The 1153433-nt window shown below is 44.0% G+C and overlaps 3 long non-coding RNA genes and 2 other non-coding genes across 6 annotated transcripts; 1 reads left to right on the top strand and 4 right to left on the bottom strand.

Moving 5' to 3' along the window:
• Positions 1 to 335082: 335082 nt before the first annotated feature.
• LOC128104462 (uncharacterized) lies at positions 335083 to 1067196 on the top strand. 2 transcript variants are annotated; one of them, XR_008216011.1, is made up of 5 exons: positions 335083 to 335223; positions 521441 to 521508; positions 715149 to 715413; positions 898316 to 898400; positions 1066843 to 1067196. It is a non-coding gene; the product is annotated as an uncharacterized LOC128104462 (long non-coding RNA). The 2 variants fall into 2 exon arrangements; XR_008216010.1 differs by lacking the exon at positions 335083 to 335223 and adding an exon at positions 337178 to 337476.
• Positions 907063 to 907127, bottom strand: LOC128104862 (small nucleolar RNA U54). Its single transcript, XR_008216156.1, has one exon. It is a non-coding gene; the product is annotated as a small nucleolar RNA U54 (small nucleolar RNA).
• LOC128104461 (uncharacterized) lies at positions 907194 to 918928 on the bottom strand. The gene is made up of 3 exons (XR_008216009.1): positions 918815 to 918928; positions 910100 to 910252; positions 907194 to 908141 (listed from the first exon to the last, which is right to left on the bottom strand). It is a non-coding gene; the product is annotated as an uncharacterized LOC128104461 (long non-coding RNA).
• Trnar-ccu (transfer RNA arginine (anticodon CCU)) lies at positions 1031488 to 1031564 on the bottom strand. Its single transcript has one exon. It is a non-coding gene; the product is annotated as a tRNA-Arg (tRNA).
• A 36046-nt stretch (positions 1067197 to 1103242) lies between the features above and the next one.
• LOC128104463 (uncharacterized) lies at positions 1103243 to 1108227 on the bottom strand. The gene is made up of 3 exons (XR_008216012.1): positions 1108070 to 1108227; positions 1105267 to 1105324; positions 1103243 to 1105078 (listed from the first exon to the last, which is right to left on the bottom strand). It is a non-coding gene; the product is annotated as an uncharacterized LOC128104463 (long non-coding RNA).
• Between the last annotated feature and the right edge of the window lie 45206 nt (positions 1108228 to 1153433).

Below are 1153433 nucleotides of genomic sequence, written 5' to 3'. Positions count from 1 at the left end.
GGTGCCTGAGCTGGCCTACTCTGGTGGTCAGATGGCTGAATACCCTGACTGTCATTATGGAGCCCTCATCCAGTGACTGATGGAAGCAGATGCAGAGATCCACAGCTGGGTCACAGGTAGAGCTCCAGGAGTCCAATCGATGAGAGAGAGGAGGGATTCTATGAGCAAGGGATATCAAGACCATGACTGGAAAATGTACAGAGACAACTAGCCAAACTAGTGAAAATGCATGAACTGTGGCCCAATAGCTGAGGGGCCCCCATGGTATTGGACTGGACCCTCTGGATAGGCGAGACAGTTGTTTGGCTTGAACTGTATAGGGGGCCCCAAGACAGTGGGATCAGGACCTGTTCCTAGTGCATGAGCCGGCTTTTTGGAACCTAGTGCCTATGGTAGGACACTTTGCATAGCCTTGGTGCAGGAAGGAGGGGTTTGGACCTGCCTCAACTGAATGTACCGGGCTCTGTTGACTCCCCATGGGAGACCTTGCCTTGGAGGAAGTGGGAATTGGGGGTGGGTTGGGTGGGAAGGCTGGGGGGTGGGAGGAGAGAGGACAGGGGAATCTATGGTTGGTATGTAAAATGAATAGAAAATCTCTTAATAAAAAAATTATTAAAAAAAAAGAAACAAAGCTATGTATCTATAGTCCACTTGTCTCCTCGGCACTGTGGGGGTGTTACCTAGTGGATCAGCAGGAGGTCTGAGAAGGCTATGCTTATTTCTATGGCCTAGTAATATATGCGTGCACAAGAATTTCATAGCAAGAAACAGTTGAATGTTAAAAGTTGAACGGCACCAAATATTCCTTGATAAATGGCTTCCCTCTAGAAAAATTCCTTAATCTTTCTAGGTATAGTTTTAATATATGCAGCTGAATCTCTATAATATATTCTTGTGGCTTACAGCAGCTCCCCCTTTCTCTGTTACTAAAGCTATGTGCCCTGTCTGTAGCAGGGATTGAGTCTCTGTTAGTCTCGATTAGCTGGGGAAAGAGTGGATGCCCTGACCTCCTCTGCTCTTCGTGGTGTAACAGTATAGAGACAGGTCCCACATGAGCGGGGACAGCCTGTGTTTCAGAGAAATGGAAATTTACAGCTGGAGACAGGAAGCCATGAAGAGATGGAAACTAACTCCCCATCACTAGGGGTAAAAACCATACAAAATTCTAACGAGTTATTACATTTCACGGTCTCCCAGCCTAGTGGCCCACAGCCTCACCATCATGCCTGGATTTGTATGTGGGTTCTGGGATTTCAACTCTGGTCCTCATGATTGTGCACCAAACTTCCTGAAACTACTCAACCATCTCTTTGGCTTGCATTTATTATTTATTTATTATTAATAATATTATTATTTTTTTCCAAGACAGGGTTTCTCTGTGTAGCCATGGGTGTCCTGGAACTAGCTCTGTAGACCAGGTTGGCCTCAAACAAACAAAGATCTGCCTGCCTCTGCCTCTAGAGTGCTGGGATTAAAAGTGTGTGCCACCAAGCCGGGCGGTGGTGGCGCACGCCTTTAATCCCAGCACTCAGGAGGCAGAGCCAGGCGGATCTCTGTGAGTTCGAGGCCAGCCTGGACTACCAAGTGAGTCCCAGGAAAGGCGCAAAGCTACACAGAGAAACCCTGTCTCGAAAAACCAAAAAAAAAAAAAAAAAAAAAAAGTGTGTGCCACCACTGCCCGGCTGTTTGTTTATTTTTGAGAGAGGGTTTTGTGTAGGTGTCAAACTCACTGTGTAGCCAAGAATGACCTTGAACTCCCACTACTCCTGCCTCTACTTCCCAAGCACTGAGACTGCAGGCGTGCACGACCATCCCTGGTTTATGTGGTGCTGGGGCATTGAACCTACGGCCTTGATCACGCTGGGTGAGCACTCTAACAACTGTGCTACAGGGTACAGTTTTCAGAAGGGGGAATGAGTGAAGGTAGAAGGAGCAGGTCTCTGGTGTGAGAGTGTAGTGAATTAACACTGTTTTAGGAGCATGCCAAGAGCTCGGCAGATGTGGGTAGACATAACTGCTGTTAGAACAGAGATGTGTCATCAGCCTTCTATCTTATGACAGGGAACAGACATTTTGTGTTTTTATTACCTGGTGTTTATTTTTTAGGCGACCCAGAAGAATAAGAGGTGACACTTTCTTTTGCCTTTACCGAATATTTCTTTATCTTTTGCCTGATGTATTTTTATTATGAAAATAGTATTTTTTTTTTTTTTTTAGAATTCTTTTCACTAAAATTGCACCTGTGACCATTTTGATCTTTCCAGTGGCTGTTGTTACAGGGAAAATTCAATTTGTTTAAAGAGGTCTCCTGCTTTTTTGCTTTGTACAGGTGATGGCCCTGTGTGCTGGCCTTGGATCCTATGTGGCTGTTATTCATCTTGTTGTTGTCATATTTCATTTAACTGCAAATTAAAAAAGAACTGAACAAAATTACAGCAATTTCTGTTCATATCCAGGAAATAGAACTCTCCACAGGAACCCTTGCATGAGTTAGAAAATCATTTTGCATTGTGCTGCTAGGCCCGCAAGGTGCCCACCACGGAGCACGGCTCGCCTCTCTTGGATGAAGCCCAGAGAACCCTCAGTGCAAAGACCGTAGGAAATCAGCCAGCTGAAGAGCTCATTTTCTTTCAGGATCAGTGTTGGAAGCCGCTGCGATTAAAACGAGGTCCCGAGATTGGGAGTGGAGCACCCACAGCAGAGATTATGAAAAGAAAACCCGGGAGGTCACGCACAGCCTTGGGAGCCGCTTCAGCGGGGGCCTCACTAGACCTTTATTTTGAATTTATCTCTTCCTTCTATTAAATATGGTGCCAATTTTAATAAAAACAACTCATTAAATTAACATGAAATAAGCCAGAGAACGTTTTTTTTTGGGGGGTGGGGGTGGGGGCCTTCGTCCATGGCAGGCAAGCGCTCTGCCACTGAGTCCCCTCCTGGCTCCACGAGTTAATCTCATCTTTGTTTTAAAGTGCCTTGATCCCACTTTCATTTTTTTTTTTTTTTTGTCATTCTGATACTGGTTTTGTTTAAATTTTTTGTATTGCATTTTTATTTATTTTGCATGCATGCATGCATATGTGTCAGCACAAATGCCACAGCACATGTGTAGAGCTCAAAACACAACTTTTGGGAGTTGGTTCTCACCTCCACCGTGTGAGTTCCAGGGAGAGAACTCAGATCCTAGGTTTGGTGGTAGGTGCCTTTACCTGCTGAGTTCTGTCACTCGCCTATTTTGTTTAGTTGCAGGATTTCACACTGTAGTCCAGGCTGGCCTTGAACTTGCTATCATTGTGTTAGCCTTTTCATTTCCAGAAGACAATGTTTCATAAGACTCTTCTCCATTCTCCAGCCCTTACGATCCTCCTCTGTGATGTTCCCTAGGCCTTGGAGGAAGTCATATAAATGCTCTGGTCAGGGCTAAGTTCTCACTTATTCTCAGTAGTTTGACCAGTCTCGACCCTTGCCATTGACCATCACCCTTTGCAAAAAGAAGCTTCTCCGACTGAGGCTAAGAACAGCACTAGTGCTGGGTATGGTGGCGCACATCTTTAATCCCAGCACTCGGGGAGGCAGAGGCAGGCAGATCTCTGAGTTCAAGACCAGCCTGGTCTACTGTTGCAGGATGCACTGGGCTGCACAGAGAAACCTTGTCTCCAAACAAACAAAACCAAACCAAATAAACAAACAATAAAAAGAAAAGAAAAAAGATCCACACTACCCTTGTCTCCAAGCCCTGTCTGTCCTGCTCTTCACACCATGTATTCAATTGTAGGACTTTCTGTTGAGTTTTTCATTTTTAGCTGAAGACCCCATTTCACAGGGGTAGGGAGTTGGATCTGGAATGCTCTCATCAGTCACAATGAGTAACAGATTCATGAATTAATTGGTGGTGGTCCATTTTTACAATGTGTGTATGTACCCAAACACACAACAAGTACCACAAGTCTATATAATTTTATTTGCCAATTATACAGTAGGGCAGCAAAACAAAACAATTCATACATTGTCCACCAACCTTTAGCAATTTCTTCTTTTTGACGTGGCCATTAGAAGACAAGCAGACATTGATAGACTTCATGGTGATGATTGGTCACCCCCGTGTCCCCTCCATCCCTGTTCCCTCAGTTTGTGCCTCATTTTCTGGGCTATGCACAGCTTTCATCAAGGCCATCCAGAGCACTGTCAGCTTGTTGTGAGGTAAGCCCACAGATGCCACACATGGACGCTCTCCAAGCCCAAAAGAAAGTTGACTAGCCAGCAGCTGCAGGGGAACTGCCCAAATCATGCAGCCCAGAGCCTCATATAGCCTTTTGTCTTTTGTGCTCAAAAACCATGTCCTGGTTGTCACACTTCAGTTAGCAAAAAGCAGAACCTCAGAAGCCGAATAGCAAGGTTAGTACATTTAGGGATGTTTCTGGAACTATGGACTAGGTCTTCGTTTCAGTTTTGACAGGTGTTGAGGCCTGTGTGCTGAGCTTTAAGGTCAGATTGGTGCTAAGGTCTGGAGTCCTGGTACAAGCTGATCACCAGTATCAGGTCCGGAGGCCTGGTACAAGCTGATCACCAGTGTCTGTCAGGTCTGGAGGCCTGGTACAAGCTGATCACCAGGGCCAGGGTTGTTAAGTAGAAACAGCTTTGTTTGGGGTTTGGGGAATTGTAGTTTAGGAGATATTAATTTGTAGAACACCAAGAGTGGATCCCAAGGAGGGAGCACACAGCTTGGGTTTAAGAGGGAAAAGAGGGCTGGAGAGATGGCTCAGAGGTTAAGAACACTGGCTGTTCTTTCAGAGGTCCCGAGTTCAATTCCCAGCACCCATATGGTGGCTCACAACCATCTGTAATGAGATCTGGCTCCCTCTTCTGGCCTGCAGGGATACATGCAAACAGAACACTGTATACATAATAAATAAATAAATCTTAAAAAAAAAAAAAAAGAGGGAAAAGAAATGAAATGACTGGTGTGAGTAAAGAGGTAAGCCTTTGAGTCCCAGGCAAGCTGCGTGTGGCCTTTGTGTTTAAGCTGAGGGCCACTCCAGGGCATTGGCCAAAGGGCAGCGTGTAGGATGTCTGTAGGCTCAACTAGCAATGTGGCTGTGATGTAAGTGATGCCATGCCATCCTCCTCCTCCTTCCTTCTCCTCCCCCCCTCCCTCTGTCTCTCTCTGCTTGAGACAAAGTTTCATGTAGCCCAGGTTGGCCTCAGATTCATTCTATAGCTTGATAACCTTGAAATCCTGATCCTCTTACCTCACTTTCCAGAAGTCGGGGTTAAAGATATGCACCACTAAGCCCAGCCCTATGCATTCCCTCCCTTCCTCCTTCCTCTCTGTCTTCTCTTTCACCAAGTCTTCTTCTATACCCAGGCTGGCCTAGAACCCCCTATTCTTCTGCTTCAGCCTCCTGACTGCTGGTATTACCTGTGTGTGCTACTATCCGATTCAGTTAAGGTGTGTTTGCCCCTCAAAGTGAAATATCTATCAAACAGGGCTGGTGAGACGGTTCATCAGGGAAAGACACTTGCCACAAAACCCAATGACCTGATTCAATTCTTGAAACCCAAGCAAAGGCAGACGGAGAGAATCAGCTCTACAGAGTGGTCCTCTGACCTCCACATGTGTGCACATACATCATACACAGACAGACAGACAGACAGACAGACAGACAGACACACACACACACACACACAGATCAAAAAACAAACTTACCAAAGCCTTTCCAATGTTTACAGGGTAGAATTTGAACATACACCAAGTTCTTTGATTACGTTTTCTCCCAGCCTGGGCACAGTGGTGTAATCTGTTAACCCAGCTGTTGGATAGTGAGTTCGAGCACAAATGACAGATAGAGGGTCTGTTCCCTAAAACTAAACAAAGCTCAAAACCCAAACTCAAACTTTCTCTCTTAGTACATACACTTTTTTTTTTTTTTTTTATAAATTCATTGTTTTGAATCCAAATGACCTACTCAAACATGTGACTGAAAGACTAGATGGACTAATGAAATCTTTTGAAATCAAAATGGTCATTTTCTCAAAGGTGCTATGCACCATTTTTGGTTATTGTCAACTAGCCCCTTCGTTTTTCTGCCCCTTTTTATCATAATTTCCGAAGCTCCCCTTTGTAGCTAGAGCTCAAGGAGGTGAGCTCTTGGGAACGCCACACCAGCATAAGGCTAAGCAGGGAATCGCAAAACGGTTGTCTTTTTCGAGCAGTACTTAGTTAGCATTTGAAATAGAAGATGTTTGAGCGGGAAGCAATAATAGCATTGGGGATCTTCTGCTAACTCCAGGCCCAGGAATGAGACGCTCTTCAGTGGACTGATACCTTAGCTGCTCAAATAACCCTCTTTCAAAGATAGTTCAAGCTTGATTTTGATCAAATTCAAGTAAGGAGAATAGACTTTTCCTTGAGCATAGATTTATGCTTTCACCTTTAAAATTTAAACTCCTTCCCTCTGACATCAAAGAGGGGGGAATGCAGGCTTTTAGAATCTCATTTTTAATATACTAAAGCCTTAGGATAGTGTTTAGGAAATTAGGAAGAAAAATGTGAAGTAATTAAAATTTGGTTTTTATCTGCTATTTGATATTCAATATACCATATTATATTCAGCAAGAATAATTCCCCACTTTCATTTTTTTTTTTTTTGAGCCAGGGTCTCACTATGCATATCGCTCAGGCTGACTTTGAACTCTTCTTCACTATCTAGACTGCTGGGATTACAGGTGTGTGTCACCATGCCTGGCTTAGGAACCGTTTAGAAGAGTGTATGGACCAATGGTTTTGTACTGTTCTGATGAATTTTAGTAGGCTTTGTTGGCAATGTTTTGAAGTTGTGTATTTAAGTTAAAATTAAAAAAAAAAAAAAAAAAAAAAGAAGCAGCTTTGTTTTGCAACTGGAAAACTATCGTCTAACACGTGTCTCCAGCAGAGGGAGCCATCTGACCATGGACGTGGTGTCGCTACTTGCCGGTATCCTGTAGCCCATTTTATCAATATACATAAAAAACTCAATGTTCAAATTAACTAGTTCAATAAGTAATTTAGCTCATTGATTTTTGGGCATATCCTAAGTGCCATTACAAGCTACGGATATTTTAAATGCCATTACCTAATAGAAGGAATGTTTTAAGCACCTTTTATTGATTTTATTACTGCTTTATTTTGCTGTCTTGGTTTAAAATCATTTTAACCACTCCGTAATCAAGAAGAAATATATCGTTGGTGAAATACGGTCAATTTCCTAAAAACCTTTGACATCATTAAATAAGGAATTACAGTTGTTAAATCATGTCAGGCAATAACGGAGGGACAGAGAGATATAAAATTTGGAGCAGCGGGCCAGCATACCGTAAGGCCCGCTGACCTCGTGCCCACAGATCCCACGTGTACCAGTCACACTCCAGGATTGCTTATGGTTTTCACAGCCATCGAGAAAGATTTAAGATCCCAGGTAGCCAGGAAGTTGGAAGGATGATAGCCGAATGGGATCATTCTGGACAATCATAGACGTTCTTAACGACTTCTTGGGATCTTTAGTTAAAACGATTCTCTATTTGCTAGTCTCATTTGCTTTTCTTGCTCAGTTCTAGCATGTTAATATTCTGTATAAGATGGAAGCGAGGTAATCTCCAATTTTTCTTTTTTTCTTCTCCTCTAACTGCTCCCTTCTTATGCTCATTTGGTTTTATATTAGTGGTATTACGGAGCTGATCAGCTGGGAGACAGGCAAGGAATATGGCCCATAGGCTGCTTAATCAAAGAGGGGCAGACACAGGTAGTGAGCATGGGGCCTTGCTACAAGGCTGCTAATGAGTTGATTGCATTGACATTTGATATAATTTAACTGCAAATATCAATACTTGTATATGATTTGGTGCACGGTTGTTGAACTGTGATTAGAAGTTGAAATGATTCCTGGTAAGAGACCACCTGGCTGTAGCCCAAGACTGGAGAATGGAATTCTCCTCGTTAGGTGGAATGGGTCCAGAAAGTCAAGTGTTTTGATTATTAATAGACTCTCCCCTTTTCTTTCAGCAAATGTTAGCTTCGAGAGGAAATTGATAATTATGCCAGGTCTGTTAAATGATCGTTGGGCGAGCTCATTTCATTCCTTCAAATGAGCTCGCGTCTACGATTGTGGCAATCATTCACGGGCCAGGACAGAAAACTAGGCCAAATAACGGCGGGCGTCACTTCCAACATGTCAGTGAGGTTCAGAGCACCTGGACAGAAGTCTTCCGTTGGAGGCTGCAAACCAGATTTGGCTGTAATGTGAATGGTTAGTCTATATTAGCTCATAAATGAGACAACTACGTTATCCTTAAACTGCACTGAGTAAATACTGAGTATGCAAGATGACATTGTTGTAGGTGTCTCAAATACAGAGAATATCAAGTCTTGTTTCTCCTCTGTAGAGGTGACATGTACAACTCCTTCCCCATGGGAGGACTGGAGTGGAGATGGGAGCCATGGGACAGGGAAATGCCAGGGAAGGCTGGGGAGAGATGGCTCCTAAAAAGGACTTTGAAAATGGGGCGATGACATTCAGTAAACTAGCAATACAAACAGCACTCTGTGCTCAAGGGGAAATCAGAGGGAGTGTCTCAAAAGTACTCTGTGCGCGCAGTGCTCTTGGAGGCCAGAAGCAGGCATTAGGTTCCCTGAGGCTGGAGTTACAGGCACGTGAGAGCCGCTTTATGCGGATGCTGAGAACTGAAGCTGGTCCTCCACAAGAGCAGTGCCTGATCTGAATTGCCGAGGCAGTCTTCCAGGCCACTCTGGTCCTTTTTGGATATGGGTTTTATTGTTCTAAATATCGTGCATACCCATGGATCCCAGTGCTTATTCTGTCTTATCATGGTTTGTTTTTGCTATCATTTTTTTAATAATTTAATTTTTTTCTGAGACAGGTTCTCACTATGTAGCTCAGGATAGCCTGGTGTTCATTCACTATGTAGCTCAGGCTGGCCTGTGAACTTTTGATTCTCCTGCCTCTAGGCCTTTAAAATTCTGGTATTACAGTTGGGCATCACTCTACATGCCCTTCTCAGGTTTTTGAATGTCAGGTGTGCTATCTGTCCACGGTGCGTTATCTTGGACATTTCACCTGCCTGCGCCTGTATGACACTTAGGTAGATCTGACTCCCTCCTTACATGACCTTTACTATCTGAGACCCTGGCACATTTTCATTAATGGACTCCACCAGAGAGTCAAGGACATTCTTGGTGATAATCCAGCTAGAGAGGGGATCTTCCTTTTAAATGAATGCCTCGAGTTACATGGGATGCCTGGCACACGTGCAGGTCTGGGCCTCAGGGAGTCAGTCACTTCTGGAGTGAGGGAGAAGACGTTGAATGACGAGAACTGTCTCTGGTTTGAGTTACTGGAGCTCTTGTCCTGTCAAGAGCCTCGGGTGACTCCAGACATAATCTTCTGCGGTCAGAAATCTCCATAGAGAGGTTCGCATTAGATGGTGGGTTGAGGAAGAAGGATTCGGAAAGCCTTGCTCCGAGTTAGACTAAGATAAGGCAAACCGCAGAAAGGGAACAGAACCAAACAGGAATGTTAGGTATAATTTGTTCCATTAGAATGTCATTTAATGAAATCCCAATGTCAAAGTGGGGTTCTGAAGGTGTGCTGCTCTGAAATGTGGCTTCTACATGCCCACGTGCACACTATGCGTGCATGCACCTACATACATGTGTACATACATACAAACCTGCCCCACGCCAGCCCTTGGTAAAGCTAGCAAGTGTCTTGCCCCTGTAACTTCATGCTTGCCAAGAAGCCAACTTGGCCCCGGCAGATAATGTGAAAATCTGATTTTTATTTGTTCCTGTTGCTTGGGCCAAAGCAACACAGAGCCCAGATTGTAAACTGGCCAGTTTCTCCTGTCCAGACAGCTACTCAGCCGTGCAGATGGATTCCAAGTGCTTCAATCCTCTGCTGTGGAAAATGCATTCAAAAATTGTATGTTTTTGCACTTTAAAGTAAGTGCGATCTGGCGAGAAGAATGAGTCCGGTCCTGTTTGGGGCTTCACGGAAGATTTGGTGATAATCAGGGAAAGACATGGCTGCCTTTTGTGTCTCAGCTTTGTCCCTAGGCACTCACAAATAACAGAATCTGCCCTTTAGGAGTTCATACGGCTATTGGGGGAAGGCGTCCAGAGCTCCGTGGAGAATAGGGCTACTCAGCGAGGCAGTACTCTTCCTAGTCCTTTAGCATCAATTATGCTCTGAAATACGTTTTCAGAATTCCAGGACCTGGGGCCCGAGACTGAACTGGCAGCTGATCAGTTCAGCAGGATTTAGAGTTGTCCATCTAGACACCAAACCAAAGTTTGTTTTGGCTAAATGAGGTAAAATGTACAGCTATGTCTAGAAACGTACTAATAAATCTGTTGTAACGACCTCCTTACCATGCATCTTTTCTGGTTTTTAGCTGGAGATCCAGGTCACACAATCTACAAGCTTGTCATTTCAGTTGCTCCAGCAACACCCTGAGCATAGGAAGCTGTTTAAACTGGGATTTGTTTGTACTTTTCTAATGTGTGCGTCTGGAAGGGTCTCTTCCCCCCTCCCCACATACGAAAATCTGACAAAAAGGAGACCTGCGGTTAAAAGCTTGGAAAGGCTACGCATGCTGCTTTTTGTACACCTTGAAGACTAGCAAAATCTTTAATATGAGACTTTATTTGTACAAAGCCAAACTTCAAAACCACTCAAAAGCTTTTCTTATTAACTGCTGTCAGTCCTGTGATTTACAGAGGCAATAAAGAACTGGAGGGGGCACATTTATCACACACTTGCACACCAGAAGCCATTTTGTCCGGCCGTTAAAGGCAAGTGACGAAATGAATTCTTTTGTTCTAAAGCAACACACATATCCTCTGCTCTCCATTCTCCCAGTTGAGCACACCAGGCGACACTGGTGGCAGGTTGCCACCCCATCCCTGCTTCACGATAAACTGCGGCCATGGAAGCCTTGAGGGTACACTTAGAATAGTTAGCCGGGAATAGCAATTATGATCTTAACCTGGCAACATATTTATAACATTAATTCTTTGTTTGCTTTGAATAATGTGTGCCCGTGTTTATGTGTGCTGTCTTCCATCTTGGAAGAGCTGGATGATCTCCTTAAATAACGTGGCTTCTTTTCTTTTGCTCGGTAGAGCTCTTAGGATTTGGATTTTGAAGCTTGCCTGAATTTTGATGCTGGAAAGAGCCCCGAGTCTCAGAACACTGTCTTTTAATTCACTTCCTATTATTTGATGTTGACTTGCTTTGTGTTCTGAGGAGACAGGTATGATGCACGAGATGGGAGATGCTTTTCAGCCGCCTTCTGAGTTTTGATTACACAGTTGTGCGTTTCTCAAATGAACCGGTCAGGCATTGAGCTAAGGTGGACATAAAGGCTACAATAATTTTACTGTTTGAGAGACTTAAAAACAGGGCAGTTCTGAATATTCTATAATTGTGTACATCCATCACCCAATAGTATTTGTTAAGCATCCACTGGCTTGTGACCATGAGCCAGGCACAAAGATTGCTGGGGGAAAACGGGAACAATTTGGAGCCAGACATGGTGGTAACCGGTTTATACTTGTGGGAGATTGTACACCAGTGTTAAATTGGGAATGTTTTCCCTAACTGAGCCAAGTATGTGGTTAATTCATTCTCAGAAAAAAACCAAGAGGGCCAATAAGAGATCTTTCAATATTTTCTAATTCCACAACAATCCGTGATGCTTCTTAATTGCAATGTTAATGAAAAAATAATATGGGGGTGGGGAGGGATCGCTCGGCAGTTAGAAGCACTTCCTGCTCTTTCAAGAGGACCTGGGTTCAATTCCCAGCACCCACAGAGGTGACTCACAATCAGCTCCTGGATATTTGGTGCCCTCTCTGGCCTCCATGGCTACTTGCACTCACATGGGCATGCCCACACACAGAAAAAAAAAAAAACCCTCAGATATACATGAATAAAAAGTAAAATTATTATTATTTTTTTTATCTATTTAAACTTTTTTTTTTTTTTTTTGAGAAGAGGTCTCTCTACATAGGGCTGGCGGTTCTAGAGTTCACTATGTAGATTAGGCTGGCCTTAAACTCACAGAGATCCACCTGCCCCTGTGCTGGGATCAAAGGCATGAGTCACTACACCTGTCTTATTTAAGATTTTTTTTTTCAGACAATATATTTTGATCATATTATTTTTCCTCCCCTAATCCCTCCCAGGTCCTCCCCGCCCCCTGCCCCCTTCCAGCTTCATGTTCTCAGACAAAAACACACAGGTATACATAACAAAAATAAAATGATCTTTTTAAACATGAAAAATAATGTGCCCATAAGGTAGTAGTAAGGCGGAAGCCACGAAAGATCCAGGAAGGAAAATTTCAGGTCGAGGACTTTCGTCAGCCATTCTTACCAAGTTTGAGCGGGAAGGACTTGGGAATGGAATTCCGTGGGGGTTCCGTGGAACCCTTCGTCCTTTTGCGATGTATAATTTAGTGGTTAAAGTGATTCTCTTGCTTCTGTTGCCATCAGTTGCTTTCACAGGAAGGGGAAATAGGTCCTTCTGTCAGTAATTTGGCAGAAGTGCTGAAAAGCCCATTATCCCAGTTGGAGAGAAAGCAAGCCACCCCGGTGTGAGGATGCAGCAGGCTTTGCTGTGTTGAATCTGAGCAGCCGGCTGGGACTCTGGTCCTGACCACCAGATGTTCTTGTCGAACCCACCTCACATTTTTTTCAGATCAGAGGCCTCTTCCGTTCCCACTCTTGACTGATTTCCCAGTGTTTGTTTGTTTGTTTATGTGCACGGAGGTTAGAGGACCACCTTGGGGGGGGGGGTTCCTTAGGAGCTGGCCACTTTTTTCTTTTTCTTTTTTTTTTTTTTGGCTTTTCGAGACAGGGTTTCTCTGTGTAGCTTTGCGCCTTTTCCTGGAACTCACTTGGTAGCCCAGGCTGGCCTCGAACTCACAGAGATCCGCCTGGCTCTGCCTCCCGAGTGCTGGGATTAAAGGTGTGCGCCACCACCGCCCGGCCTTTTTTTTTTTTTTTCTTTTTGAAATGTAATTAAAGAGTTTGTTTGGACAGACAGGGATCCAGGACTATGGTAACACCAGACAAGCCAGCATACCCGAGGGCGGTTAGTCCAGGCTCCAGGGATCTGCCCATTTTTGCTTCCTTAGTGCTACACTTTCAAAATGTGCCACCGTACCCTGTGCCTGATTTTAAAAGAAATTTGTTGCTACCGAATATATAGGATAGGCCTTTAATCCCAGCACTCAGGAGGCAGTGGCAGGTGGATCTCTGTGAGTTCGAGGACAGCCTGGTCTACAGAGTGAGTTCCAGGGCAGCCAGGGCTGTTATACAGAGAAACCTTGTCTCAGAAAATAAAAAAAAAAAAAAAGGAAAAGGAAAAGAAAAGAAACAAAAGAAAACACAGGATGGAGGGCTGGTGAGGGTCAGTGTGTATGGCACTCGCAGCCACATTAGCAACCTGAGTGCAATCCTTGGGCTCTAAAAGGTGGAAGGAGAAACAGACTTCAGAAAGTTGTCCCCTGACCTCCACGTTTGCTCTGTGGTGTTCATGTGTGTGCACACATGAACACACACACACACACACACACACACACACACACACACACACACACCCCTACCTCACACTGATTAATAAAATAACACACACACACACACACACACACACACACACACACACACACACACACACACAAAGAAGAAAATAGAGTATGGAGAAGGAAACAAACCAACCATTGTATAGAGAAATCACACCTTCCTTTCTACGGATTTTAGAGAAGCACTGCATTTGTTTGTTGGAAAATTGTGTGTGTGTTTGTCATGTGAGTGTGTGTGTGGAGTGTGCATGAGTGTGTGTGAGAGCATGTGTCATGTGAATGTGTGTGTGGTGTGTATGAGTGTGTGTGTATATGAGTGTGTGTGAGTGTGTGTGTATATGAATGTGTGTGTGTGTGTGTGTGTGTGTGTGTGTGAGTGTGTGTGTATGAGCGTGTGTGGTTCCCTTTGGAAATAGGGTCTCACTTTGCTCCTAGGCTCAAGGGATCTCCTATCTCAGCCTCCCCAACCCCAGGAACTTCAAGCTCACACCGTAGTGCTCAGCACTAATGGTGAAAGGCTGAACTCTATTTCCCATGACAGGTTTCGATAAGGAATAGGTTATTCCAGCCTATTTTCGGTATGAGGTATGCAGGAGGTGCTACACTCCTCTTCCCTGTGGCTGGTGGCTGGCGTTTGTCTTAAAACTCTGAGAATTGGAAAGATCCAGAAAATCTGCTATAGATGGAGGCCAAGCCCTGAATTATTTATTATATAAAGCTTTAGGTCCTCAACCAAGGAGATGGGAAACTGGGAACTATGGGAGAAGGGGACAGCAATGTCTTGTGATGGGGGACTTTAAAAACAGCTCCCTTGTGCCAAATCAGCACGCTGGCCATTTTTGCTTTTTCTCTGTATTGTCCTTTTCTGCAGAACAGTATATGAAAAAGCACTTTGTTTTCACTGGTCTCTTGAGTTTGTTATCTTATTTCAAACCTTATAAGATTTCCTTAGCCAAAAGGAGGGAGTAGCTGCTGGTAGTTGAGGAATTGTCATTACCAGCCAGGGCACCCAGAAGTCTGAAGTTTGGGCCGATGTGGCTGTCTGGCCACCTTTAGAGAGGAATCCCATCGTAACCGTTTGCTATGATTTGAGCTCCATGCTTCGCTGTTGGAAAGAAAACCCTTTTACAGAGATTTGCTTTTTATATGACTTTGAAAGGAGTTACATTTTATTTCTGACACTTACTGTACTCCAAAGTCTCTAGTCTCTGATATTTAAGGTGGAAACTTTTAACTTTCTCTCTCTCTTTAAAAACACACACATACGCACACACAACAGAACTCATGGGGCTTTTTAGTACAAGGGCCTCTCAAATAATCCCAACGCTTTGAAAAATGAAATGCTTTATTTTATGAAGCAGTTTCGGGGTCAACTTTTTCCCCCCTAAAATGTATGCTTTCATGTCGGGCAGTTTAAAGAGCGGCTGCTAACTGGAACCAACCGTCAATGAAGCTGTGTCAAGTTGTGTTTTTTATTAGTCTTGTATCTTTCCTATTACTCACTTCTGAGAGGGCAGGGGGACATCTAACAGCACTGCAAACAAGAACGGAAAAAACAGATGTGGAAACCCTCCTGCCTCAATCGTTATTTTTTTGTTAAAAGTCTCAGTGATTACTCGTGGATTATGGAATAAAGTTTGTTTGCCCGGCTTATGGCAACACGGTCAGCAGCAGCTTCTGGTAGGAAATGGGTGTTTGACGAGAACTCCAGAGAATACAGAAAAGGAGCTGATGTCTATGCCTGGGAGCGCCTCGAAGGAGGAACTGTGGCATTCGCCATAGTTAGGTGAGCAGGAGCCTCTGAGGGTGTGTTTATTATGTTGTCATGGTGAGCAGTGAATTGAAAAAACAAGACTGGTCCTTGGGTAGCTGTGGCTTATGGGTAGTTATCTTTACAACAGTTCCATGCTGGCTTAAGTAAAGATCTTCAGGGGGAAAAACCCTACCATCTTTATTTTTCAAATAAATTCAGCTAAGAGCCCGTGGGCTTCCATGACACCACATAGAATTATTATTAATGTGTGCTGCTGTGAGGGTGGCACTTGCTGTGTGGAACAATCACCCTGGCCTCTGGAATTTCAGGAAAGTGGTAGGAGAATGAGAGGCAGATTAAATGGGCTGCAGCCAAATACAATGTGCCAGGTGATGGGCACAGTGGTCTTTTTTTTTTTTTTTTTTTTTTTTTTTATCATGACTAGGGCAGGGGAATGGAGACAGACTGCTATTTAGGGTCAGGTCACACATGGGGTTGGTGAAATTGTTCAAGAACTTTCTTGTTTGTTTGTTTATTTATTTATTTTGTTGCAAATGATGGCCTTGGTTATGGCCAGAAAAAGTATGCTTAAGATTTTGCCTTTGTCTGGGATGCTCCATTTTCCATCAGGTCTCCCAAGGGTGCTGTGTGGTGGATTTGAAGGCAGGGATGTGATCCTTCAAGGGTCATGCCTGTCGCCACCGAGTCTATCATTGAAACCAAATATTGGGCACAGCATCGCTCATTAGTACTTATAAACTCTCACAGTTAGTAGTTCTGCTTTGAAGACCACTGTTAGGAATAGAGAGGCTCTTCACATTTACTTATGTGGTTTTTGGTGTGTGTGCACACATATTCATATGTGTGTGGTGCATGTGTGCTTGTGTGGAGGCCAGCATTTGACCTTGGGTGTTTTCCTTGATTACTTACCACCATATACATTGGGACAGGGTCTCCCAGTAGAACCCAGAGCTCCCTGATTCCACTGACAGGCCGGCCACATTGCTCTGGGGATCAGCAGGCTTTCTTCGGGTTCTAGGAAGCTGAACTCTGGTCCTCACCCAGCAAGTGTTTTACCTGCTGGGCCTTATTTTAAATTATTTTGAAGTCAATATTCCTCAGCCTTCACCACCACGTTCATATCCAGCAATCTTTCCACCCTGTTCCTCTTTCCTTCATGCCTCATCTTCTAGATTTGCGACACTGCTGTTCTCCATCGGCGTCCTCTCACAGCTTGCCTTGGCTCACGCCGTCTGTGTGAAATGCCCAGCGTTCACCATCTCTAAAGTCCAGAGAACAGGTCCCAAGGACCTGTGTCTCACTTCATAGAGTAGGCCGCTTTCTTTCCTCCTCACCCGTTGACGTGATTATTTGTGAATGAATTGTCTCTCCTTCCAGAGATGGTGAATCCTGGGACTTGGAACTTGGAGTCCTGTCTTTTCACCTCAGACAGGCTCTGATATAGTCCCTAATGTGGTTAAAAGCTGTGCATTAATTTTCAGTGACCAGAGTTCAATTGCTGGTGATTGCTGATGATCCTTCAGAAAAAAGGATCTATGACAATCCCACATGGTGTCACATAACTGAGTGTGGGGTTCATGGAAAATTTGACAGTGACAAAAGATTTCTGAACATGAGAACAATAACTAAAAATGAAACCTAAGACCATGTGCTGCTCTCATGGAGGACTGGAGTTCTGTTCCCTGTACCCATGCCATGCAGCCCACCGTCACCTGTAACTCCAGCTTCAAGAGGTCTGGTGCCCTCTTCTGGCTTCCATGGGTTCCTGCATGCACACACGTATATTTGCACACAGATACACACACCATACATATACTTAAATATAAGATCAAGCTTTAAAAATGAAATGCATAATGAAGCTGAGGTGTTTCTGGAATGCCTACCATGTTGCGCCGCACACCTTTGCCGTAGCCTTGTTTCTAAACACGTAACTTGAGCACTTCGTACCACACAAGCCATCCAGACACCCTGTGCCACCAAGCATGGCCTGCAACCCCTTGGCTCAGATTCCAGATCTTGTATGTTGCAAACTGCAGTGTTTTCACAGCGCGCACACAGTCTCCTGCTCTTACAGAAACATAATGGCTTCATTACAGAGATTAGTATTTTATTATTTTCCCACCACCATTTCTCAGCACGTATCAAACTTGCATGCCTTTGAATCGCATTGTGGGGGACAAAAGCAAACAGGTCCCATCTCAGTGTCTTTCATAAATGGTAAAATCACATGTAAACCAAAGAAGAATTGTTTTGAAACAAATTCATGATTTATTATCAGTAAATGTTCAACTTGCATACTTACATTACACACCTCTATATTGGGGTCATATGAACCTTTTCCAGCAAATAGAAGTCGTAAACAGAAAAAGCTTAAGATGCCCTGCCTTAGAATATTAGAGTCAAGGAGCCCACACACTATTTATGAGTAACTTAAATTTTGTTTTATTTTTTCTTGGTTGATTTCCCCCCCTAACTCACCTCTTCCTCTCCTCCATCTCCCTGTTCCCATCCCTCCTTATACTCCCACCCCAGTATTCTCCAGTTTACTTTTCTATCACATCTGTTCCGTTACTCTGCCCATCCCTGCGTCCAAGCCTCTGTTGCCCCCCTCCTGTGCCTTTTCCTGGTTTTCTGTCCTTTCCACACTTATTCACACACAAATAAAATATTTTATACAAATACATAGAAATTAGAAGCTAGGATTTGTATGTGAGAGATCTTGCAGAATTTGTCTTTCTGAACCTGAGCTATCTAACTTAATAGAATACTTTCCAGGTCCATTCATTTCCCTGAAAATTTCATTATTTCTTTAAAAACTTATTCTTGAGAATTTTATACATACACGTGACAAAATATAATCACGGCAAATATCGTGATTTAATTTTTCTGTATGGCTGAATAAAATCCCATTGTGTATATACACCACACTCCTCTGTTGATGGACACCTTGGCTGGGTCCATTTCCTTACTGCTGTGAATAGAGCAGCAATGAGCATGGGCGTGCAAGCGCCTCTGTGGCAGGAGTCCTTTGGGCGATGCTCAGGAGTGGGAGAGTGGATTGTATGGTGGTTTCTCCCATGAGGATTAGGCACAGTCCTAAAACCTGCATCCTAAGGTCATTAAGGGATCTGCCGTATTAATGTACTCATAGAATTTCTCTTGAAAGACTGGTCCCCAAAATGTTAGCTAATACTGCCATTTGAAAAACGGCAGCAGAGATGGCTCAGTTGGTAAAGGGCTTGCAGTACAAGCGTGAGGACCTGTCTGTGGATCCCCAGCACCTGTGTTAAAAACTCTCTTGGCAGCATTTGCCTGTACCCCCACCTCTGAGGAGCTAGAGATAGGAGGACCCCTGAGATTGGCTGGCCAGTCAGTCTATCAATCAGCGAACTCCAAGTTCAGTGAGAATGCCTAAGGAAAATATGGTGGAGGGCAGTTGAAGCAGACACCCAGGGCCAACCTCTGGCTTCCACATGCTTGTGCACATACACAAACATATGTGGACACACACACACACACACACACACACACACACACACACACACACACACTAAGAAAAATGGCTGTGCTTTGTTTGAGTTCTGGGAAAATGTTGCAAATTTATAAAGTGAAATATAGTAGTTAGAATTCTGAGCTTCCTTATTTCTGTACTCTTGCTACTGTTATGAATTGTAATGTAAGTATCTGTGTTTCCAAATGGTCTTAGGCAACCCTTGTGAAAGGGTCATTTGACCCTCAAAGATTGAAAGCCTTGGGTGGATGTTCAAGATGGAAAGCCCTCCACATAGGTGGTTTTGCTTTATTTTAGAATTTGATACATGAGTAGTGCATTTACATATTCTTATTTTCCCCTCTTCCCCTTCTAACTCTTTTTGTGTCCCCCCACCTCCTCTGAAATTATCGACCTCATTTCTTTAATTATTATCGTTACATATACATACATATGTATACACACACACACACACACACACACACACACACACACACACACACACACACTCCAAACCTACTGAGTGCATTTATGATTGCTTGTATGTATATGTGTTTAGGGCTGACCACTTGGGATTGAGTGCTGGTTCCTGGAGAAGAGCAGTTTTCCCTCAGCAGCCATATAAAGCCTGTAGCTCTTCCTCTAGGGTGGAGCCTTGCGAGAATTCCCCTCTCCAATTGGCATGCCAGCTTTGAAGGTGACTGGGATTTTAGAATGGGTTAGAAACAGCAGAGGGGAATGAGTCAGTGGATGGCAGTACTGTAAGACTTAACAAGCCTACTGTGGGGCCAGGGAGGTGACAAGGTACCTGAAGACCTGAGTTAGATACCTGGGTCCCACAGGGCAGAAGATGAGAACTGACTCCCAAAGGCTGCCCTCTCTCCTCCACATGCATGCGGTAGTGTATGTGTGACTTCCCCCCCGCCCCCCCAAACTAAATAAAAAAGTAAAAAAGAAACCTACTATGCTCCAGTGTTCCTTTGGTTTCTCAGCAGCACTTACATAGACTGTATAGTGTGCCCATCTTTCAGATGTGAACACTAGTTACCAGAGAAGAAGGTTACAAAGCCAGTGAATGATAAAGCCAGAGTCTGAACCAAGCTAGGAATTCATGAGCAAGCAGTTGTCTTCGTTGGTATTTAGACTGCTGATGGTCTCTGTTTTTATTTATTTATTTGTTATTTCTTTTAAGTGTTTTAGCCAACAGCACTGATGGATGTTAGTAATAACAATTCTATGATACCTGCAAAAACCAATGTTTGTGAAATAACAAATGAAAGTATATTAGTCAGGTTTTGCTGCAATGCTGAGTAACAAGCATCTCTGAAATGTCAGTGCTTTACAACGGCCAACACTTGGTTTTGGCTGAGGACACTCTGCTTAGGACCTAAGTGGAGTTTAGGTATCTCCCATATGTATATGAGTCAGCTGGGCTACTGTAACAAAATACCAAACACCTGGATACATAAACAGCAGAAAAATTTCCCCCAGAACATCAAGGTGTTACTTTTTTGTTATTGTTGAAACAGAGTCTCATGTAGCTCAGGCTGGACTGAAATTCTGTGTAGCTGAGGATGACTTTAAACCTCTGCCTCTCCTGCCTTCACCTCCTGAGTGCTGGGGTCATGTCTGTGTACCACCACGCCTGGTTTCTCTGCAGGGCTGACTCACATCCCGGGGGGACCACGGCATCCTAGGCGAGCACTGGACCAGCTGAGCTACATCCCCAGCCTCACTTGTTATTCCTTGGGTTGTTTGCTATTCATCTAGTCTCTTTCCTCAGCATGTAAATGGCCACCTTCTTGCTGTGTCCTCTCTTGGTTCTTGGTGTTTTTTCTATGCCCGAATGCCCCTGAAGTCTCACTGTTTAAATCTTCTCTTCCAAGGACATCAGCCTGTTTGATATAGAGCCTAATCTATCAGTCTCACTTTTACTTAATCGGCTCTTTAAAGGCGCTATCTCTAAATATAGTTCTCTCTCAGTCTTCCTCTTAATGACTACTTTCTCATTGGCAAAGAGCTTTCCCTAGAATCTCATTTCTTCTTTTGCCTTTTTTCTTTTCTTTTCTCTCTCTCTCTCTTTTTTTTTTCTTTTTGAGACAGAGTCTTACTGTGTAGCCTTTGCTGGTCCAAACTCACACATATCCACCTGCCTCTGCCTCCTGAGTGCTGGAATTAAAGGTGTGTGCCACCATAGCTGGTCAGTACACATAATTAAAAAAAAATTAAAATAAATGTTTAAATTTTACTGGCTTTCTTTTTCCTTCTTGATTTGAGAAGAGTTCACAGTGGCTTACTGCTCAGGAACTAACAGATTCCTCCTCCTCAGTTATTTGAATTTTCTGGCAAAACAAGTGAAAACCCCATGAGTAATTTTAGAGTTGTGTACTGTAATTTTCTCTGTAGATCAGTCTCCAGGACACACTGTTTTCTCTCTGTTCAAAATAATGTATAAGGACTTCCAATGTTTGACCTTCTGGTCCAATGACATATTGCCTCATAGCTTCTCAAAATCTAGCGATAGTCCTTTTAATTTTCCTTACAATTTTTATTAGAGTTTAGAAAAGGTTAATTAGGCAACCGCTCATCTCAGGGGAAGAAGATTTTTAAAAAATATATAATATTACAAAATGTCCTTATTGGGTATGAAGGTAACACCACAAGGGGGAACTATAATTTTATCAAATTTGTCCTGGCAAGTTGGCTCCGAAGGTAAAGCGATTAGAGCCTGCAGAGTTAATTTTAATATGCTAATACATCACAGCAAGTTGGGGACTTAAATAAAATGATACAATTAATATACTTTTATGAGATGTAGAAAGACTTAGTAAGGTCATTTGCAGATTACATTAGAGCTACATTTGGACTTATTGGGTTTAAAATTCAACATTCTTTAAAGGAAGCTGTGGATGTCTCAGCCAACATCCCAGCCACCTTTGACTGAAAGAGTGAACGTCTGATTGGGTGGATCTTGAGCTGGGCTCATAAAATAAGTGAACGTCCAGGCTTCCTCTCTAAATACAGCCAGGATCAAGCTTTTAGATCTTAATTTCTTTAATGTTGCAACCCAGAAAACGGCATGTTAATTCTGGAAGGGATTTTTTTGAAAGGCTATTTAATTAATTGTAGTAGATTTTCCCTTTTTACCCTGCCTTTGGAATTCTACAGTTTTGCTTGGCAGTATGTCTGAGTTTCTTGGTCCTTCTGGATGGACAGTTTTGTTATTTTATCTGAAACATTGAAAGTGATTATATTGCTTGCTGAAGAAACTGTAGGTGTGTGTGTGTGTCTGTGTCTGTGTGTTTGTGTGTCTCTCTGTGTGTGCACATGATATACATATGCAGACAAGAGGAGAACTTGCAGAAGTCCATTCTCTTCCTCTACCCTGTGGGTCCTCCGGATTGAACTCAGGTCATCACAATTGGCGGCAAGCGCCTTTACTCACTGAGCCATCTCGCCAGCCCTCTACTTTAGTTTTAGAACGAGATTCCTCCACTCTGCCTCCCCAGTGCTGAGATCACAGATATCCACTGCGGTTCCAAGCTCTTATGAGAGTGATGGGGAATCTACCTCATGGTTGAGAGGCAAGTACTCTACCAAGAGAGCCACACCCCCAGCCTCCTCATCGGCTAATTTTTATGCTAACGTTAAAACTGGTTCTCTTGAACCTCTTTCTAGGACCTAGTATACACATAAAAAATCACCCTTTGCATTTCCACGGAGTCCTGATTACCACGGGTTATTCCTGAGTGTCCCTGTGAAGCCTTAATTAGAGGAAAGAGTAATATATATCTGAAGCAGAGAAGTCACAGGAATAAGAAATACTTCAAATAATTCTCAATTTCTCATTAGCAGGCCCTGATAGAGAGCAGACGTAATTAGAGCGATAGCATCTAACGGGCACGCGTACATTTGACTAAAAGCCAAGAACAACAGAGTCACGATATTTATGTTCATGTTTAAATTACTCAAGTGCTTAATTGTATAATTTCAGTTTCAATTACCAAACGCCCTCACTTTTAAAATTAGTCCTTCGAGTATTAGCTGCATGATGTTGTTATTAAAGTTGGAAATCTGCTATTAGGGTTTAGAGGATTATTGAAAGTTGTTGGCATATGTCTTGTTTAATAAATAAGTTTAATTGTGCATGTAATCTGGTAATTGAGTAATGATGAATTATACTTTTTACAGAAATGTAGAATGACTCCCCCCCGCCCCTTAGGGTGAAATAAAGCCACTTTTTAGGGATTTATTTCTCAGAGAGAATATTATTAATCATCTAAGATATCACTTTTATACTGTAGGAACCCCTGTAAATAGTGTGACTTTTAGGTAAGATTTGCTTCTGTTTATATGTGTGCACATGTGTGTGCAGGTGTCCACAGGGTCCAGAAGAGGGCATTGGGTTCCCTGGGGTTGGAGATGTAGGTCATTGTTAGCTGCCTGATGTGGGTGCTGGGAACTGAACTCAGGTCCTCTTCGAGAATATCAAGTGCTCTTCACCACTAAGCCATCTCTCCTGCCCCAATGTAAGATTTTTAATGGAAAATTTACATGAAACATTTCCCTGTGCCTCCCACCCTCATATAAGAAAGGCTGGAGGCAGGGGGGTAAAGTTCAGTTACCAAGGCAGCAGAGTTTAAGTATTTAACCTGTTCACTGCCTTTCCCTGGAACGGAGAAAGTGCAGCGGGTGAGCAGTATTCTCACTCCATGTGGTGCTTTCCCACTTGGTCGGCAGCTCAACATCTGCTGTTGATGGGAGTGAACTTCAGGACTCTTGACCAGTCCTGGTGTTCATCCCGCTCCCTCTGGGCCAGAGCCTTTCCAACCACTTGGTCGCTGCTCATTCTTCCGTGAGCTTGGCTGGTCTCTGAAGGGAGGAGCAATGGTTTCAGACCTATGTCTCAGAAAAAGTAATCGGGAATTGAAAATTCAAATATATTTTTATTTCTAAATGACATTGATTCTGAGGTGAAACCTTTGCATCTGGAAGGGTTACAGTCTTGCCTGTGACTTTGTTTGGTGGATAAACAAGTCAAGGGACACATAGTTTGGACTTGCTTGAGATCACATAGTGACTGGCAAAGGACCCAAATCCAAGACTTGTGCCTCCGTTTCCTAACGTGCACATACATAGTCGTGGGAGCGTTGGAAGGAAGGGTCTTGTTTCAAGTTGCATGCTACAATGTCTTTCTGATCTTTGGGTCTGAGTGAGTTTTGGAATTCAGATTTTCTAGGTTGGTTGTTTGGTTCCTCTCCAGCTCCGTTCAGGTGACAGAGCTGGGGAGACAGTTCAGGGGGTAGAGGTGCTTGCCGCCAAGCCTGATGACCTGACTCTGATATCTGGAACCCACATAATGGAAGGAGAGAACTGACTCCTGTAAGTTGTTCTCTGATCTCAACACGCGTGCTGTAGGACATGTTGTCTGCCCTCCTTAAGTAAAGAAATGTAAAGACGACAGACAGTTAGTGGATACATGGGGACAATGAGAACAGACAGACTGGAGTTTCCATTCCTACCTCGAGACTAAAGCACAGACAGAAAGGTGGTGATTAATTTGGCAAACCAGAGATGGAAGAAGATGAGCATCGGAGGAGAGCAACAGGGCTCAGTGTCAGTCAAGACCCCCGAGTGTGAGAGCGGAATGAAGGCTGAGGATTGGCTGAAAGCCCTGAAAGGAAACAGTAAGATTCTCTCTCCCCGAGGTGTCCCTGGGATAACCTCTTCTCCACCTAGTCAAAGAGGGGAGTCTCTGGAGAGTGAACAGCAATCCTAGGCACAGCTGGAGCAGGGCAGTGATGCATGGCTGAAGTGGAGATAAGATGAATCCTGAATGCTGAATGAGTGGAGTACCCTGTTTCCTGTTGCAGCCTCCAGACACCCCGGGGCAGGGTTCTGTGCTCCTACTCAGAACACAGAGGAGTCTTCTCTGGGGAGATGGCCTCAAGGAAAAGCCCTGGAAATAATGATATTTAAGTCAATGAAAGGGTGAGGGCTCCATTTGACTCCCCATTGAGGTCAGCAAGGCTTTCCCACAGGCTCATCCATCAGCTGATCTTTTCCTGCCTCACTCTGTCACGTGACTAGATGGACGACAATCTTCAGATGTTTAAGGATATGCAAATGAAAGAGAATAGAACTGTTGTAAAAGGACTTAACGGATATAGAACACACACACACACACACACACACACACACACACACACACACACACTAAATGTAACTTTAAAAAATCAGAGAACATAGGTAAATAGAGACTCAGAAGGGCTTTTGAACAGCAGTTTTGGAAGCTGGGAAAGGGAAAAACATCTTCTAAAGACTTAGAGAAACTGACTTAGAAGCTAGAATTCTGTATCTAGTAAGCTGTGAGATGACTGACATAAATCATTAAATACAGCATTTTTATTTGCCTGCAGAGGGAGAGTTCCTCAGGGTCTCTGGTTTTTCTTCCTATTTTGAGACAGATGTCATGTAGTCCAGGCTGGCCTCTAACGTTTCACATATTCGAGGATGACCTTGAATTTCTGATCCTCCTGCCTCCATTTTCTGAGCGTTGGGATGACAGATGTGTGCTTCCATGTCTGGCTTATTTGGTGCCGTGGATCAAACTCAGGACTTTGTGAACACTTGGTAAACACTCTACCAACTGAACTAGATTCCAGCCCATCTGTGCTGGCTAGTTTTTATGTTACCTTGACACAAGTTAGAGTCTGGAACCTCAATTGAGAATATGCATCCATGTGATTAGGCTGTAGGCAAGCCTGAGGGGCACTTTCTTAATTAGTGATTGATGGGGGAGGGCACAGCCCATGATGGGTGGTGCCATCCCTGGGCTGGTGGTCCTGGGTTCTCTAAGAAAGCAGGCTAAGCAAGCCATGGGGAGCAAACCAGTAAGCAGCTCCCCTCCATGGCCTCTGCATCAGCTCCTGCCTCCAGGGTTCTGCCCTGTGTGAGTTCCTGTCCTGACTTCCTTCAATGATGATGATGAGCAGTGATAGGCCAATAAACCCTTTCCTCCCCAAGTTGCTTTTGGTCATGGTGTTTTATCACAGCGATAGAAACCCTAACTAAGACACTGTATCTAGTGTTTTCAATGGCAAAGAGTCTGATTTATTTTAATATTTCAGTTAATTGATGAATTATTATTGTATGTGGTACATGGGCACATAGTTCATGGTGGTCAGGGGATAACTGAGGAGTGAGCTCTCTCCACTTTTATGTGGTTCCTAGGGATCAGACTCAGTTTGCTAGGCTCATGCAGCAAGAGCCTTTATGCACTGCGTCACCTTGCTGGTCCCGGAGGCTGATTTCTTACTTGTTCATAAGTGGTTTGGGCTGTGATGTGCAGTAGAAAAACACATTCCATACAAGGGATGAGGAAATTCAAGAAAAACCCTTAGAGTTACGGCAGGCAGTTTCCATCCCTTCCGCATCGCGTTCCCCCAGTCTCCCAGTATTTCCCTCAGCTGAGGCAAGTGTCAGATACTCTCAGTCTTCTCCTTAGTCCCCTAGAACAGCAGTTCTCAGCCTGTGGGTCTCGACCCCCTTGGGGTTGCATATCAGATAGCGTGCATATCAGATATTTACATTATGATTCATAACAGTAGCAAACCTACAGTTATAAAGTAGCAATGAAATAATTTTATGGTTGGGGGTCACCACAACATGAGGAACTGCATTTAAGGGTCTCAGCAGAGGAGCTGAGGAAGGAGACACAGGTGCAGCCTATGAAGAGCTGGGTGGAGTGGAGTCTGTCGGACTCAAGTCTCAGCCAATGGGATTTAGGAGACTGATGGATAACTGCTTCATCTCTCTGGCCTCAGCTGTCTGTGCCAGTTCCAATCTACGCACTGGGTATGTCCCTGAGGATCCCAGCAGGCCATGCTCTTCATGTCTGAGAGGTGACTTGCTCATGGGTGCCCCTCAGTAGGCCTGGGGCTGTCTCTCAGCCAAATCACTGGCAGCCCTTCCTGAGAATTATCTTTTGCGGAGAAACAGGGATATTGTATCTGAGTTTTCTGTGCTAAAATACAGAAACATCTTCCCTTTGAATTCTTTGCAAACAAGAAAAATGAGATGAGCTGGATAATTCTGTATTGATTTGTAAAGTGTGGGGTTTTCTTGCTCTGTTTTATTTGGGGAAAAATGGCAAGAGGAGGGAGGTGCCAGGAGGGTTACCCTTCCCTTTGTCAGCTTGCTGGGTGTTTCAGAGTACTTTTCCCCCTTTAAAATGTTTTAGAACTATTCCAAATTATTCTGGTAATTGACCATGAAAGTAAACCGATAAGTCTTTCTAGAAATTTCCACAGGTGCTGTAGCATTAGCACATGGTGATAACACCTTCTTCTGCTTAGAAAGGTGAGAAAATGAGCAGGAATGAGAATCAGCACATGCCTGTGCCATAAAAGAGAACCTGTATTATGCCTGCCCTATGGTTTTCTGTTGGTTTGACTTCTTGTATGTTTTTGTTTTTGGAAAACAGCTTTTTTGTTTGTTTGCTTTGTTTTTGTTGAGACAGGGTCTAATGTGTAGTCCAGGCTATCCACAAACTGAAGATCCCCCTGCTTCTAGCTCTCAAGAGTGCTGGTATTGCAGGCTTGTGCCCCCACCCCATTCCACCCCATACACATACAAGTGGCCTGGGACTCACTGTCTTCTTGTCTCAGTGTCCTACAGGCTAGGATTACATGCACATGCCACCAGCTCTAGCCAGAGATAGCTCATTTGCATGCTAATTTTATTATCCTTGCTCATCACTTTGAAGCCAAATTTGTCTTCCAGGAGTTTCCAGTTGAGGAATAGTGAAAATGGGTCACGCACATGAGTAGCTCTGACTTTTGTGAGAGGTTGGCGGGTGGTTTGTGATTCCCTCACTGGTGGTGACGAAAGGGAGCTTTGAGTGAGAGGGAAAGATGTTTTGTAAGCAGTCATGGGTTTGGACTGGGTGGCTGCCCTGGACTCAGCAGACCAAACCCATGTGGAGTGTGATGGCAACTATGGGCATTGGTTGGCTGCAGGATGCCCGATCCGATCCCAACGGCCTAAGCTGTTGACCGGCTGGTGAGTGAAGCAAGCTATAGTCAGCTAAATTGTTTTCTTGGTTTCCCCTGTTCCTTTTGAGAAAGGCATTTCGGACTGTAGCCCAGGCAGGCCTTGCATATGCACTTCCTGTTTCAGCCTCTTGAATGCTGGGATGACAGCTCTGAGCCACCATGCCGTGTAAGTTTTTCTACTAATGGTATTTGAGGGTCACTGGCTGGAGTTTTCAGAATATTATTGTTCTAGTCATGAGAGTTGCCAGGTGTGAGAAGGATTTTCTTTTGACTTGTTTTGAATTTCTGCACTCATATAAACTCTAATAAACTTAGCTGGTGTAAGGAATTTTCTCCTCAGCGGACTACTGTGAAGGGGAGGGTTATGAAAGATCATGCGTGTGCATGTGGAGGCTGCAGGTCAACCTCAGGGGTCTTGGGAGCTGGCCACCTGGCCTTTTGAGACGGGGTCTTTCACTAGGACCCAGGGCTCACTGATTAGGCCAAGTCTGCTGGCCAGGGAGGGAGGCTCAGCAGCCCCAGACATCCTCCGATTTCTGCCTTCCCAGTTCTGGGATTACAAGTGCGAGCTACCGTGCTGAGCTTTTACAAGGGTTTGGGGCATTGAACTTGAGTCCTCCCACTTGCACAAGCGTGGCAAAGCTCACTTTACCAACTGAGCTCTCTCTGCTTCCGTGGTTTTTAAATTCAGGTATGTTGGGTTAGCCTGTTCCAACTGGGCACACTGAAAAAAAGCGTGTTTCTCATCTAGGAAACCCATTTTGCAGAGTCAGGGGTATTGATTGGACTAACGCCTGCGAAATACCGAGTGGAGTGCCTGGGATATAATGGTGCTCTGAACATTCAAACCCGAAAGTTGGCTAAGCAGCAGGGGCCTCTCCTCCTCTGCTCATGGGAGATCCAATCTCATTTCTGGGGCATCGTGGCCTTGAGATCTTGGCTTGAATTTAGTTCCTTCTTGAATTTAGTGCACTGGCCTACGGTTGCTAGTGCATTTCGGCTCCTCAAGCAGCTAGTCCCAAAGCAGGCGTGCTCCTCAAATTGTCATTTTAGCACCGACATACATTCCTTCCGAAACTGCTTTGACACTGGGGCTTGTGGTCCAAGTACTATTTCTGTACACACTTGATCTTGCCCATTCCAGCTTTTTCCTCTTGATTTCTTTTATCCTCCTTTTTCTCTTCTTTCATCCTTCCTTCTTTCTATATTTTTGCATATGTATGTGTGCAAGAAGTGTGTGTACAAGGTGTGTGTGTAAGATGTGTGTGTGTGTGTGTGTGTGTGTGTGTGTGTGTGTGTGTGTGTGTGTAACATGTAAGTATAGATGGCTTGAGTGGTGGTAAAACAATCAAGCTGTCTACACAGGGCAGCAGTGGAGAGGAGCTCACCAGTGACTCACTTGTCACAGTGCACAGGTGATCAGTCATTGGCTAGAGTAGCTTATTGGTGACTATTTACAGTATTGACCAACAGGCAGGAGGGACGGGGTGTGAAGCATGAACAGCCACATAGAAAGCAGAGCATCAATCAGGATCCAGAGCCATCACAGCAGTGGCCAACAGCCTTGCTGCAGGAGCTTAAAAGAGACCACTGGAGGTTATTGACCACGGAACAAACCCATAACACTTAGACGTGGGAATTGTTTGCCTTTCCTGGTTTATCCTAGCTCACACAGTAAGACGGGTGGATTCTGGGCAAAGAATTTGTTTTTTAGGAAGTTAGATTTTCTTTTTTTCCCCCAGTCTCCCTTTCTTCCTCCTTCCTTCTCTCCCTTGGTCTCAGTAGCCCAAACTATCTAATTGCTGAATAGTGGAGGATGGCCTTAATTTTGAGCCTCCCTGGAGGATCCTGAAGGGGGAAAATTTGGATTCTATATCTCCAGAAAATGTAATTTTTTTTTGTATTTAGACAGTGGGTTGAGGAACCCTGAAACTTTTGTAGAATAATCAAGTGAAAAATCTTACATTATTTCTGTGCTAGATAGGTAGCTGAGGCTTCCAGGAGCTGGCCCCCGAAGTCGGCACTATTTACATGGCGGAGCTGGGATAGGAGTGTTTTGAGTTTTGTCCACATCGACTCTGGAAGCTGGGTCCCAAATTGACCTCTGCAGAAAGTACAGAAGAAAGGAATAGAGGACACCGTTTATTCGCTGACTGTTTGCAAATAAATCAAGAGTTCCAGTGATTTGATTTCTTCCTTTTCTTAGGATGATTGTCTGTAACAAAGGTTGGGGAATGATAAACTATTGGAAAACGAGATTGAGAATAACTCAGAAATCAAATATGCCACAGTAAGAAAAGACAGAGATGATTATGAAGGCAAAGTAGCCTATAATGGACGTGGTGGCAAGATGGTTTTGGAACAATGGAAAAAAATGCTTGTGAATGACAGTGTTCTATTCTTTAACGGGACAGCAGACCATATTAAATGAATGGCTATTTATATTCTAGGATAAATGAAATGTTCATAAGATATGCTTATTTAAAAATTTCCTTCATTTGATCATTAAGATATCTGTCTCTATATCTATATAAGATATCTGTATCTAGATCTCTATATTTAAAGACAGGGTTCTTTTTTTTTTTTTTTTTTTTTTTTTTTTTTTTTTTTTGGTTTTTCGAGACAGGGTTTCTCTGTGTAGCTTTGCGCCTCTCCTGGAACTCACTTGGTAGCCCAGGCTGGCCTCGAACTCACAGAGATCCGCCTGGCTCTGCCTCCCGAGTGCTGGGATTAAAGGCGTGCGCCACCACCGCCTTGCTGGGCAGTTAGTGCACAACTTTAATCCCTGCACTCTGGAGGCAGAGACAGGCGGATATCTGAGTTCGAGGCCAGTCTGGTTTACAAAGTGAGTTCCAGGGCAGCCAGAGCTACACAGAGAAACCCTGTGTTGGAAAACAAAAACAAAAACAGCAAAAAAGTGTGACTGGCTAGGTGAGCAGGGGACTCGGGTGAGCAAGGGTTATTCTTTTCTACTACTCCTCTCCTTCCTCCCTCCCTCTCTTCCATCTTCCCTCCCTAACCCTCCCTCCTGTCTTTCCTCCCTCCTGTCTTTCCTCCCTCCTGTCTTTCCTCCCTTCTTTCCTTCTTTCCTTCCTTCCTTCCTTCCTTCCTTCCTTCCTTCCTTCCTTCCTTCCTTCCTTCCTTCCTTCCTTCCTTCTTATCTGTCTGCCTGTCTGCCTGCCTCTCAACAAGGCTGGCTAAGAACTTGCTATATAGTTCAAGATAATCTTGAATTTATAATCCTCCTGTCTCCACTTCCTGAGTGTTGGGATTATAGAAGTACGGTACCACACTCGTTTGTTGGGGTGCTGACCATCAAACTCAGGGTTTCATGCATAGTAAGGAAGCACTCTACTAGCTGAGCTGCAAGCCCGGCCCACGTCAGTGGCCCTGATCTGTTTCTCAGATTGCACTGGGACACCTCTCACACCGGCCAGTCAAATCAGTACATGTTCACAGATTCAAGACCCAAAAGTTTTTAGAGTCGCCTCAAAGTTAGCCACATTTGCAAATCTGACTAAGTATAGGTAGGCACCATGCACCCTAAAGCCACACTGTATATTCCCCAGGCTTCAGCTCTGGTGGTATTAACAGGTAAGGTCAGGGGTCACAGCAATCTTGTGAATAAATGCTGTATAACTCAGTTTGGACTGTGACTATACCTCGGTGATTACTGGGCAGGCATGTCGACCTGGGTTCAGATCCCCAGCATCCAGTAAAATGGAACAATTTAGATATTTACGACACCTCGGCAATCTCAGTATAATCATAATCGTGTCTTAGGTCATTTGGTCACTAAAACAAAATCCCATTGGGATTCTGATTGATTCTTCACACTCAGAATCCATGGTCCAGGGGATGATAGATTCAGGGTCTGCTGAGGGCCTGCTCTTGGCTTAGACTGCATCTTCTAATCCTGTCTGCGTGTCTCATTTGGTGAAAAGGATGAACCGGGTCCCTGGCCTGTTGATACAGACACAAATGCCATTGGCTAGCGCCCGTTCTTACGACTCAACCGCTTCTCAAAGGCCCCTCCTTCTAACACCATCATCTTTAGATTCAGTTTCAGCATAGGATTTTGAGGGACCCTAGACGTCCAGACCATAGCACCCCACCCCCCAGCCCTTTTAAGGTATGAATTACACCAGGGGCCAGGATAGGAATCGTTACAGGGAGGATATTCGTTGGGAGCTGCATGAGAAACACCTGCAGGGATCGTGTTGCGGTGGGAGCCCCACAGTAGAGTGAGTTTAATTAGCTCAAGTAGTTCCATCTGTTTCCCTTTCTGCCTTTCCCCTTGACTTGGTTCCTCCTGTGCCTTTACAATGGAGCACCTGAGGCAGGGTCATTTACAAAGAACAGAACTTCCTCTCACAGCTACAGAGGCCGGCTCGTTCAAGATCAGGATGCTGGCATGTGCTCAGGGCTACTCTCTGCTCCCAAGATGGCACCTAGAATGCTGTGCCCCTGGAATGGAGGAAAGTTACAGTTTCCCGTGGAAGATGACAAAGACAAAAGGGGACAAGCCACCCACAAACTCTTTCAGAAGGCCGTCTAATGCCATTTGTAACGGGAGCGCCTGGAAGGCCCAACCACTCTTTACAAGCGCTCCGCCCACAAGGGCTGCGCCTCCAAGTTAAAGCTGTTAAGTTGCTAACACTGGACTTCCACAAGGGACATGTTCAGACCATAGCGCTCCCTACCCACATCCTCTTGGAACTTGGGAGCAGACACTTGCATGGGTCTGGTAAAGCCTCAGAGTGCCAGGCTATTTTTCTGTTACCTTCCTCACCAGCAGAAGCAAAGAAAAAGGAAGTCAAGTTTTCCCTTCCAGGAGAAGGTTGTGAGAGCATGGATGTGCCTGCAAAATGTTCTTTTCCCCACTTCCTTAAAAAAAAAAAAAATTAACTTACTCTCTGAGCTGCACTCAAAGTCATTTGGTAGCCAGGAATGACCTTGAACTCCTGGTTATCACGCCTCTGATTCCTCGGTTCTGGGATTGCTGGCGTGTACCACGGCTGTCGGCTTTCTTCCCATACCCACATGTTGAGACCTTCAGTGAACAGACTGCCAGTTGACCAAATGTCTTCCTCTCAGGAATGCCCAGGCTCTGAACGATGTAAAAGATTGAAGTGGGTTTAAATCTATGCTCACAGGAGATTTCACTCAGAATAGGCCTTTATGAATATTCATGTTGAAGTACTTAGCCTCGGGGTGTGAAATATTAATCTCTTACCTGAGTTTTACATCTAATTCTCTTTCAATGACACAGAAAAATTAAATGTTACCTGCCACCAGGGGCATCATTAGGATGGGCTCTGTGGATTAAAAGTCTGAGAGAAGAAACTCATGATCTCAAAAATAATTTTTTTTTGTTGTTGTTGCTATTTCCAATTATGTGCCAGGCAAAATTTACCAAGTTATCACCATTGTTTTTGTTCCCGTCTGTCCATATTGGAGAAGCAAATAACAGTAGAGGGCAGTTTCTGTAAGTATTCAGTTTTAACGATATTTGTTAAGGATGAGATCGAGGGCTGGGGATGTGGCTCGGTTTATGGTAGAAAGCTTGCCCAGCATTCGTGAATCCCCAAGGCCAATTCTCAGAACTGCATAGACCAGGTGTGATAGTGCACAGCTGTGTCCCAAGCTCTTGGAAGGTGGAGGCAACAGGAGTTGAAGGTCGTTCTCAACTGCATAGTGAGGCCAGCCTTGGATACATGAAACACACACACACACACACACACACACACACACACACACACACACACACACACACAAAATCAAGAAACAAAGCAACATGATACAGGTCCAGAGAATCCAGTCTTAGCCATGGAGAACGAAGATTCTCAGAATCAGGTGTGGTGCCACATGAGTTAGACCACAGCACTTAGGAGACCGAGGAAAGCATGTCATGAGTTCAAAATCACCTGTGCTGCATAGACTGCTTCAAAACCAATAAAACACAAAACTTCAGTGACAACTAAGTATTGAAAGCAACTGCCCTTCATTGAATGGAAGAGCTGAAGAATAACACAGAAAGGTATGTCTGTTGTGGGACATGTTTGTCTTTGTCTTGTTTTTTTTTTTTTTTTGGTTTTTCAAGACAGGCTTTCTCGGTGTAGTCCTGGCTGTCCTGCAACTAGCTCTGTAGCCCAGGCTGGCCTCAAACTCAGAGATCCACCTGCCTCTGCCTCCCAAGTGCTGAGATTAAAGGCATGCACCATCACTGCCTGGCTTGTCTTGACTTTTTTAAGGATGTATTTTATATATGTGGGTGTTTTGCCTGCGCATGTCTGTGTACCACATGTGTGCCAGGTGCCCTCAGAGGCCATAAGAGGGTTCCAGATGCCCTGGAACTGGAGTCACAGATGGCTGTGAGATGCCAGGGTGCTGGGCCAACTGCTGGGCCATCTCTCCAGCCCCCTTTTTTTTTTTTTTTTTTTTAGTTTGATTGTGTTTGTTTGAAAAGTTGAAGGGAAAAAGGTAGCTAAAAGGTAGTTTAAAATGTTTTGTATCCATATTATAAAAAGATTTATGGAAAAAAAACATTTGTAGAAGAAATTTAGGAATAAGGGACAAATGAAAAGATGTTTCTGACCATCCCAGCAAAACCTACTATTTTATCAGTTTCTTTTACTCAGTCTTTTATTACCCACTAAAAAATTCAAAAATAGACTCACACTACTGTTTTGGATATTGTTTAAAAATAGCTGTCTATTGTATGGATGTCTTATAACTCATTTTTTTTTTTTTTTTGGTTTTTTCAAGACAGGGTTTCTCTGTGTAGCTTTGCACCTGTCCTGGAACTCACTTGGTAGCCCAGGCTGGCCTTGAACTTACAGAGATCCGCCTGGCTCTGCCTCCCGAGTGCTGGGATTAAAGGTGTGGGCCACCACTGCTGGGCTTATAACTCATTTAAACAATGAGACATTTTGATACTTAGTTGCAATTTTATGTTTACATTTTAAAATTTATTTTATGTGTGTGTGTGTGTGCACATGTGTAGAGGCCAGGTGTTAACCTAAGTATCCTTTCTTAGGAGCTGTCCACTTTGTGGGTTTTTTTTATTTATTTATTTTTTTTTAGACAAGGTCTGACTATGTAGCCCTGGTTGGCCTGGAACATAGAGGATTCGTCTGCCACTATGCCTGGGAAATAGAACATGTTGTGTATGCCCATTTCTTTTTACTGTGAACACACACAAACAGCTAAATCAGACTGGGCTAGTGCCTCACACTTTTATTCCGAGCAGAGGGAGGTAGAGGAGGCAGAGGTAGATAGATTCTGGGGTTTCAGGTCTGCCTGGGTTATACAGTGGGAGCCTGTCACAAAGCCAAACCAAACCAAAAACAAACAAAAGAACCCAACAATAAATACATCCATCCCCCCAAATCCCTCAAGAGTATGTATGTATTATATATTAACCCTTAATTAAAAATATCAATGATTTGTGTGTATGCATAGGTGTGTGTGCCATGGCACTCCTATGGAGGTCAGAGGACAATTTTGTGGGGTCACTTCTCTCCTTGCACCTTTATGTGGGGTCTAGGGGTAAAACCTGGGTCACTAGGCTTGCATGGCAAAGTGATTCATCTGCTGAGCATGTCACCAGCCCCACATTAACACTTTGGACATAAATTGTCAAACTGCTCTTCCAGAAACAGTGTTCCATCCCTTGGTCCCATGCCTTTCCTCATGTTATTCCACATCTTCCCATCCATCCATCCATTCATCCACCCATCCATTCATCCTTCCTTCTGTTTACCCATCCATTCATCCTTCCATCCACCCACCCACCCATCCATTCATCCTTCCATCCACCCACCCACCCATCCATTCATCCTTCCATCCATCCACTGATCTTTGCAAATATTTTAGGAAAAGCCAGTCATTTGTTCCTCTTTCAACTTTTAGTGGATTGAGAAATTTATCTTCATTTCAAATGAAATGTCTTTTCTTTTTCTTAAAAATACTTATTTCTTGATGAAGAATAAAAGAATAAACAAAAATCTTTTTTCTTCCAGGAGAGCCAGAATCCTCTTCAAAAGATGTGATCAGTTCACATTAAGGCTGTGTGATGGTTGCCCAGCTGTACCAGTCATGGGCCTGGCAGGGCAGTCCTCTCCCAAGACTTGGCTCTGTCCCCACATCTCATCACAAGACTCTTTGCAGTGGAATTTCACCTGTACATAATTCAGCACATTTACATTTTAAAACTTAATTTTGAATGTGAGGAATGAACCGTTCTCATGACTTTGATTCTGTGGGTAGCCTTGGACGTGGGCTAGCCAAGAACAAGTGATGACTTTCACCTCCTGGGTTCAGTCCTAGGTGTGGGAGTCAACAAGTTGGCCTGGGAGGGAGGGTGGCATTCCTGCCATGAACAGTGTTTGTATCTGCGCAGATCGCTGTCACAGCGATGAGAGGGAGGCTGCATCGTTCACTAATCAAAGTTCACATGAACACGAATTGACCTCCCAGGCTCCATTTTGAGCTCTGCTAAAAGTCTATTTCCATTTATTTTGGCAGCTTAAGTTGGAAGAGCAACCCGGGTATTAGGAATTGTAAGGAAAACGGTAGCCTGGGGGCATCTTGCTTGTGTCTTCTTATTTAAATGCTCCGGGAGGTTGGCCTGTCCTCACTCTTACTTACTGCTGAGAGTGGAAAAATGGATTTCTCCTTTTCAGCTCTCCCCCTCCACAGAGTTTCCTAACATAGCCCAGGCTGGTTTCAAACTGGCAGGCAACCTGTTTGATCTCCCAAGTGCTGGGATTACTGTCGAACTCTATCACACCTGACTGCTGCCGTTAGGGTTACTGTTGCTGTGAAGAATCACCATGACCAAAAGAAACTTGGGGAAGAGAGGGTTTATTTAGCTTACATATCCTGAATCACAGTCATTGAGGTAATCCAAGACAGGAATTCAAACCAGGCAGGGACCTGGAGGCAGGAGCTGATGCAGAGGCCGTGGAGGGGTGCTGCTTACTGACTTGCTCCTCATGGCTTACTCAGTCTGCTTTCTTAGAGAACACAGGACCACCAGGCCAGGGATGGCACTATCCACAATGGTGCCCATCATCATTAAGAAAATGCCTTATGGCCGGGCAGCGGTGGCGCACGCCTTTAATCCCAGCACTCAAGAGGCAGAGCCAGGTGGATCTCTGTGAGTTCGAGGCCAGTCTGGTCTATAGAGCAAGATCCAGGACAGGTACCAAAACTACACAGAGACACCCTGTCTCGAAAAACCAAAAAAAAAAAAAAAGAAAAAAAGAAAGCCTTGTAGGCTTTCCTACAGCCCGATCTTATGGAGGCATTTTCTCAGTTGAGGTTCCCTCCTCTTAGATGACTCTAGTTTGTGTCAAGTTGACATAAAACTAGCCAGCACAGATAGCCTGTTGATCCCATCTGATCTAAGCTACTGTGATGGCAATTACTGAAGATGCTTCTATTTATTGATGGTCCCTGAGCCTCCATCTAGGAATGTTATAGCTAGGTTAGATGTAATGAATAAGTGTTTTTTTTGTTGTTGTTTTTTTTTTTTTTTTTTTTTTGAGACAGGGTTTCTCTGTGTAGCTTTGCGCCTTTCCTGGAACTTACTCTGTAGACCAGGCTGGCCTCGAACTCACAGAGATCCACCTGCCTCTGCCTCCTAGTGCTGAGATTAAAGGTGTGTACCACCACCACCCGGCTAGGTTAGATGTAATGATGAATATCAAATTTGCTATATTGTAGACAGGTTGTATGCCAATACTCCAAACCCTGCTGGAAATCTCAGTGGCCACCTTGCCTGTGGGATTACGTAGTGACCGTTTATCTGTCAGTTAAACCCCACTGCTTGATAGCCATGCAACATATTCCTATTTTGTTTCTGTTTTAAATTTTTTTAAAATTAAAACCCTTTATTTTTATTTTTTTTGCGTATGTATGTGTGTATGCCCATGTGCAAGTGTGTGTGTGTGCACGTGTGTGGATAGAGGACAACCTCAGGTGTCATCTTCAAGAGTACCATGCACCTCCAAGCAGACAGGGTGACTCATTGGCCTGGAGCTTATTAATCGGTTGGGGCTCCTGAGCCCCATCAGCCTGTCTGTACTACTCCAGCACCCCCCCCCCCCCCCCCCCCCCCCCCCCCCCCCCCCCCCCGTGCTGGGATTACAGGTGCACACCACCATTTCTGGTTTTTAAAGTGGGTTCTGGGAATCAAACTCAGCATTATACTGGCTGCACTATCCCCCAGACGGGGTTTATCTTGCTTTGCATCCTGTGTCTGTGCCCTGAGGAGAAGCTTTCTTCCCTGTCTCTTTGTCTTGGGAAATAAGGCGAAAGGAAACAAAACAAAACTCCTCTCTCAGCTTTGCTGTGCTTTTCCTTTGAGTGTGCAGAGAATCTTGGGACGGGAGTCCTCTTGAGTTTCTGTGCACTCACAATGTCCTTAAGATATCCTTAACCGACAGGTGGTGGTGGCGGCGGCGGCGCATGCCTTTAATCCCAGCACTTGGGAGGCAGAGGCAGGCTAGATCTCTGTGAGTTCAAGGCTAGCCTGGTCTACAGAGTGAGATCCAGGACAGGCACCAAAACTACACAGAGAAACCCTGTCTCGAAAAACAACAACAAAAAGAAAGATATCCTTGACCATGTTCTGCCTTATTCCTAGTCTAACAGTTCAGAAATTGAGGGTCTAGATGGTTCAGCAGGTAAAGGGACCTGCTGCCAAGCCTGATGGCCTGAGTTTGGCCCCTGGGTCCCACATCATGGAAGGAGAGAACTGACCCCTCCCACCAGCTGCCTTCTGACCTCCACATGTGTACTATAGCACCTGTGTGCCCTCCCCGCCTAGACAAAAACACATGACACATACATGTAATGCATTTAAAAATTGGGATCAGGGACTTGATTTTACTTTTAGTCTCCAGTACAGTACCAGGCATATTAGGTGATCAATAAACGCGATGATGTAGTGGAGAAATTATTTTTTTTCTTTTTTAAGCTGGAATTTGAGATGGGGTCTTGCTATGTAGCCCTGGCTGGCCTGGATCTGTAGACCAGGCTAGTCTTAAACTTGCAGCAATCCTCCTGCTTCTGTCTCCCAAGTGCTGGGATTACAGGTTCATACCACCGAACCTGGCCACTGTGTCGTTTGTTTGTTGGGTGTTTAAGCCTGCCAAGGTGGTAGGATTACAGTGTGTACCACCACACTGGGTGGCTGAGGCTTTTTCTTGCTTTTTTTTAAAATGACAGTTTAAGAACTTTTCTTTTTGAATCTGTGGCATAAACTTAAGTTTACTTAAAAAAATAGAGAAAAATGAGTGCCCTTTTACAGTAGCCTGTAAGGCTGACTTGAGAATATAAACCCCTGAGCTCTCTCTTCGTCCAGCTTCCTGGTTCTGGCAATGTCAGGCCTTGCCATCCCCACAGGACTGTCACTCTACTGGTCACTCTACTTAATTAGTCTTTGCACACCACGTGTGGACTCCTTCCCTGTCCTCTAGTGCCCTTGGACACCCTTAATGTCACCTCAAAAGCTTGTTTCTCATTCACCCCCCCCCCATTTCCAAGGCATTGGAAACCTCTTCATATTCACCGGTGGAAATGACACCAACAAGCCCCAGCCCAGACACCAGTCAGGGCCTCCTCTGTCCTTGAAAACACAGTGCCATTCTTCCAGGGCAGCCTTCTTTGTCAAAGTCACACTTTTAAACACATGCTTAAAGTATTATTCGTATGCATATGGTTTTTTTTTTCTGCATATATGTCTGTATTCCATGTGTCTGTGACGTCCCTAGAGGCCAGAAACAGGAGTTGGATCCCCTGGGACTAGAGTGACTGTTGCTTGTGAGCTGCTATGTCGGTGCTGGGAATGGAACCCGGGTCCTCTGGAAGAGCAGCCAGTGCTCTTAACCACTGAGCCGTCTCTCCAGCCCCACAGTCACTTAGAGTACCTTGTCTACAGGGCCCTTGAAATGCAGCATGCTAACTTTTGACAAGCCTCTCTTCTTTCCGCTTTCTACCTGGTTGTACTTCCTCCCCAGAAATCTCTGACATCCAGGACTTTCTTTCCTAGCCTGTTAATGAGCGGGTCTGTTTTGCCCATAAGGCCTTGCTGGCCAGCTCTCGCCTGTCTATGATCTTCTGCAACGAGAGCTTACCCGTGACTGGTAGCTGGAGAGAAGACTCATGATGTCAGGTAGGAATTATTTGTCTTTCTTGTGAGTGGTCCTGGGGGGCTAAGCAGCGTGCTTGGGATATGCTAGGAGCAGCTGCTGAGAGGCTGCAGCTCTGAGAGGGTCTTATTGTCACCAGATCAACCTGCCTTTTGAAAGTGTCACACATTTTCATGATTCTTTTTTTATGATGGTGAATATTTCTCCTCTTTTTTTTTTTTGACATCTTAAACATGAAAAAGGACCATTGGATTGTACTGTGGTACCCTTTGTATGATAATTTCAGAACATGTACTAAATAAAAACATCAGCGTGTTCTCAGACCGGGCTCAATTCCACCCCTCAGGAGGCTGAGGCAAATGGCCCTCTGTGACCTCCATACCAGTGTGGTCTACATCGAAAGTTCCATGCTAGCCAGAGCTATACCTAGTGAGATTTTTGTCTCAAAGACAGACAGTGAAAAATTCGAATGTTCTCTAGGATGGCCAGGGCAGGTTTGAGCTTTAAGCCATGGCACTAGTTGGCTGTTGGTTAGCTGGGCATTGTATTCACGACTCAGGGCTTACCTTCGTCTCTCTCTGTGTCAATTTAAAACAGCTTCCACACATTTTCCATAAATAAATAACCAATAACCCAGAGCAGCTTGGGAACCCTCCGAGTTTACAGGAGTTGCTAATGGGATTTTCCTGTCCTTTGCCCAGGCTGGCTTGGTGACAATGTGCAGTGGACCCCCCCACCAGCCGCTCCCCCCCTACAGTGTTCCCCATTCTCTAGGTGGGAAATAGAAATAGAACTGCAGCTGTCCCAGGGTTGGCTCACAGATTCCACTTTCTCTTGTTTTCTTTTCTGAGTTATTTAAAATACATTTATGTGTCTATTACGAAAACTCTCTGCGATTTCCCATTTTCCTCATAGTAAACGGTTTCCACCAGTTTAAGCCCCGTCTTGGCTTTACTTGATTATTTGAATTCTCCTTTTCATTTACTTTTAAATGTTACAGTGTACGATATTTTACTTTATTTTGCAATGTACAACACACTCCAGAGCAGCGGGACTGGAAGTACAGGAGTAAGATCAGCACAACTAACGTCACTTACAACACTGATTTGAACAGACGAAACTAATCAAGTTGCCCCTGATGAAAGTATTCCTTCTGCATGAAGTAAGCTGATGGATGGTGAGGAGTGTTTACTCTGCAAAAAAATTCCCTTTCCCAAAATTGTCCACACCCTATTTCCTTACAATAGTGAGTTCTAAATGACAATTAGGATCATGAAAGTCTGATTCTTTTTGCTGTTTGTGTGTCCCCAGCAGAGAAATCCACAACATTTCACAGCTAGTAAAGTTCCGTGAACACCCCCAAACCCACCTATGATAGCAAATCACACAAAGAAGCCACTTAAAAAGCCGTCATCAGGACTGGGGAGATGGCTCAGTGAGTAAAGAGCTTGCTGTGCAAGTTCAAAGACCAGAGTTTAAATCCTCAGTACCTGTCTAAATGGCTGGGTGTGTGTGGCAGCCTGTTCACCATCCCAGGGCTTGAGAGGCAGAGGCAGGGGATCCCTGGGGTAAGATGGCCAGTTGGCCTGGCTGTATTGGTGAGCTCTGGGTTCAAGTGAGAGACCGTGCTTCTACATATAAAGGGGAGATCCATCAAGGAAGACATCCGGCTTCCAAATGCACCCCAATATATGTACCCACACACATGTGAACATGCATACATGCACAAACACGTGCAATTAAAAAAAAAGAATGCCATCATATTGCTGTGGCTCCGGAGCTCTGTATTTTCTCCACAAGAGGGCAGGAAAGTCTGGGCTGTAAATGAAATTCTTCACGTCTTTCTCAGAAACCCCACTTTACTTTTCTGGTGTGCTTTTTAAAACGTGGGGTTTTCCCTCTGTGTAGTTTCCATGAGGAAATGATTCTGGAAGCGGCTCTGATTTTCTTGGGCTATGGTTCTGCTTCCCGGCCCATCACTTATTGCTTCTTCAGACCCTAATCAAGTTCTAATTGCTGGACTTAACACACCATCAGTGACTGAGGCAAGCCTTTCCTCACTGACTTGTGAGATATATATATATAAAATTTAAAGGGATTTTATTTTAAATGTATATTATATATATGTACATTTATATAGTCCCTTAAAATATGCACGGAGAGGAAAACACCAGAATTTCACTGGACTGTTATTGCCAGTGTGAGGATGACAGCCGCGTCAAGGGAAGAGGGACATCACATGACAGGCTTGGGACCAGTCCTGATTGTGTGTGCTCATTTGTCTCCAGCTCCAGATAATTCAGTTTTTCCCCACCGGCTTCCACCGCACAGTTATTTTGCCCCCACTTCCACCCCACTTCTTTCTTGTTCTTTGAGACTTAAATTATAGGCCACACTGCAGAACCATTCTGAATCTGTGATAGTCAAAACTGAATGCTTCTCTCTCCTGGTGATCAGCCTGGGACTCAGCTTAAAGCGTGAAGCCATACTGTGCTGGCATAACAATGGGACATGTGAGCGAAGGAGGCGGTCGGTGTCTGGCAAACTCAGTCTATTTTGACAGAAATACAGTTGGTGAAATATTGGTAGGATTTTGATTTGGAAGTTGAGAGTTTCTGAATGCCTGGTATCAACAGGACCTCTTTCCCATTCTGTTTGATATTTTATATTTTTATAAAGAGCTAATAGGCTATGTGAAGGATAAATGGTGCAGCACAATAAAGCATTAAAGACTCAATTTTTGTTTAAGGCCGATTGCGATTCCCCCCTGTAGTGCATGAAATTAAAATGCACACACAGAACCAAATGATTGCCGGAGAGCCGTGTTTTCAGAGGCGCCTCGTCCCTGCAAGTGGCGGTGCTGCTGACAGGAAGCGAGGTGGGACAATTGAGGTGGCCAAGAGCAGACTCAAAGAGGATGTTTATACAGAAGAATTATTGACAGCTACAGACATAATCGGTTGGCATAGCATAATCGGTTAGTGACGGGCACGGCCGAGGCACATGAGAAAGATATCATAGAAGTAACACAGGGACTCTGAGCTGCTGAAATGCAAGGATGACAGAACTCACTACTTCCATAGCACACTCCCAGCCTCCCTGTTGGATGCAGGCAACATGGGTGCCCCCAAAACCTACTAATTATTTGGCTCCTGTTCCTTTAAGTATTGGAAGAGTTCATAGCAGTGGAGAATTTGCAAGACACATTATTGCCATACTCCAGACGGCTGTGTGAGTGTCTTGTAGACCAGTCAGCAGTCCTAAAAATTCTTTTCAATTCTGTGAATGCCTTGTGACTTTTTATATTTTTTGAGACAGGGTCTCATGTAGCCCAGGCTGGCCTCGAACTCGTTATGTAGCAGGAGATGAACCTGAACTTCCAACCTTTTTGCTTCTGTAATCTTTTGCCTGCATGTAAGGGGGAGGGTAACAGGCACAGGCCACTACGCCCAATTTATGAAACTTTGTCTTGCTCAGCAAGCTCGCTGCTAACTGAACTGCATCCCAGGCTCGCCTTACGGTTTTTTTTTTTTTTTCAGACTGTCTTCAAAACACAGACGGTGGGAATGACTTATAAAGCAGTATAGTGGGTTGTGTGTATGTCTATGTGTATAATATTTATGTTTTCATTTTTATTTTACATTATGATTCATCGTGCTTCAGCTTGACACAGTGCGTCTTGGTCAGGGGACATCACAGTCATTTCTCCCTTCCCTCACGGGGAAGAAACGGCAAAGTTGAGAATTCCAAAGCTTAATGTGGGGAGGAATGCACTCAGGGACTCGGCCTGCAGGAAACATGAGGAAAACATCTTATGTTAAGATATGCATCTAATATGTTTCTCAGATTTGGAAAGAAAAGCTAATGTCTGGGAATGTCTTTTGATTCACTAGCCAGAAGGACCGGCATTCAGTCTTTCCTTCTCCCCAAGTACCCCTCACCCCCATCTTTAGATTAGAAATGATTTATTTACAGGGAAAGCAGGGCACTTTGATCTACAATACAAATGTTAAACATTTATGAGGTTTAAGAATATTTATGAATGTGTAAAAGTTATTAAAGTCAATGTGTTTTGGGTTACCTTGCGATCAGGTAGAGTCTAAATACAAACCCAGCAAGATTTAAACAGAGAAGAAAGGGCAAAGAGACTCTAGGTTATGAGTAGATTTGTGAAGTTTAATAATCGCAGGGCATGTGCATGTGTCTATTTTGTGGATAATTTAGAATGCATAGTCTTATAAAATATTGACCTAATATACATAGGTACATTTTTAGAATCATGAATTGTAATGTTAAAGCTACAAGAAAATTTCATTATAACTCTTTACTTCTAGATACTCAAAGATATTATAAAAGTTATTCCTTTTCAATTAAAAAACATGTCTACAATTAGTTAAAATAATATCATTTGGAGAATACTGGCTGCTGGGGGTGGGCATTAGTTTTAAAGTTAAAGAATTTTTATTTGTTGTTGAAGGTTGTTTTAAGGCTTTATACTGGTTCACAAGAAAAATATTCATTATAGTTGCAGAAACTTCTACACATAAGAAGGAAGCCAAAAGAAGTCACAGAATGCTTAAAGTTTCTTCTATGCCTTTATTAAGTCCATCTTTTTTCTTGAAGCATCTACAGGGCTTAAAAGGATAAAAGCCTCTCTAGCAACTTAAAACAAATCAAACATGGTTGTCTATTTAAAAAATATTTTTCAGGGGGTTAGAGAGATGGCTCAGTGGTTAAGAATACTTGCTGCTCTGACACAGGGCCAGAGTTCAGTTTCCAGCACCCACATCAGGAGGCCACAACTGCCCATAACCCCTGTTCCATGGGATCTGCTGCCCCTTCCAGTCTCCATAGTATCTGCATGCATGTGGTGCACATAAACACATGCAGACACACACATGCACACCTGAAATAATAAATATCAAGTTTTAAAGATTTATTTTCTACATATGAGTGTTTTGCCTGCAAAACCTGGAGCCAGATATTAGGGTGAACTGGAAGATCAGAGTGACAGAACAAGCCACAGCTACCTCACCTCACCAGTTCCTCAGCTGATCCTGTTTCCTCAGACTGGAAACCTCTGTGTCCTCATTTGAATGGCTCTCAGCTGAACTGTGCTGTTCAAAGCCTAAAAGCTTAACCAGCCAAAAGCTTCTAGTTTTTGGTCCTCACGCGCCTTATATACCCTTCTGCTTTCTACCATCACTCCCTGGGATCAAAGGCTCACTTTCTGGGATTAAAGGCGTGAGTCACCATGCTTGGCTATATCCTTGAACACATGGATTTCTGCCTCTGGAATGCTAGGATTAAAGGCGTGTGCTACCACTGCCTATCCTCTATGTTTAATATTGTGGTTGTTCTGTCTCTGACTCCAGATAAGTTTATTAGGGTGCACAATGTTTTGGGGAACACAATACCACCACATGTACGCTTGGTGCTTACAGAAGTCAGGAGAGGGTATTGGATCTCCTGGAACTGGAGTTACAGATGATTGTGAACTGCCATGTAGGGGCTGGGAACTGAACCTGGGTCCTCTGCAAGAGCAGATGGCTCTCTTAACCACTCAGTTATCTTTCCAGCCACTAAATAAGTATTTAAAGTTTCCCGGAGTCTGAAGAGATGGCTCAGAAGTTAAGAACGCTTGCTGTTTTTGCAGAAGACAGGAATTCTTAGGACCTTCATTGGGTGGCCCACCACCGTCTGTAACTCTGGTTCCAGGGGATCTAACACCCTTTTCTGGTCTTAGGGGACACAAGCATAAACATGAGCATGGTTGTGCATGTGCTCAAATATGCACACACACACACACACACACACACACACGTACAATACAGATGCAAAGATAAAACAATTTACTACTGTAAGGTTATTTATTTTATTCTCTCTCTCTCTCTCTCTCTCTCTCTCTCTCTCTCTCTCTCTCTCTCTCTCTCTGTACTTGTGTTTGAGTGCAGGTGTGTGTGTCTCATGGCACATACATGTGGTGGTCAAAGGACAACCTTGGGTGTTGGTCCATCCTCCCACCTCCCCCGGGACAGTCTTTTTGTATTTGTCTGTGCACACATCAGGCTGGTTGGCCAACGAGCTTCTGAGGTTCTCCTGTCTCTTTAGTCTCACCACAGGAGTGTTGGGATTGTAGCTTTGTGTGGGTTCAGGGGATCCAATCTTAGGTCCTTATGCCTGTGCAACAAGCTCTTCCCTGCCCATCTGTCTCCCAGCCCCACAGTAAGACTTGGAGGCTTTTTAGTTTTCTTTTGCAGCACAGATTTAGAAGCATAAAATGACACTTAGAAATCCTAGGTGGGCACGATGTTGCACATCTCTAACTTCAGCACTTGGGGGGTCAAGGCAGGAGGATCCTGAGCTTGAGGCCAGCCTGGGCTACCCAACAAACTCCTGTTTCAAACAATAAAAACGGACAAACAGTTCTGGTTGTTTTCTTTAATGGTCATCAGAACAGGGCAAACAAGGGGAAGAGGCCAACTTCAGCGCATGGGAGAGCATTCGTTCTCTTTCTTTCCTATCCTCCCAGTCCAGAACCAATCTGTGACTATAGCTAGCCAAGGCCGAGCAAATAGGGGCCTCCCAGACCTACTCTCACTGAGAGATAGGTGTTTCCTGAGGCAATGGGGCTTCACTCTCTGAATTTTTACCAGCTAGGCTATTTCTATACCACGGACAACTTTGGTGTGTGTCCAGGTCTGCAGGAAGTGTAGACTTTATCCTTGAGGTCAGCAAGGGTCTGTAGACCGACTCCTCAGCTTCAGGCTTTGCTGCGATAACTCTGTCTCCTGACTTGAATGACTGTGAGTAGGATATGCAAGACACATTACTTTTCTTTTTGAGATGGGGTATTGAGAGTCCTAGTCTGTCTCAACTTAGTATGTAGTTGAGGAGACCTTGAACTCCTGATCACCCTGTCTTCACTTCCCAAGTGACAGGATTTCAGGTGTGTGCCACCACACTCAGTCAGATTTTTGTTGTTTGATTTGAGACAGGGTCTTACCATGTTGCCTTGGCTGGCCTGGGACTTGCTATGTAGTCCAGGCTGACCTCAAATTCACAGAGATCGGCTGTGCATCACCACACTCAGAAGATTTTTTTTTAAAATAGAAAATATAGCTACATAGAGAACTACTATATTATTTTATTTATCAGGGAGAGCTGTAAAACATTCACTCACATCTTCTGAACTTTATATTTTCCATTAATATAACTATTGAACATTTTAAAAATGGGGCTAGAGAGATGGCTCAATGATTAAGATCACTAGCTGCTTTTCTAAGGGTCCAGCTCGATTCCCAGCACCCGCATGGTAGTTCACAACCATCTGTAATGCCATTCCCAGGAGATCTGACTCCTTTTTGTGGCCTCCTTGGATACTGCACACATGTGGTACACGGACAAACATTCAGGCAAATATTCCTACACATAAAACAATAAATAAAATCTCAAACAATGTAATTGGGTTGTAAATAGCAGAAAATATCTTACAAGGCCAATTCTGCTCCGCTGGCTCTTAAATGGGAAACATCTAGACGTTAGTGTTACGCGGAGTGAATTCATTGAGGGTTTTCCACTGAGAATTGGAACTGAGAGAGATGTGTGCAGTGTTAGAAGTGGAAATGTCTCTCTTATGAGCCTTTGGAATACAGATCTTTCGCCTTTCCAATCATTTCCAGCCTGAAGCACTGACATGTCTAATTAATAATAATATTCTATTAAACAGTGTGATTAATCTGAGAGATCATTATGCACAAGTAGATTAAAAAAGCACCCTAAATCCCTTTGGTCCGATTCAAGATAAGATAAACCTGAACTTCTTACCCAGAGCAGCTTTCCCCCACCTCCTGTGTGATGTAACTTGAGGGTACGTTCTATTTCTGTGACTAGTTTGTGCGTGTTCTTTATTGTCCCATACTCTTAAAGGAGACTCGTGGATAAATAACACCTATCTACTTACCCCCAATTTAAATTTGATTTTGTAACTTGGTGTATATCCCTTACACCATTCCTGTGGTTAGCATACTATGGGGCAGAGCTGTTAATTGTGGTATTCGACTAATAAGGAAAAAGAAATACTTTTGGGGGAAATTAGGCAGAGAAGGACCCCACGGGATATATCTCAGTGGGTCCCGAGGCTTGAGCCAGCCTGACTCCTGAGTGGGAGAAAGAGCTTCGATGGGGCTTCACAAGTTCAGCAATGAAAAACAACACAAGACCTCTGGCTTGGCCGAAGAGCCTCATTTCTAAGCCTGTGGGTATTTAAGAGTTGCTGTTCCTTGGATTTTTTCATTTACAGGTAGCACTATTTTTGGTAAGCTTTTCCACTGCTAGGTGCTGGAGGAAAAAATCTAGGTTGGGGTTGGGGAGTTGGCTCCATGGGCAAAGTGCTTGCCATTCAAGGGTGAAGACATGTTTGAACCTTCAGAAGCCACGGGGAGCCAGATTCTCTGACACATACCTGCAATTCCAGCACGTCTGCAGTGAGATGGGTGGAGACGGAGAATGCCCGGAGCTCATGGGCCAGACAGCTTGGTAGACATGGTGGAATGAAAGCAGGGGACCCTTCCTTACGGTGGAAGGTTAAGGCTGACACTAGAAGTTTCCCCTGTCCTCCGTGTGTACTCTGTTGGACACACGCTTGCACACATATGGACATGCACATACATACAATATATCACACACACAGATATTAAAAAAAATTCTAGATTGGGCATCTTCTTGGCTTCAGTTACCAGCATTGCCACCCACGTGAGGCTTTAAACAGAGAAGTCAATGCCTAGAGGTACAGAGTCATCTCTAAAGTGAGTTCACTGAGTTCCTAGCAGAGGTGCCCCTGGGAGAGAGAAGTCAGATGTGCTGATTGATCCCAGTGGGGCCCTGTGTCTTTGAGTCTCCAACAATGGGAAAAATCTCATTTCCAATTTGACAAACAGTGGGAAAGTTGAGGCTGTAAACCTGGTTCCAATAACTAAAAGTAAACGATGAGCTGGGTGTTGGGGACCATGCCCAAAGTCCCAGTACTTGGGAGACTGAGGCAGGAGGATGGAAGGTTTAAGGTTAGCCTGTGCTGCATAGCAAGATCTTGTCTCAAAACCAAAAAAGAACCAACAGAAAATCCATGATAAATGTAAAGCCTTTCACTCTGTGCCTGGACCTCGGGTTGTTAAAAGTCAGCAGTTACCACTGTGATTGAAAACCGATCAGCTTCCAGGCAATGTCTGAGTTGTTTTTAGGGATTATTTTGTCTTTTATTGAATTGTACAAATGGTACAAGGACTTATCCATGAGCCAAACATCAGAGCCAGATGATACTTACCTAAGTCATAACACTAGAACATATATAATAGTTAAGGTTCACATATCATGCTAAAAATTTAGTTTATGGCCAGGCTGTGGTGGCACACGCTTTTAATCCCAGCACTCAGGAGGCAGAGCCAGGCAGATCTCTGTGAGTTCGAGGCCAGCTTGGTCTACAGAGGGAGTTCCAGGACAACCAGGTTTCTACACAGAGAAACCCTGTCTTGAAACATGCCCCCCCCAATTATGGTTAGTATTGATTATAAGAATTTAAAAATGTATTTTATGTCAAATAAATTTATTGTGAGGTAGCATCTCTGGATGACTTGCTCAAACTGACCTCCTGCCTCAGTTCCTCAGAGCTGGGGTTACAGGTGTGTGCCACCGTGCCTGCCTACATTAGTGGTTCTTCTGTGTCTTCAGCTGCACTGTGAATTGAAATCACTCACTTGGCCAGTGTCTTCAGTGGGCAGGAAGCTGACTTCCTCTTTCCTGCTGAATCAGGCCACCTTTCTTTCTAAAGGTCCTCAGTGGTTCCTAATCTGTAATTTTTTTTAACCTCTTTATCTGTAAGTGTAGACAGAGAATCTCATGTTTATCTGTCACTAAAGTGTGTAAGCCTTTGATGAAAATGCTTATTTATATGTTTACTCTTTGGGTAAACTCCAGCGGTAAACAAGCTGTCTACCAATGATCTACACTCCTGGACTGAAGTGGTTTTCATACAAATGTACATGGCCGGGCTCACTCTTGGTTTAAAGAGTCCTAGGCTATGACACGAACACTTCCTGTGGTCTTATACCTGGGCAATCCCTCCATTGAGACTCTTTTCTCAGGTGACTCTAGGCTGGGACAAGTTGACTATTAAAGCTAACTAGGACACTGGTGCTGACTCTTTCCTTCTTACTCAGTCTGGGACCCCAGCCCATGTGGTAGTACCTGTCACATTCAGTGTGGCTCTCTGCTAACTAGTCTAGAACCTCCCTTATAGACATATGCAGAGGTTGTCCTCTACCGCGGCTCTGTATCCTTAGGTGACGATCAAGATCGACTGCTATGGGGAGGTTGGCAGGAACTTTCCAAGACTCTTTCATTTGGAAACCTCTTCTGTTGCTCCTGAGGGGCACTGAGATCATCTGTATCTGGTCTCAGAGTCTGGGAATTTGTATGAGAGACTGAATTTTACTTCTGGGATGTTTTCTGCGAGTCTGAGAAATTAAGATAAATGAATTGTTTTCAAAGAGTTGAGAAGCATCTCCGGACGGACAAGATAATTATGGCGTAACCAAAGCTTGTATTATTGAAGTTGGGGTTTTGCTACTACAATTTATACTGTGTCTGCAGTAAGTAATTACAATAACAGTCCCCAGCGAATCTTGCCTTTCCTTGCCCACACCCCTTAATGTGTGACTTATTTGTTCTCATAAGATACAGGAAGAACTCTTGACTTTGGGCTGGCTCTGAGACTTGGTTTGCCTAGCAGCTAAGGAAGATACCTGCTGTTGTTCTCTGGTCTCTGTACCCATGTGTGTATACCCAGAAGAACATGTGCCCCCAGCGGACCCTGCAACTATTTCCTGTTATATTTAAAACAAGATCTGAACTTCTTACCTGGTTTGTAAGTAAACCCTGTAATATATTTTTAATAACTTATTTATTTTTATTTTATGTGCATTGGTGTCTTGCCTGCATGTATGTCTCTGTGAGGGTGTTGGGTTGCCTGGAACTGGGGTTACAGATGCTTGTGAGCTGCCATGTGGGTGCTGGGAATTGAACTGGGGTCCTCTGGAAGATCAATCAATGCTCTTAGATGTTGAACCATCTCTCCAGCACCTAAACCCTGTAATATTAACAACCAAATTTTGTCGGGTGGTGGTGGCACACGCCTTTAATCCCAGCACTCGGGAGGCAGAGCCAGGAGGATCTCTGTGAGTTCGAGGCCAGCCTGGTCTACAGAGTGAGATCCAGGACAGGCACCAAAACTACACAGAGAAACCCTGTCTCAACCCCGCCCCCCCCAAAAAAAAACAAAAACAAAAACAAAAAACAACTAGATTTCAGTATGAGTTTTGGAAAGGGGACAAGCCTGGCTCACTTGCCTTTCCTGGCTCACCTTGATCACCATCCACAGCCACCTTGGTCTTCTTGGTGTCCCGCACACCAGTCTTGCTCTGTCCTCCAAGGTTTTGCACTTGCTCTTCCTTGTGGAACACACTTTCCTCAGATCTTTGAGCAGGGTGTTTCCTCTTTGCGTTCAGAGACTCTAGAAGCATCTTTCATGGCTCTCCCACAGACAGTGGGCTGCCCACTGTCAGTTATTTCTTAGCACATCTGTTTTATGAACTTCTCCTCCTCCTCCTCTTCTTCTCCCCACCCCCACTACTGTTCTAGGTGGCTACCACAGAATACTGGAGACGGGGTCGTTTGTGAAGAAAAGGTTTATTTAGCTCTTGGTTCTGAGGAGGGGTTCAGGCCTGGGAAGCTGGGTCTGGCAAGGTCCTCATGCTGTTATAAAATGGCAGATGACACATGGTGTGTGAGAGTGGCCAGTGAGCATGTGCAGAAGAGGGACAGAGACGGAGGCAATGATTCACTTCATCACAGCCAATCCAGAACGATAAGGACTAATCCAGTCTCAAGAGAAGAACATTAACCTCTCTTAATGGTCCTGCTCCCCGACCCTGCTCCGTGGCAACAGAATCTCAAAGAGTCTTGATGGAGATGAACCACATCCGGGCAGTAACTCTGGTTTCCGGTTTCCTTTTGTGTTCAGTGACTTGGCTGCCCGGTTCATTCCCTGCAATGCCTTCAGCAGGTACGAAGGGGTAAAGAGCAAGGAATGGGGTAGTTGTTGGGAATCTCCAGCTCGGGCCCCGTTCCAAACCCCGCCCAGATGTTCAGCTGGAAACTCTCACCCCTCCCAATCCAAAGCCCTCCCTCAGAAATCACGCCAAGCGGTGACCCCTCCTCCGGAGCTCCTCAAGACCATCGGACAGGGTATTTAAGGTCTGGTCCATAGGTCTTCCACGCGGTTTCTCCTCTTCCCCTGAGATCACCTGGGGATGCTTGGCTCATTAAATCTGGACTTTTAATTCGGTCTGACTTGGCTTGTTGCATCGGTGGAGTTACCCGCTACTGGGGGATTTAAAAAATACTCATCAGTAACAACGCCAATTAGAAGCAGGTGTTCGTCCACCGCCCTCTCATGCTTCCTTCCTATAACCACTGACCAAATCCTATAGATTCTATACGTCGGTCTTTCAAAGGTGGCCCTTCCTTTGGCATCTGCTAACACTGGGTTGGTTTCACCAGCTCTTAGCCAAGAACCAGCCTGTGGTTAGAGGCTTGGAAACCAGCTAGGTTGCCCTTTTCTTGTAGAAGAACCAAGTCATTCTTCATGGCACTGTGATCCTCCAAACCTGCTTTTGCTAAAGGGCCTCCAGGCTCATCCCACACCCTGTGTTTAATTAAATCTTTCTCCCCTATCATAACCCTGGGGGCAGGGGCTACCCATTCATCTTTGATATTTAGCATGTGCCTGGCATGGAGTAAATATCCAGTGAATGCTTAAAAGAAGAGACTGAGCTGGGCAGTGGTGGCGCACGCCTTTAATCTCAGCACTCAGGAAGCAGAGGCAGAGGCAGAGGCGGGCAGGTCTCTGAGTTTGAGGCCAGCCTGGTCTACAGAGCGACAGACAGTCAAGCAAGCCTACATAGAGAAAGAAACCCTGTCTCAAACAAACAAACAAACAAACAAACAAACAAACAACCCAAAGAAGAAGAGAATGAATGGATTCAAATGACACATGTCAGGCCAAATAGTGCCGTATAAACATAGCTACCAAGCCAAGCCTAAACAGATGATCTCTGTCAAGGCTCAGGGACCATGGAGGAAGAGGGGACAGAAAGAATGTAAGAGTAAGGGAACGGGGAGGAGAGCTGTGAAATGCTGTCTGGACCCGACCTGGCTGTTGCCCAGCCGCTGTGGCTAACCGCAGAAGGTCAGGCCAGCCCGTGTTCCAGCATGGATGGGGAGGCCTTTAAAAGGCCCTAGTGGAGGAGCTGTTGGCAGTTGGTGGCCGCTCGGGGCGGGAGAGTCAGTTTCCTTTGGGTATGTGGCCATTTATAGATTGCCCATACCTCAGTGGACGGCCCCACAGCCCTGTACCATTTGGGCAGCACTAATTAGACCCAGTGGGTTATAAAGAAGAAAGAAGTTGGCATAAAGTTGAGAGTGAAGATGTATTGGAGGACTGTGGGAGTGGAGATTACAAAATACATCACATCTGTGTACAAAATTCTCCAAGAATGAATAAAAATGGAAGAAAAATAGCGACCAAACCCACAACTTCAAATTTGGTAGGCTAAGCCACTGCTCCTGCTAAAGTCTAGACATAGTTTGTGATCTCTAAATTGTGGATTTCAAGGCAGCTCGTTACAGGCAAACTTCAAAGAACAGTGATGGAGGAAATTGTTTTGAGGCAACCATGGTTTTTATTTCAACGTCTTTAGCTTTGGCATTTATTTATTTATTTATTTATTATTTTTTTTTTTCAAGACAGGGTTTCTCTGTGTAGCTTTGTGCCTTTCCTGGTACTCGCTTTGGAGACCAGGCTGGCCTCGAACTCACAGAGATCCGCCTGGCTCTGCCTCCCGAGTGCTGGGATTAAAGGCGTGCGCCACCACCACCTGGCCAGCTTTGGCATTTAATTTTTTGAGTAATTACCTAAAAAAAAAAAAAATTTACAATCCTAAATTTCAAAAAAATCTCTTCAGGCAGTATTTTACACACTGTAGTTCAAGTCTATAGTTCTGATTGTTTTTGAACTCACAGCAATCCTCCTGCCTCAGTCTCGAGAGTGTGGAGATTATAGGAGTAAATCACCACACCTGACCACACCCTTCTTGCAAAGCAAATGGCTTAGGGCAATGAGCTCCGGAGGCCAGAGTATTAAAACATCTATCTTTTGTTGTGTCTTTTCCTGTCTATAAAATATATCACTATGTCTTAAGCAATTTCAGAAGACTATTATTAATAAAGCTATTCACATACGGTAATGCTCTGGTCTAACGCTGCAAGATTTGAGTTTTGTTCTTATTTTTGTTCCATTACTCCATAGGCAGCCTTTGTGTCTCTAAATATTGGAATCAGAATGTCTGTGTCCACGTTAGTTAGTGAAAGAGAGGAAGCCTTAACTTTTTAGAGTCTTTCCAGACAGTGACTATATGATACATTTTTGCATGTAATTTTTTATCTGCTTCCATCAAGTGTAACAATATGTTGAATTTGCCAGGGGCCTTTAAAGCTTGGATGCTGAGAAGGACTCAGCATGAAATTTTAAAGAGACTGGACCTTTCATCTGTTTCAGCAGCAGGGTACCTCACTATGGGGACAAGGAAGGAGGAGAGAGCGCCAGAGAGCATATTTCTAAAGCAACAGCAAAAAATAACAGCTGAGGCAGTTATTTCATCAAAGGTAGATTTCTCTCTCTCTCTCTCTCTCTCTCTCTCTCTCTCTCTCTCTCTCTCTCTCTCACACACACACACACACACACACACACACATACACACTCACACACACATCTATGAAATTTTTCACATGCTTTAGCTGGAGATTATTTACCCCATTGCCTGCATCTCCTGGCATATGTTAAGTTTTCAGGTTTCATGTGGTCAAAGTGAGGGAAAATTCATAAATGAAAGTATTCATTTTAGAAGGTACTGTTATTGGTAATCACATTTAAATGTGCTGGCAAAGGAATGCTGCAAATAACTAAATCTGTTTATCTGCTTGAGGATGTGCCTGATGCAGATGTTTTCTTCCTGGTTTTGTGCCCTCTTTTCTCTCATGGATGTTGGTATAAATTTTGACTGGTGAGATGGGGCAGTGCAAGAAGATACACCTTCATGTCTGGGGTTAATTCTGATACCCTATCTCTTTATCTGAATCCTCTTTGGCATGGAGTCCCTTTGTATCGCTGTGTGTGGTGTGGACATGACTCTCCTGGAAGCAGCAAGGAAACCACAGATGGGAGGCCATCTTCTTTTTCTCTGATCCTGAGCTGACATCAGTATGAAATGCTCAGAGTTCTCTGTGGCTGGTACAGAAATCTGTCACTCACTGGGCAGCAGTGGCGCACACCACCCCAGCACTCGGGAGGCAGAAGCAGGTGCATCTCTGTGAGTTCAAGGCCAGCCTGGTCTATAGATCAAGTTCCAGGACAGCCAGAGCTGTTACACAGGGTTTCTGTCTCAAAAAACAAAACAAAACAAAAACAAAAACAAAAAACAAAACAAAAAAGAAATCTGTCACTCAAGCGAAACTCCAGAGACCTGTGTCTTTGGAGTTGGGAGATCCATGTCCACGGTTTGTTAGCCTTGGTATTTTCTTCCTTGATCTTTTTTGACTTTATTGTCTTGAATCATTCACTCTAAACTCTTTGTTTTCCATTTTTTATTCTCTAGGGTGTTGAGGAGAATACAGCATTTGCTTTGATATTGAGGACTGGCTTCAGATTAAACCCTTTTCTCTCATAGTTTCTGGCTCTGTAACAAATGACTACACATTTGATAGCTTCGATGAACACAAATTTATTATCTCAAGGTCTGGAGGCAAGCATGCAAAAGAAGCCCTTGGGGTTAAAGGAGTGTGTTCCTTCTGGGGCTCAGGGGTGGGGTGGATCTCTTCCTCATCTTGACCAGTTGATAGTAGCGGCCTGCATTCTTTTCTCACTCTCCATCTTACACGTGTGTCGCTCTATGTCTTTTTTGACCTCTGTCATCTTTCCAGAGATCTTTAGTCACTAATGCCAAGTCCCTATTACCATATAAAGTAATGTACCCAGAAGTTCTGGGAATTAGGGTATGGCCATCTTTGGGGCATGCTCTTCACCCTAGCACCCCCTTCAATTTTCTGTTAGACAACAAGCTCTGTACCTCTCATGTGCTTTTGCTGTGTTTGTAGATGTGTAGATCATTCTAGGCCTGAATGGCAAGAACAATGGGCTTCTTAGATGTGCAGCAGATAGAAGCTGACGCCTGAGCCAAAGGATCTCATCAGAGTTCAAACGACGGTCAACTTCAGGAGAGAAAACTTCTTATACAGTGGCTTCCTGAGTATTTGGGACCATTTTGTTCTCTCTCTCTCTCTCTCTCTCTCTCTCTCTCTCTCTCTCTCTCTCTCTCTCTCTCTCTCTCTCCATGTGTGGAGATCAGAGGACAACCTCAGGTACTGGTTCTTCTCTTCCACCTTGTTTTGAGTTTGATTCCAGTCCTCTGGAAGAATAGGAAGTGCTCTTAGCTGCTGAGCATCTTTCCAGCCTCAGTAGCTTCTAATCTAAAGAGATGTTTTAGCATTTCCAGAAATCTTATATCCCCTTTGTATTCATAGTAATGCTTACAAGACTTCCTTCTATTTAAGGTTATAGTTAGGGGTGAAGATTTTAATTATGAGACCTCTTTATGGCTATAAACTAGACCCTTAATGAAGAGGCTAAAGCTACACCAGAGAAAATAACTGAACACTCATTCCAGTTGTCTCAGTCAGCTGTAACCACAAGTATCTGTAGTTACTTTCCAAAGAAAAGATTCATTTTCATGCGTGTGTGTGTGTGTGTGTGTGTGTGTGTGTGTGTGTGTGTGTGTGTGTGTGCCATGTGTACACGTACCCACCAAGTCAGAAGAGGGTATCAGATCTCCTGGAGCAGGAATTCCAGGCAGCGTTGAGCTGCCTGACACAGGTGTTGGGGACTGGGCTCTGGAAGAGCAGCAAGTGCTCTTAACCACTGAGTATCTATCTCTTCAGTCTCAATCCAGAGGAGTTTAAGGCTCTTGAAATAGTCCTTACGCAGATGAACAGAGCACTGGGCAGTTCTTCCGTCTGCCTCACTGGTGTCCGAAGGCATTCTTGTGTAAAGCAACATGGAGGTAGCGTTACAACAGGTAACTGCTGACTTGGTTATCCTGGGCAGCCTCTCCACTCTCCTCTCACCCACTTCATGGGGATTTTCAAGTTTAACCTCTGTGTTGACCTTCTTGATCCAGATTCCAGGAGAATGCTTCTCTGTGGTCCTGAGAAGCCGAACCCAAGGCCACCAGTACAGCTCACGGCTCCAAATTGCCTTTTTTTTTTTTTTTTTGGGCTGGAGGGGAAGTCATGCTTCCAGGGTTCCCCACTCAAGTACAAGTTCACACCTGTGTGTAGCACCTGTGTGAGCCACTCTGCTCATTCCAGCTGGGATACGCTGAAGACTTCCTCTGAGAACTTCCAGTTCCTTCTTTGGCTCTGTGTGGCTGAAGTCATCTTTGCTGCCTGCTCCTGTTACCCAGGTCTGTGCAAAGGAAACAAATAACAACATAGATGCATCCTTGGAGAACACAGACGTGCACATGCACACAGTCATCTCCACTCTCCGGGGGACACTGTACCATCTTTCTGTGCTGTCGTAATAACCAGCTGCTATTGTATTTCATATCAGGCTTGGCTGTTTTCTCTGCATTTATATGTTTGACTCTTTAGAAATAACACCACTTTCTCTCATTCTTTTGGCAAACTGTCATTTTTGACTGAGGTTATTATTTTTTTTTGATGTCTCATGGCAGTACATACATATTTGTCACATTCTTTAAAATTTTTTGTGTGGTTTTCCATATATGAGTGAATCAGTATTTGGCATGAGAGCAGTGATGGAGTTCAACATTGAAAGTAAGGTTCCAATAAATATTTTCAGCTAAAAGGCATGTGCCTAATATTTTAGTAGATATTGCCCCTCCCCGAAAGCTATGTTTTTTTTTTTTCTAAAAGCTGTGCTGGTTTGTGCTATTATCATCGGTGTGCAGGTAACCTAATTTCACATATTCTTACCAGTAATCTTAGATCTTTAAACGATATGATGGTTGAAACATTTCTTTGTTTTAATTTGTGTTCTGATTTTTTTGTAAATGAAGTAGCTTTTCCTTTTCGTTTATACCCCCAAATACCCCATTTTCTTTCTTTCTTTCTTCCTTTCTTTCTTCCTTCCTTCCTTCCTTCCTTTCTTTCTTTCTTTCTTTCTCTCTCTTTCTTTCTTTTTTTTTTCAAGACAGGGTTTCTCTGTGTAGCTTTGGAGCCTGTCCTGGAATTCACTCTGTAGCCCAGGCTGGCCTCACACTCACAGAGATCTGCCTGCCTCTGTCTCCCAAGTGCTGGAATTAAAGGCGTGCGCCATGACCGCCTGGCCCAAATATCCCATTTTCTTTGGAATTGTCTTTCTCTCTCATGTTGCAGGAATCCCTGTGTATTATGGATTGTAGACCTTTACAAGTTAAATCTACTCCCTCCAGCTTTTAAATTGTGCTTTTTTGTGATTTATGTAATTATATATGTTAAGTTGACTTTTTGCTTTCTTATAAAATGTATGATATCTTATAATATGGAAAGTGATCATTCATTTAGAAAATTACTGACTCTCCTCTGTCCTGGAGTGGGCTAAATTGATCTACACGTTCCAAATGAGAAAAGGTTAGCTCGTGACACCGTTGCAAACCGAAGCCACTTCTAAATCAGGCGAAGTATCTACTGACTAAGAGTGCCGAGTGCTGGCTACTGAAAAATAAATAAAATTTGTATGTGAATCACAAATCGTACTTAGATACCCCTTAGAAGATTGTATGGGACATGAGTTAGCCAAGCCCTAAATTTTGCTTCAGTAAAAAAAATGTCATCAAAATTGAAACGGAGCGAGGTCAGCAGGTACATGCCCCAGGGCACGATGAGGCTGTGACATAGTGGGAACCTTGACCTAGAGCCCAAAGCCTGGGAAGAGTTTCTTTTGAGATTTTGGAAGCTGTCTCGGGTTTCTGTTTCTGTACACCAAACTACCCCTGAACTTAGTCATTAAAAATGTAGCCAGTTAATTTAGCTTTCGATAACGCGGACTAAGTCAATTCTGTCGCGGCTCTGCGGGCTGGCTCTTCCGGTTTGAGCTAAGCATGGCTAATCTTGTCTAGGGTTGCTTGTGGCCTGTAGTCAGCTGGTAGGTTGTAGGAGCTGAGTGGTTTATGATGGCCACGGTGATGGTGGACTCTCTCCACAGGGCCTCTCACCCTCTCACAGGCTCGTCAGGGCCCGTTGCCATGGTGGGCTCAGAGGTGTAAAAACTTGACGGAAGTTGTAAAGTCTCCAGAGCAGTGGTTCTCAATCTATGGGTTGCGACCCCTTTGCAGGTCTAACAACCCTTTCACGGGGGTCACCTAAGACCATTCTGGTATCAGATAGTTACATTATGACTCAGCAGTAGCAAAATGACAGTTATGAAGTAGCAATGAAATAATTTTGTGGTTGGGGGTCAGCACAGCATGAGGAACTGTATTTAAGAGTTGCATCATTAGGAAGGTTGAGAACCACTGCTTTAGAGACTTGGGCCAGGGACTGCTACACTGCCTCTTTGGGGGAGAAGTTGAAAGGTGATGGCCGTCATTGTGGGTTATCACAGAACTCTAGTTCAGATTTACACTTGCTGAGTGATTTAATCTTTACCTTTATATTTGATCATGCTCAAAAATATCTCTTTCACAATGCCAGGTAAAATCAAACAGGACAGTAAGCCTGGAAACATGACATTGTTTTGTCATAGTATTGGCCTTTTAGGGAATGTTTTCTCATCCTGTTTCAAACAGGATGGTTAGGAATGTGACGTTTGTGTTTCTGGACTGGCCAGAATGGCATATAATCTTACCATCTTCTGCTACCGTTATTTACTTCAGCATTGTTAGAGGAGACGGGGCTTTAGATACTGGGTTCTGTCTGTGCATGTCGTGATCATTTACATAAAGTGTTAAACCAAAGAGTCTCACATGAGACTCTTGGGTACTAGCTGGCTCCTAGTCCTGAGTTCTTGGATTAAATTCCCTTTCAATGCCGGGCGGTGGTGGCGCACGCCTTTAATCCCAGCACTCGGGAGGCAGAGCCAGGCGGATCTCTGTGAGTTCGAGGCCAGCCTGGGCTACCAAGCGAGTCCCAGGAAAGGCGCAAAGCTACAAGAGAAACCCTGTCTCGAAAAACAAAAAAAACAAAACAAAACAAAAAAAAAATTCCCTTTCAAGTCACTTGACTGCTTGCTCTTTTTGTGCCTTGTGACTGATCTTGGTTCTATAGAAGTGCTTGAGATTCCATCAGGCTTTGGTTGAGGCCTTGGTTGTGCTGTCTGGAGTTCTGGGGAAGCTCCATCAAGTCCTTTCTCTAGCCTCTAGAGATAACGAGGGCTGCCCAGTTTACACAGATGTGACCCCAAGGCTCAGCCGACAGACCTGCTGGTTTATAACTTCACTTACAAAGTTATGATTTCTTGGCCAAACTTTTCCCTTAGAAGGACCTGTGATTAATGTCAGGGTGTAACCAAAATACTTTTATATAAAGATGGTGCTTTTAAAAGACTCAAGGTCATTTTCTACTATTTAAGAACCAGAGACACCTGGAGAAATCTATGCATTTACGTCTCAAAAGCCTGATCCCCTCTGGTTCTTGGATACATCCCAAATGATGTTAATTAAAACAAATGCACTGCTCCACAGAGGGGCCGTGTGTCATGGTGGAGCTGTCCCTGAGCTCTGGAGCCAGAGTCTTGTTTGAATTAGGAGGATGTCTGTATGCTAAGGCACCCCATGGAGACGTCTAAGGCTAGGGCTTTCAGCTGTCCATACTGTCTCTATTGAGAGACATATTTATATCTTCCAGACTAGCAATTAATCACTCAGTGGGGTTTTATTCGGGGGAGGGATTCCTGAGCTCACAAGAGAATCTTTTTGTGCTGCCAGGAACCACAAAACATGGGCACAATTAAAATGCTGATTTAATTTATTAGATAGAGGCATAGAACAGGAATGTTTAAATGATGTTGACAGGCCAGAATCTTAGCACCACCTAGTCTTAAAAATAGAAAACAAATGCCTGCCCCTTAAATGAAATTATATTAATAACATGTTTCTGTAAGCTGCTTGGAAGAGAAATAAAGCTATTGACATTAATTAAAATTTGAAGACGTATCATTTGTTGTTACCATGCGGCTTTTGTTAGGGGAAATAGCTTTCAAAGTGATCTATTTATGAAAATTAAATGGGAAAATTGCCTATTGAGCAAATGTTGGTTAATAAGGCTGCCTTTCTTAGAAACATGGGTTTTTAAGTAACAAAAATGTTTTTATATCCTAACTAATAATGGTTTCTATTTTTTGATCATTGCAAAACTTGCCTTTGTTACTTGAATTTTGATATTTCTACACAGAATTCTATTGTTAGGGAGATTATAAATTTTAAAATCTAGGAAGGTGTTCATCATTTTCAGGGTGTTGGGTAACATACTTGCAAAGAGAATTTCACCTGAAAACAATGTGGTTAGGTGTGTGGTCCTTCTCCAAACACAGCGGCAGAGGTAGGAACCAGCAGGCCCCATTAGCAGCCTTTAACTAAAGGAATGCCATGTGCCACAAAACAACACTTCCCTGGTTTCACACGAGCTAGAAAGTGCCACGCGTTAGTGGGATAGTGGCTCACTCTCCTGTAGTATAGAAAGGATGGCCAGTGCAGTAGTCTGGAGCCTCACAAGTGGATAATGTTCTGAAAAGGGGGAAAGGGTCTTCTCCTTTTGCCATGGCAATGGAGACACTGCAGCTTGAGTTTCCAAAGTTGACATCTAGCAAACCTCTTAGATCATACCCTGCTCTTCAGTGAATGAGTGCAGGAAGCACGGACAGTGTGTGCTGCTCCTTCTTACACCACTGCCATTTTTGTAAGATTTATTTTTATTTTTGAATGATATGTCTCTCCGTGTGTATATGCTAAGTGTATGTGGGGTGCCTGGGGAGGCCAGAAGAGGGCTTTAATCTCCTGGATCTGGAGTTACAGACCATTGTGAGCCACCTGATGTTGGTGCTGGGAACTGAACTCAGGTCCTCTAAAAGGTCAGGAAGGGTTCTTAACTGCTGAACCATTTCTCCAGCAGCCGCCCTATTGTGGGACATTTGTACACTGTGTGAATGTCTTCTGTGTGGATTGCTGTGATTGGTTTAATACAGAGCTGAATGACTAATAGCTGGACAGAGAGAGAGAGAGAGAGAGAGAGAGAGAGAGAGAGAGAGAGAGAGAGAGAGAGAGAGAGAAGGAATCTAGGTGCCTGAGAGACACAAGGAGCCATGGAAGAAGCAGGATGGGTGGTATGTGACAGAACGTAGACTAATAGAAATGGGTTAATTTAAGTTATAAGAGCTAGTTAGTAACAAGCCTAAGTTGTAGGCTGAGCTTTCATTATTAATAAGAGGTCTCTGTGTCATTACTTGGAAGCTGGCAGTAGGGACAGAAATAGACTTGGTATTGCCCTCCCCCATTCTTGAGTCTTCTGTAGTCTAGTAATGGTGTGAAAGGTCATTGATCTCCATTGGTCTTGATGACTCTGGGATAGGTGTGCAAATGGAATGGAAGCGTTGGAATGTCCCCACACTATTTAAAAGTCAAGCAGTCCCTGGGAAGGCAATTCTATGAACATTTATATGGTCTGAATTTGCTTTTGGTAAATGGCACTATTTTGTAGAAAAATCCTGTTGACATAGGTAATAAATACTAGTTAACCACAGCTGACATTGTAAGAGCTGTTTTTCTCTTCAACTTTTACTCATTCCCTCATTGAGTTCAACTCCTGTGGCTTCTGCTCTGAAATATCCAATGTTCTGCCCCCGCCCTTCCCTGCACCCGTGGGCTCCTCATCTGCTGTTTCCTTACATACTGAGTCGCTTTGCCTGCTCTGTTGGGTGCCTCAAATCACATCCTGCTCAACTTGGCTTCTGTGCCAGGCATATAGCAAGTGATTATTATATTTCTGAAGTATTAATGAGGACTTTCGTATCAACCATTTAATTCAGCCATCTTCAACAGGGCAAGGGTGTGAGTGTGAACGTAATCTTTTCCTCCTCACCTTGAGATTTGGCAGTGTTTAGAGGGACTCTTGGCTGTTAAACATGAACTGAGGTGTGTGTGTGTGTGTATGTGTGTGTGTACATGTGCGCACATGTGCCTATGTGCATGTGTCCACACGTTACTGGCATCTGGTGGACTGAGTCTAAGCCTGATGCTAAATATCCTTCAATGTACAAAACTGCAGCAGATAACTATCTGGCCCCAAATGTCAGTAGGGTCAAGCTTAAGAAAAACCTTTGCGTTTTGATTTTCATTATTTCTTTCCCTTTTGTATTCGAATAGATGGATTGCAGTAGATGTTTCTTCAGCCATGACACTGCATTTGTGGAGAGATTAAATGACGGACCCAACTCTACTGCTTAAGGGAGTCACAGGACCAGAAATTGAATCCCAGCTCGTGGTTCTAAATCTAGATAATTGCCAGACTATTCCAGGGACACAGCGAGGGCTGTGATTCTTGAATTTATCTGCACAGTGGCCTTAGAAACCTATACACATGTTACTCAAAGGCAATAAGCAGAAGAGAGGGCAGAGAATATTTTTTTGTGTGCTCATTTGAAAGATAACTTGCAGTGGATTTAAAAATCTTGTGTAAGAATTTCAGTTAGCTAGGCTTGTGTCTTCCCTTAGAGAACAAAATTCTTTAGCACAGCAAGTCAATCCATTTATGCATCCCGTTGATGTTGTTCTGAAAGATTGACATTAATTACATATTTTTGGATTACTAACACACGAGTCTGAAACATCTAAATTGACCATTATTTTGTACTAATAGCCTAGTTAATTTTAACATACCTACTTATTATGTCCACAGAACATGGCTGCCTCAGATGTGTGGGTCTGTTTACTAGCCAGTTAAAGATCTGAAATAAGACTATGAGGTATCTGCATCTAGATTGGATGGGTGGCCATCAGAGAACAGGTAAGTCAAGGTAGGATGAAGATAGTGTGAGATGTAGAACCAGGTATAAACTTACAGAACTATAAGACAGTAGGAAATTATGTTTATAAGAGAGGAAATCATTCCAGTGAAATCCAGGCAGAAGTGAGATTGCTAATCACAATTGTGCATCCACATGAAGTGACTAACTCATTCTGACCAACTGAATGGCAGTTTCAAGGACCCCCTTGACAGTGGCTATAAATAAGCTGGAAACTGAGCTATTTCCAATTCTGAAATTAGTAGCTGAAGAAACACCATGGACACATTACTAGAACACATTTTGAACACATTAACAAGACATCCCATTCATGAGAAAATGTGTCCCAGCCAAGAATACCAACATTGGTGAAACGTAGACTGATGGCAGCCAAGCAGTTAAATTGTCTATTGGTTTATGGAATTTCACTTAAAATTATGAAATTGAGGGAATATCAATGACCTATGAAATAAAATTGGACGACTTGGTGATTTCAGCCTCCAAAATCTTATTTTAAAAACTCCTCAGTGTGACTTGTTTAAAGTTCTGCAGTTAGCAGGAATCTTTGAACATATTATTTAAAAAGGCAAAATTAAACAGACCTCCAAGAGACATTATTTTATATTGAGATATTATACAAAGATCTCTCTTAGCTCATGGGATATGGCAGCTGAAAGGATTCATTTTAAGTTTCTGACAAACCTGTCTAAATTGTAAACAGTAGAAAAACTACGGTTTCCAGATTCTGTGGAGTTCCGCACTCAGTGAGACAGAGGGACTCAGGGCCCTCTGAGTAGGGCGGGGACCAAACAGAATGGAGGAACAAAATGGGAGAGAGCTTCCTGTTAGATTCTGGACTCTCCTGCTCAGGTTCTTGAGTGTCTATTCCTGTCAAAGTCTATTTTGAGAAAAGGACAAGATAATCTCATGCCCAGGAAAGAAACATGTCTGAGATTTTGAGGCTTATTTGTAACCACTTCTGCTAGAATGAATAAGAAGGCTTCAATGGGAGGCCCCTCTAGGCCCCAATTGTGTCTTTTGCCCAGAAGCAGAGATCTATGCTGGCTCCTTCTGAACCACCATAATGTCTTACCGAACATAACTACCATGAACAATGAGAGTGGACCACGGGGCCTCAGGTGGGTCAAAGAAACTGACTGGCTGCCTCAGTGTTTCTCATTGCTCAAATCCTGGGGATTTTCTTAGGGGCAACCTATTTTCAAGAGCACACCTTTCTATGACAGGGTCTCGTGTAGCCCAGGCTGACCTCAAGCCTGCTACGTAGCTGAGGCTGGATATGGACTGCTGCTGCTTTTACCACCTCTGAGGTGATGGGATGAGAGGCATGCGTGACCATGCAGGCCTAGAGCGACATCACTCTGTGAAAGAATCGGTCTGCTTGTATGGGAAGCTGGCAAACAGAACATTCCATTTTTTTAAACATTCAACTAAAGCAGTAATTTTGGAATTATGTTTTTTGATAATAGTTCATAGATAATCTGTTGTGTTAAAAATCTGTTCCATTTCCCTTAAATATAATCCTAGCAAGAGAATTGTTTGCTTAAAGTCACATTTTCACTTTGCCTTTAAATAGGGCTATTTGTTTTCATACATTTTAAGATTACGTTTTGCTAAATGTGATGGCACACACCTGTAATCCCAGCATGGAGATGATATAGGCAAGAGGACTGCCGCAAGTTCGAGGCCAGCTGGTGCTACATAGTGAGACCCTGTCTCAAAGTAACACTGAAGTTGGAGAGCTGGTTTAGCAATGAAGAGCATCACAGTACTGCTCCTGTAGAACGCTCAAGCTCGGCCCCTAGAAGCCATGGTGGCTCAAAACTCTAACTCCAGCTTCAGGTGATTCACACCTTCTTCTAGCCTTCATAGGCATCTGCATGCACATGTAGACACTCACACACAGACATACACACATACACACACACACACACACACACAGAGAGAGAGAGAGAGAGAGAGAGAGAGAGAGAGAGAGAGAGAGAGAGAGAGAGAGAGAGAGAGAGAGAGAGAAACTGAGCCTTGGGGCTTGAATTAGAACTGGGTGTGCAGTTTATGAAATGGTGTCTTGAAGCACCTAAAGAATGTTCCAGAGCATCATAGTGTTTAGTTGGAAACAGGGCATCAAGTTTTTTGACAGGGAGAATAAAGTAGTAGCTGAGGAACCAGAAAGACAAGTACATGGAGGACTCCAGAGCTGGTCATGGATTGAGAATAGGAAGAGCACAGAAAAGTGAAGTCGAGGTAGGGAAGGGGTGAATGGGTGGGTGGGGGCTGGGTAAGGCCCAATGGTGGGTTCTGTGTTTTAGTCATAGGCTCCCTCTTCTTGAACCTGCAACCTAAAAGTATCAGAACAAAGCCTGACACAGATAGCGTGTTGGAAATCAGAAAATCTAAAACCCAGCACGTAAGGGTCAGGGAAGGGACTGTCCAGGTGGGCAGGACCTGTGGTGGCATTTTGCTAAGGGTGGAGTTGGCCCCACAAATGCTCATCTTATATTTGTTTCCACAAAACAAAAGGTAGGGAATGTAAGATTAAAATGTCTCGTGAAATTCATCTAAAAATATGTTTAGAATTTAAGACCAGCTCTTAAAAGAAGTCATCCATTCTGTTAAGAGTTATGTACAAAGGAAGTCTCCCTGGTGAGGAGTGCTTAATGGATACTTGTGTTTCCTTCTGTACTGTGAGACGGTGATGTTAGCAGACACCCAGGCATGGTGCTACATGCCTGTAATCCCAGTGCCTGTGAGACGAAGGCAGGGGGAATCACGAGTTCAGGGCCAGTCTGGGCTGCATAGTAACATGAGAGCCAGAAAAAAAAATCAGGAAATTAAACAACAAACAAAAACCCACAAAAGGACAACAATAGGTCTCTTAATATTTGTCCTTCAACCAGAAAAATGTCCCCAGGAAATATCAGACAACGACATGGTGTGATGATGGTTACAATTAATTCATTTCTTTTTTGAAACAGGGTCTCCCTCTGGAGCCCATACTTGCTCTGAACTCATGGTGAGTCTCCTGTCTCAGCTTGCTGAGATGATTGGTGAATGCTACCATACCTGGTGAAGATTACAGTTTTTTTTTTTTTATGGCTTTCAATTAAGTTTGTGATAATCTCTCTTTTAAGACATATTATCATTCTTTTCTTTTCTTCAGTTGGACAATAACACATGTTTCTGTTCATTGTTTTTTGAGGAGGTTTCTGCTTGTTATCCTCAAGGGCTCTTGGGTTTATGGTTTGGGTTTTCTAATTTTGCAAAGTTCGACTAGTATCTCTGTGGTCATTCCTAGTTTTCTTTCTTGAACTTCAGTCGCATGTCAGACACTTGGTATTATTCTACAGATGGTTCCAGCTCTTTTTAAAATTCTTGTTTTCCTTTGTGATTGAGTTTGGAATTCTCTGTTGATCTGGTACTAGACTCCGTGGGACGGTCTTAGTCTCTGATACTGTCTTTTAGGAAATTCTAGTGTTTCTATGTGATGGTCCACGTGTGTGCACGTGAGCATATGCATCACATGGTATGTGGTGGGCAGAGGACAACTTTGGGGAATCTGTTCTTAGGTTACAGGCTTGGTGGCAGACACCTTTATATGTTGACCTATCTATTCAGCCCTGTGGTGTTCCATTTTAATAGTTCCCACCTCTCGGCTTATATTTCTTCTCTGTTTGTTCATGCTGTTCATTTTTTCCCCTAGATGTTTGGCCATACTGATCATGGTTAGTGACTCTGATCGTCCCAATATTTATATCATCTCTCTGTGCCTGTATCATTTGGCAATGGAAGTCTCTTCTTGCATTTGTATTAAATGGTGGGCATCTAAACGGAGACACCGAAGTCAGCAACGCTTTTGCCTGTTCACGGCCATATTGGTTTTTCTTTCATGCCATTGGTGTGAAGGCTGAATGAGGTAATCACGTGTGGAGCTGGTAGACTTTGTATGTCCCCAGCTCTCTTGGGAAATGTTGCCTCTCTTTGGACATTTAGTTTCATTACTAGTGGCTGATATTCACTTGTACTTGGAAGCCTAGGTGCTGTGCTCCAGTGTGTCTGTCCTGCCTGCTCCCACCACAGAAATGTTTGTTTATCTTCATGTTCTTTCTGATGGCAACATCGCTGCTCGTCCATTGGTGTTGGGCTTGTGGTAGGGGTAGAAGGCTTTCCACTCTGGCAGCTGAGCCTCAGACTCAAGCAGTCCTTGGAAGTAGGTCTTCTCAGCATGCCTCCCTCTTCTCCCATGACAGCCAGACTCTTAACTTGTGTCTGTCTGCTTTTAGGTGAGAGAACATTTTTTTGTCACTCCTGGTATGACTGGGTATCTTGCAAGTGTTCTGGGCTCTTGGGACTGGAGAGATGGCTCAGCGGTTAAGAGCACTGGTTGCTCTCCCAGAGGACCTGGGTTCAATTCCCAGCACCCACATGACAGCTCATAACTGCTTGTAACTCCAGTTTTAGGGGATCTGATGCCTTCACACAGACATACATTCAGGTAAAACACAAATGCATGTGAAATAAAAGAAATAATTTAAAAAGAAAAGAGTTCTGGGCCCTGAGAGGTACCACTCTGTCTCTTCCTTAGAAGCAGTAGGTCTTTTTGCCTGGGCTTGAGGGACAGAGTTTGTTGTCTCTTCTTTACTAGTCTAAGTCTGCTACTTCCTGCATGGAAGGTCTCTTCCCACCACAGCAGATGGGTCACTGAAGAAGGCTCTGTGACATTCTATCCTGTCCCCATCTTTCTCCCAAGAACGAGCTCCCAGTGCAGGTTCATGACCATTAGATGGTCAGTAGTAACGTTGTTTCTGGGGCTCCAGTTCTTCCAAATGGACACATCAGCCCAGTTTATCTTCTAAAAAAGTCATTTCAGTGCCACCCAGCACCGGGAAGGCTGAGGCAGAAGGATCATGAATCTGAGGACAGTCTTGATTCCATAGTGGAAACTCTGTGACATGTTGGCTGTGACCAGCTCTTTGTCCTTGCTCTGGCAGAAGGTAGACTGTGGATGTCCCCAGCTCTCTTATCAAATGTTGCCTCTCCTTGGACATCAGTTTTCTTGGGTACAGTATGACCTCAGCTCTTTGGAAGCTTCAGGACTACTTAGGATTTTGTAGATAGCTGACTTTTCTCTTGGTGACATTCAACGTCAGAGGTGAACTGGAATTCGGAGCTTTTCATTAACGTGTGTCCATATATATGAGCATGAAACTAAACTGAGATCTCAAGAACAGATAGAGACCTGAGTGGAGAGACACAAGCACCTCTTTCTGTTGGTCTTAGTAAGGAAATGGAAATAGTTAGATTCCTAGTGTTGGCCTTAAACTTGCCTGAAACCGCATCTACAGCCCGTGTCCCGATGTCTGTGAACTCCACGCCTTTCCTTTCCTCTCTTCTCTAGATCATCAGATGGGAGGTGTGAGGTCAGGGTCTCTCACTGCAGACTGGGCAAAGGCTTTGGTAGCTGCATGAACACTAGCTGCACAGCCATTCTGTAGGGAGGGAGATGCCTGAGCTTAAGGAGTGAGCAAGAGAAGAGAATTTTGTATTTCTTTTAAAATAGAGCCATTCCAAACCAGGTCACCACTTTATACAGGTTCTGTTTTGTGTATTTTTTAAAAAGCCCCCTCCAACCCCTCATAATTCTAAGCACTTTAAAAATAGTATAAACCCTAAAAAAACCCAACACATTAAAATACATTATTATGTAAAACTATAAAGGAAAAAATATATTGGAAGACGGAAACATTTCTGAAGCTGTAGAGATAAGTTGATTTCCCACATTGCTTGAGGGTTAACTCTGTTTGAAGGCATTTAGTATGCTTTTAATGTTCTTAGGCAGGTGTCCTATTGTGTTGCTGAGCAGGATTCTTATTGCAAGTGAGTGTGTATGTGTGTGTGTGTGTGTGTCTGTGTGCATGTGTTTATATAAGGAATTTCTTAAAGTCTAAAATGCGTGCTTTCCCCCACATTTTAATTTCTGAAATTAGAATTTGTTTTACATTTGATCATATCTTTTGGCTTCATTTTCACTGTTCAAGATTTATTTTTCATTTTTTGGTGTGTGTGTACTTGTGAGTGTATGCCACATGTGAATGCAGCGCATGAGGAGTCCAGAAGAGGGAGTCAGAGCCCCTGGGGCTGGAGTTACAGGTGGTTGTGAGCTGCCATGTGTGTGTTGGGCACAGAATTCAGGTCCCTTGGAAGAGCAGCAAGCACTCTTAACTACTGAGCCATTGCTCCAGCCTCATTTGTCATCCCCCCCCGAAAAAAAATGATAGTATATATTAACATTGATGTTATTTTAGATATGACGAAATACAGTATCGCCTAGATGATTTTTGTAGATTAAGAGCCCGATAACATATATATTTATATATAATTAGATTTGTTGTTATTTATTGATTTATTCTGGAGGTGGAACTTTCTTGACCATGAATGACATGTTTGTACTGGAGATGTTTGGAAATCTTATGTTTGTAGTTTAAAAATGAAGTAAGTTATCTGAGTGTCAACTGTGATAGAAGATGTGGTCTGTTCCGCGTGTGCATTGCATCTTAATGTTCCTCCCAGCTTTTTGCTTTAATTACACGTGTCACAGAGCATCAGCCACTCTGTATTCATTCTCCCCGCTGTTGTCACAGCAACTGGCTGCCTATACGTGATAGTCTTTTTTTTGTTGTTGTTGTTTGTTTTTGTTTTTCAAGACAGGGTTTCTCTGTGTAGTTTTGGAGCCTGTCCTGGAACTCACTCTGTAGACCAGGCTGGCCTCAAACTCACAGAGATCCGCCTGGCTCTGCCTCCTGAGTGCTGGGATTAAAGGTGTGCGTCATCACCACCCGATACCTGATAGTCTTAAAGGGATCATCCAGCGTTGCATGGGCATGGAGAAACTGTGTTTAAGTGAGCATTTGGTGCTGTGGCTCATACCATACTAACAAGTGTGTTTATGCTAGAGTAGTATTTTAGGAGTATCACTCTTATAGTAGAGAAAATCCTTCAGCCATTTAAGACAAAATTTTGTTAATTCTTTGTGTGTATGGTATAGGTATGCATGTGTGTGTTTGCATGTGCATGTATGTATGTGTGTGTGTACATGTATGCATGCATGTGTGTTTGTGTGTGCACACACATGTGTATGTGGTAGCCATAGGTGGACACTGGGTATCGTCTATCATTTGTCACCTTATTTTTTGAGACAGGGTCTCTCCATGAGCCTGATGCTTTCACATCTGGCATTTGATTAGACTGGTTGGCTAGTGCACCCCATGGATCCTCCTGTGTCTGCCCTCCGGTGCTGGCATTATGGAGTCACATCACCATACCTGGCTTTATGAACGCACATCACCGTGCCTGGCTTTCACGTGGTGCTGGGGGTCTGAACGCAGCTCCTCATGTTTGCCCAGCAATTGCCTTATCCACTGAGCCGTCTCCCCAGCCCAGCTTTCATTATTGTTAGGGTGGGGTAAATTAGAGGTTGTCTTTATCTCACAGGAATTTTGGTTGCTATATCTGTCTAGCAAAAGATGAGCAAATCTTACTTCCTTTTTCGAAATGAAAGACTGATAAAAATAATTTTTAAAACCTTTTAATAGCCCCTAATAACTTCTTTTAATTAAAGGCATAGACTCTTAGTTATATAAAATATCTCTGTGACCTTGACACAAACAGCACACTTGGGTCATTAGTGGGTTTGTTAATTGTCTTTGATGTTGGATTATAAATGTATACAGGAAGTGGGTCAGATCAATGTCAACACAGAACTCAGCTGTTCTCTGAAGAGCTCTCACTTCCATGCAAAGACAGGGCTCTGTAGGGACAGCTGCTCTCTTCCCTACCTTGACTTAGGGCACTCCACTTGATTTGGTAAGATTTCTTTTAAAAAGTATTTATCTTTAAACTTTTATGTGCATTGAAGTATGTGTACCATGTGTGCACCATGTGTGTGCCATGCCTGTGGAAGCCAGAAGAGGACTTCAGATTTCCTGAAACTGGAGTTATAAATGGTTGTGAGCTGCCACCCGAGTGCTGGGAACTGAACCCAGGTCCTCTGGAAGAGCAGCAAGTGCTCTCAACTGCTGGGCCATCCCTCCAGCCCTGGTAACTTTTCCTAAATGGAGTAGAAACCAACCTTCCATCTCACATCTACACATCTCTCTGGTAACACAAGTTCTTTAACCCAGGGGTTCTGTGTAGACACATGAAGAGCAACGAAAACAGCATGAGAGTGAGTACACACACTGAAACAGTGTGAGAGTGAGCACACACACTGAAAACAGCGTGAGAGTGAGCACACACACTGAAAACAGTGAGAGTGAGTACACACACTGAAAACAGTGTAAGAGTGAGCATACACACTTAAAACGGTGAGAGTGAGCACACACACTGAAAACAGTGTAAGAGTGAGCACACACACTGAAAACATCATGAGAGTGAGCACACACACTGAAAACAGTGTGAGAGTGAGCACACACACTGAAAACAGTGTGAGAGTGAGCACACACACTGAAAACAGTGTGAGAGTGAGCACACACACTGAAAACAGTGAGAGTGAGTACACACACTGAAAACAGTGTAAGAGTGAGCACACACACTGAAAACAGTGAGAGTGAGCACACACACTGAAAACAGTTAAGAGTGAGCACACACACTGAAAACAGAGTGAGCACACACACTGAAAACATCATGAGAGTGAGCACACACACTGAAAACAGAGTAAGCACACACACCAAAAACAGCATGGGAGTGAGCACACACACCGAAAACAGTGTGAGAGTGATCACACACACTGAAAACAGTGTAAGAGTGAGCACACACACTGAAAATAGTGTAAGAGTGAGCACACACACTGAAAATAGTGTAAGAGTGAGCACACACACCAAAAACAGTGTGAGCACACACACTGAAAACAGTGTGAGAGTGAGCACACACACTGAAAACAGTGTAAGCACACACACTGAAAACAGTGTAAGCACACACACTGAAAACAGTGTAAGAGTGAGTACACACACTGAAAACAGCGTGAGAGTGAGCACACACTGAAAACAGTGTAAGCACACACACTGAAAACAGAGTGAGCACACACACAGTTTTGACATGTGCCATGAAACAGTTCTGTAGAGCCCCAATCGGTCCTCTCTTAGCTAGCTGGGCTCATTCTAGGGTCACTTAAAAATTTTTTGATTCCTTTTTATTTTTTTATGTTCATTAATTGGTATTTTGCTTGCATGTGTGAGGGAATCAGATCCCCTGGAACTGGAGTCACAGACAGTTGTGAGCTGCCAGTGGGTGCTGGGAACTGACCCTGGGTCCTCTGGAAGAGCAGCCAGTGCTCTTGTCTGCTGAGCCATCTCTCCAGTCCCAATTCTAGGGTCACTTTTGAGAAGAATGTTTTTCTTCTTCACTATGAACCACATGTCCTGAGTCAAACTTTATAGCCACAGTTAATAAAATATCAGTGATATTTAACACCCTGGACCGAGAGCTTCATTAGCTCTGCCATGCAGATACAAATGCTCCTGAAGAAGTGATGCCACTCACAGTTTGCCAGAGGGGTAAACTTGGTAATTTTTGGACTCTGGTCTTGTGGAGCTCAGTCTGACTTGTTTTTTTTTTTTTTTTTTTTTTTTTTTTGCATTAGTAGGAACGAGAAGGGGGAAAAAAATCAAACCAAACTAAACCAACAGCAACAAAACACAAAAAAAACCCCTCACTAGACAGTCTCTGATTGTGGGACACAGGTAAGCTTGGGCTTGGTAGGAAAGCATGGACTATTAAGACATGGGATGTTAAGCAATCATGAAAGTTTGGAGAGGTTAAGTGGATAGTCTGCTAGAAACTCCTAGAAATAGTTTGCCAGAAAATCCAACTGTCTCCTTGCATTTAATAATTGGGAAGTGCTCTATCACAACAGTTAGGGCGTTCGGCCATCCGATCACCAGAGCAGGTCAGCTCAGGCACTCTCGACCATTGCCAGTAGTCTACAGTGGAGGTATCTTTGTGGATTTCTGGGGACTTCTCTAGCACTCTGCTTCCTATTCCCCTGGGGTCTTCATTCATCGTGGTATCTCCCTCCCCATTCTCCCACTCTGCTCCTGATCCAGCTGGTACCTCCCACTCCCCTAAGCTCTCTTTCCCCTGACCCTTGCCCTCCATTAATCCCCCCCACCCCCAGTTTGCTCATGTAGATCTCATCCATTTCTCTGTCGTTGGATGATCCCTGTGTCTTTCTCAGGGTCCTCTTTGTTAGGTAGCCTCCCTGGAGTTGTGAGTTGCAGTCTGGCTATCCTTTGCTTTACATCTAGTATCCACTTATGAGTGAGTACATACCATGTTTGTCTTTCTGAGTCTGGGTCTCATCCAGTGTCTGATGGAAGTGGATGCAGAGATCCACAGCCGAGCCCAGGTGGAGCTCCGGGAGCCCAATTGGAGAGAGAGAGAGAGAAGATTGGAAAAAGCACAGGGACACATAGCCAAACTAGTGGAAACACATGACTGTGAACCAATGGCAGAAGAACCCCCATGGAATTGGACCGGGCCCTCTGGATAAGTCGGACAGTTGATTAGCTTGAACTGTTTGGGAGGCCCCCAGGCAGTGGAGCTGGGACCTGTCCTTGGTGCATGGGCTGGCTTTTTGGAGCCTGGGGCCTATGCTGGAACACTTTGCTCAGCCTTGGTGTAGGGAGGAGGGGACTGGACCTGCCTGGACTGAGTCTACCAGGCTGGGCTAACTCCCCAGGGGAGACCTTGTGTTGGAGGAGGTGGGAATGGGGGGTGGGTTGAGGGGGAAGGGCTGGGGATGGGAGGAGGGAGGATGGGGGAATCCGTGGTTGATATGTGAAATCAAGTTAATTATAAAATAAAAAAATATATAAAAAATAATTGGGAAGTGTAAATCTAATTCATAATAAGTATTTATGTGTCTTTTCACACATGTGTATGGAGGCCAGTGGTCAACCCTGGGTGTGTTCCTCCATTGTTCTCTTTGTTATTTTATTTATTTATTTATATGGTTTTCTTCAAGACAGGGTTTCTCTGTGTAGTTTTGGTGCCTGTCCTGTCCTTGCTCTGTAGACCAGGCTGGCCTCGAACTCACAGAGATCTGCCTGGCTCTGCCTCCCGAGTGCTGGCATTAAAGGTGTGTGCCACCACCGCCCAGCACCTCTTTGTTATTTTTTGAGACAGCTCACAGATCTAACTCTAAACCATCTGGCCAGTAATGTCCAGAGAGCCTCCTGTCTCCATCTCTCTCCCCTGCATTGGGATTACCAGTGCACGCCACCATGCCTGGCTTCTTACATGGCTTCTGGGGATCTGAACTTAGGTCTTCACGCTTGTGTGACAAGCTCATTACTGAACCACCTCCCAATCTCCCTATGTATCAATGTATTCAAGAGATAAAGGTAATATAAGGGCGGTCAGGAAAAACTGACCCATTGAGGTATTCAAGACTTACAAAATGGATGGTGTGGCTGGTTAATGAGTGTTTTTGAAGGCATTCAAAGGGGTAACATCAAAGCCTAATGACTACATATTGTGGCATAGTTTCATTTTTTTTTCCAAATGTACAAGAATGTATTAAAAATAAATTACAAACTTCTACAGCTTCCGTGAAGGTTCATTCATAGTAGTAGGAGATGTATAAAAAAAGGCCTTTTATAAAATACAGAAACCATCTTGAGTTAAACAAATGCCAGAAAAAATTATAATTGTAAAAATGCGATGTCGGCTATCATTATTCTAGTGGCTGTGTTGTTTCCAATAACAGTTTGGCGCTGTATTTAGTCTGTAGCAATCTACAATTGAAATATAAAATAAAGATTTTCCTTTTATTTCCCTCTGAAGTTCTGGGCCAAGCTAAGCAGAGCTGAATGAGGCATCTGTGGGTGATTAAGACAAGCTTTCCTAGGGGGTTTCGAGTAGAAAGTAAACATGGATTCTATCCATAGTCAACAGCATTTACAAATGTAAAGAGAGGAAGCTACTGAGTGTTTGGAGAACGAACTGCTAGAAAGGAGGCAGAAACAGAGAACGGCAGATGGTGATGAGTTCCATATGGTCAAAGGCTGTATTCAAAGGAAAACAGGCAGCGAGCGGTTCTGGCTGATGATATTTTATTGAAGCAATTTTTGTGTCTTGCTTTCTATCTTTGACTCCTGAGAAGGGTTCCATCTTATGACGCCAGAAAAAGGTGATTTACACGCAAGAGAAGAGGGATTTTGTTTGGGAGGCTTGTTAGGGAGCCACGCAGCCAATGGCGCGCCCCCTGGAGGTTCTACCTGGAAGTTGGTTGTAATTCTGGCTGGGGAGGGGGCTCAACTGGCAAAGAGCTTGCAGCTCGGAAGAGGACCTGAGTTTGATGCTCAGCTCCTATGTAAGAGTTTGGAACCTCAGCGCTGGTAAGGCGGAGACAGGAGGATCCCTGGAGCTTGCTGGCCAACCATGTTAGCCGCATCAGCTCATACTTGAGAGAGATGATGTCTCAAAGACAAACCAACAAAAAACAAGGAGGGTGGTTCTTGGGGAGTAACACCTTGGGGTTCATCTCTGGCCTTCATGTGTGCACACACACGCGCACACACACACACACACACACACACACACACACACACACACACACACACACGTTCTCTTATTCTCTTTGCTTATTTTGTTTTTTTGGGTCAACTGCACTTTTCTAATTTTGTGAGATTGTCACTGATTTGGTGCCAGATGGGATTCCAGTTCTGCCCCTTTAACTCACTAGCCCTGTGAGCCTGGGCAATGACCAAGTACCCCATGCTTCAGTGATCTTTGTCTTCGGAGTGGGAAGCTGTAAGAGTCATCTCTCATTTGTGTCCCCGACTCTCTCCAGTGGTTGCCTACAACTGTAGAGTACCCAGCCCTACACATGTTTCCGTCCTGTACATACATGCCTATAAGAAAGCTGTATTTAGAAATTAAGCCCAATAAGAGATTAGTAACAATTTATAATATAATGAAATTATTGGAATAATGTGCTACAGCAAATTATGTGGATGTGCTCTCTGTCTCTAAACTGCCGAGGAGTGGCTGGTGCTCACAGTGTGAGTACCATGAACAAATGGATAATTAGTGTCTTGGATGGGACAGGATGGGCTGGTAGCAGAGTTCATCACTCAGCATGACAATTTAAAATTATGCACTAATTATGTAATTTCCATGACTATTTCAGGAAAGTGGTTACCTGTGAAGTATTGAAACTGTAGATGAGGGGGCTGGTGGAGACTTGAGTACTAGCCTTTGTGTTTTCTACGTGTGTGTGTGTGTGTGTGTGTGTGTGTGTGTGTGTAGGGCAGAGGACAACTTGTAGGCTCTCTCCTTCCATTGTGGGTTCTTGGAATCAACCTCGGGTCATCAGGTTGGCTCAGTGAGGACTTTTACCACGGAGTCATCTCTCTGACCTGGCCTTTGTGTTTTCTGCAGCCCAAATGTAGAAGAGTTACAAAGAGTGAAATGAATTTGTCTGGGTAAAATGTCTACGAGAGCCATTTGGAAGTCTAAAGATGCACACTCCAGGGCCCCACACTGGTACTTCTGAGTCAACGTCTCTGCGCTTCGTTGACCACAGGCCGGTCATCAAACCTGCTTTTTTTGCTGCTTTTCTTGAGGCAATGTCTCACCATGTAGACCAGGCTGGCCTTTCGTGACCTTGTGATCCTCCTGCCCCAGCTCCTGACCACTGGGATTATAGGCATACACCACCATACCTGCCCAGCAGAATAAAAAAAATTCACTTTATGGTTGTGTTCATGAGTTTGGTAACCTACATGTGTTACTGTGATGTTACATGTATATTTTATAACATATACAAGCTAGACATTTTGAAAGAGATTTTAAAAATACATTAAAATTCGGGGCATCGGCTGGGTGATGGTGGCACATGCCTTTAATTCTAGTACTCAGGAGGCAAGAGGCAGGTGGATCTCTGAGTTGGAGGTCAGCCTGGCCTACAGAGTGAGTTCCAGGATAGCCATGATGGTTGCACAAAGAAACCCTGTCTCAAAAAACAAAAAACAAAACAAAACAAAACAAAACAAAAAAAACCCAAAAGACAAATTGAGGCATCACTGATTAAAAAATACATGGTAAAAGTTGGGACATCATTTCTTCATATCTCATTGGGCCAAGGTTTAAAGGTCATTGCTGTAGAACATGTTTGCTGAGTTGAACTAAGCAGAAATGAGTAGTTCTGAATTCAGCTTGCCACAATCTCTAGTAAAGGACCACATGAGCCACAGCATTGGTAATGGGTTTCATCCTTCCTCCATGCCTGCGTGCCCATTCCCAGTTCCCTGCAGTGTGCAATGCAATGATATTTTTGTTCTCTTTTCTCCTTTGGTTCTTTGTCCCTTTTAATATGGTTGAACGACTCACTCATTTGCTGCTGTGACCTTGATGGTATTTAGAACTCTCTGTTCTTAGCCACAACTATCTGTAGCTTTCAAAAAAAGATACAGCCATCTTCTTTGTACTGAACTGTTGTGAAAGGTCTGATCCCTGGATCCTTATTTCAATTTTCTTCCCATTTGGGGGTGATGGAGCAGCTCTCTTAGTTCTGGGTCCCCAGCACCTGCCTCAGTTCTGTGGTGTCACCTGATGTGCAGAAGTGTTAATCTTCTTTGTTTCCTCTTGAAGCCTTTCTCTAGCATTATAATTATCCAAGGTGGTAACAGTTCTTAAGAACAGTCTGTCACCTTGACATCAGCTGAAAATTCAGGCAGGGTCTCAAAGATGTGCTGCTCTGAATAGTGAGGGAGAATCGGAGCATGACATCCTTGGGTGGTGATGATTTTTAAATGATGGAGTCCCATTACCCTGCATAATGTAGGATGTTGACATTTTATTCAAACATGTAATCCTTGTCATTGAGTGTGGGCAGGAGAACGACTGCCATCCGGAGTAGGAGCAATACAGGGTGACACTATAGAGAAATGACATGAAGCCTTAATAATGTCAATAATTACCTTCCATTTGTCACGTCATTTTTGGATTCACATGATGGCGTGTGGTGCCGGCTTCATGGCAGAAGAGGTTTCTGTGGCTCTGAGTGATGTTTGGGACACACCTCTTTATGCAGAGGCAGTAAGCATATGCTAGGGCTGGGGAGATGGCCCAGTGCTTAAGAGCACTTGCTAGTCTATCATGAGGACCAGAGTTCAAATCTCAGTGTCAACGTCAGGCAGCCACCTGTGACTACAGTGAAATCTGATGTCCTCTTCTTGCCTCTTGTCAGGCACCTGTACATACATGTGAACATAAACCCACACAGACAAATGTACACATGCACATAAATAAAAATAAAATATCTTGACACATGTACATGCTAACACTGATTATATATGTTTGGTTTTTCTTTTCTGAGATAGGATCTTGCTATGCAGACTTGACTGACCTGGCTACTTAGAGCATGCTGGCCTCAAAGCCGAGGCTATCAGTCCCCTGCCTCCCTTCCTAATGCTGAGATCACAGGTGCATGATACCACACTTGGCTCATGTGTGGTATCATTAAAGCCCCTGAGCTTCCTAGAAGCACATCTTGTACTCCGAAGGGCCTCACTGTTGAGTGATTGTAGGTATCTTTGCACTTGTGTATAATGGGTGTTAGTTTTGGACACTGTCAGCACACTGAAGATAGAAAAAATATACCTTACTCGCTGATAGGAACTTGGGGGTGTTGAAGGGCAGCAGTAGGGTGGCATATGTTGCCACTGACACAGACAGACTGAGGAAGACCTGGAATTTGCTATGTAACCATGCTGGCCTTGAACTCAGAGAGCCTCTACCTCCTGAGTACTGGGATTAAAGGCATGCACCACCTCATCTGTCTAGGAAGAAGAGTGTTTTTATTGAAGTTGGATGTTCATGTGGGCCATCTACTCACAATTTATAAATTACTTGAAAAGCTGGGTGTTGGTGGCGCACGCCTTTAATCCCAGCACTTGGGAGGCAGAGGCAGGCGGATCTCTGTGAGTTCGAGGCCAGCCTGGGCTACCAAGTGAGTTCCAGGAAAGGTGCAAAGCTACACGAGAAACCCTGTCTCAAAAAACCAAAAAAAAAATTACTTGAATAAAGTAAAATACACGTAAAAGAGAATTCAGTCCTTCAGGGATCTTGATACCAACTGGAATGAAATCTTCTTGCCTGCTAAACACTGTACGAGGGAAGGAAACCACACAAAGCTGGAGACCCGGGGGCCTCGTGTGATGAAAAGGCCCCAAGCACTGTGGATCTGTGGGGCAGACACAGCAGCAGAGGCAGCAGCGTGGCTGCCAGGCCCTGATGGAAATGGAGATAGGCACCTGGGGAAGAGAATGACCTGTGAGATCTGATTAGACGCGAGGCTCGGAGAACGTTAGATGAAGGAGGAGAAGCAGGCAGGATCCTGAATGAACCTTTAGACTAAAGTGAGCAGTTTGTGTATGAATGTGTGGCCACGGTTTGATTGATGCTACAAAAAGTAGTTTCGTTGTTGGGGCAGCTGAACAAAGGCTGTAGGTGAGGAGATAAAGTTGTAGCACTGTTTTAATAACTGCTAACACAGGAGAAAGTTTCTCCTTTTTAGGAGATGCATCTGGAAGTATTTGGAGGGGGAGAAGACTGAATGAGATGCTTCAGAAAGTATGTGTGCATATGTGGCGGGAGGGTGGGGGGTGGATGTGGGTAGGGGTGGGGTAGGAGGGAGGCGGTGGCAGGTAATGATAAGCAAATGCAGGGTTACTCTTTCTGGAGTGAACTTATAGGGGATTTTCATAGGGATCCTTTTAAATTTTTTGTTGCATTTTATTTACTTAGTTTGTGTGCACATGTGTCTAGGTGTGTGTGTGTGTGTGTGTGTGTGTGTGTGTGTGTGTGTGTATGTGTGTGTGTGTGTGTAATCAGAGGACAACTTGTGGGAATTGCTTCTCTCCTTCCATCCTTTGGGTCTTGGGGATTGAACTCAGGTGGTCAGGCTTGGTGGCAAGTACCTTTACCTGCTGAGCCATTTTGTCAGCCTAGATAAGTTTGCGTGTGCGTGTGTATTATTGCTGTCCCTTACCCCCTGCAAATCTGAAGCCATTATAAAATACAGAATTTTAAAAAAAGAGAGTAAGAAAAGCGATCATGTTGGTTCCTATGTAGGGTAGTTTGTCGGCCCCAGTGTAGACGTTGGGAGACAGTGAACAACTTTATGGTCCAGGAGAGAGGCAGCAAGCGAGGAGAGCAAGGTGATGCCCATAAAAGATGAGAGAAGTGGCCACACTCAAGTGTGTACGGTTTCTTGAACTTGCTCACGCATGTGTGTGGTTGGCAAAGGAAAGAAGTGACATGTGACCATAGGGCTCCAGAACAGGAGACCTGCAGTTGTTCAGAACATGGAAGAAGGCATTTGGATTCCTTGAGGATCTGGTGGTAATGGGGCAGCATGCTTATATAACTTTTATTTAAGTATATGTATGTGTATGTCTAGTTGAGTAGAGGCCATGTGTGTGCAAGTGCCTGTCGGGGTCACAGAGGGCGTCAGATTTCCTGGAGCAGGAGTTACAGGTGGTTGTGAGCCATCCAAAGGGTCTGGGAACCTACTCTTCTGGAAGAGTAGGAAGTACACTTAACCACTGAGCATCTCTCCAGCCCTTGCAATATGCTTTGGACAGGACTTTATCCCTTAACCTAACAAGAGAAGGGTTCACTCCCTATAAAGGTCAATCAGTTTTGCTGTTTGATTGGATATGGGCTCTGCATCTTTGAAAGCGTACTATTTACTGTAACAGACGATAAGCATGTAGATGAGTTGGTGGGAATCCAACTCTATGCTTATCCAAACAGCTCAGAGCAGTAGCTCAACACTGTGAATGAGTCAAGAACATGCAGAGTAATTATCCAGGCACCTTTCCAGAAAATAGGTATTTAGACCTGGGAGGTAATTAGGGCTTGCTGTAATCAATTCAAGTGATATGCAAATAGAAAGTGAAACTTCCCCTCTAATTTCACACCCCTAGAAAAAGCTTCCATTAGCAGAAGTGTGCCTTCCTCCAGGCGTCTGTCCCCCATCCCCCTTCCTAATTCTACAAAGACATGTATACACTCATGCATGTGCGTGTACTCCCCAACCCAGCTCCTTAGCTTAGATTGTTCATTGTTTTGAATAAAAGTAACTGTCTTGGTCATACATTGTACATCATTTTTTTTCCAAAATATATCGAGCTTAAAGCAGTATTTATTGTCTTGAAAGTTCTTTGGCAGGGGTGGTTGTGGTGGAGAGATGACTCAGCGGTTAAGAGCACTGGCTGTTCTTCCCAAGGATCTGGTTCAATTCGCAGCACCCACATGGCAGCTCACAACTGTCTGTAACTCTAGATGCAGGGGATCTGACACCTTCACACAGACATATATGCAGGTGAAACACCAATGCATATAAAATAAAAATAAATAAATTATTTAAAAAAGTTCTTTGGGTCAGGAATGAGGTTGTGGTTTAGTTGGGTATTGAGCCTCATTGCAAGTAAGATGTTGGTAGGGTCTGAAGTCTCACTTGAAGGTGTCACTGAGGAAGGATCTACTTCCAAGGTCAGTGTGGCAGCATCAGTTCTTTGTGAGGCTATTCAGATTTAAAGAACATGGCACTGGGGGCAGCAGAGATGGCTGAGTGGGTAAGAATGCTTGCTGCATGAGTTTGAGGGCCTGAGTTCAGATCCCAGCACCCATGTAAAAAGTGTGGTGTGGCTCTGTCCCAACCTGTAACGCCAGCATCATATGGGGCAGAGAAAGAATGGTTTCTAGGGCTTCCTGCATTCCAGCCTAGCTCCAGGTTCATTGAGAGATCCTATTTTAAGAGAATAAGGTAGAGAGATATACAAAGAGTCATCGTCTGGCCTCTACAGGTACCTGCGCTCATGCATATGTGGGCATAAAACACACACACACACACACACACACACACACACACACACACACACAATGTACACACAATAAATGAATAAATAGATAAATGTAAAATAAACACTAACCTTAATCAATTTCTGTCAATTGTGCCTTCAGCTTTATTTTTCTCATCTGTATTACTTTCCTATTGTGACAAGTTAGCCCAGATTTAGTGGTTTAAGCAACACAAATGTATTCTTTTACACACTGGAGATCAGAACTTTTAAAATGAAGCTGGCCTAGCACTGGTCTCTGAAAGATCTTGGTAGAATTTGTTGGAGAGGCTGCCTGTGTTCTGTGGCTCATGACCCTGTTCTACACTTAGAATATAGCATCATCAGTTTTCTGAGCCCTGTCTCTGCCACTCCCCCCAGCCCCATCCAAGAAACTCTGTTGTGTTTACACCCAAGTCCTCCCAGCCAATCCAGGAGTCCCTTCCAGTTCCTGGTCCCAGAAAATCTTCTTTTGTGCAGTCATGTGATTTTCGTGTCTTGACACATATTCAGTGATGAGGACGGGAACTTAGGCACCGTCTGAGTGTGTGGAATGAGGAGCTCTTCAGTCTATACTAACATATCATGCATATGACAAACTGTTGTCTGCGCGCCCCTCTTCTTGTGAATTACTGATAGGACGTCAATTCTAAGAAAGCCCAATTTTTTGCTGTTCTTTTTGTCTTACTACTGAATCCTCATCTACAGAATAATGGCAGGTGTAACAACCTGAGCAGGATTCCCAAGACTCAACTGATGGAAGGAGATAGCCAACTCCTTCAAGTTGTCCTCTGATCTCCACACATGTTCTGTGGTATGCATGCATGCACACACACATGTACCCATACACCTCCCCTCTACATGTGAGTTTTGGCATGATTCTCTCGTGGGAGGAGCAGTATACTTCTTGTTACATAATATAGCAAGAGACCCACAATGGCTACTGTGAGTTTTTGGGTGGTCACTCGACTAATCACGTTTCTAGCCTGATCCGTCATTCTGAGGCTCCCCAACAGTCTTACCTAATGGTTCCAGCAGATTTTACAGATACTTTATTTCATCATGGACTGAAGAAGGATGAATTTCAATTACATCATTCTATTGTGTCAACTGTAACATATGTTTATCCTGAAATGGATTTTATAGAGCAGGGGAAAGTCTTGAATATATATTTCAGAATAAAGAGTGGGTGCTCTGGAAACATTCAGAATGACCACCTTAAAGTATTGTTGCCAAAGCATACATTTTAATATGCTTATGTGTTTCAAGCACTGTGGCCATTGGTTGTTATGCATTCATAGTCCATCTTTGATCAGTGGGAGGACCTTTGTCTTGATTTTTCAAATCTTTCCATGTGGTTCTTGTAGTCTTTGCTAGATATTCCAGATTGACCTTGGACAATTTCTGCCCCATATCTAGAACCTGTTAATGTCCTAGTAAGTCCTTATTCTTATTAATGACAAATACCATTTTCCCCTTAAATAGTGTATAATTTCATTCATGGATGTTGAATTACTCTGAAGAATGTTTTTAGTTTTCTAAGTGTTTGGTTTTTGGCTTTGCATTCAATGCCAACTTCCTTATTTTGCTGCCTCGTGGTCAGAGAGCGTTGTTGTATGATTTTCTTAATAGCCTATTACATTAGTTGAAACTTGTTTTGTGGGTGCTTGAAAAGAATTCTATAGAGTCATTAAATTAATTCTTAAAATTGCTGTTTGTAAATATTAGTAGGTTTATATTCTCTCTAGGTTTTAAAAGTGCTACAGTAGAGGCAACCGCTACTGGGGTGCTTTGCCAATTATCTTATTTAATTAATGTATTTCAAGACAGAACCTTGCTACATACCTTAGATTGACCTTGAACTTTCTCTTCTCCTGTCTCAGCCTCTTCATACTGAGATAACAGCTATGTGCTACTATGCCTGGCTAGCCAATTCTTTTACTTTTAAAAACATATTTTAGTTACTTCACTATAACATTAGTGACTAGATATAAAATCTAACCATTTTCATCTATAAGATGGCTAATTAGAAACAACCCAAGATTCAACTTTATTCTTTTTGTTAAGGGTTACACTCTGCAGAGGAAAAAACAGAGATTTTCGCTTTTATTGAAAGTGTTCTAGAGTTTGTTGAGTGATTGAAGAAGTCAGAATTTAGGAGTTTGCTTCCTAGTTAGTGTGCCTAATGACTTAATAGGATAGTGAAATGCCAATAGTTGAGTGAATAAATGAGAAACTATTGGACAGTGGTCAATAGAATTATTATCAGTTTTACACATTTCCTTTTAATGCTGTGCCTGTGTTAGCCTGTCGTAGTCTTAAGAAAACAAAGACTTTGTCAGGATGAGAACACAACACAAATGCCTACAGATGATGCCTTTTCCTTCCCTGGGTGCTGTGGAATTACAATGTGCCTACCTCAAGAGGGCCCAGTGTCATACCTGAACACCTCGAGGTTAGGCCAGCCTTGTCCATTCAGAGAAGGGACAAGTGATGCTCCTGTTTCATTATGATATACTAGGTTGTGCCCCAGTGAAGGTAGCCTGCCGCCTACAAGCTTTCTATCATTTGATCTGTTTAAAAATACAATTTTACACATCCTTTCATTTTGCTAATGAAATGCTGTGCTTTCAACCCAGGGGCCTGCCTGCCAGGTGGAGTTCTAATTACGCTTGGGCAGTGAGCAGCTGTGGTCACTTAGAAAGCTTTGACGAAAGAAAAGAGCCCAAGTTGCTTTTATGCATCTTGTAATATTGCCTGAAGTCAGTATGTTTATATAACAATATAATTATTTCTAAAAAAGAGAACTGGTGCTCGCCAAGAAAATAACTCCCTGTGACACCAGTAAAAACTGGAGTCATAAGCCCACCCTGCACTGATTGGGAACAGGTAAGGTCCCATCTCCAGACTGGGCAGACCAGGTCCTTAGCCTCTAGGCCCTGGGGGGCACATTCTGTGCCCCTCCCCCAAGCCATTGGAGTCCCAGCGACTGGACAGCTGCCTCTCCCCACCCCACCTCCTGGTCCCCTTGCCAAGAAAACCATCACCTGTCATACCAGCGATCACTGGAGTCATAAGCCCACCCTGCACCAATTGGGAATAGCTGCTCCCTGAAACAGGGCCCACTAGTGCCCATTGGACTAAGAGCTGCTCCCTGAGACACAGAATTCATCAGCATTGATTGGACCAAGAGCCCAGAATAGACCAAGAGCTCCCATTAGACCAAGAGTATCAATTGGACCAAGAGAGGCTCCCTCAGACACAGACACCACTTGCACAGAGTGAAGGAAGAGATGGGTAGATGCCAGTGCAAAAATACAGTCAACAACATAAAGACCAATATGGCACCATCAGAACCTAGTGGTTCTACATCAGCAAGACCTGAACACCCCAATGCAGAAGAAGCAAAAGAAATTGACCTTAAAAATGACTTTAAGAAGATAGTAGAGGTTCTTTTAAAGATTTAAAAGATTAAAAAAGATTTCCTTTAAAGAGGAAATGAAAAATTCCCTTAGAGAAATCGAAGAAAAGACAAACAAAAAATTGGAAGAACTCAATAAAGAAATTGAGGAAAAGACAAACAAAAAATTGGAAGAAGTCAATAAATCCCTTAAAGAAAGCCAAGAAAAAGCAATTAAACGGGTGAAGGAAACAGTCCTAGATTTGAAAACTGAAATAGAGGCAGTAAAGAAGACACAAACTGAGGGAATGCTGGAAATGGAAAATCTGAGTAAATGAACAGGAACTACAAGATGCAAGCATAACCAACAGAATGCAAGAGATGGAAGAGAGAATCTTTGGCATTAAAGATACAATAGAGGGAATAGATTTGTCAATCAAAGAAAACACTAAAACCAAAAAAGTCATAACACAAAACATCCAGGAAATTTGGGACACCATGAAAAGACCAAACCTAAGAATAATAGGGATAGAAGAAGAAGAATACCAACTCAAAGGAACAGAAAATATATTCAGCAAAATCATAGAAGAAAACTTTCCCAACCTAAAGAAGGAAATGCCTATGAAGATACAAGAACTTTACAGAACATCAAATAGACTGGATCCAAACAAAACAAAACAAAAAACAACCCCTTGTCACATAATAATCAAACCACTAAACATATAGAATAAAGAAAAAAATAAGAGCTGCAAAGGAAAAAGGCCAAGTAGCATATAAAGGCAGACCCATCAGAATAACACCTGACTTCTCAATGGAAACTCTGAAAGCCAGAAGGTCCTGGACAGATGTTACACAGACACTAAGAGACCATGGATGCCAACCCTGACTATTATATCCAGCAAAACTCTCAATCACCATAGACAGAGTAAACAAAATATTCCATGATAAAAACAGATTTAAACAATACCTATCCACAAATCCATCCCTATAGAAAGCACTAGAAGGAAAACTCCAACCTAAGGAAGTTAGATACATCCATGAAAACACAGGCCAACAAATACCAAAGAAGAGAAACACACAACACTACCGCCAAAAAGTAACAGGAATTAACGATCACTGGTCATTAATACCCATTAATATCAATGGTCTCAATTCGCCTATAAAAAGACACAGGCTGACAGAATGAACACAAAAACAAGGACCATCCTTCTGCTGCATACAAGAAACATACCTCAACTTTAAAGACAAACACTACCTCAGAATAAAAGGCTGAGAAAAGACTTTCCAATCAAATGGACTTAAAAAGCAAGCTGGTGTAGCTATCCTAATATCTAATAAAATAGACTTCAAACTAAAATCAATCAAAAGAGATTGGAAAGGATATTACATATTTACCACAGGGAAAATCCACCAAGATGAAGTCTCAATTCTGAACATTTATGCTCCAAATACAAGGGCACTCACATTTGTAAAAGAAACATTACTAAAGCTTAAATTGCACATCAAATCCCATACACTAGTAGTGGGAGATTTTAACAATCCACTCTCACCACTGGATAGATCTGCCAGACTGAAACTTAACAGAGAAATAAGGGACCTAACAGAAGTTATGACTCAAATGGACTTAATAGATATCTACACAACATTCCACTCTAGCACAAAAGAAAATACCTTCTTCTCAGCACCCCATGGAACCTTCTCTAAAATTGACCACATGCTCGGTCACAAAGCAAATCTCAACAGATTAAAAAATGGAATAACCTCCTGTATTTTATTGGACCACCATGGCTTAAAGTTAGATTTCAACAACAACAAAAATTACAGAGAGCCTACAATCTCATGGAAACTGAATAATGCCCAAATGAATCACCAATGGGTCAAGAAAGAAATAAAGAAATTAAAGATTTCCTAGAATCCAATGAAAATGAAAGTACAACATACCCAAACTTATGGGACACTATGAAAGCAGTGCTAATAGGAAAATTCACAGCACTAATTGTTCACATAAAGAAGATGGAGAAATTTCACACGAGTGACTTAACAGCACACCTGAAAGCTGTAGAACAAAAAGAAGCAAACTTGCCCAGGAGGAATAGACGCCAAAAAAAAAAAAAAATCAGATTGAGGGCAGAAATCAATGAAATAGAAATAAAGAGAACAATACAAAGTGTCAGTGAAACAAAGAGTTGGTTCTTAGAAAAAAAATCAACAAGATAGACAAGCCCTTATCCAAATTAACCAAAAGGCAGAGAGAGAGAGAGAGAGAGAGAGAGAGAGAGAGAGAGAGAGAGAATTCAAATTAACAAAATCAGAAATGAAAAGGGAGACATAACAACAGACAATGAGGAAATCCAGAGAATCATCAGGTCATACTTCAAAAACCTGTACTCCACAAAATTGGAAAATCTGAAAGAAATGGACAATTTTGTGCATAGGTACCACATACCAAAGTTAAATCAAGACCAGATAAACTATTTAAGTAGACCAATAACTCCTAAGGAAATACAAGCAGTCATTAAAAGTCCCCCCCCCGCAAAAGTCCAGGACCATATGGTTTCAGTGCAGAATTCTACCAGATTTTCAAAGAAGAGCTAATTCCAATACTCTTCAAATTATTCCACACAATAGAAACGGAAAGAACATTGCCAAACTCTTTTTATGGGGCTATAGTTACCCTGATACCCAAACCACACAAAAATGCAACAAAGAAAGAGAACTGCAGACCAATCTCCCTCATGAACATTGATGCAAAAATACTCAATAAAATATTAGCAAACTGAATCCAAGAACACATCAAAAAAATTGTGCACCATGACCAAGTAGGCTTCATCCCAGGAATGCAAGGATGGTTCAACATATGAAAATCTGTCAATATAATACACCATATAAACAAACTGAAAGAAAAAAAAAACTACATGATCATTTCATTAGATGCTGAAAAAGTCTTTGACAAAATCCAACACCCCTTCATGATAAAGGTCCTAGAGAGATCAGGAATACAGGGAACATTCCTAAACATAATAAAGGCAATTTACAGCAAGCCAACAGCCACCATCAAATTAAATGGAGAGAAACTCAAAGTGATTCCACTAAAATCAGGAGCAAAACAAGACTATCCACTCTCCCTGTATTTATTCAATATAGTACTTGAAGTTCTAGCTAGAGCAATAAGACAACAAAAAGAGATCAAAGGGGTAGAAATTGGTAAGGAAGAAGACAAACTTTCACTATTTGCAGACGATATGATAGTGGACATAAGTGACCCCAAAAATTCTACCAGGGAACTCCTACAACTGATAAATTCCTTCAGTAATGTGGCAGGATACAAGATCAACTCAAAAAAATCAGTAGCTCTCCTATATACAAATGATAAAGGACTGAGAAAGAAATCAGAGAAACATCACCCTTTACAATAGTCAAAAATAATGTAAAATACCGTGGGGTAACTCTAACTAAGCAAGTGAAGGACCTGTATGATAAGAACTTTAAGTCTTTGAAGAAAGAAATTGAAAAAGATATCAGAAAATAGATCTCCCATGCTCATGGATAGGTAGGATTAACATAGTGAAAATGGCAATCTTACCAAAAGCAATCTACAGATTCAATGTAATCCCCATGAAAATCCCAACACAACTCTTCACAGATTTAGAAAGAACAATACTCAACTTCATATGGAAAAACAAAAAACCCAGGATAGCTAAAAGAATCCTGTACAATAAAGCAACCTCTGGGGGCATCACCATCCCTGACCTCAAGCTCTGTTATAGAGCCATAGTAATAAAAACAGCTTGGTATTGACATGAAAACCAACATATAGACCAATGGAATCGAATTGAAGACCCTAACATTAACCAGCACACATATGAACACCTGATTTTTGACTAAGAAGCCAAAACTATACAATGGAAAAAAGAAAATCTTCAACAAATGGTGCTGGCATAATTGGATGTCAACATGTAGAAGACTGCAAATATCTGTCACTGTGCACAAAACTCAAGTCCAAGTGGATCAAAGACTTCAACATAAATCCAGTTACACTGAACTTGATAGAAGAGAAAGTAGGAAGTACTCTTGAACGCATTGGCACAAGAGACCACTTCCTAAATATAACACCAACAGCACAGACACTGTGAGCAACAATTAATAAATGAGACCTCTTAAAACAGAAGATTTTGTAGGGCAAAGGACATGGTCAATAAGACAAAACTACAGCCTACAGAATGGGAAAAGATCTTCAACCACACATCTGACAGAGGGCTGATCTCCAAAATATATAAAGAACTCAAGAAACTAGACATCAAAATACCTAACAATCCAATATAAAAAATGGGCTACAGAGTAAACAGAGAATTTTCAACAGAAGAATCTCAAATGGCTCAACATCCTTAGTCATCAGGGAAATGCAAATCAAAATGACTCTGAGATACCATCTTATACCTGTCAGAATGACTAAGATAAAAAACACTGAAGACAGCTTATTCTGGAGATGATACAGAGCAAGGGGAACACCTCTCCACTGTAGGTGGGAGTGCAAACTTGTACAGCCACTTTGGAAATCAGTACGGTGGTTTCTCAGAAAATTGGGAATCAATCTTCCTCAAGACCCAGATATACCACTCTTGGGCATATACCCAAGGAATGCTCAATCATACCACAAGGACACATGCTCAATTATGTTCATAGCAGCATTATTAGTAATAGCCAGAACCTGAAAACAACCTAGATGCCCCTCAACTGAAGAATGGATTAAGAAAATGTGGTACATATACACAGTGGAGTACTACACAGCAGATTAAAAACAATGACATCATGACATTTGCAGGCAAATGGATGGAATTAGAAAATATCCTGAGTGAGATAACCCAGACTCAGAAGGACAAACATGGTATGCACTCACTCATAAGTGGATACTAGATGTAAAGCAAAGGATTACCAGACTGAAACCCACAGCTCCAGGTAGGCTAGCTAGCAGGGAGGACCCTAGGAAGGACCCATGCCACCTCACAGATGCCCAGTCAATATTGGTGACAACATGAGCTACTTTTCTCCTGATTGTGCCCACAGACCTGACTGATGCAACTACAAGGAGGAGGCATTTACTTTGGCTCAGGTTTTCAGAAAGTCTAGTCTGTCACAGCAGTGGTGGCATGGCATTGCAGGGATCGCATAGTGTTTCAGCTTGGTCTGTGGTGGTGGTGACTTGCAGCTACTTGTTCACATTTCAGTGGATAGGCATAGAGATTGGAACTGAAAGTGGTATACCCTCAAAAACCTACCCCATGGGGCCTGTGTCTACCAGTTGGGTATCATGTCCCAGAGGGTCCACAACTTCCCCAAACAGTTTCGTCAGCTATAGACCAAAGACTCACAACATGATTATCTTAGGGTTTTTATTGCTGTGAAGAGACACCATGACCATGGCAACTCTTACAAAGAAAACATTTAATTGAGGTGACTCGCTTACAGTTTCAGAAGTTCAGTCCATTATCATCATGGCAGGGAGCATGGTGACATGCAGGCAGATGTGGTACTGGAGTCGTAGCTGAGAGTCCTACATCTTGCAGGCAACAGGAAGTCAACTGACAGTCACACCGAGGGAAGCTTGAGCCAAAGAGACCTCAAAGCCCACCCCCACAATGACACACTTCCTCCAACAAGGCCATACCCACTCCAACACCTCTTAAGAGTGCCACTCCCTGTGAGATTATGGGGACCAATTACATTCAAATTACCACAATGAGCCTGTGTGAGACATTTCACATTCAAACCTCTAACATGGAGCAAGCAAAAAAGTGCTCATGGAGTCCTCTTTGTTTGTAATTGGTGCCCTAGTTCTAGGAAGTCACAACCCAAGTTCATGCTTCTGGAAGCTGTGAATATGGAGTCACTTCCATATGGGATTCTAATTTAGTCTTTGGTCTACTGCAGTACTTGGCTCACATCTGGTCATTGTCCAACCATTTATAAGCCTTTGCCTACATGTTATGGACTGAATATGCCCCTCCCCCCCCTGTATGTTGGGAATGGAACTTGGGTCCTTTGGGAGAATAATAAGTGCTCTTAACCAGTGAGCCATCTCTCCAGTCCTTCTCCTTATTTTTTAAGGCTAGTATTTGTACATTGTAGTAGAACTTGACTAGACTAGGGGCTAGAGAAATGCCTCAGTGGTTAAGAGCACTGGCTGCTTTTCTAGAGGACCTAGGTCAGTTCCCAGCACCCACATGGCAGCTCATAACCATCAGTAATTCCAGTTCTAGGGATCTGACACCTTCTTCTGGCCCCTGAAGGCACCAGGCCTGAACATGGTACAAAGACATATATGCAGGAAAATATCCAAATGCATAAAATAAAACAATCATTACTCATTTAGAATAGAATTCAAGGTAATATCACCTGCATTATTAATACATTGTAGCTAGAGAGTTTTCTCTCCAGGTTCCGCCAAGCCCCGGCAGTCCGACAGCCCACTTATAAAATAAACACACAGATGCTTATATTATTTAAACTGTTTGGCCTAATGGCTCAGGCCTCTTGTTAACTGTTCTTATATCTTAAATTAATCCATTTCTATAAATCTATACCTTGCCACGTGGCTCATGGCTTACTGGCATCTTCACATGCTGCTTGTCATGGCGGTAGCTGGCAGTGTCTCTCTGACTCAGCCTTCCACTTCCCAGAATTCTTCTCCTCCTTGTCCCGCCTATACTTCCTCCTGCCTGGCTACTGGCCAATCAGCGTTTTATTTATTAACCAATCAGAGCAACACATTTGACATACAGAACATCCCACAGCAATACATATCTTGTTGTGTTCACTAAGTGTAGAAATGAGTTATATCTACCTTTCAGACTGAAGAGGCAATAACAGCATGGGTGCTTTGAATCTGTTATTATTCATTAACCTTTGGAAATATTTCTAGCACAGTACTCGACCCATGGGGATCTCTGGTTACCTTTCTGCAACAGGTGGGTGGTGTGCTTGGTTCTAGACATTGTGTTTAATTTTTTTAAAAAAATTATACTTATTTATTTGTTGGTATGCATGCATATGCATGTGGATATGTGAACACATGTGGAGGTCAGAGGACAATCTGTAAGAGTCGATTCTCTTCTTCCACCACGTGGGTCCTATAGATTGAACTCAAATTGTCAGGCTTGGAGGCAGACTCTTTTACCCATCTTGACAATCCAAGGCATTTCTTTCATGAGGATGTTAACACTAACTAGAATTCTTCTAGTACTCTTTTGGGGGGCGGGGCACATGCAAATAATGTGAATGCAGGTGGTTGGTCATTTTTTAACTTTGCCACTGTTCCTGTTTTTTTACTTCCTGGTCTCCTCTCTTGCCTCCCTCCATCTGCCCTCCACATCCTGAACTTGGCAGGACGTTCAGTCTGGAATTGCTGAGTTAACAACTTCCTTTGTTGTGGTCCTAACATTCACGTCTTTCCTCTCACGGAGAACGTTCTGGAATTTGCAGCCCATCTGCTGCATATCCATGGTCTGCTTCAGAAGTTAGTTGCAGACATCTGACAGTTGTGGTCAAACTATTTTCAGCAGATATCCACGGGAGCGTTCTGACTAAGAGACTGGGAAACTGGGCTTGATTCACAAGGAAGTTTCTGTTTGACTTGACTGTTGTAATCAATGAGCTCACAAGAGCAAATCCTCCACATCTGGTTGTCTGGATTCTTACTTGCACGGGATATTTCTGGAAGGAAGGAAAGAAAGAGGGAAAAAAGAAAAAGGCCGTGTGGACCATTTGACAACTTGTCCACACAATGGCGGCGTTTTCTGAGTTCAAATAGAAAGTTGGCAGGAGTAGGTTCTTTTGAATGGCTTTAACTCTCAGGTCACTGAACAGTCGCTGAGTTTGAATGAGCTCAGGGTAGGCAAGTGAAAGGGCTTGTGTGTTTTCTCTGATGCAGGGATCCTTGTAGTAGAAGCCAACACAGTTACAGTAGATTATAATCTTGTTTCAAGAAAATAGTTGCAGGTGGCTGGAGAGGTGGGGCAGTGGTTAAGAGTGCTTAGTGGCTCCCCAGAGGCCCCGGTTCAGGTCCCAGCACCCACATTGTGGCTCACAATTGCCCATAACTCCAGGTCCAGGGAATCTGATACCCTCCTCTGGCTTCTGAAGGCTCCTGCATGGGTGTGACATGTATAAACTCATGCAGGCACACACATAGACACATAAAAATAGTAAACCTTAGAAAAAAGAAAATAGTTGGTAAGCTGGACATGCTGGAGGCAGGGGGTCAGGAGTTCAAGGTCTCCTCAGTCAAATAGAGAATTCCAGGTTAGCCTGGGCTGTATGAGACCCTGTCACAACACATGGACACACACACACACACACACACACACACACACACACACACACACACACACACACACATACCCCAAAGCAGCTGTTAATTTTTCTTAAAACATAGTTATCTTGTATTTCTTTACATAGGATTTTATTAAAATGATATTTATTTATTTAAAATTATGTTAAAATTAATAAACATACAGTATTAGAGTTCATTCTGGCATTTTCAGACAGAATTTGTTGATTCTGCTCCTCTCCTCTTCTCCCCCTTCCCTGTGACACTCCTTTTGGACCGGACCCTTCCAGGGTCTCCTTTTTAGTTTCTCATGATACTGCCCTCCCCTATCCCTTACCTTATGTCTTTAGGATGCCATTTAATTAAAAGAGACAAGAGCTCACCCATCTCTGGAAATATTTATTGCTATTCAATTACATAATAAATCTAGGTTTAAAAAATGCCAATTTGCTTATCTCTTTATGCTTTAGCCAAACGTCTAAGTAGCACAAACTTCCTGGGTAACCATTAGCCATGGGAATGTAATTCAGTTAAAGAAGAGAAAAAAAAATCAAGAATTCTCCTAAAAATGGCCTGAATATGTGTTAAAACACATACATTTTTCTCGAAATGTGTTTGCCTTAGGGATAATCTGTATTTGTTGATTCTTTAGCCTACTATTTGTGCTTCAAATGCTTTTCTTCTCCTTATAATGCACAGTAATAAAAGGTAATATTATATTTGGAAGTATGTTGGCAAAGGAAACTAGTGGAGTTAATCCAATAACATGGAGCGCCTTGGAGAAAGGGCGCTATGGAAACAGAAGCTTATTATCACCATTGTCCCTGTGTGGAGCTGGGACCCCGCCCACCCTTCATAAAAGCTGGCCATTTAAGAAGGATTCTGAATTGTCATAGCGGGAGTTGAAAGAGATTCATACTTTGAAAACTGCATACCAGTAGGTAATAGGGAAATTTTTTTTTCCTTAAAGAAGCTTGCTCACTTCCATTTCTTGCTCTTGAAGAGGATGTGCTGGGTGAATGTTTTCAGCTATAATCTGCAAGTTAGAGTCTTGATGTGAGGGTGAGGATGGTTAAGGTGGTGTAGCTGGACAGACAGCTCTTTCCCCTGGGATCAGTAATGAACTGAGCATTGGGATTTCAATGGACACAGGTCAACAATGCCCGGAAAGGCACACAGTTCCACGTTCATACAAAGCACTTGTGTGACTTGGTTTTGGCTTGGGAAGCGTCTTCATTAGAGGCAGGCGGTGCTGTGCAAGAGGCTTGGCTCTGGAGGTAGAGTACTTTCCATCTAGAACGTGACTACTCTCAGGGCCCAGCATCTGCCAGCTGGAGGTTTTGAATCTGTAAATTGAAACTGCAGATGAGCAAAAAGCACAGCAAAATCAGCACAGCTTCTCACACAGGTGAATTCTCAGCCATAGCAGCCATTGTCCTAATTAAACATCACCATCATCCTGATTAAACTTGACCTAGAGCTGCATTGATCGCTCTTAGCCCACTTGGTGGTGCCAAGCTAATGACACACTTTCTGTGTAATTCTGCACTCTGGCTCCTTTCCGCCATTCTCTTTAGAAAATGAGAGTGGAAAGGACATGAAAACAAGCTCCAGGGGCTGGAGGGATGGCTCAGTGGTTACACCCACTTGCTGCTCTTCCAGGGGGACCAGAGTTTTAGCTCAGTTAGTTCTCAGCACCCATGTCAAGTGGCTCACAATCACCCATAACTTCAGTTCCAGTAGATCCAGTGCCCTTTTATGGCCTCTTCTGGTACCATATCCGTGTGTACACACATGGATACACATTAATAAAAAAAGTAAACCTTTAAAAAAAGTTAAAATTTAGAGGGAAGGAGATTTTTTTATAAGTGTGTTGGTACGATGTAAATTTTTACTACATAAATATGATTTTTCATTATAAACATAATTTTAGGAAACAATGCAAGTTAAAGTCAAGTTGGCTAATTGGTCATATACCCATATCTTTTTGATGACCTCCCTCTGCACGTTATTGTTACCACTTCTTTCTTGGATATCATATTGTGAATGATCGCTTCAGGACTATGGTTTTTAAACTGCTGAAGCAGGTTAGTTAGTTTGTTTTAGAATTTACTTTTCAGGTTTCTCTGCTTATTCTAGTCTTTTCTTTGGGAGTGTGGGGAGGACGTTCAGACAGCATTTCTTTAGGTCTCTGCCCATCATTCTGGCAGTTAGTTCACAAGTCAGAAGAGATGACTTCCGGTGCCTCCGCTGTGTCTTGGGGAGATATTCTAGTGTTCCCAGTTAACTTCAGACAAAAGAGGGGAGGAATTAGCAGGGTTCATTTGTGTATGTGGTCTCAGGGCTAGTAATAATTATGAGGAATGTGTCAAAATAAGAGGGACATTCTCAGGGTGTGAGAACAATGGTTTAACACTCTGTTGCTTCAGCACATGGCTCACTATAGCTTTGGTTATACATGAGGTCTGATGTTGGAAACAACTAAGTGTACTGCGGATCGTTTGACTAGACATATTTGTATTCAGCCCAGAGAAGTGAGGAACTCAGTTCTTTTCACGGTGCTGCCTGAGTTAGATCCAGACTAAAACCCTAAGGTCACTGTAGTTCAACAGCAATCTACAAATTCTCTTTTCTATTCTCTTTTCTAAGCAGAGATGCTTAAAGGAATAGTCCAGGCAACCTCCTTCTCTACAATTTTACTCCGGGGCCTCTATTTACGCCTGCATACACACACACACAGTCTCTTGCTGGTCTCTTTTGTCAAGTTATCTATATATTCATTCTCCCTTAATTTTTTCCTTGTCTTCTCCCTGCTGGTGTCAAACGAATTTGTCTTTCTGCAGAAGCCCAGCAGGGAATGGATTAATGCAGCTGAGGCACTGGGACTGCAGTGACAGGATGCTGGGGTGACCTCTGCATGGGAAAAAGAAAAGAATTGAAAAGTATCCAACAGCTTCAAGTCAGGGGGAAAAATCTCCATGCATCTTGTTCACTTCCTCTGTAGAAATATTTCAATATCTCCAAGATACCTTGCAAAAGAAGAGTCATGAATGTGTGTGTGTGTGTGTGTGTGTGTGTGTGTGTGTGTGTGTGTGCATGCGCACATGCACAAGTGTGCATGGATGTGCATACACACACACACACACACACACACACACACACACACACTCCATCACAAGCAGATGAAACAGGCAGAAATGCTGAATCTGGGGTCTGTTTTAATACATATCAGGTTAATGCCTCACAGGGAGCCTGAATATTGAGGTGCGTACTTGATGCAGCCAGAAATGTGGCTTTGTCCCTCCCCTCCCGACTCAAATCATTTCATTTCCAGCAGTGCATACCACCTCCAGAATAAATCTTCCAGAGATAAAATGGGTTCACATTTCCAGCCACCCTTCATCACTGTCGGACTGAGAGGGTTGGTTACTGCCTGGTTATCCTTGATGCGGAGGCCAACAGCCACTGAGCCAGGACTCAGAGGATGTCCGGATTCTCTCCTGCTGGGCCACTCGCTTGCCAAGAGTTGGGCTTTCTTCCTCCCTTTCCTTTTATGACTAACGTTCAGTGAAATATTTGATGTTTAAAAACAAGATTGCTTAGCCTTGCAATTGTTAATAAATTCTTTCCCTGGTCTAAAGTCCTACCATTGCATGAAAGACTTGGCGTGATTACGATAATGCGCCCTGCTCTTTTTGCTATTCCTATAGGGAAAATAAACCCCACATTAGTTCCATATTAGTACCTGACTCGGGGAAGTTAAAAAGCACCAGAAAAAGGTTAAACAGAGTCAAGTACACATGAGAGAGCTGTGTTATTAGTGCTCAGGGAGCCATTAAGAATTTCTGCTTATACAGAAGAATTTATTGGCGCTCTTGCTCCTGGCTGCTTTATGCATTTTAATAAAGAAGTCGACTGGTGTGTGTGTGTGTGTGTGTGTGTGTGTGTTTGTGTGTGTGTGATGTGTACCTTTTATGGCTGTGATTGAACAAGGACTTTCGTTCCACTAATTTTGTCCATTTTCTCTCTGGTTCCCTGAGCTCTCTCTGACTTTCAGGCTCTCAGACAAAATGATGATTCCAGAAATCTGAGTCCCATTTTTTTATAAGGTAATTCCAGAAAAATGTGCCTGTTAGCTCCATGGCTATGTATTTTTTTCTGGTCTAGATAGACTAGGAAACATGTTTAGTTTAGTGATACATTTGAAGGTGATTATTTAGAGATAAAATTCTAAACATGAAGTTTTATGAAGCAAGAAAAGTTTGTGAAATTGCGTGTTTCTTGGTGCTTTGAAAGAGTTTGGAAGCTATTTGTTAAGGATTTGGTTAGCTTTAATCTAGCACCTTGCCTTTTTTTTAACCTATCTTATTTGTCTTCCCCCGCCCCTGCTCTCCTTATTCTTTTTGTTAATTGGACTGTATTTATGACTTTGTATTGACTCCTTAGCTATCACTTTTCTTCTCAGTAGTTGATTAGGGTAGATGGAATGCACATTTAACTTGTCATAATTCATTTTCATGTACCATTATATGATTTCACATATAATATAAAAACTTTAAAACAGCATGCCTCAGCCAGGCATGGTGGTACATACCTTTGATCCCAGATCTTGGGAGGTAGAGGTCAGCCTGGTCTACATGGGAAGTTCAGGCCAGCTATAACTACATAGAGAGACCCTGTCTCAAAACAAACAACAAACAAAAAGCATATTTATTTTTTCCTTTCTTGGTCTTTGCCCACTATATGCATTTTACCATTGCATTACAAATGCCACATTATGTTATATTTATTTTTGTTTAAACATTCAAGAATCTTTTAAAAAGATGTACAAATGAATATATATATGTATGTATATATATTCTTCCGGTTTCCAAATATAAAAATGCCTTTAATTATTTTTATTTTTCACAATATTGTAACTGGGTAGAATTGTGTGACTACTCCCAGGGAGTTCCCTGGGCCCCGCCCTTGTTTCTGGCCTTGTATCATGACAGTGATGGAGGCACTGGCCTTTTTGGGGGTCACCTCCTGTGCTTTGAATGTCCTAGGGATTAGTGTCCAGTGTTTTCGAAACTGGTTTCCATTGCGATGTAGTCCTTTCTAGAAGAGAGAAAATCTGGATCCTTTTTTTCCATCTTGGTTAGAATGGAAGTCTTAGGTCAGTGAGATGGCTTAGCAGATAAAAGTGTTTGCCACCAAGCCTGGTGATATGAGTTCGAGCTCCAGGCCCACACAATGAAAAGACTGACAACTGATGACTGCAAGTTGTCCTCTGACTTTACTCCCCCACATTAAAATAAAGACAAATTTTTAAAAAATATTTAAAGGGACTTTGTCATGGGTTGACTATGAGGGCCAAGGGAGAGAAAGGTGTTAAAATGGTCCAGGTTTCTAGATTGCCCATCTGGAAAGCCACTTCTGGAGTATTAAGAAAGTTCTTCTCACAAAATGTATTTTGGGAAATGCTACTTTTTTTTTTTTAAATCTAATACTAGGAATTGAACCCATGGCCTTGTGTATGCTAGATAAACAATCTGCTTCTAAGATATCTGCAGCCACCCCCCACCTCTTTCTTAAAAACAAGCCTGATTTTCAGTGTTTGAGACACAGCCTTTCCAAGTTGGTCAGACTGACCATGAACTTGCTCTGTAGCCCAGGCTGACCTTGAATCTGTGATTCTCCTGTCTCCCAAGAAGTTTGGATTACAGGTCTGTGTTGCAAGGCCCAGACTGAAATTGTACTTCTTGATAATTAAGGCTGATTAAGTAAATTTGTTAGTAGTTTGGTAACATTTCAATTCTACATTCTTGATCTCTAGCAATCCCACAGACCATTGCAATTTGAGAATATTTATTAGCAAAGAAATTTTATTGCATGCTTTAGGCTTGTTTAGATAAAGATGTTTTAAGTATGTATATTAGTGGTTTATCTCACAGTACACATCATACTTAATGCAGAAAGAATGACAGCTTACTCTTCTTAGCTCAGGAACAATATAAGAATACTGTTTCTTGTTCTGTTCATTCATCATTGTACTGGCAATTGTAGGCAAGGCAATTAATCAAAGAAAAGAAATAAGCATCCACATTAGAAAGGAAGAATGGAAGCATCAGTATTCATAGATGATGTGATCACATTTATAAAAAATATCTTAGGGAATCCACATGCACAACCCTATTGCAACCATGCAGTAAGATTGTAGAACTAAGCTCTCTAGAACAGAAATCAATTGTATTTCTATACATAGCAATGAAAAATGTGAAAATGAATGTAATTCCATTTGTAGTATCAAAAAGATACTTTAGATTAAGATTAAACTTGAAGGTGCAGGCATAAAATTTCACAGAAGGAAGTTAAAGATAAAGAAACAAGACAGCCCATGTTCATAGATGCTGAACTAACGCGGTGAACAGTCTCTAAATGGACCTAACCGAGCTTTTGTTAAATTCAATACCCATTAAAAATCTTAGTTTTTTTTTTTTTACAGAAATACACAAGCTAGTGCTAAACTTCATGTATAAATGTAAAGGATCATGAGAAAATGCATTTGAAAGGAGTGGAAAAGTAGGAGACTAGGCCCCCAACCTAAGGCTTGTCCCAGAGCTACAACAGGTAAGTCAGACTCTAACAATAAGCATATAGAACCGTAGAATGCGGTTCTCAGTCTTGAAACATATCCTGAACTGTATGATCAGCCGAGTTTTAGGAGAGTTCTGAGGAAATGCAATGGGGGAGGAATGATCTTTCCAGCAACAGTGGTGAGGCAACAGAGTATCCACACATGGAAGAATAACACAAAACTCTGCCTCGTGGCCTAGAAAGTTAGTGTGAATGGATCAAAACATAAAGGCTAAATTGTAAATGTAATGGCTAAAACTGTAAATTTCTGAAAACAGTATAAATATTTTAGATGTGAAATTTAAAGCACAGTGTAGGTGGATTTTTTTTCCTTGGGCTGCCACTTCACCAAAAAATGACAGAGACTTATTATTAATTATGAAAGCTCAGCCTAGAGTTTAGGCCTGTCCCATTAGCTCTTATAACTTAAATGAACCCATTTCTATCTATCTATGTGTTGCCACGTGATTCGTGGCTTTTACTTCTCCCTCTGCATGTCTGTTCCCTTTGCCTCTGCTGGTGACGCCGCCTTTCTTCTTCCCAGAGCTCTCCCTGTCCAGAAGTCCCTGTTATACCTCCTGCCTAGATACTGGCTGTTTAGCTTTCTATTAAACCAATCACTGGGACACATCTTCTCAAAGTGTAAAGGAATATTCTACAACAGCACAGTGAATTAAAGGAAAACAGCTTGAGTTCATAAAAATTAAACAGTTTTGTGCTTCAAAGACACTACTAAGAAAGCAAGAAGACCGCTCACAGAAGATACCAGCAAGTATTATTTGTTAAGGGTCAAGTATCAGATTACATAAAGAACACTCAATACTCAACAAAGAGACAACCTAACTGAAAATGGGCGAAATTTTGAATAGACTTTCCAAAGAAGACATACAAATGGCTGAGGATCACATGAGAAATGTTTGTCACTAGGTGTCTCAGTTTGGGTTTTTATTGCTGTGAAGAGACACCATGACCATGGCAACTCTTATAAAGGAAACATTTAATTGGGGTGGCTCGCTTACAGTTTCAAAGTTTAGTCCATTGTCGTCATGGTGGGGAGCATGGCAGCATGCAGGTAGACATGGTGCTGGCTACATCTTGGCTTGTAGGGAGCAGGAAGTCGACTGACTCACTGGGCGGTATTTTAAGCATAGGAAACTTCAAAGCCCACCCCCACAGTGACACACTTCCTCCTACAAGGCCATACCCATTCCAACAAAGTCACACCTCCTAATAGTGCCACTCCCTATGAGATTGTGGAGGCCAATTACATTCAAACTACCACACTAGGGAAATGCAAATAAAAATCACAGTGAGCTACTGTCTCACAGCCACAAGGGCTGATAAATGGCAGCAAATATTGATTAAGAAATTGAGAAATTGAGTTTCTTGTGCTTTGTCAAAGGGAAGATAAGATGGCCCAATGGTGTGTCAGCTCTCAAAAAAGGTAAACATTGAATTACTGGTGGAGAAAAAAAGCAGATTCTAAAATTTATACAAAGAGTTGGAAACAGCCAAAACTATTTATTTATTTATTTATTGTTTGTTTGTTTGTTTTTGTTTTTTTGAGACAAGGTGTCTCTGTGTAGTTTTGATGCCTGTCCTGGAACTCACTCTGTAGACTTGGCTAGCCTCAAACTCACAGAGATTCGCCTAGCTCTACCTCCCGAGTGCTGGGATTAAAGGCATGCACCACCACCACCCAGTGCCAAAACAATTTTGAAGAAAGATTAAATCTGGGATCTTATTATATATCCCAGTATAAAATATATGTATATATATATATATATATATATATATACTTATATATATTATATCTTAAAATATATATCCCAGATATGTGTTTTATAACTTCACCCTTAATGCATAGAGAACTGTTGTTTGGGAAAAGGAAGAGAAGAGGCTCATGATGGAGTGTGTACCGGGTTTCACTCTAGTAGTTAAACCAGTGTCATGTGCACATGCTCACATCATCCTTTTCTGGAAAATATCCTAGGCTGAGCATGTAGTGTAAGTCTGTAATCCCAGCCCCTAGGAGGCTAAGACAGGACTATGAATTCAATATCAAGCATAGTGAGTTTGAGGCCACTCTGGGCTACACAATGAGACATTGTCTCAAAAACCTAACCAAGCAAACCAACCAGCCAGCCAGTCAGCCTGCTAACCAGCCAACCAACCAATCAGCCAGCCAGGCTGCCAGTCAGTCAGTTAACCAGCCAGTAAGTAACAACCAACCAGCCACCAGTCAACCAGAAACTAACAACCAATAAACCAACCAAACAAGTCAGCCAGCCAGCCAGTCAACCGACAACCAAACAACCAATTAATTAGTAAGTCAACAAGTAATGACCAACCAACCAACTAACTAGTAAGCCAACAAATAATGACCAACCAACTAACCAACCAACCAACAAGTCAGCTAGCCAGTTAGCCAACTAACAACCAATTAGCCAATCAACCAACCAACCAAACAAACAACCAACCAATCAAACAACCAACCAACTTAAACTATTGCAGGTACCAGCCAGCCAAACAGCAAATGAAAAAAACTGACCATGGATAAAGGCTTGTAAAAGTAAAGAAAAGGCTAGCCAATAATACACTTAAAATACTCAGAAGTTCTTAGGCTAGCTCTCATAGAAAGAAAGTCATTTGTGTTCTAACAAGTGGCATACATATCATGTATGGATTATCTACATGGCCAATTTTAAGTAAATGCATTGATAAAACCCAGCCTGTGGATCCCATAAAGGAGCAGGAATCCCTGCTCACCAGGGGTCTCTTTGTGGAGTTCTGGGAGAGTTAGTACTGAACAAGCACCTGAAGCAACATTTGATCCTTATGTAAAATTCAGTCCAAACAAACAAACAAACAAACAGAACCAACCAAACTAAAAACCCTCAGGGTAAAGCTGAGGTGAGGGCTGGCACTGTCTCTGTGTTCAGGTGGGAAGGCCAGTTCTGGGCAATGAAATTTCTCCTAATTAATACTGCTGTATTCCACCTCCCATTTCTGCTTTCTGTGTATCATTTCAAACAAACTTAAACAATATTGGCTCCAAAATGTTTTACTGTCTCAAAGAACAGACAAAAGAAAATATTTGGGAACAGAGATGCCCTGGGTGCCAACTCTCAGTGGAATGGCATCACAACATGGAGAAAAGCATAATGGTATGTGTTTATACATGGAGATTTTCTTGTGGATGGACAACAACCCCACACGACGAGAGTCTTGGACAAGGAATTTACAGTAACTAGAAAGCTCCTGGAGGAATACAAGCACAGGAAACCATTTCTTGAAACAAGACACAGACCATTGTTTTGCATTTGGGAATCCTTGGTAAAAGTCTATTCCCCCCCCCCCCCAAGAATTATTTCCTATTGAGTTTAAGAAATAATTTAAGCTTCTTTGTGGTGTTGTGGCTTTGGTTAATTCCTCTTCCCTTCTAGTTCATTTTATTGTTCAAATTGATGACATTCACTATGCTACAGGTTTTCTTTTCTGACCACTTTTCACTTTTAATGTCCCAGACAGCTTGTGTTTATTGAAATTTGTGATAGTGTTGGTGGAGGAGGTAGACTGAGAACTTTCAGTTCTTGTTCTCTGTGCTGTGCATGTTTTACCTGGGTAATTGAGTGGCCTTTTAGTTTAGTTTGGGATGTGTAGACATATCCTTAGTGGGAAGAAAAGTGATTATCCCTTGTAGCAATAGAAGGATGATAATTGTTTATGTTTTTCTATTAGGTCTTTGAGCTGCTCCTCTGTCATAGTTACTTTTGTATTGCTGTGATAAAACAGTGACCAAGGCAATTTATGAATGAAAGTGTTTAATTTGGGGTTCATGGTTCCAGAGGGCTAGAGTTCATGATTAATCTGTCAGGGAGCATGGTGACTGACAGACATGGCATTCTACAAGCATTAAGCAGAGAACGCTAACTGGGAATGACTTGGGCTTTTGAAATCTCAAAGCCCACCCCCATCAACACACCTCCTCCAACAAGGCCACACCTCCTAATCCTTCCCAAACAGTTCCACTAACTGGGGACCAAGTATTCAAATATATGAGAATGGGGGGCCAGTCTCATTCAGACTACCACACCCTCAAAATGTTGGCAATCAGTTGAGTCAACTTGAATGGGTTCAATCCATGGGAATATAATTAGTGTCAGTGATGTTTCCAACATAGTCTATGTTGCTTTAAGGGGGACATTATTATTGATTTTTAAAAAGTAATATGAGGCCTGGAGATGTAGCTCAGTTGATATAGTGTTGGCCTAGCATTCAAAAGGCCCTGGGTTTTGTCCCAGCAGCACATAAAACTGGGTGTGGTAGTACATACTTATAATCTCATCACTAGGGACATAGAGGAGGAGGATCAGAAGTTTAAGATTGTCCTCAGCTACATGGGAAATTTGAGGCCATCCTGAGGCTACATGAGATTCCATGATGACCCACCCCTATAAAAGAATGGAATAGGATTATATGAAAGACAGTAACTAGATATTCTGCATCCTAATGGAATATCGATTTGAGCATTGTGTAATGCACTCATGTCTTTAGTTGGTGAGGTAAAATAGCTGTGTTCGGTAAATGAACAAGAATAGAATGGTGGATTTTGAGAAAGCTTAAGTGGCTAAGGAGATCTACAGGCAAGACTGGCTGGTGGGTGGTGCTGGGATTATGAGCATGTGCTACCATGTTTGGCTCAATTAAGGATTTCAAGCCAGGGACTCTATTTGTTGTGCAAAGAATTGAAGATTCAAAATCCAAAGCAAGAGGCAGCAGCTCTTACAGTCAATGAACTTACACCTAAGAAATAAAAAGGAAATGCTTTGATAGGTGCTATGAGAGAAAGAATACAAGACAGGAACATTTAATAAATAAAAATAGCCCCAGAACTGGGAGGAGGTAGTCAAAGGTACCTTGGAAGAAGTAATACATAAGAATAAAGAACAGGATGAGAAATAAGTGTGTCTTGAGCAAACAATGAATTATTAATGGTCAGGGGAGAAGGAACATGAGGCGCACCATGAGAAGTGAACACACACACACACACACACACACACACACACACACGTAAATGAAGGATGGCATTTGTTCCAGGAATATAAATTTAGTTCTATTTTAGAAAGTCACCTAGTGCTGTTTGTCACATTAGTAGATCAAAAGAAAAAGACCGAGCTGAGGACAGTGGCACATTTCTGTAATCCTAGTGTTCTGGAGGCTGAGGCAGGAGGATTGCTAAGTTTAAGGCTAACTTGACTACCTTGTGAAGTCTTATCTTAAAAACCCAAACAATAACCCCCCAAACCTCCTCACCAAAAAATCCCCAGACAAAACAAACCACAAAAAATACCCCCCTTACCTGCTCCTCTCCCTCCTTGCTCCAAAGAGAGAATTGTCATATGATCACCATACTGTTAGGAAGAGTGATTAGCAAATAGGCTGGAAAGGACATTTCTTAAATTTCTCAAGGTTTATTTAAAAAAAAATGACCTTTATACCTAATTGTGAAGGTTTTAGACACTTATATTTACAGTTAGCCTCTTGGGAGGAGGGGCCTTGGTGGGGTGGGGTGAGAAAGTGAGAGGATGCTGTGACCGATGCATTAAAGAATAATTAATTAATTAAACACACAAAGAGGTCCCCAGACTATTTTAGTTTTGTTTGTTTTGTTTTGAGACAGGGTCTCTGTAGCTCAGGCTGGCTTCCAACTTGCTATGTAGCTGAAGCCAAGCTTGAACTTCTGATCCTCCTACCTCTAGCTGTCTAGTGATGGGGTTCCAGTCGGGTACCACCATACCCCTGCTTTGATTTAATAGTCTGTTGACCGGCCACAGTAAATAAAAGTGAGGAATCAAAGGTATCATAATTGGGTGGCAGGGAAGAGAACTTGACTGATGATATGATTATGTGGAAAAAGAATGTGCAGGTGTTTTAGTAGAACTGATAACTGAATTTAGGAAGCTGGTTGATTCGAGATCAATATACAAAAATCAATTGTGTTTCTCCATGCCAGCAACAAGCATTTAGAGGATGAGTAAGAAGATGCTTAGAGCAGGGCAAAGATAGGAAGTACAAAGGAAGAAATCCAACCAAGGAGATGGAAGACCTTTGCGGGAAAGGGTGTAAAATTTTGAGAGATATGAGAGGCCTAACTAGATGGATCAGAAGAGTCCATACTGCAAGCAAAGTTGTCCGTCCTCCTGGGATCGACTTAGAATCCAGTGCCATTCTCTTTAAATCCATCCAGGATCTGTTCCTTTTGTGAAGCTTGGTAAGCTGCTTGTCAAGTACACACGACAGTGTAGGGGAGCAAGGGTGGTCCTGGTGTGGGGCTAGATGGCTAGCTGGGTGGTTAAGAGAGTACTTTGCTCTTCCAGAGGACCCTGGTTCAATTGCCAGCACCCACTAGGCACCTCAGAACTGCCTATGACTCCACCTCCCAAGGCATCTGCAACTCACTTGCATATACAGCTCAGACACATATACACACACACAATTAAAAGTCACACAATCCCATCTTTAAAAAGAAAAGTCTTGGTGTACTCAATGAAAAATAAGAAAGGTCAGCAAGTGGTACATGATGGTGAGGTCCTGCAGAGTTGGGGCCTGGGCTGGAGGTCAGTTAGCAGAGTGTCTGGTATTTGTAAATCCCTGGGCTCTGCTGTGGGATGTCTTTCTGTATACCGTGAATATGTGCTGCTCTGATTAGTTGATAAATAAAGCTGCTTGGCCAATGGTGAGACAGAATAAGGTTAGGTGGTGTATTCCAACTGGAGAGAGAGGAGAAGAAAGGAGAGTGGGCTAGACACCAGCCCACCGTCCAAGGAGCAACAAGATGCAGGCAGACTGGTAACACCACAGCCACGTGGCAGCATATAGATTAATAGAAATGTGTTAAGTCGTCAGAGCTAGCTAACAAGAAGCCTGACCCATAGGCCATACAGTTTGTAAGTAATATTAGCCTCTATGTGTTTACTTGGGACCAAGCGGCTGTGGGGCGAGGGTGGGAGAGATTAGTCCCGACCATAGGGCTGGGCAGGACCGGAAAAACTTCCGGCTACAGGGCTCCATCCCTAGTACCACTTAAACCAGAAGGAAGAGGCAGGAGGATTGGGAGTTCAAGGTCATCTCTGATTACATGGTAAATTTCAGGCCATCCTGGAACGATAAGATCCTGTCTGAACAACCAAAAAACAGAGCTTTGTCAATCAAGACCTGCTGGTGGATGGTGCAGGCAGAGGGTCAGCAGAGGCATTAATGGCTCAGGCAGAGCCACAGACACAGGGGGGTTTAGCAGAGGACAGACACATTGGTGCAGGTCAGGTCAGGGGTGGGCAGGACTGTGCCTGGTTCTGGGGTGTGGGAAAAGGCCATGCCCCTATCCTGCATGCTCATGGAAATCAATATCAGGTACATTAGAGACCGTATGAGTCTTTAAGCTGGAGGGTTTAAACTAAAAGCTTTCAGAAAATGCTATAGATTATTTTCATGACCTTGAGGGCAGGGAAGGCATTCTCACACAGAACACACAATCTCTAAACATAAGGCAAAAGGTGGGCAATGTTGTCTGCAGTGAAAATGGAGAATTTGTCAGAAATTGACTGTATCAAATAGAGAGTTCACCAGAAGCTAGCAGCCAGAAAAAGCAGCCGAATTCTCAGAGTTCTGTAAATCGGGGAAGTTACTGGAAATACAGAATCGTCAGGGAGTATGTCCTGGATGCCGGAGCTGAAAATCCACAGTGGCCTTCCCCAGGCTTCCCAACAGTGGGCTTCCGATTAGCAAGTGGACATGAGGCCTGATGGGAACTAGGGAGAGAACCTTCTTTCTTATCATTTCCTGTCACCGCTGATGTCACCACTGATGTCAGCCTCCAGCTTCTTTCAGCCTGTCTGGTTATTACTCCCCCGGGGATGGCTGCTGTCATTTGGATCTGGAACGTCCCTTAAAGTCCCGTGTGTTGAAGGCTTGGCTCTCAGCTCAGTGCTATTGAAAGGAGTTGGCTTTCTCAGGAGTTGGGTCTCACTAGAAAGTTAGGGCTTCATGTGCCCTCGAAAGGGGATTGTGGGATGCCCACTTTTTTTCTTGCCCGTTTGTACATTTTCTGCTCCTGTGTGGTGAGCAATTTGCTCTGACACACACACTCCCAGCTGTGATGTACACTGGCACAGGCCCCCAGATGATGGGACTGTGGAATGCTAGACACGCTTTGAGCCTTAACAAACCTTTTCTCTCTAAAATCTGATAGGCTCAAGCACTTTGTTTTGGTTATGGAAACTGTTGACTGACATACTGTGATGGCCGTGGATGGCCACGGCAGCAGCGGTGGTAGCAGGGGTGGGAAGTGGGGAGTGTGGGGGGGAGAAGGGGCAGTGGAATTGGGGGTCCTTCCTTGATCTTTAAAGCGCTCTCTCTATGCCTGGCATCTTCTGGTTGTATTCTTAACTCTAAGACAAGGAGTCCCCATAAATGAAGAGGTGTGACTACTTGGGGCTGTATGGAGGCCTCCATCTGTTTTCTCAACGCCAGCCCCATAAATGATAGTAAGGAGCCTGCTTTTTTTTTAATTTAGTTTTTTAATTGATTATTTGGGAATCTCACATCATGTACCCCAATCGAACTCACTACCCAGTCCTCCCATGTCTGCCTCCTCCCCCTTACTCCCCTCATCACCCCCCCCCAAAAAAAAGAAAAAGAAAAAGGAAAAAAAAAAGTCCATTTGTGTTGTCTATGTACTCACAGGAACATGGTCAAATCCTAGGGGCCAGCTCCCTCAGGGAGGATGAATCTTTCTCTGCTCCATCCTCACCAGAGGAGAGTCCTATGGTAGCCGACTAGGGACGGGACCAGTTCTCCTGCCCCACTCCACCACTGGGAGCCTGCTTCTAATACCAGCTTTGCTCTGCTCCTATGGAGGGCCAATGGGATGCATGCATCTGTCTCTGTGACAGCTGAGTCCCAGCTATGACCAGTTCCCTTACTCCCTCTGGGTTGTCTGAAAAACCTACTGGGTCCAAATTATGGTCTGAGCCTGCAGCTCCAGGACTAGCCCTCCGAGAATCTTCTCCTTTCTCCCGTTCCCTCAGTGAATGTCAGCCAGGTTATTTGGGGGACAACTAAACATGTGTATCATCAGGAAGTCTTTATTGGAGTACCTGCTACGTGAACAAGGAGATCTGGGAGTCTAAAGGGCTGTTAACTCTTGTTTTCAAGGTGGTATTGGTATACTATTTGATGAGTCATCTAAGACACCACCAAAGTATTAATAGTTAAAGTGTGTGGCGCTGGAATCTTAGATGCCATGCGCCAGAGCAGCCCACGTCTTCAGTTAGACTCAATGGCAAAGAAGTACAGAGTTTTATAGCTGTGTTTATGATCACAACAGCATGTGATCTGCTGTTGTGCGTTTGTGTGAATTCTGGGAATCTTTGATGCTTAGGAACTGATGAACAGTGTAGACAGTGCGCTCTGCGGGGACAGGGGCCACACTCCTGCTGCTGCACCTCCCTCTTCCCTCTCCTCCCACTACTTCCTTCTCCTCTTCCTCCTCAGCTTCCTCTTCCTCTTCTTCTCTGTCACTTCTTCCCCTTTCTCCTCAGTCTTCCTCTTCCTTCTTTTCCCTCTTCCTCCCCTTCTTCCTCCTCCTTCTTAAGCTCTGAAAGAATCTTGCTTAGTTGCCCAGGTTGGCCCAGAATTCATTATGTAGTCCAGGATAACCTTCAAGCTTGAGATTCCCCCTTCATCCTCCTGAGTGCAGGGGTCACAGTGCTGTGCTACCACATTTGGCTCCAATTCACGTTTTTTTACTTCTTTCATCTGTCCAGAATTTCCCCAACACTCTTTTTTATCATATTAGGTCGATAAAAAATACCCTTAGAAAAGTGAACTATTGGTTTTTTTTTTTTTTTTGCTCTATCTTTGGTATGAACGATGTTATTGAATACTTTAGTTTAAGTTGCTCCTGCTGGGCCATGTGAAGTATAAGTAATTAAGAGATAATATTATAACTTTAGGGATTTACTCACTGAGCCAACCCCTCAATGTAAGGAATAAGGAATTTAAATTTTCTTCTGGTGGATTATTTCAGCAAAAATATGAAAGCCAAAAAAAAAAAATCTCAAAATTGGGGGGCTGGAGAGATGGCTCAGTGGTTAAGAGTACTGGCTGCTCTTCCAGAGAACCTGGGTTCAATTCCCAGCATCCACATGGCAACTCATAACTGCCTGTAACTCCAGTTTTGGGGGATCCAACATCTTTACACAGACATACACGCAGGCAAAACATGGATGCATGTGAAATAAAAATAAATAAATTATTTTTAAAAATCTGAAAATTGGAAATTGTCTCCATCAAGCAAATTCAAGAATGTATGCAGTCACTTTTGGGTGGGACCTTGTTGAATACCACTTGATTTTAAGTAGTGGTTTCTTTAAAGATACTAATTAAATATATTACTGTAGTATTCAATATAAGGTTGCGTATTGCTGGTTTCACACAATCATATTAAATCATTAAAATGTCAATAGTTTTCTTTTGAAGTTCTCAAAAGAAGGAAAATAGTTTTGAAAATCTTATAACCAGACACACCTGGACTGTGGGTATGCACAGTTGACAAGAGCCAAGAACAAAATTGGCCTTGTGGATTGCTGGACAGGCCTCTATTGGCTGTGTGGATTGCTGGACAGGCCTCTATTCTATTGGCTGTGTGGATTGCTGGACAGGCCTCTATTCTATTGGCTGTGTGGATTAATGGACATGCCTCTGCTGTTCATGATGCATTTGGGAAGACAAAGTTTGGTCTTGCATTGGCTGTGTAGTGGAACTCAAAATAATTACTCTGCAGTGGAAGAGTCTCTAGTTCTTTGCTGTTTATGGATTGACTTTGAAATATTATCTTTGGGAACATCAGTACATGACTGTCTACAGTTAGACTTCAAGCCCATTGAAGTCTAATTTGCTCCCCCCCCCCCCGCCCCACCCCCAATGTTCTGTCCACTAGCCCTGAATTCTGGTCATGTTAATATTGAGAATAATGCAAGAGGAGCCATGAAAATGGGGAAAGTGTGGCCTCAGAGGAATGTGTTTATCTTTTGATTTCTCTTATTTGACATTGTTTTGGCCTTAAGCAAGAAAAGGGGATTTGCTTTTGCGGTTTGCTTGCTTATATAAAGGGGAAAGGAGCCTCCCGCTTTCTTTTTGTTTTTAAAGAAAGACATCCTTAATAATTCTGTTTTAGGATTTCTTCCTGGTGTGACATACGTTTAGATTAAAGGCCCTGGCACAGGCAGCAGGAATCATGCCTTGGTTCCTGTGGATTCTTTCTCAGCACTGTTCCAGGGATGTCGCAAACAGCCAGGTGTGGAAGTTCAGGGACACCAGAGTGGAAGCTGGCTGCCTGAGTGTCCAGGTTAGCGTCTTACCTGCTTGGGAATTTTAAATGTTCTGAAGGATTTACAGCAACTTGGGACAGTCTAAACTTGACTTTGCTTCCTCCCCAGTTCTCATCGGGAGATTTAAGCTGCATGTTCTCCTCAGGGTCTAAGAGGGCATTCCTTGCAGTCGGCCCAAGTCATAGTGGTGATGCTGGCCAGAGATGGCGGGTGGGAATATGACTCAGGAAAACTGCAGCATGCCTGGAGGTCGGATGCTGAGGCAGGTCAGTGAGTTCAGTGAGCGGGGCTCTTTGGCCCTTTCCAACAGGCACCCTTCCAGTCTATTAGACCCTTAGAGGTCTTTTGTGGGGAGGTTTGATTAATGTTTGCATACAAAGCATTTCCTATTTTGTACTGATTCTTGAGGTTTTGATTTATGTAACCTAGGGTTGAGTAATCTTTCTGCTCCTCTGTTGAGCTCCACAGGGACCTCAAGGGTGAGGACACTTGTCTTTTACTGTGTCCCCTAGGGTGCTTGTCCTGTTTGTAGAACAGAAGTGTGCCTGGTCAGCCCAGTAACCCTTTCCTCCCCAAGGTGCTTTGGGGCTTGGTGTTTATCACAGCGATAGAAAGCAAACCAGGACAGAAGGAACTGGGATGGACAGGGAGACAGCCAGGAAGGACAGAGTGATTACTGAAGGCATCAGGGACACAGTCCTGCTGAAGACCTCAGACAAATATACAGTACTTGTCTCAGGATTGTCCCATCTGAGGACCCAGAAAGAGGGGCTCTACTTTTGCTGTTATTTTTGTGGGGGTATAGATTTCAGGTATGCTCCTGTGGCCATAGACAACTCCCCAGGCAGTCACATAATAAAAGACTATCCGCACGTGCTTACCAAGATGAGGCCTATGAAAGTCTCAAGTGGACACCTTGCATTTGGATGTTTACATTGTCCCATGAGTACTAAAAACTAGTTACTCCTGTGCATCCTGAAGGGAACTGCCCGGGGAAAGAAGCTTCGGAAACTGTTTACAGAAGCTGTCACTTTATATTTGATCTGGACCTCCCCTTTCATGTATTGGTTGATCTCGCCATTATGTGTTTTTTTTTTTTTTTTTTTTTTGACAAAGTACGACAAGTCCTAAATTTTTAGTCAGGCCATCAACTATACTGTCAAACACACATTCAAAACAGCCTCATAAAAATACAGAGTTCAAATCTCCTTGCTGTTTTACTCTGCAGAGGAGAAAGTCAAGAAGGGCAAAAAAAAAAAAAAGATTTCCATTCCCAAGCTTTTCGCAGGTACAAAACAGAATGCTCCCGGAGTCTATGAGAGATGGCAGATGCTTGCGGAGAAAAACTGATTAAAAACGAGGAAGCTGGCAGGGTTCCTTAAGACAGCCGAGCAATAGGCAGAACCAAATTTAAAAAGGCTGTGATAAAAATGGAAATGTATAGCCATTGTCTCTACCAGCAGAATAAATCCAGACGCTGTCAGTGCTTTCCCCTGGAAGCTGTATTTCCATTCGGTTGGAAGGAAGAAAGGGATGGAAAAGTAGAGTTTGAAGAATTTCTGCGAAATTACGGGTATGATGGTTCATGTCCCAAGCATTCAGAGAAGCTTTGCTTTCATCTTCAAATGAAGGGACATCTAAGTCACTTACAGAGCTCTCAGTCCCTCTGGCCATCCATAGATGCCCCACACCACTTGTAATATAAATGAACGAGTTATGTAAACTATCCTTGCCTTGAGCTCTGCTTGGGTGGGAAAGGCTGTCTGACTATTTCTGAAATGACTTGTGTCTTAGACTGTTTTATTTCTTTCTTTTTTTTTTTTTTTGGTTTTTTGAGACAGGTTTTCTCTGTGTAGCTTTGTACCTTTCCTGGAACTCACTCTGTAGCCCAGGCTGGCCTCAAACTCACAGAGCTCCGCCTGCCTCTGCCTCCTGAGTGCTGGGATTAAAGGTGTGCGCCACCATCACTGGCTTAGACTGTTTTCTGTTGCCTTCACAGAATCCCTGAGACTGGCAATTAATGAAGAATCGGAGTTTATTTGGCTCATGGTTCTGGAGGCTGAGCGGTCTAAGAGTTTGGCCAACATCTGTCTGCCATGGGGTGCTGGTCTATCATAGGGTCATGGTAACATGGTGGTGTGTATCACAGGTGAGCCTGTGCTAGCTCAGATGTCTCTTCCTGATCTTACTTATGAAGCCACAAGTGTATTGCTGGGACCACACCTTTAAAGGCACATCTAATTTTAATCCCCTCCCAAGGCCCTAGCCCCAAACACCACTGCCCTTTGAATTTGGACCTGAGGAACTCTGAGAGTTCCTTTCCTGTTGCAGTGATAGAGCACCCTGACCAAAGCACCTTCAGGAAGAAAGGGGTTCTTTGGCCTCACAGTTCTGGAGGGATAGAGGCCATCATGGAGGAGAAGGTGTAGCCGCAGGGGCATGAGGCCAGCATGGCAGTTAGCAAGCAGAGGGATCTCATTTCATCTGGACACAGGAGGCAGAGGAGTGGACAGGGAAGAAAAGAGGAGGGGTGGGGGTGAGGGGAGAGGAGAGGGGGAAAGAGGAAGAGGGGGAGAGGGAGAGAAATGGAAGAAGAGAGAGAGAAGGAAGAAGAGGGGGAAAGGAAAGGTGGAGGGGGAGTAAGAGGGAGGGAGGGGTGGAGGGGGAGTAAGAGGGAGGGAGGGGTGGAGGGGGAAAACTAGCTGGAAGTGGGGGCCAGGTTGTCATGTACTTCCTCCAGCAAGACTGCACCTCCTTAAGTTCCCATAACCTTCCCAAACAGTGCCACCAGCTGGGGACCAAGGGACACTTCATGTTCAACCCACATTTTCAACCCAGCAGTTCGCACCTTTTCCAAAAAGTCATTTACACTAGTGCAGACACTTCCTTCTCTGTCTACTGCAAGCCTCCTCCTCCGGTCTCACTCCCTACTCCTGTTAGTTTTCTTCCTCCTGCTACCCGATGCCTCAGAATGAAGAGACTCACCCTTGCAACGGTCCACTCACTTTTAACGCCTTGGATTTACCCGCGGCACGCTCTTTTTATTTTCATCTGTCTTTACTCTGTGTGCATGGGGGTTTTGCCTGCACGTGTGCCTGGGCACCACTTGCGTGCCTGGGTCCCCTGAACTTGACCTTTCAGACAGTGTGTAGACAGTGGGTCCTGGGAATTGAACTCCGGTCCTCTAGAAGAGCAGCCGGTGCTCTTACCCCTGGAGTCATCTCTCCAGCCTCTTTTTTGTGTTTCCCAGAAACCCACCTAACAAACCGGGCGTGGTGGTATGCAGTGCCAGGGGGACAGAGACAGGAGGGTCTCAATGACTAGCCAGCTCAGCCTGTTTGGTGTGCTCCAGGCTCGGGAGAGAGACTCTGTCTCAAAAGGGTTGACAGGCCTGAGGAATGGCGTCCAAGGTCGCCTCTGCCCTCACATGTGGATATGCACCCATATACACAGGGGAGGCAGAGGAGAGGAGAGGAGAGAGAGAGAGAGAGAGAGAGAGAGAGAGAGAGAGAGAGAGAGAGAGAGAGAGAGAGAGAGGAGAGAAAGAGAGAGACCAAGAATTTCAAGGACTCCTTGTGTTTTTAGAACCATTCCTGGCATTGACCATGAGTAATTGATTTATTATTCACAAAGGGAGTGAAAAAAAACAAAACCGAGTGTAATGTATTCTGAAACCATGAATCAACTCTCAATAAAATTATGAATTTGAACAGGCTGATTATGGCTGTGTCTTAAATATCAATTCTGTGTAGAGACAGAAAAAAAATAATAAAGTGGCTTTTGGTAAAAAATTCAGGCTTCCTGAAAGTGAGACATAAATTGCAAGTTGTTTTTCTATAGGTAACATCAGAGAAAGTTAGAAACAATATTTCCTCTGTGGGCAAGGCAGCGTTAGCTTTCCAATGGACCGGGTATCAAGTGGTTCTCTAAACACTTATCTGCATTCCCATAGCCTAGTGCCCTCTCCAGACCTCAGCAGAGAAGGCTCTTTGTAAGTAGATCACGGCTAATGCAGAAGCCCACAAGTGGCCTCCGAGGGGAGCATGAACGTCGTCGTCCTCCTTGGGTCTACAAATGGGACGTTCTCAGGGACATCCATGGAAGAGCACAGTGGGAGCACTTAAGAGCCAGAGGCAGGGAGGACCTGAGAGAAAGTGTCTTCTCCACATGGCAAGGCCTATACTGCCGTGAACCCATAGCGTCCATAATCAAGCCAGTTAACATTCCAGCTGGAGAGAGAGGGGCTTGTGAGGCCCCCATCCCACTGCCCCCAGCTGAGGTGCTACTGAGAGGTGATGCCTCCTGGAGAGAAAAGAGTTAGCGCTCTCTCTCTCTCTCTCTCTCTCTCTCTCTCTCTCTCTCTCTCTCTCTCTGTAGTTGAAAAATACTTTTTTTTTTCATGCAATCTATTCTGATCATGGTTTCTCCTCCCCATCTCCTTCCAGGTCCTTCCCACTTCCCCACCAAGCCATGTCCATACCTTTCTCTTTTTCTTTAGAAAACAAACAGGGGAAAAAAAGCCTGAATTAAAAAACAAAACAAAACAAAGAAAAAGCGTAAGAAACACACACACACACACACCCATAAAAACACAAAATCAGAAACCATAATACACAAGCAAAAGACTAGTAAAAACAAACAAAACAAAATCCAAACAAGGCAATCTGAAACAAAAATCTACCAAACTCCCATTGTTGGTCTACCGCTGGGCATGGAGCCTGCCCTTGAGCGTGGTTCATACACCCAGCGAGACTCCATTGTCCCAAACTCAGTTTTTCCTTTGCAAGCCGTTGTCACTCTGGGGAGTCGGCTTTCTTTAAGACTTTGTTCTCTCGTGGGTTGACTGTGCTCCAGTGGACAGCTTCACACTGTCCATGCCCATGCCTGTATAGAAGCATAAACTGGGCATGGTGGGTTATGAAAACAGAAAGAAAGAAAAAGAAAAAGGAGGATGTGGTATTGGAAGGGAGTGGGGTAGGGACAGATCTGGGAGGAGTTAGTGAGGAAACTCGGAGGGAAATATGATTAAAATACGTTATATGCTTGTTTGAAATTCTCCAAGAATTAGCTCTTTAGCAGAGCTGTTAGGCCTGGAACTGGATCCCTTTTGCAGCTGTTAACCAGGGAACTGGGGCCATCACAGTACCTAGTATACAAGTACCCAAGATAAGAGATTACAGATAATTTGATTAGCAGCTTCTCACAGTCTTTGGCTCCAGGTAAATATGGTAGTACACTCAGGCATCCCAGGGCATGGGCGGTGGGGGTGGGAGGATCAGAAATTCAAGGCTGTCTTTGGCTACATAGTGAGTATGAGGCCAGCCTGTGCTACATGGGACCCTATCTCAAAAAACCCAAAACCAAAAATCAACCAGCTAACTGACCAACAGATCAAACACACACACACACACACACACACACACACACACACACACACACACACACACACACACTTAGATGAGTTAGAGTTATCAAATACCTAAAACTTTAAAAAGATTATTATTTTTTCTTAGATTCTGGTCCTTGGTGGATGTCAGCTATGTGGCTTTTATGCATCTTGTGATGTCACCTGTGTTTGCTCTGTTGTGTTCAGGTGTCATGTTGGCTGAGCTGGAATTTCTGAGAAGGCTTTACTCCAGCATCTCAAGCTTTGGTGTTTCTCTATCTGCCTTTGGCAAAGTGGTGGCCTGAAGTCAACCAAACCACAGCCGAGATCTGCATGGAAACAGAGGCAGCCAGTGTGTGACAGGTCAGGAGTGGCTCCTTGAGTTTCTGTTCCACCCAAGTTCCAAGGCTAACCCAAGGGAGGGCTGTGACTTGATGGAGAAAGTGACGTGGTCCTACAGAAAGGGGAGGGACAAGGGTGACTGTCTTTGGAGAAGATGCAGCTTACAAATGGGAGAGCCAGCACCAGAAACGAGAGGGGGTTGATTTTCAACTTGACATTTTTGTGTTGAAACACAATCATGACTTTTAGGTCCTCTGTGAGGTTTCTACGTGAAAGTGGCCATCAACACTATCTATACCCGTCAGTTGACTCCCCCAGCTGTGTTTACAGAATTGCCTTGAATAGGAATACCTGTTCATGGCATGGAAACCCTGAGATGGCTCTGCGAATGGGAACCGCCCCTAAATATAAAAATGTTAAAATTTATTTTTATTTTAAAAGTTTATTTACATCTATGAGAGTGTATGCCATGTGCGTATGGGTACCCATAGAGGCCAGAAAAGGGTGTTGGAGCCTCTGGAGCTGGAGTTACGCACACTCATGAGCCACCCAAAGTGAGTCCTGAGATCTGAACTCAGGCCCTCTGGAAGAGCAGCAAGCTCTGGTAACTTGGGAGCCATCTCTCCAGGCTTTCCTTAAACTTTTTGATTTATGACTTCACTGAAAACAGAGATATTTTTTTTCAGGACTTAAACAAGTACCTTGACTGCCTGTCTCCAGAAAAAAAAAATCATCTTTCTGTGTCTACATATCATTACCCATCCCCATGGCACGGCACACGTTTCTCTATCCCAGCTCGTAGCCCTTTCTTGTCCAATATTAGCATATCTTAATTACATTTTCGCTGCTGAAGACTTAGACAGCCACTATCGAGACGAGAGAAATTGTCAGCGGGTTAAACAAATAGAGGACTGCCTTTTGCTGTTGCGAGCTGTGAATTCTTGTCATGCTCTCTGGTGAATGCTTCAGTCTGTTAGACTAGCACGTACCTCTAGGCCATTAGGACTTTCTGAACGTTTCTCTGTTTCGCTTTGATCTTCGTATTTTATATTGCTGGTCAGGTATGTGCGGTTCACTATCATTAAAAAGAGTTAAATTGCTCAGTCCCAGGTTTCGGATTTTTATTATAACTCTTTAATTCTCCAAAACCTGTTTCTGTGATAGAAATGTCAAATTCTCCAGAAGTTGGTCAGCACTGGGTGTTCGTTTAAGTGCTATCATGGCATCATGTCATTAGTTATGAGAGAGGACAAAAACAGGTCCAGCTAGGAAAGCGTGTAAAATGCCGTCACAACAGGGTGACTTCCACCCCTCTCTACCCTGAGTTCAGGAGTCAGGCAGTCACAATGGTATTATCCTCTTGTTTTCGTGGTGGGACGAGAACCTAACTCAAGCTTGAAATTGGTGCCGCTTCTTGGAATCTTAGACCTGAAATACTGGATGATTTTTTTTTAAAAAAGAAAAGCTATTTTCTTTTATGTATGTGGATGTTTTGCTTGTATATATGTCTGTGTACCACATGTATGCCTGATGTCCATAGAAGCCAGAAAAGGGCATCAGATCCCCTAGAACAGGACTTATAGATGGTTGTGAACCACCATGTGGGTGCTGGAAACTGAATTCAGGTCCTCTGGAAGAACAGCCAGCGTTCTTAACCACTGGATCATCTCTCAAGCCCTAGGATGAACTTTAAAAAAGATTTTATTTTGAATTGGGGTGTGTGTGTGTATCTATGTGTGGGTATGCCCACTTAAGAACAAGTACCCACAGATACCAGAAGAGGGCGCCAGACCCCCTGAAGTTGGAATTATAGGCAGTTGTGAGCTGCCAGCTGCACTTTCTAGTGCTAGGAACTGACTCGGGTGGGTGCCCTTCACTTCCAAGCTGTCTCTCCAGCCCCTGTATCCAGGTCTTTAATGAATATGTTTCCTATTTGTCATTTCCTCTGTCATTTTTGCCTTGTCATTTGTTCAGTTTGGGTTGCTGTATTTTGAAGCTCTGCTGTGTTAGGGACACATAAATTCATGCTCTATGTGCATGCATATACACTCATGCGCCACTAGCATGTATATCTGTGCATTCGTGTGTGTGTGTGTGTGTGTGTGTGTGTGTGTGTGTGTGTATATATATATACACATATATATATTCATAAATATTCTTATGGATTTTTACACACACACACACACACACACACACACACATACTGACACAGGTCTCATATATTCCAGGTTGACTTCAAACCGTGCAGCTGGAGAGCTTCAGGTCTTCTTGCTTCTATCTTTATCTAGAATTATAGGCAGCACCACCACACCTCGTTTACACAGTGTTGGGGATCAAAGCCAAGGCTTCACACAACGCTACAACTCTAGTCTGCCTTTATATTCTTTTTAAAGGTTTTTGCTTTGATTTATACTATGATACTAAAACCACCACCACCACCACCACCACCACCACCACCACCCACCCACCCCCCCACAAAAAAAGACTAAAATTGCTCCCTTGCTTACCAGTGTTCTTCCAGTTACACATGCCCGGCCAGTCCTGGCCCTCATGCTTATTTTCAGTTTTTTGTGGTCCATACTTTTAGTATTATTATTTTCTATATTTACTTATTTTGTTGTAAGTGTCTGTTTTATCTGCATGTATGTTTGTGTACCACATATGTGCAGTGTCTATGGAGGTCAGAAGAGAGCATTGAATTCCCTGGAACTGCAATTTCGGGTGGTTGTGAGCTGCCATGTGGGTGTTAGAATCCAGCCTGGGTCCTCTGCAAGAGCAATAGGTACGCTTAACTACCAAGGTAACTCTCCAGCCTCAGGGTTTCTATTTTCAGGCATATCTCTTTTGTATACCACAGGGCTGTATTTTATTTTGCTTGGCCTCCCAACCTGCCTTTGAACTAGAAAGTTTGCTTAATTAATTAATCAGTTAATTAAGTTTTACAAAGTTTTGTTCTTTCTTGTTGTCAGCATTTGGAGAGGGAGTTTAAAAAAATAGCTAAGATGGGGTATATCTTAGTTAGGGTTTCTATTGCTGTGAAGAGACACCATGACCACAGCAAGTCTTACAAAGGAAATCATTTTAATTGAGGCTGGCTTACAGTTCAGAGGTTCAGTCCATTATCATCATGGTGGGCCATAGCAGCATGCAGGCAGATATTGTACTGGAGAAGGAGCTGAGAGTTCTACATTGGATCCTCAGGCAGCAGGAAGGGAGAGAGACACTGGGCCTGGCTTGAGCATCTGAAACCTCAAAGCCCACCCTAGTGACACACTTCTTCCAACAAGGCCACACCTCCTAATAGTGCCACCTCTGTGAGCCTGTGGGGTCATTTTCATTCAAACCACCACGGGGCTTTACAAAGAGGACTGGGGAGATGGGTAGTGGGTAAGTGATTGCCATACAAGTGTGAGGACCTGAGTTCAGATCCTCAGAATCCATGTAGAGCTGGACATGGTAGCATGCGTCTGTAATCACAACACTTCTCTGATGAAGTGGGAGGCAAAGACAGGAGAAACTCTGGGGAGAGAATTGCCAGAGCTCAGGGGCTAGCTAGCCTGGTGTATACAGTGATGAGCTAGCCTGGTGTATACAGTGATGAGCTAGCCTGGTATATGCAGTGATGAGCTAGCCTGGTGTATGCAGTGATGAGCATCAAGAAGTCCTGTCTCAACCAAGATGGAAGGCAGGGACAAACATCTGACCTCTATACATGCACTGTGGTATTTGCACACACACACACACACACACACACACACACACACACACACACACACACACACACACACAGATTAATAAAAAAGATGTAAGAGCCTACAAATGTGTTGGCCACAGATCTCTATTTTAATAGTTTGTGACTTTATTGACCAAAGGAGGAAATGCCAGTGGCTCCCAGCAGGCCAGGTCTCTTTACTGTTCAGGTCTGAAAATACAACCAGATACTGAGCTCGGTGCCTACATGGAAACTATAGTTAAGAAATTCTCCCAGCCTATTGCCCCCTCAGGCATGGATCTTTTCAAGAGTTTATCCATAGGATTTTCTACTTTATTCAATTGCTAATTTTAATATTATTAATATATAATATTATTAAAAATATTTCTAATTATTTTTCAGTTTCTATATTTTCCCAGTGACCTTCCTGTCCTATAGTTCAGTTTTTGGAGGTTCCTTTTGAAGACAGTCATAATCACATTCAATGGATCAGCATCAGGGTGAAATTCTTTCTATTCTAATAGACTGTACACTGCACAAGGTCATTCATAATAAATACAAGGTAACATGCCTATTACATAAAAATAAAATAATTGTTTTTGTGAAATGAATTGGAAGATGTGGTATAATTAGACAGTGGGCATTTGTATTCTCCTATTATCGTTTTAGAGCTGGGAAGAAATGGAAGTAATTTATTTCATCTTGGTTATGGTCCTTCTTTTTGGTCCAACAATTTATCAGAAATGTTAATCCAGCAAGCAGTAAGTGGAGGGGGCAAAAGGAGAAGGGGATTTAAAATTAGCTTGGAAATATTGCATAACTCATTAAAAATGTAATCATGCGTAAAATGAGATCAATGGAAATTTATCTGAAAGTGCAGGGAGAAGGCATTTTCTAGTATGATACTGGATTTAATAGACTGGATTTTAATTTAGTCAGTTTGCTACCAAAAAAAAAAAATCCCTCCAGGCTAAATAAAACCGTTTTCCCTCCCAGTTATTGTATGGACAGCTAATTTTCACACCCCTTCCCTCTGATATTCAATCTTATCTCTCGCTGGATAAGGCTTCAGTATATTGCAGAATTTGTTTTCTTTACATTTTCCATTACTGCTTTCATTTGCATGATAAATGATCAGAAGAAAAAACGTCGGGGGGGAGGGGTGGGATGCACCATGCAGAACATTTCTTTATTAATTTTGTTTAAATTGAAGTAACTTTTTTTATTCACCCCTCTTCCCCATCTTACAGTGGCATATCTGGAAGTTATTTTAAGAAAATTTTGTCATACAGCTGGAGGAAGGGGCCGCACGTGTTCCACCTGGTACCCCCTTCACGTAACGTTTGATTTCTTTGTTATATTGGTATTCTGCACTTTGGTTCCCATCTCAAACCAGTGATACCGATGGGTTCTTCTCTTGAAAGAAACTCTGTTTCAGGAGGACCCCAAGGTACAGAGGATTACAACAACAGATGTATGGAAGGGCTTTGATTTATTTTGTGGGTGATAGAATGTAATTCTGAAACAATAATTGGAGTTTGTAAAATTAGACTCCATTAAAGTCTTCTGCCTCCACTGTTTTTCTGGCCTGATAATTTAGGAATGTGAAATTGTTTAACTAATGGAACACGTTGTAGGGCATTATCTAATGGACTCCTCATCCCCTCCACCCAGGCTCCAAATGAAAAGAAGCGAGCTCCCTCAATAAAAACTTGTCAGGGTAGAAATTATTATACAAACTGCCAGGGTAGTTTCCCCAAAACTCCTGTAAGGACCAAGCACATCTGACCTCCTAATAGTCACCCACCTAAGAACCATTTCGATTTTACAAACACGAAATAGCATCCTGCTGAAAATAGTCCATCTCTAGTCCCTTCTCCTATTCTATTCTTTCCTTAATCTAGTACTCTGAGGCTGGAGCGATGGTTTGGCAGTTAAGACCACTTGCTGCTCTTGTAGAGGGTCTGGGTTTGGTTCCCAGCACCCAATGGCTCACAACCATTCTTAACTCCAGTTTCATAGGATTGGGTGTCATCTTTTGGCCTCTGTATGTACCAGGCACATGCATGTTATACACACACACACACACACACACACACAGAGCATATATATATATATATATATATATATATATATTATAAAAACAAAATAAATCGTAAAAAAACCACATAGTATGTATTCTATATTAGATGTCTGCCCTTCCTGATTTCTTTTCTTCTGAGGAATAGAGATGGACAAGTTAAAAAAAAGTGATTATAATTTCTGTTAAATTATTTTTAAAAGGGATAACATTTTGATTATTTTTCTGCATTTTGGTATTTTTATTCTATTTAACTTCTGCATAGTGTTTTGCAATATGGCATTGGATAAACCTGGAAATATCTAAGTGTCCATCAGGGGAAGCCTGGCCAACCACGGCAGTCATGAGAACTCTTTGTGCATGGTGGGGACATCCCTTTGAAAAAGATATCACAAATGACAAGAGCAGAGTAGGAGGCGTCATGGGACAGTTAAATTTCACTGAAATCCTACAGATTTTACAGGTCTCGCTGCCATTCATTTCTACACAGTGTATTCACTACGTTGCCCTGTGGTGTAGTGGTTGATGGTGGGCACTCTGGACTCCGAATAGTGTTTAAGTTCTATATTGACTTCTCTCCTTCTCTGGCAAGTTAATCTCAGGGTTTTTTGTTTTGTTTTGTTTTTTAAGTTTCTAAGCCTGTGGATTGTTTCTGTCTTTTGTTTTCATGATGAGTCTAATTTTGTTTCATTGTTACTATCAATATGGCATATGTAACTTCTGCCCTATGAGAGTTGGAGGGGTTTTTCTTCCTGATCTAGTATATGATCAATGCTCCCTGTGAGTATTCCTGACTGTTTGAGAAGTTCTTTATTGAGTTTAATGTTCTATTTGATATCTGCTAGAGCAAGCTAGTTAATTAGGCTCCTCAAATATGCTGCACTCTCTGTGTTCTTGTATCTCACCTGTGCATTTTGCACACTGTATTGTTGGACATGACATGTTACATCCTTTGGGCAAACGCTGCCTTTTGTCTTTGTACTACCTTTGGTGACATTCTGTCGTTTCCTCCTATGCTAAGGATGGCTTGGTGTGTCTTTCCTGACATGGGTATCTTCGGTCTTTGTATTGTCTTATTTTAGACATGCCTCCTAAAACTAGCTAGTGGAGTTTTTCTTTTTCCATTACCATATGAAAATTTCTATTTTTTAAAGAGAATCTATTTACTCTTATTTTATTTGTGTGAGTATTTTGCCCGCACACATTCGTGTAAACTTGGTGTGTGCCCCTTGTAGCCGCAGAGGCAAGAGGAAGGCTGGATGCCTTGGAACTGGAATTAGGGCATGGTGAGTCGCCATGGTGATGTTATAGGAATCGAATGCAGGTCCGCTCTGAGAGCAGCCAGTGCTCTGAGCCATCTTGCCAACGCCTGAAAATTTCTATTTTGAATAGAAATAGGTCATTACCAACAACTGTTATTATTACTGTATTTTGAGACAGGGTCTCTCTATGTAGCCCCAACTGTCCTGGAACTTGCTATGTAGACCAGGCTGGCCTCGAACTTATGGAGATAGTCCTACTTCTGCCTCGCGAGTTACTAGGATTGAAGGTGTGCTACCGCCTAGTACCAACAATGTGTCATTAACTTAACTTTATACCATTTTATCTTCTTCCCTTTTATACACTACTAGAGATCAAACCTAGTGCTAGGGGTTGAAGCCAAGGCCTTATTATTAATAATAATTATTATTATTGAAAACAGATTTCAAAGGCATCTTCTATTAGTTAGAAGAATGTAGCCTGTGCAGTTTCTCCTAAAAGTAATTCTTCTTTAAAATTGTGTGTGTGTGTGTGTGTGTGGTGGTGGTGGTGGTGGTGGTGGTGGTGGTGGTGGTGTATGCCATGGCACATGTGTGGAGGTTTTCTTTTTCCACCTTGACGTGGGTTCCAGGGATTGGACTCAAATCATCAGTCTTACATCACTCAGCAGACACCTTTACCTTCATCTTTTGGCCCTAGAAGATATTCTGTGATTCATTTTTTTCTTATTGTTAGGAAAATATTTCTCATTGCCCTTGATAACTCAACTGTATTTCTGATCCATATATATAACTGTATGTATCCGTAGGGCTTCCTGGGGCTTTTGTGATGGAACGATATTGCCATCTTAACATCCTAGTAGGGACCGACAGGACAAGTGCTTGTGGTTGAAAGTGGTGGAAAACACAGTGTAAAGCAGCTTAGGCGAATTAGTGTTGTCTTAGGTAACGCACTTGAAAAGTTCAAGCAGGCTTCAGGCACCATTGGATCCAGGGAGTCAAATGTTGCCATGAAGACTAAGCAGAGTCCCGTGCATATTCACTCTGTTTTCTCTGGGTTAGCTCACTGTAGCTCATTCTCACACATCCATCCACCTCTGTTGACAAGAGGGCTCCAAGAAGCTCCATGTTGACAGGACTTTTCTGGGGGAAAGGAAATTGTTTTTTCCCCCCTTGGATGCTAGCCACAAATGGTATTAATCTGATTAGATTTGAGTTTGTGCTCCTTACTGCTGTTTGGGATGAAATGGTCTGGATAGCAGGACATAGATCACAAATCTGTCCCTGGGGCTGAAGGTGGATCCAGCCACTGTTGGGTCATGGGCATTCTGGATTGGGCTGAGATGATTCCTGAAGGAAAACCTAAGACACAGGATGAGTGTAGCCGGAAGGTTTCTCCAGTCTCCCCCGGCCCCAAGGTCCCACAGCCACTTATAAAATAATCATTCAGAGGCTTAATATTAATTACCAATTGCATGGCCCATGGCAGACTTCTTGCTAGCTAGCTCTTATAACTTGACCCATTTCTGTTAATCTATGCATTGCCACATGGCCGTGGCTTGCCGGTAGTTTCACATCTTGCTTCTCCTGGCTGTGCTGGCATCTCTCTCCCTTCTGCCTTTCTTCTTCCTGTCTGTCTCTTTAATTTCCTGCCTACCTATAACCTGACTTGTCATAGGCCAAACAGCTTTATTTGTCAACCAATCAGAGCAACACATATTCACAGCGTACAGAAAGACATCCCATAGCAGATGAGGAACCAAGAAAAGCAGCAACTGTCCAGTAGAGTGGGGACTCAGAGGGTCAGGTGACTTTCCAGGGCCCTCAAGGACAGCTAGGCCTTAAAGGAAAGGAAGGCAGGCTAGAGATGTTCATTCATGACATTTAATTAGGATGCTTTATTCTTAATAATTGAATATATTAGAAATAACTATTTGATATTCAAATATTTGAATTTTGCTCCAGAGTGTGAAAATAAGACACCTTTTTTTAGTATTCAAGGAGAAATCATATGTGCCAAGTCTTGAAGCTTGACTTTCTGGTTTAATTACCCTAAGTTGGCAAATCTCTGTCTTTGCTCCTATGTAATAGTTAACATTTCTTCTTTTAAAATATCTTGAACCAGGATCTCCTGTAGCCCAGGCTGGCCTTAAACTTGCTGTGTAGCTGAATATGGCCTTAAACTTCGGATCCTCTTGTTCCCACTGTCTTAATGTTAGGGTTACGGGCACGTACTACCATGCCTGGCTTTTGAGGTTGGGAAGCGAAACCCCCAGCTTTGTGTATGTGAGATGAGCACTCTACCAACTCAGTCACAGCCCCTGCCCATACTTTGTGCTTATTGAAAAATAAGCCAATTTTGTGCTGGCTGAAAAAAAGGAAAATCCAACAGGGAGGTGCATCTTCAGAACGAGCTTGCTGGCGATAGACTTCAAGATGATTGGTGAACGCAGGTGCGATAGTCTCAACACAACATGGTTTTGAGGCAGACTCTCACGGATTGGTTGCTTGATTTTCACTTGGTGAGAAGGAAGCAGGAGAGGAAGTGCCATCTTGTACTTCCGCTTATCACCCCCCTTCTCCAGCAGGGGGCAGTGGCTTATACTGCTTATGGTTCAGTGGTGCAGGTGGCTGTGCGGCAGAGAGAAGGAAGCCTTTCTGGTGGCGGGGTAGCAACTTCCTGGAGAAGAGGGCCAAAGGATGTGGGAGAGGAGTCTTGCCAATAAAGTAGAAGTTTGGGCTCATAATATGTTAGGGGGAGGAGGGTATTTGGATAGACTTCATCATATTTGCCCCTTGGTATGAGAAGAAATACAAGAAAAAAATAAGTTGTTTAGAAGCTGTGTGGCTTTCATGGGACAGAAAATATGGAAGGCGGCAAATGGTAAATGCATAGCAGTAGACTGGTTCTTGAATGTTCCTAAACACCCATTTGTGATACTGTGGGAGGTGTTAGGTCACTGGGTGAATGCCCTTGAGAGGGGATATTGAGAACCTGGCCCTTTCCTATGTCTCTTTCTTGCTTTTTGGCTACCACAAGATGAACAAACCACCTCTTCTACGTGTTCACACCACGATGTACAGAGCCACCATAGGCCCCAAACAACAGGGCCAAGTTACCTTGAGTAGGAACCTCTGGAGCTATGAGCCAAAATGTACCTTAAATATGCATTTAAGTTAATAACCTCAGGCGCTTTGTCATAGTACTGGAAAACTGACTAACACACAGCTTTGGAGTGATACAGAAAAGTGTAGTTTCCAGTTCTTTCACAAGCATCCAGGCTGGGGTCCATTATGTGACATCCAGTTACTTCTGTTAAAATGTGTAGGGAGCAGGCATTGATGATGCTGAGGTTGGGGGCAAGTTAGTCTTCACTGTCAACTCGACCAGATTTGGACTCAGCTAGGAGACACACTGCTGGGGTGTGCCTGTGAGGGCGATTACAGACACATTTAACTGAGGTAGGAAGACTTATTCTAAATGTGAGTGGTACCGTCCTATAAGCTGTGTTGAAAAGGTGGGGGTTGGGGGGAGGGTGAGGGGCGTAAAATGAGCTGAAGTGAACACCCGCATTCATCTCTCTGCTTCCTGACCATGTGTGCAGTGTGATCTCACACTTCCTGTGCCCATGCGTTCCTCGCCCCGAGCCCAAACAACTCTTTTCTTTGTTGAGTTACCTTTCCCGATGTTTTGTCACAGCAATGAGAAAAATAACTCACGCAGTGAGCGAAACACCAGCTAGTGTGCCCACCACAGCGTGTGCTTGGGAACCATGACCAGGTTCCTCTGTGTGAGGGAATATCTGCCGCCTCTTTAGTGACGCTTGCTTCATTTCCATCTTGAAATGACTTTGTGGTCCTTCACTTTATAAAACCCAGCACAGTGTCATCAATTAGTGTCAACAGTCCATTTGTATTTCCCTTATTTGATTTTTTGGGGGGCAAAACCAATTATTCTTCCTGAGGACTGGGACAGGTCTGAGTCAATATTTATTCAGCAATATTAGCTGTCGTCTTGTGTATTAAACTTTAGGGGATGAAAAATACTTTCCCCTGTGCTCTTGATAGTCCATAGCTTGGAGTTCATTTGATGACAGGCAGAGTAACCATTGAAACATGTCTAGGAATGTGCAGTTCTGTGCGCAGGAGACTGACCCAGAGAAACCAGCAGACCTCTAGAGAAGATCTCAGGGTCACTTTATCCCGTAGGCTCCATACCACTGTTGCTGAACCCAAATGGAGGGTTGGGGCAAAGACTTGGTTCAGAGAGAGGAGCGGGACAAGCCCTATAAGCAAAGCACAGTTTGGCACATGGATGGAAATGGATCTGAGTTGATGGGGGTCTCTAATGACTGAGTCATTCTTCTTTCCCTAGTACAGAAAGGGAGACAACCTTACGAAGGGGAATTTCTAGCGCGGATATAAATTTTATCAAAGGGCTGAATTTCAGAGTGAATCTGTGTCTGTAGTTTCTCAAAACAAAGAAGTTATAGTTTGAGTGTGTGTGTGTGTGTGTGTGTGTGTGTGTGTGTGTGTGTGTGTGTGTGTTGCTTGGACTCCAACCTGCACCCTTGAGCATGCTAGGTGAGTACCCTGTCTCTGGGTTATGCCCTGAGCCCTTTAGTCTAGACCCTGGATACCTCTCAAAGGCGTCATGTGCTGAAAGCTCTGTCCCAGAGATGATGCTATTGGGAGGTGGGAGAACTTTTAGTAGGTGGGGCCTAGAGAAAGGGCTTTGGGTCATTGGGACCATACCCTTGAACTGGATCATGGGACCTCCTGCCTGCTTCTTGGTGTTTCTTGTTTCCTGGACATATACTGCCTTGTTTCAGGTCCAAAAGCAACTCACTAATTATTCATGGACTAAAACCTTCAAAGCCATGAGCCAAAATAAATCAATAAATCATGTGTGTGTGTGGTGTCTGTGTGTGTGTGTGTGTGTGTGTGTGTGTGGTGTTTGTGTCTGTGTATGTGTGTGTGTGTTGTGTATATGTGTATGTGGTGTCTGTGTAGATGTGTGTGTGTTGTGTATGAGTGTATGTGGTATGTGTATATGTGGTGTGTGTGTGTGGTGTCTGTCTATATATGCGTGTGTGTATGTGTGTATGTGTGTGTGTGTGTGTTGTGTGTGTGTGTATGTGGTGTGTGTGTGGTGTCTGTGTATATGTGTGTGTTGTGTGTGTGGTGTCTGTGTATATGTGTGTATGTGTGTGTGTCTGTGTATGTGTGTGTATGTGGTGTCTGTGTATATGTCTGAGTGTTGTTTGTGTGTGGTATCTGTGGATATGTGTCTGTTGTGTGTATATGTGGTGTATGTGTGTATAGTGTCTGTGTATGTGTGTGTATGTGCACGTTTGTATGTGTGTATGGGGAGGTATGTGCATGCACACGAATAGAAAGACCAGAGATCAAGCATGAGTGCTATTCCTCAGGAGCTATTGGCCGTATTTTCCAAGGCAGGGGCTCTTGGTAGACTGGAGCTCACTGAGTAGCTCCCTGGCTGGCCTGCTCTCCTGTCACAGCACTGGGATTACAGGTGTGCACCACCACAACTGACTTCTCTTGTTTTCCTTAGGGCTGCTAAGCACTGAGCTCAGCTCCTCATGTTTGAGAGCTAGACACTTTGCTGGCAATCTTGGCCTCCCTTTTATCTTTATAACTGGGTTACATCAGGGAAGAGAAGCTGACTAAATAACGTGTTTTAGAATGGTGTGCTCCGAGCCCCGTCAGAAAGAGTCTATTACAAGGCAGATTTCACATTATTAAATGGAGCCAACACAAGGATAAACAGAGGTGTAGATATCCAGGGGAGCACAAAGTGATGGCCCAGCTCCATCTGCCCCTCCTACCTTTCAGCCTCTTCCTTTGCCCCTGTCACCAGGTTCCTGACACACTGCCTTCGTGGCATTTTCTGTGTGGTCAAATTGGTTCCTGATTTTGGCCTTTGTCCCAATTGTCCCAATACTGGGCTCACTCTTTCTTTCCCCATACTGTGGCGGCTCCTCCTGTAACTCTTCTCAGGAAGGGCTTGTCTGCACCGATTGCAGTGAGCGACTTGCTTGCTCCTGTGCTGGCTGCTGTTTCTTCCCAGTGGACTGATTGCAGCACACACTGCATGCTCCACAGCTCTCCTCTTCTAGTTCCTATCTCACAGTCAGCACCTAGGACAGGGCCCCGGTGGGGGCCTGGTAAGAACTTGCAGGCGGACGCAGGAATGAACAGCACAGAGGCTGCTTATTATATACATGGAAAGACACGTGGGCCAGTATTCTCAGCTCTCTCTGGACTGTGTGACCTTGGAGAGAACCTGCCCTTTTGGATCTTTATTGCTTTTCTGACAAAATCAGGTTAAACTAGATCCATGAGATTCCTCACAGAGGCTCATCCTGAGACTGTCCATTCGCTTGGGAGCTGGGCGGTCTGAGAAGAATTGACCCTTATAAGCAAAAGCAATCTTATATAGATGGTACGCGCATCAAAGCCCCAACCATCGCAGGCTGCCGCTGATGGATCGGGACAGTCGGATAATAAATGAGAACAAAGAAAGAAAGAATGACTTAATTTATACAGGGTGAGATGCTCCATTGTTGGTGGAACAGCTGCACACAAACACCACAGAACCTTTCTGATCAGTGGGAAAAGGGTAATAACAATTAAAGCACAATTATGGAAAAATGTCCACATTATTCCTTCCTGCATAATTTCGAAAGATTTCCATAAAATTTTCTTTTAGACCTTCCCTATCCCCTTTTCTGCTTTATATTTTATATTTGTTTTCCTCTCTTTTAAAAGCTTTAGAAGAACCATGGGATGCCTCATGAATTTGCCTTGCCAATCTCCTCCATATGGTTCTGATTAATACATTTGCTGTGGAAGCGAGCACAGGGCCCTTCCTCTTGGGAAGTACTTTGTTAGCAGACACTATTTGCTGAGTTCTTTCTCTCTTTTCCTACCATATACCTTTCAGAATATAGTGTCTCAATGTTCTGCATTGATTCACTGTTGTTGCCTCGATACACTACCTCAGACTGGAGAGCTAAAAACAACCCAAATGGATTCCTTTATTTTTGAGACAGTGTCTTTCTATGTGGTCTAGGTTGTCCAGGCCCAAAACTTGCTACATAGATCAGGCTGGCCTTGAACTCACAAAGATCTACCCACTCTCTGATGCTCCCCTCTGTCACACTGAAGAATGCTTGGGGTTGCAATAAGCCTACCTGGGTAATCTCGATTATTATCCCCGTTTGAAGTCAGGGGATTGGCAGCCTTCATGCCATCTGTTTCCTGGTCTTCCTGTGCCATGTCACATGGCTTAATTGCAGATTTCTGGGCAGTAAGTCATGAACACCTCTGTGTGTGAACGGGCATTAACTTTACACTACATAGAAAACACAGATACTGAGGTATGCGCCAAACAGAGAGGATGGGAGTGAATACACGTTGGGTACACTCTTGTTTTGATCAAGGAAACAGGTGAAGGGAGCTTATTCCTTGGTTTGTCAAAGCAAAAGTTTTATGTAAGGCAACTGTCCCCAGGAGCATGCAACAGTTAGGGAGAGGTGTTTCAGATCACAGGAGAGGTGTTTCAGATCACAGGAGAGGTGTTTCAGATCACAGGAGAGGTGTTTCAGATCCCAGGAAACTGGTTTTGAGCAGGGCTCCTTTTCTTCACCTTTTAGCATCGTCTGGAGTTGATGGGATGTTGGCCTTCCCATTATGTAGTCCCTAGAAAATGTTGACAATGGTGGTTTGGTGTGAGCTCCTTTGCCATGTAATTGGCATTGAACAGTTTATTTGATGTGTATGTGTTTGTTTGTGTGGACACATGTGTGCCCTTGCTCATGGCTCATGTGTGTGTTTATTTGGAGGCTAGAGGTCAACATCAGATGTCTTTCTCTATCTCTCCACTTTCATTTTTTGAGACAGGGTCTCTCTCTGAACCTGGAGCTCATCGACAGTGAGCAGCGGGGATCTACCCATCTGTCTCCTCAGCGCTGGAATTGCAGATGTAGGCTGTCACACCTTGGCTTTCCCATAGTGCTTGCTCATCACATTAGGTTCTCAAGATTGTGTGATTTCAGCGACTGAGCCTTCTCTTCAGCTCTGCTTTAGACTTTTCTGCCGCAGTCTACCAATAGGACCAACCACACCACCCAAGCCTATCACGTCCCTGTAGAACACCAGAGGTAAATTCCGGCCTTACTTACCTGGCAACAGCATTTCCCAAGGGAGGAAAGTTAACTTCTCTTTGTCCTGAATCACCACTTCCAGAGAAGTTACAATTCTTTTGTTTCAGTGCTCACGTGATGGAGCAAGCATTTATGGGTTAGGGTTTGTAGGAGAAAGAGACAGTTGAAGAAAGAACAAAGGAGCGTAATGTAAATGAAATGCTTGCCAGGTCCTAAGTGTGTGTTCTTGATGGTAAGACTTGCACAGCTCCAATAGGAAGCCTTGACAGAGATTGCTTTGGAAGGGAGGTGGCTTTTTCCTTTCACATGCTAATCACTTGCTCCTGGTGACATTTTTCTCCTTGACTGTAGTCAAGGAATTGAATAATTTATGGCATGAATTTTGTTGAGAATTTACTGTGTCACAAGCAGGTTGTAATTTCACTAACAGTTCACTTAAGTTATTAAGTTAAAAAAATACAGTTGGTAGAATGGTGCAGTTGGGGGGTCCCCCACCCCTAGCAAGTTCACATCTTATATATTTTCAAAACAGAGCACTTGCCTGATTTTTATTCGGAATTAGATATGAGAGGGGAAAAAAGCGCACATTAAATAAGTTAACTTATGTGCACATTATTGTTGAATTTTGAGAGGAGTAAACCAATTACTGAAGATTTTGTAGAGACAGGAATAGCATTAAACACACAGTGCCCTGGCGCTGCTGCCACTGTTTTGTGGGTAATTGTCCCCCATTCACCCGTGATGAAACGGTGGTGGTGTTGAAAGGGGCCTGCAAGGTGGCTCAGCTGGTACGGGTGCTTGCTGCCAACCCAGAAGACCTGAGCCTGACCTCGAGATGTCACAGTGCCAGGAGAGAACCTGAAAGCTGTCCTCTGACCTCCACACATGAAGTCTCTCTGTCTCTCTGTCTGTCTGTCAATATATATGTCCAATCAATATGGACCAGGAGAAAAGGAAAAAACCTTTTAAACAGCCTCTCTCTGGGTCACCTGAAGAGTCTCCATCTCCAGCCACTGGCTCTGGGCTCCCTGCCATGGCCTGTCCACTGTGATAAAAGGCAGCCCTGGCCACAGAGGAAAGCTCTACCTAGCTTCTGCCCCCAGTGTCTCCAAAGTCCAGCAAAGACACATTTTAGATTTCTTGTTACTTACATTTCTATGGATCCAGCCAGTAGGAATTTCTTTCTTTCTTTCTTTCTTTCTTTCTTTCTTTCTTTCTTTCTTTCTTTCTTTCTTTCTTTCTTTCTTTCTTTCTTTCTTTCTTTTTTTGGTTTTTCGAGACAGGGTTTCTCTGTGTAGCTTTGCGCCTTTCCTGGATCTCGCTCTGTAGCCCAGGCTGGCCTCAAACTCACAAAGATTCGCCTGCCTCTGCCTCCCGAGTGCTGGCCAGTGGGAATTTCAAACAAGTCATTTCTTTCTTCAGATGGATTATGCCTGGCATCCTGGAGGGGGCTGACTTTTGATTCCTCTAGGAGTTGCCATGTTCTTGTTGGTACCCTGGTGGTCTACTTTCTCATCCTGCCCTACTCCAACCCCAGCCTGGGAGACACTGGATCATAGTTCTTCCTCCTGGATGGGAATACATCTCGGCCTTCAAACTAGACATTTTAACCATCTGTTGCAGAGACTCTAGAAACAGTCATGATGGAGCAAGTTGCAGTTAGCCATAAAAAACAAAACAAAACAAAAACAAAACAAAACAAAATAACAACAACAACAACAAAACAAACCCAGACAAGACTATATCTCAATGCATCCAAAGTTGAGGAAATGGTCTCTTAAATTTCAGTTTTTTTTTTTTTGTTTTTTTTTGGTTTTTTCGAGACAGGGTTTCTCTGTGTAGCTTTGCACCTTTCCTGGGACTCACTTGGTAGCCCAGGCTGGCCTCGAACTCACAGAGATCCGCCTGGCTCTGCCTCCCGAGTGCTGGGACCAAAGGCGTGCGCCACCACCGCCCGGCCAGTTTAAAACAATGCAGCTGTATCCCTGCCTTCTCATAACAGGATTTATTTTTTGGAGCCATTTTAGGAAACTCACAGAGCATCCCCATGTGCTCCTCTCCTGCTTTGCTCAGTTCTTCCCTACTAACATCTTTTAAAAGTTTGTGTGTGTGTGTGTGTGTGTGTGTGTGTGTGTGTGTGTGTGTGTGTGTCTGAAGTGTGGGTGCAGGTGCCTGTGGAGGCCAGAAGGGGGCACCAGATCCCCAGTAGCTGAGTTACAGGTGTTGGGAACCCAGTGTGGGTTCTGGGAACCAAATTCAGGTCCTCTGCAAGAGCAGCAAGGGCTTTTCACTGCTGAGCTATCTCTCTAGTATCTTTCTGATAAGTATCTTGTGTCTGTATATATGGAACATTTATTGCAATAGACGAGGGAATTCTGGTGCACTTATACGTAAGTCCAGAGTTTGTCAACTTTTCATTACTGTGATGAAATATCGGAGGGAGGCTACTTGATAAAGAAAAGAAGTTTATCTGTCCCATAGGTTTGGAGGTAGAAATCCAAACAGCATGGCATAAGGTCTAGTGAAGGGTCTCCAACAGCTGCATCATGTTATGGTGTCATCAGAGACACATCTCTGTTTGTGTGACCCTTCTCTCTACTTATAAAACCACCTAAATTCAACAGTGGGGACTTCACACTGACTTTACTGTTGCCCAATCACCTCTATATACCATGGCTGGATTATTCTTACTTTCTCAATTCCATTTTCATAAGACTTTGGGATTAAATTGTATGAGTTGGGGGGGGGGTGGCTGGGGTTGGACTACTTATATTTAAACCATACTGGTGATGTACATTCTCAGGATTTTTGAATACCATAGAAACTTTCTCAGCTCCTGTGAGCTTAACTTGATATGGAGGTGGGGAGTCCTTGAGAGCCATGGAAGATTTCTCACCTCATCTGTCTGGGTCCTTTATCTTGTGAACTTAAAGAAAGAATTTCATGGAAAACCGGAGGGTGAGCTTAGAAAGGAGTTTATTATAGGAATATATTAAAGAGAAAGGAAGCAGCCAAGAGGTGGCAGAGCACACCTTTAATCCCAGCACCCAGGAGGTAGAGGCAGACGGATCTCTGTGAGTTCAAGACCAGCTTGGGCTACAGAGAGAGTTCCAGGATACCCTGTCTCAAAAAACCAAAACCAAAACAAACAAACAAACAAACAAATAAACAAAACAAAACAAAAAAGAAAGAAAGAAAAAGAAAGGAGGCATGCACGGCTCCAGTATAACAAAATGGCGTCCCAGGAAAAGATGCTCTGAGGGTCATTGTCTAGGGATTAACAAGGCTTTTCTGTGTTGAGGAATGGGGAGGGGGGGTCAGACTAGCTGGCCTGCCCATGAGATGTCTATGTGCCTCTCTCCATCCCAGATGTGTGGGCTGGAGTTTCAGTCATGCCCTCATGAAAGGTAACAAAAACCCAGACCAGGAGCTTCTGGCATGTCTGGCATTTGTGGCCTCTGGCCAGGACAAAGGCATTTCTAGCTTCTGTCCAAGGATGAGAATCGAGATCCCTGTCTTTACACTGAGCAGCTTTCCTCTCCTGTTTTTATTACTGGATGGCACATGGGGGGGGGGGTGTCTATGCTCATTGTCAAGTCTATAGTGCCCTGGTCTTGGACTTTAGAGTTATGAGACCATTGTTTATAAATTACCTAGTCTGTGGATTTGTTGTTATAGTGATTGGAAGAGTCTAAGACAGCCCTGAAAAGTGCTAGGAAGGAAACCATGCAAACCATAACAAAGGTTATGTGTGCATGGCATCTGCTTCTGCTGAGGTGTTAGGGTCGGGCCTGTCTGAAGAGATGGTACGTAACTGGTGGAGCAGTAGGGAGTGGTATGAATGTGTGGGGAAGGGTGTCAAGGCTGAGGGAACGGCAAGAGCAGAGCCTCTGGAGCTGAGAGAGTGATGGGGGGACAGAGGGGGTGGATCAGGGAAGTCTGCAAGCTCTCCCTGGGAGGCTTTGCTCTGCTGTCTTGGGCACATTAATCTTTTTTTTTTTTTTTTTTTTTTTTGGTTTTTTTTTTTTGAGACAGGGTTTCTCTGTGTAGCTTTGCGCCTTTCCTGGAACTCACTTGGTAGCCCAGGCTGGCCTCGAACTCACAGCGATCCGCCTGGCTCTGCCTCCCGAGTGCTGGGACCAAAGGCGTGCGCCACCACCGCCCGGCACATTAATCTTATCTAAAGAGAAGTCTAGTGTGATGGTTTGAATGAAGGAGGTTCTCACAGTCTTGTGTGCTTGGACACTTGGTCCCTGCCGGAGGTGCTGTTCTGAGAGGTGATGGAATTCCTGGGACATGGGATGTGGGTTGTTGTTGGGGGGGGGGGGGTGTTGTTTGGGTGGGAGCTCAACCTCAACCCCTGGCACCGTATACCCAGAGTCTGGAATATTTGGAAGGAGTCTGGTGGAAGATCCACCTAGGCACCCTTCCCCATCTCTTTCCCTAAACCCGCCCCTTCAAAGCCCACCAAACACAGCTCCTCCCCCAGAGAGGCGCAAGACCACTCCCACAGGGGATATATGCTGCATCCCAGAAAACAGACACGTGGTTCCTCCTGTCTCCTCTTGTGTGTGTGTGTGTGGGGGTGGTTGGGGGGCGAGGAATCGCCCTGGAGTGCTTTACCCATTAAACCTGGGCTTTTCCAATTCAGTCTGATTCGGTTTGCTGCGTCGTCATCGGAGACGCCTTCAGGAGGCCTAAAACGTATCAGGTGTCTTTGAAGATTATGTTCTCTTTGGTTCCAACCGGAGCTGCTCTGCTCCCTACTTAGTCCTGACGTGAACTATACCGCAAGCCCGTGTACCATGGACTGAGCCGCTTTGGCCTCACCAGCCACCGTACCTTCCCGTCACGATGGACTGACAGTCCCTACACCACTAGATAAAATAAATCCTTCCTCCCTTATGGTGCCTCTATCCGGGTGTTCTGTCAAGGAAAGGAGCAAAGGAACCAACCCCCTGGCTTTTGCCCTCGGCTCCTGGCAGTGCCTCTAAGCCTTGGACTGTCCTGCTTGATTAGCTGTCTTCGTTTGCCTAGGGACGTTGGGATACCCTAGACCGTCTGTGTGGTGGTCTGAGTGAGAATGGCCCCATAAGCTCAGTTATTGAATAGTTGGTGTACAGGCGGTAGAGGAAGCCCTTTGTTAGAGGAAATACAATTGCTAAGAGAGGACTTTGGGTGTTCGTGTTCTGCCCACTTCCTGTCATGCCTCCTGCTTGCGGCCAAGCTTCTCATGATGACTCTTATCCCTCTGGTACCACAAGCCCCAGTAAACTCTTTCTGCTCTAAGTTGCCTTGTCATGGTGTTTCATCACAGTGACAGAAAAGTAACTGATAGAGTGATGTATGGTGGGGTCTTGGGGACACAGAATATACGATGGATCCGTTGCTGGTTTGGAGGGTAGAGATTAGCCTGCGGGAGAGTCACTTGTGTCTGTGAGACTGAACCCTGTGGGTACCTTGGGCTTGGTGAATTTCCGTGGCTGGTAGTATACTGTGAATATTGTTACACCTCATTGCCAGGGAAAGTTAATGCTGTCTGTCACTCCACTTAGAAGGACACTGGATGCTCCATACTGGGAACTCTCTTGGATGCTGCCCCATGCACCTCTTTACGTGGCTGCTCTCAGTCTATGGCCTTTCACTGTAATGAACCATAACCACTGGGGCTGGATAGAAGGTGTGATAGTTAAGAATGTGCCCTGTTCTTGCAGAGGACCTGAGTTTGGTTCTGGTACCCATGCAATGTTGGGTGGTCGACAACTGCTTTTAACCTCAGCTTCAGGGCATCTGGTGCTCTCTTTTGGTCTTTGAGGGCACCTGTATTCACATGCACATTCTCTCACACACATGTATGTATATGAATAATTAATAAAATAAACCTTTAGAAACCCTGTCACCATGAGTATAACAGTTTGCAGAGACTCATTTTAGCCAATTATTGAACTGAATGGCTCTCTTGGGGAATTCTAAACTTGTATTGGATATCAGAAGAGTGATCTTGAGGGTTCCTTAACTCTACAGAAGCCGTTGATGTTGAAGCAAGGGAGGATTCAGTTTGGGTTCCCACTTCCTTAGGAAGATTACAGTGGCTGTTCAGACATTGTCTGATCTCTGTAAGACGTGGCAGAGGCTTACCGAGGGTGACCACAGTGGAGACAGTGAGAAGACATTAGTAAAGGATCATTCTTTTTTGTTGTTGATAAAGGCAACAGTGGCTGTTGATGACCTGCCTGTTGTATTTGCTGTCAGTGACCAGCATATAAACTCCTCTGTTACTGGTTTTAGATTTTAAAGAAGAAATTATGTCTATGTGTATATGACTGAGTATGAGTACATGCAGGTACCTGTGGAGGCCAGAAGAGGGCTTCGGAGACCCTGGAGCTGGAATGAGCCCTCAGGCCTGGGTGCTGGGAATCAAACTCTGGTCTTCTGCAAGAGCAGTGTACGTTCTTGAGTACCAGCTGATCTCTCCAGCCCCTAAAACCCACTATTAAATACCAATGAGTCTTAGGTTGTCTAATAGGTTGGATTTTCCATCGTCATAGGAACCTGGGGAGCTGTCGAGGGTACAGAAATGAGATTTCTGTCCTAAGAAGACCTTTTCTATATGCAGATTACATTTTTGACATTTTTAGAGGAACAAAAAAGATGAGAGACTTAATTTAATTTCCTCCCCAGATGATTAGCCAGAAGTTCTAGTTCACTGAGTTGTAAAGGTCAGAATCTACCCAAATTATGTTAGCTGAGGTGGTTTTTTTCTTTCTATTTTTTTGTTTTGTTTTGTTTGTAACTGACAATACCTGAAGTAACACTTTCTTTACTTATTTGTTTGGTTTTTCGAGACAGAGCTTCTGTGTGTTGCCCTGGCTGTCCTGGAACTTGCTCTGTAGACCATACTGGCCTCAGATTCACAGAGATCCACCTGCCTCTGCCTCCCGAGTGCTGGGATTAAAGGTGTGTGCCACCACTGTGTGACCTGAAGAAACACTTTAAAAGGAAGAAAGATTTACTTTGGTTTCAGCCCGTGGTTGGCGGTTCCATTGCTTCAAGTCCATGGTAAGGCAGAACATCATGATGTAAGTGTCTGGTGACACAGAGTTGCTTTCCTCTTGCTGGCCAGTGAGCAGACAGAGATGTGAGAAGGTGCTGGGGACATGTTCCCAGCTAACCCATCGCATATACTGAGGGCAGGAATAGCCACATGGCAGTCACTTGCCATCTGGGCTCTTTCGTGTGAGTTCTAAAGACCATATAAATGCCTTTCCTTGACTATGGAGTTTCATAAATTCTTAATTTAGGTTTCCCTAGAATCAGACAGAGGCAGGCAGGATTTTGGAGAAGTGAGCTATGATGCAAGTTACCGTGATGGTACCAAGCTTCAGTCAGTCCTAGTGTGTGTGATGAGAATTGCTGTAGCGCTCACTCACATTGTACTTGCTATGTGAAAGGCAGGGTATAAATCCTGCACGGGCTCAAACTCATTTGTTCTTGTGACAACTGTGTGATTTCCTTATTTTACAGATGAGGATGCTGGGGTGGGGGGAAGGAGAGGGAGACAGGCAGAAAGACTATATCCAAAGGCACATAGGTAGTGAGTGACAGAATTGGGAACTTATAGGACTTTAGTGGACTGCAGGACTGAACTACCTTCGGGAAGGGAGGGGAATGCTCTTCATAGCCAAGTTGATCTGAAGGTGGGAGGGGCTTCTGCAGTCCTACCTGGGTGAGAATGAGCACACAGCACCGTCTCTGTCTGTTAGTAGGTGTTTGTGAACATGGCCTAGGCGTGGTCTGTTGACACATTGCTCTACTTGGAGATAGAGTGTGGCATAATTATAACCCCTTCAAAACAGAAAAACATCTTTTAAAAACAGATGATCAGAGGAAATGATATTACAGTGGGTTTCTTAACATACTGTGTGAGTACGGAATGAAGGACACACACACAGATTTTATTTTTGTTGCATTTGTTTATACGTCCAACTGATTTCTTCCATCACTGCCTATCAGAATTTGCAATGGAGAGAGTCTTTTTTTTAATTAAAATCCTATTAGGACTGTAGTGCTTTCAGACATGTCTAATTTTTAGTCCATGTTTCACCATTCTGTCCCATGAGTATAACTGACGTAGTCACAGCAAGATACAGGGCAGTTGTCTCCATACCTGAGGAAAAAATGATGATAAAGACAGCACTCTGTGGTTTAGCTGAACATCTGAGTTACTGCCTCTCTTTAAAAATAGCCCAACTGGGCAAGATGGTGCTTGCCTTTAATCCCAGCACCCAGGAGGCAGAGGCAGTGACAGGGGCAGGAAGGTCTCTGAGTTAGAGGCCAGTCTGGTTTGTACAGTTCCAGGCCAGCCAGTTCTACTTGTTTTTTAAATTAAATTTAATAAATTTTAATTTTTTTAATTTAATTTTTCTATTCATTTTAAGTACCAACTACAGATCTCCCTTCCCTCCCTCCTCCTGTACCCCCCATTTTCTCCACCCTGAACCCACCCCCCATTCCCACCTCTAAGGTAAGGCCTCCCATGGGGAGTCAGCAGAGCCTGACACACAGTTGAGGCAGATCCAAGCCCCTCCCCCTGCACCAAGGCTGTGGAAGGTGTCCCACCATAGGCACTGGGCTCCAAGAAGCCCGCTTATGTACCAGGAATGAATCCTGATCCCACTGCCAGGGGCCCTTAAGCAAGTCAAGTTACACAACTGTCTTGCTTATGCAGAGGGCCTAGTCCAGTCCCACGGATAGCCAGTCCTACTTAATGACAATCCTACTTCACCAGCACCAGCACCAGCATCAGCATCAGCATCAGTACCAGCATCAGTACCAGCATCAGTACCAGCATAGGCATGGGCACCGGCATCGGCATCAGCATCAGCATTGGTATCAGCATCGGTACCAGCATAGGCATGGGCACCAGCATTGGCACCAGCATCAGCATCAGCATCAGCATCAGCATCAGCATCAGCATCAGCATCAGCATTGGTATCAGCATCGGTACCAGCATAGGCATGGGCACCGGCATCGGCACCAGTAGCAGCACCAGCAGCAGCAGAGCACCACCACTACCAACCAGCACCACCATCTCTTCTATTTCCTGCCCTTTTAATCCATATCGTTTTGTATAAATCCTTGTTGGTCATTAAAATAGTCTAATTGCTCCAAGACATTATTTTTAAAAAGATTACAAATACAAGACCTTAAAAATCAGACCTTGGCTTGCACAATCCTAGCAAGAAGACAATTTATTTCTATAATGAGGACCTATATTCTATCCAGAGCATCATTGTGATTTTAAAATATACACGAAGGTATTTTTCTTGTTCATAACTTTAGAAGAATAGCATAGTTGCTGTGCTCCTTAAGCACATTATCTCATTAGTTTTTTGTGGACAGAACATGATTTTAAGAAATGTACCAAAGTTTCCAGGCACAGTGGGGCATGCCTTTTATCCCAGCACTCAGGAGTTAGAGGAAGGAAGAGCTCTGAGTTTAAGGCCAGCCTGATCTACATATTGAGTTTCAAGCTACCCAGAGCTACACAGCAAGACCCTGTCTTCAAAACACAAATAAAATGTGTAGAAGTTGTTGACTGGAAAAGCAGGCCGAGCCAGTGTGACAGCTATCATTATGTTTATAAGTGAAAGGTCTAACCTTTGACATTTAGTAGAGGACTTTGCACACTGTAGTATCAATAAAAGCCTCATTGAGACTGAGGGCACAGCTCAGGGGCAGAGTGTTGACCTCACAAGGGTGAGAGCCTGGCTTTGATTCACAGCACTGCAAACAAACACCACACCATACCACACCATACCACACCATACCACACCACACCACACTACACCATACCACACCATACCACACCACACTACACCATACCACACCATATTACATCATACCACACCATACTATAGCATACTACACCATACCACACCATACCATACCACACCACACCACACCATACCACACCATACCACACCATACTATATCATACCACACCATACTATGCCACACCACTGGTTGGATGTATGGGTGGATGGATACGCAGTGCTTAGTCTTTCTCAATCTACTCTGTGAAACTGTGGTATTTGGGTACTTAATCAAATGTTATTCTAGATGATTTTGTGTGGACATTTTCCTCATTTTTTTTTAAATTTGAAGGCCTTATTAGAAGAAGGACTGGCTTGAAAAGAGGGCCTTCTGCCTACAGCTTACCTTCTGACTCAAGCTGAAATGTCACTTTCCCATTGGCTAATGCTGTAGATTTTGGTCTTGTTGTCTCCCACAGTCATATGAAGCAATTTCTTAGATAGACTACCTCAGCCTCTGCCTCTTCTCTCTCTCTCTTTCTCTCTCTCTCTCTCTCTCTCTCTCTCTCTCTCTCTCTCTCTCTCTCTCTCTCACACACACACACACACACACACACACACACACACACACACATCCCAACTGCATATATTTCTTTGGAATCTAAAAATGATGGATCTATTATATTAAAGCTCTGGATGCAAAATATACTGTTTTCAAATCCTGTATCAATCAAGCTCAGCATCTACGTGGTCATTACCACGGAAAAGCTTGGAAACCGTTTTGCCTTGTGCCTCGATGTTTTTCCTGTTACCCATTTCTTCATCACACCCTTTCCCTGCTCTCCTTCTTCCCAAAGCTCCTTGGGGTTTACACTAACTCATCTCTTTAAAGATATTGGTGTCCACTCCTCATCAGAGTCTGGTTTGAAGCTGGGCATGATGCTCATACATGTAATCCCAGCACTTGGAAAGCCGAGGCAGGAGGATGGGGAGTTTGAAGACAGCTTGGGCTACAAGCTGGAATTTTATTTAAAAATGGGTGGTGGGGGAGGGGGTTGGGCAGGAAGCTGATTTGCACTTAAGCTCTGGGAATTCCTGCATTGAGTTTGCTGAGGTTTGCCTTGAGAGAGATTAATTAATGACCATCTGCAGTTTGGACAACCCCAGTCTTCCCTGGTAAAGGATATTCTAAGTAAAGTATTCAACTAACTTTAGAGAAGTTTGTGGAATGTAGCCTAATAATTTTATTATGAGTTTATTATAATAAGTTTATTATGAGGAATGCCAGCATGGATTCTCTCGGTGGTTGTTCCCCTGAAGTTCTAGCTATCTAGATGGGATTGTACATAAGAAAATAAGGGAGGGCTGACAAGATGATTTAGTGGGTAAAGGCACTTACTGTCAAGCCTGAGGACCTGAGTTTGAGTCCCAGGACCACACGACAGAAGGAGACTGCTGACTCTGGCAAGACGGCCTCTGACCTCCACACGAGTGTCGTGATAATTGTGTGGACGCGTACACACCCCACATGGATAAAATGTAATACAAACTTTAATAGAAAATAAGAGGAAGGAGATCTTGCGTCCACTTTACAGCCATCTGAGATTACAGAATAGGGGGGTTCAGAATGAGAAAGAGGGCAAGGCACAGAACCCAAGAACCTGAGGACAGACCGCCAAGATTAGCCCTGCGAGAATTCCAGAATCCCGGAGGGAGGTGACTTTACGTCTATTTCTTTATCTCTTCATTGGCCATAGTCCTTGTTAGTCCTTGGCCACCTTTAGGTCTATAGTCTCCACAGTATCTATCATTCTAGACTTTCATAGCAAAATTTAGAAATTAAAAAAATACAAAACTTCACTATGCATCTGACAAATAAAAGATAATTTTGGGGGTCTTTGGTGCTGCCCAGTATCGCTAGATGTGTGGCCCAGTGTTCTATTGGACGCATAATTAATGAAGATATTTATGAAAGGGATTGGACAAAGAATTCCTTTTCTGTTCACACTCATATGATCTCTGACCCTTGGTCAGCTGCCTCATGGGGTGGAGCCTTACTATTGAGAGTTGCATCCATTATTTTAATTCTTGCCTGGGTCCAGACATCGGTCCAGTGTTCTCGAAGTTAAGGGAGTATTGATCAGTTCTCTGGCTTTATAGATCTTCATTCAGCAAAGGTGCTCTTGAAGGCGACATGCAGCTCTCTTGGGGAGAAACATCTGTCCCATAAAAATTTCAAGAGCTGCAGTAATGACCATCTGTTTTCATTATTTGAAGCAGCGCAGCCCTCTCTGGCTGTTGGTCCGGACGACCTCTCCAAGTCCTTTGCGGCAGTACATTTAAAGACTCTTTCTGTGCTGGAGAAATGAAGCAAATCTTCCAGAAGCAAATCAACAGGGGACTCCTAAGTGTTCACTCTTTTTTACCGAGGCTTTTGCTGCTCTGAGGATAAGAATCGGGAGTTAAATGGTTTCTAAGCAGACCAAATGATAACCAGTTGGTGTAGAGGTTGGTTTCTTTCATTGGTGTCCCCCAAAGATGTCAGAGTCATAGACAAATTCAGAACGAGCTTGCCATTCCTACGTTAGTGTCCCAGAGACAAAAAAGCAGGCAGAATAACATAGTCATGTTCAGTTCACAGGCCCCAAAAGAATGGTAGACTTAATAATGCTTTTGGCACTACCAAATACCAGATTGGAAAAACTACATATTTTCACCAACAAAAGGCACTTAGAAAAACAAAGCTTGATGGTTTAACTCCTCTGTGTCTTTTTATTTAGTACTTGTTTAATAAAGAAAAATGATACATTTCAGAGAAGAAGAGATAAACACGATGACTTTTGTGTAGGCTTGCAGATGAGGCATCCTGGGGTACTCAGCCTCCCATTAGCCTGGTTGGGAGGGTGGGGACCACAGACGTTCCATTTCTAGGCAAAGGCAAGAATTGCAGTTGTCTTTCAATTGAGCTTTTTCATATGTGTGTGCCATGGCACACGTGGAAGTCAGAGGGCGGACTTGAGGTGTTTGTCCTGGCCTTCCACATCCTCTGAGACAGGAACTCTTGCTGCCTGCTGCACATGCCAGATCAGCAGGCCCAGAGGCAAGGGCTTCCCTTCTTCGCCTTCCTTCTCTTTGTGGGATGGTGTTACAGACGTGTGCTGGTATTGGAGATGAGTGCTGGCTTTACTTGGGTTTGGGGATCGGAACTCAGTTCCTCACACTTGTGTGTCAAACACTCTATCTGCCCAGTTACCTTTCCTACATGATGTTATCTTTTGTGGAAGGAAGTCTCCACTGAGCTAGAAGGCCATTTTCTTCTTCATGAGGAAATCGCAGTTTGGTTTCCAAGTTTGTTCCATCAGGATTCTGGAAAGATGCACGCAAATCTTGTTTCATCATTGAGGCCTGACAGCAGCCTCCTGACTATCCTGGAAATAGAGAGTGGGGCTCTGAGACAGGAGATGACCTAGCTCAGTGGTTCTCTATCCTCCTAAGGCTGTGAGCCTTTAACAGTTTTTTTCATGTTGGGATGACCCCCTAGCCATACAATAATTTTTGTTGCTTCTTCATAACTATAATTTTGTTATTGTTATGAGTCATAATGTAAATATCTGACACACAGGTATCTGATTTGCAACCCCTGTGAAGAGGTTGTTTGATTCTCCCCAAAGGAGTTTCAACCTGTGGGTTGAGAATCACTAATCTAGAGTTTGTGAGGTTTAAAGATTTTAGAGCTCTTTTGAGAAAACACAGGACTGGAGGGATAGCTCAGTAGTTAAGAGCACTTGCTACTCTTCCAGAGGATCCAAGCTCGGTATCCGTGTTAGATAGCTCAGAATCACCTACTCCAGTTCCAGGGCATCCAACATCCTCTTCTGTCCTCTTAGGGTATACACCCATGTGGCACACACACACACACACACACACACACACACACACACGAAACAAAAATGATGAGTTCAAGATTGAGTAAGGACATAAAGTTTGAGATTGAAAATAGTAAAAGAAAATGCTGTGGAATATTAGTTTAAGATGTCTTACATTCGTTTATGTTGTGAATATTTGTTTAACAATGCAAAGATGTGCTGCATTTTTTTTATGTTGCATTTGTTTAACTCTGTAAAGCTGTGTTACTTTGCTTGCCTAAAACAACTGATTGGAAGCCGGGCGGTGGTGGCGCACGCCTTTAATCCCAGCACTCGGGAGGCAGAGGCAGGAGGATCTCTGTGAGTTCGAGGCCAGCCTGGTCTACAAAGTGAGTTCCAGGAAAGGCGCAAAACTACAGAGAAACCCTGTCTCGAAAAACCAAAAAAAAAAAAAAAAAAAAAAAACAAAAAAAAAAAAAAACAACTGATTGGTCTAATAAAGAGCTGAGTGGCCAACATCTAGGCAGGAGAAGGATAGGTGGGACTGGCCTGCAGAGAGAATAAATAGGAAGGGAAATCTTGACTTGAGAAAAAGGGGAGGAGTGAGAAAAGGAGAAGGAGAGGAGGACACCAGGAGCCAGTCATCCAGCCACAAAGCCAGCCATGGAGTAAGAAGGAAAGAAAGATAGAATAAAAAAAAAAAGGAAAAATGCCCAGAGGCAAAACATAAAGAGAAATGGGATAATTTAAGATAGAAAAGCTGGCTAGAAACAAGCCAAGCTAAGGCCAGACATTCATAAGTAAGAATAAGTCTCTGTGTATTTATTTGGGAGCTGAGTGGTGGGCCCCCAAAGAATAATAAAAAAAAATTATAAGAAAGTTTCAGTTTATAGCAACTCCAGTGGGCAGCCACAAAAGGGTTAAAAATCCTGTCATCTGTAAGGACATGGATGAACTTGGAAGATATTACTATGTCAAGTGAAATAAACCAAGCACAGAAAGAAAAATACCAACCTGACTTCATTCATACAGGAAGTTTAAAAACGATGGATCTCATGAGGACGGAGAGGGTGTGGTGGTTTGCAGAGACAGTGAAGAGGCTGGGGAGAGGAAGGTCAGTGGGTCCCCAGTCCTCCCAGACAGGGTGAGTCCAGCTGTGTTTTCTGGCACACTAGGATGCATTGTACACCCTGAAAGAGCTAGAAGAGCACTTCGTGCTCACCATAAAGAAATGGCGAGGGTGTGAGGTATGTGTGTTCTTTATTCTGACTTGAGGCTCAGAATATTACGTCGTAGCTCATAAATACAATGAATTATCACCTCAAAAAACGTGAGAATTGGCAAATACACACAAAAAAACCTAAGAATAAAAAAAGACATATCATTTTTAGTGATTTAGAAAAAGAGCCATTTGTGTGCATGTGTATGAGTGTGCTTGCTCATGAGTGTGCAGAGCAGAGGTCTACACTGAGTGTTTTCCACTATTGTTCTTTGCCTTTATTCTGTGGGTTCAGCATCTTTCGCTGAAACAGCGAGCTCCTGGGATCTGCCTGGCTCCCTCCCCTCCAGCACTGGGTTACCAGCAGGCACTGCCATGCTTGGCTCTGTGTGGATTCTGGCAGTCGGGTTGTCTTGCTCCTACTTGATCCACTTTTACAGCACTTTCCCATGGAGCCGTCTTCACAGCCCTGGATGCTGTGGGACTTATCTTTTATTGAGAATTTTTCCTTTCCATTTTTAGCTCTGAGGTCTTCAGCTATCTCGGGTGTATGTGGACACATATGTATTTGTTGCAACACACATGCGGCGCTCGGAGGATAGCTTGAGGAAGTTGGTCCTCTCCACCGTATGGGTTCTGACTGAACTCAGGGCGTCAAGCTCGGTGGCAAACGCCCTTGCCCACTGAGCCATCCCGCCAACCTGGTTGTGTAGTCTTGACAATGTTTTATTTTTTATTTTTTATTTTTTTTAGTATTGCTTTCTATTTAGAAGATAGAAAGATAATTCAGAGTTGTTTTTTTCTTCCCTAGCATGGTTGGCATTTTTCATTCTATAGTGACGTTCATTTTATGCATCTCCTCTTTCAGTTTGTTCTGTTTTTGAGCGAGGGCTTCTGGCCTGGGCTGACCTCAAACTCACTGTGTAGCTGAGGATGGCCTTGAACTTCCGTCTCCTTCTGCCTCCACCTCCTAAGTACCTGGAATTGCAGGGCGTGCAGCCCCAGGCTCAGTTTATGTGGTCCTGGGGATGGAACCCAGAGCTGCTTGCATACCGGGCAAGCTCTGGATTGGCTGAGTCACATCCCCAGGCCAAATCAGTCAAGCGCTCAACTGACTAAACCATGCCCCCAGGCCAAGAAAGCTTGTTTTAGTGTCCAAATCCTTTGCTGGGAATTCCATTTACATTTTTAAGATCAGTTAGAGTTCAAATTAGGGAAAGTGAGAGCCGGCTTCCCTCGTGTATAGGCCCTGAGATTGAAAGGTGTTTCAGGTGTCCTCAGACAGTGCAGAGTCTTGGTCTCTGAGTTGACAGCACAAGGCTCTTGGGGTCCTTGTGTGCTGTAAATTTGGTGTTATCTTCATTAGCGTCAGAGCTTCTCACTGTTGAGTCAGGAAGAAGATGAACCCTTCCTCCGTGAATTCAGCTGAGCGCGCTCTTCATCAATTTGATGATCACACAAACCAAGAGTGTGCTCATCATTAGTCAACATTTGTCATTCTTTTAAATGATTATCATTTTGTGTGGGATCTGAAAATTTTTGGTACATTTCTTTTTATGATGCCAGAGCAATTTCTATTTCGGTTATCATGTTTATCTCCTTCGTCACATGTTCCATTATTTTTTGACCTGAGCTTCCCATGACTTGATCAATTTAAGGAGACAAAAAACAAAACGTACTCTTTTTATAATCCAGGTGAGAATTCGAGACTCTTTCACCTTACTTTGTTAAAAGGCATTTTTCTAAATTATAGTTAAAATGGTGTGCTTAAAATTTCCTGTTTTTTTATATATATATATAAATATGTATATTATATATATAAGAAGAAAAGGCACATATAGTGGGTTTCAAATTATGTATGCAGTTCCCTCTCTGACAAGAGAGAGCCCTGTTTTGACTGTGGGCTGACTAGCACTGAATCTTCTTGCAATTTTATGTATCGATGATTGGAAGCTGTTTTCACAGATGAGTGTCAGGCTTGATACCTTTCAAACCTTGTCAGGTCATGACAGGAACCCAGACTCTTGCCCTGACCATCCTGTTGGTGGATGAGTCAGCACAGTGGGAAACAGGGTTGTTCCCACCCACTCCTCCAAGAAGGTGAGCAGCATTGCCCAGTGGGAAGTAGGGCTGCTCCCACCCACTCCTCCAAGAAGGTGAGCAGCATTTTAACTATACATGGAAGGGACTGGAAAACACATCTTTACACCTCACACCCCCAAATCAATGCATCCCCAATTAAGTGTCCCTTTTTATCAAACATTAGAAAAGTCGCCAATCATCCTAATGCCACTTGAAACAATAGAGCAGTCAATGTGGAAAGAAACAGTGTGCTATAATTTGGGGGTGAGATGTCCCATTCAGGCTTGTGTTCCCAGTGCTTGCTACCAGCTGGTGGTACCATTTTGGGAGGTCCTGGGACTATGGCAGGGCCAAACTGGTGGAGGTAGGTCACCAGGTGCAGCTCTGGGAAGGTTGTAGCCTCGCTTTAGGTTCCTGGGCATACTCTGCTTCCTGATCTTCCACCTGCTGCCACCCAGTCCTGCCCCCATGGGCAGAGCTGCCCTGTCATCCCTCCCTGCTAGGTGGGCAGCGACACTTGACGCCACACCCCTTCCTAGGTATTTGGTGAAAGTGATGTTAGTAACTAATACATGTCTAATAGGAACTAATACGATGTCTTAAGAAATTATGCCAGGTGGTGGTGGCACATGCCTTTAATACCACACTCAGGAGGCAGAGGCAGGTGGATTTCTGAGTTTGAGGCCAGCCTGGTCTACAGAGTGAGCTCCAGGACAGCCAGGGCTACACAGAAAAACTTGTCATTTTTTTTTTTTGGTTTTTTTGAGACAGGGCTTCTCCATGTAGTTTTGGTGCCTGTCCTGGATCTCACTCTGTAGACCAGGCTGGCCTCGAACTCACAGAGATCCTCCTGACTCTGCCTCCTGAGTGCTGAGATTAAAAGCGTGCACTACCACCGCCTGGCTGAAAAAACCTGTCTTAAAAAATGAAAATAAAGCTAAAAAAAAAATAAAAAGAAATTGCAGTTGAAAATGCACTGGCTTTGAAAAAATGTATGGAAACTGTACTAGGACACTCAGGTTCCCTACCCCACAGCTCTGCAAAAGGAAAGTGCTAATGAGGGGCCCTAAAGTTTAAACTTCATTGCCTTCACAGTAAATACACCTCAACTGTAAAGATAAACCACAGTCGTGAGCTCTTGTGTATCCATATAGTTTTCTTTCTGGGGTGTGAACTTGGAATTTATTTTCTAAGTGAAAATTTTAATTGGAATATTTTCGTGTGTGTGTGTGTGTGTGTGTGTGTGTGTGTGTGTGTGTGTGTGTATGTCTGTGTGTATGTATGTGTGTCTCTCTCTGTGTCTGTGTTTGTATGTGTCTCTGTGTGTATTTGTGTTAATATGTCTCTGTGTTTCTCTGTGTGTGTGTGTCTCTGTGTATATTTGTATTTATATGTGTGTGTGTGTGTGTGTGTGTGTGTGTGTGTGTGTGTGTGTGTGTGCTAGTGTGTGCAGCTCAGAAGTCAACCTCTGCTGGTGTTTCTCAGGAGCTATCCACCTTGTTTTTGACTGGCGAGACAGCTCCTCTGCTCTACCTGCTCAGCACTAGGGTTACAATTTCGTGCCACCACGGCCCAGCTTTAACTTGAAGGCTGGTGTTTGAACCTGGGTCCTCATGCTTCCAGGTCAATTGCTTCACTCACTGAGCTATCGCACTGTCCCCTGGATCAAATGCTTTCTAGGCTCCTTTGTTCTTTCCTCTTTCTGGTTTTATCTCCCTTTGTGCCTCCTCTCCCCGTGCGTCTCGTGAAGGCTCACCTCTGTATAGTCTCACGGACCTTCGCTTTGGTTATCTATCTGTTACTGTAACCAATGCCTGAAATAAATCAACTTATAAGGGTGAAAAGTTTATCCTGACTTGTGGTTTTGGAGGCTTCTGTTCACCACTGATGGAGCTGATATGGGCGTATAATAGCCCGTTCTGTCATGGCAGGGGTGTGTGGTGCAATGAGCCTGCTCACCTGGGGGAGAGAACAGGGGGTCACAGTCCCAATCATGGACTGTTCTCCAGTGACCTGAAACTCGCTGTTAGCTCCCACTCCACTCCTCGATGAGTCCACCACCTCCCAGTAGTGCCAAGGTGAGCACCAGCCTTTAGCCCAGGGGCTTTGGGGGATGTTTCAGATCCAAACTACACTGTAGCCTCTTAATGCAACGAAAATAACTTTTATATTATATTATATTATGTTATGTTATGTTATGTTATGTTATGTTATATTATATTATATTATATTATATTATATTATGTTATATTATATTATATTATATTATAGTCTGGGTGTTTTGTCTGCATGGATGTCCATGCACCAGTGGGATGCCTGGTGCCCACAGAGGCCAGAAGGGGGTGTCAGAGCTCCCAAAACTGGAGTTACAGATGGTTGTGAGCCACCCATCATGTGGTTGCTGAGAACTGAACTCAGGACCTCTGGAAGAGCAACCAGTGCCCTGAACTGCTGAACCATCTCTCCAGACTCCTCTTAGTTTAATTTTAACTTGAGAGTGAAGCCCAGTAGTTCGTTCCCCTTACCCTTTATTCTTGGACTTGAAAATGGTTGGTTTGTTGGTTCGATTTTTCAGAGCTTTGCTGTAAGAATTTATATCCTTGTATGCCATCATGTGACATCATTTTGGCTGGTTTTCATGCTTGTTATTTTGAACGATTTATATTTTTTATTTTCTATGTATGAGTGTTTGCCTGCCTGTATGTCTCTATGTATGAGTGTTTGCCTGCCTGTATGTCTGTGCACTACATGTGTGTCTGGTACCCCCGGAGGCCAGAGAGGGCATCAGATCCTCTGGAACAGGAGTTGCAGGTAGTTGTAAGCCACCACATGAGTGCTGGGAACTGAGCTCAGGTCCCTGTGGAGGAACAGACAGTGCTCATAACCTCTGAGCCATCTTTCTAGCCCTTCACATTTGGTTTAAAGACACTTCTTTGAGCTTAACGTTGCATCAGAGTTTTGATTTACACAATAACTGTGATGTTACACACACAAATGGCTTTTTCTCCGTGTGTGTGTGTGTGTGTGTGTGTGTGTGTGTGTGTGTGTGTGTGTGTGTGTGTGTGTGGCAATTGGGGCAGTGTTCCTAATCACAGAGTTGCCACAGTCACAAGCAAATGATCTCTTCATGTGCTTGCACAGATGTGTGTAAGGAAACCGGATGAAGAGATGCCTCAGTGCTTAAGAGTGCGTGCTGCTTTTGCAGAGGATCAGGGCTAGGTTCCCAGCACGTACAGAGTGGCTCACAACCACCCATGCATAAACTCCAACTTCAGGGGATCTGAGCCCTCTTTTGGCTCTTGGGGCACCAGGAACACATGTGCTACATAGACAAGCAAGCATGTAAAACATCCATGTGAACAAAATAAAACTAAGGAGCTCTTTGAAACAATCATTTAAAATGAAGAGGAAGAGTGGAGGTGATGAAGAGGTGATCTTCCAGCTAGTGAGAGCCACAGACGCCGCAAAACTCTCTGTTACTGACTCAGCCTTTTGTGCAAGACTGTGTTCCAGGAGTTGGCCAGCTTCGACCTTAAGCTGGGTGGTGGGTGGGTACCCTCCTTCCCAGATGTGGTGAGCGTCCTCTTCACAGAGATAATTTCCTTATGTCTCTTCATCAAAGGAGCTTAATGACCTTCTGACAGGTGATTGTAGCCGTGGAAAGCAGCAACAGCCGGAGGAATGCTGTTTTTCTCCTCAGAGATACCCTGTCAGTTCGAAAATGAGAACTCTCCCTTGTCAAGGAAATTCAACATGGCTCAGACATGAGGAGCCAAGTGAACAGACAGTGTGTATTTTCTCTCCGTATTACTCTAATCTCTTTCTTTAGGTCAGGGTTAAGCGGGTCTAGAATAACAGACATCTGTGTTTGTAATGCAATAAAGTGTAATGAGTGTGGGCCCTTTTTTCTAATTTACCTCAGCTGGATATGCAAATGAAACAATTAAACTTATAACCCATAACTCTATGGGGAACTGATGGGTGACCGGAGTGCAGAGTGTTTACTGTAGCTAATGGGAAAGTTGTTAGACGGCAGGAAATGTAATGTGTGCTATTTGCAGATGCACTAAAGAGCTGGTTAGCAGTGCAAATGAGGACTTGGTTATTTAGGAATAACCTGCAAATTGGCAAAATGAGTCCCAACAGCACGATTTAAATTAAAAAAAAAATCAATCATTTGTTTTACAGTGTTTGAATTTGCTATCTAAGGCTTGTGATGTGTATTTAGAAATCCAGTTCTGTAAGTGGGAAGTTAGTAGTCTCAACATGAGCCAACACATCTATTCAATTCCCTCTCTCCCTCATCCCTCCCTCCCTCCTCCTCTCCTTCCCCCTCCCTCCCTCCTCCTCTCCTTCCCCCTCCCTCCCTCCCTCCCTCCTCTTCTTCCTCCCTCCTCTTTTCCTTCCCCCTCCCTCTCTCTGTCCCTTCCTCCCTTCCTCTTCTCTGCTCTCTCTTCCCTGGGATCAAACTCAGAGCTTGTGCACTCGACCACTAGGCTGCATGCCGAGCTCTTGGTTTTTATTTACTTATTTTTGAGGCAGCGTCTCAATTGGTAGCCCAAGCTGACTTCAAATTATGATCCCCTGGAGCTGGAGAGATGGCTCAGTAATCAAGAGCGCTGGCCGCTCTTGTAAAAGATCCTGGTTCCGTTTCCAGCACCCACATGACAACTTCCAATCAGCTGTAACTCCAAGGCTAGAGCATCAGATGCCCTCTTCTGGCCTGTGCATGTCCCAGGCATGCATGTGGTACACAGAGTCACATGTAGGCAAAACATCCATACACATAAAAAGATGAAAAAAACTCACAAAAGATGATCATCCTCCTGTACCAGTCTCCCAAGTGCTGGGATTATAGGCAAACACTACCTTGCCTAGCTCAGTTTTTTTATTTTCTGTATAGTCTCCTTCTCCTCTTTATCTTCTTCTTCTTGGAACTTAAATATTTTTACACTGATTGTTAGTTAATATGTAAGTCTCTTGTTAGGAACACAAAGGTCAGATATATTTATGGATATAGACACTTGCTCATATCTTACACTGAAGACATTCATAAAAAAATTTAGGCATGTTGACACAAAACAATAGGTTATTTTTCTTGCAGAGAGAGAGAGAGAGAGAGAGAGAGAGAGAGAGAGAGAGAGAGAGAGAGAGAGAGAATGTTAATTAGTTTCTGGTGGTCGACTCTCAGGCTAGGCAGGTGCTTTGCCACTGAGTCATATCTTAGCCCTCCTGTAATCAGTTTTAAATCTTCTTCCTTTAAAATTCTTTTCATGGTACATATTCATTGTGTATGAGCTCTGTTCCATAAGGGTATTTTCATACAAATACATGTTGTATGTCTATTCTATTCCCCTGTCCTCCTCTTCCCCCCTCCCATTAGACTCTTTGTTCCCCGGACACTTTCCCTACTACTTTCATATCATAGATACATACATGATTTTATGTATCTAAGTAAATGCTAGGAGCCACATATGAGAGAAAACATACAATATTTGTCTTTCTGAGATTGACTCAATATGGTTAATATGTCTTAGGTTTCTATTGCAGTAATACAAAAAACAAAACAAAACAAAAAAACAAAAACAAAAACCACCACAACCAAAGGCAAGTTGGGGAGGAAAGGGTTTATTTCAGCTTACAACTCTCAGGTCACACTCCATCACTGAGGGAAGTCAGGGCAGGAACTCAGGGCAGGAACTGATGCAGAGGCCAGGGAGGGACATTGCTTTTGGGCTTACTCAGCCTGCTTTCTTATGGCACCCAGAACCACTTGCCCAGAGTGGCACTGCCCCCAGTTAGCTGGGCCATCCTACATTACATCAATCGAGAAAATGCCCCAGACACTTGCCTATAAGGCCAATCTTATAGAGGTATTTTGTCAATTGAAGTTCCTTGTTCCCAGACGATACTCACTTGTTATATGACTATTCCAGGTCATATCTAGTCTCCTGCAAATGGAATAACGCTTTGAATTTTTTCATTTTGTAACTTATACGTGTCTGCACATCCTCTAGTATTTAAGGGTCAACCTACTGCCTTAGATTCATGTGACACACCATCAAATATTCACAAGTCCCAGGGAAAAATGACCCACCAGTTGCCCAACAGTGTGAAAGAGGCAAATACATCACATTCAGGAAACAGATTGAAGTCCCTCTTCTGGCTCCTTCTAAAAGAGGGAAGTGTGGGAACCACTGTGGCAGTGAGCACACCTGTGATGTCAAGGGATGTAAGTGAGGATTTCATGGTGCTGAGGACATCGCCTTGCTCTGGCAGCGGTTCCTTGTATGCATGTGATTGAGGGAAGCCAGAAGACATATGAATTGTCTGTTCCACAAGCACTTTTGTTCTTATAAAATGATGATTTCATGTGGTTCATTCTGACAAGTTCTTCCTTACCCGAGGCTGAGATTGAATTGTCCCATTGCTACCCAGCAGTTTTCCAACTGCTGTACAAAAGGGATTTCAGTGCCATCTCTAGTGTGTTGTGGCAGCTCACATTCTCTCTGCCCCCTCCTCCCAGAAGCACTGGATATAAGACTAGAAAATTCTATACTTTCCATGTTATTTCAAAATTATGATTTCTAAAAATTATCTGGAGAGCCTGAATTACACTTATATCCTCTCCGTTTACTTATGCTCTGTTCTGCTTCACTGGTTCGTCTGTAGGTGCCATTATACTGTACTTGGAGGAAACATGTTTCCATGATTAAACCCTTACTGGACTTGCCCTAAGTAAGGGTTATATTCCCTCCTTGACCTCTTCCTCATGTCCTCCTCCTCTTTCTCCTCCTTCTTTTGAAAAGATTTACTTACTCTTGTTTTATGTGTGTGAGCATTTTTTCATATATTCACACACACACACACACACACACACACACACACACACACACACACACACCTGCATGCAGTGGCTGCAGAGTTCAGGAGAGAGTGTCTGATCAGAAGAGTGTTTCAGGTTCCCTGGAACTCTAGTTCCAGATGACTGTGAGTCACTGTGTGGGTGCTGGGAACTGAACCTGGGTCCTGTTTAAGAGTAGACAATGGGTTTTGTTTGTTTGTTTGCTTGCTTGCTTGTTTTGGTTTTTCAAGACAGAGTTTCTCTGTGTAGCTTTGGCGCCTTTCCTGGGACTCACTTGGTAGCCCAGGCTAGCCTCGAGCTCACAGAGATCCACCTGCCTCTGCCTCCCGAGTGCTGGGATTAAAGGCGTGTGCTGCCACTGCCCAGCATAGACAATGGTCTTAACACCTGAGCCATCTCTCCAACCCCAAGCTCTGGTTTTCTTAAACAACATCCTCAGATCTAGAAGGATGTACTCTAGAGTGAAGACAGGATACAGTATGGACAACATGTCCAGGCACTAGAATTAGGATCTTTTAGAACTTTATAATATCTGAGTAACTACCAGTCGGTTCAGTATTCCAGAATTGTCAGTGGATGGTACAACTGTTTTTTTTTAAAGAATTTATATTTTATTATTTTTAATTACATATATGTTGTGTGCATGTGTGTATCGCTGCTTATCAGTGTGTACACATTAGAGCAGGTACCTGTATAAGCCAAAAGCATCAGGTCCCCTGGAGCTGAAGTTGCAGGTGGTTGTGAGCTGCCTGATATGGGTATTGGACACTGAACTTAGGTCTTCTGGAAGAACAGTAAGAGCTATTAACCTATTATCTACCTCTCCAGCCCTGGATACAATGTCTATTGGTCAGTGTTCTATTGCTGAGAAGAGATACTGTGACCAAGGCAATTCTTATAATAAAAAACATTTAATTGGGGCTGGCTTACAGTTTCAGAGATTTAGTCCATTATCATCATGGTGGGAAGCATGGTGGCATGCAGGCAGACATGGTGCTGGAGAAGTAGCTGAGAGTTCTACATTGAGATCTACAGGCAGCAGCAAGAGAGAGATACAGGGCCTGGCTTGGGCTTTTGAAATGTCGAAGCCTATCCCCGTGATAGACTTCCTCCAACAATACCACACCTACTCCAACAAGGCCACACCTCCTGATCTTTCTCAAAAAGTGCTACTGGTGACTAAGCATTCAAATATATGAGCCTATGAGGGTCATTTTTATTCAAACTATCATAGTGAGGAATAGGACATTTGTCTAATTTCAAACTGACTTCCAACCAGTTATGAAGGTAGAAATAGTCACTTTATAGTGAGGGGAAAAAAAACTAGCAGAAACCATTTCTGCTAAGTGATCCAAGTAAATATTACTAACAATGGCACAGAATGACAGGCTCTGTCTCCTGAGAGGATGGTAGTTAGGGTCCAGCATCACACCAGCACTGTTCCTGCCTGAAGTAGACAGCCTGAATCTAATCCCCACGAAGTATCAACCCCCAAATGTGAGAAGTTTTGCAAAGTAATTATTCTGTTATCCTCAAGACATCGCATGAGAAACAAAGGCTGAGTCTCAGGTGGAAGGGGCGGTAGGTATAGTGCACAGCTGTGATGTATGAGGTCAGATTACACCCGACACCAAATGCTATGCAGGAAAGGGTGCACACAATTGGAAAAATATGGACTTTGCTTAGTAGACGCCAATACTACACTGGTAATGAACTCCACACTTTACGATGTAGTGTAGTTCTATCAGAGAGCACTGACATTACGAAATATACTCCGAGCCATTAAAGAGGGGAAGGGTCAAGATGTCTGCAATTTACTCTCAAATGGTTCAGAAAGAAATTATAGAGGGTTGGTGAGATGGCTCAGCAGGTAAAGGCATTTGTCTCACATTTCTGATAACTTGCATTGGATCCTGGGCTCCCTGGGTGGAAGCAGAAAACTGCCTTGCAAAAGTTGTCTTCTGACCTCTTCACATGTACCATGGCATGCATGCGTCCACACTCGTGCACCCATATCATACATACATATGCACATAGTAATAAATGAATAAATAAATAATAATGGAATAAGCTACATTGACTTTGCAACCTGAAGTCTGAAATTATTTCAAAACAAAAAGTTCAAAAACATAATGCATAAAAATCTATACGTTTTCTTGGAAATTCTCTTTTTGATTTTATGTTGCCATTCAAATAATTGGTGTGTTAGCTGCTATCGGAAACCATAGTGGTGCATGAAAACGTCATCAAATGTTGCTCAGCCCAGGGCATGTGATTTTATATTGTGCCCCATTGATTCTAAGATCATATTTTATCATCTGGGAAATCAAGATGAATCTTAAAATTGGTGGTATATACCATAGTTTGATTATAGTATTTGTTTTGGGTGCTACATAAACATTTGATGTATCTCAGACTTGATAAAATCTGATACCTGCTGGTCCTGTAGGTTCTGGATCAATTTAAAAGAGGACCATGAGCTGGCAGATTTCATATTGTTCATAACATTTCTTTTCAGGAGTGGTAGGGGTCCTAGCTCCTGTGTGCCATCTCAAGCTTTTCAAATGTAAGCTATATTGTGGACTAATGACTATACATGTAATAGATACACTGCTTATTCACCACCCAGTCTTCTATTAAGTGTAGCCTGCTAATATGGCATACTACTTACCTTCTGAACCATGATGGGAAGAAGGGGTAGGGGCCAAGGAGAGAACGTGATTTAGCTGAACACCCCCTCATACCTCCCATCATGGTGTACTGAAACCTTGGAAACCACCTGCCCAGACAAACCTTTCTCCCTTTGGGCTGTTTCTGTCATGTATTAAGGTCATAGTGATATAAAAATAATCAGCAGAGGAAAGGGTGTGTGTCTTTCCAGGGAACTTCTGGCTTCTCATGACGAACCAAAGAGAATTCTTAGATCTAGCTTTCCTGAACATTTCGGTGCTTGGGTATTTCCAGCAAGTTCAGGTTCAGTAGAGGGGATTCAATATGTTATCTAGGGTTGTCGTTCTCGAAGTGTGGTCCTGAGATGAGCCCCATCAGACCAGCTACACTTGGGAATTTGGGTAAAATCTTGGGCTCCATCACAGACCTCTCTAGACTAGTGCTGGGAACACCATCATGTACATTGGTTGCAGGCTCAAGAACGGTTTGGTCTGAGTCACTGGGTCGTTTCTGTGGCCACACAGTGTTTCTTACTAATTTCAGTCCTGCATTGGTTTCCATAGGTTGGTTCTGTCTTCAGCATGGGTCCTTTTTTCTACTACTTTCCATGCTTGTCAGTTTCTCTGCTTTATACAGACTTCTACCTAGCTGACTGTTGGATATTTTAGTAGTCCTTAAACTATATTTTGATTTATTCTTTGAGAATTTCATATATGTATACCATGTATTTCGATCATGTCCCTTCCCCCTCCTCAATTCCACCTTGAACCCTCTCCTTCCAACTTCATGTCTTCTATTGTTTTTTAAACCCATTTGAATCTAGTGCCAGTATGTGGATGGATGATGTAGGGCCATCCACTGGAACATGGGCAACCTTCCAGGGGTTTCATCCCAGAAGAAAACTGGCTCTCCTTCCCCTAGCAGCCATCAATTGCTAATAGTTTCTCAGATAGAGGTGGGGCTTTGTGAGTCCTTCCCCATCCATGCTGGAATTTTGAGTGAGCTGATCTTTTTTTTTTTTCCCCAAGACAGGGTTTCGCAGTGTTGTTTTGGTGCCTGTCCTGGATCTCACTCTATAGACCAGACTGGCTTCGAACTGACAGAGATCTGCCTGGCTCTGCCTCTGCTGAGATTAAAGGCCTGTGCCACCACTGCCTGGTTGAGTGAGTTGATCTTCTGTAGATCTTCTGTAGGCAGCTGCAGCTGTGTGAGCCCATGAGTGCAACAGCCCTGTGGTGTTTGGAAGACGTTGTTTTGAGCAGTCCCCCACAATCTTTGGCTCCTGCAATCTCCCGCCTCCCTTTCTGTGTTGTTCCTTGGGATATGATATCCGTCCCATTCAGGGCTGAGCACTTACAGTGGCATAATCTCTGATCTTTGACCACTCGGGAGTCTCTGTACCAAGTGCCTCTACTGCAAAAAGAAGCATCTCTGATGAAGGTGGGACTGCACTCCAGGAGAGTATTTAGAGGGCAGTTTGATACTAGTCTATTGAGTGAAATAGTAGAGTTTCTGATCGGGCCTGTGGCTTCTCCTGTCGATGTTACTTGGCCAGGTTTACAGTACCAGGAGGCATGAGTTCTGAAGTGTTCAGAGACCACACCCGACATGTCATGAGATAATGTTCCTATCTGAATAGAGCCCACGGGAAGGGCTGGAAGTGTCAGGTAAGAGTTTTAGATGACACCTGGGACAGGTAGAGAAAAGGAAAGCATACTCATGAGAGCCTTGCATGTGTTTGGATGGACTGAACCCTTAAATAAGAATGTTCAGTGTCTACTTCCAAACAGATTTCAACTCCTCATCATTGTTAACTGGGAACTGTATTACTTATAAGTGAAAATAAACATAAATCTAAATGCATTGTTAAGCTTGTTTTTATTGAAACACACCTGGTGAGTTGATGGGGTGTTTCATATATATCTGCTTTGAGGGGTTTTTTTCATATCTGGATGAAATACAACTAACCACTGAATATATGTAATGATGGAAATTTGTCTGGAGGCAGTTTCTTAAATACAGACAGAGTAGTTGGAGAGAGTTAATTTACGTCTCTAATGTCTTGACTTGAATGCTAATTCAGGATGTAAATGTCACAGTTTGCAAGCTTCAGGAGTCACAGTGATTACTCCACAAGTACAATATTTGAATAATCATAACAGAGTTTTTTTTCATTATGGGAGAGTAGAGATGATCCTTCAGTGAAGCTCTGAGTGCCAACAGCTATACTGGTAGTCTCAGGCATAATCTCAACACATTGTATTCGTTGTTATAATATGCCACTTATAATTAGACATTAGTTATGAAATAACATGGATTTTCCATGAGTCTGTAGAAATATATGTAAATGAAATGATGACTCACTTTTAAAAACATAACCCATGAAATGCAGTGTTTGAGATAAACTGTTTTAAAACTGTATCCAGGTGAAGACAAACACTATTTTATCAGGAATTCTTATGCTAATGAAAGCATGCCTGAATTGCTTTCTGAAAGAAGTGAAATCATAATTATTTTAAAAAGTTCATTAAAATTAGATTTAAATTATTTCCCTAAAATGTAGGGCATTTATGGGGCTAGAGAGCTGGCTCGGTGGGTAAGCATGCTTTCTCTACAAGAATGAGAACAGTTCTAGTCCTCGGCATCTACATAGAAAGCTAGATGTAGTCACATGACTTTGTGTGCTTGTAATCCCAGCATTAGGGAGTGACAGGCAGGTCCTGAGAGCAGACTGGCCAGCCAGCCAAAGTGGTGGTGAGCCTCTGGTTCTGGGAGAGGCCTTGTCTCAAGGCAACAAGGCAGAGAGCTCTGGCCTCTATAGACACCTGCATCAGCATGCCCGTGCAGCGGCATACACATCTGCACAGTCATGTGTATGCACTACACCCACATATGCACTAATTACATACATCCGTACCCCACACCCAATATACACACAGGCATTTATCTAACACGGTGTTTCTCAAAGTCCGTCTATCCCCCAAAATCAACAATACCATTATCACCCAGGAAAAACCTTTTAGTAACACAGACTTAGGTCTGGTTCCTATCTCTACAAGGAAAAAAAAAGAAAGCCCAGCAGGGTCTGGGGATTGAACTCTGATGAGAGATTGCCGAGCATCTGCAAAGTCCTGGGCTTCCTGGGTGCATGGAGTGCATGACAATTCTCTAGTCCTACTTCAGACCTAATCAGAAACTCCGGTGGGATGGGTCACCCTTGCCCTACAATCCTGGTGGTTCTGAAGCGTTGACCCTGGAGCACCACTGGTTTGAAGGAAGGAATCTTCTTGTAAATCGAGGCTGAGAAAGCGGTGCTCATTTGTGTCTTGGTGGATGGTGATGTCATGTGTCTGGGTTTGAACTGCTAGTTGAGGCTAATTAGGATTTGAATCTATTTAGAATGAATAAGGACAGCCTTCCCAGACCCCCCACCCCGCCCCATGATTAACGTCCAAATGAGCATTTCCGTGCTTCAGATGAAAGTAGCAAATTCGTCTTTGACTTTCCTAACTGTAACTAATTCAAGTTAACCAGGAGAGTTTTGCTTAATTGGATCATCAATTTACTCAGTTCTATCAAATGCTGATGGATGAAATGCACCAGAACTAATCTGAGTGCTGACTGACTGTTTCATTTCTTTTTCTCAACCAACAAAGAGGATATGGGGAAAAGACTCAGATGGTTACTGTATTCCTGGATATACCACAGCAAAACTCATGGCTGTCTGCCTCAACCTCTCGTGTGTGTGTGTGTGTGTGTGTGTGTGTGTGTGTGTGTGTGTGTGTGTGTGTGTAAGCCTGGGGTAAATGTTGGGTGTCTTTCTTTCTTTGTTCTCCACTTTTTAAAAATTAGTTATTTTTTATTTATGTGTACACAGCATGTCTCTCTGTGTGTAGATGTACATACGTGTGGGTGCCCACAGAGGCCAGAAGGGAATGTGGAATGCTCTGCAACTGGAGTTAGAGGTGGTTGTGGGCTGCCTAACAGGGGTGCTGGGAATCAGCTTCTAGTCCTCTGGAAAAGCAGCAAGTGCTCTTACCTGCTGAATCACCTCTCCAGGCCTTCTGCCTTCGGTTTTTGAGACTCTCACTGAACCTGATGCTCACTGATTTAGCTAGGTTTGCCGGCCAGTCTTCCAAGATCAACCTAGCTCAGCTCCCCCTCCTCCAACTCACTGACTTTTGACATGGGTTCCTGAGTCTGAACTCCGGTCCTCATGCATGTGAGGGAGGCAGGGACTTTACGGACTGAGACATCTCTCCGTTCTCAACATCTTTTGGTAATCTATTCAAGCTAGGGAAAGCTCTTATGTCTAGGAGTATGTGAAGTGAATGACTCTCAGACTTTTTTCCAGGCCAAGAAACATTCAAAAACAGTGTCACCTTCCTGTCTGCCAAGGGTTGGGGGAGAGCTCTGAAGGGTGAGTCTGAACGTATCTTCCACCTTTGTAGGACGGAAGGTTCTTAATGCTGAACGACGTGGAAGGATGAATATTATGGAAGTTCACAGCTGTGCACCTTGATAGAAAATCATTGCTTGTGCTGAGAAATTTCTCATGTGAGTTATGGTGGAGGGATTTGCTTTCTGTGAACCTTGTGATGAGTATTGAGTATTACTATTAGGAAATTGAATTTGACATTTAGGCCGCTGTCAGGGTATTTAATTTATTCTTAATTGGGTGGCCTCTTGGGGTTCACGCTCTGATCGGTGACTGGATCATGGCACAGCATATCCAAGATTCTTGTTTGTGCTCCGAGGTAGCTGGGTGTATGCTGATAGCTTCTACACAATGGGTAAAATTTGGTCATCCCAAGCTGTGCGCAGCGGACTTTCCTGGGCAGCTGTTACAAACAGTGAGGGCAGAGATGGATATGGGGAAATGTGGGCATAGTTTCTTCTTCCTACTGACCTCATGTGCAAACATAACTGGATGCCGTGACATTGTGTTTAGAATTACATGTTGACAAAGGCCCACACTGAGTTTCCAGGAGGATTCCTAAGGTATCACGGACACAGTTTGCAGCAGAGCTGACAGCTGTCTGGGTTTCAGGTCACAAGTCCTGATGGAAACTTCCTTCCCTACTCTCTCTGCCTCTCCATCTCTTGAGCTGTATAAATGTTTCCTTCCAACTCTTCTCTGTATATTATATGAACTGGCTTCTCCTCCTATAGACAGCATTCCTGACTTCGTAGTGGGAAAGCGAGGTAGTTGGTATTCATGTCCTGTAGATCATAATTTGTTTTGCTTTCTTCTAGAATCTAGATAATAATTACCTTTCTTTGTTGTTGTTTAGTTTTCCGGGAGCATTTGTCACTAAAATCCTGTCCCCAGGTTTCTTTTGGAATTGCTATGGCCAAGCACGTCAGGTAGGTCGGCTGCTCAGTTTGGCCGGGATTTGAGGTCTGGGAAGGAGATACAAGTTCCTGGCTGCAGCCTCTCCCCTGCTCCACCCCCAGTCACTCCAGGCCATCAGCTCAGTCAGTCTGGAAGCTCAGCCTTGAACCACAATTTTAGGGATTTCTCTCATCTTAAGGCCTGGTAGAGAGGAGAGAGTGTGTATCTTGAGGCTGGGGAGATGGTTCAGTGTGTGCCCAGGTTTGATCCCTAGCACACAATTGAAAGTCTAGGAGGTGGAGAGAGAGTAGGATTCAGGGCTCACTGGCCAGCCCGACTAAACAATAGATGAGCTCCAGGTTCAGTGAGAGACCTTGTCTCAAAAAATAAGGTGGAGAGTGATAGAGGAAGACATCCTGTGTCTATCCCTGGCCTCCACATGAGCACACATGGGTGCATGCATACACAACACACACACACACACACACACACAGACACACACACACACAGACACACACACACACACACACACACACACACACACACACACACACACACACACACACACACACACACTGTACATCTCCAGGGGGACAGTCTATGTGGAGAAGCTTTTCCACACATCACTTCAGCATAACAAGGGGTGAGAGGAGAGACAGTGAAGTTTCTCCCCAGCCCTGGTGTTCCTCACTGTGCCTCCCATGCTTCTCCTAGTGTATATGTGGACTATTTCTCCCTCCTAGCCTCCCTTCCCCCTCCTCCTTCCCCTTCCCTTCTCTCCTTAGCCCCATCATCTCCTCCTCTCTCATTTCCTTCCCTTATTTCCTCTCTCATCACTTCCTCTTGCCCCATTCTTCCTCTTCCTTCCTTTTGCTTTATTGAGAAATAGTTTACAAACCATGTTATCCATTCACTTAAATACATTATTGAATGATTTTTCGTTTATTCACAGATACACTCAACATGAAACACTGTCATTAACTCTGAAAGAAATCCTTTAGCCCTCAGCCACTACACTTCTGCCTGACTTGGCTCTTTCCTACCCCTAGCCACAAGAAACCACCGGTCCATTTTCTTTCTCTGTGATTGCTCTGCACATTGACTATAAACTCAGTTATATAATGGGTAGTCTTTTGTGGTTGATTTCTTTCATTTAGTGTAGTTTCAGTGTTCATCCACACTGTAGCATACTTCATCTTGTGATTTCTTTAATGGATAAATACTGTTCCTTTGGACAGACTGCATTCTTTTGCTTATCTGTTCATTCATGATGGGCGTTTGAGTTCTTTCCACACTTTAGCTGTTCGGAGTAATGCCACTGTGAAGGTTTTTGTACAAGTTTTCTGGGCACATATTTTAATTTTTCTTGAGCATATATATAGGTATGGAATTTTGGGGTCATATAGTAATTCTATAATTAAGTTTTTAAAGAAATTGACAGACAGTTATTTATAAACTTTCCACCATTTTGCATCTCCACTAGCAGTATAGTACATTATAGTGCAATATAGAGTAGTATAGTGTAGTACACAGTACAGTATAGTGCAGTATAGTGAGTATGGTGTAGTACAGTACAGTATAGTGTGGTGTGGTGTGGTGTGCTATGGTATAGTATAGTATAGTATAGTGTAGTATAATGTAGTGTGGTATAGTATAGTATAGTATAGTATAGTATAGTATAGTATAGTATAGCATAGTATAGTGTGGTATAGTATAGTATAGTATAGTATAGTATAGTATAGTATAGTATAGTATAGTGTGGTGTGGTGTGGTGTGGTGTGGTGTGTGGTGTGGTGTGGTATGGATGGTATAGTATAGTATAGTATAGTATAGTGTAGTACAGTACAGTATAGTGTGGTATAGTATAGTATAGTGAGGTATAGTATAGTGTGGTATAGTATAGTATAGTATAGTATAGTATAGTATAGTACAGTATAGGGTGGTATAGTATAGTATAGTATAGTATAGTGTGGTATAGTATAGTGCAGTACAGTATAGTGTGGTATAGTATAGTGTAGTATAGTATAGTATAATATGGTATAGTACAATACAGTATAGTGTGGTATAGTGTGGTATAGTATAGTATGGGATAGTACAGTACAGTACAGTATAGTGTGGTATAGTATAGTATAGTATAGTGTAGTGTAGTGTGGTATAGTATAGTATAATATAGTGTGGTATAGTGTGGTGTGGTGTGGTGTCACGGTGTGGTGTAGGGTGGTGTGGTATAGCATAGCATCATTTTGACTTCTCCACATCTCCCCTGACATTTGTTGTTGTTAACTCTCTTATGTCAGCCATCCTGGTAGGCATGATGTGGTACCCCATTGGATCACCTGCTTTCTTACTCCACTGTCTCCTTTCATCTTGGTTTCCATTCTTGTTTTATTGGAGCACATTCTCCAGTAGCTTCTCAGGAAACCGTGCCTAGGAGGCACATTTATTCCTAGTCTTGTATGCCTAAGATACTTATTTAAAATGCTTTTAATTAAATAGCCAGGAACATTTTCCATAATTTGGGTTTTTTTTTCCTTAAAAAGATGCCACAAATTCTGGAAGCTTCACATTCCAAAAAGCTTCAGTCCCCTGTGGGAGACAGACACTCCCAGGTTTTGTAATCACTTACCCAGAATCTGCATTTGGACTACTTTAGCCTAAATTCTGAGCCAACCTTGGGCTTAGTTTATTCATTTATAAATAGGGTGTCAAGGGGGGTGAAACAAGAATTATGACAGGTGTTCACATACTTCTTTACACACAGATGTGTTTGTAACTATGAGCAGTTAGAAGTGCTAGGAAATATTGATGAAGCTCTTCATAGGTCAACAAGGTACTTCTGTTTCTGATCCTATTTTCCCATACATTTTTATAAGATTAAAATAAAAACAATTATCAGTTCTATGAAATGGGCTTTCAGGAATAGATTTCAGGTTTGGCTAAGGAATATATGTACTAGCATTGATCATGTTGTTTTATTTTTCTATCTAACGGTTCTGGCTCTACCAAGGTGGGGACCACACACAGGTTTAGTGCTACTGTCCAGTACAGTTTCTGCTGGCAAGCCAGTGGATAGTATTAGTTGAGTGACTGGAGTTATTAGGAACTACGGGAAGCAGCAGGACTCAGTGTGCTTTTAGTGAGCCTTCCTCTTCCCCCTGGACACTCACCATTTCTCACCTTCTAATGCCATCATGCTGATACAATGGTTTGTGGTGGTTGGAGAAAGACATCATCCCTGTTTATGATGACTGGAAAAAAAAAATCAAGGCCATGGAGGCATTTGGGTTCATGACTCCCTTCCTGAATGCCATCAAACATGAATGCTTAGCCACATCTCCTTGCCTCCTGTGTCCCATGGTGTGAGTCACTGCCATCTTCTTTTTGGATAACAGCAACTGGGATGGAGAGAGTCACACACATCTTGCTGGTGGGACCACGAGTAGAATGTGGGGTTCTGCAGTTCTTCGTCGGGCTGTGGTGGGACGGAAAATGGACTAAGAGGGAACAGGTGCAGATGACGCCCTTCCTGTGTCTCCGTGGCTTGCAGCTGAGGCCGTGATTGTTTGCTGTGGCTGCTCTGCAGAGTGAAAGCTTTTAGTTCTCTGTCTGTTCTTCCACCTGGGCCTTCCTCTGTGTAGGGTCAGTTGAGGACTGAGCTTTCTCAGGAGTGGCTCTCAACTACTGAGAGATGGGTTTAGTGCATGTTTCCTGACTTTCCACTCTTTGAAGAAATGCCTCTGTTGTGTGTGGTGACTCCGGTGGGCCTGAGGCCGCCATCTTTGGCACTAACTCCTTGTCAGCTCGCCTTTCTGAGTCTCTTTTCCCTATCTCCCCCCTCTTGTCAATTGTACTGCTTGCAATCACACCCCAAGTCTTTGGTAGCTCAGGGCTGGCTTTCTGGGGAACCCAAGCTATGGCAATGCCTATCTAACTTCTTTCCAAATGGCATTCATGTCATTATTTCTCCAGAACAGAGCCCAGTCAGGGTCAGTGACACGCATAACTGAAACACAGAGCAGCAGACAGTGTGGTCAGGAAATCCAGAAAAGTCTGGAACAATCCTGGGTGGACAGACATATTCCTTGTTTTTCTAGAATCTTTGAAACCCTGTTTATCTGTTTTGCTGGCCATGTGCCCAAATGAAAAAAAATGCCAAATCCAAACCAAACAGAACCAAAACCCAACCAGAATCCTACCAAAACCTCAAACAAGCAAAAAGCGACAGTGGAGGAGAGAAATTGTTCCACTGGAACCAACTGCTATTAAGCATGGAGCAATACGCCAGCCGCCTGGGGAGACGGCTCTGTCCTTACATTATGTTCAAGCCCAGTAGGTACTTAATTTATTTTGGTTGTATTATGCTAGAGGATCTTACACTCTAATTAAGGAGGCAAGACATATGCTTCTTGGCTAAGTAATTCTTAAAGGTGTTATTTAATTAAGGATAATAATTAACAGAATCAGTAATAAATGCTTGGTGTTACTCCTCTAGGGCCTGGAGCCTGAAGAGAAGAGAGAAACATTACAGGACTGGTTAAAAAGGATTCATTCCTTCCTGATTTTATAGGTGCTCAAGCCCAGAACGTTCGGTATGGAGTGCCCTGCTTAGCTGAGCAGTCTTACATGATTAAGTGTACTTTTTAAACAAAATGATTTTTATTTTATGAGTATGTGAATTTTGCCTGCATAAGTATCCATGTACCATGTGTGTGCCTGGTGTCTGTGAAGGCCAAAAGAGTGTGTCAGATCTCTGAGACTGGAATTTCAGATGCTTGTGAGCTATCATGTAAGGGCAGGGAATTGAACCCAGGTCCTTCTGCAAGAACCACCAGGGTGCTTAATCCACTGAGCCATCTCTCCAGCTCCAATTCAGTATGCTTTTAAAGGCAATATTTCATGCTATTAGAGCAGTAACGTCAGTTAAAGGGTGGGGTTTTCCCCCTCTCCTGGTTACTAGAGCTAGCCCCATCTCCAGGGTGGTTTTTGTTTTATTTTACAAGCTATTTTTCATTCTTGCTCTTGACTTTGGAGTCTTCTGATGAGTCAGAGAATTTATAGTTGAACAGCTGTTGGGGTCTTAATGTTTTGTCATCCAGTTGACTGATTTGTTAACTAGTTTTTTACCATTTCTGTGGCCAAACTTCTACAGAGACAACTTAGTGGGAAGATTAGCCGTGGCTCATAGTTTCAGGGGTTCAGTCCATGGTTACCTAGGTCCATGTACTTTGCAGAGCATCTTGGTGGCAGGAACATGGTGTAGGGGAGTTTCTGTGTACCTAATGGGTAATAGGAGGGAGGGAGAGGGAGAGGAAGAGAGAGGAGAGGTGAGAAGTAGGTGTGTGTGTGTGTGTGTGTGAGAGAGAGAGAGAGAGACAAAGACAGAAACACACACACAGATAGAGAGAGAGAAAGAGAGAGGAGATGAGAAGTAGGTGTGTGTGAGAGAGAGACAGAGACACACAGAGAGAGACAGAGACAGAAACAGAGACACACAGAGGAGACAGACAGGGAGGGAGAGAGAGAGAGAGAGAGAGAGAGAGAGAGAGAGAGAGAGAGAGAGGAGTGGGAAAGGTAGAGAGACAGACAGACAGAGAAGGAATAAGAACAAGCAATCCTCAAGGATGCAATGACCAACATCCCCCAGCTAGGTTCCATCTTCTAAAGTTGCCAAGACCTTCCCCAATAATTCTGCTAGCTGGAGCCTCGGCTTTATGGGGACAGATAATATTCATCTGTAACAGCTCACTGACAGTGATATAGTAAGAGGCCATTCTGCCCTCCCTAAGCCCTCACTCCACTAGTGTGGTGAGTCTGCATATCTTGAAACACTCAGGTTTGTCCAGGGTAAAAAAGCAAAGGAATCCGGGGAGACAGGACCTCTGGACTCTGTGCTGTTGTATTTTGAGGGCAGTTGGAAAGGATGGCTCGTTCCGTGCCTGTATCAGATCTAATACCCTCTCTCTAGCTGCCATTGGTGCGAGGCTCCAGCCCAGTTTCCTGCAGTTTTCCTTGGATTTTGTAGAGGCCAGGGTTTTGCCATTGACATCAGTACAGGAGAGTTCTTGGATCAGCTCAGTGCTAATGGGACCATTAGGGAAGCTTGGCTCTCCTGGTGTCCAAGGCTGCCCAGGGCTTCCAAGACACTGAGTGTGGGTCCTGCATTTTCACACCACCTGAGCTGGCCCTACTGGAGTGTGCTGCCACCCACTTGGAGAAGCTTTTTGGGGGGAATCAGCTCTCACATGGTGTAAAGCTTGGCTGGACGGCAAGAAGGCTGGCTCTCCTAGAATGTGGGCAGAGGTGGGGAAGAATGTTTCCGTTGTGGTTTTTATCGTTTGGAGGAGAAAAGTTAAGACTACAAGACAGTTCCCCACAGCTTTACAGGTGAGGAAAGTTGTGGTGGGCTGAGGGCGGGGGCAGTTAATACCACACATGTGACAGAGAAGTAGAAGGGGGACTATTGGGGAGGGGAGGGGGCCACAGGAGGGTAGCGAGGTAGTGAAAGTAGGCATTAAAATGTTGCCATAAACTCGATACTTTGTAGGCCGACTTTAAAATTGCTTTTAAAAAAACCCCTAATATTGGGACTGGAGAGATAGCTTAGCTGTTAAGAGCGCTTGCTGTTCTTGCAGAGGACCTGGGTTTGATACTCAGCACTCACATGGTGGCATACGACTGTCTTTTAACTCCAGTTCCAGGGGACCCAACTTTTGGACTCTATAGGCACCAGGCATACACGTGACATGTAGACATACATGCAGGCAAAACAACCATAACATAAAAATAAACATTAAAAATTAAAACAAAACCTAACATTTAAGAAATTAACCCTTTGATTATTAGACTTAAGAAAACTTTGTTTGCCTTAATAAGAGATTGGGAAAATTCTCCCTAAAGAGCAGACTACATGTTGATGTAATACATTCAGTGTTTCAGGTAAATTATCCTTGGCATTTTGGAGGCAAATTAGAGGATGAGAGCATGGAAGAATTTGTTGGGTAAGTAGGGTTGAAGCAAGCCTTGCAGATAGGATGATTAGAAAGGAAGGGATGGAGAGATGGATGGCCAGCCGGCCAGAAGGAAGGAAGGAATGAGTGAAGGAAGGAAGGTTGATGTCTTATCGTCTGCTTCATCAGAGACAGAGTGAGTAAATTCTGTCAGGTCTCTCCTGTCATAGGGTTGGAGCTTACCTTCTAGGAAGAAAGACAAGTGACAAAGACAGCAAAAATAATTGAAGAGATTTCAGATAATGTGATAGACATCAGGTGATAATACATAGAGGATGCCTGGGGAGTGAGCCAGGAGTTCTGCTGTGTTTTGAGTGGTCAGGAAGTGTCTTTGTGGGAGGTAACACTCAGGATGTCAGGTGCTTCTTCCCCATCCCATCCCATCATGCATGATCTTCTATGTATGAGTGCATGCCCACGTAGACCAGTGCATACCATGAGAGTGTATTGACTTGGGTACGTCTCATCCATCTTTGTAACTCTAGAATCTAGTGATGTTCTTTCCTCAAGGCAGATGCTCAGTGAAAATGTGTTGTTTTATGTCCTTGTGAATACTAGGTGAGTATTCTACCACTGAGTGCTATTCTTGGGGACTGTATGATCCAGCTTACCAAGAGAGAAGGGCAGTGGGAAAGGATATGGCTTTGGAAACACTGGGAATATTGGCGTCTTTCTCTATTGTTCTCCACCTTACTCTCTGGAGACAGGGTCTCACTGAATCTGGAGCTGGCCATTTTTCAGCCAGGTCTGAGTGACCCTCTTATCTCCAACTGTCCCTAGGCAGGATTTGCAGGTGCTGGTGGACACACTTGACTCATTGACCTGGGTTCGGGAAATTTGGATTCAGATACTCATGCCTGTGCAAGTGTTCATGTCCACTGAGCCATCTCTCCAGCTCTGTTAAGGTCTTTGAATGCTAATTAATGCTAATTAATTAATTGGTTAAAAGGTACTTTAGATATTTTGGATCACATAAACAGAATACTGAAATTGATTTCATACTTTTACATTGAGTTGTGGCTACCAGGGAATTTTAAACAAAACTTGACTCACATTGCCTTCCCATGGCCCGTTATTCGACTCTACCATGATTTCCGTGAATGAACATACTGTCTGTCGCCAATGTTTTCTGAAACAGGTAGCTAATGAAGGAAAAACCTATCATTATATTTCCTTCAGAACATATATGCCAAATGTGGGGAATACACATTTCAGAGTCAGGAGACATGTCCAGTTTAAAACTTCCTTGGGCCGGGCGGTGGTGGCGCAGCCGGGCGATGGTGGCGCACGCCTTTAATCCCAGCACTCGGGAGGCAGAGCCAGGCGGATCTCTGTGAGTTCGAGGCCAGCCTGGGCTACCAAGTGAGTCCCAGGAAAGGCGCAAAGCTACACAGAGAAACCCTGTCTCGAAAAACCAAAAATAAATAAATAAATAAATAAATAAAATAAAACTTCCTTGGACACTATACTGTTTTATGTATTTTAAAAAAAAATTGATTTTTAAATTATTTCTGGTTATATATTGTATTTCATTGTCACTTTTTAAAGTTTTTATTTATTTATTTTAAAGATGACATATTTTTATCATATGGAGATGACTGTTTGGCCTGCAGGTATGCATGTGCACCAAGTATGTACAGTGTCCACAGAGACCAGAAAATAGGTGTCAGATCCTTTGGAACTGCAGTTACATAGTCTTAACCACTGGGCCACCACTTCAGCTTCTATTATTTTTAAATCTTGTGTGTGTATGTGTGTGTATGTCTGCTTGTCTGTACGTGCACAGCATGTGTACAGTGCCCTTGTAGACCGGAAGAGAGCATGGAGTCCTTGGCACTGGAGTTAGAGGCCCTTGTGAGCTGCCCTGTGTGGTTGCTGAGAATCAGACATGGTCCTTTACAATAGCAGCCAGAACATTAACTATTGAGCTATCTCTTCAGGCCCTCACTAGGCATTTGCATGCATACATCATTACACTTTGCTCATATTTGCCCAACTCCCACTACCTTATTTTAACTAACTAATTGATTAATTTTGTTGTTTTTGTGTGTGTGTAGGACTGAGTAGCATTTTTTTCTCCGTCTTATTTTTCAACAATTCTGTGTATGTGTACCGTGTACTAGAATCATACCCACCCCTGGTGCCATCTCTTATCCTCCTTTGCTTCTGATGACTTCCTCATTCCCAGCTTTGGGGTGTGTGTGTGTGTGTGTGTGTGTGTGTGTGTGTGTGTGTGTGTGTGTGCAGGGTGCCTCAGCAGCTGTGTGTTCATGATCACAATGGCCATGTCACACCCGGAAGTCAGCTTTTCATAGCACTCTGCCCCGTCCCTCAGCAATTCCAGTCGTGTCCCCCCCCCCACCCCCCCATCCCCGCCAGGGGCTTTAGCTCAGGTTTAGAGCACCAGTTGCTCCTTCCCCATGGAGTGAGCTTCAGATCCATCCAGGAAGTGGTTGGTTACCTATCCCCCAGCAATCACGCCACCGTTGCACTAACAGCTTGCCTCTCAGGTTGGCGTGATAGCGTGCAAGGTTTACAACCGGGAAAGACCATTGACTTTTCTCCCCACCATAGCCTGCACAGCACCTCCCAGCCCTATGAGCAGCAGCCAGCAGGGTGGAATTTTCCAGCTCACCACCCACCCCACCCCCCCCTTGCCGTGTATGTAAAGTGGGGTGTCTTCAGCAATGAAATTTTACCATGTAGTTCTGGTGGGCAACCAAGAGCATCTGCAATGCCTAGTCTTATATTGGTTTGGAAGCCTCTCTGGCATGGCCAGGGACTCATAGGAAGTTATCCGACATCTAGAATGTTCTGGGAGAAACATCACCCAGTTGTTCAGGATTTCTCTGTTCAAACTCATCTTTAAAGCGTTATATTTTATTCTTAGCTTATTCAGTGGTTAGTTTCTCTGTGGCTTTCTCGTACATCTTAGTCTTGGTTAGCCCTCCCTCCCCCTTCCACCCCATCCCCCACCCTACTCCTGATTTAAACAATATTCCACTGCTCTGCTTTAATATTGATGCTTTCCTGTGCCCTCCTTAAGGCCCCCCTCCTTGCTTCCTGATCTCTACAGACACCCACTCCAACTTAAATAAGACATTTAAAAATTCAGAGCTAGGATCTGTATATGAGAGAGAATACATGATATTTATCTTTCAAAAAAATTTTTTGAGACAGTTAACCCTTGAGCTTCTCTTCATCTTTCCTCCACCCTCTGCATGCTGGTTCTACAGCCTGGGCCACCACACCTGGTCTTTATGTGATGCTGGGAATCAAACCCAGGGTTTTATGCATGCTAGACAAGGCCTCTACCAACTGAGCTATGTCTCCAGCCCAGCTTAAGTTTTAATTTAGGTAAGTCTTATTAATTGGGTGATGACTCAGAGTAGAGAGGAATATATTTGTAATGTTTGCCCCCAACAGTCCCCCTTTCCTTTCCATCTCTCTTTTCTCTCTAGTCGTAGATGTTTCTGCCAAATGATAGCTGAGTGACTAAAGGTTTGTTTTTTCAATTGAGGGCATAAAATCCCTACAGATCCACTGAACGGTGGCTTCCTGTAGGAAGGTGCCTGCCTCACGTGGCAGGAGCAATGTGGGGAGACTCAGAGAGGAAAAGCAGATGTTGCGTAGACGTGCCTACGTTTCTCCTCCATGTAACCTTTTTAAGACCCAGCCTGCTGTGCCTGAATGTTAAAATTCTTTCCCGGATCCCAAATTACGAATGTGCCATGTCGCTTTAATCCATCGCATCAGAGTGGCTTTATTAGATTAAACATCCTGTGCCTGGCTAAAGGCCACTGGGATTATCACATTTCCCTTTGAAAAACCCGGTAAAGACAAAATAAATGGCTAACAAAACACTGCAAATTGGGTTTGCAGATGTTCAGAGGCTGGGCAGTCCCTGATAGAATCTCTGTCTCTTCACCTCTTTGCTTGCAAACTGCCTTTTAAGCAGGCAGACTCTTCGGAAGAAGGAAGCAGGAGGCGAAGGCAAAAGTTGCCTTCCTCTCTTCTTGATAAGTTGTTAATTGTCTCATGTCTGCTGCGGGGGGGTTGGGGGAGTGGGGGAGCATACCACGGAAATCTCAAAATTTTGTTAAGTTTTACTTTTGACTGCACCCTGGCTGTGCCAACAAGAGCTTTTTGTCATCCCCACCTCTCTGAGTGCTGACTCCTAACGATTGATTCCCCTCCCCTTGGTAAATCTAATTAAGTATTTGAAGTATTTCATCAATGGAGGTGGGGGGGGCAGTTACTATGCGTGCTTAGTGGGTGGGCTCTCAGAGATTGTCTTAAAAACTCAGTTACATCCCAGCACTCTGAAAAGTCTTGTCTGCCAGAGCAATTTGAATGTTGTTACCAGTGTCTGCTGGAAATCATAATTCAATAAAGACTAACTCATTTAAAAATGCTTCATACTGGGCATGCATTAGATAGCTTGGGAGACGAGGTCAAACAGGAACGTGCAGGACTAGAGAGGAAATTGGAGTGTGGCTTTTTCAGAGTTTTAAAAGAGGTATAGGTAGATTGGGGGCTGGCGAGCGTTTTCATGTATGTGCGTGTCCATGTGCACGCATATACACATGTTTGCTTTCTATCACCTCCTACATGCAAATTGACAGGCATCAAAAGACCCCCATAGATATTTAACACTAAACAAGAGCCCTCAAATGCGTCTATCTTCCTATAATCTGTTTGCTTTTGAGCCTGTTTTTCTACACTGAATGAGACTGTCCACCTCCTGCCATCTTCTCTGCTCCTGTTCCTGTGATAGATGGGTGGGGATGGCTACAGTAAACACGGCCATGCTGGAAGGGGTAGACTTCCGGCCTAGACTGTGCTTTCTCCACAAAAGTACATCTGGGGACAGCAGCCCCTGAAAAGGCACGCACGCACGCACGCGCGCACGCACGCCGGCGAGTCCTTCAGGAAGGATGAATTCCTTCTTGCAGGACACTGCTTTCACTCTGAAGTTTACCCAGCATACTCTTAGTCTTCTTTGCAGCTCATTTGCTGCCCTGAGAACTCACCATTTGACAGATGTAGGAACATTTAAATCTTTTTCCCCCAGAGAAATTTATTTCATTTTTTTTGCAAGCCTGGGGCTTCCTGAGACCTTTACAGGTGCACTCCACATTTCCCCCTTCTTTCTTCTGCATTCTGCTTCTCTTTGCCCAACCCTGAGTGGGGGGACGTTTTCTTTATGACCCATCTCTCACACCGGTTTCCATTTGCCTTCTCAACTAGGTTCAGAAAGTACCTCCCTTGCTCATCCCCCTCAGGCTTTATTACAAACCCCTCAAATTTTCCAAAATAGCAAGTCAAATCTGCAATTGCTTTTTCCTCTTTTCACTCTTTTGAGCCCCTCCTTCTCTCCTTCCTTCCTTCCTTCCTTCCTTCCTTCCTTCCTTCCTTCCTTCCTTCCTTCCTTCCTTCCTTCCTTCCTTCCTGCCTTCCGTCCTGCCTTCCATCCTGCCTTCCTTCCTGCCTTCCGTCCTTCTGTCCTTCCTTCCTTCACTATTTTATTATGTTTTGTAGTTTTCATGACAGGAATTCCTTCTCTTAAAATTAAACCCAGTGTCTAGAGAGATGATAGTCTTTCCCCTAACTGGAGGGAGTGGGGATTTAAAGACACGTATTTTATTTGGGCTGTGGCCCGTCCTCCACCCTTTACTAGATACTGAACACAAGAAGGATCATTTGGATTTCATAGGTGGAGGGCTGTATCTTGACAAGAAGGAAAAAGACAGCTGGATGATGGGGGATAATTCAACATTTGCAGAAAGATACTCATCTCCTAAACTTCTTTATAAAAAATATCGCAGACTGGAATCAACCTTGATGTGTGATTTTGTAGCTGAACTGAGTAATCAAAGGCTTAAAAAATATGTTTTCGGAGACTGGTTAGTTTTTCATTCTCTTTTAAGCCAAAAAAAAAAAAAAAAAGTCAAGCTATTGATTGCTTTTTAATGATTGTGTGGTAGTTCCTGAAGGCCTTAAAAGGGGAATTTAAACTGAGGAAGGACCCTAAAGTTGGTTCTTTCTGGTCAGTGCAGAGATTCATGCTCGAATGCGTTGTGTTTTGAGGGTGCATTTTGGTCCTTTTGCCTTTTAGGCCAAGGGAAGGAGAACAGTTAGCGTGTTGACATGAAGCTGTGTCAGGGAAAGTGGGTCCCTGCACGCACATCTGTTCCATGCTTCCCTTGCCTTTCATTCTCTAAAGTGTTACATATGGAATACATATGTCTTTCTGTTCCAGTACCAGAGGGGGAAAAAGAAGGAAGAAATAAAAAAGAGAAAAATCACAGAGAAATCAATAAACACCTGTTATTCCCAGATCTGCAGCGATTTGGACTGAGATGTGCCTGCAGGCAAAGTTAAAACAAAACCCAAGTCTGCCTTTCTGCTTTCATAGATTTCCTGTAGCTGGTGTGAGGGTTTCTTAAAAATTATTTTATATTTATTTCATTTCGTTTCATCTCATTTGATCCCAGGGTAAAGCCTGCACCTTCTGATTTTCCCTGTCCCCGATTTGTTCTCTGTGCTGTGTGTTTTCTCCTTTCTCTCTGTGCCATGCTTTGTATTCAGCAGTGGGGATTTCGTTCCTTAACAGCTGTGGGATGCAATCTTGTTTTGCTCCTACCACAGTAGGTTTCCAACGTTAGATTGCCCCCTGCTGCTGCTGTCACATTAAAAATAAAACACAAAACATTTGGGGAACCGTCACTTAAGAGCATATATATCCCATAAAACACATTGGGGTGGAATCACGAGAACAGGCTGAAATCTAGGCGGCGGTCGGTGGATGCTTTGCCAAGCTACACAGGGATTCTAATTTCTAATTTCGGAATATGTGTGTGCGCACATGTGTAGCCTTGCACATCCATCGCCCCTTCCCAATGAGAGTGAGCTATGACTCAGAAGCTATTGTGCCTATGAGTGCATCTGTCATGGACAATGTGGTTTTCCCATAAGTGAGTTCCCACTCAAGTGGCCACCATACTGTTGAAGCTGCAGGGGTGTTGCCATGAATTCACTGAGGATGGTGATCTGATTGTTTCTCTGCTTTTAGCCCAGATCTCACACATATGCGAGGATGTTAGCAGCAGGTCTTGTTAGTTACTCATTCCGCAAATCCGGATTAATCCTGAGTTAATCTGCTGAGTTAGCTTTTTGTTGGCTTTAGGACCCAGAGAAGTAAATCATATAGCTAATATTTTGGCCAGAAGAGGGTCTCTGCAACTGGAGCTATGCATGGTTGCTAATTGCCGTATGGGTGCTAAGACTGAACCTGGGTCCTCTGTAAGAGCAGCAAGTGCTTTTAACCACTGAGCCAGCTCTCCAGCTCCAGAACTTTCTTTTATGGCTTCATACATGGGATCCCAACCATACTTTCTCTTCTGAATACTCCCACCCACATGTATTTCTTGAACACTGCATGGGTTATTGTTGTTATTGGTACTTGTTGGAAATTCTCTATTAAATCTGTAAGTGATTTAGGAACAGGGTCCTTGTCTGATTCATTTCTGTGTCTCTGGGTCATCCATTTTATGTCATTTCTATTAAATATCTAACATTGAAGCATGACTGTAGCACCCTCCAAAGCCAGTAGGCATTTAATGATTGGACAGAAGTAATTGAAGGTACGTTAGAAATAGGGTCTAGTTTTAGGAGTGACTCAGAACACAGAGCAGCAATGAGATATAAAATAATTATGGTGCAAAGTTAGGATTGGATAGTGGTGTGGAAGCGTGAGGTTAATCATAGTGGGTTGCCCTCTTCTCTCTTTCTCCCCACTAAGGCTTCTCTCTATGTGTATTCTAGTATTCCTCCCCCTCCATCCTCCCCAGTGATTTTGAATAATCTCCATTATGACTAAGAGCTTGATTCAGCAGCTACACGATTTTCAAGACTCTGCGGTTGGGTGAGGGGTCATGGCTCCCTACTCCTGCAGACCATTGGCTTTAGTTCAGCTCTGGCTTGCAAATGAATGAGTTCCTGGAGCAAGTGTGCACTGAGTGAGATAGTATGAGGAGAAGTCAGACCTTGGTATGAGTGTCTACTCAGCCAAAAATGGCTCCTTCTTTGTGGTCCCAGGTCTTAGGGTTGGCTCTTCAATTTTGGTTTCACAGTTTTCATATGACATTTGTGGAAAACATGGTGTGTGTGTGTGTGTGTGTGTGTGTGTGTGTGTGTGTGTGTGTGTGTGTACATCTGTATGCATGTACCTTTTTTTTTTATGGTGCTGGAAACCAAATTCAGGGCTCTGTGCATGCTTATGTTAGACAAACAGTTTACCACTGAACTACATCCCTATCCTAATGTGGTTTTTAATCTTTTATTATCTAAACAAAATAGCTGATGACAAATTCTGTGGGGACTCATTCTCCAATTCTAGCTAGAGGTAATTAGCATCCTGACTCTTTTTTCTTGTCCTGACTCTTGAAAAAAAATGACGTTTACTATTATGTAATAGTAAGGTCATGAGTGTGTGTCTCTACCCTTTAACTTGGTTTATCTTGAGCATTCCTCAAATGCCATCCTATTTTAGGTATTATACGCAACTTATTCTTTCCCTATGGTAAATTTGAATTTTTACTTCTATGATTTATCCATAGTGTTGCTTACAGCTGCGCTTCCTTCCTTTTCCTGTCTACACAACATTTTGTTGAAGAATGTGGCCTACTTGGGAACAATCAGGTTGCTTCCACTGTCTGTTCTTCTCCAGATTACACCAAGGAATGTTGTTGAACCTCAATCTTCTCCCTCCCTACCCATCCTTCTCCTCGTCCTTTTTTGCTCTCTCTCTTCCTTCCTCCCTCCCTCCCCCTCTCCTCCCTCTTCCACAGGGTCTGTGTCTCGTCAACATCTATGTGGTTTGTGGACTATACACATTGTCAGCACTGCTTGATGATGTCAAGAGCTTCTAGATCACTGGGTCTCAACCTGTGGGTCATGACCCCTCTGGGGGGGTCACATATCAGATATCATGCATGTTAGACATTTACATTAGGATTCATAACAGTAGCAAAATTACAGTTATGAAGTAGCAATGAAATAATTTTATGGTTGGGGTCACCACAACATGAGGAACTGTATTAAAGGGTCACAGCTTTAGGAAGGTTGAGGACCATTGGTCTAGATGGTGATTTACACCCCCATTGTACTGTAGTTCTCAGTGTTCCTAACCCTTGACAGCTTCTTGACCATTAGCCTTTGCCTGTCTAGTAATCTAAAGTTGTATTTCAATACAGTTTAACTGTATTTCCATGATTACTGTGAGGATGAGAGTCTGATATGAATGTTGACCATTTCTATTTCCTTTTCTGAAAGTGACTGTTTGTGTATTTTGCTCATTTTTCTACAAACCCATCTGTCTTTTTTTTTTTTTTTTTTTTTTTTTTTTTTTTTTTTTTTGGTTTTTCGAGACAGGGTTTCTCTGTGTAGCTTTGCGCCTTTCCTGGAACTCACTTGGTAGTCCAGGCTGGCCTCGAACTCACAGAGATCCGCCTGGCTCTGCCTCCCGAGTGCTGGGATTAAAGGCGTGCGCCACCACCGCCCGGCCCCATCTGTCTTTTTAAAATAATAAAAAATTACTTTAATTGAAGTGCTAGGAATTAAACCCGGGGCCTTGTGCATGGTAGGCAAATGCTCTACCCGACAGCTTCATTTATCTTTGTCTTACGACTGTGTAGGATGCTGAAAGACAGTTCAGATGCTCATGCTTTGTTAGCTATGAGTGTAGAATTGTCTTTCTTCATTTGGGGAACTGCCCTTTTCAGTTCCTTTATGGTCCCATTTGATAATGAAGTGCTTCGTTGCTGTAGAGACGGCTCAGAAACTGTGAACTCTTCCTGTTCTTCCAGAGGACCTGAGTTTGGTTGCCAGAGCCCACAGTGGGCAGCTCACAACTTACCTGTAACTCCATTTCCAGGGGATCCAATATCCTCTTCTGGCCCTTGTGGGCACCCACATGCACGTGCACAGGCATGTGCATGCACACACATGTACGCATACATAAAAAATAAGATAAATCTTTTAAAAAGGGAATAGTTCTTTTAATTCATTCATCGTTTTCAGTCTTCTTTCTGGTTTAGGCTTTTGGCAAACTGTTCTTTTCAAAAATCCTTCTCTACACTGAAGCCATTAAATATTGTTCATATTCTACAATACTGAAACATGAAAGTTGTGCCTTTCACGACAAAGTCCCCAATCTTCCTGGCACTGGTTTGTGTGTGTGTGTGTGTGTGTGGGGGGTGTCAGATAGGGACCAGGATAACTTTGCTTCCCCACACGGGTAGTCAGTCAACCCCAGCACCATCCCCCCTTGCTCTGTTGATCTGCAGAGCCGCTCTGTCAGCCGAGGCACTTTCATACTGAAGACTCCACTGGTCTGTTCCCCCATTCTCTGCCTTTATTAATTCCTTCTCTTGCCTGCTTCCCAAGACTAAACCATAATTGGCCTTGAACAAACACAACCACAGTATGACCTTCTGTAAAAACTGCCTTAATGTATAACATAAAAAGATGTAATTGGAAAAATATTTGTTTGTATTCTTGTGTGCTTGCCACAGCTGTTTTGAGGAACATGCTTGTGTGCTCTGGTGCCAACATGAGTCCTGGTCTTAAAATCAGAATCCCTGCATCAACCATCCAGTATTGTGGGCTCTTGTGTCCCAGGCAGTGGTGGCTTCTTGTCATTATGGTTCAAGCCTCCCATGAAAGATGTTGATATGCTTTTGTTTTCATATCACGATGCAGAAAAATCACATGGAAACAGGAAGTGATATTGCTTTTATTAGTGAGAATTCAGCAGAGTCCCATGACAGAGATGGCCTTGGGAAATGAGTCTAGAAATGCTGGGTTACAGAATGACTGTGTTGTAGAGCCGAGACTGTTGCATGTGTTTGGGATGCTTGGTGCCACATGATGTCACACTCGGTCAGAATCCTCAGTACTGTGACACACATTGTGAATTTTCACTACATATGGGACATTGCAGGGAACAGAATTCAAATTCAGAACTTTTGTGGGGTGGAGTGAGGGGAGTGAACAGGTTTTTTCCAAAGCTAGAATCTTCAAGGACTAACATGGCTTGGTTTCAGGAATGCTTACCTCTTGGATTTTAATAAAAGGCATATATTTTTAATTCAGTTCTGCAGTAACTTGTATGTATGTGCATAGATAACAAGTCACAAGAAGACAGAGACTGAGGCCTCTGCCTACCTCAAGGATCTGATGTAATCAGACTACCCAGTCTTGACTTTCTAGATAAGGTCATACAAACTGGGACTTCATCCCTGTGTGACATACTTGTCCCTGTTTCATATCTGTCCCTGTGACAGATTCCCTGACCCGAAGCAATTTAGGGGAGGAAAGAGTTTATCTCACAACTCCAGGTCATACTCCAGCATTGAGAGATGTTGAGGCAGAAACTCAAGACAGGCTTGCTTCCTGTTCCACATAGCATTGCCTCTGACCAAGGAACTCATTTCACAGTCACATAAAGCAAGATAGGAAATCTGGAGGCTGCTGCTTGCTAGCTGGAAGGCAGTGTGGTTGGTTTGAATGAGAATGACCCCCGGCTCATGTTTGGATGTTTGTTTCCCAGTCGGTGTGTAGCACGAATTTCGACAGTTCCTCAGCTGATCCTAGTTCCTCAGACTGGAAGCCTCTGAGTCTTCATCCAAATGGATCTCAGTTGAACTGCTGCTCAGAAGCCTGAAAGCTTAACCAGCTCTAGTTCCTGGTTTTCATGCCTTATATACCTTTCTGCTTTCTGCCATCACTTCCTGGGATTAAAGGTGTGAGTCACCATGCCTGGCTGTTACCAGTGTGGCTTTGAACTCACAGAGATCCAAATGGATCTCTGCCTCCCAAGTGATAGGATTAAAGGCGTGTGTGCCACCATTTTCTGGCCTCTATGTCTATCTAGTGGCTGTTCTGTCCTCCGACCCCAGATAAGTTTATTAGTATGCACAATATGTTGGGGGACACAATAAATCACCACATTGGTGGAACTGTTTGGGAAAGATTAGGATGCGTGGCCTTGTTGGAGGGGGTGTGTCCACTGGGGTGAGCTTTGAGGTTTCAAAAGACCATGACATTGACCATCAGTGCTTACTTACATGCCTCCCCCACATTGTGGTTGTTTCAATATGTAAGCTCTCAGCTACTACTCCAGAGCCCTGTTGTAATGGTCAGGGACTCACCCTCTATCTAAACTATCGATTCTCAGCCATGAACCCTTTGGAGGTCACATATCAGATATCCTGCATATCAGATATTTACATTATAATTCATAACAGCAAAATTACAGTTATGAAGTAGCAGTGAAATATTTTTATTGTTTGGAGTCACCACAGCATAAGGAACTGTATTAAAGGATCACAGCATTAAAAAGATTGAGAACCACTGCTCTAAACTGTAAGCAAGCCCCAATTAAATGCTTTTCTTTCTTTTCTAAGTTGCCTTGGTCTTGGTGCTTTGAAAAGTAACTAAGACAGGCAGGGTATGTTCAGTTAGCTTTTATCTACAGTTCAGGACCGCCTGCTTAGGGAATGGTGCCACCTACAGTGGCCTGGACTCTCCTATATCAATCCATCAAGACAGTGAGTGCCCATGAATATTAAACTGATCTAGGCAACTTCTCAGTTGAGATTCTCTTCCTGCATAATTTTAGGTTGTGTCAAGTTGATAGTTGAAGCTAACTAGGATGGCATTATTCTCTTAAGTCACACTGTGTGGGCATGGATACACTGATTCATATTTGTGTATAGATGATCTTCTGTGTGTACAAGCCAAACTCTATGAAAACTCACACACTGCTTTTATGACTTCCTGTACTGCTCACTTCTCCTCTCCCTCCTCCCCTCCTTCATCCTCCTCCTTCTTCTCTTTTTCCTGCCTTCCACCATAACTTCCTTCTCCTGCCTTAAATTGTTCTAAAATGTTCCCTATCTCAACATAAGGATTTACAGCTTGGTGTGGCAACAGCCCTTCAATGTTAGGTGAAGATGTCCCTCATTTTGTGGTAGCCCAAAAAGCTAGGTGACTTTTCAGAATGACAAAACTCATCAAGCACCATTGTCCATCTCTCATTAATTTGAGAGTTCAGACCCTTTGTCACTGATCTCTTTCTAAGCCAGCAGGTAGTCAAAGATCAGTTTCTAGCTAGGAGGATCATGACTAAGAGTGGGCAGAACACAGTGAGAACCACAGCTAGAATCCAACCCCTCAAGTGCCTGCCTTAGTGTCTTGCCTATGAAAGAGAAAAGGACCCCAAGATCATGCGGGAACAGCTTCTGTAATTTCCTTAAATCTTACCGTATTTGACTTTCTCCAACACCCTTGTAGCAGTGTCCATTCACAGGCTGTTAGGGCTGAGTGCCTCCTGGATGCTGGCTGCCCATTGTCACCCAGTCTAGTGGAGCACGTAGGTGACTGGGGAGGGGTGCCTTGCTTTGAGAGTCTCTTGGACTACCCTGCCCAACAACTTGAAAGGAGATTTCTTATGCCCAGCCCTGGGGTTTTATTATATAGTCTATGGCTCTTGTGGGGATCATTGTCAGCATCAGTGGCATAACTTCACTTAAGGGGTATGTATGTGTGTGTGTGTCATATAAAATATGACTTAAGGCTTTTTCAAATATCCTTCCTGTAATTTGTCCTTTCTCCCTCTTCTTCTGTATTGACCTCCAAACAGCTGTCTATTCCATGTAGGTTGTTTACACTGTGTCTTTGAAAAGGCCACAATGATACACTTCTCAGTTACACCTCGGATTTCCAAGTATTTATTTGACTAAAGGAGCTCGGGAATCGATTTTTCTCCTGTCACTTTGACACTCTGGTGAGTTCTCAGAAAATCTGCATCTGCCTGGACGTGACAAGTCAGGAGGGTTATTTCAGTGTGGTGGAATTTTTAAAGCATGTCCTCCTTCATTTATTGACAGAACAGGAGTTTGTGCAGACCAGCAAACACTTGCAAGTAGGTCAAAGCTACCTCTGTGAAGCAGAACATTTTTCTAGAAATGTCTTGTGGGAGAGAAGGACAGAGGTTCTGATGATGAGTCATTAGATGGTGGTTGACGCTCAACTTGTCTTTGTCCCTGATGGCTGTGTTGTGGAAATGGAACATTCTGGACCTATTAGGAAGGCTCTTGGTTGGCAAGTTGGCGACAGTCATGGAAATCAAGGGAGGGTGGTTGGGAGTTTTCCTTTCTCTGGTCAGCGCATCTGAAACTTGTCACATTTACTACCCACTCTGAATCTGTGATACCAGATCCGTGGGAGATTGAATAGTGTTGACATCCTGGCAAGCTGTCATAGATTTTCAACAGAAAATAAAGAAAACTTAGAGCTTAGGACATAATTCTCATACGGATTTTAAAATTTTTTTAGGATGAGATGATCCTGATGGGAAGTGCGGTAGACTGATGGGATGTCTGGATCAAAAAAAAAAAAAAATTCACATGAGTGATAATGGTATGTTGAGTTTGTTTTGTGGCCAGTGACTATGGGGTACACTTTCCCAATTTCCTGTCATATTATGTATTAAGTATTTCACTTTATCCTTTGGGCTGTTTGTAGTTCTGAACTTTCTGGGCTGTGGCTTCCTCCTTAAGATCATGCTGTTAAAGTTAACCTGGTACAGCCAGCTTCATTACAACATCCTTACATACATTGTTGCCAGCCCCAGACAAGCCTTGAGACTGAGTAAGGCCATTTCCCCCACAACATCTGCGGCTATTGCCTAAAAAGTCATTCCTTTTAGCAAACACCATCAGAGACAAAAGTAAGCAGCTGTCAGTCACTCATGCTGGTCTCAAACACACTGTATAGCCAGCCCATGCTGGTCTAGAACTCATCACCCTTCTGTCTCAACCTGCTGAGTGCTGGGATTATGGGCATGTGCCACCCTATTTGGCTAATGCTGAGATTCTTGTGTGATGAACTAACTTCCCTCTGGGGCATAAGCTCTGCAGTGAAAAATTATGTTCATGTACCAACTTTTGTTAAGCAACTGATGCCATGCCCGGCTCATAGTGAGTGACCATTAAACATATGAATGAATAAATAACCCCCTACACAAATCCTGCTATAACAAATCTGTAGCTTTGGGGTGGAGAGACGGCTCAGTAGTCAAGAGCCTGTATTGCTGTTACAGAGGACTTGAGTTTGGTTCCAAGTGCCCACACCAGGAACTCCCAACTGCCTATATCTCCAGATCCAGGGATCTGACTTCCTCTTCTGGCCTCTGCGGGCATCATCCGCAGGTGCACACACACATGCACACAGACGTCCACACATACACGTAATTAAAGATAAAAATAAATCTTAAGAAAAATGTGTAGCTGTGCCTACTGTAGCTCTGTTTTCAGTTGACTTCTAAAATGCTTTTAAATATTTAAAAATATTGTTTGCTATTAACAAATAAGAGCATGTCTCCCCTGCTGCCATCTCCCACTGCTTCACGTACTTAGAACAGTGAGTGTCAGTTCTAACAACTAAACAAGCGTATTACAGGAGTCAATCAATGAAAGATTTATTGACCACAAGATCTGTGCCCGGGAATTTTTCTCCTGGAAGACAGAAAGGCCAATCTGTTAATCCATATTTTGCTTTATACTTATAAGAACCCAAGGCAAGCAATTAGGACTTTTACTATTCCAGGATGTAAATGTGCATGATGAATGGTAGCCATTATTTTAATCTTTCCCGTGTCATTTCACGGTTGTGTTATGACCACTTGTCTGATATATTTAATTTCCTAAATTTCTGTTCCATGAAAAATGGAAACTATATTGATTTAACATCAGAAAAATGTACAGCAGTTAATAGAAAAAAAGCTGCATCTAATTTTGTTAATAAACTGTAAATGGCCAAATGGCGTACAGTTTAGATTTCTGAAGCACTTGCAACCCACTCTTTGCTGTAACATTAATTATGTAGTTTTAGTTTTTGGCAAGAGAATAACTCCACATTGTGATATCTCTACTTCATTGTCCCTCAGAGTAGGTCTAAAATGTTAATAGAAATGGAACAGGTTCCCTGGTGAGTTGTGCAGTATGCTGGGAAGGTGTGAAGTTTGATTTAGAGGTAACTCTTGTAGAGATTTGCAGAGCAGACCCCCTGGCCCTTGTGAATACCCTCAATCCTGACACACACAGATTTTGTTTCTGTCAACTGATGCGCATTTGTCTTTCTCTGTCACGAATTCAAACATGGTTTGCTCAGATTATGTCTGGAGCCGCATTGAGGTTTAGCAGTTAGTGCCGGAAGCATGGTTGCAGTCCTGGCTCCTCTGCTTGTGCACTGTGCTGTGTTTACTTAGTTATTTTGTGTCTCAGTTTCTTTATCTGTAAAATGGGTCTATTATAGTCATCGCAACTCATGTGGTTACTCAAGTCAGTTCAAATAAATATTTAGAAAAGTTATAAGAACACAATGGATACTCAACAAATATTAATTAAAACCTTTGTTGACAGGTTATGTATATTCTTAGAAATTGTAGCACAAATTAAATCGCAGTCTCAGAATGCTTGGAATGAGTTTAATGCATGAAAAAGCATGCTGAGCTCTACATTAGTCTTGGCATGCCGAGTGTCATAAGATGAGGTCAGATTAAGACTTCAAATAGAGTAAGAACGAATGCATTAAGGGGGCTAGAGTTTGGTTTTTCTGGATTAATCTAGAATGTATGATGGAGTTCTTGCCTATGGCTCCAGGGCATAGAAAGCTCTGATGGAGCCTAAGTTGGACAGTGCTCCATTGAGAAATGAGCTGAGTAACACTACTGTGACTGAGTTCAGGAAATGCATGGGTGGAGGCTGGGTAAGTAGAGGAAGTGAGTGAAGAGGTAAGGAAGATGGTAGCCAAACTGAATCCAGCTTGCTTGCCAGTGGGGATAGGCAAGTAACGGACTGGACAGTTGTGAAAGACACAGTATCGGTGACAGCTCACGATTGGTTAGATGTGGTGGGCAAGAGAAGGGTAAATGCTGAGTGATGGTCAAGGTACCTGGCAGCAGCCAGTCAGCACACTGGGTCTTTTCCCTCTAGGCACCTGGTACTGGGAAGGAATGTGGTCAGCCAGAGCTGCTGTGGAGTGGAGAGTAGACAGGCCTGAAGGACTCAGCCCTCATTCTGATGACTTCTTCAGCTGGGGATCCAAGTCACCCACATCCTGTTTTGTTCAGTCTGGAGAATGACTTTCCAGGGCTGTATCTTCAGCGTTGAATAGTGACTTTATTGTGCCCCTAACAAGCCAGAGTAAAAGAATAAATAGCAAGGAACAGATAGGTAGAGAGACAGTTACAGAGATAGAAGGACACCGTCCAATCAGTGCTCAAAACACCTAACAGAAACTGACAGCCAGTTAAGCTCCCAATAGGGAGAGTCCCAGGCAGAGCAGAGAGATCCCTTGGATGACATTTGCTTTAATCAGGGTTTCTATTGCTCTGATAAAGCACCTTGACCAAAAGCAACTTGGAGAGGAAAGGGTTTATTTCATCTTACATTTTCACATCACACTCCATCATCAAAGGAAGTCAGGGCAGGAACTCAAGGTAGGAAGCTGGAGTCAGGAAATGAGGTGGAAGTGGAGGAGCACTTTACCTGCTCCTCATGGTGTCATCATCCTGCTTTCTTATATACTCCAGGATCACCTGCCTAAGGGGGTAGCCCCACCCACAATAGGCTGGGCTCTAGACTTCAATCATTAATCAAGAAAATGCTCCACCAGCTTGCCTACAGCCTGATCTTGCAGAGACATTTTCTCAATTGAGGGTTTCTCTTTTCAGATGACTCTAGCTTGGGTCCGTTGACATAAAATCTAGCCAGCACACCACTATAGGTACTTTTACACTATGGAGTAAATAGCAGTAGCCTCTGTTGGAGATGGCTTACCTCTGGCTGTTTCCACGGGCACACTGTTTGCACTCTTGGGTTGTTTTACTGTGTTCTCCTCCCCAATGTAGAGTTGGGGGGGGGGGCGGAAGCTCTTCTCCAGACAAGAGGTCTTGGAGGTCACTTGAGATAGAAATGTGCTTGTGTCTGAAGTAGAGGGTGCAGCAACCCCACTTCCAGAGCCAACTTCTCAGGGAGCTCAAAAGCATATACAATATACCAAGAGAATGTCTGTTACCCAGACAAAAACATTTGGAAAGAAAAATTACATCAGCACTGAACACTTAGGATCTGCTTCCTTGTGGTTATTACTTAAACAACACAGGCTAACTCCTTATTGGGGACTCTTCCCTATGCACAGGAAGGCTTGATAACTTACAAACAAATATTATGCTGTTTGTACAAAATATACATATATATATATCTGTGTATATATCTATATCTATCTATCTCTATCTCTATCTATCTATCTATCTATCTATCTATCTATCTATCTATTTAGATATCTCCTTGTATGTGTGTGTGTGTGTGTGTGTGTGTGTGTGTGTGTGTGTGTGTGTATTTTGGTATCTAGGGGTCCAGGAATAAATCTCCTGAAGATTCCAAGGGGTGACTGAAATTGACCACAGGCTGAAGGGCACAAGATAATTAGAGATAACAGGTATACACTGTTAAAAATACAATGTGAGGGGCTGGAGAGATGGCTCAGTGGTTAAGAGCACTATCTGTTTTTCCAGAGGACCTGGGTTCAATTCCTAGCACCTACATGGCAGCTCACAACTGTCTTTAACTCTTGTTCCAGGGGATCTGATTCCCTCCCACAGACATTATACAGGTAAACTACCAATGCACCTAAAAATTAAAAAATATGATGTGGGGATAAATCTCTGGCTACTGTCTATAGGAGCCCAAGACAGCACCACTCCCCAGTTCTTACATGGTTTGACAAAGCAGCTGATAGTCTTTTTAACTTTTTATAAAATTTATTTTGGCTTTTTAAAACCTTTCGTTCTTTATCTGTGTGTGGGTGTGTATCGGTGCTTTCACATGCAGACAGATGTCAGAGGGGAGCTTGCTGGCAGGGCAGAAGTTGGTTCTCTCCTTCCACCATGTGGGTCCTGGGGATCGAACTCAGGTAGTCAGCTTGGTGGCAAGCACCTTTATCCCCTGGACCATCTCACTGTACCCATCTTTTAATTTCTGAAAAATACTTGAAAGTGACTTTTCCTGTGCCTGTTTATAAAATATAATGTGACCAGGGAATACTTCCCCCAGAACAGCCCTTCTAGGCTTTGAATGCCCTGGGCAATTCCAAACCTCTGTTGTGTTCCCCCTGGTCTGCCCTGGAGCCTTGCTTCCAATCTTAGAGCCCATGACTCTGTCCCTGAGGCCAACTGAAGGTCATCGTGGAGTCTGAGATTTTCTTAGGCTGACATCTCTAGGTTGTTCATCAGCATCTTTTCTGAGCCAGTGGACCATGAAAATCTAAAGTGGAGAGGATTTTTTTTTTTTTTAAATCTGAGACAAGGTGTCAAGTGTCTCAGGTTGGCCTTGAAGTAGCAGCAGATGGCCTTGAACTTCTGATTCTCCTGCCTTCATCTCCTAAGACTCTACCACATCTAGCTTATACAGTGCTGGGTATCAGACTGAAGACTTCATGCATGCTTGGCAAACACTCCCCCACTGCAAGGTGGGATGTCTCCGTGTAGTGCAGCTTGGCCCAGAACTCCCAATTCTCCTGCTACCGTCTCATTTTCTATGTGCCCACACCATTAGTGACTTGTCCTGTCCTTGCTACTTGAAGGAGTCTTCTAAACCATTCAGGAGAAACCTGAAGTGAGATGAGTTTTGTCTGGGTTCTGCTAGAAGCTAGCTCTAGAGATGACTTCAGTTTACTGGGAAGATCACTTTCTACTTCCACAAATTCAAGGTGTACACATAACCCCCCAGACTACTGTAAAAACACATATCTGCACGGATGAAACTGGCAACGTGGGTGGGAATTTAAAAATTAATACCACTCAGGAGTTCATGAGCCTGCAAAAAGAATGGAAAAATCGTTCGTCTGTAGGAATGAGGTATGAACCTCTTTTTTTTTTCCAATTTGTTTAATCTTAGAAATTAAAGAAGAGAATTTCAGAATGTTGGAAAACTTAAGACGATCATTATGGCAAGCTTCACAGAAAGCAAACATCTTCAATGGTTCTGGTGAGAATGAAATTAGCAGGGAAAGTATTAAAATATTGATAGCAATCATTCCATGTCCAGGCTTTACCAATTAATAATTAATTTTACCTTGAAGGTAACTATTGGAGTGAGAGTCACTGCCCTTCAGCGTTTACTAGGTGGGGGTGTTTGCACTTTCCACGGTTACCAAGTCTCTAACAAACAGCCCATGTTCTTCTGTGGTCTGTGTGGCTTCCTAAAATGAAAACTATCACCACCAGCAAACTGACTGGGAATGGTTTCCAGAAGGCCTGAACTGCTCGCCTCTGACTGATGTCTACGTGCCTCAAATGGATTTTTACTGTCCCGATTCTTTTGTGTATGTTGCATGTGTGTATATGTGTTCATGTATACATATGTCTGTGCATGTAGAGGTATACATGCACATGTATATATGTGTGAAGGCCAGAGGCCAACATTAGGTATCTTCTCAAACGCTTTCCACATTATTTTATTTATTTATTTTATTTTTAGTTAAAATATAATTACATCATTTATCCCTAATCTCTTCCCTCCCATCTCTCACATACCTACTCCCTTTTAAATTCATGATCTCTTTTTCTTTATTATTGTTTTATACACACATACAAATATATCACTTTCAGAGTCCATTTAGTGTTGCTAGGATTATGTTTTTAGGACTGACCACTTCGTATTGGGGAACCAGTTAGGGGGCCCATCCCTGAGGAAGACTAATTCTCTCTTTCTCTGCCATTGTTAATTTCCTATAGCTCTTCATCTAGGGATGAGGCCCAGGAGATTTCCTTCATCCATGCTGGCATGTCAACTGGTATTGTTATTGTTTAGAAGCCACAGTTTTACAGCAGACTTCCTGGTTCTCTGGCTCTCCCAATGTAGGAGTATGGTGGTCTCTACTTGTAATCCTGGCCCTTGGGAGGCAGACAGGAGTAACCCTGAGGCCCTGCAGCCAGCCAGCAACTGGTGAGCCTCAGACCAGTGAGAGACCTTGTCTTGGAAAACAAAGTGGAAACCAAAGGTGAGAGCTTCCCGAGGAACGGTAGAAGTTGGCCTCTGTCTTCCTCATACATGTGTATATGCATGCACCTGTATCCTCTCTCCAGTGCACACATATGTAAGCCCCCTTAACAATACATACACATAAACACACACACACACACACACACACACACACACACACACACACACACACACACACACAGAAGGTCAGCCATAATTGTTTTGAATATGACAGAGTCATCCTTGTTTAAGCTAATATACAGTGAGACAACCAGGCTAGTGTTCTTTTTGTTTGTTTGTTTGAGGCAGGGTTTCCCTGCATAGCCCTGGCTGTCCTGGAACTAGCTCTGTAGACCAGGCTGGCTTCGAACTCAGAGATCTGCCTGCCTCTGCCTCCAAAGTGCTGGGATTAAAGGCATGTGCCTCCACTGCCAGGCTTGTCCAGTGTTCTTAAGTGACCCCATTCTAGTGTTTGGGGCCCACAGCTTGGACAGTGCCTGGCATCCATATTTGTGGCATGCGGAGTACGTTCTAATCCTAGGCTCATGAATCTAGTTCCACCCCTGGTGACCACGTCTTCCTGTTTTGTTTCAACATGTTGCTTCAGCTCCAGTCCGACCCAGACCATCCAACCTGCGTGTTACTTCCTAGCGGCTTTCATAGTGTCATTATAACATTAATGTAAGATTTTAAATGATCCACTATTTGGGGCAAGGGAAAGAGTCACAAATGGGAGGCAATACTTAAATTTGGATGGTGACTGTTGTGAACAAATGTGAACCTACTGATGGGGAGTCATAAGTCACCAACTTTATTACTGATAGGATTTGTATGCTTTATAGTGTTTCTGACTTTACTAATCCAAAGTGATCCATGGCAAGAGACCCTCGTGTGAGTTAGACAGTTATGTGATTTCTATGGCTCTGTCCATACTTCACTTTCTTTCATTTAAGGTCTATAGACGCTGATGCTTGTGAAATGTAAGTATGCCAGAGTTTCTAACGGTTTTTAGAAGGCTTCTGTTTTGCATTAAATAGTAACTAGTGGAGGCAGGGTTGGGAGAGAGTGGGAGAATGAGAATGAACAAGAACAAATTTGTGGAAACAAAGCCACTTTGCTGGAGCACAGCATCCATCACTCCTCCAGATTAGGTGGAGAGCGCCCTCATAGGCTATTTGTGTTGATCACTGAAGACTTCTCAATGTAAGCTGACAAGAAACGCTATCGTGTTTTATATCCAACCTTTCAAAACCTTGTTAATTATGCATAGGATAAAACTCTTCAATAACATCAAAAGTAGACAAATGAAATCATTAGTTTAATATTCCAGAGCTCTGTACACATCTATTATGGTGATGTGTGAGAAAGCTCCCACCCCCATTCCTCACAATCAGTTTTTCATATATTATAATGTGATTACATAGATGAATATGAACAGTATCATGGCATGGGTTAAATTAGAGAGAAGGGCCTTCACTTTGGGCAATGATAAACCTAGCTCACAGACATGGAAGGAACGATTTCTCATCTGTGACAGGGCAAGTAAAGCTGTTGCTTGCTGGTCATTGTTTTTATTTTATCACATGAGGCTTGACAAAGTTCCCTCACTCAGGTCTGCTACCATGGCGGTGGAAATGAAGACGTGGGTCTTCCTGGTGGCATCTTCTAGGAAAATGAGATTTAGGTGGAAAAAGGTACGTAACCACCCCACAGAGCAAAGCTGGTTATGATGGGATGGCCAGGGTGTGTCTGCATCTTCCTTTGAATTTGAGGCATTCTAGAGAATTACTTTGAGAGGGAAGAGAAGAAAAGCACCGTGTACGTTTAAAACGACGTAGTCAAATGATATGATTTGCCAAAATGCACATTACCGTAATTTCACCAAGATAGGCAGCCAATTGAATGGTTCTAGAGATGTAATTACCTACATGCTATTTGCAAGGCCCTTTCCCATAGAGCTTGCAAAATGCACTTTTTTTTCTTTCAATATCCATTTGGTTAGAAACACATCCATTACTCATAAATGATGACTTTGGGGGCTACTATAAATACAGGTAAAAGGTAATTTCCCATAATGGGAGGGTTTTTTTCTATTTTTGTGGTTGTGGAAATTGTTTTAAAATATACTATATGTTATCTTAAAACTCATTGGTAGCTAGTATTTACTTAAAAAGAAAGGTATATATAATCTGAGAAAGACAGTTGGGCCCAAATGGAATCTAGATTAGTTGTTGTGTTTAAAAGGCTGAATTCAGAATATGGCATGAACTAGTCTGTACATTTTCTTTATTAAAAACAAACTTCACTTTTCTGATTTTGTCCAGAAATGATTAAAAATTTCAAAATAGGATCACAGAAGCAGATTTTTTTTTAAAAAATTTATCTTTATTTTATGTACATTGGTATTTTACCTGCATGCACGTCTGTGTGAGGGTGTCGGATCCCCTGGAACTGCCATGTGGGTACCGGGAACTTCCTATGGCAGACCAACCAGTGCTCTTAACCACTGAGCCATTTCTCCAGCCCCAGAAGTAGTACTTTTAAAAGGAGAAAGGCGTGATTTTTCACACTGGTAGGAATGGTGGCGCTTTGGTTTTACTGTCCTTGAGTGTGGTCAAAAGCCATATAATGATACCTTGGGCCATGACAATGGTCATGACAGCAATCCCATGAGGTCCTAAAACAGCTGAAACCTTTCCATTGTCTACTGGGTGCGTGTTTCAAGCTCAGTCTATGTACATAAGAATGAGCTGAGAATTGGAAAGTTTATAAAGTAAAGTATCACACTAAGCTAAGATTAATTCATTACCAAAGAAAGAAAAATTGAAAGGTGAATTTAGTACAGTCGAAGTGCACAGCATTCATAAATTCCACAGTGGGGTGAGCTCATGTCCAAGGCCGTCATATCCACGTGTACTTGCCAACTCCATATTGTTCATGGTAAGTGCCCTCAGAGGCGTGCAATTTGTTATTTTTTTACACCACACTTTGAACGTACCTTTTCTGTGTTGAGATTTTCTTCAGATACATGACTGTTGTTGTTGCCTACAATATATAATACAATAGCCTGCTATTCAAGGGTCTGGCCTATAGGCACAACAGGCTGCAGCATCTGGCTTAGGTGTGTAGTGAACTATCATAGGCAGGTGTGGGTCAATTCATCTGCTTGTTTGCTTAATAACAGGATCATCTAATGATGCATTTCTCAGAACTCATTCTGGTTTTAAATGACTATGCATGCATACAAACTTAATTATAGCAATGAATTTTCTTTGTCATCTGTGAATTCTACTATTATGGTAAACATTAAATATAGTTTCTTATTGAAATGTCTTTAAATATTTTTTGAGACAAGGTCTCATGTATCCCAGGTTGTTCTTGAACTTCCGTATAGCAGAGGATGGATGGTCTTGCATTTGGATCCTCCTGCCTCCACCTATAAAATGGTAGAATTAGAGTCATGTACCACCACATCTAGTGTACTGGCTAGTTTTATGTCAACTCGACACAAGCTAGAGTCATCAGAGGAAGGGACCTCAACTAAGAAAAGGTTTCTATAAACTCAGGCTGTAGGCAAGCCTATAGGGCATTTTCTTAATTAGTGAATGATGTGGGAGGGCCCAGCCCATTATGGCTGGGGCCACCCCTTGGCTGGTTGTCCTGGGTTCTATAAGAAAGCAGGCTGAGCAAGCCAGGGGAAACAAGTCAGCAAGCAGCACCCCTCCATGGCCTCTGCATCAGCTTCTGCCTCCAGGTTGCTACCCTGTTTGAATTCTGGTCCTAACATCCTTCAATGTTGGGCTATCATGTGGAAATGTAAGCTGAAGAAACCCTTTCCTCCCTAAGTTTCTTTGGTCATGGTGTCTTACCACAGCAATAGTAACCATAAATAAGACACCCAGCTTTTAAAATATAATATTTTATCAACTCTGAGAATTTCATATATTAATACAATGTTTTATCATATTCACCTCAATTCTCCTCCTAGTCTCCTAATTCCTCTGAGATTGACCACATGCCTCTGAATTTTGTCCTATATGTTTTCTTCTTCTTCTTCTTCTTCTTCTTCTTCTTCTTCTTCTTCTTCTTCTTCTTCTTCTTCTTCTTCTTCTTTCTTCTTCTTCTTCTTCTTCTTCTTCTTCTTCTTCTACTTCTATAACCCACCTAGTCAAACTTGTGCTGATCATAAACTCATGGGTATGGGACCATCCAATGGAACATTGGCTGACCAGAGGCCACAACAACCATAAGAAATACACGTCTCCCTCCCTCCTTCAGAAGCTATCACCTGTCAATAGCTCTTCAGCTAGGGATGAGGGGCCCTTGAGCTCCCCCATGATCCATGCTAGAGTGTTGACTTGTGTTCATTGTTTTTATGTGGTATTGAGGATTGAACCCAGGGCTTCATGTAAGCTGGGAAAGTACTCCACCTTCTGAGATACAGCTCCAAACCTTGAAAAGGTTTTTATTAGAAAATAATTGTATAAATAACAGAGTAATCATCATAAGGAAGATCAGAGATGTGTTTCCCATGTTCCTTCATGTTTTATATCTTCAGGGAATCTGGCTGGTGATGTCCCCAGTCCAGGCCTGTATTCACTGGCTTTTCAATCTCACAGTAGTTAGTTATGCTAGTTTAAGCTCCATACTCCACTCTCCCCAGATATAAACCAATGCAAAAAGCAGTATTTTGTTGTTGTTGTTTAAATGTTACAAGGATTCAGTGTTTTAATATCGCTATTTAGTATAGGAGTTCAAAAGGTATGCACCAAAGATAATTTTTAACCCAGACTATATTAATGCAGTCCTCAGTTATAAAAAAATACATTTTTATTTAAAAATTTGTGAAATCAGGAAGATGTAAAAGAACATATTAAAACTTACTCAGTTGGCTCCCCCGCAGTTACTATTACTTAGCTGTAAGTCATTCACAGTCAGCATCCTGACTTCCTTGTGGTACCTCTGTCTCCTCACTTCATTTTCAAAGGTTCAGTCAACACTGTCTGTCATGTCCATTTCTCTAATGGACAATATAAACCAGTGTTTCAATTTTATTCAGTCCAATGTATGACTTTAAAAAAACATAACTTAAATCATTTGTATTTATTGTGGTAATAGTTAATAAAAATTTTAGCACCTGTATCTTTCTCCTTTTAAGGACATTTTTTTTTGTACTTTCTCACCTTTCCTACCATCAGCTGGATCATTTATTTCTCTTGTACATTTTCTGTCATTCACTGAATTTGAAGTTTGTATTCTGTATCAGTTCTTTCCATATTTACCTTGAAATTTGTACCATGGACACTTAATTTTAGATCTTCCTAATTATCAAATCAATAAAACTTCTGACTAGTTCTTATATAAAAGGAAGAGCCCAAGATCCTAAATACCCACTCTCAGTGTTTAATGGTATTGCAAAGAATTGTATGATAATTTGAAAAGCTCTAATTATTTTTGACTTTGATTTGCCAACATTTTTTCAGGTTATTTTTTTTCTCTGTGTTATTTCTTAAGTCTCATTTCTTCCAATGGGTACATTCGTAGTTCTTTCAAAGTGAATCTGTACTTCATAAATTTTTTTTTTGTCATGAAGTTTGGATAGTCAGTTAGCTCAGTGTGGAATTCTAAGGCATGATGTCTTTCCCTGGTACTTTGAAATTACTGTTGTCTTCCAGGAACTTTGGTTGAGATGACTCCCATTGGTATCACAGTAGTATGTCCTCCATTGTGGCCTTCACAGTTTCCCCCTTCCTTGAGCTTCTGTTATTTCATGGCGGTGTGTTCCTGTGGCTTTATGTTTGCTTCGCGTGGTAAGATGAGCTCTTTTCTCCTGGTGGCTTGTCCTTCAGTTCTGAGAAATTTTTACACGTGGATCTGTTCCTTCTTTCTCTGCCCTCACCTCTCAGAGTGAAGGTTTATCTAAGGTCGGTTCGTTGTCCCGAATGATCTGGTATTGCAGCCCCAGACTCCATGTCTTACGGTATTTTGTGACCACTTTGTTCTTTCTCCTTGAGTTCATCAGTAGTAATGACGTAATTACAGGTTATGAGCTGAGTCGCGAAGTATCTCTACAAGGCGGTTTGTGCTTTTCCCTGGCGCAGATATATCCAAGTTCTTCAGCTTTAGGCCAATTTTGAACAGAACTTTCTAGATTTTGGAACTTATGGGTCAGATAATTTTGCCCTGTGCTTTCATGTCTTACATGGTAAGGGATAAAAATGGGCATGATTGACTCTGTGTCTTGTACCTCAAAACAAGCCCTGTCTTTAATAGAGAGTTATTTAAGTTCTCATTTTTTACCCTGTCTGGCTTAGTGGAGAAACCCCAAGGCTTAAGGAAGCCAGTCCAGGGCCGAGGAGATGACTCCATGATCAAAGGCTTCCTGTGTAAGTGGTAAGTGATAGAGCCCTAGTTCAGATACCCAGAACCCAAGTGAATGCTCATGGGGATCATGAGCCCATACTCACACCCTCAGAAAGTAGAACTGAGTTGTCCAGAACAAGCTGGCTATCTAGACGAGCCATCTTTATAAAATTAAGATTATAACACACACACATATGCTGTATAGCACTTGATGACTTTTTACTCTTCATTATGAAGCTTGTACCACTATTAAATGGCTTTCTAAACCATTCTCTAGAATGGGTCTATCATTTGCTTAGGCATTCTCTATAGTTACATTTTAAGTTATTTGTCTGGTTTATGTTTCTCTTATAAATGATGCTCCTGTGAGCACCTTTCTGTATCTTTATAAACATTTGTGCTAGACTGTCTACTTGTAAGCAGAAGAATTACTATGCACCAGGATAAGATTTTGATAATCTGAAGGACTTAAAATGGATATGTCATGAAAATTCTGAGCACTAGGAAAGGAAGGCCAATGGTGTAGGAGGAGGACAGAGTACAATGGAGTGGAATTCGGACCTATTCATGTTGTCTCTCTAGTTCATTCATTCAGTAGGAAGCCGAATTATGGTACTGTTGTAACTAGTTGTGGGGGGGGGCATAAGAAATGAGAAAAGTTAGATTCTGCTTTTTTTTCTCTCTCTTTTCTTTCTCTCTCCCTCTCCCTCCCTCCCTCTCCCCCTCTCTTTCTGTCTGTCTGTCTGTCAGAAGACTATAGAAAAATTGTCAGTGGAGATGAATAGAACCATAACACATTCTCCCTCTCACAAAATGATAAGCTTCATTACTGAGTTACCACACATGACAGGAAAGTGCTAAGTGATCTCAGACAGAGATTTACTCAGTTCAGTTTCCTCAATGGTTGGTCAAGTCGCCATTTTCACTTAATAATGTATCATCCCAAGGCCTTTAAGCAGCAAATGAACCTGAGGGGCAGGAGTAACAACAATTGCCTCCTTTACTGGTGAAGTGAGAGTGTTATTTCAATGACCATACCTTTACATGAGCGAGTTATCTCTATGTAGAGCTCTCTTCTAGTCTGTACTGGCTAGTTTTATGTCAACTTGACAGGCTGGAGTCATCTGAGAGAAGGAAACTCCAATTGAGAAAATGTCTCCATAAGATCAGGCTGTAGGAAAGCCTGTAGAGTATTTTCTTAATTAGTGACTGATGTGGGAGTGGCCCAGCCCATTGTGGGTGGAGCCATCTCTGAGCAGGTGTTCCTAGGTTCTGTAAGAAAGCAGGCTGAGCAAACCATGGGGAGCTAGCCAGTAAGCAGCATCCACCCCACCATGGCCTCTACATAGTTCCTGCCTCCAGGTTCCTGCCCTGTTTGAGTTACTGTCCTGACTTTCTTCAGTGATGGACTAAGGTATGGAAATGTAAGCTGAAATAAACCTTTTCCTCCCCAAGTTGCTTTGGTCATGGTGTTTCATCACAGTAATAGTAATCCTAACTAGGACATAGTCTAAATGTCTTGTCACCGTGTCAACAGCCAAAATGACACTGTTAAGATTGTGCTCTAGCTTCCTTTCTTCAGCCACACCTTACCAGTCACTGCTAATGGGGAAGTCAGGGGTCTGGAAGCTTGTCCCAACCTTGGCTATGAGGTTCCAGTTAATCCAAGTCATTGGTAGAGCACCCCGATCCTTGTTATTGACTAATTAGACATTGAGGCCAACTTGACAGGAGAAGAGTCTCCCCAGGGGCTTTCTTGAAGAGACTGACACAGTGTTACAGGGAGAAAGATGGAAGGACACCTCACTGGCCATCTTGGGAGCTGAGTGCTGTGTGTGGAACATGTGCCGTCATCCCAGCACCAGCCTCCGTGTGGTGCACCCTGTTGGAGAACGTGAAGTTTCCAAGAAGGCAATGGAGACCCTACCCCATGCCCCGTGGAGAAAGTTGGCGTGGCTTGGCTGTGTTTCCTCTTTCCTAGAGCCCACATCTTCCTAAGGAATGCAGGAAGAGAGGTGGGCAAGTGTCTGCTCACCTGGGCACCTTGGGATTGTCCCTGATGCCTGCAGGCTCAGTTCCAGGTGACTTGGACTTTGGTCCCATCTACTGACTTTGAGAAGTAATTGGAGAAAGTGGTTGTTTGCATTCTCAAATCAGCTTTTCTTTTTACCCTTTCACTTCCAGTCGATATGGAGGATTTTCCAGCTGGTTTTACTTTTTTGAGACAGGATCTTACTGTATTGCCCTGGCTGGCATAGAATTTGCTAGGTAAAAAAAAAAAATGCTGGCCTGGAATTTATGGTAATCCTCCTGCCTTGGCCTCCTAAGTGCTAGAATTAAAAGCATGAAACACCACACTTGGATTACTACTGACTTGAAAAAAAACCATCATTCATATGTTTGTATATATATGTCTGTGTGTGGGTTTGTGCATGAGTACAAGCGTGTGTAGAGGCCAGAGGCATTGGATCCCTTGGAGTTGGAGTTACAAGGCGCTGTGAGCTATCTGATGGGTGCTGGGAACCAAACTCAGGTCCTCTGCCTTAGCAGTGGGTGCTTCTAACTTCTGAATCGTTTCTCCAGAGCCTCAGTCCACTTTTAAATTATTGACAATTTTATGCATGTCTAAAATATGCTGTGGTCATATTCACCCCCTTACCCTCTTTTGTTTCCCTTGCATGCCTGCAGAGGACTCCTTTGTGTGTGTATGTAGGCCTTGGGCAGGTAGCTACAGTCTGTCTTTCCGTTCCCTTTCCAGTGTTCCCTGAGCCTTAGAGGGTGACACTGATGTGCTCTTTAGGACTGAGCACTCAGCAGCCACTTGTTCTCTCAGCACTGTGACCACCCCCTGACTTTTGAAGCCTTAGACCAGGACAGCTACAGACGTCCCCGCAACAGAGATCTGCGCATTTTCTCCTCAGTTCCTTTGGCGTGAAAATTAAGGGTGGGGACACACTGAAACCTTTTTAGGCAAAAGCAATGAAAAGCTAAACCTTACAGCTTGCACAGGTGGTATGCATATCATCTCTCTATCTATCATCTATCTCTCTATCTGTCTATCTCTCTATCTGTCTATCTATCTATCTATCTATCTATCTATCTATCATCTATCTATTATCTATCTATCTATCTATCTATCTATCTATCTATCTATCTACCTATCTATCTAATTTATTTGAGGCAGGGTTTCTCTATGTAGCCCTGGCTGTACTTGAACTTGTTTTGTAGATCAGGCTGGCCTCAAACTCAGAGATCCGCTTGCCTCTGCTTCCTGAATGCTGGAACTAAAGGCATGCACCCCAATGCTCTGCAATGTAGCTAGAGTTTTCCTGCCTGGCCCACAGTCAGGACAAATCTCTGTCACCCGCCAGTCCCACAGATGCTCAGACCCAACCAAGTAAACACAGAGACTCATATTGCTTACAAACTGTATGGCCGTGGCAGGCTTCCTGCTAACTGTTCTTATATCTTAAATTAATCCATTTCTATAAATCTATACCTTGCCACATGGCTCGTGGCTTACCGGCATCTTCACATGCTGCTTGTCATGGCAGCAGCTGGCAGTGTCTCCCTCAGCCTTCCGCTTCCCAGAATTCTCCTCTCTCCTTGTCCCACCTATACTTCCTGCCTGGCCACTGGCCAATCAGTGTTTTATTTATACAGAACGATATCCACAGCACTGCAAGTATGCGTAGTCTTATCTGCTACTTCTCTCCATGATTCACTATGACTTGGCCACACCTTGTCACTCATTCTCAAACTGTGGTTAAGCATGGAGACTACTTTTTCTTATGTCCTTGTGGTGTCCAAATGATCAATACCCACGTCTCCTGCCAAAAAGTCATAATATAGTAGATTACGTCAATTCTGGACTTGCATATGTGTAACAGGAGATTAGGGTGCCAGTGGCAGTTTGAGTAAGCTGCCATGCATGACACATGCCTCTGGTTTGTCATAGATTACCAGGTTGAGAGAACTCTAGTTCATGATAAGGAGTGAAGGAGTTTGCGATCTGTTTAAATAGCTTACTGTGCAGTCTCTAGATTAACTTTAAATAACAAGGACTGCACCAATAGACCTGCCAACACTGGGGGGAAAGCCCAGGAGGCCTCAACCCTAGACAAAGAACTGCAACAACTAAGGAAGCCTGGGGCAGGAGAAACTGTCTTCCCGGGGAGAAGTATGCCAATTGGCTGTCCAATACCAAATGGTCAGCCCTGAAAAATACATACAAGTAACATGATATCGAGCAGCTTGTGTTTATATGTTTAGGAACACACAAACACACACTACAACAATTAAAGAAAAAGAGACCGTTAATTTGAAAGATAGTGGGGATAGGGGTACCTGGGAGCGTTTGGAGGGTGGAGAGAAAAGGGTAAATGCTGTAATATTATAATCTCAAAAACTGTAAAAAAAAAAAAAATTACTAAAAAAATAAGTAAAAGAATGGAAAGCCCAGCATGGTGGTGCAGGCTGTTCAGAGGCAGGAGGATCTCTGTGAGTTCCAGGCCAGGCTGGTCTACAATAGCGAGTTCCAGAACAGCCAGAGCTACATAGAGAGGCTTTGTTTCAAAGCAAACAGATGGACAATTCAGTGATGGGGAAGCGGCCTAGTTGGTAAAGTGCCCACCTTGCACGCAGGAGGAGCTGTCTTAGAGTTTCTGTTGCTGTGATAAAACACTGAGACCAAAATCAACTTGGGGAAGAAAGGGTTTATTTCATCTCACAGCTTGGAGTCCATCAACCAGGGAAGTCAGGGCAGGAACTCAAGACAGGAACCTGGAGGCAGACACTGATACAGAGGTGCCTTAGTTAGGGTTTCTATTGCTATGAAGAGATGCCATGACCACTGCAGCTCTTATAACGGAAAACATTTAACTGAGGTGGCTGCTTACAGTTCAGAGGTTCAGTCCATTGTCATTATGATGGGGAACATGGCTATGTGCAGACAGACATGGTGCTGGCTACATCTTGATCAGAAGGCAACAGGAAGTGGACTGTGTCACTGGGTGGTATCTGGAGCATAGAAAACCTCAAAGCCCGCCCCCACAGTGACACACTTCCTCCAACAAGGCCATACCTACTTCAATAAAGCCACATGCCCTAATAGTGCCACTCCCTATGAGCTTATGGAGGCCAGTTACATTCAAACTACCACAAAGAGGCCATGGAAGAATGCTGCTTCTTGGCTTGCTTCTCATGCCTTACTCACCCTGGCTTCTTATACAACCAGGGACCATCACCCACAGTGAGCTGGATCCCTCACATCAATCATCAGTCAAGAAAGGGTACCTCAGACTTGCCCATAGGGCAATCTGTTGGGATCATTTTTTCAGTTGTGGTTGCTAAGTCCCGAATGACTCTAGCTTCTGTCAAGGTGACATAAAACCAGTCAGCACAGGACCTGAGTTTGGATCCCTAGAACTCCCGTAAAAAGCTGGGCATAGTGGTACAGCCAGTAAATCCAGCTCTTGGGGTATCATCATGGGGATAGGTAGATCCCTGGGGCTCAGTGGCCATCCACCCTCGTCAAATCGAGGAGCTTCGGGTTCTGTGAGAGACACTGTCACAACACAAGCCCTCCAACACCCTCACCCCAAAAAGCAAAACCAAGAGAGGATGAGAAGTCCGCGGGATAAGTCAGCCTGGTCATATACCTTTTATGAGTGTGTGCCTGTGCGTGTTTAAGAGCAGACACTGTAGACACACGCACTATTTAAACGAAGTTAAAAGAATTCAGATTTTACAATCCCTGAAATGACCTCAGCACAATTGTGATGTGAAGACCCCTGATTTTGCAAACATTTTTTTTTTTCAGAACACTTGTCACAGGGCATGACAGTTACTTGATGACAGCTGAGTCTCCCTTAAATGGCAGGGTCTGTGTCTGTGGTCCTCTCAAATTTTATTTTTACATGACCATCCCATTCTTGGAGCAGCTGAGCTTCTCGGGGCTCCTCCCCACCTCTACACTTCATATGGTCCCATGTGCCACTGCATTGGTTTAGATGCTGGGAATTGTTTGTCCTTGCCTGTCCTGGTCATTTCAGTTTACAAAAGGCCAAATTAAAGTTGACCTTGAGATCTTACAGGGTGTGGATGCGTGTCCACATACGGTAACTTCTCTTGGTTCTCAAAATCAAGAGATAAGTCAATGTGGAAAACCAGAAAAGGAATTTTTAAAGAAAATAATCCCCACAGAATGTCTGCATTTCTTTCCAGTCTTTGTCCTGCAGGACTCTAGATACCCAAATCTGGAGGTGTCAGGCCCTTATGTAAAATGGCATAGTGTTTGGGATAACCTATGTCCAGTCTCCTAAAAACGTCATCATCTTTAGATTGCTTAAGATTCCTAACTCAAAATAAATGCTGTATAAGCAATTGTCTAGGAAATAATAACAAGAAAAAAGTGCCATACATTTTTCATTGAATTTTTAAAAAGATTATTTTATTTTATTTGTGTGTGTGTGTGTGTGTGTGTGTGTGTGTGTGTGTGTGTGTGTGTGTGTGTGTGTGTTTGAGTATGTGCATGCGAGTGCAGGTGCTTTCAGAGACCAGAAGAAGGTATCAGATCCCCCAGAGCTAGAGTTACAGGTAATTGAGAACCACCCAATGTGGGACCTGAACTCCAGTCCTCTGCAAGAGCAGTAGCTCTCTTAACTCCTGAGCTATCTGTTCGGTCCCTGAAAATTTTTTCAGTACTGTGGATTAAACCCAGGGCTTTGCACATGCCAGTCAATGACTGTACCATCCAGCTACATCCCTCTCAAGAACAGTACCACCCAGCTACATCCCTATCAGGGACTGTACCACCCAGCTACATCCCTATCAAGGACTGTACCATCCAGCTGCATCCTCATCAGGCACTGTACCACCCAGCTACATCCCTATCAAGGACTGTACCATCCAGCTGCATCCCTATCAAGGACCGTACCACTCAGCTACATCCATGTCAAGGACTGTACTATTCAGCTACATCCTTAACCTTTTTCTGAATAGTTGCAACAGCAGTTAGCTGATTCTGCATATGTAGAGCCATAGCCATGGTGGCTACTTGAATTACTTAAATAAATGACCTCCAAACCTTGCTTTTTGTAACAAATTGTATTTCTCTGTAGCATTAAAAATTTACATGAATTGAATTTTAATTGTTTTTCAACTACTTCATCTTATGAAAATACTGTTCTAAAATTCACCATGTATTGCTCGACATCCAATGTCAAATCTGCTCTTTCGAGCAATGTATTTGCATGCACTGGGACATTTCTGCTTGTGTCAACCCTGCAAAGATTTACCTGTGGAAGATAAATTCTTCAAGCAAACAAAAAAGTACTAGGTCAAAAGTACAATCGTTTTCAAGGCTCCTTTTGCGACTCTCTTTAGTCTAAGCTCCTCCAGGATTCAGCCATCTATCTGGTTCTCACTGGATTTACCTGCTTCATTTGCATCTGGTTAGAGGTACAACCAAGAACCAGCAGCCATGGATGGACCTCTAGCTCAGTGAGCGATTAGTAGCGACTATGCTTAGCATGTGGGAGGCTCTGGGTTGAGTTTTGGACATCCATTGCTTTCTCACTGGCTGATAGGTATACAGTCCCAGTTTCTCCTCTGAAATTTGCATTCACACGGCTTTTTAGAGGTAACATGAGTGGGAAGTCTTGAAGGAACAGGAACATTTTTTCATTTCAGGGAGAGGATAATTTATATAAAAGGAAATGTTAAAACTGAATTTTTATATATTTAAAGAATTTAGGCTATTTACCCAGAGGCAGAAATGATTTGAGGCTTAGGGAAAACCATCATGGATAATTTGAAATTCATGCATTATTATTAGATTTAAAGTCACATCTTTCTTTATTTACATCACATCCATCTACCTTTAAGAGAAGTGTCCAAGGGGTTTGAATGGGTTTTTTAATTTTTAATTTTTTTTATTGTAAGGAGATGGCACCCCTTAAAAAAAAACTAACCAATTTTTCACAGTGGTCAGTTTACAGCAAATAATTAATGCCATAACAAGTGGTATTTACTCACACAATTCCCAAATTAAGTATGGTGTATGCAGGTCTGCCTTAAGATCCTATAATCCTTTCCTGCTAAGGAAAAACCAAACAAAACCCACAAAAAAAAAACCAAAAAAACCCCCACAAAACCAAAATCACCTCAAGGACACCTCAACATCTCCCCAAGGGAGAGGTGAGAATAAAGAAAGCCAGATGCAGGGGATGTGAGTGGCCGCCGAGAATGTCCATCTGGGATGGTGTAGAGCATCAATGTGAGCTTGGTGATTAAAGACTTAATTCAGCACCTGAATATTGCTTTGGAGACCTGGGGTGTTGTCCTGAACTAACCACGCTTATGTTATCAAGGCTTGGCTCTGAAGGATCCTCTGAGTACTAATCCTGACAATCCTTTCTTGGGCAGTGTTTGGAATCTCTTTTTCTTCTGTTCAGGATTGCTGTGTGAGTTCTACCACTCCTCCCTTCATAATTCTTTCTCAAAGGGTAAAAGAAGTTGGTGCCTTTTTTTTTTCTTTCTCTCTTGTTGTTGTTTATTTTATTTTTCTCATTCACTTGAATTTGGATTCAGTTCAAAATAGTTTTTGAAGACAAGAAATGAATCCTGCAGTGGCCTAGGGGACTAGTGTGGCCTGCTGGAACATCTCCCAGCTTGCACATTTCTTTCTTTCTTTCTTTCTTTCTTTCTTTCTTTCTTTCTTTCTTTCTTTCTTTCTTTCTTTCTTTCTTTCTTTCTTTCTTTCTTTCTCTTTTTTTTTTTTTTTTTGAGAATCCCATTAAATTTTATTCAGGAGTCCCTTCCCAGCCAAATGTATTGTTTCCATGGATACAATTAATGGGGAAAGCAATTTATAAGACTGATGTAAAAAATGAGCACTCCATCGGCCCCCCTGCTGGTCGCATTTAGAGACTGGAGGAAGGAAGTCAGCTCTTGTGGGTTTGCCGGAAGCTCCAGCAGAAAGCACAACAATGAAAGCCCAAGTCAGTAGTGTCTGTTGAAGTGCAAGGAATCACCCAGAAAGATGTGAGGAGATGGAAAATGCCACTAAATTGGGGCATCTTTTCAAGCACTTCCTATTTACAGAACCCACTGCATGACAACCTTAAAAAAACATTCCCAAAACAAAAGAAGCCAAGGTATCCCTGCCGTTTTCATGGATGGAAAGGGTATTTGGCACAAGACAGGCATAGCTAAGATAGTGTGGAGAAACAAAGTCACCAGTCCTGTCACTAATTCCCATCCCAGTATATGAAGTTACCAGGACCCAATTGTTAGACTGGCTCAATTTGTATCTTCATTTCTTAAAAAAGAAATACAGTGAGGTGGTCAGTATCGGTTCACCCCACAATCTAAAACCTTGAAGTAATCTGCTTTTCTAGGCATTTAAAGATGCCTTAACTGCTCCTGCAACCCCCAACCTGAACCCCAGCTCAGAACCAGAGAAAATACCTAGAGAGACTGGGTGTAAAATCCCAGCTTTCACTGTACAAAACTCACAAGGTTTTGAACGACTGCCTGGGCTTTGTCATTTGCTTTCTTCTTTGCTTGCTCTGATTTGGGGGGAAGAAATAAGTCCGAACCATTGTGTTCTTTTTAATAGCACCATGCACCTTGCACCAACACCCACTAAGAAGTTTCCTCTGTCTTAGTTTCTTGTGCAACCAGAACTGGTCTGGGATAAGCCAGTATAAAAACAGAGAATGTGGACGTGTCTCTCGGAGGGTGAGTAAGTGCAGTTTAATTGCTTACAAGCAAACATATTTGAGAAACTATTTGTTTATGGTTAGCACCCCAGCTACCTTGTTTTGTTGACTGCCTGAAAGATGCGGTTCAAAACCTCTCTTCCCTGCAGAGGGCAGCCTGCCTCCACAAAACAAACCCTGGTGCCCAGCACAGTGAGTGCAGAGGACAAGCATTATCATTATTTTTTAAGCTGTGAATGTAAATAATTCCTTTTTTTTCCCTTTGGATGAGGCAATAGGAGGAGAAAAAAAAGAAAACATGTCCTACATTGGAAAATTATAGATTGTGCATAGCTCGGGTGTGTGTTTTCCTGTCGTTCTTTTGTGCATTGTCTTGCTGACCAATTTTTAAAAAGAGATTGAATGCATTTTTGAATAAGCATTGAGCGAGAGATAACAAATAAGGTCTCAAATGGAAGGGGCAATGGCAGTTAGGAGAGCAAGAGACCCATCAGGCTGGGCTGTAGATTAAAAATACATTTATAATAAGAACTTGAGAGCCTACAAATTGCCCCACCAGTGCGACTAAAGTAAAACACCATGAGCCGTTATGTTTTTAAATACAGAAATTAATTCCCTTTAAAGAGGTTTCTATCAGAGGCTGCAGATATTCCATCTGGAAAGTGTGAGAAAATAGGTATTTCTTTTGGTCATATTTCTCTCCTGTTTGATGTGTGCCTCTGGCTGAGAGAGGAATGGATTAAAGAGAGGCAGGTAGTCCACAGAAGCACGGGAACCATCCCAGGCAGAGCGCTCAGACACACCTAACTGATGCCAGGATAAATATATTCCAGGAGAATCCTCCAACAGTTCAATCTGCTTCTCCTGCACTCCAAAAGGAGAGGTCTATTGCGCTGACCATGAGAAGTTAGAAACACCAAGGCAAATGCTGGGAGGACTGAAGAATGATGTTACAAATGATCATTTCAGTCCCTCAGCTTCAGTGGGCAGAATCAACCACAATCTGGGTACAGACGTTCATGACGCCCCCTCCAAATTTTTATGGGATTTTTTACAAAAACTGAAAAACATAAAAGAGAAACATGTAAAATGCCCCTTATGCACACAATCACTCATATGAGGAAAAAGAGCAGAAGCTGATGCCCTGGGGACATCACAGGAATCTGCAGCTCGCACTGGTTTTTACGTCTCGAATGCAAGTTTGGAAATGGCTCCAAGAATTTCTCTTCTGCCTGACGATGAACTTGCAAGAGTTTCCCCAGACTCTTTCCTAAAGCAGCTCAAAAACGAGATTTAAAAAATGTCGTGTGTGTGTGTAATATCCGGATGATTTTGCAAAGAGTCATTTATTTATTTACCCCTCACTGCCCGTCTCTGCTCAAATGTTATCACACAGAACGATGAAGTGAGCACAAAGATGTATTGTCTCTCAGTGAAGAGGAAGACCTGGAAGTGATTTAAAATTTTTTTTTTAACTTATATTTTTGGAGCTGACTCTCTTAAATCGTGCAGCTGTGTTACCTGCGATTTATGACAGCTGCACCCGAGCCAGGTGGAGCAGCAGTTGCAAAATGGCAGAAAAATGACTGTGTGAAGGAGGGAGGCTTAGACCAGTCTGGCCTTCCCTATGTGAAGTTTAATCAGGTTACATAGAGTGACGTGATCTGTCTTGTTAGCCGTTGGGAAACTCTTTTGAAAAGATAAATGATCAACCTTTCAAAACTTAAAGCACAGAGAGATTGCGGAAGTGCAGGTGGCCCAGATGCGTATTTGGCTGCTGCACATATTCCTGTTGGTGTGTTCATTTTGACCAAATGATCCATTCTATGCTGTATTGATATTTTCCATGCAATCATGGCTGTTAGGGCCAACTGTTTGGAGGGATGTTCACTGTAGCAAGTAGATTAGGGTCCAATAGCCTGCTCTGTTTTATATTGACATCGTTTGCTCCTTGTTGTCCAGGTCAACATATAATTCTTCCGTTCAAGAAGTATAGGATGAGATGGTCCTATATATCAATGTGACTTATCTTTGAGAGCTGAAGAATTTTGTTTTAGTAAGTTGATAATGAGCAACCCCCCTATTCTGTATTATATTGACACTGTCCTATCATAGTCAATATTGGAAGGCTACATATAATACTTTTCTAGAATTTCAGAATAAACATAAAATATTTGCTTATATTCCTCTTTAGGGGTATTCCCCTATGCTGTCAGTAACAGTGGGTACAGCTTTTGACCCTTCATCTAAACACATCTCAATTGGACTTGTGCCTGTCCTTTTATTTTAAATGGGCACTGATTAAAACTCCTCAAATATTAAACATTAAACATGAGAACAAATGTGCAAAGAGTTTTGAAGGTTTCAGATATCTGAAGAGGTAGAAAATTGGACAGGAAGGTTGTTTTTGCTTCTATTTCTTTAAAGGAAGGTTTTTCAACCTGTAAAATCCATGGGCAGTTGGTGTCATTAATATTGATATAACTGAGGACAACGTGCACTCTCTCTAGATACACGGGGAGACATGTGTTTGTGTATACATATGCATATATAAAACTAGGAGTCTTTTGTACTAAGCAATGTCTAGTTTCTTCCATGGTTAGCGAAGTATACCATGTCAGCTCTTTGTGAGTTAGTACCCTTGCTGAAATATATGAACTTGCAGTGTCTACAGAGCATAAGATGTGTGCTACAAACATTTTGCTTTGTTTTTCCTGATACTTTGGACACAGTAGAGGGATCGGCAACTTTTGTAAGGCTTGAAATTTTAAAAATAACATTTCAGCTCATATGTGTACACACATTCTATAGTGATTTTTAAAGTCTTAACTTTTAAACAGAGTTTTCTTAGAATTTTAAGACTAGGTTAAATTACAAAAAAGAACATTAGAAGATTTTTTTCCATTGCTCCTCTCAAAAAAAAAATGTATGTGCATGAATTTTTCTATTTGATTAGGAAAGCAGAAGTGTCCAGCGCTGCGGTGCCCAGCTCTGTCTCATGGTGGCTTTATGCTGGGTTTTCCTTGCCACCTTCCACAGACCAGTGCAAATCAATCCACAACGGGAACCTGGATTTTCCAGCCACTCTGGATCTTTGTTGTTGACAGACTCACAATTCCTCTTGAGTTTATAATATTGCATTCATTCTTATTATACCAAAGACATTTCTTGGAATACTTTCTCACTTTCTTCCATTCCTTTCATTTGCAGATGAAAGGAAAATGCATATTTAAAAAATATAAATAAATACGAGGTGGTTAGGACCATTCATCACTCTCTGTCTGCTGGGTCTTTGTGTCTGCCCCTGCTGTGTGCATTACATTACATTTCTGAACCTGTTGTGAATGAGTATTTTTGCCTAGCATTTTTTTCCTTTTGTAGGCTATTAAAAATAAAAATATTTTCATCCAGCAGAAACCTCCATTGGTTCTTCTACAGTGTTGCCCCACAGGCCATTACACGACAAGAAAAGGTTATCTGGGGCCTAATTCGGAGCATTGTTTTTTATGAGGAAATCAAAAGTATAATTGTTAAAACCCAGTGTGTCCTTTAATGTCAGAAAAGGAGAATTAAATTGCTGGTGGCAAAGCAACAGGGAACAGAGAGAGAGAGAAGGTGGATGCAAGGCAGGCCCCCTGGAATTGGGGGTTTATGGTTGAGAGTGATGAGAGAGCACACACTTCCAAGTGGGAGGTGAAATGCGGCGTCTGGCTAGTGGATCTAGGGAGCCAGCTCATGCCGTACAAGGGGAGTTGGATGGGGATAAATACAGTGACATGCCCTCTTGGCCATTCACTTTGCTGCTGTTAAATTATTTCTTAGTAGCCCCAATTTGCATATGGTCCCAGCGACACTGATGTAGACTTGGGAGGTGGACTATCACCTAGGGAGCTCCTTGGGCTCATCCTAGGATAAAGATCACTGCATGGGTGGTTTACAGAGGTATCTATCTGCCCTTTGCAACCTTGCTTGTAACAGGAGGACTGGGGCTGTTTGACCTGTGCTTCCTGTGTTTCTGATTCAGAGGGAGAGGCAGCCAGACATTTCCAATTTCACTGATGCTCACCCCACTTTATGGTTTGGATAGCTAAACAGGACATTCTAATTGGGAACCTGAGTCAAGATGGGTCTAAGCTGCTAAAAAGAGAGATGTCCTGAGATTATCCTCAGAGATGCGTCTGCCACCAAACCCTCAGGTTTGAATTTTGTTCCGTGACATTTGGCCTCCCCGTGTATTTCAGGGTATAGATAAGGGACAAAAGGTTACCTGAGCACTTCCTGCTTCAGTTTTAATTGGAATGTAACAGAATAGATTTTTTTTTTTAAAGGAGAGTGCAGTAGTTCTTATCAAAACCGGTAAGGATGTCTCAGCATACAAAGAGTTAAACTATCCACTCATCGGAGTATGAAGGCAGTTGCTCAGGCTGTCAGACAGGTTGACCAGTGTCAGACTACCCTGACAGAGCAGCATACCTTCATTGCATCATAAATAAAACAGACAAATTACTCCTCCTCCCCCCCCCCCCCTTTGGATGGAAAAAAGCTTGGGGAGAGAGGGGAGGGAAAAGGATTAAGTGGGGGAGGGGTGATTTGGAGGGTGTGTGTGGGGAGTGAAGAATTAGAGGGAAAGAAAAAAAAAAGATCCTTTCAGCCCCTCCATGAATCTCAGCATGGCAGCCGAGAACAATGAGAAAACCAGGCAATTACCTAGAATCCCGTTCCCTTATCCAGACATAGAAAATATATTCTTGCTCCATCCAGCCTTCTTCCATCCCCCACCCCAGCCGCCTCCTCCCCTTCCCCCATCCTCTATCTAATTCAGTTCTTTCCAGGAAGGCCCAGCAGATGTAACAAAGGTGGGGGGGGGAGGTTTCTGACGATGGGGCACTCAGGCTGGACGTCAGTGCCAGCCACCTTTGAAGCTGTCACAATGAAAAAACCCAGGCAGAAAGGTAGCTTACAGCCCCAACTCTCTCCCTGAGAGTCAAATGGTAAGGACACTAAAAAATCACCTCACCCCCATGCTAAGAGCCAGCCACATCCCATCAGCCTTGGAGATTCCACCCTGTGGGGTTAGCTGGGCATTCTGGAGAATTCTGGGGTGAGACAGGACTTCTCCCCCAAGAGGCTTCCCAAAGTCCCTGGAGGACTTTGGCTTTGTTTCTTATGCACTTGGTTTGACTGCCAAGACATCACCCTGGTACCCAGCGTTTTCCTCCCAGGATGAAGATGTTGTGGGCTCCAGTGATCTGACAGGTTTTGCACACATTTTGCACATGTGTACATCTGCTCACAGGCCAAGCAGGACCATTTGGTGAACCCATCTGTTGAAAAATAATGTTGGAGCAGCAAGAGAGTGTGTGCATGGATCCCCTGTCACTCAGACACCTTAAAGGCTAGTGTGGACTCCCTCTAGGATCCCCCTTCTATTTCTACCCACTGTCCAAGGCAGGGCTCTCTTTGCTGCAGTGTTAAATGGCGAGGCTTTGTGCTGCATCATCCACACTTCCTGTCCTGACTGGTAGCTCATAAAGGAAGACAGCTGCCTGGAGATAGGGTGTGGCTGGCAGCTGGGGACAAAGACTCCTCCCTGGGCTCTTTCCGGTGGCTGTGCAGCCACTATGAAACGTGGCATACTCGGGCTTTCCCATGGCAACGCTTACTCAAGATAGTGCTTGAAAAGGACTTAAGTTTCTCCTCGGACAAACAATTAACCAACTCTCCCAGGCTAGGAGACTGCCAGACCACCTCCCCGCATCAGCCAAAAACACTTGCTGGCATTCGGGAGCTTATTGAACCTTTTAAGTGAAGCAGACTTACTGGGAGGCCATTGTTTCAGCGGAGTGCTGGTGTTTGGTTTCAAAGTGGACGCAAAATGCTTTGACATCTACGGTACCTTTAAAGTGTGATTTACATGTCAAATTATAGAGTCTTCGCCATATCTGTTTTCACAACTTCGGAGTTGGTTGGCTGAACCTTGGTTTGGACTTCCTTGAATCATCTTGTAAGATTTGGATTCAGAGTCTGGTTCAAATTACAGTCTTGCCTCTTGATTGGTGTGTTAGTTTTCTCACTTCTGCGACCTGCCTGAAGCACCCTAAGGGAGGAAGGGCTTTTGGTTCATGGTTTCAGAAACCGAGGCTGGCGTGGTAGGAAGGCATGGAGGAGGGACTCAGTTTGGCACAGTGGGAGTGGGAGGTCAGAGCCAGGCCTTCAAGGCCGGCTCCCTCTGACTCACATGTGTGTATCCTAGAGATCACAGTCCCACTGGTTCCCGAAACAGGGCCAGCAGCTGGGTAACCAAACGTTTCAACACAGGAGTCTGCTGGGAGCCTTTCACATCCAAACCATCTTACCTGGTTCCATCTCAGGAAATAAATCACTCAAACTGAGCTTTAACCCTCCACAACTCCCGAATCCCTCCCCCACCAGCAAAAAAATCTATGCAACAAAAACTTGTCTGGAGTCTGAAGTTTTCAGAAAATGAAAGCTTGTCCTATCATTTGGTGAACTAAGATGCCTGGCAGAGTTGGTTGTAATTCCTGTAGCACGTGTGCTTGACCGTCCATGGCTATGGATTCTGGATCCATAGACTCAGTCAACCTCAGAACAAAGCTTTTGAAAAGTCGGTATTGAACTTGTGTAGACTTGCCCTGACTCACCACTATTTTCTATACTGTGTGGTAGAACGATGCTTTACTTAACATTTACACTGTGTTAGGACTGATGAGAGTTGATTTAAAGTATCATAAATGAGAGTTGATTTAAAGTATATGGGAGATGGACGCACACTGTGCACACACAGATAATAAATGCACTATTAATATAATGAACTTGAGCCTTCTTGGATTTTGCTATCTTTGAGGAAGAGGGAAGGGACAAATTCATTCCTAAGTATGAATAAAATCAAGACATTCCCCAAGCCAACAGACTGCACCAGGTGGAATGATCTTTGTGGTCAGTGATGGGTCTGAAAGCCCCAAGTTTATCTTGTTGGAGATGCCCTGGAAGACGTTCAGCCCACCAAGACTGCTCAAACTCCTAATTATGTGAACATCAATGACTGGACAGTAATTATCATAACTAATTTTTAAATGATAGAAAGCAACTACCCTGTTTTTACACTAGCATTGTTGGTTTTTAAATACACAGTCCATGAATCAAAAGTGGGCTTTCAGCTTTGAGTTAGGTCCCAAAGAAACCCAGGACAAATGGCTAAGATGCCTATTTAACACATCAGAGCAGACTCTGGCCACCAGTCTCCCTCAGTTCCTACCTGGTACAGGGTCCCCCAGGCTGACATATCCCGCCTTCTACCCTAAAGTCACTGGGCTTTCTGTCCCCCAGCCTTTGATCCCTGTGTAACCTCAGCCATTTTGGCTACCTTTCCTTCTGGGCTCTTGGCCCTTTGGTCTCTCAGTCCATGGCTCCCCACACTTTTCTCTTTCTCTCTTGCTCCCCCCCCCCCATCTGCTCCCATGGCCCAGTTCATTCTAGACCCTTCCAGATGCCTCTGGCTGTATTCTCCCTCATACCTCCTTAACCCATACCTAGTGGGGCAATCATATCCTCTTTTTTTTTTCCTTTTTCTTTTTAATTCACTTTGGAAGAAAAGTGGAGGGACAGGGTCAAAGATCCTATGTTCTTTAAAAATACATTAACTCTTTCTTACTTACTATTCTTGAGTGCTGAGACTTTTTTCCCCCTACATGTAGGGGTTTGATTACAAATCATTCTAGAGGGCCATGGGGTGGGGCAGGGGATGCTGTTGCATATTAAGGCCGCAGTTTTGTGGATCTTTGTAAGGCTTTTCCTTAGTGTGATGTTAAGGTTTGTAACCTGTCATCTCCCTCCTTGTAGGCTGTGTTTTACATAAAACCTTCAGCTTCTTTGACACTAACCTGGATGTCGTTATCATCGCTATTTACAGTCCCGTGTGAGTAGTGTTAAGCCTTGAATGGCATTAATAAAATAATTAACTGATAGAGATTTGGATGCTTGAGACAATTGGTCCATCTTGACAGCACACACACAAATGGCCTGCCATTAGCCAGCCTTTCTGGAGACTGGGTTTGCTGACCCTTTTCTTCAAATGTCTTCTCTTACACTCTGACCTTTACTCCCTCTCCTTTCTCCCAGTTCCCTCTCCTTGCTCCTTATCCCATCTTTTAACCCCCTTCCTCTTTTCTTTGCCTCCTTCCTGTTTTCCATCCTCTCAGCCCCTCTCCTCTTCCTTCGCCATCCCCTTTGCCCTTCCGCTCCCTTCCTCCCGCCTCCTTCACGGCTTCCCCCTCCCTTCTTGCCTCTCCGTTCTCTCCCCACTCTCATCCTTTTTGCCCGCTCTCTCCTTCCCCCCTCTTCTTCCTTTTCTCCCCTCTGTTTGCTTCCTCCTTTCAGTCCCTCCCTGCTTCCTTTTTTTCTTTTTGTCATTTCTCTGTGTGAGACACATTCTTCACTATATTCTATCGTCACCGCTTTGTAGTCAACTCTGGGATGCTTGTGTGGAAACGGACCATTGCCTAGCGATCCTGTCTGCTGCTTCTGCCGGGGAGCCCGCTCGTCCAGGCCTCCTTCCCACACACCGCTCTGCCTTCCTCGGCTAGTGCTTCCTCACTTCCACTGTCTGCCGCCTTCCACCTCAACACTCCGCATCCTCCCGGATGCTTCCTAGGGTTCCTTTTGAAATTGATGCTAGCCTTTTGTTCCAGGCGCGCTCTGAGCTACTGGGTCAGGCAGCTCGCAGCCTCCCTGGGGCAGTGCTATGATGAATTTTGGCATGGCCAGGCTGTTTAACAACTCCATTGCAGAAGTGCCAGCTTCCTCCAAGATTGAAAGGAGCTGTGATGAGCTTTTTCCAAAGGCTCCTCCAGGTTCCCAAATACCAAAGATTCCCGCAGATCTCTAAATTATGTGGCAATTTTTTAGAGCCACACCTACCCAATAAAAGTGAATTTTCTGTTGCAAGAAACATAGCTACTCTGTGATCTTATTAGTCGAGGGCTCAAATTTTCCTGAGACTCACGTTGTTACATTCAATAATTTGTTATTTCAAATTTCAGGTCCTGTCAATCTTTCCACAGGGGTGATTGTCAGCTATTCCTCATCTCTGCCATCAGCCACGTGCTTTTCCCTTTTTACAAGTCATAATTGCTATGAAAGATTGTGCCAATTAGTTCAATGTTTGTCTTTTCAGAAACATTTAGAAAGTTATCTGAACTCAGTACATGTATTCTTTAAAAGAGTTGTTTATTTTTATTTTATTTGCATGGGTGTTTTGCCTGCATATAAGTGCACTACATGCATGCCTAGTTCCCTCATAGGCCCAAGAGGCACCATGTGGGTGCTGGGAACTGAACCCAGATCCTCTGCAGAAGTGCTAAGTGTCCTTAATCATGGAGCCATCTCTCTAGGCCCCAAGACTACATATTTTGGAGAGTTGAACCAAGCTTTAGAACCAAGCTCTGCTTGCCTGCGAAAAATTATTTAAATTAGAGTATGTAGTCAGCCCTTCATATCTGTGGATTCTGCACTCATGGGCTTCAATAGCATACTAAAAATATTTGGGAAAGATTTTTATCGGTTGTAGACGTGGATACCTTGTCATAATTCTTGAAATAGTATACTGCAGGAACTGTTTAGACAGTAATCTACACATGAGTTAGATACACAGGGGAAAGGCTAAGGGGGAGCGTCATTCAATGGTAGAGCATATGTGCATAGGTTGTATGTAAACACATCACCATTTAGCTATTTACTACTTATTTACATTTCTTTTGAGACATGGTTTCTCTACACAGCCCAGGCTAGCCTAGAATTCACTATGTAACCCAGGATGGCTTTGAACTCCCTGTAATCTTCCTGCTTTAGCCTCCCAAGTGCTGGGATTACAGGTGTTTGCTACCATGTCCTGCTTATTCTGCCATTTAAAAATTTATTTTTTACTGGGAGAGTGTGTGTGTGTGTGTGTGTGTGTGTGTGTGTGTGTGTGTGTGTGCGTGTGTGTGGAGGTCAGAGGATAACCTTCTGGAGTTGGTTCTCCCCTTCTGCCATATGGGTTTTTAGAATTGAACTTGGGGTATTACACTTAGTGGCAAGCACCTTTACCCACTGAGTTATCTTGCTGGGCTGGTCATTTTTTTTTTCAACATCGCTCTGCTATTTTATATGATTCCAGCATCTGCAGATTTTGCTGTGGAAGGCATAGTCTGGAGTCATCTGTTGTTGACACCTTTACAGGATGGATGGAGGCATTTCCCATCTCCAGGGAGAGAGCGGATGTGGTGGCTCAGGTACTCCTTGAACACATCATCCCTTGATTTGGCTATTTGGCGTGCCACAGACTATCCAAACGGACAACACCCAGCCTTCACTTCCAGAGTCATCGAGCTCGTGTCTGAAGCCCTCAACATTTCCTGGAAACTCCATATCCCCCCAAGCTGCTAGGACATCAGCGCTGGTACTACCTCTCCAGGCTCCAGTGGGCACCTATCCAAGGTAAATGGTTTGCCCAGCAACTGGGACCCTCCACCCCCCAGTTTTCCAAAACATCCCAATGAAGGGCCTATCTGCTCTTCTGTCCTGCTCATTCGCCTTTGGCATTCACCCTTGCCTCTCCTGAACAGTCAGGGCACCGCTCCATTCCACTCTTTCTGGCAGTCTTCGCTCTTCCCATGACTAGCCCTGTTCGTAGGGCCGGTGTTAATGATCTATTTTTTCTCCTAGCAACTCGCCTTCTCTTCCTCCTCAAGAAACAGATTCCTGAGGTCATGATCGTTAACCAGATACTTCCTCACCCATACCTCCTGCTGAGCGTGAGCCCACTGACTCCCAATTCCCCCTCCCCATGTCATCCTGTGCCAACAGGAGGTAGCCAGACTTGAACCGGTACCCACATATCCAAGACGGTTGGGAATGTTTGGTTGGAAACTCTGCCTCCAGTCCCATTCCTCCTCCTCCAGACCCTGCCCACCTCAGAAAGACCACAAACGTTCAGGCTCCTCCCAAAGCTCAAGACTGTGCCTACAAGGTATTTAAGCACCCCCCTCTATTCCAAGACCTGCCATGTGATTCCCCCACCACCTCTAGGGAGCTAGAAAGGTCACCCAAGAGTGCTTGGCTCATTAAACCTGGTCTTTTTAATTCGACTTAATCTGGCTTACTGAGACGGCGGAGAAACCTAATATAGGGATATTAAAAAATCCTAGCACATACTATTTATTTTTTGTGGTCTTGGAACTTTGTCTTTAATAATTACTTTATCTTTTGTTTTTGTAGTGCCGCGCATTGGACCTAGGACCTCGCACCTGCTAGGATGTGCTCTCCCACCCAGCTACATCTCCAGTCCCCTTTTCAGGATAATTTATATTTGAAATTATCCAAGCTGGTCTTGAGCTTTGGTCTTCTCCTACCTCAGCCTCATGAGAAGCTGAGGTGGCAGGCTTGTAGGACCAGGCCCAGCTTCTGTCTCCTTCCATCTACTTAAAGAACATGCTCACTAAAAAGCAACTGGTGATCTTTACTTAAAGCAACTCTCATGCCGTCTTGCCAGAGAAGGCACCACCGCTGGGGCCCTTTCCATTTTGTTCATGAATGGGGAAGCATTTTAAGTCAGTTTATGTGACCAAAGCGTGTCAGCGTCACAGGGCCTCTTCGTACACTGGGATCTATCTGCCTTTGGACTTGATTTCATCAGAGTCTCCATGCTCTCAGGCCCCACATCAAGCATCTCCACAATAAAGAATGGGAGGAAAGCACATGTCTGTGTTTTCACCACCAGTGATGAGTGGTCTCAGGAAGGGTAACTTGGGCCGAGTTAATGGTACCTTCTTCCCTGTCCTCTCTGGAATTCATTAAGTTAATACACTGTTGCCGGCATGGGGCAGCGTCTTTGATGGTGAGTACAGTTAAATGCCTCTTTAGACATGTCATTGACTAACTGACACAGGGAGGTGTGTGGAGTGTGGTTGGCTGTGGGGGTGGGGGGAGGAAGAAAAGAAGTGTTGCTCTCTATATTTTTTCACTTAAAAATGCTTCTTAACAATCCCTTGCAGCTGGCGGGAGGCTAAGGTTTCTCACACTCTGAAAGGAAGTCAGGCCATAAATAACCCAGGCAGGCACACCTGGAAAGAATAACGCTTTTCTAGGCGCTCCGCTGTGTGGAGGATGGATGCCAGTCTGGTGAGTGAGTGTGCTCACATGGCATGGAAGAGTGTGTAAATGCCACGTTAGGATGAAGCCAGGGAAACATTTCCATTTTTAATCTCCAAGCTTTCAACTCACAGTTTAAGAGGGAAAGTGCAGAAAGACGTCTGTGGAACGTTAACACAGCACCATCTTGTTCAGTGTGACAGGCTCCCCTGTTCCAGCAAGCAATGATAGACTCAGAGAAGGATATTGGTACTCTCAGAACCAGAGACTGTGGAACTTTCCAGAAGTTGTTGTGGTTATTACACTTAGGGATGGGACTCAGATGGCAAAGATAAGCAATGCTTTCTTCATCTGAACACAGAACAACAACTTGTGTTGGGTCAAGAAGTAGCTCAGTAGGTAAGTGCTTAATAGATACCCAGCACCCATGGCTGGGGATGGGGGTGGGGGTGGTGGGGTGGGGGAGGGGAGGGGGGGGAAGCAGAGCCTGGTGACAAAGGCTTGAAATCCTAGCCTTAGGGAGGTGGAGGCAGGATCACCCTTAGGGACTGTAAGATAGCACACTTGGGCTGGAGAGATGGCTCAGAGGATAAGAGCACTGACTGCTCTTCCAGAGGACCCGAGTTCAATTCCCAGCAACCACATGGTGACTCACAACCATCTGTAATGGGATCTGGTGCCCTCTTCTGGCCTGCAGTCATACATGCTGTATACATAATAAATAAATCTTAAAAAAAAAAAAAAAAGACAGCACACATGTGAACTCCAGGCTGAGTGAGAGATCCTGTCTCAAAATACAGGTGGAGTACAGTTGAGGAAGACATTTGACATTTTGTTCTGGCTTCCATGTATACACATGTTTATGTATATCCCACTCCTACACACAAGAACATGTATATGCACAAAACAAAACAATAAAAAAAACCCACCCACTGACTGAGTGGTTATCCATCTTTTTTTTTTTTTTTCATCCACATTTAGAAGGCTACACTGGATGTTTGATCAGACAAGTGCTAAATACAGGTCTGCTGGGAATCATGGATGCTTCTGGGGGGCCACTTGGCTGCTGATACTAGCTGTGATGTTCAGCCCATCTCTGGAAGCCCTTCATAGATTTTAAGCTGGAGTAACCCAGCCTCCCTAGGAGCCAGGCACAGTGCAAAGCAGTTGGCAGCACTAGCCTATATTCTGGAAAGTGTGCATCTGCCTTTCTTCCTTGGATGCTGGGTTCGTGTCTAGGCCACAAGATAGAGTAGAAGAGTGTGACACATCCACTCTGAGTGTGACTGGGGAATACACACTTCTTAGGTGAGAAGAGGAGCTGGTCTCCTACAGCTCATTCCTTATTCTGCTGACTTTGTCTTCACTCTGAAGTCCAGATGGGAAGAAATCTCTTTTATGTTTAGTCTCTCTCGGAGTTTACAGATGCACTCCAACTCGGAGTTGACTGCCAAGTCCATTTTATAGCATTGATGGGTGTAGCAGGGAAGGAGAACAAGTGTCTTTGGGTCTATGGGAACTGGAGTCACAACCTTCTCAAGTTGACACTCCCCGCCCTCCGCCCCCCCCCCCCCCCACTAGTTGTGTCCTTTACACAGTGAATTGGTCTCCAAGACCAAACCACTGCATCAGTGGACCCTAGTACAGAGAGAGCGCCAAGCCTCAAGACCCCAGACAGCCTACCGAGAGAGCCCTTCAGGATCTATGACTCTTTCTTCATGTAGCCTCTTCCCCAAATCCAGGCTGTGCCTCCTGGGGTGAAGCCAGGTGGGGATGGTCCAGAAGGGAGAATTATTAATACTTATAATACTTAACGCTTGTCAGGAGGGCCAGCTGCTGCTGCTGCTTCCTCTCCCTCCTCCCCTCCCCTCTCTTTCCCCTCCCCTCCTCCATCCCCCTCCTCTCCTCCCCCCTCCCCCCTTCCCTCCTTCTCTGTCACTGTGATTTTGTCTTAGAGTCCTTTTTGTTGTTGTTGTTTGTTTGTTTGATGATTGATTGATTGACGGAAGGCTTTTTGAAGGAAGTCACTATCTCCTGAACATCGAGGAACTAATATTTTTCCGTAACTGCCTTGTGCCAGACACATTGTTAAGATCTTGTGTGTCATTATACAATTAAACACCTCCATGGGGAGGATGGTCTAGATAGTTGGCTTTTAAAACATCAACTTATAAGTCCCTTTAAATAAAAGAGCAAAGAGAAAATACGGGGGCGGGGGGGGGGGGAAGCTATTTTCCATGTGCTTACTCCGTAAAAAAGTGAGTTGCCTATTGTTCTTGTTACCTTTCGTGTTGGTGTGAAAATACCCAGCAGAAGCAACTTAGGAGAAGAAAAGGACTTTCAAAGAATATGTATGCTTCCGTCAGTTTATGTGTACCGTGTGTGTGTGTGTGTGTGTGTGTGTGTGTGTGTGTGTGTGTGTGTGTGTGCAGGTACCCCAGGGGGCCAGAGCGCATGCATCCGATCCCCGGAACTGGAGTTACATCTGTGAGCCGCCTTCTGTGGGTGCTAGGAACTGAACCCAGGTCCTATGTGAAAACAGTAAGTCCTCTTAACTGCAGAGCCGTTTCTTTAGACATCCCTGTTAGGCTGCTGCTCTAGGCAGGCTCAGGAAAAGACAAAACATTTTATTTAGTAAAAAATTCTTTTCTCTGTGTGTGTACGAATGTGCGTAAATATGATATATGAGAACGTGTGCTATGTAAATTCTCGGAGTCCAGAAGAGGACCTGGGATGTCCCACTCCATCGTTCTCAGCCTTTTCTCCTTGAGGAAGCATCTCTCACTGACCCTGGAGCTCAGCTGGTGGCCAGCGAGCCCCAGCTATCCTCCGGTCTCGGCCCGCCACAGCACTGGGGTTATGGGTGCCTGGGCAGCCATGCCCAGCTTCTGACACGGGTGCTGGGATCTGAATTCCGATCTCCATGCAGGCACTTTTACCCACGGAGCCAGCTCTCCAGCCTGTGGTTTTGGTCTGTGATTTTAGAAAGCCTTCAGTCCGTCATGACGGGGAAGGCGTGGCAGTGGGAACAAGGACCAGCTGTGTGTTCATACAGTGTTGGCAGGAAGTAAAGAACGCAGGTGGATGGAGCAAGGGGCAGGTAGAACCTTCAAAGGTCCGTCCCCAGGGGCCCACTTCCTCCATCCTGGCCCTGCCTTCTGAAGGCTCCCTAGCCTACTAATAAAGTCCCACAGGTAGGGATGCATGCTGAAAATATGAGCCTTGTGGGGGCCACCCCAGATTCAAACCATGATATATAACTTGATATGCCATTCATTCATTCATTCATTCACTCTTCCCATTCAATAATTAGGTACTGAGCATTTCCTTATGCAAAGTATTCATGGTGCCACGGGGGAATACAAGAATTGCAAGGCCTGGACTTTATCTTCTGCAAAGGTTCACCCTAATATGTATCATGTGTTATAATTTTCATGCATGTCAATCACAGAGGAGTCTAGTTTAAAAAAATTTTTTTTTAAACAGTGAAATAAAGAAACCAATGAACATATTTGCTTCTTTTCTTTTTAGAATGATGGGAGTTGCCACGGATGTTTAAGTCAAAACACATTTGACTTTGAATCTTGAAGAAGACTATTGTTCTATTAATTAAACAAATAAAAACACAGATTGAGCACACATAGGGTAATTCTAAAAAGAATAATTGTCTGAGCAACAGGTTGTGATTTGAAACTTTGCTTCAGGGGCTGGAGAGATGGCTCAGCGGTTAAGAGCACTGGCTGCTCTTCCAGAGGTCCTGAGTTCAATTCCCAGCAACCATATGGCAGCCCACAACTGAAACTCCAGTTCCAGAGGATCCAACACCCTCACACAAACATACACACAGGCAAAACACCAATGCACATAAAATAAATAAATTAATTAAAAAAAAGAAAGAAACTTTGCTTCAATTATAGTTGACGCCCGGAGTCCTTTTGCTGTTTCTTTGCAGACCAAGTGCTGAGATCATGTGACCCTTGGGATGACGATGGGAACTGTAGTGCAGAGAGTTACTATATACCCAGAGGAGAAGAACAACAACCTAACTAAAAAGATTCGACTTTTTTCACCCACATGGGCAAGTGTCCCACATAATTCAAGTATGGTAAATCTTGGCATAGCATTTGTTTATATTACATTTTTTTTTTTTTTTAGCTTCAGTATTAGGGAAGAGGGAAGGGATAACTGAAAAATATTTTCTTGTGCCAACGAGACGGCTCAGTGGATAAAGGTGCTTGTGGCCAAATCAGGTGACCAGGGTCCGTGTGGTGGAAAGAGAGAATTGACTCCTACACGTTGTCCTCTGACTTCCACACTCATATGTATTTGCACATAAAATAAATAAAATATAATGAAACATTTTAAAAGGACATTTTCTTGATTGACCAATAACAGAAGTAATTTAATAAGGAAATCAATGAGACAGTCTGCATTGACAGGTATTTCTTTTTTTTTTTGTTTTGTTTTGTTTTGTTTTTCGAGACAGGGTTTCTCTGTGTAGCTTTGCGCCTTTCCTGGAACTCACTTGGTAGCCCAGGCTGGCCTCGAACTCACAGAGATCCGCCTGTCTCTGCCTCCCGAGTGCTGGGATTAAAGGCGTGCGCCACCACCGCCCGGCCGACAGGTATTTCTTACGTTTGTGTTTCAGTGGAGGATTTTGGAAGCAAATTTATTTTGTGATGTTTTTGAGTCTTCTTTGTTGTTGTTTTAAGTTAGCACAGTTTTAGTTCATCTTTTGTGTATGTGTGTGTATGTGTGTGTGTTTGAGCTCATGCTCATGCTGGTATGCATATGTGTATATGTATGCATGTGGACATAGACATTAGGTGTTGTGCTGGCTAGTGGTTTGCCGATCTGACACAGTTGAAGTCATTTTGGAAGAGAGAAGCTCAATTGAGAAAACGCCCCTACCAAATTAGCCTGTGGCAAGCCTGTGGGCTCGTCCTCTCGGTTGATGTTTGGTGTAGGAGGGCTCAGTCCGTTGTGGACAGTGCTACCCCTGGGCTGGTGGTCCTGGAGTGTATAAGAAAGTAGGCTGAGAAAGCCACGAGGAGCAAGCTAGTGAATGACACTCCTCCATGGCCTCTGCATCAGCTCCTGCCTCCAAGTTCCTGCCCTGACTTGCTTTGATGATGGAATGTGATATGGATGCATAAGACAAAATAAACCTTTTCTTCCCCTAGTTCGTTTTGGTCATGGTGTTTTATCAGAGCAACAGAAACCTGACAAGACAGGTGTCTACCTCAGTCATTCAGTGTTTGAGACAGAGTCTCTTACTGCTCCTGGATCAATTTGGCTAGAACAACTGGCCAGCAAGCTCCAGGGATCCCACCTCTGCCTTCCCACCACCGGGATTGCGGTGCGCACGTCTGCACTTGGCTTTTTCACATGGGAGTGACCTCAGGTCCTCACGCTTGTGTGGTAAGCACTGTACTGACCAACATCTCTCCAGCCCCCAGTTTGTCTTTTAATTCCACTTTGGCTTATAATCAAATGGAGAAACGCAACCCAAGGGTAAAGGGACAATTTCCTCAGCAGTGCCATATAACACAGGTGGGTGTCATATGTTGTGGTGGTATGGTAAATCTCTGTGGGGCTTATAACTTTACTGTCACCTGTGGGTGACACTCTGTATAAGACATCTTAACTAAAGAGAGAGTTACAAAACCAAACCATGAAGAAAAATACCAGTGAGTGCTTTTCATTTTCCCAAGCACAGTTTTTATATTTGTATCTCTTCTAAAATGACACTATGATTTTTTTAGCACTAAATTTGACAAGCAGTAGGTCTAATTACTGCTGAGCTTGTGAAATAAATATATATGTACATAATACGAGAGAGCTGGCATCTAAATATTTAGCTTTCACCTTCATAAGATATTTGTTAATAAAGTTTCATAAGGATTTAAAAATCACTACCTATCACAGTTGTACCTCTAATAAACTAATTACATTTGTTGTTTCTACTCTGTAATTAGGTATAATTACACTAATTGCATAAACAGATGCTAATCAGCCTGAAATTACTTTATAAAATAAGAGCATTTACACAATAATAATGCCATTAAAAAACATAAGCCCCCCAAAAGGAGACAAAGGAAATGCCACCAGGAAGTTCTGTGAGGGATTAAGTGTCTGGGACCTAGGTACAATAAAGACCCTGTCACCGGCCCATTACCCTAATGCACGCCATTCCTCTTAGATATAGTATGTTTAAATCCGGGCTGTGAATTTACAGGCCTTTGTGCCTTTGTCTCCCCCACCTGAACATTTTTAATGTAGTTTTTGTTGTGTAAATCTATATAAGTGCCATCAGCCGTCAGCGGTGACATCCGATGGCATGAGGCCGACCCAGTCTGCATGTATTAGGGCTTTTTTGTGTTTGTGCAGGGGAGACCACTTAAACAAATTCCAGCTGAAGGAATAAACCTGTGAAAAGAATACATTTTCCCCTGGCTTTGAAACAATAGCTCCATGCTGAATCGATGCCCTAAAGAAGAAGAAATGGCGTGGAAGCGTGAAGGTCTTTTTCTCCAGAAGGCAAGGGCAAGGTAATGATGATGATTTTGACTTCTGGACAAAAGAGATCTCTTGATTTATCAGCTTAATGAGAGGACTAATCTAGAACACACCTCGGAAAGCCTTTGTGGAGTGATTGCTAAATTTTGCATTTGCCCCAAAAGAATCTCCAACCACAGCAACAACCACCACCACAACGAATACTGAGAACTCAGCAAGTCCACAAAAGTCCTGAGGCCTGTAAACAGACAGGAGCCCCCTGGACATTCCTCTGCAGCTCTCTGAAGCTCTGTAGGTCTGTCAATGCTAGACACCAGTAACACAAACACCGGAGGGGAGGGCTCCGCTGGGGGAACCCAGCATGTGTTAAAATACAGTATTTGTATGTGGTAGCTGACCTTCTGCAGTGCCTGCGAACAATAGCTTAGGAATTTGAGATTTGTTATTAGATATGCCTTGAATAGGATTTGCCGTTGTTGACGATGAATTTGGAGCCTTAGAAATGAGTAGGTCCTTGGGCCTTCAGTTCCTAATACTCTTGGGAGATGTACACTGGAGATGTCCAGGCCTTTTGTCCCTTGATTGTGTAGCACTTGGAAAGTATTTAAGAGCATTTGGGGCTGGAGAGGCCATCTCAAGGGTAACCTGGCAACTCCAATGCGAATTTAGCATCTTGGATTCTCCAGCAATTAATAGCACAGAGTGGGCAAAAATAAGAGAAACATTCCTTGCAGCACTGGACGATGCTACAGTGATGTGGGCTCAGGGAGTAACTGACCGATGGATATAGGAATCTAGGGGGGAAAGAAAAAAAAGTGGTATTTTTGGTAGAACTAGAAAAAAAATATCTCTAAAGAGAAGGTCGTGTGTAAGCTTTGTTTTACCCAAAGGCTTGGTGATATTATTTGAATTTTGGGACAGTACTTTATTTTCTCTGATTATAAGATACTATTTACCCTAAATTCTAGGAATGATAGATAGGCCCAATAGAAGAGACGGAAGGGCCTTAAACATGTGCTTCTCCGTTACTGTCCGGGATGCCTGCTGCTCTGCGGTGTGTAAGAAGGCCATTTCCCCATTGTTGTGGTTGCAGTGTGAAATGTCCCATCAGGCTCCTGGGGTTGAATACTGTGTCCCCAGATGGTGGGCTTGAAGCTCTCTTGTGCTGTTTCATTTCCTGTTTGCTGAGTTCAGGTGCAATGTGACCTGCCAGCCTCCTGTCCCTGTCACGGTGCCGTCCCTGCTGCTGTCATGTTTTCTGTGCCGTGGGGGACTGTATTCCTCTGGGACTGTAAGCCCACTGGACCCTTTCTCCTTTAGATTACCTTTTCTGGAGTGTTTTAATCTCAGCAACGAGAGTGAGTAATGGCGGCACTCATATCCTACCAGCACAGAATGGTCCGTAAAACCTGCTTTTCCTTTCTATAGTATAAATAAACTTTATGGAGAGAAGTTTCTATAGGTTTGCATGCAAAGAAGTCCTTCCTAAAAGGTCATAGGACGGGAGCTATAGCACCATTCTCAAGGTCCCTATTGAGAAAGAGAGGATAGTAAGAAAGCTCTCCGGGGAGAGAGGACTTATTAGAATAGATAGAGTTTTAATTTTATGTGTGTGAGTGTTTGCCTCCATGTGTACCGCACGTGTGCTTGGTGCCATGGAGGCCAGAAGAGGGCGTTGGAGATCCTGGAACTGCAGTTACAGACGATTATGAGCCACTCCGTGGGTACTGGGAACTGAACACAGGTTCTCTGCAAGAGCAGCAAGTGTTTCTAACTGCTGAGCCATCTCTCCAGGCCATGTTTTAACTTCTTAAAATTATATCTATTTAAGGCATGCAGCATGATGTTGTGTGATCCATATACAGTAAGTGATTAGGGAGACAAATAAACATGTCAGTCAGTCCCCCACCTCCCACAGCAAGACCAGGAGTATCCGTTCATTTGGTAACAATCCTGAGTATGCCACACCATTAACTGTTGTCTTTATTCTTGAACTCTGTTAAATTTCTGGAAAGAGAATTGCTTTTATTCATTGTTTTTTTCAATTCTAGAAGACTACTTTCGGTCTCTGTAGCTATTTTTTTCCTGTGGCTATTGTTGGTGTTAAAGTAAGTTTCTTTCCTGCATTGGGGGACTCTGCTCTGTTTGGACTCAGAAAGGTAGAGACTCTTCCTGCTAGAGAAAGGGCAAGATAGTGAAGTTGCCCCATAGACTACAGAGGTGTTGCCAGGTTCTGCTCCAGGATGGACCAGCTGAGTCCCAGTGACAGCTGCAGGAAGAAGTTCCTGGGGAGCAGGAGCAGCTGTGCCGGCTTGAAAGCCAGTGTCTGGTTTGGAGTCACAGAGCTAAAGAAGTCCAATGTTTACTCTATGATCGGCCTTACGATGACTGAAGTTACAAGTGAGTTGAATGATCTGCCAGCTGTGAAGGAGTGTCCATTGGAAAAGAATTGAGAAGGGTCAGACAGATGGTGCAGAGGACAGTGAGATCCCAAGCCCATGAGTCTGATTTGTTGGAGGAAATAGTCTGCTAAGCTGAAAAACCAGAATGATCTCCTCACTAAGGGAGTTTCATGGTCTGCATGACCCATTGCCAACACCACGTAACATCTTCAGATCTGTATTTATAGACAGAGCATCCCAGCATACCCTGGAATGCCAATCTCAAGTCAAAAGAATAAGATTTTGCTTATTTATAAAATATACAAATATGAATGTAAATGAATTCTAAAGGTAAAATAAAGAAGGAACACTGGGTGGTGGTGGTGCATGCCTTTAATCCCGGTACTCGGTAGGCAGAGGCAGGTGGATCTCTCTGAGTTTGAGCCCAGCCTGGTCTAACAGAGTGAGTTCCGGGACAGCCAGAGCTACATAGAGAAACTCAGTCATGAAACAAACAAACAAACAAACAAACAAACAAACAGACAGACAGACAGACAGACAAATAGGAAGGAGCAGTAGGATTTTCAGTGTGGCTGCATTTATGGACATGCATTCATTTGCCAGAGATTCTAGGTTCAGTGTGGTAACTCCAGCTAGTGTGTTCAGTGTCACACTAGGCATTCAGCTGGCCAGGAAGTTAGAAAGGTTATGAATGGTTTTGCCATGTTTGCCCGACTCAGTCATGTCCTCTAAAAAGATCTAGAAGATAATCTCTAGTAGAGTATTATTTTAAGATGTGTTACTTTTGTTTATGTTGCATTTGTTTAACTCTGTGAAGCTGTGTTACTGTGCCTGTATAAAACACCTGATGGTCTAATAAAGAGCTGAACGGCCAATAGCAAGGCAGGAGAAAGGATGGGCAGGACTGGAAGGCAGAGAATATATAGAAGGAGAAATCTGGGAGGAGGGAGTGAGGAGCCAGAGAAGGAGCAAGACTCCAGGGGCCAGCCATGGAGTAAGAGTAAGATTTACAGAAGTAAGCAAATGGGAAAAGCCCAGAGGCAAAAGGTAGATGGGATAATTTAAGAAAAACTGGTTAGAAACTAAGCCAAGCTAAGGCCGGACATTTATAATTAAGAATAAGCCTCCATGTGTGAATTTATTTGGGAGCTGGGTGGCAGGCCCCCCAAAGAGTAAAACACACAACAACAATAATCTCTTTAGATATTTAAGAATCCATTGATTAGAATGCTCTGGGTCTTTGAAGAGTACTGAGAAGGCCATTCTCTATAAGCCAGGGATGCTGACAGAAGGAAGACACATGGTTCTGTGGCTTCGATGAGGTGACACGGATCCCAGGCTGCTGCAGATCAAGTAGTAGCTCAGAACCACAAGGAGGCAAAGCAGGTGTGTGTATTCATCCGGGTTCTCTAGAGGAACAGAACTCACAGAATGAATATTATAATGATTATTATAATGGTAGGATGGCTTATAGGCTGGGGTCCAGCTAGTCCAACAATGGCTGCCTATGAATGAAAGGTCAATGAATCCAATAGTTGTTCAGTCCATGAGGCTGGATGTCTCAGCTGGTTTTCAGTACACACTAGAATTCTTAAGAAGTAGGCTCTAATGTCAGTGTGGGAATGGACTTGCCAGTGAAAGTGAGAGCAAGCAGGCACCGGGCAAGCTTCCTTCTTCCATGTCCTTTATCTAGGCTGCCAGTGGAAGGTGTGGCTCAGATTAAAGGTGGATCTTCCCACCTCAAAAAGTCTGGATTAAAGGTAGGTCTTGTGGGCTGGAGAGATGGCTCAGTGGTTAAAAGTACTGGCCACTTTGGCAGCTCTTCCAAAGGACCTGGGTTCAATTCCCAGCACCCACATGGCAGTTCACAACTGTCTGTAACTCCAGTTCCAGGGGGTGTGGCATCCTCACACAGACATACATGCAGGTAAAACCCCAGTGTACATTTAAAAAGTGGGTCTTTCTACTTCAAATGATTTAATTAAGAAAAATATTACTCACAGGTGTACCCAGCCACTTGAGTTTTAGTTAATTCTGGATGTAGTCGAGTTGATAGCTATTTTCAGCTTGACACAATCATACCTCTTTATGTCATGCTTAATTTCCAGATGAAAGCAACAACTAGGTCATAATTACACCTAACACGATATAACTATCCCATGGACAATTACAAACACATTATATATTTAACCAGGTCATAATTATGCCTAGCATGCTATAACTATCCCTCATACAATCACAAACACATACTATGTGGCAATGTCCCTTGAGGGACGTTCTTTTAGTATCTCAAACTTAAATTTGATAACTACTGATGTTCTCTTAAGTGATGCTTTGTCACATGATAAAAAAAAAATCAGGGAAAGAAAACACAAATATCTGTACAAATGCATTCTTAAAATATGACAGAAACACTCATGTCAGTTATAATCCTCATTTCTGCAGTGGGTCACATGGCCTTAGCTGGTATTTATAACCACCTTCCTTCACTACCCATTTTGTGTTTCCTTCACCCTCAGCAAGAACCTCAGCAGATCTTGGCTCTTTTCTTGGAGGAGTGACCCATACCTTCATTCTGGAAGGGTCTGTGTCCTTGGTCATCCTGCCTGGATTAGAATAGAGAGGGCTTAGATCACTACTCTTTAAAAAATATTTATTTTTATTTTGTATCTGAATGTTTCACCTGAATATGAGTCCCTTGTACATGTGCTTCTCAGGGAAGCCAGAAGAGGGCACTGGATACCCCAGAACTGGAGTTCGGTGTTTGTGATCTGCCATATGGATGCTGAGAACTGAACACAGGTCCTTTGCATGAGAATCTAGTGCATATAGCCACCAAGCCATGTCTCCATGTCTCCACCTCTTCCCCTCCCCAAGGAATTTCAATTCATCCCTCATTTATAAGGGGAATAAGTGAATGATTAGAATATGTATCATCAATCATGACATAACTTCATAATGGCTCCTGATCTATTAGCAAGGATGGAGTCGAAGCTGCTGTTACTCCTCTCATGCAGAGGGTAGATGAAAACATGATTGCATCCTCTGGGAAACAGCAGGAATGTTGTCCTCTCAATCACTTGAAGAAGGTGGAGATGTTGAGTCCTGTCACGTCCTGATAGAACTCACTATGTTGGTAGGTCTTGGCTGATGTGAGCAGGTCATCCTACATTCAGTAATGGTGATGTCAGTTGAATCAGATGTTCCAGACACAACAGCTTTACTGAAGAAACGGCACAGCCTCAACTGTTGACCTCGTAAATCTGGGTCTCTAGAAACAAAGGGCAGCAGTAGCCCTTTGCTTAGGCTTGCCCTAGGTAGTAGTCGACTTCTGCCACTTCTCTCAGGATGGCATTGACTCAAGTATTAGTGGAAGCATGTTTGTAACAAGTGGTGAACAGTTTTCTGGCTTTATTGCCCTGACATTTGTAGTAGTTAGAAGGGTGGACCATGGAGATGGCTGACAGCCAGTCTGTGACGCTTTCCAGCTATGTGGTCTTGAGCAAATCATATAGATCCTTGGTTGTCTCAATGCCCTTACCTTTGAAATAAGGCAATCTTATAATATGGTGATGAGAATTAGATGGGTAATTATTTAGAATAGGATAGCATAAATATTAGCTATGTACACGCAAAAAAAGTGGAGTTCTGGGGAAATATAATTCAGCTTCATCAAACAGACATATGACAAAGACCAAACTCTCCTATCATATCATTTACAGCATCTTATTACATGGAAAATTCTTCCTGGAATTCTTATTCACTCAGTTTCTAGTCTGTCTGTCCTTCCTTTATCCTCTGTCCCTTGTTTTTCTCTCTTCTTTTCTGTTTCTTCCTTTCCAGTGTCTCTCATATGTCTCAGACTGGCCTCAAATTCACTAGGTAGCTGTAGATGGCCTTGAACTTCTGATCTTCCTACCTCCACACTCCCCCCCAAACTGCTAAGATGACATACAACACTGTACCTGGTTTATATGATGCTGGCAATTGAACTTAAACTTCTCTGTTAACCGAGTCACACCTCCAGCCCCCGTTTGCAGCAAGTTCTATTCCGCTGGTCACTGTCTTTCTTGTTGCCCCCTTTTAATCTCAAAGATTCATGCTTTTTTCTGACAGACTCAAGCCAAGTCTTTCCTGTTGTTTCCTGTATTACCTTTTCAAGACAGGGTTTCTCCATGTAGTTTTGGTGCCTGTCCTGGATCTCGCTCTGTAGACCAGGCTGGCCTCGAACTCACAGAGATCCGCCTGCCTTTGCCTCCTGAGTGCTGGGATTAAAGGCGTGCGCCACCACCGTCTGGTGGTATTTTTTTCTTATTACCTGACAGATTAATATCTTTTAGTGGTTGCCAAAGATGACTCTGTTTTAAAATCATGGTATTAATAATACAGACCTGGGGGCAGGGGAGACGCCAGTCTTTGACGTGGCTGCCACACGAGCCTTCCAACCTGAGTTTGAGTCTCAGAATCCACGTGAAAAACCAGGCATGGTTGTTGTGGTAGCGCCTGCGAGATCACCACCCATTCACCATGTCCGAGCGAGGGGCTGTGGATTAAAAAATAGAGACAAGAGACAGCGGGTCATTCGCCTCAGCAGAGTGCCGAGTGCCGTTTATTGAAAGAGGGAGGAAACCTTAAATACAGGTTTATAGCACAATGGAGGATCCCCGGAGGGCAGAAGTTCGCTGCCACGATGTTCTACGTTCTTGCATCTAAGCTGTCTACACCAAATGCAGGATACACAAAGAACCTCCGGTGAGCGCATTCAGGAAGAAGGAAAGCGACAGGGAATCAGCATAGGGAGGACATCTGGTCAAGGTCTGCAAGCAAGGCGACAGCTACCCAGAATGGGGGGCCAGGGCCCTACACATGGTGACTTGCATTTGTAATCCCAGCTCTCTGAGAAGGCAGATGAGAGGATCCCTGGGGCTTGCTGGCCAGCCAACCTAACCTCAAAACAATGAGTCCTAGGTCCCAGTGAAGGACCTTGTCTCAAAAAATAAGGTAGACAGCTCCCCAGGAATGACACCTGAGGGTGACCTCTGACCTTTGTGTAAACTCCACACACATCCAGACACACATGTTCACTCACACATACATGTTCACACACACATGTGAAAATTACACACACACACACACACACACACACACACACACACACACACACACACACGTTTGCTCTCCCTCTGGACATTCTGGGTAAGACTCAGTTCAGAAGAACTGAGACCACACTGTCTCTGCTCCAAAAGGAGCCAACACATGTTCGTTTTCTTTCTTTCTTCCTTAAAAATTTTTTTTTTTTAAATACATGCATTTTACATGTCTGTGTGTTTTTGCCTGCATGTACCGGTGTCCACCATGTGTCTGCCCTTTCCCCACTTGTCAGCCCAGCAGGTGCTGATAGTTTTCCATTCTTTTCCGTGTATCTCCTACAGTGCAGCTCCCTGTCTCTTGCCTTTCATCAATGCCGTGTTTACCCCGGCCGTCCATGCTTACCCAGACCATCTGATGCTTACCCAGACCGTCCGATGCTTACCCCGGCCATGCATGCTTACCTGGACCATCCATGCTTACCCAGACCGTCCGATGCTCCCTCTTGGTCTTCGTATACTCTGATGCTGAGAGAGGAACAATGGCTTTTTTATTCTTAGTCTGTTACTTAGTTGTCTTATGCCTTTTTGTCTCCTGTACCACTGTTTCTAATCTTTTAAAAAGGAATTCACTGTAACAGTTTTTGTGTTTAGCTGACTATTTTGTGTCACCTTGTACTGCTTGTGTTGGCTTTAGATACTCAGGTAGAAAATGTTGGCTCTTTTCTGTCTGTTGATCCTTTGTGTCTGTATTTCAGGTTTTTGGAATTATTTGCTTCTCTAATGGTAATCAGGCTTTCCTAAAAGTATTTATTACTTGTTTGTTTCTTTCTAATTTTCAAAGATGGTCAATGTCATGGCAGCATTTTGTGAGTCAATGAGTGAGGGGATGTAGTCTTTCGATTGACTCTCACCAGTTTCTATAGGAAGTAGCGTGGGAAGCAACAGCCATTACTGCAGCTGTGAGCAGTGGCAGCAGGTACTGTGGGCTGTTGGACAGATGTGGATTTGATTCGTCTAACGGACAGGAGGACTCCAGTACTTTGAGAGCAGACTGCACCTGCTCCAAGGATTACTACCACATGGCAGTTTTTTCCTCTTCTTTTTAAAGATTTATTTGTTTATTGTGTGTATGGGTATTTTGCCTGCATCGATATCTGTGCACCATATGCATGCCTGTTTCCTATGGACAACAGAAGAGAACATCGGATCTCCTGGAACATGAGTTACAGAAGACCCTGAGCCACCATGTGGGTGCTGGAAACTGAACCTGGGTCTTCTAGAAGGGTAGCCAGTGCTCTTAACTCTTTGGAAGGAATCTGGTGGAAGACCCACCTCAACTCTCCTCCCCATCTCTTTCCCAAAACCCTCCTCTTCAAAGTCCACCATACACAGCTGCTCCCCAAACCCACCCCCTCAAAGCCGGCCAAATGCAGCTGCTCCCCAAGAGAGGCTCAAGACCACTCCACAGGGTATATAAGCTGCATCCCAGAAAACAGACACGTGGTTCTTCTGGTCTCCTCCCTGTCTCCTCTCTGTGGGGCTGGGGAATCGCCAGGAAGTGCTTTACCCATTAAACCTGGGCTTTCCAATTCGATCTGATTTGGTTTGCTGTGTCGGCAGAGAGGCCTTCAGGAGGTCTAAAACTTACCATTAACCACTGAGCCATCTCTTTAGCCTGGCATGTTAGTTTTCTTGTCTTTCTAAAATTGAATAGAAATGTAATAGAAACAGAAAAGATTCAAAGAAATGTATTATTAATGAAAAATAATGCAAATAATTAAAGACAGTTGAGCGCTTATTAGTCCTCTTGTTATTGTTTGTTCTTTGAGACAGGGTCTTACTTTGTAGGCATGCTAATATTGAAATATTTTTTAATTTATTTTTAATTATGTGTATATGTGTGTGAATGTGTGAATGTAGGTGCCTGAACAGTTTGGAAGAGTGTGACACATTCCCTGGAGCTAGAGTTACAGGTGGTTGTGAACTGTCTAATGTGGGTGTTGGGAACTGAACCCAGGTCATCTCTGAGAGTGGGGCATGCTCTTAACTTCTGAGCCTTCTCTCCAGCCTCTAATCTCAAACTCTTAATTTTCCTATATAATGCTCCCAAGACCTGGACATACAGGCATGGACTACAATGCTCAGCATTAAAGATAAATCAATAAATCAATAATCTTATTGCAAGGATAGAATAATGAAGTCAAGGAAACTACCTCCATTTGAGTTGCTTTCAACATAATACATTTTAAACTGCTTATCAAAAACTTCTTTCTCTTTTTTTTTTTTTTTGAGACAGAGTCTCACTGTATAGCTCTAGTTGTCCTGGAACTCACTATGTAGATCAGGCTGGCCTCAAGCTCACAAAGATCCATTTGTCTCTGTTTCCCAAGTGCTGGGATTAACCATACATCTATTTAACCCACATAAAAGTGGGATATGGGGATGATTTCTCCTTTGACCAGATATAGAGAAGTGTGCTAATGTTTTATTGTGTTTTTGTTTTAATGCAGATACCAGCAGAATATTGGGAAGACAGTGCTGTGAGCTGGAAGTGATCAAAAATAATTCATGTCTTTATTAAAACTAGTCTTTGAGTTAAGTTTAGTATACCCAGTGTGGTAGTTTGAAAGAAAATGGCCCCGAAAGGGAGTGGCACTATTGGAGGTATGGCTTTATTGGAATCACTACCACCTCTTCGGGGAGTAACCCAGTGGAGGGAAAGGGGGCGAGTTGCTGGATGTCTGTTCCTCTGCAAAAGCCACACATTTTTCTGAGTTTAAAAAGGTCTGACCATGCCTTTGAGGGGTTTCATTTATTTTGCATACTTCCTGTCTCTCTAGCCATGGACAGGTTACATGATGTTGATGTCCTTCTCCATCTGCGCCCAGAGAACTGAAGATGGCCTGGTGGCTCTTGGGAGCCTCAGCGGTGAAGGTGATCAGCATATGGCAGATGTTTCTGACACCCAGATTCTTTCTCCTTGCCCAATTGTCCCCTGTCGATTAAAGAGCAAGAGTTACGTGGTGGCTTGGACTGGTGTCCTCTAAGATGTACTCCGTGTTTTGTTCTGTCTTGAGTTTATTGAGAAAGACATTTCAACAGAGCTTCACAAAGCAGATAGACTGCTTAGGCACCCCTACACCCATATACCCCCCAAAAGTTAAATTGCAATTTTTTTCTGGGTACCAGAAAAAGATCCTGGCTATTGAGGGCCACCTACATCAGGAAAACATTGGAAAGAAAAAAATGAGGATTTTTTTTCAGAAACACAGTGAACGTTGATTTGAAGTAAATGGTAAGAGGGGAAACTGCAAGCATTTCAGATGTCTTGACGCATGCACACTTATTTCTGTTCCATCATCTGTGACATGGCCGGTGATGTCACCCAGGGCTGGTCCCTGGAGAGGAACCTAAGTGTACCCAGCCTTAACCATCCAGGAGCGGACTTGCCAAAAGTTTAAAGAGAAACACATGACTCCTGGCCTGTTCAGCTTGTTCCGGTATCTAATTAGATACCCAGCAGTGGAAGAATGCTGAATAGTGAGAGCGGGAAGAAAATCTGGCATGTCTTTTGTTGAAATTCAATCTCCTGGCTCCCCCTCCCCCCAGTCTCCACAACAGCCTGCAAACTTTTCAATCACTTTTTAAAGGATACAGTGAATTTTATCACAATTTTGTCAATCAAAACCACATGGGCTTGCTCCATTGATGACAGGGAAAAACAAAATCATATTTGTTAAGACTGAAACTCAGGTAATAAATAACGGGGGTGCCACGTGAGATCTAAGTTTCTTCACAAAGGAACAATGAATCTTGCCTAAACATTTAATTTGGAGAGGAAAATGAACTTTTGAAAGAGAAAACCTTATGAGATTGCCCTTGTGACTTTGCCTCTCTCCCGTTCTATTTTTTCTGTCCTGAGGGCACAGTGTTCACTAAGAATGTCCCACATGCTGCTCCATATATGAGGAATTCGACTACCAACTGTCCTGGCTCAGAGGGGCTCATCCTGTAAAGTGGTGGAGTGTGAGTTCTGGTTATGATGTTTTAGGGCACGGCTAGGAAAAGGACTGGTGTTCAGCCCAATCTGGACTGAAGCCTACTTCTGTAAATAGAGTGTTAATGGACTGTAGCCACGCCTGCTCATTTGCATACCCATCTGTAACTTCTTTCATGGTACTGCTGAAGTGAGCACTTGTAAAAGTCAAAGAGACCGTAATCTGACCTTTTATAGACATTTCCTAAACCCTCTTTATGAGCAAGGAGATTCCGACAGCACACAGCTTGCTGCTTGCGAAGTGAGGATTAAGAATTGTGATAATAAGGGACATTTCCGTCTGATTCTTGGGCACTGACATTGTTTTGCGTCTCGTGGCATGGAGAAAAGGAGTCTTTTTGTACCTAACAGGGGTCACCAGCTGCCACTCAAAGACCTCCATCCTTTGGTACCCAAGTTGTTTGCTTTGGGGTTGGTTTTGGCAAATAGCCAGGGCTTCCCTCTGTCCCTCTTACCCTTCTCCTGGTCTGGAAGGAGTCTGCCTTCGACCCAAATGCCTAGCGGTCCCTTGAGGATACATGGAGGCTTCTGGTTCATCTTTGTTCTAGCGTGTGTAGCGTCGCCTGTGGGAAGTGATGAATGTGAAGGCGTTGTTTTGTCCGTTTTTATCCGTAGCTCTGACTTTCACAGCGCTCTCCATTTTAACACAACAGTGCCAAGAGAACAAAAGGAATGTAATCGTATCTCAAACAAGATCTTTGATCACTTAATTGATGAATTAAAGATGCTCGGAGGCCGTGCACTAGGCGAATGCTTCAGATTTAGCGGTAATTTTAGAAGCGCCTTGTTATTAGATCCTTATTTCCAGCCGTCCTGCACGAAGGTATTTCCAAATGTGTATTAAAGTCAAAGCCAAGTTGCCTCCCTTCCCCAGCGGCTTCAGAGCTCCGGGGAACTTTTTCCTAAGAAGGCGATGTCAGAATACTTGGAAAGGTTAATTCATCTCTAGGTGATAGGAACCAGGTTGGACCCATTTGAATGGAAAGAACCAGAGGAGGGCGGGGGGGATCAAAATGAGACAGTAGGAGAAAAAAGACGTCTGCATAACTAGAGAAAATAACCATGAAATGTGTAAAGCCTGTGCGTCTTGGCTCAGAAGAAACCAGGCTGGGGGCAGTTGCGGATTATAATGGTCATGGAAAGGCTATCTCCTCTGATGAGATAGTCTCAGGTGATGGATGTCCCCTCAGCTACGGCACCCTTGTTGGTCGGGATGGAGATGGTGATTTTGTATTTTGCTCATCTAACAGAGCTGAGACGGCGAGTTGATTCCTCCGCAGCCCCTTGTCTTCCGTATCTGAATCTGCGCTTTAGAACATCTTTTGGGGGCTGGGAAAATGGCCCGGTGGGTAAAGTACTTCTTGTGCAAGCAAGAGGACCTGAGATTGGATTGCTAGCACCCATATAAACATAAGGTGTGGTAGTGGGAGCCTGTAGTCTAACCCATACTGTGAGCTCTAGATTCAGAGACCCTGTCTCAAAAAACCAGATGGAGAATAATAGAGAAAGACATCTAGCCTCTCTCTGTAGAGCCTCACTCATGCATGGGGGAGTGGAAACATACACACATCCATAAAACACACACACACACACACACACACAAGCACACGCACGCACACATACAAACATGCACGTGTGCGGGCTCACATATGGTAGGGGGCATTTTTTGAATTAACACTTGTCATTTAGAAAAATCTACCAGTTCTGATGTGTCACTGAAAATCCCTGGATACCAGAGACTTCCTGGTACCTTTGGGCTCCCAGTAGGGACAGAGAACAGGATGTACCTCATATGTATCTTTGAGTCAGGGTAACAGACCTACTCCTAGCTAAGATGTTGAAATCCTTGTACTTGGGGACCAAGGTTAAATTGGGCTGCTCTGTCTGGTTCAGGCTTGCACTCTGGCACACATGTGTTGGGCATCTGTACTCAGACCCCTCTTTAACCTATGCTGTGTAGGCGCTGTAACAAAATGTTGGAAACTAAGTCGGTTATAAACAACAGAACTGTGTTTCTCACCCACCGTTCTGCAGGCTGGAGAGTCTGAGATGAAGATAGATTCTGTATCTGCTGAGGACTCTTCCTGATGAAGACTTCTTGCTCAGTCTTCACTGCTGGAGCTGGGAAGGGACACCTTGTCTCTCTCCAGCCTTTTAGAAAAGGCTCTGATACAATTGTTACCCACTACCCAAGGGCCCCAGCTTCCTCACATCATCACCTTGAACACATCATCACATCATTACCGTGATCACACCATCACCTTGTACATCAGGATGTCCACCTGAGTGTGTGGAGGAGGCAGAGAAACTCTGAGCTTTTTTGTTGTTGATGTTGTGTGTGGCTGTCTGTACATCAGTATCACAGTGTTTTGATTACTACTGTTTTCTGTATTTATTTGTATTTCTATGTATGTGTGCATGTGTGTGTGCCATGTTGTATACATGGATATCAGAGAATGACTCATGGTAATTGGTTCTCTCCTTTCAGGGATTGAACTCAGGTCATCAGGTTTAAAGGAAAAGAGTTACAAGGTTTTCACTTCTGTTTTTAAGGTCATTTGGCTATTTGGGATGCTTTGCTTTTCTTGTAGGAATTTTAGAGTCAACTTGTCATTTTCTGCAAGTCAGCTGGGATTTCACTACCAATTGTGCTGAATCTACAAATTAATTTGGTAACTAGTCTCTTTGATAGTGTTGCCTCATTCATGAACATGGACTACCTTCCTGTTAGCTGTTTGTTCCTTTCCTTTGGTAACATTGTATACAGTCTTCTGTCTGCAAGGTTTGCACTAAGATCCATTTTCCTTTACTCCCTTGAAAAATCACCACTTTGAGCTGTGCTTCCTCACCATAGGCTGTTTCACTTGGTGTTTGGAGTTTATATTTAAGTCTGTTCTCTTAAGAACAGTGTGTGTGTGTGTGTGTGTGTGTGTGTGTGTGTGTGTGTGTGTGTGTAGTGTGTATGTGTTGTGTGTGTGTGTATGGGTACTATGTATATTGTATGTGTGTGGCATGAATGTGTATGGTGTGTGTGTGTGTGTGTGTGTGTGTGTGTGTGTGTGTGTGTGTGTGAAATGGGGAAGTTCCAGAAGGTTGCCTTTCATTTGGCCTCATGCCTTGTTTTTATATTTTCTGAGTTGGTGGGTCCATGTCACATGGGCAGCCTAGGGCAGGCATGCTGTCCCCTCCATCCTCAGAGCTGATGTGATCCTCCGCATCTCTTTCTGCCTGGTTCTTCTTAGACATTCGGATGCTTGTGTCATGGAGCTGCCAATCTCTTCAGGGTTCCCCACTGTGACCTCCATGATCTGCGCCAAGTCCCTCAGCTGACAGGGCCCTAGTGCCTGTGATCTTAACAAACGGGAAGGTAGAGTAATCTTTCTCCTACCTCAGCATTTCCTATTTGTCTATTTCCTATCTTGGGCATAGTTCTTGCCTTGAGATGAGTTATATATAATTTGTTTGGCTACAGAAGCCAATGAATTCACTCAGTGTGGAGCGCCTCGAACCGCCTAGTCTCTTGGCTTTCTTTTATCCATTCATCTCTTACAGACACTTTGGATTCTTGAGCTCCAGGTACCCACTCTGCTGTCTTTCTGACCTAGAGTCTTCTCAGACCCTGGCGTTGCACTTAGACTCTACAGTCTATTTCAAATCTCACTTAACTTCAAGTTTATGAGGATTTTAGAGATCTTAATTCAGAGAGAAAGTGTTGTTGGTACCTCTGTATTTCCCTTCCTTCCTTCCTTCCTTCCTTCCTTCCTTCCTTCCTTCCTTCCTTCCTTCCTTCTTTCATCTCTCCCTCCCTCTCTCCTTCCCCCTCTCTCTTTCTCTCTTCCATCCCCCTTTGGCTGTTGCTAGACAGTACCCTCTTCCTCATTCCCTATCACCAGAGAAACATGGCTTCCATGTACAACAGACTTTGAGTGGAGGCTTATGGGAGTCAGTGTGGGTGGTTATATTATACAATGGGGATGGTTAGAATTAGATGTCAATGCTCACTTTTTATGTTTGGTCCCTCCCTTTTGAGCTAGGGTCTCACTATCACTGCTGAGAGTGCCAGACTAGCTGGCCAGAGAGCTTCCAGGGTTTTCTTCTCTCTACCCTCCATCTTTTTGTGAGAGTGCTGGGATTCCAGACACAGGCACTACTGCATCAGGTTTCAGAATCTGGGGATTTGAATTTAGGTCCTCGAGAGAGGCAAGTCCTTGACCCATTAAGCTATCTCCCCAACTTCAGCCCGCTTTTAATTACCTCATCCTTTACCTCTGTCGGGCAATAAATAAACTCCCTTTATCATGTACACAAACGGAAAGGAGCTATGTAGGATAAATTCATCTACTTTTAATTGGGATTATCTCTGGCACACAGATTATATGTAAGGGCTCATAAGATCAGATTCATCAGAGCTTATCATTTTTTTCTATTTTCCTCCAAGTTCATCTTTCACAGTTTCCATGGTGGGCTTCCTATTCACCAGTGGTCACCTAACTCTAAGCAATGACGTCACTGGGATATTCACTCCTCTTCAGGTCCAGAGTAAATTTCCAACCATCACAATCTGTTGGCTTGTTTTAAAATCCCTGTTCTATTTTCCTGCTTGTGTGGGAGGGTGGCTCTCCCCATCAGGATATAGGATGAAGCTTTTTTTGATGTGCAGACAGATCCACAGGCAAATCTATCTTTCCATATTTCACATCTTGCTTTAAAAATATTTCACTACCTTCTTCTTCCAGGATCTCACCTCCAGAGATCCTCTGTTCCTACACAGGGAAACCGAGGCTTGCAAAAGGATAGGAGAGTTAAATGAAGGGGTAGAGAAGCCGAGCCTTAGAAGGAATTGTGAGGGCCCGACAGCCATTGCTGAGACAATATGCTCACTTTTCTCAGGCTGACATGGGAATTTCAGGAAATCTTACTACTATCATTATTTTTTTTCATTTCATTTTAAGCATTCATGTAAAGATGGTATCTCTGTATGTGATACAGAAACTCAGATGTTTTATGGATGCTCAAAGCCTCAGAAGCAGACAGAGTTAGTAGTGGCTGAGATTATTCAAAGGCATTCCTGGACAGGGCACACAGGTTCTTCCTCGAAGGTGGCATGCAAGACATTGTTGAGTTGCAACGTGTGAATCTAAAGTTGCCAGGATTCCAGGAAGACTAGAACACTGATGATAAAGGCAAAGAAAGACACACAAATCACCCTTTTCAGCTAATGGAATTATTAATAGTGCATGTTTTTCCAAAGACTGATTTCTTTTGATTCTATATGTGTGAGTGTTTTGCCTGCATGTATGTATGTGCACCACATGTTGGTGTGTGCATGGTACTTGGCACAGCCCAGAAAAGGGTACTAGATCCCCTAGAGCTAAAGTTATAGGCTGTTGTGAGCCACTATGTAGGTGCTAGGAACTGAATCTGGGTCCTCTGCAAGAGCAACAGTGCTCTTAACCACTGAAACGTTTCTCCAGCCCCAACAGTTCGTAGTTTAGTGATTGATGTATCATAAGTATTTTATACTCACTGCCTCATTTTATTGTAACAATTACCCTGAAAAAAATTGAAACTCATTTTGTAAATTGAAAAAAAAAGCAAATGAACAAACAAACCCTAAAAAAACTAAGCAAGGCCTGAGGGAATGTCACAGGAGGTAAAGTCTTGCTGGACAAGTGAGAGGGTCTTAGTTTGGATTGCCAGCATCCGTGTACAAAGCCTGATGTGTGGTCCATGTCTATAACCCCAGTACGGGCCAGTGGAAGCAGGCCAACCCCTAGGCCTTCTCAGCCATCAGACTAAACAGAACAATGTGTTCTAGGGACCCTGTTCACAAACATGAAGTGGAGAGCATCAGGGGAAGATGTCTGACGTCAGCCCCTGGCTTTTACACTTGTATACACACACACACACACACACACACACACACACACACACACACACACACGTGAGTACCCCTCACACGCATATGTGCACTCACACATAGGCACACACGCACCACAAAACACAAACAAAAAGAAGGCCACGACTGGTCATTGGTCAGGTTGCTTTATCAAATTTACCTCATTTAGTCAACGCGACGTGAGAGAAGCACATATTGCCATTTTGCAGCTGAGGAGACTGAGTCACAGGTGCTAAGTGACCTGCGCAGGGTTGTCCGTGATTCCTTTCTCTTCCTGTTGTCAGAGTTCATTTCTAGACACTTTTAACTTAAGAGAATGCCTTATGCTGCTGTTCAAGTTCATTCGTTCATTCATTCACTCATTCATTCATTCGCTATAGTGCTGGACATTGAACCTAGTGCCTTGGATATGCTGGGTCATACACTACCATTCAACTAAACCCCCAGCTCTCCCCTTTGACTTTATATTCAATTTTCAAATTTCTCTCTCTCTCTCTCTCTCTCTCTCTCTCTCTCTCTCTCTGTCTATCTGTATGATGTGTGTTTGCAAGTGGGGGGTATGTGCGTTCTGTGGGGGTCAGAGGACAAACTTTCAGTAATTGCTCCTCTCCTTCCACCTGGAACTGGGGATTGAACATGGATCACCAGGCTCACACAGCAAGTGCTTTCTCCTGCTGGGTTGTCTCTCTGGCGTTTGCATTTTATTTTGAGACAGTGTCGCATCCAGTTGGCTAGACGGGCCTTGAATTCACTCTGTAGCTCAGACTAGCCCTGAACTTTCAATTGTCCTGCATTTGCCTCCTACGTAGCTGGGACTCCAGCCTGTGCCTGGTACAGCACCGGATAGAAATAAACGGAGACAAGACTGAAGAAAATTCAAGAATCCTGCCTCACTAGCCACAGTTCAGGGGCTTGGCTGCCACCTTGGCTATTGTCTGCCACTCCTCACAGCGTAGCTGTGGGAATGCTTGGTTCCATTTTGTGGACGTTCTGTAGAACAGGGCTTCTAGAGAACCTGCTTCAAATGCCTGGGAACTTTGTGTCACACCCGTGTACCTGCTGAAGAATGGAAAAAAGTGTGATTAAGGAAAGAAGGGAATGCTGGGGAGCCGGGGAGCCTGTGAGCCATTCTGTTGATGCGCAGTGTAACATTTGCGGCCTATGTTACACAGTACATACACAACAGGAAAAGAGGAGAACATGGTCCCTTCCTCGGAGCCTGGGCAAAGAAACAGGAGGCTGTGGGGGGCTGTGGGGCGGCTGCATTGGAAACGCGGTAGTTAGTGAGTAAGTGTTCATGGCCGCAGGATGCTGCTCCTGCGCTGGATGCTTGAGGGTCCATATTAAAGACAGACTTGGTCTGTGCACGGTTTGTGGATCCTGTGATTTTTCAGAACTCCCAGAAAAGCTGACAGGAGCCGTGCAGATAGAAACCATTCATTCCGTCAACAGTCAGGAGCGAATATTGGCTATTATTTTCCTCCTCAACAAATGTGGGAGATAGATTGCCTCGGGCAAAACAGTATTTTACACATGGTTTCCCCAAAGCCCTGTGCATATCCAGTGCTCTTCTCAAAATGTTTGCATTTCTCCTTCCAAAAAGGAATTTGCATGACATTTCAGACTCACATTCTGTCTAGAAAGCAAATCCTGGCTTTTCATATTTAAATTCAAAGCTTTCTGATGTAAAATCTGCCAAGGCAATGTATGTTCCAAATTAGGTTCTTAGAGTAACAGGAGGCTTTTTTTTTTTTTTTTTTGACCATTAAAATAATTTTTGGGGAAAAATTTCTAACATGTCATCCTTCTTTTTTGGTTAAGGAAAATCATTGGTGTTGACTGAATGCTCTGTCTGGTCCTCTGCTTAGAGAAAATTGAGCCTGAATTCCATTTTGGTGGCACTGTTTGGAGACACAGGCATGTGTTGTTATTGGCTAGCCACATGATGTCATGGGCATTCTATTTTAAAGACCATTTGTTGCCTGTTTGACAGCAGTTGCAAAAAGGAAAATAAAATACAACAAGCGAACTAGAATACCCTGGAGGGGGTTGACTGAAAGGCAGTGTAGTTAGTTCAGATGGACGAGTTACCATCTGAATGACAGAACTAGAAAATTCATCAAGTGTACCTTCCACATTGACCTCTCAGGACTCCGTCATTGACAAACATGGACAACGCCAAGTATGTTGATTGCTCTTCTCCACCACAGACACTACCTTGAGGCGATTTTAATATTATTTCTATATTTGTGTGTTTTGGGGGTGGGGTGGGAAGGCACATGTCATAGTGTGTGTGTGTGTAGAGATCAGAGGACAGCTTGCAGGAGTTGGCCCTCTCCTTCCACCACATGGGTCCCAGCCTGCCAGCAAGCACCTGTAAGAGCTCAGCCATCTCATAGGCCCAATGGTGGATGGTCCTAAGAGCAAACTGTATACTTAGCAGCTACCACTTGGAGTGGATGCCAATATTTTAATGTTAGCTACACATTGTCCTCAGTAACATGCCGACATCCAGTTGGGGTTGGGGTGGAAAGGTCTAGTTAATGTGCAGGGCAAACCAAAGCAACCTTTGTTAGTGTGCTTGGCATGGCTGACTGGCAGCCAGAACTCAGTTTACTTGAAAAGGCTGGGGTTCATCTTTCTGAGACTGAAGGTCAAGGGGCATGAGCTTTGCTTAGCCTATGGCTCTGAGGCAGACCGATACCTCGGCCACCTGAGACAAATGGTTCTCTGGTCTTTAAAGACATCTAGAGGTGGAGTTTGGCTTAGAAGCAGGTATCAGCGTATGTGTCTTCCCTCCATGATCCTTTGAAGGTATTCTGAGCTCAGTTTTCCTTGTTCACTGATGAAGCTCAGCATCCTTCCTTTTAACAGTCTGCAGCAAGTTAAGCAAATCATATATACATACATATATATATATATATATATATATATATATCACTCTCCATCGTTTATGACTTTAAAATGCCCCTCACACCCCTTTCATGCTTTTTGCAACTTGGGGATGATTATCTGCTTGGGCTGAAGGATGAAAGACCCAGGGGGGAGCAGAGACCAGCAGTCTGCCTGGAGCCCCACCCTGGAAAGCACCAAGCACACAAGTGAGGCCATCTGGCCTCCTCCAATTCACTAGGCGACCTCAAAGGTCAGTAATACTGGCTCCGTGGCTCACCCACAGTACATCCCAAGAGCCAACCTTTGATTTGGCTTATCTCTAGTATTTATTTTGCATTACCTAATCTATGCATTATTTCCCCTCTCACATAACAGCCCTCTCATGGATTGGATGCTCCTCTTCCTCATTTGTAACTCTCTAAGGAGTGTGAGACACCTTCATTTCAGTGAGTGTTGAAAGGGCTTGGTGGAAGATGAGCTATGGGGAAGAAGCAAGTCAGAGGAATTTGAACAAGGTGTGGGGATTAGAATACGTGTAGATTGGCATTTTCTTGGTTCTGGAGATCCAAGATTGGTGGACCCCATTTCTGTCAGTTCAGCTTTAAAGGAGGCCTCTACTGCCAAGTGGAATGTCACATGGTATCTGTGTGTAAGATGAATTCTGGCCAAACAGTATCATTGCAGAATTAAATGAGCTAGTAAAGCAACTAAAATTCAAACTAAGTGTAATTTACTCTTATTATAGTTATTAGGTAGACATGGTGCAGATCTCAGCATTGAAGTTTGCGGTGTATACTGCAATGAACCTGGCAGGGGCTGTCACTGAAGGGAGTCCCTGATCTATCTTGTCAAACTCAAGTGTTCTTAATTCTTCAATTAAAAAAATTGTATGTTGTGGTGATGTAGTGTGGTGTGTGCATACCATGGCGTGCATGTGGAAGTCAGAGGACACCTCTGGGGAGTCAGCCTTTCCTACATTTTGGTAGATTTGGAGAATCAAACTCAAGTGGTGAGGAGTTCAGGCGGGCGCGTCGAATGCCTTTCTGACTTAGCCATTGTACTGGCTCTATTCTTAATTCTGGGCCTTGTTGTATTTTACATGTGAAACACGTCTCCTGCGTTCGTTAGCTCTTGTCCTCTGATATCATGGTTCAGTGGTTCATCACCATCTCTCCGTGTTCTGCATATGAAAGAATGACCATATGGAGTAGGCCATGGAGTTGTGGCATTGAAGCGACACACCTGTATTCCACGATGTTGTTCCGAAAGATTTGATTACTTTTGAAAATTCCCCAAGTCATTAAAGACATGCATGGAATGAATTTTTTTTTTAAATTTCTGTTTGTGGGAGTAGTCTGACCTGCATCCCTCTGGACAGGTATTGGCCATCCTTCTGATTTGGTTCAGTTAGGAACTGGGGGTCTTATGGACCAGGGCAGCTGTTGACTCCATCCCACGCTGTTACCTTCAGCAGTGGACCAGAACAGGTTTCTTAGCTCTTTTGTTCTTGAATTCCATTTCTTCCACAGAAAGTTACTTTCTTTTCTTCTGTTAGAAGCTCTTTCCTCCTTTCCTCTCGGGCTCTCTCGGTAATTACAATTCTTTATGTTTAACCCATGGCCCAAGCATGAGGGCTTGTGTTTGAAGCCTCTTGTGGCACTTTTTATTAGCTCTTACGGGGGTTCCACCAGGAATATCCCTTAATTCTCTTTGAGGTAGATGGAAAGTCTGCCTCATGTCAGGTCCTGTGGCTGCAGAAGTATATTGGATGCCCTGGGTGCTGGGTGCTCTGCTGGTGCCCGACAAATAAATTCTAATACTGCTGAGAATGAGCAGGCCAGGGGAGAGACATCCGTCACCTCCCTCTGTCGCGGCGCAGTATCACAACGGAACGACAGAAGGACAGGGGCCATGGTGGAGTGCGCAGGGTACCAGGTCCAAGCCGCATGGGTTGAATCTTACAGAGAACAAACACAACTCTCCACCCGTACTTGATCGTTGCTTCTGATTACTAGTAGCACAGAGGGAACTGTGGACGGAGTTCGGTCGGCAGCGTGCTTGGCTGGCATGCCGGAAGCTGGAGTTCCACTCTCAGTACTTCAAACCGGGTGTGGTGGTAAGCCTGTAACGTTAGACCTCTGAGAGAAGAGGCAGGAGGATCAGAAGTTTAAGGCCATCTTCAGTTGAAAATGAAAAACAAGAATGCAGTTCACCTACCCCGTCCTGCACACAACTCCCGCTTAGCTTGTGAGTCTCTTATGGGGACGGAAAAGGGTAGCCGGTTAAGATGCTAGCATTGTGGGCCTCTTTTGGTACTGGCATCATGAAGGGTAGAAAAGTCCTTTGGCTTGAGTAAGATTTCTCTCTGGACAGAGCAAGGTGGAAAATGTAGAACTGTCCAGTGATTTCTTCTCTCTCTTGCGTCTGAGAACAGTACACACCCTGCTCCACAGGGGAACCGTATTTCCTGCCGCCATTGCCAGCCCTGACCGGCCACTTGCTGTTTTGAACCCACAGAGCTCAGAACTAAGTTTCTTTTCTTGGGTTTACAAATTTCTTCCCTTTTTGCCTTTCCCTTGATGGAAACTATAAATTGTCTTAATAAGGTGGCTGATTCCATTCCACTTCTAAAAAAAAAAAAGAGAGATTAGGCTGTGCACTTAATCATTTAGAAGTGCCTGCCACTCACACAACATGTGTGGAGCTGAATGGGACTCTCAAAGGACTCTGTTTCCACAGATGACCGTGTTCTGTCATAACAGGAAGTGCTCCCCCCCCACCCCATGCCATGGTCAGCTTTTCGTCTCAGGTGCCACAGAAACAAGAGTCTCATTCTCCAAGTACTTGAAAGAAAACAGCGATTGTGCTTTCTTCCACAGTTGCCTCCATCTGAGAAGCCGTGATCCTTTAAAAAAGGCACCTTCCAGATTGGTGGAGGGACATTCCACAGGGCAGCTCTGGGCAGAATCCAGGAGTGGCACTAATAGGCACGGGGGCTGGGAGCAGAGATTCCTGCCGTTGGAAGAAATAACTACTTAAAGCAAATGCTAATGACTGAAAATGTTATCCCTTCTGTGCTTTTAGAAAAAAAAAAATTAAAGTAATAAAGGCTCACAGCCTGTACCTCATCTCCAGTCACTCCACTGAAATTCCCAGGAGGGGCATGGCTTCCCTCTCCTCCCTTTAAAAATGGTGGACCTGGAACCACTTATAGGAGAGGTTTAATAAGAGGCAAATGTGTTTTATATTTTGTATCTTGTTAAGTGAAAAAAGATGCATTCTCACAAGTAGTCTCCTGGTGCAGATTTGAGTGGTCTGTGCAGGCCAGCATGGGATGCATTGCCAGCTAGCATCTCTGTTCTGATCCCCCATGGCTACTTAAATTCTCCCCTCCCGTGCCACCGTCCACCCTCCCCTGCAACACCCCACACCCCCGAGCCAAGCCAGCAGAGGCAGAATTGCTTTATCTGTAGACTGGAACTGCAGAGCCAGGAAACTTGTTTTCTATCTATTTTACTAATAATTTACTTCTCATTTGATTTAAAGGTGGGGGGGAGGAGAAGAAGAAGAAGAGGAGGAAGAGGAAGAGGAAGAAGACGAAGGCAGCGGCGATGACCTTTCTCAGCTCATGCAGTCTTAAAACACAGGAAAAAAGGGATTGCTGTGCAGGATGGAACAAATCATGATAGCTAGCAACTGAAACAGTTTGCAAAGATTTATGCAGAGGCTGTGCGTTTATTAGAGGCAAAGCTGGGGAAGGTTTGCACCTGTGACAAAATAACGCCCCCCCCCCCAAAAAAAAAGATCTACACTTATAATAGCTCACTGGAAACTGGATGAGGGAGAATGAGTTTTTTAAAAATGTATTTTATCTTAGATATATAATTTTACAATGAGACACATTCCCTTTCTTGTAATTTTTTTTATGACCTTTGGGTGCCAGATAACGCCATTCCTGCTGTCTGCTTTCACTATTCAGCGTTGAGGAAGCCCATTATATCTGTCTTTGATCCGGAGATCGGGACTGCTAAAACTGATGGCCACAATTAAAGACAGTCCTGTTGAAAACCTGACCTCCGTCTGCTCTCAACTGCATGTAAACTTTTCAATATGGATGTAATTTGGTATTAAATTACCCATGCTTTATTGCTTTTTAGTACAGCCCTGTCTGTTGCCTTTTAAAGATAAAGGTAACATAAAAGAAAAATTGTGGTGTGGCTGCATAATTATGTAATTATAAACTTGTTTTCCTACATTCAGAAAACCCTTTGTGTGTGTGTGAGTCTATTGAAAAGTAATAGGCTGGTAGGATCTGAGAAGTAGTCTCTGTGGTGTGTGTGTGTGTGTGTGTGTGTGTGTGTGTGTTTCCCTCTTCTGATCTTTTCAACTTAGATACCCACTGTGCAAGATAGGTCAGTGTATTTAACTATTCCAATCTACATTTTCAGAGAGTAGTCTTCTTTTAGGTGGAAGGGAGGTTTGTAAAAGATATCTTCTGCTGTGTGTTTAGGATTGGCTCCACCAGGATAGAGTTTGCAGCAGGGCTCTAAGGGCAAAGCCTACTTGCTATTATAAAGCTGGGGCCCATCAGAGCCACCTGGGTAGCTCCCAAGTGTCTGGTATGAATTCTTGGGTTATTTCAGCCTCACCGTGCTTGAAATGAAAAGTGATGGCTGTGATTTTTTTTTTTAATGTGCACTGTGTTGCTTTGTGATGAATTGTATGCGTACAATATGTGTTTTGCAGGGAGGGACTGGAGCAGATTCCCTCTAGCTTGACAGGACGGTGTGCAAACAGCTGTCTCACACAGAGATGTACCTCTCAGCTCCAGGGCCATTTTGTTATTTTAGCCATGAGGAGTTATGGAGAGTTTGATGCAGGGTTGGCATTTGATAGAGGATGGCATTTGGAGACTACTGACAGAATGTCCACGTGGAAGGAGAGTTGAGATCTGAGATCACCATCCCATTATAAATGTGCAGGAAGACCAATAGAGGTGGCTGAGTGGCTAAGAGCACTGGCTGCGCTTGCAGAGGACACAGGCTTGATTTCCAGCATCCACAAGGAAGCTCACAACTATCTGGAACTCCAGCTCCAGGGGACTTGATGCTCTCTTCTGGATTCTGTAGGCACCGTACTCATGTGGTGTAAATATATATATATATATATATATATATATATATATATATATATATATATATATATATATACACACACACATATACATGCAGGCAAAATACTCATATGAATAAAATGAAAACAAATAAGTCTTTTAAAAATGGGAAAGAACACTTGGAGAACTATGGGATTGAACATTAGCACTCCTCTGTGTAAATGGAAATGTGTGTGTGTGTGTGTGGGGGGGGGTGGTTCCTCTTCTTGTTAAATGTCCTGTGGCAAGAGTTTTTAATGGGACCACATATAAAACCAACCAAATAAAAAGCTGATGTTAGAACAAGCCATGAGAAGTCCAATGGAGTTTTCTAGAAAGCTGAAGATTTGAAAAAGTAAAAGTTACAACTTGAGGGTCTATGACATGGAAGCCAGCCCATCTTACCTGTTCTCCAGAACTTCTGTCAAGCTGTATGCCTGGTCCGTGGTTCTCCCAACCCCATCCTTACAGAACACCGAGGAACTGAAGCTTGACCCATTCTGTAACTCATCTGGTTGTTCTATAAACGTTGCATGCTGTGGAAAGCATACGCTGGGTCTACTTTTGTTGGCTCTCACGCAAAGAGGCAATTCCAGAATAGCAAGGAAATGTTGAAAATAGATTCTGGTCTAAATTCAAATTTCACCCCCCAGCATCTCTTGTTTTAGGGGCTGAAACCAAACAGAGGCTCCGCTTCTACTGAACTTCTGTGGAGCTACTGTTTGAACAGAACACACGCCTCTCACCTCTGGGTTTGCTCCTAGCACTGGGAAATATGTCTTGGGCGTTAGACACAACAGGGATGGAAGACTGAGTCATGGAACTAGATCTGAGCTTTTCAAGATGGTTGCTGCTTGCCCCAGGTCTGTTGGTGTTTGAGTAAGTAATAGTACATTAGACTTTCAATTCCTCAGTCGCACACTGTTAACCAGTTTTCTGTCTCTGTAATGAGCACCCTAAATAATTCCTTGATGCAGAAGAAAGGTTGGTTTTGGCTCACCGTTTTAGAAGTTTCAGTTCATCGCCTTTGGGCCTTACTTTAGACCCATAATAGCTCAGGACATTGTGTTGCGATCATGTGGTAGAACACGCCTTCTCATGACAGGGGAGGGAAAGAGAGATGAAGTGACCAGAGTGACAGAATCCGCTGTAAGGTCACATCCCAGTGACCTAAGACCTTTACTAGACTCCACCTCTTAAAGATTCTACCATATCCCAGTTAGCACCATAGGCTGGGGACCACGCTTCTAACACAAGGACTTCAGGGGACAGTCCAGGTCCACGGTGTATACCTCCACATTTCAAGACTATAGTCATAGGGAGCTAGTGGCTACTGCCTTAGGTAATGCAGCCATGGAGTCTTTCAATTCTAAGAGATGAATGCGTGGCACTGGGTTCAGCTCCATTCTTGCCTTGACCACGTCATTGCACCTCAATGTAGTCATCTGTACAGTGGAAATGGTAGCAATATCTACGTCTTATGTTTAAATAACTAAACAAGGTGCGTGTCCAGTGCTTTATGGACTTAGAATACTCCTGCCTTTGTAACGTTCTGCAGTGAAAACACTATCTACATTGTTCCCTATGGAAACTACTGGCCAAATGTGGCTGCTGGACACTTAACCATTGGCCTATGGGAGGGAGAAAATAGAAGTTTTAATTTTGCCTACTCTCAATTAAGTATAATAAAGTTTAACTACTCTCATGGACATAGGGCACAGGCTTAGAACAAGGAAACCATTGCTGATAAAACAGCATTTTTCTTTTTTGAGATAGGACCCTATAGCTCAGGAGGTAGGCTGGGACTTGCTTTGGCCCAGGCTGGCATTAAACCGGTGATCCCTCTACTTAGCCTCCCGAGTGATGGGGTTGCATGTTTGGGCATCCCTGTGCTCAGCCATTAGTTTTTCTTTTTATTGGACCTTTCCAGTAACTTGGAAAGGGGGAATAGTGAGGTATCACAAGTTTGTTCTGCAGTTAAATGAGAATGTCCATTAAAGCACTCTTGATCAAATTATTTATCATAGTATTCATTACAAATAAATAATAGTTCCCATTTATTTAATATTTTATCACTGTGAACCAAATTTGTTTACAAAGCTATGGAAACAGAAAAGTTATAAATAGTACTCAGCAGGCATTTTGAAGTGATTAGAGACCACATACTATAGTTGCCTTTTGTTTAACTGTTCCTGTAGATTTGAATTCCGAGAGAGTTAAAAATGCATAAATTACTTCAAAAGACTAGAGAGAACATCATTATTTCCCTTTCCCTATTATGTTACCACTCATATAAAGACCAATTTTGATATTTTAAAAATGGTGGTTAAGTCAGTTGAGTTACTGTGTAGTATTAAATAATTTCATCTGGCAGTATTCTTGCTTATTTTATGTAGAGTGCAGATTTGAGGGAAACAGATTCCTTTGTACTTAAGGAAGGAGAAATTGCCTCTGGTGCCCAAGTGTTAGCTCACTATGCACAGTAGGACAGCCTTTTCTAATTCTCCTTCCTTGCACAATTAGTTTGAGACCGTGTATTAATTCCTCTTCTGTTGCTGTGATAAAACCCTGTGACCAAGAAGCAACTCATGGGAGAAAGAGTTTACTTTGGCTTCGGGTTCCAGAAGGGTAAGAACCCATCACGGAGTGGAGGCGTGGCAGCAGGCATATGGCGGCCGGAGAAGGGAGCTGAGAGGTCACGTCTTCAAATGCAGACATGACACAGAAAGAGGAAACTGGAAGTTGTTTGAGGCTATAAACCCTCCAAGACCCGCCCCAGTGCTGAACTTCGTGCAGCAAGGCTGTGCCTCCACAACGACCCCAAACAGCACTGGAGACTCAAGGGTTCTGATCCGCGAACCCATGGGAGACATGACTCAGTCACATCTCCACAGGCCGGGCCTCCCAAGTTTCACTTAGTGTCCTCTGGAGGTGTAAATGACAAGTATTTAGGAGGGGAGGCGAAGCCCAAGGCATTATGCTCCTCTTGCATCCAACATGAAGCTTTTTGAGGTCAGCATTCTTGACTAGCAGAGGCTGGGGAGCGGCTCAGCCTGGCAAGTCCAGAACTGAGTTCAGCCCTCATCACCCACATTAAGGAAAAGAAAAGGCAAGGGCTCCAGCCTATACCCAGTTATCCCAGCACCAGGGAGGCGGAGAAAGCAGGAGCCTCAGGGCTCTCACTTCCAGCTGGTCTAACTGAGTCCACGATCTCCAGGCTCAGGGAGAGACCTTGTCTCAAAATACAAGGTGGAGACCAGTGAGGAAGAGGAAGAGGAAGAGGGCCACAATGCTGACTTCTGACCTCCACACACTTGCTCACACGTGAACACATTCATGGATTGTTTTGTTTTATAGCTAGACTTTCTTTTCTGCTGGCCCCCGACCCCCGTATTGACAGCACATCTTACTAGGCAGTTGTGACAATGTAAGAATTCCTTCTCCACGTCCACTTCTAGAACCTGACACTGGGCCTCTTACCGCAGCCCAAGAACTTGAACATATCTGAAGCCTCTATTTCAGAGAATTCAGATTGCAAGGGAGGTCAGCCCTGCCCAGAAGCACTCTGCAGAGATCGCCATCACTAGAGTATGTTTCTAATCTTTGATTACAAAAAAACAAACAAAAAACAAACAAACACACAACTCACTTATTCTGAAACATTTGCTAAAAATGACAGTTCCATTTGAAAGAAATCCATATCAATTAAAACTCTGAGTGATGAGAATACAGCTCCATGGTAGGGTGCTTGTCTAGCATGTCGAGGCCCTAAATTCAGAGAGAGAGACAGACAGAGAGAGACAGACAGACAGAGAGAGACAGAGAGAGAGAGAGGGAGAGATTTCATATGGAAGGGTGGCTATCTTTGAGGATAACTTAAAAGCTCAAATTCTGTGCAGGTTTGAGAATGATTTAGCCCCCTTGCTCCAGCATCCCATGAGTTATCTTCATCTAGATGCACTTGAACACTTCTTTCCTCAAAACACTTTAAACCGTCTTTGCAGTTCTCCCAACTCTTAGAGAAGTAACTTAATCATAGACCTGGACTTGGAAGAAGAAGTCTGAGTCCAAAAGAACTTAGCAGTTACAGTGTCCTGGAATTATAAAGCTAATGATCCGAATCGTAGATACAGCCAAGTTCGGATTCAGTTCAACTCTGAATCTGAGCCCACAGCTTGCCTGTGTAGACACGAGACCTAATTCGTTTCCATGAAAATGCGTGAGGAGCTCAATGCCGGGTAAGCCCCGTTTTTTACAATTGTGCTACTGTGTGGGGGCCTTGGCTGTGTTTTTATTAATCCCTAACTCCTCATTGAGATTACTTTATTTAAATGTCATCACCCAGCTCTAAAATACGCTTTCAAAATAACCGTGGTGGCCATGGGATACAAAGTATTGGGAGAAGAAAAGGACTCCGTGAAGCCAACTTCTGTTTGATATGTAGACACTTTTCAGTGCTCTGGGGGCCCTGGTGGTGGGACCGAGTCAGCTTTACAGCTGGGCCTGGCCATCCCAGCTGTGCACGCCATTCAGAGGAGGACTGCCATCACCACTGGCAGGGTTGTGCCTTGGAGGCATTTGGGTCATTGACGGAGTAGGATCAGAGGAAAGGTATAAAAAGTGAGCTGAAGCAAAAGGGGTCTATAAACTAAAGTCTTATGATGCAAGGTGGGGTGGGGGAGGTTCCTGGCATTCGACAGATGGAAGATCAGAGTCGGTTAATAAGTTTGGGGTGCTGGCGACTGAAACCAGATCACTGGTGTCTGCCAGCTGGAGAGAGGCGTCATCCCAGGTGGACGGCGACCTGGTCAGCTCCGCTGCAGCGTGTGCCTGAGCATTCATTTCTCTCCACTCTTGTTCACTCTTTTTTCAGTCCTTTGTCAGGAGACAGCGAAGGGTCGGCCTTTCCTCCCCCATGCTGTTCTGGGTAAAGGCAGAGACTGACGGTGCCAGCCTTAATTCCCCAAAGAAAAGGGCATCCAGATTTATGTGAATTGCTTTAGTTCTGAAACGAGAAAAGATAAAACAGGGTGCATTCACGTATTCATGAAGCAGGCAGTGTGTGCGTCGGCGCATTCCGCACAAATTCATTTATTGTTCCTGCCCTCTTATTTCTGAAGACCCTGTGCTCATTTTCCCTCAATAACATGAAAGCAGCTTCAGCACATGTGCATTTTCCAACTTAAACTAGGTATCCCCACTTCAAACATGCCCCCGGTGTGTGTGTTTGTGTGCCACAAGTTGATTAAAAGATCAGCGTGATTCTAGCAGGAACAAAAGCCCCCACCCCACCCCACCCAACCCCTACCCCACCCCCACCCTGGCTCCTGAGATTTCTCTATCAGTAAAACTAAGCAGCCTCTTCCAGTTAGGAGAACTGTGCCCACCATTTTGACATCTCCAGAAAGACGGTGAATCCTGGGACCAACATCCGATCTTCCCTTTTGGATTTCTGTCACTAAGCCTTGCCTTTCTGTTGGTAGTTGCTCTAGCTTTGATTGCAAGAATGATACCTTGTGGGGGGATTGTAGAGGAAAAAATGGGTCCAATATGGTGGCCTTCAGATGTTTGTTATGTCCAAACACCATCCAGAGTAGCTGCTACTAAAAAGGCAGATGGTGATGTTATAGGTGTGGAACACAGAGAAAACCCAGCAATGAGCCAGGTTTGGGTTTGGTCCACAGACAGTTCACGCACCCTCACCCTAGACCAACAGCCCTCTGAGCATGGCTGCAGGTGAGACTCCTTTGGCTATGTATTTGAAGAGTAGAGTTCTGGGGTGTGTTCCACACTTACATCTCTGTTTACAGTGATCCAAGAGCTAGCTGTGTTACGTACTAGACTTGTGGCATGGCTAAATGACTTAACTCATGGGGCCTCAGTTTCCTAGTCTGTGCAAAGGGGATGGTAACAGAATCTACTCATGAGCCTGCTGTGAACTTGTGAAGTGTTTGGTGTTGTGCCTGGGACACATGAGATGCTTAATGGACACTGGCTTCTAGTGTCATCTCTGTCCTGACAAGTATTTGGGTGGCTACCCATCTGCAGGTCACTGTTGTGCGTATCTAGGTTCCCAGAAATGATGGTGATAGGACTTTGGATGGTTCAGACCTCCTCCATCCTTTCCGAACCAGACATGTTTATAGGCATGGATTTCTCTTAATAAATATCACTTCTAGTTTTCTCCTTGAATATGCAATTTCAAGGAGGTACCTGCACCTTTGGGAGTGGTCATCCCAATCTCTTTGGAGAAATATTACTTATTCGTGGCCATGCAACCCTGATCCTCATCAAAAGTTCCATCCGACAGCAGAGATGATATATGGCAAATTAAGCTAAGGAGGGCAGGGAACCGGCCCCTGTCCTGTACTGCCTTCATCCTCTGTGAACCGCTGATGGTAGAAAAGATCCAAATGTGGATTTCATATAAAGGAAAAAGACCTACCTCTATTGCAGTGGTGATACTCAGCTTATTAAGCATGGGCTGCAAAAAGAAAAGATAAATCTGTAATCACAGATTCAAGTTAAACAGCACCACTGGCCTGTTTAGAAACAGGCTGAATCTGCCCTTGAATAAAGAAGAAAAATGCTTCATCATCATCATCATCATCATCATCATCATCACCACCACCACCACCACCACCATCATCATTATCACCATCACTGATTTTGAAGGATTTTGCCGTTCATACAACTAGGGTGTGGATTAGGGCAACAGGAACATGGTGAGGGTTTACTGGGCAGAGGCCAGGGAGGCCACAAACCATTTGCAGAACAGCGTCTAGCTGGCACTCATTGTCTCCCTGATAAAGAATGGGCTCCTTCTGCAGAGTTAGTCACACCCCTAGCAGAGAACCTGTGCTCCTGGGGAAAGAGATTGAAGTCCTCCCCTTGCAGGACAAGCTTCGCAGTCAGACAGTGACTAAGGATCACCCATTTCTCCTCCCGAGAGCACCAGACACACCAGCTTCCTCCTCCACAGCCTTACACCTGCTGAAGGCTTGCAGGAGGTTGATCAAATTAGGGTGCACTCACCACGCAAGGTTTTTAATTTTTAAGAATTTCATGCAATGTATTTGGTTCATATTCACCCCTCAATTCCCCCCCAGGCACACCCCACTTCTATGTCCCCCAAGTTCATGTCCTTTTGAAAACATATAACCCAATGACTCCACCTCGTGCTGACCATATACTCCTGGGTGGGGGGCCATACACTGGGGTGCAGTTGACCTACCAGGAGGCACAAACTTGATGAAAACTGCTCCCCCTCCCTCCTTCCCTCCCTCAGAAGCCACCAGCTGTCCACCGCTCCTCAGTTAGTGGTGGGGCAGGGAAGGTTTTAACAGTGATGACTGATTCAGGATGTGGGCCACAGATTGTAGAAGTGACCAAGTCCTCACTCTCCTGCTCATCTGTCAATCATACCAAGGTGATTCAACAGGATTTTGCCTTCCTCCCCTTCCTTCTAACTTTTACTGTAATGAGCATCACTGAGCAGACATCCTAATCCCTTGCCCTCCTAAGTAGGAGTGATTATCTTTCTCGGGCTGGACCTCAATGGGGTAAATAAACTTCATCTTTAGGATTTGAGTATCTTTTCATCAATGTACGGCTCACATGGGAAACTTGTTAATTGGCCGTCTGTTTTCTTTGCCCATTTTTTATTATTGTCTTTTCTCCCTCATTAATACATAAGATATCTATAAGATATACATTCAGAGTCACAGAACTAAGTTATGTATGTGGCAGGTATTTTCATCTGGTCTCTAGTTTGTCTCCTTGCCTTGGTTAAGGTGTGTCTTATCAGGCAGAAGTTTAAGTTTTAAATGAGGCCCAAATTATCATCTTTGTTTTAAATTTTTGTTTATGTGTATGAATGTGGGCCTGCTTGTCTGGCCATGCTCCATGTGCATGCAGTGCCCTCTGAGGCCAGAAGAGGGCGTCAGATCCCTTGGATCTAGAGTTACAGATGGTTGTGAGCCTCCTGCTGAGGGTTTGGAACCAAACCTGGATCCTCTGTAAGAGTGGCAAGTGCTCCTAACTGCTGAGCCCTCTCGCTAGCCTCTCAGGGTTTTGTTTTTGTTTTTCTTTTCTTTTTTTAATGGCTTATAGTTCTTGGGTTTTATCTAAGAAACTGTGAACTCTCAAAACAGGCAACTATAGCTCCTGTGGACAAAAGGGGCCACGCAAACAGAAAAGCTGCTGCAGCACAGAGGAGATCAGCAGAGCAAAGGGCAAACCTACCCCAGGGGAGAACGCTGCCTGATTCTACTCCTAGGTGGAATCTGCAAACATTGATTTCATAGATGTCCACAGTGAAATGATGGTCACCAGGGGCTGGGGTGGGTGAGGGGGCATAGGAGAGATGTTGGTCAGAGGATACAGATTTTCAACTAGACCAGAGGGGTAAGTCTAAGGCACTTAGATACACTATGAGGGCTGTAGCTAATGAAAATGTATTTTATTCTTGAAAATGCCAAGAACCCAAGTAAAAATTATCATCAACACACACACACACACACACACACACACACACACACACACACACACACAATGATAGCTGTAAATACATAGGTGATCAATTAGTTATGGCTCATTCTATATGTGTTATGTGCAATAAATATATACAACTTTATGACAATTTACAAAACACAGGGCTAGGAGACGACTCATAGGGTAAGAGTGGGTCCTCAAGCGTGAGTCCCAAGAAACTCTGTCTCAAAAAAAAAAAAAAAACCCAAAACAAAACAAAACAAAAAAAACCATGACTCCCTGAGTTCAAATTCCTCGCATTCATGTAATAAGATGAGCATGGCTACTTGTACCTGAAACCCCAGTGTCGTGGGGTGGAGGCAGGAGGATCCTGAGAGCTCATTGGAAGGCCAGGCCAACAGAACAGCAAGATTCTAGTTCAATGAGTGACCCTGTCTCAAGCCAACAAGGGAGAGAGAAATAGAAGATACCTGATGTCCACCTCTGACCTCTGCATGCACACATGCGGGTGTATGGATTCACACAACATTTCGCACATACAGTATAAATACACACTTGGAAAACATTCTTTCCTGATGGAGTGTCATAAGCATATTTTCTCATGGTATATTCAAGTGGAATGACTTTACTTTTTAAAAAATTAAAATATTTTTTATCTACATGTATCTTTTATTTTCTCCTTTCTTCTCCTTCTTCTCCTCTTTCTCCTCCTTCTCCTTTTTTTGTTCTCCTTCTTCTTCCTCTCCCTCCTCTTCCTTCTTCCTCTTCTTCTTTGCACTTTCAGGGAAAGCTATGAAAAGCAATTCCCTCCCTCGTGGACAGTCCGTCACGGTACTTGCTAGTGGAGTAGTCCCACTCCTCGCTGAACTGCAGAACATCCGGGTCCTGTAGCCAGCTGCCATCTGTCTGTGAGGCTCTGTGAGGCTGTTTCTGTGCTGACATTAGGTAGTCATATTTACTGCTGCTCTTAAGGAGATTCGGTATCTGGGAAGGTTAAGCCCACGCTCCGGTATTTCTTCTAAGCAGGGCTTTGCATGCTTTTTACATTTTGCTTGTGTTTGGATATTAGAAGCAGCTAATCACAAATTACTCATAAGTGCTCCTCCAGGGCCTGGGGTGTGGCTCAGTGGTGCAGGCCTCCCTAGCATGATCAAAGCCCTAGATTCAACACTCTCTGTTGGAAGAAAAATCAGAAAAAGCTCTGTTGAATTTTGGCTGGTTTTACATTTAGTTCACAGATTATTCTGAGGTCAATTTCTATCTTAAAACCAAATCTCGCCACCCTTGAATAGAGGATAGGTCTCTATGCTTTCAAGTTTTTAAATTAATTCTAACATTTAATTTCAAAATTGATCAATTTTTTTTTTTTTTTTGAGTAAGCATCTCATTATGTTGTCCAGGCCGACCTGAAAACCACTCTGTAGTTGAGGCTGACGTGACTTCTCCCTCTTCTAGTCCCCTGGATCTCTGCTGATAGTTCAATAGCACCATGCCCAGGGTTATCAACTAGGTCATCTGTGTCCGGGGCTCGATCTGATGGGCTTCTCTGGAGGTGTCGCCAGCTGTGAACCTGCCACCTGTCTGCTGAGCCTGCAAAACCATTTCCCTTGGGCATGCTCTGTCCTCGTGGTTATGGTCCAGGTATTGGGGATATGGGGTCTTCCTTGGCTTCTGGCCACCTACTGCTGAGGGCCTCAGGGTTAAGTCCAGTGATGGGAGCAGAACAGAGGAGCTGGGGCCTGGCAGCTAGTGTGAGGAAAGTCCCGGGGAGGCAGTCATTGTGAGTAAACAATTCCTTCCCGGGCCAGTTGCTCTCCGCTGTCAGTCCTCTGTGTATCTGCTTTGAATTATTCTCTTGGCCACTCTGCCTGGGTTCAAATCCTGCCTCTACCATTCACTCCTGGGAAAGCCACTAACCCATCCTCACTTTCCTCTTGTGATGAGAACTTCACCGAGGCGGGATGAGCCATGGGTGTCACCAGGAAGTGCCAAGAGTGGTGCTGTGGTCAGGAGGGCTTCCCTGCTCTCTGTCACTGCTGTTGTTACTGTTGCCTTGAGCCACACGGACTCCATGTTTTCCTCTCTGTGCTTTCTCTTGAGGCGAACTTCTGGGACATACTCTGCCTACCCTGCAGGAATTCGACATCACCATCAGCATAGTTCCAGTTCTCCACGGACCATAGTGAAGAAAGCCAATAAGGGCCCAGCCTTTGTTTGCCAGACTCTACCGTCCACCGCAGTCCCTTTTTTGTAAAGAAATCTCACGAATACTAGTGTAACCAGCATTCCATAGGAGATAACTAGAGGAATACTCCTCATATAAAAAATTACTGTTTTTTTATACACAGTATAGGAAAATATCTCAAGAAGTTATTTCCTTTGTATTGTTTTGTTTGTGAGTACATGTGTGTGTACCTGTGTGGGTGCTTGAGGACAGACATGTATAGATACAGGAGATCAACTTAGGTCTTTGCTAACATCCTCCACTTAAAAAAAGTGTGTTTCTTATTGTGAGTGGGTGTGCATGTGCCATGGTGTGCTTGTGGTTTGTTTCTTATTGTGAGTGGGTGTGCATGTGCCATGGTATGCTTGTGGAGGTTGGAGGTCAGATTTTGGGCACCAATTTTCTCCTTCTACCATGGGTACTAGGGATCAAACTCAGGTCACCAGGCTTGTGCACAGATGTCTCTACCTGTTGAACCATCTTGCTGGCCTCACTTTAGCTTTTGAGACAGGTTCTGTCACTGAACAGAGAGCTTACCATTTGGGCTAGCCTGGCTGGTCAGTGAGCTCTGGAGAATGGCCTGCCCCTCACTGTAGTGCCGAGGTTACAGGCATGTGCTGGTATGTCAGGCTTTTAAAGCTTTTATGTGACCACCATGTGGGTCCTGGGGACCAAACTCAGGGCTTCAAGTTTGGTGTCAAGTTCCTTCACCTCCTGAACCATCTTGCCAGCTCTTAAGAAGATATATTCTTGACAGAGGGTCTGAAAAGAAAAGTTGGCTAAACCATGGAGTCAGTCCTCCATGGGTAGAAAAACTTACTGGGAAAAAAAATTATCCTTTTGGTATATCAAAAAAAATCTATATTGTACATGAATGAAACAGAGTCATACTCACATTATGGAGAAAAGGGAGATGTAAGTTTAGTTTTTAAGGTAAAAACATTTTAATTTTAAGTCCTGTTTCATTTTGTGTGTGTGTTATGTGTATGTGCTTGTGTGTGGGGGCCCTGGAAAGGTCTCAAAAGGAAATATTCTCTATCTAATGCTTTGTGTTGTGTGTACATGAGCTGGCTAGTTTTTGTTGATCTGATGACTTGGATGGGCATGTGTAGGGAGGCCTGAAGTTGACACTGGATGTCCCCCTCATTTGCTCTCTACTCTGTCCTGTCGAGGCGGGGTCTCACTTGCCTCCTGAGTCACTGCTGTGCATGTTTACACAGGTTCTGGCCATCTGAATTCTATCTTCTTCATACAAGCACGCTGCTCATTTAACAAGCTCCCCTGCCTCCTCTAGATCCCCCTGCCCCCCATTTGATGGTATTTGCAGCCTGGTGCCAGGGAAATGTTTGATTTTACAACCACATGAGATGCCTTACTTAACAAATGAGGAAGGTCAGGCAGAAACAAGTTAAATGTCCTTCCCAGTTAGCAGTGCAGGTGGGATTTGAACCTAGGTATGTCAGCGTGAGGCTGTGTACCATAAAATCCCAAGCCTTGCTTGGGTTCTTCATGGATCTCTGTAGTTGTTCTCTCTCTCTCTCTTACACACACACACACACACACACACACACACACACACACACACACTCTGTGATACAGAGTCTTAGGTATCCTAGGTAGCCTGGAACTCATTATGTAGCCAGAGTTGACCTTGAACTCCTGGTCCTTCTGCCTCAGTCTCATTAGTGCTGGGATCATAGAGCTGGCTGCCACCCCTAGCTTCTATGTGATGCTGTTAACCCCACCCAGGGCTTCCTGTAGGAAAAGGAGGGACTCTAGCAACTGACCTACAGTTCCAGCCCTAGGTGGTCACTTCTCAGCACAGCTCATTTTACTGCCCGTGTTTGTGTCCTTTGAGGAACTCAAATCAATGTTGGGAATGGCTTTGGGAATGTGGGAAATGCTGTCACAATGGAAACTACCATCCTGTTCCTTTGCCTTCTTCAATTTGTTTTTATTAGCCTTATTTCTTACCAAAACAACCCATGAAAATGTTTGATTGCTCAACTGTGAGTCAAGAAGGATATATCAAGACACAACAAAGAGGCAGAGCCTTGTCCTGGGCTTCTAATGAACTACAGAGTCAGGCTCCCACCAGGCAGGGGAGGTTGGACAAATTCAGGAGGTAGCCTGGGAGCAAGTCTCTTGGCAGGGTCACCAGTCAGCTCACTGGTCTCTTCAGAGTCCTCACTTCCACCTTTTTTTAAAGTCAGAGAAAGCAAACCCTCAGACCTCCATGATTGGCTGACATACTGTGATGCAGCTTGTTCACATGCGTTAAAATACAACTCCTAATTTGCATTGTGCACACACTTTGGATTTTAAAACTGGTTTATAGTCTTTTTTCTTGGCTTGTGTTGTATCCTTTCAACATACTCCTGCTAAATAAGATGTCTTGGGTTAACACGAATTAGAAATGCTTTGTTGTTTTACAGCTTTGTGAATGAACTTTTAAAAAAGTGTTACCATGTATTTTTTCTAAAATTAGCTTCTTAAAAAAATCTACAAATTCTTAGACATGAAGCTAAAGAAATATCTCTGGGCTTACGTGTGAAAAATCCTCCCCCCACCCCTGCCCCGTGTGAGAGAGAGAGAGAGAGTGTGTGTGTGTGTGTGTGTGTGTAAAATGGGACTTGATCTCCATTGTACTTAGAAACATTAAAATACGAAAGGAGGCTTGTTTTCATTATAAAGGAGAGGACCTGGTAACACTAGTAATATATAAATATTGTTTCCTGGTAAATTATAATCACATTACTCTTGGATTACATGTTAGACCATGCTAATGCTGGAAGACCAGTTCCCAGTGATGTTATCGCTCAGGATAGGGATAGGCAAGGTCCAGTCCTTCCCGTGACTGGGGTAGAACTAACTTCCTTTAGAAGCAGGCATTTCTTTTTCCCAAGACACCATTGTTTCTTCTAGTTGAACTCTGAGGTAAGATTCATTAGACACAGCCATTTTATAAATATCAGGAGTGTCCTGGATGTGGCCCGGTATGTTTCTCTGCCTATCTTTAACCTTACAGGAGGAGCCAACGAAGAGTTGAGCTTTCCACTATGAAGCTTTTCCCTTTATACCTACCAGTCTTATCACTGTATGGAAACAATAAGAATCAAGTGGCCACATCAATGCTTTGTAAATCAGATGCATTTTATTTTATGTTCTTTTGTTCGTTTTGGATTTTACACTTCTACGGTGAACACACTTGGTTTGTGCCTTGGAGACAGGATGCGGCTGTGGTTCCAGAGTGTCCACTAGTGGGCACTGCAGTGCTACCAACATTGCGTGCGTGAGTATATATTTTTAATCCAAGCACAGTATTTTAAAAAAAAAAAAAATCACAGAGTAAATGGTGAGTTTTCTTCCCTTCAGAGCGGCTCTCCTGTCAAGAAAGACACCAAAAATATAGCTGGAAGATGCTATCTACTGAAATTATTTACTAAAATTTTAGAGCAGAATGGCAGGGTGGGGATGGGGCCCGTTTCTGCCAACATTCATTTATATTTTCGAATTGTCACATTTATTCTTGTTTGATAGGCATGCACTCTGAAGCCACATTATGCAGAATGGAAAGGTACTTAATGGCCTAGTCCAAAATTAACACTATTTATTAGGCGAACAGCCTGCTTTTCCCTATGAAAGAAAACGCGTTCATGTGTTCGGACTATGTGATTTTGAGTAGGAAGCATGACGGTCGGGACTGAGATGTCTGTGTGATATTTAGAGCCGAATTTGATGCTTTAATAAGGGAATCCTCTGTCTCCCTCATCCATCATCCCGCATCTTCATCCATCCAAACACCGCTGTAAAGTTGTCAGAGCCTTTTCCATATTCAGTACTTGTATAAATAATGGCTGCTGTGATTTGAGGGAAAAAAAAAAGGCGGTGTGCATTTCCTGGTGAGGTTATATATCTGATCACAGCCCTGGCGACACCTCAGAGTTTTTGTTTAAGCACGCCGCAGCCTTGTGCATATCATTTGAGTCCTAGAGTCAAAGGCTGTTTTGTGTACTGACCATTATTGTGGTTAGTGCTTGCCCAAATGAAAATCGGTTTGGTGGCCGTGGCGGTGGTGGTGGTGGTGGTGTGTAGCAACAGAACACAGCCTGTGCTCCATCACTACATTTTTTTTTTTTTTTTAATCATTGCCCATCGCTTTCCCTTCTCTCCTCTCCTTTGCTGTCTTAGGGATTATGCAGGTTCAGTGCAATATTCTGAAATTAATCAAAGCAAGCAAAACCCCATGCCTTATTATCCATGGCGGGGGAGAGAGAGGCTTCCAGGACCCACAGAGCTTTGTGATGCCGTCTGGTTGTATAACTAGAATTTTATACATTATCTTACAAAAAAAGGTTCTGGTTTTCACACAATGAAACCTTTCCATGTTAAAGTTGTCCAGGCAATGGATGGCTCCATGCGTGAGTGACAAAGGCTTGGAATTTAACCAATGCATTGTAGTTTTCCTTATTTAAATGAGAGAATCACCCGGGCTGGGGGGGAGGGGGGTCGACAATATTTTTTTTTAAAGCTTAGTGGACCAGCTCTAAGTCCCTAATGCAGTATGGGTCACAGCAGCTTTGAATAAAATGAGCCAAGAGCAAACTTGCAGTGCGCTTATCCAGTCTGGACCTTGTGTTCTGTCTCATCTTTTGATAATCAGGCTCTCCAAATTATTTGTTTCCACTAAATTAGTGGCCATTGTACCGATTGCAGACACTTAGTCTGATTGAAAGTGATAAAAGGGGATTATCCACTGGGCTAGTTGAGCGAAGGTTCTGATTTGACCCACTGCCTGGAGAGAAGGTATCTAATCTTATAAACCCCCATTCATTTCTGCTGTGCTCTGCGACACCGCCAGGAACACATTAGACCTCTTTGTCTTTAGTTCAGAGGAAGACAATGGTGGGTTGGGTAGAACATGGGACGAACGGATGGAGGCCCAGGCAGTATTCTTTTAGTGGTGTCTTGAATTCTGTGTGTGTCAGGGTAGAGGAGCTTTGTCTTTTTTCCTGATGGTAAATTCCCACCATCTTGGAAGAAGAGGCTGTTTCATTATTTATCAAGTGTATTCTCGGTGTCGGAGGCTGTTACAGATCTTATGTTTCAAATCTAAACATATTTATGTGTGTTTGTGTAGCTTGTCTTCATGAAACAGAAACATAGCCTGCCGTCTTTGTGGGTTTGGAAACAAGGAGCAGGAGATGGGGGTGACAGTTCCCACAGCTGATGGGGGAGATGGCTGGCACTGCCCACTAGAATATCAGCCGTGTGGAGCACATCCTCCTGCCTCATTGGGAACAGGGAATGGAAGACACTGTCTCCAGGAGAGTGGAGTGAGGGAATGAGGTGAGCAGTGGTAGACTGCCTGAGAAAAGAGCAATGAAGGAACTTCAAGCCAGGGACACGTCCCTTGTCCTCTTTAGGAGATGGCACAATAAACCGGAAACAGCACAAGCATTGGGACCAGGCAGACCTAGGTGTGTGCATCCTGCCTTTCCCCTTTAGTGTGTAGTGACCAGCCACCCCCCACCCAAGTCTCTGTGCCTGCCTCTACAATAGGCCTCCAAGTGTCTGGGTGTACATAGGATTGTAGAGTTGACTTCAGAGGGCCACCCAAGGATGTACTGAGCCATCCGAGGGAGGAGGGAGGAAGTGATGCTGAGCCATCCGAGGGAGGAGGGAGGAAGTGGTGAATACTCTTTGGCAGTAAGAAGAAGGCAGGGCAAGCCCCGAGGACCAGCATCCTAGAAGACTCTTCGTGGATCAGGTCTAAATGGCAGCTGGACTGTAGAGAGGCAACAGACTGTAGACATGAGCTCATCTCTCTCACCTTTGAAGCCTCAGTAGAGAACCCTTCCTGTAAAGCCTTTTTCTGGATAAGCTTTAGGTAAAACGGTCCCTCTGTGCTGGTGCACTACCCAGTGAGCCTATGACAAGTCACTGAACATCCAATGCTATTGTTCCTTTTTTTCCTTGATGGGGCAGCTACGGTCTAAGGAAGGAGGCACCACATAAACAACTGGCATTTATGTCTCTCTTGCTTTGAATTTTGACTTCTGTTTTGTTATTGGGGGCGCGGGGGTGTGGGGGGTGGACCTCCAGAGATGGAGAGAAAATAAAGAAATGTTATCTGGGAACTGCTGGTGGAATATGAAGTTCATTCAACCATGGAGGAAGCCAGTGTGGAGGGTCCTGGAAAAATTGAAAATGGAACTGCTGTTTGACCAATGAACACTGGGATTACATTCAGAGGAAATGAAATTGGTTCATCAAAGAGCCATCTGCAGTTCCATGCTCATTCAGTGTCCCGCCCAACAGCTGAGGCCCAGAATTTACCTGCCTGTCTGTCACAGGGTCCTGGGACAATAAATACAGAGTGGAATACTATATACCCTTAAAAAGAAGGAAATCATGTGACCTGGGAAACAACAGTTGAATTTGGAGCATATTTAGTCATAGGAAATCAGCCAGGCACAGAAAACTAAATACCATGAGATTATTGAGAGATATTGATCAACACAAGATTTCAATTAGATAGAAAAATATTAGTTCAGGTCTACTGTTGGAGAAGTTAATCATAGTTAATAATAAAAGTAGTATATTTTGAAACTTGCTAAGAGAGATTTTTAGCGTTTGCACCCTAAAACTAATTGTATGAGGCAGTATGTGTTAATTAGCTCAACTGAGCCATTCTACAATGAATACAAATTTCACAACAACAATCAATAGAGCCAGTTTTTAATTCATTAATTAAATGAATGTTCTGGAAATAGTGCCTTTGCCTTGGGGTTGTGAGGTGATTCCGTGTGAGGACGTTCGGCTTTGCTCTCCCATCGCTGGCGTCTACTCCCTCAAAGTTGTCACCTTTTAAAGTTTGAAATCAGATGGGCTAGGATGAGGTATGAAAGATGATTACATGAAGTGGGGTCAGACTGAGAGAGAACGCTGAGGGCCAGGCTGTATGTGGCAAGGATGCTCGGGAGGGGGGCTTGCCAAGACACTTGGAAGGAGATGGCCATGGGACCAGGGCGCTGTGTGCACATGTGTGTCCACACTGAGAATTCTCTAGTCTTTTCCTGTCTTCCATGATGTTAGAGATGTTTGGCCCTCATCACTCACTCATGAAAGAAAATGACCCACCAATGGTATTCCCTGTACCTGGTGCCCACATCAGTAGGATTAACCTTCCATTTTTAACATTGTCATTGGGATGATTGGCGGAGGACTCAAATGTTCCCCTCTTACCCATAGATTAGATGTAAGAGAACAGCTATTAGGAGATCAAGGACTCAATATGGCTTCATTTCCTTTAATTTCTGACCCTTTTGTCCAGTGTTTGGACAAACCAGGAGGGGCTCAGCACCGTGAGTGAGGGACCCTCTTGTGCCCTTTTGTGGCCCTTCAACACAGCTCTAGGGAGAGGTGCCAAGTGAACGAACGTTCTATCCCGTTCCTCAGTTCTCTGGTGAGGGTCTTGCTTGATGGTCCCCGGAACATTTGGTTGCAGGAGACCCTCATGTTTCTTTCATTCTGGTCCCCTCCGAGGGCAGGAATGTCACAAAGAAGGGAGGAAGGAGAGAGGAAACCCTGGAGTCACATGGTGGCTCTTCTCCGGTCCCCTCTCCTCGTCGCCTTTGTCTTACAGAGGGAGCTACTGGTCTGTGAGTTGCTGTGCAGATGGCTGGGCTGCTGGGCTGGCCCTCCAGCTGGGCTGACTTAACCTCCCAGTGTTTGTGTTTGCTTTTGACAGCCAAGACCAGGAGGAGGAAAGCTGTTTCCAGCGGGATGAGCCTCCCTCCTTTCCTTCAACAGCAGCTGGTGGAACGTCTGGGCCGCCCTCCTGCCATGCACAGAGTGAGGTTTGGATGAGGGACAGATGTAAGGTCTAGGAAGAACTTCTTCCAGAGCATGCTCAGTCACTGCCTACCCCAGCACACAGGACTCCCAGGCATAGTGCTGATGTAGGGCCTCTTTCTGCTGGAGGCAAATATCAATCTCCATGACACCAGGAGTGAGAAAGTAGCATGGGGTAGTTTATACCCATTTTCCAGATGAGGTAATCGAGGCATGGGAAGGCAAGCAGTGTTCCTAGACTTAAGTATATTGTTCAAAAGACACAGGTCGAATCAATTGTCTAAACGGGAATCTAGTAATGTGCGTGTCTTTCGTGAGTGTATATGTGTATTTGTGTTCCTGTGTGTGCTCCAGTGTGTGTGAGTCAGAGGTTGGCATTGGTCCTCAATTTCTTTCCACTATACTTTTTGAGACAGTTTCTTCCTGAGCCTATAGTGTACGCTTTGGCTGAGACCGGCTGACTGACAGCTGTATGCTGTCTCTGCCTCGCTGGCATGAGGATTACAGCACCAGCTTTTCCGTAGATGCTGGGGAATGAACTCAGGTCCTCAGGCATCTATAGCCAGCATGTTACTGACTGAGCCATCTCCCCAGTCCCTGAGAATGCATATTTCTAACATGCTCCATTGTGATATTGTGATTATGTATCTGTGACCCATTCCTTGGAGTTAAGAAAAAAAAAAAAGCAGAACATCTAAGCCCATAGGGAATGGGTGAAACATGTACTAAAACATGGTTTTTGCATACACCCCTAGAACACTAGCCAATTTGGGCATCTTCTCAAAGGACACCTGATGGATGGCAGAATGGTTAATCGAGATATGGATAGGGGACACATATTGGTGGTTTAGATACCAGGACATAAAATAAGTCGGATGGGCAGCTTTGCTGTTCAGCGGAATTAGCTAGGCAGACTGCTTTCTCATAGCCTTGCTTAGCACAAACTAGAGGACTTGTATGGAAGCACAGAAGGGGACTGCGAGCTTATCCATTCTCATTTTATCCACTAAAACCTCCACACACCCGTTGTGTGTGTGTGTGTGTGTGTGTGTGTGTGTGTGTGTGTGCGTGCGCACGTTTGCAGGTCCAGTGTGACTGTTTCTAACTTCTGTTGTCTATTTCCTGTTGTTATCAGAGGGGAGCTGGCCCCAAACAGCCTCTGCCACGTGCTGCTGCTCACAAGCCTCTCACTATCCAACAGCGACTCACACATCTGTGTGGAAAGAGCTGCTGCCCTCAGCTGCAGGAGTTTACGCCTTCCTCGCCTCCAGATGATTACCCTGAAGTATGTAATAGTCATTTAATGGGGAGCAGGTGGAAGAAGAAATGTAGTCATTTTGAACAAAGGGAATGGATGTAAATTGCAGCACGAAGGATTTAGGTTAGACATTCACATACGAGGACAATTCTCTCCTGCCGGTAAGAGCAGTAAAACACTGGGGCATGGGATCAAAGCTGAGTTGTGGCACATTTGGGGGCATTTGAAAGAAAAGGGTAGGTGGGTGGTTTGATTTCATGTCTTCAGTGCAGGCTCCTCTCTGTGGGCAGGAGACTCAGTTCTGAGGGGCTTGTGGTCATTTCCAGTTCTGTGTTACTAAGAATGAATTCTGAGCACCTCTGGTGAAGAACCATGTCAAAGAGACTCATGTTGGAGAGGGAGAGGGAGAGAGAGAGAGAGAGAGAGAGAGAGAGAGAGAGAGAGAGAGAGAGAGAGAGAACATTTCTCACTGCTCTGGGGTTTGCAGCTTAGGCTAGGTTGGCTGACCGGTGAATCCCAGGGATCTGTCTGTCTGTCTGTCTCCCCAGTGCTGGGGTTGCAAGAATGCCACTGTACCTGGCTTCTTTTTGTTAAAACAGGTTCTGAGGATCAAACTCAAGTCCTCATGCTTGCCTGGCAACACGGCCCTGACTGAGCCATCTCCCTAGCTGGTAGAAACAGTCTTTGTCAAAGGTTTCAAACATCTTATGCATCATCAGCAATAATTACGGGGCCAAGAGGCCCATCATATATTCCTCTTTCCTCTAAGTTTTGAGTCTTCCAATCTTTTGGTGTCTGCAATTGGAATTGTGTCTAGAGAGTCGACAGGTACCAACTGTCCTCACCTGGAGTGAATTTGATAATGGATCTTAAACTCCCACACCACTGTCCTTTGGGCCCAATAACTTAGAAACTTCTCTCTCCAGAGAGAAGGGCCATGCCTGAAAATAACGGAGATGAAACTTGGACATCTTTTCAGAGGACCCTGAAAATGAACTATGGTATGTCTTCTAGGTGACTAAAGGTAACTTCTTATACAGCATCATAAGATCACACACACACACATACATACACTCACATGCACACACATACACACATGTACTCACACACATGCACACAAGCAAATACACACTCATGCACTATACACACACGCAAAAAACACACACAAACACACAGGAATACACATCCATATGCACACACATGCACACACATGTGAACACACACATAAGGATGAGAAGCAGGCATTTGAGCTTCTAGTGAATATTTTCTGTGTCTGTGTAGATGGGGTCAGTGACAGTGTGTATACAGGGAAATTCATGGTGGGAAGTAGGAGCTGGAGGCATTCTCCAGCATTAGGGAAGTTGGGGTGCCCTCAAACCCTGTGAGTGAGTGGCCAGCTTTGAAAGCAAGAATGAATGAGGAAAAATATGCAGAACCTGGTAGCTGCCTGTGATGCAGGGGGTGTACTGTACCTGGGCTCCATCTACTTTCTGTTAGCATCTCCACCCCTGTCCCAGAGTCAGCCTCTCCTGGAGCTCTTAGGCAGGCAGGCAGCTTGTGAGAGACTGCACTCTGTGGTGATGGTGCTTTTGAGTTTTAAATCCAAGGTAGTAGAAGTGACAGTTTCTTAGGCCACAAAGTCCCTGGCAGTTTTCATTTCATGGACCATTACATTGAAAATTTTTGCCAATCAAAAATCTTTCAGGGCTGGGGACACATGGTGGAGTACTGGTCTAGTATGCACAAGGCCCTGGGTTTTTTTTTAACTGTATTGGGGTAGGGGTAGGGTGGCCTAGTTGGTAAACTTGCTGCACAAGCATGATAACCTGAGCTTGCTTGCTAAGAACCCACTTTAGAAAAAGCCGGGCACAGTGGAGCGTGCTTGTAGCCCAGCACTGGTGAGATGGAGGTGGATGGAGGCCTGGGGCTCACTGGCTGGCTAGCCTTGCCTAATCAGTGCACTTCAGTTCACAGAGAGACCCTGCCTTGAAAAACAAGGTGGGCAGTACCCGAGGTTGACCTCTGACTTTCACACACATGTACATCTCTCATAAAACTCAACAAACTTAATGTGTTACTATAACAATTTCATAAAAGATATTTGGATACTAAAGGCATATAAAGTTGCCAATCTTAGGACATAAGATTGCTTGCATGCTAAATTTAGCTTTGTGATCCATCGTGTGCCCTGGACAACTGTTTGGGAACTTTTGCAGAAAACCAGCTATTTGCCCCCAAGTCATCTCCTTGTAGATGATATAGAAATGCAGTGGCTTGTGAAGAACTTGAGTCAGGCTATTGGTGACTTACCCTGATGAGAGCAGGATTTTACGGAAAATGAGGAACATTGGAATATATTTACAGACTCGTCCTCATAGGTGAAAGGTCACCTCGTGTTGACTAAGCTATGCTTGGAGAAATTCCTAGTGTCTCCTCAGACCCCAGAATGACCTATTAGTCATCTATGGCTTGTTAAAATACAGAGTGAGGGCCATGTGACAGGTTCTCTAACTTGAGCTCTGTTTCTGTTGTAACAAACTTGAGATTGCTTAGCTGCTTCATTGAAGAAGCTCATGCATGAGGATGCTTGAAGTGAGAGACCTTATTGCTGCCTCATGCTTCTTTGTTATAACTCTTAGCTCTGCAAGCTACTGGCAAATGTGTAAACTTTCTGAACAAACAAACCCTGGCTCAGTGGAAATGAAGTTAGCGGCTGTAGTTGAGGTCTGAAAGCTGGTTGAGAGTACCAAGCCTGGTCCAAGTGTTCCATGTTTGGTACCGTGTTTGGAATAGCACACTGGGAATGAGGTAAGTGTCCCAGGACCATGCTCCATTTTAATATGACAACTATTTGGAACAATTGATATTTGTAAGGAATTGTGGGCAGGACTTGGGAGCCATCGACACGGAATGACACAGGAGGAGGGACTTGGAAGCTGCTCTGTTTTATAGAGGAAAGGGGCAAGGCAGGTTCCAGGGAGGGATTCAAGTTGAAATGCAGCTGTCTAAGAAACAGTAAAACAGGACCCCGAAGTAGAAAATTGAAGAAGATGGCGGAGTTGAAAGATACAACAGTATTTCAGATAAACCTTACGGATTCCTTCCAGTACTGTGTGCACCACAGCAGGGGCCCAGCCACTGGCTTGGCATCAGTGTGTTCCCCACCTGGCAGGAGAAACCAGATGTATAAATGTCTCAGCATCGGCGGTGCTAAGGAGAGCCTGTCCATTCTCACAGTCCTGCAGTGGCCATCAGCTCCATCAGTGAGGGCTTGGGCCTCATGAAAGACATTTTCTGGGTTCATTCCAAGTGGGGTCCTTCTGTTGGGAGCTGTGGTAATTTTGGCCAAACAACACAAAAGCAATAGCAAGGAAAGATGCAGATTTCGTGAGCAGTACCCACAGAGAGTCCACTCCAGTTTAGACTGGACATTCTTTTTTTCTTTCTTTTTTTTTTAATGATAAAATAAAATAAGAAAACAAAAACTAACACATTGGAATTGGACAAAACAAACAAACAAACAAACAGAAGGAAAAGAGCCCAGGAGAAGGCACAAGAAACAGAGACCCACTCATTTGCACACTCAGGAATCCCCATAAGAACATTAAACTGAAAGCCGTAATCTATACAACAGAGGCCCTGGTGCAGACCCGTGCAGGCCCTGTGCGGTGCAAACGCTGGAGATTCTTTTGTCTTGAATGACTCAACCCTTAAAGCGCATACTGCTTGGCTTGAAGGCAAACTAAGAAGGTGATCATCCCTGAGTCGACCCACTAGAGGCAAACATGTCTTTAAGTCCGTTTTTCTTTACCTTTCCTATTATTGTTCTGGGCCGTTATACAAAGGCACCTAAGTACTCGGGTCTTGATCATTCTCTTCCTTTCCTCCACTTGGGTTAATACAGATATGAAGTCTAATAGTGTCTACTTAGCATAAACAAGAAGATAAAAATGATTTCTCTGATTGAAATGTTTGTTATTTAGCATTAGGCATCTTCCGACCCCCTCGCGTTTTCCACTTTAATCCACTCGGCGCTTGGTTTGGGGATGGCTAGATTAGTTTTAATCCCCTGTCTAATAGCAGAGTAGTGGGGAGATTTATTACACAGGCAGGGCCTGGTTCTTGGATTTAAGAGGGCTCATGTGCACTCTTCATGCATATTCAATTTGGGCATCCACTGGTTGTGTAGGGAAGGTTGGGGAGACCCCCTTCTTCTCAGAGTGCCTCTCCTCTGGCACACAGAGTGCAGACCGTGTTTATTGCATTAATCAAAAGAAAATTGATTCCAAGTGTTTCTCTCTTTGGGGGTCAGATTAATGTTCTTAGAATCTGTCCCCCCCATGCTCAGGATGTACTCTGCTATCATCTGTAAGTGTTCTAGATGTTTTCTTTACGTCTTAGGAGGCTAACTCGAAGGCAAAGATAAATACTTTACTATATAATGGGTTTTTTTTCCAGGAAAACTGGAAAAAGTTGAACAGTCCTCACCTAGGGGAATAAGTATTTTCAGATGCCACAGGAAAACAGGGGAGGTCTCTGTTTCTAGGGAACTTAATGGTTGCCATTTTCTCTCCAAAGTGATAAAGAAAAGGTACCTGTTAGGTTGAATACTGTTAGTTGGTTCACTATTATTAGATCAATATTTTCTGTGTGTCATATGATGTGACACGTGATGTGTCATGTTGGACAGACAGGTACAGGCACCTGGGTAGGCCTTTGGGCAGGGATGCCGATGCACATGGTGCTGTGAGGACCTCTACCACAGAGCTTGAATCCACCTGCTGAACATAACTGGGACCCAGGATGCCCTCTCTGTCTTTCCTTCTCTAGACTGGTTTTGGGGGGAGGGTGCTAAATAGTTCAATGGACTTCAGATCAAAATTTAAAATTTGTAATACATTTTTTTTCCATTTTGTGGTGTGAAAGATCCGGAAACAACCCTTTCTCTTTCCTTCCTCTTCCCCCCTCTTCACCTCTCTCTTTCCCTTCCACAATCCTTCTTTCTTCTGGTTTCTATTAGACAGAGTCATACTGTGCAGCCCAGTCTGGCTTGAAGCTCATTGCATAGCCCTGACTAACTTCAAACTTGGAGTGATCCTCCTGCCTCTGTCTCCTAGGTGATAAGATTACAGGCATTTATAACCATACCTGAAAGGGCATTCTTTATTTTTTTGAAGGGCATTTTTTTCTTCAATCTTCAAATTTTGAGATGGCTTCCGAATTTATATTTCATTCATTACATATGGTGCAGGTATGACTATAAGTAACCCACAGTTAATGTAATTGATTTTTTTGAGGGAAAAAATAAGAATAGACATACTCTTAGAACGTTACTTATGCAGTGATTTAAAAAGCCATTCACCACAGCTACTGATATGTACATATGTATTTTTATATGTTACCAATTTCAACAACTGAACTCAGTGATTTTGCCACATTTGGAGCCCTGAGTCAGTTTTTTGACCTCTCTGAGTGACAGATATATGTACACTGTTGGATCTGCTGCTCACTGAGTTCCCAGGATCTCGTAATCATGTAAGATAATGCCGGACACACACTACAAACCTGTGACTCTTCTGCTCCAGCAGCTCCATTCATTTAAATTCGGAAACATTTCCTCATATTCAATAAACCAAGAATGTGATGACAGTCTTTTCATTTGCATTTTGCAACCATTCCTGTTTGAGCCCCATGAAGATGGGGACTCGTCCACAGTCGCTTCCTCAGAGAGTAGGGTCTATCAGTATCATGGTCAACAAGTGAGCTCATGGTTGAATGGGTCCATCTATGGAGATGTCTGTGTTTCTTCGGGGTAAGTTGTCAGACAACAACTTCTTGACTTACAGTTGTCCCCTTTGCCTGGGAACAACTTCTGAGACTGCCAGTGGAGCTTAAAACTGCACATGGTACCAAACCTAGGTAAAGTTCTTTCATATATATATATATGTAATAGCTATATTATTATTATGTTTATATATTATGGTTAATATATTATATATAACAGTCACACGTGTTTATGAAAATGTGATAAAGTTTAATATACACATGTATATTAACATATGTTAATGAGATTTACATTTCTGGAATTTTCCATTTGATAGTCTCTCACTGTAGCTGCCCATGATGATTGCAACTATAGAAAGCCAAACTGTGCCTGAGGGGTTTGGGGTGACTGTGCTGACTAAGACAATGTGGTCTTTTTTTTTTTTTTTTTTTTTTTTTTTTTTTTGATTTTTTGAGACAGGGTTTCTCTGTGTAGCTTTGCGCCTTTCCTGGAACTCGCTTTGGAGACCAGGCTGGCCTCGAACTCACAGAGATCCGCCTGGCTCTGCCTCCCGAGTGCTGGGATTAAAGGCGTGCGCCACCACCGCCCGGCCAATGTGGTCTTTTTACACATTGCAGGTATAATCCACGGTCAGGTGGATTATGTGAGACGGATGGTGGGAGGAGTTTGAATCCAGGGGTCCAAATGTGATAATATATTTTCTTAATATGTATATGTAATAATAAATGAATTATATACCATATGACATATGGCATCTATAAGTAAAAAGATAACCAATCACCAGGGAAAGGGTAGCCAAGTTGGAGATTTCAGGGACTTTTGAGACAGTATTTTTAGATGGCTTTTTCTACTTAAATAAATACAGGATAAATAACCCACACAACGCTTTTCAGAATAAGGTATGCATGGACTGACTATCAAATAAATACAGGATAAATACTCCACACAATGCTTTTCAGAATAAGATATGCATGGAATACCCGGGGATCTTATTATATGAGGAATCTTATCTTAGGAGGGAGCTCAGGATTCTGTTTTCCTAACAGATTCCCAAGTGATGCTGAGGTATTCGGCCCAAGGACCACGTTCTGAATTGCAAGGCTGTAGCCAAACTACCACCCGAAGTTGATGCATTCATTTGATAAAATCAGCAAGTGACTGCCAGCATTTCAAAGCAGCTTGGGGAAGGAAACATTGACTTTGTCTCACTGTTTAAGGGGATACAGTCCACTGTGGTGAGGAAGGAGTGTTGACAGCTGCTGTATGGCGCTGGGAGTGTGAGCAGGGAGACACCCTCCCCATGCTGTCCCCCCCCCCACTTACAGCCAGGAGAACAGGAAGTGAACAGGAAGTGAAGAAGGAAGTAATCTCTCTTTAGTGAGATTCCACTCCTAAAGGTTCTAGAGCCTTTCAAAAATGGCGGCCCCAGCTAGGAACCAAGTGGTCCAACCTGTGGGGGCCATTTCTTATAGAAACAACACAATCATTGTGGAATTGTGCTTGCTCCTTTGTCTGATATGATTGGCAGCTTTACTCGAGTTTGACAGATGTCTGTTACTCACCATGATCTCCTTGAGGGTAGGCTTTATGCCCTAAATTATTATCCATTAAACCTTAGCAAGTCTAAAATCTTGGGGAGACCTCATGAATATGTATTTCTCTACTACCTCATACAGAGGACTATAATATAGTATAAATGACTATGGGTGCAATTAAGTTTTTTGAATCGTGAAATATGTTTTCATGTAAAAGAATGTGAGATAGTGTATATGTACAACCTACATACACATAATATGTTGAACACCCATGCACCTGCTTTATTTATACGTATATGCCTTGCCCAATTCCTTGGGAGTTGCCAGCCAGTATCATCTATTAATTATTCCTTTGATTTTATATGCACATTGACATATAAACTGTGCCCACAAGCAGTGGCTGATTTTCGGTTTGTATTATTTTGGCATTTTATGCAAACAGGCTTACCCAGGACGAATTCTTCTGTGTATTTCTTCACATTTTAGTCTAACAATGTGTTTTTGAGATTTATGGATACCACTACATGCAGGTAATAATTCATTCAACATAACTATGGTGTGGCTGGGCAGTTGGATCAGTGTGTAAAGTGCTTGCTATGCTAGGGTGAGGACATGAGTTCAGATTCCTAGAAGCTATGGAAGGGCTGGCAAGATGGTTCAGTGGTAAGGGTACTTGCTGCGAAGCCTGATGACCTGAGTCATCTCCAGGATTCATATGATGGAAAGAGAGAACCAAGTTCTACAAGTTCTCTGAGCTCAACATGTAACACACACACACACACACACACACACCCCTTGATACTGTGGTGTGTGCTTTTGGTATCACATTCAGTAAGTCCTTGCTAAATGCCGAATCTTGAGACTCTTCTTTTCCATTTTCTTCCAAGGGCTTCACACTCTTAGGCCTTACATTTAGTACTTTGTTCCATTTTGAGTTAATTTCTGCCTATGGAGTCCAGCTGAGTTATTTTGGATGCAGATCCCTAGTTTTCACAGCAGCGTTTGTTGAAGACTGCCCTTGAGTGATCTAAGCACCTTATCAGAAACACCTAACCACATATGTGAGCATCTTTCCGGCCCTTTATTCTATCCCATCTGCTTGGGCTTCTGCCCTAATGCCAGCAGCACAGTGATCCAATTACTGTGGCTCTCTAAACACTTGTCAAATCAGAAAGTCTGAGACCTCAACAGCTCCCATTGGGTTGGCTAACATTTGAATAGGTGAAGTCTTCCACTCCATGAACATGGGATATCTACCCATCGATGTGTACCTCCTTCAGTTCCCTTGGATACCACTGGAAGTGGATTTCTTTTCCAGCTAATGGTGCAGTGGTTCTCAACCTGTAGGTCGCAGTGTTAGGAAGGTTGAGAACCACTGGACTAGTGCATAGCTGCCCCTGTTGTATATTTTAGACACTTTATCCATAGCCGTTCTTCCTTCTGTTATGAAAGTTTCAATGTTTACGCCCCATGTGGTCTCCCACATTTGTGGTTCCTGTGGTTTTCATTTACTGTGTCTTGTCTTCTGTAGTGTTACTCTTCTTGTGAGTTCACATAATCATCTGAAACAGTGGTAGTCCTTTGGATCTTGTCAGTCTACCTCTTCAGTAAAGATTCATTTCAAACAATTACTTATTATCTATTTTTCTCCTTTTTGAATACTTATTATTATATTTTGCATATGTGTGTGTGTGTTGTTTGTGTTTGTGTTCACACACGTAGTTCAAAGGACAGTTTTGGGGAGTCCTGAGATCACCAGGCTGGGTGGAAAGCTTCTTTACCCACCCAGCCATCTCATCAGGCTTTATTTATTTATTTCTGGTTGAGGTATGTGTGTGTGTGTGGTGTCGGGACATGTATGTGTATGATGTGCATGCTGGTGAGGACAGGGCGGGGAGATGAATGTCCCTGTCACTCTCTGCCCTGTTTCCTTGGGGCAGGGTCTCTTGCTGAATTTGGAGCTCATGGTTTTCGGTTGGACCAGCCTTGAGCTCTAGAACTCATGCTGTCTCTGCTCCTCAGCGCTGGGCTTCCAGGCAGACATGGGACTGTGTCCAGCTTTTATGTTGATGCTAACATTGGGATACTGGTTGGTCCTCATGCTTGTACAACAAGTGCTTTCAACTGCTGAGCTGCCTCTCCAGCCCAAGATGCTCTTATTTCTGTAGCCAGGAGGCACTTTCATCCAGGGGCGTGTCATTTGGTGCTGCAGTCTCGGGTTTCAATTCTTCCCTTGCTTGTCCTAATCTCTGAGCACTAATGGGGAGTGCTTCACCTGGGGCTGCATCCAGGGTCACACTGTCCCCCTTTGGTGCCTCTTGCTTTGGACTAAGCTAAAGGCTTTTGGTAGAGTTTGAAGTCCCGAGTCCACAGAGACTCTCCCTACGACTTATGAGATCAATAAGCCTCAGAACATGCCCATTCAGGATATAGTTGTTATGAAATAAGGTTCCCCTCAGGGCTTTTGAATAGCCATAATGCTAAAAGAGCAGTCATGGAGTTTCTTTGAAAGTATTACTTGTAAAAACTAATGGTTACTGCTGTAAAGGAATCTATAAAGTTTATCTTAAAATTTTTTGCATTTTTTTTATTATTTGGGTGGTGGTGATGGTGTTGTTGTTGTTGTTGTTGTTGGTAGTGGTGGTATTGTTGGTAGTGATGGTGGTGGTGGTAGTGGTGGTGGTGGTAGTGGTGGTGGTGGTAGTGATGGTGTTGTTGTTGGTAGTGATGGTGTTGTTGTTGGTAGTGATGGTGTTGTTGTTGTTGGTGGTGTGTGGTGATGGCAGTGGTAGTGTTGTTGTTGTTGTTGGTGGTGGTAGTGATGGTGGTGGTGGTGGTGATGGTGTTGTTGTTGTTGGTAGTGGTGGTATTGTTGGTAGTGATGGTGGTGGTGGTAGTGGTGGTGGTGGTAGTGGTGGTGGTGGTAGTGATGGTGTTGTTGTTGGTAGTGATGGTGTTGTTGTTGGTAGTGATGGTGTTGTTGTTGTTGTTGGTGTGTGGTGATGGCAGTGGTAGTGTTGTTGTTGTTGGTGGTAGTTGTGATGGTAGTGGTGGTAGTGATGGTGTTGTTGTTGTTGTTGGTGGTGGTGTGTGGTAGTGATGGTGGTGTGTGGTGATGGCAGTGGTAGTGTTGTTGTTGGTGGTGGTAGTAGTGATGGTGGTGGTGGTGGTGATGGTGTTGTTGTTGTTGGTGGTGGTAGTGATGGTGGTGGTGGTGTGTGGTAATGGCAATGGTAGTGTTGCTGTTGTTGTTGTTGGTATTGGTGTGTGTGTGTAGGCTGCACCTATGGAGGTCAGAGGACAATCTGTGAGAGTCAGTTCTCTACTTCCACCATGTACCCTCCAGGAAGGGGACTCACAGGTCGTCATGTTTCATGGCAAGCTCTCTTACCTCTTGAGCCATCTTGCCAGTTCAAAGTTCATGCTGACTTTACGTATTTTATCTCTGATTTTGTTTGGAATTTATCTGTACATACTGCTATCTCCTGCTCATAAAGAAAAGATCATGACTGCTTTTCTGGACTATGTTTATAGCTTTTAATTCATTTTATTTTCTCAGTGCATGAACTAGAACTCCCTCTAGTTGAGTGTTGAACAGCAAGGAGACAGTGATGGGCTGGTGGAGGCCAGAAGAGGGCATTGGATCCCCTGGAACTAGAATTACAGGAGGTTTGAAGTTGCCAGGTGGATGCTGGGAACTCATCTGGTCCTCTGTAAGAGCAGCAATGCTCTTGACCTATGTATGAGTCATCTCTTCAGTCCCAAGAGTTGACTCTCAATGGAGAAACTGCTTTTAAGGTTTAAATTTGATCCTAAATTTTATATATCAAATGGCACACACACACACACACACACACACACACACACACACACACACACACCTCCACATGTCACATACTAACCCTATTATACTGGTTAATGAAAGAAAAGATGGGAAGTATCAATATAATTTTTAATTTTTAATCTGTTCACTTATTCTTCATTCATGTCTATGTCCAATCAGAGCACAGCTAAGCTCATAATTCTTGTTTCTAGTTTCCCGTATAATCCATGTAAAGTCTTTCTGTGTATATAACTTTAATTGCAGGAGAAATGAACACTGGTGAGGTTGGGGGCAGAGAACAGTAGTACCGAATATGCTTTTCTTAAATTTTGTTCTCTCCCACCAAGTTCCCTCTGACTCTCACTTACCCTAGCCCAGAGGAGATAAATTCTGGCCATTGGCAATAAGAACTTCATCAGCGGTTGGATGATACAAGGCTGAGGATACTCTCTGGAAGACACACATTCCTTGCTTAGTGTAGAATCCAACCTTGCTGTAGGATATATCTCCCTCTATGAATGACAATATAGTCTTCATTTTACCAGCTGCCTTCTCTCCACAAATTTTTGTTTGCGTGAGGGAACATACATCCTACTGACCTAAAAATACTCTCTTTCCTGGAAATTAGGAGCTAGAACCCAGACAGAACCAGCTGTGTATTCTTTAAGTGGGTCAATGTGGACCATGCAGATTCAGTAGCTGCTACATCCCCATCTCTACCCACTGTGGGAACTGTGGAAAGAGGTATGGTTCCCTAGAGCAAAGAATTCGGTGAGGAGCCGTGGGGAAGGATAAAGAAGGGACCACTAGGGTCTCTGGCAGCATTCCTCTTTCTCATGTTAGTCCCTTTCTGGGCCTAGTGGCCCTTACAAACTTTGGATCTTGTGAGACACCTCCCACCCCCCACAGTCTCCTAATGATTTCTTTTTCTCTTTGCAAAGACCATATGGGACTGCTGGCCTTGGCATGAGGTACACCTGTCTAAATTCTAGTCCACATGTTGGCTACGTGCCTTTGAGAAAATAACTTAGCCCTGCTTGCCTTCAGTTCTGTGTCTGTGAAAGGGGCAGAAGTCACTGGTGTTATGCACAGTTTTTGTGAGAGTTTCTGCTCAGAACAGATTTTCAATAAATATTTTGAGCTCTGAAGTCATCTTCTGGTCAGAAACCATTTCTGACAGCACATTGTCGACATTTCTTGTCACGTGTTCCCTTGTGCTTTGTGTTATTGCTTCTGCAATACTTGGCTGTCTTCTTATTGGATTTCAGACTTCCAAACAGGGTGAGTTAACACGCGTGCGCGCGCGCGCGCACACACACACACACACACACACACACACACACACACACACACACACATCTCGATGATCTATTGTAAAAACCATAGTGTGTGCTCAATACTACTGCTGGGATGGATTATCTATATATTTTTTTGAGTCTCTTGTCTGAGAATACCGGAAGTGTCCAAAGTAGAACATTACTTCTAACATATACTGGCGAAGCATAAACTTGGGGATCCTCCATCACCCTGAGTCTCACCAGGTCTCAACTCTAAGTTGGAAATGACCATTCCTGCCTACCTCATGGTTCTGACCTCCAGTGAGACCAAGAGAGAAATGGCCTAGAAGCCCAACAAGCCGTGTCCTAGAATCTGTGTCATTTTTTATAATAGATAAGTAGAAGAATGCAGTGCAGACAATTAGTGATATTCCCTCAATCTCAGCTCTTTCTTTCTGGTGATGTGGAGCCATCCTGAGATGAGGCATGACAGAGTTCTTCTTTCTCTAAGATAAAAGCTCAAATAGTCCCTTTCCTCAATATCTTTACATTCTTGAATATCTTTATATTAACCAGACATAAAAAAAGGCATGAACTTCCTTTTTTAGTTGTCAGAAAAAAATACTTCTAGAGCTTATTTACATCTCTAAAATGTTATAATTTAGTGTTAAAAAGTGTAATATTACTTAAAAATGAAGAAAAGTATATAATCTATTGTGAGTTTGTTTTCTATGATTAAAATAAAACTCCTACAGTAACACAGTGAAATTTTAGTTTGCTTTCTAGTACATACATATTCTTATACTTTTTTCTTCTGTGTGGTTTACACATTTTTCTTTTATTGAAAATAGATTTTTTCTCTCATAATATATCCTGATTATAGTTTCCCTTCTCTCTACCCCTCCCAGTTTCTCCCCACCTCCCCTCCCATCTGGATCCACTCCCTTTTTGTCTCATATTAGAAAACAAACAGGCTTCTGAGGATAATAATACAGTAAATAATAAAAAGATAAAACTAATGCATCAGAATTGGTAAAAACAAACAAAAGGAAGGAAAAGAGTCCAAGAAAAGGCATGAGAAACAGAGATCTACTTGTTCACACACTCAGGAATCCTATACCAAACACTAAACTGGAAGTCATGATACATACGCAAAGAACCTGTAGGGTAAAAAGAGAGAAGAAATGTTAAATTATAACACTTTAGAAATGTAAATAAAATCTGGAAGTATTTTTTTCTGACAACTGAAAAAAAAAGAAAGTTCATGACATCTTATTATAAATAAATAATAGGATAAAATTTAAAAAAAGAGAAAAGCCTTGACATGACATTCTGAGAGAATGAACCTTCAAAGATGGTGTTGAATTTGTCTTCTCAACAAACTCATCAGCAGATGGTTGGGTTGGTCATCTACTGCTGAGCATGCAGTCTACCCTTAAGAATAGTTTGTTTCCCTGTGAGACTCCCTTGGAGGAATCTAAATTTTCATTTTCAAGTGATTATCAACTGGAGATTGCTTCTGGGTTAGGAATGGGGGCGTGTGTCTACTTCTGTCAGCTCTAGGGCCCATCTGGTGCAGACATGTGCAGGCCCTGTGCATGCTGTCTCAGTCTCTGTGAGCTCATATGTGAGTTGATCCTGTCAATTCAGAGGGCCGTGTTTCCTTGGTGTCCTCCATCCCCTCTGGCTCTTACACTCTTTCTGCATCCTCTTCTGCAGGGTTCCCTGAGCCCTGTGGGGCAGGGTATTTGGTGGAGACATCTTATTTAGGGATGGGTGTTCAAGGTCTTTCACTCTCTACATAATGTCTGCCTGTGTGTCTCTGTATTTGTTCCCATCAGTTGCAGGAGGAAGCTTCTCTGATGATGGCTGAACAAGGCACTGATCAAGTATAGCAGAATGTCATTAGGAATAATTTTATTGCTATTCCCACCCCCACATCCCACCCCTGCCTCCCAGAACAGAAGTATTAGGTTTTACCCTAGGTTCCTGGGCTATCTAGTCTCAGGTTCTTGGTCACACAAGCAGTGTCAAGTATGGGTTCCATCTTGTGGAGAGGGCCTTAAGTCAAGTCAGATATTGGTTGGTTACTCCCATAAGCTTTGTGCCACCATTGCACTAGCATATCTTGTAGGCAGGGCAGATTGTAGATCAAAGGGTTTGTGAATGGCCTGGTGTTTACATTTCTTTTTTGAGAGTATCCAGAGTATCTTCCTGTACCAAAGATGCTAGAACATAGAGGAAAAGGCTCTATGTAGAACCAGCTTGACTTCTTCATGTTCAATGAGTTGTGTAGGTGTTGTCTTCAGCAATGGGGCCTTGCTATCAGTTTGTGGAGAACAAACTATAGTCTTGGCAACAGCCTTTTTTGTTTGGGGATTCCCATGGGAACCTTTTGGCCAACAATTCAATTAGATGTAACCCAATCCTGGAAATGGAAGTTTTATTTGGTAACAAAAGATGTCCAGTTAGTGCTCTATCTCTAACTGGACATTATTTTGTGACTTCATTTAGACCTCCTTCACATATGTATATATTTTAGGAAGTTTCTACTGTATTAGTGTGGGCAAACTTTTCTTTCCCACCTGTTCATTCACAAATAACCAACATGGGAACTCAATATATTAATTATAAATGATCGGCTGATAGCTTAGACTTGTTACTAACTAGCTCTTTCAACTAAATAACACATATTTCTTATCTACCCTCTGTCACATGGTTGTAACTTTTCTCAGTACAGCATGCTCATCTCCTGCTTCCTCTGTGTCTGCTGGCAACTCCTCAGACTCTGCCCTTCTTCTTCCCAGTGTCCTCCTCGTCTGGCTCTCCCACCCAATCTCTTCCTGTCCAGCTATATGCCAGTCAGATCTCTATTAACCAGTGAGAGTAATACATATTTACAGTATACAAAGATTGTTCCACAATATATTAGGTTTCCATACTACTTCTCAATTGGCCCTAAATTTTAGCTATACTTTTCGCCATATTCCTCTTGTTCCCCTCTTTCTCCCCCCTCCCCCCTTGATACTCCAATTCCAGGCATACCATCCATTCATAACTATCTATTTTATTTCCCTTTCCTAGGGAGATCTATCTGTACCCCCAATCCCTTATTCAATACCTAACCTCTGTGGATCTATGAATTGTAGTTTGGTTAACATTGACTTAACAGTTAACATCCACATATAAGTGAATACATATGTGGATACATACCATATTTGTCTTTCTGTGCCGGGGTTACCTTACTTGAGTGGATTTTTTTTTTAGCTCATTTACCTGAGAATTTCAGGATTTCTTCTTTTTAATGGCTGAGCAATATTCCATCATATAAATGTACCACATTTTCTTTTTTTTTCTTTTTTTTTTTTTTTTCGAGACAGGGTTTCTCTGTGTAGCTTTGCACCTTTCCTGGGACTCACTTGGTAGCCCAGGCTGGCCTCGAACTCACAGAGATCCGCCTGGCTCTGCCTCCCAAGTACTGGGATTAAAGGCGTGCGCCACCACCGCCCGGCTTCACATTTTCTTTATCCATTCTTCTTTTGAGGGACATCTAAGTTGTTTACATTTTTGGCTATTATGAATAGAGCAGCAATGAACATGGTTGAGCAAATGTCTCTGTGGTAGGATGAAGTATCCTTTGGGTATATGCCCAAGAGTAGTATAGCTGCATCTTGAGATGGATCTTCCTGAAAAACAGCCACAACTGATTTACATAGTGGCTGCACAAGTTTACTCCCACCAGCAATGGATGAGTGTTTTTCCTTACTCCACATCCTTATCAGCATGAGCTGTCACTTGTTTTATTGATCTTAGACATTCTGATAGGTGTAAGATATCACAAAGTAGTTTTAATATGCATTTCCCCGATGGCTAAGGATGTTGAGCATTTCTTTAAAAAATTCTCAGACTTTTGAGTTTCCTCTTTTGAGACTTTTCTGTTTAGATTTGTACCCCACTTTTAATTGGGTTGTTTTCTTGATATCTGGTTTTTCTAGTTCTTTATATATTTTAGATATTAGCCTTCTGTTGCAGTGGTTTCCACTTCCCTAATGCTGTGACCCTTTAATTCAGTTCCTCATGTTGTGGTGACCCCCAACCTTAAAATTATTTTCATTGCTACTTCATAACTTTAATTTTTCTACTTTTATAAATCATAATGTAAATATCTGTGTTTTCCAATGTTCTTAGGTGACCCCTGTGAAAGGTCTATGTGACCCCCAAAGGGCTCATGACCCACAAATTGAGAACCGATACTCTATTTGATGTATAGTTGGTAAAAAAAATCTTTTCCCCTTCTGTAGGCTGATGCTTTGCTCAAATGACAGTGTCCTCTGCCATGCAGAAGCTTTTCAGTTTCATGAGGTCCCATTTATTAATTGCTGATCTTAGTACCTGTGTTAATGATGTTCTGTTCAGAAAGTTTTTTCCTGTGCCAATGAGTTCCCTATTTTTCTCTTCTATCAGGTTCAGTGTGTCTGGTTTTATGTTGAAGTCTTTGATCTATTTGGAGTTGAGTTCTGTGCAGGGTGATAAGTGTGGATCTACTTACATCCTTCTACATGCAGACATCCAGTTTGACCAGCAGCATTTGTTGAAGATGCTTTTTTTCAGTGTGCAGCTTCATTATTAAAACTTTGTGTACAAACTTAAAAATTAGGGATAGTGATACCTCCAGAAGTTCTTTTATTCTTTTATCATTCAGGGTTGTTTTAGCTATTCTCTCTCTCTCTCTCTCTCTCTCTCTCTGTGTGTGTTTGTGTTTATATGAAGTTGGAAATTAAATTGTTCTTTCAAGATTTATGAAGAATTGTTGGGATTTTGGTGGGGATTACATTGCATCTGTAGATTGCTTTTGGTAAGCTGGCCATTTTTACTCTATTAATCCTACTGATCAAAGAGCATGAGAGATCTTTCCATATTCTGACATCTTCTTCGGTTTCTTTCTTCAGTGTCTCAAAGTTTTTAATCATACAAGTATTTCACTTGTTTGATTAGAGTTACCCCAAGATATTCCATATTATTTGAGGCTATTGTGAAAGGTGTTACTCCCCTGATTTCTTTATTTTTAAACTATTTATTTTTTGTGTCTTTCATATCATGCATCTCGATACCATTCATTTTTCTATCCCTTCATATCCACTCTCTGCCCTTGCAATACCCCTCCAATAAAATAAAATTTAAGAGAAAAAAAGAAAAGAAAAAAGGAAAAATCTTGCCATAGAAGCTGCAGTGTGACACACTGAGTCACACAATGAACCCTTTTGTCCACATAGCTTTACTTGCAAGTGTCCATTGCAAAGAATCATTGGTCTGGTTCGAGGCCTCTGGTTTCTGCTACACTATCGATGTTCATTTGTTGTTTGTATATAGGAGGGCTACTGATGTTTTTGTGAGTTAATTTTGTATCCAGTTGATTTGCTGAAAGTGTTTATCAGCTGTAGGAATTTCCCAATGGAAGTTTTAAGGTCACCTATGTATAGAATTATGTCATCTGCAAATAAAGATACTTTGACTTCTTCCTTTCCAATTTGTATCCCCTAGATTTCCTTCAGTTGTCTTATTGCTCTAGCTAAGACTTCAAGTACTGTATTGAATGGGTATGGAGAGAGTCAACAACCTTGTTTTGTTCCTGATTTTAGTGAAATTGCTTTGAGTTTTTCTCCACTTAAGTTGATGTTGGCTTTGGGCTTGCTGTAAACTTTATTATGTTGAGGTATGTGCCTTGTAGCCCTAATCTCTCCAGGATTTTTATCATGAAGGGGTGTAGGATTTTGTCAAAGGCCTTTTCTGCATCTAATGAGATTATTATGTATTTTTGTCATCCTGTTAGTTGATATGGGGAAATACATTTATTGATTTGCATATGTTAAAATATCTTTGCATCTCTGAGATGAAGCCTACTTGATCATGATGGGTGATATTTTCGATGTGTACGTGGATTCAGTTTGTAAGTACTTTATTGAGAATTTTTGCATCTGTGTTCATAAGGGAAATTGGCCTATAATTCCTTTGTTCATTGGGTCTTTATGTGGTTTGGGTATCAGGGTAGCCATGGCCTTGTAAAATGAATTGGGTGATGTTCCTCCTGTTCCTATTTTGTGGAATAGTTTGATGAGTATTGGCATTAACTCTTTTTTGAAAATCTGGGAGAATTCTGCACTAAAACCATTGGCTCCCCACCCCTTTTTTGGGGAGCAGGGGTTGAGAGACCTTTAGTTACTTCTTCTATTTCACTAGGGGTTATATATGGATAGGTCTGTTTAAATTGCTTATCTGATCTTGATTTAACTTTGGTAAATGGTATGTATGGAGAAAATTATCCATTTCTTTTAGTTTTACAATTTGGTGGAGTGCAGGTTTTTAAAGTATGTTCTTATGATTCTCTGGCTTTCCTTGGTATCTGTTGTTAGGTCCTATTTTACATTTCTCATTTTCTTAATTTGGATATTCACTCTCTGCCTTTTAGTTAATTTGGATAAAGGCTTGTCTATCTTACTGATTTTCTCAAAGAACCAACTCTTTGTTTCATTGATTCTTTGTATTATTTTGTTTGTTTGTTTCTATTTTATTGATTTCAAACCCGAGTTTGATTATTTCTGTTTCTTTTAGGTGTGATATCTTCTTTTTGTTCTAGAACTTTCAGGTATGCTGTTAGTTGCTAGTATGAGATCTCTCCAGTTTTCTTCTTCTTCTTTATGTAGGCACTTAGTGCTATGATCTTAGAACCATCTTCATTGTGTCCCATAAATTTGGCTATTGTGTATTCGTTTTTATTTAATTCTAGAAAGTCTTTAAGCTATTCCTTTATTTCTTTCTTGACCCAGTAGTCATTAAGTAGGAAGTTTTTCCATTTCTATGAGTTTGTAGGATTTCTGTCATTTCTGTTATTGTTGATATCAGCTTTAATCCATGGTGGTCAGATAGGATACACGGGGTTATTTTAATTTTCTTCTATCTGTTGAGACTTATTTTGTGTCCAAGTATGTGATCAATTTGGAGAAAGTTCCACGAGGTGTTGAGAAGGTATATTCTTTAGTGTTTAGGTGAAATGTTCTATAAGTCTGTTAGGTCCCTTTGGTTTATAGTATCAGTTAGCTCCAGCATTTCTCTGTTTATATTTTTGTCTGTATGATCTGTCTGTTGGCAAGAGTGGGGTATTGAAGTCTCCCACTATCAGTGTGAGTGGGTCAATGTGTGATTTAAGCTGTAGTAGTGCTTCTTTCATGGACTTGTGTGCCCTTGTGTTTGGTGCATAGATGTTGAGATGTTGTAAATGTCCTCTTGGTGGACTTTTCCTTTGTTGATTGTATAGTATCCTTGCCCATATCTTCTGATTCATTTTGGTTTGAAGTCTACTTTGGCAGATATTAAAATGGACACACTAGCTTGCTCTTTAGGTCCAGTTGTTTGGAATATCTTTTTCCATCCTTTTACCCTGAGGTGATGTCTACTTCTTGGATGGGGCAGAGGGATGAATTCTGTTTTTGAAAATATTCTGTTAGTTTGTATCTTCTTATTGGGGAATTGAGAACATTGATGTTGAGAGAGATCAATGAGTGGTGTTTGTTAATTCTTGGTATTTTGTTGTGGTGGTGGTGGTGATGGTGTGTATGTTTCCCCTCTTTTGATTTTCAGGCATGGGATTATTTATTCCTGGTGTTTTCTTGGGTGTGGTTGACCTCTTTAGGTTGGAGTTTGCCTTCTAGTGCCTTCTGTAGGGCTGGATTTGTAGACAGACATTGCTTAAGTTTGGTTTTTATCGTGGAGTATCTTATTTTCTTCGTCTATTGAGATTGAAAGTTTTTCTGGATATAGTCTGGGCTGGCATGTGTGATCTTTTAGAATCTGTAGAACATATGTTCAAACATTTCTGGCTTTTAGAATCTCCATTAAGAAGTCAGATGTGATTCTAATAGGTCTACCTTTATATGTTACTTGGCCCTCCCCCCTCCCCCCCCCCGGAGCTTTTAATATTATTTCTTTGTTCTGCATGTTTAGTGTTTTAGTTATTATGTGCCAAGGGGACTTTTTTTCTGGTCCAATCTATTTGGTGTTCTGTATTCTTCTTATATCTCTTTCCTTAGATTGGTAAAATGTGTTTCTAGATATTGGGAGCTGACATTTAGGAATGGGGATGGGCTAGGAGAAGGGGGTGCTTAGAGGTTTCACAGGAGGGAGAAAAGTAGGGTATTCCACCAGGATCCACTTAGTTATTCTGGTGGGAATGGGGTCAGAGAGTGAGGAGAGGCCACAGTAGGAGGTCTGCTACAGAGCTGGGGATGAGACTGGGAGACTGGACTTGAAAGAATGGAGGGCGAGGTGAAGATCTGCAGTTAGTTTATATGCTATCCTGGCTAGAGTGACCTGTGAGTTCCCAGGGATTGCCTGCCAGATTAGGGGCTGGTGTTAAAGCAATGAGTGTGGGTGGGGGCAGTTTGGAGCAAGATCTGTGTTCACTGGAGATGGAGGCAGGGGGAAAGGGAGGCTGCAGCAAGTGGTCTGCTTCAGAGCTAGGGATGAGACTGGGGGATTGGACTTGTAGGAGAGGAGGAAGAGATGAAGATCTGTAGTTAGCCTACCTGCTTCCCCTGGCAGAGTGATGTTATAGAACTTTCATTTGTGGAAAAAGGAAGTGGAAACATGTTTTGGCTACTCCTAATGAGTACAGATAAAAACCCAAGGCATTTAAATCAATCAATCAATCAATCTACCAATAGTAAGTACAGATTAAAACCCCAAGGCATTTAAATCAATCAATCAATCAGTCTATCTATCTATCTACTATCTATCTATCTGATATATGTAACAGTCTTGGGAAAGACTCTGAAAAGTACAGAGAAGAAAGAAGACAGAGTAAAGACCCTGGGATTCACAGACAGGCATGGTAATTGGTTTCTTCTATTTTCCTTTGGTTTCCTACATCTCAGAGTGGAAAGTGTGGAAACTAGTGACCTAGCAATGTCAATGGGCACAGAGGAAAAGGGGGAGCCAAGAAAAGACTGCCTTGTGCAGCCAAAGGAGCAGTCAAGGACATTTGCAAGGCGGGTCCTTTTTCTAGAGCTGCTACAACAAAGTGCTGGTGAGCAGGCAGCCTATCGGAAATTCATTGTCTTGATGTTTGGGGGCTGGAAGTCCAAAATCAATCTTCCAGATAGCTGGTTCCTCCTGAGGCCTGTGAGGGAAGGGCCCACCTCAGGCCTACCTCTCCTTGAGTTGTTGGGGGTTTCTTTCCGGTGTCTTCCCTCTGTGTGTGTGTGTGTGTGTCCACCCCCATCTTGTACCTTTGTGAATAAGGATGTCAGTCATTTTGAGTTACAGTTCTCCATTGTGGTGTTATTTTCATGGATTACCTCTGTTTTAATTCTACATTCAAATATGGTGACTGTCTGAGGTCCTGAGGGTGGAGCTTCATCATATGAAGTTGGAAACAACTCTGTTCAAACCCTGTCAGATAGTAACTTTACATCATAGATATCTGGCTTTCCCTTACCCCCGCTGGCAAAGGTCAGGGAAGGGCTGGTACTTCTGCCTTGTGAAGATATAATGAGTTAGACTCCTTGTCATCAGTGAAAACCACATAGGGAGCTGGACTCCCACTTTACCCTAGTCCTCATTAGGATGGTGATGAAGGGTGCACAACAGAGCATAAGAATTCCTTCGAGTGTCCACGGTAGTAGGGTGTTGGGAAGTGAGAAGGAGGAGGCTGTTGGGAAGCAGTGAGTCTCTGTCCAAGCAGAATGGCATTGGAGACAGGTGGAAAGTCTTAATTCATATGCTCAGCAGCAGCAACAACAACAACAAACCTATAGGGCTGGTCATGTGACCCGTGTCTGAAGAACCAGCACTGCCAGCGCTCAAGTGAGGCCAGTCTGAGCTGCTGGAGTGAGTCTCGAGTCTAAGCCACCATGGTGAGACCTTCTGAAATGCAGGAAAGGAAGGAGAGAAACAGAAGGAAAGGGAGGAAGGAAGGCAAAAAAGAAGGAATGAAAGAAGAAATGAAGCAAAATGAAGAAAGGCAAGAGCTGAGAGACAAAGCAGAATATTCGTACTTTTTTCCTTATGTGGTGACAATATCAAGATATCATCTCTTTTCCTCTGTTGGTGTGGTATTAATGTGGCTTGTTAATCCAGATGACTTAAACATAGTCTAGAGTCTTATTCCATTCAGAATATCTAGGTAGCAGTAAAAGTTATTCATGGTAAGAACCTTAAATGAACCATAAACCTCTCCCCTTAAATGAGACGAAAATGACACCATTGAGGTGAGTCGGAGGGTTGAACTCTCTGACAAGGATAGGAAGGGGATATCCTGAAACTCCTTCAATGGCCAAGTGTGAACAAAGAAAACAAAGTATCAACATAGAAAAATGAACCAAATGAAACCTTTAGAAGTAAAAACTAAGGTAAAGAAAATAAAAACTCAATGGATGGGCCCGACAGAAGGATGGAGAGGGAAGACAAAGGAGCTGGTACATTTGGGAAAAGAATGAGTAGAAGCTAGTTGATCAGAAAAACGGAGAATGGAGACCTGAAAAAAGGGCTTCAGAGACATTTGAGCGAATGGAAGGTGATCTGACATCCAAGCCACTAATGTTCTGGGAGGAATCCAGAATAGAGATAGGACTGACTGAAGAAATATTTCAAACTCCCAGGTTGGGCAAAGGACGAGAATCTGCAGGCATGTACAGCTGAGATGAACATGGACAAGACAAAACCAGGGAAATCATAATGACCCAGGGGGGTGCGGGGGAAACAGACTAAAGAAAATATAAGACCAAGTCTGAACATGTCAATAATTATACTAAATATAAACAGTTTAAACATACAGGTAAAAGGCAGAGATCGGCAGAGTTGAATTTGAAAATCTGCTTTGCCTGAGTGTATGTCGTCTAGAAGAGACTTACTGGAATATTATGTGGGCAAACTGAAAGCAGCAGGATCAGCAAAGATATACCATGCCAATACAAATCAAGTAGCTGAATTAGTATAGCTGAGAGAGAGAGACTACAAAATCACAAAAGAAAGACCCAGTGTTCCTTGGTGTGTATGTAGCAAGCAACCCAGCGGCGGAGGTTCCAGGACAGAATGGAGAAATAGATGAGCTGACAGTTACAGTTGGAAGTCAATACCTTTCCTGGAACATGCCGAAGGCAGCATAAGTACAGAAGACAAAGCAAACACCATTAGCCAAGAGGCCTTGATTGCCATTATGGAGCACTACCCAGTGATAACAGAATGTTCGTGCCTTGAAGCACCCATGGAATAGATGGTAAGATGGACCATGTCCTGGGCTACAGTACAAACCTCAGCAAATGCAAGAGAGTTAAATTAGCGAATGTTGTTTGCTCACTGTGAAATCAAAGGAGAAGTCAGTAACTGGACAGAAAGATGACAGGACATTCACCACTCAGAAACTAAGCCACATCTATCATTAATTGTATATTAATCAATCTATATTAATAACTACAAGGAAATGAGTGGGAATAGTACCATAACCCACGGTAACAGAGCATCTAGCTAAGGCGATTCTGAGAGGCAAAGTTATAGTACTAAATGCTCATATTGTTATAAAAAGATGGAGTCTCAAGACTTGAGCTCCCACTTCAATGAACTGGAAAAAGAAGCCTAAGAGAAACCCAAAGCAAAAAGGAAGTAATAAAGATTTGAGCAAAAAAAAAAAAATCAATGCAACAAAAAGCAGTAGAGTAGAGAAAATCAATACCACAAAAAACTGCTTCATTGAGAAAAATCAATAAAATCAACAAAGTTCTAGCATGACAGATGAAGGAAGAAGGAGGGAATACACAAATTAGTAATATCTAAGGAGAAGCAGGGGTACCACCGTGTCCTCAGATAACAACCTGAGAAGAAGAAAATAGTAGAAATAATTTTGTACACACAAATTTGGCAACAAACTGCTAAGTCTCATCATAAAATGGGTAATCTGAATAGTTTTTTAACTATTCAGGAAATTGAATTTATGGTTTTTTTTTCTTCTGAAAAGGAAAAATATCCAGGTTCTGATAGTTTTACTTCGTAACTCGGTTAAAATATATGAAGAATTAACTCCAATTATTCACAAACCTTTAAAAATTAGAAAAGGAAAGCAACAATTATGAGCCAGTGGTGCCATGGTAGCCAACCTAAAGACAGGACTCCCTGAAGAAAGGGGAAGGAAATATTACAGCTCAGCATCACTCCTGGACAAAGATACAAGCTTAAGATACCACGCACATGCAGCAGGAGACAAGTAGAATCATACACAGAGTCATTCTAAGAATACAGGATGAAAATTTAAAGTAAACCTGATTTGTGATAATAATAGGTTGGAGAAGAAAATTATATTATGATTAATCCACATGCTGGCCATGTAAGCAAATTCAATGCCTGTTTGTGACTTAAAAATCAGCCTGATACAACTGTGAAGAGAGAGGGTCATCTTCTGATAGCAGCTACAAGAGGTCGACAGCTATCGCATGTGTGAAGACTGGATGCTTTCCCCATGGTTGGGAAAAGGCAAGGATGCCTGTCCCCTGCCCCCACCTCCGCCCTGCTCTGCTGCTGCTCAGTACCATGGTAATACATTCTTGGGGTTAACAAAGGAAAAAAAAGAAATAAAATGTAGAAGGTATATAATTCAGAAAGTAGGAAGTACAACTTGTGACCTTTATAGACGAAATAGTTGTTCAAACTCTCTAGAACTAGTGAATGAATTCTGCAAGACATCTAGATGCAATCAAACACATCAACTGCATTTCTATGCAGTAGCAGCCTATGCAGGCAAATGCAACACTAACAAACAATGGCACAGAGAGAATGAAAAGACAAATCATGAACAGGAATAGCATTTGCCCCCAAATGGTCTGATACCCAAATTCGTGAAGAATGTTTAGGATACCACAATACCAAAGGAAATGACCCCATTAAAAATGGGCATCTAGAACTACTTCACCAAAGCTCATACACAGATATGCTCAGTGTCATTTGGGAAGGTTGCTTGGGAATTGCCAGTTAAAACCACAGTGACCTCCTCCCTCTACACATCTATGGTTAAAATCTTAAATGGGTAACGTTAAATGCTGACGCAAGAGTGTAGAACACCAGGACCTCCCATTTGCTTCTAGTGGGAATGCAGAAGGGTGCAGACAGTCTGAAGAAAGATTGGCAGTTTCTTTTCTTCAAAATTGAACATACTCTTGTCACACAATCCAGCAATCACACAGCATGGTATTTACCCAAGTGAGTTGAAAAATCGACATTTATACAAAAACTCACACATGCGTGATTTTAGCAGGTTTATGCTTGGTTATTTAAACTTGCATGTAACCTCAATTAGAAAGTGCATGGTTAAATGAACTGTAGTGTACCCATATAAAGAATGTCATCAATGACAACAGTAAAAACGGAGCCTTCAAGCTATAAGAAGACTAGAAGAAACTTTGAGCATACATTTCTAAGTGAAAGAAATTGATCTGAAAAGATACATAGCATATAATTCAACAATATGATATTCTGGGAAATGAAAAGTTACAAGGTAGCAGAATGTAAGCAGGTGGTAGGGTTGAGGGAGTGAGGAAGGAAGGGCAGGATGAGTGGCTGGAACACGTAGGATTTTAGGGTGCAGAAATTACTATAATAGTGGATATATTGGTTGAAAACCAACCCACTGCAGGTACATCACGAAGAGTGGATGCTAGTGTAGACTGTGGATTTTGGTTAACATGTTAGTATTGGCTCATTCACAGTAACAATGTAGCACAACACTAACATTCATTCATAAAGTGCTAACATGACAAGACTAATGAAATGGCAGAGGGGTCAGGTCAGGGGATGTATGAGAACTCTGTAGTTCCACTCATTTTTTTCCCTTGTAAACTTAAAACTTCTCCAAAAGTCATCTGATAAGACTGAGGATAATAGTGCAGAAGAGTATTGCCTCTCATGCATGAAACCCCGGGTTTGATTCCTATTATCACAAAGAAACAAACAAATCACCCATAAAATGACAACAAAAACCATCCTTTAATAATTTATAAAAAAAAATGTTTAGGTAGGCATCTAATGCAAGATGTAGAACTTAGACGCTGAAAGCTCTAAAACATTGATGAAGGAAGCCAGAGATCAAAATAAATGGAGAGATATACCATGTTCATGGATTCAAAGAGTTGACGCAGAAAAGGCACCAGCTCTCCTGAGGTTGATACTAATATATGTTTAATGCACTTGCTATAAAACCTTGGCAATATTTTTCTCAATAAGAATGAATAGTCATAAATGTACTTGAAAAGGCAAGAGAAGTAGAAGAGCTCTGCATGTTGGGAAAAATTAGTACAATTTCAGCACAGACTTGGTCATGGGAACCGAGCATTGTCCACACTCATTGGGTCAATGTTGAGTCCTGGGTCTGCTGTTGTGTAGTGATTATACAAGATGGAGGAAGCTCAGCAAAGCATCTCTGAGACTCTCAGTTCTACCTCTGTGGCTTCCTGCTGAATGTGTAAGTTGTTCATAGCTAACAGGTCAGTCTTTTGAGGTGATGGATATGTTGTTGTTGGTGGTGATGTCCTCACAGGCATGTATCTACCACTCCCTCCAATTGATTGCCATTGTGCCAGTCACTTGTGAGCCATTTCCAAAATGCCATTCTCACCTGCTACGTCCTCTTATTATATATGCGAGGGACACCTGGACTTTGAAGTGACTTGCCTCAATTATTTTGTTCACTGCCTTCTACTTATAATAATTTGTGACCTTCCTCAGAGACCAGAACTGACTATGGGGAGAAGAGGACTGCTTTTCATTTTCACTCTCCATCATCATTTCTCCCAGTAGCCATACACATGTATGGAATAGAGTACGTGTGTGTGTGTGTGTGTGTGTGTGTGTGTGTGCAGGCACACCCGAATGTATTAGGGTGTGTATATGCAGGTGCATGTGTGCCTGTGTGCACATGGATATGGAGGCCAAAGGTCAGCCTTCCTGTTGTGCCTTAGGAACCATTCACTTTGTTTTTTGAGACAGCATCTCCCAGAGACCTGGAACTCACTGACTAGACCTGACTAGCTGGTCAATGAGCCCCCTGGGATCTATTTCTGCCTCCCCAGTGCTGTGTTACAAATGTTCAACACCACAGTGGTCTTTTAATTGGGTGCTGGGAATCAAACTCAGGTCTTCAGGCTTACATGAGGAGCAATTTACAGACTGGGCAATCTCCACAGCTCTACTTCTTAAAGAAGCAGAACATGCCATTTGGAGCCTCTTCCTTGGTGTTCGTGCTGGCATTATGTAATCCCCACAGTCCCAACTTCACTCATAAATACTTCCTCACCATCTCAGCATCTGAGCTCTGGGCTCTCCTGCAACTACCTCCAGCCTTAAGGGTAACAGTTGCCCCCACCATTTTAGTTTCTCCATCTTTTCAATATCAAAGAAACCATTTGCCTGTGTTCAGTTCTGTGTGAGATTACCAGTGTGGTCCTGTTTTCTTGTTTTACTTTGACTCATACATCCATACTGGGTGACATGGAGCCAGTGATCTGTCCCAGGAAGTGACAGTCAAAAAAATCTGAAAAGAGACAATGTCACTATTCTATTTCAATTTGTGGGTGGGATAACATAACCATGTTCTAGAAAACTCTTTCTGACTCACTCAAACGTGTGCTACTTTTGTTTTAGTTTTACAAATGGAAGTGGAACATGAAGTTTGCTATTCTGTGATTTGGGGAATCTGGACTTATGAGTGCCCATGGGAAAGTTAGAGCATGGAGTTAGGGAGAGGAAGGTTTGGCCATTTTTTTAACCAGAACCCATAATTTTGGGACCACTCAGAGATGGCAACCCTTGGAATGTCTGGAGAAAGTGTGCTTGATCCAAGTGTTAGCTTTCTCCCAGTGGACCCCAAGAGCAATGACCATGGCAATATTCACTCACATGGCTTTGCTACTCTTCAAGCCAAGCAAATTGGGACAAGTGATCCATGATGAGAGTATCAGAAATGTTTTAGGGGGGTGAGTGGGTGGGTGAGAAGCTTTGAAAAGGAAGTACAGGATGCTGTCAGTCTATGGAATAAGAACAGGAATTTGGCGTGATTGACAATGATATGGCTTCATTCCCATCCACTGAGTGGTGAACCCTGATACTTCTTAGCTATGTATGGTAATAGATTACAGTGAGTAATAAATCATTACACTTATGAGGAATGATGTTGGTGCTGGCTTGATTGAGTCTAGGTGGGCTGGGGTGACTTTGCATGTTTATGATCTCATGTGGAATGGCTCAAAATACTGAGACTAATGGGGCCTCTTCCTGTGGGATCTGTCCTTTCCTATGAGGCCAGTGCACAGGTTTGCATTTGGTGCCTTTAGTTCCTAGTGGTAAGAAGGTGAAGTACTCTCTGAGCCTCTAAATGCATCATGCTGTTAATCTTCTACTAACTAAAGCTTCCATCAGACCTGATGATATTCAAGCCTCAATGTAAAGGAACGAGAGACACTTCATTGTAGTGGGTAGCTGTCCCAGCTTTGGCCTGGAAGTACTACCCCCATTGAGGCTTGGGTAACTGTCACGCCTATAAGGTGGGGCCGAGACAGTAGACCTTAAGACCCCAGATCCGATGAGATCGGGCTCGTTCAGGGTGGTATAGCCGGGCGGTGGTGGCGCACGCCTTTAATCCCAGCACTCGGGAGGCAGAGCCAGGTGGATTTCTGTGAGTTCGAGGCCAGCCTGGGCTACCAAGTGAGTTCCATGAAAAGGCGCAAAGCTGCACGGAGAAACCCTGTATGGAAAAACCAAAAAAAAAAAAAAAAAAAAAAGACCCCAGATCCGGATGTGCTGGCTCTCTTGGTTCCTTGATCCTGGACACTGGAGGTAGAACGAGCAGAGTTCTCCAGAGAACACTGCTAGACTGAGCTACACCTTTCCTGGACCCTGTAACCTATCCCTTTACTTGTAAGTTACCCCACAGAATAAACCTCCCTTTTAACTACGTGGAATTGCCTTAATACTACAGTCAATACTTCATCCTGGATGGGAAAAGGTGAGTGTCTCACACACCGGGTGTGGATGTGGAGCATTTGTTCTCACTTGGCAATGTTCTAACACTGTAATGGGAGAGGAGCAATAGTGAAGGCCTCCGCATTGGGCTCCGGAAACCCAGATGCATCATCGAGATGCTTAGCCATGCTGTGTGATTCTCAGTGATGGCCTTGGCTTCTCCATCACTAGCTCGTCTATTCTGGCAAGCATCAATATATTTAGTAGCGTGCCATTTATGAAGCGATTATCTTTTGGCTGTAAACCCAACCTTACATATCCTGTTTCGTGATTCTAGGGCAGGAGCTCTCTGCAAGGTGCATTTTTGCTTTGCCAGCAGGCTTCTCTGTATATTCTGCCACTGGGGACCCCCGAGAAGGATATGGAAGGGGTAGAGAGGAGGAAGTGATGTCCTCTGGACGCTCTGCTTCTGGTGAGACTCCTGCAGCGTTTCTGTCCCTGTCACTATCATTTCAGCACTGTACTGTAACTGTCCAGGGACACTTCTTTCTGCAGTGGCAATAAATCCACTTTGCATCGCTCTGGTGTCTTCAGAAGCAATTTCCTTGTATCTCCCTCGGTACACTGGGGCTGGCCATCTAAGACCCTTTTTAAAGCCCCAAAGTTAGCCTTTCCCACAGACTCCTTACTCTCACGATCCTGACCTTTTCGCCTTATTCTCCCAGTTCCAGAGTAGAAAACATTTGCTTGTTAGATTGGAATTATTTTTCTCTTTCAGTTAGCTAGTTGACAATTTCTTCATGCCCTGTTAACAGGTCTGTATTTTTTTCTTTTCTTTCCTGTTCAGTGGTACAGTGTCTGTCCTTTTTCTGGACCTTGAGTAATTCTCACAGGAAAAAGAAGAGCAGAACAGGAAGTGGGCTTGAAGTAGGCAAAGTACCACAGTCTCCTGTCCCCTGGCAGTTACCTCATTCCAACCCCAAAGTGTTGGAAGCATTGCAACTCATTTTGTCAAGCTGGCTAGCATGAGATCTTGATACCGAGATCTCACAGAACAAAACAAAACAAAACAAAATGACAATTAAAGCCTACCTTTCTCTGAAACACAGATGCAAAATCAAGAACAAAAGGTTAGTAAACCGAACTGTCATGGCCTGATGTGCCATGTGAGGGGACACAGGGGAAAGGTTTGGCTGCCATTGAAAACTCCCGCTTGTTGCTCTTCCATTCTATTTCGGGCCACCACGAGGCAAGCAGCGGTTTCCCACCAGGCCTCTCCACCATGATGTTTGTGCTTTGTCACAGATCTGAACAGTGGGACCAACCAGCCACGGACTGACGTTGTGTGCTGTGGGATGGTCTGTATGTCAAATGTGTTGCTGATTGGTCAATGAATAAATCACTGATTGGCCCGTGGCCAGGCAGGAAGGATAGGCGGGACAAGGAGGAGAAAAAACTGGGAAGTGGAAGGCTGAGAGGGGGAGACACTGCCAGCCGCCATCAGGACAAGGAAGATGTAAAGTACCAGTAAGCCACAAGCCACGTGGCAAGGTATAGATTAATAGAAATGGATTAATTTAAGCTGTAAGAACAGTTAACAAGAAGCCTGCCACGGCCATACAGTTTGTAACCAATATAAGTCTCTGTGTTTACTTGATCGGGTTTGAGCGGCTGTGGGACTGGCGGGTGAGAGAGATTTTCCCTGACTGTGGGCCAGGCAGGGAAACTCTAGCAACAAATGGCGTCCAACGTGGTGGCAAGAGTTTCCACCTAAAACCTGAGAAAAAAGATTCTAAAACGGAGCTAAAAACAGCTTCCTAATTGTCTCTCTCAAATGAGCGGCAGCTGCCGGTTTGAGCTACTGGCGGGTTGCTGGCGTGTGCGCTCGACCTGCAGTATGGCGGGAATGAGGCCTCTGCAAGTGGCACATTAAGCTACATTGTGGATTTAGCCTTTGCTAGTACAAAACAAAAAAAGGGGTTTCTGGGCTACACGCTGCTTGGATAAAAGCATAGACCCACGATAGCTCCCAGAGCTGGTGGTAAAATACCACGCCATGTTGGGAAGCTGCGGTGGGCGGAGCCAGCAGCCACAGCTGCTGCAGCTTAAAGCAATAGATTCACAATAAGACAGATTCAGATGTAATAGTTTAAAATGTGTGTAAAATATACGTAGGCTTGAAAGAGACAAAAAAAGGTGATATATACAGTATAGAAACAAATACATGGTTTTAAAAAATAAAGTCTTTAAAGAAACAGTAAAATTAATATAAAAAATAAGCCACGTAGAGATGACTATTACACAGAGAGTCTGGATTGTGTTGTCTTTGGGATTCTTAACTACAGAGAGATGTTTGATTGTAAAGGAAGCTGAGTTAAACCAGTACGTATATTTTAAAGATACTTTGACTTCAAAATTTGGATGTAAGGATATGTTGCTTTGGAAAAGAGTCTCTTTTGTTTCCACAGAAAGCAAGAAGCTATGGATTTGTTCCAGATTAAGACACATCAGGTTTGACCAGCCAAGACCACCTGAAAGGTCTCCGATGACACCATGGCCCAGATGATCCAACATCCAAAACCGTTTCAAGGCAACTGGCTCAGATGATACAGCCTCACGGACTACTCCATGATCCTAAAATTTTCTTTGTTTCCCCAGAAGATACAGCGCCCCCCTCCAGCAGGAAGTAGTAAGAGAAGCTACGCCCAAATTCCCAAATATACCAAGCTGACTTTGGAGATGTGTAAAGGTTAAAACCTTCCTTTTTAAGAAAAGAAAAGGGGAGGTGCTGTGGGATGGTCTGTATGTCAAATGTGTTGCTGATTGGTCAATGAATAAATCACTGATTGGCCCGTGGCCAGGCAGGAAGGATAGGCGGGACAAGGAGGAGAAAAAACTGGGAAGTGGAAGGCTGAGAGGGGGAGACACTGCCAGCCGCCATCAGGACAAGGAAGATGTAAAGTACTGGTAAGCCACAAGCCACATGGCAAGGTATAGATTAATAGAAATGGATTAATTTAAGCTGTAAGAACAGTTAACAAGAAGCCTGCCACGGCCATACAGTTTGTAACCAATATAAGTCTCTGTGTTTACTTGATCGGGTTTGAGCGGCTTGGGACTGGCGGGTGAAAGAGATTTGCCCTGACTGTGGGCCAGGCAGGGAAACTCTAGCAACAGTTGTGAGCCAGGGTGACTCTTTCTTCCCTTCAGTGACACTCTCAGGTATTTTGTCACAGCATTGGAAAGGTGACTAACACAAATCCAACTACTTATTGATTGATTGGTTTATAATTGCTTTTTGAGACAGGGTCTCATGTATCCCAGACTGGCCTTGAACTTGTTATGTAGCCAAGGATGACCCTGAGCTTTTGATTCTCCTGTCTAAGCCTCCCAAGTGCTGTGTTTCCAGACCTTTGTCCCCAAAGGCTGTTTATGCAACGACGGGGATGAACCCAGAGACCTGTGAGTGCTAAGCAAGCATCCTAACATCCTACTACCCGAGCTACATCCTCAGCTCAGAAGCAGCATTTCATACAATGACTATTATTGAATGACTTGGGCTTGTTCCTAGAACACATGTTGGTTTAATTAGAAAATCAGTTAATATGTAATTTACTGGTTATTCCATTATTCCTATTGGCATACTGAGATTGACCCTGTATTCCCGTGTGTGCCAGACAAGTGCTCTATCGATGAGCTACTGCCATGGCTCTTTCGCTTTTATTTTGAGGGTAGAGTCTTTACAGGCTCCTGGATAGGTCTTCAACTTGTCATCCTCCAGCTTCCTAGTAGTCAAGACTATAGTCATGGTCATACTGGGCTTATATGTAATTATTTAAAGAAGAAAAATAATAGGATCACATTTTATAGATTCAGAAACATTTTTTCACAAGGTCATTATAGTCATTTAAAATTGTCAGGAATGTAGGTTAGAAAGAACATTCCTTCTGAGTGATCGCATTAATATGTAAAAACATGTAAAATAAACATCATTCTTACAGACAAATAATGGGAAAAAAAGTTATTTTTAAGACACCACTTCCTTTAACTCCATTCCCTTGTACTGGGTGTTTTAGTGTAGCACTGTAGGAAAAAGCAAGAAAAGAAACCCAGAATTGGAAAGGAATAGATAAAAGTGTCATTTTTCACAGGTGATCTGATTGAAGATTTAGACAATGGAAAAGAATCATTGGACAAATTATTAAAATGTGTAAAATCTAGCAGAGTTTCCAGAAACAAAATCAATATGGAAAAATGGACTGTGTATCTTTAAACTAGCAACAAACAGAAAATGAATTAAAATAAAAAACAGACAATTTCCAAGAATATAAAAATATCAAGAAACCAGGAATGAGGCTCAGCAGAATTTTCTGATGCCTAAAATGACCTGAAGCTCCTGTGTGGTTCTGACCATGATCTCAACTGGAAAACAAGAATTGTACATTTGCAAAGATGTGAGGAGTGGAATAGTTTCAAAGGAAATATATCAGGGAATATCTTGCTGTATGTCAGGATGCATTATGGCCCACCTACACCTCAAGCTGGTTTAGCCATCAGGTAGTTATTAATTCATGGACTTTTTTATTTTATTTTATTTTTTTTTTGGTTTTTTTTTGAGACAGGGTTTCTCTGTGTAGCTTTGCGCCTTTCCTGGGACTCACTTGGTAGCCCAGGCTGGCCTCGAACTCACAGAGATCCGCCTGGCTCTGCCTCCCAAGTGCTGGGATTAAAGGCGTGCGCCACCACCGCCCGGCTAATTCATGGACTTTATAGAACACAATAGCAACCAGAAATACAAGCAGTTGGTATGTCTGTCTGTCTGACTGGCTCATCAGTGAGGAAGAGAAAGACTTTTTAATAAATGGTGACAGTTGTTCATCTGTATGAAAGAAGAAATGTGATTGGTTACTCAGTTCCTAGTGTTTGAGATGACCAGTTCTAAGTGGAGTCAAAACATAAAGATGTAACTGGCAAAGTGGTGAATCATTTAGCAGATAGCTGAGGAGAGTCTCTTCGTGACCTCAGATGGAGGGAAGTATCTTAAATGAGGCACAAATCCTAGCATAAAGGATAAATAGACTAGCAAGCCATTGAAACTACTAACTTGTATTTATTATAAGATACCACAAGAAAAGCAAACAGGGCAGGGATGTAACTCAGTGTACAGTGCTTACCTTGTATGTGTGAGACCCTGTGTTCAGTCCCCATCACCGAAAAGGAAAAGATAATGTGAAGGAAAACATCCATCCAGAGAGGGATATTTGCAATACACACAACTGGCCAAAGAGTAGTGTCCAAGCACATAATAGATGGGAAATCTGGGAACCCCCACAAAAGAACAAAACCAATCAGCCAGGAAATACATATATAAAATGTTTGACTTCTCTTACATAAAAATTAAAACCAGAAAATCCTAAGTTTATATACTGAGTATCTAGCCGTGTTTTTACAAGTTGGCAAAGGTGAACATGTTGGGAAATTTGTTAAAGAGAATGTCAATTAGACAGCCATTGAAAAAGTTGGGTTTCCTTGATAAAGCTTAACCTACTTATGTACTAGGACACAGTCTCCATTCTTGGCCTACATAACCAAAAGGAAGCCTTGAATGTGAGACATCAACAAGAATGTTCTCAGTAGCATTGTTTATAATAGCCTTATACTAGAAATACTCAAAACATTCCTCAAGAGTAGAAATAGACCAAAAAGATTAGTAGATTCATGATATGGAATACTACACAGTAAGAAAAATGAATGTGCTATATTACTGATGTCATAATGAGTAACCTTTTGTTGGTGTGTATGTGTGTAGTATTGTGTATTGTGTTACATGCGTACTTGTGCATGTGGGTATGTAGGTCTGTAAGTGTGTAAGCCTGAGGTTGTTGCTAGTTGTCCTTTCTTGGTGACTTTCTACCTTTATTTTTTGAGATAGGATTTCTCATCCAGCCTTCAGCTCATTGACCTGGATAGACTTACTGGCCAATGAGTTTTAGGCATCGCTCTGTCTCCATGCTGACTCTCTTTGTTGGTTCTGCATATCTGAACTCAGCTGTTTATGTTTGTTTGGTGACCACCTTACTACTGAGTCCTCTCCCCTGTTCTGGGTGAACTTACATTGAAAAAACACTGAAGAATCATGAGCCCATTAGCATGAAACAGGCAAAATGGAGTGTCTGGTTGGTGTAAGGATAAAGCAAGGAATAGATAATGTAGAGGTAGATAGAAGCACACAGGTAGGCCTAGTTCATATATGAAAGGGTAGACATCACTTGCAAGGTTGCAAGCAGGATGGTGTCATAGGGAGAGTCCATCTCGGGGAACTGCTGGGTGGGGGGCAGAGGTTCTTAGGGAGAACATTTCAGGCAAACCCATCTTCTGAACCTGCCTGGAGGTTACACGATGTATGTTATAAGATTTTCTTTCAAATACACATGTGTGGTTTATACTATTCTGAGTGTGTGATATATCCACACTTAAGATGAAAAGGGATGTTTCTATATCTCTTACTCTCATGTGGGAATGGCACAAAGAAAAGGCCTTAAAATGTTGCATTTTTCAGAAGTTGCTTTCATTTACAGTTTTTTTTCTGCCAAATGAGGTAGCTTCCTGTTTTTTGTTATTGTTTATTTGTTTTTGGTTTTTGTTTTTGTATTCATATTAGTCAGACTTAGAGCTGCTGAGACAAAATACCTCAACAGGACAAGGAGGAAGAAATGATTTTGGCTCACTGTCTCAGAGGTTCTAGGCTGTCACCACAGAAGTTCTGAGCAGAGCCAAGTGGCTTACTTTAGGGCTGCCAGGAAGCAGAGAGAGAATGTCTGGACAGGCTGGCTTTCTCCCACAGTCTCCCTTTAGCAGATGCACCCAGAACTGTGTCAGATTTGGTACAATACGTTACAGAAAACTCACAAGGCACTGATTCAAAGCTAACACTTTCTGTGGTTCTTAGTAGCCCATGGTGTGTGTGTGTGTGTGTGTGTGTGTGTGTGAGCATGAATGTGGTGTGTACGTGCAGGATATAATTGACCACCCATTGTCACATCCCTGGAGCGACCCATCTATTTTCTGAGACAGGTTCTCTTAGTTGCCTGGAGCTCACCACCTAGGCTGGATGATCAGTGAGCCCAAGGGTCTTGCTGCCTCTGCCTTCCCAGGGCTGTGTGCATCACCAGGCTTGTACTTTTATGTGGGTTCTGGGACTCAGACTCAGGTCCTCGTGCTTGAGAGACTAACACTGAGTCATCTCCCCTGTCCTTGGCCTGTGTATTTGACCTGGGTTGTTGGCCATCGCTGAAAACCTTAGCTGTAATCCTTGGCAATCACTTGCATGCTGGTGATCCAGAGTGACCCAGAATGCCCCACAGGCTCACCCTTGTACTCATAACCTGGAGTGGAGCTCCAGCTAATTTCACCATCCGCATTTCCCTCTGGGGAGCAGCGGATCCACTTAAAACGGCAAAAGCAACAAAACAGCAATTATGCAAATTGGATGGAAGGAAAGCAGTAGCCTCCTGTTGGAGGTAATTTCCCCCATAATGAGTGTTGGAGGAAGCAGGGGAATGGCAAAGAAGAAGGTTAAAAAACCAGAAACTCTGCATGCGTGCGTGTGTGCATGCGTGTGTGTGTGTGTGTGTGTGTGTGTGTGTGTGTGTGTGTGTGTGTGTGTAGTAAGTACATGAGGAAAGCAGATGTGCACTGTGGAATGTGCGTTGTGGAAGTCATGTATAGAGGCAATAATCTGTGACAGAAAGATTTACATAATACTCTATCTCGGCAAGTTCCCCGTTCTAAAGAGCTGGTGAGATGCAGACAGCAGGGCTGCCGGTAATGAATCTAAATCAGGTAATAATTTGCACTCTCAGATTATACCCCACCCCTGCCTACCATCCATACTTGCTTAATGGATCCACTATAGCATAGAATAAGGAGGACAGAAATTACCTCGACGTGTATGTGGGACATAAAGAGGAGCAGGGCATTTTGACAGTGGGATGGTATTGACAGGCACGGTGGATTTTGGTTTTGGAAGGCATACCTACCTAAGTCTCGATGGGATGTTGTTTCAATACCCCCCTTCCCCAAATGGTATAGCAGGCTCCGGGTTTGTAGGGCACTGGCTTTTGCCAGGAGGGTACCTGTACTGCCAGGCAAATCAGTTTGCAGGTCAGTAAGGTTCCTTCCCCTGTCAATTGAATGTCAGAAGCCTCCTCCTGGCCAGAGAAGGCAAACAAGAGCATGAGATGCTGCGCGCATCCTAAGATGTCACATCGAAATGGGGCCGGGGTGAGTTCCACCTGCTGTTCTTTAAGTGTGATGACAGCGCTTACCCTTTCGTTCCCAAACACCTTTCTCTGTTATTCTACCCATTGCACTCAGAGGACTTGAAGTGCTCCCCCCCCCCCCCCCGTGTTAGATTGGCCCTGGTCTTTTGTGCATGTCTGCAGCTGATGTAGGGGGCGGTCAATACCCTGTACCTCAGCAGCTCCCATTCCAGGTTTACAGCTTCTAACTTTACTGTGCCATAGCCAGAGCCCCCATGGAGTCCTCACTATACACCTAATACCATGTTACCTAGGTTTCAATGAACCTGTAAATCTCTCAGTGTAATGGTTAATGGCAGCTGGACTCATGGTCGGCTGCCATGATTGCACAAAGCGACTTCAAGTCTGTTTCCCCATGTATAGGAATAGGAAGTCTGGTTTCTTCAAGTACTGTACATGCAACACATGATCCATTGTGTGCACCTCTCCTGCCTTGAAGCTACAGGCAGAATGCCGACCAGGAAGCAAGCCACAGCACGTGGTGCAAGCACGGTGTTGTCTGTTTCCTCCAGTTTTCCCACACTGCTGTCGGGTCATCAACATGGATAACAGAATGAGATGGGTGAAGCAGAGAAGTCACTTAGTGAGCAAAGAAAGACTGTGGTTTATTTGGTGACCCTGTCTGATTTGCTGAGGGATAGCCTGCTTTTTGATACGAGCAACCATCAATTATTAATACGTATTTGTCATCATAAAATGATGATTTCGACTTTTTTTAAAGAAAGGGAAAGTATGTGTATATGTGCATGTGTGTGGGAAGCTACACACACACACACACACACACACACACACACACACATACACACACACACACGCATGCATGCACACAAACATACACATGGACATGGACACACATTCATACAAAGGGTAATGTAAGGGGGCTGTCTCTCAAGGGCAAGCAATTACTTGGACCTGCTTAGAGGCAAAGGCTTTCTCAATGGGGATTATACCCCCTCCCATAACCTATCAGTTATCTGATCAGAAATTCATAACTCAGCTCAGTCAGGGCTGCAGGACTGCATTTAAATAGGCAAATGCCAGCGCCAGGCGCTGACATTCTCTCCATCTCTCTCAATCTCTCTCTTTCTCCTGTCTTCCTCCCAATCATATTGCCTCTCTTTTCCTTTCCCCCTCTCATTTTCTTTTTAAAATTCCTCCACATATCACCATTTTATATTAGGCATGAGCTAACATGATGGGAAGTTATTAGGAAAGAGAGGAAGAGTGGCAGCTGGAGAGGCAGGCACTGTGGGGTGGGGTGCAGAGGATGAGCCGGGAGAAAACTGTAAATGGTTGCTGTCAGAGTTTTGTGGAGACAGTAAAACCTGGTGGCTTGCTTTCCCTTTTTCATTTTGTGTTTAGAAGGAAATATTTCAGGATTCACAGCTTAGCAGGAGTCCTTACCCAATGGGAAGATGTTTGTGTATATAAAGTTTCCACGGCTTCCATATTCTTTCCCTTTTTTTTCTCTCAGACTGACAAGGGAGCGAACACATGCGAGTCTGTTTGCTATCAGTCTTGGTGTCTTCCCCGTTGACTGTCTACCCACGGGCTGGATTCTATAGAGCTGTAACCCGATGACATTTCCCTGTGGTCCTGATAAAGTCGTAATTCAGAGTCCCTCCTTCCATCTTCTCTCCCATCTTCTCCCACCCCGCTGCATATAAATCAGAACTATCTTGAAGCCCACATCCTACACTGGGAGGAAAATCTGTTTGTTTAATTGATAACACCCTAAAACTATCTATGGAACTGAAATGTTGAAAGTTGAAGGTTTTTTTGTGTGCAGACAGAGGGGTGAATGTGAATCACACTGCCTGGGCTTTGATGGAGATGAACAAAAAAAAAAAAATGAAATCGTTGTGAGGCATCTGCCTATTGCTCTGGTCTGCTTATAAAGAAGGTGGTAAAATTGGTTCAACTTCATGTCACATCACTACCATTTTTTTAAAAGATTTTACTTATTTTTACATGTATTGGTGTTTTGCCTGCATGTACGTCTGTGTGAGAGTGTTGGAACCTTAGGAATTGGATGCTCGCTTGGTACAATTGGTTAGCACGTGCTACTTATACAACATCACAACCTTTTCAAGGTCTTGTGTCTGTTCCCCACTCCAATACCTTTCCTCTCTTCTTCTTTATGCATTTGGTTTTGTGTCGTTTAGAGACAGTGTCTTACTGTATAGCTTAGGTTGGCCTAGACCTCACCGTGTAGCCAGCCAGGCTGATCTAAAGCACATGATCCTCCTGAGTCGACCTCCCCAGAACTGAGATGACGGGTATATGCCACCGAACTTGGAGATTCTCTGATGCCTTTTCACCAGACAAGAAAGGGAATCTTGAGCTTGCCATTTCATAGTGATGTGTGCACAGAAAATTTTTTTCCTTGAGGCTACCTGTAAAGGATCATCTTTTGAATTTTGATACTTTCATGCTTAGTTAAAAAAATACTTACATGTATTTATTTATTTTAAATCACCATCAATTTACTGGTGCTTAAATTTATTCCAGAGGCAAACTCCAAAGCAATTTTATCCATATGGAAAAAAACATATGGTTATGACAGATACTGTGTAACTTTTCACAATTACTCCAGCCTTAATAAAACCGAAAACACACTATGATAATACTGTGCAATTTCTGCCTGGGGAGGGGCAGGCACTGTCTACCAGAAAGCATGCTAAATAGATTTCTTTTAAGAGTTAACCACTGTGTGAACCTTATAGCTCCTGTCATTGGCTTTAGCTGAGGACGGCTTTGATATCTAGAAGCAAAGGTACCACAGAAGCTAATGAAAGTTTCTGGTCAGCACAACCTAATGGTCTTTGGTCCAGGTAAGATGACGAATTTCAACCCAAGTCATTATAGGCTCAAAGATGTTGCCTTCCCTGTGGGATTTGCCTTGATAAAGAAGGAGGTCCTGTAGTTATTGTCTCTGCCATTCTATCCACTGGGTCAGCTCTGATGATTCTCCAGATCTTGCTTTCCTCTAGAGGGGCTGACCTGTACATTTCTGATAGGTCAAGTAATAACAACAGCTTTCTTGACATGTAATTCATGTACAATATAATTTACCCATTTTTAAGTACACACATAAGTGGCTTTTGATACAGTCACAGAGTGGTATGAGCGTCATGGCATGCTCAACATCCAACATAAGAAAACTCCCAGCCATTGGCACTCAGGCACCTCAAACCACAACTTTATCCTCTAAGCTTCAAGCAATTGTTATTCCGCTTCCTGTGTTTCTGGATTTGCCTCCTTTAGGCATTTTCTGTAAATGGACTCATACACTGCATAGCCCTTTGTCTCAGGCAGATCTGCCTGTCATGTCTCCTGAGATCCCTGATATCTTTGGGAGTTCATAAAAATGCAAATGCAGTCAGAGTTTGCAAGAAACGTGGGGGTGACTATCCTTCCTGGTCAGAGGACCCCTTATGTAAAAGCATCATTTACTCTCCAGAACTATGCTGCATCTATTCCAGCAGACACACGGAGGGGAGGAGAGGGCCGGGGCATGAAGCGCCGCCTCGAGCGTTGATCGCTCCTCTCTCTGACCTTTTCCTCGACGCCCTTTGGTACGGGAAAAGATCAGGAGAGTCTTCATTTGATCCCTCCAAATGACAAACGCCCATCACCTTCCCTTCCTTTGGCGATCCTGGGTGCATAGTTAAGTCATTACTGCGTTGCTTGACTTCTGCAGTTGAAAGTAGATTCAAAGAAATCCAAAGAGATGAAAACCTCCAGGGGTGGGGGGATAGCTCTCAGTAAAGGGTGGCTGTTTAAACAGGAAGACTGGAGCTCCATCCACAGACCCCCCCCACATAAAACAGAACCCCAAACTGAGCAGACTGACGTGTGTGGGGAAGCCAAAGCAGGCAAGTCCTTGGTGCTCAGTGGCTGGCCAGCCTTGCCTGTGGGGCCAGATCCAGGACAAAGAGAGACCATATAATATATATTTTAAAGTGGACAGTGCCGAAGAACTGACACCCAATGTCGTCCTCTTGCTTACACATGTGTGCACACCCCACAAGGACCATCTACAAACATGCCCACCTTTATACACTAATGTAAGTCAGGAAAAAAAAAATCACATTTTCTATTTAAATTGCCTCTTCCATATGCCCAGCATAGGTGGGGAAGCCTAATGAAGGATCTTTAGAACTCCTTTTCAAAAACAAGTTTTTAAAAATTATTTTTTATTGTTTTCTGTGTATGGATGTGACTGTGTACCATGTGTATGTCTGGTGTCCACGGAGGGCAGAAGAGAGTGTCAAATCCCTTGGCACTGGTGTTACAGATGGTTGTGAGCTGCTATGTGGGAGCTCCAAAATGAGTCTGGATTGTCTGGAAGAGCAGCCAGTGCTCTTAACCACTGAACCATCTCTCCAGCCCCAGAAATTCTTTCTAAGACTCAGCTGACAGACGAATACATCAAGAGCTCCAGATGGTGCTCCAGAGGTGTTGTTTAGGAAAGGGCCCACCTCTGCAGAGTGCCCACTGGTTATTCCAGAGGTGTTGTTTAGGAAAGGGCCCACCTCTGCAGAGTGCCCACTGGTTATTCCAGAGGTGTTGTTTAGGAAAGGGCTCACCTCTGCAGAGTGCCCACTGGTTATTCCAGAGGTGTTGTTTAGGAAAGGGCCCACCTCTGCAGAGTGCCCATTGGTTATTCCGAGGTGTTGAGGAAAGGGCCCACCTCTGCAGAGTGCCCATTGGTTATCTTTTCTCTCTGTTTCCTCGTGCTCCTGCCAGCTTCCGGTTCCTGGTCTCTAAAAGGGTGGTTAAACATGGTGTGCACCGAAGCCTGCTACGTAAGGCTCTGAATGTCCTGACCAGAGGGCAGAGCATCCTGGCTCTTCTACCGAGCTTCCAGGATTCCTTCCTCTCTGGCTAGCTTGGTGGACAGGTCTAAGGTCCTTTCCCACACCAGCCCCTGTATTTCCTACACCTGACCTGCTGCCATTCCAATGACGCTGATAGGGGAGGCGCCCGGGCCAAAACCTTGTCTCTCCTTTCTGGCTTTATCCAGAGAGGAGCCACAGTGCAATTCCAACCCATCTAACTCTCAATTCACAGGGAAAACAGTACCAAGGCCGGGAATGCGGAGCTTTAGGGGTGGTTATTGTTTTCTTTCTGTATTATTTCCTCCCATTTTGGTTGTTTTCTTTCGCACATATATTACTGTTTTTTTTTTTTTCTTACCCTGGGAATCTTATTTTTATTTCAAGAGCAATGGAATTTGTCGGAAAGCCAATTTTACACACACAATGAATCTTTATCTCCATATTATTATAAGCAAGAAGTATGAGGGAATACATGGGACAGAAACCATAATAAATTTATTTCTCATTTTCAGCTGTAAGCTGGGGTCCAATTCTATTGAGAGATTGATCAAAAAGAAATAGTGGGTTTTGCAGTGCTCTGTCAGGGTGGGGTAGGTCTGGGGTACACAGTTGGTTCAGGGATCACGCTGCTCATACATGCTTTGGTTTTGTACTGTGAATTCCGGACTTGAGGTCAACCTGATTGCCCTGGTTAAAAGCCAAGCTGCTCTTGGTGACCAGGGACTTTTCTCAGTTCAGGAACATCCTCATCAAAGACTACCATGGCCAAAGTCAATGAAGACCAGGCTTTTCCACTTCTCCATGGTGCCAATAAGAAATGGAGCACCTCACAGATCTGAAAGGAGACATTCAAATGTGTGACAGGAGGCAAGGACACAGCTGGACTGACCTACACTTTAGTTTGGGGGGAGGCAGGGGGGGCATGCTTTGGTTGGAGTGAAGGAGCTGTTGATTTAGATAAGGCTAAGAGGGAAGGTCAAAGGCACAGCATGGGTCACAGAGAAGTCAACTGATTGTCAGTTCATCCTATTTACTTATTTATTCTCTCTCTCTCTCTCTCTCTCTCTCTCTCTCTCTCTCTCTCTCTCTCTCTCTCTCTCTCTCTCTCTCTCTCTCTCTGTAAGCTGAAGGATATCCTCAGGTTTCATCCTCAGGAACACCATCTACCTCCCTTGAGACAGAGTCTCTCATTGATCCTGGAGTTCATCAATTAGGCTGGACTGGTGACCAGTGAACACTGGGGGTCCCTCTGTCTCCATCCTCAGATACTGAGGTTGCAGACACAGTGTGCATGTCTGGCTTCTTACATGGCTGCTAGGATTTGAACCCAGGTCCTCTCACTGTCAGAGAAAGTACTTGGACCTGCCGAGTCATCTCCCTGACCCCTCAGTTCTTTGGCTCAACAATACATACTGAGGAAAATGTAGAAATCGTCTGGAAATGTGGTTAGCTTGGGGGTGGGGCGCATTCTGAGATCTAAGTGTGTATTTCCAGTGAACTTCTGATACTTACATTAACCACACTCCACCTAGCCTTGGCGTGTGTGTATCTGTGTGTGTTTGCATCTGAATGTATGGTCAACAAACCTCCTCAGTTCCTCTTCACTGTATTTTTTGAGACCAATTCTCTCACTGAACTTCGAGTTCAGCCATTAGGCTGGACTGGCTGGCCAGCAGCAACTAGGGGTCGTCCTGTTCTCCTGTCGGCTGCAGACATGCCCTGCTCTCTCCACCAGGCTCTGGCATCTGGACTGGGGTCCTCCAGATGCAGAGTAAGCACTTTGCCAGCTGACCCAGCAGCTCCCCAGCCCCTGCCTGGCTTTGGCTCTGCTCTCTGCAGCTCACAGCGCCATCCATATCCCAGTCTTCATTTGACTTCATTTTCCTCCATCCCGCTCATAAAAAACCATGTTGGAACAACTTTTTTTTTTTTCTTTTACAAAATCTGCAGTGATTACGGAGAGCTCAGTGACATTATCATGTGTCTGTATTTTGGAAAGCCCCTGGTTAATGAACAGAGGTTTTTGACTCCCTTTCTCTGCTAACGTCTGTCTTCTTGCTGCCTGGTCCCTTCTCCTTTTTTCTCTTGTTTGCGCCCACCCCATTTCCTTTTTCATGCTTACCAACTCATTTCTTTGTTTCTGTGTGGGAAGCCGGTTCCCTTTTCCACTGGGCTGCTGTCCCCTTACAGCTGAGACCTGTGAAAGGATTAGCTCATTAAAGATGGCCGTCTCCGGGTAGATTCAGTTGAGAAAGGCCCAGAGGAGACCTTGCCTTGGAGGAGGGGGGAATGTGGGTGGATTGGGGGGGGAAGGCTGGGGAGTGGGAGGAGGGAGGACAGGGGAATCCATGGCTGATATGTAAAATTAAATTAATTATAAAATAAGTAAAAAAAAGATGGCCGTCTCCTTACCACAAGCATTTTTGCATGCTATGAGAAGTGACCCAGCGGCACAGCCCAGAAAGAACAAGGTCACTCAGACAGCACAAAACCTAGTGACTTTTCCCTTTCCTCACAGTGTTGGAGGATTCCTGTCATGATTCCTTGGATAGCTCGGCTTGTGACGTTAAATATGGCATTTATAGTTTTTATATCACACCTGTGAGTTGATTTTGAATCGGGAAAATATTTCCATTTGAATCCTGAAAGAGAAAAATAAGGTAATTTCTCCTTCAAGATTGGAAAACAGGACAAGGTACTGAGAAATAAAAAGGAAGAAACTATAGAAGGTCCCGGAAAAAAAATGTGAGAAAGTGGTTTTGGATACTGCTTGAGAATAAAAATATATGTATTGACACAAATATTATATGAATAATTTCTTAGGCCAGTTATGAAGTCTTATAAACAAATAAGTGAATAAACCTCATGGATAGTAAAAAAAAAAATGAAAAAATTCAAATTAATTTGAAACAAATGTTTCAACAGCTTGAAACAAAAAAGGGAATTTCAATGGAATCTGGTGATTGGTTGTATAAAATAGAGAAATGATCAATGTGTGGAAATTCTCAGATCTCCAAAAGAGATACCATTCCGACTGGAGAGATGGCTCAGCACTGAAGAGCATTTGTCTCTTCAGAGGCCCCGGGTTCAGTCTTCAGCACCCACATGACGGTTTACGAACCTCTGTAACTCCTCTTCCAGGGGATATAATGCCATTTTCAGACCTCCGTGGGTACTAAGCACGCATGTGGTACATATAAACATATGCAGACAAACACTTGTACACACACAAAGCTCATTAAAACAGATACTGTCTTCTAGCTACTGTTGGATTCTCTCCACAGAGCAACAGTGTGACAGAGGAGTGGGAGCAGAAAGGGACATCTTCATGGTTCAATGAAAGCACACAAGAAGGAGGCCTTTGCTGAGGTGACTCGATAACACACTGGTAGAGTCATTCCTGTCCTTTGGATTTGATGCCAGACATTTCTACGTACAGTTCAGTTGAGTGGGGTTTCTGGTCAAGGAAAATTTAAATTTGAAAAATGCCAGAGTTGAATGATTTCAGGAGCCCAAACAATAATGTTTTCATGTGCAATTTAGATTTGTTTCTCTAGCTAGAAGTTGTCTGGTTCCCGTCTGCATTTCTGCAGAGAAGGAGCTTTGTTCTTGGCTGGTACACACTGGTAGGAAGTACTTGCAGGTTAGCAGAGGTTTTTCTGATGTCATCAAATATTTCCTGATGAGAACTCTCGGCTAGCTCATCCCCGGTCTCTTTTCACATGAATATTTCAAATTGGCGAGAGTGTGAAATCCAAGCCTTAATCTCCTGTTCAAACATTTGAAAGGTCTAGGCATTTAATATGTGCACACGCTTCGGAGAGGGCTCCAGCAGTGCTGAAAGCTGGTTTAGTTTGGCACGCAAAAGAGCTGATGGGTCTGTATGGCTGACATATACCTACTCCACTGTTCTAGGGGGTTTCTTTGGGAAGGACGCTGTCAAATAATGCTAAATGGGTTCTCCAAGAGAGCTTCAGGGTATCAGCTAGCACAAAAAGAAGGAATGAGATTGCCCCACAATGTCTCAGAGCTCAAGATGAAACAGAAAATTAGAAAGGTACCATTTTTCTTATCCACATCTGGTTTTCAAAACCTTGGCTAGGCATGCCACCTCTTGGTGTGTAAGCATGTGTGTTTGTGGGTAGGAGTCAAGTGCTGACAACAAACACTTGTTTGGGGTCAGGTCTACTGAGGGTAGTTCAGGGTATGGTCAGAGAAGACAGGGAAACAGTATAGAGAATACAAGTTAGCTAGTATCATGTCTTCTGTTTCTTGGACCAATATAAAATTAGTCACATGTTGCTTAATGATGAAGATCTACTGTGAGAAAGGCATTATTGGTAAGTTTTATCCTTGCGCCAACATCCTGGAGTCATTTACACAAACTAAGATGTTTTCTTTGTTTCTGGGCAATATAATGTTATGGTATCATTTGGTGCAGGTGATCCATCATTGACAGAAATACTGTTTGTTATGAGGTGAAAGCCTTCTAGTGAGTTGTTGAAATGGCAGTCTATCACAAGCAGTCCCCAAACTTAGGAGAGCTGTGTAGTCAGGTCTTACCCCAATGTCTTTGGGTAGCTACTAGAGAAAGAAGTTTCAGGCAGCTTTTCTGGACTGGACAACACTTTGACCCAACTCTGTAGAGTATATTTGTTTTGATCAAAATGCCACTGAAAGTATCTATTTGCATGTTGTGCTTACTGTAGGTGGTTAAGGCCAAGTTTTCATCCTGGTGAATGTGACCATGACGGCTTTCCATACAGTCAATGACCTCTGATTGATTTCACACGAGTCTCAAGATTGGTCAGGACAGGGAAAATCATTCCTGAAAGTCACTGTATTCTTCCGGATCCTGTCTGAGGGAGGTAGACAGATATGAATTTGCTTCTAGAGTGGGTATTCTTAATTTACTTGAAATCATGGATTCTCTGATAACTGGAAGCTCTGTACTCTACACACACACACACACACACACACACACACACACAAGTTTTGCAGAGTACTTCAGAAGACTTTTGGACTCTTTGATGCTCAGTGGTCTTCCTGTTAGGATACAACTTCCAAGGTCAAGATCTCATCTTCTGAAAATCCATCCATGGGCTGGAAAGATGGCTCAGTGTTAAGAGTACTTGCTTCTCTTACAGAGGAACCAAGTTCAGTTCTGAGTACTCACATCAGGTGGCTCCCAACCATCTGTAATTCCAGTTCCAGGGGATCTGACACCTCTGACCCCCCAAGGCACTTGCACTCATTTGCATATACCCACAGCAGGGACACACACCTGCACGTGCACTCATGTGCATATACCCACAGCAGGGACACATACCTGCACATGTACACATGTGCATATACCCACAGCAGGGACACACACCTGCACTTGCACTCATGTGCATATACCCACAAGCAGGGACACACACCTACACATAATTTTGAAAAAGGTGGAAACTAAAGAGATAGCTCAGTGGTTAAGAGTGCTTACTGTGTTTACAGAGAACCCAGGTTCATTCCCAGCACCCACATGGCAGCTCACAACTGCCTGTAACTCCATTTTCAGAGGATCTGTTCTGGCTGCCGTGGGGTCATGTCTAAACAGGGTACACACACATGCACTCAGGCACACACATATACACATTAAATAAATGCACATAAATATTTAAAAGTAATAAAGACAAATCTTTAAAGAACTCATACGTGGAGCAGCCTGCTTATTGAGATAAAAATCTATTTGTAACAGTCGTCAAATGGAGGGACCATCGTTGATGACCATGGCCCTTCGTGTCTCTTGCATTTTATTTTCCTCCCATATCCTGCTCCCTCCTTTCCGTTCATCCACTGATTATTTCCTCTTCTAACCCCCAACCCTGCGTCCATTTGGAGTTTAACTCCGGTTTCTAACTTCGTCTCCTTCTCCCATGGCTCGTCATTGAAATGTCTTTGCCTTCCCTACTCCGCTCTGCGGGCCTCCATCTGTTCCTCACGCTCCTTGATTGCTGGAGGGGACCTGCCAAATGGGATGGCAGTGCTCAGAGAAAACATCTTTCGGATGGGGCCGCATAATTTTGGTACCAGCCACTCTGCAGAGGGCCAAAAATATAGTAATCCCATTTTCCTTTTGTCAATATCACAATGTAAAGAGAGAGAGAGATGGAAGATATGGCGGTGACATTTTACAGGCAGGAGAATTTTGATGTAAAACAAAGAATATTGATGTTTTATCAGAAATGTTTAATATTTAATAAGTCAATGTGCTACAAAGTATAATCCAGGGAAATGAAGTTCTGATTTCATTTCCAAGGTTTTTTTTTTCTTTCCTTCTTTTCTTCTTATTAATTTTTTAAAAATAGGATCTCTCTTTTTTTTTTTTCCGAAGCAGAAGTCTGATTAACCCATAGCTGGATTTTAAGTTATTTAATTTCATGACCCATTTTGAGTGGATTCTATTGAAACCAAATGAAAATGACAAGCGATGAAGTAGCCATCTCTAGCTACAGCTCCGAATGAAGCAACCCAAATCAATGGCGATCAATTGGATGTTAGGAGGACCAGGAAAAATGACCTGGTAGGAGGGCAGCCAGGTAGAGAATTAACCTGATGGCAGCATCCGTCTGTTTGCCCCGTGGTCCTGGGCCTCTGTGGGCTTACTTGAATGAATGATCTACACATGCCGTTTCCCAGGGTTAACAATTTGAGGCCAAATTCTTATGAAAATGCCGTGTGTGCCATCTCCTATAGGAGCAGAATTTACCAGATTCTTTTTTCCCTTCAGTGCTGGTTATAGGGAACAGGGCCTTGCTAGCGCTAGATAAACTCCCTAGCTCTGAGCCTCAGCCCCAGGCCAGCACTTAAAACGTCATAGAAGTCACCGGATAGCCTGAATAACATTGTTTCTGCATTTTAGCATAGACTGTAACCTAATTTAGCTGCCAGTCCTTAATGTCTCATAAATGTCTTTTACCTAATAAGTGCTTGTATACATAGAAGTGAATCGCACTGAGCCGAGTTTATCTAAAGTTACAAAGTAGTACTAATTTCATCTTGTTCTGTGGTCTTCGTATGTGAATATCAGGCAATGCTAATCATCATTTAGATACAGGAGACATATGCACTGGGCAAGGGGGTCCTTTGGGATCCAGAGATGAGCCAAAAAGATTCTACCTGTTTTCAAGACTATTTCAGGGCAGCTGAAGCACCATGCCAAGTACAACTTTTAATGAGCCAGCCTCCATGGCTCCAAGAAGTCTCCTTCCATTCCAGCAGCATAAGGAATCCTGGTAGGATGAAGTTGGGCACCTCCAGTTCTTTGTAGGAACCCATCTGGTTCTTATAAAGGTAATGTTTCTTAAAACAGAAATGTCCTTAGGTTCCTGGAATTGATGGAAATTATTTTTAGTGATTTTTACATAGCATATTATTTAAGTTTGGGCAAACACTGAATTAGGTATTAATTTCCTATGCATTTAGCTTTTATCCAGCTGTAAAACTGAGCTAGATTTACAGATTTATATATAAATTTACTATAAAATGCATTAAAGTTCAAATTAGCAACATTAATTTAATGTCTTGTGTGATATTTGCGGAACCAAGGTGCTGCTGCTGGATTTAATTGTAGAAGAAACTGCATTTTTCCTATTTGGTGTCTTACTTATTAAGTTGATTCTTTGGATTTTTGAGCCTGATGGGATTATCAATTTAATAATTTTCATTATTGTGGTTATTTTTTCCTTTTATATCTGGCTTCATTCCAAATCACTGATCCATCATTTTGATGGGCCTATCAGTTGAATAGTGCACCCTAGAATACAGTGTTGCGAAATTAGGAAGTGCTCTTGAATGAAAAATTCTTCCCTGTTATTCTCCCTGCTTATTGAAAATAAATTGTCAGGTCCTTAGAAATACAGATTAGAGTCCCACTACTAATTTAAAATTGGAGTATTAGGGCTGGAGCAATGGCATGTGAGTGTTTGCTGTGAGAGCATGTGGACTGGAGTTCAAATCCCCAGCACCCATATAAAGAAAGGGGGTCTGGTATGCATACCTATAACTGCAAAGCTGCGCTGGGCAGAGGCAGGAGGATCTCTGGGGCTTGATGGCTGCCAGGCTAGCTCCGGGTTCCACGGGAGGCCTTGTGTCAAGGGCATAGGCAGAGAGCGACAGAGCAGAACACAGGTTGTTCTTCCCTGACTTTTATGTGTTTATCCGTGCATGCAATCCCCCACCCCACTGCACATACACACACCCTCTAGGAGGATCACAATGGGGCCATTAACACAAAGGCTCTCTGGAGTCTGGTTGCCTGTGTTGCTGATGTGTGTGTGCCCTGTGATGTCGTGGTTTTGCCACTGTTTTTCTTCATTTTCCCTTCCACAAGTCTGCATTCCTACAATGCCTTATGCAGTCATTTGGCAAATACACAGCACAGAATAAGTCGGCCTTTGCTCCCTCCTCCCCCATCAGAGGTCAAACTATTAAGGAACACATCTGTGCTGAGTAGTTCTTTTTTTGTCAACTTTCTGCAAGCTAAGTTCACCTGGGAAGGGGGAACCTCGGATGAGAAAATGCCTCCATCAGACGGGCCTATAGGCAAGTCTGGGGGGTGGTGTATCCTTGCTTAATGAGTGATGTTGGAGGGCTCTTCCCACTGTGGGCAGTATCACTCCTGGGCTGCTGGTCCTGGTTGCTATATGAAAGCAATCTGAATAAGACATGAGGAGCCAGCCGGGAAGCAAGGATCCCCTGTGGCCTTGGCTTCCGCTGATGATGGACTGTAAACTGTAAGCCAAACAAACCTGTTCGTTCCCAAGTTCCTTTTGGTCATGATCTTTGTCACACCAATAGAAAATAAATAGAAAAGACAACATCAACTGACCCCACTGTCTTCTCATGATGCTAAATCAAACACTCAATTTATTAAAAAACTTAATAATCTGCGTCTTCTTTTATGAAAACAGCTCTTGAATGGTAATTATCACTGCCAAGAGAGATTTTGTCACTATAGTATAAAGAATTCCATGTGAATGCCATGATAGACGTGATATGATTGTTTTATGTGTGGGGCTTTGATTTGTGTAAAACTTTGGAGTAGCATGTGGCTATTGTACTTGGATGCACGGCGAGGCAGAGATAAAGTTAAGTAGAGATGGGGACAATAAGATGGCTTGGAAGGCTAAGGCACTTGCAGTCAAGCCTGATGACCTCTATTTGATCCCTGGGACCTACATGGTGAATGGCATGAACCAACTCCTACAAGTTGTCCTCCAATCTCTACACATCAACAAAGCATACATGTGTGTATGAGTGTGCACGTATACACAATGAATACATGTAATGAAAAGTTGAAAAGAGAGTGAAAATGGGAGGAGCTTCCACTGTAGAATGGACATGTCTGTGATCCTGACCACGCACAGAATTGATGTTCTGAAGGACGAACAGACATCTTTGTTGCAAAGAGTACCGTGATCTCTCGTGTATAGGTAGGTGGTATGTATGACTGTGTGGATGAGGGTGTTCATGTAGAGCTCAGAAGTTGATGCTAAATGTCTTCCTTGACCTCTCTCCATCTTATTTACGAGGCAGGATCTCTCCTTTGGATACCGTGCTCACTGATTGATCTAGTGTAGCTTGCCACTTTGGTCCCCAGATTCCCTGTTGACATCTCATGTGCTGGGGTTCTAAGTGGCCACCCACCAGTACTGTTTAAATGGGTACTGGTGATTCAGACTCTGGTACTGGTGGTGTTTGAGTGGAAAATGCTTTGACCCACTGAGCTGTCTCCCTGGCCCCATGCCCACCGCTTCTCATTTTAAATGAAGATATTTTTGCAAATGGTTTAGTTGAAACCACAGCTCTTTAAGCCCATTTTGTCAATCAGTACTTCAGAACTTGTTTCTTAAGCTTCTCACCAACACCCCTAATGACATTGGTTTGTTTTCAAGACATGTTGTGTGTGTATTTATAATTGTGTATGCGTGTGTGTGTGTGTGTGTGTGTGTGTGTGTGTGTGTGTGTGTGTGTGTATGCATGTGCTTGGTTTGGGTTTTTGAGAACGTATTTTTAGTGTCTTGCTACGTAGTTGTGGCTGGCCTGGAATTTGCTATGAAGGCAAGCTGGTCTGGAACTTGCTACAATTTTTTGTCTCTTTCTCCTGATTGCTGGGATTACAGATGTGAACTGTCATGCCTGGCTATGAATGTGTTTTAAGGAATACTATAATTTGATGCAGCAATCAGACATGTCAGAAACTCTGAAAGTTAGTGCCATCTCAGAAACACTGGAAAAGCTAGGGTCTGGAAGCTTGGATTTCCTTATCTACAAAACAGGCTTCACACGGCCCGATCTGTACCTTGAGAGAGCAAGGTACGGTAATCTTTATCATGGGAAATATATTTTTAAATTCCCTCAGTGGACACCTCATACCATGGTTAGGCACTTTTCCATATATATATATATATATATATATATATATATATATATATATATATATATATAAAATAACAAATTAACAGGAACAAATAAAAGAGAACAAACATAACAGTGCACTATGATCAAAGTTATTTGGACAGTAAGTCTCTTAAAATACCTCATTGAGCTGTTTCTTGGGATGCGATGAGATGGTATACTATTTGTGTGATGAGGTGGACTGAAGCAGATGGCATGCATGTGGTGATAGGGAGTTAGGCCACTCTGTAAGGGTTAGTCACTGGAACACAGGCCATGCAAGAGGTGAATGCTCAGTCTGATAATCCCTACCCATGGGGTCGGGCTTATAGATGTACTAAGGAAAGGGTGGAGTGTGGTGGCTCATAATTGCATCATGGTGTCTAGAACAGTACACAATTAAGCCTTATGAATTTATTCTGGAAAATTTCACTGAAGATTTTTTGGACTATGGGTAACTGTGGTGTCTAAACCATGGACAGTGAAATTGAGAACAAGCAAGGAGAACTGCTGTGGTTTGTGTTTACTTCATTTTGAAGGAACAAAACTTAACCACATGCTGAGCATGGACCCCTTCCCCCAAATCCAAATCATACAGATTAAAATCCTCATGTACCAGCATTCACAAACCTCTCCAATTGTCCCACTTTTAGTGGATAGTGTCATTTTCTCCATATTTTAATTGTATTAAAAAGTTATCGTAGATCAGGGGTTGACCAGTAGGCTGAGTCTTGCCTACTGCTTGTTTTATATGTAAAGTTTTACTGGAACACAGCCATGCTTAATGATTTATGTATTGTTGAATTATTCTTTCTAACCACAAGGGCAGTTAAATAGTTGGGATAAAGACTGTGTGGCTTACAAAATCTGAAAAATTTCCCATCAGGTTCTTCATAGGAAAATGTTGTTGCATCCATATATATATATCTCACTGGACTCCAGGGCTAATTATAGTCCAGTCTTTTCTAGAACCTGGATTGTTGATGGATGGTATTTGTTGATTGAAACTCTCTTGTTCAGAACTCACCAGCTCCTAGTGCCCCTGTTAGTGGACAGGGTTACCTCTTCTACTCTGACCTATGAGTTCAAAGGGATGAGTATCTTGAGACTGGGTTACTGGAATGGCATCACTGAAGAGCTGGCTAGGAATCTAGGTACATATTAAATCCAGTTCACGAGCAGCATGTAGTGGTGTGTGCATACGACACCACCGTTATCTTGTTTCCTTTTGAGACAGAGTCTCTCACTGGGACTCACTGCTTGCTGACTAGGCTAGACTAGCTGGCCGGAGAACTCCAGAATGCTTCCTGTCTCTGCTTCCCCAGTGCTGGTACTGCAAGCAGCTGCCATCCTGCCCAGCTTTTTTACATAGGGTCTGAGGATCCAAACTCAGGTCCTCACACCTGGGCAGTGAACCCTTTACAGACTGAGCGATCTATTCCACCCCCACCTCCAAATTTAAACTGAAATGGCACTTTGAATAAAATAAATGGCCAAGCCAGCAAATCCATAATGAGGAAGGAGAAGGCACAGTGGCTAAACTCACATTTGAAATGCATTTATCTATTTCCCACATTTCCATATTTTCATGTGTTTAAGTTTTCAGGTGAATTGAAAGAAGTAAGTAGGATGGTTGGGGGACTTGGCAGTCTCCGTGAGCTTACTTTCCACTAATTTAGAAAAGTCAGAGGTGTCTCATTTAAAATAGAGACCTGTGGAGCTGAAATAGACCCCTGAGATCAGCATCTCCAACCCTTTTGACCCATGGATCATTTTCATAGTAATTTATAATGTTGTCAACCCTCTTAGGAATTTTTAAAATCAGCTCATCATTTTTGCATGATATATTATGAAGAGGTAATTTTAAGCAAAAACTTTAATCTTAGATCAGTACATTATTAAGAACTGCATTATACATTTTATTTTAACATAATCACTAATGAGAGTATATAAAAACACACTTTGCCTTTATTCATTTGAGGAATGATAAATATTTGAAAAATCTACATAAAAGAAATCATAAAAGTAAAAGTATGAATTGATAAAAAATAAATTGAAAAATGACATTATTTTCACAGTGTAACTTTGGAATTGAAATGTGGATTAATATAAAAAGAGGAAAATTGCTCTCATGATCTGATATTTAAATTTCTTAGATTCTTATGCTATAAAAATATATTTATTTTTATAATCTTGATGTTTGTGATTTAAATGATGACATCAGAGTTTGGGTTTTCCCTTCTCCAAAGAAATAATTTTTGACCAAAAAGACCCAGAAAAATCCACACTGGGTATAATTGTGTGTGTGTGTGTGTGTGTGTGTGTGTGTGTGTGTGTGTGTGTGTGTGTGTGTGTGTGTATGTGGATGTATATGCACTTTAGCATCCTTTCAAGTAGCAAATGAGTATGGATGCTATATAAGACTTTGTGGGTGTGCAAGATGGCTCAGTGCACAAAAGTGCTTGCCCTACAACCTGAGTTTGAGTCCCAGAACCCTCAGTGGAAGGAGAGAACTAGCTCCTAAAAGTTGTCCTCTGACCTCCATAGGACTCAGTGGAATGTGTGTATCTGAACTTATACACACACTAATTGAAGACTTTTGATCAATGAGTGTGTCCTACAAACTTACTAAACTGCTGGTACAATTATTACTATTTTAGTCTCATAAAATCCTGTTTCATTAACCCCCTAGTTTGACTTTGGTTAACCAAACATCCTGGTCATTATGTATTGTGTTGCATGATAGCCAAGGGAGCTGAGGATCAATCATACAGTGGTTAAGGAACCTTAATGGCCAATGGGCTAGGATCAGAGGATCCACAACTTATCTTCACTGACCCCAGACTTTATTTACATATGCCAGGAGGCTCTTGGCCCTTTCCATTGTAGAAGGGAAGAGTATTTCATGTATTATTTTACTTATTTTTGTAAAGAAATGGAAACTGATGATAATGTTGATGAGTGTTCATTGTTGGCATAAGGAAATTGGAGGCAAGAGAGATACAATGAAACTATCAAGTTCATACAGTAGTGCTAAAGCCCAGGACCCCTGACTCTATGGCAGCATTCATGGGTTTTGACTATATCATTTAGCATTTTGCCCAAGCTAGTTTTCAACTAGTAGGCCCACCAGTGAATTTACTCCACGTATGTATGATGTTGTAAAGCTGCTGGTCAGCAGATGGAAGGAAGCTCATCTCATTACTCTTTAGACATCTTTTTTGAAGATGCCAACTCATGAGATGTCTTCCTTTACATATGCTAATTTTCTAGTTACAATTGTGTCTAAGTCCCCTACAGCAATTATCCACTTTGCCTTGAACGGTATAGAAGTCATGATCATTTGTTGAAAGCTAGACATCAACTAAATGAGCTTACATGATGATAGAAGAATCTGGAAGGTACCCTGAAGTGGCTGACATTCAGTGCACAGAAATTAACCCCCAATAGTATAAACAATCCCTACAAATTTAGATTGAAGAATAAATAGAGTTCATCATAGTATTGTGATGTCAGACAGCTAGTTCAACAGAATTCAAGATGTGTCCATTTCCCAAGTTGGTTGGGTCATGCTGGTTTCCCTGCAGTTTGTAATTTCTTCAGTTGATTGATTGTTGACTGTCCATTGGTCCAGCATATGTTTATTGATTTGCAGTCCTTCCTCTTCATTGTTAAATTTGTCAAGTTGTGTTATCATCCAATTCAAGATTATGACATCATTTAGAGGGTGGTGGAGACTATTTTAAATCAATCCATTGCTTCCAGTAGAGTTGAAGGCTTTGTGTTGGTAAGGCATTGTGCTTTGTTATGTATGATACACAGTGGAAAGGAAATCAGCATAGAAGAAGAAGAAGAAGAAGAAGAAGAAGAAGAAGAAGAAGAAGAAGAAGAAGAAGAAGAAGAAGAAGAAGAAGAAGAAGAAGAAGAAGAAGAAGTCAAAGACCGGGAGGTTAGAAATCTCTGCTGTCCGGATTGCATGTCTTGATGAAATAGAAGCATCCCTTGGTTCTCTGTGTTGACAGTTCTTGGCTCCAGTTTTAGAATCATTCAGAGAACAACAACCTGACCAACAGTTACTTTCCTCTCTAGCATTTCTCTCTCCCAGTTTTCACAGCCTCTGCATTCTCCATGGGGCCACATGGCACCTGTGCAAAGTTCTGGGGAAGGACCTGCCGGTAAGATCTAAGGAGATACTCTGGCTGTTCTTAAACCATCATCTATGAAACTGGGCCCTGAGTAACTAGTGTTTGCAGCATCCAAGCTTGCAGGTCACAGACTATTCCCTATGCCTGCTCACTACCAATTAACACTCTTTGGTCAACTGTTCCTATGGTCACTATTTAGAAAGATCCATTTCTGACATTGGCATATGAACTATCTTGGAAGAAAGCTATTTGTTGGAAGACTTTTGTCTAAAGTTCTAAGAAACACTTTTGTTCTTGGGGCATGTCATAAACAAGCCTTTATTTATTTATTTATTTATTTATTTATTTATTTATTTATTTGCTATTACATTTCCAGGAAACTGACCTGGGTGGAAGCTGATAGTGCTGTCTTCTCTATCTCTTTAGGACTTGCAAATAACATGTTCTTAACAGAAAACCAAGTTATTAAGGGAACATGAAATGGCATCCTTAAAAACATTATGGAAATAACCTAAATGTTTATACCCCTTAGCTATTATTAAGAGCCACAAGGTTCTAAGTGGGACACAAGCTTACAGAATAAGTATCATTTATGGAAACTTTATTGGCGATATCCATGAATAATCCAATGTTACACTGAACATACTAACCCCAAACAAATACCTTTGGATGATAGTTCTTATTCCTTGACCTCCCCTGTCCAACCCACACCCCAGCCGTGCAGTGAGGGGAGGGGGAGAGGAAAGAGAGCTCAAAAATATAAAGCCAGGCTTCCTTCCTTACGTGTTTACTATCTCAGTGGGATCCCCACCAGCAGATTATTCACGTAGCTATGTTGTAAAATCGTCGATTTTTAATATCTGAATTACTGAGTACAAACATAACATTTAAATAAAAATAATGCGGAGTTATTTATCTCTACCAAATCTTCTCTGCCCCATAGAGGATGCAGGCTGTCTCTCTAATGATGCAAAGGAGTTGTAAATTTCCAGCTGAGGATGGGCAATAACAAAGAGAGGGATCTCCACGAGGCTCTAATGTCCGTGGAGTGGCTTAGGAGGACAGCTTATTAGTTCTAACAGACTGGTCAGTGCAGGGTCGCCTCTCTGCCTCCATCTCCCCCCAGCAGGACCACTCTGTCTGGACTATATTTGGGAAGAAAGAAGTGAGGGGGAGGGGAAGGAATATATCTCAGGGACCTCTCATCTTCCTAGCGTTTACGGCTATTTTTTTTTCACTTCTCCAATGTGCTATTCTTGTTCTGAGTCCAGCCCTGCTCTTCCCTTCCCCATAACTGCCCATTCTTCTCCCCTGGTAGTTTATCCGTCTTTACATTGTGTCGCTAAAACAGAAATCCTGGCCATGCTCCACTTCTCATTATTTGTTTCATTTGTAGAATTCACCCCTGAATAAGCGTTTATAAATATATAGCTAAATGAATATTTACACTGGTGAAACACACACACACACACACACACACACACACACACACACACACAGAGAGAGAGAGAGAGAGAGAGGAGAGAGAGAGAGAGAGAGAGAGAAAACTGGGAACAGAATCCAGCGTAGTAGTTCAGCTTCCAATTAACAGGACCAGCCAAAGGAAATAAGAAGGAATATAGATACACATGCCTACACCTTTTACTGTCTTCAAAAATCAAGATCAGTCCCATTTTAGAACATTATAAATCCATAGGATAGTGTAAATCAATCACACCACGACCCACGCTTCTCAGCTTTTCACAGAAGAAAAGGGTTAGCTAACCACCCCCTTTTACACACGCACTTCTGTGCTGTCTTTGATTTTTTCCATCATAGCTCGACACCTCACCCCTTCTCCTCCCCAGCCCCAGCCCCCAGCTCCCATTCTCCATCCAAAAATGAATGCAAAGAAATACTATTAGGCTGTCTGGTTATGTATTTTTTATGAGGCCGTACAAGACGCTGTGTGACCCCTTGCCGCTCGTGTTATAAGCACACCGAAGATGCTTTTCATTTGGGTTTTGCTTTTCAGCCTGGGTGACCTCTATTAAATAAAAAAAAAGGGGGAGGTGGGGGCTGTGAGGGGACGCCTAATATGTGACCCCAGGGACTGGTCGCTTCAAGGATTACATTTAATTCATATGATAATATTGAAATATAACGTTCCTGGGTCTAATGTGGGGGCTATTTTCTCTTTCTTTTTATTTCAGAGACTTGGTGATGAGTCTTGTCATAGATATTTTTCATCAGTTTGGAGCAGAGCTGTAACCCAAGTACTGGGGTCAGAGCTGTAACATTACCTTCTTCCCTCTTCAAATTCAGACCAGGATCATTAAAAAAAAAAGTCTCTTTTCCTGGTTTCTCTGAGAGACAGATAAATTCATTTCTTTCTCATGTGTGTCTACCAAGAGTTCTGTTGCAGATAAAGAAACAATTCATATTTTAGCATTTTTTGTCACCACACCCAGTCACTGACTCCCAAGTTCTTTATTACTATAAAGGGTAACATCTTTTTAACATCCTTCCTTCCTCCCATCCCTCCCTTCTCCCCTCCCTCCCTCTCTCCCTTCCTCCCTCACATCAGTTGTAGATACATAATGCTAATTTCCTGTATGTACATGTGTGTTCATTTAGATAATGACCTGCCTTTGGGTCCTCCTGTCTGGTGTACACACACACACACACACACACACACACACACACACACACACACACACTGTAATCTCTATATTGACATTACTCTAAACTTATCCTGCTCTCTACAATGCCCACATTGGTCGGTGAATGTCCACTTGCATATGTTGTACAGGACTTACACGTTCACCAAAAGAGTATTTGCCTCCCGCTTCAGCTTAACACTGTTCATAGCATTTAAGTTTATGATTGATGCTGCAAAATAATTTGCAAACACAACCCCCCTGGCCAATTTTCAGAATCAGATTCCTGTTAAAGGTTCCTCGGACATAGGATATCTTTTTTTTTTCCTGGTTGAAATAAACTGGTTGATAGATAGATCTCAACTCTCCACCGTTCATTGTGTTTCGAAAATGTTTTTTATTCCTTTCACTTTAATAGAACAGTACTTAATTTCTTGGTATCAGCTGCCGCTCCTCAGTGCTGTGTGTCGCTGTCCTCCAAGGCAGGTTCCTTGGAGGGCTGGCGGCATCTCACCAGAGCTAATAAAGTCAATTAGGGTAATGTTATACAGTAGGCCACTAGGAAATCAGATGTGTCTGCATCGGTCCTTCCGTGTTTTCAGTTCATACCAATCTTGCTCTTCATAAAGAATATATAGAGATGGCTTTTATTATTAGTTTGTAGATATATATTACATTATAATCTCTCTCCCATCTCTCCCTCCTTTTCCTCTCTTTTCTTTTTAGTTATTTCAAGAGGGAGAGAAAAAAAAAACTCAGAGAAATCTGCGGACATGTTCACACGTTTTCATTACTAGGAAAGTACTGCTGAAAAGTGATCAAAGCTGGTAAATCCACGGCGGCAGCTGAAACCCCCATCTCCAGCCCGTCTTTTATTATTACCCAGGTATTACCACAAATGTGATTCAGCAAATAAAGCCCCTGGCTGCCTGGCTCCCTCTGCAATCAGCAAGCCAAGTGGGTCTGCCATGGGGTTTCCTGAAGGGACTCCTAATTGTTTTACATATGTTCACCCCACAATCTGAATATTCCTGGCATCTGGGAGACTGGTGGAAACGTACAGATGTCTCCATGTATACATGGAGTCCCTATATTTTTGCCTTTGTCAGTCACTGTGTGAGGGGGATGTTTTGAAGCAGAGCCCAGGTTCTCCTTTGTAAGGCATTAGCTATGACCCTCCTCCTCTCTTCCCGCCCCCAGTAAGCCCTGGACTTCAAGATGCCTCCTTGACTGGAGCTCAACATGGAGTTGTCTTTTTTTATTTTTTTTTTAAAACCCAGTCACAACACAGAGAGAGGAGGAGGAGGAAGAGAGAGAGAGAGAGAGAGAGAGAGAGAGAGAGAGAGAGAGAGAGAGAGAGAGAGGAAGGAGAGAGACCCTGAAGGATGGGTCTCAAAAATTGTAAAGGAACCACAGGGGATTCCTTTTGAGAGCCACAGAAAGCAGGCTAGCTGAGGTAAGGTAGATGTGAAAGTCTTTCTTTTCTTTTTTTTCTTTTCTTCCCTCTCTCTCTGTCTCTTGCTGGTGTGTCTCCCTCTCTGCCTTCTCCCTCCCTCTTCATATTCACCCCCCTTTCCCTGCGTTCATGTGCTCTCCCCCAGTAGCTGTCTCTCTTTGGATCTGGGAGGGTGGCTGGGGGTGGGGGGGAGCCACCTAACTTCTTCCCTGCTTAAGCAATCTGAGAATGGAACTCATGTGAATATGCAAATGGGACTCCTGGCCGCTTGCGTTGCCGACACGTGTATGTGTTGTATCTCCCCCCCACCTCCCTGTCTCCGCGTCTGATCTTCAACAGATTGCTGTTGTTTCCTCTGATCGCCAGCACAGCGTGCTGGAAAGAGAGATGGGGGGGGGGGGGAGGTGGAGATTGGAGGGAGTGTGTTGTGGGGCTGGGAGGGAGGAAATCATGACAAGATTGCTGTGACTTTTTTATATTAATGTGTGGCTTTTTTTCCCTAGCTCATTTGCATGTCAAAGTGGCGGAGGTGTGAGGGCAGAGATTAGGATGGGGATGACATAATGATGTAATGAATTAAATGTGATCACTTCTCCCAAGCTGGGGGTGAGGTGGGGGGGGGGGGCAGCAGCGAGGTGGGAGGGGGGGGAACTAGTGTCAGACAGCCAGAGTGAGCCAGCAAGAGGGGAGCACCGCTTCTGATCTGCACCGTGGTTGATTGATGTCACCGGCTCTCGGAACGCATCTTTTTTTATTGTGATGATGATGATGGTGATGGTGCTGATTGAGCTGATTACACTTAGCGTTAGTGTGAAATTTGAATTTTAAGTGGTCAGTGCCAGAGCCCCCCCCCCCCCCCCCCCCACCCAGTGCACGTGATTATTTGGTCCATCAGTGCAAACCCTTCACTGTCAAAATCTAACACCGCTCTGGCGTTCGCTTTTATTTAAAAAGGACGGTGCAACCTCCAGGAAAGAGAAGATGACTAATTTGTAATATTACACAGAAGGCTGGAGCACAGGGCCTTTTATGTGACTGCAGTTCTGGTTTTGAGTATGCAAAAAAAAAAAGGAGGGGAAAGGAGATTAAAAACATTTTTATTAGGAGAAGGCAGAGAGAGAGAGAGAGAGAGAGAGAGAGAGAGAGAGAGAGAGAGAGAGAGAGAGAGAGAGAGAGAGAGAGAATCTTTCACTATATTGGTAGGGTGGCAAAGGTTTTCACCATCGACAATAGAGGAAACACAATTTCATCTCTGGCATTCAGTGTTATCTCCCTTTAATAACAAAACCAAACGAGGCTGATTGCGAACAAAGCAGATCGCCGGGCGGCTGGGTTGCAGGTCCGAAAAAGCAGCACAACTGGGACGTCGTCCCCCCCCCCTCCTCCTGCAGCCTGGTTTGTTTGCAGCACCTGAAAACGTGCACAGGGGGGAAAGGAGAGAGTCTTTTCCCTTCCTTTTAAAAAATGTGTGTATGATTAAAAAGAAAACAAAACAAGAATATAAATACATACTCCAAAGATTTTCAGAGTTGGAGCTTTATTTCAATCACATTCATCCCGTGAGCCTCTAAGTTTCCTTTGGCTCCTTCTGGTGTCCTGCACCTTGGACTTCCTAAGGTATAGGAAACCGGTGTAGCAACTTGGAACTAATTGTCCTTGCTGCAGTAGCCTCGGTGGTATACACGAGCACTCAGGAATTCACAGACGTCACTACCATTAATTTATTGAAAAAGAAAATCCAAAGCAACTCCATTAGTTTTTTTTTTCCCCCTCCCTTGTTATTGTTAAGGGCTTTAAATGGATTTCCTAATTGGATAATTTTATTCACAAAGAATAATACACAGATGGAAAACAAGCCCGGACTCCGGGGTGGGGGTGGAGTCGGCAGGCAGAAGGAAGGAGAATCATCAGTGCGAAGCAGCAGGGTCAAGTTCACGGAGACCCGCTCAGGTGCTATGCTAAGAAGGGCAGAGGGTGCGGGGAACAGCACGGATGTGAGAGCCATCTGACCTTCCGGCCTGCGGGAGGCAGATGGGTGTCTTAAAAATGTTCAGACAACACAGCGGAGGATGCGTTTGCCTTCTTTCTGTCGTGTTTAAAGTAAAGCCCGGCGTTACTGGTCCTTGTTGATCATAGCTACTTCAGATTCATCCCAACCGCAGTTCTCCTAAGACGCAAGCATCCTGGGTCTCCCTTCTCTCAGTTGCTGCCGTCAGAGCTGTGTTTCCTGTCCCCCAAGTCCATCTTTTGGAGGTGAGCTGGGTTTCTGACATCTCTCTTCTCTTACCCAGTTATGATAACTATAAACCAGGTCCCAGTGGATGCCACACCCAGACACTATTAGCAGCAAAGTTCATCGACTCCCATTCTTATACCCTTTACCTGCCAAATAATGTACGATGGAGCAGGGCAGTGCAAGTTCTGAGTCCTGGCCCTACGGCTTCAACACCTGTATCCTTATTCTCCTTTCTTTCCCCAAGTAGGCCGTGGCCTCCACAGCATCCTGCTTTCACCCTGCCTTAGTCTCCTATGCCAATAAAGAAGAAAGGCAGCCATGAGGATTGTTACTATTGATCTGCCCAAGGGGATCATTAGGCGTCCGTATCAATCTACAAATCAGTAGGCCTGTGTTACTAGCTTGGGCAGTCATTGCCAATTTGTTCCTATTAGATGGCCGAGCCTGGAGGTGTGTGATGAGCAGATCGGTCCTTATCTCAGCGCTGGGTTTACAGGCTTGCTGCCAGATGCCAGAGTTTGCTGGAGTTTTGTTTTGGGGTGTGGAGGTGATGGAGAGTGTGTGAGAGAAACAGGGGTCTTTGGGGGCCTTCTTTCTGAGCCTGACAGCTGCATGCCCTTTGATTAGACTACCGAGGTAAACCCCACCCTGTTTTGTCTTAGTCATTACTAGTGGGAACTGGCCCCCAGTATCTCCCGGGAAAGCTGCCCATAGGAACCTCGAGCAGAAGTGTCTTCTCTCTCCTTGTTTTGTTCATGGTCTGCATTCCACGTCGCCCCCCCCCCCCCCACCACCCCAGCCTCTGCTCCCAGCAGTGTATTTACTGTTGGGCAAGTGACATTTTTCCCTGATATTTTCTCTGTAGTTCAATTAGATAAGGTAAAAGTTAAAGCTGCAGGTAATTTTGTTTGGGCGAATCATATTTACCTTGTCTCTTTGAACTGAAATCTAGAAGGAAATGTGTTCTGGCTGCATTCTTTATTACGGCTGTGTTTTTAAATCTTTAAAGATCATCTTTGTCTCTGGTCTTGGGCTCCGAGAAAGCAACAACCAGAGTGAAAGCTCCATTCCGTTTCATGCAAGTAGATCGTGAAAAATAAAAATCACGTTTCCACGGAGGAAGGGGAGGAAAGAAAGGATAATGAATAAATAAGCACAATTTATGCCGTTACCGCTGCCAGCGTGACATTTCCTCTTCATTATTTTGTGAAAACCTCAATTTTAAACCTGGTTTTACTCATTTCTGACGTGAGCATTATTCAGTATAAATATCTGTCCATTGCCAGGCCTCGATGAAGCTCCGAGTGACATTTCTGCTTTATAGCTTGCACTGGGGATGGCGGGGGGGGGGGGGGGGGGGGGGGGGGGGGGGGGGGGGGAGGCAGGGTGAGGGGAGGCAGGGAAGGTGGGCTGGGGTGGAGTGGAGATGGAGGGGAGGGACCAGGCCCAGGCTGCATCCACTTCCTGGGAGCTGGGTTTAATCCTGCAGTGCATTTGTCCCTCGTGAATAATAATCTCTTTTTCCAACTGGGGATAAGGGGTGCTGGGCCACACATCTCAGCCTAAACTGAATGCTTAACATATGTCTTTGCTCTTGAATTGGCTACTCAAGAGGCAGGAAAGTTCTTTTTTTTTTTTTTAAACAATCTTTCAAATTTTGATTGTTGAAAATGAGGCATAACTGTTTATCAGTAAAGGCCAGTTTCCAAGGGCTTTCATCCTGCTTTTGAACTGTTCATTGTATTTCAGCTTACTCTATCAAAAAGAAAGGTCCTGGCTGATACTTCAGATGACCTTGAACTTCCTAGTAGCTGATAATGGCATTTCCTCACTTGTGTATTTTTATTATTGCATTTCTCCCCTCCCCCCCCCTTCTTTTGGCTTCCTTTTGGCCCTCCTCCACTGCACCCCCTCTAGCTCACCCCCTTTTCAGCAATACACTCATCGGACAAGAGCACGCTTTGCTTTCGGGTGTTACTGTTGACTAGCTCCCAGAGTTTCCACAGGAGCGTATCTGTGTGGAGCTGATGATTCTGGAAGTTAAATCATTCTAATTTATCATAACCCGGCCAGCCCCACACTTTCGCCTTTTCCTGAGCATGTAGAGAGATCAACTGGGAGTGGACTCCGATGAACGTTGGGAGAATTTGTCTTGCAGATATTTATAAGCTTTTTCTTTGGGAAGGGAGTCTCTTTTAGGGTGGCCTCCAGGCCACGGGAGAGCAGAGTTCACTTTGAGGAGGCTGCTGCTCAAGCTGTTGCTTGTTTTCTCAGGAGAACTGGGAATTCAAATTGGTTTTACCAGTGATACGCTGTCAAAGCCAGATGTATCTGTGAATAAACTGGTTATTTAATAATTCTGCGATTCTCCTGCCCCTCTCCCCCACCCTGTCTGAATCAATGAGAACTTTACAGTGAACGAACCAACAGCCCAGTGAAGCAAGCAGCCCAGGGGCTCAGTCTGATGCTCGGCTGAAGGACAGAAAGTAGACCTTTTTGCATGTCTTTGTAGCAGCAAAGGGAAACCCATCATTTTCTCATCACATAAGGTCTTATTACGGAGGGATGCTGACAGTGTGTTGCAACTTCATAGAAACTTTTCATCAGGGAGGGGCTGGCTCCCTGGCTATGACATTTACAGTTGGTGAGTGGCCTAGCTAGAGCACTGCACTGGGCACATTCATTGCCTTGTTCTCTTTCAATTTTGATAGAAAACATTTTGATTTCTTAAGGTCCTGTTTCTCTACCCATGTAGTTTTCTAGTTTCCCTTGGCTTATTTAGCATGGTTTCATGGGTGCCGTTCCTCCATGGAAGGGGTAATACATTCTCTGCATGCTGTTGTCAGTCTCTTCCTCTCTCTCCCTCTCTCTCTCTCTCTCTTTCTCTCTCTCTCTCTCTCTCTCTCTCTCTCTCTCTCTCTCTCTCTCTCTCTCTCTCACACACACACACACACACACACACCTGGAACCTTGTGTAGATTAATGGTCAGTGTCTCTCACACACGCATATTGTGTTGTGATAGTGGAGAGACGCTGAGAATTACTGACAAGATCCAGAATAATTCCTAATGCTGTCGAAGGCTTCATTTTCTCCTCGGCATGATGGATGAGGCTGGAGAAGTGCTTTCTGAGATCATTATGTGTATCGTTCTGTTAAGTGTTATTAAAGTCTGTCTGTCTTCAGCAGCATAAACAATATCCCCTGCTTTCAGTCGTTGCCTGGTTTTCAGAACAGTAACCACATATCCCTTTCTTACCCCCTTTTTCTCCATCCTGAGATCATCTGGCTATTAATTCCTGCCATAAAATTATTGAGAATTGTGTTTTTCTTTCCACTTAAAATTGAATAGTATTAACCCATAAAAGGTTCTGGCTTATTTTTAAACCAGTAAATATTTTAAAAATTCATTTTATTAAAAGAACCAGATGTGGTGAGTAGCAGACTTTGGACTTTAGGGCTAGGTTTATAACTTCAAAGGGATGTAAACGTCTTTTATTTTCTGGGGTCTCCATTGTATTCTATATCATTGATACATTACCTCGAGTTGGTGGTGCAAGACACGGGATGAGGTTGGACGTGAGGAAAACCGCATCTAAGAGGCAGATGGATTCCGAGGGGACCTTGCAGGATCATGTACACAGAAGAAAAACTGTCCAGTACTCTGGGGTCAGGGAGAGTTGGCTTCTTAAAGACTGTGCCTAAGGAGGTGGATTCCTATCAGTCCAAGGAGCAGTTTGCGTCCAAGGGTTGGGGGAAAGGGGGTCTAGAGTGAGAGCTGAATGAAAGCCGTGTGGAATACAGCAGCCAAGGAGAAATGACAGATGGCTCACGTTAAAACTGAAGCAATTTCACTGGAACAAAAGAATTAACTTTGAAGGTTCGGAACTTTCTCCGAGTCACAGATTGTTCTGAACCCTGTGAGAACACACAGGGCTCCCTGCTTTATCAGCCGCTGTCATCCTGCTGGGCCCTCCTCTGTCCATTGTTGTTGTTGTTGTTGGTTTTGAACAGTTAGCTGGAGTCTCTTCAGGCCCCTGGAGGCACATTCAAAGAAAACGAAACCAAAAAGAAGTAGGCCCTCACATTTCCTTCTAAAACACCATTTCCTCTTTTTGGGGATTCACTGCAATCTAGCAAGTCTGAGTTTTAGACTTTTAATAGAATCGCGTAAGTTTGACACACAGCTGGGGCAAGCCCAGCCATCCACAGCACAGCCAGTTTCTGAACATTTAATTTTATATTTGAGTAATTCTCCAGATCAGGCTATAATCATGAATGTCATATAAAAAGTTTTTTTTTTGTAAAGAAATTACATTATTTCACAGATGTGCAAATACTTCTGAGAAAAAAATTACATTGATCAGTTTTTAATACCCCCCTGTCTCACCCTTCAGTCAAAGGAAAAAATAGCCCCCCTCCATCTTTGTCTTCAGAAAGGTGCTAGATTGTAAACATCTGAAGGACATGAAAGGGGGTTGGCCAGTCCACCCCAAACTCTTTCCAGGTTTTCAATCCTTTCAGCAACAGCCTTCAGTTTGCAGAAAAGAGGGAGGGTCTGTGGAATATAAAGAGACAGGAGGTGTCTCTGTTTGTTATTAAAATTTAAAGAACAGAGCAGCACTCCAAGGGGCTAACACCGAGTCCACTCATTTCAGGGGCTCAGGCAGCAAGAGGGAAGGATTCCAGGCAACCTGGAAAAGGTGGTGACTTGGAGACTGTGTAGGCAACTGCCACAGAGGAAGATTTCGCTGTGACAGAGGACAATAAGCGAGGTCACAGTCATTCCCTTTACAGTGGCTGAAACAATGGCATGTGGGTATTTCATTTAAAGCTGTTCAGACAAACACTCCTTTTCATTTGGAAGGAGACATGATTATTCTTTGTTTTGTCTGTTTATTCTGGTTCAGATAAAAACACTTTGTAATTTCTGGGTTTTTCCTATAGGAAACATTTCTGGAAGGGACAGCTGACTAGACACTGTGGTGGCGATTTCAGGGATAGTCAGTCACCTGTGGTTGGAAACACCCCACTGTCATTCAGGGCTGAATGACCAAGTGTTCCCGAGTCTGAAACAAAACAAGCGAATTAAAAATCTGTACTGCATGCTTTTCCCACGTTTCTTTCTTTAACAGCTCTCACCAAGTGATACTGCATGGCCTCTGCCCCATAGAATATTTAGATATTTGATATATTGTCACAAAGATATTGTAGAAGTGAAAAAATTGCATTAGCATTTGGCCATGGATAATGATTTGTTTAAGCTACACAACAGTTGTTCAGGCCCTCTTTGCTGAACCAACTTAAATTTTATTTTTATCTAGCCCCAAAGAGGGAGATAATATTGAAAAAAATAATAAACTAAGATGTCGTATTCAGATTAGTATGTATGGAATCACAAGCACCCCGTTGTCTTGCCAAAATCATACATGTCAGATAAAAAAAAAAACTAATCTAAAAACGCTGGGTTTATTTTCAGCGTGCAGGCAGTACCAAACTTGGAGGGCTCTTATCACAATGCATGGAAACTCCTCGGCACAGAATCGTGTACCGAAAGCTGTTACTCCGAGCGCGGTTCGTGTATTGGAACGGCTGTGACAGCGCGATACAGTTAAACACTTGTACAATTCTTAGAAAAAGAAAGTCAGAAGGGGACCTGATTTAGATAAGAATTTTAAAGGATCCTTGAAATCTCTGAAGGAACCTCACTTCCAACTTCCAGTCACAAACTGGACTGTCTGTCCACTTCTCTTTCCTTACCTTGTCCAACCCACTTGGAGGGACCTTGGAAGTAAGAGCTGCCCTTCGCTTGAGCAGATCTCCTTCTAAATCCTACTCATTTAAGAAAATTAAGGAGCTGGGTTACTGTTATTTGCAAATTATTTCAAGTGTCTGCTCTTTTATACCCTCATAGGAAATGAAGTCCTCTGGTAGTGGGACCCCTTTCTCCCCTACGCTAGTTTCTCAGTTTGCTCCCAGATGGTTCTGCTGTTTTCTAGCAAACAGATTTTTGTGAATATACAAAAGACTCTTATTGGTATTGGTACCTAATATTTACTTCTGGGAATCTGCACACACAGAATTGTTTTTGTTGTTGTCGAGCAAATGCTCTATTGATATACGTACATTTGTGTGTGTGTGTGTGTGTGTGATTGTATGTACCTGTCATATACTTGTTCAAAACACAGATAGATATACATGTGCATATACATACATGTGGCTCCTGTGCCATTGTATTTGTTTGACATGTAAATTCATTCCTGGAGACTGAATACACAGGGAACATATTCTCCCATGCGTAAAATTCCTTTTGTTTAGGTTAACTTTTTATTTTCTAAGCTGAGTGGTCTGTATTCTTTGCTAGGCAGGTAGGGCCCATTTGTTAATGCTGCCTCTTTGGAGACTGACACCTTAATAGTGTTTATATGATGGTCTCAGAAAGTCAGCATTGTAGTATCATTTTGAAATTGCCCTCCTCGGAGGAAAAAAAGCCGCCAACCTAAACCTAAACAAATCTCCAAGCTGCAAGACCCCAGCCTTTACGCAAACAAAAACCATGCAATATTCTTTAATCTGGAAGGCTATGGCTTGCTTAACCTCGGCTAAAAATAATAATCTCAGGCATTAGAGAGAGCGACCCAAATCTTCAGTATTTATGACTGAGACCTCTGATAGACAGCAGAAAGATAGTATCCACTTGTCTGTCTCAACTTCATAATCTTCACAGCCTTATGTATTTAAATCTCGGAAAATGAACAGATGAAAGTCCTGGACATTTCTGAGGAGTTTGTCCAGTCCCTTGCCATCCAAGAAGCTTTACAGAAAGGTCTGTGCGTTCAGCTTGGGCAGCAAAGGGGCTTGGGGGAATGGTGAAAGCTATCTTTTTTCGGTCTATAGAGGTTGGTGTGGGCCATTTAAAATAGGATCCTGGAATTTCCAGACCCTGTCTCTATCTTCTAAGTCATTTCTGTACCTGGAATAAAATGTTGCCGTAGAAATTATTGACATAATGGTCCCCATGAGGACTCATAGCCATCAAAGTGAAATCTCACAATAAATCCAGAGGCCACCTGGAGAACCACCGTTAAAGAGCTTTTTAGAGGAGGGAAAAAACTTTAAAAGCTTAATTCTTCTTAAGCACAAGTTCACTGATCGCATCTCTGTTGCGCTTTCCAAGAGTCAGTTTTACTTTTAGCTTTGTTAAATAATCCTTTCAAGCTTTTTTTTTTTTGACAGAAAAATGCTGCATTCTGTATAGATGACATCACTGTCCCCCTCCAGCCACACTGAAAGCCAAGAGTTACCCAGCAATGAGCCACAGTAGGGATTTCTGCCTGTCTCGGGCATAAAAGCCTTAAAACGTGAGGTGGGTCTTATACTCCTACTATACAATGCCAGGGACATTATTGATCAGTGTGGGGGGAACCTCCACCCACAGCTAATTACTCTTTGTGGAGTCGGGGAACTAATGCTGTTTTACACTTAGCACTCAGGCCACACATTTCATCCTCAAAATGCTTTGAAAACATTAACTAATTAATCATTAGCTAATTTAGCAACTGACGATGAAAGTTGAGACGCTGAAGGAGCTTGGATTCCACCAGCAGTTTGTGCACACACCCCCCTCCTATGGAGCCAAAGACGGATTGCTGTCTGGAGAGGAGGGGGTGAGGGATGTGAAGGTTGTCAGGTGTGGGGCAATTTACAGGGTGCTGACCAGGTGATCCCTTTAAGGGACAGAAAAAGCCAAAATCAAAACCAAACCAAAACAAAACAGAACTTTGAAGGGATACACTCCTGGACAGCCATAAAAGGTAATGGCCAGATTCTTTTTTAAATAATAAAAAAGGTGAACAAATGAAATATAAAGGCCAACTTAGGAGAGTCAGCCTTAGCAAGAGCATGTGAAGAGTCTTGAAATTTAAAAGTGTGGTTAAAGATGTCCAAAAGGGGGACTAGGAAGCAATGGATGTTTTATTCTTTAGATGCCAAAGACTTGCCTTAGGGTTATAGCAAGATAGGCTCTCCCCCACCCCTGTGTGTGTGTGTGTGTGTGTGTGTGTGTGTGTGTGTGTGTGTGTGAGAGAGAGAGAGAGAGAGAGAGAGAGAGAGAGAATGATCTTTTTCAGTTAACGCTTCCTGGGTCCGTGTAACCCCTGAGCACTGCCTTAGAGATCCAGCCTCATTTAAGAAACTCAACACAGACACCATAGGGACTTCCCTGTATGTCACCACCAAATGGAACTCTCTTTCCAGGGGCTTTTCTGCTCTGCACTGTGGCCCCATCCGCTATGTGAATGAGATGGGAAAATAGTTCAGGAGTTTCTCTAAGCTATCAGCAGACCGCACAAGCTGAGTTTTCTTTAAAAAATACGGAGACAGTTCATCTATAGAGTCACTGTGAATGAGGGCGTATGTGTGGTCCAGTTCTTTCAAAGAAAGAAACACTCCACAAAGCCACCAGCCTTATAGAAGGTGGCACCAGTGACTGCCTTTTTTTTTTTTTTTGAAAAAAAAAGAGTGAATATATTTTGCATCTATTCAGTTCGTTCTGATTCCCACACATCCTTCTCCGGCAGCAAGGAAAAGCAAGATTGTAGAATATTGGGGAAAAAAAATGTCAGATGTACAAAATGTATTCTCAGTCTCACTGGCATATCCCACAGAAATGTTGCTAAAAGGAGCATCAGACACGGCTGCTCAGCTGTCCAGTGTGGATCCCACAGAAGAATTACTATCCCGAGGAAAACTTCCCACCCGGCAAACTCAGAGGTTCCTGGTAGATCTGAGGAGGCAGTGGGAGCAGCTGTGTGCGTCTGACATGGTACATTGGAAGTGCGTGGCATTCGGTGGGGGAGACTGAAAGCACACACCGCACACTCAGACATGGTACCTGCCAGGGCTCACTCCTGGCCACGAACATTTCAGATTAATACGGATCGGTGCTCTTCTGTGCCCGATCTTGATGTCTCCTCCCACGGCTTGTTGTATTTTATTTTTGTGCTAGGGACCTAGGTGATTGCCGCACCCCTGATCTACACCCCCACTTTCTAGTCTTCCCGAACGTATTGCCCATGGCTCCCCTGATTCTAATTCTTCTATTTCTTCCAGCCTGATACTGTTTTTAAAATTCAAGGCAAAGTTGTTAATGATATCCCTAATTTAGGGAATTAAAATTTTGTTACTTCTTGGTAGGATCTTCCTATTTTAGGGGCAAAAGAGGGTTCATATTTAAACATTACTTTTTTTCACTTTTGATAAATAATAATAATAATAATAATAATAATAATAATAACTTCTGACTTTTTCCCATCTCTTACCTCCTCTCTATGATGTTCCCTGCGACCTTGTCATGGTGGCACATTTGCCCCCTGCTCTTCTGAGAACATGTCTAATAGCTCCCATCCATGAGGTGACCTTCCTTTTCCTCCCCACTGCTAGCACTTTCCAGGCAGACGTTTGGAAAGTTTTGGGATCTCTAGTTAGTCTTGCAGTTAAAAGAATTTACATGATGCAGCTTTCTGGACTCCCATTTACACTGATTCTATTTCAGTCTTTTGTCTTAAAATAAAAAAGCATCATTTCGTGCATCACTATGACTCAAAGTCAGCTAGAACATCATGCAGGACAATAGTTCCTCTAAATGGTGTTCTGTAGTAGTGTTACCAGTGGGGAGGGGCGGTTCTGTCATTTCTGCACCCCACCTCCACAGGCAGCGTCTGAAGGGTTTAGTTGGTCATTATTGCCATGTGGGTGGGGTGGTGGTGGGGCTGGTGACATCTAGTGAGTGGAGACCAGAGATGCTGTGTGTCATCCTATACTACATAGGATGACCCTCTATAGTAAAGAAACTCCTAGCCCTAACATCAGGTTGTGTATTCCTGCTGTTTCTTATATTTGTATCTGCAGTTGGAAAACGTCAGAGACTTTTGGGTGTGCACTGAGTTTATCATTTTTTTTTTCAAAGCAGTTGTGAGAACATGGCTTTGTTTTATTGGAGGTATAGCTGACTTGTCTAGCTTCTTAGCGCTCCCTTCCCTTAGCAATAACAGCTTTGTGTGCAAAATCAGAAACGGCGGTCCTAAACATCCTTTCTCTTTCTCGCTTTTGAAGACTGTGTCCCAGGGAGGACGGAATGAAAGAGGTGTTGTAGATGAGTAAAGGATGTGCAGGCAGAAATGTGAGAGCAACTAGAATCCGGACAGATGCTGGTGTTGGAAGAGGCACCTTGGACGCTGCATCCCACCCAGTTAAAGGACGTTCAGAGACCTGATGCTTAGGAGGCCAGGGCTCGCTGTCTTGGCTCTTCACCCCCTCCCACTCCACCAGGATGGTTGGCTTTCCTGCTGTTATTTTACAGAGAGAAAAAAAAATAAAAAAAAAACCCACCAAACCTCTGCAGAGTGGATTGTAACACAAGCTGCTTGTAAAATTCACAAGCTAGAGATTGTAGAAATGGACCCCAAGGTTACTCACGCACTGGTGATTCTATTTTCTGGGTGTGGTTTGTTACCGAAGAGTAGTTGAAGGGACCTGAAGACAGCAGGACTTTGTAGAAAATTAAAAAGGAAAAAATTCTGGGAGGAGATCTCAGAGGAAGAACACGGTGGTTTATAGTAGGGACTGATCTTTCATTCATACACATACACATTCATACATATGTACATGCGTATGTGTATGATACATGCATGTATTTCCTACTGTTTAGAACTGTGAAGGGTAAAGGACTGGGTGTCTCTCCAGTTCATCTAGCAGCCTTTTAAACTAGCTTTGCTTTTGACAATGAGGTTGAGCTACACTTTCCCAGTAGATGGCATTGTAGTCTGTTCAGTGGTGAAGTGCTTCCCTTAGCCAATAGGACTCTGTGTGTGTGTGTGTGTGTGTGTGTGTGTGTGTGTGTGTGTATATATATATATATATGATTTCCCCCCCCCCCGAGTGTCTTCCTTACTAACACCCCCTCTCTTGCATTAAATACTACCTTGAGGTTATAAATAAGAATCTTGTTTTTGCTAGTTACCTGTAACTCTCAAAAGATTTGATTTAGGAGGAAAAAAGATGCAGTAGATAATTTAATGTCGCTATAGCAAATGAAAAAATATATGGGCTAGATCTGGGAGTGTGGGCTATAGATAAGATATGCAAGTATAGAATATTTTCAGATGACACTGTTTCAAAATGAGAGCTGCTTTGGTCCTCTGAAGTCCACCTTTTTGGTATTAACTCATTATATCCTAAATAGTTTAGTGTGGGCATGATAAAGCCTTGATAAAGTTTTATTCTAGAGCAGAGATTGTCCATCTGTGCAGCGTTCTTTTTAGACTGACCCCTGACAAACTTCACATCTTTGTAAGCTGATTATTTAAAAATTCTCTTTAACAAAAATCGTCTGTCTGGAGTCTGTGCATATTATATGTAGACCAAAAATTGAATAATGTTTTTAGCTAATTGTAAATATTATCTTCATGATAGTCTTCCTTCTTTTAGACCATTGAGCCTAAAAATAACAGCAGTAAGTGATTGAGCCAGCCCCTGTTGTCCTTGTCTGGTGTTGGAGAAAGATGCCTATGGGTGATTTCTTCTTCCTATCAGAGTATCAGTTTGCATACTGGTAGTGAGGGGCTCAGAAAAACAACCAGTACATGAAACTTGATTTCAACAAAAGAGAGAAACGATCATATGGAGAATAAATACGCTTGAAAAAAGATCTCACAGTAAGATTTTCTGTAAATACCCTTTAAAACGAAAGACGTTAGATTATATTAACTGGGATCGAAACAGAGTTACATTTCTTTCTTTTTGTTTTGATGAACTTTGACAAGGAAAATACTATACTTATGTGTCTGTGTGTTTAATTGACTCTATAGTGCCATAAAGTTTATTTTTTCCATGAGACTCCCATCTTTTCTTATAAAAATATTTTTCTAAAACTGTAAGTTTCTCCCCCACAAACCCCACCCCAAATCCTCTTTGTACTAAATATACTCTATATTTCTCTGATAGTCATTTGGTAATAGTATTTGACTTCCATTTATCAATACCGTTTCTTTCCATTATTTTTAATCACAAGATTATGAGCTATGTATTTAGTTATTATTTAAGCTAAATGGTGTCTTTGGCTGTTAGCTGGAAAAGATAATGTCCCAATATCAGGATTAAGTTCTCATCTCTATCAACTGGCTTAAAAATACCCAACTTGATTCCTTTTGAATTAACCGAGTCTTATTTTATTTTATTTTTTTTTTCCAGTATCACCGATCACCATAGTAACCACTAGCTGTCAGTTCAGCTTCTGACATTTTTCTCATTTGGTAAGATTTCAGAATTGCCATCCTCCCTGCCAACATGTCATGAACAAGAAAAAAAAAATTGCATGAAAAATCTAATGGGTGTCTGGTCTGATTGTCCTCATTCGAGGCAGGAAAGACAAAAACTGATGAATTGTGAAATGTATTCAGAGGGATTCAAGGAAGCAAGTGCGGGGGGACCCCTTCCCCCCACCTAGCTTCTTTTTGTTATGCTTGATGCTCCATACATGCTTACTCTGACATTCCGGTTTGTAGAAATTTAAGACTAACAATTTTTTACACTCACCCAGCTGATCTCTCTCCCTTATGCTTTTTTTTGAAAGTCATTATTAAAAATGAAGTCACCAAGGCTCATATTTAGCTTGATTTCTCCTAACATAGCTTTTTTTTTTTTTTTTTAAAGTCAAAATTGGCTTCCAATATTTAAGCTGCTTTGCTTGCCAGTGAGTGACAGCTTGGAAGCCAGATGTGGACTGTAAAGCTACTCGGTGGGTTTGTGGGTGTGTGTGAGTGACTGAGAAAAAACACCGGGCCCATTTGAAACAAGAATCAAAGCTTAATCTAGACCTTTGCTTTACATGGTGAAGGACAGCAAGAGGAAGCAGTATTTTCCAGTTCTTTCCAGCATTCCGATTTGACACACGAATGGGGAAAGAAAGGTCCTGAATTTCTCCCCCACCTTTGTAAACTGCGTAGGGAATGAAAGGAAAGTGTTTCTTTACTTGTGCAATTCCTTCTTTTTGATAACCAGAGTTGTTACAGCAGAAAGCAGAAAGGAAAGGACCCGATCTTGCTGTTTCCCGCATGTAGACATGCAGATTAATGAATCCCTGTGCCGGGTAATGTTTGTGGATCCTGTCCCCAAGACCCAGGCAGGGCGTTTACTCTGTATGTGTCTCAATGCAGGTAAATACATTAGTGACATTAGCCTGTGCTCATGTCCACACCAGCGTTCCTGCAGGTAATAGGTCCTCAGGTGATGTAAGTGTACATGGGTTTGATAAAACTTCTGTGTCTCTCCAGAGGTTCTCCCTCAGAGGTGTATCAATCTTATGGATATTTTTTCCTGGCTGCCTACAAACTCAGGCTCAGCAGCAGGGAATCACTTGAGGAACGAAAGCTGATTTGAGAAGCAGCTGTAGAACCCGGTTCGTTCCTTTTTCCTCCTGGGTGGACAAGTCCTGGATCATGCCGGCAGATGCTGGGATGCTTTCATTTCCCATTTCAGAGCTTTCTGGCTTTGGCTTCTTTCAAAACAACAACATTCAGACACTGGAAGGTTTGAAGCATGTTGCTGAGTTCATTGCAGGGTTTTTGTTTTTGTTTTTTTTTGGTCACAGGTGTATTTAAACATTACACAGGGCTAAGAAAGCATAGAGTGACCCATTGAAAAATATCTCCATGAAAGATTTGAGTCTCTTATTCTGAAAAGCAAAATCACACATATATTTTTGACGTGGTTTAAATGAATATTAAAACATCTAATGTCCAGCATAGATAGACTGATAACATGGTTTTGTCATTGTTGATTAATGGTGTACTGAAATAGACATGTATAAGTGCATACATATGTATATGGCTATCAGATGTATGGAAAATAAGCAGTTTGGCCCATCATGCTTTCATTATTTGATTTTTTTCAATTTAAACACTTTGGAGAAACCAAATGAATAATTCCTGAATGTTTGCTACAATTATTGTGCACAAATATAACCCTTGAGAAATAACTAGAAAATTGATATTGAAACTCAGGATATATTTCAAACATGTATTTGGAGGTGGAAAAATAGAAAGTTTTTTTTTCCCTTAATACTGGCAAATAAATTTACCTCATAAAAGAAAAAAGCCAGAAAAATATAAATCTTTTAATAAGAAATAATACTACTTTTATATGCTGTGCTTAGTAATGAATGGTGTAAACAGAATATACTTTAATGCTTTTACGCTTTATAAGATTTATAACAATAATCAGCGAAACCTTGTAACTGTGTTTGCCCCTTACGTGCCTTGAAGCCATTGGATCTCGCAGTTAATTGTATAAATTCCATACACTATGGGAAATCACAGTGTATCATTTATATTCAGCATGTGTCATGTGTATAAATATTAAAATATATTAGCTCAAAATGGCTGATTATTCCTCAAACATTTTGTGATAAATCTTATCTTTTTATGGGTTGGGTGGGGGAAACTAAATATTTCATGTTATTTGGAAATATTCTTTAAGCAACCTAGATTTATTATTAACATTTTAAATATTTATAACTGCCTTAAAATATTTGGGGACTTAGCTCACTTGATAGGCATATACCCGGGTACTGTTGTGTTTGTGTGTGGTATGGGCAAGCAATTCTGCGGTATAGTGTAGGCACTGTTGCCCACTACTGCTATCCTTACGTGTGCAAAACATGCATTTGTGCATATGTTCAGTTACATGCGAGCAGTGTGTTGGCTCAAGACAGGAATCTTACATTATTTGTATGAGTAGGGATGTTTTGAAAACTCTTCCAGCCTAACCCTCATCATTAAAAAAAAAAATCCTTTGAATCTATTCTAGACAGTCAGGCGAGCATCGATGTGAATTTTTGCATGTGAATACGCCATTTTATTTGCAGCTTGTCCTTCAGATATTTTAAAAATGTGGGTTGTTTATATTCGCACGTAAACACATAAGTCAAATATACGAAGGTCTGACATAATAGCAAATGTAAAAAATTAGAGTGGTACATATTTATTGGGACTGATGGAGACGCGTAATGAATAAACAAACACAGGGCTGAGCTGTTTTACAAATGCATTTGGCAACTGCCCGTAGCAGTCAATGTGTACATTCTGAGGGGAGGAAATGTCAGAAGAGTCTTGTAAATACATGCAGCTGGAAAGAATAAAATAAAAAATGATGACTAGCGTTGACAGGCAGACTTGGGGTGTATGATATACTTTGTTCATTTGATTCTTAGAACTCAGTCGGGGGTTAAATTGGAATCCAGACATCAAAGAATTCTTCCACCAGACCCAAATTTTGCCCGCATAATTTTTTTCTTACAGTTGTCATAATTTTAGCTAATTTCACAGTGCAATAAATTTTTACCGTTTGAAGTCTTTTTTTTCCTGTCTTAAATATGCACACAGTATGTATATAATATATCCCCTGTGAACTCCCCTCACACTCGATCCTGATTGTACACACATATAAAAATGATGGACACACACGTGTGTTCTTTACACACGTGCCTGCTCACATGCACATTTGCAGAGGAAATGGCGAGAGCAGCCCCCTTGTTCAGCTGACCCTAATCCTCACACGCTGAAGGCAAAAGGCAAACTGGTTTTCAGTAGCTGTACCTTTCTTTCTTTTCTCTTTTTGCCTTTTTTTTCCCCTCTCCCTCCTCCCTTCCTCCTGGCTGTTGTGTCTGAAAATATTGGCAGTGTGGGGTGCTGGATATGTGGAGGTTTTGCAGATTTCTGTACGATTTTGATCTGAAGGTCAGGGCTGAGGAAACACACCGAGATGGGATGCTTGCCGTTTGCCGTTAGCCCTGCTCTTCCTATCAGATGATTTCCTCACGTGAGCCACAAACAGAGGGCTCCGCCAAAGAGAGCAGAAAGCAGCGTTATTGTACGCCTATACTGTCTCCCCCACCCGTTTTCACAGCCATAGCCCTATCTCTCTATTTCACTTTCAACGTTCCTCGGGTTCATTGACTTTTGATTATAATCGCATTGACCATTTGCATTTCTTAAATAAAAACGTTATGGTAAATGTAATCCCCCCCCCCACTGTAAAAAAATAAAAATAGTGACAAATCAGGTAACAAGTCTTTTCTGAGCCATTGATGTCTGCTCACTTACCTTGTTTTATCTTAAAATGCCACATTGGGGTGAAAAAAAGCACATACAGAGACTGAGAGGGTTTTATTTCCCATGCATCTAAAGGATTTCTTTCTAACGACTTGGATGTTTTCAAGTGAGGTGTAGGCCTGACGAGTTTGGTCACCACCATCATCACCACTACCAGCATCACTACCACCACAAATAGTTAAGCATTTGTGGTTCCCATCCTGTGAAATTAACATTGTCCATGGGAACACCAGATGGAGAAATAGTTTCACGTCATGAATGATGTGAATTACATTTCTTAAAGGTAATTGTCCAACTTCTGTCATTTAATGCACTATTCAAATAGTGCACAGAGCCAAGGAGAGTGAACTTCCTGCCTCCTGCTGGAAGGATCCCCCATTTTCCATGGTACTTAGTTGGAGGACAGGAGCCATTTTGGATGGAGACTGGAAGCCATTAAGAGCAAGTGTTGGCCATGGTTTCTGGGAACCAGATGGAGGGTACCTCTTGGCTCTTAGGACTATTGGGTAGCTAACCATAGCTCTTATTCCCATCAATTATTCATTTGCAATAAAAAGGAGCATATGAGTCACAAAGTTGGCTGTAAGATCCTGCAGTTGGACTTATGGAGGATTCCAGGTGACCCCCATTATGAAGGACCCACCATTGTTCGTTAGTGCAATTATTCTTTGACAGAGTTCTTGGGATGTAGTTTTCCTTGGGAATTCTTGGATGAAGCCCTGTTTTATGCCCCTAAACATCGCTCTAGCTCAGATGCTTTGGAGCTGTGCGTTGCTTCTCAAGCTGATTATTGATTTGGTCGGCTAGCCTAGCCACATCTCACAATGAAACCACTACCATCAAAGGTTTCCAATAAGGACCTGGTTTTCCAAAAGAGGGATTGGTGTGAGATGGCCATGGGCGTTGCTACGCTGTCCCTCTCTGAAGATAAATATTTGCTTTCCAACTCCTCAGATTTTTCAGGTTATTGTTTGGCCACTAATTTACTTCACCATTATCGAATTATAGTAGATGATGGCTTGGATGCCTTAAAGCACCAAGGAAGCATGGTCCTGTGGCTATTTTGGGCAAAGTCATAAGCGCGCGCACGCACGCACGCACGCACGCACGCGCGCGCACACACACACACACACACACACATTCTCTCTCTCTCTTTTTATTGTCCTCCTAGGGAGCAGAATTTGAACTTAATATTCCATGAAATAAGCCATTGTAATCACGTTGGGTTAATAGAAGAAGTAAAATCGCCTCTCCTCTCACAAGACAGAGCAAAGCTGCATTATTAAAGTTCTCTTGTGGACAGGCAGTTTAAAATATATCCTGGGTGGCTGATGCAAGTCCTTTCAGTGTGCATGACAGCTTTTCAGATCTTAATAGGCTGCTCATTCCTGGTGCACGAGATCCCAGCATTTCTTCTTTTCTAGGCAGGCTATGACATGATGGCTCAAATCTGCCATAGCAGTGCCAAGTGCAGAGCTGACTCTGCTAACAAGTGGCTTTCTGTGCATTGTGGCAATAAGGTAAACAATTGGAACTAGTGATTTTGAAGACTCATTCTTCTCCATCGGCCGGGTGGCCTTCTTGGAATCCTCAGCCCACTGGTAAATACAGGGCAATGATGAAGGGAGGCCGGCAAGGATGGCGTTCTCCCTTCATTGCCGAGCCAATGGGCGACATTTTTCTAAGATGAAAAGGAAATGTTAGTAATGTTGTAGTTGATCTTATGGGATACTAAGTACAAGTGTTAAGGAGAATGCAGTGAAGAATTGTTGCATAGGGCTGAGCATAACAGCGCATCATCTCCATCAGAGCAGCCATGTCTGATTACAAGAGAACCTCATCATGAGGTCTATTGGCTGTTGACGTTCCTCCTGGAAGGACCGGAAGGAGAGGGTTACTGGACCCTTATCCAGTTTCAATCGCTCCCTCCTGTGTCTCTTAGGTAGTTGTGTGTAATTCTGCTCTAACTGCAGAGAGCCTGGTGGTCTGGGAAGGAGCATATAGGCTGAACAAGGAGTGGGGAGACAGCTGTTTGTCTACCCAGAGTGTTCAGAACAAGTGTGTATGTGTCAGGCTTTTCTTCCATATAAGAACCGCTGCCTGGTAGCTCTTGTTCATGTTCAAATCTAGCAAAGACAGGGGAGGGCAGGTACTGGCTACCAAGACTTAATGAGAAACCTTAACACTCCCAGGTCCTGAGTTGACGTTGAGCCTGATTTGAACAGGGGCCTGTGTCTCAGAATGCATTTTCTCCTCTGTGATTTTGTGAGCAAAGCAAAGAAAAAGGAGGTTGCTGTGAAGCCCTTTCCAAATGCCATTTTCCAGGTCAAGCCTTGTCTAAGAGCTGCAGGGAGAAGGGTGGCTACTTCTCTGAGGATTCCCCTGCAACTTAGGAAACAGAGCTGGTTTGAGGTTTGGGGAAGGTTAGTGTGAAGGCTGTTTGGGCTCTTTCCTCTTTCTGCTCTTGCTGTGGTTTCCTTTTCCTAGTAGCTTGTCTTCCCCTCCAGTGACCTAGCAGATGTCTGACCTGCTCTGCTCAGTGGAGTGCTGCTTCCTGGCTCCAAGGGTTGGCTGGAGGCAATGCTTTGTTGCTGGCATCGCCTTCAGCCTCAGAGTTGACAGGGAATATCTAACTCACCTGGCTTGTCCGATGCCCAGCGGTGTAGATTCCCTCTGGGTCCCTGAGTTCTTGGAAATGGTAGCGGCAAACCTCAATTGTGTACAAACTGGTTGCCAGAGACCCCCTTTTATCTCTAAATATGATGTACAAATAAATCTAGAGGGGGAGGTAGAAAAGAGAATTCGACCTTCATATAAACACTTCGTATTAGAAAGTAGCTCAACATTACCTTCTAGACAATACGGAGGCTTGAATGAACTATCCAATGCCCATTTGGAGGCTGGGCTAGGAAAGAAAACACAAGAGTTGATTGGATGAAACAAATGTTTACTGACTATTGACTTTGTTGTTGGAGGCAGAGCCCCATGATCCCTCTCTGTCTACACGAAACTGGCATCAGGCAGAGCTCGCTCCCTCTCTCCAGGCCTGCAGGAAGCAGGGTTAGAAACCATGAGATGCTTCCTGCCTTCTACTTACCTCCCAAGCATAAGGAATACTGTTACCACCCCCTGGATGTTTATTCCACACCAGGAGATTAGACTTAGTTACAGCTACAAACGAGTTAACCATTGACTTTTCTTTTTTTTCTTTTCTTTTTTCTTTTTTTGGTATCAGTGTATATATATAAGCACCTTTTCATTTCCCATGACAAGCCTTAAGTACAGTCCTGTAAATATGCAAGTAAGATCTGTATGTATATCCATCCTCCCTGTTCGAAAGCATCTCCCGGTTATCTTTTACATAGGCAAAGCCCTTTGTAGTAGTGTATTTTATCTGTGGTGCATAAACAGTTACCCTTTGCCTGGGTAACATTTGCTTGAAGACAGTTCTCTGCAGTTGCATCATTTTGGGGGTATTGACATAATTTATTCTCTACTGATAAGTTTCAGCCTTTTCCACCAGTCAAATGACGTCTAAAATTCAACTAAACATTCCCTCTGTGTTTACTCTTCAAGTTGATTTGGGTGGTAGGGGCTGTTTGCTTATTCATGAGTTGTATTTAAAATGCTGTCTTTTCTCAAACACCCTGTAGCTTGCTAGACTTCAAATCTGAAGCACTTCTCCCAACTGTGTTTCCAAAGTTGTACGATCAATGTATGTCTTGACCATGATAAGGTTTTAGAAGAGCGCTGTAAACATGTCAGGTGACCGGGGAGGTTAATGTGATGTATTCTTACAGGACACTGACCTGGATAAGGTTCTTTAGAGTGCTAGAGCCTTTCATCTTAATTTAAATTTAACAGGACAATATTTACCATTTTCAAAGGATAGAATTTCCAAGGCAGAGAAAAATGGTCTAAAGAAGATTATAAAGTCCTAAGAAAGAATGAAAGTGTTTCTGAAAAGCAGATCAATAGCTGGCTGAAAGCCCTTAGATTATAAACTGATAATGCAGAGTACTGAAATAAAAATATGGGCATCAGGCATAGGATGGATCAAGAGAGAAGAGTAAGCTCACTGGAGGAGGAAGAGGAGGGGAGGGAAAGGGGAGGAGGGGGAGGAGAGGAGGGAAAGGAAGAAGATGGGGAGGAGGGGGAGGAGGGAAGGAGAAGAGGTAGGAAAGGGAGGAGGGGGAGGAGAGGAGGGAAAGGAAGAAGATGGGGAGGAGGGGGAGGAGGGAAGGAGAAGAGGGAGGAAAGGGAGGAGGGGGAGGAGGGGGAGGAGGAGGGAGGGAGAAGGGAGAGGCAGGAGAAGAACTCCAGAGGCAGATAACAAAGAAGATTATGGTGAAGATGGGGAGGAGAGGAAGGGGGCCAGGCTCACACGATGGCTCCACAGGTGAAAGCATTTGCCTTGACTGAGGACTTGAATTTGAAACTCACATTAAGGTGAAAGGAGAGACCTGGCTATGCAAAGTTGTCCTCTGGTCTCCACACTCATGCAATGGTATGGGTACCCATAGGCATTATATATATATATATATATATATGTACACACAATAAATTTTTTAAAAAAGGAAGTGGAGAAAGAAGGGGGAGGAAGAAATGAAAGGAAGAAGAAGGGGAGAGGAGGAAGAGAAGGAGGAGTTATGTGGGAGGCCATAGAGACACCCTTTAGAGAGCATTGAGTAAATTGAGATAGCTTCTACATTTCAATGAAGAGTATGCTGTTAGTTTATGTGCTCAGGTTTGTCCAATTGTCTGAAGAGTTCCCCGTGCCCAGCAAGTAAACTTTGTAGTCACTTGTAGTCACGTCTGGCTTCCAAAGGGGGCAGTAGGCACTGGCAGGGATGCCACCCAGCAGTGTTGCATGTGTGTAAATCCTATCACCTGTGGTGGGTGACAGGAAGCTACAGATTCATCATCAGCTTGACTCAGCCATCAATTATGGCTCTTCGGTACCCAAGCTGAGGCTGATTCTGGGAAATTCAGCAAAAGGGAAGTTAATAGGAGGAACAGGAAGGGAGCAACAAGCATTACGTAGAAGCTGGTGAGCCAGGGTTGAGGCAGGGCTAGGGACCAGAGGCCAGGGATGCTATGAGGCTGGAGGTCTGAACAAGATGCCCCATACCAACCTCAGTAGGACCAATCTGTAGGGCTGCCCTTGCTGTTTCTATGAAAGACTCTCCACTTTTTCCACTTTTCTCTTCCTTGCTCAAGAGGTGAAGTCTTAGAAACTATTTGATTGGTCAAGATCAGGCCACAGACCAGTACAGATTCTCCAATGAGAATTAAGGGCCTGGACCTGCTGTCTCCAGGAACCTTTCCTGACAGAGCAGCAACAGTTCTCTGTGGAAAATCAGCGTGCACTTGGGAGAGGAAGGGTTAGGTGGAGTACCTAGAAAAATGATAGGTGTCCATGACACCTTCATATTTAATGTAGTTCATTAAATAAATGCCACAAGTGCTAGGAATTAAGTGCCATGTGGATTAGTATTAAAAAGACATCAGTCTTCCAACTATTATCTTCAATAGTTGGGCTGACCAGGAGGTAAAAGACTTGGATGTGGGTAGGAAGCTCTACCTGGGCCTTCGAGGATGTTGTGATTGTCATGTCCAGAATCACCAGGATTCTGGGGAGAGTTGGTAAGTTCTCTCCCATGCTTCCTGATGTTGAGGTGCATGGCTGAGTGAAGCAGATCCAGGCTAAGGCTCTGGCTACTGTGCTCAGAATAATCCGGTAGCACTGGCTTGAAAAGGCACGAGATGACTTGTAGGACATCTGCCACAGCCCACAGAGCGGTTCAGTGCAGGCTGCCTGTGCCTCACTCACCTCACAGTTTGTGGTCCATCTTTGAGTTCACCTGTGAGGATCAACAGCTCCAAATGACCTACAGTCTCCCTTCTTCTGAGATTGCCTTTGGGAGGAGCAGAAATTACTGGGTCGTGGGCATAGCCAGGCTAAGCATAGGCCAGCCCCAGACCAAGGACAGACTTGGGCAGAGTTGGAGACTAACTTTCCACCTGCTAGGCCCTTGGTGGGACAATGCAAAGGCTCTGTCAGCTGCTTACTAAGGCACAAGTTCTGTTTTCTTTCCTTCCCTCCCTCCTCCCGTGTCCTTCCAGGTTCACATCCCAGATAAATTCTCCATTCCCATGTCTTTGAGTCAAGCCGTGCTTTTGAGGGGAGCCCAACCCATACAGCTATCACAGCCAACTGAAAATTTAAAGGATCAACTCTTGATAAATATATATGTTTTTCATTGTTCTTGTTTCCTCCCCTGCTTTTGGGGGTCTCGAGTAAACAATGAAAGAATGAAGACAAAACAATACAAGGAAGGCCAGACACTCCAGCAAGGTGCTGGACCTCACATGGGATTCAAGGGAGGGGAAGTGTGCTTGATTATTGTGCACCCCAATAAACTTATCTGGGGGTCAGAGAACAGAATAGCTACTATATTAAACATAGAGGTCAGGCAGTGGTAGCACACGCCTTTAATCCTAGCATTCCGGAGGGAGAGATCCATCCAGATCTCTGTGAGTTCAAGGCCACACTGGAAACAGCCAGGCATGATGACACACACCTTTAATCCCAGCACTTGAGATCTCATGTCTTGCTTGGAAAAGACACATGCCTTTAATCCCAGGAAGTGATGGCAGGAAGCAGAAAAGTATATAAGGTGTGAGGACCAGGAACTAGAGTCTTTTTAAACTTTTAGGCTTTTAGCAGCAGTTCAGCTGAGATCCATTCGGATGAGGACTCAGAGGCTTCCAGTTTGAGGAAACAGGATCGGCTGAGAAGCTGGCAAGACCTTTTAAGATTCATGTTACAGGGAAGCGATGGGCCTCATTACCACCTAGAGAAAGGCTGAGACAGAGAGCATGCCCAGGGCAATGGCATGTGCTTAGACACACCTGATGCATCTCTGAGCCCTGGTAGGCTGCCTTCCGGTCGGGACTCAGAACTCTACGCTAGTTGTCTGGGACTGAGGGTGAGGGTGGAGAAGGGAATGAACATGTTGAGGTGGTCAGTCATGCACACAGCAAAGAAACCCTGTGGGGTATCAGACAGTAACCGGGGAGATTTGAGGTCTTGGCTCTGAGGAACCCAGGTAGGAAGGAACACATGACCTGTAGGCATCACAGGGGTGCGTTGTCCTCTCTTGCAGCACTCTAACACTGTTTCCGTTTCTTCAGATGTCACCTCCACAGCGCCTCTTTTAGGAAGTTGCTTGTACCACACTATTCCTGTTTTCTTTGCACATGTGTGTGATGTCTATGGATGTGTGAATGTGTTTGCATGTGTGTACATGGAGGTGTCCGTGCACACGTGTGTGTGCACAGGCCTGTGGAGGCCAAAGGTTGATGTTGAGTCTCTTCCTCCATCATGTTGTACCTCACCCGTTAAGGCGGGGTCTCTTGATTTAACTCAGAGCTTGCCTCTTCAGCTAGTCTAGGGAGCTTGCTTACTTTGGGGGTTCTGCTGTTTGGGCCACACAAGTGGTAAGATTACAGGCAGGCTTGCATGTTACTCCACATTGACATGGTTGTTAGAGATCTGAACCCTGGTCTTCCCACTTGCAGGGCAGAGGCTTTGTCTCTACCCATACTGTTCTTCCTAGTCTCTCCCCCGACTACTCTTTCCTCAGACACTTCAGGTGGCTAATTCTGTATCCGTTTCGGATCCCAACTGTATCGGCTAGTGCTAGCTGTGTAACAAGTTACCCCCACACAACAATCCTATAGTTGCTTATGATTCCATGGACCAACAATCTGATGGCCCATTGCTCGTGTTGACAATGAATAGCTTCTTTGTCTAAGATCTCAGTTGTGACGGCTGGGATGTGTAACATGAATCTTAAAAGGTCTTATTAAATAAAAAACCTGGAGCCAGATATCACGGTTAAAACTCGAGAGGTCAGAGGAATAGGAAAAGCCACAACTAACCTCATCTCACCAACTCCGCAGCTTCCAACGAGACCTACTTCCTGTATACCCACGCCTATATGCCTTTCTGTCCTGCCAACTCATTTCTTCTCTTTACCCAGCTACATCACTTCCTCTTCCTAACCAGCTCTGTCACTTCCTGTCGGTCTGTACAGACCTCCAGGCCTTTATGGTTAGTGCTGGGATTAAAGGTATGTACCATCATACCTGGCTCTGTTCCCAGTACGGCCTTGAACTCACAGAGATCCAGATAGATCTCTGCCTTCTGAGTGATAGGATTAAAGGCATGTGCTACCATTGCCTGACCTCTATGTTTACTATAGTGGCTGGCTTTTCCCTCTGATCCTCAGATAAACTTTATTGGGGGACACAGATGAAATATGACCACAGGGATGCCCATCCCTGTCTGCTACAATGCCTCTTGTTTATAGGGAAGCCTACCTGGATTTTTTTTGGCTGTGATATCAGAGATATTCAGTGCCTGAGGAACTGTAAGGACTCTTAATACCTGGGCACAGAGCTCATGTACTGTCACTTCTGCCAGATTTTTATTGGTCAAGCCTGTGATATGTAATGTAATGTATGTATGTAATTTTGGCAGTTCTAGGAAACAGACACAGAAGGCGGAAGAAGCTCCTGTGTTGCTAGAGTTTTCCTGCCTGGCCCACAGTCAGGGCAAATCTCTCTCACCCGCCAGTCCCAAGCTGCTCAAACCCGATCAAGTAAACACAGACACTTATATTGGTTTCAAACTGTATGGCCGTGGCAGGCTTCTTGCTAACTGTTCTTACAGCTTAAATTAATCCATTTCTATTAATCTATACCTTGCCACGTGGCTTGTGGCTTACCGGTACTTTACATCTTCCTTGTCCTGATGGCGGCTGGCAGTGTCTCCCTCCCCCAGCTTCCTGTTCTCTCTCTTCTCCTCTGTTAGTCCCGCCTATACTTCCTGCCTGGCCACTGCCAATCAGTGATTTATTCATTGACCAATCAGCAACACATTTGACATACAGACCATCCCACAGCACTCCTGTGCATGCTTGGGGACGTCAGTGGTAAGTGAAACAGTGAGTTAAAAGTTGGAGGCTCCAGGGCCGGATGACACAGCACACAGTGGGCTCCTGGGGGTGTTTGGGGCATACCAAATGGAAGGCATTCCTTTGGGAAACTTAGGGAAGGAGAAAGCACCACGTAAGAAAGTTACAAAGCCCTTGTCTTGTGCTGGGGAGAAGGCTCATCGGCTAATAGTCTTGCTGTGCCAACACGAGGACCCGAGATTGGATTCCCTGCATGCATGTGAAGAAAACGCTGGGCGTGGCCATGTTCAGACAGAAAAGGGGAAGGCATGGGGGAATGTCTTTCTGTACACTGAGATTTGTGTTGCTCTGATTGGTTGATTAATAAAGCCATTTGGCCTATGGCAAGGTAGCTTAGAGGCAGGTGGGAAATTCAAAGAGAGAGACAGGAAGAAGGAGAGAGAGATGCCAGCCAGCTGCCCAGGGAGCAACATGTAAAGCCACGGAACATGTGGTGATCCATAGAGGGTTTCTGATGCTTATTCTGACTTTAATGAAGTTGTGCTCCCCTCTTGCCCCGCAACCCCATCTGTCTGTCTCTCTCTCCCCTCTGACTCTCCTTCCTGCCTGTCTCTTTCATGTGTGTGGTAGAGGTATGGCTGTGTGGGAGTCAGAGGACAACTTGTGGGAGTCTGTTCTTCCTTCCACGACGTGGACTCCAGGGATTGAACCCAGGTCGTTAGGTTTGGGGGCAAGTGCTCTTACCCTCTGAATCATCGCACTGGCCCTGCACTAACGGCTTTCATCCTTTGCAAAAAGATGGCAAGCCCAGTTCTGCACCTTTTAGAGGGTCTGAACTTTTTATCAAGTGCTAGTATCTTCAGGAGACAGCATGGGAGAAATGGAAAACAGACCCAGAGAAGGTAGGGAGTCTGCTTTATCTCATCCCCACCCCCACTGGGCGACAAGTCAGAGCACTCTGTAAAGACCCAAAGGCTCTTTGCGAATCGCTGTAGTAGACAAGAGGTCTTTCACTTTTTACGTGATGCATTTGTATTGAAAACACATGTTGGAGGTCAAAGTCATTTTCTTTACAGACAATGAAACTTATAGCTGGTTTGAACAATTTCTTAAAACTCACATGCCTCGCCGCTTCTTATGGTTGGTGGGACTAGAAAAATTAACAAAAGGGAAGAAAAGAGGCAAGAGGAGAAGAAGCAGATAACAAAATGAAAGTGTGGCAGCAGCTGCGAACGCTGGAGGAGCAGAGGCTCCAGAGGCAGATTCGTTCTGCCTCTCAGGACGTTTTGGCTACTGCTCATGTGGTGATACACACGAAGGAAATTTCTGTTTCTCATTTTTCAGAATGTTAGTTGTTTGGCAATTCGTGAGCTTTCTTTCTTTTTTTATGTAGGGAAGAAAGCTAGTGGGGGGAAGGACTTTGAGGGATTTTGGTTCAGGACGGCCCGTCTTCGTTGTGGTGTCTTTGTCTGCATCGGGCGGTGATCAAGGCTGTGTCTTTAAACAGCAGGGGAAAGATGTGATGACCTTCACTGTCAAACTCAATTTGAACTGGGCCCTGCGAGTTTGCATTTGATTTTGTAAATTAGCGGCTCCTGTCTCTTTGGTGTTTGCCGGCAGGCCGCTCCAGCCACATGAAGTGGACATGTGCTGGGATGCTTTTATATTTGTGACGTTATCTTCACGCCCCGGTAGACAGGACTGGGCCACTCTAGAAATGCTGAGCCCCAAAGCGTGCCTTGCTGATGTCCTGAGAGTTTTGTGTTCAAAGTCAGTGATGACTCCAGCAGTGTTATCTTCAAGTCTTAAGTCCGATGAGTCAGCTTCTCCCGGTTCCCTTTCTCCTTTCCCAGGACCTTCTCTTGCTGGCTTATGGCAGTTGTGGGAATTGCTTTCTTACAGTTGCTTTTCTCTTTTATGCCTTTTTTCCCTCTAATGCTTGGCATGGAAGCCAAGGCCTTGGACATGCTAGTCCTCATAGTAGTCTACTACAGAACTACATCTGCGGCGGCCCCTTTTCTAGACAGTGTATCCCCAGCTGGCCTCAACTCTGATCCCCCAGCCTCTACCCCTTGAGTGCTGGAATCACGAGACTGTACAGACTTTAATTATCCAGCTTTCTTTTGCTGCTCACCACTGGAACTGCAAGTTCCCAAATCAGGAACAAGCCCATCCTCTATTCCACTCCTCAGAGAAGTGAAGGAAGCTGGATGGTGGAGGAAGTCAAGGACTTCTTCAAGGTCACACATCTCCTCAGTGGCCTGTGGACGTTGAATTTGAAAACCTTCCCCATCTCATGTGACTAACAGGCTGAGAGAGGCTGTAAGTGAGGACATGACAGCTGTTTGGTGGGTCTTCAAAGCTTTGATTTATAAAATTGACTGACTTTTGACTGTTCCCTGGGCGTTGGAAGGACACTGCTTAGCTGTAGCCTCTCAACATCATTGGTGGCTGCATGGCTCATTTTTACAAAGAGGTTAAGGACATTCCCCAAGTTTACTTCAGACAGCAGGGGACATGAATCCTTACCTGGACTCTACTAACTGTCCTCAGAGAACCTTTGAACATCACTTCCCATTCTGAGGGAAATTGGGAAATGCTCTTATTTAGCCATTCAGCTACCTTCCCCCAAGGGAAAGGAAGGGATGTCCATCTCTTCCATCCCCTTAGATGGCACTTTCCCATCTTCTCAATAGCTAATTAGGTTTGTACAAAGAAAGACATAAGAAGACTTTGAAAAGGAGGAGAATAGGTTTGTGAGTAGTCAGAAGTCAGAGCGAAGTGAGATTTCTTTTGCTCTGCATTCCACCTGCTTCGTAATGTACAGAAAATGGCACATTATTATGGCACTAAGAACTCCATCAACATGATAGGATTCACCTGAAACCCCTATTTTCAAAACCAGCTCAGGCCATGAACTGTCTCTGTAAGTTTCTCTGGTCCCTCCAGGCCCCTTGGCCCCATGTTTCTTCAGTCCTACCCGGCCTCGCGGTCCCACAGCTGCTTATAAAATAATTACACAGAGGCTTAATATTAATTGCAAATTATATGGCCTATGACTCAGGCTTCTTACTAGCTAGCTCTTATAACTTAACTCAACCCATAACTATTAATCTATGTATCGCCATGTGTTCCGTGGTTTTACCTGTGTCCCATTACATGTTGCTCCTTGGACGGGAGTTTGACGTCTCCTCCCATTCTCCTTTCTTCTTTCACTATCTCTCTTGGATTTTCCCACCTGGCTCCATCCTGCCCGGCCACAGGCCAATGCAGCTTTATTTATCAACCAACCAGAGCAACACATATTCACAGCACACAGAAAGTCATCCCATAGCAATGAACTCCTCCCATTGTGGAAGCTTCCTGCACACCCTTCCTGAGAGAGCTGTACCTCATTCTCACGTCAGAATTCTTCCCAGACACGAATGACACACGAGCCCACATGGCAGCTGTTTCTAAGACACTGTCATGCTGGTTTCTCTAATAGTGGTTGAGACTGTGTGACTTTATTACAGGATACTGGAGGGCTGAAGAACGTGACTCAGGGTCATTTGCTGTCCTCAGAGCATCTTGATGAATGGACCGATATGGTATAGGACCCTATGGAGATCAGCAGCAGGCCTTGCCAGCACGTGTAGCTTTCAACGTGCAAGGTCTTCCTTGTGTTCCCTGACACAGTCACAGCCTCTTTCTGTTTTCTTCACCATTCTTGGCCTTGTGATATCCCTAGCAGATGTATGACCACCCAGATTTTCCTGTGTAGTTTGCCCCAACCCTCCTGTGGTAAGGGTTGGGGGAGCAGCACTCAGGAGGAGCCCTTTGCTAGGTTTGGTCAGGGTCACGTCATCTAGTTCTACAAGCTGTTTACAGTGATATCAGCTGCTGAGATAGGGACAAAGGACCCTCTTTCTGACTACCCTTCAGGGATTCTCTGCCTTATCAAAAAAAGGGGGTGCTTCCCTGGTGTGTGCAAGGCTCTGGCTTTGAGGGGCAGTTTCTTTTATGGTCTTTCTCTTTGTCTTCTTTACCTTGTTCCATGGAGCCCATCAACTAGCCAGGAATGATGGTACATGACTGTGGGAAGCTGAGGCAGGCGAATCATGAGTTCAAGGCCAGCCCGCACTGCATAGTGAGGCCTCATCATAAAACAAACCCCCCTGCCCCTCCCCAACTCATGCAGCCTATATGGCTCCACTGTAGAACAATGGAGAAAGAGTTTACACACTCCAGCCTTTTTAGAAATAGAATTCTCTCTCTCTCTCTTTTTTTTTTTTTTTTGGAATTATGAGGTCTGAGAGCAAAGAGCAAACTGTAAGCACAGCGCAGGACCGGGGAGAGGTTACTCTCTATGAATTCTTGAGGGGCCGTCGCTTTTCGTATTTGTAAATGTATTTAGGGAAAAGTGTGTTTAGATGCCATCTTTACTCACTTACTCTTCAAACTGTAATACAGCACATTTTGGGTTTCAGTATATTGCATTTTAAAGCTAATGATGCATTCATTCTCGAGCAAATTTTATTTCTAAGCCCTAATTTAATAGAATTAAACTCTAAGCTGAATTGGTTTTATGAGATAAAACTCTGAAGTTGATAACTGCATTTAGGAATAGTTCAGGTATTGAGTTTCTAATTTGCTTTCTGAGCATGGCAATCCCTCAGATAATCAATATTGACTACCTTTAATTGATAGGAAAGGCTCTTGCTGCGTTTTCTATCTTCTGCCCACAGGTTTTGGTGGCTGTGCTGCTCCCTGATTGGTCAAGTTGGTATGATTTGCGCTGGACTATAAGTTGGATGTTTGTTCCCTACTAGTTGAGAGGAAGTTGTATTCACCTCTGTCCAAACAATAATGGTGCAAGTCCACTTTTTTTCCCCGGTAGGCCTTCTCGTGTTTCTGGGTTCTGTAAGGACTGTGTATTTAGTCTCTGTCTTAGATATTACTGTTTTCATTTGCTGGGGCAGAGGGTGGGGTGGGGGGCAAGCTGATCAAGACCTATCATGAACTGCAGAAGAGTGGGTGTGTTTCTGATAGGGCTCTGATAGTGTCAATCATCCCTAATAACTTCTGAAAACCATACTCTTGTTAATTGGTAAATAAAGTAGTCTCAGATGCTACTGACATTGTGAAATAGATTTTTTCAAATGTGTTAGTAATCAGGTGCTGGCTTATTTTAGTTATAGAAATGTATTTTTGGTATGCGAATGTGTGTGTGTGTGTGTGTGTGTGTGTGTGTGTGTGTGTGTGTGTGTATGAACGTAAGATGTCATCATCTATCACTTTAAACCCTTGTCTTTTGAGCTTTTGAGACAGGGTCTTTAAACCTGGAGCTTGCAGTTTCTGCTAGTCTGGTGGCTAGAAGCCCCAGGGATCCTCCTTTCTCTGCTGGTCACAGTGCTGGGTTTATAGGGGTGTTTGTCTGTCCGTGCTCAGCTTCTCACCTGAGGTCAAACTCAGGTCCTTGTCCTTGTTCAGCAAGCATTCTTCACCTCCGAGCAGTCTCTCCAGCCCTAGGTATATTTTTTAAATGTGAGTTTAAATGACAAGAACAAAACTGAGAAGGAGGCCCAGCGTGTAAAGGGCTTGCTGGTGCAAGCATGAAGGCCTGAGTTCCTATCCCCAGGACTCACATATAAAGCAGGGAGCTGTGCCATGTGCCTGTAATGCCAGTGCTGCGGATGCAGACCCAAGTGGGTCCCTGGGCTCTCTGGCCAGCCAGCCGGTGAGAGATACAGTCTCAAAAATGTGGGAAGTGATGGAGAAAGACACTGATGACCTCTGACCTCCATGTGCAGGTGCACAGCTGTCTGAGCGCACCCAATGCACGTGTGCATATAAACACATGAACATACATGCATACACAAGCTATATCCACAAACATAAGTAAAATATAAACGAATGTGAGGGTTTTTCTTCAGAGTGGAGGCCTCTGCTAATCTCATCCGTGTTCCAGATTTTCTAAGAATTTTTTATTCTTGCCAACATGGGGTGGAGGGTGTTACTTAAAGGAATATATATTAGGAAATGTTGAAACTTCTGCATATTAAATTTTCCTCAGAAGTGAGACTATTTTAATTTCTAATGATTTCCTTTCTCTTCTCAAGATAGATAGTTCATATAAAACATTTTCTTAAATCAGAGAATAACACACAAAATAAAATGTAGTCTCACCAAGTATATTTAGTCACAGCTAGCTTTAAAGACTGTATTCTTCTTCTTCTGTCCATACATATAGATATGTGCACATACACACACATTCATGCACACACACTTATGCACACATATATACATATACTTATACACACACACACACACACACACACACACACACACACACACTTTAGTACACAGTCTATGCAATCAAGATGAAAACTGCTTTTTAAATTTAAGATTATTTTGGAAATATTTGCCCATGCTATTAAATGCACTTTTATAGTAGAATATTTTTATTGGCACTATTGTATAGATTGCTGATAATTTATTTAACAGATTTCATTGTTATTGGGCATTTATTTTCTTCCAAATTTCTTAATGTTTCAAATAATTCCATGATAGATGGCCTTGAACATAAATTCCATAAATGGTTTTTAATACAGAACTAATTTATATGTATGGAAAATCTTGCCCCCAATCTCTCCCTCCCCATTTTTCAACGCTTTTTTTCTCTGCTCTCTGACTTCTCTGGGCTTTTATTTTCCATTTCAAAAATTTTTCAGCATGATGATGAAATGTTTTATCCACTCAGGTTATTTATGAAGTTCAGTTTAGTTCTATGCTCTAGTAAATTTTCAGCTCGTTTACATTTTCCAGAGATGAATAAATCCGAGTGTTTCATTTTGACCTATAAATTTGCATTCATTTTAAGGTATAGACTATAAAAGGGGACAAATTCACAGCTCCAGGAGAGCTTCGCCACTTGTTTCAAGTTGGCAGGAGTGCTCTTCCTCTGCAAAATTGTCACAGTGCGGCTGGCTCTGCCATCTGCTCCTGTGGCCACCCACCTGCCACACCCTTGCTGTTTGTGACTCAGGGAAGTTGGCTTCTTCTCCAAGAGTTCAGAAAGGCCATTGAATGTGACCCCCAGCCTGGAAGGCTGCAAAAGCAAATCGTGGGCCTGGCATATTTCAATGCGAGTAAATTACATTCTGTCAGCCTCATTGCCTTGAATTTCACGGCAAATGTGGGACATTGAACGGCTGGCATTTGACAATCAAGAGAGAGGGAGAGAAAAAAAGGCTAACGCCTTATTAATGCAAACAATCTCCGATCCAAATGGCTGCGGGCAAGGAGGGGTTGCTATTTCCACAGAGGCAATTGCTGTTTTTCTTTCTGTTGATGCTAATTTCTCAGAAAAATTTAAGGTACTTTGTGTTTCTAGTTTTTGTTCCACATTGGATTTGAACCACACGTGTGCTTTCCCTGGGGGTGGGGAACTCAGTTGCTAAGAGATTCTAGTAACTAAGAGATTCTCGCCTGCCTGCGTGTTGTACACCGTGAGCCTGTGTCTGGATGCCCCTCTCCAGCTGGAGCATGCCTGTGGCTTCTCTGTGGTCAAACTCCTAGAAAGAAATCTCATTGAAAAGAACAGGTGCCAAAACATCACAGTAGTGCTTCGATGTCTTTGACGGAAGGTGTTGTTTGTTTTTGACATGTATGCGCACACATGCTATGGCCTGTGTGTGGTCAAGAAGACAACTCTCAGGAGTTGATTCTTTCCACTGTGTGGGTTCCAGGCTCTGAACTAAGGGACTCTGGCTTGGGGACAAGTGTCCTTACCTGCTGAGTCATCTCACTGTCTCCTCTCTTCCCCTGGGACCAGCCTTGTATTCGCTATGCAGCCAAGGGAGGTGTTCCTGAACTGTTGACCCTCCTGTTTCTCCCTCCATAGTGCTGGCATTCCAGGTGTGGCCCATCCTGGCCAGTGTGTGCAGTGCTGAGGACAAAACCCAGGGCTTCCTCGGGGTCAGCCACTCTGCCAGCGGAGCTCCAGGTTCAGCCAACAGCCACCTTTTCGTAAACAGTTTGTACTGCTCTCTTTACTCTCCTGAAAACACCAAGTCTGAATTACCCATTTGTGTAAGTATAAAAAACACGTTCAGAGTACAATGATAATATAAAACAAAAATTAAAGGGAACTGGTTTACAGCAACATATCTACTTCAGTTTGAAAATGCCAGGATGACCACCATGGAAAATAACGAGGTCCGGTGTCTTTGGTTACACGTAGACTCCCTATGAATCGGGCACCTGCAGTTTCAGGCTGAGGGGTTGTGGGTGTTGCAGTAGGGGCCTGGCTTCATTAAGCTGTTTTCTGATATGGTAATTAGCTCTTAATAGAATCTAATTGGGACTTCATGCATTTGTCCCTTGATAGACCAGCAACTGCTTTGCTGGAAGATGCATTATGCTCACACTGAGTGCTGGGTGGTTTGTTTACAGGTTGAAGAACTTAAGGCAGATTTACGTCATTATCAACACAGTGTTACTTTGGGATTGATAGAATATTATTAGTAAGTTGTACAGGAGGTGGGTGGCACAGGTTTTCATAGCAAGAGATCGTGTGGGGTTTAACATCCCTGTACTTATCCATTGTCATTAGTTCCCATCCCCCATCACCATGAGTACCAGAATTAGCAAATTCTAAGAGATGAAAGGAAACGTTGTGGAAGATGGAGGCATGAGAAGGAGTTTCAGGGATGCAGATCTGTAGATGTGAATGGTTCAAGGCTTCAGAAAATGTTTAAACTCAAACGGATCAAGTATAGAAATGCTATCACAGTGTCAGTTTCAAGAGCAAGGCCATAGTCCATGTTCGTAGGTTTTGATACAGTGGTAGCCCATCATAATGATCCAGATGTCCTTGCCAAAGACACTTTTGAATGAATCTTACAAGTGCAGGCTACATTTTAAAAAACTCAACATGTACCAAGCAGAAAACCAAGCAGACTTTTAAACATTTTTATTTTTCTTCCTTTGAGATAGGAGCTCACCATGGAACCCAGGCTGACCTTTGAGATAGGGGCTCACCATGTAGCCCAGGTTAGCCTTTGAGATAGGAGCTCACCATGTAGCCCAGGGTGGCCTTTGAGATAGGAGCTCACCATGTAGCCCAGGGTGGCCTTTGAGATAGGAGCTCACCATGTAGCCCAGGGTGGCCTTTGAGATAGGAGCTCACCATGTAGCCCAGGCTGGCCTTGAGCTCTTGATCTTCTTGCCTGGTCTGCTACCATCCCCAGCTCAAGCAGTTTTAAAATACTTTAAAGTTCTACCTGTAACTATTTTGTGATTGTTTCAAGACAGAGTTTTACACTATATCCCAGGACAACCTCAAACTTGTGGTATTCCTCCTCAGCCTTCTGAGTGCGGGATTACAGACATGAGCCTCCAGCTAGGTTTCACCTAGGATTTTTTCCTTTAAAATCATGGGGTCTCTTATAACCCAGGCTGGTCTCCAACTCACTAGGTAGCCTAGGTCTGCCTTGAACTCCCAATCCTCTAGTCTTAGCTACAGGCTCCTCCTGCTGCCGTGTCTGGTTCTACTTGTAACTTGTAAAGATATTATTTTATCCATTTAGCAAATGAGAAAATAGAGACTTAACGAGGTGAGGTAAGTCAGAGCCTTAAAAAAACCAAACCCAACCCAACTTAGCTGCTGAGTTTCAGGGTAATTTCTTGTTGGTGCTGAGGATCAAATCAAAGTAAAATTTAGCCTCGAGTGTGTCTGCCTCCCAAGGATGAACTAGATAGAGGAGCTGCCATGACAAAGTTAACCTCAGGAGGGTGAGGCTGCTGGATTTCCCCTCTTCCTATGAGCTGATGCCAAGGCAGTCCTATGATACGCTTCAAGAACATGTAGCGTGTGGCCCATCTCTGGGAGAACACATGGGCTCTTGATGATCTTCCCTGCTGGGCCTTCTTGTAGGTTCTGTTCTATGGACTGTGTTCCAGTGGTTGGTTCCCACCCCTCGTAGTGAGCTCTATATTTTAATCTGTGTTTGAGCTCTTGGTAGGAAAAAAAAAACTAGTTTGTAACCATGTTTTGACAGCAACAAGACAGTCTGTAACAAGCACGTGGAGCTGTTGTGTCTTTTATAACTGTGCTTAATCACAATATATTTCAATAAAGGGAAAGTTTTGAAAGAAGAGGAAAGAAGAAATGATCTGATCCTGTAGACAGTATAAAGCTTGGTGTTTTGCCCCAGAGGTCAAAGCTATTGGTAGGGTGGAAGGTTTTTTTTTTTGGTCTCTTTTGAGATATGTTCTCATGTAGCTCAGGCTGGCTTCCAGTTCTCTGTGTAGCTAAGAATGACCTGGAAATCTTTTAAAAAATATTTTCGTTTTATTTTATGTATATGAGTGTTTGGCCTGCATGTATGTATGTGTACTGTGTGCATGCCTGGTGCCCATGGAGGCCAGAAGGAGGGTATTAGATCCCTTGTATCAGGAGTTACAGACAGTTGCGAGCTATTATGTGGGTTCTGGGAACCAAACCTAGGTCCTCTGCAAGAGCAGCAAATGTCCTTAAAGGCCGGGACATTTTTTCCAGCTCTGACTTGGAACTCTGTCCTCTACCCTTCACTTTCCAAGTGCTGGAATTGCTGATGTGTGCCACCATGCTCAGCAAGGGTCCTAGGTTTTGATGGCGTGGTTGGTACATCTCCATGGTCAGTGTTGGTGATGATCTCTGAGATCCCTTTTGCAGGTTGGATTCCTGTCCCCCTACCACTCAGCTGCTACAAAGGAGGCTGCTGCTCATATCTAGAACATTCCCTAGGTAATTGGCCAGGAGGCACTGAGAGTTTATCTCTGGTGTCCTGTAGTTTACTGAATGCAGTGGAGTGGGAGGGAGCCTATTCTCTGTCCTCATGGGGGTTGGGGGTGGGGGACATGGCCACACAAGTTATCCTGCAGTTCATGTCCTGTGGGGGTGAGAATGCAGCTATATCTCATCCATAGCCACATTCTTCCTCTGCTGTGATTCTCCTTTCTTCTGCTCCCCTCACTTCCTTGTCCGGAGTCCTTACTCAGCAGCTCCTACATGGAAACATTCCCTCCTAGAGATGCTGCCTGGGAAAGCAGCTCCAGGCCAGACTTAGTTGCAGAAGGAAGCCATACTGAGTGCCGATCACATCCAGCAAAGCCTACTTTTAAAAATAAGGACCATTTTATTGTTCTGTCTGATTCCACTTACCTCTGTGCACTCACATCTCTTGGTTTGGCTTAGAAATGTGCACCAACATGCCCAACAACATGCAGGTTATTAGATGTTGGAGATGGAGTTTGATTTCAGAACTCAAGATCTGAATTGTTCTTCCTGCCCATGTCCTTGTCCCCAGGATAATGATCCATTGGCAATGGAAGCCAAGGACTCCCAATTTTGGGGGGCAAACTCTTTCTTTCTTATTTTTCCTTCCTTCCTTCCTTTCCTCCTTGCCCCTTTTCTCAAATAAGAGTGCTATATGGGAGGTTGAAGGAACACTTGGGATTTGGCATAACCAGGACATTGACAATGTCACTCATGTTCCGTTGAAGATGAAACAGGGAAACATGGAATGACTGGTATAGTGTTCTTTGTTGACTATCCATTCTCAGCAAGCTTTTGTACACCAAGGAGAACTGCCTTTTCTTTATAATCACTCCAAACCCAGAGACACCATTACTTTTTAAAATTTAAAGTAGGAGCTTAGATGAAACCATGGAAACCATACTTTCTCAAACCCAGAGAGAACTAATAACTTACCTGAAGTATAGGTTAAAATTGTACCTGAGGTTCTTAGGACTAGAACGTTTGGATTCCATACTTTGGAAACTCTGCATATCCATGAGAGCCCAATGAACTCATCTCTTTAAGTTGGACTTGGGTGGAACAGTACATTGGTCTGTTGTTGATACCCTGTCCGGGGTAAGTAGATTCTTGTCCCATCTCCCGAGGAAGAGTTTGATTCTTAAATCCTCACAATAAATTCTAGTGTTTAGTTTTCAGGTAAAAATATCCATTTCACTCTGGACACGAGTATGTCTTGAACTCAGTTGATTGTAGGAAGCTATGGCAGAGAGATACCCTGCATGCCTGGTGGGATATGCTGTGGGAGTCACTGAGCCAAGGAGTTGCCAGGTCTTGTTTCTGTCCACTGGGGTGTCAAGTAGCATTGACCTAGTTCCATAATTGCCTTTTCCTTGCATTTGAGCTGGAACACAGACAGTGGGAAAAACGAGATTAGAAATACATGACTATTGGGTCTCACTCAGGCCAGCTAGGCCCGTCGTTGTTGGTCCTGGGTTTCTCGCTCATGTTGTCTTAGTGTGGGCACAGATCCAGTTCCAGCTGATATGTAGGGAAACATGGAGAAGTAAATTGAAATAAAATTAGCCTATTGTTCCTCTGGGTCTCACTCATGTGGCCATGGGTGATAAATACTACTTACCAAGTAGTTAAAAGGTATGTCCGACACTGAGCTAGGCACTTTATATACATTATGTCCTTTGAACCTTTTCCTCACTCTGCTAGGAAGTTTTTGCTCGTCCCATAGGACAGATAAATAAACTGAGGACTCAGGAAGCTAAATACTTTGTGGAAGTTTGCTCAGTTAAGGGTGGTTTTAGAATTTCATTTTAGTATCTGAACTCTAGTCATACTCTTAACGGACTTGGCTCCTCAACTCCCCCAACTGGATGACTCCATGTGGATTAGGAAATGGACATTTTACACCAGGGCTGTGTGAGGAAGCTAGTTGTAGGAACCACCCTAATTCACTGTTTGTGTCTGTGTGTGTGTGTCTGTGTATACACACAACGGTGTATGGAGGCCAAAGAGCAACCTTGGGCATTGTTGGTCAAGCACCATCTACCTTGTTTTTGAGACACTATCCTGGGGCTTGGTGACTATGCTGGACTGTCTCGTTAGTGAGCCCCAGCCACTAGACTGTGCATCTCCCCAGTTCTTGAACTGTAAGGAAGTTCTGGCATACCTAATTTTTGTTTGTTTTTGTTTTTGTTTTCTAGACATGAGTTCCCAGAGGTCAAATTCAGGTCCTCATGCTTCCATAGCAAGCCCTTTCCTAGCTGAGCTGTAACCCATCTCGCTAATTCACTCTTGACGTGGGCCTCTAGAGTGTGACATTATCATTCTTGGGACAGGAGAGAGTGATCCCCCTTCTTTAGATCTTTTAAGGCCCCCAAATCTCTGAGAACCAAAGAGAGGGTTCTAAACAAAGATCAGCAAATGGAGAAAAAGAGAGAGAGAAAAAAATGTCTTTAAAATAAAGAAATAATACCTGGCCAAAAAGTTTCAACCAGGAACTTACTGATGGCTGTGGTGTAAAAACTTGGGGTGTCTCATTCTTTCTGCCTGAAGTCATCTTCTACAGGGCCCTAATGATGCTGTTAGTATTCTTTCCATGTTGAAAGATTAGCCTCCAGGGATGGTAAGTTTCCCAGCTTCCCTTTGTAGGCACGTCACAAGTTTTCTCATGCCCAAGCAGGAAGCAAGAGGGCGCCCGGGCATTTGCTGCTGAGGAATCTGGGCTGTGCTTATTCATGCATATTTACAAGGTAATTAGTTGTCCATTCATTCATTAGCGTGTTTATAGGGCCACTTGCAAAGCCTCAATTGCGGCTTGGAGAGGAGAGACGGCCAAGGAGGGCCTCGGGGGAACACTTGGGTTAAACAGCGTCACAGCTTGATGCCTGCAACCCACTGGTTGTAGGCTCAAACCAGAACTAGTTCAGTGACAAGGATGGGCCTTGCCAGTTCCCCAGTAGCAAGAGTTCTAATTGGCTTATTCGTGCAGACTTTTATATCCAGTGAGAAAATTTAAATATTTTCTTTTTATTCCATCTCTCGTGTGTGTGTGTGTGTGTGTGTGTGTGTGTGCACGCATACATAGTTGTGCTGATATGTGCAGGTCCATGTTTATGCGTGTACATGGAGGCCACAGGACAACCTCTGATGTGGTTCCTCAGCATACATCTGCCTTATTTATTTACATATTTAATTATTAAGATAGAGCTGCTCACTGATTAGGTTAGGCTGACTGGCCAGTGAGCCCCAGAGATGCATGTATCTCTGCCTCCCTAGCTATGAAACTACAAATGCATATCATTATGCCTGGCTTTAAACACCTTTTCTTATTTATTTATTTATTTATTTAGTTTTTCTTTTTTTTTCAAGACAGGGTTTCTCTGTGTAGTTTTGGTGCCTGTCCTAGATTTCACTCTGTAGACCAGGCTGGCCTTGAACTCACAGAGATCCATCTGCCTCTGCCTCCCGAGTGCTGGGATTAAAGGCATGTGCCACTGCCGCCTGACGCTTTTTGTTTTTTTTTTACCTGGGTTTTGGGGCTTGAACTCAGGTCGCCATGCTTGCATGTCAAGCACTTTACTAATTGCTATCCCTCTCATCTTTTTTCCTTACACTTTGCATATGGTTGCATTAATTTTTGGTGCCCAAGTCCATGATTATTGACAGACACATGGAAAAGGGTTAAGTACCACCATGACAAAGTATAGAATAATTTCAAAGTGTTTTTTTTAGCTTGTTTTCCCTCAAAACCAAGGGCATAGATCTGCAGGAGATGTCCCTGTCCTTACAGAGAAGAAAAAGATGGCATTTTGAGAGCGAAAGGACAAATGGCAAGAGACTGGGCTCTGCAGGAGGTCTCAGGAGTTCTGTTGGACCAAGTTGTTCTGCTGATTCGAAGTCTGTGTACAGCTTGCTACCAAGTCTCACAGAATTCCCATTCTGGAGTTATATAAGCTGGAGATAATGTGTGATACTGTCCGTGTATACAGTTTGGTATCAATTGTTGTCCTGGCTTCTGGTGACCTCTGAATAGCTGGGTTCCAGCTGTATGATTGTGAAAGGCAGCCACAGTTGTGGTGGCCATGCAGGGTGGCCTGGGAGGAGGCAGGTGCTCCGGAGTTGCTCCTTTGCATTAACAATGAGCTCCTCCAGGATATCAAAGAGAGACTGTTTGTAGAACCCATGCTTTTGAAAATCTGTCCCTACGTTAGATCTGAGAGAAAACATGTCTAGCTCTTCAAATCCTCTCCACACTTCCAAATCCCCTCTGCACCTTTGTTTTTCCTGTTCCCGGGGCCCTCCGTCGGGCTCCTGCGGTTGCCTGCGTGTTTCAATATTTAGTTCCTTCAGTCATTTCAAAATGACTTCAAACTCACCTTCTTCAGAAGGCTGCCTTCAGACCAACCTCTTCGAGGAGTGGAGGGCATGAGTGCACCATTGCTGATAAAGCAGGAAGTTCCTGCTGTCATTCACACCTGGAGGACTTGTGTATTCTGGCCTGTTCCTAACTTCCCATCATGAAGTCTTGCATGTAGAGAGAGCAGGGTTTGTGGTTCAGTGTTCTGTGTTCATAGCTACAATTTGGTCTAATGTGCATCTATCATGCCTATCACATATTTGTCTATCATCTACATCTTTTATCTGCCATATATTGTCTGCTGTGTATTATCTATCACTTATGCATCATCTATCATATATAGTCTATAATTTCATCTATCATGATGACTTATCTATCATCTATAAATCTATCAATCACTTATCTTCATCATCTATTTTTTTGCCTATCATCTGTCTGTATCATTTATTTGATATCTATCATTATCTATGTACCTATTTATATCTTTTGTCGGCCATCATTCTGTTCTCTGGTACGTAGAGATCTGTTTAATATCTATCTAATTTAGAGCATATCAACCTAGCTATATGTGTCTATCATCTTATCTATCCATATGTTTTGTTTATTATATCTCATATACATGTTCTCTGTTATATGTCTCTCTAGCATATACTCTATCTATCTATCTATCTATCTATCTATCTATCTATCTATCTATCTATCTATATCTTCCATATGTATAATCTAATACCTGTCATGTCTCTCACCTGTCTTTCTGTCATACCTCTCACTGATTTGTTGGTCTCTATAACCACCCATCCATACCTTGAACTGGTTACATATCCCAGGTCTCAGTTTCCTCATTTATAAAGTGGGATTGGTAAGAATGACTCATGGGGCTGTTAAGAGATTATCAATGTATGTACCTGAATATATATTATATATAATAAATATTAGAATATATATTATATATATAATAAGTATTATATATATAATATTTAGAATAATTCCTCTATTATTAACCTTCATTTTCTTCACGACCTCCTTTTCTTATTGTTCCTTCCATTTTCTCTTCATACTAGCAATGCAATGTTTCCTCCTTCGGCACATTTCTCAAACTCCATCTTCAGTCAGGTTCCAGCCCTGGCAGGAACAAAGCAGTTCTGCTCCACCCTTTCCATGACATACTTCTTCCCCGGCCCTGGGAATTAAACATGTGGTTCCTTCCATGCCTCGATTTCGTCTTGATTTTCCTCTTTCTCTACTGCTATGGCTTCATGGGCTCGTTGCTTCAGGTTCCAAATCTCCGTAGGCTTTGACTCTGCTGGAACATGTCCTGGAAGCCCAGTTTTGGGTGCCTGGGTAGTAGTGGTGTCCCATCGGTCATTGAAGGCTAGAGAACAAGGGCAGGCTATTGGCAGCCCACCACCTGATGTTGTATGACCTGTCAGCTTGGGGTAGCTTTTTCCTTTTTCTGTTTGAGTATGTTTGTGTTGTGTGTTGTGGTATGTCACTATATATGGGGTTTGCATGTGGAAGGACAGCAATCAATTTCAGGCATCATTCACTGGGACCCCCCTTTCCCTTTTGATAGTCTCTCACTAGCCATGGGGCTCACCGATTAATTTGGGCTGTCTGTCTAGTGAGCCCCAGGGATTTTTTCTCTATCCTCTGGGAACTGGGGTTACAAACGCTCAGCCTGGCCCTTTTTCTGTGGGTGCTAGAGAGCAGACTTCAGTCCCAAAGCTTGCAGGCAAGCATGTTCATGGTTGGACCGTCTCGCCATCTCTGGTCTGACTTCTTTTAAGACAACTTTTTTTTTTTTTCTGGGTAGCTCAGGTTAGCTTCAAACTTGTGATCCTCCTGCCTCAGCTTCCTTAGTGCTGGGATTATAGGTGTGTACCACCAAGGAATGGCTTAAGTTTTACATTCAAATTTTTTAAAAAATACATTTTATATATTTTTAAACAATACTATTCTCCATCACGTTTTATGGGAACACAGCCACACTTCTCTGTTTACACTTCTCTGTGGTGTTCTCAAGTGTGGCACAGCTGAGTTGAATAGCTTGGATCGAGGCTGCCTGGCCTGCAAACCCGAAGTATTTACTGTCTGGCTTTTTACAGGATGTTTGCTGATTGATGGCTTGGAATCTTGTTTTAAGTAATCTTCTCCATCTCAAAAAAAAAAAATCGAGAATCTGGATGGAAAGTGGGGTTTGAAAACAGATTATCTGAAGAGTGCTATCTTTTAAAACAGTTTTTAAACATTACTTTATGTGTATGGCTGTTTTGTCTGCAGGTACGTCTGTGTACCGTGTGATGTACTCTTGGAGGTCAGAAGAGGGCATTGGATCTCCTGGAACTGGAGTTACAGACAGTTGTGAGCCACCACGTAGGTGCTGGGAATTAAACCCAGGTCCTCTGCAAGAGCAGCCAGTGCTCTTAGCCCTGGGGCTATTTCTCCAGCCCCAGGAACACCATCTTTCCTGAGCCGTGGTTGCATGTTTTCAGTATTTATGGGTCCTTGTTTGGTGCATCTAATGTGTTTGATGGGCTGTGTATTAAGTTAGTTCACATTAAACTTCTGTGTCACTTGCCCAGCTTTGTGGACGGCTGTACAACCTGACCCTGTCATCTTGAAGGACCTGGTTTCATAGGATTCAGTTCCTTGTTGGTGGCAAAGGCTTTGTTTCTTTGTGAGCCACAGCAGTTTTCCTCCGTTTCTTTCATGGATGTTTGAAACCGGGCCCTTTGTACTAAATATCTTCACACATCTTAAAACAGAGAAACTTTGGGCTTTTCAGCTCTGCACACAGAAGGAGCCCTGGCATTGTCTTTCGCTCAGCATGATTGACTTATTCCTTAAATAAAACTCCATTCTTTGTTCTCAGGGCCCCACTAACTGCCATATTCAAATGATTTGTTCTTGTCTAAAACGACTGCACTCCGTGCCAGTTACTTTGCGATCTCACCAACAATTAAGCGCAATGTTTACAAAGTAAATTGACACCTATTCTAGAAAAATTCTGCAAAAACAAAGAATGAAATCCAAATCACAGGATGGGAGAAACATGCACTCCATCAGGGTGTCTTTTGTTTTGTACATATTGTGTTGCTGAAGGCATGCCCAAGAGTAGAACAGTGGATCCCTGCCATGTGAAGTGGAGGCTCTGCTGACGGAGAACTAGAAGCCTAGATGTCACAAAAGGCCTAACTCTCATTTGGTGGGGGCCATGCCTTTCTTGGGCCGTAAGAGCTAGGGGAGGGAAGAGGCAGCAATTTGGCAGTAGGAGCTCACATTGCATTGTGGGAACATTGTGTCAAGATTCTAACCCGAGTCTCTATCTGATGGCTATATAGTCCCGAACTTCCACCTAAGGATGATGTAGATAGGTTAGGTCTGTGAAATTAAAGCAGGGCAGGGATTTTGTTCTATTTGTTTTGGGAGAGGGTTTCATGTAAACCAGACCAGCCTCAGAGTGTGTAGCCAAGGATAACCTTGAACTCCTAATTCTCCTGCCTCACCTCTGCAGTGCTGAGGATACAGGTATAGCCACTGCACACAGTTCATTCAGTACTGGGGACCAGCCCCAGGGCTTTGCATGCGTTAGGAGAATAATCCACCAATCCAGCTGCATCCCAACCCCTCACATCAAGGGGAAAAAAGATCAATTCTTCCATCTTCCTACTACAGATGGAGCACTCCCCAAATCTGAACCTTTTCTAGCGCTCATATAATGCCTCAAATGTAAATTCAATACCAGGAAACTTGGCTTTGTGTACAAAATTATTAAAAGTAATATATTTACTTACAGGTGACAGGTAAAAGGAATACATGTGGAATGTAAATAAATGTCATGCTTAGATTTGATTATCAACCCCATGATATTTCCCTATGTACATGCAAATATATGCAAAGCATTCTTGCCTGCCAAAATCTGAGCCGTTTTTGTCCCAAGCATTTTGAATGAGTGATACTCAGCCTGTAGTGAATGGAGCCTCTCCCTCAACTCTCCCCACCCCGCCTCACCCTGCAATTTTTGGAACCTGGACTAGGAGAGTGTTCCCTTTCTACTGTAGACCCTGGTGCTCACCAAGGACCTGCTCCGTGTCCGCTGCTTCCGGCTGTGGGGCAGCCAGCATCGGGCAATTTCACCACGAGATGTTATGCAAACCTTGTTTTCTGTCTACATCCCTTTTGGCATAATATTAGAGTCATTTCCACACCTGTGCACACAATGATGAGCAAAGAAAATGTAGGGTTTTAGTTGCTTTTTTTTTTTTTTGATATAGGGTCTCATTGCGTAGCCTACACTGAGTTTGAACTCATGGTCCCCTTGTCTTAGCTTTCCAAGTGCTGGGATTATAGGAATGTGCTACCACACTTAGACAAACAAATAATCTTTAAAAATTGTCCATAGTAGATCTGCTCTCCCCCCAGGAACCCTTACTTGCTGGTCGTCAATGAAAGAGAAGTCTAGTTTGATTGAACTAGTTTCTTGGGGAAAGTTCCCCTTAGTTTATTCTTTAGGTCTCTTCCCTTGCTTATTCTCTTTCCCAAGAAGGCTTCTTGTGTGTGTGTGAGGCATTTGAACTCACAGTGATGGTGACAGAGGAGAAAGTGGGTCATAACATTTGGGGCTTTGCGTAGTTGTGAAATTGCAAGGTTTCCCGGGGCTCTGCTGTCAGTGGGGCTTGAGTTTACCACTACGAAACTGTGGTCCCTTCTCTCTTGTCTTGGCCAAGCCAGGGATCTCCCAGCTGCTCCAGGTCTTCCCTAGCACTGACTCTGAGCATCTTCCTTTCTAGTTCTTAGATTCCCAATTTAGGACATCTCCCCTGCATCCTGTGACTCTCAGGCTTCCACAGACCCTCCCCTTATCGTCTAGACCATCAGGACATCTGGTTCCTTCTACAGGCTTAAGCACGCAGCCAATAGACGCTTCCCTTGTCATACAAGGAATGAAGATTATAGAAAGGTAAACTGAGACCGTCTGCCTCATCTTGCCTATCACCAGGTTGAGTTCGGGCACCCCAGCTTAGCGCTTTGTTGTTATTGTGAGTTTTATGAGAAGGAAGCTCTTTCTTCATGTTCATTTCCCACTGAACCTGAGTTTCATTGTCTCCCCGCTCCTCTCAGGGCTCTAGCCTGGGAATGGAGGTCAGAACATGCGTGTCTCCCTCCCTGCTGTCCTGTAGTCTCCCGGGGGTACCAAGGGCAGACTTTCTCTTTCTTCTAGAAAGTTTCCCTTCATCTAGCCTCCTCCATCCCAGGTGGGAGAATGAAATGGCTGCCAGGGGGAATGTTTCCTGGGAGGAAGACTGAAGAACATGTCAGTTTACCCATCGGAAGCAGGTTTTGGAGTCAGAGCTTCTGGTCTGCAGGACTTTACCTGTGGCGAGTGGTTGAGATCCCTGCTCAGAGTGTGTGGGGATTAACCTGGGTTGTCAAGAACCACGGCTGGCCTCATTTTTTGCTGAAGACACAGAATGCTTCTGTCCTTGAATGTGCTTTAGAGCCAAAACACTCCGGAGCACAGGGAACATTAAGTACTCCTTTGTCAGATGATAAAAACAAGACAGTTCCCCATCAAAGGAAATTATTGTGATTGAAGAAAAAGCCAGCCAATTCCTGGGGATTGGTCCTGGGAAAATCTCATTGTGTATTGAAGTGAAATCAGGTTGGGGTGGCTATCCAGGGCATTATGAGACACAGACTAGCCTCACGACGTTGAGCTGAGGTGGAACTGTGAACGGCTGAAGAGATGCGCCCTGACGTTTTTTCCTGTGGTGGTGGGGACTTTGGGGACTGGAGAAAAGGTGACTATTTTCCTTGTTTTTGCTTCTCTCCTTGTCTTGGTTATTTAATGTCATTTCTAGCTCTTAGTATGGCACAAAGTTGTATCTAGTGATTGCCTACTGTGTGCCAGATTCTGGGCAGGACATGGAGAGACCAAGATTAATTAAGTCCTGTTCTATCCAGATGCTTGGTCCGGAGAGCTGGGTTACAGGAGCTGAGTGCGGAGGAGTGTTTTCTTGGGCACAGAGATAGGAAGATGGCTCCTGAGGTCTGTAGAAGTGGGGTACTGAGAAGGCGAAGGACAAGGAAATGCTAATATCTCTAACTGGAAGGACCTGACACGTATGTGGACCATCTGTCTCGAATGTTGGTTTGGATCACGGTCTCCAAGATTAGGCTTAGGGCAATAGGATGATAGAATCATGATGTCATATATGTATAGTGGGGTACCAACAGGTATCATTAGGATGAGTGCATCACTTATTATGATGACTTGAGACACTCACAGTGATGGTCAGTAAAGCCGTCCTAGGACATTTTATTACTTTCTATATGTGGATCCCACTGGATGTTTTCACCAGGATAACTTGACTTTTTCAGTTATTGTAATTGCCTTGGCAAGGGCATGCAAGGATTACCTGTCAGTCTGTCAGCTCCGTATGTACTCCAAGCCCCGTAGGAAGGTTCTGAAAATGTAACCCAAAGACTCCAGAGTGTATTCTCAACTCACTGTCTGTATAAACCTGACAATTGCTCTGCTTTTGTGAAGCTGGCCTGCTCAGCATGGAAAACTAGAAATCCTCGCAGAGCTTAGAAGCAGCTGTCCAGTGTGTTCTTCCTTGCCTCTTCCTGGGAGGACTTTGTTCTAGTGAGCTTCTTAGCTGTCTCTGGGGCTCTGTTAGTCGGTTTTCCATGACTGTGATGGAATGTTTGATAAAAACACCTTAGGGGAGGAAAGGCTCCTTTGGCTCACAGTTTCAGTCATGGTTGGTTGTCTGGGCACCATTGCTTTTAAGACTGTGGCAAGATAGAGACATCATGGCAGAAGAGTAGGGGAGAAATCCAGGAAGGAGAGGGAGAGGGAGAGAGAGGGAGAGAGAGGGGGAAAGAGAGAGAGAGCAGGGATGAGACATATCATTTAAAGGCACAGTCCCAGAAACCTGCCTCTTCTGATTAGGCTTCACTCCTGATATGCTGTTCAGCTGTGCTCATCAGTGGGTGGATCAATTGATGAGGTTATTAGCACTCTCAAGATCTAGTCACCTTTTAATACCACTGCCAGCTGGGGGCAAAATTTTTAGCACATGAACTCTTGGAGCCGTTTTGGTAAAACCACAACAGACTAGTCTTCTAGTCCTGCTATCTGAGCGTCAGGCTTTCCCTGCGGACCAGGACTTGAACTGATCTAGTAGGTCAGTGAAACATCGTAGGACATTTCTTAGTGTCCCCGTGACTTCAGAGACCTCCCACCTATGCCTGACCTACTGCTCCCATGGTTGGAGTTGACTTGTAAGATCTTGGCAAAGCACACATGGCTTTTGCTTGTAGCTAATGTCTGGACTCACCTCTTTCCCATCTGGAACAGGAGGGAACCATTCCTGGGAACATCTGTCAACCCCGTCTATAACTCACACTTTGTACTTTGCAAAAGTCTTTCAAACTCGCTGTGTCTTTTAGCTGGCTGGAAGGCTTGTGAAGATTCACTGGGGTTCTTTTGAGTGTAGAACATTATTCAAGCCCCATATAACCAATTTTTACCATGTATAAGTTAAATTGGTGTTACGTGGTTTTTTTTTTTGAGGTGACATTTTCCCTAGGATACACCCATAGAAATCATTTTATGAGAGTCCATAAAAATGACAGAAGATATAATCACATCAATAATCATTTATTTTATTTCAATAGAACACTAAAAACTTCAAAACAAAGTGAAGATGCATAGTAGTTATAGCTAAGGCTAATTTCATCCCAAATGGGAAACTCAAGATAATGGTTTTTTGGAGTAATTTAGAGTACCATAAATATATTCACAATAATTACCAAATTAAGGTAAATTCAGACAACATTTAAACACTCTTATATTAAAAGCACTCATTGTCAAGTGGTCAGTGCTAAAGATCTGGGCATGTCACTTCCCAGTTTACCATGGTTTTATGGGGCGGGTGACATCTCTCTGCTGTTGCTGAAAGAGGAATTAATAAGAGTTGGGAAATGAAAATGTCATTCAGCTGATGTGTCTAGGTTTCTGAGAAGGCACATAACCATGGTACAAGAAAGAACTCTTTGAGAAAAGGCAAATAGGTTTGAAAAGCAGACAGCATTGGTGTGTTGGTTTGGGTCTTTATCCCAGCAATTCAGTCCATAGAAATTCTAAGGCTTTTCCTTAGTGATGGACACTGGAAGTTTACAATCAGCCAGTGAAACGTAGTGCCATTGCCTTGATTAATGACATTCAAAGAGTTAAAAGTGAATGGCAGTTCAGGCTTGTGATTGTGTCTTAGTTTTATATAATCGTCACCAGATACCTGAGCAAATTGACTTAAAGGAGACTTGCTGTTTTAGAAATGCCAGTCCTGAACTGACTGGATTCATGGCTTATGGGCCTGTGGGGAGGCAGAGCATAGTAATGAGAGGTTGTGGTAGCTTAGAGCTGGGAGTCTGAGAGATAGAGAGGGCCTGGGGTCCATTCATCATCTGCAAGGGCATTCCTTCAGTGACTTACTTCCTCCAGTCAAGCTTGGTTGCCTGGTTTGCATCACTTGCTGATGCCTTCACATGATGACCCTGTTAGTGAATCCATTGATGAAGTCAAAGTTTCATGAGCTGCAGCAGGCTTTCTTTTTCTGGGCTACCAACCAGTTCCCAAATCATGACATAAGGACTTAATATTAGTTATGAATGCTTGGCCTTAGCTTAGGCTCGTTTCTTGCTAGCTCTTATAACTTAGCCTGCTCCTCTTCATCTACGTTTCGCTCCAGGGCTTTTTACTAGCTCTTATAACTTAACCTGCTCCTCTTCATCTACATTTAGCCCCAGGGCTTTTTACTTTTCTTTCCTTCTGTATATTTTACTTTCACTGCTTCTTGTGTCTGGCTGGCTGATGACTGCCTGGCTTCTGGCCCAGGGTGTGTCCCTCTCTTTCTCTTTCATTCTCTTCTTCTTTCTTGAGCCTAGATTTCTCCTCCTACTTATTCTCTCTGCCCCTCAGCCCTGCCTACCCCTCTTCTGCCTAGCTATTGACCATTTAGCTTTTTATTAGACCAATCAGGTGTCTTAGGCAAACAAGTTGAAACAAATGCAACACATCTTTACATAATTAAACAAATGCAGCACAAACAAATGTAACACATCTTGACATCATTAACAAAGGCAGCAGAAACAAATGTAACACACCTTCACATAGTTAAAGTAATATTTCTCAGCATAAACAAATGTAAGAGATCTTTGCCTAATTAAAATTATATCCCACAACAATTAGCCAGTCTATCTCAAAAGTCCCATTAGTTAGTTGACAGCCCAGTGTTTAACACATGACCCTTTGGGAAGAGCACTTCCCAGCTAAACCATGACAGGAGGTGTCCAATCAGCCAGGTGAAGCTAGATTCCACTGTTGTTTCAAAGATGCCAAACATTCTAAGTGGTGCCTACTCATGTGACCCATCCATCCTTCATAGATGATGAACATCTGTCCACTCCTTATTGTGATCTTTCAGAAGTTCTGTCTTGATATAGGCTGCAATAATTCCAGAGGCAGAAAAATAGACTTGTGAATCACACACACACAAAAAAAAAGTTTCAGGTTTCTGCACTGATGTGACCACTCAGTGCTCCTCATGTTTCATTGGCTAAACTGACTCATGGCCACATCAGAGAAAAAGCTGATGGAGCAATGTGATCCTCTTCCTGGCCTGGAATGTGTCTTGAACATCTGCCAGGAGCTCCACGGATGGCTACAGGCATGCTTGAAAACCATTTGTTCTCTCTTGCTTTAAGGCCCCACTCCATTTAGATATCCCCTCACCCAACCTGCCAAATGCCCCATTTTTGTGTTTAGGAATCTCACTTTGAATTGATTGAGCTCATACCCATTCATCCTGTGTTTTCTGCTGTGGACATTAAGTTAAGTGACATCCTGTGGTTACTCGCTGTCTATGCAAACATGCAATTGGTCAGTGGGTACTGCCTTGCAGATGGGTTTAATGTGGAACGGGAGCGGTGGAGCACATGCTTTGGGGACACTCCAGGCAGCTCCTTATTCTGAAGGGAAGTTCCCTGTGCTGCGCTTTCTCTCTGTCTCCCTCTTCGGTTCTCATCTTCTTGAGTGAAGCCTTTCATGTCCTTGAAATCAATACTCGTCTACTCTGTTTTCTTTCCCATGTACGGGGAGTGTATTTCTTTTCATTTTCATGGGTCCACTTTGTCTTCTTTCATGTTCCTTTTCAATTCCACTTTGCTCCTAGCCTGGATGTAGAAAAAGCAGTAACCCAGGAAGCGAGGTCAAACCCAGCCTTGAGCATTTCGAGGGACCAGAGGAAATGCAAACACAGCTTTCCTGAGGGCCCAGAGGGAATCCCCCCTTCTCAGACTCACCAGGGAGGCTGCCCTGAGTCCAGTGGGGGGTCTGCCTTCACTCCTTCCATCGGTCCTCTAGGTGCCCCCACAAAGATAAAGGGACCCCTGGCTCATTCCTGCCTCTGCACCTCACGTGTGACACAGGAAGGGGACATCTTGACTCAAGGCTTTGCCTGCCCTGTTTGAGTAGGAGGCCTTCCGGCCCATTCTGTTTTCTACGTGTAAGTCTGTTTTGGACATTTGCTTAGCTCATGGCATGCTAATCTTGAGTGTTGAATACCGCTTTCCCTACTGCAATCACCACCTTGAGTCTCTAACACTTACAATCTGATGTAGGATGGAGAGAATTTGTGAACAAAATGGTTTAGCAACAGTCCTCAAAGAAACAGCCCTTTTTCTAGACAGTCACTTATGTGACTTATAATGCTGGCACGTGAGCAAACAGCAAAGGACCCCCCCCCCCCCCCCCCCAGAAAACAACAACAGCACTGGATAAAAGCTTAAGAAGGATCCTGTTTCAAATTAGCTCATAGGCCAGAAGTTAAATATCAAGAGATGATTTTTTTTCTGGGGTGGGTACTGGGTGTTTGCAATCCGAGCACTTCATCAGGCAAGGTGCAGGCACCAACCTACCTGGGCTACATAGTGATGCCCAGTCTCATAAAATAACAGCAACATCAACAGCAGCATAAGCAGCAGCAGCAGCAACAGTAACAGCAGCAGCAACAACACCCTGCTTCCTGGATGAGTTGTGTTCAAGTTCATTTTAACCCTGTGCTGCTTAGGTTTTTGAACAACTTGACACATCCTAGAGTCATCTGAGAAGAGAGAACCTCAACTAATACAATGTCTCTATTAGATTGGCTTGTAGGCAATTTGGCAAGTTGGCTTGTAGGCTTGTAGACTGTTTTCTTGATTAATGGCACACGTGGGAGGGCCCTGTTGATGGCGCCTCACTGGGCAGGTGGTTGGGCCTGAGTTGTATAAAAACTGGAGCTGAGCGAGCCAGGGGAAACACAGCTAGGAAGCAGTATCCCTCCGTGGTCTTTGCTGCAGTTCCTGCCTCCAGGTTCCTGCCTCCAGGTTCCTGCCCTGCTTGAGTTCCTGTCTCAGCTTCCCTCCTGGATGGGGACTAGCAATTGTAAGTCAAATAAACCCTTCCTTCCCCACGTTGCTTTTGGTCAAGCTCACTGCAATACAAAGCAAACTAGCATGACTCTTTTGTTCACAGCTGCGCCATCTTAAGGGATGGGTAACTGCAGGTTCCTGGGACCCATTGCCTTGAGCTCACCATAGGTTAGGATTTTTTTGGGAAATAGACCTGTTTTTTTGCATGTCTATTTGTTTTTGTTTGTCCCAAATAAGCTGGAACTTTGTACGGACTTAGAGGGAGGCTGGGCAAGTTAGGGGACAGAAACTGACACAGTGAACAAACACTGTTTCAAGGACCCAACAGGAGTAGACAAAACCCCAGACAGCTTCCAGCAGCTTCGGCGGGAGGAAAACAAAGGGGTTCCTGGTGGTAGGCGTTTGGACCAGGTGTTTTCACCCTCTTGGTGTCTTATTCCAGGAATTAAAGGTTCACGGGTTGAAACATAGCAAGAAAACTATTCAAAAGCAAAGCAGCAGCACAGATGAGAAAAACGCAGCCAGTGAGCCTTGGGCCACTTGAGCAGGAGCTTACTCAAGGCCGTGTCCTCTTCTGGAGTTCAAGAGAAGGAGTTTGGTTACTAGAGGGAGTGGCACAAGTGGGCCTCTGTTTTGATTGGCAGGCTTCAGTCGTGGAAGCCTCTACTGTCCAGGTCCTTACCCACCATGCATCTGATTTCCATCATACACACCCCTCACTGTGCATGGACCTGAAACCAATGCTGGCCAGATTGGCCTATTGCCTCTCGTTCCTGGATGTGTTCTAGGATGAGTCTGAATGGAAGCAGGGCTGGGGGGGGGGGTGTCACCAAGGATGAGTAATTTGGTCTATTGTTGGAAGTGGCGCATGCATGCAGCTCGATGCAAGTGGGGAGGGTCTCAAGTTGCTATGCGCCTTGGGAGGAGAGGGGCAGGTGGGGAGGGGCCTTGGTTGTCAGGTGCATTACTAACCAAGGGGTGTATGCCTAGCCCGAGTCAAGTAGTTTTCCATATTGCTATACTGTTCCCTACGGTGGTTGTCCTCAAAGTGATGTCAAGATGCCTGTCTTTGTGCCTCAAGGAAGGCCCTTTTATAATAAAACTTCTGTCTTCCCATTTCCTCATCCACTTCCCTCACCCCATGGATGCAAGGAGCAATGAGTTGAAAATAATCACTCTTGGTGGGATAGTTTTACAGTAGAAACTTGTGGGATTGCCAATTATTTTATAATTAGGTGTTAGATTAAGTGTGTGAAGGGAAGAAGGCCGAGGGATGAATTTGCAAAGGGCTGTAGCATCCATGCAGGGTGCTGAGAAAGCAGCACCCGGGAATGTTAATGGGCACCCTGGAGACGAGGCTCCCAGGGCCGCACACACTGTCTTCCCAAACCACCTCCTTCCAGCTGTCACTTCACTCATTCCCATCTGTTTCTTATGCTCTAATAAACGGGAGCACTAATTTATTTAGCACCTTTCATCAGAGGCCCCCAGGGCCACTCCGACTCTGTAGGGATCCACAGCCAAAGTGTGATGACTTCGGAGTGGACACATGGCCTGCTGTTTCTGGTTGTCAGTACCAGACTCTGAAATAGGGCTTTGCCTTCAGGGAGGCACACCATCAATGGTGTGATTTTTCTGTTGCCCTTTTCAAATCCCTTTAGCCTTGAGAATGGAAAATACGACTCATTTCTCCGGGGCTGTGAATACCATGGGGGTTGCTTGCCATGGAGGGTCTGGAGTGTTTGAGATGTTTTGTGGTTGCTTCTGGAAATGTTTATTGGATTTCTCTTGGGTCTTTTGAATGTGTCCAAGGGGAAGGAGGAGTATGTAACATTCATTTTCTTTCCTTTTTCTGTGATGCAGAGGATTGAACTCTGGGCCTTGTTCATGCCAAGCAAGGATACGTCTGCAGAGCTACATCCTCAGACTTTTTTGAACATTTCTTCTTTCTTTTATTCCTTTTTTTTTTAAAGATAGGGATGCTCTGTATAACTCTGGCTGTCCTGGAATTCACTTTGTAGACCAAGCTGGCCTTGAACTCAGATCTGCCTGCCTCTGCCTCCTGAGTGCCAGGATGAACATTTTACTTTGAGACAGGGTTTCTCTACATTGCTCAGGTTGGCCTTGAATTTACTCTGTAGTTCAGGGAGTTCTTGAACCTTCCATCCTCCTGCCTCAGCCATCCGAGTAGCTGGGATTCCAGGTTTGCACTATCTGGCCTGGTTTGTAACGCTTTGTACTGTTGAGGGTAATGTTAAACTCTGAGCTGGCTACTTGTGCCACCTTTGGTCCCTAGAAGCGGGGGTTGGGGGTGGGAGTGAGGGGGAGGGGGGACCTGCAAGCAGGAAGATCAAGTCGGCTGGCTGCCTTGACTGTGACCAATCGCTTTCAGACTTTGAACTGGTAGGCTGCTGCTAATTTGCATATTGCTCCAATTCAGGAAAGGGCATCTTTTGCAATATAGAAGAGAAATTTGCCATACAGAATTCAGAACACAGTAAGACAGTTGGCTCAAGAAGTTAAGAACATGCATTGATTTCTTATAAACTGACGCTTTGAATTTAGAGTTTTTGAGCCAAGTGCAATTTGTTGATGTTGACAATTTGTCGAATATGGGAGAGGCAAATGCCAGAAGCTTTAAATAACAAGCCAGGGAATCCCAGAAATGAGATAAGGAATGTGAACAAAGCCCACAGGTTTAAATCAGAGGGATTGGAAAGGTTGGGGGCTGGGAATTCACTCCCAGGTACCAACAGGTTTCTAGCTTGCCATAGCCAATTCTTTTCTCTAGTGACATTTGTGAAAGGAAACATCTTTGTGACTTTGTTCGGGAGGATATCAGGAAGAAAGGATAGGCTTCATAATCTTCAGAAATGAGTTGTTTAAAGTATGTTTTCCTTATCACCAGCATGATGAGACAATGGGGGAGAGAATAAAATAAAACTGATACTCACCATGTAAGTTTCTTTTTCTTAAGATTTGCAGGGCATAAGAAAGAGTGAAAGGCACTGATACATCTCACAGGCTCAGCTTTGTTTTATCCTACATTTTCTAAATTGGTCAGGAGCATTGTGTTTTCTGCTCACTTCTTGCACAGTAGCTCTGTCTCATTCTTTCCTAGGAAATGATTTTGGGAGAAGCCAACGTACCATCACCATCACCATCACGTACGGGAAGGGATCTGCCTTGTTCCAGCATAACTTTAGAGCAACAAGCAGGGACAGAATCTGTCCTGGAAGCCTGTGCTTATCTACCCCTTGTCTAGACTCTGTTTAGAATCAACACTGTTCTTGGGGGTCTAGCCCCTGTCCCACATGATTTAGTGCTTTATTGTGAAAAGCTGTGTGTCCACCGCCTCTCCTGGATGTGTTTCTTAAAGACAGCACACCCAGGACTGTACCATGTCTGGGTTGCTTCTCTGTGGAGTTTGCCTTTCTGCCTCCTCTATGGTTTTGTTGCCTGCATTTCCTCCCCCGAGTCTCAAGTCATGAGACCTTAACTTTTGAAGCAAGACCTTAGCCTACTGAGATTTTTCCTGAATTTGGTAAAACCTCATTTATGGGTGCTCAGCTATGTGGGTCTGACACCCTTGGACTCAAATAAAGTCTCCTGCTTACTTTTATGACTCTCTAGTTATTGTTTGTCCCTTTTCCAGGCACCCAGCTCTTTAAGGGTGGCTTTGCATAGAGCCCAGGCACTGATGTTTTGGGAGTGCTCTGTTTGCCAAAAGAATGAATGCATGAGCTAACAGTGTGGGATTGGAATTCATTCATTAATTCATGACCCCGTGTTCTGTTGAAGAGCTGGCACAGGTGTTCTCACTAAAGTAAGGAATAAAAATTGCGGTTTGACTGTGTCTCATGGTATCTACAAGAGATGTGATGCCCGGCTGTAACATCCTGTGGTGATGTCTTGCCACATCTGTGCACTTTAATCCAAATATTTGATTTCTTTTCAAATTGAATTTAGCTACAACTTTCAGGTACAAACTTTACAGGAAATGTCAGTCAGGGATACTTTTCTATTTGGGGGGCCTTCGATATCTGTGCAGAGCAGAACTCAACTGGACATGAACACCCAAGAGTCAAGCATTCTAACTTTCTTTAGTTTCTTTTTTTTTTTTTTAATTACAAAAGAAAGCTAGCAAAGGGTACTTTTTCAAGGACAGCCGACCTGAGAAAAGCTACCAAGTGGAAAATTCTGAGTTAAGATGCAATTGTGCTATTAATTGTGTTTTAGGGCCTTTTACAAAAGTCATAACATGGTGAATTTGAGATGAATAGTGGCTTTTCCTTTGAAAGTCGAGCTTGGTGGCTGGCAGAAGCCTAATGGAACTGAACTATCATGCGTTTCCCGGGCTTTTAGGGAAGAAAGCTCTAGCCTAGGGTGATCTGGTGAATGGAGATTAACGCCCCAATTCTGGATTCTCATCCACAGAAAGAAAAAAAAAATCTCCAAACAAAAACTGCTTTAAAGGGAGTGAGAAACACATGCTTGAAGACACAGAGAGAATAGAAAAGTCTCACCTGGGCTGGCACCGGGGCCAGTTTACACATTTTGGGGACAATGAAGATGTGTGACGGGCCAGGCACAGAGTTATCCTAGAAGGCAAATGTAGACAAGGAGGGGGACGAATGCTCCGCAGGGAAAGGGCCACCAAGCCTCTGGGTCAGGCACAGGAGTCTTTTTTTCTTAAACATTTATTTTGTTAATTTTCTTGAGAATCAGAATTTCATCCGTGAGTGCTGTATTTACATTATTTTCGCCCATACTTACCCTTTCTAACTACTCCTGTGCACCCCACTCACTCTCAACTTTAACCTCTCTGTAATTATTGTTACACACACACACACACACACACACAAATATAACCTGCTGAGTCCATTTAGTGTTGCTCGTGTGTCTATGTATGCAGGGCTGATCACTTGGGACTGGATAACCTATTGGGGGCTCATCCCTGAAGATAATGGGTTCTCATTCTCTTAGCAGCCATTAATGGCCTTGTAGCTCCTCATTTAGGGATGAGGTCTTGTGAAATGCCCTCTATCCACATTTTGAGATGTATTTGGATCTAGGATGTGCAGAGATCTCAGAAGCACATAAGCAGTACCTTTGCAAAGGTCACCCTGTGTGTCTACTTCAGACAAGAGTACCTTTGATTTCCCATAGAGGTTGGCACTTTTTTTTTTTTTTCTCAGAGCTGAGGACCAAATCCAGGGCCTTGTGCTTACTAGGCAAGTGCTCTACCACTGAGCTAAATTCCCAACAGAGGTCGGCACTCTTAAGACTGCCTTCTGTATTATGTATTAGTCAGGGTTCTCTTGAGGACTAGAACTGATTGAACGGATATACGTACAGTTTATTTGAGTGCCTTACATGCTGTGACCCAGCTAGTCCAGCAATAGCTGTCTCCCAATGGAAAGGCCGGAAATCCCATAGTTGTTCAGTCCAAGAGGTTGTAATCCTGAAGAAGTAGGTTCTAATAACAGTGAAGGAATGCCTCAGCAGCAGGATAGATGAACTTGTCGGTGAGAGTGAGGGCAAGCAGGCAAAAGCAGAACCATTTTTCTTCCCTGACCTTTTATGTGCGCTGTCACAAGATGGGTATTCCTGTCTCAAAAGGTCCCATCAAGAAAATCCCACATAGGAATGCCTAGCTTCTTGGGTTTTAGTTGATTCCAGATGTGGTCAAGCTAACAATGACTCTTACAGCCATTGCACATTCTCTGTCTCCCATGTCTGTCATGTACAGTTGGAGGGATGGGTGTTCATGCTCACCATGGCTCTAACATTGCCCACAGTTATTTTGACAGAGGCTAAATGTAAGTTTTACAACTTCATTTCCTCAAACCTCTGGCCATTCAGGGCTGACGGAGGGCCTAGCCAGGTGCAGTTTCCAAGTTCTCATACCTGACACCAGTAGGGATGTGCTGAGATAACTGAATACTTGCCATGCCGGCTGTGATGGCTAGGAAGGATTCCCATGGGGTAGCAAAGGGTTCTGGGGCTCAAGAGTTTGTAATTTGCCTAAGGCCTCTCAGTTAAGTAGTTAACAGCAGTTAAACAGAGTTGCAGAGGCCTTGGAAGGGCTAATGGTGAATTTCCCCCAAGACCTTATAGATTTTTCTGTTCCCTTGTCCCTTCAGAATTGGCACCAAAGGCAGTCAAGTATGTCACTGACCACATTTCAGGAACGGGAGCAGCCTTTACGTCAGCCACAGGGAAGGACAATGCGGACTTCACCACTCTGGGCGTCGGTGGCCCCATGATGGAGGTCTCTGGTGGGATTCTCGGTGTTTCACTTGGTAGAACTAGCTCTGTTTCTTCCCTTCTGTCTCAGAACTGCCCTGAGTTAAGTGGTGTAATTAGGATTTTGGATGCAGACTGTTTGCCTTCGAACCAGTTTTTCTACTTTCTGTCTCTCTGGCCTGGTAAGCTCATGAGATTGTGAAGGAGGATTCGTAAGAGGAGTGGGCCCTCCGTGGAGTACAAGGATGAAATGAGATAATAAATGGGAAGCATGGAGTCCCCAGTGACTAGGGCATTGAGATCTGTTTGTTTGTTTGGCCAAGTTGCTCTCTGGTCACAACGATGTCTGCAACAGTGTAACATGGCTGGCTCTCGTTAGCATAAGGAATATCATGGCCTAGTTAGTGTGTGTGTGTGGTTCAGGGCCTAGTTAGTGTGTGTGTGTGGTTCAGGGCCTAGTTAGTGTGTGTGGTTCAGGGCCTAGTTAGTGTGTGTGTGTGTGTGTGTGGTTCAGGGCCTAGTTTGTGTGTGTGTGTGTGTGTGTGTGTGTGTGGTTCAGGGCCTAGTTTGTGTGTGTGTGTGTGTGTGTGTGTGTGTGTGTGTGGTTCAGGGCCTAGTTAGTGTGTGTGTGTGTGTGTGTGTGTGTGTGGTTCAGGGCCTAGTTAGTGTGTGTGTGTGTGTGTGTGTGTGGTTCAGGGCCTAGTTAGTGTATGTGTGGTTCAGGGCCTAGTTAGTGTATGTGTGGTTCAGGGCCTAGTTAGTGTATGTGTGGTTCAGGGCCTAGTTAGTGTGTGTGTGTGGTTCAGGGCCTAGTTAGTCGCCACAGTCTAACCAAGTACCCTCAAGCTTGGTGGCTTGATTGGACCGGTTGAGGACTTGAAACCACGTCTTGTTCCCCCCGCCCCCATGTACATAGAGAATGTGGCAGCTCTAAGAGGGACACTCTCATGAGTGAGCATTCCCGGAAGGCGTGATGCTGGTCAAGAGTCCCACTGGTTCTGATGCTGTGCCCATCCTGTCTGTTTCTCTGGTCAGAGCAGTCACAGGGCCACAAGGGTCCAAAGAGAAGGAGAAACCCATGCCAATGCCTGTTCTTAGAAGTCTCTTCTCATTGCTTCCATTTATAGGGGTTAGGATTGGCAGGGGCAACCTGCCTGCCAAGCCTCTTGGCTTCCAGGGTTAGGGCACACAATAGTCTAAGGTTATAGATGGAGAACCCAAGTCTTAAAATTTATTGCCCAGGAAGATTTGCTGGTAGGATGAAATCCTTAAGGAAAAAACAATCTTAGTGTTCTGGAAGTCCGGGACAGGGGATGGCTGTGCAAGCCTGATTTGGAATGCCCAGACTCACCCCAAACCAAACCAAACAACAATAAGAAAAACCCAACAACTTGATCTGGCCACATATGCCTATAATACCAGTAACGGGGGTGGGGGTGGGGTGGGGGTTGGAGACAGGAAGGAAGATGGCTGGGGCTTGGTGGCCAGTCAGCCTAGCTGGAAAAAAAAAAAAAAAAAGAGCTTCAAGTTCAGTGAGAAACGATGTTTCAAAGAAATAAGGAAAAGAGTGATAGAAAAAAGACTCAACGTTGTCTTCTGGCCTTCCCAAGCACATGTATAGGTGCTTTTACCTGCATACACATAGACCACACACACATACACGCACACGCACACGCACAAGAGAGGGGAAGGAGATTTTTGTCTAACTCAGTGATCCTCAAAGGGAGACTTTCACCTCCAGGGACACTTGGCCATGACCGCAGTGATTTTTGGTTGTCATAACTGGAGGCAGTGGTGTTGAAGTTAGCACCTAGTTAACAGAAGAAGTGGGGCCTGCTACTCTGTACCCTACAGTCAACAAATCCGTCTCCCCTCCTGTTTGTATTTGAAATACCCAGCTCAGAGAGTTCCCAGCACTGCAGCTGAGAAATCTGCTTCCTGACTCACCTACTGCTGTCACCGGGGGACTGTTTTCCCAGGCCATGCTATGGAAAGGAACTCCCAGCCACCACTCTGCCATTGGCAATCCCCAGTATGACATGACAGCTCCCTGGCATGCCATTTGTCTTGTTGGCAGACATAGGGAGCACCCAGTTATGTGGGTGACTTGCTGGGGCATGGAGAGCAGCTCCCTTTGCAATCAAGACTTACAGTTCATGATTATTTCATTGAGTCTACCCCGTGTGGCTTGAATGTGTTAATCACTGTCAGAGCTCAAGTCAGGTTTCTTTAGTCATTTGTTATTTGTCCTTGTTTATCTCAATGAAATCTTAGCATCTCTTGAACTTTGCTGAATAACCAGTTTCCAGCTCTTCTCTGTCTGTTAGATAAAGACCCAAATTGTGAGCAGTTAAAGTGGGAAAACAAATCCAGAGTGCAATTTGGGGAAGGGCGGCGGAGCCGTAAGCAGTTGGCCACAGTGCGGCTCTCTGTATCCCTTCCCTTTGAGGCACTTGAGTGTTAACTGTCCTTCGCTGCTCCAGCAGGGACCCCAAATGAAGTTTCCTGGGACAGCTGTTCAGATATGGACATCTGCTCATTTAATGCTTTGATAGAAACAGCAGCTGATTTGCCAGAGGTGCATCCCCCCACCCCCACAATTCCCTAGGCTCAGCTTTGCAGGCAGGCATCTTGACTGCACCTAGTGTCGGGGCGCTGGGAAGAGGATCTCTTGAATAGGTCATTTGTACATAAACTTGCATGGCAGGGAATCGACCCACTAAGGGACAAGGCAGGAGCTTGCTGAGCTAATGTCAGCTCACCTGATGAAAACAGCCTAGCTGTGAACTTCCATGGAAACTCAAATCTGCCTCAAATCTGTTTGGTCTCTAGCCACCAGGAGTGTTAGTTATGTTGCCCCTAAATAATGCCTGGCTACACACACACACACACACAGAGTGCTTGTATGTTTGTACCTGCAGTAAGATCTCTGCTATACCATAAACAGTTGCAAATGATAAAAATAAACCAATATTTGTTAATGTTACGATGTAGCTGCATCCCCCAGATCTGCAAAAAATGATTTATAGACTATAGGATCTGAAGCCTGACCCATTTGGGTCTCAGAAAGCACTTAAAAAATAAATTTACCCTGGCCTCTCTCACCCCATTTCAGAAAGGGCGACAAAGATGAAGTAATTTATAAGTCACACTTTTATTAATGCTTTTAACTTCCATACATTTGGCTTTGTTGGCCTCCCTGTGGCATTAGTGCAGGCCCGGGTTGAATGGTAACCTTTGGCACTTTGAGGGGGTTTGGTACAAATGATCAACTCATAAATAGGTGCTGGGCTCTGCATTATCCTGCCATAAATTCACAGGGCCCTTCAAGTACATCAAGTAAGAGTGAGGTGGACTTGGCGCTCTGCTTGGAGTGCACAGTCTAATGTGGAACTAATGAGTGTCTGGCCACAAGGTTTGCAGAGCCACATTCAGCAAGTGCTTTGCAACAGGACATGCCTCTAGTTGGGAGGGGTAGGATGTGCTGCTGTGTAATGGAAGAGTCATGGCGACTGGGCCTGTTGGCAAGGGAACCAAATGGATGCTCCCAAGATATCTGAATGCCTTTGCAGACAGAACGAGAAAATGATGAGCTGATTTGAGCTTCAAAACTTACTGTCAGAACTGTGATTTTTTTTTTTTTAAGACTGGCCATGAACAGGTGTCTATAACATGAAGGGGAAGATACAGAGACAGTTGAAAGATGATAATAACCACCTATTTACTTGAAGTCTTTCAGAAGGAGTCTGGAGAGGTCTGCAGGATTGCTGCTGACAGGGGATGGGCTGTCAGCACAGGACCCTGCTGAGATGCACTCATGGCTGCCTTGCCCACTTTCTGGAGTATTTGGTACATGAGTCAATGTATTGCTTCTATGGGGCTGTCGGTGAAATCACTGCTTCTCCTAAAATTGCACTGGACTGGGTTTAGAGCAGGAGATTTGGATGCATGCCTTTCTCTGTCACTGAGCATACGTGAGCTTCGTGCAGAGCCATCGGCCATGCTGTGACCTGGGCTCAGACTCCTGGAAGAGCCTGGGATGGTTGAAGAACCTCCTTCATCCTTCTCTCCAAACACAGGGACCACAAGGCATGGTGTTAGTCTCTCTCTTGTCTCATTTGCTATTATCCTTACATCGAGAGCTGTAGCTTCTGGACCACCAAGACCTTCAGTATCTCCTGAAATTAAAAAACCAAAACCAAAAATCAAAAAACCAACTCTGTGAAACCACCAGCAAATTGGCTGGCTTTTCCTCTTCACTCTGTTGTCACAAGCCTTCTCAAAGCATGTCAACTATGGCTGACTGGCTGCAGAATCAAGCCCAGCCTTCCAGCTCTAGATGTCCAATGTTCCACGCCACGTGTCCAGTCTCTACCCATTTTGTCTCTTTTACTCCAAACCATCCATTCAGGTTTGCTGGTATCTACCCTAAACCCACTGGGCACTTCCTTCTTCCTGTCTGCAGAGTCCTCTTTCCTGTTAAGTTCACAGCCATTGCTCCAGACTCAGCAGCAGCCCCCCTCCAGCTGCTCTTGCTTCTCTGCTTCTTCCTCTTTTCTTCTCCTCCTTTCCTCCTCTGTCATTCATTCCTCACAGTTCTCCTCTTTCCTCTCGTGAAGTTCATTTGGGTCAGGAGTGAGCAAAGTAACTGAGGGTAAATATTTCCAGTGCTTCTGACCATACTGTCATTGCCCTGTTTCAGCTTTGTAGAGTGAACACAGTTATCAGCCATGCAGAAGTGAACACATGGCTGTTTCCAATAAAACTTTATTTATAAAAACAGTCAATTTGGCTCATGGTTCTAGTTTGCTGCCCCTTGATTTAGATCTGAGGCAACTTGCCTTCTGAAGGATACATGTCCTGGTTGGTTGTTTTTTTTTTTTTTTTGGTCAGTTGGGCATAAGCTAGAGCTATCTGGGAAGAGGGAACTGCGCTTGAGAAAAAGCCTCCATTCTGATTGCCTGTAAGCAGGTTTGTAGGCCATTTCTTTCACTACTGATTGGTAGGTGTGGGCCCAGGCCACAGAGGGTGGTGCCATCACTGGGCAGCTGGTTGTAAGTTGTATAGGAAAGCAGGTTGAACAAGCCAGTAAACCGCACTTCTCCATCACTTCTGTTTCAGTTCCCGCCTCCAAGTTCCTTCCCTGCTTGAGTTCCTGCCCTGACATCGTCAGTGATGGACTGTTACCTGGAATACTAAATGAGATCAACCCTTTCCTCTCCTAAGTGCTTTCAGTCATAGTGTTCTATCACAGCCAGAGGAAGTGTAGCTAAGACCATGCATATGGCAATTTAACCCTTTTTTGTGTGCCTTGCCTTGGAAGGATACGCAAGATCATGTTAGAAGCATTGCTGATGAATGTTTCGTGTCTTGATCATGCCTATAATTATATTTTACATATCTCCTGTACAAGTGAGTCAGCCAGGCATGTCAGTGTAGGAAAACAAAACCAAGAGAGATGACTTTGTTACCATTTCATACATGTGTATGTACATGTGTATACACACACATGTATATGGGCTTTATGTGTATATGCGATGTCTAGATACAGATTTTCAGTCTTTCCTGTCCAACTTGTTCTCTGTTTTATAGATGGAGACACAGACGCTGAGCTAGGAAAGGCAAGAGTTACCCACTTCAGTTAATTTAAAAGCAGTAGCTTCCCCAAGTCTCTCAGTCCTGTGTTGAAAGACATGGTGCTGTCCCATAGGAGGTGGTTTGGTCTGCCAGTTAGAATGTGGATAAACACTGGCTGAGCCTGGCCTCCTTCTATATTCTTCCAGACCCCAGCACTACGCAATGGGGAGGGTGGCCAGAGATCCAGATCAGAGGGTTGCTATGTGGCTTGGGTGTTTGAAGGCCGTTGCTAGAGTTTCTTGACACAGCCTTATGTAGCTAAGTTCAGGTTTACCAGGGGTTGGGGGTGGTGGATTTGGCTACATATGTCCCCCTGGTTCCCAGTAAAAAGTATATTATTTCACTTATGTCTGAAGGAGGGCCTGCCTTATTTAGAAGTGGGAGCTTTGAAAGACACAGCGTGATAGTTTATGTCATGACCTAAATAAGGAAGTCCCCTTGGATGGGATAGTATAGGCCATAATGGTGGAGTCTAAGATAGCGAGTCTTACTCCCATTTACTCTCACACCCGTGGCTTGCTTTCTGCACACTTAACTTTCTCTAAGTGTTTCTCAGGTTTGTAGCCATATCCCCTGTGCTACCTGCCACTTATCTTTCTTACTATCATACAGAGCTGGCCCCTAAAATTGGTAACTATCATCCTACTTTTACATGCAGTAATTAAAAAAAACAAAAAACAACCCAAACTTCCCTTTCAAGAGTTGGGAGCAAGTTGAATTGACATGATGCAAACTTTCCATGATGAAATGCTTTTGGTTAAATACGTCTAAAGGGGTCATCTTTATCAGCTGCTGAGCCACTTTTTTAAGCAATCATGGTAACTTCTGACACAAGAATGGCTGTGACCACCCCCATTCATGGCTTTACCCAAGCTAGAGGTACTGTTGCTTTGGCTCTTTGTTTTGGTTTAGTGTTTTTTTTTTTTTTTTTTTTTTTTTTTTTTTTTTTTTAAATAATTGCTGTGTGCTTGGTTTTGAGTTTGCAGCTAGAAGGTCTGACTGCCTGGTAATGGCATCTGGCATTAGGCCGCGGTGTGGGCAGAGGAGGGAGAAGCTTTGTTTGATTTCATTTAAAAATGGATGCTAATGGAAAAACTTGAAGCTGCAGATCCCACTCGACTCCCTAGCCCTCTCTTCTTCCTGTTTTTAATTGCCAATGTTACTTGCAAAGAGGAATAACAGGGCCAGCAGACCCCTACATGATGACTGGAGAAGGCAAAAATCACTTAGAACTTAAGAGTGATACCCAATAATAGAAGATTGAAAGAAATGAATTGCTACAATGAGTTAAATTAAATTCAGCCCAACTAATAGTAGATTAAGCAAACATTACAAATTAAAACCAAAGCTCCAGACAAACAAGGGAACAAATCTTGCCTGGAGCTGAGCTGCCAAGGGACCAGCTCATAGCCATGATCTGTGCCCTACACAGGGGAAGGATTCCCTGACTATGGGAAGAATTGCTGAGTCTGGAGTGCAGGGCAAGTGAGGGACTTGCCCTTCCAACCACCAGGACAGCTGGTGCAGCTGACGTCGGAATCATTGCAGGAGTTGTGGCTGTCATAATCATGCTGCCACTCAAGGAGCTTGTGAGGAGAGCACCCCAGAGAGCGTGTGGTTGTGCATTTGGCAAAATTGCCAAAATGGATGAGAAGAAGGCTCCAGATTTTGCCAAGGGTGGGAAGGCAGTGCACTGCTAAGTTCTGCTGGGTGCCACCTTGTAGTCTTACTGCAGTTCTCATACAGATAAGAAGTGTGAGCAATTGATTTTTGTCTGTGGAGAGAGAGGGACTGAGAAAAATCATCTGATGTCAATCTCTGGCCTACACACACACACACACACACACACACACACACACACACACACACACACACACACACACCAGAACATAGACATACAGCACACAGAACATTAGATGGGGCAGAGTTGTGCAACTCGGGGAGAGTATACTTGCCTAGCATATCTGAAACCTGAATTCTACCCCTAGCACTGAAGTGACCAACAAACCTAGTAGAATGTCACTGGATGGGAGAAAGCAGCAACTGCTCTTTCCTGGTCACTGTCCCATGTGATTGGCTACCTTGCAGCTCTTGAAGCTATTGTAGTTGCCTACTTGGGAACCCTAGCTTCCCCCAGCACTAACTGAAGATTACACAGACTAGAAATGTCTGGGCCAGAGGAGAAGGAGTCAGGCGGAGAGAAATCAGACAGAAAGAGATTGGTTCTAAGGACAGTGTTTTCACGGCTGGGGTTGGCAGAGCCACAATGGATGATAGCTGGCGTTAAGATGGCTGGGTTTGTGGAAGGGAGGTTCTTGGGAGGCCCAGAGCTCTGCATTGCCAGCAGGATTGGAATCTGCTTATTGTTTCCTGTGGTCTGCCTGGTGAGAAGCGGGGTCAGACCATACCAACCGCAGAGATGGAGTCAAGGCACTCACAGCTGGTGTACCGGGAACTTGGAATGCCACTGCCTGCAATCCTTGTGTCCAGCGTATCTCTAGGCTACCTGGCAGTCCCCATGTGTTCGCTGGTTGGGACATCTATTCATCAAACATCCATTGAGCCGTTGTTCTGGAGGATATGTTTTGGATACTGTGAAGCACCTCACAAAGTCTGTACCAGAAAAGGGACCATCCTAACTACTGTTGACCCTTAAACCTTAAATCCCATCAGAAGGCAGGCGAATGGTATCAATATGTAATATACCAGAGGTGAGGAAGCAGGGGGTAGTGATGACTGTAGTAAGCCAGAGGGATCTCCCCGTCTGTGTATTGTGACATGATTATTACCCAAACCAACATGCTTACACTCCAGATTCCTGAAGGCAGCCAGTCTGCAAGGCTCTGTAGAGGAGGAAGAAATGAGGTTGGCTGTGCAGCAATATGGCCAATGCCATAGGGGAAGTTCAAACGGTATACTGGGAGCATAAAGAGAAAAGGTGCTTGTTTCACCAAGGAGAGGAAAGGACCTGCAAGTGTACAGAAGAGCACCCAGGAGAGGCGGGAGAGCGTCGGAGATTTACAACATGAAATCATCTTACTATTATTATTTCTTGGGACATGATCTCCTGCCAAGTGCTGGGACTAAAGGCACGTGTCGCCGTGCCTGGCTAAGATCTTAGAAGGTTCGGAGGCTCGGTTTGTGCTTGGATCCCTCTACTGATGGAGAGCTCGGTAACTGGAGAGGTCACACCCTGGAGGTGTATGTGTGGCTTATGCACATGTGTGGGGGTGGTACACACACATGGAGGTCAAAGGTGAATGTCTGGTGGCCTGCTCTGAGTATTTACTTTATTCCCCCTCAGGCACAGAACCTGGAGCTAGGCTGCTGGCCAGCAAGCTACAGCAATCCTCCTGTCTCTGCCTTCCATAGCACTTGTTGCTGCCCGACGTGCCTGGCTAGAGATTCTAACTCGGGTCCTCATTCTTGCAGAAGAAGTGCTCTTACCTGCTGAGCCACCTCTACAGCCTTTAGGGCTGGGCTTCAAACAAAGATCTCAACACTCTTGTTAGGCGTCAATGTGCTAAATGTAGGATGGGAGGCGGTGGCATGAATTAGGGCAATCTGGAAAATACAAGGTCTTAGACACAAAATCCCACTGTGAGACACCCTGAAGCCTGTCTGTGTAGCAACAGCCTCCCCTTTCCAGAACACCACTTGTTCTCCTCCACCCCCCACTTTTTTTATGAGGGACATGGGGTCAAGTGTTGCAGTATGTAGGTTGTAAGGAAATGTGTTCATTCTCTTGAATTTCTGCTAAGCAGAGCAACAAAAGTCCAACTTGGTAGTGGGATAATCTGACCAGAGCTGAACATTCTATCAGACGTAAAAAGGATGCTACTGCTGTAATGAGTCCTGGAAACACAAGACCAGATTGATGTCAGTGGGTGGAGCTTTCTTTTCTTTTTCTGTTTTCTTTTTTTTTTTTAATTGATAACCAGGACTCAAAGAGAAACTCTAAAATCCCCTTTCCCGCTCTAAGCACATTCAGCAGCCCAGACTCCACAGGTCCTGAGGACTATTCACATGAGAAACACGAGAGAAAAGACTAGGTTCACAGCCTTCCCACCTATTTTAAGACCCGGGTCCCGCTGACCCCCAGTAAACATACTTCTGTGAATAATTTAAATGATGAAGTTGGCTCGGTGGAAGAAGGGTCCATGAAACAGAGCTAGGTGGATCAGAGTTCACAATTCCATGTGTCCTCAAGGCCAGATCTCAGAGCATCTGACTGGGTGATGGACTGTCCAACCCCGTGGACAGGACTCAAAGTCCCGTGAAAGGGCCTGCAGGCCAGGCCACCTTTTCCCCTTGGAGGAATGTGCAGGCTTTCAGGCACATTTGGAATACCATTTCCCAGAGGTGGGTTCATCTAGCATTGTATCTGCTCTGGGCAGCTGACCCTGCGTTACAGACAGCTTGGATGATTCTGTCACTGACAAGAGGTTTCAGCCTCCTGAATAGCCTTAAAGAGCCTTTTAATTCCCCCTGGGAGATCTGCCGGCACCTTAGGATGGTGGCAGGGTCACCTCCATCTGACAGCTGAGGAGAGCAGGAATCTGCCACTTGATGCCTCCTTCCTCCTTTTCATTAAGCCCTGGCTCTTTAGGAAATGCTGCATGAACTGTGCTTAAAAATGCATTGCAAAACCAACCGGAGCACAAAGCAGACCCACGCCAGGAAACAGACACAATGGAGCAGACCCAGCATGCCTCGAGCCATGCTGCACATTCTGCATCTATAAGGGACGGTTTGCTGGGACCCTCTTGACTTGTGGATGTCCTGAGGCCTTAGTGCATTTTCTGGCAGGTTCTATTCTAAAGCTGCTCAGAATGCTGTAAAGCTGCTCAGAATGCTGAGCTGTTGCCCTTGTGGGCTACATACTCTGAGTGTTATGAGCTCATTTCTACCTCCTAATTCTGCTTTTTCTCCTGGATTTTTGGAGACTCAGGCCAAAACATCCTTTGCTACCACTTCTGTAATAAGCTTACATGGTTGCATGGCACATAACACAGTGTGTGTGCTTCAAGCTTTATCTCTTATACCTTGGTTCCTCCCATACTCTTTGCTATCTTCCAATTATCCAGTTTCATTTCATTCAACCAGCATTGAATGAATTCCTGGTAGTTAAAGGTTTTAGATTAGATGCTGGATTCTCTGTGTATCTGTCTGGCAGTCTTGGGTTGTATATCTATCCATCTATCCATCCATTCATTTACCTATCCATTTATCCATCTGCCTGCCCATCTACCAGCCATCCATTTACTTGTTCATCTATCTATCCATTCATTCAACCACCCATTCATCTGCCCACTCACCATACATTCATTCATCCATCCAATCATCCACCCACTCACCATCTACCCACCGTACATTCATTCATTCATCTGACCATCCACCCACTCACCATCTATCCATTCATCCACCCACCATGCATTCATTCATTCATCCAACCATCTATCTTCTCTTAGCCTGGAAAGTTATATACAAGAGGTCTCACTTTCATTATCTGTTTTCACACCTAACTCTTACTTGTGCATTTAAAACCATTTAACAGCAATAACCATTACAGTTACAATCATAAAACAAAATTCTCAAGCAGTCTCACTTTTTCTACCAACATTGGATGGGTAAAATTAAATGTTTCTTTGTAACATTCATTCCTTGATTGATCTCCCAAAGGAGAAGTTGTTTACGGGATTGTGGACTGTGCAAAGACACCCACAAGCCATAGGTAGCATTTAAATAATTTCGTCTTCTTCCAAAGTCTTTATCCTGAAGTGTTCTTGAGAGGAAACTGGACTGTTCAGGTGGTCATGTCTCTCTACTGCTATCCTTCAATAGATGGGTTAATGTTGGGAGTAGGTTTTTGAGGATTATATCCTGGGCATGGAGGCTAAACCTGACTTTTGAACCCTGATCCTCCATCTGTAGGCAATGTGATTTGGAACACATTATCATGGATTATAAAATGGCTGCAACAATAAAAACAAGTTCATAGGGATTTCTGGGAAGATGAAGGGGTGTGTGCATCTGAGGACTGTGCCTGTTATGATGCCTCATTAAAGGATATATTGGAAAGAGATGTCAGTGTCTTGAGAGAATAAGTGGGTAGATGAGTGTCTTCCTTCGGACTGTAGGCAATTTTAAAGAGCAATTATTAGACTCTATTGGTACCATTAGCTTCATGGTCATACTTATTTACAAAACATGAGTCTAGAAGTTTTCTAAATTTGGATGTCCAGAGATCTGAACATTTTCAGGAATAAAAGGAGAAAGGAGAGGAAGATGGGAAGGATGGAGAAAGGGTGAGATGAAGAGAAATGAGTCAATAGGTACCCACAGGTAGGTAGAACAGGGCTGTATTAAAGATGATGTAGGCATGTAAGCTGGATTTTGAAGTGCCCAAAGCTCAGACCAGCTATCACTGTTTCACCTACCACGAACTGGATAACTTCTGTTTCAAAACCCATGGTCTAGGATACTTAGGCATACTTGATAAAACAGTTCTATGACAAATATTTTTAATTGTAGTTATTTTGCTCATGTTGATTCTGTTTCTAGATTAAAAGCTTGTGATGTTTCTTGCACCCTCCTTGTCCTACTACTTGGTGGTAAAATGGATGGATGGAGCACGGCCATTTGCTTGGACTAGGTTCAAATTTGCATATGAGATAATGGATTCCACCTAGTCTAGGATCCATCAAGACCTCATGGAGGGTCAGAAGCTGGCCAAGGCTGGAGGGGCTTGGGAAGTATAACCTAGGCTAATAGCTCATCTTGGCCTCATTTCCTTTGGGCCTTGTTTCCCCAAAGTAGCATCTTTGTATTGACAATGTCGCATTGATCATGAAGGTTCAGGTGGTGATTTACAAGCAGAGGAGGAGGCATCAAGGAAGCTAGCATGAATTCAATGGAAGTGCCAGTGATGAAATGGGCACACTTGTCCTGCGTGCCCCACCTTCTCAGCTGATGTTGTAGGATATTGTAAACTGAGAACTCACCCCTAGCCCCACCTGCCAGAAGCTTGCCCTTTGTGTGAAAACCTGAGTGTGTATTTACAGGAGAGCAACTCCTCTTTCCCCCAAATGGCCCCAAAGCCATCAGGACACTCATCTGGCCTCAAGTCATGGATGGCATCAGGACTCTCTGGGACCTTCCCTGGTTGTCTCTGATCTCTCTCTGTTGATGTCGCATGGACTTCCTGGCTGTTTGTCAGACTTGCCCATCATGTACCTATCTTAGTGCTCTGTACCAGAGATTGCCAAGGCCCTTGTGGCTGGTTCCCTCTCTTCTTCCATTCCTGTCTCTGATCCAATGTCACTTCTCAGTGGGACTGTTTCTTACCACCCAACCTCCAGAAGTGCCCTCATCCCTCCACCTTGATTTCTGCACTTAGCTAGACATCCTCCCCACTGCTCCATCACAAAGGGCACATTATCTGTGCATCTGTCTGAGATGTCCGGCCTCTCTAATAGAAGCTCCCTGGGACAGGGGTGTTGAGTAGCTGATCCACTGCTGAATCCAGGTGCTGCAGCAGGGTCCCCCACTTTGTAGGTGCTTGTCACCTTGTCACTAAATAACAATCAGATTTTTACCATCTGTCCATTATGTGACTGGTGACTGAGCATCTACAATGTGCAGAGATGGAAGGTGGTGGTCAGAATGGATAAAAACACACAGCTGCACACACACCAGCATGCCTGCACACCAGCTGCACAAACAGATCCTTATTGAACAGTTTCACAGGTGCGAAGATAGAGCTCCGGGTGAGAGATTTTCTCAGACCATGTCAGACAAGTAGCAGATCATATAGTCTAATGGTAGTTACTCACTGATTTCAGAACTGAAGCCTCAGATAATCATGTACTAAAGAGACAGGCATGTGGTATGCATGTGCATATGTTTTCTGACCTGGGCATGTATGGCTTCACAGAGTTTAGAAAATAATAAAAATGGCTTTACAGCAACATTCCAAATGTCAGAAAGGCGAAGTGTTCGGTCTTCCTCCCCAAAGGAAAGGGAAGCAGCTGCAGTTTGCCCAGGTGAGAGCAGGCATTATATAAGACCCACATATTTTCCAAGAAGCGACTCACATTTTCTCAGATGCTAGAAGTTTCTAAAGGGCCTCAGAGGGTTGTAAATTATATAAAACACTAATCTGTTCTTTTTTAGAGGACAGAGAAGTGAAGTGTGAGGATAAAGCTTTCCTTGGACTCCAAGTCATAACTTCCTCTAAGTGCATTTAATGCATGTCTTTGTAGGTTTAGCATTCATTCATTCATTCATTCATTCATTTATCCATTCATCAAACATTTGTTGGGAATCAACCTCATGAGAGTAGCCTTGTTGTGCCATGGAACCACTGTACATTCTTATAATAAAGCAGCTAGAACTTGGTGTAAGTTTTTGTTTCATTTCCTGCCTTTCTTGTTTTTCCATTTCCATTTTATTACTATTATTTTACTACATTATGACTACAGGAAGTCATAGACTAACCAGGCATATAAACATGTGCAAAGAAAATTCAGAAATGTCCTACCTTTTCTCTAACTTCCTGCCACCCTTCCAACTCCTGTTCCTGGTAATTTGATGGAACTCTTTCCACAACCATATTTCACTTACCTACACAACCACGTATGTACCTGGAAAACTTGTTTCTATTTTCTGTCCCAAAAAATTAGATATGCAAAATAATATATAAGATATATATGTGTGTTGCATGTGTGTGTGCCAGGATGTATATAAGTGGAGGTCAGAGGACAACTTGGTTCTCAGCACACATTTTGGCTGTCTCACAGGCACCTGTAGCTTCAGGTTTCAGGAGGGATGTGACACCATTCTCTGAATCTGCAGGTACTCACATGCATGTGCATATACCCTTCCCCACATATGTATACACATACACATAAATGATAAACCTTCATCGAAAGATTATCAGGACTTTTCTACTTATTTGGCAGCTGTGAAAATGGGGAGAAAGGAGTGAGATGATGTGCTTGCAATGAAGGTCATATTTGCAGGGTAAAACCTTGAATCCATATGTCCAGTTGTCTCCATCCCCCTGCTTGCTGGAATTATCTAAAGACTAATTTTTGGGTGGTGGAACCAACATCTAATTGTGGGGCAAGATCTGTCTCCACCCTCACACATGCCCCTTTAACCGGCCTCCCTCCTAGGCAGGCCGGCCTTGTTTATTCATTCAGAAAATACGAACTGGCCCAGTAAATACTTACGGACTTCCCTTGTGCTGGTGTGACTCATTAAGGTACCAGGAATGGGGAACTGCGTCTGTGACGAAGATTTTGTTTTACCAGTGAGGATAAAAGACGCAGTCCCACGAAAACAAACAAATCCCTCTTTAACAATTCTGCTAAGAACATGTGCTCCATAATTGAATATAAGCAGAAATAAAAGGCACCTGGGTACAGCTTGTTCCAAGTTCTTTCATTAGAATCTAAGTGGTAACATTCGTTTCTAGGCAGTGCCCCGCTGTTGGTGCTGCTCATTATTGAGAGGGTGTGGCGGGTGCACTGGGAAGGGGGGTGCACTGGGTTTGTAACTATCAGGGCTGGGAAGTGGCTGGAGACCTGAGACCCTCTAGCTGATGGGTCTCTTATGGTGTCACTGCATCAGAAATCATTGTTGGCGAGCACAGCGTCTCGACTCTGTGGTCTGCTCTCGTACAAAAGGACAGGAACATTTGTCTTCTTGGTGGTGAATGTAGCGTGAACTTCAGCCTTAGAGATGCTGCCTGCCCCTGCTCGGGTACCTGGGGGCAGCTTCAGCCAGGCAGCTCAGAGGGTGATGGGGTCCAGGTCCTGTCAGACTGAGAGGCCAGCTGAGAGAGCAGCAGGGGCTGTAGCCTTGGAGGAGCGCTGAGGTTTCATTATTTTGATTTAAGCTGGCATGAGTAGAATTTGTGGGTGGGCTTCAGAACGGGGAAAGAGGAAAAGAAAAAAAATAGATCATAAATTATAGTAATTATTTATGGGCCAATGAAGGGCACTCCAGCCCCATGATTACAGCCACTGATAAGCAAGGGCTTGTGGCTTCTAAGGCTGGGGTCCTCACCCTGCTGTGATGGCTGTATGAGCTATTGCTGTTGTTGTTGTTGTTGTTGGTGTGTGTGTGTGTGTGTGTGTAGTATGTATGCACTTGGTAATGAACACAATCAACACTGGAGCCTTTAATTCTTTCAGTGAGGAGCCTGAATCCATCTCTTAGTGGGTAAAGACTCAAGAGACCCTTTTGAGGGCTGTCCTCCTCTGTCACCTGTTTTGTGGGCTTCAAGGAAGTGGGGTCCTGTTCCTTCATGCTTTGGGCAGAGTCTTTGCTATCTTGAGAGGATTTTAAGAAATGAAGCACACATGAAATCTGGGATTAGTTTTTCAGCATAAAAACGAATAGCCCCCACTCCTTTGTTCACATTTGTAGATGAGAATGCTTTAAAAGAACGTCAAAGAAGCCCTGCCCAGTTCTACCTCTGCTACCCAGGCACCTCATAGCCACAGACAAATGCCTGAGCTTCTGCTCTCCAAACATGGACCTAAAAGCACAGCCATCTTGTAAAGGAGATGGCTGCGTCTCCTCTTACATGATGTCTTACTATCTTCAGGACTCATTATGGCTATTTCTCATTTAATCTCCACTCCAGCCCTTCCAGCTAGTTGCCTGTGGTTCTTTTGTGAATGAAGAGGCTGAGAGGTATACTGTAGAGTTTCTAGACTTGGGACTGCCTCGTCACCTGTCACCAAAGGGCTTGTCTCACAGGTTCTGAACAGACACATGAGAAGCTCTGAAACATTCGGTGCTTGGGGGATATTGGAACATAGGGACAAGCTGTTGCACTCTGTTAGTGTATTTCTATTGCTTCATATTAACAGATCGTTTAAGGAACCCAAAGAATGTGTGATCCAAACTTCAGGCAGAGAGAGAGAGAAAGAGAGAGAGCGCACGCACATGCACATGTGTGTGCATGAATGTGTGGAGGCTAGAGCCAAACTTTGACATTGCTGCTCAGGTGCTCTTCACCCCTTTTTCCCTTTCTGTTTTGTGAGCAGGGTCTTTCACTGGCATGGCTCTCACCAGGTTTACTAGGCTGGCTGGCCAGTGAGCCCTAGAGATGTGCCCCTCTCTCCATCACCAAGACTACAAACACAGGTGGGATTTTAATGTCTGAAAGTCTCTGGCTAGGACAGCTACACTTAACTGTGGGTATAAGGATAAATATGTAGATTGCAGTTAGAAATGATATTGGTTTAGGAAAATGGCATAGGTTGTCCAATCTCAAGTAGTCAGCCATGGAGGTGTACATATGAGCAGTACTAAATGGACTCAGTAGGTTGTATATACATGTGTGCATCTATCTATAAATCATTTATCTACTGTAACAATAAGAGCTAAAGAAGCAATCATGAATTTGGAAGGGATTGGTGGGACTCAGGAGGAGTTGGAAGAAGGATGGAGTGGTAAGAGTCAGGTAGGTGTAATGCTTATGTGTGACATTCACAGAAAGATAACAACAACAGCATATTTTTTACCTGAAGAAGAATTTAGATGCTGGCAGGAACTGTTTGTTTTTCCATTCTGTTATATAAACAAGTAGAAAAATCACAAATAGAACCTAGTATGGTATGTATGATGGGTCTGAACAATATGGTAATGATGACCATGGCATTAACATTTCTGTACTTGAGTGATACCAACAACTCAAATATCATAGCTAATAAGGTTACTGAGTCTTCAGAAGGCTTTCCCTGTTTCTTGGCATATTTAATATGCGCAGTCATTCACGTTATTCTAATTTTCAGATGACTCTGAGAGTCCAGAGCAAAGCACAAGCTCCTGGACTTGCTTTTCCTTCCACAGCCACACAGACCCGAGTCTCCCCTGTACCTGCCACTGCAGCAGGTGGCATCTGTCATTGTCACTCAGTGAGTCATGCTCAGAATGTTTCAGCCATGCTCATGCTATCACAGGATGTAATGTCCCCTAGCTGGGTAGCTTCTGGTTTTGGAGCCAGGGTCCCATGTAGCTTTCCTCGGCCTTGAATTCACTGTGTAGCTGGGGATGATCTTGAACTCCTGTTCCCCTCCCTCTACCTCCTCAGTACTGGGATGACAGGCATGGGCCATGGCGTCTGGTTTTAGTCCGTGCTGGGGATCGAACCCAGGGACTCATCCATATTAGGCAAGAACTCTGCCAACTGAGCTATGTCTCTTGGGCCTCAAACTTCGAGGAGATCCGTTTGTTTTGGACAACACTGCACCTTCACCCCTTAGCTCTTATGGGTCCCAGTTTTTGTTTCCTGTCACATTCTGGAAACACTGTTGACGGAGGCTTTGCCCTTATGGAACAGGTCACAGGGCCAGTGGTTCACCTGGGTCTTTGAAGTTTGGACCAACTGTCTGCCTCTGGTGGCTGCTAGGACTTGCCTGTCACTGGACGGCCCATGTGAGAGCAGCATCTGGTTTCTTTCTGTGTCTCGTTTCTTATCCTGGAAACTCTTCAGCACTCAGGGTTACATGACAGGCCCAGTAAGGCAAGGGTTAAAATTATCCACAGGATTTCATGAACAAGCCATAAGCCAGTTTTGGGTTCCATTACTATCTCTTTATGTGGCTGCCCCCACTCTCTCCCTCAAGCATGCATTATCTGGGCTATTATGGAACCCATCTGCAGAGGTGCCGTGACCTCCAGCTGACCTCGACCTGCTGATGCCCTGCCTTGCACACCAATTACTAGGATATGTGGAGGCAAGCACAGCCTTTTTTGAGCCTCTCTACAGCTTATGGCAGTGTTAGACCCTTACCTCCTTCCAGTGGCACTAGGCAAATTCTAGAGCCTTCTGCCATTTCTCTTCCTATGTGACATGTGCTCATTCCCAAGTGAAAACTGCAGGGCTGTGGTTGGTCTCTCGTATTGGAAAACTGTAATTTTCCACGGCCTGGGCTCTTTTCCTCAGATGCTGGGCCGTAAGAGACAACCACAGGAATGTACGATTAGTCATTGCTTTACTACCAGCCACATCGCTTTCTCAGATTGTCAGGGCTTCTAGAGTCCAGGTGACAGGAGACTTCAAGCCCCTCGGTACCTTAGTCTCAGATTTTATCTTTTCCTCTGAGTTGACATTGGCTGTGTCAAAGGCTGAATGGCTCTGGTTGTATTTTATACTGTATTTTTGTTTCCAAGCACAAATAAAATAATAATGGTTCCCACAAATAATAAAATAATAATGCTTCCCTTTGCATTTTTGAAGATGTCAAAAATTAGGTATCTGGTATATAATACGATGATGACACTCTGTGTCTAGTTCCTTCTCTTAGAAATAACCCGCCAAGACCTCCTGTTTCCCCTCTGCCAGTTCATGTGAGGGTTGTGTGTGTCCCATTTATAAAACTCACAGATGAATTAGGTTGAATCCTGTGGATCTGCTGATTTTGTTGAAGCAAAGTGTAGGCAGCCACGTAAAGTCCAACCTGTATCAGCACTGCATTGCAAAGCCCTCCAGGGCGTAGAAGGGGTCCTGGGTCTAGGGGTCCTGGGTCTAGGTAGCACTGCAGGTTAGCCATGCTCAGAAAGACCTTGTCACTCATACTCTTTAACGTTTGTTCAAGAAATGAAGCTCTTCATGGAGTTTTGAATTAGGAAGGAGTTAGTGTGCAATATGAAAGCAAGGAAGAGATTATTCTGGAAATAACAGAAGTGGCTGTGATCTCTGCACCTTAGGGCATCTTATAGAACACTTGGCATGGCTTGGCATTCTTAATGGGCATGACCAAAATTTAAAAAAAAAAAAAAACTTTGTATGTGTGCATGTGTGCTTACACCTTCCTGTGTGTGAGGACATGAGCATGTCACAGAGTCTTAGGTCAGAGGACAACCTTGGATGTGTGGCTTGCCTTCTACCTTGTTTGATATGGGTCTCTTGTTTAAAACTGTGTAGGCCAGGCTAGCTGGCCTGTGTGCTAGGGGGTTGCTTGGTTGCTGGACTCCATTTTCCATTGCTTTGTAGGAACACTGGGTGCACAGAAATGCACTATTGTGCTGGCTTTATGTTGGCTCTAGGGATTTGAACTCGGTCATTTTGCCCACGAAACCCTCTCTCACAGTCATATAACTAGGGTTTTGATAGCATAGACTCTCTATTTCCCTTTTCTTTCCTTTTTGAGACAGAATCTTATTGCATAGCCTTAGCTTGTCTGAACTCACTCTGTACACCAGGCTGGCCTCAGTCTCACAGAGATCCACCTGCTCTGCCTCCCAAGTGCTGGGATTAAAAGTGTGCCTCACCACATTCTACCGATCCTGTCATTCTTTACCAGCCAAGCCCATGTTTCCATGCAACAGCCAGGAAACACAGATTCCGGTTTGCTACTTGCTTGAGATTGTTTTCTGATCTTAACCCTGAATATGGCAACACAAGTTGTTATACAGCCTGTCTTGGCAGTTAGCAGGTGGATCCTTTAAACACAAGGAATGAATTGGCTCTCTTTGAGCCATGAGTTCCTAAACAACGCAAGGTCATAGAAGTCTTTTTGGACTCTGGATTGAATTTTCTTGGCATGTGTATCTGAGCCAGATGCTCAGGCGTGCATGACCTGCCTCCCAGACTCCCTGCTGGGTCAGATCCTGAGACCTCTCACCATTCCTGCTGTCCCTTTGGCAGCAGCTCACAACACACAGGCCATTTATCCATGAGTATGTGTATCTTCGAGCTAGCATCCACCCCACCCATCAAGTCCCTCTTCAGGAGCTCACTACTTTGTGGCTAATCAAAATGCAGGTGTCTATCATGCATGTATGCATGTATTTGTGAAGAAAACAAGAAGGCCAGAGTTTTAGAGCCTGGATATGTCATTTGAGTATGTGTAGATGCACGTAGGTGCAGGAGTATGTGTGCCCAAGAACAACTTCAGTGTTGTTCCACTTTGGTTTTTGAGGCAGGGTCTCTCATGGGTCTGGAATTCGTGAAGGAGGCTAGGCTTGGCTAGATATTAGCTCCAGGACTCCACTTGTCTCCTTCTTCCTAATGCTGGATTATAAGCCAGAGAAACCACACCAGGCTTTTCACATGGGTATTGGATATCTCAGGTCTCAGTCTTCCAGAGCTAACACTATACTGAGCAAGCTCTCCCCCTAGTCTGAAGTTATTATTATTATTATTTGGTTTTTTTGAGGCAGGGTTTCTCTGTGTAGCTTTGCGCCTTTCCTGGGACTCACTTGGTAGCCCAGGCTAGCCTCGAACTCACAGAGATCTGCCTGGCTCTGCCTCCCGAGTGCTGGGATTAAAGGCATGCACCACCACCGCCCGGCATGAAGTTATTATTTTTATAAAGAGCAAAGGGGCTTCCTTGCCTCATTTACCAGACACTGGAATTAGAGAACCTTGGTTCACCTTGGTGTTACTCTAACTTGAAAAGCACAGGTTCAGATTTGGGATGTATGACCAGATTTCTGGATCACACACAAACCATGTTTAAATGAGAGAAGGATCTAACATACAACCCTTTATATAGCTTCTTCACCATGCAAGGAAGATACAGAATAATTGGCTAAGGAGAAAACGTAAAAAGTGGTTGCATCAGAAGCTTTAGAACCTAGGAAGCCACTTGATTTATATGACTTTGGATAAACCAAATTTTTTAAAATTAAAATTTTAAAAGATTTACTTAAAAAATTCTTTGTGTATTTGCTTGCATTTATGTATGTGCACCATGTGTGTGCAGTGCCTGCAGAGGCCAGAAGGGGGCATCAGATCCCATGCACTGGAGTTACAGATGGTTGTGAGTGATTATGTAGGTCCTGGGAACTGAATCTGGATCCTCTGCAAGGGCAGCCTGTGCTTTTAACCACTGAGACATCTATTTCTCCAGCTCTGGATAAAACATTCTTTTAGGGCATTAGTTGCTGTCTGGAAAATGGGCTTCATATACCTCCACCAAGACTGTCTGGTGTCATAAATACAATAATGGGAAGAAGAATGCTTTGAACAAAGGACTTTGCAACCTCAAAGTGCGGTGTCTTTTACCCTCTATCCCGAGTCTTTCTTGGTTTCTTAATTAGCAATGTGTCTTTGCATGATTGGGCTAAAGTGTGTCTTAGTGAGAATACTGTAAAAATTGGGAGCCTCTTGGAGTCCCCCCAATTTCTTCCCCAGATATCGATGAGCGGCTGCGGTGAAGTGCTGAAAGGGGCCTGGGTTAGGCTCGTGGGCTGTTTCGGAAGGCTCTCCTTTCCACCCAGAGCTCCAGCCACACCCTCCTATAATTTGAGTTACTTAGTGAGCTTTGTCCAAATCCAGTTTCCTGGAGTCTGTGGAAGACTGTAGCCACCCAGTTGAATCACTTTCTTGTGGCCTTTGACCTAAACAGATTACATTTCAGTGGGTAGGTAGGTGAGCAGTACATGATCAGGCTGCTGTCACAGGACAAAAATCATATTTTTATGTGATGTTGCTACACTAAAAGGGCCAATCTTGTGTCATGTAATATGTGAATAATGGCTGTAGCTTGTGATGTCAAAATTTTCCACACGCCTCATAAATAAATCCAGCCACACCCTTCCCCCAGTCACTGCCCAAAGACTATTTAGTTTAGAACCTCAGCTTGCATCCCAGATTAAGAATGCATCTGACTCAAGGTTAAAGGTACAGTATCCCCTTTCAAAAGGTGTGTGTCAGTGTCTGCTGAAAATAGTAAATAATGTTGGAAACAGGCTCTCTGTGCTAAGGTTCCTCCTCCTCTTCTTCCTCTCTTTTCCTTTTCTCTTTTTCCTCAACTTGCTGAAGATCTGATCCTTTGGGGAGAAAAAACCAAGATGCCATATTAGGTCAAGACTTGATGATATATTCTTTAAAGAAAATAACTTCAGTTAAGATCCCTGGGGAGGGGGAAACATCACACACCCACTTTATCCAGTGGTCCTCAAGGGTGAAGGAGCCAGCCACATGACAGCTGTAATTAGTATCACCACAGAGCCCAGCAACATGGTTTTAGTCAGACACCAGAAGTGTGTTTTCATTTGGGCCATGTCAGCCTACATGGGAACCCTGAAATACTGATGGCATTTGCTGATGTATGGCTGGCTACCTTTCCATTGTCTATAGTGACCAGCCCAAGTAGCTTCAGCAATCAGTTCCCATCCCTGGGCGTCAATCATTGCCTTTCTGTGGGCAGTGAAAGAGTCAGAGCATGGAAGAGACATCTTGCAAAATCTACCTTTGTCCAAGGCTCTCTTATAGAAGCCAGGCTCCCCCCTCCGCCCCTGCCCCCCCCTTGTGAAAGATAGACTGGTTTGTTTTTGTTGTTGTATTTCCATTTCACAGTGAATAAGGAGGAAGCAGGCAGGCATAGGGTGGCAGAGAACCAGGGCAAAGAACAGAACAGGAGAGGAATTTGGCTGACCATCCCTGGAAGCACCCACCCCTTCCCGCCCCCCTCCCCCCAGCCCCCACCAGCTGCACCCACCATCTCTCTCTTCTCTCCCCCACTTCACAAACAAAGGCGGCATCTTCTCAGATAATGCCGCGTGTGTCAGAAGTGAACGTTCTGGGAATGTGCATGGTGACCTGGTCTGTTACACAGACGCCAACCCCAAACCATACAGAAGTTGCTACATCTGTTTTGGCTTTGTTCGCAGCGCAGAGGGGCGGGGGGTGCACTCCATGGTCAAGGGCCAAACTACATGTCATATTTCATTACCTTCATTAGCTACTACACACAGGGCTGCATTCACAGGAAAGGTTGGCATTAACTCTTGAGCCACCAGCCTTTTCCAATGAGGGCTTTCACCTTCATCCATAGCCCTCAGTTCTCCGTCCCTTCGAGCTGTGGGTGCTGATTGAACTAAACTGTAAATCAGCCTGTAGCTCCACGATTTCGCCCTTTTAACTTAAAGGAGGGGAGCTACTGTTTTCTCCTAGGTAGCTACTTATAGGCTGGTGGAGCATCTGGACCCCATTAGGGGGAATGCTAGTGTAAACCCAGTGGGGGAAGGCATATTTAGAATTAATACAACTTTCTTCTCTGAGTTTGTCGACAGTTGTCCTTTTCTTTTCCACTGCACATTACTTCTGTGATTTAGGGTTGCCAGCTCCCTTTTCCATTTCAGTGTTGAGATAAGATCATGTTTATTGCTGCCCAGATATTTCTGTGGAATTTTTCTTGGCGTGCTTCACTGAGATGACACTGGGCTCACGTGGTCACCCCGTCTCCTCCAGGAAAGAGAAGCCTGTTTTCCCATGTTGATGTTACATTTCTTGAGGCCCCCCCTTTAATGGCCTGACATAAAAGTGGGAGCGTAGATAGAGCAGATCTTGAGAGTCTGTGGCTATGATAGCCATCTGCTTTTGTGATGCCTGTGGGGTATATCACGGTGCCACTCCAAACCAGCTGCAGGCAGCACATGCTATTATTGAATATTATGAAGAATGGCCCATTGGCCGACATAGGTCAACACACACCTGGATGGCGGTATTAGGGAGCCTGGAATTTTGGTTCTTTGTGTGGGCCCTGCCACTGATTTATCGCCTGGCATTCTTCCATCTGTAAACGAGAAGGTTTTCAAGCTAAATACATGGTGATCACATTACCAGCGTTCTGGGGGCTCCAGTGACCGCCTTGCTGGATGCTCTGGAAGCCCGGCAAGACAACAGTCTAGAATCCCACACCATTTACAGCATGCCCTTGCTCTTTGGTTTTTATTAACAGGTATTTGAAAGATCTAAGCAAAGTGTTCCCAAGCATGATCCCCACAGCACCTGAGTAGGCTATGTTAAAAGTGTGAATCCCCAGGCTGGAAGGATGGCTCACTAAGAAAGAACACTTGATGTGTGACCATGAGGACCCGAGTTTGGATCTCCAGCCCTTGTGTAAAAAAGCTGGATGTGACTACACATGCCTGTAACCCTAGTGCTGGGGCAGGGGTGTGTGTGTGTGTGTGTGTGTGTGTGTGTGTGCGTGCGTGTGCGCGTGCACGTGTGCAGGATGTTCATTTCTGGGGTCTGCTGGCCAGCAAGCCAGCCTAATTGAAAGCAGCAAACTCCAGGTTCAGTGAGAGACCCTAACTAAAGAGAATAAGGTGGAGGGCCAGAGAGGAAGACGGCTGGTGTTCTCTCTCTCTCTCTCTCTCTCTCTCTCTCTCTCTCTCTCTCTCTCTCATACACACACACACACACACACACACACACACACACACACACACACACATTTTAATTTAGGAAAAAAACATTTTAAAAGGAATGTAAATTCTCTGCCTACATCAGACTTAAGGGGCCAGAAGATTTGTGAACGGAACAGTTCTGAAGCATTCTGGATTTGAGAACTACCAATCCACACACTTGGCCTCAAGTTCGGGACTTAACATTCTCCAGGCTCAGTTGAAATGGGTGTGTAAGTGGAAGCTTAGCTCCAAGAGATACTTTCTGGAAGCTGCTCTACTCCTGAAGGGATTATGGGTCATCTTCATTGCTGACTCATGGACGAGGCTTGCTTTCCTGATTTGCAAATGAAGGTCACAATTTCTGCTGCACATTATTGGCACATATCACGTGATTGTTCACTTTGTAGATCACTGTCTGTTGTTCTTTTGAGTGTGATTTGACACACCAGGAAACAAACCCATGGTACAGGTTAATATCCACTGCCAGAATGGGGCCATGGAGCTTACATTTGTGGGTTAAATTTGTGTAGGGGCACAGAAGGCGTCCGGGTTGTCTCTGGAGTTAGCACCCATCTTTATTCTGGGGTGCTATGCTGACCATCCTTTTGAGGGGCCCAAAGGAGGAGGGATCGTAGACATCATTTTAAAGGTCAGAATCGGTGTCCGTGTCAGGATCATAAACACCCATCTTTTTATAATTTTACCACTGTTGAGTCATAATGTAAAGAGTTATTACAGGAAAGACACACCATCATGTAAGCTGATTTTCCAAACCCACAGCAGCATGTAAATTGGTTTTTAGTAGCTACCTGTGTGCAGCGCTACTGTGTTCCCATAGTGATTTCCACAAGAGAAACAAAATAACGCCACACTGCTAATTCCCTTTCTCATCTTCTTTTGCCATTTGAAGTCTCCATAAAAATTCAGGACCCATTCTGAATTTGAATGACGGACCACAAGTGAGGGCATTTTGTTGTTTCCATTATTATTATTATTATTATTATTATTATTATTATTATTATTATTATTATTTTAAACCTCAGCATAGTCCATCCATTTCTTCCTGTTTTCAATTTGTCCCTAAGTTTGGCCCAGCAATGAGGCCTTTTGCATGGTAAATTTTGGCCTGGAGCAAATTTTTATGGCTGGATCATAAACCCTTGGAAAGAGGGGTGTCTAATGGAGGTGCTGACCCAGCCTTAACTCCAGCTGTAAGAGTGCAGTGCCTGAGAGAAGAGGCAGCCCAGCAGAGTGCTGCTTTTAATTCGTCATTCAGCGGGCGAAAGGGGCCTTGTCTATGTCTTCCTCCCTGCTTCTGAGACTTGAGGCCGTTATTTTGAAATGTACTTTATAATAAAACCTCAGTGGTGATGCAGCCTCAGGCTTGAGTGTCCATTCTAGAAAGGGGGGAGGGAGGGAGACAGAGAAATGGAGGAAATTAGAAGCTCAAGAAACACAGAGGATGGACTGTGCTTTTGAGTGTGCACTTCTTACCTGGCACTGGTTGTTTTTGTTTTTTTTTTTTTGTTTCTTTTTGTCTTTTTAAATGGGACTTCTCCACTATTCTGCCATGATCCGAAGATGGCCGCACCTCTGGTCCTCAGGTACTGTTTTGACATTGCCTCACCATAACAGCTATAATAATAATAATAAAATACTAATGTTTGAAGTACCTTCCAGAACTTTTTATTTCTGATGTCAGGGTGTTTGTGAGCAGACAGGTTATATAGTCTTTGAAGTCATTTATGCCACACAGTTAAATTTCTTTCTCCCATGTTCCCATTTTGTAGACTGAGAAATTGGGCTGATTGGGTACTGGTGTGATGTTTATAAACCGAGCTCAGTCCTGACTAAGCCTGCAGGCAAAGATTCCCCTCTTGAGGGCAGCCAAGTGGACAAAATGAACATAAAACAAACGATTAAATGTTGTGATGGTAGACGCCTTGGAAAGTTGTTTTGCAACATAGGCATTCACCTGCCCCACCTCTGGCTCCATTGGGTCTAGTTTTTTTTTTTTTTTTTTTTTTTTTTTGGTTTTTCGAGACAGGGTTTCTCTGTGTAGCTTTGCGCCTTTCCTGGAACTCGCTTTGGAGACCAGGCTGGCCTCGAACTCACAGAGATCCGCCTGGCTCTGCCTCCCGAGTGCTGGGATTAAAGGCGTGCGCCACCACCGCCCGGCTATTTTTTTTTTTTTTAAGATGGGGTTTCTCTGTGTAGCCCTGGCTGTCCTCACTCTGTATAGTCCATGCTGGCCTCAAACTCATAGAGATCCTCCTGCCTCTGCCTCCCAAGTGCTGAGATCAAAGGCGTGTACCACCACTACCTGGTTGTCCCTAGTTTTTAAAGGTCCTAGGTCACCGGGTTCCTGTATGCACACATGCTGCGTATGTTCCTCTGGCTGCTGTTCCCTTGGTGATCCTGAGCGATACTTGATGAGTGACACTACCACCTTCTTTTTCCAGGAAGTGTCACCTTTGGCTGGCCCAATAGGAAGGCTCAGTATGGCAGGCCTGAGGAGAGGGAGGCTCCATTCCTTCTCTCTGGGAGTTATATATGTTTACATCCCTTGTCAGACGATCCTAGGTCCCATATGCAACCTTCTCCCCTGGGTGACAGGTTCTGATGACTGCTTTCACCTGACTCTTTGAGGCCTGGGGAAGCATTTGCTCCTGAGTTACTGCTGGCCTCAGTACACCTCAAGCCGTCTGCTTTGAGACTAGCCCCCATTTCTTCAAACAATTCATCCATGAAACTCCTGCCCAGCTGTACCATTTCAATTGTGCAAGTTGTATCTAGGGGGATATGGCTGGTATACAAACTGTATAGAGTACATGTACACACACACACACACACACACACACACACACACACACACACACACTTTTAAAGGAAATAGTGTCAGTGTTTAAGCAGCAAATTTATAGAGTAGGTCTATCCAATGTTGGGATTTGTGGCGAGTATATTATGAAGTCACTTCTTATGATTCTTAGGCCAGATAAGGCATCCATCATGCAAAGCGGCAAGCCCTAGAAATTACATCAGATTTACAACATAATAAACTTTCATTAAGATGAAGCTACGTGAAACTTATTCCCCTTCATTCCCAGGGCTAAACAAATGCTGCCTGAATACCTAATAAGGCCAGGGCTTGCTAAATTGGTAGCGCTGGTGTGAAGATGTTAGAAAGGCTGAAACCAAGAGCCACAGAGCGTGCCAGTCCCTGAGCCATCCCAAGCATCAGAACACTACCAATATTGTTGCCATCAATTTCCGTCAGTCATCCAAAATGGGGCACACGAGGCCACTTGCTGAGGCTGCTCTGTGCTTGGACCCACCATCCAGATTCCTGAGTGCATCTTCATCATTGCAGGGTCTGGGCTTTATTGGAGGGTTTACACTGCTCACTGGCTTTTCCCTCTGATATTGCACTGGATAAATCAGTGGTGATCATGTGTTAGCATTCCAGAGAGAATGTTCCCAAGGATAGGATGGAAGTGGTTCACTAGAAAGCATCTCAAAGAAGGCTTAATGCAGAAATACAACATCCTGGACACACGGCCTTGTCTCTGCAAGCTCTCAGATTTACTGACAGGACAGTTAAGGTTAAGAGAAAGCATAAAATCCTTAATAATATAATAATAATAATAATAATAATAATAAAAACTATAGGCGAAGATGTGATGGCAAGAGAATTTTGGAGGCCAGAGAACACTTGAATTGATGGGAACTCACTTAGTGCATGTCAGGAAGATGGAAGTGCCCACTTGGAAGGAGAATGCCAAGAAGTGAAGTAATCTGAGGGACAGAAACATGACGAATTTGGTTATTGGAGGCAGAGACTGCCTCGTTGGATGTGGATTCAGGTGAGAAATAGGGTTGTGAGTATGACCACTGGTTGGAAGTTTCATGAAAGGCAGTCAATCATTTAGACTCTACCACCTTGGTTCTTCCAAGAGAAGACCTCTTCTCCCCACCTTCCTCCAATTCATGAGATGCTTGAAGCTCTGGAGAGGCTGAATAGGGTATCCGAACAGCTGAGAGAAGGATGCTGTTCCCTTCCCTGTGGGTTAACTTCTGTCTCCAGACTGAGTGATGAGACCTCCTTGAGTCACCTGCTACCACATTGGCTTATCTCAAAGCTTCTACCCCAAGAGAAAAGATCTGCAGATACATTAGCTGTGGTCTCCAAATACTGGATCCCCTTTCTAAACAGGAAGACCACCAACACTGCACAAAGACTCCAAAAAATAAACCTATGAGTTAACAGACTTCCTTCAACCATACAGGAGCCATTTACCATTATGATAGGGACAGAAGAGAGGGCAAGAGAGATGAACTTAGAGGAAACAGAAATGATACAAAAAGCAGAGTAAACCTAAAACTAAGTGAAGGTGTTCAGACAAAGAAGATAGCATGCATGTGAAAGAAGAAGAGATAGGACACTGTTGAACTGTTTTCAAGATGAGTAATCTCCATGTACCCAGGCAACCAAGGAGTATGACATTTCATAGACATGAGGATGAAGCTTTGGAGAGGCGAGCAGTGCCAGTGGAAGCTCATTGGCGCGCTCAGCGAGGCTCCAGAGACGAGATGATATTAAATAAGGGGTGGAAACGGACCTCCAGTGTGGAAGTCCAAACTACTGCCTAAGCATTGGTTTCATATCCCCCATCCTGTCTCTTTGCTGTAACAATTGAGAGATTAAAGGAAAAAGACATAAAGACACAGGAAGTATGGCAAAGAGGCAAATGGTATTCTCAGGATGAAGGAGGACTCCAGGATATTTGCAGAGGGTTTAAAATAGAATTCCAGAATAATTTGGGAAAACAAGCCTGATTCCGTATGTTTTTAAGGAAACAATTAGAATATATTGTGTACATTATATAATACATTTAAACCTATTCATAGGAAGTTCATGACACGCCAGAGAATTGGGGTGGGTTAATGATCTGTAGAAAATCAAGAGAAAAAAGCAAGTCAGTGTTAACTCTTGGAAAAACAAAATTGTGAAGGTAAGAACTGTAACTGTGATGAATCTCATGGCTTGTGTGTGGATACATTGTAGACAGTAAGTGCTAACTTAAAAATGGTTACATAGCTGCAAGATATAGGGGAATGGTGTGCACATGCCTGCCGGATGTTCTTGAAGCTTGCAAACGGTTTGAATTCTCATATGCCACAGTGTGAAAAACAAACATAAGAGCAAAGCAAAGACAAGACCATGGATAAGCTCTGGAGGAGCAGACAGAGGTAGAGTGCTGATGTACAATTAGACAAAGCCATTAGTAAAGTGGACTAGCCAGAAACATGGAGGAGGCAAGGGCTGGGGCGATGGCGCAGCTGGTGAATGTCTGCTGTGAAAGCATGAGGATCTGAATTTGATCCTAGCACCCATGTAGAAGCTGGGTGCAGAAGTATGTTTATTACCCAGGCACTGAGGATGTGGAGACAGGCATGTCCCTAGGGTTGCTGGCCAGCCAGCCTAGCTGAACCGGTGAGCTCCAGGTTCAACAAGAGACCCTGCCTCATAAAGTAAGATGGAGTGCAACCGAGGACACCTAGTATTGACCTCTGCCTCCCAACCTTCACAAGATGATGAGGTATAGCAAAATAATAATACTATAAAAGAAACACAGAGACAAACACAAAAAACAGGAAGTTGAAAAATGGGCCCCTCCGGAAGCAGGACGCAGGAGTGTGAGGTAGGTGAGGCAGGAGGCTGCTCTTCCTGGAAGGACTTTGGCTTGTAAAAATGATGTGCATATATTGCTAAGTTTTCAAAACATTTCTGAGAGGATCTCTTTTCCTTTTTCCTTTGGTCACAGCTGAGATAGAGTCCTGGCTCTCAAGAATAGCTTTGTTTTCTCGATGTCAGGTGCTGGCTTGGGAGCACTTGACACGTACAGTCTCATCTAGTCCTTTCAATCCTACGGTGCTGCTTTCATTTCCCCTCGAGGTGAAGGAACAGAAGAAGGGTTCAATAATTGGTTTTATTTTTACAGTTCTGTATGATTAGAGTCCAAATGCTGACCTGTCTCCTTTCCTCTATTACTATCTTTCCATCTCCTTGGGATTTTCTCCCACTACTACTTTGAGTGTCGTGTGTGTGTGTGTGTGTGTGTGTGTGTGTGTGTGTGTATGCGCACGATAGTGTGCTTGCATATGGGTACACATGCATTTGGAGGCTTGTTACCCTACTTCTTGGGTGGTATTCCTCAGAAGCTGTTCACCTTGTGTTTTGAGACAGTCTCTCATTGAAACTCCAGGTCTCATGGATTGCACTAGGCTGGCCTGCTAGCAAATGCCAAGGATCTACTTGTCTCCATTTCCCCAGTGCTGGGATTCCAAGTATGTCCCATGACTCTTGACTTTATGTGGGTGGTGGGGCTTGAACTCGGGGCTCATGCAGCAAATGCTCTACCAATGGACCCATCTCCCTAGCTGTCCATTACCACCCTTGCTCCTGTTATCTTCCTGCCTAGAGGACAACCTTTCCCAGAATTCATTTCTTCCTCTTTTCCTCGCTTTCCAAACCTGTCCTGACTTTGTCAGGACTCTTCCTATCAACAGCATTAGCTTGGTAGAGATGCTGCCAGCTTACCAGGTCTCATCCACGATAACATAGGACTTGGCACATAGAGCGGACCTGCTGATGACCCTACTTCTTAGTAACTGTTCAATCCTGAACAGGTCACCTGACTTTATGGAGTTTCTTCATCTGGAAAATGGGATAGTAATAGTAACCATCTTATTATATTGTTGGAAAGATTATGTGTTAGATAGTACACATAAAGTTCATATAACTATGGTCCATGTAAATATCATATGACTGTCACCTCAATAAACACTGGTCCTTGACTTACAATTAGCTAAGATTTGAAAGTGTGTGAGTCTGCATGAGTAAGTCATCAGTTCCCTCAGATACACTTGAAAGTTGAGGGCTGCAGACACGTTTCCCACTAAGTGTTCTCCAGGTAGAAGAAACAGCTGTTGTCCACGTCTCCACCTTGTCCCCATTCAGTCCAAAGTGTCTGTCATTCCCGAGAGGCTGTGCTTTTTGGAAAGAGTGTGCAGTGCAGATTTGTGTGCAGACGATTTGGGAAATGGATGCTTGGTGTTGGGACCACGGAAAAAATGAGGGGTGTGGGCTTGGAAAAGGGAAGGTGCTGGGTAGAAATGGGCTCTTGCTGATCTGTGGGAACTCTGGAGTTGAGTTGGTCTTTTAGTGATGGCAGTCTGGGAGAAGGGAGTTGGCTCTTCATAATTCCACACTAATTAGTCTTTGGATGCAGGTTGCACCCACATTGGCTTTCTTTATCCAGGTGCTCCCCTCTTTCTCCCCCCACTCTACCCCTTCCCAGTGAAATCAAGGCTGAAGCTTGACCTCGGTTCATGTCTCAAGATTCAGGTCTGTCAGCTTGAGACAGGAGTGGCATGTAAGACATCCTTAGTGTGAGAGATCAGAACCTAGTACTGGCCAATGGAGACACTGACCAGACTCTAGTCTGGTATTTTCTCAATGCATGGACACATGTCTTCATTTAAAAAATGGGGAATCAGGTTAGAGAAGTCCTTTCAGATCCAAGTTTCCATAAGTCTGGTTTTAATCTATACCAGATGCAACTGCTTTTTTTGTGAGGGGCCAAATAGTAAACATTTTCATCTTCATAGGCTCCAGAGTGTATGTTGTAAATGAACCCTGCTACTGTGTGTGACACAGCCATAAACAACATGTAAATAATGGGTGTGACTTGTTCAAATGAAACTATTGACAGACACATGCAGCTAGTGAAACAAAAATGTGAATGCAAGCCACAGCAACACTACTTGGGAATGTGGTAGGAATGTAAATTTTTAGACCCTCCCTCCTCAAGGCCATCAGTCAGTCAGCAGGAGTGTGTCCCCATGAAGACCTTCAGTTAGATTTCTAAAATTGTTGAAGTTGACTTGGCCACTGGATCTGATGACAGAGGAGGCTGAGTCAGGAGGATTACTCTTATAGGCTAGCCTGGTTACATAGTTTGAGGTTATCCCAGATTATATAGTGAGATCTTGCTCTCAAGCTCATACTGAAAAAGCATCAATTTTCTCATTTGAAAAAGGAAGGAAGGAAAGAAAGGAGAGAAGGAAAGAAAGAGGAGACAGGGCTGGAGAGAAGGCTCAGCAGTTAAGAGCACCGGGATTGGGTTCCCATTACCTCCGGACAGCTCACAACGGCCTGTAACTCCAGCTCCTGGGGTATATGATGCCCTCTTCTGTTCCCATAGGCACCTGCACTCAGCTGCATACACATAATTTACACAAGAAAGATCTAAAGGAAAAGAAAAGAAAGAGGAAACCCCAGTGATTCTGGATCGGTGCAGACAAAGTATTCTCTTGCTCAGGTGCTCATTAAATACCCTGTGGGGTGTTAATACCCTGTCTTCTGGAAAGTCCCCAGATTATGCTAGTCTTGTCTTTCTAAGAAAACAATGCCTTTCTCTTCTGTTCTTCATAACCACCACTAACACCCTGAACGTGGAATAAGCAAAAGTTGCAGTGTTTATGGGGAAGCCTTCATTTTTATTTCTCTTATGCAGTAACTGGTACTACCTTTCATATGTACCTAGGGACTTCCCTTTAAATAGTAGATATTTATCTGCAAAAGCAACCCCCGATTACAAGCAACACTCCACACTTTCATGGCAGGGAGTCATCCATCCGTCCATCTGCTGTGTATGTGTGTGAAAGTGAGTGTGGGTGTGGGTGCTTGTGAGTATGCACCCGTATGGAGCCTGAGGCCACCTCAGGTGTAGTTCTTTAAGTGCCATCCACTTTGGGTTTTGAGATCCACCTCTCACTGGCTTGGAGCTTGCTAGTTCAGCTAGGGTGGCTGGATTGCGAGCCCGAGAATCCTTGGGCTTCCGTCTCCCCAGGGCTGCGACTACAAGCATGTGTCATTATGCTTGGCTTCTTTTTGTGGGTTCTGGGGATTGAACTCAGGTCCTGTGCTTGTGTGGCAAGTACTTTACTGGTTAAAGTCTCTCCCAAGTCCCACCCACTTTAAAAATACAATGTTACTTGCCAACTGGGAGATATTTACAAAGATGAGTCTCTATTGGACCTCAGTTGGCAAAGTCCTCCTGGCTCATAGTTGTCCATGATAGATGGCCCGAACCACCTCAGTCAGAAGTTGGAGGTCATCATTTCATGAGACTTGAGCTTTGTTTTTGAACAAATAAGGGTGTAAATCTGGTTTTGACTCTACTGTTAACCAGTGTTTCTGGCCCTTGGATATTCAGTTTAGGAGCTACAGCCTTATCCTGGGATATGCATAGGAAAATGTCATGAGATATTTTGTCACTGCATGAACATCATACAGTAAGTCTACCTACACATACCTGACGGTACAGGTCAGTCAACCTGACGCCTTAATGCAATCAAGAGCTAGAATAAATACAAGACGTCTGAAGCTGCGGCCAGTGTAGCACAACATATTCTTCTCCTGTAAATCCTTTCACATGAGTAGATGCACACCCTAAAGTAACAACAAAAAGTATGGGTAGTAAATGATATAACCCAGTAATGTAATTGTTGTAGTTATTATTACATGCTGTGTATAATTACATGCACTAGACTTTTATGCATTGGGCAGTGGAGTGGGTTTATTTATGACACCTTCACTACTAACACCAGGGTGACATGTTGCACTGTGACATTATGATGTCAGGAGACACCAGAAATTTGTTTTAGTCCTATTCCAGTACTGAAAGAATATCTTTGCATCTTAAACATTTCATCCTGCACATGGCCCCTTTGACAGAGTAAATGAGAAGAATACATGACATGGGTATAAGGAGCCAGGATATGCAACCTCATTCGTAGAGTTTCTTTTTCGGTCACACACTGGAGTGAAACATTGCTACCTCATTCTCTTTATTGCCACTGACCTTCCTTCATCCTCCTCTATTTCCTCCTCCTCCTCCTGCCTCCTCCTCCTCCTCTTCTTCCTTATATTTGTTGTCATCTTTTTCACAGATGAAGTGCACTCATCGCTAATGTTTGGACAGCCATTATGTTTGGATCGTGTATCATGCTAACACAGTCTTATTGTATTCGCTGATTTACTGCAGTAGCCTTTGAATGTGTAAACGGGAGCCTAGTCAACACAAAGGAGTCATTGGGATGCCCGAGCTGTAATGTTGCAGATGTTGAGACTCAGGAATTCTATAGCCTGTACCAGCTTTGTGTTCAGCCACCTGGTGGGGACTCCTGCTGGACCTCACTGTGGGACAGGGCTGAGGACACTTGCTGTGGATAGTGATTGCTCTGTAAGCTGTGAATGTGTTGCTCTGATTTGGTTGATAAATAAAATACTGATTGGCCAGTAGCCAGGCAGAAAGTATAGTGTAGGCAGGATAAGCAGAGAGGAGAATTCTGGGAAGTGGAAGGCTGAGTCAGGAGCTGCTGCCAGCTGCTGCCATGAGAAGTAAGATGTAAAGTACTGGTAAGCTACAAGCCATATGGCAACTTATAGATTAATAGAAATGGGTTAATTTAAGATATAAGAACTAGATAACAAGCCTGCCACGGCCATACAGTTTATAAGTAATATAAGTCTATGTGTGTTTACTTGAGTCTGAGTGGCTGCAGGCCCCAGTTGGGACTGAAGAAAACTCCAGCTACAGACACTCAGGGCTTGTTTTAGAGCAGGTGAGTCCACCCAGTTCTAGCTTTTATCCCCAGAGCTTGCTGGTAGCATCCTCCTTGTTTTACTCACAAGTTAGCTTCGTATTTAGAAACTTCATGGTTAATATCTCATAGAAGAATCCTCACTTGCACCTGCCCACAGGCTCCCCACATGAAGGGATCTTGAGTCCCCAGGAGTTCAGCTATGAAATATTAGTCATTCTTTTTGTATTGACATAATTTCCATCATTATCTTTTAGAGGCTTATTTATTTCTATTTTATGTTTGTATTTGTCTATATGTGTGTCTGTGTACCACATGTGTGTCTGGTGTCTTCAGAATCCAGAAGAGGATGTTAAATTTCCTGGAACTTGATGGCTGTGAGCTGCCATGTGGGTGCTGGTAATGGTACCCTGGTTTCTGTCAGAGCGGCCAGTACTCTTAACCACAGAGCCAGCTCTCCAGCCCCTGTAGTATCATTTTTACTGATTGACAAAATTCCACCTTGTGATTTTACTGTTTGATTTTCATGAATAGATGAAACTGTAAATTCCTGGAAGGCAGGAGCTAGCTGCCTGAGATCTTGGCAGATTCTTTCGCTTTTTCGCTGGCCAACAGTCGTCACAGTGTAGACAGTAAGTGAACTCACCTCTGTTCTCTCTCACTGACATTGTCCCTAAGTCTCATGTATCAAAACAGTTGACCCTAACTTGAAGCTGAAGAGTACACATTACTGGTATACAATTTATGTGATTATGAGGAGTCTAAACCTGCATCTGAGTGACGTATTTTTCGACGTGTTTTCATCAGTCCCTTAATACTTACAAAAGCTTTGGGAAGCAGTGAAAGGTAATTAATGAAGACACTGAGATCTCACAAAGCAGTTGCCTTACCTATCCCTTGGTGACTAAGTAACAAATGTGTAAATGGGTGAATAACCAAGCTAGAAATAGAATGGTTCTTTTTTGTTGGTTGGCTGTTTATGCTTTGGAGACAGTGTTTTGCTACGTGGTCACAGTTAACCTGTTACTCACTTTGTAATATAAGCTGACTTCAAACTTGTGACAATATTCCTGCCTCCGCCTCCTAAATACTAGGATTGCAGGCATGAACCATACCCAGCTCCTTTTGTTTTTGAGACAGAACCTGGCTGTGTAATGCCTTCTGATCTTTAACTTGTGATCCACATGCATTGGTCTTCCAAGTGCCTGGCTTAGTAGTATAGTGTTTCTCAGACCAGAATAACATACCACATGGGAGGGCTCAGCACCTTGTTCCTTTCAGCCTGCCCAGGGCATTTCTTTAGCATCTACTTAGTTCCTGGGTATGGACTTCTGAACTCTCCCCAAGTCCCTTCAGCACTCAGTGATTGGCTTTGCCATTTTATAACATCCCACCATTCTAAGGAGTTTGGGGGCTCTTGTGGCACATGAGTAGCCCCATTCTGCCACTTGCCCTTGTGGAAAAGTTGGCACGTTCAGTTCTTCAGGTTTCAGTTTTCTTACCTACAAGCTGATGATGATGGGACCTCCAGTCACAGTAGGTGTTCAGAGACAAAGTGCAATCTGCTAAGTAAGGGCCCAGCACTAGAACTGCTTGCCAAGTATCAGTCTTCAGTGTCGTTCTTAGGGTGCTGTCTGTGAGTAGAAACAAATATAGATGGTGTTAACTGTGCCAGTGTAACTCATCTTTGTTTAGGAAGCCTATTGGTGCAGAGAGTGGCAAGGAACAGGGGTCCTGGTCCTGCACACAGTAGGAAGGACAATTGTGACAGAGGAGCTAGGACAGTGGTTCTCACCTTCCTAATGCTGTGACCCTTTAATACAGTTCTTCATGCTGTGGTGACCCTCAACTATACAATTATTTCACTGCTACTTCATAACTGTAATTTTGCTACCATTATGAATCCTAATGTAAATATCTGATATGCAGGGTATCTGATATGTGGCTCCCTGTGGCGATCATGACCCACAGATTGAGAACCATTGGTCTAGAGAGAGCTCAGCAATTAAGAGTGCACACTGCTCTTGCAGAGGATGTGAGTTCAGTTCCCAGCTCCCACATTAGGTAGCTCACAGGCTCCTGGAACTCCTGCTCCAAAGGACCCAGCGCCCTCCTCTGGCCTCTGGCAGCAAATGCACTCATGTGCACAAACCCTCCCAGACAAATACACTTATCCATCATTAAAAACAAATTGAAATCTTAAAAAAAAATTGTGACAGAGTTGCAGCCAGTAAGAGTGACATGTCTGAGGATGCACACCACTGCTTACAAAGCCTAGCAATGTTGGCTCATGAAATGCAGGCATGCAAGACTCCTTTACCATAGCCAGGGAGGAAGAAGGACCCTCTTCCCTCTGGTGTTCATTTCCCTGCTGGTGCGAGGGATGAGACTAGTTGGGTCTGGCAGTGTGCAAGGATGAAAACCCCATGATGCCATGCCTTCTGAAAAGAAAAAGAATAATGAAGCCAACCAGGTCCACTGATTGCTTCTCTGGACAGCTGGCACACCTTAGGAAGTGAGAGGGGCTGAGGCGGGAATGTAATAAGGCCCAGGAAAAGTGGCAACGTGAAAGGAATGACCTTTATTTGCAAGCATGGCTGAGATTTACAGTTTATTACTGATAGCTTTTATAAAGAGCCATTCAGTTCAGAGGTGAGAGGTTTGTCATCTGGAAACGCAATTAACTTTACCTTATCCCAATCCCCCAGCCTTAGCATGAGAGTGGCACTCCAACATTGCAGTAACATTACCCCCCCTCCCCAATTTCATTTCTGTCTATTGCATCCCCGGGTCCCTGGCATTAACTCTGTTGCATATTCTTACTACTATTATTTTCTATTATTGCTACTCTGTCAGTGATAGCCAGAAGGCTCTTGTGTGGATTTTTTTTTTAAAAGATCTAAATTATTTGATTTTCTGAAAGAGGAGACCTCAAAACAGAAAGCCTTTTTAAACGACGGTGGTTGGAGGAACACACAGAATCAAGATGCACGCGTCATAGGTGTGGGAAATTAAGTATGGAAACGGAGAAGTTGTATGAAGGGAGGGGTGGTGTTTTACACGGCGGTGGGAACCTTGGCCGTGGAGGTTTCAGAGCACACACATATCCAGAGTGGACACAACGCAGCAGTCTCGGCTAGATAAATAAATAAAGGATGCCAGCTCTCTGCAGCCTGCCCAGACCCACAGACCTGTGAAGGAAGCACAACACGTTTGAAACATGAAAAAATAAAAGGGATTTTGGTGGCCCTGCTGTGTGTGTATGAGACGTCCCGAAAGGTCTATTTCTGTTTCACAGATTCAGTTTTACGACCCTCTCTTGTCTGTTAAGTCGGGGCTGCAGAAATGTAAGAGCCAGACACAAAAGCAAGAATCTAGTATTTTTTTTTTTTGCCAGTTGGTTTAGGTTATTTGAAATATAGTCTAGTATATTTTCCACACTTAGGCGGCTGTCAGATAGATCAGAGGAGAGAAGTGGTTCAGGGACTCTGCATCCTCCCATTTTTCAGTCTCTGCGGAATTGAGGGAGAAGAGCTGGGGTTCTACTGGGGCCTTCATTCCTTGAAGACACATTGTCTGAGGCTCTGTCCAGTTCCTCCTTTCTCCAGAAAACCTCTACACCTGCCTTATAAAACCCCAAATGGGGGAAACCCTTTTTACAAATTTCTAAGACCCTATCTGAAAACTGTTTCCTCTGGGGTGAGGTAGAGCCAAATAATTACTACCCCTGCGTTTTTCATCACGATTTTATTGTGGCTATTATTTGCAGCTGTGTTAGAGGTTAATATCCCTATTTTTCCCCTCCACTGCCTAAATATAACTGGGGCTCAGCACATCTCCAAACCAGGTAGTGAAGGAAATAGCATTGCCTCCAAAAGAGGCTAGGATTAGCCCATCTGAAATGAGGGTTTGGGGCCCTAGGGTAAGAATTACCCGGCTGCTGTTGATAGCAGATAGATTTAAACCCATAGTGTTTCTTTCTTCAGCTGAGAGAGGTCGGGTGAAGAGATTCAGAAGGTGAACAGAGCATGAAATGACGCCACAATGGAACAGCATTGCTCAGGATAAAAGCATCCGAGGGCCATCTTTAATGGGAGGAGGAAAAGGAAAGCCATTGCTGTGGAACCTTCCCAGAGGACTCTTGGAAGTTAAAGCAGGGTTGAAGGGGCTTCCCTTGAGGGGCTGTGCTAGACTTGCCCAGGGCATTCTCAACTGCCCTCTTCCGTGCAAGCACCTTTAAAAATTAACCTCAGGAAAGCTTAAGTTTTCCATCTTCTGCATCCCCCAAGCTCCATTTGTGTGTAAACAATGGCGTGAGGAACGATGAGGCCGGAAGGTATTTCCCTGGGCTTACACTGGGCCCCGGCAAGATGGGAGAAGGGAAGGGGTATGGCATGGATTTAGGAAGTTGAACCTACAGGATACCCTTTGGGTTGTACATGAGCAGGATGAAGTACTTTAGGGCTCTGGTCTAGTGGACACATGAATCCCTCAATGGATTCATCACACAATGGCATCCTTAGGAGGTGGTAAAAAGAGGATGGGATCTTGTTGGTACAAGCAGGTCACAGTGGAATGTCTTTGGGGATACTCTCTGGTTTGGCCCCCTTCCCCGTCATTCCCTTTAACCTGTTTTCTGGCCATGATGGTGTGAAGTTCTGTGCTTTTCTAAACCTTGAAACCAAGAGTCCCAGGTAATTCCTCGTTTAAATGGTTCCTGCTAATGTTTTGGCCACAGTGAGGAAAAATCACACATGGTGTCTGTGGCTCAGATGTGGCCCTGTTGCTTATTACACAGAGGAGCTGTTTTCTTTAGGGGATTCCTGGAGACCAGCATCCTTACGTTATCTCCAATCTCCGTCAATAATGAATTCAGGAGTGTAGGGAGGAGCCATCATAAGGGTGAGGCTGGTGCTCATCTGTAGAAAGAGCATAGAACATGGGTCTTTAAGTATTTCCGGTTACTCAGTTGGATTCCTGCTAGGTCATGGGTGTGCCTATTCTAACGAGTGTGGATCTTGAAGCCCTCTTTCTGAGGGACCATAAGAATAATAAACTCAAATTTCCTTTTGTCCAGACTCTGTTTAGTCACCAGATACTTGACAAGCTGCTTCCAGCACTATGCTAGGTTGTCGGGAATGGGTAATTAAAAAAAATAGTAGACACAGCGTAACTCAAATGAATTTGGAAAGTTATTGGATCAAGGGGTAAAGAGGAAGGCTTTGCATCCTTTCAACCCCTTACCCACCCACAGTTTTTTTTTGTAGCCCAGGCTAGCCTCAAACTCACTATATAAGTGAGGATGGCTTTGAACTCCTGATCCTCCTGCCGCCACTTCTTCAGGGCTAGGATTACTGGCATGTGCTACTAGGCCTGATTTCTGAGGTGCTGATGTTTGGACTCAGGGCTTCATGCATGTTAGGCAGGCACCCTATTTAGCTACATCCTCACCCTACTCTTCAACTTTTAAGAGAATTATAATTATTTAATTTTAGTTCCTTTAACTTCAGGGAACTTCCATGACTTTGAACTTCACTCAGTTTAAGTAGCTCCCTGAGGCCGATGACTAGACAGCAATCAAGATGGATATAGAAGCCTGGGATCCTTGATGTTGGATAGCATCATACAGCCACATCTCAGAGCTGAGACTAAAACTCAACTGCATGCATGTTCAAAATGGATGCTCAGACATCTGTACCCAAGTTCAGTCATGTGGCCAAGATGTCTTGAGATTCCCACAAAGTAGAGACTTTCTAAAGACAGTATCAGCTTCTCAGCTACAGGGATGGACTGACACTCATAAGGGTTCATCTGAAGGGGTTTTCTTTCTACTTTTTTATTAGTTTAAATTGATAGCAAATATAGAGTGGTCCACAACTACTGTGTTCTCACTTTTGCCTCATTATTCAATAGATGACATGAAATGGCCATACTCTAATGCAAAATAGGCTTCATATTGGAAGACTTTGTTAAACTCTTGGTTAGCAGTAGTGTTCTCAGGTTATCTAAGGTAGACTAGTGTTAAGAGGTGTCCACCAGACATGGGTTTAAATCAATAGAAAAGTCTTTAATAGCCAACTGGCAGCTACACTGGATGTTTGGTACCCGAGTGCAGTCTTGAGCCTTTCTCAGAGTGAGCTTTTAAGCTCAAAAAACACATCCTGGGTTGACATACCTCAGTGAACAAGAACAATTAGCCAGAAGTGTAACTACAGAAGCCAAAAAGCAAGGTTAGTGCATAGCTTTCTCCCAGAACTATGGACTTTGATGGATTAGGTCTTTGTTATCTTTTTGGCAGGTGGCACTGTCTATATGCTGGGTTCCAAAGCCTGAATGGTACTTCCATCATGGTGTCAGCTGTGCTAACATCTGGGGGCCTGGTACACTAGGCTATGAAATTCTATTACCCTGGCATATAAAATACAAATTTAACTTCCATATTTACCACTTAAAATGCATTTGCTTGGGTGTAACTCCATTTTAAGTAGAGAAACATTTGTAACTAGGTGTGCATGTATGGTGTGTGTGTGTGTGTGTGTGTGTGTGTGTGTGTAAAGGCTAGAGGTCAATGTTGGATATCTTTTTCAATTACTTTCTACTATATCTGTTTTAAAAAAGTCTCTCACTGAACCTAGAGTTCACAAATTTGGCTAAACTAACTGACCAGCAATCCCCAAGGACATTCTTTTCTCTACCTCCCTAGTACTGGAATCATAGGCATGTGTTGTGATGCCCAGCTTTTACATAGATTGTGGTGCTCTGAATTCAGGTCCTCATGGTTGTGTGGTGAGCACTTTACTTGAGGGAGTCATCTTCCCATGCCAAGATTTTACTTTACGATTTAGTGACAGCCAGTTGAGATACATAGATCTGTAGACTCCCACATCAAGTCACAACCAAGAGCCTAATTGACTGGCATCAGTTAAAAATAAGAATGAAGACACGGAGCCATGGGCTGAAAGTGAGGAACTGCTTCATCTCACCTCACTGGAAAAGAAATATTCTAACCACATCTGGAAACTTAGCCTGTGGTTCATATCCCGACAGTGTGAAAGAGAGGCAGAACATAGAGGAAATAAGAAAGACCACAAAAATGATCTGAATGTGGAAGACCATACTTGAGAGGACTGAAGAATTCATTTTCGTCCTTCTTGAAGAAAGGGCTCTATGGGGAGGTGACCACGTCCTGTAATTACCTTCAAGGTAATTGTACAATCGAGAGAAAAGGATTAGTCACCCTCTTCTGAAATAGCAAGACCGGAACCATGACCTACAGCTAAGAGAGAAGCGCTAAAGCCATTAGTCAAAAATCTCTTGTAGCTAATAAGCACTGGACAGCAGACAGGGCTCTCAGGGGAAGGAAGGCAGGTTCTGTCACAGGGACCAGGAACTGATAGAATGAGGTAGTCACAGAAATAAAAGGAACATTGGACCTGGGACTTATTATGGTCTATGAAATAATTGGTCTGATAGGGCTGGAAATCTGCCTTGGTTGTAGCTGGTGTGTGAGGCCTTGGAGGAAGGTGAAACCACAGCTTTGTATTTCTGCATATATGCCAAATTCCCTCATGGCAAGTTGTCTTAAATAGGCCCTGAGTTTGAAGTTTCCTGTGGCGTGCGAGACTCCATTTGCTCACCAGCTGCTGGTCTGGATTCTTGGTTTAGCTAGGTGGCTGTGCCGTGGGAGCTTGGCTGAGAAAAGCCATGGTGCCTGCATTTGAGCACTATCCCTAGAGCCTCTTGCATAGGGAGAGACCCTGTAGTAGCAATCAGAACCTTCTAGAATTAATCATGGCCATGCTGAAGCTACATAGACAAAGCAGGGCTGTGGTGACTTTAGTAGCTGCTGGAAAATGATGCTCGAAGCCATTTTTCCCCTTTTCTTTCTTTTCCGCCTTCTTCTGGGGGAATTGATGACTCTTTTTCCATCTTCAGTCTGCCCAGTATGGTAGATCATTCTCATTCCAGTCTCTATTATCCCACACCTATGAGTTCCGAAAGCTTCAGGGACAAACCATCTTGTCCTTTTCAGCCCAAGAAAACCAAAACCCAGAAATATCACTGGACTTGAAGGTCACATGGATAGCAAGGGTGTGGATTTGCCTTGCTAACCTGAGCGGTTAAAACTGTAAGTGGCCTTTCATTCTGCCTCTGTTCACTATCTTCGTTAGAGTAATCCGTGTTTCTAACTCTTTGGAAATGTAGTCAATCCAGCTTCCAAACTCTGCTTCCTGAGGACCCGGGGAGCCATCCCTGGTGGCATTTACCTCCTCCCTCTTTGGTCTTTCTGCAGGTCTTAGAGGAAAAGGTTCCCTGAGAAGACATTGACTCTTGTTGGTATACCAGGTGGAAACTTGACCTTGATGAGAAGGTGGAGTGAAAATCCACAGGCATTTGCTTTAAAACCTTTCAGGTAAATGCTGGGCATTTAAGAATTCAGGAGGACTTGTGAAGTGTGTGAACTTCTAAGCCTGTCTTGAATGACACTTCTGATTTGGTTTCTACTGGAGACTTAGTAGGGCAGAAGCTATTTCTCATATCTTTCTTTATCCAGTGCTATTATTTGCATACTAATTGAAGGGGTTAGTTTTCAGTAAAGCAGAACTTAGCATTGTCCTCACATTGAACAGCCAATGTGGTCTATCTCCTTCTGTTGGAAGACCAGCTCTGCAAGGTAGAGTTTGGTTTTGGTCTTTGCTTCTCTGAAGTGTAACAGAACAATGCCAGATACACAGGAGCCTCTAAATAAACATTTGTTAAATAAATGAAAAAATATGTTTGCTTAGGATGATCATATTTATGAACCTCAGGAGGTCAGAGCAAGGCAGCTGGTAAGACACATGCAGAAATGTTATTAATATTCTTCTGCTTCAGCCTCTTATTTCTTGGTGTTTGGGTTGTGAGCCTAGCCTTTCACAGCTGAACCATTCCTTCATCCCTCAGCTCTAATTTCTAAGGTTCCCTTCCAGACACCACATTTGCAGACAGAGATCTTCTAAGCCCCGATGCTTTCCACTCTTGTCCCTGATGGATGATGGAGAAGGTCAGATAACTATGGACACGTATTCTAGATCATCATGCTATTTAATTTCACAAGATTTAAGCCCCTGGTCTTTAGTGTCCAAAACAGTTGTCAGGCCCAAGTGCAGGCATCTTCCCATTTCCTGCGAAGAGCATCTTTACTTGAAGTTGACATTGAAGTAACATCTTCACTAACAAAGGACCCATAGCTTCCATATTGCAGTTTTCTGTAGATTTCTACTGCTCACTTGTTTGAGGGGTTTACAATCTGTACTTCTGACCATCGAGCATTTGAAAAACCGTTTAACACTAGAATTATTTTAAAAGAAAAAAAAGAGAGGCACACATTTGTACTAAGATTGTTGTTATTGGTGGTCATGGTAACTTCATGATCCAAATGCAGATGTCAGTAAGTGATAATTGCTGAGTATATTACACTTCAAGAAGGGTATCACCATGGTTGGTGAGACAGCTCTTTGAGTAAAAGTACCTGCTACCAAGTCTGGTACCTGAGTTGGATCTCCAGGAATCTACCTGATGGATAGAGAGAACTAACTTGTGCAGGTTGTCCTCTGAGATGTCACATCTGATGGTTGAACCCAGTGCACTAGGGAGTTGCCTAAGTTGTAGGGTACTAAATTAATTCATTTTGACCATTTTCTGTTTTTTTTTTTTTTTTTTTGGTTTTTCGAGACAGGGTTTCTCTGTGTAGCTTTGCGCCTTTCCTGGAACTCACTTGGTAGTCCAGGCTGGCCTCGAACTCACAGAGATCCGCCTGGCTCTGCCTCCCGAGTGCTGGGACATTTTCTGTTTTATATAAAGAACAATTCTATTTGACTATCATTTCAGAGTTATTTTATATTTTTATCACCTCCCCCAACGTGTGTGTGTGTGTGTGTGTGTGTGTGTGTGTGTGTGTGTGTGTGTATGTACCAAACCCAGGCAATATGCTACACAGAAGGCATTTTGCTTATTACAGACTGGCCAGTGGATTCCCACAGTCATGAATACATGAACTCATGTTCCTAAAAAGCATTTTTTCCCTTAGAATTATAGCCCCTAAATACCATGCTTGTGCATGCTGAAATTGTTGCCTCAGACTTTTAGACATGCCCACACTCTGTAAACATTTGCTGATTACTTGCTGGCTTTTCCAAAAATCATTTTGACGTTTCTGATTCTTATCATTTTCTCTTTTAAAAATCCCTTGTGTGTGTGTGATGTGTGTATATAAGGGAGGTCAGAAATTAATAGGTCTTCACTTTTCACCTTGTTTGAAACAAGGTCTCGGGGTCTCTCTCTCTCTCTCTCTCTCTCTCTCTCTCTCTCTCCCTCCCTCCCTCCCTCCCTCCCTCTTTTAAAGGTGTATTTTTATTTATATGTCTCTGTGAGAATGTGTGCATGCACTCAGGTATCCATGGGGACCAGAAGAGTATGTTGGATTCCCTGGAGGTAGTTACAGATGGGCATAAGCCACCAGATATGGGTGCTGGGAACCAATTTCAAGTCCCCTGTTCTTGTTTGTTGCATGAGTCAAGCCAGCTCGTGCACAAGCTCTGATGAGCCTCCTGTCTACACCCGCCATCTTACCATAGGAACACTGGGATTACACATGTGTGCTACAGTGCCTGGCTTTACATCAGTTTGAGGTTTCAAACTTAGGTCTTCACATTTTGCATGACAAGTGCTTTACCAGGAGTTATCTTCATAGCCTCAAAACTTACATTTTAGTGGTTTTATGTAGCCACTTTGTATATATTTTCACATATAATTCACATTTATATAGATTCATATGTTTATATATGATTCTGTGTGTACACACACTTAATATATCTGTCAACTATTTGGCCAACTCTCTACTTGGTTTGTAGCAAAAGTGGACCAATGATCCCAGTAGCTTGGTTTTAGGATCAGTTCTGGTCTTGTATTGCTCTGGGCATTCTTGTATTAAGCAAACCTGATCCAATGTTTGCTGAATGCCAATGTTTTCTTGTCCTTCTGGCTTTCCCTGGGAATTTAATGTGTCCATCTCATTAATCTTCACACTGAGATGCTGTGAGAGGGATTTGATCCTGTGTCTTCCTTGTTGCTACCATGCTATGGTGTATTTGCCACGTGTGCTGTGCTAGCCTCTCTTCAAGTTGGCCAGCCTCTTTAGGTGGCTCTCTTTAGAGCTGTGTCTCTTTGGGACATCGAGTACACAGGCAAGGTCGGTAGAGCTAAATGTCATCGTCATTGTCTCTGTTACCAGCTTTCTTTTCACATGAAGTGTTTGGGAATGCTGACTACCTCTAGCAGCTCCTCCTTGTCCACTATCTTCCATTTCTCAGGACCAAGTTCCACCTTTGTCCATGTTAGGAGAAGCTTCTTCACATTGTGGTTCTCATGCTATCTCATCTCCAATGATTTCCATTTCTCTCCACTTAGCAGAAGCTCTCTATCAGGCCTTGTTCTGGCTGCCTTTCTTTTACCCAGTTCTTGCCGGTGCAGGATTGGTGCTGGTCAATACCCTGTGTGCTTCCTCGACCCATGTTTTCATCTCCCTTTTCTCTAGTTTCTGGTTTTATATAGCACTATTATAGTTTGTTTTATTTTGATGGCTCAACCCAGTATCGTTTGTAACTCTTACTCTGTGAGAGTTCTATAATTATCTAAATGTTTTGTTTGATAATGATGCATGTTTACCCACTGTATTAGTCAGGGTTCTTTAGAAGAACAGAAATTATAAAATGAATCTATATGGATATAGGAAGAGGATTTATTAGAATGGCTTATATGCTGTCCTCCAATAATAGTTTCCTACCAACAGAAGATCCAACGATCCAATAGTTGCTCAGTCCATGAAGGTGGGTGTGTCAGCTGTTGAGTATGCACCAGAATTCTGAAGTTTAAGTAAACTCTAATGCCAGTATAGAATGGACTTGCTAGTTAGAGCAAGAACAGGCAAAGAGAGCAAGCTTCCTTCTTCCATGTCCTTTGTAGGCTGCCAGAAAAAGGTATGGCCCAGATTAAAGGTAGATCTTCCCACATCACAGGTCCAGACCAGAAGTGTCCACACAGGTGTGCCCAGCCATTAGAGTTTTAGCTAATTCGAGATGTAGTCAAGTTGACAACCAAGAATAGTCGTCATATCCACTAGTACATAATTATCGATAACTCAGAAAGGTAGTTATGTTATTTTTCTATGACTTTTATACTTAAAGACTTCAATAATAGTGTCTTAAAACAACACAGATTACACTTTTTACACTTGTGGAAATTAGAAGTCTGAGTTGAATTTCACTGACCTAAAGCCATTCCCCCGAAGGCTCTGAGGGAGACTGTGCTTCCTTGCTACTATCAGCTTCTAATGTCTCCCAGCATTACTTAACTTGTGGCCCCTTCCATCTTCAAAGCCAGCATAGCTCAAAGAGAGCGTTCATAGCATCACATCCCTCTGACCCCAGTTCTCAGCCATCTTCTCCACTTCTGAGGATGCTTGCGATTATATTGGATCTATCTCAATAATGAGAAATAATCTCCATTTCATTGGGCCATCTGGTTGACAATCTTTCTTTCAGACCTCTTAATTCTTCCCTGATATCTACCTGGGTGGGGGTGTGTGGACATCTTTGGACCCATTATTTCCCCTACCACAAGTGACTGTTTGCACGTAAAGCCATCTTTTACCTCTGGGGCTGGAGCTGCGCACTGGGCAGGGGTTATGTTAACCACTGGAGCCAAATGAAGGGTTCCAGAAGAGGTGACTCTGTGGGAAGTGTCTCTGTGTGTTTATGGGATAACCGGTTGTTGACATATCTGCAAATCTCCAGCCAAGACACTTTTATTTAGACATCTTTTTGCTTTGGTAAAGAAGAGTTTGAGTAGTTGAAAAGGTAGCAATTCTCCTTTTTATGTTTTAAGACACTTTTTAGCTCTAATAGGTTTTTGGATTGTCAGTGATTGTCTGTATTTGTAGAAAACCAAATAGCTGTCTATTCTGGAACTCTTGCATATAGATATAGATGCTCAAGCCCATTAAAATTTGAATAAGAATGGTAGCACGGAGCCGTTAGTTCTGTAAGCATTGATGAATCTGTGTAATACACTGTACATTGCAAACTAACATAACGCCATTATGAAATGTCATTATGGCATTTTCCAGGTCATATTTTCAATCAATCTAAAAGAGCTCGTTAGGAGCTTAGTGGCTTGAGATGGTTTTCTAGGTGGCTTATAGATTAACTTAAATTCACACAAAGTTTATGATCTAAGACAGATGTATTTCAGTGTCTGTTAGGAATGGCTTTGCTTCTGGCCCTGACTCTGTTTAAATAGCTGTGCAACATTGGGGAATGTTTGGAGAATATTGGCCTTAGATTCCCCAACTACAAAGTGGAAAATATTTGCTAAGAATCTAGTCTAGGGTCAAGGTTGCCAATAAAAATATAAGTTGCCCAGTTTAATTAGAATTTTAAGTGAACAATGAGGAATTCTCTTTTATTATATGGCATAAATATAGCATGCATGTACTAAAAATTATTCATTTATCTGACCTTCAAATGTAAGTAGGCATTCTGTATTTATATTTGGGAAATGAATTAATTTGTGGTATATGATGTATCTCTCCTTGTCTCTCCTAGTGTGTCAGCTAGATCTCAAATCTTCCCTGTTCCAGTGCTCCAAGTTGCCATCAGCAGTCACTTTGAGTTGGCATAGATAATAAATTCCAAGATGTCTTGATTAGTTTTTTGTCAACTTGATACAAGCTAGAGTTACCTGGGCAGAGGAACCTCAACTGAGAAATGCCTCCTCCAGATTGGCCTGTGGCAAGTCTGTGGGGTCATTTTCTTGATGAATGATGGATGTGGGAGGGCACAGCTCACTATGGCAGTGTTCTTCCTCCAACATCTGGGAAGGTGGTCTGTCCTGGGTTATGTAAAAAGCAGGCTGAGCAAGCCAGGAAGCAGTGTTCCTTTCTCACCAACTCTGATCCAGTTCCTGCCTTCAGGTTCCTGTCTTGAGCTCTTGGACTTCCTTTCAGTGATAGATTCTCACTTAAGAGTATAAGATGAAATAAACCTTTTCCTTCCCAAGTTGCTGTTGGTCATGGAATTTATCAAAGCAATAGATAGAAACTTAACAAAGACAGAAATTTGTATCAAGAGTGGGGTAATGGATAAATATCTGTAGGATTAAAGAATAGTTGGTGTCTCTAATCTACTCTCTTCATTATGTTTCTCAAGTTCCATGATTCTGTACAATGTGCCTAGGTATAAAAAACAACAGGTATGTGTGAACAAGGCCAAGTGTAAAGTCTTTTGACAACTGGAGAAAGATTGGTTTTGCTTTGGTTCTTAGGAAGATGATGTTTGGTCTTTCTCTTTTCTACTAAAAGGGAGTAGTTTGAAATAGAAGATAAACTTTCAGACAAATCTTTGTTCTGAGGAGTGAGATATTAGGGAATCATTTCAGCACAGACTCAGTAATTATTGTGTAACAATATAAAAATAATATTGAATTATATATGTATATATAATGTGTATTATTTATTTTTATATTTTAAATTATTTTGGAATTTTATAATGTATCATGGTCACACACCTCCTCCACCCTCACTCATCCCCCACCTTCAATTCTTCCACCAAGTTCCCATCTCATTTTGATGGTTTTCTGTTAAGCTTTTGGTTTTTCTCCCATTAGGCCACTCACCTGGTAAGGACTGTGAGGCTGTCCCCTGGAGCATGGGGAACTCACTCATGGCTCTATCACTGAAAACAGTGACTTCCTTTCCTCTCCACTGCCATTAGCTTCTTTGGTCAGTATGGGGCCACATGAACCCTCCCTAGCTATGACTGAATGTCGGTGGGCTTGGTCTTATGTAGGCAACCATAGCTTTTGTGAATTTATGAGTGCCGTGGCTCTGTCTACTCAAGATAGCATTTCACAGCCCTCCTTCTGATCATCTGGCTTTTATATTATTTCCATGCCCCCATCTGTGTTCTCTGACTCTTGGAGGGATGGCTTGTTTAAGGCTGAATTTTCAGCAGTTACTTTTATTAGGCAAGAGTCTCTGTATTAACTGCTTCTTTGATAAAGGCTAAGGTACAGCATTAGTATATGTGTAGAAACAAAATATTTGGGAGGCAGTTTGACAGCATGCCCACTTAACAAAATAAATAGTATGTTCACCCCTAGAGTATATGACCCTCCCCAGTTAGGAGCCTTTGACTAGATCTGTGGCACTGGGCATGAACTCCCTTCTATAGAGCAGGCCTCAATCACCTCGGTCAGCCGTCAGTTGGTTACCCCCATAGCACTCATGCCACTATTTCACTAGTAAGCACTTCCGGCCTTGCAGACTGGTATTGCAACAAACAAGACCCAAAGCTGGAAGACCATTGTTGACTCTTTTCCCCGAGTGGCCTGTATGACAACTTCTGGTACCATGATTAATAATCTTCCAGCATTGTGACAGATCTGTTTCTGTTTTCTGCAACCAAGGTATTTAGTGTCTTCATTATTAGGCTCTTTCCATCCAGTTCTGGTGGGCCACTAAGGCTAATGGCCATAGTCTGTATAGGTCCAGAGGCCTCTGGGATCTTCCTGGCCAACAACTGCTTTTAAGATATTCATTTACTAATTCATTGTTTTTGCTTTTGTTTGTTGATACAGGGATTCATTTAACCCTAGACAATGTGATCCTTCTACCTCTGCCTCCCAAGGTTAGAGATTATAGGCATATGCCACTATGCTTAGTATTTATTGGTCCTAGATTTTATCATCCATGTCAACTCAAAGTGATAGTGGTTGCCAGGAGAATTTTTGTAGTGAGAATTTGAAAGTTTTATTTATTAGGTAGTTGATTCTTTCTGTTTATTCATGTACTTCTGTTTGTCTCCCTTCCTTACTCAGCTTTGTGCCCCGGGAGGCCAACTGGTATGAGTGATACCCTCGGGAGTCCTTGTCTTCTGATTTCTAGTTGGCTTTGATAAATGGCATAAAAACCTCATCAAGGGATTGGAGAGTGGGGAGAAAGTAAGGTTAGCCCTTGGTAAGTGGTCCATGGTAGGTTACACTCCTTTAACCAGAGGGACTGGGTTCTTTCAGGTACATTAGTTTGTGTCCCCATTCTTTGTGGACGATGGGAATTCCTCCTGCTCTGTGCATGCTAAGGTATAGGGTTTTTATCCCACAAGATATTCCCTCTTTTCACTTCTCTCAGTCCTGCTCTCATCTTTATAATAGCATCTCAGTAAAGTCTCCTCAGTTACTCCTGAGTATGCCATCTGCTTCCTGCTGGGACTCTGACTGGTACACGTAGGTGTTGCTCTTGGCTGGTTACATCAAGTGATGGTGCTCACAGAGGGTAGATCAGGCATCCACGATCATGTAACTCAGAGGGGTAGAACTAAGACCCAGAATCTGCAAATGAATCTTAAAAACAGAAGGAGAGAATGGAGAAAGTATATAGTTAGCTCCTTAGAGAACCCGATGACGGGCTTGGGCATTGCTGAGAAATATTCTAAAAAAACAAGGCTGTATTACCATGAATTGTATGCCCCGTTTCTATTTTCAGGAAGACAGACTAGGAATACAAAAGCTTGCTTTTGATCTTTCAAAAACCTAAGAATCAAATTAAAAAGTAGGGGTAATCTCTACAACAGTTTATGACTCTTTTCAAGTGTTCTTTTCTCTGCAACATAATGCTCCTGGTACTTTCTGTCTTCAGCTCTTAAGTCCAGACAATTTTAGCTTCCCAGTGAAGGTCCTCCCACTAAGCAAAAAGGTATTCCTGACATAAGACCATTACTGGTATTGGTATTGATAAGGAGAATGGCGTGCTCAATGCCATACAGCTCTCCTGTTGGAGAGCAAGATTGTGAATGGCCTGGAACAAAGTCTCTTTTTTCTTGGATTGGAACATTTCCGATGAGCTTCCTTTGCCAGCAGCCAACCATGGCACGGTGGATAAGGGCAACCCATGGGAACTCATGCTCCATGTGGTCTGTGGTTGTCTTGAATGATAGATGCTTGGGGCTGTCTGGCTTATTATCACACTTATACATACTCCTGTATGTATCCTGAGATCATCCCACCCTTTGCTTCTCTTTTTCTACCAAAATAATTTCTCCAAAGCTTTCATTTGCCTCTAGCTCAAGATCTTCCAAATTCCTGCTTTAGACCTTTTGGTATTTGCTATGTTGGAATCCATCTGTGGCTACAGAAGCAGAAGCAGTATTAATCAGTGTGGAATGTGGTATGGACATCAAGGGGATGATATATTGTGTCTGCACAGGGTGTGACGATACCCCAGAGATTAGCACAGCCCAAAAGGCTCATGGGAAATGTGGAGGCAGTCCCCCTGGTACTGTTACTGAGATACTTGTTTGAGCAGATCTATAAAAGTTTAAGTGAAAACCATTTAAAACTCTGATGCAATGAGCCAACAGATTTCTAAGGACAGGTAAGGATTTTGTTAATTGCAAGAAAAGTTGCTGCTGCATAGTTTAATTTTAACTAATTTTATAAAGCTGTCTTTTATTTCTGCTGTTACCCTGGGGGACTTAAGTGACATGGAGACGGAATGTCTTCTCCATACAGAAATTGCCTTTCTTTTTAAAATGTAGGGCTGTTTGTTATGCACGAATAGGTTCCTTGTTCATGTCCAAGTGGGTGCTGTAAACATGTGTGCCAGGGGACCACTTCAGATGTCATCATCACCTCCTTAGAGACAGAGGTAGTCTGGAGCTCACAAATTAGGCTAGGCTGGGGGGAGCAAACCCCAGGGACCCTCCTATCTCTATCTCCACCATACTGGGATTTGGTACCTCCATGACCAGCATTTTTCCTGGGGACCAAGCTCAGGTCTTCATGCTTGTGTGGCAAGCAGGTCACCAACTAAACTCTCTGTCCAACCCATCAAGACATTTTTAAGGAACTGTAGGGTGGAGATTTTCCACCTATCCTCCCCTGCAAAGCCACACAATACATTTGTGCAAAAGAATTCTCCTCCAGGGCCTCGACAGGTCAGTGACTTGAACTTTATTTCCTCCTCAGTAGCTAAAAACTGAAACCATATTGAAATGGGCCAAAAGCGAAGACTTTGGTTTTATTCCAAGCACCAACCACAGAGGTTAGAGCCTCCTGGCCAACCCCGGGGCATGGGCAGACAGATATATGAATGAGAGTCCCGCACACACATTTGCATCTAGGAAAATGACACCCCTTTAATTGGCACTGGCCTTCTTTCTCAGAGAGTTGGAACCAAACTCAACTCATTGGTTTTCATCCTGTGTGGACCAAATACTGTGTGCAGTGTTTTCCAAAGTCAGTTTGGACTGGTTACTGGACTGGCATCTGAACTAAACTGAATGGCCCTGGTCACTCCTGAAATGAAAATGTGACCGATTCAAGTCCCCTGTGTCCCGCCTCAGTGTTTCATTTCGAGCTGAAATTGAAGCCGTTGGCCTCGTAACCATTGACAGGTGACCTGCAGCCTTTACAGCCTCTTATCCCTTGGTCTGCTGTGCACACCAGGCGTGGGATCCTGTGGGCAGTTCCCCCAGCCCCCAGGACCACACACTGTGTCCTCTGCTCACCAACCCCCTCTCCCACCTTTTGAAAGAAATGGGAAAGATGTTTCAGCCATTCAGAATGTTTCTCACTCAAATGAGATGCGGATACACATCTGCACTGCAAGTTGCCGTGACTCTCTGCTGCAGGGAGTCTGTTTCTCAACCTCTCATATTGACTTGGGTTCCTTTCAAAACCCCTAAGACACATGGAAGAATGTGAATGGCTCTTGCCGGTGCTAGTCACAGGAGCTGAGGCTGGGATTTAAAGGGGTACCTGTGATCTTCCATATCTCATAGGAAGGAACGAGAGGAAGATAGTCTGGGAGTTAATAAAAGAATTTGAGTAATACTGCAAAGAAAAATAGGGACTGAGATATTTTGGGGAACAGAAATGTAAAGGTTATGCTTCTGGAACACAGCACTGAGAATTCCCTGAATGAGCAAGACATTTGATTGATTTCTTTTTTTCTTTTCTTCTTCGAGACAGGGTTTCTCTGTGTAGACTTGGTGCCTGTCCTGGATCTCGCTCTGTAGACCAGGCTGGCCTCGAACTCACAGAGATCCACCTGGCTCTGCCTCCTGAGTGCTGGGATTAAAGGCGTGCCCCACCACTGCCCGGCTGGCATTTGATTTCTATATAACACAAATCAGGATATTTTAAACCTGGATGCTTATAAAATTCTAAGACACACAGTACCTAGAGGGCCAAGAGATGGGCTGAAGGAAGAGCAAGGTGGTTCAAGACTCCTGAGGCTGGGGACCTTCAGGTTTCGGGCTTGTGGCAGTGGCCCTTAGGCATATGGGAATTTTCTCAGCATCTCTTTGGCTGTTGCTTTCCTGGACCTTCATGTTGGCCAAGCATGCTGCATGGCTGTGCTGCCTGTGAACACAGAAGGGTTCCTTCCCTCTTATCCCTAGCCAGAGATTGTTCCCTTCTCTATCGGCTGTTTTCCTTAGAAGCGTGAAGCATTAGCTTTAATCAGTTTATAGAGCCCCTGACCTAATTTTACATCTGCAATAAGATCACTATGAATTCTCTGCTTCCCCACGGAGGATAAAGCTCTGCCTTCCCCCCTCCCCTCTGCAATCTTTCTTTGTGATGGGCGTTAGAGAGCCGGGCCGCTTCTGTTCCACGCTGCACCGCTCCAAGAGCAAATTTATTTATATATTAATTTTATATAAAAAAGATTTCTCATAGGGAGCCAGAGATTGAATCACAGGCAGAAACCTGATTTGAGGTTGGAGGCAGGATGGCAGCAAGCGATGTCAAAGAACAGAGGCTCTGAGGGGAGGAAGTAAGCAGGGGTTGGAATTTGCTTCCAGAAAGCTCCTCAGCATCCTGTCTGCCCTCTTGGCACACGGGCACGTGTTGAGTGTACAGCCTGCATGTTACTTTTCTGTTGTTATGCAACAAATGACCACAAATGCAGTGATTTAAAACAATACCTGCTTCTTATCTCCTAGTCTCTATAGGTGTCTGGACTCTGCTCTGCTGGCTTTTCAGCTCAGGGTCTCCCAACTGAGATCAAGGTGTGGGTTAGGATGCCTTCTCATTTGCAGGATCAACTAGAGGACTGTTCCATCTCAAACTCCCCTCAGGGTGTCTGCAGAATTCTTTTTCTCGCAGGTCTATGATTTGTGGCAGCTTATTTATTTTTTTTTAAAGCAAGAAATGAAGAGGAAGACACAGAGGCTCAGAGAGTGGTAGGGAGAGCCTTTGATCCCTCGAGTCTCTGACCTCAAGACGCTCAATTTGTTTATTTATTATTGTGTGTGCTGTGTGGATATGTGGGGGTGTGTTCACCGGTGGGCATTCATGTGATGGCCAGAGGTTGAGGTGTCTCCTGCTGTCATTCTGTTACTTGTTTGAGACAGCATCTCTCACTGGAACTGAAGCCTGAGATTTCAGCTGGACTGACTGGCCAGCAAGCCCTTGGGATCTACCTGTCTCTGCCTCCCAGTTCTGAGGTCACAGACCCACACCACCATGCCTGGCTTTTTTTTTTTTTTTTTTTTTTTTGGTTTTTTGAGACAGGGTTTCTCTGTGTAGCTTTGCGCCTTTCCTGGGACTCACTTGGTAGCCCAGGCTGGCCTCGAACTCACAGAGATCCGCCTGGTTCTGCCTCCCGAGTGCTGGGATTAAAGGCGTGCGCCACCACCGCCTGGCATGCCTGGCTTTTTTATATGGATGCTGGGATTCAAACTCAGGTGTTCACATCGAGTGTTAGGCTTTTTACCCAATGAGCCATCTCTGTAGCCCCAAGGCTCGCTTTTAGAAAGGCTGTTTTCCTCTAGGATGATCCCCTTGATGGGTTATCCAGTTCCAAGAGGTTAGCCCTGAGCACATGCACATATAAGTAACACTGCATGGACTCAGTTTTTTTTTTTTTTTTTTTTTTTTTTTTTTTTTTTTTTTTGTGTGTGTGTGTGTGTGTGTGTGTGTTGTGTGTGTAACAATATTGAAGAAGAGGTCATGAATTTGAGAGGGCGTTAGAAGGACACAGGAAAAGTTGGAGGGGGCAGAGGAGGGGTAGAAATGATATAGACACAATATTCATGTATGAAATTGTCAAAAATAAAAATAAATTGAAAATAAATAATAAAATAAATAAAAGGACTGCTCTGACTAGGTCAGGCCCACTCATGCTAATCTTGTGGCTGTTATTTGCTGAGAGACTTTAATTACGTCTGTGGAATCCCTTCATTGTTGCCATTTTCTGAAACTTCTGGGAAGGACCAGGTTCCACTTGGGCTTAATGGGAGGGGACTGTTGAGGACGCGGCTCACTGAATGTCACCCAGGGGCATGCTCTCTGGCCCCCATTAATGCCCTGAGATGCCCCATAGTCCCTCAAGACCCACCTCCATCTCTGCCCTATCATTTCAAGCAATAAAGTGTGGCCAAAGAAACAGGAAGTGTTTGGAGAAAAGCTTCCTAACAGCTGGCCTAGCAATCATTTGTGAGCTTGTGCAATACCAAGAAATAGGAAGGACTTAATTAGAGCTAATTGTAATTGCATGTCTCACTCAAGCCTCTTAGGGGTTGTCTTTTGTTTCTTTTGTCAGTGGCCTACCCTTTTAAAAACGCGGTAAGATTTGATATCAGACTTTATGAAAGCCATTAGCATGTGATAAATCAATTTCAAAAGGTGATTTTTTAAATTAATAATTTATAGTTTATAGCATCATCTCCCACATGTTAAATTCTTAAGTTTTTCTTTTTGATGTTGGTGATTGAACCCACAGCCTCATGCATGCCAGATAAAAATTCTACCACTGTGCTACTGCTCAGTTCAACTTTTTAAAAAGTAATCTTTAAAAAATAATATGTAAGAAATTGAGAGAGGGCAAAGAAGTTAGTGATATTTAAAAGTTTTAATTGCAGTTGTTTGTGTTGGAGGTATGTACACATGAGTGCTGGTACCCATAGAGGGCAGAAGAAGGTGTCACAAGTGAAGTTGTATGCAGTTATGAGCCACTGAATGTGGGCATTAGGGATGGAACTCTGGTCTTCTGCCAAGCCATCTCTCCAGCCCTAGGGAATTTTATTTCTAATATAACTATGGGGAGATATTTAGGGGATAGAATTTTGCTCTGTAATATTTTTTCCTATGAGATTGAGAGGGTCCCAAATATCAGGTATGATTTTGGTAATCATTGTCCTTCATAGTATGTTTACACACAGAAAGCAGATGATATTGTAGGAGGTTCTTCCTTCATTCATAAAACTTGAAGGACAAAAATTAGAGAATTGGGCCACAAACATAGGAAACCACAGCTTAAGGTTCATGAGAGTCTAGAATCTAATTCTAGATAATAAGCTTCAGGAAAAGCAATTGGTACTGTCCAAGGATAGAGAAAGTTGGAAGAAAGGGGATCTAGCTTACTTAACAGTATGTATTTCTGCTTCCTACATTTTAATACCTTCCTTTCCTCCTTTCTATTTATTTGTCACTTCTCCTACTGCCCAACCAGTGGAGGAAGTATCTGCTGAAGCCAGGCTTTGGACATCCCCATTCTGCCTTTCCTACTTAACAAGGATTTTTAGCTGAGCTTATCAGTTCTTGGTATGTACTTCAATGCTTCCCTTGCAGCTAGGTATGGCTGTATACCTAAGATGTAGCTAATGATATATGAGTAGAAGGGATGTGTATAACTTGTAAGTCATGTCCTTTAAAGGAAAGGGACAGGCCCTGTTCTCTCCTTTTGTCCCTCCTTAGGAGCTAGATGTGAAAGTACAAGTAGCAGTAGCAAAAGTCACTTTTGATGATGGGACAGAAGCCTTGTGTTAAGGAAGGCAGTGCACTGAGAGAGAAAGAACTGAGATGTTAAGAAAAACATGGAGCCACTGCATCCATCCCAGGCTTCATATGAAAGAGATATAAACATCTTTCTTAGGGCCCCACTAGTTCAGGGTTATAGTTAAGTCCATCTCACTGATGTAACAAGTGTACTAGGTTAGAGAGTTTGAATCATCAAAGATGTCACAATTGTGAGCAATGGGCTTTGGTATCAGCCATACCTGCATTAACTTGAAATGCCACCTTTATCTGTGTCTTCATCTGTTTCCTCTTCTGGAGAATGGGGATAATGGCAAGTGCCTCACAGCATACTGCACAAAGCACATAAAGTGTGTTAAGGGATACACATGCTTATAGACCTCTAGCTGGAGAGGGGAAGGTATAGAAGCAAGCCAGTGTATAACCAAGGCCAAAGTGTGAGCAGTACTGGAAGTGGGCAGAGGAGAATGGAAGGATTAGCATAGGATTCCTTAGGGAGAGTCAAGCTGTAATGAGAAGAAGTATCCATATGTCCCTATGACCCTATTGGCTATGTCTGCATATCCAGACTACATGAAGGTCATAGTTCCTTCCTTTGGCTGTTCATAAAGCTGCAATTAATATGTAACTTGGTGGTGAATTCTAGGCAAGCCTTGGAAATACAGTGAAGCTCTGTCTCTAAAAAGAATCTCTATAAATATGTATGTATGTGTGTGTCTACCTGTCTGTGTAACTATCATCATAGATATTCCTTATTTTAAATGCTTAAGACCAGAAGTGCTTCAAATTCTTAATTTTCTCCCACTTTGGAAAATTAGCATATGCTTAAGGAGCCGTATAAGGGGATAGAATTCGAGTCTAAACACGAATCCACGTACATTTCCTATCTATCTTACACACTTGTCTGTGGTGATTTCATACAGCACTTTTAGTGTGTTTGCATTCTGACTGCACCTCATCAAATGGGAGCAGACAGGGACGTTTCCATGGGAGGTATTGTGTGCATGCTCATGAAATTTCAGATTTTAGATTTCCGATTTTTGGTTTGGGGGGGGGTCCAATTTATATCTAAATTTTGGTTTGGACTGTTCCCACCAAACCATGAAAAGGCCTGAAAAGGGCTTTAGTCTACATACTCCATGCTTGTTATGAATATATACCATTTTGTTATCAGTTGAGTAAAAAAAAAAAATCAATCTTTAAATTATCAAAGCCTGGGTTGTACATGTTCTCAAAGGGATCTAGTTGCATTATCATCCAAGAGGAGTGGATTGGGTCAAACCAGGAAGACAATAACTTTGAGAACCCTGTAATGGAGTTGCTTTGTGAAATTCATGCTAGCTACCAAATTCATAACTCTAAGTACAATACGTGGCATAGAGTGGGTATTTAATAAACACTTATTGAATGAATGAGGTTCTTCATGGATGAAGTTACTAATCTCAACACAATGGCTTGTAACAATGAGGGTTGTGTGAAGATGGAATGAATTCTTAGGAAGGCATCACACACAGTAGCTGAAGAGATTTGGGTATCTGTACAGGATTTGGGGTAGGTCATAATGGTCTCAATGTGAGTCTATGTCTTCCAAATGCCTGAAGACCTCAAGAGTGTACACTCTCAAAATATGGTAGGCTGTTTGTGTCTCCACTGTTTGAAACTCACTGAATTTTAATAACTTCTATTGAAATAACATGTCTGCTGTGAAGTTGCTTTCATAAAGTTTTATGGAGATGTCAGGATAAGTTTAGCCTTACTTCTGTCCCATTAAGTCTCCGGTTTGAAATGGTGGCACATTTCCCTATGCCTTATGGAGACCAGAGACACAGAGGCTGCAGAAACCACTGGAAACAAGGCTTCTGGTCCAGATTGCCATTCCATGCCAGGGCTTCCTGTGATGATCCCCTTGCTCTTTTTTTCTTTTCCTAAAGGATTACTAGTTATTATTTCTTACCACAGAGACAGGGCACCTGACTAAAACAACATAAAAGAAGAATTTGTTGGAGTTCATGGGTTCAGAAGTTCTCAGTCTACCGTGAGAAGGAAGACATGGAGGCTGGAATAGCAGATGTATGCGGAAGAGGCTTGCTCCTCTTGGACAGGCTTGCTCCTGATGGACTAGGGAGCAGAAAGCAGGAGTGGAAGCATGGCTGGAATTAACTCACCCTACCTCTTCCCAGTGGCCCACCCTTGCAAGCCATGCCTCCTCCTGCAAAGGCTCCCCAGACCAGGTGTTGAAACACGAATCTGTGAAGGGCATTATACACCCAAACCATAACAAACGGCCTTTACATATGTTATTTCCACACCGAAACGCACAACATTCTAGGATGAAGATCCCTCCTAGGCTCTTTTCATGGCTAACCTCAGCACTATCTTGGTGTATGGCTCCCGTTTTTCACAGTACCTGCCACTACACTCAGCCTTGATGGGTGCTGGAGGAATAATTTTTGAATTCGAGACATCCTGCCCTATCCTCATGGGGAGAAAGGTGGGAAAACAGTTCCCTGATTTTCATGGATGATACATCTAGCAAGGCAGGTGCACAGAGGCTCAGGAAGTCCGTACCACTAATGGGCCATGGTATTTAGGGCTAATAACTGCTTTCCCATTCACAGTGGAAGCCCATCCCCAGACACATGGAGAACCCCATGGAGAAGTGCATGAGGTATAAGGATCAGGGACAGAGATTTCAGGGCTTCATTTCTGTTTTCTGCATATTGAACCTGGTTCCTCCTTCCCCTCCCACTGCTGGTGTACCCATCTTTTCTCATTACCGGCTTTCACAAACCCCCTGCCTCTCACCATTTCGGATTCCCACAGCTGTTCTCAGGAAGAGTCACCGAAGCATCTGTAAGACGTTCTGCCTTTCCTCCCGGTGACTAATGGGCAACACCTGTCCCGTGCAGTCCCTCTTGCACTCTTACGATTGGATTTATCACTGTCGTAGTTTAACCATAACTAGAAAAATGTAGCTCTCTAAAGCCCCTATAATGTTGAGGCTCCTAATGTGGTTTAAGTTATTCCTTGCGTCATAAATAACATAGACGGCGCTATTATGGACCGATACCCTGAAAAGAAAGGGCCCGGAGATCATAAATAACACACACAATAGGGACTTGAGGGGACTCAGGAGAGTGCTAGGGAAGGGTGGGGCCCTCGTGTGGGATGAGGGAAGGGGTGGCTTTTGAGAAAGGCTTGGAATGTCAGGGTACAAGCTGAAAGAGAAATGTTATCCTGTCTGTGAATCCCCCTCCGTTCAAACTGACCCCATTGTGCACTCAAGGGTTGCACTCTGGTAGAGACCAAGGTCAGAGGGGGTTTCTTCCGCTGTGAGCTTTTCTTATCCTGCATACCCCCATTATTACCAGAAAATGGAGAAAGATAGAAATGAGTCCATGTTGTGAATGATCCTTTTCCCCACAAGGACCAAAAGTCACCTTTTGTGACTACCTTTTTTCCCATCTGTTCTACGCCACGTCAGTCAGTCATCCTGCCTTTTACTGGATTAGGTCTATCGGATTAGACTGTAAAGATGAAGAAAATGCTGTCCCTCCAACAAAGCCATTTCTCCCTTAGCTCAAAGGCTTCTTATTCCCTTTGCTTTGAGGGCAGGAGAAAGAGAGTGCACACACGTGTGTGGTGCCCTTTATTTGGACTTTTATCTTAACCCGGAATACCTGGGCTCCTGTTTTCTTCCTTCTCATGTAACTCCTCATTGATTTTCTTTAAATCAAACAAGCTACCATCAGAGATTCTTACAAAAGAAAGTCAGCCATGAAGGAGCCCTGAGCTTGAAATAGAAGCTGGTCTAATTCCAGTCTCTCTAAGAGGTGGGAAAGTGGTCAGAAGCTCACCTTGGTGTGTGTTAGCAGGACTAAGCAGCAGCCACCCCTGTCACATAGCCATGGGGGGAGTGGGAGCCTCAGGGGTGACACATCCCACCAGCATTTCCTAGTATGAGGGGCCTTGTCTGCTACAAGTAGGTCTTTCATTCTTTACTTAAAACAACAACAGCAACAAAAACCCTAAATCTAATTTACGGATTCATCTCTGTTGGCATCATGGGTGTGGGGTGTATGTTCTGGGCCTCATTTTCATGAGCAGCTGAGTCCCAAGCACCTGCATATTTACTTGGGAGATTCAATTCCTTGCCTTTGGCTGGAGTTAGAGGCTTGGGTCAACGATGAGTCATTAGCATGATTTCTAGAATGTACCCACAGGATCTCTGATCTTCATCTACCAACCCTCCAAATCTCATTAGAAGGATACTGCATTATTAACAAAAATTGAATTGTTTGATTTGTTCATACTCATAAATTTCAGAAGTTCTTGTAGGAATTTTTAAAAAGTAGATGAAGAATGACTCACATTTATGCACCATCCTGAAAAATAGTGCTGGCCCCATCTACTTTATTGGTATAATTACAGCTGGATCAGTGGGATGGATTACAGAGTTTCTCAGGCAGAGAGTTTAAGCTTCAGATTTTCTTGTTCCTTCAGGTCCTTCTTTCCTACCCTCCTTTCTTCAGTTCGAATTTATTTATGTGATTATGTCTAACTTATACTGGTTAGTGTCTTGGACATGAGACCTTGGTTGGCAAAATCCAGAATATTGGGAAAGAACATAGTATCGTCTAGTAGAAAGGAGACTTAGAGATTAATAAGGCAGTACAGATTTGTAGTCAAGCATACAGTCATGTAGCTAGAGTTTTCCTGCCTGGCCCACAGTCAGGACAAATCTCTGTCACCCGCCAGTCCCACAGCAGCTCAGACCCGACCAAGTAAACACAGAGACTTATATTGGTTACAAGCTGTATGGCCGTGGCAGGCTTCTTGCTAACTGTTCTTATAGCTTAAATTAATCCATTTCCATTAATCTATACCTTGCCACGTGGCTCGTGGCTTACTGGCATCTTCACATGCTATTTGTCATCATGGCGGCTGACAGTGTCTCTCTGACTCAGCCTTCCACTTCCCAGCTTTATTCTCCTCCTTGTCCCGCCTATACTTCCTGCCTAGCCAATGGCCAATCAGTGTTTTATTTATTGACCAATCAGCAACACATTTGCCATACAGAACATCCCACAGCAGAGTCAGGGGTCAGGATGCCTGGATTCAAACCATGACTTAGAAGCAAAGTAACTGTGGATGAGTTCATCTTTTATTCATTCAGACATTCCCATTCTTCGTGGAGTCATTCATTTACTAATCATCCATATGAAACTCTGATTTTCAGTTTCCATGTATATAGAAAGAATGTGAATATAATAATGTCTGTGGTGTAAGGGTGTGTGTGCACATGCAAGCATGTATATGTGCTTGTACATTCGTGCATTTGTGTGTACATATGCACATGTGTATGTAGGCCAGACAACAACCTCACCTCTTCCTTTAGGGATGCTGTCCACCTTGCTTTACTGAGGTATGTCTGTGTGTAATAGTCTTTTCATAATTAAACACAATTGAGTATATAAAGTATCTCTATAGTAAACGTCTAACAAAAGTTGTAAATAACGACATTACTGTTAACATTTAGTCAAACTGTTGTTTCAGGGGATGAGAGGGAAATAGGTACTGTGAGAAGTCTGACAGATTTTTTTTCAAGAACTCAGAAGTATAGGCAAGCCGTTCTTGAATTACATATATTGTGTGATTGTCAGAAACCTTGTCTCCCCGTCTCTTCCTTTGATACTTGCTTGTTTCTTCGCTTCACCAAGACAGGACACAGGTAGAAAAGCCTGCCCCAGTTCAGATCCACAGAGCCCAGGCTGACCTGGAGTCCAAATGCCAAGCAAAGGAGCCTCTCCTGAGACTGCAGAAGCCCTAACCACTGAGCGCTGGCTTCTTCAGTCAGCTAGCTGTCTCATCACAGACAGGATGCTGGCACACAGAGGAGCATGTGGGCTTCATCAGCCTTCAATGAGGTTGGTGAAGGGATTCAGAGGATCCTGGAAGGGAGACAGGTAGATGCCCCACTCCCAAGAACAGCAGAGAGCTGCCAGCCCAGGATCATGAGTCTGTGACTTCTGGTTCATAAAGCATGTGGACCTCTCCATACCAGGATAAAGAATATGGCTTCCATGCAAGATCTCCAAGCCTGCTTTATTCCCCTTGGCCATTAGAATGAAAACATGGTTTTGCATTAATATTTGATTAGGTCTATAACATACTCAGAGAGGGAAGATGATGGACAAGAAGATAATGATTAAGTTCTAGAAGTTTTTATTTATGAAAACATGTTTTATAGCTGGGTGGATGTGTGTTATATAGCTAATATATGCATAAATGTATCAGTTCTGAAGATATACCATATGTATATTATATGAGTATTATTTATAATTTCTATTGGATATTTATTGTAGAGTCAGTAGCATAATAAACTTCATGTATTAGTTAGTAATTTGAGGGTTATATCCATCTAGTTATAAGTAATCACATTGAAAAGACAAAAACTAGTTTGGAGAGAAGGCTCATTAGTTAAGTATGCACACTGCTCTTGCAGAGAACCTGAATTAGGTTCTTAAGATCTATGTTGGGTGGCTTACAACCACCTGTAATTTCAGCTCCATGGGATCTCATACCCTCTTCATGTTTCTGTGGGCAGCTACACTTACGAATGCACATTTTCATACATAGATGCACAAACACACATAACGATCAATAATATTTGGAAATATTCTAGAACATACATGGTATAAATTCTTTTTAAAGGAGAGTGAAAAACAAAACAAAACAAAGTAGAAAGTTGGGGAGCAATCCCAAAGGATGTAAAAATAGAATGATGTTTTATGAATGAGCACATGTACATACACACTCATTCTTGTCACTCGCAGTAGCTCTAGTCTATGAAGTTCCTCCAAACATTGAGTTAGTGCACACTGAACCATTGCTCCTAAGGGAAATACAGGGTTACAGCCCTGCCAGCCTCTGGTCACAGTATTTTGTCAACCTATCAATACATAACCTTGTTTTATGTGTTTCTGTTTAAAAACACCTTATTTAATATATATTGTTGGTTCATTAACACTGCACTCAGAGGTAACAGTGCTGTAACTCATGGCTGAACAAAGCTTATCTAACACACATATTTTCTCTGTTAGGCACATCACAGTGCCTCACTGTACTCAGGGGTCACTGGAAGCTACGAAATCACTAAGAAACAGCACACACAAAAAGTAGCACTAAGCCTGGAAAAGGATGCCCATTTATAATGCAAGAGCTGAAAGGAAAGCCCTGCCTTGATCCACATGAGCTGAAGTCGCACACCAAGTGGTCTCAAGGTCAGAATTGCTCTATGCATATCACCAGGTGACCCACGAAGGTGCCACGGGTACTGAGCTTGGAGTAACAAGTCTGTTCTAGCAGGCGGTAGACTCGGGGAGATTGTAGATGCGCTGTCTGTGAAAATGTTAGAGGATGCGAGGCTGCTGACCCGTGGCTAGTCAGAGATGAGCATAGACACGTTGTTTTGTACTTCCTGTATGTATTTCCCCACATCCTATTATCCCTTGGTGGTGACATTACCTTGCTTTGGTTTGGGTATGGCCCCTAGAATCATGTCTTAGAGACGTGATCCCATACTAGTTGGTATTTGTAGATGGGGTCTTTTGGAAGTGATTTTTTGCCTTATTGTTTCTTAGAAGACAAGCCTGTAGTTAGGTAGATAGCCCAGTCCAGTGACTGTTAAACACTGGGGCAGTGAGTCTGTAGACATGATGGCAAGGGTCTGTCCTGGAGCTGAAGAAGAGCTCAGAGGCAGGTGGAGGCTTTGGGAGCTATGCTATGAGAGTAAGAAACTAGCAGCTGCAGAACAGTTTACTCTGTGCTCTGATTCCCAATTCTGTTTTTGAAGATGGGACAGTGGGGCTCTAAAACATAAAGCAATATTAATATATTAAAAAATGTATATGTGTGTGCATGCATGTGTGTGTTCATGTGTGTGCAGGTGCATGTGTTTGTGTACATGTACGTGTGTGTATGTGTAGATGAGAGGGCACCCATAGGTGCTGTTTCTCAGATGCCTTCCATTGGTTTTTCTTTAGAGAGCTGCCCCTCACTGGCCTGAGTTCATTTAGCAGGTTAGACTGGCTAGGCTCTGAGCTCCAGCTCTGTATCTCCCCAAACACTGGGATCATGAGCAAGCATGAGCTACTATACCGAGCTTTTCCAATGTGGATCCTGGGGACCAGAAGCAGGTCCTTGTACACTTTACTTGCTGAGGTCTCTCTCCAGCTTCTTTATTCTTAAAATATTTATTTTAAACAAACCAACAAACAAATATATATGTTAAGATATATACATAAGTATGTACATACCCACTGCACTATATATATACATGTACATGCATAGTCATACACGGAGTGAACTTTTAAGTCCTAGTGGAGACAAGGGTGGACACTTGAAATCTGCTGCACACGGTCACCCCTTGACCGAGGGTCTAATTATGTGGGGTTTTTTGTTTGTTTGTTTGTTTTTTGAGACAGGGTTTCTCTGTGTAGCTTTGTGCCTTTCCTGGAACTCACTTGGTGGCCCAGGCTGGCCTCGAACTCACAGAGATCCGCCTGGCTCTGCCTCCCGAGTGCTGGGATTAAAGGCGTGCGCCACCACCACCTAGCATGTGTTTTTAAAAGTACAGTGCATCATGACACTTACTTAACACCTTTTGATGCTTTTTTTTCCATTAAATTGTGCCTTTTCTGCTCAAAGCTCTCTAATCTAGTTTACTGCTATATTTGTATATTTTCTGTTGTTCAAATTATTATAGGCAGCGTCCACTACAGCATAGGCACAGAGCTGTCCTTGTCATTAAACACTTCTTGGGTGCTTCTCAGTCACTGAATGAGGGGTTTTGTGGCTCCAGGTTCAGGGTCTCCATGACAGTGGCCTTTGGGTTTCTTCTAGAGGTTGTCCACGCATTTTGAAAAATGGTTCCGCGTCATGGATAGTTTCTGGAAACCTAGGTCTGAACATTCCCCACCACAGATACCCCCTGCTTTGATTAAATGGATACAAAATGTTGTCTTTCTCTCAAGTTTTCTAATGGATGAGACTCCACACACTCTTTAGAATTATGCCCAGGCCAGTAAACCTCCAGGCCCCATTCTGGGTTTTTATGCTATGTAGATGGTTATCATGGTCCCCGAGGTTGTTATTCAGTCAAATTATGTGCATTTTATCGCCTGTGTCTTTCCTCATGTTTCACTCCCTTTGATTTGTTTTTCTTTTCTCTTCAAAATTCCCACTGAGGCATCACATTACCCCTAATTGCCTGCAGCATTCCAAGTCTGGTCTCAGTGCTGGCGCGGAGAGACTGACTCCAGCAGCCATGACTGGGGATGCCCTGTGTGCCTGGCGGAAAAAAATACCAGCACTGAGGACTACTGAAGGCTGAGCTTTCCCTCTCCTCCGCTCGTCCCTCCCAGGCCACCGCTCTGTAGTTTTCTCCATTCCTGCCATCCAGGAATCCCATTCAAGCTCAGTTCTTAAGCATATTCATCCCCAGATAGAGTGTCTGCATTTTTCCGCCAGCGCTTCATTGTGCAACTTTTGACGTCTCACTAAGATCCACACCCTGCGTGGTATTGTGTGCCAGTCTTAACTGCTGTTAGGAACACCTCCCGTTTAGTGTCATCTGCAAATGCCATTATCATGATAATAGTAATAAGATCTTCCCCCTCTCTTTCTTGATTCTTAATAAAGTTGGTAGAGTAGCGCTGTATGTCTTGGCAGACACTGCACTCCAACCTCCTCCACCCTGAGACTTTACAGTTCAGTTTCCTCTCCTTGCTGGCCTTGGTTTGGATGGATTCTGTCACCATCTAGGGCTCTTCAAATGCAACTTACCAACCCAGGGGAAGCTCTCAGCCTCGGCTGGTTTCTTCCTTCCTGTCCAGTTTCATCTCAGAGGTAAGGTACACACCCTCACCCTGCAAAGGGGAGTGTTCATGGTCAAATAGATGAGCGGTTGGGTGAATGAATGCAATGCTCAGGCATTGGCCTGTTCACTGTCCTTGAGGTCTGTTAAGTACATGGCAAGACAAGTAGATGGTTACTTCCTGTTGGTTTAATGTAACCTCCACTGTTCTGGGGGCAGTTCGGCCCACTTCCACATATATTGATTGCTGTTCAGGATGATCCAGGCTGCTCTTCCAGTAGCGGCCTTTACTGTTTTCTGAACAGAACCTTACATTGCTTCCTTTCACTCGTTCCTTGCATTACCCACTGCATGGGAAGTCCAAGATTGTACAAACTCCCTATACACATGGCATTTGGTGCCAGTCTTCAGAGCTCTGGACATTCCCTGGGACTCCTTTATGTGACACATACAGTTTGTTATGGGGTAGTATTGCCTGGTGTATATTAACCATTTTGATACTATTTAATTTTGCTCCATTGTATTACTTTATATCTCTTTTTGAATGCCTCAAAAAATCTTTTATGATAACATAGTTAATGATATGTATTAGTTAATAACACAATGAAGAGATTTGAGTGTTATGGGAAAAGCACCCCAGAAGCCATGTGCCTTACGTGGCTCCAGATGAGGGAGGAACCAGGGGTTGCGGGTGGTATTACCAAGGGTGTGGAAAGGGAGTTATAGTACACACAGGACTGTTCTTAGGCTGAGCCTTGGAGGGTGAATGGAGTTCAGCAGGCAGTCAAAGTGTGAGGATACCCAAGTGCACAGCCAGACAAACGCACCCAGTCCACGTGGAAAGTGGTAAATTACCTGACCGGATGGAGGGAATGTGTCTGAGAGATTAGAGCCCGGGATGATTTAGAAAGGCCAGTTTGGGAGAGAGTTCAGATAATATGCTTCCTGAACAAAGGCACTTGAATTTTATTTATGAGCCAGTATGTGTTTCTGAAAGGCGAGCTAGGTAACAACCTGAGAGGAGAGTGAGTTAGAAGTGGGAATGGCTGGGATATGGTGAGTGTAGGTGGAGATGCTGGGAAACCTCACTAAAGCCGAGGGAAAAGGAGGAGGAACAGCGTGAGGGAGGGAGGGAGGGAAGATGGATTTATCGGAAGGAAGAAGCCTTTAAGGTCCATACGACTACTTGGTGAATGATGGAGAGGAACAAGGATCTTGAGTGTGAACAGAAATCAAAACTTTATTTACATGATACTGAGGAACTGTCTTTGGTTGTTTAGAAAGGATGATATTTAAAGTATGGTGTTACAAAAGCCAATTGAAGTTTATAGCTCGTTGAAGCAGACAGAGAGCAGAAATATTCGCTTTCATGTGACATGACCTAAGTTTCTTATTTTTGTATTTTTGACTTACCTAACAAAATTGTCAGTGTCTCAATTTTTTTAAATACCTTTTTTGGGGGCCTATTTTAAGGTGTGTCTTCCATTCTTTCCATTTCACTGATGGAGAATTTCCCATGAAAATTTTAAAATGTTGGATTTTAAATTTTCTCAAGTAGATTTCGAAGCAATGATTCCAAGTGGTTCCTACAACTCCATTGATAAAATATTATGGAAGCCAACTGCACACTTTGAGTACTAAACAGATGGATATGGTACTGATGACATTTAATAAGATAGGAAAACCAGTGGGAAAGTACTATGTACATGAACATCTGTTTGTATATGAACAAGATTTTTTTTTGGCAGCGTTCCATTTGAAATGCTTATTGGTCATCTAAATAGAGACGTGAAATCGTATGGACACACACACACACACACACACACACACACACACACACACACACCTTCACACTCATATCTATATCTGTCTGGCATTGGGACATAGATTAGGGAATAGGTATCAGCACCGATATTTGTTATTACTAGGTTAGTCAGGACATAACTAGGCTCTGCTACAGAAACAAAATAACCTTGCCAATTGCAAGGACTTAGCATAATAAGTTTGTTTCTTGCTCACTGAATCTGATATCATTGTTCTTGGATAAGCAGCTCTCCTCTGAGCAAAGACATCAGAAATCCTGGATGCTCTTGAATGGACTGTCTGCTTCCAGCAGTGCCAGGGTCCACCCACACAAACCTTCTTGTTAAATTAGCATGTCCATTTGCTTTCCATTAATCCTTCTACTATTTTCCCTAATTAAAAAAAAGATTAATGAAACTTTTAAAGTTCAATTCTAGAATTTATTGAATATTAATAATGTGAAAACATAGCCCTTGTTTTTTTACAACTATGTGCTTCAGCAGTAAGAGGAAGAAAGGGCCTGCCTTTTAATAGTAGAGAAGCGTAGACTCTGGCTAATTACATGTATGGAGGATTTTGGTCTGTTTTGTTTTTACATAAATGATAATTTCAGGGTATTTGTTATCTTGCCTAAGGGATGACTGAAAGCACTAGGTAATTTCCTTAATTTAGCTTTGATGTTGGGGAAGCCCAAACAGAATCATGCCATTAGCTAGATGGCTGTAGCTCCACTGCCTTGATATTTTAAGAAAATTGGCCTTCCATACAGGAAATAGTCTCATCAGTGATATCCTCAGCAGAGGACAGACAGTCCTGGGGGTAGGGGCTGGAAATAAGCCAGGGGCTCCCTAAGAGAACCAACCCTCCTAATGGCTCTGCCAGCTAGCCTTGGATTTAGTATTTTGCCAAGAGACTGCGGAGGTGCCACACTTACACGTGGTCCCTGGAAAAGGCTTAAAACTAAGTGCTATTAAGCCTTCTTTTGTTCTCTCTATAAAAAAGATATTTCTACTACACATCATAAACAGGAGTTAGAGGAACTCTGGAGCTCTTCTGTGGGTTTTGTTCTCTCGTCTGCCTGCCTTTCCCTGTTCAGTGATAGAACAATTTATGAATCTGACAGATCCTCCCCCAGACAATGGCAAGAGTAACTGAGTGCCCAGCTGAGTAACTCCAGGCCACTAAAGTTTATTAGACTGTAGAGCAACGACAGCGGGATTGATGCCATAATCAAATGACATGCTTGATTTGGGCTCCCCCCAATCTCTCTTCCCACTCATTTCCCCCCTGTTTTCTTCCCTCCCTCCCTTTCTCTTGCCTGTACCAAACAGTAAAAATACCAAACAAAAAATGTCTAAAGAGAAATTGGAATTGAGTAGATTGGCAGGGATAGACTCCCAATTTCCACAAGCACCTTATGACCTTAGACCAGTGCTGACTTGTCAGGATACCAGAGGGTACTCAAAACGGACTCCCACACTGATGGTTCAGGGTTGTCAGTAAGACAGAAGTCTAGATATGCAGGCTGGAAATAAATCATATTGCAGTTTGAAAACTGTGGGCTCCACAGGACATGTTCATGGCAAAAGCTAGGGTCTTAGGAAGCCAGTCAATTTTGTGATGCAAAATGGCAGCCTGGATGCTGACTCTGCTGCATACTTCCTTGGTTTGGATAAGGGTGGTTTGTAAGGCAGAATTTTCATGCCTGTGGCACACACACAGGGCTCCCCTTCGCCTTGTCTTCTTTTCCTTCATTTTGCCTCGTGGCTTGTGAAGGACTTTGTGTTTAAGCCTTATGTCCATCCCATGCTTCTGATAGGACCATAGGAAGACTCCCAACCAGAACAAATAGAAATCTTGAAGTAGCTCTTCGTTCTGTTCTCTAAGGAGATAGAATTCAGTAGACTCTGCGAAATGTCACCATTGTTCTGGGGACACCGGAGACGTTAATGTATTACGAGAAAACGGCTCCGCTGGCACCCAGCTCAAGAGACCTTCAGCCTTTTTTAAGACAGTGAAAGAAAAAGGTCTCTCAAATATCAAGAAACATACTTTATAACCAGAATAGTCTGTGATGAATGGGGTAATAATATTCCACCCTGCCTATAAAGAAAAGTGGTGTGGGCATTATTGCTTTTTTGGACACAGGAGTAACTGTATCACTCATTTCTGAGAGGTTGTCAAAAAAATTGAAGGGTTTAAATTTATGACCTTTTACAGGAATTACTTCAACAATAGCTTATTCTATCGAGTCCTCCCAAGTTGTGGCTCCAACAGTGAGTTTCCTGTTGCGAGATGCAAATGATGTGCTAATTGCAAGATTTAATCCAATCTGTTTGGGGCAGCTCTTGAAAAATTGTGTTTGTGCTACACTCTTTATGGGTCAATACTAGCTATCCTGACACCAAAGAGAAATAATGATAGGGAATTTAAAGGGGGTGGTGGGAATGGCAATATTTGGAATGCAGAAGCTGTCAGAAATATGGACTGGTCTTGAAGCAAATGGGTTTTGCCTTTGTGAATCAAGATTAGGTAATGAGATGAGGTAGAACACCAACAAAGACTCCAGGAATCAGAGTGTGGTGTTCATGTCCCGTGTGCACAGTGACGAAAAGGGGGCGGGGGTGAGTCTCTTCTCTGGTTGGTTCCTCCAGTGCAGGACACAACACTCATCTACCTGTGTTGATCATGTGTGTGATCTGGTCTGAAGGAAGACATTTCAGAAACACCCAGGCAAGGCAGAAGACGATGTCTGGTGAAAGAGTAATTGAAAGCTTCCCTTCTAGCCTGTCACTATTGCCTGCTAAATAATTACCTCAGAAGCCCTGAGTAAACTCTATCCGTAGATGAGTCATTTGGATTAAATGGTGTCACCTGCAGCCATTGACAACTCCCTGGATCTTCTCTGTCAAGTGCCATATGTGCACACCCGAGACATATCCAAAGGCTACTTGCAAACATCTTTGGATAATGAGCGCAAATTAATAACTACTTTTGTACGTCACTAGAGATCATGCCATTTTAATGCTATGCCCTTTGGGTGAATGAATGGGACAAAGATCTTTCAGATCCTAATGAATCGTGTCTTACAAGGATTAATTTGCCCAAGTTTTTGCTGGGTTGACATCACATGCAAAGTGGCTTGATTCATTGGATGTGTGGTGGAGGATGCCTCTGAGGAACTAAGAAGAGTTTGATCTTCTTGGAGTCTCCACAGGGCAGCTGTTCAAGGAATCACTATGTAGGGCTTTGCTGGCTCTATCCTCATTTGTATATATTGTCATCTGTGTGAATGGTGTCCCTAGAGCTGTGTAGCGGATACAACCATTTACCAGGACCCCACCAGCTTCCCACAACTGGCCATCACTTCTTTTTAAATGACAGCATGTTATATTAATAGTAACCATGATGCTTCATTGTGTTAGCAAGAGCTTGGTTGTCAGCACGGACTTGTGGTCATTCGCATTAGGAACACAGTGACATTTTGGTTGTTGTGTATGGTAACTGTATGCAATATAACCTTGAATAATTAGGAATTGATATTTTAAGATACTAGGCTTTTGTAAATTTGGAAATGGTTATTACATAAAACATGCTCATGTCCTTTGACTAACGACTGCTTTGTAGGGATGCAATAGAAACGTTTTAATAAAGGTACAAATATATGTGTTTATGTGTTGTCTGTTGTGGCCTGTAACGACAAGGACAGTGTTGAGGTTTGGATGTGAAGGGTTCTCCCAAAGGCTCTCTTGTTTGAACTTGGTCCCCAGCTGTGCTGCTGCCTGGGAAGGTTGTGGACCTTTAGGAGGTATAGCCTCCCTGGAGGAAGTGTGTCACTGTGGTGGCGAGGCTCGGGTTTTATAGGTCAGCCCCCACGTCCTGTTCACTCTCTGCTTCTTGATTGAAGATGGGATGGGACCGGCCTCCTGCTGCTCCTCACCCTGACCCTGATTCCACTCCAGCCACCATGCCACCTTCTACTGGCCGTGGCAAACTGTGTTGCCTGAACTATAAGCTAAAGAACCTTCCCCTCCTCAAGCTGCTTTTGTCTGGTATCTTATCAGAGCAAGAGAAAAGTAACCAAGACAGACAGTGGGATGTAGAGCCATGTTCCAGGGTGGGGATTTGATCAGATCAACTCTGGCATGTGAAATGAAATGGCGTGTTAGTGGAGGGACAGTCTGACTGGCTGGTGTACTGTGGGGGACATTTGCAAGCAGATGTGGCAGTCCTGCTGGTTTATAAGAACTGATCTAAGAAACATCAAGTGGGGGAAAAAAGCAAGCTATAGCATGGCCCTTAGGCTCTGATCCCACTTACATAAAAGTCCAGTAAATAAAAATCACACACACACACACACACACACACACACACACACACACACACACACACACAGGAGCAAGTGTGTATGAATAGACAATGTGTTGTTACCTGTATGGAGGTGTGGAGGATGAAGGTATAAATGCTCTCTTTTCTTCTGTCATATATTTCTGCAGTTTGAAAAAAATACATTTGAAAGTAATAAAAATGAATTAAAAATTGTGATCAGAAAGAAGTCAACTTTCTCACTGAAAGTGAGTAAGTTTCGCTTGGCCATGTTTACGAGTCATGAACTCTGGTGTTAATACACATCTCCTGCCGGGGGGGGGGGGGGACTGGACTCATGCAGTGCCAAGAGCATCAGCTGAGAGCTAATGCCTGGCTCTTCAAAGAAAGGAAGACTTGGTTCTCCCCCAGTAATGGCCAGTGTGATGTTGGAGTGCTTATCTGCTCTGGATGCTGGGATCCAGAGTTTGACAAAACATGCCTTCCCTGGGATTCACATTTCACATATATAGTTACGAACTAGGTTCACCCTGTGGACTCTGGCCCCACCAAGAAGTCTTTGGTGACTTTTGTATGTTGCCAAAAGATCAAAATAATGTACTGTGAACTATGTGACTTATCCTGATAGAGGGCCACAACCCACCCAGTCCCCTTTTGAATGTCAGTGATAGAGGAGGGGTTCTTAATCAACACTTTGGAGATTCTAACTGGATAAGTAGTCAATCTACTTATTCAACATCTTCAAATACCATTTTGTCCATAGTTCAGGAGCTATCAGCCCTATTAGAGGCATTCCATTAAGGTGCTTTTTTTTTTCACGTTTTCCCAATGGGTGACTAGGTTAAATATGATGGAAATGGATACATATTAGTGATCAAAGGGATATTCCAAAATAGCTGTAACTTCTGTGAGTTGATCCAACTAGAAAGGCAGCTTCTTCTGCAAAGATTTAAATAACAAAACATTATTCTGGGTTTCTGCATTGGCTATGGGTATTGGTGAAACACACTTCAAAGCAGGGCTCTACAGGCGAAATTTCTGCTCAATGTTAGTTAGTATCTGGAATATCTGGGCTTTTCTTGGTTTGTTTTAACTTTGTGGACACTGGGGACTATGTAAATGATAAAGGTGTTCCCTTTGAGGTGTGCTGCTGGAAAATCTTAGAACATAACCCGTGACCAAGTAGCAGAGACCAAGTCCCAGCTACAATTTACCTGTCTCCAGGTCTATTCAGTACACACTTGGGTTTTCGTTCTTCCTTTCCATTCTCCTACCTTACAATGTGTGTGTAATTGTGAAGCAGCCATGAATGTTTATTAGGAATAGGGCGGGAATTCCTTTAATGAAGAGGTAAATAAATGAGTGTGGGTGCTTCCAGCAATGAATATTTCTTCTTGTACTTGGTGGGGCCCTTGAGTTCCACTATGCAATTTTCACTGGAGAGTCCAAGGATGCTATAGCAAAGGTACCTGACTTCCTGAAACTGCTTGGCTTCAGGAATGCAAGCAAGGGCCATCTGGTAACATCTCCTGTCTTTTCTAGTCTCATCTCAAATGCAGGAAAGACAAGAGGCCATGCTAACTCTACACCTAAGAGATAGTATGGAGTTGCTTTGGGCCTAGGAAAAGAGCATCTTCAGGGGGAGTATAGATTTCTGAGTTTCAGCGCCTCAAATGCCTTTTCCCAAATTGCTAGCTCACTGCTTTAGTGCCAGCTTGACTCATATAACGTGACTATTCTCTTGAAGTTACCTATTTAGTATGTGGTTATTTCATAAATTATCTGATTGGGAGCTGTTCACATAATCAGTGTGCTAGAACCTCTTCCTAACTTCTTCCTTTAAAATGTGCAGAGCTGGGGCTGAGGAGACGGCTCATTTGGGTGTGGCGTTTGCTGCACAATGAGGAGCCCTGAGTTTGGACCCCTAACATACGCACATGAAAGCTGTTTGTGGCCGTTGGTACCTGTAATCCCAGTGCTGGGAAGGTGGAGGTAGGTAGAGCCCTGGGGCTCATTGGCTAGTCAGTCTTCTAGACTCGGTGAGACCCTGTCTCTTGAGAAAAATGTTCAGTGTCATCATGACACACATGCATGTCTATATATATATACATATATACATGTACAATATGCAAGGCTAGTTATATAGATGCTTTGGCCAGGTCTACATCAGGTGGGAAGTTACCTCAAGGTGTTCAGATTCCAGCTTCTTTCCCAGTGATTTTACTTCACCTGCTCCCTAGCCTTCTGTAAGGAGGAGCATGGCTGCGGTGTGGGACTGCTTTCTTGAGTAATTCACTTCGAGAATCTGGGGCTCAGTGGTTCTTGTCCTTCCAGGACCATCTCAGCAATTGTTAGAGAAAAGCAACAAAACTGTGTTGCTTCATCTTTTCAATATTTTGCATTTGTATTTTGCTTACTTTTTGGTGAGCACTCAATGCATGATAAGATGACCACTATGCACTAAGGACAGGTCTATGGGAATGGAGGGTGGATTGGAGGGAGGGTGGAGGGGGAGGAGGGAGGACAGGGGAATCCGTGGCTGATAATGTAAAATTAAATCAAATTATAAAATAAAAAAAATTTTAAAAAGATGATCACTATGATACTATGAATGGGGTCATGCCCAAGGAAGTTACTGGTGACTTTTAAAAGATGACTTGAGAGATGAAGGGCTAACTAGGGACATGGAGCTGCTGGCATTGGCCAGCAGTGCAGCTGAGCAGGAGTAGCTGCCCCCCACTTCTGCTCGCTGCCTTGTTACTCCTCACTCTGGCCACAGTCCTACTTATTGGTCAGAAGTCCAGGTTAAAGAACACTCATTTTTACCTCCTGAGAGCAAGGTTTTCCCAGCCTGCCCAGTAAATATCCAACAGCGTTGGGATGTGCGGGTGTGTGTGTGTGTGTGTGTGTGTGTGTGTGTGTGTGTGTGTGTGTGATGGTAGTTAGCAACACAAAGCAAGCCCAGTGCCCAAGGAATGTGTGGAGGAACGTTAATTCTAGGAGTAGCCATAACTTGATTTTCTTGATTTCCTTGAGTTTAAAGTCTCAGCCACAATATTACATTACCAAAGTTATTTGCATTTGAAATATAATACCTGGGGGTTGACATTTAATTAAATTACAGTGCTACCTCCAGGCTTCCAGGAACCAGGCTGGCATGCTGTGTAGAAGATGCTGGCAGTCCCTTCACGCCCTTTCTCAATGACATGACAATCAGATGGCCGTGTCCCCTCCAGGGGCCAGAAGGAGGAAACTCTGGTGCACACAGTTGGTTGGTTTGCACTTGAAAATGCAGATGTGGGGGGTGGGGAGGTGGTGTCATGGCATATGGTTCTTCAAGAAGATCCTTATTTTCCTTTTTTACCTCAAGGCTCTAGCCTGAATGCTTTGTAAATGTTCTGAAGAAGTGATGTGGTAGATAAGAACACTCAGGCTGCTGTATACCTTGCAGGGAAGGAAACCGGTTCTTGAGCCTTCAGAGTCAATTAGGATGATCCTTTCTCTCGTCCTCTTGGGATTCCCTGGTAATCAGTAGATAGAAAAAGGCTCCTGGGGTCCCTGATCACAGCCCTTGCTGACTAGGTCCCAAAGGAGAGGGAGAGGAAGGGGCGGCTTAAGGGAGGAACCCAGTCTCGGAATCTTCTCTTCTGCAGCCTGAGTTTTCAACTGGGGAAGATTTGAACCTTCCTGGGAATTACTTTGCAGTGTCCGGGCATGATTTTGCTTGAGAAGGTGCTGTTGGAGTCTGATGACTAGAGGCTGGGTGCTGCTGAATTACCCACAATGCACAGAACACCTTCCCTCCCCCAGCAAAGAATTAGCTAGCTCTAAGAGTCAGGGTCAACTATACCATGAGAGGGTAGGTTGTAGCTACTGAGTCAGCTAAGAAGACAGCCAGCCTGCAGTCTGTGTTCCCTCCCTGTGTTGGGGGCATGGACTTCAGGGAAGCAGAGGCCATGTATGTATTTAGAAGGGAGAACATTTGATGCAGTTTTATTTGAATGGGCTTAGGGAGGCTGGAAAGCCCTGACAATGGTTTCCAGGCCAAGATTAGCAACAACATGAAGACATTATCATTGCTTGGCCAAGGGATGGAGGGAGAAGGTAGCACTGGGTAGTGCCTAGGATTACAGTTAAAAACACAGCCCAAGCTGGTAGGCATTCCAACTCCAGTAGAGAGGAGGTTACAGGTGAAGGAGGCTTCTGGAAGGACAATTTAAGAGGAAGAGGGAATAGTCTGATTTCTACCCCTCCCTCCCTTCCTTCGTTCCTTTCTTCTTCCAGCCTCCCACTCAGCCTGCTCTTACGGGCTGAGCTCCATGGAAAAGCTGTGGAAATGGGAGCCTAGGGAATATGGCAACAAAGACTGGCTTGTCTGGGTCAAGAAACCTCACAAAACCCCAAGAACTCTCTAGAACTCCAGACTGAAGAGAACAGAGTGTTTGAACATGGCAGTCTCCCAAGAGTTCCAGTTTGCAGCTGGTAACCATTGCACTGTGTGTGTGTGTGTGCGCGCTTGCGTGCATGCGTGTGGGTGGGGTATGTTTCCCAATGCCTTGTCAAACTCTAAGCTTAAAGAATATGCTCGTCCTTAAGAAAGAATGGACACGACATGGCAAAGCATCACAGTGGCCTCATGGTGACAGTCTGGAGAGCCTTGGTGGCTATGCAGGCATCCGAGTTCAGTAGAAAGCCATGGCTGTGTGCAGAGCACACTTTTAGTGTAATCCTCCATTATGAGGCTCTGACTCGTCATCATACCAATGACCCTGCTGCTTGCTTCCCTGAGACAAGTCCCCTCCACAGTTCCTGCCTTCTCTAAACTGGAGTCCTGCTGAAAGAACAAGGTTGTCAGGGGCTGGAGGACCTGCTGGGACGACTTCGCTTTTTCCTTGAAGCACATTCTAAAGAATCTAGACACAAACCAAAGAAATTAATTTGCGTGTTTTCCATTAGAACCGCCCAACAGGTCCCCAAACACCCAGGGATAAAAGTGATGGGTTTTTACAGGATATCTTCTTTAAGAAAGTTCTAGAGATGCTTAATTATTTTTGCCCCACTTTTGATTATCTGCACTAATGGAGATGTGGAGGGCATGAATCGATAAAATCCCTTGATAGTTCACAAAAAAAATCTCCATGTTGCCATTAGTGTTGACCCCTCCCCCACCAAACCTTTTATCAGAGCTGCTAAAAAGTGCCTGTGTACCCCCTGGGCTCTCGGTATATTCAACTTGTTGACAGGCTGACTGATAAAATTGTCTGATTTGAGTTTTATCTCTTTTCCCTTCTCCTGCCCACTCTCTGGGGGAGGTGTTAATGAGCAGTACAGGAACAAAACCAGAGGAGAAGAAGCTGCAGAGAGACCCAGAAACACACAAAGTGATGAAATAGCTTTCCCACCCCTGAAACTTTAGAATGCCAGCCTTGTGGGGTTTCCCTCTCCCTCCACCCCAAAGAAAATTGAAATCACCAAAATGGACCAAGTATGTGGGGCCCTTACTGACCCAGGCTTTGTAAATTTGAACAGCATTGAATAGCTTATATGATGTTCGTGTTTTAGGGAGAGATTTTTAATGGTTAATCTGCAGAAATGGCATCTAGATTTCTCTTCCTTCTGGTCAAACGCCTGGGAAATTATTATTATTGTTGTTGCTACATATATTTTGTGTGTGTTTGCGGGGGGTGGGGGGAGGGGGAGTATGCTTGCTAGAGGTCAGAGGACAACTGCTGGGAATTGGTTCTCTCTTTCCATCATGTAAATCCTAGGGATTGAACTCAGGTCATCCGGCTTGGTGGTAAGCACCTTGACCCAATAAGCCATCTTGATGGCCCCACACCCTCCCCGGGCATTTTCTCTATCAGCTCCAGAATAATTGAGAATTGGATGGTGACACTATCTTAAACCCACTTGGAAAGACTGCCTGTAAGAAGGTAGCTGTGGAATTCAGTCTTTGTATATGGTAGGTGGGTCATAAAGCCAAACTCAGCAGTCACCTGGATTGGAGGAATCAGGTTGATGTTTCAACCCTGGTGAGCCATGAGTAAGGGGTTTTACCTAGTGGTGCCAGCTGCTGCCCCTGCAGCTAGAATCGAAATTCCAGTAGCTGCTGGTCCCGTTTAGCTAGTTAGAAAGAAAAGCTGGAAATGAATGAAGGGGAGGATGGGGCTAAAAAGGAGTCTCACTGAAACCATGAGTGCCTCTGTCTCGGGGGCGAGAGTGACAGACAAGGAAAGATGGAACTTCTCTTTAAAGAGCTACAGGAGCATCTGGCTGGGGACTGGGAGAAAAAAGAAGTGGATGCAGCAGGAGCAGCTATGAGACCAGGCGCTACTGTGGTCACTCATGCGAACTAACATTCCCAGCAATGTACATAAGCAACGGCTATACTGGTACTCAGCCTGGGATGCCAGCAGTCAGGGCCTCCAGAGGACTGGGGCCAATACTTCTTTTCTGCCTGCCTCATCTTATATCAGCCTTTGCTTGTGGGCAACACTTGCTTAAAACCATGAAGGAAAGAGAATGCCGAGAAACATGTTTTTTAAACTAGGCAATACAGTGCAAAGCCATACAAGGTTGTGGCTGGAAATGAGTCTGGGTGCACAGTTATGAAGGGGAGACAACTTATTTTGGAAAGAGGCCCCTTTTCAAAAGCCCAACTTCCTGTTTGATAACATTCTCCGGCATACAGTGGCCACACACAGTTTGGATTCCAAGGTAGGCTATTTTAATGACTATAAATCAGAACATAAGGTATTTTGGATTATGTTCTGAATTTTTGTTAATTTTACTTCTCTATTGAAATATGCAAGTTATAACTTTTGTTATAGGAAAGGAAGCTGATGAAAAAAATTTTAAGACAAAACACATCAAATTATCTGTCCCTTTTTAATTCTAGTAGATGCTCTGCCAAATAGAGATGAAGCAAAAATCACAGGCAGTTTCAGTTTTTAGTTATCCCAGAAAATTTTATATAATTCCCACAAATTTATATAATTTCCAAAGAGCAGTTCCATCAAAATCTTCTTTCTACAATTAAGATATTCAAAAACATACCTAGGACTTTCAAAATGAAATACCACAACATCATTTGAGCTGTGGTCCTTTAAAATGTTCAAATTCTCTTGCTTTGGGGTGGGAGATAAATTCCAATGTATCTTTTTTCCACATTTTTCAAATCATTATACCTCACTAAGTTATTCAGACTGTATGTTTTTATAATGTATTTTTTAAATTACATTTATTCATTTGTGTGTGTGTGTGTGTGTGTGTGTGTGTGTGTGTGTGTGTGTGTGTGTGTGTGTGTGTGTATCTGTGGGCAGGCTTCGTTCGGTGGAGTTTTAGGGACTGAAACCAGGTTGGCAGACTTGGCGGCAACACCTGTATCTGCCGAGCCACCTCACCTGCCCTTAGTGTTTGTTGAATCCTTGCTTAAAGTGTTCCAGTTGTAAAGAAAGTGCAACTAAGCTTTAGACTGCCCATTTATTTCTAGCACGAATATCACTGTAGAATACCTAGGTTTATTTATAAGGTTTCAAATCTAAATCCCAACCAAAAAGCAGAAAAGGGTATTAATAATCTTTAGGGAAAGAAAAGCCACCCAGCTCTGATGAAGTCTTTTTATTTTTCAAAAATTATTTTTATATCTGTATAGTAACAGATGTTCTGTCCATCAATGAACTGTGAGTATACAAAGATGTCAATTTTAACAGCTGTTTCCATGGAAATGAAAATGAGTGAGGTTAACTTAGAAGGCAAGTTGTTTGCCCTGAAAGAAAAGTTGGGGTTACTAAGTTGAGAGGAGACTTAGTCAGCAGGAATATATATTTTGCCTTTGAGTCTTCCATGACAAAGGACAAATGCCAACAAGTGACTTACAAACATATCCCCTGCTTAACTTTCATAAGCAGAAATTCATATGGATTTTTCCAAATAAAAACAAAACTAGTTTATTCTAATTAATTCATAAATAAAAATATCACACCCTGGCTTGAACACAGCACCTGCCACTTGCCCAGTCCAAGCTCTATACAAACAGATGGAATGGCCATTCTGAAGCCAAAGGGCTTCCTTCTGAGTTTTATACTCTCAATTTCACCAATTATATTTATTTTTACGGCTCTTGATACCTCAGTACCTAAAAGGCTGAATTCACTTATCCACCATGAAAAAAGAAAAACAAGTTTTGACAGAGTTGAAACTAGAAAAAACAATTCGCTTTGTAACCTCTTTGGCAACTCCCAGCCTTTTACCAACATCCCATTCTGCTGCATCACCTAACATTATCCTCTCCTGGTCTCCTTTCTGAATTTTATACTATTCTCACACTGATACCATTTACATAAACTTTTTTTTTTCCCTGTAAATGCCTCTTTTCATGGTTTTGAGCTCTTGAAGAGTCTATTTCCGAAGGACAAGGCAGGGTTGAATACCAAGATGAGTAAATGATTGTAGGGTCTAATTATATATCAAAGGACAAAATCCAGTAGAGGAGACCCACAGGATTGTTGTAACTTTCTACTTCACCAGTGGATCCTGTTACCTTTGTGTAGGTTGTAGGCGCAGAACATGGCACAAGACTTGCCAGTAAAAGTAGCAACAATACATCCTTACTTTGCTGACATCACAGATCTGAGGAGATAGCTCTGCCCGAGTGTTTGTTTTTACTTGTAAGTGTCTTACAAGCTGTTTGTGGGAAAAGAAGTAGAAATTGTGCCCAGGAAAGGTCTGGTCCATAGATAGGGTTTACAAGTGGTCATCTCTCAAATGGAAGTGTTGTGCTCATGTGAAGTCTACCATAGGCATGCATCTTACCACCCACACAATAGAAAGAAACAGCACGGATTGGAGGAGTAAAAAGCATGTCCAGCTTTTGTTTAAATGCAATGATGACTCACAAGCAAGAGACAACTCCTAAAACAAACACACGTGGTAACAGGGCCAACGGGAACAAGCTCGACATCACCTTGCAGAGATCAAGATCGCCCATCCCAAAGGCTGTTTCGCTGCTGTGGGTGTTTGCTCCTTTCATCACTCATTTCAAGAACCTGATGCAGATTTGCTCAACTCTGGTCTTCCCTTGTTGGCAAGCCAGACATCCAGGGGATCAGGAAGCCTGCCTGAAACATGAGAAGGCAGCCGTCTTTATAGTATTCATTTGCTCATTACAACAGCAGCATCTTCTGTAATCTTGGGTTGTCTCAGACTCATTGTGTAGCCCAGGCTGGCCTCAGACTCGGGGTCCTGCTGTGGCTTCAGCCTCCCTAGGGCGGCTGTTGTAGCCTGTGTGCCATGGTCACCGACAAAGCCCAAGTGTTAATAACACGCAAGTGTTGGCATCTTCAATCAGCTTTCCATCCAGTCTCAGGATTGCTGATCCCATTTGGGTTGATAGCTTCAAATCTGACTTATTTTGGAGAGCTGTATACAGTTTTCCCCCACTGACCTAATTGGTAGAGATGGTTACTAACTGGAAATAGTTTCATTCATGTTTCAAATAATTTCTAAAATTACAGCAATTCCTACAAATAAAAACATATTGGATCTTGGAAACTCCAACCAGAGTTCACATTTTTAACAAATCAGCAGGCAGTTGAAAGAGAGGGGGAAAAATGACGATTCTGCTCGTCTATTCTACAAATTGTTATCTGTTCACAATGCCCAATTCCCTCTAGTCCATCTTTCCTAAGTGTGCATCTTTAACCCATTCGTCCACCTGTGAAGGTAGGCTGTTCTATAATTCAATCCCAAACATGTCAGCTCACAGGAATATATTTTAGGTTAAGACAGCAACAACTCTTGTTTGAGTTTATTGAACATATGCCCCATTTGCATTTCCTTACTGTGTGTCATCTATCTGTCACTTGTTTATTCCAGAAACTTTGCTTGAGGAGTTTGTATGAGTTTGTATTGCTCCTGCTCCCTCCCGCCCCTGCTCTGCACTTCACTGCTTGATTGGGGTGTGTGAGCCTAAGCACAGTGGCTGCTAGGAAAACATTATAGTTGCTTTAAAAAAGATGACTTTGATTGTGTTTTTTTTCTGTCCCCATCACAATAACACTTTGCAGGTGATTATTAAATTAGAGATTTTCTTTGTTTTTCTAACAAAAAAATCCCTTTTTATGTCAGCGCCAATTATGAGTGGTAATTTTTTTTCACATTTTACAAAAGATTTTTCTGCCCTACCTCCACGCCCCTCCCCCAGATAAAGAAGGGCTTTGACATTCTATGACAGGGAGGGATTTTTTTCTTTTTTTTTTTTTCTTTTTTTTTTTTGCAGACAACAGTGCTTTTGACTTTTCTTTTAAAAAAAAATCTGTTGACTCTATTGAAAAGTGACAGGACAATATTTAACCTGAATAGAGGCATGTTGACTCCTCTTATTAAAACTGACAGTTAAGGACATTTCTCTCTTTATTCCTTCTGATGCATGCAGACAAGTCTTCACTGCTAACTAGTATACAAAATCAAAAACAAAAAAATACCGAGCGTAGAGATGACTACCTGATAAACAATATATGAATGACAATCGCAAGTTTAATCTAGCAAAGAAACCTTTTTTTATCCTTTAGGAAAATTAAAGCCCTTTCAAATTAGTTTGATATATGAAGACACACTGACATCATTAATTTTCAGGTAGTCACTCTTCTCAAGCTTACCTTTCCTCTTGATGATATAGAATATTCCCATCAGCCCAGGACAGGACCACAGCGACACCTATGGAGAGGCCTCAGGGCCTCTCTGGAACCTTGTGAAGAGCTTCAAGTTCTGCTCTGTTAGAATTTTCCTCTCCTGTTTGCCCTCTTAGGGCAAAAATAGTGACCCTCACTGTCTTTGTTTGAAAAAACTGGTCAGAAATACCAAGCTTTTGAGTCCTTCCTGTCCTGTTGGGCTAATAAAGAGTCTCATTAGCATGAGTGAGGCTTGAGTTCCTTTCAGTTGGACATGGAGTGGACCTCTCAGCAGAACTAGAGTGAGCAACCAGCTGTCTACTCTCAGAGGTGGACTGGAACCATATGGAGCTCAGATGGCGCCGGGTGTTTCCTCCACCCTCGAGCTTCCATGAGTAGTCAAGCCTCTTAAAAGGAACTGATTAGTGCTGGATAATGTGCCGGGATTTTGTGTGGCCACTGAGACTTGGGACTGTGTACGTGTTTGGAGGGGGTGTTACTATACAAGGATTAACTGTGGAGTGATTTTTGTCAGAATGCGTCTGAGCTGTTGTGCAAACTTGGGTGAAATTGTTTGTCACAGAGGAAGGCAAAGTAACCTCTTACTCTCATTTCTGTAATGAGCATCCCGTCCTAGCATTCAGTAAGGGTCCTTCAAAGGGTCAGAAGTTTTATACGTTTTCATTGTGAAGAATTCAGAAATTCAAAGTTTGTTCCATGCCAATCTTCCATATTAGACATGGAGAAGAATTGGCCCTCTGTGTTGACAGTAAGCCACTCCTTCTGTGTCTTTGGGAATTACTCCGTTTCCATTTTTCTTGTTACTCTGAAAGGATCAAGCGGTCAGAGCCATCTGTAGGTTATAACATGGACGGAGCTCCAGGTTTCTTTTAAGAATGGCCAAGGTCAGGTGTGGTGGCGCTTGCTTTTAGTACCAGAACTCTAGAAGCAGAGGAAAGTGGATCTCTGACTTCCAGGGCAGCCAGGGCTACATAGTATTGATACTGTCAGAAAGAAAGAATGGAAGGAAGGAGGGAGGGAGGGAGGGAGGGAGGGAAGGAGGGAAGGAAGGAAGGAAGGAAGACAGATGGATCACTGTTGTCTTTTTGGGATCTAGTATAGCCTGTGATAAAAGAGAACATCCTTGGAGATTCAGGTCTAAGACATATCAAAAATCACTCAAAATTGGTATAGGAGAGATCCAGTTTTTATCCTTTGTATGTGTGAATATTGTGGGAGAGGCTGTTGCATCCATTATGGCTTCTTAGTTGGAGTTCTTCCTCAACGTAGAGCCAGGGCAAGCATTTTTATGTAAGTACTTGTACTGGGTGGTGGCTCCAGGTGTGCTCTTGGGGACTGGAGAAGGCAAGCAAGAGCAGCCACAAGGAATGCCACAAGGTTGTTGGGTGCCAACTGTGAGCACCTGAAGCTCTCTTCTTCCTGCTATGGGTCCTTTGGAAGACTGTATGCACCCACCCTTCAGAAGAGAACTGCTGAGGGACCGATGACCTATTTGGTTGACAATTTGGGTACCCCCGGTTAATTTGCCTAGCTCCCCTTCCCTTGTAGGGGTATCTAGTCATGTTATGGGTGGTACAACAAATCCAGGAAAGGGAAAAGATTAGATGGCTTACTATTTCAGGGGCTGGTAGTTTGGCTCAGTTGGTCAGTGCTCAGCTAGCATGTAAGAAGCCCTGGGTTTCATCCTGAGCATCACATATATTCATGCACATGAGTATATATATACTCATGCATGACAGTCTTTACCTGTAATTGTAGCATTCAGGAAGCAGAGGGAAGAGGATGCTTGGCTACATAGGCTGGCTCATACGAGATTATGTCCCAAAGCACCCCCCCCCCTCAGAGTTGTGTATTTCAGAATATCTCTTTGCTCATTTGCTTTGGCTAATTTAGGAGCTATTGCAGGATTTGTTGGGGGCACATGATGCCAGCATATGTGGGGCTGACTTTCGTCTGTAACTCAAATCCCATATGGATTAAAGGGGAATGTCCCATACCATGCCATGCAGGGGAATGGCAGAAATGCTAAGTAGAACTATGCTCTAGGGCTGAGTCCTGTCTACCCAGGTCCCCAGCTGCCATCATGCTCTGTCCACTGTTGAGAACATTCACCTCCACTCATCCAGGCTTTGTTTCTGCTGGCTGGGAATGCTGTAGCCTCTGAGCATGCTGTGGCCTCTGAGCAGCCTCATTGCTGCTGCCTTGAGGAAACAGAACCCCTTGTGGTCAGTCCTTGGCAAAGTAAGGAGCATTTCAAATCAACCAGGCCAAGAAATACAGGCCTAGTTTTCTTTTCATATATAAAATCCCCTCCCCTTTAAAAAATTCTTTAAATTTGTTCTTCAAGAAGAAATAAACCTTTATGAGACCCTGTGTATGGCTGTAAATTTGATTGACCAGATGTTTGTCAGATTTAATACATGCTGTTTAAAAAGTTGCTTTCTACATCCCAACCCAGTGCTATTCTGGGGAGGAAGGAGTCAGTTTATAGGAAACAATGAAATCAGTTTTAACACCTTACAGGTGTTCTAATCCTATTACAGACTGGAGTGTTTAGCATTCTTGATGCTTTCTCATTTCATTTATATGGTAGGAGTGATTTTGAAAGGGGAGAGCCAAGACAAAGTATTTAAAGGGCTAGTGAGGGATGGTGGGCGAGGAAGCGCTCTCAGCATAGCTGAGGTTTGTTACACGCTCCTAGGGTTGGGCTTTTAGGGTTTCTCTATCAGGATTATACTGCTGTCAATTCAGAGTCTGCCGAATGATCAAAGGAATTTATTTGGGGGTTAACTCACAAGACAGAATAAAGAAATTTGTTGCAGGATCCTGGAAGGGTGAGATACGGTCCAGCACTGTTCTCTGGAGAGCTCTGGCTTGGTCCATCTCAGCATCCAAAACCATGAGGTAGTGAAGAAAAAGCCATGTATGTGCATCCCAGGTCTTAAGGGTCCCCTGAGTGGCCATACCCCAGGGGCATGTACCTCAAGATCATAGGCAGGTGTAATAGTTACCTGCTACCTCACTAGGGGTGGTGCTTCAGGGCATGTCTCAGACAGCTCCCACTACATTTCTCTATGTTTGGTTTACTTTCCAGCCCTAGCTGCTGGGGATCCAGAAATACCATTACTAGAATATTGGTCAGTGATGTCAAACTCTTGAATCAAACTCTAGGAAATTACCATGCAAATGAACTTGGGACTAGTTTTTTTCCAACCTCATCGGGCAGAGTCTATCTTCTAATTACCCTCTGGAGTTCTCTCCTGGACTGTTAGTATGCCCCCACCCCACCCCCAAGATGGCATATTGAAGTACTGGACCAGGCCAGGCAAATAGCAAAACTGAAATAAATTATATAGCCCATTGAGGCAAAATAGATACCCCAGTGCTGTGGGATGTTCTCTGTATGTCAAATGTGTTGCTCTGATTGGTTGGTAAATAAATCACTGGCCCGTGGCTAGGCAGGAAGTATAGGCAGGACAAGGAGGAGAATAAAGCTGGGAAGTGAAAGGCTGAATCAGAGAGACACTGCCAGCCGCCACCATGACAAGCAGCATGTGAAGATGCCGGTAAGCCACGAGCCATGTGGCAAGGTATAGATCAATGGAAATGGATTAATTTAAGCTGTAATAACAGTTAGCAAGAAGCCTGCCATGGCCATACAGTTTGTAACCAATATAAGTCTCTGTGTTTACTTGGTCGGGTCTGAGCGTCTGTGGGACTGGCAGGTGAGAGAGATTTGTCCTGACTGTGGGTCAGGCAGGAAAACTCTAGCTACACCCCAGGTACCATAAAAAGAGGAATTGCGTCTTCAATTATAGAACCCCATTGACTAATGGGGATATGTACCCAGGAAGCACCAAGAATTTATATATAGAATATATTTTTGACTGAGAACCTCAGGCTGTAAATATTGTTATGATAAAATGTGCGTAAATGGATGTCCATCATGCATGAATTTGAAGTCTCTATGTCTGAATTACTGGGGCTGGTAAAAATGGTTTTAAATTTGGGGACTTAGGGGCTGGAGAATAGCCCATTCATTAGTGAAGAGCATTTGTTCTTGCAGAGGAGTGGAGTTTGGTTCCCAGCACCCACATTGGGTGGCTCACAACCACCTGTAACTCCAGCTCCAGGGTCTCTGCCTCCCTCCTCTAGCCTCTGTGGGCACCTGCATGCACATGAACATAAACACACACATGTGGACATATGTACACGTGCACAGAAAAAAGTAAATTTTAAATTACAAAAAAATTAAAATTTGAAACTTAAATTTTTTACATGAGGATATTAAAATGACAAAATTAGTGTTTACCCTTGTCAATGATTTTGATAAAACAAAGAACATTTAGATATTTCCCATCTACTGGGAATCACACTTTCTCCACACAGAGAGTAGGAAAGGGATTATCTCAGACTTTGGGACAGCCTTTTATGATGCATGGGAAAAATATCAGCTCAATCTTTTTTCATTTCCCAGTGCACATACCATCCCAAAGGAGCAGTGATCTGTGAGCCACTTTCAGATTTCCCGCACCTGCTAGAAGTGTAGGTGGTTCTTAGCAATGCTGAAAATATTAAGGTGTACTTGGGTGTTATCATCTTCATACTCTTCCGCCTCTAGCTTCTCACCCTTGTGAGGGTGTGAGAAGAACTCTAAAGACCATTGGATTCATCCAGTTCATCTCACATTTCAAGAAATTATGTCACGGGTCACAGAACCCACTGGCTTATTAACTGGGTCTGTAACTATTTAATGACATATGAGAGAACTAGAACTTTTCAATTACACAAATAATGTAAGCAATAAACCAACATGCAAATAACCATGGCTTCAGCTCTGCTTCGAGGGGGTAGCCACTATAAACCTGTTGATGTGCGGCCTTCTCATCTTTGGTCTAGATGTGCATTTGTTTGTTCCCTATTTCCTGCACTTCTTCATAGCCTGTTACGTTTTTTTTAAGCCTTAACAATGTATTGTGTGTGTTTTCTTTCCTCAATCATCTCTGAGAACACATTTGAATAGCTAATATTACATGTTGTGACACAACTTACTGTTTATGGTTTAATACTCATATTCTCACTTGGAATTTTCCAAACATTAGCACCAATGTCAGTGCAGCTAAAGAAGCCATCGTCTAAGTGTTTGTTCTGCTTATTCTCACCTTTATTCCCCTAGACTGCCAATAAATTCCCTTTCCCTAAACATAACTGTAGTCCGTCTGTATTCACAGTCTAAATAATTTATTAAGCAATCATGGAATCAGCAGTGAAAGACAGTTCTGTGACCAAAGTGTGTGTGTGTGTGTGTGTGTGTGTGTGTGTGTGTGTGTGTGTGTGTGTGTGTCACAGTGGCTGTTACTAGATAATTTGCCTGAAGTGACATTAAGCTACTTCGGTAAAATGGACGGCAAAGTCTGGTCCCATCACTGGAAGGAAAACCATCTGCACCCGCGGCTTTCAGCACGTCTCTGCATCCAGCCTTACAGCCGTGCATGTGTGAGGATGCCACACAAGCCAGGAAGGATGAGTTCAAAGCTGAAACAACGGGAAATGGAAGAGTAGGGTGTGGAATGGATCATCTGCTTTAAATCTTCTGCTTGGGAAGAGAGGAGGAATGAATCCTTCTCTTAAGAGCTGATTGTGTTGTCCTGTACCGTTTTAATAGATTCCCAGTGTGTGTGTGTGTGTATGTGTGTGTGTGCTTGCACACATGTGCATGTGTGTATACCCTTCTCAGAGAGATTTACAATCTTTGTGTGTGAGCTCCAGCGTGTGCAGGAATGTGGTAAATCTTCCTCATGAGCTCCCCTTATCCAGATTATGGGAGGCAATTTCATTAAATGTGTCATGGTTTATATCCCCATTCAGAATCTTCTCACCATATAGCTCACCTTTACAGTTTAGTTCTTTCTTAGAAAAAAAAAGTGTACCTTTTTTTCTGGAGATTTGGGCATATCTAATTTTCATGCCATTGTATTTCATAGAGTGCTCTGTCTACTATATTTTGAGCTATCTTCTCTGAATGGGAGATGAGAAAGAAAAGAACTTCTGCATTTGAAAGGGGTTTAATTTTGCTGCCTAAGAATCAGAGCCAAGTGTGAGAGGATTTCTTGGTTCACAAAGTCAAGGTTAATTTTAGGAAAATAGCGTTGGTGTCCCAGATAGCTTGAAATTGAATTCTAGTAGTTAAAATTGGCTTCACTCCCCTCTATTTTTCATAACCCCACATTGCATATGAGCAATGCTCCAAGGTGTGTGTTGATTGAATATCACATTACCCTCCTTGACCTTTTGAACAATTATCTCTGTCCACTGAACACGTGGGCATTGCATCTAAATTCCGTGAGGGTAGAGAATAGGCCCAGTACCTGGCATAAGCCTAAACATATAGGAAGTGGTCAGTAGTTACCAAATGAGCAAATAAATGAATGAGCCATTCAAACTAGAAACTTTGCTACTAGATAATCCACACTGCCAAAATTAATTTCCTTTAGTTACTGACAGTTTGCAGGATTGAAATACTATTCTTTTGAAGATTGGGTTGGTAGCAGTAAACCAAAGAATATTAACATCTCCTTGTAAGCATATTTAGGATCAAAGAAGATATACACAAAGAAATCATATAAGATAGATGACACCTCACAAAGGAAGTGTAGGAACACCTTATTTTTGTGGACTCAAAAAACGGAACTATGCCTAAAAAATTCCAAAGTGCTCACTACCATTAATTTCTTCCATAGGATACCTTTCCTGGATACTAGCCAGGAACATTTATTTGGTCAGCCTTAATATCAGATTAACCCATTGTCTTTATGGGGTCCGTATTTTCTATATCCTATTGATGATACATTTTTTCACTTTAATAATTTAGTTCTGTGCCTCAGTTTCTTTGTGTGATTAGCAGCTAGAAAAACAAGAAATTAAAAGAAAGACGGTGTATCTGTACAGGAAGGATCATGTATCCCCATCCCCTGTCATTTCTCTTAAATGTTGCTCCAGGCTTGTTTAAAATTAGAGCCAAAGAGATGGCCCAGTGGTTAAGAGTGAATATTGCTTTTGCAGGGGACCTGAGTTTTGTTCCCAGCCCACATCCATCAGCTCACAGTTATTCATAGCACCAGCTTCAAGGAATCTAACTCCCTTTTCTGGCCTCCATGGGTACCTGCACTTATGTACATGTGTTCCCCACTCCCCCTAATTAAAAATAAAATGATTACTCAAAATTTTAAATAACATTTCAGTTAATTGGTTTCTTAATTTAAATTAAATAATAGTTTATGAAGCCATCACATGAAGAGAGTTTCACTTGTTAGGAAGAGCAAAAGAACTTAGAGCAGAGGCTCCTTTGAGTTCAAGAGAACTGTGATAGAGAGGGATGGACCAGTGTCAGATGCTGTAGATATTATATTAGCTTATGGCTAGTTCATAGAGTTAACTCATTATGTATTAACAATATAGTAATAACAGTTGTTAACTCTAACAATAGATTTTATCCATTATACATACAGAGACAACTAAACTAGTGGGAACTCATGAACTGTGACCAACAGCTGTGGATCCTCCATCAGACTGGACTAGGCCGTCTGCATAAGCAAGACAATTGTGTAGCTTGACCTGCTTGTAGCTTGACCTGGTGCATGAGTGGACTTTTTGGAGCCTGTTACCTATGGTGGGACACCTTATACAGCCTTGGTGCAGGGGGAGGGGGAGGGACTTGGACTGAACGTACAAGGTTCTACTGATTCCCCATGGGAGGCCTTGCCTGGGAGGAGGTGGGAATGGGAGGTGGGTTGGGGAGGAAGGCTGGGGGGGGTGGGAGGAGGAAGGAGAGAGGGGGATCTGTGGTTGGTATGTAAAATGAATAGAAAATTTCTTAATTAAAAAAAGAAAAACAAACAAAAAAAACCCAAACAAAAAAAATAGAGTTTACCCATTGTAAATGAACAATAGCAACAATGGTGGTTTAAAGTACCTACGACAGTGTGTGTAGGCTTCAAGGCAATGCTGTGGTATTTCATAGAGGGAACCTGAGCTTCCTCATGTCCTTATATTACAAGGGGGTGCTGAAGCCAGTGTCCAGTGGATATCCAGGGACTCAGTACTGAGTGCTTAGTATTTGTTGATTTCAGTTTTTGAATCCTTACCTGTTTGTTCAACCACCTGTACAGTACAAATACTAACGTTGAGGATTAAGAGGATTGAGGTTCCATCCTGGCATGGTCTATGCATTCAGTAAATAATAACTATTATAAGCCATCTTCCTCCCGCTACTTAGAAAGCCTGAGAGAGATTTTTTTTCTGAAAAGTCCCCAAGTCTCTGATTTTTACAAAAGTTATCAGGGTCAAGATGAGGTGTAGATACGGTGCGGGTGGATCTGTCAGGGAGAAAGCAAGCTCCCGCAGCCACACATTCCAGTCAGGACACAGAGCAAGAACCTAGCTCACTAGCACAGGTAAAGGGCTGCCAAGTTGATCCAAGAACTGGGAGATCAAGAGCTGAAACAGGAACCGGGAAGGATTAGGTAAGAAAATATGGAGGAGTATGGGCCATGGTGGACTGAGATGAATAGACCCTGCCCAGGTGTATTTAAATTTAAATTTGACGAATAGCATCTGGCCAAACAACATCTGTCTGTGGACCGTGTATGGTTTCCAGGCTGTCACTGTGCTGTCTGAGAATCAAAGTAGTACTTATTTTCCTGAAGAGAAAGCGGGGCACATTCACTTGAAGGACTGCCGATAAATGATTCATTCTTTGGTCAGAGTGAAAATGAACCTTGTACCTTAGATTTCTTGTATGTTGTTGTGTTTTTCACTATATTAATAAATAATGGCTCATTACTAAAAGTGTAGAAGAATGAAAAAGTATCAGAGAAAACAAAATGATTCCTCACATCAAGGTGGCCCATTTTTACAGCAGGATTCTCCTAGAGTTTCTCAGTACAGATACATAATGTAGACATTATATATATATGAACTCACATAGAATGGAGACCGCATCATATAGTCCGTTTCACTTAATCCAAAATTATAATGTATTTTCCTGTGTCATTTAATGCTGCTTAAAGAGTGCCACTGGCATTTCTCAGGTGAGTGAGCCAAATTTTATGTTACCATTTAATAGTTAACCATAGAAATGGACATTTAGATTCTCTATAATTTTTCTCACTTTTAAATAATATTGTTATAAAAATCATCTCATGTACATCTATCTACAGGCAGTTCTCTGATACTGAGGGTCAGCTCATGGAAAAGGGTATGAGTATTCTCCATAGTACTGATAAACATAGCCAGATTGTCCCTCAGAAAAGCTTTTGCTGTTTGTGCTCACACAGCCCATGTCTATAACTCTTTTCTGTACTAGACGTTGTTGTTTATGATATGAAATAGAGCTGGAGATGAAGCTCAGTTGGTAGAGTGCTTGTCTAGCCTGGGTGAGTGCTTGGGTCCAATCCCCTGCACCGACAATGAAACTGTAGGTGTGTTAGACATAAAATGTCATCTTTTAATTCTTATTCATGCTTCATTACTTACTGGTATTTATTAGTCTGTTGTGTTTCTTTGTGAATGTTACCTGAATACTATTGTCTGTTATTCTTCAGTTTGCTCATCTGTTGCATAGGCGTTTATCACTCAGCTTCATGTTCGAGGCACTGTTATGACGCTGAGAAGACAATACTGAGGGAAGCAGCAAACATCTGTTGTCAGAATTGCATGAAAGAATTTCTGTAATATCCTTAATGCAGTAACGTCTGACTCACACAAGACCTCGGCAAGTTACCCATCATTTTTGGTATCAGTGTAAGACCGTATTTATAGCACTGTTATTTAGATCTAGGAGTATAGCTGGGAGGTTTCCTTTATTGAGTTGGCTAGCAATACCTCTGTTTTCCTGGCCATGACTATGAGGCTCATATGACACACTGCTGGTGATGCCTGGCTGTGGGAGAAGAGGGGAGTTTGATAGAGTCAATGTGAGGGGAAGCAGTGTCCTCAACTGATGGCTTTATACATTTTACTTCTGAGAAATTGGCAAAAAATACATGAATCTGCCATTAGTCAGTCTCTCTGTCTCTTAGTCTCTCTGTCTCCTCTCCCTATTCTTCCCTCTCCCCTCCCTCCTCTCCCCGCTCCTCCCAGTTAATCTTCCTCTGTGTGGGATGGATCTCCACAAACTTGTATAGGATTGCTCAGACCACACACTCATGCAGAATGACCAAGAACCTTCTGTGTGTTCTTCATAAACAAAAATGTTCAAATCCAGTGCACATCACCATTCTGAGAGCTGCAGGAGCATCATGGAAACTAGCCGCAGTGAGAGCTTCCCGTTTCCTACAACCAATCTCACCTGTGTCCTCACTTAGCATGTTTTCTGTAGGATCGGGTATAGAAGGGCTGGCTTTTGTTTTTCCATACCACTTCCTCTCTGATCTGGCTGCAGAAGGCCAATTCCTGAGCCTATTACGGGTCTGCCCATTTCAGCTGGACCCCAATTCCTCAAAACCCAATCTGCTTGTGAGCGTTCTCACCTGTTAGGATCAGGGAGCGTTGGTGAGGTACTTGTTCATTTCCAATAACAAATTTCTTGAAGTTGGGTGGTAGAGAAGTGGGGTGAAGGGAACAGACATATGAAACATTAGGTGTTGGATTTATATTAGAATAATCTCCTATCAAGCAAACACCCAGGGCTGGAGAGATGGGCTCAGTGGTTACAGTTTTACTGTTCTTGCAGAAGGTGCAAGTTTGGTACCCAGCACCCATACCAGGTGCCTCACAACTGCCTGTAACTCTAGCTCCAGGAATTCTGACACTCTCTTCTGGCTCTTGTGGTCACTTGCACACATGTGGAAGACAGAGGCATGTGCATGCATATGTGCATGCATACACACACAGACACACACTTATAAAAATTAAGTTCGTTAGAGTAAAAGAAACATGGAAGAAAACATCACCAAGTCCTTGCCTTTTCCTATAAGCAAACTAGCACTAGCCTAGCCATGCGCGCGCGCGCATGTGTGTGTGTGTGTGTGTGTGTGTTTGTGTGTGTATGTGTGTATATGTGCTTGCACGCACACACGCACATGTGGGAACCACAGGACAACCTCAGCTGTAGACAGCTGTAATTTCTCGGGCAGTTTCCACTTCGGTTTTTGAAACAGTGTCTCTAATGGGCCTAGGACTTGCAGTATAGGCAAGGCTGGCTGGCCGGCGGCCATAGGAATCTGCCCTCTACTTCTCCCCAGTGCTGGTGTCTGTTTTTAAAACATAGGTTTTGAGGGATTGAACTCAGACCCCCATACTTGTAAGGCCAACACTTGGCTGAGGTACCCCAGACCCAAACTGGACACTTGCCATCTTCTGTTTCGATGGTTTTGAACTTCTGATGCCAGAGGCTGGTAGGGCTGTCTGTGGAGTGCTGTGTAAGGTCCCTTTCCCTGTGGCCCATGTGCTACGGCATCTCATAAGAGCCCTAAACGGTCATTACTTTTCATGGTTAATGAACTGAGCAACTGGGAATGAGACCCAGAGTCAGTGCTTGGATTAAAGCTTCCGAGCCTCAAACTGTGCTCTGATTAGGAACTGGGGCAAAAGGAGAGTCCTGAACCATGGATGACGGATGATAAGCTCTCACCTTCTCCAGGAGCCCAGCAACCTGCATGGGAAGCCCATCAGTGACCAGGGGTGGCCACGTAGGCAAGATGTGAACACCAAAAGGCTTGCTGAAGGATCCATAACATGTTTAGTACCCTTCTCCTCGGTTATTTTCCCACACATTTTTTTCTTTTTTCTTTTTTTGAGACTCCTTTTCATGTTAGGAATATTTGAGGTGAGGCTCTTGTACAGTCATAGTCGGATATGTTTATTAAGTGGTGCAGCCTGTGGTGATCACTGAGGAAAGTGGGCTCGGGCAGGAACCAAAAGAAACTTCCGGTACACAGAAACAAAGTGCAGTAGGGTTTGGTGGTCTCTGAAGGGTGGGTGGTCTGTGAACAAAGGAATTTCAAGATCGAGTCCTTCGGGTGTAGAAATGAAAGTCTCTCTCTCTCTCTCTCTCTCTCTCTCTCTCTCTCTCTCTTCCACAGAAAAGACAATGTCTGTCTGCGGGTATTTCATACCCCAGGGAGGAAGGACTGATCCAGTCCAAGAGCAACTGCATTAGGATTATTTCCAATAGGTCCCTACCAGCTTTTCTTCTGGTGTGTGTGTTAATTTTTCTTGAATGTCTACAGAAGTCCTTTTTCCTTCTATTTTCCTGATATTCCGTGATGCTTGCACTCATTTCCAGCAAAGGACATGAACATTCTTCTGTATGGCAAGGTGAAAATAATTTTATTTTCATCACTTTCCTCACCCCCCCACCCCAAACCTTGTGATGGATTTCCTTGAAAAAAAATAATGACGGGGCTTCACAAACTGCCCTGACAGTTGTGATGTGGAGAGCGAGCCAGCTGAGTGGGAACGGTGAGGCATCTCTGTACCTATTATGGCAAAAATCAATAATGCTTTCTGTAAATTGCTCCTCCCAAAGGAGACGAACAAATGCAGGAGACAGGGGAAGCCATCATTCTGTGTGAAGGCTCTGCACACTCAGACCAGTGCAATTATGAACAGGAGGGCGGTTAGCTTTGCCAGTGTGTGTGTATGTGGTCAGAGTAAGAATTCGGGGTGGGGGACTTATTTGTCATAAAATTTTAATTGTCTGCTTCCTTTCTCAGAAAGGCATATGTTTCCATCTGTCCTTTGGAGGAGGGAGCACCTGAGTCTAGACACCCCAGTAAAGCCTTTGGAAGTTGCAATGGGTGGATTAAGGCCATAGTCCGTCAATTTAACTGTTGATTTCCTGGCAAGGGACTTAATGCGCTTGTGCATTTCTGAAAACTCCCATAAGCGCTGTAGGAATTTCACACTGGATCTGTGTCTGTAAACCATCTTGTAGCTCGAGCAGTGCTAGTCATAGGTTCTAAATCTCAACAATCCCTTTAGGTTCTGTATCTTCCTAGCCCCTCTTCCCAGTGCTCACAGTAGGAGTTAGTCACTCCTTCAACGATGGGTCTCACGGACCACCGCTCTATGCGCTTTTACTCCTAGCAAGCAAAGCCTCAAAATTAATTACCGCCACGATACACAAGTTGATAGACACAGATAAGTAAGACCATGAAAGTCATTTTCGATCCTTGTGTCAGGTCAGGGGAGGGGAACACACAGAAGGCAAGGGCTTTGCGTAGACTGTTGTGTAAATACGATGAGGAGGGCATATGTGACTGTGTGACTGTACCTGAGGAGATGGGAGCGAATGACTCTTCACTCCGGGTAGGGCACTGAGGTCAGATGAAAGAAATACTTGCAAGACTGTGTGTGAGGAGTTACACACAGCATCATGGGTAACTAGGCAGCTGCATTACAAGAGTTGCCTGTGCACCTTGTTCTGTGAAAGTCTCCATTTACCTAGCAATTGTGCACTGAATAAATATGACCTGGAGGAGGGAATTTCTAAGTGTCACAAGCTTCTTGAGTCTGATCAGACCGTCTCATAAGGCAGGGACCATTTTAACAGAGGGAGATACACTATACAACCTACACACATTGGGAAAGTTATTGAGTACAGAGGTCAGGAGACCTGTGTTTAAAGACCAGCTGTGCTATGAGTTTCATGACCTAATAAATCCCAGCCTCCATGTTCCAATTCATGAAATGGATGATGATACCCGCTGTGGTTCCCTCACAGGTTGTAAGAAAGTTTTGTGAAAATCTTCAGCATAAACACACTACGTTGTTATAAATGAGAAGTGTTAATGGACAGAAGCCAGGTTAGGCCTGGACACACTTGAGTGCAGTGGCCAAGTGTGACTGTGGCCGCCTTGTAGACTAGGAAGCTGTTTATTGAAGTCAGTTTCCGGACATGGAGTTATGAAAGAAGCATTGGTATTGGCCCATGTTGGAGTTCCGCTGCTACGATGTTAGAGGGGGAGATAAGCAGCTGTGAAGAAGCACACGTCTGGAATTTTAGCTGAGCACTCTGGCGTGATAATGCCACATTTCCCACGGCACCCTGCGTGGATCCAGCAGGGAGATGAAGGGTTGACATGATATTCTCAAAGGAGAAGGAGCTCCAACTTCAGGGGAGTGAAACTGGAGGAGGGTAGAGAAACAGAAAACTCCTTTAATAGGCACTGGAGGCTGGGTGTGGTGAGACACATGCAGAGGCCCAGCACTTTGGATGGGGATACACAAGGACTGAGGAGTTCTAGATCAGCTATATAATGAGTCTGAGGCTAGCCTGGGCTCTACAAGGCCCTGTTAAGCAAACCAAACAAGCAAGGAAAAATAAGACAACACAAGATTCTCATCAAGATCTAGATTTTATCCAAAGAAATGCATTTCTAGCTTGGTTTTCATACTTTTTTTTTTTTGTTAAATTCTTCAAACTAACAGGAAGAATAACAGATTAGTGGGTGGGAGGGTGAGCATGCATTTCTGAACGAGGACTTAGAAGGCAGCCAGAGTTGGATGATACCACAATGGAGAGAAGAGAGGCACAGAGTCAAGAAAGGGAAACAGATACTTCAGAAGGCATCAGCAGTAACGTGCCGTCCTTCTGACCCAAGGAGAGCACACAGTCCTGGCTGAAAACCTGTTCTGGGTGATCAGGAAAGTGGAATGATGGGGAATCAGCGGAGAAGGATGTTCACATGCATACTGAGATGACGGAAACAGATACTTCCATGCCTTAAAGAACCAGAGGAAACTTGGACCATGAATGGGAAGGTGTCATGATTTGGAGAGCGTTTGGGTGGATGGACACACTAGAGGATGTAACATTGAGAAACAAACTCACAAATACCCTGGGGAAAAAAAGGCTTCTCGAATCCTACCAAATCACTAGGACCCCAGGGTCTAACCATCCTCTGTAGGAAAGAAGATAGAGCTGAGGGAGAGGGCATCTTCCAACCCAGGCATTGGCAGGATGGGAGGTGTGTCCTTTCCAAGGGAAATGTCTGATGCCTGCCCCCTGCTGGATGCAGCTGCCACCCTTCTTAAAGATGGAGTGTGAGAAAGCAAAGGCAGGGGGATAAAGAAATTGACCCATTAAAGTCAATAATCCCAGGATGCTAATGTATCCAAGTGCATCTGAATAGCATATTAAAATTGCCAAAATTGTCTTTTAAAACCTACCGATGTGGGTCACCCAAGCGGCTTGCACCCGGTTGTTAATGAATGCTGCACATCCTGGGGAGGAATCACTGTGGATAATTGTAGTCAGTGAGTACAAGTCTGGCAGCCCAGTGTGCTGTGGGTCAGAAAAGGGCAGCGAGGAAGGTATCATACATCATGCTGGTGCCAGCCGCTGGGTATCGGCGATCTGCTTCCTCTAGCTGTACTTATTCTTGAGATGCGAAAGCCTTCTAAACAAGGCTGTGAATTGGTTTTCATGCTCGCATTGACAGATTGGGAAAGCAGTTTGTTCTACCAAATTTAACAATGATATATCATTATCACAACTTTGGGGGAAATCTATAAAATCAATAAGTTTGTAGCCTGAACAGGATTTGTATGGCTCGCTTGCTGTGCCGGTGTCAAAGCGTGAGCATATGGATTGAGTCACAGCCTGAGATCAATGGAATTTGTGGACAGTCAGCTCAATAACAAGCCCTTCTGAAAAGAAATAGATGTAAAAAGCAAATTTACTAGAGTATAAAAAAAAAAAAAAAAGCTAATATCTTTTCCTCGCCTGGCTGTAAAGTGCTGTATGGCTGCTGTGGGCTGCGGGTACTTTGAAAGCTGGCTAGGGTATGTGCTTGCAATGCCCAATGCTCCTTCGCCGGCTTCAGACACTGCATGCATAGTTAGGCACTTCTATTTGCAGGGTTCGTCCTAGGAAACTCGCCAAGAATAGGAGAAGGGGGGAAAAATGGCCCTTTATATTGTAAACTGAATAAAGAATAAAAACAGCCAGTGTGTCTGCCGAGGGGGAAGACCACGGTGGCTTTATTTACTTTGTGCTGGTAGCACTTGCTAACAGAGAAAAATAAAAAGGCATAATTAAAGAGTTTAATGAATTCGTAGCTCTTTTGTTTGAGTGGGACGGGAATGCATGTTCCAGAGAGGCCTCACAAAGAGCGTGGCTGGCAGTGAGTTAAGAGGAGGAAATCAGTTCTTTGAAGGCATTTTTATACTTCATTATCCCAGCATGTAAAATGACTTGTACTAAATGATCGAGGATTTTATTTTTCACTCTCTCTCTCTTGCTCTTTCTCTCTTTTCTCTAAACAAAAGAGAGCATGGGGCGGCTGGTGTCTAATTCCCATCCGGGTCCTGAGCCTGGAGATTAGCCTGTCACCAGGCTGGTGGGCCAGTCCTTGCAAACGAGTGCAATCCCAGAGACTGAACACCTGATGAACCCCTGCCGGCGGCGGGGGACAACCCTGTTCAATGCCACAAGCTCTGGAATCTGCTGTGAAGGCCACCGGAGGCTTCCTGCTGCCCAGAACAGGGCTGTGAATTGAAGTGTCTTTTATGTGGTGGTTTGGGAGAGCCAGGATCACTCATCTTGCCCTTCTAGGGTGGAACAAAGGAGAAACAGAAAAACCTGGGGGAGATAAAGCTAAGAATGAAGAGTATGTTCCTGGATTGTCAACTGTGGCTTGCTCTCTTGCTCTCCCATAAGGAGAGTGTTTCTAGGGTAGGTGACAGACTCTTAAGGGACAACTGTCTCCAAGCACCCAGCCACTCCCTCTACTCTGGCTACAGGGTTCTCTCGCTCAAAGAGGTTGTCTCCTGGGTACAGAGGGGCTGGTGAGGTACCAGAGTCACACAGGGCTCATTGTCTATGTGCAGAAACAAAGTTGAGCCCCATGAAGGTGGCCTTCCGGTGCAACCGGTCAGAAGGCTGAGGGTGGGCAGGAGACTTCGGTGGCCTGGGTTTGGGTTCAGGATATTTGTTGATGAACTACCAAGGAAAAGGCCCCAGGGAAGTTGCATTTTCCTTCCTAAGGAAATTGGGGGACTTAGAGGGTCGCTGAGAAGCTGAGTGTGGTCCTAAGGGGCTGGTAATCATTGGCACTCCAGGGCTGTTGTTTAAAACCAACACTACTAAGTGACAAGCTCAGCCTCACAGATGAAGTAGTAACAAAGCTTAGGGAGAAAACTAACCCCAGGGTAACTCCCGGGGCTCTGTAGGCCTCATGACCAGTCCAGACCACACTTCCACCTCTCCACCTCCACAGAAGAGCCCACAGGTAGAGAGAGACAGCAGACCACTCTCTTTTAAGGTCTTGATGATTTTAACGGATTGACAGATGTCTGTCACTGGTCCCTCCCCAGGGTATGTGAGATCAGGGCTTCCCAGAGGGTGACTTTCTCAGCTGCTCTAGAGCCCTTTCACTCAGGTGTCATCATTTCTTTCTTCAGCCACAGCGCCAGCTCTTTGGGAGCACTTCCTGTGGCAATGCATGCAAGCAACAGAAAAAAAAGCCAGCTGAGGGGGTTCTTGGCGACACACCTAATCCGTTTTTGCAGGAGAAAGGCTCTCTTGAGTCTGAAAATAATGATTGTTCCTGTCCATCAGCCTGCTGCTCTTCACCTTCCTCTTTCCCTCCACTGTGCGCACACTTTGGTCTTTCTTCCACATGGAGAGCCACAGCATGGGTTTCTCAGCTGTCTCTCCACTCAGGCACGTGCCGGGAGGACCCTTCAGTAGTGTTTCTTCACCCCCACTGCAGAAGACCCCCTCTTGGTGTCTCCTTTTTTCCCACTTGCAGAGTCAGCTGCAAGGAGCAGGGAATTTCCATTTGTTTTTCTGTCAGATTCAAAGATTGGCATTCACAGAGCTTCTGTATGCTTATTTACTTATAAACAACCCTCACTGTTTGCTGCTTGTTAGATTTTACCTCATGAACAAAGATTACTATGGAAGCTCTTCCGATAATTGTTTAATCTGGAATCCTGACCCCTTTTGTTCTGTTTTATATACCTATAATACATTGACTATAAACCCATGGCTTTAACATTGTTATTGGATGACAGTTTTTCTGACTTTTCTAGAGGGCTGGAGGTTGGTCTCTGTATGTATGGGAACTAGAAATGTTTGGACTGATGTCCATAAATACAAGGTAGAGAAGGCCTCTGTGGAGATGGGCAGAGTTAGTTAAACCCTCTGGTTAAACTCTAAATGGGCAAGTCCTACATTCTCTTCTAGTTCCTTCTTTGATGGGGGTCCTGAGAAGTGGGAAAGAAATGCTGTTCACAATTAGTCCTAACTTTTGAATGACGACATTTCTCTCAGTAGAATGAACGGGCAATGTGGTAATTTACAGCCAGTCCCTGGCCTTGCTGAGTAGCAGGGAAATGCTGTGGAAGTGACTGTTAATATTGATCAGTGAGGGCTAGAGAGAGTTGGAGACCCTCAGCACGGCCACTTAAAGTGGGCAGGAAACCCAAATTGACCAGTAATAAAGTGTTTGAGGTTGTACAAGGCGGCTCCTGGGAAACTGCTGTTCTGAGAGGGAGGCTGGGGGGAGGAGCTGTCAATTACTCCTGTCTGATACCCAGTTACTCAACAGGACAGAGCAGATAGAGAGCCTGTGGCAGGAGGCAGTGGGAGGCAGGCACAGGCCTGCCTCTCACTGCAAAGCCAGCTCTGTCAGCATGGGAAGGGAGGTGAAACTCGGGGCTGCTTTCCCTATCCCTCTGAGGTCACCTGTTCTGGGGCTGAGTATTGCTTTAGGTTTGGGGGAGCAGGCAGGGTGACTCGAGGCATTTGTGACCTTTCTCTCACCTGTGTGCTGGCTGTTGGTGGATGATTGGATTTGATCTTCGTAGTCATTGGTGTTATGGGTGAGAAAAAAATAGAAATAAGCAGAAAGGAAGGTAGATTTGGGGATGGAACTTAGCTTTTCATGGGTGTTAGCCAAAGTTGAGAAATAAGAAGAAAAAAAACCTGTCTTTTTTAAAGGCTTTAAACTCTTAGAGGACCGTGTTCTTATTCCCATTTGACACATTTGTTATTGTTATTCTTGTTATTATTATTATTAGTAGTAATAGTAGTAGTATGAGTGTGTGTGCTCTAAATGCCGACGTCACAGGGAGAAAAAATATCCCATCTTTTCCTCACCCATCTCAAGGCTCACAGCTGCCACCCCAATAACAATGGACAGACAAACAAAGGGAAAGGTCTCCTCGGCAGTATATTTAATCAAAGTTGGATGTGAAATGACAGCATTCAGAAATGAAGACCCAGAGACCCAGGGAAAACCGAGTTATTATGCTAAATCAGATGAGGGAAGGAGATGGGAATAGGGAAACCTGATTGGACAAAAGAGGGGTCATGACCTCATGGAATAAACTGGGGAGAACTCTGTGAAACCCATTATGATTCTTCTCCACTCCTCTGTGTAGTAGTCCTTTCCCTGGGATGGGGCAAGAGCCCTCTAGAATGAGACTCCTACTTTGGGGAAAGGTGGGTCAAAGAGTGCCTTTATGAAAGGCACTCTCCTTTCCTAGTAGTCCAGCCTGTTTTAATTCTAGAAACAGCGTGGTGAGGGTGGCTACTGTTAACTCATTGCTCGGGAGAGATGAAGTACACCGTTCCTGGAGAACGTGTTCCCGTGGGGAATCTGTGCGGAATCTCTCCTTCTCAATCTTGTGCGTTATTGCTGGAGTACTAAATCCCTTTCGGTGGGCATGTGCTGCACCATCATCCCTTGGCGTTTGTATGAGTAGCCTTCCAGTTTATTGGGTTTTCATTTTTTAAAGCAGCTTCATATTTTTAATTGAGATATGAGTGATTTAGTGCAAACAGATACTGAGTCATTGACCCAAAATAGATTATTGTGATAACTTTAGTAAAATTACAAAATCAAAAAGTATTGATGAAATGGAGAGTTTAAGGATTGTGATAGTAATTGTCTCTTTTCACATTTTGCCCAGTGCTACATGGCATGCTTTGTTATGTCATAGATCTCCGGTACACTCACTTGAAAACTTCTGCAGTACAGCCCATGCATCCCTGCCCCCCAAATCAGAAGAATTTCTAGTATACAAAGAAGCATAGAGATTAATATCTACTTTACCCAATTTTGTCCAATCTAAACTTTTTTTCATGTTTGTTTCAGACTTTGCCCCCACATATAGAGCATTCTGTGAGGCTTGGTGTCATAGTCCTATACTTCCAGCCATTCAAGGGCCTGAAGCAGGAGGATTGCAAGTTCAAGGCCAGCTTGGTCAACTTAGTGATACCCTGTTTCAAAATACTGCAGACAGGGGTTCAGGACATACCTTGTGATGGAGCATTTTCATATTGTGAACAGGACTGTAGGCTCCGGCCCCATACTGGGGGTGGGGGGAGTTCATTTGTAGCTTTCTATGTGGACTTCTTGACCTCATGTCTCTCTCCCTTCCTTCTCATTATCCAATCCCACCACTCCCAAGAATTAATACAATTTCAAATTTGGTCCTTCTCACTCTTTGCGTGCTTTTTTCCCCTCCCTATCTGCTTGCCATGATAAATGGCCTGCAGTTTGGTTTTGTCTGGCTTTGAACTTCGTAGAGAAGCCATCGTAGTGCATACATCTCTCTACACGGTGCTCTTTGTCCCTCCCTAGCTCAGTCAGTCATTTTTATCGCCTTGACTGAATTTAGTGTGGCCTAGGAGAGGGTAAGACACTGCTGGCCTATGTCTGTGAGGGTGTCTCCAGAAAGGAACAACTGAGGCGGGGACTCCCACCTCGACTGTGGCCTCTAACCACACACCTGCCCCATGGACTAGGAACTGGAAAAGGGGAGAAGCCAGTGGAAGGCCTCTCTTCCTGCGTTCCCGTTTCCGATTCCCTTCTAACACAGTGTGAGCGGCTCTGCCATCCGCTTACTGTTGTGTGGGACAGAGCAGGCCCTCTGACCCTAGGCTGTCTCATGTATTTTGTTAGAACAGTGGGCCAGGCAGCGCACTTGGCTACCACTTGAAAAGCATCCCCTTGCTGACGTTCTTGGGACTTTACTACAGAGCATCTGAAAGTCTGTTTCCTCAGCACGTCCATGACCACCCTGTCAGAACAGGGAAGCATACTTAATTGGCTCCATGCACAGGTGTCTCTCTGAATGGTATGATGTAAGTTCAGTCCCAAGGGGGAAAAAATCAAATATCAAGAAAGGTAGACAGAAAGCATTTTTAAAAGTCAGCTGACCATTCAGACAAGTTGAATTAATGTTTTTGTTTGAAATCTCTGACCAATTCAATACACCATGTGCTGTAACACAACTAGGTTTTAGACTTCCAATCTGGATTGTCTTATTTGGACTGAAATGGGCTGAGCATCAATTGAGCAAGCATTAAAGTCCAGCTGTGTGCACTGCACTGCCAGGTGCCTGAGGGAGGAGGTTAGAATAAGCCAGATGAGAGCAGGGAAAGCAAGTCAAGCTCCAGTTGGCAGGAGCGCCATGAACCAGCAGGACAGAGCTGCTACAGTGTAGAACGGGGAGTCTGGGTTTCAGGGAGGAATAGCACATTGACAGGACAGACTGAGGTTGCTTTTGGAAGGATGGAGAAGGTACTTTGAGGAAAAATACAGATGAGTAAAAATAAGACATTGTGAGGGACGAGCATATAGTTTCATTCATTAGATCATCCAGGTTGTACGGGAGCTGGCGGGTTGGGCTGCAGAGTGAAACTGGGCTCATTCCCAGGAGGACTCGAACTTTCTGTTGAGGTCAGCCATGCTCTTTAAGACAGGGGTAGGTGATTAGCCCAGAAGCAGTTTCTGGTGCTTCAAACCAGAGGAGAGTCAAAGATGAGGGCTGGCTCTGGAAGTACTGAGAAGAATCTAGACAAGAGTCTAGAGCATCCCACCATGAATGGAACTTGGCAGGCAATCTAGAAAGCTGTCTTCAGAGCTGGGTGCAGAGGACAGTCGATACCATAAGAGTTCCAGAGAGCAGGAAGTAAGCAAGCTGGGTAGGGAAGCAATAGTTCCTTAAACAGAAAGATGGACGGAGTAATGGTTTGTGGCGTGGAGACAGGGGCGGGGCTGGGGTTGTTCAGCCTGCATTCAGTCTTAATATTCAAAGTGGGACACAGTGAATGTGGGTTCAGGAGACAGGGAGGAGCAGAATGGCTAGTGAAGAATTCAGTCACTCAAGTTAATGAGCAGCAATGCCACCACAAGTCAGCAAGAACTAGCCTGTCAGGAAACATAGCCAGCCTTGTATTCAAAGGAGCAGCATGTTCTGGGGGAGCCCTCTTGGGCCCTCTCACCTATAACGCAGCTTCAGGCTGGACAGGCCCAGTGTCCACATGATGGCACAATTCCTCTGGCCTTGGGGTTTGCTTTATTACCTACCCCAGATCAGAAGTTTCCCGTTCACTTCCCATTGGAGAGATCCTTCAGTCAGTGACTGAGTGGAATTTCTGCCTGGGAGTTTGAAACTGCCTTGTGTTGCCTTACAGAGCTGATTGTTAACGTTGCAGGGATTTTGTGTGTTGGCTGTTTAACATAGCTGTTATTAAAAATTAGATTGCATGCAATTAAATAAATTATATGAAAAGCAAAGGTAATGGACAACCACTTCCTAATTATATTGCTACAGTTTCCTATTCTCTGTGCTCTTGTCTTGAGATTATGTCTTTGTGTTTGTCTGTCTTTTGGTTAAATGTGTACATTTAGTGATGTTTGGGTTCTCTTCCTAAGTCCTTTATGTCTAGCACTGTGCTGTTGGTAGCTTGAAGTCATCCATGATGGGAGTCCTTAGACTACAGATCTGGGCAAATGCCCTTAAGTATGCCTCTGCTGTCCTCCTCCTCTCTGAACTGGTGTGGAGAGATTGACTCAGTTGGTAACATGCTTGCTGTGTACACATGAGGACCTGAGCTTGATCCCCAGTACTCACACTAGAAAGGTGGGGAGGGTGGCTCACAACTATCGTCCCAGCGCTGCAGGTGGATACCATCTACTGGCTTAATGGCTAGCCTAGACAAATCAGTAAGCCCCAGGCACCCCACCACCACCACCACCACCACCACCACCACATGTGCACATGCCCCCCTGCACACACAAACACACATGCATACACACACAGAGACGTGTAAACATAAATACATATGCATGCATGCACACTACATACACACACACAGAGGCATGCAAACATCAATACATATGTATGCATGCACACTACACACACACACACAGAGGCATGCAAACATAAATACATATGCATGCACGCATACTACACACACACACACACACACACACACACACACACATACACACACACACACAGAGTGTACCATTGTGCTGCTGAGGTAGAATATAGAGTTTTAGTCCTTCATGTCTCAGGTGGGGTGGCTCTGAGGTGGCATTCTCTACGGGTCCCCAGGGGTATCCTGTGAGGCAAAGCCTCTTGGTCCCTCTCCTCCTCTTTGTCTTCCTAGCTTGCTCTCTTACCAGTGAGGTTCGTCCTAAAACAAAAGACTTACAATTAAAACTTTGACGAGGTGACTAAGGCAAGCACCAGGAGGCCCTTCTTCCAGGTAAGAAGAAATAACAAGGCAAGAATGTAGCTAGAGTTTTCCTGCCTGGCCCACAGTCAAGACAAACTCTCTCACCTGCCAGTCCCACAGCCCCTCAGACCCGACCAAGTAAACACAGAGACTTATATTGGTTACAAACTGTATGGCCGTGGCAGGCTTCTTGCTAACTGTTCCTACAGCTCAAATTAATCCATCTCCATTAATCTATACCTTGCCACGTGGCTCATGGCTTACTGGCATCTTCACATGCTGTTTCTCATCATGGTGGCTGGCAGTGTCTCTCAGACTCAGCCTTCCACTTCCCAGCTTTATTCTCCTTCTTGTCCTGCCTACACTTCCTGCCTAGCCAATGGCCAATCAGTGTTTTATTTATTAACTAATCAGCAACACATTTGCCATACAGAACATCCCACAGCACAAGAACCTCAAATACATTGCACACAGGGGTGGCAGAGCTGGGGGTGGGCTGCCCAGTTCCTCCTGTCTAGGAAGTATTGTCATCGGAACTCTAGAACACTTGGCTTTCAATCTTATTTTATTTCTTGTTATTTTATTTTGTTCATGTTTTAATTAAACCCAGGAAAAGTCTCACATAGCTCAGGCTGCCCTCAAATTTGTTATGTCACTGTGAATGACTTTGAGTTCTTGATCCTCCTGCCTCCTGAGTGATGGGATTATAGGTGTACCCCAATATGCCTGATGTTTGTGGTTTGGGGGATGGAACCCAAGGTTTATTTGTGCTAGGTAAGCACTCTGTCGACGGAGCTACACCCCCAGGCTTACTTTATTATTATTTTTAAATCACCTGTATTCTTCTGTTTGAGAGTAGCCTGTGAGCAGTTTCCTGTCTTCTGAGATTTACCTTCATTCCTGTACATTGGCCCTTCTGGAGTGGGAATTAGAGGAGGTTGTGAGCCACTTGATGTGGGCGTAAGATCAGACCCTCTTACTTGCTTAGCCACCTCTCCAGCTCACTACTTCCTGTCTCTTTCTTGAAGAACAGTGGGTATGGTGAACAAAACATGCTGCCCTTTTCAGGGCCTAGAGGCTCCCATCCCTGTAACACTACAATAACAGGCGAAAGTCGCCCACAACTGCATGACGGTTGTGATTGAATGATTAATTACATTTTTTTGTTTAGTCTTTGGAGATGAAGTCTAGCTATGTATCTCCTTGAACTCACTATGTAGCTGAGGCTGGCCTAGAACTTGTGATCTCCCAGCCTTGATGTCCCGAGTGCTGGGATTATAAGCCTGTACCACCATATCTCACTGTTTAATTCTTTTTCATATAGAAAAATCATAGAGTGTGAGTGAGCAGAGTCCTGCTTTTTCTACCTAGAATTATATAATATGAAACTGTATAATTTCTGATTCATCTTCATGTCTACTAGGAAACAAACTTCCATTTTTAGGTAGCTCCTACATGAGAGTGTGATCTTCATTCCACAAAGCGATTTCCAACATCCACAGGCATGATCAGAGCCAGCCACATGGGTAGAACAGGCTAGGTTATGGGCAGCCTCCTGTTCCCGTTCCCCGTGGCTTTCAGTTTTCCTACTTTTAACTCACCCCACATCATTACAACTGAGATCCCTTGAAAACATACCACACGAAGGCAGACAATTTTTTTTTTAGTGGATCTTAAACCTGTATTGCCTATCTGTGCTTTCTTTCCATCTACCCCTGAGTCCACCTTAATGTACTTCTGTTTAGTTATTGGAAAGTCTTGTCTGTTGTCTGCTGAGAACCTCCCAGGACTCTTAAATATTTCTCACTTCTCAAACAATTCAGGTAGGCACAGTCTCCCGATCTCTGCACACTTCTTTATTGCTGGATCGTTATGGGTACCGTTTCATGGCTCTCTCCGCTGGTACTGCAGGAAATTACAGACTGTTTCTATAAGACTGCCCCTTCCTCTCCCCGCATCAATTGTTCTGTTTTCTCTTGCATTTTGGATTTCAATTCTTATTTGAAACTAGAAAACCTATTTTAATAGTATTGGCTAATATCTATATATTTTGTGATATATATATATATATATATATATATATATATATATATATACACACACACACACACACCCTCCCCTTAGGTGGGTTGTTATTTTTAATGATTGCTTTAATGGTAGTCTGAGATGTCCTGGAGAGGCCCTTTCTTTCTGTCCATAATGAGACTTACTTCATTTGCACTGTCCTGAGATTTATGGAGGGATTGGGGGGGGCACACCCTTCCGATTTATTGCATCTTAAATGAGCTGCTTCTAGGACAAAACCAAAACAAAACAAAAGAGACCGTAAAGCGGTGTGTGCATACTGTTGAGTCTGATGTTTATTGAGCCGCAGAGGGGTTTTGTGAAGAGTCTGAGATTGGGAGGTAAGGGGTGGTAATCATTCTTTTGTGTCCTGTTCGTCCTTAGCACTGTATCCTTCTCCACCCTCTCCACCACACCTCCCATCACCACCTCTACTGGGTGATCTCTGAGATGTCATGTCTTCTCCCCTATGCTTTTAGCTGTGATGGTTCATTTTGCCATCATTTGAATTTTGGGTGGAAGCAGGAAGAAAGAGGACTCTCTATTTCATGCCATTTGGCAGAATGACGTCAGATTTTGGATAGACGATCTCAAGAGCATTTGTCATTTAGAAGCAATGGTCTTGTTCCCCTTTTGTGTGAAAAGGTGATGAAAATTCCATTGGTTTTCCACTGTCACGTTGCCTCACAGATCCCAGGCCCACATTCTGTGCTGATCCATTTTTTTCCCACCTCCTCGTAACAAAGACTATCCCTCCGGTGTACTGACTTCTCTCTGTTGCCTTGATGGTCACTGGGAATGGGCAGCTACTTGTACAGTGGGAAAGCTCTGATTGGCGGGTGTGTTCAGATTGCCACCAATGGACTTACAGAGCTGATGGCTGAGTTTAAGGGCACCGTGGCAGGCTGCCAGGTGTCTGTTCTTCACTCTTGATTTGCCTGGGTTTTGTTGTTTTACTTTGTTTGTAAATCCTGGAATGCACGGGTCAGTCCTGCCCTTCACCACGGTTTTGACACATCCCAGGCAGCCCAAAGGTGCACATATCTCCTCCTAGCTGTGCCAATGTTGCCAATGAAAAGGCTGATGCCTCAGCCCGCAGGGAACGCCTTCTCTTTGGTATACCATAACATTTCAGCCTGGATCTAGGTGCCCAGGCTGCATGGTCCATTCTCCCTTGCTCTGCAGCTTGTCACCTCCCAAATCTTCCCTTCACCCACGTGAAGAGAAGGGGTGAAGTTTTATCACCCACAGTGTCATTTGTACACTCTCAACTCAACACAGTTGCTACTTCAGGCATCCTTGGTTTTGGAAATGAGGCATTCTGTTCCTCATTGTGTTTTAAAGACTATAGAGATGCATCTCACACAGTACAAAACACCAGCGGTACATATATGGATTCTAATATTGTTTCATTAAAAACCCTTTGGCGTCTTCCCGTTGCTTCTCTTGATAGGCGAGGTGATAAGAAGCTTCTACGCACCTAAGCTTTCTTTTTTTTTTCCCCTAGACTCAAACTTCAGAATATTTTCAATATCTGCAACATTATCTTTTGAATAATAATTACCTCTTATATTAAATTATAAGACAGCAGGATTCAGGATTAGATCTCTCCATATTATTCTAGTGAAGGAAATTATGACAGGGGTCATTTTTTAGAATTATGGAGCAGGGTAAAAGGTCCCAGGCAGCATTAGAAGGCAAAGGCGTTTATAATTAAATTGTAATTTAGGCCCGTGATTTATCGTTTTCTCAATGAAAAATTTGGTGCTGCCGAGAGATCCTAAGAGGAACTTTAGTGAGATACAACTTAATGAAATAATAAAAAGAAAAATTATTCTGGAATAGATTGCATTACAGCGCAGAACAATCGTGGGCTGCCTTCTGCAAGCACCTCCATGATCCATCCTGTATTTCAGGGGTTTTTCATTTTAACTAGAATTTTCTTTTGAGGCTAAGGCAGGACATAGGAATGTTGAGTTTGATATCAAAAGCACTTTTGTAGACTGGAGAAATATGATTCAAAACTTCCATGTGTTATATTTTTGCACATTCGTGTATGTATTTGCAAACATTTGCCAATTTGCTAAAAGCTGCCCAAATTGAAGCGATGTTGCCTGGCTAATCACTGTAATAAAACTTGATTGATTGGTTCTATGATTGGTTCTATAATAATAGGTGATTTCTTGTGTTTTGTTTATCATTGAGGCTATGTCCGTGAAGGTGGACCTCTGGTATTTTTATTGTCTTCCTTTGAGCCTACGCTTCTGTATCTCCCCTGGGTGGCTCTATCTGAATACAGAGCCATGGATATACAAATACACAAAACCAGAAGGGGGAGTGTGGAGAATGAATTGTTCAGATTTCATGACATAAAAAGTCATGGTAGAATTCAAAGAAAAACAATGGAATTCTTGGCTTTAAGAAAAAGAAAAGAAAGACTTTTTTTTTTTTTTACAAGCTTTCAGTATATGAAGTCAGCGATTTTATAAAACTAATTTTGACCAAAGATTTATTTCATGATAAGTCCAATTCAGTGGGTGTTTTGAGCAGAGAGATTAAACAGTTGAGTTATTAAAAAAGAGTACATCTTGTACTGGTGATAAGATTCTTGCATTTATTGTAATTCAAATTGTTCACTTATTGTTATGTTTTAATTGAATCCCTAGAACCTTGATTGCTTTAATGAGTTTGGTAGTAGTTCCTTAAAAATAATCAAGCTAATAAACTTTTAATGGCATGTGTTTTAAATAATTGATTGGAAATGATGTAAATATCTGTTTATCTAGTAGTCTCCAACAGTTTCCTTACTCAACACCTGGTCTGTGGGTTAAGAGTGAGTGAGTGTGTGTGTGTGTGAGTGTGTGTGTGAGTGTGAGTGTGAGTGTGAGTGTGTGTGTGTGTGTGTGTGTGTGTGTGTGTGTTTTTACATGATAAACTTGAGGTATATTAAGAAAACATGTATTTTCCATTTTCTCTAAATGTTTTCTTCAGTAGCAGACATTGGTAGTATTCATTGACTAAATAACAGATGTGTGAGGAATTATCTAAATGCAAGGCTATATAAAAGTTCATCATGCCTTGCAAAGATCTTTTAAGTTGTATATATCTCTGATCTCATAAGCATTTTGCCCTTTTTATGTCTTAAAATATATCTGCTAACTTCAGAGAACTGAAGCCAGTGACATCTATTTTTCAGAAAACAGATTTTTCTTTTTGAGATAAAGTCTCCTTTGTTCAAGGCTGGCTTTGAACTTACTGTAGCCAAAGATATCATGACTTGCTGGTCTTCTCAAGTGCTGGGATTATAGGTCTGGGCCTCTGTGCCCAGGGTATGTGGTGCTAGAGATGGAACCCAGGTCTTTGTGGATGCTAGGCAAGCATTCTACCAGTTGAGTAACTTCCATTCCCCAAGAGACATTTGACTAATATTTAACCCATGATATTTAACAATGTCCTTTTGAATATCATTTCTATCATAATCCAAGATTTCTTATTCTGTTTTCTTTCTTCATCTTCCAAACTTCAGGCAAGATGAATATGGTATGGTGGTCCTGGCCTTGTTCTCTGGTTGGCTCAGAATATGGTATGGCACCCCTTGCCTTGTTCTCTGGTTGGTTCAGAATATGGTATGGCACCCCTGCCTTGTTCTCTGGTTGGCTCAGAATATGGTATGGTGGCCTCCCTGCCTTGTTCTCTGGTTGGCTCAGTAGTGGTTAAAAGCACAAGCTAGCAGCATGACCTTCTGAAGTACTTCAACTATTTCTCAAGTTAACACATGTAACAAACTCAGTAAGGTGTTGGGTAAACAGTAAGTACTTCATATGTGTTGAAGTCTTTGTTTACTTGTAATTATGGAGCATGACATATTTTGATAGAAAATTTTTATCAAGGGCCTTTAATAATAACAAAACAACAATACTTGGCCATCTACATTTTGCCCTAAATGAAATGACTAATTCTGAAGGGAGCCTATAAAATGTTGGTCTTTCATGCATGTGAAGTATGTTAACCTCTCATTTACTCTTAGACTCTCACAAGTTTTTTTTTCTTTTCAAATAATTGAGACTTGGGGAGAAATGGCTATGCTACAGAGCTTCTCATCTACTCTTCCGCCACTGCTTGAAAACTCTCTCTCTGCCAACACTGATGAGATGAAGTGGAGCAAGATTAAATCCTTCTTGTGACTGAAGAACTCTGTCCTAAACCTACGCTGCATTTACTTGTCATACCTCATTGCTTTTCAGTCTGTCTTCCATTTCTGTGACCTTGACAGTTTTGAATAGTACAGGTCAGTTAGTTTATGGATTGACTCTCCTTTTTTCCATGGTTAGATCAAGGGTGTATGATTTGGGGAATATCATAGACAGGCTGCACCTTTCTCATGCAATCATGTTATGATCTGTGTGTCTTATTCCCAGTGACGTCACCCTTGGTCACTAGGCTAGGAAGGCATCATGTTATGGTTCCTGGTGACGTCACCCTTGGTCACTATGCTAGGAAGGCATCATGTTATGGTTCCTGGTGACATCACCCTTGGTCACTAGGCTAGGAAGATGGCTGCAGCTTTTCTTCTCTGAACAGTTGCTGGTTTTCCCTCACTGGTGTAGAGATGAACTTCCTGGAGATGAAGTGGAATTCCTGCTTCTTCTCAGCTTCAATAAACGTTAACATCCATTGGTAGGTCTACCTGCAACAGCTCTTGCTGTGAAAATTGAATTGCAATTTCCTGTCCATTCTTCAGCCTGATTATCCTTAATTGTCAACTTGACATAGCCTAGTGTCACCTGAGAGTGGAGTCTCAGTTGAGAGCTTATCAATTTGTGTGGGCATATTTGTGGGGGTTTGCCTTGATGGTTAATTGATGTAGGAAAGCTCAGGCCACTGTGGTCAGTACCATCCCTACGCACGTGTTCCTGGGCTATATAACAAATTTAGCTGACCATGAGCCTGCAGGACCCAGTAAGCAGTGATCTCTGTGATTTCTGCTTAAAGTTCCTGCTTGATTTCCCTCCTTGACTTCTGTCAATGATGGACTCTGACCTGGAAGTGTAAATAAACTCTCTCCTCCACAAGCTGCTCTCAGTCAGAATCTTTTATCACAGCAGCAGAAAAGGAAACAGAACATACTTATTGATTCTACATTTAATAGTTATAAGTAAGAGCTGCCTATTCTTCAAAACTGGTTAATTAATTTTCCCTCAGATCACTTTCAATATTAAAAATAGTTAAGACCTTTCTTTTTTCCTTCTGCATGATTTTTTCTTATTTTCTCCACCTACATTAATTCTCAAATGTATCCCCTTTTGATGGTCTACATACACAAGTATTAGAATTAGTTGCTGCATGTTATATATAGCAGTTACTATTGATTACTGTGTAATTTAAGCATTTTTTGTGCCTTTCTTCAGAATCTTTGTTAGAGCTAGGCCTGGTGGCTCAAGCCTGTGATCCTAGCACTATGGAGGCTGGGACATGAGGGTTATATCTAGCTTGAGACTAGTGTGATCTACACAGTGATTGCTGGGCAAGCCTGGGCTACAGTGAGACCCTATTCCAAAATATCTATCTATCTATCTATCTATCTATCTATCTATCTATCTATCTATCTATCTATCTATATCTATCATTTAAATGTTCTTCTCACTTTCCAGAAGTCTCTGGAAAGGCTCAGTAATGAAAGGCAGAAACACAGCAAAGTGGAAATTAATAAAGGATTTTGTATAGTCTTGTGGGAGAACGAAGGTGATTAGAAGAAGACATCTGACTGCCGCTTGTGGCATTGACACATTTAACATGTCTGGTTGAGTTGACACCATACACAAAGGCACACCACGGTAGCAATGACTGTAGCTAAGCCACATCTGCATTCTGTTCCTGTTGATGTGTCTTAACAACTACATCTTATGAAGCACTTCTCAGGTTAATGGGTGATGGAGCTTCTGCTGATGTCATTTCCATGTAGAATTCTTGACCCAAGAGCCCATTTCCTTAGCTAATGTTAATCCCAAGAGCCTCCAGAAGTAGCAAGTGTTGCAGTGTCTGCTTTAGAAAGAATCACAAGGTGCTATTTATTAAGCAGCCTCTTTAAGTTGAAAGCCACATCGGTCACCATGGCAACCCTGAATGCTTTGTCACCCATATCTTATGTGTACCCATGTCTCTATACTGAACATTGCTGTGAACAGCTGTAATCCACAGTATTTGGCTTTGTCTGGCTGCATGTTTTACATGGCTGTGTGTAACAAGCCAGACTTTCCAGTCTTGATGTCACTAGATGTAGCCTTCATCCAACAGCCAATAAAAGTTTCAGAGACGTGCCTTCATTTTCCTTTGTTTGGACTAATATGTTACTCCCAATGTCCCCAGTAGGTTTGAACCACAATTTCTCATTTACCCAGAAGTCTGTAAAGGAACAACTTTTGTTATCACTGTTGCAGAATTTTCTTTCAGGGATGCCCAGAATCCTGCCAAACCAAGCCTAAGTAAAGTGATCGGACTAACCCCACAGACAACACCCTCTCCTGGGTGTTGTCTGTGGGGTTAGTCCGATCACTTATCCTATTAATTACTTTCATGAGAGCTTGGATTTGAGCAGATGAGTTGGGCAGAAGGCAGTCAAGGTCCTAAGACAAATAGACATTGCAGAGTTGGGAATAGGAAGAAGAATCACTCACTAATTAAGCCCTGCTGTGACCGAGGCCCTGCAAGCAGGGGGTAGATGGATGATCCTGACTTTGTAGATAAAAGAAGCTGCTATAAGAAATCAAAGATGCATATAAAGTTACAAACCTACTAATAAGTGGGATGAGGTTTAGACCCCAGCTACAACCCCATCTTTCCTACTCTCTTGCCCTTCTACAAAGAGACTTGGACCAGAGCCAGAAAACCTGGGCTTGAAGCCTAGATGATGTACGTGCTGTGGTCTTGGGCACATAGAACCATTTGATGTCATAGAACCGGTTTTATCAAGCCTAACACGGGAGATTTTAAAAAGTGATAGGAAATAAATGGAGTGACTTTTTCTTAAGTATTAAACATTAGTATCAGCCAGTTGGGTGTATTGGGGTCATTATTTTCAAGCACAAAGGCAGTAGCATGCAAATATTTGTCTAAAAGCACTTCTGAAAAGGATGTACTGATCGACCAATCCTTGGAGACAGGGGGAGGTGATCTTCCTTAACCAGCTGGCTCGTGCACTTCCGTGTACAAACAGCTTTATAGTCAAGAGATGCAGCCAAGCACCTGTGCGAGTTGTCTCAACCCTACAGTGGCCCACATGGCCTTCAGTAGCTCCAGCTTCTTGAGTTCTTGGGTCCGTCATGATCATCTTTTTCCCTGTTGGTCAGTGAATGGTCCATTGCTTTCTATCTGTCACCGTCAAGCTGACTTTGTGTTTTGAAAAGCTTCCAGTACTCCTTCCAATAATGAACAAGAAGTAAGAGAGAAGCTGGGGAGCTAGGGAGTTTTCACTAATGAAAGTTCATATTCTCTGCACAGAGACTCCAAAGACCAGAAGATGCTCAGAGTGACCTTCTTGCACTCTCCCCCTCCAAACCATTCAACTTGAAAAATCTGTAAAAAATACTTTAAAAAAAAAAATCTATAAAAAGAAAGCGAAGCTCAAACCTCATGGTTATTTAAGTCTGGAGAACTAAAGACATCCTTGTTCCAAATCACACCATGACAGGCTTAATCAGTTTTGGGTTTTGATCCTTTATCATGTTCTTCCATTTCTTCTTGTGCAGGAGTCATTGGTAAGTGTTTCATAGTCCACAGGGAGACACACAGGCTCATGAATGGCTTTCTTTAGACACTGTAAGAGAAGCAGAAGATTTCTAAGAAAATCTTATGAATGGAAGCTAGACATTTGATATTTTGTTTTGCCACTGGGACCCTAATTGAAGGGAGAGGCCTTCTACATTGACCTGCAGAGATTCTCTTTATGGGATGACAAAGACCAGCACAGAGCTGTTCTCCCCTACTTTCTTACGGCCTTTAGGAGAAGGAAAGGAGTTGACTTTGATGTCACCTTAATGGTGCAGGTTGTCACTTGGTCCATATTCTTGCCTGCTAGGAGCTGCTTAGCAACACATCTGGATGGAGCCTAGACCCAAACATCTTAAAAAGCCCTAATCCAAAGTGAATCTGCTATAAATAATAAACAGCACATTGGCTCCCCTTACTTCTATTAATTCCCAAATAGGTCAGGCACGTTGTTTAAAAATGCAGGCACCACAACAAAGAACCATCCCTAGATGCAGAGCTTGATGTGTGCGCGCAGATTTTCTGGACACACTACAGAAAAAGTAGCCCACACCTCTACTTCTCTACTTAAAATATTTATATATTATCTCTGAAAAGTGCTACTTCTGAAATGCAATTTATTATAAGCTGATGGAGCTCAAGGGCTCTCCGTCCTCTGAGAAGCCCTTCTCACTCTACGGCTGCCGAGTGATTTGTGCTAACTTTACTTTCTTGGACCCACGGAGTCCTCAGGAGGATTGAGGCTGTTGCCAAATTTCTCCCAGTCTCTTGCCGAACAGCTTGGCACTCATCCTCAGTCCTCTTTTGTTTCTGCCGAGGGTCTAATTTCACACGTTGGGGGATCTCATTGTTAGCAGGCCAAAATAAAATGGCATATAGTTCAAAACTCTTTACACAATTCACAACACTCCCCCGCCATCCGGAGTTTCATCAGCTCTCCTTTCTGCTCAAGTCCAATGCTAACTTACTTTCTTTCATGGCAAGAGTAATTAGACAGTTAGGTATCTGCACTTTCAACGTGAAATGGCATATTTTCTTTGATGCCCCCTTTTGAAAATCAGAGGAGTCACGTGTTCCACTGAGAACATGAATGGTTAGAGCCCAGAGTATATCTCCTTGGATAAAGATATCATAATTCCACTGGGAAACGGCAGTAATTACTTTTTTCTGAATAATCATTTGCAATTAAAAAAATATACACAGGTGACCTTCATTACTGTGTTTAAACTTCCTGACTCTTAGAAACCAGTTACTTCCTTTAAGCTAGCCTGAATTGCCTCCTGTCTTCTCCCCAGTCCCTAGAAAGACTATAACTAAGAATGAAATAGAAGTCCTGTGGAGCTGGGACTGAGTGTACATCTGGCCCGATCCATTCAAATAAAAGTGATATGAGATGGCTTGCAGCCTGATTGCTGGAGTTCCCTCGCTTGTTTCCTCCATGAAGTTTGCACTGGTTTCTAATAAAAAGGAAACCCTTCAAGACTCCGGAGAGCATTCTTCCTCCTCTCCACTCTAACTTGCCTTACACTGTCTGCTGCTACCATCCATCCATCATGGATGAGCATCTAACTCTGGGACACACTAAAGCGGAGGATTCATTTATACTCTGGGAGGGAGATGTAGCCAATAATTTGGGGATATAGTTCACATACACCAGAGTCCTGGAAAAGGAATGCAGACAAAGGAGAGACTCAGGTCATACAGTAGGAATGGCTGATTGGAAAGTAAGGCACCCTATGCTGACACAGGGAGAAACTGAGTCACTTGGTTCTAATCTTCTTTCCCTGTTAAATCTGAAATGCTTAATGAGGCAGGGTCTACCTCACCATTGATCTTCAAGTCTTAAATCCTTTGTATATAATAGGTATTTTCCCTCCCCTCCTCCTTTCCCCAGTACTGGGGATTGAACTCTGGATATTGCATATGCTGAGTACACACTTTACTACTGAGGCACCTACCCAGCCCATGTAAAAGGTATTCCTTAACTACTCTTTGCATGACTAAATCAATGGGTCAAGAGCTCAAAATTAAACAAACAAACAAACAAACACATAGCTATGTCACACAGGTCAAATACCTTGAGTGACAGTTTCCTAAAATACTGGAGAATGTGCCTCTCAGTCATCCTGCCTAGATCAGATGTAGACTCCACCACATACTAGGTCTATTGTTTTGGAAACTCACTGAGTTATCCTAAGTGTTGTGTAAAGGTGAGACTATTTACAGAACCTGCCCCATAAAGTTATTGTAAAGATTCTGGGCTAGTGATTATTAGGCACCACATTGGATGCATAATAAACACTTAATGGATCTCACTATTTTTTAACCCATCTTCTCTAGCTATTCAATACCAGCACCAGAATTGGAATCTATGAGTGTCCCAGTATAAACCCTGTGGAGCTTCTAGACTTCCACACCGCAGGCAGCTTTCTTTCCTGGACAGAAATAGTTAACAGTCTTGGAGTTCAGTTGGCCATGTGTTGATGTACTACAATACTTGTTTCTTATCTAGTCTCACAGCTTTCTAAAAGCTGAGTTGTAGATGAAGACCAGGGAGCTTTTCTGGTGTGGTGATTTCCCAGAAACTTTGCTCTGATTCCTAGACCACAGCAGGCGACCACAGCAGCAGGGCTTCTTGTCTTGTTTAAGGCATACTTGTTTCTACTGAAGCTGATACACTAGGAACAGAAACAACAGGGAGAACACATTGCAGTTTAGTTTTGATAACCCAGAGAGCCTGCACAGCCTGTGTTGGTGAGCAGATGAACCATTCTTCATCCCTGTGGATGAGTGTTTACTTTAATATATTCTACCTCATCCAGGGATTGGGCATTAGGTATGTGTGCCATAGACTATTGACACATTGGTGGATAATATACCATTCAAACTCCAGAAGCCAAAGACTATTATTTAATTTGTTCATCTACCTTGTGTGCGTGCATGCGTGTGTGTAAGTCTCTGTGTACATAGTCATGTGTGAATGCACCTATGTGCACAGGTATGCACTTGTCTGTGAAGGCCAGAAATTGATGTTGAGTTTCTTCCTCAATTGCTTCTCGCATGTATATATGCGCGCACGCACACACACACACACACACACACACACACACACACACACACACACACACACACACACACACTGAAGCATAGTCTCTCACTGAACTTAGAGCTCATTGATTTTTCAGCAAGCCCCAGGGATCCTTCTGTCTCTGTCTCCCAACCCTGGGATTATATATAGATATATACTACCTACCATGCTCAGCTTTTGTACATGAGTCCTGCAGGATCAAACACAGGTCTTGACATTTTTTGCCATAAGCATTTTTACCACCTGAGCCATTTTCTCTACTGCTCACCAGTCTTTGGTTTTGGGTTATGTGGGCGGCGCTATATATAACCTTCATAACTGAGTGGCTGTGGTAAGGACAAAAGTCTGATGATGGGGATAGTGGTGGTCTGAGCTCTATGTCTCTGGCGTCCAGTAGGGTTTAGTCACATGATAGGGGTCAGGATTCCAAAAGTAGCCCATAGAGGGAATGTCCTAGTCCCCAAGTGCTTTTCAAGCCCCATCTTGCATTAGGTTGGTTAATGTTCAGTTGACCAAAGTGAATAACATAACCATGACCAAGTTGAAAGGTAGAGGAAAAAAAAACACCACTCCTAGTTGGGGAGCTTCAAGGTCAAATTGCAAAGGTGTGAGACAAATCATTATGACCATTTTTTAAAAACAATTCCCAATGTGTGAAACATGGTTTCAAGTTTATGGTGGCGAGGCATAGATTGAAAGTTTTTAAACACCTGCTGAGGCATTTCCAGCTCAGAAGTCCAACAACCCCCAATTAATTTGAAGTGTGTTTCTTACTTCAGGCAGACTACTTTGGGGTTATATGGTTTTAGTCTGGGGTCACAGAAAGCTTAATGCCTATCACAAAGTGTGCAAACAGAGCCTGGACTGGTCCCTGTGCATATAAAAATCTCCTTTATGCTTCTTTTTTTTTTTTCCTTATATTTTTTTAAGACAGTGTTTCTCTGTGTAACAGCCCTGGCTGTCTTGGAACTCACTCTGTAGACAAGGCTGGCCTTGAACTCACAGAGATCCACCTGCCTCTGCCTCCCGAGTGCTGGGATTAAAGACATGCGCCACCACTGCCTGGCTCCTTTATGCTTCTTAAGCACCATGTGTCTCTGGTTGTGGATAAGCTTTGCAAAGGAATATGTGAAATTTAACAAAGTTTCCTGGGGTTTTAATTTTCATAAAAACCATGGCAATCACTACCAGGTTTCCTTTGCAAAGCTTATTTCTAGGCCCTCTAGGAGATGCTATGCTGTGAGCCATGGCCCTCTGACTCAGGTCCCCTTAACTCTTTGTCTAAGACAAGCAGCTATTTAGATGCTGAGTAAGTTGGGGGGGAGATCCTTTTCTCGCAGAGCAAAGGAGGCTTCTGAACTGAGCCTGGCCTGCTTCAACTCTTGCTGGATTAGCTGATGTGCCTCGAGTGGTCTCTCAGACCGTGGTCGTGCAGCTCTGACTAGCTATAAAAGCAGCCCCTGGGGTCAGTCTGTGGGACCATGTGGCTACTTCTCTAGGGTGTTGTAAGTGGTAAGGGTATGTGGTCTCCTTCTGCTTGGAGGGGCTCTTTTTAGACGTTTTCTTGGGGAAGGTAGATTATTTCATACATTAGAGACCTCCTTTCATATATAAAGTAAACCCAGGAGCCTCGCTTGTGTTAGCTTATGTTAACTCATCAACCACCAAGACCTATTGATTCCACTATTTAATGAGCCGGGGGTGGTGCCCGCTGTGCCAGGGCCACTCGGGAGACCGAGGCAGGGCCGTCTTTGGTGTAGTCAGCCTGGACTTCATAGTGAGTCCCTGGGTCAGATCACAGTGTTTTATTTCTAAAAGACAATGGGAGTTTTTCACAAACCTGAGACAATCTTATTGTAACTTTAGCTGATTACATATTAAGTTCCCCTTTGCCACATAACCTAAACTATTATAAAGAATAGGTATTGGATGTCTGTCACAATCCAGCATATAGTTGATCCTCTTTACTTTGACCTCTACGATACCCAGAGGCATCAAGGAACTGGACCATCTTCCATCTTATTCTCCTGACAGTTTTCTTTTGTCCCTGGATTCTAATTCATGTTGTCATATGTGCCCAAATATATGTAAGCCATACTGAAAGTTAATAATCACTACTGTTGGTGAACTTCCAAGGTGTGGATCAGTAAATTACAGCCCACGAGCTAATCCTGACTTCCTTCCTGCTTTTGTAGATAAAGGTCTGTTGAAACAAAGCCTCTGCTTTACCACCAAGAAGACAGGGTTGAGTTGGGGTTGTAAGTAGCTCTGGTTCTAACCATGCTGAGGGTTAGCGCATGCCACTGTTTCCTCTTTCTATGTCTTCTACGTTGGTGGCTCCCTTATCATTCTTGGAAAATGTTGCATAGATACCTCGTTGGTTTCTTGCAGATTCTGATTTGATTTAGGGATTGTAAGATTACTCGGGGACTTTGTGACAGTGTGGACTTGTCAAATCATGTTGTGTCTACGTAGCCAGATGATCCTCTTGGGGCATGAGAGTCCAAAGAGACTGTTTGTTAGGGGGTCACTCTAAAACCCTGATGCTCCAGTCTTCCTGATCTTAATCTCTGGAGGTCTGAGAGGAAAGGGAGTGGACTTTGGACTAGTTTAGCATTCTATAAGTGGCATGATGGTGCAGTACTCACCCCACAATTCACGTTAAGGGTGGTTTCAAAATACAGCGGCATTACTTGAATGAACAGCGTTTGTTTACTAGACAAAAATATAATGAAAGACAGCTGTGTGTGCATGCATGCCAGGAGTCTCTGGTGTGTATAGTCTATCTCTGAAAAAATAATCTTACAGTTGTCATTTACTTTTTCTTAAAGCAGTGTGCAATGGGTAGGTTTGCAGGCTGTATAAATAACGGCATTCCTTGTGATTATTTCAAAGGAAGTGGAGTTGAATTTTCTTCTAAGCAACTACTATGTTTTACATAATCATTCTTCAAAGCACCATTCCTGGGGCCTTATGCATAAAAGTACCTTGAGTTTGAAGTGTGGTTTGTACACACAGGGAGGATTGGATATTGAGTTTGGGGACGAGGATCGGTTACCTGTCTAAGGTACTTCCTATCTTAAAGAACCTACATTGGGCAATACTAGGCTCAGCTCAGAGAGAGAGGGTTTTTATCTTGTAAGTGGCTTAGCAACGCCAACTGCAGCCATCAAGACTTGAGACTGTTCTGAATTAAGTTCTATCATCGATTTCTGGCTCTTTCTTCCTGGTTTTGGTCATTCTCACCCCCTTTAACCTCCAACTTTCTCTATTTCTGGTAGCTGCAATGTTAATGAAACAGTTAAGGCTCATGCTTGACTTTTATAATTGACTCTGTGCATTTCTTCAGACTGTGGCTTGAGATAGTCCTTCTTAAGTCTGTCTTGCAGAGCAGAGGGCGACCAGATCGGTCTGTTTACCACACTCCTCCAGAGCAGCTCCCCTCTGCGGCCACAGCTGTCCCTCCAATCCCTTCATTTCTATAGCTATTATCCCCTGGGGATCAGAATAGCAAGTGCTTCTGGAAATCACCCTTTGGGTGTCTTGACTTTCACTTCTGCACTTAAAAATAAATCATAAATAAGTAGGTTGTTCTCCCCTTTGACTAAATGAGTGATTAATTCTTACACTGGGCAGCATTACTGAATTTTTTTTCTAAATAATTTGGGCCTGTGCTCTTCCTGTTAGCTTCTGGACTTTGGATTTCCTCTTCGGCACTCACTCCATGCATCAATTTTCTCTTACCTGAGAGCCGTCTGATACTGCCACCCCAGTGCTGTTGAGGAAGGAAGGACAGCTTCAGCTGCTAAGATTATCTCTGTGTCACCATTAAGAAGGCGTTATCTCTGTGTCACCATTAAGAAGGCGTTATCTCTGTGTCACCATTAAGTACACATGTTAGGTATGTCTGTGACTCACACTTGGGGCCTTTTTCCAAAATATAGCCTAAGGTTTGGCTTTTTATCCTACGTGTGTGTGTGTGTGTGTGTGTGTGTGTGTGTGTGTGTGTGTGTGTGTGTGTGTGTGTGTATGAGGCTATTTTCACCATGGACTCCTGCCAGAGCTTTATCCTTAAGTTAGAATTTTGTTTTCTATTATGGGTGAAGAAAATCCCTTTTATTTTCTTCCTACATGGAAACCAGTAAGAAAAATTACAAATTCCCTCCCATCTTTTCTCAGATTGTATTGGCAATGAATCAAAATGTATCCACAGATGGAAACTAATTGTTTAATGAAAGTATGCATCTCCTACCGTCTTCCTTCTCCTCCTTGGGAAGGGAGGGCATAGGCTTTCTCTGCAACTGGAAGATATGCTTTCTCTCTTAGCTGAAGTGCCTTCTGTGTTCATTACAACCATCACACCCATGGCTTTGAAGATTTTTGACCATGTTCTACAACCCCAGATAGGCCTCATTTTTAGCCAAGCATATATGCTTTCAACTTCCACAAATGACTTTGATTCCTACTTTCTAGATCTTTTCCTGAAACCAAACTTTTTTTTTTTCATATTTGCAGGCTTCTGGAATGTTTTGAACTCTTCTGAGACCAAAAGAGAAATAGATCAAAGAAGACCTCTGACCTTGGTATGTAGACACATCCCAGTTGGGGTGTCCCAGAAATGATCAGGGCACCTCCTCTGAGTGCTTTGTTTTATCCAAAGTTCAAGATTGCTTGAAGCTAGGAGCACGTGTTCCTGTCAGATTTCTTAGACATAATGATTTGGAATACATGTGACATAAAAATGAGCAACTTGAACTTGAATGGATTTGCTTTGAAAACACCTAGATCTCTCTTGCTCCAATACTCTGCCATGAATTTGACTTTGGCCATTAGGCGTCTATTACAGAGTAAATAATGTACCTACTGGCTAATGTTTGGTTCTGGATAAGTGAATCTAGTTGCTAAAGATTGTTGCCATATGAAAGTGGGATCAAGGGGCAGCTTCTAAGGAAGGTGCTGACCTTCTAAGACACATGCTTGGATCATTTTGGTGTATACTTATGGCTGGTCTGGGTGAGTGCCTGTAGATGGTTTAAAGTTACATTCCTTGTTTAGATGTAATGTAAGTCTAGACACTCATGGTTCTAAATCCAGAATGAAACACAATGATAAATTCCAAGGATAGTGGCTTGGGTGTCATTTGTTGGGGTCATTTCTGTGTCTGTAGGTGGATAAGGATATTGTAGGTCCACTCACCAGCAAATGGAGATGTGAGTTTTTCTTGGTGGGAAGCAGGGAGCTTTGGAATGTCAAGGTTTCTTGGAGACAGAAGTTGGTTGACAGTTGCTTTTTCTGAGCCTCTTGACTATCCTAGAGGAAGAGAGTGTTCATAGAGCTGTGGACTCTGGAAGCATTTCACCATCCAGTGGCCTGAAATATGCAAGACAGAATTTCGCAGTGTTTTGGTATAAACTTTCCACGTGGTCATTTGAAAATGGCAACACTTAAGAAAGATCAGGGACCAGGGTCCGGTGGCAGATGCAGAAGATAATCATTTTGATGAAGTGCTGAGTAGCCCACAGGCTTGCTATCCGATGCCTTGATAGCATATTTTAGAAAGTAGAGCTGGTTCCCATTCACGAAAACATTCCCCTTTGGTGAGATTGTCTCATGCCTTTGATCATTTTGTTTTCATCTAGTCTAAATAGCTTTGGAAAGTAAGTGTGGCTACAGGCACAAGGCATGCTTGGATGGTAGATGTGGAAGAGTCCCATGCTTGACCTCAGATAGTTGGTCTCTGTTTATTGTCACCTGCTGCTTTTCATCCTGGTGGGCAGAGCAGCCTTGGTTCAGACAGTGTGAACCTTTTACATAGTGAACCTCTCAAACACTTGGATTTTCTAGCAGGGAGAATTCTGGGTGTTTCTCTTTGTGTGTGCTAATGGTATGGACTGATCTTGCAGAATCATTGCAGCAAGCTGTAAATGATGTATGAAATGAAAAATTCCTGCCCAGTGCACAGAGCGAATAGATACAGTTCTGTGCAATCACTGCAGTGCTGAGCTATTCATTTTAATATTTCCTTCAGACATACAATCATTTTTTGGTGAGTCACATTCATGTGCTTGCCATTGGCACACTGCTCAGATTTCCTTTATATATGCTTCCAATGAATTTCAGTGCTGTACATGCATATGTGAATGAATATATACTGCACGGCAGAGGAATCAGCTTCTCAAAAATATTTTTAATAAAGACAACATCAGCACTTTCATTTTTGAAAAATGTTGAAAATAATGAAGAATGCAAATAGCAAAAGTAGAAATGATTTAATTCCATGCTGGGAAAATGCCCTTGTTAACATTTGGTATCTGTCCTTGAAAGCATTGCTCCTTCTGTTATTAGATAATAGTAGTAGTAGTCGTCGTCGTTGTCTTCTTCTTCCTCCTCCTCCTCCTCCTAATCCTATAAATTTACTTTCTAAATTTTTTATTCTTAATTACAGATAGGGCTTGATTTCTTCCCTTGGTTTTCTCCACTGTAAACTTGAATCATCATATATTGTCCATATGTGAACATAGCACACAATCTTCCTGTTTTTTATCATTGGCTAGTATATGTTTATTTTTTTCTAATTCTGCTACTGCAAATATTTTGTCTCAGTATTGTCATGCTCATGTGCTGATAGTAATTTTGCTGTTTATTCCTGTTATGCCCAACGTGTCTGTTTTCTTTTTCAATATTTTCTGACAATTGTATTTGTTTTTCCGTGTTGGATTTGGATGATGACTGAGTTGTATCTGTAAATTATGGGATTGGAATTGTTGTCTTTGTGGTATGAAATCATTCCATTAGAGAACAAGTGTGCATTTCCATTTGTAGTGTGTGAATTCATTCCAACATGAATTCATCTTTGCATCCTGGACTATACCTCCCTAAGACATGAGCTTATTTTACTTAGGGTTTCTGAACATTATCATTATACTTGTGTAATTGTATTTTTATTATTAATTTTCTGGTCAAGAATAACAGTGGCCTCATATTATTGACTAATAAAGACTGTTTCATCTCTTCCCGACTCTGGAGCAGGTCACATAGCATGGAGTGACCACTCCTCTTCTTTAGATGGGAGAGAAGGAGAGAATTAGTGTGTGAACTGTCTCACTGAGGGGCAGTGAGGTATTTGAACCCTCTAATTTTCATTCAAGATTTCTATATGTTCCTGTTTTTTTTTTTAACTCTGTTTGAGTTAATTTTAGTAAATTTATAGTCTTCTGTTGAAATACCAGTTCATCTGGAGTTTACATTTGTGAACACTGTCTCCACCACATGTGAGTTTACAACGTGATTCTGTGCAGCTAGTGTTGAATCACTTCATGGGTCGTCTTTTCCTTGATCGTGAATGTCGTGGATCATTAAGAAGAATCAGCCCTTGAGATCTCTTTCTTTTAGCTTAGGTTTTATTTTTCCTTGCTGGGTTCTTAAGTTGCGTGTTTAATTCATTTACATTTTATTTCTTTCTGTTTACTAATGAAAATATGTAAAGCTATAAATTTTCACATGGTTCCCACTTCACTTGGTGCCATACAATTTTCTATGTGTTGTGTTCTCAGTTTTACATTGTGTAATATGAACCTGAGGTGGTGTTTTTTTTTTTATCTTTCATAATCCCAAATTATTTTCTAAGAGTCATCTTAAATTTTAAAAGGTGAAATTTGAAAGTTCTATTTGTGTTACTATTACTTTTACTTAATCACTTTAGACATACATGACTTTAAGTTTAATTTTATTGACATTTTCCTTTGAGGGGATAGAATAGGGAAGGAGTCCATGGCCATTGGAAAGAAAGGTTGCTTGCTATGAAGAGGGGAATTTATTCATTCCTTTATCATGCTCCTTTGGGTCATGCTTCCTGATGTACCTCTGGCTCCTTGATCAACTGTGAGGGAGTTAAAATCTTTTATGAATTCGTTGTTACCGTTTTTTTAACTCTGATTTATAAGAACACGTGCCTTCTCTCAATGAGCAGTGCGCTTTTGTGATTAATTGTTCTCCTTCCAGAAGAGGTCCTTTCAGAGTTAACATGTTTGCTCCTCAGGCTGGCCTTAGCTGGCTAGTAGGATCTTCTGTAAGGCTTACATGTGACGTGTGTGTGTGTGTGTGTGTGTGTGTGTACATAGATGTGTGTGTATGGGAATAGGGTGTGTGAGTACATGTGCACGAGAATGTGTCTGTGGTTTGTATGTGTGTGTGCATGCACATGTGTATGTGGGGTGTGTGTAAGTGTGTGTGCATGTATATGTGTGCGTGTATATGCACTTGTCTGATTTCTATGACAGCAGTTAGCTTCCAAATCAACTGGGGACATTTTTTTTTTCTGATGCTTTCATGTATGTGCCTGATATCAGAATCACACTTAAATCATCGAGAGGGGCCAACCCCAGGACACAAGCACTTTTCAAGCCTGATTCAACGTTTTGCTAAGATTCTGTGGGCCAGAGTGTCACATGAATGACCATCCCAGATTTGAGAGGTAGAGAGATAGACTCTGGACTTTAAATGGAGAAGTTGCCTCTTACCGTGTCCCCTCAGCCGACAGCCACCTGCCCTTTTGGGGTCCGACTTTGGAAGATGGATCTATCTATCTTTCACTTCCTATTTTTCAAGGAGCTTCACTAACCCCTGTAGTCTTAGTCTCTGGTCTACGGAAGGCCATGAAAACTCCAGTTCCCAGCATGCACTTTTGTCCTCTCTTCTGCCCAGGGTTCAGTTCAGCACTTCAATTTTGAGGTGATTTCCTTGAGAGACAATATGGTCTCTCCCCTCCCTTTTCTCTATAGTCACTGTTTCTGAGCAGATGTCTAGTAGGTTAGTAGAGAGAGTTCTGTGGTAAAGATTCCAGCTTCACTGGAGATAGCCCTTAGCTGCTCGGCTGCTTATCTCCTGGATTGACAAGCCAGGAGTCTCCCTCATAGTGGTGGTTGTAGAAGATTTAAACAGGAGTACAAGGCCCTTCCCTATTTTCTCTGTCTTCATGGTTGTATGACTTCTTTGCAAACATTTTTTAAAAAATCAGGAATACTGTATATATACAGAATGAAATATAAGCTGGGGATGCCATTTATGGGGTATAATAATGAAACAAGTGCCACAAACATATTAACTTGGTTGAACAATAGGATTACAAGTCCATGGCACATGCCCTGTGTATCTTCTAGGTCCAGCCTCTCCATCATTTTCTCTCTAGGAGATGGTCAGTATTCAGAATCTTGTCCTTTGGGACCTTTGCATTTCAAAATACTATTTAATTTTTTAGGTATGTTTAATTAAGCAGTATATTGTTCAGATATTTTAAACTTCAACTATTACAAAACTATGTCATACTGAGTGTAGGTTGATAAATATGACATGATGAACTTGCACTCAACATTGCTTCTAAGATCCACCTATACTGTCACATTTGCATACGTTCTTGTCCTTTCTATTGCTGTACAGTTGGCTTGTGTATGAAACATTGCATTTTAAAATCTATTTATTAAATTGAAGCTAATTTTTTTTTTATCTTATAACCATTGTTTTTTGAGATAGGTTCTCATATCATATAGTCCAGGCTGACCTCAAACTTACTGAGGGTGACCTTGAACTTCTGATTTGCCCACTTCTACAGGCTTGCACCATCAGGCCCAGCTTCTACAGAGCTTCTGTGACTTTATGTATGCTGAGCTCTCCCATTTGAGCTATATTCCTACCCCCTCTCCATAATGGTGCTTTGAATATTTTTGAATGTTCCTTCCAGTATTCATGCATAAGAGGGAGTTTTTCCAGCCTGGATAGACACTTCATCTCCGTCAAAATGCGAAGTATAAAAGGCGATGTGACCTTACATTCCTTACTGGGTCCTAGATATGGAGTGTTGATCAGATACACCATGTACCCTCTTGCCATTTTGATTCTATCTCATCCCATGTTTTCTTATTTACTATTCATCTGCTTGAATACTTGCATTAAGTATCACTTTGGCCAAGGCTTTTCAACATAGCCCAGGCTGGTCTGAAACTCCCAATCTCGCCTCCAGCTTCCGGGCACTGGGCTGACAATGATGCTCTGTCCCGTTTGGCTCACGATATTGATTTTTCTATTTTACTGTTTCTTGTTCTTACCTCTCATTTGACATGGTTTCTGTGTTTGTAAGGGTAGGTATAATTTGGCCAACCGAAGCACATACAGATGCTTAAATATTTGCCAGACATGAAGCATTCTTGAGAGTATTCATGGGAGTACAGGAAACGCTGTTTCAATGTGTGTTTTAAAACTGGCTCATCCTGTTCACTACCCTGAAGTTCAGAAATGTCAACACAGAACTCTTAAAGCTTAAGGTCATTTTATTTCATTTGAGGGTGACTGATGATATTTGAGGTCTTCTGTTTGTCTCGCAAGCTCATTACATTTCTCTTGTTCTCAGAATGTTCTAGTCCCTTCTCATTCCCTGGTTCTTGTTGAATTCTGTCTGCAAGACAGAAATAAGCTTCCAAGGAATGTCAGAGTAGAAAATACATGCTGGGTAGTGTTTTTCTAATTGATCTGATGGGCTACCTCAATCTTTCCCTCATGCACGACTCCATCTTTAAGCTAGTATCGATTTTCATAATCTATGTTGCTTTCATGTAATTTTATCTCCTCAATTCTACCCTTCATTTTTAGGTCCTATCAGTCTCCTTCTGTTGGTATTTCTATCTTTGTCAAATATGGACAGATGACACTGTGAAATGTGCCATTTGACTGGAGAATGGTATGGCCGCCCTTCCTTTCCATATGTATGTAATGAGAGCGACATGTGTAGGTTAATGTATATATTTATAGAGGGAACTATTACAGCTATTTTATGATATTTAAAACTAAATGCCACAGTTGTATTTTTTTCCATAAGTAAGTCAAAACTTCCCTTAAAGAAAAGCCGAGCAAAGTAGTAATTTGGAACTAGTTGGCTTAACTTAAAAAGCTCCCTGGTGACACCAGAGCATGCTTCATGCTATTGCTTTCTTAGACTTGCTCATTAAAATATTGACTACTCGTTTTCCTCAGTAAATGCTAATCCCAGCTCCCATGTACATGTGTTTACGTTTCACCACAGGCAGCCTGCCAGGCTAGAAAGAAACCCAATTTATTAATTTCACCATTTCCTTTTCAGCAAAGAAAAGATGCATTAAATTAAAGGTTTGCTAAAAATAACAAGAAACAGTTCCTGTCCGTACCAGGCATGTATGGCTGTCTCTTAGGCTGAGGTGGTGATGGTTCCGGTATAAAGGTCTGCATGTGTCCGCTCATCCATGCTCCCACCTTCTCTGTGTGGAGTTCTGTCTTCTAAAAGATCTCCCCGGTAGGCCCTGATGTTGGCTTTTCTTCTGCTCCTTCTTCCCGGGGTACTTTCGCTGGCGCCAGCTGATGTCTATCTGAGGAGGCAGAAACCTTTCTGTTATTGTTGTTAAAACACGAACAAGTGTGGTTAATCCTCACTGAGCTTGTGCCACTGTGATGGAGCACTCTCCCCAGAAATCTCGGAAATTTTGGGGGTACTAGAGTGTTCCCATTTGGTTTATGGTTCATAAATGGATTGGCGTTATTAAAATCCACAGAGGTCTTTGTTCACTGAGTCATTTAGAGGGCCACCCATTTGGAGGGCCACCCATTTGGAGGGCCACCCGTCATGTGCTTCCTTATATGGTTTGAACTGGATCATCCTCCCGGGTCCCAGAGCTGTTTCTCAAATAACTCTTCTGTAGAAAGCAGCTAATTACACAGCTGAACACCTTGCCCTTTTAGGAACTGTGGAGTAAGTATTCACAATGCATTATCTAAACTTGCAAAGTCAAGGGAATTTTCAACAAAAGCCAACCATCATTAACCTTATCAGTATCCCTTGCCGGGGTGGATGGTGCTCTTTACTTTGTGGAATATTTAATTTATAAACTGGATTGACTGGCAGAGGCTTACTGTGAGACCCATCATCTGTAAGGACAAAGGAGTCATTTGCAAATGTAACTGTCTACTTTGGCGCTGGGTACAGTGAAATCTGTGCCCTAAAAGTGGGTTTGTGTGTTGTCTTAGTTTTTTTCTATTTTATCCCCCTAATGCCTTGGGCTTCCCCACTGTGTCTCTTGCTAAGAGCAAATGGCCTTCACTTTAGCAGGGCTACAAGAACAGGTCTTATTGATAACCTTCATGAGCTGTTTCTGCTTTGTGGAAATATTAAGAAAACAAGGTTTTCCAAGTAGTTCATTGATGGTCTTTGTTCTATTTGTCTTAAGTGGCCTTAAGATTTGAAATCTTCAGCACAAAGTCCATATGACTGTTAAGGTTCAGAACCCAGGCAGGGAAGATGGCTCAGTTAACAGACTGGTTGCTTTGCAAGCATCAGGACCTGAGTTCGATGCCCTAGAAATTATAGGGAAAAAAAATTAAAACACTATGAGTCATATGTCTGTGATCCCAGTGCTGGGCGGGAGGTTCCAGGAGGATCCCTGGGACTCACTGGCCAGTCCACCATCTCACACACACACACACACACACACACACACACACACACACACACACACACACACGGAGAGAGAGAGAGAGAGAGAGAGAGAGAGAGAGAGAGAGAGAGAGAGAGAGGTGGGAGATGGAGACGGAGACAAAGGAGAGGATATGTTAGAAACCCCTTCCCCTCCAGAGCCCTTGAATTATTTCTGCTTTGTTTTTATTTATGTATATGCTTATATATCTTTGCATGTGTGCTATGCATGTGCATCTGCCCACAGAGGTCGGAGAGGGTGTCATATCCCCTGGAGTTAGAGTTACACACAGTTGTGAGTTGCCCAGTATGGATGCTGAGAACCAAACGTGGGTCCCCTGGAAGACTGGCTAGTCTTTTGAATGACTGAGCCATCTCTCCAATCCTGTTTGAGGGATTGTTTTATTCCATCTTATCTCGCTCCCTTTGAATGAAGCTGCTCCTTGTATTTGTATTTGGGGTGGGTATGTTATCCTGTCAGTTGCTAAAGTCTGGTCAGACTTGAACTGGATACAAACCAACAGCTTAATAGTCTCTCCACTATAGTTTTGCTCCTCAAAGTGGTCAAGTTCAAGACGCTTCTTGGGAGGACATAGGTAGCCGTGAAGTGTTGTTTCACGAGGGAAACTGCCTCATCCAGCTGGTAAGCAATTTATGCCCTGAAGCATGAAGATTTCATAGCCCTTGTAATTTTATCCTTCCTGGTGTCGCTGCAGGTGCTATTTTTATTCATATAAATATTTAATCTTCTATAAAACTTATTAAGCTGTTGGCCTCAATACTATTTTTTGGCAAGTTCCCTAGGTTAAAGGCACACAGTCAAGTACAGCAGCTTAGCTCTAGATCACAGTTTTAAATAAAAGTATACACGGCGATTTTCTGAGATTTAAAAATCGACCCCAGCAAAGCTGTTTGGGTTTGGCTGGGACGTTCCCATCATCCGGTCAGTCTCACGAGCACAGGGATGCTATTTGAGAAATCAGAAAGCAGATTCAGGGAAACTGAGGGGAGGGAGCATAGTTAACGCCTGCCTTTCTGTACAGCTAGTGAGGACAAGCAGAAAAAGCATGCAAGCAGTACCCTTCACTTCCTTAGTGCCTCATGGTAAAGATGGTTTTTTTAAAGCTCTTTTTTCTTTTTCTTTTTCTTTTCTTTTCTTTTCTTTTTTTTTTTGGTTTTTTCGAGACAGGATTTCTCTGTGTAGCTTTGCGCCTTCCCTGGAACTCACTTGGTAGCCCAGGCTGGCCTCGAACTCACAGAGATCCGCCTGGCTCTGCCTCCCGAGTGCTGGGATTAAAGGCGTGTGCCACCACCGCCCAGCTCTTTTTTCTTATTGGTTGAGAATTTCATACACACATATCATATTTTTTGATCAAATCCACCTCTTTCCCTCCCCTCCAGTTTCTTCCCTATCCTCTCTCAGTACATTTCCCTTCCAACTTCATGTACTCCTTTAAAAAACCATTGAGTTCACTTAGTGCTACCTATATGTACATGGGTGTAGAGCATCTGCTGGAACATGTACAGCCTATCAGGGGCTGCATCCATGAAATAAACTGACTCCCACCCACCCCCATCAACCAATTGCCAATAGCTTCTTCAGTTAGGGTTGGGACTTCATGAGTCCCCTCCTCCATCCATGTTGGGGCGTTGGCTGGCTTGATCTTGCACAAGTCTTGTGCATGCGTCACAGTCATTGTGAGCTCATGTGTGCAATGGTTCTGACATGTCTAACAAAAACAAAACAAAACAAAAAACCCCACTGCTTTGCTGCATATATCTACTCCCTCTGGCCTTAATGGAATACACCTTACAATTTCTAACCGTCTCGGAGGAGCTTCCTTCTTTAACGGATATGCCATTTGCATCTTAAAACCATTCAAGCTTTCCAAGACTCTTGATCAGGTGGGAGGACTAACTCACCAGGTGTGTATTGGTGATATCTTCTTCCCTTTAAAAGACTCTTGAGAGTAGAAGTCAGGTGCAGATTCCTCCAGTTGAATTCATCTAAGCTAGACCTCCACTAGAAACTTTTTAAGGTAAGTGGCGTTCTTTATGTGCACCTATTATCTAGGTATATGAGAACTTGCTATAGTTGTACATGGCTTTGTCTTCCTGGATACTTGTGGCTCTTGTGTTTGTCCTTGAACGTGATGAGTACTTGTATCACAGAATAGCTAGAGACCCACAGTAGCTCAGAGGGTGGTAAATAGGAGTCAATTTCTTCCAGTAGACCCAACAGAGAGAACACAATCCCCAAGAAATAAAAATGAGTAGATGAGGGGCTGCAGAGATGGCCCAGTTGTTAAGAATGCATAGTGCTCTTCCACAGGACCCCAGTTTGGTTTCCAGCACCCATGGCAGGCAGCTCACAACCATCTGCAACTCCAGCTCTATGAGATCTTCCTCCTCTGGCCTCAAGGCACCTGCTTTCATGGCACATACCTTCAAAATCCATTCCCCAGTAACGTATTTCCTTCAACAGGCTCCACCTGCCAAAGATTCTATTTCCTCCCCTAACAGCGCCACCAACTGGAGGCGGGGTGGGGTCACTTCTTTACAGGATTAGAGATTGTTTAAACACCTTGCAGTCGTCCACTGCCTCTGGCTCTTACAATCTTCTTCCCCCTCTTTCACAGTGGTTTCTGAGCCCTGGGAATAGGGGCATGTGATCTAGCTATTCTATCAAGGCTGAGCATTCCACAATCTCTTATTCTCTGCACTTTGACCAGTTGTGGGTCTTTGTGTTAATCGCTACTGAGTACAAAGAGCAGCTTCTCAGATAAGGGTTGAGAGATGCTCTAGTCTACAGGTATAATGATAAATCACTAGGAGGCTGTTTAATACTGTGCTCATGTAGCAGAGTTAATAGCAGTAGATTCTCCTTCAGGGCCTATGACTTGTCTAGTCACAGGTCTCTGGTTCTGATGATGTCAGATGTGGGTATCCACTTACGGAGTGGGCCTTAAATCCAATAAGAAAGTAGACGGTTACTCCCAGGAAATTAGTACCACTGTTGTGCCAGTTGGCATGTCTTTCCAGACAGGTTGTTACTGCAGCTCCCAGGGTTCACAGCTAGATAAGATCTATGATTCTGTTTCTCTTCTGGTGGTGTCATAGCACTTTCCAGTACTATGAGAGCTAGCCAGTGGGGATGGAGCTTCCAAGTGAGCCCCAGCTTGATCTTTCCACATTCTATGACTCAAGTGAGTGATGTCTTCAGACAAAGTATTTTACCATCAAGTTTTAGAGGGTAGCCAAGAGCACTGTTAATAGCCTGGAATTCTTTTGGGATATGAACCTCCAACAATTCCAAAAGAGGTAGCCCATTCATGACACTGGAGTTTTATTTGTTAGTCCCTGGTTTCTAGTAGGGGCATTGTTGCCGTATTAGATGGTAACCCCACTTAAACTCTCTCTCTCTCTCTCTGTGTGTGTGTGTGTGTGTGTGTGTGTGTGTGTGTGTGTGTGTGTGTGTATTTTAGGAAGCTTCTACAGTAGTGTGTTTCCATATGACTTTTAAAAAGGTCTTTAGTGTTGGTTATCATCCCATATTCAACTCCTCTTCTGCACTCCCGTCCCCCACGCCATTTATTAATCATTCCTGTTCCTTCATTTCCCTTGAACACTTTATGCTACTGAGTTCTATCTCCCCTGCCTTGAAAGCCCTCCCCAATGGCCTCTTAGTAATTTTCTGACTCTCTATGTATTCCAAATTGAGCATCTCTATCTGGAGTCAAAGGTAACATCCACAGACGGGGGAAACTTGACCTTTTTCTTTCTGGCTTACCTCACTCGGAATGATTGTTTCCAGCTCTTTCCACCTACTTGCAAATTTAATAATTTTGTTTGTCTTAAAAGTTGAATAATATTCCATTGTATAAATATACCACATATTCACTATCCATTCATCCTTTTTTGAACATCTAGGCTGTTTCCATTTCCTGGCTTTTTTAAAAATAGAGTATCAGTGAACATGGCTGAGTAGGCATCTCTATAATAGGATACAGTCCTTTAAGTATAAGCCCAAGAGTGGTATAGCTGGGTCATATAGTACAGCTATTTTGAGCCTTTTGAAAAACCTCACAATAAATGTTTTCCTTTCTCAATACCATACCAGCATTTGTCATCATTTGAGGTGAGAGAGAGAGAGAGAGAGAGAGAGAGAGAGAGAGAGAGAGAGTAGGATGAAAGGCATGTGCCATGATGTGCATGTAGAGATTAGAAGACCACTTGCAGAAATCACTTCTCCCTATCAATCATGTGAGTCCCAGGGCTTGAACCAATATTGTCAGGTTTGACAGCAAGAGCCTTTAGCCACTGTGCCATCTTGCTGGTTCCACACTCTGAGTCTTTTTTATCTCTTACGTTAGGCACTAAGATCTGTGAGAGAAGACAATATCCTTTCAAGCATTTCCTCTGTAAGACACTGTTTGCTTGTTTGTTGTTGGTTTTGGTTGGGTTGAAGCAAAGTGGCAGTTCCTTCAAACAAGTGCTCAGTAGAGGTGTCACCCTACTGAGAAGAAAAAAGCCTGCCCTTGTATGATGCCATTCTTTTCCTGTCGAGGACTACATAGTTTTTTGTTGGTTTGTTTTTGCACTGTACCATATGCATTTTGCTTTGATACTTACTATTAAAGTTTTACTCTGATTTTCATACCTTACATTTTCCAAAAGGCATTCATTCCCTCTTGAGTAAATAATTATCATCTCCCATCTCAGCTGTGGTCATGCCCTTGGGATACACCAAACTAAAGGACAAGAGCGAAGTATGTTCAAATCCTCATCCATATCCTTTGTCCTTACAATCATGCAAAAGCAACGCATCTTTTATTTCTTATTCCCATTAGGAAAAGAGAAAGGGTTTGTGGCTTCCACTGAAAATGCACAAGAAGTCACTGGCCAAATTAGTGCCGGAAAGCACAGCTTTGTGCTTCCAGTGAACTTTACCTTAATTACACCAGGCAAGACCTCAGGGTGTAAGGAGCACCAGTAGCCCAGGAGCTCTGCATCGAAGTCTGTTGCATCTGTCTTCAGACTGTGACCTTCTGAAAGACCACTGGACTCTTCAGCAAACTACAGCAATGTTCCTGCAAAACGAGAGTCAGTCCTAAAGATGGTAGACGAGGCATTGAGTTTCCATTTTTTGGTATGTATATTTGGAAAGAGGGATATATAAATAAATAAATAATAAATAAATAAAATTATAAATAGATATATTTATCAATATTTTATGTTTATATATGATATATTTACATAAAAATATATTTGTGTGTATGAATATATATAATTACATATATATATATGAATCGTGTGTGTGTGTGTGTGTATGTGTGTGTGAGAGAGAGAGAAAGAGAGAGAGCGATTCAGAGAAATGGTGTAAAACAAAAGCAGCTTTTCCCAACTCTTATGTCTGTCAAGACAAAACTAATCAGAATGGCTTTCTCTCCATGCCTCCCCACCTCGGTTATTTTTGATTGTGTTGGAAGGGGCGGGATGGCCCTGCTGTATTTTGGAGTATGCCTATAGCAGCTTTTAGCAAATCACAGCCTCAGTGGTAGGTTCAGCTCCGAAGAAAGATTTACAAATCCCTCACTGCTTTATAAATATCTGCATTTATATCTTAAAGAGAAAGAAGAAAAAGCCCCACGCGGCTGCTCCCAGCCTCTCCCCCCTCTCCCCCGCCCACTTCCCCCTTTCCTTGCGTTCCTCTTTCAGAAATTAAAGATTGTGATGTGTGCAGGAAATGAGGGTCTATAAAATTGTGATAAAATGTTCCTGCAAAATTGCCTTTGAATTTTCGCCCTGAATTGCAGGCGAAATGAAATTGTTCGCTCTCAGCGTCGCTTTGTTTTTGACCCTTTTTGTGAATTCTCAAAGGAAAGAAACATGTTCCCATCTTTTATAGTAATCAAATTTATCTGGCATCTTTCAGCCTCTTGGATTACTTATGCTAGAGTTGGCTAGCCTCCGGAAGGCTGTGGCTGGTTTATTTATTTATTGTTCTAAAGTGAGGGTTTTTGACATGACGTTCTCTCCCGTTCTCCTGTTGTGGTGGGGGGGGGCAATGTGGGAGAAAGGGGCTTTGTGGCATCCTGTGTGTATATGCATGTGTGTGCCTGTGTCTCACGAAAGGCAAATGGTGTCTATCTGATGAGAAATAATAGAAGGGTTTGAACAATCCCGGGTCATAGGTATTTCATTTGCTATTTTATCAGGGGAGAATACGTCGTCTTCTCACTCATAGAAGATTTTACATAAAGAGGAATTCTAGTGAGAGTTTTATACCGAAGTAATGATGCTTGGCTGTGGCCTGTTAGCACCGGCTGTTCCTGGACCAGGTGATCCAGTGGCTTTGTGCTAGCCTAGCTTTAATGTGACTCTTTGCCGTCATAAGTGCACCGTCAGAGGTGGCTTGCCGGGCATGCTGGTGTCACCTGCCGCAGCGCTCCGGCGCCTGCCAACACCGAGTTCTGGAGGGAGAAGATTCTCTTGTCTTTTTTCATTTTCTATCCCTTTCTCCTCTCAGACCTCAGACAAGCTGACGAAACCGAGGCTGGGGGAACAGACTTGCAGAAACCGAGTTTGTGTTCGAGACAAACTCTTGCACTAAGAGAACAATGTTGGGGGTAAATACTGGTTTTGGTGTCACTGTTTTTGTTGTGTGAGTCCCTTAACCTCCACCTGGATCAAGTGAAAAATTAAGCAAAGAGATATTTTTTTAAAGTGTCACCAAGATGTCACCTGTTCTTTATCAAGTTGTTGTTTAGACTAAGTTATTGTTGGAAGAATGTCATGCATCCAGCTGCTGCAGACTTTAGATGGTGCTTAGAGACCTCTGAATTAGATTGAATTGACTCTAGGCCATCCCCAAACAATTAATTCTTAATTTTTCTCTCTTATTCCTTTTTTCTTTTTTCTTTTTCTTTTTTTTTCAGTATAGGCAAAGCATGTTTACACAACAATCTATTCTCCATACTGATTTTTCACAGACTTTCATTGTGCGGTTTTGACTTATATTCGTTTCCTAGGTAGCAACTCACATATACAGCAGGACTCTTTCTTTACAAAAATTAATACTAAGGCCACTGAGACATCTGCATACATTTCAGAATCAGCAAAGTGAAGGTCCTTAGAAGATGTGTGTAACAGGCAATTTCAGTATCTTTCCTTTAGTCTTTGTTTAGATACTAGGCAAAGTTGAGAATCATTAGGATAGAAAATTGGCTGTGGGACCCCTTGCAATGAATTTGAATCTGTCTGCACCGGGAGTTGAGGTTAAGCAGAAAGTCTATGAGTTCAACATACATGGGAAGGTCTGTATTGTAGCTAATTACATACTATGTGCTTTAAAGTTATTCATTTGCATGAATTCGTTTCTAATTAATTTGAATAATCAAAGGAGTCAACTACCACGTGTCACTTTAAAAAAAAAAAACTTTTTAACGAAGAAGAGAAGAAAATGGATTGTCAAGATTTACACGCAGAAGCAGAAGTTTTCAAAGCGTTTCCAGTGGGGCCTCAGATACAAGGACACGGCATCTCTGTGAGCCATGTACAGGACACTTGCTGCCTGTGTGTTCTCATATATACGTACATACATATACACATAAATTAACATTTATATAAATGCTTAAATCCACCAAAAAATATAGGGATTAATGTGGTCCTTAATTGTGAGGGATCCAGAAGGACTGTGTTTATGTGGAAGAATTTTCAAAACTGTTTTCTCCAGTCCACTCCGAGAAGGTAGTACATACTTCTAGTTCGTGCCTGATCATTTAAATGCATCCAGTTTTGTAGTTTTGCCTCTGAATCAATGCAGCATGGCCTGATGCTCGTCGGAAGGAAAGTTAAATGCCGACTTTGAAAGTAGAGGAACCTTCCGTGGCCCTCCTTCGCTTTCAAACACAGCATGCACTTGACTGTGAACCTTAAAAGCTTTTTATCAAACTATTTTACTTTTTCTGTTTGCAAAATTCACAAAGAGCTGTTCTGTAAGCCCTCTTCCCATGCCCCCCTCCCTGGCTCCGTCCTAAATTTTGCCTCAGGGGAATAAACAGCAACAGTATTCAATTTCCCTTTCCGAATGTATACGCCAACACAGAGAGCTTTTATTACAAGGAAAGAAATCAAATCATTGTCACCTAAAGTGCTAATTATGTCTGATAAATGTACAGCATACACTTAATGCAAAGAGCTTAGGAAATGATACACCTTCAGTAATTACAGTGACCAACCCAGCTCCATCAATCTACATCTTTTTTTCAATCCCTCTTCATTTGGGTGCCTCTATTTTTATTAAATGGCTTTCCTAAGCCTCAGCAACCCTACTTGCTACTAATAGGGAAACTCGCATTAAGTATTTTGGAACCGTGTGTCACTTTTTTTTTTTAAATGCCTGTTACACAATACATGCCCAGATGCGTGTACACAAAGGGGCATGAACCACAAACAAAAGCCGTTACATTCTGACGTGTCCTTTGGGGCCCAGAAGTGCTGCGGAAGGCTTGTTTGCCCGTCCTTTGGGTTCTTAATGAAGTCGTTTATAGGGTACTACCTGGGGGTGGCAGTTCAGAGAGCCTCCACTCCATCTCTGGGGACATTATGGGCTTGGGTATAGGTACGTCCCTGGGACCTCCCATGACAACGCTGCCGAATGACCCCTCCTACCCACTTTCTCTTCGCTAGAAAAAGCCGTTGTCCCTCCCAGAGCCAGCCCGTACCAGCATCAACCAAACCTGGCAGTTTTCAACACATGAAACAAAAGTAAGGTTTCACGAAACCTGGGGGCGCTGCTTTTCTTTGACTTGGCTGTAGAGTCCTTCTTGTCCCAGTGGCCCCAGTGGACAGGTGGGGCCCTGCCCCCATGCTGGGCTGCCGGAAGGTCTTGCCAAGCACCGGGACTCACTGGTCTTGGGGGGGGGGAGAGAAGGGGGGGCTCAGGTTGTTACTTTGTTTTTGTGCTGTGAGCCCTCTGGGGTTTTGTCCCTTCCATACCCACAAAGGTGCACCCAGTAGGCCAGTGAATGCGTGAGTGACTTCCTTATCGTGAATGACTGCAGACCTAACCTCCTCCTGCCGTTTTTTCTTCTCACTACTTAGTTTCGCATCTCTCGCTTCTCCCTTAACTCCCCCACCTCTTCATCCCCTCATTTCCTCAGCCTCACTCCCCTCCTTGATGCTTTCTTTTTCACTCTGATTATGTAAGAGGAAACGGCTCATTATAAAAATGTGTATTTGGGGAAACAGTAGAGAGGGGTCTCAATTCTTCCACGTCCTCATCCTCATGTTTGGTCTTGGGGGTGGGTGGGAGTCGAACCCAGGGCTTTGTGCAAGCTGGGTGCATCTCCATCCGACCATTCCCTTTCAGTTCTGTCTTCTATCTTTTGAAGTTGGGAGGAGAGCTGGGGCAGGTGGACAGCTCTGTTGAGGAAACTGGTTCATAGCATTTCCCATTTTTTTTTCCCTCTCTAGCATTGTGGAACAGACTGGTGATGCTACAATTCAGTGTTTCATTTGTTACATGGTTATGCAAATAAATCTGGGAAAGAAGTGCCGTTTTCTGGAATCTTCTTTTTTTTTTTTTTTTTTTTTTTTTTACTCTTAGTTTAGAGTGAGCGCCCTGCTAAATTTGCAAATTGCCAGTTCATCTTAGGCTGCTTTCAAAAGCATGCTTTCGGATTGTGTTAGGTCTGGTATGGTTAAAATACAATAATGTGTTTGGACTTACTTAGTTGGGTTCTGATTACATGATAGTTCATAAACGGGCTCTTAAGTAAAGAAAGCCAGAAGGAATTTCATTCTAGTTTGGAAAATTCTCAAGGACTAGGAACTATGATGTTAAAGACTAGGATTCCCTGAAACTCACTAGCTCTAGTTGAACAAATTTAATTATGTTAGTCAGAAGGATAAACATGAAGTTAATTGTAATATTGTATCTTCAGGGTAAGTTATACGTCTGTCTCAGTGATACTCTACTCAGCACTAGAAAACTGACTCTATTCACAGATTCTGTTCCCCAAAACAGCAGAGGAGAACTGTGCTTTCGAAATTATATTGTCATAGGAATGAAGCAAATATTAAAGTGTTCAGACTCGAGCCGGGCGGTGGTGGCGCACGCCTTTAATCCCAACACTCGGGAGGCAGAGCCAGGCGGATCTCTGTGAGTTCGAGGCCAGCCTGGGCTACCAAGTGAGTCCCAGGAAAGGCGCAAAGCTACACAGAGAAACCCTGTCTCGAAAAACCAAAAAAAAAAAAAAAAAAAAAAGTGTTCAGACTAATTCAGCTTAGTGGCATATGCCCCACAGAGGCAGCATATATACATCCCACAGAAAAAGAGCATTTCTTTCTATAAGTTACACGCAGATCTTTAAAGCAGCAGCATTCATACCAGCTGAAATTGAGAGATAATCAGATGCCTAATGGAAAAAGAAACTGTGGTACATCCATAAAATGAAATAGTATACAACCATGAAAGTGAGTGGCATCCTGATATGTAATATAACATGGATGGTCCTCAGAATCATCATGACTAGTCAAAGAAACCACATCCCAAAGAGAATATATCATACAATTTCATGGAGACGAGGCAGGTTTCTACAGACTGTAGCTTTAGGGTTCTGGGTTTCTCCAGAGATGAGAAAATCTTCTAACACTGATTGTGGTGATGGTTGGAATTAATCCACCGAAGTCCACAGAGTTGACGTTTTAGGTGTGTGTTCTGTGGTGTAGGAGTTATGCCTTAGAACAACAGTTGGAACTGATTTCAAGATTTGTATTCTGTTTAGAAACACCAGCTACCAAAGAAAACACCACATTACTTCTGCAAAGGAAAACTTACCTAAAGCTGTTTTGTGTAAGATCAAGTCCCAAGCTAACACTCTGTGGAGCTGTGCTTACCGCTATTCTGTCCTGGGTCTTCCATTTCCATCAGGAAACAGCAACAACAACAGTAATACCAAAACAGCAATAACAAAAAAGCAATATTGTGTTGTATGGCTGAAACTCTAGAAATGGTGTTTTCATGCTGATTGTTTATAACATTTTGATAGAAATCCTTTCTGAACTTCAGGAGGATAAAACTTGTGTCTACTATGTTTCAAAACTGTGTATGGTTCTCCAACTCTTTCAGCTGCCTTTGAATATTGTTAGAACACCTTGCTTTAAATTGTGACTTGAAGTCATCACTAGGAAGTGCCAGGGCTCATCTTCTTGGTTTACTATCTCTTTAGAATGAAATTTAGCATACCCCAGGGAATCCCACACTACATGCTCACATACACACACCCTTCCTCAAGTCACTGGGCAAGCCACACTCCTGGGTCTCTACCACATGTATGAGGGAGCCTTGCTGCCTCCCAGAAGTCCCCCACAGTCTCCTCTCCAGTCTAGCATTTCCATTACACCAGAGATCTGTGGCCATCTGATGTCACTGTTTAAACACTTGCCTCGTGTATGTGCCTCTCAGAACAATAGAAGTCTGCCATGTTGTTAGCATTCTATAATATAAACTATTTTGATATACATTCATCAGCTATGTTTCTAGGGATCAACATTGTGCCTCTAAGGTTGATTTCTGATGAAAGTTGATATCTTATTTCATTAGGTCAGCTAGTGAAATGAAAAGTTCTTGGTTTTTCAGGGCATGTGCTTTCTGTTAAAAGTTCTGTCATTGTGGTGTGAAAGCTGTAAGAATGATGCATAGGTAGAAGGTCACAGTGTCATCCAGTAAAACTTTACAGACAGTACCAGGACATAGTTGCTGCCATTGTTGGCCAGCCTCTGACTTAAGTGACCACATAACTATTATTCACTCTTTGCTATTGTTACATAATATTCTACCATGTAATTATGCCACCATTCAGTTATCTGTTCTATTCTCTATGGGCATTTGAGTTGTTTCTAGTTGAGGCTATTGAAAAAAAAAAGTTTCTGTAATGTGCATATATTTTGATGCAATTGTGTAATGACTTTTCAGGGTGTGTGTTTCCAGAGAAAGTAATAATGGATTTTGATATGATCTTTGGCCTGACGGTTCAGTGTCAAATGAATTTTACAGTGATCTCTGCATTCTACACTCTAACCAGGGTGTTCTGAATTCTTATTTCTCAACAACTTCCTCAATATTTGGTGATACCAGACTTTCAAATATTGGCCAGTCTAGTAATGGTAGCTTTTTCATTTTTACTTTATCTGCAAAATGATGGCCTTTCCTCCATATTTTGAAGTATGTTTCTGTTAGGTTTATTGTTGTTTAACAGTGATGCTACTGAGATCCTTTAAAGTTTTTCTAACTAGCTGTGGTTCATGTATGAAAACAGAATTGATGTCTGAATGTTGGTTTCTTATGCCATGAGATCAGTGGAATCTTCTGTTGTAATAATTTGTCAGTAGATTATTCTGGATTTTTAAGATGTCCACTGGTACACCTATGGGAATAAGTTTCTTTCTAGTTCTTAAAAATAGTTTTGTATTTATTTTATTTGTGTATGTACCATGCATGTGTGTGTGTGTGTGTGTGTGTGTGTGTGTGTGTGTCTGTGTCTGTGTGTCTGTGTGTAGGAGCACACAGAGGGAGAAGAGGTATTGGATTCTTTGGAGCTGGAGTTATGGATGATTGTGAGCCACCCTGTGGGTGCTGGGAACAAAACCTGGGTCCCCTGTAAGAGCAGTAAGTGTTCTTAACACTGAGCTATCTCCCCAGCCCCTCTAGTTCTTGTATATTCTTTTAAAAAGATTTCTTTTACCTTCATTTTGTGTATGTTGTGTGTCTGTGTGTGGTATATGCCTGTAAGTGCAGGTTCCTGTGGAGGCCAGAAGAGGGCATCAGATCCCCTGGAGCTGGAGTTACAGGCTGCTGTGCACTGCCCTACATGGTTCTGGGAACTGAACTCAGGTCCTCTGGAAGAGCAGCAAGTGCTCTTTACCACTGAACTGACTCTCTAGCCTCTTCTTTATATTTTTTCTTTTTCTTTGCCCTAATATACTGGCTGTGACCTCTAGAGTAATGTTGAGTAGAAGGTACAATGAATGTTCATACTTTTTATTCTGTTTTTAAGGGGAAAATACTCACCATCTTAATGTTAAATATGATGATTGCTTCAGTTTGGAGGGTTGGTTAGAGAAAACTATTTCAGATTAAAAAATAATCTTTTCAATTATGAAGATCTGCTAAAATATCTCTTTAGTATAAATGAGCTCTTAAATTCATCTCAGTGTTTTACATTAAATTGAAATGTCCATTTCTCCCATTTAATCTACAAGCCTGCTAAAACACATTGTTTACTGGTATTAAATTTACTATATGTTCCTTGTATACAATCCAAGTTCCTATTAATACGTTATCATTTATATATTGCTGGAATCATTTAGGTAACAATTTCCCTTAAGACTTCTATAATTTTTTTCTTCATGAATGACATCAAGCTGTAATTTTACTGTGTGTGTATCAGGATGAGAATTTGGAATCAAATGAAGTTAGCCTCATAAAGATTTCTTTCTGTTTTTCTGGTTTGGGAGTTAATTTTTCTAAGATTGTTGGGTTTTGTTTTGTTCTTGAGCATGTTACAGAACTCACTGGTGACATGATCAGAGAGTAAACTTTTTTATTTGTGGAAAACATTTAATACTGCTTAAGTTATCCTGATAGTTATTAGACTATCAACATATTTGGTTAATATAGTCAACATTTCTGTTTTGTATAATTTTGTATCTGTTATTATCAAGATATCTAACTGTAATGAGATAGGGTTTTTTTTTGTAACATTCTCTTTCATCTTTTCAATGATTGTAACGAATATTGCATTTTTGTTTTTCTCTTTTAACTTTGTACATGTGTTCTCATGCCATCGCACACATGTTACATGAAAGGCCAGCCCTCCAGCGCTGAGCCCCACTGTCCACTTGGCTGGAGACATGTCCTCTTCTCGTCAAACGCACTGTACACTGCGCCAGCTGCCTGGCATGATTCCAGAGAGCGCCCCGTCCCTGCCTCCCATCTCTTTGGAGGAGTGATGTGATTACAGATAGATGACGACACATCCAGCTTTTCGTGGATTCTGGGCATCAGAGCTCAGGCCCTCATGCTTTTGGGGCATTCCGAGACACCACTGCAGATCATAGTTCGTCGTTAATGCCGTTTTTAGTGCCTTTTCCTTTTTCTTAGTGTTTCTCTAAGTGCTTGATGATTTTTGTCTTTCCACTCAGAGAGCTAGCTTTCGTTTTTCACTCTTTTTTTATTCCCTCCAGTCTAGTCAATATACTCATGATTGTCTTCCATTGGCCTTCACTCCTGTTTGGTTTGGGGTTTTGTTATTTTATACATTCTAGGCATAGGAAGTTAATCATCACCTTCCAGAACTTTTCCAACTCGCCTGCAATCATGCTTGACTCAGCCACATCTCACAGTTTGGATATAATCTTCACCACTTGGCATCTTGTGTCATCTCTGGGGGATTCCTCCCTGGAACCATGGCTAATTTAAATCCCATTTCTCTCATTTCCAAACTTGTCTTCTAGTTCGTCCTGTATATAGTGATTTCTGCTGGGGTCTGGAATGTCTGATCAGGAAAGTACTCAATCCAGCTTCAGCTGGTAAAAGTTGTTGGTGGCTTGCCTTAGGGATTAACACATGGGAGGAATGTACAGGCTCCATGTGGGCATGAGAAGACACAGCCATGTGGTTGTTGAATATGGTGTCCCATGTTTGGTTATTAGGTCACATTTGTTACTCATATTATTGAAATTTTCTGTATTCCCTTTGACTTTTCCTGTTTATCCATTAATGAGCCAGACAAATATGAATTAAATCTCTAGCATTGCAGATTTTTCTTTTATAAAGATTATTTTAGCGCTCTCTCTCTCTCTCTCTCTCTCTCTCTCTCTCTCTCTCTCTCTCTGTAAGTACTCTCATATACCAGGTGTATACAGGTTCCTGCAAAGGACAAAAGAAGGCATTAGATCCCTCGACCTGAATTTATAGGCAGTTGTGAGCTGCTCTACATGGATCCTGGGAACGGAACCCCAATGTCTACTATATTTTAAAGTTTGTGCTTTTTTTTTTTATTTGCTTGGGGTGGAAACACCTTGAGCCTGTGGACTGTTGTCTTTGATCACTTCCAGAACATTCTGTTATTTTCTTTTCAAAGATGTACTCCTACCCATTTCTCTCCATTTTCCTTCTTGACTTCCCCTCAGAAGTTGCACCTTGTTCCCATGATGTCACCCTAGATATAAGGTAGTCCAGTATCAATTGTGATATTTTTATTGGAAGCGTTGGCCCAAACCTTCCTATCCCACCATGTTCCAAGACAGTGAAATTTCTAAATTGGTGTTTTAATTTTCTTTTAAAAGTATTGATAAATTGTGTGATAGATTGATGCTGGGTCTGGACCCCAGGGCCTTACACACGTGCTGGCCAAGGGCTCTGTCACTGAGATGCGTCATAATCTCTTTGAGCATTTGCTTGCTTGTTTGTTTTGTTTTGACTTTGAGGCGGAGTCTTGCCCTGTAGCTCAGGCTACCTCAAATGTGGGAACCTCCTGCCTCAGCCTCCCAAATGTTGGGATTATAGGTGTGCGCCGCTGCATCTGTTCCAAACCTAAATTTTGAAGAGATGATTATTTCAGCCACCATTATTGACATGAGTAGTCAATTCTACTGTCCAACTTAAGGAGAACATCTAGACCAAAGACAGAAACTTTGCACCCATCACTTTTAGATCCTGCCTCCATCTTTGTAGCAACTATAGTCATTGTGATAATAATAAGCTGATACAGTTGCCCCCTTTCTAAAGATAAGTGTGCCAAGGTCCAGATAGGCAGTCAGTTATTAGAACTTTTTCAAGTCATAGAGCTGTGACTCAAACCCACCTTTGTGTATAATCCTAGCTTGCACATGGCACCAGTGCACATGTCTTCTCGGTTCAGGTTTGTTTACCATGCCTTTTTGCATGTGTGCCTCCCTGCCTTGGAGTTTGGATTCCATGTGATCTCACCGGGCATGGGCTGGTCTTTCTGCAGCTTGCTAAGCTCCTTACCTCAGACTTAAGACATTTGAGTACTGACCAGTAGGAAAGGTTACTTATGTTATATAGATGTTACAAAGAAGCTATGGGATGGGCTGAGGTCATGTTTAGTCGTACAGAGCTTATAAAGCTTGCACAAGGCCGGGACTCCAGCCAGCTGGCTGGCAAGGACATTCAGTGCACAAACTTTAGCAGATTCCGACACTCCACAAGTAAACATTACAGGCTATTATTTTTAATATAAAACTCACACACACTCATTGTGGAAATCAGGAAACACAAATGATCAGATGGCATGTGAGATCTTATCTGGAGATAGTCCCTTACAAGCCCTTCTGGGTGCTTCACACACACTCTATATTTGCAGTATGCTCTCAAAAGGAGTTATGTCATGCCTGCTGGTTCATGGCTGGTTTGGGCCATGTTGGATCACGTGTGAGAATAATGATTATACACTGAACAGTGTGCATTGGGACCAAACCCGGGAAGCAACAGGAAACCAGACTAGATGCCTTTTATGAGATATTACAGTCTTCACTTTGGAGAGAGAGAGAGAGAGAGAGAGAGAGAGAGAGAGAGAGAGAGAGAACGAACAGCATGTCTTGTTTTTCCATACTGTTCTCTAACATTATGCAGTACTCACCATTCACCTGTGGAACATGGAGATGCCGGTTTTTCCAGCAGCCGAAGTAGTTACGATAGCTAACACAGAAAGCTTGGGCTCATGGGGTTAAGGCTAGTGTGGCATTTTGTTCCTGTTGTTCTTTCTATGCTGAGCATAGTAGTTATTTCAAAGTCTATAACATAAAAGTGATCACTCTGATATATGAATGCAAAGTTATTCACATCTGGGGAACTTAACCGTTCCCTAAAAACCCAGGAAAATTAGACCATGTTTCCGTGCTTCATTTGACAATCGCACTATTGAAAAGAGATGGTTGGTGGTGGTCTATACTTGTGGTCCCTGCACTGGGGACCTCCGGGGCTTGAGGATCATAAAATTAAAGCCAGCCTGAGCTACATAATGAGAGCCCCTCTCCAAAAGAAGAAAAGGAAGGTCTGGGAAGATAGACAGGAGGAGGAAGAGGAAGAGGAGGAGAAGGGGAGGAAGAAAATACTGAGATGCAAAGTTAACTCATGTCAAGAGTGGAAATAACTTCGGAGGCAAAAGCTGATTGGTACAAAAAGGTTAATCCATTTGGTCCTTAGTATCCACAGTTTGGGGACTACAAACTCTCCCAGCCCCTACCCAAGTATGAATACTAAAATCTACAAATGTTAGAGTCCTATATTAAATGGGGTAGTATTTTGTATCAGCCACAGCCCTCCTTACACATATTTAAACATAAACCTCCAGGTAATTTATTACAGTTAACCCAGTGTTTCAGAGCTATGCAGAGAGTGTTACAGGAGCCTGCCGAGGGCATGATAATGGGAACAGTCTGCACACGGTCAGCACAGGATCCTGTTAACTCAGAGTGTTTCTCGCAAACCCTTGCCTGCATTCACGGCTAGGGACCTTACAGACTCAGAGAGTTGATGGTAGATTTCTAATCAAAGGGTCATAAACAACCATGGAAATCTTATATAAGAAATTGCATTGGTGAGCCCTCTACATGATCTTAACACTGTTGGTTGACCCTAACCCTTTTCAGGTCAGTTGAGTCCAGCATTGAACAATGATCGGTTTGTCTCCAGTAGTATGTCACTATTACAGCATCACAGCCTGGAGGACCCTCAAGGGTCATCTTTGTTATCTTTGTGCCCTTGATCAAGCTTCTCTGAGTATACATTTCCAGCAGGGAACATATTCTATCAAAGGATTTGTACGTTTAAATGTTCGCATGGTCATGTGTGTAGGTACAGGTGTGTCCATGTGCATAACTGTGACTTGGGAAGGTTGGCTTTTTACGTGGGTGTTGGGGATTCAAACTCTGGTCCTCATGCTTGCATGACAGGCACTTTATACACTGAGCCATCTCCCCAGCCCTAAAATTCTGCTAAGGGACTGGCAGATTGCCCTCCAGAAGGGAGCGCTGCTTTACATTCTTGCCAAGAGTGTATGCAAGACTGCTAGTTTTGCCATTTAATCTGAGTAACTTTTTTCAATCAGATAGGCTAAAATACGAACACTTTTATATTTTTGTCCATCATTACTAGTGGGGTTGATTGTATTTTTCTTATGTTTATGATGTCTTCATATTTATTATGTAAGTTGATTTTTTAATCATCTTTTGACCATTTATTCAGTTGGATTCTTTCTTGCTGATTCATCGGTGATGTTTGGGAGTGTGTACAAATACACACATTTGGTTTATTTACTGTTTATTGTAGGAAAATGTGTCTCTGGCCACAGAGTTTTGGAATTTTGTTTGTTTTGTTTTTTTCTTGTTCCTTTTTTTTTTTTCTCTTCTGCATTTCTTGTCTGTGGAGTGGAAAACCTGCCGTCAGCTCTGATGCCGACTCCAGAACTTTGGAAAGATGTACCCTTGAGAAGTACAACCTTGGGCACAGCCAGTGTAGACTTTTGTTCTGATTTTCCACGAGCAGTTCCTGTCTCATCTTGCCCCAGCTTAATTATTGACAGCATCGTCTCTCCACAGTTTAGATGATCCTTTCCACAATCCCCCTGGGATTAGCTCAAACTCAGATTTGCTTGGGCCTGAGGCATTCAGGGGTCTGGGTCAAATATTTTTGTTTCTAGTGTGGTTATTGTCTATTCAGATTCTTTTGTTCAGTTTCCTTTTCAGCTAACTGGAAATGTATATATTTTCTTAGAAAGTGGCTTATTTCCCCCCAGGGTTTGAGTTTGGTCAGCTTGCATTCCCGCAGTTTCTGTTTTCAGATTAATTGTAAATATCACCCCATTTTGGCTTCTGCATTTACAGGGATAAGTCTCCCTTTTAGTACCTAATAGTCTTTTTATTTTTATTTTATTTTTGGCAGGTATTTGTCTGTTTTCTGAGATCTTTCCATTCCGTTTGTAAAATGTTTTGGTCTCTGCTCCAGCCATCTCTGCCTTCTTTGGATGGACTGGTAACGTCACTTTCCAGCCTTTTGGAGTGATGGCTCAGTTAAGTTGTCATCCTCTTGATTTTCCATGAGAGATGGTATAGGTCACAGGTTTTCGTGTGTCTACTACTATGGCCACATGTCTTAGATTATGGATGGCTGTCTCTTTAATAGCTTTAGATTTTATAGCTGTCTTTTTCCTGTCAGTCAACAGATGTCCATTGTGAAGACACACTCTCCTCCTTAGCTTACTAACTTTGGAAGGTTACACTCTAATTTTTTTTCTCTATAATACAAAATTGTCCCTTGTTCGTTTGTTTCTTAGGAATAAAGTCTTGGGGATGGAATTTTGTTCAAAGAAGAAAGCCACAGTGCTACTATTCATTTGGTATGTGGAGGAGTCCCTCACCTTTTAAACTCCTATCCATAGAGTGGTGGGGGCTGGCTTCTGCACATCCCATGACAGTGGCAGGCTTTAAGGCCATCCATCACTGGTGTATGGTCATCACTATGGTGTCACCATCACCCTCCTATTAACAGAAACACTGGATTTACTGAGACAGGACACAGCAACAGTGTTCTCCAGCTAGGGAAAACCCCAACTCTTTCTTAATGAGTTTAAAGCATAGTTCATTGTATCATGGCTACAAGTGAATAGAGTTAAACCTGTGCTTTGCGACACACCTAGTCAAAGCAGGAGGGAAAATAATTATACCCATCAGATTTTGGTTCACTTAAGTTGGTGGTCATCTTTGTGTATTTGTTACAAAATTTCAAATATAAGTGTTGTTAGAATTGATCAGTGGAAGGCCATCACCTAAAACCAACTCTAAAAAGGGGCCACTTGTATTTGTATTCGTGAAAGGCTGATGCCATTTAAAATTTGACTTACTTTTTTTTTTTTGAGACAAGGTCTCTCTCATATGTCTTAGGCTGGCCTTGAACTTGCTATGTAGACTGAACTCTGGATCTTCCTGTCCCTACCTCCAGAAGGCGGGTGTTATAGGCACCCACCTCCAGGCCCTGTTTATGATTTTAGCTAATACCTATTTGCAAAACAACTTCTTTGAAGGACCAAGATCACCGGATGGCTTCTTCACATCAAGAAAAACTTGCCGCTTTCTTACTAGTACAAAGAACTTGTAGGTGTTTTGCCTAAAATACCATTTTTAGTTCTGTTACAAAGGTACCAGCAGAGCTTTCCAATAGTAAATGTCTCTACTTCTCATTCCTCTGTGTGACCTTAAGAGTTAAACTGCTACACAGGGGAATTTTTCTTTAAAATTAATTTAACTGAAAAATCTCTTCAAATTGTATTGTTGGCTTCGGCGCGGGCCATGAAATAATTTTCCATTGGACCCCACCATTCCTCGAAGGTCAGCTCTGAATTGGGCTGTTGCTGCCCTGCTGCAGAGTTTCCAAGCTACGTTAATTTTGGGTCTGCCGTTGATGGATGGAGCAGTTTGAATTCTGACATGTAGCAGGCTGACGTGAATGACCTGCACAGGCAGATGTCAGCCTCTTATTTCATGGCCGTTTGTCAGGAAGGAAAAACAGCGTCTGTTCGGGCTGCTGGATTCTAGGGTGCCTGTGAGAAAGTGTACACACATGCCCCACATTTCATATAGCTGGTGGGGGCAGTATGTGTAAGTGTTTATATGACACATTGACTCATAAAGGAATAGCACCAGTGATGTGTGCACTACGGTTTTATATGCTGTTTTACGTTTTGGTATATAGAAATGTTGGTGTGGATGCTAACAGAGGTGTCTGTCTTCGATACACACTCTACAAAATTGCTTTTTGAGTGTGGGAGTAGAGCCATGGATCATCTCCTCACACACCCTTCTGTGGACGGCTAGCTAGCCATCCCATCTCCAAGTGGCAGCCACCCAGCTTATCAATATGAACGAGACAATAGAGTGCGCACACTGCAAGGCAGGGGAGTGACCCCTTAGAGGTAGGAGTGAAGCCGGGAGGGATCTAAGGAAGGGGGGACCCAGGAAAACGGCAGGGATAGGTGCTGGTGTCTTTCAAACACTTGGCCCCGAGCTGCAGACAAGAGTGTACGTGGGGTAGGAATAGGCTGGTGGGCTGTCTTAGGAACTGAGAGAGCGGTGCTGCCTTGCGATCTGGCTGCTTTCATGAAAGAGTTGAAATAGCTCTGAGTTCACGAATCAGAGTGACCTGAGGCCACTCAGGCCCAAGGATCACCTTCCCTACTTAAGCAGGAGCCTTGAAGAGGAGGAACAAATGAGTTGGGAGGATTCCTTGACACTGCCTTGAACGCGGCTTTCTCTGCCTGTGGACCGCCCTCTCCATCCCAGCCCAGAACCAACCTGACTCCCACTCCTGCATATACATCTGGGAAATCGAAAAGTCCGGCTCGCAGGCAGACACGTGTTTATTTACAGACTTTGATGTCTGTAAACTAATCACATGCATATGGTGGCTTTATTTTTGTAAAGTAATAGATGCGCAGCCTTTTCAAAAATCAACTAATGTGGAAAGCTTATGAACATAAACAGCACTTCCCCCAGTCTACCTTCCACCCTGATCCTGATGCCCAAAGGAAGCTGTTCCCCTTTCACTTACCTATCTGGTCCATTGTTTCTCAGTTGATCTGTATGAGACGCCATCAATGGGCTTCCATTCCAATGAGTGCAGATCCCACTCATGTCCATCATCCTTCATTTCTTCATCTTTCATCCCTAAACTGGCATTAAGGTGTATATCTATGCTAGGATAATATATTCAAGGAAGTTATATTACTGTTCTTTAAAACATTTATCTTCATTTACTTAATTCTCTTAGTGATGCTCTAACCCTTTCCCCAATGAAATCCGCCAGCTAGTCATGCCTGCCAGGTTACAGATGATGTGTGGTCCTCCTGAGTCCTGACCTGTACACACATGCCCACTCCCCTGTGGGCTGTTACCTTACAGACCTGATCAAGATTCCTCCTTTTGGTTCTCCATTTATTTTTTTTAAAGTCCTATCCTTGGGCTGGAGAGATGGCTTAGCAGTTAAGGGAGCTTGCTGATTTTGCAGATGACCGGGTTCAGTTCCCAGCACCATACACTTTGGGTGACTCACAACTGCCTGCGACTCCAATTCCAGGGTATCCAATCGCCTTTGCTGGTCTCCCTGGGCATTTGCACTCACATGCACACACACAGATCTACACATAAATAAGAATAGTTACCAGTCCCTCTTCTTGATTGTTTTTTTCTTGATTTTTTTTTTTTTTTGTAATTTTCCTGGATTTCAGGTTATCTGCATTCTTAGTTTTCCCCGTCATTTTTTTTTTTTTTAGAGTACTTCATAGGTATATTCCTCAGAAACAAAAATGTATAGGAAGATAAGTGTTTTGAGCACTTAAATACCTGAAAACCTCACTATTGCACCTGATGCTTGATTGTTACTTTGGTATAGCATCTGAAAATGATTTTGTCTCAGACTGTTGAAGGCACAGGCCTGTTTCCTAGTTTACATTCTTGCTGCTGAGAGAAGGGAAACCATTCTCTTTCCAGTTGCTTTCTTATGAGCCTTCTTCATTCAGGAAACATCTAGACTCTTCTGTTTTTCCCAATATTTTGTGGTTGTGCAGAGGTGTGCCTGAACGGTCTGTTTGCCTTCACTTAGCTGGATACCCATTTGGAATGTTTTAATATGGAGATTTTATATCTTCTGGTTTGAGAAATTTTTCTGGAATTTATCTGGGGTAATTTCTGTACCTATGTTATCCTTTTTCTTTCATGTAAGTTTTTGTTACTCACCGTCAGAGTAACTGGGTATAGTCCCCAATTCTTCTCCTCTATTGCCATTTCATTCTTTCAAGTGCATTTATTTTCTTCAGTTTTGTCTTTTACTATTTCATTTTCAAAGAAAACTTTTATGTTTATTTATCCACTGTGTGTGTGTGTGTGTGTGTGTGTGTGTGTGTGTGTTTGTGTAGGTTCCCCCAGAGGCCAGAAGAGGGCGTAGGATGCGCTGGAGTTACAGAGTTATAGGTTGCTGTGAGCTGCCTAGTGTGAGTACTAGGAACTGTACTCAGGTCCTCCAAACATAATACATACTCTTAATCATTGAGCCATCTTTCCAGCTCCTGATATATTTTTACAATTCTGCTAACACAGATTCCAGTGTTGGGAGTGTTTCTTTGTCTATAGGATTCTGTTCTTGCTGAATGAATCTATTTCCTTTGAGGTCATTCCCTGTCCCCCACCCCCATCATTCAGCTGTCTCCATATGCCTGATGTTCTTTGACTCCTATGCTCAAGGAGTGACTCCTCACTCAAGAGTGAGGCACTGGAAGCCAACTGGCTGGCTTGGCTTTCTGTCGGGCGGTGCAGGGGGCTGGAGTTTTTACTGGGGGACTTTAGGGCAGATGTTGGTTTTCCCTAGGGAAAAATCCCTTTGATGTCTAGCCTTGCGAACAGCACTGTACAGTTTGCAAACTCTGGCTTACTAATGTTCTGTCCTTTTAGGATCTTGGACCACCTCAAGGAGAACAGTCCTTGTGATAAACCATGTGTCATCCAGAACCTAAGCAGAACATCTGGAATTTCAACAACTCCTCCCACAAACTTCCACAGCCCCTCCTATTTTCAGACTATTTTTTTTCTTGCATGTGTGGGTATGTTTGTATCTGTGTGTGGTCTATGTGCAGTTACATGCATACGCGCGCGCACACACACACACACACACGAGAAAGAGAGGGAGAGGGAGAGGGTAAGGGAAAGGGAGAAAGAGAAACTAGAAGAGGCTGTCAGCTGTCCCTTTATGATTTTGAGTCAGGGTTTCTCAGTGAACGTGGAGCTTGGCTGGTGGCCACCTAGCCCCAGGGACCCTCCTGTCTCACCTGCTCCCTTCACAGTGCTGAGTTTATAGGCGCCTATGACCACTCAGCCATTCACACGGGTGCTAGGAATTTGAACTCAGGTCTTCATGTTTACAGAGCAAGTGCTCTACCCACTCAGTGACTGTCCCAGCTTCTCTTCTTAGCCTTTTGGGGATTCTGTGAGGAGAACCCACTCACCTCTCTACAGAGATCTGCTTAAGCTTGGGGTGCTCTCCCAAGGTGGGGTCTCCTCCCTTCTTGCCTTCATTTCTTCCAAAGATCTCTATACATTTCTCCTGGTTTCCTTTCTCTTACACTTTCCTTCTCCTTGTGGGTTTTATCTTTAAATAAATCCTTTTATTACTGTGATTCCTTTCTTCTTCCTTTTCATGCTGATTGCTTTGGTGGGATCCGAAGAGGAAGCAGAGACAAACATATGTTTATTCTGCTGTGTTTAACTAGAAGTCTGTGAGACTTGGCTTTCACACCTGCTTCTAATGCAGTTGGATTTGTACAGGGAAAGCTCGTGCCTTCAGAGGAGAGAAAAATCCTCATTTCTCATTCTGTCCTCGCCACTGTTCCACACACAGCCCAGTAAGGTGGCATGTTCCTGTTTTAATATTAACTTTCAGGAAGGGAGATGATTAAACCATGATGCTCTCAAGAGCATGCCAATGAAGAAATGCTCAGCGACGGGAGAGTCCCCTGGGGCTGCTGTAAACCCGGGGTTTAGAGAGTCTTGGCTTGGAGTTTTCTGTTTGTGGACAAATGGGTTTATCTTCTCCAAAACATATTAATGGCTTCTGTTGCATACACAGTATGAAGAAAATCAAGGAGACAACATGCGATAGTGGAATGTCTGAGCAGGGGAGCTGGTACCTGCAGATTGGTCCAGGGTAATAGCAGCCAGCATGGCTGTGGGATGAATAGGCTATGGATAATGGTTCTAGAATGTTCCATGACCAGTGCTTAGATGTGAAGAAAGTGGAGAAAGGGGAGTATAATAATGTTTCTCCACCATCTGTCTGCAGAGAACCATGGCACAGACTTTGTCTCCTTGTTTTTGATGTGGTGTGATTTCTTATGGTCAAACCACAGACAACCACTTATGTGCCTGGAAGAAATTGCTAACACACAAGTTTTCCTCCATTTCCCTCTTTTCTCTTCAGAAGCCTCTGTCACTGTCAGCAGACATCAAACCCACACCCTTGAGGTGATTTTAGACACCTATAACTTTGGGCTAGTGTTTGGGAACGTGTGTGTAACCACCCATTTCTGAAGTGATCTATTGGCCTTTCAGGTTGTTTATTCATTCGACAAGACTTTGTACGTGTCCTGTGCTTTAGAGTGGGATCCAGGAAGGGGAAATTACATGTGTGTCTGCTTTCAGAGAGCCATGTTCTTCTGAGGGCCACAGACCTTGGGCCAGCTGCAACAGAATGATACGTAACACGTGCTATAACAGATTAACTTCACAAATGTGTATTAAAGATCAATTCTGGGTAACGCTCACTATTCTACAGAATAGACCTCTTCAAGAATTTGGCCATTTGAGCTCACTTAAAGACCTAGGGCCAAAGTGCAGATGAAAATAACTCAGGCCATACATATCAAATAATCACAAGAACAGCTTGAGGTACTTGCATTGTTTTATCTGGTGTTTTTGGTAAGCCTCTTCAATATTCCACTCTTCACAGAGTACTTTTAATGTTTACTTGCTAAAAAAAAATTCTGTTTATCTCAAGTGTGAAAAAGGAAACCTGTCATTGAACATTAGCATGTGCCTGTGTGCATGCTCTAAGTGGGTACTGGAGACTCGAACTCAGGTCCTCCTGCTTGGGACGCAAACACTCTTGCCCACTGAGCTACCTCCCTAGGCTTCCTATTTACAGTTTGTTTTGTGATTATCTGTAGAATAAAGTTCTCTAAGAGGGCAATCTTTTCTTCACTTTTTTTATTTTCAAGATGGCTCTTACTATGTAGCCCAGGCTGACCTCAAACTGAAGATGCTCCTGGCTCAGCCCTTGCAAGTGACTCATCAGATCTAGCTCATTAATGACTGTTGAAGGACACTGACTTATGTCTCTCCATATGTAACCCACAACTTTATATCATAAAATATGGGGGCCCATGAGAATATCTTTTTCCCTGGACCCTATCTGACAACTAGGTTTTAACTCTTTATAAAAAAAATACCAAAAATGACACATCATTGTTTTACTGTCAAAGCCTGTGTTTATCAAAGGAGCTGAAAGTAGTTTCATGTTTCCCAATTGTTTCATTGACATTTTCTCCTCATCAAACTGCCTAAACCAATTATTTGTTTTATTTCTAGTTATTTATTCACCATTTTATACTGTTTTGAAATGTTATTTCTGTGTTGTAGTCTTTTGTCTTATAGATAGTGTACTGGCTGGTTTTGTGTGTCAACTTGACACAAGCTAGAGTCATCAGAGACAAAGGAGCCTCAGTTGAGGAAATGCCTCTGTGAGATCCAACTGCAAGGCAGTTTCTCAATTAGTGATCAACAGCAGGGGGGTGGTGCCATCCCTGGGCTAGTGGTCCTGCTTTTTATAAGAAACCAGGCTGAGTAAGCTATGTGAAGCAAGCCAGGAAGCAGCACCCTCCATGGCCTCTGCATCAGCTCCTGTATCCAGGATCCTGCCCTGATGAGTTCCTGTCCTGACTTCCTTCAGTGGTGAACAACAATGTGGAAGAGTAAGCCAAATAAACCTTTTCTTCCCCAACTTGCTTTTTGGTCATGGTGTTTCATCACAGCAATAGAAACCTTAAGACAGACAGTATGCAAGATTGACTTTTGATTTGTTCTTAGTGTCTTTTCATGTCTCAATTTTACATCTTAAGCCAGTCTACAAATTCTCTCAATTCATAAAATCTAGGTTTTTTAAATTTTGAAGTAACAGTACATTTCAGATGTTTCAAATGTACTGTATGATAGCTCCCCATGTCCCCACTATCCTGCTTTAACATGAAACACAGGCTTAGACATAGGTTCCAATGTATCTTTTGAAAAGATAAAACATAGCTTTAACCTCATTTTCCCTCAATAGTAACTAACTACCATGTGCTTATTTAATTTTAGCACATCTGCTATTGATTTGAGACCTTAAATTATACACATTTGAGGCTACATCTTTTCTTCTTATGTTGTTCCATTGTTTCACCCATTTCTAGACCAGAGCTTCACCATCATGACCACAGTATCTGCCTACATCTTAGTAGCTTCCTGGATAGCCCTCCCTGCTGCTTCATGTTTTGCCCCCAATTTTCTAGCTAATCTTCTGCTGTTCCTTGTTTTCAATGGATGTTTAGAAGTATTCCTATCTCATTCTACCCCTAATGCCAAAGAAAAAATGGAGGACATGCCCTAGACAGGTAGTTTCAGTGGGAAGTAAGTCAAAGGCAGTAACTAATCAACATTATCCATGGAAGAGCTAGATGAAGAAGGAGAGGGGTAGTTGATGTGGACAGGTAGCTCATGGGAGTGGCCTTCTAGCCTGTGGTCTTCGGGAGACAGTTTAGATGAGAGGGAGAGGGAGAGGGAGAAAGTTCACCTTTGGAAAGGAAAATTCAGAGGGGACTGTTTGGAAGTAAGAGAAAAGCAAGATTGGTTTCATCTCCTGTCCCCATTGCAAGTCTGCTGTGAGCTTGGCCATCAGCCCCCCTCACACGATTTCTCTGAGGGTGCTGGGGGTTGAATCTAGGATCTTGTACATGCTCTAGGCAAGCCCTCTACTAGCGAGTTATGTCCCCAGTTCTCCCTTGTACAATTTAGCAGGACACTGGGCTGAGTATGCTTTCACATTCTCTCTCTCTCTCTCTCTCTCTCTCTCTCTCTCTCTCTCTCTCTCTCTCTCTCTGTGTGTGTGTGTGTGTGTGTGTGTGTGTGTGTGTGTGTGTGTGTGCTGTTTCAAAGGTGCACTTCTTGGTTTGAGGAGTCTAACATGCAGCTCTTCGCACCCATGGAAGGTGCCTCATATACCGTGTTCTGAGTGAAGGAGCATCAGCAGTAGTGCATTGAGTAGCGCTTTGCTAGAACTCCACGTGTATGCATTCCCACCATTACAGGGAGTTGCCGCATTTCTCTTTCTAAGTATACTCCATGAAGACCTTGGCCTGAATTTATTTTTTGTGAAGAAACTTTGACAAGATTACCCAGGACTAAAATACTAAAATAGCATCGTTTGCAAATCTGAGTGTTTCTTCCACCTCTGCCTCCGCTGCCCATCATCTCAAATTATTGTTTTTATATAAAGCTGAGTTTTAATGCAGTTACTTTCCCTATTGTAAAGGAAATGACTTGGGAAAGCAGAAACTACATCCTTAGTATTACTGCTCAGGTTTACAGGGACCCGAGCTTATACCTTTAGGCTTAAAAAAGTGTCTCCATCCGTGGCTTGGTAGGGCTTGATTCTTCTGAGAAGGTCCCTAGTGATGGCCCAGGATGCACAGATATTGGGAGTCATTGGTGAGTGGCCTCCATGGGTAACATGGAGAACCTATCCAAATGCCTTTTTAAAATGTTTTTAACTTTAATTTTATACATATCAATGTTTTGCCTGTATAGCACATTCATACCTGATGCCCAAGAAAGCCAGAAGAGGGTATCAGATGCCCTGGAACTGGAGATACATGTGGTTGTGAGCTGCCACGTGGGTAGAGAACCAAACCCAGGTCCTCTGCAAGAGCAGCCAAGTACTGTTAACTGCCAAGTCCTCTCCAGCCTCCTGTGTGTGTTGCTTTACTTGTAGGGTCTGTGTATGCAAAATGAGTTAGGATAATCTGCTGGTATGAAATTCTGTGAATATATTATTTCTACTTTGCAAGAACCATATCTATAAAACATCTGAGTAAATACACAAGCTACTCATGCTGATGGAATTAAAGCTTCCATACTGAACTATATATGAATGAAAGTGTTGAGTTGTCTTCTCTGTCCCTACGCCTTCCATTTTCCCCTCAAAAGAAGAGTCTACACCCATTTCTCAACTTCAGCCAACTCTTTATATCAATTACTTGGAAGTAAAACCTTTTCTAAGGAAGAGGCTAGCTCTTGCCCCTTTCCAGAAGGGAAAAGAATAACTGTTTACATGTGTCCTCTGGTGGGGGCATGTAAATCTCCAAATTTCATGTTACAGAGATCATATCACAGTCCTTTTCATGCTACTGACATTGTATAGCGTACAAGTGTATAATGGTATCTCTCTGAGTATACATGTCTGTATACACATATATATGGCTAGAACTTGGTATCCTGCTTTGATCACACAGCAACCAGTTTTGATGTTTTTGTATATACAAATGTCAGAGATATTATTTTAATCACTTCATAACAGTCTCTCTTCTATACGTTTTATGATTCTTGCACCAATCCTTCTTTGTTGTACTTATTGGGCATTTTAAATATTTTACTAATGAATGAGGCTTTATTAAACACCACTGCTCTTAAGTGTCAGTTTCTGTGCAAACTTCTTCCAAGAGGAGATTCAGAGCAGTGGAATTGAGGTCAAAAGCTATTTTATAGGCCTTAATGGTAGCTGCCAGGGTTTGAAGAAAGGCCCTAGTCACCCCTGCCTCAGTCACAGCTACCAGCATTGAACAATGTGACATCTCTCTCCTTGTTAAATGAACTCTTTCTGTGACACAGAGAGGCTTTGGAGAGCATTCTCCTCCCCATCCTTTTCCTCCTCCTGCATCTCTGGACCTGGGCTGGACCAGCTCTTCTAAACCATTTATTAATTGGGCAGGTGACAAAATCTGACTAGAAGTTTTATTTGCTTAATATTTCCGAAGTCCCTTGCAGGTCTGAAGGTATTTCCTAAGTTTGGTTACTCACGGTCCCTATCACTTTCAAGTGGGTCTTATCCTGTAGGTCACTTCCCAGCCACAGTTGTAGAAATGCACTTATTTGCTGTCTCTTTGTTTCAGATGCTTTCTAAAATGCAGAAACTAAAGCACAGCAAACCTATCTGTCTTGCATCTTGTTGACTCATCTATTGCCTCCAGGACACTAAGTCCTCATGTGGAGACCAGAGCCATCTCATTTTCTGCCACTGCTTGACTTTGAAACAGGCTGAATTTTCACTGTGTGGCAGTCACTTGTGCCTTCTGCTACCAACTGAACGTAAACATTTTCAAAGCAGCAGCCACTTCTTCTGCCTTTCTTTACTTCCCTGCCTACCCCTCCCCTTCTAAGAACACAGAACCTGTTCTATTTGCTAATTAAGGAAGTGTGTGGCTCCTTCTATTCTGTTTGCAGGCACTCTAGTGTAAACATTTCCCGTCCCATTGGAAGTCTGTCCTGGAGCCGTTTTCTTTCTATCTCTTTTTAATCTTTTTTAAAATTAGATTGACATTTTGAGGAAAATGTTTCCTTGCTTTATAAAAAGATAAGACTTGTGTCTGATTGGAGATGCAAAATGTTTTATTACAGAAAAACAAAAACAGAAACAAAAAAAGGAATAGGTCTTGTGCTTCTTACACCACAGACAGCTTCTTGTCCTCTATTCTGGACTCCGTGTGAGTTTGAAACACACACACACACACACACACACACACACACACACACACACAGAGAGAGAGAGAGAGAGAGAGAGAGAGAGAGAGAGAGAGAGAGAGAGAGAGAGAGAATCTTTTGAATTACACATAGCTGAAGTTAGACACTTAGAGACTAAATGTTGCCAGTTACCGAAGCTGCTAGCTGGAAGATGGCATTTCCATACCATATTTTTTCTTGAAATTTGAAGCTTTGAATTCCCCATCCCGAGTTCTTAAAGAAAATACACATTTTTGCAGACATTCATAGGAGGAATTAATACTCACAGAGGACACCTGGTGTCTGTGGGCCACGTGGCTTTCAAATCTTTTGCATACTGATGCTTGGGTATGTGTATGAAACTCACATGTAAAAATCCACATCTAACAAGATCTAACTCCTAGTTCCTCTGGCTTTCTTGACAATGATGAGAATTAAGGACCCAGTGCCTGCATCTCAGAACTTGCCCTTCTGATATTTCACCTCTGCTCCACCTTGAGGAATACTGACATTATATTCAGGGAAATCCCTGATACCAGACCACACAACCCGCAGCAGCCAATGGGGCTCTTTAGACAAAGGAAGACAAGAATAGACACACATTATCCTTTCTTTCTCAGGGGACTCTTTCTGTATTGCAGCCATTATTTCTTGCAAAGAAATTATGTTTCTAAAAAAATATATTTAAAAAGCTTGAGGACTGTGGTACCACTTGATAACAGCCAGGAAATTAAAAGTTGAATTGCTACTGTGTCCCTATCCAGATTGGGCATACCAACTTTTCTATGAGTTTATGAATGAACAGCCAACTACCAGGGGATCTTTCCAGATTGCCTATGTCACTGTCTGGTTGGAACACAACTTTTAAAATCCTCCACAAGCTGTCATTGCTCCTGGTATAAAATCGTAGCCCAGCCACTCCTCAGACTCTGGTGCTGGTCAGTCTCCTTTCTGTTTTAATAGCCCAGGGTCTGGTGACATCCTTTAAAAGATAAAAAGTGGCCTTGAAATCTTTCACTAATATAAAATAGTCTTTAATCTCTTCATAAACTGAAACTGACACTTAGCGATTCCGTATTAGATTTTGCTGGCTGTTGATACAGAACACACAATCAGGGCTGTGAACTCCTCAAGTAAAACCTGCTATTTCCAGGACAGGGTCTTCCCCTCCAAATGGTGACATTCATTTCCAACTTTCTCTGGACTCCATTAAGGGCTTTTGTTTTGTTTTTGGAGGTGGAGTTAAGTTGGGAGATTTTGATTTGTCTGGGTTTTCTTGTTAAATGTAAACTACCTCTGAGAAGGTTGAAACGAGGCTAACATTTTCCAAGGTGTCTACCTCTCAGTCTCACAGAAGAGAATCTCTGAATTTTTTTTCCCAGTGTGCTGAAATATCATGACACCTGTCTAGACCAATTAGAGAAAGAGCGAGCCTGAGTCTCTGCAATCGAAATGATGGATGGGCCAGGGATGGTTTTAGTAACTCATTAGCCAAATGCTACGAAGAAATAAAAGTTGTTGTGGTTTTTATTTTTCATTTACATCAAGAGGCTGCTTAAAAGCCCAAGCATTTTCTCCATTACCTCTTTTTTTTGTGCAGTTGGAGAAAAAAAAAAAGACTATCAATTCAAACCACCTCAAATTTCGCCACCTGTCTCAACGCCTGGGTCCTTTAGTTCGCCCCGTCCTATTTCTTAACCAGTAGAATTTCTGAGTCAGGGAAGGAAAGCATTAGGGCTTTTAGGATAACTTGAATCCACCTCTTGATGGGCTTCTTGAACGCAGGAGTTGTAGGGATGCTGTGGGTGCCCCACCCCCCTTTTCCTTTCTTCTTGATTTCATATCAATTGATCATTTGAGGGGCTTGCTTTTTGTCTTCTGGTACCTCCCCCAGTCTCCATGTCTTCCTCTGGCAGGCGTGTCTTTCTTTGGGACCTTGAAAATCACTGGGTCTTTCTTCATATTAAGTCCACAGTATCATAAATGAAATTTTGATTTGGGTGTCAAGGTGGACCTGCTTATAATAGGAATCTTAAGCATCAGTGCAATTTGAAGGATCTTCCATGACTCACCCCACACCCCTCCTTCTCTCCTTCCCTCCCTCCCGCCCCCCCCCTCTGGAAGGAGGGAAGGAAGGAAGGAAGAAAAAGAAAATGTCCAGATCTGCTGGAGTCTGACTGCCTGGTTATTCCCTCTGAACAAAGGGCTGGGCGATCGCAGTCCTGATTGCTGCATGAAATCTCAGGCAACATACAGAGCAGGAAAGGAAGCAGAGTGTGCTGGGAGATGGATTGCACCTTGCTCTGTATTTATGTATCAGCAGCCTTGTTTGTGCACACACACACACACACACACACACACACACACACACACACACACACACACGCCACGTGGGAGGTGGGGGGAATTGGACTAGATTTATAGCCCCCATCACTGCTTCCTATCCTTTGGGATCAACTTTGTTACAGGAACACCAGCGGGGGTTTATTACAGTGTGTGACAGCAGGTATGGGGTTGTGTGTGCACTGGCGATTCATTGGCCTTCTGCATCAGGATTTATACAGCCACACATCCCTTTCTTCCAAAGGCCAGCTTGGCGGTCATTCATATATCTATTGGGTTGAGCCCGGTACTCTGCCCCTTGGGTCCCTGGTAGGATTCTATATATCTCAGAGAGGGCTGGAGGCACATTTTAAAAGGTTTGTTTCTCCAGGATTCCTGCTTAAGGGACATGAATGCAATTGAAAGCAGTCTGAGAGACACCATGAAGCAAGGTATTCAGAGGCTTACTGGTATGAATCAGAACAATTCAAATAGACTCTTGTGCTCTCTGAAGCTATAAATGGCATCAAAATGAGTCATCATTTACTGTGTATCTACATGGTCAAGTCAGGTCTAGGGCATGGTACAGTAGAGGACACAGAGAATTAAGAATTAAGAAAATTTAATTCTCAGTACCTACATGGCTCCTCTTTTCTCTCCTCTCCCTCTGGTCCCTGTTTTCTGGTACTGAAAACTTGCGTAGGGCCGAACACAAGGTCTGCTGGGCTGGGCTGGATCATTGTCCAGCAAATTATTTTTTTCAAGTTTGAAAAATATACATATGGAAACGTTTTGTTTTGTTTTTTCTCCTGTAAATAGATCCATACTTTGAACCCCGGGGACTATCATTTTAAAGCTGTTGAAACCAACTTTTAAGGTTTATTTTTATTGTTGTTAACTGTGTGTGTGTGTGTGTGTGTGTGTGTACATATGGGTATGTTCACATGAGTCCAGATGCTCACAGAGACCAGAGAAGTCAGATTCCCTGGAGCTGGAATCACAGGCAGTGTTGATCACCTGACTTTGATACTAGGAACTGAGCTTTGGCCCTCTGCAAGAGCAATAAGTGCTCTTTACCACTGAGCCATCTTTCCAGCCCTGAGAAAAAAATTAAAAAAAAAACATACAAAGAAATATAAGTAGCAAAAGACTGCTGAGAACAAGGAAGAATATATAGGAGGGCTTGAATGGAAGAAAGAGAAGGGGGAAATGTTCTCTATTATAATCTCAATGAAAATAATAAAAAATTAAATATAATACTTCCATATTAAAAAAATGAAACACACATGCACATGCACACATAGACCCTATCTCAAAACAGTTGATCACAGTAGTGGATGTTTTCCTTTTAGTGTCAATGGAGAAGGAAAACGTTCATTGTTGACATCTGGCTTTCACATGCATGTGTACACATATGCAGGCACACCCTCACACATACACAAATATGCACACACAAAAGGTGAGGAGTGTTTAGCAGTTGGAAGGGAGGGGTGAATGCTAGTGCAAACAGCATTGGAAGCAGAGGGCCCCAACTGTCCCTTGGTGATCACATCAGCTAGGTCTTCTAGATGGCTCCAGCTCATGTGACTTACTGTTCGTTAATGAGCATCATGGATCATATCAGTGTCTGAATGTAATTTCATTTTTATGCCTTTTAAATTATTTTTATTTTTTGAAATTAAGATGTAATTATATAATTTCCTCCTTTCCTTTCCTCCCTCCAACCCCTCTCATTAAAGCCTTCTTGCTCTCTCTCAAATTCATGGCCTCTTTTCTTTAATTGTTATATATATATATATATATATATATATATATATATATATATATATAATTGTTTTATATATATACACATGTGTATAATTTTATACTTAAAAATCTCTTCCTATAAACAGATTTTCAAATTAGAATATATATTCCAATTTCAGGTTTGAAAATATGGCTGCACATTTCCTATGAAGATTTTCTTTTTTATTATTATTAAGAGATTTTCTATTCATTTTACATACCAACCACGGATTCCCCTCACCTCCCTCCTCTCACCCCCAGCCTTCTCCCCCAATACACCCCCATTCCCACCTCCTCCAAGGCAACTCCCATGGGGAGTCGGCAGAGCCTGGCACTCAGCTGAGGCAGGTCCAAGCCCCTCCACCCTACACCGAGGTTGTGCAAAGTGTCCCACCTAAGGCAATAGGCTCCAAAAAGCCGGCTCATGCACCAGGGATGGGTCCCGATCCCACTGCCTGGGGGCCCCCTAAACAGTTCAAGCTAAACAACTGTCTCACCTATCCAGAGGGTCTAGTCCAGTACCATGGGGCTCCTCAGCTATTGGTCCACAGTTCATGCATTTCCACTAGTTTGGCTAGTCATCTCTGTACATTTTCTCATCATGATCTTGATGTCCCTTGCTCATAGAATCCCTCCTCTCTCTCAGTAATTGGACTCTTGGAGCTCAGCCTGGCACCCAGCTGTGGATCTCTGCATCTGCTTCTATCAGTCATTGGATGAAGGCTCTATGATGACAGTTAGGGTATTCAGCCATCTGATCACTGGAGTAGGCCAGTATAAGTGGATACTAGATGTAAAGCAAAGGGATAAGCAGATTGCAATCCACAGCTCCAGGGAGGCTAGCTAGAAGGAAGGACCCTAGGAAGGAACATGAATCTCCCAGTGAAGGAGAAATAGATGAGATCTACATGAGCAAACTGGGGGTGAGGGGATAATGAAGGGCAAGGGATGGGGGATGAGAATATAAGGGAATGGGAGGTTCGAGTTGGAACAGGGACAGAGTGGGAGAGCAAGGAAAGAGATACCATGATAAATGAAGAAACAGGGTGCTAGGGAAGTTCCCAGGAATCCACAAGGATGACCCTACCTTAGACTACCGGCAATAGTTGAGAGGGTGCCTGAACTGTCCTATGAAGATTTTCATGTAGAGGTAAAAACTTGTTGGACAAAGAAATAAGTTCAAGGCCATTGAGGTCTGGATATTTTTCCTTTATGACTTTGTTGTCCATTGCTTCCTCTTCAACTGAGCCCATCCTAGGTGAACCTGCCACATACATCACTTAGCACTCTGCTAGCATCCTTTACATGTTCATAGCCTGAAGAGGGGGGAAGCTCTGAGAACTTTGCTGCCCAGTGGTTTCAGGATCATGAGCTCTGAGCATCACTGAGTTGATTGGAAATATAGAATCCTGGGCCCCACCCTGACCCCACCCAATCACAGTCTGCATTTGAACAGGCCCTCCTGGGTTCCATACATTCTCCTTTGGCTCATCAGGCTTGCAGATCTTTTTCAATTGGAGGTTCTTATCTGCACTATGAAAACTTGGGAAATGATGCCAGGCTGTTTCTCCATCTCCCCAAATGTAGACGTGACTAGTACATTCTAGATACCATAATAAGAAAGTAAATTCATTACACACCTACTGGATGCCTTGAAGGGGCAGTGCTTAATTCTCTCACAGACTCTTAAACCAGAATCCTGAACCTGAAAGCAAATTCAAGTTACATCTATTACATTTAAACTTTATGAAGTGTAGACATGTCCAGTGAGGCAGGTGTGAGCTGCAGTCTTACTGGGAGGCGTGTGCCTGCTCGCTGATGAAGAGGGTTTTTCAAATATTATTCTGAATTATCAGAAAACATAGCCAGCTTTGTACAAACAGCAGTTTTCCAAAAATCTAGCACACTTTCCATGCTTGATTTATAAACTCAAATGGTGCAGATCTAGCTGTGGCTAAGTTGAGTAAATAAACGGTACAGCACGCGTCTTTCATAGTTCCACAGCTATAGTGTATTCAGATGACTTCAGAATCCAGACATTTTTCATAGATACCTAAAATAAAAAAATCACTAGCTCTGCCTGGCAGAGGATGTAGAACTTTCACTGGAAATGCGGCAATAGAAAGATACATTTTTTTTTCCTGTGGCCTGAGCCCATGGAGATGGAGCCATAGTTGATGCTTTGGATTTTTCTTTCTCTTTTAGCATTCATTTCTACACCTCCATCTGTCCTGCGAGTGGAAGCAGATGGGAGGCTAGATGTGCAGGAGAAAGAAACATCTCTGAATACGAGGTGGCAGTTGACCTTAATACCTGGAGTGAGAAATCAAGGAAACACGGGACCCCTTGAACAGGGAGGGGTGTCTTATGGTGGCCGCCTACAAAATTGGATGCGGCTCTTCCCGGCTAGTCATATTTAGCTTGATGAGATATGCGTCTGAAGTCTGTGTGTTTGCCGGCTTTCTTTCTTTTCTTTTTTTTTTTTTTTCTTCTGGGGGATAGATTCTTTATTGTCTCCTGAATTCATTTCACTCTGTCAATATTCTGGAGAAAAATGATGGACATTCTAGAATTTTGACATTGATATTAATTCACCCTTTGGATGGTTCTACCTCAGGGCAGCTTTTTCTCCGTCTGTCGTTCACATCTTCTCCTCCCTTCTGCCCCCGACCCTGGGTCTCAGGTTCTTCCATGCAGCAGCTGAGTGTATGGCAGCTGCGTCCTTCCTTATTACCTCTGCACACTGCAGGTCTTTTTTCATATTAAAGCCCACCATAACAGCAATGACATTCAGATTTATAGTTGGAAATCAGCCTATTTGTAATATAAACATAAACACTGAAGCCCTAGGAACAGCTAAGAAATTGATGCTTTTTTTTTTTCTCTTCTTGCTTTGTGTTTTTCCCTTTCTTGGAATTTCATGACTTAGGTCTTAGCCCAGTCCTGTTTTAAAATTTTCTCAGACCATGTAATATAATTGATAATAGTGTATAAGCAGCATCTAATACCATCTTGCTTGGCACAAAGTGAGCCATCCTGGGATATGAGCTTAAAAAAAATTGCATTAACACTTAGACAAAATGAAATTTTTATACTTGATTTGCTCGTGGTTGGATGAATGCAACTAAACACAATTTGAGCTGTCACTTTGCAAAGGGGGAAAAATATGCAACTTTGGAATGTTTCAAATGAGCCCAATATTAGATTCTATAACTCAGAGTGACACGGGAAATACTATTTGCTACATGATTGGTTCATTAATATTTGGTAATTGTAGTACATCATTTTAAGGGGGAAATAAAATGTAAACAAATGTCCCTAGCTTCCAGTCAGTCATCGCTTCTCAACTGCCACCACCAGGAAAAACTGGGAAGCGGAAGGATACAACGGACTGGGGACTTTGAGTTCCCTCCACCCCAATTTCATTTTGGAAGAATAATTTCACCATAAACCAACATGTCAGACAAAGCATCTACGCTTAAAAAAATATTATTTCACCATTTTCCACACGCACATTTGATGTAAACCCTGGGGGTGTATTCCCCGAATACCTATTACCTCCATTTTAGGGAAATTACATTAAATTATTAGTGACAAATTTACTTGTCTGCCAATGTATTTTTCTGGAATTTTACTACAACATCAATACGTGGCTGTTTTATATGGGCCCTCATTTACCTGTCTTTGAAGGCAGCCACCCCTTAGGGAGCTCTGCCTGTCACGAACAGAAGCTAGAAACAGTCTTTAAGTTTAATATTCCCAATTTTAATAGATGGGAAAAATATGTCGCACTTTAAAAATGCAATGTGCCCTTCTGGATTGGACAATTAGGCAACTGGTTTTGTTATCCACTGTCTTTGCCGTTTTGGACCTAGATAAAAACAGCACTTATCACTGGTGGGAACTAGAGTGGACAATGGACATTATGTTTAAGAGTAAATATGTCTGTTGGGTGGCGACGATGAGCATGAACCTTGGGCTTCCGGGACCTGGCTTGCATGGAGCCCACAGAGTTTCCAAGAGTCATGGAGGGTTCCAGAGAGAGAGCGGGTGCCATCTGTTCTTGGACAGCTGGCTGGACTCTCTACAGAAAGGAATGTGGGATGTCCAGGCTCTGTTTATAAACACACCCAGTAGGTAGAAACAGCACATGGGAGGTTTAGCGTGAAAGGGACATTTCAAATCTTTAAATACCTTAATACACTATTTATTCATCTATTTTGTGTGCGTGTGTGGGTGGAGGCATGTGTGCCATCATGCACATGTGGAGGTCAGTGAACAGCTCTTGGGACTCCTTTCCATCATGCAGGTCCAGGTCCCGGGAATCAAACTTGGATTGTCAGACTTGCTGGCAAGAGCTTTTAGCCACTGAGCCAGTTCACTGGCCCAACATCTCAAACTCGTAAGAGGCCTCTTGAGGGAAGTGATTGGATAGCTAAGCAAAAAGTGTAAGGTAAACGGGAGAGAAAAACACAGAGGAGGAAAATAACCAGACAAGAACGTGAGTCCAGGGAAGCGGTATGTTTGTCTGTCCTCTCCCACAGAGTGCAGCTCTTCTCTAGTCTTCTCTATTCATGTGTGCCGAAGGCAGCACTCTGCTCAAGTGACATTTATTTATTTATTTTAAATTTATTTTTGTTTGTTTCTGTCTGTGTGAGTTTATGCACATTTCTGTGTATGTACCTCCAGAGGCCAGAAGAGGGCATCAGATCGCCTAGGGCTGGTGTTATAAGTGATTGTGAGCCATTCAGTGTGGGTGCTGGGAACTGGACTCAGGTCTTTCATAAGAAAAGCGCTCTTAACCACTGAACCATCTTTCCAGTCCCTCTTACAACACTTCAAGTCCTCCTATCATGCTCCCTGTCTGATTCTCTGGTTTGTGGATCTACTTTTTATGGTGCTGTGGAAACAACATTGTCAGCAGATTTCCAGCCGGGTCCTCACATTGATTCAACTCTTTCTTGGTATCACCAAGAACATACTAATAATTTGTTTTCACAGTTGCTTGATCTATCATTGAACATTATACAGACCTGACTGGCAGGCATGGTGGTGCATGTCTACAATCACAGCTGATCAGGAGGATGAGCCAGGAAGATTGCAGGTTCATGCTTGCTTGGGCTGTGTAGTGAGTTCAAAGCCTAACCTGTACCACTTAGGGAGACATTGTTGCAAAATAAATAAACACACAAACAAATAAATAGATGAAAGCAGCCTTGGGCTGTAGCTTATTGGCAGGGCCGATATCTGGAAAATGCAAGGCCCTGGGGTTCAGTCCCCAGTCCAAGGAGGAAACTGCACAGACATTTCTTTCCCCTAATTTGTGGAAATTGTGTTGCTGTGATGTGAGTTCCATGTGTGAAGATCTTCGGCTACTGCTGCTTCTCCTCTGTTCTCTACCAGCCAGGAGCCTCCATTTTTAAAAGGCCTTTCCCTTCCCTCACCATATAAACACAACCATTTAGAACAAATTAACTAGAATACCTGTTTGAACTGACCTAAATTCATCCTGTGCTATGGCTTGGGAGATTTGACCTTAATTAAACCTCTATTTTGCCAGAGAATGAGACTGCTGGAGGGTGAGACCATATGAATTTCTACTTTCATTTCAGGTGGAACATCTGTAGCACCTGGGGACAGATTGTTAATGAAATATTTGTTTTATCCAGCAGAGCTTTGTCGAGACCTAGAACTTGGGCAGCCTGGCATGTCTAAATGGGGAAGAATCGCAGCTAAAGCTGCCTGTAGAAGGGAGACGATATTCTAGAAGTCAGTATTCCAGAAGGAGAAATAAGAAGCCAAATGGCCACATGGAAACAGGATCCCTTTTCCAATTCCCTTCCCCGGTGTCCCTTCTTTCCTTCATGATGGTCCTTTGTGCTAGACAAATAAAACTCAGCATCCATTTACTAATCACAGCCCCTATAAGATGGCTACCATGATCCATTTTTTTCTTTTTCTGTAAAGAGATCAAGGTACAGAGAGATGTAGCAATTTGCTGAAAGACATTTAAAAGCCTGGCTGGGATTCCCACCAAATTGTGCCTCATAGAAACCCCTGGTTTAGCTCCCCTCACCTCTCCCACTCATCCACTGTTTCTAAGTGTTGAGATGTTGCAACGTGTTTGCTCTTAAGTTGCGGCCAGTTTTAGAGTATTGAATGATGATCCCATGTAGTCGTTGCAGATATTATCAAAAGCAGAATAAAGGGAAATTAAGAAATAACGATGGAGCTTGCCTGCCTTCCATCCACAAGGCACACTGGCAGAAAGGCAGGCTTTCAGAAGATGGCAGGAGCCAGCACCCCACCCGCCATTCTGGTCAGATTCCCTTCATTCATAGCAGAGGCTGTGCTGACTGGGAGCCATTATTGCTAACACATTCCATACCTCCATTCTTGGCAGGTATGGAAGCTTCCAGGTTGCTGTAAAGCAAACAGACAATTTGGTGAAGAGGGTTGGAGCTAATAAGTGGCAGATGATGATACCCAAGAGAAAAGCCATCAAAATCATTGGGTTGTTTTTGTTTTGTTTCCATGACATTGGATCTCAGTAACCCATTTATAAGTCCCCACCCGAGAAGCAGATAGACTTCCTATAGGCTTAGTTCTTTAGATGCCACTAAATACAGCTTTCTTCTTTAACTCTGTCTAGGATCCTGGGTGTCCCAGCCTGTCCAATGAGGTATAGGCCTGGATCTTTAAAACTAGTCTATAGGTTAGCATAATTAAGTGAGTAATGACTATTTATTCAAGCCTATCTAAATTAGGGATTTAGTTTAGAGATTTAGGATGCATAGAAGAAATTTTTAAAAATGGCCCTAAATTTAGAGAAACAGCTAACATAACATTTATAAGGCATTATATGATGGAAATTTAAAATATGAGACAGAAAGTCTTGTGGGTGCTCAGAAAACTTCGAGGTGCATTGATAGTTTGTAGGTGGAGCGAAAGGTTGGCTTTAAGCAGGCAAGAAACATACATGACCCTTCCTGGTGGAAACACAAATGAGGGTGTAGGTGGAAATGACCTGTGGTCTTCAGCTGAGGCTGGATATCAGGAAGAATCAGAAATAAAATTGCAGAGGGAAGCTGGGGACCAAAACCATGAGGCAACCATTTGAGGCAATGGGAGAAGTCGATTCTCTGGGTTCAAAGTCAGTAACACTGTTGACAGAACTGTGGATTGTAGCTTGAGTTTTCCTGCCTTGCCCACAGTCAGGACAAATCTCTGTCACCCGCCAGTCCCACAGCCGCTCAGACCCAACCAAGTAAACACAGAGACTCATATTGCTTACAAACTGTATGGCCGTGGCAGGCTTCTTGCTAACTGTTCTTATATCTTAAATTAATCCATTTCTGTAAATCTATACCTTGCCACGTGGCTCGTGGCTTACCGGCGTCTTCATATGCTGCTTGTCAGGGCGGCGGCTGGCAGTGTCTCTTCCACTCAGCCTTCCACTTCCCAGAATTCTCCTCTCTCCTTATCCTGCCTGGCCACTGGCCAATCAGTGTTTTATTTATTGACCAATCAGAGCAATTTGACATACAGACCATCCCACAGCAGTGGATAGCTTGATAGACTTGCTCATCTCTTTTTCTGTAGAGCTCATTAATAATTTCCATAGCTTTGTCCTTGTCTTGAATCTTTCCATAAGGTGGATTTTGTGTTTCATTTTCCTTGTCTTCCTATCTTTAACACACCTGAAAAGGGCATAGGTTAGTGTTTTCATAGACATTTTCGATTTAAAATGTAGACCCCCCAGCATGAACAGCCTCTCAACTACCCACCTATTCCACTGTGACCTGCCATAACCCATCTCCCCTCACCCCATCTGTCACACACTAGGCCAGCATTCTGTTTCAGAAAATATGATCTTCTAAGCTGCTGAGGGAGAACAACAGAGAATGAATGGGTGTCCAAGGCTAAGTCAGTCACCACTAAAGACATACTGGTGTTCCATGGCCTCTTCAAGGCCAGGATGGAGGTGTGGCTACTGTGTCACTTCTAAAGGTGAGCAGAGCCTGTGGTACCTTCTGAACATGGAGATTCCTTCTTTTCAGCAGGAGTTGGTTTGGGGCACAAAATGGGAGGTAGAATTGCAGCAGTGTATGTTTTAAAAGCCACATGTAGGCCAAAGGTGCTTCTTGGCCCTTTAATCATCCTGGAGGGTGTCTAACATGACACAGGGTTTTGAGTACTAACTGTCACAATGAACTGTGGAAATTCATGTCAGTTACAGAAGTTTTCTGAGCAGGTTCTATCCTGACAACATAGAATAATTTATTCTAGGCTTATGATTTCTAAAAAAAGTTGCACATAAACTATAAACACCCTGGCCAAGTGCATGGATCATAGTGGCAGAGCCCACATATGTTCCTGATCACGATGAGGCCCCAGCCCTCAGGAGGCAGAGAGAGGCAGGCTGATCTCTGAATTTGAGGCCAGCCTGGTCTACAGAGCAAGTTCTAGGATAGCCAGGGCTACATAGAGAAACCCTGTCTCAAAACAAAACAAAACACAACCAACAACACAAAAAGAGATTTCTAATCCTAGATGGGCTGATGACAAGCTGACATCAGTGGACAGCGATGGCCACCTTGCTTCTAAGACGAGTCTTGGAAAACTCTGAAATGTAGCGACACCTGGAATGGTGAATATTCTAATCACAAGCACTATTCACAGCAAGTGTGGATTCCAGATGGCTCTGCTATGACCACTTGTACCTAACTCACTTCCAGGAATAGGTTCATGGATTTTCCATTATGATTGAGTTGACAGAACTTCAAAGCAGTGGCTGCGTTACCTATGGGCCCATATGCAGAGCCATGAGGACTTCACAGGTAGCATGGCCTTGGGAGTCTAAGGGGGGTGACAGGTCATTCTCTAAGACCCTCTAGTGAGACTCCGTGAATAGAGGGTGGCATTTGGGTAGCTGAGAGGAAGTGCTGCCATTCTAGGAACAATTCTGGGGATTTGAATGAGGTTCCTTTCAGGACTGTGAGCATTTGGGTGTCTCCATTATGGTCTGCTCTTTTATAATACATAATTTCCCATTGGTCAAGTTTGCTTGCCATCATTTTCTTGCAAAATCAGTCCTCATGAACATAATGCATTTGACTAATAATTTGACTAATTTTTGCCTTCTTCCTCCTGGCTTTCTTCTATGCTGCAGGACCACCTGCTCAGGGGTAGCACCACCCACAATGGGTTAGGCCCTCTCACATGGATCACTAATTAAGAAAATGCCCTATAGACTTATAGGCCAATATTATAAAATGATTTTCCCAGTTGAGATCCCTTTTTCCCAGGTATGTCTGGGTTTGTGTCTAGTTGACAAAACATTAGCCAGCGTAACTGTAGAGCACTATTTTGTCAAGATTGTAAATGATCCCATTGTGTATGCAGAGGTGCCTACCTACACTATGGTTGCCAGTGTGCCTTTTAGCAGCTTCTTCAAGAAGAACCCACATCGTGTGTGTCTGTCTTCACTATTCAGTGCCTCTGATTTGTCCTTTGCTATTTCCCTCCCTTTATTATCAGGGAGTGATCAGGACTCAGCTGCCTGCTTGGTCTGTCAGGCCAGGTCACTAAATTCCCATGTTATGAGCAGCCTGCCCTATAAATTACAATGGATGCGAGGGAGCCCCCCTCCCCATTCTTCCTGCTTGTAAGAGTTACTTACATTTTAAACTGGTGAGGAAACAAGAGTCTGGTTTTGAACAGAAAAACCTTCTCTGGGCATTTGCTGTGTACAAACTCATCTCTGCGTAATCCCTCATCTCAGCTCAAGATGGAGGGTTTATGAGTAATACAGTTGATGCAGAAAATGGCCGAGTGCGCGGCGTCTTTTAAATACAGCATGCTCAGTGCACACAGACTCAGAGCATCAGTTAGAAAGAAGTGACAGCAAACTTGACCTTTCTCTCAGAACCGCGTGTGCGAAGGGGGAATTAGCTTTCTACAATAGCACTTGAACTTGCTCCAACGTATTGCTTTCCTCTTTAGAAGGAGGAATTGTGCATTAGAAACATGAAATCTCCTTCAAGCCTCGTGTTGTTTAAAATGAAACCGAGCTTCCACCTCGGATTAAATCAGATGTGTCTTTGGGAAAAAAAAAATTCACTACTGTTATCATAAATAACACCAGGAGCTTCTTTTTCTCCTCTCTCATTTTTTTTTAAACAAACCAATATTTGCATTCCATGTGTATGCGTGCACGTGTGTGGATGTGTTGGATTTTGCAATGACTGTTGAGTAATATAGAAAAAATGGGAATAATAGGTGTGCTAAAGAGGCAGGAGATATAAAAGCTTTTTACTTGGTTCCAATGTAACTGAAAACCAAATAAACGGCTACAGAAAATGCCCAAGGAAACCCAACAGTACCCTCCCCCATTGTTGCCAGTTATTGCTGTTAGAAGGTCTGGTTTGTCCTGCTTAGACCTTAAAGAGCAGTGATTGACACAAACCACAGCCAATCATAATGTTTCCTTGTCAGTTGTCATTAACCTGAGATCAGACACCATGACTCTAGTCCAGCCCAAATGGACCAAAAAAAAAAAGGAAGTTAAATTGCATTGTTACCCCAAAGCTCATCAGGTAAATATACCAGAGAAAGAAATAGATCTCCCCTGACCTCAGTGACATTTTCAAACTATTTAAAAGCTGAAGTTAATTCTTCCTGACGGTCCTTTCATCTTGGGTTGACAACGGAGAGCCCTCAAGTGATGACAGCTCTTGTCAAGTGGGGATGTCTTATCAAAAACAATACCCTCCAGATCTTTCCATCCAAATATTCTAATCGAAAATAATTGCATTTAAAAATTTCATGTCGCTTTCATGTCTCCCCTGCACCTTGCCACAAAACCACTTGAAGCTTCAGCTTTTCAAGACTGTGAGTTTCAAGATACATAAGCGAGGCCGCTCATGAGCTCTGACATCACAGAAGCCGTGTGGACGACTCCAGTCGGTTCTGCCAGGGTCTTTTATTTGTGTCTACAGGGTCCGGAGGTGTTTCCACGACTGTCAGTCCCTGCTCTGTGTCTGTGTGGTGTACCGTCTGTGCTCAAGCCAAGCAACAGACAATGAGATCCACGTAAAAACAGTGGAAGACCCAGACGTGGCTCCAGGACAGTCTGAATTATCTACCGAGTATTTAGAATTGAAGGCTGCATTTTAGTTCCATCTGCTGAGCTCTATTTAGTTCGTGATTTGGAGGAAGCCTGTGACTGAGGTGGTTGTAGGTGGACAGTGTCTGCCCTGGAGTCTAAGTCACTGGTAGATGGAGTTTATGCTTAAGGGACCTGTAGGTGACTGCCCATACCTGTTACCAGATGCCTTGAGAGACGCACCTCAGCCACAAAGCACTAGTTTATACTTGTGTTTCAGATTCAGAAACATCTTTTTTTTTTTCTTTTCTTCTGTTTTTGAGAGGGAGTGGAGGGCCTTCTCTTCAGTCTCCCATGTGTTGGGATTATAGGCATCTGTCACAGCTCCCAGCTTTAAATAATTCCTCCTCTGTAGCTGGAGTTTTCTCCAGCCCTGCTCGGGCCTGAAGCTGCTCAAACCCAAGTAAACACACAGAGGCTAATGTCAATTATAAACTGTTTGGCCGTGGCAGGCTTCTTGTTATCTAGTTCTTATATCTTAAATTAACCCATTTCGGTAAATCTATACCTTGCCACATGGCTTGTGGCTTACCAGTATCCTTACACCTTGCTTCTCATGGCAGCGACAGCTGGCAGTGTCTTCTGACTCAGCCTTCCTGTTCCCAGAATTCTCTCTGTTTATCCCGCCTTTACTATACTTCCTGCCTGGCTACTGGCCAATCAGAATTTTATTTATCAACCAAATCAGAGCAACACATTCACAGCATACAGCGCGATATCCACAGCACACCTCCTCTTGCTCCTCTCCCTCTCCCTCCTCCTTCTCTTCCACTTCCTCCTCTTCCTCCTCCTCCCCTGAACTTTCTCCAACAGAATTCAGTCACAGGTCTGATTTCTCTGTCGTTTTGAGACACTTGGTCACTGACCAGTCCTGTTTCATCATCATTGGCTATGGTCCTACTTGTCTTGGGACATGGATCATCACATGTTCACTGTTCCTTCTTAGCTCTCTCTGCCTGCTCCTTGAAATGGGCACCTCCTTGTGTCGGGCATTTTTCTTTTTTGTAGTTTCCCCTCTTCAAGCACCTTGTTGAGCTTGTACAAAGGAGGGGTTTCTTTCAGAGGGAAAGGAAAAATGCCCTTGCTCAGACCATTTTCACTGCTAAGACATGTCAGCTATGCTGCCTAGCCCTAAAGAAGAGGCCATACTGCCCAGCCTTTCTCCCATGCATCCAAGGAGTAGGGTCTGGAGTCTGTCCCTGTCTTCAGTCCTAAGAGGGAACAATGAAAGGCAAACCATGATTCTCCTCTCTTAGTTTTCTCTCAGATGAATCTCCAGAATTTAAGTGACATTTTCCGCTTTTACCCAGGGAAAGGAGGGAAAGGGGAAAGTGGTGTTTATAGCTTTTCAAGCCTAATATGAGAAAGAAATGGAATGTTCAGAATAGGAGGAGGGCCTTCATCCTACCATCACACTCCTGGGAAGACTATTTGAAAACTAAGTTGTTCATGCAGCATATAAGACCCTGAATATTTATCTGTTAATGTGTAGTGTTTTTGTTGTTGTTTTTTGTTTTGAGGCAGGGTCTCACTATGTAATCCAGGCCGACCTCCCATTCCTGGCCCTCCTATTTCACCCTGCCTCGCATTAATATAGGATTGGTGTGTATCACTACACTTGGCCCGGATCTTCATTTTTAGATGGATGCATAACCCTGATGTGGTAATTCATACCTGTACTCCCAGTTTCGGAGGCTGAGACAAGAGTGTTGTGGTGAATTTGAGGCTAGTACTGGCTACAGCTTCAGACTCTGTCTCAGTGAGGGACCGAATGAATGGTATGGCTGACTGCCCACCAGAGATGCTGACTGGGAGAAAACAAGGCTCTTAATAATTTTACTTTTCATCCATTCACATTGCATTGCATCCTCTCCCACCCCCACCCCCCGCCACCCCCATGTGCACCTCTTCTTTTCCTTCCTTTTGTCTGGCAGTGTGATTCACTACCATGGAAATGCCACTGAAAGTGTAAAGAAAACCTTCCAGTTTTACCCTGTACTCTAAGCAGTGTAAGGTAGAGACAGGAAAAGGTCCACTCTTGTTGCATCACATGATCTTTGGATGAGAAGATGAGTTCTAATTGAGAATAGTAGTATGGGTGTCAAGGGGATTAGGGTGTGTGTGTGTGTGTGTGTGTGTGTGTGTGTGTGTGTGTGTGTGGAGAGAGAGAGAGAGAGAGAGAGAGAGAGAGAGAGAGAGAGAGAGGGAGTGCACAGGCGTGCACATGCAGGTTGTACACAGTGGAATCAAACACAGAGCCTTTACTAGGCAAGTTCTCTACCATTGAGTTATCCTACCCCCAGACCCTAGGGTTTAGATTTGGTTCCTACTTTAGTAATATTTTGTCCATCCCCTCCCTCACTGTTTCTGCAAGACCAGTAACTTCCGTTTGTTTACACACTACTGTTCCTCAGAAACCTATATGCAGACATTAGTCCTGAACACCACACCGGGATAAACAAGCTGAAATCTGCACAGAAAGGGCCCCTCCAGAAACATTTCACAGTAGGTGTGACCACCTTTTGGATAGCATATGGTCCTGTTGCGCTATTTTCAGGATGGATCAATGTCTCACCTTGCCTACACCCAGGTCATTTCCACAAACCTGACTCTCCTATGACTAAAAAAGTCACTTTTTTTTTTTTTTTTTTTTTTTTTTTTTTTTTTTGGTTTTTTTCGAGACAGGATTTCTCTGTGTAGTTTTGTGCCTTTCCTGGAACTCACTCTGTAGCCCAGGCTAGCCTCGAATTTACAGAGATCCGCTTGCCTCTGCCTCTCAAGTGCTGGGATTAAAGGCGTGCACCACCACCGCCCAGTGGACAGTCAGTCACCTTTTAAAAAAAAACAAATCCCAGCCCCCCTGCCTCTAGAAAGTTACACCAGTTTCCGAGTTAAGTGCACTGTTACTGTGAGTCTCGGAATTCCCAGGGGAAGGAGAAAAAGCAAACACCGGAAGCACAGTGGCTTCTTCCTCTAAGGAGCTGCTTTTTTCTATTATTGCTTTATCCTGATGGTTGTCACTCTTTGGAGCACTAGGAAAGACCCAGAGTGGAGCAAAGCATATGAAAAACCCTGGTGCCTGATGCCTCACAGGGGCCTCAGCATGAGCCCCACGGTGATGGCAGATTTTGCTGTGGTTCTCTGGACCCACAGGCAGTTGGGAAAGCACGGATTTGGATTCCTGTGGACTTGAAGAGCAGTCCTAATCTCCTGAAATCTAGACTTTAACTGTAATTTGTCACACATATAAATGGAGGGCTGGTAAGAAGGCTCCTCAGGCAAAGGCACTTGCTGCCAAGCCTGCCCCAGTGAGTTCAATCCTTGGGACCTCTGTGGTAGATGAGAACCAGCTCCCTTGAGTTGTCCTGTGGACACTCACATACTATAGCACGCGCCTCCACCAATAAATAAATGTATATAAATAATTCCTTAAGAATATATGAATGAAAATGCAGTACCTGATTCTTCTCTTTAGCAAATTCTCAGAGAATTAAATCTTCCATTTCAGTTCCTACTAACCTTTAATTTCAAAGAATTTCCAGCTCACAATTTTCCCTCTCAGAGCAATAAAATGCTGGGAGCTTCATGGACAATATTTCATCATCTCTTTAAGTCTTTCTTTCCTGTTTATTATTTCTCTGAACTCACATTCCTTCTTGCCAACTTTTCTTTGAATCTTCAGTTGGGAATGTTCCTTCCTCCTCTCCCTCTCTACCCCCCCCCCCCACCACTTCTTCTTTTTCTTCAAATTCAGATGTAGGATCCCTGTATTCCCTTTATAAGCTTTAGAAAATAAGTACAAATGAATTTTTTTTAACTTGGGAGTGTTCTATCAAGGCAAATCACACGACATGTAGAGCATGATGCTTTGCTTTTAGAATGTAGGTAATTTTGTTAACAGTTTTACAGATGTTAGAGCTGCTTTGTCCTTATTCACTAGTCAGTGGCAGGGTGCTCCTCACACACTCCTGGCTGTTCCGTCATTTTGTTTGGAAATCACTTTATTGCAATATAATTTACAGAGCCTACGATTTGCCCAGTTTAATTGTTCTGAGGAAATAAAAGCTTCCTTTTTGTTTAACTGTATATGATCATTTATTGCTTGAACGTAGAAAAGCTGGGAAACATGATCAAATGGAAATCTAAAAGCATTGTGAGAGCCCCGTTCGTTTTAATGCATAATTTTCCTATTACAGCCCCGTATTTGCACCTCTAGAGTTAAGGTCACGGCAATTCTCGCATTAGAAACCCTTTTTTTAAGGGTTTATCAATGCAGCGGCTTTGTTTGCTCGGGACTGGAGCTTGCCTCATGAGGTTTCCCTGCAATACCACAGCTTTGGGGGTTGGGGTGAGTCTTCTTGAACTAAATTAAAATTTTAAAACACTGCATTTCCCTTAAAAAAATACTGCAAGTGTCCAAAAGCTTCAGTCAGTAGGAATTTCTCCCCAGATTACTTCTTCATGCAAACCCAGTTTTTAATTTCCTTTAGTTTCCAAAAATTCTCTACCATGTATAGTTAGTGATTGATGTCATTTATCTTAAATATTTACAAATCTAAATCCAACTTGGTGTATAAGCTAAAAAAAAAAAAAAAGGTACACATTACATTCAATTGCTGTCTTTGTGCGGTTGTTAATGGAATTGTTTGACAGTTTCTAATACAGCCCAGAGACGGGCTGGGAAGATGAGTTTGTCCAACTTCGTGACGTGGAGACTGTGAAACACTTAGAAAGAAAACCATCCACATTTTAAAACTATATTTTCCATATTTTCAAAACAATAAAAGTAGGTGGTAGAAGATGTAAGAAACGACCATAAACTATTAAGCTGGTTTTAAAGAATAAAATATATGATCATTAAGCAAAATACCACAGTGGCATGCCACTTCAAATGAAATGTAATTGAGAATCCTGGCTTTGTTTGTACACAGTTACCAAAACTTTCTAATTAGACCATCACTGGATAATTTTGGAATGTTTTTCACTTTTCCATCACCTGGAAGTGATGCTAACTACCACCTTATGCTTCTGAAATTACATTTCATCCAGTTCATTTTATTTACATTTTTAACTTTAATATGTTATATAAAAATTTAGATTTTATGTGAAAAATTAATAAAATCAGAATGAAACTATTGTTTCAAAATTTATTTACGCTAGTGTGTGTGTGTGTGTGTGTGTGTGCGTGCGTGCTTCTTTGTATATGTGCCATGTGAGTGCAGTGCCTGCAGAGGCCAGGAGACAGCATTGAGTCACGTGGAGTTGGAGTTGCTATTATTATTATTATTGAGGAGTATGTTCTGACATGTACCATTTGATGGAAAATGAGTCTCCTTGTAGACACCTACACTATTAGAGACAAATAAATTTGTTTTTCTGCATGTCCATTTCAAGGGGAAATGAAAACCCCCAGAATCAATGACCTTTTTCTCGGTTACTTCTATGTCCTATCCATTCTGGTACAGTCTGCGCTCAGAAACAAGCTTGCTGAGTGAAGAAATGACTGTCCTGCCCACATGGGAAGAACCAGCGGACTTGTGAGCAGCAATGGACCCCTCGGAAGTAGACTGCTTCTACTCTTCACAAGACATGAACTCCCAAATAACAAAACCAAACCAACAAAGAAGCAAAAGGTTTTCACCGGATTCCTGAGACCTAGGCCAGAGGTGACAGCTGGAGCTGGTGGTTCCGCTGTTCGGTCCCTGTTAGTGCTGCAGCTGGCAGATGTGACAGAGAGAGCAAGGAGAGGCTGTCCCCAAATTTCTCCGTTGTCAGCGTCCTGGGATAAGGCCTCAGACCTCGGCTGGGGACAATCCTTTGGATATACATGCATATACATACACAAATGCATATACATACATACATATACACACATACATACACGTACATACATACACGTCCCCTTGTTCTGCAGTAGACTAGACTGCTATTAGGCTTCGCTTTTATTGGGTTTGGAACAGCTGGACTCATGGACTCACAGGGTTTCTAAGTAGGCGTCAAGGAGAACACTGCTTTTTAATGATTTCCCTTCCTCCCTATCTTCTCTCCTCCCTCTTTTCTTTTTCTTCCTTCCATCTTTTCCTGGCCATTCCCCCATGCTTTTAAATAGTCCCTGGTGTCCTTTCTGTTTTTGAAGTTTTATTTTGAAAATAAAAATATGCATGCTCTCAGCCTGGACCCCTGGGAATGGAGAACTCCGAAGGGAAACTCCCTCCTTGGCTGTCTGTAGCCCCCTCCATTCCCTCCGCTCCTTGGCTGGCTGTAGCCCCCTCCATTCCCTCCGCTCCTTGGCTGTCTGTAGCCCCCTCCATTCCCTCCGCTCCTTGGCTGTCTGTAGCCCCCTCCATTCCCTCTGCTCCTCTCAGGGACCAGCAATGGAGGGCTTGAACTTGATCCTTTTATATCTCCACATAGAGGTAAAGTCAGATGTTCAAATTCAACTTGATCATTTAGTTTACAGGGGTAGAGAGTAAACAGCACGTGCGGCATGTGTTAGTTCTGGAAGAGGCTGTGGTACATAAGTGGGTTGATGTAATGAGGAAGTCAGGTGGCAGGGGGTGGGGGTGATGGTTGGGTACCTGGCGGCTGTCCTTGAGTGCCATCCACTTCTGAAATGCCCTTAAGTCAGAGCTTGTACAAGCCTGGTAAGCTGTTTCCAGTGTCTGCTTTTAGAGGGAAAGGGTTCAGCTCCTACCAATGGAGACTGGAACAGAGGAGGGACTGGTGTCCTTTGTAAAGATTGCAGAGAGGTTTGTGAGTGCCTGAAGGTCAGGTGCCTACTGCTGCAGATGGCGTGTGCAGATGTAGGCATGTGTGAGTGAGAAAGAGAAAGCCAACAGATGCTAGAACCTACGGGATAGAGTAAAGAGGACACACACTTGCTACATCCCCTTATGTTTTCTACAGGATAGTTTCAAAACCAGACTGCCCATTGTAAAAGGACCAGACTGCCCACTGTGTTCATGTGAAGGGTTTTATTTGTTGTCTTTGCAAAATAACCTTGTGATTCTTATGAAATCTGGAAGCAAGTTTCATCAAACAAGACGTGGGGTAAGCCAAAGCTGATGTGCCACCAACTACGTCCTTTTCCAGGTAATGCTTAGACCCATTGGGAAGGAGCGGCCATGTATACAGTCCTGTGTTAATATCCTGGTGCTTCCAACAAGGAAAGGCCAAAAGGAAACCCTTTGCCTTCAAAAAGCATGCTGTTGTTTGCTTTGGAATATTAATATTAACAAATACTGAGCTCTCAGGATTTTTTATAAAAATGAGAAAAAAATCCTAATCTTGCTCTGTTTTCCACTTTCTAATAATCTTCGTGGATCAGCAATGAGGGCTTTCAATGGGTCTACATTTGTTCATTAAAGCATAAAGTCCACCCAGGCCGAACACACATGGTGTTTGTTAGTGCCTACTAAGTGCACACACACAGTGTTAGTGCTTACTGTGTGCAACACTAGGCCAAGTTCAAGATACAATTTCCAGCATAACTCTGTCACCCTGGGGGAGGTTTGTGCCATGATCTTTTAGATTGAAAATAGGTCAGATTCCAAAACTAAAAACATAGGAAAACTGGTGGGATGTGTGAAGATCTTGGACACAAGGTTTTTCTGGGCCCTAAGGCCAGTTCCTACACATTTTTCATATCTCCAATCTCCGCTCTTTAAAACAAAATATTATGTGTGTGCATGCTCACGTGCGAGTGTTAGGGGAGAATCTGACATTGGATGTCTTCCTCTGTCACTCTCCACTTTATTTTTGAGACAGGCTCTCTCACTGAACCTGGATCTCACTGTTTCATCTAGACTAGCTAGCTAGCAGTCCCCACCCCAGATCTGCCTGTCTCCACCCACCAGGTTAAAAATGGGTTTTCTCCATTTTAAGTGGGGACCACAGTGCAGTTCCCCATGCCATCTTGATGAAGCATGGCCTAACCTCACTCTTAATGTAAGCCAGTGCTCATGCCCGTTTGAGATGAATCAGGGAGGGCTGTCCTGGTGAAACTTGACTATAAAGAGCAGTGCCACAGTGCAACCCATTGCTTCTTTCATGCTTACTTTTTCACGGGACATTTGTCATCTGTGGTGCTGTATAATTATAGGTGGAAAACATCTTACCCATTTTGTAGATAAAGAACTGATTTGATTAAAATCACCTAGAAAGAAAGTGGAACTGAGGCTCCCTTGCTCTTTGTGTGTGGACATGTTTGTGTGAGGAGTATGCATGCATCTGTGGGTACTGCCTGTGGAGGCCTGAGGCTGATGATGTCTTTCTTCCTCTCTCTCTCCTCTTTTTTTTTTTTTTTTTTTGAGTCAGGGTCTCTCACTGAACCTGGAGCTCACCACTTTAGCTAAGCTGGCTGACTAGTGAGCTTCAAGGTTCCACCTCCCTCTCTCTCCAGCCTTGAGATTTTTGAGCGTGATGGTAAGCATGTGGCCAAGCATTTTATCAATCTAGCCCCCCCCCCCCCCCCCCCCCGCCCCGCCGCCATCTCCCCAGGGCTCCCAGACCTCTTTCCTCTTAGCCCAAGACTTTATGCTCTCTCAGATAGCAGCTAACTAGAACCAAGACCAGTCTGTTTTTTTGTTTTTTTTAATAGACTCTGTGAGCTAAGAATGGTTTCTACATTTTAAATGGTTTCATAAGTATCCGTATAACAACCGGTTTTACCTCTTGATCGCCAAGTTCAGCATGTTTACCATCTGGCCCTTTAAAAGACTGTTTACTGCTCCCACCCTATACAGCCCCTCTTTCTATATTCCGAGTCCACCCTTCCTCCCTGTCCCACCCTGAACCCTTCCTCCACCACCACTACATTAGCCTTTTGACCCCCATAATGAAGGCATCAGCTCTCTCCTTCCCTTTCCTAGCTCCTTTCACACTCTCTGTAGGAATTTGGTTAATACTATTTGACCATTCAGCTTACCCAGACAGACTCAAATATGCCAGTTATGCCTGGAATCCTGACCCAATTTGAGGCTCAGGTTAGACACAGCGATGGAGTGGAGAGGCAACCCAACCATAGTGTCTGGTTTCCGGCCCGAAATTGTTTTCAGGACGCCAGAGACAAAGCTTTTTCTTACATACTTAAAACCAAAAACCTGGTGATCACCTTTCATTTCCTTCTCTCTCCAGTTTCCATTGGATTTCTTTTTATCTTGTTTGCTTCTCTGACTTTTGTCTAGATGTGGTTCTGTTTTGAGTGGCTTAAAACTGTTGGAGTGCCCACATCTGTCACTGGAAGGTGCTTCCTGAGATGAAGTTCTTCTCTTGGATGCTCCTCAGCCTAAACCACTGATTCCTTTTTTTATTTCATGTTTATATTTTTAGTCCCAGCAGAGTTCAGACAAGGTTTAAAGCTGAGCCAGGGCCCTGTGAGGAAGTCAGAGCAGAGACAGCAATTTCTTCTTCCATGCAGGAGAAAACTGAGTCCGCAAAGCTACACAAAGCAACTTGACTTTTTTTTTTAAAAAAGAATATGAGACAGTTGGAAGATGGACTTCTCTCAGCCTACCCTGGCAGAGGACTTTAAAACTGTCCAGTTATGGGCTCGTGGGAGCTCACGGACTCTGGACCAACAGCTGGGGAGCCTGCATGGGATTGACCTAAGCCCTCTACATGTGTGTGATGGTTGTGTAACTTGGTCTGTTTGTGGGGCTCCTAGCAGTGGGATCAAGACCTGACCCTGGAGCTTGAGTTGGCTTTTGGGAACCTATTCCCCATGCTGGGTTGCCTCGCCCAGCCTTGATGCAGGGGGAGGAGCTTGGTCCTGCCTCAACTTGATGTGCCATGTTAATGCCCATGGGAGGCCTGCCCCTTTCTGAATGGAGACAGAGGAGGAGTGGGTAAGGGGGGAGTAGACGGGAGGTGGGGGGCAGGGAACAGGAGGAGAGGAAGGAGGGGAAACTGTGGATGGGATGTAAAATAAATGAAAGATTTTAATTAATAAATAAAAAATGAAATATTAAAAAAAGGATTGGGGATAGGAATCATTAGAGGGGAAAGATGGAGGAGTAAAATGATGTGTATAATGGTACTCATATATGACATTATTTAAAAATTAAATAAAACAAAAACAACTTTGAAAAAAATGTCCAGTTCCAGTGACTAATGTTGGTGTGTCATAGGACACATTGGAGTCAGGCATTCTTTCTGCCCTCCCCATCAAGATCAGACCACACCCAGCTGACTCCTGCTTGCCCAGATGTTTTCTAGGCCCCTTACTGATCAGGTGCCTCCAACATGGTCGGCAACATTCTGCTCAGTTTATGATCACCTAAGTGAGTGTTTTTCCCTCCTCTTTGAAACATGGTGTTCATTTGAGATTCTATTCACCGATGATAACAAGTAACCAAATACAGCAAACCTGGAGGGAAAGAGGAGGCTGGGGAGATGGCTCAGTTGGTAAAGGGGCTTGCTGTAAAAGCACGAGGCCCCGGGTTTGAATCCTGATACCCACATAAAATGCCAGATGTGGTTGTGCACTCCTGTTGAGGGCCTTGCTGGCTGCCTTGCTCCAGGCTCAGTGGGAGACCCTCTCTCAAGGAAACAAACCAAGAAGTGTTAGAGTGGGATACCCAAGGTCCCCTGACACGTGCATACACACAGACACAGACACGTACACACATACAAATACGTACATACACACACACACACACACACACACACACACACACACACACACACACACACTTGCATCGTCTTTCTGCCCAAAGCCACTATAAGTACCATTTCAATGTATCTATTATTCTTGTTTTCTGTTTCTTTACATATAATATGTAATGCTATTTGTATGTAATAAACATGTATATATATTACAGATAATTTTAAACAATATTGAGATTATACTAGCCTACTGTTCAGTTATGGCATGAGATACTTTTTTTTTAAAAACCTGCCTGAAACTGTTTGAGTGACTGACCACACTTTTAAAACTTTATGTGCCTAAGTTTGAGCCTACACGTGTGTATGTAAACCACATGCATGCAGTACCCATAGATGCCAGAAGTGGATGTCGGATCACTGAGAACAGGAGCTACAGATGGTTGTGGGCCATTCTGTAGGGGCAGGGTCCAAACTTGGTTCCTCTTCGAGAGTAGTAAACACTTTTAACTGCTGTGTTATCTTTCCATCCCTGACTAAACTTTTAATAATTATATTGATGACAAAATAATCCATTTCAATTTTGATAACACAATTCATATTAATGTATGCCATTCATTCTCCTAGAACTGGCCGTGTAACTTACCTTAGTTTGTCCATTTATTGTAGTAAATAATGCTTTGATGCAATGCTGGGATTTTGTTTTCCTTGGATAAAATCCCTTTTCAAGTTCCCTGAAGTCTGAATCAATTCATATTTTTTATTAGCTCTCTATAAGAGTACATCTCATTGGCTTTCAATATTCTTTTATTTTTAATCTTTGACAATCTGATTAAATAACATCAGTGTTTTAATTATATTTAATTTTATGGATTTATCAACCAGTTGGGTTACCTTTGAGAGCTATCCATTCATGTCCTCCTTCCCACCCATTTTTTATTGCAGTATTTATCTTTTTTCCTATTGACTTACATGTTATCTATGGCCATCAGATGGTGATATTTGTAAATTAATTTTCTAGGGAGAGTAAAGGTAACTGGTGGAAGCAGTTGAAATTAGTAATCTTAGAGTAATCCTAGGGGAAAGGTTTAAATAAGCAATAGAAGTTCTTCCTGGAAGCATATCTTTTTTTTTTTTTCAGGGGAGGGGGCTATGTAAAAGAAGAGATCAAGGAAAAGGTTTTGGTCATCCCCCATCTTCCCACCCCTGCCCAGGGCTGTGAGACCTGTTCATAGTAGAGAGGTGTTTACATCCCGTAGCTATCAAATCATGTTCATGGAAAACTATCAGCTCCTATTTTTGTCATATTCATAGTCTGGACATCTCTTGAAGTGGATTTTTCTCTGTGATTCAACTTCTTATGCCTTCCCAGATTAAATAAGTAAAACATTGTTTTAGAATAAAATATTTTGAATTTTGAAACCTGCCACACAGGTTTTTTTAATCTCTTTTCTTTCTTTATGACTTATTTTTTTATGTGTATGGGTGTTTTGGCTGCATGTATGTCTGTGAACCACATGCATGCCTGGTATCTATGGAGGCCAGAAGAGGACATCAGAGTCCCTGGGGCTGAAGTTACAATGTAGCTGCCATGTGGGTGCTGGGAATCTAAGGCAGGTCCTTTGGAAGAGCAGCTGGTGCTCTTAACCACTGAGCCATCTCTCCAGCCCCTGCAGCATGTGTCTTCAAGGTGGAATCATTTTATATTGCTTTGAACTAATACTTGCTTAACTCTGCAAAGAAATCATGTCTCTGCTCCCCTTCCCTTCCCTCTCACCAAAGTTCTTTTCCCCCTAAGCCTGTCACACTGTTATTATACCCAGATGTTTATTCTACTAGTCTTTGCTCTATGTTTTAAATATGATGATGCCATTTGTCTTGGTAATTTGCTCTCTATTTACTTGATATTACTTTCAAGATACCTTCACATCTTAAAGCATTGAGGTATACAGTTAGAAATTCTTTGGCCGCGCGGTTGGTGGCGCATGCCTTTAATCCCAGCACTCGGGAGGCAGAGCCAGGCGGATCTCTGTGAGTTCGAGGCCAGCCTGGGCTACTAAGTGAGTTCCAGGAAAGGCGCAAAAGCTACACAGAGAAACCCTGTCTCGAAAAACCAAAAAAAAAAAAAAAGAAATTCTTTGTTTTGTGACCCACCAAGATTCACCAAGGCCATCTGACTGTGGGTTTGGAGCTACACATTGGAGCTGGGTAGGCTCAGTAGGGGCACACAATGAAAGATGGTGAAATCTTTCCCTATATCTACCAATCGCCAATTGTTCAGAGGTGAAGAGTAGGGCCCTGTGAGCCTTTCCTCCTTCCTTGGCTGAATGTTGTTAAAACCAGTCTTATATGGGGCCCAGTTCAGGTACTGACAGTTGATGTGAGCTAATGATTAGAATAGTTGTTTGCATCTCCTATTCTTGGCCAGTGATATAAAAGTGATGTGGTGTGGGATTTGGGTGGTAGACATGATATGGCTTAGCTTGGATGGACCCGCAAAGTTGTCTGGAGTTGGGCAGCACTTGGTGAAGAGTAAACATGAGAAAGTGAAGGTAGATATATATCAATGACTTTTTTGAGGTTCGTGGAGTCATTTACAGGGAAATTCTTAAGGACCTGTCTTTCCGTCAATATTCTGCACTCTGTTTCTGAGCTGCACTAGAAGCCAAGGCTCCAGGAGTTTCCTCTCAATGTGATAGGAAGCCCTCAGGAGAAACTTCTATGGAATAGGTGTCATAGTTGTTGGGTTTAGGGTAAGAGGTAGGGCCAAGATGTATAGAAAGAACGTACTGAGAGCATATGATAAGCAGCCTGAGCTAGGACATGGTGGTGAAAATCAATGAAGCAAATCCACATGAAATACAAGATGTTTAGAGAATAAAATGTGCACTGAGGGCAACAGCCAGAAAATCACAGGGCAGATCAAGAAGACCATGAATGCCCAGCTAGAATGTTTGCCCTCTGTTCAGCATAGTAACCGAAGTTTTCAAAGGAACGTGATATGCTGAGCTTTATGTTTTAAGTAGAATCAATGATAGAAGTATGAAGACTGCATTCATTCATTAATTATATGCTACACATATGTGCACTGTCTCCTAGATACCGAGGATTCTAGTAGATCAGAAGATCTGCTGGGCTGTTCTCTTCCACTTGGAATTTAATGTTCTTCATAAGACATAGATGATAACATTTAACTGTTGTGATGAACTGTCATGTAGGGACAAGGAGAATTGCAGAGAAATGCTCAACATAACAATGGGAAACATTTTTAAAAGAGTGACACCAGAGTTACAGTGCGAAGAAAAGGAGGGTGATAAGGGTAGCATGCTTTAAGACTTAGGGGCTGTGGCCATGTGATGGTTAATCTTCAATGTCAACTTGACTAGATTCAGGGTCACTTAAAATGTCGATGAAAGTGTTTTCAAGAGAGGTTTAGCGAGAAAAAACATACCCTAAACATGGATGGCACTCTCCCAGTGGCTGCAGGCCCAGAACAAATCATCCAAGTAGAAACTCTACTGGGTGCCAGCATCCCCATGTCTCTGATTCTTGATGCACCCAGATGTGAGGAGGTGGTCTCCCACTGTCCAGCTGCAAGCCATACCTGCTGCCCTGCTTTCTCTAATGTAGTAGGTTGAATACTGTGAGCCAAATAAATCTCTCTCCTCCTCAGTTGCTCCTTGGCAGGTGTCTGGTCACAGCATTGAGGAAATTGGCTCATAAAGCCATCAGCAGAAACTGAGGGCTCTTTCCCACATGAAGTGAGGGGCTGGTCAGAGATTCTCAGCACAGCACAGAAAGAGATGGGGAGGGGTCAGAAATGAAGCAGGACAAAAGACAGGAACTCTGTCATGGAAACAATGTTTCAGGTAGAGCTGCAGTTCAGAAAGACCCTCTCTGACCCTTTGGCTGGGAACAGATTAGAAAATGATTGGGGATGCCTTGCTATATATAACCATGGACAGTGGGGACAGAACATAGAAATTTGATTGGAGATCTTCTGGGAGAAATCATCCAAAGGGATTAGAGAATGGAGAAGAAATGTTGCTAGGAGGAAGAGGAAGGTACCACAAATGACCCTCAGGCACAGGTAATGAAATGCATCGTTTAGTGAAGTAATGATTGGAGGGCGAAGATAGGCGCTGGGGTTAGGGGAGATGCTAGATGCAGTTTAAATGAATTTGAAGCTCTGAGGAGATATTTAAAAAGATATATCCAATAAAGAGAGATAAATTTGGGTATCAGTCAAGATATCTGGAATCAGATAAGTGTCAAGCCATCAGCGTATTAGCTGTAATTGAAGAGTAGGAGAGTAGATGCTATCACCCAGGAAGTGTGGATGGAATCAAAATGGAAGAAGACCTTGGCCAGAAGCCAGCAAAGGCGATTAAGGAATGGCAGGCCAAAGAGAGCACAGAATGTGACCAGGAAATAGGATGAATGGAAGAGAATGGTGTAATAGTGTAGAAAGGAATGATGTTTTGAGAGTTGTGGATTTTTATGTTGGAGGTGAGAGGTCAAGTAGGCTAAGGACTGAACATTGTCCATTGGGTTTAATGACCAAGAAGTCCTTGGTACCCTTTGCTGGAGGCCACGGGAGGCCATTATCCAGCCCATGGGATGTACTGACCTGGAAGAGCAGAGTGGAGGCAGAAATAACTAAGATGATTAATGGTCAGGTAAGCAATCTTTAGCTTAGGTAACTGGTGATGTTGACAGAAAGAGGGACACAGGGTGGGGGTGGTTATTTATGTGTGTGGAAGGGAGATAATGAGCTCCATTACTTGAAGTAGGAATGTCCTGAGTGTTGCCTCCTGCTTGCACAGCAGCCGTGCTCCCTGGGGGACTGTGCAGGAGCTTCTCTGGGGTATTACAGAGACATGGAACCGCTGACCCATACCCATAGATTACAAGAATGCTAACAGCCAAAATGGTCTTCAGATATTTCAGTAGGGTCCTCCAATTAGTGCTCCCACCGTACATAAGTGAGGGCCTGTTCTTGCCAGTTCTTATTACTGGACTTGCTCACATTTGCCCCGTGATAGGTGTAAAAGATATCCCGGTGTTGTTTGAAAACTCCATTTCTTTATTAGTAGTAAGATTTTATCTTCGTATGTATCATAGTTAGCTTCAGCTGTCAACTTGATACAAATTTACAGTCACCTGGGATGAGGGATCCTCAACTGAAGAATTGTCCAAAAGAGATTGGCTGGTGGTGTTTTATTAATGATAATTGATGTAAGAGAACCAAGTCCACTGTGGGCTGTGTCATCCCTAGGCAAGTGGGCTTAGGTTCTCTATAAGAGAGGTGGCTGAGTAAGTCAGAGGAAGCAAACCAATAAGAAATGTTCCTACAGGGCCTCTGCTTCAGTTCTTCTGCCTGGAGTTTCTGCCTGACTTCTCTTCATGATGGGCTGTGAGCTGAAAGATGCAATAAGCCCTTTCCTCCTCAGGTAGCCTTTGTTTACGGTGCTTATCACAGCAGTGGGAAGCCAACCAGGACCATAAGCCTGCTAACATTCAAGTTCTTCATCTCTTTGAATTGCCTACTCGAATCCGTTGTCTGTATGTCCCCCTGCTGGTTTCTATCATTTTCCACGTTGTGCTGTTCATGACATCATCTTCGTATCAAATCTGTTTGGTTTTAGACTTTGCAAATAGCTTTTGTTTTTTTCTGCTTATGATTTCCTTCCCTTTTCCCTGACATTACATTCTTCCTTGCTCCTTTTTTTCTTTTGGCCATCCTTCTCTCATTCTGTAATTTTTGGTCCACGCTGAAATACAGTATGACATAGGGATGCACATGACTTTTCTCTTCTTCCACTGAACTAATGTCTGCAAGCCATTTAGGAAGCCACGCAGCTCTTCTACTGGTTGGTTTCGCTATTCTGGTAACAAGCCACACCAACTTCAGTCCTAGACCATGTATCTGTGCATGTTGTATCTTGATATGTGTAGGACTCTCATATTTATATAAAATATGTATTTTGATAAAAATGAGTCTAGTTATATTGATGCCTTTTAAAAAAATCCTGTTACAATTTTAATTGAAATTAAGGGACTTTTCAGACTAATTTGGGGCAGCTGATACCTTAATGATATTCAATTATTATATCCATAGATAGAATGCCTCTTTTATTCAGATCTGCCTGATATCCTTTAATGCGATTGAATAATTTCCACGTTTACTTAGGACCTGGTCTTTTTGTCAGGTTTGTTATTTGGTATGTTTTAGTTTGGGGGGGCTATTGTGAATGGCATCATGTTTTCTGTTCTATATCCTTGTTGGTTGTCAGTAAGAAATACCATTGATTTTTCTGAGTTGATTTTATACCTGGTAAAAGTACTGGATGTCTTCATTACTTGCAGCCATTTATCTGTCATTCTGGGTGGGTCTATGCTCTAGAAAACAGCAGTGTCTGCTGCAGGTGACAGTCTGTCCCCTCGGCTTCCCCATGCCTGTAGCTCATCTGTTTTTGTGAAGGTGCTGGTCTTAGGGAAAGGTACGCAGAGGACAGTTGTATGATTCACTAACATCCATTTTGAATTAATCAGAGTTCCCAAAGGTTATATTCAAACCATAATACCAGGATCCAGTCAACATGACCTTGTTGTGAAATAGAGACCTTCCCAATGTATTTAAGTTGAAGATCTTGTAATGAGACCATCCTGGGTTCTGAGCAGACTGGTAGCCTCTAAATTCAATGACAACTTCAGTGTCCACTGAAAGAAAATTGAGGGAGATTTGAGGCATGCAGAAAAGCCATGTGAGGGTGGAGGTAGATACTCAGGTGCTATACAGCAAGCTAGAGGACTTGGTAATGCATGATCCAACATGAGCAAGGCAGCGTATGAAAGAGATTTTCCAAAGCCCCCCAAAGAGCCACTACAAATACCTATACCTTGATTTAAGGCCAAACTTCTGGACCCCAGAGCTATGAAGAACTAAAATTATAACCAAGATTATGTTATATGTTATGGGGGCCATCTTTTACTTCTCTTCCAGTTCTTATTCTAAGTTCCTGATCTGGATGTTCAAATCATTCCTCTTCTGCCTTTCCTTATACAAATATACAGAATGGAGGTTATGAATGTTTTTAGTCTGGCTTCATTCCATAGATTATTGGTACACATATATTCTGTAGATGTTGATATGACATAGCATATCATTTATCACTAAATATTTCTGGTTTCCTTATGATTTCTTTTCAAATGTGAAATACTGAAAAATGCTGTTGTTTCTAAGAATAAAATGTTTCATTTTTATTACTGATTTTAGGCTATCTTTAAAAATTACTAGTTGTTTATGGTTTGGGTACAGACTCCTGTTTCATCTGAAGCCACAGGGGTAGCCAATGTTCCCAACACTATTTGTTGAAAACTTGCTCCCTTGGCACTAGTTAGGCAATATTATGTCTGTCATACATCTAGAACTTTCTGATCCCAGCTTTGTTCACTTGGCCAACCTATCTTCTAACCTAACTCTATATTAGTAAGACTTTATTTAAAAAAAATCTGTTAAGGCAAGTTATGTCTCTTAATTCTGTATGAGTTATTGTTAATTCTGCTAATAAATCCCTGTTGGATGAGATTTCTTTCCATTGAGGTTGCCTGGAATCTGTAGTTCCACTGGGAAATAGCTGATTAGTTTGTTTGTTTTTGTTTTTGTTCTGTTTGTGCTGTTGAGCCTTCCCATCTCCAAATGTCGCACGGTTTTCTATTTATTGAGTTAGGTCTTTTCACTTAGTTCAACAAGCGTCCACTTGTGTTATTAAATGCTTTGTGTTTTTGTTCTATTTTTTATATTATCATTTTACTTTAAGACAAGGTTTTATTCTGTATCTTAGGCTGGCCTCAACTCCAGAGATTCTCCTGCCTAGCTTTTTGACTGCAGCTGTATGTACTACATCTGACTTATTCTCTCTCTCACTGGTAACTTTTGAGTGTTAATTTTGCTCAAATAATAACTTTTAGCTGAATTATATGGAAATACAACTGTTTTCTGTGCTTTGCTCTAGCATAACTTTATATCACTATCTTTTGAACTCTAATAATTTCTATTTTGAGTTTCATTTTTTTTTCAAGATAGGATTTCTCTGTAGCCCTGGCTGTCCTGGAACTCTCTTTGTAGACTAGACTGGCCTCGAACTCCAAGTTTCATTTTTTTATCTTCATGACCACAGGGATTTTTTTGGCTCAACAATCATTATATCTTTTATTCTTTTCTTGTACCAACAGTGTCCTCCAATGTAGTGATGACTATGAGTAGCAGCAGAGGGCAAGCTTCCTTACCTCCTGATTTCCAATGGGAAGTTTTCAGGATTTCACCTTTGTTGGGAAGTGTGCTAAAGGCAAATGCCTTTTATCAACCAAAGGATGTTTAATAAATGTTGAATTAATTTCTATTTTTAATCTACTGAGTAAATTATACAACTTTTTAGACTATCAGTGTGAATTAAATAGTAATTTCCTTTTATCATTTTTATATACTACTTGGTTTGGCTAACTAGCACTTTATATAGAATTATGCATCTTTTTTTCAGTGATGATGTTTTCTGTTATTTTTACTTTGTCATAATGTTCTGATCACGGTTTGGCATCAACTTCTTTATAATACTAAGCAGGGTCTGTTTTCTTTCTTTGTATTTTAGAATAGTTGATATGATACTAAATTATTTGTTTCCTGGTTATTTGGTAAAACTCATTGATAAGGCATTGGAGGCTTCAGTTTGCCTTAAGAGGAGATTTTTTTTTTATTACTGATTCAATTATTATTTCTATTTTTGATGTTTTAGGACTATTTAGCTTTTTATTTTGGTTCATTTTTTAGTAAGTTACAGTGGAGAGAGTACTTGGTATAGTTATCTCTAAGTTTTCAAATGTACTGGTGTAGGACACTGTTCCTGGAAAGATGTGCACAAACTCCTCACCCCAGATAGGAGACCAGTGACAGACCAAAGGAAGGGTACCACCAAAGTCCAACGAGGTCAGCCAATGAGTTTATTGGGGTCACTTCTGAGAGAAGAAATGACTGAGATAATTCATCCCTGAAAGCCCATCCAGCATGGGTGACTGTTCACAGAACCTGGAAACTGGGAGGGACGTAAGGTAAAACCTCAGTCACATGTGTCTGAGACTCTGGGGTGCTCAGGAAGATAGAGTGCAGGTTTCTGCCAAGGAAAGCTGTAGCCACCATGCAAAGCTAGCCCTAGAAAGTGGGCACATAGGCAGTAAATGGCAGAACCACAGAGTTTACGGTTCTCAAGCCCGTCAGAGCTTATACCATGTACATGTTCCTGGACACAGGGCATGATGCCACAGGATTTGGGTTTTGCCTTTCTGGGTTTGCATCTTGCTTTAATCCAATCTCTCCTTGGTCTCCTCTTGTTTTCCTCTTTGGAACGAGAATGTTTATTCTATACTACTATATATTTGACGTGTAAACTTTCTTCTTGATTTACATTGGCTGAGCTAAGAGTATGCCTGGAGTCCCTGCAAGGACCCTTGAATGGTAATAAAACTTGAGATGAGGGGAATTTTATAATTGAACTAAATGTATTTCAGAGTAGCCCTGAGCCTTTGTGCAATGTCATGATTTGACATCCAGGGATGCAATGTCATGATTTGAAACTGAAATGTTGCCCACAGGCTCACACTTTGGGCACTTGTTCCTCAGTGGCTGTTGACATTTGGAGAAGCTGTAGAACCTTTTGCATCTGAAGCTCAGGTGATGTAAGTAGATCATTAGAGAGCTGGACTTTGAGGTCTTGTGTGCTCTGGTTCTGGCCTGGGTTCTCTACTTCCTGGTCCTTGCCATGTGAACACACTGCCACGAGTACTACTGTCATAGATGAAGTCATCTCCGCCACTGTGCCCTCCCTGCTATGATGGCTTGAAACACTGAATTTGGGGTGCAAAATAGATCTTTTCCTTCTCAAGTTGATCCTGCCAGGTCTTGCTGTCATTGGGACGCAAATGTAACAGACGCATGCACAATGCTCTTGACCAGGTAGGTCCTTTGGCTGTCTCTTCCGGTTCGCCAGCTCTTCTGTTGTCAACCTACTTACACTTTAGCCTGCTTTTGACATATTTATATTTCAATGTCAGAGCTATGGTTTTTCTGATTTAAAAATATTGTATTTATTTTGCTTTGCATTGCCTGCTCATGTTTCATGGTGAATTATTCTTTCTTTGTATTTTATAGTCTTTCCTGTGTGTCTTTAATCATTTTGTATCGATACCTGTCCAGTCTCTATCAGAATCTAATCAGAATTGGATTCTTTTTAGCCGTTTTGGAAGTTCTTAATTTTCTGTTTAATGGGATTTGCTAATTCTTCTTCAAAGTAGATGACTTTTCTTGTCAAACTATAAATTTTGGTTGATTATTTTTGGGGGGGTGTCTATGGACTGGACTGGAGCATGTCTGTCTGAAAGGATGTTGTAGTACATCCATTTCTATGATTTGGTCTTCCTATACAACTGCAATTTATTTTCCTGTCCAACTCCCAGGTACAGATAAATTTTATTATCTCCTTATTCAAGGATGGTAAAATTTCATTGTACTCTGGTTGTCACCAAGGATGAGCTGTCTGAGGTCCACAAATTACATGAGGGTTATTTTAACTCTCTAGCATGATGGACCTTCAAAGTTGTTTCCTGTCTCTACTTGACCATTAAAATCCAACACACCAGAGTCCTAACTGTGAGACACTTCCCCCGTCCCCACTACACTATCCACAGTGGCAGCTCATGGTTATCTCTCTAGTCTTCAATATATTTTTTTCTAATACCCCTTTCTCCTTGTCAGATCAGTTGTAGATTTTAAAACCACTATTAAGTTAATCCGGATTTTCTAAGTTTGTTCCAATGGGATGACTTCAGTTGGACCAGATGTCACACACTCACATTCTGTGGTAGAGTAGACTGTGAGTATGGTAGCGGAATGAGGAGAATCCAGGGGAGCCTGGAGATAGTCACAAATATTTTCTCTGATATTGTCTGTGATCCTGTCAGGTCCTTCTAGGAGGGCCACGGCTTGTACACACTCCCCACCAGGCCACAGTTGTGGTTTATCTGTGTCCTAAGTATAAGAAATGAGCCCCAGAGGCTTTTATACTTGGATTAGCAACATGCCACATGTTCTGTTAAACAAATACAACAGTGAGTAGAGACTCAGAGTTCAGTACTGAACATCACCCCAAGGCAGGAGCTGGATCGGGATGGGGAACCTGAATAACAAATGATCATTAGATACAGGTTCAAGTTCCTGTCTTCCTTTACTGATGTCAAAGAGCACTGAAATTTTGTAAGAATGAGCTGTTTGTCCACGTGGAGATTTTAAGGAGTAAATTACACAAGAACTTTGCGTTTTGAAGGTCAAGTATAACTCAAAGACTGAATCAAAGCTAATGAGAAGACCACAGTCACAGGGATCCCATTTCGTGTAGCCTCGTCTTTTATACTGCCAGGGTCTTGAGGCTTCTCCAGAACTTCTTTGGGAAAATTCTCACTTATAGGTCACTTACACTGTTGTTCTTTGCCTGTTTTCTACACTGTGCTGTGATTACATTTGTCTGCTAGATCCTAGTCATTGTCTAAACTGATAACTTGTTTCATAGAACAATTGTGTTATTATTATTATTACTATTTTGAAAAAAAGCGTGGTTCCAGCAACAACAGTGTGGACTTAAAAAGCAGAGGAAACATATATAGTGTATGGGAAACTTGTTCAAAGTTTACATAATTGATTACTGGCATTGATGAGAAAGCACACTTTAACTCTTTGTAGTTCTTATGCTAGAATTAATACCCATAGGAATATAACACTTTAAAAACTCACTTCCACAACTTAAACACTTCCAGTGCATCCTTGGGATCTGTTTGAAGGTAATAAAGTCCTCTTTATGTAAGTGAACATGTAATGTATGGGAAAAATTATCTTATGCAAAGGAATGCTACCTAATACATAGGGAAGAAATTATAAATTAGATGATCATTGTTTTAAGACCCTTGATGAAATAGTATCTTTTATATTTCATAATGCTAAAGACAGGATGTTCTCATTTAGTCTTTGTGACATGTATATTTTATAAATCATCCATAGGGAATATTTTATCAAGACACCCATATTATCAAGACATTTAAATTAGGTATTACATAAACATCAGAAGACAGGGCTAGGTAAGGCAAACTTGAAGGATACAGAATCTATGATGTGAATATATAGACGCTGGTCTTTTGAGTATGCTGACAAACTTTGATGAACACAAGAAATGTGAGTATGTTGTGATTTATTCCAGAGGACAAGGGTAGGAATGGATAGGCTCGAGTTCAATTTCTCACTCCATGCACCCAGAGCATTCTAAACAAAACATATTACTTACTTGCATATTTGTTTCTCTGTCTATACGCTTCATCCTATATCATAGCGTTTCCAAACTTGTTACCTGGAGTTCTGGTCTAGAGGAGGTAGGGGAGGGAGCTTCTATGTTCAATATAACTGTGGGTGGATGTTACACTTCCATCCTTTTGGATAATGGTGAGTACTAGCATTTTACAGCCTTTAGGAAATTCTGTAGCAAGCTAGGAAGCAATGAAACCATTACACCTCTCTCCTCGGGTCAGTGTTTCCCAAACTTATTTAATGCAGTGATTCTTTCCCTGATTCTTCTCACTTAACACCTGTGCAGCTTTGGGGACAACCTTGGCAATTTCTTAAGGATGTTTTTGGTGCTAAAATCACGCAAATTTATGATTTTTGTAAACATTTTAAATGCTGATTTTTTAAAAAGTCAAAATAACCAGTTAGTACATACAGTAGGGAAAAAAATCAATCAAATTGGTTGTCTGACAGAAGTACTTATTTAATTCAGTCAGAATGTTTTATCAAGCAGCCCCAGGTAGACCAGCTTTCAACACTGAGAAAAAAATAACCTTGGCAGCACCCTGTTATTCCAAGGGTTTTCATATTTGTGCGATGAGTTTGAGGAGAACACAGTGTCCATTTAGTCTAGCACAGGTGACTCCTCCACTGCTTGACAGTTTGGGCCCAGTGACTGATGTCAGTCAGAATGCTCAGTCATCAGAAAACTTGTGATCTGCATCCTCAGATGCTACTTTTCTGCTTAATATGCCCTGGTCATGGTTAGTCATGGATAGTTAATGCTCCACAAAGCATTCCCACCATGTCAAGAATTACTGAAGTGACCATACACTTTAATTTTGAGTAGGTTTGATATTTGACCTGGGACATGAGTGCAGCCACTTTATTTCCTCCATACAGATAACTTTGCTAATCTTTATACAATTAATAAAATTCATCGAAAGATAAATACAAAAATAGAATGAATACGAAGAGGCCTGTGGCTAACCATCTTTTGCAAAATGAATTTTTTTCAAGACATAGACATGTAAAGTTTCCCTCCTTAAAGCAGAAAAAGTACTTGAAAGTACTCTAAAGGCCAAAGTACACTCAGACCCCCAATATTTTAAAAATGTAATATTTCAATTAATTCTTTGATACTTTCATACACTGTATTTTGATCTTATTCACCCCACACTCCTCACCTAACTCCGTGTGGATCCATCCCCAACCACTACCACCCCCCCCAAACCTTTCCCAGCTTCCTGACTTCTTTTTAAAAAATAACTCACTGAGTCCAGTGTGTGCTTTCCATGTATTCAAGGATGTGTGGCTATCCACTGGTGTGTGGTCAACATATCAGTGACGAGATCCTTTAAGAAAAATGGGCTCTGCCTCCCTGAGAAGCCACCGGCTGTCACAAGCTCCTCGGTTATGGGTTGGAGGCTTGAAAGTCTCTCCACCTGCTGTGCTGGAATGTTCATTGGCTTGCTGGTATGCAGACAACCGCAGCTGGTGTGAGTTCATGAGTCCCATCATACCCAGAAGACACTATTTCCGTCTGGGCACCTTCGCCATCTGACTCTCACAGTCTTTCTGGCCTCTCCTCTAGGATGACCCCTGAGCCTTGCATGGTGAGGGATACTGCCGCTGTCCTCACTGTGTCTGAGCACTCCACTGACACTTCCTCCGCACACGTGGTGGACCGGTTGTGAGTTTCTCTACTCATTACCAACCAGTACAAAAAGGAAGTCCTTGGAGGAAGTCTGAGCACTGCGCCAGTCTCTAGGCCCAGAGATACAGATTTAGATTGCACTTTTACATTGTGTTCACTTAGCAAAGCAGAAGTAGCAGGTTCCCCCCTGGGGCCTGTGAGCTTCCTTACCATGGGTTCTTGGCTGGATTTACAGAATCAGCCGTGTGCTTCCTCCTGTGAAGCAGGCCGTAAGTCCATTCAGAAAGTGGTTGGTGACCCCATGGTTGCCACTGTTGTCTTCCTGGTCCTATCTTGCTAAGTTTTACTTACCACCTCCCTTCCCTCCCCCACCCCACCCACTCTGAATCTTAAGGAAAGAGAAAGCTGTTTCCAAAATCCTCTTTGTAGATTTGTAGATGCAGGGGTGGAGGGGGGTGGGGGGTGGAGGGGGTGGGGGTGGCAGAGGGCAGATATGTGAATCGAATTAGCATTAATATAACAAGAGCCCTGACCAATTCTAAGTTTACTGTATAGCTTTTTGTTTTATGGCTTTTTAAAATATAACTTTGTATTTTGAGATAATTGTAGACTCAAATGAATTTGTAAGAAATACCATGGATATACCAGGCGATTCCTCAGTCCGTGTTGCTATGACTGAATACCTGTCAAGAAGCAGCTTGACGAGGGAGGGCTTGTTTGGGCTCACAGTGTGAGGGGATACAGCCCACCATGGAGAGAAAGCACGCCAGCCGTGCTGTTCACCTCTCAGATTCTGGTGGAACAGGAAACAGAAAGGGGCCAGAAAGTAAGTCTGGGCTAGAAATCCTCAAAGCCCTCCTTCAGTGACCTTCTCTAGTGAGGTTTTACAACCTTGCAAAGTAGCAGTACCAGCTGGGGACCAAGTGTTCAAACCAATGACCCTGTGAGAGACAGTTTGTACTCAATCTGTATCTTCCCATAGTAACATCTTACAGGAGTAGCCAGTATAATATCACAACCCAAATCAGGGTGCATCATTTTTAAAGGGGTTACAGGTGTCGAAGTAAGGAAAGACAAAGAAGAAACCAAGATACAGTTCTCTGGGAATTTGCTTTCAGATAGCCTGTCCATGTCCTACACTTTAAGAAAGGGAAATGAATTGCCATCTTCATCAGTAATGAGGCATCCTGATGCTTTCCCTTTCTGTGTTTGAATGAGTGAATCACGTATGGTTTTGTATGCAAGGAAAGTATGAAAATATTCAGAAGCTACCTATAGATGTAAGCATATACAGAACAACTTCCAAGTGTTTCTATATCCTGTCTTCCACAAATACACCAAGTCTCAAAACGTTTCCACATGCAAACCAAAACAAATGTATTAGAATCTATACTTAAATAAAAGATGTTGTGGACTGGCTGACTTATGAAAATTTAAACTGCCATTTATTCCGAGTCTTCTGGAGGGGTCGCTCAGAATGGCTGTCTTCTGGTGATGCTTTGGAATGTTTGTATCATCAACAGGGTGTTGGCAGTTTGTCTACTCATTATATTTCCCTGATGATGAAAAACTCATGTGTCCCTGTTCCTTCCTCCAATAATTACCTCAATACTTGATCCACATGAATTCTGTAGTGGCCAGAGGTAGATTTTCTATTCTTGACCATCACTCTGGTCCTCTGGTGATACAAGCGCGTGCATGTGTGTGTGTGTGTGCCCAGGGTAAATATTTGACCATTGTTCCTGCCACCATTGCACAGCCCTCGAGTGACCTTGCATTAATTAGCTGAGAATTTCAGGGCTTTGAATCTGATTGAATCAAAATATTGTTTTTACAAGTTGATGAAGGCTCTTGATTGATGCAGGCCCTGCTGGTTCTTTGAAGGATTAAAGTGTATGTATAGATTACAGAGTCCTAGCTGTCACTGCTCAAATGGGAACTGCTTTTGAACAAAGGTAAAACGAAATAGCCCACTAGAGGTATTTTTTTTCTTTCCAATAGGTGTCATGGTCGTTTGAGGAGACTTGTGGTTGTGTCAACATAAAAGAATTAGAGAAATTGGGAGACATGGTCAAGAAAAAATGCCAGGGAGAAATAACAAGAGGCGGATGAGGAGGACACAAGGAAATGGAGAGGGGAGGAAGAAGGGCTTGCCTTTCATTCACCCTGAAAATGTGTCTCGTGTGCATATGCCCCAGGGTAAAGCCTGCCATAGTCTGCCCAGGGAGCAGAAGAGGAGCGCAATCATGGAGGTCTGAACCGGTCAAGGCTTAGAGGAATTGAGTGGCAAGCTGCATCTCTAGTGACATACACTCACTCGGCCTGAGGTCACATGGCTCTCTGCCCGATGAACCCAAGATCCCCATGGCATGAGTGAGATATGACAAGACCCTGGTCCAGAGCAAGGGCAAGACAGAAAACGCTCAAGGGGTGGGTATGGTATGAATAGAATTGGGAGGGAGAGGAGCAGAGCTCCCCCACCAACCCTTCTGTATACGTGGGAAATAACACATCTCCATGGAAGTCAGACTTCGGATGTTGTCTCCGTATTTCTGTACCGTGGGTCCTCTTCCTGTTGGTCCCCTGTGGATTTTTTCCAGCCTGCAAATTTACAAAACTTGGGTCTAATTTCATTGTACACCCGTTCACTTGAAAAATGACTTGTTCCCATGGACTCCGTGTTGTGCAATGAATCAAAAGCGATCAACATACAGAAGAACTATGAAACAGACAGCAAATGACTGCTGTGTGCTAGAGCAGGGAGATCCCAAGGCCACGGGCAGAGTTCTGTGGACCAAACCCTGGTTTTCAAATATGTCTGGGACCCTGTCACTTTCTCTGGCTTTCTTGGGAGTGTGAAATAGCTGGAACCCTGAATGTGTCTTGAAGTTCTTTCCCCTTTTCCCTGGCACTATAAAAGGGATCCGAGTGTCAAGCAGGCCACAGAGTAGGTAATGGTGTTTGTAACATGGAAAAGGGGGACTGGGAAGAGTGAGACTAAGGACACTTGTAGTTTTGTTTTTCAAAATAATAATATGGGCCAAAACTGTCTGAGTGTCATTTAAACAAGTACGTCAAGGCTGGTGAGATGGCTGAGCCAGTAAAAAAGCTCCTACAACAACTTATGTCCTGAATCTGACCCCCTGGTGTGCACACAGAGGGAGGAACTAACTCCTCTAAGTTGTCCTCTGACTGCCCACCTGTGTGTCATGGTGCACTTGTGTGTGCTTACATACGTGTGCACACACAGATCTAAATAAAACTGTATGTCAGTACTGCAAAGTAGAAGCTTTGAGATTAAACTCATAAAGAAGGATAGATGCTGAGTAGGACAAAGGAGTGGGCAGGCAGGATGAGGCTAGCGGTGAAGACTCAGGAGAGCTGGTGGTCTTTGGGGCCACCTGAAAGAAGTTTGCAGGGAGTGTGACTGAGTGGAAGGGAAGGCCTAGAAATTAGCGTGGCTTGTGATTGCCTAGCGGACACAGAGCTAAGTGAGTTTAAGGAGACAGGCTGCTGGTGGAGAAATCTTGGCTCTCAGCCGGAGATACTGCTGTGATCCTGGCAGAAAGATGACAACAGGAAGAGAGCTCCATGAGATCATGTGGGAGCCTGTTTTCAGGTTCCTTGGGGCTTTACCCAGCAGGTCCGAATAGAGGATGATTAGGGCCACGGACCTGAGTGCAGGTGTCTGAGATAGTCTGCACTTGGCTGTGCTGGGGGAGGAGGTCATTTGCTCCACCCCTTGGCGTCTCTATAAATACTCTGGGGCAGAGACAGTCGGGCCCGTTGGAATAGGTTCCAGGCCCTCTCGAGGCTATCCTTTGTTTTCTATCTGCTTATCTACGCAAGATTCTCCTCAATAAATCCTTCTATCTAATATTTCCTGCTGCTCATACTCAAGAAAACTCTGGGGAACTGTGGGGTTGGTGGGTAAATGCCCCACAAGATCGCCACTGTGCTAGCTAGTTTTACGTCATCGTGACGTCATCATTTGAGAGACGGGAACCTCAACTGAGAAAAATGCCTCCATGAGATTGGGCTATAGGCAAGCCTGTAGGATGTTTTCTCAATTACCGATTGATGGGGGAGGGGGGGGAGTCCATGGTAGGTGGTGCCATCCCTGGGCTGGTGGTCCTGGGTTCTATAAGAACGCAGGCTGAGGAAACCATGATGAGCAAGCCAGTAAGCAGCACCCTTCTATGGCTTCTGCATCAGCTCCCGCCTCCAGGTTCCTGCCCTGCTTGAGTTCCCGCCCTCACAGATTTCAATGATGAACTGATACATGGATCTGTGAGTGAAACAAACCCTTTCCTCCCCAAGTTGTTTTTGGTCATGGTTGCATCACAGCAACAGCAACACTAACTAAGACATCTACTTATCCATCATCAGTGGCATGGTCAGAATCCACAGGGCCAAAGCTTGATGACCATGTCTTCATCCCAAAGAACATTGGTTTGTAGCTTAAAGTAGGTTCAGAAATAGGTCATTAAAAGTGCCCCAACCTTGGGCTTCCATGTGTTGGAGTTTACAAAAATGGCCTGAGATCTTACTGACAAATCTGTTCTGATGTATTATTATTATTATTATTATTATTATTATTATTATTATTATTATTATTGATAGGGCCTCTGGTTCTGCATATTCACCAGGCACCAGATGCCTGGGCCACTTCTTGAGAGGACTTTAGGCCCTGAGGCCAAGGGAGGTGCAGGCCCTCTCTGGGTTGCTGTTTATGTGTTTTTTAAGCAATAGAAAAAAAGAGCCTCCCCTGCCCTGAGTGTGTAGCTCAGGCTATCCAAGAACTCACCGAGTAGCTCATGCTGTCCTTGAACTCACATGGACCCTCCTGCCTTAGCCTCCTCAGTGCTGATATTATAGGCATGCATCACATGGCCCAAATAAGAGGTGATCATTTTAAAGAGAGAAAAACTATGTCCATCCAATAATGACAGTATCTGTTTTTCACATCTCTGTATAAGTCATGGTAACTGTGGCATCATGTTTACCAGAGAAAGAAAAGCAAACAGAAGTCTCAAAATTTCCCCAGAATGGAGAAATAATGGATTATTGTTTCCCTGGGTGGCTCTTGTTTTAAGAACCAAGCTGACATTATTTCAAAAGTCAGGAAAGACAGAAGAGCAAATAGTTGGGCGAGAGGGAACGGGGGACAGGAGCAGAGAGGCTAGTGGGCTAGAGAGCTGCTGTGTGCTGACCTACTGGGGAACAGCACAGCTCTGCAGAGGGAAGAGATAAAAACCTTCCTGAATAGTCTATCTATATAATACATACATGTAAATGCAATATATCATTCACATATAAATATTTGTATAAGTTATAGAATTATATGTCATCATTATGCTTATGGACATGTGCATAGTTTATATATACATATATGTACATATATATAAAAAAGAGATAACTTAATTGATGCAGAGTAAGCCATGTAATTTAAACACAAGAATTACATCTAGAGTTACATGTAATATCTATATTATTAATATAGGTAAATATATTCTAATAGATCATAACCATCATCAAATTTTGCTACCACGGTTTTCTGAGAACTTCATCTTAGGCACACTTGACCAAAATAAACATTTTGTTTGTTTCAAATCACTAAGTATATTCTTCTTGTGGATTTAAGGTCAGCAGATGTTCAGACAGGGATTAGTAATAGCCCTTGGTACATGATTCTCTCTTCATGGGTCCATTTGAAGCTTTATATTCTCTTTTTCTGTTAATAATAAAAAGACCATTAAGCTTAATACCCTATGTAAAAACTTAAATCCCCCTGTATAGTGTTCCTTTACTTCCTGTGCCTCCTTTTCCCTTCCAGAGCAGTCATGACTCAAATTCTGTGTTCACTGTGTTTGTGTTGCACAAAACAAGCATTTTAAGTCACATACAGCCACACCTAAGACTGGGGACCAGCCCCTGCTCCACCTTCCATTCGGATGAGAGCTCCATTTTCCTTTTCCAGGAAGCAGTTCTGCTGTTTTTCTGTGAAGGGACAAGTATCCTCTGGGCTGTGGCTTCTCTTGGTGTCCCACTCAGAGCCTGCATCACTTAAACTACATCAGCCAGGAAGAGATAGAGTCTGAGCACCTCTGAGAAGCTGTGGTTCTCTCCAGATTCCCTGCCCTACCCTTCTCAGCAAGGGGAAATCCTGAGGGTCTTTGGTGTTAGGGTGTAAGCCAGAGCACGGCAGAGAGGCACAGACTTCAGAGGTGCCTGCAGTAGGTTAAATATCCTTGCAGAATAGCAATGCATAAAATGCAATAAGATGTGCTCCTTCCTCCCGCTCACCATAACTCTCTTATTATCTTGGGCTCAGGTGTGTTGTATGAATATACAATAATGGGGCTAACAAGATGGTTTGGGGTCACGGAGGGATAAACCATGGCATAATCCAGCTCCGAAAGCTGTTCTGGTAATGAAAATTGTAGAGCAGTCTTGTGGCTAGTTTTGTAATAAAGATATACAAAGATGAATATAGGTTTGCAGGAATTAATCTGAGAGCATTTGATCCAATTTATAGTGGAGTGGCTGCATGGAAGGCAGCTCAGAAGACAGAATTCCAATTTAGGTTGATAGAGTGCTTTGGGATCCCAGGGAAGAAGGGTTTCCTGTAATTGGGAGATGATTTTATTTTTGAAATGCCCATCTCTTGGCTTTGTGAGAGGCCACACATCCATCTGCCTGGCCTGTGAATACAGCCAGGCACAAGGCACTGAACCCCATGGTGTGGGCTTTTGGTTCCACATTCCGCTGACAGACAGGCTTCCGATTTCATTCTTATAGAGCAGCCCCCAGGACACACTGCAGTTTACTGTTGCAATTGTCTGATAGACCAAGCATCAATAGACCTACGGGGGAAGGGAGGCTCAAGACAGCTGCAGTCTCCTCCAAATCCCTCCAGTTCCTTTCTGTAAGACACCAAGTTTAAGATTCCTAAGAGTTCTCGCTCTGAGTCCATGAGCTTGAATCTAAGCAGTGTGTAGAAAGTGTTCTTATGTAGTCCTCCAGAAAGTGACATTCTCTGGCAAATGGCCAGGTTGGGGACAGAACTTGAGATACCGAATTGATAGAGACTCCTGGAGTCAGTGGCACACTCTTAATCAAACAACCCTGAACCAAAGCACGTTGACCGTGTTATCTTTTTGTATCAGTGTGATTCTGAAAATTCAGCCATAAAAAAGAAATTCTTTGAAAAAGAATATTTTGGTTCAAAGGCAATTTGAGACTGGAGAGATGGCTCAGTGGTTAAGACGATGCTCTGCTCCGGCAGAGGACTCCCAGCACCTCTGTTGAGTGGCTCACAACTGGCTTGTAACTCCAACTCTAGGTAATAGGGCACCTCCACCACCAACTGTACTTGTGTATACATACATTTTGCACATGCATGCGCATGTGCACACAAACACACAATTAAAAATAGTAAAATCTCTTTTAAAAATATTCAAGCATGATTTGCTATTCACCACGGGCTTTTCTTTTTAAAGTGGCAATAGGAAACGATTCTCAAATTTTGCATGGGTAGGCAGGATAATTAAGATGGAATCCAAAAGCATTTGACTCTGGACTTTTTTCCTTGGCAACTTCTGGTTTATTTTTAATTGTATTTAATCCCATTCAATGATTTAATATTCAAACATACATGCATTTCTGTATTTTACCATGCCCGAGTTTCTGTACTTACATGTGTGGTTATGGGGATGCTACTTTATACCCAACTTGGAATGTTCCTGTCACAATTCAAAAGGAGCTTGGGACCACCTTTTCATTTGGGCTGTAAAATAACACATTATAATATTGTCACGTCGGTATTAGAAAAGTTAGCTGTGCAACCGTTTGTTGCACTGTGTGAGAATGACATGTAATTATTACCAAAGGCTTTTTATTTATTTGCTTGCCATTTTTAATTCTTACCTTAATAGTTTCCTAAGTAGCATATGGTAGCCTAATTCCTACACAGCAAAGGCAAGATGTGAGCTGCCTTTAATAACAAATAAAAGAGTAGTTTGCATTCAGATGAAATTAGCCCACAGCTAAAACAAAGGCTATAGCTCTTTAGCCACCCAACCAGGAGAGAGTTTAATCATTTAGTGTGCACATTTCAACTTAAAGCATTTTTAGAGGCATGCATACTCACACACACACACACACACACACACACACACACACACACACACACACACACACGCACGCACATACACATACATATGCACATAAGCATACAGATATTTATATGCATACTCTAGAACTTGGTGGGTACTTATATAAATCATCTTACTTAGTACAAGGATGAAGCTTTTTAGTTCATTTTTACTTCACTGTTTTAGCTGAGCTCATCTTTGATGGGAGGTAGGAGTAGTATTTCCAGATGTAGCAAGCAGGAAATAAATGCATTTCCAATTGCCAGTAATACTTAATTTCTATCAACAATTTCTTAATTGTTCTTCTGAAAAGCAGAGCTTTACCATGTCAGACTAAATTACAATACAAAAGAAATCAGAAATGGTGCTGTTACCATCCTCATTTTTAGATATTACTGATTAGATTAGAGAAAATTATTCCTCATAAATTAGCTATAGAAAACTATACATCTAGTCATATCACGACATCAAAACAAAATTAAAGAGGAATGGTTTCTTAATACAGTGTTTGCAGACTTTTATTTTTGAGGAAAAGGGGTGGTAGCTTTAAATTTTCCTCATATTCTTATGGAAAGCTCTTGTCAGGGAATTAAAGACTTTCAGGTAGAGCATTGCTTTAAAAATACGAAACTGGTCACAGTGTTGTCCTGTAATAAAAATTAGATGGATTTTAATTTAAAGAGATTTGTAAGTAGGTCCCTTGAGAATTTTGTTGTTTTATTCAAAAGTTAGTAGCTCTGAAAGGACCATGTTTATGACGTTTAGCTTTGCAAGTTAATGAAAAACCAATTCCCTATTGAAATAAACTCGGTATTTCTTTCTTTCCATATAAAGAGGTCAAATTCACGTCTAAGAAACTTTGGAAGCTTAGCAATGACTTAACTGAGTTTCTTTCTTGCATATTTAAAATCAAACACCTTCCTTACCAAGGAGCCCTTAGCCTTCTTAGAATCCACTGATGACATTTGGTGATGTGGTACATGTGTCGTGAGATCAGAGCATCTGAAGAGAGTCAAGCATTTCAACCTTCAATGTTCACAAGCAAATGCCTTGAGAACTGTGTTTATTGTACACAAGAAGAGCAAGTCACTCTCGTTAACCTGCACTAACTTGATTAATGCCAGGTGACAGTCAGGAAGCAGGAAGGAACGCCACTTAGGAGTCTGCTCCCTGAGTTAGGTGGGGGCCACAGATCCAAGGATTTTTCTGAATACCTTAGCTTTGAGGGGATCATTGTGATGTGAGTTAATGGGAGGGCTAGTTTGTGTCTGAACACAAAGTTAAGCATGGCTTTGATACCATTAATGTTTCAAAGAGGCTTTGTGGAAGTTTGGTGCTTGTATAATATACACGTGGAAAGTGCCAGATCACAGGAGAGGATGTTTAGAATTCAAGGAATAAGCATGGTTTAAGGAAAGCTTGGAGAACTGCCTTGGCAAGCCTTCCTCTTCAGGACACTCCTGCCTAGGAATGCACCCTGACTCCTCATGCAGGCGCTGGGAGGAGAGCCCAGGGTTGCTACTGTGTATAGCACAGGATCAGTTTGCTCTTTTCCTTCCAAATATGCATAGTAAGATCAAAAGAGAGGTTAGTTCCTTGAGGAACAAACTTCCTTTCAAGCCCCACCCTAATACCAATGGCATCTGGGTGCTGGCTCAGCCTGGCGGAGGGATGTGTGTGTGTTTGTACACCCAGGTTTTGCCGGCAGACCTAATTTCAGAATACATAATGCATGATTTTGAAACCAATTTGTTATTGTAATAAAATATTTTTTTAGGAATGCATGGAAGTACTCGGAGAGGTGGATGTTAAATTATACATGCATTGTGGCCGAGTGGATTCATTTAAGCTCTGTCTGCAGGTGAATCTCCCTGTGACCTTGGCACTTGCTGGCTAGTATAGAATAACAATCAAAGCTTGGATTGGAAATCCGACCATTTCCAAATATTAACAACTTCTTTCAAAGGAAATGCTGATTTCAGCATTTATGTTAATGGCCACATCAGTATCTCTCTCACAGATTTTAGGGATGGGGCGGGGGCAGTGGGTGGGACGCAGCCAGGAGATCTTAATAGGATTAAAAGCCAGGCTTTTTATTTTTCAAAATGCTAATTTGTTTTCTGCATTCTGTTTTTCATATCAGGGCTTATTACTCACTATCCTAGAATCCACAACCCACTGGACTCACAGACTCAGATCTGGAACAGTGGCAAGATAGCATCAAGATTCTGCCTGGAAGGGATTCTGTGCTCCTGCCCAGTGCATCTCCTTTATCTCCAAGTCACTTGGGAAAAGAGGCCTCAGTGATGGGGGTGGGCAGGACAGGGTAGGACAGCAAGCTTTGGGTCCCTACCTTACTCCCTTCACTTACCCTTCCCTCCTAGAGAACCAAGTTGAGTCCTTAGAGGGGGAATTAATTGAAACAGCCCATGACCCTCATGAAGCAGACACACTACTAGGGTTGGAGAAGTTGGGCTGTGAGGTTCAGGTGGCCAAGGCACAGGACATTTTGGCATCTGATTACCTGGAAGCCTTTCAACTGGAAGCTTAGCCGTGTGGTGTGCTAGAGTCCTACAGCAGTCGAGACCTGAGGCCAGGAAGGAGATAACAATTTCCCATGCAATTGGCCTTGCCTTTCCTTTGCTAGTTTTACCAGCAAAGACATTTGCACGCAAACAAATGTGATCCTTAAGTCCTAAGGCCAGTTGGATGCTGTGGCTAGAAAGCTGTCATTCGTCAACCAGGCTTGGGGACTCCTGTGTACTTCCCCAAGTTGGAAAACATGTCCTCCCTTCCTTTTCTCACACTGCTTTTATTCTTTCCTGTACAAAGATGGGGAGGAAGGAAAAACATGCAAAATTAAGTTCCATGAATGTGGAGAAAAGCCAGTCAAACGGCCAGCCAGGTAACTTTGCTTTCAGGTGTGTATGGCAAATGAGGTGCACCCTTTGGTGTGATGGATATTCTCGTTTGGCCCAGCAGGTGTGCTGATGCAAGGCAGATTTCTTCTAGCTGCCTGTTTTGAACCATGCTAAAAACACAAAAACTATTTAAATGCCCTCAAAGACCTTAACAAAACTATTCCAAGTCTCAAAACCATTTCCCAAAAACTAGGAGGGGGAAACAAAATCAAAGGAAAAAGACCTGTGCTTTGGGGTCTGCTCAGTTATGTTTTTAATAGTTGTTTAATAACCTATAAAGTCACTGTTCTCAGAAAAGAAACATAAAAGAATTTGGTAACTGAAAAAAAGGTGTGGGGGCTTGCTATGAAATTTCCTTCCAGTTGCTGGGAGGAACCAAACTCATTATTTTCTAGAGTTCTCTCTATGTGTTGTGAGTGTCCACCTTTCTTTCCTAATGGAGTTTGTTGGAGAACATCAATATTGAGCTTTATTTCTTTTTTCTTCCCAAGGAAAAAGGTGGTTTGTTTTCTGTCTGAAGAAAAAGAACTACATATTGCTCAGGACATTGGTTTAGATTCAATGTGGGTTCATTTTTAATCTCTTTATTTGGTTCAGGGGGTGGGGGTCTTCAAATAGCATTTCTCACCAAAACAATTATTTTGCTCTGTTTGAAGCTTGTTACTGCCAAATTCCAAGGCCTACAACATCATATGGCCTGTTGCTGTGAAAATGACATGTGAATCATATCTTATATAAAAGGCCTCTTAAAGGACATACGAGCACAGACCTGGAATCAGCGAAGAACACATGAGTGGAGCCTGATAAACATCCTTCCCAACTTTGAAGGGCACTGTCTTCCACAGGACTTTGGCATGTATTATGGGGTCTGAAAGGACAGAGGGCAGACAGTGTCCCCGCAACACTGCCAATGGGAAGTGTTCTCCTTAAAACAATGTGGGTGACGATGGCTCATTCTGTCCAGGTGGTCCCTAGGAGGATGAATGAGGGACTCCACTGGGGGAGACACTGACAGGTGCTCGCTTTAGATGGCCCAAGAAGCTTCTAAGTTCAACTTCACATGGAGAATTCGTTCAAAGAAAGAATTAGTTGTAAGAATGCCGAGAGTACTTGGAATTGAGTGGTTCTCCCCCGCCCCCCACACCCTCTTCCATGTCTACTGGAAACCCAGAATTCGACCTTACTTGGAAAAGTCGATCTTTGTAGAAGAAATCCCTTGAGGATCTCAAGGTGAAGTCACCTTGGATTTAAAGTGAGCCTTAAATCCAGTGGCTATGGTCCTTATAAGGAAGAGGGGACTGGAGAGATGGCTCATTGGTGAAGAGCACTTGGACCTCTTCCAGAAGAGTTCAGTTCTTAGTACCCATATTGGAGGCTCACAACCCCCTGTAGTTCCAACTCCAGGTGATCTTATGCCCTCTTCTGGCATCCTTACGCATATACACGTATACACACACACACAACACACACACAGGTACGTGTGTACATACATAGACACAGGTACATGCACATACAAATAAAAATAAACCCTTAACTAAAAAAAGAAAGAAAGAAGGGGAGACTCGAGACACTCAGACACAAGACAAAGCCATGTGAAGGCAGGGGTAGAGATGAGAAATAAGATGGTAAGTCAGCAATGGCATAGACTACCAGACTTGCTGCAAGCTGGGAAAAAGGCCTGGAGTGAATTGTCCCTTGGAAAACCAGGAGGAACAGATCCTGATGACCCCTTAATTTAAGACGATCTGGCTTTCCATACTGAAAGACAATATGTTTTGTTATTTTGAGTGCTTGTGTTTATGGAAGGTCATTATGGCAGTTCAGAAAATGACTAATCCCAGAAATGCAGTACTCATATTGAGTGTTTTCATCCTAACAAGAGAAGACCCTTTGTTGGTGAAGTAAATCTCACTGTGATTTGTGAATAGCTTGTTGGTCAGATATGTGAGGCACATGGCTATCAGGGCATTTGCAGGATCTGAAGCCTCTTAGCATTGCCCTTCTATACCCTGAGATTCAGAAAACAGGTCCAGAAAAGGGCATTTGGAGCCTTGGGTCAGTATTGGGCTAGTATCACCATGGTTTCACACTGAGCAAGAAGCCTAGACAAATGATCATCTATTGAAATAGGAGCATATGTTTTCTCCCAAGGACCAAAGCAACTTTAGGAATATGTGTTACTTGTATGCCCTAGAATATGGTCAAAGACTTCCTGCAAACATAGAGAACTACAGGTACCATCATGCTCCTGACCTTAGAATTCTCATGTGTTGGTGCATCTAAACTTTCTACCTTACCCTGGCAGATATTTATCAATTTCAAAAAAAAAAAAAAAGATTCTTTATGTATTAATTCCTTGAGAATGAATATAATGTATTTTGATTATATTCATCCCCCCCTATTCCCACATCCACTGCTACCCCGTGATTTCCTCCCAACTTCTTTTTGTATTTGTTTAGTTTACTGAAGTCCAGTTTATGCTGCCTGTGTTCTCACGGGTGTGGGCATCCACTGGAGCATGGTCAACACACCAGGGACCATACCTTTAAAGAAAACTGACTTTCTCTCCCCCAAAGCCATGAACTGTTAATAGACCCTCAGCTAGGGGTGGGGAGTCCATGCTGGAATGCTGACTGGCTTGATCTTGTGCAGATCTTGTGCAGGCAGTCATACCTGGTACGAGTTCACTAGTGCTCTGGTCCTTTCATACCCAGAAGCTACTGTTTGGCCCTGTTCCCCTTGACCTCAGGTGCTTACAATCTTTCCACCTTTCTCCTATGATAACCCTGAGACTTGGAGAGAGAGAGAGTGTGTGTGTGTGTGTGTGTGTGTGTGTGTTATAGATGTTATTTCTTATATTAAAAGGACTAACTTGTGAGGTAGGGTTAAAAAAGTGAGCTAATCTATGCTTGAAAGAGGTACCTGGATGGCCTTGAGTGATCTTGGACAGGCCACTGAACCCAGGGAAAACTTATTCTCTTTAGTTGAGAGAAATGTATTGTTCCCTGAGTTGAGAAGTAGCTCAGTTCATCAGTTCATATCTTTTAAAATGATTTGTTAAACTGATAGGTTTGAGCTAAACTGTAGGGAGAAAGGGCCACAACTAGTTTTTTCACTCCCTACCGCCATCTTGTGTCCAAGTTGCTGCTCCTGGCTTAATCCATTGCTTAGCAACCAGCATTGAAGGCCATAATGTGGAGAAAACAGTTTTGGGGAAACTACTGTCTAATTCTGATAACTCAAGCAGGTTTGGCCACAGGGAAAGAGAGTTCTCAGTAGTATAATGTTAAATCTATGAGGATTAAGACTGGATAAGGTTAGGAAACCAAGTTCATTGAGAGCTAATGTCAGAGGCTGCCAGGAAAGCCCAGTGGAGGACAGTGATATGTTGGGACTGCTTTATGGCCCTAGCTTTTACAGAACGGGAATTGGGTAGAAAGGAGACAAGAGAGGAGCCAGAGTCTCAGGACCATGGCCTGAACTGTAATCTGGTGTGCTGACATCAGATCTCCTATCTCGGTAGGATATGCAACCCAATTTTATGGTCCAGGAAATGAGCCCCACTTCCAACAGTTGATAGTGGAGATGAGGCAGAGCTGCCATCTTGGAAAGAAAACACACATCTAAGCCAAGGAGTTGGATAGAGGCATAGTATTAAAACTACTGAGTGGGGTGGGGGACTTGCAGGCACAAAGCCATTAGCTGAGGAAAGCCAGGTTCTTATAAATAGTGAGAACATGCCTTGTGATACATAGTCAAGCCTGTTTCCTACAGGTTCAGGATGGAAAGAAAGTTAAAGGAAACCCAGAGGTCAAAGGTCTTCTAAAACCCAGAGGTCAAAGGTCTTCTAGACATCTGAATGGGACCTTGGGACAATTCAGGAAGACCATCCTGGCCTCACTCTAGTTTTGGCCCTGTGCTAGTTACAGAATCACACTCCGACTTACAAACAAGTTGCATTGGATTTTGCCTTAGGTCTGTTCATGTTTTTTTGGCTATGAACCACAGTTCACACCAACTTTTGTTAATGAAACCTTTGTTAATGCATGTGTGTACCTTCATGTGTGTGTGGATGTACTTGTATGTGTGCCCACGTGCACATGGAGGCCAGAGGGAAGCTTGGGTGTCAGCATGAGACAGACTGTTCACCCACCTTCTGTGAGACGGAGAGTTCACTAATTAGGCCAAACTGGGTGACCAGCCAACTCCAGGGATCCTCCTGTCTCCTCCTCCTCCCTACTGCTAAGGACTTGAATTCGGGACCTCATGCTTTGACAGCAAGTGTTCCTATCTGCTAAGGCATCACCCCAGCCCCACAATTTTAGAATGATAGGTGTTTCTACCTGTGGAGCCATCATCCAAGCCTCACAATTTTAGAATAATCTTACGTACTTGTTTCTTTATTTTGAAAAAATTCACAGAAATGTTCTGAGTCACTTGAGGGCTTAGCTTAGGCTCAGCTGTACAGTATAAATTATTTTCCCTGTGGTTATTTTTTTTCCACTTGAACTATAAACTCTTTTAGAATAGTGACTATTTTAAAAACTTATTTTTTTTTCTTTAACAAACAAAACAAAACCTTGGCTTCAAAAAATAGAGCATCCTGGATTGGAGATGTCCCCTTAGTTGGTAAAGAGCTTGTATAGCATGTACAAAGTTCTAGGTTAAATTCCAACATTTCATAAACCAGGCGTGGAGATACATACCTACCATCTCAGACCTTCAAAGATGGAAGCTGGAGGATCGGAAATTCAAGGTTATCCTTGGCTACACAGTGAGTTATAAGCCAGCTTGGGCTACATGAGGCTCTGCATCAGGGAGTGGAGGAGAAAAGAAAGGACAAAGGCCACACCATTAAGATTGCTCAGCAGGTAAAGGCTCTTATTTCTGAGCCTGGTGACCTGAGTTCAATCCCCAGGACCCACACGGTAAAAGGAGGAAAACTAGCTCCCACGGGATGCTCTTTGACCTTTACATTCATGCCCTGGCACCTGTGAACCCACATAAATAAATATAATAAATAATAAATATAATAAAAAAAATTTTCAAAGAAAAGAAACTATACTAGGAACCAGCACTTGGATATGATGTGTATGGATGGGTAGAAGGGCAGGGGTGGGAACATGAGTGAGTGAGCAGGGTAGGTGCTGATCTACACTTAGATTATTGCTATCTCGCTCAACATGAAGCCAAGCAGGCACCAGTCACAACCCTCAGACCTGGAGATCGTCTTATGTGAGATTTTACATGTGAAGGTTAAATCTTAAACACTGCCTATTTGGAGCTCCTCCCCCAAATGGATCATGTTCCATGATCCTCCACTGACCGAGCCTTGGATTTTATCTCCATTTTAAAAGCTCTGGGTACTGCTATTCATTGAAAATTTCCAGAGCAAGATTCTGAACCACTGTCATGAGAGGTGGGACTCAATGGTTCTCTGTGTTTCAAGCTGAGGTCTCCTCTACTGGGGCAAGGCTTTCCCATTATTCTTATAATGATGTGGTAGCTTGGCAAGGGAGCAAATTCTGAAGCATTACGTAGCAGCAATCCATTTCCTTAACAGTCTTGATAACATGGTTTGTATCTCACCACTGATGAACAGGAATGGTTTCATGGCAAAACTCTCACAAACACGAACACTAATTTGCCTTCTTCTCATCCTCACTCCTCTTCCTCTCCCTCCTTTTCTCACTAATTATGTTTGTTGACCTCATTTGTCACTTTAAAAGTATTCTTATAAATAGAGGTGTCCTCGCTCCTCTCTGAAAGACACATGAACAAAGACGCTTCTCCCACCCTCCCCTTGGATTCGTCCCATGGTGGCACTTTGCTGTTCAGACTACAGGACACAGCTTCCACCCTATTATATTATAGTGACTATTACAGAGAAATTCCTAAGAGAGGCGCTATCTCTGCAGATCGTATGAAATATTCAGCCCCTAAACCAGTCTCCAAGTCCCAACAGCTCTGTCTCAAGCAGGAGAATGGACCACACTGTCTTTGAAGGAGGAGGTTAAAAACCTATCCCAACTCCATATTTTTTTTTTAAATGTGTTCCATCTTTAGGCTGGTAAGGTGGACAAGTGTGGCTGCTGTGCAGGCTTGAGGGCCTGAGTTCAGATCCACAGTACTCACATTAGAGCTAGATGCTGCCACCCAGGCCTGTAACCCGAGTACTGGGACTGGAGGGGGACATGAAGATCACTGAGGCTCACTGGCCAGCTTGTCTGTCCATCTGGAAAGCTGGAAGAGTTTTAGTAAGAGACCGTGTCTCCAATGAGTAAGGTGGAGAAATAAATAATAAACTGACTTCTTCCGACCTCTGCGCATGTGTTCACATGCACACATGCACAGGCACACATACACCACACACACCCCATACACATACACACAGAAAGTGTCCACTCTTAATGGAAGTGTTGTCATGTGGATTTTAACCTTGACCTCTTAGTTTACCTAATATTTGTTTATTTGGGCACTTTCTTCCTAAGTGAGGAATTCATGGACATTGCAGGTCTTCACTGTGGCGGTTCAAGGACATTGAAGGGATTTGTTGTTGAGATGCAAGTGTAACCTGCACCTGGTATAAACAAGGTTAATCCAAAGTTTCCCAGACATGGACCAAACATACCATGGAGGCCTGGGGCCACTGAAGTTGGGGAAACTGAAGGGAAAAGAGGAGAAATCAAGGGCAAATTAGTGTTGTGATTAAAATAGAATAATTAGCCCTGATTATTTAGAATTTACTACGTTTCAATCTGGGGATAGTTTCACCTGGTTGGGATAAATTTTCGGTTCTCATTACAATTACCCTCATTTTCTAAGTATGGCCTGTGAAATGGATGGGAGATTTGTTAACCAAAGTACCTGCACTTCTGTAAGGGTTTGGAAACGGACTTCAATATACATGTGCTTGACATTTGGCAGTCTGCCCATCCTTGCCAAGGCCTTCCTTCATTCTTGGATATTTAGATAATTATACATACAGAAAATAAGGTATAAACTGAATCTTTGTTGCAAAGGCAGTTATCAAATTAAAATATTTCATTAAGAATAACCCTAATGTCAGGGACCAGAGAGATGGCTCGGTGGTTAAAAGCACTTTGCTCTTGCAAGGGGACCCAGGTTCAGTTCCTAACTCCTACCTTAGGCACCTCACAACCATCTGTAACTCCAGTTCCAGGGCATCTGATGCCCTCTTCTGGCCTGCCTAGCACTACATGCACATGGTACACAAACTCATTCCTGCAAGCAAACATATACACATAAATACAATAAAAAAGAATGACCTTAATACATAGCTCCTATCACATATTTTAAAAAAATGGAACGTGTTCTATGCTTGAGATCTTGTTTCTAGAAAGCTCTAAAACTTGACCACCCTGCCTCTGAAAATCACATTAGCTTGAGTCTATCACGGGGTTGTCAGGTTTAGCAATACAAATACCGAACACCCACTTAAGTTTGAGCTCTCAGGTGATAAACACATTTTTAAAAATTACCTTTTGAAGTCAGCATACCAAGCAGTGAGCTTCACTATGGCATCTACGTGCCTATGAATCATTATACACTGTTCTTTTTTTCAGCTTTATTATTATTGTTGTGTGTGTCTGTGTCTGTATGCGTGTGGTATGTGTGAGGGTGGGTACACTGTAATACGGCCTGCACACTGAAGTTAGGAGATCACTTTGGGGACTCTTTCTCTTTCCAGCATGGGTTAGGTAGTTGGACTTTGCTGCAAACATCTCTACCCACTGAGCCATCTCACCAGCCCCATTATATGTTGTTCATATTTGTCTTCCCACCTCTGACCTCTCCCACAGCCCCAGCCCAGATAGGGAGCACGTGCACACTAGGTGTCTTATTATATTGTCTCTGCATATACTAGTTCTGGAGTATCAGAGAGTCATAATTAGGGATCAGTATAGATTACTCTGCCTCTTTTCTCTAATGATTTCCTACCATTAAAATAAGGCATATGTGCCACCTCTCAGACCTGATGACCTAGACATAAAAATAACTTACAGAGAGAAAAAAATGTCAGAGGTTACATCACAGAGCATGGATGCCATATCTTCCCATCTCCTGGGTATGGAGATCTTGCTGTTAAATCACAGATGGGGTACCCATGGGCTTCCTGGGCTGTTCACCTTGGCAGCCTTCAGAGACTACTGAATCCCTCACTAGAGCCCTGGCCTCAGTGCCTGGAACTTAACTTCCGTGAGGATTCCATCATTTTAACTTGGACCCACTCCAAACCTGCCTAGCAATTAAGCTGGTGATTCAGGCTTTATGAAGTACAGACTTGATGGAGTAACATAAGAAAAGAAGTCCAGGGCCAAAAACAGAGAATAAGCAAGGTTCACTGGGAATGTTGGCATAGAACATGCATTTAAAACACCATTCTGCCATTGGCTTCGCAATTAAACAGCAGAGATTATTTTTCTCCACGTATACTGAGGACTGAACCTAGGGCATCACAAATGCTTTGTTACTGAATATATTCCCAGCCCTCTTTTTTCTTTTGAGACAAGGTCTCACTCTGTAGCCCAGGATGACCTTGAGTTCACCCATAGCCCAGGCTGGTCTTGAACTCATTCTGTGGCCCAGGCAGGCCCTGAGGCTGTGCTCTTCCTGCATCAGCCACCCAAGCAGCTGGGATAACAGGCCTGCACTACCAAGCCCACCTTTAAGTAGCATTAATGTCAAAGAGGCTTTGTAGCCAGTCCAGCATGGATGGATCTCATCCAGGTTCTGCTTGTTTTGGTTGACACCTCAAGTTTTGGTATGCTATTCACCTAGAAAGAATAAATAAAATCTTTTGCATATCTGTGGTCCTGAAATAGGCCTAGGAAAGATTCTCACGACTGAGAAAGCATTAGCACACTGTAACTTCTTTTTACAATAAACAGCCATGGGAAAACAAGGAAAGCCAAGACAACGAAACCTACAATCTGCCGATCAGAATGGCACTGGAGATTCCACCCTCAGGTCCTCAGTGGATGAAATGTCAAGTGAAATGTGCCTTTTTAATTCTTCTATTAAATCCAGCTTTTAATAACACCCATCCGGGAAGAAGAGCTGGTATTTGTCTTATGAACATAGCATCCTTTCCTGAGAAGAAGTCTGCTCCTGGACCCGGTCTCCAACTCAGGATGGTTAAAGACTCAGATCCAGATAAGGCAGATGAGTCATCATCTCACCCCTTCCCCTGGAGGGCACAATTGCCAAGAGAGGGATGAGACAGAGGCTGGTCTGCCGGAGACCTTTTTATTCTGAAAAGTCCTGCCATGCTGTCTGTCTCTCTCTATTTGTTTCACACATGGAGCATCAATGCCATCCAGCAAGGAGCCATAGACAGGGAGAAAGAGGCCAGGCAGAAGTAGCTCCTTAAATGACCTCTTCATCTGCATTTTCTCTGTCTCTGACATCTCAACATGTGTCCCACTGGCTCCTAAGTTGAACTTGCAAAGACACAGACTTGAGAGAAGACCTGAAGGAATATGGTTCCATCAAAGCTGGTGTCACATGGCTACCTCTAGCCACCAGATTCAGAATTCATCGGCAGACTGCCAACAGAGCCCTTGAAATTGGAGCTAGGGGATAAAAGAGGCAGAAAAGAGGGCGGGAAGACAAAAATCAACTTCTCTCTTGTGGGTATTGTGGGAAGGTTGGCCAATGGAGGGTTCACTCTTAGAGATTTTGGTCTCACTCCTCACAGCAGTCCCTCCTGCCACCATTCACTCCTTTATAGCTAGCTGCCCTTGTCTTTCTTACTTAAAAGTAAATGTATTTGTTTTAGCAGATGTATATATGCACATGTATGTGTGTGATTGTATGTGCACATGTGTGCAGGTGCCGATGGTTTCCAGAAGGTGGCTTCAGATCTCTTGGAGCTGGCCTGGCAGGAATTTGTGAGCTGCCTGACGTGGGGACTGGGATTCAAATTCTGGTCCAGGTGATGGAGCAGCAAGCGCTCTTAATCTCTGAGCCGTCTCTCCAGCCCTTCACCCTTGTCTTTCTGATGATACTTGTCGCTCCCAGTGGCAAAGCTGTCCAGATTTTATCAACTTGTCTCTATGCTCCATCTGCTTTCCCAATGAGACAAAGAAGGCCAACCACCCCAGACATGGGATTAAAAATGTAAAACAAAATCTCTTGTTTCCATGTCCTTTGACCAGGGGAAGAATTACCCCGCTGCCTCACGGCCCTGGTGTTTGGGGTGCTTTTCTTTAGAAAGTTCCAGGTGCCTTTGCACTCAGAGCACATGGACTATTTATGAGGCAATGTCGTCCCTGTTTATAGGGGATCTGCTTTCTTTCTTTCTCTCTTGAAGAAACCTGTTATTCAGTGGGCTGTAAAATGGAAAATAAAGATCAGAGGGAGTGGAAATCATATAATGTACCTGGGTAGAAGCCCTAGAAATCTCCCATAAAATGCAAGACATTTAGAAATTTGCACCCTATTATTTCAGCGGGGCTTGTGGGGAGTCGCTGTCCTTGCTGTCCTTCTGTCTTTGTTCTGGGACAGCTTGGTAATCTGGTGTTCCCTCTTCTGTCTGTTATTTGCTGGAGGAAGAAGAGCCGATGAAGGCTCACTTCAGGGCCATGAATTTTTTGTTTTCCTAGTTAAAACGACCTTGAGGTACACCAAGATGTTGGGGTTCCATACAGACTGCAGAATGACTTTGGTCTCCAACAGCCATCCTTAATGGTGTGGTTTGGTGGTGCTGGTACAGCAGGCTGACCCCTCCCCCGAGTAGACCAGTGCAGCACTTAACACAGGGTGTTTTCCTGGAGCCCTGCTTGTCCTCCATTCCCAGCTGCCTTTAGCTGTGCTAGGCAGACTTTGTGGATGTTCTGGATCTTCTAGCCAATCCTATCACATCTGTGTTTTGGTTGGGTGGCCCGCCACTGCTTTTGACCTGGTGGCAGTGTCATGCCTGCTGTGGATTCTTGTACATACTGCTCATTCATCCCGGGGCCCTCTGTTCTCCCCCATCCTTCTTAGGCCTTCCTGATGCCTTGCTGCTTGAAAACCCGGTATCCAGAAATAGACTCTCAGCAGGAAGGGGGGGCCGCGTGGTGGCGGGGAGGGCGGGTGAGGTGACCTCGGCCACCCACACCAGACACCAGCCCAACTCAAGTCAAGTCACTGTTTCTTTTGGACCCTATGTGTCACCTTTCCTGTCTTTGCTTGCCGCTCCCCACCCCCACCATACACCCATAAAACCCCAGGAGGGTTTTCTCCAGAGAACAGCAAGCCCCTATAGTCTATGTCTGTGTCTACCGGAGCTCAGAGGGAAAGTTGAGGTCAACGTGGCAGCTTTTTTTGAGGCAAACAGATGGTGAAAGTTAAGTGACAGCCCTCCGACTGCCTCTTTTGAAGTAATTGGAGATAATTTGTATTTGGAATCAGAACTGGACCACTCTCAGAGGGGAAGGAGGTTAGTATAGAAACGGTTTTACATTAGCCCCCGTTTCTTAGGCCACCCCCTCCCCCGTTCCGGCTGCCCCTCCCTAGGATCCCTGTCTCTTTAATCTTTGCTCCAGGCTATGGGGAGGATTGTCTCTGGGCTCTGTGTGCCTCATTTTAGGCCATGACTGTTATGAAAGCCAACGAAGCTTATTAAGGACAGTGATAATCTCTTCTACTGATGCATTGCTGTTTTTCCTGAGGTCCAATTAAAGCCACACATCCAAAACAAGACCTTCCACACCCCTACCTCCTCACCTAGAACCATTTGCAAACAAATGCACAGGCTCCTTCCTTTCTGTTTTGGACACAGACCAACTTCACATAGCACAGAATGACAGGGTGTTTGCATTTGAGAACCAGGCAGGCTTGTCTTCCACTGCCCTCCACTCACCCTCTCCAAATACTTTAGGAAAATTTATTTTAATTTCAAAGCCTGGCTTTGGGGCCCCTCTGTGTAAAGTGTGGTATTGTTTACCTCAGGACTGCTGCCTTTCAAAGACTTCAGAGGACCTCCTGAAACCCCACTGGGGAAAGCAAAGGGAGAGGAAGAAAGCCCCCAAGAAGCAGGAAGTGTTCCTATGTTCCAAGGGGGGGGAGACAAAAAACCTGCCCCCTCCCTGCTCACAAATTCTCCCAGAACCAACAGGTTGTTATCATCATTGTTGCTGTTCTTTTCCTTCTTCTCCTTTTTCCCCCTCCTCCTCTTCATTTTTTTTTTTTTTTTTTTTTTTTTTTTTTTGTGGGCACATGTGTGTGTGGAGACCAGAGGTTGACACCAAATATCTTCCTTGATGGCTTGCCTCTTTCTCAAGGCAGAGTCTTGGTGAACAACTGACATCAGATAGTCCAATGGGCAAGTGTGCCCCATACCTCTTTGTTTCTGCCTTCTGGGTGCTGGGTTTGCAGGCATTCATGTGAGCACTGAGCATCTCTAAGCTGGCTCCAATAAAGCCAACTATTTCATACCATCTCCCCCAGACCATCAACATGTTTTGCAAGGGAACAGGGAAAGAGGTTGGATGTTGTTGTTAGCAGTCTACTTTGGGAGAAATCTGGATACAGAAGATGCTCCCTGGCAGAGGTGGCCACAGTATTAATCTGACTCACAATTGTACCACCAGGGAATGAGACCTTTGGGAAAGGACACAGCCTTGATCCCCTTATTGGCTGGACATTGGCTTACTGTGTACAGCTGATGCAGACAGAGAGCCTGTGCCTGCACAGACACACACTCTCCTGTGAGTTGTGGTACTCAGGGATGCTGGGCAGCCAAAGCAATCACCTTCCTCTCTCCTGCCCTGTGATGTCAGCCACAGGAGAAAAATCTGACCGCTGAGCAAACGAAATGAAAACCCAGTCTTTTATAGGTGGAAATCTGTAAAGCAAGAAATAGTACCATCAGTCATAAAATGAATCTCAATACAATATCTAAAATAACATATTAAAATATAGACATATTATATATGTGCATATATTTTTTAAACAGAAGCTTTATTCTGCATCATCACAGAAAGGGTCAGTGATGGAGAGGAGGAGGGAACATGGAGACTGAGGTCTGTTCATAGCACATTTTGGCACAATTTGTAGCCGAAGTGCCCAAAGCAATATTTGTTCTATCATATTTATCTGGTTTATTATAAAGCACACACCCCTCCCAACACAAACTTGGAGAAAGAAAAGAATTTGTCATGTTATTCCTGGCTTTTTCTTAACCACCCCATAGAAATGGCTACAGAATCTTCAGAGGCAATTCAAGTACCTCCGTGGCTTTCATCAGATGTTCTCTGTACAAGGAAAAGGGGGAAAAATCGTTCTATCTTTTTATTTTTACTTTGCTTTAATCTTATTTGATGATGTCTCAACAGGCTGGGACATGCTTTCTTGGATGGCAATTTCACCACGCCATATGTGTCTCTCACAAGATAGCAGAGTGAGATGAATCTTGGCAGGAAGAGAACTAAACACATCGACAAAGAAAAGAAAAAAAATTATTTACTTAACTCCCTGTTGCCTGCATGCATTTCCCCTTCCCGGAGACTCCTGGTGCCTTGCTTCAGACTTGGTTTGCTTCAAACAACTGTGTGACACACGGGCCCCCATTTATCATGTCCTTCCTCATCACCTGCCCTAGTTCTCCTGAGAATGCCCATTGAGCATTTCAGTGACCATGAAAAGAGACAGTCCGGTTCTCCCTAGACCCTCAGTGTTGGAGAGGCAGGAACCCTGCCCTCTAGAAGCAGTATAAAGCCTGTGTCCCCGCCTTCCGCTTCTTTAGTGATGGCAGAGTTGGGGTCTGCTCTGCCATCTGGTCAGGTGGGGGTCCTCTGTTCTGCCTGATGCGATGTGGAACTCAAGTTTAGAGTTTTCTCTGTCATCATTAACAGATGAATGTGATCAGGCTGTGCAGCATCTGGTAGACTCCTAGAGCTGTCAATTAAATATAAAGAAGCTATCGCCAATGACATGGGAGATGACCACTGGTTTGAACTATATTGGAAAATGGTCCTGATATACCAGACTTGCATTGTTTATACCACAAGGAACAGAGACTGATTCAAAGATGACATCAGAACCCTGGTCTGAATACCTTGGTCATCATAAATGGGGCCAGTAACTGGTGGATGTCATGTATTAAGGCCATAGGTACTCAAATGCCTAATGATAATACTGAAACTATAGACTATATGCATATATATGTATAATAATAATACATTTCATATTATATTATGCATATTATAAAAGATTTAATACATGATACTGTTTCTTTTTGGGAATTATTGACCTTCTTGTGACCTCTAGTGACCTGTTGTGACCCGCAGCTTAGAGAATGATGAACTTCAATAAGCCATTTTGAAATGTGTCGTGATGTAGGGGCTGGGGAAATGGCTTGTCGGTGAAGAGCACTTGCTGCTCTTCCAGAGGATCAGAAGTCTGTCCAGTGAAGCTCCTACCTTCATGTCAGTCAGCTCATAACTGCCCTTGACTCCAGCTCCAGGGGACCCAACACCCTCTACTGGTCTCAGAGTGCATCCACACACAAGTGGCATACACACATATTTGTGTGTGTGCACTCAAACACACACACACACACACACACACACACACACACACACACACACACACACACACTCTAAAAGCAAATCTTTAAAATTCATTGCAATCAAGATGAACTCCAAAACCAAATCCAATAGTACAAATAACTGTCACCAACTCTATGTTGAAGAAAAAAGAAGCTAGAAGCTTCCAACTCCCAAGGATCAGTTTAGAGCATTTAGAGGCATTGTTTCATCAGGAAGCAGTGGGTTTAATGTGCTATTGGAGCCAATGGGCTGACAGTCCCTAGCTCTTTAACCTTTGGGTCAGGTCTGCAGGCAATGTGGTAAGGATAGTGAAGACTTGTAACGAAGGTCCACGGAGGATAACGTTTCCCTAGAATATGGAGGCTGTGGTGTGAAGGGAACTCTAAAGAGGAATCTTGGCTGCTAAGGGCAGGGAGTGAAGCTGAGAATTAGTTGCCTTCAATTGTCTGTGTTGACTGGTACTTGATGTTCTAAGAATCTCTTGGGCAGAAGGATCAATCATATAAAAGGGGACATAAACGCAGCATGATGAGCAGGTATCTGATGTTCTTTTGCTCCTGAACAAAATGCCTTCCACTCTGTTTTACTCACATCCTCAGAGTACCAAGTTCTGAGAATCCCAGTCTCGCAGTTCTCAGAAAAACACCCAAGACGCTGCTGCAGTCGTGTGGAACCCGTTCTACTTCTCTTGGTTTTGCTGTGAGAATTTGATCTGTGCTGAGGAAATGCATTGTTAATGTGGAATTGCAGCTGCTTGTATAAAAAAAGTCAAGTTGACTTCATGACATTAGCAGATCTCATGTCTTATGCCCTTTTCAGCTTGTGCCCTGGAAATTTACTGTCAGATCATTTCTGCCTGCCATGGCAGTGTTAGTGTTGATTGTAGAGGGAACTGTTCAATGACCTAATGGCGTGCTTGCACTCGGTGCTAAAAACATGCGTAGGATATAGTCAATAGATATGTCTTAATTGTACATTTGCTTGGTTTTGCAAATTAAAAGGAAGAGGTGGGGGAAATTACTGGAAGCATGGTAAAGAAAGAAAGTTCTTGGCAATGAGGTCATTTCCCTTTGGTCATTTCTCCTGCTAAAAACCCAGATTGCCCATTAGAAGTATCAGATTAATGCACTTTATTTCTTGAGTTAAGGTCCAGCTAGAAGTCTATTTGGATGGGCAAAAGATGCTTGTCTTTGTGTTCTTTTCCTCCTGCTTCCTCGGTTGCTTTCCCATCATCCCATCCAGCACATGCCCCACAATAAGCACATTCATACACTGGTAGACATCTATATGCTGGTAGACATCTATAGTGGGATTATTTATGTGCCTTCAACAAGATGGAATTAACCAATGTTGATGATAGTTGTAAATAGGAATACAGGATAGAAGAAAATGTCAATTACACATTGAGGGAAAAAAAGAAAGGAAAAGAAGAAAATGGCTGGCCATAGTGACTCATGCCTGTAGCCCTGGCTATTTAGGTGGCTGAGGCAGGAGGATTGCTTGAGCCAGGAATTCATCTGAAGCCAGTCTAGGCTGTACAGTGAGATACCCTTTCCCATCTCTAAGCAGTAGATAAAAATAAAAGTATAAAGAAAAGAAGTGATTGTGTTACTTCTAGCAAGTACACTGATTTATGCACACACCCCCTCCCGGATCATTCGAAGTCTCTGAATTCACAAAAATCTCAGCTCTGGGAACAGAACGTGACAGAGCAGGGTGTGGGTGGGTGTTGTAATGTATCCAATTTCTCCAGAATGAAACAGTGCTTAAATCGATTTGAAAATGAGATGTAATCTGCATGGTTTGATAAACCGACTCATTTTTAGCAGAAAGAATTCTGAATTTTAGCAAGCACTAAAGCTTTCAAACACATTAGGAGACAAAGCCCATGAACTCTGGAAAAGTCTCTGAGGTTTGGATAATGCAGAGGAGACAATAAGAACCTGACATCTACCCCGCCTCCCTCACCCTTGGTTAAACATATCTCGCATCTGCTTCCTCAGTGTTTAGAAGGGTCACTAAGCACTTCAGGGACCACTCTGTCCTTTTAATTAGATTTTTACTTTTAAGATAAAAATAGATGCGTGATTTGGTCAAATTAGTCCATTTGTGCCAACTTGAAAAAAGAAAAAAACTTAATTATGTATTTAATGATAGTAGTTGTCCAAAGAATGCAAGGTGTGGAGCACGTGCATGCGTGTGTGTTGGGGGTGTCTTAAATATCCCCTTTCTTTTCCCCTTCCAGTGCAGAGAAGTCTCAGGAGGGACCCAGAGGAGTTGTGAAAAGTAGGGAAAGAACAAGCATAAGCACAGAAAAGCTGCTCTGTGCAACTGCGGGCCCCGTGGCTGGCGGGAAAGCAGGAAAAAAGTAAACAGTAGCCATGTCTTGTGTAACAGGAGATTTGGGTGTAATTTGTTTAAATAGCAGCAATAATGATTATTAATTCACCCTTGCAATGCTAACAAAGACCCGGCTTCTGTTAGTTTGTGCTTCAGATTCATTTTCGAGCTCAAGTTGATTTTAGGTTAATGCCCCTATCAATGGGAAATGCAATTAGCTTTGGCCTCCGCCCCTCATCACCCCCTCCCAAATATATAGATAGATTTGATATTTGCCAATCCTGAATAAAACGCTTCCCCTTCAGAATGGTGCCTGAGAAACATGGTTCTCCCCAGCTTTCGCTTTGTAAGAGTTCTTCTCCACTTTACTGGGAAACAATAAGGAATTCTTTTTGTTCTCTGCCGCTGAAGGTGTAACAGACATGTTTTGAAATACCTGCACTATAGAAACGGTGCTTGGAAGAAAGAGAAGAAGCCAAGCAAGAAAAAAAATTACAAAATGGTGGAACTGGACCTCGTCGTCTACAATTTGCTTGTGCCCCTCATTGTGGCAAAACTTTGGGAAGGGTCCTGGTGGCTTGTTGTCACTTTTGGATGCTGTAACCTTAAAAGTAGTTTTAGCTATACTTTATCTTGCTTGGTGTAAAGGGGACAGACTCCCTAGAGGCCCTGGCCACAGGGACCCCTTGTGTTCTTTGAAAGGCAACTGGGTTGGAGGCCTGCTGTCAACAGAGGCAGGCTCCAGAGCAGGGTCCAGCTTGTCCTATCTAGTTCATTGTCCACTCCATCAAAGGGTCTAATGGTCAGCAGAAGAGGCTAAATGTCTCCCTCGTGACCTGACATTAACGGAGTGGACTGGTTTAAGTGTTACTGAGGGTGTTGCAGAATGATTCGGACGCCAATACCCGTTTCCCTCAATGAGCCGTCATTTGGGCATGACTTCATACAGCTTTACCCTGACACAGCCCATCCCCGAAGTGCTCCTGGGGGACTTCCTTCACCTCGGAGACCAGCAGACAGCCTGCTGATCAATGCCTCCTGACAACAAGTGAAACCGTCACCCCTTCCCTCACCCCTCCACCTTGTGTGCCTCCCAGCCCCTCACCCGTCTGACCAGCTAGAAAATGATAAAGATAAATTGTTTTATCTACACATAGAGGCTGACACGGAGAAAAGACAGGGGAAGGAGTAGACCCACCCAGTTTGTGTAGAGCCTCAGATTCCAGCTTTCTGCTTCTCATGTAATTTTGATGGGAGGGAAAAAAATCAGGCAGTATATCAAATGTAGAGCTTGAGTGATCCAGCGGGGGAAATGTGGAATTGTGAATATTTTCTGCTCATATATAAGACAGCCTATAAGCATGAGCTCTGTGGGTGTTAAGGAGATATAGGGCATTTTCTGCATCTGGATTGGAATTTTTTGTTTGAATATATACATATATATGCATTGAAAATAAATATAAATTGTAAGGTTTTTAAGAAACTGTATTTTTCACAAAGGAACCCAAATGACATGATATTTTAGGAAAATCTTTAGAAAAAGCCTTGAAATGCTTTTGAGAGAGACAATTTCCTGCAGGGTTCCAAAAATAACCATTTAAACCAAATACACCCCTATGTATTTGGATTTGAAACAAAACTAAAGAAGACAGAAAACTGTAAATATTTTCTTCTCTTCATAACCATTGTTTACTCCGTGACTTAAAAATGAAAGCCAGGAACCTATAATAATACCCAAGAAAGAAATATGAAGCACATAAAAATATAGATAAAATATTTTAAATCTATTTGAAATAATCGATAAGTGGATTAAAATGTTTGAGGATTATTTCCCAGTCTAACAATAATGAGATTTTTCTTATTGTTTTTAATGGAATATTTCTTCATTAAATAATTTAAAAATCATTTTCTTTCAGGCAGGAGAGCAAAAAAAAATGTTAAACTGAGATTCACATTCCTTGTATGAAAAGCAGACATATGCCTGAATATTTAAAAGAAAAAAAAGTATATCAAAAGACATTCTCATTTCAAAGTACTACCTTTTGAACTATTTTTCAATGTCCCTTTTGTAATTTCTGAGAAGTGACTAAATTCCATATCTGCTTTTCTGCAGCCAAATACTTGCTTTCATAGTTTTGGCTACTAAGAGCTGTCTTGACTCAAAAATTTTCATTTGCTGTAGTAAACAAGAAAAGAGTGAAATAGTTATATTTTTGTTAAAGACTCATCATTGACTGGTGTTTTCAGATCATTTTATGCCTAATTTATTTACATAGCAGTTCAGAAACACTTCTCCACACAATTATTTGCACAAGTTAACTTTCCTTCTTGGCTTTATTCATTTTTTAAAATTTTGTTTACACCTCTCAATGGAGCAGAGTAAATACATTGTGTATAGTGTGTTTGTGCTATTTCAAAAATATTAGTACCTTAAAGACAATGTTTGGAAAAATGTACATCCTAAAAACAAACAAAAACAAAAAAAATCTGAGAACATTTTGTTTTTTACAGATTAACATTAGTAACAAATCAGCATCTCCCTTCCAGGGAGCACAATTATTTATTATGTAATTGCACTGAAAATATTAAAAAGAATTAGTCCCAAAGTGTCAAAAGTCAAGCTTAACAAATTTAAGAGCAATGAAATGAAAACTCAGTTAAGCACAAAAGGGCCCTTTTGAATTTCATGAAAAGCTATGCCAAGAACAGAAGAAGCCGGGGTCTGTGACTCTAGTATTTAGTTTATTAGGTCCAGCGCTTGTCTTCAAAGGGGGAGTACAGCCGTGTAGCAGTTAAGGATTTAGAGGAATTCGGAGAATTTGAAAGCTTTTTTTTTTTTTTTTTTTTTTTTTGGCCAAAATGGATTCCGTGTGCACTTGAGCCATAAACACTGATTTGGGATCTTTTACTCGATTCTTTGCTTCTGGCTGTGTCTGTACATTTAGATAATTATGAAATTCCAAGTCAGGAAAGGTAGAAAAATCAAGGAGGCATGGGACCAAGCAGACGTTCTCCATATTAGGAGCAAAAGCGTTAGAGTTCTCTGTTGAAGTGAGTGAGGGCAGGTGTGAGCTTTCTCACAGTAGAGCAGCATTTGGAGTGACTATTTGCTCCTACATCAAGTTCTTCAGTTTTTTTCAAGTAACCCTGGGCATTGTGTCTCTGATCACAAGTTCCAGGATCATCAGGAAAGCCACATTCTCAGTGCATTTTGAAACAGGAGCTACAAGAATCTGGTGGGAGAGCAATCTGAAGTGCCTCGGGGGAAGCACACAGCCTGGAGGGAGCCAGGACTTGCCACCCGGGCAGACATGGTTTGCGTCCATCAAGGACAAGCCCCTTTCTTGATTCAGGATTTAAATAAGGCATTTCAGGGCTGTGCTTGAATGAAAAGACAACAGCCTCCACTTTGTAGTAGGAAAACCAAATCCTTCACCGTCAAGATTAGCAATGAAAGCTGCCCACCTCTGTGGACCCTCCAACCCGAATACTGTCCGAGGATGGACATAAAACCTGCTCCTAAGGTTCAGAAGGAAATCAATAAGGCTCTCAGGGGACCTGGTTCTGACATAGGGGAATTCCTTGTCCCAGAAACCAGAGGAATAGTCAAAGAAAGAGAAAATTTCAGGAGGCTCAAAGAAAGAAAGTCTGAACTTGGAACAAAATAAATGAAGTAGGATTTCATTTAAACGGGGTTATTACTTTCTTTTTATTAGCTCTGATTGTGCGGTTTTCTTTCTTCCTTCCCGTCTCTCCCTGTTTAATTTAAAGGCAATTGGGTGGCATGGGGCTCACTTTGTAAGTATGAAAATACGGTAGTATACTAGCAGATGTGCAGGAGGGGAGGAAATCGGGCGTGCACCCTCACTACAAAGATCACTGGATTTTTACACAAAGAACAAATCTGTACGTCCTACATTGTCATTAGGATGGAAAGATTTCTTTTTCTTTTCTTTTTATCATTTCAATATAAAAAAAGGGGGCCCCCCTCTCAGGATGAGGTTTCTGCTTTTGCAATGTTGGATATGTTATTATTATAAAACGTGGTTATAATCTCTGCTTCTTGCACTAACAATGGGGACAGGGGTAGGGGGTGGGTCGGAGGGGCCTGAAATGACAGAATGAGGGACACACAATAGCATGGCCGTGACTCTGAACAAATAAATAAAACATGTGAGTCGCAGTCTCTGCTGTACCTCCCGTCTCTCCCCCCTCCCCCCTCTCCTCTCCCCCCCCCCCCAACTGTGATTAAATTTGCTGTGGTCATTTCCCAAATGTCTGCCTGATTAAAAAAAAAAAAAAAGACCAAAACGAAGAAGACCAAGAAGCTGCAGAAACAGCCTCAGCCGGAGCAGCACCCAGAGATGTTTCTCACACACGGTGGCTCTAAGCGAGGACCCTTCCTGGGGCTGGCAATCTCCACTCCTGTCAATCATTTCCAAGGGCACAGACATGCGTGCCACTTTCATTAGTGAAAAATGCTCCCCATCTGATTGCTGTCTTCCTCCTACCCCCCAAAAACTGAAGAGGAAAAAAAACCTGCAAACCCTTGGACAACAAACCTGCCCCTTCTAATAAACACGTACCCCCCAAACACTCCCAGCATCCCCTCATAACCCTAGCCGTCTGCCCCGTGCAGTGCTGACTAACAGGATTTCTCATACTCCTTCCTCTAACACCAACACAGCTTCCCAGCAACCTATTGGATGCATAGGAGGGAGAAAAAGAATATATTTTAATAAATCGACGGTGATGGGGGGATGATTTGGGTTGTGGAGCCCTGTTCTTTAGTCCTAGAAAAAGATGAGGCTATTGTAGGATGGGGTGAGATGGTGGTGGGGGGGGTAATATTGCGAGATAATAGCAACTATGTTAATATCCGGAATTTTCAATGTAGCATAAGTACATTTTGTTTTTCCTTTTAGCGCGATTTATAATTAAAGATTTTAATCTGGCTTCACATTGAGTTAATAAGCCCTTTGATTGATTAGGATTCATAAAAATTGCCATTTCCCGCTGCTGCTTTGTGTTTCTGGGGATGCTCCTCTGAAAAGCTGGGTTAAGGTGAATAGGAAGCAGCCATTGTTCGGGCTGAGCTGGGCCAATTCTGGGAACTCCAAACTGCTGTATTCCGTTTGTCCTCGGCAGTATCTTGTTGTTCAGCCAAATTAATGCAGATAGGATCGGCGGGGCTCCAGTTTAGCCAGGTTTAGGGGGAAAGTTCTTTTTAAAATGTTCACTAGGTGTTCTGCATACAGTCCGTGCTTCTGTGCCGTGACCTGGGTTTTGGTTTATGCAAATAAACAAAACCACAGTGAAATCTCATCAAATTGATAAATAGAAATGTTAAGAACTGTTTCAAAGATAAAGGGGGAAAAAGTACAAAGTAAACCCATATGGATGCGATAAACCCTAGAATGCTAAGCTCAGATTTTCTTTACAAAATTCAACTTCAGAAGCTGTGCGAGCCGATAAATTACCCGTTTGCATTAATGGCCAATCCTGCAATATGTGGGAAGTGTCCTCCTTCAGCTAAAGGGATGTCTTAGAAATGTAAACACAAATGAATAAATAGGAGACAGAGAGAGAGGGAGAGGGAGGGAGAGGGGCGGGGAGGCAGCCAGGCGGTGCGCTAATGCTATTTATCGAGTTAAATGATAGACCCTGCCACCCTATCCTTCCAAAACCAAACCAAAATTAAGAGCCAAATCAAGAAACAATGATAAATTCTGAGAAGAAGAAGAAGAAAAAAAGACCGCACATGTGAGCAGGAGCCTGTGATTTGAAATGCCCTGTCAGAAAGGCCCCTTCTCTTCAGCTTCTTTTACCCTGGCCATCTGTGCGGGGGGTGTACAGGAGAATTCCTGTCCTCCCGCCCTTCTCTAGCTTATTTTTTATCAGGGGAAGGAAAAGTGACTGTGTTCAGCTTCCTAAGGGCCTCACTGTGGGGACTGAACCACAGCAAAGTCCTTTTGTGTTTCTGGTTCTGAAGGGACCTGCTATTGTTGCATGCCGAGACTCTAGACAGGCAGTCCAGGGAGTGGAGCCGCAGCAAAAACCTCCCCCAACGATGCTCAACTTTAGGAATCAATACTGTCTCTCCTCCCCTGTCATCCACCCTGATCTCTTGGCATGACTAACATTTTTGTGTACTCTTTCCACCATTCAAAAGGGGTCCAAATACAAAGAGTTTTAGGGATCATGAGAAAAACCAGAAACCCTGTCCTGAGAGCTCAGGAGGCTTGCGGAAGTGTCCCTCAGGTGGCGGGCGGGACACCTGTCTCCTCTGTCCCACCTTCATTCTGGGGCTTTGCTTGAGGTTCATTGGTGACGCTGAAAACCCATCTTGCTGGTTCTGTTGTCATAGACATCATTCTTCAAAGCACTTTGGGTCCTGGTCCCACCACATCTCCATCTCACACTGACCCCCACTAGTCCTCTTCCTCGGTCCCTCCTTCCCATGGGCTTTCTGTTTTTCCACAGTGCAGCACACACCAGCACAAGGCAGAGAACCACCAAACTGGTGGGATGAAACCAGTTCGAGTTTCCAGTCAGACCATAGTGCCCATACCTTCCTGGGGAGTCCCTGCTTGGCCATCACTGACCTCATGAATTCTGGACCAGCAGACATTATGGGTGGGCTTTTAAACCTGACTAGTGAAGAAAATTGACCCTAAGCAGGGGAAGCCCACTCCCATATGACCACACAGATTGTACCTTAGTACATTCCATTTTTTTTTTTTTAAAGCAGGAAAGAAAACAGTCTGACACATGCATTTGCAGCAACACAGAAATAAAATACATTTAAGGCAAACTTTCCCTCCCCCGCCCCCGTTTTCCCCCCCTAACCCGGGTCCCAGGGAATGACAGCAGAGAAGGAATCATTCCTGGTACAGTGTGCTACATCAGTTAAAGGTACCTTTGAATGAATGTCAGCTCCTTTCTACCTTAGTGCCGTCGATCGATGCTTCATTAGGACTGAATTGTCTTTTGCCCATGCAACCTTGAAAATAGTCTCTTTAATTACCTGTGAGGAAGTCTGTAGTTCTCTCTCTCTCTCTCTCTCTCTCTCTCTCTCTCTCTCTCTCTCCCCCTCTCCCCCCCTCCCTCTCCCCCTCCCCCCTCTCCCTGTTCCCTTTTGCAGCAGAAGGGGAAGTGAGGCTATGGAGACAAGGGTCATTCACATTTATTTACAGTCTGTATCCATCACTCTTCCAGAGAGAAGCTGAAAGGAGAAGGGGAGTGGGGGCAGGGGGATTTGAACAGGAGGGGGAAAAAATGGAAAAGAAAGAAATATTGGACCCTGAGGTGAGAGGGCAGGGTTCAAGTCCAGACTACAGATCTATTGAAGAGGTTTCAGCCAGGCAGGCCTCCACTTGACTTTCTCATCAGCCAGCTTTATGGCTTCTCAGCGGCTCCCCTTTATATCAGGGCCCCTCACATTTCCTCGATGCTAATTACCAGGAGGTGCTAAGTGCAGAGCCAAGCCCTGCCTGTGCCTTCCAGAATGCTGGACCTTAAGAAAAAAGACTTGTTGGTTCAATGTTTTACAGGGACCAGGGATGCTCAGTCTGGTTTAATCCCTCCCACAGAAACCAAAGGTTTTCCAAATAATTGTAGACCCAGCAAGGAGGGTCCTAGAAGAAAGTGCATAAATAATCCTGTTTGTTATGCTCTATTAAAAATTCAGAAAGATTTTAAATTCAAGTGATAATCTGGTCATCCTGAGGGATAGGCTTGTATTTAATAGCCAGGCATTTTTACCTATTCAATTATGATGAGAAATATTCTAATGAAGTTATAAAGCTCAGCTGAGGAATGTTAATCACCTGAGTGAGTTCGGTAAGAGCCGTGTTGAAAAACACACCTGAACAGACCGAGCCTCCTCCTAACATGGTAATTCAGCATTGTGTATAGAACCCTCCTTCCCTGTAGTCCCCTGGCACTTGGCAACATAAGGCTAGAAACTACAAAGCTCATCTGATTGTCTCTCCAGTGGCCATATTTCCATCCTAGCAAGGAGTCATGGGTCAGGCATGCATTTTCCCCAAAATTTACACAAGAGAATAAAGATACATTGTTTTACCCCTTTCCTGACTACACACACACACACACACACACACACACACACACACACACACACACACACACGCAGAGGAGGGGGGGGGGAGAGAGAGAGAGAGAGAGAGAGAGAGAGAGAGAGAGAGAGAGAGAGAGAGAGAATCTGAAGGCTTAAGATTCTTAGATAAAATACAGGATGGCAGTTACATTTGAATTTTAGATAAACAACAAATTAGGTTATGAGTATATCCCAAATGCTGCATGGGATACATTTCTACTAAATAAAGGCACTGTTTATCTAAAATTCAAATTCAATTGAGTTGCTTTAAAAAAACAGAAATACTATATACTATTTAGGTTTGACAACTTAGGCAGATTCCTCTTACCTTCAGACATCCCCTACAAACAACTGAAGATAATGGTATCAATTCAAAATCCATCGTCATGAAAGGATTTATTCAAATGTTTTTGGATATAGTCTATGGCCCTAAAAAATGAGGTGTTGCACTGTGTGCTGGTGACCCTGCTCCTTCCTGTCTTCTAATTCAGCCTTGACATCTAAACTCCATCACTTCAAGGGGCGCAATGGCCCTGACTACTCAGCTCAGTGGTATAAAAATAAAAATGAATCAAAAACAAACAAACTGGTGACAGCTGCCGTTTTCACATGCTCTGTTCACACCAGCATCCCTTTCCCCACATTGCTACCCAAGTGGCATCTCACCTGGTCCTGTCCAGGAAGCATCCCAGGTGGGTGGGTGTGGCTCTTGATGACCTCCACCTTCACTCCTGTGTCAGTTAGTCCAGCCACAGCAGTGAGCCTGCTCGTGCATGAGCTCAGTCCCTGGGAAGTGAGTAGAAGAGGAAGCATCCTGCCTTCTCAGGATTTAGTCTCACTTGAAGAGCTGTGTCCTTGCTACCTAACAGTAAAAGAACCACCATAGGATGAGGAGGTGGCTGAGTTGGTAAAGTACTTACTTGCTGTGGAAGCTTGAAGGGCTGAGCTCTAGCCTTAGAACCCATATAAAAAGCTGACCGCAATGGTGTGCATTTGTAACCCCATAGCGGGGAGATGGAGATAGAGGGATTCCTGGGGCTTGCTGGCCTGCTCGTCTAGATGAGCCAATGAACTCGAGGTTGAAGGAGAGACCCTGTCTCAAAAAATATGATGGTGTGCTGTTGAGTAAGACACTAACTTTGACTTTTAGCCTCTTTGGTCACACATGTACCTGTGTACACACACAAACACATAGATACTTGTATGAACCCACAGAGAAAATAGTAATAACAACAACAACAACAATAATAATAATAATAATAATAATAATAATAATAATAAGCTTCCAGGCAGGGAAACAGGAGACAGGACTGAGAAGGGAGACAGAGGAGGGGTGGGTGTGTAGAACCACAAAAGTTTTCTATGCACCCATTGTCTGAGGAGCATCGGGGATGGCAGGGTCCAGGCATCAGTCTCCATGTGCTGGGTTCTCACACCTTCTCTGAGCTTGGAGTGAAAGGACATTTTCAGAGTCTTTATTTAATCTACAAAATAAATAGAAGAATTAGATTTCTAACTATGTTTCTGACTGCATGTTTTTAATACTTCATGGAGTAGGGAGGAGGAGGAGGAGGAAGAGGAGGAGGAGGAGGAAAAGGAGGAGGAGGAGGAGACCATATCAAATCTCACATAAATTTGCTGAGCCCAGAATAAATATTTATAGAGATGGGAATGTGTTCCAGAGTATAGGTGGATGGAGGCTGGGCATGCAGAATGAGGCACTAGGTCAGGCTGACCTGACACTTTTGGCTAACTGCTAGGTGGACAGGGACGGAGCTGTCAAATCTGAGAATAGAGGAAATGTGATCTTTGAGACGACTGCTACCCTCTGTCTCAGAAAAGACATGCTCTTTACCTGGATCCAAAGACTGTTTACAAAGCATAGGCCAAACAGTTCATACCCACATCCAGGAGCTCAGGTTGACTCCCAGCCAGGTCAGGGGCAGCCTAAGCTGGCCGGTGTGTTTCTCTATGTAGGGGGCCCACTATGGAAAAGGACGATTATGGTGCTTCTGGTCTTGGTTACAGTAGACATGTATACTTACAACACTCCAGTGTCAGATCTGGAAAACAGTAAATGAGATACAAAATATGATGTTTCTTTATAATTGTGTGTGTGTGTGTGTGTGTGTGTGTGTGTGTATGGGTGTGTGTGAGTGTGTGTGATTTCTTGGGAGACGGGCAATGTGATTTCTCCTAAGAACAAGGTAACTCTCTTCTTCCTCCTCCCCCTTTACTGACAGTAAAATAATTTATACTTTTATACTTTTTTTCGCTGATAAAGTGGGAATATCAGGGTGACCTGACTTTATTTTTTCCTAAGGAAATACTGATGGGATTAGAAAGTAGAACTTGAGGACTTTGGTATCCTGAAGTTCAAAGAAGCATTTCCTCCATTTCTCTCCTGTGAGAGAGCATGTCTACCCTGAAATTAGATGTAAGAGTGTTTTCACTATTGGATGGAGATGAGAATTTCACACACATAGCATACAGTTTTGCCTCATAGGTACCTGGGGGCTCAACCAGCCCACAGGGTGTTGGATACAACTGTCCCTTGGAGCCATAGAGACCCTGTCCCCTTGGGCTCATCACCCAAGACACTGAACAGCCACATCATTATCAAAGCAAATCACACATCTACGTTAAAAATAATAACAACAGCCTTCATATTTATCACCCCAGTGTTACTCCCTGGAACACACAGCTTCAAGCTGCCCAGGAAGGACAGGTATGATACCCAGAATATATAGCCTTCTGCTCTCAGAGTCTGCATTGGCCATAGCATCAGCTGTGCATTCCTACCGTTATCTATACATGTGAATGTAGGGAGTAAAGCAGTGTGCCTGTACATACTGGGCATCAGAAAGCAATTTCTTGCTGCAGTGACTTTAATGTATTCAGTAACCTTCTGTTTATTTGGGTATTACTTGCTGAAAACACTTGGAAAGCTTTGGCATAAGAGTGTAGGAAACCCCTGGCTGGGTGTTGATACAGAGCATCGCTCTTCACACACCGGCAGCCTGGACCACTTGGGCAGGCAGCAGAGGAGCTGTCTCTCTTTGCTGCACAGCATCAAATAAGGTCAGTGATACTGCTGGTATGCTGCCTTCTTTTATGGTCCATGTCATCGAGGAGACCTGTAAAAGTTTCCTGCTTTGATATCTTGACCCATGGTGTTACTTGCTTGCTGCTTGTGGTTTAGAGATTTAAAGAAACAGACAGGGAAAGAAGTAAGGGGGAGAGTTGGCATTAGGTGAGAAACAGAACCATAAAGCCAAAGGCCTTGAAAAAAAAAGGGAGGAGGAGGAAAGGAGAAGATGAAGAAGGGAAGCATAAAAAGAAACAGTCTGGGAAAAGGATGTTTGGGAATGTTCTGGGCTTGGGGGCTGGAAGAAGGGACATGAGAGATCCTAAATGGGGCTGTGAAATGGGTTTCAACTCAAACAATGTAGAACAGAATTTAAGATGTTGGCAAACTCCTCTCTACCATAGCTAGAATGTGGAGATAAGTGCATGATACATGGGTTTACAGGGCCCAAAGAGAAGGACTTGCAAGCCCCTAGGTGCTATTGCTCAACTCTTCCAATTTACAGAGGCAAAAATCTGTGAGAGCAAGCTATTGGTTTTAGTGGGAATTTAGAATACCATGGTCTTATGGAATCTTGAGTCTCACTCTTTCAGGGGACCATGTGCATATGTCCAATGCTTTATCTGTGGTTGCTGGTAGTGATTCTTATAACATGTCTTGGTTAGTGATGTTGGGTTTGATGAACACCCTTACAGAGGTGACCAGTACCTTATGTGCAGTTTGCAGAGCATGGCAGTGTGAAGTCAGGGTGATGGTTGAAAACAAGACAGGAGAAGATGCATTGATTAACAATGGGAGTTTGCCCAGTGATTCGGATGGGCAGATGTGCCTGGTGATTTTTTTTTCCATCTGATTCCGCATAGAATGTCAAACCCTCAGTCCTTGCCTGTGCAGTGATTTTATGTCGTCATGTCCCCCTGTGTTAGCCGATTGACATGTGCCAGGAGTGTAGAGTTAGGAGCTATAAGAGGAATAGGAATGTTTGAGAGGTAGATGATGACATTGGGTGGTTCGTACTTTCCCAGTATTGCTGTCTGAATTTCATCTTCTGTCTTTCTTTGCCGGGAGGTAGAATTACTTGTCTGGCAAGAAGAGAAGCAGTCCATGATTCTCTTACAGAGGTATGCTGATATAAAAACCACCAGGATTTGGGGTTTGGGTTTAGTCATGAGATGCTTTTGTGATGATTTGAGGGATGACCTTGGGTTTGGTTGCAAATAGAGGGTAACTCCCTCCACTCATTTTTTGGTAGTCTTTTTTTTTTTTTTTTTTTTTTTTTTTTTGGTTTTTTGAGACAGGGTTTCTCTGTGTAGCTTTGCGCCTTTCCTGGAACTCACTTGGTAGCCCAGGCTGGCCTCCAACTCACAGAGATCTGCCTGGCTCTGCCTCCCGAGTGCTGGGATTAAAGGCGTGCGCCACCACCGCCCAGCTGGTAGTCTTTTTAACTACAAAAAATTGTACACAATTATTTCCAAACCCTATTCATCAGAGGGAACAGAAGAGAGTATAAGGTGAGCAGATGGTGATAGACCTGGGGACATACTGATAGAGATAAAACTTTTCCAGGCCTCATTTTATGGTGCTTCATGAAAAAAAGAGAACAAAATGCTTTTGGAACAGTTATACATTTGAAAGGTCCATATGTCATGTAGCTAAATCCTGATCATGTTCAATTCTCAAAATGTTCTTTCTGCATTTTGAGACAGTGTCTAGGTAAGTAACCCAGGTTGGCCTCAAACTCTAAGCCCTTTACCTCAGCCTTCAGAGTTCTCGGGTTGTAGGTGTGCACCACCATAGCCAACTAGAATGGTCTTATGATTACCTACCTCTTATATTTCACAGTTTTTATTTACCATCATCATTATCATCATCATCATCATCATCATCATCATCATCATCATCATCATCGAGTATATGTGTGATGTGATATGTATTGTGTGTACATGCCACAGTGCCCATGTGGAGGCCAGAGGATAATTTTGTGGAGTCAGTTTTCTCAATGACCCTGACCTCACAGTTTAATCAGAACATAAAAATCAGAGTACAAAAATAATTAATCAGTATGCTTGTCCCTTGGTACTCTCAGAGAATGGACTCTAGGTGGGACCCCCCTCCTGCCCCCGCTTCCCAAATACTTTTCAGTTGGTTAAACCAACACTGCCTTTGAAAGATCCATGGGTGTGGAACTATCACTAAATTGAGCTCACCCTATAGTTCCAGAAAACATATAAAGCAAGTGAGACCCACATATGAACTATGGACATTAGGATACAAATTACATTAAGCAACATCTTTTCCCAATATCTGCCAGTAAGTATCAAACATCTTGATACAATTTGAAGACACTACTGTTTGGTGAGGAAGTCTTCAATGTTTTGACAATACCAAGGCCATAGTAGGGTGGTCAGCTCTGATGCCTTCATTATATCAAGGAACAAGAGCAGATGGCTATGTAGCTCCAGAAGAATGAACTCCTTTGGAAGTAGAGGAGGCTTGGACTAATTGTAGTACCATCAGACATTCAGACATTGCCTTTTCATTAAATATAGAGGTGCTCCATTTCTGAAGCTATTAGAACTGCCCACTTCCCCAGCCTCACCCCATCACCATGAAGTCAGTAAGATGTGACTTTAGAACTGAAATTGAAACACAAGAAAAGGCTTCCTTCTCTTTGGGCTGGTTGGTACTATTTTCGGTGCTGAGCTGGGAGCCATCAGCTGCTGAGGTTTGAAGATAAATATCATCAAGAAGCATCATGTCTACCTAGGCCTGGCCACTCTGTGTTGAGAGGATAAATTCAATTGGTTGTGACTGAGACAGGTCTCTTTTTCTCCCAGCATGTGATGAAATAGATAGCTTATTGCTGGTATCATTGGGCTGCTGAGGTCAGAGCAACCCTAAGGCAAATTAACATGAAGCTGAAAGGTAGGATTGGCTGCGGCTCACTGTGCCAGTTTCTGTCTGTCTTTCGTTTTTTTTTTTTTTTTAATAAAGAATGTCATTGAATTAACCTATGCAAATACATCTTCCCAAATAATAAAACACAGATCCTTTGGTGAAATGTATGCCTACCATGTATTGCTCTCATTTTAATAACAGCAGATTAGTTTCTTCCACCACGGAGCCTAGAAATGTAGCCTCTGACAAATCTACACTCTTGTGGGCGACACAGGAGTGACACAGAGAAAACCTTAAGTGACAGGGACAGCTTTACAGAATCAAGCCTGGCTGCTCTGACGTTTCCCAGATGTGACCTGGGTACCACCGAAGATAGCACATAGAGTAGCAGTATACAATAGTTTAAGATATACTAAGACACTATTAATACACAAAGTCCATGACTTTCTAAATATTTTGGATTAAGTTCTAATGAAGTTCCCCTTTATACTATAAGAGAGAATGAGCATTTCCTTTCTATGGTACATTGACTTTGATGGCATAAAGTCATAGGTAAATCAAAAATGGTACAAGAAGACCAGCTGTTGACCAACAGTGTGCATTCAGATACCACTGGACCTCGTAAATAGAAGCACAACAACTTCCAACATCCCCACCTCCAAGAAGATAGTCTATTACTTTTTACTCATTTAAGACTCCTATTTTGTGAAAGACTTTTAAAACCATTTTTCCTGATGTAAACTTCATGGTTTGAAGGATTCTTTTCATCTCATAGAGGTGCACTCCTGTGCAGTGATTCACTTTTCCACCTAAGGATATCTCTACCTGCCAACAAATATAAAGCAATCAGTGTGACTGATTGGATCAGTGTAACTCAGGCCAACCCCAATCAACAAAGCATAATAATAATATATCCTTAGGACACACGCTTGCATCCAAACCACCCATAGCTCTATGTTGATGGAAAATTTTGTTTTAAGGATAGAGAGAATATGGAACCCAAAGGCCAAGCATCTGGAACAGCTGGATTCAGAACCTGGAAGATGATCAGCACCAGAGGCAGAAGTCTTTCTTGGTTTCTTGTTGATGATCCTCTTTGGAGATCATTATTATTTCTCGGCAGGCTGTCTTTTTCTGGTGCATTGTCCAAATGGAAGACGGCTGCATACCACTCCCAACTTCATATCTCAGTAGACGAAGGACTGGCTCTCTGCGTGGACACTATGCTTCTGTGGAGCAGGCTCTGACTCGTCTTGCTTCAGACAGATGTCCATTCTGATTTCACCAAAGGTGTGCTGATGCCCACTCACATAGATTCTTGAGAAAGTGTTCAGTTTACAGTTTTTGGCAAGGAGGTTGTTAAATACAACCATCATTATGAATTAAACTTGTAATTGAATAATAATCATAAAATGAATCACTTCCTGATTGAGATATTTTACCGTTACTAATACTTTTGATCATGCATATCTTATAGAGATGTGTTATTACATACTTCTCTTCAACTATACAGTCAGTGACATGTTAGAACCTTGAAACCAACTATGGTGGAAATTGTCAAACACTGTAGATGGGTAAGAGAGTGGTTATTGGTTTGTTTGTTTGCTTGCTTTATCATTAGACACCTACCAACATATCCTCTACCCACTTCAGGAGTTTCTCCTCTGTTACTGTTATGACATTCTCTGCCCAAAGCAACTTAAGAGAGAAAGGAATCATTTTAGCTCACAGTCAGAGGGCTGGAGTCCATCATGGTGGGGACGGCACAGAGGCAGGATGTGAGGCCAGGCATTCACATTGCATCACTGGCCTGGAAGAAGAAAGAGAACAGGAAGTGGAAGCAGGCTATAAAACCTCAAGCTTACCCCCAGAACCCCCCTAAAAGTGCCTAACCTCCTTAAACAGTACCACCAGCTGAGTACGAACTGTTAGAACACACGCACTTATCTATGGGGAATGAGAGTGGGGCCTGGGTCTCTCTCCGAGTAAACAAACGAACAAAAACAATGACAGCATTCCGCTTTGTGGCAGGGTTAACGGATCAATATCGATAAGGAGATCACCACTCATGAACTAGACTATGCCTACCCAGATCTAAAGACCTTCCTTTTGAGTGAAATAAATCTCTTAAAGCTTGTTCATTTGGTATATATTTATTTTTATACTGCAAAATGTCACAGGAAAGGTCCTGAGGCCTTTTTGGTTTGGAGCCTATGATGATAACAGTGGTGGGAGCCGTAGCCATAGTTATTAAGTATGATTTTAAGAGTGTGACCTATGTGATTGCATGTTATCTGCAGACACCTGTCTTTCAAACTGAGTTAACTTTAACAGATATTTATAGTGTTTAATATATAACAGATATGGTTCTATATAAGCATGATATATCAGTGGACAAGCAGAAATCCTTGGTGCTGATGGTGTATCTGAGGGGGTTGAACCTCAAGTATACATTGCAGTGTATGGCAGACAGAATTGGATAGGGGGAACTGAGAAGTCCCTACTTGGACACATATCATAGCAACTTTAACTGGAAGGTTTAGTAGAATATTATTTTAAGGTGTGCTACTTTTGTTTGTGTTGCATTTGTTTAACTCTGTGAAGCTGTGTTATTGTGCCTGCCTAAAACACCTGATGGTCTAATAAAGAATGGGCCAATAGCAAGGCAGGAGAAATGATGGGTGGGGCTGGCAGGCAGGGAGTATATATAGAAGGAGAACTCTGGGAGGAGAAGCTCAAGTAGCCAGAGAAGGAGGAGGCCACCAGGGGCCAGCTACACAGCAAGCTGTGGAGTAAGAGTAAGATTTACAGAAGTAAGAGAATGGGAAAAACCCAGAGACAAAAGGTAGACAGAATAATTTAAGTTAAGAAAAGCTGGCTGGAAAGAAGTGAGCTAAGGCATTCATAATTAAGAATAAGCCTCCATGTGTGATTCACTTGGGAGCTGGGTGGCGGGCCCCCCAAAAGAGCCAAAACAAAGAACAACAGAAGGTCAAAGTGGAACTCAAGGAGAAGGTATTTGATGAAGACTTTGTGGACCCAAGGTTGTTTTCTCTGTTCTCCAGACAGAACTCAAAGTACAATGGCTTCAATGTACAAACAGGCTCATTGTGTCAAAGCAGCTGAGGACACCACCATGGCTGAGCTTCATGGGTAAGGGACGAGAAATAGGAAGTCATGTAGGGTGAGGGGGAGAGTGGTAGATCACCCTGTAAGCTACTGTAATATGATGGTTTCTAGGTTCCAAAAGGATCACCCTGCATTCTTAGATGAGAATAGACTTCAGAGGGAAAAGACTTCAGCTCTTATCCAGGTGGGAGCCAATGTAGCTTTGGTGTTACCAGGGTAGCAGATAGGTGCAATGAGAAATAGCTGGTAGTCAGATGTTTTACGGGTTTTGAGAAAGTGCCAAGAAAAATTCCCAATGGGCTAACTAAAGGCAACAAGAGAGAGAGAGAGAGAGAGAGAGAGAGAGAGAGAGAGAGAGAGAGAGAGAGAGAGAAGAATAAATTTGAGGACAACACTGGTGTTTATGTCCTGGGTAATTGGAAGGATGGCATGAACATCAGTTGACATGGTAAAAGTGAAAAACTAGACGGACTTGGAAAAATGCCCAAGCTTAGTTAACACTCAGATGTCTAAGAAAAAAACAAAGAATTATGTCAAGTTGCCCCTCAGTTATTCAAGTTTCACTTTTGGAAAAGAAATCTGAGCTAGAGATACAAATTATGACATCTCTGGGACATGGATGGTATCTAAAGTCATGAAATTAGTTGTGGTACTCAAGAGAATGAGGCCTATGATCCAGAACAGAGAGAAAAATAAAAATACTGATGATATAGAAGAAAAAAGGGGGATCATTCAACCTTTGACCATCAGGAATGACTTGATCCAGAATGAAGCAAAGAGATGAGCTTTTGATAAGAGTGTAATTAATTTATCTGTGATAACAAGAAGGAAGATGTGATAATGTAGGTGCTGGCTGGATGTGAGAGGCAAAGTCTTTGGAAATCCACTTCATATTTTTTCCCTGGCTGAGTAGAGAGCAGGATCCCAACTGAGAGCTAAGATGAAATGGAAAGCATTGATTTGAGATTAATGGAGAAAGAGACAATCTTGGAATTTGTTGTGGAAAATGGAATAGATAAATACATTGATGGCCAAACAGTCAAAATTGTTCAGTTGAGGTCCAGTTCACAATCTGAGTATAAATTAGTATTCCTATCACAGTGAGAAGACTTACCAAGAAGTTAAATTACTTGCCCAAGACTACCCAACTATTTTTTAATATTTAATTATTTCTCCCCCATTCTCTCCCCCTCCCCCCTCTCTGTGTGTGTGTGTGTGTATCTGTGTGTGTTCATGCCATATGTATAAGAATACCTACAGAGGAAAGAAGAAGGCACCAGATATCCTGGAGCTAGAATTACAGGCAGTCACCTGACTTGTGTCCTATAGAAGAGCAGCGAGCATTCTTAACCACTGAGCTATCTCTGTAGCCCCTCTAATACAACTGTTTAGTGGAGGATCAGAATTCAAATCCAGGCAAGGAGCCTACTCTGTTAAGTCCAGGAGATATGCTTCTAAAGTTAACTCATGAACAACTGCAATTTTTACTTATAATGGTGAACATTAAAACACTTATCTACCTAGAGCTTCAACATTCAGATCTTTTGAAGACAATATCCTTAATTTTTAAAAAGTCCTATATAAAAATTTTCAAGTATAACATACAGATAACTTCTGGGCCAGTATTTCTTGAGGGAGGATTTATTATTGAAAGTTCTGCAAAGGCATCTGAATAGTAGGTGATGTTGACCTGAGATGTTGGAAAGGATCCATCTAGACATATTAGGCATCTGGTATATTTTTAGCAGCACTAAAGGGCAATGAAAGGTAGCCAGAACTGTGTCAGCCTAAGCCCCAAACCAATTAGACCTGGAATAAAGATTCCCATTAGAAAAGGCAAAATATCTTCAATCTTAAAGAAGCTGTGTGCATTTGGTAAGTTCCTTCAACAAATATGGACTAGTCTAATGATGAAAGTTCTCTGCTGTCTGTGGTGTAGAGCAACTTATAACCTGTGTGTCATCTTTCCTGCTGATCAGGAGCACCGAAACAACTTTTAGGCTCACATCATGTTAGTTTTATTCCTTACATGTAACAATAATGATTCCAACTACATGTGAAGCCTGAATGATTCAGTTCAAGTCCACACCTGGTTATCTGAGCCATACATGGGGTTGATGGAGATGGATAAAATTCAGGCCTGACTTCATGAAGATCATAATATGGACATAATAGTAAGTAACCAGTGTATCACTGGTCCCTGAGGAAAGTACCCAGACAACGAACACATAAAAGCTAGCATCTCAGATGACATCATCTTATCAATGGAAGTCTCTAGAAAACAGAAAAGAGTTAAAAGTCACACTGTAGAACTTGGTACCTCTTACCAAAACAAATAAACAAGAAGTGGTTTCTAGGTCAACACTGGTGTGTACTGGCAGCCTTGTACCCATGCTACAGATTCACAACTCTGGTGGGGGAGACTTGAAGGCCTAATTTGGTGACTTTTATACGAGAAATAGGTTTCCAGCCATGGAATCACATATCTAGATGTCCTGGTCACATTTGGCATGCCCAAAGAGGGTGCTTAACCCGTGACACTGTTAATATATTGGCACTGCCAGCTACAGTGGAGTCTATCCAACACTCTATGAAGAAATATACTCCCTTATAGAGATGAATTTTAGATATCAAGGGAGTTATTTTCTAGGAACTTTCTACTGCTGCTTCCCATCACGCATAGCCCCAGACCACCTAATTAAGCTACCAAGAAATAGACAAAGCAATTGGAATGTGCCTGCCACTACTACAACATCCCCAGTTATTTCCCGTGCTTGAACTGAGAAGTTTAGAATGGGGATATCATTTTCCCATGATTCATGATCTAGGTCACATGTTATTGACTTCTTCAGAGGTGTGTCTTCCTAGGATCTTTCTGCAGACTCTGAGGGGTATTCCATTTGACATCTGGATAGTTGTCTTTGGTCACAGTGATTTCAGGCCAGCCAGCTAAACTCAACATGCTCCAAGAAAGCGACATCTATGGGGATGGGCTGCTCTGTCTCTGAGTGGTATCACTGTAGCCTGCAGAGGCACCATGTGAAATGTATTTTCACAGGAACCTGTTTGAAGCCATCTCATGAACGAAATCTGCTGAATCGGATTCTCAAGAAGAGTCAAGATAGGTTTTTTTCTTGTTTTGCTTTCATCCATTTTGTTTTTCAAATTCCCTTCCTTGGCATCCAACTCCTTGAATTTTTTTCTCCTTCTTTCCTATACAGCAGTGTTTCTCAATGTTCCTAATGCTGTGACCCTTTAATGCAGTTCCTTATGTTGTAGTGACCCCAGCCATAAAATTATTTTGTTGCAACTTCATAACAGTAAATTTGCTACTGTTCTGAATCATAATGTAAATATCTGTCTTTTCCAATGGTCTTAGGTGACCTCTGTGAAAGGATCACTTGAACTCCAGGGGGTCACAACCCACAGGTTAAGAGCCACTGCTACACAGGCTAGTTGTTGTTAGCTCATCTGAAAGTACTAGTAAACTCTTGACCAGGGCAGTCTTCACAGCTGCTCTGTCCAGTGGCAGAATTGCCACCCCCAGGCAAGGGGGCTGGGTAACAGTGTTAGATACTAGACTGGGGATGTAGAAATGGCTTGTGTGGTAAAGCACTTGTCACAGAAGAATGAGGACCCCTGTTTGGATCCCCAGCACACATGAGAAAAACAGGAATGATGGCACATACCTGTAATTCTAGCACTGTGGATGGGGGCTTGAAATAGGAATATCCCTGGGGCTGGCATTGGTAAGTCAAAATCTCTACTTCAGGTTCAGTGAGAGACCCCGTCTTAAAAAAAAAAAATAATGTGGAGGGGCTAGGGAGACTGTTCATTGAGTAAAGTACTTGCTATACAAGTGTTAGCACCCATGTAAAGGCTACATGTATTATAGTATATATCTGTAACCACAGCACTGTAGGATGGACAAAGACAGATCCAGAGGTTTCACTGGCTACCTATTCTGACAAAATGGTAAACTCCAGGCTCAGTGAGAGACCCTGTCTCAAAATATATTTATGGGGCTGGGGATTTAGCTCAGTGGTAGAGTGCTTGCCTAGCAAGCACAAGGCCCTGGGTTCGGTCCTCAGCTCCAGGGGGGAAATATATATATAGTGGAGAAATGATTGAGGAAGATATTGCCACATCAACTTCTGGTCTTCTCATGTGCCTACACACACATGTATACACACACGTGCACATGCACACACATATACACACAATATAGTGGAGAGTGATAGAAGATACCTAGTGTTGACCTCTGCCCTCTACATACATATGCATAGATACATGCATGCACATACATGAACACATACACAAGCATCCAATACACATGTGTATAAACACAGTTGTATACAGAAAGGCAGAGAGATAGTTATAGAGATGAAATAGAGATAGGGAGACAGAGAAACAGAGGCAGAAAGACAAAGAGAAGAGGAATAAAGGACTGATCAATGACTTGAACATTAAGACCCTAGTTGCATTTTTCTTTCTTTTGGAGTAAAGCTGCTCACTCATCAAATGTATTGTTTTCCTATTGTAATGAGTCTTTCTCTGTACCGCCAACTCCCAAATAATGTTCTAGAGACTTTATTAATTATGAAAGCTTAGCCTTTAGTGTAGGCTTGTTTCAACTAGCTTTTATAACTTAAATTAACCCATTTATATTTATCTATGTTCTGCAATGGGTCATTAACTCTCTTCCATCTTGTACCTCCTGTTTCCTTCCCATGTCAAGCTGGTGACTCCACCTTTCTTCTTCCCAGAGTCCTCTCTGTTCCCGGAAGACCCTAACCTCTTCCTGCCTAGCTATTGACATTCAGCTCTTTATTAAACCAATCAGAAGGCACCTTGGCAAAGACATATCTTCACAGTGTAAACAAATATTCCACAACACCTATAATGCATTCATGCTGTGTGACTTCGCTCTTTGCCTACTTGTACTTTGCTCCTAACCATTCAAGGAAACCTTAGCTTATTGATTGCTGAGCCTGGTACATACATAACTGGGAAGCCATCCCTTGCTCCTCTCACCTCAGAAGGTTGGGCAGCCAGCTGCTTGTTCTGTATTCAGGATGTTGACGTTTAGAAAAGTTTCACTGTAATATAGCCAAGGTAAGGAAGCTGAGGTCCTATGTGAGTCCTGTGGTGCCTGATACCTTTGCTTTCTGGATGCAGACCCCAGTTCTCTTGGATTCTGCACCTACAAGCTGTGGTACTGATAAAATCCAGACTATCCAAGAGGCTGTGGTCAACAAATCATCACTACTTTGAGAACAAGAATATGTGCTTAGTCCATTTCTTAGGGTTAATGTATTTGCCGGTTCTTTAAGGTCCCCTAAGTCGAAGCAGGGCCCTGTGTTCTCTGACTTTCTTGTACTTTCCCTACTCTTGGGGCATTTGTCCTCTCCTGCTTTAGATTCTAGGAATTACTGTTCACCTATAATCATCCATGCTGCGACTGCAAACACCTCAAAGACATAAACCACATGGAATATGTTTTTATATCTCTTATGAAGCTATTTTTGTATGCTCAATAAATCTTTTCTGAAGGGCTAGATAAAAGAATGGATGGTTGGGTGGAGAAATGGATGGATGGATAAGTGCCTAAGATATCTTTGCAAATTTGTTGCTGGTATTTCTATGGATATCTGTCAAGGACAGATGACTCAGAGATGTAAAGTATACTATAATAACTATGCCTGATAATGACCCTCCATCTTCCCAAACTGAGAAATCCGAGAAGGTAGAACACATTGCCCATCATATGCTGACAATGCCTAGAATTTCCCACCCAACAAATAAAACCAAATCCATGCAGTTATCTCCCATACTGTCATCCCTCTCCAAGGGGCTACTTCCATTTTGGAGAAATAGAAACTAAGCCCTTGGATTGTTCTGCACACCATCAGAGAGGACTGGTCAGGTCAGTGGTGTGAGTGTGTTCATTATATCCATCAATCCATAATTCAACAGCTCCAATATCAAACGTATAAGCTCAATTTCCCATGGTGAGGAATTTGGGTATAGTTTAGCTCAGTGCCTCTGAGTAGTTCATAAGGATGCAAGCAAGGGGCCCCCAGAAGTTTCTGTCGTTTCAGGGCTTGAGTGGTGATTTAAATGAGAAATGTCCCTCATAGGGTCAGGCATTTGAACATGTGATCCCTACTTGGTGGTGTTTAGGGAGGAGGTTTTGCAGGGATGGCCTTCCTGGAGGCAGTACATCACTGGAGGTGGGCCTTGAGAATTCATGGGCTCACCTTACGTGGAGTCACTCTCTCTACCTTGTGGATGCTTTATCCCTTTGCAGTCACAAACCCAAATAGATTCTTCCTTGCCTAAGTTGCCATAGTCTTGGTGTTTTATCACAGCAACAGAAAAACCACTAGTACGAGTGGGGCACATCTGTTTCCAAGTTTTCCAGTGGTGGGTCGCATGTTCTATCTAGTTCCTCACTGGTCCTCTGAAGTCAAAGCTGCCTGGCCTTGTGGGCTGATCCAGAGGGAGACACACCATGGCGGGTTACTCCTCTGTGTGAAAGCTCTGAAAGAATGCAAGAGCAAGGATTGTGGAGGTCACAGCATTTTAGCAACCTCACTACAAAAGGACATTCCACCATGTTCAATGAATGCTGCCGATCACAATGTTTCACTCAGTCCTGTTCAAACCCAAAGAAAGAGATGGCATACGGACTCTACTTCCTGGCATGATTATAGGTTATCTCAGACACCGTCAGTCATAGTGGGTCCCCAAGGGTCACAGAAAGACCATCTGGGAACTGTCTCTTGCCTGTGTGTGCATACAGTGTTGAGTCAGAAGATGGTGTGAACTAGGAAATCATAGAAGTATCCTACTTCCAAAGTGAAATTTCTGGTCTCCACCTCAAGAGAATGCCTTGGTGAGGATAGCCTCTTTCTGGGAAGTTTTAGCAACTACCCTTTGTTCCCTGAGTGCCACCCAAGCCTCTCGCCTTCGCAGCACAAACACTGTGAAATAGTGATGGATTTCTGAGACTATGAAACAAATGTCTAGCCTGGCTCTGGGTGCCTCCTGCAATGGCGCGATTGCTTTCCCAGCAGGGTTAGAGGAGAAGTAAGGAGTGTGTCTATAGACTCAAGGAAACTCTGGCTTGATGGTGGGAATGAACCCACTTTGCATCCAGTTGTCTCATGTATGGGGAACATGTGCTTCAAATTCCCTAAAATCCCTTAGGAATGTATTCCTTTGTGTCTTTTTAAGCAAGGATTGTTGGATGGATATAATCAAAGAGATACAGTGTGCTGCCTAAGAGCAGAGGGTAGCTTTAAGCCCCTTTTGCTCCGAATGGCCATTTGCCCTCCAAGCCCACTGTTAGTGCCAAATCTCCTTAACTCCTTAAGCAAGATAATGACATTTTATTAAAGAGCAATTGCTGCGTTATTAGCCACTGGGCTTCAAACACTGAAGCATCACCAACACCCCACCCCCACCCCACCCCCCACCCCTACCCTGCTTCTCTTGGCTGGATCAGCATGGTCTAAGCTGCTTTTGAGATGTGAAGTTCATGGTAAGAGGTTCTCATTCTCACTCAGAATTAACCAATAAATTAGAATAACTAAGTGAGAGAAGGTAAGACAAAGGGGGTGTGAATGGTGGAGGCCAGGGCCTGGGTCATTTTAAATATGAAACGAAGCCTGGTTTACGTTTTGTATTTTATAGGTTTTAAAATGAAGTGAAAGTCTAACATTAAAGATCAAGGTCAGGGTGTTATCTTTGGTGGGGTGAATGGGGTGGGGGGTGACGAGGTCACAGCTTCTGCCCAAGGCTTGGCCCCTCCTTCCTATGGAGCATTTATTTTCCTGGGCTTCTGTCTAATTAATATAAGGCCTTGCTGGAGCTCACTGGCCCTCATTGGGCCTGTCACTCATTAATCAAGCGACCCTTCTAGCCTTGGGTAATGACCTTGAAAGAATATATCAGCCCATGATGGCGGAAGTGAGGAATTAAATTGTTTCTCTGAGTGCTTATGGTCATTGCTGACAATTTATATCACACAGCTGCCCTGGGCTGGCCGGGCTGGCCATTGTACAGCAATCATTTTCCTGGCCGGGAATGGATTGTGTGTCGGACAGGGACCAAACTGGCCTCCTGTACATCTCCATCTTTATACTCCTTTCCCCTCCCCCCACCATCTTTTAATCACGTCTTTGTTTGAGAGGCAGGGATTTCACAAAGTTAAAAGCTCTGTCATTAAGGCCACCAAGAGCCAGGAGCTCAGGGTAAATCTTGAGTCTCGTGCTGCTTCTGAGCTTTGTCCCTGAGCACGCTACTCTCGCCTCTGCTGATGTAAGGCTTACAAGAGAAGTGTCTTGAGAATTACGTTAGCTCAAAACTCATAAGAGAAAAATTACTGGAAATATTAAAAGTCTGCAGAGGGGGTATTGTGTATAAGTGATTAAGCACAAACCCGTTCTGGGTCTGTCTAAGAGGTCAGGGAGATATTGGTTGCTGGTCCTGAGAGAAATGGGCAAGGGTGGGGATGTTTCTCCTTTCTACCTTTCATGATAGTGTATTTAGACCTAGTGGTATCATGGGACATGTGAATGTATAGCTAAAATTGTACCTTCATACCAAGACAGATGTTATCTGTACTTGAAATAAAATACTATTTGTCCAGTAGAAGATTGTTTACTCATTCCTCTTCTATTTACTCATCTGTGTGTGTGTGTGTGTGTGTGTGTGTGTGTGTGTGTGTATGTGTGTGACATGCATGTGAGCATGTTAGAGGACAACCTTGGATGTCATTCCTCAGGAGTCATTTGTCTGTTTTGTTGGTGATGCTCTTGAGATAACGTCGATCACTGGGCTTCACCCATTAGGTGAAGTTGGCTGGCAGGTTAGCCCTATGGATCTGCTGTTCCCATCTTCCCGGGGATGGGATTGTAAACACGTGCTAACGTGTGCCTTTTTATGTGAGTGCTGGAGGTTGAACTCAGGTCCTCAGGCTTGCAAGGCAAGCACTTTACCAACTGAGTCAAACTCCAGTTCCTATTGCTTATCTTCAAACTAAGTCAACAAATTTGAAGAGCTCTTTCCTGCAAGATAAACTTTCTCATTGGTTCATAGCGTTGCAGTTGAGTTCACTCACAGAAGAATTCAGAAGGAGGTGCATCCCATTAACTAACAACCAGGAAACAAACAGTGAGTTCCTATGCAGCTCTTTTCAAATCTCTATGACTGGGTTTTGTGTGCAAAGTTTTATTCACATGATGAGATGTCTGTGACTTGTTCTGTTTTTTTGTCCCACTAGTATGTAAAAATTTGACAGTGTTACTAAATGTGTGTGCCAAAATTTCAAAGAGAAATCACCAACAGGACCCTGATGGGTAGAAGAGAGAGGAGTGTTGGCCAACTGAGGCTGGTTTTTGTTTCTTCCAACTTGTTGTCTATGTAGCATTGATGAACAATGCTTGCCTCATGCAGGCATTCCCCCCCCCCCCCACCCTCTGGGTCTAATGGCATGAATGCTTCTGCTGGTCCCAGTTGCTTCTTGAACTTGGATCCTGTCCTTCTCGTGTGACCAAGTTGGCTACATTGGGTAGTTGGCAGAAGGGAATGGGCAAAGAGAAAAGATACTGCCTAAATTTCCCAGACCTCTGTCTTTCTGTAAAATGGTACAAATATTTCTTCTGTCCTTAGCCTATCTAGGGAAGACCACGTATGGATTTGGAAAACCTCCTGATAACACAAATGCTAGGGGAAGCAGAGGGTGAATGCATGATAACCCTAATGGGAGTTATGGCAAAATGTTGTCCCTAGTGGAGAGAGCATGGGAGGCCAAGGTTTCATCTTTGTGGTTTCGTCTTTGAATTCTTCACCTTACCAAGTAGAATAGCTTGTACCTCACTCAAGAAAAGAGCAATGTGTTGAGTAGTGGGATTCGCTTATTCATTCATTTATTGATCTAAATACGAGAATCCAGAAGGTTCCTTAGTTCTCTGGGAGCTGATATGAAGGGAACTGCCATGAAAGTGAGTCAGAACTTTGCCTTTCTGCCTCATGGAAAGTCCACGTAGCTGAGAGTCTGAGGCCTCACTTCCCATGCTCAGGACCTATCTTAACTCTCAGTGTCAACTTTGAACAAATCACCGTTCTCAAGAAACATCAACATCTATCAATTTTAAATGAAGGGGTTGGACTTGCTATGTCCATCGTCTTGCGAGCATGACAGTTCTGTAATTCCAGAGGACTGCCTGTCATTCTCAGAGAGAGAGAGCCAAATAGCAAGAAACGAATGTGTTCGTGTTTCTTGAAAAATGGTCAGAAATGCTTGGACTTTGTGCATATGCGGTTGTAAAGTTGTCCTGAATTGGCTGCTAGAAGGAGTTAGTTGACAGATGAAAAAAACCCTCCATTCAAATCCCTCGGCCTCCCATCCTTTCAAACAAGTATTGCTACCAGCCAGTCACTCATCCCCTGCCAGAGGCTCATTTCTCTACTGTGCAGCTCCAGTGATAAGCACCTGAAGTTTTCAGATGCAATGATGGAGATGTTAGAAGTTTTCTCTGCCTTTCTACCAAACTCTCCATCATCAGCCTATCCTCTCTTTGTGCACAGTCAATGAGATGGTGCACATTTTTCAAACTCTCCTCCATGCTTTCAATGAAGAATGTCTGAATATGATGCATATAACTCTTCCAATTTTGAGGTTTGTGTTAAAGGTTGGAGCACATTCTTCATGAGGTGTGTGTGATGTGAGGAAAAGTGAAGTTCTGGAAGTTTCTAACAAGAGAAATCTTTCTTCTGTGTCTCACTTCTTTTCGAACATACACATGAAATGACTCAGCTCTTCCCCCGTCCCTGGGATCTTGTATGAATCGAAGTGAAACATGACAGACATCATAGTGACTGTCCTTTTCAGGTCTTATTTTGCCACCTGGGTCTGTGGAATAATGCTACAGAGTGTGGAGCATACTCACAGAAACGTGTGGGTACATGAAACAAGCAATTATATCATCTATCATGCCCCATCTGCCTCTAAGGTGGCACATACACCATTAGCAGAGTTCTGTGTACAGCAAAGGTACATCTGGTCACCAGTTCAGATGCCATGGAGTAACTCTGGCCGAAGTGGTACAGGATCTTGTACTTTGCCAGTGATGTATTTTGAGAATGTGTAAGTAAATACCTTCTTTCATGTGCATGTAAGTTAATTTTGCCTCCAAAAAAAGAAAGGAAACGTTTTCAAATCCTAGTAAATCGCATGTCATCCTTTAAGAGATCATGTAATATAGTCCCATAGTATGGAAGGGAGGGTGAAAAATCAAAAGAGCGTGAAGTCCTTGAGGAATAGGGTAGACACCAGGCACAGCTTTACAGTGAGGGAGGTGGACTTTGATGACCCAGGTTCTTACCCACTGTGCCAGTTCTTCCAGATGATGGGTCCTTTGACTGTACCCATTCTTTATCTCTTTTCTTGTACCCTGCCCCCAGGAGATAGACACTCATCCAGTGAAGGGATTCCTCCAATCCCTTCTGCAGACCTGCTTGCAAGTGAGATGACCAGACACCTTACAAAATCAAATCTTCACCAATGGGTGGCATCAGAAACCAATTGCATAAGCATTTGTTGAACTTACTCCATCTCTCTAGCAATTCTTAGAGGAAGGTTGAATCAAGCCAGTTTTGTGATGTGCCTTTAACTTCTTATATCTATGTCTGGACTCTTTGAAAGGCCTTTTAAGATCCCAATAAATTTTTGATTTATTCTTCATGTTTCTCAACTTCTTTTTTTTAAAAAAAAATTTGATTTTATTATGCATAAAATGACAGACACCCATGTTCCAGTACCTAACACCACTGGTCGACTAATATGGAATTCTTCCTGTAATCACTAAGTGAAAGCATATTTAACTGACAGCCAGAGCATATGTGCAGCATTAGATAACCAAGGCTTCCATGCAGACTTGTTATATCTTTTTGCAGAAAGGAGAGGAGCATGGCCTTTTCATAGGCGCTTGAGAGATGGTTCTCATTATGGCAAACGTTGCCTTTGCAGACTTGGAATTCCAAGGAGATGAAGCTGGGAACCCATGACTATTGTCAGGAGAATTAAGGACATTATGGAAAGCAGCAGTGAAGTAGTCAGCATGAGCATCCGCTGGAGCTGCACCAGGACACAGTTAATAGGAGAGGACATTTTCCTGGGGTTTCCTCAGCTCTTTTTTCTTTCCACTGTGTCTTCTCACAGTGACTTTTTCAAAGTTACCAGGGCATAAGAGAGCAGTGTGGAAGAGGAGGCTTGGGAACAGATTAAATGTGGGGGTCAGTGTGAAACATAGATACCATGCCCACTCCACCCCACAGTTTGTAAGAAGTGGCCTGTACTATACTTACCCCTCACATATATGGTGCAGTATTTCCATAGGACACATTAGGCTGCTTGTCATTATTACTGTTAGTGTTGTTAAGGACAGTTCACATTCATGGAACTGAGCTACATGTTACTCTCCAGTCTAAATACTACAACATTCTTTATGGAAGATGTTAGTCTTTGTATTTTATTAATGAGGTTTTTCAACTAGTAAGTGGCAGGTCTTCTTGAGTAACCTCACTGTAATCTAGTGTATGATGGCAACCAACCGACACACCAGCCAATAATGAGACCTCATTCAAGTTAATGGTTGAAGGCAAAGATTCTCTAATATTTTGAAAAGCAAGTATCTCATTGGAATTCTTCTGTCTCTATTTGTTGTACTTTTATTTCTTCCTTTGTAATATTTTGAGGTGTTTTATACAGTATTCTAGAGTTGTCACAAGGACAGAGGGTATTTTTTCACACAGGTTGAGTTTCCTCAACTGTTAGGTTGGACCTCTTACTGGATATGTTTGGACCTCTAACTGGATATGTTTGTATCTTCAGGGGCATTTTTAGCTTGAACCAACAGGTGTTCATTATCAGCCTAGTCTATCAGGCTTTCTGTCCTTTTTTTTCCCTTCTCTTTTTTCTACATTGGTGTTTTGCCCGCATGTATGTCTATGTGAGGGTGTCAGATCTTGGGATTATAGACAGTTGTGAGCTGCCATGTGGGAATCAAACCTGGGTCCTCTGGAAAAGCAGTCAGTGCTCTTAACCACTGAGCCATCTCCCTGTCTCCCTTTCTGTCCTTCCTTTCACTGTACTATCCGATGCACTCTTCCAAAGCAAAAACAAAACGAAAAACCCAACTATGTCTTCTTCATGATCATTTTTTCCTTAATTGTAAATAGAAGATGCTGAATAAATACTTGTTAAATTAAGTTGATTTGGTCTAAATTTATATTTGACTCTGGAAGATGTGGTTTGTTCATGATCTAAACATTTGTTTCACATCTATTATGAGCATGTGTTAGATACCAGATGTTTGTAGAAATGATGAGCAGAAACAGTAGACTCTTAGCACAGGAGGCCAAGAGATGAGAAAACCAGATGGAGTTTTGAAAACTGCCTCAGTTTCTCTTCTAAACCAATGGAAAGGAGCAGATCAACATTTGTGAACAGAAAATGTTTACCCTAAACTCATCTCTTGTTACAGTGAAAACTCAGTTTGCTTGATACACAAATTTAGCAAAACTTTGGGTTGATTTCCTAGCCTCTGTTTTTATGGTTTTAGACCTCACCTTGGGTGAACATATTGGTTTGGATAATTATGAGCCTGATGTACAAGATTTGGTGCCATGTGTGGTTATTTTTGAGAAATGGAATTTTTGGAATAAGACATTATTATGAAATATAACAATTATAGAAAGGCACCGAGGTTTGAAGCCCATTACCTGAAAAGAACACTTCAGTTTTCCATCCCATACTGAGCCTTTGAAGAAGTACTTGGCATGAGATCAACTCTAATTTACAAAATGTGCCCACACAAACCAGTCCCCAATGGCAGAAGATGTTTGCATATGTTCATTTATCTCCGACTATGTGATTTGCTTTGGTTTCTTAAAAAAGCATCAGTTTTCTAGTCTAATCACACTGCTAGCAAATCTTCTTCATTTCCTAGAAATTTCCTAGAAATAGCCTTTGGTCTTTACCAGTTGCAAAAAGATGCCCTCTAAAGATGAGCATATTATTACTCAAATCTTTTCTTAGTGGTAAATATCCTTGGTAAAAGAAGTAGACATTGATGTATTGCTGACTTTGCCTCAGTTCACACTAGTGGGAGGACTGTGAAAATACAAGTATTAGGGGCTGCCTTCTGGAACCTTCCATCATTGAAGTCCCCAGCAAGAGAAGCTCTGGAGAAGTAGGAATAGAAAGATGAGAATGGAAAGGAGAAAGGAAGAATGAGGAGCAGAAAATGGTGGTCTAATTTGAGAAGTGGAAAATGGAAGGGAAAGAAATTCTAAGGTTCAAAGGGATACAATCCAAAACTATCTGAAGGAAAAAAAACAACAACAACAACAAATTGTGAATGAGAATCATTCTATCAGTTACTTCCTGTGCTGTTGGGACAGGGCACCTGGCAAAAGCAACCGCAGAAGAGAAGGGATGGTTTTGGCTCACAGTCTGAGGGATACAGTCTCTCATGGTGGGTGGGGGATCACGGCAGCAGGAGCTTGAGGCTCCATCACATCTACAGTCACAAGCAGAAAGTGATTAGTGCTCATACTTAGCTCACTTTCTCCTCTTTATTCAGTGTAAGACCCATAGAGTACTGTACCCATAGTGAAGGTGGGTCTTCTCACCCCAGTTAACGTATCTGGATAACACCTCACAGATGTGTTAGAGGCTTGTCTCGAGGGTGATTCTAGACCCTGTCAAGTTGACAGCCATTATTAATATCACAATGATAGGTTCAAGGTAAAAAAAAAAAAAAAGAATGGAGTTAATAAGAAAGGTATTCTTCATTTTTAAAAGAAAATAATTTAATTTTAGAGAAATGTAGATGAAGGGATATAAAGTGAAAATTCACAAAAAGGTCTTGAAAGACACATAAAATGTGGAGTATTTAATTTTAGATAAATAAGGAGGTAAAATGGGTTTCATACCAATAATGCAGGAAGAGTTTATAGTATGCTACTTCTGTTTCTGATTTTTCTGGTGGTTTGACAGTTAGCTATAAATACTTGACAAGTATAAAAACTTATCAATTATGAATAGGAGATGAGCCCTTCCCCCATGCCATGCACACCAAGCTTTTCTCTCACCTTCTCTCAAAGAGATCTGGGGTCTCATACTGATGGTCAGTCTTCATTGCCAGTATGACTGGGTTTGGAATAAGCTGGGAGACTGGGGAAGGACACCACTGAACGTATCTGTGAGTGCACAGCATGCAGCCCGCACCATCCTATGGGCTGTGGATCCAGACAGTGAGAGCAGGGAGACAGCCAATCATCACCAGTGGTCTCCTTTCTCTATTCCCTGCCCGTGACTATTCAGCTCTGTCACACCTGTCTGTCGTGATGAACCAGACCCTCTGAAACCATGAGCCAAAATAGATCTTCCCCCTCTAGAAAAGCAAGAAGGAAAGAAAGACAGCACATTGGCTATGTTTCTCCCATTACTGTGACCAAATACCTAGTGAGAGCATCTTAATGGAGGATAGGGGGATTGGGGGCTCATTCTTGGAGGAGCTACAGTTTCTCATGGTGGAAAAGGCATGTTGATGAGGCAGCTTGTCAGATTTCTTCTGCAGTTAGGGAGCAAAGAGGAGTGAATACTGGTATTCACCCCACTTACTCCTTCCCCCCTTTATAATTCAGACTGGTAATCCAGCCCACTCTACGGTGCCCACCACATTTAAAGGGGTATTTATCCCTTTCTGGAAACTCTCAAAGACATATCTAGAAGTGTGTCATTGTAGGCCTGCCCTTGTATGATATATCTTTCCCCCTTGTCCGTAGGATAGTCTCTCCATCTCTTTCTCTACCTCTACCATCTAACATTTCTATCTCTGTCTCCTTCTGTCTCGGCTGCCACGGGGTTAGTAGCCTTCCTAGACTGTGCCCTTTTGCCCTTATGCTCTACCTTACCAGCACTATTCTACTGCAGTAACAAGACATGTATCACAACATAGGGCATCCAGTTATTTGCATACAGTGGAAATACAATAATCATTGGTACAACTAAAACATAGTATTTGAGAGTGGGTTTCAAGACAGGATTTCTCTGTGTAGCTTTGGAGCCTGTCCTGGAATTTTCTCTGTAGCCCAGGCTGGCCTTGAACTCACAGAGATCCACCTGCCTCTGCCTCCTGAGTGCTAGGATTAAAGGCATGTGCCACCACTTCCTGGCCCTAAAACCTAATTTTGTGAGTGTGCATGTGTATCTCTTGTGAGTAGTTAGTTTGTAAGTATGCATACATGTATGCATATACAGATACACATACTCTGGCATTTTCTACCTGTACTATTCCATAGACATCAATAGTGATAGGATGTAAGCCCTGGTTGTAAAGGTCTTTTTGTTTAAATTTTCTCTGGATAGCTCTAGCTGCAAGAAGCAATTTAATGTGGTTCTCTTTCCTAGGGGTGATGGTGCTTAATGCTGGGGTTTGGCATAGCTTGTTTAACATTTCAAAATGTATTTGTAGAAGTCACAGTATTAGACTCTTGAAAGAGTGCATGGTTTAGCAGGCAGGACAATGGTGAAGAGTTAGCAATAGAGGTGTTGACCTGTGTTCCCCGCTTTCTGTCTTTTAGTGTTAATTTATTTCCTAGGGATCACTTAGCTTTGTGTTCTAGTCCATGAATAGCAAACAATTGCTGGAAGCATCATGTTCGCTTTTATACGGGGATGGTAATGCTTTAACTGTCTCTATACTATCTTTCAGGTGGGCTTGTTTGAATGATGCAACTCATCAGTCTGGCCATACAATCCTTCCATTTAAACAGCTGGCCAGATGATCAAAGAAGTCAGATCTCAAATATCTTCTAAACAGAGGCCCAGGTTCTCCCATAACATTTTAAATAACCCCTAAGTTCTTCTTTACCATAGATCAATTCAAGACATTATTTTCCAGCCTCTTCTGCATATTGTCATATCTGGCACCCTCTCTTCTGTCTTCCTCTGTCTCCTCTCTCAGCCTCTGCTTCTCTATGCTAGTTGAAGCCTTGCCTTGTTGGCTTTGGACCTCCACCCCATCTGTGCTGCTTGGGAATCTCTTTACATATTGGACTTGGCTATCATTAGCCAGTGCATTCTGCTCCAATTTAACATGGTGTGTCCTTCACATCTCTGAGTGTACAGAACTGGTAATTGGCAGCCTGGGAAGTTGAACAAAAAGATGACAAGACTTGCTGAGCCTCCATTGTGTGTGCCCTTCTGCACACACAAATCCGATTTAGGTCAATGAAAGTTATGTAGATAAAGGCATGGAAGGGGGGCCCTCAGAAAGTACATTTCTGGGCCTTGATGAGATTCAAAGCATTCTGGGAAAGCACAGAAGAGCCTCAGAAAAGCATGTGGAATGTACATTTTATAACATATGTGCTAGAACATCCTTTACTTATCAAGATGTGAGTTTTTAGATATGAGAAGACAAGGAAACTAGAATATTAAATAGTAAATTAGTAAGGCCAGCTCAACCATTGTCAAATTTTGTCTGTCATCATATATATGTGTAGCCAGAGTTTTCCTGTGTCCCGCCCAGTCCCATAGCCGCTCAGACAAGCAAACACACAGAGGCTTATATTACTTACAAACTGTATGGCTAATGGCTCAGGCTTCTCGCTAGCTAGCTCCTATAACTTAACCCATTTCTATTAATCTATAAATTGCCACATGGCTGTGGCTTACTGGTACTTTAACATCTTACTTCTCCTGGCAGCAGCTGGAGTCTCCTCTACCTCTCCTTTCTCTTTCTGTCTATCTTCTCAGATTTCCACTAAGCTGCCTTGCCATAGGCCAATGCAGCTTTACTTATCAACCAATCAGAGCAACACATATTCACAGCATACAGAAAGACATCCCACAGCATATGTGGGCACTTGTCAGGAGAGAGGAAGAGGGGAGGTAGGCTAAGACAGCAAGCTTTCTGGCATAGATGAGACACATAGGTAGTTTCGCAACCCATTCACTCACTTGCAGCATTATTACCCACTTCCTGGCCCACCCTGAGCAGCCTTCCACCTTGGACTTCTAGGCACAGAACAAGGGAAACAGAGTACTCAATGAGAGGTTGTTCCAGATCTTAGTATACTTACCCAGGTGACTTGGTGACTAACACACATGGTCCTCTTCTTTAAGCTTCTATCAATTACTGTATAACAGGAATAACCGTATCAATTTCATAGGGGTTTTGATGGCTATATAAATGATAGATGTAAAGTTTGTTCTTTGTTTAAACAGGGTCTCATTTGGCCAGGCTGGCCTCAAACTGATTACACCCAAGGTTGACTGTAAACTTCTGATGATCTTCCTGCCTCCACTTCCTAGGTACTTGGATAATAGACACATCTTACAATAGTTGCTTTTATTCACTGCTTAAAATCCAGGGTTTCAGACATGTTAGGCAAGCACTCTACCAAATAAACTACATTCCTAGCCTGCTGAGGTTTTTCTTTTCTTAAGCAGTGTCTATTCCTAGAAATAGAAGTATAAAGTAATAATAATAAGTACCAACAATATTAATCTTCCTCTTGTATATTCATTCCTATGTAAAGTAGGGATTAGTAATACCATCTGCTTTGGTTGAATATGCAATGTCCCTCAAAGCCTTGATGACTTATTTGTGGTGCTCCTTAGGAGATTCTGGAAACCTTGGGAGATGGGACCTAGCTGGAGGAATTAGGTCCCGAGGGCTGGGAGTCCTTGAAGAATGTCTGGTTCTTGATGCCATCCCGTCTCTTCACTTCCTGGATGCAGTGGGATAACCAGCATCGGCACGGAGAAGTCTAGAGTGTAGTTCAAGAAATCTCAGCATGCTCTTAGCAGAGCTTAGTGGGCAGTTCTGGTGGGACAGCAGAAGATTAGAATGCCAACAGAAATGTGGGTGATGAAGTTTGTAGTCATGAGGTTTTAGATGGGAGCAAGGATTGAACTAGGAACATGAACAGAGACTATTCATGTGACAGAATTTGTGTGGCATAGAATTTGTCTACAGCAAACCTTTGTGGTAATCTGAGTTTAATTAATTTGATGGAATAAATTTCAAGGTATCCCAGTATTCAGGTGTTGGCATAGTTCTGGTTGGCTGCTTTTAGCCTGGTTTCCAGCGATCATTGTGAATACATTAGAGGAAAGGTTTAGAAGCTTACATTTTGAGCAACATGAAGTGGATGTGAAGTTGAGGATAAAGGAGGCATGGTTGGAAAAAGATGAAAAAGAATTGACTAATGGCAAATATACCTTGATACAATGTCAGAAGTCAGTGAGATTCCACTCACTGCAGTTTTAATTGTGTGAAAGTATAAACTCATTAAAAAGACAGTCCATTGAGAACAGACTGCTATTGGGGTACTCTGCACACTGCTTACACAGCTGCTTATGATGCTGGTGTTTTGGAGATTTGTTTTATTATGCTCAGCTACCTGGGTCGTCAGAGGCCAATTTGACCATGGTCCCGAGTGACTTTGCTATCACTTTAACTGTTGATAGGCTTTGGGGTCATCCACATGATAGTGGGTGTTTTAGTATGCAGAATGGAAGAGTCATGTTGGCTTCTACCCAGATTTGCTAGGAAAACTTCGGAGCCCATACAGTGGGTGACAGGATCAGAGTCCCTATGGGCATCCCCTGAAAGAGTATTTCATGAAGCTGTAGTGGTAAAGCTCACATTGCAATGAAAATGCTAGGATATTGGAAGTGACAGAAACATGGAGACAAGGACAAGGACAAGACACTATGTGCCAAGGACAGCCACAGCCAGTGGAGGGAATTTAGGAGAGGGGTCATGTGGATTGCAGATGGCAAGGCCCAAGGGCAGTGGTTCCCAGGCTCATTGGAGTTCACATCATGATACCATATGTTCCAGATGATGGACATGGGGCCATGGGATTTAGTGTTCCCCTTGCTAAGCTTTAGTCTTGCTTTGGTCCAGTCCTTCCTTGCTATATTCTCCTGTTCTTCTTCTTTTGGAATGAGAACCTTTACTCTGTGCCATTGTGTTTTGGAAGTCTGTAACTTCATTTGACTTCATGGTTGTCCCATCTAAATGTTATCCTTGAGACTCACAGGAGACTTGAAACCTGGTGATTTGGACAATGTAAGAAATGTTAAAACTATAGAATTCTCGGAAATAGACCAAATGCTTTTCTGCATTATAAGATGAACATGAGATTTTTGGGGCTGGGGGGTTTAGAAATGGAGTGCTGCGGTTTAAGGATTTTTTTTTTTTAGTTGTCAGACTAACAAAGGGTAATTGTTCACTTGATTAGATTGAAAAGAGGCTAGAAATCACTAAAGCATACTTTGGGGTATATTGCCCAGGGTCTTTCCAGAGTAGATTAATTAAAGCAAGGTCTGCCATGCACTATCTTGTGGACTGGAGCACAGAGAGGATAAATGGGGCTAGAACTGGCCACTGTTTATCTATCTATCTATCTATCTATCTATCTATCTATCTATCTATCGATCTATAGCTCATCTATCAGTCTATCATCTATCTATCCATCCATCCGTTCTCTATCTCTGTATCTCTGTCTCTATCACCCTTCTCCCCTCTCTCCTTCCCCTTTCTCCCTGTCTCTCTTTCCCTCCTTCCCCTTGCTCTCAGTCTCTGACTCTCTCTCTCTTCTCTTTTTCTTTCCCCTCCCCTCTTCCCCCTTTTATCTACCTTCATCTCTCCTATCCTGCCCCCTCTCTCCTTCTTGTTACCATGATGTGTGCTACCCTTCTCTGCCATGCCATCCCTATCATAACAGACTAAAACCTCTGAAGCCGTGAGCCCAAATGAATTTATCCTTCCTTCAGAAGCCTGTGTCAGACATTGTCAAGGCAGTGAAAGCTCTAATACACTTGGGTTATAACAAGTAAAAGCAGCTTTCCATTACCTTCCATTCCCACTTGGCCAGCATCTAGATAGCCACGCTTAGATGTTGAATGATGCTCTAAGTCAAAGGTTACTGTCTTTCTGTGTATACAAAAATGTGGTTCATGCCTATGAAAAACTAGCCATTGCATGCAGTCCAAGAATAGGCAGTGAGGTTAGAGAGGTGGTTCACAGGGGTTTCTCTAGACAATATGCCACTGAGATCTACCTGTAAGAGCCTTTGTAAGGGAGAAGTTGGTCAGAGTAAGCTTGTAACATACCAAGTTTAATCCCATAGAAAGAAATGAAGGAAAAGAACTCTTCCTGACTCTTCTTCCTGAGAAACAGAAATGTAAACCACTGCCACCTGGGGTTGAACAGGTTGGAGACTGCACAGATCTTAGGAAGTTATCTGCAAGTTGCTTGTTTTGGAGTTCTCAGGACATTGTCTGTATATTAACGCATGGTGGCCTTAAGTGCTTCTCTTAATTTTGGACTGCCAAGGCCAAAGCAAACAAACTATATCTTCACCCTTCAGATATTGTGGCCTATTTGGGACTTTGATTATGAAATCTATGATATAAATAGTGTCACAATTTTAAGCCCAAAGAGATGCTGTGGGGGGACAGAATAAATACCAATGGGATGAGTTAGGGTCAGGATGGTCATTCAATATATTTTTCTTATTTTTGTTTTGTTATTTAAGACAAAGTCTTGCTAGGTATCCCAGGCCTCAAAGTTGTGATCCTCTTGCCTCAGCCTTCATGTGCTGGGATTACAGGCGTATATCATGGCACTCATCTCTCAATATAAATTTATCAAGTACTTATTACTTAGTATCCAGGGATGGAGGGTGAAGCAGAATAATAACAAAGACAGTCCCTCCTGTCAGAAAACTTAGCTTCCATGGGATATAAAAGACCATGAAGAAACAAACATGGGGAATGTCAGATAATGATACACACTGCAAGAGAAATAAAAGCAGAATGATAGGATGACCAATGACCAGGGGACACTCAACCCTTGTTGATCAGGAATGTCTTCTGAGAAGAAGTGACGTTATAGTCTAGATCATAAAGACAAGGATGCCACCACCCCATGCTGATAAGAAAACAGAGTCTGGAGATGTCCTGAAAGCCTGAAGAACTGGAGTTCAAGCTTCAGAACCCAGGTGAAAAAGGCTCAGTGTGGTGACACACACTCATAAATCCAATACTGGGAGGTGGGTAAAGGCACATGTCTGGGGCTCACTGGCCAGTTGCTCTAGTATGCTCGAGTTCCAGGCCAATGAGATACTGTCTCAAAACATAGTGAATGACTCATGAAGAACAACACTTGAGGTTGTCCTCTGGCTTTTATCGTGAACATGTATGCACATGCATTGACACACACATTAACATATTCAGAACACACACACACCCACACACACATGCAGCAGACTCTAAAGAAAATGAGCAGTTTACACGAAAGTCTAGCATGGACATGCTAGGCACGTTTAACATAAGAAGAAAGCAAAGCCATCAGACACTTAGGAGAAGCAAAGTGCTAAAAGAGTTGACACTTTGCAAAATTGTGCAGTGTGACTTTTATTATAAATGGGCCTAGACAATTATAGGAATCGACTTGTAGATTACTGATGGGAAGGGGGTATGTAAAGAAGAGGTAAGAATTGACTGGACAGTATTAAAGTTATATCATTTACAAAAACATTGAAATCTGGGTTCTTTCAGGTACGTGCAAGTTCTTTGGTTAGAAAGGACATTTCAAAAAGAATAAACTAAATGGGTAGAGCCCTGACACGATAACATTCTATTCTAGTGGCTGTCTGTGATGGTTGATTCGCATTGTTGACTTGACTGGATTTGGAATCACCTGGGAGACACACCTCTGGGTATGTCTCTGGCAGTGTTTCCAGAAAGTTCTGACTGAAGAGAGATGGACCTTGAGTATAGGTCATGTTCTCCCACAGGCTAGGTCTCCAGACTAAATTAAACTCAGGAAAGGGAACAGGCAAGCCTGGCAAAAACTGACTTCCTCTCTCTCTCTGCTTCCTGACTGTGGCCGTGTGTGACGTGTGCCTCACATCCTTGCTACCCCAGCTGGAACCACTCTTGCTTCCATCCTTCCCCGCCATTACAGGCTGTACTCTCAAACTGAGAGCTAAAGCAAGCCTTTCCTTCCTCAAGTTGCTCTTGTCAGACATTCTCTCACAGTAGTGAGTCAGGTAACTAATAGGTCATCATTCCAGCCAGTATGTTCCCACGAGCAGCAGCAGCATCAAAATCAACATAGCCACGCCAGAGGAAGAAGACCTGAAGAACACCTAATAGACTATTATCAACTTTGCATACTCTCATTTAATCTATGAAACGACATTTGGGGTGGACCAGATCCATCACTCTGGATTTATCTGTCCACCAAAGAATCTAGAAGTTGCCCTGAATGTTAATATCTGGGCCTTTTATAAGTTTGGTATAGGATTATCTTTTTCCTGACATCTATTCAAAGGCATTGCAGACCCTCCACACAGTTCTAATTTTGGTGGAATTGTCAAAGGAACATAGCTCCTTTGATAAAAGAGGACAGACACACTGCTTCTATTTTTGTCATTTAAGACTGGTGTCTCACTGAGCCACAGATTTCATTCATGTCTGGACAGTAAAGTCCTACTGCACATGCATGCTCCAGTATATACTATTCTTTCTGTATTGTGTTTTGCCTGGTTTTGATGGTGACTTGTTGGATCGTGTAGAATGAACTGAGTATTGTTCATGGTTGTACAAAGTTCAGCTCACACTATTCCCCTTCACTGGTTCCATGTGGAAAAGAGAAAGCCTTGTTTCTGTGCTTGCCAGACTCGTGTGCCTGTAAGGACAGTGGACAAAGTGGCATGTGTCTGACGGAAGCATAGTGTCCTTCCACCCACAGGAGTTCATGCTGCTGTACTTAAACATGTCCCCCAGATGTATGTCTTTTTCCTCTCCTACCTCTTCTTACATCCTCTTTCACCTTCCCCCCCTCCTCTTCCCCCTCCTCCTCTTCTCCCTCCTCTTCTTCCTTCCCCTCCTCTTCCTCCCCCTCCTCCTTCCTCTTCCTCCCCTCCTCCTTCCTCTTCTTCCTCCTGTTCCTCTTTTCCTATCCTCTTACTGATCGTTCTTTCCCCCTCCCCCTCCCTCTTTCTCTTCTTCCTCTTTCTCTTCCTTTCTTCTGGAAAATATGTATGAAGATGAGCAAACAAATGGCCCATAGCATGCATGCCATGTAATTACATTTTACAAAAAATAGAAATTTCCTCCTAAGCATGTTGGCTTCATGTCTCGCCTCACCCCTAACACAGAGAACGTCAAGACCTAGAGAAAAGAGTTCTCTGAACTAGAGGCAAAAATATTTACAAAGTTCTCTGTAAGCTTTGATTCAATATTGTTTGGCATGCTGAGTGACCTGTGATGGTTTTGATTTCCAAAGAGGATCAATAGATATTGGGGAGAAATCATTTCATGTCAATACCACAGTGTCCACCTTATGCACTTTCCAAACGACCACATTATCACCCCTGTCCCTGCCCCCCCCACCTTGGGCCTGACTGAACATCTATTATATTCAGGTATCAATATAATTCAATCTCACAAAAATTTTACAAGCATGCTGTAATTATTTCACATTATTAACCAGGCCTCTAAGGATCAGGAAAATTTAAATTTTCTGTAATCATATAACTAAATAGTGGTAGGAACAAATTTCAGGCTTTCTTTGGTAGAGAATCTGGTACATTCTCCACTGTGTCCTCTGGAGTGGACACTTCCTCCAGGGGTCACTATGGAGTTAAAAGCATTCAATAATGAACTTCAAGTTATATGGCCAATAGACTTGGGGTCCAGAGGTGTAAACAGTAAACACAACACAACCTGGACCTTCAACTCCACCTTGTTTTCCTATTGAAACCTACTTTCCTGACACATTTTTACACACACCCTCATCAAACACCTGCCAGAATCTGGTGGTGGCTGTCTAAAGAAGTCTTAAAATCTTTATGCAGACATTGGAACACAAAGGCTTTCTAAAACCAGAATGGGTATTAAACAGGTCCTGGGAGGGTCAGGGTATAACCGGAAATCCTGGAGACAAAGGGAATGCCTTTGGAGGAAGACACGTTGTCTTTGTAATTCTATGGAAGGAGGAGATGAGGAGGGTCATGTTAGACCCTATAGGTAATGCTGTCCGTTACACACTGCACAGTTTAGAATGGGTTTCTAGAAACAAAATACACATTCACCTGGGTTCGGCCAGAAAGAGAACTCTCCCTGGCTGCATGTATATTAAAGTGTGTAATCTTGCTGTTACTATGGGGAAATAATTTACAGGATCATACAATCTGCTGTCTCCTGTCATCTGCAAGGACCCTGTGGTTGCCGTGGCTGCACATGGGGACTTAGCTACCAAGTTAATATCACCTACTGTGTAAAATTGCCCCTAAGCAGAAGGAGAAGGCCGATTGGTCTCAGTCAAGGCTCCGTGGAGTGAAGGCTTAACTAAGAGAAAAGCCATTTGAAGTCCTGTGTCTCTGGGCAAGGAGGTATCCTGCTCAGACCTATACCAGAAATCTGCTTTGGTCTCATAGCATTGGGACGTTACAGCTATAGGCATTGCTAGCTGGTCTGTACTAAACTTCAGAGCATTTTCTTGGGACTCTTTGTTAACCTAAGAAGGGGGATAACCAACAGAGGAATTGAAATCAGGAAGCCAGGGCTAGGTAGGCCAGGTAGGAGCATAGAGGCAGGAAAATGTGGAGAAGTGAGGTAGGAGAAGTCAGAATTGCCTCGCCATTGGATTTCTTAGGCATCTTGACATAGAGGGTGTAGATCAAAGGGCACCCAGGGCTGTTTTAGAGCCAGTAACACTCGCTGAAAACAAACGCAACCTTGGCATCTCAAATCAGGCCAGAGCTTCTGAGGTTCTTCAGGACCCAGCCTACAACTAAATGAGTGAACCTTATCGCGGTCCCTTTCACCTCTGAGTTCTATTATTTCAGTCTGCAACGTGGAAGAAAAGAGCTGTGTAAGAGCCACACACCCATGCTCATGTGTGGAGAAGGCAAGATTCGACTTAGGGAACCAACTTGTGTTAATCTATGTTCCCAGATCTGCTTTGCCATTTCCTACCTCATGTTTTCTACCTTGGAAACAGTGACAATCCTTTAGAAGGCAGGCAAGACAATCACACCCTGTCTGCTCTAGGAAGTAATGTGACAGGCAGAAGCCTGGAGTCTAAGGTGACCAGACGGAGAGCTGAAGCTCTCTTGTAAGCTCAGGGGAGCAATTAAGAGTTGGGCATTTGGGCGTATCACAATACCAGCTGGAATAGCTTCATTTTTTTGTTTTGTTTTGTTTTGTTTTGTCCTGCGTTTCTGGGCTTCTGACTTCATTTCTGTGTGTCTCATGCCTGTTTCTTGTTCCTTCAGCATAGGTCAGAATTAGTCCAGGCATTTAGATGAGTGACTGGACAGAGAGGACAGGTGTCCTTTGGAATGGAAAGGCAAACAGCTGTTTGATGGTGTACTCAAGCCAGAGAGGATAGTTCACAGAAAGGGGGTCACAGGAACAAGCCTAGGAGAGAGAGAGAGAGAGAGAGAGAAGTGCTCAGTCCCATGCCTCTGGCCCCGCTGCCTGGGAGTGTCGTCATCCACCTCTTAGGGACCAGACAGGGTTTGTCATTTGTTTATTTCTTCCATCAGGTGCTGTACCCTGCTGCCATTCCGCATCTACCCAGCGGAGCAGGGGGAACATACAGATATATTTATATTTATTGTATTTCTTCACACACATTCATCTGAAAAGACTTAGGTTGATTAATATTTTCCGCTGTCCGGTAACCATGGCAATAGGGTCAGCAGATATAATATTTAATTTAATCTTCCAGCTGCCTCAGTGAGCTTCACCGTACCCAGGATAATAGAAAGCCTATTGCCCAGCCCCTGTCTCTCTCCTTCTCTCCTTCCCTCATATATTATTATCTTTGCCAGTGGCTCCCTCACATGACCCAAAAGGAATACACTGGGTGTTTTTTTTTTAAACTCCCCCTCCTTTCCTTTTGTATATGCACTTAAAATAAATGCCTGCATGATTCTGCTCACCACCAGTGTCAGCTCTCCCTCCAGCCACCTAACCACCCTCTTCCCCCTCCACCTCCTCTCCCCACGGCTCCCCCTCACCCCCCACTCCAGCAGCCAGTCTCCACGGAGTGACAGGAAACGTGGGAAGATCCTGATAGCTTTCATAGCTGCACCGTAAGGTTTATGAAACACACTCCTCGGCCAAATGAACCCATGCCGACTCTCTTCCCGCCGCAGACTCCGGCGATTGGCTGAGAGCGCCTTGCTGGTCCGATTTGCTCTCCAGGTGGGTTAAGCGCCTTGCTTTGTCTTCGTCTGGCCTGGTTCCCTTGTGCCATCTCTATTTTCTTTCTTTTTCCTTCCCTCTGATAATTACCTTTTAAAAAAAAAAAAAAGCTGCCATGTTTTTGTGCACACTCAATATATGGTTGGTTCTAGGAAAAAAAAATGGAGAGACTGGGTTTGAAGCCCAGCTAGACTCTGATGGTGAAGGAAAATAAAATAAAAACAGCAGTTTGGAGATGAGCGGAGGGGGTGAACTATTTGTTTTCTCCACTTTCACAGATACTCACGGGGATTCTTCCATTTTAGTCTACTTCATTTTGTCATCTGCCATTGTTTACTCTATTACTATTAAAATGAAACGTTGGGATTAAGACAGGACTTTCCTTCCAAAGTGAGGGAGTGGGCAGAGGTGTCAAGGTGGGCACCAACCTGAAGGAGAGGGTAACATGAGAAATGATTAGAGGCTGGCTATGAAAACCATAGCAGCTTTTTCCATTCTGTTTATTTATTCATCAGACTTTTATTAATTCTGCCACTGACTCAGACAATAAGCATATTTTCCTATAGACTCCGTTCATTGTTGTCTCTAGAATAAAATCAGTTTCCACAGCAGAGAAGGGTTCTTCTTCTTCTTCTTCTTCTTCTTCTTCTTCTTCTTCTTCTTCTTCTTCTTCTTCTTCTTCTTCTTCCTCTTCTTCCTCTTCTTCTTCCTCTTCCTCCTCCTCCTCCTCTTCCTGAAAAAATGAACAACTGTCACCTTCATTTATTCCTCTGGAGAACATAAACCATACTTTGTTCCACTGGGATTTTTTATTTGACTTTTCAAAGAAATGTGTCAAAAGCATTACGAAGAAATGCAAGTTATGTATTCATTGACACTGGTCTCAAACTGGGCAATTCAGTTGGTTACATTTCCCAAAAGGAGGACACTTCTACCCTCCTTCTTACTTTTTTCTGATGTTTTTTTTTGTGTAGTTGTAAGTTTATACATTCGATATCTTTAATTATCAAGGACAGAATCTCTTTCTATGGCTTCCCATATTCCCATTCAGGAAACTGTGCACCCAGTTAAATCCCAACACTCTAAAAGACACATTGATCTTAAGCCCCAGGAGCCTGTTTAGGAACTGGAGCAGAATGAATGTGTGGCCTAGGGGGCCACTGTGAAGCCACCACCACCAAAAAGCAGATGTGTGTAGCCACCTGCATTCTACAGACAGGATTCACATGGCATTGCTCATACTGAGCCTGTGTATGTGCATAGTGACGTCTTGACCTGAAGGAAACCTGTAGCCATAAGGCCATAGAGATCCTCAGGGACAATAGTCCCTCCAGGCTTACCTTGTACTGCTAGTGCTGTTGACTTTGGTGACTGAGACACATAGACCCCAGAGGGTGACATACATCAACTAAGTACAGGTAGGACAAGAGCCACTAACTCATCACCACGGCTACGAATATTCTGCAGCTGAAACTGTGATGGTCCCCAGGCCACAGGCACTCTGCTTGAATGCCAGCTCCCATTCCAGGGGTACATCGTCTAGCTCTGTGCAGCAGAGGTATCCAACCTCTTGACATCAGGACATGGAGTTGTCATCTACAAAGTGTATGCTTGAAAGCTCCATGATTTAATTGCAAAAAGAAAAACAAAACACTCAAAGCTGAAAGGTTCGCAAGATAGAATATGAAGATGCTTTCAGGAAAATTTATAATTTTTTTGTTGCACCAAACTCATGGCTGTCTTGTGACACAGGTCGCCTGCAGGTCACAGGTTAAAGGTGTCTGCACCACCCCTTGGGAAATCTGGAAAGGGAGCTGAACGTTCGGAGTAAACACACACAATGGGCTTGATCATCCTGCTCTGAGGCCCCATGGTACAGCAGTGAAGGCATCATGGACAGGGCTCCTCATGGTGACTACAACTTTGTCGCTTTGTGTCACAAAGTTGCTTTCAGGTGACAAGAAGATGCTCTGAGTTCTCTCCCTTGATGGAATCTATTTCCACAGTAACCAGAGAAATGAGAAGATTCTTATCAGTGCACAAGCAGACATCAAATAAAATGTCACAGGGACGTCAAGTAGCTGTAGTGGGCTAGCAGCCATCCTTATCTCATGGCATGATCAAGTGATCCTTTCATTTTTGTTCTAACATGTGGTCCACCGAGTTCAAGCCTGGGTATCTAATAGGCTCTCTGGCCTCTTTCTAAGCATCTGCTCTGACTCCCCTACAGCCTCACATCTCCATACTTTTCCCCTCTTGCCCTTGAGGACTCAGGGTACCATGTGCTTTCTGCTCCTTGTGGCCTGCATGGTTCTCAGCACCTACATGGCAGGCCCGAAGGACCTAAATGGTCACTAACTAGTGTTACTGTACTATACAGTCTACGTGAAGCTTCTTGGGCCAAGCCACTTCATGGGCTATTGCCCCATATCTATGGTTGCCTTGTGACCAGGGTTCATCTCTGAGTTTTTGGTCAATGATTCGGGCTCTAAGTTGTAAAGAAAGCATGAGGACTTCTTCAAAAGAGAATCTAGTCATGGCAAGCTTTCCATATTTTTAACCAATCCCCTTAGTCATTAGATGTTCCAGAGTCAGCAACATAATGTTGCCTGGCAAGTCTGTCTGGCAGAGGACACAAGACTTCAAAGGAAACCAAGGGGCGAATGTGAACCTCCAAACTCCTCTCCTTAATGGCCTTTTAGAAGTTTCTATTTATATTCAAAAGAACTAACTGTAGGTTTCTTAATCTCTGGCCCTTTTATATCCAAGCAGGGACTTTAAAATTCTTTCACCATTTTTCGGTTGAGTTTGCCTTCGCCTGCAAAGAGTCAGAAAAAGCTACTTTAGGGAGGCCCAGCTTTTCAAAGAAATCAAATGGCTCTTCATTTCTCTCTTCAGTCCCGTATAATAACAAGGAAACCTCCCCTCAGAGTCCCTTCCTAGGTGGCAGTAGCCCCTGGTCCTCTCTTCCATCTCCTCACTCTGGCACTGGCATCCAAACAAAATGAGGCTGACCGTTGGAGCATCCATCTCCCCCAACCCCACGGTGGCTTTCCTTGCAAGCGTCTTCTAATTTTTCTAATTAATTTTGAGAGCTCTTTGAGACATTTTTCCATTCTGTTCACAGTTTGAGCCCTGCTCTGAGGTATTCTCAATAAATGTCATGGTATCTCTTCTGGAATTCTTTGTGTATGATGGAGCCTTCAAAAGAGACTCATATTCCTGTTTAATTTAGATACCTAGTCTGATTGTCAGTTTCAATCCAGCGATGGCTTTGATTATTGATGGTGACTCATAAATCATAAGCACCCACCGTATGTTTCAGGGACAGGGTTGGGGCAGGGAGCTGCTAATGAAATGTCCTAGAGTTACAGAGTGTCTGTATGAACTATTTTTTTTTCTATGATTGTAGGAATAGCTTTTCTTTTGAGTCAGTTGGTTTATTTCATGCTGAAACAGATCCATTCCAGAAACCTAAATTGTGGGGTGTGTGTGTGTTTGTGTGTGTGTGTGTGTGTGTGTGTGTGTGTGTGTGTGTGTGCGCACTTCTCTAGGGAACAAAAAAAATTGCCAATTTGATTTAAAGTACATTTTTGTGATAAGCCTGTGTCTGTTTTTCCTGCTTCTGTGTTTTCTTCTCTTAATTGCTGAGGTGTTAGAATGCAGCCTCCATTTATGAAGTTCCTGTCTGGGGTTTTGCAAATTTGTTTCAGTCAGTCCTGGAGGGAAGCTATACCTCTGTGTGTTTGTCTCTCAGGGACACATTTGTACCGTAACAGGAAGAACTCAAAGGCAGTTCAGCTGTTTTCCCGAAGTGTGACTTGGAAACCTCCAATATTCTGTAGTTTGAAAACCACAGATGTCTCCCTCCACGTCAGAGCATGCCTGTCAGTCAGTTGCCACCTGTTCGGAAAGGGAACCGCCAAATGCAAAGTGGCAGCTTGTCACCAACTTCCCCAAACCCAGCGTGTTAATTAACTCATGCCCCGTCCTGCAAACTCATTTGCAACCCACAGGGAGGTGCCTGTCTCTCTGGCATGGTGGCACTCAAGGAAATGTCGCTTGGATGGACGTGCCTGTAGCTCTGGTTTTTCTTTCTTGGCTGTGACCCAACAGAAAAGGTCATGGGTATGAGGGACTGAGAAGGTCCCTCTCAGTTTCCCCCGCAGGCCTTCGATTATCTTTAGCTACATGCTATTTGCAGGCTTGATGTTCTTGTTAGAATGCCAGAAGAAATAATTCTTTCAATAAATTAGTTTTATAGTTCAGTCATGACCCCAGCCCCAGCTTCAGGTTATAAACACGTAGCTCATATGTTTTGGGAGAAATAGGATGTTATTAGGGGTGACTTTGGTACCCACTTTTTAGTTCGTGTATTCACCCTGTAATGGAATCTTCCAGCACCGTGCAGATCCAACTCCCACATCAGAACTCATTCTCCAGCTATTGAAAATGGTGGGAACTGATTGTCTTCAGCAGGGTCCCTATGTACCATCGGATTCTGGGAACTGATTGTCTTCAGCAGGGTCCCTATGTACCACTGGATTCTGGGAACTGATTGTCTTCAGCAGGGTCCCTATGTACCACTGGATTCTGGGAACTGATTGTCTTCAGCAGGGTCCCTATGTACCACTGGATTCTGGGAACTGATTGTCTTCAGCAGGGTCCCTATGTACCACTGGATTCTAAGTATGGGCTAAGCCTTTAAAAGATACTCTAGGCTGCAGATATGGTTTAGTTGATGGAGTGCTTGCTTTCCAAGCATGGAGCCCAGAGTTCAATCCTCAACACCACCAAACAAACAAACCAGCAAACAAACAAATGCTCTAGCCACCATTCTTCCATAAAGGAAACTCTCTTTAACATATCAGGCTCAAGACTCCAGGTCTTTTATAAATCAGTTGTCTTTACTTTTATTTTTTTAATATTTATTTATATTTTATGTGTGTGTATGTTTTTCTTGCATCTATGTCTATGCATCATATACATGCCTGGTACCTCTGGAAGTAAGAAAGAGGCATTGAATCCCCTGGAACTAGAGTTATGGATGAGTGTGAGCCACCATGTGGGTGCTAGGAATCGAACCCAGGTCCTCTGCAAGAATATCAAGTGCTCTTAACTGTTGAGCCAACTTTCTGGCCTCCATTTTTGCTTTTATTTTTAAATTAACCTTTTGCAAGCATAGTAAACAGCACAAGTCTTGAGTATGAAGAATCCAGGTTAATGTTTACTAATACTTTATATACTTATAACCAAATGCATACCAAAATATTGAACATACCCAGCATTCCACAGTGCTCCCTGCTCCCCCCTCAGTCAGTGTCTCCTAAAAGTGATCAATAATGATCAGACCTCCAGTCACATGAATTAACTTGAAGATGGTCATTTCTTACATTGTGAGATCCCTATCCTTTACGTATGATCTTAAAAATTTAGTGGGTGTAGGTACAGTAGCTGCCACTTCTAATATACTCTTAAAAGGTGATCCAAACCTTAGGAGACAGAATGAACAAGGGGGGGGGGTATCACAACTCAATATTTATACCAATACCAGAAAGTATAATCCATGATACTCCTTTTACAAAAGATTCACTTATTTTTACTTTATGTGTACAAGTATTTGGCCTGCATGAATGTGTATTACCTGAGGAGGCAGAAGGCATCAGGTCCTCTGAAACTGTGGGTACAGCCAGTCGTAAAGCATCATATAGGTGCTAAGAACTGAACACAGGTCCTCTGTAAGAACAACAAACAATCTTAACTGCTGAGCCATCTCTACAGCATCCATGCCATTCTTCATATTGCACAGATATAAAATCATAGAGGCAATGAATTTATCAGCTGGATCTAAGAGGCTGAGGACTGGACAGAGCTGGGGGGGGGGGGCAGATTTGTGTTTCTGTTCTGTGGGATCAGCTGGAGAAGGTAGGCTGGTCCCATGCAGGAAAAGAAAGCCTATGTGCTTTACGTGAGAAGTAATTTATGTCAGGCCTGACTCCCAAGATGCTGAGAGAACAAGAGGCTGGCAAAGGCCAGAGGCCAGTCTGCTTGGAGGAAATGGAAGTGGATACAGTTAGGCTGCTTGTCGATCAGGGATTGCGGAGGAGAAGCCGTAGCTTCTGGTGGAGTTGCCCAAGCAGAGATACAGGAGCTGAGGAAGGATGGAAATGACCAACCTGAATTTACCTCCCACCCTAAGAGCACCTGCCGGTACCCTCCTGTTGTATCGCAAGCCCAACCAGAAGCTGCTAGCAAGGGAGCTCTTAGGAAGTGTCCTTTACACAGGATAGCTCTTGGAGTCGAGATCTGCAGAGGGAAGGGGAGGGCTTGTCTGTGAGAGCAAAGAGGCAGATAACTGACCAATCCTCTTTCCAAGCCCCTCACCAGGATGTAGATCAAACCTTCCTATATCAGGTGGAGCTATTTTTAAAGGGTATGTTCCTGAGAAAAATGAAAGGCTAAGCATTTATTGTGCCTTTGTGTTTAGGGCCCAAGGGTTTCCAAGTAGGATACTGTGCTCAGGGGGGCTCTGTGCCTAGCTCTTGGGGGGTTTATGGATGCAGTGCCTTCCTGCAGGATTTACAGGCCATCTCAGTTTCATAAATCAGCAATGTGTGCTCCGTGTGCGAGAGTCTGCAAATTCTAAACTAATATGTCGCTCTCTTTCTGTCTGGCATCATATTTATGTTAAGGCTCCATAAATCGCGCCCTGTGTTTCTGCAGCACGGCCGTGATAGAAAGTGATGTAACCAACAATGGGAAGGAATGGAGAAGAAAACGCAGGAAAACAATGCTAAGTAAAGAATTCACGGGACCTGTAGTATGAAGCTTGATGAGGGGGAAAGGAAAAATGGGGTGTTTGTTCCCTGGGCAGTGACTTGGCTGTTAAGCTCTTCTGCTTGCCTTTGGTCAGGGGCCAGGGCACAGTTTCTGGGTGAGAGGCAGTGGTCTTATCTTTTCAGAGGAAAATTTCCAGAAGATCTTAGGGACCAGAGCATTGATGTAAGAGGTGGAAGTTCAAGGGAGGACTAAATTTGTTGTGAATAGTTGAAGACAGAAGGGAGACTTAAGGAAACCCTTTGCAGGTACAGGCTAGGAATTTTTTTGGCTCCCTGGATATACCAACCAGCCAGAACCAGTTGAATTTCATGCACCATTTTAGCAGAAGTCTTTTTTTTTCTAAGATGATCATAGTGTGTTTTACATGCTTCTATTCCTTCTTTGTATCTCACGCCTAGAAGACTTGACTGTGTGACAGGGCTACTGCGTAGGCTCACTAAGTGGTTTGCTTGGCTGGTAGAGGGCAGCGATTGAAAGAGGAACCTATCTCAGTGCCTTCCTTTTCTGGTGGTATACTTGCTTTTCAAGTTTGTTTATTACATTTGGAAGCCAACTGAAGCATCAGGTTATGCATTAGACCCCGGAATAAAAGGCAATATTTTAACATGCTAAAGGAATTCTGCCAGCCAGTCATAAGTATCAATCCATCACAATTATTAGAAACAATATACTGTGCAGTAGTAAAGAGATACAGCCACTGTGCAGACACACACTAAATAAATTCCCTTGTAGACTGCCTCTTTCTTTTCCTGCTTAGGCAACATAGGAAATGTTTATTAAAAAGGAATAATGACAGATGGTATTCAACACTATATTTTTTTTCTCATTTGAGTCATTCCTGAAGACTCCAAGCAGAGTTTTTAGCTAGCATCCCAGTTTCCCTCTTTAAAACCATGTGGTCTTGGATTTGGGTGGATTAATAGACACAGAATCGGTGCATAAGATCAATGGTTCTATAAGCATAAATAAAAATAGTCTTTGGGAAGGAAGAAATGCAACATGGGAGAAAAGAGGTCAGTTGATATTATTTAGAAAATGGACCTAAGTATTTATGCAGATACAGATGCCCGTTTTTTGTTTCTGTTTCCTTTCTTTTCTAATCATTTCTTCATTAGCAAAGAGAACACTGGAGGCTGCCCCTCTGTTCCTGTAGCCATTTGCTTTACGTAAACCAGCCAGCAAACCGCTCCGTTCATATTGATGTAGACATTACCACAAATCGCCACTTAGGGACCTGAGCGAATTGACTAACTGGTTTCAGATCCAATACACATAACTTGATCAGACACAAGGTTTAAGTACACTTGCAGGCATGCCAACTACACCTACCGGGAAGTGACTTTGGCTGCCAGCTTCAAGAGGCCCCAAGGGAGGCTCTGGGAGGAAGGCACGCAGACCAAGGGTGAGCTAGAGAAAGTCTGCAGCTTTCCAGAAGAGCAGTCCAAGGTGAGAAAGAGGGAGGCATTCTGACCATTTGCAAAAGCCAGGTGGATCCCAAAGTCCTGAATGCACTTGATTCAACTTGTTCTTAATCCTCTCTTTCAGGCCCCCCTGAGGTCTCAGAACTGGGTGTCAGGTGACACAGAGAGGCTGTTATGCTATGTTTATATCATTATGAATGTATTTAATATTTTTGTGAAGTTATTCACTGTGTAGTGGGCACCGACTCCTCAGTCCATCACAAATGTGCAAACAATGACTTCTCAGTCCCTTGTCTTTGCCATGGTAAGGCATTTGCCTGGGCAGAATGGAGGGAGGGATTTTGAACAAAGGAGCAGGTTGACTCTGAGGGGTCAGAGGTGATGTGCTATGCTGCTGGAGCTGAGGACCACATGAACCTATCCATCCCCAACATGGTAGCCAGCCCCATTCTCATTAAACTGCTAGCCTTCCTAAAGGTGGTCACTCTGCTCAATTTTCAGCTCCATCTGGTTGTTACTGACTTTAGTGCTTCCCTTTCTGCTGGATAAGGTTTTGTTTTCCTCCAATAATCTCGAGACTGGGATGCTGCTTTCCTAGGCACAAGGCTTTACCTCAGCAGATTATATCACAGAACATGGAAGGCTATGTGTACAAGTGGAACAAGTGGCTGGGCATGTAGTCACAGAAGTTTCTAGAAATAAATAGGGAAATTTTTGTCAATTCAACTGATGTTTACAAATCTAAATCTGTCTATGTCAGATGTGTGTAGTGGGTGGGGGCAATGTTAGTAACGGTGAACCCTATAGGAGCCTGGCAAGAAAAGGGTATACTGTCTATTTGAACCAGACTGGACTGAAAGCTCTAGAACAATTGGGGACTTGGGAGGCAGGAGAGCTAGAGCAGAGAGAAGGGCTTGGCTCTAGGGACAGGGGTGGTTATAGTGAGACTTCAAGAAGAGAGGCTTTGTTCAACTGGGAGGCCCTTAAAACCTGGAAGAGTTCCAACTTAAACACACACTAAAACATTTTTCTTTTATTATAATGTTTAGTTTATTTTGAAGATCTTTAATATTTTATTTTATTATTCACTTGTTTCGTGAGCATTTATTAAGCATCTACTAGGTAGTCAGGTAAGAGAGGCAACAAAAGGAAATAAGGCTCCTCTGGTTGGTAACCAAATACAATTTCTAGTCAGTGGTTCCTGAGAAGCAGATTAAGAAAAGTTGAACACATTTGCCGATGAAAGCTTAATCCTTCTATACTGATGTAGTTGAGGGCAACTTTAAAGGTATTCCAATAATGGCAACAAATAGTGGGAAGACTTACTGAGCCCCTGTGGCAGCAGGAAATTTAGTATAACATTTAATCCTTACAACCATTTTATAAGGGAGAGGCTTTCAGCTCCACGTCACACTTGTAGCTTAGAGAAGTTAAGGTATAGTCCCCATGTTATGGAGGAAGACCCTAGTTTTCACATAAGCCTGCCTAATCCCAGTCCTTCTCTTGTTCTGTTCTGCCATACAGCTTTCATAGCAGTGGTATGAAGGGTAGACTGGCACAGAGAGGGACTGGGCAATAACAATTTATACATTATTAGTAGTATATGTGAATTGCAATAAAAATATCTTGACCCAAAAGTAGAACAAGAAGATGGAGAGAGATTTCAAATTTCCGAGTCTCGTTAGACCTAAAAACTCCATAATTGGATAGCACGTGGTATTGTGGAGTGGGTGGAGGAGCTGAAAGTGATCCATTTAAAGTTTCTGCCTTGGGTGACTGGAAAGAAAAACCAGTCAGTGGTGTTAGAGAAGACAGAAAGAAAGTAGGTATAGGGAGTCGGGGATGACAATGAACTTCACTTTGAGCAAGTTTCAGGTAATGGATGGCCAGCCAGACATTGAGAGCTTATGGGCAATGGATAGATGGTAGGCAAGGAGGTTAAAGTAAGATCTACAGGGTTGGGAACTATCAATAAAGGAAGCAAAGAAGCCAAAATGCTAGCTGAGAGAAAGCATTTGTGTCTAGCTGTTTTGCTCAAAGGAACTCTGTAGACACAATGGGCAATTGGCATTTCCTGGGCCATCTGGTCGACCAGATTCTCAACCTCAGCACTACAGACAATAATCCATGATGGTGGGGGGTCTGTTTTATGTATTATTGGATGCTTAGCAGCATTTCTGACCTTTACCCCCTAGGTGCCAGAAGCAAACTCCTCCCCTTACCTCTAGCTGTGAAAATCAAAAGTATCTCCAGACATTGTCAAATGCAATTTTGCCTCTAGGTGAAAACCATGGATGTAGAACAAACAAGTTTCATTCTTATCCATATCACTATCTATAAGCACATGTATCTATAAACCTGTTTTCACCCCTCTATAAGTGCATGTATTTTTTATATATATATATATATAATATTATATAATATATTGTGTATGCCTGCATTCCTGCTATCAGTACTCAGTGCTACCCCTGTAAGCACAAACACAGATTTGGGGGTTTATTTGTTATCACAACAGAACTCAGCTTTATTTTAACTGAGAAATTTTATTTGCTTAGAAATCAGATTGCAAAAGAATATTTTAATGATATTTTCCCCAGAGTAGAACTGCTTTGTATTATAGGAACTTTGTATAAAATTTACCAGACTTTGACCATATATAAAAACTCATGCGGAAGAATAAAGACATGGATATTAGTCATGCCAAAAAAAAAAAAGCTTACCTTTTGTGATATATTCATTCAAAGAAATATCAGCTAACTGCCTCCTCTATAGTTTTGATAGACAGGTGGTTTTTATTTTCTTATTTTCTATTTTTATTATTTGTTAAATGGGACTTGCATCAATGAAGGTAAAACTATGTAACAGATCAATTCAGTTTTTTGGACTGCTGTGTGTCATTAGTGTGGGGGTGCATATATTGAGGTCAGAGGACAACTTTGTGCAGTCTTTCTCTCCTGTGCTTCAACATGGTCTCCAGATACTGGACCTGGGTTGTCAAGCCTGTGCGAGCACCTTTACCCACTGAGCTAGATGGCTGGACCCCAAATCAAATTTTATTTCAGACGTGTCATATATATGTTGAAATGAATTTCTCCATTGCTTGAAACAAAATACAAATTTCACTAATGTGAACAATTAGAAAAATTGTCCTACATGCCGAAAAAGTTTTACAACAGGTATTGGGCAAAAGTTCACAAAGCCGTGATATTAAAGTTTTCCTGTCTTTAAAAAATACGCTTGTGGGGTACTGCAGTTAATAAGACGATTCTTAAGCTGGAGTTCTCAGTGCTTAGAGGCAGCAGATGGAATTCTTCCATTCTGAGCTGCAGTAGGGTTCTTGATAAAATTCTTAGTTTGCCTGTTGCTAGTATTTCCATTAAGGTAGCTGTTAGAGGCAAAATATAAAGGCACCATGGTACTCTTCCTTAAGTATTTCAGTAACTGCAACATAGGTGGGGTAGATAATCTCCAAACCCCACCCCATACTGAGAAGCTATTGTCAATAGACAGTGGCTGTGGAGGAAAATCATTCTTTTTTTGAGGGTGTGCCCACTGGCCCACTGATAGGTGTCCAGTGCCCAGTGGATGTCCCTATATCCATGCATGTATGAGCAGCATTAACTGGACTAAGTCAGTTATAGCAACAAAAAAGGATATGAAGCTTGGAAGGATGTGTAATGGGGAAATACAGGGAGAATTGGAGGGAAAAGTAGGGGGTAGATATAATCATATTTCATTGTATATGTATATGAAATTCTCTAGAAAAAAATTAAATTAAATTGAAAAATATCTCAAGGGAGACATTTAAATTGGGTTGCTTATTTTCTTAATATTTAGTTTTTGGTTTATATATTTTTATTAATTGAGAATTTCACATATGCATAGAATGTGTTCTGATCAAATCTACCCCTTCTCCTCTCCCTTCCATTTATTCCACCTACGCCTCTCCATCACTTTTCCCTTCCTAATCCGTGTGCTCTGTTTTACAACCCACTGAGTCCATTTAGTGCTGGTTGTGCTTAGCTACAGGACCATCCACCTATCGGGGCCACATCCCTGAAGTCAACTGACTTTCCCTCCTCAACAGAAATCAATTGGCAGTCGCTCCTCACTGGGGTTAGGGTGGGACTCCATGACTCCATCCCCTGTCCGTGTTGGGATTCTGTCTGGCTTGATCTTGCTCAGGTCTTGTACATGTGTCACAGCTATTGTGAGCTCACGTGTGCAGTGCTCTAGTCATGTCTAGCATGTGTTATTTCACTGCAGACATCCACTACGTCCTGCCCTTAAAATCTTTCTGCCTCCTCTTCCATGATGATCCCTGAGCCTTGGGGACATGCATGATATAGATGTCCCACTTAGAGCTGAGTACTCCATAGTCTCTGTATCCTGACCAGTTGTAGATATCTATTATTATAAGCCTAAAAATTATATATGAATATTTCCCTTTATAATTGAATATTGAAGAAAAAATGCCAAGGCAGTACTATTTAAAGTAACATAAGTTATAGATGGGAATTTCTAGCAGTGATATTTGCTGCAGTTTGAACTGGATGTATTGAGTAACAAGAGCATATGATATTAATTGCTGAATTATTCCAGGCAAATCGCAGTACTTTTATAAATTATGCTGGACACAGATGGAAAGAGCCCTAAATGGGATGAGAGAAGGAAGATAGGGAATCATCCCTATGTTATGCATGTCACTTTGTCATAAAATGATCTTTTTAATGAACTTCAGTTCTTAAATCATATCTTAATGAGAACTTGCTAGCCAGATGGGATAGACGTAGACGTAAAGATCGGATATAGTTGAATGTTCATATAGATTTTTATCAGGAATAAATTAGAATCTCAAACATAAGGAAGGCACAAAACTGTCTTCTCTCACTCTGATTTAAATGCAGGGATCAAGAGGCCATTTTCCTTAATTAATATAGTTTAGATACCAAGAAAGGTATTGATATTCAAATAGTGAAGTCATCCTTGATTATCCAAGAAACTTGAACATCTTAGAAACAAGAAAATGTGGATGACTAAATACTGAAAATAGTAATTGGCTGGGCACGGTATCATGTGCTTAGAATCTCAGCACTCAAGAGGTTGAAGCAAAGGAATATGAGTTTTGAGGACAGCCTGGGCTACAGAGTGACACCCTGTCCCAATAAGAAACAAGTGAACCCAAACTAATACTTTTAGGAGTACTATCAGCTACTGTGCTAAATACTGGTGTGATTCTCTTTAATCCTCGTGATAGCAGATGAGGAAGCTGGGAGTCAGTTGCCTGGACTCGTGAGTTGGAAAGTAGTTCTAAACCAGATACTTAGTCACTGCCCTGCCTTGGCTGTGTGACAAGACAGCTTCAACCAGGATGAGGTGATGCAGGTTAAAACAGAAGCAGCGCGAAGGCTGGCCGACCACTTTTGCTGGGTTCTGTCTGTCTTGTCATGTGGGTTTATTCTCTAGGCATTCCATGCATCCCTACTTTGTAGTCAACTGCCTAGAATGGAGAACCTTGCGTCAAGATGCCACCCTCACCCACACTGCCTCTTGCATTGTACTGAGGTTTGCATCTGTCTCTAACCATGTCAATACCAGCACCTTGTCTCTTTACCCTGTGGCCTTCCCACTTTGGCCTGGTGCTGGCCTGGCACTAGCCTGCCACTGGCTGTGGCAATCTTTCACTAGGAGTTCTGTTATTCTTTCCATTCTTCTGCCTTCCTCCCAACCCCGCCAGCCCCACTCCAACCAGCACTGGTCCATCTCCCTCCTCTCATCACTACAGTGGGATATCCCTGCATCTTTCCTGCTCCTCCTAACTGCTGCCTTCTGCCTGCTCCAACAGACTTACAGCTGGGAACTGATAGCCTCCAAGGGTAGCGGAGGTACTTCAGCTTTCCCTCAGTTTTTCTAGCCTCCTCTTCTGGGGAACTTGTAACAATTCTTTATCTCCAGATAATGAAGTCCCCCAAATTGGAAGTTTAAAATTTAAAAATGATATAATTGGTTCACTATTCTTTAGGTGGATGATCTTAGCTGAACTTAGTTGAGGTAGCTGATCTTGGTTCTACCTTGTGTTGGTGAGCTCACTCACATCCATGTCTGGGACTTCAGCTGAGCCAGCTAGGATACAGCCAAACACTACCTCCCCTCCTTCTCCCTCCGTGTGAGTTCTCACTTTAAGAAATGCCAGACAGCGTGGGTTTTGGTTTTGCTTTGTTGTGTTTCGTTTTATGTTGTTGGAAGGATTCCCAACAAGCAGCAAGAAAGCAAAGTCCACCAGACAAGTGCTTTTCCCACCTGTGTGCCCTGCCTGCCTGCTAAGTCAAGTCCCATTGGCCAAAGCAAATCACATGGCCAAGTTCAGACCAAGTGGGAGGGGATGATGCAGTCACATGGATATGAAAAAAAATGTGATCTGATCAGACCATTTCTGCAATAAGATCTGAACTAAAGTCCTCCCAGGGTTGTTCAAATGTCTCCCAGGAGACAGTTGAGGGACTGCCCCGCCCCCAATGCCACATCCACACTACCAGCCTTTGACCAAACTCTTTGATAGACAAGGCTCTCTCTATGACGATTTTTTTTTTCAAACTAAACTTTTTATAAACCTCTCCTCAAGAATCCTGTACTCTAGCCCCTGTTCCTATTCACAGTCTCTTCCCATTTCCTCAAGGTCAACGCTTTGCTGTGTCTAAATAGCAAGCTATTTCAGCTCGAAAAACACCATTCTTCTACCAAACCCAATTCTAGTACCATTTCTCATCATTTCATTTCTGCTATTGATGTCATTTTACAAGCTTATTTTTCCAAGCAGTTTTTTATGCCCTAAAACATATATACCCAAGATATGAATTCTTAGTAACCTGAACTGAATGGAGCTTACGGTGGAAGGGATTTACCTCGGTGTTTATTTGTGAATTCCTTGTGTGAGTAGAAGCGGCCTTACTCTGAATTATACGGGGAAAGCCTGAGATCCTGAAGTGTGCAGAGCTGACCACAGCATGTTGAAGTATGTATCTCTGCAATATTTGAAGATGAAAACAAATTCCATTTTCTGGACGGAAGAAAATAAGGAAGAGCTGTAGTCTGAAATGAGGAAAATTCTGAGTGATGCAAATTGTATCCCGAAAGCCCATGAAATAAATACTATCCAGATGACTTGGTATTTGGAATACCTAGTAGTCTACATGGTAAGGAATCACTGGGTTGTGAGCAAAATACCCCAGTGGAAAACAGTTTTGAGGGAGGGTTGTACGGTTAACACACTGAAGGCACTCAGTTAAATTTTGGATCGCCAGATGGTGTTCGTTCACCACATGTTTATGGCTTAGCGACGATGTGCCAGGCACTGTGGTGGCAAGTAGAGACACAGTGGTGATTGAAGGAGAGGTGTCCCCTGCTGCTCCTGCGCTCACAGCCTTGGAAATGTGATTAGATGGGTGAGAATTTTCTGACAGTGGGCGCTTTGTGAGCATGTAGGAGGGGACCCTAGAGGTCAGACTTAGAAGGCTGCCAGAGGAAATAGCATGTAAACAGAGACCTGAAAAAGAGAACAAAGGTGAGCCAGCCTGAGGGTGTGTGTCACACACAGGTGCTCAGGGCGATGTAGGGACATCTTGATGGGCAGAGGGATGAGTATTTTATGTGAGTAAGAGATGAGAGAAAGCGTCTTGGGTTCAAGACACTGAAAGATGCTTAGGGTGGCCAGAGCTCCGAGAAGGAACGAGAGAAATGAGATGAAGGCGAGCTCAGGAGCCTGGACACTGCCATCCTTGCTGGCCATGTTGTCTAAGGGCTCTCTAGATAGTTCAAAACTAAACACCATTGTGAAGTAGGTGGCATTTCATTGAAAGGGGAATCTCTGTAATGCTACAGCTGACTTGGGTTTCCCTTGCAGCCCTCACTCACGGGGTTCCCTTCACAGACCTGGAGCCTGGAAGGTACTCTACCCTACACTTCAGTCACACCAGCAGGGCACGGGGGGTGGGGGTGGGGGGGGGTTGGGGGGGGGGTGGGGGTGGGGCTTTACACATTACAGAAAGAAAACAGATTGGTGTCTTCACTGATACCTTCTCCACTCACCCATCGAATCCCAAGAATATCCATTAGTGATATTATATAAGCACCCTTCTCTTCTCTTTTATATATGTAGCCCTTCTTTGGGTTTTACTGTGTCCCGATCTGTTTTTGTTTAGTCTTCCTTGTGTTTTAATTTTCTAAATATATGCAACTAGCCATTTGTTCTTTCTCTACCATTCAGAGGAGCTAACTGGTAGCATCCTTTTGTAACCATGTCTCTGAGGATACTTCAAACCTTAGGGAATAAAATCCTATTTTTGTTTGTTTCCTTGTGGGAAATGTGCAGCTTGGTTTTGAAGCCATATGTCGAAGGCTGTAACTGTCAAGCTATCCACAGGCAAGTTCCTGTTGCTTTCTGTGTTTTCACATTGCACATTCTTAGGCAGTCTAAAGTAAAGCGCAAAGCAATGTCTGAGCTACTGCAGAGTAACTGGGGGAACCATAAATGAAAGTCCTTGTTTCCAGAGAGCACTTTTTCAGTGAAGGTATTATTCTGGCAGGACAAATATAAGCTAAAACCCAGGGAAATTGAAAATAGATTGTTTTCAGTGGGGGACTGCTTTTGAATGATCAGCCCACCATCCCTCCTGGGCATATATATTACAGCTTCATCCCCAGTGACACTGTGGCTCTCATTTGGGATAACCTTGGCCCTAAGATGACCAGTCCCCTTCACTCACCCATGTCACACAAAGGGCTGAGCTCATTTCAGTGTCATCTGATATTTCAGTGGCCCATCTGGTCACCTAGCTCCCTGGGACGTGGAATTAGGGCATCTCATGGGACCACCCAGGGCAAAAGTTCCAAATCTTTTCTGCCTGAGTTCGGGATTTAATGTATTTGATTGGAGGGGTCCAAGCTGGCATCTGAATTATTAAAACACCAGAACTCTCTAGAAGTTTAGACTCTTTGTGAGTGACACTGAAGACAAGGGACAGCTGAGACCAGGAGAGGTCCACTTGACTGAGGGACTAGATCCTCCCTGGATAGAAAGTGGTCCCTACCCCATCTATTCTGAATCTCCTCTGATGGCTCTGAGCTCTGGGCACTAGCAAGGGCCTCAGCTCAGCAACACATGTCAAAGCTGAAGACCCTGGGCTCTGTGATGCATCAGCAAAGCTCCTGACCCTGGAGCCCCCTGCAAACATGGCATTCATATTCTGTCCCCACATGGACATACTTGCAATCAAGTCCGTGCACCCTGTGTGTCTAACAGGGGATCTCAGACTGTTTTCTTATTACTAAATGGGGAGGTATTAACAACACAATGCAGAAATTAAAAAAAAAAATAAAGGCGGAGGGTGAGGAGTAGCAGAAGAAAAGAAAAGACAGCCGCCTGCCCTTTTCTTCTTGGTATTATTATTTGTGACAAAGCCCTCAGTCCATTTTTCTTCATAATTTGCAAGACCCCTAATGGGAACAGCACCTCCCAATTACCATGGCTGCCAAAGGCTAATTTGGTTACCCTCCAGATCCGCAGTAGCAAAACTGTGTTGAGCCTCTGTCGATATTTGCATACTATACATACCAGGAATGTAAAACAGCTGCCTGGCCCCTCTCCCCCTATCATGGCAATTATGGGTCATTAGCTTGAGCCCCCCCTTTCTTGTTCTTGCCTTCCAGGGTCTGGTGGGGAGTGGGAGACAGCTGACAGGTTCACAGAGACAAGGAAGGAGAAAGCCAAGCTGCCTTGCCTATTTGTTAAGAGTCAGGGGCTAAGGAACTGCCACTTGAATTACAGGAACATAGCCCTGTGCCTTTATAGCTTGATTACCTCTCCTTCTCCTCTTCCTTCCTTCTCCCCCCTCCTCTTCCTCCTCCTTTTCTTTTCTTCCAGTCCTTGCCCTGGCTCCCCCTCCCTTCCAGCCTTCAACTGGGGAAGGCTTACAGAGAGTCTGTGCCCAGCGCTCCACGGGCCTATGTGTGCAAATCTATCCTGGCACCTCTAGGTCAGGCATGTGCCAGCATGTGGCACTGTGAGGGGCACCCTTCTTAAGATCAGCCCGTCGATGGCCCCCATATTGATCCGCATCCAGAAGCAGAGATGTCTCACTTTAAATTTTCTCGTTGAATCTTAACCTCCAGAAGGAGGGACTGGTGGGTGGGGCTGGGGAGAAGAAAAGAGCAGAGAGGGCTTAGCCAGGAAGCCCTTTCTTTTGCCACAGAGAGTTGTGTCTTGCAGTAGTTAATGGGAAGTTATGGTTTTGAATATAATTTTTCCCCTTCAAGCTGCTAATTTTATTGACAATATGGATAGATTGAAAGACCCAAAGCTTTTGTGTTGTTTTGTTAAAGCAAATAAGTGAGGCACAGATGTAAATTACATCTCCAGGTTCACATTTGAGGTTTGCAAATAATACTGAGCTAATGGTTATTGCGAAGGAAAATAGCGCAGGGATCGATATTCTATACGGTGCTGGGCGATGCCTCTCTCTCTTTTAATCACCTCATTGCAGAAATGGCATTGAAATTTGAAATCTCATTTTCTCCATTTGTACAAATTGAACATAAATCACTATGAGTGAGGGGAGGTGGCAGGCAGCTTCACTCTTTGTGGGATTGCATTACTAATTAGTGTGGGGCTAAAGCCCTTGCTCAGCCTGGGAAGGGGCTTCTTGAGGCCTCTGGCCAAACAGGAGGTGCTCTGGGAAGCTGGATGGGTGGGGGAGGGGCTGGGCCACGCTAATGGGGGAGTCGGTCCTGTAAAAGAAGACAGGCAAAGGGCGGAAGCATCTCAGACTTCCACGTGTTTCCTCTCTCACGTCTGCTCTGGGATACTGGTGCCCCACAATCCCCTTGGGTTGCAGGGGTCTTGGGATGTGGAAGACATCATTATTCCCAATGGGAAGCAGGTGAGATATTCTCTTCTAAGCCTTGCCTTTTGTCTGCAGTTGTGGGAGTCAAAACTGGGGTATCAGGATATGCAGCCCTGCTTGGTATGGACATTGCTGGTCTCCCTAACCCCCACCCCACCTCCTGTGTACCAACACCAGTTTCCATGCTCTTCCCTCTGTCTGTCCGCTCCATCACTTCTCCTCATATATGCCTTCACTGAGTGACTTTCCTGGCTCCAAACAGAGTGATATTTACAAAGGATATTCCAGCACGTCAAAGGTCCTCTAGCACTGTACTCAGCTCCATTTTCTTTTCTTTCTTTCTTTTTTATTTATTCTTTATTTCTTTCACATCATGCCTCCCGATCCCACCCATCTCCTTCCCCACCTTAAAATAAAATTTAAGAGAAAAGAGGGGGGAAAGGGGTGAAGAAGCAGAAAAACCTCTTCATGGAAGCTGCAGTGTGACACGGTGAGCCACTACACAGGGCAGCAGCGGGATGTCCAGGAAGAGCTCCAGTGAGGGCCCAGCCTCGAAGGTGCAGCAGAGACCAGGGGCCTCGAACCAGACCAATGATTCTCTTCAGTAAACACCTGCATGTAAAAATATATGGATAAAGTCGTTTACTGTGTGACTCACTGTGGCATACACTGCAGCTCCATTTTCTTAAGCTGCTCAAATGTTCCCTGCAATGGAGTTGATTGGCTCTGGAGTCATCATGGGAAAAGAACTTTAGACCTTTTGTCTCCTTCCTTGGACTGAAGCATCCTGGTGCCCCGCATTTCTGGCCTGGGAAGCCATGGAGTATAGGCCTGATTTTAGATAACAAATGGATGAGATCTAGGGCTAAAGAGAGAGTCCTCTAGCAAGATACAGCTCCAGGACCCAGGTTCAACCTCCAGAACCTATGTAATAAAGGCAGACATGGTGGCATGTATTTGTAATCTCATCGCTGGATAGATGGAGGCAGGAGGATCCCTAACTAGCCAGTGTAGCCTGCTTGGTGAGTTCCAGATGAGCAAGAGACCTTGTCTTTAAAAAAAAAAAAAAAAAAAGGTAGCTGGTGCCTGTGGAATAATATCGAAGGTTCTCCTCTGTGTGCGTGCACACATGACAACACATCATGGCATGTATGATTTACTATGTGGAAGGGGAAGACTAGGGGCAAAGCTTCAACTCGGCCGGCAGAACACCCGCATTTTGAACTTTGTTCTTAAAGGTATGAGGAAAGGTGCGTAACAAAGGAAAGAGTTGTAGACAACCCTCGACTCAACCTTGCAGCTGGCCACACATACTCTCCCTAGAAAGAAATAGCTTCATGTAATGTGATGGATGGAGGATGTTTCATTTGTTAAACTTGATATTCAAGGGCAGAATGAGCTAATCATGTATTTATATATTGGTATGTCATTCTAATCCCATAAGGGATGGAGTGTGCAGATCCACCAAAAATGGGTGGACCTGAGTGTCAAGGTGTGGACTCAGCCATGGCGTTACTGCCCACATCCCCAGGCGTTGCCACTTTAAGATTCGATTTCCAGAGAAGGATGCCATGGAGAAGACCATAGGAACCTGCTGCAGTGAAGCAGGACACCATCCCGTTCAAGGCTCATGTCTACCCTCTGCCCGCCTGTCCTTCCCCACACATGGGATCAAAGGCACAGCTTCTCCAAGGGACATGTCAACACCTTGCAAATTTCCCTTCCTTCATCCCATCCTCAACAGTGACAGGAAGAATTAAAAAATAGGGGCAGTGAGGGAGGAAGCTGGAGACGAGGTTCACTACCAAAGGTCTCATCTCACCCATCTCAATAGATGAAAGCTAGGAAAATAAAGCCAGCTCCCTCTAAACAGCAAGTGGGTGGCAGTCACTAATAGAGAAGAAATAAAACCTGTTTAGAAGTCGGAGGCGGATACCAAAAAACACGGACAAAGTGAAATGAAAGTTTTGAACAGTTCTTTCAAAGTAAAAGGTGTTTGAAATAAACCCTTAAAAACATTTCAAATGCTGAAGGGAGGGGTGGAGGTGGGGGAGCTGCTCCAGATATTTGGAGCCAGGATGACTTAATCTAGAGAGAGGATTTCTTGGATTCTACTGAAAAATAAGAGGTGGGGGGGGGGGTAAAGATGTAAGGTAGCAGGACTTGGAAAGAACGGCCAATCTCAGATCCATCTCTGATCCTGGGTTGACCTGAGGCCTTAACCCCTCTCTGCCCCCATTTGCCCAGCTATAAACTGAGGTTACTAATAGGCATGTCCTCTCAAGTCCCCAAGGAGGGATAATAGGATAATGTACCCTATCTCACTGACAGAAAATGTGTCGCTCCCATTTTTGCCCTCCACCTTGAGAGGTCAGCCAGGTGTCCCCTTGAGGTCTTTTGGGGATCCTCCCCCATTTAAATGAGTCCATTTCTTCACTCCATAGTCTCTTTATATGCTATGTAGTAGGTGTGGTAGCACCTGAAACACAGTGTCGCCCCCCCCCCCTGTTGACCACAGGTTTAAGGAGGGAGTCAAGGTATCATACAGTGCCAAGATGGAGAAGCATGGGGTGTATTGAGGCGCAGATGGGGAGAGGTTTCCAGGGGAAGGTAACGCCGAAATTACATTCCTTGCGGATAGACAGGCTGGGTATCAAGAATGGGAAGAGACCCTCAGGCCAGGAGAGCACCATGCATGGAGAAGGAAATGGGTATATTGTAAGGTTTGTGGCAGAAATCTGGGGTCCAAGGTCAAAGTGAAGATAAAACCTGGGGTGGGAAACAAGAATTCTCCAAATGAATGTGGGTGAAAGTCTAAGTGTAGAGTTGTTTTCCCCAACTGTGCCTGGAGGTCTGCAGCTGGCAATCATGGCAGCTCCGTGCTCCCCAGAAACCCAGACTTCATTTATTTTTCGGAACAAGCATCCATAGCAAGCTTCTTCTATTTTTGTTTCATGTGTAACTCAGGAAGTGTCGGTGTGAGCCAGGTACTTCACAGACCTTTACAATCTTTTATAGGTGCTTGGATTTCACCTGGGGTGTGGTCTGCAACCAGGATCTTGAGATGTACATTTACCCTGCAGGCACCGTCCATCACATGGGTTATCTTACCTGTCCCTGAATAGAACAGATTTCAAAGAAGCTGAGGGATGGGCACACAGGAAAACTCTTAGAAAAAGATGAGAAAAATTAGAAATGTATCTGAATGAAAATAAAAGCCAAATTCCAAATATATGATGTATGGGGGGCAGGGTATGGAACCCTGATATATGTATGTCTCTCTCTTCTTGTCTGCCAGCTCAGCATTTGTCTGAGATATTGTTTTGATTGTTATTTTTAACAGTATCATTAGTCATGATTGCATTAAATTATGCAACTGGCTAATTATTATGTGCTAGTGTCTTTCCTGGGAACATGCAACACACACACACACACACACACACACACACACACTCTATTCATCCCAGAAAGGAAACCCACAACAGACCAAAACAATGACTGTGCAAAAATCCAACTTGGTCAACCAATGCGTTTTTGTTGGGCTTAGTAACAGGAGAATGGGTGAGGGGTTCCAGTAAAGGGGGAGGGGTGGTGCATTGTGGGAAAGTCCACACCAGCCCTAGAGGAGACTCATGAAAGCTGCACCCTGCAGCTCTGTGACAGCTTGCAGGCAACTCTGCAGCTTGGCTGCTCAGCCCCCCCCCCCCCCCCCCCCCCGCAACAGTTGTGTGCCCCTTTTTATTCTGCTGTGGAGGGACCCTTGAGAATCTTCCGGGTCTCTGTTCTCCCAGACATGCAACCTTTTGTTTATCTTCTCGTGTTCCTGAGCTCTCCACCCCTCTCGGCAAGGTTCTGATTGAGACTGCCATACAACACCAATACTCCCTTGGTTCTTCTGCTCTCCTGCCAGGGTGTCATGCCAAGGAGAGGGAGCTGTGCCTTTGGCAAATGGGGTTCTGTTAACTCATGGTGACATCCTCCAAGGCTGACCTAGCCCCCTTTTACACCATTGTTCTAGGCGTAAGGGAATTGATACTCTTGACCTTCTCAAGAGATCCTTACTGATGATGCCTACTGAGTTTAGGGGTAATCACACCTCTCGGGTGAGATGCTGAAATCACCTCCCTACTATCTACCTGGGTAGTGGCCAATGTTAGGGTCTGAGAAGTATAGCATGAACTGTGAAGACACTTAGGTCCATGTGGGGAAAAATATCAGTCCATTCCAAAAGTGTAGGCTAGGTCTCCCTCCACAGAGCACCAACGAGTCTGAATGTTCACGCAATATCAACCTTGTCAGTGACCATACAACCTGGATCCAGGGTAACTTATTGTAGTATTTGTTAAAATTTTTAATTCAAAATAACATTTTTTAGCAGTTATTATATCCAAAGGTCATTAGTGAATGCTTCACAAATAATTTTTGAATTTTCCTCTTTCTTAGGTCCAGGAACATATAACTTGCCCAAAATATCTACTAGCACTAACCATCCACTGTGGCAAATGATCACATTAGAAGCATAAGGCAAAATTTGCAAACAAAATACCAGCAGCCTAATGTGAAAAACAATAAGCTGGGGGCATAGCTTCACTGGTAGAAAGTGTGCTTGCCATGTCCAAGGCTCTGAGTTCAATCGCTAGCACTAGGAAAAACAAACAAACAAACAACAACAACAAAAAAAAAAACGTGAAAGGGAAAAAAAAACAGCAATTGTTCCTCAAACAGTCTCCCACAGATGAAGAATTCTCACAAATCTTACAGAAGGAGGTTTCACAGAATCCTCTGAAAATCATGACTCTTTTTCTATATTACGTACAATTTAAAGATTTTTTTTGCAAAAAACTTATGTGAGTGTGTACATGCGTACAATTACCATGGAGACCAGAGAGTGTATCAGATACCTTGGAGGTGAAGCTACAGATGCAGTAGCTGGAACCGAACCGGGTCCTCTGCGGAGCAGTGAATGTTCAGCCACAAAGCCACCTCTCCAGCCCTATTTATTACTCACTTATTATTTATATGGTACATATTTCCCCAAAATTACATTTTTTATTCAAAGTTTCCTTAGTATCTATAAAACAGAGATGATTTGCAGCTAATGTGTCAGCACGTGAGGCAGAAGAAAAACTACAAATAGTTCAAAGCGTGTTATTTTGTCAGTGAGGCAAAGGGTAATTTCTTGAAGTTTATTACCAAAGTGAAACATCAGAACTTATGGCTTTACTCATTTTTTATAATAATTTTTATACTCATTTTTATATTGATTTTAAAAGTATTTTTATTTTTAAGTAATTTAATAATAATAATTAAATGATTTTAAAATAATGCTTATTAATATTGAAGATAAAATTATTAGTTTTGTTTGTTTTCTTGCTTGGGATTGAACCCAGGGCCTCACACCTGCTAGGCAGGTGCTCTAGCTCTCAACTCTTTTGCTTCTTTTTACTTTACTAATTGGCCCAGGCTGGCCTTAAACCCACTCTGTAGTGTAGTCCAGGTTGACATTCTCCTGCCTCAGCTTCCAAAGTAGCTGGGGTTACAGGCCTGCACCATCAGGCCTGTTTTCAAATTTACATTTGCCTGGTATAATGTTGCATGCCTGTAATGCCAGCACTGGGGAGGCTGAGGCAGAAGGAGCTGGAATTCAGGGCTAGCCTGGGCTGCTTAGCAAGATGCTGCCTTGAACACACCACAATTATGCTCCTGTGGTGATGATACATCTCAGTTTTGGTGGAGCATGGTTGATGGGAAAAGGAATATCACTATGAGGATAAGTACTCCCTGGAGCAGAATCAGACTTAGAATTTGTTTGGGGTTAAGACCTTCCTTCCTTAAATTTGATGTCAGATCAGTTAAAATGCAAACTAGAGTGTTTTAAATACCCACCCGTTTTATATGAGTCCCAACATTTTTGTTATCAAGCTGACACTGAATACTTTTAAAGCTAATGGCTATGGGCTCTTCTCTCTTCTACTTCCCCTCAGTGGGGTTCCTGAGAACTTCTCACACTGGAAAAACTACTTTGTAAACTGCCCTGAAGTCCTACAAGTGGCCTTGAACCTCTCTTGATGACTTGTAAATTTTGCCTGTTTTTTTTTTTTTTTTTTTTTACCAGTTATATATATTTAATCAGAATCTCCAAAGGATATTGTGTTCAAAAAAACCTTTAAAATGTTTAGGTGGTTCAATTTTAAAAATAATAACAAGGCTCAAAAACAGGAAAATTATGAGATTTATCCCTACAATAGAAAGGGAGAAAACAAAACAAATTAAGTTTTGAGATTTCAGAACATTTTGGAAAATTTTGGGTTCAGATTTACAACTGCTCTTTGGAATGGGAGAATCTTAGGGATGACTGCGGGAGAATCTTAGGGATGACTGTGGGAGAATCTTAGGGATGACCAGTGTCAGAGTCTTAGGAATAGCCAGTGGGAGAGTCTTAGAAATGACTGGTAGGAAGAATCTTTCTCTTTTGATTTAGATAGTTATATTCTTTCTAGTTGGAATAAAACTGACTTGGGGTTTGAGATCACATATAATTTAGAGACAATTTACTGAAGAGGTTTCCTGAACACAAAAAAACAAAAACAAAAAAAAACTTTCCAAGCAATCAGTAGGTAAAACAAGAGAATCTCAGAAAATACTGGAGCTAGCCTGCAAGAGCTGTTTGGCGTGCAGGAGGCCATGGCTTTGATCGCAGCACTGGGAAAGTGAAAGGTGGGAAGAGTTTAGCACAAGCATTTGCATATTTTCATGTGAAAGTAGAGAATTGAGGTAGGCTCTAGTAGAACTTGCATTAAACTTGTGACATTTTCAGTAACTTTGGAGGAAGTATTTTCTCAATTTAAAATATTATTACAATTTATAGTAAGACTCCACTGAAGATGTCTACATTTTTAAACAATGAAATAGAACTTTAGTACTTTTCTCTCTACAATTCTTCTAAAAGCTTCAAAACATAACTTTGAAGAAGAATACATCTAATTTCACAAAACAAAAAGATTAAAAAATAAATCCATATTAAAATACACTTTTAAGGAAAAGCCCATGACACAGTAATATTAGATATGGCTATAGCTAAAAAAAATTAAAATATATGAATATGTCCTGAACATCATTGTTCCATTAGTGGTGTTGTTCCATAGATAAATGATTTAGCAAACTATTTTTATTTTGCTTCCATGGACCCAAATGCATATTACATTTGTTTGGTAGAAAGAATTTCATTTTTGAAAATAACTTTTAAATAAAATTATAAGCCCATCAACAAAGTCCATATATTGTTGAATAAGTTAATATTTTATATTACAATAGTTTCATTATTTCTAGCAGCCCTGTTATTTTAAAAACACACCTCCCTTTAGGTGAAAAGTGATGTTGGCCTCCCTGATAGCAGGACTAAAACCCGAGGAATAGTCACCAAGAGATACAAAGTAAAAGCAAAGATCAGCATGCAGGACAGGCAGAGGGAGGGAGGAAGACGATGGGGAACCCCCAAGAAAAGTAAGGACAAATGACCCAATACCCCCCAAAAAGAAGATCCTTCTGGTGGGAATCACCTCCTCCCCACACTCTGAATGAAATAGTCTGTGAGATGGAGAGACAATGTTATCTATTGTTCATTTTTCTGTTCATCAGTTCATCTCTTATCCATTCACAGATTGACTCCATTAGTGCTCCCACGCATATGTGCTCCCAGGCATATGATTAGGCTCTGGAGATGTGTGAAATGGAGTAAGACACACTGATACACAGTCTAGTTCCTGGGCTGGATGAGAAAGTCAACAGTGGTGATGGAAGTGGGTTGGAGAGATTAAGGAGCCCATTCATGTAGTCATGTCAGGGACACCTACTCAGGGTGGGTAATCCAGGCTCTCTAACTGCATCAAATTGACCCCAACAATGGGGTCAATCACTGGGCTGCCTCCTCCTCACCTTCTTCTGTCTTCTCTTCTTCTTCCTGGCCCAGTGTTATGATGTCACAATTCAAGTCCGTGTGTGTGTGTGTGTGTGTGTGTGTGTGTGTGTGTGTGTGTGTGTGTGTGTATAAAATCTTTGCATTTATTTTGTGATGCAAGGGGCATGCCTGTGCCATAACACATTGTAGCCTGCAGGAATCTGTTCTCACCTTCCACCACATGGGTCTTCCCCCACGTGGGTCCCAGGGATTGAACTCAGGCTGTTGGGCTTTATAGAAAGCACTTTTGTCTGCTGAGCTGGCTCTGATCTTGGTATTTTTCACAGTAAAAGAAAAGCAGCAATGTGGATCCTCAAGAGTGAGTTCCCTTGGTATGGTTTCCAGCTCTTGTCTCATTCCTGTCTGGCTCGGTGTCCTGGAAAGTCATACAGGACCCAGTAGCTGTTTCCTATGCCAGGTTCCTTGTGTGTTGTTTCTATACAGAGAAACAAATCCAATTCAAGCAAATAATGCTGTCATCGGGATCTTGTGCAGGCATCGGAAGGGAGGCAGCCAGGCCAATGGAGTGCTCTGTTTGAAATATCTTGCGATCTTCGGAAACATTTGTTTTTATTCACAAGTGTTCATTTGATGTTTCCCTGACCCATGCAGCGTCCCCGTGGGCTTAAGCCCCCATTTGTTAAAGAAACAGATGGGGAAACCAGTGCAGTTAGTGTTTGTTTTAGCATTTAAGACAACTTCGCATGAGATGGGAGTTTGGATATTGCAGGGAGCGGCACACTATTCTTAGCAGGCAAGTAAGAGAGAGAATCATGGGATCCATATGTCAGTGGTGAGACTAGAAGTGAGAGCCTCTGGGTTTACTGGGGCCACATTTGGCTTAAAGGAGACAAGCCAAAGCAAGCCAGATGATGTGCTCAGAAGGCAGGTCTTGCCACCTGCTCCTGGTACCCACATATTTGCTCCATATTTCCTCATCTCGCTCTTCAGATGGAAGTGACTACTCAGTCAGCCGAGCTACATCCCTCCAGGTGTCCCCAGTACTAGTCTGGTTTTGACAGAACAAAAAGCTAACATGAAGTATTCCTTTTAATGAGGAGTTCAATAATGAAACTGTTTGTAATATAAGAGTGAAGGGAACTGACAGGAATGGAGTACCTCAGTACATAGACATGGCCGGATGGGGAGCTGTGTGTCTGGGTCATGACAGGGTCTGTGGTCATGGGAAAGGAATGCTCCATCAGGAGCTGTGCCGCCATAGGCTATGGGACATAGCTCCTGCCAAAACCAAGATGAGGCAGGAAAGGACCAAAGCTACCAATAACCTGACCTCTAACCTCTGTCTGGCCTTTCTCATTGATCACACCTAAAGGGAAACAGAAGATGAGTAGGGAGATACAGTCTTAGAGGCCAGTCTCCCTCAGGAGGGTCACCCCCCACAGCTTGGTGGAGATGGGTAGAGGGTAGAATGTAGAAGGACAAACAGAATAACAAACTTCTAACTCAAGCAGTGCTGAGCTTCCCAACTCAAAACACTGCTTCTCCTCTTGGTAGCTCAGGTAGAAATAGTTCCCTATCAGTGTGATAGAGCTTTGGTAGCAAACCTGAAGCTTTGTGACTCCATCCAAATCTATAGTACGAGCAATGGCCTATGAAAACTAATTTCCTAGTCCCTCTAAGCCCGATAACCATGACTATACATTGTGTAGCTATGGGTGAGATAGTTCAAATGGCTTACATATATCTGAACAATACATATATAAATATGTATTGGAGTCTTCACATATGGACCTTTGCTCTCTTTTAAAAAGAGATCTCTAAAATGAGAGTTAGAAAACCTGGATTTGTGTCCCATTTGTCTGTAGGACCTGTGGTAATTTCTCTTACGTTTCTCAAATAAGGACATGTTCATTTAAACCCCCCATTCTGGGGGTCTCTAAGGCAAAATCAAAGATTAGAAGGGTTGAGTTGCTTATAGAGGTAAATGTCCACACCAGACTCAGGGATGAGAGTACAAGATGCAAGAGCATTGGATCCACTGACATCCCATTGGCAGTATCAGAAGGTAGGTAGGTGGCTTGTCACCAAGGAGCAAGCTACTACCCATAGTTAACATGTCAGTCCTTCCAGGTGTCTCTAAATGCCTTAGGGTCTTCCAGGCCAAGACTAGACCTAAAGATACAGACTCCATTTTCATTCTCTACTTCCACAAGGGATGAGAATGGAGCTACTCTAGTGTCCTTTATGTGAAGGCCTCCCAAAAAGGGATTACTAGAAACACCTTCCTCCTATAATTCCCTCTGACCTAGTTCCAAGAATATCCTGTCCCTAAAGGGTCATGAACTCTCATTCCTCCACTATTACCCGTGTCCATCGAAAGTACAGAGAATGACACTTTGAGGGCAGAGATAAATGAGGCTTAAAGAGATCTGGGAAGCAGAGGTCTGTTTTGCTCATGTTAACACATGTAGGGCAGAAATAGCCTCTTGGCCTAACTCTTTGAACTTCCATGGAGCACTCGAGTAGCAACCAGATGTGCCTCAGAAAGACAATTTTCTGCTCCACATGCCATTTTGTGGAGACACTGTTAAAAAAGGAAACACCACGCCAGTCGCACACCCAAAGAGCAATCAAGATTCCTGTTAATTGTTGCCTGTGATAACATGTCTTGTTACAGGGTTTTCTTTAATGAATTCCTTAATAGGTGTCATTAGATATTAAGTGTTACATTGCTTCCTCTAAGGAAAAGTTCTGAAGGAATCTGCCGCCAAAAAAGAAATTATGTTCTGAAGCAGGCCTTCATTTTGTCCTCTGCAATCACACTGTAGAGTCTTGTTGATCTTGGGGTGTCAGTTTCTTTGGCTTCTGAGAGCATGGGACCCTCAAGATGCAAGCCAAGAAGGGTAGGTCTTCATCCAAAGGAGGGAGCAAAAGACTCTGAGTTCTGAGAAAGGCATCAGACTCCAGAGGAACCATGTAACCATGGAGATAAATAGATAAACAATCTCAGTTTGTCAGCACCCCTTGTAGGGAATTAAACTCACAACTTCCATGTTAATGATTCTTGTACATTTAATTTCCTGGGTGCCACCTCTGCAAACGTATCTGCGGAGGGAGGAATTTTGCTTTGTAGAGATGTCTTACTAAGTGAATGCGTGTGAGTTTGTACCTGTCACAACATGATTCTGGAAGCTCATTTAGAACTATAATTTTGGGGAGGTGGGAACTGTGGAAGTGGTGCTGTGTGGGGCTATTGCTGTTTTCTTGTGTCACTTTTACTAGTAGGAACTACTTGCTTCTTAGCACTAATTATTAATGTAAAAGTTTGCTGTAGGAAGCACTCATGGTGTCTGGCATTCTGCTAGATTCGATGTGGGCCATTCTAGATCATCCATTTAATGAACTACACGCAAATGTGAAGGCAGATGTAGACCAACCAAGCAAGTGACATGGCTGCTTATCACAGCCAATAGCACAATTTTAACCCGGTACAACGTGTGGAGTCTCTGTGATGACAGAGCCGCAGGTATCCATGGGAAACATGAAAGGATTGCATTTCTCTTCAAAGTGCCCCACCCCACAAATGAACATCAGTGGCATCATCTGGAACTTTTAAGATGACTCTTAAGTCCCACCTTGGACCTCATGAATAAGAATTAGTATTGCTCCGTACTCTCAGGGTGATGTGTACACACACTGAAGGTGGAAAATCATGGTTCTAGGGAACCAATTCTCTAACTTCTATGCACACAGGGAGCAATTGTGTTGGAGATATGAAACCTGAAAGTTAAATTAGGAGTCAGTATGTTGTCAAAATCCCTAGGTGGTTTCAGTGGCCAGTGAACTCTGAGAACTTGTACCTAGAAACATGGTGATATTGGTTCACTAAACCTTGGAGAACTGGAGAATGCATATTCCAATCTTTCCAGTAGATCTGAGGCCACAGCATATCTATGTACACGTGTCCTGTACCACTTTGGACACCTCCCCTTGACTATCCTGTGGCATCTTCCCATGCATTTCCACCTACCTCGGAGAGGTGGTCCACTGGTCTCTTTCTCTGCCTGGCCGTTCACTTGTAGCTTCTTTGGTGACTTGTTCTTACCCACCTGGCTCACAGGTAAGTACTGTCTTTTCCAAGGACTTTCTTATCTGATCAGGGAGTGGGGCTGGGTGATGGGAAAGATGGAGGCCTTTCCTCTGTATCTTCACACACTTGAACAGTGGTCCACAGATAAGGACCTCAGCAGTTCTTTGAGTTTAAAGAGGCCTTCCTTTCTTACCTCGGAGGTGTTGATGTCAATTGCTGTCTAACATACGGACACATAGACCCTTAATTCCCTTCCCCTCCTCTCAATATGATCAAGCCAGGAAGGAGAAGACTGTTGTCAAGGTCTGTTGGTAAGGTTTTAACTGACACTATGGAAAGACAGGCCAAGTTGAAGCTATGGGTTTGTAATCAGGGCATTTTTGATAGATATTGACGTCTCCTATATTCCTTCTCCATCTCTCATAGCAACGCAATACTTTCATTATTGGGTGCTTCATGGCAACTTTGCCCACTCTTCCTTGCCGCTAAATGGGAGCAGGCAGATAAGCAGGAACAGCAACTTCTAGGAACTTGCCTTGAGCTGTGTCTGCTCCTGTCCTTCTTAGCTTCTTCCCTTCTTTTTTTTTTTTTTTGGTTTTTCGAGACAGGGTTTCTCTGTAGTTTTGCGCCTTTCCTGGAACTCACTTTGTAGACCAGGCTGGCCTTGAACTCACAGAGATCCGCCTGGCTCTGCCTCCCGAGTGCTGGGATTAAAGGCGTGTGCCACCACCGCCCGGCTGCTTCTTCCCTTCTTGCTGCTTGGAATTCAGGGGCAGCCATCTTAGACCATGAAGATAGGGATGCCTTGAGGGTATGGAAGGGACTAGAGCTTTGAGATGCAGGATGCGCATAGTCAGGATGCCCTTCTATCTCATGCTGTCAGACATGACGTGAGTTTCTACTTTGGAAAGTAGACTTGTTGACACTAATCCCTGGTGATTTACCACCTACATATTCTTTTCCAGAACCCAACATTTCATACCACTTGGGGTTTTTGTTTTGTTTTGTTTTGTGTTTGTGTGTGTTTATTTTGTTTTCCAAATTACAACACAAGGCTCTGAGGTGAGACATACAAGGTTCAGTGTAGAGGGAACCATACCAGGAGCACCAGATCCACCCCACACAATGGGGAGGGAAAGGGACCTGCTGGTCACCTTTCAGATGCAAGAAGGAAAACATTGAAAAAGACTCAGCTTTCAGATTCTGCGCTTGCCTCTCCTTCTCTGAGAGATGAATTGCTTAGCTCTGTATCCTGGGCTGCCTGCTGTTTTATCATAGCCTGGCCTAGAGAGATGGTGAGTAGCCACTCAGACTATGGTAGTCAGAGAAAATGCCAGAAAGCAGTCTCTGTGGTCCTCATAAGCATCAGGACTGTTTATGGTATGCTCTGGCCCAAGCTGAGGCGGTACCCAAGGCCAAGAGCAGTGGATCAAGTGAGATACTGGCCCTCTTGGGTCATTCACATCCAGCCCTGCCTGCTCTGTAACCATAAGACTGCCTGCTCCTGCCTAGCCTTCACAGTCCCCATTATGTCCCTTACCCAACAGCCCTGCCTACAAAGGAACCTGAGGAAAATCATCTGAGTGGTGGCCTTTCAGGGATTAGGGGCAGGGAAGCAAATAAACTTTTCTATCTGGACAAAGGAAAGATAAGGAGAGATGGAACTGGGGCGGGTCTGGGCCTGAGTTGGACCCCCAAGCTCCTCGGTGTGACCAGGCCTCAGCACAGCTGTGACATTAGCAGCCATCGTTTGAGGCCCAAAGATAATTCTTCAGATCAAAGCAGCCCCGTCTTTAGACAATTAGAGTAAAATTGAAGCTCTCCTCCAAAAGAAACACATGCTCTTGTTGTGTTTTCCCCTCCCCCACCCCTGCCTTATTTGATTCTTTATGAACAAATTGGTTTTCAGGGCTATAGAAAGAACTGATTGGAAGCTTAAATTCTCACTCTCTGCCCAGGGGTGGATTCATGGGGGTGAACACGTTACATCTGACTTCTTTTTTCTCCTTCTTCTTCTTTAAATTGATATCCAAGAATAAAAGAGGACGGTAGCAAAGCTGATCAGGGTGAATAAAGTCTCCTTTTAAGCGGAAGCCACCCCTCCCCCATCTCCCCTCCAGAAAAGCCAGACTGTAATTGCTTGCAATCACTCCGCACAAATTGTCTGCCCGTGTTTGCTTTTTAATTTTGTATAATCTGGTCCATTTCGCTCTCTCTGCCTTTGAGCTTAACCTTCCTCTTTCTCCCTTCCTCTTGTTGGAGTCTCTCTCTTGTCTCTCTCTCTCCCCTCTCTCCTCTCTCTCTCTCTCTCTCTCTCTCTCTCTCTCTCTCTCTCTCTCCTTTCTTCTCTTCTCTCTCCTCTCTTCCCTTCTCCCTTAAATTCTTCAAGATCGTTTTAAAATTATTACTAATTTCTAATGATATTTGATGACTTTTCCTAAGCAAAGGCACTTAGAGAAAAAACAGGGGCAGGTATACTGAATGGACTAGGTCTAGCATGCATTGTCTTAAATGTTCATTTCTGTGCCCAAAATGATTTATGCATTAATACTGTTTCTTGAGTTGTAATACATATTTTAATAAATTGATGACTGACCCCAGAGTAGGCAAAAATGAACCAGAATGATATGAAGACTGCTCACAGTGACAGAGCATCTTTTCCCGGAGGTAATGCAGCAGCTGCGTGGTTCCCAGCACCCCTGGCTGCAGCTGCTTTCTTAGCAGTGGGAGCTCCTTGCGTTTGGTATGGTATGCTGTCCACTCCATCCAAGGATCCCTTGGTCCTAGGCCTGTGGTTTGCTCTCATGAGGGCTGATGAACCTAAGGAAGATGCGTTACCTGGAACTTCTTACCTTCCAACAGTATAAAAGAATGGGGATGTGAGGGGTAAGGGGAGACTGGGATACAGGCAAGCCCAGAGGCAAAATCCCCAGCTGGCAAAGAATGAAACAAGGAAAAGAGGCTGAGATGGATAGTACTAACGTCTACTTGACAGGCTCTAGAATTGCCTAGGAAGGGTGTCTCCAGGCACACAGGTGAGAGATCATCTAGATTAAGGTTAGCCTCTGAAAATGGTTCAACGGGACTACCTCAGTTAGGTTAATTGATATGGGAAGACCCATTGTTCTAGTTTACTTCCCTGTTTCTGTGAAGTAACTTGGGAAGGAATGGGTTTGTTTCAGCTTATACTTCCAGTTCACAACACATCACTGAGGGAATTGAGGAAAGGAGCTCAAGCAGGAACCGTGGAGTAACTGGAAGGGTGATGTTTGCTGGCTTGTTCTCGAGTGTACTTAGCTAGCTTTCTTCTGTAGCCAAGACTCACCTCCCTAGGGATGGTGCCGCCCTTAGTGGACTGGGCCCTCCCACTTCAATCAAGACAGGTCCTTACAGACATGGCCACAAGCTAAGCTGAGCTAGGCAATCCCTGAAATGAGATTCCCTCAGATGATTCTGGGCTGTGTCAAGATAACAGCGGGAGCTAGCGGTGACACTACCTTAACTGTGTGGGGGCCATTTTCCTGTGTGGAGTCCTGGACTGCAGACAGAGGAGAAAATGAACTGAGCACAAGCGTTGGGTGCTCGCTCTCTGAGTCCTGATTGCAGGGGCAGTGCGGCAGCTGCTTCCAGCTCCTGCCGCCTCAACTTCCCCACTGTGATTTACTGCTCCCTGGAACTGGGAGCCAGAATTAACCCTCTTTCCCTGAAGTTGCTTGTGTCAGGGTGTTTTAGCACAGCAATGGGGAAAGAAACTAAGACATAAGTGAACGGCCGGTGGCCCCGATGAGGAAGCAAACACAAAAGGAAAGGCACAGGTTACATGTGACAAGAGAGGTGAGACTCGGCTCAGTGCTGTGTCTCGGTTCTCGGAGACTCGTAGCCTGTTTTCCTCCAAAAGAGGAGCTGAGTGTCTGAGAAAGCATTTCCAGGAGCTAGAGGAAGGAGGTTCAGCTGTAGTTGAGTCTTGCTTCTGATCTGTGCTGGCTGCTCCTAGCGCGCTCAACATCTCCGTTCTTCTGTTCTGTCTCTGTACAATCAGGCTGGCCGGTGGTCCTTGTGGAATTGCTCACAGCTGTAGAATGCTTGGCATGTTTTGGGTGTTCGGCAGATGTCAGTCAGGATAGAATCGGGAAGCAGAATAGTTATGAGTATAACCATCCCTCCTTAGCTACAGCTATGGTTATTCTCAGTTAATTGTGATCCTAAGAAGTTGGATAAAAGTTGCAGAAATAAATAATATGTTTTAAGTTTGTTGTGTTCTACAGAGAGTAGTGAAACCTTATACCATCTTGCCCTGGTCTATCAGCAATGTGAATCCTCCTGCTTTGCAGAGTATCCAGGCAGTATATGCTGCTAACCCATTTTATAGCCATTTGAAGTATCAGATTGACTGTTGTGGTATTAAAATCCTTGTGTTCAAATAACCCTCAAGTTACTTATTGCCCCAAAGCACAAGAGTAGTAATGCTGGCAACTTTGTTTCAGTATGTCATCATTATTGTTCTATTTTAGTATTGTTAATTCCTGAGTATGTCTAATTTATAAACTAAGTTTTGTAGTCGGTATGTATGCCTAGGAACTAAAAGATAGTATATATAGGGTTTGTTAATATGTTATGTTTCAGGCATCCACTGGAGGTGGTGGAATATACACATACACAGTCACCACAGGTACAAAGGTGACTACTGTATTCTGGAATAAGTAGTTGATTATAAGCACTCGGCTTTGCCCAGTTGTGGGGGAACTGGGGAGGTAAGGTATGGAATGTGTGTTGAAGAATCACAGAGAAGCCACTGACCCTCGTGGGACTTGCTCACTGGGGGCAGTTAGTGAATGTCTAGAGAAGAGTCAACACCAACCCTACACAGTTTCACCTAGCAAGGAAACCTGTTCTGTTTTATGACACTAATATTGTCCTGATATCGAAGACAGGCAAGAACAACCCCAAAGCAGGGCAAGTGCGGGTGAAACAGGGCAAGTGTGGGTGGTAAGGGGAAGTGCAGGTGGCACAGGGCAAGCACAGGTGGCACAGGACAAGAGCAGGTGGCACAGGGCAGGCGCAGGTGGTACAGGACAAGCACAGGTGGCACAGGACAAGTGCAGGTGGCGCAGGGCAGGCGCAGGGCAGGCGGCGCAGGGCAGGCACAGGGCAGGCGCAGGTGGCGCAGGGGAAGCACAGGTGGTCCAGAAGAAGTGTGGGTGGTATTCCTATGAACCTTTAACACATGTTAGAAAACATCCATCACCATATAAAAAGAATTACATACTGTGACCAAATGGTTGATTCTAGTACCCCAAGATGGGTTAAAATTTAAAGAGCAACCAATATAACCCACTATATTAAAGAACTTAAAAAAGAAGAGTCACATGCTCTTATCAATTGCTGTAAAGTGTCTTTCAACAGAATTTAGTACTCATCCATGATTCTTTACAAAGCTCTTAGAAAAAGGAAATTAAAATCTTAACTTCATAAACAGCAGTTATAGAAGCCTGTATAATGCTAACCACAGAGTCCTGAAAGTCTTGGTTGGCATGCTGAGGGGAAAGGGAAGGAAATAAGGAAAGGATGAAGGGAGAGAAGAAATGAAAGAAGAGAAGAAGGAAGAAGAAAGATGGGGAGGGGGATGGGAAATCAGAGAGGGGAGGAAGGAGAAGAAAGATGTGGAAAGGAAGAGGAAAGGAAGGGATTGGAGGGAGGAGAAGGCGGGGAAGGAGGAAGGACACTCAGCACAGGAGTTCTTGGAACTTCCAAACATAATAGTAATAAAACCTCCTAGAATGAGCAAGTTCATCACTGTCATGGAGTACAAGAAAAATATAAACAAAATCAGTTGTCTGTCTATATGATGCCAAGGAAAACTAAAATTAACAACACACTGTCATTTATGATACCCAAAAGCAAGAAATACTTGGCTGCCAGTCGACCAAGGTGTATGCAGGACTTGCTCCCTGAGAGGTACAAGATGCTATGGGAGAACTCAGAGGCACTCTGCGGACAAGATGCACTGGATTGGCGAGACCAGCTAGAGAAGATGCCAGCTCCCCTCCGAGAGGCATGTAAGCTCAAGGTTATTCCCGTCAAAACCCCAGGAAGTCATGGTTGCTTGTTTGTTTGTTGCAAATTCAAGCAACAGTATTTTAAAATGCACATGGAAAGACAAAGAACGACTCTAGTGATGTTGAGGGAGAAGAACGGGGCAAAAGGACATCATGGCACTGGATCTGAAGACTTCCTACAGAGCTGTGGCAGTCAACACCATAGCCGTCGTCACACAGATCGATTTGGAAGAACAGAGAGCCCAGAAACAGACCTTTGTGACTATTTCCAAATGATTTTGACTTGCAGCCAGTGTGACAGAGGTATAAAAGCAGTTCAGTGGAGGAGAGCCAGACTTGCAGCCAGTGTTGCTGGCACAGTTGGGCACCCATAGGCAAACAAAAATACAACTCAGCCCAAGTCCAGCTTGCATAGACAAATGAATTCCAAGTTCATTACAGAGTTCAAATATACATCATAGACCTTGAAAAAGACTTCTTAGAAAAATCTTTTCAGAAGGAAGGCTCTCCAGGATCTACAGCTAGCCAATGATGTCTTAGATAAAGCCAAAAGCATGATTCGTTTTTTAAGTAAAAATTGCTAAATTAGGGCTGGAGAGATGGTTCAGCATTTCTGAGTACTTGCAAGGGACCTGAGTTTGGTTCCTAGCGCCCATGTAACTCTATCTTCTGGAAATCTGACACCCTCTTCTGGCCTCTGCGGGCACTTGCACAAGGGTGACATTCATTCACCTAAACTCACACACATACACATTAATTTTTTAAAAATCTTCAGAAATGCTAAATTGGACTTCAACAAAATCCAGCACTGTTTTACAAAAACTTTTAATGGAACAGTGAACAGACCACCCACAGATTGGAAGAAAATATTTGCAAACCACATATTCAGCAGAGGAGCAGTGCCCAGACTACAGAAGGAATTCTTACAACTCAGCAGCATCGAGGCAGGTCAAGTGGAAAATAGGTAAATAACATGGACAGAAATTCACCCAAGATGGTGTGTAAATGTCAGATAAGCACATAGAAGAAATACGTTCAATGTCATTAGCCGTTCAGAAACTACAGATTAAACCTGTGATGAGCCAGCACGACAAACATGTTAGAATGGATAAAATATGAAATTTGCGGTGATACCAAATTCTGGGAAGAATGCAGAGCAGCCAAATTGGATTTTGCTGGTGGGATTGTAAAGTGATACTGGAGGACTAAAGACAGAAAACCGTGTGATTCAAGATGCATCTCAGTTGACAGTGGGTTACCTCCCCATGAATCCATCCTAAATTGAAGACATAAATCAGCTGGGCGTGGTCACATCTGTTTGCTATCTCAGCACTAAAAGGCTGAGAAGAAATGACTCAGGAGTTCAAGATCATCCTTGGCTACATCGTGAGTTCAAGGCCAGCCTGAGGCTCTATGAAACCTTGTCTTACAAAAAGAATAAAAAACTGAGAAACAGCAGCAGGAAGAAGAGAAAGAAAACAGCATAACATACTTTGAAGATATATTTAGTACAATATTTAGACAATCTTTTTAATACAGCTATCCTTCCTGAGTGTCATACTTAGTACAAAGTATGCTGTAGAGTGTGACTCGCCCTTGTAATTGTATGACTGACAAGGGACTGATTCTCATTACTACTTCCCATCAACACACAACTGTATGAAACTACAGCAATAGTCCAAGAAAAGATCAAAATTCAAAGTTCATATCCACTGAATGTATATTGTTTTTTTGTTGTTGTTGTTGTTTTTTTTTTTTTTTTTGGTTTTTCGAGACAGGGTTTCTCTGTGTAGCTTTGCGCCTTTCCTGGTACTCACTTTGTAGACCAGGCTGGCCTCGAACTCACAGAGATCCGCCTGCCTCTGCCTCCCGAGTGCTGGGATTAAAGGCGTGCGCCACCACCCGCCCGGCCTGTATATTGTTTTTTAAAAAGCTCCATTGTGAGGTTGAAAAATCACAAGTTGAATCACTGTAAGTCAGTGACCACCCATATAAGACCTAGCCTAGCAACTGCATTCTTGGACTTTCACACCAAAGGAATGAAAACTTACACACACACACAAACCTATGCAGGAATACTTGTGGTACTTTCGTTTGTAATAGTCCCAAAGATGTAAATAGTCCAGATACTCTTAAAAAAAATGAATGGTTGGTCGACTTATGTGTATTCACTATGTGGACCACTACTCAGCAATAGCTATGGTTCTAATTACATGATCTTCTTCAACTGGCAAAGTCACTGAAATGCCAAACAGGTTGGTAATAGCCTTGGATCAAGAAGAGAGTTGGGATGGAGGAAGTGGGTATGCCTGTGAAAGGACACTCAGAGATGGGAAGAGAGACAGAGCTATACCTTGACCTTTCTTCACCAATGCCTGCTTCTCAGTTGAAATTCTGTTTCATATCCTTAGAGGAAACTAGGTAAAAGGCATGTTGTGGTTTGAATGAGAAATGTCCTCTGTAGGCTCATGTATTTGAACACTTGCTCTCCAGGTGGTAGCTCTGTTTGGTGAGGTTCTGGTACCTTTAAGGAGGTGCAACCTTGCTGGAGGAAGTGTGTCAGCCTTGGGGTTGCATAGTCTGGCTCCATTTCCAGCTCACTCTCTCCTTCCTGCATGTGGATGGACATGTGACCCCTGATCTTCCTGCTCCAGCACCTTGCTTCCATACCTCTCTGCCATGACTCTTATCCATCTGAAACTGTAAACCCAAAGAAACTATCTTCTATTGATTACTTTTGATTATAAAATTTTATTACAGTAACAGAAAAGTAACTAATACAAAGTAATGGGAGTTTTCTATATTATTATTTTTTTAGTTGCTTGTGGATCCACAGTTATCTCAAAAAAGAAAAATTAAAAAAAAACAACCAAAACAAAGCAAAAGAGTTCAAAGAATCCTATTATTCTCTGGCATTTTCCACGTTTAATTTTTTAATATTTATACTTTTGCTGGTCTTATTCATGGTAGCTTGCTCACTCTATATGTTTTAAATACTCATTCATTCTTTCATCTTTCCTCCATGTCATTTGTACCTCTCAACTGAGCATATAGGAGGGAGAGAAGGAAAGAAGTACCCCAAAGTGGGGTGATGACTGACTAGCTCAGTTAGCCAGGCAGGCTAAGAGGAGCACCCACCATAGAGGTGGTGGTTATCTTCTCATCATAGGTGAGTTCAGGTGTGCCTGACATGAGGCCTTGCTGACATGTTTCAGTGTCTTAGTCAGGACTTCTGTTGCTGTGAAGAGATGCCATGACCCCGGCAACTTTATTCAGAAACATTTAATTGGGGCCAGCTTACAGTTCAGAGGTTAGTCCATTATCTCCATGGAGGGAAGCATGGTGGGAATGATGACATGCAGGCAGACATGGTGCTGGAGAAGGAGCTGTGAGTTCTACATCCAGATTAGCAGTCAGCAGGAAGAGAGAGAGAGACACTGGGCTTGACTTGAGCTTCTGAAACCCCAAAGCCCACCCCAGTGGCACATTTAATCCAACAAAGCCACACCTACTCCAACAAGGCCACACCTCCTAATGGCGTCACTCCCTGTGGGCCATTTTCATTCAAAACACCACATTCAGTTACACAGGTTAATTGTTCAGAGCAAGAACAGGCCACTAAAAATCGCTTATAGTGCTTCTACTGAAGGAAAGATATCATACCAAGGTATAGGAAAACAAGCTCAAGATTGGAGGGATAAGGAATGGGGGTGGGGCATGAGAAGAAATGACTGACAGTAGGGCCAAGTTGCTCAAGGGTACCAGGTAGAAAGTAGGTGAGCCCAGGAAAGCCATCCATACGCTGCAAGAATCGTAATTGCATGTCTTAGACAGCAGGTAATCTCTGTAGGCCTGGACATTATGTTTTAAATGATGGTGGTGAAAGAGAGAGGACATAAGGAGCAGGGAGGGCGGGAGGGAGGGAGGGAGGGAGGGCGGGAGGCAGAGAGAGGCTGGGGTGAGGGAAGGAGAGCTTTTTGGAAGGATTTTTTTTCTAGTTACCTAAAGAGGGGACAGGAAAACGTCTCCTGTGGGTAGAATTTGTGACAAAACAAAATGGTTCAGGCATCATCTACAGCATCAGTACATACCAAAGGCCAGAAGGCGTACTAAACAACGGAATTTAAGCACTGCTCTGCTAGGTCATACGTCAGTCTTCTCTGAATGAACGAAGCTGGGATGGAAGGGATCCACAAGCCAAGACAGACGGGCCTGTCCTGAGCTAGCCCGTGTGTTGGGAGTTGTCCTCAAATTCTCTCCTGAGTCACCACCATGAGGCCTAATTTTGTAGGTGACTGACTGTGATTCAGAGCAGTTTCACAGCCTCTCCAGGACCATTCCTGAGCAATATAGACTCACATGGGTGGAAAGAAACCTTAAAGCTCAAACACTGGAGTCAAAGACAGGGGCGGGCTCTCCAAGAAATGAAGAAAAGGATTTCACTGTCTTCCCTACTTGGGGCCAGGAGGTCCCAATGAGATCTTTTCTCATTACCTCTTGCTTAATTGCTCTGGTCTGAGAGGGATGCTATCCCGTGAAGGAAAGCAATCAGCTTCCTCCATAAAAATCCTCTACAATCAGCACAGGAGTATATAGCTTAGGTGGGATACTGGAGGCCAAGGAGATAATGGAGCTCACAGCCTACTCAGAAGCATAGAATTCAGCTGGCTCAGCAGGGGACAGTCTTCTCTATTTCTAACTACTATAGTCAGAGGCTTTTCCTTCTTCATAGGCATCATCTCCAAATCTTTCCTCAGTGTTTGGATCATCTACTGCATCATGCTTATGGGGAATTAGGGGTTAACCCTTTGCCTGGCCATTCAAGCATTTTGCCCAGGATAGAATTACATAACTTAAAGGGGAAGTAGGCAGAGAACTTCCAGTTTGACAGTATATGCACGTTTTCCCTATAGATGATGCCTAGTAACACTTTGTAAATCAAGAAATTGTTAAATTAATCTTGATTAAGTCTTTCTGCCAGACAGGTGGCCCCTTTGTCCAGACCCAGGAACAACTCTTTATTAAGTTTGAGATTCTAATTTTAATTTTTATTTCTTTTATTTTTGAGATTATAATATAATAACATTATTTTCCCCTTCCCATTCCTCCCTTCAAACCCTCCTATATACCGCTCTTAGCTCCCTTTAAAATTCGTGGCCTCTTTTCTCATTAATTGTTGTTGCATAGAGATGGTAATTTTAATCTCTCAACCTACTTTTCACGTGTTTTAGTAGTCTTTAGCATTAAGCCTTCTATGCAGAAGAAAGACCATTTCAGAGAGTTTCTGCTGCTGTGGGTGGTTTCTGGTGGAGGCAGTCTCCATGATACCCCAGTTGTCTATGCTCTTGTTTTGCATAGTAGTATGGAAGATGATCTCTGCTCACCATATGGGCCTTTTTTTTATACTACAGAAGAAAATGGATGGCTGGCTGCAGGGGTAAATGGATATATAGATGAATTGCATAGATATATGAATTTATGAATGGATGGATAGATGGATGGATGGACAGATGGATAGATGGGTGGGTGGTCAGGAAGAAGAAAAAAACCTTCTTGCATTTGGAAACTTCTCTCTATCTCCAGTTACTTTAATAATTCAATACACTGAGGAAGCTTTCTTTACTTCCAGGGACTTGAAAAGAGAAACCAGGAACTACAATAAAATGCCCCTGTCCCATGACCCTGCCAGGTCTTCAGGAAAATGAACCCCTCAAAAGCGACAAGATATCCTAACAGAGTAGGCAGAAGACTCCTGAGCTGGGAGGAGCTCTCCCACCCAGTGGCCCCATCAGAGGAAAGAGGGGCTGCCTAGTCATCTGTTCTTGTCAGGGGCTGTCTGGGACTTCCGGCCTGGATTCCTGAACTGGAAACACCTGAAAAGCAAGTTGTTCTAGGTAAGTGATGTTTTTTACTTCAAGTTCTTAAAAAAGAAAATGAAGAATTAAAAAAAAAAATCATCAATGCATTGAAGTTAATTAAGAACAGGGCACGCACCATAGGCGGGTAGAGTGCTGGGAGGCGCTAGCTAACCCTGGGTCAAGGATTCGCTACCTGCCACCCCCACATTCTTCCCCCAAATCACACTGATGCCCTCAGCAAAAATAAATTGCTACCAGCTTCTTAACAAATAAATCTTTGAGGAAAAAAAGAGCAATATTGTTTAAAGGGAGGAAGAAAATTACAAGTGTATGTTCTCATGACACAATTTTAAAAGCCGTTTGTAGTTGATTCACAACGCTCAAAGTAGTCAGTTTTCCATTTGAAATTCTAATAAGGCCTTTGAATGGTTTGGAGCTTCTCACAAAGTAAAGGGAAAAGAGTGACTTAGTTGAACTCAGAGGCTGGGCTACCTTCTTTATGGGCATCTGGGTCTGTCTAGTGTCACCTTTATGCCCATGGAATGACCTGGAGCTGATATGGTCAATAAAGTGAATACAGAATAGGAAGAATGACCAGGTATCCATCATGTGTATTCTGTTGTATGTTACTGGAGCAGGGGGGGGGGGTCTTCATTTTGTACCCCCTAATTTGTGTGGTCCTGTGATGTGGTAAAGAATTGGATGAGCTGTCTCTTCTGTCATGCTAAGAAACCTTCCTGTTTCCAAATGCTGTGGTCAGGAAGGCATAGATACTGAGGAGCGTTTGGCCCTTGCAGACCACAGGGACTCTTTCTGTGGACTAAATAGCTCACCTTTGTTGTAGAACAAGAATCTGGCATGAAAGCCAGACCTCAGGTCCTATCAGATTTTATGAGCTTATCCCATCTGTGGTAGACATGGAGCAAAGCTTCAGGAGCCAAAGAAAAGAAAGACGTGTTGCATTTGTAATGACACTTTCCGTTTTTAATTTATGTTTTTTGAGAATTTCGTAAGACCCTAGGATATTTACATCATTTCCACCTCTTCCTTTGCCCTCCAACTCCTCCTGTTGCCCCCTCAAATTCAAGATCTCTTCTTCTTTATTATTGGTGTGGTGTGTGTGTGTGTGTGTGTGCGTGCGTGTAAATAAGCCTGCTGAGACCATTTAGTATTGATCACATGTGTTGTGTTTGTTTTGATGGCTGACCTCTTGGCAGTGGATAACCCATCAGGAGTTTGTCCCTTGAGAAGACTGATCCCCCCCCAGCATCCATTATAGCTCTTCATCTGGGGATGGGTGGCTTGTGAGATTTCCCCCATCCGCACTGACTGCCAACAGGTATTACTTTTCTGGTCTTGTTTAGGCAACAATATTGTTGAGATTTCGTGGGTACAGCCTCCCTGCCATGCATAAGACACTGTCTCGCAGCAGATGTCTGGGTCCTCTGCATCTTACCATTTTTCCATCTTCTCTCCAGTGTTCCCTGCGCCTCAGGTGTGGGGGTTATGCTGTGGATGTATCCATTGGGATTGTGCATCCCACAGTCAGTTATCTGCATTTGACTAGGCGTGGCTTTCTGTAACAGTCTCTGTGCTGCAAAAAGAAGCTTCTTTGATGAGGGGTGAATGACTGCCTTTGCACTTAAAGATTTGGATCTAGAACAAATTCTGTCTTGTGTGTGTATCCTAGCTCCACTTGTAAATCATTTGTGGAAAAGGTAGGCAGCTGGACTGGAGAGAGAGCTCAGTAGCCAACAGTGCATACTGGTCTTACAAGGCCTAGAGTTTGGTTCCCAGCCTCCACGTTGAGCTGGTCACTAAAGCCTACAATTCAGATCTAGGGAATCCAGTGCCTTTTCCTTACCTCTCTAGGTGCCTGCAGGCATGTGTGTATATACTCTCACGTATACAGGTAATTTAAAATAAAATAAAAAAAATAATAGATAGTATTTTCCTGGCATGAAAGTTCTTGATTTTCATAGAATCTGATCTTGGAAAAGATAAATCAAGGCCCAGGTTAATTTTCTCTAGCAGTTATTTTTAAGTGTCCAATGCCTAGTGGTCTGGATTTTCCAATATTGTATAAATGATGAGAAAGTCTTGACTATCTGCAGAGATTTGTGGCTGAACGGATAAGATGTAGCTCATACAAATGAGATCCATACTTTCTGTTGGGTTTCTAGTTTCCTCCTGTCTCTTTGCCATGAACAGCTGGGTTTTTGTTTATCTGTTTGTTGTTTGTTTGTTGGCTTACTTGCTTGGTTTTGGTGAAGAGAGTCTTCTAACTAGAAAGGAAATAGTTGTTAGGCACACTCAGAGTGTGTTGAATGATAAACAGAAGGAGAAGAAATCGAAACAAGTGTGAACAATTCTTTGGAGAAGTCTGAATGATAGAAGAAGAAGAAGGAGGAGGAGGAGGAGGAGGAGGAGGAGGAGGAGGTGGAGGAAGAGAAAGGGGCGTATTTGGTGCTAACTAACCCGAGTAAAATTTCCAGAGAAAACACTGGACTTGGTGGGCCTGGTGATCCAATGACTCTGTTAGAGAAGTCAAAGAAGTGTATTTAATAAATGAGGCCCTCATGAGGTTTGTAATCTTTGGGGATTGACATCAGCTTCAACATTCCTGCTTGCTTAATTAAGTCTGCTGATGGTGAAATGATGGTGAAAAGAGCCCACAAAATTCCCACCATCCTTGACAGAGTTTCAAGAAGATCATACTTGTGTCTAGCTTTTCTCTTCAGAACGAGAAGAGGTTGGTAGTGTATTGAAAGCAAGATCATGGGATATACTACAGCATTTGAGAATGATCCAGTTCTCTACAACTGCCTTACAAAGCACCCATAATGCGATGGTACAAATGGCAATATGGTGAGGTGTCCTTGAGTTCTGTGGGTGGAAACTGTAGGTACAGAGCAGTTGGGGGGATCATCTCTGTTCTTGATGTCTGGTACTTCTCTGGGGGACTCAAGATGGTGTGGACACATAGACAGTGCAGTTCTGTCTGCAGACTTCTCCACATGGGGTCTGTGCCTGACAGTTTCATATATCCACAATGGCTCTCTAGCTTCCATACCTAGCACTTTGGCTGGGATGGCTTACCTAGTGTGAATAGTGAATAGTGGACCTTCTAACCTAACAACTAGAACTAGCCAGAGCACATATTATAAGGTGAGGGGAGAAGAGCCTTCTAGGCCCCTTAAAATATGGACCCAGGTTGACACAAGATCACTTCCATCATGTACTATTGGTCAAAGTAGTCATGGGCTGTCTTACTTTCAAGGGAATGGATCAGTATCCTAACCCCACACTAGGGGACAAGGTACAGAAAGAAGCAGGTGATAGCCTCTTTGTAAACAAGCAACCCTTTGGAGTTCATGTCCAGAGGACCAAGTACCAACCCAATAAATCAGCTATTCTGTAAGCAGACATTTATTCTGCCAATTACAAGTAGACAAAATAAATAATAGATATTGTGTGTTTTAAGTACACTTTGACACGAAACACTCATGCAAATACACACATAGACACTCTCTCTCTCTCTCTCTCTCTCTCTCTCTCTCTCTCTCTCTCTCTCTGTCAGAGGTATATGGTAAATCCAGCTAAAGGAAAGAATTATCCAGCAAGGTGAACAGAAGTGACCGTATAGGCAGATTGTTAAGCCACATGTTGAAGAATTGAGTCAGAAGAGTGAATATTTAGTGTGTTAGTAGAAATGGTAACCCTTGGCCAGGCATAGTAGTACAGGCCTATAATCCCAGTTACTCTGAAGATTACAAGTTCAAAGTCATCCTGTGTCACTTAGTAAGACCCTATTTCAAAGTAAGATTTAACAAAAACATCTGGAGATGTGATTCTGTTAAAAGTTCTTTCGTAGCGTGGGGGAGGACCTATGTTCTATTCGAGGCACTGAGGGACAAAGAATAGATTACTGTCGCTTGGAAGGCATTAGCTGGAGACAGTGTCAGTGCAGAATGAAAGGCCCCTGTCCTCGGGCTCACTCCATCGGAAACCCTGGAGTTCCTTCTCAGAACATGAGCCCCTCCCTTAAAGTAAATGGAACAAATGAAAGATCCCTGTGCTCTGGAGCTCCATGGCATCGAGAAGAGTAGCTGCTTTGCTTGGCTGGTGTGTGGAAGAGGTTCCTCTATGGCAGAACCTCCTGGTTAATGGAGAAGAGATTCCCGCCTCTTGTCTTGAACGGCTGCTGCTTCATGAGACAATGCCTGTCACCACAGCAGGCTGCGAACTTGCCAGAACTACCTGCCATGTCTTGCATGTATCAGATTTCCAAGGTGCTTCCTAGAGACGGTGCATTATATTTTTAATGTGATTTAAAAATTTGAAAATGGTGATTTTATATACAGATGTTGATGAAAGATGTGTTTTAAAGAAGTAAATTAAAATCTCATTAATATTTCAGCGAGAGTATTTTGTGCTTATCTGTTTCATCTCTATTTTTGACCTATGGCTTAGAGTTCGCAGCACGAAGAAGATGGTAAAATCTGCTCACCATAAAATGTTAATTATAACTAAATTACAGCACAAGCGTTCAATCAGCCACATTAATTCGACATAAAGTGAATTATTGTAGCAGAAAATTTTGAAATGTGACTGAATTTTGTAATCTTCTGTCTCCTTTTTTTTAAAAATGCCTCTCACACTAAACCTGATTCCCATGTGTTTATCCCAGAACCCCAGAGTCCTTTGTGGAATGGCAAGCTCACTCACCTGACTCTGTTTTGAAAGATAAATTCCCTGTGCAGGCCTCACCTCTCTGGATGGCTCTGAGTTGGACTTAGCTGTCTTTGCTCTGTGGCAACGTAAAGGAAAACTTTGATATTTTGTAAACAGTTAAGTTCTTACAGTAAAGGGTTTGGGCTTGTGCTGTGGAACAGTTCTCTCCAAAAAATATGACCCAAGTGCATACATGTGTTAATAATATGCGTTAATAATCACAGTTATTGTTAGAACTGTGGTTGGGGGACTATAGAAATGGTTCAGCCATTAGAGACTAGGCTCACAACCAAAACTTCAACAACTGTGACTCGTCTCCTAAATCTATGTCTGGTGGAAAGTTACAAATTTGAACATTAATGCTTTCATAGCCTAAACCAAACATATGTCCCTTCTGGCATTATCTCAGTCAACAGAGAAGTACTTAAGCGTAATAACAACAGAAGGCAGTATTTAAAAAAAAAAAAAAGTTTAGTAAATGCTGAAAACATCCAGGGTGTAGGTAGTGCATTCTGTCAGCCCCGTTAATTGTATTTTACTAGCAAAACTCCTGATGTTCCTTCCCTTGAATGAGAGAACGTACCCCCATGAATTTAGTGTGTCATTAGAAATGGGATGTTGCTTCATGCTAATGGGATATTTAATGCAGTGATAGATGCCATTAGGTACTAATGGATACAGGGGCCAGGAGGGGCCGCAAATTTTGCAAAATACCAGGGAGCAAATAAAACTTTTCATTATGTAGTGCTGCTAACAGCCACCCAAATTCATGCCACAAGCAGCATGAAAGCAGTGAGTAGTAGGAGTCCTGAACTCCTCATCACCCTGTATGTTGAAGCAGTCTACCATGGGTCTGCCATGGGGCATCCTGCCTGCCAGGTCTAGAGCATCCCTAGTGTAGGGTAAAAACTGGAGTCCCAATGTGGAGGATCCCACTTCAGATCTGTGGTTTATGAGACAGAAGCTGGACACTTCCCAGTCTCATTGTCAGTGACTCAAGCAACATTATTAGAGCTGCAGGTACACTCATGCAGCTGGTCTCACGAGAACACGAGGACCTGGCGGGGGAGGGGGGCAGGCAGGGACAGAGGGCATAAACATGGGAGGCAAAGGGCACAGTGAGCAGTGTGGTCAGGCTCTGTCTTCCCCTTCACAGAAGGTACAGGCTTTGCTTCATTCCCACAGGTAAGCCATTTTATTTAATACTCACAAAACTCCACAGAAGTCTGAAGAGTCGAGGAACATAGAAAGCCTCATATGAGGAATAATAAGTACATTATTAAGGAAAATAAAACAACAGAAATGACATACTATTAAGAGAGAAGAGGCTCCCCCTACTAGAGGAGTGAGGGAAGGAATTTTCAATCTGCTAATGACTGAAGCTGTTAATCTGCAGATATGGGATACAGGAGGGGGCAGGGGTGGAATGGGGGTGCTCCTTTGACATCCTCGGGTACCCCAAGGATTAAAGTACCTGAGTCAGAGTTAGATCTGGCCACTAAAGTTAAACAAGCAGCTCTTCCCAGGGCCTTTGATCTTCTGAAGAAAACAAAGACTAAGAAGATACAGTGGAGCTGAGTGAGCATCCTTCAGGTGGAACCACAAGCAAAACGATGCCGGAGAAATGAAAATGATTGGGAGTCTGCGACTGTCGCCTGCTTCCCCCCTTCTCTGCCTCAAATTCTCAGGATCTTTTAACTTCTAACTTCTTTCTTCGTCCCCTAGAAAATCAGGAAGGCAGTCTTAACCTGGATTAAGGATCCTGTTTTTGTTTTTCGGTAGAATGATAACTTTGTTTTTGTGAAAATGACACCTGCCCACTGTGCAGAACGTAAAAGTGTCAGATCCGAAGAAGAGAACAAAATGTTGCCAACACGTTCAGCTCCCCGAGACAGCCATCTCTAGATTCTGTGACCACTTACCATATGTACACAGAAGAAAATGGAAGGTTGGACAACAGAAGCGGAAAATCTGTGTTCCAAAGAAACTGAGATTTGAAAAGGGTTGTGGGATCTCTGATGACTAATACTGCGTTATTTACTGAAAATGAGGTAAGAGGGCAGAATTTTGTGTCCTCAGCCACACACGTGCATGGCGGACACACTTGCAGATGATGACTGTGGGTGGTGATGGATGGGTCGGCAGTAGAGTTGGGTGATAACTACATAGGGTATACAAAAAACCAAATTGTCGTTGTTCTTGGCCATTAATAGACATGAGTTTTATTTTTCAATTAAATTTCAAAAGGAGAACATGTATGTTAAAAGTCAGGAGCGTTGAATTCATTTTGTATGAGTGTGTGCACAGATGGGTGCATGTGGGGAAAACGGATGCAAACCAGTGTATATGATGCGAAGGCCAGAGGAGGACAAAGTGTGTCCACATGTATTGCTCCTTATTCCCTAGAGACAGGATCTTACACTGTGCCTGGAACTGGCCACATTTTGGCTAGGCTATGGCCAGCACACTTCAGCCATCCTGTCTTTGCCCGATCTTTCCACAAGCATTTGTGTTACAGGTGCATGTGGCTGCTCCTGGCTACTTCTGTGGGTGCCATCTTCTTAATTCAGAAACTCTTACTGGTACAGTGAGCACTCTCACGCCGTACTCCACAAGTGTTGACTTTAATAGCACTAAACTATTAGAAATTGACCAAAAAAAAAAAAAAGCGAACAAACAAAAACAACAACAAAAAATACAACTATAAAGGTAAATCAAAAAAATTCTGATCTATTTCATCAAAATATAGTTCCTAATCAATCTATGATTAAGAAAGAAAAAAGATATTAGGGGAGAAATATTGTCTAGATCCATTTTTGTATGGTATCATGTTTTAGTCTTAAACATTACTGGCCAACGCCCTGCTTAAAACATGAATGAGTACATTAGCACACAGCTGCCCCACTTCCCACCTCCATTTCCTACTATCTCCTGGTGGTTGTTTTACTTTGTACTAATCTGAGACATTTTCCATCTGTTATGGAACTAAAAACCCCATATTTGCTCCTGTATTTTCACATTTCTGTTTATAATGATTCAGTGCTCATGTTTTGAGATCCATGCTCTCTCTATTTTGTGTTTGTGACTTATCTCTTCGTTAAATGACTATTATCTTGAAGTAGAATTGTTCTTTATTGTTATTTTGGTTGTTACATATTTGCTCATATTTATAAGGTGAAGCGTGATAATTTGGCATATTTACACATTATGTAATGATAAAATCAGGAAGCCTGGCATATTTCCTAGGTGACACTTCCAACTCCTGTCTACTAGTTCTTTACAAACGTGTGCAGAGGCTGCAGGTTTGGCTCAGCAGTCTGGAGCACGCACTGCTCTCGCAGAGGCCCAGGGTTTGGTTCTCAGCGTCTGTGCTGGCTACTAACAACTTCTGGAACTCCAGTTGCAGCAAACACAGTGTCTCTTCAGTCCTCTGTGAGCACTGAACACATCCCCACACAGATACACAGGTATGCATAATTAAAATAACATAAACATTCTAAGTATGTAATGAATTGTGGTGAACTTTATTCAAACAACCAGGCTAAAGGACATGAGAATGAATTCTCCGTCAATCTATGTTTTAAACTTGTTGCCCACCCTCTGTCTAGCCCGTATTTTCCTCCCTTCCTACCCTCTAGTCATCAGGATTTTTTTCCTTTAAGTAGACATTTATAAAAATTTGAAATGCTATGTTTTAACTTTTTTGTATGCCTAATGATATTGATTAGGCGTGTGTGTGTGTGTGTGTGTGTGTGTGTGTGTGTGTGTGTGTGTGTATCACAATGATAAAGAAATAAAATCAACTAAACTAACTGAATGAATAGAAGGACACCCTAGCAGGACATAAAGTTTTGGGAAATTATACCTTGTTTCTCTGGGAGCTTTATAGACCTTTCTTTGCTGTGCCCTGGCACTAAACAGTGTCATTTAATCATACTTTTGATTTATATGAGCTTATCAGTGCTGTCTCTATGTTTGAGAATTTCTGCCTGTTGAGACTGTGTTTGAACACAAACTTGACTGGATATTATATTCAGAAAAGCTTTAAAAAAAACACTGGGAAGTGTTACTTTCTTATCTTCTGGGAGGAATTAAAATCTCTGCAGAAGACTAATACTCATGCAACTGTTCTGCTTACAGAGGACTTATTGAATGAACAATTTCTCACTAGCCTCTCAACTCATAAAGAGTAGAGTCAACATCAACCAATTCATATCACCTAAAATAAATATATATATATATATATATATATATATATATATATATATATATACTGTGCCCTTAAATTACTACATGCGTACATTCCTTTCTGACGTGTGTGTGTGTGTGTGTGAGTGTGTGAGAGAGAGAGAGAGAGATTTTCCCCTTCCATATATGATGTTTCCCCCTTTCCTTTAATTCTTTGCTCCAAGGACATTGGTTGTTTTTCTTTTCCTATTTCTGCTTTGTTGTTTCTTTTTGTTTCTTGCACTAACGTTCCTTCAAGGGTTACCTCTGTGTAAGTAGTTCTATTTTCAACTGTGTCTAATTTGTGCTACTAATTAAAAAACTTGTTTATTAATTCTGTATTGATGATCCGAGCCTCAGGTTATAGTCTAAGATCCAGAATGGGGTGTTTTGTTTTGTTTCTCTCATTCTACTATTTTAACAGCTTGTCATCTGCTACCAACTTCAGTAAATGTCTGTCATGTTAAACTCTTCTGTAGCAGGAGATGCACAAAAGGAAATCTCATTTCTTTGGGTTGGATTTTCTTCCAAGAGAATGCTCATCTCTCTCTTGAATGCATGAGTATTCATTAAGACCTAATCCATAACATGACTTAAGAAGCCTAGGGACTCCCTTACAGTGATGTAAGTCTGGATCTTAGACTACAAACTGAGGCTCGGATCATCAATACAGAATGAATAAACAAGTTTTAGTCCAGGTAGCACAAAACAGACACGGTTTAAAATAGAATTGCTTACATAGATGTTACTGTTTCTAAACTGTGAAGGTTTTTCACAAAAGCCTACATATCTTCTCTATTCCTTTTAACCAGGATATAGTAAAATAGTTAAATATTATATATGTTTTTCCCATTCATCTTTAAGTGTGATTATTTTAGGGGAAGGATCCTTGCTTAATACAGGGAAGTTTCCTGCTAGATTCATCTCCCTAAATCAACTCCCTCCTCAACACAGAAAAACTATCCAAACCAAATTTGCTGGCTTAACAGCTATCTCCATCAGCAAATGCCTGTGGGTGATGAGTGCTTGATTTCACAGTTCTGGTACTTTCCTTGGTTTAGCTAACTCTTTCATCCCATATAGCTTCATGGTGTGTTTAAGGCCTCTTCACTGTTTTATCCAGCATATGTTGTTTTCACTGGAAGGTTCAGTTGAAAGACACTCACTTGCCATTATTGAAAGCGTAATTATTCTGTTTTTATTCGTGCATTTGCCTCGTTCTTACTTCATGTGTGGTACTCTACAGGCATCATCTATTTGTGCTGACAGATGTTTGAGACGTTGACGAACAGCACCCTGCTTCAGCTGATACCTGACTTTCCTCTTAGTCTGACTGTATTTTTACCTGCTGGGAATATCTTTAGTTCTTCAAGGGAAGAAACTTGCTGATAGGCTATGTCCCAGAGAACCAGAGTTTCTGTCCATCTCCCGAAACTGTGTTAAATGTTCTCTAGCGGGGTTTACCCCACCTACTGGGAAATATAATTTGGTATCCTGATGTCTCTATCTAGTTATGTAAAACTCAAGCCCATACAGTTTTCCTGTCTCCAGTAAGAATGAGGTGTTACAGTGCTATCTAAAGGGCTTCTATTCTTTTTCTTTTTAATCGTGAAAATTCATTAAGAATGTGATTTATTTCACATGGCTGCATTGGAAGAGGGACAAGGTAATGTCCCCAAGTGTGTCTTCAGTCTTCAGGGGTCTTGATGTAAAATCAGGGTTTAAACAGAAAGCAAGAGCTACATAACTAAGCAGGCCCCCAAGGTATGACCTTGGTCATAGGACTTCTCTTAAAATTACATTCCTGGCCTATGTTAGACTTCTTGCCTGGACAAAATGCCTGAGTAAAAAAGCTTAACAAGAAGCTTGCAGCTTCAGGGTTTACATACACATCTCTTGTTTCCACTGCCTTTGGGCCAGTAGCGAGGTGGACTATCACAGCAGGGGGCAGGCAGGAGCAAAAAGAAACATGGTCATTATTTCCAACATCCCCTTCAAGGACAGGCCCCTAGTACCTAGGCTCCTCCCCCACATCAGGTTACCCTCCTGAAAGTTTTACAACCCAATGGCACATAAACTGGTGCCCAAACCTCCAACATGAGTCTTCAGGGACAGTTAACATCAAGTCCATAACATGACTTAAGAAGTGCAGGTGTTTCAAAGAAGTCTAGATTGGTACTCCTTTCATTGGCTTCTCCCTAAGTTGTGAGGGATTTGAGGAGACTTCCAAACTTTCTATTCCTTTAGATCTACCCTAGGGTAGAGGATATAATCGCATACACCAGAGCCATTTCCTTCTGCCCCTGGCTGATGCTTTTAAGCTTGTGGTTGGAGGTTTTACCATGTTCTGTGACTATTGCTGCTTAACCATTTCCTCTCCTTTTGTAAGACATTGGAACCCGGGAACGCTGTGGCCCCCAAACCACTCTAACCATCTCCCCTCAGGGCTGAGATTTCATGTATTAAGAGCAATACTGTTGCCACGCCAGTCAAATGAATGTGCATCTTTATTTCTCTCAATGAAGCAGCCATTTATTTGTAAGGTGATACCAGGAATTGGGAGAAGTTTGGAGAGACAAAAGAAAGTGAAGAGAATGCTAGTGAGAAGCTCTTTATCAATCAATCCCCTTTTGTGGGCAACTGGAACTTGATTTCGTGGGTAAAACCCAAGGAAGAGTGGACCACATACCCAAGTGAAAGGGAGCCAGTGTGTGTGCATGTGGACTCCTGTTATCCATAGGCAGATACTTGCTTCTAGGCTTAATTCCCTCCCAGTGCCTGCCTACTGCACACACAAGCAAAGTAAGAGCTGCATATCAAAAGTTTTGGAGAGGCTGAGGCTCCAGAAACTGCCATTCAGCTATGGACAATGGCATGGAAAAACAGAAGGGGAGATGGCCAGGGTGGGCTACATGATTACAAACTTCAGACATCTCAGCATGTGGGGAAAATGAGACCAGGAAGGAGGTAATAGGATGTTCTCAGGTCTGGTGTGTCATCCAATCAGGTTAGTCTCTGATAACGATACAGACCTTAGATATTCATCCTAACTAGTTGGTTTACTTATCTTTCCAAACTTAAAGAATGTTAGGGCTGGAGAGGTAAACCAATGGTTAACCACACTTACTACTCTTTCAGAGAACTGGAGTTTGGTTCCCACCACCCACTTGGCCAGTTATAATCGCCTGTATCTCTGGCTCCAGGAGATCTGATACCCTCTTCTGTCCTCCATGGGTACCAGCATGCACACACACACACACACACACACACACACACACACACACACAAATAATTTTTTTAAATTTAATGAATGTACTGTAGATAAGAAGCAGAATTCTTTTGGGAGGTCTTAGAGAAGGTAGGGGGAGCTATTTTAATGAATAAAGATGGGAAAACAATGAGGTTATATATATATAAATGTAGAGAGAGATGTACACATATAGAGAATTCGTATATATAATGCATGTATGTATAGAAACATGTGTATACATTTATAAATTATATCCATTATATGATTGTCATTGGTAGCCATTAGATATTCTTTGAGCCCCTGCAGACAACAGAATCTGTTGTCTCTCAAGTCCCTTATCTAAAATGGCATAGATATTTTCATATAAGCTGTATACATCCTTCCGTATACTGTAAATCATCTCCAAATCACTTACAGTGCTGCACACAATGTAAACAATGTTTATGCTTTATTGTCTAGGGAACAATAACAAAAAGTCTGTGCATGTCCAGTCAAGGTGTAAATTTCAAAACACTCTTTCATCTGCAGTTCATTGCATCTGCAGACACGGAAGCTGTGGATGTGAGGGGATAGCTATCTGTATGTGTGAAAAGAGTTTCATCAGAGGTGGGGACAGGTGAGAGGGCACAGACATAAGTGCGTATGATGTGTGCTGTGTGCATGCTGCACGGACACTCCACTTGAGAGCACGGAGAGTGTCACTCAGTCGCCTCCCATCAGCTTCTGCCTGACACCAAAGGACCACATCTTTCTTATGGAGGCCACTACACAAATCTACTCAGCTAAAATTCTACTTTCAAATAATCTTCCTTTACAAAGACATCACACTGAGTTGAGTTTTAGAAGGGACCTGACTTTTGACTGGTATGTATCTCACAGATTTGAATGGAGTCACAGAAGCCCAATCCCTTTCCTCTGTGTGAACTGTCTAACCTGGTGGTTACAAAGTGCTGAGTTACATTAACACTAAGGGGAGAAACCGAAAAGGATCTCTCTATCCATTGGTTAAGGGGGAGAGAAAATTCCCATGCATATAACAAAGCTGGGCCATTCCAAACCCGCTATTTTGCATATAAGGTCATTAGTGCATATATAATTGTGGGTATGTAGACAATTGTATAAATATGAATATTTAAAGTATATTTAATGATATAATTATTCTTTCTATGATAGAAATATAAATATGCTTTATATATTTAATAATTCTGTTCCATTATTTATAGGTTGTGTTATATAAGATACACTATGTTGATTTTATATTTAATATATTCTATTAAATGTATCTTATGTAAGGGATAGTCTATGAAATAAATATTCATGATATATTGTGTTAAATTATAGTAGAAATATATCTTCAGTTATAATTACCGAATTTCATTATATAAGTTCAATATATCTAATTATATTAAGAGGAAAGGTTTTTCAAAATCCCCATCCAAGAGATCATATATGTATGTGTTTTCATGTGGTGAGTATATCTAACATGTGTGCTTCATGCCATCTGAATAAATTACACATATTAGAAATCATTTTAAGATTTCTTAAATTTTTAAATATTTAGCAAAAAAAAGAGCTAAACTTAGGATTTCGTTGGTGGAAAGATTGGTGTATATATTTGGTATGTGTTTGGTAAAATAAGAAACAATGGAATAATACCCTATGCCCCCCTCAAATATGATGGGATTTTCTGAATAATTCATTTCCATGTTCATGGAGAGAGGAAGAGAGAGAGAGGAAAGGGGAATTAGTGAGACTGGGACACCAGTAGGAAACAGGAAAAAGAATGGATTCACACAAGCCATGGGGTCTTGGTGCTAAGCTAAGGCTTCAAGAGACAGTTGGTCAGACGTCCTTAGTAACTTCCTGTTAGGCCGAGGGGATCTGGAAATGATCTCAAGGAGTGCCCATCTGTGGAAACTTCTAGACAAGACACTACCAACTCTGGTAAAAAGTTTACATGAAGGATCAGCACATTCTTGTGATATACAGGGAGTTCTGATTATTTTCTCAGGAGGGGAGTTATTTGTTGAGTAAAATGTCCACACAGAAGCATATCTCTGTGACTTCCATAGTCACAAAATGCTTCACAAAAGCATTTCCATAGTCTTCTAATCTTTGTAAACATTGGAGGCTATCCCATAGGCTTGCAAATCTGTCATGTTTCACTGTCGTGTTAAATAAAGCCTTAGATTCACCTAGAAATGTATATGCTGTCATGAGATCATTGGTTGTAGACCGAATATGACACATTCCCACTGGCTCATGTCCTGAAGGCTTTGTCCTCAATCGATGTTGCTCTTTGAGGTGATTGAAGAGAAAAGTATGTTGTCCCTGACTCCTTCCTGTTATGTTTCCCTGCTTCCTGGCTCTCCTCCACCACATACTCCACACCTGTGATGTCCAAGCACACAGGACAAGAAGAATATAAATCAGACCCTCTGAAACCCTGAGCCAACATCATCCCTCCCTTCATTCTGTCAGGAATTTGGTTATAGCACTCCTCCAAGGTCATGTGTGGAAGTTCTAACTCCTGTTACTACAGAGTGCGACTGTATTGGAGACAGAAACCTCTAAGTGTGCAGAGGGACAGTCCTGAAGACATAGGGAGACACAGCCGGCTACCCATGAAGAGAGAGGCCTCACAGGAAAGCAGCCCTGCCAATACCTTCGTCTTGAACTCTCATCCAGCAGACTATGACAAAATGTGTTTCTGTGGTAGAAGTCCCCAGTCCGGGCACTTTGTCACAGCAGCCCTTGCAAATTCATGCATGTCCTCTCCCTCTCAGACCTCTCCCATCCTGTTTGAGTCTTGTTAAAAGCGAAGCCCCAGACTCTGGCTGCTGTGGGAGTTTCCAAGCATGCGGAATCTCATCGCCTATTATTTCCTTTTTATGTTGAGTGCTTGTTGTAGGAGACTTGCTCTCTGGGCTTGTGGGACATGTGTATATTTACAGAGTATTTTTGCAGATGTAACATCTCTAGTCAGTGGCTTGCAACAGCTTAATGAAAATTATACAGACAGGAAGTGGCAAGACTGGCTTTGGAATCAAGCTTAAGATGTTCACTCTCAAGGATGCCCAGAGTGGGATGGTCAGGGACAGACAGTGGCTTCAGAACACAACTGACTTGTCCCTCCTGTTCGATGACGTCTTGTGAGCTTCCTGTTAGTGTGTGCTGTTACCTCTAGCTAGGTGTTTGCACATGTGGCATTCATACTCAGCCTAACTGGAATCTCAAGTGAGGCAGGTTCTGAGCTGTCCTTTCTATTTGTCACAGGGTTTGGGGAGTATGTGTTGATTGATGGGTTAGTTACATGTAGTTTTTAGCCAGGGTCCAACATATTGCTAAGCCTTTATGTTCCCCAAATAAATGTAAAAGTGACAGGACACATATAATGTCAATCTGGTCTTTTTTAGATAAAGACTAGGAGGGGGTATATATTAAAAAAATACCATGAGATGACATTATATTACAATCATAATTATAATATTTATTATATTTATATAGCATCTCTCTCTCTCTCTCTCTCTCTCTCTCTCTCTCTCTCTCTCTCTCTCTCTCTCTCTCTCTAGGGGCTCGTAGTCATTTGTAAGCAGTGGGCCTGATCCTGCTGCTAAATAGAAAATAAATTGCTTATCTCTTGAAAGAGAATTAACTCTTTCAGGGCACTGGGGTACCATTTAGTAAATTAATAATCCTCTAAATGACACTCCAGATACATAGGATCCCCACTTATAAACCTGGAAAATGAACGCATTCCCAGTGCTTAAAAGAAATTGGGGCATGCCTAACAGAAATCAGACCGCAAGCTCAGACTACATGTAATGGACTCATCTCTCTCCCTCTAATAACTTTATGTTCATTCTCATGGAAATCTGTGTGTGATGGAAGATGATTGTATTTGCTAAAAGCTGGCACTTCTGATCTTTTAATCTACTAATATGAGAGCAATAAATGGGAAGGGGTAGACGATGAGAAAAGGCGAGTGGTAGTGTCTACACGTATGGGAGCTGAGGCAGTTTGCACTGCTAAACGGATTTTGAAAGGATGATGACTTTTTTCCCAAAGCCATTTGGAAGGCTGACCTTGACACTTCCGGGGGAAAAAAATACATCTACCTCCAAAATAGGAGTTAGTGAACTGGAATTCACCTCACGGATCTTCCTGGATCCGTGACTACGGTAGGTAGGGGCAGATAGCAATCAAGAGGGGCAGTTCTGGGTCAGACATCGTCGGTCAGTCCGGAAAGAAGCTGAGGACGTAGCGACTCTAAGCTGCCGGAGATACTCCTTTACGACTTAGAGCAGCAGAAGCGAAGGGTAAGAGGTCGCTTAGTGACAAAATGCTTGTTCTGCTAGCCTGAGGACCTGAGTTCAGCCCCCAGAACCCAGAACCAACAAAAAAAAAAAAAAAAAAAAAATATCCAGGCAGTGGTGGTGGTGGCGGCGGCGGCGGAGGCGATGGCGCACACCTTTAATCCCCAGTACTAGGGAGGCAGAGGCGAGCGGATCTCTACAGTTTTGAGGCCAGCCTGGTCTACAGAGCTAGTTCCAGAATAGCCAAGCTGCACAGAGAAACCCTGTCTCAAAAAACAAAAACAGGCTCACGTGATAGCACATGCCTCTAATCCTAGTGCTGAGAGAGAAGGGCCAGGACACCTAGGACTTGCTGGCTGGCCAGCCTAGATCACTTGGTAAGTCCCAAGCCAGGGAGAAATGTTGTCTAAAACAGAGCAAAACGAAACAGGAGTGGACAACATAAGAAAAACAACACTTGAAGTTAGCCTTTAAATTTTATGTATTTATATATTTGTATATATGTGTTCTCATACATACATGTGTGTGCCTACACACACACACACACACACACACACACCACACACACACACACACACACACACACCATAAGAGGTCATTAATGCTGAGTGGATTCATTCTTAAAAAAAAAAAAAAAAGCAGACCAGCTTCTCTCTTTCAGTACTGTCTCTTTCCATACCCCCAGTATATGACCTCATCTCATTATAAATTTCTAGAGTTCACTCATTGACTCAGATGCCTCTTGGAGTCTTGCTTGTCCAGTGTTGCTGCACTGAATTCTGATTGTGATTCAGTCACACATTATTGATTGTGAGGCTTTCAGTTTATGTGCAATGAGATAGAATTTGGAAACTGGCGGTGTCTTATTGACTTTCTGATTTGCGCTTCTAGGAAATTCACCGGATGGTCGGAGGGGTTGCTAGCAGGTAGTTTGGTAGTTCAGTAAACACAACATAGTTATTCCTTCAAAATGTGGGCCATTCCTACCAGTGCCCCTCTCTTAGATGCCACATCCTTGAGAAAAACATCAGCATGTATTATTATACCTAACAACCTCCGTCCTCCATCTTAGCCCAAGGTTGAGCCTCTTTGGGAAGCCTCCTGGCTTTCCCTCACCCCTGCTTGCCCCACTGACAGTCAGCTGCCAAGGGCCTCTTTACACAAAACTGAGCTTTTCAAGAGAAATCTGCTGTATAAGTCCGATTTCAGCAGTCCACACACCTCTGAGTCCCTCAAGCTCCAAGGAGCAGCCTTAAAGAGAAACATCAGCAGGCTGCGAAGAAGAAATCGGAGCAGATCAGCAAAATGTCATGGAAGCGGGGAAGGAATTATGAGCCACATAGATAAACGGGCTTCATTTTCCAGTAAACAACATGACTGGTAACAAACATAAACACTGATGGGGAAAGTGTGTGCTCAGTCTAATTGTATAATTGAAGGTTGCTTTCTCTATATCACACGGGGATTGAAATAGCGGAGCACCGGCAAGCCACTCCACACTTTCCCTCTTCCACAGGCATTTTGCATGTGCTTGCACTAAGGTATGAGTAAGGATTGAAATAAACTGAGTCTGAGGATTCTGTCCCTGGGATGGTTCAGTAGTCACCACTGCGGAGGTAGTACTATACACAGCTCAAAGTTAGCAAAAATGAGATGAGGAATGGAGCCACAAATTCACCTCCCAGGTGACCCTTCTCATCTTCCAAATGCTGGTTAATCACCACCTATGTGATAAACTAAGGAGCCTGGTCAGCAGCATCCTTCTGCTGATGACTCTTCTATCTAGCAAGTTCCAGAGGTGATAGATTCTTCACCCTCATCAGTGTTGCTGATGCTAGACCCTCAGAGAGGAAGCTGGATCCTATTCATTTCTTTTGTTTTTGAGAAGAGAACAACCCTCCCTCCCTTGAAGGCTGTGTCCTATGAAGGTGCTGCCTCGTGTCCAAATTCCCACCCCTTCAATTCTGGTGTAAGAGGTTTACACTGTCCTTAGCAAATGGCAGCCACTGGCTTCTGGGCTCTGATCTTTGTCGCTGTGGTGCTGACCACTACTTTCTTTACTATCCTGTGACTGTGGGTTCCTCTTCAGTGGAAACCATCACCCATACACAGTAGCAGACATGGAGTTTCTATGAAGGAGGGCTTGTGTTTCCATGGGAAACTCCATGCATTTACTTAGCTCGTATATTTCCAAAGGACTGAAAATACACGACAATCTTAAGGTTTGAAAATCCTACACCAGTGGTTCTCAACCTTCCTAATGCTGTGACCCTTTAATACAGTTCCTCATGTTGTGGTGACCCCCAACCATACAATTATTTTTGTTGCTACTTCATAACTGTAATTTTGCTACTGTTATAAATCATAATGTAAGTATCTGTGTTTTCCAATAGTCTTAGACAACCCCTGTGAAAGGGTTGTTTGACCCCAAGGGGGTTGAGAACCACTGTCCTATACAAACTTACTGGTGATAATTAAGTTATCATTAATAAAATTAGGCTATTTTTGTAACTTCAAAAAAACCCACAGGGTTTCCAAATGCTTGTATTTTATAAAACCTGTAGGTGGTATATGGTTAAATATAATTTGCCTTTAACATTTTTTTCTTACCAAAGTAGAAAATGATGGAAGTTAGCACACATAATTAATACTTCATTATTTCCTTTATCTTGTGATTTCTGGTGATTTGTTTCATATCCCCTCCTTTCCTGGATTTTGTCACCTTAGTTCAAATGGATGAGACTGTATTTGTACCATTATGAGTCTCTTTTGATTGATAGACTTATCCCAGGGACTTTATTATCAGCATCCACCCTCCTGGAAGGAACTGGCTTTCCCAGAAAAGAACCAATTTTTGTTTTCCACAGTTTGTTGTTAATCTGACTTTGTGATAATGTCATCAAGCTGTATTCTACACTTTTTTCTTGATGAGCTGGAATTCTCTGGAGCTCAGAGCTGCAGGCATGGGAGAGGGTGATAAACAGGAAGCATAGAATTAGGCAAATATAGTTTTGACACCCTCCTGCCCTGGATGTGAAATTGATGGGAGCACATTTGTCATTCCTGAGGTATCAGGCAATCCCAGAGTCATTTTATTTTCAAATCAAACACTATTAGAATATCTGAGTCAAGGAAAGGAAGCCAAGTAAAAGAATGAGCATTTACATTGGATAAGAACAGTTACTCTTAGTTTTCAGTCTTTATTTAGCGGTCATCATTTTAGAAGTGTGATCTGATTTGGGGAAACACTACAAAAGAATCAGCAAGGACCATTTTGCTCTGTAAAAAAAATCCTGGGGGGAAAACAAAGCAAAAAACAATAACAGATATTAACACTGTTAATGTGGGAGAAAATTAGAAGTAGATAGATCACACTTAGGAAATGGTGAGATCTGACTTTCTTGAGATTAATATTTGCCTCTTGCAAACAGCTCTGTCCTCAACAAAACCTAGTAAATCTAGGTTTGTTGGTAGAAATAATTGTCTCATTGATATAGAAATCATGTAGACTAGTTCTGATTAGTGGGGGCAAAATAAAAAGCTCAAAAGTTACAGAAAAAAATATATAGCAAAACAGATATGACACATGCTGCTGAACACACATTAGCTGAGAATCATCACAAAATGCATGTTTCATGTGTTGTAGGAAATTTTCATTGACACATTTAAAATGCAAATAATGCTCTGGTAGTTGAAGAGATAAGTTTCCCCCATTTTTTGGCCATGTTCATGTATTTTAAAAACTCACATTCTTAAAATTAATTTATTAGTTTTGGTGGTACTTTTTAGAGTTTGCCAGTTGAAGACAGAAGACACCAGAAAGGGAATTGAGCACCTTGGTCTTGTCTTTGCTGCTTGTCACTTGTATGACTTTGACTGATCAGTTTCTCTCTCTAAGCCTAAGTCTTTCCATTTATAAAGTAAAGTAGTACTCCAAAATCAAGTTTCTACTACTGGCAAGCAGTTGAGTGGTACGAATGAGTGGCACACAAAAGATCTGGTTGGATTGTGAGGCGGCTGGACTTCAGGTCCCCCTAGACCTTATCAGGCCAAAAGCCTGGGGACATTTCAATCTAAGCAATGCTATTTGATCAGACAAAGGAAGACGTGGAGATAAGAAACGGGTTGTGTGAACTTGGGTGAGTCAGAATCACTTTGGTGTGCTACGTGTCCATTGGACCAGGCTTTGCTTCAATGAATCCAATGACCATCTTAAATGAAGTTCTGAGCTATTGCCATATAAAAGGTACATCAGGGGCTGAGGAGATGCTCCAGTTACTAAGTGTTTGTGGTGCAAGTATGGGGACCTGAGTTCAATTCTCAGAACCCATACAAAAGGCGAAGAGATGGTGCTCTTCTCGGGGACCCGAATTCAGTTCCAAACACCTGTGTCAGGTGACTCACAACCAGGCATCTGTAACTCTAGTCCAGGGTATCCAATGTTCTTTTATGGCTTCTGCACACACACACACACACACACACACACACACACACACACACACACACAGTCAATCAATCAATCAATTTTAAAAGCTAGGAATGCTGGTGAGCAGTATGAATCCCAGCACTAGAGAGGTGGAGATGTATATATCTCTGGAGCTCCCTGGCCAGCCAGCATAACCTAACTGAAAGCCCTCAGTCCCAGTGAAAGACCCTGTCTCAAAGAACAAGGTAGATGGTTCTAGAAGGTGGCACCCAAGGTTGACCTCTAATCTCCATAAGCCCATGCACCATGTACATGTCATCACACACACACAAATGTGAGCACGCAAGTACATCCACAGAGAAACACATGGACAGCTATGGACCATTTTTATCAGCATACTAGAGAATAGAGACAAGCATAAAAGAAGCCATCTGCCTTTTTTGCTAGGACAGCCACTAACTTTATGGCATAAAAGATGTCAGGTTTCCGAGTAGCCTGGGTGAAAGAGGCTCCCAGGGAGCTGATGGCGCGGCTGTTAGCTGGGCTGTGGAGGATTCTTCATCCACCCAGGGAATGACAGTAGGTAACAATGCTCCGGTGGGGACATCAGTGCTGGGAGGTTGCCTCGGATGTCCCTGATTGGTAGGAACAGTCAAAGAGGCAGATGGCAGAGGTCTAAAGATGCTGGGAAAACTGATTTGCATGGCAGTGAGGCCCAACCCAGTGATGAGGTGACCTCAAACAGAGGCCAAAATTCTCTTCCAGAACATGAGGGCCAGAGCCTGGAAAATATGACCCATGACCATGGTTTAATCTCAGTAGTTTTTACCCAGGGTATAACTGCCCTTCAGGGAACAGTTGATCCTGGATTATCAACCTAAAGAGACAAGAGTGCTACTGGTCACTGGTGGTAGAGACCACAGGTGTCTCTCTGAGTAGGACAGTTTCAAGATTAATAATTAGTTTGTTCGTAGTGTCAAAAACACAGAAATTATCAAGAGTATGGAAAGATTATGCCTCCTTTGAAGCAATGCATCACGTTCATTCATGTGACCTAGGAAAATTTTAGGCAGATTTTACCTTTCTACACCGTGCAGGTTAGTTTGTCAACTTGGTACATGCTAGGGTCATCTTGGAAGAGAGAACCTCAATCAAGAAAATGCCTCCATAAAATTTGCCTGTAGGCAAGTCTGTCTGGGAGATATTCTTGATTGATTAATGGTGTGGAAGGTCCCAGCCCACTGTGGGTGGTGCCAGCCCTAGGCAGGTAGTCCTGGGTTGTATAAGAAAACAGACTGAGCAGGCCATGGGAAGCAAGCCAGTAACAGCATTCCTCCATGTTTTCCACATCAATGTCTGCTCCAGAATCCTGCCTTCATTCTCTCAATGAAGGCTATAACCTGTAAGTCAAATAAACCCTTTCCTCCCCAAAGTGTGTTTTGGTAAGTGTTTTATTATAGCAGTAGAAAACCAAGCTAAGATTCATGTCTATAAATTGACCATTGTGCCATGTGGTCAGCCGATTTAATGAATGAGGATGGCTTGGTGATCGGAACAGCACAATATCACTAAAGATAACTAGCATGTATCTAACTATCCTAACCATATCAGAAATGTCCATCCATTTCATGTACCTCAGAACTCTAAGGGATAGATGAATTTTTACCTGCAACTTACAGGCAACTTTCCAGAAACTGTGACCTAGACTGCTCATTTTGCCAATTGGAGTGTCACCTCTGTCCGCTGGTCCACCTAGACTCAAATGACTCAGATCTTGCCTCTATCTCTGTCCCCACAACTGGGAAACAGAGGATGTCTCAGCACTCCCAGAAGCCGCCTCCACACTGGGAGGTCAACCTCAGTTATGGTATCTGACCGCTCCTGTAAACACACCATTAGGACTAGGGAGATGGCTCAGTTGGTAAATGGCTTGCTGTGTGAAACGTGAAGGCCTGAGTTCAATCCCCAATGCCCACGTGAAACAGCCAGGCACAGCGCCACACATGTCTGATCCTAGTGCTGGGAAAGTGAAGACGGAGGGGGGCGGGGGGTTCCTGGGCTTGCTGGCTAGTTAGTGTACCAAATCTGCGAGTTTCAGGTCTAAGCAGAGACCTTATCACAAAAAATAAGGTAGGGAGGCTGGGTAGATGGTTCCCCGGTTAAAGTGCTTCCTGGAGCAAGCATAGGGACCAGAGTTCAGATCTTCTGAAAACCACATAAACCTGTAACTAAAGCCTCAGAAGACAGAAATCAGGGTTCCCAGAGCTTCTGGCTAGTGAGACTAGCTATGTCAGAGGGCTCAAGGCTTGAGTGAGAGAGAGACCCTGCCTGAATACAACAAGTTGGAAGCATGATTAAGGATGATTCCTGACATCACCCTCAGACCTCCACTTATATGTGCAGACACATACTCGTATATTCACATACATTATGTATCCACACATACAAAAAATGTACAAATGCATACACACAAAAGAAAAATAAAATGGAATAATAAAAATTTTAAAAATAAGGTGGAGTACAATTGAGGAAGATATCTAATGTCAATCTCTGGCTTTTGGACACATACACACACACACACACACACACACACACACACACACACACACACACGCACACATGCACCACATACAGAACTAAGTAAAATCACAACATTGCTTTTTTAGGAATGAACAGAAAAATGAGGGTGTTACAAAGCCACAGACAAATGGGTCTGGGATCAAGACATCAGGCCACTGTAAATATCTGTTAAAGTAGATGGCATACGCCCAGGTTCTTTTGCTTAAATTATCTGCACAAATGCAAACTGTGACACACTCCCCAGATGACTGGGACAAAGAGAGGAGTGTTAACCTGTCTGTGCAGCATTGGAGTAGGTAAATTTTCTCCGGAAACCTAATTAGTCCCCTAGCCCATGGCCCAGGGGCCTCAGTTTCTTGAGAAGCACATCACAGACCTCCTATTCACCTTTTATCTCAATCAATCATTCTGTGTTTACCAGGGGCCCCAGGAGTGGAGCTCAAGAGGTCTAGATCATTCCATTTGTTGCAGCACATATTTTCAATATTATGATAAGAAGACAAGGGACTGTGCATTTTGTCAACTTACAAGTCCAAGATCGATCAGCAAATAGATGGGCCTTGCCATATTCGGAATTAAAGTGTGTGTGTGGATGGTTTATTGACAGTTGATAACTACTGACCACACAGCCTGATAGAGTGACAAAGGTCGGTCAAGGCAGGTCAGAGCCATGGAGGACACCCCCTGCTCTGGGGCTCGCTCCCCTCCCAGAATGGATGCATGGGTCAATAACAAATCCACCTGTAGGACGTGAAGGCTTTTCCAGGCTTTTCCCTCTGGCTGGTGGTGACACAACCTTAAGACAGCCAGTGTACTTTCGCCCCTTCTTTCTTGCTCTCTGGTCCCTGTTCTAAGAGTTACCAGGGCTCATCCAGAAGGGAAAGATGGCTTGTCCTCATCCCCCACCCCCAAAGCCTTCTAAAAGGGTTGCCACTGCCCCAGAACCCTCAAGAGCTCAGGACACACGGGGGCCAAGACAGTGGCTGTCTTTATGGCTCCCCCAGGAGCTGTCTCTGCTGTGCACAGACAAACCACTCTTGGCATGCGGAAGTGTAATTAAAAGCTTCTCCGAAGGCCTCTCCAGCTGGGGTGGGCCTCTGTCATTGCCGGGAGGGGCCTTATCAAGTGGATTTGAAAACATACAAACGAGAGGCCTTGTTCCCAGGAAATGTCATCTGGTCTGCCTCAGTCGGTGTCTTGCTGAGGAGGAGGAGGTGGGGGAGGGGAGCGTGTGGTTTTGATGAGGTATCTGTTGTCTACCTGGAAGATGCAAATGATATTCAAATTTGGTTCCAGTGTGCAGGCTGCTTGCATATACCCCACAGCACCCCTCAAGCAAGCGACTAATGGGAACATGTGTTCTTTCTATTTTTATAAGGCTGGGAGAACATGGGGATGGCGGGCTGAGCTTGTGGGGTTTGAAATCTCTCTTTGCAGGGGGCAGGCTGCTGTCTGAAGTTGACAGTAATGTCCAGTGGCAGCTTTGTGGCGGCAGGCCCTGACCTGCCTACGTGATCCGTTCCACAGAGGCCTGTGGTTGAGCAACTGTTCCTGCCTCCAGACAGCCAGGAGAGAAACCTAGGGAAGTAGCAGGGACACTGGACAGTGGAGTGACTGCCACTGCCTGTGGCCTGGCCAGGTGCTAGTCTTAGTCCAGTTTCTTCCTGTTGGATGCATGCTCAGCGTCACTATCACTGGGATAACATTTGCCTACATATGGCTTTCTGTTTGCAGGCCTAGGCACTGAACCCAGGGCCTTACACATTCTGAGCAAGTGCTGCATCAGTAGGGTGTACCCCTAGTCTTTGCCGTGTGGGTAATTGTTGACCATCTCGATGTCAGATCAACAGAGGGTAACATTGGAAATGACATCACTAAAACCTATTTCTGTCCAAACTCCAGGGCAGCCTCTTAACAGACCTAGGTTGACAAAATAAAAACAAAATGGAATGAGTTTATCCAGCAGGACCTTAGTATGAGAAATCGCCTTTGCTTCCCGGTTTCTGTTGCTGCTTCGGCTACCAAGCCAAGGGTGACATTTGTCTGCTTAGCAATACCTCAATTCAGGGCATAGGAGTCGCATGGAGAAGTGGGGGAAAGATGAGCAAAGAGAAGCTCTGGTGTTTGAAAAGCTCTCTTACCGTGGGAATAGCAGGTGTAACCATCTGGTAATAGGAGGATTAAGCAAGTTTGAAGGCACCAGCCTGATGAGTGGCTATCAGATGGGACCTCAGAGGTCATCTCAGAGGGGTGGAAGTGATTCGAGCTATGTGTTCCTCACCCCCTGGAAAGCAGTCCCAGGTGGATCTGGCAGTACAGGCCTAGAATCCCAGCTACTTGGGAAGGCAAGACAGGAAGATCTCAAGTTCACAGCCTCTTGTGCTACAGAGAAAGTTCAAGGTTAACCTGGGCACTAGTGAGACCTGGGTTCAAAACCAGCAAAAGAAGGACTGGATTTGACTCAATGGTAAAGCACTTGCCTGCGTACATAAGACCCTGTTTTCATTCCTTGGTACCCCAAAAATGTTCTTTGAAGTTTAATTCCATTTGATTTGTTCCATTTGTGTGTTCTAAAATCCACATATTGACTAGACTGGAGTAGCATGCTAATCCCAGTCAGCTATTAGTGAGGATCTATGTTGCTATGCTGAGGACCCAAAACTCAAGTCCAGAATCAATAAAAAGGATGGCTGTCATCAATGGGGATGGGAGTGAAGAATAGCATCAGTTGGATCACACATTTGCTGTCACCTAAGATTTTAATAAACTCAAAGACCAACCATATTCTTGCTTGTAGGTGAAGCTCCTCATCTAATCCTAGATGGGATACATTTGTATTATAAAAATGGACTTCTTAAGTGACCAGGGTACCTGTTCAGTCCTCCATGTGAGACAATCAACCAGCTTCCTTCATAAAAATCCAGCCCCAACTTTCCCCTTGTCAAATAGAGGATGTGATCTTTGAGATGAGATTAGAGTCCCAAAGTCTGGTTTCTTCATCCTGTATCTCCAAAGGTACTGTTAGGGGACCATGACTCATCTTAAGGCCATTCATGTTCCTTATTTGGTTGTAGAGATCCTCTGATGTCAGAGATTCGATACCTTTCAGGCATTGTATTCAAGGTGCATCCCTGTGACAAAGCTGCAACATTTTTCTCCCAAGGAAGTAAATTAGGGACTATATGTCATTATAAATGAATATATATATATATATATATATATATATATATATATATATATATATATATATATATCAGGATCAGTTAAATGCCCCAAAAAATAATGGAACGTTTATGGAGAATGTATAATATTTTTAAAGTAGTCTATAAGAGTTAGAGAGCTCTGTTTTAAAGGCACAGCTCTAACCAGTCTACTCAGCATCCATAAAAAACAAGCAATGTGAATATTAATGTTTCCTGGGGGTAATATATACATTCTATAATTCAGGCTCCAAGGAAAGCCACATTTTCTCTGAATCTAGGTCTTTGGCCTTCTTTGTTGGAGTGGCTACTTCAAAATTCCCTTTCCCCTTGCTGTATAAGAGGCAGTCAAAAATCCATGTCCTATGAGGACTTGAGCACGTACCATTGTAACCCACAGCCTGGTCCATGGAGTCCCTACTATGAACCAGCATCCTGTCAAAGACTAAAACACAAAGCAATTAGGACATTATCCTTGCCTTTGAGGGGCTTTTTGTAACCAGGGGGCTGCAGAAACAGAAACAATTAAGAGAGAATATCATGTGTCACCTGATGCAATGTGTCAGCCACCTACTTCATGCCATCTATTGTCCTACACCAGTAATTACCATGTTCATCACCTCCCTTGCTCACCACAACTGCACAAAGGCACCAGGGCCTTGTTGTAGAGATAAGGACCATGTGATCTCCTCAGCTCAACAGCACAACTGACAGGCCACTAGAGCCAAGACTCAGCACACTTCTGGATTTCTCTAACTATGACTTTTACAACTCTTGAGCCAAAGCAGCATTGGAAGAGAAGAAAACCCTTGATTCTAGCTACGGAACACAAGCTCCATGTGCAAAAGAATTTTTAGAATTTTATACATTAATTTAGTGTGTGCATGTGTGAGTACACGCGCGTGTGCCTGTGCGCCATGGTGTATATGTGAAGGTCGGAGGACAGCTTGCAGGAGCTAGTTCTCTACTTCCAACGTATGAGACTCAGGGATTAAACTTGGGTTGTTAGACGTAGCGGCAAGCACCTTTACTAACTAAGCATTGTTTCTGGCCTGGATTTTTTAAAGTAGATTTTGGTTCCTACAGTCCCTGCCAACACCTAGAGCAGTATCCCAAGGATGTGGTGGGTGGTATAGGCAAGGTGAGTTAGTCAGATTTAGCAAAGTAGCATAAACGTTACACAGTTAAATTTCAGATAAACTATGAATAATTTTTAGTAGAAGTGTATCCTACGTGATATTTTAAGCATACACGTCCTTTCAATTCATTATTAACTGCAATTCATGCTGTTTGGGGCACAACAGTACACCTGGCAGTGTAGAGCCACGGCAATGGAGACTAGGTTGGTTCCGAGTTTGGGTAACCGCAGCAGACAGTTCTTAGTGATTACAGAGCAGAGATGGCAGAATCAGGAACCAAGCATGAAGCAGTGGATGGTTTGTCTTTGCCAGGGAGCAGCAGGATACAAGCTCTTAGAGCCAGAGCGGAGGCCAGAGTTTCCCATCAGGGGCAACCTTCTAAGTTTAGTTACTTACAAATATTCCAAAATAGGACTCTTCATGTTTTTATATTTTTGTTTTTCTTAACATCTATGAAACTCTTTATTTCCGAAAGGTAGCAATAGAAAGGGGGTGGGACATGGTGTCCCTTTGTGAGGCCTGCATCCCCCTAGTGCTTGCTTTAGACGCTAACTTTCTCCTCCTGGGCCACATAGCTTCTATTCCTGCTCTCTCTGGAGCAGAAGACAGAATAAGGGAGGATGCTTCTTGCTGAGTTATAAGGGGCTGATAAACCATGCTACATGTTTTGTTGTTGTTTTTGTAGTTGAGTCAATGAGGTGTTTCATAAACTAGATAAGTGACTGTCCCTTATGTTCTTTGGAATAACCCTGGTGGCCTTAGGAAGACTAGACAGGAGTCTAGAAAGAATGGGCTTGTGTACAGAGCACAGCAGCAGTTCTCAGCACAGGGCGAGGACATGAGCTAGAAGACAGCTTGAGTAAGTATGGTCCTTCCCTGTGAAGAGTCTAGAACCTTCTGGAACCTAGAGCACTGGGTTCTACTCAGGATCCAGTGAAAGCTTGCGGGTTTAAATGAAGACTGTGGTAGGTTTAAGGAATGGGACAATGGCCTGGGGTCCCCCCCCCCATTTATTCTCCACTAATTTATTTATGGTAGCACAAGAGGAAGGAGGCAACAGATGGAGGTAGAAATGGACATGACCCTGCATTTGCCCTGCTAACTCTTCTTGACTTAGGGAAATGGAGCTATTCCCTTGCCCTGTGTGTCTAGCTGACCCACACTGCCCCTCGCCCATTGCTCGTGGCTGGGGGCAGATGTATTTGTAATGGAAGAGGTGAACTCACTGTTGAGGGGATGGAGTGAGGGCATTGCATCATTCACCCCCATCAGGAAAGAGCACAGGGAGGTGTTTTCTTCCTCCATAATAAGATTGACGCCGAGCCCCTTCCTGGCCTGAACATCGTAGGGACCGATGGTTGCTGCCAGAATGGAGAGCTCACTCTTCTTAATTAGCTCTAATGCAGTCTAGGCTGTTTTCTTAGCCTGACCAAAGGGAATAGTAATTAACATGGTGGAAGAGACAGACGGAGAGTTCAAGGCCAGCATGTGTGCCCCTGACCCTGAGGTCACTGGGGAAGGGGGACCAAAGAGACAATAGCCCAGCTCCCGCAGGCCTGGACAAAGCCTGGCTCCAGTTCTCAAGCCCCAGCCCACAGTGACCTTCCCATTAATGAGAAATTCTGGCCTTCTCCTTCTGGAAAGGGACTGGCTTATTAGGCCTCCCAAATAAGTGTGTCTGTATATGGAAGTGTGTGTGTGTGTGTGTGTGTGTGTGTGTGTGTGTGTGTGTGTGTGTGTGTGTTCTTAGGAATAATTTGTTTCTCCCTCTTAATTCACAAAGCATGCCAAGTGCCTTCCGTCTTGGTGCTAGGGAGTGGCTACTGTTGGTGTTGGTGAGGGCTGTGTGGGGACCACAACAAACAGAGCACACCCCCATCCTTTCTGTGGTATTCATTGCACCCTGAAAATCACCCAGCATCCTGGAGCTAGGAACCGGGTGGACCCTTTGCAAACTGGAAGGTAAACATCGGGAGGGAGGGGACAGGTGTCAGGACACCAAATGCTGCTCTCAGCACCAGGCAGGAGGATGAGTAGGTTCACCCCACAGGGCCGGAAGGGAAGCCAGAGAAGGTGACATTTTTTACCTACCAGGGACTCCTAGCGGAGGGAAGACAGGAGCCCTTGAAATGGGATCCACAGGACTGTGTCACACATTAAGGAAGACCTTGCCACTCACAAATGACAAGGGGACACACAACAGCACCAGTGAGTAGAAATCCATGGGCTTGCTGTGTGTCCCCCACCCCAAGATGTCCATCTTCCCAGAGAGAAACTTGGTTCTTTTAGATTCTGCACTCCACTTTTCTCAAGCCTTTCTCTCTTCTTTTCTTTAATTAAATACCACTGCCTGGCTCCTTCAGGTCAGCAGCAATGCCCCTAGCATCATCCATGAATCATGGCCAGGGTGACATTTTAAAAATGGCACCGTCAGGGCAGCAAGCGCAGGCCAGACACCCAGGCGCAGTTGCTGGACCCCATAAATTACACTAAAAGTGTAATCAGAATAATCAGCATGCTGACATCTTTATGCACACAGACAGAGCTTGGAAAGGAGCTGCCTGGGACTGCTCCGAGCTCTCACTTACTGCGTGCTCTCTGAGGATGAGGGAGAATGGACAAGGTATAGCTTCTGGGTTCTCTGCAGCCTCCTTCCTCTGGGTGATGTCTTGAGATAAAAGTAGATCGGTTAAGTACATCTTAACAGTGTCTTGATTGGGGTGCAGCTCAGGCAATGGCGTCAGTCATCTTTGTCTTGCAAGCATCTCACATATACATGTGTCCTCACTCACAAGAGACCCACATGAACAGCTCCTCCTTGCCTCTTATATTCATGCTGCATACCTGTAAGTAACCACATTCTTAGGTGTTCCTAGCTGCCAAAACCTTGCACCGTGAATGTGCTTTGCATAATTCCTACCTACATCTTTCCTGGCCCCCATTCCTATGATTTCCTAAGATCGGACAGGACAACCACTGCCTAGCCTGAACTTTCCACCATTCTTGGTTCTCTATTTTCATTTGGTACCTCTTTTGATTTTTTTTTTCCATCCTTGAGTTTTCCTCCAATATTTCCACACTCCTGCTTATTGCTCCAGTTTGCAAACAAGCAAGCGAATTCTCCTGAAGCTCTGCCCCTTCCTCCTCCCTGCTCTGGAAGATCGGGACTGCTCTCGGCTGCACATATGCAGAAAATGCAGTTTCCTATGATTAATTGGCCCCACCAGGTCAGATGCACAAAGGGCCCATTTGTCACCAGTGAGCTCTGACCATCATAGCTAGTCTGCCCAGGGCTGTGGGCGGGTCCCCAAAGCACATCAGCTGGCATAAGCCAGTTAGTAGCTGCTGAGGTATGGCCAGCCAGAGCCTAAGGGAACATGCATGCTGAGAGGAAGCAGGAAATGGCAAACAAAAGGAAGAAAAGTAGAAATGGCAGGTCACTGTGGGTACACGGGCAGCAGAAGGTTTTGTGTGTAAGGGACGTGGACTCTGCTATACTTTCATTATTCCTCGTCAATTGAACACCTAGTGTGTGCCAAGAAGAATGAGCTGTGGCCCCTGGATCTGGTGCTCCCAAGTGCCTTGGTAGATTTTGCTCTAAGAGGGAGCCATGGCTGGTAATCACATGCTCGTTTGTCAGGTGGGTAAACAGACACAGTTCTGTGATTTGTTGTGGCTGCGGAGTGGTGACCATCCTTCTTCCGTTAGAGTTTCTTTACTTGACCACAAAGTGAAGGGCTCCATGACCCAGGGTCTTCCCCTACTTTATCCTACACTGGAGATAGCTCTCAAACCCTTTCACTCCTAGACAGAGAAACATGGCCTTTGATTTGAGTTTTGACTTTTCTTATCCAGGGCTTTGGGCAAATCAATTTACCTCTGGAATCATGGAACTCATCTATAAAGTGGACTTCGCGCCTTAGAATTAGAATTTAGTGAGATTATGAAATATGGGCATATTCATTGACATACATTGAGCAATTAATAAGTGCTAACTGTATTACTACATAAGGTTCAACCCTAGCTGGGCTTCTGGCAACCTCTAGTAATCTCAACATCAGTGTGTATTCATAGCCACAATGGACAGCATTGAGTCCAAGAGATCAACTGTCCCATGGTGTGATTCCCAGGGACCCCCTTCCCCAGGTTCCCTCATACAGCCTCATACCACCAATTCTGCCCCTACCCAGGTTACAGTTATTTCTACAGCCAATTGTTTGCTCAATAAGTACTTCCTGTTTTAGTCCTAGGAAGAGTAAGATCCAGCAATGGGCTCTGTCTGTGGACCCTTGGTTATACTGAACACTTGACATCCCTGATCTCACAGAGACGCAGGATAAGGATGCCAAGTGGGCATTACTGGCTCTGCTCACAAGCAAGGAACCCTCCTGTTGCCCAGAACATAGGCGTATTTGGGGAGGAAGTCTTTAATGAGGCAGTCACACTAAAGGGGGCCATAGGGCAGCAAGATGGTTCAGTGGGTAAGGGCACTTGCACTCTACCTGACAACATGAGATTGATCCCCCAGACACATATGTTGGAAGGAGAGAACTGACTCCTGCGTATTGTCCTCTGACTGTCACATGTGCACCCCTCACAGTGCACACAGACACACAAAACAAGTAAATATGAAAAAATGAGGTCATGACAGTGGGTTCTGATCCAATTTTACTAGCATCCTGTAAAAGCTGAGCAGGGTCTGGTATTGCAGGTCTGTCATGCTCAGTATATCAGAAGCTAGTGCAGGATTTTGAGTTCAAGGACAGCCTGGCCATCTTAGCAAGACCCTGTCCTAAAGTTGACCAAAAAAAAAAGTAGCTAGAGGTTGGGTAAGGCTCATGAGATGCCACTCCGACTTAAGGATCTATAGACAGTTAATAGTTGCTGGGGTGATCCATGACAAACTGTTGTCTGTTTGGTTTTGATGAAGAAATTCCTGGAAGGCATCAGGTGTTACTGTGGGTCACTGTGGGGTCTTATGAGCTCTGAGAGGGTGCTCTAGTTGGGAAAACCTGGTGTGTTTAATTTGGGGGCTTTTCTAAAGTTCTCTGAAATATCAGGTGGTAATCATTTGGGATAAGACCAGGTTACATTTTTCAGAGAGAGAGAAAGAAAGAGAAAGGGAGAAAGAGAGAGAGCTCTCTTGAAAAGCTAAGTCCTGCCCAGTAACTATATCCCCACCAAAGGAAGAGATAGAGCCATGTTCTCAGTTATCAAATTTAGAACATCTGGTGCTGTCCCCCACCATATATGAACCCCATGCCTGCCAAGGAATGGACACACACACACACACACACACACACACACACACACACACACACACACGGCAGATCTACAAAGATGATTATTTAGGTTCTCCTGCCTAGAGTTTCTTGATTTTTTTTCCTGTTGATTTTTATTGGCATAAAATGTTTTACATCTACTTTTCTGCATTTATCACGATGACAGGGACATTTAGATGGTGGCTGTAAATGAAATATGTATGTATCCTAAAGATATTTGTGTAATTTAGGAAAATTATTCTGCACATTCATTCAAAGGAAACGGCTCCATCCATGTCTTGCTAACACTGCAAAAAGACTTTACTAATCATACCCACACATAAAAATGAGCACACATTACTTAAACATACCAAATACACGAACATATAAATAGTGTTTAAAATATCTCTTACACAATAAATTACCATCACTATGTTAAAATACCAATTCTAGAGAAAATTGATTTAAGAAAAATAGCTAATCACAGTGCCCCATGAAAGCAGCATTTTTTTTCTATAGCATTTAATTTTCAAGCCAAGAGATTTGGATGCTTGTCTCATTTTGCATGTTCCATTATAATTTTTTTCCATTCATTTGCTGAACAATCATCTTCTAAAACATCCCACTTCTGCCGTGGTATCAACTGGCGAGTTACCAAAAAGATGTAAATGATTTAATTGAATTAGTTTAATTAGGTAAATTAACAGTTAAGCATATCACACACAAGCTTGTTCTGTTTATACTACGTTAGGGAGATAATTTAGTGCGGAAGCAGGAGGGGCATGACCAAAATTCCAATGTAATGAGCCAGATTAGCTGGCAGAGGGAGAAATACAAAGATAACAGTTGCTGGAATTACATCTGGGTAAATAATTCATGCGCTGGAGTTATTACATAACTTGAGTCATAGACAATCAGTTGATAGTCAGCAATGAGTGTGCAAAAACACCGGCATGAGAGTGACTGGAGCCCCCTGTCCCTTCCAGAAACACATCCCCAGGAAAATTCTAGCCTTCTTCACTAATTCAGACAAATTGAAGCAATGCATGGCAGCCTGGCGAGACAGACAACTGAATGAGTGCAGAAAGAAACAAATAAGCCATGGCTTGATTGCCATGCATGCATACCACTAAATTAAGCAAAAACAGGGCCTTTCAACCGTGAGACTACATGCCTTCTTTGTTTGGGGCAGGGGGTCTCATGCATCATAAAATAGTTACCTACATCCCTGGCATCCACCTACTAAATGCCAGTAGTACTTTCTCTCTAGTGCTGACAAGCAACCTATCTCCAGACATTGCCAACTTTCCCAGACAGGATGGCCAAAAAAACCTGGCTGAAAACCCCTGGAATAAACCTATTAAGTATCATGTAATAGGAACATGTGTGTGGGTATGTTCACACATGTGCAGATGCTCAGGTACATGTGTGCTCATACTTGTGGAGGCCAGAGGTCAGACTCGAGGCATTCCTTAGGATCTGTCCACTTGTGGGACTTGCCAATTCTGTTATGCTGCCTGGTCACTGAGCCCCAGGGACCCACCTATCTCTACTTCCCATTTTTTTATGTGGATGCTGGAGCTTAAACTCAGGTCCTCATGCTTGCCTGCAAGTACTTTACTGTCAGAGCTATTTTTTTTTCAGTTCCTTACCTAATACGCATTTTAGGAGTCTTGCTCTAGTGAATTATTCACAGGAAGATGTAACATTCACAGTACCTCAATAGAACATTAGACAGAATATAAGAAGAGAATTGTTGGTTCCTTTAAGTATATGACACGTTTTCTTATTCTTTCTCATTCATTTATTCATTCACTTGGCAGGCAGGTGTTGAGCATGGGTATCGACGGTCAGTAAGTTCAAAGAGTGCCGATACCGTCATATGTGTGAATGGCAGAACTACAGCGTGTCATAAACGCCGCCAACAGATGGAAGAGGAGACTGAGGAAACCACAGGCATTTGTGTGCACCTTGAGGAACTTTCTATTCTGTGGACAGGAGAACATGAGCCACCACTGTGGCGTCAAAGGCTGACATTAGCTGGACAAGCAGCATTGTGACAAACTGGAGATTTGGAGCATGGGACTAAAAGTCCGTGTGGATTTTCGGGAAGAGCAGTTTTTAAAGCCATGCCCATTTAAATCAATGCTGACGTGGCCACTTAGCAGCAGCGTTGCATAGGTGCACTGCTGTGTCTGAGCTCCTCTGTCCTCACCTATAAATAACAGCATCACTGTCCATTTCAGTGAGGTGGGCTGTAAAGGTCCTTGGCATCGTATCTACCCCATGAAAGTCAATCAGTAACCATTGGTTCTCCCATCTTTAACTAGTCAGCCCCTGCTACTGTCTCTCTTGTGATGGTTGCAATGGAAAGCATACAGCTATGTGGTTTGCATTCCCAACATCTGGGTTGCATTGTGGCACATCGCTAAAGTTGTCCAAAACCTTTGCCACTGGATTTTGTTTACTCTAATGCTGAATGTTTAAATCCCTTAAATTGGTACCGTCAGTTTGACGTCCATGTTAATCTTCCATGAGATTTTTGGATCTGGAGTCTGGGGGTGGCTTTTTATACCACATCCATGGATCTGGAGCCAAATGTCACCATCATTACTGCAGGAAATGGGGAAGAGTACCCACTAGGAAAAAAAAGGTTTTTTTCTATACAAAAGAATTTACATATTTTGCCAACTGAGTTTCTGGCCGTGTGTCTTAAGTGCTGGTGTTTTTAATCTGTTGGGAAATGGACAACCAAGCACTGGGGCAGGGGGAAATGTTTCCCATTTGAAAATGCCATCAAAACCACACACCCCCACCCTTCTGCAAATGTGCCACTAACAGACACACGTCTTTGTGCATCTGATGGACTGCATGGATGAGCTTTCTTCTTTGGGACTGGATATGTCTCTTTCTCACACACACATACACACTGCCGTGACAGAGGTGTAAATGAAGAGAGCATTTCCAAGAACACATTTCCTTGTCAGAAACACCCTGGACCAAGACACTCTCTTTCCTGCTACTCCAGCTCCCTTCACAGCGTCCCTTCCTGGGACAACAGTACATTCCAGGAGTCCAGGCAAGGCAGTTCTCTCCCAGTGTAGTCTTTGGGGTGACTCCTGACTCCAGACTACTTCCCCACACTCCCTGTCCCCCTGCCCTCCAGCTCTCACTGATGGAGAAAATAGAATCTTTTAAATCCCTTCCACACTCACGGACACATTTTCAGGCACTTTTGTGATTAGTCTGGGTTGTGTCTATGATAGCACCCAAATTCAGATTAGCCCAGATGGAAACAGTCAGTTCCCCAAGACCTCAGACCATCTTTTGGGATTTAGAAGGTTCTAGAAGGAATGGTCTATACTGTGCTGTATCTTTATCCCATGACTCTCTCCCTGCCTCCACAGACTTTCTTCTTTTTTCTTTTAATTTACTCTGAAATCACTTTAGATGGCAGAACAGTTACACAAGACCGTTGAAAGAGTCCCTGTGCACCCCGCACCCCGCTGCCCCCCAACGATAGCATTACCATAGGACAACTGCCAAAATGTAAGAGATTACGTTTCTCGATTGATGAGGGCAATACTATTAAGAAACTACAGATCCTACTTTGATTTCACAGGATGATTTTATTTGTGACCTTTTTCAAGTGCCAGGATCCAGTGCAGGAACCCACATTGCATCCTGTGGTCACATTTCCTCACTCTTTGCCAGTCTCTGGCAGGGCCTCTGTTATACCCTGTCTTTCACAACCTGGACATTCTTGGAAAATACTGCCCTCATGACGACTAGAACATTCCTCTGTTAAGACAAGTCTGTTTTCTCATGCAGACAGTAAGGTTGTGTATTTTGGATAAGAATGTCACAGAGGTAGCATGCCCTTCTCAGTGGCTCCTACCAGAGGTACCCAGCACCACTCTGTCTTATAACTTCGGATAATAACTACGGTCACTTGGTTAAGGTGGGATCTGCCAGGCTCCCCCACATAAAGTCGCCGTCCTTCCTTGTGTCCTGGCTGAGTATGTCAGCAGAGCCCCTTGGCTACTGTGTGACTGCCTGGTTTCCCCCTCAAATGTTGCCCCGTTGAATTTGACAACCCTAGCAGCAAGGCTCTGGCATGCAAAGATTACAATCAATGGTGGCATCTGTTGGTATTTAGGGTCCCTTTATTCCTGTGCACAGAGTCCTTGGAACTCTTTGATTTGTCTGTCCTTGGAGTCGAGATACTCACCTGGCAGGCTTTTAGCTGGCCTCACACTCCAGTCCCTATAAAGCATTCTGTCCATATTATATCAAAACTGGGTAGGAAGATGAGAAAGAAAAGAAAGAAAGAAAGAAAGAAAGAAAGAAAGAAAGAAAGAAAGAGAGAGGGGAGAGAGAGAGAGAGAGAGAGAGAGAGAGAGAGAGAGAGAGAGAGAGAGGAATAAAGAAAAAACTGAGATGTTTAAAAAAGGGTTCTAGTTTGGGTCCACCATGTGACAAATTACTACAAATTACTACTGTCCTTTGGACATTAGCAGCGCTGGGGACAGAGGCCAGGCCCTTACATTTGCTAAGCAGGAGTGCAGGAGCTCTACCACTGAGTGACATCCCTGGCTCGGCCTCTTCTGAAACTCTAGGATTCTGTGATGAGATGGGGAGCCATGACAGAGCTGGCAGCTGCTCTCAAGGGGCCCAAGAGCGAGGGAGCGTAGGGCGGCCGCAGCACCAATGGCAATTCTCAAAGGGAGGAAATGGCCCATGAATCTTTTACAAGCCCCAATGAGGCCAACATTAATAATGCTTTACACACTGTGAAACCCCTGGCAGCCCCATCGGGGTGAGCTCTTTTGTCTTTGCCTGGCCTGGAAGTGGATGAATCAGCCCTTTTCTATCCAGATTGAAGAATCCGTAGCATGTGTTTCCCTGTGTGTGTGTCATTACTTTGTTTCAGGCTTAATACCCATTTAAGGCTTAATGGTTGCAGAATTACACTGCGTGTAAAATACAATTTTTAACAGGGCGGTTTAAGAGCTGAAGTTTCACTTTCATCCTCTATAGAAAGCTCACAAAACATCCAGACGTAAAAATGCAAAATTCTCTTAATCCCTCATAAGCAAAGCCGGCTTCTGCTGATTTACAACAGAGAACCCATTTTTATTGCTATTTTAAATATACAATGAGAAGCTGCTGGTTATTTTGGCTGTCGTGCTAGATAGCTTCAGCATATCAGATATTATTTTTTTTTAAAGACAGAAAGAGATGATAACGTGATAAAAGGGATAGTTGATTTCCAAGCGTTAACTGTACATGCTGACTCAGGGAAGACATCATGCAGTTGCTCAGAGCCCTGGTCCTCTGTGTCAGGAAGAAAAGATCCCAGGGTTGTGTAACATCCAAATGGGTCCCCAACCCTTTTATTTGAGATGGTGTGTTTAAACTCCCAGTCTACTTTCAAACCTTCCAACCAAATGAGAAACGCTCTCACTCATCTGTTTCCTCTCCATTCCTCCTCTCCTCTCTCCCTCCCTCCCTTCCTTTTCCTTTTTTTTTCTCTTTCTTTTATTTTTGGTACTGTGGATCTAACCTCGGGCCTTGTGTATCCCAAGCAAGTGCTCTGTCACTGAGCTACGTCCCCAGCCTTCCTTCCACCTTTTACTGCTTGAGACGGGATCCCACCAAGTTGCCTAGGCTCGCTTTGAACTCACTTATAGCCAAGTCCAGCCTTGAGCTCGTGGCTCACCTGCTTCTGCCTCTGAAGTAGCTGGGATTATGGCATGGACCTCCCTACCCAGCTGGAATCCTACCCCTTAACTACCCTTTTTAGTAAGAAACTTTTCTGTAACAAGGCTGTTTTCTGTAAATATAATTTAGAAACTCACAGAGAAATTGAGGATGGGAGATTGGACAGCAAATGTGTCGCAAATTATAGCTGAGAGTCTGCACTATTGGTTAAACTCTGAGTTTAGTTCCCTACAGAGACACAAGTCTTAATTACAGCCACTGGGCTAATGCCAAAAAGAATGCCTGGCATGCAGTAGGTTCTCAGTCAACCCCGATGCATGAGTCAATGGTTAATCACAAGAATCATTGCTGAGTGGTATACACTGCATTATGTTCCCTTTCAGTTACTTCCTGAATGTGTGTGGTTGTAAGTGTGTATGGGCAGGTGTGCACACCTGTGTAAGTGTGTGGCATCCTGTTTTACTACACTTCACTTCATTCCCTTGAGACAGCATTTCTCACTGATCTGGGAAATTGCCGCTGGGATTACAGGTATGGACAGCTACGCCTGGCTCTTGACATGGGTGCTGGAGTTCCACACTCAAGTCTATATGCTTGCACAGCTAGCATGCTTGCCCGCTGAGCCATCTCCCCAGCCCCTCTTGAGCTTTTTCTGAGGTGATAGATGAAGGGTGGAGGTGATAACAACTGGTATAACTATATTGAAACTCTCTATTCCTTGTCTTTAGATAGTACTTTGTAACCATGTCTTTAATGCTTCTCTAGGAAAGTTTGTAAATACTATTCAGTAAAAGGATCCTGTGGTCAAAACTTGAACTCCGTAAAGCTAAACAGTTTGGTGCTGTTTTGAACTACAGGGATTATCAAAGCCTTTGATAGTTCGAATAGGTGTTAAGATTCCCCAAGACAGCTATTAAACATTTCACTTCTACATCTTCTTTCTTAAAATATCTTTCATGCCAGTGATCAGATGGAAACCGTTTAAAAACCATCATTTATAACATACAGAACTTTGGCTTAGCATCCTAGCATGTTTGGATTCCCCTGTCTTTGACCTTAGGCCAGTTGTTTATATTAGGGAAAACTTCCAAATCAAATGTTCATATGAAGAAATGCCCCCATACACATATACTCTGGATGGATGGGTGGCTGACTGGATGGATGGATGGATGAATAGATGGATGGATGGATGGATGGATGGATGGATGGATGGATGGATGGATGGATAGATGGCTATATCACAATAATATTGTTAGATGTAAGAGTTAATTTATCCTCACCAGTGTTTCCCCTAAACATGGTTATCTTCCCATGTAACCTTTTTACTATTTCCATTATTACCTCTCTCCCCATGAAGTTCTTAGCTTTTTTCATTGCCATGGCTTCTTTACTGGCCTTCCAGTGTCAGCATCCTTCTGTCCATCCATACCCACAGCCATATGTGACATTCAGGTTCTCATCCAATGTGCCCCCAATGCAGCTCATCCACCTTCCATTTCGTTTTTCCTTCATGGATGGGCCATAATGTAGGGAACTGATGAAGTCCTGAGTGAATGTATATTGTCAACATGAGCATGGCCATGTCAAGAACACCAATGCCTCAGACCTAGAAGAATGGTAAGGCCTTCCCCAGGTTCGGCTCAGGAGAACGTGAAGGTTTTCTCCTGGTCCCACTATGGGCAAACCAGTTTGTGTGGACAGTGCTGATCACAGTTTCCTCACCCTGGATGACCAGAGCCTGAGACTGCTCCCCTACACAGCCCCCTATAATAACCACAGTGAGTTTCTGGCAGCTGCTGGTGCATCTCCATCCAAGCACATGGACCACCTGATCCCAGATTTACCTTACTTGTGTCTGAAATTTCTTTATTCTCTGTTGCCCAAGTCCGAGTTGTGCCCATGCAGGTCACAACAGCCATGAGCTACCCAAACAAGCCTGCTCTGTTTCCTGAGTGCATTTTGAAATTCTTCACTCCTAAGAATTTACTTCAGTTGCCTCTGTCAGAGACCCCTGAGCAAACCCCCGGATTTCTGAGGCAGGCCACTTAAAGTATCACCTGTTTACTTTGGTTTCAAGCCACCTCCTCCTTGAGAACCTCTCACCTTGCTCTTCTGTGGATCTTCATGGCATTCTTGGTTAGCCATTCGCAATTGCTGAGTACTCCACTTGCCAGCTTCGTTGCTGGGCCCATACTCTATCCCAATACTCAGTTTGCAGTTGCTACCCTCCATGCCCGCACCAACTGCATGGTGGTGTTTTCTTCTCTTTTTTCCAGTGCCTTGCACACACACAGTGGGTGAGTTGCACACTTTTCTTAAGCTCCAACCACACACCTGCACCATTGTTCATTCATAGTGGAAATAGATCCAGAATTATTTGAAGAACTCTAACGTTCCAAACAAGAAGTCTAATTATGTTCAGGAATTTGGAAACACCATATTTACTAACGACTTTGACAGGTCCATTTCAAGTGCCTTATTGGGAATCTGGGTTAAATTTCTCCTTAGAAACTAGATTCTAGCAATGGATGTGTCATCCCCTCCCCTCCACCACAAGCCCACAGAAGCCTATTTAACTTGTAATGTGTCTAAAGTCCAAGCTAATAGCAGCCCCAGGGGTTCCTCGGCCTCTCCTCTCAGGCCATTGCTGGTCTTAACTCTACAGACCTTGCCCTGAGGCAAAGCACAAGACAGGGATGGACGAGATCAGGGGCCTTTCTTCGGCAGCTGTGGATGATGGAGGGGAGGAGGAGAGAGAGAGAAAAAAATCAAATGTGAGCAATAAGGGGAAAGGCAGAAGTAATGCAGGGCCATGAGAAACTACAGGAGGACCCCATCTGCAATGGCTAGCTGGTTGGTATAAAGGGAATGGACAAAACAAATGGACGGTGCATTGGTGGATAGGCGCACTCTCTAGCATTCATTTCTTTAAAAAAAAAAAAAAAACTAAAAAAAGATTTAGTGTGTGTATGCCTGAGTGTATGTCTGTAGACCATGAGAGTGTAGCCTCCGAGTAGGCCAGAAGATACATAAAGTCCCCTGGAACTGGAGTTACAGGCAGTTGTAAGCCACCCAATATTGCTGGGAACTGAACCTGAGTCCTCTGGAAGAGCAGCCAGTGCTCTTAACCACTGAGCCATCTATCCAGACTCTGACATTCATTTCTAGAAGAGTCTTTGGAAGGCTGCCTGCCTGTACCTACATTGGAGGTTTGGGGTTCTTCTTCATTTAGTTTCAGTTACAGGGAAACCAAACACATCAACAAGGAAGCCACAGACAGGCTGAATTCAATATGGGCACTAGCTGTGTTGTAGACACAGACTGTAGGCTGATAGGGTTGCAGGACCAGGTGGCTATGGAAATTCATTTTGCATGGCAGTAGGAAAAACCAGGGAACTGGGACAACCTGCAGAGCATGTGTCTCTTATAAATGGAGCTGCTTGGCTTCAGCTAAGGCAGAGCCCAGCCTGGCCTTCCACATGGTAGGTAAGTGCTCTGACACTGAATTAGATCTGCAGCCCTCCCCTTCTGAGATAAGCTATCTGTGGATAGCCCAGGCTGGCCTCAGACCTAGGAGCTTCCTGCCTCAGCCTCCTGCATTCTTGGAATGACAAGCATGAACATCATATGTGGTTGTCAGTCTGTATTTTAAAAATAGTATTGTCAGAGTTTTATATGTTGACATAGTTTTTGAAACATCATCATGCAAGGCAAGTACATATATGTGCCTGTACGTGTGTGTGTGTATGTGTGTGCATGTGTGCACTCATGAACACATTAATGGGTCCCAAACCTAAAATTTTTGCTTTACATGGTCTTATTTTATTCTCTGTGGTCCTGGGAAAAAGAATTAAAAATTATAAATAGAATTGTTGTAGGTAGAATTGTGTATTCTCATTTGATGGACATTAACATTTCTGAGATGTATGCCCACAGAAAAAGATTTTTGTTAGACAACTCTTGAAAAATAACACTGTAGGGAACAGCTCTTGTACATATTTCAAAGGCAAATGTCAACTCCTGATAAAAAAAAAAAATTAACAATAATGCACCAATCTTCTTTTAAATTTAACTGTTAAGACTTCTAAAGCCCCAGATAAAAGGACTCAGGAAAGGACTGAGATTCCTTTAGGCAGAGACACACATCGACATTTCTGAAGTTATCTCCAGAATGTGGCTGTCCATTTCTTTGCAAATGCAGAATCTCAGAATGCATCTTCCGAGCTCTCACTCATTACGGCTATCATGGTACAAGACTGCAATCCCACCTAGCACATGGGAGGCAGGGGCAGGGAGATGGTAAGTTTGAGACTAGCCTGGGATATGTGGTGAGATCCCATTATGGTTTGAATGTGAAATACCCTCCACAGATTCAAGTGCTTGATGCTTGGCCCCAGCTGGTGGCTCTGTTTGGGGATGTTACAGAAAGTTGGCATGACCTAACTAGAGAAGTGGGTTCCTGCAGATTGGCCTTCACGGTTATGCAGTCCCTGATTCTGTTCTGTGTTTTCTGTTATTTGATCCACCAAGATGTGAAGAATCTGTGTCACGACCTTCTGCCTCCATGGATGGGGCCTGCACAGCCACCATGCCTTTTCTGCAATGATAGACCAATAGCTCCTAAACCACAAGCCTGAACAAGTCCTTCCTTCCTTGTGTTGCTTCTGTGAGGGATTCTGTTTAAAGCAACGAGGAAAATGACTAATACAGGCCCTGTCTCAAAACAAAGCAAAATAAACAGCAGGGGCTGGAGAAATGGCGCCAGCCGTTAAGAATGCTTCCTGTTCTTCCAGAGGGCCCAAATTCGGTTTCCAGCACCTGTGTCAGGTGGTTCATACTGCCTGTAACTCCAATACACTCTTTATGGCCTCTGTGGGCACTTGTACATATGTGACATATGCTCACACAAGCACTCACATACCCGTAAATAAAAACAAATCTAAAAAATGAGAGGAACAACAACACAAAACCTCACCCTTTCTACCATAACCACTAGGATGGGCCCACCAGAGCCAAAGAGCCTCAGAGAGGTCCATCTAGAGTCTGTTAGCTTTTGGTAGCATCTCTTAAAGATGACAACTCTTTGTTTGGTGGCCATCAGTGAAGTGATGGAAAGTCCCCATTGCTGTGACAAAGAAACATATCTGTGTCATATATCAGAGCTATGTGCTACTCAACTATAGAGAATAAGCAGAAGGACAGCATGTGGCACTTTGCCTTGAAGAATTGAGTGCCAGTTCTAGGGTTGCCGATGCAAGAGTGGGCAGATCACTTACGCCCTTTGTGCTTCAGTTTTCCCATCACCAGAAATCACCTACCCATGGGCCATTGTGGGAATGGGGTGGAACCATGCTGACACACAGCACAAACCACCACACTCAGTAGATGCCAACTGTTGGGATAGCTCGTGCTTCATCGGCTTCTTTGGCATCTTCAGAAGGTGTGCCCCCTCTCATTGGGTCCTTCCTCCACTCACCACCTACTATCACTTGAGATGGAATTTATCCAGGTGCAGTAGAGAAGGTAGTCCTTGTGGCATAGTCAAAAGACTAGAGAAGAGATGCTTCTCAAAGTGACAGGTGCAGGGGTGCCATTTGAAAAAGATTTCTTATCTGGGCACATATTCCAGTTTGATGACTCAGCCAGAACACATCTCCATGGATAAGTCATTAGTGTCTTCAGGGCACAAAAGCTTTCAAGTGGCATACCCTTCCCTGCCATTTGCAATATCTGGTTTAGAGCTATAGACCAAAAGTACTAGTCATTGGTTATAGCAAGTAACCTAGTCAGGGAGTGAGTTAGCAAGTTCATTTCTCAATGACTTGCCTTGACCTTAATCTGTTATACAAAGCCATGTTAAAATGAATAGGGAGAAAACCAACTTTTTTTTTTTGCTTCTAAAGCTGATGTTTTTTACTTTCATGTCATATGGCAGAGGCAAACAACTCTGGTTGGTATGCAGCCTGAGGTCATCCCTCACATGGCTGCCTGGATGACACATGAGGCCATGCCTGTCTCTCTTCTGAACAGAGGCTGAGCTTTCAGAGACCACATCAACATCTGGACCAAAGGTCCAACTTTTGGGTCACCCCAGGGAAACATCAGGACCACAGCTGCCCTGACTTCAAGCCTAGAAGTCCCCAGATTCAGCTTGTTGGAAATCAGATTTCCAAAGCCCCACTCAGCTTACGCTTCTTTTATTCCCAAGAGAGAGCAATCCTGGCCATGCCCTCCATACACTGCACCAGGGTGCTGATGGGGTCCCAAATCACCCTACTTCCTGGCCAGATTGCAGTAAGGATGGAAGAGAAGGGTAGACTAGAGAGGAGGAATCAGCAGTAGTTGTACTTGGTATTGGTTGGAGTTATTGACACCCAAATCTCTCTTCCCATCACCTGTTGGCTTCTGACCCTTAGGCCTTGCCAGAGACTATCCTGGTTGCCTTCTCCTAGCTGTATTTACCCTCTTGTCAATTCCAAGTCCAAGATCATTTACTCCATGTCTGCTTTTATGATAGCTACAATAGTAGACTCCTCTTTTTCTGAGTCCCCTTGCAGAAATACCTATGGGGGCAGAGAATGAGCAATAATCCACTAAAGTCTCAGGCTAGATCTCTCCAGCCAAGGAGAAAAGGTGCCTCCATAGGCTTGTGACACCAAAGCTGTTCACTGTCTCCTATTCCCTGTCTCTGTTCATCACCACCTCCCCCAAGAGCTCAAGGCTGCTGGGCCTATCACATACGAAGAAGGGCACACATCCCTCACTGCTGTTTGCTTTTCTCCCAGCCTGTGGGAATCAGAGGTTGGGGTAAGACTTGATAAAAGTGAGCATTTTTGCCTTAAAAAGAATCTAAGAGGGCAATGGGAGGCCATCCTTGTGATTCCCCAGGCTGGCTGTCTTTGAAAAGGAAGAGCTGGCCAAACCTACAGAACTTGCTGCCTCTGGAGTCTACTCTTTATTTTGCTCTGAGCAGCACATCCTTGTGTATGAATTAAAGATTAAAGGCAACTTAACCTGCATTTTGCTATATCTCTATATACAGGAGAGGAGAGGAAGGAGGGCACACATGTCTTTGGTGTGATCTCAGGGTTTGGACTCCAGACAGACAGGCAGGAGACTAAAGGTGGGAGGGCCAAGGGTCTTTTTCCAACCCTACTGGGGCTTTCCATGATCACCGGACTGGAGCATTCCTTCATCTCCTGTGAATGGGGGGTGAGTGGAGCCATACTCACTAGATTCCTGTGTTGTGGTCCTCTTCCAAGCTCTTTGGGTCTCAGAGCACTGATGACATCATATCCCCTTAGCCATTTAACAATGAACACAAGAGGGAACTGCCACCCAGTGGAAAACCAGCACTCAGGCATCTATCTCCCTTTCAAGAGAAATCTGTGTTGGATGATACACAACTGACGTTTCTAGTCTGGAAGGGTAGCAGCCACCTTTCCAAAGCCTCAGAATAAGATTGCTAACCCTTGTGAAATTCGAGACCAGAGCATCCCTTCTGAGAGAAGGCTATCGTGTGTATTATAGGACATTTAGTAGCATCCCTGGGCTCTCTCTACCCACTGGATGTCTCTAGCACCCCTCGAGTTGTGACAACCCAAATTATCTCTAAATATTGCTAAAAGTGCCCTGCAAGACAAAGTCATCCTCCATGGAGGGTTGCTGCCACTGAATTAACCACCCTTGGAGGAGACATCCCCAAAACCCTGATCCAAATCATTGTTACTCAGAGAAACAGAGACACGCATGTGTAGGCTAATTTTATACCATATTCAGAAATTGGAATGTTGCCAGAGAATATAAACCAGTTACAACAAAAGCTCAAAAAGATAAGGCTGCAGAAAAGAAAATGCATTCCCGAGCCATCTCTACTCTCTTGCAAGCATTCTTCTTGCCACTAATATCCTGTTTGTGTGAATCATGGATCATTGACCTGATAAAGACCACTGTACAGCCTGAGAGTTGCTATAACATCTGCCAGGCACTTGGGATTTTTCCAGGTACAAGCAGGATGTGAGCAGGAAGAAAAATACTTTATATACATGTATGGGCTGGGTGTGTCCATTTGGCTCTGAAATTGTGGTTAAATATCTATATAACAAATGTTAAACAGAACATACTACATTCCATACAAATGTTTGAGCTTGGAAAGGCTTATATTAAGCTCTCAGAAACTGTCAAAAAAGGATGTGTGTGCCTTGAGGATGAGCCTTCTTCAAGATTAGAGAGTAAAAAGACAAGCAGGCCTTAAAGGTGGTCACTATTATATCTGTGATCATCTGAGATTGGCCTCAAATTGCAGTTTTCTGATGGCTGGTCTGGTCTCATGACCCCACCCACCCACCAAAGAAGTGCTTAGTACATGGATGTAGTGATATCTCCATAGTGTATCAAGGATTCGAGAGCCAGAATGATCCAGATTTTCCATGTCCAAAACTGGAATCACAAAGCACTTTTCAGTGATGAAACAATTTATTCTTGGTGTCTTTCTGGGACTGACTTGGAAATGAAAGAAGGAATTCAAGGTGTTCTTTGCTAGTGACAGCACAGTATAGAATCGAGTATCCTTCTACCAGAGAACGTGTGTTCCCATGTGTCCATCCCATTGGCATGGACTCCTGTGGGCATCTATGTGGGATGCCTCTTGGAAACAATATCCCTAAGAAGAATTATGTGCATGGCTACTGTCCTTGACTCACATTTTGCTGTGGGTGCTCCAGAGGTCCCAGACAGTTCCTCTCCTTTCGAGAAGATTCTAGATGAACATAAATCTTGCTGCAGCTCTGACAGCCTCTAGCCATCTGTTTACCAAAATAAACTTGAAGCATACATTGAAAACTAGTTCCTAGTGAAATATGCATCCCCATGGCATTCAAGCCTGGTATTTAATGTCTTTTTTATGGTTAATAATGCATCAAAAGTATCTCTAGTCTGAAGCTGTCATTACATCACACACATGATGAGCAGGACCCATTTCAGTGGCTAAAAAACTTGGAGTCAGGTTTTATTTCATAGAAAAAAAATACTAATGTATAATTACAGTGGCCCGCTTCCCTCCGTCTGTACTTCTTTTTATAAAACCATGGCTTGATGAGATCAATCCACTAAAAATACCTGGAGAGAGTCTTTGCTTTGTTCAGATAAAGTGACATGCTGGATAAATAAGTCCAAAATCTCCTCATTAGAACGTGATTCTGTTTGGAGAGGACCCTGGCCTGTTCTTTCATTCTTGTTGCTTTATTTAAGAGAAAGGGGAAAAGGTAGGATTTTATCAGTATAAAGTGCTATTACTCAGTCTCTTCTTCAGGTAGCTATGGGTGGGGAAAACAGCATTTGAATCAAAATGTTGGCATCCATTTCAATTCAGAGGCCCTAAAGCTTAAAAAAAAAAATCAAGGAATGCTCCATTTGTGGCAAAAATGAACATCACTCTGAAAGCTTTACCTTCTTTCCTGCCTCGCTTTGGTCATTGATGCTGCGAGCAGTGTGGACGGTGGTAATGATGAGGGTTAAAAGGTTCCCTCCGGAGTTATCTGGAGAATCATATCAGCCTTGAAGAACGGCAGCCCTAGGGCCCATCACAGACATCCATAATGGCCACGTGCATGCACAGAAGTGATCTCACTGCAGCCCTAGACTGGTCCACATGTTCTGAGGATGGTGCAATTCTGTGGGAACAGCAAGTGCCTGGGTTGATTTGTTGCTCTAGGGGCCAAGTGAGCTAATTAGATAATGTATATGTAAAGTGCTTAGAATGGGCTTTGCACCTGGGAAACTCTTAGGAAATGGAGACATGAGGAAAAGGAGAAGAGATCTAAGAGGCTGCCTGTAGGACTAGGGACTGGCCTGGACTCCTGGGACTCAGAGACTAGGCCCCTTCCCTGTAAAATGGGGTTAATAAAAATAATAATAATGACGATGATGATGATGATGATGATAATGACGATGATGATGCCTACCTGCTGTCTTACATACATATGAAGTTGGTTAGATGATAGGCCTTCAGCAGCTAGTGTCTATTAAGGATCTCAGTCATTGCAAGAAGCGCCACCTATCTTCAGGTGTAGGCAAAGCAGGAAATGTGATTAAATCTGGGTCCTGTGAGTCCCTGCTCTACTAACAGATTTGCTAATGCTGGAGGATTTCCACCTGCAGCCTGAAATTTGAGCCAAAGTGCATCGCAGAAGATGCTCACAGGTGTCTTCGGAGGCAGAGATACACACGTGCAGTGCACTGTAGAAAGTGGAGAAGAAGGATGGCCACTTCGGTCTGCAGGGCCATGGTGATGGACTATTAGTTCCAGGGAACCATTTCAAGCTTCTGATAGATAGTAGAGACAGCTCTCTTTTGCACTTGAAGGGGATTCTTCTACCCACAGGCTGAAGGCTGGCCTTGTCCAGCCTCTAATGGAGGGGTAGTGAGGATGCCTATTTAAGGACTTCTCTTAGAATCAGCTTTAGCTGGATTCATATTTACACCTGACATACAGAACCCATAGGGGGAGTTCCTATTGAGATATGGCACTTACCTCTGCCCTTATGCATTTCTAAGATCTGAATTTATGGGATTTGCTAAGAGACTTCTGTTTTTAAAACTCTGCCAAAGGTTGGGGAGATAGCTCAGTCAGCAAGAGCGTGGAGTCCTATGTGCAGAGCCCCAAGCATACACATCCAGAAAAGTGAGGTAGGGCAGAGGCTGTAGTCCATGCAATGAGGAGGCAGAGACAGAGGGGTGCCTGGGCTTGCCGGCCCGCCAGTCTGGCCAATTCTGTGAGCTCCGGGTGAGAGACCCTGTTCCCTGACTCAAAAAAGTCAGAGGGAGATGCAGAGCCACAGTTGCTATTTGTGATCAGTGTTGTGCCCTGCTGTCCTCTGAGAAGCTTCTTACTGGAGCCACGGTGGCTAATGCAGAGACCTGTACCTGGCCAAAGCAGGCGAATCCGTGATGGAATGCTCAGCCTCAGCTGCGATAGCTATAATACCCACTCCAAGGCTCGGGGGACATTGAGGAAGAGGGGGTGGAAAGGACATAAGAACCAAGGATGGGGAGATTTGCAGCAAAAAGGTATCTTCTGCGGTGACCTAATCACCATGCTCATGAATACACTGCACCAGTGGATACCTGCATAACCTGAACAAAATTGACCCATCACTGTTTTATCACAGGTCGTGGGGGGGCACTTAAGCCTCCCCTGCCCCCAGCAACTGTTGGCAACATGAGGGAGGAGTGTTATTTTCTTCAGTGGCATGCCAAGAAGTTGATCTTGCTCCAGTAAATAACCTCCCATCCATGCCTGGGCATGAGACTCTCATCAAACTCTGGGTTTCCACAAGAGAGAACATGAACATCGGAAGGGGACTTAGGAAAGGAGTCCCAGTGGATGAGGGAGGTGGGGGCAGGGAATGGGATTATATAAATATATAAAACTGTCAGACAGTAAAAACAATAAAGTAAAAACATATACAAATAAAAAATAATAAAGTGGGAAATGATTAAAGAAGACACCCATGGTCAACCCCTGCCCCGCTCCGCGCACACACACACACATACACAGCTCTATACAGGATTTTTTTTTTCTCCCATCTTGGCCTGGAAAAGACCATCCTGAAATCCAAAGCAACAGTCACCCCCATGTCGCCAGCACCAAGACAGTTCTGGCAATCTGCTCATTAGACTGATTCACGGCTCATTCTGTCCACACTTTGGCCTTGAAGTCCCACCCACTCTGTCTCCTGGGAGCTGACAGGCCTCACGGTCTGGAGACAAACGGTGCTGACTTTCCCTTTCAGGGAGCTTTAAGAAGTTCCCATTTTGGATGTGTTGGCCCGGCTTCCTTTGACTTATCCAGGCACCTCCTGCCCTCCCGGTTCAGATCCTTTCTCGGATCCGCTATTGTTTGACTCCACGGTGCCTTTTTAAGTGTCAGGGCGAATTTGTGTTTCCAGGAAGAAAGCACCTTTTGCTTTGGGGGCCCGATTTTAAAAATTGCAAGGGATTTTAATTCCCGTGGAAAACTTAACTGTATCCCCAAGAAGAGGAGCAAACAGGCCCAGAAAACCAGTGAGCAGACGCCCTCGTGCCTTCACACACCCTGGCAGACACACAATTGCATACAGCCAAGCTGACTAATGTTGATGTATCCAGGTTGGAAATGACAGGATATTGTGGAGGGCCAGTCACTTAATGAACCCCTGCGGGACCATCTTGGTTACTAACAATTTCTCTCCAACTCATCAGGCCCGGGAATCTCAGCCCCCAGTGTCTCACCCCATCACGTTCCCCACTGCCCCCTTCTCCCTGCTCCGCACAAACAAACCAATTATGGCAACGGATATAAATTGGATCCCTTTTCGGAAAATGCTCCCTCAACCTTTTTTTCTGCCCTTCCTTCCTAAGCGCTAGTCAGCCTGCCCACCGAGCACACTGTGCCTACACATGTACTCACACACATGGACACACAAATGCATGCATATGCGCACTGTGGTGTGTGCTCTGTTTGCAGCCTTCACCAATTTTTCTGCCCTTTGGCTCAACTTGGTTGCAGTCATCTATATGTTCCTTTAGCATCTTTCTTCATGGAATACAAGTTAAAATCATTTTAGTGTCTTTTACTCTATAGCCAGCCCCCAAACTCTTCCATACCCTTGCTATACCTTAGGGAGCCCTCCAGATTCATTCTCAGGCACTGCCTGGGTAATTCATATTGGCATTAATTGTCATCTGTCTTAGTTTTCAATTGATTACTCGGCTTAGAGATGCTGTGGAAATACTTACCCATGCTTACACAAAGCTATTAAAATATTGGCTTCACAAACTCTTATAAGGTTAAGGCATAAGAAATGACCGAGCTGCCGTATGAGCCCCCATCAGAAGGCAAGGAAATTCATTTTACAACCATGCTCCTCAAAATGCGGTCATAGACTATTCTTGACCAAGGTACTCTTTGTTGGAGATCTTCAAAAAGTTAGGAAACTCAGAGTAAGCGTTTGGAAACATGAACAAGTGGAGATGAGGGTATAAACCTGTGTTAGCATGCTTTCCTGTGTCCTGGATTTGAGGCTCAGGCCCTGGAAAAGAAGTTTAGAAACTTTTATAGCAATGCATTGATATAATCTCCAAACAGTGGCTTACTTTTGTGTGTGTGTGTGTGTGTGTGTGTCTGTCTGTCTGTCTGTCTGTCTGTATCTGTGTGTCCCCTAAAGTTCAACACCCCTGCCTTCTTTGAGGCAAAGTCTCTGACTGAACCTAGACCTCACTGACTGAGCGAGACTGGCTAGCCAGAAGCCAGGTATCCTCTAGTCTCTGCCTTTCCAGAGTTAAGGTTATGGGTTCTCACCACTGCATCCCGCATTTACATGCATGCCAGGGATCCGAACTCAGGTCCTTGTGCTTTTGTGGCAAGCTCTTCACCCAGTAAGCCATCTCTGCAGCATCGGGATAGTTCATTTTTCTGGTTATTCATCTTGTGGGTAGCTTACAAGAGGATCAGTTGAGGGAAGCCTGGATATTAACAGCTGCAACAGAAGTTGTCTATAGATAACTTCAAAACGAGATGCTCCACATCCTCATGGTGTGGGTGAGACAAGAGCTCAGGGACTCTCTTCGCACAATTAAGTTGCTTTGGTTCAGTAAAGTCTCACCACTTAAGTAGAAGATGTGGTCATACAAATACTGAAAAGGTGAACACTGATGTGTGTCACAGTGAACTGGATATCTCGGCCCTGAGTAAAGCCAGATACTCTGCAAGAATTCTATTTAGAAATAACCTAGAGCAACAAATCTCTCCTGAAAGCAACTTTGGATTCTCATGTATTGGCCCCAGATGCATATTCTAGAAGGTGCTGGTATGCTGACATCCTACTCACTGACTCATGGAAAGCCTGGCATGGTTTCGGCAGAAGGATATTGTTAGTCTCTGGGCATCTGTGGTTATCTGTGGAGACAGACCTCGATATAACAGAGTTCTCTGTGTGTCGGCCTCCACACTGCGGCAGGCACATTTCAAAGGCAGATTTTTGTTCCCTTCAGCATGAAGAATGATTACCCAATTATCCAAGCAGAGTGATGGGTGTCTATGACAAATCGTAGGCTGGAGACATTTTAAAAATAATAACTCGAATCTTTAGTGTACTGTTTGATTTGCAAAGCACATCCAGGTCTATTCATTTCCAGGATCCACAGAGCTGGCCAGTAGCAGGGACAGGGAAAGGCTGAGTACTTTTATCGTAGGCAGAAATCCGTTACATTTAGCTCATCCACGCCGCTGTCCATCTGTCTAACCAAAGGCTGCACAAGGCCCAGAGGATGGAAAGGACCTCTTTCCACAGCCATCTCAGCATTGTGTAACACAAATAGGGCCAGCAAAGTTTCCCGCAGGCCTCGGGGCTTTGAGGATATTTAGGGGAAAAACACCTTTGGGCTTTAAGGGTTGTATCGTGTCTGGAGGGAAAAGGGAAGACGGGCATTAAAAATGACATAGCACTTTCATTTGTGAGAGCCATCCAAGGAAGCTGGAAAGGAACTGATTTTTCCCAGGGAGAAGCAATTTTATGAGCCCTGCCTGGGTGCGCACAGATGAGTGGGACAGCAGGGCAGCTGGGGATGGCCTCTGACCTTCTCAGGGAGGGATGGGAGGTAGGTGCTTTCACGTTATAGGATTTGTATGCAAAATTAAGAGAAGGAGGGAAGAAAATCTGAATTCCTGCCCTTCTTCCTTTTGTGAGGGCTGTGCTGAACCCCAAATAGACAGACATTGTGAGGGAGCTGACCTTGAATTACCCTGAGGGGACAGGACTCATTTCAGGAGCAGTATCTGAGACCCATAGCCTGGCTTGGTTATTGTAAAGGATGATACTCCTGGGGGTGGGGGCACACAAAGTAATAAATGCCTTCTGCAGCAATTAAAATGAGAGCAGAGGTAGGCCTCCGACTCTGCAGCGTTACCTCCCCCCCACCCCCGCCGCCCCTTAAGAACAATAACAAAAACGACCATGAACAGCCAACCCGGAAGCACTTTGCCCCTCACCCAGAACTCACTCAGGCAGCTGTCTGTTTTTCCTATTAGAGAACATTCTGTTGCAAACTCCTTGTAGGTTTGCAGATCAGATATTCAGAAGCAGCTGAGAGGGTCCCATTCCATCTTGCATTTGCTAAAATGCATTTGGAATCACATTATTATAGATTATGCAAGGCTAGAACGGGATGAAGATGGAAGCGTAGCCCCGGATGCTTCTGCAAGAAGGAAGTCAGGCTGACCCCTTGGAGACCTAGTTTCAGCCTCTTTGTTTTTTTCCACTGATCTACTTGCCTGAGGGAACCGTTCAGTTATTCCTGTCTTTTAATTCCTGTCTTGTGGGAGATGTGAAAACATGAAGCAAGGGGAGATTACCCCTGCACACTACTCATGTGCCAACACAGGCACACACGTACACACACATGCAAGGATGAAGGGCTTAGCACTTAACTTAGATTTAGCAGCTTGATTATAAGAATCAGAAGGAAGGGGATTGAGAGCGGGCTCAGTGAGTAAAGTGTTTGCCACAGAAGCATAAGGGCTTGAATTGGGGTCTCCAGTCCCCATGGGTGTGTCTAGCCAGATCCTTGTCACTCACAGCCCAGCCAGTCTAACTAATCAGTGAAGTGCAGGTTCAGTGAAGACAACCTGCCTCAAAAATAAAGTGGAGAGATAGAAGACATCCAGTGTTGAAATCTGGCCTCCAAACACGCATAACACACACACACACACACACACACACACACACACACACACACACACACACGCACGCACGCACGCACGCACGCACGCACTCACACATGCACGCACGCACTGTGATGGCTATTCTTGGTTGTCAACTTGACTACATCTGGAATGAACTAAAATCCAAAAATGGAGGGCAAACCTGTGAAGGTTGATCCACTTCTAATCTGGATCTTTGAGAAGAGAAGGCACACGTCTCTAGTTGGGATCTTAAGGCAAGAAGACACACCTTTAATCTGGGCCACACCTTCTACTGGAAGCCTGGATAAAGACATAGAAGAAGAAAGCTTTCACTCTTTGCCTGTTTGTCTTCACTTTCATTGGCCAGTCCATTCCCTCCCTGGCATTAGAGCCTATTTTAGGATTCCAGCATATACTGCAGACCAGCCAAACCATCCAGACTCGTAGACTGAACAACTACTGGATTCTTGGACTTACCTTTCTCAACCAACCATTGTTGGATTGGCTGGACTGCAACCTAAAAGCCATTCTAATAAATCCCCTTTTTATATATATTGAGAGGTTCATTCTATAAGTTCTGTTACTCTAGAGAACTGTGACTAATACACACACACACACACACACACACACACACACACACACAATGGCTAAACTTGGTTGCCAACTTGACACATTTGGGAAAAGGGAATATCAGTTGAAGAACTGCCTTCATCGGGTTGGTGTTGATTGATATTGGAGAGCCTGGGACACTGAGGATGGTATAGCCCTAGGCAGGTGGACCTGGGCTGTATAAAAAAGTAAAATCCCAGCACCCACATGGCAGCTAACAATTGTCCCCAGTTCCAGGGGATATGACACCCTCACACAGACATACATGCAGGCAAAACACCAATGCACATAAAATAATAAATCATTAAAAAAAAATCTAGGTGAGCAGGCCAGAGGGAGCAAGTCAGTAAGCAGCACTCCTCCACGGTCTCGGCTTTGGTTTCCGCTCCAGGTTCTTTCCTTGCTTCCTTTGATAATGGACTGTAACCTGTAAGTTGCTTTTGGTCATGGTGTTTACCACAGCAACAGAAAGAAAACCTGGACAGCACACATACACCACACCACACAGAGGAATTAAAGAAAGGAGGTCAAGAAATTATATCTGCTCTGATTAGCTATGTGGCCTTAAGAAAATCATTGTAGCTTCTCGGGGCTACAGTTTCTTCACATGAAAATGTGAAGCCCTGAATTCTATGACTTTTATGACATAGCTTTTCCTGACTCAGCGACTGCATTTTTAAAGAAAATCCTCACTCAGAAGAGCTGTTGTTGCTCTTGCAAGCGCAGGCCTGTGTGCGCATGTGCAGCCTCAGCTGTGCACACATGATGATAAAATGATTTAGTGTCATTCCCCCCCAAGCCCAGCTTCCTGGGGTGCACCTTCTGCTGTCTTCCCATCCACACCGCCTCCTTGCACTTTTGACAGCCCTGTATCTCCGGGTAGCTGTCTCTCCTGAAAGTCATCAGTAGGGTGACAAGGCCAGCGTGAAAGCAAATGAGCACTTGGTTCCTGGCAGAGGCTGTGGAGGGAACTACAACCCACTGGAGTGTGCAAGGAGATTGGCTACATGCTCCAGTGACCCACAGCATCTCAATACTCCTGAATAAACTAATGAACCCATCTGCCCCTTCATAAGAATATGCCTTGGAGTCAATGAAATGGGTATAGTTAGAGACACTGCCAATACAGAGTGGAAGTAAAAGGGAGAGTTATAAGGCTCAGGAGCTGGGGGTTGGGAGCTCACTGGGTAAAGTACTCCCTAAAAAATATGAGGATCTGAGTTAGGAGTCCCAGAACCCAGGGGCCAGAGTTCTAATGACACCTCTAAGTGTGTGCTTCCCAAGATATTATTTCCTCCAACTGGACTCCACCTCTTTTTTTAAAGTTATATGTATGTATGTATATAGGAATGTATGTGCATAAATGCAGGGAACCACGGAGACCAGAAGAAGATGCCGATTCCCCTGGAGCTGGAGTTACAGGTATTATGAGCTACCCACTGTGGTGCTGGGAACCAGACTTGGGTTCTCCACAAAAGAAGTTCGTACTCTTAGCAGCTGAGCCATCTATCCCACCCCTAGCCCTTGCCTGCTAAAGTCCCCACCATCTCCCTCTAGTACCACCATTAGGACTACATCTTTAACAGAAAGGCTTCAGGAGATGTTTCCGATCTGATCCCAACAGTGCAGCATGTCTCCCGCTCACCTGCTGCAGGAGAGAATTCTTTTTGACATGACCATGACAAAGAAGGTGGACAATATACCAGGGCACTTCCTATGTACTGAACAAGTAAAGGATAATAAAAGAATTTTCTAGTTTAACAGCAAACACGTCAGTTTCCTTTGAAAAGCATCAGAGCTGTGAAGTGGGGTTCAGAAGGTGACACAGACCCTCCCCTTCCTTTTGATCATCCTGGGAACGATAGTGCCACAGAAAACATACATAAATGAACTAATCATCGGTAATCATGGGCTTGACCCCATTTCATCCCCCCCTCCCTGTAAATCGCAGACCCACCATACAAACTAAAGAGGAATGACACAAGATGCCCACAGTGGCTGGCAGAAAATCCTGAGTCTTTTCAGCTTTCTGTCCCTATCTGTCTTCCCTTCAGGTCCCTCAGCTACCGTGACACCCTTGACAGAGTGGCGGCATTTCTCTGAGGCCCTGTCCTATTTATTTCAGGTGATGAGTAGGAAATAGCGAAGGAGGGGCAGAGAATTTCTTAGTAAGCATTTTTTCTTCTAAACCTTGCTAAAAGCCAAACTCTCACTACAGAGTGCATGTGATCGTATTTAACAAAGTCCTGTGGACCACTGGTGTGTAGTGGAGTAAGTCCATGTTTTCTCTTTCTGCACTCAGGATGGATAGCTAGGGTTTGCGAGTGGGACTTTCAGAGTGTCTTGGGAAGCTTTGCACATCAAAGCCCTTTTCTGAGTACCTGTGGGAAAGTCTAACTCCGCAGATCTTTTTGAAGTATTCATCGCATAATCACTTAACAAAGGAAAGCAATTGGTGTCCTTCATGTAGCATGCATGATATGGGCTTCTCAAATTTCAAAAAAAAAAGGAATCCATTCATAAAATTGTTGAAAACCTACTATGTGCCGGGCACTGTGCTAGGTACTATGGGTAAGCCATGAACAATTCACTAGGATTTCATAAAGAAAAATTAGTATAGTATGGTATAGGGGCTCTCCACTTTGACCCCATTGGGCATTTGGGGACAGATGACTTTATGTTGTGGGGGTTTCCTGTGCATTGTAGAGTATTTATTGGGAACATCTACTAGATGCCAGTAGCTCCTCTATCCTCAGATGTGGCAGCTATGAAAATATCTCCAGACATCACCAAATGTCTTTTGTAGGGTAAAGTCACCCCTTACCAAGGGTCACTGCACTAGTGAATTTGATTATAATATTTGGGGTCAGATCTAGATTTAAATCCTGGCCTAGTCAACCATTAGCTTTAAAAACTAAGGCAAGCCAGGCGGTGGTGGCGGCGCACGCCTTTAATCCCAGCACTCGGGAGGCAGAGCCAGGCGGATCTCTGTGAGTTTGAGGCCAGCCTGGGCTACCACGTGAGTTCCAGGAGAGGCGCAAAGCTACACAGAGAAACCCTGTCTCGAAAAACAAAAACAAACAAACAAACAAAAAAACCTAAGGCAAATTTGTTTACCTACCTGGGACTTGGCTTACTAATCTATTGAGTAGGTGAATATGTACATGACCTAAGATAAATGAATGTAAATGCTTGGGCTCATGATTAACTCATGGACATATAGAAATTCTACCTAAAGGATGCAAAACTTGGTTTGCTCTGAGACCATGAACATGCCCCAATTAATCTAAAATGAAGAAAGGTATTTATCACATGAGTTTTTATTATCATCAGTGTTGTCTGTACCATGCCGAGCATGTCCGTGTCCTTCTGTCTCTATTCACATAGAGTATTATTTTGAAATACCAAATAGGATACCACTGGGAACACTAAAGGATTCTTGATTTCAACTGAGCATGTTCCGGCACTTCCCTTCATTATCTCTTTGGCCCAGTAGATGTGGTGTTCCCTAAGAGAAAGTGTTTTCATGCATATGTCACTGTGTCTTGGGAAGACTGAGTTCCAGCCGGGTTCCAACATTGTTTACTCGGTATAATTGGAGCTGGGTAATAGCAGAGACTCTGAGAAGAAAGAGTCACATGATCAAGAGCACCTACGTGTAGAAGCTAGCTTTGATCTCTGATTACTTTAAAGTTGTAATTGCCATCAAACTCTTCGGGCCTCTGCTTGTCACTGCCTCACACGCAAGACCTTAACTTTGGACTCAGAGGAACTGACGTGTGATCACCCGGCTGGGCTGGAAGCACTGAGTGTGAAGTTTGTAAGAAGAAAGAGGGAGGACCGGGCTTGGAGGTATCAGGATGCTGAAATATGGCCAGTGATTACAGATGAAATTAGCACAGGAATATTTTGACAAGTGCCATGCTGGTTTGGTAAAGGAAAAGTGCGATTATATTGGAGAGAGGGGAGGAAAATCTGTGCAATAAAGTCCGTTTTTAAAAATGGACTATGAAAATCCAAAAGTGGAAAGGTAAGGTGTTGTGGGGTCTTGAGCCAGGGGTTGAAATGTTGCTGGAGAATGGACCCATCTGGATAGCAGAAGTAATGTTGGCATCCTTGTGACAGTAAACCAGAGACCACCCGAGTGGAGTGAGCACTTGGCTCATGCCTTGTTCCTTGGAGTTAAACTTCACGTATCACATACCACCACATTTGTGCATCTCCTGCTGCTGAGGGTACACTTCTTGAAGTACTTGGGGCCCACCTTCTTCATTAAGTGGAAGGCAGAGAAAGCCAGAAGTGAAAACAGTACTGGACATCATTCTAATACATGGAGGAACTATGGTCATGTCCATTAATGAGAGATAATAAACTTCATTGTGGACTTTTAGTTCTTAAATTCAAACAATGATAACAGCCTTGTTGCAAAAATACACAATATCTCCCAGAGTCTTCCACTTGGTTCCCAATCCTTAGAAATAAGTTTTCAATTATTTTTAACTGATTTCTTAGAATTTTGCCTATGTGTTTCTGAATATTATCTTCCTAATATTTTTCTTGGGTTTTCACTGTTAGCCGTTGTCCATGGACTTCCCAATATAGGAAATGAGTCTCTCTCTCTCTCTCTCTCTCTCTCTCTCTCTCTCTCTCTCTCTCTCTCACACACACACACACACACACACACACACACACACACACACACACACCCCTCCCCACAAAAAGGTGCATAAAATCCTTACCCTCTCACAATCATGATATTGTTAATATTTTTAGAGAAGAATTTGGCCTAGCTGAGCCATATTATAGTTCCTTTGTTTTTTCTTGTATAATTTTGTCCTTGCCATCTTTCTGACCCTATGATTGAATACCTGAAATGACTTAACAGAGCAAAGGTTAATTTTCACTCAGTTTCAGAGGACCATGATCATTTTGTCCATTATTTTGTCCAAATGGTGGAACAAAGCTGCTCACCTCGTGGTGTCCAGGAAACAGAGAAAAGAGGGAAGCCAGGAACAAAATATCATCCCCAAAGATATGGTTCCGGTGACTTCCTTCCTCACCTCCCAATGTTTTCACCCCTCCAGTAGCCCCACCCTCTGACAACTGAATCTTCAGCACAGACAGCCCCTGCAAACACTCAGCTCCAAACCACAAGAGCACTGTTCTCTGTCTCCCGTGTGCGCATCTCTTAGTTTCCACTTGGTTACCATGGACATATCTGTACTCTTCCCCGACTCTAGGTATCACCACTTTACATGTGTGTAAATTGGGTGTTTTATTAATCCCATCTCGCAAGAGTCCTCCTGTAGCTTTCTGAGATGCTCTTGTTGGAGCTAGAGAGTCCCTCACCCTGGACACCAGTTGTTGCCCTGGTGTCCAGGGGATTCTCTTTTCCTCTAAGGTGTGCTGAAAGCCCCCATTTCCACCTCCCACACATTTTATTCACACCTAGTAGTGAGTACTGTGCATTCCATTCTGCAGGTGAACCAAATCGAGACACAGGGCACTTTTGTAAAATTGTCCAAAGTCACATTTTTTTTCTTTTTTATAAATGACACAGAAAGACCTCAAGTCCAGAGTCCATCTGACACTGAGTCCAGATCCTGAGTAGTTGCTGGGTAGTCACCATAGAAGCCTAGCAGTCCTGGCCAAGGGGCATCCTGGCCAGGGGGCATCTCAGGGCAGAGCTGGGAACACCTCCAGGTGCCTGAGCCTGGTGTAGGCTGTGCTCACGTCCGGTTCATCCGTGGCAGCATCCTTATCTTAAAGTATTCTTTAGCCCCTGACTTACCATCCCTCATGGCAGTTTCTTATTTCTGGGATTAGCTGGTTTTAAAAAAAAATAGCTTCTGGGCATGTGACTATTCTCAGAACTTTAATGTCAGAAATAATGATCGTGTTAAATTGGAGCTCATTACCACAGAATGAGAGACTTCATTGAGCCCTGATTTTTTTTGGGGGGGAGGGTGTCCTCTGTAGCTCTGCCATGGGGCGCCATGGGGGAATGGGGGTGTTTGGAGCAGCAAATTTTAAAATAATATGAAAGATCTCCTTTCACTGATGCAGGGGAAAGGGTCCATCCTCCATTGTTCTCGCCAAGCGCTAGCTGTTCCTTTGTTGTGGTCTCACAGAAATTTCCTGAGCCCCTTAAGCCACTAATACTAGTTGTATCCCCAGCAGCCATAACACATACTTAAAGCATTATTTCCAGCCCAGCTTTTCCCATAATGAATCTGACAATCCCGTTTTATGATTTGTTGAGTGGTTAATTCAAGATACACCGATCTCCAGAATGAGCTTGCCCAGTAGAATCTGGGCTCAGCCTCCACCCACTAGCACAAAGGCCTGGCATAACCCTCTACAGAGGACACGCATGGGCATGACAGAGCCACGATGTTGCCCCAGGGCCCTTGAAAGGGGTGTCAGTCTTTACTCTTCTTCCTCTGGGAAAACACCCACCACACACACATTTGTCCTTCTCTGATAAGCTGTCAAAGCTATGGGAGCTGCACATGAGGCACCCAGTGTCCCTGTAACTGGGATCTAAGGTCCCTCGAACATTGGCCACCACTAAAAGCAACAGAGGGGGCAGGGCGTCTGGCAGCACCCCATCTAAGAAACAGAATAAGGGACTGGGAGAGCCTGTAATCCAGAAATTCGAGGCAGGACAGTAAGGTATGCCCGTGTCCCCATGCCCTTGCATTCCTTTATAGGGAGGATTGTCCCCTTTCCCAGATGGCTGCAAAGGACAGAGTGGGGACCATTAGAAGGAAGTGTCAAGAGCAGGACAGGACCTCCGCGGGTATTCTGGTGGAGGAGCATCTACTGAGCCACAGTACCTTCTCATCAGGATCGATGAGTCTAAGACGTAGAAGTTTTGTAAACCACATTTGTGTGAACATACACATTTCACACATGTTCAGGTATGTAAGCACATGTGTGGCGAGGCCAGAGGTTGACCTCAGGTATGGTTCTTTGAGCTCTATCCACCTTGTTCTTTGAGACAGGGCCTTTCACTGCCTGAAACTCCTGATCAGGAGAGGGTAGCTAACCAGAGAGCACCAGGGGCCTACCTGTCTCCACACCTCCCTGGTGCTGAGATCTCAGGCAGGCCACCACACTCGCAGCCTTTTGTGTGGGTTCTGGAGAAGAACACAGGTCCTCATGCTTGCATAGCTGCCATTTTACTACCTGAACTGCCTCCCTAGCCCCGTAAGTCACTTTTAAAAGGAGGGAACGTCCTCTCAACAATTAAAGCAAGCAAATGTATTTTCTAGATATAAGATGCTATTTTAGAATAGGAGCCAGCAAACATTTTCCTCGAGGGACAGAGGACAAAAATTTAAAATTTTATGGACTCTATTATCTATGTTGTAACCACTGTAGTGTAGCCAGTTATGGGACAAAAGCAGCCAAACATGGTACAGAAATGAATGAGTATGTTTATGTTCAATAAAACTTTATTTATACCGTAGGCAGTGAGTGGGGTGGTTCCCGTGAGCCTGCTTTAGTGGATACTGGGAATAACAACAGAGATAGGAAGTAAGGAGTGTATTACTGCCCTGCATGTGCCTGCAGATGTCACACTCAGGTACAGCTTATACACATAAATCTTTGTGTGGGAGGTGTGTGTGTGTGTGTGTGTGTGTGTGTGTGTGTGTGTGTGTGTGTATGTATGTATGTGTGCATGTATGCATGATTCAGGGAATCAAGAGAAGAGAAAGAGACTGAACACACATACACAGAAAGAGACAGAGAAAATCCCCAAGATGGCATGGTCATCGTCCTTACAGCCAGATTTTTCTGTCACAGTGATATAAAGGCTCCAGCCCCAGAGGTACCCCAGGGGGAGTTGCACACCAAGCCTAAATTCCTGCTACTTCATGCTCTTTGCTTTGGGCATCTGCCTTGTGAAGGAAAGGACCTAACTACATGTAACTATGTCCTGAAGGGAGGAAAATGTGCTTGCCCAGGTTGGTATATCAGGTTGGCAGCTTGTCACTGGGGCTTTCAAAGTGAGAATTCAGACCATATCTGTGCTTAATGCAACCTGGAAGCTCTCCGCTCCAGAGGCAAGAAAGCCCAGGAGTCAGCAGAGAGAGAGAAGATTGGTGAGGCAGGAGGCAGGGAGAGATGCTCAGCCTTCGCAGCAAGCTTGTTCAGGGATGCCCCTTCCTTTGCCTCCAGCCCTTGCCCTCTTATCTGTGGTAGTCACAGGGTTACTTGAAACAGTATGCTTCAAAGGCAGCTTATAAGTGTTTCCAGAGACTAGGGCAATGTTCACTCCTTGCATTGGCATGTCTATATAATTTTAAGTGTCTAAAATATGACAAATACTATGTCTAGGGGTTAACATACTTCCTTGGAGCCCCTATTCATCCCACTATACCTTCGTTCTTCAGCCGTTTTCTTTTTAACTGTCCCTTCTACCTAAATGCATCACCCTGACTTTAAAAGCCTTGTAAGCCAGGTAACAACCCCCTGTAGACTTGAACACACATATCTCCTCAAACATCTAGGAAGTCCCGCTGGACCGTTTGCTGCCACTTCCTGTTTCCATAGCAGACATTTTTGTCACGGGCTAAGACAGGAAAGCATACCTGCCCGCATCCCTTCTCAAGTACCCTCGGTGGTGCTGATCCCTCCTACGCCTTATCATCTCTAAATAGAGGTTTCTCTCCCCTTCCTACTGGCTCCGTGTCAGAGCGTGCCATGGGTGTGCCCTGCATTTGAAATCTGACATACCCTTACTCCCTTGTCTTCAGCTTGGCGGAGCACTTACAGTCGGTAGCCCTTTAACTAGGGGGCCATTCTTCTGCTGGGAGGTGACCTTTTACACAGAAGACAGAGCTGTCATGAGTGATCTCTGGCATATGAAAGTTTTCCTGTGTTTCCACCAAGGAACAGGACCACACCACACATGCCTAGGCATTTGTTGTGTGTTTCTATGTAAGTTGTTTATAAAGATTATTAATTTTTGACTGTACATAAATCTGAGTAACTATTGCCACTTTTTGAAAATACTGTTGGCCCTCATGGGGGGCGGGCACATCATCGACCCAATTAGATTTTTTTTTAATTGAAAAGAAAATATTTGTTAGATTCAAAGGCTCTTGGAGGGAAAGATGTGTGAAAAAATCATTGCAAAGATCAGCCATTTCCACAGGTTTTAGAGAAACTAATTGTAGATCTTTGAAGTTACGAAAATGCCCTTTAAATAATTCTTCCCAGAGACATGAGGAGTAAAAGCCGTGATTTGTTTTTTTTCCTTTTCCAAGATAAAAATCTTGCACCCTGAAGCCTTCAACATCACCCTTTGTTTCTTATCAGAAGTCTAATGTCTGATTTGCCTCCAAGCAGAACATTATTTGTTATTTGCTCATGATGTTAATCTGTTTCACTGTGGAGTTGTGGGATTCAGGGTGAGCTTTGCAAAGCGGGTGACGACAAGAAGGAGTTTCTCACCTTGTGCGAGTCCTTGGGGTACCCCACTCGAGATTAATGAGTTCCAACATCAAGACCCCCATTCTTGGCTCACATCTCTCACATATCACAGTTAGGAGTGAACCAAGGCAGTATAGCTCACACAGGATCGTGTTCTATGCTGTTACGGAGGATGTAAATGCCACAGACCAACCCCAGCCATTCCATCAGAAGTCACTGATGATGACAGCCTCCAAGAACTAGATTTTTAAAGCCTGCATGTTGTTTACTAGCTACTCTAAATCTGTGGGGTGCCCCCTTTGATGTATGATGTATGGTGCTATTTCTAGATCAGGGTCTAAGAACTAACTGTTCATGAGCATCTTTATAACCTAAGAACGGGTTAGCTGATGCCACAAACACTGACCATAGAGTCCCTTACCTTGGCTTAAGGGATTGATCCCCATGACATGAAATGCTTCTGAAAGTTGTAAGCAATATTGATATTTTGACTGCAATAATATTTTAATATCACTTTTGTATGTAGTGATAGTCTCCCAGCTCTCTCTTTATGACAACTCAATAAGGTATGTATTTTTACATGCAAACAGGGTTCAGAGAATTTACATTTCTTAGCTATGTTCACATAGGTGGACCCAAAATTCAACATAGATTTGATCCATGATCTGGTGAGCCTAGTTACTATGGGTCATATAATAAGAACTTTCCTAATCTAGATGCTGGATGAAAGCTGTTTGGGGAAGAGAGGAAGAGAAAGAGAGGAGGAGATGGGAATGAAAGAGAGATTAATGGAAGTGGTTACTCTGGCATTGAGGAGACTGGAGAAAGACAGATACTGCTACAGGAAACATGGCCAGTTTTAGTTCTGTCTGACCCATTCTACCCATAGTTAGGTTCTTTAGTACATGGTGGCTTAGCCGACTGGGGGGCAACTTGATTCCTGAGCCCTATCCCCAGGACATGTCTTCTAGAATCTGAGGGACTGAATGACAGAAGTTGGCTGCATTTAGATAGGAACACTTGGGTTAATGGCCAGGGGTGGCAGGTGCCCTGGTTCCTGCTTCTTCCAAGAAAGCTTCCGCAGGATTGACTGAGCTCTTCTGATATGGCCAAGTGGAACCAGCTTCTAACTTTTCCCATCAGAGTGGTTTGTTTTCTGGTGCCAAACAGAAACGTATCCTCCTGTGGCAGACACAGAGGCTCATGTAACTGAAAAAGCCACATGGGTTCCTGACCAGACCAAGTGTTAACAGTTGATTAGGGGCTTAAACAAGGTCACCAGTTTCTCCTCTCCCTGGTCACTCACGGTTGCCTGCTCCTTCGTGCTTCCTTTCCCACAGAGAGCTGTAGGGCTCTGAGATGCAGCCACCTGTGCCCTGTCTTTCTCTCCCTGAGGACGCCACAAGAAAAGAAAGAGGAGTTGGTGAGGTGATTCCGTGAGTAGAGGGAGGAGCTTGCCAAAGCCTGCTGATGTGAGCTCTACCCCAGGGCGGGAGGAGAAAAATCAACTCCTGCAAGTTGTTCTCTGACCTCCAGCCATGCTCATGGCATGAATGTGTGCACACACACATAATAAAACAACAAGCAAAAGCAAGTCTCTCAGCCAAAGTCCCATGGGAACCTATAGGGTTGTGTGCTGAAACCTGAACAAGTAGGACAGCTGAAGGATCCAGTATTCTGATTGGTTTAGGCTTGCATCGGGTGCTGTATCCCTGGAGACAAAAGGATGTGGGAGGAGAGAAATGGCCATCTCAAAATGGTCACTACCAGAAGCGTGGTGCTTAATGGACATCAGGGGTCAAGGGTGGCAAATGTCCATACCTCTGCCTGTTTTGCTTTTGGGCTGTCCACAAACTGGGTGGGAGTGTTCTGGTTCCCTGATCCATGCTGTTAGGCTTGTATCAGCATACGAAGTCAACAAAGCAAGGAAAAGGAATGCCCTGGGCTTTCTTTGACTGTGGCTGACTCAAGTTATGGGATAGCGTGGCGCTGAGTGTGAGTGACTGTAACTGGTGTTGATTGGCTGGGTATATTTTTGTTTCGGGTCCTAGGTTTGGTTCCCAACACCCACATCAGGTGGCTCAGATCTACCTGTTAACTCCAGTTCCAGGGAATCTGATGCCATCTTCTGGCCTCTCTGATACCAGGAATGCACAAGGTATCTGATGCACAGACACACACACACATACACACACACACACACACACACACACACACACACACACACACACACACACACTCTCTCTCTCATATATACCCATCAGATTTCAAAACTTTTTAAAAAGAAATCACCTCGGATCTTGCTTGTATCATTAACACCTGGAAGCATCTTAGAAACTGGAGTCCTGCTGGGCAGTGGTGGCACAAGCCTTTAATCCCAGCACTCGGGAGGCAGAGCCAGGCGGATCTTTGTGAGTTCGAGACCATCCTGGGCTACAGAGTGAGTTCCAGGAAAGGCGCAAAGCTATACAGAGAAACCCTGTCTTGGAAACAACAACAACAACAAACAAAAAAAAAAACAAAAACAAAAAAACCTGGAGTCCTTATCCCCATTCCTGACCTGCTAAAGAATCCAGGCAGTCACCCAGAATAGCCGCTGGCAAAGTTTTCTCTAAGGGATCTGGAGGTGATTGTTTCGGCCTCCAAACCTAACCCCTTTGTGGATTCTCACTCAAGTCCGGCTGCCCTTGCAACCAAGAACAGACCCTACATGGTAAACATGTTGGCTCGCGCGGTGACTGTGTTCCAGTGGGTCTTTATTTGTAGAAACAAGCCACAGGTCACATTTAGCGTTCAGGCTTTAGTTTACCCGTCTCTGGTCTGGGGGAGCATGACTGTGACTGGATTCACCTGTTTGTCACCTCTGCCCTCTGGGCTTACATTTTTCAGATGAATTGTCAGAATGTGATCCAAAATAATCTCCGTTTACCTTTCTAAAGTGCACAGATGGAAGTCGTCGTCGTCGTCTTTGGGAGGTATGGGGCAAAGCAAGCTCTGCCGAAGCCTGCAGGGAAGGTGGCAATGCCTTGCCGCTAGAAGGCCCGCGGTCACCTGGTACACGCGCACAACGTGTGCTTGTGGACAGTACAAACCTCCGCTGTTTTGTTAAGGACCTTTGGCAAGTGGCACTCATTGTGCCCATCTCCCTGGAAACCAGACACAGGCTCAGCCATGGAAAACAAGAGCATTCTCTCAACTTGCCTGGATGCCTCCTTGAGGCACAGAGAGTTGCAGGGGAGCTAACACTGCCCATCCCTACCCCCCAGTTCCTTGGGATGTGCTTCCCTTCACCGGCTCCACCACTGGGGATTACAGGCAGCCGTGAGGCCTTCACAAAGATAAGCCACACAGAGCTCGGTGGCCTGACGCCTGGGTCCCTCTGCGCTGCTGCTATTCTCTTCCCTTTGCAGTAAATGTCAGCCCCGCTGCCTCTCCCAGCAGCTCACATCTGTGTGCGTTCTTTCATTTTTCTCTAGAGATCCCTCCTGTCCAGGATGTTTTTTATTTTACACTTGAAAAAAGCCAAGGCTGTCTGCACGGAGCCATGGAGCCTGCCTTATCGGCTCCAGCCCCAGCGCAGCTCTGCGGCTTTTGCCTCGGGCTCCCTCAACCCTGCGCAAAGAGGCAAAGGATGTGCCTTTCTCCTGTCACTCCAGCTGCTGTCGCCGCTGCCAGGTGGGTAGACAGAGTTTGAAACCCTCTAGTCGGAAGAGAAGTGAGTTATTGCTTCACTCCGACCGCTCGGTACTTGAAAACTGTTGGCGACGTGGATGGAGAGTGACTTGCAGCCTAATCTCACCCCCCCCCCCCCCCGCTCCTACCCCGAACCTCAAGAACAGAGCAGTGATTACACAGTGCACACATAATGAAGGCTGTAGGTTTGTGCTTTTTCCAAGCTGTGATCAACAACATCCCAACCCCATCCTGTGCTCTGCATCGTTAGACTAAGACACAGCTTCTTGCTCCTTCTTCCTCAGAGCCTAGAACAACAGCAAGCCTGAACCATTGGACCAACATGACAGGGTTCCTTAGCACTCACCCTGGTCAGCGCAAGCTCTTGGGTGCACATGCCCATAGAGGCAAACATTTGTTTCCATAAAAATTAGAGATCTCCCCCATTCTAAACCTCCTGAGAGGCTGGGAGAGTCAGCTCAAGAACACTTGGCCCATGTGATCTGGGATCAGGGCATAGATTCTCAGGGAAAAATCAACCTGCGTTGACTAAACGTTTGCTAAGCCTTTTCCCACGAGTGTACAGAGGCATCTGGCAGTCTTCCCTGGTTCCATGATTTCCCTGACCCTCACAACCCAAGACTACAGCCTGAGACTGTAAATGCAGTTCCTGTTAATCTCTTGCCCCAAATCCCCGCAGTGCAAATTACATCTAAACTAAAATCCATGGTCTTTTCCACTTTTCAGTGGTATTTTTTTGTCTTTTTCTTAACAGTTATAATGAGCCTTTTAAGAGCTATCTGTCATGTGTGGAGCAAACATTTTTACCTTTATATTCTTCCTTTCTTTTTCCTGAATAAAAGTTATACATTTGCGCCGGGTGGTGGTGGCGCACGCCTTTAATCCCAGCACTCGGGAGGCAGAGCCAGGCGGATCTCTGTGAGTTCGAGGCCAGCCTGGGCTACCGAGTAAGTTCCAGGAGAGGCGCAAAGCTACACAGAGAAACCCTGTCTCGAAAAAAACAAACAAACAAAAAAAACAAACAAAAGTTATACATTTGTATACAGTTACATGGATCCTGTTTTGCATCTTCTGCTTTTCCAGTCTTGATTAACATGGCTGTCCTTGGCATGGTTATACCTTAGTCCATTTGGATTTTTCTTCTAAGAGATTTGTGTGGTTTTTAATTTTACATTTAAGTCACTCCTTCATCTGGAACTTATATTTTGTCAGAGATTGGGGGAGGGGAACTAATTTTATTTTACTCTAGCATTGACAAATTGCGGTCCATGACCAGCCTCCTATGTTTATAAATAAAGTTTTATTGGCATGCCATCATGCCCTTTCATTTGCATATGTTTTGTGGTTGTTCTCTGACATGGCAGAACTCAGTCACAGCACTAGAAACTCTTAAGTCCTCAAAGCCCCAAATCTTCACTTGACAGGATCAGCTTGCCAGCCCAGCTCTAGGTGGCTATCATTTCTGCCAGCACAATTTGTTAAATAAACCACCTCTGCCCTCTGTAATGGGATTCTTTCTCATATATGAAATCCTAATGTATCCTAGCATATTTTCCTGGATTTTCCATTCTGTTCTGATCTCGCCTATCTCCCTGCCAATACCACTTAGATTGGATTACTATGACTTTATATTTGGCAAGCTATATCCTCCATCATATTTCTTATTTTTCATGCTCGTATTTGCTGTTCACATGTAATTACCCTTCCATTACAATTGAAGGTAGTTTTATCCATTTTCAGAAGAGAAAGAACGACCATTGGAATTATAATTGGAATTGCATGAAATTTATATATGTCTTATAAGAAGAGTGGATTTTTTTTTTTTGTAACACTAAGCATTCCTATCTGAGAAAATATCTATTTAGTTCTTGTTTGGGGTGCTTCAATAAGATTTTTATAGTTTTATTCACACGGGCCTGCACTCATCAGTTTGCTCCAAAACAGAAACCAAGCCTGTAATTTAAACAGGGAAGTTTTATAGAAGACTTAATAACTAGTAAAAGCTGCTTAGCTACTAAAAGGGTTATAGAGAGCTCTGAGGAACATAGACACACACAGCGACTGTAGAGAGCGGCAGCTGTTTGCAGGGCTGAGGACAAGCACTGTTCATAGGAATGGGATGGAGAACCTGGACGAGAGAGCCCTGAAGCCCCGGCTGAAACTCGGAGCTCACTGAAAGCGCTAGAGTTGCCATGGGGTGCGCCAACAGGCCCCGCCTCCCTTTTATAGTCAATTTGTCCCGAGGAGTTTTTCATCATTTTCCCCTCTAACCTCGCCTGTCATTTTCCCCCATTCTCATTTCTGGGTACTTATTGCCAGTCAAGAGTGAAGCTATTGATTTCTGTATATTTATCTTTACTAAATTGTCTCATTTATTTGACCAGCATTTCATTAGCGTCTCTTGGGTTTCCTAGGTATTCAAACATATCAGCACAGAGATCTTTTTATCTGTTTTTCTCAGTATTGATACTGATGGTTTCATTTGCTTGCCTGAGCGCATTCAGAGTTGTTCAAGGATGTTCGCCTTAGTAATTCATCTCCTCTACCAAGTTTTCTTTTAGATTAAATTCCCTCTGTTTTTCTTTGTTTTTTTTATCTAAGTATGTCTAATTCTGAGAGATGTCCACTGTTATATCCAACTCTTATTTTAATTAAAATCGTCTTGTATTTTAATTCTCTGTTTTCCTTTATGTGTTTAGTTGTTATGTTGTATGGTACATACAGGTTTGGAAACATTATACTTCCTTTAAAAGTTGTGGTTTTTTTTTTTAAATTCTGAGTGCCATTCCTCATTCTGTGTTCCTCTTGGCCCATGTACCACTAGTACCACTTCCGCTACAAAGCAAGCATCTAAGTGCACAGGAATCTGGATTTCTGGGCTCTCACTTTGCTCCACTGGTTCAGTTGCCTATTTCTATATGGCTGTCATGCTGTCCTACTCACTCTCACTTCATAATAAGACTAAATACCTGCTGTTCTAGTTAGCATTAACTGCCAACTTGACACAGCCTAGAATCATCTTTTTTTTAAAAAAAAGTCTCAATTGAGTAGTTGTCCTTAATAGGTTGGATTTGTAGGCATGTCTGTATGTGTATGTGTGTGTGTGTGTGTTCCACCATTTTATGGCCTCTATATCTGTCTAGTGGCTGTTCTGTTCTCTGACCCCAGAAAAGTTTAGTGGGGTGCACAATATATCAGCCACATAGAGAGACCATTTAGCATATTATACAATAAGCCAACAGATATCTTGGTAAAAACTGGGGCTATTCTATTCTACAAATCTCAGAGTATGAAAGAACAGTAAGTAAAAACTCTGGGGACAAGAGAGATGGCTCATCAGTTAGAGCACATGATTCTCTTCTAGAAAACCAGAGTTCAATTTCCAGACCCCTTATCAAGCAGCTCACAATTGTCTGTAACTCCAGCTCCAGAAAGATTTGGTATCTCCAGTCTCTGCTGGTATCTGCACGAGCACTTGAGCGTGTGTGTACACACACACACACACACACACACACACACACACACACACACACGAGGGGAGGAGCTTAAATAACAGAAGTAACTTTGTATCCTATAGAGTAGATTATGGGACAATATCCTCAACACCATCACACCAGTTTCATAGTTATCAAGAACAAGAAACTGGCCCCTAAGAACAGTGGCTGTAAGGTTCTGTACCCTCTGAGCCATCACCACACCTCATTTTGGGGCATCCGGATGCAGAGGAAGTACATCATCCTCTCCAACCTCCACATCACATCCGCCTGTCTGCAGCCTTTTTCCCTTTTATCACTGCTATGCCTTTTACCATGACCCCAGCCCAAGGTCAAGGAAGCCAGCCACTGCTGCTCATATACCACACATTAAGGAGCACACATGGCCAGGCATCAGTTTTAGATGACTTAATAAATTATTTTAAAGGATTTCTTTCCTTCTGTAAAACAAAAAAGTGAACTGAATTAAAGTCCTGAAAATAAGTTATGAACGTCTTGCTGACCTGGCTGGAAATTCGAGGAAGGAGCAGACTCAAGGTTGGGGAGAAGACAGTCTACGTAAGACCTAAAGCCATTCTTCAAGAATTTTCCACAATATTAAAGAATTACAGGTCTGTAATGGCCTTCTTAAATCCAAACTATTCTAGGATTTCAAACAGCACCTCTAGTCACAATAGTCAACAACCATCTTTATTTTACCAGGGGTTGCGGTGCAGGGGCGGGGAGGGGGGAGGCAGAGAGGAGAAGGAAGGAGAAGAGAAAAGACTACGTACGATGCTGGGATTAAATGAAACCTGACTGTTTTGTAAGCCTTGGAGAATGAAAAGATCTAAGCAAGGGCCATCAGGAGGGGAAAAAAGTCAACAAAGCATGAACTTTCTAAAAATATCACAGCACCATCAATGACTTAGCCCTGCCAAAAAAGGGGGGCAGACAAAGCCTGGATCCATCTGTGGAGTGGCAGAGACAGAGCTTTGGTTGGCGTTTGTAGACCCCAAATAACACAGCAAGAAGCAACTCCAGGGAGGGGAGGTTATTTTTGCTCAGAGTTGCATGGTGGTGAAGGCATGGACACCTAGGATTGTTCTCTCTCTGAAACTTAGCACACAGCTTGGTATATCTGCAAGGATCGGGAAACAGCTCTGGTCTGCAGCGGAGCTGGCCTGGAGCCCTCGGGTTCAGCCCACATGATCCCACATTTGCTAGCTAGCTGCCTCTTCTGTCCAAAAGGTCCCACCAGCTCCCAAAACAGCGCCAACAGCTGGGGACCAAATGTCCAAACACTTGAGTCTGTTGGGGGACATTTCATATTCAAACCATAACATTCCATTGTGAAATGCAAATCCATGCCCTGCCTTGAAGCTCTGTTTGCAAGACATAAATGGCTGCCTTATACCCCAACTGCCATAGCCATGAGCTACCTGACTGGCCGCCATACCTTCCTTGCTATGATGGACTGTATCTCATTAAACCTTGACCCAACATAAATTCCTCCTCCCTTAAGTCCCTTCTGCTCAACTATTTGGTCACAGTGATAAAAAAGTGAGGTGGGTGCCAAGACTGGCCGTGAATTGACCATGGTCAAAACCACTGAGGTCTATGCAACTGGATCACACACCAGTGTATTTAATAACAACAAAAATCTTCCAAGGACAAAAAAAAATAGAAAGTGAACCCCTTTGATTCAAGGAACTTGAAACATCTGTCAACATGTAATGTATTGGCCTTACTGTATCTTCATTTAAACTTTAAAATTTATAGAGGCATCAAAGAAATAAGAATCCTGGGTAGACGGTATTATAGAAACGTTTCATGTATGACAATGGATTTAGGTTATAAGTAGCCAAGGATGAATTTGGCTGGTCCTCCTGCCTCCACCTCCCTAGTGCTGAGATTACAGGCATGTGCCACCACGCTTGGTTTATGCAGTGACAGAAATCAAAGCCAGGGCCCTGTGCATGCTAGACAAGTACTATTCCAACTGATCTATATGCCCAGCTCCAAGATAATGTTTTTAAGACAACATTGTCATTTAGAGATGCGTGGTGAAATAACCTATCTGAGATAGGTTTCAAAATAAAAGAAGGAAAAAACTAGGTAGAGTCAATGAACAAGGCGAGCCATGAATTGATCATTAGTGAAGTTAAGAGATAAGTATAGAGGTTTGTTATTTTTTTCCATAGCAATTTCTGAAGATATAATTTATATAATTAATATATGTTTGTGTATGTGTGTGTATAAGTTTACAATGGCCTTTTATATGCTTGGGTTGTATCCATGGATTCCACAAGATTCTAGAATTCAACAAAGTACAGATTGAAAATATTCAGAAGAAAATAATTTTATCTTTGCGGATGCACAGACCTTTTCCTTGTCCTTATCTCCTAAAGAATACAGTGTGACATCTACTTACATCTGGTTACACAGTGGTGCATTGTGTTGGGTATTGTAAGTTGACTGGAGATTGAAACTAGCCACAGGAGGTCATATGTAGTTTATGTGTGAATGCAATGCCATTTTATATGATGGAAAAGCATCCATGCATTTTGGAATCCCAATGGCTTCTGGCACCAATCCCATGCAAATACCAAAGGGAAAATGTCTTTATGTTCCAAGCATGTCATTCTATAAGAAATGACCTGCCCACTCTCATCCTCTGTTGGTGACCTTGCTGTTTTCCTTGACTCTGCTGCCAGACGTGACTCTGAGGGACCAGCAGCAGGACTGAAGGCTCTGGCCCATCTGCTGGAGCCTATACCTGATACATGGTCCCTTCTATCCCCAGAGCACATCCTCTATGGAACTCTCGTTTTGTGAGTCCCACAGGTCTCCTGTGCTTGGAGACACAGCTTATCTTGCAGTACGATATCTTCCAGTAGCTAATGCAAGTCACCAGAGTCTGGTGTTCACAAAAAATGCAAAAAGTAGTAGTCAAAAAGATTAACTCACAGTAACTTTCAGTTACCCCTTTATTGTATTGTGGGGGGGGGGGAAATCATACATTGTAGTAATGACAGAGAAGAGAGTTTGCAAAACTTTCCTTGTAAATGTCTGAACCAAAGAGACATTCAGAGGCCTGGCCTGAGGCACAGGGGAGTTTTATCATACACTGCTTCGTTTTGTTCTTTGAACATGGGTCATCTTCTGTACCCTTCTTCCGCAGAATCCGTACTTTTGCTGGCCTTCCATCAACTCATAAGATGTTCTTGTAGTGTTTTGGATTTGGGGTAAGGAGGAATAAACATGGACTCTGTTATTTCCAGTCCTGCCTCCTTAAAACTCTTGTAGGTCACCCCCAAAACAGAATATGAAGAGACTGTTCCATTTTGCTACCGTAGGCTATATTCTCTCTGCACATTCTTGGCCCCTAGGGTTAGAGGAGGTTGAATGAAACTGAACCTGCCTGTTTAACTCACCTCCCTCTTAGTTCCTAATCTAAGCTTCACAACAGAAAATACAACTAAAACAGAGGGACCCTGAAGTGCATAGCCACACAACTGGACCGACATGGAAAAAGGGGAGCAGAGTTTGTCAATCAATTTGTCTCTCTTGAGTTCGAGAAAGTAGACTAGACAACTCTGAAACCCTCCCAACACCATGGATGTTAGTCCCTGGTCCCCATCGTCTCTGATTCCCCTTGGTGGAAAAGTTAGAAACCTCAGAAATCAGTGACAACTAAGATTCTGTCTCCAGATGCTCAACTCATTAAAGTCTGTGAAAGCAATTTAACAGCACCGAGGATGTGTTTTGTCATTGGGGTGGGGTTGACACTGTTATCTGTTTTAGCCAGAAAGAGGTGCGTATGGAGGTGTCTGCATGTGAGGGTGTTTCCGAAGTAGGTGTCACAGCGTTTGTGTGGGTTACGAGTGGGTGTGAGTTTCTTGAGTGTTCTCTACTCTTTTTGTTTTGTGTTGTTTCTGTGATGAAATGCCCCAAAGTCCCCAAGTCTGATTTTTGTGGCAATTCCGCTTTTTCTCCCATCTCACTAGAATTGTCCAAGGTACCGTCCTCGCTCTCACCATTTCAGTCATAATCACGTCTTCGTAACCTAAGAGAACTGTCTCCAAATTCCATACTGCCCTTTACTCTTGCCTAGAGGAGCAAACTGTCCTTCAAATAAAATGACCCCTTTATTACACGAGGCAAAGAATGAAACCTTTGAATTTATTTGACTAAATTCTACTTTTCAATTAAATCTTGCAAATAATGCTTTCAGCCCCAATTATTTACCCACTGGTGGCTTTATTTGAATTTGGATGGATTCAAATGTTTTCTGGCAAGTGCTTCGGGACAAATGGCTTGTGTAATGACCAGTAAATGTGTTAGCCTTCTCCTCTCTAACATCGAATAAGCAGAAGCCGACCATTTCTATTTCATGTGTTCTCTCTAAGCCCTTCATCGCCCTTTGAAAAGGAATCTTGTTTAATAGATCACAGACATGATCTTTTAAACTGTTTTCAGTGGTTATGCAAAATCTTCACCAAAGTACTGCTGGGTAGACTAGAGGGACTTCCGGACTTTAATCAGCCACGAGAGTCGGCAGGATTTAGAAGTCATTTCTCAACTCGGGATCACCTGCGGGTAATGAAAAAGTCCGGGAGAAGACTGCTGAGTGAAAAATGCCATTGTATACATAGGCTTTTATGGACTCTGAAGAGCCCTTTGACTCCTTGGAAATAGAAGCTATGTTGGAAGTAGAAAGAGTAGAAGAATCCGTGTGACATGCGCATGTGAACGCCGTACTGATGTTTAGGCTTGAAAAAGAGGGAAGAGGTGCTGGACGGGGGCTCAGAGCCACTGACAATCTTAACTGTTTGCCCAGAGGGGCTGGGCTGAGACCCTGAAGGGGAGGGAAAGGGCATTGCCATCCATGAGAGAGACTTTGAACTGTTTGCCAGCATCCTTGACTTCAGAGCTCCAAACCAGACGACTGCAATTCTGGAATGGGAGCGATGCGTAGAAACTGGAATCCACCTGGGGATGAAGAGACCAGAGTGAAACGAAAATAAGAAAGGATTAGCAGCTGTCCTGCCAAAGCTGCCTCTGCAGGCCTTGCTTGTGTTTGCTAAAACAAACCAAGATGGACAGTAAGAGGCCGCAGGAAGTCCCCTGGTGGCGCTTGGTAGATGGAACTTCCTTTCTGTCCTGTCTGGGCACTTCTCATTGTCTGATCCTGGGCAGCCCTCTCCCTCCCTCCCTCCTCTGGGCCTTTTGTCACCCACAAAGTTGTGAGTAGGAGTGGCTGACCTTAAGAACATTCTACAGTTCAATAGTGGGATGCCAAGAGGGAAGCACTGGGCTTCCCAACTGGATTATAATAAGGAGTAAGTTATCCAGAAGACATTTTCCTGTTTTGTTTATCACCTAAAACCAGGAGCTCCGCGTAGTTCTGCCCAAACATCTACCCAGAATATACAGAAAATAAGGAGGGATTGGTTACACCTATGATAACTGAACAAAGAAAAAGTGAAATATGGTCCCTGTGGTTGATGAGAGGTTGATAGTTTCAAAACAACAAGACACGGTACCAGGCTGGGGAGATGGCTCAGTAGATAAAGTTCTCGTTCTACAAGCATGAGGACCTGAGTTCAATACCCAGAACCCATGTTTTAAAAAACGGAAGTGTAGTGGTGAGCTCTTGTCATCCTGGGGCTAGGGAGGCAGAAACAGGAGGGCCTCTGAGGCTCACTGACTGGATAGTCCAGCTGAATCAGCAAGTCCCAGGTCCCAGTGTGAGAGACACTATCTCCCAAAAATGAGATGGTTGGCTCCTGAGAAATAGTATCCAAGGTTGCCAAGTGGTTTCTACATGTATGTGCACATACAGACATACACACACACACACACACACACACACACACACACACACACACACACACACACACACACAATTTAAAAAGTAACAAGACTTCCCCCTCCCCAAAGAAGCCAACTGTATCCATAACAGTATCCAGACTGCCCAAGATGGCACTCTGACTAAATTGAGGTTACACACTGAACATGCGTGATGAACTGTAGCAAAAGCCTCTTACCCTTGACCACATTAACATAGCAACCACATCAAAACTCCCGACCCTGCTATCCATGTGTGGAGAAAAGGTGGAGATTACAATCTGGGGATTTGGGTCAAGCCTGCCATGTGTTGTGGGTGGGACATGTGGACTTCACTGTGCCCTGATAAACAATTGCAGGCACCCCAGAGCTTCTCATTTGTATTTGTGCACCCCCGTTAACACCCTGTTAATGGCTACACGCATGCACCAACCCTTTGTCTTCGCTGCCCTACAGCTCTGAGTCACCCCCAACCTGCCTCCCCAGATGATGGAACCTTAATTAACACTAGTATTCAGACAGAACACAATCTGTTTTTTATAAACCGGGGAGCTTTGATGAGAGGATGAATGTGACTTGTCACAGGTAGCCATTCTTCCGTCCTCTGACACAGACACCCAGGTGAGAGTGCAGCCGAGCTACAGTGACTTGGGCCAGGTAGCATGAAAGCCATCATCACCCTCCAATCAGAGTTCTGCCTGGATTTGAAGTCTTTCCAAAAGAGGGTTGATGTTGCATTTCTCTTCTCCCCGGGCGGCGTTGGTCTTTTCTGGTTACGTGGCAACCAGTAGCTGGAAGGTTGCAAGTGGCAGGCACGGGGCTCAGTGTGAAAACTTTGGCCTTGAAGTTACAGTTTCAAGAGAAGAACAATTCCTTGCCTAGTGGTATGAAAGGAATCCTTTGTGAGTCACACAGCCGTATCACTGATACTCTGACCAAGTGATAGATTGAAAGGATTTCATAGGGTGAGATTCCACAGACTTAGCCCTTCAAATAGGCCTTGAGGGAAATCTCAAAACAAAGTCACGGCCATCCTAATTCTGAATCATTAAGCTGAATGTTCTTCTCGTGAAACAATCCCCTTTGCTTGGTCGTGTGGCGCCTCTTGATCTTGGCTGTGCCTACGCCATGCCTTGAACTGCTAATCATTCCAGATACACAGACCTGCCTTTGGCAATGTCCAGTTAATGGATATGGACAAAGTATTTGCATCACCAGGGTAAAACATAGTTAGCATCTGGATCTTCTACAAACTCAGAGGCACCTACTGTGTGCTCAGGACTGAGAGGAGGCAGGATGCTATTTTGCTGTGAAGCTGGAATTTTCCATCCACCATCCCATTTAAGTCTCCTAATGACCTAGGAGGTCTCCACGTAGTGGAGGGATATCAGAGAGACTTGAAAAGTCCCACTACTTTGTCCAAGATTGTCATCCCCACAGCCTTGACTGCACTCTATCGGTGCTGACTTTATGAGACGTTTGCATGTATACAGGTTCGCTGTTTACAGGCCCTTTGCTGCTTTGCTGCTTTTTTATTTTTGAAACAAAGTCTTACAATGTAGCCTTTATGGAACTCACTACTGAAGGCAGGCTGGACCTTGAATTTACAGAGGTCTGCCTACTTACCTCCCAAGTGCTGGAATTAAAAGTGTATGCTACCATATCTGTCAGGATCCTTAATTTTTTTTTAAACAAGGCCACCCCGTTTTTATTTTGCTTTGGGCCTTGTCAGATGCATAGCCAGCCCGGCTGCCAAGACTTGCCTGCTCTGTTTTCTCAACTGTATTATATCCGTGCTAGGGAATAGTAGGCATTTCTTTCAAAATGAACACAATCACTATTTTCAGTGTGCTAGCCAGGCACTCTGGAGGAAACTATTACATTGTTGCATTACTGCATCTTTTTGCTGTTATGAGAGTCCCCAGGAAGGATTTTACCAATCCTCACGGCATTCCTGTATGATTAGGTGGTGGCCCAAAGGAGTAGACAAGTATGAAAACAGAGGTTGTAGTCTCTATGTCCATGACGGTGGAGACTGGAGATGGCTTTCCCAAACCCCAATCTCAACTTGTGCCATTCATCAGCTGTGTAATCTTGGGCTGTTACTTGACATCTCTGAATTTCAACTTCCTTATGGCTAAAGTGGTGGTGGAGGTGGTCATCATTACCTAAGAGTTTTCATTGTTTTCAGGACTCAATTAATGGATATAGACAAAGGAAGTGCTTAGCGTGTAACAGACACTCAGTGAACACTGGGTCCTTTAACAACCTTTGCACTCCAGAATATTCCCCATTACAGACTGAAATAGGTATTTAAATGGTACCTTACTTAAGGATCTGAAGTGTTTTCCCAGCACTGGGTAATATAGTCAAGGTGCAATTAGCCATACATTATAATATTTTTAAGTGATTCAAGTGACACTTCTTATGTCTAAGCGTAATCTCTCCCACTTTAGCATTTATCATAGTTTAATAACTACTGAATGCTGTTGAATTAAAATACTGTTCTGTCTGGGGACACATTGACCCTTTGCATAGTAGAACTCATCCAAGGCTCTGCCAGAGCCTGGAAAAGAGCTCACTGCAGCAACGGGATTCGCAAGCTCTCTGGAGACAGAAAAGACTAGGGGCATAATGGGGAAACTGTGACCTTTGGAAGCTAGACATCTTCCTACTTTCTCAAAGGCTGGCTGGGGCTTTACTCATAGTGAGGATACTTCTATAGCACTTCATAGAGGCATTTTGAGACCATTAGTTCCTCTTATCCACCCAAAAGCTAGTGTAGTGGAATAAGACTGTGTGTGTGTGTGTGTGTGTGTGTGTGTGTGTGTGTGTGCGCACATTGGGCATATATGTGTACAGGTGTGGGTGTATGTGTGTGGTTGTATGTGTGAAGCCTAGAGACCAACCTCTAGTATCATTCCTCAGGTGCCGTCTACCCTTTTTGAGACAGGGTCTCTCAGTGGCCTTGAACTTGTGAGGAAGGTTGGGTGCCTGGCCAGCTAACCACAGAGATCTGCCTTTCTCTGTCTCCTGAACCCTGGCGTTATAAGCACAAGCCACCACACCTGACTTTTACGTGAGTCCTGGGGAACAGATCTGGTCTTCGTACTTGCCCAACTCTTCCCTGACTGAGCCGGCTCCCCAGGCTGATAGACATGCTTTTGGCAATTATTCTGAACATTCCTCTAAGCCACCCAGCAGACTACATTGTAGGGTGGTCATAAGGTCTTAACCATCTTCCATGCTCACCTTATGTTCCCCAGCGCCCATGTGATGCATTCAATTCCATGTGTGCATTTGATCAGTGTTCTCATGCCACTTGATGATAAGTAACACTACCCATTTTACAGATGTAGGCAATGAGGCCTCAGATAACTCCCCTGATGGTAGAAGTATTCAGACCCAGGATGGACTGGCCTCAGCCTGTGTTCCTTAACTCTCTCATTCTTTCCATACCTGTGGGAGAGTGATCTTTGATGGGACAGAAGAGGCTAGGCAGAGGGAGGCAGTAAATCCTTGCTGGCCCAAGGACTGTGAGCTAGATTAGAGTAGCTCTAGAATCGCTGCCCCCCAGACGAACTGCTCAAAGCCGTGACCCCATCCAATGGAACACTGTTCTTAAATTATTCAAACGCTGTGAAACATTTGTTTTTCTAAGTGGCTATTTCTCTCCTCTTTATTGTGCATTGTTCTTCCTGCTTCACGCTGTGAAAGGTGTCAGCCTGATTTAAGACTTTGTGGTCTTCTGGGCAGTCAGCCATGTTGGTCCAATGGACTCATGGGATCTCTTTCTGTCTTGTGTATCTTAGACTTAGCTCTGAAACTGGGAAGCTGGATCTAATCGGTGACTGCACATGGAGAGGCAAGTTTATATTTTTTTGTAAATCCAGATGATGTTTTAGTGAAAGATCCTTTGCTCTATGGATGGGTTTCCTGATGAGCCCTTGGAGACCTGAAAGCTGGATAGAAGACTTCGTGCGTGTGTGTGTGTGTGTGTGTGTGTGTGTGTGTGTGTGTGTGTGTTTATCTTTTGTGTTGAATCTAGCAGAGAAAATCCATGGCCCTAAATTGCTCACTCTATGAATGTCTAAGCTGCATGGGATGTTGTGCCTTGCCCTTCAGAATCATTACCATGTGACCTTTCTTTCCTACCATATAATACTTCCCATGACTCTTGCCTTTTTCAATCCAGCCACTGTTCTTTACCTCCCCTTCCACTTACGAGTTACACCAGGAAGGATTCTGTCCCCCCCCCACTACACACACACACACACACACACACACACACACACACACACACACACACACACTTTTTTTTAACCCCATCATGTCATATCATAAGCTGTTTCCCCTGTGGCTACGGATCTTCATAACGACCATTATCCACAACTGCATGCTATTTCACCAGCAGCTGAGAATCTTCTTAAGTCCTCCCCTATTGCTGGACACTAACGATGTTCCCAGTGCTTACTACTTGAAATAGCACTCCAGCCGACAGCTTGACAGAACTGCCTCCCGTTCCTCTGGCCATCCCTTCCGAACCTCTTCCAGTGCGTCTGTGCCCCTGTTTCCTTGGCTTGGCTTAAATGCACTTGTATTTAACCCTTTCTTGCCTTGTGCTTTTCTTCTTTCTCTTTTCAGCCAGATGTTTGATTCAGTACCCCCTGGCCACACTCACTTCTTCCTTTTGTCTCTTGAGCCCTCTGCTTCTCTCTTTCCTAGATCCCTTCCCCTTCACTGAGCATGCCCAGTGGCGACAGCTCTCTCACATCCGTGCATCCCTGAATTTTCATGTCCTGGTTCCTCTAGAATATTCCTTCCTCCCTCCCACTCCTGGGGTTTCTATCATGACTTACTCTGAGAAAAAGCATTGTCTCCATGGTGGTTAGCAGGATAATGAGGCATGATAGAGGGCTGTATTTGTAGTAAGATGGGGGCTGGAGGGCCAGCATAGCTTTGTACCTGTGTTTAAGAGTGCCAGGCTCTAGAAATGTGGGGATTGGAGCATCTCTGGCTTCATGGAGCAGAGCAGCATCTAGGAAAGCACACAGCATTTAGAATTGGGCTGGCACTGACCCAGGTCTCAGCTCTGCCATGTGCCAGCTCTGACCCTCCTCATGTCGCTGAACAGGGTCCCTTCATCACTGAAGAGATTGGTGAGGTGTGACTCTGACCGGTGCTGAGTCCTCTTGGCTTGGCTTTCATAAATGCTTGCTCTCCTCTATCCCGAACTTGAGTACAATGTCTAGACTTGTGTCTCACTCACCAGAGAAACTTACTAAATATTTATCAAATGAGTAAACTCTGGCTAAGAGCTCAAAGGTGTAGCTAGCAGCCCTCCTCTGTATCCTGGTTCATCCCACCAAGGAAGTAAGCAGGTGGTGCGCCGGCTGTGTGCGGAGTGTGTGGGAGCAGGAGAATCTGCGACAGCACATGCACACGTGGCCAGGCAGCAGCTGTTTCCAGATGGAAGGTGGCATCATGCCAAGTACCAGTGGCCTCTCCACAGAGTGTAGTAATGAGAAAGGTCCCATGTGCCCCTTCTGGAGAGAGTCTCTCATTGTGGAGCATGTGGCACTTCGCAGATTTCCTCTCAGCGATCTTCACCACATGCCTGCAAAGGAGGCAGTGTGCCACACGGCCATCCAGGTTTCTCAGGAACAGTTAGAACAGGATGGCAAGTGAAGAGAGAGGGTACAAACCAGGGGAGATGCACATGTCCTATTCTACAGAGAGAGGGCAGAGAGATGTCAATGGCTGACCCCACAGTGAATGGGATATTGGGGACAAATTTAGGAACCATTGTCCCAAGGTCTAAATATCACCAAAACTGCCCTCATGAATGGGAAGATGCCCCCAGCAAACTGCAGCTGTGATGTGATAGAGGAAGGAGACAGAATCTCAGACTCTCACAGGCCTCCGGTGCTCACAGGAGGATGGCCATGTCATAAGCTCCTTTAAGTCCCGTCTCAGTCCTTAACATCATTAGAAAGAATCGCAGCTCAGGTTATGGTAACCTTTTGCTGGCTTTACCCAGAGTTCCCCTGGCCAGGTCTACACAGACTGGGTCATCCCCCAGCCCATCCCTATGGCAACCCTATGCCATTCTTTTGTGACACTTGGCTAATTCATAATTATTTATAGGGAGATTATAATCAAGAATGGGAGCTCTAGGAGTCAAGGGGTACTTTGGTTCGGCTCATCTTGAACATGTCTACTACCAAGCATGACAAATACTTGTAGAATATTATATAATGTATAAAATTTAAATGAAGATATCAACAAAATGTCAAACGACAGAAAAAGAAATGCTTTGTCCCAGGGTTTGATGGTATTTCTTCTATCCAGTGCTACTTATATTTTATACCTACAGCTTTGCTTGATTTTTTTTTTTAATTCAGGAACAATTTTATTAGAGTTTTTAAAAGAAGCTCCAAAGCAAGTTAGGAGTAAAATTTTGGTAGATTCCCAGAGGAAGATCAAGGGGACCAGGGGAGCAAGACATGTATTTGAGTTAGGCCAGCATGGAGGTCAGCCATGTGGTGGATAAGCAGCCCCCTGGCAGGGAGGGGAGCACAGAGAAAGAGTCAAATCCAAAATGTTAATGGAATTGCTTGAATTGTCTACCTCCAGTTCCAAAGTGAAACTGATTCTGATGTTACAGAATTAATGGTGTGAGTGTCTATAGCTCCTGAGGCCAGGAATAATGCTATCTATCTTGATTATCCACTACATAGACATGTGTAACACAGAGAAAAAAATTATGTACTAATCAAATATTTGTTGAAGAGCTGATAAAAAGGAGCCTATAGGTGCCTTCAAATTCACTAATCCATGTCCCATTAATTAAGAATATTTGAAAATTAAGGCATGGTCTAATTGAGAGCTTTTCCTTTGAAATTTTACTTCTTGCTTTTGGTTTATCACTGTTCTTTGCCTCATTTAGAAAACAAAACTGGGGTTCTAGCCATATAAATCTGCTCCTTGCTTTGACTCATAAATCTGTATTGAGTGTCTGTTCTGTTATGCATAAGATCAGTTGATGGAATAACATGGGAAAAGATGGTTCACTGGTCAAACTTCATAGATCCTAGAGTATGAAAACATGTTGGCTAAGCAAATCAGAATTTGGGACTATGTTTCAAATATGTAACAGTTTGCCCTACACAACAAAGAACCCTGACAGTTTATATATTAAAACAGTAACCATTTATTATCTTATGGTCTGTGGGTCAGTCATTTGGCCTCATTTATCTGCTGGCTAGATTCATCTGATCTAGGCTGGGGTCATTGATGAGAAGCTAGGTTGACCAGTTGCCTGTCGGTGTGTGCCTGCCTGAGTTCTATTCCACTTGGCCTTGTCTTCCAGCATGCTAGAGAAGACTTGTGTGGAAATCTCAGGGCTTCAAGACTGAGAGTGAGAGCCACAAGAACTGAGACCTAGCAGCCACCAGAACTCACTGTCACTTGTGCTGTGCTGCATTGATCAAAGGCACAGGGCCAGCCTGGATCCCAGTAGCAGAAAAACAGACCTCACCTCTTGATGAAATGAGTTACTAACTTTATGATCTTTTTCTTAAAATCATCTAAAATCCATTCCACAAGAACTAGACTATGTCTTGCACCTTACTTCAGCTTTTCTCCATGGCTTATGGATTCAGTGTGTTCCTTAAAGAGAGACAGAGGTGCCTGCAATGTCTTTCAGTGACCCCTTTATCTCCTTTAGCTGCCTCCATGCAGGTAGCCCACCTTCCCCACCACTATTCTATCCTAGAATGAGATCATTGTCCATTTTTGCTTCCAGGAAATAAAGAAGATTTCCTGCCTGTAAATACAACAGCATGCTGGCTGATGGCCAAGAGTCCTTCTTGTCCTGCACAATCTTGCATCAGTCACTGAAATATAAGAAGAATTCATCTGTGGTTCTGGATGTTTCTGTGACTCATTTGCAGGGTATCCAACAATCCTTCAGAACACTCTGTGAAGTGTGCTGTGCTGGTCTGGTGAGGCCTAACACCCATTAGACACTCCTGCTGCAAATTGGATGTGCCAGTCCCTGTGGGCTGGTGCCAAGGTGTGAATTAGATAGAGATACTCTTGATTCAGTCCTCTGGCCTCCTGGTTCTGTTGCTGGGCCATCCTGTGGCCAGCCAGGCCTCTAGGCAGCCAATCTGACCTGGCTGCCATGGGATGAGGGGATTTGGATGTGGGTAACAATAGGCAACTCTAGCAAGTGTGGCATCCCATTTGCAAACTCTCACAAAACAGAGAGTTTCTGAGGGCCAAGTCTTTTCTGATTTTTCTCCTGGGAACATGCTTTGCTCAGGCGGGAATGTGGTGGAGATCAGTGGTCCTGTCAGGTGAGGAAGACACGGAGGCTTCTGGCCTAAAGTGAAAAACCAAATCGCCCTTGGCAGTTGCAGTTTCCCCAATTCCTGTTGGAACCAGTCATCCAGGAGGCTTTGGAAAAGGAGAGCTGGCCCTTAAGTCCACGGGGAGCACGTGCTTCTCTAAGGATGCTCACAAAGGGAGTCCGGTTGGAGAGATGGCTCCGTCAGTAAAGTGCTTGCTGTACAAGCCTAAGGACCAGAGTTCAAATCCCTAGTACCCATGTAAAATCCTGACACAGCCTGGCACAGCAGCATGTGACTGTAACCCTACATTTGGGAGTCAGAGACAAGAAGGTCCCTGGAGTTCACTAGCCAGTCAGTCTAGCCCAATTAGGGAGACTAAGGTTCAGTAAGAGACTCTGTCTCAAAAAATATGGTGGAAAGCAATGAAGAAGACTCCCAATGTCTACCTCTGGGTTCCACATTCATGAAAACATATGTGCATGCACACTACACGCACACACACACACACACACACACACACACACACACACACACACACGCACACCCATATGTGCATGCACACCATGTGTACATGCATGCCCACATGTGAATGCACACCACATGTACACCCACACCCACATGTACGTCCACACATAAACACAGATATTCCACCCACTCATGTGGGGAGAGAGAGAGAGAGAGAGAGAAAGGAGAGAAAGGAATTGGGAGGTAAGGAATCAGTGTGCTGATGTATGTTGGCTGCAGCACACAGGCAGAGGTATAACCAGGTCACAGTCAAGCTGGGTTTCTTCAAGCACTTGGGGTACACATACTTTGGTTTTCCCTTTCTTGGCCCCCCTTTGCTTTTTGCCTCCCATGTCCAGTAACTTAGAGAGGAGGGCATGTGGATTAAAGAGGTTTGTGATCTCCTTGCTTCTGTGTTGTTGTCTTCAATGTCCCATCAAGAAACCACAGGTGGCTGGAGAGATGACCCTGGAGATATGATACCAGCATGTGCTGCTCTGCAGAGGGCCTGAGTTCAGTTCGCAGCACCTGCAGTAAATGACTCTCAACCACCTCTAACTCTAGCTCCAAAAGATCTGATACTCTAGTCTGGCCACCAGAAGATGCACACACACACACACACACACACACACACACACACACACACACACACACACACACATAAAAATAAAATGGAAGGCGGAGGGAGGGAGGGAGAGAAGCTGACATAGATTTAACAAAAGAGTGGGAAGAGACTTGTAGGCAGGCCATCAACATGTATGGCAAACAGGCATTCAGTGTTTATTTGGTGTCCATGTGCCAAACACTGCCATGCATACATGAAAGGAGTCTTTGCAGAGTTTAACAGCTCCCAAGACAGACAGCCTGGTTTCATACTCCATACTATGTGTCCATGGTCAAGCAGCTGGGCTTCAGTTTCCATCTGGATGATGATGAAGATGAAATCTCTCCTGGTATGGGAAACAAGACTAGCACTTGGCATACAGAAATTGCTGGAGTAAGATTACCTGCTGCCCCTGCTATTGCCACTCATACTGGGCTTAATCATCACAAACCACTTGAGTTATACATATTGGGCATCTCTTTGTGCCTATGTGGAACCTAACACACAGAGAAGCTGAAACACTTCTCTGAGGCCACACAGCTAAAGGGTCAACTGCTGTGGGATGTTCTGTATGCTAAATGTGTTGCTCTGATTGGTTAATAAATAAAACACTGATTGACCAACAGCCAGGCAGGAAGTATAGGCGGGACAAGGAGGGAGGAGAATTCTGGGAAGTGGAAGGCTGAGTCAGAGCTGCCAGCCACCACCATGAGAAGATGCTAAGATACCGGTAAGCCACAAGCCACGTGGCAATTTATAGATTAATAGAAATGGGTTAATTTAAGATACAAGAATAGTTAGCAAGAAGCCTGCCATGACCATACAGTTTTTAAGTAATATAAGTCTCTGTGTGTTTACTTGGTTAGGTCTGAGTGGCTGTGGGACTGGAGGGTGAGAGAGATTTGTCCTGACCATGGGCCAGGCAGGAAAACTCTAGCTACAGTCAACCCTTGACACAGATCAACATCAGCTTTCTGAGCTACGTATTTGCTCACTTTTGCTCACTCCTTTCTATCCAATTCAGCTTCACAGTCCCCCCACACAAAGTCGCTTCAGGTGGGCAGTAATTCTGCCAATCGTTGTTTGATCATCTCAAAAAAGAATATCATCTCATAAGACCTACCCAGTGATCAATACCCATACACACTGAATCTTTAATGCAGTGTCTTATCAAATTAGCAGCTTCCACCACAACTCAGGGCAGAAATCAATGTTCCCTTGACCTTAAACATGCACAGACTTGAAAACGCTCCTGCCTCGGGGCTTCTGGGGCCAGTGGGTAAAGGGATCCACTCTCAGTCACAGCCGCTTGAACTTGGGAGGCACACAGCTCTGGGTGTGTTGTGCAGTAACAGACCCAGCCATGGTGGCTCCTCTGTTCCCAACTCCACAGGGCCATCTCAGTGCCCTGAGGCAAGTGACACCCAACCAGACAGCTTCTGGCCTCCATGTCAAACTATGAGTATGGAGTCCCCAACCTCTAGGAACCACCTCTAACTGTCCTCTCAGTGGTATGTGGGAAAGGCTGAGCAAACTCGGTTCCAGCATCCAGGTTGGCAGCTTTCCCATCTGTGAACACATTCCTGCCCTGGTGGGAGTCACTTCTCCCCAGGACTGGGCCTTCTCTTCACCCATTGGCTCCCATCTCTACTTCTCAGGCCTGGCTTCCCTATTTCTTCCTTTTGTGCTCACTTGGGGTCTAATAAGCTCCCATAACTCCTTAAAAATCTAACCATGGAATGGCCTAGGAAAGTCCAGCCAAGTTTTCTTTATCATCTCTAAACTCCTTCAGTCTTGTGAGTCTAAAGAATGTGACCTGGCGGGTTAAGGGACAGCTTACCAGTTACGATCACTTACTGCTTTCGGGAGGACCTAAATTTGATTCCAAGCACCCACTTCAGGCAGTCCACAGCGGCCTCTAGCTCCACTTCCAGATGATCTGATGCCCTCTTCTGGCCTCCATGGCACCTGCTCACATGTGCCCAAGCCTGGACACAGACAGATGCTATACACCTAATTTAAAAATGGAAAAACAAACCATAATTTACCATCTAAGTGTCTATCACTTTGTATTGCCTTCCTTCGTTAAATGGCAGGATTTTGCTAGGCAGTTGGCAAGATCCTCAATTTCTGAAAGTTATAGTCTTATATAAATAATGGAAAATATTTATTAAGTACTTACTGTATACCAAGTAATGTTTTAAGCAATTTTTGAGCATCATCTTGTTTACTCCAATAACCGCTTTAGGATGACTACTGTTAATGCTTACATTATTCATATGAAGAACTGAATCCCAGAGGTCACACATTGGGTACAAAGCCATCTCAGTGGCATATGTAGGGACAAAATTCAAAGCTGGGTAGTCTAACACTGGCACCTAGGCTTTTAGTCATAGTATCTTCATGGCCCTTGTAGCTTAATCTTGAATTGTTTTCACTTGGTGCTTATGGTAAAAACTGTTCACCAAAGCACACACTGTCCATACTGTCTAACTCAAGAGAGAGACCACATCTAATGTGGAAGGATCACATGTTAGTGATGTATTGCTGGTGTGTGTGTGTGTGTGTGTGTGTGTGTGTGTGTGTGTGTGTGTGTGTGTGTGTGTATGTCTCCATGTCTCCATCCTCCAAAGCTGGTTGCTCAGGGTAACCATTATACCCTACCTTCCATTCTTCAAGAGCCCATCACAGCTTATGCAGCTGGCTCTGAGACCCTCACTGGGCTGCATTCAATGAGTCAGCCAAGGCTACACATTGTCCCAGGGCTGGACTGGGGATAAACTTCCTGGTTTATTGGCAAAATACAAAGTTCCTTATAAGTTCCCAGCTGCAAGTTGCTTTCTGCTCCTGACCATGGAGCCTTGCACAGTGCAGTTCACAATCGGACAACATGCTTCGTCAGACAAGGGTGAGATGAAGATAACGGGCCAGCAGTCTTTTGGTACCCCAATCCTTGGCTCTTGCCAAATTGTGTTCATTAGAAGTGACACAAAACCTGGTAGCCATCTCAGAACCTTCCTCAAACACAGATCTAAGCAGAGAAGTTGAGGCCATGTTGAGCCAGAGGCTGGTGAAAAGACACCTGGTATGGACATGAGTTGGCCAAGATGTCCACCTGGGGGGAAAGCCAGTTAGAGAAGAGAGCCGCCGGCCCTGGAAAGAGCTTGCCTGGTTCAAGGAGCAATAATATGCCCCAAGAGTGAAACGTGAGAAGTGGGGGTGCAGTGAAGACTCTAGACAAAGGCAGGGCAGGAACTTGTAGAAACATCTAGAATATTTCATCTTTCATAGAGCAACAAGAAGTATTTGGAGAATTTGAGGCAGGAGGATCTGGTAAAGGCTCAATTTGAAGAAAGTAAAGAGCCAGGGACTGGGGTAGCTAAAGAGGAGGAGTGTGGAGCCTAAGAGCTGAAATTGGGAGGAAGAATTGACTCAAATAATTTGCCACCCAATACTGGCCATGGTTCAAATGTAGACGGGCTAAAATTCTGATGAGTGGAAGCCATTCTCCCCTTAGTGCCAACTGTTGGTCTGAGGCAAGTCCGCTGTCTTCAGGGACTTTCAGGATCTGGAGGAGAGGGTTCCCTGAAGCATAAATATTTCTGGGCCAAAAACCCTCCAGGCCATGGACGGGTACACCCCCTCTATGATTCTCTGACTCGCACCCTACAGTCATTACTCACGCTTTTGTGGTCTGTATCCGGTTGCACTTTCTCAGAGCTGAAACCAGAGACAAACATTTCAAAAACCGTGCGTTCTGAAGGTGATGTCATGACATACTAATAAGGGAATGGAGAGCAAGCCATACAATGTGTGTGCTTGTGCATGTGGGTATACTCCTGTCATCCACCAATGGGATCACAGCTTGATGACTCCTCCCCACTCTATTAACCCTTACAGAACTCCCAGCTCAGGCCTGGTAGATTCCCGTAGCTGAGAACATCCCACAGATATTCTGTGTAAGTAGGGTGAAACTGTTGAAAGAACAGCCATGGAATCTAACAAGACCTACAATAATGTTAATCATAGCTAAAATGGTTTTCCTCTAATGAGTCTCTAATCCTCACAGAAATGCTGGTTCAGTTCTTGACACATGTAGGTGCTCAACAGATGTTAATTAAACTTGTTAGTGATTCTACCATGTGTCCAAGGTCATTGGACTTGTAAATGTCAGAGCCAGGACTCCTACTGGGTCATCTGGTACACAGTCCATTGGTCTTTAGCATGGAGAACAAGGAAAGTGTCACTGCAGGCAGGGGTCCTGCCTGGCTCTGGAGACAAGCTGAGGAGACAGGTGGCCCGGATGCTACAGAGGACCAACTGCAACATCGCCATTTTGCTCTGGGTCAGTCCAATTAGCAGTATTTTTCTGATAAAATTATGAAGAAGAAAACCCCAGAATGACCTGTGGGGCAGCAGATGAGCCTGTAGGAAGAACAAATGAAGCTGACCCAAAGTGCATGCTGCTGTCTGTAGCAAGTCAAAGGTACCAGACTGGAAAACATTCAATTAGGTCCTATGTTGCATTTGTTTCTAGAGACCAGTGTAGCTGATCCAAATGGGCATGGGGGAAATCCCACACTGAAAAACTCCCTGATCAACTGAAAAGTGGTTGACGCCTTGGCTGTGTTTGTTCTTGACTTTGATCTCTTCTTCTTTTTTTTTTCTGGAATCATTGTTGCTTCAGAACTGTGTGTCTCTGAGATGGGGTCTCTGCAAAATGACAACCGTGGAATAGAAAGATTGCTGGGGAGGCTGGTCAAATAAAAGCAGGAAATACAGAGGGTTTGGGAAGGGTGAGAGCTTGGGCAACTTGCTGTGTGAATTTGATTAAGAGAAAGAGAGGGGGTACCTGGGGTGGTGGTATACACCTGTAATCTCAACTCTTGGGAGGTAGAGGCGGAGGATCAAGAGTTCAAGGCCATCCTGCACTACATAGTTCCAGATCAGCCTGGGTTACATGAGAGCAAGAAAGCAAAGTAGAGAGACAAGAGGGATGGGGTGGCTGCTGCTGTGTGTGTGGTTAAGCAGGGGAAATACTTGAGCCAGTGCCGCTCTGCCTGACTCCAAACTCCTTGTTCATTGCTCCCCGTCATGTCTCAGTTTCTTTGTGTTTTATCAAATGTATAGCCAGTGTCGTGTCGTGTGTGTGTGTGTGTGTGTGTGTGTGTATACATGTGCACACATGTGCTCATAAGCGTGAAGGTGGTACACATGTGTACAGATGTGTGGAGGCCAGAGAACAACTTCAGATATGGTTCCTTTGACATAGCCCACCTTTGATTTAAGACAAGATCTCTAATTTGTCTGGAACTCATCACTGGTAGTCTACACTGGCTGGTCCATGAGCCCCAGAGATATGCCTGTCTCTACCTCCCCAGCATGGGCATCATAAGCACACGTCACTACAGACAGCTCTTTTTCTGTCATTCTAAGTATTCACCTCAGGTTCTCGTATTTCCAATGCAAGCACTTTACAGGCTGAGCTATCTCCCCAGCCCCAGCCATAAAACATGGTCTCTATCTGATGACACAGGGCATTAGAGGAAGCAGGCACCCCAGAGTCCACCTTGCCATTCAAGACCCCTGATAGAGAGAAGCTAGGAGAAAAGCCTTTGATGACCTATGTCCTTTCTTTCTCTGGCCAGCTGAAGGAGTGTCTCCTGGAAGAACCTTCTGGTGTGAGAAAACAAATGGACAGGGTCTCGAGAGAGAGGGGGAGAAAGGAATTTTCAAAGCCAGGTTTCCTTTCCTTCTGTTATTATTATTCATGTCAGAAGTCCACTGGGGAAATCTTTATCTGCATTAAAACATACATAAGAAGAGGGAAGAAGAAAAGGCAGACAAGAGTGTGTCCTACAAAGCATCTCTTTGAGCCCCGCTCAGCTCCTCTGTCAAGTTCTTTCCTGTGCTCTCCACAAAGATGGGATCTGGGTTCAAGGTTGAATGGAAAGCCAGCTCCTGATGGAACACGTATCCCCTGAACACACCTCGAGGAGATTAGGCCGTCGTTAAATATTTGTAGGATAACAGGAGAAGCCTAATTTCGTTTTTGTTTCTTTCTCTCTGCGGCTTAATCACAGATGAAAGAGACTAATAGCTCTACAGAGCTTTCTGGTGATCAAAGGCCAATCAATCCTCTTTGTGGAGTAATTAACTATTTGCTAAACTTGCAGAATTGATTTCCATTTAGGGCTAAGAGAGAAGGTTTTAAATGAAGACCGATTCTCCAGGCAGAGGAGGGAATCTCGGGGCTGATGCCAGGAGATAGTCGGGGTGATGGATTGGAATCTGCTAATTAGAGACTGAAAAAATACAGCCAGAACCTGACCCTATTTGGGAAGACTTTAGGGAAGGACAGCCAAGAGTGAGGGTGGGTGTGAACGCTGGCTTTATCTGCCCGACAGCTATATTCAGTGGAAGCAGAGAAAAGCCTTGACATCCTCATCCTCATCAGATGCGATGTTACACATGTGGTCCAGAAACCCATGTAGACACCTGCAGATAGCTACGGTGTGGAAGGGGTCACTCTGTGCAATGAGATCCCCTGTCACCGGGGCAGAACCTCTAGTCCCTTGGCTAAGCACACACTTAAGATTTGTCCAGACACTTGAAGCTTTCATTGGCTGTCAGTCAAAGAATTTGGATGCTATTGGTATCCATGCAGACACCCTAAAAATCTACTTAGACAGAGACATTTGGGACCTTCAATAACAAGCCCATGCCGGCTTGAAACTATTAAATCCTGAGACCAGCTAATAGTGCCTTTGCCTGAGGTTGCCAGATGTGTTTCACAGTACCCAGATCAGTTTGAATGTCTGATAAACAACATTTTTCAGTATCCCAAATAATCTGTTGCTTTAGTACAAGTATGTCCCCAGATGATTGGGGTTTCTTTAACATTTCAATGGAAACCAAGTAGTTCTTGTTCAGGTTAGGTTTGAGCCTTGTGCTTTTTCATGTTGTGACCTCTCTGAGCCTCAGTTTCCCCCCTCTAAAGAAGGAGATTCTCAGTAGTAACTGTTTCATTATGAACTGTAAATTAACTAACTGAATGGGAAGCATATGGTGTACAATATGGTATCTGGCAGAATTTTACTCTCTGTAAATAGTATCTATCATTAGAGGGAACATTCTTTCTCTGATAAATAAAAAAGGTGTTGTTAAACATTAATAATTTATTTCCCTCTTGGTCATTTCCCTTTGTCCTTTGTCCCCCAACCTCTTGTCTTCCTTGCTTATTCCTCCTGCTTCCGCCACCACGGCCACCTTATATTCTGTTCTGCAAATTGAGTCTGTGTTGATGACATCCCTGTGATTTTACAAACTGCACCTTTCTCCACTTCCCCCCTTCAACATCAGGGCAGGATGAGAGAGTAGCTTGAGCTGTCTCAAGGCCCTGGTTCTCTGTTCTTGACTCTTTGACCTTTTGTGGTTGGGTTTCGTGAGATAGAGTGACAGTGTTGTTATATGGACCAATATAAGGAGAGTGCTTAAAATAGCATGTGACCCATCATCTTTATGGTACATGGGTGTTCTTCTGGGCTCCCTAGAAATAACACAGCACTTGCTGAAATCAGCACCCATCTCTTGAACCAAGCTGGGGACTGGTTTGACCTAAAGGAGGGAATAAATAGATATGGATTCTTCTAGCTTTGGTTTTCCCAACTCTCTCCAGCCATAGGAGCTCCATGCAAACCAAAATGCCTTTAGCTGCAGTAAGATAGGCCTGTGGTGGGTTTTCCAAGTTTGATTAAGATGAGAATGTTTTCCTTGTCTTCCACAATCAAGTTCTGGGCAGAGCCTCCAGCAAGCTAGTAAGAATTGAACAACATTTCATGAGAATTTAAAGAGTTGATGTCCTGATGGCCACTGTTACCATGACCTCCTGGATACAGCTATGTAGATTCCTTCTGGTATGAGGTCAGAGCAGGCAGGGATGTCTCTTCTGGGACTTGCTCCAAGACTCAGCAGCAGCAGGTCCCCACTCCAGACCACAGGTTTCTAGAAAATCAGAAGAGTACAGGCATACCCATGAGTTGAGTGCAGGGGCCCTGAGCTAAGCAATTAAAAGGTGTCTGGGCTTGTTTGCACTTCTGATTGATTAGGGAGCTGAAAATGTCACAACAGGTGAAGTCCCAGATAAAGAAAGACTGGGGGTGGCTGCCTCTGTCCAATGTCCCTATATTGTACACCTGCGGCTGACCTTGCCCCTTCCCACTTCTGACTATGCCAAGCATGGTTCCAAAAGTTTGACAAGCATGGGCTTGTTTTAGCCTTCTAATGGCCCAATGCCGCAGGCCCAGTTGTGAATGCCCATCTTACAGATGAAGAAATCTAGGAGCAGAGAGGCAATGTTCGTGCAGACTTCTCCCAGCTCTTTGCTGTTCATTTAGTCATTATAGAGCACTATCATGCATCTACATGAATAGTTCTTGAGTGAATCTTTAGACAGTTTAATACACCAGGTACTAAGGATGCTGTAGACCCCACTCTTTCTAAAAGGCTCTATATAAGTCATCACTGGGAGAAACATGTAATTTCTTGATGACAGAATGATAAGTGGAAAGGAAAAATATAGTCTTTTGGGCTGACTATGGTCCACCCAGGGAGGAAGTATTCCATTTGGATAGCCTGGACACAGAAGAGACATTACCAGAGCTTCATACCAGGCCTCTAGCTTCGAGAGCTACAAGATTTTGCAATGAGGATCTGTAAGTTGAAAAAGCATGTTGTTTGACTAACCAGGACCTGGACTGTGCAAGTTAACATCTTTAGGGGAAATGCACTATGCTAGGAGGTCATCCCCATGAGCCTACCCTTGGCTGGCCCGACACACACAGTTACCTAGAATGGTGCTGTCAAGGAATTTCGGAGAAGGGAAGAGGGTAAATATGGAGGCGGTGTGAAAGTATTCCATTTGACTCTTTATTGTAAATTGAATTCCCCTATCAAACAGCCAGGACTTGCTATTCCTTGGCAAAAGAGACCTTTGTCTCCGTGACACTTCACAAACAAGGGCTTAGATGATGCCCACTTGGATAGAGTGGTCTAAAATCCCCCCTGCTCTCTGAGTGATTTAGGAAGGAGGGAGAAAAAAATGGCTGCTGAGAGAGAAGGAGGCTCCCCAGTGGTGCTTGGAGAAGGCCCCTTGGTGCGGCCACAGCTCTCCTGAGCTGACCAGCGGCGTTTAAATGCAAGGGCTGCCGTGAACTGACTCACTGCTGGATAATTACGTTAGGGACCAATAGGGCCTGTTGAAAATCAATTCTGTGGGACCGGTGTGTTTGTTCGGAAAGCCACTCAGCCAATTCAGGAGTATATTAGGCAGCAGACCCGGTGCAGTGACCTCTTCCGGATTGGGGTTGACACCGAACGAAGGCGCTTGTCCAGTTAAAGGACAGTACTAGCAGCAGGCTCTTATCTCCCATAAATTGGATTACTCCTATCTGCTTGTTCTCTTTAAGGATACTGACTCCTGGGCTTTTCCCCTCTCTTTCCATCTGTCTGAGATGGTTACCTAGTGATTACTGCCTAACTTGCCATACGTATTTCTGGACAGTGAGTCACCAGTGTGACTCCCCTTTCCTGAGTGGGTAGAGAAGGTTACCGGAGCCCAGAACCTCCATTGGTCGGGTCTCTGGTTGGCCTGGGGAATGGGTTTAGATGCTGGTGCCCAGGCCTGTGTGTTCCCTTAAGAAACATGTAGTCCGCAAACGTGTGACATACTTTTCAGTCTAGAGAACACAAGTCCCATGAGATCTCACACTTCCTTTCAGACAGGTCAATTTACTCCCTAGGGGCTGCCCTGAGCTTAGAACCCTAAACCTGCTCACTGAGTGGTCAATGTCTCTTGAGTGGGAAATGTGTCTGGCCGCCAGACCTGTGGGTAACAGCGGTTTCCAGCCTCCTGAAACATCAACAACGAAAGGTTAGAAGGCTGGAGAAATGATCCCTAAGAACGAAGTCTGTGGAAAGCCCAAGAAATCCTGTCTTCAACACCCTCTCCTGTGGAGTCTCCCTTCCCTGAAGCCACCATAGGTGTCTTTTCCACCACAGAGGTATAAGGGGTATCACCAAGACAGAGCCAAGTCTGGAGAAACGTGTGTCCTCCTCCTAAAAGGATCCAGGAAAGACTTATGGCTGCAATTACAGGTTCTTTTAATGACACATAAAATTAACTGCTCCACATATCCATTCGCTTTGACAGCTGAGGATTTCTCTGTGATAGAAGGAGGGCCACGCACACTGTCAGCGATTCACATGTCCGTATCCCAAACCCTGTCGACCAATTAGACTGCAAGAGCAAGCTGCACCATTTTCTAATGAAGCTATAATCAGGCTGCTCCCTCACCCAGAAAGAGCAGATAGTCTTGTCCAGAATAGAGAAGGTAATCGTCAGGGGAAAGGGCCTGAATAAATCAGAGGTGATTTCAGTGTGTCTCGCGATAGGTCCGTTATAATTGGAAAGTAGCTGATGCAGACCTGGCCTCCCCCTCAAACTGCCTCACTTGGGAGAAAGTGCCTCACTGCATCAGGAAAGCAACATGGCTTCCAAAATAAATGGCTGTGAAGGCAGCAGCTGTGGGTATTAGGACTAACTTCTCAGGGAGCCACTGAAGTGTGAGGAGAAGAGGTGGAAGAGAAGGGAGAGGAATGAGACGGGAGAGTAAAATACAGAGAGAGGAAGGAAAAGAGAGAGCGGGGGAAAGAAAAGAGAGGGGTGTCTTGATTGATTGATTGACTGGAAGGGTGACATGCATACCCATGCTACAGCATATGTGTGGAAGCCAGAGGACAACAGTTCTCTCCTTCCATTGCCTGGGTCTCAGGGATCAAATTCAGACCTCAGTCTTGGCTCCAAGTGCCATTACCTGCTGAGCCACCTCACTGGCCCGGGTAGGCGATAGATAAATGAGCTATCTACCCAGCTACGAAAACTGACTGTTACCAACTCTGGGCCTTATCTCTTGAAATGGTATGGAACCTGCTGGGCGGTGGTGGTGCTTGCCTTTAATCCCAGCACTCAGGAGGCAGAGGCAGGTGGATCTCTGTGAGCTTGAGGCCAGCCTGGGCTACAGAGTGAGTTCCAGGAAAGGTGCAAAGCTACACAGAGAAACCCTATCTCAAAAAAAAAGAGAAATGGTGTGGTACCATCACCTTTAGTCACCAGGCTGCTAGTAACACCCTCTCCCAGAGACCACTGCGCTGCACAGAGGATTGCCCAGATTCTGTTTAAGGTGGGGACTGGCTCAGCGAGTTATGCAGCAGAGTTGGGACACTCATGAGGGTCTGAAGAAGGGAAGGAGGCTGGCACACACACAGCAACTGGGGATGGTCCCAGTGAGTGTTGGCAGCACAGGAATCATGCACCCTTTCCAGATCTGAAGATTGTCAGCACCTTCCTTCGGGGAGAATAAAGGTGTGGAGCCACTAGGGAGCCACACATTCCCTTGAGGGATTCCCAGGTAGACAGTTCTGAAAAAGATGTGCTGGAAGCTTCTATGCATTCTTTTTCTTTAGATGTCTTTGTTTGGTATATGTGTATACACGTATATGTGTTCATGTGTGTGCCATGTATGTGCAGATGCATGTAGAAACAAGTGGTCAACCTCAGAGGTAATTTCAAGGACTATACAGCTTGTTTGCAGAGCCAGGGTCTCTCATTGGCCTGGGGTCCCCTGACTAGGATAGACTAGTTGGTCAGTGAGCCCCAGGGGTCTTCCATCTGTCTTTCCAGCCCTGAGGATATAAATGTGCACCTCACTCGCTGAGTTTTATCTGGGTCCTAAGGATCAGACTCAGGTCCTCTTGTTTGTATAACAAACACTTTACCCCTGACCTATGCTCTCCCTACCCCAAGATCTATATTTTCATATCCCCAAAAGGCAGATTGAGCTGTGCAAAATCCTGTGGATCCCCATGCAGGATTATAAAACTCATTATTAGAGAAGACTCTGTTAAAAGTATATTTTTCCACTATATTTTAATGAATTAATCAATTTCCCATTGATACTAAAATGCCACAAGAAGATCCCCTATATAAAGACTTTGCATCGGCAGAGTGCACATCCCTAGGACCTTCAGAGACTGAATGCACGGGGCTTTGGCCATGCTTCCTCATCGTCTTGGATGAGAGCCAGTCACCCCCAAGGGAATTTTCCCATCTTTAACTAGGAATACAGGGTCCACAAGAGCTTTCTAAATGAACACCAAGGGTTCAGTGTGAGCATCACTTGTGTCAATTTGGCTTGTGTGGCTAATTGCTGTGTGCAGAAGCTAACATCTGTGAAGATCAGTCCATCCTCTGAACACCAGACTGTCAAAGTCAACGACAAAGCTCTCTGGGTGAAGCCCATCAGTAGAACACCCGTGGGGACATCAAACACAGCTTCAAGTGGAAAGGGGCTGAGAGCAGAACTTTCAAGATGAATGAGAAGGCTAAATTGAATAAATTCTTTTAGGGTCTAAAGAGGATGGGGCTGGGAGGGGGCAGATGACGTACTCTGAGGTTAAAGAACCCTTAGCAGAGAAGCCATTAACAACCCATCTCAGGAAGACATCTGCAGTGGCACAGAGGCTGGGCTCATAACCCCACCGGGTTCCTGACCAACGTCAACAACACTCGGGGTAGTTGAATGTTTGGCATGTGATTACACAGTGTATGCCTTAATGACCATGTAAACCATGGCTTTGGCAGATTGGGGCTGTTTGCTTTTAAGCCATCTGGCTGCCCAAGTTCAAGGAGATTAGTAAACAGAAAGAGAGAGGCCTTGTATATAGCAAGAAGGAAGCAGGCCATGCTGGTCCTAGGAAGCGGGTTGGGAACAGGCTTTTTTTCCCTCCGTCAGTCAACTGCCTGAAAAGCAAGTCTACATCCTGTCATCTTTTGAAAAACACACTTAATTAGAAAAGTTTCACTCTTTCTGGATGTGCCAAATGTCAGTTCAGAGTCCAGTGAGAGTCAAGGTTCTTGCCTAGCATACGAAGGTATGTGAAGATTTTGTTAAATAATTTTTATTTTTCATTATGTGTATGTGTGGGGCAGGAGTATTTGCATATGAGTGCAGTTGCCTGCAGAGTCCAGAAGAGGGCGTCATATCTCTAGAAGCTAGAGTTCCAGGGGTTGTGAGCCACCTGATGTGGATTCTGGGGATTAAACCTGGATCCTCTGCAAGAGTCGTATGTGCTCTTAACCACTGGGCCATCTCCCCAGCCCCAGGATTATGAGTTTTATAACATTCAGGGCTTTAATCTACAAAGTATAATTAATTTAATCCTCTTTGAGCAACCTGCAATGTAGCCCTGGTTGTAAATAAACTATATGATTACTGTGGAGGAGGCCACAGCCACCTGCCTCCATCACTCACCTTCAGTAAGTATTTCTGAAAAATGTGAAATTAACTACTGTAACAGATAAATAGGGACCATCATGCTCACAACAAATGTGTAACCACACCCATCATGCTTAAGCACAACTGACAGCTCCTAGGTGAGACTTAGCCACCTGCCGGTACCAATGACTTTCTTTCCCTCTAAGCCCTAACATATCTGGTAACTTGTGAAAAGAATGAGGGATTGTACATCGGCCACCCAGTGGGACAAGGGAGTTATGAGTGAGCAACAGGCCAAACTCCCAGCACTACCAGGTGGAACCAATATTTATTGAGTGACTGTAGCAGAGTTGTAGGTGCCATTTTGGATTCCATGAATACACAGCTCTGGGCATCCAAGCCTGGAGAAGAGAAAAGGAAAAGACCAAGAAGAGATCATGGTTTTGGGGGGGGCTGGGTTTGTTTTGCATGAAAAGGACCATTGCAGCTTTGAATTCTACTGTTTCAGGAAGTAAAATGGGAAAAGAATCAAATGGGAGAAGTTTGTTTGGAATGACATGAATTGGGTACCTGACCAATGTGTCAGTTACCTTTCCTCACTGGTGTGACACAAATACCTGACAAAAAGCAACTTAGGGACTGGAGGGTTTGCTTTGGCTCGTGGTTGAAGGGGTTACAGTCGTCCGTCATGGGGGAGGATTGAACTAACAAGGGTCTGACATATCTGAGCACACTGTCAGGAAACAGGGAGATGAATGCTGGTGCTCAGCGCGCTTTCTCTTTTTCATTTATTCACCTTTGACCTGCAAGTGTTTACATCCATGCTCAGTCATTACTGTGATACTTGCCAAATAGTTCTCTGGTTCCACCGTCCATGTATATTAGTTCAAGTCTACCCCAGGGCAGAGCTCTCCCTCCTCACTGAGTGGTGTATTTGCTCACTCATTTATTTCAGCATGGATTCATGGATTCTTATGGATTACCCATTGTGTTGTGGTCCATTACTGTCATTATTTATTTTGACACTCAAATTGTCCTGGAGTTGGACACTGGGAGTCCCTTCTGTCCTTTTCACATACTCTCCTCATTTCACTCATTACCGCTCACTTAATGAATAAAGGCTCATTTTGTACCTCACCCTCCTCTGAATCAGGATCACTCAACAAAGCCTGGGATCTTTTTTTTTTTTTAAGCTTTCTTTTTATTTATTCTTTCACATCATATCTCCACATTCTGTCTCCCAATCTCACCCCATCTCCCCCACCCCAAATACAATTTAAGAAAAGAAAGGGGGAGAAAGAAAGAGGGGAAAATCTCATCATGGAAACTGTAGTATGACACAGTGAGTCATGCAGTAAAAACCTTTATCCATACATTTTTACGTGCAGGCATTTATCATAGAGTCATTGGTCTGGTTCGAGGCCCCTGGTCTCTGCTGCACCATCAATGCTGGGCCCTCACTGGGACTCTTCCTGGACATCCCATTGCTGCCCGGTGTTGTGGAGATCCTGCGGCCCTGGGTCCACAGGACTGTCCCCCCAAACCTGTCCTCTCCCCTCGTGCTCCAGGAGATCTCAGGTGGGGTGGATGTTGGGGTAGGCCAACACATAACCCTGGGTCTGGAAGCCCTGGATCTTTATAGCGAATAAGGGAACGATACAGTCACAGTCTGGGCATCAGAGCTACTGGGCATCATTGTTTTCTTTTTTGTTTAGTTTTTGAGAATATTACATGTGAGTACAGTAGTTATATCATTCTCCTCCTCCTCCACCTCCTCCATTTCCTCCCATGTCCCTCCCACTCCTTCTCAATTCTTTATTCTTATTCTTTAATTATATTTGTTACACACACACACACACACGTTTATAAATATAGTCTGTGAGACCATTTAGTATTGTTCATAAGTGTTTAGGACTGACTTTTTGGGGGTTGACTAACCTATCAATGGGCTGGTCCCTGGAGAAGACTGTCCCTCTCCCGGCAAATATAAATTTTCTGTAGTTCCTCTTTTAGGGATGAAGTCCCATGAGAACTCCCCCACCCAGGTTGGCATGTCTACTGGTGGTATCATTTCTCAGGTCTTGTTTAGGCAGCCTTATTATTGAAGTTCCTGGGTGCAGCTTCCTTGTGACTGGAAGGCACACTCTCACAGTAGAATTCCTGGCCCTTTGGCTCTTACAATCTTTCTGCACTCTCTCCCATGATGCCCCCTAAGCCTTAGGTCTGAAAGCTGTGTTGTAGACATAGCAACGGGGGATAGGCACTCCATGGCCAGCTGTTCATTTTGATGCTCTTTAATGGTCTGCACTGCTGCAAAAAAGAAGCTCCTCTTACGAGGGCCGATAGCTACACTTACCTGTGGTGTAAGGATATCTACGAAGAACACAGTTAGAGACTTTTGTACTGGCTCAGTGAAGGGGCAGGCCCCATCATTTTTCAGTTTCTTTCAATGGACATAGATTGGAGGAAATGATAGAGAGCACGGAAGGAAGATGGCCAGATAGATGATTGATTGATTGACTGATTGATTTAGATATAAACATATTTAAACCATGTCGACATTTCCGTTCCAGCTCTGTAGTAGGTTCCTGTTTTGTCCATTTGACAGCACTTCTCCACTAAAAGACACACAGTCCCCACTTCTCTCACTGTATTTATTCATTTGCTTAAGCCTGGAAAACAGAAAACTGCTTTCAAATCGTCCATGCACACCCTGTAGAAGTCAAAGCTACTAACTAGGCTTCCGTGTTCTCTTTACGCATCTTTTGTGCTCTGGACTGAGGGGGGTGTAGTCATAATTCCATGTTCAGTAGCCAGTTGGGAGCTGGGGCGACAACTCAGCAGTAGAGCTCTAGCCTAACATGCATACGCCCTGGGTAGACCCCTTTCCACCACACAGTATTCTTACAGCATTCCTTCCAAATCTGTACTAATGTGTGTGCTTCTATTGGCTGCTTTTCTTCATCTTTGTGGGCTTCAAATGTTTACATGTTTGTGTAAAACAGTACTGTTGGGGACCACCCGACCTGTTGAATAGTCCTGAAGGAAGGAGTGAGTTTTAAGAAATAATAGATACATAAAAGAAAAGACAGAGACACAGGATTGCATCGGGAGGGCTCTGGGTCAATACCATAGTCGCCTTGAGTTTATTCCTCATGAGCTTTTTATACACCAGCAAGGGGAGAGGCAAAAGACCTCCCCGTTTCAAGGACACATGGTTCAAGGTACAGAGTACAGACAAGTGTAAACTCTTCCTTAATTCCCAAAACATCTAGTAGCCACGCCTTACAGCAAAACATCCTGTAATTAGGCCTCGAAGTATAAGACACCTGGTAACCATGCCTTTTGGCCAAAACACCCTATTATACAGCCTTAGAGAACAAACGAGCTCAGACTCTCTGACCTTGAGTCAAGATGGAATAAGGCCACACTACGGAGTCTCTGTGGGCCCCCACACATTACCATAATTATGAGAGTCAAAATTAAATGAAAAAGCATATTCAGGGAAGTGTTACTGCACCATCACCCTCCTGACCCCTTGCAGGTCACCAATCTCACTCCTTTCTGCTTTTCTTCAGATTGTGTCTTTTTGCTGAGAGGAGTAGGTCTATATGTCCATTGGTTCCTTTACTTTCTCCTGTTAGAGAGAGCATGCTGTGACTGACCTTTATACCCTGTGTTTTTCTTACAATGCACCCTGGAAATCTCCCTTCTCATCAGAGAGCTTCTTCTCAGCCTGGTTTAAACAAACAGTCCCTGTGTTACATGACTGTACCACATTTATCCTGCCCTCTTCTATTTTCAGGTACCTACATTGTTTGAACATCTTGCACTTATGAACATCTTAAAATCATATGTGTGTATGTTCTTGTATGTTTGGACAGGTATCTTTAGGGCCAATTACCTGGGTAAATTCCTAGAAGAGTGATCACTGGGTCACTGTATTCCCTCTAACAAGGCATGGGGTTAACTTTTGTCAGCCAAATGCATCAAATTTTCTAAATATATCATGTCTGAGAGGTGAGAAAAAATGCTTCAGTGTAGGTCAAAAAGAAAAATGCCATATTTAGATATTGTTCATTCATTTGGAAAGATGCAGATAAACAGATTTTAATAGACACCACCACTACAGAGATTTTGGGACTTGGTGCCTTTTGCCTCTTATTGTCTTCAACAACCAGACCCGCCAGTCCTGAGCCACTCCCCAGCTGTTCCACCTGTGGATTTACCTGTAAGAACATTTCACATAAATAAAACATAAGGCTTTTGTTACTAGCTTCTTGTAATTTACATTTTGTATGAACAGCTCATCCATGTTACAGCATGTAGCAGAATTTTGTCCCTTTTTAATGGCCAAATATTATTCCATGTATGGATAGACCACATTCTATATCAAGATGCATTCATCTAGTGATGGCTATTTAGGTTATTCTTACAACTTGTCTTTTATTAAAAAAAAAAATAAGACCACAAACATGGATATATAGGTTTGGGGGAAATAGATATCCTTATTTCTGTTATATATCTACCTAGAAATAGAATTACTGTACATATATAACTTTGTGTAATTCTTTGAAGACCTGCCAAATTATTGCAATGTAATTTTCATTTCTGTTTCACTTACTATAAGCAGGATCTTTTTCTCATGCTAAAGGCTATTTTAATGTCTTTGTGGGTCTGTTTTCCCCTCGGTTTTGTTGTTTGATTGCTTGTAGGGGGTTTTGTTGTTGTTTTTGTTGTTTTGGTCTTTCATGACAGTGTCCCCTCGGTTTTTAAGAAGTTCTTGGAGCTGGAAAGATATCTCCATAGTTATGAGCACTGGCTTCTCTTCCAAAGGACCTGGGTTTAATTCCCAGCATCTACCTGCTGGCTTACAACCATCTGTAACTACAATCCCAGTGGATCCGATGCCTCTTTTGGCCTCTGTGGGCACCAAACACACACATGTTGTAAGACATGCATGTAGGGAAAACATCCATACACATAAGATGAAGGTAAAATAAAAATTTAAAAACTGTACGTGTATGTTTGGGCTGGAGAAATAGCTCAGTGATTAAGAGAATGTGTTGTTTTTGCTGAAGACTCAGGTTCGATTCCCAGCACCCACATGGTGGATCACAATCATCTGTAACCCCAGTTCCAGGGGATCCAATAGGCATGCATGTGCTGCACATACATTCATGCCAGCGAAACATTCATACACATAAATCAAATAATTAAATCTAAATCTACCATATATGTAATTTTGTTAACTACAGCAATTGCTCTTTTGTCTGTGTTGTGACTGCAAGTCATTTTTCTCTTACTGTCATATCTTTGAATTGGCTTATGGTGCCTTTTTTTTTCCCATGCAGACTTTTTGAAATGTTCATGAGATCACATTTATCAGTTCTGCCTTCCTGTACTTCTGAATATTGATTCTACTTAGAAGCCATTTGTTTACATCCAAGAATTCATCCATGTTCTTTTTCAGAACTTGTAAGTCCATTTTTACTTGTAACTCTCTTATTCTTTCTGGAATATACTCTTATGCACAATCAGAGGACCAGATCTATTTTAGCTAACCTTGCAATCTATCCAGTTGCCCCTACCACCGTGTATTTAAAAGACAACCCACACTCCAGTGAATTCCCATGAACCCTTATAGCATCTGGAACATTCACATATAATGTCTGCTCTGATCCACTTTGATGTGTACTCTGGTATCACTCTCAGGCTGTTGAAGTTCTTAGGAACAGGTTGGGAGGTTATTTTGTGTGGGTGTAGGGGGCACAGTGGATATGTGTTCTGCTGTGGGATGTCTTTCTGTATGCTGTGAATATGTGTTGCTCTGATTGGTTGATAAATAAAGCTGTTTGACCAATGGCAAGGCAGAATAAGGTTTGTTGCTCAAATTGCTAAATGGTCCTTATAATAAAAAACCCAGAGCCAGATATTGAGGTAAATGCTGAAAGATCAGAGACAAAGGAACAAGCCATGTCTCACCTCGCCAACTCTATGAATCCTCTGACTTAATGTCTCTGAGTACTCGATTAAAAATCTCCAGCCAGAAAGGCCGTTCATCTAAAAAGGTACTAGTTTCTGTCTCCTCGTGCCTTATATACCTTTCTCCGCCCAGCCATATCACTTCCTTCCTAGTGCTGGGATTAAAGGTGTGTGCCACCACTGCCTGGCTCTGTTTCTCTAATAGACAGAATCAATCTCATATAATCCAGGGTGGTTTTGAACTCACAAAGATCCAGGCAGATCTCTGCTTCCCAAGTGCTAGGATTAAAGGTGTGTGCCACCACTACCTGGCCTCTATGTTTAATCTAGTGGCTTGTTCTGTCCTCCGATCTTCAGGCCAATTTTATTAGGGTACAACAAAATAGCACCACAAAGATTAGGCGGTACATTCGAACTGAAGAAGAGAGGAAAATGGGAGAGACGCCAGCCCGCCATCCAAGGAGCAACAAGATGCCAGCAGACCAGTAATGCCACAGCCACGTGTCAGCATATAGATTGATAGAAGTGGGTTGAGTGAAGTTATAAGAGCTAGATAACAAGAAGCCTGACCCATAGGCCATACGGTTTGTAAATAATATAAGCCTCTGTGTGTTTACTTGGGACTAAGCAGCTGCAGGACTCCGGTGGGAGAGATTCGTCCTGACTGCAGGGCTGGGCAGGACCTGAGAAACTTATGGCTACAGTGTTCTGGTTTCGTTCCTGTTGCTGTGAAAATAAATGACAAAAATCAACTTAGGGGAGAAAGGGATGCATAACCACAGAGGCTGAGGATTTGGGGAAATATGGATGCTCTGGGCCTTTGTGCTTATAGGTAAACTGAGGTAAGGAAGAATATATAAAACACAATGGTACTGAGCCTATTGGTCTTTTGGGGGAAAGTCTTAATCGTGTTTCTTTGGGGGAGACCTGTTTGACAGACAGTAGAAATAGAAAGATGATGATCAGACCAGGAAAGTGGAGACCCTGACATCTTTCTGGGGTGCTGTTGAAAGTGAATAAGAAGCTCTGAGAAAGAATGGTGGATGTTTTGGTAAGAGAAAGAAATGACAAGAAGGATATTTGATTTTTGTTTGTATTTTGCTTACTGTGTGGCTATGAGGTGTGTGCATGTATGCTTGCAGGAATGCAAGTATGCACATGACACAGTAGCCGTGAGAGGACAATCATGGTGTCAGTGCATGCCTTCCTCTTTGTTTTGAACCAGGGTCTCTCTTTTTCCATTGTTTCCCCTTGCACAGCGTATGCCAGGCTAGGTGGCCTGTGGGTTTCCGCGGACTCTCTCTGCCTCTTATCTCACTGTAAACACTGGAAGGGCAGACTTGCACTACAGTGTTGCCTTACCTGTATGCTGGGGTTTCCAGCTGAGGTCCTCATGCTAGTACAGCAAAGACTTTACCCATGGGATCCACCTTCACAGCCCAAGAAGGAAATAGGGATTCTGTACGAGGGAGGTTGTGGACTGACGATTATTGGAAAATTAAATGAGATCACTGAGGTCTTTGTATAGGCCTGGATACACTGCCGGGGCTTATTGAATTCGTCCCCTCCCTTCCAATTGCACAGTATCTGTGGGAGAAATGATGTGGGTCAGGTTAGCTCCTTCCTCCCTTCCTTCCCCAGGTGCACTTCTGAAGATAGCTAGAGGCAAAACTGGGCACTGAGTGAGAAGAAAGGAATCTGAAATGTTCAGCTTGTAGAAAAGTGGTCTTTATATTCCAAAGCAGTCACAACCCCCTCAATGGTGGTGAACCCAGTTATCGGGCAAATCAATGTCAAAATCTTGGGGATGCAAAGGATGTAGCATAGTTGATGAAATTTAGCCAGAACGACTGCTGTGGAAACCCTGCTCTTGAGCCTGTTGGGCAAGCAACAGTAGAAAGAGCTGTGGGATTGATTGGAGTGTGTATTGATCACTTTAGCTATGATGATTGTATCAGTACCTTAAGTCCATTGAGTCAACAGGAAAAATATTCTAGAGCTGAAATTATTCCTTTGTGATTCTAGACAGATTCAGAAGTTACAATGAATAAGCAGTAAGTCCTTTGAACAAATGTTTTATTTGTTCATTTGTTTGTTTTGTACGTTATGGTGTGTGTGTGTGTGTGTGTGTGTGTGTGTGTGTGTGTGTGTGTGTGTGTGTGTACGTGTACAGCTATATTCGCCCATGCCTGTGCACCAAGCCAGAGGTTGACATCAGGTTTCTGCCTCTATCACTTTTCATCTTATTTTGAGACAAGGCCTCTTGTTGAACCTGTGGACCATCATTTAAGATAGTCTGGCTAGTCAACAAGTTCCCAGAATCCTCCTGTCTTCTGGGCCCCAACATCGGCGTTATAGACATGGACTATATGACATAAGTAGGTATCAGGTCCTCAAGTTTGCACAGCAGGCCTTTTACCCATAAAGCCATATCTCTAGCTCTAGCTCTTTAATCACTGTGTCTTTTCATCTCAGATCCATTCCAGTGTTTGTTGAACTCAGCATTATAAAATTTCTGGAAAATTTGAAGTCAAAGGGGGGGTTATTTGTTTGATTTCTTTGATTTATAAGAAAAACACAAGGTCTACCAATTACAATTTGGTAAATATTAATATTATTATTTAATGTTAACACCATAATAGTTTGGCTTCTTTTTCTTAAAAGAATGAACCTTATTAAATTAGGAAAATGGAGTGATTCATTTATTTCTTTGATTTCCTGAAAAATACATGAGATATTTGAAGCAATGGCTTTGCCACATAATCCCTGGTCTTGTGCTTACTAGTTGAATATACTCTGAATTTAGATTGGTCTGGGGGTCTCATTCACGTGCGTGCATGTGTACACACACACACACACACACACACACACACACACACACACACACACACACACACACACTAGTGAGAAGCAGACAAACTCAAGAACAAAACAAGCCATTAACATTAGAGTTGAACAAAGGAAGTTCTTATGTCAAGCAGATTGGGAAAGTGCTCATTTTCTAAAAGGCACGAAGAAAAGGAGGAAAAGAGATCCCCTCATCCAGCTGAAAAGAAGATCACAAGACCAAGAACAGGAAGGGGAGGGGAGATCAAACTTGGCAGCCCAGAGGCTGTCCACTTGTGCCTGCTTCTGTTCCCAGCCTCTTGAGCCCCGCTCCTTGGTTCTAATCTCTCCAAGCACAAAGGCGATGACTGTGAGTAGCCACTCACAGGCCCTCTGAGGAGTGGGCCGAACAATGGCCCCTCTCCCCGCCTTAGGAGCCTTGGGGATAGGAAGCAGACAACAGGAAGACGCCAAGTCCCCACCTCCTTAACTTCCCAGGATGAAGTGGTCTCCTGAAGGCAAAACCGCATTTCATTCTAGCCTCTAAGTTCATTATTCAGTTTGTCCGTCGCATTTAGGATTAGTCAACGCATTTTCTCTCCTTACTGCCCTTCAGCCCTCAGCGTCCCTTCCCTCCTTAACCCCCTGCTGTCTGTCTGCACTCTGCCCCCATCGCCATGAAAACAGTCCTCTCGGGTCAGTTCACTCAACAGCCTCTTCTCCCTTCTCATCCTCTGAGCTCATTCATGACAGAGAGGCATAGATGTTGCTGAGGACCCTCAGTGGCCTCCTCTGTTTTCTTAAACCCCCTCTTCTGACTTTGGAGACTATTGTAGGTCTCCCGCAGCTAACCTTTGGTCTCTAGTTCTTCCATCTGGAGAACACCACTCTATCCTCCTCCTCTTGGTTCATCCAGGTTCATTTCTATAGGTGCCACCCAGGCTCAGTCAACAGCTCTAAGTGGAGACAGTCACCTAGTAGACATGAGAAACCAGACCCTCTGCCACTGGCCTGGAGGCGGGAAACTGGCCCTTCCTCTGTGTGTCCTACCTAGAGTGGAACTTCCCGTGACCTCACTTCATCCCACAATTTTCCTCACTGAGTTGTCTCTTGTGCTTTAAGCCACACTGTGGGCCAAGCCCTCTCTCCTTCCCTTTCCCATTCACTCCTGGTGTGGGGTCCCTGTTATCGCTCTGGAAAAGCCAGACACCTCCTGACGCTTCCACACCTCACACCTTCATCACTGTTCCTGGTCAGCTCATTCTATATATTGCCATCAGCTCAGTAGTCCCCCATTAATGCCATCATCGGGACCCTAACGGCCATCACATACATTTTAATTTTTCTCTGTTGAAAACGTTTTGTAAATATGTGTGGAGGAAAAGGGACAGGCAGATGAGAGAAAAGAGAGTAGAAGCGGGAGAGGACAGGTAATGTCTACTTTTGGGTTTCTTGCAAACTTGGGTTCTGAAAACGACAGATTTCCTTGTGTGTCGGTTTTCCTGTGTAGGAGTCCTGACCACTGCACAGCCATCCCCAATGGATACCCACTGACCCCCATGAGCTCTTGTGTAGAGCTCCTACCAAGCACTTCTCAGTAACACTGCCCTGTCACTGTTGTTAGTGGCTTTGATCTGTCTCAGGACCAACTAAGCATGATCTAGCCAAATAGACTCATCCAGTAGACTCTTAAATAGGAGCTCAATTGTTCCTCTTGACCATATGAAAAGTTTCAAGAGAACTTGAAAGAAGGTCTAGTGGAAGTAAATAAATAAAGTTGAAAGGAGTGGGGGAAAAAGTGAAGCTAATGTTCTGTGTGTGTTACCCGGGAGATACTCAGCCTTCTTTGACTTCAGGTATCCCTCACGTCAGCTGGTGGGAAGGGTTCATCCACATCTCCTGATTCACTCTCTCCGGAAGAAAGGACGGCTTAGGGTTCCCACACTGTCTATGTGACTTGATTGATTATCAGTCACTTGGGTTCATTTCCTCTTCTTCAGTGTTGAATAAAATATTATGGAGTCTCCCTGCCCCCATAAGCATTCTTTATTGCATCCAGTGATTTCTTAGGCATATCTAACAGCTCTAACTTCCCCCCAATTTCCAAATCCCTTCCGTCTGATTTTAATGTGCAGGTTCTTGGTTTTGGTTTTGGTTTAGATTGTAGCTATCTCCTGGCTAGGCCTTCAGTAGGAAGGACCCTCAGTCAGACGAGCTGTGTGTGCATTTCAAACTCCTTGAGTTTTTACAGAACACAGATTGTCCTAGGCCACTCAGTAGAAGGCATGGATTAAGTCTTAGCAGAAGAAACTCCAATTTCACTGTTTCCTTGTCTTTACATTTCTTCTGCTGTGTGATGCTACTGTTAGCCACTGAGTCACCAACTCCATCCCTGTGTGACCCTGGTCTCCTAGGTGAAGGGCACCAGAGCAGATCAAGGGTTCAATTACGGAAGTGTTCCCCAGATCTCAGACACATAATATGAAGTAGAAATGCCATGATTTTAATTCCAGCCCTATATTGTTCTGAAAATTCAACGTTGGTATACAATATTTAAGTCTCAGATCACTATAATGGAGCAAGACTTACATGTGAGTCCTTTGGATGTCCTGCACCAGTAGTTCATGATCTTCTAGAGAAAGCACCAAGACCTAGGGTATCATCGGTACTGAAATAACCTCCAGATGTTTTCATCGTAGTCACAGCCCATGGGAACACTGTGGCACTCATGAGAACAACACAGGGAACAGAATCTTCAAACAGAGCAGACAGTGTTATGTGAGGACAGAAGAGAAGGGAGCACCAGGCAGAAGGTCAGGGATGGCTCGCTCCAAGCACTGCTCTTGGCCCACTGGGGGATGCTAAATGTGTTCTTTCCAATCATCTCTCCTGCACAGTTTCTGCTGTTGGGTACCCTTTCTATACGTCCTGCCTACAGTGCATCTAACAAGGTAACTGATGTGCTCCATGACCAGCAAGAAAAAACAAGAACATGGAGATCTGTCAGAACAAATCCAAAGGCACAAACAGGGTGAGGCATACCTGTGACCCTGAGGTTGATCTACTGTCCTTTCAGGAGAGACAAAGCTAGACAATAGGGAAAACCAGCATTCCTAAGCCTGTTATCCTAGAGTCTGTCTTTAATTATCTCCCTCTCCTTCCTCAAACCACATTCATAAATATTTAATAATGACCCACCCTCTCCCCTAATTCCAGCACCCGCATACCCTTGTGTCCCTTTATCCAATGATCCTGTTAGCTAAACTTATCCCGCAGCCTCCCACAAACTCACAAGCTCTTCCCTGTTCGAAGCCCATCAGCAGATTTCTACCAGATCATGCGCCTTAAAGAAGCCCCTTCAATAACAACTAAGGCAGCTCCTCTCTATCAAACACTGACATTCGTCCCCGTCACACTCCCCACACAATACTCAATGCAGTAGGTTCCCAACACATCTGTGAATCATTGCCCCAACTGTGTTAGCCACTAACAAACATGCTTTGGGTGTTACCCTCCGCTCCACTTGTCATTAATTGAATCCCCTTTTAATGTCCCTATTATACAGAGCTTTGACTTGTATCACCCCAATAAGCAACTCCATTAAGTCACACAGGTTAGCTAGGACAGCCACTTCATTCACTGCTTCCGCTTGCCTTTCTTCTCTCCCCGGTCATCAGCTACATCCTAGGCCACCCAGGCTATTTCCCTGGCCCATCAGCAGGAGGCTCAGGACTCTTTCTCTTCCCCCATCCAGCCCTGAATGTGGGGCTCCTTCCGCTTGTGAGTGCCTGCTTAGGGTGACCCCACTTGATCCCTGTTACGTTCCTCCGGCCTTGTCAAAGGTTTGCCTTGTGTCCCTGCGTAGCTGGAGCATGCCATGAAGAGGGAGCACAGCCCAGTCCTAATCACGACAACCTCAGCCCCAGGGAAAGATGAATAATAACAGCGGCTTCAGGCCATCGTCCTCGAGGAGCCCACTGAGGACGTTTGTTTTGGAATAATGAATATGGAAATCTGGATTCCATAATAAACTGCAAGCAGTCTTTCAACTCACTCGTGCCGAAAATTCACACTCGCCTTTCCCATAACTTGTCACTTGTGTTTTTTATTGTTCGATATGTAAACAAGGCCGGGAAAGCCTTTGTTCCTTGATGCCTACTTAGATTTGCCCATTAATCCCAACCCCCCTCCCTTACCCACCAATGCATGCAGGATTACACAAAGCAAAAGTCATTAATTTTTATCTCTGACTATCTGTGGGGTTTTTAATGTGGCCTGGCTTGCTTATGCACCACCAATTACATGTCATAAGTGCTTGTAGATGCTGGAGCGGTATCATGGGCTGATGAATCACCGCTTCCTCCGCTGATTAGTATGCAAGGGGCCCTGTTCCTCTTTGAGCAGCTGGCATGCCAATGAGGATCTGGCTCGGCCGGTCAAGGCATCTGGACATGAATTCAATATGGATTGCTTTAATTAAATGGCTAAGCACACAAGATGCTAAGAAACAACTCCATCATTGAGGGGAAACTTGAAAATATAGTCGACACAAGCAAGCTGGGTAGAGAGGGTGGGGAAGGCTTTCATCTGCACTGCCCGCTCTACCTAAAATCCCGGGAACTCTGGGAGCTCTCCCTTGCAAAGTGCAACCACTTGCTAAAAGCAGGATGAATGGTGGAATCGGGGGTGGAACACCTGAGTTGAGGCCAGTACATCATTCTGAAATTTAGAAATCAAAACAGAAGAGCAAGACCTCCTTCTCTGCCCTTTGGGAAAGGGTTGTTTAAATTATACACTTGTTCAGAAACTCAATAAAGCTGACTTTAAGAAGGAAGAAGACAAGGCAAACTGGCCAGGGAAGTCCAAGTTCACCTCTCCACAACAGTTCTGGCAGAAAACAAACTAATGGGTGTCCCAAACATGAGGCAGCCAGGGAGGTCCATCCGTGTGCCAGTACACCGTGGAAGAGGGGAAAGTCACGTGGACTTGCACTCACCACTTGGGAAGGGCTTTTGCACACCTCACAAATATAAAGTATCTGTCAGACTGTGTTTGCTTTCAGCCTCTCTCTTGTTGATCTGTTTCTTCAGTAAAGGAACAAATGTAATGTTTTCATACAAAGTAGATAGTTCGGCATCACCCACATTTTACACTTACGAGCATTTATCATCAATTCTGATGCAAGTCCCCTCTTACTTCCACACCATGTTGTGTGCATGTGGCTTGCCTGTGTTTCACCAAGTGGCAGATTGAATGACAACACTGTGGATTCAGGCACATCTGAACTGTTGTCCCAGGCTTTAAAATTTCTAGCCATATGGTCCAAACCTCCTTTCCATATATCTAAAATAGGAATGAGAATAATACTGATCTCACCTTCCTTTGAGTTAACCAGAGCTGAATCATAACATATACTGTAAAGTCTTTAAAAATGATGGTTATTTTTGACTTCAAGGATTGTAGTCAAGAGTGGGATGCTCTTTTCCTGACAGAATATAGAGAATGCTGTTCTTGGAATTGGTAGCATTCACCTGCATACACTAGGAACCATGGAAGAAAGACATTTAAAGTGTGTTTCCATGTTCTCACCACATCTCCAGTTTGTTCTCTTGATCAAATATCTAGTGCCATTCATTAATAACCACATATACTAAAGATAGGCTATGTTTTCAGGGGATTTTTGTTTTCGTTTTTGTTTTTTCAGTGAATTGTTAAGATGCCATTATTTGAGAGACCCTGAACCTCTCCACCTTTAAAAGTAAAAATGTAGCATATGGAAGTGGTAAACCAGGCTCAGCATCCAGCTGGGATAGTAAAGGAACCTACCTACCTACTGTGTCTGTTCACCCTACTCCTAAACAGTCCATTCTCTGGGGTTTTATAAATCTGTGGAGAACTGGAACATTCCATGCTGGTAAGAATATCAGGTTCTGAGAGTCAGGGATAACAGAAAAAAAAAACACTATCCACATACACAAAACTCAGTTAAGCCACATCTGAAAAATATGTAGAATTGCGCTGGTTATCTGTGATGAAGACCCCATTCCAGGACAGTTCAGCATCCAGTGTGCCCACTCACTAGACTGAAGGCTGACATAAAGGCAGTGTTCTTGAGCAGGAAGGCAAGAACCTTGCTGCATCTTGCTGTTCTCTCTTGACTCTTCAGGAAAGGGAAGTCCAATCTAGGTTCTCCTTGGGTCATCATGAATTCTCCTGCTACCTTTGGAAGGAAATTCCTCCACCTTTGGAAGGAAACATGTTAGCATGAGTAACTGTCACAGGAGGATGGATGGGACCCTGTTCTAGACCCAACCATGGGCCATCGTTATTTTTAAAATAGCAGACCTGGAACTCCTTCTGAAACAGCTGGGGCAGAGCAGAGAAAGGTTCTTTGGTTGAACAGACTCTGGGGAGGGAGAGAATGCATGTAAGGAAGACATCACCTACCTGGTCTTCTGAGATAACCAGTTGCTGCAGTAGGGGTAGAACGCAGCAGCAGAAACAGTCCACGTGGGCCTGGAAATCAGCTGCAAGCCGTAAGTTGCCTTTCCATTTTCCAAGGAGATGAGAGGCACACAGGGAATACTCAGAAATGAGGGGGGGCATATTCTTCCTAGAACATGGTTTTCAGAAAACAAAACAAACAAGCATCAGTTGAGCATCATCACCCAAGAAAAGAAGCAAAGCCCTGACCCTTGCAACATCAGGGAGAAATCTTGAGAGCAATGTCTGAAAAGTCAGTTGCAAAGTACCAAATATTCTATATTGTAGCAGTTAGATAAGACCTTTGGAAGAGTCTTTGTGGGGCAGGGTAACTCCCTTCCTCTCTGTGGGTGCTTAGAAGTCCTACTGTAGCTCCTAAAAACCATAAACATCAATTAGATACTCTCTAAGATGCCATGTGTGTTTGCTTTCTTGATCAATCAGCTGCAATCCAGATGAGAGCTGTAGCTTTAGTTTTTTGTTAATAATTTCATTGAGATAAAATGTGTATATCTCATTCACCATGAAATCTAACCAGTTAGTGTAAATTCAAGTGTTTATTCACAGAACTAGGCATCCAATACTAGAATCTGCACTGAGAATATTATTATCACCCCCAAATAAAAACCCCAACCTTTAAAAAAATATTTGTTTCTTTTATTTTGTGTGAATGGGTATTTTGTCTGCACTTAAGTCTGTGTGCTGAGTGTCTGCAATGCCCACAGAGGCCAGAAGAGAGTGTCAGATCCCCTGAACTGGGAGCTGAGCATGCTGGGAACTAAACCTGGGTCCTCTACAAGACTGACAAGTGCTCTTAATTGCTTGGCCACTCTGCAGCCCCCAAACGCCATTCTCACTGGTGGTCACTCCCCATTCTTCTCCTCTAACCTATGACAGTTAGTAGTATACATGCTTTCTCTGTTCTGAACATTTCCTGTAGGTGAAATCAAACATAATGTCGTCATTTGTGCTGGCTTCTTTCACTTGACATGATTTTAAGGCTCACCTGTGTCCAAGCATGTATCAGGAGCTCATTAATTCATAACTACATCTGAACCTCTCACCAAACCTCCTCTGATGCTTCTACAGCCTTGAGGAACAAACGTCAACTTCTTAACATAATCATGAGACTTTTACAATGTGGTTCTGGGACACCTCTTCAGCACCCTCTGCCCTAGACTTTGTAGTGTTGGAGTAAACAGCTAATTCTAGGGCATAGTCACTTCTGTCTGCATTGGCCTTCTGCCTACCACTCCCACATTTTTTTCCAGGAAAATCCCTTCTCATCTTCTCATACCCTTTGCAGATGTCCTTTCCCTTCTGAATGGCTTCTCTGGATCTCCAAGGTACCTAGTTCATATTTTCCTTTTTATGATTGTTTATGTAAGTATATCTGTGTACTTATGTTTTTGAATTTGTATGGGCACACATACACATGTATGCCCATGAATGTGGAGGCCCAAGGCCCAATATCAAGAATCATTCTCAATCACTTTTTCACATTTTTCAATGATGCAAGGACTCTCAATCAAACCCAGAGCTGGTCGATATAAGTATTCTTGCTAACTAGCTTCCTCTGGGGATTCCCTGTCCCTACCTTCTTGGGCTTGAATTAACAGGCAAGGTATTGCACCCACCAGGCAATTTAGGGTTACTATGGCTCCAAACTCCAGTCCTCATGCTTATGGGGTAATCATTTTAACTGCTATGTTAAAATGCTGAGCCATCTCCCCAGGTCCTAGGCAATTTTGAAAGTATTTTATTTATTTATTATTTCTTTTATGTATATAGATGTTTGGTCTGCATGTATGTCTGTGCACCATGTGCATGCCTTCTGCCCAGGGAGGCAAGAAGAGGGTGGCAGATTGCCTGGAACTGGAGTCACAGATGATTGTGAACTACCACGTGATTCTGGGAATCGAACGTGGGTCCTCTGAAAAAGAAGCCAGGTCTCTTAACTGCTGAGCCATCTCTCCAGCCCTCTAGATTACATTTTAAATAGAGTCATTATCTTACCAGGCCATGGCTGTTTGTTTGCATAACTGTCTCTGCATTTCCCACAACACATTTCAAGCAATTTTAATAAACAGCATTTCTAAGTACCCAGAACCTAACACCATGTCCATACCACAGTAAATGCCCATAAATGTTTATTTGATTTATAAATTAACAAATGTGGAATATATGATATCAGATTACTGATCCATTGCTCCCCATCCCCATGACACCATCCTAGACTGAAATATCAAGTAGCCATTTGCGTGGCTTACTCCTGAGTCCCATGTTGGGATTTTTGTTGTTGTTGTTTTGTTTTTTCTTCCTTTCCATAACTCATTCAGCCAGAGAGGTTGGGAAAGAGACAAATGAGACATACTATGTATGAAAAATATTCGCAAATTCCAATGGCACTGTATACACTTGAGATTTTTAATTCTTTAACTTTATGTCTTTCTGGATCTGACTTTTGGAATACAAGCAATCAAAAGAAGATGATACGTGTCCCCTGAAGCACTCTAGGATACTACAAAACTTGGGCTTAAAACTATGGACCACATGACTGTTCTTTCTAAGTCGGTGCCCACACTCGGGACCCTTCTATTCCCCAGGGTATCTTCTCCAGAAATTCTGCAGTTCCTGCTAGCAGATGTGAAATCAGAGATTTCAGCCTCACTGAGTTCCACACCTCCCAAAGCCTCACTGAATGTAATGTTGACAATGGGCGGGTGTCACACCCATCCTCAAATCAATAAGCTTTTCCTTCACTGCGTTCTCCTCTCTCTTCCTCCGTGCCATATGAAAGCTCGTAGGCTCACTCTCTTTGATGATTTTCCTGTGTAGAAAGTACCGTGTAATTTCCTTTGACAATTTTCCACAAAACTGACATCATTCTTCTGGTCCAAATTCTGACCTATTCCCATCACGAACACTGTAACTATAACTATGGGACTGCCAGTATGCCTGCATTTTTGGTTCCTTAAGGGAGAAACTGATGAAATCCAACTTCTTCTCTGCTGCCTATTTTGAGGGTCTATCTTTTGCCTGGAGGGAGTGTTTTTGCTTTGTTTTTCCTTCTGACAGCTCATTTTCTATACACACAAGCCCCACTGATCCTTAGGAACAACTCGATCAGATCCTGTTCATTCGTTACAGTCTAGCGGTATTTCCTGGTAGAGTGTAAACTGAGTCCAGATTCCTAGTCTCTGATCTCTATGCCATTGTTGTTGTCCTGCTCTCTACTTTGTCTTCGTCTTTATTCCCAGCCCAAGCTAATCAAAGACTTCATCTAGTCATTCCACCAGTCCTGAGTCTTCCTCTGCTTCCAGACTTTCCATCAGTTCCCATCTACTTGCCTTCTCCACTGCTCTCAGTTCAGCGAGCTTGTTTCTGCCAGTGACCCGGAAGGATCTTGTGTTGGTATGGGCAAAGACGATGGTACCATTCTAACAAACAAATCCTACATTGCAATGACTTAAGAGGAAATAAAATTTTACCTCTTCTGTTATTTTACTAGAGTTTTTGGGGACAAAATGCCACACATGGAAAGGAAGCTTAGACAGAAGAAGTCTGTTTCTTCACAGCTCTGAAGGCTGGAGTCCAGTGTCAGGATGTTACCAGGTTTAGGTTCTCCTAAGACCCAGCTCCTCAGCTTACAGGTGGGCACCCCACCTGTGTCCTTGTGTGGCCTTTCTTCTGAGTGTACACATCCATGGTATCTATTTGGGTGCCTAGGTTTCCTCTTTTTATAAGGACATTCTTTAAGTTTAAAAAAAGTTTATTTCTTAAAAATTCTGTCTCCAAATATAATCACATTCTGAGGTGTGGGGATAAGGGTTCAATAAGTGAGTTGAGGAAAGGGATGTGGTTCAGTCCGTAGCATCTCTCTCACTCAGGATCTTCTGAGGCTTCAAGCAATCCTTTTGGTCATTTTCTTCCATGCTTAGCAATTCTTGCTCCTAGGATTTCTGCATGAACCCACTTCCATTGTTGCCACATCAGGGTCAGAGAACTCAGGAGGGTCCACGGAAAACTAAATGTTCAGCCCACAAGTGACACGGGTCACCCATTGCTCATTTCCTTGGCCAAGTCAAATTGCCAGGCACATCTCAATTAAAGTAAGGAGAAAATACAGCTCTTAAGCATCTAGATGTAGGAGAGAATGGTAAGTTACAGTAATGCCTACCATTCTCAAAGATCAGTTCAACAAGCCTAGAACAGAAAACCCACCAGCATTCACTGATTCAGGATTAAGCCTCTTCCCCCCCAAGAACAGCACTGATAGTGAAAAAAGTCAAGGCTATTAGGTCCAGCCTGGAAGCCTTGTTTCTTGGCAGCTACTTCAACCACCGCCTATGTTACAAATGCACCCATCCTGAAGCACTGGACTAGATCATTCCAAGTCCTACCAACCTGAAGTACCTATACCTACACATGAACCCTTGCTAAAAGATTTCTTCAAGGTGGCAGACCAAAGTTCCCATGGAGTGATGCTGTGACATTCAGAGGACCTTTATTTGTCCAACTCTTGACTCCAGATAGGTTCATTATGCTTGCTACCTGCAGGTGTGTTTTATTAAATGAATGAGGTCATTTAGAACTCATTGCCTGACTTACTGACATTTCCACCCAAAACTTGGGTTCTCCAAGATTTCTCTGGTTTTAGAGGTAAGAGATGTCCCTCCCTCTTTCTACTCTTTTATTTTCTAGCTCCTCAAATCATCCCTTCCTTCCTTTCATTCTTACACCAGAGATATACAGCCCTAAGCTGGAGAATTCTGTTACCGGCTTTACCATTTACTGAAACATCTGCACTGACTGCTTCTGCTTCTGTGTTTTCTTTTCCTGCCTTGCCTTCTGCTCCCTTGTCCTTCAGAATGATAACATCAGCTCCTTCTGTACTCCTTCACTCCTTGACAAGATTTAGGGATCCCCACTCTTGGTTTGCTTCATGCTATCTAACAATCCTTCGTGGCAGACGCTCTGGAATGAAACTGGAAGATCTAACCAAGTGGTTTCCTTCATATTCTATAAGCAAGGTTGGTGCCTCTTCCCTCTGCTCTCTTGTTCACTCTGTACACTCACCACCAGTACCACCACCACTAAGAACGCCCTTCACATCCCTCTTGATGTGTCCTGGTTCCTCCAGATCCTACAAAAATACTATTCTTCCCATTATCTCACTATGGCCATCATGACTATCAGCTACTATGATTACTCTCCTTCTGATCCTAGGACATCCAGACTCATGGTTGGTACAATGTACTAGAGAAGGGCTAGAGAGTCAATATTTCAAGTGAGCTGTGCAATCTGTCTTCCAACTAGTCATTCCACATGTCCCAGTGTCCTACAACTTTTTTGTTATAGGAAGAAAGCATTCATATATGGGGGTTAGCAAAACACATAGCTGTGTTTCAATAAAACTTTATTTACAAAAAAACCCCAACCAACCACCAGTCTACTTTGGGCCCACAGACTTATGGTTCATCAACCTCTGATCTAAATGATTTGGGGACCTTGTCTCTTTGTCTCCTGAATTACTTTTCAGATATAACTTTCTTGTTTTCCAACTAAACTGCAAACTACCTAGCAGGAAAAATTCTTCTTTTATAGTTCTTAGTGTCCTAAAGTACACTTAGTGAGATTCTATGAATATGAATAGGTGTTCAGCAAAGGGATTGGCTCACATTCAGACATGTTTTTTTTATGGTCTATACGGCTTGACTATAAAATGTCTCAAAAGTTCATGTCTTAAATGCATTTTTTAGGAGGTCATGGGGACTTCAGGAAACAGGGCCTCACTGGAGGAAGTACATTAATGGGATGGATTCTTAATTGTCTGTTATCTTGACATTTCCTGTTGCTCTCTGTGTTCTGTTGGGCATGAAGTAAAAGGCTCTCCTCTGCTACTCACTCCTGTTGCCATGATGTGCATGGGACCAAGCAACCCTGGACTGAACCCTCTAAAACCATAATTCCAAATAAATCCTCCTGTGACTCTTTCTATCAGGCATGTTGTCGCAGTGATGTGAGAGTAACTCGCATGTGGTCTGTGAAGCTGGATGCTGGGTAGCTGGAGCCACCAGCATGAGCCTAGGCATGTGAGCAGTTCAGGGTTTCCTGTTTTGGCTTGTCCTAAGAAGTGCATCCAAACTCCAAAGCTGTTGGAAAGGACTGGAGTGTCAAAGCAACTCTGCACACACCATAGGGGACATTCCTGTGCTTGCTCTACAGCGATAACCGAACACACTTTCCCTAAATTTCCCATCAAGATTTCCATATCATAAGGAAGCATCTTTCTGTCACTGTTCTATCTATCTGACAGGGCTATACGCTGTAATACAACCCACGACTCTATTGTTCTCTTATGGCCCTTTTAAATTGGAGAGTTTATTTTAACCAAACTGCCTTACCCAAAAAGTGGATAAAATGTTTCCTAAGCTGTAAAAACTACTCATGGGGATCCTTGTACCTTCTGTCTTATCAGGTGGTTCCGTCTGCCCCACGTCTGTATTATATCTGCCAGGCTGGTGGACCAGGCAGGCAAGGACACACCCCTGCTCTGTTTGTGACCTGTTTGTAGGGCTCCTGGTGCCTGCTTATCTAGTGAAGTCAGATTGAGCGGGGGAGGCCCATGGACTGTGAGGGCTGAGCTCTGACGCCTTCTGATTGGGAAATCGTGAGCTTTATTTGAATCTTCTACCTCTGAGATTTTTATGCGCTTAGCAATTCTGCACACTTTGTAGTTATCTTGGTCCTCAGGAGAGAACATGAGTGTGGCTGTCGTGGAAAGTTGACAGATACCACAAGTGTGCCTGCTCTGTCTCTCTCATGCTCTAGTTTTGTCTCTCTGTCTCTGTCTCTCTGTCTCTGTCTGTCTGTGTCTCTGTCTGTGCCTGTGTCTCTATCTATCTATCCATCCATCCATCCATCCATCCATCCATCCATCCATCCATCCGGAGTTTACCACACTTAAAAGAAGTTTTCTTGTCATTTGAGGGAGAGAGATAAAGCTGTATTTTGTCAGTACTCAAAACATAAAACAAAAGGAAACTCATTTAGGGGGGAAAAAAAGAGTGAAGTTGAACTCTATCCCAGGCCTGCTTTTTGGCAGAATCTAGGGAAGAAGGTTCTAGAATAAGTACAACTGAGCTGTGTCCTTCCCTTGATTCTTCTAAAATGGTTAAGATTATGCTTTCATTATCATTGAAGTCACAATTTAAAAAAAAAAAAAAAACAGCATTGCTTGCCATGGATTGGCTGGGTCCACAAGGAATGACAATAATTAATAAAATACTTATGCCTTGGATTAAGTAGCTGTTCTTTCTACTGTTACCTCAGTCTCCTAACAATCCAAGGAGGTGAATTAATTCTAATTACCCAATCCTATGCCTCAGCTTTTCAAATCAGAAAACTGACACTCCGTGAGGTGACTCAACTAGCCAGGGACAGAGTCAATCTTTGCTCTAAGTTCAAGCTCTTAACCCTTGAGCTTCCCTGGCTCCTTCACACTGAGATTGGTTTATAGAGTCATTAAGAGAAAGCCAAAGCCTTTTATGGATCTCTACCAACATTGGGAAGCAATGCTTTGAGCCTATGACGCAGGAGAAATGGCGAGTTAGAACCGGAAGGAAGGTGTGGTGTCAAGATTGCCTCGCCATCCTAATGCTTCAGTCCTTTGGGGGCTCTCAGGGCCCTCTGCCCTTCTTCTATGTCAGGACAGCTGAAACACAGCTTCCAAGTATCTGGAGCATTGGTGCCAGGTAGGCAAGTCAAAGGTGGATGTCACATTGAACAGCCTGACTTCATAGGCAGTTGTCACCAAAATACCTGGAGATGCCAGACTCATTTTCTACCATGTTTTCTAACTTGGGGACATGTGGCTTAGAAGGGCTTCCCTTCAAGTTATGTTAATATGATAATCAAGTAAAATACAGCCAGCCGTGGAAAGATAGGAAGGGGGACTCAGAATGAATTGGAGGGGGGAGGGAACTCCAACAGTGTAAGCATCCCACAGATGGTTTGTGATATTGACATTGCAACGGGAAGATATAGCCCTGTAATTCCTAGGTGCTTCCTATGTATATCGTAGCAGTGCTTGCTAAATGCTGGGAAGTGTAGCAGCATGGGTAGTAGGGAAGGCTGTTGGGATAATATCTACAGAATTATCACCACCCTCTCAACGTCAGTAGGGGGAAAAATTGTCACTGTGTTCAAGGGAACATGAATCCAGATTTCCAAAGGAAATGCTCGCTGCCAGCTCTTGTGTGATAGGATGTAGATGTGCAGCTGTCAACAGACTTTTGTATTTAATAAATAAATGCTGTGTAATTTGCCACCCTCGTTGTTATGAGAGTGTTTTATTTAAGTGGCAATCGCTCCGCTATTCGCTACAGCAGCCTATGGGTTGGGAGGGTTTAGTTTACCGCGGATGTTGCTACAACCAAGGTATATAGCAGGCTCATTTGGAACATGTTTTTTAAATAAGGGGTCATTAGCCTGATGGGCCAATTTGGACAATGAATTCTGTAGCAAAGCAAACTCATTGTCCATCTTCTGAATCCCAGGCCCTCGATTGAGATACCGAGCTGAGGATCTTTCTTTTCATGGTTATTGTACCCCTGTGATTTCCCCCCAGACCTCCAACCTTTCCCCCCTCCTCCCTGACTCCCTCATTTGTACTGGATGCTAGTCTCTGTCCAGCGCCTCTCTGGAGATAAAGACTTGCTTTAGCATACAGCACACTCTCCTTAATGCAACCGAGTTCACTCTCATCATTTTAATAGTGGACCTAAGGTATGTTGCCATGTGAACAAGCCATCATGTCACCATAGCAACCAGCCAGATTGCAGCACACCAGTCTAAGGACTGGACCTTTCTCCCACCCCTCCTCCTCTCTCTGTGTCTCTGTGTCTCTCTCGCTCTCTCTCTTTTCCTTGCCTGGGCTCTTTCTTTTGTTAAATTTGCTGAAGTGCTCACAATTCAGCCTGCTTTTTCAAGCGGGGTTCCGTTTAAACCTGTAAATTGTTGTATAAACAGAGAGGCCAGCGTGGCACTAGGCTTCATTTCAAAGATGACTTGATGAGGACTTTGAATGTGGGGCCCACCCCCACTCTCTGCCATGCCTTGCAGTTTGATCAAAAAAGAGACGATCACACATATTGGTGGCATTTGGACTTAACCCACCCTCCGCCCCTGAGTTTCTTCTTAGCTTTCCCCAGCGGGACTCATGACTCTCCCATCCAGGCCTGGTGACCACAGCTAGCCCTTGACGCTGCTCAGAAGCCCTTGACAGTTCCCGAGCTCTGTAGGACCTGAATTAGACCCAATTAAAGATGTGGGTTTCTCCTTTCCCATTCCCTATTGCCAAGTAACCCGTGCCGGTTCTCATTCCAACCTCGTGGGGAGAGCGGGGATGTTGAAAGGACAGATGATAAAGGGACATGTACCACGTCTGCCTGCCCATATTCATCAATTTTGCTTGGCCTTTGATGCTCCTAACCTTCTCATCTTTGTTCGGGGAAGCAGAAAGCATCATTCTTCCAGGCTCTCACATCTTCTCCCATCTGATTCCCTGCTCACTTGCACATGGTACATCTATTACGTGCTCCAGTCCTGGCGTACCCCTTGTCCCCACCCTCTGAAACTCCCCTGCCTTTTCAGCTCCTGGCCCTGCCATGCGTTGACTGCTGAGTGGCCTGATGAGTGTGTTGGCCAGCCAGGCTGTGTGTGGGCCCCTCTGCAGCCTCAGCTGCAGGCAAGCGCTGGGTGGGGTGAACTGCCCTCCACGGCAAGAAGGACCAGTTTGGCTCAACTCGGTGCATAAAATTACAGCAAACAAGCTTCAAATAACGAAGGACACTTCCATAATTGATTTATGCAGGCCGCTGAAACTTCTATTACCTTTTGTTTAGCTCAGGGGGCCTGACTCCACGCAATCCATTGCTGAAACTAATTACAAGATATAATTAAACTGTGACACAAAGATATTATACCGTTAGTTTACTAATGACACCGCGAAGCTGAACCACCAGCACAGGACAGTGATTACGCTTCATTTATTATTTATCCTTTTGCTAAATGAGACGCTGACATTTTCAAAAATTACTTTGAGGTTTCTTAATTGTCGGCAGCAGGATGGACGAGGAGGAGTTCGCCTTCCTCTTAGTTACTTATCCAAACCTCAAAAGCATTATTAGCAAAAGAGAGAGAGAGAGAGAGAGAGAGAGAGAGAGAGAGAGAGAGAGAGAAGAGGGGGAGAATCAAAAGGCGGGAGGGGAGCAAAACCAGTCACCCAACAGTAATAAGAAAAGCTTAATTGCATCTTTGGACATTCTTGAATTCTTACCAACAGTGCCCAGCAATGGAATGGGGCAGCTGCCCAAGGGTTTAGGTCCAAGGGAGAAATGCTGTGTCATAAGACTAAAGATGACTCATTCTACAATCTGGACAAGTGCTGGTATCCATGGAGATGTTTCAGAAGGGACTGAGCCATGAGGGCTGAGAGGATGCTGACCCCACAGTTCCCACTTTTCCCAGTAGCCTGTTCCAGCCGGCAGAAGCCAGGTAGCACTCTGACAGTATAACGTGATTGGTTAATCTTGCCCCTTTCCTCAAACCAATTACTGCTTAGCATTCCCAGCATGGAAACTTCAGCATATAAGACCCATTGAGTCTACTTATGGGAAGGACTACAGTTAATATGTGCCTCTCATTTGACCTGTTTTGAAAACACCTTCCACAGCTTGCAGGGTTCCCTGTGAGGACTCACATGCTGTGTCTCCTGTGGCTGTGTCTGCTCCCTGTCTTCCTCCTCTCCTTAATTGTCAATATTGCTCAGTCGCCCAGCAGCAAAGGTTCTAGGGGGGAAAAAAAAACAAAACAGGAGTGGGAATTCCTCCCATCGGCTCCCAGGCCTGAGCTTCTCTGGGTCCATTTATTTACTATCCCCTCCATTTCCATGCAGGAGCCCTGCTTTATTACCCCCTCATTTATCACATTCTTGGAACAATAAAAGATTAATTTACTTGCCGCCATTTGATGAGTTTTTGATGCTACAAATGTGTGTGCGCACAAGCGGCTCTCCTCGGGCTCATCTGGGTCGGCTTCCTACAAGGTACCACTGGCCCCGGATGGCCACTAACCTCTCCGTAACCCCAGCGGTGATGCAATCACAGCCAACGCCAGGTCGGCTTGAGACAGGGTTTAATTTCTTCAGAGTATAATGGCATCCGGCATCTATAATTATGCTATTTTCTCTCCTGTGCTGATTAAATACGATCTACCCAGAGAGCTAAATGATGAATATTTGAGTGGAGTGTGTTGAGCCAACAGCTGGTTAAATGGCCACAATAAATAAACTTGGATGGGAGGGAGGGGCTCGGCAATGGCCATGACTCTGCCAGGTGACATTAGCAGGTACAACTGCAAAGAATGCGAGATTAATATTGGAGCCAGACATCACCCCTCCTCACTGCAAGCTCCTGCTTAAAGGAAAGGAAAGGATGAAACCTCAAAATCTCAGCTTGAAAATGGAGTGGACTTCAGCGGTCCTTATTCAGCCATACTCTGCCCGTATCGATATCTTGGCCGGATGTTATTTCCAGAACCACCTCTCCTCCCCAAGTGTAGCCTAGCTTTTGGCTGAGAAATTAAATTCAGCATCATTCCTGCTCTCCGTGTGTGTGTGTGTGTGTGTGTGTGTGTGTGTGTGTGTGTGTGTCCATCCTTATCTTCTACCCTGCTTAAATCAAGGTCTCTTTGTTGTGGGCTTCTGCAGGCACCAGTCTAATGGGCCTCTGTTGCTAAAGTTTTCCTGCCTGGCCCACAGTCAGGACAAATCTCTATCACCTGCCAGTCCCACAGCCGCTCAAACCTGACCAAGTAAACACAGAGACTTATATTGGTTACAAACTGTATGGCCGTGGCAGGCTTCTTGCTAACTGTTCTTACAGCTTAAATTAATCCATTTCCATTTATCTATACCTTGCCACATGGCTCGTGGCTTACCGGCATTTCCACATGCTGTTTGTCATCGTGGCGGCTGGCAGTGTCTCTCTGACTCAGTCTTCCACTTCCCAGCTTTATTCTCCTCCTTGTCCCGCCTACACTTCCTGCCTAGCCAATGACCAATCAGTGTTTTATTTATTGACTAATCAGCAACACATTTGCCATACAGAACATCCCACAGCAGGCCTCCATGCTTCTGTGGGTTCCTCAGGCTCCCCTCTCTCCCACTGTTGAAACTGAGGTTACAGACACAGTACTGCTGCCAGCTTTACCTTGGCTCTGGGGATACAAACTTGGGCCATCACACTTGTGTGGCAAGCACTTTACCCAGTATCTGGCTCCTCTACCTTCTCTCATGTTTAGCAGGGGGAAAAGAGACCAGAGTAGTCTCAGTGTTCTTTGGTTGCATCCCCAAGGCACATTTCATGGAATGACCAAGAGCATGATAGCCAGTCTGCAGGGCTCCCTTGCCATCACTTCCACCCTCTGAGCCAGGCACCACACCAAAACTGATGAATGGTGGGCAGCAGTTCCTCTGTCTATCTATGATAATATTTGTGCAGAACGACGCCTCCTTGTTTGTTTCCATCAACTGGTAACCAGTGTGCTGTGAGTGTGGAGGCCTGAGCATGACAAGCGGAGGTAAGGAGCTGAGGAAAAGTGAACAGTTCATGAGTAAGATATGGAAGTCACCAAAGTCAAATGGGAGTGGAGAATCTCTAACGGGTATATGCAAAGACCACTCTTTCAAGGCGCATGGGAGAGTCTTGATAGAAAAGGTCTACATCATGAAACCATTGCAAACACAGTGAACAGCAAGGTTGAATGGCGGAGATTACACAAGCGCATGATGTAAGAAAACAAATAGGTCATCGTGGGCTGGAGCAACCGAGCAGACAGACCTAATGGAGACATGACCTTCCAGGTGTGAACTAAATCTCCAGAGAGAAGCCTTGCCTGTATTAAAGGTTCACAAAGCTGAGTGGCTCCTTAGAACGTCTATGATTGTGAAGAACTGGAATGTTGCAGGTCTGGAGGCAGATATTCTTGGGTAACCCTTATAGTTCCCTTGATTAGTCAAGGATCTCTAGAGAAACAGGACTGACTGATGTCCGTGTGTGTGTGTGTGTGTGTGTGTGTGTGTGTGTGTGTGTGTGTGTGTGGTTAGATTGACTTTCATGATATGGTCTGGGTAGCCTGGCAATGTCATCTTCACTCTGGACAGGCCAAGAACCCAGTAGCTGCTCCATCCATGAGGCTGGATGCCTCAGCAGTCCCAGTGTGGTGTGGAAGGCCTAGAGGATTCCTGGACAGCGGCTGGTCTGCAGTCCATGCAAGAAGCCTGAAGAAGCTAGAAGCAGCGAGAGAATCCAGCAGCGGGGGCAGCAGCAGGGTGGATGAACTTGCCGGCCCGGGAGACAATGACGTAAGAAGCAAAGGCTTTTCCCATGATCCTCCTCATGCCTCGGCTGCCACTCAAAGGTGCTGCTCACAAGTAAGGTGGATCTTCCCACTTGGAAGAACCTGAGTAAGAAATCCATCATAGGTGTGTCCAGTGCCTTATCTCTCAGGTGATTCCAGATTCGGTCATGGAGACAACCAAGATAACCTATCACATTCCCTCAATATGCATTCTTTGCCCACCTTTTGTGTGGTCTACCATTCTTTTGATTAAAATTTTGGGGATGTGCTAACAGGCCAAGAGGTTCCACAAACCTAAATGTGAGGCTCCTCCAGATGCTTCTGGGGCTTATAACGGTTTTCTGACTTGGCTGTGACCCACCTTCCCACTGTTTCCCTAAGGGTGTTTGAAGGTACATTCATTAGGACTTCCTTTTGTTCTGTTACTATAAAAACTCCATTAAGGTATTAACACATTGCCTCATGGTATTTGGTTAACTTAAATCCATGTCCGCAGGCTATGGTCACTAATATTTGACTCCAGAATAAACTATCTCTTATTCTCCCTTTGAGGTGATAACTGTCTTGATGGTAACAGACAAAGAGTCAAGGATGTTTGGTGAGGGAGCCGATGCAGGGAGGCAGGAACGGATTGTGTGGGGCTGCCAAAAAGGAAGACAGCAATGCTCTAAGGAAGTCCCGTGACCTCTCATCCTCAGATTTCATTGTCTGGGATCCTGGTTTTTTCTCTCCATTCGGGTTGGTTTTCCTCGGTGATCTGTGCTGACCGTGGGGGAGGATTGCAGGAAATAAGTCTGCAGGGCTGGAGAGATAGCTTTGTGATTAAGAAAGAGCACTTGCTGCTCTTCCAGGTAACCTGGGTTGGGTTCCTAAGGCCTCCGTCAGGTGGCTCACAACTGCCTGTATTTACAGTTCCAAGGTATTCAACGCCCTCCTCTGGCCTCTGTTGGTACCTGCACACACATGTGCACATACACTCATGCCGGCACGCAATACACAAATAAAAATAAAAATAATTCTCCTTTTTATAAAGGGAAGGAACAATTTTGCAGAGAAAAGTACCTTTTGGATGCAAGACCTGTTGTCTTTGGTAGACTGCTTTGGAACCTCATGCTTCTGGAATTTCTTGGCCCTTGGCATTCACCTTCTTAGTGGCGCAACGCTGAAGAAAAGAAGAATGGGAGAAAGCTCCTCACAAGGAACTGGCTAGGGCAGAGCAGCTGCTGGCAACCCTCACTGGAGGTCAGGCAGGACTAGACCAAGCCGGGGATGCGGACGGAGGACGGGATCGCAGATGAGACAGTGTCTCACCTACCCTTGACTTGGAAGCTGCCCATCTTTAGTGTTGGAACCTTCCTTTTTGCAACCCCCCTGGGGGTCAAGCAAATGGATTTAAAAGCTTTTCGTACACTGAACTATAAACAGGAAGTGAGTGGGCAATGACACCTCCGAGGGAAATAGTCTTTGAGCTTATGTTAATGCCCACAAAGAAAACACTGTTTCCTTCGCACTCTGCCTCTGGTAGGCATTTGGCTCTCTTCCTCTCTTTTGCCAACTGTGTTGTTTTCTTTCTTCTCTGCTGCTGAAGCCTCCTACAATAAAGCCATTGTGTTTGTGGTTGAGGCTGGGGCCTTTTCCCCCATACCTGGTCCTGCGGCATGTTTTTGTACTGCCTTTTTTGTCTGTGTTGTCGTTTTGTTTAGAAATTGTGTGAAAGACAAACCGCCAAAAGAGAAGATTCTTTGGATGCGCCAAACAGATAGTGGTATTCACGGAAGTCAGGCAGGCAAAGGGGAAATGAATGGACTATCGAGAGACTTCTCCCCACCTGTGAAAGGGCTGATAGACTCCAAGGCAGGAACTTTACCATAGGAACTGCTGAAATCAGGGCAAGACTTCAAAGGTTTGGAAAAATAACTATGCATAGGCTTTGGGGTTTTTTTTTTACCCAGCAGGAAAAGCCAAGGAGAAATTCCATGATGTTGGATTACTTTAAACATTCTGTATTTGAAGACCAACTTACCCCCTGAGGACTGAGGGCAGGGTGGCACGAGAGCTGCCTCTCACTTACGGAAAGTGAAGCATGTTCTGTGAATTCCTCAACCAACTAGAACAATGCCTACGATTAGGCAAGGCATTAGGTCTCATGGTTTTGATCTGTCACCTGTTTAGAAATGGTCCACAGTGACTCTATGAGAGGAATATATGACTATTTAGCAAAGGGAGGAGCCAGAGATGTCACTGTTAGTTCAGTAATATTAGGTCATCTAGACTCTAAAACAAGCAGCATTTGGGAGACCAAGATCTCCACAGACCATCTTTGAGGTTAATCCCAGAAAACAGCCAGCTGCCCATTCAGAACCCTACCATTTACCAATTGCATGGCTTTAAGCAAGTCACTAGGCAGCTCTGGGTCTCATTTTTATTATATTTAAAATGGGGTCATAATCACACCTGACTGTAGTACCCCGAGTTCTTCAGGAAAGCAGAAATCAGAGGTTATGTAAAGACCAAGAAGCAAGGAACACATTTGGTTCAAGGATCTAGTGCATGTAATTACAGAGGTAGTCACATGGGTCCCTAATCTGCAGTTAGGGTCAACAGGCCTAAAAGCCCAGTGTAGTCAATCGTGCAAGCAAAGACCCCAGGCAGCCTGCTGGAAGAGTCCCTCCTGTACATGGAGGTCAGCCAGCCTAGTCTACTTAGACCTACAGCTGAGAAAGGCCCACCCACCTGGGGAAGCTTCCTCAGCTCACCAGCTAAAATGTTGGTTCCCATCTGGAATACACTCCAACTGACACATAACTTTAGTCCCCATCCTCCATAATTGCACAGGGTACCCGACTTGTAGTGTGGACTACACAAGTGCTAGGCCATCATTTTGACTGTGAAAGGGAAAGAAATGATACTGTGATTGGTACCACTGTGGAGTCTCCTCAGTACAGGTTTCAAACCCTAGCTCCGCCACTTGTTAGCTAACCTTGGCCTCCAACCTCCCAAGTCTGTATTCCTCCATCTATAGAACAGGAGAAAAGGAAAAGAGTGTTGCACTCATTGGTGTGTGGAGGAAGAGGCAGGGGTGGGGAGAATGGATGTATGTGTACATGTTCAGGAGTGTGCATGTGTGCAGAGACCAGAGGTTGACAATGGTTGTCTTCCTCAATCATTCTCTACCTTCTTTTTTGGAACAAGGGTCTCTTCTTGAACCTTGAACTCATCCATTCAGCTAGACAGTCTGGTCAATAAGCTAGAGGGATTCTCTGGTTTCCACCTCCCCAGGCTGAAGTTAAAGGCATGCTCCTTATCATTTAGCTTTTACATGAGTGCTGGGGATCCGAACTTGGGTCCCCATGCTGCACAGCAAGTACTTTAACCATCTCCCCAACCACTGTAGGTGTAACATTTTAAAATGTGTTTCCCCTACATGTGACAACACACAAGTATAACCATAGTGGTGACAGTGACAGGGAGGAGCTGGAGGAACGCTGGCATTATCAGCACTACAAAAGATTTGATACTATATTGGTCCTGGGTAAAGTCGTCCACATCTTCTTCCCTATAAAACAGGGATGAAAGTATGGCGTTTGGAATTTGTAAAAATTATTTTTCTGTCGTATGGGTATACATGCACAAACCACAGTAAGCATGTGGGTGCCAGAGGATAACTTCCAGAGTCAGTTCTCCTCCTCTACCATGTTTATCCCAGGTTTCAAACTCAGGTCATCAGCGTTGGCACGAAGTGCCTTTACCGACTGAGCCAATGCTCTGGTTCCATATTTGGAATTTTGGGGAGGTTTTGTTGTTGCTGTTGGTTTGGTTGGGTTGGGCTGGTTTGGTTTGGTTTGGTTTGGTTTTTCGAGACAGAGTTTCTCTGTATAGCTCTGGCTGTCCTGGAACTTGCTCTGTAGACCAGGCTACCCTCGAACGCACAGAGATCCACCTGCCTCTGCCTCCCAAGTACTGGACATATTTGGAATTTTATCTGATGCATAATGTTATGGCAATCTTTGTTACTAATAATATGATGAGGGAAATGGTGATGGTCACTTTCATCAGAATTATAGAATCAGACAGATTTGCTAACTCTTGACTTTAGACAAGTTTCTCTAACCCTCCTCCATTTCTACACTTTTCTCATCGGAAAATGGAATGACTATAGAAGAGCAGCTTTTTTTTAATTAGCTGTAAGGAGCAGTTTGGAGCTGTAGAGCACTTGACATCATCCCTGGTCCATGGTCCACAGACCATGTCAGTACGTGTTGGCACTCTACACCAGTTCCTGCATGGAACACTGGGCACTGGGCATTCGTCAGAGTCATAGCAACACTGCTTTCTCGTTTGCCCATCCTCTGTCCTCTCTATACCAACCCTGACACCCTGGCATCAAGTCTGTAAGGGACACCATTTGCTGCCCAAGTCAGCCATCCTATTTTGAACGGCTCTTCGATGTCAGCAAGCTTTCTCCTCGTGTTGGGAAATGATGTGTAAGAAGATAGGCGATTGACTGTCACCAGTCATCAGTGCTAGCTCTGTGGTCTGGGCTCCTGGAGAGCACATTTGTCCCTCTCCCACATGACAGCCTTCCAAATATTTGAAGACAGCTCTCATGTCTCCCCTAAGCATTTTTTTCTCATCAGACTAAACATCTCTAGGTCCTTCACCCTTTTGTCACACAACACAATTCCCAAAGCCCTCACTATCTGGGTGGTTCTCATCTGGACTGGCTCCAAGTTTTCATCATGGTCCTCTTAAACTATGTCATAAAGGACTGTGTTCAGCAGTCCAGATGGACAAATTAGGCCTGCTCCATCCTAGGACAGTGTTTTACTAAGATAACCTAAGTTTGTGCGCTCTCTCTCTCTCTCTCTCTCTCTCTCTCTCTCTCTCTCTCTCTCTCTCTCTCTCTCGTGTGTGTGTTGTTTGAAATTGAACATAAGGCCTTGTGCTTGCTAGGAAGGCCCTCCACCACTTACCTACATCCCTACCCTGCATTAGCTCTTTTAGCAATCTTATCAGGCCTCTTTTGTTTAATTTCTGGTTTTAATCGACTCACGCCCTTCATGCATTCATTGGTCCTAAGCAAAACCAATCTCCTCCTGCCTCTGAGAGTTGAAGCATCACACCTATGTTTAGAAGTCTCTTAGTCAACTTCGTCTTAAGTTTGGCCTGTGTTTTAGACCACTCAGGCATTTGCAGGGGGGGGCAGATTTGAAACTTAATTCATGCTTATTGTAAGATCTTTGGAAATGTAAAAATGTTGAAGAGATATGATGCTTAGCATTTTGGAAGCATCCTCCCAGCTTTGTTCTTTGGTTGTGTGTGGATGTGGCAAGTATGTGCATGTTTGACTATGAGGAAAAAAATCATGACTACATTTTAAGTAGTTTGAATCTTTTTCACTTAACATGATACTATGGGCAGTTTCCTCCATCTTTAAGTTATAGCAGGTAACTGTGAAGGACCTCCTATGGGCATGTAATATGGGTGATGTGCTTAACCAGTCTTCTCAGAAGCGAAATTATTCCTAAATTTTGGTGTTATGAAGAATTTTTTAATAGGCACCTCTGTGTGTATCTGAGCCTGCCACCCTTGGCACTCTGGCATTTGGGAATAAATTCTTCTTTGCTGTGGGGCTGGACTGCACAGTATAGGATATTAAGCAGCACCCCAGCCCCCACCCCCAAAGATGCTCACTGGACACAGTAGCATCACCTCCATCCCAGCTGTGACAAACAAGAATGTATGGTGATACTACTGGTCTTAGCCTCCTCGGTTATATGTGTGAGGAGACAGTCTGTCTTAGCCTCCTCAGTTGTGTATGTGAGGAGACAGTCCTAGCCTCCTCAGCTGTGTGTGAGGAGACAGTCTTAGTCTCCTTGGTTATGTATGTGAGAAGACAGTCTGTCTTAGCCTCCTCAGTTAGCATTTAACAGACATCCCCAAGTGCAGAGGATAAATGAGTGCATTGTTGGTGGAGAGTTTAAAAATAATAAAACCAGCACCATTATTTCATCAGGTGCCAGGAATGTCAGTGATGCTATTCTCTTTCCTGTTGGGGTAGAAGTCTACCATCACCACCACATGCCCCTCAGCTGGTTCCACCAGTGCCTCATTTAGAAAAATTCTCAAGGCTTGCTCTTTGTCTTTCCCAATCCAATATAGAGTTGAAACAAAAAAGCTCTCCTGCTGAGTTTTATCTTTTTTTTTTTTTTTTTTTGGCTATAGACCCTCTATAGAAAGGGCCAAGATACCATTGCTATACTCAACAAATATCTTGTTGCCCAATTAAGCCCTATTTTCATACTATATCAAATTCAACTCCTTCTTCTTTTAGGGTAAATTATCCCTCCAAGGTTCCTGGAATAGCATGCTTAAGAGTTTGGAACACTTTCCCTAGTTTACCAAATATATTTTCTTTTCTTTTTTTTTATGCCGAATGCAGTTTATTGAAGGAGGGAGGAGGTCTTAAATACAGGCTTACAGCACAATGGGAGAACCCTGGAGGGCAGAAGTTCGCTACCAATGTTTTACAATCTTGCATCCAAGCTGTTAATGCCCATTATGCAGGATACACAGACAAGGAACTTCCCTTAAGCATTCAGGAGGGTGGAACCCAGCAGGGAATTAGCATAGGGAGAATATCAAGGTCAAGGTCAGCAAGAAAGGCAACAGTTACCCAAAACGAGGGCCAGGGCCTACAGGTCCCCCTTTTACTAAAAAATGAGCTTCTGATTTAGGTTGCATGGTAAGTCAGCAGGTCACCTTACCCATCATGGAGACACCTGCCCAGGCCACACAGGCACTCTGTCTTAGGTTGGTGAGTGCCCCCCCCCAGGTATTACCTGTCTCTGAATACTCATTATCATACAGGCTCAATCGTGTGTGAGTTGCAGAGTATTTTCATTATAATACTCCTCTGTTTAAAACTGACATTCAAGGGGTTGGAGCAATGGGTCAGAGGTTAGGAACACTGCCTGCTCTTCCAGAGGACCCAAGTTTGATTCCCAGCGCCTACATGGTGACTCATAATCATCTGTAACACCAGTCCCAGGAAATTCAACATCTTCTTCTGCCTTTTACATGTGATGCAACAGACATGTATGCAAGCAAACCACTCATACACAAAAAAAGAAATAAAATCTCAAAATAATAATTAATAACATTCAGGATTTTCTCTTGCTGCCAGTTCAGTGTAAAAGCATTTCTTTTCCCAGACCATCAAACTCAGCCTCCTATAATTCCCAGGTGGGCACTACACAGTGCTTTGGACCAATCTCCTTGTGTCCTATGAGCATACATGAGACTTCAGGCCTTCAGACACCATGCATCCTTAGAATGCCCTTCCATGTCTCCTGCAGGAACCCCTCTTGGGATTTAAATCCTTAGCTGCTATTCTGCTTCGGTTAACACTTGGCTCTGTGATCTGGATCGTCTGGTGCCTCATTGTTTCACACTTGACTAGCTTTACATTTCTGTTCTGTTGACTGCCTCACAGCTAGACAATTTGAATACAAACTTCCTGAAGACAGCAATGTGTTTTCCCTTCTCCAAAATTAGTCTGCAAACACTCAATAAATAACAAATTCTGGGTGATTTTTTTTTTCCTGTACTTGAACTCCCTGTATTCCTAGCTTACTTGTCTAACATTCAATATGAGATTTAAAAATAAAGTTGTTAAGTGGATGGCCCATTTAACAACCTTAAAATCAGCTTCGAATTTAAACCTAAATCTCAAAAACCAAACAAACAAAAAATTTACCTGCTTTTTCCATGGCTTATCTGCCTGATGAGCATTTTCTGCAGTGTTCTCTCTAACCCTTCTGGGCACCTTTCTCCCGATGAGTTCTTTACGTCTTCAGCAGTGAAAGTCGAGCCTCCATGTGAACCCAGAGAAGCCATCCACACAAGTGAGCACAGGTGAGCACAGGGGGCTTTCCGAGATTGCTCATCTGCAAGGCACCCAGTGTCCCTTTCCAAATCTTACCCCACCACCATGTAAACTGAAAGTAATGTCTAATGCTGTCTGTGGTAGCCACCGAACTTTTCAAATTCTGAACTTCTACAAGATTTTGCTATTCACAACATGGGATTTTTAAAAAGGAAAATTTAAACTACCAAATTAACAGCCCATAACACTAAGAAATCAAAAAGCTGTACAAAGAGAGAAAAAGATGGCCAAGAGTGAGGAAGAAAAAAAAGACCTTGAAGTCCAAGTATCCTATGAGGAAGTGGGTCTGGCTTGGCTTCCCCATCTGTGGTCTTCATGGCTGTTGTTAGCCATGAGATAACCCAAGGAAGTATGCCAAGGCACAACCAAGCCGACCTTGACCCTGGTCCTGGCATGAGAGACTCCCAGGTCTGTCCTGGACCAGACCAGATTCTCTTCCGAGAATATATCTTTGCAGAAAGGAGCAGAGCTTTTTTTTTTCCAGTTTCAGGGAAACCAGAGAGTTCTTTTAAGTCCAGCCTCCAAAAGCTCCTTGACCAACAACCTTCGGAGCTTGGTGTCCTCGTGGGGTCAGCTCAGATTGATTTACTGATTAACTCCAGCATCTTCCTGGCTCCTCCAGACACAAGCACATTTCAGCTTTCTAAATATAGGTCAGCCCAGGCAATTAGGAGAGAACTTCTGTTTTTGAAAGGTATTCAGCAGGCAGGAAGCCCAGTTTGCAAACGAGTGATCAAGAGGATGAGGTTTGGCCTCAGAAGACTTCACTGGCAGGGACAGTGACATTCTCAGCTACTTGGTCTCAACACGTCAGGATGTACCAGAGGCTTCAGTGTCTTTACTCCAAAGATGACATTAACTAGGAGGGATTTCTTGTGGCATTAGAAACACATTTGCCAATGAGCCTGTTACTCCCACACTAGGTGGCCACTCTTACAGCCTTACACTCTTTCTGTGTTGTTGATGAATAGGTGTGTGTTAGATAAACCCAGGGCTGCACTCATGGCAGACATAGCTGGCCCTCCAAGGCCTGCTCAATGCAATTTCTTGTAGTCTTGACTCCGCCTGTTTCTCTCCATAATGACCAAACTGGGAAATGGATCACATTGCCTAGAAAGCTAGAAAAGATGTTGTATTGTAGCAGTGGCTCAAGATGCTCTTTGTTTCTGTATGTGTGCGTTTGCATTTATGCATTTTGTTTAGTTTGCTCTTAAGACAGGGTCTCCCGCTGGCCTGGAGCTCAACAAGCAGCCTAGCCTAGCTGACCAGAGAGCCCCGGGGATTCACTTGTCTCTCCCTCCTCAGCACTAGAGTTACAGGTATGTGCCACCAAAGCTGGCTCTTTCATATGGGTTGTAGAAATGGATCTCAGGGTCTCATGCTTGCCATGCGAGCACTTTACCAATGGAGCCAGCTCCTGAGCCCCTACTCAAAATATACTGCATCAACAACCTGAACTCCTCTGGGCAAGACCTAGCAGCCTATCCTCACAGGGAAGGAAGGTCAGTGGACACAAATTGAACATTCACAATTTGTGAATTCACAAAGAATTCACAGGAATCTCAACTATGCTCTCATCATTATCTTCAACTGAGACGATGCATCCTGTTTGGGGACGCTGGACTTACCTGTGTGTTATGTGATGCATCTGTTACTTTTCTATTATGTAATTAAACACCATGACCAAGGCACCTTACAGAAAGAAGTTCTTACAGTCCCAGAGGGCTAAGAGTCCATCACTATCATGGCAGGAAGGTGTTGGAGCAGGCAGGCATAGTGTCTGGAGCTGCAAGCTAAGAGTGCATGTTTTAAACTGCAAGCAGAAAGAGCAAATGCAAAATGGCAAAAAAAAAAATCTTGAAGCTCTTAAAACCCATCCCCAGGGACATATGTCCTCCAGCAAGGCCACACCTCCTAAAGCTCCCAAATCAGCACCACCAACTGGTGACCAAGCATTCAAATGACCAAGACTAAGGAGGGACATTTATCACTCAAACTACCACATGTAGCTGAGTGTGGTGGTGCACTCAGGAGGCAGAGGCAGATGGATCTCTATGAGTTCGAAGCCAGCCCGGTCTACAGAGTGAGTTCCAGGACAGCCAGGGCTACACAGAGAAACCCTGTCTTGAAAACAAAAGAAAAACCACCACATGTGCAAATATTGAAACTTTTGTCATTTTTGGAATAGTTTTCATGTGTGTTTTTTTTTTAATATATGAAAAACTGGGATATAATATACAGGAAAAAAAAACACCCTGGGTTTGCTTTGGGTTTAGAGCATGCATAGCCACTTGAAGAGCACAGTGCTATGCAGAGCAAAACTTCTGTGGTCCTAAACCCATTCAGTACAGTAATACAGGAGGTGGCAGCAGCTTAGGCCCAGGTCAGGCCAGATCCCTAGGTGATTCCTGTGGGCATCACCCTGAAACTCAGATTCAGGGATCTGCTGAAGTTCTGGGCTCTCTTATCAGGCTGGGATTGAGTGGGTCTCAACACACACAGAAGCCAGGCCTAGGCATTGTTGAATTTTATCCTCTATAAAAAGGATGCAGCATGTGAAATGAAAGCGTCTACCGTTGGGCGATGTTAACATATCAAAGCCATCTCTGCTTTCTCCCTTTCCTGAGCTTTCTCCCGCTGTAATAGATATAGGCTGGCAAGTTATTAATGCAGAAACTTCCTGGGACTTGGGGCATTTCAAAGAAGCGGAAATCCTTGGGCATCGCAGTGGTGAATGTTGGCTTCGACACTGCCGGGGATCTCAAGTTGCAGAGATGGTAACTAGGAAAACTCATACGGCTGCACCGACTCTCATTTCCAGTTCTTGGAGATACGCAAAGCAGAGACACCTGGGGGGAGGCTGGTCGCTCTTTGTAAAATCTGGTTGTGACTTTCTTATCTTTAGCTTCTAGAACACAGCAGTGCACGAGGATGTTGTCTCTAGGCTATTTCCAAACCTAGTGTCCTCTTTGCATGGGTCAGTTATCTAGAGTCTCCCCAGGGCAATGACCACCGATGTGATCCATGGAAACAGATATCTGCTGCTTTCTCACAGTAGATGGTTGGCCCACACATAGGCTTTCCTCTTACCCAAGGACTTGAGCTGATAGAAAATCCTGTTCTCTAGCTACCCCAGGTCCAGTGCTTCCTTCTTGAGGAACTCAGATCTACCCCCTCCTACAGCCTCTTCCTTCCAGTCTCACCCCTGCCATCAGACGGCCAGGTCACCAATAGTGTGAGGTAAATGTGGTGTTCCTTCTTCTTGGGCCATTTTTTCCTAGGCTGCTTTTTTCCCCATTTTATTTTTATTTTATTTTATTTGTGGTGTCTGTCACTCTGCTGGGGCAAGAGGGTAAAGAGATCTGGCACTAAGTACGAGCAAATGCTGAATCTGGAATCTATCTTCCAGGCGGCGCAATGATAAAAATTCATGGCAGGACAGCCGCCGCCGCCGCCACACTCTCAGAGACATATTGCAGGTAGCATTATTTATTGTGGCAAGGAGTTCATTGAAGTGCTGCCTCGAAGCACCCCGAGAGATCCTAAAAAGCCCATCTCCCATCAGGTGAGGCAGATTTATGGTGCCTGCTCCGGAGAGGTCAGGCAGTACGGCTTAGGAAGCAGGCTCCTTTCAGAAAGCCTGGATTCCCTTAACATATTCAGTGCAGTGTGATTGGTTCAAAGGAGAGCTTGAGTCTGTAATGTTGACCATAAAATTGCAGTGACATGCTGCTTTAGATAAGAGGGCTGAAGGAAGGGGGCAGGAATGCTGCAGACGCAGGAGCAGCCAACGCAGGCAAGACCCTGGAGCATGCGCTCAGATTTGAGGTTAATGTGTGGGGGAGAGGCTGGGGGGATGGGCCCAGGCAGATGAATGTTCACACAAAGGAAAGCTGAACCCACCAGCCCAGACATGGCAGAAAAAAAAACCCTGAGTCTGTGCACAGGCAAAGCCAGGTGCACACAGGCATGTAGAAATGTATGAGACCCTCAGGGGTACATGTAGTCATCCAGATCAGAAAATATACTAAAGCAAGGCCAGCTAAGCTAGGTTCACTGTTGTCCTGGAATAAAGAAAAAAAAAAAAAAAGAGCTGCTCCTCATGACCCCTGCCAATTTGATAGGTGTTTTACAGGCTTCACATCAGCTGTGTTCACACAATGTCATCCCATTAGGCTTACCTGTCCTGGATGCAAAGTCACAACTACCTAGGCAAGTGGTTCTCAACCTGCGCATCACAACTCCTTTGGGGTCACATATCCAATATTCTGCATGTCAGATATTTGCATTATGATTCATAGATATAGCAAAATTACAATTATGAAGTAGCAACAAAATAATTTTATGGTTGGGATTTACCACAACATGAGAAACTGTATTAAAGGATCGCAGCATTAAGAAGGTTGAGGACCACTGACTAGGAACAGCCCTAAAACAAGGCCTTTGAGCTCAGAGCTGCTGAGTCTGGTGGGCAAGAGTCCTGAGCTCCTCACTGCTGGAGTCAATGGCATCCATGCTGGGACAAGAACAGGGCAAGTACCCTGAGGAGGTATAGCACATAGAGGCAGGCCAGCGTCTGCTATGGGAATTGCTTTTCCTAGATGGTTTCCACTGATGGTGTTACAGATTCACCCTGTAAAATAGTGACCTCCTTGGTTTGGTGGGGAGACTTCCCTGCTATCTATTTCCATATGCAAGTAAGGAATGTATGGAGGATGAGATGGCCATCTAAATAATTGAGGTGATTATCTTTGTCTGAATTATTCAGCCGGAACTTAACTGGTCTATAAATTTAGAGAAAGGTAGGGTTTTTTTTGTTTGAATTTTACAAAGAATAGCTTTAATTCTTTCCTTCACTCAAGCCCACAGTCCAGCTATAGAACAACTCCTCCTTTAGCCAAAACTGACATCATGTAGACTTTTTGGTTCCACGTGCTTTTCAATGTCCCTCCCAAACATGTGTCCTTTAGATGTGAGGCCTTTGGGGTATCTCTCTGGGTTCAGAACTTCAGCCTGTAGGTGCAAACTGAAGGGTGTGGAAATATGAGAGATGTGGGCTTGTTGGAAAGAGCCCCCTCTGGTCACGTTCTTATCAAGACAGCAAAGCCATTGGAATGAGTCCACTGCTTTCTGCTCTTTGGAATTCCTCCCATGAGAGGCTTCCCTTGGCTCACTGACGCGCCGTTGTGATCTCTCCCACATGTTATTAGGCTGGGAACACCTGCCATTGTCTAATTCCGCCGGCTCACAGCCGAGAGCCCAAGATGCCATTGTTTTTCTTCCTTCTTAGTTTTGTGAGTGTGCACACACGTGTATGTGTGGGTGCATGTATATATACATGCAAGTAGAGATTAGAGGTCAGTCAGGTACCTTCCTTGATCACCCTCCACCCTATTTTTGAGATAGGGTCTCTCACTTAACCTAGACCTCATTGGTTCTGCTAGACTAGCTGGTCAATAAGCTCCAGGGATCTGCCCATCTCAACCACCCACCCACTGCTGAAGCTACAGAGAGAGAGAGAGAGAGAGAGAGAGAGAGAGAGAGAGAGAGAGAGAGCGAGAGAGAGAGCCACTTCTGATTTTTCCCATGGATGCTGAGGATCTGAATTCAGATCCTCCTGCTTATGCAACAGACGCTCTAGAGACTGAGCCATTTCCTCAGCCATCTAAAGGTGTTTTATTTTGTCTTTAGATGGGATCTTCTTATGTATCCCAGACAGACCTCTAACCCATGATCCTCTGGCCTCAGCCTCCGAATTCTGGGATTACAGGTGTACACCATCACACTATTACACCCTCTCCTATTGCGTTTCCGTTTCTCCCCAGATCTGTATTCTTCCTGCCTGCTATGTCCTAAGGAATGTGGCTACTGAGCCCAGCAAGATGCTCGAAGCCTCTGAGTGTCACTGCTCAGATGGTCATCCTTGCCCACTGGCCTCTACTGTCGTTCCTCCGAGTACCACTGTTGACCCCCTGAGGTCTGCTGCTTGACCTCATTAATACAAAGAGGGAGAGAGCTAAGTGAATGTTTTCGCAGCCTCCTTTTTCTGCAGGCCACCTGGAGGTTATCAGGGCCAGAGGCTGCTGCGCAGTTCATAAACCTGTTAGGGTATTCGGAGTCATGATTCTCTTATTCAACTGTCTGTGCTTTTCCTTGGGACAGCTAATCCCTCAGCGTGACTGGTGGAAGCCGCAGTATTGATTTCTGTGTCTCTCTAAACCTCAGTTGTGTTCAACGCTTGTTAGACATCTGAAGGAATATCCAGTGGGCTCTGGGGGCAATTTGAGAGCTTGGCTCAATAGGCCGCTCTCAAGAGAAGTTTCTGTAAGGTTGCTCGGCCAGCCAATCGAATAGATTTCAAAATGAGAGAAAGGAGAGAGAAGTTGAGAGAGAAGAGAGGAAGGGGGGCAAAAGATAAAGAGGAAGAAGAGAGGGAGAGAAAGGAGAGAGATGCGGGGAGAAAGGAAGACAGAGAAAAGAAGGAAGTTTTTGTAAGGGCTCTCATGGAAATCTCGGGGGTTGTCACCTTTCTCCTCCCTCAACCTCTGTCCTCCTGTTTAGAAAAAGAACACTTACATTTTCTGACCAGTGTGCGTGTGTGTATGGCGCCCACCGTGGTGTCCCAGGTTGGTCTCTGCAGGGGACTGCCCAGTCAGATTGAAGCCGTGAGGAAGGTTGATGCAAACTGTGAGATTCTCTTCAGAGTCAGCACCGATACCTTCAGGTGCAACAGCAGCAGACAGCGAGGACCAAGGTCCCCTTCAGGGAAAAGAGTTGTCAGGTGGAAGGGCAGCTCCTTGCCGCCAGCCGTCAGAGACTTGGCAACACATTGCTGTCTGTCCCTCTGGACCCTAGATGCTCTACAGCCTCTAAGTTGGTGGCTCTCGGCTCACAACAAATCGGTACCGCAATACCCTCCGACACACATGCATTTCTCATGGCAAATCGGCACCGCAGTACCCTCTGACACACATGCATTTCTCATGGCTCTGGGGTGCTACTGGCATCTAGTGGGTAGACCCAGGGATAGAGCCAAGCATGCCATGATGCGCATCTAGTGGGTAGACCCGGGGACAGAGCCAAGCATGCCATGATGCACAGAGCAGCATCTCTGCCTAAGAGCATTCAGATCTGAAACGTCACTCAGGTTGAGATGAAGTAACCCTGCTTTGGCCTATGAGAAAATATGACTTCCAGGGTTTTGTTTTATTGTTGTTTTTTGTCTAATTTGCCTCCTGCTTTACCTAAAGTTCACTTTTAGACAGTAGATTTCAGACATCTACTTCCTGGGTTCTGGAACTGCAGTCCACTGGTCTGCCATAGCCCCTGGTAACATGGTACCATAATACCAGACGCCCCCGATATCGTGGCTCACCATCCCGCTCGCACACCTTCCCGACCTGGCAAAACCTGAACGATTATTCGGCATACTCGAAGGGAATTGTTTGGTGTGAGACTCCACCGACCCTCACCCCATTCTCCATGTGCCTGAGAGCTGCATCTACCTGCAGACAGACTCCGGCTTCAAAAGGACCTTCATTCTTCCAGAGAGGGGCTGTTAAGGGGCTTACATGCTTTGGAACATAGCAAACTGTTTCTCTCATGGCCTCTTAGAATCTTTGTTTCCACCAGGCAGTGGTGGCGCACGCCTTTGATCCCAGCACTCGGGAGGCAGAGCCAGGTGGATCTCTGTGAGTTCGAGGCCAGCCTGGTCTACAGAGCAAGATCCAGAACAGGCACCAAAACTACACAGATAAATCCTGTCTCAAAAAAAAAATGAAAAATAAAAAATAAATTAAAAAAGAATCTTTGTTTCCTTCATGAGAGCATTTTAAGGAATCCTTTGTCTTCTCAGGTGACCCTTGGGAAACTATTTGGGAACAAACAATAACAAAGGAATCACAGCAAAGTCAACTGAAAAGAGACAGAACACATGGCCATATGAATCAGAGTCAGACAGAAGAAGCTTCTGATGTGCTACTAGTCATGGAAAACTGTAAAACCTGAGCTGGGAATATAGCTCAGTGGAGAGCCTTGTCTGGCATGTTTGAGGTTCTGGTTCAATCGTTGGCACTGAAAAAAGAAAATGCATTTTTCAAGATTTTTGTTTTTGTTGCGTGTGTGCATTCATGCATGCATGGCTGTGTGTCTGCACATGAGTGCAGTTACCAGCAGAGGCCAGAAGTGGGTGTCAGATTCCCTGGAGCTGAAGTTACAGGTGATTGTTAGCTCCCTGCTGTAGGTGCTGTGAACTGAACTTGGGTCCTCTGCAACAGCAGGATATTCTTTTAACCAGTGAACCATCCCTCCAGAAACCCTGAAAAAAATATTTTTAAGAAAGATTTTTAAAGCCTGAAGACAGCGACCCGTGAAGGTGAATGGATGGTGAGTAGTGCTAGGTTGCCCCCATTGGTTTTGTGACTGTCATGGTCCCGAGAAGAGCTGACTTGAACAGAGAAGGCTTCTCATCTCTCTTCTTCTGCTCCTTCCTGAGCCTGAGGATAGGGCAGGCCGCATAATATGCAAGATGCAATATGGGCCACCACGTCTCTAGAAGGCCACACAGGCAGGCCTTTGGGGGACCCAGCCTTAGCTTGCTCCTTCTGAGCTGGAAAATTGGTGGGGTTTGTTCCTTATCTGATGCATGGGCTCTTGCCTCTCCTCATTATCCTTATTTTTCCTAAGATTCCAGCCTGTTCCTCTCCAAGCTTTACGGTGCCGCATTCATGAGGTGATAGATACTGTCGACAGAATCCAGAATCCACGGTGGCAGTGGTAGCCTCATTAGCTCCACAGTTAACCCCTGCTTCTCTGGTGTTGGTCCCTGTGAGGGATTTTGAAATTCAAATTAAATTTCCATGCAGCAGCTTTGATGTTGGAGGTAGGACTGCCTGGTCAGGAGGTGACCAGCCATCCAGATTCTAGTGTGAGGCGGTTCTTATGAACTTCAGTTAAAATGACCCTAGAAGTCACTTTTCCTCTTCTAGGGACTGAAGAGCAATGTTCTGATGCTATGACATCTTGTTTTCTGGTTGGAATAGTGAATTGGCATATTGTTACAATAATCTTTTTAGTTAATATGCAAATGCTGAGTCTTATTATTAATTTTGTATTATTCATTGTCATGTATGTATATAATTTTGCTTTAGTTATTGTCACCCACCCTTACCCTTCTTGTCCCCTTCCTGCTCCAGCTGATCCCCTCTCCCTTCCAATAGTTCTTCTTCTAGTCTCACGCCTTACATATTTCAGTCTGATTCTGCACGCATTGTTTATCCCCCTCCCCCCCCCCATTTATTTTGGACTTTTCCTTCTCTTTAGACCCATTCCTGGCCTTAAATAGTCCACTCAGTATTTTCTTGTCATATATATTTTTATTTTAATTGAGGCTTAGCTTATGAGGGAAAACATTCAATGCTTGTGTGAGTCTGGCATGTTTCACTTTATGTGATGCTCTCCGGTTTCCTCTCTTTTCCTGCCAGTGATATAATGCCATTCTGCTTTATGACCAAATATGACGCCATTGTGTATATATAACACACTTACTTTATCCATTCATCACTGATGGCTCTTTATCTTAGAACAGCGCAGCGATAAACACATCCAACAGTCTCCATCGCTGCCTCCTAGAGTATGTTTTGAAGAGTCCTGTTTTATTGTTTTTTTCTTTTTTTTTCAAAGTGATCTTCGGGATGCATATGACAAAGGACAGGGCTGGGAACATAGCTCAGTGGTAGAGTGCTTGCCTAGCATGTGTGAGGCCTCAAGTCTAATTCCCAGCATTGGAAAGAGAAAGATGAGTAAGGAGAGGAGTGAGGAGGAGGAGGAGGGGAGGAGGAGGAGAAAGAAAAGAAGAGGACAGGTCAGTAGCGTAGTATCTCTCTGCTACGTTGACTGCAGTTCCTTTGGATATACACACCCAGGAATGGTAGAGATGAACCATGTGGTAGTTTTGATTTTCCATTTTTTGATGAAAAAAATTGATATCAGTCATGTCTAAGGAGTCGTGTTTGAGTCCATATGATCCTCGTGCCTACCTAGGGGATCCTGGTCTATAAAACAATAATGATGATGATGGTGACATTAGCCACAATAAGTATTTAGAAAGGAAGTTAGGCTCCTGAGACTTTCTGATATTTTATACAAAGAATCTTTTCTAGAACTTTCTCTCTTTGTGGTCCCCTCCTATGTATACAGATATTAGCATTGTTTGAGATAGACACTTATTAAAAACTTCCCAGCCACATGGGAAGCTGCAAAAAGCTGAAACCTTGTATTATTTCCATCATTGTTACAAAGAAATGAAAGCATTTTGTCCATAGCTGGCATCTGATGAATAGGTTCTTACTGAAAGCCAGTTTGTCTTCCATGCCCTGTATCTCCATCCTATCAGAGGCGTTATCACTGGTAATTAAAAAAAGAACGACTCACATCCTTGAAATTGCTTATCCCAGCCTGTATTTGTTGGCCTTGGCAAATAATGGCATCAGAGTTGGTCCCCTCAACACATAGTAAGGCACAGATGTCTAAACTGTGAGCGTTCTACCTAGTCATTCCCTGAAACGGTCAAGACCAGTCTATCTTAACACCGATTGAAGGTGTGGAAAGCAATGTATACAAAACACAATCGTGCTCTTGTCGTGTGCCAGGCTTTGTGCCGTCCATTCCTACTGCCTGTGAGAGAAGTTCCTATCAAAGGAAAGAGGGCAAGTCCAGAGCTGTTCTTCAGCCTGCACAAGGCCACATAATAGAAGAATAAGATCCCATCTGGTGTTCCCAACTCCAAGTCCCAAACATGTTCTTCAGCCACTGTCTCCTTTCTCTCTGAAAATGAAGATCCCACAAGATATGAGTGCTGCCTCTGTCCTGTTTGTCTCTTAGATACCTAAGCAAGCAAGTTGCAGATGGAAGGACTTGTCTTCATTGCATTTTGTTGTTGTTGTTTTCGAGACAGGGTTTCTCTGTGTAGCTTTGGTGTCTGTCCTGGATCTCTCTCTGTAGATCAGACTGGCCTTAAACTAAGCACAGAGATCTGCCTGCCTCTGCCTCCCAAGTGTTGGGATTAAAGGCGTGCACCACCACCACCCAACCTTCATTGCATTTTTGATAGTTTATCTTACAGTTACCTGGTCTTGCTCACTCAAGACATATTATAGAACGGGATGTGTTTTCTCAGTGGTAGAATGCATGCCCAGCATATGTGAAGCCCTAGGTTCCATCTCCAGTATTACAAACAACAAAAAAGACACATTATAAGTAAGCCTGAAAATAGGGTTTATCGTAGATAGGTATACATAGTTTCAATATAACTATTGTATTCATGTGAGAGGAAGAGGTTACCAGCATCTGTGGAATTGCAGAGCCTGCAGACACACAAGGAAATCTGCCCTAGGATTGACACCTCTATCACTAGGACCATCAGAAGGTTCTTCATCAAATATGTGAGCTCTGAGACCTGGGTCTGCATCCTGACTTCACCACCTGCTGGATCATTGACCCAAGGCAATTATTGGACCTTTCTTAACCCCCATTGCCATATGTAAAAAAAAAAATAGATCCTAATTATTCTTGCTTCATGTGTCTATTTTTTAAAGGAAATGAGATCATCATACAAAGCCCTCTGGAGAGTAAATTGCCCATGATAGATGCTCAATAGACATGTGTTATCATTATCATAGCCAATATCAGTATTTTCTCCTATGTAGATTGGAACAAAGACTCTATCCTTAACCAAAATTCAATACAGATGTCTCTCAAACTGTAATGTCACTACAACCCCAAAAGCCCATCATAAGATAAAAATGTACTCAATACTCTTAACCTAACTTCCTCAGACCCTGGGTAGTTTGGTTAAGTAAAATCATCTCATCCAAGGCCCAGTTTCTAATGAAGTGTTAAATATTCTGTATGATTTGAGCTGGGGGTGTGATTCCATGGTAGAGTGGCTCCCTGGTATGTCTGAGGCCTAGGGTTCACTCACCAGCACCAGAACCTACATCCCTTGTAACTCCTGGGCTGCTGAACTGAATGCTTTCACACTGGGACTAAGTCATCATTAAGTTGGGGGCTGCTGTATGAAACTATCTTGGGTAGCTAATAACCACTGAAGGACCCAAAGTCTGTTTCTGCCTCTGTCTGAATCAAGAACTAAGAAATAAAGGAACAGAAAGCAAGAAGGAAACAATGAACAGAGTTACAAGTTGGTAAAATTTGGGGGCTTCTGAATGTATGAGTCAATCTTGAATTTTATGTTAAAAGAGAGTAATTTTCTAACCGTGCTGATATGATAAGAGCCTCACAGTAGGAAGGGACTGTCTGCCGTGGGTTATATTTTCAGAGGGAGTGAGGTCCAGGAACATGGCTGCTTGGTGTTCATTCCTAACATAGAGGGTGTGGAAGGACCATTAATGTCCTCTCCTCTGCCCCTTCCCAACTTCCCTTCCACAGTCTCCATCCCTGAGTTGTAACGCTGCGTTCACACTTTATCATGCTAGGTCTGAGACTGTAGTGGTGGTTTTTAAATGAAAGTTTGGACTTTTTTTTTTTTTTGGTTTTTCGAAACAGGGTTTCTCGGTGTAGCTTTGCGCCTTTCCTGAAACTCGCTTTGGAGACCAGGCTGGCCTCGAACTCACAAAGATCCGCCTGGCTCTGCCTCCTGAGTGCTGGGATTAAAGGCGTGCGCCACCACCGCCCGGCAAGTTTGGACATTTTTATGCTTTTGCAGTATGCCTCTTAAAATGAAATTTCATAAACATTTAGCTGGTAATAGGAACCAATTGCTTGAGTTATTTCAAAACAAAACATACAAAGGTCAGGGTACAATGGTTCGAACAGCATGCACACACATGTACGCATACACACACACACACACACACACACACACACACACACACAGTGGGGACTGTAACAAAATGTCTGGAATTTTGAACCTCTGGAATGATTCGAAAACTGTGACTGATCCATACAGCCCCATTCCAGGGGGCCAGGGGGCCGTTTATGCAGCTAGTGTAGTTGGAAATGGGTAAGGAGCTACAGTAACTGATCCAGGCCACCAGGAGAGAAAATGACTTTCTGCCGTGAATGTCCCCTCTGGGGACAGTCTAGACAAGGCTTTTGCTCCCCTCTCCCATCTTGCCTTCACATCCTCACAGCCTCTTGCTGTCCCAGACCTTGGTATGAGAATTGCCACTGCCTCGTCATTCAGTCCCATCCAATCCAGGTCCAGTTCCTCAATGGCTCTCTGTCACCCCCACCAGCCCCTTCACAGATCCCCGATTCTGCCATCAACTAAAGCAGGTGGGTTAGCTGACATTTTCAGTGTCCTTACCTCTTTCTGGAAGTGAGGTGAAGGTTGCCCTAAGAAAACAGTAGATTGTTCTGAGAATTTCAACACAGGAAAAAGAGGGTACAGAAGTTTGATAGGTGTCCTTAAATTATACAGTCCTTAAATCCAACTGTATAATTATAACTTCATCCTCAGACCCAAGAAGAAAGTCTCAACAAGCTGACTAATTAAATCTATTTTTAAAAAAACACACAGCTTTATTTTTAATGTAATATTTTTTATTAATTTTTTGAGAATTTAAATGTATTTTGATCCTATTCACCTCCCAAAATCAAGCCTTCCATCCTAAGGTTGTTTTGTCCTGTATTTTGTTACAGACATTAGAAAAATAAGTACTTCACTAGATTGGATAGAGTTTTAATTCTGAGCCTTATTCTTATAGACACATCTGCTTAGAAAGTCAGAAAACCATCCAAGAGTTGTCCGTGAGTGTTGAATCTGCCCAGAGTAAAACAAATTACATGCATATACAACGGTTGGTCTTGCCAATGGCCACAAATCCTAGAAGTCTGTTGGCCAATGCTTACTGAATCTACAGCGACATGTCGGCTTTGCCAATAAAACTCCCATGCAGCTCCAACTCCAACTTGTAGCAGATTTCTCTGAAGTGTTTTCAGTGAGTTGGTTTCCCTCTCTGTGGCCACATCTAACCAGTCCTGTTCCTGACAGACATGTTTTCTTGTTATTCATGGGTATACCCAATGGGCATGATCATCAGGCTGGATTGAGTATCTCTCCCATACAAAAAAGTTAAACTTTAAAAGTCAATATTCCTTTAATTCATTTCCTTTACTTCTCTATCCTGGGGGGAATCTTCTGTTACCTTTCTGCAGCAATAGAAAAAAAAAAGTAGACCAGGATAGAGTTAATTAAACTATAGGGACATTACAGGCGCTGGAATCTTAAAAGTGTTGTTTATAGGCATCCATGCCTTTCAGTTAAATTCATAATCCTCTTCCCAAGAAACTCCAAGGGGAACCTCTGCAAGCCAGCCCTCTGTAACTTGCTGTTGTTCTTAAATGGTTAAGCCATGGCTCTGTGGCAAATTCCAAGTCTGGTGGGATCTACAGCAGTGGTTCTCAACCTTCCTAATACTGCACCCCTTTAATACAGTTCCTCATGTTGTGATGACCCCCAACCATATAATTATTTTCATTGCTACTTCATAACTGTAATTTGCTACTGTTATGAACTGTCCGTGTTTTTTGTTGGTCTCAGGAGACCTCTGTGAAAAAGTCATTTGACCCCCTCAAAGGGGGTGGTGACCCACAGGTTGAGAACCACTGGTCTAGATTCTCTTTCATAGTCTGGCTCCCAATTTTTTTTTCCAGCACTGACTCCTGGGGTTGCCTGAGTCATTTCTCCCAAACATTCCAACCTTGCAATGGTATCTGACACCCACCTGTGACTACTGTCCCCACCCCTAAGGCTGTGTCCTTTTCTGTTGCTTTGCTGTTGTGTGTACAGCATACATACTAGCTGAGCTTTAAGGCTGATTCTCCCTTTAGACCTAGAGTAGAGGTGCTATCCTTGTCCTCCATGGCCATCAGGATGCTCTCTCTAGATCTCAAGTTAGAGCTCCATAATTCTCAATCTAGTGCTCTGGTCCTTTGCCCGTCTCCCTCCTCCCTCCCTCCCTCCCTCCCTCCCTCTCCCTTCCCTTTTCCCCCTCACTCTCTCCTGTCTGGAGGCCACATGTCCACATGTGTCAGTGGTGGACAGCATTTCTGAATCCCAGCTGTGCTGACTTGGCTCCATCCAACACTCTTAACAGACATTCTGCCTCCTTTAAAATGCATAATCCCTAGTGAAACACCCCAGAGTCTCTGCTTCTAGCCCAGAGAATACTAACATGTGATAAAGGTCTTGTAAAGAGCAGGATGAGGGCTCTGGGTCTCAGCCCCACCCATGGCCTCAAACCTCCTCTTGGAACTCTTGGGGCATGTGTTAGAAATCTTTAATGTCCATATCACAGAGATGGGAAGGGTTGTTTGGGTTCACAGAGTCTTCAGCCCATCCTGGCAGGGTAGGCGTGGCAGGCAGATCTCCTTCCATCATGGCAGAGAGCAAACGGAGGAGGAGACAGGACATGGTTGGGGATGCCAAGGGCTGACCTCCTCTAGCTGGGTCCTAGCTCTCAAAGTTTCCACAACAGTGCCACCATCTGAGGATCTTTCATTCAGACCAATCGCCCACGGGGGAACATGACATACTCCACCCACTGAGGTAGCCCACCCTCTTCTGGGTGCCCACACAGACACAGGAAGTCACATGAAAGAGCACTGATGCCAAGGGAAGAAGCAGGCATCCCTTCTAGGCTTTCGGGGAGATGGGTTAGCATACAAATGGAAAGGAACCTATGCCCATAGAAGATGATCCCTCTTCAAATCGCTCCTTTTCTCCAGAATATCAGTATGTTGTGTTTTTATTGTATGACACCCACCTGTGACTCCTGTTCCCACCCCTAAGGCTGTGTCCTTTTAGAGTGTCCTGTTAAAATGAAGTCTGGCATATCTGTGCTCGCAAACGTCAAAGGGTTCTCTATCCGGGCTAGAAATTAACCGCAGACACTGCTGTGGCCCATCGCCCAGGGGCAGGGGGCTGGAACTCTCTTGGAGATCGTTCAGAATCTAAAACATCTGAGGCATCTTTGCCACCTTCCTCGAGGAACGTGTGTTCCAAAGGCCGCCACCTTTTCCTGTATGTGGCCGTGTGTCCTAGTGACACAAAGGCCATTTGTTACTCTTCCCTCGTTCTGATTCCTTCCCCTTTTAGTAATAAAATATTGGCTTGGGTGATGGCTCAGTGGGTAAATGCTGCACAAACACGGGGCCTGAGTGCAGATGCCCAGCATCTGTGTTAAAAAAAAAAATAAATGCTGGGTGCTGTGGCATGCATCACTCCAGAGCTAGGGAGAGAGAGACCAGTGAATCCTCAAAACCAGCCAGCCTAGCCGGTCCCTGAGCTCCAAGTTCAGTGACAAATTCATCTCACAAAGTAAGGCAGTCAGTAATACAGGAAGGCACCCAGCCAGCATCAAACTTTGGCCCTTATTCATATACACATATACATGGGTTTGCAAACACATAAACCTGAATACATGTGTGAAACACGCACACGCACACACACACACGCAAGAGAATCAATCAATCTAGCTTTACAGATGGCTGTGAGCAATGTTTATCTTGTTTATGGTTTTCTTACCACATGGCTCTGTGTATGGTAATTAGCATGACCAACTTAAACCTGAGTCTTCAGAGGCATCTCAGGACTTCCCTTACATCAGTCAGGGCTTCAGTGTGGATTATAACTTTGGTTGTGGGTATGTCTCAGAGCACCCCATCAAGACCTTTCTACCTGTGTAGCTGAAACATTCTTAAGCAAAGCAAAAATCAAGATGTTTGACAAGTGAACATTTGGCATTTCAAAGCTAGAGCCAGGGCCAGCCCCAGTGAACCTGGCAGGGATTGGTCTCTTGCCTAGCCAGACAGAAGGCCTGTCCTGAGTTATAAGTCATCCCAGGGTTTAGAGTGAGTTCCAGGGGAGCCTGTGCTACAGAGCAAGATGGACCCATTTAAAATCAAACAACCAAAAAAAAACAAAGATAATAAACATAAACGTCTGGCATTTTCACACTAAGTCTCTGTTGTCTTTGTTGAGATAACTGGGATGGCTTGTGGCGAGCTCCATTTCTGGAACACAAGCAGTTAAAGGCACCTGCCTGACCCTCTGAGTCCGTCCACCTGCTTGGAGGTACTCAGAGCTCTGCTGAGGACTGTATGCTAGGCAGAGGTGAGATGAGAAGATGTTGGCCACGATCCAGGATTTCTAATCATTGGTGAGCAGATGCTGTCCTGAACAACTCCATGTGGAGATGTCACTAATGTAGAAATTAGTGTTTTTCTCTTTCTGCCAGAATGCAGGATTTACATGATCCCTTGCACATATCTCTGGAGGCCTGGGCTATAATCTCATAACCAGCAAGGAGCCAATAAACCTTCACACAGGAGAAAATGCAACTCCCAGAAAATTCCAGAAGCTTTATTTCACTGGCAATTTCCCAAACTCTTCTCTGCTGCATCGAGGAGCCTGGTCTCCTTTTGAGGTGTGTCTCATGCACCAGCCTGAGGTCTCCCGTCTGCCCTTCAACAGGAGTCATGAGCAAGCTGTGGGATAAATGCCCTGTGGTGTCTGTCAGTGGAGATGAGGATGGGAAGGGGGGCAGCTTGGGTAGACATGCATGAATTTGGTGTGGTTATCTTAGGTACCATCAGAGGGAGAACGGAGAACCGACAGGTCCCTAGAGACCAGCTAGGCCTCAAGAGAATCAGCTGCATTCTGTGCCATGGAGCTCGGTTGACCTGGATGTGTTGTGCTGATAAGGTCAAGTTGATAACTGGATCATCTTTCTGTGGCTTTATATGCTTCAGACTCTTCTAGGCTGCTGTGAAGTCTCCAGCCCTGGGTAAAAGTTCTCTGCATACAGTTTCCAAATGCCATGCTTTATCTTGCCCTCTGCATTCTGAGACTCCCATTCATTCGTACACAGTCCTCCTGGGTTTGTTTGAAGGAGGGACTTACTCACTAACCAACATTTCTTCATTCTGCTCCCAAGCCCACAGCCATGCTCCAGGGTTACCTGGGAAGTTGATGCAGAGGCAGAGTGGTTGGTGGCTCTGTGAAGACCCTCTGTGGCTGTTTCCTCTTCAATCCACCCTGGAAATCAAAGAGCACCAAGAAAGGGGGCAGGCTATTGTCCTAAGCATCAGCCATTCCTAACCCCTTTCTACCAAAGAAATTTTTACATGTCTCTGGGTATATAAGTATATAAAAATATGTGGACCAATTAAATGTTAACTACATTTAGTTATAATTAAGTCACAAAGGGATGTATTTTAAAATAAGCTTTGTTCTAAAGCTAATTTTACCATGTATTACTAACCAAAGCAAATTTGTATATGGAGGTGAATATGTTTATTTATTTTTACATAAAGAATTAAATCTTACATGGATATTTTATACTGCAGAAAATGGCACAGCTTCAACATTTTTTGGAGTTGATTAATATTTTGATTTTATAGTTGCCAAAACGGAGAACATCACTTTACATAAAAACATAGTACAAATTGGCAGAAGTATGTTTAATGCCATTCAGAAATTGTTGGGAATTTTGCCCTAAGCCCACACCAAAATTCATTGAATGTTTTCTGTTGTTGTCGTTTTAATGAAACTCAAGTCAATAACTCAAACAGCAGTTCTCAAAATCAAACATTTTAACACAAAATGATGCAAAGATATCCTAATGTAATACTTACCTGCTGAACAATGGTAGTAACAGGGTCTATTAAGCATCTTTGTTTTCCATAATTAAAACAGCGTATTTTTGTAGGAGACGAAAGCTGTCTGTACAGTAAAAATGCTGTCATTCATAACATGTAACAGTCTTGAGTCTAAGCCAAGGCAGCGTTCCTTGGCATTACATGGTGTAATGGCATGCACAGTTTAAAGTACACACTGTGTGTTCAAAAGCAAGGTTGCAGTGAAGTCACGCACTGTAACACTGGTGAGCACTGCCCGAAACAGCCTAGATTCATAACTGTTCACTTTGGAATTCATTTTTGGTCACTTCATGTTCAGAAATCTTTGACTGTTGCCAAATTTTCCACAACCCCTGCATTCGGTTATATGACTGCCTCCCGCCCCATATGGGTACCTCTCAACCCACAGTCAAAAAGTTGGGTTCTAGAGCAACAGAGCATGTCCCTGGTTTAAGAAAAAAAAAACAGGCCCCTTATAATGCTGAATAACTTGATAGGAGACACTTGTCAGACTATCATTCTCACCTCCAGATCCGGCTTCAGCTGGTGTCCCCTCTATTCTGACCACACCCCCTGTTTGTGCTTCTTTCCTAAGTCTACAAGTCAGGTTTCAGGGGCGGCACATTTATGAATGGTGGGCAGTCGCATGATGTTCTTGTCCTCTTTTCTGCATCAGACTCTTGCCCCCTGCCGGGCCTTGCACAAGCTCCCTCTGCCGGAATTGCATCTCTGCCAGCTTTGTATCCATCATCTTTCCTCTCTCAGTCCCATCACTTTTGTTAGCACCATCTCTCCTCATACTCACGTAAACTCAAATGCCCCTGCTAAAAACAAACAAACAAACAAATAAACAAAACCACTCTGTTTTAAAGACTTACTTTATTTCTAATTAAGTGTACGTGCCTGTGAGTATGTGCACCTGAGTGCAGTGTCCACGGAGGCCAGAAGAGGGCATAGGATCCCTTGGAACTAGATGTATATCCGGTTGTGAGTTGCTCAACATGGGTGCAAGTAACAGAACTCTGGTCCTCTGAAGCAGTCTCTCCAGCCACACATTGTCATTTCATATTCCATTGTTTGGTTAGGAGTTTCTTAAACTCTCATCTCCTTGAGGACAGACTCAGAGGCTGCTTGAAGTCCATCTTGGATATCCCTGTACCCAATAGATATGTGCTTGGCATAAAGTAATCATACAGGACAAACTTGTTGAACTCTTGTGATTTTCAGAAATCTACTTATTCTCTATTTATACAATAATATACAGCCATTCATCAGTAGCTGTAGGAGATTCATTCCAGAACCTTCCATGGACACTAAAATCTGTGGACACTCAATTCTTTTATGTAAGATGGTGTAGCATTTGAATGTAACCCATATATGTCATCCTTTATATTTTGAATCTCTCTACATCATTTCTAATCTGTAACACTGTGTGAAAGCTGTTGAAGTAATTCCTAGGCATTATTGTTGTTGCTGCTGTTGGGGAGAGTAGGGGGGGCGGTATGTGGTCTGAAATGCCCAGTCACAAACATACAGAGGCTACAAAGGACATTGGGGTCTTCCTCAGCTACTCTGTATCTCCTTCCTTTTAAGACAGGGTCTCTAACTAACCAGTCCAGCTAGGCTAGCCAGGCAAGCTCCCAGGATGCAACTGACTTCACTTCCCAGCATTTGAGTTATAGGCACACACAACCATGCCTGGCTTTCTCCAGAAATGTTGGGAATTTTCATTCAGGTCCTCATGCTTGCATAGCAATCACTCTTGCCAAAATTTTTTATTATTATATCACCATTGTGTTGAGTTTTGAGTTTTTCTGTGGTTAATGGAGTCTGCAAATACTGAACCCACGAATGTGAAAGACTATCTGTGTGGGTATATGCAAGTGTGTGCTCAATCAGCAATGGACCTAGGGTATTGGTTCTCTAATGACTATCCTTCAAGCAGGGCTCAAAACACATCTTTCTAAAACATTTCTGGACCACAGTAATGAGTATTCCAAGTGATGCTATGTAATACATGGCACAGGGGGCCTGGTGAGACTTGGCTAAGTTCTCCCCTATCACCCCCTGCCTTTACTCCTGGTTTGCTGCCACATCTAGATTCATCTGGAAAGGACTTTTGCTCCTCTAATGATTCCTCGGGAGGACAAGTGAGTGCTGATTGACTCCTTAGCCTCTGTCTGCCACTAGGACTCAGCCCCGTTGAGAGGACATTTAAAAGGATGAGTGTGACTCCTGCAAAAAGACAGCATTTGCAGGCACAGGACCTGGCCTGCCAGCCTGGAGCCTCACTGTGGATTAGAGAGCAAATGCCCATGAGCCACTAAGAAATGCTCTTTCTCCTCACACCTGCCCCTTGTTAGAGGGAAATGGCTGGCTTGTATCACACTGGATGTGAAGCTGGGTGGGTTTTCCAGTGAATCAAAAACTAGCAGCTGGGTGGCCCCTGAAGATGCCATTTGGAGTTACCCTCTTACATTCCTACCAAGATGGTAGAGGGCTTGCTGATGAGGAAACCACATGGGCCCCACCTTGCCTTGGCTCTGAATATCTGGACTAGGGCACACATGGACTAGGGTCAGGCAAGCCTCAACTCACCAATACACTTGATTAGTTCTTCTTTGGAGGGCTATTCAGCCAGACATCAGCCTTTTCCTTACAGCCACATGGATCCTTAAATATTCTGCTTCAAAGGAGACTGGGCCAGTGATAGGGTTCCTTTCCTAAAATGAGAGAGAGGTGCCCCTATTCCATCCCTCCCTTGTTCTCATTCTCTGTGTGGTCACTTCTAAGAGTCAGGTTGACTTTGGGGACATGGTGACATTAACGTATCTGTTTTATGTAACACAGTCATTATCAACAGCATCCTAGATCACATAGATATATTTTTTAAAAGGTGTTACAAGAGACAAGGAGGACCCCCACACACACACACACTTGATGATAATAGCAGTCAGGATGAAGGAGAGCAGGGTCATGGGGCTGTGCTGTGATTGGTGGCTCACACTGTGCATTGACATTTCTGCAGTTTCATCAGAAATTCTAAATAATCCATGTGAAAAGGGGGTGGTTATTTACTGAAGATATACACACCGCATGTGCATGTAATGCTCTGAAGACATAATCTTGGCTCTCGGGGCTGCCTTTTGTGGCCGGTGGAGGCAGCAGCTGTTCTGAAAAGCTTTCGATGAGGTGATACAAGATGTGTGTGGAAAACTGAGTTAGTGGGCAACTAAGTACGAGGGTTTGATAACATGCATGCTGAAGAAATATATCTCCGCGGGGGACATCGGGCGGGAGTAGCTAAGTGGGCACACCTGGCCAGCAGCTCACGCAGGACCATGCCTCAGAGCCCAGTGCAGGGCCTTTCTGTATTTTCAAGCTGGTTACTGCTTTTTGTAGATGAAGAAAAGCACCATCAGCTCTCAGGGCTGACATGGATCTATGGGGATTCATCCTCCTTGGCTTGTCCATGCGCATCTGAGCTCACTTCTCCTTATGCTCATCAGACAGGATGGAGAAGCAGATGGGAGAGATGCTGAGACTAGCTTCTGTCTGGGATCAGGAGGCCTCATTCCCCAGGCCTCATTTGAGGAATGATTTCAAATGCACTCCAAGATCCCTGTTGTGTGTCCTTTGTGTCTCCCTGCCTCAGCCACCATGACCACTCTTCCTTTCCCCTCTCTGTGGGGTGGCAAGCAAGAGATGCCCACAGCCATGCTGATAAAAAGCCAGAGCCCTCATGTCCTCCTCCTTGGCTCCCTGCTGATGTTGAATGTCTTGGGGCAAATGTGCAGGGTCTGCGTCTTATTGAGAGCAGGGCAGGCCATCTCTGATGGCTCAGACACTCAGTGGGACATTCTGGGTCCTGTGAGAGGGAGCAGAAAGGAGGAACAGCAAGAACTGGGGTCATGATGGATATGGGTGTTTGTTTAGTGGGGGCGGTTATTTAGAGTCTGGTATGTTCACATCCAATTCCACATGGCTTTCCCAAGGTGTGTATGTGGGTTTTGGGTCACCCCTCCCATGCACTGACTAGAAACATGGACTCATATTCAGGGTCATTTGCCGAACACACTGAGTGGTGTTTCCTAATTTGGGGTAGCCCAATCAATAGAGTTTAGAATTGCTGCTCTTTATGAGATTATTTTGATGGTTTTTGTATGGCTTTAAAAATTGCACTCTTTCCCAACAGAACATTCTTCTGAGACTGTTTTTATTATTTATGTGCCAGGGATATGATGCACAGAAGGGGGGAGAGAGGGACATGTGAGTGTGTGTGTGTGTGTGTGTGTGTGTGTGTGTGTGTGTGTGTGTGTGTGTGAGAGAGAGAGAGAGAGAGAGAGAGAGAGAGAGAGAGAGAGAGAGAGAAAGGGAAAGAGAGAGAGTGATAGGGGCTGCAGAGGGAAGAATTGGCTTCATCTACAGCTATTTGTCCCTTCCAGAAATGTGTTTTCATGACAGACTGTTTCAGACCCAGCGAGACAAAGGAAGCTTTTCCAGCACATATTATGAATTCCAAAATGTATAATAAATACACATTTTACAAAAGCAATATGTGTTTTAAAATATAATATATGCAAACAATCTTATAAATCACTAGGTTTGACACGACTCAGCCGAAGAGGCTTCTGGGGAAATGGTGTTGTGCGTGTGCGTGTGTTTTTAATAATGTAAAAATATGTGTAATATGTTTGAAAAACAACAGCCAAAAACCCCTTCTACCTGCCAACTTTATAATACTTATTTCCCCAGAGTCTGCTATATCCTAGATTCTCGGGAAAATAACAGGGGGCTTACATAAAAAGTATAAATATGAATAAGATGTAAAAACTCCACCCATCTCCATATATATTTCCCCAATGGACTTGACCAGCCCAAGCATCATATGTCAAAAAAATATGCATTTTATGGTCTTCATACAAAGGTTTCTATAATGGTCTTGTGTGAAGCAGAGCCACAGGCTACCAGGGAGGAGCATTCCATTAGACACCCCTTTCTGACACACCCCACAGGGCCTGGTGCTCTCATGGTGTGTTAGGGGCTAAAATGTTACCCCACACTATACATTTGTGCCCTTTGGTAGCTGGCAACATCTCTGGATTTTTCTTTGTTAGGGTGAGGTAAGAACTGTGTTGGGCAGAGTCGGGTCCCTGGCTTCTTGTTCTACATTTTGCAAACTCCTTATGTAGCTTTATGGGTTCTATCTACTTATGGGTACTGAGTCACTAAATGTCAATATCCTAACCTGTGTGTGATGTGTGGGCATACATGTGTGCCATGACACACATATAGAACTCAGAAGACAGCCTTGGCTATTGGTCCTTGCCTACTGCCTGGTCTGAGACAGGGTCTCTTGTTGTTCACTCTGTATATCCTAGGACATCTCATTCTCAGGCTTTGAAGGATTCATTTTCCCCCCCTCCACCTCCCCTCTCATGGATGTGCACTGCTAGACCTTTGCATGGGTTCTTGGGATTTGAACTCCGATCCCCACACTTGTGTGGCAAACGCTTCACCCACTGAGCAATCTCCCTGGTCTAATCATAATCCAAGCTGGATGCATCTGTCTTTTCCTGTTCTGCCCAAACTAACACAACTAACTAGAATTTATCTTGTTACAACCAAACTTGGAACACAGAAGTGGGACAGATGCTGAGAAGGGGTCGAATCTACTTAGGAAGAAGACCTTTCTACATGCTAGAAGAAGAGAAAGGATGTCTGTCTCTGTGTAGAGGTGTTCATTTAAGAGAGAGAGAGAGTCAGTTCACAGTGAGAGAGTCTTTCCATGAACTTGTGGTACAGAATACTGTGCAACCAATGCAGAGAAGACTTAGAGCATTCCTGAACTGTGCATCGCACTCATACATGATAGAATGCAGTGTGTTGACGAAAGCACCATGTGAATCCAAACCTTAATCATCACCTCCCCATCTTTCTCTCCTAGCCCCGGACAATCACTATTCTGTTTTCTATGTTTGACTATTTTAGGACCCAAATATAGGTAAAGTCATGCAATATTTGTCTTTCTGTGTCTAATTTATTTAATTTAAAATAATGCATTCCTGTCTGCCCATGTTGTCATTAGTAACAAGATTTTCTTCTTTGTGGGGCTGAGTAATACTCTGTGTGTGAATTAACCATAATTTCTTTAACTATTCATCCATCTATGAATACACAGGCTCTCTTCATATTCTGACTTTTTGGAATGATGATGCAGTGAACATGTCTGTACATACATGTATGCATACATATATGCTTACATACAAATGTCTCTTCAGCATGCTGGTTTCAATCCCATTGTACAAATACCCAGAAATGGAATTCCTAGGCATTCAGGTAGCTCTTTCACTGTTTAAGGGTGCTCCAATCATACCCATTGTGCTGGACTGAATGAGAAATATCCTCCATAATCTCAGGCATTTGAACACATTTGTCTCTGTTTGGAGAGGTTTAGATGGTGGAGTCTAGCTGGAGGAAGCATGCCACTGAGGGTGGGCTCTGAAGACTTACAGTCTCACCCTACTTCCTCTTCACTCTCTGCTTCGTGCTTACTTTTGAAGATGTGAGCTCTCGGCTTCCTGTTCCTGCCACTATGCCAGCCAGTTGATGCCATGCCTCCCTCCATGATGGACTCTCACCCCTCTGGAACTGCAAGGCCCAAAGAAGTTGCCTTGATCATGGCATTTTATCCCAGCAACAGAAAAATAACTAATACCCCCCTCAACAGTATACACAAGTTCTCCTTTCTCCACATCTTCACCAGCAAATATTTTTCGCTTTCCATTATGAGCTAACAGGTGGGAGGTGATAATGGCTGTGATTTAGGCTTGCATTTCACTAGCAATTGAAAACCTTTAGATACATTCCTTGGCAGTTGGCATATTTTGTATGGAGAAGTGTCTATTCAGACGTGCTGTGTACTTTTAACTGCGTAAGTTGGGGAACTGCTATTGAGTTGCATGAGCTCCTTATGTTGTGGATATTCACCTCCATCAGCTCTGTGGTTTGAACACATTACTTCTCATCCCACAGACTGACTTTTCACTTACTGGTTGTTTCCTTCCTGTGCAGGAACTTCTTAGCTTTGTGTGTTCCCACCTTTGTATCACAGAGGAATTTCCTGTGCTTTTTTTGGTCAGGGGGCGTATTTTAACAATCTCTGCTAGCTTTATCCTGTGTTTTCTTTGAGGAGCAGTTACATTTAAGCCTTTCATCTATTTGGGGGCCAATGTCTGTGTATGATACAAGATTAGAATCCAGTCTCATTCTTTCATATATGGATACCTGATTTCCCAGTAGCACTTACTACTGAGGCTACCCTTTTCTCAGCTGTATCTTTGGTGCCTTGATGAGATGCAGTTGACCATCTATGCATGGGTTTACCTATGGATCTCCTGTTCTTTTCACTGGGCTGTAACTTTCTCATCATTCTCTCTAACATCCATGATTGCTGTTGGCAGATTACACGTGCATCTGGGACACTCACCTTGCTGTAGTGTCTTAGTTGTGGAGTATGTGGTTGCCTCTTGGGCTCGGGCTCTGAAGTCTGTTCTTAGAAGAGCAAGCCCACATGTCATGCACCCTCCTTCAGACTGTAATTATGCATCTCCCTGGCTGGAGCCTGTCCACTGGAGAGATGGCTGCCAGCGTCTGCCAAGCATTTAAATAAAAAGAACCATGCCCTTGCTGAGAGAATCCAAGACTACCCGGACACAAAGATCTGGTTGCCTTTACTAAAATTGTTCTAGTTGTATTTCTTTTGCTATGACAAAATATTCCGACAGAAGAAATTTAGGGGAAAGGGCTCATAACGTATTAGGCTTACAATCCCAAATCAGGCTCTATTGCCTTGGGAAAGTCAAGAGAGGAACTTGAAGCAGCTCGCCATAACCACAGTTGTGAGTCAGAGAGAGAATGAAGACGTGTATGCTTACTGCTCGACTTGCTCTCCCCACTCTTACACAAGCCAGAACCCAACCCCAGGGAATGTGCCATCCACTTTCAGGCTGAGCCTTCCCACCACACTTAACATAAGCAAGACGATCCCCACAGACATGCTCGCAGGCCAGCCTGATCTAGACAACATTTTATTGACACTGTTGGCTGGTCATTCTAGAGTATGGCAAGTTGACAGCTAAAGTGAATGAGTATAACAACAAAGGAGTGACTAGGTACTGACCACACAGCCAGCCAGCAGAGGGTCGGCTGGGGTCCTCATTACCTGAAAACATTTTCTAAAAATTTAGAGCTTACTGAATTAAAGTTATTTTCTCCATGTGGAAAAACTTCCTTTTTGTCATTATAGCTATAAAACAGGCTATCACTTTATACCCCCACCCATAAAAAATGCATTGTATACTACTGACTGCTGATAGAATAACATACCTAGTGGGCTTATTATGGCGCATGCACGCACGTGCACACACACTCACACACACACACACACACACACACACACACACACACACACACACACAATCTTTTGTGTGTCTGGTAACAAAAATCTGCTGCTTGGTTTACTAACGCTCCATTAAAGTAAAAAAAAAAATAGAAAGGAAGGAAGGAAGAGAGGAAAAGAAAAGATTTGAAAAGAAAGGAAGCAAAGAAAGGAATAAAGGAGGAGGAAGGGATTGAGGGAAGGAGGGAGGGAGGGAGGGAGGAAGGAAGGAAAGAGTCTTTGCTTTGTCTGGGTCATTGGAGTCTTAAGTTTAAAATTCATACAAAATGAAGTAAGTCTACAAGCGGGCAGAGGAGCTAGGAGGTTGGATAACTAGCAACTTAACTGTAAAGATTCTGGCTGAGATACACAGATGGGAGGGGCTGGGCATGAAAAGGGAGTTGTGTTCTATTAGAGTAGGAAGCATGGGCTTCTCCCAACCTAGGAGACTGGGACACAACTCTTCTCACTGATGGGAAAGCATGGTCTAATGGGACAGTCTCAGCATCACCACCAATGAAAAAGTCTCATTTTAAGTGAGACTATCAAGACCCACATTTCTTATGACACTTCAGCTTGAGAACTTCTTCCTTGGGCTTTGATGATGATGCCTTGTTTTCACTGTCAACTTAACATGACCTAGATTCACCTCCATAGGAGAGAAAGTCTTCATTGAACAGTTGTCTAGATCAGGTTAGCCTGTGGGCATGTCTAGGAGGGATTAATTGTAATGTCTTACATGTGAATTGATGTGGGAAGACCCAGCCCACTGTGGGCAGTCCCATTTCCTATTAAGAGGGCCCTGAACTGTGTAGGAAGAGGAGATAGAAAGGGATTGAACGAGCAAGCCTGCAAGCTCCATCTCTCTCTGCTCCTGGGGACAGATGTGATGTGACTAGCTGCTTCGAGCTCCTGCCACCTCTTTCTCTGCTATGATGGACTGTGACCTGACATTGTAATCTGAATAAACCTCTCTCCCCTAAGCTCCCTTTTGCCAGCATGCTTCATCCCAACAGTAGAAAAAAAACTGGACCACTCATCATTTACCGATTTAATAGAAAAGAATGAGGTATCCAGAAATGTCTTCTTTGAGACACAAATATTAAAAGGTGTGTCTCTTTCCCCACCATCAGCAAGGCAGATGAATTCAAAGAAGAGTGAATCAGGAAATTGCCAGTGACTGCTCTCTCAGCTTTTATTAGGCCTGTTGGTGACCTCCAGACAGAAACACTTTCACTACAATGTCATAAAAATTTAATTCTTTCTACAATTTGGGGAGTTAGTCTCCTCTGTAAGTGATGGAGGAAAGCACTTTGGTGCTTCTGGGTTTTAATGAAGAGTCCCTGTACCCAGTAAGAAAAACAAGTCGGATGGCACCTCAAGCTGGAAGCCGCAGTGTCTGGCCTTGCTCTGGAAGCTACTGGCTGACCTTGAGAAGGGTTTGTTATCAGGGGTGAGGCAGGAGTTAAGCAAAGCTGGGGTGACTGCTGGCTCATTCTGGAAATTAAATACTTCCATTAGCTGAAAAACCAGAGCGTCAACATGCCGTTTGTCGGCCTTGAGATCTGTCTTGATTAAAATGCTGCAATTGTGCCAACTGTGTTTTGTAAATCAACTTAGCATTTGTCAAGCCCTCAGCAAGCCCTTTTGAGAAAAATCAGAAAGTATAATGCATAAGCAAGCACTCAAATTAAAGAATTTATCCATATATCTCATGAAAGCAATTCAGGATACAAAAAGAAAATAGGTTATGTGATTTAACCTATCTCTCAGTTGCTATGGAATCCTTCCTCTAAGACACTCGATGCTTTGTATGTTAGCAATCTGTTAGCATCAATAGAAATGCATCCTAAACCTTAGAAGGTAAGACAGAAAATGGTAGAGAGCTGGGTGTTGTGTGTTTACCTGTAACCTCAACACAGAGGAGGGTGTGGTAGAAAGATCGCAAGCTTGAAGCTAGGCTGGCCTGCATAGTGACTGTTACAAGAAAATACACAGGAAAATAGCTCACGACAGTGCTAAGGACTTCCTGGTTTCAGAGCTAGCCTGGGTTTTTCTTCCATCTGATGAAGTGTTTGTGACATCCGCAAAATATACTTCCCTCCTGTCAACAAAGATGTTCTACATTCAGGGAAAACTTGACATTTGCCTTAAGTGATTTCATTGTGAGAGTTTGAAAGTATTTTCTATTTTTGAAAAAATAAATAAGTATAGCAGAAACGTAACAAAGTTACTCCACATTCCAGAATCGCAGAAACCACTTTACTATGAATGAGTAAACTAAAACTCATGTTGGGACCCTTAAATCTGAGGGGTGCAAGTATGTGATAAATTCACGCATTGAATTGCCCACTACTGCTTCAATATATAAAATCTCAGGAGAAAGCATTTAATATGGAGATAGACTAGGAAGTCCCCATGGAACAGAAATACAGAGTAATGGCAGAGACAAAAGCCATGGGCCTCACAGACTGGCCACCTGGAAGTCTTCAGTGGCCTCCTGGAACTGAGCTCTGGTGGGACACCAAAGACTCGACTTGCCTGATGGGAAGTTACTAGTCTCTGCACTTGAACCACGAGTTCAGGACAGAGTGAAAGAGCAGGAATGAAAACACAAATCCTGCCCAAAGATACAGGCTTGTTGGCTATGGGGAAGGTGGAGACAGATATGGCTCCTGAAGAGGACATACAGCTTTGGTGGTTGGACCCGTGGTGTCACCGAGCATTATGGTGGGGAAGGATTCCCTGATTGTTGTTATAATGCCTTGATTCTGCCTTGTGGTCCAAGTGCTGGGTGGGAAAATCATCAGAGCTTGAAGTGACAGGACACCAAAAACCTAAGATTCCACATCAGCCTTCACACCACGATTCCAAACTGCACGTAGACATCGAACACAAATGAAAACAGTAGATGCTGTCCACCATCGGAGTATCAGAGCAGGGATACCCCTTGATGATGTGGCTCGTCTGAATGAATCTGACATGTGCATGTTAGTGTAAGATGTTCACCAATTAGTCTCTATCAGAGACTTGAAAAAGAGAAATACCCAGATCATGTACTGAGACTGGGTTCCTCAAATCCAGTAAGACCCACAAGAAAGACAGAAATCGACTTCATACATAAAGCCACATAAAGAGCTGTGACCAAGCAAGCAAAGGCAGCAAGTTGAACTTGGTGCCACATGAAATACAAAATTCATGTTAACTGGAAGAATGAAATCCCAGTAGTATAAAATGCATTCACCTGAGAAGTAATAGCTGTTGTATTGGAAGATGATATGAGGACTCCTTGTGAAATAGAGAAAGACCAATCAATTAAAATAAATTCTTATTCATTATAAAAACACATAGCATCTAAAATATAAGGAAATTACTTAAACTCACAAAAAGTCACTATCAAAAATAGAGAGCAAACATCATGCTTATAGAATTCCATTAGAGTAGGTTTCTTTGGGGAGAGAAAATTAGGGAAATGATACTGGTAATTATTGTGATATAAATATATAATAGCGAGGAAATCTCAGGGAGGAGCAGGGAAGAGTAATGGAGTAAATTATCCCTTTCAGATGATCAAAACATATTAAGAAGCAACAATAATTAAAGCAATTTGGTGCTGCTAAAAAAATAATAAATGCATGGAATCAAGACAGGATCCATGAATATAACTGAACATAAATAACAAATAGACCTGAACACGAATTACCTATAGTGTAAGAAGTCAGTAAGGAATAGATGGGATTCCTAATGAATATGGGAATGCCTAGGGACAAAATGAACCTGAACTTCACATAGATGAAAGCCATTCAAAGGGAGCGAGAGGAAACCTACAGGTGAGAACACAGGTCGACTTCGGCTCCTGAAGTTGGCGCCATTTCTAAAGGGAGTGTGAACAACAGGAAAGATTCACAGTTTGGGTTGTGTACAAACCAACCAAGCTGAGTAACTCAGGAAGGAAAATAGGAAAGGGTATGCCAGCCATCCACACTGACTTGGCAAGATGCAGAAGTTTGAGAATATGAGTTCCTGGCTGGGAGTTGTCCTGCCATTCTCTTTTTTGGAGTCTCTAAGGACTGGTGATGGTTGTTGGCATTTGAGTACATGTGTTCTCTTTGATGAAATGCTTGGTCTCAAACCCAGGGCCTCATACAAACTAGACACCTATTCTATACCTAACCTACATCCCCAACCCATAAATACAGATTTTTTTTCTTGAATCCAACATTCTACATATAGGAGTATACAAACATGACTCAAAAATACTTCAGACACATGCCTACAAAGAGCCCACTGAGAGCAGTGAGAATTTACTTCTATTTTATGGTGTCTTGTTTTAAAGTTGAGTTTTCTAACAACATGGTAAAATACTTTTCATTTCATATCCAGCAGGGACGATTTAGATAGTAGGTTTATGGACCATTCACATCCTTCATGTTTTAATAAATATTCTTCAAATGGTCCTGAGCCCTTAGATCTATGGGACTTTGGGGGCTAGAAATCATACTGCTCTCTGCAATTCCTCCTTTTAGCATGGGAACCCCAAAATATTATCAGCTGAGGGTTCAAATGCCCTCATCAGTTTAGCCTGTCCAGGGACTGACAGACCGCTACAGAGCAGGAATACAGATCCTCTCCATCTAAAGCAAGAAACGCAAATATTAAGTGTTGCTATTGACTGGGTATTCTAATAATATATTAATATTGATATTTTTACTATGTGTGGAGATTTTTTTTTAATTTTTCCTAGACTGCTGGGATTGATAGTAAGATCACTCAGACATTAGTTGTAGTGTGTGTGTGTGTGTGTGTGTGTGTGTGTGTGTGTGTTCATACATATGTAGATGCTTGTCCAAGTTTTCACATAGGAAGGCTGGAGGTCATTGTCAGATGTCTTCCTTTATTAATCTCCACCTTTTTGGGGGGGCAGGGCCTCTCACTGAACTTGGAGCTCCCCAGTTAGCTGGAGTAGTGGGACAGTGAGCTCCCCAGGATCCTCCTGTCTGCCCTACCAGCCCTGGGTTACAGGCATGTGCTACTGCATCTGGGTTGTGGGGCTCCAAACTCAAGTCCACATGCTTTCATGGAAGATGGCTTTACCCATCGAACCATCTCCTCAGCCCAAAGGGGTGCTGTGTTTTGTTTTCTCAGACTCCAGCATCATGAAGCACAAGTTAGATGCTCAGTAAGTACTGATGGGAATCATCTAACGGGAATCCGAAGGCATCTCTCCTCCCACTGGCACAGTGCTTGCAATCAGAAGACAAAATGTCTTGTGTATCTACATAACAAACCCAGACTGAGTGTCAGGCCTATACCGCACGGTGCTTTGGAGTAGCAAGCCTTGAGCTATGTCCTCTCAAACCAATAAAAACATTTCAACAAAAAGTGGCAAGAGACTTATATAGGGTATTGACTATTGCATTTTGCAATTATAAAATCTTTTAAGGCATAGCATGGTGGTGCACAACCATAATTCCAACACTCAGGAGACTGAGGCTGGGTGATTATGAGTTCAAGGCTAGCCTGAGCTATGTGCTAAGAACCTAGGCTGGGCTACCCACTAACATGCTGTGTTGAAATAACAAAATATTTACTACAATCTAATTTTTAATACCATGCCATTAATAAAAGAGCATTTAACACCTTTTCGAAACATAGGAAGGCTGTAATATCAGAGTAAAAACTAGTCTTTTCAGTAAATACGGTGATTTCCTTCTTCTTTCTTCTCATTTTGCCTCAGAATGATAGAAGCTTTATTAAGGATAAGTGTTATCCTGTGAGCTGTGTGGCTTTGGCTGGCTCCTTGGCCTCTCTGAGGCAGGAGTTGCTTATCTGTGGACATTTGGTCAGTGTCAACTATTAGCAAATTTGTGGACGATATTCATTTTGTGAGACTCTGTAGAGAGTAGCAGGAAGCCTGTGACCTTGTTCCTACCATCTAAAATCTCCACATCTGAGGGAGAAGAGGAGCAGGTGAGGGAGGAGAGAGTGGCCCAGGGCCTTGTGGTCACTGGAGGGAGAAGGGTACTGTCACCATGCTAAAGAGAGCAAGCACCGTACACAGGAGGAGACAAGAGGAGATGCAGGTCTAGTCAACAGGGTGGGATCCACTCCTTCACTGAGCACTCTCCAAGCCCCCTGCCTGTAGAGGCACCTCAGAGCCATCCTGGTCTGTCCTCATCTGAAAGCTATGCTCCTACTGTCTCTCCCATTTTAAGGATGAGCAAACTGAGGCCTGGGAGTCAGCAATAGGGAACAATCCCAAAGCTGGTCAGCAGCACAGGTGGGGTTCTGGTTTGGGACTCTGACCTACAAGCCAGGCTACCAGGCAGGCTCAACCATCTGCCTGCAGCTCTTGCTGGCTGGCTATGCTGCCTCTACAGGGATCTGCAAGATGGGCACTAGACAACAGGCCCAGAGAAGCTATTATGAGAGGGGTGGCCAAGGAACATGGCACCCAAGATGCATTGCAATAGTGAGCACCTAAAAGTAAGAAGCCTGTCTGAGAGAGGGTGGAAAGGGTCCATTCTGTAGCATCTTAAAACAACAGCTCATGGGGGTGCCTAGACGCAGGGCTTGCAGCCCACTCTTGATCTTCTTGACCTTCTATTAATGCCTCTGTCACTGTGTAGCTCAACCCTGGGCTCATGACAGTCAGTGGGGGGAAGGCCCGCAGGAGCAGACACAAGATTGGGGAGAATTTCTTAATGAAAAGCAGAGCAAAATAAAATCACCAACAACGATGAAAGAAGGAAATCCTATGGCGGGTAGTTTCTTTGTTCATTTGCTGGCTTGTTTGAGACTGGGTCTCAGGGAGCCCAAGCTGGCCTTCAGCAGAGCTAACTGTGTACCTGAAGCTGGTCCTACCTAAACTTTTTACTCTCCTGCCTCTACCTTGTGATACTGGGATTACAGGTACATGATACCACACCTATTATTCACGGTGCTGGGGATCAAACCCAGGGCCTGGTACATACAAGGTAAGCAATTTACCAATTAAACTATATTCCTAGCCCTTAGAATTTCTTTAAATGAATAAAGGTACCATACAAATGACTCATATCCAGGTTCCTGCTTCTGAGACCTCTTGGAGTCTCTAGTTGCAAACTGGATTTCTCCTCTTCCCGTATAGAACACTGTGGTGGTTTGAATAAGAATGGGCCCCAGAGGTTCATATATTTAAATGCTTAGGAAGTGAAACTATTTGAAAGGATTGAGAGGTGTGGCCTTGTTGGAGAAGTGTGTCACTGGGGATGGGCTTTGAGGTTTCAAAAGTCCAAGCCAGGCTCAGTGCCTTTCTTCCTGCTGCCTATGGATCCCAATGTAGGACTCTCAGCTCCTTCTCTAGCACCATGTCTGCCTGCATGCCACCATGCTTCCCACCAGGATGATGAACTAAACCTCTGAACTATAAGCAAGCCCCAATTAGATGCTTATATTTATAAGAAATACTATGGTCATGGTGTCTCTTCACAGCAATATCACACTTACTAAGACAAAAACTATAGAACTGCTAAAACCCACGCAAGTAAGACTCAGAAACCTAAGTGCCATTATTTTTAAGGTAAATCTTCTAGTTATGGACACCTGCATTGTGTAAAGTCTCCATCTGGTTCTAATGAACAGCCTGGATGGGACAATAACCTCTATATGGCATGGCATTGATGCCCTCTGCATTGTTACTTTGCATCACTGTGACAAAATATGTGCCATATACAAGTTAAAACAGATTTATTTGGGGGTCACAGTATTGGAGGTCTTAGGTCAAAGTCACTTGGCTCCATTGTTCATGGGCCGTGGTGAAAAAGAACACATGGCAGGAAGCATGTATTGAAGTGAAACCACTCACCTTGTGGCTGACAAGAAGCAGAGCAATGAGAGGGACCAGACATAAGATGCATCCATCAATGTCACATCCCACTGACCCACCTCCTCCAGGTACACTCCACAACTTAAGTCTCCATCTCACAATGATGCCATCAGGTTATAACTCCATCAATGAAGTCAGAGCCCTTGTGATCCCATCAATTCCAAAAGTCCACATCAACAAACTTAACCTGAGCCTTCCAGGAACATTGCAGAATGAAACCATTGCACCCTCCACTGTAAAGAATCTCTAAGCAATCCACCAGCCCTCTCTGGTTTTTACATTCCCTGCCAAACCTGAGCACACTCCCATGATGTCCATAATTTTTCCTCAGTCAACCATCCAATATTCAGTGCAAAATACTTGTTTGTCTTTTGCATAAAACTACTGTATGATACAAGAATGTGTCTGAGTACCTGCTTGTGTTGAACTTGGAACTGGAAGCCATGAGGGCTATGAAAATTCAATTACAGCCTCAGGTTGAGCCCTGCAGGAGAGAGAATTAGCTAAAGGCATTGGCTTTTGCCAGGAGCATCTCTGTTGCTGTTTTGACTTTCCTGGGCTTCATGTTTTGGGGTACTATGGAGTGACCTGATAAATCTCTGCAAGAATAGGTTGGATGAGAACCATTTTCAACAAGAATTTGAACAGAGTGGTATAGGTAGAAGTTTCTGCATTGCCATTCAGCTCCCAAATAACCACACAGGGAATTATTGTTAATTATATATACTTGGCCAATAGCTTAGGCTTATTATTAACTAGCTCTTACAACTTAAAATTACTCATATTTATTAATTTACATGCTGCCATATGGCTTATGGCTTGTTACCTCATCTTCTACACGTACTGCTTCCTCTGCATCTGACTGGTGACTCCTCATGACTCCGCCCTTCTTCTTCCCAATGTCCTTGTAGTTTGGCTCTCCCACCTAACCTCTTCCTGCCTAGCTATTGGCCAGTCAGCTTTTATTAAGCCAATCTGAAGGCACCTCGGCAAAGACACATCTTCACAGTGTACAAAAAGATTATTCCATAACAGAGTGGATTCAAGGAGGTTTTATTTTTTTAAAAAAATAAATAATAGTATGAAAAGAATCTTCCATCATTAGTGAAGTGCTGTCTAAGATCATAAGATAGCTTTATATACTTAGAATAACAAAACTTACAATAGCAAGTGTTGACAAGAAAATGAAGACACCATAACTAGCATTCACTGTAGATAGTCATGAAAAAAACAGTAGATCCACTTTGGAAAATTCTTAATCAGTCTCCCACAGAGTTAAACATAGGACCAAGGATCAAGTTACCCCAGTTGTAGGAATCTACCTGAGAACTAAAAATAGAGGCCCACAAGAGATCTATCTATACATGAATGCTAACAGCAGTGTGAGCCATGGTACTAAAAGCTGAAAACAACCCAGATGTCCACCCACTTGGAAATAAACTGACACATCCCACCCAGGAATACTATTTAGCAATGAAAACAGAACTAACTGCTGGTGCCTGTTACACCAAAGATAAATCTATGAAAATGAAAAAAAGTCCTCACAAAAATGAAAATGCTTACAGAAGGATTCCATGGATATTGTGTCCTAGAAAAGGTAGAAAAGTAGGGACACAATCAGATTTATGAGTGCTTGGTCTGAGAGCAGGAAAAGGGCAAGGGAGTGTGTGTGTGTGTGTGTGTGTGTGTGTGTGTGTGTGTGTGTGTGTGTGTTCATGAAAACCAAGTGTTGACATTGGAATCTTTTTCAATCACTCTCCCCCTTATTTTCTGAGTCAGGCATCAACTTCAGCTGTCAACTTGACACTAAGCAGCGCCAGTCACCTGGGAAGGGGGAACCTCTACTAAGAAATTGCCTACATCAGACTGGTGTGTCTGTGAGGCATTTTTTTTAATTGCTAATTGATGTGGGAAGGTCCATCCCACTATGGTGGTACCAACCCCAGGCAGCTGGGCCTGAGCGGCAGCTGAGTCAAGCCAGAAGGAGTGAGCCAGTAAGCACCTTCATTGCTCCGGGGTCTCTGCTTCAGTTCCTGCTTCTAGTTCCTGAAGTGGATTCCTGCCTTGGCCTCCCTTGATGCAGGATTTAAGTTGGCAGTGTCTGCTGAATAAGCCTTTTCCTTTGCCCACTGAGCCATCCACCCAGCCCTGCAAAAAGGAACAAATAGTAGAATCACTCTACTCCTTGATTTGGTGACAGCTGTCTGGCTGTGTCTGTCAAAACTCACTACACCATACTCTTTAAAGAGGGAGAATTGCCGGGCGGTGGTGGCGCACGCCTTTAATTCCAGCACTCGGGAGGCAGAGCCAGGCGGATCTCTGTGAGTTCGAGGCCAGCCTGGACTACCAAGTGAGTTCCAGGAAAGGCGCAAAGCTACACAGAGAAACCCTGTCTCGAAAAACCAAAAAAAAAAGGGAGAATTTTCTTGAATATAATTAATATCTTAGTAAGCCTAACTTTAAAACAAAGCGAAAGGCCAACCAGCGAATGATTCTAATCCAGACAGGGTGCTTTTGTAGAATAAAAGCAGATGTCTGGTCAGACGAGGAGGCTTAACAAAACTAACCAAAGAACTTTCAACGCCAGCGTGAGGTTAGCCCGGGTCTTTGTTTCCTACCTGTGCATGGTGGTTTCAGAACAGTCTCCAGTGGTGGGTACTGCTGTGAGCCAGGCATCTGCATGCCCAGGGGTGTTCCCGGGGCCACCCTGTTAGTGCTGGCTAGCTGTGAATAGCTGCTTGGGCCCCCAGCTGTACACTGTCCTTCTGGGGCAGAAAGCTTATGTTCAGGGCCAAAAATCAGGCCCCAGCCACAGCCTCCCCTGGGTCTCCATAGTTATCCTTCAACAAGGAGACAATGCAACATTTTGGGTTGCGCCAACCCCTCATTTTAAAACAAAGGCCTAAATGAAAGGGCAGGTGTGCCCGGAGCCCTCCTCCATGAAAAGCTGTAATTCTCAACAGAGTCAGACACGCTTGTTCTTGTGAATTAGCACAGAGCACAAGGCCTTTACCACGGTGCTAATTGCTATTGGGTGTAAACAAGAAGTCCCAGTATGTGGGCATGAGGCAGGACAAAACAGATGCCAAAGCCATTCAGGGCTCTGCCCTGCACGGGCACTGTGCTGGTGGCTGAGAGCGACTGTCTAAATGTCAGTCTCCCGTGGGCCTGGGCCTGAGCGGGTCTAGCTGAGAAACCGCGCAAGCGCACTTCCTTCCTCCTCCCGGCCATAGCCATACGTGTAGTGCTTGGCACTCCGCTCTGCCCTCCCACTTACTCACACAGTGTTCGAAAAAACGTGCATCACCTACAACTTCTCCCCGAAATGCTACAGGGCAGAGAAGTCACTCTTTTGCAAGGGAGAGCCAGCTGCAACCCAAGGATAACTTGGTCCACCAAACTTCTTTTTTAAAGTGTCTTTAATGAGCATATAGTAATTATACACGATGGGCTTCATTTTCATTCATGTACATATTTTGATCTTATTTGATCATTCCCTACTGCACACTCTTATTCTACTTGCACTGATCCCTTCCTCTTCCCAACCAGCCCTTCTTCCACGTTTCTACTTTCGTGTGTGTGTGTGTGTATGTGTGTGTGTGCCTCTGTGTGTGTGCAAGCATGTGTGTGTGCCTGTGTGTGTGTATGTGTGTGTGTCCCAATGGGTTTCACTAGAGATACTTACAGGTTGTTTATAGGAACATTAGCAACTTCCCAATGGCTATACCACTGAAGAAAGCCAATCCCAGTCCCCACCACCACCATGCTTCCAGCTTAGGCCACCACATTTCTTTGAAAGCATCAGTCTAGGCAATAAAAGAGGGTCGTTGCTCATTTATTGTGGGGTGCAAAATTGGTCTGTTTCCTTCTTTGTGCTCCATCATGTCTTCCCAACCTTCACTACCAACACGTAGAGAGAGAAATAACTAGGAAAAAAGTGTCCTGGAATCCTCCAAACCTAAAATGGGTGATCTGTTCTCACGTTTAACTGCAGCAGACAGACCCACGCAGGTGGAGAGGGGGCTTCAGAGACTGGAGAAACAAACACCCGACTTCGTTGGTTTCAAATGTTCCTTTGGTTAAGAAGGAAAGGCTTGGGTGAAGCACACAGGCCTCAAGCCTCCACGAAGAAGTATAAGCAGCTGAGGAATGCTGAGAGAGAAGAGCACATCAACTGGTCCCCCAACACCAAAGGGTCAGCCCCGAAATACACACAAGTGACGTCATCCAGACTGAGCGGCTGTACTTACGAATGTGTGCGTGCGTTTATGTGTGTGTGTGTGTGTGTGTGTGTGTATGTAATGACAACGAAAAAAGAGACTGACTTTGAAAGAGAAACAAGACAGGTGTGTGAGAAGGTCTGAAGGGAGGAAAGGGAAGGGGGGACGATGTAAATATCTTACAATCTCAAAAGGTAGAAGTAGAGGACATAGACCTGAAATGTAATGGGAACCAAGAAGTTCTCTGTTTGTTTCTAAGAATGACACAGATACCTTGAGGGAACAGAGGGAAGGTTACTAATAAAACCAAGTAAGTGAAGAAATGAGGGCGGGTAACATGGTTCAGTGGGTAAAGGGCTTGCAGTACCAGTCTGACAACCAGGGTTTGATTCCCAGAACCCACATACCAAAAGGTGTCCTCTGACTCCATATACATGCCATAATATATGAGTGTTCATACACAGACACACACACACACACACACACACACACACACACACACACACACACACATTAAAATCAATTTTTTTTTCTTAAGGAGAAATGATGGGCAAGAGAATAGAAAATGAAAACATGAGGTCCTCTGACTCAAGAAACTCAATCCAGGCTTCATCTCAGAGGATGTTCTTCCTTCTTACTAAGATCTTCCAGCCAATGTCAGGCCCTGTGGGAATAATCTAATGACAGTGTGATTTGTATGGCCTATAACCAGGGTTAGAATATGGGAGGCAAAGGGTGGGACAGAAGGAATTCTGCAGCCACAGCTGACCCCAATCACTTGCTGTTGCTACAATGTTCTGGGACTCTGGAAGACACAGATTTTCTCTGCTTTACAAGGTCCTAGGCAGAGGCAAGGGTTTCTGGGAAAGAAAAGACCAAGACCAAGTAATATGTGGGAAAGAAAGTCAGTCTTAGGGGAAATCAGTCCCCCATCTTTCATATTACATTGTAATCATGTGCTTAGTGAAGTGAGGTCAACTTTGAGTTCATCACCCATAGGCTTTTGTTATGTAACAAAGAATTACAAAACTTACTGACTTGATCCAACAAGGATTTGTTATTTAGCTCATTGTAGGTTGGCTGGGGTGCCTGAGTCCTTACACCATCTCTCCTCTGAGACAACTCGGTTGTTCTCTGTGGTCTGCTGGTAGGGGCTGAAGGATCTGGGGGATCTTGCATATATGTCTGGCCACTGGCCAATTGGTTAGTATATAAGGGCCCCCACCACGGCCTCTCAGATCAACTCCATGTATAGTCTCTCATCGTCCCACAGCCTACCCCAGGCTTTTTCACAGGGCAGTACCTTCTAAGAGAGCGAAAGCAGAGACTTTGAGATCCCTTATGACAAAGGCTTGGGTCTCATATTGCATCATTACAATGGGGAAGTAAACCAACTTGCTTGATAAATGTAGTTACAGGAACTCATAGGCTGTAAATCTACCACAGTTAGGCTGAAGAAATGCTTCTGTGGTCAAGAGTACTGGCTGCTCTTCCACATGCCCCAGGATGGATTCTCAGCACCCATATGTCAGCTTCAAACCATCTGAAATTCCAGTTCCAGAGGATCTAATGCCCTCTTCTGGTTTCCATAGGTACCAGGCACACACATGGTGGTACATACACATACATGGAGCCAAAACACCCCTATACATAATAAAACAATAAAAAGTATTGTTTGAACCCATCATAGCAAATAATCTGGGCATGTTGCTCTAGGGTCGATACTGGAGCTAACCATTTTGGCAAGACAGGGTGGCCAGCGAATTCCTGGGCTTCACCTATCTCCAACCCTAGTCCCAGGGTAACAAACACACATCAACATGGCCAGCTTGTACATTAGTTCTGAAGAGACCAACTGAAGTCCTCATTCTTATGTTACAAGCACTCTACCACTGAGCCACCTCTCCAACTCATAGTTGTGTGGTTTTTTTTAAATTTTTGATATGACTTTAATCTTTTGTGGCTAATAAATATTCCAGCATATGGATTTAAATAATTTATCCAACCAGACCCCTATTGACATATCAGTGGGCTGTGCCCAATCTTTTGCTTCTCCATATAATACTATAGTTAATAACTTCATATATAAGTCGACAGTAAATGTACCTGTTCAGTGGGAAATTGCTGTTGAACCCATGATTGCTAGGTTTAGGTTGCGTGCCAATAGCAGGGAACACACCTAGCACCCTGACCTTGATTCCTAAATGCCATTTTCCACTTGAAGGGATCAAGAACCCTTGGAGAATGGACAGTTCCGTAACGGACCGGGGAGGTACATCATAGACCTGGAATGTCTTCCTTTGTCAGAAAGGTGGTCAGTCAAAATGGAAATCTGTCCAAAGATACAGATGCCAGTTCCAAGGATGGTGAAGCATGGGAAAAGTGAACATCAAAGTACATAAAGATAGGTACAAACCATTAATTAAATCCATGAAGCCGGGCGGTGGTGGTGCACGGCTTTATTCCCAGCACTCAGGAGGCAGAGGCAGGCGGATCTCTGTGAGTTCAAGGCCAGCCTGGGCTACAGAGTGAGTTCCAGGACAGGCACCAAAACTACAGAGAGAAACCCTGTCTCAAAAAACCAAAATAAATAAATAAATCCATGGGTCCTTGCTGATATGAATAGCATATTCCAGTCTCACAGTATCTCCCTGAAAGATACTTAATAATTACAAAGTGAAAATAAAAACCCAGAAGACACTGCTATAATGAAATTGTTTTTTAAAATAGCTTCAAATGACATAGGACACATAGTGTGTCTACATATTTACAGCAACATATCACATCTCTGATACTTTCTTAAAAAAAAATAAAAAGAGCTTGGATCATGCTAGGCAGTGGTGACGCACGCCTATAATCCCAGCTCTCGGGATGCAGAGGTAGGCAGATCTCTGTGAGTTCGAGGCCATCCTGGTCTACAAAATAATTTCCAGGACAGCCACAGTGGATACACAGAGAAACCCTGTCTTGGGAAACTAAAAAAGAAAAAAAAGTACGTATATATGTATATATTAAAAAGTATATAGATATATATGTGTGTGTGTATAAAAAGTATGTATATATGTATATATTAAAGAATTAAAAAAAAAAAAGCTTGAATCTAATCATGAGGACCTCAAAAGCCAAAACTGAGGGACTCTACTGAGGGAGACTGTATAAAGTAACAGATCAAGCAATACTTTTCAGAAGTATGAGGTTCTTGAAGACTTAAGGATTAATCCATGTTAAATGGGACTGGAGCCTGGAGAGATGGCTCAGTGGTTAAGAGTAGCTGCCACTTTTTCAAAACACCTGAGTTCAGTTCCCAGCACTGATGTCACGCAGCTCAACTCCTGTAACGCCAACTCCAGGCGATGATCCGATTCCTTCTTCTGGCTTTTGTGGCACCAGCTGTTTGCTGGTGCATATATTCAAATAAAATTTTTGAGAGAGGGGGAGAGAAGAGGGGAGATTGAAGACAGGACTCTAAATGCAGTGAACCCTTAGATCTGGAAAAGGCAAAATGACTCTCATACTCTGAAAACACGGATATGATATGATGGTGGATAAAGGGTAAATAAGACATGCAGGCTGCAGTATTATATTAATGTTAATTTCCTTTTTTACCACCTTTTCTGATGTTATATAACAGTGTCTTTGTTTCCAAAATTTTTCAGGGATAAAATCAATGAAAAAGTGATGTGTATGTATCTGCGTGTGCACCCAGAGATACACAGAAAGGTGGATGAAAGAATGCAACAGCTTTTCCTCTTGAATGCAGATGTGATAAAATGTTGAGATAGAACAGTCTGGGTGTGTGGGGATTCTTTGCACTATTTTTATAACATTTTTGTAATTTCTGAAATGATTTATAAGTTCAAAGCAAATATGTGTAGATTTGAAATTTGGTCCACATCGTCATTTCGCTTCCTCTAGAGCAAGCACATGTTTTCTCCCCAACACCAGCAGTGTGCAAAGATGGCACTTCGTGTATACAAAATGCACTCACATTTAGGACAACTCCGAAAAACAGGCTAAGGCAGGTTCTCCATGTTTGTGTAAATGAAGCTTCCAGAAGTGAAGACAGTAAGAGGAGTGGTTAAGGACACGAGTGTTTGAAACCATAATTATGCGCTATTTCACCCCAACCAGACTGGAAAACATTATAAAGTTTGAAAATACGGATGGTTGGCAAGGATAGCAAGAGACATTCTTGCTGTGTATTGGAAAGAGTGTAATTTAGCACCATTATCTCGGAGAGCAATTTGCCAATATCTAATAACTTTAAAGACATGCTCATCCTGTCACCCTGGCATCTCACCCACAGCCACCTGTGTTTCCTAAATGTTCCCACGTGTGCATACACACACAGCCATATTTCCATATTTCCAGCAGTGCACGTTGTAGCAATAAAGAAGGAAAGATAGCTCACGTGTCCACCAAAGGATTCACATCTATAATTTCCGCTTCCAGGAGGCTGAGACAAGAGGATTGTGAGTTCAAGGCCAGCCTGAGCTACATAGTGAGATCCTGTCTCATAAAAACAAACACACACACACACACACAAAAAAACACCTTAATGTTGAATTTAAAAAGCAATTTGCAAAAGTGTAGGTACTTGATGTGCGTGTTTATAGAATACCAAATACTTTTGAGTGTAGTTGCATACATGTAAGGAAAGCATAAAGTCCCTTTCAGGCAGGATATGGCATCAGCTCCAGTAGAATGGTCACTTGGACAAGAAAGTATGACAAACAGAATCAAGAAAATCTGAAAAGGAGATTCACCTGTGACAGCATTTCACTCTCTCCAAACAGATGTAGAGCAAAATGTGCATAAATATTACCATTCATTCTACTGAAGGGCTGAATATTTGAGCATTTTTCCCTGCGCTTTTTATTTTCTGAGTGTTAAACATACTTCATAGCAAGAAGGCTAGAGAGATGGCTCTGCAGTTGAGCGCACTAGCTGCTCTTCCAGAGGACCCCTGTTTGGTTCCCAACACTCATAAGGGGGCTCACAACCTTCTGTAACTCTAGTCCCAAGGTATCCAATGCCCTCTTCTGGCCTCCACGGGCATTGCACACAGATTGTACACAAATATACATGCAGGCAGGCAAAACACTGATGCACATGAAAAATTTTAAATTAATAACTTTATAAATAGTTTCATAGTAAAAGCAAAAAATGAGGAACAATGAGCCTTGAAGTCAAATAGTCCCAGGTTCTGATCTCCTCTAGCTCTTGAGAATTGTACCATACACAATGTTCTTAGTGTTTCTGGATCTGGGTATCCAATGTATGGGAAAGAAGTAATATTTAATTTGAAGGTCAACTCTAAATGTGATAGTATGTGGAAAACTCATGCATGATGTCTCAAAAAGATGCTAAAAATCATTCTCAACACCATAATCCAGTGTTTTCCACCCAGTAACAATTTCATCCCAGAGAGCGTTTGGCAGTATCTGGAGACGTGTTGAGCCAGTGCTTTTGAGGGACAGTCCCGGCACAGAGAAGAGAGAGGGCAGGGATACTGTTGAAGAGCCTACAATGTACAGACAGTCCCCATGATTATTTGTCCCCAAATCTCGACTATGTTCATACTGAGACCCCACCTATAGTTCTAGGCTACCCAGAACTGGACTCCAGCTTCCTGAGTCCCAAGTGAGTCTCCATGACTTTAGACCTTGACCCTGTTACAAAGGACTAGAGATGGGAACTTACCACCTTTTCTACCAATCTGCTTCATGGTGGGAAACTTAACATCTTGTAGAGCAGAACAACTACCTGGCACATATAAAGATTTAATTATATCTCAAAGAAATGAGTATCACTTGGGAGGCAGAGGCAGGTAGATCTCAAGGCCAGCCTGGTCTACAGAGCGAGTTCCAGGACAACCAGGGCTACACAGAGAAACCCTGTCTCGACAAATGAAAGAATAAATAAAAATAAATGAATGAGTCCTTCCAACAACCAGCCCATGAATGCAGCCTTGTAAATTATTAACCGGTTCCCTCGTGCTTTCTCTGACTCCTCACTCATTTGATGTGGTGGCTCTTTGTTTCTCTGTGTGTTATCTAAAGAGAATAATCTAGGAACAAAAGGCTCTCAGAGTCTCATATCAAAGATGCCCGTCTCTCACAATTCAGAATCCTATCCATGGATTAATCTTCACATAGTCATTGCCAAGAAATATCGTGGGGCTGGAGAGAGGCCTTAGCAGGTCAAGGTACTTGCGGCCAATCTAGTGGGCTGAGTTCAGTCCCTGGGACCCACACTGTGAAAGGAAGGAACCAGCTCCTTAAAGATTATCCTCTGACCTCCACACATGCACCATGGTGTATACACACACACACACACACCACACACACACACACACACACACACACACACACACACACACACACACACACTTAAATGTCAATTTTAAAAAATTTAAAGAAACACCTAGATATTTGGAGAGCCAGAGCTGTTTTCTAAATGGACAATGGCCACACGATGTGAAGTGAGTTGCTGACTTAGAGATGATGAGTGGAATTATGACTCTTTAAGCTGGCTGGCTTGCCGCGCAGTGTGTGGTCAGCATGCGTTGCTGATGTTGTTGTTTTCAATGAGGTTATTTTTATTGAAACTCTGTCTTTGCTTTTTCGTAGGCACCGGTTTGGTGACTCGGTCATCCTCCTGTGCAGAGGACCACACTAAGTCCCCGCTGTCATCCTTGGGGCGGATCTGAGGAAGGTGAGTGCAGCTGCTTTCACAACCTGATTTTTCTGAATATTTGGCTTGGCAACGTGGAAGTTCTCACTAGCTATTTCAAGGAATATCAAGGTGATGGCATGGTTATAATTACATTTCCAATATTATAATCATATTATAATGTAATGCAAATGCTTTCTAGTTTCTACTTATGTGAATGGACATACCAGACGTGAAGGACAAAAAAAAAAAAAAAACACCAAATGGAATCGTATAGTGAGTGCAAAGGACACTGTGATGAGTTACCCTAACTTTCTGTGTGTCATCAGCTTGGTGACCTTGTGACAATTTCTTGACCTCTCAATTCTTACACCTGTGAAATGAAACATTTGAAGGGAATTATTTTGAATGTGCTTCCTTGAACTTTAATGTGTTTCACTCTTGTGAGAATTGAAAAACACAGCAACGACTTCAGAAGCGTGATGGACAGCCCGGTGGGGGTGCTTCCATCGCTGGAGGGCTTGCTATAAAAGTCATTCCCCAACCCTTTTGCCACATCTCCCAAGTTGGGATCTGTGAGGTTCAAGAAGTCTGCCTTTCTGGCACACTTCCAGGTGGCTGAGCCATGCTATTGTGTAAGGGAAGCACTAACACATTGTTCTGTTTGCACTCGGAGCTGTGAGACACAATGAGCTGCGTGCGCACCATGCAGATGTGGTGAGCCAGGCTCCCCTTTGCATTTGTGGAAATAGAACTAGCAAGTTCAACATCTGATGATGACTTTACCCTTTGATCCTGGGCTCTGTACCATCCCTTTGGGTGTTATCTTCCACTCAACACTTCCTCTGCTAGGCCTGAGCGTCGAGAGCGCCTCTCTGGCTTTCTTCCCCTTGCCTGCTAATGAATGAGATTCCATTTCCTTTAGAAAGGACTATTGGAGAATGGCATCTCCTCCTATCTGGTACTCCAAATGTGAGCATATCAATGGATGCTGCTTCCTGAGATATCGCTGTCATCATCTTCTAACTTATGATCTGCTTTGAGGTCAGTCTTTGGCCACACCAAGTGGGGCTTTGCTCCCCAAGGGACCATCACTGTAATATGCCTAAAAGGATGTGTGTTCAGGTAAATGTGTATTTGTAGAACCAAGATGGGTTCCTAGAGAAAAGAGATGGCGTCAACAGATCTCCAAATCAGACTGCAACAGGCCATAGTTTCAGCTCTAGACAGAGGATCGGAAAACCACCCAGGCCATACCACAGTCCATTTCTGCTGCCAATACAGGATTATGTGGCATTGCAAACATTCCACATTGTGTGCCTTGAGGAATCACAAGGACCCCTAAAGAGACTCACATCTTAGAGGGAAACTAAATCCTGGCTTTGAAATACAAACACTGTCTCCCAGTGCTGCGTACAGGGGCTCCCCACCAGGATCAGTCTAATTGCTCAGTGGGGTGACAGCTGCTCTTCTCCAGGGCTTCAGCAGATATGATTTTCTGGCATGAAATAAAGGGAAATGGAGCCTTAAGAATATAGTGTCACTGTTGTCTACTGTGGATTGAATATAAAACTCTTCTCCCAAATCACAGGCAAGGCGTTGTGGGTGATCTGTCAGGTAAAATACTAACAAGTGCCCATTCATGAGAGAGCCACTCACCCATAAAGAACATTCCAGACGACACCCACTGCTGGCTGGGGTGGATGTGGCTTTATTTGATTTGGGGTTGATTTATTTGTTTGCCTGGCTTCTAGAACAGCATAACTTGGATTTAATGTCTCGAATACTGAATCCAATACTTCTAGGTTCACTGACTTGTTATTATTTAGCATTTATGAAGTATATGTCAATGCACTTAGCACTTTACAATGACTCATAAAAAGGTCTGATCCTGGCCATTGAGCAGAAGGTTGCTATCAGTTGAAATGCTGCCAACGTGGAAATGTTCCTAGGACAGATCTGTATACCTTTTTCCCCACCCCCAAACAACCTGTCCCAGTTGCTGAATGCATCTGAGTCCAACAATGTTTATTTCAATGCAATAGCTTCAGTGTGGAGCTCCTGACACTTAAGAAAAGCTGAGAAAGAATGGGTGAATGGATAGATAAATGGATGTATGTGTGGATGCATGGATGCATGACTGCATGCATGGATTCATGGATGAAAGGGTGCATGGATGGATGGATGGATGGATGGATGGATGGATAGATGGATTGATAGATGAATGGATGAGTGTGCATATGCATGAATTCATGGGTTCATGGGTGGAAAGGTTCATAGATGGATGGATGGATGGATGGATGGATGGATGGATTGATGGATGGATGGATGGCTTTTTCCTAAATGGATATCTTCCACTGTCCACCTGTCTCTCTGCCTAAAGCTTTATGTAAGCATTCTCCATACCTTTAGCTTATAGAGCTGACTGACATGGAAATAAACTGTTACTTTAGTGGCTTTTATGTGATCAGTAACTATGGGTAGCCAGAGACATGAGAACTTGATTGCATAAAATCATATAAATTGGCAACAGTATTATGTCAATGCCATTGTCTTGGTTTTAATGTCATAATAAGATTGTATAAGATGTTACCATTGGAGGAAACTGGGTAAAGGACCTGGGGCATTATTATCTTTGCTTACTGTGAATCTGTAGTTATTTCAAAAAAGAATTGTATTAGCTTCACATATCTGTAGTCCTACCTCAATGTGTACACATTCCAGTCACCAGCCTCTCTACTAATAAGAGCAATAATTCAAGACTCCACCAAAGCAGACCCAGAACAGACTTAGATCTTCAAGGGCTTCACTGGGGGAAATGCCTGTGAAGTATAAAGTAGCAGGAATAAAGTCTCGTGTCCTTAGACCCTTCAAATGTCTAGGCAGTTCCTGTACCTGTGAAATGGGAACAGGAAAGGAGAGCTGGACAGGAAGAGCTCAGGCCATGAGCCCTTTAGAAGAATATTTCAGCCAAGCCACTGAGAAGACCCTGAACAAATGTTGTGTTGTGTGGTAGGGAAGCACCAGTGTAGGAAGTGAGAACCCCACAGCTTGGTCATTGTCTGAACACGGTAGCCTAGAACAAATATTATATGTGTTCAAAGGTGCAGACACAATTGGAGACTGGTGATTAGCTGTTTCCAGGGTGCATTTTGTTTGTCATATTTGGTGTTTTGTGGCAGAGTTTTCTTCTGTAGCCTTACAACTCTCCAGACTGGCCTGGAACTTATAATCCTCCTGCCTCTGCCTCTCCAGTGCTAGAAAACAGACAAGTATCACCAGGTCTGGCCAGAACCTGTTATCTTTCGAGGAAGCTCTGAGCAGGACTCCTCTCAGCGACCCTGACTTTGACGTGTTTGTCATCATAACCCACTGCATACACCTTCTAGTCATCCGCCTCTGCTCTAACAGCAGTCCCTCTCCTGGCCACATATTCTAACTCCGACCTTCTGTTTCATGTATGTATGTGAAATGTATCCATCCATGTATATATGTGTGTATGTGTAAAATATATGCATGTATGTGCGTGCCCTGCCCACCCAGTACAGCATCAACTCCTGGAGACAAGCCAACCGATCTGCTCTATCTGTGTGCCATCCATCTCAGTCGGCCTCCCTACTGCTTGGTAGACTTTGCTTTCTGTCTCCTAATTCCATGGCTGGTGTTTATTACTGCCTTCTTCCTTCCTAGAGCTTCTCTGCTGCCCACACCCCCGCTGTTTTCTGGGGGTGGCCTTCCCTCATAAGTCATTATGCATTCCTTGTCTCTCCTCCACGTCTGCATGCTTCCTCATCTGCTCCTTCCTTGAGTGCTAAAGAAAGCTTTACAAGGCTTATCCCTCCTTGGGCCCTCAGAGCCCTCTGCCCAGCTGAGTCGGTCAGATACTGTTTTGCCTCTAATGCATCGTCTCCCTCTTAGTCTGTGACCATTGGTTCCTTTATCCAAAATAAGCTCTCTCTGGATCCTTCTACCATGTGAGCTCGTCTCAAATCTATCTCCTGTCACCGTCATCCATTGACATTTCATGCTTGCTCACCCAACGTCCTTTACCGCTCTTCCTCCTCCACGCTCCTTAAGCAACTTCCTCATGGGTGCCTGTGGCGGGGCCTCTCCTTAGAGCTCACCTTCCCTGACCTTCCATTCTATGTGTCAGCTCCCTCAGCCTCCAAATGCATCCTCCATTTCTCCCAGGGCACACAGCTCTCAGTTCTCCTCTTGTCTACAGCCCTGTCTCTTTGGACTTCTCTCCTTTTTGTCTGTCTGTCTGTCTGTCTGTCTGTCTTTATCATTCTTGATTTGCCTCTGCCCTCTCTGCCTTCAAATCTTCATGTGCCTGAGGTCTTAACCCTCCTGGCCCTGCAGGGATTGTAAGTCCCAACTCTCACTTCCCATTTCAGTCTGTAGACAAAGTTCTCATGCATTCTGTGAGCATTTCACCCTCTGTGTCCATCCATGTTCCCCACCCCCATATTCTCTTATCCTTGAAGCTTTCCTGTCATTCTTCAGCAGAAGCTAACTCATTCTATCGGTCATATAGGTTGGACTCTGGCAGTCAAGTTGAAACAGGGCTGGACTGTGCAGCCCATTCTGGTCTGGGGCTCACCACATAGTCCACCGTGAGCCTCCCACTCACGGCCATCCTCCTGCCTCTGACTCCCAAGTACTAAGATTACAAGCATAAGCCAACACTCCCAGCTTCAACTTGACTTTAGTAGACATTGTCCTGGCCACTCTTCCCCTCCAGTGTCTGTCCCCAGAGTCACTCCTCCAGCTCTAGCCTCACCATCTGCCCTGTGGTCCCTTGGGATGTCTCTCAGCTGGACTCTCTACCCTACTTCTCTTCTCCCAGTCTAACATATTCACTGGTGGCAATTTCATTTTGCCGGAGTTCTCATCATGTCTCTTTTAATGCTGAAAACTTGGGAAGGGGCTTCACAGCGTTACAACTCTTCCTGCCCAGCAGCTAAAAAGGATTGCCTCGGCTCAGCTAAACAGGTCTTCTTCTAAATACTTCCTTTCTTTTCTCAGTTAGTACTGAGAGGCTCATTCTCCCAGCTCCCTCCCCACCATCACTGGCCCACAAAAAAAGAAAGATGGAATTGGGGGTGCATCACTCTTATTACTAGTCCATGCCTATGTGTTTTTACTGGGGTGAACTATCTTCCCACGGGTGTAGAGCATCCTGTTGGGTTCTTCTCTGAAGCATAGCCATAGTGAGGTGACTGAGAACAAGACTAGATTTACCTGCTGGGTTCCAAGGCAGTTAGGAAATGGGGGGATGTCTCAGGGTCCCAATATACTCTTCAAGGACATCCCCTCCCACCCACTACTTCCCACAAGGCCACATCCCTGAAGTTGTCACCATTTCCTAACAGTGCCATCAGCTACAGTCCAGGTCTTCAATACATGGGATCAGAGAGGCAATGTCTAAGTGCTCACCGTTAGATGTCATCATTGTTTGGTCATGCATGACATGTGACATTATTGAGCATCATAGTTATCCACTGATTGGCAGGGAGACTAACTTGGGAATTCCACACAACCAATGAATTAACATCCTAAGTACTTCCTCTAAGACTTTAGGTACTTAAAACTATTACAATGAATAATATTGTAGTATACAAATTTTACAATAAAGAATATGTACCCATATCAAAAGACCTGGATGGTTAGAATGAGTAACTGTGTAATAATATTTTAAATTATTTAATTTTTGAAATTATATAATTTCTCCCTTCCTTTTCCTGCCTCCAGTTCCTCCTATCTACCCCCACTTTGTTTTCTCTCAAACTCATGGTCTCTTTTTCATTCATTGTTACATGCATATGTGTGTGCATGTGTATGTATACATACATACATACATACATACATACATACATACATACATATATTCCTGAATATTTAAGTCCAACCTGTTCAGTTTATATAGTGTTACTTGTATGTGTGTTTTCAAGGCTGACTATTGGGTATTGGACAACCAATTGGTGTACTCTTCCCTGAGGAGGACTATCTCTCCCACTCTCAACATTCTGTAGTTGCCTGTGGTTCTTTGTGTAGCGTTGAGGCCTCCAAGACTTGCCCTCTCCCGTCCACATTAGCATGTGTGTTGTCCTTGTTCATCTATTTTGTCAGTCATGTTGGTAAAACTTTATGGGTGTGGCTTCTGACATTCCTAGGACACAATCTTTCCACCTCCTCTTCTGCAATGATCCCTGGGCCTTGGGTGAAGGAGTTATATTGTAGATGTATCTGTTGGGAATGGGTTCCACCACTCAGTGTTTTGGTTGGCGGTGGTTATTTAAATTAAGAAATGTTCTATTGTGTAATAGACATGCTTATGTCAACATGCTGCTCATTGAGCACCTACTGTGTACAAGTCACTTGCTTGGTATTCCACATCTGATATCTAGCTATGCTAGTGAGTATATATATATATATATATATATATATATATATGTACTTGATACATCATTACTAATATACCAATGTACATTAACTGGTAACCGCCTGTCTGTGCATTATGACAGATGTGGGGAAAGTGCCCTTATCTTCATTGAAGGAAAATAGAAATGAAGACGCTGTCTCAAGGTTGATTAAAAAAAAGGACCATGTAGAGACAGGGAAATGGCTTGGTCAGTACAGTGCTTGCCAAACAGGCCTGAACACTTCAGCTGGATCCCCAGCATCCACATCGTAAACCCAGTCTGGCAGTGTGCATCTGTAATCCCAGCACTGGGGGTGGTATGGGGAGAGGAGGATCCAATAAGGTTGCTGACCAGCCAGTCTAGACCAATCAGTGAGCTCCAAGTCCATTAAGAGACCTGTCTCAAACAATAAGGTAGAAGGAAGGGTATTGCCGGGCGATGGTGGCGCACGCCTTTAATCCCAGCACTTGGGAGGCAGAGGCAGGAGGATCTCTGTGAGTTCGAGGCCAGCCTGGTCTACAAAGTGAGTTCCAGGAAAGGCGCAAAACTACAGAGAAACCCTGTCTCAAAAAAAAACCAACAAAAAAAAAAAAAAAGGAAGGGTAGGGAGATAGTTCGGCAGGTGAGGACACCTGCTGATCTTCCAGAGGACCTAAGTTAAGTCCCCAGCACTCCCATCAGGTGATTCATAACCACCTGTAACTCTAGGTCCAAGGGATCCAACACCCTCTTTTGGCCTCTCCAGGCATCCACACTCATGTGGTAGACACACACACACACACACACACACACACACACACACACACACACACACACATACATACACACACACACACACCACCTTCTGCTTTAGACAATGTCAGCACTGAACTCTGAGCCAACTCAGCCCAGCACAGTGTAAGGTTTGCACCCATGCTCACAACTGTTACACTGTAATATCTGCCACATCCGTGTCAAAACAGCCTCTAGCTGTGGTTTGAATATGAGCGCTGGCCACTACGTTTCTGAGCAGCATGCCTGTTCAAGTCTCCCTCCAGTTTTTCTAATGGATGATCTGTCTTTTTCTTTCTTATAGGTCAATTTGACTTATTGAAAAGGCTTTTTCAATAAGTAATTTTAGAATTTTCAGCAATTAATTTTAAAACCTGAGGAAATATTAGCATAGTTGAGCAAGATCACCATGAGTAGCAGCAAAAACAAAGTGCAGAGGGTCAGAGAAGATGCTTTGGGTGGCCTTTTTCATGCTGATATCTTCAAAAACAATTGAGACTTTTGCTCCATACAACTCACTAATGGAAGAGGCCGAATCCTATAGGAGAAATCCGGCGTTCCTCCTGCAGTCCCCGAAAGTGTGAGTACAAGGCAAGGCCACCTTTAAATGGCAATAATACCACTGAAATAGATCATTCAAGGGAAGGAGACATATTATTAAGGGCAACACCACCATTGACACTTGTTAGCTTGTCTCTGAACCAACACTACAGAGCAGCAAAGCTTAAAATGAATGAAATGGTATCCATTCTCCAGCTAATGAAAATGCTTTGGGCTCCAGGCCAGAGAATAGATTTGGATCATAGATGGAGCTCTTTTTCCAGGGCTTTAAATTTGAATGACTAGAATTATTTTTAAAGTACCATCCTACTCAGTCTTTTGGAATAAAAACATGGTTTTCAATTTCAAAAGAAAAAAAAAATCTCCATTCACCATAAAGATGGAATGCACCAGCTTGGACCAGCCTCATTCATGGGTTCAGTAAAACAGATAGCACACTCCAGTGCAGATGGGTTATGTAGTGGAGATACCTCTTGTAGCACCTTCCTTGCCCCACAGTCCACACATGCATACACTCCATGTGCATGCTCATATGCCTGCACAGTGCATGTGTATATAGATGCAGGCACACAAAGAGAGATACATTGTCTATATAATGTGCATGCAAGCATACACCAAATGCGTGCATATATAAGCAGGCTATATGCCCATACATATGCAGAGGAACACATAGACACATGTATACACTCACACACATACTGATGTTTTGTGTCTATGAAGCTTAAAAAAAAATACGCACATCTGACATGGAATAGAAAGAGTCCGTCCGTCTTCCCTCTACAGACATCATGTACATGTTATATAATTACTACACATAATGTATAACAAGTTCCTACAATAACAGATATTACACATATTTTTGTATGGACTTCTAAAACACCCTGCTTTTCAACCAGTCTAGAACAACTAAGGCATTTTAGAATTGCTAGTTTGTGTAGTTTTTTTTTTTCCGGCTCAGAATAGCATATAAGAAATATCACCTTAATTCAACACAGTAAGTATCTCATCACCATTGTGTGGCATTTAATTGTCTAGGAACTGAAGTCAGTTGCAAGATTTAAGAGTAAAAAAGAAAACCTCAATTTATTGCTTATTTTAAGAATGTCACATTTAAATGAATAGACTTTCTTTGAGACACAAGTATTTAGAAGGAAAACACGTAGTAGAAAGGTGTTCTCGCCTTTCTGATAAATGAGGTGGCGTTAACAGGAAATATACGTTAATTGAGACATCCTTTCATCTGGGATGAAGCCCCCTTCCAAATGAGATATGGTGAAGTTGTAGCCAAATCCTGGTCCACCCAGTGCCTTAGACCTCAGTGGGTGTCAACCTGCATCCTGGATTCATAGTCCATCACTTGCCGACTTCTTGTCTTGATCTCTGTGTTCCCAGCTCTAAATTCACTTGAAGAGGTCCTGTCTGGGAACAGAGATAGTAAAGAGCTGTGGCTGAGGCTGTTAGCCAAGGCGTGTTCCTCCAGGCACCTGGCCAGGAGGCGGCAGCCAGACAGCAGCAGTCTCCAAGTGCTGAATACCAACAGGACTCAAAGGAACTCCTAGCAGATCCTCCCACAGCTTCTCAGCCATGCCCAGGGGAGCCTTGAGGGTGCTGCTGGTGAATGTTCAAGCTCTCCTGGTGTGGCATGCAACACTTCCCAGACTTCTGTGGGTGCCTGCCGCACTTGCGTTCCACTTGTGAGCTCACAGTCTCGTGGACTCTTTAAAGAAATAAGTGTGAGTTTCCAGAAACAGACCGGCAGACCCTCCTCTGCCAGCTGCATTAGAGTAACACTGCATCTACCCATTCCCCACAGGGAACAGAATAGCCAAGGAAGCCTCTGTGACTGTCCCATGCCAACTAAGATGGAAGAGCCCACATCCTGTTCCACGGCCTTTCTTTCCATGAAGAGCAGCTTTCCGCCACGCAGTGAATCTTCCAGGGCCTCCAGCCATCAGCACTCCTCAGACTTTGGTGCTTAAGGGGAGCCTCAGAGTCTGGAGAGATGGCTTGGTGAATACAGCACCCTCTGTAAAAACGTGAAGGCCTGAGTTCAAATCCCAACATCCTTGTAAAACCCAGACATCCCAAACATCTGTAGCCCAGCCCTGGAGAAGCAGAGACAGGCAGATCCTGGGACTTGTTGGCCAGCCAAGCTACTCAGATCGCCAAGCTCCAGATTTAGTGAGGGATCCTATCTCAAAGAATACGATAAAGAGATATTAAGGATATTTAATGTCAACCTCTGGCCTCTACATGCATGTACATGAATGCCTCTACATGCATGAACATGAATGTACATATGTATCTGCATACACACACACACACACACACACACACACACACACACACACAAAATGGACTTTCTGAAGCCTCTGGACTTCTATGCTGTGACTTAATTGACTATTTTTCTGACAACTTAGAGCATTTTAGTGCTATTACTAATATTGACTCCATAAGTCATTGCTGAATAGCTGAGTTTTGAGGTGAATGAGGTTACTTTGTAAATCCAAATTAAGCCACTAAGCAGGCCAGACGGACAAAAGCCCAAAGTGTTGGATGTTCCGCTGGGGTACTTTTCTATATATTCATTATAATCACCGAAGCAAAAACCTAATGGAAGCTCTTCATAATTTAGCATCTGCCATCAGATGGGAATATCAATTCCATCTACCAAAGAGAGGATTACAGGCAGGTTCAATATAAAATGCAAATGTAGCAGCTTGGTGAGCTGCGTGTGTCAGCCACACTTCACCCGAGTCTATTAGCCTGGGAGCTTAAAGACAGCCAACGTTCTGCTGGAGTTGCTTCTCCCATGAGCCTCTGTGGGTTCAGCGGACATGTGTAGAATGAGGACATTCACTGATGGCTGAGGGATAGAGAGAGCAGGACACAGCAATGGAGGCATGGGAAGATCTGCCTGTATTCTCGCAAAGACTGTCATTGGCTCAATATGAGCTGTTTCCAACAAAGTTTACCTCTTCTGTAATGAAAGCGAAGGTTCGCCCGTCCTTCTGGTCCAGGCTAACCATTTCCAAATCCTTTTATTTTGTTGTATAATCCACCTCAGCTGAACGGAGGGAAGTCGACCAGTCTGAGCCATGGCATTGGCTCAACCTTGGTGGTTCTATAGCTCCACGCAGCACTCAGCTTCCTTTGTTGGCCCTCACCTTGGTAGATCGTCTCTCATTGGTGTATGCCTCAGACTCTGACCTCTGCTTTGCCATTATAACTCATTACACTATCACAGTTTTGCCAATACCACTGCCCTCCTAGGTAGAACTTTTTGCCTGAATGCCATGTGATCTATCTTCCCATGGTACCACCCACTTCTTCCAGCATCTTCTCCACAACTCACAGCTAACAGCAAAGCCTCAGGCACTGTGGAACTGTCCTCTTTAAGCCTTTACTCCACCACCTAAGATGTGCCTGTTAGACATTAACCAGCCCTGTGCCGCTGATCTATTACTGCATGACCACTTCCAAGCTCTGGGGCTTATATATCCAGTGGCATCTCTCTTTTCCAAGGGAGTATCTTGCAAATTGCTACACAGAATGACAGAAATAAGCAGTCCCTTTCAAAAGAGCACTCCTAAATCTGGACATGGCGATGCATCCTGTAATCCCAGCACTCTGGAGACGGAAGCAGGAGGATATCGAATTTGAAGTGAGACTGACAAATTAGACAGACCCTGTGTGATAAAAAACGAGAGGAAAAGGAAGAGGGTTGAAAAGGAAAACAAAAGGAAAAAGGGAGGGGCATGCAGGCCGGAGGAGACCATTGCATGTCACCCGTTGAGCTCCAGAATAGGAAAGGAAAGAAGAAGTGAAGAGAACAGAGGAAGAGAGGGAGTGGAGGGAAACAGTATTAGTGAATTTCTGAGCAGCTGCTTGCTACATGAAATGTACGGAAAGATATGACTCAAAGAGCCTATGATTTACCTCAAAAGAATACCTTGTAAGGCAAATATTTATACTCTTACTTACATAGCAGGACACAGAAATTTTACTGAGGTCATCTTTGAATCCTTGATGCTGAGGGACAGGATAGCAGTAGGCGGCTTCTTCCGGCTGCCAATGGGATGTATGTGGTCATCACCCAGACTTGGTATCTCATCACAGCGAACCAGTTTTGTATCTCTGAAAAGGTGTGAAAAATACACTATCCATCCCCAACTCCAGACAACTTTTAGTCTAGTAAGTAGTAAGGCTTCTAAGAAAGCCGATTTGGTCCTGGCGAGGTGGCTCGGTGGGTAAGAGCACTTGCTATACAAGCATGAAGACCTGAGTTCAGATCCCCAGGATCCAAATAAAAAGCCAGGTGTGGCTGCATGAGCCTGTCACCCCACTGCAAGAGTGACCCAGAGACAGGAGGGCCCATGGGGTTTGCTAGCCACCAGCCTTACCAAAAAAACACTGAGCACTTCATCCAGGGAGAGACCTCGTCTCGAGGCACTAAAGCAGAACACAACAGCAGACACCCAATGTCCTCCTCTGAGCCCTGCACACGCACACCGACACACACGCACATGGACACACACGCCTGCACACCCACATGCACACACATCACGCACACCGACACACACGCACATGGACACACACGCCTGCACACCCACATGCACACACATGCATACACTACACACCGAAAATATAGCAGAAGATTTATAGAAATTACGTAACGAACTTCGAAGTCAGGGCTGTTCTGTGAGCCAGGTCATCATAGTCTACTTGAAAAGAAAAGACAAGAAAAGCTTCCATTTTTGTCTGCATATTTGGGTCGTGCGGTCATCCTCATTTATCGTGGATTCTGTGTTGGTGAGTGTGCACATCCACTGAAATTCTGTTGTGACTCCGAAGTCAGAATGTATGGCACTTACATGGTTATTCACGGACATGGGAAGAGAGGTGACAAGTTCCCAGCCAAGCAAGGTGACTCCATATGACTGATTCATTTCTCATTCTGTAAACAAGGCTCTTTCCCTGGGTGGGGCTCCATTTTTCACATTGTCTATTTTAGGTTGGTGACATCACTGCTGAGGTGATGTCACTGTTAAGATGCCCCCAAGCATAGCACCCAAATACTAGCTAGCATGCCCAAGAAAAATCCCTATAAGAGCCTCCCTCGGGCCTGAGTCACAGTGCTGGTGGCTAAGTTCATTGCTCATGAAGTGATGGTCATGTTCAATAAGGTGTCCTTAGACACATGTTTGGCAAAAGTACAGTGGCCAGAGGCTTGCAGGACCCTAAGAGTAACCAAGAGCAATTTATTGCCCCCAATTCAGCATCAGCAGTGACTTCATAAACCAAAACAACAGCAAATAATAAGAATCACTGTGTTGCCGGGCAGTGGTGGCACACGCCTTTGATCCCAGCACTTGGGAGGCAGAGCCAGGCGGATCTCTGTGAGTTTGAGGCCAGCCTGGGCTACAGAGTGAGTTCCAGGAAAGGCGCACAGCTACACAGAGAAGCCCTGTCTTGAAAAAAAAATAAAAAAAATCAGTGTATTTAGGGAGTCCTAATAATGGCAGTGAGGTGTGGTACCAATGATGTCATGCCGTTTTCTCTTCTAGTTTAGTATTTTTGGAACGTCATGCGTGATACAATGTGTCTTGATTGCGTCCACTCCTTCCTGCCCCCCACAACTGCACTCATCTCTTCTCAAATCCATACCCTTTTCTAATATGTGAAAGTGTGTGTATCTCCTACTGGATCCGGTTAATCTTGCCCCTCCCTGTGCACAAGGAAGTAGTGTTGGCCACTGGGGGGGGGGGGTTGTCCCTGGAGCCCCGGAGAACACTGATCTCCCTTGCTTAGCAGCCTTAGACTGCCCATAGCTCCTCACATATGGGTGTGGCCTTGTGAGCCTGTCCCTCATACTATTTTCCGCTTCATGGACGATGAGATCTTCCAGAGTCATCTGTCTGTCTTCATGTTAGCACGGGTGGACCTCCTCACTGTTCAGATCTACCCAGTACTGAGCCCCACCCCTTGCATCTGCTCTGGGAGACAGGCAAAGAAGCAGTCCTTGACCTCAGACACTCCTACCCTTATTGACATGACCAGACTTAGGGTGACAGACAAAAGAGAAGTGGAAACCTAAGGAGCAGGGTGAACCAGCTCCCTGAGGCACCGCTCGAGGGAAGCGGGGCAGTTTTCTAGTGGTGACCTCGAACGGTTAATTTCATGTTTCCTCCCAGGAACTCTGCAGAGAAAGTGCGCCTGTAGCCGGCCCTTCTAATTAACTCTAAAGTTCCTACTACATCAGCCAACACCTGGAGACCACCCTCAAGCTTGCCTCTCTCCTGACTAGAGTCAAAAACCTGATGTAGGTGAAAACAGCACCATAGGAAATCCCTCTTTGTCTATCGGAAATGATGGCCGTGTTTCCCTCGGCCTGATGACACTGGAGACCTTGTAACCCTACAGCTGAAGAAACAGAAGTTATGGCATTCAAACTCGAAACAGTAATGTTGTTTTACGAAGCTCCTAGTCTGTGCCAAGGTGCTGGGAACACAGAGGTAAATGTGAAGTCTCCGCCTGTATGTATCTCATGATCCAATAGGAAAACTTGGTCACTGTAAACACGGGACAAATGCTACAGACGAGGGCGGTACAGGTGGGGCTGGTGGGCACACACAGTCTGGGTGGAGGCTTGTGCTTCTTGATGGAGTGGAGTCTTGAAGGGGGAGAAATCCGGCAAATGAAGGAAGTAGGGGGTGACCGTGGAGTTGTAGGGGTCAACATCCTAGTATAAAGAAGCACTCCCTCGTGACGTGCTAGAGGTTAACACCCTAGTATAAAGAGGGAGAGACATGAAAGGGTTAAGGAGCACAGGGTGCAAACTAGGGGACTTATAAGAGAGAAGGCAAGTGGGAAGTGATGCCTGGCTCATGAGTAACCTTGAAAGCCAAGTAGGAAGAAGCATCCTCTGAAGGACGCCATAGAGGCCATCAAAACTATCACCTCTGCACTCCCTGTGGCGGCTCAATTAAAGTGGCACAGAGAATGCATCATGGGCCGGGCACATCTGAGGGTGAAGAGAGCAGTCTAGCTCTTGGGAAAACCACTAAGGAAATAACCCAAGAAAAGAGAAATGAGAACACAGCAAAAGGCCACCCAGAGAGGAAAGCGCTAGCCAGCTGCCTGGGGTCGCCTTACATTGCGCAGAGCAAGCTGTATACGCCTGAGAACAGAAGAACGCAGGCCTGTTCCGGGGCAGTCATATCGAAGAGAGTAAAAAAGGGATGAGGTGCCCAGAAGTGAAACAAGAGATAGAACAGTGGCAGATATAACAGGAGGGAGGCAGAATCCCATGACGGTGGGAAGGGAAGGAAGCACAGTGTAATCGACCATGAGTGGCCAGGAGTGTTGGTGAGGAAGTAGACAGAAGTGAGGAGGTAAATGATATGCAGGAGTCTGTGTCCCAACTACATCAGAGGCTGAGACAGGACCACCTGGGCTACAGAATGAGTTCAAGGCCAGCCTGGGCAACTTAGCAAGACCTTGTCTCAAAATAAAGTGTAAAGGGAGCTGGCAGGATGTCTCAGCAGGTAATGACGCTTGTCTGCAAGCTTGACCACCTGGGTTCAATCCCTGGAACCCACGTGGTGGAAAGAGAGAACCAGCTCCTGCAGGCTCTCTTCTGACACCCTCACACGCACCTTCACAAACATGTGCACACACGGAATAAACAAATGTAAAAGCTGTTTAAATTAATAAGATATACAAAGAGAGCTGCATGGCATAGCTCAGGACTGAATGCCTGCCTGGCATATACAAGCATTCCCCAGCTCATTTCCCAGCACCTGCCTCCCCCTCAAGAAGCAAATGTAGAACACCTGGTGTTTAAACTTGACTTTCAAAGGAAGGAAGGATGTCAGTGCTAATGTTGGAGAATGGAAGGCTAGTGGGTGGCGTGCCGTAGCCACTGTAGTGTAGCTTTGGTTGCTTATGGCTAACAGGACACAGGGAACATGGTACAAACAACACAGCCCACACAATGCAAGCCTCAGAATGAGAAAAGTAGATGAGCTTTTGGTCAGGAGTTCAAAAGAGGGTGTCTTTAACACAATCTTCCAGAGAGTAATCACGTCGGAGTCCGACCCTGATGCCCCGTGATGGCTTCTCTGTAGCTTTCCCCTTAGGCAAGTTCTGTCTTAGAGTGTGCCATCTGCAAAATAAGCCATGTAATAGCTAGTCACGCATGTTGTCGCGGGCTGCAGTGAGAAGCAAGAGAATATGTGTGAAGAGCACTTTGAAGATGGAAAGCCTCATACGATTGTGAGATGTCACCATGTGAGAACAGGGTCCTTCTCTCTGCCCTTTGCCATTTGCTGAAGGGCCTTTTTCTGTGGCTATTACTTCAAGCACCAGGGAAGCTTCCTTACAAACTGCAGGCGGGCCCTCTCTCTTCTGGAAATGTTCATCTGTTTAGTTACTATCCCCCTAACTGATCAAGAAGGACAGTCTACAGACACATTAGACATTTTAAAAGAGAAAAAAAGGAAGGGAGGGAGGGAGGGAGGGAGAGAGGAAGGAAGGAAGGAAGGAAGGAAGGGAGGGAGGGAGGGAGGGAGGGAGGAAGGAAGGAAGGAAGATGTTGTGGTTAATGAGCTGGCTCATTTAGTAAAGTACTTGACATCCACAAACAAGGACTTGAGTTTAGATCCCCAGTATCCACCTAAAAACCCAATACAAAGCACATGTCTGCAACCCTGGTGCCTGGAAAGGTAGAGACAGGTAAATTCCTGGGCCTTGCTGGCCAGTCAGTCTAGCCAATCAGTGAGCTCCAGGCTCAGAGAGAGACCCTGACTGGAAATGAAAGTGAAAGGGCAGACCGACATCACCCAACATCAACCTCTGGCCTCCACATGCGCGCACACACACACACACACACACACACACACACACACACACACCCATGCACATACCTGCAGCTGCATGCACGCATGCATACACAAATACATACACTGCACACATATACACCACACACACACACACACCCATGCGCATACCTGCAGCTGCATGCACACATGCATACACAAAGACATACACTGCACACATATACACCACATACACACACACACACACACCCCAAACTGAAAAGAGAAGAAGAAAGTTAAGGTACTCCTAATCATAAATAACTTTTAAAAGTACTAGAGAAGTATTGTGGTTTATGCCTAGAATTCCAGCACTTAGGAGATTGAGGTAGGAAGATCTCAAAGTGAAGGCCAGCCTGGGCTACATGATACAAATTATTTCTATATATTTAATCTTCCAAGTTAGGAAGTGAGGAAAGAAATGTTTGTGAAGGCCACTGGCTCAGAGAAAGCTGCCATCAGAGCGTGACTGCTTCGACGGCATTGCCACAGAGCAAGCACACCGTGTTTATTCATTTCCTTCCCCTTTATTGCTTCTACTTAGCCCTTTCCTCCTAACCCAACAGAGCAAGTGTTTCCATGATGTTTGCCGTGTTGTGCTTAATGTATTTCCAATCACTAAAACATAAAATGACCCATGCTAGGTATTCTAGACTAAAACAAGGGCTACAAACTGGGCGGGCCTTTAATCTCAACACTCTGTGAATTCAAGGTCAGCCTGCTCTGCATTGTGAGCTCCAGGCCAATCATGTCTATGTAGTGAAACCTTGTCTCAAAAAACAAAAGAAAAACAAATGAAATAGCTTCAAAGTGGCAGAATGTTTGTTGTTAAAACTGTTGTGCCTGGCGGCGGTGGTAGCCCACGCCTTTAATCCCGGCACTTGGGAGGCAGAGCCAGGTGGATCGCTGTGAGTTCAAGGTCAACAGGGTCTACAGAGTGAGATCCAAGACAGGCACCAAAACTACACAGAGAAACCCTGTCTCAAAAAAAAAAAAAAAAAAAAGATTAAAAAAAAAAACAGTTGCAAGTGTGAGTTCTTCAAGACACAGGTAGGGTTTGGGTGTTTGTTTTGTTTTGTTTGTTTGTTTTTAGTTATCGTAAAGATTTATATTTTTATTTTATATACATGTGCTGCCTGAATGTATGCTTGGTGCCCACAAAAGCCAGAGGCGGCCTTAGATCCCCTGGAACTGGAGTCACAAATGATTGTGAGCCACCATGTGGGTGCTGGGAATCAAATCCGGTCCTCTGCTAAAGGAACAAGTGTTCTTAACCATGGAGCCATCTCTCTAGCCCCTAGATTTTTAAATTGGTGTATTTGGGGATGTGAATGTGTCTCAGTGGTAATAGCTTGCCTGTCATGTATGAGGCCCTAGAGTCAATCCCCAATAAGGTATTTTTTTTAAGTTAAAATGAATGTATTTTCTATTTAAACACACCAATTCTAGCACCTGTTTGAACACCGTGGAAAGTCAGGAAGCAGGGGGCGGGGCTTTTCTTTTCACAAATGCCAGATAATTAGGAATAAAGGCTCTCTCTGCTCTCTAGGTCACCCCCAGCCCTTCTCCTGTGTATTGTCTCTTGAAACTGGGCCACTGATCCTTGAGCAGTTCAGAATGTCTGAGCCCACTTTAAAAGCAAACCAGTAAAGGAACAATGCAACAGACAAAAATAAAAATTAAAATAAAGAAGGTGCCAAGCTTGTTGGCATAGACCTGCAATCACAACTACTCAGGAGTCTAAGGCAGGAAGATCCCAAGTTCAAAGCCTACCTGTGCTATAGGGTGAATTCAAAGAACCCTGAGTAACTTGTTAAGACTTTGTCTCAGATTTAAAAGAAAAAGTAAAAAGAGGGTGTGGGATATAATTCAATGGTAGAGTTCTTATCTAGTGCATCCAAGACCCACGGTTTAGTTTTACTATCACCCAAAAAAAGGCAGGTGGGGGGGGAAGGAAGCAGAAGAAATTCTAACACCTGTTGGAATAAAGAGAATAGAAAGAAAAAGAAACTCCATTTCAACAGCCCAGTACTTTGGGTGGCCTGGCCAGCTCTTCCCCGGCATTCTGCTTACCGTAGTGATGGACCCCTTAGCTGCATGTCAGAGCATTACTCTTCATTGCTTCCTTGTATTACAGAGATCAAAATAAAAGCAACTGCTTTTGCCGAAGACCCAATGCATAGCAAAAATAAATAAATAAAATAAAATAAAATAAAGTTTTTACTTCAAAAGTAGACGCAAGAAGCATTGGGGATATGGATCAACAGGAAGGCTTTGCCTACTCAAAGCCCTAGTTTGTATCCCCAGTGCTTAATAAAACTGGTCATGTTGGGGCACACCTGTAATCCCTGCACTTGGGTGGTGGAGACAGGGATATCAGAAGTTCAAGGGCATCCTTAACTGTATAGCAAGTTTGAGGCCAGCCTAGGCTACGTGAGACCATGACTCAAGAGGGAAAAAAGAAAAAAACAGGGAGGAGAGGATAGAGTCAAGCCAACTGTGGACTTTTGTACCTGGACTACCAATACTTAGAAGCTGAGAGAGAAGGATCACCATGAACTCCAGGCTAGCCTAGGCTACAAAGTGAGACTCAGTCAAAAATGGGGTTGTGGGGGGTGGGGAGGTGGTCAGGAGCAATTGCTCAAAAGGTTCCAGGATGTTCTTCTGACCTTTACAAGGTCAAGAAACTTTGATAACCTATGCCTGCGCCTGAATGGAAAGACATCTGGTAGACCACACTTGTCATTTCGAGTCAGCATGATAAAGCTCACTGAGGTTTATTAACGCAGACATGTTGATCAAGGCTGGTCTGTGCCACACAGGAGAACTCTTCCTTAGCAGTGCATTCTTTGGCTTTCGTCAAGTGGCACGTTGTCTGTGGACTTTCCTATTCTCCAGCCACAGAGGAGAAAGTCAACCCTACCCCCCTGGATTTGGCTGTTATGAGGTTTAAAGAGGATCATTCGTTTTCATTACAGAAGCCCTTCTGCCTCTCCTCATTAATGAATTTCCAGTCTTCCGTTTAAAAACACAACACAACAACAAACAAACAAATAGACAAAAGGATCCGGCAGAGGACGCAGTTAAGTGGCTGGCGGGCATGACTGTGTGGGCTTTAGAGGCGGGGGATGGCCATTTACTGACTGTGAGGAGAGGCTGACATCCTTGGTTAATATGCTAATTTTGTCTCTTCCATTTAACATTCAGATCAGGTCTGTACAGGCCCGCCCTAGCTGCAGAGTCCAGGGATGGGTGGCTGTCTGCCTAGCAGCATAGAACATGCTTTGCATGAATTACATAAATACCCAAGCATCCAGTCTGCACCGACCTCACACTTTCCCTCCCTCTTCCAGAGACACACAGACACTGAGCCACATGCATGCAAGCACGCAGTGCACATGATGCTGACACATGTACCCACAAACAGCACAGGCACAGGGCTCTATGAACACTGATGGCATGCAGAAAGGTACCCTAACCATCCATAGCTGGATTTAGTCCATATTCTTTGGGTCTCTAATATATGTGCAGGATGTTCTTTTTACTGCTCAGGGAAACTTGAGATATATTGGGGAGCCCAAAAGAAAGAAGCAAGGTAAAAGTTAAAAAACCCCATTTGTAGGAAATCTTATCTAAACTACTGTATCCAGGATGTTTTTGAAAGTCCACTTTTCCACTCGTGGAAAAGAGAACTGTATAGCTCCATTAACTGAACACCCAGAGAAAAGAAAATACAACTGTTTTTATTCCTTGGTATCCCCACTCTGTCCATGTGTGTTTGGAACACTGTATAAAAAGAGTTCATGGTTGGTTTGGGACTCACCAAGCCACAGCTGGGTGACAACAGAGGAATCCCCAAACCAGCTGCCATATGTTGGTCCAAATGGCAAAGATGACCACCTGGCACGTTTGCCAGAAGCCTCGCCAATGCAAAACTGAATCTCCCCAAACTGCTCTTCCCAGGATCCCTCTGTAATGGCGGGGCAGCTCCTGGAGACAGACGGGAGGAGCAGCAGCTACTAGCAGAAGGCATGGATTGGACTTGCTTTAAACAGATGGAGCGGTTTTGAGCCCGCAGAAAGACTCCAGTGCAAAGGAATGGATATGTTGGCTTTCACTGCTTGGGTCTGTCTGGTATGGATTTGGTTTGGGGTTTTTTGTTGTTGTTGTTGTTGTTGTTTTTCTCAGCATATGGCATAGCTGTGTAAGCTGGCATGCCATGGCTCTTTCCTGAATCTTGTCCTCTTGTACCCACAATAACATTCCCAGACTCAGCTGAGGAACTCCAGCGGTTCCCATGTTCGCATCGGAGCTTCCCAAGCCATGGGTGTTTTCTCCGAACTGCAGACTTGATTTGCCTTGATTATTATTTTTTTGGCTCTGATCCAAGATGTCTTCCTGTCATCATCTCACCGTCTTTTCCAGTAATCCCTTTTTTAAACATCGCCAACAATTAGTCGATTTATCTCCATCACCAAGGACCACCGCCCACCCCCATATCCACATCCACATGCAGACATACACTCAGCTGAGCCCCCATCCCTGTCTTGTTTTGCCTTGAAGTATAAGAAATCACAGCTTCTCATTATCTGGAGAGCACGTTTGGAACGGCTTTGTGTTTACTCACTTAGTAAGTGATGCTGGCCTTTTTAATTATCCTCCTTCCGCATGCCATTTAGAGCAGCAAGCTGTTCAAATCAAACCGAACGGGTGCACATCCTCGGCGAGGCGGTTGGAAAAGAATCCTGGTTTGTTTTGTTTTTTTTTTTACCTCACTGCTGGCTGCGTCCTTCCTTGTCTGTCAGCAAGCCAAGGAATCCCCCCACCAAAAGCTCTTACGTAGGAAGACACCAAAACCGTGAGTCACTTTTCACTCTCAGAGCCGAAGAACCCCACAGCATTTTGCACCTAGCAGCAGACCCAAGATGATGGGGCTTTCTTCCAAGCCATTGAGATCCTTAGGACCAGATGTCCAGTCCTCACACCATTCTCTCTTGACTGTTGCTCCCTCTTTCTCTTCCGCCCTTCTCCATCCTTTCATCCTGGAGCATTCTCCTCTTCTTCCCTTCTGAGATGTGACAGCCGCAGACCACAGCCAGAGCTGAGTCCCTCTTGCCTTCTGCTATTTTTTCCCCTGCAGCAGCCTTTAGCTGCTACCCTCTGCAAGCTGGATCACCAAACACACACGACTCGCTCACAATGAATAATCAATACGGATATTGATCTAGGGAAAAATGTTTGTAAATTCCTGAAAGAGAATCAGGAGCAGGGGGCAGGGAGGTTCGTGGGGGACGACGCTGCAGAGCTCCACGGCAGGACCGCTTTTGGATCCCCAAGTTTGGCCAGCTCCGAGGTGACGGTACCGGAATGCGTGCCGATGAGGGTGTGCGCGTGTGAGGATGGTGCTGTGTAGTCTCATTTCTCTACAGCTGCTTTCCCTGAAGAATCAGGAGCCACATGGTCGGGAGCCCCCGTCAACGCCATGGCTTGGCTGCGGGCCAGCACTGGTTTGTTTTCATTATCACACGCTACTTTGCAATTTGCATAAATACAGGGTTATTTTTTATCGTGTCGCCCAAAAGATAGAGCAGGGGAAAAAATAGACTCTTTGTTGTGTGCAAGAGGGGCTTGCTGCCTACTCATCGAGGCTAAGGATTTGCCTCTTGGGCAGAGCTTTGGGGCGTATAGAGAGGGCTCCAGAAGAAATACAGGCAAAGGAGAGATAATAACATGAGGGGAAAGAATGGGGGGATGTAGGATTTAATGAGAACCTCAGGAAACTCAGCTTGGTAAAACCAAATATTAAAGACCTGTTTTTCTCTGCAGAGAATGATAAAGGCTTAGGAGAACAAGGTGGAGGGAGCTGCCCAGTCTCTCCTTAGACACCTTGGCTTCCTTCTGCTGGAATGAACCACGGGTCCGGGGGCAGCTACCACAGTCAACATATGTGCACTTTATCTTGACTCCCATGTAAAACACGGAAAGACCAAGGATAGACCATGAGTTCCCTCTCGGCTCTGATGGTTCTCCCCAAAGTGAGAGGCGTCACACCCAGTCTGTTTCCTTCCCTTCCTAACAGATTGAGCCCTTCTGCTCTCCAGTAAAGTGTGTGTATGTGTGTGCGTGTGCCCCCCCCAACCTCAGCAAAGCTGGCACAGAGCATGATGGCTTAATGACCAGCTGGGATGGCTCCATCCTGCATGTACTTCTTAGCCATGGAGACATGGGCTCAGAATCCCAGAATCATGCCCCAAATCGGTGTCAGGCACTCACGTGATTCTGGAAGTAGACCTTCAATTTAGAGAACCCACCCAACTCTCTCAGCAACTAGCGGGTGGGCACCTTCCCACAGTGGCCTCTGCTCCTTCTATCTCTCCTACTCACTGTGAATTTGCAGTTTGGTAATAAAAAAAAAAAAAATCTTTGAAATCAGTCTGCCCTTTCTCCCCTGGCCCTATCTCCTCCTGGGCTGGTGACAAAGGGGATGTGTCACTTGAGATAGTCTCGCTGTCAGGAGTAAGACCTCTACATGAGGATTCAATTCCAGCACCCCTTGTCCTGAAAGGCGCTGTCCACTTTATCAGCCGCCAGCAGTACCTCAGCAGCGGCAGCAGCAAACACGGCTTTTTTTTTTTTTTTAATTCCCTTTCTGTCTTCTGATTAGCTCTGGCAATCCAATTAGCAGAGGCATTTATATCACACAGTCTGAGGTTCCCCTACACATCATGGCAGCTCCAACCCACTCATAAATCCCACCGATCGTACATCTTCCTGTGACATGGATTAATTACAACACCAGACCCTCCTAAGTAGGTCTACCAGTACAAGTACATAAGAATATTAGAGTTAAAGAAGGGGCCACAAGGAACGCCTTTTGTCTGTTATCAAGAATGCACCAGGGCTGCCTGGGGGGTCAGCCTCATTCTCCATCTCTGCACCAGGGCATTGTTCAAGCAGATATTGAAGAGGTCAAGCGGGCCTGAATGGTGCATACTGGGGGATTCAGGAGTGATCTAATCGTGGCACATCCATGTGTGTGTTTGTTTTTTCATACCTTTGGGCCCTTTATTGTGAAAGTTCAGAGTTCTCAGTGGCTCATTTCCTACTCTGGTCCATATGCCACCCAAACAGTTAAACTGTTTTAAAACCCTTCACAAAGAGAGATGTCTTTATCTCCATTGATATTCCACTACAGTAGGACACAATCATGATATTGTGGTAACTTTGCATCTATCTACAATTTCATTCCAGATTTACCCTTACATTCATCAACCTCTAGCATCTTTCTTTCCATTCATCTAGCTATATTCATTTAGATATCAACTATTTATTCTGCTTCCCGGTCATCTATTCATCCATGTGCATCTCACTATCCATTTTCTAACCATGTATTGATCTATGAATTTCTTTCTATTATCTGTCATCTACTTGTCTATCCATTTGTGTCTCTCTTAATTCATTCATCTACATTATCCATCTATCTGTTTTTCTATCTATTCATTAATCCATTCAATCATCTATCGTTGGCGTATTGGTGACCAATCCCTTTTTATTCTGTGCCTTTTGTTAGCTATGATCTTAACAGGATCCCAGATTCACATTCCCAATCACTTTTAAGGTAAAAAAAAAAATGGCCATTTTCCAAATGAAATCTATAAATGCTATATGCTTTGCTGTCCATTCTTGAGTTTAAAGAATGAACTAAAGAAATAAATCAGTGAAATCACATGGTTTTAAGTGAGTTAAAATTACAAGGAAAATATTTTATCCTAAATTCCTGGAGCAATTTCCTTGCTTAATAAAATAGGCATTTCTGTTCCACTTAAACCATGCCTTTAGGAGAGGTAGATTTTAGATAATGTTTACAACATAAATCTCATTCACTCTGTTATATTTACCACTGTGCATCCTTCATGCAAATGATCCAAATCAACCAGAAATAACTTGAGATTACTTTTATCATAAAGCAAAACAGATATTAACCCTAATGTGGTAGTGTAGTTGTTTGCATTTAGATGTCTTCCTTCTCTAGAGAGGGTCCGAGACCATGTGTGTGTGTGTGTGTGTGTGTGTGTGTGTGTGTGTGTGTGTGTGTGTGTGTGTGTATAATGTATGTGTATGTTCTTATGTGTTCTGGGGGCAAACTAAGGACAAAAAATTGGATTTTTTTCTCATTACTTGTATTGAAAAATGTATTTAAGTCTAAGCTGAAATTTAGACTTCAGTACTCTTCTAGAACCCTAGTTTTAGCTCCACAAGAAATAGGCTTATAGGGAGAAGAATAAGCAAGAGTCATTCCACCGAAGATAGAAACCCCACCTTGGTGCTCTGAGTGGTGAAGGCTGAGCAGTGTGGCTGTGACTTCTCAGAGTTTGCAGGATATTGCTTCCCAAGTAGTATCCCAGGTGAGAATCCTACCTAAGCAGCAGATCTCAACTCTGCCAATATTCACCATCGATAATAATATTATGGTAACATAAAGGCAGCATTCCCAAGTAGGAAATCACTGGCATTTTTTTTCTGATTTTTGTTTGACTAAAAAGAAATATGGTTCTGGGCCTGGTGGTCACCAGCTCTCCCTTGTCTTCACCACCAGAGTGAGCTCCTCAGCATTGCTCAGGGTTATGTGTTGGCTCACTCCAACATCCACCCCATCTGTGATCTGCTAGAGCATGATGGGGGGTGGTCAGTCCTGTGGACCCAGAGCTGCAGGATCTCCAAGACACGGCAGCAACGGGATATCCAGGAAGAGCCCCAGTGAGGGCCCAGCATCCATGGTGCAGCAGAAACCAGGGGCTTCGAACCAGACCAATGATTCTTCTTGATAAATGCCTGCATGTAAAAATGTATGGATAAAGGGTTTACTGCATGACTTACTGTGTCACACTGCAGCTTCCACGACAGATTTTCCCTTTCTTCCTTTTTTCCCTTTTTCTCTTAATTTTGTTTTATTTTTGAGGGAGAGGGAGATAGGTGGAATCTGGAGGCATGATGTGAAAGATTCAAAGAGTAAATAAAAAGTTTTAAAAAAGAAGTGTGGTTAGCCTTCTACATGCAAGGGTTCACATCCATGAATTCAGCCAAGTACTATTCAAATCACCTTTTAAACTGTCTATACTGAGTAAGTGCAGACTCCATTGTCATTCCCTAAGCAATGTGTCCTTATTTGCATAACATTTACATTGTACCCAGCATTGTAGACTATCTAGAGATGGTTTAAAATACACAGGAGAATATTATTGAATTGGGTGTAATAAGTCACCTAGAAAGATTAGAACATAGGAGACTATACAAAGAGCACATGTAAATAACTTCACTGTTTCCTATAACTCTTCAAAGTCCTTAGACTAGGATATCCCAGAAGGTCCTGGGATCAATCCCTGACAGATTCTGAAAGATGACTATATATTGAGGTGAAGACAATGAAAACCAAGACAGATCATTGTGAAGCCAAAGGGATAGGGAAAGACCCCAGCCGTGATACTCACTCTGCCCCCATAAAAGCCAGGGAGACAGAAATCACCTGGTTCTTTATGCTTGGGTTGTTTCCATCTACCTTATCACCATGGTTTCCCAGATTCTATTGTACTCTGGAGTGAGATGGCGTAATCTTGTGTTCTAATCCTGGGTTGACTTGCCATGCTAAGCAGCTGACCTCTCTCGTCATTACAGTTGGCTCAATGTCTCGGGCTCATTTTCAGGGGCCCAGAAACATGCTTTGATTTCTTATTTTTTGAAGAATTTTATTTTTATTAATTATGTGTATGTGGGGTGGAGGTGGGATGTGGATATGAATGCAGATACCTATAGAGACCATAGATGATCCCCCTGGAGCTGGAGTTACAGATGGTTGTGAGCTGCCCAGCGTGGATGTGGAGAACTAAACTCAGGTCTGAGCAAGAGCAGCAAGCTCTTAACTGCTGAGCCACCTCTCTGGCCTTTTGATTTCTTTTAAAATCATTCAAAAAACAAACTTTGGGGTCAAGAATATTGTGTTGACGTGTAGTAATAGCATCGCTTGTACTCAAATCATCCGTATACTAACACAGTTTTCAAATGTTGTGTCTTTCTGAGGGAGGAATATTCCTATAATCTCCTGACACTGGGCCCAAGACAGTCACATAGAAAGCAGCTCCCCTGCATAACTATAACTTGATACTCTCAGAAAAGTCTAGAAGGTAAAGATCTATTGGGAGCCAGACTGCCTATGTTCAAAGCTTGATGTCACTCCCTGTCTGTTGTTGTCATGGGATTATTGGATATGGTGAATTATTGGATATGGTGAATTATTGGATATGGTGAATTATTGGATATGGTGAATTATTGGATATGGTGAATTATTGGATATGGTGAATTATTGGATATGGTGGCCCACTTCTATAATCCCAGCACTTGGGAGGCTGAAGTAGGAGGACTGTCATGAGTTCAAGGCCAGACTAGGCAAGAGTGAGACATTATTTCAAAACTCAAAGTCACTCAGTTTCCCCCTTTTCTTCAGCTGTAACTGGAAGTAATAACAGTAACTACTGTGGTCCGGATGTGAAATAATTCCCAAAACACTCATCTATTGATGCCTTGGTCTCCAGATGATGGATCTAATCATTCTAGGGCTCTGACCCGATCAATGTATTGACCCATTTATAGATCCACAATACAATGGCATAAGGAGAGATGAGAGGAAATGGAACCCATTTGAAGGAAGTAGGCCACTGGGGGCATCACTTTGAAGAGTATCTCACCTCTATCCACTTCCTGTATCTCACTGTCTGCTTCCTGGCCACCATGAATGGGCAGCCCCGCTCCCAGTCACGATGGTCCCCTCCTGCCTTCCTTGGGCTCAAAGCAATGGAGCCAGCCAATCACAGACTGAAGTCATGAGTCCAAAGAAACCTTTCTTCCCTGAAGCTGCTTCTCTGGTTGTTTGTCAGTCACGAGAGCACACCAATGCAGCAGCTAATGCACAGGAATGTTGTGGCACCAATGCAGCAGCTAATGCATAGGAATATTGTGGCAGGTAAATGAGATCATATGTAGGAGATGCCTGGAATCCAGCCTACATAGAGTGAGAGTGTGGTAAAATTCCTTACAGCAATTGTTGTTCTTGCTTAGGCTTTGACATCTTGGCTACAAATGCCTCCTTATTTATGTTTTAGCAGCTACGGCTAAATCAATTTTCACTTTAAAAAATTAGACGATCTTCTTGACATAAGGAAGAGAATAAGAAGGCAGTAATTGGACTTTCCTCTCTGCTCTGGAAATCAGAACATTTTCTCTCAGAGAAGTGCTAAATTCTGTGCCCTCTACCTGGAGCGAGGTCTTAATTCCATATTATAAAATTCCTTTAATAAATCAGCGCCACCTCTCCTGATCGCAGGTTTGATCCCTTCCGAACTTAAAACAATCCTGCAAAAAACCTTATTAAGAACCACAGGTTGAAAAGAATATTGTCAAAACTTTCTCTCTCCTTTCCTCTCTTCACTTTATTATCTCTTCATTTTTTTTGTCATTTAACTCCAATTATGAGATGCTAAGTGCTTTTGGAACCTCCATTGTTAATATCTTCTTACAGCACTATTAACGTAAATCAAGTTTAATAGTGTCCCAGCAACTGTAAAAGCAATCAAAAATTCAGTACTCACGAATCATTCTGTAATTTCAGCATAAAATGTTAATAGAAATAATATCTAATACCATAAAATATCAGTAAATTCAACTTTAAATATAGGTGATGAATCTCCTCACTATCCTATAGTATGCGTGGAATATTCTAGTATGAAGTCCTTAATTGGCCAAGCCATATCTCAGTCATGTTCAGGCTGTCAGAGTCTCCTCCTTGCTTCACCCTTGCTAGCCAATCCCAGCAGAATGAGTAGTTATTAGCAGGCATTTCTTCATGTTATCTGACTATGGTGGTGGCGGGGGGCAAAGAGGGAGGTTGCTCAAGATCAGTGTGGAAAGTACAGCCAACCTGAAGGAACTCAAAGTAATGCAAAGATGTCATCAGGGGCTGCAAGACCCTGTGTTGTGGAGCATCAGCAGAGATGGCTAGTATATTGGCTCTTATCTCTGGGGAGCATGCCCCTTCTGGGACAGACCCAAGGTGAAATACCTAAAGCTATGTCAGGGCCTGCAGTGGACACAGCTGTCACATGGGCCCACAAGAAGCATCTCATTCATCAGTCAGTAGTTGACCAGTTTTTGAGTTTTAAAATTTGATCAAAGTAGGTATGTTTTTTAAATAAATATCTATCCTTCAAATATTTTAGCTTACAACTACAACAGCATCCATGTATTCCTTCCGCAGTCCTTTTCTTTCAGGTTCACAGCAGCCTGTAGCATGGACCACTACCATGCTACTCATTTCTGTCTGAATTCAGCTTCTTTGACGTGAGAAGAGAGCCTAAGGCATCCGGGACAGGCACCAGAGTCAATGTTGCTGCCGTGCATGCGTATCTTCTTGCACTCATTCATCCCTGCCTTGTATTCAATTGGATTAACATGAATTGTTAATTGACTAATGTGAACTTCCATAAGGGGTTGGGAGCTGATTCTTTAACAAGGTGTGTCTGAGGTAGTGGGGCTACAGTGCTAAGATGCTCCAAAGCAGAGGTGATGGTCAGGGTTCAAACAGAGTGTCGGAGGCCACCCTCTGTGGGGCTTCCAAGGGAAAGGAGGGTGACAGTTCAGAGAGGGAGTAAGGAGACTGGCCAAGTAGCTCGGGAGTAGAGCTCTGGCCTAGCACGCATGAAGACCCGATTCCAATCCCAGTGCCAGAAAGAGAAAGAAAGAAATGAAAGAAGCGAGGGGGAAGAAAAGAGGGGGTGGAGGAAGAGGAGAGGAAGGAAGGGAATGGGAGAGAAACATATAGAGATGGTTTAGTTGGCGCTATGTGAGGAGCCAGATGCGAGCACGCAATGTCGAGTCAGAGCAAGAACCCAGTGCCCGGGACCCATGTGCTTAGAACACACCGTGCAGACCTCATTGCTAATCAGTTCTGACCTCTAGGAATCAGTATTTCAAAAACTCCAAGGTGGCGCCCAGCTGTGGGTCTGACCTCTAGGCATTCACTGCCATCTTAAACCCGGCTACATCTACAGATGTAGCTACAGCCTGTGAGACTGTTCTGAAAAACAAGTGCCAGGCGCATCATTTCTGCTGAATACAGTCATGTTTTCCATATTCAGCCTTCCTCCAAGCAGCGCTTCCTCCACATCAGGACATACACCCACAGTGAGGTGCAGCCTTGGACAGAACGCTAATCAATTTTGTAGTTGTAACGTATGTTTATAAATATGTGTAATTAGGCCATAGTCTCTTGGTTTTTATGGATACTACCTTTAAAGCTGAGGTTCAATCTACTTAAATAAAATTGTAAGCCCATTAAAGAAAATATGGTGAGTCACAACAAGGTTTTCTGGACTAGAGCAAAATCAAGACGGAGGCTGGCTATCATGTGATTGAAGTTCAAGAAAACAGCTTAAGCTACAGGAAATAGCTCTAAATAAGAATATCCTGGGTACTGGGGGAGATGACTTCATGAGTAAAGTGCATGCTATACAAACGTAAGGACCTGAGTTTATATCCCCAGCACTCGAATAATAGTCAGGTGTGGGGGCATGCATCTGTAACACCAGTACTTGGGGTGAGAAGGAGCCAGGAAGGTCCCAAAGTTTGCTGGCTAGCCAATCATGCTGAGAAGGTGAGCTTTGGGTTCAGTGAGAGAACTTATCTCAAAAAATAAGGTAAAGATAAATAGAAAAAATACCACCAACGTGGACTTCTGATCTCTACATGATGTGTACAGATGTGTGCACATACACATACATGCATATACCATATACACAATTTTTTAAGTTTTTGGGTTGAGGATGCAGCTCTGTTGGTAGCTTACTTCTTAACCTAGAGTGCAGGAGGCTTTGGGTTCAATTCCCAGAACCACATAAGCTAGGTGTGATGAGACATGCCTGCATTCCTAACACTCTGAAGTTAGGGGTCATTCTTGGCTACATTGGGAATTCGAGGCCAGCCTGGGATAGAAACTCTGTCTCAACAACAGCAAAAAGAAATGAATGGAGTATTCTAAAGCTCATCCCTCTCGAGCCGTTTGGAACAGAAGGTCTAGAAGGTAGCCTATGTTCATGGAAAGCAGTAAGCCTTCCTTACTGTTGTGAGCTTGTCTTTGTTCATTTGATGGAAATGCCCAGGCCTCCACAGGCTAATGGCATCCTTTCTTCCTGTGGAGGAGACACTTTTGAATCATGTTTCTGCAAATCTTTTCTTCTTTTATAAGCTACACCTAAAAGATGGTAAACACACTTAAAAATAGCATGTCTGTCTGAATGACTTGGCCTGGCTGTATGAGCCGAACCTGTTCTCCATAGCTCAGCTCTTAGAAGTCCCCTTGTTCAGGACATCGGTGCACCCAAGAGAAGTGGTCCTCACTGTGTGGCCAGTTTGAAAAAGAAAACTTTCCAATAATTTTAGCTGTGCACCATGTGGCCAAGTCCACTTTTTAGCCAGGCTTTAGTTTTCAGGGCTGTTTTAGGTTCCTAGCAAAACTGAGCACATGACTGAGATTTTCCATGTGCTCCTTGCCCCCATTCATGGAGAGACATCCATTGTCACATCCCAAACCAGACTGGTACATTTCTTACAACTGAGGAACCTATGTCACATCTCGATGTCAACTAAGTTCCTAGTGGACATCAGGGCTCACTCTTGATGTTGTACATTCTCTGTGTTTGGACAAATGTGTAAACCTGTATTTACCGCTAGCTGAAGGATGGAAAGTCTGGGTCTGTATCCCTTTCCACCTTCAAAGTTCAGTTGTCACACAAAGATCATCTTAGGGCTTGAGGAGATGGCTCTGCAAGAAGGAGGACCTTAGTTCAAGTCCCCAACACCTAAGCAAAAATCCAGTCACAACAGTGTGCCAGTTTTCCTAGCACTGGACAGTGGAGACAGGTGGGTGGAGCTCTCTGGCCAATCAGCCTAGCCAAAACAACAAGCCTTCAATTCAGTGAGGGATCCTGACTCGAAGCCATCAGTGAAGTGCTGTAGAGGAAGACACCTGAGGTCCTGCTCTGGCAGACTTCAAGATGCTTCATACAATGCTACAGTAGTTGAGACAATGTGGTGTCGGTCAGGAGATAAACACACAAATTGAGCAAACAGAACCCAGAAGTAGGCCCACGTGAATAAAGCCAAGAGGTCTTTGACAAAGAGTCTGTAGAGTTATAGAAAAGGACATGAGTCTTCTGAAAATTGCTAGAAATGTGTAGAAAATAAAGCTTATCACTGAGTTATGAATAATGGAAAAGTAAAATGTCTGTCGATAGAAGATACATTCGATACAATACAGTATATCCACACAACAGTGTACTGGGACAACAATGTTATGATATGATAAAGACATAGAAAGTATATTTAATGTGTTATATGTGCTTTTTAAAATAGTAAATTAAAAAATGGAATAGATAAGGAGTATTGTTTTTATTTTAAAATATATAAAGATACATACCATTTCAAATAAACCTATGCATATGTAAATATCTAGAAAATAAAGTATATACTTCTTTATTTAAACAATTTTTCAAGACCATATTCTTTTGTTTTATTTTGTCTTATTATGTATACAGTGTTCTGCCTGTATACCAGATCGAATTATAGATGGTTGTGAGCCACCATGTGGTTGCTGGGAATTGAACTCAGGACCTCTGGAGGAGCAGCCAGTGCTCTTAACCTCTGAGCTATCTCTCCAGCCCCCCAAGTATATACTTCTATAGAAAATGAATAAAGATAATGTGCCAAAATTACTACTATGATAGAAGTATTATCATTTTTTATTTTCCATTTTATTTTTTTCTCAATTTTCCAAATTTTCTACAATGGTCATGTATACCTTTTGTAAACAGTAAAAAAAATATAGATATATAAAAGATAGATACATACATAGATACATAGAGTATATATAGAGAGATTATATGTATTTATTTATTACGAAGTCTGACGCAGGAGACTGGTAATATAGAACTTTGACCCCTGAGCCACCCACTTCATAATTCTACAAGCATGTTTGGTCAGTATAAACCCTGTGTTCCATTAGGATCATGGCCACAGATTCGAATGTTATGTGTGACCAGATTTTCTTCTTAGAATTATCCCACATGCAGTAGCAGCATTCAGAAAACCCAATTATAAGTGCAAGAAACTTACACAATACCAAAATAATGTAATCATCCTGAGTTGATTCAGAAGGAATCTCTCAGGCCCTGAATGCTCCCATATTGTTTTATTTTGAACATTGGTGATCTCAGATCAGAGTAAGTGTGGAGGCAAGAGTTAACAGATGTTTCTGTTTGATGTCCAGCTCAACTTCTCCCTGGGGACCTCCTGGCCCCCACTCCACAGATGATGGCCCCCTTCTCTGGGTTCTTGGGCTTTTCAAACCTGTACCTCATCCTTTCCAATCCGTCAGCCCATTCTGCCATCCCTAGTGTCCCAGACTTTCATCCCGGATCCCCACTCTGCTTCCAGTCCCGACCAAGGAGGAGGTTCATTGTCAAGTTCAGTGTAGCTAGAGTTTTCCTGCCTGGCCCACAGTCAGGACAAATCTCTCTCACCTGCCAGTCCCACAGCCACTCAGACCCGACCAAGTAAACACAGAGACTTATATTGGTTACAAACTGTATGGCCGTGGCAGACTTCTTGCTAACTGTTCTTACAGCTTAAATTAATCCATTTCCATTAATCTATACCTTGCCACATGGCTCGTGGCTTACCGGCATCTTCACATGCGGCTTGTCATTATGGTGACTGGCAGTGTCTCCCTGACTCAGCCTTCCACTTCCCAGTTTTTTCTCCTCCTTGTCCCGCCTACACTTCCTGCCTGGCCACTGGCCAATCAGTGATTTATTTATTGACCAATCAGCAACACATTTGACATACAGACCATCCCACAGCATTCAGTGTTCAATGAGAGTCAGAAATAAGTCAACTGCAGATACTCAAATGTGACGGCTGTTACACCATGACTCTGCTCTGCTTCCAAGTCTCTTTGTGCCCAAAGAATTTCATGGTGCAGTGCCCTCAAGGATCAGTTCCTTGGTTCATTTGCCTTTGCCATAGAGATCCTCTCTAGACCTAGAGGGTGTCCCATGTCGGACCTACCCACCGGTTTCCTGTAGCACAGTTATCCCCTGGGGACACCCTCCTTCACTTATACAAACACATCCACCCCCAAACTCCGCCAAAATAGGCCCACGGGCTCTGCTATCCTGCTGACCGGTCTTGTGAAAATTAGAAAATAGAAACTATTCTTGGAAGGTTGAAAGTACAGGAAGGAAGAAAGGAAATGTCGTGATCTGGGTGAAATGGTTCAGCATGGCTAGTGTATTTGAACACTCAGTCCTCAGTTGGTGGCACTGTTTGGGGAGGCTTAGGAGATATGACCTTGCTGGAGGCAGTATGTCACTGGGGATGGGCTTTGAGACTTTATGGATGAGCCACTTTGGGTTGTCTTTCTCTGCTTCCTGGTCGTTATTCAGATGTGAGCTCTCAGCTTGCTACTCCACTCTCTATACAGGCCACCATGCCTGCCACTTCCCCTTCCTGGTGGATGCTTGTCTCTCTGGAGCTGGAAGCCCAGATAAACCCTTTCTTCTGTGAATAGTCTTGGTCATTGGGTTTTATCACAGCAACAGACAAGTCATGGAGGAAGGAAGGAAGGAAGGAAGGAAGGAAGGAAGGAAGGAAGGAAGGAAGGAAGGAAGAAAGAAGAAAGACAGACAGGCCATTCAGTGAATGCAGAACCTTGACTTGACAGACTATGGAATATATATTTCAGCTCTCACTTCCCCCCTTAACCAGATGTTTTTGGTTAGCACAGACACTGCACAATGAACATAGCATCACTAAAGTATTCAGCAATCAAAAGAACTTAAGAAAATATTGCACATTGTGCCTGGCCTTTTGCAGCTTAATATATGTAGTGTGGTGTTAAAGGCCCTGAGACCTCTTATATACCCAGACCTAGTCAATGTTCATTAACCTAGCATTTCTCCTCTGTTAATGGAAACCCACTCCTTTTATTTCTCAGTTTCTTCACACTTTACCTAGTTTTCCCCAAAACATAGTTTCCTGAAAGAAGTCTTTCCCCATTGCCAGAGAATCCCTATTATCTGGACAAGGCAGTCTTCAGTTTTTACCACACACTAGAATGTTTAACAAGACCAGTGGGCCTACAGCCCACTACCGTGAATGGCATCACATCATTGTAAGCAATCCTTTTATTTCATGATCCCTCACCAACAACCATTTGTCAAATAGCCATGGGAAATCTCAGTGCCCCTTAGACAGCAGAGTATGGACTGTGCACTGGGCACTCCTCAATGCTGCCCTGCCAACTCAGCAGATCCCACACCAGGGCTCAACGCCCTCTGCCCCACAGTACAGCTCACCCCTCCACCACTGCTCCACTCTCTCATCAGATGCCACTCTCTGTTTCTGGTTCGTCCAACAGAAGTCTATAGAGGCTGGGCTGTAAAAAGACCAAGCCACACTGATCAAATATCCCCAAGAGTATTCTGGGCTTGTCAACACGGCTCACAACACCAGGCCCTATGCTGTTTCTATGACTGTTGGTTACCATGAAGGGACATAAAAGCTGTATGGGTGGATGTAATGTCCATCAGCAAATAATACATGACTGAGGTCTGGTATATCCATATACAAAGGAGTATTATTCAACTGTAAAAAGGAACAAAGATCTGGAACATGCTGCGATACGAATGAATCTTGAAGACAATATGTTACATGAGAAAAAGTTGCAAGCTTTATATTATATGATTCTATTTATGGAAAATGTCAAGAATGAGCAAATCCATAGATGCAGAGGGCGGAGTTATGAGTACGGGAGTGTGGGGAGAAGGGAATGGAGTGGTGTCTCCTCACAGAATGGACCTTGCCTTTGGAGTGATGAGGAACTCTGGGGTAAATGGCATTGGTTGTACAATATTTTAAATGTACTTAATGCCACTTTAAAGTGGTAAAATATATGATAAATATGTTTACTGGGTTTATTTAGTCAAACTAATTCAAAGAAGATGCTTAAAAGAGTTAGTAAGTCGGGGGAGCAAGACGGCTCCATAGATAAAGGCACTTGCCTCCAAGTCTGATGACCTGGGACCCACAAAGGCAAAACAGACAATCAACTCCCACAAGTTGTCCTCTGACCTCCATATGCACCTCATGGCATGTATGCTCACATATAAATAAATAAATAAATACATGTAAGGTTAATCTAAATTTTAAAAAAAGAATGAGTTGGTTTATCCCATAGTTAGCCCAATATTATTATTTATTTTCTTCTGTGTCTCATCTCCAAATCTCCACTGGATGATGAGCCCCCACATCTCTACAGTGAGATCCAAGATGGACCCCACAAGCTTGTGACAGGCTGCAGCATCACTTGCTGTATTATCTCTTGCCTTCTCAGCATCAAAAGGATGGCCAAGGCCTTGCTGTATCTTATACTACATTCTGGGGACCTGGGTCTTCAGGATGCACAGAGCCTACAGTCCATTAAATATGGTGTAACAGCTTTCACTCTCAGAATAAAACTGAAGTAACCATCTCTTTTGTCTCCTAGAAATGATGTGTGGACAATAAAAGTCATTGCCGGTCTCTTTTTCTTAAGTCCCAACATTGGAACTAGGTGTCAGTTTGCATTAGTGGCAAAGTCACCAGTAGAGGCCAGTATGAGATTTGGGGCCCCAGAACATTCTGGATTCCCATGTTATCAAGAAGGTTTCTTTTTTCCTTCAACCAGAGAGAGAGAGAGAGAGAGAGAGAGAGAGAGAGAGAGAGACACTGAGACTGACTATTGTGAAGCTGTGAGGGAAACAACCTTTAATCCTTGCAAAGCCCAATAATATTATGTATATTGACTGAAACCCGTGGAGTGGGGCTGACGGGTTTTTTCATTACCAGGGTACATTGTAACCTAGCTACCTTTGAAAAGTAACCAACCTCGAGAGGCACTTGACATTTGCAAAGAATTATGGGTGTCCTCTCTCTGTCTTCTCAAGTTCCCAAATTTACAATGGTCTTAATTTAAAAGTTAAGCCAGGGGGATCAATTGCTTAGTGTAGGGCCAGGCTGCCCTTTTTAAAACAAAACAAAACAAAAAACAAAAAAAGAAAAAAGAAAAAAAAAAAATACCAAGCCCCTGTGGGCCAGTGTGACCCGACTTCCTCCCTGGGCTCAGGTTTTGGTGAGTCGCACACTGCCCTGTGTTTAATTGTGAAGGAAGATGTTTGTACTCGGATCCACCAGCACGTTCCGCTCCTCCAGGTGTTGCAGGAAGGCCGCAGCAGCTGGTAATGAGAGGGCGAAAATGAAAAAGGGCGTAAGGCGCTTCTCTGGCAAATCCCCTGGAAATGACACGGAGCCTTGAGGATCGATGCCATCGACCCAGCCGAGGCCTCCAGCCCTGCCTCGCTCCCAGCAACAGTCACAGCCCAGGAATGACAGCAAAAGCATCCTGGGCAGAACTGTGCCCAAATCAACTGGGCGGGGATGGGGGGGCGGGGATCCAAGTCCAGCCTTCGAAGGCTTTCTCTGTTTGGGCAATGGTCGTAGGTCAACATTAGAGCAAGGATCAGTTCAAATCCCAGGAAGAACTCAAGTAGGCCTGGGCCTTGCTCTCCCACGTGACTTTATGACCTTCGCGGATCCGGGCACCTCTGCATCTCCTGCTGAAACCCGCATCCTATGGGAATCAGGGCTTGGAAACAGAAGAGGAAGAGAAGCTGAGAGACTCAGTTGAACTGGTCAGAAGGCAGGTGTGGTGCAGCACTCGGGAGGCAGAGGCAGGTAGATCTCTGTGAGTTTGAGACCAGCCTGAGAGAGCGAGCACTCACATAATACTTGAACATGGTCTGTCTTTGTTTCCTGTCAAAATCAGGCAAGCCATAATCATTCCTAAATGAATTCAGACTGTTTGACTCCAGCGATAAACGGGCTGACATTTATCTGCAGAGTTTCCTGTCTGGTGATGGATAGAATATTAACTGTATCCACTACAATTCGTGCTCTAGAATCCCAGAAGAGGGGAGTTGATTCAGATAGAGAAGGTTTTGTGTAGAAGCTGACCCTCAGTAAGCTACACCCATATTGATGGGAGCCTTGAAAGACACAGTAGAGATTGCATTTTCCCTGGGAGCAGCACAAAGCACAAAATAAAGGACTGACATAATTATGTGGCAGTTTAAGAAAAATAATCTAGGTAGCAAATGCATCAGTCAGCAATTGCCACAATTATGCTGTATAACAAATCTTCCTCAAACTGTCTTAAAACAGCAGGCATTTCATTGCTTTTCTAGGTGTTCTTTGGTTCTGTTGGGTTGAGATCAGCTGGGCTGGACTCCAGATTGCAAGATGAGTTCAAGTCAACTTAATTGCTCAGGCTTTTCAAACCAGTCACTATCCAAGGCATATTTATCCGTAACAGATCCGTAGAGCATAAGAAGCAAAAGAGGTAATGCCTCCTGAGGTCTCACTCTAGAAGCAGCGCGCGTGCACACACACACACACACACACACACACACACACACACACACAAAGCATGCACATGCACACAGAGGCACAAGCACACACAAGAACACTCATACTCACATGCACAGACACCACACATACCCAGGAACACATGTGCACATGCACATACACGCATGAGCACACACACCAAGAGACAAATGAAATCGCACAATTAAGCCACACACCAACAAATGAGGGCGCACTCCCTGCACCTTGAGTGGGAGGATCCACAAAAAAAAAAAAAAAAAAAACACAAGACAAAGGCTGTTGACGTATGATTCTCAGCTGCGGAAGGCATGAGGAACTGCGAACAGCGATCCATCCTCCCATGTCAGGGAGAAGAGCAAGCTGGGGGTGGAGAAACCGCAGGCATCTTATGATATGTTGAGTACAGTCCCATGTAAAACAGAAGGAAACAATCCATTGGGGAACACACAGAACTCTTCTGAAACTGAGGGATCCAGCCGAGTTGGCCTCGCTCATCTATTTAGAACGGGGGGTGGGGGGGCACTCTAGCTGGAGCGTTATTAAATGGCTGGTTGAAACAGTTAGGAATTCCTGGTTGAGTTACGGTCTTGGCAGCGGCTGGTCTTGCAGACCCATCTGGTTTGAATTGGCAAAAGTGCAGCTGTGCTTGTTGGGTGGGTGCAGCCTCCCTTTTGAGTAATGGGTCTGAGTGGAGAGGGTGGAGAAAGGATGAGACCGTTGTCATGAAAAATGGGTAGAGAGAACACAGAGCTACTAGTGGTTTCACTCTGCCACAAGGAAGTGGGCCTGTGGTTCCGGGCTGGAAGATGGATTCCTGGAGGATGACTGGGTCCCCTCTGTCTCCCAAGCTGTCATACGGATTGGGCTCATACTGCCACATCTCATACTTGGGTTATGAATTGATTGTTCCACTTTTATGGGGACTTGGATAATTAGTTTCACGTTTTTAATTTATAGCGTCAGCTAAGCTTTCTAATCCGTTATTTACGGCAAAGAATGAAGAACTAAATTGCCTCCCGCCCCCTCCACAGAAAGCATTTCGGGTCCCGTGGTTGGCGATGGGTTATTCAGTCGAGCATGTGGCCTTGTTAAAGGAAAACTTTTCTCAAAGATGAGTTGGGACAGAACCCTTAAATCTCTCCTCTCTGGATCTTGGGAACATTGCAAAAATCAGCAACAAAAAAACCTGAGACGTTTGACTGGAGCTGTGTTTCTCTGAAGCTGTGTTAAGAGAAGGCAAAGCTGTTGGACTGAGAAAAGATGACTGCCCACATGGAGAAAGGCCCTCGTGTGTGATTCTTTTTCCTTCTTGGGCCTCCCTCTAGGTATCACCTAGGTGTCCTCAGTTGAGTCAGACAAGCACAGGATCCTTAGTGAAGTCCAAGAGTAGCTGGAGGTATGTGTCATAAGCCAAAGACCACAGGCTTGCCCAGTCTCTCCATCCTGTAACTCGTTACACTGTCATCTGCGAAGTTCACAATCCAGAGCCCTATGGGTGAGTTACAAAACAGAAAAAGAAACAAAGAAAGAAGAAAGGAAGGAAGGAAGGAAGGAAGGAAGGAGGAAGAAAAAGAAATTTCGAAAGAAAGAAGAAAGAGAAAAGAAAAATTCTCATTTTAAGTAGTTTACAATTTTATGTTAGCCCTCCTTCATGGCTGTCTTCTGTCATGGGCAGCCCAGGGGCCACAGTCTGGACACATCGGTATGAGACTGAGCAAGTTCAAGCCAATGACTGTAAGTGATAGATTGTGTCTTCATTTACATGTAGGTTAGTTAAAGGGACTCGCGTGCGTCCTGTCTAGTCTGAGGGAATGGCTGGCATGTTCCCAGATCCCTCCTCCTTGGCCCTGAGTTCTGTTCATAGCCTCCTCTCAAGCCACGGGAACAAACCCCTGTCCCGGCGGGAGGTCTAGGAAGCCAGGCCTCAGGCCTTCCATGTAGCCCTACTGCTGAGGTGGCAGGAGGAGTGTGGATTGCATCCAGACTGGTAGCTCCAGCCCTGAGCTAGAGTTGCAGCTTCCGCCCCAACTTTGATCCTTTGCCCAAGCCCATCTGAGCTAGGGTGTTGAAGGGTTAAATCCGAAACACCAGACTGCACTAACGCTAATGCAGTAACTGGGGACAAAGAAGATACTGATGGGAAGCTGGGGTCTTGCTCCTCCCTCCCCGCATCTAGGCCAAGGGGCCTCAGTGTTTACTGAATATTAAATAAATACCAATTGAATCGTCTGTTTAATGAGGTGTATCAAACATGTAATAAGATACATATCTATTAAACAGTTGTGAAATCTCAGTAAATATGTTCTTAATCATCAAGGGTGCAGATGGCTTACAGATTGGACCAAAGAACAAAAGACGAAGGAGCCTGTGGAAGGAACAGAAGAGCTGTCTCCTGAAAGCCGAGAAGACAGATGATTTGCAGCCAGAATTTGATACATGTATCTGGGTTGAGCTAGAGTGAAAATGGGAGCCAGGCCCATAAAGGGGAGTCTGTAAACTTCAAAACTTCAAGATGAAGGGACACAGCACTGAAATGAAAGGCAGAGAAGTGGATGCCCACAAAAACGGCCCTTCCCCCTGGGTTGGAAACACACCTTCAAGCTCCGGGAATATACAGGAATCTCCCTCTCCGCAGTCACTCCCTGAGCATCCCCCAAACTGCAGAGACTGGCCAAGAATGAGAAAACAAAAGAGTCACATGATATGGAGGGAAGGATTATTAACTTGTTTTTCTGCCTCTTAAAAAGTGGTAATTATCATATTATATTGCAATGTGCTATTGAAGTTACCTCAGAAAACTACTGAAAACTGATCTCTTTCTCCTCCTTGTGCATCTAGGTCAAACCCAGAATCTGGTTAGGTGTGATTGTTTGCCAAATAATTGGTGCTTAGAACTGAGAAAAAGAGAGGGACCTAAATCTATGGGGGAGGTGGGGTCTCTTAAAGGGAACTATGGATGAGCATGAAGCTCAAGATCATGCTATCCCAACATTCCCCGGGTCAATGGGCACAGTGAGAAGGATTGTCCCTGTCCACCACCCTGCAGTAACCCAAGGCTGGGTGCTCTCAGCTTAGCTCTGATCCCACGGTCCCATCTGAAGGGGAAAGAATCCTCCTCTCCCTCTGTCCCACATAGACAGTCAGAGCTGCGGAACTCCAGTACCTCTTCTGTCTTTCAGATGAGAAATCATCTCAAGTGATCAAAAGGTACTAATGATGGTAATAACTGGCCTTGTTATTCCTTCCTGGATGCCTGACGTTGTCCTCAATGTCTACACACACCAGTGTGTCTAAACAACACAATAGGCATGAACAGGTACTATTTTTCCCTCCAACAAGATGGGGGAGGGGGGCTAGAGAGTTGGCTCAGAGCACTGGCTGTTCTTGCAGAGGACAAGAGTTTGGTTCCCAGCACCCACCTGGTGGCTCACAACCACCCCTAACTCTAGTTCCAAGGGATCCCATGCCGCCTTCTAGCCTCTGAGGGCAATAGACATGCCCATGGTGCACATACATACATGAAAGCATTCATACATATAAAAAGTAAATAAATATTTTTAAAAAAGAGGGAGAGAGGTCGTTAGAGGGATAGTTCAGTGGGTAAGAGGACCTGCTGTGTGAATGTGAAACTACAGTTCTGAACGCAGCACTCACATATAAAGCTGGGTGCAGCCATGTGTGTGCCTGTAATCCAGCACTGTTGTGGACAGACACAGGGGGATTTCCGGGGGCTCTCGTTTTCCAGCTCCAGGTTTGGTGAGAGACCCTGTCCCAAAGGAGTAATGCAGAGAGAGATAGAGCAGATCACAAAACGTCCTCCCCTGGCCTCTGTACACTCATGCACCTGCACACAGAGGGGGAGGGAGGGAGGGAGGGAGGCAGGGAGGCAGGGAAGGAGGGAGGGAGGGAGGGAAGGAGAGAGGGAGGGAGGGAGGGAGGGAGGCAGGGAGGGAGGGAGGGAGGGAGGGAGGGAGAGAGAGAAGAAATGTGGAAACTGAGGAATATAGAAACAAAGCCACTTACCCAAGATATCCCAGCAGGTAGACGGTGTCACTGAGATTCAAAGTTGCCAAGGGCACACTTGTAACTCCTATGTCAGAATTTTGCAGGAATCTGGGAATCATGGGTCACATGTGAAAGCATGTTTTTAGAGTGCATGAGATAAACACTGTATTTTTACTGCTTCTGTTTGATTTCCGCTTACTACAATGTTGTCCTGTATTTCATATATGTGGATTTATCTTAGATGATAACTAGGTAACACTTGGTCATTCTGTGGTATCACTGGGACTTGGCCTTAAGAAAAATTCAGAAGGAATCCCAATATTCAGAAACCCTAATCACTCACACTTTCAAGGCGATTTCCCACCCTCTAAAGTGGCCAGTCGAGAGCTGGGACAATGCTTCAGTGGGTAAAGTGCTTGACACACAGGCCTGCTGTCCTGAGTGGTTGGGATCCCCAGGAACTATGTGAGAGCGGATAGGCACAGCAGCACGGGTGTTTGTCATCCCAGCACACGGCTCCGGGGAGATGGGAGGTGAGATGTGAACACAGCCTGAGGCTCATGGGCCGGCTAGCCTGGTGTATGCAGCACACAGAGAGCAATAAGGAAGACCTGGTACGTAACCAGATGGGAAGCAAGGACTAAATCCCAAGGCTGTCTTCACACACACACACACACACACACACACGCACACGCACACGCACACGCACACGCACACGCACACACACACACACACACACACACACACACACACACACACACGAAAATAATTTTTCTAAAGAAAAAGAATAAACTGGGGTTTTAATTTGTCCTTAAACCAGATGACAATGGCACACACCTTTAATCCCAGCACTTGGAAGGCAGAGGCAGGCAGATCTCTGAGTTTGAGGCTAGCCTGGTCTACAGAGCTAGTTCCAGGACAGCCAGGGCTACACAGAAAAACCCTGTCTCAAAAAACCAAAAGAGAAAAAAGGAGGGAGGGAGGGAAGGAAGGAAGGAAGGAAGGAAGAAAGGAAGGAAGGAAGGAAGGAAGGAAGGAAGGAAAGGAAGGAAAGGAAGGAAAGGAAGGAAAGGAAGGAAGGAAGGAAGGAAGGAAGGAAGGAAGGAAGGAAGGAAGGAAGGAAGGAAAAGTTAATTTGTACTTAAGATTTATTTTTTTAGTGTGTGTGTATATGTATGCGTATGTGCAAGTGTGGGTATGTATGTGCATGTGGGTGCATGTACCCACAGAAGCCAGAAGTCATGAGATCCCATGGAGCACAGCTAAGTGTAAGCCACTTGTGGATTCTAAGAATCAAAGCCTAGTCCTCTTCAAGAATCCTTAAGCCATGAGCCATCTCTTCTGCCCCTTGTTTTTATTTTAAGTAAAATCTGGTACCAACAACCAACCAACATTTTCAGACGGCAAATAGAGGGGGTATAAAATGAAAGTCAGTCAGTAAGTTGTCTGGACATGGACTTTGAACCTGGAGCAGTCACTGGTGGCCTCAGTTTCTGTTCTGTAGAAGAAACTCAGAAAGAAACTTTTCTCCTCGTACTGATCATCCAGTCTCAAGAGGAAAGCTGGCTAGGAACACTAAGTAGAAGAATTTCACAAATCACTTTTAATCCCAGCACTGGGGAGGGAGAGGCATGAGGATCTCCATGAGTTTGAAGCTAGCCTGGTCTACAGAGTGAGTTCCAGGCTAGCCAGAGATAGACAGTGAAACCCTGTCTCAAAATGACTCATCCTGTGCGTCATTCTATCTTTAGAGGGCTATGATTTTGTTATGTGTGCCTCCCAAGTGCTTAGGAAGCTGAGGTAATGTTTTGAAAGACCTTTTAGTGAGCACCAAAAATAAGATGTTCTTCGGTTTATTCATAGTGTTCCTGGACTGCCTCGGTTGTCCCTTCATGTAAGAGTGGCCTGGTGGCTGTGAACGAGGATTGACTGTGACATTGTAAGTGTGGCTCCTCTGAGCTGAACTGCAGCCTTGCTCTGTATGCTACAGGTTATTAGGGTTAGCAGAGAGAATGTGCATTTATTTACTGAAGGTACTTTATAAATCAATACCTTGTTTTTGAATTCAGGTCAATAGGAATAACTCTGAAACACAACCAACAACTATAGCAACCCTAAAACAGCACTTTCAACTTATTGATTTTTTTGAAAAGTATCTTTTCCTGGCATTATTCACACACCCTTGATAAGCAACTCAATGCAATCAAAAAATGTAATGGATTTTTTAACCCCCAAATATATATTTATATCTTTTTTTTTCAACATGTCTTTGAATGGTAGCCAGGTGGCTTCTTTGGACTAGATATGTTTGTAGGAAAGAAGGGGAGAGATGAGGAGCACATTTATCCCCTGCCCTTTCTCTGTCTGTTTAGAGAACAGCCAGCCAGACCAACAGCTATTTCCATTCAATTGCATCCCATCATTTGGTGATTTTGGATATTTATCTAATTTTGCTGGAATCTGTGTTTCTTCCCATGCAGTATCTATTGAATACCTTAACTGGCCACAGCTTCACCTGTGTACTTCTGAATGCACGCAGCCGGATGGAACTTCCTTAATCGTAGATGTCCACAGACTCTATGGAATTAGTGAAAGCTCAAAGTTATTTACACATGGATGCGTGTTTATTTCTTGCAGAGAGGAGAGCATGCATGATTCCAGGGGGAAACTATGACCCTGAAAAACTGTCCCTTATTCCTCTAAACTGTACTCTGGGGACCCCCAGGTTTTCCTGTGGCTTCTGGGGGTCAAAGAAATTTTGCATATTCATATGAAGAGATTTTTGGCCCATTTTGCTTTAAATTCTCTGAAAAGTAGTTTTCTGAAGGCTATGTGATACTGTGTATATACACACACATTATACACACAAATACACACACACACACACACACACAATGTGTATGGTACAGAGACAGACTAAAAGTGAGTGTCTGTTAAGTTTGATGCTTAAAGATACATACAGCAGTGTTCAACTTGTCCCCAGCAAAACTCATGTTGGAATCTATTCCCAATGCAACTGTGCTGCAAGGTGAGGCCCAATGGGAATGCTTATCATGAAAGTACAGAAGGGATTGTCAATGCTGCAGACACCGCTCTGCAGGAGCCCTGGCATTCAGAGGCCCTGTTCACTCACAAGCCCCACCAAAATGGAAGTGGGCTCAGGGGAAGGGGTCTGCAGCTCTCCTTTGTGCTTCTCCCTTCCCTACAAAAGATGAGTATTAACAAAGGCATCACCATACAGACAGAGACTAGACTCTCATAAGACCCCAGACCACCTGCCATCTTGATCTCAGAATCTCAGTCTCCAGAATAGTGTACTAGAACTTACCCAGTCTGTAGTACAGTCCACGATACCAATGAACTAAGGCAATGCTCACTCTTCTCATTAAATTATTTCAGGTTGGTAATATTATTTTCATTGAAATTTGTTACTTATATTAATGTGATTACTTTTATTTTTTATTGGCATGCATTAATTATATATAGTAATGGGTTTCATTATGACTTTTTCATAGTCACATTGTATTTACCCCCACTCCCCTCTTTTTTTTTAATTTATTTTAATTTATTTTGCAATACAATTCAGTTCTACATATCAGCCACGGATTCCCTTGTTCTCCCCCCTCCCGTCCCCCTCACCTTCCCCCCAACCCCCCCCCCCCCCATTCCCATCTCCTCCAGGGCAAAGCCTTCCCCACAGACTGAGGTCAACCTGGTAGACTCAGTCCAGGTAGGTCTAGTCCCCTCCTCCCAGGCCGAGCCAAACAATCCTGCATAGGCCCCAGGTTTCAAACAGCCAACTCATGCAATGAGCACAAGATCTGGTCCCACTGCCTGGATGCCTCCCAAACAGATCAAGCCAATCAACTGTCTCACCCATTCGGAGGGCCTGATCCAGTGGGGACCCCTCAGCCATTGGTTCATAGTTCATGTGTTTCCATTCATTTGGCTATTTGTCCCTGTGCTTTATCCAACCTTGGTCTCAACAATTCTCGCTCATATAAACCCTCCTCATTCTCGCTAATTGGACTCCCAGAGATCCACCCGGGGCCTAGTCATGGATCTCTGCATCCAGATCCCTCAGTAGTTGGATGAGGTTTCTAGCACAACAATTAGGGTGTTTGGCCATCCCATCACCACAGTAGGTCAGTTCGGGCTGTCTCTCGACCATTGCCAGCAGTCTGTTGTGTGGGTATCTTTGTGGATTTCTGTGGGCCTCTCTAGCACTTTGCTTCTTCCTATTCTCATGTGGTCTTCATTTACCATGGTCTCCTATTCCTTGTTCTCCCTCTCTGTTGTTGATCCAGCTGGGATCTCCCGCTCCCCCAAGCTCTCTTTCCCTCGACCCTCGCCTTTCATTACCCCCACTCATGTCCAGGCTGTTCATGTAGATCTCCTTCCATTTCTCTGTCATTGGGCGATCCCTGTGTCTTTCTTGGGGTCCTGTTTTCCAGATAGCCTCCCTGGTGATGTGAGTAGCAGACAAGTCATCCTTGTTTCATGTCTAGTATCCTGCTATGAGTGAGTACATACCATGTTTGTCTTTCTGAGTCTGGGTTACCTCACTCAGGATGATTTTTTCTAGATCCATCCATTTGTCTGCAAACCTCATGATGCCATTGTTTTTCTCTGCTGAGTAGTATTCCATTGTGTATATGTACCACATTTTGTTTATCCATTCTTCAGTTGAAGGGCATCTGGGTTGTTTCCATGTTCTGGCTATTACAAACAATGCTGATATGAACATAGCTGAACAAGTGCTCTTATGGTGTGGTTGAGCATTTCTTGGGTATATGCCCAAGAGTGGTATAGCTGGATCTTGGGGGAGATTGATTCCCAATTTTCTAAGAAAGCGCCATATTGATTTCCAAAGTGGTTGTACAAGCTTGCATTCCCACCAGTTTTGCCCCCTTCTGACTCCTATCAATCTCCTTCCTCTTCCCCAACTAGTCCCTCTTCTATTCGCATGTCTTTTTTTCTTCTTCTGGTCCAGTGAATTTTGTCGGGTATTTTATAGGAGCATATGTGGAAGCTTGTTTATAGGACCATGTGCCGACACCACTGAAGAAAGTGTCTCTCCTCCCCCATAAACTGTTATCTCTCTATAAATTCTCAGGGAGGTGCGGGGCCCCATGAGCCTCTCTCCCTTCCATAGTTGTGTATTGGCAGGCCCAATCTTGGGGTGTTCCTGTTAAGTTGATCACAGCTGATATGAGTTCAAGAATACAATAACCATATCCCCATACCTTGATGTCAGCATTCCATACCATGTTCCCTCCCTTCTTCTGGCTCTTAAATTCTTTCTGTTCCTTCATTTATGATGATCCCTGATCCTTGAAGGGGTAATACAGATGTCCCTATTGGGGCTGGACATTCAACAGTCACTGATTCTCTGTATATTGGCCAATTAAGAGTCTATGTAGTTACTGATAACTAACTAAAGCTGACAACAGCACTGTTCTATGGATGTGAATGTAGTGGAATAGAAGGTAATTTGACAGGCCGTCATGTCCACTTAGCAAAACAACAGTAGTAGCTTGCCTTCTAGGACCTGTGACCTCCCTAGCCACAGATTTTTTTTATCACATCTGCAGTGCCAGATGTGAATTCCCTCTTGAAGGCAGGTATCAGATTGGATTTTTAAAAGCAGTTGGTTACTCTCCTAACAGGTTTACCACTATTGCAGCAGTGGACTCATCTTGCTTGGCCACTCGGTATTCTTTTACACAGCGTCCACAGCTGAATGAGACTGCTGATGACAGTTCTTCTCCAATGCATGCTGGGAGGACCAGCCAGCAGAGAAGAGACTCCCAGTCCATTTTTCCACCTTGGTTTCTTTATGTCCTGCAACCAGAGTGCACGGTATCTTCAGCAATAGGGTCTTACCAATTAGTTTTAAACAATTGATTATTTTTAAATGAACATATATGTGTATGTGTGTGTCCCTGTTTCAATATTAATATATCAATCTATACAGTTCCAACAAGCAACAGTTCCTTGTCACCCTTCATAACTTTTTAGAGTATAAACAGGTACTGAGATCAAAATGGCTTGAGACTTGCCCCTCTTTCAAGCTCTTTCTGAGCAATACTAGCAATTAGAAATAGAAAGTAAAAACAGACAGGATGGCAATTCTTTAACAAGAATGAAGTCATCAGTGTTTGACTTATTCACTTACAAAAAAAAATGGTAATTTCATTGGTCAAACCCGATAAAAATACAGTATTAGTCTTCTATGTGAGTTACTGTTTTGGAATTTCACAGGTGTTTGGGTAAAAGAATTTCACCATGTTATCTAACCCAGATTATTTTTGTAAAATAACGCTTTTCTTCTTAAATGTTTATTCATTATTTCTGCTTATAAAAATAATGCATCATTTGAAGAAAACACAGAAAAGCACTGGTAATCTGACCATACAGAAACAGCCACTTATTTTTCCCTCTGAGAATAAATAATAAAATTCATTTTGAAACAAAACTTACATATATATATATATAATTTTTCCTTATTAAAGACAAAATATATTTGCATGCTAATGAGTTAGATGTGTTTATATTCACATAGAGAATTAAATCTTGCCTAAATATTTGATGCTACAGGACATAGAGAATCTTCAACATTTTCAGAATTGATTGATATTTGATTTTATACTTGTCAGTGTGGAGAACACCACTTCACATAAATACATAGTACAAAATAGTGAAAATGTGTTTAGGGCCCTTTCAAAATTTGTTGGAAATTTGCCCTAATCCTAAACCAAAATCTAGCTAATTTTTTTCTTTTTTTATTGTTTGAGAATTTCACATATGCATATAATGTTTTTTTAATCAAATCTCCCCTTTCCTCCCCTCCAACTTCTCCCCATCACCCTCTTGCAACTGCTCTTCCTTCCTACATTATGTGTCCCATTTTTTTAAAAGACCCAGTGAGTCTGTTTAATTCTGCCCCTTGCACAAGATTCTTATTTTAAATGTGTATGTGGGGGCACAGGCCATGGGTGTTTTGCCTGCTTGTATGTTTGTGTAACACTTACGTGTCTGGTGTCCTCAGAGACCAACTACCCTGGAAGTGGAGTTACAGTCCATTGTGAGCTGTTATGTGGGTGCTCGGTATCAAACCTGGGTCTCTGGGAGAGCAAGAGATGCTCTTAAATGCTAAACCATCTCTCCATCGCCATTGTACATGATTCTTCAGAATATATCCCTTTAACTCGGTTTTCTGGGTGCATTTACCCAGCTAAGAACTTGCCTTTTTAATCTTGAATCCTGCTTTTGTCACTTGGCACTGTTTTGTGAATGTTTTTCATTTCAATCACCTTGTTAATCTCAAGTAGATATTTGTTTAGATTATAGTTGTATTTTCTGAAGACCTTAGCTGTAGATGATAAGGCAGAGTTAAATCACTCTTGATGTCACCATCTAGAACACTAGCACCTGTAATAACAGTGCAAAGTTCTCTGTCAACACAGACTATGTGGCATGCTTGGTAAGTTGTTACAAACATCTTCGGGCAAACGCATCCCTTTTCTCAACTGGAGGTTTTTCACTTCGTTTCTCAAAAGCAGAATCACCCAGCTAGCCTTCGCTGGTTGCTGTCATGCATGTACAGTGCCTATGATGATAAAACCAGGAAAGAGTGAAGAGAATGTTCTGAAAACTTCCATTGTTCTGTAGGGTTCAATCTTCCAGGTTGAACTACTAAAACAAAAGAAATAGACATACATTTATATCTTTTATTTCCAAATTGGTTTCCAAAATATCCCAATTTACATTCCCACCTGCCTTGTTAGAGGCTATTTCACATGTTCATGCTGGGATTGGAGTTTCTCTTCCTTACCTCTTCTCTAGGTTTCCAGATGAACTTAATAGATAAAGATGTTACTCTATGTCAATTTGCATGACTTATTCTTCCTAATATAGACATTGTTTTCCCAATTATTTCTTGCTGCTCTCTAGTTTTGCCCCTCTGGTGAGTCATTTTTATTTTAAAGATGGCTGACTTCAAGATGGCCGACTCACATTGGCATCAGACCTCAATTCCTAGTCTGTCGTCATGAAACAAGTGAGCCAACTGGCTCACAAGGTACTGAACTAACGCCTTTGGCTTCCTTATTCCTTATTGCTGACAAATGAATTAACTAGACACTCTCGGAAATTTCTGGCCAGAAATACAAAATGTTGAAACCACAAGAAGGATTCTCATTATAGCCTACGTTAGTAAACACCCTTCCACAGTCTAATTTTGTGCCCTGTAATTTAAAAGGAACATGAATAACTTAATACTTTTAAAAAAAAGCAGCAACAGAAGAATAAAGTTAAAAGTTGTTTTATTTTCTTGGCTAAGGAAGCTCTAAACCTGAGGATCATGATAGCTGAGCCCTAAGCCTGTAAGTCTTTCTGACTTTTTTCCCTTGTGTTGGAGTTTCTTGTACATGCACCCTCAAATAATTGGGGTAGCAAATCTTGCAACAAAGAGGCCGTATGTTAGTCCCCCTTTTAGAGTTATATACAAATAGTTGTGTTTGGCTGCCGTTGGACTTCCTAAGTGGTCTGTTTGGCTGTGGTTGTCTGTCCTTAGTATCCCTGGGGAATTATCTCCTTTGGAACACCAAAATCCAAGATGCTCAAGTCTCTTACACAAAATGGTATCACAGTTGCATAGAACATCCCCACATCCTGGTGTACGCTTTAAATCATCTCTAGGTTACTTACCGTACTTAATACAATAAAAGGCTATATGAGAAACTGTTACACTGTACTCTTTAAGGAATAATGGTGAGAACAGAGCCTGTGCCTGTTCATCATCTAGACACAATGTGGTGTGGGTGGGTGGGTGTGCTTTGTTTGAAGCAACAGATGCGACGCCGGTAAGCACGGAGGGTTAACTATCCACCCACAGGCAGCAGACATGTATAGGAGAAAGAGAGAGTAGGAAGAAGAGCTATGGTATATTTAAAAGAAAGCAATGCTTCCGACAAAGAAGAGGGCCACAGTTGTCAATAAGAACCCCCTCAAGATGTCCTAGATGATGTAACCACGCTCTGGCCTAGAACTGAAAGGAAGAGTGACCCGTGGGCTTCCCTGGGGAGAGCACGAGATCAAAATTGAAAGGAAAACACCCTGACACAAATGTCTAAAAAACAACAGACTCCCTGTTTTCCTGTGTTCTGCTGACCAGATAGCTTCATTAACCATCTCCCAAGCTCGCCAGTATCAATAGTGGTTCATAATGATGACCCGGGGGCACAGCAAGATCTTGAAGTGCCCTCTGACTCATCAAAGAAATATTAAATTAAATGTATTTTGCAGAGGTCTAATTCTTTTAAAATTGGTGATCCATGTGTGGTGTATATGATAATTCCCTATTAATTCAATATTTGATTCAACCAGAACAATATTTGAGTAATCCATTTTCCAACAAGAGTGAAGAGTTGATGCTCGTTTTAAAAATGTTGAGTGCGCCTCCATCGCACATCTGTTCTGTGATACATACACAGTGCTGAAGAATTTACATAAGCACGGCTCAATGCCTGTTATTTTCTTGCTCTGTGATAAAAGTTCATTTTGAAACCTTACATCGCAATTGGTCCAAGTCCATTTGCCAGCTCTTTAAGAACTTCAGCCGAATTGTAAATTGCAGAACTATCGACATTTGCATACGTAATCATGTTAGAGTGATGGAACAATGAGACACATCATTTACGAGGAGGAGGAACAATAGCAGACAGCTTCCAATCCTTGGGACACTCGCAGTAATTTATTACATGACTGATGTTTTCTTTCTAATCTCTATGAAATGATCTCTTCTCAAATGATACACAGAAGGGGCTGCTTTCCCTTGTGTGTTATCTTTACTGCTTTACAAATCTTGAAGTCAGAGCCAATGTGATCACCCTGTCTCTCTCTCCTCTCTCTTTCTCTCTCCCTCCTTTCTGTCTGTCTGTCTGTCTCTGTATCTTTCTCTCTCTCACACACACACACACACCACACACACACACACACACACACACACACACACACACACACACACACACACACACACACACGGTGATTTCAGTCCACATAACATCACAAGAGTTCAATGAAACATCCTCTCAGCACAGAGGCCCTGTATTAAATTAATTTAATCTCTGCATCTAGTTATTGAGTATTGTTCTCTGTACATTGACAATCTGCCGATTGCTCACTTCCTATTTCTAATCAATCTCACAGATAATTTACCAGCCAAGTAAATCGTTTTACTAGCCTATCACCCTCCTCTACCTGACAGGGAGCAAAGTAAATACAATCAGCCCTGCTTTACACCCTCAGAAATTTATGATGACCCGAGGCTAGGAGCTTTCTGCAAGACTAATTTATGTATAGTGGCATCTGTCACTGTGGCACTTGGACACGTCCTGGGCTTTTTTATTAGTTATTCCTGGTAACAGCCCTGTGAGATCACAAAGTAGGGTCAGCTATATCCTTCTCCCAAGGCTTCTTAAATTACATTATATGTGTATATCAGGGGTTCATCCCTCAAGTCAAGAATATGCTCTAGTAGACCATAGATCAAAGTCACCTTGAATATAAGGACTGGAATCTATGCCAGGCCCAAATATGTTATTACACATCTTTATTTCTTCCTCCACGATAAGCAGCAGTTCAATGAGGAAATCACTCTGCTGAGGTCGTAAAACAATTAAGCAGTAGTAACATTGTCACCCTTGAAGTTAATGGTTAACCCAAACTCTCAGAAACCTGGATTCCAGTCTTCACCCAGCCGCTTACTAATCCTTTGACTCGGATAAGTTACTTTAGTTGCCTATGTTTTTGCAAATACTGTCATTGTCTTGTCTCTTTCATTCTTTTTTATTCTATAGCTCAGGCTGGCCTTGATGCCGCCTCAGCCCTTAGGGTTCTGGGCTACAAGCGTGTGGCACTATACCAACTTATCAACACCTTTAAAATGAAGAAAGCATGCGGCAGGGCCAACGGCTCAGTGGGTAAAGTCCCTGCTGTGCAGCCAGAAGGGCCCGGGTTTGGACCCCTGGCACCCATGGCAAGGGCCAGGCATGGGGGCACACACCTGGAATTCTGGCACTGCAGAGGACTGAGACCAGCCCATTGCCCGAGCCGAATCAGTGAACTCCAAGCTCAATTAGAGACCCTGAAGAGAAAAGGGGAATAGGGGAAGCCACCTGAAGCCATGTGAACAGAGAGAGAGAGAGAGAGAGAGAGAGAGAGAGAGAGAGAGAGAGAGAGAGAATACGCCTGAACTCCTAGGGTTATTGTGGAGAATGGAAGAGTAATAGTGCCTCCCTTAATTGCTTTACGGCCTAGGCTGTTTGCCTTTTCCTGAGTGTAGTCTGTACTGTAGCCTGCCAGGTGAAGGATGGCTGTTGTTAGCAGGATACTAGACTGTAGAGAAGGCTAGCCCAGCAGTCCATCTTCCCTGTCTAAACACCTGATGGTGTTTATCGAAAACACCTTCAATTTCTGACGGGGAATCTTTTCTGCTACGAAAATCACAGATTAATGGAATTTTAAATCTTTGTATTTATTTTTACTTGAAATACTCCAGGGTGGGCAGAGAGCATTGAAAAAGTTCTCTGCCATGGTCAGAACAAATTCCTATCAATCCAGCTTCCATGCAGAAGCCAGAAGCACCAGGTGCAACTTCCTCTCCTGAGTTATAGGTAAATGACTGTCGCCACCAAAGAGAAGCCATGCTCAGGCTTCCCTGCCTGTTGGGAAGTAGTATTTTGATATACATAAGTGACCTTTTTGAACAGCCTGCTTCCTGAAGGAGGTGTTCTGTGAGGTGAGTGTCAACAAGCATTACTGTTATGAGCCTCACCTGCAGCCATCCCCCATCTGAGGGTTCTATTGCTGTGAAGAGACACCATGACCATGGCAACTCTTATAAAGGAAAGCATTGAATTGGATGGAGCTGGCTTACAGTTCTGAGGTTCAGTCCATTATTGTCATTGCAGGAAGCGCGGTGGCATGGAGGCAGACATGGTGCTGGAGAGGAAGCTCAGAGTTCTACATCTGAATCCACAGGCAGCAGGAGACCGAAACACACTAGGCCTGGCGTGAGCTACTGAGCCCTCAAAGCCCGCCCCCAGTGACCCACTTTCTCCAACAAGGCCACACCTACCCCATTAAGGCCACACCTCCCAATAGTGCCACTCCCTATGAGCTTATGGAGCTATTTTCATTCAAACCACTATCCCACCCCACCCCACCAGTTAGTCTTGATGAATCAGGTGAGGTTTTGTTTCATTGTATATTTTGTATTATGTTTGTTTATTATGGGATGGTTGCACAGACTCTGCTACAGGCATGTGGAGGTCAGAGTACAACTTTCAGGCATTGGTTCTCACCTTCTCCCCTATGGGTCCCAGAGGTTGAACTCAGGTCATCAGGCTTGGCAACAAGCACCTCTACCCACTGAGCCATCTTGCCAGCCCAAATCAGTTGGATTTTAATATCCAAAACTAGCCAAGTTCTCCTGTCAGTTCAAGATGATTTGACTGCTGTGCTGGTTAGAAAGAAAATGGCCCTTGGCCGGGCGGTGGTGGCGCACGCCTTTAATCCCAGCACTCGGGAGGCAGAGGCAGGCGGATCTCTGTGAGTTCGAGGCCAGCCTGGTCTCCAAAGCGAGTACCAGGAAAGGCGCAAAGCTACACAGAGAAACCCTGTCTCGAAAAACCAAAAAAAAAAAAAAAAAAGAAAGAAAGAAAATGGCCCCCAAGGAAGTGGCACTATGAGGAGGTGTGGCCTTGTTGAAGTAGATGTGGCCTTGTTGGAAGAAATGTGTCATTGTGAGAGTGGGTTTTGAGGTCTGTTTGCTCAAGCTTTGCTCAATGTGAGTCTTGGTCTACTTCCTGTCACCTATGTATTAACATGTAGCAGCTACCTCTCCAGCATCATGTCTGCCTGCACGCCGCCATGTCCCACCATGATGATAATGGACTGAACTTCTGAACTGTAAGCAAGCCACCACGATGATATGTTTTCTTTGTAAGAGTTGCCATGGTCAGCTGAGCTCAGGAAGTCTAGTCAAAGAGAGGGAAGAGGGATTATATGAGCAATGGGGGATCAAGATCATGATGGGGAAATCTACAGAGACAACTGAACCAAGCTCATAGGGACTCACGAACTTTAGACCGACAGCTGTGGAACCTGCATGGGACCCGACTAGACCCTCTGCTACACAAGCCAGACAGTTGTGTGGCTTGGTCTGTTTAAGGGGCCCCTGGCAGTGTGATCAGGATCTATCCCAGGTGCATGAGCTGGCTTTCTGGATCCCATTACCTATGGTCAGACACCTTGTTCACCCTTGAAGCAGGGAGGGAGGGGCTTGGTCCTGCTTCAGCTGAATGTACCAGACTTTACTGTCCCCCCACGGGAGGACTTACCCTTTTGGAGGAGGGGATGGGGGGTGCATCAGGGGGAAGACAGGGGCAGGGGGGAGTGGGAGGAGGGGGATCTGTGGTTGGTATATAAAATGAATAAAAAAAATTTTAGCCAGGCAGTGGTGGCGCACGCCTTTAATCCCAGCACTTGGGAGGCAGAGGCAGGCGGATCTTTGTGAGTTCGAGGCCAGCCTGGTCTAGAGAGCGAGATCCAGGAAAGGCGCAAAGCTGCACAGAGAAACCCTGTCTCGAAAAACCTAAAAAAAAAAAAAAAAAAATTTAATAGAAGAAAATCCTAGAACTTTAAGTTGTAAATGTATGATTTTTACGTGTCAAGAATTAAATAAAGCATAAAAATTCTAAAAAAAAAAAAAAAGAGTTGCTATGGTCATGGTGTCTCTTTGCAGCAATAGAAACCCTAAGACAACTGGCTTTCACATTTTTCTGGTTTCGTGGTACCATATGAATTCCCACCAATGTTTACGAGACAGGAACCTATGCACAAGACAGATGAGACAGGACCTGTGCACAAGACAGATTTAAAGCTTGAAGATTAAAAAAAAACAAAACATAAAACTTGAATCCTGACCTCATGGCGCTTGCATCCTGCTGAAAGAAAGAGGTAGGCTATTCTCATGCAAATCTAGCTGTGATGTTTTATTTAGACCATGTATATATGCAGAATGCAAAAAGACTGGATGGGTCATGGAATATTCCAGAGGACACAACATGAACGCAGTCACCCTTCCTCATAGCTATCCATATCTCTACCTGCCTGGTGAGCACCACATGCTATGCAGTAAGAATACAAAACTAGCTTTTGCTTGGTCTCAGTCTTCAAGGGCAGGTGTTCCAGGCACATGGAAGGGCTCTCTGTGGAGATCTATGGTGCTGGACAGTGTGTTGGGAGCTGATGAGTTAGGTACCAGGTGACTCAAAGAGGATCTTCTACGGTAGAAGGGGAAGCCAGGGAAAAATTGCAGAAGGAGGTGATGGGGAAAATAGGAAAGATTGAGAAGAGACTGAGAAGAAGAAGAAAAACAGCTATGTAAAGGCATGGAGGCAAAATTGCGGTGGGTAGCTTGGACTTGGTGTCACCCCAGATACTTCAGAGCATGCTGAAGGGCTGGCCATGAAAGTGCAGGAGGGGTGGTTGAGATACTTAGGACCTCGATGAAGCTAAAGCAGGCGGTCATTCCAGACAGAAGCAGCAGCAGCAGCAGCAGCAAGGACACAGAGATGTACAAAGCACATGACCCAAAAGCAGATCAACAGCCTCGTGTGACAAGGGCAATAGGGAGCAGAGTGAGATCCGCAGAGGTAAAGCAGGGCCAAAGTCCATCTTCCTGTTGTGGAATTCCTGTCTGGGTCCCTCCGTGCCATCTGGTTGGCCCAGTTCTCGGAGTGACAATACAGTCATTCTAACTCCAGCTGCCCACACATCTCCCCCATCGTAGTGATGGTTTTACAACTTTGATTTTGACTCTGGGCCAAACTGGCCATATGGCTGGGCTGTCTCAGTAAGAAAAAGTCTTTGAGCCGTTTGCACTCGGCCATGTCCGAGTTCTCTGTGTCAGATCTCTCTGCCAGGCATGCACCTTTCGGCTTCATGTTTTGACCAACAGTTAGCATTAGGAAAGGATGGTTAAAAAATAAACACCTAAAACATAGTTGCTTCAAAAAGGAATGCATTCTTTTAATCGTGCTCATTCTAGAAGATTCTAAAGGCTAAGAACTCCCAGGTCCAGCCCAGGCTTGGAATGCATCGATGAATTTTAACAAGGTACATATTCTTCTTAGTCAACTTCTGAGGGGAAAAATGGTGGTTGGCTTCAGGAGCTGTGGAGTGATGAAAGTCAGCTTAGATCTTTGCACTTAAATGCCTCTTTTTTTTTTTTTTTTTTTTTTTTTTTAAAGAGGGTGCTTCTGTGAGTCATAGAAAATGAAGATCTTCCTGTTGATTTATGTTCTTGGTGTTTTCTGGGAAATTTGTCAGTCTTCAGAAAGAACAGTCATTGTTTTCAGATTGTAATAAACTCCTTAGAAATATTAGCATGCCATAAATGCCATTCATTTTTTAATATATAGTAGCCGTTAATAATAGATGACTATAGTTCATTCTTGTAAGTTTAATCAAATAAGTTCATACTGGCTACCCAATTCTCTGTTTGGTCTTGTAGATGTCTGCCCTTAAGCAGATTTTTTTATCCTTCAATATTACCTGAAATAAGGCAAAGATAGGAGGTTTTTTTGTTTTTATTTGTTTTCTGAGAATCTCATACTATATATTGGTTATATTCCTTTATTCCTCCCAGCTCCCCCCCACCTCCCTACCCTCTTAATTTCTTATTCTTTCTCTCTCCTTTAGAAAAAAACAAAAACAAAATAAGGCACACACACACACACACACACACACACACACACACACACACACGCCAATACCAATTCCTATTGACCAACTATTCCTGAACATAAGGCATACTACTCCAGAGTGTGGGTGATATAACCACTCCATTGAAGAAAACTGATTTTTCCCTCTCCTGGAAGCTATTATTTTCAAATAGCATTTTAGCTAGGGATGGGACTTTGTGCCTACCTCCCCTTCTCCATGCTAGGATTCTGTATGGCTTCACCTTGTACAGGTCTTGTATGGGCTGCCACAGTTTCTGTGAGTTCATGTGTGCATCAGCCCTGCTGTACCTGGAAAAATGTTTTCTTCTTGAAATCATCCACCACCTCTGACAGTCACAATCTTTCCACACAGAAAGTCTTCCACACAGAAAGATCCCTGAACCTTGAGGGGAGGGCATGATAAAGATATCCCATTTAAAGCTGAGTGATCCAAGCTGGACAGTGGTGGTGCACACCTTTAATCCCAGCACTGAGGAGGCAGAGGCAGGTAGATCTCTGTGAGTTTGAGGCTGGCTTTGTCTACAAAGCAAGTTCCAGGACAGCCAGGGATACATAGGGAAACCCTGTCTCAAAGGTTTAAAAAAACAAAACAAATAAACAAACCAAACAACCCTGAGTGCTCCAAAGTCTCCCACTGTCTACACTCAACCACTTTTGGGTCTCTGCGTTAACTGCCATAGGCCCTCCCCCAGCAAACAGAAGACACCACATACTTAAATCATAGAATATGGAGAAATTGAACTGGTATTCAAATGGAAGCTAGCTACTGACTAGCATTCATAGTGCTAGAAGAAGCTATACACACTACCAGAGGAGAAAGATTATCATCCATCTCACCCATCCATGCATCTGAGATCTACAATATAGACCTGCTTGTAAGATACACCGGGACAATAGTGGCACAGATATTATGGGAGTGACCAACCACTGCTTTTGATGTTTTCGTTTTTTTATTTAGGGCTCACTCCATGAGAGGGAACCCATACTTGACAGCATTAATAAGGCCAGGAACCTGAGACTAGATAGGGCAGGGGCCTAGGAGAAAACCTACTACAATTATTCTGCTAAATGAACATAGTAATAAACAACTTGTAAAGACATATTGTTGTACCCATAGATCAGTGCCTCACTCAACCCTCATCAGAGAAACTTTTGCAATAGATGTTGAGGATTTTTTGAAATATCTCTTTCTTATTTTTCCACGGGAACCTGCAAGGTCAAGTCTAAGATGTTTTAGCTGCATTTTCTTCTCAATAGCAAAATCATTAATTTCCTCTAAATTCTAAGAACCTGCCTAAATGTTCTAGACTTATTTCAGAGCAAAAGGAAATCAATGTGAAGCATGCAGATTGCTCCTAAACACAATTATCCTCATTTCTCAGTGCCCATTGATTGAGACTAACTAGAATACAACTCACATTAGCTTGAGTAAAATTGAGATTGTATTAAGTCATAGGCTAAAATACCTGCAGCAGGTTGCTTTGGGCTCAGGTAGATTCAATGGCTCTGACAATATTATCTGACTCATTGCATTCTCTCCACACCCACACTCTATGTTTTTCTCATATATTTGCCCCACTCTAGGTGGGGCCCCTGTCACTTTCAAGATCACATTAAATCAGCACAGCCTCCTCAAGGGAGAGAGCCCCATCCATTGCTAAAAGCTCCAGTAAGATCCCTGGTTTGAGGTCCTTTGTCTCTTAGTTTGGGTTCATCACTGTGGACAGATTGGGGTTGTACCCATCTGACCTGGCTTGAGTCAACCTAGAACCATAGGTCTGGTCTGTCCCACTGCAAACAGATGCTGTGAGGGGTGCCTCCACAACTAAGAAAATTTGAGGATGTGCCCCCAAAGTAGAGGAGGGGATACTCAAGAAACAAGCCCTGTTCATTATCATTTCTTCATGAATACTATGATGTGAAAAGTCAAGTAGTGGGGGCTAGGGAGATGGCTCAGTCAATGAGTGAAGTGCCTGTAGCACACACACGAGGACCTAAAGTTGGAGCCTCAGCATCCATGTGAAAGCTGGGCACTCTCTGTAGTTCCAGTGCTAGAGAAGCAGAAATAGGAGGACCCCCGGAACTATTGGCTAGTCAGCATGGCTGGATCACTGAGCTTCGGGTTTAGTGAGAGATCCTTCCTCAAAACTAATTGTGGAGAGCAACATAGGAAGATAACCAATGTCAATCTCTAGCCTCTGTGTGTGTGCGCGAACACACAGTACATATACTGAACACACAAGTTTTTTATAAGAGAAGGAAATCAGGTGGTAGAAGTCAGTTGAGGACATATTACAAGTAATAGCCGTAAGTGGAGCAGATAACAGAAAATAAGTTGTCGTCGAAAGTGCTTGTTAATTTTCATCTTTAGTTGCTGAATGGCTCCTTTGACTGAGTCATTTGCACTGACTTCAGCAAATGAAACAAAAAACATCTTTTCACCTGAAGACACCCTTGACCATTCTGTGAACATTCATTGTTTTAGAACTATCCAGAATGGTTTTCAGGTCATAGAGTTTGGTAAGCTACACGATCCTGCATAAACAACCCAACATTTAATAGCTTTATTTTTTTTCAGACTCCAGATTCCCCAGAGGCCACTGTAATAGCACTCCTTCAGTCCTTTATTTAAAACTGTTTTGTGGAAGAAACAGAAGATTCAATCCTATCTTTAGAGGAAAGTACATCTTGCCATTTTTCTCTGGTTATGTCACCAACAAGTTGTTTATTTCAGGTTTGTCAACCCCATCCTCACCATAGCTCTGTATTAAATGAGAATTCATGCAATAATTTTTATAGGTAAAACAAAAAACATTCCATAGAAATTCATAGCAGAATTGGTGGATTTTTTTAAATTTTTAAATAAGTAATTTTAAACTTTCATAAATACATAAAAATTGTATGTATTAATGGAAAGCCTTGTGATGTTTCAATACATTGTGTCATCAAGCTAAATGTAGCTGTCTCCTCAAATTGTGATAGCTTCTTTATGGAAAGAATATTCAAAATCCTTCATCAAGTTTTTTTGTAATATACAAGATGATGGCTATCCATAGCCTCCTGCTGTGTGAGCTCAATAGAATTCCTGAGCTCTATTTATCTGTAATTTCTTTATGTCCACTGATTCATTTCTCCCAATTCCTCCCTCATTCCCTCTCCCCAACCATGTGAAAAATGAACACAAGGTGGGCATAATGATACATACTTGTAATCTTAATGCTTGGAAAGCTGAGGCAGGAGGATTGTGAGTTTGAGGCCAGGCTTAGCTATAAAGAGAGACTCTATCTTTAGATATTCTTTCAAATCATAAACTTTTTAATTTTTTAATTATATTTATCTATTTACTGGGGACAACATGCATGCCACCAGTACCTATGTGGAAGTCAGAGGAAGTCTGAGCAGGTGTGTCTCTCCTCATACCATCTAAGTCCAGGGATCGAACTCAGGTCATCAGGCTTGGCCACAAGTACCTTTGTCTACTGAACCAGCTCACTGACCCCATTAAATTAAAGCTTTCAGATATGAGTCTTTAAAAAATCTACCAGCTTAAGTTGATTGTTTTTATGATGGGTCTAAGTGATTCCCCTTGTTTGGAAATAGCTGCTCTTCAGTTTGTTTCCCGCCTTCAAACATTGGTGTGTTTTACCCAAATAAGACACTTCCAGAAGACACGTCATTTTATTCTACTTTCTCTGTCATAACAGTATGCTCCTTGCTTTATTTCCATGTGAGACCTCGATTACAACAAAAGCAGACACACAGTTTGTAAGTTGAGAAGGAATGGTGATTGGGTTTTTGTTTTTTGTTGTTTTTTTTTTTGAAAGATCATAATAAATCCATCTTTATCAGCATTAAGATGATCTCATGGGCTGTCCTCCCTCCCTCTCTCCCTTCCTCCTTCCTTTCCTCCTTTTATTCCTTCTTTCCTTCCTCCCTTATACTAATACCCTACAAAACACCCTTGACTCTACAGCCAAAGCGAAGGCTGCACCGCATCCTGTAACACTGCAGCACTGTCCTAGAGTCAGGCCCGTTCTCGCCCTATCTTAGCATCTGTACGACCGTGATGTTCCCCATCCACCATGGCCTCCCAAGGTACTTGTTGGAGGGATGAGATTCACCAATTTTTCATCGTTTCAGAACGGAGAGTAGCTGGCGTTCTCTCTCCAGTGGACTCGTGATCTAACCTGGAGGTGTTAAGAATTGCTAAGGGCTGTAGGACCTGTGTAAATTACAGCCATGCAGAGAGGCGTTGAAAAATCAATAAGTAATGAAATAGTACTGGAGTGAAGTAGCCAAGAGAGCAATGGGTGGGAAACTCCCAAGGATGCAGTTTCATTTTGTCAAAAGGTAAAAGAAGATGTTCCAGTGTGTTTCTATAAAACGGGCTTCCTAGGAAATGAGAAGCGTTGGGCATAAATGGCAGTAGAGTTATCTCTGTGCTGCAAGAGCGCAATGGGTTGTGGACTTTTCGGTACTCAGTTTGATTTTAAACAATCACGCATTTTATTCCAATAAAGCAATATATATATATATATATATATATATATATATATATATATATATATATATATATCCTCAACCACACCCTATTTCCTCTATCTATATTGCCTATATGGAGCATCTCCATCCTTTCTGATCCTACATCAGCAATGGTCCCCAGTGGTATGATTGAGTTAGGACCTTGGCTCTCAAGGGCTCATGATTGACTCCAGATATGTGCAGCCTTGTGGCTGAAACTCCCTCACCAAGTCCACTATCCAAATAAAAGGCTTCATTTTGAATGAAGTGTTCCAAGATGAAACTTCATCTAATGATTTTGTTTCTTTTTAGTTATTATTTGAAAGTACAAGCAACCCGTGCTTCTTTGTAGATGGCTTCTGCTCCTCTCATGGCTATCTAGAACATAAAGAAAGCTCTTCTAGGGAAGATGGGCAATCAACTGGACCTGCAGGTCTCAATCAAATGAAAGAAAGCTACAAGGGGTCACCTCAGGGCTCACAAAAATAATGGGATTGCACCTGCATTTTGCATATCTTTATATATATACATATATACAATTTTCAATCATATATAATCTACATAGACATGTATTTATGTACATTTATTACATATATATGTCATATCAAGATGTAGCTTCTGGCCTTCATTTCTTAATAGAGAAATGAAGCCAGGAACATGTTCCCAAGTTCCGTTTTGAGTCATCTGGTATCTCTCTGTCTACTGAGATTGAAACTAAAAAACAATAGACAAAGATACTATCATGGAATGAAGACAATAATCACTTGTTTGTGCAATTAAATGATTCATGGTCTCTGTGACACTATGACTTGAGTCTTGAGACATCAATAAAATGGTCTGGCTTATCTCCTTACCCTTTCTTGGCCCCCAAGTACCTGTGCAACAGAGACAACGAGAGTCCTTTATACCTGATAAAACAGGGTAATAACCACAAAAAGCATGGTGAGATTGGAACCAACTGGCCACCCCTTCATGCTGTGTCATATGTTTCCCAATAGTTAATGAACGAACTTTCATTATGGTTTTTAACTCAAGTCTGTGTCTGCTGTATTGTGCAACATTGGAAATGAAGACATGTTACACTAAATGGAAGGATATGTGGTTCAACTCTCCACTCCCCACCCACTCCCCCAAAACACAATACTCTTCCTTGAAATATGTAAACAGGATGGCTCCAGTTAGCTGGCTTTTCTCCCTCCATGTACATGTGTGATCCAATTGCTTTCATTGTGTCCATCATGTTCTACACTGTCCAGATGAGGGTGTCAAGATGAAAAATCTAGCACATGACAGCCAGGGAACTTGCTCTACTCAGCCTACCCAGATGGTTCATTTGTCCTCTGCCTGCTAGCCATAGACAGAGCAATACCCACCTCCTCCAGCGACTTGTCCGTCGATGCCGTTATCCATTGTTTATGACATTGCAGCCACAATAATGAATTGGTACGTCTTGATCTTTGAAGTACTTAGACAGGAGGCCACACATAATGAGAGAAAAACAATGTGAAGACTCAGTTCTGCTCAGCACAGCCTGGGAATGAATACTGGGCAGGAAATACATTGAAGTTGAAGATAATTTTGTTGAACATGATGGTTTAAAAGATGTAAACAGTTATGATGGGCAGTAACTCCTTCAAATCAGAAGACCACCAGGAGGCCCTACTTAGACCAGTGTGCTGGTGGGATTCCAAGTCACACTACCACCACAAAACACTAGGGGGCACCATATTAATACCAGTGTCCCAGCTCCATTGCCCTCCAGAAAGCCCTCCATCATCCAGACCTTGGCTCTCAGTTTATTCAAAGAATGTTGCTTAGGGTGCATGACATGTGACCATTTGAGGAATGTAAGCTGAATTAACAGGATAGAGTCCTCTCCAAAACTCATTCTAGGCAGTGACATCTTAAGGACTACCTACATGTGCTCATTCCTCATGTTGGGCTAAATGTAATTTCTTCATGCCTGATACAGCATGGAGTATATTCATTCCAAAGCTCCTTTGCATTCCAGACCCACCATCTACTGGCACCTGCTTCTATCAGAGTGAAATAACTCTTGCTTTCCCGGGCTGATGTTCCCATGGGGTGTTGATTACAAGATGAGGAATCTTCTTCCTTTCTTTCTTAACTCTGTACTTTCCATCCCCAATTCAGAAGTTGTTCTCCAGAGAAGAAACGTTAGCAGCTATCTGTTCATCTCCTAATAAGTGATCATCAGGCTCAGTCACAATCCCCAGTGTCAGGATGGGAGACTGTGGCTCTGATTCTACTTCCTCACAGTGCAGATTTGAGCCTGGTCCTCCCCATGCCCACTCCACCTCAAGCTGGAAGCTCTGGTTGCCTTATTCGGGGTAGGACTTCTGAAGCTTAAGGCAGATGAAGATCTGTAAACGGCATTCCACACCCTACAGAGGGTGTGGAAGTGGAAAGGGAATTCCAGGGGGAAGAAATGATCGTTGGTGATGGTCAGATCATAGCCGATATGAAATCTCTGTATCGTATATTAATTTTAAAGCCTGTGGCATCGTATGTCTTCTTGTTGCTATTCCATTGATTTATTGAGTACCTAGTACATATAAAGCAATGAGGGGATCTAAAGACATAGAGGTATAAAGAGTAAATAGGAAATGCGCGTTCTAGTCTCTGTCCTTGCCATTTGCATAATTGCCTTTACCCAGAATGCATTCTGTCACCCGTCACTTTCCTCCCTGTGAAGTCATGGTCTCCATTCCCCATCTTCTTCTTCTCTCTATCCCTTTTAACTGAGCACGAGTGTAAAGAAACCAAACCAAGCCGGGCGGTGGTGGCGCACGCCTTTAATCCCAGCACTCGGGAGGCAGAGCCAGGCGGATCTCTGTGAGTTCGAGGCCAGCTTGGGCTACCAAGTGAGTTCCAGGAAAAGGTGCAAAGCTACACAGAGAAACCCTGTCTCGAAAAAACCAAAAAAAAACCAAAAAACAAGAAACCAAACCAAGATGGGGAGACGGCTCCATGGGTAAAGTGCTTGCCACACAAGCGTGGGGAGCTGAGCTCAATCCCCAGAACCCACATACACAAAGCTGGGCATGGTAGTCCATGCTTAGAATCCCAACCCTGGAAAGAGGCTGAGGCAGGCAGATCTCTGGAGCTCTCTGGCTAGCTAGCCCAGCATAACGGGCCCAAGAGAAACCCTGTCTCCCTGTCTCAATAATCAAGATAGATAGCCTCCGAGGAATGGCAGGAGATTGTCCTCTACCCTCCATACACACATGTACCTACAGAGAATAGACTAGATTATGTAGTATTTATATTCCCAGTGCTTAGTTTCTGAAGCCTTAATTTTTAAAGAACCCTTGATGACTGTCTGTTGGACTCACTGGGTTGTGTTGGTTTTTTCCTGAAAGTCATTAGTCTCTGATTAAAAAAAAAACTCAGGAGCACCCACCCCTCTTCATCTTCATGAGGGGTTTGTAGAATGGTGATGGAAGGGATTTCTACATAGCAAGTGAAATGTTCAAAATCAGTAGTGTAGAGGTTGAGAGATAAATCAAGAGCTGGCGAAAAGTGATATTTGCTAATGCTGAAATGCCTGAAAGTTCAACTCTTACAGCCCAGTTGTTAACTCTTGTCAAGTTGATATGAAGTCATTGGGTGAATAATCACACGGAAGGGTGTCTCTGGATCCTGACAACATGAGTTCAAGCACCAGGATCTACACGGAGGAAGGAGAGGACCAACTCCCAAAAGTTGTCCTCTACTTGAGAACTTATGCATACACACACAAATCAGTAAATGTACAATGGCATACATCAAGGCACACTACTCTAGAAATAGAGGTTAAAATGGTCTAGTTTAGGGTTGGTGGGATGGTTCAGCAAGTGAAGGTTCTTCTGAAGTCTTGAGTTCTGTCCTTAGAATCCACATTGGAAGGAAGGAACCAACTCCTGAAAGTTGTTCAGTGTGCATGCACAGCATGGCATGCAAGCACATACACACAACACATACACAGGACTATAATCAAAATTAAACATTTAGTCAAGCTTATCTTCAGTTATGTCATAAATTTTCTTTCCTTTGGGGACCTCCAGTTGACAGTAGCTATTAATATGATTTTCTGATCAATTACTTGCCTTTACTGCCTCCAAAACCATATTTGGCTGGTCCTGATGATCTCATAAATAAGAAAACAAAATAGAAGCTCCCTATTAATGACAATTCCGTGAATAAGTGGAAAACATACGTGCAATTTAGGGGTCTGTGTTAACCTTTCTACAGAAAGTCGTAGCAGTTTGCCATTTCTTCCAACAAACCAACGGTCCCTAGAAACTTAGGAGGCCACTGGACAAGGGGATCTTGACATAGTGAAATCTTTGTGAACTAAATCATGTGTTTCTTGATCAGGCTTTCTTGTTACATGGACCAGAAAGAGATTAATCAATAATAATTATACTCAACATTTATTGAGCATTTGTCATGTACGATGGCACTAGTCTTTATTTTTAATTATATTTATATATATTTGCATGCATCTGGGGGGTGTTGGCACATGTGCCATACTATATGTCTAAAGATCGGAGAACAATCTGCAGGAGTCTGTTCTCCCTTTCCACCAAGGGAGTCCTTGGGGCTGAACTCAGGCTTGAACTCAATCGCCTTTTCTTGATGAGCCAAGGGAAGGTTATAGGACTGACTTATAGCAACCATGTGTAGCACCCAGGTCTCTCTGGGCTCCTGGTGCAATCTGTTCCCACTGCTCTTTGAATACATATATATCACTTGGCATTAAAGAAGGATAGCTGGACTGGAAATGAGCTCAGTTGATAGAGTACTCACGCAGTATGCACAAACCCCTTTGCTAGATCCCCACATAACCTGAGCATAGTGCTGTGTGTCTATAATCCCATCACTTAGGAGGTGGAAGTAAGAGGACCAGAAGTTCAAGGTCATCTTCAGCTAAATCGTGAGTTCAAGGCCAACCTTGGCTACATGAGACCCAGAGAGAGAGGCGGGGGGAGGCTGTTTCTACATTTATTGAGCTCCTTTACAGAGGGTATCTTTTGATTTCTAGGTCATAGAGACAGAGAAACAAAAGCTTAATAGTATAGTTGGTAAATTATAGACTCCAGACTCAGAGATGTCCAAATCTCCTTTTGGTCACTGGGCCACACCATAAGCCCAGTAGACAGGAAAAAAAAAACGAGGAGTAAGAGGAGATGATGATGAACAGCCCAGTTGGTGAGCAATGCCTTTTCCCTTCTCCGAGGAGGGTGTGAACGGAAATCTCCCGTTGAAAGCACCATGCGCGAGGATAAAATTAAAGAGGACAATTACAAGCGATTAGTCACCGCAATGGAGCTCCATGGGTGTCTTCAAAAATAGGATCGGCTCTCGCTCTTTGGCCTGCCTACAGAGAAGCTGGCCATCAAAGACATCCTTTCCAGGCCTGCAAATCTATGATTAACTCATTTCAAGGAGCCAGACTGCTTGAGCTCATTAGGAACAATGACCCCATTTCTCAGGAGGTACCGAGTCAAGTGGTCCCAAGGGATGTCTTTGGCACCCAGTGATGGTGAAATTAACACCCAAGAGGCTGGTAGTAGATGAGCTCCTCTACTGAGTCCTTGAGAACAGAGCAGTCACTCACATCTCTCGGTCCTGAAATCCCAGGAAGCCCAGGTCCACTGTTGGTTTAGACTTCAGTACCTCGGAATACCTTGTTGAACAGTCACTTTGGCTCATTTTAATTCATCCCCAGGTCCAGAGACAAGCAGCCTGGATGGATGAAGAGGGGTTGTAGTGGGAATTGGAGGGGAAGGAGATACGGCGGCATTCAGGAACTGATCAGGGGAGTCTGAGCTCTGGGAGGGAGAGCCCTGGAGCTTCAGAGAGGAGTGGGCCAGTGCCAGCACCAAAGCCCCTGCCCCGACTCCAACTTCTGTGAGAATAAGAAGGAAAGCAACCTGAATGGTGGCCTCTAGGGCGTTTGCTTGGGCCCCTCAGCACTGACAGCCAGACAGTGAGCCCGAGCCTCTTCCAGGAAAGGTTCCAGGGAAGGGAGGCGTGGTCCTGGAATCCTGCAGCTTTGATGTGATGGGTGGGTAAGAGGCCTCTTTATCAAACCTTTTCCTTGAATCCAAGGTTACCTGGCCACACTGCAGATGAAAGCCAGACAAGCCAGCTGCCTGCTCCCTTTCCTGCCTTTTAAACCTGCTGAGGTCCTCAGGGTAGCCCCATGCAGTTACCTGACCCTAGACTCCAGAGAATACGGGGGTTCTCCTGGTACAAAAATATACAGCTCCAGGGTTTTCTCTGAAAGCACCACAGGCAGGAGGGAGTCCAAGAAAGATCAGACTAATGATCACTGAGGGGGGAAAAAAGAAGCGAAGCCAGAGGAAAAAAATATCAAGTAGGGTGGAGAAGACTAAAAGGAGACAGTTTTCTTAATTTTTTTTTTTCTACAGTGGTTTCTCTTTTGGAGATCTAAGGCCCACGAGTGTTACGTCAAAGCTTTCTCCAAACCACTAGATGAGGGGGTTTTGTTGTGGTGCTGGTACACTCCCGGGACTCATTGGGATGGCAGGATAAAAATTAATTAGACGCTGTTTGGAGGGGGCTTTGCAAGACAGCCTGAGGCTACGCTTCAGTCAGGTTGTTAGAAGCAATATCATCACCACCACCCCTGCCCAGTGAACAGACCTACACAGAGGCGGCCGAGGGGGAGCCACAGAACATTCAACACAGACATCAGAGCCCAGCGCTCCTCCCAGAGAGAGTACTTACCACAAGCCAGTGGATCTACCTGCTGACAACCTCAGAAATATGTCTTGTTTCATTTTCAGATTTTTAAGAGGAGTTACATAGGAAGCTTGTGGAATCTTGATGAAACTCCTTTAGCAGGAGATGGGGGAGGAGGTAGCCCTGCCTCACTCACTCCTCTGACTATGACATGCAGGCTGGGAAGAGGCATCTGCCAGCTAGCAGGAAGGCGAGCTCTTTGCCAGCCATGAACTTGGCTCTCTTTTCAGAGGATGGCAGGCTGGAAGCAGAACTCCAAGAAGCTGGCCCACTTCTGCTGGCCAGTGATCCTACCAGCTTAGATAATGCATGACGAAAGTATATGGCCCTTGTCCTGGGGTGCTTCCTATCCCTGTCATAAACACCATGATCAAACACAGCCTGGGGAAGACAGGGTTTACTGCATCTTACAGCTTATAGACCACCATGAAGGCAGTCAGGACAGGAAGTCAGACAGGAACCTGGAGGTAGGAACTGAAGCAGAGGCCATGAAGGAGTGCTGCTTATTGGCCTCCTCCCCATGGCTTGCTCAGCTTGCATTTTTATACAGTGCAGGACCACTTTCCCATGGGTGTCACTGCCCACAGTGAACTGGGCCCTCCCACATCAATCATTGATCAAGGAAATTGCCCACAGGCCCGTTGGATTGAGACATTTTCTCAGGTGAGTTTCCCTCTTTCTAGATGATGCCAGCTTGTGTCAAACTGATAAAAACAAACACACAAACACAAACACACAAACTCCCGAACACAGCCCTTCTTCAGTACTTTGTGTCTGTGTCTTCTTCAGCTCTCTGTTCTGCCTTTCATAAAGAACCCTGCTCTGTCTGAAGGAATAGCTCTGTGAGTGTCCTTGAGGTCTGATTCACTGGGAACAGACTCCATCCATATTGATAGAGTGGTTCAAAACCTGATGTCAGGCTGGGGAGCTGGCTCAGTTGAGAGAATGCCTGCCCTGTAAGCATTAGGACCTGAGTTTGGATCCAACAGCACCTGCATAAAAATACAGTGCTACAGTGTACATCTGTAACCCCAGTGCTGGGGAAAAAGACAGATATATCCCGGGAGCTCATTGGCTAGCCAGCCTAGTCAAATTGATGAGCTCCAGGCTCATGAGAGACTCTATCCCAAAAAAACAAAATGGAAAATAACTGAAGGAGATGCCTGATTTTGATCTCTGACCTTCACATGCATGCACCTACCCATGTGAACAAGTCCATACACCACATACACACACGCACACACCCCATCCGTTATATCAGTCTTGGAATGTCATGGTTGATAGTACCTCCCCTGGCTGTTTCAGATGCTCAAGTCACCTTCTTAGAGACCTGTCACTATCCTGAAAGATCCTTCACAGTTACAACATAGAGTTCATCTCCAGATTTCATATATATATATATATATATATATATATATATATATATATATATATATCAGATAAGTCATCTTTCTAGCATTTTCTGTGAAGCAAACAACAATTAAGATCTCTGTTTTATGGATGGAAAAGCTGAAGTTGTTCACATTCCCCATGGGGAGGGGGGGTAAAAAGCACTCTATGTATACACGCAATGAAAACTTGGAAACCTCCAGGACCCTTCCCCTCTCTCCAACCTTAGCCCTATCTCTTTTTATTGTTAGTAATTGTTTCCTTCTGTCATGTTAGGAGTGGGGCATGAGGGAAGCCAGTGGGAACAATTACCAACAGAAAACCAGCCAGTTTTCCCCAAAAACAGTCATTTCCCAGATGAATTTACCAGCTGTGGACTATGAAATCACACCATCACAGGCATGTCAACTACTTCCTATGGGGTCCGAGGAAGCATTATGTAGGGTGAGTCTTATTCCCTTGACCTTAGAGTCTTGATGGCCATGACCTTGACACTCCTCTTCCCTTCTGAGGAGGCAAGGGACTCTTCCAGGGAAAGCTTATTCCAAAATAGACATACCACAGTGGTGACCTACTTAATGTCCTGTCACCCTCCTTCGCTAGTCCTTAGACATTACCAGGTAGGCCAGCAAGAGCCCCAGGACATAGGGCCCCGAGAACTTGGTTACTGCACTCTGAAAGACAGCCCAAGGCAACCCTTTATGATTCCTTCACTCTCTGCCACAAGGAATTATGTAGAAGGAGCTATGGAAAGGTCATCCCCAGAAACGAGGTAGTTCTTTAAGTGTGTGTCAAGGAGACATGGCTACGTGAAGCCAGATCCCCTCCATGAGCATTCTCACACCCAGCCAGTCTGCCTGAAACATCAATCTGCTGCTTTATACACAGCTTATTTAGAGCCATGGAAATTAAAGATGGAAAGGGGCCTCGTCAGTCTTCTAGATCATTCCCTAGGACCCAGTGCAGGCTGGTTCCCTGTAGTCCATTTGTCAGTGGTACATGAGCCCTCGTTTCAACTGTCCCAGTCAGTGGACATGGGTGAAACAGAAAGTGCCGTATCTGCCCACCCCAGTGAACAATGATCATATGATTCAAATTCCCCGGCTACTCACTGACCTTTGGTGTGATGAGAAAAGCGTGAATTTCCCAAGGCTTCCACAAGAAGGAAAAAGAACTTTCTAGAAGGTAGAGACAGCTGAGAATGCCTTCACCCACCCCCACCCCCTCTGTTAAGCATGGACAGTGGCCTCTCTGTAAGTCAATAGCCAAAAGGGAGGAAGAGAAAATGCAGGTGTTTCAGAATTCATTTTGAAACTAAATAAATCTTCCCTTCCAGGTCCAATACGTCCCCCCCACACCCGGTGTTTCCTTCTAGCTCAGTTGGCAGTTAACTAGACAGAGATTCTAAGCAGCATCAAAATGGAGGAAGCATGCTCAGAGATGTCAGGGTTGATTTCCGAACACACAGGGCCAAGTGATATGAAAGCAAATGCAGGCATCTTTCCAAGAGCATGACCCAGGTTTCCTTAGGAAATGCTCTCCTTTCTCTCTGAGCCAGTGAGAGAGGAACCAGGGGACTGCCACAGTCTCAGGTAGGAGGGTCTACCTGCAGCTAACCAAAGTTAGAGCTGACTGCAACCCAGGACAAAGAAGGAACATGACTGACAATCCTCTTTTTCCTTTTCCATTTTTAAATGATGGGAAGAGCTGCTTTATATAGTCCTGTTTAAAAGTTCCAAATCTGGAAGCTGGTGGGATAGCTAATTTAGTAAAGCGCTTTCCACTCAAGCATGAGGACCTGAGCTGGATCCCCAGAAGCCATGATTTCTGTTGTTGTTTTGCTTTGCTGTTTTGTGTTGTTTTAAGCCATGCATGGTAATGCATGCTTGTCATCTCAGAGCTGAGCAGGCAGAGAGACATGGATCTCTGGGACTCAAGCAGCCAGCTAGCCTAGCCTGCATGGAGAGTTCCAGGCCAGTGAGAGATGCGCCTCAAAAAAAAAAAAAAAAAAAAAAAAAACATGGACAGCACCTGAAGAATGAAAGGTTAACCTCTGGCTTCCAACTGCATGGGCGGGACACACACACACACACACACACACACACACACACAGACCACACCCCTCTGTCACATCGCATGGACCAGGCGACACCATGTGTCATAAAGACATCACAACTTGACATTCACAACCAAAAAGGACAATAGCTGCTATCTAAATAGGGCCACCTACCCAATTCCGGTCTAAAAGATGAGGTCTGTCTGGATACTGCTGTGTCACTGTTTTGAAGCAGAGTCTCACTAAGCGTCCCAGGCTGGCCTCAAACTCAAGATGCCCCTGCTTCAGCTTTCTGAATGCCGGAATGACCGGCGTAAGCCACCACACCCAGCTGAGGCCTTCTGTCTTTGCTGGATCATATAAGCAAAGCTGGACTTTTAAAGCCTGAAGTTGGGCACTTGGGCCAGCGTCACACTCTGTTCTGAAGTCTCCCAACCCCCCCACTCCCCACCTCAGCCCTGCCCAGCCCCCACACTCCTCCCCACCTCAGCCCTGCCCAGCCCCCACACTCCCCACCTCAGCCCTGCCCAGCCCCCACACTCCTCCCCACCTCAGCCCTGCCCAGCCCCCACACTCCTCCCCACCTCAGCCCTGCCCAGCCCCCACACTCCTCCCCACCTCAGCCCTGCCCAGCCCCCCCACTCCTCCCCACCTCAGCCCTGCCCAGCCCCCCCACTCCCCACCTCAGCCCTGCCCAGCCCCCACACTCCCCACCTCAGCCCTGCCCAGCCCCCACACTCCTCCCCACCTCAGCCCTGCCCAGCCCCCACACTCCCCACCTCAGCCCTGCCCAGCCCCCACACTCCCCACCTCAGCCCTGCCCAGCCCCCACACTCCTCCCCACCTCAGCCCTGCCCAGCCCCCACACTCCTCCCCACCTCAGCCCTGCCCAGCCCCCACACTCCTCCCCACCTCAGCCCTGCCCAGCCCCCACACTCCCCACCTCAGCCCTGCCCAGCCCCCACACTCCCCACCTCAGCCCTGCCCAGCCCCCACACTCCCCACCTCAGCCCTGCCCAGCCCCCACACTCCCCACCTCAGCCCTGCCCAGCCCCCACACTCCCCACCTCAGCCCTGCCCAGCCCCCACACTCCCCACCTCAGCCCTGCCCAGCCCCCACACTCCCCACCTCAGCCCTTTTCTCTTGCCCTCTAAAATATTATCTCATCCTAGCATGGCAAGCTTTTCTTAAGTTCAATGTCAATAGCTAGTTAGGAGAGGGCAGAGGGTCAGGGATTAGGACTCCAAACTGTCCCTGACGCTTCTCTGTAGGCTGAACTGCTATTTGTATCAAGCCAATGGGGGAAAAAATCCCTCTTTACTATCTGAGAAAAGATCAGAACAGGAAAATGTCAGTTTGAGAGCTGACAGGAGTCAGATAAGAATGAACTAGAAATGAAGGCAAGAAAGGAAGAAACGCTGTCACTCAGAGAAATTTCTAATCTAATGTTTTGAGACAAATACGTTTCCTGCTGAGTGTGTAATTTTCATACACGATTGTCCATCCCTCTACATCTTTCCCAAACATGCTGCTTGAGGACTGATTTGATTTGATTTGTTTCTCGGATCTTTCCAAACCATGAAAAGATCTGGAATGGGTCAGCCTTGCAGGCCTAAGAGCTGAGAGCACATTCACTCCCGCAGAACTTCTGGGACCTGAAATAGTGTCCACTTTCCACTGTGTGCATCCATACATATTAGAGAGCTGGCTGGGCTGGAGGTGGAGTGCTACAGACACTCTGTGGCCGTCTCTGGGCTTCCATTTCATACCTACTTAGTAAAGGCTTGGAAATAAAGTAATGGACATTGTTTCTCTTGCTCTGACTTTTAAATGTGGGCAGAAATAGTGGGTAGTATATGTTTGCGTGTGTGTGTGTGTGTGTGTGTGTGTGTGTGTGTGTGTGTGTGTGTGTTCATACACCCAGAAACTAGAAGATGCCAGGTGTCCTGTGCTATTGCTCCCACCCCCCACCCCCTTATTCCCTTGAGACCAGATCTTTCACTGAGCGTGGAGTTTGGCTGACAACCAGCCAGCTCTGGTAATCCCCCTGCCTCAACCACAACAACCTAGTTACAGGCACACACAGCCATGTCCGTTTTTTTATGTGGGTGCTGGGGGCTTGAATTCGGGGCTTGCTGCTTGTGCAGACGGCGCTCTTACCTGCTGAGCGCCCTAAGTTTTTTGTTTTTGTTTTTTAAATGCAGCAGCTTATCACTAGAGGAAATGGCCCGTGTTTTAAAATACAGTCTGCATGAAACATCAAAGAGAGGCCTGCATTAAAAGCTTTCTTCTTCATGAGGACAAGGACAAGTCCTCTGATGAGTAAAATGTTCAACAGTTGAGTGATTTTCTCAACTATAAAAGGAAAGAGAACTTTATCTAGAGACTAGAGAATTGCTTGTTTGCCCACAAAGCATTTATTGAGCACCTGTTGTATGCCTAGTACTCCACTGAACATCTGTATTATTCAGGAAATCGTACAATAACTCTCTAAGAAGAGAGTGTTGTCCACATTTTGTAGTCCTGGAGGTTATCCTAATGAAGGATGGGAAAGAGGAGGAGGAGAGGAGCAGGAACAGGAGGAAGAGGAAGAGGAAGAGGGGAGGAGATCACTTGTCATTTATGTCCTCAACACTGATCACAGATGTCCCTTCTAAAGTACAACTCGGCTCAAGTCATCCCTTCTTATAAAAATTCACTGTAAGGGCCAGCACCAACACCTTGCCTAGTGTTGCCTTCGATGTTTCATGTAAATTCTCCAAGCTTGCCAACTCTGTTTCCTGCTACCACAGGTAGGAGACAATCAGCCAATGCTTGTCAACCTAAGTTGTTGAATATTGCTTGGAATTTGATTAAGGAATGAGATACAGTTTTGTTGTTGTTGTTGTTGTTGTTTTAAGTTTAAAAGCCCTTTTCTCCCAAGAATGATTTCACAGATATTAAATCCTCCTGCTTCCTCATGCTCACAAGTGGATATCACATTTTAATTAAAAATACTAGATAGTTTAGATGTTCCAGAAGGACAAGAAGAAACCCCACCCTCAAATGCTAGAGAAAGTGTCTATAAGACTTTTCTTAGGAAAATCATCTCTACTTTAGGCTTAGCCCTACTCACCCCCACCCCCACCCAAACCCACCCCACTTTACCGTAGGCTTAGCTCCTACTCTACCTTTTGACCAAACTCATTTGACTAAACTCCCGCCTTGGGGAGTAGCAGAGTACCTCTTGGTTTCAAAGAAAGCAGGTCATAAACAAGAAGGACTTTACTGGCTCATCCTTGACTCTGACTTTCACTGCCAGTGTTCCCATTTCTGGCAACCTTCTCTTGCAGTTGACAGAGAAGAGACGGGGTATCTTCTATTAAAGTCAGGCTTGACTTTCCAAGCACAGATTCTTGTCATCTGTGAGGGCCCTGTTGGTAGCTGCACGGTTGCTGCTTCTCACTGCCAAGGTGTTGACCCTTGGGTCACTCTGAAAATGGACTTTTGGGCCTCTGCTTCCATGCCTGGCGTTACGAAGACTATGAAAAATATCACCCGGCACATGGAAAACTCTCCAACCTCAGATGGAGCAAGGCACAGGTCAAGGCTGAAGAAAGACTTGGCCACATCTTAAAGAATCTGCATTCCACTGTGGAAGACAAGAAGCAAAGACCTGAGGACTGGCGTGGTCAAAGCCAAGGACACAAGCCAGGCCTCTTCCCAGATACACGGCCTCGGCCCCAAGGCCCAGCTCCCTGTGGACTCAAACACTGGCAGAAGTTTGAAATTGCTGCCAAGTCCACAACTGCTTTTCATTAAAGGGCTCCAGGTCACAGTATTACAGAGCCGCAGAGCAACAGCACGAGATCGAAGCGCCCTGTGGACCACTGGAGAAAACGCAGCCTCTCGGCTGGAGAAAGCTGGCCAATGCCATCCAGTCACTACTGTGTGCTTCCAGGGGAAGAGAAGCGTGCCCTGGAAGCAAGTCAGAGGAAGTTCTGAGGACAGAGGAGCCAAGCTCAGCAGCTCTGAACATGACTTCCTTTTAAAAATAAAATAAAAACAGGGAAAGGACAGCTCAGAATTTTCCAGAACTAAAAACGTGATGTCTGCCTCGTCAGCTCTACCTCCTCTAGACAGACAAGAAGAGATGGGCACAGAGATAACACTCTTGGACAGGGGATTCACCCAGAAACATGAAAGAACAATACCTCATAGTAGCTCAACTTCAAGATCTCCAGGAACAGGGAGGCAAGCCAGAGGAATGAGACAGGGTTCCAAGCAGCCACCACAACCTCCTCAAAGGCCGTCACCAGTGTAGACTGTCTACACCAGTGGTTCTCAACCTTCCTAAGGCCGCAACCCTTTATCACAGTTCTTCATGTTGTGGTGGCCCCCAACCATAAGATTATTTTCATTGCTGCTTCCCGACTGTAATTTTGCTACTGTTGTGATTGTAATGTAAATATCTGTGTTTTCTGACGGTCTTAGGCGAGTCCTGTGAAAGGGTCATTTGACTGCCAGAGGTTGAGAACCCTTGGTCTATATGCTCTTGTTGACGCCTTCTGTACCCCTTCTTTTTCCCAGCTCCCAGCTCTAGAATTGCATGAAACCCATCCAGATTATTCCATATCTCAGTCCCACCAATAAGCAGACATCAGGCTCCAGAGGGACAGGAAGTGTGTCCTCACTCTAGCTTGACAAAAGCCACATGGCCTGCATGGGAAGAAAATGCCACCTGTGCCTTGGGTGGCCCGTAGGCTGTGTCTGCACACAGGTAGCATTTGGATGTTGGCTGCTTTCAACCCACAGTGGCCCTCTCAGCAGCTTTCCAGAGTCTACAGAACATCCCACCACACATGGCAGCCTCACAGGAACCACATCCCCAACCCCAATCTCTTAGGATGACATCCCATACATGATCCTCCCTGCCCCTATTTGTCATGAAACCCATTTGTCATGCAATGATTTTGCCTGGTGCTCTCTGAGTGAGGGTTGCATACCCACAGCCATGGAAGGAGAGGAAGGCACTGTAGGTTCTAAGGCCACAACTGACCGCAAGACTGCTCTGAGATAATGGAGCCAGAGATGGTGTTATCCAGCCCCCCGCGGGCTTCCCCTGGCCATCACACAGAAGCTCATGCTGCCCCTTAACAGATCAGAGCCATTTGGGGTGATGTCCCACTTGCTCAGCCAATAATGACAAAAGGAAATTCATGGGACACTGCCAAATAGGATACCCTTACTTCCCCAGCCCCACTGGGACCTTGTCCCCAGACACTTCAAAAGCCATTTGTTTTTCATCTCTTTTCTTATTGGTGTATGTTAGTTGTATAAACAAATAGCTTTCCTTATGACACTCTCATACATGTAAGTCTATACTGTACTCTGGGTATAGATACCCACTGTTATAACTAAAATGTGAAATGTCCCTTACCCACTCATGGTTTTGAACTCTTGGTCCCCAGCCAGTGGCACTGTTTTGGCAGATTGTAAGGCCTCTGACACAATGGTCTGGCTAGTGGAGGAAGGTTGCTAGGGATGAATCTTGAAGGTATCTGCTTCCTGTTCCCACCTGGAACACTGTTTCCTGATCCTCTGAGATGTGAGCAAGCCAGGCCACGGGCTCCTGCAGCCTCAGCCAACATACCTTCCCTGCCATAGTGGACCGCACCTTCCGAACCGTGAACCAGAAGAAGTCCTCCCCACCTTGAGTTGCTTCCATCGGATCACAGAAGGGCCCAGAGTGAGAAAAGTACCTGGTATGATCACCCATTTCTGTTATTCAAGAATGCTGTAAAGAAGTGAGATGAGACGTGCTGGGTGCCTCAGCTCCCAAGCCTAGCAGCCCGAGTTCACTCGCCAGGATGCACAATAGGGAAAGGAGAGAGGTGACTCCTGCAAGTTGTCCTCTGACCTCCACCTTCAAGCTGTGGCCTGGGGACGGACACACGCACACACAAATAAATATGAAGATTTTAAGAAGCAAAATGATAGTAACCGTGCCAAGAGCACAGAGAAGCCAAGGCAGACGAGCAAAGCTTGGGAATGCCAACATGAGCATGCCAAACTGGCAATCGTTACAAGTTGCTAGCCTTGTATAGGGGTGAGCTTCGTGGCCAGTCATGGTTCCTTCACCGCCCTTCAGCGTCTACAAGCTCAGAACCTCTCTGTGTGCAGAGCAGACAATCTAGCCTCTTTAGGTGACTCCAAGCCAGACTTGAGGTGAAAAATGAGGAATGAGTGAAAAAAATAAGTCACTTGTGAATGGAGCTGAATCCCAAGCCTCTTCCTAATTGTTTAACTGCAAGAGGGTTCCCTGAAAGAACTTGGGTCCATAGGTAGTGGCACATCTGAATTTTATGGAGTAAGTTGCTCTCTTGGTGACCCCTGAGTCCAAGAGTTGGCTGGAAACAGAAATAACTGGCCAAAGTCGGGATGGATTCGCCTGGGTTCAGTCCCTGTGGGCTTTGTTCCTCAATCTATTTATACAGTTTCCCGTAGGAGTCTGTAATTTTAATCAGTAAATATCTCCCTTGATTTATCACCTTCTATTGACATAGTGGTAATTTAAGCTCCAGTCCTAATGCTGGGCCTGCTGCGTGTGTTTCCCCCTTATATCGTGACCCACCTCCGTTTGATTTTTCTCAGACCTCTTAGGTAATTGGGCTACCTCTGACACCCTTTGTATGGCAAGGCTGTGGTCAGGGGTCAGTGGGTTTCCCTTTCCAAATCACAGAATGCTCTAGCCAATCACAACGCAACTCCATCTCGAGTTTGCCAGATCTGGAGCAAAAAAACCACAGACTGATAGGACCCAGTAGATTTTGAAACATAGACAGCCATGGTGTTCTTTAAAGGACACTGCTATTCTCCCTAGCCCCAAAGACAGCCTGGAGACTCCATCCACAGTTTTAGCTTATCTGAACTGGTCAGAGAGACTTTCCTCCTCAACCAACCTCTTCCAAACTGCCTGGAGACACCAATTGCCACGTTAGCAGACTGAGACCTCTGTAAACATGGGTTTGCACAAGGCCTGGCACTCAGGTCTACGTGTATGTGTGTGTGTGTGTGTGTGTGTGTGTGTGTGTGTGTGTGTGTGTGTGTGTTTGAGACAAGGTCTCCCTGTGTAGCCCTAACTAGCTTGTGTCTCCCTATGTAGACCAGACTGGTCTCAAACTCAGAGATCTGCCTACATCTGCCACCTGGGTGCTGGGATTAAAGGGATGTACCATCGTGCCTGACTCAGTTCTACCTTTTATTAATGCACATATTTAATTTATTCCCTATTGATACTAGCAAAGTGCTACCATCCTTTGGGCTTCATAGTACCATGACTTTAATATCTCATTTGACCATAAATGTTCATGATCTGTTGGATGGTCAAGATAAAGAAATAAAGACTTATTAGTCATAGAGCTCGGTGGTGTCAAGATTGGCCTGGTAGCCGGGCAGTGGTGGCTCATGCCTTTAATCCCAGCACTCGGGAGGCAGAGCCAGGCGGATCTCTGTGAGTTTGAGGCCAGCCTGGTCTACAGAGCGAGTTCTAGGACAGGCACCAAAGCTACACAGAGAAAGCCTGTCTCGGGAAAAAAAAAAAAAAAAAGATTGGCCTGGCCTTCCCCCAAATGGGGCACTGACTGAGGGACAATGGCATCTGTAGTTGGTCCACTACTAAAAGGAATGGCTAGATACTGGAGGAGAATTTTTAGATTCTTCAAAAGAAAAAAAAAAAACCCTATTGTGAGTTGAAATAATAGACTGAGCCCCCAAGGATAAAATTAATAGAAAGCAAATAACCTTTGGTTTCAAAACTCAAATACCAAGTCACTCATAAGGGCAATGTCTATAAACTTAAGTTTCGTGAGGACATGTTACAAGTTCAGATATTTACAAGCTCCATAGCTGCTGTGTGACAGATGACTAGAAAATACTGAAGAAATTTTAGGTTGTATCCACAAGTATGGTTCCCTACAGCCATTATTTCATAAGACTAGTCTTTTGTTCAAGTTTTCCATGGTTGTATCCCTGTAGTCATTACAAAAGTGCTTCAACTCACAGAAGCTCGATTAAGTATAGAAAGGGAGGGCCAGAGGGGAAAATATGCGGCTGAATGGACAGTAATAGGGTGTGGTGGTTTGAATGTAATTGGCCCCCATAATCTCAGAGGGAGTGGCACTACCAGTAGGTATGACTTTGTTGGAGTGGGTATGGCCTTGTTGGAGGAAGTGGGTCACTGTGGGGGTGGGCTTTGAGGTTTCCTATGCTCAGTATACCACCCAGTGTCTCAGTTGACTACCTGTTGCCTGCAAGATGTAGGACTCTCAACTACTTCTCCAGCACCATGTCTGCCTGCACACCACCATGCTCCCCATCATGATGATAATGGACTAAACCTCTGAAACTGTAAGCGAGCCACCTCAGTTAAATGTTTTCCTTATTAGAGTTGCCGTGGTCATGGTGTCTCTTCACAGCAATAGAAACCCCAACTAAGACAGAGGGAAAATCAACTCAGTGGTCAACATATATAGAGAACATTATATTAAGTTTTCAGTATTACATTTGAGGATGAACATAACAAGTGTAGAAGTATATCAAGAGAACAATGCCTCAGAAGAAAAGGATTTGGGGGATCATGTAACAGATAAATTTTTAACATTGGTTGTTACACTTGATCTGAAATAGAAAATGGCCAACAAGTGTTTGAGAAGAGGGCATGGGAAAAGAGGAGATAAATTCCACTCAGACTAGGAATGTTAAGAGTTTGACGCCCGGAGCAACTGGCGGAAGCTCTCCGTCCACAGATTCCACCTGACGTTCTACTCATTTGGAAGACTGTTCCAGTACACACAGGGAAGCAGGCTGGTGGGGCGCTGTCTGAAGGGTGCTCCAGGCATCCCTTATCCAGAGCAGGGCTTCTTTGTCTGTGCCTCCATCACTTAACAGCCAACATGACTCCCATGATGCTCTGGCTAGTACTGCTTCCCATGGAAGTTTCTGTGTATGTCTCCTCTATTCAGTTGCAGATTACTGAGAACAAGTTGGGGAGATGACTTAGTGGTTAAGTGCTTGCCAGTCAAACATGAGGACCAGAGTCTGGATCTCAGAACTCACGTAAATGTTGGGTGGGCGTGGCAGGATACTTGTAATTCCAGCCTCAGAAGGCAGAGATGGGGGACTCCCCCTAAGCAAGCTGACTAGCAAGGCTAGTCCTATCGGTGAGCTCTGGGTTTGCTTGAAAGACAGTCCCCCGGCGGGTAAGGTGGAAGGGTAGGCGAGGATAACTGCTGATGTCATCCACAGGGCTTCACACGCACGTGCACCTACCTGTGGGAAAGCACGTTCACACACACATGTGCCCACATGCACACACATGCATATTACATACAGATGAAGAGCAGTGGGGGAGGGGCAAAGCCTCTACCAACAAGGCCCGTGCCTTCCTCACTGCTTACGTCCAGTAGACACTCCGCATCCACTGCGCTTCCTGACGCAGACAGAGCGTGCCTACCTCACCGATTCGAGTCGAATACCACAGCATTGGTTGGTCTAGATTGAAGTGCAGTGATGATGAAAATGTTACCTGAGAGAGATACCAGCATTGTCTTTTCTTTCCTCAAGCCCCCACCATGAAGTTCTAGAAGGTTCATTTCAGTAAAACCACTCAAGCAGCTACAAACCAGTGGGGTCTTTCTTTTTTTTTTTTTTTTTTTTTTTTAATGTGTAATGGAAGAAGTCTTGATTGTCTCCTTCTTAGAGAAAGTAATCAATATTGGGGCCACTCCTAGTAACTCAAATCACTGAACATTTTCGTCTATGAGCTATCCAGACTTCATCTTCTGATCATACAATGGGGTCAGAGAGCCTTGAATGTGCAGATGAGAGAAACTGAGACATTTGACAGCACAAGTCTTAATAGGCCCCAAACAAATGACAAAGACACTTACCTATATGCTGTGTCTGTGAAAGGATTGCTTAGATGGAGGGACTGGTACCCTTTCTCATTATTACATCACTGCCTTCATGGTACATTAGATGACTGTGGGGAGGGTGGGACCAGCCCTTCAGTGGGAAGACATTTCTTGATGCCCGGCTGTTGTCTAGCCTACAGTCCACCACACTACCGCAGTTCTTCCCGAAGGTGGACGCATGCTGGGGAGTGGAAAGGGAGATGGCTTCCAGAGGAGTAATTAGCAAAGTGCATGGAGGCTCGAGAAGAGAGAGAGAAAGAACTACAAGCTAAATCAATAAATAATAAAAAATTCAGTCCAAAGCGTTTTCCATCTTGGTGTTCTTGGCCTTGGGGGAGAAAGAAAGAAAGGAAGAAAGGAAGTGTGAAGGAGGGATTCAGAGGCCTGGTCAGGTCATTCCCTTTTAGTTCATGAGACACAGCTTCAGGAGAACATTCTGTACACACAAGATGGGCATGATGAAGACCTCGTCTGGAAGCAGGATTTTTCTCCCACCTGACTTCCTCCATCACTTGAATCTTTCAGGTAGGTGTGTGAGATACCTATTCTTGGCTATTCCCGGACTAATTGCCCAGGCATTGATCTCTTAATGGTAGAGGATGAGTTAATTTGTTCCCAAACTCTTCTAACTTGGCAGATGAGGAGTTATTCGTCATTGGACTCACTCAGTATATTGCATATTCTATTATTTATCATTTACATATAAAGCAGAGTGTGAGGTTCTCAGAGGAGAAGCTGGCCCAGGAGCGAGAGGAGAGGAGAGACGTGAGGAGAGGAGAGCAGAGACGTGAGGAGAGGAGAGCAGAGACGTGAGGAGAGGAGAGCAGAGACGTGAGGAGAGGAGAGCAGAGACGTGAGGAGAGGAGAGCAGAGACGAGAGGAGAGGAGAGGAGAGACGTGAGGAGAGGAGAGCAGAGACGAGAGGAGAGGAGAGACGTGAGAGAGAAGAGCAGAGACGTGAGGAGAGGAGAGCAGAGACGTGAGAGAGGAGAGCAGAGACGTGAGGAGAGGAGAGCAGAGACGTGAGGAGAGGAGAGCAGAGACGTGAGGAGAGGAGAGCAGAGACGTGAGGAGAGGAGAGACGTGAGAGAGGAGAGCAGAGACGTGAGAGAGGAGAGCAGAGACGTGAGAGAGAAGAGCAGAGACGAGAGGAGAGGAGAGACGTGAGAGAGGAGAGCAGAGACGTGAGGAGAGGAGAGCAGAGATGTGAGGAGAGGAGAGCAGAGACGTGAGGAGAGGAGAGCAGAGACGTGAGAGAGGAGAGGAGAGACGTGAGAGAGGAGAGCAGAGACGTGAGGAGAGGAGAGCAGAGACGTGAGGAGAGGAGAGCAGAGACGTGAGGAGAGGAGAGCAGAGACGTGAGGAGAGGAGAGCAGAGACGTGAGGAGAGGAGAGCAGAGACGTGAGAGAGGAGAGCAGAGACGTGAGGAGAGGAGAGCAGAGACGTGAGGAGAGGAGAGCAGAGACGTGAGGAGAGGAGAGCAGAGACGTGAGGAGAGAAGAGCAGAGACGTGAGAGAGAAGAGCAGAGACGTGAGGAGAGGAGAGGAGAGACGTGAGGAGAGGAGAGCAGAGACGTGAGAGAGAAGAGCAGAGACGTGAGGAGAGGAGAGCAGAGACGTGAGGAGAGGAGAGCAGAGACGTGAGAGAGGAGAGCAGAGACGTGAGAGAGAAGAGCAGAGACGTGAGAGAGAAGAGCAGAGACGTGAGAGAGGAGAGCAGAGACGTGAGAGAGAAGAGCAGAGACGTGAGGAGAGGAGAGCAGAGACGTGAGGAGAGGAGAGCAGAGACGTGAGGAGAGGAGAGCAGAGACGTGAGAGAGAAGAGCAGAGACGTGAGAGAGGAGAGCAGAGACGTGAGAGAGAAGAGCAGAGACGTGAGAGAGGAGAGCAGAGACGTGAGAGAGGAGAGCAGAGACGTGAGGAGAGGAGCAGAGACGTGAGAGAGGAGAGCAGAGACGTGAGAGAGAGAGAGCAGAGACGTGAGGAGAGGAGAGCAGAGACGTGAGAGAGAAGAGCAGAGACGTGAGAGAGGAGAGCAGAGACGTGAGGAGAGGAGAGCAGAGACGTGAGGAGAGAAGAGCAGAGACGTGAGAGAGAAGAGCAGAGACGTGAGAGAGAAGAGCAGAGACGTGAGAGAGAAGAGCAGAGACGTGAGAGAGGAGAGCAGAGACGTGAGAGAGGAGAGCAGAGACGTGAGAGAGGAGCAGAGACGTGAGAGAGAAGAGCAGAGACGTGAGAGAGAAGAGCAGAGACGTGAGGAGAGGAGAGCAGAGACGTGAGGAGAGGAGAGCAGAGACGTGAGGAGAGGAGAGCAGAGACGTGAGGAGAGGAGAGCAGAGACGTGAGGAGAGGAGAGCAGAGACGAGAGGAGAGGAGAGCAGAGACGTGAGAGAGAAGAGCAGAGACGTGAGAGAGGAGAGCAGAGACGTGAGAGAGAAGAGCAGAGACGTGAGAGAGAAGAGCAGAGACGTGAGGAGAGAAGAGCAGAGACGTGAGAGAGAAGAGCAGAGACGTGAGGAGAGGAGAGCAGAGACGTGAGGAGAGGAGAGCAGAGACATGAGGAGAGGAGAGCAGAGACGTGAGGAGAGGAGAGCAGAGACGTGAGGAGAGGAGAGCAGAGACGAGAGGAGAGGAGAGCAGAGACGTGAGAGAGAAGAGCAGAGACGTGAGGAGAGGAGAGCAGAGACGTGAGGAGAGGAGAGCAGAGACGAGAGGAGAGGAGAGCAGAGACGTGAGAGAGAAGAGCAGAGACGTGAGGAGAGGAGAGCAGAGACGAGAGGAGAGGAGAGCAGAGACGTGAGGAGAGGAGAGCAGAGACGTGAGGAGAGGAGAGCAGAGACGTGAGGAGAGGAGAGCAGAGACGTGAGGAGAGAAGAACAGAGACGTGAGGAGAGAAGAGCAGAGACGTGAGAGAGAAGAGCAGAGACGTGAGGAGAGAAGAGCAGAGACGTGAGGAGAGAAGAGCAGAGACGTGAGAGAGAAGAGCAGAGACGTGAGAGAGAAGAGCAGAGACGTGAGGAGAGGAGAGCAGAGACGAGAGGAGAGGAGAGCAGAGACGTGAGAGAGAAGAGCAGAGACGTGAGAGAGGAGAGCAGAGACGTGAGAGAGGAGAGCAGAGACGTGAGGAGAGAAGAGCAGAGACGTGAGGAGAGAAGAGCAGAGACGTGAGGAGAGGAGAGGAGAGACGTGAGAGAGAAGAGCAGAGACGTGAGGAGAGGAGAGCAGAGACGTGAGAGAGGAGAGCAGAGACGTGAGGAGAGGAGAGCAGAGACGAGAGGAGAGGAGAGCAGAGACGTGAGAGAGAAGAGCAGAGACGTGAGGAGAGGAGAGCAGAGACGAGAGGAGAGGAGAGCAGAGACGTGAGGAGAGGAGAGCAGAGACGTGAGGAGAGGAGAGCAGAGACGTGAGGAGAGGAGAGCAGAGACGTGAGGAGAGAAGAACAGAGACGTGAGGAGAGAAGAGCAGAGACGTGAGAGAGAAGAGCAGAGACGTGAGGAGAGAAGAGCAGAGACGTGAGAGAGAAGAGCAGAGACGTGAGAGAGAAGAGCAGAGACGTGAGAGAGAAGAGCAGAGACGTGAGGAGAGGAGAGCAGAGACGAGAGGAGAGGAGAGCAGAGACGTGAGAGAGAAGAGCAGAGACGTGAGAGAGGAGAGCAGAGACGTGAGAGAGGAGAGCAGAGACGTGAGGAGAGAAGAGCAGAGACGTGAGGAGAGGAGAGGAGAGACGTGAGAGAGAAGAGCAGAGACGTGAGGAGAGGAGAGCAGAGACGTGAGAGAGGAGAGCAGAGACGTGAGGAGAGGAGAGCAGAGACGTGAGAGAGGAGAGCAGAGACGTGAGGAGAGGAGAGGAGAGACGTGAGGAGAGAAGAGCAGAGACGTGAGGAGAGGAGAGCAGAGACGTGAGGAGAGGAGAGCAGAGACGTGAGAGAGGAGAGGAGAGACGTGAGGAGAGAAGAGCAGAGACGTGAGGAGAGGAGAGCAGAGACGTGAGGAGAGAAGAGCAGAGACGTGAGAGAGGAGAGCAGAGACGTGAGAGAGAAGAGCAGAGACGTGAGGAGAGGAGAGCAGAGACGTGAGGAGAGGAGAGCAGAGACGTGAGGAGAGGAGAGCAGAGACGAGAGGAGAGGAGAGCAGAGACGTGAGAGAGAAGAGCAGAGACGTGAGAGAGAGAGAGATAGGGGCAGGAGTGGGTGATTTAGAGATTTTCCATTTCCAATCTCTTCGCTTGCCGTTAGCAGGTCAGTAATGGCGAAGGGATGGGGAATGGATAAATACCGGACTTGGCGAGAAGAATGTGATGCAGGAGATAAGGAGGGTGGCTTTGATGTTAGAAGATGAAAGGTATAAAGCCCTCTCATTCACGTATTCATTCCACAAGTATTTCTGTACTAGATAAGGATATTAAATATAGGCCTGCTCCCAGGTAAACAAATAACATGTAGTCACAAGTTAGAAAAAGTGCTGTGATGGAAATAAATTGGGTGCTATGGGAGAGAATAGCAGGAATGAGGATCACGTTTGTGTGAATAGGCTAAGTCAGGGAAGACTTTGGAAAGGTTAACATTTAAACTTGAACTTGAAAGATAAGAAAAAGTCAGCTGCACAAAGAGAAAAGAGAACTGACAGAGGACGTTATGAAGGCCTTGCATCAGGCAAGTCCTTGGCAAATTCAGATAGACAAATGTTAATGGCACTTCTGTTTATGGAGCTTCCGCCATTATGCTGGCATAGGGGTCGTCTGTGCATGCCTGTGTGTGTGTGTGTGTGTGTGTGTGTGTGTGTGTGTGTGTGTGTGTGTGTGTGTGTGTTCGTTCCTCCTATCCCTGAGGAAGGCATCATTATTCTCCTACTTTGCTGGTGAGAGAATTGAAGCTAGTATGACTTCTAGATCAAGTAGAAGCAGACAGGGACCAGTGTGATTTTCAGAGGGAGCGAGGCTTAATCTACTGTGGACTTTGCAAGGATCCCTATGGCTGCCATTGATGAGTGGACTGCAGTAGCGCCCAAGAGAAAGTGGAGGGGCGTTGAGAAGGAAGGCAGGTCTCCAACAAGAGGCCTTGTGACTGGGCCAAGAAGCTTCCAGTAGAGGTGAAGGAGGGAAACAGAGGGTCTGTAGGCTTGTTTGGACTGTGCTGAGAGATGAGAGACACAGCAAGGAAACACATAGATTCTAACCTAGTCCCAAGTAATTTCTACCATTCAAGAAAGGGAAGCGAGGGTTGAGAAACAGAGTCCCTGAATTGAGAGTTTTCCAACATGTCGCCAGCATCCTGCCTTATCCAGTCTGACTTATGTCCCTGCTGCCTATGGCTGACATGAGTCCCCTGCATTCCTCCACATTTTTAAGCAAACACACACACACACACACACACACACACACACACACACACACACCCCACCTGATCCAGCAACCAACAAGATCATCAAGGCAGCCTTCCCTATGACTAAGGAAGAGGGAATTACCATCCAGAAACTGCAATTAGAGAAAAGAAATGCAGGTCTGAGTGTGGTGTCATCCCAGCACTGAGGAGGCAGAGGCAGGAAGGTCAGCAATACAAGGTGAAACCAACATGTGCTCCATAGCAAGTTTTAGAACAGCTTGGGCCACACAGCAAGACCCTCTGTTGAAATAAAGGAAAAAGAAACACATACCTTCAAACACATGAACATAAGAAAAATGTAAGCACAGCTCACCTGGAGGAGAGAGGTCCCCCTAGCCTCAAGCCAACCCTCAACTCTGTTGAAGGCCTGGAAGACACCCACACTCTTGAGAATTTTTGTATCCCGGAACTCAGAGCATTAGTTTGTTTTCAGAACAAGGCCCAGTGAAGGAAGCAAAATAAATAAACAAGGATTGGATGTTTCAGTTATTTTAAGTGGTTTCCACCCCGACACCATTCCCAAATCTTACAGAAGTGAAGGGCATGTAGAATTGACAAGGCCTTTTGGTGTCCCTCTCCACCCAGATGTCTGACAGCCCTGTGCTCCCACTTCCCAGACAGCACCTTTCTGGGCACAGGTGGGTACGTACGGAGCCATGTTGTGACTTTAGCCAAACCTGTGTCTATGTGCCTAGTGAGTTGTCTGGGCCTCGGTGGTTGGCCTCAGAACAGTAGCCACAGCATGTTCCCTGGGGACTGCCTCTGAGTTTCATGTGATATAGTTGTTCGTCTGGGTTTTATAGAGAACCAGAGGTCCTGACCCTGGAGCACATGAGAGCACAGCCTTGTTAACAAAGTGTCCAGAGGGGGAAAAAACGTTCAGGGAAGCTGGGAAGGGCCTGCGGAATACAGTCCCTTCATCCCAAGGAGGCCCCAGACACGCTCCCTGGGTGTGGCCTTTCAAACCAGCAAAATCAACTCCAGATATCTGAGGGAGAGTGAACACAGAGTACAAATGTGTCGAGAGGAAGAAAAAAAAAAACCTGCTAATATGATCAAATGCAAAGAGAAAAGGACAAGCTGTGGCTCGTCGAAGATCTCTAGAGACACCGCTCAGAAAGCACAAAAGTCCTTCAGTGGAGGTAATGAGGCGCATCTAATTATATTTAAGAAAGAAACACCAAGGACGACCCTAAAAGCCTCCCCCGCTTCTCCCCAAAAAGAATCAATCGAGTCTAAATGCTAAGCAGACAGGGACAGGGCGATTTCAGAGCAAGTGAGGAGCTCTAGACAGCGTCACGGGAAGCGAAGTTGTCACTTTCCCAGAACTGAGAGAAATATCACACACATCCTTCTCTGTCTATTGTCTTTTAACCACCACTACCCACCCACCCCCAAAAAAAAGTCCCGGGAAGAAGCAACAGGAAGAGGAAAAGGGGAAGAAGAAAGGGAAAGACGAAAGAAGAGGCGCACACGGCAGCCCCCGGCATGAGAAATCAAGGCAGGCCACGTGACATCCGACACCAGCGGGCCACAGCTGAAGAACAAGGGAAAAGTTTTAGGGCGACTGTCATTGACCCATAGTCCTTCACTCCTAACCCTTCCCTCCAACATATGTTTCTCATTTCCTTGCTTATAGCTGGTCCAAGCTAATGATATGTGTTTTGGCCAGGGTCCCGAGCTCGGCATACAGCCGGTCTTGTTCTCATTGTCCGGGCTACTTACAGAAACCTCTTTCTCTGTGTCTTTCTCTCTCTCTCTCTCTTGCTCTCACTCTCTCTCTCTCTCAAAAAAAAGAAAAAAAAATACAGCTTTAAAGAACAGTAAATATGCAAAGCAGCCCCCAAGCTCTATACAGCTACCATCTTGAACATGGCCCTCGCCACCCTAACACACCCCATCAATAAAGGCCTGAAGAGACTGCCCACGGGTGAGGGGTAAGTTCAACACAAAAGCAGTGGAAATTCAAACAAATTGGCCCATTAGAGTCTCACACAGCTATAAATACAGCTCGCGCGGGCTATTTTGAGGGACGGTGGCATGGGAAAGTTCGGCCTGGAATCTTGAGTCTGTCAAAGGAGACAGATCTCTTCCAAGACATGGGAAGAGGACGGACCCAGCACTCACTCGAGGAGGGCAGGCAGGAGGAGGGCAGGGAGCCAGTCCTCACAGGCTTGGGCAAAAAGCAAGGAGGTGAGGCTGTTTGGCCGGGCTTACCCTGCATGCCAGAATACAGGACTCCGGTGTTCAAAACTTATTCTCCTCAAGCCTCTCTCAGAGAGTCCCCAACCTCTGAAAAAGCTAGACATGCCCTTTTGCTCCTTAAAGGGTCAATGGACCAGTTCGCTCTTCCTGAAGGACCCAGCAGGCCAGAGGAGGAGGGGTGGGAACCAGTGTGTCCTGGAGAGCCAGGGCAGCCCAGTCTGAAGGAGAAATTTCCGACTGACCTTGAAGGGAATTTTGAGGAGTCCACTTATTTTGCCCATCAGACCCTAAGGAGTGGCATCCATTACGAATGTATGGTGAAATATGGGGTGCTGTAACATGAATTTGAGGAAACTGGAGCCCATAAATGAGAGTTAGTAAAATGTACAGGCAGACAATTCGCATGCAAATGTCAAGAGCTGTTTAACATGTCCCCCGGGGTCTGTCAACAGATGGCAATGAACTGCTAGCCCCTAGGAAGGAGTAAACTCAGAATACACATCCACTTAGGCTCCGGTACCTGCCTGTCCTTTATGAGCGGCTTCTTCCCAGTCCTCCTGCAGCCTGTGAACGCATCCATCTAGTTTGTCTTCAGAACATACACTCAGAGCAAGCACGGGTTTGCTCAATCACACTTTGAACACTGACTGTATACCAAGCACTCTCTGAGCCGTAAGAGTCACGCAGACACTGTCCAGGCATCTTGGAACTGGAAGCCCGGCTGGTTTGCCCCTGACCCTACAACAGCCTGGTTTGTATCTGTTGTCCCTGTGTAATTATTAATAGCCCTACTTTTCACCCTCTAAAGTGTCCCAGTTTGGATGCTAAATTATATGGACACTGTAGCTAGAGGCCTTTCTTCAAAAGTCCCATTTGGGTGTATATATATATATATATATATATATATATATATATATATATATATATATATATATGAAAGTGCAAAAATATAGCATCCTCTATTTTAGAGGCTCTTTGTAACTTGCTGAAGCCAAAAGAGGATTCCCAAATTATCAAGAAAATGGCTTTAGCAGATTAAATTTTAATTAGTTCAGGAAAAGGCTTCACTGTATTCTGGGCTGGAGTCCTTGCTGTGTGCTATAATGGAGCCCATAGTTGCAGATGTCTTTGGCTCTGAACTTTCCATGTTGTGTCTGAAACGACAAACTGCCTGCTGTCCTCCCCTACCAGTGGGGGCACACGAGGGCACTTGTCTCAGTATGGCCTGGAGGGGAAGAGCCAGCACAGATTACCATGACAACACCCTTTCCTGAAAGTCTCTGACTGACACTTCCTGGGGAGACAGGAAGTGAGGACAGGAAGCCGGCGAGGTCATTCTCTTCCCACGTCCGGCTCTTCCCACTTCCCAGACTCATCTGAGAGTTGACATCTTCTAGCTGTATTCTGTGCTTTTACTGTTCCCTTCCCATCTGTAAAGCTGTTCCAGGGTAGGGGCAGCTCAGTGGCTTTTGTCCCCTTCTTCCCAACAGGCCACAAGGATCCCAAACATACCTCAGTAATAAACTACAGACAGGTAACTCGTGAGAGGAAGATTCATCGAAAAGTTGTGTAACTGATTCCAAAGTAAAAATAAATGACTAACAGACTGACTTCCCATTTGTAATCAGCATTATACCATTCACAGTTACCCAACAAATGGTGTAGAGCACTGACTGTGCGCCGTGCCCTCTGCTAGGGTTGTGCATAGAGTGTTGAACAAAACTGATGGAGTCCCTGTTTTCTAAAGCTGACAGTGTCAGGGGGAGACTGACCTTAAAGCAGTGACCTCACAGTAAATATATACACAGCAGTTGTCGTCAGTGCAGCAAAGGAAACACACAAAGGGCGAGAGATGGAATCACCCGGGCGCCTAGCTTCAGTTTGGTCGGGGGAGGGAGTCTCCTAGCAAAAGTCGGCCTCCACCAAGGATCTGAAGGAAGAATAGAGGGTGGCTCTCTGCTGCACACCCGTGCACTTCAGTGCCCTACCAAAGTGTTTCACTCTGAAACGTAAAGAGTTTGCGACTATGACCTTCAAATCTAGATGTTTATAATCTACGCAGAACCAGTACGGGAAGGCGCATTTGCTCCTGTTTGTTGTGTGTAATGCTCATCATTCAGGGCTTGAATGTAGGAAGTTCCCAGAGCATGGCATTTGCCTCCCTGGGACATTTTGGATAGTGTAAGATTCCTGTATCTGAATTCCACAAAATTCAAAGTGTTATTACTATATGATGGTGTCCTGTACTAAATGCTCAGAATACATTGAGCAAATAACTGAATCTTCATGACACGGCTTCTCTGGACCCTGTTTTGTGCAGGGTTCGTTCACGGGCATCTTGTCATTTCATAGTTTTATTGCCCCTTTCTTAAGGCGAGGATCCAATGTGCAGAACTGAGCAACAGCTCTGAAAAGAATTATCAAATATAACCTAAATGAAAGTGGAAGCAGCAGTCAGGGAGAAAGGGGCTTTTTTCAGGAACATTTCAAAATACAAGAGGAGATGCTAATGAGCAAAATGAAAGGTTCAAACACTGTAGAAGTAGGATAAGGAGGAAGCCGTAAAGGGAGACGTCCAGATGTGGTGATACACACCTGTAATTCCAACACTGGGGATGCCGAGGCAGGAAGATCACAAATTCAGGGCCAGCCTGGGCTATGTGGAAAGATCCTGTGTCAGAAACATTTTTTTTTTAGGGGCTAGAAAGATAGCTCAGTGGTTAAGAGCACTGGCTACTCTCCCAGAGGACCCAGGTTTAATTCCCAATACCCATGTGGTAGCTTACAACGATCCATGTCTCTAGTTCTAGAGGACCTGACACCTTCTTCTGGCCTCCACAGGCAATGCATGAACACACCCATACCCATGAAATAAATAAACAATAATTTTGAAACCACATCTAAAAAAAGGAAGAGTGAGGTACATGAGGTAAGATGGGGGGAAAGGCTGCAACAGCTCACGGAATGTCCTGCAGATGGAAAGATGCAACTGACTGCATCCTGCCATTCTCAGCACGGGTGCTGGAGACACCCCCAAAGTCAAGGGGGTTGAGGCCGAAGAACATGAATAGAGCTGGGACCCAGTTAGACATTAGAGTGCAGACATTTCCAAAGGGGTGAAGCGAAATCCTTATGGGGTATAAATGGGGGTGCAGAGGTTTCTGAAGTGAAAGTAACGAAACAGCGGAACTCCTGGGGATGCTCCCCCAACTGGCTGGAGCGCAGGGGGAGGATGCCTGTCTGGCAGCATCGGCAGCACCACACAGACTGAGAATGGTGGCATAGCCTTTAAACCTAGCAGTAGGGAGGCTGGCTGACCTGTCTCTTCTACATACTGAGTTCCAGGACAGCCAACGGTACACACTGAGACCCTGTCTCAAGATTTTTTTTTAATGGTGTGTTGTCTGTGTGTGGTGTGTGTGTGTGTGTGTGTGTGTGTGTGTGTGTGTGTGTGTGTGAGCACATGAGCTCATGTACCCCCGGAGGCCAGAGGCAAAGGGTTCCCCTGTTACAGATGGTTATATGACACCCCAAATGGGTGCTGAGAACCAAAGCCAAGTCCTCTACAAGTGCAATACACGCTTCTGACCACTGAGTCATCTCTCAAGTCCCAGAAGCCAGTCTTAATAGGAACAGTTTGGGGGGGGGGTATTAAAACAGATGTTTATTTCACTAAAGACGGTTGTGGAAAGTGTAGTGTCTTGTCAGAGGGGGGAGCTCCTCACAGTTTAAAACCATTCACATTAGACTGGAGATCAATGGGAAAGAGAAATATCTGAAAAGGAGTCGGGTGGGAGGTGGGGGTGGGGAGGAGAGTAAAGCGAGAGCTATTGTCCGTGGTAGAGAGCTCTGGAAGAATTTTCCTCAGAATAGACATGGTTTAAAGTCGCTGCCCCTTGGTCACATCCCTGTAGTTCCTTGAGATGGTGAAAACTTCCATAATTATTCTGGCTTTGTTGTTGTTGTTGTTGTTATTGTTTTTCTCGCAAACCTGTTTGTGAAAGTCCCATAAAATGGCCTTAACCAGCCTCTCTGTCTCTAGAAATATGATACATGGCAGATGGAGAAAAATTATTTTTTCCCCTTATTTCACAGGCTTTTGGCACAAGTTCAGCCCTGAAATGGTTAAAATATCGGCACATTTCACTGGTCTTGAGTTACTCATAAACATTGGGCCAAGCAATTTCACTCAATCGCACATATTAACTTCTTAAGTTCTTCTCTCTGAGGATGTGGACTGTTATTTTATGCCAAAAGTCCTGTAATTAAGTTTGACATAAGCGCATGGATTAAATATGTGGTTGGGGGAGGAGGGTGCAGAATGGAAGGGTTTCCTTTTTCCCGGCCTCTTTTTTGCCATATGGAAACTGTAACCAAATAACGTGCAAAAATTTTTAAGACAATTTCCAATCTTATTACTCAGTGTTGTTTATCAGGTAAGTCTCAGTGTGAGTGTTATTACAAAGCCCATTTCTTTTATTTTCTCTAATTTAGCCTTAAAAACAGCAGCGAGGTTTGAGAGCGCTGCACACCCTTAATCCCAGTTCTAGAGGCAGAGGCAGGTGGATCTCTGTGAGCTCATGGCCAGCCTGGTCTACAGAGCAAGACTTTGACTGCAGAAGAAAACAAGAATCAGTCACATAACAGCCCCGGGAACTGGAAATGTCATCTGTACAAGGCAGAGAAAATTAGGCATTTGAGGGTCTCCTGAAGATAAGGGACTGTGGGTACTGGCCAGAGCCAATAGAGTAAAGTGATCTAACTCAGGAATGGCTTAAACACTGAACCATGGTGGTGAGGGGGCTGGACATTGTGTTGTCTTTGTCCGGTGTGTTGAGACACGCAGTGGTTTCCTGTGTTCCGATGCCACTGAGATATCATTAAACTCTCCCCTGTCTAGGTTCCTCTGAAAGGGTGGCTCTGAAAACCCCTGCCCCGGCCTCGGCAGTATAATCATAATTTTACTTTCAATTTCCAGCCACATTCAGGAAGGTTTCTTGTGGTTTGAGAGAGGAATGCTGGTGTTCCTCCCTCCCTAAAGCCGGCTGAAAATAGCTTTTTCTACTCTTACAGAGAGAAAGCACCCTCCCTGACTTTCCCCTATCTGAGGAGCATTCTGGAAATTAACCCTGAAAGGAAGGTCAGGCGGTAAGACACCCCTAGCCTGCCTCCCGCAGCCAGCTCAGTCCAGTGCCCCTTCCAATCCAGGTCCCTGGTGCTCTTCTCTTTATTGGCTTTACTGGGCTTTTGTCCTGACATAACTTGCTTAATGCACCAAGAGGGGTTATCTAGGTCTGCAACAGCCTCAGAGTCAACATTTCCCACCATCGTTCTCAAAACCCTTCCAGATCAGACTAAGGAGATGGTTCAGCCAGTAAAGTGCTTGCTGTGGAAGCCTGAGGACCTGAGTCCCATCCCCAGGAACACACAAAAGAGGCAGGCCTAGCGGGGTGCATTCCTAAGCCCAGCACTGAGGAGGCGGGGACAAGTGGCTCCCTGGGGCCTGCTGGCCAGTCAACCCTGCCTACTTGTTGAGTTCCAGGTCCCAGTGAGAAACTCTATCTTAAAAAAAAAAAAAAGCAGATGGTCCCTGAGGAATGGCACCTGAGGTTGACCTCTAGCCTTCACAATCACATGCATGCACATGTAACTCCCATACACTGGCACCTGCACACATATGAACACATACATCTATGCATACACACACACACACACACACACACACACACACACACACACACACACACACACACACACACACCACAGTCTAGGCCTAGCCCCCACTATAACCTTCTTACTTGTCTTTTCCTGCACTAAACTCTCTGCCTTTTCCTCTTCAAGAGTCTAGACCAGGAGCTTCCTACCATGGGCCTAGGAAGCCCTACTCATCTCCATGTCACACCAGCTCCTGGTTCCCACCTCTTCTAACATACTTCTTTCTGGATTTACAATAGGAAGCCCAAACAAAGTGCATTGGCACATGGGTGTGAGGATAATTTGTTTAGGCTCAGTGTAACCCACAACTCTCCTTCCTTTTTGGGGGGCAGGGAGCTTCTATCACATCTTAATGCCCATCCCAAGCCTCCAAGAACATTCTTGATTCTTAGTTTATCTTCCTGGTTTCAAGACCCACTAGGTTATATTTGCTTGTTACTAGGTCCACAGTGAACACATCCCAGGCATTCTGAACTACATTATACTCTTCTTTATTGTTCCCTCTCTTAGCCACAAGCTAGGCACCAGGCAGTGTGACCCAGTTGCCTATCACCAACCTAAATGGGACAAAGTGCAGTTTGTTAAGGATCCAGGTACTGAAACAAGGTTATACAGACCTTCTTGGGGGTCTGTTGAAACCTTTTTGCACTTAAGCCCTTGTTAAGTCCCTAAATGACAGCATAGACCCATTTTTTTTTTCTTCTCAGATCTTGTCAGGGTTTTGCCTCTCTGCTAGGACTAACTCCAGCTCACACCTTGCACTCTTCCTGCATTTCTGGCTCCCCTCTGAGATATCTGCAGGACTGAGACCCTGTTGGAATCCTTTGAGTTTAGACTCATCATCTTCTAAATCTAGGGGTAGCTGAGCTGTGTGTTGGGAACACGGTAGTTTTCCCCCTGATTTCTGCATACCGTTCTTTGACTTCTTGAGTATGATTCAAAGTGTTGCAACCCTGTGCTTGTCAGAGAGTGGTGGTATGCAACAGAGAGTGACTAAGAATGCAAGTCCCGAAGCCCTGCCACCTGTATTCACATCTCAAGTCAGACAGCTCCCATCTTTTTTCTCCAGCATGTTAACTGCTCGCAACTTACTGGCCTCGTCTGTATAACAGAGATATAATGGTACCTACCTCTTGAGGGTCATCGAAGGGATTAGACACACACTGGTTAATGGCGGTGCTTGGTCTGTAGCTCAGTAAATATTGTTAGAGCTAAGAACATAGCCCAAGTAGATGGAGTGCTGGCCTGGAATGCGCAGAGCTAGGGAGTTTGACATCTAACACCATAGAAACTAGTTGTGGCGCTGTGTGCCTTTAATCCTACTACTTGGCAGGTGGAAGCAGGAGGACGAGAAGTTCCAAGTCACCCTTGATTCCACAGAGAATTAAAGACAGCATGAAATACATAAGACTAAGACCCTGTCTCCAAAATAAAGGAAGCCAGTATGGTGGCACATGCCTTTAATCCTGGCTTAATCCTTGACACTCAAGAGGCAGAGGCAGGTGGATCTAAATAAATTAAATAAATAAACATTAGCTATAATAAAAAACATAGTTTAGATACCAAATTGTCTTAGGAGCATCAGCCATATTGTTTTGGGGTTGAGATGAACTGGTACCTCAGAGACTTCAGATGCTCAGGCTAGCGAGGTGACTCAGTAAAGCACCTGATGTGCATGCATGAGGACATGAGTCCGGATCTCCAGCACCCATGCAACAGCCAGGTACAATCATTCATACTTAACACCCACAGCTCTGGGCGGTGGAGACAGGTGTATGCCTGGGGATGGCAATCCAGCCAGTACGTCAAAGTCCAGTTTCAACGAGAAGCTCTATCTCAACAAAGAAATAAGATGGAGAACAATGGAAGACACCTGGTGTCAGCCTGCTGCTGCTTACACACACACACACACACACACACACACACACACACACACACACACACACACAGATCTAAGGTGATCAGGTTCTTCAGCAGATAAATGATAAAGCCATCAGTGTGTTCAGGTTCTACTTGGCAGGATTTCGACAAACTCTGTATCTCACTGTCTCACAGTCATGGATTACAGGACATAGAGATCAAAAGACAAATCCATTGGTTTAGAAATTAACCAAAGGGTTTGGATTTAGACTGTCCCTTGTATCCTCTGCTGTACCCAGACACAAGGTGCAGGGATTGCAGACAGGCTTTCTGGAGAAGCCAAACGTTTCTGGATTTGCAGGGTGGGCTCAGCAGTGCTGCCATCTTCAGTAAGAGTTTTAGCCAACGTCTCTGACCTTCATCTGCTAAACTGAGGACACACATCGCATGCCTACCTCACAAGGATGTAGCCAACAAACATCAGCATCATTATTAAATATCACCTCTGCTACACACGCTGCCGTGCAACAGCAGTATTTTATATTATTTATTGAGGACCCCACCAATGCCCTCAGAGGACTCTATCCCCACCTTCTCTTGTCCATGCTCTACCCTTCTCTAGTTAGTACTCATGCTAAAGTCATGCCCAATGATATGATCATATGATACTATATCTATAATCACAGCAACTGGACTGAGGCGGGATAGTAAGCTCAAGACCAGCCTGAACTACACAGTGCTATCTCATCTTATCTCAAAACAAAAACAAAAAAACAAACAAACTTGGAGAGACAGCTTTGAAGTTGAGCGCATATTGCTCTTTCCGAGAATCTAACTTTGGATCCTGAAACCCGACAGCCTGTAACTCCAGCTCCAGGGAATCTGATGCCTTTGGCCTCTACAGGAACCTGCATGCAGATACACACACACATACACACACACACACACACACACACACACACACACACACACACACACACACAATTAAACCTCTCTTTCCTTAAAGAACCATCCCCATACACACAAGTACAAACACTAGTAAACATTTCTCTTCTGCATGGCTGTATCCTTTGGTTTCTGCTTTTCCCAGGAGTCAACACACCATGTCTCTAAAGGCCCAGAGATAAAATAGTTTAGGTTTTGCAAGTCATACTATTTCTGCCACAAGTCCTCCATCTGCTATGGTAGCACAGAAACACCAAAAGCAGTATGTCAGTGAGTGGGCGTGGCCCTGCCTCAACAAAACTTTACTTATCATTAACAGGTGGCAGGCCAGTTTTGGCCCCCAAACCAACATCTAATCTATCTCCTGGTTTGCTATGGAGACACTTTTTCTGCTATATTTTTTTCACTAAGCAATTAGTTTATCAGAACCCCAAGAACATGAACAGCTCTTAGGTACTTGGGTGTCCTAGCCCACATTCTTTTAAATCCAACACCTATCTCTGTGCATGCTTGCTGGAATAGAGTACCCACAGGAACACAGCAAATCTGTGCTGGCTAGATGAACTTGGGTATATGTTGTCCCCAGTGACGGCCATCTTCCGTCGCATGTGTGTGTGCAAAAGCACTTCTTCCACCAATCACTGCTGAGTCCTGAGGGAAATGCCATAGAAAACACCTGAAGACCACGTGTTCCCAAAATCTGAACTCTGTACATGAATCATGCCATCTAAGACCAGGAACGTGGGTGCCTCCATGCTTTCTCGGGACCCAGTTCTGGCTGGGAACTCACAGAAGACCACCGTCCCCTAGAGTCAACATGTTCATTATTATCCATCAACTCAAAATCACTGTCTATTATTTTTCATATTTAGACTCACATGAAAACAAATAGTTTTTTGTGAAAATATGCTTCTAGCTCAAATAGAGCAGTGGCTGGAGGCATTAGGGGCTGGAGTTAGATCCAAGTTCTGATCAGTGAGCCTTCTGCTAAGTTATTTGGGTATCTATGCCTCAGTCTTCCTTTCTGTGAAGTGGGATATTTTTGTGAAGGTTAAATGAGACTGTATATATGAAGAACTCACTATAGGGCTCGGAGCAGAGTAAGCATCCCATAGTTCCAAGCATCCAATAACAGCAGGAATAGTGAAGTACAGAGATGAAAAAGAGTTCCTTAATTATGGAGCTACCATCCAATCCAAAATTCTACTCCCAGGAATATACTCAAGAGAAATGCTGTTATTCATAATAGCCAGAGTAAAGGCAAACCACATATCCAACAAATGGCAAAGGGATAAGATATGGCCTGTCCATAAAATAGAATATTACTCAACTATAAAGAGCAATGAAGTACTGACATCTGTTATAATGTGGGTGAACCTTGAAAACACTATGCTAAGTGAAAGAAGCCAGGTACACAAGAGACAGGTGTGTGTCCATCGTTATAGATTTCCTATTCAACAAATACAGAGTCAGAAAGCTGACTTGTGGTTGCCAGAAGCTAAAAGAAGGAACAAAGAGTGACTGCTAATAAGGGAATTTTTTAGAGGATTATGAAAATGCTCTAAGAGTTGGTAATGGCTGCATATTCTATAAAATATTAAAACCCACTGAGTTGTATACTTTAAAGGGATTAATTTTATGGCAATAAAACTGTTGCTCTTGAAAAAACTGCCTTTAAGAAAACAAATTTACACAGCCATCTCCCATCAAAACTTAATCTATAATGTATGTATTTGGAGGCAGGAGAGGGAGTGCAGTGATTAAGAGCACTTGCTGTTCTTGCGGAGGACTGAATTTGGTTCCCAGCACCCAAGTAACTGTGTATAACTCCAGCTTCAAAGGGTCCAATATCTCTTTGGACTTCTCAGGTACCTACACTCATACACACACACACACACACACACACACACACACACACACACACACACACACACACACACACACACGGGGGGGGGGGGGGAGGGGATACACACACATACATACACACACACAAGTAGGGGAAAATAAAACATTTGAAAATCCTTCTTTTACCACAGATCTTCTAGTGGATGGAAACAATTCATGTCTGGCCAGGTGAAGTTCCATCATCTTTCTGTAGGTTCTCATGCACTATGGTGCTCATGTGGAGGCTAAAGGCATGTCTCCAGTGGCGGTCTTTACCTCCACTTTGTTTTAGACACAATTTCCTGTTGTCCATCAGGGTGTAGAGAAAGGCTACCAGTTTCCAGGGATCCTCCTCATCCCCATCGTTTATCTCACCACAGGAGTGCTGAGATTACACACATAAACCATGGCATCTGGCTTTACGTGGACTTGGAGACCTGAAACAAGGTCTTTGTGCTTGGTATGACAAGTCCTTTACCCACTGAACCCACTCACCAGCCCTGATTTTCAAATTGTTACGAACTAAAGAGTTACCTTAGAAGTTTGTCTACAGTGTAGATTCCTGACCCTACAGAAAGCAAATCTAATAATTGGAAGAGCCCAGGAGACAGTGTTTACTGACCAGCCCAAGTCATGCTGGTACCAGGATACATCATACTTGAAGAAATAGTGTTCAAAGCTAGAGAGCAGCATGATGCCCAGCATTTGCAGAGCGCTTTTTCTTACATCCAGCCCTCTGCTAGGTGCTTTGGGTGCTGGGAAAAGTTAGTCCCTCTGATAAGAAGTGCCAGATCAGGTTGAGTCTAGAAGACTTAAAAAACATGAGACCAACAACTGACCATACACACAGAATAGTATCAGGAACAATGAACAATTGGGACCCTGTGAACCACAGAAAATTCAGAAAAGCAAACAGTCCCATGAAAGGTGCTTACTGGAGAAAACTTTATGGAGGAAAGACATCCTTTTGACCAAACTCTTGTTCAGAGGAAAATTAAATGGCCTGGAGCAGAAAGTGGCCGAGACTGTATCAGAGCCTTTGGTGGCTGGGATTGTGTTTACACATGAATTAAGATGGCGACCGTTGTAAAGCAGAGTCAGACCAAATTGGCCTGTGAGACCCTCAGAGGCTGGTAAAGAGATTAGGGCTTTGTAGAGCATGAAGGCCTCTGGGAACTTCTGAACAGGACCACAGCAGGCTGGAGTCAGGGATACCAAAGAATCTAGTAGGAAGGCATGGTGAGCACCGTGGGATTGAGGTAATACATAAACAACAGGGAAGAGCCTGGAGAAGTAGACCGCTTTGGAAGATCAGAGATAAGGAATCCAGTCGGTGGATCTAGGATCAGTTCCCCACCACCACCAAGACAACCTTTGCCCCCAAAGAATAAGAATACCATGACAAAATTCCCATTTTACTTAAAAGACCAAAGCGATCCTGATGTTCTTTCTTTCTTACATTGGTGATAAGAGAGATACCAACTTGAAAGAAGCAATTAAGAAGGGAGATTATGATAGCAACCGTCAGGGACATGTAGATAGAAGACTGGAATCAGCCAGACTCAGAGCTGGAGATCTGCAGCTGTGGGGTAGGGAAGGAAGACAATGGAGAAGCCACGTCTGTGCTCTGTTTGGATTCCTGCCTTTGGGACTTTGTTCATGACTGCTAAAATAAGGAATGCCATTCCTGTGAAACAGGGCGACAGACACCCATCGGGAGTGGCTTTTTTTTTCTTTTTTTTTTTTTTTTGATTCCCAAATATCTGAGTAGATTCCCAACCAGACAGGGATTGTCATTGTGTAATACTTGCATTCAGACTTCCAAGCAAGCTTTTATATCTAAGGAAGATGGCCCTAGTCATGGAGGGAAGGTAAATAAATACAACGTTTGCCATCTAACAAGCCACCCCCAAAGGGTAGTCACCGAAAGCAATAGATCATTTCTCACTGGGAGGAGAATTGGATGATTCTCCTAGTGCGTCTGTTTGACAGATGGGTGAACAAAAACAGTCTGGACTTCGTGGCCGATGGTGGGCCTGACATCACCTGAGAAGCCTCTCTGGTCTCTCCACAAGGAAACACCAAGCTTCATCCTATGGTGAACTCAAAGCAGGACAAAGGAATAAGCCATACATACTTCCTAAGCCTTCCAGTTTGGGCTGATATCCCATTTGCCAAAGATATCCCAAAGGCCCAAGAAAATCCCATGGCCAGACCAGAATCCACCAGAAGACAGTACCCAAGGCAGAGACAAAGGAGAGGACATGTGTGACCATTTTTCTTCCCACAATGTGGTCTGTATAACACAGTGTATTCCTCCAAAGAAATGGCAATTATCCTTTGACTCTGCTTAAAGGGGATGACCGAGAAGCCACATCTGCCATGCTCTGTTCGGATTCCTATCCACTAGAAGACAATAGCCCACGTTGGGCTGCTGATATACCTATCAAAATGTAAACTTTTAAACTTCTGTGAAATAATATCATGAATGTATATTACTTATGGTGTTATTTATTTTTGCATATGTAAAGTGTATGGCATGCATACATTACATATATGAGTGTTCACGTGTTACAGACACACTTGCACATGTATGTGGAAGCCAGAGGTTGGTATCAGGTGATCTCCCATATTGCTCTCCCCTTTTTCTTTAAGGCAGAGTCTCTCACTGATTCAGCAAGTCTAGGGAGCCAGCTTGCTCCAGGGATACCCAGTCTCTGCCTTCCAAGCACTAGGATTATAGACACACTGCCACACTTGTCCTGGCATGCACATTGCTGCCAGGGACCTAAAGTCTGGTCCTCACACTTGCACAGTAAGTGTTTTATCCCCTGAGCCATCCTCCAGTTCCCCTCCAATTTGCTTATCCCTAGCAAGATAAATTCTTCTTTAAGGCACAAAGAGACAAAAGGAAGGAGAGAGAGAGACAGAGAGAGAGAAGATGTTTTTCTTGGTGTGTTTCATTTCATTACTCTGCAAGGAATGGGACCTTCCTGTCTTGTAAGGGTCCCAAACAATTAGGTCGTGTCTCATAAAATGTCATCCTATCTCCTGCTTCGGGCAGATTTCAACACTGTGGGAATGTTCACAACATATGTCTAAGACCCAAGTCTCCAGTCCACTGGGTAGTAAATGCTTTGACCACAGACCCAGCCTAGGAAATACAGACAAGCAATGTTCCATTCTCAGGACATAATTAATGTGCTGTTCACTTTTTTTTTTTCATCAACAAAGGATTTACCAAAATACTGCATGATTTCCTTCAAAAATGTGACCCTCCCTTTCCTGTCTCACTTTTCTTTTCCTGGATCAGGACACCATTTCCATTGGCTTCAGAAAAATGCTTATTTCGGCTACTCTCAGCTTGTCTCCTGGGTCTGAAGGAGTTCCGAGAGGCTAATGCTGTGAGTAACAAGGGTGGGGAGAAGGCGCTGCTGCTTCTGATGCTCTCTGGAGCTGTCCTCATCCCTCTGAGCCTAGTAGCTTCCTTCACAGCTCACAGAAAACCTCACAGTGTTATAAAAAGCCAGCTAACTAAATAATGCCATAGGAATCTTAATCACTAGGGTCATTTGGCCAACAACATGACATAGCTTTTTCCTCTCAGAACTCAAACATTCAAAATTACAAATATCCCATCCAATCCAGACTTAATTATCACTGTTCAGACTTCGAGAACTTTCTCTGTTTCTGTTATGTGAAATGAGAAACAGGGAGGTAAAGCTATGGGCTGGCAAATTCGCTTGTTTCTTGAAGGGCAAGCGGAGGGAAAAGTACCACAGTTGTCTCTCCTTGGCGCCTTGCTATTTCTGAGATGGGCTAGCTCTTTGCCAAAGATGCCTAAATCGCCTGGAACAGATTCCGTCATAAAAAGAATGGAATTAACCTGTGTTGAGTCCCAGTGTCTGTCTCAGTGGGCCAGAGAGCACAGTCCTTACAGAGAAGGTCCTTGGCCTGTGCAACCCCAGGACTTACCAGTCACCATCCACGCAAACCAGTGTGCACTAGCAACCACATGAGGAAGGGACACTGGAGCAGACAGCATCCTTGGGTCATCCCTGTGACCCCGCTCATGGCATTTCCTCCTTGTGAACGGCCCAATTGCAGAACTGGTTACATCTCAGTTCTTGAAAATCTGTTTCGGATTGCCTTACCATCCAGATCGTTGTCTTTTGTTTCTGTTTGCCTGTTTTTTATTGTCCCCAAGCCTCGATCTCCCAATTCTCCTGCTTCCACCTCCCAAGCACTGTGGTGGTGGCTGGGCCACCATGCTTGGCTTATGCAGTACTAGGGACCAGACTTGTGCTCTCGTGCGTGCGGATACTGTCTCTCCACTGAGCTACATCCCCAGCCCTACCATCGCCTTTCATAGTCATGATTTTTTAATTATACAGTTTTCCTTCTGTACCAAAAATCATTTGGTTAAATAGAAATTACCACTCATCTGCCAGTTCTTCTAATGAGCCTGACTTTTATATTATCAGGGAAAAGTTTTGTACATACATATACATACTCTCTCTCTCTCTCTCTCTCTCTCTCTCTCTCTCTCTCTCTCTCACACACACACACACACACACACACACATACATACACATAGTATTCCTTATAAAAAATATTTAGTACAAGAAGTATTTGATAATTCAGATTTCCCTCTCAATTTTGGAATATTTGCATATACATAATGAGTTATCATGGGAATGTGATCCATTTTAATTTGTATTTATTTGCCTTTCACATTGCACATTATACACATAGCCTGAAGGTATTTTATACAGTATTTTTAGTATATCTGCATTGTGATGACAATCTGTCATATGAGGTCAGGTGAGGAGTTTTCTACATATAGTGTTAAATTGATACTCAAAAAGTTTTAGATTCAGGAGCATTTCAGATTTCCGATATTTTTGAATCAAGATGCTCAACCCACCCTCACTGCACCCACACCCACCCACACCCCACCCCTATGTGTGTGTGTGTGTGTGTGTGTGTGTGTGTGTGTGTGTGTGTGTGTGTGTGTGGTGTCTACATGTATATCAACAGTTATCCTCAGGGAACTGATTCCAAAGCCCTCTTCAGATACCAAACTCTGTGAATGTTCAAGTCCTTCATATAAAGTAGCATGGAATTTCATGTAACCTACATACACCCTCCTGCACTCTAAGTCCATTCTAGATCACTGTCTCTAATGCCATGTAGGTTCTGTGTAAATCCTTCTACCGTCCTTGTTCAGGGAACACAGACAAGAGGGAGTCTGGACCTGTCCTGTGCAGATGTCACTTTCTCACATATTTTAAATCTGTATTTGGCTGATCTGGCAGTTGAGGATTGGCATTTAGGGAAGGCTGACTGTGTGTTTCTATGTGTATATCTACATACAAAATGGTATATGTGCCTCTAAAATCCATGTGTAAGTAATTGTGTCTCATTGTATGAGCAGCTTCCACTTGTCTTATTACCATTGGTAGGTTTAGGTGGAGGTCTTAGTGACAGGTCTAGAGTTGGTGGCTCAGCTTCTTTGCAACAAAGGCCCTGGTGTCTGGGAGATGCCTGTTATCTGTAAGACAATGTCCTTTTTGCTGACCTCTGAAACCTAAAGCCCTAAAGATCACTTACCCTTAATGGTGCATTGTTTTGGCTTTGGATAGTGTTTGAGATTGTAAGGATATATGTTCCAACTGAAAACAAAAATCCTTTATTTTTAGGCTGGATTTGAGTTCATGCTAGCGCAGGGCCATGATTTTACCATTTCTCCCTCATTCTTCACCCATCATTAGTATAATGAGGTTTTCTGAAGGTTAAACCTCTGACTTATTCTTATTCCCCAGAATATATTTTTATTTATCAAAATCTCAAATTACCATGGTAACTATCAAGAGCCCTTTAAAATGCATGCTGTTGTTTTGGTACCAATCTACTGCAGAGTTACAGCAAGCCACAAATGGCCACAGACATTGCAAAACAAGAAAGTCACCCAGCCCCCCCAGTCTCTCATTTCTCTCCCTTCTGGTGCATCTCTGGGAAGAGAGAACAACCCGCAAAGATAATAAACTTCTGCACAGACAGGGAGAGGGAGTGGATGTCCCGAGATGTGCACGCCTCTCACTGAGCTGCAGGAGAGAAAAGAGGACATGCTGAAAAGCGGAACAGGAAACAGATGGAGGACATGATCTCCCAAAACCTTCCAGCATGGTTGCTAGAGGGCTAGGCCAAATCAGAAAGAAGCCTGTGCCTTCACCAAAGAGAAGCCATCTGAGGCAGGCACCACATGGGCTGGCAGTGTGGCGGGCTGTTCTACAGTGCCCTACGGGAAGGAGAAAGTTACACCGTGTCTGAATCTGTTGAGGCCAACATGGTGGAGAAGGCTGGCAAGTTTGCAGAGCTTATCTCATGCCCTAGCTTCACATTGGCAGCCGTGATCTCCGCAGCTGTGGGAGTGAGTCTGGAGGACACTGCTTCCTTTGGCTAAAATTGGGGCTTCCACAGAAGCCTTTATTTACTGGGAATCAAGCTTTAAAAAGTGACCAAAGGAAGTGTGCTCAGTCTGCATCATCTTCTGCCTTGAGGGCTCCTGTAAGGGGAAGAGAGAGCTATTCCATGTGCTGGGGCCATTTTCAATGACTCAGACTCAGATGCATCCAAGAATCTGAATGGCTTCATTAAAATCCACTCCATAATGCAGCTATTTGTCCCTAGAAAGAAAATTATTCTTCTTCCTGGGATCAGTGCTCTGGGAGGAACTTTCCAGGTAGGAACAAACATCCTGGCGTGGAATTCTTTTCATCTCTTCAGAGGTTGAGCAAGTTGGGGATGGAATTGTTCCTTCCCAACTAGAGAACTGGACCAGTTTCCTGAGATGCTGCATGCTGACCATCCAGCAGGCTTCCCCTCACAAAGTGAGATGGCAGAGCTCTACCCAAATCCCAGGCACCCCTCCCCCTCCCCAGCCACGGCATTGCGCTTGTGACCTCGCCCAGCCTGTGGTCGAGGAAGAGCCTTTGAACATGTCCCCAAAGCTGCTGTGATTAGAAGGACTTTGATTACTCAGCTCAGCTGGTCCTTCCTTCTTGCTGTTTCTCTTCTCCTTCTCCCCACCCCCTTCCCGAGACTCTGGGCAGTTGGGTTTTTTGTTTGTTTGTTTGTTTTTTTACAACCTTCTTTGTTTTTTCTTCCCCCCCTCTTTCTCCCTTTTCATTTTCCTACTGCATCCTAACCCTCAAGACGCAGTTAGCACTAATCCTGATTTGTTTAGGGTTTATCTGCATTATTAATTCCAATCATGCGAAGGAGGAGAAAGAAAGTGCTAGGAGAGAAAAAGTGCTGGGGCCTGGTTTGTATACAAAGTTTGGGTGTCGGTGAAGGGAGCCAGCAATCCCTGGGAAACATATTTTCTTTAGATATCTTTTTAATCCAAACAACTTTCTTTTCTAGTCTGAAAATATTCCTTGTGATGGGACCCGTCCTGAACCATTTCATTTATTATTATCCCCCCCCCCCCCAGTTGATATCCTTTGAAGCTGCTGCCTGCGTTAATCTGGACTTAATATGGATTTAAACATTTACAATGGAAAATAAATTTGGTTAAAAAATAATCTCTCTCGATAATGCTAGAGGACCCCCCACCCCTAACGCAACTGCCATCATCTCTGACAGCTAGGGATAGAAGGAGATTCTTGAATATGCATGTGGAGGGGAACGCAAACCAAGACTCACGGGATACATGTAATATTTTATATTTGGCAGCTGTTATGACTGGCTGGAGCTGAGTGATACCCAGGGCCCTGACTTGTTGTTTGAATGAATTCATCATCTTTCAGGACATAGGAGCAGTTATCTGGTACCCAGGATATACTAAAAATACCTTCTGCTGGGGTTGAGGGGAGCTGTCTTTCAAGGAGAGCAGGCTGCATCCAGCTGTCATAGAGGGTATTTTCAGTAACTCGGGCCTGGAAGAGGCTGCAGTTCTAACCCCCTTCTTACCTCTCCATCCCACCCCTCTTCCCTGTTTGCATTGTGCATTCTCTCCACTGGCACAATAGAAATTTCACATGTCATTGAGTTACCTCAGGCAAGGCCAGTGTTATCAAGTGGAGTGGAGCTTGTGTGGGTTGGAACATGTTCATGGGAATCTGGAAAAATTAGATGAGAGTTCGAAGTCTACCTTGTCAGCTCAGCATGTGGAAAGAAATCAGCATATGATTTCTCAAAGACTGTAGAAAAAACTGGGCTGTGTCTACATAATGCCCTTCAGTGATAGAAAGTCTATGGTTTGGTTGTCATTATCCCTCCATTCATATGTCCATGCAGACATCACTAATCAATTGCAGACACTCACTGTCACTGAGCAGGCAGCAGCTTCTCTTTCCTGATATCAATTCCCAAGGTTCTGAGAATTCCTTGAAGCATTGCTCCAATGTCCTTCCACTTGGAGGACATCCTTGGACTACTGGAAATTCTTTATTTCTGAAACCTCCATTCAAGAAGTTTTTCTAGTTGCTACTCCACTTCATTTTCCCTTTAAAATACCTGTCCTGATTAACTGGGCTTCTCAATCACTTCTTAGTGATGGTGTATATTTTTTTCTATTTTTAAGATTTATTTGTTTTTATGTGTCTGAGTGTTTTGCCTGCATGTTTATATGTATAATACCCACAGATGCCAGAAGAGGACATTTGGTATCTGGAACTGGAGTTATAAACCTTTGTGAACTGCTATGTGGGTGCTGGAAATTGAACCCAGGTCCTCTAGAAAAGTACACTTTGACCTGCTGAGCCATCTTTCTAGCCCCTAATGGAATAGATTTATCTTTATACTATTTAACTCTTTCCAGGGTAACATAATTCATTGTAGAAATTTTATAAAATATAGTATGCAGGAAAGTAGAAAGTTAAATCACTAATAATTTACTGATATATAGATGTCCAAACAAAATATATAAATATTTGTTGGTTTTATTATAAAAATTTTAAATACAAGAGCTCAGGATATAGCTCAGAGAGAGAGAGAGAGCACTTAGCTGGCTACATCAAACTCCAGATCCAAAAAAACTGTAAAGTCATTTGTGATTAAAATATAGAGATGTAGCCGGGCGGTGGTGGCGCACACCTTTAATCCCAGCACTCGGGAGGCAGAGGCCGGCGGATCTCTGTGAGTTCGAGGCCAGCCTGGGCTACAGAGTGAGTTCCAGGAAAGGCGCAAAGCTACACTGAGAAACCCTGTCTCGAAAAACCAAAAAAAAAAAAAATATATATATATATATATATATAGAGAGAGAGAGAGATGTAATTGCATCCAAAGTAAGTGGATTCTGTAAATATAGTATGTAAGGTACACCTTAATCAAATGGTTGCTCATCACCAGGCATGTTGACACATACCTTTAATCCCAGAACTAAAAGGACAGAGGCAGGCAGATTGCTGTGACTTCGAGGTCAGCCTGATATACCTGGAGAGTTGACAGTGAGACACTATCTCAAAAGGAAAAAAACAGTCTACAGATTACACATGGGAGAGTATACAGAATATGTATTCCAGCTTCATATATGTTTGTAAACAAAAATACTGGTTTCCTATTTTATGTTTCCTATAAAGTAAACCCTTAGATCTTAAAGCATGTGGTTGAGCAGTCTTGAAGCACAGCTATATTTCCAGTTCTGTGTGTATTTATGTGTGTATGAACTTGCAAGCAGGCACGGGCAATTGTAAGATACCCAGTATGATTGGGAATTGAACTCGGTCCTCTTCAAGAGCAACAAACACTCCTAGTCGCTGAACCATCTTGCCAGTATTCTGATGATATCTCAATGTGTTTGCCCCCCCTTCTTAAATTATTCATCATAACTGGGATGTAATTCCTGTACTAAACGTTCTATCCAATTAAAGGACACTATTCGATGAGTGTAAGCATGTTCACAGGACTATGTGATCATCCCTACACTCACTATTCAGACATTACCTTCATCATCCCAAGGGGAACTCTCATTCTTGTTTCTATCCAACACCCTCAGGCCTAGGCAACCACTGATCTACTTCCTTCCTGTCTTCATGAACTTTTGGGTGGTGAGCATGTCCTATAAATAGAATCATTTATTATGTACATCTTTTTTTTTTTGGTTTTTCGAGACAGGGTTTCTCTGTGTAGTTTTGGTGCCTGTCCTGGAACTCACTCTATAGACCAGGTTGGCCTCGAACTCATAGAGATCTGCCTGGCTCTGCCTCCCGAGTGCTAGGATTAAAGGCGTGCGCCACCACTGACCAGCTTATATTATGTACATCTTTGACTGGCTGCTTTTACTTAGCCTGGCATGGTCAATGGCCATCAGTCTCACAGCATGTTGTCATTCATTTTTACTGCAAGGTAATATTCCATTGTATTTGCCCATTCCGTTAAGAATTTCTGTTTCATTTTTGTACTCCTGATGTTGACTTCAAGACCTCTCCAACTGGGATGGTGTTCATGTTTCATATCTGTGCATATATCAATTGTACCCACGGTTACTTTTGCTATAATGGCAATGAATTTACAAAGAAATCCAGTTGAGTTCAGTAGGTGTATATTGGATGTTGAAATGTGCCAGTGTTTTTTGCTAGAAAATGCTGAAGTTATGAAGGCCAATGAGGTCCAGACTTCTTTACAGTCTGTGAACAACAAATAATAGCCAATGTGTCACTCCGATACCCTCAACCTTTGACTGGTGTACATTAGCCACGTGTAAATACGTTGATGTTTTTCGACCTTGCTTTATCAATTTCTGACTATACCATGTTGTTTAAGTTGCCCCAAACAGGAACTGTGAGTTCTATTTGTATTCTAATATAGCAATACAGTGAATATTAGAGCAATGACTATTTACAGGGCCTTTTTCAGATTAATGTGCAAAACAGTGTATGAGGTAGGCATAACCTTTCACTAATGATGAAGAAACCAAGGGTCAGAGTGATACAAGGCAAGTCTCTGGTAAAGAACATGGGCAAGACTTGAACCCGGGGCTGACTTATTCAAAGCTTACACAGTTGACCACTGGGTCAAAAGAGCCCAGCTATGTAGAAGCCACTCTTCACGGTCAGGAGCTCACATTGTCCAGCTGATTCTCTGGGCAGCAACTCTGGGTCTTGTCTGAGTAACCTGAGCCAATCTATGAAAGAGGAAAGGTAAAACTAAAAGGGCCTAAAGCCTTCATTCAGGGACATTTGTAGTTGTGTGAATTCTGTTATTCTGTTCACGGTGGTGGAAAATATGGCTTCTTGAAGGGCTCCCTCTGCCTGGGACAAGGAGTTATGGGATAGCATCTTTGGGAGTGACTATTTAGTAATCCCAATATAGAAAATGCACTTAGGGAAAAATAATTAGAAACTGCTTGACCTATCAGGGGTCAGGGGCCAGAGCAATCTGTCATATCACAGTGTCGGAGAGCTTGGGCTTCCATGAGTGTCCAACTGCTTTTCTAAGTTATGCATGACTGAAGCGTGCTGTTACCTCAACAAGAAGGCAGGTTGTCTGTACTTATGGAGCTCTTTGATATATATTAAATAATAATTGTTGTTTCTTTCCTATCCACTGACAGGATAAAATCCTAGTAAAGAGCATTGAACATCTAATTAATTCATTGGCACTGAAACCAAATTGCTAGCTGAAAAGTTAATTGTGGAACACGGATAGAGAGGTAGGAGCTGTTTTGAACAGTGGTGTCACTCTGAACTCCACGTAAGACAGAGAGTAATAAACACCAGGCAGGCAATGGGGCACACACCTGAAATCTAGCACTAGGGAGGTCGATGTGAAAGGGTCAGAATTGCAAGGTCATCCTCAGCTGAATATCAAGTTTAAGGCAGTTTGTCCTACATGAAACTGTCTACAACAAAACAAAACAAACAAACAAATGAATCCATTAACTGCACAGTCATCTGAGCTGCTCAAAAGAGTGGAGCAAGAGAAGGTCAGCTGTGCGGCTGGCATCCAGGGGACTTGGATCTTGGATTCCCTCAGCACACAACACTTGTTCAGTGTGACTAGTTACAACAGTTAACCAATAAGTGTTAGTGTTGTGAGGGGTAGTTATTTTGTTTTTGGTTTTTTTCAGTACTTGGTATTAAACCTAGAAGACTGCATATGTTAAACAAGCACTCTCCCACTAATCTACATTCCAAACCCTTCTTTAGGGATGTTTAGAACAAGATGCAAATATAGGTACTAACAAAGTCCCTAGTACTAGTAATAATTACAGGATAATTGATGTATCCAGTCATATTATTATGTTAACCTATTCAAATGAAATAATATTAATACTGTCAATATAATGGGCAAATGTTATAATAATTGACGGTATTAACATCTGTGCTAATTATAATATATTAACATAATGTAGTTAAAATAACTGTGAGGCAAGCTTTATAATAAGTCACTATATATATATATATATATATGTGCAAAACACACATACTCATACATACAAAAAATCTCATTTAATCCTTAGATTATGAGATGAGGAAACACATCCTTATTGTTTTCAAGAAGTATTTATTTTTATTTTATATGCATGAGTGTTTTGCCTACAGGTATGTATGTGTACCACATGTGTGCCTGATGCCCCAAGAAGCCAGAAGATGGCATCAGATGCCTGGAACTAGAGTTTCAGGCAACTGTGAGCTTTCATGTGGGTGCTGAAACCCAAACCCAGGTTCTCATCAAGTTCTCTGAAGTGCTGGGCCATCTCTCTCGCTTCACCATGCCCCGTTTTTCCGTGCTGAGTTGTTAGCTTAACATGTAAAATGCTCCTTTCATCACAGCCTCTTCATATGTGTCGTTATACTTTGTCCTCTGCTGCTCCCCTCCCCTACTACCCTCCCTCACCACCACCACCCCAGTAATTCCCTCCTTCTGCAATTAAAATATCAAAAAGTCCCGAGTTTTTCAGGCACAGACTGGCTATACTATTTACATCATCTCTTAATAGACCTCTGAGCATTTAGGACCATAAGAAGCACCCAGAACTGCCCCAACCAGTGCAGAACACACAGATGGCTCCATGGAACCAGGGACAGTCTACCGATAATAAAATGCTTATGCCTAACAGGAAAGAGTTCAGGTTTCATGGAGAAATGTTTGATACTTGTCCCTGCTTTTCATATTGCAAGTCCGCGTAAGATTGTAAACAAGGACCTGTGATATGGCTCAGTGAGTAAAGGTGCTTGCCACCAAGCCTCAGGACCTGAGTTCGATCTCCAGGTCCTACACGATGAAGGGATAAAACAGATTCTCTCAAGTTGTTCTCTGACCTGCACATGTGAGCGGTGGTACTCACACCTCAAGCTACAGTACTCCCACCTACCCCTACATTCACACCCACATAAATAAATATAAATTTTAAATTGTTACATTTTTCAATAAAAAATGAAAGAATATCTGCCAATTGAGATCAAAGCCTGAAAACATTTTCTATAAAGGTATTTCTAATAAAGCTATTAGGTCTTTTGGGCCATACCATCTTTGTTACAACAGCTCTATTATTTTTGATGTATTAGGTGCATAGTTAATACATAAATGAATGAACATGACAATGTTTCAATAAAACTTTATTTACAAAATTAGGAAGTGGGCCAGATTTATCCTATAGGCCATAGTTTATTGATGTCTAGACTAAAGTCCCCTTGGTCAAGTTGGAATGTACCTGTATTTCTAAATATAGGCTTGGCGCACCAAGAGAAGATTTATTATCCAAAACCCATCATCAGAATAAAAATGCATGTCCCAGCTTAATGGAGAAAGGAAACAAGGACTAGAGATGTAACTCAGTGGTAAAGTGCTTTGCCTATCGTGCCCAGAGTTCTATCTACGGGGAGGAATGAAAGGAAACAAACATGTGTAGATGTGTGGTTCTAATATGCACTTTATGCCAGGTAGACAGCAGTCCTCGATCTGAATCAGCTTTTGTTGTACTTGTGTTCAGTGGACAGTGTGATGACACTCTTTATCAAAGAGCATCTAGGATTAAAGAAGCAAAAATGGTGTTTACAAACAAACCAAAAATCTCACCATATACCCTCACACCACACTGGCGTGGCTGAAGCCATGTATCCTGACCTGTCGATGTGATATCCTAGAAGGTCATTCTTCATAATCTGGAGTGGCTCCCCTTATTCTCTGAGGGCTGGTGCCATTTCTTTCCTCCTCCTCCTCCTCCTCCTCCTCCTCCTCCTCCTCCTCCTCCTCCTCCTTCTTCTTTGGTTTTTTGAGACAGGGTTTCTCTGTGTAGCTTTGCGCCTTTCCTGGAACTCACAGAGATCTGCCTGGTTCTGCCTCCCGAGTACTGGGATTAAAGGCATGTGCCACCACCGCCCGGCCGGCTGGTGCCATTTCTTGAGGCATAATACAGAAGGGGAGCAGCCTGGCCATTTTAATAAGCACTCCTCCCATCTGGGTCCTCTGGCCCTTCAGTGTCTGTCTTAGCAGGCTGCATGTTTGCTGGCAATCCTCCGCCATTCATATGACTCTTATGAACATCACTTTTACATCTGTACTTTGTTTCCCATCTCCTGTTTTCACCTTTCTTAAATTTATTAGATGCCAGGAAATTGGGGGAACTTAAGTCTTTAGTAACCTCCTCTCCTTGAACTATGTAACCAAGCCACTAGCCTGGTTAGATCCCCAACCAGTAGATAAGAAAAGAATAATATAGGTAAAGAAAAAATAGTATAGATGAAGAAAGAATAATAAAGGTAAATCTGTCTCTTCATCCTGCATGAGATGGGTTGAAAGTTTGAGGTTAGGATATTGTTAGAATTCTGTATCTCTTTCAGAATATATTTACTTTCTTTTTTGTGTTTACCCAAATGCCTTGGTCTTGGTGGCTATTTTATACTTAATTTCAGTTCATTATGCGTTGGTTTCTTTTTAGCCCCTTTGAACTGGCAACAGAGGGTTGATGTCATCCTAAGTCATGCCAAGACTCAGTGACAACATTGCCTCTAGTGGTTCTCAGTTCCTGAAAAAAAAAATCTATGACTAACCATCACAGTGGTCTACCTCCACTGTGGAGTGGTGTGCCAGCTGCATGGGAGATGGAAGAGAAATCCATCATATGTGGAAAACTCAGACATCAATAAGCAACTGTGTAGACCTTTCAGTTGGGGACCAACCACAGAACTGCCTCTCCATCAACAATCAAACAGTCTTTAACTGTGATCAGCCACTTCCATCACCTCTGAGACTGGCAGGTTTCCAATAAAGCCAGTAACTCCCTCCCCCAGGGTAAAATCATCAGCGGGAGGCAGCCATTGTCTTTGAGCCCAGCAATTTGAGGACAGGTTAGCTCGCACTCTATTAGCCAACAGCTACACCCTGACCCCTGACCCTGACATTGACCTCTCATGGCCCTCTCCCGAGGTACACTCTGATCTTTTGAGGTGGCCTGCCCTGCTGGTTAGCATAAGAGAGGGCTTGTCAGGGCTCTCCGGTCACCCCTGCTCCCAACAGGATGCTTAAGACTCCAAGCACAGAAACAAGCCAGAGTTGAACCCAAGATGCCAAAGGTGAAAGTTCATGAGCATATCCATCAGCAGCCTGTCACCAAAGGACAACGTAAGAACTATGGAAGCTTTCAGCACAGGGATGGCCACTGTCTCCAGACAGTCCTGTGACCTAATGGAAAAGACATATCGAAATATGGCTTACAAAATACAAAATAATGGACTGAGATGTACATTATATGAGGGTGTTAGATTGCTATGTACTTACAGTAGGGGAATTAGATTGAAATGTTCTGCCAGGGTAGTTAGGTTGAAATATGGATTATCCCAGGAATGTTAGCTTCGGATGTGCTTTATAACAATTGTTAAATTAAGATGTGCTCGGCAGAGCAGGCATTAGCCAGAGATGTGCATTAGACGAAGTTCTCAGTGGAAGATGTGGATTCCACGTTGGCGGAGGGTAGGACAAAGGGGGAAACTTCTCAGGTTGGATTTTTTCCATGTTATGAGACACCCCCCTACATTAGATGGATTTCAGGGGGTTGAGTGCAGGGACTAGGAAAGAGCATGCAGGATAAAGTCCTTTCCCTGCTTTCTCCCCAGCCAAACAATCTGCCATTTTCCCCACTTTTCCTGTTAGGGCCTTAAAGGCCTCCCCGTCAATAAAAACATTAGCTCACTAAACAGCCTGATGGCTTTTCCTTCCCTGGCTTAACCCTTCGGGAGCTGGGGTTTCCTTTGGATTTGTAAAGATATTGATTCCAGATAATGTTTGCCTTTCTAACTCTCTCTTCCGTAGACTTGATGGATAGGTTCAGGGCTACGTCTCGGCAGCCAACTCACCACAGCTACCCAGGGAAAGGGGAGTAGAGAGTCAGGCAAGCGTTCAGTAGTTAACACCATTCGAATCCCTTCGCCGGGTTGGAAAGGCAGCAATGTCTTGGTTGGGGAGAGAGAGGCAGGCAGGTTACAGTGGCTTCCCATCAGTGTGGGGCTCACTTGCAGTTTTCCTTTGACTTCTCTGCCAGAATTTCTTTTAGCACACCTTAGATTGGCTTATGGTTTCTAGTTACTATCCATCGCCATCTTGAGATGGACTGCCGTGAGTTGTATGTTTCTTTTCTTTTTTGTTTGTTTTGTGCTGTAGCCCAGGCTAGTCTCATACTGAACACAGTTCTCCTGCTTCAGCCTCCTCGGTGTGCTGAGATGCAGATGTGCACCATCATGCCCAGGTTGAGTTATAGTCCTTGTTACCATTCTTTAGACATTGTTTCATGTCACCCAGGCTAGCTTCAAACTTGTTGTGTAGAGCCAAGGATAACTTTGAACTTTGGATCCTCTTCCCTCTACCTCTCAAATGCAGGGATTAAATAGACGCCACCACATCTAGTTCATGTGGGGCTTGAACCCAGGGCTTTGTGCATGCTGTGCAAGCACTCTACCAAATAAGCCATATCCTCATCCCCCTGAGTGTATTCTTTTTTTTTTAAACTTTAAGAAAAATTCAACTTGATTCATTTTCTTTTCTGTGTATGAATGTTTTAATTGCATGTATGTGTACCACATGTGTGCCTTGTGCTCTGATGTTCAGAGGAGGGTGTCAGATGCCCTGGAACTAGAGTTGTGGGTATTTGTAAGTTACCATGTGGGTTCTGGGAACTGAACCCAAGTCCTCTGCAAGAGCAACAAATGCTCTTAACCCCTGAGCATCTCTCCAGTCCTTAGTTGACTTCTTAAAAAAAAAAAAAAAAAACCTCATTTCCAGGGAGACAATATGCTTTTTTACAGCATTACCAATGGGAATAAGTCTGGATAACTATGTCTGCTTGTGACACTGGCCAGCTTCAGTAAAACCTCACTGTAGATGCAACCCTTATCCAAGAAAAACAAAGGAAGAAGCGGGAAGGTCATCTCACTCATTAACCAGTCAACCTTCAAAGGTTTGCTAAATGTCTCCCCAACAATGCTTTCGTCTTCCCTTCCTTAGCCCGGAAGATACAATTCACAAGCTGCCGAGGGGTAGCACCATGCAGCTGGATGGTGTCCAGCCTTGCTGAATGAGAGAGTCAAGTCCCACCTCTCGTGTGTCTCCATGAAAGAAAATGTTATGCCAAGTGAGTTAACACAGTCAAAAAGGCTAACCCTCCAGACAAGCACACCAAACAAAACCTTACAGTTCAAAGGAAATTACAGTGTTACCAGACACCTCCACATTGTGCCTGACATTCTCAGAAAGAGGCCAGCGGGCATTCCTGCCTATTTGTTGGGCTGTGTTTCTTCCGAGAGAAAAGTGGCTTTGCTGGCGGCTGGTAGTATTGGCCTTCTATAGCTGAGTTCTCCGTAAGCCAACCCTAATGAACGGGGCAGAAATAGGCTGTCCCAGTTCAAACGCATCTCCACCAACTCTCAGCCATCTTTCCTCACATTATCACATCATTTATTATGTGTTTATTTACTTATGTATTTATTTAGACAGGCTCTCTCTATGGAGACCTAGCTGCCCTGGGACTCTGTAGACCAGGTTTGCCTCATACCTGTGCTGATCCTCCAGCCCTAGCCTCCCAAATGTTGGAATTACAGGTGTGGGCCACCATGCCCACATTTCCCAACCAGCTCTGTCTGTTCCCTCCCCTTACCACCTCTCAGGCCTTCCTGCTGTGCATTCTCTTCCCATCTGGGTGCCCATTCCTGCCTCCTTTTCTGACGTCACATTTTCCTTAAAAATAGCCCATGAGAGCTATTTCTAATCTCCATCGGGGATCTGTCCAACCAGACTCCCAGGAGATATGGGAATGAACTTAAGTTTGTCCTGGAGAAGACAGGGGAAGGCTGTGTGTGTGGAGGGGCAGGCTTATTCCCAGACTTAATTTTTAAACAAATCTCCTGTTGCACTAATAGAGATATTTAGGGAGACAAGCTACAACATGGTTCTCCTTAAACACCACCCAAAATGCCACCCCTCAAAAGAGACCAAATAGTATCATTGTAGAATCATGGCAGCGTAAGGGTCAGGAACAACGCTAGTCAATTCTAACCCCTAAATAAGTATTGCTCTGGGAACTGGAGGCAGTCATGGGATCTTTCTGAACCTCCATTTCTCTATTCACCAACTGGGAGGTGACAATAGCATCTATCGTAGAAGGCTATTGTGAATATCTAACAGGGTAATGCATATAGAATGTTTTATCTGTCCCTACTACAGAAGTGGTGGTCTTATCATCTTATCAGCATACTAGCAGGAAGAGTGTGCCAAGTCACCATGGGCTCCTGCTGCCGGACCTATGACATACAAAGCTTCCCTTGGTGCGTGCATCTGGATTCAGGGATGTACTATATCACTTAGCCTCACTACTTTACAAGGTGACTGTATTTGCTCTGATAGGGAGAAGGGTGGTCCTAACAGTGAGGGAAGACAGATTGCAACAGCTTCCCCGATAGAGCTTGGACGCCCCTACTCCCACCCCATATTCACTGGGAACGCCTTATGATTTTATCTCAAAAGTAGCAGTTTGTCTCCATCACGAACACTGGTGTGCAGTGCATAAATAGGCCCTGCTATGAACCAGCAGGCCTGATTTCTCTAGGTATATATCAGAAAACAGAGGGCCTGCTGCTGGTGGCTCTGAGGTCCTGACCTTTAATGAGGACTTGTGACGTAAAGCAACCTGCCCAGGAGAACAAGCAGGCAAGAGGCCAGAGGGACAAGGTCATTGGCTAATGAAGTGGTCAGCATTGAGTTCCTGTCACTCAGCTAGTTAAGAGGAAGCTGGAAGGGAAGTTTTTAAAAAAAACGGGAACACTGAAGAAACAAAGCAAAGGCTTACACTGATGCGTGTGCTCCAAACATGAATTGATGCTGTCAGAAGGAAGCATGCTAACAGCACACAGCCCATGGAAAGCCTCGCTGTGGCCCTGCTCAAGTTGACATGCCGAGCACCAGCCGGTACAAAGATCAACTCCAAGAGGCGAGCAGAAAGCAATCCTCAAGCTAAAATGAAACAAGCAGGTGCTGAACTCCCCTGCCTCTGGGTTCCGATCTGTTCCAGAGATACAGCTAGGGCAGAAGCCAAGTGTGCAGCAGAAAAGGAGAGCAGGACCCATTCTCTGTGCTTGAGCTGACTTCCTCCTGAGCCACAGTTGCATAAGGACAGTGTCCGACCCTGGGGGAGGCAGGAGCACGGAAAGAGAAACTTTATGTGAAGGGACGAGTGCTGGCTTTGGCAGGAAGCGATGGTTCTGACGTCAGCAATAGTATTGCTTTTTCCACACACTGTTTCGGATCTTAGAAAGTGAAAACTGTTTTTAAAATGGCTGCTTAGCTGGATACTGTAGGGTACAGACACAGGTTCACCTTATGTGTGGTGTCATGGTGACATGGTTTACTATTGCTGAAGCATTTTAAACTTCTGAACCAGTCACCCAGTCCACAAGTGTGTGTGTGTGTGTGTGTGTGTGTGTGTGTGTGTGTGTGTGTGTGTGTGTAAGAGGAAGCACGTGTACAACACATGAGTGGGTTCAAAAGACAATTTGCAAGAATCCTTTCTTCCTTTCCACCACGTGGCTTCTGAGGACTGAACTCAGATCCTCAGGCTTGGCAGTAAACACCTTTACCCACGGAGCCATCTCACTGACTCAAATGTTACGATATTGAAAACTGTTCTGTTAGATCCTATACATGGCACTGTGTTGAATCAGAAATCTTTTTTTTTTTTTTTTAAGACAGGGTCTTGCTGTGGAGCCCAGGTTGGCCTTCAGCTTGAGCCCCACTAGCCTCCATCTCCCAAGTACTGAGATTATAGGTCTGTACCACCATACTCGGCTCTAGAATTGCTCTTGACTTGTCCTTCACATGGGACACATGGAGATGTAGAATATAAAGGATAGATTATTACAAGAATGTGTTATGAGTAGAGCAACCAAGTCTTCTTGAAAAAGTGGGAGAAGATGAGAAAATGGGGACTTCCCTGTCTATCCCATCACTTGGTTCCCCAAATAATGCCTTTAGCTAGAGAAGGCTGAAGACTCTTTCACTGAGCATCCTATCTTAGAAAGACTGAAACCCCGGTCGGCTAGCGTTTGCCTTTGCAGCAGCTAGCAGTATCACTAACACTGTTGTGGAGGTCTCCAGACTTCCCCTGGGCACCATCCCAGCACCAACCACTGATAGCCAAGAAGCCCCAAAAATATTCCTCTTTCTGAGCCCTTTCATCATGGACAGAACAGAATCCAACTCTTGAACATCCCAAGGCACAAAGATGCCAAAGGCTTTATATTCATTTGGGGTGGGGGGGCATAAAAGATTAAAATTAGCCCCTGCCCACCTCGCTTCTAAAAGAAAAGCACTGTGAGTTCCTGGGTGGAGCACTGAACCCAGGTGGAGGACACGTGAGTGCTAGTGGTGTCATGGTCTCAGGCAAGTCCCACAGCCTCTGGTGTCCCAGGTCTCCTGATATTAGGAAGCTGATTTGTACGCCTGCCCTCTTCTGCATTACAAACACAATAGGAGGGTGAGCTGAGAGCACTGAGCCAAGAAACCACTTCTGCTGTTCCAGTGGAAATTATCAGGTTAGAGTGTCATAGCCTGGAACCCACGTTGGAACATCACCAGGGAGACATTTTGCCCACGTGACCTGCCAAGCCTCTTTCCAGAATCCAGTGCTCTGGGACATTTGGGGGTTTGGAAACTACAGGAAAGCAGAGATTCCTATACTATTGCCCAAGGCTTTCTTCTCTCAGCTCTGGACCTAGCTTTAAGATCTTTTTTCCTAGTTATAAAAATATTTTATGGCCGGGTGGTAGTGGCACACACCTTTAATCCCAGCACTCGGGAGGCAGAGCCAGGCTGATCTCTGTGAGTTCGAGGCCAGCCTGGTCTACAGAGCGAGATCCAGGACAGGCACCAAAACTACACAGAGAAACCCTGTCTCAAAAAAAAAAATAATACCTTGGAAATTATAAGCAGTTATAAAAACATAAAGAAAATTGAAATCAGCCCAAATATCACTACCTAGAAGTAACCCCCCCCCCCCGCCTTTATTTTGGAAACAGGGTCTTACTATGTAGCCCTGGCTGACCTAGAACTGACTATGTAGACCAGGCTGGCCTTGAACTCACAGAGATCCACCTGACTCTGTCCACCCAGCAGACACCTTAATATGTAGTTTATCTTATCAGATGTCTCTTAGGCATACACATGTATGTAAGTATCATATTTTACTGGCCATGGTCTATTTTACATGCCACCCACAACATCAGCTGGTTATGAATGTACATATTATGCCTTTCCAGCGGCCATCTTGCATTCGGGTGTTGGATGTACCCTCACTTTCTTCATCCCCTCTCTGTGGTCGGTATTATAAACAATGCCCCAGTGAGCATCTTAGTGCTTGGTGACTCTTCCCAGCGGTCTCGTTAGGAGAGATTCCTGGAAGATAGAATGGTAGAAAGCACTGTCTCTTTCGACCCAGGGCTAAGGAGGAAATAACAGAGGGATGAGCGACAACACGGAAGAGTCCCCCAAACCCCCGTGGCCTCTGACAATTGCAGGACCCGTGTCCATTTATCCACTGTGAGTGGACAGTGAGTGAGAAAACGGAGATTCTGTACACTGAGATCGGCTCCTCCCAAGACACAGCGAAAGTTGCTGTTTTCTTTCTTCCTCTTCCTGTACTCCTGTTTGGAGCCCTGTGGACCACACAGCCTCCCGCTGCTGAAGAAGGCCTGTTTTATCCCTGCGCTGGCTGGGGCTGGCATCCGGTGGCTCCCATCTTCTCTTCTGTGGGTTTACTTCCTGGTTGCTTTCTTCCACAAATGTGGATGAACTCCCTTAGAGCCTCACAGGCACCCAGGGGCAAGCTGAGGAGGGAGGTGAGGCGGGTGATTACTTCGCAATGTTTTAATTTGTCTTTGGATGAATTCTCCTAAGCTTTCATGAGAAAATCTCTCATCATTACATGTAGTCATTTAATTTAAGAACAGTTGGAAGAGGGAGATGAGCTAAGATGACAGATGGAGGGATGCAGATGTATGTCTTGGATCCGAAAGCACTCTGCGGATTTGGGATGGGGAGGAAGCAGAGTCGGCTCCCACTGCTGGTGACCACGCATGTGGGAAATTGTCAAGAAATTATTAAAATATAGGGATATACCCAGGTGACAAACAGATTTCATTATTTTCTTCTGCCTATAAAGCCATGTTAAAGTCAACTAATGAGCCCCAAGTCCAATAAACACAGACTGCACGAAATAGAAAGCCAAAACAAAGCGAAAAATAATTTTTTTTTTAAAAAATGGCCCATGGCTCTAGAGCTTCATCCTTTTCCATTGGCACAAAGATCACTTTTTAAATTTCAGGCTTCCTCTGGGTTCCTTCAGACAGATTTTCGGGACATCCTAATTTGGCGTTTCTGTAATTCAACATCTATTATTATTTTAGGAGCACAGTTATTATTTTAATTATAATTTAAAGCTGCCTAATATACCCAGAGGTCACTGGGCACCTAAAAGGAATAAATAAAAACAACGTTCCGTTTTTAAAAGCACCGTGTTTATTTGGAAGTCCCAGGAGCCGTTCAACCAAGACATCATAAAACCTTCAAATAAACTGAAACGGAAACAGAATAAAATGTCCGTTCTTGATCTCCTTAGAAGGCAAGCAGAGGGGAGCCCAGAAAACTCATTGCTGGCCTGGGAACTCCAGCTTGGGTTCCTTAGTGAGTCAGGAAGCACAGAGCTGCGTGTCCACACTCTGTGTTGTGACCAGCACAGACCTTCCCTAAGTTTAAAATCCCTGAGCCCTGGTAGGAAGTTTTAGTCAACAAAAGGTTAGTATAACAGCAAATTTGATGCAGGAGAAAGGAAAAGGCAAGCTGGGCATGGTGACACATGCTTGTAAAACCCAGCATTCGGTAGGCGAAGGCAAAAGATTCCAAGCTCAAGCCTAGCCTGGTGGGCTACACGGGAAGTTCAAGGCCAGCTTATGCTACATATAAAATCTTGTCTCCCAAAGAGAAATGGAAAAAGAAGGGTACATGGTTAGGGAGATAGCTCAGCTGGTAAATGTTTGCCTTGCAAGCGGCCTAAATTAAATCCCAGAACCCGTATAAGAAAGCTAGGCATGGTGGAGTGTGTATTCACACAGGTTAAATCCTAAGGTTCACTGGCCAGCCAGCCTAGCCTGCCTGGTAAGTTCCAGAGTGAGAGATGCTGTCTTAAAAAAATAAATAAAAGGGAGAAAGAGAGGGAGCGTGGGAGGAAGGAAGGAAGGGAGGGAAGGGAGGAAGGAAAAGAAAGAAACAGACAGACAGAATGGGAGAAGGGAAGGGGGTAGGAGGGGAAGGGAAGGGTTAGTGGACCCCCAGGCTGACAAATCAGTTGACTACACAGGATGAACAAGGAACCTGAGTCAGTGTTCTAGATGAAGAGAACGAGAGAGTGTGGGGAATTTCTCGGCCCAATCAGCAACAGTTGCTCAGCTTCAGCTGGTGCTTTCTAACCCAGGCTTCCAGGGGTTTTTGAAGAAAATATAGAACTTCTGATACTTTCTCTGTGTGCACTACCTCAAGTGTAGAGTGTTGGTGATCAATATGGTACAAATGCCCATACTTAGACCAGTGTTTTATGGAATGGACCGAATAAAAACCTACATTCTACATTCAGTTGATAGGCCATATGTCTGAAGTCTGAGAGACAGAGTAGAAATTGGGGACAAAATTAGCAAGTCAAGTCAAGGACTGGACACTGACTTTGACGAGTTCTGACATCTTTGTTCCAATCTGTAAAGGAAGACCTCACCTTCTTCTCTCCCGTCCTTTCCATGTCAGAGTAACTTCAAGTCAGCTCCAGCATATCCTTCTGGATCTCTGTGTAAGGATTATATGAATGCTGGTGTACTGAACCAGACAGATCCTTATGGGTCTCTTAGCCTTGGGAGGTAGGATCCGACAGATGCATAGAAAACATTCAGAGAAGGTAGAGTGAGCCAGGCGGTGGTGGCGCATGCCTTTAATCCCAGCACTCGGGAGGCAGAGGCAGGTGGATCTTTGTGAGTTCGAGGCCAGCCTGGTCTACAGAGTGAGATCCAGGAAAAGGCGCAAAGCTACACAGAGAAACCCTGTCTCGAAAAACAAAAAAAAAACAAAACAAAAAAAAAAAAAAAAAAGAAGGTAGAGTGAAATGTTTTGGCAGATTACTTCAATAAATGTAACAGCATTAATTGATTACTCTAAGATGTTATCCCTACATTATTTCTGGCATTTCACATTAAATATATTGATATATGGAGAATGTATCAGTCAGTTTTTACTATGTGATGATGCAATAACAAACGGTCCTTAAGTCTCAGTGGCTGTCCACAAAGATAGTTTTCATGGCCAGACTGCTTGCCTCTCTATTCTGTTTTATATTTATCCTGCAACCCAAGCTGAGGGAACAGTCTAGCCTTGGCTGAACTCCTGCTAGAAGAAAGTATCACATGGTGGCTTTTAAAGGACTTGCTCACATCATCACTTCCTCCCACATTGTATTGAAAAGCAAAGCAAGTCATGTGGCCACATCTGATATTGAGGAGGCTGAAGTATAACCCTCTGGTACAGGAAGGTGACACAGCCAGCCCTGTATATCCCAGGGTCCCACATTCACAGGTTCAATCAAGCACAGCTTAAAATATTCAGAAAAAAAAACAAAATTCTTTCTATACTAAATATGCACAGACATTTTTCTTGGCATTGTTCCTTAAACAATATACCCTGACAACCAACTGCTTACAGACATTTGTATTGCATTAGGTATAAATAATCTACAAGTGATTTAAGGTACACAAGAACATCCTGTATATATAAGAGATGTAAGCGTACCAGGGGATAACTATTTATGAACAATTTGATTTCCCACCGAGAGTAGTACCTAGAAGACTTTGAAAGGGTAACTTTACAGAGAGGATCCCCGTTATCTCCCCCTGGAAAGCTTGGAAAGCAAAGCTGGTTCTCCAGCTCTGCTGGGATGATGTGAGTGTTCGATGTTTAAAATCACAGTGTCTAGAATCAGACTTCATAGGTTCAAATCCTGCACTTACCATTTGTATCTGTAAGAGCTTAGATATGGTGGTCAACTCCTTTGTTCCCTTACATAAATACATACAAATCACAGTGATCAAAGGATCCCATGAATGAAAATGGAGAAATAACAGACAAAAATACAGTCAGAGGGAGACAGAGACAGACACTAAGGACCATGGTTGTTGCAGACTATTGACCATTACTGTAGTAATAATAATTGGAAAGTAACTGGCCCAAATGTATCTCAGCTACCAATTTAGTGGGATCAAAACAACTCTGTCATTACCTAGAGAAATTTGCCCTTAAGAATCCCACATTAGCCGGGTATACACCTTTAGTTCTAACATTCGGGAGACAGAGGCAGGCGAATCTCTGTGAGTTTGAGGCTAGCCTGGTCCACAGAGTGAGTTCCAGGACAGCTAAGACTGTTATACAGAGAAAACCTGTGGTGACATTTTATTTGTGCTCTAACAAATAAAGCTTGCCTGGGGATCAGAGGAAAGCTAGCCACTATATTAAACATACAGGTCAGGCAGTGGTAGCACACGCCTTTAATCCTAGCATTCGGGAGGCAAAGATCTACCGGGATCTCTATGAGTTCAAGGCCACACTGGGAACAGAACCAGGAGTGGTGGTACATGCCTTTAATCCCAGCACTAGAAAGGAAGGAAGATGGCAGGGCACAGAAAAATATATAAGGCGTGAGTAAACAGGAAGTCTCTCTCTTGAGACTGAGGATTTCATAGAGGTAAGAACGTGCCTGGCTTGCTCTCTGATCTTTCAGCTTTCACCCCAATATCTGTCTCTGGGTTTTTTATTTATTTATTTATCAATAAGACCATTTAGCAATTCGTGTTACAAAACCCTGTCTTGAAAAACCAAAAAAAAAAAAAAAAAAAAAGTGCCATGTTAAGGACATGTATGGTGGTACTCACCTACAGCCTAGTTCTAGGACAGCTGAAGCAGGAGGATGGTAAACTCAAGGCCAGCCTAGACAGCTCAGAAAGATCCTATCTAAAAACAGCAACAAACATCCCACATCAGAGATGGCTCAGCAAGGAAAACATGTGCTGCCCAAATCTAAGTCGTGAGTCCTGACTCCAACAAAGTGTTTTTTGACTTCTCCACCCCTACTGAGGAAGGGATCCAGGAAGATCCAGGAAGAGAAAACAGGCTGAGGGAAATGAACCTTCCCCCCAGATTTCTTACACCAAAAGTTGTTGCCGCTAGCTGCTCCCACAAGGCCAGTGACTCCATCATCACTGTGGTCATTTGCTCAGACTGCCAGAGCCACAGAGAAAAGACTGGGAGGGTTTCACGATGGAATTTACTTCCTCCTAGTTCTGAGGTTACATGTCCAAGGTCCTGTTGTGGGTGATGTTGGTTTCTCTAAGGCATCTCTCCCTAGTTGATAGATGGCTGGCTTTCTCTATTGACTTCACAGGATCTGATATGGGAGAATTTCCTCCTCTCACAAGGAAACCAGTCATATTGGACTAAGACCCACCCATGTGACACCAGTTTACATGAATTAACTCTCGAAGGTGTATATCCATATACAGTCTAGGGATTCTGGGAATTAAGATGTCAACATACAAATCTGGAGTAGAGACAATACAGCCCAAGACACTTGGCTATACATTAAACTCTTCAAGGGATGCCCAGACCTCACCTTGCACCACAACATCAGCATCCCCATGGATGGGATGCAGAACTGTAAACTGCTCAGATCTCCCAGGCTTCCCGTGTGTCCGTTCAGCCCCAATGCAGCCTGCTTGCCACTTAGAGAATTCCCACTTTGTAGGTCAAAAATGTGTTCCACCCCAGCCTGTCCTAAGACCCTGGTCTCTCTAACACTCATGCGGAACAGACCAACCAGAAGAGCAAGTTGCTGACAGAGAAGGAGGGAAGAGATGCAGCCAACGCGGGGCACTTGTCTTCCTGCCCCTCCTGATTGATCACTTTCTACAATAATAAAACTTTTTAAAGGTTGGACCTGAACTGAGGCTGTGACATAATTAATCAAACTCTTGAAGAATCACATTCTGTTATGTGATTCAGGCATTGATCCACTACACTAAAGCTCAGCCTGAAATACCACCTAGACACAGGCTATGGGATCTATAAGAAATGGCAGAGATGCTGTCGATTACTTAGTGTCTCTGGGTGATAGGTGGCCCCAAAGCAGAGTAAACCATAAAACAAGACAGATACCAGCCCACCGGAGAAGACGTCATCAGCCCCCAACTTGCCCCAAATTGCTAGGAGCGGAGGTACAGAGACCAGAGGGCTAATTATGGTGTCTTTGTCAACCCTGCTATCAGGTAGCTAAATAGTAATAATACTGCCCATCCATGAGGCTCCTGGGCCCCTTACCTGCTCTTGAATTGGTTACAGACAATACCAGGATCCCTGGGACCATAGTCTCTTTACCGCGGAGGTTCATGTTCGGGGTTATCTCTAAATGGAAGCTCTACAGGGGCCTGTGCAGCCCCCTTCTTACCTCACAGTTCACATCAGGCCAAGCACAGTATCTCAAAGCCCTGTGCTATGCTTTCTAATCACCAACCAAGCCCTTAAGCAGCTCCAGACTGACCCTTTGAGCCAGGATGTATGATCCCCACATTACAGAAGTGGGAACTTGCCCAGGAAGTAATGCGAGTTGCCAAGGCTTTAGAATTCACAGCAGAACTGGAATACCAGGTTTCGGGGTTGCAGCCTGTGGCTTCTAGCAACTCCCTGCCCCAGGCAACTAGGAGACCACAAAGGAAATCAGATCTTGTGCTGGCCCTAGGCAAGATCACAGTATGGGCAGAGTGTCTTTGATGCCTTCCCTCCTCCCCTCTGCCAGCCCTCCCCTCCCCTGCAGGCGTCCCTCCCAGCCTGTGCCCTCCCATTGCGCCAGCCCACACTCTTAACTGAATCTCTGGGGCCAGAAGTCTCCATGCTCTGCTCTCAAAGCTGCCCTGTCTTAGGTAGCCTAGAAAGAAAAGAAGAACCAGACAGATGTGTTCTCAAAACCCAGCTGGCCCGTGAGACTTAGCCATGTGACCCTGAGCACTTTACGTTTTGCTTTCTAGTCTCCCCTCTAAAAAGTGGGTTTGGGCTGCTCCTTAGGAAGATCGCATGAGTCGCATAAAGCACGTGGACTGTGCTTGACATTTGTTAGACTCCCGGAGCAGTTGCTTTCAAATTGTTTGTATTCAGGCTTTAACTATATATCCGAGTCTACTGCCCCTCAATCCCCACCCCTTAGCTGAGGACCAAACCCAGGGTCTTCTGCTTGCTGAGCATGCGCTCTACGACTGAGCTAAATCCCCAACCCCTCTTCCTGAGTCTTCTGTGTAACTGGTGCATGACTTCATTCTCCTGACACTCAAGGTGTTCTTTCATTGAAGTCTCTTGGCAACCCTAGGAGGCAGAGACTGCCATTGCTCCACTTTAGGGTGGGAAGACAGAGATGAAAATGTATTAGCGATAACACACTGTAGAACCTGCACTGGAGGCAAACTGCTGTGCCTTCATCTGGAACATGGATACTTATTCGCTATCATTTTTTAGTTTTAAAATTTATCTTACATAATGAATATTTTTTTTAATGATACTGTAGTTTGGCATGATGCTGACACATGCCTATAATCCCAGCACTTGGGAGGCTGAAGCAGGAGAATGGCCAGTCCAAGACCTACCTGGCTTATATAGAGGGGCCCTGTCTTAAGCATGAAACCAGACAAAAACACTATAAAAACCAATCAGTGGCTCCACTTCGGCATCAAGCTCCCCGGCCTCTGGTTGCCTCATCTGACAGTGAAAGGGGGTGTGAAGTCAGAAGCTTACTCAGTGTTTTAGGAAGGAGCTAAGTGCTGGAGATGGCAGAGCCCAGGAGTCCAGCTTTCTTCCCAAACATGGTATTTTTCTCTAATTTTTTTTCTTCCACTTCCACCAGGAATTTTCTGCTTTAATTATGAGGGTTAGCTTGGAGGAGTTCACCTTCAGCTCTTTAAATGCACTGACGACGGCTAATCCCTTCCATAAGACACATTTCTGGGAAAGCCTGGAGATAAATGTTTACAGGCTGAGCTGGGATAAGAGAAGCCAGTGGCATTTAACATGATTTAAGCACTATCTGTCCAAGTCTAAGAAGCAAGTGCGGGAGAGCCTCAGCACCCATGTTCTGGAATCCTGGCCCTCAGCCTCAGAAAGCAGAATCACTGTCAACACTTGTAGGTTAAATGTTTTCCCCTTTTCCTGGTTTCTCTTATGCAAGAAGAGGATAGTAATTAAAACCATACATAACATGTTGAGCCAACTACCTAAAGAAATGAAGTTTTTTGACACTATTGAGTGTTAAATATAGACACTCAAAATAATCTGATTGTGATTCTCTCGGTACACACACAGAAAGAAGCCTGAGTATAGAGATAGGCAGTGTGCATAAATATGAGTCTGTGCACACGTGTGCACGCGTGCGCACACACACACACACACACACACACACACACACACACAAACACATGCTCACTCATTTATCAATAAATAGAATAAATACATTTCTTCAGCATGTAAAATTGATGTGCAGAAAGCATGGGTAGCTCCCTTACTAAAACAATTATGAGCCAGGCGGTGGTAGTGTACACCTTTAATCCCAGCACTTGGGAGGCAGAGGCGGATGGATCTCTGTGAGGACCTCCTGATCTACAGAGAGAGTACCAGGACAGCCAAGGCTACACAGAGAAACCCTGTCTTTAAAAAGAAAAAAAGCAAAGAGTAAAGTGTTACCAAAGAGTAAGGGCATTGCTGTGATAAACCTGATCGTGTGGATCTCGGGCCTTGGAACTGGCTTGTGGGGAGAATGTGGAAGAGTTTGAAGCTGCAGGCTAGGGAATTCCTACAAAGCAGAGTTCAAGGGGTCATTCTGGTGGGAGCTGGGAAGAGCAGAATGCTGAGAGAGATGCAGAACACAGAGAACTAGCTCATGGTGTTTCAGAGAAGACAAGGAGTCTATTGGAAACTGAGCTAGGGAGCATTCACGTTACATTCCGGCAAGAATCTGACTGCATTCTGCCCATGTCCTGAGACTTTGGGTGAATTCAAAAGTAACAGACTAGTTTGCTTGGCAGAGGAAATGTCAAGACTGGGTAGCACTCGCCGTCATGGTTTCTGCTCAATGCGCTTCCATGAGCCAAGAGTGGGAGAGAACAAAAGTCTCTGAGCAGAGAGAGATGAAAAGGGCATGGCTCAGTGGGTGAATTCGATGTCACAGACAAGCTGGCTGTGAAAGCAGTTGCAGGAATTACAGAGATCTGTACCACCCGGGTCTGCAGTGCTGAGATTAAAAGACATCACTGTGCCCAACCCAGCCTTCCTCTCACTTTTTGTTTTGAGGTAGAATCTCACCAAGAGGCCTAGGCAGAGCTTGAACTTGCCATCTTCCTGCCTCCTGGGTAGCTGGGAGTAGTAGCCTGTGCTGTCAAACCCAGCAGGAAATATTTTTTTTAATGTTACCATTAAAAAACAAAACAGTGAGGTGGGTGTCACTAGTCCACTTTGTACCTCAGAAGCCCCTCAGATATTCTCTAGCCATCTCTTGCTGGATAAGAAATTCTCTCATGTACATCACAGGTAAACAGACAGTTGCTGTGGAGCTAGAGAAATAGCCAAGATTTGAGGACCAAATGCAGAAGAACTTTCCAGACAGGCTCCCTCCGAATAGAGATTTCTATAGGAAGAAAGGCTATGGAATGGTAACAGCTCAAAATGAATCCGAGCTGTGTTTTCCTTTTCTTCCCACAGAGAGTGTGTGGATATGATTCAGAGAGAGAATTTGTCCTCAAGCCTATACTGAGAGGTCTGTTATTTGTGAAGGATCTAAACTGAAAGCCAGTATAACAATGGTCAAGAAAATGTGCTCTGGACCTGGTCTACCTAAATTTTAGTTCCTGTGTGTTCTTTATAAGCTGTGTGACCATGGGGATTCTCTCAGCCTCTCTGGGGTTCAAAGTTTCCATTTATAAAATGAGGACAGTAGATTCTTCACAGGAACACTTAGAGGATACCTCCATTAATATGGGCAGAGATTTTCACCATACTTACAACTAGTAAGCATTCCACACATGATTATTTTTATTGCTGTTGCTGCTTTTATGTAAATTTTATAAATTACCCATGACCTGGGTGGGTTAAGCAATAGGCCAAACCACAAACTACAAGCAACTAGTATGTCAATCCCCTATGTCAATCAGCAAAGATTCAGTCATGCTGAGTAACAAGCAAGCCCCGAAATGTAGTAGTGTAACACAATAAAAGTTTATTCTGACCATAAAATCCAGTGCAGTTCTGGGCATCTATGCTGTGGGATGTCTTTTTGTACGCTGTGAATATGTGTGGCTCCCATTGGATAATACATAAAGCTGTTTTGGCCTATGACAAGAAAGCTTACAGCCAGGTGGGAAATCCGAGCAAAGAGAGAGGGGGAAGAAGAGAGACGCCAGCTGCCACCAAAGGAGCAACAAAATGCCAGCAGACCGGTAATGCCACAGCCACATGACAACATATAGATTAATAGGAATGGGTTAATTTAAGATGAAAGAGCTAACTAGCAAGAAGCTGAAACCATAGGCCATACAATTTGTAATTAATATAAGCCTCTGAGTAATTATTTTATAAGGAGCTGTGGGACCTGATGGGAGAGAGTTGTCCAGACTGCTGGGCAAGGCAGGACCAAAGAAACTTCCATCTACTTTTGGCGCTCAACGTGGGGCAAGAATTTCCACCCAAAACCTGAGAAAACTTTACAAAAAGATTCTAAAATGGAACTAAAAACAGCTTCCTAGTTGTGTCTCTCAGGCAAACCATGATACAGAGACACCTTGACATGCAGGCTTGAGCTACAGTATGGCACCCAATGTGGGACTTGAACCCACAACCCTGAGATTAGGAGTCTCATGCTCTAGCAACTGAGCTAGCTGGTATTTTAATCCAAGATGATTTCACTCATTCTCATCAACATGAGGGTCTGGATCAGAATGGTAAGCCAATCCCAGGACCCTGCTTCTGCCCAGAAGAGACACACATCACTGGTCAAATTTCATTGTCCACCACAAAGCCCATAGTCCCAGCTAATCCAAGAAAAAAAAAAAGATCAGTTCTACCAAGCATACATAATCTCAGGAAGATAAGGTATCAGTTAGTGGCAGACCTTCCAAAGTCCAGCCCTTAATGACCCATAGGGCACTGTTCAGCTTCTTTCTGTTACAGGACCCGCTGAAGGAGTCAGCTGCCATTACTGTTACAGATATCTGAGATGAAGCCGCTTTAAAAAGGAAGGGCAATTTTTGGTTTGAGTTCCTCAGTTTGCCGTTGCTAATGTCCCTCCTTCTCTTCCCCTTCCTCCCTCTTCTCCATCCTCCTCTTCCTCATTCTCCTCCGTAAGTTTGGAGTACTCAGATCGTAATTGGTTGACCCAAGTGCATATGTGCCTGTAGCAAAGTAGATCCTAACAGGAACATATGAGGGAGAAGGCAGCTCACCTCCAGGTAGCAGGGCGAGGAGGGCGGAGGGGAAGGGGAGAAAGCAGCTCATCTCCAGGTAGCAGGGCGAGGAGGGCGGAGGGGAAGGGGAGAAAGCAGCTCACCTCAAGGTAGCAGGGCGAGGGCGGAGGGGAAGGAGAGAAAGCAAGCACTTGTCATGTTCTTTTCTTTTTCTAGACTTTTTTCTTTTATTGAAAATTGGTCTTTTTTTTTCCAAACAGTACGTGCTGCTTATGGTTTCCCCTCCCTCCGCTCCTCCCAGTTTCTCCTCATGTCCCCTTCCATCTGGACCCACACTCCTCCTGTCTCTCACTAGAAAACAAACAGGCTTCTAAGGGATAATAATAAGATAAACACATCAGAATAGTACAAAACAAACCAACAGAAGGAAAAGAGCCCAAGAAAAGGCCCAAGAAACAAATATAGATGCAGAGACCCACCGTTTGCACATTCATAAATCCCATAAAAACACAAAACCAGAAGCCATGATATATATACACAAAGTACCTATAGTGTTAGAGAGAGAGAGAAAGAGAGAGGGGGGAGGGAGAAGGAGGGGTAGAGAGAGAGGAACTAAATAAAAAATAGAAAGATAAACTTAAAAAAAAAAAAGCCCTGACATGACAGTACAAGACAAGAACCTCCAAAGATGAAGCTGAGTTCATTTTCTGTTGGCCGTCTACTGCTGGGCATGCAGCCTAACCTTAAGAGGAGTTTGTTTCCCTGGTGAGACTCTCTTGCAGAAAACTAATTTTTCATTCACAGGTGGTTATCAATTGGAGATGGCTTCTGGGTTGCGGTGGGGGCATGTGTCCACTTCTTTCAGCTCTAGGACCCCATCCAGTGCAGACCCATGTAGAGCAGACCCATCTGGTGCAGACCCATGCAGGCTCCATGAATGCTGCCTTAGTGTCTGAGTTCCCGTCTGTATGGGTCCTGTTGCGTTTAGAACACCTTGTTTCCTTGGTGTCCTCCATCCTCTCTGGTTCTTACACTCTTTCTGCCTGTCTTCTGCTGGGTTCCCTGAGCCCTGAGGGGAGGGATTTAATGAAGATTAACATTCTCTTAAAGAGCACAGTCCTAGTGACCTAACCCCTTCCACTAGAACCCTTCCATGAAAAGTTCTACCACTTCCCCATGGCAACCACAGACTGGGGACCAAACTTCCAACACAGTGAATGTTTTCATTCAAGATCCAAACTACAGCACCGGCCGCCCTTGCTAAACTTCCTGGGAAGCAGGATGTCTTCTAGTGCCCTAGTCAAGCCATCTCAGCTGTGGCCAGAGCCTCTCACCCTCCATCAAGGACTTTCTTCTCCCATGATCGATCCCTGGAGCCAGGACCTCACCTGTCCACTCCCTGAGCTTGCTTGATGTCTCAGTTTGGAAGCCACGATCCTCCAGCAGCTGCCCGGGAAGGCTCTGGCCCCCCAAATATTTAGTTAGCAGTGATTCCACTAACTGGAATTGACTTTTTATCGGCTTGGCTCTGCACAGCTGCCACCAGCGAAGGCTGTTTCCTTCTTGCCTCTTCTCCGCTTGTCAGTTTCCTCCACATTCCTATGGGCAGCCTTTGGCTCTGATCAATACTAACTGCTGTGTAACAGCTCATGCACGGCTGCTCTGGTTGGCATCGATCAGACCTTTCTTCCAACAGGTAGTTGGCTGTTTGAGGCAATGACTTGAGATAAACACCTACTTTTACTTCAGGCTAATTCATGTCGGGTGGATTTCGAGAAGGCTCTGAAACCCAGGCATCAAGATTGACTCCTCTGGTGCTTACGAACCTACTAGACCTTTCTTGCTCTCCCCCTTCTTTCTCATCCTTGAATTTTGTTAGTGCCACTTAGAAAAAAAGATAGCAGGACTTGAGACGTTGAAAACGCCACTTCAGAAAAAGGTGTCGGCCATCCATCTCTCTCTTTTTAATGAGATGCATCCTGCAGAAAACACAGGGCTACTAGAGAAGTGTCATTACCACCAGGCAACAGAGCCTACTTCCAGATTTCCCGGGATGAGCCTCCAGCACCCTGAAACCTTGATCTTCAATATTACGGGGCGGGGGGAGGGGGAGGGTCTTTGAATCCACGCCTATGCTGCTGCAAGCTCTAGTGAATTTGCCAGGAGCAAAGATGGTGAAATGGGCCACCACTGTGCAACTCACTGAGGCATGTGTAGTTGATGCAATTTCACAGTATTTGTTTTGTAACTAGAAAACACACACCTCCTCCCCCCACCAATATGCATAGTCAATGTGGCTGAATGTTACAGCTGATGCCTTCACTTACTTGTCACATAGGTCCTAAACTACCTGCTCTTTTTCTCTTTGTTCAGCCACCCAGGACACAACTGCCTCTTCAGTTCCAAGTCCCCTGAAGCTTTTGCGCTGAAACCCCAATGCCCTGTCCATCTCATTCAAGCCCTTGTGGCCCAAGGTTTGGGCCACTGCAGCATCCTCTAGCTAATTGCCTGGCTTGCAGACTCCCTCTGCTTTCTTATTTTCACTCTGCACACAGATTAATTTCCTAGAACTCTGCTGGGAGTGCTTTTCCTCCGAACTTCCAAGTGACTCTCCGCTGCTTGTCAGAAAGGAGGCCAAATTTCTCAGCCTAGCATCTGGCCTTCAGCTCACTGGATTCCCACCACTCCCCAGCACGAGCCCTGCGCTCTAGCCCTGCGCTCTAGCCTACCCACCTGATTAGCTGTTTCCTCTACATTTGTTTCAGCACTTTATCAAAAAAAAAAAAAAAAAAATGCCATGACGCCTCAGAACCTGGCTAGACTGCCTATTAGCTGTGCAACTTCAGTCAAGTTACCCAACCTCTCTCTGCCTCAGTTCCCCATCTATTAAATGGAGATAAAAATAGTACTTAGCAAATAAATAAATAATAAATAAAAGAATAGTACCTAGCTGGGAGTGGTGACTCAGAGTATTTAATTCCAGCACACAGGAGGCAGAGAGATGGACCTTTGTGAGTTCAAGGCCAGCCTGGTTTACATATCAAGTACCAGGCCAGTTAGAGCTGCATAGTAAGACCCTGTCTCAAAAGAAGAAAAGTGGAAGAAGGAAGATGAGGAGGGAGGAGAAGGAGGAGGAGAAGGAGGGGTACCCACCTCACTAGGTGGACATGAAAATTAAAGACCAGAATGGGTGTGAAGTCTTTGAAGTGGTGCCTGCGCGGGGCGTTCCGTGTGTTTGCTCTTCCTTCTGCTGTATCATTTTCCTCGCTTCAAGTCACACCTGAAAGCACAACTTCTCCAGGGATATTCAGTAGTTTTCCCCTGGTCGTATATATGTGTGTACAGATATATCTATAGATAGATATATAGATATATATGTGTGTGTGTGTATATATATATATTTTCCTTTGACACCCATAACCATAGATTGTTTCTAGTAATAATAATAATATAATTTTAGCAAGTGTGTATTAAGTGCATGCACAGTGCTTCTATATGCACTTTTGCTTCTGTGTGTGTGTGTGTGTATTTGTGCAGATGCACAAGCACAGAGGTCAGAAGAGGATGTCAGGTGTTCTCCTCTGTCACTTTCCGTGCTCAGCCTTCTTCCCTTGGGGCAGGGTCTCTCACGGAACCTGGAGATTGGCAGCCGTCAAGCTCCACTGATCTTCCTGTTTCCATCCCCCAATGCTGGGCTGCAGGTGTGCACACAGCCGTGCCTAGGTTTTCACATCGGTGTCGGGGATCCGAACTCAGATCCTTGGGCTCACGCAACAAGAGCTCTTGCCCACTGAGCCACCCCACCCCCAACCAGGATTATTGGATTGAAGTACTAGCACAGAACACCTTCCATTGTCCCAGATCTCTCTCCCTCACCCTATGCCTGGCCTTTTGTCACAGGAGCCTGACCTCTCTGTCCAGTGGTCTCCACTTTGATTTGGTCAGTGAGACACAAGTGGGAAGAATAAATCAGATCGGAGGTTCGTCCCAGTTCAAGGTCCAGGCTCCTGCCAAATGGCCTCTTGGTCCCACCCACAGTATCGACAGCTTTTGGACAGAGTGTGGTCTCAGTTTACTTTTGCATACTTGAGTGGGAACAAGACCCAGAGCATTGCACTAACTCTGTGGTTCCTTGCACCCTGGCCACACCTTTGTAGGGTCCTTAGTCCCTAGTTGATCTCTGCTCAAAGCGCTCTAATCCAGGTATGCTGCATTGGTTGGCACAGTTCTTATTACAGTCCTACAAAATACGTGGTGTCACGTTACCAAAGATGCCCAAGACCTCTGCCTCTAAGTGCTGGGGCCATATCTACTGGACTGCAACACCCACGTTGGTGATCACTGCATGCCGCTATCTGAATACTGAGCTAAATCCTCCCTGTGGTAATGTTAAGTGATGAAGACTTTGTGCCAATTAGGTTACAAGGGTGGGGCCCTCATGAATGGGATTAGTGCCCTTGTAAAAGAAGCACCAGAGAGCAGTTTGGTCCTTCTGCCACAGGAGAACCCAGGAAGAAGACACTGCCCTCAGGTATGATAGCACTGAACCTTTAATCCCAGCACTCTGGAGGCAGAACTCTGTGAGTTCAAGGCTAGCTTGTGCTATATAGTGAGTTCCAGTCTAGCAAGGGATATATAGTGGACACATATCTTGAAGAAGGAGAGGAGGAGGAATGTAGTGTCTACAAAATAGGCAGCGGGCCCTCACCAGATACCACATCTGCCAAAGCTCAAATAGAATAAAGATTTAATTAAAGAATTCCAAGTCAGCAAGATGGCTCAGTTGGTGTGGTGGTTTGAATAAGGACGGGCTCTGAGGTTTTTGAGAGCCCAAGCCAGTGTCTCTCTCTTTCCTGCTGCCTGAGGATCCAAGTGGAGAACTCTCAGCTACTTCTGCCTGAGCACCACCATGCTCCCTGCTATGACAATAATGGTCTAACCCTCTGAAACTGTAAGCAAGCCCCAATGAAATGTTTTCCTTTATAAGAATTTCCAGGGTTGGAGAGGGGGCTCAGTGGTTAAGAGCACTAGCTGCTCTTCCAGAGGTCCTGGGTTCAATTCCCAGCACCCACATGGCAGCTCACAGCTGCCTGTTCTTTCAGTTCTGGAGACCCTATGCCCTCACATAGACATGCATGTAAGCAGAACACCAATGCACAGAAGCAATAGATCACTAAGACGGTTGGTAAAGGTATTTTTCCCCCAAGCCTAAGTTTGCTCCCTGAACTCACATGGTAGAGAAACTCCCCAAAGTTTTCCCCTAACCCCCATACATATGCTCTGGTGCATACTCATGTATGCATCCTAAATAAATGAATGTAAATTTCAAAAAATGTTAAAGAAATTATTTGTGTGCATACATACATACATACATAAATATATACATACACCCCACAGAGACAGAGACACAGAGAGAGAATTCTTCTTTAGTAAATTTTAAGGTTCTATGTGAACATCCATACCTGTTAGTTAGAATGTAGTTTTTGAGAGGTTGTTGTTTTACTACACCAATCTATTCCAATCAACAATAACAAAAATACCCTAAACTGCACTTGCCAAGCAACAGTAACAAAAAAAACCCTAAACTACACACATAACCCTGGATTCAATCTCAAGCCTGCAAATAACAATCCAACACACAAACATAGACTAGGTAACTAATAAGCAGGGAATTTATTTCTCAAAATTCTGGAATCAGGAGTTTCCAGATCAAAGAACCACCCAGTCTGATGTCTGCTGAGGGACCATTTTTTATACTTAGCATCTTCTGCCTCCTCCCTTGGAGGCCACAGTGAACAGCCTCCTTTTTTTAGAACTCTCCTCCCATGCTTCCCATGTGGGAGTGCAAAGCCCTCATGATCTCACTACCTCCCCAAGGCCCCAGACTGGAGATTGGGTTTTGGTGGATGAATTTTGGGAGAAAATAAACATTCCATAGAACACAGTACTACAATTAAAATTAAAAACACGCCTAGGTTGAGGGCCTTAAAACAACAATCACTTATTAGCCCATCATTCTGTGGCCTGGTGAGTGGGGCTGGGCTCAGCCGGAAGGTTCTTTTGCAGGCAATGCACTTACATGAACCTACTGCTGTCACTGAGCGTCCAGCAGCCGATCGGGGCTGACACCGGTGATGGGCCACGTGTCTCTGGTATCTAGCAAACTCGCATAGACTTCTTCATGGTGGCCAGATTCCAAAGTCAGTGGAAGAGAACCAGCCCCAGTGTTCCAGTACTTTTCTAGCCTTAGCTTGTGTGAGATTTCTCTAACGTCCCCGTGATTGAATCCAGAATCAAGAGCTGCCAAAACTGACCCACCTCTTGATGGAAGGAACTGCAGAAGACTGACTTTTTTTTCTTTTAATTCCACTACATACTACACATTTTTCTGGAAGGATCTATGGCCTCACAACTTCACATTCTCTATCTTCATAACCTAGAGGAGCAATCTTGGCTACCTTTGGGGTTTTTTTGAGGGGGTAGGGAGTGTCTTTTTAATAGTTCGGTGAACATCTGACTGAAAGTAATTCTTCAAATGTAGCATGAGGAAGTGGAATTTTTTTTTTAATTAGGCTTCAGCAGAATTTTTAAAAGGATCTTTCTTTTCTTGAGCTGCCTCTCCCTTGTTATAAATTATAACTCCACCCAGTGGCACACCACAGCCAGCCCGTCTCTCCTTCCCACCCTTCCACTGGCTTGGCAACCCCTGCTCAGCTCACATTGCTGAGGAGAAAAGAAGTCCCGCTTCCTGCTCTCCTCACCCCCTCCCTCCTTTCTCCACCCCTGGGGCTCACCCTTTGCTCACCCCTGCTCCTCATGGCTCTGGCAGTCCTCCAAGGGGCAGGAGTTAGAAAAACCCGTTTGCTCTGGGGCTGTCTATACAGCCGCGCAGGTTTCACACTGCACACGATGGCTCAGAGACCTGGCCAGAACGTTTTAAAATGGAAGACAGAAATTGTATCTTAAAGACAATGTGTGCGAAACCACATTTAAAGGTACTTGTGAACTTGACATGCCTAGTTCAGTGCATGAATTCACTTCACAGTTATGGAATAGTCACTATATTCCAGGTCCCTTATAACCTAATAGGAGAGAGAGAGACCCTTGAAAAGAATTTTAATTAATGCATGTCAGTTAATTGTGCGAGGGGATGTCTCGTGAAACTAGTTGGTGGCCACTGTGCCCAGCCTCGGTGATTGAGACTTTTCATGGCAATGTTATCTCATGTGGCCTAGCCCAGGACTGCCCAGCGGAAATAGAGTACGGACACAGATGTAACCCGCTAGATTTGCCAGCATATTACAAAAATAAAAATTAACAGGTAAAAACCATCCTAATGAGCTGGGTGGTGGTGGAACACTCCTTTAATCCCTGCACTTGGGAGGCAGAGGCAGGCAGATCTCTGTGAGTTCGAGGCCAGCCTGGTCTATAGAATGAGTTCCAGGACAGGCTCCAAAGCTACACAGAGAAACCTTGTCTCGAAAAACCAAAAAAAAAAAAATCCTAATAGTTCATTTCATTCAACTCAACATGTCCAAGACATTGCCATTTCACTGAGCAATTAATATAAAATTATTAATGAGACGACTTACATTCTTTTTATTGTACCATCTTTGAAATCCAGCTTGTATTTTATCCTCATAGTCCATCTCCATTTTAACGCCAAGTTTTCAGCAGTGAAAGTAAAATGTAGTCCCTATTGAAGCAATTAAGTTGTGTTTAACGGAAACATATTTTATACTGCTTTGGTTTAAAATTTGTAATTGAAATGAAATAAAGTAGAAAAATTCAGTTACTCACCAGCGTTACTCACCGATCAAGTGCCTCAGCATCCATGTGTGGCTACTGGGTACCAAACTGGAGATCAGGAGTCCAAAAGAATAGGCAGATGTAAACCAAAGGAAGGAGATAGGAAAAGGAGACAAGAGTCGGTGTGGATAAAAGGCCATGGCATCATATTGATTCAGAAACACTAGTGTGTCTCGAGAACAAGGAGCCAGGGTGGCCTGGAGACTCAGTGGCCACAAAGCCATCCTGAACTGGTGGCTTTCTGATTCTTATCTTGTGGATTGAAATAATCAAGTTCACTAACTACAGAGGGTAAATTCCAGAAGGAAGTTTTTTATAAATCTGTAGGTGGGAGCAAGAAGAAAGAAATACAGAGGTGGGGGGCTCACAGAGTTTCTGTATAGCAGTAAGGGTCCCAGGAAATAGGGCATCCTTGGGCTTCTGCAGCTTTTTAAAGAATTTATCACAGAAACTAGGGGAAAGCACAGAGAGTGGGGGAAGGGACAGTCAGTCCAGTTGACCCAACCACAAGGGGTCCAGTCACGGGAAACCTCTAGGCCGGGGTGCTGCTTCGGAGACAACAAGCAAGGAGAACAGACCTCTCTTCTGGCATTCCTGGCCTCCAGGACGTTCTTGGAACTATTGCTTTGAGGTCCCTGCCCTATTATTTCTTGTTCTCATCAGTGTGGAGTTTGGAATTCTAAACAGTTTAATAAAAATAATAAGACACAGTAGAGAAGAGTAACGATGGCCAAGGACCCAGGGCTAACACGTCAGTCACTTTTCTCACTGCTGTGATCAAAGGCCTGGCAAGGAACGACTTGAGGGGGGAAGGGTCTGTTTCGGCACGTGGCTTGAGAGGATTGCGTCCACCATGACAGGAAGGCGTGGCAGAATTCGCGGCAGTGGGAACCTGTGGCTGCTTGGTCACATGTGTGTGCATCAGGAAACACATACTGATCGGGACCAGAAACAGGAGTGGGCTATGACTCTCCAAACCCACCTCCCACTGACTCATGTTCCCCAGCTAGCCCCCAGTTCCAGAAGGCTCCACAACCTCCCCAAATAGCTACAAGCTAGGGACCAAGTGCTCAGAGACATGAACCTGTAAAGGACATTTTATATCCGAACCATATCAGGCAGGACCAACAAAAAATCGCCTTAAAAGTCTTTGAGTCCCCAAAAGAACTAAAAGCCACACATTTTGTAAGTATATACTTAGTATGGGGCCAATTAGGCACCAAAAGGAATCTTCTAGACTAGTCCCTACTACAGCTACTGAAACCCATAGGAACACACCCACCCTCATGATATCCTAGGATGAAGGCTCTGTAAGTCAACATCTGGGATAAGGAAGCTTGCTTTAAGCAAAACAAGGCATAAAACAGATGAAATATGTATTTTCAACGTATCACTATCAGAAATGAACTCCACGAGGTTCAGAAGGATGCTGACTAGTTTACAGAGGAGACTATCCTAGCATTAAAACGGTCCATGTGTTACTCATGGCAGGTGCTCAAGTATAATGAGTGGGCAAACCCTGCCCGCCCGCCTTTCTTCCTTCATCCCTCCCTCCCAGCAAACCTGTCTGTCATCTGTGACGTGGATCTCATCCTAAGCCTTACTACCCTGGGAATCACTGAGCATCTCAATGTGACGTCTGAGCCCTGTGCTTCTTCGTTTCTGTTAAATGTTCAGGACTACCTCTGTACTGTCCCTCTAAGTCAGATTCCTGAAGATTAGCCAGCATGACCATCCCCAGACACAACACCCATCCCTGCAGAAATGAGTCTAACTGATGACATAAAATGTGTGGCCCAACTCAAATCATTTGGGGCTCCCAGTTGGAGTGGACCACACAGGGCAGGGGCTGAACAGTGTTGTCATCACTTAAAAAAAAGTGGATCTGCTAAAGATAGGGGGGTTAGGGGCCTGTGTGCTGGGCAGCAACCAACATATCACCTGCAGCCCACCCCTTTGCCACCTCAGCATCCATTCATGCTTAATTGCAATAGAAAGTTTCACAAATGCCTGTGACCACATAAAAATTCATGCCACTCATACAAAAAGAACCAAGAAGCTTATGCACAAGCATCCTCTGTGATCCCGATTTGTGAAATTCAGACATGATTTCTTATGATCCAGTGACCTGCAGTTAAATCAGGTTTTCTAGCACTGATAACACCCAGTATAGGAAAGAAAAACCAACTGCAGACAGTCAACACCAATAACAAACTGTGGGGGAAATAGGAAGTGGCGTGTACCACATCCCAGACAACAGGAGTCAATGAAACTCCTGGCAGTAGATAGAATTCTTGGCACACACTCTAGACCAGGAAATATCATCTCTGTTGGTTTGTCCTCCATGAGCATACTTGAGAGAGGTGTACTGCCTGGGAATAACGTCACTTGAGCTGCTCCTTACCCTTTGGAGCAAGTTTGAGGGTGCCTCCATCCGTTTAAGCTCTTCAAGTGGTTTATGAAAGACTGGGTGTTGTAAAGACTAGGGATTTATTTAATGGTTCCGGAAGCTGGAGAGTGCAAGACCAAAAATGACAAGAAATTCTGTACCTGTCAAGGACCTGCTTCCTGATTCACAAACAACTATCTTTTGCTCTGTCCTCACTTGGTAGTAGGGACAGACTACCCTTTGGTGGTAGAGGTAATGGAAATCTCTCAGGCCTCTGATATGAGGGTTTTTATTCCAGTCATGAAGGTCCTTCCTCACATGATCTCCTCCCCAAGGCCCCCCCACCTCTCAGTGCCACGATCAGCCTGGGGGTGAGGATTTTAATCTATGTACAAACATGCCCAGTCTAGGAAGAGGAACTAGACTTGTCCCAAAGGTGACCCTGAGATGTTAGTAACTTCAGAATCTTCTCCGCCTTTCTTGGAGTTTCTTTAGCAATGCACATCTCTCAAAAACTTAATTTAAAAAAAAAAAAAAAAGCTGGGCGGTAGTGGGGCCCTTAATCCCAGCACTCGGGAAACAGAGGCAGGCAGATCTCTGTAGGTTCGAGGCCAGCCTGGAATACAGAGTGAGTTCCAGGAAAGGCTCCAAAGCTACACAGAGAAACCCTGTCTCGAAAAAAACAAAACAAAAACTTAATAGATTTGTTTGGTTTGGTTTGGTTTGGTTCTTTTTCATAGTTTTGCTCCTAGACAACTCTACCCAGCAGTGGTCAAAACTGTAGATTTTGTTTGGTCATACACTTTAAAGGTAGGAACCTCTGTTCCCTTACAAAAAAATCCTATGCTTTGTCAATCTTCCAGGACTATCTGTTTTCAGACTTTAAGGACTCTACCAATAATGTGAAACAAATTTCACTTCATGATCCAGTATACAATTACGCACGTATTGTGTATAATATAACCAAATCACAAGTTTCATGCTACAGTATTTCTCTTCGGTGTGTGTGGCCTGTGATGTCTTGTTCACTTTATTTTTTAGTGGTTATCTAATTTATTTTTTCTGTAATTTTGAGGGGTACAATGTAACTCTCCCTGCTCTTTCTTCCCTCCAATCCCTTCCGTGTGCACCACCCCCTCGCTCAAATTCACGGCCCCTTTTTCTTTAATTGCTGTTACATATACATTCTTCCACTAAACGGGTGTAGTCCCTAACTACATTCTAAACCTTTATCCTTGTACCCACAGCTCAGTTTTTTAAATAGGAAGGAGGCAAAGTAAAGGCAAAGCTGGTGACCGGCCCTAGCCCAGCAGATGGATCTACGACCCACTAATGGGCCACGCCCAGGGTGTGAAAGCACTACTTAGTTTAGGTTCCTCGATGCATGGCCGAAGCATCTGCTCCAAAGGAAATTCAAACGATGCTTTCGTAGAGGGGTTTGCTTTTTTTTTTTTTTCATAGAAAGGTTTTTGTAATTCACCTTTATACTGTTTCCCGTCAGGACTTTGTGAAACACATGGATGGATTTTCTCTTTCTCTGTCAGAGAATATTTACAGGGCAGGAGACTGAGGAGAAGGTAGGTCAATCTTTTGCTGCATTCTGGTCTCATGAAGAACCTTCTGCGGCCCTGTAATCTTCACACAAGGGAGATACAGGACGGTTTGTTCAAGGCCATATTGAAATATACAGTGAGAGGAGAGGAGAGGAGAGGAGAGGGGAGGGGAGGGGAGGGGAGGGGAGGGGAGGGGAGGGGAGGGGAGGGGAGGAGAGGAGAGAGGGAGAGAGAGAGAGGGAGAGAGAGAGAGAGAGAGAGAGAGAGAGAGAGAGAGAGAGAGAGAGAGAGAGAGAGAGAGAGCGCGAGAGCACAATGAGCAATTTCTGGATATTAACTTGTATTTAAGATAGAAAATGCAGCTTTCAAGGCCTGCATGGCCCCTGAGTCAGAACTGTCAGCCATCCTGCGTGGTCGACACATGCTGAAAGGACCTCTCTTAGCAAAGCCCTGGCCACTTCCCTTTCTGCTGGAAAAGCAGGCCACCTTCAGCTTGTCATAGTACTTTATTGAAACCTATCAATAATGGCCATCTCACGCCAACAGCCTGAATGCTTTCCCCCAGATTAAGATGTGATAGGTACCCAGGCTGCATTCCTAGATTTAAAAAATAAATAAATAAATAAATCCCACCCTCCCTTTCTTTGTGACTAGTAACGGAATCTTTCAGCCTGGGTCAAGCACCCTCATTGGCCATAACTGGCCTTCTCCACTTGATGTTCCTCATCCTAGAGTGTGTTTCTCACAATACTTCCTGGTTGACACTTCCCTTCCTCATTCTGAGGATTAGCCTCGCTCTGTAAGCCATCTTTATCCTTAGGAGAATACCTTGAAGAGAATAATAGCTTCCAGCCAATCCCTGCTAAGGAGCTCAGGGGCGTTTTCAAGGAAGCCCTTTTCTCTAGCATATCTGGATTTCCTAAGGTAAAAGCAATCCCCCAAGACCCTAAAGGTTTTGGGACTGAAGCTGATAATGAAGGGGTAGGGGTGGGGACAAACCTTTAAGAGGGAGATGACCCTGGTGTAAGTCCTGGCTTCATCACAAATGATGTGAACTTAAATGAGTTCTCTGTCTTTATTTTTCCTGTCACTGTGATAAAGTACCCAGGCAAAAGCAACTTAAGGGAGAAAGGCTTTGTTGTGATTCACAGTTAGAGGTTAGAGAATATCATGGTGGAGAAGGCAAGAACTAGAGGCAGCTGGACACATCGAATCCACAGTCAGGAGGCAGAGGGAAGGGAATCCATGATGTTGTTCACTATCATTTCTCACATTTATACAGATCACAACCCGGGTCCCAGTGAATGGTGCCACTCACAATGGAAACTGGGACCCTCACCCTGGCTGCCCACCATCTTCCATCCTCAATTAATGTAATCAAGACAATGCCTCACTGGTGTGCCTGGAGGGCTTGTCTCATGAGTAACTCAGGTTGACATTAACACTAACCTGAACATTCTCACACCTCATTTCCTCTTCTTTAAAGCTGGAATAATGCTTCCTAAAATTGTAAGGATCAAATGGAAGATGCAAGCTATCTAGCACCGTACCTTCCCTAGAACAGGTACCCCAAAATGTTTGTATCATCATTCTAGATGCTAAGAGACGGTAGGAAGTGTGGGACACCGAATAAAGCTTTTATAGCTTGAATATGGAAGGTTCCCCACAGGTTCATGCTTTGAATACTTGGGGCACAGCTTGTGGCAACCATTTGGGGAGGCTGTAAAGAGTTTGGGAGGCAAGGAGTATGTGTCCTTGAAGGTTATATATAAGGCCCATGCCTTGCTCCTCTTTCTCCTCTCTCTCTCTCTCTCTCTCTCTCTCTCTCTCTCTCTCTCTCTCTCTCTCTCTCTCTCTCTCTCTCTCTACTTCCCGTCCACCTCGGAGTAAGGGCTTCTTCTGCAATCCTCTCCCACTATCATGACATTCTGCTTGAGCACAGGGGCCAAGTAACTGCAGACCAGATCCTCTGAAACCATGAACTAAAATAAATCTTTCTTCCTGGAAGTTGTCTCTCAGTCTAAGCTACAGAGCACAGAAATCAAGCATGGATAACAGCTTTACCACCATGGAACCCTGAGGAAGAGTAGACCTTGGGTCAGTGGGTCAGACCCAATGAGCTCCTTCCAGGCACAAATTCAGCAAGGTCTGCTACTGAAGATGATGGGCAGCCAGTGTTGGGGTCAGGTTCCGACAGCAGTTGGTGCCGATGCATCAGGGATTGATTGGCTTCTGAATTGATAGTCAACAAAGATGGCCTAGAGAGAGAGAAGCTGAACACAGATCCTCTGGACTCTTCTGGATAGTCACAGTAGGTCCTAGGATGTCAGAGTGGAGAAAGTGACCACCTTTGGTCTATGAACTGCTCCAGGATCAAAACAGGCCAGCTCTCTACTGCGGGAGCTGGAGCTGGGCTCCTTAGAGAAAAGCCCCAAAATGAGACTACCCAAATTTTTTTATAACTTAAGGGATGATTAATGAAGAATATTAAAAATTCAACTTCAGCTAATAGAATTCCAACTTTCCAACAACCACAGTGTAAAACTATTACAAAATGTACTCAGAAAATGAGTCCCATGAACAACAGCAACAAAACAAACAAAAAGACAGGGTCAGGGAGATGACTCAGTGAGTGATGGTGCTTGCCACCAAGCCTAAAGACCTAAGTTCAATTCCCGAACCTGCAAGCTGTTCTTTGGCCTGCACATGTATGCCGTGGCATGGCCACTCCCACACATATGCCCATGTACACACACAGAATAAATAAATGTAAAAAGACTTTTAAATTAATAAATGTTGGGGGGTGCCATGTGTGGGGGAGCCATCTGTAACCTATCCCTTGGGAAGAGGACACAGGAATCAGGTGTTTAAGGTCATCCTTGGCTACATGGTAGGTTCAGAGCTATCCTAGGCTATATGAGACACTACTTTTCCCTTCCCCCAAAACACACAAAAAGCAATCTATATGCAGAATCTAGTCCCCTGGGAATATTTTTAAAAGCAGCTCAATCGTAGAGAAAACCACTTGATTTAAGCCTGGTGCTTTTGAAATATCAAAATGGACACGTGTTTTATTGTAGCAGTGGGGACTAAGGCTTCCATGTTTGTTTTTACATCCTGTTATCTCTTCTAGAACATTCCTTCCTGTGCATTTGTGGCAGCACTTGCCTCTTCCCAGTAGTTCCCAGAGTGGGTGTATGTGATTATAGCCTATGATGTTCTTGCTTAATTATAATTACTCACATTAAAGCAACACTTTAGAAGATACCTCATTCCCCAGGCTCTAACATGGACATGGGTGTGGAGAGACATGGCTCATATATCTCACGGGCTGGGATTTTTCATTTCTGGGAGGCAGCTAGATGGACGCTAGCAGAAGCATTTGCACTTCCTCGGGCTTTTTGCTAACCCTCAATTAGAACTCATTCTTAATTTCCCGGCCCAGTTTATTAACCTCCAGGATATGGTGAAAGATCTCACCGAGTTCCTCCCTGGGAGTCTAAAATGCCTTTCTTCTTCCCTTCCCATCTCCGCCAGCCTCCCCGCCTCCTGGCCTCACTGCCCCGTCTGCTTTACTGTGACCGCTCCTGTCCCTCTCGTCACCCTCCTCCTGTCACTCTCTCTCTCTCTACTCTTTCCTCCTTCTCGCTCCCTCTCTTCTTTCTCTTTCCTTCCATCACCCGAGTTCCCCTGCTTCCCCTGCTTAGCTGCTGCTGTGCGGGTCTCTCCATCATTTGGAAACTGTGTCAAGGGCAAAGGGCAAATTTGGAAGATCTGTGAGACAGTGATAGACAAGGCTGCAGCTTCAGATGCATGCACCCCAGGAGAACCACGAATGAGGCCCACTGCAACATCGTAAAGGTGACTTACAATATTATAAGGGAGGCTTTGGTGATTTATTTTTTAAATAACTCGGTTGCATAGTTCTTGACTGTGTACTTTGTAGATGACACCATTTCACAATTTCAAAAGGATGGACAAACTTGGTTGGGTCTTGGCTCTGCTGCATGCAGCATGACTCCAGGGTGTTCTAGCTCAAGACTTGCAGCAAACCACCTGCTCAGTCAGGCCCTTGTGGCCGCACTGGGGATCCAGCACCAGCATTACCAGAACAGAACAAAGATGGTAGTGGGTGAGATCACGTTCCCTCTGCACTCAACTTCCCCATTCCTTTTTGCCATCAGGGAGAAAATGTTTGTTTTTTTTTTTTCTTTTTAATTTTAAAACCAAGCATGGTGGCACACACCTATAACCCCTACACTCAGTAGATAGAAGCAGTAAGATCGAAAGTCCAAGGTTACCCTCAGCTCCATAGTGAGTTTGAATCTGGAGCATGATACCTACCTTTAAAAAAATACATTCTGCTGGGTAGTGGTGGTGCAACCTTTAATCCCAGCACTCAGGAGGCAGAGCAGATGGATCTCTATGAGTGCAAGACCCTCATCTACATAGACCCTGTCTCAAAAAAAAAAAAAAAAGAAAGAAAGAAAGGAAGGAAGGAAGAACAAAAAAAGAAAATTCAGGGTTGGAGACAGCTCAGTGGTAGGGTGCCGACTTAGTATGCAGGAAGCCACAGCTTCTATCCCCAGCACCACAAAATAATAACAATAACAACAACAATCAGTCATCCATCTCCTGTGGTCTCTTGTCATCTTTTTAGTTAATGAGACCAGGTACCCACAGCCCCTCCTGCCCAGGCCCTTCTTTCTCTACCCCCCATCTCCCTTTCTTCTTATTTTACTGCCTGCTCTGGGCCCACCTTTCTCCATCCCCACCTCGCTCCTCCTTCTCCTACTGACTTCCTTATTTTCCTCCCTCTTATCTCTCTTGAGATGGGCTGCTGTGGGCAGCAGAGGAAGAGAGCACATCCTGAGGAAGTTTGTCAAGCAGCTCAGAACATTCTCCAGGGAATTCATTTCTTTATTTATCTATGTATCTCTTTACCTAATTATTTAATGTGTGTGTATGTGCCCATGCCCACACACCCAAGTGCATGGGGAGCAGGCATCCACATGTCATGGCATGTATTTGAAGTCAGAGGACAGTCTGTGAGAGTTCAGTCTCCACTGTGTGGGTTCTGGGGTTAGAACCGAGGGCATCAGGCTTAGTGGCAAGCACCTCTGTCTACAGCCATCCTTTGAAATCAGTTTCCCCAGATTTTAAATGAAGTACCCCTAAAACTAAAGAGAGAGGCTGGAGAGATGGCTGGGCAGTTGAGAGTACTTCCTGCTCTTCCAGAGGACCTGAGTTCAGTTCCCAGAACCCACACTGGGTCGCTCTCAATCATCTGCAACCCCACCTCCAGGGGATCTGACATCCTCTTCTGGGGGTACCTCTGCACACATGTGCACCCAAGCATACACACACACAATAAGTAAACAAAAATGATTTTTAAAAAATCTCCTAGGCCTGTTTTCCCATCCTCAGAATGGAGGCTGCTAAGTGCTATGGTTCAGGTGTGCCTCGAGCTTGTTGCTGTGACGAAGTACCCCAGAGCTTAGGAAGAGGGGAGTTCAAGCTTTAGCTTTGTTTTGTTTGTCGAGACAGGGTCTCCTGTAGCCCAGGCTGGCTTCAAACTTCCCATGTAGCTGAGGACGGCCTTGACCCCCCTGTCGCTGCCTCACAAGTGCTGGGACTGCAGATGTAGGCCACTATGCCTCGACAAGGTGGGGTAGAGGGGGAGTGGTCTTACAGTTCACGGGCTCAATGGTCGCAGGCAGCCAGATCCATTACTTTGAGCCTTGGGTGAGGCTGAAGGCCACAACAGTAAGAATGTGTGCAGGAGGAACAAAGACCAGGCATGCAATTCAGAACACATCCCCAGTGTGCTTCCTTCAGCTAGGACACAGATCTTAAAGTTCCCACCACCGCCTAGCATCCAAGCATTCAACACTTGAGCCTGTGGGGCACATTTCTTAAGAAAGCCATAGTATGTCCTACCTGAAGTTCCATGCATTAAAGGATTGGTAGCCACTGTAGCTGTGTGTTAAAGGATTGGTAGCCACTGTAGCTGTGTGTTAAAGCATTGGTGCCCACTGAAGCTGTCCCACCTGAAGTTCATGTGTTAAAGGATTGGTAGCCACTGCAGCTATGTTGAAGTGACGGAATCTCAAAGAGGCGAGACCTAGGGGAAGGTGGTTAGATCATGAGAACACCATCTTTGGAAGGCATTAAAGCTGAACTGGTTCTCCTGAGAACTGGTTGTTGTAAAACAAGCCTTCCTTCTCATCCCAGCACCTCTTTCATAAATGTTTCTGCCAAAATAATGCCAACCTTGCTAAGGCCTTCACCAAGAGCCAAGCAAATGCCAGCACCTTGCTTTTAAACCTTCAGAACTCTAAACTGACTAAGCCCTTGTCCTGCCCCGAGCCTCTGATGCTTTGCTACAACAATACACATAGACTAAAAGAGTAATGCTTCTTGGAGAGTCTACAGCTGAATGAAATAGCAAATATCACAATGCTTCGGATATGTTAGACTTACAACAAATATTATTTTCCTTTTTTTGCCACCCATGCAACCTGTGAAGTCTTATGAAGATAAATAAACAAGCTTGGCAGGTGAGGCCTATGAGAACATAGCGTTTCGTGTATTGGATTATATATAGGTTGGCGTCATGGATAGCAAGGGCCTCCAGGTCAATTTTCATTCTGAGAGTGCTGCAGCTGCTGCCTTTAGTTCTTTAATGTTTAAATAGTGCCTGCTTTCTTTTAGCTGGCATGCTTGTTAGACCTCCCATTAGTGTGCTTATTTATTTATTTTTAATTTCACTGGCCATGCATACAGCACCCTCACGGGGGGCTGGGGGAAAACAGGCTAAAATGAAAATGCCCCTGAACACATGCAGAAACTCTGGCCTGTCCCCAAGGTGACAAGGTATCCTACCCAGTTTGGTAGATGTCCCTCACATTTTAATTCACATGCATATGATTATAGATTAAGTTTGGGGTTCTGAGCACTATAGCACACCTCCCTGCTGTTTTGTGTTGTGATGTTGCCCGTTTCCCTAGTAGTTTAAGATGCTTGGAAGGGTTCATCTTCATCAGTGTCCACAGCTCCATCCTGTCTTATCCAGGTGCCTCAGCGTATTCCGCAGTCCTCCCCTTATGACTTAAATCTCTAATATTACGGATCAGGTGGTGGATATTTTCTTACTAAGTTAAGGACTAGAGCTGGACCAATGATGCTGTCCAGACATCCCAGATACCTGGAAAGCTGAGGCAAGAGGATGAAAGTAACCTCTGACTTACAGTGTAAATTCAAGCCCAGCCCAGCAAAATTTAATGAGATGAGACCCTTTCTTGAAATAAGAAGTAAAAGAGGGCTAGTTCAGTTAGAGTCTAGCATGCTGAAGGCCAAGTTCAGTCCCTGGTACTGAAAAAAAATACGAGAAATATTAGTTGTTGAGTTTGTGGGTGTTCCCTATGTGTCTTTAACCATTCCCTGAGGATACACACGTGCCCTACCCTGCTGCCAACTGCAGTCAGCACCTTCCACCTGCCCTGTCCTGTGTGCATACTACTCCAGTGAAAGTCCTGAGAGGCGGAATTGCTGGGACAAGGAAGGCTGCTTTTTCTAAATAATCAACATTGCCAAAAAGGCTTCCAAAGGCTGTGGCGCCAGTCTACAGTCCTATTAATAATACCTTTTCCTGAGTGGCTTTTCGACAACGTGTTTCCAAAATAATTGTATGTGTCTTTTTTTTTTCTGTTTTGATTTTGGAGAAAGAAGAGGAAGGGTGACAATTAAGGAGGAGTAAAAGGGGGTGCAGAAATTCATTAATTCTTCATTCATTCACTCATCCATCCATTCACTCATCCATCCATTCATCCGGGCACTTTTCTAGTCATTGGTTTCCGTCTAGGCCTGGTTCTTAATGCTAAACACATAAGGCAAACGACTCACCTTGGAGGGGTTCATAGACTAGATATACATCTCAAATTCTTAATTCTTCAGGTGCAGCAGCAAAAAGACTCATCACAGGTAGTGAAAAACATAATCCTAACTTAATCAGGGCAGGAAAAATGAGCTATAAAGATTTTTTGAAGTTTGTAATGAAAACATTATTTTAATTCATTCATTGCATACACACACACACACACACACACACACACACACACACACACACACACACACGTGGAGGTAGGAGAACAACTTGTGGACTCTGTCCTCTCCTTCATCATGTGAGACCTAGGGATGGAACCCAGGGCTTTGTGTATGCTAGGCAAACACTCTACCAACTGAGCTACATCCCCAGCCTCAACTTTAGGGGGCTTGACGAGCCTCCAATGTGGTGAGTATATTAGCTGATATATTGACATTACCCATCCTGACTTAGAGTGGCACAATGCTCTTGTTCTCAGGAAGTACACATTAAAGTATTTGGGGGGAATGCATACACTTTCTCCACCTAAATCCTAAAAGGTTAAAAGAGTATGGATTCCTCTAACTCGGAGCTGGCCAGTGGCACTTTCTGTCCTGAGAATGGTCTGAGTCTTCTCTGATGATGAGGTAGCCAGTCACCATGTATGACTCTCAAGCCCCTGGGCTGCATAAGGACAGATGTGACCACAGGATCAAATTATTTATTTTATTCTACTTCACTGTAGCCTAGCTAGTGGGTGCCATGTTGGACAGCATAGATGTAAACATGAAGAGAGGAAAAAATAATAAGCAAATGGCACAAAATATAACTGATGAACTTATCTGAAGGGTGTGTGAAACATCGGAATTATTCTTGTACGTTCTGTCAACATTTACATATTGTTTTTAAATTGCATAATAAATGTGATGCCATAAAAAATTGAAATGAAAGCATTATTGAGATATCTTTTGTTACAATTAAATTATCACAACTAAGTGAGATTATACTTGGCTAAAGGGACAGCACAGTGGCAGAGTGCTTGCCCAGCATGCACTAGGCCTTGGGTTTATCACCAGTATCACAATTAATTAACTAGCTAAAAAATGTATACTAGGGAACTAGAGAGATGACTCAGTGTTTAAGAGCACTTATTGCTCTTGCAGTGGACCTCAGTTTGCTTTTCAGCGCCCTCATCATGGCTTACGACCACAGGTAACTCCGGTTCCAAGAGATCCAACACCCTCTCTTGGCTTCAATGGGACCTGTACACACATAATGTGCATAAACTCATTCAGGCTCACACACGTACATTTTTTAGAATTTATACTATCCACAGACCAAGAAGAGGGCATATTCAGGTGCTATGCCAGGCTGTGGAAAGCCTAGCCTTTTAAAATGTAACTTAACTACGAAACTACTTGTACAAGTACATGAAAAAAAAAAAAAAAAAACAAGGATATTCTCTGCAGCTTTATTTGCAGTAGCAAGAAATTGGCAGTGTTCAAAATGTTCAACATGAAGACAATGGTTCAATGTATTTTGCTTTGTTCTTATTCTGGATTACTCTAAATCTTCCCAACAGATTGGGGCAAGTACATAATGGCATGGAAAGATGCCTAGCGTAGATTGGCAGGGAAGGAAAAGAGCAGTTTGCCTAACAAAATGTTTACCCATATTCCCAGACTTCAGTATGATTTAATTGAGGCATTTTTTTCGTTTTACTTGCTGGTGGTACAAATGTGTACCCATAGGACCATTCTATACTTCCTTTTCACCTCCAGTACCGCATTCAGGACTTCGCATGAGAGAGGCAACACTTAACTGCTATCAACTAGGCTTTGTGTTGGATGATCTTGAGAGTGGGCCGATGCAAGTGTTCTGAACATGTTTAGGTAGATGAAGAAGCCAGGCTTAGTAGTGCACATGTATAATTCTAGCCCCTGGGAAGCTGAGGCAAGAGGACCATGACTGTGAGTCCAGATTTGGCTTTGGAATGAGAGGAAGGAAAGAAGGAAGCCAGAGAGGGAGGGAGGAAACACTAACGGATGCTGTTTGTAGATTACATTCATCCTTGACCAACAGTATTTCCAGCTTACAACGGATTTATTAGAATGTAGTTCCATTGTAGATTGAGATGCATCAAAAGCATGACTGCATTTTTCAGTAGAAACACTGAAACCACACACCACACACACACATATACACACTTTTTCCACACACACACTCACATACCCCTTCACACATTCATCCACGCACAATTGTATATAAAAAAGGAACCTTCTGGAAGAACATGCAGAAAACAGTTACCAGGCCATTCTCAAAAACTCCTAGATGCCTGTGGAAAGACCACCCAGGTCCATCTCTTGAGTCACCCAGCTGGCTGTGGAGGGTCCTCCCTAAGGTGCCTCGTGCTGTAGGAACAGGAAAGCGGCTGGGCAGCCAAAAATATCTCCAAACCAGTGCTTGCCAACTTGTTAGCTGCACCTCTGAGCCAATACCAGCTCTCCGAAGCATCCCTTTCCATGGCCTGCAGTTCTAGTCCCCATAGCAGCCGGTCCCCCCTCCCCATGGCCACCAGGCCTGCAGGGCAGGCAGGGTCGTTACTAAATTCCAGTGAAGGGAGTGTTTATTATTGTTGTCGGGTTTGATGCTGATCCCAAAAGGACCTAATCAACAGGTAGTAAGACCTCCTGGGAGCAATTAGAAACCTCAGCTTTAACTCCCTTCTAGCCGCAGCAAAGAAGAGGGCAGGCATTGCCATACTGTGGCCACACTCTGCAGGAACTGGTGTGACCAGGACAGCCAGGGAGGCCCTAAAGGGTGTGCTCATGGGTAGTCTGGAAAGGGAAGCTAGAGGAAGGAGGGGTGTGTGTGTGGCCAAACTTTGGTTTCTCCAGTAATATGCACCTCCTCCTCCCTCTCTTCCCCTTCCCATCCATTAACCTCGTGCTTAAGTGTCCCCTGTACCAGGCACATGGGGTTCAAACAGAAAGAGGCACAGTCCAAGCCAGGCAAGGTGATACATACCCATAATCCAAGCGTCGAGAGGCTGAGGCAGGAGGACAGCGAATTCAAAGCCAGCCTGGGCCACATTATTAGTTCCAGGCCAGCCTGGACGATATTGTAAAGTTTTAGCTATTTTCAGTTATCTAATGAGACCTTGTCTCAAACAAACAAGTAAGTCCATAGTGCGTGGTCCTGCCTTCAAGATGTTCTCCAAATGGAAATAAAGACATCAGTACAACAGAGGTGCAAACAGACTTGAAAAGTACACACACTGCTGTGCAGAGATGGGGACAAGCAACATTTTGGGGTGAGCTAGGAAGGCGTGCTAGTAAAGGACAGCTTCTGCTGTGTATCTGTGACAGTGCCTGCTGACCAGGGTTCCGGTCTACATGGCAATGTCCATTTCTACTAGGAGTCACCTCTGAAGCTCCTTTCTCCTTGTCAATCAAGTTGGGTACGACTATATAAAAGCAATTAGTCATTTTTTTTAAAAAAATGCTTCAATATCTGCTTTTTTTCACTATTATCAGTGATTTACTCACCCGCCAACAGTTAGTTGGAAAGTTAGTCCCACCATTAACAAAACTTAGTAATGTCTGAGAAGATAACAGCGTCCCGGGCCATTTCTCATCAGCCATATAGTGACCAAACATTGCTACATAGCTGTCAGCTGATAATCCCCTTGGACCCAGACCCAGCGAATGCACAGAGGCATACCAGCATTATTGTCCAAGAACAGTTGATTAGTGTTTTGATTGCTTAAACTTTCCAAGGAAGGGCCCCTATGTCAAGTGACGAGGACTAGGAGACAACGTCAGTATTTCGTAGGCCAAATCGGCCCCCACGGTTTCCAAGTTGTACAGAATTGCGACAGCCCCTCTTCTGAGTGTTGTGCAAGATTTTGCAGTTTGCAAAAAAAAACTAACTGCAAATGTCACTTTAGCTGGGTCAACTGATTTAACCAGACCCAAGAGGACAATAAAGAGAGTGAAACTGGACGGAGACATGGCAGCCATCTCACGGCTCCACTCTTTAAGTCCTTTGAAGATCATTCGCCCAAAGAGGAGGAGAACTTGTACATTTGCAACTTGCTTAACCCTGGTATCACGTCCTTCTGGAACAAAAGTCTTGGAGACCAAAATCTGAGGCCCTCCAAAAGCCAGTGTGCATTTGAAGTCTTCTCAGAGTTGGTGAAGACTTTGAATGTCATTAGATTTATTTATTTATTTTTAAAGAAGATGAATGTTCAATTCTATGGGTCCTTATTTCACAATTTAACCAGCCCTGTAACCCTTGGCACCAAGGTGGAAAAAAACAGAACCAGACAAGATCCTTGCCCTTCCTGAGTTTGTGTTATAACTGAAAAGAGGCAGAAATCACATGAACACCACAAGGAGTCAGGTGGTTGCTGAGGCTTGGAGAGCTAAGCTTGGAGAGGCTCTTAACATACCATGGGGACAAGGATTCTGCTAAGGCTTCAGAGCAATGTAAAAAGGGATTGTCTGTGACAGGAAAATGTTATGGCTCAGACTGGTGTTCCACGGAGAGAAGCACAGAGGTGGAAGATGGTAAATCAGTGTGCATAAGGGCAAAGAGAGGGAGGAAGTGGAGAGAAGCCTGGGTCCAGGGAAATCAACATCATAAAGATCTTAGCCTGGCAGTGGTGGTGCATGCCTTTGATCCCTTTGGCACACTTGGGAAGCAGAGGCAGGCAAATCTCCGGGTTTGAGGCCAGCCTGGACTGCATAGCGAGTTCCAGGACATCCAGGGCTAACACAGAGAAACCCTGTCTTAAAAAAAAAGGCGGCGGCGGCGGCGGCGGCAGCAGCGGCGGCGGCGGCGGCGGCGGCGGCGGGAGGGGGGGGGGCCGGAGATAAAGATCATATAGGATAAGCCATGATGTATAAGCCATGAGAAACGTGGCATAGAAAGCCATGAAGTGTATTATTTTGTTGTTGTTTCTGTGTATGGGTGTTTTGCCTACATGTATGTGTGTATGTGTACCGTGTGGGTGCCTGGTGCCCTCAGAGGCCAGGAGATAGTGTAGGATGCCTTGGAACCGGAGTTACAGTTGTAAGTTGCCATGTGCCAAGTGCAGGAAATAAAACCCAGGTCCTCTGGAAGAGCAGCCGAAGCGCTTAGCCACTGAGTGTCACCTCCCTAGCCCCAATGTGTAGTATTTTTATTTAACAAAAAATAACAAAAACTGTTTACAAATAAAGTATGCCAAGATGTACTAGAGTAAGAGTTCATGTCACGGAGCACAAGAAATGGCTGGGAAAAGTGAGTGACCAGACAGCTCACAATTCTCTTTGTTCTGAGGACTCTTGCCCTCTGACAATGGTCCAGTGACGTTTTGGCCGTGCCTGCCTTCAGAGAGTTCACTGTCAAAGGAAGGAAACATTTGTCCTTGGTCACTCAACCACATGGATGATGGAATAATTCAAAACTCCAGCAGGGTGTGTACAAGCACAGAAGTGGGGTGAGGAAGGAATGGCCAAGGAAAGCTTCCTAAAGCAAGTGACATTTGAGCTGTGTGTTAACGGTTAGTTCATGAAGAGAAAGCAGAGTCGAGTCTATACTTAAAGTCAACAGAGGCCCACAAGTTTTTTTCTCTAAAGATCCTTTCTGTCTCCATGCTTTTACTTATTTTTAATGTTTTAGATTCATTTAGATAGGTAGATGGATGGATGGATGGATGGATGGATGGATGGATGGATGGATAGATAGATAGATAGATAGATAGATAGATAGATAGAGACATAGAGATATAGAGACATAGAGACATAGATTTAGATACAGTGTTTTTCATGTATGTACAGTGTCTGCATAGGTCAGAAGTAGGCATCAATCCCCTAGAACTGGAGTTACAGACTGTTGTGAGCCACTATGTGGGTGCTGAGAACTGAACCCAGGTCATCTGCAAGAACAGTAAGTGCTCCTAACCACTGAGCCATCTCTTCAGCCCCTGTCTCCATGCTATTAGATCATTGAGCCTATGAACCATGGGCTAGCCTGCCTTCGTTGGCAAATATTCCTATAGATAGCTCAAAAAGAGAACATACTCTTCTCCTGACTAACTGGGTCAAATGACCGTATTTGAAGCCGTTGGTGGCATCTAATTCCAAACGTGGGGGCTAAACAGAGCACACCTCCCAACTATCATGGCAACCCTTCCGAAGACCTCTTAACACTCCAGGTGGAGACAGGTTCACTTAACAACATGACAGAAAGATTTCCCTTGTCTCAGTGGGTGTGGCCATTTCTTCTCCATGATATCCAACATCCATAGTCTCTGAGAAACAATGAGCTGTGAACAAGGGAATTGAGGAGTCAGGACTTTCTGTTAACTTGAGATTTGGGCTCAATTGTTCAACTCCTGGCCTTGCCTTCTACATATGTCTCTCAGTATCTTTCAGAACAACCCTAGCGGAAGCTCCCAAAAGACCATCCGTGTAAAAGGCTTTGCAGAGGGGAGCACACATAAAAGGTACTACTGCTTTAAAAAAACCCTGAAAACATTCATTGAGCCCTTGGAATTTTGTAGACCTTGTGAGTGGAACAGAAAAAGGCCTGAGACATAGTCTCCACCCTGAGAGTTCACGGACTCCCAGAGGAGTTCAGATACAAAAACAAGCAAACTGTAATACAATATGAAAAGTACATAGAGAGGAAGGTTCAAAGAGCTGTGGAAACATGAATGAGGAGGCAATTAATTCTCAGTATCATAGTGTGAGCTGCCAATGGGAGGAGACGCTTCAGGGTGGGGAGGGTTAGGGCAGCGCCGGAGTCTGAGGTCACAGGTCTTGTTGATGGAGAGAAGTGAGGCAAATCCAGTTTGGGGTGCTCAATTGCAAACAGTGATGCTGAAATACAGCAGGGGACCCAGGATATTCTTGATTAGGAATATGAACCTCCTTCTAAGAACAGGGATCCAGTGAGGACCTCAACAAAGACACAGATGGAGGAACACCAGGACCCAGGGACTACTAGTTCTGGATCCTATACCATGGGCTATGAACTATCTCAAGTACTTTATAGGTATTTAAGTACTTCCGGGTTAGTTTTCCCTTGACTTTGATAGCAGTCTCTGAGGGAGGCGCTTTTCATGCTCCCCTTTAGAGAAGATGAAAGTAAGGCTTAGAGAGGTTACAAACTTTCCAAAAACTGACAAAGCTAGGGCTCTTACCCCAGGCTAGCCCAGGGGGTTTTTGCATTGGTTTGTTTTGTGGATTAAAGTCTTGGAAAATGAGATAAATTAAAAGGCATAAGTGCCAAAGAGAGAATTAATAACTGAGCTTGGGATTGGAAAAGTGTTTCAATGATGGAAAGACTTGTAGAAACATCACTGCTTGTCTGCAGTTAGACCTCCTGTGGTCAAGACATTCACTTGTTCAAGTCAACAGGCATTTTTTTTTTTTTTTTGCACCAGTGTTAGGCCAGGCCTGCTAAAGAAAAGTGAAAGTGACTCGAAACAAAGGAACTCTTCATAATTGCTAGTCTAAGAGAAGAAACAGGTAACTAACTGTGCAAAGAATAACCCGAAGACTAGACAGAAGGGCCGTGTCAGGAACCCTGGGGGAAGAAGCTAGGAAAAGCCTGAGGTGAGTCAAGTCCTTAATCTAGAGATCCAGAAGTGAAGATGGGAGATAAGCCATGCAGGAGCAGCCTCCTCATGATGTGGGGTGAGGACAATCTGAAGTTGGCTGATTAGCATCCAGAGGGTACCGAGCAGCAGTGTTGCTAACTAAAACAAGAAATTCTGAAACTGAAATGGGAAGAAGTGTTGGTCATCTACATGGCACAGACATGGATTTTTTTCACACAGGAGGGATTCTCGGCCAGGGGAGATTTTTGGCTCCCAGAGACTATTTGGCAATGTCTAAAGATGTTATGCTGTTGTCAAAATTGGTTCTAGTGGGTAATGGCCACAGATGGCACTACAGTGTGGGGGGGAGATCTCACAGCAAAGGAGTGTTTGGTCAGCATGGTACCAACTGGCCCACATTTGCAAGACCCTGTTAGAACTCCTCTTTAAGCCAGATGGTGGTGTTGCATTCCTTTAATCCCAGCACTCGGGAGGCAGAGGCAGGGGAATCTCTGAGTAGAAGGCCAGCCTGGTCTACAGACAAAGTTCCAGGATGGCCAGGTCTACACAGAGAAACCCTGTCTCAAAAAAAAAAAAAAAAGAAAAGAAAAGAAAAAAGGAAAAAAAGAAAAGAAAAGGAAAGAGAAAGAAAGAAAGAAAGAAAGAAAGAAAGAAAGAAAGAAAGAAAGAAAGAAAGAAAAAGAAACAACAACAAAAAACTACTTGCCAAGTGTGACCTAAACCACAGAGGAAAATGGAGTTGGCTGGCAAGATGGCTCAGCAGGTACCTGCAGGAAGTCCGACAGCCTGAGTTCAGTTCCCAACACTCAAATAAAAGCCCAATGTAGTAATGTGTGCTTGTCAGCTTAGGGGTGGATCCCTAGGGCTCTCTGGCCATCAATCCTGGTCTCCTTGTTGAAGTTCCAGGCCAATGAGAGACAGTATCTCAAACAAAAGGTAGGAAGTGGTCTGAGGACCAACATTCCAAGTTGTCTTTGACCTCTGTATGTGAGATATGCATGCATGCATGTACACACACACAAGAGTATGCACCCATACACTCACATATTCACATACACACACATGACTATGCACCCACATCCACACACACATTGCTTACGCATGCATGTAAATATGTACCCACACATACACACAAAAAGAAAGTGGAGAAATGAGAGCCTTCATGCTGTTAGCAAATGTATTACTTTCCAATATATGCAGGTTCTGGTGGCTTTAAAAAAAGAAATCCGTAGGAAAGGTATTAGAGCTTTGTTAGAATATTCCAGAGTGCCCACCTACCATACCTATATTCTAGGCTTCCAAAGCATTGATCTGTTTTTCCAGGCTTCTTTCTCTTTCCTGTTAACACATGGTGGAGAGAATTACCACCCTCTGGTGCTCCCCATTCTTTGTTCCATGCACCTACAGGAAAGAAAAAGCCTTACAGAATGCTGCTCACCAGAGTCATGTGATGTCTTATTAGCAGGATCATCATGATAGAAGGCAATGTTGTCAGTTCCGAGTGGAGAGGAGAGTCTAAGAGTCCCCTGAGGAGTTCTGATATAGTATACTTTTGAAGGATCCCATTCATTGGTATATTTAGATAATACCATGAGAACTTCTGATGACGGGGGTCGGAGGAGCACGCTGAGAGACTTGCTTGAACTGTGCGTACGGACCGAGGGAGAGGAAAGGAGACACTGAAGTGTGTGTCACATTGGCCAAGAAGAAAGCAAGCAGGGCTCAACGTTGCTAGGATTCGGGGTAGATGGGCTGTGGTGGGCAGGAAACGAACGCGGAAATGAGAAACGTGACAAGTACTAAGGGATGACATGATGCACCCAAAGAATGGATACAGAGCAATAGGTGGGGACCGAGGGCCAGCTGTTTCCAGATGTTTGGCCTTCAGAAGCCTTTGTTTCAGAGGATTCTGGGCATTGAGTTCCAACTTGTAACTGGGAAAAGTGAGAGGTACTCTTATTTATGTGGGATAATCGGATTATTTTACACTCCCCCACTTCCTGCTGTTTCTGTGTGCCGAATTCTGCCAGTCTCCTGCACAGTTAAGCTAGGTCACACCCATCAGTCAGTTCGGGTCAACTCTGATATTGATTCATTTCATCTGAAGTACATTTTTAGTAGCTACCATGGATTATAGATTGTTCTAGAACGTGAGTACTATGTGGGGTCATCTATCTGCTGTCCCTCTTGTCTCTGCTTCATCCATCCACTCTGTTCCCAGTTCTCAGAAATGAGGGAAAGCAATGGAAGAAAGCCCAATCCATCTGGCTACGTGGCTTAGTGACCAGCTGGATAGTAGCACCCTAGAAATTGTCATAACAGTGAATCCTTTGGCTTTCGTGCCGGCATCCTCCATCTGAACTCTCCTTGGCCATCCTCATGTGTAATGGGCTGCTTACCGTGGTGAGATGGTGGCTGTATCATGCATCTCAAGCCATCAAGACAGTGTTCCGAGAAAGGGAGTTCTACCCAGAGGGGCCTGTGGTCAGGAGACATTCCTCCGGGAAAATACCAAGGCCTGGCAGAGGCTAGCGGCAGGCTGTACAACCCCGGATAAGTGGAACATGCAGCCTGCCCTCACCCCTTCCTACCCTGCTGCACATCTAAGTTCACCTCATTTTAAAGACTGCTATGTTAAGGACCCGGCAGGCTAGTATGTGTCAAACATAAAATAAAATAAAACCCTGACAACAAAAATTACTATTCAAAGAGAAGTATTATTTTAGGGTGACATTATTTTTGAGATTCACAGTTTTCATTTGTTATTACATGTAGGAGTTCTGTGAACACACAGATAAGAGGGCACAATAGATATTTGACAGTGTAGTTCTCAGAACATTTGCATATCCAAGAGATTATTTCAACAAGTATACTTAGACTGACCCTATTAACCATTCACAATATTTTGTCTTGAATCCAATTCACACTCTATAGACATGTCCAATTCATATTTCATCTCTTACGCTGTTTTCCCTTTCAGACTTTGTATTAGGAAATAAATCCATAACATCAAATTTCATGACAACATCTGCTCTGGCTGACATGATTTGAAAGGGAATTTCACTCATCCCAGGTTATGCTGTCTCTTAATTTGCTCTTTGGCTTACCGGAGAAGCAGCCTGTTTTAGCAAGCCCTGTATTGAAAGAGTAAGTTCCTGATGCAGAAGAGTCACAACCAGCACTGGCCTTAGCAATGCTGAGGGGTGCCTGTAAAAGACCCCTGAAGCCATGGTATAACAGGATAGCTGGAGAGGAATCCCTGGCGAGCATGGCTTTGTAATGTAGGTCTAGGCCAGATCTGCTAAGAAAACAGGCAGAGCATCCAAGATCAAGGTGGCTCAGAGTACATAATGTACAGTGAGTGACCTTTTAATGAAAAAACAGTGATGGTCAAAATATATTTAGAGACTAGGTTTTACAGCACATGCCTTCAATCCAAGCACTCAGGAGGCAGAGTATCTCTGTAAGTTTGAAGCCAGCCTGTACTACCAGAAAGTTCCAGGCCAGCCAGGACTACATAGTGAGGCCATGTTTATCTGTATGTATGTATGTATGTATGTATGTATGTATGTATGTATGTATGTATATATGTCTACCTACCTATCTACCTACCTACCTATCTCCATATATAAGGCTGAGGAGATAGCTCAGTAGGACTGGAATTCAGATACCAAGAACCCATGTAAAAGCCAGGAGGGTATGGCAGCCCGACTGTAATCTCAGTATACAGGAGCTGGAGACAGGGGATGCTCAGAGCTCTAGGCTCAGCAGGAGACCCTGGCACCATATATGAGGTAAAGCGTCATCAAAAAAGACACCCGACATCAACAGCAGGCCTCCACACATGTGTATACATTCACTCCCCATTCAGGCACCCGCACACATGAACTCACACATACACACATGCATACCACAGATACAGACATATGCATATATAAATAGGAATTGAGATACTTGCACATTTATGTCCAGCATTATTGCAGTAGCCAAAAGACAGAAACAGCCCAAGCGCCTAACAATTAATGAATGGATGAACAAAATGTATACATAATGGAATATTAGTTACCCTAAAAAAGAATTAGGTTCACTTACATGCTCTAACAAGGATAAACTCTTAAAAGTGTTATACTTAGGGAAGTATGCCTGGCACAATAGAAAAAATATTGCACAGTATCGTTTATATGAGCTGTCGAGAAGAAAAAAATTGTAGAGAAAGAAAGTGGATTAGAGATTTCCAGGGACAGGGGCTGAGGTGGAGGAGGAGGCGGGAAGGACATATTGCTTAATGAAGACAGAGTTTCTGTTTATGGTGATGAAAAATCTTAGAATATAGTGATAGTTGCCTAACATCATGAATGTGATTAATGACCTCGAAGTACACACTTAAAAGTCATTAAAATGGGAGGCCAAGGAGATGGCTTAGCAGGTAAAAGTCCTGGAACAAGCCTGGTGGCCTGTGTTTGATCCCTGGAACCCAGGTGCAAAGCCAGATGCAGTGGTGTGCATCTGTAGTCCCGGCACTCCTGTGACAAGGTGAGGCTGGGCAGAGACCGACCAGCCAGCCTGGAGTATGTGGCCTGGAAGCAGAACCAAGAGAGACCCTGCCTCAAAGTCAAAGGAGAGAGCCAGTTCCTGAAAGTTGTCTAGATAAACCCTAAAGCCAGAATGCAATTGAAAAGGATCATCAAAGCTGCAAGGCGGGAAATAAGCAGGAGGCAGAGGGAAACAAAAAAACAAACAGAACAACAACAACAACAACACAACTAAAAAAAACACCAGAGTCTGTCTGTCGCTGGGCTTCTCTGTCCCAAGCATTCCAGAAAGCACTATAACCCATTCTTCTTTCCTGCTTGGGCTCCTGGATGGATGTGGGAGTTTGTTTATAACATAACCATGGCTGTGTTTCAAGATCTCATCATCTATGTCCAGGGCAAAAGTTCCAGCCTTGTTTGGCTGAGGCCCCTCTGGGCCAACATGCCTGACAGGGCATGAGCTCCCTGAAGCAAGCTCACTTGCAGAGAGCACCCCAGCCTAGAGGAAGAGATTTAACACGATGTCACATGTTCCGCCTTTTCCAGCCTGTCTCCTCCCACCAGGCTACCCTTGGCTTCTGCTACTTACTTACTAGGAACTCTCGTTTCATGGTTTTAGGAGAGTGAAGGGACAGTGGAAGATCCCATGAAAGGATGCCAGTCTTCTAAGACCCCACCGATTCTCAGCTCCCCCCCCCACACACACACACACCCCAGCTCCTGCTTGCTGTCGTGGGGACAGGGGGGAGTCCATTCTTCTGGAACCGTTTTGGGGAGCCCAAAGCTGACACGGGCAGCAGAAGCAGGCAGGAGGGTAATAAAGAAGTTTCCAGATCCGCGGGGGACTGTAATCACATTCCCCAACCAGGTGCTGGGAGTAGGGCTAGAGTCAAGCCAACCTTCTTGGCTGAGAGCCAACATTTCCAGGCCGCCATCCTCTTCCCAACCAGAAGCTTGTTAACTGTTTTCCTGGGCTCTTATTCCAATTTCAAGGCCCCCTCCGTGTGTTAAACTTCAAAGAAACTTTGTCGCCCCGAGTGCAGTGTTGTGTGTAACAAGTCGGACACTCCAAATGGCTCTGTTGAAAGTGGTTTGTTCAAATGAAGGGGCCCTGAACACTTAGTTATTCCCCGCCCCCCCCTCAGCCCAATAAAATTGCCTTGGTGTCTGGATTAAGTGGCTGAATATCAATCCTGAAAATTTTAAAGATGAAAAGCAGAACCGCCTCACTAATAGTTAAAATGTAAAATGATTACAAAATGGCACCTGGCCAATATTTATGAATCGTTGAATATGATCATAAAATCATAAAAAATAATCACCAAAAGGTAAATAAATTACCCGGCTTACTGCTTATTTTCGCGTAGGGTCTGCCACAAAAGCTGCAGCCATGAATGATTTATACCTGTTTTAACAATAATACTCATTTTACTGAAAGATGGTCAGCACTTGGGCTGCTGCGGGCAACATGCCAGTTGTCGAAAGGTTGATGTTTCAGCAACAATACATTAAATTATGAATAATACTGGTCCCAAAATGGAAGGTTATTAGCTCAGTATGCTTAATTAGCCCAGCTAGAACTTGGCTATCAAGTAGCAGTGCCCATTTCCAGGGCTGGAGCTATATGATGGGGGATGGTTGGGCTGCTAATGGTTCAGAGAGAGGGAGGCGGCATGGAGGCGTGTCTTTTACTTCCTTTTCATCCCTGAACACAGAAGCTGGCTTTGGGGATTTTGAACTTTCCTGTCGTGTATCTTGCAAACACTTCTTAGAGGGAAAGAGGACACATTGTTGGGGAGGAGGTTGATGCTCAGTCTGGTGGCCACCAGCTGTGATCCCATTCCACAGCTCTTGGTTGCTGCTAAGCCTGGATCCTGCCAAAATCATATAACGTACCACGTATAGGTGGGCAGATCATCAACCCTCCCTTCAGACAGATGTTTATGGACAGTTACTATGAGACAAATGAGGTAACAGAGTGAGCAACCACCAAGTTAACCAACTACGCAGTTTTGCATCGATTACAGTCTCATGGCTCCAATGAAGGATGGGTTTAGAATGTCCATACCTGGCCTGGAGTTGGGATATGGATTCTTTAGAGCAGGCTTCTATTTATTCTGTCTTCTGTTTTTGAGAAGGAGCCTTATGTACCCCCAAGCTAGCACCAAACTTGCCATTGCTATGTAGCCAAAGACGACCTGGAACTTCTGATCCTCCTGTCTCTACCTCCCTAGTCCTGGCATTATAGGCACGTGTCACCACACCTGTTTATGCCATGCTTGGGATCGAACCTGGGGCTTTGTGTATGCTAGGCAAGGACTCTACCAACTGAGAGATATCCCAAACCCCTTGTTTTGTCTTTGAAGGGATCTCCTAAAGAGGTGGCGTAGAAATCACTCCATGCAGCCAGAAAGAAGGATCCAAGAGAAAGGTCAAATACTGCTTGGAGGAACCCTTACCTGCTAGAGCCATAGGAGAGCTACTGAGTGGCTAGCATGTGCGACGTGTACCTGTGTCTGTGTGTCCTCACATGTACACACGGGTGTTACATTGAACCCCACACCTCTCTCTGCCCTCTGCCCCATTTTGGCATTACTCTGCCAGGTGCTCCAGGATCATCCTCCAAGTTTGCAGCCAGGATGTGCCCATGCCATGCCAGCTCCATCTGCTAGAAGGGCGCTGTCTGCACCACTGCTCGGCTATACTTAGTACTGTTAGTAGCTTGTTTTTCTAAGCCCTGAAATTCATTTTCTTTTCCCGCCTTGCTTCCAGAAAAATAAATAAAAGTGAACACATCACTCATTTAAGACGAGGAATGGAATTTAGGTTGCGTTTTTCTTTCTATTTTTATGATTAGTTAGAATTTTCCTGGGAACGCCGCCAGGAGGGCATTACAGTGAGATAATGTCCTGTATTTAATCGGAACTGCAATGGCGGACTGCGTTCGGTGGGGAGAGGCTGAGTTAACGCATCCTTTCTGTCTTGTCTGTTTTCAAGGGACAACCAACTACTTGGCCCAAGATGAAGATGAGCCTGAGAGATGAGGGAGATGGCAGGGCTCCAGGCTGGCATGGTGGCCTGCAGGTGGACAGGGTGCAACTGTGACTCCATCTCCTCACACGGGACCTGAGAATCCCCAGAAGAAGCTGAGTGCAAAGGGCCTCCCCCCAAACCATCCAAGGAGCTCAGCTGTGGCTCTGCATCCGCTGGGCTCTTCCAGCATCTTCTTCTGCAACTGTCTGGCATCTGCGGGCCAGGGTACACTTCTGGCTCCCAAATGAACATCTGTCCCTCCTGGTAAAGCAGTCACAGTGGGCAAGGCCTTTAAGTGAACTTGGAAGTGCATGCCAGGTAGGCCAGATCATCTCCTTGACTTCCGTGCATGTGTGCCATTTCCCTGAGAGCCTCTGGGGTGAGCGCAGCTGGCTGAGAGCTGAGTTGTGTGTTCTATGGCTGCCTGCTGAAAGCAGATGCCTGGGAGCGGTGAAATAGAAAGGGGTCTCCTAGAGAGATGTCCTAGAGAGATGTCTGAAAGGAAGGAAGGACAAAGGAGAAGGGCTTTAACATGCAGAAAGGGAGCCTGAGACTAAGTGGATGTTGTGGGTCAGCCTTTCGCTGCAAAAGAGCAGGGTGGTCAGGAAAGCAAGAGCGAGAGGTACAGAAAGCCTCGCAGATTTACTGTTGTCCCCATTAAAGCCCAGTCTGCAGGAGCCGTCTGTTCAGGTGAAGGCAGTGGAGAGAACAGGATGCCCCAAGCAACCCATAAATAGCAGGTGAAGACAACGTGTTTATTACTTAGCCTTATGAAGCCCATATAAGTGCTCTCCCAGGGTGCGCGAGTGCAGGAGCGTGTGTGCGCGCCATTGGCCCACGTGTGGGTCCCTGGAGTGTGAGTCCCAGACACTGTGTTTGCGCTTGGCTTGACTCTATGAAGGCATCCATTTGATGGAATGTACCGGAACAGTTCACCGTCGGCCCAGCAAAACCTTGTGGGGAGACAGCTTGCTTTTTCTCTTGCCTTTTCCTGTTTGCAGTGAGAACAGGGCCTTTCTCTTCTCAGCTCTTTGCTCTCCCCAAAGTTGTCTCACGAGGTCATTGCCAGATGAGAGGCTTCCTTTCAGTACAAGGTTGGATGGAAACAATACTCTGTTTTCTGGGGGGGGGGGGGGGGGGGGGGGCTGGGATGATTCTGGGCCAGACTAGCCTGCTCTAAATTTAAATGGGCTATTGTTTTAGTAGGACTGATGGTTTCTTCAGACAATTGGGGCTATGTGATATGAAACTTCATTTTGTGTGTGTGTGTGTGTGTGTGTGTGTGTGTGTGTGTGTGTGTGTGTGTGTGTGTGATGCTTTTTCAATCAATACAGAGTATCAGAAAGGAAAGGTCCAAACACTGTTTGGTTTTAAGCTAGGTTGTATCATTCACTTAATCTGTGTCCTCTGACCCATTGCTAAGTGACTCACCCTTCTTAATCCAGACTTACCTATCTGTATGATACTTTCTGGGGCTGAGGTATAGCTCCAGCTGTACTTCCCTAGCATGTCAGAAAGGCTGGGTTCAATCCCCACCACCACCTAATCCAGACATGTTGCCCATGCCTGTAATCCTTTTACCCAGGAAGTGGAAGCAGGAAGCAGAAGATCAAAGTCATCCTTAGCTGAACAGTGAGCTTAAGACAAGTCTGGATCACATGAGACCCTCCCTTAAAAAAGATACCTTCTGGGGCTGGAGAGATGGCTCCACAGTTAAAAGCACTGGCTGTTCTTTCAGAGGACCCGGGTTCAATTCCCAGCACCCACAGGGCAACTCATTGTTGCCTGTGACTCTGGTTTCAGGGGATCTGATACCTTTACACAGACATACATGCAGACAAAACACAAATGCACATGAAATAAAAATAAATTAATTTTAAAAAGATACCTTCATCATATATTTCTTTGGCTCTGATTAAAATATACTACACCCCCATGTTCACCAATAAACTTCAACATGCTTTGTTTGAATAGATTTCATATGGGCAGAATCAGTTCTGTGAGTGGTTAAGGGTTAAGGGTATGTTTTGAACATCCTACTGAATGTCTTAAAAGACTGGATGTACTCATAGGTTTGCTATAGTGAGTAGAAAGTAGAGGAGATCTGCACAGTAGAAAGAGAAAAGAACAATGTTTCCTTCTAGCATCTTGAGAGGTCCTCATAGACATTCACAGAGTTTTCAGCTACGGTCATCTCTGTGGCCGTTGGACAATATTTTCAAACTTAAGCAGCTCTTTCCAAAGCTACTCACCATCATTTCGGAATGAGGACCCAGATCTGCAAACTCCTCAGAGCAATGAGGATCAGCAACTAGACGGAACTAAGTCACCAAAACTAAGGCTGACTACTCTGGATTACCATTAATACTAATACGATCATGATTTGGGGCCTCCAAGGTGACCAGTTCAGATGATGGAGCCCAGCAAGGCCCAGTGTCTAGAATGCTGAGAGCCCTCCTCAGGCTGCTGCTGGCTGGCCAGTGAACTCCATCAATCCTACTCTCCCTGCCTCTGCACCACTGTGATGGCAGGCATGCAGGGCCACATTCGGCTTTTTATATGGGTGGTGGGGATCCTAACTCAGGTCCCTGAGCTTGCACGGGAAGTGCACTTACTCACTGAGCCGCCTCCCTTGACCAGATGCAAACATCACTTAGAGTTAGTACAATGAACTTGGAGAGTGCAGAGCAAGTATAAAGTAAGCAGCCTGAGGAGGTGGGTTTCGGAGACGTTTCAGGATCCTGTGAATGGGAAGGAGGCTAGGATTCCCAGCAGAAGGGGTACAGCACATCTTCGAGCATCACATGTAAGCTCTGGGAAGGAATGAAAAAGAATGGAGATGAGGTTGGGATCACCAGGCTCAAAGCGAGTACAGCTTGTGTTAAGGAGTATTTCTTCATCCTGGAGACACTTCCCCAGACTTGGACGCTGATGATGCTCTCCATATCTTGCAGTCGTTTAGAAAACACTCAGTATCACTGCATGTCCATTTCCCAGGGCAATAGGGTGCCTTGGGCTCTTATGTCTCAAAAATGAGACCCCTGCTGGTGTACTTATCCGGTCTAGAGATGAATCTTGGATAAAGGACTTCTGTTGTCAAATACCATGCTGATTCATGCTAGGCACTAGATGTTCAGTGGTTAGTGAAGTTCCTGAACCCACAATTCGACTACAAAGTGGTCCCTGATGTGGTTTGCGGTATGTCTTCTATTTGATTTTTCCTTGGCAGAAGACAAGTGTAGGGGTCTTGGGATGTAGCTTGGTTGGTAGAGTACTTACCTAGAATACATGGAGCCCTGGGTTTGATCCTACCATCACATAAGCAAGAGGTGGTAAGTGCATACCTAGAATTCTAGCTCTCAGGAGGTAGAGACAGGAAGATCGGGCATTTAAAACTGTCCTTCAAGCCAGGCATGGTGGTGCACACCTTTAATTCCAGCACTTTAATAGGAGGCAGAGGCAGGAGAATCTCTGTGAGTTCAAGGCCAGCCTGGTCTACAGAGTGAGTTCCAGGACAGTCAGGGCTATGTAGAGAGATCCTTTCTCAAAAAACAAAAAAAAAAAAAAACCAAAACAAAACAAAAAAACCAAAAACAAACAAGGTTGTCCTTGGCTATGTTTCAAGTTTGAGGCTAGCCAGAAATACATGAGACATTGTCTCAAAAAAAGAAAAGAAAAGAAACAGACAAAAGATCTGCGTGAATTAGGAGATAAAGTCTATCATTTAAGGTGTGACACAATTTCTGACTTTGAAATCTAGTGTATGTCTGTGCAGCCTGTTAAAATATGTGCTCAGGGTTATGTTGTGTCCAAATACAGAGGCCCTTCCAACCTTCAGGCCTTATAATGAATCATGTCTTTCTGCTTCTGGCTCCTTCTGATCATGGATCATGGATCCAGAGAGCTGTAACCTCCCTTTCAGCAGCTCAGTTGGGTCAAGGCTCTCCAGTGACTGTATGCCTGGATACTACTATAGATGGAAGAAGGTCAGCCTTCATTTGCTACAAGGAACTCCTATGAATAATTCTCCCTCTGTCTCAACCTCCCTGATTTTCTGAGTCTATGCATTTGATTGCCTTGAACTTCCAAGACCTACCTGGTAATGGTTTGAACCTCACTGGTTGTATGAGTTTACACCCCAATAGTATTTTAATCTGCCATGCCTACCTGGTCCAAAGCTTTGTTTGAGCTTGGCTCCCTAACCCTCCTTTTGTCTGAGTTAACTCTTCACATGTTCTCCATACCTTGATTTGACGTTCAGGTCATCTTTCTTATATCCCAGGCTAGATATAATGGTGAAGAGGTGAAGACAAGTTATAAAATGAAATGAAAATCTGACTTGATTTTAAAAGGTTGTTAATCCCTTATAATTTAAACTATTTGGGCTACGAAGATGAATCAGAGGGTAAGAGCATTTGCTGTGCAAGCACAAGGACCTGAGTTTAAATCCCTGGCACCTGTGTAGAAAGTTGGGCATGGCTGCATGCATACCTGTAACTGCAGAGCTGTGGGGAGAAGAGACAAAGGGACCACTGGGCTCCAGGTTCTGTCTGAGACCTTGTCTCAAGACAATAAAGCAGGAAAGTGATAGAGCAGGGCACTCAGTGTCCTTCCCTGGTGTCCACACACATGCATGGGTGCAACACACACACACACACACACACACACACACACACACACACACACACACACACACAGAAATATTTCCTGATCTTTGAACCATATGAAAACTCAGGATGTATTAGAATTTGGAGATCCCATTCTTTACTACTGAAAAGAGCTCAAAGGGGCATGAAGAAAGTAATCTCCATGGAAGAGGATGTAGGAATGCCACTTGCTTATAGAGTCTCACGACATTCTCGTCTGTCACCCTCCATTTTTAATTAGAGTTATCATTGTATCTCAGGGGTTGTCTGGAGGCTTCATTAAATCTACCAGTTTCCACGTGACATTTAAAACTGGTGATGTTTAAAATCTTGACCACATCAAAGCGATAACAGTTGGGAGGGAAATGTGTGTGTATGGTCCAGGGGCTTCCAGCAAAGTGTTTCACTACTATAAGATGAAGACTTCCCATGGGTCCATGTGAAAAGCAGCCCTCTTTTCTTTGGTACGTTTGATTCACACCCACCTGACATTCCTGGGTTTTCACAGTATCAAGTTGCAGCTTTAGAATCTGTCATTGAGAGCCCATTTTGTGAGCCGGTCTTACAATATCCTCTTGGAGTTCTTCCCCAGCAGTCTGCCTTCTGAGTGGAGTTCACCAGGTGCCTTTCCAGGCTACCAGGCAAACCTACAGCTATGACATGTGTTCCAGACCTTTCTCCTGCCTTTCTACATTGACATCCAAACCAGTCACTGGCTTAGACTTTCAACCTTCCAACTGGTACTTCATCATATAAGAATCAGAGTTTCAGCCGGGCGGTGGTGGCGCACGCCTTTAATCCCAGCACTCGGGAGGCAGAGCCAGGCGGATCGCTGTGAGTTCGAGGCCAGCCTGGGCTACCAAGTGAGTTCCAGGAAAGGCTCAAAGCAACACAGAGAAACTCTGTCTCGAAAAACCAAAAAAAAAAAAAAAAAAAAAAAGAATCAGAGTTTCTCCTGTGAGTTACCTCACAGACTCACAGTGGGTAGTTTTGTGATGCTCCAAGACAGCCAGAATGTCTAGATTGAGATCAGAACCACACACACTTCCATATCTGGAATTCCCAAGAGCAGCATTTTGGAAAATTTTTAGTTGAAAATCTTTATTGAGATAATGACTATTGGCAATTTTAGTATTTGGGTTTTGTTTTTAATTTTATGTTTTTTGTTTTTTTGGGTTTGGTTTTGTTTTTGGTTGGTTTGTTTGGGGTTTCTTTCTTTCTTTTTTTCTTTCTTTCTTTTTTTTTAAACAGGATATCATCATATAATCCAAGCTAGCCTTGAAATTGCAATCCTCTGTAGCTAGAGTTTTTCTGCCTGGCCCACAGTCAGGACAAATCTCTCTCACCCGCCAGTCCCAAGCCGCTCAAACCCGATCAAGTAAACACAGACACTTATATTGGTTTCAAACTGTATGGCCGTGGCAGGCTTCTTGCTAACTGTTCTTACAGCTTAAATTAATCCATTTCTATTAATCTATACCTTGCCACGTGGCTTGTGGCTTACCGGTACTTTACATCTTCCTTGTCCTGATGGCGGCTGGCAGTGTCTCCTCTCCCAGCTTCCTGTTCTCTCAATTTTCCTCTCTGTTAGTCCCGCCTATACTTCCTGCCTGGCCACTGCCAATCAGTGATTTATTCATTGACCAATCAGCAACACATTTGACATACAGACCATCCCACAGCAATCCTCCTGCCTCAGCTTCCCTGATGCTAGAAATAAAGCTGTAAACCACCATGCATAGCTTACTATTGACATTTTAAACCAGATAATTCTCTAATGGAAAGAAGGAATCTCTTCCGTGTTTGGTAGGATATTCACTAGCATCATCCTAGCCTCTGTCATCCTGGGGTGGGGATAAAGACAAATTTACCTGCAAAGTCACTGCCCTAGACATCGTGTACAGCAGGCGTGTAATCCCTGGAGGTCAGGCTTTCCTACTGGAAAAAAAAAGTAGAGTATCTGTGGTGTTTTCTCCCACTTACAAGAAAGAAGGAAGAAACAGGCCTAGTGGCCCAGGGCTGTAACCCCAATCCTCAGGAGTCTGAAGCAGAATTGAAAGCCAGCCTGGACTACATAATGAGTTCCAGTCTAGCATGGGATACAGAGTGATAGCTGTTTCAAAAACACATAAACAAAAATGCATATCCAGATAGATGGTTTTGTGGGTAAAGGCTCTTGCTGCCAAGTCTGATAACCTGAGTTTGATTCCTGGTGGAATCAGATAAATGACTCATGCAAATTACCCTTTGATTTCCACATATGTGCTGTGGTACATGCACATGTACACACACACACACACACACACACACACACACACACACACACACACAAATAAATGTGAAAAAATAAAGCATAAGCAAAGCAAACAACAATAAAATGAATGACCAGGAAGAAAATCAACTTGGGACTGTACAGACAGTTCAGTGGTTAAGCAAGTATACTGCTCTTCCGGAAGACCAGAGTTCAGGTCCCAGCATCCACATCAAGTGGCTCACAAACACCTGAAGCTACTGTGGGGATCTGACATCTCTGGCCTCCACAGGTACCTGCACTCATGTGCGCGCACACACACACACACACACACACACACACACCAAGTTAAAAATAAACTAAATTTTTTTTTTTTTTTTTTTTTTTTTTTGGTTTTTGGAGACAGGGTTTCTCTGTGTAGCCCTGGCTATCCTGGATCTCACTCTGTAACCAGGCTGACCTCAAACTCACAGAGATCCTCCTGCCTCTGCCTCCCAAGTGCTAGGACTAAAGGTGTGCACCATAATGCCTGGCAAAAACAAAATAAATACTTTTAAAAATTGCTTGGCCCTTACAAAAAAAAAAAAAAAAGGCAAAGTGGGCCAGGTCTGGCCACACAGTACAGCCTGCAGACCCTGGCTCTAGATGGGTGAACTGACAGAATAGTGGCCATATGCCATTCACATAAAACAGAGAGGTCAGAGCTGATGAGTCTTTGCTTTTTTCATACTTGATCCAGTTAATAGAGATATGGCCCCTGGGGTTACAAGAGCAGGAAACAGGGCCAGGTCCCAAGGAAAGGAGTGCAGGAGGCTGGCAGTGCAGGAGCTGACATCCCGGGAAGTGTCCACCCCTCAAGGCAAGTGCACATGGAGGGTCTCTGCCGGCCTCAGGTACTCAGCTGCCTTCTTTTTCACACTTTCCTGGTGGGCAGGGGATGGGTCACCTGTAGAGAGCAGAAGGCCGGCTACCTTCAGAATCCCTGGCCAGAATGCGCCCTTCCCCCTGCCCTGGGTCCTAGTGTGTCTTTTCCCCATTTTATGAGGCTATTAAAAAATTAAAGAAAATTCTGCCAAAGGTCTCTGGTTGACCTGTGAGAAAAAAAAATTGCTTGGCCCATGGTAGCCACAGAACTTTCTGCCATTCCTTCATAGATGTTGATCCATTTTGTCTTCTCCATCAGGGGATCATTCAGGTGTGCTGCCAATGGAGGGGTTATTATGTATAAAGAACTAGCTTACCTTATCCAGTGATCACATTTCTTATTGTTATATCATGTCTGTGTCATCTCAAGGGTTCTCATAGAACTAAGCCCATAAAAACCCCTATTATTTCTGATTTGGCTAAGACCACAAATCACCAGTAAAACTGTTCTGTTTCTGGTAGTGTGCCATCATTTCTTAGGGTTTTCATTGTTCTTCGTTTCAAGGATTTCCTTTGTTTATTTATTTATTTTTATTTTTTGGGTTTTTTTGTTTTGTGTTTTTTTTTGTTGTTGTTGTTTTGATTTGTTTTGTTTTGTTTGACAGGGTTTCTCTGTGTAGTTTTGGTGCCTTCCTGGAACTCACTCCATAGACCAGGCTGGCCTTGAACTCACAGATATCCACCTGCCTCTGCCTCCCAAATTAAAGGCACCTCCACCGCCCAGTGGATTACCTTTATTTTAATGAGTTCATTTATATGAGCAGTGACTAAGAGAAGTCTCTGAGAATATGGTGATCTATTCAGGCACACCACTTCCCCATGCCTAAGAAGCACAGGATCCTGGGAGTCAGTGTAGAATCTGCTCACATCTGGCATGAAAAGAAATGAAAGTTAAGAGGAATAAAAAAAAATATATAATCATTCATTTGATGCTGCTTTCATCCATTTGGAGGAACGTGGCTATGTTAACTTAGCGTGCCACATTTAAGAATACCTGGGAACTTTGAGAGCTAGTCTGGAGAGTCAACAGGTGGATAAGAACATGGATAATGACAAGACAGAGCTCCTACTACCTATGTGCCTACAGGAACTCAAGGTCCCAGCTCATTGCCTGACCCCATGTTCTGGAGTGCGTATGCAAATGGATTTCTTTGACATTAGTTCAAACCAGTAGATAGGGGATGTGCAGAAGACAAAGGATCCATTAATATGGTAGATATCAACATGTCTGTTATCAGAGGGGAAGGAAGATGAAAAAGTGAGCTTCTGTGTCACATTAGCTGTAATCAGTATCAACATAGAAGAGACTTCTAGCATTGTGACATAAAGTTTTTTTTCTTTTTCTTAAACCATGTGTAATAGTCACGAAATCATGTTATGGAATTAAGATCTCAAGAGATTTTGATTGGCAAACCAGGGCAGGGCACCCAATCCATGACCATGTGAAGCGGAGCACGATCTCTTATTCATTGGTTCATTCATGAAGTTCTTGCTCTCTTACAGTTGCAGCCCTTGGAGCTAGGAGTGTAGCTCCGTGGTAGAGCACTTGCCTGTCAGTATAAGACCCTGAGTGGTATCTCTAGCACAACAAAACAATTAAACGATTACCTAATAAAAATTTATTTCCATAAACACAAGCAGAGAAGGCAAGTGTTGGCAACAAGTTTGGGGGAAGTCTCCGACCACTCCTATTTTCAAACCCTTGGCGCACTGAAGAACCACTTGGTGAGGCTGGGGAAAGGCTCGGTTGATGAAGTCCTTGTCACACAAACGTAAGGACCCGAGTTGGGGCCCCCAGCATCTATGTAAACAGCCAGGCCCAGCGTCACATACCTGTGATCACAGCATTGAGGAGTCAACAAGAAGAGGATCCCTGGGGGCGGGGGCTGCAGCCAGTTGAGCCTATTGGAATTGGTGAGTTCCATGTTCAGAGAGACCTGACCTCAAAAAATAAGGTGGAGAATAATTATAAAGGATACCTCACATTGACACATACACACACACACACACACACACACACACACACACACACACACACACACACCATACACACAGAACCATGAAAATAAAAGAGTCAAGAAAGGCATGGTAGCACATGCCTTAAATCCCAGCACTTGGGAGGCAGAGGCAGGAGGATCTCTGTAAGAGGCCAGTCTACTCTACATGGTGAGTTCCAGGACAGCTAGAGTTACATAGTGAGACCCTGTCTCTAAATAAATAGATAATTGAAAATAAATCCATTGTCATATTTTTCTGATATATAGATTTACAGTACTTCTCCCGAGCTTCAGATTCAACGAGAATGAATGAAGTAAAGCTGAAGACTCTGGGTGTATTTAAATACCTCAGCACAAACTGCTGCAAATATCACTGGTGGTGTGGCTTGAGCAGCAGGTATTTCTTTCTCAGTTCTGGAGGCTGCAAGTCCAAGTTCAAAGTGTCTTCAGTGTCATTTCCTGGTGAGAGACCTCTCTTCAAATAGGCCAAACTAAAGTTTCTTAGGTCACTGCGTGGGAGAAGCTCCCTGACTTAACACCTTACAGGCAGCTCCCTGAGAGGGTTAGGTTAGTAAAATGGGGGTGCGGGGCACAGTTGCATTGAACAGGGTGTAAGGAGGACAGCAGAAGATGTGAGAATCCAGCTCTCCCAAGGCAGTCATGGAGAACCTCAAGATTCATGCTCAATGTTTGTTCGTTTCTTTGTTCTTTGAGACAGGATTTCTCTGGGTAGTGTTGACTGTCCTGGAACTCATGCTGTAGACCAGGCTAGCCTCAAACTCATGGATCTGCCTGTCTCTGCCTCCCAAATGCTGGGATTAAAGGTACTCACCATCATACCCAGCTCAGGATTTATCCTTTATCTTTGAACTCTCTGAACGTCAAAGAGGAAACAAGAAGGCAAAGGACCCCAGAGCCCGATCATGTGACCAACAGTTGAAGGAAGTGACAGTTGCTCACTCAGAAATATCAGAGAAAGGAAGACAAGATAGGAGAAAAGTCATCCGAGCCAGGAAATTAAACTTGTTCTGGGTGGCCTCACAAGATGACCAAGAGAATCAATTTAGGCTCAAAATAGTAGCCATCCTTCTTAAATGGTCAGAACTGTCACCCGCACTGGAGGGCTTCAAGATGGCTGGAGAACATGCTTAACATTAGACTGCAGATGTAGCCCAGTTGGAGAACATATAACCAACATGTACAAGAATGTGACAGCACCAAAACTTGAACAATAAAAAAAAAAAATGTCTTTCCGAGTTGGGTAATGAATAAAAGGCTAGCACACTGAGGAGGTGGGAGAATCAAGGCAATTGTTGTTTGTGCTGTTGAGGGTCAACCCTGGGCCTTCGTGCAAGCCAGGCAGATAGATGCTCTACCACTGAGCAACACCCTTGATCTATCGTTTAGTAAGAAAGAACAGAGCGCATGTTCAGTGCTGGCTAGCCTCATGTCACCTCCACACAAGCTACAGTCATCTGAGAGGAGGGTACCTCAATTGAGAAACTGCCTCCAGAGATCGGGCGGCAGAGCATTTTCTTAACGACTGATGGAAGTAGGAGTGCCCAGCCTATTGGGGGCGGTGGTACTACCTAGGCCTAGTAGTCCTGGGTTCTATAAGAAAGCAGGCTGGGTAAACTACGAGAAGCAAGCCAGTGAGCAGCACCTCTGTGATCCACACGTGCATCAGCTGCTGGCTCCAGCTTCCTGCCTTGTTTAAGTTCCTGCCCTACCTGCTTTTATGTGTTATGTGGAACTGTTACGTGGAACTGTGAGTGAAATAAACCCTTTCCTCCCCAAGTTACTTTTGGTCGTGTGCTTCATCCCAATCATAAAAACCCTAACTAAGACACATGCCAAAGCAGAAATACAGACAGACAGGAGAGGGGTCAGGTGTGTCACTCAGTTGCTGGAATGTTTACCTAGTATGCACAAAGCCCTGGCACTGTGTAAACCAAGCATGGTAACACCCTGAAATCCCAGCACTAGTGAGTGGGAAGCAGGAACATCAGAAGTTTAAAGAGGAGTGTGACAGTCTCTCACTGCCCTAGACCTTGCCAAGTAGAGAAGGCTAGCTAGGAATCCCCAGGGATCCACCTACCTGAACCCCCCATGCTGGGACTGCAAATACATGCTACCAAGCACACACTTTACAGACTAATTTACCTCCCACCTCTTTATTTTTTTTCTCCCCCTCCTCCTCTTTTTTTTTTTTTTTTTTTTAAGATAGGGGTTCACCACATAGGCCAGCCTAGCTTGAAACTTTCTGTGTAGCCCAGACTGGCCTCAAACTCCCGATCATCCTGTTTCAGCCTCCAATTGACGCATGGCGTCAATTACAGGGATATACTACCATGCTTACTTATTCCAGAGCCCTTAAACAAGTATCTGTCTTCCTTCAAGTGAAAGTCCCCAAACCCTAAAGATAACCAGAAGAGCCCAAGATACCCGAAAATTAATTTTGATGGTACCACCTTTGGGCTCCAATTGCAGTCTTCACAGAGTTTTGGCTTTTATGATTCTGAAGCTGTGTCCACGCAGTGTGTATTCTGGGAATGTTGAATTTTTATTAAGCCCAGAGATTTCAGGAAGTTTGTAGCCCCCAGGGCCACTATAACTTGTGATAAGAGCTAGAAGTGCTGAGGTTGTTCGTATCTTTTTCTCATCTGCTTCCTAGTCGGTTTGCAATGTTTCTGGGAAACGGTGGCTTTGACCATGACATCCACAAAACTGACACAATCTGAAAAGTCACTGTACCTGTCTCTGGCCTTGAACCCACTCATTTCCGAAACCTCTTCATAGATGCTAAGCACAGGACAGTCTCTGGAAATAGGCTTGTCAGGGTGAAGGTCAGGTGCCTTGGCCATTGCTTCCTCATAGTTTTTGCGGGATCAACTCAACACTAAAAGCACTCAGGGTTTTCTTTGTTTGTTTGTTATCTGTTTTGTTTGCTTGTTTTTAAGTAGGTTTTTGCAAGGCAACATTGACTATGAGAGAATCTGTTAAAGTCATGAGAAAGGCACTTCATTTTAAAGACATTTGGAAAGAAAAAGAGAGCAGGATTCACACCTAGATTTTTAAAAGAAAAAGGGAGGTCTGTAATGTCCTAAATCTGCAATGTTACCTGGGAAAAAAAGATACCACTAAATCATCATTTCTAGAATAATCCGTAGTGAATACAGTGTTGGGAACTTAGATTGCTTGACAGACAGAGCAAGTCCTGTCAAACTGATTCATTTCCTTCCATGAAAGAGTAACAAGATTCTAGTAGATTGAGGGGGAATGATAGATGTATTCTGTATTTTATTTAGCAAGGTGCTCTAACCTGCTCCATCCATCCAACATCTTTGTCAATAAATTCTGAAAATTTGGAGATGGGCATTAGATGTCCAGGAGGTATTTGCACTCCAGTGCAGAGATCCGGACTCAATAGCATGCTATTTTTTTTTCTTTTGTTGAGAGTCCTAACAGCCTGGAGAAGACACTGATCTCCTGTTTTAAGAGAAAGAAATATTGGTTGCTCCCTGCAAAAATCCTATGGATTCCGACAAATGGATTTGATATATTTGTCATTTGTAGGTTTGATCATTATCATTCAGATATGCTCAGAAATATTGGTTATGAATGTGTTTTTAATATGAAATTGGGTGAATATTGACAAAGTCATTCATGCTTCTGCATCCTGTTGAAAACTCCCCACTAGAACTTCCCAACAGGATGGGTTCCCAGGCTTCTCTATTACCCAAAGACAGAAAAAGAAAAAGAAAGGAGCAAATAACGCAAGTGAGCTGTGTAAAAATTGCATCTGTCATCCTATGTTGTTCTAAAAGGGAAAGACATTGATAGAAATTCTATTCTGGCTCAGGATGGAAGAGGTGGGGATTTGGTGCAGTGAATAGACTTCTGGCCTAGCATGCAGGAAGCCCTGGGTTCCATCCCTAGGAATAAGCCAGGTGTGATGTTGCACATCTGTAATCTCGGTGCTCCAGAGGCAGACAGAAGATCCAGAGTTCAAGGCCATTATTGGCTGAGTATAACAAATTCAGGTTCAGCCTGGGCTACATGAAAGTCTTTAATAAAAGAACTTAAAAATAAATAAAATAAAATAAAATGTTCTGTCCCAGGAGGGTGTCCGCTAGTAGCAACAATGGTGATACTATTTCTGTGTTTATCCCTTGGATTTTTCACGTCCTTTCTTCTTACAAATCCAAATATTTAAGACCGATCACATCACTTTAAGCTGCTTAATCTTCTCACTATCTTTCCTGAGGATGTCTGCTAGACAGATACTTGTGTGCCTCACGTTTCAGAAACTGTACACAACAATTAGCCTGACCAGGTGCCTATATGGAGAGAAAGGTTGTCCTTGATAATATATCTTTATCTCATTGCCACATTTCCCAAAACGTATCAGATTCAGCCCAGAGCCAAATAATACCTCACAAAACATCATATATTTGTTTTGGTCGCTCTGTGTAATCAGCCCTAGCACAATCATTTGATCTCCATGCTCCAACCCTGTGGTGCCAACAGGTCAGGACAACCAGGATATTATTAATCGCTATCACACACCTGCCATGTGCCTGGCATTGGGCTAGACACTTTATATTTGCCATCTCATTTAATCCTAAAACAACCCAGTGGGGTCTGGTGTACTGTTATCTCCACTTCACAAGGAGAAAACACACTCCGAAGATTAAGTCACTGAGTGCTGGAGGGCACGCACATCTCAGGGTAGCACTGGGATGATTTTCCCACTCTCAGTTTTGTTTCACTTTTATTTTTCATTTTTATATTGCTTTTTTAAAAAGGGGAATGAGGGCTCTGAGATGGCTCAGTGGGTCAAGATGCTTGCCACCAATCCTCAAGACCAGAGCTATGGCATGTGTACACACACACACACACACACACACACACACACACACACACACACCCGCCCCACACACACAAGGAAGAAAAGAAAGAAAGGAAGGAAGGAAAGAAGAAAGGAAGGAAGAAAGGAAAGAAAGGAAGGAAGGATTGATTCAAGACATTTCTCAGGTAGTTCTTTCTTGCAATGACCCACTTTCCTGTATGTTTTGTACCTGGTTTATTTGATTGCATTTTGTAGATCACTGATGACACACCCATCTCTGGCTTGCAGACCTTTTTAAGTGCTTTTAACTGGAACCTGCACTTGGCCTGAGTTGCCAACATTGCCTCTCTACCCTGGCCATTTACCTTGAGAGAGAGAGAGAGAGGGAAAAAACAGAGGAGAGAGGAGAGTGGTAGAGAGAAAGGAGGGGAGCAAGAGAAGGGTCACAAGGCAGGTAAACAAACCATAGTTTAAAATTTTTTACTTATGATGAAAAGAAATTACCAGTCGGCCTTGGTCACTGTCAAACTGTTCCTGTCCAGGCCACATTCCTAAAAGTTGAGATTATGTTTTTGTTTTTTTTAACATGATAAGTGTGTGTGTGTGTGTGTGTGTGTGTGTGTGTGTGTGTGTGTGTGTGTATATGTGTGTGGGTGGGTGGTGTATATATGTGTGTGCTCAGGTGTGTGCAGGTACACATGAAGGCCAGAGCTCTACCTCTGTCGAGTTCCCCCTTATTTATTGAGACAGATACTCTCACTGACCCTGGAGATGACCATTTGAGCTAGACTGACTGGCTTGATCTCTCTTTTATCCCCAGTGATGGAGTTACAGGCACACCCACCATGTACAGCTTTTTATGTAAGTGTTGGGAAGTAAACTCCCGTCCTCCTATCCGCACAGCAAACCCTTTACCCCCTGAGCCGTCTGTTCACCTCCAAGAGCATGTGTTTTTATTCTTTATCATTTTAAGTAAATCACGATAAAATGACTACACTTGTGAAATAAGAAAGAACCAGATCAGAGTGAAGCAAGCACTATGGAATTCCTATGCTACATTCACTCTCCCAGTCTTTCCATCTGTGCTGAGCATCTCTTTATGCTGAGAACTGGAATCGTTATTTGCAATCAGTGTGGTCATCATCATTGTCATCATTGCCATCATCATTATCATTATCCTCCTCTTCACCATGGCCACATCCCTGAGTACCAATTAGCAGCGTGGGCATTTGCAGAGACATGTTCAATGTATACTCCATATGGTGTCTGTCTTCGGGGAAGCAGGTGGAGTAGCCCATAACTCGAATGCCAATCTATTCACAAATGCAATCGCATTTCCATGTTGTGATAGTGCAGGGTAGGGAAATCAAGGGCCATGTCTGGCTATATAAATGAGTCCATCCCCTACCTCATGAGCTGAATATGAGAAGCAGGGTGAGGCTGGGAATGGCGTTTCCAAGAGGAAGTGAGCCTGAGTGCAGTGCTCCCCAGATCATTCCCAAGTTGAGAGGTGCCTTAGTTTAAAAAAAAAAACTACCCCCTTTCCTCCTTCTGCTCTTCATCCTTTCCCTCCTCATCCTCACCACCACTATGGGTAGCTATGGCCGTTTTCTTCTTTAGCTTGAAAAGATGGATGTGAATTGGATATTGTGGGGTCCACTGACGTACGTGTCTCAGACCCACAATGGAGGGTCCACAGAGTAGGAAATTGGAAGAATGAGGATGACATTGAGACCTTCTAACACCATTTTTATTTGGGCTCAGAACCCCTCAAATCATTCCGTCCACAGAGCTGGTTGTCTGCTAGACAATGCACAAAGACAAGTGTGTGGCCTATAACATTCAGAAATTTAAAATTAGACCTTACACCAAATATGTAATGCCCGTAGAAAGTTCTAGATTTCTGGCAAAGAAGGTTTAGGTCCTGATGAGCCTGTAGCAGATATATCTATGACTCAACCTCTACCACCAAACTTCACTCACAGCTTTGTGCCTGAGTAAACAGGTTTCTCAAAGGTGACCTCACAGTACCTGAACTCTCTCCCGAATGGCTACCAGGACCTTTAAAATGGTATAGTACTGCAAATATCTTTTAGGAATCAGAGTCGCAGTCAAATATTGAGGACCACTATTCCACCATTCAAGGTCTCATCTGGGATCGTCCTACAGGATGCCGGATGTGAGACTTTCTCTATAACCCGCAGTAAAACACCCATCTGTGCACTAAGGTGCTCCCAGTGGAGTCCCACCTTTACAAGTGTTAGGGGTGATGAGTTCACACCTAACTAATGATTTCTTAATAGTCCCTCTCTTGTGTGACCGTTCCATGCCTCTCTCAACCTCTCTCCCCTGCCCCATAGTAAAGGGACAGAGGGTGGGAGGGAGCGAAAGCGGAAGGTCTGTGTTGTGCCACCTTGGCCAGGGAGTTTCCTTTGAATCCTTGGCTGGGCCTCACTACCTTGCTGTCTGCTTTCAAAGCGATTTCCAGGGATACCCTATGCCCACCTTTTTGTGAGAATAAATAAACAGAGCGAGGTTCCCACGTCTTCATTAAACATTTCCTCCACGCTGCATGCTTTGGCACGGCGCCCATGTGCACCAAGAAGGCTCTCCAGAGCAGCTGGACCCCCGCAGCCCTGCCTCTGAGCAGGCAGGAGGCACCCTCATCAACCACTGCAGCCCTCTCTTCTCTGCCATCAGGGTCTTCCAGCTCCTGGAGTTCCTGGCTGAAAGGCTGCTAAGAAACCTCTTTGCACCCTCACTGACCAAGACTGGTAAAAAGGTCAGGGGTCCAGGTGCCCGTGGGGCTTCCACACAAGGCCAGGAGCTGCTGGGATGCACAGCCTGGTTGTGGGGAGGGAAGGACACCGGTGGCCAGCAGCTAGGGTGAAAATGTAGGACTGCAGGCAGGAAGAGAAAAGGCCAATCATAAATAAACAAAAAGGGCATGTTGGACCAAACCCCCAACCCCTAAATCTTGAAGGCCACTGGAGCAGGAAATTGAGTGGCTGGATGGAGCCGCTTTGCTCTCCCCGCTCCGCCTCCGTGCCCTGCCCTGGCTTGAAAGGTTTTCTGGGCTAAGGGGGTTTGTTTGTTTCCCCCTTTAATTTAAAAATTTCAAAGATAGAGAAAAAGAGGAAGTGCATTTTTAAAATACACTGAACACTCAATGGCCAGAGATCTGAGTGATACGGAAAGAGGAAGAAAGGTTGGATGGAGAAGGAAAAGGAAAAAGCCCGTGTGTGTGTGTGTGTGTGTGTGTGTGTGTGTGTGTGTGTGTGTGTGCAGGATATTCTCTGAGACAGCCTAGGAAAAGGGAAAACAAAGGCAAGCGTGGCATGAGAAAGGCAGAAATAAGTGGGAGAGCTAGATGAGCGTTGGGGGAGGGGCGAGCAGGCAATGGCTGGGAGGATGGATACGGGAACGCTGGCTGCGAGGCAGGCCGCACACGTGTGAGGGAGAGAGACAATGATGTCAGCATTTCCTTCTGGGGTGGTCACGTGGTCCTTGCCAGGTAAACAGACTGGAAATAGACTCCATAAAGGCAGCCTGGGGGGTGGTGGGGGGGGCGGGCAGAGGCGATGGCTTCACCCTTTCCTCCCTGCTCCATCCTCAACAAGCGGGTTTTCCTTTCTGAGCAGAGGTGGGATTGTGTTCTGAGAGCCCGAGGAACATGACCAAAGCACGGAAAGGAATCGCTTCTTTGCAGTTAGCCCAAGGAGTTTAGAGACAGTTGGATGCTTGGAAAAAAACAATAGCGGTGGGATGAACAGCAACCTAAGCTTGATGCTGTGTCTCGTGCCCGGGATTGCTTAGGCGGGTCGGAGAGGTCTAGATTAAGGATGGATTGGGAGGGGCGGTTCAGAATCAAAGTCAGATGTCCTCATTACAGACACGAGGACTCAAAATGTTCAGCAATGTAATGCAGCTCAGTGTGTGACTTCGGTGTCACAGGGAGGGACGGAAACCACGCAAAGAGATGGGGTGAAAAGGCAAGTTACAGCTGGGCAGGGTGGCACACACCTGTAATTCCAGCACATAGGAGACTGAGACAGGAAGACTGGGTGTTAAACCAACCTGAGCTGCTTAGTTAAAAGGGCTTTCTTAAAACAAAACATGACTTGGCAAGCACGGATCTTTAATACATATAAATGGATTTCCCCAGCAAGGCATGGTAAGAATTTAGGGCACATTCAAATTCTAAGGACACATCTGAAAACTTGACAGGATTGGAGACGCATGTCTTTGAACCCAGCACTCACGACACAGAGGCAGGTGGATCTCTGTGAGTTCGAGGCCAGCCTAGTCTATATATCAAGTTCCAGGGCAACCAGGGCTATGTAAAGAGATCTTCAAAAAAAAAAAAAAGCAAATAAACAAACAAGAAAGGAAGAGAACAAACAAGAAAGGAAGAGAGAGGAGAGAGAGAGAGAGAGAGAGAGAGAGAGAGGAAGAAAGAAAGAAGGAAAGAAGGAGAGAAAAGAGAAAACAATCTAAAAAGCTAAGGGAAGAGAGCAGGTAGTTGTTCTATCTAGAAAGCTTCAGGACTCAACATGGTGGGTGTGGGTTCAGATTCTCGGAAGGAAGGCCTCTGCATGTTTGATGAAAGGACCTTTTAGGTCATCCCAATTTGCCTAATTTGCCTAATTTTGGATCCGAACGTTTTCTCTCCTTGTGGAAATTGGGCCAGGGCCTGTGAGAAGTAAGACCATCATGTCTGTCTGGTGGGATAGAGAGGGTTCCTGGGGTGCAACTGTAGGCTGGGACAGTGCTTGACAAATGGGGATGACTTGGTAGTCCTGAAAGATCAGCAGGATTTGTCCAGATAGGTACAAGAAGAGAACACCCCCGCCCCTTCCCAAGACACAAGACCTCTTAACTCTGCTTTTCTCTCCTAGTCTCTCTCCATCTGTTTTCCTCGACCGTCTCGGAGGAGTTTAAAGCAGGAAGCACTGCTTTAAAGATGAATTGGGGCATCCGGTGTGTTTGTAGTTAGACTTAGGAGGGGAATCAAAAGTGGGGCCTTCATTGCACCAGGGGAACAGGGTAGAAGATGTCTGTGGAAACCACTTCTCTACCCACCCCGTCAGCCCCTCTTATGAGTGAGGGGTGATGAACTGATGTACACACATGTACTTTTAGCCCTGGGGTTAAAGGATAGACATTTGATCCCTTCCTCTGGTAACAACAGATGTCACTCTGACACAACTCCTAGCCCTGAGTTATTTTTGCAGCATTATGTAATTGGATTGCCTAGTCAGAAGCGCTCCCTTAACAAGCCTTTCGGCAGCTCTCCACATGGGCCAGGCCAGTCCTGCCCAGTGGCATACACCCACACTTGTACGGTGTTAGTGGTGTTAGTCAGAGTCAACCAGCTAATCCCAGTAAAGGGAGACCAGCCTGTGTAGTCAAACACTGTGGAACCATCCAGAAGGGTGATTAAGACCTGGTTGGTACCTATGGGGCAGTAGCTGGCAGCTACCACACACTCTACCCTAGGGTCTGCAAAACCCAGGCTCTCATGTGCCCAAGAAGACTGCTTGCCCTTTTGTGAGCGTTGCTGCTGTCACTCTGATTCCCAGCTTACTGGATTTCCTAATATTTTTTCATGAGTGGCTGGTCATCTGATTATCCCTTCCTGTTAGCCCCGATGACTCACAGAAGTCAGGAACTTGTCCCCGCTTCAGACAGACTAGGACAATTTGAAAAGGAAAACAGTAAGGCCCAGTAGGAACTCCCCGCCCCTCCCCCTGGCAGGAGCAGGTCAGACTGGCAAGTCTGGAGCACACTAGGGTATCACTTCAGGGGGCTATACCCTTGCTGACATCCCAGGTTGCTCGTGGCCTCTCTTGCAGAGAGCATCCTTCTTGCTGCCCAGGGACGACTGTCTCCTATCCTTGAATGTCAGTCCTGAGACCATACAAAACCATGACTGTTTTGCCTTTCCTCGGCTCGCCCCATTCACGCCGTCGCTCTAGCTTTCCTCTACCTCGCTTCTCTGGCTTTGACAAGAGGCAGCTGGTATAAAGCCCCACAGAACCTGGTTTGCAGTTCAAGTCGAGCAACCCGTAAAGCGGTGTGGCCTTTAAGTGAGCCTCTCTGTGTGTGATAATTCTCTTGTCTAAAGATGGAATCCAGAGCATTTTCCCAGGGCCTCTAGGAGGAATGAATGCAGCTACATACAGTACAGCAGATGAAAGGGAGCCTCACATAGGTGCCCAGCAAATGTAGAGGTTTTGGAGGAGAAAAGGAAACAGACACTTGCTTGGCTGCTGAGAACTAACCCCCATCCCTATTAATCGCCACTCATAATGTCATTTTAAATTCCAGCATTATTGGGTGGGGAGGGAAAAGGAGATGCCCCTGGTCCTAGGATCTCTGGGATAACCCTCCATGACTAACAAGTTTCCCACCTAAAAACTGCCCCACCCGGCACCCTCTTACAGACCCTGTCTTCCGGTAGACCCCTGGAAGGCTAAGCACTAAATCTAATTTAGCTTACGTTTCTTTCACCTGTGCCAAGCTGTAGGGTTCATCAACTACCCAGAGCAAAAAGACAAGAGCTGGGCAAGGTCTCTCCCAAAGGTGAGCCCTGGTGTGAATCTGGGTCTTCTGGTTGGGAACCCACAAGGCAGGGGATACCAAGAGCAAAAGGAGGTAGGCACAAACAGCTACAGGCAAATAACTGCGGAGGGGTGTTGGGGGTGGGGTGGTGGGGGTGGTGGAAGAGGCTCCCTGGAGCTGGGGGCAGGGAAGAGCCAGCACCTCCTGGTCTGGTCGCTGGAGTAAACAAACACCCGGAGCCTATCACATTGACCGCACCTGGAGGGGGCCGGGATGAGGGAGCCCACGGCCTGTGGCAGCGCGCACCGCTATCCTAGTTGGCAGGAAGCCCTTCCCTGAAGACTGTAAGTCTAACCTTTAGCATTCAAGTGTCGGGGGCTAAAGTGTCGTTATGAGCAGTTCTTCCTGCTGCAGCGTTCCCAGACTTCGGGAGGAGGGTCGGCGCAAATCTTCCCGCTTTCCTTTTTTTCTCCCAGACAAAACGCGCGAGGGAGGGAGATGCTCAGAACCAGGCACGCAAGACACAGGCACCTCCGAAGTTGGCCTTCTGCTTAACCAAACACCCACTCCCACCTCCTTGGCTAGTAGGGTCTGCGGTCCGCCCCAGTGGGTCCTCCACTCTCCGCTCCGCCCTGAGACCGAAGGCTACAGAAACAGACTTCTTTCCCCAACACCTAGGCTGGGAGGGGCAGCCTGGGACGACTCTCCCGCCCAGTGTCCTGCAGCCGCATTCAGGGACCTCTTCCTGAGCAGCCCCACCTCTGCTCCCAGCGGGGGGGGGGTGGGACGTTGGTGGCCCAGCAGAGTCTGGGAGTCTCGACAGGCTGTGAAGGAGGCGAAAATCTACAGGACAGGCAGCCCCAGCTCAGGAATCGCAGCGTTAGGGAGGAAGGGCTGGGCTTGGGCGGTGCGGATCCAGGCCAGGGGGTGCGCCCAAGCCCTCTGCTTTCCAGCTGGGCTGCTACGGCCGGGGCTGTGCGTAATGGTTTTTCTAGGTTCCCGCAGAAGAAAGGTGACAGGGTTGCTCCGCCCGGGCTAGCCCATTCCCCTCTCAGCCGAGGGGCCCCAGGGACGTGCCAGGCACGCACCTGCAAGGGGCGACTGGGTTCCAGGGCTGCGGCTCTTCCCTGGCCTAAGCTCTCCAATTTGTGTCTTCAGGGGCCAGAGCCCCCTGGCTTCCTCCTGGCACCCCAAGCCAGAGAGAAGGAAAAGATCCCGAAATATCCGGCTAGGCGTGCCAGACATTAGGGATGCGTGCGCTGGATCGGAGGACCAGGATCTGCATTTTAGGGAAATGTCGGGATTCTGGTGGTTATGGTTTTGGGGACCAGGGTGGAGAGATTTGGGGTGGTGACTGGTCTTTACAACGTCCAGCCAGATCAGGTAGGGGATGGAGACGCAGATAACAAAAAGGGTGCGTCCTATCCGGGCCACGGGAAACTGGCGTCGAATGTTCCTGCTACCACTGAGCTCTGGAATGTAACTGACAGGCTGCTGTGGTTGCAAGGCGCGTCCAAAGCACATAGGGGGCTAGTGTCCTGCCCTATGCCGGACCTGAAGCCCCACACAGCCCCCAGAGGAAAATGTGGCTAGCTGGAACCACATCCCAGGTGCCCCGAGCCTGTTGCGTTTCAGACCTCTTGAGAGACCTCGTACCGTGCCTTCCTTCTGCCCAGTATCCCCATCCAAACTCGGGCCCCAGATTTCGTGCCTTACACACACACTCCAAGATCAGATTCACCTTTTTCTCTGTTCTTAAGAACGGGAAACAAACGAATCGGATTTTTTCCCTCTTTGGAAAAAATATCTGTTCAATGTCCTTTGTTGCTTAAATTGTCCTTAGAATTTTTTTTTTTAAAACTTCATTTGAAAAAAAAGTTGATGTATTCCCTAAACCTTGTTTCTCTTTAAACCATCCCCTAAGATATGCAGCCTGCTACCGAAGAGGTTTTCTGGGGCGAAAACAGCAAAATGGAATGGGAGGGAGGACGCAGACTGGGACTCTCTTATTTTAAATCCCATTACTGGCTTTGAGAAGAAACACACACACACACACACACACACACACACACACACACACACACACACACACACACACAGAAAGAAAAAAAAAGAAAAAAAGAAAAGAAAAAAAAACCAGGAAAAGCTAGTTCGTCCCCTACTGATTTTCCTCACTTCAAAGATTTCCCTTGCCCCTTAAATCAGAAATATAATGGCACTAGGTATTTCTCAAGGAAAAAAAAATGCACACTTTTTTTTCCTGAACATGTATACAATATAGGTTCCTTTTTACGTTTCTCAGCAAAAGAAAAAAAGGGGTGTGTGAGGCACTCAATTCCCTCGCCATTAAACAAGCCATGCCTGCAAGAAATGCAAGCTTGGGAGGATTGCTCAGCCACGCATCCCTCCATTAGCGCATGCCTGCCTGTCAACAATGCACGTGCCACCATGGGCATCCTCTCCCCAGGCCAGCCCTGGTGGAGCACGCTCACAGCTTTACTCCCCAGACCCCCCACCCCCACAGCTCTTTTCAGGGCTTCCTTTTCTTCTGCCTGTAGCGGGCAAGCAAGAAGCGTCCATCATTCCCCAAGTTACACGCTCTTGGGAATCCCTAAAGCTAGCGTTGCCAGACCAAGGGGCTCAGCACTGCAGTTGTTCACTTTGTCGAGTTGTGATGAGTTAGTTCTGTCTCCTCCTCGCCCACCTCCGGCTTTAGATGTGGTGCAGACTTCTGGTACCAGGGCACACCAGAAGAGAAGCCAGCACACGGTGGTGGTGGTGCTGAACCCAGGAGAGACAGGGAGGGACTCTGTTCCTCCTGCCCTCCCACCACCAAGATTGGACTTCAGATTTCCATTGCAAAGGAATGGAGGCAACTAGGGAATCGAACTCTATCCCCGCAGTTGACCAATTGCCCTGCATGTTCACAATACCCTAGGTACTGGAAATGAAGGCAGTTCCTAGGATTTATCGCTAGGAACTCTTTCAAGAATCCGGCACTCTTAAGTTTGGAGCTAATTCTTTAAAGGTTTTACTTCTGAGAAATAGGAAGAAAGAAAAGAATGAATGAAACATACCCAGGATCCATGTACTGGGGTTGACACTCAAGAGTAGGCTGTGGTCTTGTTTGAATCGGGAGTTCAAAAGGAAGAAAAAAAAAACCCAAAACAAAACAAAACAAAACAACAATAACAACAACAAAACAGGGCTTGTCCCCTCCTCCTTGCCCCAGGGATGAAGCCTCTTTAGATTCCAGAGGCCAATTCGGTTTGCTTTTTGAGGTTTGGCGGTTCTGGCAGGGCTAGGGGCAGGCAGGTTGGAACAGACAGATCTCAGCTACCTTTGGACCAGCTGGGCTGCTCTTGGCCCTGGAAGCACAGGTTGGATCAGGGTGATTCGCCTTCACCTCGGAGGGAGACCCAGAGGAAGGCAGACCCTGAGTTCTGAGCTCCTATTCATCTCCTTATCTTCTCTATCTTCCACCTGTCTCCTCTCCTCCAGGGATTGGGGGCTGTCTGTCAGTCTGAGGCAGGTCTTTTCGGACCCAGAGCTGTTTTTCTTATTGTAACTTTCCAAAAGAACTATCCTTCTCTAATTCTCCTAAATGCCCAGCCTGGGGGGGGGGATCGTCTTTGACAGAAGACTTTGCCATTTTGTTCTTTTCTAGTGAAATACCTTTGGAACAAATTTTGAATTAGGCTTTTGGTCATCTTTCAGGTATGAAAAATATTTTTGATTAAAAGCGTTCTGGGGGCTGTGTGAGATGGGAGAAAGAAAACATTTGACTAAAAATGTAGACACAAAGCAAGAAGCTGCACGTCACAAACCCAAAACCTCACCGTGTGCACCCACTCAGGACTGTAGGAGTACAGTTGCATTCGAGGCAGTGAGGACCACATTCAAACTTCTTCTTGCTAGGGGCAGCCCAGTCTTTTGCAAAGGAGGAGGAAGTTTTGACCTACACAGGCTTCTTACTCCCTGGCACACTGAGGACACACTTTCAGATTGGGTACTTAAGACTCTAGTACACAGGGGTTTCACGGCAGGGGCAGGGCTAATGAAGGAGTAACTTGGGATACTCAGAACTACGCCCCACAGCCCTAGGAGTAAACGAGATCTGTCCAGTTTGACTGGGGGTCAAGGGGTGGACTGGGACTAGGGGAGGGAATGGATGGAGCGCCGCACCACGTGCTTGCTGTTTTCTCCTGTTTCCAGCCCCCCTTCCCATCTTCTGCCATTTCCAGAGGCAGGAGAAAGGTGATCTCGGACTTGACCCCTAAGTCACAGCTGCCGGTGGCTGCACCTCGCACAGGGATGAGCACAGCCCCTTCCCTGGGCTCTGGCAGCTTAACCCTTTCCTCCCCGATAGCTCGGAGGCCCTTGGCGGAGGGCAGCGGCTCTGACTGCACCGTTGCTAGCAATCTGCCCCCACAGCTTTGCACCTCGAATCCAGTGCAGAGACCACAAAAGAAAGTCTCACAAAAGGGTGAGATTAAGGGACGCTAGGATCTTGGGTACAAGCGCTGCCAGGGAGCCCGAGGAAGATCGGAGTTAGCGGAATGAGGAGGGATGTTTGGATCGTGTTAACTACTCAGACAGATGCACTTCGGCATGTCTGTATTTATGGAATCCATATGTTGTCGTGGCAAATGAAAAGACGGCAACATGTACATACAATAGATGTAGAATAACAATACACATTTAAAAAGAGACCAAACATTTTTCACTCTTCAACCCTTCCCTTACATCTTGAGCTAGAGATGTTCAGAGATGCACGCTTTCAACCGCCCCAGCCTCCACACTGAGTTTCAATCCCCCTCCTTTTTTGTTTCTGTGTCCCCAGTCAGCCTGTTGTGGGGGATTCCTGGGGCCCAAAGCTAGGCTCTTTCTAAGAGAAATATACTAGCATGCCCCCCCCCCCCGCCCTCTGTGCACTAAAGAGTGACTTTGGCCCATTACATATTTAGCACTTGGACCAAATAATAGCTACTACAACCTCATACTCTGCAAACTGTAGGGGAACAGAATCATACTCAGATTCAACATCTACATCCTCTTCATTAAAGCAACATTGCTATGTTATATTTGCAAAGAAAGGGCTTCAAACAGACCTGGGAACATAAATCTCCCAGCAAGGGAAAGCCCTTGAATAGCTCTGTACAGTACCTGCATTTGTGCACACCTTGGATATTTGTGTGCACACATATAGTCACACACAGATGGAAAGGCATCTGAAGCCATTCAGATGTATATTTATGTACCCTTTTATGCATATACTTTTGTTATCTAGAGCCATTCATTTGAGAGAGAGGCAGAAGAGACGTAGATAGTAATGCAGTGTTTAGACCACACTCCACTTCCCCTCCCCACTGGAAAATGCCTTCAAAAACAGGCTGCTCTAAAATTTTTTGCCTGCTTTCCAGTAAATAAAGGATTTAGATTCTGGATTTTCTGCTCCCTTTCCCCATTTTGTATGTAAAATAATCCATATAGATGCTGGATTATCATCTAAAGCATTATTGAATCACACAAGGTTGGTACTTTTCCTTAGAACGAATTCTCCCAGTAAAATTAGCATAAGTATTTACAAGATTAAGCTGACATTTCCCTATAATTGCCACATGAAATAGATTTATATCCAGAATTTTTCCCCAAATAGGGACTCCCTCCACACGTTTGTTTTGTATTTTTTTTTAATATAAGAAACAACAGGCTACAAGTTCACTTCTCCTGCTATTTACATTTTAAAAGAAAATAAACACAAGGTATTTAAGTGGTTTTTCAACATCTACAAGGAGAAATTTAATTCTGCTGCATCTCTAAAAAACAAACTAACAGATTTATGAAGATTCCTGAAGACAGAGAAATATGAAGCAAACATACTCCTCAAGGGCTGATCAGTTTTCCTTACCTGATGCATTATGGAAAAATGCAGAATTTACCAGTCTTCCTTCAGTCAGCTACATTTTACACTGACCTGTATTTTGGACTGAAAGAAAAAAAGAAAAAGATTAACTGTTGCCAATGAAAATTTTAAAATAATAATCAGAAACCGGACAAACTGAAGGTAAAAATATACAATGGCTACAATAAAGATAAATATTTATTTAATCAAAGCAGAGGTTGTATTTGGACTGTAGGAATGTTTCATCCTTCCTCCCCCCCTCCCACAAAAAAAAAGGGGGGAAAAAAAAGGCCAGAAAGAAAAAAGCCAGGGTCTTCACACGCTCCTGGAGAGTCCCCATTGTCCAGGGCTATCGAGAGCCCAGAATGGTATTAACCTCACAAAAGACACATTGTGCAGGGGACAAAAAAAGCCCCTTCTTCTACAATAACTTTTAGCTTTTTTATTTTTAGAAAATGACAAAGGTTTTGCAAGCACTGACTGGTGAGACCTGTAGCAAGCCAGGCTGGACTTGGCTTTATTGATCAGCTGTCCGGCATGGAAAAGCAACCAGGAAAACTTTGAATGGTAACCCAGATTTGGCTCAGAGAGAGGAAACCCCTGATTTTTCTAAATGTATTTTCTTTCTCTCCCCCCCATACCCCGCCTAAATAAAACAGCATTATTCCCAGAGTGAATTCAGCAGGATTAGATGAGGTAACTGCAAAATCCTAAACCGGTTTTCTCCCCCTAGTCTTGGCTAAGAAGCTGCATGGTCTTAAGAGCATTGGAAAATCTCTCAAAATGAAGAATTGCTTTCTAATCAAACAGATTTCCCGATTAATTCCCAAATACCTTCTTAGATGAATAATCTTGGTAGTCTGGGGCAAAAAAAAAAAAAATAACCCCAAGAAAAATAAGTTTTATCGAGCTCTTTCCCTACCTGGCATTATAAGGCTTGTTTGCAAGTCAGTTAAAGTGCAGATTGCATTTTATTTCATCACAGTGTAATTTTAATGGCACTAGTTCTCATGTAGAACTTACATAAATAACATGCTTGTCATTAAAAAAATATATTCAGTAGTCAGTAGTGCGCTGAAAGGGGGGGAGAGAGAGAGAGAGAGAGAGAGAGAGAGAGAGAGAGAGAGAGAGAGAGAGAGAGAGAGACTTGTTCTTCCTGCATTTATTTGCTTGCTTTTTGGAAGTACCATACCCCAGCCTAAGTGATAGCTTTGATGTACTGGGACTCTGTAGAGTAGCAGGGTCCCTGGCTGCTGTCTTTGATTCCAGGGATCTCCTCTGGGCTCTGGTGGGATGCGCTGTGCCTAGTCTTTATCTGAAATCCATCCTCTCATTTCAAGCCCTTTGGCTTCAAGACTGCTCCAAACTCTTGGAGGTAGCTGTAAGATTTTTTTTTTTTTTTCCCATTAGGGATGGGGTGCGTTATTTCCCCTTTCTACACTCTAGACCTTTCCTCGCTACTTAAACACATAGGCTTTCTTTCTTTTTTTTTATGAATTTCGTCTGAAATTATTTTTCGCTGCCTTTATTACATCCCTGCTTTTGATGGCAAAATAGCTTCCTGTGTTTTAAAAACATCTGCTTCCCAGGCTTTACACGAGAAAATTGATTTTACTTTTCTCTTAAGTCTAGAAAGGTGGAAAGTTGGACTTCTTTTCGAAGGCAACTTTTCCTTTTTCTAAACTCGACCCCCTTCCAGTCCTGATTCACTTTTCTCCTTTCATTTCTTCTGATCCTACCCACCCCCATCCTCTGTCCTTCTGAGGAAGCAGAGGATGCTGACTGCATCGATGTCAGGAAATAAAACGAACATACAGAATTTTGTCTAGCCTATGGTATGTGTTAAAGGTTTCCCCGTATTTTCTTCCTTCATCCTCTGATTTAAGGAGAGTTAATTTTCCTCCGTTTAAAAAAAAAAAAAAATCTCTGATTTGCAATTTAAAGTGGCCTCCATTCCAAGCCTCTGGTCTTTCTCTTAAACCTCTGTTTTAAGCTGTCCCACGCCACTATTGCCCCCCCCACCCTCACTTGAAGATGCTCTTTTCCTACTTAATTTAAGCATTGTTGCATTTTCTAGAAAAAGACAACAAAAAGAACGAGAAAAAGAAATTACAAGAAAAAAATCTTTAAAAAAATCTTAGCCAGGTCTCTATTGTTGCTTCGCATTTCACTTCACGGTAGTGTGTGTGTGTGTGTGTGTGTGTGTGTGTGTGTGTGTGTGTGTGTGTGTGTGTGGTGTGTGTGTATGTGTGCGTGTGTGTGTCGGGTGTGTGTGTGTATGTGTTTTTAATACATGCATAAACTTTTGGTGCCTCTCTCCCTCTGCCTAGGCTCTTCTCCCATCCTCTCTTCCTGCTCTCCTTGCCCTGCTCATCACTTTCCCCTGGTTTTTTTTTTTTCCTCCCTTCCTCCCCTCTGCCTCCCTCCACCTCCCCCTTTTCTTTTTTGCTGAATCTTATTGATCCAGAAGGTGGCTAATTAGCCCTTCCCGTCGTGCCTGGGTAATGAAGCACATGCGCACTGAATTAATCACAGCCATTTTTTGCAGGAAACTAATTAGCAGAATAAAGATCCAAAGACTTTTTTTTCTTTTCACTCATCAGCTCCCACTTCCAGCGCGTCCCCTCCGACCGCTGCAGCCGCCGCCGCCGCCGCCGCCTCCTCCTCCTCCTCCTCCCGGCCGCAGCCGCCGCCGCCGCCGCCTGCTTTGCATCCCAATTACAGCCTAGAGCCGCTGCCGCCGCCGCCGCCGCTTCTCCTCCGTGGCCCCTGCCCGCTCCGGGGGCTGTAAACTCCCCGCCAACCATGCTGCTCGGCGGCAGCGGCGGCGGCGGCTCCGGCTCCCCGGCTGCGGCCGCCTCCCGCCCCGGGCTCCGCCGAGCGCGCTCCAGCTCCGCCGCCGCCGCCGCCAGCAGCGCGTCCTCCGCCGCCGCCCCCCGCCAGCCGCCGCTGCTGCCTTGATGGGCTCCGCGGCCCGAGCGCCTCTTTTCGGGATTAAAAGCGCCGCCAGCTCCCGCCGCCGCCGCCGCCGCCAGCAGCGCCGCTGCAGCCGCCGCCGCCGGAGGAGCAACCGCGTAAGTGGCAACTTTTCCCTCTTTTTTTTTTTTTTTTTTTTTTTTTTTGCCTCCTCTTCCCGCCGCCGCCGCCGCCTGCTCCTCCTCCTCCCGCCGTCGCCCGGACGCGGGGCTCCTCGGGGCGCCCGGGCTGCTTTGCATGGGGCTCGTCCTGCCCCCTCCCGGCTCCCGCGCCCGGCCGCCGCCGCCCGCGCTCCCCGCGCCCGTGCCCTGCTCGCTCGCCGCGTCCCGCTCGCCTGCCCCCTGCGCCAAACTTTCTCTTTCTCTTTTCTTCCTCCTCCTCCTCCTCCTCCTCCTCCCGCCGCCGCCAAACCCGGGCTGCCCCCTCCTCCGCGGCCCCCGCGCAGCCGCCGGCGACCCCCGGGAGGGTGGAGGCGCCCGGGGCGAGGCCCGCGCGGGGACTTCGGAGGCGCCGCCGGGCAGGGCAGGGCAGGGCCGGCCGGGGTGCGGGGCCCGGGAGGAGGAGGCGCGCGGCCCCGGGTCCCCGCGGCCAGACAAAGGCGGCGACTGGCGGGGGTGGGGGTCCCGGTGCAGCGTGCCCCCCCCCCTCCGACTGCGCCCCACCCCGAGCGGTGCCGGGGCCCTGGGCGGAGCGCTCGCCCGGCCCGGAGCGGCCCCGCCGGCCGGGCGCCTGCCTTCCTCGCGGGGGCCGCTCCGGGGGCCGCGGAGCTCGGGGGTAGCCCGGGTCCGGGAGGGGGCGAGGCGGCTGCGCCGAGCTCTACCTGGGCGCTCCCTGCCCGGCCGGGTGAGCAGCGCCAGGAACGCGCAAAGGGGGCTGCGCCCTGGACACTAGGGGCTCCCGGGGGTCGGGGCCGCGCTGCCGGCCGGGGCCGGAGCCAGCCTTGCCGGCCTCCTCGGCCAGCTGAGTTGAGAGGCAAATATCGCATCGGAGGACTTTTTTTTTTTTTTTCTCTTCTCCCTCTCTCTCCTCTCTCTCTCCTCTCTCTCTCTCCTCTCTCTCTCTCTCTCCTCTCTCTCTCTCTCTCTCTCTCTCTCTCTCTCTCTCTCTCTCTCTCTCTCTCTTTTGCTCATGCGAAACTGGGATTGTTTACGTTCGGTTCCCCACTCTCACTCCTCGCCCCACTCCACTAGATGCAAAAAAGCACGTTTCTAATTTTACGATATACATTTTAATGTATAGAATCTTTTGCATGTCAGTTGGCGGATAGGTCTTAAGTGTTTTATGCAGTGCACTTGAATTGTGTTTGGAGCTATTAAAATAATATGTTTTACTTTGTGAATGAATTTGTTGCTCAGAACCTGACTTTTGTGAAATGTGCAATTCCTTCGACTGTGGCAAATTCTTTGGTTATGAGTACTTCAAAAATCACCCACTCTTAACTTTCCCCCCTTATTACTTTGAAGTAGGGGAAATATGTCAATTTTTATTGGTTTCAATTATTGAAACTTGATCTGAGGACTATATGGAAGAAGGAAACTGATTGCTATTTTCTGGCCTTCTGTTGGTGACTTTTAAAAGGGGGGCTTGTTAAATACCTTTGAAGACTGACATACGGTGGCCAATGCAAATTACAGAACATAAATTCACTTTGGAATTTTTAGAAAGGCTCAAACCCTTTGGGGGCATTGAGGATTTATAATGTTTTTCTTTTTCTAATATATATATATATTTTCTACTTGCTTTGGGTGTATGGCTAGTTACTGGCCAACTTTTTCGGAGGTCCTGGGAAAGAAGCTTGGGAAATGGTAGAGGAGAGATTGATCGATCTGAATAATCAATAGGGCGATGTGCTGCAATCTTGTACCTACATTTACTGTAAATTTCTACAATACCTGTAGTGTGGGTGCTCCAGTGCCTTGGTCGGTTTCTTTCAGCAGATTTAGAAGCAGAATGACCAGAATTTACTGCTCAGCTTTCCAGAACAATATAGAAGTTCACTCCATAGTGGCCCGTGTTATAACCCTTTATTTTACTGAAGTGTGTGTGTGTGTGTGTGTGTGTGTGTATGTATTTGTTTACATGTGAGGATTTCAAATGCTGAACCCCCAAAGTGTAAGTCTCCTGAGTTGGAGGGAAGTAGGCACCAGCCTAGGACTTCTCGGGTGGGTATTGGGTTATGGAATCTCTGCTGCAGCCTTCCTCTCCTCAGGATGTTCTGTTCGATTTTTTAAACTAGTACAAGGAGAGGTAGGAACATAACAGAGTAACGTATTAGAGATTGAAGCAATATGAAAAGCCAGAGTGTGCTCGAGAGTGTGTGTGTGTGTGTGTGTGTGTGTGAGAGAGAGAGAGACAGAGACAGAGACAGACAGACAGAGAGAGAATACAGAAGACAGTTATCTCACAGTCAGTCCTGAATGGTGGTAGGTGAATCCATATTTGGAGATTATTTTGAAAAGTCTTGAAAATGGTTCAGAACAGGATTTCGCAAAAAGTGTACACGAAGAAGTCATTTTTGAAAGGATTGTGGTTTGGGGAGATGAGGTGTGGGCAGGAAAGCAGTGGAGGCCTGCGGCCTTCCTCTTGCCTGTGTCTCCTCCCTTCCCCCCTCCCTGGGTTCTAGTTTTTAATTACTTAATGCTGAAACACACTGGGCTTATATAAATATTTGCAAATGCTCTTTCCTATTGATTTCTCTGAATAAACTGCCCAGCTCTGGTCCAGAGAGGAGGCGATTCAGATCTGTGGACTTTTTAAACATGAAGTCCCCCAAGGAGTGTTTGTGTATGTTGGTGGTTAGAGCTGTAGGCATGAAGGTTTGGTGGCTGTGGTGGTGGTGGTGGTGGTGGTAGCTCTCAGTGGTGTGGACTGAGAAAGCTGGGCCGGAGGAGCTGGTCTTATGGCCTGGTAGCCCTGACAGATTGTGGTGTGTGTGTGTGTGTGTGTGTGTGTGTGTGTGTGTGTGTGTGTGTGTGGTTTCTGAATATATTTGCACCCCCCCACCCCCCCCCACCCCCCCCCCCCACCCCGGCCACATTAAATATGGAACAGTTTTCCAGGGCTTGGTGACTGCCTTCCTCCTCAGGGTCACGGAGTACTAATCTGACCCAAGGTGCAGGATTCCTGCAATGGGGAAGTAAAAAGAATATACAGAATGGGGTCAGGTCAGCTGCTCAGAGGCCAAAACCCCTACAGCTGCTTTGATTTTAGTGTGTGTGTGTGTGTGTGTGTGTGTGTGTGTGTGTGTGTGTGTAGCTTAGGCTCCTCCTGACAAGTTACAAATCGTGCTTCCCTCTCAGGTAGCTCAGTAGCTTAAAGGCATCAGGGCCTTCCTTTGACGGTGTAGACGGGGGCTCCCAGTGACACCAGAAAACCTACCATACTGAATCCAAAACAAAACCAGGGAGGAGGGGGAGAAAAAAAAACAACAATAACCCCCTGAGTTCAGGCAAGTCAGGTGGGGTCTCCAGATGCGATTACAAAGCAGCTTTGAATATGCACGACAGTGCGCAAGACCAGTCATTCCAGTTACAGCAAACCATTAAAAAAAGGGAAGGAGGAGAGAAAGGAAAAGGCATGTTTAGGTTGTAATTTGTTATTACAAGGAAAAGAATCCCACGTAAAGCTAGCACCCGCCCCCCCCCCCCTTATCCTCTCTTTTCTGGTCTCACACAGAATCCACTCACCCTTTTGAGATTGTCTGCTGTATGGGTCCTTTCATTAAAACCTTTGGAGTTTGGGAAGATCCCTGCAAGCAACACATTTTCTGTATTCCCCCCACCCTCCCTTTATCTTGGAGGAGAGTTGGCAAGGGTTCTGTGGTTTGCAGTTACACAATATGTTATCATGTTTTTAATCACTAAATCATTGCAGTGGTTATAGATTTACAGTCTTGGGGTATTACAGAGAGAAGCGACGCGCCTGTATGTATGCTTTTAAATTACATCAGTGGAAGCTGAGAACAGCGGCTATGGAGATGGGCGGCCAACTCCACCTTTCCACTCCCCCCAACCCCCATTCTTTCTCCTTCTGTGGTTATTTTTATTTTTAAAAATGGCTTGATCTGCTTAAAACTAAGCCATCCTCTCCCCTCTGTTCTTTGTCTCTTCAGCCCCTGCCCCCACCTTCAAGAAGAAATAATTTTCATTTTAGAGCTCTCACCCCAGATAAGCTAGAATTCCAACTCTTGACATAGAACTTTGGATAAGAGACTACAGAAAGCATGGAAAGTGTGGATTTCCTAAGAAATCCTCTCGGTTTCCATATCGACCTCCTGTGTAGGGAATGAAGAGTTGATTTCAAATCAGAAAGTCGTAGTGGGCGGAGGCAAGGGAAGCCAGGCTGGTGGCATTAGGGAGGTCTTGTCACTGTGACCCCACTCTCGGCTTCTGTTTTTCATATTATTATGTAACAGAATCCTTGGCAGCATTAAAAATTCAGCATTACAAGCTGATTGTAATGCTGCCTCATTAGACAACGCTGTCTGGCCTTGTATTAACTGAAACATAGAGCATGGCTTTCAGATTATAAACACCAATAAATATTAAGACTCAGCAGAGGGGGTAACCAGCAACTGGCTTTTTGGTCCTAGCTGGGATTGATCTCCCTCCCTCCATCTTCTTTCCATCATTCCCCCCCCCCCCAAGGCCCCCCTCCAGTACCCGTCATGTTTTCTTATTGGGTTGCCGATGTGTAGACCCTAGTGACATTTAGCAAGGCTTTTTATAGAGTTCTCTTGTGTACACAAAAGGTTTGGAAGTTTGTTTTGTTTTGATCTGCAGTAAACAGGTCCTTCACTTTGCTGATGTCATTTCCGTTCATATTCGAGTGTTTATTGTGCTTTGCAGGGCCCTCTCATCCCTGCTTGTGACCTTGCTCTTTGGTCAGAGCCCTGCGCTTGCTTTGGGGAAGGGGGGGGGGGGTGTTCCCCGAGCAGTCAGGTCTGGCTTGGGGGTCGAATGTCTTTGCTTTGACCTAGGGTTTTGCTTGCCTGGGAAGACACTTCCAGCGTGTTAATCTGGTTAAACACTCCTACATCCACTGGGCCCAGTATTTCCATGGCATGCAGTGATTCATCCCAGCTTCCTTTCCTGGTGGCACCACCTCCCCTGGTCCCTGCCACACCTTGTCTGGGTTAATACATCCTCACTGTCCAGTTCTCTAGGACATCCTCTAAAAAAAGAACACACACACACACACACACACACACACACACACACACACACACACACATCTAAACTCCAAATAAATAAACAAAAAAGCCACTCCCACCATCCAGTGATGATGTGAGATTTAGATTCAGTTGTGAATGTGAAATTGGCATTATCTGACTTCATGCTGTGAAAAAAGGAACTTGCCCCCAACCCTCTGCCCCAGCACCTCCTGTCCTGGTCCCTTACTGCCCTCCCCCTATAATGCCCTACCTTTTTGGACCGATAAAGGCCAGTTTGATGTTACTGGACATGTCACTGTCTCTCTTTTCATCTGATCTACTGCTGGATCCCCCCTCCAAAAAGACAAAAAGTAGGGTGGCCAGAGGGAGGTGAGAAGCAGGCTCATGTAGGCCCCAAAGGCCTTCCTTTACTGGCATGGTGGGTTTTAGGTTTTGTTTTTTTTTTTTTAAAGGTTGTGTGTATATACACACATATGTATACACATACACATACTCATATGTATATAAAATATGTCATTGTTTTGTCGTCTTAGGTTTAACAGTAATAGAGAGGGAAAAGGAGTCATTAGGAAGTTCCCTGAGCGGCTTTCTAACTAAGAAGGGTGAAAAATGAACCAGCTTTGACACTTTGCTCCCTGTGAAAGCCCAGTAACCTCTCCCCCCTCCCATGGCCCCGGCCTTTTGTTCCTGGAGAACGGAGCTAAGGTACTTTTTCTCCCAGACCAAAGGGAGCAGGCAAGGCGTCCCCTTGTGAGCGCATCGCCTTTAGATGGCCTGCTCATGGTTATTGTCAGTGCAGGCTTCCCCAAACAATCGCTGCAGGGAGACACAAAAGCAAAAACATTTGTCCTATTTTTTTAACCTCTTTGTTTTAGATTTTTTTTTTTTATCCATTCTTTAAATTTCACAGTTTCTATTTGTCCGCAGAGAGACGAAGGGAGCAGCATGAAGCACATTTCACCGTAGGCCTCACTGGCAATTGGAACAGCCTCAATAGAAACCCACATTCTAAAACACTGGCTGACTTGGGGGATATGTGAGATTTCAACCGGGGGCTGGGGTGGGGGGGACGGCTGTGAAGCCAGATTAGCACAGACTTCCAGCACAAATGAACTGCGGTGAAAAGATGAATCGAAGAAATGGGATTCTAGCATCACCCGGGGTAAAGCGTGAAAGGGTCATCTTTTGTTTATCTCCTGGTATCCTGTCCACTACTTAAAAGTGATCATTGGCTAGGGAAGAATTGAAACCTACGTGAAATTACTCATTAAAAAGAAAAAAAAAATCTGAGATGGATGGCTGGGAGTCCGACAGAATGCACTGTTTAAACTAGTTGGTGTATATGGGATTGATAGTGGGTTGAGATTTTTTTTTTTTAAAGTAGGATTTATATAAACAGACAATATCCCCTGCCTGTCCATTTTCTTTTCCTCTCTTGTTTCCTGTTTCCTTTCTTCTGCCCCGACCTCCGTCCCCTCCAAGAATTCGGTGGTTTGCTGGCCACTGTGAAGGGATGTGCCAGACAGTTGGGGGGATGGCTCAGGACCAGGGGGGGAAGTCCACCTCCTTTTTCTCCCCCCTTGGCCCAAACAAAGCGCCACTCTCCTTAGCATGTAGACCCTTGACTGGGATGCTGTCTGTAAGCATCTGTCTGCCTTGTCATTAAAATTCTCAATTTCAAGGTTTAGAAAAGCAAATGTAAAAATCCCCCTGGGTATAAAAGTCTTGCATGGCAAATTCTCTTTGCCCTTTCAGAAAAAATATTTTTGTTTCCAAAAAAGAAAGAAAAAAAGAGACCGTGGTGACCTATTTGCCTAACATTTAAGGCGGTTTTAAGACAACTTCTGTATTTTTGCTTCCTTGAGACTTGGGCTTCGCCACTTAAAATTATTTTGGGAAAACTCTTTTGAATCACAGATTTAAAGGCAGATGACTCATTTGTGTCTGTATCGTGCATATGATTGAAAGGTTCAGGAGGTGGGTTGGGAAGAGCAGGTAAATAAACCAGATAACATTCCATCGACGGTGGGGTAAAAATTAATCTGTGGAATTAGCGCTGCCATCATACATGAAGGCCTCGAGGTTCCTGTCAGAGAAACGTGAAACAAAACATGTGCGTAGGCCCTCCTTGCATGCCACCCTTCCCTAGCTGTGCTGCGTGGAGGTTGGCCTGTATTCTGGATCATACCCAGGAGGCCTGGGGCACCCAGCAGGTACCTGGCCCCGAAATAAAACTACCTCATATTGGTGGGGTGAGCTCAGACCATGGAGCGAAATGCAGCTCCAGATGTATTTGTATTTATTTGGGGAACATGTCTGTGTGTGTCTCTGTCCTCTGTCCCAGGTTAAAGCCTCCAGATCATTTAAGCACAAGTTTCAAAATCAGTGTGGGTATATAATTTAATAAAAATAGAATCATCTGGAAGAATTACACACATCTACCTAAACCCAGTTGTGCTCGGAGGAGGGGCTGGAATGCTGACATCCACTGTCTCTTCAGTCAGGGATCATATTTAGCCTTGCCCCAGTGAAAGGATGGAGCATTAGAGAGTGGATATGGGGGTGGCAGGGAGCAGGTTTGGCTGGGTTGGAGAATTGTGATTTATCAGCCAGCTAAGCATTAGTGGGCAGACCTCTGGCCTGGAGAAGGGGAGGGGGAGGAGAAGAGAAGGGGCTAGCGTTCCCTGGTTTATTTTTAAATATTTATCCTTTGGCTGTTGCCAATCAGGCTTTCTAGATGAGACGAGCCTGGGGATGGAGAACTGTGAGAACGGTTCGGAACTGCCTCTTCTAATGGTGGCTTTATTTGTCATTGTGTTCAGGATGCAGCCCGAGAACACCAGGCTGTCAGTGCTGGGCCGGCGTGGGTTTGACATCAGGCAGCTGCCCTGTCCCGAGCTTGGGGATAGGATCTGCAACATAGATTTCAGAGAAACTGGTGGGCCCATATGTCAGCGTGTGCTTCGCAAATTCCCTCTGAAGTGCTCTTGTTTTGGTTAAGGATGAAAATGAGTTGTCCCTGAGGTAACGCCCCAGCTTTTAGGCAGTCCGTCATATTCATGATGGTCTACAGGCTGTAGGCTACCTGCCCATGGCTTACCTGTGAAATTTTTGTCTGGAACAAAGACAGGCTTGAGTAGGCCTCACCATGCGTGTAGCTATTGCAGGATTAAGATAAAAGAAGAGGGATCAGGGTCAGTCTCTTTTCTGCTTGTCAGGCTTCTGAGGTGTGGAAGGCCTGTCACCAGGGCCTGGGACACTGGCCGAATCAAGGCAGAGCCCCTCTGCCAGCCCCTCCTCAGCCTCTCAGGTTACTCTAGTCTTGTGGTTTTCCCAGCTTTCATTTTGTCGAAGGTATTTATGTGTGTCCTCCGCCCCCCCCATACTCACCGTAGTAGGAGATTCTATGAGGTTGTCCCGTGAATAAAACTCAAGAGAAAGCTGCAAAATTCGATTTTCCAGGAGTAGAAACATTTTCCTGTTGTCAGCTGGGCCCATGGGGTGGCTTCCAGGTGAGGAGGGAGGGTCTGGAATCTCCATTTCCCCAAAGAGATTTCCGGGGACGGGTGGGGGGGGGCATCTCTGAGTGAAGGGCCACCTTGCTTGTCTCTCTGCTGGCATCATCATCTTCATGTATTATTCATAGTCACTTTTTCAATTAAATTATTAATTGGTTTTCTTTAAGGTGTTCCTGACTCATGTGGCTAACATAAATAACAGTGTGTTTTGAAAACACCACCTGTTCTTGAGCCTGAGGTCAGGCAGTCTGGAACAGCTCTACAGTGGCCATACTCTGGTTTACAGAACCATCCTCCACCCTCCTTTCTGCTTTCCACCCCCCCTGCTCCCCCCCCCCAAGTTTGACTAAATTTGGCCTCTGCCCTTCTTTGTCCCTAATCGACTTGATTCCCTAGAGGCAGTTCTTTTCTTCCAAGACCCTAGCTTGGGGGGAAAATTGCAATCCTTTTTTTTTTTTTTTGTACTAAAATATAGACGGGGTTAGTCTGCACCCAACAGGTTAGGTATTTACATCGATTTGAACCCAAATTCTATTGTACCAGAAATGCTTTCTACGCAGGGACATGGTAGTTTTCACCAACCAAGCACCCCCCTTTTCTCCCTGTTAACGCGTGCTTAATGCAAATACGATTCCATACATTCTGCTCTTCCTCCTGGCGAGCTTATTATATTTCTAACACTTGCATGGTTCATTATTGTGTAGTAGGAAAAGAGTCGCGGCTGCAGGGGCAGCCTGGGTGGCTGGTTTTCAGAAAGAGAAAAAGCAGGTGTCTTTCTTTCTGTGCTGAGAATGAAGACTAGATTTAGGAGGAGGGTGGAATTCTGGCTGGGAGGACTGGAGACTTCCGGTGAGATTTCAAGGGGCCTGCCTTTACATAACAGCATGTAAAAGGTGAACTGAGGGGAGCCAGAAGCCACCAGCAGTTGCTTTGACCAGCTGAGGTAGCCCTGTTTGGTTTGATCCTGGTGGTAGTACCTCCCTGAGACCGGCACCTTTCTTGCCCTCTCTGAAATGCCGTGTGGCTTTTAAGGGTAGTGTCCTTGCTTAAATCGGGTGGCTGTAAACTGCTTGTCCTTTCCTAGCCATTTCTTCCTCCCTTCTTCTCCTTTTCCCTTCTCTCCTCCAAAACTGTCCTTAAACTCTCAGTGGAGAGTAGGGGATGTTTTCACAAGTTTCTGCAGCTGAAAAACAGAAGTTCTCTGTGAAGCAGTTAATAGGATGGGTGTGTGTTTCAAATAAATTCCTGTCCACATTGGCTAATGTCCCCTGTTAGAGTGGCCTGGTTCTGACGTGGACAGGGCCCAGAGACTGATGGATCAGGGTTCGGAGGCCCCAACTGCTTCTGCTGCTGCTTTTTTTTTTTTTTTTTTTTGGTGGCGGAGGGAGCATCCGTTTCTTCCAGGCCGGCCTTTGACTTTTGATGAGCAGTGCGGTCAGTGCCTCGCGGGGACGCGGCTTTGTTCCTGCCGGGCCGGTTCCTGGGTTGGTGGTGTAGGCCGGGGCAGCCAAGGCTCCTGTCCCCAGGCGAGTGCGGCCCAGCCTGCCTCCGAGGCCGGTGCTGGGAGCCAGGGCCCAGCAGACCCGGCCCTGCTCCCGTGTGTTCTGTCCCCAGGTCCCCGCAGGCACGCGGGCGCGGCCACCGTGAGCAGTCCGGCCTGCGCCTAGCGCGACTGTAGATGTCAGGCTTTGCCCGGGGAGCCGAGAGGCTGCGGGGCTGTGAGTTTCAAATTAACCTTCCGCTTTGTTGCTGTGTAATGTGGATCCCCGAAGGCCCCCCGCCCCGCCCGCCCCCCTTCCTCGGGCGGTGCGCGCTGCAAACTGCGAGTTGAGCTTCATTTACATAAAGCGATTCCGGGCGGGCGGGCGGCGCAGGAGGAGGAGAGAGGCGGGCAGGCCGGGACGGGGACCGGGGACGCAGCGCCGCGCCCCGTGGGTGAATCCCCGCCGCGCCTGGGGGACCTCCCTCCCCGGGCAGCCCGAAGATCGCCAGCCCGGGCCGCCACCATGCGCGCCCCGCCCCTGCCGCCAGGCCCCTCGCTCCTAGCCTGCGCCACCGCCGAGCCCGGGGGGCAGCGGGAGGTGGGGAGAATGCCGCCTGGGGTGGGTAAGTTCGGGGCTCCGCTGCCGCTGGAATCTCCCGTTGTCGCGCAGGCCGGAGTGGTGGCCCCCGGACCTCCGAGTGCCTCCTTCCTCCCGAGGTGTACGGAGGCTTTGTGTGCCAGGTGAGTGCAGCCTCCCTCCCTCCCCCGCCGCGCGGCTCGCAGCCGGCCTAGCGCTGGAGGCAGGTGCTGCGAGTCTTGGCTGAACTTCCCATTCTCTTGGGGCATGTGGGGGAAGGGCAGGCTGGATGCACTTGAACTCCTAGACTCCAGTGGGAACCTACCTGGGGAGAGAGTGGCTAGAGTCTGCTGGGCACGGGAGTGCGTTCCTTCTTGTATTCCCTCTCGCTTTCCTCTCCGACCTCCTCCTCCTCCTCCTCCTCACTCTGCTTTTGGGTTAGTTCCTGCCTTCCTAATACTTGGGGTACTGGTGCCACTGAGAACTTTGGGTTCTTTCGTCTAAAACACATCCTCTTCAGCCAGAGAGAGGGAGAGAGTGGGGGAGAGAGAGAGAGAGAGAGAGAGAGAGAGAGAGAGAGAGAGAGAGAGAGAGAGAGAGAGAGAGAGACTGACACTCTGACTCTGAGACTTAGAAATCGCTGGTCAGTTTGCAGCAATGTGAAGAATGCGCCTGTTTGGGGAGTAATTAAAGAGAGAATCGGTATAGAGCTGGAGGGACCTGTGGAGATCATCTTGGCTGCCCTCTAATTTCGGGTTGCTCTTCTGCCAGAGCCAGTGCAGCATTTATTTGGGGGGTGTGGGGGGGAGGTACGAAGGAAGGAAGAGGTAAGATTTTTATCCAGTTAAAGAGGAGAGATGTCCAAGTTAGGGTAGCAACAAGAAAAAAAAATGGCAACCCCAAAGTCATGTTTGTAGGCTTAGAGAAAAAACAAGCTTTCATGAAAACAGCCCTTTCTGTCTTGTACAGATCTATGTAATGATGATGGGGAATCTTGCCCTCAGGGGAAAGCCCACGGCCAGTACATGGCACACTCCAAGGGAGTTTCAACAGCCTCACATAGTGGTACCCCGTATGCTAAACTGGTTTAAAGGCAACCAGCGGCGGTGGCCGGTGGCGAGCAGGTGAATCCATGAGGGCGCCTCCACTCTGCGTTTATGTCATTTATCAGCCTTGGGTGACTCTCGTGAAGCCACTGACATATAACCACAGAGAGTCTAGCTTTCCCATCTGGAACCCAGGGAAGGCCTCTTTTTCAGGCTCTGGCCAAGCAGGGCCTGCTTGGCAGAAGGCATCAAGGCCCAGCAAGGCAAACAGACTTAAGCCTCGGAGAGATAGTAAGAAAGTTACACGTCATCTTCATCTTACTTCATTTCATGCTTTGAGATCCTCGGAGACAAGTCACTAAGTAAATAGAGTATAATTTGAAGCTCACCCCAGCTGGGGGTAACTGTTTCTTTACCATCAAGCAGCAGGTGCAAGTTTGTAGAGTTGGCCCCTGGAGTCCCCTCATTCCTAAATTCAGGAGGTGTCAAACCTTCATGTTCTTTTAATGGCTGTGGTTTCTGGATAGGTTTCAAGGGAAACCCTAAAAATCACGAGTTCCAGTGGGCTGGAGTGCTGTGGCCCAGACAGCATTAAATAGGAAAGCATAGACCTTCCGAGGTAACAGGCTGCATGCGGTCGAGGACTGGGAGGCTGAGATTCCAAATCGCAGACGTAGAACACGGGCAACACGGGCAACAGAGGTGGGCTGTGAGGGGTCTGGACACCCAGAGTCTAAATCACTTAAGGATTTCAAGAAGGGGGTCTTTGGAGAGGTGAATACCTGGGTGTTTGCACACCTGTATTTGTGTTCATCTAGTTTCGAGGGGTTCCCGAAGGCCTCCCCTTCCAGAGAGTGTGCAGCCTTCAAGGCCAGCAGCAACTTTCCCCCCCTTTGCTTTCCTCAGTCACAGGACAAAAGGGATTGTCTGCATTTGATTTCCAGTATGGCTTTCAGAAGACAATGTAAAGCGGCTCTCAGAACGGGCTGGGGGTCACACTGGGCCTTTTATTTAATTACACAAGTGTTATTTAACAACATGGGGTCGGTGGCAGCAGCAAGCCCTTATACACTTTGAAAGCAGTTCTTTTGGAATGGCAAGAAATTAAGTGCCTTGAAGACCTTCTGTCTTTATGGCATGGGTCACTTGCCTCCCTCTTCACCCCCACCCAATAGGTATACTTTCTATGGGATGGAAGCTGTTCTCCACATCTAAAAACTGCTTTCATTGACAAGGAACTTGCTGACTCTGAGAACAACAAAAACAGTGAGCTGCAATCGCCAACTACCTGAAACATGAAGAGAGGGTAGAAAGGCAGGGCCCAAGTCAATCAGTGCTTCCGGGCAGCCTCTTATTGGGCTTGTCCTGGCCGGACAGCAAAGTGCTTTCTTGCTGTTTGGGGACTGGATTTAACTGCCATGTATACTTAATGCCAGTTAGACTTCCTAGTGTCAAGGAGCCAAAATAAGGGAGATTCCCCATTAGGACTTAAAGTGGTGGGTGGCTCTTTCACTTTTCTAGGACAGGCCTGGCTCACTTTGGGCAACCTGAAGGGGGTTGGTTCATTAGAATAAATCTGTAAATGAAGACTGATAGAAATGGTCTGCTCATGCCCGTGGAGGTTTGGCTGGTTCTTAAGGGAACTAAAAGTATTGGTCACATGTAGTGTCCAGGGAATATGTTCTTATTACTGGTGTGTGTGTGTATATGTGTGTGTTTGTGTATACACGTGCATGTTGTTCCTTTTAGTGTTATCTTCTAGAGGCTTTGGAAATGATAGTGTGAGAGATTGGGAATGCTTGAGGTTCCCAAAGCAGACTCTTTCCTAGGAATCTTAGTTTAATTGGGGAGTTGCAAAAGTTTCATCTTTAAAAGTAAATATTTAAGTGACTAAGCAGTGTTTTCTCAAAATGTGTGGAATTGCTGTTCCTCCTTGCTGTCTGCATTGGTGCCTGGAAGCTTCCTAGCTTGCTTCCCGACCTTGGGCCCTGAGTCTTTCCTGCAAGGAGGCAGTGGGGGGGTGTGGGGGGGTCTGGTCTCAGGAAGCTTGTATAAGCCCCGCCTCCCGGCTGGCCTGCTCTGCAAGAATAATGCACCTGATGCTTGCTGTAGCAACCTCAAGGAGTACAGTATGTGCTGTGGTTTCTGCTTTCATTTGTGATTAAAATGGTTGCTTGCTGTTAGGCTGCCCTATTTCTGTAATGTTTGGGCCTGTTGGCCTACTCTGGTTCCCAAGGCTGTTGTAATTAACCAGTATGGGGGCGGTACCATCAAAACACAACAGGAAGGCAGATTCCATTATCTCGAACTTCATAGGGTTGTCCACATGCTCTGGTATGAGAATTTGGTTGTAATGGTTATTGTTAGCAATCACAGCATAGCTGTGACTCTCCAGTCCTTTCTCCCAGAGTTAAAGAACTGTGGTCAGGAAACTGGGCAGCCCGATTTAATGGAATCCAAGCAAGGGAATTCCTCCGCAGGAGCGAGGTGCAGGAAGGTCCTAAAGGTACCGGTTCTGTTCTGAGCACAGTGCCCTGCGTTGTGAAGCCACTGAATCTGAGAGACAGACACACAGAAGCTAAGATTTCCTCAGACTGCCCGGAGGGAGACACGCAAGCAGAAATCTTGGGTCATTGGCAAGCTGCTTTCAAAATCCAGATTAAGGAGCAAAACTATCAAATCCACGACTGTCAGATTTATTTTCTGTATGATTTAAAGTTGATTACCAGACGGTTCTCAGGAAGTGACAGTCAGATGTTAGAGGGCTGTTTTGGTTTTGATTTTTATTTTTTGTATGTGGCAAATGACTGTTACAGACACGGGAACCAGGGACCCTGGGAAAGCACGGCCTACCTCCAGTTGACAGACAGCAGCACTGTGTTACTGCTTTCAGAGACAGTGACAGAGAGGGATGTGCTGTGTTGTTTTCATTTTTTTAGAACTCCCCCTCCCCCCCTTCTTTCTTTCTATCCTGTTTTTCATCCTTTGGGCCAGGGAACAGGCTAGTGAGGACTGAGGACAAGCCACAAATGTAGCAGTGACAGGAGTGTTTCTAGAAAGTTCTTTGCCCTCGAAAGCTACCCTGGCTGCTGATTTGTTAGCGTTTTTGTTTTTGTGAATTTCCTCCTTTGGGTGTTTTCTGCCTTTCTCTCACTCCTAACTCCTAGAGCCGCTTGCTTTTGCAAGGATAAAGATGGAAGAAATCAAAACAGAGGAGGAGACAGAGCTTGCGAGGGACAGACAGATTGGCTCCGTTGCTCATCAAGAATTGTGTTGTTTTGACCCAACCCAGGACCCTTAGTGAAATACCTGATGCTTTATCTATCTGCCTTTTGGGTGAGCCCTTCTCCCTTTTCACCATGTAGGGCCTGTCAACAAGAGGATTAGTGTGTGTGTGTGTGTGTGTGTGTGTGTGTGTGTGTGTGTGTGTGTGTTTTATGTGCTTCTTCAGAGGAGTCCAACCTTGCCTGCATCCTGGGAAGGGCTTAGGTGGTTTTTTTTTTTTTTTTTGGTTTTTCGAGACAGGGTTTCTCTGTGTAGCTTTGCGCCTTTCCTGGAACTCACTTGGTAGTCCAGGCTGGCCTCGAACTTACAGAGATCCACCTGCCTCTGCCTCCCGAGTGCTGGGATTAAAGGCATGTGCCACCACCGCCCGGCGCTTAGGTGGTTTTTAACTGGAATCTTTGAATTCCTCTACAGACAGGTCTGAGACTTCCAGAGAAAGGAGACTTAAGATAGGCCAGACATTTGACCACCTTCCTATGGCATACCCTTCTGTTTCCCACTGGTTTGGGACTGAGGCAGTTGGAAGGCCTCACCACTTGGAGATGGGGAAGGGCGGCTGTGTCTCCTTTTCTGGGAGGAAGAGAGTCACACTAGGGTCTTAGAGGCCCTCTGAAGTGATTTTCTTGAATCTGATCTTAAATGGGCCTTTTGGGGACAAGAGTTAGGGATTTCTGGAGTGTCTGAAGTTATCACTAGGAAATCCTTGAGTGGAAATGAGAAAATTGGCTCAGTTGAGCCATATGCAAAAGAGGTGGGTTTTCTTTTCTTTTTTTTTGGCTTATTTATTATTATTATTATTATTATTATTATTATTATTATTATTTTGAGACAAAATGTCTCTGTTTAACAGCCCTGGCTGTCCTAGACCAGCCTGGTCTCATACTCAAAGATGAGCTTGCCTCTGCCTCACAAGCCAGTTCTGGGGTCAAAGGCATGCACCACCAGTCCCAGCCAGGAGGTGGGTTTTCATCTGCAGCTGATGTTATGCATTGTCCTGCAAGTGAATTCAGCCACAAACCTTTGATCTGGGAGTGAGACCTCTGTCTGGGTAGTTCTGGAGGCAGGGGCTCCTGTGTATTGGGAGGGGGTTGAGAGTAGGCCTGAGTGAATGGGGGTGACTTTGAGGATGGGTTCTGACAGATTGGGAGTGGGCACTGAGTCTTCCTGTGTGAAGAGTCTTAACTGTTAGGCACCATGCCACATGCAGGAGCGAGCAAAGGGCAGTTTTGCTGGTTTCTTGGTTGCTCCTGGCTCCAGCCAGCGGGATTGGAGAATTCATTCTTCTGAGAGCATTGGCCAAGCTATATTTTGGATAAACTGGTACCTGCTTACACTTCCGTCACCGGCTTGCTGTGCATGTCACTGTTGAAATTTCAGTTCAAAGGCCTGTCTCTCATGGGAACCTCCTGATCAGAGGGACTGAAGTCAGATTAGCCCAGCAGAGGGAAGATCCAGGTCTTAACTTGATAGCTGGTTTCAGCCCCAGGCCCCCTTCCCGAGTCCTATAAGCACCCATTCAAATGTGCAAGTCTCCCTTTTGGTGTCTGAAAAACTCCTTTTCAGGGGTCCACACTGCCCTAAGTCTCTAAAAAACATGTCTATGTGGACATGAACTCACTTGTTCCCCATGCCTCCAGTCTCTAAGTGGCCTACTTTACATAGCTTTTCCTGACAGCTTGTCCAGGGAAAATAGGCTAAAGGACACATGGACTTCTATTTTTTAATTAAAAAAAAATGTTTAAATGCTCCTCAGCAACTTTTTTTTTTTTAAACAACTTTTCTTAACTGCTCAAGAGACAATGCAAGCCTCTTTTCTGTTTCAAGACCTGCTTCCTAAAATGCTCTTTGGCTCAGGGCCTTGGTTCTTAATGTACATTTGGCTGGTTTGGGGAAGTGGATTTTGCTTTCCTTATAACAGCCCTACCATCTCTCTGTGGAATATTTGCATCCTCATGAAAGTGTCAAGTCAACTTCTGGACACATGAGGAAGAGACCCTTGTGTTGCAGGCGGGTGTCACTCCCGAAGCTCACTAGCTTTTCAACGCCTTCTCAAATGCGGTCACTTTATACAATCTGATCACAGGGATTGCTGGGGACTTGAGGAACATGTGCGATCTCAACCTGGGTTGGTTGCTTTTTCATAAGATAGTATTTTGTCTACTTTGACAGTATAGTTCCAGATAAGCTGGATGTGGTAGATGCCTATAACCCCAGCATTTGGGGAGGGCTGAGATGGGAGAGTCAGGCGTTCAAGGCTCGTCTGAGTTGTGTAGTTAGACCTTCACTCCCAAACTGAAGTGGGGTAAATAGCAGAATGACCGCAGTGGGTTGTACCCCACCTCCCTGCTCCTTGCCTTTTTCAAAGAGAAAGTGGAAACTGGTTTTTCTTCGACAGTTACTAAACCTACACCAATCTTTGGGGAAAGCAGAGAACTTGTAGGTCTTTTTTAAAAAAAGAGCTGTATTGATCGGGGTTGTCTAAAGGAACAGAATGGATAGAATGAATATATGTATTAAAAGGGGATTAATTAGAATGGCTTATGGGATGTGGACTGGATTGTCCAACAATGGCTACCTCCTGCTTGGGACGGCCGAGAATCTGGCTGATGTCTCAGTAGTTCTGATATGAGAACAGGCTGGATGTCTCAGTGGTTCTGATATGTCACCTAAGACCCGGAGGATTCCTGGAGAGGTGCATGTCTTTGGTCTGTATTGGAATCCCAAAGAAGTTTCTTTTGATATTGGTAGAGTGCCAGAGCAACGAGATCCATGAACTTGGCCTGTGAGAGTGAGGGCAAGCTGACAGAAAGCAAGCTTCCTTCTTCCAGAAGGTGCCACCCAGATTAGGGTGGGTCTTCCTACTTCAAATAATCTAAGAAAACCCCCGTATAGGAGTGCCCAGCAGCTTCGGTTTTAGTTGATTCCAGGTATAGTAGTCAAATTGACAACCAAGATCAGGAAGGAGGCATGGCCTTTTTCGTTGGTGAAGGTACACAATAGTGACTCAGGAAATCAGAGACATCTAGGATCAGAGCCCCTCACATGTGGACTCTGTTATTCGGCTCGGTTCCCTAGGTCAGAGATCCCGATCTCTGGAAAGCATATTCACTTCATGACACTGTTGGTCTCACTCCACTGTGGAGACCACTGATGGCGAGGCCTAGCTCCTGTGGACATTCCCTGTGTGATTTTGAACCAATCCCTTCACTTTCTTGAGCCTCCCTTATGTATCAGAGGGTGTGAGCTCACACCTGCACCGAGAATTCAGTAACATGGAAGACAGGCGCTTGAGCGACTTAGCATATGGAGGAGACTCTGCGGATGTTGGCTCCCCCCTGTCTATTCCATTCCTGCCCATAGCCGCCACTGCTCTTCTTTGTCCCACACCCTGTTTGAGAGTGACTGAGAGTCTCGAATTTCTCTCACCCTTCCCTTGTTGGCTGGGAATAAGCTACCTCTTTTCTGACATCCTAAAAGTGTTCTGGAGCCTGAGGGTCTGCCTTAGAACCAGTGCCCTCCCCCTTCCATCCTCCCCACGTGCCTCACCCCCACAAGCCTGGCAGGAGGCCCCCTAAGTGAGCAGCCCACTCCATGACCCACCTAGAGAGGCCTTCCTGCTCTGGCTTATATATGCTAATAGACCTGACTTGTCCTGGCTTGTTTGTAGTGATTTGTAGAGGCATTTATATGCAAATACTATCAACTTGCTGAGTTAATTATCATGTGCCCTCCCCCCAGCCCCTCTCTTGCAAGGCCTCCCAGCCTGACTGGCCTGATCTCTTTCAGCCTTGAACTCTTCCTGTCTTGGCCTCCTAGTTTGTCCCCTTCCGGTACCAGCTGGCCTGGTCACAGCTTCTTCACGGCAGTGTTGTCTGTCATAGGAACCATGTGGTCAACTGTGGCAAACCGGGCATTCCAGGGATGGCCCAATTCCAGCCTTCTGTGAGAGGCAGCCTGTTGCCTGAAGAGGAGCCCCAGTCACACAGGGTTGAGCTTTCAGCCACTTAACCAGTTACCTTGAAGGACAGGTCCTTGGTTCTGTTGGTCTTTGGTACTCAATCATTAGTGAAGATAATAGCTTCTACGATTATTTCCATTTCCTCATATTTAAACAACTACAACTTATTAATTCAGAATCCTGGGAAGGGTCTGTTCCAAAAGGATGTCCCCTCTTGTTCCCAGCCCTGGGAAATAAGAGTGGACCTCAGGCCGAGTTTCCTATTGATGTTTATGGGTGGGTAATTCCTGGTAGGGGGCACTTAAGGTGAACATTTTTGTCTTGGCTCTATTTGCATATAAATACCTAAGCATGTGTAGCATCCTTAAGTCAAGTGGCTTCTTTCTGGCCACTTGATGTCAGTAGCTCTGTTCCTGCTGACATGACAGTCAGACTTGTTTCTAGGAATGGCCTGGGGAGGTAGGCCTTCCCCTGGTTGAGGACTACAGAGTGAAGAGGTGGCAGGTCTCTGACCCCTCCCGCCAAGTACTGCATCACTGCTACTGAGTCGAAATGGTAGCATGCTAGCCGAGCAGCCCCAGAGCTTGTGATTTGACCCATCTGATAATCAGATGCTTCTGTGGACTTAATTTCATGGTAGTCTTTTTAGCATCTGAAAAGCAGTAGTTTTCCCTTTTGGGGAAGAGTGGTGAACTAGAGTTTGAAGAGGTAACATTCTTGTCTGTGGCAGGCTGCTCAGTGGATATAGAGTGGCAACTCCGTGTGTGCAGCCACATTCACCAACAGCCCTTGGACGAAAAGTCTCAACAGGTGGGACTGAGTTAAAGTACACATTTTATGCAGCCCGTGAGTGACATCAACAGGACATCTCCTCTCCACACTTCCTGGGGCTGGCTGCATCTCCAATCTGAGCTGACAGCATATTGGCCATCTTTGTTGACTCAGGTCATTTTCTAGTCTTAACTTAGAGTCAGAGTCTCCTCCTCTACTCCCCCCTCCTCTCCCCTCTCTTTCCCTCTCTCTCTCCCTCCTTTATCTCCCCCCACCTTCTCTGTGTGGTGGGGCCTTGGCTGCACTGATGCGTGGTCCTCCCAGAGAGCACCCTAGCCAGGCCTGGAAAGGAGAGTAAACACACTGAGGGCTCTTCGGACACCACACAGACTAATGGTTTGGGCTAATTTTGTGTACAAGGTCCCTTTTGTTAGTCAAGGGGGTGAAAGTCCACAGCTGTGCCTCGAAATTGGGGAAGGGCCTACTGGGATGGCCTTGTTTTGGAAAGTCTGAATGCAATGCTAATGGCCGAGATCTGAGCGGGTGATGTATGTGCCTTTGACTGGGCCTCCAGATAAGGTGAAGAGTATTTTAAAAGTTACTTTAGTGCAACCTCCCAGATAACTGTATGCCTGGGGCCAGGCACGATTTATGGCCAGCTGGTAGTCATGGCTGTGTGCTGGCCTCACTTTATCTTTTGAGTTCAGGCTCTGTAGCTTAACTGGTAATGCTCTGTTTATCTTTTTGGGGGAGGGGGTACAGATGTGGGTTTTGATCAGGTATTGTTGGTGGAGTCGTTCATACTTCTGCTGCTGGGGGTTCCTGATGATGATCTGCACTAGGTGCTGTGTTATAGGGTTTCCAGGGGCCTGGGTTGCAGGCCCCCCATCTTATCCAGTGTCAGGGCCTACCAAAGATGTGAGCCTGGGGGAGGGGTTGCAGAGGCCTTAACATAGCCCCCGCCCAGGTTCCTTTCACCCTTGGCTTGCCACCTCCAGACTTTCTGAAGCAGCCCTGCAGGCCTGGCCAGCACACCACACATGCTTTCCCATTGAACAGCCCGCTTGTGGGTCAGGGGCTTCCAAGCTTTTTTGGACGACAGTTGAGCCTGGGAATCTGATGATCATTCTAGGAAAAAAAATCTTTCTGATACAACTAGGAGAGACTCGGCATTGACTAGTCAGAAGCCTTCCCTCCTCCCCAACCCCAGTGTCTGCAGGAGGAACAATTTCTGTGCTGAGAAATGCCCCTAGACTTTGCTTTTGGGAAAAGTAGGGTTTTATTCAGATTATGTGGATTTTGTATTATTATTATTATTGGTTTATTTGTTTTTGAGACAGGGTAACTCCTGCTGACCTGGAACTCACCATTTAGACTTGGCTGGTCTTGAACTCACATAGATGAGGTTTTGCTTACCCTTGACCCCCGCTGAGTTTTGAGATTAAAGGTGGATGCTACCATGCTTGGCCTACTTTGCCTTTAATCATCAGGTTGCGACATGTGCCACGTAACTCTTGTCTTTAAAAAAAAATTGATTTTAAACTCTGTGAAAGTGTGTGTGTGTGTGTGTGTGTGTGTGTGTGTGTGTGTGTGTGTGTGTGTGTGTCCCTCAGAGGCCAGAGAATGTTTGGGATCTCCCTGAAGCTTGCGTTGTGAGCTGGAGCAGTTGTGAGCCACCCACATGTGGATGCTGGGGACCGAACTTGGGTCCTCTGCAAGAGTAGTAGGCACTCTGAACTACTGAGCTGTCTCTCTGGCCCCCTTGCAGTTTTTCCTAGTTGTATTTAATAAGTTATAATGTTAGGTCTTTTAGTTGGGGCCGGAAGGATACATGAAAATTTCCTCTGAATTTTGGAATTAATCTACAGAAATAATATCATTATAGAAAGAACAAACTTAAGCAGGAAGTTTGTGGGTGCCTTTTTGAGGATAGAAGATGGAGCAGATTCCTTCCTTAGACCCTTGCTTTACCTATCGGTAAACAACTGCCATCTGCTTTCAAATTTTTTTTTTATTTTTTTTATTTTTTAAATCCTCAAAGACAAAGGGACCTGGAGGCTCAGACCTGTCCTGCCACATTCCTGAGTAATTTGGTTTTGATTAACCCAAGGAGAGAAGTTGGTTTCTCCTAGCGACCGGCTCTGGGACGGAGGGGATCAAAGCTTCAGGAGGGCCAGTGCCCCTAATACAAGGTTTCCCTCCTCCTTCCCGCCTTCTGCTGGCCCCTGTTCTTGCCCCCTCCTCCCCCCACCCCTTCAGAGTCCTGAGCCTTAGCAACTTGAAATTTCTGACCCTCCTAGGCATGGAAGTGTCTCAGAGCTTTGGGTAGACCAACCCGGAGGAACCCCATCTTCCTAGCCCCCCTCCAAAGTTGCAGAGCACATTCCTGTGCTAATCCTGCTGCCGGATTGCAAATGGCTGTAATTGTGTGTGCCCCTGGATGGGCCCAGTGTTCGGCTTTTCTTCTTTGAGGAGGTGGCTAAAAAGTTCATTTACATAGAGAAATGAGACTGGCCTTGTGATCTCTTGTGATAGAATAGGCTCTGCCTAATAGGAAAGGGGCCTCCTCTGTGCAGTCTCCTGGGAGGGAGAGTGTGGGGGGCGGGAGAGGGAGGAAAGACACACACACACACACACACACACACACACACACACACACACACACACACACACACACATTCTCACTTTTCTGTGTTCTGGGCATTTTAGGGGGAGGGCAGTTCAGACAGGACATTCTGCTCTTGATATTAAGAAATCTGGGTAGAGTCCAGGACTGGCCTCATTGTGGGTAATCCCACATCAAACTCACATTCAACAACTTTCCAGTATGTTTTAGAACCTTGCCATAGGGCTTAAAACCAATGAATAACATCTTGGAGGAAGGATATGCCACCTTCCTGAGCTGGTCTAATCCCACTTTTTTTTTAAATTTATACGACACTTGAAATTTGGTGATGGGATTTGGGGACACTGAGCTAGGCCAGTTAGAAGTGGATGCTTGGGAGTCTGTATTGTAGCTTCAGGGTGATGCTTCAGAGAGACAAGGAGAACCCAAGTTATACTGGAGAATACTCTCTGCCCCAATCTGAAGGGGAAAGGCAGGCAGAGGTTCTAGAACAAGACTGTCCAATAGAAGCACACAATTTTATAAAGTTTTAAATGAAGTTTGATAAAGTTTCATACTAGCCATGTTCAAAAGTACAACAGAATTAGCTTTACTATGACATTTTATTTAGTACAGTATATTAAAAACGTGGCCATTTAAACATGGAATCAGTATTTAAAAATTTCGAAGCCTTGTATTTTCTACTTCGGGCACATCTCAGTTCTCATCAGCTGAATTCCGTGGCCTCCAGTGGCTCCCTGCTGTGGACAGGGCCGCCTGCAGTAAAAGACCAGTCCTGGCTCCCTGGAGGTTCAGTAGGTGGAGCTGAGTTACCCTTGGACCCTTTCTGAGGTTCAAGAGGGTGGGCTGAGTCTGCACACAGCTTCCCAGACACCCCTTCAGGATCGCTAGGAGGGTCAAATATGACACTGGTGTCGGTTTCATAAGTCACCCTCTGATGTGGGAATTAGAGGTGTTCACAAGGCTTCAGCATCCTGTCCCAGGGTAGAGCACCACAGTGCCTTCAAGGAGGAACACTTCCTGCATGCATTCTGGAGAAAGGAGAGACAAGGATGATAAGGACACATCAGAATCCAACAGGGGGTGTCTTACTCCTGGACCCTACAACTTGGAAGGTTGAGCCAGAAGGATTGCCATAAGTTCAAGGTTCAAGGTCAATTTGTGTAGCTACATAAGTGAGTTCCAGGCCAATCTGGGCTACAGAGTGAGACCTTATTTTAAAAAGCAAGGGGTGTATGTGTGACTAGGGAGTGGGATAGCAGAAACAGTCCTCAGACTCTGCGTGTGTGCTGGGGATTTAACCTGAGTCCTCAGGCATGCCAAGCAGTTTAAGGCCTTTGGATAGGAGGTTTGTTTGTTTGTTTGCTTTTTTTTTTGTTTTTTTTGAGACAGGGTTTCTCTGTGTAGCTTTGCGTCTTTCCTGGAACTCGCTTTGGAGACCAGGCTGGCCTTGAACTCACAGAGATCTGCCTGCCTCTGAAAGACAGTGGTCCAGAACTCACTATAGACAAGCTGGCCATGAACTCCCAGAGAACCATCTGATGCTACCTCCGGAGTGCTGGCCACCCCAGTGGTGGCTTCTTCCTCCTTTTAATACATTTTAATTTTCTGCGTTTGGGTGTTTTGCCTGCATACATGTCTGTCTGCACTGTTTGTGTGCCTGGTGCTTGCAGAAGCTAGAAAAGGGTGTAACCAGTTCCCCTTGGAACTGATGTAACAGACCGTTGTGAGCTGCTATGTTGGTATTAGGAATTGAACCCAGGTCCTCTGCAAGAGCAGCAAGTGCTCCTAACCACTGAGTTCCAGGTTATGGCTCTTTTTAAGGTAAAGCAGTGAGAATGGTCTGTCAGAAAGAAGTGCTGTGAGAGCATGTCGGAGGAGCATGCTTTGTGCCGAGTGGAGTTAGGAGCTTCTGTGTTCACACTATTGACACTCCAACCCCATTTCTTAGTCAGTGCCTGTGATAAGAACAGTTGTACTTAGGTATTACCAGTCCCGGGTCACCAGTCCAGTTTCACCTCATAGCCCATCCAAGGGCCCCCTCTTGGAGGCCAGTGGAATTTGTGCCCTTGGTAAACCAAGAAGTGGGTGTGGATTGGGGTTTTGAAGCAGGGAGGTATCTAATTCCTTTAACAGGCTGGCCTCCTGGGCAGGCAGAAAACAAAACAAACCCCAAAGTGTGAGGTGGAAGGGGCCTGATGCTGGCCTCTTGAGGGACAGCGCCGCAGCTGTCTGACCCCGGGTGAAAAGTTCAAATCTGCATTTAAAAGGAGTGTCGTGACCCCCATCCCTTCCCCCAGTCAAGTTGAAACTGTTCACGTTGTCTAGGATATGATCTGACTTTTGCACTAGGACATCACATAGCTTTAGTTCCCTCATGATACTGTGGGGACGGGCTTTGGAGAAGGAGGGTGTCTCTGAGATGTGGTTCTTGAACAGCCATGGTCTTTGAGGTGCCTGAAAGGAGGGGAAATTTCTTTCTGGGCCAGACCCTAAAGTCCTTAGCAAGGTTTTTCAAGGCCATTGTGGGCTTTGTGGGTCCCTGGGAGGTGGGGAGGGGTGGCATCTGATGTTCAAAGCCATGGAGGTGATGGCATTTGTAGTTGGGGGATTTACTCACTGTATCCATTGATGATATAGGAATGCACAGTTGAGTTAGGGCTTTTTTTTTAGGAAGCATCCATGACCCCGTTGGACAGAACTAAGATGGGTCAGTGAGAAACTGGAATGGGGTAGGAAGAGAGCCAGGCTGCATTGGGGGTCTGAAAAATTGACTGGCCAGTTTCGGTATAGAGAGGGCCTGCGCAGCTCTGATTTGTTTACTTGGGCATTAGGTGAATGTAAACAGTTCAACCTCTCCGATTTTACATCCCTAAAGGGTCTGAGCTTGAATACAAATGGGTATTAGGCCCCTGTGGTTTCAATGACTTCCCTCCACTCCCTTTCCTGATGCTAACTGGTGGTCTTTGACCTGCCCTGGGAGGAGGAAGAGAAGGTCATTTGCAAGCATGGACTCTTGCTGGCCTTTCTCTTTGCTTTGCTGAGGTCCCACTCACGGCCCGGGAAGCTGACTGTTTGGATTTCTTGTCTGATGGAGGAAGAGGAGTTTGCTAGATCCCAGGACTTTGTCAGGTGCACTTGGAAAGCTGGGAACTGGGTTAAGGTGACCCTTCAGTGCTGGCCAAAGGGTAGCGATACCCTGTTTCCTTCTTCCCCAGTCTGTCTTTTTTGAAAAGGGACTTGAACTTGGGAGTCTTCCCAGCAGATTATGGTGTCTGCAAAACTCATGCTTTCCAGAAGGGGCATCTGTTTGGTTTAACACATTTGCCTCCTCTCTAGGAGATCCTAGGAATGCGCACAGTCTTGAGGACCCTGTCAGACCACCCACTGGCCCAGAAGCTTCTGGAATGTGCCTTCTGTTAGCATGCATGCATCCTTCTGGAACCTGCACACCTTGCCTCTCTCTGAACTCCACACCCTGTCCGCAGTTCCTGGAAGGGGTTCCCTTCCTTAACACCACAGGGCCGTTCTGACCCATAGAGGAAGGAACAGGTCATTCCCCTCCCTGTACGGTCGGGTTCTGGTTCATGTGTTCGAGGCCTGGGCAGTTCTGTTCCTTGCGGTGGCTCTGAGTCCAGTCACGCCATCACAGGGGCATTTTAATTAGCAGTGCCTTAGTCATTAGTGAGTTATTGTTTTTGTCTGGAAACACTTAAGTACTGTTTACTCGATGTCTCAACGAGATGCAAAACAGCAATTAAACAGAAATTTGTTGTGTGCGGCAGGGACCAAAATGGATCGTCACAAGCCAGTTGTGGTTCCTTCAAACCAAGGAAAATCGCTTTCCCCTTTGGCCTCCCTATCATTGGAATGCTCCAGAATCCGTTTCTTCCTGACCTGCCCCCTAGAGTTATTGGGCAGAAATGCTTAGGAACCTCCAGGTTTCTCTGGTGTGGACATTTAGGTTTGAAGTGTTAATGCTTACATTTCTTTCCTTGACAATTTTTTTCTTAGTGACCTGCGATATTTCGAAACCTTTTCAGATGAAGATTAACTGTTTGTGATAACTTTTACATGCCCTGTGTGATGATTTATAGAACCCGAGTCATTTCCGTCATGTTCCTTGAGACCACATGTCCTTGTTAGCCTCGGGGAGGCTTTGTGACCCTTGGGCATTGTGGGATAGTAGGATAAGTATCTCCTTTACATTTCAGATTTTTTTTTTTTTTTTTGAAAAATAGACTAGCAAAGAAGAAGTTAAGAGGGCTTCTGGCTGAGGTAGAGCTGGAGAGGCAGTTGAAAGTAAGACAAACAAAGTAAAACAAAACCCAAGTTGAGCAGGAGGGGCATTTGCGTGACTGCCTACAACTTAGGCAAGTGGCGCTGAACCCAGAGGAACAGTTCGCTGCTAAACCAACAAGAAAAGAACCCCCCCAACACCCCCCCCCCTTGGAGGTTTATGGGAAATGGGATCCCGTGAACAAGCTGAGGATCCTGCAGGGTGGCTAGTTAACTCTGAATGTTTTGCACTAGCATCCTTGGGCAGGAGTCAAAGGCTTCTTCCTACCCAGTTCTGTACTGGGGACTCTGGTTTCCCGCCGCTCTGCGGCTCTTCCTGCTTCCTCTTCTCTTTCCCACCCCCTTTCTCTTTTCCTTTCAAACAATATCTTCTGACTTCCAGATTTCTGATAAATTGATAAGAGGCATCGCGTGAGTCAATAGAGCTGTAGACACTTTGCCAATATAACCCCGACTCTATTGATCTGCCAGTAAATTAAAGTCTTACTTAGAGGCTGCCAATATTTCTAATCTCCTGCCTCACCAATTACATCCTCCCAGCTACCTGGAAGGAGGACTTGGGCCTTTGAACGTCTATGGTGGTGTTTTAAGGGGGCTGTTCCCTTTCTGGGGGGTCCTGGGAGGTGCTTGCTTTGACTATCTGCAGTAGGGGGCGTAGATACCCTTGTGGGATCTGTTTTCATGCTCCAAGTTTCACTGGTCAACATCATTGGAAGACAGATTCCGTCATGGTGGGCACGTACGTTTTATGGACCACGTCTGTGGCTCTCTTACTCTTACATGGGCTCTCGGTTTGGAAGTGGAGAAAATTGAAGGGACTGGTATGAAGGAGTACCCTGGGCATGTTTTGTGGCTGTCTTCTACTTAAAAATTGCGTAAAAATCGTATTCAATTTTATTCTTAACACTGGGAGAGCAAAAGAAGTTTGTATTAAAAGCTAGGTTGTTAGTGTTTGTCATTAAAAAACAAAACAAAACTTAAAAAAAAAAACCAACAAAAAACCCTAACAAGCCCAAGAAGGTGTGGAGGAGGACAGGAAAGTCGCCAAGAATGACTGGACTAGATGTGAGCTTCTGTGGGCACTTAGCACCCCCCCCCCCCCCCCCCCCCGCCCCAGGAGTTGCATGGTTGCTTTGCATTCGCATCATTGGAGCGGAAGAATGAAGGAAAGAGAAGTGTAAGTGTGTGTGTGTGTGTGTGTGTGTGTGTGTGTGTGTGTGTGTGTGTGTGTGCCCACTGTAGTTTTTGCTGTGGTCCTGTGTGTGTGTGTGTGTGTGTGTGTGTGTTGCCCACTGTAGTTTTTGCTGTGGTCCTGTGTGTGTGTGTGTGTGTGTGTGTGTGTGTGTGTGTGTGTGTGTGTGTGTTGCCCACTGTAGTTTTTGCTGCGGTCCTCTCTCTGGCCTCCTCTCTCACTTGTCTGAAGTGAGGTAACAAGCGCTGCCTAAGATTGTCCACTTGGACAGTGGGGCTCATACACTTCCCTGCTGGGATTCCCACTTCCAGCAATGGCTGTGTTAGCAAATCGTTCGTCCGATAAGCTCTTTTCAAGTCCTGTTTATGTGGTTGGCTTTGGGAAGAAATCTCCAGATAAATACTGTGTTCTCGCTAATACACCAGAGCAAAAGGGGGGGGGGGGGTGGAGAAAAAAAGAAAAAGAAAAAAAATCAACGGGAGGGATAATTCCTTCTCTTGTCCAGTACATATGTTTGGGTTTCTACTTCTGATGCCACACATGAAATATATATATATTTTTAATGGAAAATTCAACCTTCGGAGGCTTGTCTCTTCTCAGGTATTCTGAGGAAGGAAGTGTCAGGAGGTGTCTGAACCTTCAGAATAAAGACCAGCTTGGTCTCTAACTTGATGTTTAAAAGGAAGATTCTAGTCTTCCACTTTCTCTCTTGGCTTTTTTCCCTCCTCTCCCTAGGCCTCAAGAGCAAGAAGTTGAAGGTGACTATGGGTCAGATAGGAAAGCTTGCTGGTGGGGTTCTTTGGCTGGCTGAACTGGGGAGCTGTATGGGTATAAGGTGATGAGAGACCTCCCCTTTCCCCTGATGCCTTGTGGCACGGGTGGGGAAGCCAGGGCATCCAAGATGACAGCATGCTGAGGCCAGGGAGGAAGCATGCTCCTTGGTGTTGGTGAGGTCGCCAATGCAGGGCCTGAAGAGCCTCTCTACACATTCCTTTGACTCCCTCCGGCTGAGTGAAGAAGATGTTCGCAGAGGAGAAACCCCAGGAGGTTACAATTGACTTTCCCCTTTGTTTGGACTACATTGTATTGGAGGAGGGGTTTAAATCTTGTTCACACCTGTTGGGGCTGAAAGCCGGCTTTGAGAGCAGTTTGTAACAAGACTTCTGTTGTTGTTGCCCAAAAAGTTTCCAGCTCACAACAGAGGAACTTTATTGTAGCAACTTGTTAATGTTCAATTAGGCAAATTCTGAGTGCCCCAGGGGCAGTGGGAGGGTGTGCTAGCTTTCTCTGGGAGGCCTACTGCCCTTATTCCCAGGGATGGGACAGGACAGGCAAAGCCTTCTTCCCCTGGCTCCTGGTGTGGGGGATGGGGGGCAATAGCTGGGATCTTGGCTCGGCCTGGGATGCCAGTTGAGGTTGGGAAAGACGGAGGTAGCCATCTTCCGAGGCTGGAAGTGGGTCTTGTGTTCTAACACTTCCCATTGGTTGGCGCTTGTTGGTGTTCCTCACCCTTGGGTGTGGCATAGGTTGTGCCTGATGCACGGTTTGCCTGTGGGTTGGGAGGCTGTGGGGACACCTAACCTGGTGTGTGGCAGCCATGTCACCCCAGGCTGTGTGTGGAACCCTGTTGTTTTAAGGAATCTGAGCCTGACTGGCCACATCTGGGTGTGTTCTCGCCCTTCTTCCCAGTTGGTTCTTGAGTGACTGACTGTCCCGCACGTTGATGGGCAGTGTCCGCCACCTCCCCCTGGCCTGAGGTCCTGAGATCCACTGACAGCAAAGTCAGGAAGCTCTTTGCTCTGAAAAGCAGTTCTGCCTGGGAGGTGCTTGTGAATGCCCGACAGTTGCCTTTTCATGCTGGGAGGGAAGAGAAGAAATAAGGCAGTGGCGGAGGCCGGGGACTTGCGACTCTGTTAGAGTCTCAGGGTCCTTGTCCCTTCTTGTCCCTTCTTGTCAGGCCCACTGTCAGCCTACCTTTGCAGAAGGAAGTGGGTGAAGTGGGTGTTTCCTTCTCCCGTCTCTGGGAAGCCTTGGCGCTGGCAAGTCCTGGCAATAAAATATTGCCCCCACGGCAGGCAGCCATGCTCTACAGTGTTGAGCGATGAGGAGGGCGAGGCACCGGCAGTGTATTAAACACTAGTTGAGCGCAGAAGGGGCACTATATCACAGGAGAGAGATAAGCAAAGTTCCCTGATAGTGGATCAATAAAGGTTAGTGACATCATATCTCAGAGTGAGGGGACCTGCTTTCCACACAGCCATTTATCAGATCCCAGCCTGGAAGGGCATTAACCCCTCGCTAGCCAGATTTCTGTTTGCTGAACACAGACTTAAGTTCCTTGTTTGGGAGGCAGGGGGGTGGGGGTGGGGTAGGGAAGCTATCAGTTCCCACTAAAGCTGTGTTTAAGGGGTCTTCACTTGCTGGTGATGCAGATGCCTTCTGCAGTTAACATATTAAAGCAGCTGCCACTGGCTGGGGCATGCATGGAGTGTTTATGGAAAATTTCTTTACTTTGAAATTCATGTAGAAATTCCCATAAAAAGTGTTTCTGCTGGAGCCTTAGTACCGTGCTCGCCTGTTACGGGGTGTGAAGCTGTATTGCGGTCGGGTACGTGAGACCTGAGTTTTTATGTTTGAAAGTCAGTAGCTTAAAAACACCCCCCCCCAAAGTTTTAGTTAAAAAATTTCTGATACAGGTTAACATGGAGCGCCCCTCCCCCCATTTTCCTGTAATCAAGTAGTTTTGTTTGGAACAGAAGGTTAAAATTGTGTAAGCCTGAGACTGATCATTGTCTACCCTTATAGACTGGTAGTTTCAGTATTCCGTAGTCTCTCTCTGTGGCCTAGAGCTGACAGACTGTAGCTGTTAGGGCAGATGTAACCCAGTTCCTGTTTTCTTATTGCCTGTGGACTAAGAATGACATTTTACATTTTTAAATGGTGTGTGTGTGTGTGTGTGTGTGTGTGTGTGTGTGTGTGTGTGTGTGTATGTGTGTTCATAGAAAAGAATACTGTCTCTTGATGCATTAAATCTGTAGAGAAGCTCTTTGTACCTGTCAGTATCTCTTGGCTGTGTTTGGCCATCTCTGTGTCTAGGGTGCTTACAAGCTGCAGCATGGCAAAGTTGGGACCCAGGAGAGGATACGGCGGCTCACAAGGCCCGAAACAGGTACCCGGCTCTTTATGGAAATAGCCTGCAGTCTGTAGTCTGGCTCTAATACCAGACCTACTCTGATTTGCTTGTGACCTTGAGCAAATCACTTCTTATTTATCCATTCATTCATTAATGTGTTTATTTATTTATGTATTTATTTGAGGCAGAGTCTCTCTATGTAGACCAAGCTGGCCTCAGACTCATAGAATGCACAGAGATCCACCTGCCTCTTACTCCTCTGTGTGTGTGTGTGTGTGTGTGTGTGTGTGTGTGTGTGTGTGTGTGTGTGTGTATTTGTTTGAAGTAGAGTCTCCCTATGTAGCCTTGGCTGTCATGGAACTAGCTATGTAGAGAGATCCACCTGCCTCTGACTCCCTAATGCATTGTATATATGTATGTATGTATGTATGTATTTGTTTACTTGAGTCAGTCTCTGTATCCAAGGCTGATTTCAAATGGTTGATCTTCCTGCCTTAGCCTCTTGAGTGTTGGGATTTCTGGCCTTTGCCATCACACCCAGCCTTAATTTTACATTCACCTTCAGGTTCATTGATCTCCTCAATAAAGTTTTGCCTCCTGCCTATTTGAGGGTGTTTTGAAAGTCACAAAAAATGGCTTTGAAAAACAGCTTACATTTGCCTAGTACTTCGAGTTACATTAGCACACTCTGCTTTGTACACCAAGTGCAAGGACACAAAGATGTCCCTTATGGAAATGACATGAAGCTCGTAGAGGTCTCACAACGGGCCTGACTTGGGTGAAGTTTGAGTTTCTCTGTCTCCCTGAAAACTTGAAGGCATGTATCTCCCCAGAGCGGACATCTCTTGCTTTGCAGGGGAACATCAATTTTCCTCTGCGACTGCTTGAGATTTTTATCCTTAAGGAGTTGAATCACTTTTCTTTCCTTCCCACTGGTGATTTATAGATGGGGAGAACAGGCCTTTTCCTGTAGGTCTCCGACTGTTTATCTTTTTGGTTGGACCCTGACAATCCGTTGGCTGGGATGTTCCCTTTGGCTGGGGCGTTTGGGGGCCAGCTGCCAGTTTCACAGGCTGGGGGCAGTTGGGGGAAGGGCGAGGCCAGAGACTTCCAGCCCAAAGCTAATGGGAGGATGTCCAAGTGGGAAGTGTCTTTTCATTGAGGAAGTGTAGGTATTAGAGGAGGCTGGATTACTGTGTGATTGTGCTGTCAATACTGCCGTATTGAGTCCGTGAGAGCCTGCACAATACAGGCAAACACTTAACTCACTACTGCTGCTTATTGAGAAGCCAATAGCAATTTACTTGCTGACACTTGACATCAAATCCATTCCCAGAGGTGGAGCTCCTGCAAACCACCATGGTGTTCCCTCCCTTGCCTGAGCCCCTCTCCTACCTCGGGGTCCACCCGTGTGTGCATGTGTAGACTCATTCCTCTGTGTGTGTGTCCTGTGTCCTCCTGCCCTGGGCCAGTGGCTGCTGTTGGACAGGGAGGTCTCCCGGTGGTGTGGCCATGGGGAAGATGTCCCTGCTGGATGTTCACAGCTGACATTTTCTTCTAAGCATTCTTGTGCTCCTGTTCTTTCAACAAGTGCCGAGTGACCCTCTGTTGGAGCGTCCCTGGGGAGTGAGTGTGTTTTCTGCATGTGGGAACTTTCTCCTCTTCTCTCCATAAACCAGTTCCTTAAATGGATACATGAGGAAGTCATATGTAGGGGAAGCTGAGGAGGGCTGCCTCTCCAGGAGATGGGTAGGCAGCTAAGAGAACAGACAAGGCCACAAGGGTGGTGTGTGTGTGTAGGGGGGGACAGTGAGTCCCCCATAGGACCTGTGTTCAAGACACAGGGCACATGTGACCCTAGCAGCCGGGATCGGGCAGATCGGGCAGAGCTGCACTCTCTGGCTCTCCTGTAACTGCTCATTGGATGGCTCTGCAAAGTGGCTGTTGGAGGAATAGTGGTTTTTACATGATCAAATATGTGATCAGACCCTTTGAATCATCAGCACCGAAGGCAGCAGACCCTATTTCTGGAAGGGAAACCAAAGCACGATGGTGTAGGGGTGACGAGCTGGAAGCTGTCACAGGCTCTTCTGGTAGCGGTTTTGTGTTCTTGATGCTTTGGGACGATTCTCCCAGGTCTTACAGTGTGTCTTTGCCTGGGAGGAGAAGGGTGAAGCAAGAGTTAGGCCTCAGCTGTCGGAATTGGACATCCTCTAACCCAGCTACCAGGGAGTAAGGGAGACTTAGCCTGTGAGGGGGAAGGGGGCTCGAGAGAGACCACCATTAATTCGCCAGACTCTGTGCTTCAATCCGGAAGCGTCTCCTCAGTTGGGAGATTGGCTGTCTTCTTTCCTTCATGGGTCCTTCCCTGCCCAGCAGCATTCACTTGCATCATCACCTCCTCTGCCAAAAAACCTTCACCTATTTTCTTTCCAGCAAGGAAGGCAAAACCATGTGGAAGTGAGATTATGAAGTCATGGAGGACTTACATATACCCTATGACCCAGGGTATAGACCAAACCTGCTTATTTAGTGTCATGCCAGGGCCAGATGCACCAGGGCTTAATTATGCTACTCTCTACACTCTGCTCATGGGACGTCTTTCTTGGAGGAAATGAGAGCACTCAGGGATGCTGTTTGACCCGGTTTACAGATGGGGAAGTGTGACTCAGTGTGCACTCTTGCTTTTTGCCATGGTGTGTTGTAGATGGGGCCAAAAAAGCCTTTGCCCAACATTGTGGTATGCGGTGTCATGATATCCTCTTTCTTGGTTACTCATGTGGCCCAAGGATTGACATGTGTGGTAGCAAGGTGACATGAAGTCTACCTGGTAGGTCACTATGTGATTTCGAACTCCAGCAAGTTTCCAGTGCTCACGTGAATCCTTTGTTAAGATCCAATTTTTCTGTAAAACAGAGGGGCCAACTTGAAGGATACCGTAAGGGTCCTCGTGGCTCCCATTTCTTCCTTTCTACCTTCTTTCCCTTTTAAAGATTTATTTATTTCTCACTTACATGTATGTGTGTCTTGCCAACATGTATGTCTGTGTACTACGTGAGTCCTTGGTGCCTAAAGAGAACAGGCATCAGAGCCCCTGGAACTAGAGGTGAGGGTGGTGCTGGGAACTGAACCTGGGTCCTCTGCAAGAGCCGCCAGAGCTCTTAAACGCTGAGCATCTCTCCAGCCCTGACTCCTGTTTCTGGGATCTGTCCAGCCGCGGCCCTGCAGGCCACTGGGAGGAAGTTCAGGATACTGTTAGAACTGCCTGTTAGGGGCAAGCAGGGATTCATGTGCACAGAGCAGGGAGGCTGCCGCAGTTCCTGGGAGAGGTGGGCAATGGCCACAGTCATTCTAGGCTGGTGGTATGGGTGGAGTGGATGGCTGGGAAGGTCCTTGTATCCAGGCTGGTTTCAGACAAGTGTAAAGATGTGGCAGCCTTGGTATTGTCTGGGGCCAGCTTATAGGTTTCAGATCACATAGACACAGCCTCATGCATGTTCCAGAATTGAATACGGGCTGCCTCACGTTTGTTTTGTCTAAAAGGCACTCTCCAGGGCCTGGGGTTGTTGCTTTGCCACTGTGGCTTACAGCCTTCTGTGTTAGCAAAATTTGAGGAGGCGTGCTTATATTACCTTACCCTCACCAGAGTGTCTGGGCCCAGTCTTTTATCCCCTCATCCTTGCCCTTGCAGGCCTTCCACGGGCTCAGATGCCTTGTGTCTAAATCAGTATGCCCTGAACCTATTGTGTCTGTCTGTCTTGCCCCATCTTTTTCTATCTCTTGACAGGCAGAACCTGGTCTGTACATATGTTTTATTCACCATGTACCAAGTTTTTAAGATTAGCTTACTTAATGTCAAAATCTAGATTGAACCTTTTTTTTGGAAAACAAAACAGATTTGTCCTTTTTTTTTTTTTTTTTAATGTTTAGGGCAAAAGTTGGCTAGATCAAAATAGTGATTGCCTCTCTTGGCAGGAACATTTGTGGCAATAATAATAATAACAGTGTGGGAAAGGAAGGTTCTTGCTATATAGTTCACCCCGCTTTGAACCTATCATCCACCTGCCTCAGTTTCCTGAGTACTAGGAGTACAGGTGTGCACCACTGTACCTTGCTGACACATTTAAAGTCTCCAGGGCACACTTCCTTCTTTGTACCTTACCTGCCTGACCTTTGACCTTTGTTGTCAGTTCCGGGGACTGCAGTGGGGTCAAAAACAGAAATCCTGTTTATCCCACTCACACATCTCAGCCTCCTTAATACACAGCTAGTTAAGTAAAACATGCTATTCTTCTGGGTTTTAAAGGTTGTGAAAGAGTAGGATTCTGAGGACATGATTTGCAGATTACATGGGTGGTGAAGTGTTGAGGAGAGGCCTTCTGGGAAGGTGGCATTTGAGAGACTGGTAGGTGGAAGGGATGTAGAGTGTTCTAGACAGCTGGGAGACTCCTTCTGGAGGCCTGAGGCAGAGCTGCCTGGTGTGTGTGTGTGGGGTGGGGGGTGGGGTGGGGGAAGGTGGGCATGCCTGGTATGCAGAGGAGCAGGAGGAAGAGTTGAGTGATCTTTGATGGTTGAAGGCTCCTATGATGGCTTTGCATGCGCCTTGAGTCGGGTGGACACTGTTGAGGATTCATGTTCCTCTAGCAGATTTGCTGGGGTGATGAGTGGAATTAAGGAGACTTCAGGGAGAGGGTTGCAAGCAGCCGGGGGACAGATGGCCCTGCCAGGCTGGTCATGGCACGTGGGTGAGGTGTGGTGTAGTTATTTGGAGAGGCTGCTACAACAAAGTGTAGTTTAAAGCAACAGAAATCTGTTCTAACCACGGTTCTGGAAGTGGGGAGCCAGCGTGGCAGGCTCTGATAGCTCCAGTGAGGTCCTTGTCCCTTCCTGGCTTCTGGTGGCTCTTGGAAGTGCTTGACATTGATTGTCCCGGAGCTGTGTCACTCACTGTGGTCTCTGTCTCCGTCTTCTAGAAGCCTCTTTGATGTATCTCTGGGATGACTCCTTTTCATCCTCCTCCTTTTTCTTCTTCCATCTCCTTCCTCCTTCCCCTTTTGAGACAGGATCTAACATTGGGGTTCATGACGCTCTTTGTTGTTGTTTTTTAAGGTTTTTAATTTTAAGTGTAGCAATGTTTGCCTGACTACATGTATGTGCACTACACTTGTGTACTTGGTGCCCACAGAGACCAGAAGAGGGCTTTAAATCTTCTTGGACTGGAGTTACAGATGATTATGAGCCTCCATGTAGGTGTTGGCTCCTCTGCAAGAACTGTGAGTGCTTTTAATGGCAGAGCCATCTCTTCAGCCCCTACAGGCTGGTTTTGAACTTGAGATTCTCCTACCTCAGCCTCCTGAATAGTTGGGGTTACGGGCGTGTGCCACCACTCGTGGCTGGCCTCTTCCCTCAAAGGGTAACACCATTGGTTTAAGGCCCATCCTAATCCTGTATGAGCATGATTAATGTATACCCTCAAGAACTAGCTCCAAAGAGAACCACATTCTGAGACTGAGGTGGACAAATTTTTGAGAGTCTGCTCAACCTGCCACAAGTTCTCATCTTCTGGATATCTTTTGAAAGAGGTGTGGGATGAGAGTAAGAAAAATCGGGGCTGACTTTTGTTTTGAGTGCCTGGAAGGACTAGATCCCTGTGACCTTGGCTAGGCTGGCCCTAGTTCTTGACCCTCAGGCCCCAGATTCTTGAGTGTGCCTTTCCTCACTGTACCAAGCCCCATCTCTGTTTTCCTTTACTGAGCAGCTACATGTTCCTCAGCATGGCTTCCTGGGCCTCTGAGTTAGCTACTCAAGTATTTAACTGTTTAGTTATGAGTAGCAGGGGGAGGTGCCAATGTGTCGGAGGAAAACGGGAAAGTAATATAAGAGGCTCCGTTTCTTCAAAGCTCTAGAGCCTGTTCCCCTTCTGTTCACCCTTGCAGTTGTTCTGTGGGGTGTGCAGGGCTGGGAACTCTGGCTCTGCAAGAAGCTCAAGGGGCTAAGTGTCTTAGGGGATCACCTAGCCTTTGGTTCACCTCTGGTTTCAAATTCAAATGGACAGAGCTGGGCACCGATGTATACGGGAGTTTGGGGTGGGATGGAGTTGGATTGTAGGGGGAGCTTCTGCCCTATTACATTCCATGGTAGTTAAGAGTTGAACAGACAGAAGAGGGCTAACAGCCATGCCTGTAACTCCCTGGCCTTGCCCTTGAACCAGCAGGTCCTGGAATGGGAATTGTGAGGAAGACATAGGGCGCTGAGGCATGTTTGGAGAGGACTTCCCATTGGAGGGCTGACCTGATCAGTTCTGCTTGGTTGCAGTTTAATTGCTGAACTAAGGTCAACAAGCACCACCCATATCAATACTGTGGTTCTGGCGGGACAGCCGGGTGGTACAGCGATTGCCCCACAGTTCCTACATTTCCCACTTCTGGTTATTTCAGAAGCTGGGCTGAGCCATTCTTGACTCTTATAATTGTCTGCTCCATATGGGGAATAGCTTTCCTTCCCAGTTCAAGGTAGAGTTCTTCTATTTTGAAATTTCTTGTAAGTACTCTGGATCATCTCTTTATTCTTGGATAGAATGAAAGCCACACTGGCCTATTTATGGTGTCCTTGGGCAATCCTCTGTTTGATGTGGTTTGAAATTTGGTTTTGATTGCTCAGGGAAGTGCTCTTTCAGTGGAACATTTCTGTATGTGGTTCATTACATGGATGAGACAAAATTATTTATGTCTAGCATCCTGGTGACTGGTATAGGGGACACCTGGTACCTGTAGTTCTCATGACAGTGGCCTTTGCACATCCTTCTCCCTCTTCCTCTAAGAATGTGAAGGGTTCACATAAGAATTTAAAGGGTTGAGTGGATTTTGGCCTTAATGATAAGGAATGATGATCGCTCCCATGGAATGTCTCTTTAGTCCCTTTGAGAGGTTGACGGGCTCAGTACTAGGCTCAGGTGGATTTGGAGCATACATTAAAAAAAAAAAAGTTTATGTTCTGACAGAAATGTCAGATAACTCTCTTAGTTTTCTGACCAGTGAACTAGACAAACCATCCCTGTTGTGGGTAGATGAGGAAGCTATCTTGACAAAGCCTTAGAAAAGGGGGCTGGGATTGGTAAGCCTGGGTTGCTGTGTAGAAGGACTAGGGAGGGAGACCAGAGAAGTCTCTCTAGGAACTGTTCAAGGTTTGGATGAAGAAGTTGCTTCCTGTGTGCAGTGATGACTCACTGTCCTCAGGAGTCATCATGTTCTTGCCCTTTAGAACAGGAAGGCCTGTGCAAGCAGGAAGGCTCATTTGAGGGTGCACATGCAATCGGTGTGGAGCCAGGGCCTCCAGTAGTCTGGACAGTTTGGCCAAGCACAATGTTGTTCCCTGGAGGGGGCAGGGTATGGAGAGTCTAAGCACCATCTCCAGTGCCTGTCATCTTATGGTGATGGGGAAGAGTGTGTTTGTTCAAAGCAGGTGTGTGTGTGTGTGTGTGTGTGTGTGTGTGTGTGTGTGTGATGGCCTGTAAACTTAAGTCAGTGTCCACAGAGACACAGATACATACGCACACATGAATATACATGCAGACATGGTGATACTGTTTGGAAGGTTTACAGGCCCCTCTGGGACTTAATGGCCTCAAGATCCATTTTTCTGAGTATATGACATGGGGACAAGACACATGTCGCTGGCTGTTAGCAACTTCAACTGCATGAGGCCACTGTTTTGTTTTTTGAGATTGGATCTCAATAAGTAGCCCCTAATGTCTTAGAATGTGCTGTGTAGACCAGGGTGACCTCATACAGAGATCCGCCTGCCTCTGCCTCCTCAGTGCTGGATTAATGGTGTGCACCACAACCTGTTCTTGCCTTACCACAGTAGTGCTTTCTCTTTTCTATCTGTTTTAAGAGGATCTTTAAAGCGATTTTTTATATTTCTTACTTATTTTATGTGTATGCATATTTTGCCTGCATGTATGTACATGCACCACATGTGTGCTTGGTGCCCTCAGATGTCAGAAGAGGGTATCAAGATTCCCTGGAATTGGAGTAATGGATGGTTGTGAGCTACCATGTGGGTGCTGGGAGTTGAACCCAGATCTTCTGGAAGAGCAACAAGTGCTCTAAATCTCTGAGCCATCTTTCTAGCCCTTAAAAAGATTTTTTAAATGTATGTTTTGCATGTATTTATTCAGGCATACCATATGTATACATTTGTATGTACCTGGTGCCCTCTGAGGTCAGAAGACAATGCCCGTTCTCTGGGGATTGGAATTATAGGTGGCTATGGGCGCTGGGCACTGCCTCTGCAAGAACAGTAAGAGCTCTGAACTGCTGAGTCATCTCTCTAGTCCCATCCCGTGTCCCGTCTCCCCGCTCCCCCACACGGTTCTTCCTCTCCTCTCCCCAAACCATCTCTTCCTGAGACAGTGCTTTATTTATGGACTCCCAGTCCTCCTGCCTCTGCCTCTGGAATTGCAGGTGTGCACCAGCATGTACAGGTTATTCAGACCTGGGGAAGGCACCCAGGGTTTCATGCTTGGTAGACAAGCATGCCACCAGCTGAACTGTGTACATCCCCACCCCCTCTAGGGATAGTTTTGTAGAGACCCAGTGGCTTTAACCCAAACTCTGACTTGAGGCAGGACGAGCCAAGACTTATTTATTTCTGTATCCAATGACAACCCCAAGGACCCCTGGAAGGATCCATGGAAAGAAACTCGGTAAGACCGATAACACAGCACGTGAGACCTCTGAGGCACGTGTTCTCAGAGCTAGGTCAAAATCTCAGTGGATCTGACCAATCTTGCACTAGGGTAAAAGCAAAACTAGAGAGCGAGTTCTTTTTGGCCCTGGCAGGAAGGAAGCTAGCCTTTGAAAGAGAACTATGGGATATAGCCATAGCAGGTGAACACTAAGGAAGTTGTTCAACAGCCCATTCCAATAATTACAAGTGATGGAGGCCCGCTTTAGTCTTTAGAAGAGAGAGTTCAGTTTCCTGGGTAAGAGACTCCCAGCCCAGCATGGGTGAATGGAGTGCTGAACCCTTCCGACAGGTCAGCGGAAGGAGGTTGAGCCGTTCAGTGTCTAGCGTTAGGTCAGTTGTGGCTCAGTTGCTAGAGTTCTTACCTAGCATGGATGAAGCCCTGGCTTCCAAACTTATCACCTAAATAAGCTCAGTGTGGTGGAGCTCTCCTTTAACCCCAGTAGTTAGGAGGTAGAGGCAAAAGGCTCAAAAATTCAAGGTCATCCTCATCTAATGGAGAGTTTGAGACCAGCCTGCCCTAAGTGAGACTCTGTCTCGAGAAACAAAAACACAACATAAAACAAAACAAAAAAGTCAAAAATGCCAAAATAAGCAAATCTCAAGTTTTCAGTTAAAATGGTCAAGTCTTAGGAAAGAGGAGATGGCCCTGGAGAGTAGGGGTGGCAGTGGGCATGGTTTGTGAACTCCGTGAAGGTAACCAGACTCTGGAGCCTTTGGTTTTCTGCTCATCTTCCCCATGTCCCAAAAGGCAGAGTGTGATACTCTGATGTTATTTTTGATTAGAATGCGCAGGTTTAGAAGAGAGTGTTGTTGGGACAGTGACTTGCTTGCTGGAGTTGGAGCAGTCAGGGTTCATGAAAGCACAAGTTAGGGGATAAGAGAAGACATCATTTAGCCACACAGCCATCCAAGATATTGATGGGAAAAACCCAGGAAAGTGTAGTAGAGGACCGTGTTGGCAAGGCCTCAATGGCTTGGCTGAGGCCGCCACTGGGATGGGGGACAGGAATGAACTTGGAGCATTTTCAGATCATTCTTAGAGCGTTTTTCTCCTTTGGCCAGGAGAAGATACTCTGTGGGGCATCTTCCAACACCTGCTTCTCTGAGCATAAACACAGACAAGACACCTCCCCAGCACCAAGGCGCCTGTTGCCCAAGTGTACAAGAAAAGTCAAATCTGGCTTGGGGTACCATGCTAATCGCTTTCCTGGCCGCCGGTGGCCATGTGTCTCATCAGAGTTACATTTAAGAATGAAGAGTGGCCAGCCGGCACTGTGGATATACACCCAAACGTGGGCGGGGAGTACCAGATGCATTATTAACACAGAAATGGGAGGGTTCTGCCTGAGGGCCAGGATCCTCTCACCGAGGTGTGAGAGGATAGTTTTAGTTCCTGTAGAGGTGAAAGATGGACTGTCAGTGGTTCTTCTTACAGGGGAGTTGGCTCTGGCATAAGGACTTTGAAAGAAGGCCATGAGTTAGTCATATGGTATCTAAGGAAGATGGGGGGCTGGGGCTGGTTTATGGGGGGCTATCAGAAGAAAGAAAGGATGAAAGGACACTGGTCAGGCAGCCCAGAGTTTGTCCCCGGACCGACTAGAAGCCCCATTTGCTGAGGTGTGTCTTCTCTTTCCAGGCTGTGTAGTCATTCTCTGACGAGCAGGGGTCTGAGCGAGAACCTTTTGTGGAAAGTGGTTAATTTTTGAAAACTACATCACCTTGCCTAAGGCAGTGCACATACAAGTCACCAAGCTTGAGTAATGGCACTTATCCCAACCCTGAACACCATACAGCAGTAGATCATGGTATTGGTTAACGTAATGGTTTTTGTCGGTTGTCAACTTGGAGCCTGGGAAAGTGTCAACTGGGAGAATTGGGAGCGTGGGTTTGGGGGTGTTTCATGTGGATGGATGGTCTGGCCTGTGACAGAAAGAGCTGAGAAGGTTAGGAATAAGGTCCTGGTGAAGATTCTCTGTGCAGTGTGAGAGCAGTCCATGCATGGGAGCCATTAGGCAGTCGCTGTACACCAACACATTTTCTGTCTGTCTGGCCTTTGGTGGGCTGTTCTGCACAGTGTTGTACCTCCATTTGGCCCTCAGTGGCTTGTACCTGTGTGGTGTGTGAGATCCAGTCCTGGAAAGCTGGTTCCTCTGGAGGTGTTGGGCAATTGGGGCCGGCGGGCAGCCAGCTTCTGATGTGGTTGGCTGCCTGGCTCACACCTTTCAGGTGCTGGAGAGATGGCGAGATCCAATGGCCCCAGGCTACCACTGAGGCGGGCAGGATGCCACCACCTTCCTGAGCCGCCTCCTCTCTTTGTCTTCAGGAGCCCAGTGGGCACGGGCCTGGCTTTCCAGTTCTTCAGACAGGCTGCCTGGCATCATGGCCAGGCTATAGGCCAGCCCACCTGTGGGATGCATTTATTGGGCAAGGATGATTGGCCTAGCATCTGCCTGCTTGGGAAGAGAAATTATCCTGATAGATCTTTTTCAGTTCAGGGTTTTCCATTGGATTAAGTAAAGGCGTTTGGTAATTGTTTCTTTGGCTTGCTTTGGATATTTGTAAATCTCAAATGCAGTAGGCTGCTGTGAGTTTTTTTTTTTTTTTCTATTTTATGACCTTGAGCTTTACTTAGGGTTTCAAGGCCTCTGCATGTGAGTTTTGGTGATGGGGAAAGAGAAGATTCATTTGGTTCTTAGAAACTAGAGACAGGTGTGGTCTCCTGAGGTTGCCAGGGACATATTTGGTCACTGTCACAGGTCCCTTATATCAAGAAGGGTCGTGCTAGATTTTTTTAATTGATGGTGTAATGAAGTACTACAAATTTGGTATCCTAAACAACACAAATTGTTTTACAGCTGGAGCTCCAGAAATCCACAAAATCAGTTTGAGTAGGTTAGCGTCAAGATGTTGATGAGGCTGGATCCTTCTGGGTTTTTGTGAAGCATGTTCTTACCTTTCTAAGTTCTGGGATAGCCTACATTCCTTGGCTGGCAATCTTTTCCCTACATCTTTCTCTGCTTCATCTGTTTTCGTGTCTCCTGTGGACTCCGCCTTCTCCTTTGCCCCCGACTTAAGGACGCCTGTGATTACAGCAGGCCCATCTTGATAATCCAAGATAATGTGTCCTATCTGAAGATCCTTAACTCTATCCCATCTTCAAAGTCTCTTCTGCCATATAAGGTAGAACACTCACATGCTCCAGATAATTCAGATGTGGGCATGTTGGAAGGCTGGTTCTCGATCCACAATAGGAGTCCTGTGGAGGAGTTGCTATAGCTGATGGAGAGGGAAACCTCTGTGGATCTGGAGTTGGGTGGTTGGAAGGCTAAAGCTAAGGCCAGTGCCACACTGAAATCTCATGTGTCTACCTGTCCCACTGAAGAATATTTCTTAGAAAGAGGGAGGAAGGCTTAGATGGGAATAGTACCTTACCCCTTCCCAATAGTGTGGTATTGTTTGGCTAAACTGGAGTGTGGTGAAGTCCAAAGGGTAGACGTTGAGAAAGGGCAGACAGTGTTTATAAGGGTCTTTGCACGAGTCTCTGGGGGGAGTGGGGGGAGTCCAGGCAGTGTAGGAGGAAGCAGAGGTTCAGGTGAGATGGACATGCTGTGTTAGTGGTCAGCTGAAGGGAGCAGACAGGCAGGTTATGTGTCCTGGTGCCTTTTTCTCTACCTTCCTTGTGCCGGAGGCCACCTGGGGTCCGTGAATGGCTGGTCTGTGGCATATTGTTGGAAGTGGAGCCAGACCACAGGTCTCATTGCTTCACTGTGACTTTTTGGCAGTTTCTAGGGGCACAGGGACTCCTGATGCATTTCTGGAGACATCTGTGGATGCATTTTCTATGAAACAGGATCATGTGGATGGCAGCTCATTCCTGGAGCAGACTCTAACGGCATTCTTATGAACTTAGTGGAATTGAAAATTGTTTGTTTTTGGATTAGAGTTACTAATAATATCATGGAGCGGTGTATTAAGTTCTAGGTAAGCAACCCCCTCCACCGCCGGGTGCTGGGAATTGAACCCAGGGCCTTACACATGGCAGGCAGGAATCCTCGCATTGACGTAAACACCCACCCTCTCGGTAAGACTCTCAAAGGCAGAGAGGTTATAGGTTCCTGGATTTGAGCATCCTTTCATAACTGGACATGAACTTTGTTCCTAACATACTTTCTTTTTAGACTCAGTTACCAGAATGAAGACGTGGTTTCAGGTGGGGCTGGAGCAATGGCTGCTCTGCCAGAGGTTTGATTCCCAGTGCCCACACGGTTGTTCACATCCATCTATCACTCCACTTCTGATGCTCTCTTCTGAACTCTGGGGACACAAGGCTCGCACACGTACACATAAATACAAACAGACAAAACACACACACACACACACACCCCAAAACAAAACCATAAAACTGTAAAAAAAAAAAAAAAAAAAAAAAAGTGGTTTCAGCCAAGTTCCAAGAAGAACTTAGAGGGGGGAAGTTGTAGCCGGCAGTGAGTGGGCTTGGGACAGAGGGTGAGCTGAGACACAACACATTCTGGAGGTAAATGGGGTGAGAGGTTTCTGCCTACTGTGGGATATACCCATTCACACTTCGGTGTTGGAGAACTGAGACAAAGTCCCCTGTCCGGCAGGGATGGTCTCCAAACATGACCAAACAAGACCGGGTTCAGCCGCCTGTGCGGTTCAGTGATTCTGACATTTGACTGCAACGTTTAGCGTGAATGTATCTTTTTGTTTGGTGAGCTAATAGTGTTCTTCCTGTAAAGATACTGTTTTGGTAGCCCGGGAAGATGCTTCCTCTTTGGGCCTAGGAAGCAGCAGTCAGTTTCTAGGCCTTGATAGGAACTTGTCTGGTAGCCCCAGAATGTCTATGCAGACCTTACTTAGCACCAAAAATAGGTGTTCCCACTAAAATAGGAAGGGACATCTTAATTCTACATACACAGCCTCCCCCACCCCCACCCTCACCATAGCATTGCCTTTTGGGAAAGATTTATCTTAAATCTTAAAAACAACAACAACAACAACAACTACCCATAGATTTATAATATCAACACCGTAATGCTAGCCAGAGTGGGGCCTGACTAAGTGGCTTCTAGGGTGAACGGATCCAGTGGGCCAGACTGTCTGGACACTGCCACAGGGAGGGTGTAGCTTCCAAAGACAGACGCAGCACATTGGGCAGACCAGAGATTTCTGGCTGCCAGCTCAGTTCTTTTATGAGGTGTCTAGAGTCAGCTCCCCCGAGAGGAGGAGGCTAAGATGAGGTCACCTGGTCCTGCAGGTCAGCAGGGGAGGTTCTGCCCCGGGGCTGTGTGCCCAGTGCTCCGATAATGCAGCATTTTCGCTTTACTGCATCTGAAATGTGGATTATACTATTAATTACTGCAGGACAAAACAGGATTAGTGCAGCTGCTCCGCTCTCCCCTCTGCTCCCTTACACTTCCCCTTTGCTAGGCACCAGCCAAAAGGGCAGTTGGTTTTCCTGTGGTCTGTCTTTTGTTTTAGCCGCAGGGGGTGCTGAACCTCTGGGGCTCAGAAGACAGAATGAGAATGAGGCACTGGGCTTGCGGGGGGCCAGAAGTGGGGGGGGGGGGTTCCTTCCCTATAGTTGGTTTCTTTGCTAGACACACCGCCACCGCCCTGGGTCTCACTGTGGCTTGGCCTCAGTAGGGAGAGTCTCTGAGTTTTCGGAGTGCTTTGCTCTGTGTTGGGAGCTGCAGGCTTCCTCAGCAGGGGCTATGATGCCATGGCATGTTCTGCATACATGCATGGAAGCCCACAGACATCCATCGAATGGGTTTGAGGCTTTCTCATCTAGTCATAAATTGCAGAAGGGGGCTATTGGGATGGCTCAGGGTTTAGGCACTTACTTGCCACACAAGTCTGATGATCTGAATTCGATTCCTAGAAGCCAAGTAAGGGTGGAAGAAGAGAATCACTCCACAGAGTTGTTCTCTGACCTCCACATGCACACCCTAGTGCACGTGCCCTCCCCATCTCACTCTACACACACACACACACACACGCACACACACACACACACACACACACACACACACACACACGCTTTCTCTCGGGGAGGGGGCAGGGAGGTGGGGAGGAGTGCAAAAGGCAGGCCTTGACTTGGGCTGCCTGTCTCTAGCCCAGTGTGAGGGTGGAGACTGTGGTGGCCTGCAGTGAGGTAATGCCCTTGTATTTTGAGAAGTTCTAAATCCCCAAGCTTGGCTACTACTCCCTTATCTTTGCATAAAATGTTATAGATTTTAAGTAATATATGATTACATTTTCTATTTTTCCCATATTCAAGCTAGTGTGCTCATTTTTCATCCATATGGAATGAATTTTTTTTAAATGGATGAGGCATTGAATAACCACATCTCACTAACAATGCTCCCAAGAGCACACAGCTTGGTAGTGTTTGCAGTTCCGTACAGTGTAATAATCTGTCGTGTGCGGGCGTGTGCATTTCTGTTTACTGGCATCCTTCATTATAGGGTAACATAATATACAGAATTTCCCAGTTGCAGAAATTAGAGAGTGGGAAACAGATTCGTTCAACGTGAATTGAAAAGCTGATTTATGGCGTTCATTTTTCTTCTCTCTCTCTCTCAACTTGAGATGACCAAGTCTGAGGGAAGGAAAGGAATCGGTGTGGTGGAATACCTTTGATCACAGGTTAATTCAGTTAATTTGGGATTGCCATTCACTTGCAGCGATAATGGGACACTGCAGCACCACTGCAGCGCAGAGATGCAGAGCAGCATCTGGAAGTGGGGGCTAAGAGAGGAGGGGAAACTGGGACTGTTCGGCCTCCCAGCTTCACCCTGGAATTGGGAGGCTTCAAAACAGCAGCCTGGCTGAGACCCAGTGAACTCATAAGGTTTATTTCCCCCCAATTTTCCCTAAGATCTTAATTCTTCCATCGTTGGAAATTGGAGAAATTACAGAGTCAGAGGTCATTTTTTTTAAATCTGTTTTTTTTTTTTTTCCTCTTAAGCCATAGCTGTAACATCATAGGGTCGAGCTTTGCTGAGTCAAACTGATCTCTGACTTTCATCAAAGATGGTGTAGGCACTGACTGGGGTAATATATTTAGGATATCTGTGGGTTTTATTTCATCCATTGGGAGGCAGATTGCTTATTAATTAACTAAAAGGGGTTGGAGTAAGTTGATGAGTGGATAAGGGTGCTTGCTTAGCATGCATAAAGCCCTGGGTTTGATCCTTAGCATTACATAAACTAGAAATGGTAGTACATGCCTGTGATCTCAGCACTTGAATGGTGGCCAGAATCAGAAGTTCAAGGTCATCCTCAGCTACAAAAAGCTTTCAAGGTTAGCCTGGACTATGTGAGGCCCTTTCTTAAAAAATGGAATTGACGTGTTCCCCTGATCACACTTGAAGTTTGGAAAGTAAAACTGCTGCTGTAGAATCATGAGGAAAACACCGAAGTTCCACAGATCCAGGATGTAGGAGTCATTGCCAAGTTTGCATTTAGGGGCATACTTGTAGCTCTAAGCCCTTCGTTATTAAAGAGGGGAAAATGACAGTAAATGGACTTAGTGTTCAGTTTAGAGTTGAGAATAATAAGTAAAAAAGATATCTTGAGGAAGAATTACAAGAAACAAGTGAAATTAATGAGTTGAGAAAATAGAAGCATTTGAACTGGTAAGTCTAAAAGCTGTTTATTTGGGGGGAAAAAGAAAAGAAATAGGCTAAATCATTATGGTATCTAAGAAAAGAGAAAACCCAAATATGCAAAACTAAAAACAAGTTGGTATCATGGAAAAAGAGTAACATTCTAAGTTGTATTTGAAATGAAATAATTGTTTTGTAAGATAAAATACAGTAACTTAAAATACAAACGTGAAAATCCCAGTGAGGAAGCTATTTGAGGAAAATGACTCAGACACCTAAAAATTTAAAATGGGGGTGGGGGGTGGAGAGAGAGACACAGACAGAGACAGAGAGACAGAGAGAATATGAATGGGAATAACAGACTGACCAAAAGCCTTCCTAAAAAGGGTCTGGGCTACAGAAAGTAGGGTGAGGTAAGGTCTTTAAACTTTAGTAGACAAAATAATTGCCTGCTCAGTATGTATTTCCAGGGTTAGGAAACCAGACCCAGCATCACAATTAACTTTACAAAATTGTCACAACTCTGGGGACCAGCATTGTCACAAAGGATGTCCAGAGATGACAAGAATGCAGGGTGTAGGGGATGATCACGGAATATCGGCCTGGAGAGAATAAGGCAGAAAGTAGTGAACTTGATACTCAGAACCTGACTCAAGAAAAAGGCCTGAGTGTATTAGGTGCAAAAATGCCAGAGAATAGTCACACACAGATTTTAGCAGTCTTTAGAAAGAGTCGTAACCAGAGGTTTCATCCCAGGAGAGTAAGAGTAGTCTTCGGATGTCTTCTCTTGAAGTGACCGCCTAAGTAGAGCAAAGAGAAGCATTAAAAAGACGTCTGTTATTTTTGTTCTTATTTCTGGTTGGCTACAAAGGGATCGAATCCACTCAACAACCTCAGACTTCACAGTGAAGCAGGAGCAGCAGCATCTTGCAGTGGGGAAGGAAACAAGGACAGCACATTTCTTTTTCCTGTCTTATTGAGTTGGCCAGCAAACCAGAAGCAAATAATGGTTAGAAAGAAGCAATGAAAATCATTTGCAGATGTTATTGTCTTCCTAGGACACTCACATATGTTGAAATTTGATTAAGGAGTTGAGTTCAAAGTAAAAATTAAAAAATCAAAAACAATAAATAAGCTTTCCATTAGCTAGAGAAAACTGGTTAGAAAATGCCGAGACCACACAATGGAGTGGAACCAAATGGAGATAACCTGGCAGAGGCAGCATTTTGAGTAAGTGGAAGGAATTCGATTGATAGCCTATGCTCTTCAGTACTTGGAAGTACCAAGTACTATATTAACATTTTTCATGTATTTTGCTCATTCCTTCCTCTTAAGAAGAATACAGAGGAGGTGCTTCTGCCTTTAGAGGCTGAGGTTCAGAGAGTTCCAGGCTTGCCCAGTCCAGTAGACTTGCATGCTCACCTAGTGGATGCTTAAATCACTGTGTGCTGGCATGCTGTGTGCATCAGCCTCAGGCCCTTCGCACGACGGCATAGCCTGTGCTTCTCTGGCTGCAGCTTTAGACGTTAAGCTGCAGCTATTCCTCCTCACACACACTGCGAGCTCCGTTTGAGTTGGTGGAGTTAATCATGAAAGAGAAAGCATGAGTCCATGTTCATCTGATATGCATAAGAGCAGGGCTCTCAGGCCCAGTACTTCTAGAATTCGAACAGGTGATAATTGATTTGCTAGACTTCAGCAAATACTAGGAGGCTGAGGATTGTGAGTTTAAGGCCAGATTGAGATACGTAGGGAGTTTGAGGCTAGCTTGGGCTATATGGCAAAACAAAAAGAGGGTTTAAGAGGAGGGCTAGGTTGGTAAAGTACTCACCTTACAAGCATTTGACTGTGTTCCCCAGAACCTGTATGAAATTGCTAGGCATAGGGGGTACATGTTCATTATGGCAGTGCTGGACCGATGGAGACAGGAGGATCCCCAGTGCTCACTAGTCACCCAGTCTAGCAGAATAGATGAGCTCCAGGTTCAATGAGAGACACTATCCCAAAGGAGGTGTGTAGTGGTCTTCAGGATGACACCCAAAGTGTCCTTCAGCCTGTTTGTGTACATGTGTGCACACTGCCCCCCCCTCCACTATAAAACAAAAGTCTACATGGTGGGCATTAATAGCAAAATGTAAAGCTATCTACCAGACTGGGAAAAGATGCTTATGGCTCATGTAACTGAGAGGCTGGCATCAGTATCTTCGATATATGAGGAGCTCTAAACATTGGAGACAGTTAAAGTGAAAGCCTGACCCAGAATTAGTTCAGGGCATTCCCAAAGCCAGATGACCAGCAGTTCATTACTTGAAGTTGTTTGATTATGGGTGAGGTGGGGCCTTTTTGTGGTTTTTAACCAAGATTTATTTAGTTGGTTTTATAAGGCACATGTTCTGTGCTGGTGAATAGGTAGAAAAGTCAGTATATGCTTTATAGGGAGTAGCTTGGCCGTGTGTGTCAGAAGCCTTGACTATAACATTTATTTAAGTGTGTAGCTTGCTTTACTCCAGACTCTGGATTCCCCTTGTTCTACATTTTCTCTTTCAATCCCACTTCCATATGTCATTTAGTGTGTGTGTGTGTGTGTGTGTGTGTATGTGTATTTGAATTTTTGAGACAAGGTCTTACCATGTAACTGTGGTTGGCCTCTTTACTCACAGCTTGGGTATGGTACTGGGATCAAAGGTGTGCTCTACCAAGACATATCTTACTAAGTATTTAAAAAATCTCCCCCCCCCCCCCCCCCCCCCCGTTCCTCTGTGTTGCTCTGGCTGCCCTGAAACTCACATTGTAGACCAAGGTGGCCTCTATTTCAGAGATCTGCCTGTCTCCACCTCCCGAATTGCTGGTATTAAAGGTGCTAAAATTTATTTTTCTAAATCCTTTTCCCTGGTAGAGTGTCAGCTTCATAAGGGTGACATCAGGACACCCATTCATGTGTGTTTTTGTGCTGACATCAGTCATAGAGGAGGCTGTGTGTGCTGTAGAATTTGAATTTGCAATTAAAAATACATGTATAGGAGAAGCTAAAGATCACAATGTATATAAAATAATTAGTGAGCAGTTATTTTCAGGTACTGGAATGTTACTTTTCTTTTTTAAAAATTATTTGTGTAAGTGTTCTGCCTGCATGTCTGTCTGTGGAACACATGTGTCCCTGGCGCCCTCGGAGCCCAAAAGAAAGTATCAGATTCCCTGGGACTGGAGTTACAGATGACAGTAAGCTGCTGAGTGGGTGCTGAGAATTGAACCTCAATCCTCTGGAAGAGCAGCCAGTTCTGTAACGGCTGAGCTGTCTCTCCAGCTCCCCATTTAGGCACTTTAATATTCTTTTTGAACTCCAACCAAGTTAATATCTACTGCTTTTTATTTTAAGTGTGTGTGTGTGTGTGTGTGTGTGTGTGTGTGTGTGTGTGTGTGTGTATGTGTGCATGTGTGAGGAGGTCAGAGGGCAACTTTGTGGAGTCCATTATCTTTTCCACCTCTGGGTTCCAGGGATCAAATTCAGGCTGTCAGGTCTTTGCGGCAAGTGCTTTTAGCCTGGGCGCCATCTTGCCTGTCCTCCTTTTGGTGATTTGAGAGGTGGTCTCTCAGTCTATAGCCCAGGCTGACCTGTGATTTTCAGCAGCCTTCTAAGTACTGGATGGCAGGCCTGAGCCACCTTGCCCAACTTCTGTTACTTACATAGCATAGAAATAAGAATGTTGGCAAGTTAGTGAGAACGTAGAGTCATTTGAGCAGCGCTGGTCTGTGGCTGTGTCTGGAAGCCTGTTGGAGACGGTTCAGTTTTGTGAATTACTGAGAACCTAAACAGCAAGAACACTGCAGAGCGCCCATAGGCTACTTAGCTTTAATTATTTATGATATTTACTGTAAGCATCTATGGTATGTGTTTGTAAAAATAACGGAAGTCTTAGTGATATGCAGGCCGGGAGAGCCCTCCTAGAGATCTCTGCTGAGGTTAGTTCTCTAAGTAGAAATGGTTGCATTGTCCTCCTGGATTCTAAAGTAAAATGAAGTCTCAGCATAAGCTGGATGAGCAGGGGGTGTGCCTTTGTGCAGACGGGGATCTTCTCCACTCTTAGGGTAACCAGTCAGTGTTTGAACATCCGGAGATCAGGTATTGGGTACGCCAAAGGGTGGATGAAGGTTGTTGCGAGTGGCATTTTTATGGTTGTGGTTTGCATGTTTTGTCTGGAGCCTCCTAAATATCGGAGTGGCCACGGCACATAAGGGGGCCAATTCTCTGACTTTGGGCTTCAGTTTCCTGACTAGTGAGCGGAAGTTACCTTAGCCCATCTTCCTTTTAGCCTTCCCATTTTGAAGCAACCTGGTTGGTACCTTTTCACTTTCAGGCATGAGCTGGAGTTGTTCAGATGTCACCTGTAAGGATGAGAGGCCCAGGAAGTTTTATAATTTAATGATGGCATATGGACTAAAACATGAGCAGAAAGCAACTATCAAGTGTGGTCTCTGTGACCATCCCATGCTGCCACTTACCATCACAAAGTTTATCTTTTCTTGTGTGAATCAGGGCCGCGGCCTGGGCACCACTTACAGTCCCAGCAGCTGGGAGGCAGAAGAGAATTGCAGTGATGTCGGCTGCTGTAAAAATGAAGGGTGTATCAGTTGTTCATGGGCACTGCCAGTCAGTCTCGTTTTCTGATTTAGACAATCACCGCTTGTCTGTACCACCTGAGGTTCAGGCATTGGACCAGGACTTGGCTGGATCCTTCAGGTTAAACTTTCTCTGAGGGTTATACAGGACTGTGGCCCCATCTGAAGGCTGGGCTGGGGAAGGACCCACTTCTGAGCTCACTCAAGGTGTTAGTAGACCACAGTTCCTCGGGGGCTTTCAGGCAAAGGCCTCTGCTGACTGTTCATTGGAGGGCACCCTGCCCTGTCCAGAGTGGCTTCTGACATGGCACTTGGCTTCTGTGACCTCATTTCAGAAGTGACAGCTTGTATCATCTGCTCTGTTCTTGTTTGCATTCTGTTGGTGGGGAGAATCTGGTCACCATACCTGTCGCCCATGACTAGGGGAAAAAGCATTACTCAGGATGGGAATGCCAGGAGGTGGGATGTTGGGGTGGTTTCCTGTAGGGGATATTTGCCTGGGGGTTAAGTGAGGTCATGCTTTGTTAAACTGTCAGGAGCATCTTAGATGGTCATTGTTGAGTGTTCCTCCCATTCCTACCCTGAATTTAAAAAAGAAAAATAAAAAAAATTTTAAAAAAGCCTCCATTGGAGGAGTCTGGGCTGTTGAGTAGAGACTCTGGGACTAGATCAGAACGTAGAAGAGGTGATCACTGCAGCATCTGACATCATCTGCTCGCCTTCCCCGGTCAGGCCTTCAAGTGTCTATTAGCTGGACGGTTAGACTCAGGATTCCATGCTCTGTGTCTACTGGGTGTGGTACATGCAGTGTAATTTGAGAAGGACATGGGTGTTGGGCCTCTGCAGATGCCCAGTGTGTTTCTGTGGGCTAGGCAGCTGTGTAGGGAAACACCCAGGAGCCTGGGAAGCCCTGGGCTGGAGTAGAGGAGCTTCCTGCAGTTGTCCTTTCGGGTTGTCTGCATGTGGCCATTCGGCAGTCAAGGAGGAGGCCGGCCTGGCATGTCTTCTGGTTAAAGGATACTCCAGTGGGTTGAGCTGGGTGCCAGACATTGCCACAACCCTAGGAAATGAGTAAGGAGAAGAAAAAAAAAAAAAAAAAAAAAAAAGCAAAGGAGAGTCCTCCCTTAGAACAAGCTGAGCTTTGTGCAGAGCGGGCTCCAAGTATGAAAAGCCCATTGTTCCCAGATGGCTTTTAATTAATACTCAGCACTCACACCCATCGGCTCGCCAGCAAGAGCCGCCTCCTTCCTCCCTTCTCCACATGCTCTTTGTCCCTCACTTTGGTGCCCTGGGGACAGGTTTAGGGACCCTTGTGGATGGGAGAGTTGAGGAGGTGGTTGAGGGTTGAGGGGAGTGTGGACACACAGTGGTCCTCACTCTTTGTTCCTGTTCGGGATTCTTAGTTGGGCGAGCCCCTCCACCTGTTCCAAAGCAGCCCTTTGAATCTGTAGGTTGGGAGCCAGCTCTGTCCCCTGTGGGGTTCTGGGAAGCAAGCCCAGCCTTGGCCCGCACCAAAGCTCTGTGCACACCTTTTCTTGCCTACAGCCAGAACAGGGAGCCAGAGTGAACGGTGTTCTGTGTTTCCGCTTCTCCCTGATTGCCCTGCTCTTAGAGCCCAGTCTGGACCGAAGAGGCTTTAGCTTGCCAGTGATGCTTTCTAGATCAAATCGTGAGCTCTGGTGGATGGGGTCAGTCCAGATTCAGAAAAGAGATGCACAGCTTGTTGGTGGTGTAAAGAAAATGGGCCCCTTCCAGAGTTGTAGCTCCAGGCTCATGAGGGACCCCTCTTGCCTGTCACTGGAAGGCTGGTCCATATCTGCTTTGTGTGGTTTCTCAGTAGTATGGAGTCCATTCTGTGCAGGAATAGGTGGAGTGGTCAGGCCTGAGCCAATCTTGCCCAGCTCTGGACTGAGTTTCCAAAGCTCGTGGGGGTTTTCCCGTGCCTCTCTCTCTACCTTAAGATTCCTTAAGGAACCGCCTTGGTCAGTCCTTTGAGTATGTTTCATCCGTTTGTATGTGTCCTATCAGACTTGCATGACTAGCACAGAAGCAGCTTGGTGTGATCCTGAGTTAGACAAGGCAGACATCTCTGATCGTGAGTAACACCCCAGTTGGCTGCGTGACCAGCATAGAGTTAGTTACATATGGTTAAGGACAGACCAGAGTTATGAGGGTTTTAAATCATGAAACCCCAGGCTTTAGTTTAGTGATGGATAAGGCCTTGAGAGAAGAGCTGCTGGACCATCTGCTCTCAAATGTAATCAGTAAGTTGTGCAGGATTCCTGGAAAATCTGGTCACTCTAGCACCAGCCAGCTGAACTTTGTGACATGCCATCCAAATGCAGCTGGGAATGCTGTGGCGAGGCTCAGGTAGTGGGAGTTTCTGTAGTGTCTGTGGGTAAGAAGAACGTGTGTCAGCTATTACAGAGAGGCTGGAGAGAGCTGGGCACTGAGAGCTCATCCCCCCTGCAGGGGGCCCGAGCCTTCAGTCACAGAGTGTACAGCAGCCACTGGTCAGGTGTGGCCATCGAGCCAAGGAAAGTCGTTCTGGGAGCATAAAACACATTTCATATTTTACCCAAAAAAGGAGAGCAGACCTTAATACAGTTTGGATTGATTACATTTGAGATCAGATGCTAGATAATGGGGTAAATAAGATGTATTATCATCCACCTTGCCTCTTCCTCCTTTCAAAATGTGGGTATTAGGAAATTTACATATAGGTAGCTCCCATATTTGTTTTTGAGACAGGATCTTGATATGTAGCTCAGACTGGCATGTGAACACATGGCAGTCCTCCTGCCTCAGCTTAATGGGTATTGGAATTACAGGCATCAGCCATCATGCCTGCCACTGTGGCCTCTATTTTGGGTGAAGGATTTAGAGCAGTGGTTCTCAACCTTCCTAAGGCTGCGACCCTTTAATACAGTTCCTCATGTTATGGTGACCCCCAACCATAACATTATTTTCGTTGCTACTTCATAGCTGTAAATTTGCTGCTGTTATGAACTATAATGTAAATATCTGTGTTTTCTGATGGTCTTAGACGACCCCTGTGAAAGGGTCCTTTGACCCCCAAGGGGATCATGACCCACCAGTTGAGAACCACTGATTTAGATGCAGCATAGTTTGTATTTGTTGGTCAGGGAACTTGGTGGGAAGTCAGGTTTTTCTGCAGTGGGGGGTCCTATAAATAATTTCACGGTGAATAATCTGTATTTGCTTCTTGGATTAAGCTACTGTAGACAGACTGTCCTCAGATTTCATTCCTTCCAGCCTTGGCCACACTATGGCCAAGAGACTAGCTTCCCCCATAGATATGAGATGTGAATGTCATTTGGTGGGCAGGGACTGTGGGGTTGGACCGTGGGAAGTCCTGAAGGAGAATGATATTGCTCAAGAATTTCAGCAGCCCTCCAGGGTAAAGGACAACTGTTGCTCAACCTGCAAGACCTTTAAGGAAAGACAGTGATTGCTCAAACAGGCCCCTAGACCCTCTGAATGCAATCCTGCAGGTTACACAGGCCCCAAACGAGATAGCACCTTGAAGTCTTCAGTGGTATTAAGAATGCTGTGACAGGGTGCTTACCATACGTGAGGCCCTGGGTGTAATTCCCAGCATCAAAAACAACCTCCCCCCCCCCAAAAAAAAAAACAAACACAAAACCCAAAACAGAAAAAAAAAAAAAACCCAAATACCACCACTATCAGCAAGCCACACACGCATCAAAATATAGCTGCCATGGTGTGGCACACAGAGGTTGTACGCCTGCAGAAATTGTTGCGGGTGATCGAGCGAGTTCGAATGGAGTCTGTCTGTGAAGGTCAGGAGTGTCCTGCAGGGCCCTGGGTTCAGCTACCAGCAGCACAAAGAACAAAACAGTAAGATGAGACCCACCGCCGTGGCAGGGTCTTTCTAGAAAGTACAGCCAGGTTTCTGTTGGTGATTTTCTTTCTCAAAGGGGGTTTGGTTGAGTCTCTCTTTGAGTAAGAACCATGGTTCTCTTTCAAGAGTACCAGCATCCTGCCTTCCCTGCACAGAAGGTGGCAACTTTTTTGTCCACGAAAAAAGTCCTGCTTCATTCTTGGCCTTTCCTGCAGAGGAGTTGAGGCTTCACAGATTGTCTATAACAATAGCCATGGACCCAGAGGAACGAGAGGGATCTTAAGCTTCTTTTAAGTTTGTCTTTGTAGTGATCCTGTGTCCACAGTACTGGTCAGACTAGTTCATACCTGCTTGATTGTTATCAGGAAAGTAAACTTAACTCTATGGCCAGAAACAACCCCTAGCATCTGGCGGCTTAGATTCACCAGGTGAGACAGCCATGGACACAGAGTATGTACCTTAAAAGGGATGCAGGTGGGAAATTGGGGTTC

The sequence above is a fragment of the Peromyscus californicus genome, unplaced genomic scaffold (genome assembly GCF_007827085.1).
Source record: "Peromyscus californicus insignis strain IS unplaced genomic scaffold, ASM782708v3 Scaffold_8__1_contigs__length_139910024, whole genome shotgun sequence".
NCBI lineage: Eukaryota > Metazoa > Chordata > Mammalia > Rodentia > Cricetidae > Peromyscus > Peromyscus californicus.
Note: the sequence above shows the minus strand (reverse complement) of the source record. Positions and strands in the feature narration are given on the sequence as shown.